The sequence below is a fragment of the Acanthochromis polyacanthus genome, chromosome 5 (assembly GCF_021347895.1).
Source record: "Acanthochromis polyacanthus isolate Apoly-LR-REF ecotype Palm Island chromosome 5, KAUST_Apoly_ChrSc, whole genome shotgun sequence".
In the NCBI taxonomy this organism is placed as follows: domain Eukaryota; kingdom Metazoa; phylum Chordata; class Actinopteri; family Pomacentridae; genus Acanthochromis; species Acanthochromis polyacanthus.
The window spans coordinates 38,902,392-39,886,385 of NC_067117.1; the positions used below are offsets into that span (position 1 = coordinate 38,902,392).

General features: G+C 40.5%; 4 protein-coding genes and 2 long non-coding RNA genes across 11 annotated transcripts; 1 reads left to right on the forward strand and 5 right to left on the reverse strand.

Annotated features, from left to right (window-relative positions):
* Positions 1-931: 931 nt before the first annotated feature.
* Positions 932-333,109, reverse strand: fhit (fragile histidine triad diadenosine triphosphatase). 4 transcript variants are annotated; one of them, XM_051948101.1, is made up of 10 exons: positions 333,067-333,086; positions 318,408-318,521; positions 317,567-317,620; positions 288,190-288,274; positions 188,150-188,273; positions 52,551-52,696; positions 38,602-38,631; positions 29,525-29,593; positions 3,561-3,671; positions 932-1,159 (listed from the first exon to the last, which is right to left on the reverse strand). In XM_051948101.1, exons 5-9 carry the CDS (start codon positions 188,253-188,255, stop codon positions 3,573-3,575), a joined length of 450 nt encoding a protein of 149 aa, XP_051804061.1. In that variant the 5' UTR covers positions 188,256-188,273; positions 288,190-288,274; positions 317,567-317,620; positions 318,408-318,521; positions 333,067-333,086; the 3' UTR covers positions 932-1,159; positions 3,561-3,572. The 4 variants fall into 4 exon arrangements, with proteins under 4 accessions (XP_051804061.1, XP_051804060.1, XP_051804062.1 ...); XM_051948100.1 differs by lacking the exon at positions 318,408-318,521 and having other exon boundaries at positions 333,067-333,109; XM_051948103.1 differs by lacking the exons at positions 932-1,159; positions 318,408-318,521 and adding an exon at positions 18,686-18,750 and having other exon boundaries at positions 3,553-3,671; positions 333,067-333,109.
* On the reverse strand, positions 181,654-182,712 carry LOC127533974 (uncharacterized). The gene is made up of 2 exons (XR_007941872.1): positions 182,203-182,712; positions 181,654-181,848 (listed from the first exon to the last, which is right to left on the reverse strand). It is a non-coding gene; the product is annotated as an uncharacterized LOC127533974 (long non-coding RNA).
* A 27,510-nt stretch (positions 333,110-360,619) lies between the features above and the next one.
* LOC110970352 (receptor-type tyrosine-protein phosphatase gamma-like) lies at positions 360,620-893,124 on the forward strand. 3 transcript variants are annotated; one of them, XM_051947993.1, is made up of 29 exons: positions 360,620-361,204; positions 473,142-473,258; positions 652,875-653,057; positions 670,573-670,721; positions 725,317-725,412; positions 748,476-748,542; positions 768,548-768,705; positions 780,347-780,539; positions 804,644-804,828; positions 810,085-810,193; positions 810,653-810,702; positions 812,072-812,828; positions 824,088-824,241; positions 846,529-846,620; positions 849,911-850,005; positions 852,578-852,674; positions 855,779-855,861; positions 857,368-857,502; positions 858,169-858,303; positions 858,755-858,909; positions 860,525-860,660; positions 871,397-871,543; positions 873,920-874,013; positions 875,423-875,499; positions 876,266-876,394; positions 878,106-878,252; positions 885,418-885,560; positions 891,162-891,297; positions 892,098-893,124. In XM_051947993.1, the coding sequence occupies exons 1-29, from the start codon at positions 361,111-361,113 to the stop codon at positions 892,245-892,247; spliced, it is 4,263 nt and encodes a 1,420-aa protein (XP_051803953.1). In that variant the 5' UTR covers positions 360,620-361,110; the 3' UTR covers positions 892,248-893,124. The 3 variants fall into 3 exon arrangements, 2 of the variants coding, with proteins under 2 accessions (XP_051803953.1, XP_051803954.1); XM_051947994.1 differs by having other exon boundaries at positions 849,914-850,005; XR_007941817.1 differs by lacking the exon at positions 885,418-885,560 and having other exon boundaries at positions 892,098-892,222.
* Positions 481,795-678,601, reverse strand: LOC127533963 (uncharacterized). The gene is made up of 3 exons (XR_007941861.1): positions 677,854-678,601; positions 482,761-482,848; positions 481,795-482,013 (listed from the first exon to the last, which is right to left on the reverse strand). It is a non-coding gene; the product is annotated as an uncharacterized LOC127533963 (long non-coding RNA).
* Positions 893,125-908,345: 15,221 nt separating the features above from the next.
* Positions 908,346-929,177, reverse strand: c5h3orf14 (chromosome 5 C3orf14 homolog). The gene is made up of 4 exons (XM_051948110.1): positions 929,080-929,177; positions 925,103-925,226; positions 917,047-917,115; positions 908,346-914,603 (listed from the first exon to the last, which is right to left on the reverse strand). The coding sequence occupies exons 1-4, from the start codon at positions 929,130-929,132 to the stop codon at positions 914,427-914,429; spliced, it is 423 nt and encodes a 140-aa protein (XP_051804070.1). The 5' UTR covers positions 929,133-929,177; the 3' UTR covers positions 908,346-914,426.
* A 22,293-nt stretch (positions 929,178-951,470) lies between these two features.
* On the reverse strand, positions 951,471-956,343 carry fezf2 (FEZ family zinc finger 2). Its single transcript, XM_022220761.2, has 5 exons — positions 956,218-956,343; positions 955,040-955,918; positions 954,637-954,771; positions 954,404-954,536; positions 951,471-952,277 (listed from the first exon to the last, which is right to left on the reverse strand). The coding sequence occupies exons 2-5, from the start codon at positions 955,802-955,804 to the stop codon at positions 952,027-952,029; spliced, it is 1,284 nt and encodes a 427-aa protein (XP_022076453.1). The 5' UTR covers positions 955,805-955,918; positions 956,218-956,343; the 3' UTR covers positions 951,471-952,026.
* Positions 956,344-983,994: the final 27,651 nt, after the last annotated feature.

A 983,994-nucleotide genomic window follows, 5' to 3' on the forward strand; every position in this document is an offset into this window, starting at 1 on the left:
CTTTTGTTTGTTTAAATTGTTTTGATTTAGCAACACCCACCAGCCTTGTTTTGCTTTCTTTGATCATTTTTATGTTCAGTTTGCTGCTGAGCAATAAATTCCTTTATCTGAACCAAATAACATCTGGTTATTTTTGCTACATCCAGCTGACCCTAGAGGTTGGATCATAACAGTGATATACATGAAACCCTGGTAGTATTTACAGTGATGTATATGAAACCCTGGTAGTATTTACAGTGCTGGGTAAGAGAACAGTTGATCTCTTAGAACACACATAATGGTTTCACAGAGGGTCTGGTCAGCTATACAAGGTGCTTTGGTTTTTCACTAGTGTTGTTTAAACATTGGTTAACACCATCCCAACGTTGTTTAAAAGATTCCCTGTCACCAGTCTGAAAAAGTTATCTGTAGTGGGTTGATTTAGGGATTCATATTTGAGCACAAAACTCCAGATTGTTACACAAATTTGTTTCAGATCTCTTCAGAAAAAAAGGGAAAGAATTTTCAGTGGTCGACCTGAGCTTTTGCTGCAGCTTCAAGTAGAACCTGGGAAGTTCAAATGACTCTGCCAGTAAAAGTGTACTCTTAAATGACAATCGATTTGTTTTTCGAAAAAAAAAAATATGTAAGTGGAATTGGCACTAGTTATTGAAAATGGTCACAAATTAAGTCTTAGTGAATAACAATGGACAAACAGTGACCTGTGGGGCACGTGACCATGTTAAAGGTAATTTCTTATCCCCAAATGCATAGCAGCTATTCAAAAATGTGACAAAGAATAACATATTTTTTGAAATATGTTATATTACCACAGAACATTTCACAGTATGCAGAGAATGAAGCTGTTCAAGCTATTTCTAAACTAGTACTGGGAACAGGAAATTACCTTTGGGAATGACATCCTACTGTAGATGAAAGACTCGCTTGGAAATTTAAATGGCCAATAGAATGGCCAAAGGGGAATTGTTGTCTTTATTGTTCAAGTAGAATTTGTTTATGTGAGCAGTAGTTTTAAAATACAAACTGATTATTTGCATTGTTGATGAAAAATACATGGAAATCATTCAGCAAAACAAAAGAATCCAAGTTTAAGTGATATCAACTCTTTGTATTATCTTCCACTCCCTGCTGATGCTGGCACAGCATGCTGGACACCATCCTGGAGAGAAATTTAAACAATTTAGTTCATGTTTAATTCTTTCTTTTCCCCCCTGAATTAATAGAGCTGAGAGATAATTTTTTTAGAGAAAATATTAAACATATGCCGCTGATGTCATGTGTAACTGAAATGTATATTTTAAATATATAACGATTTCATTTCCTTCTTCTGACAAAATTTTCCAACTAATTTATCTGAGAATTTATCACAAATGAGATAAAGAGGTGAGCACATTACATTCCTACGCCTGAAGTCTCTTCAGGCGTAGGAATGTAAAGAAAACAGTATGATGAAGAGTCTGCAACCATTCATTGAAAAGGTACCTTGAGCAAAGTGTCAGCTGGTTAATGTGTTTACGATGCTGATTTGACCAATTTCAAACTTTTACCATTTTCATTATCTCATTTCAACATGCTTCCATTTGCTAATTAATACTAAACACAGCATAGAGTTTAGGCTGATGAAATGACTTTATTTTTGAAGGTATTTGACCAAGGTACACAGAATTTTGGACTTGATAATGACCCCAAATTTTTTAAAAAAGAGTTTATTAAGTTATACAAAGTCATTCTGTGTAATGAGGTGTCACTTAAGAAAGCATTCAGACTCATCAGATTTTCTGTACTTTGTGTTTTAAATTTCATTTTAACAGTCTAACACTCCTAATTGCTCCATAGCATGATTGTACAAACACCACAGTTATTCGGGACACTGTCAGATTAGGTACAATTAATCCATACCATGCCCAAGTTGAACTGTCACCTCCCCATAACTACACTTAGACTTGCATCATAGACACTTGTATACACGTTTAAAAAGGGTGCAAAATCCGAAACATACAGTTCCTTCATCTGTTGTCAGATGGTATTACTTCATGTTACTGCTGCGTTTGATTTGTACCCACAATCAAAGCAGACACTTGACACACTCACCCCTGTCTTCAAACCACATCTGCAACGAAGCACATGCAAGGGTCAAGAAGACACGTGCACTTTTGTGAGGAGACAGGCATGCAGAGAGTTGCTTTTGTATTTTTGAAAAGTGACAGACAGGCCAGTCATTTTCACAATATATTCTCAACAGTGGTACACTTCCAGATGTTGGTACAGTGAGCTTTTACAGTTGATGTGTATTGCACTGATTGCGTCCAATGTGGAGACTAGTAATGAGATCGATATTGAATACTAAGTAAGAAAGCACAATAAGCTTGACTAGATTATCACCTTTATTAAGTGTCATGATAGCTTCAAACTTTTTCCATATCACAATGGTTGAGGTCTTATTGCTCCTTGCAACACTGTTAGCTTTTAACAGTTGTTTTATAACTTTTCTCTGATCTATGCATAACTGCAGTATTACCAAGAGGATCTAAAAAACATTCTTTAGACTGTATGTATTGTCCTGACAAGCAGTTTGAATTGTGAGACCTCATTTACACAAGTGTGGATGTAGCTAAACCATATTCAGTTTCTTCTTTTTGACACAGGTAAAGTTCATATAGATTAGGTGCGGGATTCATTTGATTACAGTTTTCCAGCCACAGCAAAGGTAAAAGCTAAATATTTTTGTAACAGAGAGACTGTAGATGTGGAGTCTTAATAAACTTTCAGAAATTTCAATAAACATGGATGGACCATATGGATGAAGAATAGACTGGTGGGAAGAACAGTGATTGTACTCATTACTCTGGCAAGGAGTGCAGTGGAGTCATGTGACGATCGGCGTATGTTTGTCCTTCCATCTGTTAATCTGTTTGCCACATTACTCAAAAACAGAATAATGGATTTGGATTAAATTTTCAGGGAAGGTCATAAATGGCACAAGGACCAAGTGACTAGATTTTGGCAGTGATGTGGCTTGATCTACGGATTTGTTCAAGATTTCTGTATCATTGCAAGATGAGATAACAGCACGGTGTCACTGTAACCATGACAACAAGTGAACACTACGTCAGCTGCCTGCCTGCTGACCATCACATGATTGCGATCTTACTACAAATCCACCGCTGTGGACTTTTTGGGACTTATCTGCCGGAAATCGAACAACAGTTGAGGAGCCTTGGCAGAGTGCTGTGGTCTTTGAGTGTTTTTCTTGCTTAAAATGAAGTTAAAGTGCAATAAAGTGTGCAAAAGTGAAGGAGTCTGAATGCTTTGTCAGGCAACAATAGTAATCCAATTAGTAGTTATTTCAGTTGACATTTCACTCAAAGACACAATGTTCCTTTAAAGCGACACCAGAGGAAAACTCTGAGGCACTAGAATACATTTCCTGTGGACCATTTAAGTCTATTTTAAATGCTTAACCTGTACACAACTAGTGATTATAATTGAGCATTTACAGAAAAGTAAATATAGGAACATGTCAATAGATTTAAACTGCATAGGTTGTTTATTCCCCTGACCATTTATGATGTCTAGAGTTGTTTCCTTAGATCTGAAGCTTCTGCTGCCATTTCCTCCTCTGATCTCCACTTGGAGGGAATGTCCTCATCTTCTTGATCATGCTTCTGCAACTGCAAAAAGCAAACAACGTAACAGTGCAACATCAGAACAAAGTCAGTTTGTTTTTCTATTCAGTTTTCTTTTTAGTGTTAACATGGACTGAATATGGAAAATGTCTGATGAGTTCTGGTCACCTGAACTCTGAACAACATTTGAAAAGATGACCAAGATCAAGTGAGTGAGTCACAAATGAGGGGAGATCTTTTCAAGGACAGTAAATATACCAGGAACTGTTACAGTGACAGTCTTCTAATGTACAGACATAAAAATGACTGAGACATGTTTTATGAAATGTGAACATAATAGTCATAATCATTTTTTGCAACTTTATTACAATTGCTACTATGACCCTACTATGTTCCCTATGTTTGGCAGACTTCCTGCCAAACCCAGACCAGAATTCCTTCATAATAACTTACTAAGCCAGAAGGTAAACCAAATCCCCATCACAGACATCCCATCTAATCGAAGTTGCAGTCTGCATATAATTGCTGTGATTCTTTGTGACAGGATACAGGGGCTAGACGTCCTTTGAAAATTCAGAAGAAACCACTGACGGCTATGACGGTACATTTGTGTCTCAGTGTTTTGATGCATAAATGGATGTGACACTCAAAGCATAAAATGTGTTACTTTCAGACAGCACATATATGATCATGGTTCACTGACAATTAAATTAAATGAAATTCAGTTTTATTTATAGAAAATTACCTTTGGAATCCATATGAGTGATGGTGGGAAGGAATCAACAACAACAACAAACTAAAATAACAACAGACAAAGAGCAATATTTCTTTTTTTCTTTTTTCTCTGTATAATTGGCATTTGCATTGGCCTCAAGAGTCCAGCATCAAACAGATAATAGGTATGTACTCAGTGTAAAGAGTTTGGATCCATATTTTTGATTTTCACTGTAAGAGTGTTTTACTTTTCCTGCTCCTGTATGTCACTGCAAATTCCTTCCCTATAGCATATTGGAAATGTAATTAGTGGCAGACTTGGAGATTTAGTCTTCGTCACAAACTGCAGAGAAAGATTTTCAAATAAATGTATCCCATGGAATAGATGTGCAGATAGTTTATTTGTCTTCAAGACCCGAGGTTACATAACCTAACACTGCCCAGAACCTCACACTGCCTCCACTGATGAGCTTTCTTCCCATTGTGCATCCTTCTGACATCTTGTTTCCAGATATATGACATCCACATAATGTAAAAGAAAACATAATATTTTCAATCATGCGATTTTTTTCCTTTGCTTATTGGTTAATTGTTATGCTGACATATCCATGGTACGTGCTTATCCACTGAAAGGGGGTCAGCATGAGCACTCCATTAGCTGTTTGGAGCTATGCAGCCCCATACTGCAAGCTGTGATCACAACTTTCTAGCATAACCAGCATAAAGTCTTCAGAGATTTGTGCTGTAGGACTTCTTTTATTAAATTTGACCACATTGTTGCTGTCATGGACTTAAACATGGTTTGGTGTTTTCCTTTCCCTTGCTTTCCCATCAGTGTTTAGGTTCATGTCCCTTTTCAGTGACTTCCTATTTTGTTTACTTCTATCCTTTGTCTCTCTTTTACCTCCCTTTTGATTGCCCTGATTAATTACCTGTCAATCACCTGCGTCTTGTCTCTCTAATCAGTAATAAATATTTAAATAGTCTTGTCTCTCTCTGTTTTTTTTCAGTTCATCCTGTTAGTACCCTGTTTGCCTCCCTTATGGTGGACCCCCTGTCTTTGACAGCGATCAGAGAATTTCAAAATAACAGTGCATTTGGTTTTCTATTTCTCAAATACTTTCGTTTGCAAACAGGATTATACCTAAGCAACTACAAAACACAACTGAAGCACTGCATTCTAGATGCATTCATAGTAACAGAATGTACCAGCACACACTACCTTAAAGTGGAGAAAGAAATATCAGGCAGGACATTGAGAAATAAATTGCACTTAATTAACCTCTGGTAACCCCATTTTTTGCTGTGGTGACTGGGTGTTGGACAGTATGTAGGGTGCAATCCTATACATCAGATGGGGCACACTTTCATTAAACAGTGACCTCACAGGGTGACTGAGATGTCATCCTGACCTCGGCACCATTCAGATCTTTAAAATAGGTAACAGGCCTACCACAATTCCGTGGTCAACATACATGACATTAATAGTCAGAGTCTAGGAGAAGAGCTTTGCATGCAGGAATCCTGAATGAGACCAAACTGCAATAAGAACCCAGCCTAGTCATCAAAGCAGACCTAGGTAATTTGATAGTCTGCAGTATACTATTGTACTATTCACAAAAATATCAGCATAATATAATAGAATATTGCTACAATTCTAAAAGTTAATTTAGCATATGTTTTTATCCAAAGCGATAAGTAAGCAAGATGTGGAGCAAAAAGTTTGAACATGTCTGGGTGTGTTCTCTGCAAAAGATGGCCCTGCGAATTGCCATTTACTGCCATTGACTTGAAATTCCACGGCAATTTACAGTGCCGTTTACTGACAAAAATCCCTTCTTTCATGCAATGCAAGTGTTATTGCAACGATCTAGTTGCGGATTCCAAGAAGAAGAGGCTCAAATCTGTTCCAGTTTCTGTGCAAGGCTCTGAGTTTGAAAATGCCTCCAGCTACAGATACTTAGGAGAGCTAGCTAGCTGGAGAACAAACTAGACTGATCCAGTGACACCAAGGTCCTATACAAGAGGAGGCAAAACTGTCTTTATTTTTATTTCTGAGGTCTGCTGTCCTTTCATGTCTGCAGACCTCTCAGGGTACCTTTTATCAGACTGTAGTGGCCAGTACTATGTTCTTTAGTGTGGTGTGTTAGGGAGACGGTGCAGACAAGAACAGGATTAATAAACTGATCAGGACAGCCATGATCATCACGACTAATATGGACAATGTACTGAAAAAGTCAAAAGTGAGGACGCTCTAAAAAGTGAAATCAGTTCTAAGAAATCCCTCACATCCACTATTCCACTCTTAAGAGGTAACTCAGAGAGCACCTTCAGTCACACTGAAGGAGAAAGGAATAGAATCAAAACTTTGCAGAGTGATTAATGGAGGACAACTGACTCGCTCAGTCATACTCTTAACCTACGTGCAGTGCACTAAGTGTTGTGACAATTTGAGATCAAACAAATGTTAAAATTAGGACAATAGGATGAACGTAGAAGAGATGTTAAAAATCAGTCTTAAGTACAAACATTAACAAAAATGGAAAACATGACATGTCAACTGAATTCATGCACACTGAACAATCCTGTGTAACTTGCAACCCCACGGAAACCCATATAAAACGATAAAGTTAGAAATACAAGCTCTCTCTCTCTCTCTCTCTCTCTCTCTCTCTCTCTCTCTCTCTCTCTCTCTCTGCATATGTGTGTGAGTTCAAACTAAGGGCTCGGTGACCTAAGCAGAATTGTGAATCTGGGGATAAAGTAAGGATAGTAGTGGAAGGAGAGGATTGAGTGATTTTTAAGGAAGGGGAGTGGTTAAACATTTGACACGATTGCATCATACCTTAGATATGCTGCTGTGTACTTAAGAAGGACGGGTTGTGGTTTTTCAGACTCAGGGGAGTTGAGAAAAGGTTTGCAGAAGTAAATGAGACAATGCAGCCAGTTAGAATCTCGAGATTTTGCCCATGTTTGTCTCATTTCCTGCTGAGGTGAGACCCCGTGCCGCCTTACTCCCTGCCAAGGAGAGGCCCCGTGTCGCCTTTCTCCCTTGCAGCCTTCTTCTTCTTCTTTTCCTTTCGGCTTTTCCCTTCAGGAGTCGCCACAGCGAATCAATTGCCTCCTTCTAACCCTGTCTTCTGCATCCTCTTCTCTCACGCCAACTACCTTCATGTCCTCTTTAACCACATCCATAAACCTCCTCTTTGGTCTTCCTCTAGGCCTCCTGCCTGGCAGTGGGAAACTCAGCATCCTTCTACCAATGTATTCACTCTCTCTCCTCTGGACATGTCTGAACCATCTCAGTCTGGCCTCTCTGACTTTATCTCCAAAGCCTCTAACATGTGCTGTCCGTCTGATGTACTCATTCCTGATCCTATCCATCCTGGTCACTCCCAAAGAGAACCTCAGCATCTTCACTTCTGCTCCCTCCAGCTCTGCCTCCTGTCTTTTCCTCAGGGACACTGTCTCCAGACCAAACAACATCTCTCACCACAGTTTTGTAAACATTTCCTTTAATTTTAGCTGAAACTCTTCGATCACACCTGACACTTTTCTCCAGCCGTTCCAGCCTGCCTGTACACGCTTCTTCACCTCTTTTCCACACTCTCCATTGCTCTGTACTGTTGACCCTAAGTACTTAAAATCCTCCACCTTCTTGATCTCTTCTCCCTGTAACCTCACTCTTCCACTTGGGTCCCTCTCATTCACACACAGATACTCCGTCTTGCTGCGGCTAACCTTCATTCCTCTCCTTTCCAGGGCAAACCTCCACGCCTCTAGCTTCTCCTCCACCTGTTCCCTGCTCTCACTACAGATCACAAATCATCTGCAAACATCATAGTCCATGGAGACTCCTGTCTAACCTCGTCTGTCATCCTGTCCATCAACATAGCAAACAAGAAGGGGCTCAAAGGTGATCCCTGATGTAGTCCCACCTCCACCTTGAACTCCTCTGTCACACCTACAGCACACCTCACCACTGTCTTACAGTCCTCATACATGTCCTGCACCACTCTAACATACTTCTCTGCCACTCCAGACTTCCTCATACAAAACCACAGTTCCTCTCTGGGCACCCTGTCATAAGCTTTCTCCAGCTCTACAAAGACACAATGCAGCTCCTTCTGACCTTCTCTGTACTTCTATATCAACATTCTCAAAGCAAATATTGCATCTGTTGTACTCTTTCTTGGCATGAAACCATACTGCTGCTCACAGATGTTCACCTCTGCCCTTAGTCTAGCTTCAACTACTCTTTCCCATAGCTTCATCGTGTGGCTCATCAGCTTTATTCCTCTGTAGTTGCCAAAACTCTGCACATCTCCCTTGTTCTTAAAGATGGGCACCAGCACACTTCTCCTCCATTCCTTGGGCATCTTCTCACTATCTGAGATCCTGCTGAACAACCCAGACAGAAACTCTACTGCTACCTCTCCGAGACACTTCCATACCCCCACAGGTATATCATCAGGACCAAGTGCCTTTCCACTCTTCATCCTCTTCAATGCCCTCCTCACTTCATCCTTACTAATCTTTGCTACTTCCTTGTCCACACAACCCGGTCTCACGGGGATTCGTGAAACTGTCACGTAAGTTTTAGTTTCGGTTTCGTGCGCACCAACACGATTTCGTCATGTTTTTCGTGCCGCTCACCACGAAATGTTTTTCGCTGTGGTAATCACATCTGAAAGTGGTTTATACCGGCGGATTCATGACGATCTAAGCTGTCCATCGGCGTATACTGCTTGTGTGATCGCGTTTGCGGCCGCCGGCCGCCGGTCGCCGGACATTCTTGAAATTCCTATGCAAATTGGTAAGTGTACCACCGGCTTATGGTTAGGTTATGGTTATGGTTATGGTTAGGGTTATGTTTAGGAACGATGTCATGCAAAATATAGCGTTGGATTCGCCACGGTTTTACATTAAAAATATAATATACACATTCTTTTGAAATATGTTCTGAGTGGCACGAAAAGTCCGCCGTTTAAAATACATTGGTGCGCATTTCGTGGTGAGCGGCACGAAAAACATGACGAAATCGTGTTGGTGCGCACGAAACCGAAACTAAAACTTACGTGACAGTTTCACGAATCCTCGTGAGATCGGGCTGGTCCACAACAGTCACCTCTTCTACTCTTCGTTCTCTCTCATTTTCCTCATTCATCAACTCTTCAAAGTAGTCTTTCCATCTTCCCATCACACTATTGGCACCTGTCAACTAGAGCTGAAACAACTAATTGATTTAATCGATAATGATCAATTATTGAAATAGTTGTCAACTATTTTGGTCATCAATTAGTTGGTTAATAAGTCTATTTTTACCATAAGCAGCATGTTTCGCTCATATTTTAAGCCAGCCTGTAATCGTGGTGACCAGGTGGGGCAGTCATGAGCCACTGTAGGTTTTATGCAACCAGAACTGCAGGAGAAGAAGCAAACAACCAATAGGTAACCTTGCTTTAGATCACATGATGTTCACTCAGCGTCATAGACTCACGCTCAGCGGCTGTGTCGTAAAAAGCAACATGGCGGAGGTAGTTGGAAGTGGAGAAAGTCCGAGAAAAAAGAAGGAAAAAGACAAAACGGCTGATAAAACTACACGAACGAAATCATCTAAGGTGTGGGAGCACTAAAACAGAAGAGTGACATGTAAAATCTGCAAGACCGATCTCGTCTGGCACGGGAGCACTACTTCACTACATGAGCACCTCAAACGAAAGCATGTGTGTGCCGAAGTAGATGAGCAAGGGCCGGCGCGGTGAGTTTACACAAAAAACGATTTATTATAGACATGACTGTCACTTGTCATAACACAATGCCATCAAATGGTGCTGTTCGTTAATAAAAGCAGTGACATTTTTATCTTGTAATGTTAAAAGTGTACTTATTTCATTTTTCTTTTGTGTTTTTAGGAAAAAACAAACAAATTTAAGTAATTTCGTCTACAACAAGAAGATACACACCTCTCAAGAGTGTGCCCCTTTGACAGACAAAATTTTAAACATGATTGTGAAGGACATGAGACCCCTGTCGATGGTGGAATGTGAAGGCTTCCAAGAAATGTTAAAGTCCTTCAATCCTGGCTACACAATCCCTTTGAGAACGCACTTTGCTAGTTTGCTGGACAAAAAATATGAAGCCAGGGTGGATAAGGTCAAGTCAACTATCTCAGCCATTGACAACAAAGTTGCTCTGACTGCAGACATCTGGACTAGTGTTGCCACTGAAGCCTATTTGGGCATCACCTGCCACTATATAGGAAGAGACTGGGAAATGGAGTCCATTTGCCTCTCTACTATGCCTTTGGAGGACAGATATACTGCCCAAAACATAGCAGGGTGGCTGGAACAAACACTGGAAAAATTTGAAATTCTTCCTGGTAAAATATCTGCTATTGTGCATGACAATGGGGCAAACATTGTGGCTGCAGCTAGGCTACTGGAGGAGAAATACGGATGGCCATCTCTCAGATGTACAGGACACACTTTGCAGCTTGTTCTCAGCTCTGCTCTTAAACACCAGATCATTACCAAAGCAGTTGAAGCTCCACGATGCCTTGTGGAGCATTTTTAAAAAAGCGAACTTGCATCCACGAAACTTTAACAAAAGCAACAGATGGGCGCACCTGAACACAAACCGATCCAAGATGTAAGAACAAGGTGGAATAGCACTTTTCAAATGATCAGATGTCTCCTTGAACAAAGGTGGCCTGTTACAGCAACACTGTCGGACTTGACTGTGACCAAAACATGCAAGCAATACTTAGATCTGAAGCCGGAACAATGGAGCTTAATTGAGGAGCTGGCCCAAGCCCTGGAGCCATTTGACTGTGCTACAGCATACATGAGTGGGGAAAAATATGCAACAATTTCCTCTGTACCACCATTAGTAAAAGGATTGGTCAAGTCATTGCAAGGCATGGATTTTGAAACGCCAGGTGTACGAGCATTTCAACACACTGCTGTAGAACAGCTTGAGCAGCGATGGAAGACTGAAATTACTTTTTCTGATGCATCTCATAACACTGTAATCCTTAGTTCTTCCCTGGATCCAAGATTTAGAAAACTAAGGTTTCTGTCTTCTGAGGACAGCTTTAAAGTGCAAGTCAAAGTTCAAATGAAGGCAGTGGAAATGGAGCAGCTGCAGCCGGTCAGTGTCCAGCACCAAACACCACCTGACGGTACCTCTCACACGGCATCTGACAAAGTTCCTGTCTCCTTGATTGACTCTCTGCTTGATTCTGACACCAGCAGTGGGGAAGAAGCGAAAGAAGCTGACTCAGAGGAATTCACTGGGAAAGTCCGACAGGAGGTCCTCACATACTTCAGTGAGAAGGCAGCTTCCAAGGGAGAAAATCCGTTACAGTGGTGGAAGTCAAATGAGGTGAAATATCCCTTTTTGTCAAGATTAGCAAAGTCCTACCTCTGTATACCATGCACTTCTACACCAGCAGACCGGCTGTTTTCTGCAGCAGGCAATATAGCCTCTAAAAAGAGAGCTAGCCTTAGCAAAGAGCACGTGGACATGTTAACATTTTTGCACGACAATGCAAAGTTCATCACTCATTCATGAGACTGTTTACATTGTTTGTATAGCCTCTAAAAAGAGAGCTAGCCTCAGCAAAGAGCACGTGGACATGTTAACATTTTTGCACTACAATACAAAGTTCATCACTCATTCATGAGACTGTTTACATTGTTTGTATAGCCTCTAAAAAGAGAGCTAGCCTTAGCATGTGGACATGCTAACATTTTTGCACTGAAAAGTTCATGATTCATTCATTACGCTGATGTTTACATTGTTTGTTTCTAAAAATGTGACTTCCATTTAGGATCCTGAAATGGCACTTTATTTTAAGTATTGTTTAGTTTCACAGCATGTTAAGCTATAAAAGTCGTTCTCAGGTGAAATCTGTGGGTTTTTTTAAAAAAAAAAAAATGCAGTTAACAGTAAAATTGTCATGATCCTCCTGCTCCAGTGCACTGGCTTAATCAGCCAAACGATGAACGGCTGTGCGGAGAGCGCAGCTGGCAGGAATTGACAATCACCGCTGCATATAAGCCTGCCTCCTTGCACAGCTCACTGCCGGTTCATTGCTCCATATTCCACCATCCATGCCAAGAGGCACTCAGCTGTCCCCTGCACTCCGGTCACCACCTCTTGCACGCAGCTTCCTGGACACAAGCTTCCCGTTGGACTTTATTACCTGTTTCCCTGCCCTCACCACAGCTCTCCTTCTGCTCCCTCCATTCTGCCCGCTTCTGCCTTCCTCCCATGGACCTGTGAGTTATCTTCCCCGTTATTTAGTTCAGTTTTTGGTTTAGTTCCTTCTCGGCCTACTGGTCCGCCCTTTGTCAGTTAGTTTAGTTTTTCCTCTCCGTTGTTTCCCTCCGACCTCCCTCACTCAGTGTTTCTGTTCATTTAATATTCTGGTTTCTTTTAATTAAATCATATTTAATTTCACCCTCCTGTCTACGCCTGCTGCTTGGGTTCACACTCCCATTGTATGACAAAAATTGGCATATTTTCTTTCTGTTCTCAAATTACTACCTTAAATTTAGTTCACTACTTTTGGAGCCCTTACTTGTGATATTATTGTAGTATAGCTTAAAACACGTGGGTGCCTAGAAAATGCTTCTCTACAGGAAAGATGTTTTTAAAGTATAAATGTTGCCTTGGTGAAACTTCATTTAAGATCTTGTGACGTTGGATGGTTGTATGAGTATGTATGTGTTGATGAGTCAGTGTTTTGATTGCTGCTAATTGAGACATACTAAAATCCAACTCTGGATAGTTTTTTGAAGAATTTAGGACATTTTAAAATGGTTAAAAGCTCTTAAAATGTACATAGAATGACATGGGCCCTTTATTAATATTTTACATTGGAAAATAAAGGCATAACTAAAATATAAGTGAATAAACAGATTAATCAAAAAAAATAATCGGCCGATTAATCGATTATCAAAATAATCGTTAGTTGCAGCCCTACTGTCAACACACTTCCATCCTTATCCTTTATCATCCTAACCTGCTGCACGTCCTTCCCATCTCTGTCTCTCTGCCTTGCCAACCTGTACAGATCAGTCTCTTCCTCCTTACTGTCCAACCTGGCATACAAGTCATCGTAAGCCCCTTGTTTGGCCTTTGCCACCTCTACTTTCACCTTACGCTGCATCTCCCTGTACTCCTGTCTACTCTCTTCAGTCCTCTCAGTGTCCCACTTCTTCTTAGCTAACCTCTTTCTCTGGATCCACTCCTGCACCTCCTCATTCCACCACCAAGTCTCCTTATCTCCTTTCCTTCCAGATGACACACCAAGTACTCTCCGACCTGTCTCCCTGATCACATTTGCTGTAGTTGTCCAGTCATCTGGAAGCACCTCCTGACCATCCAAAGTCTGTCTCAACTCTTTCCTGAAAGTCATACAACACTCTTCCTTTTTCAGCTTCCACCATTTGGTCCTCTGCTCTGCCTTTGCCCTCTTCATCTTCTTCGCCACCAGGGTCATCCTACACACCACCATCCTATGCTGTCTGGCAGTGTTGGGCAGTAACGTCACTACAAATAGCGTCGTTAGTAGTTTAACTACATTTTTCTGTAACGACGTGATAGCGTCATTGTTTACAAAATCAAAAAACGTTTCAACAGCTTAGCTGATCTTTTGGTCATGTAGCGCGGTAGTGAACGCAAAAAGCACATTAAAAATGATTAATGTTGAACTGCTTAAAGCGGAGCTTTCTGCTCTGCTGCAGTCTCATCTCACACTTTTAAGGATCAGACAGTGACATCTTCTCCAAACGCCGACATGTCTGTGTCGACCAATAGAAGCGGAGGAACTGTTGATGTCGTCATTCAACAATCCCTTCCTGTGACTCACTGGATCCACACACAGACGCTCGCTTCAGTTCACTGAGAGATGGCAGAGAAGGAGGGAGAAGATGAGGAGCTACCCAAGGAGTCAGAGTCACCGTGGCCCTACCTAAATAGTTATGAGTTTTTGTGAAAAAATGGAGAAAAGTTGTTTTCAGATGCCTACTGTGCCAGCCCAAGGCGAAGTTTCTGTCAACTTCAAAGACGTCAAATACAAATCTGAGAACCCATATACAGGTGACTACCGAATATGCACAACCAGCAGCAGTTAGCTAACCACCACATGTCAACCGCAGTATAAGATGCACACACAAATGAGCTACTTTTCAACATCTAAAATTCGCGTGGCAGTAAATTAATTAAATTAAACATAAGGTTGTGGTGGCAGTGTGTGTATATGTATAAATTGGGGGATTAAATAATTAAACTGATACATATAGGAGGGAAGAGGTATGGGAGAAAACGAGGTAACAGTAAAACCAAAATCTGTCTTCTTCAGTATTACTGTTAACACTAATGAGCAAATGGCTGAAAAAAATAACAAAGGGTAACAAAAGTGATGGCATAAATGATTAAATATCTTAATCTTACACTCAAGACCAAAATTAAGTAGTAGTGGATACAGCACTTTGGGAAAGCATTGAATGATTTTACATAGATATTAGACTTAAGAAATAAAACTTTATTTAATACCCAACGTGAATACCCAAATTATGTATAATATTGTCTTACTATAATATTGCTTACTTTATATGGAAATAATATCAAATGTAACCTATTAAACCCTCCAATGTAAGTGGTGTGTTAATATAAGCTACTGCAACTTAATTATCAGATACATTATGTCTGCAATACAAACTAAAAAGAAAATCAAAACAATGATTTCTAATGTAAAAAGGTTGATTCATTTTAAATATAGCTCCACATATTCCTCAGTGTATCAACTTACTAAGTTTGGAGCACTGAGAACAAAAATGATGGCTTAATAATAAACAAGTCAGCATTTTCTTGTCTCCGTTTGACTGACTTCATTAGTCCCTGAAATTTTTTGGTAAGAAAAAAAAAGTAACTTGAATGTATTAAGCTACTTTGGCCATATTGCTGTAGCTTAGCTTGCTACATTTCTGTGGGCCATCGCTTCAGTGTAGTAAAGCTTGATTTAACACGGAGTAGCTGGTAGCTTAGCTCATTATAGTTTCCAAGTAGCTTGCCCAGCACTGCTGTCTGGCTACACTCTCACCTACCACTACTTTGCAGTCACTGATCTCCTTCAGATTACACCGTCTACACAAGATGTAGTCTTCCTGTGTGCTCCTACCTCCACTCTTATAGGTCACCCTATGTTCCTGCCTCTTCTGGAAGAAAGTATTCACTACAGCCATTTCCATCCTTTTTGCAAAGTCAACCACCATCTGTCCTTCTGCGTTCCTCTCCTGGATACCAAACCTGCCCATGACCACCTCATCATCTCTGTTTCCTGCACCAACATGTCCATTGAAGTCTGCACCAATGACAACTCTCACTTCTAGGGATACTCTGCATCACTTTGTAGAATGAACTGAGGCGAGTTCCTTCAATAACTCAGCTTTATTAACTTGCCACTTGTTCAGCATAACTCATGACACAACATGCAGCTTCTTATGTGCTGCCACAACACTAGACCCCTTTCTGTTCTGCCGTAAAGCATGTCGTAACATCGCCGCAACACATCACACATACTCTACATATGTGCATATGTGACACACTTCATCAAGGTCCAACCAGAATTTCTCCTTCTCCTCCAGCTCACATCCTACCTGTGGAGCATACCCACTAACAACATTGAACATCACACCTTCGATTTCTAGTTTCAGGCTCATCACTCGATCTGATACTCTTTTTACCTCCAGGACATTCCTAACAAACTCCTCCTTCAAGATAACTCCTACTCCATTTCTCTTCCTATCTATACCATGGTACAACAACTTGAACCCTCCTCCTAAACTTCTAGCTTTACTACCTTTCCACCTGGTCTCCTGGACACACAGTATGTCCACCTTCCTCCTCTGCATCAAGTCAACCAGCTCTCTATCTTTTCCTGTCATAGTTCCAACATTCAAAGTCCCTACTCTCAGTCCTAGACTCTTGGTGTTCCTCTTCTCTCTCTTCCTACGAACACACCTTCCTCCCCTCCTTCTTCGACCAACAGTCGTCCATTTTCCACCGGCACCCTGTAGGTCGACAGCACCGATGGTGGTCATTGTTAACCCGGGCCTCAACCGATCTGGTATGGAAGTCATACATTTGATTTGCATGTTTGATTTGGCCAAAGTTTTACATCGGATGCCCTTCCTGACACAACCCTCTGTATTTATCCAGGCTTGGGACCGGCACAATAAGACACTGGCTTGTGTCCCCTTGCGGCTACATTTGTTCTTGCAGCCTATGTACTGAAAAAACTTTTTCACATCAGACCCTGAAGACTGTTTGAAGACTTATCCTAGAAAACTTTCCTAAATACTCCAACATTTGATTCAGAAGTGATTTTTTTTGAATACATGTTTGACAAAGCTGCTTGATCATCACTGGCCTTTAGCAGGCAGACTGAGTTACAACACAAACAAGATGGATGATCCCCTCGGTCACATAACTACACAGAGGCACTTCCAGGAATGTTGGTCTGTGTTTCTGTGTAATGTATACTGTACAGACGACTCGCGATCAGAGCATTGGATTGAGATCTGGGAAATTTGGAGGCCAAGTCAACATCTCAAACTTCTTGTTGTGCTTCTAAAGCATTCATGCACCATTTTTGCTTTGTTCCGTGTTGCATTATCCTGCACAAAGAGGCCACAGCCATCAGGAAATACTGTTTACATGAAAGGGTGCACATGGTCTGCAACAATACTTAGGTAGGTGGTATGTGTCAAAGTAACATCCACATGGATGACAGGACCCAAGGTTTACCAGCAGAACATTGCCCATGCATCATACTTCCTCCTCTGGCTTGCCGTCTTCCCAGTGTATCCCGGTGCTGCGTTCCCCAGGCAAGTGATGCACCTGGCCATCCACGTGACGTAAAAGAAAATGTAATTCAAGCCACCATCTTCCATTGGTCCAGTTCTCATGTTCACATGCATGGCGGTGCACAGGGGTCAGCAGGGACACCCATACACAACTAACTGCAATGCAATGTGTATTCTGCCACCTTCCTGTCATAATTTATTCAGCAATTTGAATAACAGTAGCTCATCTGTTGGATTGGACCACACAGGCCAGCCTTCCTCCCCATGTGCATCAGCGAGTCTTCGCCCCTCATGACCCTGTTGCTGGTTCACCATTGTTCCTTTCTTGGACCACTTTTCACGGCATTTGCTGCTCTAGTTCAAAGAAAAAAGATGTCTATAAGAGTTGATTAAAAAAATGCAAATTCTTAAAAACCAGAAATGAGTGCTCACTGAAAGAGTATTAAAGTTCTATATTGTTGGCTTTACATACAACAGATCTCTCTCCATCTAAAGCAGCTTTGGAGCTGTTAAACACTGCTTGTTACCACAATCATTAAAATATTCAAAGGCATCTGACAATGACTCCATCTTTAGAAGACTGTTGTTTTTCTCTCCAGTACAGTTCCACACAAGCTGTGATGCTGCGTTTTTTGTTGTTAACCTTAGTATCCATCTCGGGCTGCACGGTGGCTCGGTTGTTAGAATCATTGCTTGACAGCTAGAAGATTTGGTTCATGTCCCTTGGGTCAGGTATCTTTCTGTGTAGAATTTTGCATGTTCTCCCTGTGGGTGGGTTCTCTCCAGGTACTCCCGCATCCTCCCACAGCCCAATATATATATACATATATATATATATATATATATATATATATATATATATAATTTTGTTAAACCTTCCTTTTTAAAAATAAATATTGTCACCTTGTATACTGTTGTTCAATAAAGCTCGTAGTTTTCAACATATCTGTGTAACCCATTAGTTAACAACAAGAAGTATGTAGGTTTACCAATGATATATATTTTACATACATATTTATTAAAGTATTATTTTTAATGGTAATAATAATAATAATAATTATTAATTGGTTATTGTGTGTGATTGGGTATTTACAAAAATACTGAACCTCTTCTTTGAGGACTAAAGGTTATGGTTTAACTTTCCTATTTGAACCAAAGAATTCAACAGAGGATTCAACCCTTAATGATGTGCAGACACCACAAGACCTGCAATCCTCCTCCATCACTGTTCCAAACATGAAAAGTAGTGGCAGTCAAATTGAGCGGAAGAACATACGGTCGATGGTGGTGACAAGTTGACATCTGAGAGCTGACAGCGTGTCAGTGAATCTATTGATTCATAAGAAGTATGACACCAGAGCAGCTCAGCTGACACAATGATTCATCTACTGGAACCTGTAACTGTGTTGTGAGCCATGGAAAATGGTATCAAAATGCTGCCACCTTCTATTTCCACAAAACACATACCTTCATCGCTCAGGACCTGGCATCCAGAGTTCCTTGATATTCTTTCATGCAGGATAGAGAAGAGTCTAAAAAAAAAAAATCAGATACTTGCCAGGAAAATCAGCCAGACTGGAAAAGTTGGTAATTTATGGGTAACATTATTAACTGTCATGTGAACTATAATTTACCATCAAGAACAGTTTGAGCAGATGGCAGCTGAAGCTACTTTTCTGCAGGTGAAGACTGGGATAAGGCATTTTGGAAATTTTCCCGGTGGGACAGTCTTGTGTGGGGTTGGTTTTTCCTCTAGCCTGGCATTAGAGTGCAGATATTCAATAGGCAAATTTAGCTGCAGCTATACGGCTGGTAAAATCTCTAATTGTAAGTAGCAGTTGCTATCACACTTGTAAATCTCATTTGCTAAATATATCTAGCACTTGTCACTGAAACATGTATACTAAAAGAGAAGGTGCACCAAATAAATAGACTTTGCTTTACCCTAACCTACTTTAAAGTGATTGTTATTTAGGATTGGAAATGGTAAAATAAACATGTATGTTTGTTCATTTTCTTCTGCAAAGCTCATCAATTCATTTCATCATTGTAGCCTACAAGTTGTGTAATATTTAGTAGCCAATCCAGTAATAAAAAACATGGTTTAACAAATGGGTAAGGATGACTTTTAACAAGAAAAGGAAAAGATGGAGGAGCAGGGACCAGGGACCATTGCAAGTACAGTTAGAGATTCATTATTGAATATCAATTTGTGACTGTAAAAAAATAAAGCATAATACGCCATTCATAAGATCAAATTGGACTTTGTTTTTTGGTTTTGTTTTTTTGTGTGTGTTTTTGTATTCCAAAAAAATATAACAAATGGAAAGTGTATTGCAATACTTAAATCATTATGATAATAAAAGCAGTAATTAAGTGACTTCAGGGGGGTTCAGGCATATGGGTTCTGGAAAGCGTTTTGAGACAGTCTGACTTTTAATTGCTGCTATTTAAATAAAACTGAATTGAACTGAATTCAGCTTCAAGTAGTCAATACATTAATTTAGCTTCAAATGTTTGCTTTCTGTACACACAGACACTGAGAGGAAAAATGTTAGCCTATCCGAAGCCATACAAATGAACACTGTGTGTGTGCTTTTCTCAGTGTTCATCTTTTATACTTTCTTGATTTATTTATTATTTTCAATACTTAATAAACATTCTTTCCTACATTTAGCCAAGAGCTGTGAGTGTCTTAACAAATGTTAGAAATCCTTGTGCTGCTGAAATAGATTTTTAAATGATGTGATTGTCTACTCAGAAAAACAAAACAAACAAATGAAATACATTGCCTGGAAGCATTTTGTGACAATGCATATGACCTTGTCACAATTTTTCCAGTGTGATTGCACTAACATAGGACAAGCGTGCATACTGATGGTTGCTTAAGCATCAGCCCATAATGCTGAATGTCTTTGGGTCATCCAGTACAGTGAACACAATTGCATGGGAGTAATTCCTCTGACAAAGTGAGTCTGTGTAGATGATTGCCAACATTACATACAACAACCAAGCCAGTTGAAATGAAACCTGGTAGAGAGGTGAAGCCTGAGCATAGTAAGAAGCTATTTAATTAGGATTTCTTTGGATTTGGATTTTTATTTACACAATGACCTCCATGTGTCTGCCTCCACTATTTGTTCAGTAAATTTTGGTGTGATTCTTTTTTTTTTAAATGTCAATCAGCCTGCAGTTTTGTTAAGTGTATGAAGTTGGTACCTCACCAGAACAACCCATAAAAGAATCCCAGTTTTCACAATGGAAAAGCCCAGAGTTTCAAGAACCAGAAATGGGATATTAGTCAGAAGTGCACCAGCAGCATGCCCATAGTTAACCACACCTGACGTACACGTCAGCGGGGTTACTGCATTCGCTTCGGTATCTGGCTGGCTGGGTAAGTATGTATGTGTGTATGTCCGTTCAGATATCTCTGCAAGTGCTGAAGTCAGGATAATCAAACTTGGCACTGAAGATCGGTCTAAGGTCCCCTGCTCAGTTGTGGAGTTAGAGGTCTGGGCGTGGTTCTGCCATCTACTGAGGGCTGATCTAGTTTTCTTTACATTCACATGATTTTGCAAGGGAGCTTAGCCCTGCAGCGTGAAACTGTCAAGGTACAGTTCTATTGTAGCATCTGGAGATGTTGACAGAAAACATTTTTGCATGCAGTCTGAATTTTGGCATTTGAGTGCTCCAATTTGCCTTGAACCCAGACATAATGCAATGATTGCACAGAAATGTTTTGGACACAATCATTACTCCCTATCTAGCCGACTCACCAGATTTACCTGTTTGCGATTTTTTCTCATCCCTGCGTGGAACACCGTTTAACTGCACAGGCAGGCTATTAGAAGAAGGATGTTGGACATATTTAAATCGTGCATGTTTTTTTTTTCTTTTTAAAGGCACAGTCTGGGAACTTTTAGATCAACCCTTATTGTGGGCGAGTGTTAGTTTTAGGTCACTTTAATCATTAGATATCATGTTAGCGTCACTACTATAAGTTAAAACAGCAGTGCCAAATCTAACAAAAACTTAAGTCAGTCTGCAGTGCGACTGTGTGGTTTCTCTCTCTTTTTCTGACTGTTGACTTGGGCCCCGAGTCCCTATGTTAAGCCAGTGGTTTCCAACCTGGGTTTTAAAATGGACTCTGATTTTAAACTTGACAATCAAATCAGTGCCGTGGTGAAGGCTAGCTTCTTTCACCTGTGACAGTTCGAAGCTGAGAAGCTGGTTCATGTCTTTGTCTCCTCCAGGCTGGACTATTGCAACGCCCTCCTCGTCGGGATCCCGGCAAAAAGCCTTCATAAGCTTCAATATGTGCAAAACATTGCCACCAGGATCCTGACGAGGACGCCCAAACACGCCCACATTACACCTGTTTTCCATAACCTTCACTGGCTTCCAATCTCAAAACACATCCAATACAAATTCTGTCTTGCCTATCAGCGCATCCATGGACATGCCCCGGACTATCTTTCAGAACTCTTAATCCTCCACTCCATCTCCAGACAACTCCTGTCCACCAATACCAACCTTCTGTTCACTCCTAAATCCAACCTGAGAACAATGGGCGACAGAGCGTTCAAGACAGCTGCTCCTAAACTGTGGAATGCATTACCACCACCCCTAAGGGCCCCACAGTCCCTGGAGTCATTCAAGAAAGGGCTAAAGATGTTCTTATTTAAGTTTTAACGTGTCTCTGATGTGTTTTTCTTAAATGTTTTTGTAGCACTTTGAGATTTTATATGTAAAATGCATTATAAATTAAAGGCATTATTATTATTATTAGTCTGTCTTAGCACGTCTCCAGTTGGCTCAAAATGTTGCTGCCCGTTTTTTAACCAGCACTCGAAAATATGAGCACATTACGCCTGTTTTAGCCTCCCTCGTGCACTTTAGGGTTGATTTTAAAGTTCTTTTATTTGTTTTTAAAGCCTTAAATGGTCTGGCCCCTCCTTACCTCTCTGAGCTGCTCCACCCTCATACCCCCTCACAAACCCTCAGATCAGCTGTTCAGCTGCTTCTGGAGGTTCCGAGGTCTAGGCGGAAGCTCAGAGGAGATAGAGGCTTCTCTGTTGCTGCTCCCAGATTGTGGAATAATCTCCCTATGCACATCAGAGAGGCTCCCTCTCCCTCACTGTTGGTTTTTAAAACAAAACTTAAAACCTATTTTTATTCATTGGCTTTTAACACAGCATGAGACTCTGCTTCTGTTTTATTGTGCTGCTGTCTTAATAAGTGTATGTTTTATTTGTTTTGATGATTAAATTCATTGTTTATTGTACAGCACTTTGTTTCAGCGGCTGCTGTTTTTAAGCGCTTTATAAATAAAGTTGAGTTGAGATGAGATTGCATTACACTCACTCTGTTTCTCCCTGTGTTCTTTCTCCGAGTGTCACTGGTCCCTGAGCTGGATGTTTCAGATTTGTGGTTGCTGTCCCACCAACTGGCCTAGTCTCCATCATGTCCACTGTGGGATGCTGCTGATGAACTTCCTCCAGCCCACTGCTTCTAGCTACCCATTTCCACCAGTCAACTCTGCATCACCCTCTTCTACATACTGTTTGATTTTACTACCAGCTATATATGTAGTATATTTAATGCCACAGTCATACACTGTAGCGGTTCAACTCAAATACACTGTTGCACCCAACAAAGGTCTAATGTTGAAACATTAAACCTTAGTACCAAATATTAAACTAAATATTTCAACCTCACACAACAGATAAAGCAGAGAATACAATGGTTCAATAATCAACACAAATCATTTATTTTTAAATATAGTCCAGTCCGGGTTTTCATTAGTCCCCCTTGTAAACAGTCCGAACTGTCAAACTCAAGTAGTCCATTCCAGGTTTTCCGTATATCCACAAACAAAAAAACCCAAACAAGGAAGCGAGCAACAAACGTTCATTCGGTTCCAGCGTAATGAAATGAAATGAGGATTTCAAAGAAAAGCACTGCCGTCCGGGTGGAGAACGGAGGATAAAAGGCAAAAAGAAAAGTAATCCAAACTCACGAGTCTTTTGCCAACTGGCGACGGTGGCGGAGATGAGCCTGCTGTAGCTCGTCGTCCCTCCGCGAGGGTCAGGTTTTCACCGGCAACCGGTAATGGTTGTCAACTGGTCCAGATCGCGTGGGGAAGACACCAGGGAACTCTACAATCACTGCGCTGTCTTGCCCCCATCCTGCTTTGGAGGCTGGCAGACATGAGGAAGTTGAAGGGCCGGCTCTCTCAGCGCCCGGAAAAAGCAAACATTTTACTGGTTGGAATGCAGATGGGCGGAAGGGGCGTGGAGGGACCTCCTCCAGGTGAATGCACACATTCTCAATACATTCAATATAATATCCTTTGGCTATCGCCACAACATCATAACAGTAAAGTATGAATCGATTTCAATGTTAGCTTGTACTTTGTACGTGTCATTTATCTTTTCCTCTCTGCTGGGCAGGATGCGCGCAGGGATCCTCAAAGTGCACATAAAAGTTGTTCAGTTCATTGGCCAGAGAGGTCAGCGCTCACCATGGGCATTGGTGCTACTTTATGGTCCATCATAGTTCTTAGTCCCTGCCATAGTCCCCTGGTGTCCCTCTGCTGCAGCTGTGACTCCAGTTTCTCCTTATACCTTTGTTTGGGCTCCCTCACAGCTCTATGTGTGCTGTACGTAGCAGCCCCTATCCCCTATCCTGTCCCCTAGTGGAGACATGGGGCATTCCCGCACCACCAACTATTTTGTGGGCGACGGTGCAGAACTTCAGAGCACCGTGAATGCCTTTATTCATTCATGGCTTCTGACTGGGAAACTCCCTGATAGTTCTTTTGGGGATAGTGCCCTCCACGAGTTTATCAATAAATCCCACAATGTCTGTAACCACACTGACGTTATCACCAGGGCTGCACTGGAACATTTCCCAGTCCATTGTCTCCAAGGGGTCCGACAGGGTGGCCTCTGATTGGTCAGACCAACATGTCACTTGGTCAGGATGAGGGCAGCTTCTCGTGGTTAGGCTGGTAGCAGGAGATAGCCTCATGTAGTCTGGCTAATGCAGCATCAGTGTCCACCTGTGGGTGAATGTAGACGACACTGAGAATAACGGCAATGAATTCCCAGGGGAGATAGAAAGGCTGGCATTTGATGGTTAAAAGTTCCAGGTTGGGCGAGCAGGACTGAGAGAGGTAAACAACATCTCTGCACCAGTTGTTGTTGGTCATGAGACAGACACCCCCACCTTTAGACTTTCCCAACTCAGCCATTCCTACCATACAATGAACTGTAAAGAACTCTGCTGGTTGAACGGCACGGTCCGGGATCGTGGGGTTCAGCCATGTCTCCGTGAGGTAGATGATGTTGCAGTCTCTTGTGTCCCTCTGGTACCTTTTCCTGGCTCTGAGCTCATCCAGCTTGTTGTCCTGGGACTGGACATTTGTGAGCAGGATGCTAGGTAGTGGTTGGTGTGCTCGTAACCTCAGATTGTACCTGATGCTGGTTTGTTTCCCCCGAGGCCTGTTACACTGCCGGCGTCTGTTGTTGTTTTGTTTAAGAATCCCCGCAGGATCTTGCTGGGTCAGGATGAATCAGCAGCAAAAGTCAGAGAATATGGTGATAAACCAGTGTGTCTGTTGTATTTGATACGACCAAGATATGACATGGTGAATGCCGTACAACAAGTTACATAAAAAGTCAAAAATATAAAATGTAAGAGTTGCGCAGGTATAACGACTGACGTACTAGCCGGCGCCATCTTGTTGTTTGTATATTGTCACACACGTGTTTTGCTTCAATTTGCCATAATTACTTCATAAAGGAATGTTACAAAATGAATTACAGAATGTGACAATTGGCATGCTTTTGTCCATCTGTTTGTCTGTCTGTCCGTTCACAACATTATTCTAAAACAGACAGATATGGATGAAATTTTCAGGGAAGCTCAGAAATGACACAAGAACCACTTGATTAGATTTTGGCAGTGATGCAGCTTATAGTCTAGATTGCACAGATTTATTAAAGATTTCTGCATCATTACAAGATAGCGGCACAGCATCACTGTAACTATGACAAGTGAACACTAAGTCAGCTGGCTGCTTGTGTTCACATGATTGCGATCCTACTGAATATCTCAAAAATGTTCAAATGCCGGCTGTCAAAAATCTGCCGGCTGACACATCACAGGCTGTCAGTGAGATGCTCCTGAGGAAGGCGAGAGTGTTCGCCGAAACTGTCAAGCAAGGTAATCAGCATCTATCTAATCTTTATTTGTCTGAACAAAAGAACTCAGTACTAGCTTACTGCATATCAACCGCTGTGGACTTAGTGCTATTCTTGTTCATACATACATGCCCTTGTAATGTCTGCATTTTATAACTAACCTGGCAATAGCCAGATTAATAATTGTGGAGTACTTGATAGTACTCCTCAATATTAATCTGGGACCGCTCCATGTAAATCCGTTCGGAGGAAAGAGGCACGGATTGGACAATGCAACAGTATGTCCCGCCTCTGACAGGTTTGTTTTTAGCCAATCGCGGGATCTTCACAACGAGCGGAGCCAATTGGTAGATTAAACTCTTACCAAAACCCATAGATAAAAAAGCACAAACATCTTCACCATCCAGAAATGCGCAAAATGCCTCTCATTGTTCTTCCTTCAAAGAAGCGATAGGAGATTCAGCTAAAACTGACTTAATAGCAGCATCTGCACAATCGTTGTCCTCCGTTGCCATGTTTGTTTTGATCTACTGGCGCTTGGTGTCGTCATCACACCCGGATATCCCGCCCATTATCCCGCCCCACACACGAATACTGCTGCATGATTGGCCCGAACCAACTTGGTGCTGTACGAAAAGTGAAGGCGGGAGCGGAGCAAGATGGTTTCTTGAGAGATTTGTGAACTCACAAATATCGCGAGAAATCAACTTGCTGGCAAGGTTATTTTATAACTTCCTGAAAGTGACACACACTTTTTTTGTCTATTTAAATTATATTTGTTTTTTAAAGGCTTTCAAATTTAAATCCACACGTCCTCCATATTTACTGTCTAAATGAAACCTTTTTCACAGCAGTACTAAACTACAGAGAAAAAGAAACACAACGGAAAATACAAACATACAATTTCTCTGCTGCTCCAAATTTCTCCTATACAATACATTTACTTTACTGTGGTGGTGTATTTCTCGTGACTGTTAGGATGAAACATGTTGGCCAACATGATAAAACATGTCATGCATAGATGTTTTACAGTAAAGGTCTTCTAGTGACTCAATGAGCCTTTCCTTCTACTGATGAATTTTTACTGTGAAATATCTAAATATCTGTTGGAAGAGTTTGATTGTTGGAATGGAAGCAAGTTATTCCTGGCAATGGGGGGGGGGACTTCACTTGTTAGACCATAATGCTTTGTGACATTGTTATACAATGTAGTACCTAAGTGCATCTTTAACACTGACACTTTGAAAAATTCAAAACCAAATAAGACAGCAAGAAGATGACTGTTTCCTCCCTCTTTCAGTGACAGTACATGGAAGGTTTTCACCTGCTCTGCTGCATCTAAGATAGTCTTTATGTCCAAATGAATGTGTTATATTTGGGAAATAATACACTTAATACTATGGTATTAGGGGAACCAACACTGGCCGATTATTGATTGCAAAGAAAAACACCTAAAAAGAACATTTTTTCTCATTTCCTTGGTGTGACAGGGAAAATATAAATGGTGGTGGTGCCGTTGTTCTCACAACAGCCCTTATGAAAACATGCAAATTAAAAACAAACCTATTTGTATTTTGCTGTGGAACTGCACATCTAATTTCTCCCTTCAGGCAAGATGAGGAAGTATAGTAACGTTTGTTTTATTAGACATGGTTATTAGAATATTCATATCAAACTCACTAGTCATTGATATTCACTTGCGAGAGACTCTTATTACACATTCAAAATGTCACACGGAAAATTAAAACAGCCATTGTCACTGTTTTCTTATTGAAGTGTTGTACATCATTGGATAGGAGATTCTGGCTCCTGGGGGCTGCAGATCCCATTGATATTTGTTCAAATTCATCTCTCAGATGTTTAATTAAAGTTATTAGAAGCTGCGGGTGAGTCAGTTCATTACCAGTGAATTGTGTTTTCATATTCCTGCAGTAACACACAGTAGTTTGATTTTCGACAAATAAAATCTAGTTTTAGAATGATGCAGTAAAAGACAATGAATGGACTGCCACACCAGTGCAATTGTATTTTATTTATATACTTTTTGTCTAGTAAGAAAATAAAGGTGAACACACAACAGGTGGTGTTCTAGTGCTATTATTATTAGCCAGAAAAAGAAGTACTCATGCCTTATCAAGTTTTTAATGCTGATCAAAGAGGCCGAGACCTTTATGACATCTATCAAGTATTTAGCTCATAGGCTTCCTTGAGAAATTATTTAAATCCCTTTAGTTTTTGCATTCTTTGTAGTTTTATTTCTTCTAAAATGGATAAAGCTAACATTTTTCCACACCAATCACCAAAAGTGAAAACATGCTTTTAGAGATCTTTGCAAGTGCGTTAGTAATCAAGAAATGAACTTGCTCATTTACGAAAGTATTCAGCGCCTTTCTTGTGCTCTTAACTGTGGTCCAGCTGATTCTGTTTGCTGTAATAATCAGTGAGATGGGTCTGTAACTTGACTGGAGTCCATATTTGTCAAAATTTAAGGTACAGCACAGAGCTTGGAAAAGTAGACATCAAGTCAATAAATCCAAAAAAATCTCTGTAGACAATCTAGTTTTTGATTTTTAACAAATTTGACAAAAAAGGTTCCATTTGTTATTATAAGTTATTGAGTATACATTCTTCCGTAAATTTAACATTCATTTTCACTGCTTCACGGACAACACCCAGCTCTACTTTTCCTGCAAACCAAACTCAACATTTCCTACTCCCTCTCTTACCACCTGTCTCTCTGAAATTAATTCCTGGTTCACTTCTAACTTTCTAAAATTAAATCCAAATAAAACAGAATTCCTCCTCTTCGGCACCAAACCCACCTTATCTAAAGTTGACAGGCTCTCCCTTTCCACTTACAGCTCCTCTGTCTCCCCCTCCCCTCAGGTAAAGAGTCTGGGTGTCATCCTCGATAGCACACTATCATTTCATTCACACATCAATAACATCACCCGGTCTGCTTACTTCCATCTACATAATATCAACCGTCTCCGCCCCTCTCTCACCTCCCACACCACCTCCATCCTGGTCCACAGCCTTGTCACCTCACGCCTGGATTACTGTAACTCCCTTCTGTTTGGCCTCCCTCATAAGTCCCTCCATAAACTTCAGCTCGTTCACAACTCTGCCACCCGTATCTTAACCCAAACCCCCTCCTCCCACCACATCACCCCCATCCTGCAAGAACTCCACTGGCTCCCAATCAAAGAATTCTATTCAAAATCCTCCTGTTCACCTTCAAGTCCATCCATCATCTCGCTCCTCCTTACCTTTCCGACCTCATCTCTATCAACACTCCATCCCGTTCCCTCAGATCCTCCTCCTCCATCCACCTCACTGTCCCCTACACCCGTCTCAGCACCATGGGGAGCAGAGCCTTCAGCCGCTCTGCTCCCCAGCTCTGGAACTCACTTCCCCCAGATATCAGAAAGTGCGACACCCTCCAAATTTTCAAATCCCAAATCAAAACTCATCTGTTCAGGACTGCATACTCCTTCACATCCTAACCTCACTGTGCCACATCTCTTTGTTGTTTATTTTATTCTTGTTATTGTTATTTTTATCGTATAGTTTTTAATTATTGTCTTTGTTTTTTTATTTCTTTGCAAAGTGTCCTTGAGTTCCTTGAAAGGCGCTATTACTATATATTCATGAGCATAAATGCAAATGTTACGCAACTGGCCAGGATATGTGCCATTTGCATTTTATTCCCTGTGACCTTTTCATTCATAAGTTGAAAAACTTGTGCTGTCCAAAATTTTATTCCCTGAATGTATTTGGATATTTCAACTACCATATACACAAATATATGTGTTGTGGTGCCATTCTACTAATATACAAAAAAATATATACAATTAAGCTGAGGACACGTTTTAGTTTTTTTTTTTAAAACCTCTTCACCAAGAATTGTATGACATTTAAGACCACGTGAATCTTGTTAGCTTTTGACGACTTCACTTTTTTTTTTTACATGGATCATTATTCATTCTGTTCATTTATTCTCTTCTACCTTTGGTCTGGCAGTGAAAATAAAATAGTCTCATTTGCATACATTTACAAGCATACAGTAGAATGGATGCTCAAAAATGATCCATCTTACCTCATCATAGATGCTGTCATTCCGCTCAAAGTCCCCTGCTTTTCTAGGCAGCACATGGACATGGACATGCTGAAAGCACACAAACAACGTTTAGGTGCAATGCTTTGTATAGAGAAAACAGTATTATTTCACCTGGGAATTGTCTGACTGATGTCAAAAACATTTCCACAGAGAGTCTTCATTACTTTACAGTATGGTAGAGAAGCCAGAGCAGAGCATTACTCCCATGCCACAAATCACAGGAGGGTGACCGTGCATTTCACCAAGTGAGCTGCCTGCACACCACAGAGACTCCTTATTTTCATGCTTTTAAGGATTTAATTGACTTTTTCCAGGTACCCTTCTAATGTCAGACACCCTCCTGTCAAAAACTTGGTCATCTGTATGGCTAACTTTGATTTCCTTCTTTGCATGGATGATACAGTTTCTCCCTAAGAAACTGCTTTATCTGGCAAAGCACACACTGAGCAACAAAAAAACAGCAAACATTCCCTAAAGCAGAAACAGCAAATTATATGCAATGAATTTACAAAGAAAGAGAACGATAGTATGTAAAAGGGAAAAAAAACCCATATACTGTCAGGTCCATGAATATTTGGACATTGACGCAATTTTCAGCATTTCAGCTCTGTACACCATCACAATGGATTGGAAATGAAACAAACCAAGCTGTGCTTTAAGTGGAGACTTTAACTTATAATTTTAGGGTAGTCACATCCAAATCAGATGAACAGCGTAGGAATTACAACACCTTTCATATGTGCCTTCTAAAGGTAAGAACACCAAAACAATGGCTTAAATATAGTGGAGAAAGGAGCACATACAAAAGGTTTTCTTTTTTTATTTAGTTGTATGCTGTGTTAAAAAGATTTCCGCTGTCTTTATGGATTTCTTGGATATGGAGAGTGAGGATGATTCTCTGATGCTTTCGGGGAGTGAGTTCCAGAAGGTGGGAGCAGCATTGGAGCTAGCTTTATATCTCCAGGTTCGGTATGTGATCTGGATGGGGTAGGTGATGAGAAGGATTCTGAAGTGGATTTGTTTCAGGATGGGGGAGCCAGGGGAGGTTCTGAAGGATGAGGGTAATATGATCATAGGTGAAAGAATGACAGGAAAAAGTGCACTTATTGACTGTGAAGGACTGGGAACTGTTGTCCAGGGGGTTGAGGAGTATGTTTACTGGAGTGAACAGCACTTTGGGGTTACTGTAGCCAGACTGAAATAGAAAGTACTAAGTCAATAGGGCACAAGACAGGAAATCTTTGTATTGCTGCAAGTGGTCCTTTTAGAGTTGTGAATGAACTATGAGACATGCTATATTGCATAATTTTTCTAATTGGCGATGTGAAAACGGTTACAGGTTGGACAGTTGACATGTTAAATGATGCTGAAGTAGTATTTCCATGAATTGGGTGGTTGTGGAGTCTGTAGAGTCCATGTGGATATTAAATCACAGAAGAAGAGGATAGAAGCTAGCTGACAGCTAGCAGTGTGCTAGTTATTGTGGATAAAGTTTGTCTGGGCCAACTAAGGTCAGATGGTGACGTTTCCAGGAAAGAGCAATCAGTGGCAGTGGGGGATCTGGGTTGACAAAGACGGGATGATTTTTGTAGACTGCAGGTGTCACGAGGCTACTTAGAAATGCTGCACCTTCATTTTTGCTATGGGAACAGACACACCAATCAGGCATAACATAATGACCACCTGTCTAATATTGTGTTGGTCCCGTTCATGCTGCTAAAATACCTCTGACCCAGTGGGGCATGGTCACAGGACCTCTGGGGATGTACTGTGGCACAGGGATGGTGGCAGTGAATTGGTGGGTCCTGTGGATTGCAGAGTGGTACCTCCCTACATCAGGCTTATCCTGGCACATCCCACAGATGCTCAGTAAGATTTGAATCTGCGGAGTGTGGAACCTGGGTGAACAGCTTAGCTCTGGTGTGTTCCCCTTTTTGATCTACATTTCTTATGACTTGTGTTAGGTAAAACCTCTCAAAAGTGTTCTTTTTTCTCTGAAATTTAAATGGGCAATGCTTCAGCTAGTGTTTGTTCTCATACTAAAAGATATACATTAGTGGATATCTGTGCAAATTTAAGGCATAGGTGGTTTAAACTGGCACTTGAGGCCTTAAGTAGTGTTTTCCAACATTTGAAATTAGGGCTGCACGATTATGGCCAAAATGATAATCATGATTATTTTTGATCAGTATTGTAATCACGATTATTAATCACGATTGTTCATCATGTTAGGGAAAATATCTGTATTTTAATTGCACTACTTTTAAGCAAACAATATATGAAGCGTTTTCAGTGCAAAGAACTCGACAGTTGTGATTTCCCTCTCTATTTTCCCCCGACATTTTTCATACAGTGTAGGTAACGCCACTTTGGAGAAATAATTGCGCGAGGGGATCACATATTTATTGTCCAGTGTTCTGACCATTTTTCTGAAGCCTTCGTTGATCGCTGTATTTATGGGACATGTCTTTCACAAAATAATACGATATTGCATCTGTTATCTCTGTGTGTCTTTGGGAGGTATACGATGTTGCCCGATGCAACACCGTATCCAGTTTGTGTTAGCTTTAGCCTTCATGCATTCCTCGTATTTGTGTTTGTGATGTTTTTTCAGATGGTTAAACAGATTAGTTGTGTTACTGTGTGGGGCAGACACAACTCTGCTACATTCTTTACATATGACTTGTTCTTGTTTAACGTCACTTGCCCTGAATCTGAAACAAGTCCAGACGATGGACGTTGATCCGTTTCGAGGCACCAGCTCCTCACCATGATGCTCCTTGTCTCCAAATGCTGCTGTACTTTCTTCTCTCGACATGACTCGCTCTCATCAGCCCAGTCCACTGAGTGATTTGAGGCTGCCGCTGTAGGGTGCGCTTGCTTGTTATTTAGGCACCTTAACCATGGTGTTAACCATGTGTTCGCCTCCTGGTGGTTGGCTGACAACTGGTTGACAAGGCGCTTGATAAGATATGCACCAGAGCCCGCATTTTAAATGTAAATATCACCAACGATCAGGTTAATTTAATTGTGGCAGCCAAAATCGTGATTGCGATCAAAATTCAATTAATTGTACAGCCCTATTTGAAATGCAAATCTTTGCATTGTTGTGAGATCTTTCAAAACAAGTTTTATTATTATTACTATTATTATTAATAACAACAATAATAAGTGTCTAATCTGAATTAGACCCGTGCTGTTCTCTTTTTACATTATTTATACACGTGATTGAGTTGTTTGTGGGTTTTCCTTTCAGATTTCTGTACCATTTGTCCACATTACATTTTAATAAGATTATATGTCAAATTTAATATTTTCTTTCTGGAGTCATCCTTACAGCACACTTTAAGCCAGATTAAACCATCCCTGGCTTTAAAACTGCACTGAGCCCAATAAAATTTATTTCTACAAAAGGAAGGCAAATATTACTGGAATATCTTTAATACAGCAATGATGTTAACAGTTTGAAAAAAAACAAAAACAAAGCCATTTATAGTGTCTGTGTCCATTTGAGATAATACATCTGACAAAAATCACAATATAAGGTACCAAAACGGCCAGAAAGTTTTTTTTTTTAAACTGGCTGAACTGACATTCCTGTAGCTGGGATCACTCACACTGTGTTTGGCCAGCATTCTGCCATGGCTGAAGAAAGGCGACCAAAAAACTAGACATGCATGTTAATGTCATGCAGAGATGAAACAATAAGCTGTGCCTTTAGTGCTCAGACTTTCTCAATGTATTACCCATTTTGAATGAATAATGAATGAAATTGCTAACTGAATGTACATAATTATATAATTTTAACATTTAAATTTGAATATTTAAAAACATAACTTGTTGGTTGTTGCTAGAGGTACGGACCCGTACCCGTAGCCTGTGGACTACGGATACGGCACTTGCCATTTGCCAATCAGATACGCGAGATCTGGTCACGTGACTCCCGGTAGACGCTAGCGGTACGGACCCGTAGCATCGGTACTACAGGTACGGACCCTAAACCTAACCCTAACACTAACCCTAACCTTAACCTTTGCTTACCTTTCAACAGTTTGCAGTGGTTAGCAGCTTCTTGACTCGCGAGACTCGCGTACGGGTCTGTATCTGTGTGGCAAATGGAAAGTGCCGTATCCGTAGCCTGTGGGCTACGGGTACGGGTCCGTATCTGTAGACACTACCTAACTTTTTTGCCAAATGCATTATTTTTCCAATTTAAATAATCACATATATAATAAATAAAGATTTCACTGAGCTTGTACAACTTTTTATTATTGTGATAGTAGCTTTAGAGCATATTGTTGCCATATCTTTTGGTGGGAATGAAAACATGAATAATTCCTTCCTACATGTTGATTTGCCATAAAATGGATAATGATTCACTTAAAATCGATGCTTGCTTCATTCAAGAAGGAATGATAGGAGATGGGCCACTGTTCATTGCTGTTCTTTTCTGATGATGTTGTTGTTGATGGATTAAGTAGTTTTTGTTCAAGGGTTTGTGAGGTTTTGTCTGTGTGTATGTATCATCAGGGGCATAATACCCTGATTGAGGGTCTTTTCTTAATTTTTCACAGTAACCGTGTGATAAAGTGTGGAGGCAGGCTGAATTTGTGTTTGTAAATGCTTCAAATGAGCTAGCATGTTTGGAGGTGTCCACTAATTTAGTGTGCATTTTCTATTTAATGAGGTCATTTACATAATGTTTGCATTATTAAATTTGCCTACTTTGAGGAAAACATCTGAAGCAGAAATAAAAAATCATCACAGTGGTAGAGCTATTTATCAGAGAGACTTTCTAAATGAGTTTTGAGTAAAAAGGGTGTGTGTGAGAGAGAGAGAGAGACAGAGAGACAGAGAGAGAGAGATGCTGAGAAAGTGCTACTGATGTTATAAGACATGACAGTGGTTTGACACAGCAGTTTGCATGTGTGTTTGTGACGGTTATATGCCCACATATGCAGCAAAGGGGTTACTCACTTTTACAACCTGTTTTGGTTTTGACAAGTATAATAGTGTATGTTTATCACAACACACACTGCTTGAAAAACTGCTGCTTGTGATACTTTCCTCCTGCTAATTTAATTTGACTGCATCAGAGTTGGCTGAAGGTGCTGGGGATGGATGGTGGCCCTACACTGTAAAATGTAATTTTGCCTGTTTGTTATCTTAGCATGTTCTTCTATAATTCTGTGAATATTGACATTACTGAATCTGTGACGATGACTCAAATCTACTAGTTGACAACTCCCCATAGAAGAGTCATGTCCACCTGAATTAGTAATGTATGTCAATTTGACTTTTGATGCAGTCAAGCGTGTGCATTGGTTAAAAATTCTTGCATCATTGTGTATTTGTGACGGTTGTCCAAGTGCATTATGGGAAACTGGTGGGTGACTTCAAGCTGTTTTCTTTGGAAGCCACCTTCTGTGGGCATCACACACACCTGCAGATGGAAACACTTGTTTGGACATTTTTTATTTCGGAGGTGAGAAGTTGATTTCTGTCATTTCATTCTCAGGAACATGCTGAATTTAATGTCCCAATAAGTCATCCTGATTTAAAGCGCACATTTTTTTTTTTAAAAAAAGGCGACTGTCCTGTTACTAAGGTAAGCTTATTTGTATCAGAACAAATTAGACAAACATTTTTATTAAGATGTGGAAAATTGTATATAATTCTATAGTCATATGATGGAGCTACATTTGATTTGCTCATCATCACATACACATGTAAGCCAAGTAATTTCCTAAGTGCTTTTATCTTCAGTTGTACAAAACTGAGAGTAGTTTGTTACAGTGTGTAACTGTTACACTGCTAAGATTTTTTCACACAGAACACAGTAAGTGCTGCGCTCACCACAGGTTTCGGCATACAGCTCATGGGAAGTTGCAGAATAGCGAGCAAAATAGGTAAAGTTTCAAAACTTCCAGGGGGGCGACATCGCCATCTTCTCAAGCTGAAAGCTTTCAGTTTGTTGCACAGATTTCAACTGCAAATGTGTACTTGTCCCGTGTTAATCAGCAAATATTAGCACTAGCCGTGCGAGAATGAAAACTTTCCTCTTTGAGTCTCAGTGCAACCGAAAAGTTGTGCCATATAATTCAAGGGAATCAGATCCAAACAGCACAGCCTTTTCTCCACTTTGCCCTTTTGGCTCCACGGTCATGCATGATGGTGTGCAGGGGTGAAGCTAAATACATCTGAACTTTGACTTCGGCAAGCTGGCAGTCTCAACGACCTGCAACCTGCAGTTTCCTGGGTGCAGCTGTTGTGAATCAGTCTGCCTGCTAAGGGCCACTGATAATCAGGCAGTTTTGTCACACACATCTTCAAAAGTCAATTCTGTATCAAAACTTGGAGTCTTCAAAAAAATTTCAAATCCTCAAGCAGTCTTCAGAGTCTGATGCGAATAATGTTCAAAACAGAGGCTGTAAGAACAAACATGCGCAAAATTTTAACTGCTGAAACAAAGCATTGCATCAACTTTTATACCTATGCAAATGTCTTCTAAACACACCTCTTCTGCCCTGGAAAGCCACAACCAATCATCTTAAGACCCAATCAAGATGAATATGATGTAATCTTACCAAAAGTTAAACCACCTCCTCTCTTTCATTTCTGCTAGGTTGGCATTATTTCTTCTTAGCTCTGTGTCCCCTGAGTTTCAGCTCACGAACACAGACGTAGAGAGGACATGAACTTCCTGTCTCATGCCTTATATGGGCACCCATGGGCTTCCATAGGGTTCTGCTGGGCTGCCGCTTTCCACAGGATGATTTAGTGCACTCATAACTTCGGTTGACCTGTTGGGTCTCCCCATCTTATCTTTGTTAGCTCTTACATTTTATTCACACATCCCACAGTCTAATTTTTTCATTTGTTCAATTTTAAAATACCACAACACAGCAGCATACCGTTGTTCTGGAGCACAAGCGGTTGAAATGAATGGGTTTTAGTGCACGGCAGCACCAGTACTGCATCCAGCATGAAAGCCACTTGATGTGGTTGCTGTTCTGGTTCAGGGTGCCACCATGACATTTACCACATTACTCAGTGCCAGCTTGTACTTCCTGACTCTCCAGAAGAGGTGAACCTTAACTGACTGTACCAGTCCACTGCCCTGCTTTGTTGTGTCCTTCTCAAGCTTTTATTTTTTTGCCTCTCTGCAATTCACCGACCCTGGATCCAGCAAAACAGCCCCAGACCATCATGCTTCCTCCTCCATGTTTGACAGTTGATGTCATACACTGAGGAACCATCCTTTTTGCCTACTCAGTGGTGTACAAAAATCCTGCGTGATGAACCAAAGATTTCAAATTTTGACTGATTAGTCTATAATACGTTACCAATGGCATTCTTGCTGTAAGTCCACCTGTCAGATCTGCAACTCCAAGTCTTCTCCTCACAGTTGAAACTGAGACTTCTTACTACGACCACTGTGCTTGAAGCTGTTGTCCTGTGAGTTCCTATCAACAAGCTGTAGACTCTCACAAACTTGTCTTCTGATTCTGTTGTGGCTTTGGGTCTTCCAGACCTCTTCCTGTCAAAGTTTCCCCCAGTTTCTGAGAGTCTTATGATGGTGAAGAAAACTGTACTGACACTTTGACTTTCTTCGCAATTTTTTCTTTAGGAAAGATCTACATTTTTAAGTGTCATGATGGTCTGTCTCTCTTCTATTGTTAATTGCCTTTTCCTCACCATTTTTATAGCAGAACATTACTTTCTGCAGTACAATACTGTTCAAATAATTCTCTCAAGGGTATGGTGCCACAGTGTGTTCTAACATTATCTTTATGCAGACAGAGGATTTGTAAGGCTTGATCAACCTAAGTAGCCCATTTCTTGTTCCTTGAAAAAGGCCTTTTGTATAATTCTGAAATGTACTTTTAAGTTTTGGGCAGCCTTGTCCTTTTTTTCTCTACTTTTGGCAGTTCAGCCATTTACCTTTGTACCATTTCAAGCTATTCGTGAGACTTGAACTACTTGGATTTCAATAATATGAGTATGATGATACAGTGCTGCATGAGTGTAAAAGGCAGTGGGTAGATGGCACTTACAGATGGCATAATGAAAGTGGATATACTTAAATACTCGCTGATAAGATGACTACCCATCTCCAGAAGCTTTCTCAAGAAGAAAAAAGCGAAAACTCTAATCCTACCAAGTATGTTGCCTGAGTTCAATCCAACACAACACCATAAAGGCATTTTAAAGAGAAAGACAGAGTAACACAACCCCTACAGTAAAGAGCAGATGAAAAGAAATGTCTCAGAAGAATGATAGAAGAACTTCTCAGAAATTTGTGCTATAGTGGTGTCCTCTTCTTTTGCCGTGGAAGATTGTGTCTGTCATCTAAATAAAGGCAGGCATACAAATATTGAAAAAAAAAAGAATCTCAGTATTGAAAAGTATACTGATATATGCAGAGAATTTGGATTAAGTGCTGCTTGTTCATTTGTATTTTTAGTTTAATAAATTTAAGCTGTTTTCAGTTTGACAAAGCAAAGAGCAAAAACCTTGCTTTTCAATTTAGAAGTGATACAACTGCTGCAGGAACATACAATTTTTTTTTATTTTATTTTTTTTAAGTAAGTGATGTTGTACAGGGGTGTACTCATGTTTGCAGGACATTGCATGTGATGTCACTATTTCCAAGGCCAGAATTCTTCATACTAGTGAGAAGAGTACAGACATACACCAGCACAGGCACTTGTGTGATCAGAGGTTTGCTACAAAATGAATGGAATGTATTTAAACCAAAATAGCAGACGTTGAGATGATACAGTTTCTGTGACTGGTAATAATTATGTCCCCTTACTTTAACCTATATCGTCCCCAGTCAGTCTCTAGTGACCCTTCAGTTAGTTGCATGAATCATTGCACACAACCTCAAACCTAACCAAAGATGATTTAAACCCCTTAGAATATATCGATAAATAATTCAGGCAGTCCAGGAGTTTAGGACTGCAAATGAAATATAATGAGTATTCAATAGTGTAGAACTATCGCATAGGCCTCATGATATATTTAAAGGCAATAAATTATTAAATTCTCACCTTCACGGTTTGTCCAGCTTCAGGGCCATCCTGGTGGGAACAGAAAGAGGTAATTAGAAAAGAGTTTGTAATTCAAATATATTTACATTAATAATTCAAAGAATAATTTTAATTTCAGATGACTTACACCATCCCCATACCCAAGCCAGCTGCTCTGTTTTATTGCATTTTTTATTCTGACATTTATTTCTTAATGATAATTTTAATGGCACTTTTCATTCAGCAAAGAATATTTTTTATATTTTTCCGAGTTTACAAAAACTATACAGTATGTTTTGCACACATTATTTTTTCCAACTATAATTGCTATGTTTAGATGCATTAATTAAATAGGGGAATGTCATTTGATGGACTGTACATGAACTATAAGTAACTAAAACTAATCATTAACTGTTAACTAAAACAAGTTCTGATTTGTGCTCACAACTCTGAAAATGTCAGTGTGGAAAAAGACCAGCTGACAACAATAAAACTTTTGTATAAGTGCACTCTGCTGAGTAACCGTATCAAATATAGTGTCAGTATTGTAAAGTTACCCCTAAGGGAGGAGAAAATGTTCATGATAAAATAGCATATGTGTAATTGGAAGTCTTTTTTTCCAGTCTTTTTAATAACTGCATGGCCAGCTTGACAGTTTACCTGTCAGAGCTCCTGCATCTGCCCCCCACCTGACCTTCTTTTACCTCCCTCTTCCCCTCATTCTTTTATTCTCCCTCTTTCAGTGTTCCCTCTCTTCCCCTCACCACTCCACACTCTCCTGTCTGTGCCGATGTCCTACAGCTGGTACTAATCTGCAATTAAATAATCAGGAACTCCAGACAGCTGCAAAACAGCACACCTGGCTCATCAACCACTTCATAAAGATCGGCTCATCACTCCATTTCCTGCCAGATCGTAAACTCAGCTCAAGCTGTCAGTCGATCTGGTCCTCTTTCAAGTTTATCTTATGTGTTTTGTAACCCATTTTTAACTCCTGTTTGCTCTGCCCGCAGTTCTGCTGACCATACTGTACAGTTCTGGGGCCTCATTTATAAAGCTTGTGTACGCACAAAACAGGGCTAGAAAGTGGCATACGCCACTTTCTATGCAAAGGTTGTGATTTATAAAAACAAACTTGGCGTGAGAATGTGCGCACCAACCTTGATTCTTGATGCTTGCTTACGCACAAAACAGGGCGTAAATCACAAACGTTGCGTAGAAAGTGGCGTACGCTGTGTATGTTGTGATTTCTAAAACAAACTTGGTGTGACAATGTGCGCACCGGTGCGCCAACTTTGATGCTTGCTTAAGCACATTTTGGAGACAGAGGGAACGGCAGTGCCGGAGGGTGAAGTGGCGAATTGAAACCAGATTGATCTCAAACCTTTATTGTTATCACATATTAGACTTGTAGAGCCGGATAATCATAAACCCTCATTGTTGTAGATGTTCATATAGTGCGTCATTCGGCCGACGACTGTATTTGCAGAACTATGTTCATATATCAACAGGGGCGGATTGAACGTTATTTCATTCAGTCGTTTGACCGAAGGGCCGGTCCACATCTGGGGCCGGTGCAGTGATCTTTATTAAATAATTTTGTTTATTGATCACCCGGTGCCCGTATGGCTCATCGGGGAAAGCAGAAGACCCATTTGCAGGGGTGGTCTCCGACGCAGTGGCCCGGCTTCGATTCCTGCACGCGGCACTTTTATGCATGTCTTCTCCCCATTTCCTGTCACTCTTCACTGCAACTATCACAGTAAAAAGGCAAAAAAAAAAAAAGTAAAGAATTTTGTTTATTTATCCACATGCGGCCGAATGGGATGAGCGTCCAACCATTAATCAGCCCTGTACAGGCACGCAGGCACACATGCTTCACACCACAACCCCTGAGTGAAAATGAATTTGTCTATGTGAACCGAAAAAATGTACATTCAATCAGTGTTCAAATTATTTGTACATCGGACATGATAATAACAAATTTAGTGGCAGGGTGGCCTGGGTCACACATGATTCATTCATCCTGACGCACAGCAGTGAAAAGATTGCCGGCCAGCGCTGCGTGAAATGCCGTGGATCCCGCAGCTTATTTATATACAGATACATTCATGAGTTACTTTGCATTGACCATTCATGGTAAAATGTGGGTGTGTTGTGGGCAGAATGTGAGGTGGATCCACCTGAGCAATCTTCCAGCTGGTGTCTGATTTATCAAGAAATTGCATGCAGCTGTGCTTACGCAAAGTTTCATAAATCAGGGGCGAAGGGCATACGCCCATTTCGTATTATCGGCGTATGCAAACTTTAGTATGGATCCTACGCAATGTTTTATAAATGAGGCCCCTGCCCTGTCTGCTCCGTCTGACCCAGCCACATGCCGGGAACCTGGACACCCTCCTCCCAAAGAGGACCTGGACCCTTGACTGTTCTGTCTGACCAGGACACTTGCTGGTTACCTGGACCTCCTCCTTGACGATGACCGGCTTCATCACCGGCTCTCCACTCTGGCTGCCGCCGCGTACCGCAACACATCCTGCAGTGCCGGTGTGTGCCCTCTGGACTACCAGTCATCCGAAGCCTGCCTGCCCCCTCCCTTCCTGTAGCAGGTCTAGCCTTAGTTGGATTATTCGGCCCCCAGTTCTGTTTGTTTAGTTCTGGTTATTTAATAAAACCTATTTATTTGAAGTCCAACCCACATCTGCCTGCTCTGTGTGCCCTTACTTTGGGTTCAGCCCCTCCACCCCATACTCTGACATTATCTTGAACTTGAGCTTACATTGTTGAAGATGGATGTAATGAAGTGTCCCATGATTCACTGATAAGTGAGTGTGAGAATGCCAATTTGACCCCTTTCTACACTCAAATGTGAACTGAGTAGCTTGATAAACACTACTGTCCACAGTTCAGTTGATTAAAAAAAGTGCAGTGTACTTAAGACTGCACCCTCACAAAGAGAGAAAATGAATAAGAAATCAATACTTTGTCTCTCTGTTTTGCCGTTTTTATCTCTACGCTAAACTGGAGGTTCCTGCTTTGAATACAGTGTTTGTAATGTGAAGTAGAAAAATGGTGATGTATAATTGCTTCTCAGCTGTTTCTCACAACTAAATAAGCATATGTGACATCAAAAGAAGAGTCAACCACCTGTCTTAGGTTCTGGGATCTTACAGCATACAAAAAAGAACACCTTTGTGCAATATCACTTGAATGTCAAAATAGTTAAAAATTGTATCACCTCTCAATAATTGCATTATTTCTCAATTGAAAAGTAAAGTATTTTCTCTAAACAATCAAAAAATAAATACTATAGAATGACTATACTGAAAATACTGTACATGTCCCAAAGTACAGACCTGGCCTGATGGCGTGGGCATTGTAATTAAAGAACCTATATCAACCAGGGGCCTGTTTCACGAAGCAGGTTTATTGAAAACTCTGAGTTTCTTAACCCTGAAATGAGGGAAACTCAGAGTTTTCCGTTTCACGAAGCGAGGTAACTTAACCCTGAGACAGAGGGGTAACTCGAGCCTGTTTCACAAAGAGGGGTAACTTAAACTCTCGGTCAGTTACCGCAGTAACAGACTCTATGACTCTAACCTGGTCGCCAGCAGGTTTATCTGAGAAAACCTCGAGTTTCTCTCTGTCTCCGCCCTCTTTCAGCCACACACGCTGTTTCATTTCCTCATTCATTCAGTCAGTAAGCGGGCGAGTTTTGGCATAGAACAGCTTTTATTAACGATCCAGTGGATAAAGGACCGGCATCACTGCACAGATAATTAAATATTCGTCGGGAGATTGTTATCAGACCGAGCATGAATGTTATCGCATTTCCGGACAAGTATCTGTTTGAGTGGTACCGTTTCGTAATCGTTTCAAGTCCATAATCTACATAAACAACCTAATCTGTCCTTACATTTACATTACCAGCCGCAGTCATGCTCTCACATCCAGCAGATATTGTGTGTTGCGCTGCGGTTCTTTGCAAATGGAAGTTTTTATATAATGTCGGAGATGCAGAGTAGTGATGTGTCGTTCGCGAACGAAACGGCTCTTAGAGCCGGATCTTTGAAGTGACCGACGGGAGCCGGCTCCTTATTGGGAGCCGTGCTGGGAGCCGCGTTGTTGTTTTTCTCTCTCTCACCCTCTCTCTCTCACCCACGCTCTCTCACTTTTTTTCTCTTCAAGCCGGACGTGATTGGTCAATATGTGTTTGCGCTGAGCAGAGCGGGGGAGGGGCGGCAGTTACACTCACAGACGCAGCAGCGGTAGATCAGGAACAGAGCAGGAGGGACAGAGAGAAAGAGAGCCAGGGGCAACAAAACCAGACATCGATAGAAAGGTAAAGAAAATGAGTGACACCAGGAAAACGAGTAAAATCCGGAACCATTTCAAGTTGATAATACAAAGGCAGAGTGTAGAGTCTGCAAGAAAAGAATATCCTACAGATCTGGCTCCACAAAAAACATCCACAGGCATCTGAGAACTGTCCACCCATCAGTGCAATGGGTTGAATGTGATATTAATGAAGGTGCCAGTGTGTCTACTGCTACTGCTGCTGCTGCAGTATCTACAGAATCATGTATGCCACCACAACCACCTAAACCTCCGACCCAGAGCTCTATGACACAGTTTTTGCAGAAGTCTGTGACCACAGCAAGACAGAACTCAATTGATGAAGAACTGGCAAAAATGATTGCCCTTGATTTTCAACCATTTTCAGTTGTGGATGATAAAGGATTCAGGAAGTTTGTTCATGCACTAAATCCAATGTATGCCATTCCAAGCAGGAAAACACTTTCCCAAAAAATCATCCCAGGTCTGTATGACACAGAACATACATTACTGCAAGAGAGGGTTAAAAAAGCCACAGCAGTCTGTCTAATAACTGACAGCTGGACATCCCAAACCAATACATCCTTCTTGTCAGTTACGTGTCACTTTACTGAAAAATTTAAAATGGTGTCCTGTCTTCTGGATTGTTTTGAGTTCAGCGACAGACACACTGCTGAGAACTTAGCAGAAGAGCTGCTCAAAGTGGCAAAAGAGTGGGATGTGGAAAACAAAGTGGTTTGCTGTGTTTTGTGTTGTTTCACTTTAAATTTGTTTAAAAGGAAAAAGCTGAATATTTAAATAGTTGAAAATTGAGTTGTAAATAGTTGTTCTTTGTATTTTATAATTTATTTTTTTACATTTTTGTGGAGTCAGCTGCACAGTAGCGTAGTGGTTAGCACTTTCGCCTTGCAGCGAGAAGATCCCAGTTCGAATCCCGGGGTGGGCCTGGGATCCTTCTGCATGGAGTTTGCATGTTCTCCCTGTGCACACGTGCGTTTTCTCCGGGTACTCCGGCTTCCTCCCACAGTCCAAAAATATGCTGAGGTTAATTGATTACTCTAAATTGCCCGTAGGTGTGAATGTGAGTGTGATTGTTTGTCTGTATATGTAGCCCTGTGACATACTGGCGACCTGTCCAGGATGTCCCCAGCCCAAGTCAGCTGGGATAGGTTCCAGCACCCCCCCGCAATCCTAGTGAGGATAAAGCGGTGTATAGAGAATGGATGGATTTTTGTGGAGTGAATAAAAAAAGCATATATATATATAATAAACATATATAAATTAAAAAAACACAATCTTTTACATCAGTAATTCATTTTGTGCATAACTTTATATTGTTGTTGATAATAAATTAATTAAAGCAACAAAACAACCCGAAGAGCCGTTTGGGAGCCGAAAGAGCCGGCTCTTTTTACTGAGCCGAGCCAAAAGAGCCGGCTCGCTAAAAAGAGCCGGATTTCCCATCACTAATGCAGAGTAAGGCAACTGTATGGAGGATGGTCAGAAAAGTGTTCCTGAACCTGAAACCACTTTTACCATCATTGTGGTTTTCCCTGGACATAAACCTGTCAGAACATCAAAGAGGAGTTCCGCAGGATTGCAGGTGAATGATGTAGAGATCTGTTAAATTCATTTTAAATCATATTCTGTTAATGACATTGTGCTGCAACCTCAGACTGGGATTAGTCATTTGAATTTCTTTTAGGATTTCCCAGTGTGATTGGCTGCATAGATGCACACACATCCCCATCACAGCTCCCTCACATCATGAATAGGAAGTCCATTCACAGCATAACTGTGCAGGTAGGCTACAGGTAGACCGACAACTGTTTCTAAATGTTAAAGACTGCATAATAGTTCAGCATCTGTCATTCTCTGCACTGTCGAGATCATATGTGATGCTGCACAAAGTGTACAAAATTACTTCATTTAAAATGTAATTTGAGTACAAGTTACTTCATTACTTTAATTTATTTAATGCAAAAAAAAAGGATGAGTCATGCATAAAGTTCAGCACAAGTTGTTTTAATCAACTTTGAGGCGTATTAAAGTGCACATCCACACTTAAAAAAGCTCAGCTGAGCTCAGTAACATGATCCTCAACACAAGGAAAACAAGGACAGTCACAACCTGTACTGTATAGTGCAAACTTTTTTCAGTCCCATTGTCCAACCGACAACATTATGATAAGAATAAAGAAATTTAAACAAGAATCAAAGTATTCAAAAACACAAAATGCACACAACATAAAGTGCCCACAGGATCCAAAAATTCAAATGTCCACAGGGTCCCACTGTTATACATTATATTATTATACACAAATATAGGAAAAATAACAACAAACTGCAGCCTAGCCGCTAACCACAAGCTAGCCGCTACTAGCTAACACCGGACGAAACGGCAAACTCACACAGAAAATAGAAGATCCGAGAATTTAGCAAATAGAATGTATCTTTTGTAGAGACTATGGACTTTAATTTTATGAGTTTCTGTGTGTTTAATGTTGGGAAATTTTTATTTGTTATGCTCATGTATGTTGATGTATGTCTTTGCCTGCTCTGGGACTGCAGGTGGAAATTAGCATTCGTGCTATAACCTGGCATAATGCATCTCTCCCTTCGGGGTTAATGTTTATTTGTGCAATGTCCCATGGATCAAATAAATAAAAGAAAGAAAGAAAGAACGATTTACAACACAGGGCAGAGATACAGTAATAAAGAACAATTACAACCTGATAGAACAAATAAAAACATGCTAACTTACTACCACATGCTTTCACAAATTGGATGTTGATGTCGTACATGCTGAAAGCTCCGTTTTGCCGGGCAGGCACATTTTACACAGAATTCTCACGTTGTTGCCCTTTGTGCGTCTTCTGTGTTTGGCCAAGGATTTTTGTGGCTTTCCTCTCCAGAATTTGTGTCCTCTTCGGACTCTTCCTCCTTCATAATCTCCATATCTTGGTCAGCAATAGCCATCTTCCAACGCATAGATCCAGATTATGAGGGCGCGCGCAAGGCAAGGTCACGCAATTGACGTTCAGTTCCGGGGACACACTGGTTTTCTGGCCGCATTTAATTTTTTTGACGATCAATATTGTACTCAGTAACGTGAGGGGTTTCAAATGTAGCGAAGTAAAAATACTTGGGTCAAAATGTAATTGAGTAAAAGTAAAAATTACACATTTCAAAAACTACTCTGAAAATTACAAATTACTCATAAACAGTACTCAATTACAGTAATGTGAGTAAATGTAATTCATTACTTTCCACCCCTGCATTTAGGCTATGTGTGGATAAAACAACTGCACAGTCAAACAGCCACTTAATATTTAGGCTACTTCACAATGTAAAACATGATCAACATGAAGTACCTCCATCAAATAATGCTGAGGGCTGACCTGTTTGAACAATGTTTTTATATTTCATCTTAAGCTGCTGTCCCGTGCGCTTCTCCCCCGCGGGATTTCCCCTAAATGAAATAACTTACTAGGCTACCATTCAAACAGTTTTTCCCTGTAATATTATTACGATTACAAAGGACTACATTTAAACTTACGCATTGATCCGGACAGCAGTGTTCTCCACGCCGTCTCTCTCTCTTTTGCAGCTGCAGCGGTGTTGCACTTCTTTCTAAAAACGTGTTCAAACTCACCATATGAGCGCGTTAAAAATTTCCACTTCAAAAACGCAAACTTTCGCTTCCCCTTTGCCATGGTGACTCGTTGAATCGGGACTCCATTGATGTTGTCTTTTTATAGTTGTAGTGCACGCGCTTAACTCCGAGTGAAACCACTCCGAATTAATTAAACCAACTAAAACCAGCCATTGTGAAACCGAAAATTCAGAGTTTTCTATCTCAGAGTAGATCAACTCAGAGTTGAGGATTAAACTCAGAGTTTGTTAACCTTTTGACGCACAGCATTGATCAAAAGTCACCCGCATTCAATGAAAAATGTCTCTTGACCCACGTTGTGCATCAAAGGGTTAAGCTCTGAAAAACAGACAGGTGGAGCTTCAAACTTGGCACAGAGGTAAGAGGGATTCAGAGCATCTGTGAGAGGTTAGCCAATGTGGATGACAACAAATGGTCAATTTTTTTTTTGCATTTTAAAGTGAGATTTTGATAAACACAACCCCTTCAGAAGAGAAGAACTATAAAAAAAAAATCTCCGAAGAATGGCATAACATCGCTCTCAATTTGTGCAATATTGGTATCCTCCATACCAAGAGGGATTAAATCTGACACCATCACTTCACAGCTAGAAGATCCTCAGTTCATGTCCTGTCCTGTGCCTGCCACTTTTCTGTGTGAAATATGCATGTTCTCCCTTTGCAACATCGGTTTTCACTCACAGTCCAAAAAACATGCTGAGGATAATTGGTGATTCTAAATTGTCCACAGGTGTGAATGTGAGTGTGCTTGTTTGTCTCTATGTGTAGACCTGCGATAGACTCGTGACCTGTTCAGGGTGTTCCCTGCCTTCACTCTAAGTCATCTGGGATAGACTCCATCCCCACCATGAGGATTATGACTGACTTCTCGCAATACTAATGACAGATATATTTTTGTGAAGTTATGATTGCCAGGTGTCTTCATTAACTAATTTATTTTGCTTTACACACAAAACATTGGCAAAGTTCCTTGTACATTATTTTAACTGATGTTGGTGCTCGCCATCGCTGCATAATTGGGAGCTCTCCTTTGTGTGCGTGTGTGTGTGCATGCGTGCGTTGGATAATAAGCTGAGCCAGGAAGTGGCTCACCTTCAACTAATCACCTTCACATGCCATATAGACGGGGTCCTCCCATCTTTTGATGTTGAACCGTTGGTAGGGCTCAGGCCAAATCATGCTGTTCAGTTGTTTGCTCTGATTTAATCTTTTATTCTGCTCGGTGTTCCATTCTGTTTCCTGCATTGAATTTCCCCCTCCATTGCACATGCCACCAGTCTGGACTTCAACTCATCTTTGGAGCTTTGTCTCTGGACCTACAACAGGCATCCAGGCCCAAACTCCCCCATGCCACGCTTCTATTCCTCCGCTGCCCACAGACCCCCCATGACCACTCTCCCTCATTCAGCTTAGTCGAGTAGTTCGTTTCACTCCTTATTTTATCGTTCATAGCAGCTTTGATCAGTGTAATAGCTAGTGCTCTGAGTATTGCCATTCGCATTGTGTACTTTGTCATGCATTCAGTTCCTGACAATCTGCTACATAAACTGTTTGTGAACAATGCTGTCACTGTTTGTGCCTTGTACTACTTGGTCAGTAATCTCTCCCTATAGGTGTATATTTGTTCTCTGGATTTAATCAGCTATGGTTTTCACTGTATAACTTTGTGTAGCTTTGTTCTCTTAAGTCCATGGTACGTGAGCACTTGCGGGTCATGTGTGTAGAATTTCTCCCTCAGCTTCCTACAGAGGTCGCTAGTGTTCCATGTCAGTATCTTTACCCTTAGTTTTAGTCTTAGTTTTCTGTCAGGTATCCCCTTCCATTCATCCTTCCCAAGTCTTCATTCCCTGTGTATTCATTCTGTGTTAATCCTTTGTGAAAAGCTCCTTTTTACAATTATCTGATCTGTGTTTTTACCGTTTGAGCTTGGGTCTCTGATTTTCCGTGACAACTGATTGCATCTACCAACTCTAAACTGACATTGTTTTTCTTTTTTTTCCCAAGTTATTGGTAACTGAAGAGCATACATGAAGTATCTGGATCTGTACAGGCAAATAAAAACACTCAGCCAAAATCATTAATTGAGTATTTGCAACTGATGAAATGACATGCTAACTACACAATGTCTGAAAAAATCGAATGTACCAATGCAGCTTCTGCTAGTTGATATGTTCTGCTATAGTTACATTTGTTATGTTGTAACATTTCAGAACTTTTATTTTGATACTATAGGGCATCTCAATGCACTTTATTACTTTTAGCAGCTAAGGGCTTTTATTTTGATAAGCTCACGTAAATTAACTTCGTTCTCTGAGCCTTATTGGAGATTTGTTCCTTTTTAAAGGGAAAAAACATGCAGCTGCTATATATTCCCACTCTTTAGACTCTTGTTTAAAAGTTTAACCCAGGAGATATGGATGGTAACTAAACACACTACGGCTTATCAGTGTTCATCTGGGACACATTAGATCAAGCATCAAGGCTTTGTTAGTATCATTAGAAACACCTGTGATTTGCCTTGAAGCTGCTGATAGATTTGTCCTGCTGATAGAGACATCACACAAGATACTAGCCAGTCTAACTGAAGGGAAAATGTGAATTTTACAGAAATTCATGAAGCTTCAATGGTGGCTGTGTAAAAACTGTAAAAATAACATCAAAACACAGATTTTGATAAATAACATTCAAAGCCTTGTGAACTGTTTAAAATGTGAATGAAGTTTCTCCTACGGTATAATTAACATTTCTAAGTTTTTACTTTGAAAGTGTAGTATACTTAACAGAATCCTGTTGACTCTTTGTAAATACAAATGTGTCTTATCTGCTAAGAAATTGAGATTTTAAAAAATAAGATAAAAGCAGTTAACAAAAGAGCTGCTCGATAAGCCCTGTTGCCAGGTATGAACTCTTATTTTGAAATTGAACCCAACCATACAGATGGTTCTGTCAATATGTGTGTTTGAGAAAGAGATCAAAGAAAGAACTTTTTTCGGTCTTTTGAGCATCATATTTTGTTTTGACAGTCTTGTAGTGTACTAAGAGAAAATTAATGTTATTATTATTTATTTATTTATTATATTATTATATGCTATTAGAACATTGCAAAGCAACACAAAGAGAATCCAGAAACCCTTTGTCACAGCGATAAATTTGATAGGAAACCATTTCAGAACACAGCTAACCTAAAAATTTCACCACACCAGACCTCCTGAATTTTCTCTCTCCTAACACCCAGAACTTTCTTAACAACAATGAACCGAACAACTTTGAATCATGAAAATGAACACAAATTCAACATCACTCGAGTCATGATCCCAAATCTGGACTCTATATTCCAGGTCTTCAGAATCAGTATTAAAAATGAACACATCACATGTGAAAGGGTTCCAAAGATGAGTGGTTTCTGGCTGCTGTAAGGCCAACTTGTCATTCAGTGGGGACTTTTAACACTGTTTTCTTTAACAAATTTTCTAAAAGCTGTATGACAAATTGCTCATAAAAGTCACAGCAAAACATTCCCTATTGAGCCGTACGTCTTTATGTATTCTTTGTATGAGTTTATAACAACTGTGGAAAGTGCCAAAAAATCGTGTTGTAGAATAAGCCTGAAGAAAAGGAAAAGTGCTTTAAGGCTTGGGTGCTGGCACACTTAATTTGAAGAGATGTTTGAGATATTAAGCACTCTATGTTAAAGTCTTCCTCAGTTCGACAGTGTGTTTTCAGTCCCTAACAGCAGACTAGCTCCTGAATATATCATAGCATGTTTTGTCAGCTGTCAACACTGATTTGAAAGAGATTGATTGCATTTATGTGCCAGTGTTTAACTAAAACTTCAATCTTTTTGTAAGTATGCAATACTGTTCAAAAGTTTGGAGTCACTTAGAAATGTCCTTATTTTTGAAAAAAAAAAATCAATGAGGATAACATTAAAATTAATCAGAAATCCAGTGTAGACATTGTTAATGTGGTAAATTGACTATTCTAGCTGTAAACAGCTGATTTTTTAGTGGAATATCTCCATAGGGGTACAGAGGAACATTTCCACCAACCATCACTCCTGTGTTCTAATGCTACATTGTGTTAACTAATCATGTTGAAAGGCTCATCGATGATTAGAAAACCCTTGTGCAATTATCTTGGCACATGAATAAAAATGTGAGTTCTTATGGAAAACATGAAATTGTCTGGGTGACCCCAAATTTTTGAACAGTAGTGTATAATTCTACAGATTTTCCACAAAACCTACATGTGAAAGCAACATTATTCTCTAATAAAGAGGTACAAGAGTACTTTAAAATCTGAAATGCCTGAGATAAAGGAGAGGAAAGATTTGAGCTGGCGTGTTGTTGCCAGCTGTGCTGTGTAGAGGACCACATTGTCCTGAAGCAACAGCATATCAAGTATACAGTTATGACTCCTACATGGAAGCTACGCCCATGGCTTCCTGATCAGGCCGAGAACTTTTTGAAGTACCCTTATACATTTATACATGAAAAACTATTTAACATATGAGTTAAAAATATATGTTCTAACCTTTACAAAATTATTGATAACCCTTGTTATATTGTTAGACTGACACATGAGGGGCGATCACAATTACTGAGATTATACTTTGTTATTCATTGGCAGAGGTTATCTAAAATTTGTGCAGCTGTGACACACATCACATATCATGTTGGTGAATGAACAAGGACATAAAATGAGATGAGATCCATTGTTGTTCAGCGATGAAGGAAAAGTACATCATTTATGTCAACATCTGCAAATCTTTTTGTTTTACCACCAATCCCCATGTGACGATGTTTCATATATTATTTTTTGTCACAGGAGTGGCGTGCTGAAGAGAAATGTTGCCCCCTCCTGCAGAGAGTTCTCCTAATGTGGCGGCTGTAACCTGGAAGCTGTCACAACTAATCTATCATCACGTCACATCAACTTCACAGTCAAAGAAAATGATGCCTAGGTAAAGATTACTCTATGCTGCTTTTTCCCTTCTCCTAACCTGTGAAACAATTTTCTCTGACAGGAAAGCAGATTGAGCTAGAGGCTATTTTGATATTAGCATATATATCACCAGCCATCCAAGATGACCGCCTACCTGGGTGTCAAAGTCAGCTCTCTATTTAGCTCCCATCATATGACAGCATCATTGATCCACACTGAAAACACCAACATGCTTCATTCTCCTTTGCTGCCAAAACTTTAAAGCCATTTTATCTTTTAGTAAGTTCTAAAACTTACTAAATGGTTCTTGTCAAGCGCAACACCACTTACTGTTTTCCTGCCTGTGTGCTAGTGTTGGAGCTGTTCACGGCTCTTTCTCCGTTGTTAAACTCTGCTTAATAGCACTAAAAACTGTCTGTACGATCAACTGGAGTACTACACAGGCTTCCAAAGCACTTGTGTACAAAACTGCTGCATAGATCTTAATATAACTTGATGCTCCTGATCCACTAGACTTGCAGCAAACAAGCTAGAAATGACTTGTATCTCAAAACACAAAAACCAGGTATTAGAATAGCCAGTTAGTCAAACAGAACATACACTAGCTGATGCACATTAGGAATGAAATTTTGATGAAAAAAAACTCGCCATAAGACCGTTAAAAAAAACAAAAATTGTTTGAAATTATTCAGTATATACAGTAGCTGTTGTATATCCCCCCCATTTGCCCCTTACTTAAAACTTTTCCATTTGATAAAGCTTATTGTTAGGGCAGCTGAGGATCACTTGGACTGTACCCAAGTTATGCAGCTACAGGCTTTGACACCAAGTTCATTAGGTTGAAACAAACATTCACTACACATGATATTACTGTTTGCTGTAGTTATTACTTATACATTCTTTGGGAAGGCACATTGGAATTTTCTCATTTGACTTCATTCCAAATATAATGTTATGACTGGATGAAATTAATGCCATACGTAGTAGTTTTGAACAGTCACTGAGTCAGAATCTTACCTGGATAGCAATGGTGAGCGAGGTAGCGTTGAAGTGTTTCTCCACCAGTTTGGCGACTCTCTGAGTGGTGCTGAATAAATCTGCCAGCTCATCCGACTGAAGATCCTGAAATCGCTCCACTGGTCTTAGTGGGCACACCAACACATCTGAACAAGCTCTGTTAAGGAATTGTGGGCTGCAGACATATTCAAATATTTGTAATCCTGAAACAGAAAAGTTAGATAGCTTACTCATCTCTTACAAAATATTTTAATGAGCCCAAAAATTATGACTGTAACCTTAATGCTGGTGCATCTTCAGATGCCATCAAGATAATTGTAGTATGTCATGACATGGACTATACCAGACTTCTGAGAGTTTCCTGTAGTATCTGGTACCAAAATGAAAGCAACAGGTCCTTTACATTTTGCAAGTTGAAAGACTTGTTCAGGCTCATTTCTCCACATCAAAGAATTAGATGATGTAACAACTGCAAGGTTCCAGACGGCAATCAAAATGGTCTCATATGCAATATTTTGTGAGAGTGTGCAAGTTTAAATTTTAGGTAGTCACATTTGCATGAGTGACTGATAATCTTTTAATTATTTTGTCATTGCTTTAACCAGCACAAGCAGCTACTGTGTTAACCACAGTGGTGGGATCCTCAGTACAGGACTCAGGAGTTCACCTGCATCTGAAGGCTAGTGGACATTCATTTACTGACGGCAATGTACACATTTTTGACAAAGACAAATTGCTTGAGGGATGAGTAAAGGAAGAACCCATGTCAAATTGGAACAACCATCTTCAAACAGAGGAGGGTGCCTTCAATAGCAATTATCAAGCACCTATAATGCAGTGACAAGGTCTCTCCACAGAAAGTTTTGCCATCATTAACATCTTGAGTCACTCCTGATATGGCAGACTGATATCCTTTATGTCAACTGGCAGCTCCATCACCATGATTGCTGTTGTTGTTGCAGTCCTTGGCTGTTATTGGTCCATTAGTCATGTGAGCTGGAGTGACTATAAATTGCATAACTATCAATTAGTCAGAACTACAGAAATCTCTTGGATGAGGGTGACACATCTTCAAGAACCTACAAAAGAAGTGTAGTTACTCAGCACTAGGTCATTATGATCTAGTTGACTGAGAATCTACACAGACACAAGGCTGACATAGGTTTTGGGAACATTGCTCATAATCTTTTTTCTTTTTGAAAATATGAAGAATTTTCATTTTTATGATATAACATTTTAATCTAGAGAGATCTTTGCCGCCCAGGTGCTGAATGATTATTACAAGTTATGATTACTACAATTATCTACAACCTCACAGAGATGGGAGTGGATCCTTCCTGTGTTTCTTGGATCACAGATTTCCTGACAGGGAGGCCGCAGTTTGTCAGGGTGGGCAACTGTGTTTCTGGGACATCAAAAGGAGCAGTCCTGGCTCCATTCCAGTTCACACTGTATGCTGTATTTGAATACAGCACTGAGTCCTGCCACATTCAGAAATACTCTGATGACACTGCCATCGTGGCATGTATCAGAAATGGACATGAAGTCAAATACAGGGATCTGATAAGTGCCTTCAGTGAGTGGAGTCAAAAAAACTGCCTGCTACTCAATGCCCCAAAGACAAAGGAAATGAGCATAGATTTCCACAGAACCAAACCCCCGCTTCAGCCAGTCAACACTTATGGCGTGGACTTTGAGGTGGTGACATCTGTGATGGGTCTGGATCCGTATTTCTGTATTTAGTGAGGTTTTGAGAGCGTTGAAAGTTAGGAAACGTACACAAAAGTGCACAGCCACGCAGGTCTGGGGTCTCCACAATGTGCTTATTTATTACAACAAAAAGGCAGACATAACCTTACCAAGCCCGGTTACACGGCTGCTATTTTATCATATAAACAAAATAGCTGGTACGAATCCATACATCACTTGTGAGTCCAGTGGTAGAAAAATAAATATGAGAGCTCAGCGTCAGGAATGCGTCCATAACGAGAGTGCCACTCAGACTGAAGAAGATGACAACCACGCCCTCTGGTGGCGTTGTACAGTCTTTCTTAAAGGTACATCACACAACCTCAACTGTTACACATCGTATAAATATTTAGGAGTTCACTTTGATAATAAGTTGGACTGGTCTAAAAACGTAGACTTCATCTACAAAAAGGGCCAGAGCTGACTTGTTTTGCCTCAGAAAACTTCGATCATTAGACATCTGCAGTAAGATGCTGCAGATGTTTTATCAGTCTGTGGTAGCAAGTGTCCTGTTTTATGCTGCAGTCTGCTGGGGAGGCAGTATGGAAAACAAGGATGGAAGGCGTCTGAACAAAATGATTAAAAAGCTGGCTCTGTGGTTGGAATCAGATTGAACACATTGGAGGATGAGGTGGAGAGATGGGCACTGAGCAAGATGGAGGCCATTCTGACAAACATCGATCATCCACTTCACATCTGCCTCAATGAACAACAAAACATCGGTGGACGGCTCCTATCCCTGTGCTGCAGGACAGAAAGATTCAGAAAATCTTTCTGTCCATCAGCAATCAGATTATTTAATTCAAAAGTAAACAGATGAGACCACAGACAATGGAATTTCCCTTCGGGGATTAATAAAGTTGTTGTATTGCTTTGCATTGTATTGATTAAGCCACCTCTGTCTTTGAAGCTAAATATTAATGTATTTGTATTAATGTAATTTATTTTAATGAAGACAAATATTATTTGAAAAACTTTAACATTTCTTAAGCGGTGGATGTTTTTTTCCCACAAAAACAAAATGAAGTGTAGTGCTTAAGCACCATATAAAATTTGCTGTGTGGGACTGACACAGTAAAAGTGTGACAATAGCAAGGCTGTAGCTCTAAAAAGTGACAAATTGTATGCTTACCCCGATCTATGACAGTGGGTGTTGATGTACTATTATTCATCTGCAATTACTTGAATTTCCTCTTATGGAATTATGTAAGCCTAATTACAAAGATATATAGAGTCAAGCGCACCAGATCTCCTAGCACCAGATAGAAAGTGTGGATTTAGTGTAACTACAAAACACAGTTCCAAAAAAAGTTGGGATGTTGTGTAAAACATCAGTACAACAGAAAGTGATCCATGTTAATTAATGTTTTACCTTATTAACTTTTTTGAGCTTTGCAAATATATGCTTATACTGAATTTGATAGCTGGAACACCTTCCAAAAAAGTCAGGACACAGGCCACAAAAGACTGGGAAAGTTGAGGAATGCTCATCTGGAACACTCCAGGTTAATTGGAAACAGGGATTGGGAATAAAAGGAGCATCCTGAAATGGTCTTCAGTAAGGATGGGGCAAAATTCACCAATTTTTGAACAATTGCATGTGCAAATATTCCAGCAGTTCAAGAACAACATTTCTTGGCACAAAATTTCAAAGAACTGAGGGATTCCACCATCTAGAATCCATAATATCATTCAAAGATTCAGAGAATCCAGACAGATTCCTGGATGCAACAGGCAAGGCCAAAAATCAGCCCATGACCCTCAATCGCTCGTCATCTTTTTGTAATGGATGTAACTACATTGACTTGCCAACAGTGAGTTCATTAGCGTCGCTGCATTTACAAGTGCAAGTGTAATGTGGTCTGACAAGCCCAAAATTTTTATTTTTTTTTGGAAATCATGGACATTCTGTCCTCCGGGCCAATGAGGAACAGGACCATCCAGATTGCTTTCAGTGCAAGGTTCAAAAGCCAGCATCTGTGATGGTATGAGGTTGTGTAAGTCTCCGTGGTATGCGGAACATGTAGATCCAAGAAGGCACCATTTGTGCTGGAATGTACATACAGGATTTGCTGTTAAAACACCAAGAGTGCAAGTACTAGAGGGGCCTGCCTGCAGTCCAGACCAGTGTGGCAATGTATGAAGTGCAAAACAAATAACAGAGACATAAAGCTTTACAGGGGGAAAAAAGGTAGAATTTTACATACAAGAATTTATTGAAGATTGCTGTCAAATGTTCAAGTCAGGTGCTTTTCATCTATGTTGTGATACAAAAATGATGTTATCTTTTTTGAGATAAATCATAACCATCATCTTATAATCTTTGACAAACAGTTCAACATTTTGAAAATGTTTGTAGTTTACTCTCCTCTTTTGCCTCCATTGTACTCACTAAGTAATGAAAGCATACATTGCTTTTTAAAACACCAAACAGAAAATAGTTTCAATTAGTACAACACAGCTGCATAATTTTAAATTTAAATAGTTCTGAATGATTTCAAACCTAAACTCTAAGAACTACTCTTAGACTAAATTCCGCCTGTTAGCAAAACCTAGTCCTAGTGAATAATATTCATATTTGCATGTAAAGTGTACTGAAGTAAAGAATAATACTTAAATGCAAACATAAATCAATAGATTCCGCTTTCGTATGTGGCAAATAAAAACAACAGAGAAGATAGAACTTCATTTCAGATTAATTAGATTTCCTCCACAGATCATTCAAGCAAGATTGTGTTAAAATGCTAACTTTGTGAAAAGAAAATATCAGGGCAGTAAGCAAAAAATAAAAAAGAGAGAAATTGGAGTTCATACCCTCTCATGAAACATCATCCTGTTGAGAAAAGACGATTACATCTTAGCATTTCATGCCACAGTGGCCTCGCCTGGGAACCATTTATCTCAAGAGTCACAAACAGTGGCACAAATGATTGTCTCGGTCTTTTCTCTCTCTGACTCTGTATGTGTTTGTGATTGTGCATGCACGTATACGTGCATGTGTGTGTGTGTCAAGCCAAAGTGGAATGAAATCAGATATCACATGAGCTGATTTCTTTCTTTCCTCTGTGCTTCTGCAGTGATGGTGCTTGCCCACATGATAGATGCGGCCAGCTGAGGCTGGAAAACGCTGTCAGAGCTTGTTTATTTTGTATTGCTGGATAAATAATGTCTCTCAACAAATGGATTAACTTACATTATCCATGACTGCATGGCCTTTTTATGTGTGTGCACAGAGTACAGGCCTCCATTACATTTACCAAAACACAAATGCATACAGAAGACAGATTTTTCACATGTAATGCAAATGTTTACTCCAAAAAATTTGAAGGCCTATTCTTAAAGCTAAGTCAGGCATTGTTTTTCAGAAAATTTTCAAAATTTCATTCTGACCTTTCAGCATGTTGTAATTCAAGTGTTTAATTATTACACAACTGGATTATTTTACTTATTTATTTTTTGCTTTTTGATTTGAAAATAAATACAATGCATTAAAGCCAAAATAATGCACATAAAAATAAAACCAAAGTTTACTGATGGGTAATCCAAGAAATCTTTGGATTTGTGATTATTTTTTATTACTGATTTTGTTATTATAAAACACTTTGGTGCAACAGCTGTTGATTTATCTATGCTATATAAATAATGGTGACCTGGCTTGACTAACTTTCGATTTTGTAGTCTTTAAAAACAACCAGTGCTGATGGATTACTAAAAGATCTGTCTCACGATAAATACATCTTGTGATGCACGTGGACACGTCCTCAGTGATAAGTCCCGGGCTGATCAGCTATTTTGGGTTTTACAACTTCAGACACCCTCACCCAAGCGACCTTACTAGGCAATTTACATAATGTCTGCACTATTAAACTTGTATTCCACAAGGAGACCTCTCACACAGAAAAAAAAACAACACATCACAGTGAGAGAGCAATTATCAGTTTTACAGTCTTGAGTCAATCGCTGAGTACGTAAGGTCGTCACTTTACTACGGGAAGTGCTATGAGATGACAGATGTTGTGAATAGGTGCCTTACGAATAAAACTGAATTGGACTGAAATTGAATTGAAGTCTTTAATCCATGAGCAAGTGAGTGGAGGAAGGCCAAAGTCAGACAGTTTAATAACTAGAATGTCCAGGATGATCGTACTGAAAGTTGAGCTGTAGTCAATGAACAGCATTCTCATATAGCCCCCCTCGTGTTCCATGTACTGTAGCTCAGTGTAGGGTGAACAGCAGGACCTGTGTACTCTATAGGCAAACTGGTGAGAATAATGTCTGCTTCAATGTGGTGTAAAACCAGCTTTTTAAAGGACTTCATGATGGCAAACATGAGTGCTACTAGCTGATAGTCATTAACACTATCTGTGGGAAATTTTTGGAGCAGGGGAAGGATTATGGCTCATTTTTAAAATTTTTGATTTTGCGGATAATGGCTTGTGTCAGGGACTGATTATAGATGTTGGTGAAGACTAGTGAAAGCTGATGAGTACATTCTTTAAGCACCTTCCAAGGAGCTTCATCTGAACTTCAGCATTGTTCCTAGCATTCACTACCCTGAGGGTCCATCTCTCCGTATGCTCCCAGGTGGTGTGATTGTGAATTATGATTGTGTTGTATTGTTTCACTGTGGCAAAAAGCAGTTCAGCATTTACAGTTTGTAATATTCTGTATACTCTGGTACACCTGCTGTGGGTAATTGCTGAGGTGATGATCTATTCTCCTCTTGTAGACTGCTGTAGCATCCGTAATTCCCCTCTGTGGATCAGCTCTAGCAGCACTCTGCCAGGCCCTATCACTTGACCTGAAGGTGTTGTTGTGGTCACTGAGGAGCATTCTAACCTGGCCTGTTGTCCAGGGTTTCTGGAAAGGCTCGGATGTGTCCACTGACACATTGTAAACACAGTACTGTGTATGTAGGACAGTACAGTGTCTGTGTAATCAGTCACGTCCTGATGGTAACTGACATGAACTCTGAGTAAGGTGGATTAGGGTTACAGTGGTTTACCATGATTATGGTATGATTCCACCACTCGTTATGCACATAAATGCAAAGACTCATCTTCTGCTCTTACGAGAGTCCTTGCTTCTATTCCAGTGGTGGACTGTGCGACCTGCTAGCTGCACTGCAGAGTCAGGAGTCAACAAATGAAGCCAGTTCTCAATTTTTATCAAGACACAGCAGTTGCACACATCTCGATTACCAGCAATTTGTCGTTCTAGCTGATGACCTTTATTCCTACATGCACCAATAATAAGCATGTACCTTCCATGCCACCCCTGTCAGCAGCACAATCCCACCTCTGCACATTTCTCCTTCCTTCTTTTGTGAGCCCTCTCCATCTGTTTTTTCCCAGGGCATCCTAAGGTCCAGCATGTCCACCCGTTTACACGTGTCAGTGACCAGCACGATATCAGGTCACGGGGTGGTCTACACATTGATCATTTTGAATTGAGTTCCCATCTCCACCTTCATCTACCATTCATGTATTTCAAGAAGAACTGCCTGATTTGGATGCTGCTGCGCTCTTCAACTGCAATTTTGCATTTACATGGATGACAACGCTTAAAATGGATTCGATTAACTTCAGCACTTGGTCATATTGCCAGTGATAATAACCCTTCTCCAGTGCTTCAGGGCAGGTTCTAAGGATGTGCTCCAGTGTTCCTTTTCTTTGGCACAACCAAAATGTTGATAGTTCAACCTTGCCAAAACAAAAGAGGTTCTATCTTTCACAACTGAAACCACGTCACCTTAAGATCCACTGCCTGTAACAATCTTGTCTATGCCCCCCTGTTGCTGCATTCCCACTATCTGGCTCGCATGCAGCACCTCCACCTCAGCTCTCCTTTCACTCTGAACCAGTTCCCCTATCTCTTTGCTTTATTTGTAGTGCTGTGTGTGTGTGTGTGTGTGTGTGTGTGTGTGTGTGTGTGTGTGTGTGTGTGTTCCTGTGTTTCTCTCTTCTGTGTCTCTCTCTACCTGTCCCTCGGGCTTCCTTGCCTTGCTTCCCTTTGACATAGGCAACAGAATAAGGTCAAATAAAATGAATACACTTTCAAAATAAATATATGCCTTTCACTGCCCATCCAGTAGAGATTCTGCATATACAGTTCAGAGAATGGGATCGACGTATCCCAAGGTTAATATGGAATTTTTTTAAAAAAGATCCAGAGTTAAATACTCCTTTCTGCTGCTGCCAGAAAAGGAGGGGTGGGGGGGTGTTTAATGTCCTTTATGAGTATAGTTAATATTTACCTCCGCCAGGAGGTTATGTAATCACCAGAGTTTGTTTGTCTGTCTGTCCGTCTGTGTGTGCGTGTGTGTGTGTGTGTCTGTTTGTCTGTTAACAGCATAACTCAAAAAGTCATGGACGGATTTTCACCAAATTTTTACAGGATGTCCGGAAGAGCAAAAGTAACAATCGATTAGATTTTGGAGGTGATCCGGATCACCGTCTGGATCCAGGAATTTTTTGAAGGTCGAAGGACAATTGCGAGGGATGGCCGCCAGGCCATCTCTCAATTGTACAGACAGAGGTTGCCGGATCGATCCCAGGCGACGGCTGAATTCCGCGCGGCCGGTTCGGCCTGCCCGAGCGAGTCGGGACCGATGGAACGAAGCGGCGGCGACCCGTACGGTACCGTCACGTGTGTGCGCAACGCTACCGTTACGTGCGTGCGGCGGCGCCGCCATCAAAACACTGTGCTGTTACATTGTACATGAATGTTATGCTTTGTGCACAAAGATCCTAGGCGACGGCCAAATTCCACGCGGCCGGTTCGGCCTGCCCGAGTGAGTTGGGACCGACGAAACGAAGCGGGGGCGACGCGTACGGTACCGTCACACGTGTGCGCAACGCTACCATTATGTGCGTGCGTCAAAACACTGTGCTGTTACACTGTACATGCATGTTATGCTTTGTGCACAAACTGTTAAAACTAAATTAAATTACGTTTTGGGTTATGCTGTTAACAGACAAACAGACAGACAAACAAACTCCGATTGGTCATCTGTACAATTGAGCGATGGCCTGGCGGAGGTCTGCACTCTCCGAGTGCTTTTCTAGTTACTTAATGTATACACTGGCATTTTACCACATCAGATGTTAAAAAATTGGGTAACACTTTATAATAACTATACACTATTAAGCATTAGTTAAGCATTGGTTCAGCATAATTTAAGCATTAGTTAATCCTTAAATCCTCATGAACTCATCATGAATTCACCATTAGTAATACATTACAAAGCATTAGTAAAGACAGTTTTAAATGTTCAACTAACACATTATGAAGCATTAGTTAAACATTAGTAAAGTGCTTAATTCATTGTTAACTCATCATTTGTGACTGATTAGTTATACGTGCTTAATTAATCATGAATTCATGATCTGTATGGCATTTATTATGCATTACTAAGCACTTAATAAATCCGGTTAAAATGTTTTGTTGCTCATTGATAATCTCAGATGTTAATACTTTATAAAGGGTTAGCAACTGTGTTAGTGTATGATTTACAAACACATATTCATACTCAATGAATAACTTATTAATGCGGTTACTACTCATTAGTTAAGTATATTCCGTGAGCCCATCTAAAGTGAGGACTATCTATGCTTTATAAAGCATTTATAAATGACACAGAAGCAAAGATATACAAAGTGTCAGTTTTATTGGTCCCAAACAATACAAGCTCTTTTAAATACACACTTTAAACAAATACAATCTATAAAATTTCAAGTAAACTTGACAAACATCTTCAAATAACAACAGTCGGTGATCGTATAAAATAGAAACATAAAATACAACCTCTTTTAAATACACACTTTGCAATCCTTAACATTTCAAGTAAACTGGTGAACTATCTCTTTAGGTCACACACACACCAGAGGTAAGTGGGTGCCCTTGAAGTGCACAAAGTGCTTTACAGTAAGACAAATATACCGTTTTCAAATATTGCAAGATAACACTAGATAATTTCTGCAACCTGTTTGCCTCTACGATCAGCTGTCATCTTACCAGCGTGACTTCTGCATTTTGGAGCATGCGCACTCGCGTTTTTGACGGTAAGAGCATGCGCAGTAGCGTCTTACGCGTCCCAGAGTCCTACAAGTCCCAGTCTCCTCCGCGGTTCTGGAGAGCGAGACCGCGCGGGTTTTTTAATTTTTCTCAAATGCGGAAGTCGGAGAGAGAACCCGCAGGAGAGATGACAGCTGATCGTAGAGGCAAACAGGTTGCAGAAATTATCTAGTGTTATCTTGCAATATTTGAAAACGGTATATTTGTTTTACTGTAAAGCACTTTGTGCAATTCAAGGGCACACACACACCAGAAGTAGGTGGCTGCCTGATTCTGGGATTCCGCCAATGTAATTCAATGGGAAACGAGCGTATTCCTCCACCTGCAACTTTTACCTTTGGCAGGAGGAGGAATGTACTCGTTTCCCATTGAAATGCACTGGCGGAATCCCAGAATCAGGCACCCACTTACCTCTGGTGTGTGTGTGACCTAAAGAGATAGTTCACCAGTTTACTTGAAATGTTAAGGATTGCAAAGTGTATTTAAAAGAGCTTGTATTGTTTGGGACCAATAAAACTGACACTTTGTATATCTTTGCTTCTGTGTCATTTATAAATGCTTTATAAAGCATAGATAGTCCTCACTTTAGATGGGCTCACGGAATATACTGAACTAATGAGCAGTAACTGCATTAATAAGTTATTCATTGAGTATGAATATGTGTTTGTAAATCATATACTAACACAGTTGCTAACCCTTTATAAAGTATTAACAACTGAGATTATCAATGAGCAACAAAACATTTTAACCGGATTTATTAAGTGCTTAGTAATGCATAATAAATGCCATACAGATCATGAATTCATGATTAATTAAGCACGTATAACTAATCAGTCACAAATGATGAGTTAACAATGAATTAAGCACTTTACTAATGTTTAACTAATGCTTCATAATGTGTTAGTTGAACATTTAAAACTGTCTTTACTAATGCTTTGTAATGTATTACTAATGGTGAATTCATGATGAGTTCATGAGGATTTAAGGATTAACTAATGCTTAAATTATGCTGAACCAATGCTTAACTAATGCTTAATAGTGTATAGTTATTATAAAGTGTTACCAAAAATGGTATTAAAAACCATGGATATCTCACAAAAAGCTGCCACTTGTGCATGTCTGTCATACAGTAATAGTTACTAGGAATATTGTGCTTAACAAAATGCATATGAGAATTTGCCTCCCAAAGTGGTACTGATGATCCCAATTATACCTACTTGGCACATGGACTAGTTAGAGGACGTACTGGAACAAATCTGATCCAAGGTGTCTCTACCACGCAACTTCCATGAGTTAAATTATCTTGCATCTATCTATGCACTACAAACGTTACAAAACTTCCTGCACTGGCACTGTCCAGAACACTGGCTCGAAACATAAATCCTCACTGTAGAATTATCCAATATAGAGATACGTCCAGAGACATTGACCCCTTCAAAGCTCATGGCATCTCTGGCCTTAGTCGCAACAGGATCCCAGAGTGGGATGGTCAGCTCTGGGATCCTGTTCATCACAGACATACACACACACACACACACACACACACCCACACACCCGCGCACACACACACCCACACACACACACACACCCAAACCCACACATGTGCGCCCATAGACATGCAGACACACGCACACGCACCCACACACACACACACACACGCAAACAAACAACACCACTCTTTCTCCAAATGCAGAGTCTTTAACATGCCAGGCGTGTTTGATTTCACCCGTACAACCACTGAGTGAGCACGAATGGGGAGATTTTTCATAGGTCTGTGCCTGGGCCAATCTCACCCTCAACTGAACAGGTCCCCCCCCATCTCTGGCTGTCTGCTCCAGTCAGAGGTTTTGAAGGATGAGATTGAAGAGCCCGAACATTTCCATATAGTGAGAAAACCATCTGCTCATATCCTATTATTATCTGTCACAACAGTTATTTGACTGGTTTCATCTGATTCACTCGCGGGGTCGTGGTGCATGTAATAAGAACAAGGCATCGCAGATTGGTTTTACATTGCAAATGCAATCATTTCTTTGAGGGAAAACATCTGTCCCTGTACACTCTGTCACCCTTCCCTCCTCCTAACACACCTACACACACACTCCACCCATTCTTGATGCCACATTGTTGGTTTTGCAATGCAATGACTTCACCTAAGGCTGACATACCTTGACCAGTGACCCAGCTTTTCCTCTCCACGTTATCTGTATTAGAGCAATTTCTCACTGCACACTAATTGTAGTATGCTGTGATCTGTGGGCTGTTAATGCCAGACAATTACCAAATGAAACAGACTTCACAAGGCCAACATGCAGAATGGAATTGCTCCAAGTGGAAGTGTTAGCTCTACATGAGCACTGTGTCTCATTGCTAATGTTGTAAAACAAGTGTTGTGTCTTATTGTGTGCAGTGCATTTATTTCCATATGCAGCATGCAATGTGACAGAATCGATTCACGTCTAAAAATATAACAAATAGCAAGGTATATAAGACAACATGTACCTTATGTACTTAATAAAAGTTTTGCCAACAGGTTACGAGCAATACTAGAAAGGAAATATCACTATATGTGGTAATAAGTGTAAATTAAATGAGGCCCTCTAAAGATCTCTTTTTTATATAGATTTAAATGGAGAGCACAAAATAGTTGACACAAATAAAAAGATGTCACATTCTACATGTGATAGTTACAATGACCTTTGCTAATTAGTGCATCGATTTGCATTGGGGATGCAAATGTGGAATCATTTTCTTGACGATTAATCAACAGAATTATCAATTATTGCTTTATAATACAATTTCAGTACAGTAGACTTTGGTTCCAAAGTTGATTTTGCTGTTATAGCCAAAAAACATGTGACACCAGTTGAAAAAGCATCACAGATACATACGTATGTATTATTGTAAGATTGACCTCGACAATGGCATTTGATAAGCATTAGCAGAACTCCTTCAAGTGTCACAGAAGTTTTTACTCCACCAAGGAATGTGGCGGAATTATGTAACAATCGGTGCTGATTTAGCTGTCTGTTTGTCTGTTAGCATCTTTACTCAAAAATGGACTAATGGAGAGAGATTGGATTTTTAGAGAAGGTCAGAAATGACACAAGGACCAGTTGATTAGATTTTGGCAGTGACGCGGCTTATAGTCTGGATCTAAGAATTTATTAAAGATTTCTGCGTCACTGCAAGATAACGGCACAGTGTCAGTGTAACTATGACAACAAGTGAACACTATGTCAGCTGCTTGCTGATGATCACATGATTGTGATCCTAATAAAAATCGACCACTTCAGACTTATCGGGATTTAACCGTCGGAAATGATACAAGGAACAAATTGATACATATCCAGGTCATGCCATCTGTTTTGGTATCCATACATAACGTACAAATGAATAACACAGGCCTGTTCTCAGCGCAAGGTGATTAAATGGTCACATTCTATGTTGCCTTGATTTCTGATCATCAATAACTCTAAACAAATACTGAATTTATGTTTTACAAATGTTGTATTTCTGACAATGCCATATGGGGGAATTAACAGCCTTGGCAGAGTACTTCCCTCTCTGAGTGTCTTTTCAGTTGTCATAGTGACAAGGTATATCCCATAATGCTCTCTGCATGCCAACATAGAACTGCCCATAATCTGAGTGACCACCTCCTCTGGTTGCTACAGTAATAACCAGTAAGAGACCAGTGGCGGCTGGCCAATAGAGGGCGCTCGGGCGCTCGGACACCCCCCCCCCGGTGTTTGTGATTTTTCATTTTTAAAATAAATATTATTTAACATAAACAATAATCAATTATTTTTTAGCACCATGCGAATTTATATCATGTACAAAATATTAATTACAATTTTCGGGGAAAATAGTTTCCTGCTCATCTCTGCTGAGCTGCTGGGGCGCTGGAGAAATCGCCCTTCCAGTGCGGCAGAGCAGCCAATGACCAACAAGAGATTCGACATAGCAACAGAAATTTATCCAATCAGCGTTGTCGAATCTGATGCCCAGAGGGGCGATATCGATATCGCCCCAAGCCAAGTGAGCATGTGTGAGTGTGGTGGATAAGTGTGACAATGACAATGATGGGTGACGCAGACGGTGAAAGTGTACGATCTCGTCTCCTAAATCCATTTGAAAGGAACACATTGGTGGAAAAACTCAAAATAAAACAGCGAGGCCCAGATCAACCTAATATCAAAATAAGTCAACAAAGCAGCGAGAAAGGTAAATTTTATACAAGAGGCTTCTCTCGTAATTGGTACAAGAGGAAGGCTTGGCTAGCTGGATGCAGTCATGCAAATGGTTTATATTGCTTCCCGTGTTTGCTCTATAAAACGGCCGGGACAGACACGGCATGGACTGTTTCAGGAGTAAGAAAATGTTGAAATCATCAAAATTGTTGCAGATTGTATTTTTCTTTGTCTGCTAATTGAAAAAATCACTTAATTGTTTCAGTTCTGATCAGTTAGTAACATTTAGCTTTATCATAAATTACTGTACAGTATTTTTCTGTTCTAGTATTAAATTATTAATATACTTAACACTTAACATAATACTTGAGTGGTCAATTCAACACTAATGCGCTGTTTCATGTGCTCAGCTGTATAGATAATTTATTGCCAAAATTGTGGTTACACAATATGTTGTACATGTTTTGTGCAAAAATGCCTCAAGTTATTAATATTGGCATTAAATAATTATTATTTCACAGAGCACTGATATCCTGCCGTTTCTGTTCAGTTGTATCGGGATGGTTACTGAAACTGACTTGACATGGCACAGCCCCACCTAGAATATTTTTCACCAGCCGCCACTGTAAGAGACTCTACCTGGTGGTGCAACCATGTACTACAGCTAATATATAATACTTTTTTTGACATGCTTGTCCTTTGTCTTCTGCCTTATCAGTTAATATATTTCAACTTTGATAAATTGTTAATGGCAATTGATTAAAATCCTGAATTAGATTTTTCCAATCAGTCATCAATTCATTGTTTGATTGATTTACTCTTATTTATCCTATCCTGGCCTGGACAGGTCACCAGTCTATCACATAGACATGGAGAACATGCAAACTCCACATAGAAATGACCCAGCCAACCAGAGATTGAAACCCAGGACTTTCTAGCTGTAAAGTAACGCCACAGCACCACTGTGCCGACCCTTGGTGCAATTAATTAAATACAAATATTTTTCTTTCTTAGCAAACAAAGTCAACCATTAATGAAGTAGTCTTCACTTTATTATAAATGTTACCAACATGATCTTAACATTTGTCAAGTAAGATGCAGATGTTGAGGTCTCAGAGAGGACTCAGGCTCATTATGGCCCTAAGGTAACAAAGGTTTTGAAGCAGACAAGTAAAGATCTTAAGAAGAAACATTATAAGTTAACCATATGATTATGCTTGCTGAAATATATATACATTTTTGAAGTGTTGATTTGATTAAAGTAATGATTCAGATGATTTATTATGTTCAGATTGAGAGGAATGATTTAAGAAGTGATTCTGTGTGAAGTAATCCTTGTTAGGCTCTGTGTGTGCGTACAGGCCTCATAGGCTTGTGTGTCCAGGCCTTAAGAAAGCAGAAGTGCAGTAAACAACAGTCACCATGACTCGGCAGCCACAATGACATTGCAGCCTCCTCAGAAAAAAGGGAAGTTTGGGAAAAACCCAAAAGGGTGGGCTGAAATGTGTGTGTGTTAAACAGAATGTGGACACTGTGTATTTGCTGTAACAACATGACTTCTGTATTACTGCTGTATGTGATGACAAGTTGATTGCATAAGTTAGACGGTGTCAGAGGGCGTACCTAGCCAGTTTTGTGTGTCCGGAGAGAGTATAAGAATGGGAGAGCAGAGACATTATGGGGGAGTTGTTCGCCGGAGCTGCTAAGAAGAGCTGCAAAGGGAACTTGGCCGGAGTTCTGAAGAATCTTCACCTTCCTCTTTTGCCCGAGAGACGGGAAGACGACGCGGGACTTAGGCTCCAGAGATCGCTGAGGACATCGTTGGAAGCAAAGTCTTTTTCTGACTTTGTTCAACAAGCGAAGACCACACTCTGCCAAACGGAGAGTCCTAAGAGGTTCTGCAGTTATCCAGAAGAAACCAATAGAGGGAAGATCCGACTACACCCGAAGAGGCAAAGGAGGCAACAGCACTAGGCTGTTCCCCTCCCCGGGGCTGGGAGACCCAGTGACCCACTACAGCCTGAACAGACGAGGGTTTTCCATCACCACCATACCACAGAGAAGACAGCTGGGGCGTAAGCACTAACGTTCCAGCCGATTCCAGAGATAACTGCCAGACCACGATTGGCTTACAGGACTCCTCCGCTCCCCCCTGCCGAGGGATAAGATCCTTTTGTTCACAAAGAAGACATCGTACCGAGTCCTCTGGACAACTGAAGGCTTTTCCCAGACGCAAGACAAGACCGAGTGATACGGTAGTGGCCACGCTGTTCGCTCTCTCTCCTAAATTTAATAATTAGAGAAGATTGTCAGGTACGCTCAATTTATTTACTTTAGTCTCATTTTTAATCAGAAATAATTAATTGTTTTAATCATGAATTGATGCTGTGCTCTTGCTAAACTTGCTTAATAAAACACTCTATTGCATTTAAAGAGAAGCCTAATGAAATTATTATAAACCACTGAAAATCTGCATAGTGGTAAAAAGTTAAGTTGATTGTGTGCATTCAATCCAATGGTTCTTAAAGGTTACTTAGTCCAAAGTGAGAGTGTTTAAACATTACCCCAGAGGTTAGTTCTTTCCAAACCTCTAAAACGAACCCAGGAATAGCACCAAGTGCATGCAAGTCCTTAGAGAGAAGCTGTCCGATAACGAATGTGAATGATAGATCAATTCTACCACTTAGAAAGGCTGCTTGGTGGGATAGTATTTATCAGATAAGAGGGGTGAGACATTCGGATGCAAGGCAGTTAGAACCTGGGCGAGTGTCTCTCGATTCCAGCTTAATTTATTCTGCTGAAACCTGTTAGGTGAAATACTAATAGGCAGATAGAATCTAACCCTTTAAACGGAGAGCTGGACCAACTTTAACCTGAGGCAAGGGTTAAAAAAGGCTAGACTGGCGAACACATTCCTGCATAGCAAATCCAGCTCGAATAAAAACACGTCTTTATGTTAAACCAAACTACAAAATTGGCTGCAGTTCTACAAAATAGAATACATCTCATTACTGTGATAGAAAAGTCAGCTTAACTATAGAACAGAATGTTCGGAAAGAGTACACTCTAAAAAGCAATTCTGTGGACCTTTTGTCATAACTTAAATAAATATATTGTTGTGACATAAAAAATCAAGTTCTGTAATCCAGTTAGACTTTTTACTTGTAAATGTTATTTTTTTGAGCTTGGATGACATAGAAATAATGCCTTTTGATTCAATACACTACCATCACCTTGTCAGAGCTTAAAAATTTCAGTTCATCATGAAACAATTGGATTTTAAGTTCTGCTAATGTAAAAAACAATTTGATGATGTGTAAACGGCCCACAGTCTCTCTTTCCCGCATGCGCGAGCGGCCATGTTTAAGGCCAGAGTGAGCACATGGTGAAAAGCCGAAGCACAGCCGAAGCTCATTGAAGCATTTTGGTGAATGGTAAGTAATTTTATTCTTATTTGCATTCGCTCAGGATTCTGTTGATGATAGCCTACTGTAACTGAATATCGAAATCTGGAAGTCCTTACTTTTAAATGCGTGCAGTGTTGGCAGTCTGTGTGCCGAGGTAAAGTTAGCTCGGTGATGCCTGTACTGGCTTCAATGCGGGAGTAATTGGTTAATTTCGGCATGTGACTAATAAACCGGCGCACAAATAGGTTGTGTGTTGGCGAGTTGTATTTATTATTTCGTCTTATCTGAATCACAGTCTAATTCTGGGTTACCAGCCGTCCCTTAAAATACCGAATTGTCCCGCATTTGAAACTAAAATACGCGGTCGGTATTGAATCCATAAGGAGGTGGCAGCTTGTGAGAAGCTCACCTGCTTGGGATTCAGTGGTAATATGTTTTTTCCTGTGGATTAAATTAAATGTATCAATGGATAATATCAATACAGTTTTATGAAATGGACAGCTACACTTATATTTACAAATGTATTGATAACACGATGTAACTCGCTCATCAGGCTGTCGTCTGACCAGGACGACAGGCACACATATTACGCGCCTACGGAGAAAGAGCACATTATGACGGCCCTCTGGGCTCCCAAAATATGAGAAAAGTTAAACAGGGTTATGATAAAACCGACAGAGAGGGACGGGGGAGCTAAAGGAGTTCATTATGATTCATAAACGAACCAGCAGACACCGTGGTGCGCTCCGTAACGGCACAGCCATGCGTCCTAACGCACACACACCTTCAGGTCTGTGTGGACAGGTCTGACTGTCCATGACTACACAGATAAGTGTTTCTCTTAAGTTTTATGGAAGAAAAGAATCAAACACTAGTCATTTAAATTGCTATAAGCCCACTACTGCTTTGTTTATATTGATTTAGGGGAGACCAGGGATGGTTGTAACACTTGAGTTCTAATACCACTGTTTTCTCCTGTCAGTATAAAATGGGAGACACATGATTTCATTTATTCCTCCATGATCACACACAGGGGCTGACAAGGCTGTAAACAGTTGTGTATAAAACCCTGATCCTAACACCTTTTAATTTCTTCTTCAAGGATGTGGAGGAGCTCGATGCAGACCCTGCCATGCAAGTGATGATGATTGCCATCATCGGTGATGGGTGTGTAACCATCATTGTTGAGGGAAACGAGATCCTGCAGGGGATTGATGTTGCCAGATCCTGTGCCTTGCTGATGGGAGTGATCTTTGTCAGGAGAATGCAGCCTACAACTTCTGCTGTTTGCACTTTAAATGATTTAGTGCTGCTGTTAAGGATTTAGTGTTATTCATAATTTTAATAAATGGTTCTTATTAATTTGAATATTTCTGTCTGAATTTTTGTTCATTTTGAACACCAGGAGAGAGTTTCTTAGCTGCTGAACATAACCTTAATATAGGACAGGACTTAACTTCACTCTTGCAGAGATCAGCTAATTAAGTTCTTGTTACTAAGAAATTTGTTTAATTGTGGCCAGAAAGCTTCTTCACCTTACTTAAAAAATTATGTTGGATCAACTTAAAAAGTTGCATTCATGTTGACCATTATGAAGTTCATGTTACTTAGAAATTTGTTTAATTGTGGCAAAAAAGCTTCTTCACCTTACTTAAAAATTATGTTGGATCAACTTAAAAACTTGCATTCATGTTGACAATTATTAAGTTCTTGTTACTCAGAAATGCATTTTTGTTCGGACTAAAAGGTAATTCAACATACTCAAAACATTGCTTTGACTTAATGTATTTCTGCCAGCTATTGGCTCAACTTAAAAATTCGAGTGGAAACGGTTAACATAAGTTTTTATGTTGACCCAGTGTTTTATTTTTTAGAGTGTAGTCTCTGTCTGGTCTCCCCTCAAATGTAGTGTGACCAGATTATTGGAGGCAACAATCAAATCTGCCCAATCAAATTTTGTCTGTTTTCGGCATGACATAGAATTAAAATCTTTTATTCATCTGGAATTCCTGATTTTTTTTTTCAAAATATTTTTTCAGTTCTTACACAATGGCCAGGAAGTCAAGGACACAATTACTCTGAACATATTTTATCTATTTGTTTATGTAAAATCTACTTGATCATAGAATCAGAGCTGACTTAACTAATATGGATTTTATTTGGATAAAATTTGATTAAACATAAAAAAATATTTGCAATTCGATTATTTTGGTATTTGTTTTACTAGGAATGGGCTTTTTTTTCAATCATAAGGCCACTGTCAGTAAATGTCTGCTGTTTTCTGCTGAGGAAAATTATGACGCACATTCATTCACATCAAACTGGCATCATTAAAAGGATCATACACTGCATATTTGGGTCATTTTTAAAAGCTGCATTTCAGACAAGTGGTGCAGATATTTTTGTCATTGTTAACTGCTCTTTGTCTACTCGTATTTCTCCCTCGAGATCCCCATGTTTTAAACAGTTTCTTTCCCATTTCAAGGCAATTTTTTTTATAAAAAAATAATTTGTTATTAAATTAAATATTTGGAAATGTTCAATTTGGGTTATGCTCCTTCTACAGTAATGAGACTGCTCTAAACAGAATATACTTCTTGCAGCACTTTCAGTACCTTTTTTGTTTGTTTTTTGTTGATTTTGTTTTGTATACTATATTTTGTTAGATTCTATTTGAATCAAATGTGTTATACAATTTCAGTCTGATAGCAGAGATAAATCTCAAGGAAATGTACACCACTGTTTTCAAGTGGTTGACTATTTCTCTGTGTGAACGTGAAACTAACTTCCTGTGTGAAGCTGTACTTGAAAAAACAGTGTTTTGATATTTATTTGTCGGAGTGACATGTAATGTTTAAGGTTTGAAATCCTCAGGTGTCACTGGGACAAAACGTTAGTAGCCTTGAACAATGTTCATTTGTTTGGTAAAGATGCTCACTGCTGCAAAAGAGAAGAGTGAAGAGAATGACAAAATCACCAACTCCCTCTTTTTCTGTCTGCCTCTCTCTGTCAGTCTCTCTCTCTTTGTTGGTTCCTACACACTCACACTATAACAAGCTATAAAATGCCTCTTCCCTTAGCAGCTCCTCACACACACACACACACACACACACACACACACACACACACACACACACACACACACACACACACACACACAGTTATGTCTGTATATATGGGATACTTGCTGGTTCACTTGTCAGTCCTTTTGTCAGACGGATATCTTTTCAAAATACATCAAGAACTGTATTTTTCCCTATGACACCTATCCCAATGGCCCTCCAGGCAACTATCCATGACAAAAATCTAATTAATAAATTCAAAAAAAGAAAAAAGAAGCGTGCAGCTTCAGGTTGAATGTTTCTCAAGACGCTAAAGGAAGACAGTTCCCAGTAAAGCATTTGTACTGTTCATGTGTTGAAGTCTGCATTGACTATATGGAGCAGAAGCACTATGGGCTCGAGTGAGGGGGAAGATGTGCTCTCTGTAAATGAGAATAAGTTAAGGCGCAAGCAAACTCAGCAGGCAGCAACCAGTCTATGCTGACAGGCAGCACGGAAAGAATAGGAGAAGAATAAGTGCTCCCCATCATGTTCCTTTCAGAAGAACAAAGCCTCACGCTCATCGGGAGTCTGCCTCAAGCTGAAAACTGTCTCCTCACTTGAACACTCACAGCCTAAAACATACATCATTCCTGGCATCACAAAAACAACAGAGGTGGGAAAGGAGAGGGGAGGAAGAAAATAGAATCTGAATTCCATTTCAAAATGCTCTATTAAGATTTGACAGGCATTGTGCTGATGTGGAAGACTTTTGTTTTTGAAAACAGCGGGCCATTTTCTGAAGAGATAAAACTTCTTTGCCTTTAGTTAGACAGTCTTTAGAAATGAATGGCAGTGATTAGCCAAAAAGAGACATTGAAAGCCATGACAATCGGGAGAACTGCTATTGACAAGACATAACACTTTATTTCAGGATGGTTTTATTCAGTTCGATTCAGGAAGTGTCTCAACTACATCTAAAGCAGATAACATAGCAAGACAAGGGAAGAAGCTCCATTTCTTCAAGACAATCATTAAAAACAAGCTGACCACCACCAGCAACTGACACAATGTCCTGACCAAGAAGCAAAATGAATCCTAAATTAAATTGCATTCATCGTCCACATCACCATGAACATGATTAGATTTTTATCACTTGATTACCAGTTTGTCAAATAATTTGTCTTTTTGTGAGTAAGGTCACAGCATCTGGAATTTTGCTATCCAATCTTGTGATGCAATATAACAAAAAAGTTAGCATGTGGAATCTTGAACAACAGACCTTGAGACCTTGATTTAAGCAACTTATACATAAAAGGACAGTGATATTGATAAGCATAATAATTATGCATTCAAACAGTTTTTTTTCTCTTTAAACTCCTCATTTTCGTTTAGGATTATAGTTTGTTCTTCTTGTGAGAACTATGTAAAATTGCACAAAATTAGTGTAGTCCTCACAATATCATACAGGACTTCTAACTAAACCCTGTGAGACTATGCAAATGTTCCACCAAACCATCAACACCTTTGCAAGGATAACGTTACTTTTTATTCTGACAAAGCAGTAAAGAAACAAGTCAGCAAGGTAAAACCATCCTTTCTTTACTGATTTGTCGGTATAAAAAATAACATTATGCCATTGTAATAGGCGACAAAATGAACATCATTCAACTAACATTATTGCTGTTTGACAAGACACAAGTTAGACAGGGTCTGGCAATAGCCAAAGCCACCACTATGAACTTTAAAATTCACAATTTAGGATATTTGCATCACCATGCAAAGTTGAGGTTAAGGTTGAATTGCTTTTTTATGTCATACATCAAGACTGAAAAAACCCTAAAGAATGACTTGCCATATTGAAGTAGTAAGTCTCTGTTTACTTATTGCAGTCTCAAGTCAAAGTAAATGAAAATTATTTTCCCAAGTCCTTTAGATTTCTTCTCAAAAATACACTGATTATGACAGATCAATTTTTACTCAAGGACACTCACAAACCACTGCTAGCTCTTAAAAGAAAATGTCTGAGAAAGAAATTGGCAGCTTTGTCTCAGGCAATCGATTCTATCAAAGTTGAACAAGCCTCTGTATCTGATATGATGAAACAAATGAGTCAAGCATGGGAATGGGGCAGAAATCAATATTTGTGGTAAACACTTCCAAAAAGGGTGCTGAAGTTTTAGATAAGGACATTAAACCACTCGTTTTTTGTTTCTCCTGGCTTTCTGTCTGGCCCTTATATGAGATTTACAGAGACTGTCAGACAGAGGAGCAGCTGATGCTCTGGTTCACAGAGTTACAGAAGTCAGAGAACCAAGGACCTCAGAGACAGAGACTTGTTAAGGCAATAAATCTTGTCATGGAACAGTAAAATCCTAGCCTAGCCGCGCGAGACCCAGGTCTGAAGACGCAAGGGTCTAGGAACTCTCGACAGGGAAGGAGGCGGGCTAAAAGGTTGTCTTTCAAATCACTCTGCAGCAATTGGGTAGGTATACAACCAATCAGCGCAACGAATAGGCTGATGTAGTTCCTAGAGCGCCGGAACTAAGAGGATGCGGGAGTTCAGTGAAGCCTTATTTATCTTTCTTATCTTATCCTTTGTTTATCTTTCAAGTTGAATTTTAGCTTCAAATCTTTAAGGGCTGTGGCCAAAGCCGAGTCGAAAGATAACTGTTTATTGTATGCAGCCATCTTCTTGTCTATCCTTGTTTCTATGGTTGTTTCCGGTTGTTTCTGTCAGAATCATCGCGCCTCTGTCGTCACTTAGTTACGCCCGCCTTCTGATGTTACACTTCATGGTGATTCGTCGGCCAGTTTTAGGAGCATCCAACCTCGAGGCTTACCGGGGGTAACTAGACCGACCCTGGCAGAGAATTAAATTCGTTGCCGTGGGTTGTCTAGCGTGGCTAGGCTAGTAAAATCCCACAATGCTCCTCATGCACCTGTGTCTTTGCTACAAGTTCTAGCTTGTGTTTGTGAACAAGCCTTTTCAACAAAAGAACATTCTCACAAGCAGGTTGGCATAAGAGACACAAAGAAGAATAAATAAATAAATTTACCCAATAACTAAGTAAAATACTAACAAGAAAACACCTCAGATGTATAGTTCTAAACCAAAAGTAAAATTGATCTTTAAAGCAGAACTTGAGCTGAAAGACTATTCTTCCTCAGACAATCTTGGCACTAAACACTGAAACACTTTGACTCTTTGAACTGTTGCTAATCACAATGTACTTTCGAGCAATATTCACTTGACTGCTCATATTGTATTTTTATGTATTAGTTATTCATTCATACTTTTTAAGGAAATTAATTTCTGAATGTGGTATATGTATGGATGTCTATGTCTATGGTTTTAAGGACCAAGGGAGTTGCATTCTGAATTTTGCTGTGTTTTGGCATACAATGACAATAAAGACATTCTGATTCTGAAGTGATTCTGATTTCTGATGAATGAATAAGTAGGATTTCATCACATTCTCTGGTCTGTCTGTCATTGGCAGCAGCAGTTAATTGGTGTATATGTAGTTGCTGACAAAGGTTTACATACACTTGTAAAAGCCAGACAAATCATGGCAGTCTTGAGTTTGCAATGACTCCTATTACTCAGAATGTTATATGATAGAATTATTGAAACCCATGCGTCTTTGTTAGAAAAAAAAACAATCATACATTTAGTTGTATTTTTTAAATAAATGGAAGTAAGTTATTGACTTAATCAAGTCAGGAAAGTCACTTGGAATAATTTCCAAGCAGCTACAGATCCCAAAATCATCTGTGCAAAAAACTGTCTGTAAGTATAACGTTCATGGTACAGTTGAGTCACTGAAAATCAGGAAGAAAACACAAGCTATCATCTGCTGTTGTGAGACAGTTGGTCAAGATGGTCAAAAGTGAAACAAAATCCACTAAAAATCAGGGTTGCAATAAATTAGAAGCTGTTGGAAAACAGGTTATACATTATCATTAGAGGATGCCATGGATGAAGGAAGCCCTTTCTCTAGAAGCAGTTCTTTGAAGCTCAACTAAAGTTTGCTGCTGACAACATGGACAAAGAAAAGACCTTCTGGAGAAAAGTCTTTTGGTCTGATGAAACAAAAATGGAGTTATCTGATGACCAGAAATATGTTTGGAGGACAGAAGGTAAGGCTTTTAACCCCAAGAACACCAGACCTCAGCCTTAAAGGCATTATGGTGGATGTTTTTTTTTTGTTTGTTTAATTTGTCTGATTCACATAAAATGAATATACTGACCTTTAGTGGACTTGTATGTATGGTCTCTAAAAGAATAAATAAAATAAAAAAACTGTGGACATGGCAGGACCTGAAAAACATCAGCCAATCAATGCGCTCGGACCGAGGCGTTTGGTTTGCTCCCTTTCCTGTCAATCAAAAATCTTCCGGCTCAGGCCTAGTTACGTAGATTACGTACGCCTTGGACTTACGTGTTTTCTGTATGTGTTGCTTTGGTATAGCTTCGTAGTTAGCTGGCGACTTGTTTTGCTCATCTTTTTTGACATAATGGCAGATAAAGATCCAGGGGGACCCAACCGTAAAAGACAACTTCACGAGTGCTACGCAAGTTTCTGGAGGGGGCGTTTCTTCGTAAATGTTAAGGGGGGGAGGTTAGAGGGGGGTGAGGGAGAGGTTGTATGTGCGCATGCGCATGCTACGTTCAAAGTCGTAGGAAATTAAATCTCCTCTAATGCCTTTAAGGATGGTGGTGGTAGTATTATGTTATGGGGCTTTTTTGTTGCTAGTGAAACTGGTACTTTACACAAAGTAAATGGAAAAAAGAAGATGGAAGATTATGTCCACATTCTTCAAGAAAACCTACAATCATCAGCCAGAAGGTTTGGTCTTGGACACAGTTGTGTATTCCAACAAGACAACGGCCCCAAACACACACAGTGGTTAAAAAGAAAAAAAAGTTTTTAGTGTGGTCTTCCTAAAGTCTTTACTTAAAGTACTGAAAAGCAAAAAACGATTTTGACATTACCCATGCCATTTTGAGTAAGAATATCTCAGTAACTACAAATATAACCCTGCTGCTTTTTTGTACAGTGATAGAAGACAGATGGAGCTGTCTTGTAGAAAAATTTGGGGTCTCTGGTACCTGTCCCACACTGAGATTTTTGCCACCAAAAATAGCCAATTAAAAATTTTGTCCAACTTTGGGAGCTCATATTTTCCAAACTGAGGTACCTAGAAAGCTCCAGTTTGCTAAGTTATCACACAAATTTGTGTAGAATGGAACCCTGGGGTTTTAGAACACTTCTGTGCAGTATTTCTAGTACTTTTAAGGTCCCAAACCCCACTCGTGAGTAGGTATCTCTTCATTTTTAGCATTTTTAGCAAGCCCCCATGGCCTGCAGAGTGTAGGGGAACACCTGGGGATGTTTGTGGGGCACTAGCTACATGCAGAGGCCTTGTTTACCAACTGACAGCTCTCTGGTATGTCTAGAGGCTGAGAAATAACCACTTAAAGATGCAAAAAACGCTGGCGAGGCTTTTTATAGTCCAAATTCTGAAAATTTCAGACCCCCACAACTCAGAAACTATTTGAGCTACAGGCCTACAATTTTGCATAGAAAGCACTTTTGCGACTATCTAATGACATACAAATTTAGGACTAATTTGAAAATGGTGCAGCAACAAACCCAAGGAATATCTGGTCATTTCACCTGGAATGACCCTTATGGAGTCTTATGCTCTTGTCGACCCCTGGAGATATAGCAACCCAACAAGTAAACAATTTTCTTTTTTCTCCCCTGTCCACCGTTCATACTCAAGAATAGATTTTTTTTATAATTGATAGAAGAATATTTCCAAATGTGATAGGATGCCAATATAATAGTATTGTTATTTCAGATCATAGCCTTGTGCAAATGGATCTAACTTTCTCGGAATGCCCTAGACCTAGGAGGACATGGCGGCTTGATCCTCTATTAATGTCAAAAGACGCATTTAAAAATATGCTGTCGGAACAAATCGATTATTTTATAAGTCTCAATCAAACCCCAGAAATTCAGATGAATGTTCTTTGGGAGGCACTAAAAGCCTATATTAGAGGGCAGATAATCTCATACACTGCATTTCAAAGGAAAAGTTACAAACAGCAGCTTTCCGATCTGTCTGACAGTATTAAAGAAACAGATAATTTATATGCTGTGGCGCCAACATCAGGACTTTATCAGAAGAAATTATAATTGAAATCTGAATATGAAAGCCTATCCCTCAAACAAACAGAACATTTATTTTTAAAATCAAAACAGATCTTTTATGAACATGGGGAAAGGGCTGGGAAACTTCTTTCTCACCAAATTAAACAGGCAGCAGCTGCAAACACTATTTCTGAAATTTCTAAAGCTTCGGGTGACAAAACTGCAGATCCTTATACCATCAATGATGAATTTAAACAGTTTTATTGTAATCTTTATAGTCGTGAGCCAATTGATAATACTAGGTTAACAGAATTCTTAGATGGAATACCCATTACCCAAATTTCTTCAGAGGACAGAGTCCAAATTAATAAGGAAATATCTACAAATGAAGTTGTTCAGACCATTAAATCAATGCAGAGTAGCAAAGCACCAGGGCCCGATGGTTTTGTTATTGAGTTTTATAAAACTTTTGCAGATAAATTGGCACCTTTACTAAAATGTGTATACCAGGAAGCGTTTAACCTTGGAAAACTACCTCTTACTATGACGCAAGCCATAATAGCAGTTTTACATAAAAAAGATAAAGACCCGTTACAGTGCAGCTCATACAGGCCTGTGAGTCTTTTGAACTGTGATTATAAAATTCCCACTAAGATTTTAGCTAACAGAATTAGCACTGTTACACCGAAGGTTATTGATTCTGATCAAACAGGGTTTATATCTGACAGACAGTCATTTTATAATATGCGCCATTTACTTAATGTCCTCCATATACCAGAAACTACAAACCATTCAGAAGTAATCATTTCGTTAGATGCTGAAAAGGCATTTGACCGCGTAGAGTGGCAATACCTTTTTGCAGTTTTGAAGAAATTTGGATTCGGTCTCTCATTTCAAAAATGGATTCAGATTATATACTCCTCTCCTGTTGCGTCAGTACAGACAAATAGTATAATTTCAGATTATTTCCAGCTATGTAGAGGATGTAGACAGGGCTGTAGTTTGTCGCCCTATTTATTCAATTTGGCTATTGAACCGTTAGCCACAGCCCTTAGAATGGATAATGAGGTGTCAGGGATCTCCAGGGGAGGCTTAACTCACAAGGCGTCTCTCTTTGCGGATGACTTGCTGCTATATCTGTCGAATCCAGTTAAATCTGTGCCAAAATTGCTTCAGGTACTTGATAATTTTAGTCGCCTTTCAGGTTATAAATTGAATTGTACCAAAAGCTTACTGTTTCCAATTAATAATGTAGAAAAAGATTTTTCAAATTTTCCATTTAAATTAGAAAAAGATATGTTTAAATATTTAGGAATAAATATCACCCGCACAATGGCAGGATTGCGTACTCAAAATATTGACACTTTATTAGAAAAAACTACACAAGATTTTAAAAAAGGGGCAACGCTACCTATCTCACTTGCTGGTCGGATAAATATTGTAAAACTGGTTGTCTTGCCAAAATTCCTTTATATTTTTCAAATGATACCTGTTTTTTTGGCAAAGTCCATTTTTAAGAAACTTGATACTTTAATAGCAGCATTTATTTGGAGTAATTCAAATCCTAGGATGAAAAAGACATACTTACAGGTTTCAAAAGAAGAAGGAGGACTTGCGCTACCAAATCTTACTTATTATTACTGGGCATCAAATATTGCTAAATTATTACATTGGAAATCTACATTTGAGGATAATCAGGGTGAGATTTGGGCACAGATGGAGTTGCAATCTAACCCAATGCCCCTAGTAACATCACCATTACTTTGTGATCAGGAAAAGCAACAAATCAATAATCCAGTTGTTAAAACATCTCTTAGAATTTGGTCACAGTTCAGAAAACATTTCTCCCTTAAGCAAGTTAGTAGATTCTTCCCTATATCTAATAACCCGTTTTTCCTACCATCAGTTTCAGATAAAGCATTTCAAAACTGGCATAACAAAGTGTTATGACTCTCGGCCTGCCTGCTTGGGTTTTTGGACTTTTTCCAGGTTTTGTGTTGTTTCCAGGCTAAGCCTTGTTTTTGTGCCATGTTGTACCTGTCTGTGCTGTGCTTTGGTCCAACTCTCTCTCCCCTAATTAGGTCAGAGTGGTTTCAGCATCAGCTGAGGTCACTCCTCTCATCAAGGGTGCAGTGCGGGCTGAGCAGCTGTTTCCGATTCACCATCACACCTCGCTGACAATAAAAAGCCGGTTCAGACTTTCATTCGACGCCGGATTGTTATACGACTACCATTTCCCGTGGTTCAGCCTGAACGAATCCCGGACACAGCACAGGTAGTCAGCCCAGAGAAATCCACAGCCACGACCACGACCCGAACCACGACCCAGGCCGAGCCTAGAACCACAGCCAAGGGAGATCCACAGCCACAATCACGAACCGAACCACGCCCGAGACGGAACCCGGAGCCACAGCCCAGACCAAGCCCTGAACCACAGCCAAAACTCAGCCGAGATCCCCAGCTCTGCAAACCCCCACAGCCAACCCTTCCTCCACCAACCACTCCTCTCCTTCAGCAATAAAGAACCATTAGCACACTTAATCCGAGTTCTTGCACCGCTTCCTACCCCTGAGCGTGACAACAAAGGTTTGAAGTTTCACTTTCAGCTCTTTTTAGATGACATGTTTCAAACATTTGATGTGTTACGGGAAAATTATAATATACCTGCTTCGCATATGTTTTGTTATTTACAAATACGTAGCTTCTCAAAGACATTGTTCCCTTCTTTTGGCCAAAAACGCATTTCTATGTTATACAAACTGATGCAACGATCAAACCGATATATTGGGAGAAGACAAGAAAAGCCTGGGAAGATGATATGAGTTCTGTTCTGTCTGATGAGGAGTGGAAATCCTGTCTGACTCGAATTCACACATCATCCCTATGTATCCGCCATGGCCTAATCCAGTTTAAGGTGCTTCACCGACTTCATTACACCAGAGCAAGATTGGCCAAAATCTTTCCAGAAGTGGACCCAGCTTGCTCCAGATGCGGACTGTGGCGATGGGCGTGAAAGAGAGCTCAGCTGCAGGGGAGAGAGGTGTGGAGGAGAGTGTATGGAAGCAGTGTCAGGTTAGTTGACACAGGTGGTAACAATTAGGCTGACCTGATTACCTCCACTGTAGCAGGCAGGAGCAGAGGACAAAAAGACACACAGACAGAGAGGAGAGGGGGTCCCACAAGCGGAGGACGGCGGACGAGGTCTGGTGGAGCAGGCAGCTTACGGGACGAGATCCTGTGTAGAGCCAGCTGACGCCGGGACTGATTACCGGAGGAGAGTCGGCAGAGAGCCGACGGACGTTGAGACCGGGGGCGCCGTAAAGGGGTGAAAAGTTAGGACAATTCCAAGGGCCCATGGATGACAGGGGCCCATGGATGACAGGGCCCCCAAAAAATATGTAGAAAAAATTAAATTATTAAACTTAATATTAAGCGCAGTATTTTACTATTGTGTGTTTCATATTCACTATGTTTTTATTGCACTAAAAGTTGAATATCCATTGACAAAAAGTAAACATCTATATTGACTGACCACCCCCCTGTATCTGCATGAAATGGTTTGGTCCGCTTTAGCGTTACTCACTAACGGTGCTTAATTGCAATCAGACAGGAGATGCGCCAAAGAGACGTCGCTGCTGTGTGGCCACAATGTTGTCAAAAAAAAACAAAAATCTGGTTACCAGAAGAGGAAGGAAAGGAAAGAGAGAGAGGAGAGAGAAAAGAAAGGCGTACGATCTCTGAGCCAGTTTTTCAATAAGAAAGGTGAGTAGCCTGTAGTCTGTGAATTTAGCCTGTTGGTTTAGGCTAATGTCCATGGTGAAATAAACCAACTAGCTATAGATTAGTGTTAGCTTATATTTGTCAACATTTAGTCAGTGCAGGGAAACGTTTAGGAAGGTATTCATATTAAATCACTGCCCCTGCCCCTTTTAGCAGCTGATGATGATGAGTCAGCAGCACCCCAGTCTCCCCATACCATCACCCCTCCCTGCCCCAGTGAAAAAGGTGAGCAACACTGTGCTAATGACATTGGCATGTCAGTTAGCATCATTGCAGGGAGTCTGTGAGGATTTCTGTCAATCTTGCTCTTTTCACCATTACAAAAAAGAAAATGAAATATTCATTAATGACATAAATTCCAACAAATTATTTTTTTATCACATCATGAGCATTATGAAATGATTTATGAATAAACAAATAACCTTCCGTCTGTACTGGATGATACAAATCACCAGTAGTAAATCTTGCTAGTACTAGTATAGAACTAGTACTAGAAGAAAGAAAGACAGTTGCAAGCCTTTAATTAGAGTCATGTAAAGCTTTGATGGGACAGTTAGGTCCTAGAGATGTGGTAACAACGGTAGCGCAGCAGCACAGAGGGGGCCCAATTTAATTTTTTATCATGGGGCCCAAAATTCCTGGCGGCACCCCTGGTTGAGACTGTTTACCGGACGAGGTCCGGTGTAGCGCCGGGCAAGGAAGAAGAACAGTTTTATTTACGTTGGACAGTGTGGTGAATAAAAGACTTTGTTGACATTGGCCGAACTGCCGTATTCATTGTGCTGAGCAGACCCACAGACAGGAACATCTGTCACACAGACATTGCCCAGCTACTGAAGGTCATATACTTTGGGCCTGCCCCTGTCTGGACAATTATTGGAGAAATATTTTTCAGGTATTGTCTCACATCAGTGGGCAAAATCTACCCCCTAATTTTAAAACTGGTATTTTCGGAATTCTATCTTCGCATCTACAATACACTCGGTCACAGAAAAATGCCATTGCATTTGCTACTCTACTTGCACGTAGGCTAATACTGTTCCACTGGAAATCAGACAAGGCACCCTCATTTTCACAGTGGTTAAAAGAGGTGCTTTCTTTCTTACCAATGGAAAAGCTAAGGTACAGATTGTCACTGTCACAACAGAAGTTTTCTGTGATGTGGAAGCCTTTTGTTGAATTTGTCAAAGGGTTTTCCTTTGATGTTTAACTATACGACATTGCTACATTTTTACTCCTGTCTCTTTTTGTTTTTGTTTCTGTTTAGTTCTATGTTTTGCTTTGTTTTTGTTTGGGAGCCGAGGGTGGGGGGTAATTTCACTGTATTATCTTGTATAAAATGATGGTCATAATATTTTGAAAATTGAAAAATAAAGTTTAAAAAAAAGGCTTGAATAAATGGCTCTTTATACGAGGCAGGATTACCAATGACATGGCAGATTTTATATCAATGTATGTATAGTTCTGGGGACCCTAATAACACAGATCATACCACTCTGCTGATATGATATGTAATAGTGTCTTGCTTAATCAACACTACTGTCATGGCATTTTTCAGATTGAACAAATGTTAAAACTAGACAAATAGAATGTGTGAATCAGATTTTAAAACAAACAATGATAAGATTGGAAAACCTAATGTCTCAATCGAATTCACGTATACACTAAATAATCCTGTGGAAAACTTCAATCCACCCATAGAAGACACAACACACTTGAAGCCCACGTACTGTAAGGCGACAAAGTCGAAAGTGCATGCCTTCTATTCATCTGCACTCATGAGTTGAAACTAAGGTCACACTAAGCTAAGCAGAAATAATGCTAACCGAGCAGTAAAAAAGAGAGGAAGTGGTTAAAGTTTTGATATTATTGCATCATATACATCCTGACTGGGTCTTAAGATGATGGGTTGTGGCTTTCCAGAACATACGAGGAGGGGTTAGAAGAAATTTGCAAAGGTATATAAGACCATGCAACCCTTTGTGTCGTCAAAGTCTTTTCCTCATGTTTGTTCTTGGGGCCTCTGTATTTAATAAACATTACTCGCATCAGATTCTGAAGACTGCTTGAGGATGCTTTCTTTAGAACTTTTTTTAAGACTTAGAAGACAGCTTTTGATCCAGAATTGATTTTTGATGACAAGATGACAAAGCTGCTTGATCATCACTGGCCTTTGGCAAACGGACTGAATCACAACACTACCCTCATAAAAACACACAAATGCAGTCTCTATGTTGTCTATAAAGTATACAACAGAAGTGAGTACACACTTGTGTAATGGCACTCAAATCGCAAGTGAATCAAAACTTTATTACCTTACAGTAATTCCATTAATTGAACAGTAGAGCATTTGCTCTCTGGAATACAAATAAAAAAGCTATGCCTCCTCAAACCCGAAACACCAGTTTTTTGGGGTATTTTTTGTTTTTTGTTTTTTTTGTTTTTTTACTGAGGCTCCTGGGGTAGCCTATGTTCTTGTGGATTCTTTTACCAGGGTCAGGGTTATGACATGTATTTTCCTTCATCAATATAATTATTAAAGCATTCCATTGTTGACTAGGAGAGGTCTGATCTCTTTTCCAAAACTATGATATCATATAAAGTATGGTGTTGTACATATTTTTTGGTTTTTATATCTCTTGAGCAGCAAATAAGCCTGTATTGCCAGAATCATGTTGAAAGTATTGATAACAAATGCAAAATATCATGGTTATCATGATATAATATAAATTGCAAAATTATCTAAATGTGTAGACATCACTTTTTTAAAATATGGACAGAACACATTACACAATACAAAGCCATGAGAGAAATGACATGGACTATACTGTGACTACTGTGGCTTTCACAGTTGATTCATAAATGAGCATGTGGCAAGCATTAACCGCTGTGGTAGAACTGAACATTAATTAACTGTGATTACTGTTTTCATTACAAGATTCCCAAAGCTCCGTGAGCCTGGCCATTTGCCAACAAGCCAACTCCTTTGTTGGGTGTCTTGTAAAGACTGGAAAATTGGATTGCTAATGGCTTCCTGAAGCTTTGCACTGCCACCTTCACAAATCCCCAATGAAAATGCTATTTATAGATGTTGGAATCAAACTGCTGACACAGCTGTTGCTGCTGGTGCCATCACTACAGGCATATATCATGGATATCAACCGCAAAATTCTGAATAAAATGAGCCCTCCTTCAAAAATGTTTCTATCTTTGTGTGCCAAGTCTGAAAAATAACCTTGACAATCAGGCAACAGAACTTTGCTTTGATTCTTGCAGACATTGGACCTCTTCTCCAGGAGGCTTTCTCATTTCTAACTGATTGGCTGGGAGTTCCCAGTATTTATTTTGGTTGATGCTACAGGTACGGACCTGTACCTGTAGCATCTGTACTAGAGGTACGGACCCGTTAAGGTCACTGAAGAGCTGGCGCCGGTTAACTACTATTTGCTGCACGTTACAGGCAGTTTATATGAATGACTTTGACGGCGAACATTGCATAATTTAACCAAAAATACACCGTCTCCTCTCACACTTTAGACATTGCAGTTTTTACGCTTTTAGACGCCGTGTCTAAATTGTTTGAAGTCCAGTTCCTATTAATTAGTTTACCGCGTTCAGTGGTGGAAGCGGCTGACGAACTCCATTGCAAATGTTCCCATTTAATTTCGGACGCTAATTTACAAGATAAAGTTAAGGATCTCGAATATGAAACAAACACTTGTGAATGGTGAGGAGCAGCTCTTTAATTCGGCATGAATTAAAAAAAAAACACAAACTCGATTTACTGTAATATTGTGAGATTTGTTTGTGGTGATGTAAATTAGCCATTCAACAGAGTCCGCTAACATTAAAGTGACTGACATGCAGTGTCTGTGTTGACAGACGTAGAAAATACGTCAGGGTTTTGTTTAGGTTGTTAATATGTAATAGTCTGTCGCTACTTTTGAAGGTAAAAAAATACTTGTCGTTTGCTGGCTGTGAGTTCTGCCATTTGTTTTGTTTGCTGTTTGTGCTTTATTAGAACAGGGTCACGTGAATAAAAAGTTTTGCTATTTTTAATAGTAGTGCCGATTTCAACCCCCAAATCGCTGTCCGTGAAAAAGTCAGATAATGATATTTATAAGACATTATGCACGATAGAAAAGAGAACAGCAGATGACTGACATGACAGGCTCGGCACGCAGATTCACCTCGAATCACGGAAGCGCCTTCATCACTCGGATTACCAAGCCGGCTCATTAATATTTATGTACGTCGGATTACCAGCCAATCACAAAGCGTGTTCATCAGCCGACTCATTAATATTCATGTCCGTCTCATTAATATTTATGGTAAGGTAAAGTGCCGTATCCTTAGGCCACAGGCTACGGGTACGGGTCCGTATCTGTAGACACTACCATTTATTTTCATCCCCATTTCACATGAATCAAGGTGTTAATAGTTGTGAAACTGCCTGAGGAGGGATATCAGAAATGAACTGTATGTCGCCGATCTTTGGTTCTGTTGGTCACTTCCCCTGTCTAAGCTGGAGGAGACGAAGCAATTGTTCCACAAGTGCATGAAAAAACACAGGGCAGCCAGCTCCTCAGGACAAGACTCTGCAGTCAAACTGCATTAAACGATACTCTTTTGAGGACAGCTCTTGGAAGGTGGGAAAGGTCCCTTCAAGTACGAGAGGTCACTCACAATATTAACTCTGTTGGTCATTCATTTGGTAAAAGTACAACTGAAAGTAGAGTTCAATGAAGGATTAAAGCTGCTTGTGAACTTGCTCAATGCTGTTTAAAAGAGACTCAAAATCCACATTAAGATGTTGGAGGGCAGGATTGAGTCTTAAGTTCGGAACAGGACCAAAACAGGAGACTGCAGTTTGCATCCGGTGTGGGACTATCTTCGGCTTAAGTTTGGTTTTACTTGTTGCTAGGTAAGAATTAGACATCAAAACTGTGTGGTTAGTTTTCATAAAACAGCACTGTTTGAGTTAATGTATGATTCTTCTACAACACATTTGAAGCTTCTCCCCCATTTTCTGGGTGACTAAGGTGCCTCATCTCATACATGATTGGTAAACTGAAAAGGAGAAATAGTAAAGCAGGAAAATGAATGAGAAATGTCTACCTACACACATTTGTGATATATTACAACAAATACAATCCTGTACAAAATATGAATTGATCACATGAATATGAGAGCTTCTCTAAAGTTTCTCCAACATTAGAAGAGCACTTTTCTTGGACGGGATGAGACATTTATGTTATACTTGAAGATACAGATTCAGATGCAACTCTGATTAAAACATTCAGCTCACTTGAGTAGGATTCTTGGTAGTTGCTTCCTGTCCTATAAAGCCTTCTGTATTCCCTTACTGATGAAACAATGTGAGCAGCAGACAATCAGAAACACCTGCTGTTGCCCTTGGATCACTGTCAATCAACACAAGAGCGGTGGGACACTAAACCCCAGGAGCACAGAGCCTCCTACAAAAATTAACAAAATGTCAGCCAGATAGTGTTTTCACAAACTGTATCTGTTTCAAAGAGGCTCCCAGAAGCTCAGTGCAGCTGGAGTTGAATAAAACAGTGAGTAACCACTTAAGTTAAGATAATTTTAAATACAGCAGTAATTGATTCTCTAACTCACAAAATACTGCCAGTTTAAGCGGCTGTCTTTGAGCACCAACGTAGTGAAAGTGCTATTAGATGGATAAATGACTCAGGATAGGTGTAGAGGGTAATTTGCATTGGTATGATATACTGCACTCCAAAGTTGTTTAAATCAATCCACTGGACTTTAAGAAAGTTCTTTGAAGACATTTCACCTCTCATCCAAGAGGCTTCTTCAGTTCTGGTGGTGGTTGGTGTTGCCTCAGCTTTTAAACTTTTGTGAGGTGTGTTCAGGGCTATTATTCCAACGACCAATACCAAAACTCATCTGACTACTCAACGATGGTCGTTGTGAGTACCGGTGGGGGTCGTTGAAATGCACAGATGTCACTGAGCCCTTGTGTGCTAATGGTGGTCATTAGCATGAGTCTGCTGAGTAGTTCCTTTGGGCAGTTTTGAAAGGACCTGATTGTAAATTGGAGAAAGATGATGTCGCATCAGAATTTTGATGGCTACCTCCTCCATATGACGTGTCAATCATTCCAGATCGGACTGTCAGCCAAAGTAACCACGCCTCCTGGCTCCGTCAACCTTAATGATTTTTATAAAATTCAGTATTAACTTATTTTAAGATCTGCCACCTGATCTCTCATTTTGACCATGAAAACTAACAGGGTCTATGGAGCCAGAGGTTTTTGGAGCCAGCCCCTGGCGGATGGTGTGATATTGCAAGTTCTGACACTTCCGGGTAGTCTTCACTTTTGGAGTCAGGCGCGATGTCCATCTTTATATACAGTCTATGTACTAAATATGTTGGAGAGCTAAAAGTTTAAAATGAGTACAGTGTAATTATTATTGATATAAAATAACTGCAAAAAAATTTTACAAAGTAAGACTAAGGCTAAAACACACTACAACAAGAAAAACACTCAGAGAGGGCAGTACTTTTCATCCCCCCATATAGCATTGTCAGAAATGCAGTATTTTAAAAAAAAAAAAAAATGCAGCACTTGTGTATTAGTTATTTATGATCAGAAATCATGGCAATAGATTGTGGCCTTTTAATATACAGTCATGGAAAAAATTATTAGACCGAAGAACAGTGTTCACCCACACTGTGCTGTGTGGTTATACGTCACAGGGCGTGCATTTACTGAGAACTTGTGGCAACAACACAAAATAATACACAATGGTAAACAACATGCACCAGACACTGCAACATAAATGCCTAAATCTACAAAGAAAACAACATGACATCATAGCAGCACTTTATCAGACAACTTACCCTCAGCAAAACAAACTAATATTGCGAGGGCTATAAGGGAGAAGCTATAGAAGCCTGGGAGGCACAGACATGGCAACATGTAGAAAGGCAATTCACTGAGGTAAAATCAATTTTAAAAAAGGCAAATAAAAATAAATGAGATAAAATTCAAAAATACTCAACAACAAACATAATACTCAACAACAAACAATAATTTATGATATTTTTTTAAACTCTGCTACATCTGCATCAAGCACCTTGTAAACACCCATTTACAGCATATGTCATCCCAAGGCACTTCACAATGTCAGGTGAATATGGAGTAATAGGAGTGCCAAATCAAAATATAAATAAATAAATAAATAACTGTGGAAATATAAAGAGAAATAAATAATTAAATAAAATAAATAAATGTGGAAATATAAAGAGAAATAAATAAATAAATAAATAAATGTGGAAATATAAAGAGAAATAAATAAATAAATAAATGTGGAAATATAAAGAGAAATAAATAAATAAATAAATAAATAAATAGGAAAATTTTGTCTTTGCTTTTACCTTTTCTGTTTTTTCCTTTTATTTATTTATTTATTTATTTATTTATTTCTCTTTATATTTCCACATTTATTTATTTAATTATTTATTTCTCTTTATATTTCCACATTTATTTATTTATATAATTATTTATTTATTTCCCTTTATATTTCCTCAGTCCACCAAGAAAAGGAAAAATGCAAATCAGTTTGCTCTGGGCGGGGATTCTGAACACAGGAGTCCTGCCTGACACCAGCTCCCAGCCAGGCGTAAACTAACCGTGACGTCACCCGTTGGTTTCAACGCCGAGAAAATGAAGCCCGGATTTTGCTACTTCCTGGTCGCCGTTTTGGATTTTTTGGAGCCAGTGACGTAAAAAGCGTCATCAAACAGTCTGGACCGGAGAGCAACTCGGGGCAGGATTGGCTGAGGACTCTCTTATCCCGCCCACGTTTTACCGCACAGGCTTCTGTTGCTGTCTATCAAGTGAAACCACGCCCCCTGGCTCCGCCAACTTTAACGATTTATTTAAAATTCAGTATTGATTTATTTTAAGATCGGACACCTGATCTCTCATTTTGACCATGAAAACTAACGGGAAAAAAATCCTGAGCTGTAGAAAATCAGTCTATCAAATTTTATTTTTTCCAAAAATGAATTGGGGTCTATGGAGCAAAAGCCTTTTGGAGCCAACCCTAGCGGACGGCGTGATATTGCAAGTTTTTGACACTTCCGGGTTGGCTTCAATTCTGGAGCCAGATGCTATGTCCATTATATATACAGTCTATGCTCCCAGCACGGCTGAAGTGAAGCCATGTCACCGTTCAGCTTCGGCTTATTCTGCCACTGATAAGAAAATAAACATTAATTTACCGAATTACCAGCGTCCTTTCAGTGTCTGATGGCAGAATCAGCCGAAGCTCCACGGTGACACGGCTTCACTTCAGCCGTGGTCGGAGCTGGCGTCAGGAAAGAAGCCTGTGTGCGGGTACGACTCCCCACCCTGAAAAGGAAGCCCCGCCCAGAGCAAACTGATTTGCATTTTTCTATTTCATGGTGTCAGGCCATTATGAAATAACCACCAAGAAATAAAATGCAAATCAGTTTGCTTTCACTTGGTGGACTGAGCTGTCAATCAAATGGCTCTAGGCGGGGCTTCCTCGTTGTTCCTGATCACAGGCATATGAGAGTAGATACGACGCCCCTCTGAGCGGCGTGCCGACGGAGACGCTAAGCTAGCGGGGGCAAAGTTTCAGTGTTTTCCATTGATGTGTACGGCACGAAAATTAAAACAAGAAGAATGCCGGCTCATTGTGCGGCGTACAGTTGCACACTACATCGGACGATCAAGACAAGGAAACTTGGAATAACTTTCCACAGGTAAGAATAGTTTTGGGCTCGTTTTTATTATTAAATCTTGTTGAGGGTCTATGTGAGCTAACTAGTTAGCCATTAGCAAAACATTAACACGAGCTAACAGCTGGACAACCAAATACCAGACGATTAATAGTAGCTGTAGTATAGCTGTACAAGCAGTAATACGAAAAGTACAAGCAGCAGTAGTAGTATAAGTAGCTGTTAGAGTCGTAGAAGTAGTATCAGCATGTGTAATAGTATTACAAGTTGTAGTAGCAGTGACAGTATCAGCAGCAGTAGTTGGTGTATTACCACTAGTAGTAGCATTACTATTAATACCACCAAGGACCACCACTAGGAGTCCATAACTGTGCGTTCTTAAAGGAAAAGTCCACTTTTTAAAAAACTGAGCTATGTTTGTATATGATATTGGACGAATTGTTGAGTACCACTCTTTTCCTGGTGCGTACCCTCAGTGCGTCTGGCCAAAGACGCAAAGTTGTTAGCACTTGCAGTTTGCCCAGCATACTCAATGGTACACAACCGGGGTAAAGCTAGAAGCAACCAAGCTCTTTCACATTTTCCCTATTTAAAAGCATCTATGTGCTTAGTTAAACGGCATAAGTAGAGTTACTTTAACTTTACCCCCGTTGTGTACCATTGAGTATGCTGGGCAAAGCTATTGAATACTTTCTTACTGTGCTCATGGTTAAGTTTGTTGAGCAAACCTGAGTTTTATTTGTTTTGCGAAATATTTTATTTTGTATGTATTTTAAAGAATAATCAATGTTTCATATTAACAAGTGTTTGTTTCTACCTCTGTTGTGTGTGTGCGTTCTTACATTTTCCCTTAAATTCCATTCCCATGCATGTAATTCTGGATCATTTACATTAATAAATAAGTTAGAATGTATAATATGCCATCACTTTAGAAAAGCTCACTTGAAATACTTTACAAATGATTAGTAGATGCTTTAAAACTACTATTTTAAGGTTGTTAGGCATTTATAGAGTATGATATCAAAAATAATTAAAGCTGCAAGCAGCGATGGACGGGTCCTCGCATCCACGCTGGTCGGCGAATCCATGCACGTCCACCAGGTGGCGCTGTGACTGAGAGTGTGTGCTGGCCTCTGAATCACATCTGGACCAGAGTTTAATCACACGTAAAATTTCAGCCAGATTGGAGCATGTTCAGACTAGTTATACAGCATTTCCTGCCCATCCACCACCAGGTGGCGCTGTAACTCAGAGTGTATTTCAAACAGTGGATGTGATGAGGGCTGGACTCTGATCACTCATGAAAAGTTTCAGGCTGATTTGATCATGTAGAGGCCAGTTATACAGCATTTATTGTCCCTCCAACAGGTGGCGCTGCAACTGAGAGTGTCTGTTGGCCTGTAGATAACTTTTCCAAACCAAGTCCTGCTGTGTGGACTGACAAAATTTCAGGTCTCCTGGAATTATCCCCTCGGAGGTATTAACTCTCAAAAATGAGAAAAATCATCAAAAATCTCACAATTAATCCAAGATGGCCGACTTCCTGTTGGGTTTAGGACATGGATCCAAGAGGCTTTTTTGTGCGTCCTGATGTGCTCTATAAGCCTCCCAAATTTCATGGATGTAGGTGAAACGTGCTGGGGGGGCTATTTGTTAAAAATACTGTAGGGGGCGCTATAGCATGTGCAGTGCCGAGATGCATACAGTGTTGTTCCTTGGGTCAATGGTGATCTGTGTGGTAATTTTTGTGAGCATTGGAGTATTCCTAACCTGTCAGAAAGGGCTTTGTTTTTCATGGCGATATTTGGTTGCTACGGCAACAGCGTTGCATGAAATGTCACACCCTTCACAGTGTGTGATTGTCAAGAGGTGAAGACTCGACTGACCAATTTCCAGCATGATATCACCAAGTTTGGGGCCATTGTACCTGAAAATATAAGGCCTTAAACTTACTATTACCAACAGGTGGCGCTATGACTTTTTCAAAATTTATGAGTGTGGATGTGTTCAGACTGGACCTGGTATCCAGCATGTGAAGTCTGAGGCAGATAGGATGTTGTTCAGCTGAGATATGAATCGTTAAATTTTCATGGCGAAACATCGAAATTGGTTTGGCCGCCACAGACACGCCCTTTGATGACAAGTCACCATTTTCACTGGGATGCATCATCAATGTGTTTAGGCTGTTGTCACTGCATTTGAAGTGAATATGATCAACCGGGTAACAATAGGGCATGAAAGTGTAAAAGATGTCTATTTCCTGAAACCACAAGGTGGCGCTATGACTGTCAATGAATATCCCTATGTGGATGACATCAGGACAGGACTGTCATCATACATGTAAAGTTTCAGGCAGATTGGAGCATGTTGAGAAGAATTAGACAGCAATTCCTGTTTCATGGCGAAGGATCAGTTGTTTGAGGCTCCGCCATGGCCACACCTTTTGGCTTCTGGTTGAGTTTTTGATAACTTTTCATCAGAAAGGTCTGGTGCATGTACTGGCCAAATTTCAGTTCTCTCAGACTTATCCACTAGGAGCTATAAATTTTGACAAATGTACAGCAAATTCAAGATGGCCGACTTCCTGTTGGGTTTAGGGTGTGGCTGTGATTGACTTTTTGGTGTGTCCTGATGTGGTGCATATGCCCACCAAATATTGTAGCTGTAAATAAAACATTGTGGAAGTTGGCCTAATGACCACTTTTTCAATTTTGCAGGTGGCGCTATAGAGCCATTTTTCCACACATATGCGCAACTCCCATAAAATATCAAATTTTTCGCCAGTCCTGATGTGCACGCCAAATTTCACGCGTTTTGGTTCATGATAAGGCCGCCAAAAAGGCAATTCATTTCCCGAGGAGCGATTAAGTTTGAAAAATTTACAGCAAATTGAAGATGGCTGACTTCCTGTTGGGTTTAGGGCGTGGCTGTAATTGACTTTTTGGTGTGTCCGGATGTTCTGCATATGCCCACCAAATATTGTAGCTGTACATGAAACATTGTGGCAGTTGGCCTAATGACTACTTTTTCAACTTTGCAGGTGGCGCTATAGAGCCATTTTGCCACGCACATGCGCAACTCCCATAAAATATCAAATTTTTCGCCAGTCCTGATGTGCATGCCAAATTTCACGCGTTTTGGAGTATGATAAGGCCGCCAAAAAGCCAATTTACTTTACGGGAGAAAAAAAATAAATAAATAAAAAAATAATAATAATAATAATTAAAGCTGCAAGCAGCGATGGACGGGTCCTCGCATCCACGCTGGTCGGCGAATCCATGCACGTCCACCAGGTGGCGCTGTGACTGAGAGTGTGTGCTGGCCTCTGAATCACATCTGGACCAGAGTTTAATCACACGTAAAATTTCAGCCAGATTGGAGCATGTTCAGACTAGTTATACAGCATTTCCTGCCCATTCACCACCAGGTGGCGCTGTAACTCAGAGTGTATTTCAAACAGTGGATGTGATGAGGGCTGGACTCTGATCACTCATGAAAAGTTTCAGGCTGATTTGATCATGTAGAGGCCAGTTATACAGCATTTATTGTCCCTCCAACAGGTGGCGCTGCAACTGAGAGTGTCTGTTGGCCTGTAGATGTGATCAGGATTGGATTGTGATCACACATGGAAAGTTTGAGGCAGATTGGTGCATGCAGAGGAGAGTTATACAGCAGTTGTTGTTTCATGGCGAAGCATCAAAACTCTAATGGTCGCCATGGCCACGCCATTTGGATTCTGGTTAAACTTTTGATAACTTTTCCAAACCAAGTCCTGCTGTGTGGACTGACAAAATTTCAGGTCTCCTGGAATTATCCCCTAGGAGGTATTAACTCTCAAAAATGAGAAAAATCATCAAAAATCTCACAATTAATCCAAGATGGCCGACTTCCTGTTGGGTTTAGGACATGGCTCCAAGAGGCTTTTTTGTGCGTCCTGATGTGCTCTATAAGCCTCCCAAATTTCATGGATGTAGGTGAAACGTGCTGGGGGGCCTGTTTGTTAAAAATACTGTAGGGGGCGCTATAGCATGTGCAGTGCCGAGATGCATACGGTGTTGTTCCTTGGGTCAATGGTGATGTGTGTGGTAATTTTTGTGAGCATTGGCGTATTCCTAACCTGTCAAAAAGGGCTTTGTTTTTCATGGCGATATTTGGTTGCTACGGCAACAGCGTTGCATGAAATGTCACACCCTTCACAGTGTGTGATTGTCAAGAGGTGAAGACTCGACTGACCAATTTCCAGCATGATATCACCAAGTTTGGGGCCATTGTACCTGAAAATATAAGGCCTTAAACTTACTATTACCAACAGGTGGCGCTATGACTTTTTCAAAATTTATGAGTGTGGATGTGTTCAGACTGGACCTGGTATCCAGCATGTGAAGTCTGAGGCAGATAGGATGTTGTTCAGCTGAGATATGAATCGTTAAATTTTCATGGCGAAACATCGAAATTGGTTTGGCCGCCACAGACACGCCCTTTGATGACAAGTCACCATTTTCACTGGGATGCATCATCAATGTGTTTAGGCTGTTGTCACTGCATTTGAAGTGAATATGATCAACCGGGTAACAATAGGGCATGAAAGTGTAAAAGATGTCTATTTCCTGAAACCACAAGGTGGCGCTATGACTGTCAATGAATATCCCTATGTGGATGACATCAGGACAGGACTGTCATCATACATGTAAAGTTTCAGGCAGATTGGAGCATGTTGAGAAGAATTAGACAGCAATTCCTGTTTCATGGCGAAGGATCAGTTGTTTGAGGCTCCGCCATGGCCACACCTTTTGGCTTCTGGTTGAGTTTTTGATAACTTTTCATCAGAAAGGTCTGGTGCATGTACTGGCCAAATTTCAGTTCTCTCAGACTTATCCACTAGGAGCTATAAATTTTGACAAATGTACAGCAAATTCAAGATGGCCGACTTCCTGTTGGGTTTAGGGTGTGGCTGTGATTGACTTTTTGGTGTGTCCTGATGTGGTGCATATGCCCACCAAATATTGTAGCTGTAAATAAAACATTGTGGAAGTTGGCCTAATGACCACTTTTTCAATTTTGCAGGTGGCGCTATAGAGCCATTTTTCCACACATATGCGCAACTCCCATAAAATATCAAATTTTTCGCCAGTCCTGATGTGCACGCCAAATTTCACGCGTTTTGGTTCATGATAAGGCCGCCAAAAAGGCAATTCATTTCCCGAGGAGCGATTAAGTTTGAAAAATTTACAGCAAATTGAAGATGGCCGACTTCCTGTTGGGTTTAGGGCGTGGCTGTAATTGACTTTTTGGTGTGTCCGGATGTTCTGCATATGCCCACCAAATATTGTAGCTGTACATGAAACATTGTGGCAGTTGGCCTAATGACTACTTTTTCAACTTTGCAGGTGGCGCTATAGAGCCATTTTGCCACGCACATGCGCATCATCGCATTTTGCCACGCACATGTGCCACATGTCCAAGGCACCGCTGGTGCCTTGGACAGTCGGTGCCCTGGCACCGCCTGTCCTTCGCACCCTCGGTGCTCGGACCCTAATAATAAACCCTAGGGTTTCAATAGGGTCCTTGGCACCGCTGGTGCCTTGGACAGTCGGTGCCCTGGCACCGCCTGTCCTTCGCACCCTCGGTGCTCGGACCCTAAATATTTTACTGTTTATGGTTAATGACAATATGATATCTGTCTACAAATGAGTTACAATGGAAATTTCACCATCACTTTAGATAAGCTCTCTTGAAATACTTTACTAACCGCTAATGCAGGCTTTATAACTAATTATTTTAATTTTTAATGGGTTAATAAGTTGTTAGAAATTGCCTTTTAAAAAGTGAGTTGGTCAACTGTTATCTAAATATATCATATGCATCTACAAATGAGTTATAGTGAAAATATAGCCATCTTATAAGTATTAAGAAATGTTGAATTAATGCTTAGTTGATTGTCCAAACACCTTATATTTGAGATAGCTCACCATAGACAAATACTTTGTAAGGGGTTTATTCAATTACTAACTACAAAGTAGCAATTAATAAGGTGTTTACAAAATTTATTTAAAAGTATTTACATATGCTTAATTAGGCTTAGTTAATGTGTATTGTGTTGAGCAGGTTACACATGCTGTTAACATGAATGAAGTGTTTATAAGTAAGTTGTAAATCCTTAACAAATCATAATTTAACTATTAACTAATGATTTATTAAAACTTATTTTAGGCGCAATATTATTTGCAATTGTTCTTATAACGGGCAGCATATCTTGTTTTGTGCTTATTAATCGTTTACAATCAATTATGAATGAGTTTTAAATGATTTTTAAAGAATAAGTTAGGCAAAGGGAAAAGTTTCACTAAGGGGTTCATACAATTATAACTATAAGGTAATTAATAACGTGTTTGTAAACATCAAATTAAGCATTGACATATGCTTAAGTAAGGCTTAGTTAATGCTTATTGTGTTTGAACAGGTTACACATGCTGTTAACCACGAATGGAGTGTTAAGTCCGTTGTAAATCCTTCACAAATCATAATTTAACTATTAACTAATGATTTATTAAAACTTACTTTCGGCTCAATATGGTTTGCAAAAGTGTTATAAATAATGAACAACATATGTTCTTCTGCGCTTATAAACAGTTTATCATCAATTATGAATGCATTTTAAATAATTTATTAGGGATTAAAAAACCCTTAACTAATGTTTATAAAGAGACTAGATATGTACCTATAGATATTTAGTAAGGCATCTACTTATGTACTTATAAATGCTTAACTAATGTCAAAGAATGCTTTGTAAATGTTTAATTAATAGTGAGTTGATCATTTACAAATACTTTATTAATGATTTACTAATGCTTTATAGTGTGCACTTATTCTAAAGTGTTACCGATAAGTCAGAATGTGGGTCATACAGACCAATCTCTGTGTTGAATGTCGATTACAAATTGTTTACAGCTATTCTTGCAAAAAGATAGGAGAGGATGCTTCCGCAGCTCAGTCATACAGATCAAACAGATTTAGAAATAAATGAATAAATTCAAAAGCTTAACATGATACTGTGCAGCTAGTTAGAGATATTGGTCATCAACCTTTAATCTTGTTTTTTTTTAAGAAGGCGAGATTAACTTAAAAATTGCCCACTCCATTGTTGTAACTTCAGTTGGTTATGGGACACTGAAAAAAATCCTGGAAAATGATTTATTGAAAAGAGTGGGAACCCTGTTATTATTTTCTTTATTCATTATATATTTTTTGTTCAAATGTCTTTTTTTTCATTTTAGCATTACTTTTTCTTATTTATTCATCATCATTTATTTATTTTATCTATTTGAATATTGTAAATATTGAAGATTGACAGTATAATATCTGTGTGTGTATAGCTATTTCTTTATTACCTATCTACTTAATATAATTTTTATATGAGTTCAATGGTTTTAATTATTCTTAAGTAAGCAGTAAAAGAAGTACATCTCTGACGTTTATAACAAACCAAGCTGTTCTAAAGTCGGTTGAAAATTGAGCAATCTACAGTGATTTTAAAATCCATGCTCCATTGACTTTAATGTAATGAGTGATCGAGCAGCCCTGTCCCAAGATGGCCGCCATGTGGCGACGTCGCTCCCCATAGGCTGACAGCGCTCACGAGCCATCCAGTGTTTGTATATATCTATGGCTGTTGCTGTCTAGCAAAAGATGTGTCTAAACTTAGAAGCACCTAGTTGGAATGGGGAAAAGCTCTTCCGGTGTTTCCTGAAGGACAGAAGGAGTGAAGGACAGAAAGGTGAATTTGTGTTCAAAATAAGGCTGACGGCTAAACGTAAATAAAGGCTTTGTGAAACATCAGGAGTTTCACCATTGTCTGACTGGGGTTTGCTACATTGTGTGACCTAAATATGTAACGAGTGGCAGGAATTGATGGGACTGAGAAACACCCCACAGTTTAATCACTTGTTCCATGTATGTTTTCCAACTGATAAATCACAGTCATTTTCTAGTTGAATGGCAATCATGTGATCGTCAGCAGGCAACTGACACTGTTCACGTCATGGTTACGGTGACGCTGTCTGTGCCGGCAGCTTTATCTCGCGATGGGAAATCCTTAACAAAGCCATGGATCCAGACTATTGGCACTGTGAAAATTTAATGAGGTGGTGCTTGTGTCATTTCTGACTTTCCTTGAAAGTTTCATCCAAATCCGTTAGTCTGTTTTTGAGTCATGTTTCAGGCTGACAGACAGACAGACAGGCAGGCAGGCGGGCAGACAGATTCACAGACAGATGTAATCGTCACATTACTCCGCCGTTCCTTTGCAGAGTAATAACGCATTTGTAATCTGCTGTGTATGTATTTTCTCTCTCTTGCTGGTCTGTATAGCTCAGGGGCCTACAGTTCGGCCAGGAGTGATTGTGTAATCCTCAATATCCTTGAAAGCTGCAGTTGCAACTAAATGAGCTTGCTTTCCAAGCCCTTAACTGCATTTTAGCTGTGGCATCTTCAACACAGAGCTTGCTTTTCACCTGAGACACCTGTCTATGCTTTAGGCTGCACTAATCACAAACTCTATCCACATAAGCTCTTTAGAGGCACTATTAGAGCAAAAAGAGACAACATTTGTGAAGACATGATGTATATTGGAGAGTTAATCGAGTTGCTTAATTTGCCTGGGGCCCATTACTCAATGTGGCTTATTGTGTGGTCAAGAAGACAAACAAATGCACCGTAAATAGGCACAATGCACCTTTAATCTTCCCAGGACAGGCGAAAACCCAACAAACGACCTGTCAGTCAAATAAATTGCAACATGTTTTTTCATTAAAAGTTCAAGAAGTGCTGCTGAACAGCCTCTGTTTGCTAAACTGTAAACACAGGACTACTTTGTTTCACTGACATGGCATGCCATAGAACAACTTGACCGGTGGTATGTCCATCATAAATAATCGCATCTTGGAGTTAAAGTGATTGGAGGTGTGGAGACATGTGATGGCTCCATGTACAACTCATCCTCTGGGTAGGAGATAGGTAGGAAGCTGGTTGTTACATTCTGATTTTCCACCACAATCCCACAGGACCTTGAAGTAAAAATACAGATTAAACAAAAACTCTCAACTGTCATTTCCTTTCAGACTCTACTGGTGTCAAAAAGTCAGAACAGTCTGTGTACTGTCACCACCTGATGTTGTTCTACCACCTATCACTTAGTTATCATCTCTGAAGATATTTTTCCAGCTGAATTCTTTTTAAAAAATGTTTGATATTGAATTTAAAGCAAATATATATAGGCAATTAATAAGAATGCATTTGTCTTATTAAACAATAAATCAACCATGTTTGCAGAATGTCTCAACAAACCTTACAGTAAAAGTGTCAAAAAATAGTGTCTAATGATTCTTTACAAAAAAACTATTTGGATTGTTCAGGAATAGGTGTAATTTGAACTATTTAGAGCTATTTCACAAAGAAATCATACAAAGTGACAAATTTCCTCCAAACCTGTCTATCCTGTCTATCTTGTAAAGCGTCTTTGAGTGACCAAAAAGCGCTATATAAATTCGATGTATTATTATTATTATTATCATTATTATTAATAAACCAAGGTTTATGTCAACTAAGTAGGGTCAAAAAATGAAAATTTGCCCATATATGAAAAAAAATCAACAATTATTTTCTTAAATATATTTATAAAACGATTTGGAAATTCCAGAACTACTTTTCACTTGGATCAAGTTATCGACCAATATTTTAGTTGTTGTGGTACAACTTGTCATACGCTCAAACAGTTATGAAAGTTCAATGAAAGTCATAGTTTTGCATTGTTGTGACATATAAGTATGCATGGTCCTGAAAATATCACTAGTAAATAAATAATATAAAATAAAACAGAGATGGTCGAGCAGCAGGCCACTGATGATTTGACCTAGAATGAACTGGTAGTGGTATTAATGTGCTCGGCCAGAGGCTACCAAAATTGGGCTTTTGCAGTCAAATTTTTTCTCCAAGTTAACATGTCCTCAAACCTCCTGACTGGCTGTTCCATATCTTTATGGAAAACTATGATTAAATCTGAATTTGCACAAGTTTAATATTTTATGAGTTCAGAGGGAGTTGTCCTGTTTGGCCCATTCCTCTTCAACGGCAGTTCTAAACTTAAACCACTGAACTGAACTGCGAGGTTCTTTAATATTTTTCATTTTCTTTATCTTTCTGATAAACAGAAGGGCACTATACATTAGGCTACCAATGTAGTTTATGAAACCACTAGGTCCAGTGCAAGGTTGAGCAGGTTGGGTTGAAGTAGGTTTGGGTTTGGAACCATTCACTGCCCAAAGAATGGCCAATGAATAGTTCTACTTCAAACTAACTAACTTTAATCACAACAAACTTGGCAGGCTTTGTAAGGCAGGGGAGCAAATAGAAAGCAGTGAAGTGTTTAGGAAAACTCCAATCTAAAACGGCCATGTGAATTTAAAAAGGGTAACTAATCCAAACGCAAAAACTAAAACTGGTAAGAGAAACAAAAATTCAAACAAAAAACACTAACCTGATAAACATGAAGAGTGTTAGGATTATTTTTTTAAGGCACTGCTACCGGAACATTGAAATGGATATCACATATGAGTATAACAAAATTGATAATAATAATAATTTAATGTGCAATGAATGCATGAGTTGTGCTTGACCTTTAAAAAGGAGGAGATGGAAGTAAGTACTAACCCCAAGCTCTGATGGACACAGACAGGTCAGAAAAGTTACAGCCGTGTAGGGGATACTCTGGGCCTTGAAATACCAGAGATATCACCTCAGATAAGGACAAACTCTCTCTTAGGTGGGAGGCTTTAGAACACACACCAAAGTGCCATGTCGGGGGTTTTACAACCCCGGAGAGCTCTCTGCCTTCCACAGCAAAAACATCATAATTTAATTATGATGACATCTCACTCTGGCAAAGAAAACCTCCTTTCTGCAGACATAAAGGACCCATATGTTATAACCTTCCACAGGAAAGACACCCAGATCTCCTGCAGAGAGATGGAGTTGGACGCAGAACTATTAATACCTGGGTCATTCCAGGTGAAATGACCAGATATTCTTTTGGGGTGTTGCTGCACCATTTTCAAATTAGTCCTAAATTTGCATGCTATTAGATAGTCACAAAAGTACTTTCTATGCAAAATTGTAGGCCTGTAGCTCAAATAGTTTCTGAGTTGTGGGGGTCTGAAATTTTCAGAATTTGGGCTATAAAAAGCCTCGCCAGCATTTTTTGCATCTTTAAGTGGTTATTTCTCAGCCTCTAGACATACCAGAGAGCTGTCAGTTGGTAAACAAGGCCTCTGCATGTAGCTAGTGCCCCACAAACATCCTCAGGTGTTTCCCTACACTCTGCAGGCCATGGGGGCTTGCTAAAAATGAAGAGATACCTACTCACGAGAGGTGTTTGGGACCTGAAAAGTACTAGAAATACTGCACAGAAGTGTTCTAACACCCCTGGGTTCCATTCTACACAAATTTGTGTGATAACTTAGCAAACTGGAGCTTTCTAGGTACCTCAGTTTGGAAAATATGAGCTCCCAAAGTTGAACAAGATTTTTAATTGGCTATTTTTGGTGGCAAAAATCTCAGTGTGGGACAGGTACCAGAGACCCCAATTTTTTCTACAAGACAGTTCCATCTGTCTTCTATCACTGTACAAAAAAGCAGCAGGGTTATATTTGTAGTTACTGAGATATTCTTACTCAAAATGGCATGGGTAATGTCAAAATTGTTTTTTGCTTTTCAGTATTTTAAATTGGGATACAAGTATTAGTAGTCATTCCAATGGTAGTATTATGTATGTTTTGTTCTTTTTGAAATGTTACTTGTTAAAGGTCACTACCTTCAAAAAGTGTAACAAACAATCACACCTACGGACAATTCAGAGTAACCAATTAACCTCAGCATATTTTTGGACTGTGGTAGGAAGCCGGAGTGCCCAGAGAAAACCCACGCATGCACAGGGAGAACATGCAAACTCCATGCAGAAAGATCCCATGCCCACCCCGGGATTTGAACCGGCATCTTCTTGCTGCAAGGCGAAAGTGCTAACCACTACACCACTGTGCAGCCACACGGTTTGTTGTTCATCAGATCTTAGCCACTCGTTAATCTGTGCTGAAGATAAAAATACTTTAGTCAGTCAAAGCTGTCTGTGTCAAATCAGCATGCTGGTTCCATAAATACTCATGACATAGCACCAGAATTTAAGAAAAGTATTTCTGAAAAGCTCAAAAAATGTGTGTTTTTATTGGGTATTGACAAAGCCACTAGACAGAGCATGGACACAATTCTTCATGTGTTTGTTCGACTGTTTATGATGATGCGGTCAGAGGAACTCAACATCTGGCAAACAAAAGGGAACATTGTCTCAACACTTTCAGAAGACGTAAAAGATGTCAGAAAGAAAAAAGAAATAGATAGCTTACCAGTTCTTGTAGCACAGTAAAGGTTTTTTTTAATTGAACTGTAGTTGTTTGTTGTAAACTGTATTTGTTTATTTTCTGTTTTCTTATTTATGTCTGATTATTGAAGTTACCAGTTCTTAGAGCACTTTCATATTTTTTGTTATTATTTTAACTGAAAAATAGTTTGCTGTTACAAACTATATTTTTCTTTATTTTTATTTTTTGCACTGTAGCTGTTTACATAGTTGTATTTCAAAATAATAATAATGCACATTTTCTTACAAGGTGAATCAATGTCCTTTTTCTATGTCTTTTACTGATTTGTTGCTAAATAATATATTTGGACCATGTTGTAGTCAGATGGAGTAACTACCACCACTTACTGACCTTTTTAGTATAACTATAATCTGCATTCTGAGTTTCTCAATGCAGATATCTTTATTTCTTATTAGTTAGCTAGATTGTACCCCAAGCCTCACCCAAAAGCAAAAAAAAAGTTCACATTTTTGATTAATTTTCACTTTAAGCTCTGCAAATGTGGCTGCAGTAGCAAGCTTGCTGTGCCTGACTAACAATTAGCCTGTGGTTTGGAATTATTTCGAAGTCCACATATATCGGTATCAGTTGGTCTCGGACTTGGAAAGGGAGAGTTGGACAATATCAGCATATCGGTTTTCAGCAAAAAAGCCAATATCAGACATCCCCTGTGGAATCCATAATAATCCTCCCGAAGGAACACCTGCATCCTCCCTATGACATACCACTAATGGCTACATCACATCTCAGCTAACAAAGGAATAAGACTAGCCGGTGAAGAGTGGGAAGAAGTTTGCAGGAGGGTTCTTTTTACAGGGTGCAGCTCCTGAGGACTGGATGAATTGTGTGCCAAGAGATGGACATATCTGTGCACCAACTAATGGAAGAGCTAAGTCTAAACCACGGTATATCCCCACCTTTAGCCAATCACATTTCACCATACTGAATAAAATGTTCTGTTCATATCAGACTTTATTCTTTTCTGGGAGGCTGTTCCAAACAGAAAAGGTCCTTGTACAAGATTCTTTTGAGACATTGATATTTACAAAATAAACAGATTAACTCGAGAGAAGTAGTTTGTCTTCTATCTCAAAAACCGAACACGCTCAACAGGAGCACATGGAGCTTAAATCAGCCCCTCCAGGATTTCGCGGGTGTTTTTCGTGATTGTTATGGCCGAAAATGCCTGAATTTGCGTGAGCTTTTCTAAAAAATTGCGATAAAAGTTGCGATGTTTTAAGCTTGTTTGTTGTAATGAACACAATGACAATTGCTTAAAAGCTGCATTTTTTCCAGCTTATAGAACATGTTTCAACACTGTAATTGACAATATTTATCTAAAAATTAATTATTTAATGTTCCAACCCATTTCCACAAAAGCTGGCACACCATGGTGGGACATTAGCAGCAGCCAGATACTGGTTTAATATGACGTGACCTAACTATATAGCGGGTGACAGGAATTGATGGGACTCAGAAACACCCCCACAATTTAATCAGTTCTTCCTTGTGCCATTTCCGATACGTCCACAGTGGTAGATTTGTTGTAGGATCACAATCGTGAATGTCAGCAGGCCGCTGAGGTAGCGTTCACTTATTACCATGGTTACCGTGCCGCTATGAATCCTTGACAAATCCGTGGATCCAAACTTTAAGTCGTATCACTGGTCCTTGTGTCATTTCTTAAAAATTTCATTTACATCTCTGAGTCCGTTTTTGAGCGATGTTGGTAACAGAGGAAGGATTCACACACGCTGATCGTCACATAACTCCGCCGTGTTCTTTGGTGGAATAATTAATCTAATTTACCTTCATTCTGTCAGTGCTCTAACGGATCTGGATGCAACAGCTTCCATCATGGTGATTTGTCTGGTCTGTTGTCCGCTCATTTCAGCCATTCTAATATGTTTCATGTTTAAAAAAAGAAAAAGAAGTGTGTATCAATTGATGATTTTTTTTTCTTTTTTTGTTTTTCACCACAATATTGCATGGTTGTAAAACAGTTTAGCTCCACTTTGGTGAAGAACATCAGTGAGTTAATTGTTTATCACAGTCTTCAGCAGTAATTTTTGTTGGTAAATGAGAGACATTAGTATCGCACGTCTGCATCTTCAAACCATAAACAAGGAAGTGAATTCGGTGACGTACGTGCATTACATTTATGCTGGAAGTTGCTATGATTGGTGGAACTCACGGGAGGCAGGCCAAATTTGCAGGAAAGTTGCGGTGATTGGACAAAATTGCAAGGCCGCACAAAATTCGTGGAGATTGGTTGATTTCTTGTGAATTTGCATGATCGCAACATCGTGAATTCCTAGAGGGACTGATAAATAGGTAGTCAGCCTAGAATAGGTACAAGAACCAACAAAACAAGGCAGGTATCCAGCAGGGTGGCAGAATGAGGACAAAACATGTCAAAATGATTAAAAAAGGAAAATGCAAGACTATATATGCACACCAATTGAGAGACAAGACACAGGTGATTTACAAGATGCAGGAGAAACAGATATGGGCAATCAAAAGGATGACACAGACAGATGCAGGAACTAAAGACAACAAGAGGAAGGCAATGGCAGGGAATGTCAAAATAAAACAGGAAATAATCACTAAACAGCCCAAGGCCATGACACCATTTAGCCTTTTGAAATGTGGTTGGTAGAAGAGACATCTTTGGACAGTGCTACTGTCAGCACTGTTGGCATTTGGGATATTTATGCAGTGTGTTGTTGCTCATAAGAGCACAGTACTTTTGCATAACTCATTTTCGCAGTTTTTCTTAAGGATGATGTGTAACTGAATTGTGTCTTCTTTAGGTGACAATACCTCAGTCGGTACATAAAGACATTAAAGTTGGGGTAGTAAATTCAAGAGAGAGACAGGAAGTTAGAGGAAATAAGCATGAAACAGACATACACTACCATTCAAAGGTTTGGGGTTACCCAGACAATTTCATGTCTTCCATGAAAAGTCATACTTTTATTCATGCACTAACATAATTGCAAAAGTGTTTTTTAATCATCAATGGGTCTTTCAACACCATTAGCTAACACAATGTAGCATTAGAACACAGGAGTGATGGTTGCTGGAAATGTTCCTCTGTGCCCCTATGGAGATATTCCATTAAAAATCAGCCGTTTCCAGCTTTCAAAAATAAGGATATTTCTAAGTAGCCCCAAACTTTTGAACGGTAGTGTAGGCGGGAGTCTTATGTTCCCTTCTGACACTGTTTACACTCCTTGAATATAGCTGACCAAATTAGCTTCCTTTGCCTCATTGTGTTCCACTCCAGCTCCTCTCTGCTTCTCCCACTTATCAAAGTGACCTTAACTGCCTCAATCCAAGGAGTTTTTGAGTTGCACACATTCCTCAAATTTCAAAAAAGATCAAGGCAATGCTTTTCAAAAGTAATAGAAAGGCCTGGGAAAATGCTTGTTACATTACTGTTTTTGTAGCCACCATCATGATGTATCTTAGGTAGTGTTTCACATGGGAGGATGGGGCTGTGGTGCACAGTGACTGAAACAACTGTGGTGGTGGTATGGAAAAGAAGACAATAATTTGGAAGATTCTGTATGAATTTGAAAATGAAATTGCTTTTCTCCTACCAATAGGGATAGAGTTCTACAGTGTAACTGTAGAATCATTTCGATCATTCATGTCTGAATGTAACAATGTCACTGACTGTGACCATTTTGGTCATAATTATTGATATGCTTGTGAAAACAAATTGTTTTGATAGTGCCACCAAACATTTACTCAATTATGTTCTATAACTTCTAGTAATCAAAGCAAAACTGGAAGATGACATTTTCTTTGAAACAAGTATGATGAGCTTGACCTCTCCTCTCTTTGGTACTTTCTTCCCATTAGGTTTTGAGTGACAGACGTTTGATAGAATATCAGTCTTAGTCTCAAGCATTATGTGAAATATTAAAAGGTATTCATAACTGAATGCACAGGAGCCATTTGAGGTCTGTATCATTTACAATCATCTCCACTGTCTTTAGGGTGTTGAGCTCCAAATTATTCCACCTGCACCAGGTCAGCAGATTGTCAATTTCCCATCTATAGGGGGACTCAGGGGAATGGCATGGTAAGTCCTGCTCACTGTAGAGTAGCAGTGACCCAAAATGTTCTTCTGTCTGGTGGTGCATTTAATAAACTGTCTGTGTTTAAGGAGTAAAGTCAACAAGAACAATAACTAAGGAGTCTGGGTATGCCAGGTCCATACACAGTATCTGGTTGAGGAGCATGCACTTTTCCTCATGCATGTTGGAATGTAACACCGACCAGTATGAACGAAGCAAACTCAAGCGAGGAGTAAAAAAGTTTGCAGTTAAAAAGATTCAGTTAGAGATCTATTGCTGAATCAGTCACATCATTACATCAGCTACAGTTGGTATAGAAACATTCCCCTCCCCTTAATTTATCAGAGACTTCCAAATGGTGATTCGCTCTAAAGAGCTGGATGCCTGCCAAGTGCAGCACAGGGCCTGGTACCAGTCCACACAACCACATCTCTGTGAAGCATAAAATAGAAGTAAAAGAAAAGTCTCTGTTCTTTACCACTAGAACCTGAAGTTTGTCCAGTTTGTTGCAGAGAAATATCCCTGGAGCTGACGGAGTCACACAAGCATATCTGAGCTTTTACCTCTTCTACAATGTTTCACTGTGTGAGCAAAGTTGAGCACACAGTTTACCAGAATGTTCAATATTTCTACTGATGTAGCGAAAAGTTCGATATAAATCCTCTGGTTCTCCTAAGATTCAGAAGCTTCTCCCTGAAGAAAGAGCTCCAGGAACCTTATTAAAACATGGAGCTACATGATAAAACAAAGACAAAGCAGCTGGATAGCTCTATGACTGCCACCCCTGAATTTGGGATGAGAGATCGATGGTTCAAATCCTGGTCGGGGCACTGTTGTCCAGTCAGGACCCATAAGCAAGGTCCTTAGTGCTGCCCTGTCTACCGACCTCATGTTGTATCTACTCTCAGATGTATCTCGCTTTGGATAAAAGCATCTGCTCAATGAAATTGTAAAACAGAGCATACCACACCGAGGCAGCCACCCGTGATTAGTTTAAATAAAGCAACAAATTTACTTTGCCCCCACCCCTCCCCAAATTATCTAAAGTAGCAGAAGTATTAATTCAAAGTTAGAGAGCAGACATCTTACAGGTATGATGTACAAACTTAAAGATATTTACACTTATAAGACTCAGTCATAAACACTACAGTGCGAAAGTCTAAAGAGCTGAGTACAGATTGGAAGAAGCAAACAACTGACCTGAACAAGTCAGGAAAGTCACTTGAAGCCATTTCTACAAGCAACTGTAGTAAGATCTTCAGACATATTTTTGCTGTTTTCTATTCTGAAAATAAAGCCAGAGGGAGGACTGTCATTCAGCAGAAAAAATGAAAGCAAGGAGAGGATATTGAAGTAGGAGAGAAAGAAAAAACAAAAAGCACATCCAAAGTCATGCTGAAGGCCTGATTGAGTTATGCAGATAATGTATGCTGATTGTGAGGCATTTTGAGATGTCTTCTGGGGATTGGAACAGGGTGATATAAACAGCATTAGTGGAAGGAGATGAAAAATGCTGCCACAGCTCTCTGGCAGGCATTTGTTTACCCAATTTGAATGGGAGAAATCTATCATAAAAGCCACAGTCATTAACAGTCAGGATGATTCAGTTGTGGATCCTTTCTTGTGTACTTCCAAGATCTAAATATAATCTAAACAGACTGAGCAGCTACGACAGACATCATTTTCCAGCTAAATGAGAAAAATCTTGCAGGATACCATCTCTATGCAAAAGAACTAAGAACAACGGACATTTTCTTGTCTTGCCATAGTTTGAATAAGATTTGTAAACTTTGTTCAGTAAGTGACAACCATAGCTTTTACCAGTTTTTCTGGCACCAGGTTGCCAGTAAACTCTAGTTCTTTGTTGTAGGAATATTTCTTCAGTCCCAGTCTATCTCCAGCTAATCACACTTAGTATGCACTTCACTGGCTGTCACTGGCCTTAGTCAATTAGAGAAGGAGATTTCAAGTCAGATGTCTGATGAGACGAGAACAATGATAAAACAAGAAATCTCCAACCTGTACTAACGTGACTTCTGTGCAACACAACTGAAGGTCCCAACCTTATTAAGAAGGCAAGAAAGTACTAACCTTATAATTTACATAAGCTTGACAAGACACACCCGTGAAGTGAAAACCATTTCAGGTGACAACCACATGAAGCTTATTGAGATAAGACCAAGAGTTTGCTAAGCTGTCATCAAAGCAAATGGTGACCACTTTGAGGAATCTAAAATAATAATAAAAAAAGTTATATTGTAATTGTTTGTTTGCTACATAAATCAATCTATCTTGCTTCATAGTTGAGTAACTATGCAAGAAAAAATACTTTAGTAAAAATGAAGAAAAGTTTAACGAGAAGGTGTGTCCAATTTTCTGCTTGGATTTTTCTGGCACCAGGTTGCCAGTAAACTCTAGTTCTTTGTTGTAGGCATATTCATTCAGTCCGAGTCTGTCTCCAGCTAATCACAGTGATAATATGTGCTTCACTGGCTGTCACTGACCTTAGTCAAATAGTGAAGGAGCTTTCAAGTCAAATGCATGATGAGACAAAAACAATGATTAAATAAGAAATCTCTATGGAGAGGAAAGTAAATGTGAGTGTACAGTTCCTGTTTAGGACACAAGGATACTGATTCCCCTTTCCTCTAAACTCTAATTTCAGCAATTTCAGACTTCTATCACAGGCAGCAGGATGCCAGTCTTTCAGTCATCCTTTCAATTCAGCAACCACATTCAGGTAGTAGGGCAGCAGAATGAAGACAGCCGAAGCTAACAGACTCAACCAGCTCTTCACAAAGGTAGTGTCTACAGATATGGACCCGTACCAGTAGCCTGTGGCCTATGGATACGGCACTTTCCCTTAGTCATAAATATTAATGAGCCGGCTGATGAACACGCTTCGTGATTGGCTGGTAATCCGACGGACATAAATATTAATGAGCCAGCTACGCTGATGAAGGCGCTTCCGTGGTTCGAGGTGAATCTGTTCTTCGTGGAATTTGACCTGACTTTTTCACGGACAGCGATTTGGGGGTTGAAATCAGCACTACCATTAAAAATGTTCTAATAAAGCACAAACAGCAAACAAAACAAATGGCGGAACTAACAGCCAGCAAACTACAAGTATTTTTTTTACCTTCAAAAGTAGCGATAGACTATTACATATTAACACCATACACAAAACCCTGACGTATTTTCTGCGTCTGTCAACACAGACACTGTCACAGTCACTTTAATGTTAGGTCGATGCTAGAGGTACGTACCCGTACCCGTAGCATCTGTACTAGAGGTACGGACCGTTAAGGTCACTGAAGAGCTGGCGCCGGTTATTGCTGCACATTACAGGCAGTTTATATGAATGACTTTGACGGCGAACATTGTATAATTTAACCAAAAATAGACCGTCTCCTCTCACACTTTAGACAATGTAGTTTTTACGCTTTTAGACGCCGTGTCTAAATTGTTTGAAGTCCAGTTCCTATTAATTAGTTTACCGCGTTCAGTGGTGGAAGCGGCTGACGAACTCCATTGCAAATGTTCCCATTTAATTTCGGACGCTAATTTACAAGATAAAATTACAGATGTCGAATAGGAAACAAACACTCGTGAATGGTGAGGAGCAGCTCTTTAATTCGGCATGAATTAAAAAAAAAACACACACAAACTCAATTTACTGTGATATTGTGAGATTTGTTTGTGGTTGTGTAAATTAGCCATTCAACAGAGTCCGCTAACATTAAAGTGACTGTGACAGTATTTGTGTTGACAGACGCAGAAAATACGTCAGGGTTTTGTTTAGGTTGTTAATATGTAATAGTCTGTCGCTACTTTTGAAGGTAAAAAAAAATACTTGTAATTTGCTGGCTGTTAGTTCCGCCATTTGTTTTGTTTGCTGTTTGTGCTTTATTAGAACAGGGTCACGTGAATAAAAAGTTTTGTTATTTTTAATAGTAGTGCTGATTTCAACCCCCAAATCGCTGTCCGTGAAAAAGTCAGATAGTGATGTTGGACTTTTCCACAGACAACGATGACCCCAGCACACTGATTGTAAAATATTTCTTGTAACTTTATTGGAACTTGATATGGAATGAATGGACTTTAATACACTGTTAATACACAAAGATGACTGACATGACAGGCTCCGCACGAAGATTCACCTCGAATCACGGAAGCGCCTTCATCAGCGTTGCCGGCTCATTAACATTCATGTCCGTCGGATTACCAGCCAATCACGAAGCGCGTTCATCAGCTGGCTCATTAATATTTATGTACGTCTCATTAATATTTATGAGAAGGGAAAGTGCCATATCCGTAGGCCACAGGCTAGGGGTACGGGTCCGTATCTGTAGACACTACCTTAATGTTAGCGGACTCTGTTGAATGGCTAATTTACATCACCACAAACAAATCTCACAATATCACAGTAAATCGAGTTTGTGTTTTTTTTTAATTCATGCCGAATTAAGGAGCTGCTCCTCACCATTCACGAGTGTTTGTTTCATATTCGACATCCTTAATTTTATCTTGTAAATTAGCGTCCGAAATTAAATGGGAACATTTGCAATGGAGTTCGTCAGCCGCTTCCACCACTGAACGCGGTAAACTACTTAATAGGAACTGGACTTCAAACAATTTAGACACGGCGTCTAAAAGCGTAAAAACTACATTGTCTAAAGTGTGAGAGGAGACGGTGTATTTTTGGTTAAATTATACAATGTTCGCCGTCAAAGTCATTCATATAAACTGCCTGTAATGTGCAACAAATAGTAGTTAACCGGCGCCAGCTCTTCAGTGACCTTAACGGTCCGTACCTCTAGTACAGATGCTACGGGTACGGGTCCGTACCTCTAGCATCAACCCTTCACAAAAGCTGGTTCTGTCCTGGGAGTGGAGTTGGAGTTTCTGGTCACAGAGGAGAGTGCTGAGGAATCTACTCAGTATTAAGAACAATGCCTCTCATCCCCAGCAGCCAAACTGTTATCACATCAGAGCAGCTTCAGCCATAGACTAAGACCATTGAGGTATAGTACAGCCACAGGGCTGTTCTAGCAATGGCCATTGATAACTTCTTGCTGTTCTGCAGGAATGACAGCTGGGACACACATCTAAACAACAACATTTATGGTTTGTGAAATATCATTTTCAGTTCCATGTGTAATATTTTATTTTATGTGCAGTATTTCATTACTGCATGTAATATTTGAATTTAATTTGCAGTTCTCTGTTATCACGTATACTGTTTCAATTTCATGTTAAATATTTAATATTCATGTGCAACATTCCATTTCGTTTAGCATTATTTCTCTATCATGTGTAATGTTACTTTACTACTTCAGAATCATTGCAGATTTTAATTCTTATTTTTCTATTTTAATGTCATTGTAGCTCACTGCTTTGATTTTTCAGCACTTGTAGTCACAATATGCAAGGGGAGTCTGAACCAAAAGTGACAGCACACAGAGAGACTGGAGGCACATCTGGTGGAAGACAACCAGGAAGATCTCACAATGAGTGGAGTGCAGAGCCAGTTCTTGTGGTAATGTTGATCAGATGATCTGCAGGTGTGGAGGTCCAGCAGCCGCTCTGCATCCACACTGATCACCTGCAGCGCAGAGTGCAGCAAGAGGGGAAAGGAACAGACCATGCAGAGGAGCAAATGGCAGGAAAGGGGGGCCAGGCAGGGTTGTGACATTTCATCTTGTTGTTTTTCTATAAGGCACTTCATTTCTTTGCATTTCAAGTATTTTAGTTTTTGAACAATATCTGGCACAAAAACTATTTTTTGGGATTTACAAAATTATTTCTTCTCTCATCTCATCTCATCTTATTTTGCCATAGAGAGGCACAAATGATCAAACATGGATTCATAGGTTCCAGTCCATTCCTTGTTATACCATCCAGAATCAGCCCGAATTTATTTCTCAGCCACTTTTTCTGCATTGGAAGAGCTTCAACAGCCTCCAGCTGAAATGTTCCACAACCCTTAATACAGCAGTGGGTCACTGGTGTTCACAAACGTATCAAGATCAGTATTATGCTTGATCTATCTATCTATCTATCTATCTATCTATCTATCTATCTATCTATTGAAAACAAGCAATACCACATATAGGAACTGGAGTTGACTATATAAAGCACTACAAATGAGAGGCTAGACAAAAACAAAGCATTTGCAAAAAATTAGTGTAACACAAGCTGATGTGGCAAACCCTTAAAAGACCACATTTCAGCAGCAGATTCCTTCCAGCTGTTCAGAGATTTGATTCCTTTGTGTAACCTGCAATATTTGCACAACAGTAGAGCACTATCACTGCATTCCACTGCTGTTACTGAGGGAGGCTGATTACAGAGGAAACCATATGGTACAATCTGCAACACAAATAAAAATACTGCTGATAGGCACCTTCAGAACTGTGCAATCACTTCTCTGTGAACATAGACATTATAAATGCAACACGTTTTATTGGCTCTGCTTCCACTACATATGTACTGTCTAGTTTTAATATGGTCTCCATAAGCAATAGATGATAATAGTTCCATGGGACTGAATATTTGTCTAGGTGTTCTCTGTGTAAGGATGAATGTGTTCAAGAACAGCAGTTGTACTATATACTATTGTAATGACCCCTAATGTTCAGTGTTCTATGTTCAATGTTCTGTGTTCGATGCAAATACCTGTTCGATGTGTTATTGTGCTGGTGACATGGCTGAGGTGCTGAGGTAGGGGGGCGGGCTGAGAGCGAGTGACGGGAGAGGCCATGTTTGAGTGTGCGTGCGTGCGCATGTGTGTGTGACTAGAGAGAGTCAAGGTAGAAGCGTCGGGAGGTGATTATGCTTTGACGCTGGGACGAGAGATGGAGTTTGAAAGAGCTTCGGTGCACAAAGAGCGTCTGAGAGAGACTGCTAGGAAGCTGGCTGCGGACGCGGGTCTTGATTTCCCGCAAAACGAGGGACGCCTTGACGTCACTCCGGACGTCACTAGGAGCGATGCAAGACTGGTTGTAAACAAAGATGGCGGCGCCCAGGGTAACCAGCTTCAGGTGAAGATGCCGAAATACTCCGGTAAGGTGAGCTGGGAAGCTTTCCATTCCCAATTCGAACTGCTAGCACGGTCCGCGGGCTGGCCGGAGGACGATAAAGCCCTGCGGCTGGCTTTGTGCCTTACCAACGAAGCGCTCACCTGCCTGCTGTTGCTTAGTCTGGCCGAGAGGGATGACTATTGGGCTTTAGTGGGGGCGCTACAGCGGCGTTTTGGACAATGTAACCAGCCGAGTGTATTGAGATCAGAACTGTCAAGTCGACACAGGCAGAGCGGGGAGCCGCTCCGGCTATTGGCTAATGACATTGAGACGCTAACTAGAAGAGCCTACGCCCACATGCCCACAGACGTGCAGAGTGAACTCGCCAGAGACCAGTTCATCCAAGCCATAGCCCCTAGAGAGCTGTGCATTCAAACTCAGCTGGCTCATCCCCGCACGAGGCGCTGGAGCTGGCTTTGGAGAGAGAAATCGTCGGAGCAGGGTTGTCAGGAAGCAACCAGGACAGAGACAGCCCAGTGGTGAGAGTTGCTGTTCGAGATGGTCTGGAGCAGGAGAGACCGGCATCTCTGGCTGAGTTGTCTGAACTGATACGTGCTGCATCACTGCAATCGCCACACAGTGGTACATGTCCTCACCGGGCCTCATTCGTGTGTTGGGAGTGTGGCCAGGCTGGGCACATCCACAGGCAGTGTCCCAGGCTCTCAGGTGTGCAAGGAAACGCACCGGGGTCTGTATAGATGGGGCAATGCAGACCCCTGCACCTGCGTCCCACCGTACCACACCAGTGACTGGAGCCCAGCGGTGCACGCGGGGGAGCATGGCTCCACTCCCCCCAGAAGCAGATGGCATCGCATCTACCAGACCAGCGGCTGGAGCCCGGCAGTGGAGACGAGGGAGCGTGGCTCCACTCCCCCCAGAAGCAGATGACAGCTCGGAGTTGGTGAGAGTGGTCGGCTGGACCCACGTGGGGGATTTTTGCTACGTCCCCATCACCTTGGCGGGGACCCCATGCACAGCCCTCGTAGATACTGGCTCCACTGCTACACTGATGAGGCCTGATGTCGTTCCGGCTGAGACACAGCTGGAGCCTACGTCAGTTAAGCTACGGACTGTGACTGGTGAGCTGGCCCCTATGCTTGGCAGGGGAATGGTGACTATAAAGGTTGGTGGACTGTCTGTGAACATTAAGGTGTGGGTGGCAGAGGTGCAGGACCCTTGTATATTAGGCCTAGATTTCCTGCGCTTTGCTCGTTGTGTGTTAGACTGGGGTGAGAACACATTGATTTTTTCCTGGGGGTCCCACGGTTGAAATGGTGCACGCTGTTCAGGACTTGAGGCCCTCACACCCAATAGTTCTGAGAACAGCAGACCCATGTCATGAGCAACACCCTCAACCTCCCGGTTCCGCTTCCCCACACATGCTATTGACTTCTATGCCTTCTCCTCCAGCCTCACCGCCTGCTGGCAGCTCAGAGCCCCTCACACCGAACCAGCGGCCTGCAGCTGAGGGGGTAGACAGAGTGGCAGCAGTGAGAGAGATATGGAGGCCCAACAACGAAGGCCTGGAACCCTGGCAGCAGGAGGAGCTGTGGCGGCTGTTGGGGGAGTTTAAGGACATTTTTGCTTTGACAGACGATGAGGTGGGCTTGAAACACCTGGTGCAGCAAGCCATAGACACTGGGGATGTGCGCCCCATCAAGACACGCCCCCGTCGCCTTACCTTGGCACACCAGGCAGCTGCTGACAGCGCGATCGAGAAGATGCATAGGGCTCGCATCATTGAGCCGTCTGACAGCCCCTGGGCTTCAGGGGTTGTGATGGTCACCAACAAAAAGAATCCTGAGATGAGGTTCTGTGTGGACTACAGACCGCTGAACAGTGTGACTAAAAAGGACTCGTATCCGCTGCCACACATCGACGAGTCCCTGGACCTAGTGTCTGGCTCGTCATGGTTCTCCTCATTGGACCTGCGTAGCGGATACTGGCAGGTGCCCCTCAGCCCAGACGCCAGACCAAAGACAGCTTTCTGCAAAGGCAGAGGGTTGTGGCACTTCCGTGTTCTCAGTCTTGGCCTCTGTAACACCCCAGCTACATTCGAGAGGCTGATGGAGAAGGTTTTGTCTGACATTCCCTGACGGCAATGTCTGGTCTACCTGGACGATATCTTGGTCCATGGGGACTCTTTTCAGGCACCACTGGGGTCCCTGCGGCGGGTGCTACAGAGGGTGGCAGCGGCTGGCCTTAAGCTCCATCCAGACAAGTGTTGTTTTATGAAGAGGGAACTGGAGTTCCTGGGGCATAAGATTGGGGGGGAGGGCATTTGTACAGCCGAGGAGAAGGTGCAGGCGGTTAGAGATTGGCCAACCCCCACCAACCTGCAGGAGCTGAAAAGCTTCATTGGCCTGGCATCCTACTACAGGCGGTTTGTGCATGGCTTTTCTTGTATAGCTGCACCACTGTTCCGCCTGCAGCAGGAGGGCATTGATTTCTCTTGGTCAGCTGAGTGTGAGCAGGCCTTTGTCATTTTGAAGAAGGCCCTGACAGATTCCCCCATCCTTACCCCCCAAACCCCAGCCTGCCTTTTGTCTTAGACACCGATGCTAGCGATGTAGGAATGGGGGCAGTGTTGAGCCAGGTGAGGCCAGAGGGAGAGAAAGTTGTGGCATATTTCAGCAAAACATTCAACAAGGCCGAGCGGCGCTACTACGTGACACACAGAGAGCTGTTGGCTTTTGTGAGGGCAATAATAATAATCTGTGTGGCTTGCCATTCACAGTTCGGACTGATCACTCCGCTTTGCAGTGGTTGATGTCATTTAAAGAGCCAGAGGGACAGATAGCGCGCTGGTTTGATGAACTGGCGCCATACAGTTTCACAGTGGAGTACAGACCTGGGGCTCGCCACACCAATACAGACGCGATGTCTCGGCGTCCCTGTGCTTCCATCGGCTGTCGTTACTGTGAAAGGAGGAATGCCAGGGAGAGTGAGCTTCGTCTAGAGCAGGGGTCGGCAACCCGCGGCTCCGGAGCCGCATGCGGCTCTTTCAGCCCTCTGTTGTGGCTCCCTTTAACTTTGGAAAATACATTGTTCTGCCTTTCAGGCGCGTTTCAATGTATTTTAATATAGACAATTTTATTGTGAAATTACTGCTCTTACTTTGACGTGTCACTCCACCGGATGTGCTTTGCCTATGACATGAGAGCGCAAAGCTGATGCAGAGAGACAACACGGAGCTTCCGATTCCCACACGTTTCGTGCCTTTTTTTGTTTTACTCCTGGAGAAGCAACGCCTGTAGTTTCACATCGTTTTGTACTCAAGAATGGCAAGCCTGTATAGTAAAGCTCCACTCCAAGAAAGACACGTCTTGTCTTTGAGTCAAAAGTACTCATGATAGAGTAATACACATTACTCGCAAGAACACGGCTCGACATCCAGGCAGCAGGTCAGAGATTCAGAGGAGCAATGACGTGTGTATATATATATATATATATATATATATATATATACATACATCATTGCAGAGGAGTGTCATCTTGGAAAAATATAGCAGCGACTTACCGGAGAAAAATTATTAGCTTAAGATAAATAGATAAATAGATTTTACAAGTTAAATAGACATTCGCAAAATATTGATTTCCAGCTAACATTACGTAACATATGAGGTCCAGGAGCAAAAATGACATTAACCAAGTAAGATAAATATTAGTGGAAGTACACAATTAAAAAAATGAATCTATCTAATTAGAGGCTTTGTAATTAATTATTCATGACTGATTAACAAGGGCATAGAGGTAAAAAAAAAGCGATATATGCAGTGTTGTCTTCATTTTAAATGCCAAAAGGATTTTGCGGCTCCCGGTGTTTTTTTTCTGTGAGAAACGGGTCGAAATGGCTCTTTGAGTGTTAAAGGTTGCCGACCCCTGGTCTAGAGGAAGGGGGGTCCTCACACGACGTTGATGGCCCAGTTTGCAGGGAGATGCAGGTTATTGGCCCCCAGGAATGGAGAGTACAGCAAGAGCAGGATGCTGACCTGCAACCAGTGCTGCAGTGGGTGGGGGCCTGGCAGAAGCTGCAATGGAGCACCGTTACAGGGTGCCCGCCAGCCACTAAAGGACTGTTTGCCAAGTTCGGGGCTTTAAGGCTGAGTGATGGGGTGCTTCCGAGGGCCTGGAAACAGCCAGCTATGGGGGAAGAGAGGTGGCAGGTGGTGGTCCCCAGGTCCCTGAGGGAGGCTGTGCTGAAGGCTTCTCATAGGGCCACTGGGTCGGGACACTGTGGAGTCTCAAAGACCCTCCGCCGGCTCCGGCAGAGTTTTTACTGGGGCCAGGCCATGAGAGACGTTGAGGACTTCTGCCACCACTGTGACCTCTGCACGGTGCATAAGGGTCCCCCAGATCAGTCTCATGCACAGCTCCAACAGCAGGCAGTAGGGGCCCCGATGGAGAGGGTGGCAGTTGACGTGATGGGTCCATTTCCCCGCACAGAAAGGGGAAATCATTTTGTGTTAGCTGCCACGGACCACTTCACGAAGTGGCCAGAGGCCTATGCCATTCCTGACCAGGAGGCAGAGACTGTGGCAGATGTGCTGGTTGAGGGCATGTTTGCAAGGTTTGGGGCAGCAGAGTCCATCCACAGCGATCAGGGCCGGAATTTTGAGTCGCGTGTTTTTGCTGCGATGTGTGATCGACGAGGCATGGATAAGACACGGACAACACCATTGTATCCCCAGAGCGATGGGCTTGTTGAAAGGTTTAACAAGACCCTAGCTAAACAACTAGCCATCCTCACTGCAGAACACCAGCGGGACTGGGACATGCACCTGCCACTCATCCTGCTAGCTTATAGGTCAGCTGTGCAGGAATCCACCTCTTGCACCCCTGCCCTGGCCATGTTGGAGCGGGAGCTCCAAACACCAGCGGAGATGGTTTTCGGCAGGCCCCCAGACACACCAGCTGTTCCCCCGGGGCCGGAATACACCAGGACGCTCCAGGACCGGCTGGACTCTGCACACGCTTTTGCCCACGAACAGCTGCAGAAAGCAGGCTTGAGGCAAAAAAGGAACTACTATGTGAGGTCCCGCGGAAAGGATTTCAAAGCTGGGGACTTTGTGTGGGTGTATAGCCCAAAAAGGAAGAGGGGCAGATGCCCTAAACTGGACTGCCACTGGGTAGGGCCTTGTGAATTGCTGGAAAGGGTGGGGGAGGTCGTATACAGGGTCCAGCTCCCGCCTAGGGGGAGACGAGTGGTCCTCCACAGGGACCGGCTGGCCCCGTACAGAGGCGACGCATGGCCACACCATGGACCGGTGACACCCCCACGGGGAGACTCTGCTGAGGTTCCCCTAAGTACAATGACTCCTTCCCTTCTGCCCCAAAGCCAGAGCCCAGAGACTCATCAAGTTGACTCTGTTCCACAGGCGCAGCTGCCTGTGCCCCCTCCACAGCGGTCTCAGAGACAGAGATGACCCCCAGGCCGTTTCAGAGACTTTTTGTGCCGTCCCTCAGGGCGAGGGACTTCTTGAGGGGGGAGCAGTGTAATGACCCCCTAATGTTCAGTGTTCTATGTTCAATGTTCTGTGTTCGATGCAAATACCTGTTCGATGTGTTACTGTGCTGGTGACATGGCTGAGGTGCTTAGGTAATAGGGCGGGCTGAGAGCGAGTGATGGGAGAGGCCGTGTTTGAGTGTGCGTGCGTGTGCATGTGTGTGTAACTGTGCTGAGGACTAGAGAGAGGAGTGTTGGTTTTGCCCGGACACTGATTTCCTGCTGTTCGTGGCGTGGTTACAGCTGACAGTAACCTGTTCTGTCCTGGCTTAATAAAAGCATCGTTCGCAAGGAGAAGTCGTCCGCTGTTTCCTTATCACGTCTGTGAGGAACGTGACACTATTTTTACCAATGGAGAATTGATTTGGGCAGTTAATTAATGGATGTACTTATCTTGAAGCAACCTTTTCTCAGATATTTTCCTACTGCAGTCATTATTGACATACTGTATTAACTCCTGATACCTGAACATAAAAATGCCCAACAGGAGATAAGCTGGATGTCTTATGGCCACCCCATCAGAACAAGAAAACTTTTCTCCAGCAGAGGAAGGGAAATTAGCATTTTAATAGCGAAACATATTCTAGAATTTACCTTGATGACACACATTATTTAAATAAAAAATAAAGACAAGGCAAAAGGGGTGAACCGAAGGGGAAAGTATCTTAAGCAGCAAAGAATAAACTGATTCCTTCTCTTAATGTTAAAAACAATTACTACTAATAAGTCAAGATTGGGTTTCAGTGACTGCTTTACAATCAGACTTCGTTTTGCAAATACAGAAGATGCCTCCTACTGGCCATTTGGAAAAATTTGGGTTGAAAGAACTTTCGCTTTGGCTTCATTTCAGAGCTATCCATCTTTTGTATTCCAGTATATGGTTAGGGTGAAGGGCTCATCCAGGTTACTGTTTAAAAAAAAAAGCCAACACCAACTGATTGTGATTGAAAATGATATTTTTCACAGTTCTAAATTGAAGTGAGGCAAATCTTTCCTTTTTTACCTATGAGTTAATATCTAATACTATTCTGATTCACAATCTGTATTTATTGTAACTAGGATTAAGCTGATGAGCAGCTGTGAGAGAAGGAAGGGGTGGAACTGAGGAAAAGAAATGGACAGGTCACAACCTAAGTATGCATGAAGTCTGCACACCCAACCCCACCAGACTTCTGATAAGATTTTGTGGTGGTTAAAGAACAATACACTATCTTAACTGTTTAAATACATGAACAGGGCTGTTCAGTTTTTTTTGTTTTTTTTTGTGGTCATGAAAATAGAAATAAGAATATTTTAAAAAACAAGCAACAAAAGCTGTCAGGCAGTGTCAATGTTACTTTGACAGGAATTAAACATCATGCTTACATAAATCAAAAGCGAGTGGCTACCTAAAAAAAGCTATGAGGCACTGCACTGAAAAATCTAAATCTGTTAAACATTTGATAATTTTAACAATAATCTTTGTTCCTCTCAGCTTTCATCAAACATTTTGACTTGACTCCCAAAGAACAATAAAAAATAAATATAAAATATTTACTGTGAAATTCATTGATGGTCCTTGGATCAAAGAAACCTGATGATCAATAGCCGTGTCTTGCTTTAATATGCATTGTGATGTGTAAATAAGAAAAGGACACAGACTACTGCTGTGACTACTGGGGCTCTGGATGGAGAGGATTTATTCATTTGATTGTCTCAGAGACCAGTGCCTCTCGGTCCACTCTGTCAGGAGACAACAGGAAAAGTGATGGTGTGCTTTTTTTTTATTTAGTTTTTAAAAACAGAAATCTATGTCTGGAAAGAAAAAAATGTCATTTAGTATGCTGTGGTATATTAGACTACCTGTATTGTCCTCATGTCCAGGTGAATCTCCTTCCACAGGACTCCCCTCACATATCTATGCTTCCCCTTTTTCTTTTCTATGAATACACTTAATCATGACTTTGGCACCAAAGCAGAATTATTCATGGTCTGTTGAAATGAGAGCAAAGAGCCATTAATCAGATAGTACTAACTGCCACAGATGAGACCAGTGCCTATTAAAATGTATGTCCTTTTAATTTGGCTGCGTGGCTCCAGCAAAGTGCAGCGTACATGCCTCCACTGCCCTTTAATAGTTTGTCATTTACATTCACAGGAATGGGTCGGATCGAGGGCACTTGCAGCAGTCATGGTGATCAAGGTCAGTGATGCGGCTATTATCTTTTATTATTCCGCCAAGAAATACGGTGGAGTTATGTGATGATCAGTGTTGGTCTGTCTGTCTGTTAGCAACATTACTGATGGATTTAGATGAAATTTTCAGGGACATTCATAAATGACACAAGGACCAAATGATTCGATTTTGGCAGGGATGTGACTTATAGTGTGGATCTATGGATTTGTTAAAAATATCTGCATCGTAGCGAGGTAGCAGCGCAGCATCATTGTAACTATGACAAGTGAAGTCTACGTCAGTTGCCTGCTGGTGATCACATGATTGTTATCCTACTACAAATCGACCGCTGTGGACTTACCGCGACTTATCCGTCGGAAATGATACAAGGAACAACTGATAAAATTATAGGGGTGTTTTCGAGTGCTATCAGTTCCCGCCGCGTGCTACATATTTAAGTCATTTGATGCGGTATCTGTGCATAACTTACACATACAGAACACATGGACATAATTTTGTTTGTGGGTGCATCCATATTAAATGGTCACATTCTATGTTGCCGTGATTTCTGATCATAACTAATAAACAAATGCTGCATTTATTAAAAAATGCTGCATTTTTGACAATGCCATATGAGGGAATGAACAGCCTTGGCAGAGTGCTATGCTCTCTTAGTGCTTTTCTTGTTATACATGAGCCACATTTTGTTTACATGAGATAATAAGTGATTACTTTTAAAAGCAGCATCAATATTTTAAGCTGATTGATTGGCACACAGCCTGGGGTTGTGGACCATCAAATGATTTTATCTCATTTACAAACATCTTATGACATTCTGTTGGAATGTCCCACTGTAAAGCATTATTCTGACAGTTAAAATCTAATTGTTTTTTGTTGGAACATGGTTAATCATAAAACCAGTTTATGTCATGACTCTGCTTAAATCCTGTACTATACTTATTTACATGACAAATTAGAAGCTTAACCATGTGACATGCCATGTAAGTGTTTTGATCCTCTGTTTACCAGGATTACAATATATAAACGATGGGTTACAATATTGGATTATTTAGAAACCATAAAACTATTAAAAGGTATCCGAAAGCGCAACTCTGTGAGGGACATCAGGCCTCCCTAACAGACCCCCTTCTGAGTTAATGACATGCAAAAGTCCCTTTAAAAGACCATACTGAAAGCACCACTTCAAGTCCTCTTTGCCCAGAGTCCTCCTTCCTAAAAATCCAACCTAAACTCTTTCTAAATTCTTCAAGACCAACTTGGAGGCTCCACTCTCTCCAGTGCTGTTCCAACTCACATAAACAAGCAGAGCCGCCCATCCATCAGCAGAAGCTCTGCTGCAGCATCATAACATGGACACAAGTGACCTTTTAACTCTCTCAGCTATTTAATATTCCCAAAAGTCAATTCCTACAATATTCAAATTAGCCTCCCATGAAATTAGCTCCTGCTTTTGGATGTGGTCTGTTAATCCCTTTGTCTGAGAACGCTCTATCACACCGTAATATTTACAGTGTTCACTTCCTCCTTTTTCCCACTCTCACATCCACGACATTGTTTGTTTTGTCTTGTCTTGTCTCAGTGTTTGTTAAAAGTGTGTTGTAGTTAGTAGTTGTTATTGTGTTGTTAGTTAGATTGCAGTCCCTAACTTGTATCAATTCCAGCTTCTGAGCTTTTATAAATAATTTTCAGTTTAAATAATTTACTCAACAATTCTTGAGGCTCTTCTTGACAGTGCAACAAGAGGTGCTTTATGTGCAGCCTTGTTATATTAATCCGATCTAATTATTTTGCCGGTTGAATATCAGTTATAGTTGTGTAATAATTCTGCACAAGTATTCAAAACCCATTTTGCATATATGAAGCCATTTGAAACGAATAAAATGTAACAATTTCAGAGTTTGAAGTAACTGCATAGCACAATCATCACTGTATTCATTATTTTTGGGATTTGCTTTGATGAAATGTGACATGAGGGATATATTACGAAGTGAGATTAGTGGGTTAGCCAGGTATGTTGAACCGTTTTTAGTATCATGAATGTGGCTCTCTTTTAATCTGTTAGATCTCCACAGTTACTGATGCTGTGAGACTAACCTGGTCTGGAGCAGGTTATGTTCAGAGTTTTGGATTTAAATCGCCCAGAAAAAACGTCTCCCTTTAACCAAACTATTTCCTGATAAATCTATGAGCTATACAGATTGTAAGAACGTGCAGTGACTGAGCCATCTACAATCACCAAATCTGTTTTGCGCTGACTGGTGATGCCTGCCCAGACTGTTGCACCTCCTCCACCAAAGCGAACCCTGAGGACCCTGTCGACCTCAGCGTATCGCTCACCTTTCCTTCTCCAGCAATGCTGACGACCATCATTTCTGTGCAAGGTGACCCGACACTCATGAGTGAACAGGACGGTAGACCATTGCTGCATTGTCCAGGTCACATAGTCTTGTGGCCACTGCAAATGGTCACAGCGGTGTCTTAGTGTCAGTGAAGTCACCTGCAACGGTTGTCTGGCATTCAAGCCAAAGTGGTGGAGTCAGTTGCGATTGGTTTGTCTGGAAACCCTAGTACCCCTCACTTCTGGTAAACAGGCCTGCAGCTGTGTGGCAGTTGCATAACGGTGTCTGAGTGCATAAGTCCTTAGCTACTGGTCATCATTGCGGTCCATCACTCGTGGGGCTCCACTCCTGGGTCTGTCACCAACACTGCCAGTAGTTCTGTCTTGCTGCAAGTCTGCTGATGACACTTTGAGACACACCAAGTCCACAAGCAACATCTGACTGCCTACTACCGACCTGAAGGTACGCTATGGTCAGGTGGCGCTGCTCGTCCGTTAAGTGACGTCGTGTGGTCATGGCTGCTTGAATGATGAACTAGGAATGACTTACTGACAATACCAGCTTTTTACACCCCCAAAATGTTGAAATTGATGCCGCATTGAAAAGGGTTGTCTTTTTGTATTTTTTGGTATTGGCTCCAATATGTAAGACACACCTGTACACAGTGAGAGTGAGACCATTATGTGAAAAACACAAAATGAGGTGCACTATATGCAGGTGTCGGATGTTTCCTTTCAAACTGTTGTGGTGACATTATTCCATGAATGGCTTTTACTTATGATATCTAAACATCCTCACTTTGAACTAGGAGAGCTGCTCAAGAATTATACAGTGAGACCACGCCTATTGGAAATAACATATAGTGCTATTATGCTATTTATTTTATCAATAACCAAGAACAATTATACTAGAATCAAGTGGACCCAAACCAGAAATGCCATTAAATATTGATATTTTTGGTTTCAAACTGAAGTGTGACTTTAGTTCAGAGCTGCACCAGTAGGCAATGCAACTTGAACTGAATTGGAGTTTCTACTGGTAGAGACTCCACTCGCAATCTCTACTGGTAGAAACTCCAACTCTACCAAATCGCAGTCTCTACCCTGACATATATACCAGCCTGAAGAGAGAAATATTAAAAATAATATTAATAATTGTGTAGTTTATTGTAAATGTCAATAAACCCTATCCCGTTCTAGTCTAGCTCCTTGCTATATGTATATAACAGCCTATATATATAATAAATGAATATTAATGATAAATGATTATTAATAATAAATAAATAGATTACATTTAGAATTAAATCTTTCGATCTCCAAACATTTTCTATATATGAAGAGTTCATTTGCAAAAACAGATAACTCCGTTTTGATAAATTTTCAGAAAACCTTTTTTTTTTATTGTTTACTTGAGATAACATCAATCAAACTGAAGTTTAGTGGATTTGTCTCAGTAGAAAAATACATCACCAAATAGAGAAAAAAATAAATTAGTGTTATTATTATTATTACCTCAAATAAATAACAAAAAAAAAGAGTTTTCTGAAAACGGAGTTACCTGTTTTTGCAAATGAACTCTTTATATCTAAGTATTTACATTTATATATGTAAGGGCTGAACTGAAAAGATTCCCTGGCCTCTGGACCTAAAGAATAAGAACTAAAATTACAGGCTACATTGGTAGGAAGTCTTTTTCCATTTTTAGGTTTTTTTAGATCAAATATTCTCTATCAATAGCACATTTTTGATGTTGACAATAAAATAAACCACACAACAATCGGTTGAGAAATCGTAAAATTATGATTTATTTTCAATGTACATGCATTGCTTTGAATGGGAAGGTTGCCCCCTAAAAGATGGCCGCCACGTAGGCACGTCGCTTAGTCGGCTGCTACAGCGCGCTGGCGTATCTATTCTTCTATACAGATCTATGAGCACATATATGGGCCAGCGCAATTTCAGTCCTGTTGTATGCCACGAAAAACATCCCGACGTTAAAGCAATACTTCAGCTAATTAGTTATGTGTAGATGGCCCTTTTCCTCCCAGTCATCCACACCCTCCTTGACATGCCTCGGTGCCCCCCCAGGGGGGCACACCCCACTATTTCAGAAACACTGCCCTAATACAATTATCTCCCTATCCCCAAAATCACTGAAGTGAAACAAACACCTTATGTATGAAATCTATTGAGGACCTCACAATATCGGTAACTTATTGTGAGTAGTGTAAATATTGTAATGCATACTATTTTTGACCACAATGACCAGAGTTGTGTTTTAACCATATTCTGATGTAAACCCATCCAAAAATGCAGTACATTAAAGCCCTGTGCTTTCATAATGAGATCAAGAAGCAGCAGTTAAATTCTGCAGCATTAGGCCATGTACATATTTATTAGGCTGATTTTGAGACCCAGTTTTTCACAGTCATTATCAATAAAGACAAAAACTCCTCTCCAATTCTTGTGATCACCCTTAAAGTAATTTACCTAATGAATGGCAGTCATTACATAATGACAACAGCCATATTATGAATGTAAGAGAACAGGATTCATTGTCTTTTTGGCATAAGCTAAGGAGTTGAGAAGGTCCAGAACTATCAATATTTAGTCCTTTGTAACGAACATGCTGAAAATCTGGGATCTGCAATGTCATGAGCTGATTGCTAAGTTGACAAATCAAATCAATAAATTAAATAATGACACCATGAAGAATACACTTTCACTACATTCATAGTAGGACCTAAGACCAGTTAATACTATGTATCTCTACATGTGAAGGAGCCAAATATATTTGTGGAATTGGCTAAAAAGTCAACTTTATATTAATGACACTGCACATTGGTAAATGCAATGATGTTAAGTGAAATAGATGAATAAATCAGTAACGAGCATGTAAGTACCCCAAAGGTGCTGCTGTAGCTGGATGGAGAAACCTATATTGCCTATATTCACTGACCCCTTATATAAACTACAGTGCATGTAGTTCATGTAAATAGGCCACTTATAAAAACACTACTGTCTTTGAAAGGGGTTTATCTGTTTTCAAAGACAGGAGTCAGTAGTTTGTCCCAGCAGTAGCAATAGAACCTTTAGTTAAAACATGAAGCCTTCTAGTCACTCTAAGGTCCTCTGAAATCATCTGCTGTCATCTCTTCTCTGCTTGCCAACTAGATGACAGCTCTCAGTGGACCCACTTTAACAAGGAGGGCCTTGGGGCTTGAAGGGAAAACTGAGGTATTCTAGCAGATTGCAAGTGGATCCCATGGGAAGCAGTTGCAGTCTGTTTTTTTTTTTCTCTTCACAGTATCCACAAGCCTTAGACTGTAACCTTATCTGGACCATGACATTCCAACAAAGTTGCAAGTCAACAGAAGTCTAAGCTTTAATGATAGTGGAGGGTTGGTGTTATGTGATTAAGTTGGTGTTTCTTTATCACCTTAGGAAAGGTTGAGAAAAAGAAAAAAAAGAAAGTACAGACTTAAAGTGAAGTAAGAAAAATCCCCTGTTTTCCCAAGAGTAATCAATTAATTGTGGGAAAGTTGCCAGCAATTACTGATCAAAGAAGGAGCTGAATTGCAGTCCTTAAGCTTTGAAGAAGTTTAAAAAGACACCTACATGCCTAACAGTCTAGCCTGCTTATCGTTTTAATTTGAGCCTTAATGAGACACTAAGATTATTACCTCCCTCACTCATCTCCCTGGAGAAATTTGGAGGACAGACAGAGGAAAATTCAGTGTAGAATAGCTGCATTAAGTTGCTAAGTTGCTCACCTGCAGTGGTCTATTATTTAACGTTAAAGAGTTTTAGAGATAATTCTTGGTTCACTAGATAGGTGAATTCATCACTACTAATGCACTCATTAGGCATTCAGCTTTATTATCACTTTCACAAGGCTTTTTTTCCTCTAAATTCCATTTAGACCTGATCCCTTGCCAAAAACATAAGACGCATATGATCAAATAATGCATATCTACATCATAGTTCTTTACAGGTCAAGTCAAAAGAGACCTCTCCAGCTGACTATGTCACTTCCACTCCAGGGATAAACTATCTTAATCCTCAGATGATGCCACATCTTCCCTGTACTTGCCTCGGTTGTACTCTAATTATGGATGTCACAAACTAACACCTGCATGTTGGGAGAGTTATTATGCTGGAAAGCATGATGCCAATGCTGCGAACACGTGTTGCAATGGTGAGACAGAATCAGCACAAGTACTCATTAATTAGCTGGTCAAGTTGTAGCTTGAAACACATAACCCCAAACAAACAAACAAACAAACACAATGGTGGATGAAATAGGTTTTTCTCAATCACCTATATTCTTTGAACCCTTATATATACGCAGGGCTTAAAGTGAAAAATAATCCTGAGCCTGAACGTACGATATAGCCAACTAGTAAGAAATTACGACATTTGCCTTCACAAACTCAGACTACAGATTATAGTAATACCAAAAAATGTCAGTAGGTCGTGGCAGGTACTCCATCTGACTACAACATGGTGCAAATATATTGTTTCACAACCAAAGACATGGAAAAAGGACATTCACTCACCTTTTAACAAAATGTGCACCATTTGCACTATTTATTTTGAAATACAACTAGGTAAATACTGCAAAAAACACTAAATGAATAAAAAAAATATAGTTTAGAACAGCAAACTATAGTTCAATTCAAATAACAACAAAAAACATTAAAGTGCTCAAAGAACTGGTAACTTAAAAAATCAGAAATACAGTGCCTTGTGAAAGTATTCGGCCCCCTTGAACTTTTCAACCTTTTGCCACATGTCAGGCTTCAAACATAAAGATATAAAATTTAAATTTTTTGTCAAGAATCAACAACAAGTGGGACACAATCGTGAAGTGGAACGAAATTTATTGGATATTTTAAACTTTTTAACAAATAAAAACCTGAAAAGTGGGGCGTGCAATATTATTCGGCCCCCTTGCATTAATACTTTGTAGCGCCCCCTTTTGCTGCAATTACAGCTGCAAGTCGCTTGGGGTATGTCTCTATCAGTTTTGCACATCGAGAGACTGAAATTCTTGCCCATTCTTCCTTGCAAAACAGCTCGAGCTCAGTGAGGTTGGATGGAAAGCGTCTGTGAACAGCAGTCTTCAGCTCTGCCCACAGATTCTCGATTGGATTCAGGTCTGGACTTTGACTTGGCCATTCTAACACCTGGATGCGTTTATTTGTAAACCATTCCATTGTAGATTTGGCTTTATGTTTTGGATCATTGTCCTGTTGGAAGATAAATCTCCGTCCCAGTCTCAGGTCTTTTGTAGACTCCAACAGGTTTTCTTCCAGAATGCTCCTGTATTTGGCTCCATTCATCTTCCCATCAATTTTTACCATCTTCCCTGTCCCTGCTGAAGAAAAGCAGGCCCAAACCATGAGGCTGCCGCCACCATGTTTGACAGTGGGGATGGTGTGTTCAGGGTGATGAGCTGTGTTTGTGTTGCTTTTACGCCAAACATATCGTTTTGCATTGTGGCCAAAAAGTTCCATTTTGGTTTCATCTGACCAGAGCACCTTCTTCCACATGTTTGGTGTGTCTCCCAGGTGGCTTGTGGCAAATTTTAAATGAGACTTTTTATGGATATCTTTGAGAAATGGCTTTCTTCTTGCCACTCTTCCATAAAGGCCAGATTTGTGCAGTGTACGACTGATTGTTGTCCTATGGACAGACTCTCCCACCTCAGCTGTAGATCTCTGCAGTTCATCCAGAGTGATCATGGGCCTCTTGGCTGCATCTCTGATCAGTCTTCTCCTTGTTCAAGGTGAAAGTTTAGAGGGACGGCCGGGTCTTGGTAGATTTGCAGTGGTCTGATACTCCTTCCATTTCAATATGATTGCTTGCGCAGTGCTCCTTGAGATGTTTAAAGCGTGGGAAATCTTTTTGTATCCAAATCCAGCTTTAAACTTCTCCACAACAGTATCTCGGACCTGCCTGGTGTGTTCCTTGGTCTTCATGATGCTCTCTGCACTTTAAACAGAACCCTGAGACTATCACAGAGCAGGTGCATTTATACGAAGACTTGATTACACACAGGTGGATTCTATTTATCATCATCAGTCATTCAGGACAACATTGGATCATTCAGAGATCCTCACTGAACTTCTGGAGTGAGTTTGCTGCACTGAAAGTAAAGGGGCCGAATAATATTGCACGCCCCACTTTTCAGTTTTTTATTTGTTAAAAAAGTATAAAATATCGAATAAATTTCATTCCACTTCACGATTGTGTCCCAATTGTTGTTGATTCTTGACAAAAAATTAAAATTTTATATCTTTATGTTTGAAGCCTGAAATGTGGCGAAAGGTTGAAAAGTTCAAGGGGGCCGAATACTTTCATAAGGCACTGTAAATAAGAAAATAGAAAATTAACAAATACAGTAAACTACAGACAAACAGTTCAGTTCAAATAAAAAAAAACATTTACTGTGCTGTGGTGAGCTGAACCTATATATTTTCCTATATTTCCTTATCTACTTCTTTTTTTTGACTCAGACTGGGTTTGGAGTTCTCAGAAGCCCTTTTTATAATATTTGTAGAGGCAGCTGAGGCTTTGGTTGAGCCATGAAAGAGAAAAAAGAATTTGGCTGGCCCAGAGGAGGTGGTAGATGGTCCAGAGAGGGGAGGATGTCTGGTTAGTCCAGAGGAGATGGTGGCTGGTGTTGAGGAGGGAGGATGTCTGAGTGGTCCAGAGGAGGTGGTGGCTGGTCCAGAGGAGGTAGCGACTGGCATTTTGATTTTCCTGGCCTGCTGTACCAGGTACAGCACCATTGCACCTTTGTTTGCCACCTTTGATGACTGCAACCTTGCTGCCTCATACAGCCTTTTCTGCTTTACTGCATGTTCTCTCCTCTTCTTTTTCTGCACGTGTAACTAGTAAGTTTGGTATGATGACAGGCAGGACCGCCTCAAAGGTTGATCTATAGTCATAGTTGAGGATGTCCAGCCCTTGGCTTTCATTGTGGACTTAACAACTGCGAAGCTCTCATAAGTTTCCACATTCATGGAGCACCTGTCTGCTTCAAGGATATCATCCATTAAATTGAAAGATCCTTCCACCAGGGCCCAGTGAAAATGGAAAGAAGAGCTTTAACCAGCTTACACAGGGTGGGATACCTCACATCTCTCTCCGGATTTTTCAGAGATGCAACACGGCTCCACCAGTCAACTTCCACTCTGCCTTCCTCTTCAGTGTAGCTCTGGGCATGAGATACCAGGTTTACATCAATCTGGTACACCCGACTCTCTTCCTCTAGTTGACCAAGGTCTTCTGGAGGAATGACATTAGGCAAGGCCTCTGCTAATGTGATAAATGCTCCACAGACAGAACCACACTGAATTACAGATGGAATTAGAGCAGACAGTGAGGTGAGCATGCTGTTGTTGAGGGGAAGGTTTTTTAGAAGGAACTGATTTCATGTACCCTTCTCTGAGAGAGTTGTAGATACTTCCAACCCATATCTTCTTCTCCACATGGGCGTTGTTCAGCGCAGAGTAGCAGAACCTTCCAACACAAAGCCTTTTGTCCAACAGTTGCAAATCTCTACTCCTGACATCAACTCTGACGATCTCCTTGGCACTCAGTGGGGTAGCCTTCACCTTCATAAATTTGCTGAGAAGCTCTCTTACAAGGACCACCATTTCCACTTGCAGCAAATGCATCATTGGCTTTTCATGTGGAATTTTTTGACGAACCACTGAAATTTTGGAAGGACACCTGCAAATACAAAACAAAATATAACTATTGGATTTGACATTTTTCAAGAGTAACTGAATCTCACAACCAGTGTTAGGAAGTAAATGAATCCATTTATTCTGAATTACATTTTAAAAATCCAAAATAAAACTATTTAGGTACAGTTACATACATATTTAAATGGGTGGTATTCAGAATACATTTATTTTTTATAAATTGAAGGGATTGCTTTTTTGAACACATTCTAACATGACTTTGTGGTCTTTGGAAGAAAAATTCAAATATTCAAGTGAAAAGGATGCGCATGGGTAAAACATTTTTTCTTGTAAATTCATTGACACAATGGAAATAATTTTAAATCACTCTCTTTTGTGAGGTCATGGGTTTTAAGGGAATTCACTTTGGGTTTTATTGACATAGCAGCTTGAATCCAATTTTTATTTTTATTTTTTAAATTGAAGACAACACTAATGTATTCAAAGCCTTTAGAAATGTTACCTTGCCTTGAGTAGTCTGGATATCTTACAAAGTACTTTATAAGACTATATTCTGTAATGAAATACAGTTTAAAAGTAACCTTCTAAATATTGCTCACAGCAAGCTTACACATTTAGAACCTATAAAACACGATGACAGAATCTCATAAAGTTTGTTATTGTTGCTATATAAAAGACCTGATTGTATTATTTGTACCTCGTATAAAATTACTTCAGTCATTAGTTAGAGTTGGGTACAAATGGACCACAACAACTGGTAATAACACTTTACTTCTGAGTTTGCCTACTCATATAATATACCTCTGAACAAGTCGTTAATGACCTTCATTCTTTCGAACTCTGTGAAGAGCACAATGATCCTTGCCCTCCTGTTCTAGTTAACCTGTGTTCCCATTCGGCGTGCTGCAGTCTGTTCTTGTTGAAGAACTTGTACTCTGTTCCTGAACTGTGACCTCATTTCTCTCAAGCACTTGATAAAGAAGATTTCTGCAGCACATTCACACAAACACACACATATGTGCACACACATCACTGAGGGCTCTGCTTCACTGCTGATTTGCTTCTTCCTAATAATAACGTAACCACTTTTAACTGTGGATTAAAAGGCAGCATATCATCACATATAGCATTATAGCCCACAAAGCAATATGCATATTACAGATAGAACGTACACAGCACATTAAAATACATATCATAAATTGGTTCAGATTACACAATTTGTATTACCTGTATTTATGTTCATCAAGTGAATCCAGCACATGGTAGCAGTGCACCAACAGAACATCAAGGAGCTCATTCAGCCTGTTGCACAAATCCAGCATCTGAATAAATCTGTTGCTGACAGGTCTGGTCAGACTCTTGGGATGAAGATGCAGCAGACTCTGAAACTCTGAAAAAAATTCTCTCTGTTTTGCTGACTTCTCAATGTCATAATATAAATCAAAGCAGAATTCCTCCATCTCAGAGTTGAAAGGGTTCCTGAAAGCCTTGGCAGCATTGGACACCATGTGCACTGTCTCCAGAGATGCTGAGGAGGGAAGGGTTCTCTTGCCTTGCTTGTGTCTCAAGTTCAGTCCTCTTTCCCCTCATAAGCGCACAATTGTCCATTAAAATGCTGATGACTTGCTTCCAATCAAGCCCATAAGACTGCAAGACATCTTTTACTTCTGCCAGCAGTGTTGAAGCACTGGCAATGTTCACTTTCCTGCTTGTCAGATGTTGAGTTTATACTCTGACGGCATCATCATCATAAAAGCGAACAAGCACATTCACAATTTTGTCCATTCTCTAATTAGTGGCTTCATACACACTTTTTTTTTAGCTTTTCAGCGAGACTTTTTTTAAATGCTGGTGCTATGCCATGTGTATTGATGTAGCCAGCATGTTCATTTGTCACGGGCAGCTTTGACAATGCATTTTTATCTTCAGCCAATTTTTTACATAGATTAACAAGTGGCTGGGCTATGGTGAACGACAAGTCGTGTTCAGCAATGAATGAGCACAAGTGCATTTTTAAATCAGAAACACGATTAGTCATTGACGCTGGCACATCAGTGGTAGCTGTTGCTCCTGGCAAACGAGTTGTCACTTTCAAAGCATGGACAGCAGCTCTATGGCTCCTTCAATTTTTTGGACCACGAACCAAAAGTCTAGCCATCTCCGTTTATCTCTTCCAACCATGCCCAGCGCTAGGCTGGCTACCACCAGCCTGAATCTCAAGTGAGATACAGGCTGGGTACCTGCTATTCATTTTCTTGTAGGGGTGGAGCAGTTTAAAATTTTCCACAGCCGTTGATTGGGCGCTGCATATGTCAGTCAGTCTAGGGCAGTTGAAGCTCACAGCCAATCGTGTCACTGCTAGCCGCTGACGTAAATGCAGAGCGACGGCAGCACCACGAAAAAGAATCATTGCTGTGTTTGCTCATGTGTTTGCTTCTTTCGCCATGTCGCCGGACGATTCTTGCCGTTTATGTAAAGTAAACATGAGGGAAAGTGGACCCCGTGTTTATGCACACTCCACAGATATGTTTGTGTCAAAAACAACGCCGACCATATCAGATAGGTTAGCGATGATGGACCTGATAGTCACCCCGGAGCCGGAGCAGTCAAACAGATGCTGCCAGCGCTGCACCTCCACACTCGGTCGGCTTGAAAAAGACTTTCCTTTATTCAGGCAATGGGAAGAGAACGTCCGGTTAAGCAGCGTATCGAAAAGACAACGTGAACCCACCCCGTCCAAGACACCGAGGACTTTGAAAAAGACCTGCCCAAACCCACCGAGTCCACTAGCTTGTTCCTTCGGAAACACGACAACAAAGGTAACGCTTCTTCTCAAACAACCCATCATGCATTGCGCGTAGTCGCTTAGTGTGCGTCATCGTCTAACTGTCCCTCCCCGTCCTGTGATTGGATCCCTGACTCAGGGACAAATTCAACCCCAGGTCGCCAGACTGCCTAGTAAACGAAATGACAATGAGTGCACAGGCAGTCTGGGTATTCCCAGACTAGCCCAGCGCCATTTATTTTTAAGTCCTTTATTGATGAGGACATCTTCCCCTGGCTTCAAAAATCTGTTCTCCATGCTCTTGGTATCAACAAACAGAATTCCATGAAACCGTGCGAAACTCGGGTATTGACTTTAATGCAGCTAGAGCTCGATATCTTTCTACGACCCGCCCCCACTCTACTTCCCATTGGCTAGTGATATTAGTTCGGTTGAGTGCACAAGTTGTGTTCCCCTCATTCCATTGGTAGACGAACTCGATGGGCAATGTAGTCTGTCATTGTTTTCCCGAGGCAAACGCCACGTGCCAGAGATCTGGCCAGTGCCGGAATACTTTAAGGAATGTATAAGCACAGTCCATGTGGTTTTCAGTAAACGGGCAACAAATGAATAAAAATACTATGGCTCTTGAAAGAAGAAATTAGGGGAAAACACTACCGTTCCAACATGACAGAGTTTATCCCAACAGCAGCTAAAGAAACATAATGAGTTATGCTGCATAAACATGTTAAAGCAGTGAGAGAGATTATGTGTTCCCCAACAAAGGTCTGTAGTGTAAGCATTACAGTCAAGTGATACCACAGCAGAGGGCATATTTCCCACCAAGCATTTCTGACATGCAACTAAATGTCCACATAAATAGGAGGTGGGTATGTGACAGGGTGGCAAGTTAACTTCTTGCCTCATGTATCCACGTTCATGAGTCGGCAGATGAAATCCCAACAAAATGCCTACATAGCTAGAGCAAAATATGGACCTTTTGTGAATGGTTATAATTGCAATGATCTTCCATCCATCAATTTGTTGTACCCATTATATCGTACACAAAGTCAGAGGAAGCTTAAACCTGCTGACAGTGGGTCAGAGGTGGGGTACACCTTAGAAAGCAAGCATTTCACTGCCAGTAACTGCTTCATGTAATTTTTAGTATGTGACAATAAAAACTCTTGAATCTTGAAAGATCTTCAAAGGGTTGACACATAGTGACAGAAAACCATACAGGCTTACAAATTAGAATTGCCAATTAAACTATATCTTTGGATTGTGGGATAAATTTGAGAACCTCTCCCAAGAAAAACTGCAGGAGAATATGCAAACTCCACAGAAAAAGGCCCCAAGTGCCTAGCAGGTTTAAACTTGGACTGTCAGGATCCCACCATCAGCCCCTGTCTCGCTCTCTTTTCTCCCTCACTCTCTCCCTCTAGCTCAGCCTTGCTTGCCCTCTGGCTCCCTCTCTGGCATTCCAGCCCTACCTGCAGTGAGATGATTACAAGGATTGGAGACAGCTACAGGGATCAGCTCACCTGCTCACAATCACCATGCACCATAAAAGCCCGGGTCATTCGACCACACCCTGTCAGACCCTAGACATTCACACCCTGTATGCCTGCCAGTCTCCAGTCTCTCCTGCCTGCTTCCCCAACGCTACTGCCACCTGAACCCCTTACATCGGGGACACACTCAATGCCTGGACTCTGCCTCCACCTAGTCTATACCTGCCACTGCTCCCCGACCTGTCCCCTGTCTGCCCTCTCCTAACCACTGCTGCCTGACCGCTCTACATCAGCGACACCCTCGCTGTCCTGCCTGCAGCCAGCCCATCCCTGCTGCCAGCCTCCTATCTGCATCCCCCAAGCCTGTCTGCCCCTTATTTTAGTTCTTCATGCTCTGAGTATTCCCGTGTTGCTAATCTTGCTTAGTTCATTCATATTAGTTCTCCTTTATTTTCCCTCTGTTGTTAGTTTTAAATTTTTCCTTGGTTTTTGTAATTTTTTTTTTCACTCAGGCTTTATTGCCCTCATGTAGTATATATGGGCACTAAAGCCAGGGAGAAATCTTCAAATGGAGTTACCGAACTTTTTGACATTATTGCTGGAGTGTTACAAGGATATACCCTTGCCCCATATATATTTGCAATAGCGCTAGATTACGCCAGGAGGCATGCACAGGAAGGAAAAAGTGAAGAACTCTATTTCAAACTCCAGAGAAAGAAAAGCAAGCAAGTTGTACCAGTTGACATTACAGATCTCATCTTTGCAGATTAAATATAGCCCTGATAACAGAAGAAATTATACAGGCTGAGGAATTGCTTAACAGGATTGAAATTTCATGTGCAAATATTGGTTTGCATATAAATGCTAAAAAGGCTAAGTCATTAAATAATAACAGACAAACAACTAATCACCAGAAAAGACTAAATGATTTCATGGGTTGAGGGATTCAAATAGCTGTGACTGTTGATAAGCACTTCAAAGCGAGACATCAAGGTCAGAAAAGTATGTCACAAATTAAAAAGCATCTGGAAAACAAACATTGATTGAGATATCAAAATCTGTCTCTGCATTGAAACAGCAGAATCAGTTCTACTGTACGGATGCAATATGTGGATACTTGCAGATGCTGAGGAATAGTCACTTGATGGCACATATACAAGATTATTGCGTATGTCCTGAACATCTCCTGGAGAGATCACATGACAAACAACAAGCTGTATGGAAGACTGCCTAAAGTGTTCACAAAAATTTGTGAGGGGTGTCTAAAGCTGGCTGATCACTTTTTCAGACATCAGTATGAGGAGGCTTCCAAACTGGTCTTATTGGAGCCTAAAATTGGAAAAAACTAATAGAGGAAGATTGCCATGGATTGTCTGCACAAAGATACTGGTGCACTGATGACAAATGAGATCATGTTGTTAATGACAGACCAAATATTCTGGAGAGGGAATGTTAATTCTGCTCGAACTAATGTGTGTACAAAGTGAATTGGTCCTTTTTGAACTAAGTCTGGTTTCCCCTTCTGTTTTCTCCCTCAGTTTTGTTTCCTTGTTCTCTATTCGTTTTAGTTTAAGTTAAGTTTGGTGTCTATTTCCCCGTTTTTTTAGTTTAGTTTTAGTTAATCGTATCAGTTTTGCTTTGATCCCTCCTCTGTTGTTACAGCATTTATTAGGTTTTGTAGTTTTGCCCATTCTTTGGATTATGTGTGGCTTACTTCTGCTCTGTTTTTTATTCAGCTTAGTTTCCCTATTCTAGCCTGCCTGGCCAAAGGAGAAAAAAAAAAAAAAAGTCATCACTTGGATTTAACTAAACAAATAGGTAAGAGCTTTCTATTGGACAATTACTGCAGTGATGAATACATTTCAGCTGGCAACAACTTATTCAACCCGAGCTGATGAATTGAGGAGCTTCTAATTTTTTTAAACAACCATGTCGGACGACATATCCTGTGGTCATGGATGGATGTCAATCTGGGTCAAATTATTGACCTGCATCAAGCAAAGAAAACAACTAAGGAGATTTCTGAAACTACTAAAATCAGGTCTAGAACCATCCAACCCATTACTAAAACCTGGAAGGATAGTGGTGAACCATCATCTTTGAGGGTCAAATGTGGTCATTCATGTGGTCTGATGAGGCTAGATTTACCCTGTTCCAAAGTGATGGGGACATCACAGTAAGAAGAGAGGTGGAAAAAGTCTTATCTAATTTATCATGGTTAATGCCTATAAGCCTGTGGAGGTTAGAGCTATGTTCTGGGTTTGTCCGGTTCAGCAATGTTGTGAACCCAAAGAATGAGGTCTACTGACTACCTGAATATACCGAATGACCAGGGGCCTCATTTATAAAACATTGCGTAGGATCCATACTAAAGTTTGCGTACGCCGAAAATATGAAAAGGGCGTATGCCCCTCGCCCCTGATTTATAAAACTTTGCGGAAGCACAGCTGCATGCAATTTCTTGATAAATCACACACCAGCTGGAAGATTGCACAGGTGGATCCACCTCACATTCCGCCCACAACACACCCACATTTTACCATGAATGGTCAATGCAAAGTAACTCATGAATGTATCTGTATATAAATAAGCTGCTGATCCACGGCATTTCACGCAGCGCCGGCCGGCAGTCTTTTCACTGCTGTGCGTCAGGATGAATGAATCATGTGTGACCCAGGCCACCCTGCCACTAAATTTGTTATGATCATGTCCGATGTACAAATAATTTGCACACTGATTGAATGTGCATTTTTTTCGGTTCACATAGAGAAATTCATTTTCACTCGGGAGTTGTGGTGTGAAGCATGTGTGTCATACAACGAGCGAGTTGGACCCGAGCAGAGAACCACGCCTCCAAGACCAGAGGAGATGTAAAGGATTTATTGGAGGGGATGAATAATGGTGGGTGGGAAAAGCCAGGGAGCAGAAGCAGGGGGGTTCCAGGCAGGAGTGAGGCTCCAGGCAGGAGTGGGGGTCCAGGCAGGAGTGGGGGTCCAGGCAGGAGTGGGGGTCCAGGCAGGAGTGGGGGGTCCAGGCAGGAGTGAGGGATCCAGGCAGGAGTGAGGGATCCAGGCAGGAGTGAGGGATCCAGGCAGGAGTGGGGGGTCCAGGCAGGCGTAACTGGTGAAGGTTTGTTGGGGAAGCCGGAGGGGAAGGAGGATGGCGTGGGATCCCGGACAGCTGATCTGAGGGAGGCAGGAGAAAGCAAGGTCAGAAGTTGGCAGAAACTTAACAAAACAGATCATGAAGGGGGCTAGAGAGCAAACCGAACTGCGTGGTTCTTGTTTAACGCTCTGGCAGGGAGTGGAAGGCTGAGCCGGTCTTTATTGCAGAGATGAGTCGTTAGTGAATGATCGTCAGCTGTCCGGGAGCCGTGCAGGTAGTTGATTGCCTGAGTGGAGTCAGCTGAGGAGCTAGACTCCACTCAGGCACCGAGCTGTAGGGGAAAGACAGGGCAGAAGAGCGGATGGGAGACAAACAGACAGAGACAGACAGGACAGAGGAGCGGATTGTGACAGTACCCCCCCTCAACGGGCGCCTCCCGGCGCCCCATGGACCCAACCAAACCCACCGGGGCAAACAAGGAGCAGACAGAGACACGCATACAAACACAGGGACCAGACCGAGCGGAAGGAACCAAAAAAGGACAGGAAGAGCAGAAAAAACGACAGGAGGGATGGGAGGGAGGGAAAGACGGGGGGGACGGGAGGGACAGGAAGGAGAGAAACGAGAGAGGGACTGAAGGAAACTCAAGGCTGGGACTGGACCTGGCACAACTGGACTGGGAGAGGAAATGAACATGGACAGGACTAAAGACTAGACTGAGGACAGGACTGAACTTAACTGAGGGCAGGACTGGCCTGGACTGAGTTGAGCGAAGGAAAGGACTGAACTGGACTGAGCTGAGCGAAGGAAAGGACTGGACTGGACTGAGCTGAGCGAAGGAAAGGACTGGACTGGACTGAGCTGAGCGAAGAAAAGGACTGGACTGGACTGAGCTGAGCGAAGGAAAGGACTGGACTGGGCTGAGCTGGACAGAGACTGAGCTGATCGAAGCTGAGGACTGGACCGGACTGAACTGAGAACAGGGCAGGACAGGGACTGGACCGGACTGAACTGAGAACAGGGCAGGACGGGGACTAGACCGGACTGAACTGAGAACAGGGCAGGCCGGGGATGGACAGGGCGGAGGGTCCTCTCCGGAGGACGGACCGTGGGTCGGACTGGCTGAGGATGAGTGGGCCGATGAGTCCGTTCCGGTCGGCGGAGGGTCCGTTCCGGCGGGCGGACCGTGGGCCGGACTGGCTGGGGATGAGTAGGCCTGAGGGTCCGTTCCGATGGGCGGAGGATCCGTTCCGGCGGACGGACCGTGGGCCGGACTGGCTGGGGATGAGTAGGCCTGAGGGTCCGTTCCGATGGGCGGAGGATCCGTTCCGGCGGACGGACCGTGGGCCGGACTGGCCGGGGATGGGCAGGACGGAGAGTCCGTTCCGGTGGACGGCCTGGGGGTCGGACTGGACGTGGACGGGCAGGGCAGAGAGTCCGTTCCGGTGGACAGCCTGGTCGAGGCTGGGCAAGCCGGTGGGTCCGTCTTGGGGAACGGCCCGAAAGCGGGACGGTTTGAGAAAGGTCAGGGCGGAGGGCACGCTTCAGAGGGGGGCCTGGAGGCGGGGCCGGCCAAAGCCGGACTCGCCGGAGGGTCCTCCTCCGAGGACGGCCCGGGGTCCGGACAGACAGGCGGGGCCGCTCCGGCGGGCGGCCCGGGGGCCGGACAGGGCAGAGGGACCGCTCCGGCGGGCGGCCCGGGGGCCGGACAGGGCAGAGGGACCGCTCCGGCGGGCGGCCCGGGGGCCGGACAGGGCAGAGGGACCGCTCCGGCGGGCGGCCCGGGGGCCGGACAGGGCAGAGGGACCGCTCCGGCGGGCGGCCCGGGGGCCGGACAAACAACTGGGTTGGAGGTGGGTCCTCCGGGGGCGGAGCAGGATGGGAAGCGCAAGGCCTCTTCATGGACTTGGGGAAGGCTCCAGGGAGCGGAGGCGGGGCGTCGATGGCCTCCTCGGGGAGCGGAGGTGGGGCGTCGACGGCCTCCTCGGGGAGCGGAGGCGGGGCGTCGACGGCCTCCTCGGGGAGCGGAGGCGGGGCAGGATCCAGGGGCCCCTCCGGGGGCGGGGCAGGATCCAGGGGCCCCTCCGGGGGCGGCGCAGGATCCAGGGGCCCCTCCGGGGGCGGCGCAGGATCCAGGGGCCCCTCCGGGGGCGGCGCAGGATCCAGGGGCCCCTCCGGGGGCGGTGCAGAAGGGAAGGCACAGAGCCTCCTAAGGGGCTCAGGGATGGCCTTATGCCCTTCTAAGGCCGCTGAGGTCGCGGGGACTGGAGGCGGGGCGTCGTCGACCTCCGCGGGAACAGGAGGCGGGGCGTCGTCGACCTCCGCGGGAACAGGAGGCGGGGCGTCGTCGACCTCCGCGGGAACAGGAGGCGGGGCGTCGTCGACCTCCGCGGGAACAGGAGGCGGGGCGTCGTCGACCTCCGCGGGAACAGGAGGCGGGGCGTCGTCGACCTCCGCGGGAACAGGAGGCGGGGCGTCGTCGACCTCCGCGGGAACAGGAGGCGGGGCGTCGTCGACCTCCGCGGGAACAGGAGGCGGGGCGTCGTCGACCTCCGCGGAAACAGGAGGCGGGGCGTCGTCGACCTCTGCGGAGACTGGAGCCGGGGGGCCACGATGCCTCCTGGCCTCACGTCTTCGACGGCCCGGCCGCTTGGCAGGTGGTTCTATGGACGGCAGGGAGACAGGGCCCGGTTGGCTGCTAGGGGAGCCAGTAGGCGGCTCGCTCAGAGGAGCACTCAGGAAGTCACAGATGTAAGCAGGTAAGTGGTTGGCTAATCCGGGTCGCTGGCCTGCTAGCTTGCGGCCCAGGGTTATGGTTGCGTCTTGGGGATCCTCCCTCCACTTCTCCCACAACTCGTATAACGTGTTGAAATAAACGCTGTGCTCATCGCAGGAGGAGAAGATATCCCAAGGCGTGTCTAGGGTTTGGGTCTGATTGAGAGGAACGGAGGTCCGGTTCTGGAGAGCAGAGGTCGGGGTCGGGGTCCGGTTCTGGGGAGCCGAGGTCAGGAGGATGGACGACATGTGGACAACGGGTGGGGGGTCAGAGAGGGGCGGTGATGGGGCAAGATCGCGGGAGCCACGGCACCTCCTGGTATGGTGTCCTAGGCAGCCAGGTCGTTCAATGACCGGCTCCACGATTGGCGGGGACTGGGTGTCTCCTCTCCGGGGAACATGCTGCTTCCTAGATGGTGGTTTGAGAGCTAGTCGGGTTCCCCAGAAGGGAGAGGAGGTGTCGTCGGTTAGGGTCTGGGTGTTGGCTGGGCCTGGGGCTGGTGGGGGGGAAGATGGCGCGGGCTGGGCTGCAGATGAGGAAACTTGAGTGAGCAGGGCGATGTTTTGGTTCAATTGTGCCTTAGTGGCGGCAACATCCTGAAAGGCTTGGTTGTATTGAACCAACAGGGCAGGGTCGGGAGCTACCTGGGATACCTGGCCAGTTAAAACAGTGAGTTGACTGAGTATCTTCTGGTACTTGACCGTGAGCTGACGAAAGGTTTGGTGGACTTGCCTGATGTCGGGTGGAGTGAGCCAGTCCGGCTTTGACAGCGAGTTCTCCGGGTCCATGTCGGGCCAGAGCGTTCTGTCATACAACGAGCGAGTTGGACCCGAGCAGAGAACCACGCCTCCAAGACCAGAGGAGATGTAAAGGATTTATTGGAGGGGATGAATAATGGTGGGTGGGAAAAGCCAGGGAGCAGAAGCAGGGGGGTTCCAGGCAGGAGTGAGGCTCCAGGCAGGAGTGGGGGTCCAGGCAGGAGTGGGGGTCCAGGCAGGAGTGGGGGTCCAGGCAGGAGTGGGGTATCCAGGCAGGAGCGGGGGGTCCAGGCAGGAGTGAGGGATCCAGGCAGGAGTGAGGGATCCAGGCAGGAGTGGGGGGTCCAGGCAGGCGTAACTGGTGAAGGTTTGTTGGGGAAGCCGGAGGGGAAGGAGGATGGCGTGGGATCCCGGACAGCTGATCTGAGGGAGGCAGGAGAAAGCAAGGTCAGAAGTTGGCAGAAACTTAACAAAACAGATCATGAAGGGGGCTAGAGAGCAAACCGAACTGCGTGGTTCTTGTTTAACGCTCTGGCAGGGAGTGGAAGGCTGAGCCGGTCTTTATTGCAGAGATGAGTCGTTAGTGAATGATCGTCAGCTGTCCGGGAGCCGTGCAGGTAGTTGATTGCCTGAGTGGAGTCAGCTGAGGAGCTAGACTCCACTCAGGCACCGAGCTGTAGGGGAAAGACAGGGCAGAAGAGCGGATGGGAGACAAACAGACAGAGACAGACAGGACAGAGGAGCGGATTGTGACAATGTGGGCCTGCGTGCCTGTACAGGGCTGATTAATGGTTGGACGCTCATCCCATTCGGCCGCATGTGGATAAATAAACAAAATTCTTCACTTTTTTTTTTGCCTTTTTACTGTGATAGTTGCAGTGAAGAGTGACAGGAAATGGGGAGAGGAGTAGGGGGAAGACATGCATAAAAGTGCCGCGGGCAGGAACCGAACCCGAGCCACTGTGTCGGAGACCACCCCTACAAATGGATGAGCCATACAGGCGCCGGGTGATCAGTAAACAAAATTATTTAATAATAAAGATCACTGCACCGGCCCCAGATGTGGACCGGCCCTTCGGTCAAATGACCGAATGAAATAACGTTCAATCCGCTCCTGTTAATATGTGAACATAGTTCTGCAAATACAGTCGTCGGCCGAATGGCGCACTATATGAACATCTACAACAATGAGGGTTTATGATTATCCGGCTCTACAAGTCTAATATGTGATAACAATAAAAGTTTGAGATCAATCTGGTTTCAATTCGCCACTTCATCCTCCGGCACTGCCGTTCCCTCTGTCTCCAAAATGTGCTTAAGCAAGCATCAAAGTTGGCGCACCGGTGCGCACATTGTCACACCAAGTTTGTTTTAGAAATCACAACGAACACAGCGTACGCCACTTTCTACGCAAAGTTTGTGATTTACGCCTTGTTTTGTGCGTAAAGAAGCATCAAGAATCAAGGTTGGTGCGCCGGTGCGCACATTCTCACGCCAAGTTTGTTTTTATAAATCACAACCTTTGCGTAGAAAGTGGCCTATGCCACTTTCTAGCCCTGTTTTGTGCGTACGCAAGCTTTATAAATGAGGCCCCAGGTCTTTCCATCAGTGAAGTTCTTCTTACTTGATGGCACAAGGATATTAAAAGATGAAAATGCCAGGATTCATGGGACTCACATTGTGAATGAGTGGATCAGGGAGCATGAGATGGATTGGCCTCCAGAAAAAAAGTCCAGAACTCAGCCCTACTGAGAATCTTTGGGATGTGCTGGAAAAGACTTTGTGCATCAGTCTGACTCTCTCATCATCAATATAAAATCTCATGCATCTCTGGATAGAAATAAATGCGTTGACATTGTGGAAGCTTATTGAAATGATGCCATGGTGAATGAGTGCCATAATCAAAGCTAAAGACAGTCCAACAAAATATAACAGTGTGCGACTTTTTTTTAGCTGGGCAATGTATATTGGTTTGAGTTCCTTCTTTGCTCAAATAAATCCTTTTGCTACGAAACCAAGACAGAGACTCAGGTGCAGGCAAAGAGACTTGGCAGACGAGCAAAAGTTAAGTGTTTATCTAAAAAGCAAGAGGGCTGACAAGGTAGAACTGGCTGACTTGTAAAACTGACTTTACCACAAGTATTTTATAGATCAAGTGAATCAGTGATGCTTATTTAGGCTCTATTGTTTTATTCATTTGGCAAGTTACTGAACAAAGAAACAGAGATGACCTTTCAGTGTGCTGCAGGGATTTTTCTCAAATTTGGTCACACTGTACATTGACACCAGCTGAGATCAGATCACAATGCAAGGCTGAGATCCCCAAATGAGGACAAGCTGATCTGATTGCAGCCTGATCCAAATGTCTTTTGCACGTATTTACACCTTGCTTTAATATACTCTTTCCCTTATCCAGATAAAGTATCTGGACATAAATTGCATGTTTTTACCCTAATCTTACACTTTGATCCTTTAGTGGTCCATTTCAGATACACAAGTTATTTGAGGAAAACAGACGTTATTTTGTTGATTGCTTTTGATTTTTAAAAGAGGGCAGTGAGTGGGAGTGAGTAATGAATATGTATACATTTTCTTTATCTGACACACATACCATACACTATATGAGATTTTCTTAGATGAAAGGTCAAAGATTAAATGTATAAGTTAAGTTAAAATATGCTTCTGTGCTGAGTCCTTCTCAGCCCATCTGAAGGACACAGCACATATTAGACTTTCAAGCAAGTAAAAAGGCCCAACTTTTTCATAATTTTTAACATGTGAGTGTTAACTAAAAACGGGCATTCACTTCATACAGATAAAATCCCAGATCCTTGTGGTCAGTATCTAATTTTGATTATTATTATTATTGGAGAAGTTCATTCCCATTCAGTGACTTTATTCATAGGCCTTATTCTAACTTATTTGTGTGACTGGTGGTGACTTACAATAGTGCCTCTAATCTATATTCAAACAAACCATCTCAAAAAATTTTCAAAGGGTCTATAGCAGTCACAAATTCTTGTATGTATAGTTTTTATCTGCTCTGCTGTATTTGTCTCTCTAGTAAAGTGACTTTGGGTGTCAAGAAAGGCGCTTGCAAATAAAATGTATTATCATTCTTATTATTATTATCATTACAAATTCTATTACCAAAATATCACCATCTACATATCCTTACTGTTTATCAGCTTAATTATATTGATTTTCTATGTCCTTGCAGCAATGGAAGCACACATTTACAGAATGTCGCATACCAAGGATGACTGAATGGTGTGTGTGTGTGGGTGTGTGTGTGTGTGTGTGTGTGTGTGTGTGTGTGTGTGTGTGTGTGTGTGTGTACTTGTTTCTGCTATACCGGTGGGGACTTTGACCTGACTATTTGCTATAAAGGTGGGGACTTGTCTTACGGTGGGGACCTAAAATGAGGTCCCCACGGGTGGCAACACCGTTTTCTTGGCCATATTGTTGTTAATAAAAAATGTAAAAGTGCAAAAACGTTTGTTTAGGGTTAGGCATTGATTTGGTGATGGTTATGGTTAGGGTTAGGGTAAGGGTTAGGAGTTAGATATGAATGGGAGTCAATGGTATGTCCTCACCTGTATAGATAAACAAACATGCGTGTGTGTGTGTGTGTGTGTGTGTGTGTGTGTGTGTGTGTGTGTGTGTGTGTGTGTGTGTGTGTGTGTGTGTGTGTGTGTGGGTGGGTGTAGGTGTATGATACATGTGCAAGCCATGCAACATGTGTGAGCAATAGCTGTCTTGAGTCAGGACACATGATGCTCTGCTATCACATTATTGTGACCACTGGTAGGTGCATATTTCTAATTTCTCGGCAGACATCAAAACACGGTAAAGAGAAAAGTGCATCAGATCAGCAGTGCCAAGAGCATGCCTATCTGTTTGTTAAAATGACATAAGTGAAATCCATGGCACAATGTCTTGTATTCTCCACTAAACCATGTAGTCTTTACTGTCTCACTGCTATATGAAACCATTTAAGGGCATAATGGATGCAAAATATTGTCACTTGACATTGTGCCTCTTGAAGACACTTTCAAATTCATAATTTCAAATTTCTCACTAGTCAAAACTGTCTTGGACTCGATTGCAGAGACTGGTACTTACAAAATGCACTAAGGAAGAGGCCGAAAATGAAAGCTGACTGAAGCAGATGCCATTCACCACAAGATTTGAAGTAATAGAGACAGACGGAGAATGATTGCTGCTCTTCCGGGATTGATGCTCCTAGATCCAAATCTGAGAAAGTCTTAAGAATGACCATCAGTGGATGACTGAAGAAACAAGACTTAAAGGGAAGAATGGCTGGTGAGAAGCCATTATTGAGGCTTAAAACATCCAAAAACACCTAAAATTTGCCAGGAAGCTCAAACATTTTACTGTAGATGACGGGAAGAAGGTACTCTGGATGGACGAGACCAAGTTTGAACTCTTCTGACAGCATCGTCATGTTTATGGTCGCAGAAAAGCTGGAGAATGTTTTGATGCAAGTTGCATTGCACCAAGAGTGAAACACGGTGGAGGTTCCATTATAGTATGGGGTTTCATTTGTGGAAATGGCATGGATAAATTAGTTCAAATAGATAGCATTATGAATGAGAATGTCTACCACAATATCTTGGTGCATCATGGAATCCCTTCTGGATTGAACCTGATTGGTTGTGGGTTCATATACCAAGAAGACAATGACCCCGAGCATACAACTTCAAACCTTTACAGAGACTACTTGACCAAGAACAAAGGAATCTGGAGTACTGGGACAGATGGACTGGCAAAGTCAAAGTCCAGACTTGAATCCTATTGAACAGATCTGATATTTATTAAATTCAAAAATAGACTGCACAAATGTTACATCCAAAGCAAATCCCTGGGAACAGCTAGAAACTATTTGGAACTCAATAACAAAAGAGACTGTCGAAAAGTGCATAAAAACAAAGGCAGCAAGAATGCAAGCTGCTATCAGGGCCAAAGGAAGTGACAGAAAATATTAGGAATTTTGGTTAATGTATGTGAATAAGGACTATTTAATTGTTTCAGTTTGTTATTTTCCTAATAAATAACAATACAATTTTAGTTTGAAATGTGTTTTTGACAGATTTCTGAAATGTCTGTTTTCTTGTTTTTATGACAGGCAGTCTAATGAATGTGTTAAGCACTGTATATATCGTTACATAGCAGATAGTTTAAATCTCACATATTGCACTTAATGACTTTGTATAGAGATAAATCTGTGGACAAAGAAAAAAACATCTTGTGTTGATGTCTGCTATGTCCTCATCTTTTTTTTTTTTTTTTTGTCTGCAAGTCCGCTCAAAAATGACACCAACCAACCATGGTGTCATTGTTTAAGCTTCATGTGCAATTTTTTTTCTTCTTTGTGACTGTGACCATCACCTGTCTTCATGGCAAATTAACCTATCATGTTTATTTCAAGCTGTTTCCTACATTATGCCATTGAGGGCTGTGCACACCCAAGTGAAACATAAAACAAACACAGGACAGACAGAAAGGTGAGGCATAGACAGTGTTCTAAGAGAAAAGGTGCATTTTATTTGTTTGTGCTCTTTAGTTCACACCTTAAAACCAGTTACAAATCTAAGACCCTTTGCAAACACCAAATACGACAAAATCCCAACTGGATCAATCATGAAGATGTCAGGAGACCACAAGAAGGATAGATAAAGCAGAGTGCTATGTCCTCATCTATTCATTTATAGTTGCTCTTGGTTCTGTCCTATTTCATTCTCTTTTCAGTCAGCTAAGTGAGGCAGATGGGATGGAGACAGAGAAATAGTGCAGTATTTCTATACTCACTTGTCTGAAAATCGTGCAAATAGGGTCAGAAGTTCCAATGAAAGTTGATCTCTGGAGGCTACTGCCTCGAGGACTCTGAGCTCTGGCAACCTCAGGGCCCTTCAGGGCTCTTCCAGCTGCCCCCATGCCCCTCAAAACTTTTTAATGAGGCAGTTAGGTGCGCAGCAGTGGCCTTTCAGTGACGTTTAGTCACTGAGCTCTGATTAGAGTGAATATTGATAGAGCTGTCAGTAGGAAAAACTCTGCCCACTTTCAGTTACACGTAAGTGTGCATGTGCTCGGCTAGACACAGTCTAAATAATTTCCCACCATAAAAGCACTTACAGTGTTTAACAAAGGTCTGGCAGATTTTTCTTGTGTTTTCAGTCTAAATAAGAGTGTAGAGAGGCCAACATCCCTGAGATGAGTGGTGTAAAGCACATCCACTCAGTCACGGTAAATACACATATTGTTTGTCACTGTTAATCATTTCTCGTATAAGTCTACAATTACAAGTTGCTTTAAAACAAAGGGTTATTATTATGAAGTGAAAGTAGAGATACAGTGGTTTTGTTACAACATATATTTAAAAAATAGGATGTCTTGAATGAATCTGACTAAAACCTAAACACTTCTTATCAAAATAGCTGTAATAAAGTTGGACAGTGTGTAATTATTGCACATCTGCAGTATTTAACATGAATAACATAAGAGAAGCATCAAACTCTTCTCCATCAGTGATGCAAGAACCTACCTGTCTTTAACAGGCACACACTGCTGATTGGAGCTGAGTTCAGTTAGTCAACAGCCAGATCATGCAGTTCTGTTTCTTAACTGTATTAGCAACAGATGCAACAGAGAGCATTAGCCAAGCCATTACTCTGCAGAGAACAAAGGAGTGGCCATTTTCCTCCAACCTGTGGCATCAGAAACCTTCACAGCAAAGACCATATAGAAGCGTCAACTCTTCCGAACCTGCACACAAGTGGTCGGATCTACTGGCCAACAAGGACACACTCAGAGGAATGTTGGTAACCGGTAGAGTATTTTGTGAAGCCTGTATAGTCATGCGGGAATGTAATTCATGGAGATATGAATTTACACGATTTACAGATTTACAGGAAAAATGTTAAATTTATTTAATTTGAAAACAATTTGGCATTAGTAAATCTGCATGTAGTATGTTGTTTATTTTTGACCTGTAATCTCATGTCATTTTATAGTAGTTTCATATTTGGATTATTAATCCCAACACAATGTGCATCCAGGTCCCTGATAGTGTTTGCAGTGTGAGCACATTATCTCTGATGAAAAGGGTTTCTGCCATCAAGGAACACCACTGCCATGAAGGAGTGTACCTGGTCTGCAAGAATGTTTTGGTAGATGTTAAAATAAAATCCACATGAATGTCAGGATCCAAGATTTTGGATAATCAGAACATCGCCTCGACCATCACGATATCCTATGCTATCCTATCGTTTATCCACTGCATACTGGGTACATTTAACCAGCGGTTTTGGGGACGCTGTGAGTCAGTTGTCTAACCATCACACATTGACCTTCATCAGAATTGCTCAGATCCTCACACTTATCAGTTTTTCTGCTTTAAAAACATCAACCTTCAGAACCAACTGTTAACTTGCTGCCCAATACATCAGACCCCTTGATTTCACAGGTGCTAATAGTGTATAAAAACATTAGAAACCACCAAAGAAATGATGAATATGCTATTAATTTAAAATGAAAAAGAAATACCCCTGTGACAGACTGCCGACCAGTCCAGGGTGTCCCATGCCTTCGCCCAAGTCAGCTGGGATAGGCTCCAGCACCCCCCGCGACCCGAGTGAGGATAAAGCGATGTATAGAGCTCCGGGAGATGACGTCACACAATCCCGGCATGCAACAGTCGAAATCAAAACACCGCCATATTGGCAGGAAGGCGCGCTGTTTAAACTACTGCCAGCTACACACGTGGACAAAATTGTTGGTACCCCTCAGTTAAAGAAGGAAAAACCCACAATTCTCACTGAAATCACTTGAAACTCACAAAAGTAACAATAAATAAAAATTTATTGAAAATTAAATAATCAAAATCAGCCATCACTTTTGAATTGTTGATTAACATAATTATTTAAAAAAACAAACTAATGAAATAGGGCTGGACAAAAATGATGGTACCCATAACTTAATATTTTGTTGCACAACCTTTTGAGGCAATCACTGCAATTAAACGATTTCTGTATTTGTCAATGAGCGTTCTGCAGCTGTTAACAGGTATTTTGGCCCACTCCTCATGAGCAAACAGCTCCAGCTGTCTCAGGTTTGATGGGTGTCTTCTCCAAATGACATGTTTCAGCTCCTTCCACATATGTTCAATGGGATTCAGATCTGGTCTCATAGAAGGCCACTTTAGAATAGTCCAACGCTTTTCTCTCAGCCATTCTTGGGTGTTTTTGGCTGTGTGTTTTGGATCGTTGTCCTGTTGGAAGACCCATGACCTGCGACTGAGACCAAGCTTTCTGACACTAGGCAGCACATTTCTCTCCAGAATGCCTTGATAGTCTTCAGATTTCATCGTACCTTGCACACTTTCAAGACACCCTGTGCCAGATGCAGCAAAGCAGCCCCAAAACATTACTGAGCCTCCTCCATGTTTCACCGTAGGGACAGTGTTCTTTTCTTCGTATGCTTGGTTTTTGAGTCTATGAACATAGAGTTGATGTGCCTTACCAAAAAGCTCCAGTTTGGTCTCATCTGTTCAAAGGACATTCTCCCAGAAGCTTTGTGGCTTGTCAACATGCATTTTTGCAAATTCCAGTCTGGCTTTTTTATGAGTTTTTTTCAGCAGTGGTGTCCTCCTTGGTCGTCTCCCATGAAGTCCACTTTGGCTCAAACAACGACGAATGGTGCGATCTGACACTGATGTACCTTGGCCTTGGAGTTCACCTTTAATTTCTTTGGAGGTTGCTCTGGGCTCTTTGGATACAATTCCAACGATCCGTCTCTTCAATTTGTCATCAATTTTCCTCTTGCGGCCACGTCCAGGGAGGTTGGCTACTGTCCCGTGGGTCTTGAACTTCTGAATAATATGAGCCACTGTTGTCACAGGAACTTCAAGCTGTTTAGAGATGGTCTTATAGCCTTTACCTTTAAGATGTTTGTCTATCATTTTTTTTCGGATGTCCTGGGACAATTCTCTCCTTCGCTTTCTGTTGTCCATGTTCAGTGTGGTACACACCTTTTCACCAAACAGCAGGGTGACTACTTGTCTCCCTTTAAATAGGCAGACTGACTGATTATGAGTTTGGAAACACCTGTGATGTCAATTAAATGACACACCTGAGTTAATCATGTCACTCTGGTCAAATAGTTTTCAATCTTTTATAGAGGTACCATCATTTTTGTCCAGGCCTGTTTCATTAGTTTGTTTTTTTAAATAATTATGTTAATCAACAATTCAAAAGTAATGGCTGTTTTTGATTATTTAATTTTCAATAAATTTTTATTTATTGCTACTTTTGTGAGTTTCAAGTGATTTCAGTGAGAATTGTGGGTTTTTCCTTCTTTAACTGAGGGGTACCAACAATTTTGTCCACGTGTGTAACTCCTAAACGTTCTTCAGCGTCGACATCAGAGATATGGTGGACAGTTGTTGCGCCCTGGGATGCCAGAACAGCCGAGGACGAGCAAAGGGGAGAGCATTTTATCGGATTCTCAAAGATCCTGAAAGACGACAGAGGTGGATCACTGCCATAAAATGCGCAAGAAGCGAGCAGAAGAAAACGGAGCGGTGGGAACCCGCAGGCAACGGATTCCGCTTATGTAGCGACCACTTTGTATCAGGTACGGAATCAGTTTCCTAAGCTTTATATCTGATTGCGTAATTTCTCTTACCCCTCAAGGCTTTTATATGCTGTTGCGCTTCAGTGTCCCGCCCGCGGTACACTTTGAGATCTGCATAAGCAATTTGCTAAATGTCTGAAACTGCAAACACGATTATACAAAAACTATACGCCGATGGAAAGCTTAGATTCTCATGAATCCGCCGGTATAAACCACTTACAGATGTGATTACCACAGCGGGTAATATAAACACATTTGTCCGACAAACAACGAATATCCATCCATCCGTTTTCTTTCCACGGCTTCAACGTACACAGCACGACTCACATTTCCGGGTTCATTATTACACACAGATGAAAATATTCCACAAAAAAAGGCCATAATCCAACCTTGGACATCCAGACGAAACAAGCCAGTAAAATACTTTTTCCAAAACATGTCTTGAAGTCGGCATATTATCCACGAATAGGTCGTTTTCGAGGAAATGCACCTCGCGATGCGTGTCCAATATTCCCTGTATTTCTCTTCATATTTTATTTACAAATAGAATATTAGCGATTTTTTTGTACTGAGAATGGCTGGAATTGACTGCAGCTTAAAGGGTTAAGAGATTCACCGGAGTAGGATGAAGGAAAATTTTTCAGGTAATTGTAGATGTCAGGGTACCGCAGGTCCGGTAAAAGGTCCGCTCCGACCGCCTCAAGATTCTTAAATAAGATACCGGGGGCATGATATGGATCGGCTATGTTTAGTTTGTCCAGTTTGTTTGTATATTTTATAATATCGTCTGATTTAAAATGAAAAGTAAACTCAGACGGCGTAAATTTTCTACCAGCGCCATTCATTTTGAAGCGGAGTTTCCTGCCAACATGGCGGCGTAAACAAACGGAGTCACGTGACGTCCGGAGCTCTATAGAGAATGGATGCATGGATGGATGAAAAAGAAATACTCTATTCCATCAGAAAAAGAGATGTGGCTCAATTGAGACTGAGCTCAAACCTAATGAAGATTCACACCATAGTTGTTAGTGCCAACTTAACGTGACATCTCCCTCTCATTGGCTGTCATATGTTAATGTAACAGCCATGCTTACATTTTAGCAGTGCCAGGAAATATTTGACACAATTTTCAGCATTTCAACTCTGTACATCACCACAAATAATTTGAAATTAAACAATCAAGATGTGCTTTAAGTGTAGACTTCTAGCTTTAATTTGAGGCTGTTCACATCGAAATCATGTGAATGGTGTAGGAATTACAACACATTTTATATGTTCCCTCCACACCTTTTTAAGGGACCAAAACTAATTGGACAATTGATTGCTCAGCTGTTCCAAAGCCAGGTGTGTTACTCCCTCATTATTTTATTTACAAGGAGTAGATAAAAGGTCTAGAGTTAATTTCAAGTGTGGTATTTGCATTTGGAATCTGGTGAGGTGAACTCTCAATTTGAAGTCCAAAGAGCTGTCACTATCAGTGAAGCAAGCCATCATTTGGCTGAAAAATTAAAACAAACCCATCAGAGAGATAGCAAAAACATTAGGTGTGGCTAGATCAACTCTTTGGTACATACTTAAAAAGAAAGAACACACTTGTGAGCTCAGCAACACCCAAAGACCGAAAACAGAGTGTTATTAACTCAAAGAGAGAAGACCCATTTCTAACTTCACACAATTGCAGAAAGGAGATGAAACTATTTGCGATGAAAAAAGTGTCCTCAGATCCAAGTAAAAGTACTAATTACACTTGTATGTCTCCACATACTCTACATTTTAATATCTTTATGTCAGCTCTAAACCACACAATTAATCAAACCATATTTTTAATATATACAAACAATAACAGAGATTAGATGGTTGTAGTAGAGTTATCAGATTATAACAGCACAAAAACTTAAATTTCCAACCATAGAATTGCATCTCAGTTCGTCAGCAAATGCACATATTCCTTTCACAGCTCAGCTTTATGCACACAGTGTTTTATTAATATTCTACATTTCCAATGCTGTATGAGAGAATTATTCTTGCAATCCAATACTCACAGAAATATTAACATATCAGAATGACGGTGTAATATGATTCATTGAAACGTATAATGCATGCATTGCAACATTGAAAGCTGATGTGTGAAAAAATTCAATACAATTTCATTGGTGAAAAGTATTACTCGACAACATATGTTCCTGCAGGAATGAAACGACGTGCAGCAGGGCCACGCTCCATGTTTTTACTCATCTCCCCATTCCAAAAGTCATTTTCACTTCCAGTGCAGGATGCATAATGTATGACAGGGTTAATCATCTTGAGACTAGAAGGAGAGACAGTGATTTGGCTCAAGCAGCCTACCCTCTGTCGGGCTTCTCCTTTTTCCACCCTTGTTTCCTGGGTTTTCTCTACAACTACTACCATCTTGACAAACTCTCTTTTCCTTTTACTCCTTATTTGACTCCAGCATTCAACTGCACAGCCCCCTCCTTCACAGCTATCCTCATTCCCAGAAACTAGAAGCTGGTTCACTGGGGAATCCTTGTGAAGAAGCCATCAATCTTGATGTACTTCTACAGCCAAAAATTATTTGTATTGTCTCAGTCAGTTACACTTGTATTCATCTTCCTGCAAAGCTGCGGCATTTGTGTGTGTGTGTGTGTGTGTGTGTGTGTGTGTGTGTGTGTGTGTGTGTGTGTGTGTGTGTGTGTGTGTGTGTGTGTGTGTGTGTGTGTGTGTGTGTGTGTGTGTGTGTGTGTGTGTGTGTGTGCGTGCGTGTGTGTGCAAATACACGATTTTCAAGGCATACATGTGCCAGAGCTTGTATGTGTGCAACCTTGTTCATCATTATTGACCATATTATCTCTCATCATTACTACCTAGTGCCTACTCTTCTCACCTGCCCACCGTAGGTATTGCCATGGTACTATTTTGAATAAGGAAAGGCAAGGACATACAGAAGTGATGTAATTTAGATAACTGATTACTTCAGGCCTGCAGCCTTGCTTCTTCAGTGCATTTAGCACACCTTGGTAAAAACTCAGTCAAGTTATGTCATCAGTGCAATTAAGTTGGTTGAAGACAGTTGCAGTCTAAAGATAATATTTTCACTAAACATTGTACACACGTGGACAAAATTGTTGGTACCCCTCAGTTAAAGAAGGAAAAACCCACAATTCTCACTGAAATCACTTGAAACTCACAAAAGTAACAATAAATAAAAAATTATTGAAAATTAAATAATCAAAATCAGCCATCACTTTTGAATTGTTGATTAACATAATTATTTAAAAAAACAAACTCATGAAATAGGGCTGGACAAAAATGATGGTACCCATAACTTAATATTTTGTTGCACAACCTTTTGAGGCAATCACTGCAATTAAACGATTTCTGTATTTGTCAATGAGCGTTCTGCAGCTGTCAACAGGTATTTTGGCCCACTCCTCATGAGCAAACAGCTCCAGTTGTCTCAGGTTTGATGGGTGTCTTCTCCAAATGGCATGTTTCAGCTCCTTCCACATATGTTCAATGGGATTCAGATCTGGGCTCATAGAACGCCACTTTAGAATAGTCCAACGCTTTTCTCTCAGCCATTCTTGGGTGTTTTTGGCTGTGTGTTTTGGATGGTTGTCCTGTTGGAAGACCCATGACCTGCGACTGAGACCAAGCTTTCTGACACTAGGCAGCACATTTCTCTCCAGAATGCCTTGATAGTCTTCAGATTTCATCGTACCTTGCACACTTTCAAGACACCCTGTGCCAGATGCAGCAAAGCAGCCCCAAAACATTACTGAGCCTCCTCCATGTTTCACCGTAGGGACAGTGTTCTTTTCTTCGTATGCTTGGTTTTTGAGTCTATGAACATAGAGTTGATGTGCCTTACCAAAAAGCTCCAGTTTGGTCTCATCTGTCCAAAGGACATTCTCCCACAAGCTTTGTGGCTTGTCAACATGCATTTTTGCAAATTCCAGTCTGGCTTTTTTATGAGTTTTTTTCAGCAGTGGTGTCCTCCTTGGTCGTCTCCCATGAAGTCCACTTTGGCTCAAACAACGACGAATGGTGCGATCTGACACTGATGTACCTTGGCCTTGGAGTTCACCTTTAATTTCTTTGGAGGTTGCTCTGGGCTCTTTGGATACAATTCCAACGATCCGTCTCTTCAATTTGTCATCAATTTTCCTCTTGCGGCCACGTCCAGGGAGGTTGGCTACTGTCCCGTGGGTCTTGAACTTCTGAATAATATGAGCCACTGTTGTCACAGGAACTTCAAGCTGTTTAGAGATGGTCTTATAGCCTTTACCTTTAAGATGTTTGTCTATCATTTTTTTCGGATGTCCTGGGACAATTCTCTCCTTCGCTTTCTGTTGTCCATGTTCAGTGTGGTACACACCTTTTCACCAAACAGCAGGGTGACTACTTGTCTCCCTTTAAATAGGCAGACTGACTGATTATGAGTTTGGAAACACCTGTGATGTCAATTAAATGACACACCTGAGTTAATCATGTCACTCTGGTCAAATAGTTTTCAATCTTTTATAGAGGTACCATCATTTTTGTCCAGGCCTGTTTCATTAGTTTGTTTTTTTAAATAATTATGTTAATCAACAATTCAAAAGTAATGGCTGTTTTTGATTATTTAATTTTCAATACATTTTTATTTATTGTTACTTTTGTGAGTTTCAAGTGATTTCAGTGAGAATTGTGGGTTTTTCCTTCTTTAACTGAGGGGTACCAACAATTTTGTCCACGTGTGTATGTGGTCAGGTATGCAAAATTGTCAGGTTCCCACCTCCTGCAAATTGCAACTATTCTAGCCCAGCACAATGGACAGAAAAGCAAACAAAGGTTTTATTGTTATCGGACATCACAAAACTTATACGGAGAAATTTAAAAGTGCAGGGTAGTACGCTGCTTTGGTCAGTGGCTAATAAATAAATAAATAAATAAAACAGCTGACCAAATTCATTAAACATTCACATTATTGGAGGAAGAAAGCTTGAATCAGTACACTCACAACAGCCAGGAGGAGTTAAACTGTTAATTATATTATCAGTAGGTTTAGAAAGTGTTTTGTTCTGCAATGCTTAGCTAAAGTTGAAGTAGACAAGGTCCTTATACCAATGGAATTGATTGATCTGGTTCTTTGTCCGGTGAGTGGGATCCCGGCACTACGTAATAGAAATCATATATTAAGTTTTCATAAACAAACACAAACCTATATAAGTGAGCTCAGATTGTTGTTCAGCAAGAGATTCATATTGGTTTTGAATTCTTCTGGGCAGTTCATGGTGCCTCATCAATGCTAGTCTTCTTTGTAATAAATGTATTATTATGCAAACAAGCCAGTGTCAGCGGACGTTTCTCATCATCTGTACATCATCATTGTCTGACAAACAACACTGTCTTCCCTCCACTTTGGAAAAATTGACTCAGCATTTCTGGCATTGTATAGACAACTATGGCATAAGGTTTAAACTTACAACCTATTTACAATGGGCCAATAGGAAAAGAGTTTGTGTTCACTATAAATGCTGCTACATTTGTACTTCTAACTTGACTTAGAGACAAGTGAGGTCTCTCTCCCATGCTGAGAAGGTCTGTTTTCCATTGCAACAATGTAATTTAATTCTCCATATTACTAGCAATAATAAATTTACAGACAACCCAGCAGTGTGTTTGTTTGTTTTTTTTTCCTAAGGGTAAAATCACAATATGGAAAATTTCCTCGACAGTAGTCCTGTGATGACAATTAGTCTATTGACCTGTGGCACCACTGACAAGAAGCAAGATTTTTAGCATGTAAGTCATTACACCATTTTGACCTTCTTTCTAATGACAGTGACACTGTAACCTCACACTGCTGTGTGGCACAGCTTATCTACATGCATGAAGGGTGAGCTGATGGTGCAGGGTCACTGAGAACATGTGGAACTACCAGCACACTGATGCTCGACCAGCTGCTGACCACAGTTGGCTACACAGTCCAAAACCAAGCTACGAAGACTTACACCAGCTACACAGACACAACAGAACTTTCTAAGCACTGACATCTACCTCTGTTATAGAGGGATAGTTAGGAATCTGCTGTGCTTAAATAACACTGGTCTAAATACACACACAGATCACTGACAAAGGTTCAACATTGTACAGACAACAGTATGTTGTTTTACTCAATTAGCTGTTCATTTTAAAATATTACTAGATTAATGTTTAAAAGTATTTCAGATTCTACTTACTTCTAATAATTCATTTGTGTTCTGCTTTTTAAAGTTTCATTTGTATTTAAAGGCCTTTGGTCATTAATTAAACCTGTACAAATTAATCTCTGTATCACAGTTACATAACAGTTAGTTGTTTTTGTTTCTCCATTGAAAAAAACATTTCCTACATTGAAGTGGCTTAGATGTAGCGCTACATCATTACATGTATGAGGCATAAACCAATTCTGAAGAAGAATAATGATGCAGAAATTTTATCCTGCAAGGGGCTGGGACTGGTTCTCAAGATTTGTTATGTATGAAACCCTGAAAGTATGAATCTGTTTATGAGACTGCCATTAGTTCACTACAGCTTGATGAGGGAAATGTTTTGTTGTGGCATGACTTATATCACTTCTGATGTGTATTTCAGCATATACAAAATCACTCTAAGGTCAAGTTAACAAGATTCAGAGAGTCTAACTGTCAGCAGTATGCCACTTTTCCAGGACAGTTATCCCAAATATTTCTGTCTTGCATCTATAACTCCTCTAAAACATTTTAGTTGATCACAATTAATGTAATTAAGTCTTTTAAGGTTTTCAAGGGATCCTGAAGTTCTTTTAGTAGCATTGGTGTAAAATCTTCTGGCCATCAGAAGCACTCTAGTGCTGAACAGCACCATATGCAGTGAATGAAAAACAAAACAAAATAAAACAAAAATCTTTCATGACCATAGATTTTCAATAATTAGTATTTTCAAAGTGAATTTAGTCAGCACAGATTGTGTTTCTGTTTCTTTACACCTGAATATGGCTGTATATAGTATATAGTAATATTTTTCTGTGTCTGCTGTCAAACTTTGTAAACAAACTTGCTATTGAAAGAAACTCTAATCTAGTTGGCAATTATTTCATCCAAAATGTATGTCTCTTTTGCATGAATGTAATTTTGAATGTAATTTTGATTTGTAATTTTAATTTTATGTAACTGTTGATAGAAGTATGATATCTTGTAAAAATAAATAAATAAATAAATAAATAATGTCAAACATGTGGAACAGGTTCACAGTGTCAGCCTTCATTTTCAACCTGTTTCACAAAACTTAAAGCTTCAAAAGAGGTCACTCGACCAAAACATTTTTTTTTTTTAAAAAAGCAGACAGTTTTTACAAGCATCATGCATTTATTAGAGGGGAAATGGCCATCATTCTTTGGCTGTTATTGAAAAAATAATTACAATGACAATTTCAGCACAGTGCTTATTAACAAGAGAATTGTCATTCATTGAGCAACATGGCCTTCGGCTGTCACCAGTGAATACTTTATCTTTCATTTAGTTCACTTAATTTTCTGAACAACAGTTGGTGCACTAACACCCCAGCTAAAGATATTCACTGCTGTCCAGACGTAGAGTATCTATACCTTTTTATTTACCAAGAGAGCTCAAATCGGTCATCATAGTTGCAGTTTATGTACCGCCGCAAGCTAATACTGAGGTTGCTATGGATACGGTACAACGTTCCATAAACAAGCAGTTATTGGCACACCCGGACTGTGTCATGATTGCAGTAGGAGACTTTATTCATGCCAACCTGAAGTCAGTACTGCCTAGATTGTTCAAAAATGTGAGTTTTCCAATTAGGGAAAGTAACATCCTGGACCAGGTCTACATCAACATTCCAGATGTCTACAAAGTCTCCTCCCTGTCACTTCTTGAACTCTCAGATCATTATCTCTCTGTCCCTGATTCCTGCTTATAAATCTAAAATCTGCAGTCAAAGACCATCATCAAAAACAATTTGTGTACGGACTGAAGAAGCCACCTCAGCCCTGCAGGATTGTTTTGAGTCCACTGACTGGGGGATGTTTTGCAGAGCAGACCTGGAGAGTCACACATCTGCTGTGCTCTCTTCTACTCTAAGAGTATGTAACCCAATAATGTCTCAGCTACGGAATAAATGACAGCGCCACTCTGGAAAGGCCATGAGACTGTAAAGAGTTACTAAAACTAAACCTACACAGTAAGTTCCACAAAGAAAACAGAGAAGTGGTTTATAATTCTATAAAGCAGGAAGGGCCATCCTTCTTGCCAATTTTATTCAAATGATGTGGTTCGGGAGGAAAAAGGAATAAACTTAAGGTCACTAGGCCTCCATGATTCCACAATAATAAGAGGAAGGGGAAGGTGAACGGATCTAAAACATAAAATATGCAGAGGTGTCGCCAGTATTTAAAACAAGGGCAGCATACAAAAACAAACCATGCAAAAAACTACAGGTAAACCCACTAAAACCAATGGCAACAAAGAAATAAAAACCACACGGCTACCGATCAAATATTAGCGCTGATACCTCTGCATAAGAATATATATATATATACAACAAAAGCTGGAATATACAGTAAACTAAGTTAGATAAAAGAGAACACCTCCACTAAACTCATTGAGTAAAACCTAGCACCAATAAAACCACACCAAAAATAATTAAAACACCAGTGACTGTATAACATAAAAACGAAGCAGCAACAGCAACTTGGCTGTACAACACCCACTGACAACACACCAACCCCTGGAGACGATCGGCTTCTGTGATCTGGCAAGCAATAGTCCAGTGCAACAAGAGATGATTCTGGTGTCTATCTGATGCCCATACTTAAGCAGAGCGTTTGTCCTTTCCCTGATTAGGAAACACATTACAGGTGTGAGGCTGCCGGTAAGGCACCGGGAGGTGCTAACGTGTGGAGATGGACACAGCGACCCCCAGTGGTGGGCGGACCCAACCCACCGGCTACAAATATAACATCAGCAAATATTTCTAAAGTGTTCCCAAACCAAAAGCCATGGTTTAACAGCAAGGTGCGTGCCCTGCTGAGAACGCGGAAGGTTGCCTTCAAGTCAGGAGATCATTATAAAGAACCACTGTGGTCCCTGCAGAAAGGCATCAAAATGGCCAAGTGCAAATACAAACAGCACATTGAGGAACACTTTGACAACAACACCACCCAGAACATGTGGCAGGGGGTCAAGAGACTCACCGTCTATAAGGATGGTCAGACAACATCAGACTCCACAGACAGCACCCTACCGGACACTCTGAACCAGTTCTTTACTCATTTTGACCAATGCAATGGACAGGCCTATACCTTCACCGCTCTTCCAGAGAGGGACGACATCCCCATTCAGCTGCAGCATCAGGTCAGAGCCACCCTGAGAAGAGTCAACATGAAAAAAGCAGACGGTGTCACAGGAAGAGTGCTCAAGTCATGAGCAAAAAACCTGGGAGAGGTTTTCATCACCATCTTTAACCTCTCGCTACTACAGTCTACAGTCCCCACCTGCCTGAAGACAGCAACCATCTTCCCTGTGCTGAAGAATACAGTGAACTGCCTGAACAACTATCACATTGTTGCTCTGACCCCATCAGAAACAAATACTTTGAAAGACTCATATCACTCTATAGTAAGGCCACTATTCCTGCTGACCTTGAGCCACATCAGTTTGCTTACAGGGCAAACAAGTCAACGGAAGACAACATCATCACTTCTCTCCACACAGCCCTCACACACCTGGAAGGGAGTAACACCTATGTGAGGTTGCGGTTTGTGGACTTCAACTTCGCCTTCAATACAGTTCTCCCTCACAAACTGGTTCTGAAGTTGAGCAACCTTGAGCTTGGCAGCTCACTGTGCTCCTGGATATTCAACTTCCTAAGCAACAAACCCCACACTGTCAGGATCAGAGACCACATCTCCTCCACTCTCATCCTGAACACCAGTACTCTTTAGGAGTGTGTCCTCAGCTCGTGGTTATACTCTCTGTTCACTCGACTGCTCTCCTGTTCACTCCAGCAACACCATCGTCAAGTTCGCTGAGGACACCATCATCATAGGACTGATTAGAGACAACGATGAATCAGCCTACAGGGAGGAGGTCCAGCATATTGCAACAATGGTGTCCTCACAACAACCTGAACCTCAACACTGGAAAAACCAAGGAGATGGTCTTGGACTTTAGGAGATTAAAGCGAACAGAGCACTTCACCCTCTACATCAATGGAGAGGAGGTTGAGAGGGTGGAGAGCTTCAGGTTCCTTGGGGTCCACATCTCTGCGGACTTCACATGTTCCACCCACACCTCACACCAGGTGGGGAGGGCCCAACAGAGACTGTACTTCCTCAGGAAGCTGTGTCAGGCTCTTCTCCCCCAAAACTGTCTTATAAACTTCTACTGTTCTACCACTGAGAGCCTCCTGACCTACTGCTGTACAGTGTGGTTCACCTGCTGCACTGCAGAGGACAGGAAAGACCTGCAACAGGTGATGACAGCAGCAGAGCAGGTGATTGGGACCACACTACCTCCACTCAGAGACATCTACACCGGCAGACTTCAGAGGAAAGCCAGAGGAATCACCAGAGACTCCTCACACCCAGGACACTCTGTTCTCTCCTCCCTTCAGGTTGACGATACAGGACACTTAGAGTCAAAACCAACAGACTCAAAAACAGCTTTTATCCTAAAGCTGTCAAATGTCTGCTTCCTCCCCCCCGAATGACAGTATCACATATCACAAGTGCAATATTTATGTATCTGTGCTTTTCATATCATGTGCAAGCAGGTCTCTAACCACGAACCGTTTCCATACTGCACATTTGCTCTTATGTTGTATATACTTTTTAGGGTGTGTTATATAGTTTATTTTTAATGCTGCTAGACAGACAGTGCTAAACTGATTTCTATTGTTTTCTGTAACAGTAACAATAAAGATCTATTCTTTTCTTTTTCTTTTTTCTTTTACAAGGTCTTGTTTGTTTCCATAAAAAACGGGAACTTTTTAACAATCCAATATAACCAACAGTGATGGAAGAAAAATATTTTATTCATAGTAATTGAAACCTTAAAACATGCCATTTAAGAAACAATAATGGAATTTTAATTTTTTAAAAATTACTTCCTGTAGATGGCGTCCTCCTGTACGAATGCATTCTTGAAATCTGCTGCTGAGATTCCTCATTGACCGCTGCAACATCTCAGCTGGGATACTGTGAATTTCATCCTGAATTCTCTGTTTTAACTCATCCAGAGTTCTTGGTCGAGTCGTGTACACTTTACTCTTGAGATAGCATCAGGTAGATTTCAAGAATAAAACGTTCACGGTTTTTTGTGTCTCCCTGTACCTCATCAAAAAATACCAAAAGTCATCAAGCTGAAGTGAAACTGCAGACTCATGAGATCCCTTACTCATGCAGATGTACAAATGTGTTTCCTGTTGTGTACTGGTGGGGGAGAAGGGGCTGAGGGTCATGCTCACAACATGACACAATTGTGACATCTATTGATGTTCACACGTGTAGCACTTATGCAGAGGGATGCAAGTGAAAACCACTTAATATTCACAATCACAAAACTCAGAGGAAATAAAGCTTGAAGAAGCAGTCTTAAAACCTAGGGAACTAAGCCTGTCTGTAATCAAAGAGAATCAGGTGATGAAGAAAATAGCACATCTTTTGCTAGAGATACTTTCTAGTGTCACGTGTCACTCCTTCATTTCATTTCTCACGGTTATCTACAATTATTTATCTTATGTTATTTGTTTCTGTCTGTCAGACTCCCTTTTATCCTTTGTTGTCGCACCTTTGCTATTTGCAACTGTTTGCAGGACCCCTCACCTATTACCTTATATTGTCTGCCAGACTCCCTGATTCGACCCCCTTTTGTTCTTTGCTGTATTATCCTTTGTTACTGACTAGCAGCCATAAGCAAATTAACCACTATTCACCTTTGTATTTACAGACGGCCCCGACCCTACCTTCTGACCATCCCTATAAATGGTGTACTCTGAAAATATTCTATAAATAACAACAACAACAACAAAATAATAATAATAATAATAAACATAAATGATAATCACAATAATCATAATAACAAAATCAGTAACAAATAATACAGCAACATAATAAATCAATTAAAACAATAAATTAAAAGGTAACTGCTGGTCGTCACAATTTTGTGCTGACTTCAGCCAAACCATGAGGTTAGTTTTAAACACTGCAAAGCTTCCTGAATCAAAATGTTTTGATGTAAGTCATAGCTTTGAGAGATAAACAAAATAATGACAACTTCGAAAGTGAAATGCTATGATCAACTGTGTCAAATGCCTTCTTAAAAACAAAAAATACATCTTAGATAACACTACCGTTATCAAGATAACATTTGATTTGTTCAACCAGAAAACTGTTTGCTGTTTCTGTGGCATGATGCTTTAGTGAACCAAACAGCATTGAGTGTAAAGTAAATTCCCCATTCTTCATGTGAGACAGCAGCTGATCACAGACGACTTTTTCAGCAATTTTAGAGGCGACCGGGAGGATGCTAATGAATTTATAATTTAATAGGCTATCTCCTTCCCCTGATTTAAAAACAGGGGTCACCACTGCAGTCTTCAAAGTAGAAGCAAAATGTGAGGTTGTTACTGGTAAATTTATCAAATGAGTCAATGCCTTACAAAGGGTTCAAATCTAATTAATTTCAAAACATGCATGAAATTCAAAAGCTTCCTTAGATTTTGATGCTTTCAGATAAACAAGTGCTTTTAATTCTGTTGATTCTGAAATATTGCCATGCAAAAAAAAAACAAAAAAAAAACCCAACAACAACATAGCATTCAGCATTTGCAGGTTTAGAAACATTTGATCTTGTACCAAAATTCTTCACTAAGCACTGAACAGAATCCACAAAGAATGAGTCTACCACTATTGATTCATTCCTTTATTACTCAATTTCAAACTCATTTGCCCTCCTTCTTTGATATTCTCTCAATAGTTTTCCAGAGTAATTCACTATTTACCTTAGCCTCATGAATTAGTTATATGAAATAATAAACTTTGGTCTGTCTCAGTTGCCTTATTATTTTATTTCCTTTTTCCTGAAATTTTCATGTCATGTTGGAGAACAGATTTAAGAGCAGCCTTCAGTGCCCAGACTCTTTGCTTTATTAACCTCCACAGGTGCATGACACATGAGTGAGGGACCTTTTTGCCTTTTTTTCATGTCTCACTAACTCAGTCATAATATTAGTTGCCATTTCTATGTCATCATTCTGCAGGGCATCATTCCAATCCAGCTGTTTTAGCTTTTTCTCAAACAGATTGCCTAATTTTTGGGGTATGGAATTTAAAAAAACCTTTCCTCTGTATAAAAATAGTTCATTAGTGAGTTTTCCTATAATTGAAGTCAGATTACAGTTAAAGTTAGATTTTGATTTGTCATGCCTTTTACCAGATTAATCACATTATGTCCATGATTTTTCAAGCAACCCAAGTTGGGCCTCAAATTATTTGGGTAAGATTGTATTGATCTGTGATGCCTTTGAGGTTTGCTCTCACAGTTCAGTTTATATAAAAATCACCAAATACTATTAATTCAGTCTTGGTACCTACTTCCTTTAATAAGGACTTCAGTTTATCATAAAAAATGATATTGCAACTGGGGTGCAGGTACAGTATATGTCAATAACAGTAAAAGACATGCAATAAGTCATTAAAAAGAAACACATAGATCTTCACATCTAGCAAAAACTTAAAATGTACTTCTTCACTTCTTCATCTTTTAAGATGATCTTGAATGTATATGAGAACTCCTACTCCTCTGCCTAATTATCTGTCTTTCCTAAAAGCATGATACTCTTGCATTATAGCAGCAGTTCTTGGTTTTGATGTAGTGCTGTACAGTGCCGATGCAAAAACTCATGCACAGGCAAGACATGACCTGCCTGATTGGTATGGTATGGGGTTGTTTTTCAGGGGTTTGACTTGGCCCATTATTTCCAGTGAAAGGAACTCTTAATGCTTCAGCATGCCGAGACATTTCAGACAATTTCTTGCTCCCAACTTTGTGGGAACAGTTTGGGGATGGCCTCTTCCTGTTCAACATGACTGTGCACCAGTGCACAAAGCAGGTCAATAAAGACATGAACTAGAAAAGCACTCACAGAGCGCAGTACTCCACCAAGGCTGCTCAGTTGACGTATCATTTCCAACCAATGAAATCTTTAATAAAAAATGAGCTTGAGCTGACCACAGGCATGTGTTATGCATGTGCAGGTTATGCATGGATACCGAATTGCATGTAAATTACTCTTACAAAGGTCTGTTGATGAGTTCATGACTTTTAACAAGCCTTTGTTTTGCTAGTGTTAAAATAACTGTTCCCTCCATGCTTTTATTTTGAAGGTGTATTTTTAATGTTACAGGCTTTTATATTGTCACCATTCCAGTAGCACAGGAAGTGTTTATCTAAGAGAATTCCTGACCATACAAAGACGCTGCCAGAAAGGCGGAAAATTCAAAAACATCAGGAGCTTCATCATTGTCTGGCTGGGGTTTGATACATTGCAAGACCTAAATATGTAGCGGGAGGCAGGAATTGATGTGACTCAGAGAAACACCCTACAGTTTTTCATTTGTTCCTTGTATGATTTCCAACTGACAAATCACAGTCAATTTGTAGTAGGATCACAATCATGTGATCGTCAGCAGGTAACTGACACAGTGTTAATGTCATGGTTACAGTGACGCTGTGTCGGCACCTATACCTGGCAATGGGGAATCCTTAACAAAGCTGTGAATCCAGACTACAAGCCACATCACTGCCAAAATCTAATAACTTGGTGCTTGTGTCATTTCTGAATTTCGCTGAAAACTTCATCCAATTCCGTTTGTCTGTTTTTGAGTAATGTTTCACACAGACAGACAGACAGACAGACAGATTCATAGACAAACGTACGTCGATCGTCATATAACTCCGCCGTTCCTTAATGAGCAAGTTTGGTGTGGAAGAACTTGACTGGCCTGCACGGGGTCCTGACGTCAACCCAATAGAAGTCCTTTGGGATGGAATTGAGCAAGGACTGAGAGCCAGGCCTTCTTGTCCAACATCAGTGCCTAACCTCACAAATGTGCTTCTGGAAGAATGGTCAAAAATTCCAATAAACACACTCCTAAACCCTGTAGAAAGCCTTCCTGGAAGAGTCGAGGCTATTATAGCTGGAAAGATGCCAACTCCATAAAAAATTCTACTCGTAAAGGCAGACGTCCCAATACCGTTGGCAATATAGTGTATATCAGTAATGAACATGCAAATCTGCTGGCACATGTAAGTGGATGTCTGGTCTTCACTTGGTTTCTGTTTGTGCATGCGTGTGTGTGCGTGTGCGTGTGTGTGTGTGTCATTAGAAGTTATGAAGTGTTGACTGAAAAGTGAAATCTGTGATTCTAACGAGAAATTGTTGATAGCATATTGCAAGGGAGGTCAACAAAGGGTCAGCACCTAAATGAGTCACACCTTGAGCCAGTGCCTGTGCTTATTAAGCCTCCCTCATTCACCCTCCATCTCTCTCTCTGACAAGAGCTGCCCTTCTCCAGCTGAACACTAGCAGTGGGATTTTCTGTTTTGTTCTGTTGTTTGATGCACATTCTGGGTTGGGTTTTTGGTAAAAAATAAATATTTTTTAGTCACCACACTGTTGTTGTCTCCCTGTTTTGTTACAGTTTTGAGCCAGGCTGTAACAATATTTAAATAATTAGCATGAACCTGTGGCTCTAGACACACTCCTGTAGAAGACATTGCCAGGTACATACATAGAAATTATTAACACATGCCTTTATATCATAAGTTGGTATTCGTGTTGTGCTTTTACAAGCTTGTTCACTGATTTAAAAAAATGCTGTAATATATAGATGGAATGGATGGAATACTCCTACCGTATCAAGAAAGCAGAACAACACTGTTTATTAACATCCTTAAAACTCGGGAATGCATCTTTATGAAAGCTGTTATTATTAAATATACTAGCTAAACAAATATTAGATGGATTCAAGTAATGGGTTTCAAACTAACCAGCCACTGAGTAACTGCATATTTTAACTATGGTAGGTATGTACTGTTAGCTGACAACAGGGAGAAATCAATCTATCTTCCTACTCCTAATACATCACATCAGTGCAGTAACACTGTTCTTTCCTCAGTTAAATGAATTTTATTTTTTCCACAATCCCTTTCTCTAAGCCAATTATCTTACTGTTGTCCAAATGTAAAAGTTTCTTTCTTTCATGTAAGATTGATACAACTCTCCCATTCCCCATCCATGGGTCCTTCCACTGAGCTCATTAGTAGTCCTGATCTTCAGTAGTGTTCTTTACCCCTGCTTCACTAGCACCAACATCTACTCTTCACCAGGGACATTCCTGTACAGTTCATGGTGTCCCTGATATGATATGACAGTGGTGTTTAATTGCCAGATTCCTCAAATATTTTTTTTTTCTGTATTTCCTTATTCTGCACACAATATTAAATAATTTAATTACTCACTCTGCTTAAAGTCTTTCTCTCTTTTGAGTCACTCCTAAATAAAATAGTACTGTTTTTTTCCATCAGTTTAGTGTGATGGGTTATTGTTGACAATATCATCATACTTATGAACTTTAGGTAATCATTCTAGAGAAACATTTAAGACACAAAGTTGTGCCAAATCTAGTTTTATTTTTGTTTCATTTTCACAATTTATCCAGATTTGACAGAAATAATCAACACCAAGCAAACATACTGATGTATCTTTGCCGTCAGTGTGATCATGATCATCATGATCATGAAATCTGTGATGTTATCTCTGTGCAGCACAACATACAGAACAGATAAGAATTGTTGCAGTGTTTCTGGCTTTGTTCCTTATTCTTTGTTTTCATAAGTCTGTTTGCTTTGTTGTCACTAAGTAAACAGCTGTCAGTAAATAAATATCTATTTGAATTGCTGACCTTTATTTTGTGAAATATAGCTAATTTTCATACCCTCCAACTCCCCTTCTGCTTCATGGCAGCCTTTCCTCTCCCTCTCGTCTCTCTCCCTTCCCTTTCCCTTCATGTATGTGTCAGTGAGGTGTGTGCATTGGTATGTGTGTGGAATTAGCTCAGTGGATAAACACCTAAAGTAGGACACCTGTGGTGAGGAGTGGTTCACCTGCAAGTAATAACATCCTACCGTAAAAGATGGGCTCAGACAACCACTCAACACTGGACCATTTAAACAACCTCAGTTAGTCAACTCAGGCCCATATTCTGCTCCAGTTTGGTACCTTGTTCTACCTAATCTTCTCATTCTTCATTCTTCCTCTGCTTAATTCTCAGAGTCACTCCCTGTCTGTATCTCCTGTCTCCTGCTGAAGTCATGGCTCACTCCATACCTGTCTGGAACTGGTTCATCTCTGATCATCTCCATAGACCTTCACCTTTCACCTTCCCCTGCACTACAAGCCAATCCTGCCATGCCACACACCTCTTCCAACAACATTCCCTCGACTACTCTCCCAGTTAGGTAAGCAGAGTAGTGTTCTATCCTCAAGCTCGGTCTTGTTCATTGCTTGTGCTCAGATTGTCCACAATTCTGTATCCTGGTTTTTAAAAGTGATCAGTTTCAGCATGTATTACTGCATGTTCTGTCAGATTTAAGTGTTTTTTTTTTTGTTACACCATGGTGGTGTTTTTCTGTGTCAAGTTTGTGCGTTTAGTGCACAGTCCTTTCCTGTGATCCAGCCATGTTTTACTGGTTTCTGGTTAGTTCCCCAGATTTGATAATTAGAACTCTAAGGTTAAGTCTGTTTTGTTCGTAGGAGTTTGCGAACTCTAGTTTTTAGTCCTTTCTTAGCTTCCGTAGTTGTATTCTTCTTTGTGTTTTTCTCCTTTGGTTCTGCAAGTTGTCACTCTGTCTCTTATTAATTTAACTTCCTGTCCTGTTATTCTTATCAGCTCCCCTCCCCAATTCCTTCAGTCAGTCCTCCTTAAATCATTATTATATTCTGCACAATTATCTCTCTGTGTAGTAAATCTTTAATATTTACTTTGTTGGTGTATCGTGTTTTTCTGTCTCCGTGACAACTAATTGTCTATGATACTGATGAGTCATCCAGTTTCATGTCCACCCAAGCCTCAAAGAGCTCAAGCTGTCAACTTGTATTCTAAATTTAAAAACTTTTACATCAAGAAGCCTAAACACCTGAAAAAACTTGCGACACATTGAAACTCTCCAAATACTTCCAAATCACATGACAACATTTGCCAACGCTTACTGTTAGGTTTTAGATATTGTGAGCAATAAGGCAGAGCATAAATATCTACATAAGAGCAGTGTTCTATGCAACATTTCTTTCTGTACAAGTAAATGCACAATGGCAATTATGCTGTCTTTATCATTAGCATTTTTTTTCCGCCAGTAGACTGTCGGGTGAAGTTTCACTTTGGAGCAAGCAATTTCATATTGATATTGCTTTACTGTGCTGCTGCTGTTCTACAAATGTATCTCTTCTGAAAGCAATTAATAGTTGGCAACCAAATGTCACACTTTCCGCTTCCTTCTGGATAAGTAGATCCAGTGAGAGGATGTATTCATATCAGATCCTGAAGTAATGTTGTCACCTGTTGAATGGATGACCCCGAACGCTTCGTGTAGGGGGCAACCAGTGCACCCAGGACTCCCCTCTTTAGAGAATTTAATATAAACGCCACTAATGGCCTCTTGAGGCTGCAGCATTTCTGACATCTCACCACCACAGAGTCTTTGACCAGAACTGAAAGCATTTTGACAGTATTCAAAGCATTTGTTTCAGACAGCTCAGAACAAGGAATATGTGAGGGCACAATAAATAGGTCCCCTGGTAGACATTAGTTTGGTTCACGGTCAACATCTCAATGCTAAATCTATAGGGACTATGTGTTCCCAAAGATGGGAGATATTTTGACAGGAAAATGCTCAAGTGTATTTGTCCCGGCAAGTCGTTCCGTTTGGGATGTTTTAAGATATGTCAGTCCCATGAAATACAACAGCTGTCAAATATCTAATGTTTTTAAGACCCAAAAATTGCTCTCATTGCTCTAATTTCCATATGCAGATGATGATCCCAAGCTGATGCTGAAATTGAGAAGAAAAATATTTCTTTTCACCGAATGACACAACAGAGTTGAAAGGGAAGGCAGGTTTGCTGGAGTGACTGAGTACTGCATTGGTGGCAAAAGAGGAAGTGAAGCTGAGTGAGAAGGCTGGAGCTTAGAAGACAGATTACAAGCTCTCTGCCCACTGACACTATCAAAAGAACACAATAGCCCCAGGTTTTTCTGCTCAGTCCAATCTCCCTCCTGATGACACTTGATGAAGATGTTGCACAGTCAGCTCACACACTGTCTAGTTTATGTTAGAAAACCTCAAAGCCAACAACACTGGACACTGAGTTAAAAAGCACAAATACAAGGTCAATAAATAGTGTTTGTGGGCTCGCCAGGGGTCATGTTTAACCAGTAAACACATGATTTCTTATTAAAAGCAGTCTATCATATTATAGATATTACTGTAGCTGAAATCAACAATTAGCTGTTGTACAAAAATGTTGTCTTAGAAAAGTACCTACTTTGTTGTTGCTAATAACTGCCGCAAGACCACAGAGAGCCCACTTTGGGAGAAGCAACAGAACTTTTAAAATGCGTACAAATTATGTACAACAATCATACATACCACTAATTTGCTTTCGAAAAAATGTTAAGTACTGCTTGCATTTTATTAACGGATTTAGAACAGTTTTTGTTTATTTGTTTTGGTTTATTTCTTGGGAAATCTTGGTGAGCATGTTATCATCCCTGCTCCAGACCTTGGATTTCCAGCAGTACCTATTCTGTCATCAACCTGCTGAAACTCTGTTTTGTGTTCCACCATTTCCTGGATTCCCTGAGCCTGCTTATCAGCCCCTTCAGTTTAGTTCCTTTCCATTGTAAGTACCCAGTTTTGTTGGATTAGTTTAGTTTATTCATTTGTGGTTTCCTTGGATTTCCCCACTGTTGTTAGTTTAGAGTTTTGGTTGATTTTGGTAGTCTTGCCTGTTTTCCCAATTCGGCTTTGCTTGTCAGCTTCCATCCCTTCATCCCTGTCTGTTCCTAGTTCCTCCCTAGTTTGTATTCCTAGGTTTTTGTTCTTTCTAAATAAAGTTCATTTGTTTTGGTAAAACCACTTTTTCTGCTTCTGTGCCTGCACCTGGGTTCTCTGACTCCCCACATAACAGAGCACATGGCTAGTTTGGGAAAATTTGTAGTTCATATAAAATAACAGTGACTTAAAGCAAGAGAAGCAACACAAGGATTTCGAATGCTTCATCAAGACTACCATCTTTAATTAACCCTACACAACATATTTTTGTGGCTAAACCCTAAACAAAACTTAACTGTAGTAACCCTAGTTTTGGAAATCCAACTGAATTTTTGGATTTACATGGATTACACATACAGTACATAGATGTAGCAACTCCAAAACTCTGAGGTTCTACCTGGGACTGTTTGTGACCTTAGGTGTGTTCAACAGCACCTCATAGGACATGCTGTGAAGGAATGAGGTAACTAACAAGTTTCACTACTAGGAGCTGCTGTTGTATCTGAAGAAGTCTGTGCATCTCCATTTGAAAGGGAAGCCAAGTTTGAAGTGGGGGGCAATAGAAATGAAGATGGAAAGGATACAACACATCCTTGATTGTAAACAATTGGAAGATATCAATTAGTACAGTATTAATTCCAAGTTCTGCATGGTATTTCTTTAGTGATCCCAGTTTTATTTAATAACTACATTATCTCATAATCCCATGCAACATGGATTTTAACAAGATCCTTTCATATCTTGCCTATTACAGTCAGTGTGACCCACCTGCAGAATTAAAGGAATTTTAAAAGTTACATTTCCATCCTTTTCAGTAAAAGAATACTGTAGACTGTACAGCTGGAGGACATAAAGGCTAATATTATGATTTGCCATTTTGTGTTCTCTTCTTTTGTACCTAAATCTAAAATCAAAGTTAATTCAGCAATGCAGCCTCATTTTAAAGACATCCCATAAAGCACGACATGAAGCAGCAATAAGAAGCTTCCACGCTAAGTGGTACAATTCTGGCCTGTCTAAGTAGCATAGCTGTTCTTATTATTGAGATTGTTGATATAAAACATGTGTAAAATATTTGAAACATTTTTCTTTACAGCTTAACAGCTGTCATTGGAAAAAAATGTGCTCAGACGTCATCCGACAGGTACGGAATCGTGTGGTTTTTGGCATAAACATTGCTCTGTAGCAAGGGCTGCCCATCATCTAAAAACTTGGGGAAATATGTATTCCATTTTGGACAAAAAAAAAAAAAACTAATACATTTTGGATGTTTGTTGAAACTGTTTACTTTCTAAAGTAGAACTGTATTTTTGTCTGGAAACATCTGCATACTAGCCTAGCCATGCTATACCCATGTTTCTGACGGCACAAGGGTCTAGGGAAGCTCGACAGGGAGGGAGGCGGGCTAAAAGGTTGTCTATCAAATCCATCTGCAGCAATTGGGTAGGTATACAACCAATCAGCGCAACGAATAGGCTGACGTAGTTCCGAGAGCACCGGCGGATTGTGGCTAAGTCCCATTAGCTTCCCAACCAGCGGAGCCGCAGAGCCAACTGGTATATTAAGGATTTGCCATATCCCGTCGGCATAAGTCCAAATACGTCTTTCTTCTCAATGAAACACTTCAGTACCGTCCTTTGTTTATCTTTCAAGTTGAATTTTAGCTTCAAATCTTTAAGGGCTGTGGCCAAAGCCGAGTCGAAAGATAACTGTTTATTGTGCGCCGGTTGTTTCTGTCAGAATCGTCGCGCCTCTGTCGTCACTTCGTTACGCCCGCCTTCTGACTCTACACTTCATGGTGATTGGTCCGGCCAGTTTTAGGAGAATCCAGCCTCGAGCCTTATGGAGGGTAACTAGACCCACCCTGGCAGAGAATTAAATTCGTTGCCGTGGGTTGTCTAGGGCAGCTAGGCTATCTGCATACAGCTCCCAATGCCAACCTGCCAAAACCTCTAGCTACCCTTTTGTCACATAAAATAAAATTTTCTAATTGCACCATGAAAAAAAGCAGAAATGTTTTCTTCCAAACAGCTGCAGAGAGCCTACACACATGGGTTTGTGAATATTAAATGATTACATTTATTTTTGTACACTTTTACAGAGAAATCCAGTAGTAGTTCTTTGTACAATGTAGCCACCTAGACCAGCAGAACTATTTTACTAATTGATATGATGACCAAAAACCATCAACTTGCCTTTGCTATTTATGTTGCATGTGTATTTGCCAAGAACTCCAGTGAGATGCATGTTTGTAATGATGCCAGTGATGCCACTTCACAAAGACAAAAGAAGGTAAAATTAGCAGAAGCTCTTCCTATGATGCTCTGTTGACTGTCTGAAGACAGAGAAGGAGGACCCCTAAACACAAACGCATTCATACACACGGGTAATGGGTCAATCCCAAGTCTGTTTAACCATTGTGCAACGAAGCAAAAACCAAATGAGCTTTAATCAGCGCAGTTTGTACAACTTAGCCAGCCAAGCCTCCTCCATTTTTCACTGAGCTTAATGCCCATCCAGTACACCAGCAGTGGTTTGCCAAGCAATAAACTTCTGTAGTCCAGATGCTGCCATACAGGATATGAGGTTTCACTGAATGGTTACTTTGCCAAAGAACTCAGCGGAATTATGTGACGAACGGCGTTGGTTTGTCTATCTGTCTGTTAGCAACATTACTCAAAAATGGATAAACAGATTTGGATGAAATTTTCAGAGAAGGTCAGAAATGACACAAGGACCAAGTGATTAGATTTTGCCAGGGATGCAGATTATAGTCTAGATCCATGTAGTGCTTAATGGTTTCTGCATCATTGCGAGACAGCACTGTAACCATGACAAGTGAACACTACGTCAGCTGCCTGCAGAAGATCACATGATTGCGATTCTACTACAAATTAACTGCTGTAGACTTATCGAAACTTATCCGTCGGAAATGAAACAAGGAACAATTGATTAAATTGTGGGAGTGTTTCCGAGTCCGATCAATTCCCACTGCTCACTACATATTTGCCTCACACAATTCAGTATCTGTACATAACTTACATATGGATAAAACTTGTCTGTGCTCAGTGCGTGATCATTTTCTTTGTGGGTACATCTACTGTATATTAAATGGTCACCTTTTATGTTGCCGTGATTCCTGATCAAGAACTAAGAAACAAATGCTGCATTTCTAAAATAAATAAATAAATAAAAAAATACTGCATTTCTGACAATGTCATATGGGGGATTGAACGAACTTGGACTACTGTGCTCGCTGAGTGCTTATGTGCTATGGCCTTTAGAGTCACCGATCAATCAATCAATCAATCAATCGAACTTTATTTATTGAGCACTTTTCATACAAATAATGTAATGCAAAGTGCTGTACAACATTTAAAAACATTAAAAACAAAAACAAAACAGTAAAATACATAAGATAATAAGTAAGTAATGATAAGAACATAAGAAGGCTTAAAAGGTCAGTTAAAAGCCTGATTAAAAAGGTGAGTCTTTAACCTTCTTTTAAAAACATCGACAGTCTCTGAAGTCCTGAGGTTCTCCGGCAGGCTGTTCCAGAGGCAGGGGCCATAGTGGCTAAATGCCGCCTCGCCGTGGGTTTTAGTTCTGGCTTGTGGTATAATTAAAAGGCCGCTGCCAGAGGACCTCAGGGTCCGCGAGGGTCGGTATGTTAAAAAGAGATCGGACAAATAAGAAGGCGCAAGGCCGTTAAGGCATTTAAAAACTAATAAAAGAACCTTAAAATCGATCCTGAAGCGGACCGAGAGCCAATGCAGCGACTTTAAAACTGGTGCAATGTGTTCCCACCGTCTGGTCCTTGTCAGCACGTGTGCAGCTGAGTTTTGCAGGAACTGTAGATTTAAAATACTCTTTTTGGGAAGACCAGAGAGCAGGCCATTACAATTGTCTAAACGAGAGGAGATAAAAATATGCATTAGCACCTCCTGCTGGCCTGAGAGAGAAACGCGCGAACTCTGGCTATGTTCTTAAGATGATAAAAACCTCTTTGTTAGTCTATCTTTGTGAGATTTTGCAGTAATACTATCATCTCTATACAGTGTGAACAAGTCGTACTAGTAAACTGTGTGCAGCATAACTGTAGATGAGAAACTGAGAAGCTGTCGTTGTGTTAGTACAATTTTAACACGTTTTTATTATTGTTCTTTTAGATTACGTGACCTAAAGTGTGATCATTGTTCTTTTCAGTGAAAGAGTAATATGTAATTTCACATGTAAGTAAATAATTAGATATTCTTTTATTATCCATGATTAGTACAGTTTATTATTAAGCAATTTACTTTACAGAATAATACATAATACATGAATTTCCTTATTTGACATTTTCTTATATTTGCCATCATTTTGGGTAGTGATAAGTGTTGCAAATATAGCACCAGATTAGTCTTTATCTCTGTAACACTCACACACAACTCACATGCCTATTTTACAAACATTCGAACCAAGCTAGCTGGAGCACTAAGATGCGATTTTAATTTAATTTAATTATGCTAGAACTGCACAGTGGATTTGTGGTTAGCACTGTCACCTTGCAGCTTGAAGATCCTTGGTTCGTGTCCTGGCCTTCCCAGGATCTTTTTGCATGGAGTTTGCATGTTCTCCCTGTACATGCATGAGTTTTCTCCAACTTCCTCTCACAGTCCAAAAACATGCTGAGGTTAATTGGTGATTCTAAATTGTCCATAGGTGTGAATGTGAGTGTGATTGTCTTTATATGTAGCCCTGGCAGAGTGTCCCCTGCCTTCACCCTAAGTGAGCTAGATAAACTCCTGCCCTCCCACCCCCCACCACCCCAATGAGGATTAAGCGGTGTACAGATAATGATGGATGGATGGATGGATGAATTATGCTACCTATGAATGACTGTCAAATCATTACACTGTGCAGTGTTGTTTCATGCCCAACCTCTCATGTATCTGACCTGTACTGACAACATCAGAACCCCTTTAAAAACATATTGGGGGTTGACAGTTGAGCACATTTAACATTCTCTAACTGTGGAAAAATTACTTCTTGGAATCTGTTTATATCCAAGACGAGCTCATTAAAAAACCTAATTATCTGCAGTATTGTGTTTTGGGGCTCACAAATTTACTGCTGGATATTTGTGTGTCTGTGTTGAGTGCTTCCAGTCAGCGGGTTCATTATGATGACTAGAATAACCAACATCTAATTTGGGACTCCATTACAATTGCTGGTAGTGTTGAGACCCATCAGGAATCATACTTATTCAAGGTGGTGATGGCGGCAGCAGCAGGCTAATAGAATGTGCAGTACGGGCCTCATGAATATAGCAATTTTGTCTCATTCTCTCTTTCTTCATTTTTAATCACATCATCATAATTGTCTGTTTAATGAAAACCTATATCTAGTGGGACCCTCTTGGATTTTTCAGTACTTGAAGCCAAGAAAGTTTAAATTCCACATATGACTCCATACTATGCTGTTTCTCTATCTCTAAAAGTCTTTGTAGATCAGCAGGTCATGATAATCCTAAAAGCCTTAGTGGAATACAACTCGACTTCTTGTTTTGGTTCTTGAAAATATTTCCCCTCCGATACAAGAAGGTTCACTTCACTACAGCTGTAACTCCGTTGTAATTTCACTTATCCAAAAGAAAAAAAAATCCTCATATGAAACTCCCCCAGATGTTTACAGAACGAGGCGAACAAAAAGAAGAGAAAAGAACACAACAAAGGCATGCTGACGCTTATCCTTCAGTTTCCCTGGAGATATCCACCTTATTTCGCCCCGCCCACTTTGAATTCTTCCTTGTTCTGCATTTTGTCTTCTCAATTCTGGTCAGCCCTTTCTGGGTAGCCGGCTCCACAGAGTTACAGCATCAAAATGTCAACAGACGCAACACCAGGGACTCTAAAATGTTTTTAAAAGCAGACATGAACCTGAGCCAGGCCAGCAGTACGAGTGACTTGGCGTGGGTGCTAGTTAGCAGTAGCGGCACGGTAGAGACAACGAGATGCTCCTACATCGCTGGATTAGGATAGTCGTGCAGTCATGCAGCCTCGATATTATGGAAGGTAAAAGTCCTACACCTTACTCTTCTTTTTGTCATGACTTTTTTTGCCATCATTGTTATCATTGTTATAATTACTGAAGAAAAGTTTTCTCTATTTAAAAAAACGGTGGCGCTTGAGACAGTAATATTTGTTGCTTTTTGCATGTAATACATGTTTAAAGTTGTGGTTCTAACGTCAGAATATTTGAAAATATGAACTATTTATTTCTTACATTGTATTTGGACTGCATTTAAGGCTATATTACAGAGTTTTATGGATATAGCAGAAGTAGAAGTGGTAGTTTTCTTGCTGTTGTGGTGCACGTCAACTGAGTGACTAAAGAGGAAACACTGAATATGATTCATTGTATTACGTTACATTCATTAGTATTATATGGGGTGCCGTCTCTAAAGCAGCTCATGCTAAAAAAAACAGCAACATTTTGTCATATTTAGCTTCAAACCATGTACAAACAAGGGGTGTGATTTTTTTTTTTTTGGTGACCATTTACAACATTTACTGCAATATTTCTTATCTTAGAAATATCTTAAATACTTTAATGTAAGTATTAAATGTCAGACATAAATGATAATTATAAATGCTAAATATAAATGTTAATATCATATTTAACATGTTGTAAAAGGTCACCAGAAAAAAAAGTCACACCACTTGTTTGTACATGGTTTGAAGCTAAATGTGACAAAATGAGCTGCTTTACAGACGGCACCCCATATAATATTAATGAATGCAATAGTTTTCATCGAAGACAGCTGTTAAAGGGGAACTTCGGTTTTTTTCAACCTGGGGTCTGTTTCCATATGTAATTTCATACATGTGAGTGATGGAGAAATGAATTTTCGACATAGCTCCAGTATTTAGCCAGGCAGGCAGCTTAGCAGCTCAGCTAGCAGCTCGGCTAGCGAAAAGTATGGGGCAGCTGGCCCCCCCGCGTCAAACTCCGCCCTCACGTGCTTTTGCCCCACACTGACTGGCTCAGATAGTCTCAGTGAGTGTCCTACAACATACTAGAGATGAGAAGTGAACAAAAACCTCCACATTACTTGGCGATCGCTCTTTGTTGTGGTCTGTATCCAAATCTCAGGACGCTAGAACGCAAATCTCATTCCGAAATCGAGAGCTCTCGCACGTTAGGGCGGACTTTGACGCGGGGGGGCCAGCTGCCCCATACTTTTCACTAGCCGAGCTGCTAGCTGAGCTGCTAAGCTGCCTGCCTGGCTAAATACTGGAGCTATGTCGAAAATTCATTTCTCCATCACTCACATGTATGAAATTACATATGGAAACAGACCCCAGGTTGAAAAAAACCGAAGTTCCCCTTTAAAGTTCAAATTGTCTTCTTTTATATCACAAATATAAACGAATCAAATAATCATTTCTGATGACAGGTTGAAAATGCTGTGTCCAGTGGGGTAACTGGCATATCCTGCACAGATGAACAACGGCTCTGGAATGTGGGGACTCAGAGGAACCTTGGCTCAAAGCAATTGATAGGGCAACTGCATACCTGTCTGCCTGCCTGCTTGCCAGCCTCACCTGCTTGCCAAACCCACCTCTGCTTCAATCCAGCCAGCATCCTGCATAAACTCTCTTTTCCTCCTACAAAAATGCACTTTTTCCTTTATCTCAATCTTTCACTTCATGAATAAATTCCATTACTTTTTTAAACCAAATTCTGTGTTGATGTCTACACTTAAGGCCAAACTCAGTCATTACAGCAGTAAGTGTTTTAAAAAATATGTATTTGTAACATAAACACATTGATAACATTTGTTAATAACAAACAATTTACAAACAGGTCAGAAATTTTTAGGTTTATTACAATTATATTGTAAAGATGTCAGATGAAAGGGGCTTCAGATGGACTGATGATCTTGCAGCATAGCTGTGTTCAGAGACAGACAGATCCTCCCACTGAGTTTCCACATCACAGCGTGGAGGCATGTAAATGTGGTCATCCTTCTCCTCTGCATCCTTGACACTGACTGTCATATCTAAGTTACAATGAACACAATGAAAATGTTTTTTTATTAGGAATTAAACTTCAACCAGAACATCCACGGGTCATGTGAGTGTTGCTAAGGTCCACCATAATGACAAGTAGTACAGACTAGCAAGAATTAAAAATACTGAGACTGACATACGTTGCAAACTTTAAGTCTTACAAGTATCCAGAAATAATGTAAGCTACATTAAGACTGATCACAGTGTTCAAAACCACCATCTTAACAAAATTTAAAATGTAATTTTAGAAATTGTTTCAGTTAACTGTTCATAACTGATCATTAAATGTAATCACAGCACGAATCATGGGAACTTTACGTTAGGCAAAACAATATCTCACTCACCCCTATCTGACAACCTCTTCAAAGCCCGCAGTGGGTTCTTTACTGGAGCATCATAGCCGAGCCATTTCTCGGGGTAAGGGTGCTCCTCTGTCGGCTCTCTGTCCACAAAATGAAATGAACATACATAACGGCGCTTCGGTGGGCACTTAAGGCTCAGCGCTTTCAGCCACAGCCGTATGTGCTCCTCGTCTTTGGGCGGACAATGTAGATTATATGGTGCCCCACAACACTCCCATCTCTCCACATGATGTTCAAAACAGGTTTGTTTCAAAAACTCTCTCCTCTTGGCCCAGTTATTATGGCAGCCTCGACATCTTGATGAAATAAAATCGCTATCTGGTTAGCTTACACCGCTCGTTCCTTTTGTTGACAACTGCACTTCCGGTCTGAAGCAGAAATCACAGGACAAAATGCTGTAATATGGCGTTGCCCTGGAGAAGCTTCAAAATAAGGTGGATACACTACGCTGGATTCTGTGTCAAGTGTGTCAATGAACCCATTTAACTTTCACTCGTGTATAGCCCCTATATCTGAAAGCAGTTGGGAAAATGAAGCCCTGTTACTGGTTGGAAGTGCTCACGAAGGGACTGGAGGTGAGGTGAGTGAACAAAACGACATTTTAACTTTTGTAAATATTTAATACAATGCCGATTGTCACAAACTGCAAACTATAAATTCAGAGGGAAATAATTATTTAAAAAAATCAAAACCCTTTTGTTTGCAAAATGCCCCTGCTGCTTTCCTATCCCTCACCAGCACCATATCCCGCTATCGGATATGGTGCTCACCTCCACACCTAATAGCACTGTCAGCCAGTTACATACTTCTGATTTGCCCAACTAAATTCTGGCCCCAAATATCAGGACTTCCCAGTATAGTATGGCATCATACACCAGTAATGGAATACCTGAACAGGCTTGCCCACTGTGCATTGGTCTGCCCAATCATTTCAGAAAGTTATTTGCATTCATTTAAAATAGCTGTTGACTGCCTGCATCTAGTGGATCAGACTTCCAACCTGAAGCTCAAACTCAGCATTAATAATTAAGTTGGTGGAGGTCTACTTATTTGTTCTTATGAAAATGTCCTTGTTTTGACTATTTTCAATTAACAGGAAAACTAGAAATGGGAGTATCTGAATTTGATTGATTCAACTGTATTAAAGGAGTAATCAAAACAAACAAACAAAAAAACCCAGAGTAGACCACTTTTGTTACATTACAGGCTTTGTTGAAATAAATGGATAGGAGTGATTGTTGAAAAGTTTGTATTTCCTGTCTTTATTTGTTATGAATTTTAAAAATTGACTGATTGAAATTGATTTTGATATAAACTGAAATTGATTTCACTGTATGAAGTTAATACAGTTATGGACTCTGGGCAAACATTTATCCTTTGTAGTGTTTGCCTCTCAACAAAAAATGACTTGGTAAACCCACTCCACACGCAAAGACTGAGAGAGAAATAGAGAGAGCGATAAACAAACTAAGCCACTAACTTACAGATTTATTGTGGAGGTGCTGCAACCAGTTAAATTAAAATAAAGATACCCCTGTTTTTTTTGGTAGTTCCAAAATGACAAAAGAAGCCGGCAGGTAACAATGAATTGTAAAGCAGCAGCAATGTCAGTTCTCTGTTTCCACACAGGATGTGTAAGCAGCAGCGGCTAAAGTCAGTGCAGAAGTACTTTAACATGCAATTCTACAAACAACCTGTGTTGGCTTCAGAAAAATTGGTGACCTTCAGGACAATCTTTACCTTTTACCCCCACTAGCAACATTTAAACCCTCAGTTCGTTGTTTTGTCCAAAACCTGTAAGCTGCATTGTTTGTTTAAAATGTACTGCTAGCTTGCCTATTCACTTTATAAAATGCCCTGTCTTACATTATTGCAAGCAGGGAGAGAGAGAGAGAAAGGCACTGCTCATCATGCTGGCCTGCAGAGACCAAAAGGGATGGGAATTATCAAAACAATTGTGCTTTGTGATGAAGACTCCTTCTGTGGAAGCTGTCCGGGTGTATGTGCCATCATTCTGTGGCACAGAGGAGGCTGACGAGCTCAGCAGCACATCTGGAGCAGGCCGATGGGAGATGAGCTTTTAATTATAAAACATAGTCTCATCTCAAGCAAAAGAGGCCACCCTTCAGTCACCCGGAGAACATATATCTGGGGTGGGTAGTGTTCCTTCACTCTTCATTGTCCTCACACAGTCTGTTTGCACACAAGCATAAGCTAAAATGTATGCCCAAGGGCATGCAAAACTAAACACTGTTGAAGTATTTTTGACAATCTCACAATGCAGCAAATCTAATTGTTTCTTTGTTTCTCACATCATGCTTTTGCAACTTTGACTTTTAGGAAGAACTCAAATTCTGTTATAAAATTGTTCCGTAACAGTAGAGGTCATAGGATCACCTAAAAATAAGTTCCCATTTTTCTCAAGGTATTTTACTCTGGAAGAAAGCGGATCTCCACTACAACAGGTGCAAAAATAATGATCTGAGGGTAGTTTAGTTTAAGCAAAAAAATAAAAGACAATCTACAGCCCTGTGCCATATTACTGAAAAGTCAAAAGATTCAACAGCGTGTCACTTCATAGTAAATGCAGTACTTCCAGGTTAAAGTCGGTTTTTGATGGTCATGCAAAATTAAAAATAAACATTTTAGATTTACTCTATCAACAATACAAGCACCACGGTGGAAAGTCGATGCACCAAAAACCAGTAGTTTTAATTATTACATTTTTTTATTTAAATAAAAAAAACCAATATTTTTGATAAAAGACTCAATCTTTGTCAGTATGGATGTCACTAGTGTTGCACAAATTTCTTCTTCAGAGATATGTCTTTTCAGCTATTCTTTGCAGGAGGTTTTAAAGCTCACTCTATCTTTCTCTTTTTCAATCACATACCCCAAAGGTGTTCTCTTGGGTTCAAGTCAGGTAACATACTTGGCCAGGTCACAGTCTTCTCTTTTTTCTTATTTAGAAGCTCTTCAGGGATTTTGGCAGCATGGTTTGGATAGCTAACATGCTGGAATATTTCTCTTCAGCCATGCTTCTGTAGACTGAGTCATCTAGTCAAGCATGTTCAGGGCAAATGTGCTGGACACAACCTGAGTCAAACCAATTTGAAATCTGGGGGTTTTGTGCCGAAGAGTATGCAAGGTTTTATTTGTTTTTTGTCTTCGATGCTGCCTATAAAGGCGGGCATATATAACCCAGACAACCCCTGTCTAAAGTCTAAATCCCCTGGATATTTGTCTTTTAGAATCAGGTCACAAGTAATCTGTGTGTAGCATCCTTTTAGGAGGACTGTAGCTATGATTAGTGGTACTATGGATCTTTTTATACCTTTTGATTACTACTGCAGCTGTGTTTTAACTGATTCTGAGTGGTCTACCTGTATCCTTTAACATCTTAGTAAAGTCTCACAATCAGATTTTTCATTATGTCTGGAAATGCTTTGCATGCAAAGCTTTTGATGCAAAAACATTTACTTTGAACACCCCATAGGTCCAAAATTTACAAGTTTCTACTTTTCACATTTTCTAACCATGTTAAAACAATTAGAAATACTAAAAACCATGTGCATACAGTTTTTTTTTCATCTCAGTGGTATTCAATGTTGTTGCACTGAGTTACTTCTTTGGGTCCAGAATTTACCCCATCTGTTCAACTGTTCAACATAGAAATAATGCAGTTATTGAGAGATAATAGAATTTTTAACTCTGTTTTGGTCTTGACTTTAAAGTTGTCTCTGGAAGGTGTCAGGGAAAGCTGATGTGTGGATGTAAAATTTTGGTCAGTGTGATAAATGCAAATCTGATAATCGGCTGATTATATTGTGTGAATAAATTTATGTCTGATGCTGTCATTTCAACCCAATGGGAACACAATAAGAGTCACCAAAACATTCAGTTATCTTTTGAACATTGTGAATATTCGGCGCAAACAAAGCAACTGTAGTCTCAACTGTGCTCAGTGTCAGAGCAAAAAACTACCTAAAAAATTTTCCATAATCATTTCACATGATGTGCCCACATTGGGTTTGGGAACTGTTAAATTTATATAATTAAACCTGCAGTAAAGCTACTGCTGAGACTAACAAGCCAACGATGAACGTACATGATTAGCCTGCTCTGTCCTTCCATGCCTCTTACACATCATCACGTTTACATTCACATTTGCATACTATGAACAAGCATCCATCCATCCATCCATTCTCTATACAATCCGCTTTATCCTCACTAGGGTCGCGGGGGGTGCTAGAGCCTATCTCAGCTGACTCGGGCGAAGGCAGGGGACACCCTGGACAGGTCACCAGTCTGTCAGGGCTACATATACAGACACACAATCACACTCACATTCACACCTACGGGCAATTTAGAGTTATCAATTAACCTCAGCATATTTTTGGACTGTGGGAGGAAGCCGGAGTACCCGGAGAAAACCCACGCATGCACAGGGAGAACATGCAAACTCCATGCAGAAAGATCCCAGGCCCAGGCTGGGATTTGAACCATAGATCTTCTTGCTGCAAGGCGAACGTGCTAACCACCACAGCACTGTGCATGAACAAGCATCACTGGATTAATTCAACCTTCCTATTGATGAGAAACAATATATTTGTTGATTGATTTGTTTAATTTTTCATCTCAAAGATGCACAAACATATGAACAATTTATATTTCTGTGCAAATGAAACAATCAAAAATCCATCATCTGAAGTGAAATTTACTAAAAATGATGTGATTGCATTACAGAAATCAGATTACATGGACACTTATAGAATACTTCAAATCTGATTACAATTTACATTAAAGTGTTTCTTTAATCTTACCTAATCTGGTGTAGCTTCAATTCTGTTTCCTGCATGCGTGAAAGTGAGCTTAGGTTTCAGCATGAGATTTTTTTTGGATCAAATGGGACATTTTGAATTAGTCTTCTGTTGCTTCTTTGTGTTAACTTGAATTTAAGTAAGACTTGAGGTTTAATTATCTTTAATACACTGATAAATTACTCCATGTGATTATTACTCCTTTCATCCAACTACCACGATCCCTTCACATGTACTTGCTATTTTACATTTAGATTAGACAAATGAAAATTTTATTGGACACCTGGTTAAAGCTTAAATGACTAAAAAATGGCATTCTCCAGGAGAAATCTACCTGAGAAACCATTATGTGAACCTCACACGTGATTAATCAGCATGCCTAGCCCAATACTGAATGGTAACAATTTATTACATTTACTTTGTTACAGGTACTTAATAAACCTAATGTGAAAATCTAATTTTTCACCTAGTCCATCTCCATATGTTTTTTCTTTCTTTTTTAAAAGACGTATCATACGTGAAATTAGCAGTTATTGCAGTGGATGAGTATTTCCAACTTAAAACTGCAATGCATTCAGACCTCCAGTGGTTTCATACCGAGAAACTTCAGGACTAAATCTTGTTATGATGTGGAGTAGGACTTGCTGTATCATTATTTCTCTTCAAAGTTGACTTCTAGGTCCAAAACTCAGATTATACCATACCAGATTATTATCATTTAATATATAAGGTTACATGGGAACCATAAGAGAAGAAGAGATATTAAGAGAAATATATTACAAACTGCCTGAGGAAGGTTTAGCACCGAAATGTTGCACTAATAAATTTATCTTTAGTTCGATAGTGTGTGGGAGTCTATTTGAACCTGGTTGTGCATACTGTAAAAGCAGTATCTCATGACAAGAAAAAAAATTTCTGCAGACAAAGTCTTTTTCCATGTCCCCCTACCACCTACAGTGGAAGCCAAGCAGATGTATTACAACAAACTGACTGCACATCCCCAGACTTGGTGGGTCTGAAAGGTGTTAAAATGCCAACACCTACTTCAGGCCACAAACAGTACTAAGCACAGCAAGACTTCCTCTCACCTGAAAGTAATGAAAAGATACGACCAGGCACCACAGGCTTCCTGTTGACCAGAGCGAAGGACAGCTCCGTCTGCAGGAACACAGCTGAGGCCTTGATGAGATGCTGTCCAAAGCGCAGGGTTGACATGTTAACTGATTCACAGGCCTGAAAGAGACACAAAGGCAGTGGGTGGTGAAAAACATCAGATTGTAGTAGGATTTTGTTCATTGCACACATTCACACACTGAAGAATCTGACTGACAGATTTGATCTGCCTGAAGGTGGCTCTGAATCCAATAAGGAAAACATTAAAAACAACTGAATAAAAGTAACTTATGCATATCACAAATTTGCATGTCAGAGATTCAAAAATAATGTCTAACCAGTACAAAATAACTCTAAATAGCAAGCACAGCAGTTACACAACTCTAAGAAAAACGTGTTGTTTACACTTTTTCTCAATTGATAAGACACTAAATTCCATTCATTGCACACAGCCACCAACTGACTGCACACATTTCTCAAAAACAGGACTCTGCTGTCAAAATTTTGAACACTATTTATGTTTCGCACACAGTTTCCAAATCTTTTGCACTCTTTTTGCAAAACACTGTACATGTTTTTTGCTCATTTGAACACATTTTTCACACATAGCAAACATTTTTCAAAGAGCGAACATTCGAAAGCAGAATTGGGACACTGTTCCAACACTGCTGTCACAATTAAGACACAACAGGTCAAAACTGAAAACACTTCTGTCAATGAACTGCACACTACACAGTTTTTCTCGATTGCTAAGACACATTCCTGGAAAGCTGCTCTCCTTTTCCCTAAACTGTGAACACAAAACCCAATTTTCAAGCTACATTCACAAAGCCTCTGACTCTGTTTTGGAACAATGAGGGCTAAATAAACAAAAAAAGACCCTGATTCGTGGTCGTCTGAGCCATCACTACTTTCCTGCAGAATCGAACCAGTGACATTTGGTATAAGACTGTTTCCTTTGAATCACCTATTTGCTGAAATTCTAAAACAGATTCTTGCCGGTGCTAAACCCAAATCATTGTGTCAGTGTAGTTTTGAACAGAATATATATACATTTTTGATATTAGCTGAGTTATTAGTTATTATAATTTGGATAACATTGATGTTATGATACAGATACAGATGTCTGTAAGTGCAGCTGATGTTGAGCACACCCTGACCCTTCCAACAACGACTGATATTAGGAGGTAAGTGTCACTTAAGCAAGGCATGGAGTATAGAACTTTAATTATTTTTTCTGTCTGTCTTTCTAATTTCTGTCTTTCTATAAAATAAAGTTTTTATTTGTGAGTACAATGTTTTTTGTGCTCTCTCATGGATATAGTTCTTTTACTATAGCCATTTAAAGCAGTGTAACCTATGATACTTGATGTAAATACAGTAGAAACAGATACAAAAACATTGCTCAAAATTTTAAGCAGTTGAGTTGTAGTCAGTCCCAGTATCTAAAGTGTTCGAATAGGGCCCAGATGCCCATGTTTGACACTGTTCTAGGACATTAACTACGTATGTTGTCTACATCAGTTGCCAGTGATGAAGCGGCAACTGGACATTGGATGATCAGCATTAAAAGCCATGTCATCTGTGGAGGCATCAAACAAAGCTTCATTCATGGTTTTGCTGCAGTTTTTGCAACCTACTATGTGTTCAACTTGCAATACCAAGAAAAGGTTGCAAGGACATTGGAGTTTGTTCAAAGGTAAATCCTCTGTTAGTCTTGAATGTTGTTTGTTTACTCTTAGGTGTGCCTCAAATCAGTTGCTGTTTATTTACTCCTGTACCAACTTTATGATTGCTATTGCTGTGTCTTTTAATAGGGAATAAAGACAGGTGCTAGCATGTCTGACAGAAATAAAGAGAAACAGGGATTAGGGGGTTGAGTTTGACTTCTGACAAAGAGTATGCACATTACATAATACACCGATAGATCGATAAAAACCACAGTTTTAATGCTACATACTATTATATCTGTGTAGTTACTGCAAATAAACATGAGCTGTAAAATCAAGTTATTGACTCTTTCAGTTTAACTGTAAGGCCTTGAAATGCATCTATTTTTCAATGTGGCTAAACAACACATTTTAAGAAATAATCCTGAGAAGTCTTAAATTAGATGCAAGTATGACACATAGAAATTCCTTGCATACATGATGACAAAAATGCATCTTTTCTTTAGCGCATGTCCATCCAAAGAGGTAAGAGTTGGGGGAACGCATGCTGAAGGATGGGACATGCTGGAGTGCCGCCATGATGAATTTCATTTCACCTAATAACTGTAACTGCTCTTTTTTGAAACATGTATGTGACTTACTGTAATGGGGTTAAACGATGCCAAAGTGATTACATGACTCCTTCGTAGTTGGCAGTGTGGTCTGACTGGAGCCTAGAGATAATCACAGCCCAATCCACTCTCCCTTCTTCCTCCCATATTCTCTCTCAGTTTTTCTACCCAAACTGCTCAGCCACCACAGAGAGAGAACCACTGGTATGTTTGGATTTGGTCCCAGAAGACTCATTCACTCTGTCTTACCAGCTGTCTTTTCTGCATTAACATTCTAAATGCAGTCTGACAATCCACACAATTAAGAACTAGGATACTGCAATTACTTCACTGTGTGCAAAGATGAACCAATTAGTGTTTACTTTACACAGATTTTACAATATGTGAATGCCAGCCTGTTTAGCTACCAAAGCTAAAAATATTTACCTCTTTTATTGATAATACACCAGCCATATGTCCAACTGAAGACACAAAGGTCATTTCATGGCATTTTTTTCTTGCAGGGTTTAAACATTCTTTCAACTTTCTTCATTTAAATTCAGACAAAACTGAGGATATTGCATTTGACCCTAAAAATCTCAGAAACACACTATCTAACCAGATAGTTACTCTAGAAGACAGTGCCTTAGCCTCCAGTTGTACTGTTAAAAACATTGGAATTGTTTTTGATCAGGACATGTCATTCAACATACAAAATCAGTTTGTAGGATGGCCTTCTTTAATCACTGTAATATTTTAAAAATCGGGAACATCTTGCCTCATTTCCACCAAAGAGAACCAGGGTGCTCGCTTGGTTCAAGGTAAGTGTCGGCGCTTTAAGGGTTCAAATCCCGTGCCCCCCCAGGACCGGTTTGCTTTTCCATTGACAAGGAGCCAAGTTGGAGTCGCGTCATTGCATCGCCCTAAAACATCAGTACGTCGCTGCATGCGTAGCCGTTCTGCGACAGTGGCGCACTCTAAACATGCTGGTTTTGCAAGCCTACACTGCGATCCAGAAACAAATAATCTGACTGTTAGTAGCTACTTATCTTCATCGTAGTTACGGGTAATGGTGAATACGTTTGAGAAGACAGGTAACTGTCAGCGATGTTTTGATTCTTAACAGTGAACGTGTTAGCATTAGCTGAGCTACTTAGCCTCGACTACGTTTGTATCCAGTTCATAGCGGTTAAACAAACGCAATAAATTGATGATAGTATCAATCTTTACCTTGAAATAATGAAATATATTTCATTTTGGTTGATGGCTATGACTGGTATTTATATTGTAAGTGACAATTTTGTGGTCTTTTCTAAGATTCACAAGCGTCATGGTACTTGTGTCCAAACTTATGGCCATGGCTGTATTGTAAATCCTTATTATCTTGATGTCCCAAAATTTCTCTGAACAACCTCCAGCTGATACAAAATGCTGCAGCCAGAGTTCTGACAGCAGCCAGCAAGAAAGATTATATTTCTTCCATATTAGCTTCTCTTCATTGGCTCCAGGTAAAATCCAGGATAGAATTTAAAATCCTGCTTCTAACATGTAAAACTCTCAATGAACAAGCTCCATCTTATCTTAAAGACCTTATTGGACCACATCATCCAAACAGAGCCCTTCACTCTCTGATTGCAGGTTTACTTGTGGTTTCCAGAGTTTCCAGAAGAAGAATGGGAGGCAGAGCCTTCAGTTATCAGCTCCTCTGTTGTGGAATCAGCTCCCAGTTTTGGTTAAAGAGATAGAAACCCTCTCTACTTTTAAAATTACTCTTAAAACTTGCCTTTTTGATAAAGCTTATAGTTAGGGCTGCTTGGGATCACCTGAGCTGTCTCTGAGTTATGCTGCTACAGATTTAGACTGCTGGGGGATTCCCATGAGGCAGTGGACTCATCTCCTCTTCTTTTTACATAAAGTTATATAACATCATTACATATTACTATCTCTGTGTTTCTCCCGAGGTCCTGTGTTTGTTCTCTCTTTCGGTGTCTCTGGATCTTCAGTTAAACATCTTTAATCTGCAGTTTCCTCACCAACCTCCGAAATGTTCATTGTTCATTGTTTGTATTGTTTGTCTGTTCTCCATCTGCTGAAGTCCTAAAATTCAAAAGGTCCATACCTTATTATGCTAAACACTGTGAGATGACATATGTTGTGAATTGCACTATATAAATAAAATTGAATGGAGTTGAAAATGCTTTACAATTAAAACAGAACACCATAAACATGACTAAAAGAGACATGACTAAAACAAGATAATAAAATAATAATAATAAACAATGTCTGCTGTGATTTGTGTTTGTAACATTGATCATATGTGCATGAATAGTGTCATGCTTCAGGAGGACTAACTGCAGCTGTTTGCAGAGCTTTTTTCAGGTGATACAGCCACAGTGTGATTGGAGTAAAGTGTGTGCTGCTTGGCTGTTTTTACTTAACAGACTGTAAGGCTGAGGGCAACTTCAGTTACACGTGTGGCTGGTGTAAATGGCAGCCACCCACAACTCTTTTTCCACTTTGCACAAATTCCCCGAATACACACATCACCTCCTTGGATATAAATACACAAGAATATACTATACGCAGAGGGGCAAGCACACACACACACACACACACACACACACACACGTGGACGTTTGTGACCAAGGCACCCTCTGACCTCTGTATGACTCCTGTTCCGTATGTGTTGATATTGAAGTGAAAAACACTAGGAGCAGGGTGTGATGGCAAACACCCACTTCAATACAAGTCAGTGAGAATTAGTTTTTTGATGGTATTTGCTCTACTTGTCAAATTAGAAATAACGTATACACCTTTCTCTACACAGATGACATGCCTATCTCAGCTTCACCTGTCTGATTTTGCTGTTCATAGTCTTGCTTCTCAAAAGTCCAAACACACTGAAGTAAGCATCATATTGTCCAAAATACTAAATATTAGTTTAAGCGGGATCAGGAGTGTGTACAGCAGGGTTCTCGCCAGGATTTTTTTTCAGCGTAACGGCAGGTCCTCCTGCACGCGCGCGCGCAATAGACGGGAACGCGCATGCGCAATAGACAGGAACGGGTCAATCGACAGGAAAGTACGGCTGAGGTGGGGAGACATAAATTAACCTAGATAGGCACCCAGTCGATAAAAACAAACGCACATGGCGTTATCTGTCAAAATCAGCGCAGCGGCCCTAATCACAGTGTTAACCCTTCCTGTTCGGCCCCCGACCATGGTCAGGAAGCCCGGGGTTAACCCCCTTCACTTCATCAGCAGCCATAGAGGCAAAGACACAGGAGCCCAGCCGTATTGAAGAACACTGCATCCTTTATTGTCTATAAATAGTGGTTGAACCGCACAGTGCCACCAAACCAGCAACTGTACACCTTCTCTCCTCCGACTGCACCGACTGCCCGTCCGTCTCACTCGCTCTCCCCCTCCCTCCCCCTCCCTCCCACACACACACGCTGCTCTCTCTCCCTCTCTCATGACGGAGCAACACACTGTCATAACAACAGCGTAATCGTTGAAATGCGCTGGCGTAGCAGCCCTAATCACAGCGTAATCTTTAAAACTGAGCGTAACGGGCCGTTAAGACTGCGTAACGGCCCGTTACGCTGAAATGCGCTGGCGAGAACCCTGTACAGTAAATCAAGAAAATAAACACCCCAAAGCCCTCATTAATCCTCATACAGATCTGACAGCTGATAGAAACTGTAAGGTACTTGAACAAAGTACACTACAAATAGTGACTGCAGTATTGCTGCAGACAAATAATGATAAATCATAGCAGCTAGCATTTTTTGTACTACTTGATAAGATATTAAAAAATCTCTTTCAATACAATGAGAACTTGTTGAACTGTGTCCTTGGACTGCAGGGTGATTCTACCTCATATTTGTAGGTTTTTTTTTTTCTGTGCATACAAAAATGTTATCAAGTAAAACGTGTATAAAATCTGGGATCATACTGAAAGAGAGGCAGAGCCATGTCAATTTTTGTGCAGTTTTCTTTGTGCCAATCTGTAGAGCGATGTTTGAAGTGCAATAACTTGAGAAATAATGTAGCTACAAGCCCTTCTTTGATAAATCAGTACAAACCAGTTATATGATGATAAATGTGGTCAAAAATGTTCATGTTTTTTTCTATTGTGATATTCCACAAATCATAACATTTAGTTTTTCTTCCTTAAGAGGCTGATTCTTTTTTTTTCCCCCTATGACTGGCATCAATAGGAGCTTGAAAAATGTAGAGTGTAGTGCCAGGCACAGGTTTACAGTATGGGGGGAAAAAATGCAGGTGGACCGACATGGGGCCTTCAGGAATTGAAACAGAATGGCCCTGCTTATAGGAGAGAATCACATTTATTAACTGAGATCAAAGTAAAATCAGTTATCACAGAGTAAATAAAACCAACATTATTTTAGTGCCTGGTCAGGTAGTTAGAGCTTGGCCATTGAAATATTGTTTATGTCCAGTTGGCACTCTTTTATAACAAAGTTGATTTACTTAAGTGAAAACAGTCCAGTCAGCAAATTCTTCTTCTCTCTAGAAAATAAATAAGTGATGAGGCAGTCTATTAGGAGGGCAGGTGAAAAGAGAAACTCAGAGCGATGCTTTTTAATTAAAGAACTACATATTCAACAATTCCTTTGCTGTGCAGCTCATCTATGTGTATGATACTAAACACAAATGGGACTCTCGTGGTGAAAAGGAAATCATATTTAGATTCAATTTTCTGATGGGAGGTGGCTGGATAGTCTGTCTGTCAGGCACACTCATCAAGCCTGAATAAGAATAATACACAGAGAACAAGACAGGTAAATGGTCTGTATTTATACAGCATTTTTACTATACCTGCAAGGTACCCAAAGCGCTTTACAGGATACGTCACATTCATCCATTCACACACACATTCACACACTGATGGCGGAAGCTGCCATGCAAGGCGCTAACCACGACCCATCAGGAGCAATTAGGGGTTAGGTGTCTTGCTCAGGGACACCTCGACATGAGCACGACAGGCCGAGGATCAAACCGGCAACCACTCTACCCACAGAGCCATGACACCCCCATGCTGATGGGACTGATGAAAGGCGACAATGATTATATTACCAAACATGCAGTGATTGGTGAAACTCATGAAGACAGCCTGGACTGGGAGAAACAGATCACAACATTTTTTTTAACTTTAAAATCAAGAAATCAGAATACTATCACTGCTATTAGAGAAGAAAAAATACCCCTGAGTTTTCTTTCCCATAAATGTATAGGACTCGACATTTATTCACCATGGTAGGTGCATATTCCTTAGATTTATCTCTTCTTCAGAATTACCACATGAAAAGTATTGAACCATGCCATTAACCCTTTGATGCACAACATGGGCCAAAAGTGACCCATATACAATAAAAATGGGTACCTTTTGACCCATGTGGTGCATCAAAGGGTTAAGAAAAATGCTGTTCCTAAAACTACTGTATGCTGGCATTCAAATGTTTAAAAAAAACATATGAGCACATTTACACATGTTAAGTGTGGTGTGTGACATAAATAAATCACAACATCAACATGGAACTGGAGTAGTCACTGCACCTAATGTACAGTATATGATTTAATACAGCAGAAAGTACGAAAAGTCATGCTATATAGACATCTATGTCCTATATATGACATCACAATAATGTTTAACTCATTAAATGTAATAATAGTCAGGCCAAGCTAGACGCCCAGCTACTGCAGGCTGATCCAAGGTGTTGCTGTGGATAACCTGATACGACCAAATTAAAAAATAAAAAAAAACACTATGATGGGTTCTTGGTCATTTATAATCTACTAAAATCTAAAGAGTGGCAGAATTTGTGGAGTATATCTCCCAAAGAGAGAAAAAAAGACTAACAGCTTATTGGTAATATGACAATGAACACAAACCAAATTTCCACTGTCACATTTTGAATGGTTCGACAGGTGTAACCTACAGAATACTTTCTGATTGTTTCTGGAACTTTACATCTATATTGCAAACACTGACAAAAGAGATTGAGCAGACTGTGACCATCATAAGGACCTCTATTTTTGACCTAACTTATACAACACCGACACACCAATGCTAAGTTAGAACCTGTGGTCAGCTTTAACTGAAAATATATGAGCATTTTGTCTTTCTGAAAAAGAGTGAGCATATAACTAAGTGGTTCTGAATGGATGATCAACATAAATAATTGACCTCCTAAAAGTTTACAACTGAGATTGATTTGACGGCCGTGGCAGAGGTGATCCTCGTGAGTTGCGTTTCAATACAACTGTCAAGTGAATTTGAAGCACACTTGAAATGTTGCAAAAACTGTTTTGAAGTGAATAAATTTGGCTCCTTAATCTCGTAAGAGGGTGGCGTTAAAGGGACAAAGAAATGCCACCGGGCCACTCAAAATCACACCTCAGTGTGACCTGGTTTGAATCAAAGCCATGGCCCCTCATCGGATGAGACCCGCAAACACAGCAAGGGATCCAAAAGACGTGACCAAGACATCAGTAAAACTTTAACTGCCACTAGGCAGCACCACCCCCTTGCATTCTTTGTGTTACGAGTTGTTGGAAGGAGGTCATGACTTCAACACAGCAGTTACTGTGAGGGAGCAATGAAATGTTTGAATTACTTTCACCCTTGGCCACAGTTCTTTGTTTGCTTGACAAGCACAAGACTGCTTCAAGTGATTTAAATTGTTTTTTGTATCCTGGGAGAAATGATTAGCAACCGAGATGTTCCTCCATACCTGCAGACATGGAGACAATCCTTTCTCCAGCAGATGGATTAGTCAAGGTCCCGCTTCATCAACCGAAAAGACTCTGGTGATCATTTATTACCACACCAAGGACACCAAAACCCACTCCACTGCAGGATGCCACACTGGCCCACAAGCATTCAAATCAACGGACCGACGTATTGACGGAACCCATGCTACAAGTGACTCAGAGTAACAGAGCTTTTGTCTGGGCAGAGACATAAAAAGTTAGTGTGAAAGTTTAACTGGTTGCTGTACAATTTAAGGACGACCGCGTCCTTCTTTGCGTTTTATTGTTGTATACTGTTGCTGCTAGAAGCTTTGTTGGAACAGAGTAGAATAGAATAGCCACTTTATTGTCAACCTGAACATAAACTAGGTGCACATTATGACTGAAATTGCGGTGCAACAAGCTTGTTTATAAATTAATTGGATAATTGCTGTTAGTTTGTGCTGTCATGTGTGTTTGCAATACAATGTAGGATCAACTAGCCATTATCAACAGTGAAACAAAGCAACGGTAGCCCTTCATCCTCGTCCTGTAGATCTGGTCACCTTTGCAATCACAGACCGGAGACAGGGCCCTCTGTGATCAGCAAAAGGACACCAAGGCACCACACCAGAAGTGGAACCTTGAGAAAGGCAGCATCCTAGTCTGTCAGGATGGTGTACAGTTTTCATTGGTAAGAGACGGACACGACAAGACAGACTGTAAAGTATCCCACAAAACACACCTTCAGATGAAAGTAATCTAACAATGTGTACTGGGGCCGTCACGGCACCAGATGACTGACTCACATTCCCAGTCACTACCACGACAAAAGACCACATGGTCCCTATAAACTCTCCGACTGATTTCTCGCTCTGCAGAAAGCGAGGGTCAAAAATCTTGACAACTTCAAAGGAGTATAAACCCTAGACCACAGTAGGAAAATGATAATTTTTGGGCCATTCTGGACTTAATCCTTCTCTATGTGCAACTTTAAAGGAACTATGATCAGTGATTTAAATACCCTCATTATGATCAGTTTCACCATGCCCTCCTTTTGAGTCTGTTCTTCATTTGTAAATTCATGCTTTAAACTAGAGGCTTAATAATTGTAAATGGCACATGGGTGTTTTTAGTCTGGTTCTGATTAGCTGCCTATCAGGAGTGCACACATGTAAACAATGTGTCCTCATCCTTCCTCAGCAGAGGTTGGTCCAGATCCCCTCCAGAGTGCAAAAGAATCCCTTCTAAAGACCACAGCTGAAAGTGCCATACTTGCCATCCATCGTAAGTTATCCCTCAGTACCGTCAGCTCTTTCTTTTGAAATTTTGCAGTTTTATTTACCTTGTTCAATGCTATACTTAAGAATTTGCAAAATATATGCTATGAAAACATGTAACAGTATACATTGTGACAAGTGATAGCAATGAAAGGTGATAAATGGTGGTTACATTTCATGCACTGGGGGAGTCCTGCTGCTGTGTGTTTGCTGATTTACTGCCATTACTTACTAGTAGACTTAATGGAACTGAGTCATCATGAATGCTTTTAATTTTACCTGTGCCTCTTATGCTGTGATGGGTCGAAACGCCTACAGTGCTGAGTCTAAAAACCAAGACAAGTGTTTCTACCTGAAATGACTGCAATTGTGTCTGGGCGGCAGCTATCCTTTGCAGGCTAGAAGAACCCTTCTAACATACGAAGAATTACAGCAGGAGACTGTTGAAATCATCATCATAATTTGTAATTCACTGGAACAAATGGTGCCATATTCTTTTTCATACAGTATGGACCTGAGTCTCAGACTGCCTTCTGTGGAGTGATGAGACAACATAAGGGACAATAACACTTTGGAGATTGCAATTTCAAAGACATAATGACCCCCATCCAATTGTGAACATTCCATCCTTTCCCTCCTGTGGCAACCCGAACCCAGTCTCACATCAAATTGTGACATAGTCACGTTTGTCCACAATGCAAAACGTTACAATCTCACAATTTTGGCCTGAAAATTGTGAGATGCTCACGTTTTTCCCCCCAATTCTTTTCTATGGGTCTGACGAAGGGTCATGTGACTGCTTGCTGCAGGCTTCTCAAAATGAAAACATGGCGGCTATTCCTTTAATTTTCCGTGGAAAATGCATTATTTTAAGATAGTTTGGACAGAAAAAAACATTTTGATGACATTTTTAGCGAGAAATATATATAACACTTTCACATTATCCATTCAGTTATTGGAAATGATCTTTGGTTTGGTTTGTTTTTACGCTGAATTTCACTTCACGGCATTAAATTGTGACAGTGTCACATTTTGTACGTTATGTTGGTTGATTAGGACGCTGCCAAAAACGAAAACAAGCGGTGTGTTTATTTTTGTATTGTTGCACTGTGTAATTTTTTGAGTTGTTAAATCATTTTTGTAACTCTTGGTGATTACTGCTAGTTACTGAGATGTCTTCCCCGGCCGTTCATTAGTTGACGCGCTTCGCTCCCTTGTTAACAAGTTGCATTTCAATGATCCACAAGTCGCTCGTTGTCGATGCAAACAACCGTATTTATTTCCATGAACGTGCTTTTACCGCAATCATTTGTTGAGCTCATCCATACACCAGTCAGCGCACAGCGATCTAAAAACTTTATTCCTGCCCACAACAAGATCCCCCTGTCTTTCTTTAGCCCGTGGAAGCGTCCATAGCAACCACCATAGCAACGGTGGGAAACGTAACAATTCCACTCCGAGACGTGAAAGATTAATCGTAATAACAAACCAGAGATCATACACAAGAACTGAACGAATATTGTGAAATTAAAATGTATATTTTTTTGTGTCGCTGTAATGCCTGAGGCTTTGCTGCTGTCCGCTTTCTGACCGTGGTCGGCAAAACACGGGAGAACTACGTGCAGAACCTGCTGCACCTTTCTTCTTCGGTGGTGTCTGTGTAAAACAATGTCCAACATGCAAACAGCACACCTAGCGCCATGAAGCACAAAATGCAGGTGTAAATCAATGACATCTTACAATTACAATGTCCTGTCTTTTAACTAATAAAGACACATATATAAAGAACTTTACATCAGTTTGTTTGTTTGTTTGTTTTATTAAGGTCCCCTATCAGCTTTTGCAAAGCAGCAGCTATTCTTCCTGGGGTCTTCATAATTTCATTTGTGACAACACCAAAAAGCAACATGTACACAAAATACATACAAATCAAATTACAAAATACATAAAAAATACATACAAAAATACACATATACAATACAAATAACATACATATACAAAACCTGTCCTAACAAAAAGCATACAACACATAATACTCCCACCTTGAATTATAAAAATAAACTTTTCTTCTTCAAAGATACCATGACCTAACAGCAATAATTAAAGAACAATCTACCTCAGAAACCAACCATAACATAAATCACATAAACAGTGACATTACAGTCACTACATTTAAGTTTAAGATTTAATTTAATGAATGATTGTATTTTACAAATTTCTATTCCCAAGCAACCCACTAAACTAATAACTAAAATTTTGTGCTACATAATGCTCTTTTAGTTTAATTTTAAACTTTTCAATATTCCCCGTTTTTGAGAAAATCCGGATGTTATCACTCGCTCCCGACAAAAGCATCATTTTTTAAAAAATATTTTGGATTTCGATTAATTAGACAATGAACAAATTGCCGTAATTTCCTGGTGGGTGTGTTTATGCAGCCTATTAAATACTTTTTTCCCCATGAAATAAAGTACAATCCATACATCATGGTCCAGTGTTCATTGTTTGTTTTGTTCACTGACATAGTGCAATAAAGTTTTGTTTTTAAACCATCCAGTACCGTAATGAATATTGAATGAATATGGCATCTCGTTTACATCTCTAATTAAGGAGCAAGAAATTTACTGACGTTGATTTATGATTCAAGACAAGCAGAGGACACACTGTGTGCCCCTTTAATGTCCAAAAGGCCAATTAAGGTCAAAATCTCACAGATTCTTTGACCAATTTGGACCAACCTGCACATGTTTCATATTGGGTCCTGAAGCAATACTGGTGTACGGTTTCAGACCACCAGGACCTACAACGGCAAAATAGGAGCAAAAAAGACACTGGAACAGGGGCCTTTGTTAAAATGAATGAGAAACAGTGTGAGAACATCAATCAAAGTGCACCAAAGTGCATAAAGTCATAGAACAGGGTGTGCTGAATGCTCTGGGAGCAAGTCTGCAGTGAAAACACCTTTGAAGGGGTCAAGGGTCACTACACACGTGGACAAAATTGTTGGTACCCCTCAGTTAAAGAAGGAAAAACCCACAATTCTCACTGAAATCACTTGAAACTCACAAAAGTAACAATAAATAAAAATTTATTGAAAATTAAATCATCAAAAACAGCCATTACTTTTGAATTGTTGATTAACATAATTATTTAAAAAAACAAACTAATGAAACAGGCCTGGACAAAAATGATGGTACCTCTATAAAAGATTGAAAACTATTTGACCAGAGTGACATGATTAACTCAGGTGTGTCATTTAATTGACATCACAGGTGTTTCCAAACTCATAATCAGTCAGTCTGCCTATTTAAAGGGAGACAAGTAGTCACCCTGCTGTTTGGTGAAAAGGTGTGTACCACACTGAACATGGACAACAGAAAGCGAAGGAGAGAATTGTCCCAGGACATCCGAAAAAAAATGATAGACAAACATCTTAAAGGTAAAGGCTATAAGACCATCTCTAAACAGCTTGAAGTTCCTGTGACAACAGTGGCTCATATTATTCAGAAGTTCAAGACCCACGGGACAGTAGCCAACCTCCCTGGACGTGGCCGCAAGAGGAAAATTGATGACAAATTGAAGAGGCGGATCGTTCGAATTGTATCCAAAGAGCCCAGAGCAACCTCCAAAGAAATTAAAGGTGAACTCCAAGGCCAAGGTACATCAGTGTCAGATCGCACCATTCGTCGTTGTTTGAGCCAAAGTGGACTTCATGGGAGACGACCAAGGAGGACACCACTGCTGAAAAAAACTCATAAAAAAGCCAGACTGGAATTTGCAAAAATGCATGTTGACAAGCCACAAAGCTTCTGGGAGAATGTCCTTTGGACAGATGAGACCAAACTGGAGCTTTTTGGTAAGGCACATCAACTCTATGTTCATAGACTCAAAAACCAAGCATACGAAGAAAAGAACACTGTCCCTACGGTGAAACATGGAGGAGGCTCAGTAATGTTTTGGGGCTGCTTTGCTGCATCTGGCACAGGGTGTCTTGAAAGTGTGCAAGGTACGATGAAATCTGAAGACTATCAAGGCATTCTGGAGAGAAATGTGCTGCCTAGTGTCAGAAAGCTTGGTCTCAGTCGCAGGTCATGGGTCTTCCAACAGGACAACCATCCAAAACACACAGCCAAAAACACCCAAGAATGGCTGAGAGAAAAGCGTTGGACTATTCTAAAGTGGCCTTCTATGAGCCCAGATCTCAATCCCATTGAACATATGTGGAAGGAGCTGAAACATGCCATTTGGAGAAGACACCCATCAAACCTGAGACAACTGGAGCTGTTTGCTCATGAGGAGTGGGCCAAAATACCTGTTGACAGCTGCAGAACGCTCATTGACAAATACAGAAATCGTTTATTGCAGTGATTGCCTCAAAAGGTTATGCAACAAAATATTAAGTTATGGGTACCATCATTTTTGTCCAGCCCTATTTCATTAGTTTGTTTTTTTAAATAATTATGTTAATCAACAATTCAAAAGTGATGGCTGATTTTGATTATTTAATTTTCAATAAATTTTTATTTATTGTTACTTTTGTGAGTTTCAAGTGATTTCAGTGAGAATTGTGGGTTTTTCCTTCTTTAACTGAGGGGTACCAACAATTTTGTCCACGTGTGTAAATCTGAAGACTTCAAATGGAGACATTTTGTGCAACATATCAAGTATCATAAAAGTCATTCCCAGTGGAATTCAAGTCTGATATTGTGTGGGCCTGTTCAGAGCAGTCACATGAAGCACTTTATCTGTTTTCAAGGGTCTAGCTCCATGGGAATCTGCTTTTTTCAGCAGTGAGGCCTGCTAGCAGTGTGAAGCTTGAGGCCTTTAAATATGTAAAAAAACATTCCTGCTCGGTCATTTTTGGGTCTTGTGACACCAAATCGTACACGCTCCTACTAGACCACCCCCTGACCTTGCATATTTTTTTTCAGAGAGTTAGCTCAAAAGGGGACCGACCACGGCCCTGTTTCTGACTCTACGGTTAACCCTTTCATGTCCAAATGCTTCAAAACGAGTTAAAAAGGTCAAAATCTCACACATTCCTTAACCAGTTTGGACCAAACTGCACAGGTTCGAGATATAGAGGCTAATGTGAATGCTCATGCACGTTTCAGACCTCCAGGGGCCCTGAAGAAGGAATGAGGGGCAAAAAAACACATTTTTCAATAGTTGTCCCTCTTTTGCTCTCATTTCTCTTCTGTAACACTCAGAGAGCTGAAACCTGGGATCTGGTACCTCTGAAACATCTAAAATCTAAATCCACTGGAACTGTTTTGCTAGCCCCTCCCAAACCGGAAGTAGCTCCAGGAACGACCTAGAGACTTGTGCTTCAAATCAATTGTTCACCAAGGTCACCTGAATCACCCCTAAACGTTTCAGCTCATTTGATGCAAAAATTACTAATTTATGGGGCTTCAATGTCCGAAAATGTGACATTTTGACCCTGCACCAGGGGTCACACGAAGGTCATAGAGACTCCAAACCACCACAGTTCAGTTCCAAATATAGCCTAGTATAACATAGTAAAAGATCAGCCCCAGGGTCCCAGTAGAAAAATCTGACCAAGTGTTCATGTTGGAAAATCAGGTCTTGTCAGAATTTTAAACCCTGAGAGCCTTCTGCCAGTGGAATTAGACCCTCACCCTTATTTTTTACCCGAACGGGACGAAATTTTAACCACAAGTACTAGGGCCCCCTGTGACTCGGTATGTACAATATCAGCCTCCTAGGTTAACAGGGGGCCAGATGGTACCATGTTGAAGTTTGGAAGTGTGTCCCTTTAATGTCCAAAAGGCCAATTAAGGTCAAAATCTCACAGATTCTTTGACCGATTTGGACCAGCCTGCACATGCTTGATATTGGGTCCTAAAGCAATACTGGTGTACGGTTTCAGACCACCAGGACCTACAACGGCAAAATAGGAGCAAAAAAGACTGCTGTAAACTTGGACATTTTAACGCAGGGCTCCATAGAGATTAACTCGTTTTTGAAGCAGCTTCAAGCAGACGTCACTGTGAAGAATGCAATCTCCTCTTCTCCAGAGGTGTGGTTATTCTCACAATTGACACTTTGTAAGACTTATCAGATATTAGTGGAGGTAGGAGACATCCTATTGTCTCCAAGAGGACTGTGAGTGGTCATTCTGCAGTAAACATCTGATCTGTAGATGTTCCATTTGGATGTGAGTTTTGGGTTAGCTGTCTCTTTGTGTTAGTCATTTAATGGACTGGCAACCAGTCCAGCGTGTCTGCCTCTCATCCAGTATCAGCTGGGATAGGATGTAGCAGAAGACATTGCTAACTATGCAGAGAAATACACTGTTGGCAAAAATGACATGCAATAGTCTTTAAGTGCTTTACAGTGGAAAGTGATGTAACTTGACTGCAAGGCAAAAGAGAGGGCAAGGAAAGTGGCAGCCCACAGTTTCTAACAGGCATGAACTCCCAGGTGGAATGAAGAGTAGTGCTCAGGAGAATGAGGAATTAGTGATAGACATGTGGAAAGACTAAGGATCCAGCTGGTTCTCTGTAAGCTAAACCCTCACTTCAAAGTCCATCTCTCCAATCTCCCCATCCAATGGCCTTAAACGGCAGAAAAATGGTAGAAAAAGTGAAAAGGAAAATCAGACTAAAGAATATGGAGGAGATTCACAAGCCGTAGACTGAGACTGGAGCCAGAACATACAGAGTCACCACGTACAGATGTGTCCCAGAAATGGGATACAAGCATAGATTTCCTGTTTGAAGACACTCCTGAACACCCAACATGTCACCTGCTGGTGTTGTTCCACCTGCATAATCAAGTCTAACATCAGTGCAACCATCAACCAGCAGATTTTGGATGCTTCTTTCTGCTGAAGAGCTTTTTCGAGATGCAGATTTTTTTTTTCTTCCTGCAGGACCTGGTGCTGCATTGATGCTGTAATTTGAACAAAGGGAGCCACAACCAAGTTTTGATAGAGCAGAGATGAACATACTTTTCAGAGTTAGGGTATTTCTGTATTGTAAATTTTTTATTAAATTGATTTTGTTGATCTTTTGAAATATTCTAATATTGTGAAATTGATTTGGGTGGGACGGTGGAAACTATAAACCATTATCATTGAAGTGAAAACAAATATAGCCTTGAAATATTTCAGCTGACGAGTAATGAGCGTGGAAAACATACATTTTTCACTCTGAACAATGTCTGATAATAGATATTTAACCATTTCCACCATATTGTGATTATATGAGATGTCTATATGAAACTGTGATTATTACTAAATATGCAACATTATTTTTTATCCTTTTTATCTCAGTGGTCCTGGGTTAGATCTATACAGTGTGATGTTTGGCGGACAACATCACAGTGTAACACACAATAAGTTTTCTTCACAGACTGAAATAAGTGAAATGTGTGATGAGTGGTGTTTCATCTTCTGAGACAGGTCTGAACAGTATGGACTATTTTCATGCCAATACAAAGAGCAAGGAATGCTTTAGCAGGTTGGGACTTTGCTGACTTTGAGACACACGAGATATGTTTTGGATATCTCTTTGACGTATGTGATGGCTGTGCCAACAGCCACACAAAAGTTTGTAGCATATTACACACTCACAAACACCATTACCACATGTTTAATTACTTCGAGTTATAGTCAGTTAAAGCTGCTGTCCGGAGTTTCCGTTTGTTTTCAATTTATGTATCATTTTTTAACAAAGCTTAAATATGTTAGTCTAGTTCGATACTATAATATAAAGTTAGTATAACGCGATATGGAAATTTATTCCTGAGCTCCGCCTTCCTCTCATAGACCCCCATGTTATTCCAAAAAGCGCCGGTCGCTGCCGACCAATCAAGTTCGAGCTTCAGCTTTGTCATTCTGTCAATCAACGGTTACGCGCACAGCAAGCAAGCCCATGCAGAGGTGGGCGAGCTACGCACTACGCAACCGCGCGCACATTTGTTTTGCTTGTGGAGGAGAGAGCATCCGGGCTCAGCAACTTCCAGAAAAGTTACCAATCCCACGGCTTGTCAGGCCAAGAGACTGCAGGACGTTTTTGGCTCGGGGTGCTCGCGTCGCTCCCCGACCACGGCCTCCATAGCCCGCCTGACGGCTTCGTTTAGATGCCCGACCTCTGGAGGAAGATGTTGGGGCGTCTGGAACATACTCTTCGTCAGAGGAGTCATGCAATTCTGAACTCTAGATAGAAATAAATAAACAATGTAACACATATACACGCGTAAATGCACTAAGTTTGATAAACAACGTCATCGAGAGGGATACACGAGTGTAATCACATATTGAAACTTTACCCGTTCGTCCTAGCAGATTCATGTTATTTTGGTATTAGGACAAGTTAGACTCAATACAGCATTCTAACGTAATTCCCTTATTATTTACTAAATGTACAAAATGTAGAAGAGGGGAAAACAGCAAAACAGGCGAGATGCTGCAGCACTCCGGGCACTCCTCTCATGTACTGCGCGCGTGCACAAATAAAGGGGCGAAATCAGATGGAGGGAGGGTGGGACCAACAGTGCTTTGGGAGACGCTGCGATTCAAACTCCGGACAGCAGCTTTAAGTTGCATGCAACACACAGTTTGCTTTGTTTAAAACTGGTTTATTAGCACTTTGACAACACACTGTTTTCTGGATGGAGCATGCACATTTAGTTTGAATTGTTTGTCTTTTCTTATTTCTTTCTTTGAGTTACCTTGCTGCTGTTTTGGATTTCCTGCTTGGAGAAAGATGGAGGGTTTCTTCTTCTGTTTTATTTCCAGCAGCATTGACCCAGCAAGGCGTATTACTGCCCTTCACTGGTCTCTGGCTTAAATAGATCTTCTTATACACTCCAGGAACTGCAATACTGCCTCAGAACTAATTTGATGGTTCTCATTACGGCCGAATAAAGAAAAAATACAAAAAACCTCCAGTCCCAGATTCTGTGTTGTAGCTATTGCATTCTAGGAACACATGCTCAGCTGTTTCTGGACACCCACGTGTGTCATTTTTTCCTATTGTAACCAGATTCTGATTTAACCCACAGTGCCCGAGTCTCAGAGTGCACAGCTTGACTGCATCTCTATGGGTTTGTAGGGCTTAATGCTCAATTCGGATTTTTTTGTGAAATCCGATTTTTTTGCGAGTTCGTTCACATTTCCAATTAAATGCAACTTGTATGTGATCTCCTGTGCAACCCCCCCCCGACCCCAAAGGTTCCTGCATGCACAGAAGAGGACACAATAACGACACACGCAGAGAGCGTGTTCAGTGTTTACGGAAGTAAACATGGACACTAACAGCATATTTATAACTTAATCGTTTTAAGGAGAAGGTCAAGAAGGAAGAGAGCCAGGATTTTGGCCCTGGCGTTTTGCGGGGCAGTAGCAGCAACGTCTGTCCAGAGAAATGTGTGGGTGCGGAGTCGCAGCCAGGAGTGGTGGGATAGTGATGTGAGAGGCTTCACAGATGCGGACTTCATTCAGAATTTTCGAATGACAAGGGCGACTTTTACGTACATATGTGAGCGCCTCTTTTTAACACTCTCACGGCAAGACACGCGTCTTCGGGCTGCCGAAGACATGTTTTGCTTGAATGCAGAATAATGACATTTGTCGTGTACCAATGACGTATAGATTGGATAAATGTGACCAGGCCGTTCACACTGAAGTCGTATGGTAAAAGATCTGATACACATCAGAATTAGGACCACATATCCAAGTGGCTGGGTCGCATTTGAAAAAAATCAGATCTGTGTCGTTCACACTGTCATGAAAAGATCAGATACAGGTCACATAGGGGCAAAAAAAAAAAAATCGGATTTGGGTCACTTCAGCCTGCAGTCTTAATGTAGCCTAAGAGATGGGATGTTACAAAAGCATTTCCTAGTTACTTTGGGTTGGACTGTGAAATGGTGTCTCCCCTTATCCTCCCTCTCCCAGCCTGCTTGCCACTTCTTTACTGAACCCTCCTTAATTAGTCCAATCAGCTCCACCCTCCCCAGGGGCTCATAAATATCTACTTCTTTGTCTAGACTTTCCTTTGCTAGGAGGTCCACCTTCTCTTGTCCCTCAACCCCAGCGTGCCCTGGAACCCAACAGAATGTTACTTCACATCCCAACCCTCTTCTGCACACGATACTTAGGATATCCATCACTAGGTCAGGACGAGCTTTGCTCTTACCAGCTCTTAAGGCCTCTAGTGCAGCTGCAGAATAAGAGCAGATTACAGCCCCTTTTGGCTTATCCACCTCCACCCACTTTATAGTCCAAAGAATTGCCATCAACTCTGTGACTGAAACTGAAGTTTCATCTGATACTCAGAAACTACACTTCTGCTCAGGCTGCTCTATACAAATTCCAAACCCTGCTCTACATCTAATTGGGTCTCTGAATGCATCTGTGAAAATTAGCATCTTGTCATCCCTGGCTGATCTAAGATACTCCTCCACATTCGTTCTCACCTCCTTCTTGTCTTCCTTCTGGAGGAAACAAAACTCAATGTTAAGCTCAGGTAATACCCATGGTGGTGTCGGTGACCAGGTTGCTTGCTCTGCTATCGCCTCCTGTCTCATTCCTAACTTCCTGGCCCACTGATAAACACTGGAGAGAGAAGGTTCATTTCTGTTAATTCCTTCCACCTCTTGTAACAGTCATCTGGCTGTAAATGTTTGGGTACTCTCACTAATGGTTGTCCAGTACTGTAGTCCAAGCTTTATGTGCCTTATCCAGAGAGGCATTTCTCCCATTTCAACGAGTAGGTCAGTGATTGGGGAAGTTCTAAAGGCCTCACAACAATGTTTCAGCACCTTGGCTTGCAGGACATCCAGCATAGTAAATGCTGTTTTTGATGAAGCACCATATACAATACCCCCATAATCTAGAGGCGATCTGACCATGGCTTGATATATTAGCAGCAGCGTCTTCATGTCAGCTCCCCACTAACACCCAGCTAGACTTCTTAAAACACTGATCACCTTTTCACATTTCTCCATTATTTTACCTACGTGAATCACCCCAGTCATATGTTCCTCAAGCCATACCACCCAAAATTTAAAGACATACCTTTTCCAGTGGAGATCCATACAAGCTAAGTTCAAGGTCAGGTAGCTTTCTTTTCAAACTAAAGATGACATACTTTTTCTCAGACACTGAGATCCTGAAACCTCATATATTCCCCTATTCCTCCACTGCTTGTAATGCTTTTTAGACGTATCTCAGAATTTGCCCCACATTTCGTCCCCTTTTCCAGATTGTCCAATCATCTGCAAACAAACATAGCCTAAATCCCCCTCCTACATTAGCAAAGATGTCATTAATATTTATCTTAAACAATACTGACGAAATAACGCTTCTCTGCGGGGTGCTGTTCTCTATTTCTACTGTCTTAGAATGACACCACCCACTCGGACTTGTATTGTTCTTTCTTTAAAAAAAATACTTGTATCCAATTAAACATTTGTCTTCTTATCCCTAAATCATATATTTTAATTAGTAGTCCCTCCTTCCACAGAGTCATATGCTTTCTCAATATCCAAGGACACATCGACCACCACCTCCTTATTATTAAATGTCCTTGTGATGTCCTGAGCCAATAATGCAACAGACTCCATTGTTGACCGTCCATTCCTAAAACCATTCTGGAAATTAGCAAAAAGCCCTCTGGTTTCCAGGAAGTGAACTATCCTCCTGGTGACCATCCTCTCCATTATTTTACACAGTACTGCTGTGAGTGCTATTGGACGGTAAGAGCTAGGGTCAGATGCCTCTTTATCTGGCTTCAGGATTGGGACAACCACTGCATGTTTCCACTCCTTCAAAAAAACAATCCTATACCCACACTGTATTTAATAATGCTAGGATCTTGTCCAGCACCATATCATCTAAATGCTTAATAAGCTCACATGATAACCTATCTCACCCTGGAGATGTGTTTGCTAATGTCATAGCTGCCTCCCTCAGCTCCTTAACAGAGAAGTACAAAATACCTGCTCTATCGTCTTCTGTGCTTCTCACCAGTAAAAGATGGGGCTGAAGGCAGAGCATGGCTTTATGCTGAAGTCCCTCCCATGGACCAGACCAAGAACTCTTACACCATGGGGGATCAGGGTTTCATTGTGTTTGTTTTAGTTATTGTGTATGTAGTTTTCCCCCTGCAAGTTATAAATGTGGTCTGATAAACCACTCTACATGTTGCCCCAGTGTCTCATTCTGGGAGGTCTGTCAGTTGAGGTGATGTCTAGTTTTTTTTTTAGCCTTATTTTCAGCAGAGTTATATTTTGTTGGCCTCTTTTAAGGGCCCTATAACTTTTATTTTGTTATCTTCATTAATTAGTTTTTGTTTTGTTTTGTTTATTAAGAACCCCATTAGCCTCTGACACAGCTCAGAGGCTATTCTTCCTGGGGTCTTAGTTTTGTGAAAGCTACTTTTTAATTTAAAAAATCCATCTTTTCTTTGAAACTTTAAACCTGTGTTTTTGTGCTTGGCCCGTGACAACATATCTGCTCCAGCACCAAGTTATTAATGTTTGATAACAATTTGTTCTACTCTGACTGATTGAATATTTAGGATTACATGAAATGTCAAAATAATTTTCCATGGTGAACCCAAGTGTCAGACCACAGACCGGAATAAAGACAAAAATTTTGAAAGCAGTGAAGCCACACTATATGAACAACTTGTAACATGGCTAAGAAAAGCTAATAACCAAAACATCTTGACTCATGTCTTGCACATTGGAAAGAAAACTAATATCAGCATTCCAAAGTTGCAGTTAACTTCAAGGCAGAAGAGTGCATTGGGATTAAAATCACACAGAGCCCAGGAAAACAAAAGCAAATCTTTCTTGAATGGGCAGTTTTAAATTTCTTGTGGGTAAGAGTGTCCAGTCAGAAAAATGAAATAAAACTGCAGGTCCTGGGATTTAGCACAGCCTGAGGGATGGAGTCAACAAATCAACCTGAAAAGAAGCTTAAAGCATTACCTTGCGATACAAAAGCAAGGCCTGCAAGTCTGACGTGAATAAATTTCCTGCGTGTGACTGGCAAAGATCAGGACAGGGAAAGAACTGCACTCCGTTGCTACAAATGTGCCAAGTGTTGATATACAGAAGGCACAATCTTCCATCTTCATTCTCCCAGTTTAAAGTGAGCTCTCCTTGAAAGATAAAGCACTGTTTCCTCCACAAGGCTTATCTTATCTCATTTTAAATGAGATACTGTTGAAGAATGAAAGACGTGTGTAACTATTTAGTGAGAATAACCAATCCTTATTGATGGTGGGAACGGTTAAAAACCCAGCAAGAGCAAGAAAACAGTCTGTGTAGAAAATCTAATTCAGTATAAACCTTGAAATATTTTTCTGCAAAGCGATACATTTTATGTACATAATTTGGTAAACATATTGTCACTACAATATCAAAAATAGAAAAGCACTCAGAGAGCACAGTACTCTACCAAGGCTGTTCATTCCCTCATATGGCATGGTCAGAAATGCAGCATTCTTTTTTATAAATGCAGCATTTGTTTATTAGTTACTGATGATCAGAAATCACAGCAACATAGAATGTGGCCATTTAATATAGATGTACCCACAAACAAAATGACCTTGCGCTGAGCACAGGCATGTGTTATGCATGTGTACCTTATGTACAGATACCAAATTGCATGACCTAAATATGTAATGTATAGTGGGAACTGATGGGACTCAGAAACACCGCCCCAATTAAATCAATTGTTCCTTGTATCATTTTTGACAGATAAGTGTGCAGTGATTCATTGTAGTATGTTACAACTCGGCTCCAAAGCTGTAAAAAAAACACGGAGACAACCACTGTATGGTGACCGAAGCAAAGATTATTTACAAAGCAAAAAATTCCACAGTGCCTTAAAGGCCCAAACAGAAAAAACAAAACGTGAGGCTGGACCTCCAGAGGCACACCGTACCTGTCAGTGAGCCCTGCTGGACTGGAAGGGAGACCGATTAAATGCAGCTGAGCCACTGATTGCAGGTGTGGCTCAGTCAGGGGGCGACCCTCTGATCAGGCGTATCTGGTGTTGAAGTGGAGGGTAATCACAAGTAGGATTACCATCATGTGATTGTCTGCAGGCAGCTGAAGTAGTCTTCACTTGTAGTCATAGATACAATGACGCTGTGTCACTATCTCGCAATGATACAGAATTTTTTAACAAATCCATGGATCCAGACGATAAGCTGCATCACTGCTAAAATCTAATGACTTGGTCCTCGTGTCATTGTGACCTCCCTTAAAATTACATTTAAATCTGTGAGTTTTTGAGTAATACTGCTAACAGACAGACAGACGGACAAACCAATGCCGATCGTCGCATAACTCTGCCGTATTCCTTGACGCAGTAATTAGTAGATCTTGTGTCGTTCAGGCCTTATACTTGGGCTAGACATAGTTTAAAAAAAAAAAAGACTGACATGCCTGTCATTTCACTTTCTTTGCTTGAAAACTTTTTCACACATGGCAGAACTACATCAATAAATTAATGAGTTGTAAGTCTTGAGGGAACTGATTAATTTAGTTGATGGATGTGCAGCAGCACAATTTGTAAAAGAGCTAGATGAAGTAGAATGTAGATCAGTATAGTGAATAATAAATGTATTTCTATTAAGACAACTGAGCCAATCATGAAGACAGATGATGACAAATGCTCAACAAAATGGAGAGGTATCTCTAGTAGCACATCATGAACTGAACTAAACTGTAACCAGAAGTAGATGGTGGGTTTTTGGACACTTTGTCATAATTTGGTGTCAGTGGTATTTCTAAGGTGGGCCATGGCTCCCCTAAAATGTCACTGGCCAGCCCAGATTAAATAGATCAAGTTAAGTCACTGAAACAACAATGTTTGTGTTCCAGTAAATGGAACTACAGTACAGAATGAAAGTACAATCAGATAACTGTAACAATTATACAAAGTAGCAGGCAGTCAGCTGTGTGGCCAACCATAAACATCAGAGAGAGTTAAATGAAGTCTGACTTGATTAGTAAAGTGATTTCTTTCTTCTTTTGTAGCAGGTTTCTTTACCAGAAAAAAAAAAAAAGACTTGCATAGACCAAAGCCAGATCCAAACCATCCAAAGCTGTAATGCTGTAATTCAAAACAGGAGTGGTAGCAGCACAGTGATGTGTTTTTCTCTCAAATCTGACAGGTGTACGCTCACTACAACAGCACCTGTTAAACAGTACAAAGAAGCTGTGAACAACAATTTCTGCTGGACTCATTAATATTCATTCACACCCAGTTAACTTTTGTACTATTGCTTTAACCACATAAAAACAATAAAGAAACAAACAAAAAATCTAATTTAAATATATCTACTTGTTACATATATTTTGAAGATTACTGTGATGTTGCTATGCAGCTGCTCTAAAGTATTTTCTTCTGTGTTTATAAAACCAAGAGCAGACAATGTGCAATCCTTCCTCCGCACACACACACTTTTTCACTGAAATACCAACATAGTTTGCATAAATCTCCATTCTGGATGTTTGTCTCCTCCCAGTGATGCCCTGCTGGACTATACAAGTTTCATCAATTTACCGTCTTATCTGAATGCCATTGCAGAAAACATAATTTGATTATTTCTTTACAAAGTTAGTAACTTTATTTATTCATGTTGAAATATGACTGACATCATTACAAACATAACAGTTGAAGCAAGGGAGAGGGCTAACTGCCTCATATGTATTAAATGGTCAAGTTATTTATTTTTTTCTCTCTTTGAAGTTTTTCCACAAGTAGCTGTGTACTGTCCCGCCACCACAAGCCCTGCCTGTACCGGACAAGATGAATAACACACCTTTCTTTTTCGTGTCCCGTGTACATGGTGATTCAGTATAAGTTGATCAACAAAAACTGCAGTGTTGGCCATCCATCTTCAGCCACACATCTATTTTCTCCTCCCTTTCAGCATGGTGTTAAGTGATGGAGCTGTCTCCTGCCCAGGCCCTGCAAGCATCCCACTGGATAACTGCCATGGCACACTGAATGCCAGACAGAAAAAAAATTCCCTCCCAGTGAAAACCAAGCAATTCTCGCAGCTCTGGGGAGCCAGAAGCACAATTCAGAAAGCAGTGGAACAGAACTAGGGCTGGCATGCAATGGGGAAGCGACACAGGGCCCTGAGAATTAGACAAACACATCCCTGTCACCCACACCCACACAAGGAGGTTGACTGAAGATGGGCAAACATCACTGAAAGGCATGTTAGCTGGAATATTAACTGTAAAGAGCAAGAAAAGCATATCAAAGCATAAGAAAAGCATTATCAGTTAACCACTAATAAATGTTGAAACACATTATTGTTAATGCATGTAGCTTTAAAAGATAGACTTAGTCCATACACTTAGTAATTTTCTAGTACCGTATATATAAACCAGAAGTTTTCTGGAAAGAAAATACCTTCAAAAAGCAGTAAACACTGTATTTTTTCCATTTTTGATGCATTTGTGATTTCAAAAATATATAAGCAAAAATAAGTCAGTGCAGCTGTATCGTGTTTTAACAGTTAAAAAGATTGTTTTGTCTTTGTGTATACAGAATCTGTTCTCTAAATATTTAGTCCAACAGTTCTGCTGAAATTGCAATGAGAAGCATTAGATAAGTATTAGATAAGGTTTTCTGTAATATGTCACAGCACATTTGTTGATGTGGAATTCTGCCTGCAAAGGGCTCCTTCTAGCCCTCTAGCCAAACAAGTGAAAGCAGAATAGCTCAGTCTATCAAATGCAACAAAGCTGGTCCAGAGCCAGAGTAAGATATAGAGAATGACGACATGCTTGTTATTGTTGCCGAGCTGAAATACACAACCTAAAAATCAGCATCATTCACTCAACATTTAAACATGTGAAGGTCTAAGATGATCTTTTTTAAGCTGAAGAACACCAATCACACCAGAATTCACCTTTTTCTTCTGGTCTCAGTCCCTTGGACTAGGTCTACACAGCTTTTTTTTTTGTGTGTGTAATTATACATAATTCCCCCCACCCACCCACACACACACACACACCCACACACACACACACCCACACACACCCACACACACCCACACACACCCACACAGTCCATTTTTTAACCTGTTAAGGTTCAGCGGCCCGTGGGCAGGCCGTTTTGATATCTGCATAAGCATTTTTCGAAATAGAACGACACTGCCAACTCGATGATAGAAACATTATACATTATATTTATTTATTTTATTTTATTAGTTTATTTGAACAGGGACAGGTGCACATTAATCAACATTTCTGTAAATGTACCAGTTTTAGCTATAAAGCTAGTTTCCAACTGTAATCCCTGGGCAGATGAAAATGCCAGCAACAGCACTTTCAGATGTGATTACCACAGCGGGTAATATTAACACATTTGTCCGACAAACAACGATTATCCATCCATCCGTTCTCTATACACGGCTTTAACGTACACAGCGCGACTCACATTTCCGGGTTCATTATTACACACAGATGAAAATATTCCACAAAAAACAGCCATAATCCAACCTTGGACATCCAAACGACACAAGCCAGTAAAATATTTTGTCCAAAACATGTCTTGAAGTCGGTATAAAATCCACCAATAGGTCATTTTCGAGGAAATGCACCTCGCGATGCGCATCCAATATTCCCTGTATTTCTCATCATATTTTATTTACAAATAAAATATTAGCGATTTTTGTACTGAAAATGGCTGGAATTGACTGTACCTTATAGGGCTACAAACATAATGGTCCAGTTGAAGCACACTATCCTTCTGCTATCAGGGGCATAATGCTCTGACTTGTTTGTATTCCTCTAAACCAGTCCCAGTCACAGTGGGCTCAGCAAACATTCAGCTTCTATGTTCCCTCAAAATCGTGACAAGTAGAATTCTTGTGGCAGAACATTTGCACGCAGAAAGATGAGCACCGTGACTAAAATGGATTCTAGCAGGGCAGTCTGACTGCATGATCTACCTCGGCAAAAAGGGATTGTCCATGATGCAGTCATTTGTGTTCAACCAGGCTTTACAATGCTGTTACTGCAGACTCAACAGCCATCAAGTCAGCTAAACTCATCTCTACTGCTGATGTGTCCATTTATGTTGTTAGTCTTGTTTAACACCCCACTAAATTAAAAAGTGGTAATTCAAATTTTTGCCACCCTGAAGGTAATTAGCAGCAGGCTTTGAGCTGCGCCCCTAAGTCACTGGGCTAAAAGTGTATGAATCTTGAAAATTAAGTGTTTAAAAAAGAGGACAAACCAAGGAGTGCAAACAAGCTAAAGTACACATGATCATGTCTGCCATATCTCCAACATTCCATTTAGATTACTTTCCTTACATGCTTTAATCTATTTCTTTTCTTTCTTTACCACCACAATGACTGAAGGTAAACTTATAAAACTGCTGTGCATCAAATTAATATGTGAGGCTTTGTAAATCCCTGTCACAGATGCAATAACATTAACATTGTATATTTGCATATTTGTGAGTATGTGTGTATTTTTGTGCTTCTTCAGTGTGTATGGCTGTTTTGTGTTTGAATGTAATGCCTATGAGTTGTGTTCTCAGGAGTTTTTACTGGGTAAAATGAAACACCCACAGGGCAACACGACTGAGCAAATACAATAATTCAATTTACTCTTCAATTACATTCTCATTCAGGCTTCCCCCTCCTTTAATTAAACTGCTGTACATGTCAGTGCAGAGCAGATGCAAATGTAATCAAATAAAATCCATCACAAGGCCCAATATTTCACCTGATAAACCAAATGAATGACTGGATATTGAACAAGTTTTCATTTTATTATTTATTTAGCCTGCCTTAAGCAAATCAGTAAATTCTGAGTAAGAAATGACCTACAAAGCAGCATGCCATGAACAAACGAAAGCTAATTAACACATTTCAAAAGACGAGAATGAACACGACATGCATATTTGGCTTTGATAGTGATATCAGCCACATGAATTTCAGCTGGAAATATCAAGGGATTACCCAGAAATTCTGAATGTTGTTGGAGGGAGAAGTCACTGGAGGTCTCTACATGCCATTAAGATAGAGGTTACTGTTGTTATCCATGAATTTTCAAACTTATTGTTTGACACAAAAGCAGAAAAAAAAATTAAGGCACATTATTATTTTTTAATTGAGATGCCAAATTACAGTTATTTGCTTGCATTTCTGAATGCAAAAATGTGTTTTAGTGGCTGAATATTATTGATGAGTAATTTCTGACTTTTCCGAGAATTTCAGTATAGCTCACATTTGCATTGCACCCACAGTGAAACACATCGGAGATTCCATCCATCCATTCTCTATACACCACTTTATCCTCACTAGAGTCACGGAAGGGCTGAAGCCTATCCCAGCTGACTCAGGCGAAGGCAGGGGACACCCTGGACAGGTCACCAGTCTGTCACAGGGATACATATACAGACAGTCACTCTCACATTCACACCTACGGGCAATTTAGAGTTATCAATTAACCTCAGCATATTTTTCGACTGTGGGAGGAAGCCGGAGTACCCGGAGAAAACCCACGCATGCACAGGGAGAACATGCAAACTCCATGCAGAAAGATCCTAGGCCCATCTCGACCATCTCGGTCGTTGGACAACAGCATATATATATATATATATATATATATATATACATCTGTGTCTTGCAGAACAAACAGACTTAGGAACAGACTCCTAAACTGCTGTCTACCTGAATGCACAATGTCACTTTTCCCTGCTTTCGTGCAATTTCATATATATGTGCAATTTCCTGATATAGTTATTCTATTTACTGGCTCTTTGCAGTTGTCATTTTTAATATTGTTTTGTTATATAGGTACATTTGATTTTATTATTTAATGTTGATTTTTCATTTCTTATTGCTTGTTGTCGTGCACCATCCAGCGGAAGCTATTTATATTTTTGTCATGCCGTGTATGAAGACAATAAAACCATTCTATTCTATTCTATTCTATTCATATATATTTGTGTGTGTGTGTGTGTGTGTGTGTGTGTGTGTGTATACATACTGTTTATACCATTACATCTCTTCCTGTTTCTTTACACCATGAAGAATAAGCTTCCATGGTTAAAACTTATTTTTCATTTTATTGCTACCTAAACATGCAAGGTGACATTTATCATGATATGTGGACTGCTTCCTATATTCCTGCTATACTGAACATATGTGCATTTTCCAGACAGATGGTCCTGAAGACAAAAAAAGGGCAGCATGAGATGTATTTTTGCATCTACCAAAACAAATGCATAATTACTATGCACAATGGCCATTGCAGGCTTGACACCTGTTGTGAATATGCATGAGTTTTTGGCAATTAAAAATATGAGAGTACTGGGAGGAGGACACAATGATAGCACAGGCAAGAAGAGCTACATGCCATTCAACACTATGGAGATGTAATTTTTCTCCTCCACACCATGTCACGCAGCTACTTTATTGGTTTGTAATTGAACTCTTTTCCCCCCTGAATCAATCCAATCCAGGTCCACTCTGTGTCTTTCTTCTACTAGTGATAGCATAGTCGAGCAATATGTCACAGGTTAAATACAAACGGTATATATACAAACAGGACTTGTCAGAATAATACACTTGTAAGGAACAATAACAGCCAGGGTTAACGAAGTCATGTGTTGTGGAACCGATCGAAACTGCAATTCAAGGACAGAGAAAATGGAAATATTAAGTAAGCAATAGGGGACATATATAGAGAATGGGGTCAGAATGATTGCTATTGTCACCATCATCCCGACACTCAGAGATTGAGAATCAAGTCCCAGCAACCACAAGCCCCAATAACCTTAACACAGCTTGACCTGTGACTGTAGATCATAACTAAGCGAAATACCTGAAACTACCATTTGCCAAGTTTAAGTGGAAAACGTTTGTACAGAATGCAGCTCTATGAAATGCAGCTTCACGTTAGTGCATACAGTTAGGTCAGTCACAAAGTTCTATGATGTCCAGTTGGGCTCGTAGTCAGTCTACTCCTGCCTATTAACATGCCTTATAACTGAGACAGCATTCATTCATTCTGTCCACTCCATGCTTGTTACATCACTGCTGCTTCATGCATCACTAGTCATCAGCCTCGCCCCCCCCCACCCCCCACCCCCCACCCCCATGTTATAAGAAAGACCTTGCATGTATAGATTAGCTTCCTTTTCCTTTTACACCGAGATCACTGAAAGTGTTCTGCCTGAGAGCATCACCAACTGGATGGGCAGCAGCACCCAGCAGGAGTTCTTCGCCCTCACTGGGCATTATGTATTATTATGTGTAACTGTGTTTGTGATAAATGAAGGTCTTGAATCTTGAATCTTGAAAAAGCTGGTCATAAAGACATAAAGACAGCACAGAGGGACTAATCATGGCAGCACAAGAACAAACACTCAGCACAAGATCAACAGATGCCAAGGTCTACCATAGCAGACAGGATACCAGGTGTAGGCTGTGTAAAGATGCGTGTGACACAGCACAGTTCATAACAGCAGACTGTAACATGCAGGTGGGCACAGCATACCTGGAGCACCATAACCAAGTATCTAGCATAGTTTACAGAACCGTCCACACTGAGTCTAACCTGGAAGTCCCAGGACCAAAAGGAAGACATCCCAAAAAGTGGTAGAGAATGACCAAGTCAAGATCCTGTCAGACTTCCGAAGCCACACTTATGAACTGGTGGTGGTATATCAGCCAGACATAGTGGTGGTCAATAAACAGCAGAAGAAGGAGGTTGTGATAGATGTAGCAATCCCAAGTTACAGCAACATCAGGAAGAAGGAACATGAGAAGCTTGAAAAATACCAAGGACTGACCAAGAGGCTAGAAAAGATGTTGAAAGTGAAGGCGACGGTTGTACCAGTGGGGAAGTCTTAATTTTCAAATGCACATGCATCTTTGTCGCAGAAAAAACAATCATGCATTTTGGCCCTTTGATAGATATATAACAGCTCTTTTGGAAATGTCCTAAATATACATACAGCAACAGCAGTTTTGGGCAGTTTTGAGCAGTTTTGGCGATGTAGAAAAATCGAGTTAATCTGACTTTCTCAGTTGCTTGATTACTTATGTTCTTGTTAATGAATACAATTCCCTAAAGCTGCTAACTTCTCTAAACCAATTTAAATTGGTCCCATTTTAAGCACACCATGCACAAATGAAGTAAATAAGGTGACTATTTTGTAACAACAGCGCATGTCAAATCTAAGATATGAAGTCGCTCCTTCATCTTCGACTACTAACCTAAGCCACTTTGACATTTGGAAATTTCAATATTTCATCATTCTTGGTGAAAAACACAAAAGAAATGGATAAATAACACTCGAGTTTTGTTGTAAAAACTTAGGAATGAAGATGGAAGAGAGGGAGGAGGCAGGACAATAGGCAAATCACATACAAACATTAAGAGTGTATATGTGTTTGTATTGGTGTGCATACTCCTCATCAGCTGTGGTGTTATAAGTGTGCAGTTCACCCCAAATCTAACCAAATTATATTCACTGATACACTGCAGTGTTGCCTCAGCTTGCCAAGCAGAAAGCAATTAGTTACACTTTTAAACCTAAGCTAATCCCTATTGATGATATGTTCTGCTCATCTCCCCAATGTTAGTCATGTCACTGAACAGAGCTACAACAGGAAATCTGCATGTGTTGCATTGCCACAGGAAGCTATTTATATTTAGTAGTTGATGCAAAGAATGCATGTTAATTATATGTTCTTATGCTTAGGGTTGACATGACTTGCATTGCAGCTAATAGAACACACATTTAAAAATGTATTAATATTTAGGATTTTTTTATTAGAGAAAATATTCAAATAGTAACTTTAAATCTCACTTTGATTTGGTCAAAAAAACAAAGTGATTTCCATGAATCCTTTATTATTTGATCGTGTCAAACCCAAATGTTTAGTATCATGCTTGAATGAATGAAGTTTAAAGTTTCAGAGCTCTAATGTGCAGCTGCCATGTGGTAGGGAATAGTCACAGGGAATCTAGCAAGTATGGTAGATAGGTAGCAATGATTGTGGTGCCAGGGCCAAAATACCCACACAAATTCTTGCTGCTGTGACTGGATGCACAGTGTATTAGAGCACCCACATGCCATTGCTCCACAGGCCAGGTCATTTCCTCTAAATGTTCTCCTTCAGATGCCTCAGGAGATTGCAGTACAACTCTGCATTGGCAGTCTGACCCTGGGTGAAGACACTGTAGTAACAATGTCCAGGTGAAGGCCGGCGAATATAATGAGCATTGTTCTGGTACTCCTGTCTTGATGCTCCTTCTTATACTCCACTTCTTCCACTGTAAAACTGCTGTTTGGTCTCTGAGCTCGAGCTGCAGACTCACCTCTGGACACCAGTGAAGGCTGGGTCATCCAGCTGCTGACTGACAGAATGTAGCGTTTGCTCTCAGCTCAAGTTTGAGCTCCATGGAGAAATCACAAATGTGCCACTACCAGTAGTCACTAAAAGGTGTTTCACACAGGTCCTGTTGGTGATAGTGCAATGCCACATGGCCGTTTGATTCATGACATGGCTACTGCTAGCACATGTTGCAAACACATTATAGTGCCATGCTCTGTGCACTTACAGCATGTAAGTCACATAGTCCTAGAACTATGTGACTGCATTAAACATTAACATTGAAATATCGTGCTGTATACACAGTCTGAGTAATGGCAACTGAGGAAACACAGTTTTGAGAAATTATGTATTATTTACTTTTTATTGCAGGTTCATTCTGGGGATAAACCCAGATGGTAAAATCAAAGTCACAGATCAATTGGAAATCTGGAAAGAGGCTCCAAGGAAAAAGCACTAGCATAAAACTGATCATGGTATCTCTCATAAGTGAAGTTGTTTTATTTGGAAAGCTTGCTGAATTGTTGCTGAACTTTAATGATATAACAAGACACTACGGATGTTAATGATCAACAGTTAATCAATTCATTCCATAAATAATAACACCAATTAAAAACATATGAAGTGACGAGGCAGAGGGCAAAGAATATGCATGTCAGAAACATATGTCACATATGTCACAGTGTCCTGTACAAACATAAATATGCTTGGGCTGCTGAGGGTTCACACAGACAGATGATAGCTGTTTTGCGTTTCAATGGTCAAGCTTAAGGCATAGTATTTGACAAAGTAGTCTGCCCTAATTGTACACATACCGCATGAAACACTAAGTACTTTTTAAGAGCAGCTGCAGCATACACTTAAAGTAAAAAAGAAAAAGAATGTGATTTGAAATACAGTCAAAGTCGACATAACGGATAATGGCTACCGGGCAGAGTCCACATACTTTGATGAGGGCAAAGTCTAACAACGTTGTATTTGTACAGCCCAATTAAATATGTAACCCAAATATATCAGTGACTTTTGATGTATACCAGTTATAAAAATATATATCTACATATGAATGTAGCTGTATATTGTATACTATGTAAGTACACTGCTCAAAAAATTAAAGGAACAGTTTTTAATCTAAGTATTGCATCAAGTCAGTCAAACATATGGGATACTGATCTGGTTAAGTAAGTAACTCAGAGGGTGTTTAGTCAGTTTCAGCTGCTTTGGTGTTCATAAAATTAACAACAGATGCACTAGAAGGGTAACAATGAGACAACCCCCAAAACAGGAATGAGTTTACGGGTGAAGGCCACTGACATTTTTTTCCTTCCTAATGTTTTCTGACTGTTTTTCACTAGTTTTGCATTTGGCTAGGGCAAGTGTCACTTCTGGTAGCATGAGGCGATACCTGGACCCTACAGAGGTTGCACAGGCAGTCCAACTCCTCCAGGATGGCACATCAATGCGTGCCGTTGCCAGAAGGTTTGCTGTGTCTCCCAGCACAGTCTCAAGAGCATGGAGGAGATTCCAGGAGACAGCCAGTTAGTCTGGGAGAGCTTGACAGGGCTGTCGAAGGTCCTCAACCCATCAGCAGGACAGGTATCTGCTCCTTTGTGCAAGGAGGAACAGGATGAGCACTGCAATAGCTCTACAAAATGGCCTCCAGCAGACCACTGATGTGAATGTCTCCGACCAAACAATCAGAAAGAGATGTAATGAGAGTGGTCAGTGTTACTCTTTTGTTGTATGCCATTCCACTAGGGGGCTCTACTACTCCTGTGGCGCATGTTATTGTTCCAGAGAGTGACCATGTTTCGGCGGGTGTTATTGTTCAGTAGCACATGCTAGAGGCGGTGTAACCTGCTAGAGGCAGTGGGCCATGCTCGAGGCATAAAAAATAAATTTCTTTCTGAATTGAACATGGAGTTATCTTTTGAACTAACATTGGTAGCAGAGGATGGTTAGTGACTACAGAATTCCGCCTACATTTGAAGAAGGAAAATCCTACGAAAGCTGGAAGAATGAAGTCGTTGTTTGGACAAGAGTTACCGATCTGAAGGAGGAAAAGCAGGCTCTGGCCGTTGCCTTGACGCTATCGGGAGGGCGCAAGACACGGCGATGGAAATTCCGGTAGATGATCTAAATAAAGACACTGGAATGATGACGTTGCTAGCTAAACTGGATGATTTGTTTCTAAAAGAGGAAAAAGACACGATCTACAAAGCTTACTCTGTATTTGACCGCATTATAAAAGAAGTGAACATATCCATGGCGGACTATATTATCGATTTCGAACGGCACTACTCACAAATGAAAACGTATAAAATGGAACTACCTGACGCAGTTTTAGCATTTAAGCTGTTGGAGACTGCGTGTTTGGATGCGACGGACAGGCAGTTGGCTCTAACTGCATGCTACAGACTTAACATTTGCTTCAATGAAGTCCGCTTTGAAGAGAATATTTGACAGAAAAACAAGTGCGACAAGAGAAAGTATTCATCAGGATACAGTGTTTGCCACGGAGCAGCGGCAGCAAAGAGGCAAGTCCTGGCAGCAAAGCACTCAGCAGGAAACTCCACAGCCCGGTACAAACCCGCTGGATAAGTATGGACAACGAACAAAATGTGCAGTCTGCCAAAGCACATTTCATTGGGCCAAAGATTGTCCGCACAGAGGGGAGAGTGTTAAAATAACTGAAGACAAAACAGACGTGGAAGAGTGTAATATTACTCTGTACACTAAAGAACCAGTGACAGATGCAGAAATATTCATGACTGAATGTTTTGGCTCAGCAATAATTGACCCTGCCTGCACTAGGACAGTATGTGGACAAGAATGGCTAGACAACTACAGTACTGTGTTGCAAAAGAAAAGCATGAAGACGATGAAAGAAACAGAAAGACAAAGTCACAGGCCCTTCAAGTTTGGAGATGGACAAGTAGTCTACTCAGTGAAAAGAGTCAAGATTCCTGCTAAGATTGGCAACACAAAGTGTACCATAGAAACCGAAGTAGTACCTGCTAACATTCCTCTGCTTTTGAGTAAAGCATCACTAAAAAGGGCAGGGACAGTCCTGGACATGGAAAATGACAGTGCATTGATGTTCAACCAGCCGTCAAACTGGACTGTACCAGTTCTGGTCATTACTATGTTAACATTGTGGACGTTCTAGAACGAAAAAGGCCTGGAGTGGTCATTGACTAGCATGATGCAGGTGTTTTGTCATGCATGCAGGCATCAGTGTCAGGGTGCACCAACTTAGACTATGAAAAGGTTATTCATAATATGAAGAGCTTCCGAGTCACTGAGACTCCTAGTGATAGTGATGTATCAAAGACAATAGGAAATTCACTCAATGGACATAAAATTGGTCTTCTTACAAGAAATGGAACTGTCTAGAGACATTTTTATTAAACCACTGCCAGAGGCCAATAGCACAGAGACACATTGGAAACTAAAAAAAATAAAATAAAAAATGTGTTTAACAACTGTCTCACTGTATTGATATAATAGAGAAAAAAACCCATCATGGTTGAAATAGGAGGTATTGTGTCTAAGGTTAATCCTACAGTTTTCTACTGGTTTGATGAGGATAAGAACGTAACTGATGTGCTTGTTTGTCATGTTGAGGATTTCCCATGGGGTGGATTACACGTCTTACCTCATCTCAGATCAAAGTTCAATGCCGGTTATGAAACTCACAATAGCTTTTCCTATGTGGGGGTCGATTTTGTTACTTTGGGCAACTAGGTACAAAAACGTAGACAGTTAGCTTAGAGGGCTAACTTAGAAAATTAGCTTAGAGGGCTAATTTAGAGAATTAGCTTAGACAGCTAACAGACAGTTGGCTTAGAGGGCTAACTTAGAGAGTTATCTTAGAGGGCTAACTTAGAAAATTAGCTCGGAGGGCTAATTTAGAGAGTTAGCTTAGACAGCTGACAGACAGTTGGCTTAGAGGGCTAACTTAGAGAGTTAGCTGAGAGGGCTAACAGACAGCTCAGAGGGCTAACTTAGAGAGTTAGCCTAGAGGGCTAACATAGACAACTTAGAGGGCTTACTTAGAGAGTTAGCTCAGAGGACTAACATAGACAGCTTAGAGGGCTACCTTAGAGAGTTGGCTTAGAGGGCTAACGTAGACAATTAGCTTAGAGAGCTAACCTACAGAGAGAACAGCTCAGTTCAAAGATAGGCCAACTTCTGTGGGTTGCAAGACAGAGCAGGCCTGATGCCATGCTTAATGCAAGCAATTTGGCATCTAGTCTCAAACAGGCTACTGTACAGACCATTAATGAAGCAAACAGAGTTGTTTGCAAACTCAAAAGCCAAGTCAGTTAAGTTGAGTTTTCAGCACCTTGGGAAAGACAGCCACCTAAAGATGGTTGCATTTAGTGATGCATCATTTGCAAATCTTTCAGATAGGGGTACTCAAGGTTGCTAACTCATTGTTCTGATGAGTGAAAAGGGGCAGTTCTCCCCCATTTCATGGCAGTCAAAGAGAATCAAGAGAGTTGTCAGAAGCACACTTGCAGGTGAAACACTGGCTATGCCTGAGGAGTTGATAATGCCATTTTTCTGTCAACACTGTTCTCTGAACTTAATGCTGGTGATACTACTCATCCTGTACCAATAATCTGTGTCACTGATCATTTCTCTCTTGTCGATGTACTTAAGTCAACAAAGTTTGCTGCTGAGAAAAGACTGCATCTGGAAATCAATTTGATTAATGAACTGATTCAAACCAAGAAGGTTCGTCAAGTACTGTGGTCCGAAACAAAATACCAACTTGCAGTATGTCTAACAAAAGGCTATCCATGAAGGACGTTGGACTGTTGCTTAAGGCTCTTGATGAAGAGCATTGGACTGACTGTTAAATGAGTTTTTTATGAGTTGTTCCTCACTCACTAAAACCCTGGATGTTGTACTGTTTGAATCAAATGCTTACTGGCAATTTATCTGAGGTACTACAATAGGCATTATTATTTTTCTTTTAAGAGAAGGAGACTGTTACTCTTTTGTTGTATGCCATTCCACTAGGGGGCTCTACTACTCATGTGGCACATGTTACTGTTCCAGAGAGTGACCATGTTTCGGCGGGTGTTATTGTTCGGTAGCACATGCTAGAGGCGGTGTAACCTGCTAGAGGCAGTGGTCCATGCTCGAGGTATAAAAAATAAATTTCTTTCTGAACTGAACATGGAGTTATCTTTTGAACTAACAGTCTGAGGGCCCAGCGTCTTCCAGTGGCCCCTGTGCTCACTGACCGGCGCCGTGGAGCTCGGTTGGCATTTGCCATAGAACACAGGAATTGGCAGTTCCACCACTGGTGCCCTGTGCTTTTCACAGATGAGAATAGGTTCACTGTGAGCACATGTGACAGACATGAAAGGGTCTGGAGAAGCTGTGGAGAATGTTATGCTGCCTCTAACATTATTCAGCATGACCAGTTTGGTGGTGGGTCAATGATGGTCTGGGGAGGCATATCCATGGAGGGACACACAGACCTCTACAGGCTGGACAATGCACTCTGACTGTCATTAGGTATCAGGATGAAATCCTTGGACCCATTGTCAGACCCTACATTGGTGCAGTGGTCCTGGATTCCTTCTGATGCACGATGTGGTAAGAGAACTCATGCAGTTCCTGGAGGATGAAGGAATTGATACCATTAGCTGGCCCCCACGCTCACCTGACCTGAATCCAATAAAACACTTTTAAGATTATGTTTTGGTCCATCCGACACCATCAGGTTGCTCCTCAGACTGTCCTGGAGCTCAGTGAAGCCCTGGTCCAGTTCTGGGAGGAGATACCCCAGCACATCATTCGTCGTCTCATTCAGAGCTTGTCCCAACATCATCAGGCTGCATACAAGCACATGGAGGCCATACAAAACTACTGAATACCATTTTGAGTTGCTGCCAAGGAATTTCAGCGAGATGGACTACCACTCTGCCGTATCAGTTTTTCACTTTGATTTTGGGGTGTCTTGAATTTAGCCCTCCTGGGGGTTGATAATTTTCATTCCCATCAAAGAATGTGGCATCTTTTCATTCCTAACACATTCTCCAGTCCATATCAATGTAAATATCCAGTTTGTTTGTTTTTCCCTGCATTGAAATGTGATGTGTTTTCAAAGTGTTCCTTCAATTTTTTTGAGCAGTGTATATGGAATTACATTCACTAATTACATAAATTGGGAGCATTCATTGAGTGGGCATGGAATGACTCCATAAATAATTTCCAATAAGTACATTCTCATTGATTTATGTTAATTACATTAATTACATTACTGAAATACATGTACACTACAGTTCAAAAGCTTGGGGTCACTTATAAATGTCCCTATTTTTGAGAGAAAAGCCACAAGCAGCTACAAAAAATCATCTGTGCAAACAACTCTACATATAAAGTGTCTGGTACAGTTGTGTCACTGTATTGATCAGGAAGAAACACAAGCTATCATCTGCTGCTCAGAAACAGCTGATCATGATTGCCAAGAGTTAAGCAAGAATCACCAAAAAGCAGGTCTACAATGAATTACAAGCTGCTGGAACACAGATGTCAGTTCAAATACCATGCAAGAAGGAAGTCCTTCCTCTGGAAGCTGTGCTTTAACCCGTTTAAGTTCACCGGCCCACGGGCGGGCCGTTTTGATATCTGCATAAGCATTTTTCAAAATAGAACGACACTGCCAACGCGATGATTCAAACACTATACACTGATAGAAAGCTTAGATTCTCATGAATCCGCCAGTATAAACCACTTTCAGATGTGATTACCACAGCGGGTAATATAAACACATTTCTCCAACAAACAACAAAAATTTAAAGGGACAGATAAAGGGCATAGCTCACCTTTGGACACTCTTTTACCAGTCAACGATGAAAATAATCCACAAAAACCGGCCAGAATCCAAGCTTCTGCATCCAGACAATACTAGCAAGTATAATATTTTGTCCAAAACATGTCTTGAAATAAGTAAATAATCCACAAATAGCTCGGCTCCGTGTGCACACACGCGGCGCGTGGCGGCGCTGCGCGTTTCATAATCACTGTATTTACGCGCATAATTTTATTCAGCTTGCAGAGATCCATGTGCTCTTGGACTCAAAATGGCGACTGAAGTCTTACCTTTATGTTTACACCGCGTTTCAACCAATCAAGTGACTCTGGCCTGCCTCCGAGCCCTAAACGGCCAACCGTGGCCGAGACTGACCGATCTGGATCTACCTCTTTTTGTCAGTAAATTCTGAGCAAATCACGTCGGAGGAAACGTTTGACTGACAGGGCTGGTAGCCAATGAGCCTGCTGAATAGCAGGATATAAATAGAGCCTCTGCCCGTGGGGTTCTGTGACTCTTCACACATCGGATCCGGCACAGCGCAGCGGGAGCCTGTCTGTCTCTGCCTGCCAGTCTCTCTGATCCACACTGGAGCCACTCTGAAGTGCCGTTTTTGAGTTCTTTATGAGTTTTTGGAGTGAAAGTAATGTGAAAACGGGCTGAAAAACGAACATATACCATTTTTGCCCAGGGAGTGCAGAGGATGTACAGAGGCTGTCCAAAATTGACAGCGCTGGGACATATTAGTACAAAAACATGTGTGAAACACTCATTTCTTGTAGTATTGCTCTGAAATTTTGTCCTGAACTATGTAAGACCCCAGGCTGTTGCCTTTTTGGGTTTCAAGCTGTCACAGTGCTGCCACAATAATTTTCAGGTGTTTTATTAGGGAAAAAATTTAGGTGAGAAAAAAATTCATCCTAATTCAGTGTGTTCCAACATACATAACTCTGTGCCAGTAGCACCTAGAGTAATTCTGACTGCACTGGATGAAAATTCAGGTTGTCAGCTTTCAAAGGAGACCCCAACCATGCCTGTACTCCAAACAGTTCAAGAACAGCATTCAATTTACTTTCCGTACATCTTCAGTAGAAATTTCAGGCGGAAATTGACTGAACCTTATTTAAGGCTCAACTGACGTTTGCTGTTGATCACATTGACATTTCTGCACTATGGCTGTTTTGTTGCCAGTGGAACTGGTTCTTTACATAAAGTACATGGAATAAAGAAGGAGGGTTATCTCCATATTCTTTAGGAAAACATAAAGCCATCAGTCAAAAGATTGGGTCTTGGTTGCAGATGCGTCTTCTAACAAGACAGTGACTCTAAACACACATCAAAAGTTGTAAAGAAATAGCAAGATCAGGCTAGAATTAAGGTTTTAGACTGGCCTTTGAAAAGTCTTGATTTTCCAATCAATCCCATCAAGAATGCATCGACCGTGATGAAGAAGCAAGTTTTTGCCACATTTAGCTGAACTGCACCAATTCTATCAAGCAGAGTTGTCAAAGATACAACTTACAACAGAGATGGATGTGTTTTAATGATTTCACTGAAGAAAATTCAGAATCATAAGATTCACTGGAAATTCAAGACTGCTGTGATATACACTTCAGGGTAAAAAAAAGTAATATATTTCATTGGACCGCCTTGACTTCTGAGAACGGCACACATTTGCCGAGGCATTGTTTCGCTAAGCTTCATCACAGTATTTATTTCTGTACAAAGCTGTATTAATTTTCTACCAAGATCTTGTATTGATGATGGAGAGTCAGACTGCTGTGCAAAGTCTTCTCAAGCACATCATGCTCCCTGAACCACTTATTGACAATGTGAGCCCCATGGCATTGTCATCTTGGAATATGTCCGTAAATCTGGACTCATCAGACCACCTGTCATGCATGACCATCTTCCATTGCTCAAGATTCCAATCTTTGTGCTACCTAGCAAATTGAAGCCTTTTCTTCCCATTGATTCTTAGTGTTTTTACTTCGGCACACTTTTGCAATGCACACATGGCAAAGTGCCTTCTTGTCTCTGCATTCCTGAACCAACTCACTCAGCAGATCATCACAGCTTCACATCCTGCAGCAGCCTCCCCCTCAATCCTACAAAATCTATCCAAGTATCATTTCCCTTCTACTAAATAGGGTAATTTCAAATTAGAATTGGTTTTCCAATTTCAAAGTGATTGTTAATTCATCACCTTCCTACCAACTGCTTCCAGTGACGATCACCATTTATTAGTTCATTTATCTGTTTTTATTTATTCACTGTCTGTTGTTGTTCATTGTTTGTTCGTTGTGTTAGTTAATAAATGTATATAATTTGTATATTATCATCCATTCCACTGTATATTTCTTCGTTCAGGGAACTGGAGGTCACTGAAATCAGAAGTTAAGACTTTCAGATAACAGATTGATCAACTCCATTTTAATCAGTCTCTTGGAGACTTAGTCTAAAATGATCATTTCCTCAGTAAATTAAGAATAGTGACCTAAAATCAATGAGTGCGATTTCAATCATAAAATGTCGTTTTTGCCATTAGGTGTGCTGCAGTTGACACATTCATTACATTTTCATGGTTCCTGCGTATGAGGTTAATTTTTGCTACTTTTGTTAAACAGGGCTAAAATACAATTCCTGATGGCAAGCTCTCACACAGGCAAGCTACATGGACCTCATACTACCAGACTGACTCAATGACTTTATAACAACAAGGCTCAGGAGCCCTCACCATCACCTAGCAAGCAGACACTCCAGATGACAACAGCCATGGTACAAAAAATCCTTTGCCAGCGTCAACCTATGCAAGGCGGTGACAGTGTCCCTGAGTGTGTTGTGAGGGACTGTCCTGGGCAATTGAAAAAGGTCTTTACGGACATTTTGCTCACCCAGAGAGCTGTGCCCACCTGCCTCAAGAGTGCCACCATCATTCCCATGTCAGAAAAGTCATATCCAACCTGCCTGAATGACTTCTTTTTGTTTGTTTGTTTTTGTTTCTGTTTCTGTGATATGTTGTAAAATTTTTTTTAATGTTTTTATAGAAAACTTGTATAAGAGATGAAATAATTGTAGATTTTTTGGTATTTTGATAATAAAAGATTTTAAAAAAATAAATGACGAGGGGGGGCGCTCGTGAGCTTAACCATGTAGGACGTGTCTCGTGGTAGCTCCTTTGGGGTTTACTAAATTTACCTTCTTTTTTCCTCAAAACCCATTATACTGCAGTATCATAGTGCTTGTACTTGTATTTACAAGGTTCGTTATGTCGACATCCCGAACCAAGACCGACTCTGTCAAAGCTGCTCGCCAGAAACTCCGTCAATCGCCGGAATCACCTGAGATGATGGACGCTAATGGAGCGATGCTACAGAGCATTAAGGTGATGATGGAGGACATGAGGACGGACATTGTCACAAAATTTGAGACTATCATCTCAGAAACAGTGAAACGGGAGATTAGATCCGCCCTGAAGCCTTTTGAGGAGCAAATTACGGCTCAAAACTCCACCATTAATGAGCTAGAGAAGGCTGTTAATGAGCATGATAGCCAGCTAGCTGAGCTACAAACTAGTGTGGCATCACTAACGACGACAGTGGAATCTATAAGGAAGAAGTGTGAGGATCTGGAGGCCCGCTCCAGATGGAATAATGTCAGGCTCGTTGGTTTGCCAGAAGGAACGGAAAGTTCTCGTCCAACTGACTTTATCGCATGCTTGTTACAAGAGGTGCTTGGTCTGGAGGCTAAGCCGGTACTGGATCGGGCCCACCGGACGCTACGTGCCAAACCGAAACAGAATGAACCTCCTCGCCCGATTGTCGTCAGGGTGAACCGATTCCAAGACAGGAACCTCATTCTGCAACGTTGATGCAACCATTGATGTTCAACGGGAAGAGGATTCACATTTTTCCGGACTTTGTTCCGGTGGTGGCTAAGCAGCGGGCGGCCTTCGCTGCCGTGAAGAGGGAGCTCCGTGGTCACCCTGATGTGAGGTTCGGTCTCCGGTACCCAGCGTCTCTACATATCACCCTACCAAGTGGTCAAGTGAAGAGATTTGATAATCCCGACTCTGCCATGGACTTTGTGAAGAAGTTTAAATCAGATTAAGTTGAATCTGCAGGTCCAAGCTCTCCTGCTAACTACTAGCGGTTGCTAAAACTACATCTCCCAGCATGCATCGGTTATGTTGATGTTTGGTTCCGGCTGTGGCGGTGTTGTACGGTGAGCAATGACTTTAAGTTTAGACTTTCGTTGTTGGTATTCGGACATTTTTATATACTTTTATGTACAGATATACATTATATATACGTTTTTACTGGTAAACATTGAACTACTGAGATGATAATGTTCCCACAGTGTTACTCTCAAGTTATTTTTCTATTTGGCACAGTTGATACACATAATGCACTTTGTATTTCTGTTTTTATGAGGAATTTAAACATGTTGATTTCTATCCCAAGGGTCCTTACATAAGTAGGTTAGATCCACTTATGATGTTTAAGTTTGTGGTGTATAGAGGGGGGGTAATGGGCATGCACCTTCTTACAGAATGCTTCTGCCAGGGGAGGGGGGTGGGTGGTGGTGGGTTTTTGTTATTTGTTCCTGGTGTTGGGGTCTTTTTGAGGGGGTGGGATATGGTACATTCTCCTTGGATACTGTATTTGTCAACTGGGACGATGCGGAAGCAGCTAGTCCAAATATTTCTTATTTTATGGTGTGTCTATGAGTCTATCCAATGCTCAGCCAGTGACCTTGGGCAGTAATATTAAATTCACAAGCCTAAATTGTAAGGGACTGAATAACCCAATTAAACGTAGTAAAGTTCTACACTATTTACGGCTGCAGAACGCACACATCATTTATTTGCAAGAAACTCATTTTAAAAGTTCAGATAAACTTAAACTGAGGAGAGGCTGGGTGGGGCAGGTTTTTCTTTCATCTTTTACAAGCCAAGCTAGGGGTGTTGCAATAATCTTACATAAATCTATTCCTTTAATTCATACTAAAACCATAACCGATCCTTCAGGTAGATATTTGGTTGTTATAGGTCAGATTTATGGTGTTAAATTAATTCTGGCAAATGTTTACGCTCCAAACTGGGATGATGATAACTTTTTCAGACATTTGTTTTCTCTGTTGCCTGACCTCAATTCATTCAACTTGATATTAGGAGGGGATTTTAATTGTTGGATTAGTCCCCACCTTGATAGATCATCCTCTACTCCATATATACTCTCCAAATCTGCCAGGGTAATTAAGCATTTTATGGAAGAATTTGGAATGGTCGATCCCTGGCGCACCTTTAATCCCTTAAAGAAACAATACTCCTTTTTTTCATCAGTCCACCACACATATACCCGTATAGATTTTTTTTTTAGTACATAAACGACTTTTAAACCTAATTTCTTCATGTAATTATGATCCTATTATTTTATCTGACCATGGGTCTGTATCTATGAATATATATTTTAAAGAAAAGCTGAAAACACGTGTACCCTGGCACTTAAACTCGAATCTGCTCTTGGAAGAAGCATTTCTTAAATTTATACATAATCGCATAGATTTTTTCTTTCAAACTAATAGAAACCCTAATGTTTCCCCTTCACTGTTATGGGAGACTATGAAGGCCTATATTCGAGGTGAAATAATATCCTTTGAGACACACAAAAAAAAGAAATGGAGAGAAAGATTAGACCGACTGGCTCAGGAAATAACAGAATTAGATATTAATTATTCTACTTCCAAATTGCCAGATGTATATAAAAAACGGATGACTTTGCAAGCTGAACATGACTTATTGATGACGCAGCACACTATGGAACAACTCTCACGGTCCAGGTCAACTTTCTACGAATATGGAGACAAGCAAAGTACACACGTGGACAAAATTGTTGGTACCCCTCAGTTAAAGAAGGAAAAACCCACAATTCTCACTGAAATCACTTGAAACTCACAAAAGTAACAATAAATAAAAATGTATTGAAAATTAAATAATCAAAAACAGCCATTACTTTTGAATTGTTGATTAACATAATTATTTAAAAAAACAAACTAATGAAACAGGCCTGGACAAAAATGATGGTACCTCTATAAAAGATTGAAAACTATTTGACCAGAGTGACATGATTAACTCAGGTGTGTCATTTAATTGACATCACAGGTGTTTCCAAACTCATAATCAGTCAGTCTGCCTATTTAAAGGGAGACAAGTAGTCACCCTGCTGTTTGGTGAAAAGGTGTGTACCACACTGAACATGGACAACAGAAAGCGAAGGAGAGAATTGTCCCAGGACATCCGAAAAAAAATTATAGACAAACATCTTAAAGGTAAAGGCTATAAGACCATCTCTAAACAGCTTGAAGTTCCTGTGACAACAGTGGCTCATATTATTCAGAAGTTCAAGACCCACGGGACAGTAGCCAACCTCCCTGGACGTGGCCGCAAGAGGAAAATTGATGACAAATTGAAGAGGCGGATCGTTCGAATTGTATCCAAAGAGCCCAGAGCAACCTCCAAAGAAATTAAAGGTGAACTCCAAGGCCAAGGTACATCAGTGTCAGATCGCACCATTCGTCGTTGTTTGAGCCAAAGTGGACTTCATGGGAGACGACCAAGGAGGACACCACTGCTGAAAAAAACTCATAAAAAAGCCAGACTGGAATTTGCAAAAATGCATGTTGACAAGCCACAAAGCTTCTGGGAGAATGTCCTTTGGACAGATGAGACCAAACTGGAGCTTTTTGGTAAGGCACATCAACTCTATGTTCATAGACTCAAAAACCAAGCATACGAAGAAAAGAACACTGTCCCTACGGTGAAACATGGAGGAGGCTCAGTAATGTTTTGGGGCTGCTTTGCTGCATCTGGCACAGGGTGTCTTGAAAGTGTGCAAGGTACGATGAAATCTGAAGACTATCAAGGCATTCTGGAGAGAAATGTGCTGCCTAGTGTCAGAAAGCTTGGTCTCAGTCGCAGGTCATGGGTCTTCCAACAGGACAACCATCCAAAACACACAGCCAAAAACACCCAAGAATGGCTGAGAGAAAAGCGTTGGACTATTCTAAAGTGGCCTTCTATGAGCCCAGATCTGAATCCCATTGAACATATGTGGAAGGAGCTGAAACATGCCATTTGGAGAAGACACCCATCAAACCTGAGACAACTGGAGCTGTTTGCTCATGAGGAGTGGGCCAAAATACCTGTTGACAGCTGCAGAACGCTCATTGACAAATACAGAAATCGTTTAATTGCAGTGATTGCCTCAAAAGGTTGTGCAACAAAATATTAAGTTATGGGTACCATCATTTTTGTCCAGCCCTATTTCATTAGTTTGTTTTTTTAAAATAATTATGTTAATCAACAATTCAAAAGTGATGGCTGATTTTGATTATTTAATTTTCAATAAATTTTTATTTATTGTTACTTTTGTGAGTTTCAAGTGATTTCAGTGAGAATTGTGGGTTTTTCCTTCTTTAACTGAGGGGTACCAACAATTTTGTCCACGTGTGTAAATTACTAGCTCACAGACTCCGGAAAATCACATCCTCTCAATTAATTCCTCAAATTCAGACTAAATCTGGTTTAACATCGGATCCTCTGGAGATTAATAATTGTTTTAGAGAATTTTATGAATCTCTTTAAGCCTCTGAGTTTAATCCCACAGTAGATGAATTAAATGACTTCTGTGATAATCTGAATATTCCAATCTTGGACCCAAACTTGGCTCTAGAATTGGAGAAACCAATTACAATAGCTGAACTTAAGGCGGCAGTGACATCTCTACAAGCTGGTAAAAGCCTTGGGCCAGATGGCTTTCCGTGCGAATTTTATAAAGTATTTAGGGAGCAATTAGCACCACTACTATTAGAAGTTTTTACTGAATCTTTTGATCATGGCACCCTTCCACAAACCTTTTCTCAGGCTTGTGTATCTTTACTGTTAAAAAAGGGCAAGGATCCAGTACTTTGTAGTTCATATCGGCCTATTAGCCTGCTTAATGCAGACTTTAAAATTTTATCTAAATTACTAGCAAAGCGACTGGAAACCACACTCCCATCTATCATTTCAATGGACCAGACAGGCTTTATTCAGGGTAGGCATTCCTTTTTTAATCTGAGGCGGGTGTTTAATATTGTATACAACTCTAATTCTTCTACTTCCACAGAAGCTTTAATTTCACTAGATGCTGAAAAGGCATTTGACAGAGTGGAGTGGAATTATTTGTTTTTTATTTTAAAGAAATTCAGTTTCGGTCCCAAATTTATCTCATGGATCAAACTACTGTACTCCTCACCACAAGCCACGGTAAAGACTAATGGGCTAAGTTCAATGCCTTTCTTACTTCAACGTTCCACAAGACAGGGATGCCCACTTAGTCCCCTCTTGTTCGCTATAGCTATAGAGCCTTTGGCTATCGCCATACGTGGCCACCCTAAATTAACAGGAATTATTAGAGATGGGGTAGAATCCAAACTTACTCTTTATGCAGATGATCTACTTTTGTTCACTTCAGACTTATCTCAATCTATTCCAGTAGCACTTTCTATTATTGACTCATTTAGTAAGATCTCAGGGTACAAAGTGAATCTCGGTAAGAGCGAGTTATTTCTTATTGGTGAACATTCTAAAAATTACCCCCTTCAAAATGTTCCTTTCAAACTGGCTGGGTCAGGTTTTGATTATTTAGGCATTCATGTAACTGACACATATGATAAACTATTTAAAAGAAACTTCACCTCTCTGATGACACAAATTAAATCTGATTTTGACCGTTGGTCCCTTTTATATTTATCGGTAGCTGCTAAAATCAATATAATTAGAATGAATATTCTACCTCGTTTTATGTACTTGTTTCAATGTATCCCAATTTTTATTCCCCGCGCCTTTTTTCGTAAACTTGATGGCATTATCTTGAACTTCATTTGGAATAAAAAAACACCCAATCTAAGACTACAATCACTTCAGAGACCGAAAAATCTGGGGGGGATGGCGTTACCAAATATGTTGTTTTATTATTGGGCGGTGAATATAAGAAATCTTAATTTTTGGATTCAGTATGGTAACCTTGAGGCTCCACCTGTGTGGTTAATTATGGAGGCTAATTCTGTTCACCCGGTTGCGTTGCAGTCTTTATTATACTCACAGCTTTCCTCCTCGGTCTCCAAGCATACAAATAATATCATTGTGTTGTAGGGCTGAGTACCGAACTTCGGTTCTTTAATGGCACCGACCGAAATGTTTCGATAGTAATGAGTATCGAAATAAGCCTCGTCTTTCGGTTCCATGTTTCGGTACTTATCACGTGATTATGATAAAGCAAACCTGTGACTGGCTGTAACATTACATGGGATTGCGGCAAGCTGGAAAAAAGCATGCTGCCCATTCACAGACAGGTTTCACGTTAGGTACATTGACTTTACTGCAGTTGTGTAGCATGTCGTCGAAGTGGGAAAAGATGCCTCTGAGGTCTAAAATGTGGCTCTACTTTTGTGAAATGGACGCTGTAACAGGAGAACCTGTTTGCGGCTCTGCTCAGCACAATAACCACGGCAGTTCGACCAATGCAAACAATGTCTTTTATTCACCACACCGTCTCAATGTAAATAAAACAGTCTCTCTTCCTTGCCCGGCACTACACCGGACCTCGTCCGGTAAACAGTCTCAACGTCTGCCGGCTCTCCGCCGGTTCTCCTCCGGCAAACAGTCTCGGCGTCAGCCGGCTCTCCACAGGATGTCGTTCGGTAAGCTGCCCGCTCCACCGGACCTCGTCCTGTCCGCTGTTCTCCGCTCGTCCGTTCCCCCGTCCTCTCTGTCCGTCTGTCTTTTGTCCTCTGCTTCAGTCTGTTACTGCCGAGAGAATCAGGTGAGTCTAATTGGTGCCAGCTGCGCTAATTAACCTGACGCTGCTTCCACACACTCTCCTCCACACCTCTCCCCTCTGCAGCTGAGCTCTCCCACGCCCATCGCCACAGACGCCAATAGTGCGCGGTGCAGTATATGCCAAAGCGGGTGGTAAACTCCATCTAAGGCTAAATACCGGCACGAGACCGATAGTCGACAAGTACCTGAAGGGAAAGTTGACAAGAACTTTGAAGAGAGAGTTCAAGAGGGCGTGAAACCGTTAAGAGGTAAACGGGTGGGGTCCGCGCAGTCCGCCCGGGGGATTCAACTCGGCGGGTCAGGGGCGGCCGCTTGGTGCGGGAGGATCCCCTCGCGGGACCCAGGCCCGGATTAAGGTGGGTCTGGGCCCCGGGGCAGGGAGTTTGAAAGTGCCCCCCTCCAACCCACTCTCCTCCCACCAGTCCCCCCTGCCCCGGCCCGAGCACAACCACCCAAGCCCCCCCTACAAAGGTCTCTTTCTGCTCTTCCTTCGAGCAAAATCATCAACCAACTCATCAAAGCTCAGCTGTTGCACAAACTGTGATTCAATGGCAAGAAGAGAGAGGGAGTTCAGACGATTTTGGCTCATTTTCATCCTGAGCTCATTTTTGATTCGAGCCATTCTGGAGAATGACCGTTCCCCTTCACAGTTCGTAATGGGCAGAGTCAAGAACAGTCGAAGTGCAATGTAAAGACTTGGAAAAGTGGACTGCAAACCCAAATTTACCACGGTCTTTAGCATTGTATTTGGGCATCTTTGTTCTTCAGGAATGAATGATTTGAATTGAATAAGATCATCTGCCAGGCTCATGGTCAGATCTGCTGGATATGCTGCAGCAAGTGCTTCAGCCCTTGAAGTGAGCTCACTGATGGACATATTATCAGGCATGAAAAGAACATGGAAAAGATTGGTCAAGTGTGTGTATGCAGTTAAGCGATGGTCAAGACAGGACACAAGCTTGTCAATTAGAACATTGAATGTTTCGATTCGAAACTTTTCTTTTCCACCAAATTCAACCTCTGGCTCTGCACTTTCATCATCCATATGCTTGCGCTTCTTTGTGCGCTGGAGATCATGCCTGTAGTGTTGAGAAACAGAAACACTAACTTTTATGGCTGATCTTTCAAAATGGGCAAAATTGTCTCTCTGTGCTGCCACAAAATCACGAAGAGAAATGAGAAGCTGTGTAGCTGTATGTATGTTAATGTTTGGTTTCTGCAACTGTAGGCTTGTGGCTTGGAACCGCTGTAGTATGGTATCCCAAAAGTAAGCCATGAGAGCTATCTCTAGGGTGTCCAGCTTGTCACAAAGTGCAGAGGCCTCACTTCTAGTGTCACGTTTCTCCTGCGTATCTTTGGAAATATTGCTCAATGACTCTCTCAATTTTGCATAATATTTCCACAGAGCATTTGTCGATTCAGCTCTTGCACTCCAGCGAGTGCCCGACAAGGACTTCAGGGTGAGCTTCACATCTGTATTTCTGAACACCCTTCCCCACCTGTGTGTTGAAGAGGCACAGAATGTGTAGAATGACTGCAGAAAGTCAAAGAAACGCCCAGCTTCTGGGCTACTGTCGACAGCATTGACTCCAACTAAATTTAATGAATGTGCAGCACAGGGGACATAACAAATCAACGGGTTGATGCGTTTCAGATGAGCTTGAACACCATTGTACTTGCCTGACATGTTACTTGCATTGTCGTATGACTGGCCACGGCAGTTACTTATGTCTAGGCCCAGGTTTTCCACCATTGCAACAACACACTCGGCCAAACTGCTCCCGCTATGACTCTCAATTGGCTCAAAAGCCAGAAACCGCTCAACAACGTCTCCCCCAGTTTCAACGAATCTGAAAATAAAAGTGAGTTGGTCCACATGGGCAAGATCTGGAGTGGAGTCAACTATAACAGAGAAGTATTTAGCGTCTTTTATCTCACTGATAATTGCCTCCTTTGTTCTTTCTCCCATTAAGTTGATGAATTCCTCACAGATTGTGGACGAGAGATAGGACACAGAGCCCTTGCCCTTGCCTCCAAACCTTTGGAGGTGATCTGCAAGAAAGGGGTCAAATTTGGCCAACAGTTCGATAATGCCCAAGAAATTGCCATTGTGAGCTGATCCCAACTGCTCGTCATTTCCCCTGAATGCAAGGCCCCTCTCTCCCAAAAACTGAATAACAGCAACAACTCTTCTCAAAACCTCCCGCCAGTATTGCCTTTCGGCATCTATTTGTTTCACAAGATCAGAGTCAATCCTTCCTGTGTCTTTGGAACGTCTGTTTAGTGCTAACATGCAAGCCCTATGCTCCTCACTCCTCTCATGCTCACCGATACGCTCAGAATGTTTCCAATCAGAAAACCCAGAGACAAATGCATTGCACTTACTTGAGAAGAGTTTGCAAGCAAAACAATAAATGTTACCAGAGGAAGGAGAATAAAGGAGCCACTGCCTTTTCACGGACTGGCCATTTGGTAGAGAGCATTTGATATGGGAGTTATTGAAAGTCCTAGTGCCACCCCCCATGGTCATATCTCTAATTGAGGCTGGGTACTTCTCACTCCGATTTTGAAAAGCAACTGCTCCTCGACTAACCAGAATCGACTTGGCCTTTTCAGTAATGACACTTGGCCACAAAGCAGGGTCATTCACGGTTTCACACCAGAAGTTTGAGGTCCTAGGGATACTGGTCTCAGTGTATTCATCCTGGTCTGACGGCGAGTCTGCTGTTGCAAGAGTACACGGGTCTAGAAGGGCTGTGGTATTTGAGCACAAAGCCGAAGAATCATGACTAGAGATGGTGTCTCCAGCTTCTGGTGTGATACTGAGCTCTGTGCAATCCTCCATACCTTTCTCAGGTGATGTCTGGTTTAGGTCTGGCCCTGAAACCTGAGCCTGAGAATTCAGGTCTATGCCTGACTGTGTGGGCTCCGGCACCATCAGATCAATGGTGGTCTCTGCACTACTGCAACTCGGACCACTGATGACATTATCAACATTGGAATCTTTTGGCTTATCAAAAAAGCCAGAAATCAAAGGCACAGTTTTTATGAAGTCGGCCTGTTTAGCCTCCCTGATTTTTTTGGCTTTTCGCTTTGAAGCGCCACTTTTTTGTTTGAAATCCATACTACTATTAATGACAAAAAGGCTAATGTAAAAGGCTTCCTGACCTAATGACGTGACAGAAAAATTCCATAGTTTCGACGTCAAACAGTCCCTGGATGGTGCAAAACAATAAGTCTAAATTACGTATTTTCCGAATGTGATATTGACGTAGAGATTTAACGATCAAATAGCATAGATGTCAACGCAATAATGACGTCCACAAAATTACCAAGGCAGACAATAGAATTTGAAATAAATGACGGTAAATTGACTGAGGCAGAACTGAAAATGAATTGATAATTAAAATATCTCAATCTTGAGCTTTTTGGCTGTCAAAAACGGCCAAAAGTTGCTATGTGAAACTTGAAGGCAGAGTGACGTAACGGTAATATGCAAGGTCGCTACGTAAATTCACTAGGCTAAATGAAATACAGCACAACACGCCTTAAAGTGAAGAAGGTGATTTAACGTTATTTAAACACAAAATGCACTATCCATGCTCACACATAAATGTGTGCAAGCCTTTAAAAAGGCTGTTGAGTATTAAACTATTATATGTAGAATGATCTACTATAATAGTATAGTATGCTCCAAATGCGCACAAGCCTTTAAAAAGGCTGTTGAATATGAAAAAAACAAGTGATAAGGCACAGGTTGAATGCAAAGCAAGTCGTCAAGCTGAACTGTCACGGTCAAGTTCTGAGTGAGGACTGAGGAGAAGGGGAGCCGGAAGCAGGAGACAGAGCCACAGTCTCCGCCCCTTCTGTCAGTCCACTCAGTGAGGCCAATACAGCGGCGTCCGTAATCCGTACGTAGTTACGTACGTAATGTCGCATTTCTCGTTAACGCGATATCTCATGAATCGTCCGCCCTATCGTCTTCAAACTTGACCACTGCATTTATGGAGGCAGCGCACAGACACCAGTCGATTTTGGTGACCTTGACCCAATTTTCAAGGTCGTTACGTAACTTTGACTGGTTTTCATTGGGATATGTGGTTCAATAATATGTTATATGAGATAACGGCAGGGGACATTAGATGCCTTACGTTAGTGTCAAACACTTGCTTTCTAAAAAAATCGATATTAAGTTTTTTTATCCCACCGGTGGGCTATGTAGACTGGGGGTCTTTCGCCATTCCGAAATACCGGCATTCCGACATGATCAAGCATCACTGGGGACTCTTCTGAAACTGTGAAAGAAGCCACCATTCTGAAAAGTTTAGGATTACAGGGCTCAAATTAAGTGTTAAGATTAGGATTAGGATGTTGTTCGGGTTAGGTTGTAGGTTAGGGTTGCTGCGCTGCTCTCGCATGCGTGGACTGTCTCTTTCCGCGTAAAATGAGATTTTGAAATGGAGGTATTTCGGAATAGACTTATTCCGGAAAGGCTGCATGTCGGAATGGTGGTGTTTCAGAGTGGCGGACTGTAACCATGTTGACTAACGTTACATACGGACAGACAGACAGAGGTGTTCTCTTCTGTCTGTCCGTCCGTACGTTGTCCGTCCGTAATAATTTCGTTTCCGGGGCAGAACTCGAAAACCGTTTTTGATATCCATCTGAAACTTGGTATGTGCTTTAACCCACTACTGAAATGGTGCCTTTTGATATTTTCAGAATTCTGTAAATTTAATTTGTTCAGCTTCCATGGCTTAGGTCATCTTCTGATGACTCTTGTTTAATATACCCAGCCCAGGGGCCATTTGATTGTCGTATTTCATGGTTGCCGTACCGCATATCTCGTGGCCTAGAAGCCAGAAGCCCTTTGGTCGCCGTTTCACGTAGCCCAGCTGGGGCCCTTTGATTGCCGTGGCCTAGGGGCCCTCTAGTCACTGTATCGTATGACCCAGAAGCCCTTTGGTCGCCATTTCCCATGGCCCAGGGGCCCTTTGATTGCCGTGGCCTAGGGGCCCTCTAGTCACTGTATCGTATGAACCAGAAGCCCTTTGGTCGCCATTTCCCGTAGCCCAGGGGCCCTTTGATTGCCGTGGCCTAGGGGCCCTCTAGTCACTGTATCGTATGACCCAGAAGCCCTTTGGTCGCCATTTCCCATGGCCCAGGGGCCCTTTGATTGCCGTGGCCTAGGGGCCCTCTAGTCACTGTATCGTATGAACCAGAAGCCCTTTGGTCGCCATTTCCCGTAGCCCAGGGGCCCTTTGATTGCCGTGGCCTAGGGGCCCTCTAGTCACTGTATCGTATGACCCAGAAGCCCTTTGGTCGCCATTTCCCATGGCCCAGGGGCCCTTTGATTGCCGTGGCCTAGGGGCCCTCTAGTCACTGTATCGTATGAACCAGAAGCCCTTTGGTCGCCATTTCCCATGGCCCAGGGGCCCTTTGATTGCCGTGGCCTAGGGGCCCTCTAGTCACTGTATCGTATGACCCAGAAGCCCTCGCAATCGGCATCGCAATCGGCATCGTAATCGCAATTGGCGTCTGCATTATTGTTGGGCCCCCTGGGGCCATGGGCCCCGGGGCGCCCGCCCCACTCGCCCGGTCGGTAATACGGCCTTGGCGGGACCTCTCGCCGGGTGCGGGCCGTCCCCCGCCAGGCGCATTTCCTCTGTGGCGGTGTGCCGCGACCGGCTCCGGGTCGGCCAGGAAGGGTCCGGGGGCGAAGGTGGCTCAGAATGTACTGAACTGTACATTGCTTGCAAATGTTCTTTTGCACTGGAAATCACTGGAAAATTAAACTCAAGATGTGAAAAGTAATGTGGAATACAATTTTCATTCTGTTAGAGTATATATTGTAAAACTGGTATCGAAAAAAGTATCGTTTAGGAACCGGTATCGAAGTGAAGGTATCGGAATTGGTACCGGTATCGAAACTTTTAGATTGATACCCAGCCCTATTGTGTTGTCATCACTGAGAATATGGGTCCAGTTCCGTTGTTACCTTGGCTTCCAATCACTCTCCACTAAACTCCCCTTATCTGGTAACCAAATATTTACTCCATCACTGATGGATAATGCTTTTTCAGTTTGGGCACAGCTAGGAGTGAGGTGCGTCAGGGATTTATTTATTGATGGGATATTTGCCTCCTTTCAGGAATTAGTGTCTAAATTTTCCTTGCCAAATAATCATTTTTTCAGATATCTTCAAGTGCGAAGTTTCGTTTCTAAGACATACGCATGTTTCCCTGCCTTACCTCCTGATTCTGATATTGACAGCTTCCTGATTGTTTTTTCATCCCTTAAAGGAGCTGTTTCATCTCTATACTCTAACATTCACAAACTTAGGTCAGACTCCTTGGAGAGTTATAGAAGAACCTGGGAAACTAGCTTAGGAATGGAAATCTCTGGAAACATCTGGGGTGAGGCTTTACGTAGGGTGCATAAATCCTCTATTTGTGCCAAACACTGTTTTATTCAATGTAAAATTTTACACCGTGCTCACTATACTAAAGAACGTATGGTAAAGATATTTAAGAATGTGTCACCATCTTGTGATCGTTGCCATCATACCCCTGCTAATTATTTTCATATGTTCTGGCAATGCCCACTTCTTTCTAAATTTTGGCAAGAAATCTTCTCCACGTTATCGATAATTATAGGTATATTGATTCCACCATGTCCGTTCATAGCTATTTTTGGAGTTCCATTGCCCCCACTCAGCCTCTCCTCCTCACAGAAAGACACCTTGGCCTTTGCTACTCTTCTTGCCCGGAGGCTAATTCTATTAAGATGGAAATCTACTCTACCTCCCACACACATGCGGTGGCTCAGGGATGTCTTACACTTTGTAAAACTTGAAAAAATCAGGTTGTCGATTAATGGACAATCAGAAAAGTTCAGTAAGATCTGGAATCCATTTTTTGTCCTGATTAACAGCACACAATTTACACTTACACCAGATTGAGCTGTTGTTTGGAGTGATTTTTATAACTTGATTCACTAAGGTCACACTGCAGAATATGCTAAGAAGAATTTTATTGTTTGTTCTTAAGATTATGACTTATTTTGTTTAACTCTTTATGTGCACTTGGGCTATGTATGCCTGGCTTGTCCCACGTCCTTTTTATGGTTTGGTTTGTTTTGTGTAGGGGTAAGGTACCAAAGGGAAAGGGTGGAATGGGGTTATTTTTGATTTATTTCATCATAATGTATTTAATTGTTCTATTTGCACAATAATGTTGTATTTCCTTTGTTAAAACAATAAAAAGAAGTTTTAAAAAAAATAAAAATAAAAATAAATAAATAAATGACTACCACCCTGTGACCTTTATATCCACAGTCATGCCCCTTATCAAGGAAACCTCCCAGCAATCTTAGACCCACTACAGTTTCCATACAGAGCCAATCGATTGGCAGAGGGTGCTATCTACACTGTTCTCCATCTCACTCTGTCACACCTGGAGCAGAAAAGCACCCACATTTCTTCATCGACTTCAGCTCGGCTCTAATACCATCATTCCTTAGCAGCTGGTGGGAAAGCTGAGGCTGCTGGGAGTGAACTCTGGCACCTGCAGCAGGATCCTCAGCTTCCTTTCACAGAGGCAGGCAGAGAGTCAGGGTGGTCAACCATCTCAGTGCACCAAGGTATCCTCAAGGCTGTGTCTGGAGCCCCAAGTTGTTCAGTATCCTTGTTCATGACTGCACTGCCACATAAAACACTAATCACATTATAAAGTTTGCTGATGACGCCATGGTGGTGGACCCCCCAATCTTACCACCTTCTACAGAGGCACAGTTGAAACGATCAAATGGTAAATGGTCTGTATTTATACAGCACTTTACTATACCTGAAATGATACCCAAAGCACTTTACATTATACTCACCAATGGCGGAAGCTGCCATGCAAGGCGCTAACCACGACCCATCAGGTGCAGTTAGGGTTCGGTGTCTTGCTCAGGGACACCTCGACATGAGCTCTCCAGGCCAGGGATCGAACCAGTAACCCTCCGGTTACAAGACGGCCACTCTCCCCATTGAGTCATGCCGCCCCATATCAAATCATATGGCCTCACATCCTGCTGCTGTGCAGCAGTGGAGAAACATCAGCTGAGCAGGATTGTAAAGACAGCTAGCAAGATAACTGTCACCCGTCTTCCCTCCCTGCACGAGAACTACAACCAACACTGCACTCACAGGGCCACCAAGATCATGAGGGACCCTCATCACATGAGGGAAAAGATACAGGAGCCTTTGTTGTAGATCTAGCAGGATGCTGAAGTTTCTTTCCACAGGTAGTCAGAATTATAAACAGACTGTGGTTGATTGTTGATTATGGGTGTTGTGCTTTCTGTGGTGCTGTTATGGGCTGGCGGGAACTGTGTTCATGTTTTTGTGTGCATGCAGTTGCACAGAGAAATGACAAATAAATCTTGAATCTTTAATCTTTTTGCAGTGAAAATTTTCAAGAAGGGAGACACATTTGGCAGAAACATTTTCCTCTCAAAATGCTCAGGTATTGCATCCTGCACCTTCAAATATCTCTCTCTTTACAAATTCACAAGCAACTATCTCAAGGATACAGTCAGATGGAATTAATAATATATGAGAAAGAGAAAGCTTTTGTCCAAGAACTTCTTCTGAATTCATTCGAAATAGACTTGTTTACAAAATTCCGAATAACTGCTGGCAGAGCTGGGGATGTGGCTTTATAGCAAACAATCACTAATCATAGCCATGCTAAGAGAGAGTGCCGTGTTGTCTACACTGAGAAACACGCACGCTCACACGCACGCACGCACGCACGCACGCACGCACGCACGCACGCACGCACGCACACATATGCGCATGCACGCACGCATGCACACACACAAACAAATGGACAACAGAGACCACCCTAAATTATTCATGCATTTCTGGTTGTTATTATGGAAATAAACTGTATCATTTTAATACTATTTTTTAAGATGTTGTGTAGAAGTGTCAAATTATTTTACTCATGATTGAAAAAAAAATTACTCGTGATTGTGACAAGCTTTTAATCAGTCTTAATTTACTGCCTGATATATATATATATATATATATATATATATTGGTATTAGAGTTCTGAGTGTGATGAAATGTATCATCTATCTGCATAACTCCTTAACTTCTGCTATTGGAGAGAGATAATAGCTTTAGCCCTCTAACCACTACAGCATTTTTTATACAGTCCCTTATCTGGCATCAGTCTTCCTGTATCTCCTTTGTCTTCATGAAGATCCAGAGTATCCAGTATTTCTGCATGCCCTGACATTCAGTATAAATAAAACTCATCTGGACATTGCCTTTTGTTACTACAGTAACAACACAAACTACTGCTAAACAAGACAACATCTGTTCAACTATCACTTTTTTACAAAATTATCATTAAGTCTAATAATGCAGGCCTCACCAAAAAGCACATCACAGGTGAAGTCACAGCAGCACCTTTGCAGAATACAGAAATAGAAACGGGACACCCTGAGCTCTTGTAGACCTATACATCAATAGGCACATTAAAGCCACAAGACTGCAAGGATTGAAACTGGGACAGGATCTGTCAGTCTCCAAGGAAATAATGATTTCCCCTCTTCCTTTCTGTTTTATTCCTTCTCTTTACATGTTTGTATGTGTTGATGTTTGGCCATACAGCATGATTATTTGTAACAAGAAACACCCATCATCATCAGCCCTGCATCTACCCCAGTGTCATCCATTTCACTGCCTCTCTCTCTTTTTTTTCTACCATCACATATTGGACTGAATGACACATTTGGAAGGGACTCTCAAATGTACATTAGGATTGAGAGGAAGAAAATGACCCAGTAGGTGAGTTTTTATGCATTACAGGTCATTATACAAGCAGCCTGAGAGCCACTCAGCCCCCATTAACCAAGATGAGGGACCAACAGGACCACTTCCTGCTAGCACGTAATGGGAAAAATGTGGAGTGCATGCTTAGGGCTGATGGTTTCAGATGTTTCATGTCTGGAAATTATTCCAAGGCCACACTCTGGACTGTAGCACTGAATCCATTTATAATGCACTGCCCAGAAGTAATTTATAGCAAAGTGTGCTTCTCCACTACCATAAGTGGAATTAACTTACATAATACGGTATAATGTAACACAAAGGTCACTGCATATGCAACACATTCAGCAATGACTGAAACAGAATGTAGGCGTCTGGAAAGACACTGTCAACATGTCTTATCATCTGAATGAATACTAAATGAAACAATTATGGTACACACAGATGAAACTGAAAAATAAAACATAGCAGTGCAAACAGTATTCAGCACAGGGGCTCATGTGACACATTTATTAATATAAATAAATCTGAACAATACAGTATGAAAAAGTATGAAAACTGCTACCTATCGGCCATATCATTACTCACACATGGTTGGCAATGCTTTAATATTCAACATACTATTGTAAACAAAAGTTTCTACACACTTGTAAAGACCATGAATGTCTTGGCAGTCTTCAGTTTCCAATGACTCCTCCAACTCTTGGGGTTGTGGGGGGTTTGGGGGTGGTGTATTTTGGTCCTTTCATAGATTCATTGTAGACCTTTTGCAAATATGACAAAATCTTGGAAAGATCAGTCTAAAATCTCAGTTGTAGCCTGATTAATTTTTTACACACTTTTTATGTGTGTTTGAGATCACTGTCTTGTTGGAACATCCAATTTCATCCAAGTCCCAACCTTAGTGGTTTTAGGTTTTCCTCTTTATTCCATTATTCCATTTATTTTGTGTAAAGCACCAGTCGCAATGGCTCTAAACAGCCAAAGAGCATAATACTAGGTATGGTGTTCTTGGGATTAAGGGCCTCACCTTCATTACTTCAAATATACACTATATTGCCAAAGGTATTCGCTCACCCATCCAAATAATCAGAATCAGGTGTTCCAATCACTTCCATGGCCATAAGTGTATAAAATCAAGCACCTAGGCATGCAGACTGCTTTTACAAACATTAGTGAAAGAATGTAGCCGCAAGGGGACACAAGTCAGTGTCTTATTGTGCCGGTCCCAAGCCCAGATAAATACAGAGGGTTGTGTCAGGAAGGGCATCCGACATAAAACTTTGGCCAAATCAAACATGCGAATCAAATGTATGACTTCCATACCGGATCCGTCGAGGCCCGGGTTAACAACGACCGCCATCGGTGCTGTCGACCTACAGGGTGCCAGTGGAAAATGGACGACTGTTGGTTCGAAGAAGGAGGGGAGGAAGGCGTGTTCGGAGGAAGAGAGATAAGAGGAACACCAAGAGTCTAGGACTGAGAGTAGGGACTTTGGAGCCAGAGAAAGAGGTTAGCTAAGAAGAAGTGGGACACTGAGAGGACTGAAGAGAGTAGACAGGAGTACAGGGAGATGCAGCATAAGGTGAAAGTAGAGGTGGCAAAGGCCAAACAAGGGGCTTACGATGACTTGTATGCTAGGTTGGACAGTGAGGCGGGAGAGACTGATCTGTATAGGTTGGCAAGGCAGAGAGACAGAGATGGGAAGGACATGCAGCAGGTTAGGGTGATAAAGGATAAGGATGGACGTGTGTTGACAGGTGCCAATAGTGTGATGGGAAGATGGAAAGACTACTTTGAAGAGTTGATGAAAGAGGAAAATGAGAGAGAATAAAGAGTAGAAGAGGTGACTGTTGTGGACAAGGAAGTAGCAAAGATTAGTAAGGATGAAGTGAGGAGGGCATTGAAGAGGATGAAGAGTGGAAAGGCACTTGGTCCTGATGATATACCTGTGGAGGTATGGAAGTGTCTCGGAGAGGTAGCAGTAGAGTTTCTGACTGGGTTGTTCAACAGGATCTTAGATAGTGAGAAGATGCCCGAGGAATGGAGGAGAAGTGTGCTGGTGCCCATCTTTAAGAACAAGGGAGATGTTCAGAGTTGTGGTAACTACAGAGGAATAAAGCTGATGAGCCACATGATGAAGCTATGGGAAAGAGTAGTTGAAGCTAGACTAAGGGCAGAGGTGAACATCTGTGAGCAGCAGTATGGTTTCATGCCAAGAAAGAGTACAACAGATGCAATATTTGCTTTGAGGATGTTGGTATAGAAGTACAGAGAAGGTCAGAAGGAGCTGCATTGTGTCTTTGTAGATCTGGAGAAAGCTGATGACAGGGTGCCCAGAGAGGAACTGTGGTTTTGTATGAAGAAGTCTGGAGTGGCAGAGAAGTATGTTAGAGTGGTGCAGGACATGTATGAGGACTGTAAGACAGTGGTGAGGTGTGCTGTAGGTGTGACAGAGGAGTTCAAGGTGGAGGTGGGACTACATCAGGGATCACCTCTGAGCCCCTTCTTGTTTGCTATGGTGATGGACAGGATGACAGACGAGGTTAGACAGGAGTCTCCATGGACTATGATGTTTGCAGATGACATTATGATCTGTAGTGAGAGCAGGGAACAGGTGGAGGAGAAGCTAGAGGCGTGGAGGTTTGCCCTGGAAAGGAGAGGAATGAAGGTTAGCCGCAGCAAGACGGAGTATCTGTGTGTGAATGAGAGGGACCCAAGTGGAAGAGTGAGGTTACAGGGAGAAGAGATCAAGAAGGTGGAGGATTTTAAGTACTTAGGGTCAACAGTCCAGAGCAATGGAGAGTGTGGAAAAGAGGTGAAGAAGCATGTACAGGCAGGCTGGAACGGCTGGAGAAAAGTGCCAGGTGTGATGTGTGATAGAAGAGTTTCAGCTAAAATGAAAGGAAAGGTTTACAAAACTGTGGTGAGACCAGCCATATTGTTTGGTCTTGAGACAGTGTCCCTGAGGAAAAGACAGGAGGCAGAGCTGGAGGTAGCAGAACTGAAGATGCTGAGGTTCTCTTTGGGAGTGACCAGGATGGATAGGATCAGGAATGAGTACATCAGACGGACAGCACATTTTAGAAGCTTTGGAGATAAAGTCAGAGAGGCCAGACTGAGATGGTTCGGACATGTCCAGAGGAGAGAGAGTGAATACATTGGTAGAAGGATGCTGAGTTTCCCACTGCCAGGCAGGAGGACAAGAGGAAAAGCAAAGAGGAGGTTTATGGATGTGGTTAACCCTTGCCACCCGAAAAACGCTCTGGAGCATTTTCTTGTTGCGCCGCGGTAATCAAAACAAAGCAGGAAAATGAAGCGTCGTCGAGTCTCCCTTTAAACGTGTGCTGAAAGTGCAGATTTTGAACTTTCTACCAGTTTTTCAATCATTTTGATCGGCCAAGTAAAACCAGAGATATGATCAATAATTAACGCCACATTTTGTACCGAACTTCACCGGAGCTATTTCCAGTCTTTTATGCACGGCGAAACTTTGAACTTTGGACTCAGCGGAGAGTCCTCTCTGCTGAAAGCATCTGGTGAGAAACACAGACCTTTGGAGCTATGCTTGGTGTAGGAAGGAAAATGTGGACCAGATTTTCACAAACCTGGCGTTCTCTGGAGTGAAAACGCGAACTGGATTTCCCCAAAGGTGACTGAGAAACTTGGAGCTGAGTGACAGAGACGCTCTGACGTGGAGCGGCCGCACAGACACGCCCACAGTCTCTGTGTTCATAGAAAGAGAGTGGAATGTTCGAGAAATACACAGAGGAGAGATGGCCAAAGTGCGGATTTGGAACTTTCTATCTTTTTTTTTTTTTTTAGTCAAGTGATAGTTGTCACTCTTTGGGAGAGCAGCACGTCCTTCACTGGCTTTGGCCACAGATCACTCTCTGCTAGACACCAAAGATGCACAGAAAATGAAGATTTTGTTTCAGATGTAGTATATTACTACTACTACTACTAATAATAATAATAATAAATAATAATAACAATAATTATAATAAAAATAAAATAATAATAATCAAACAACAACAATAATAATAATATTTATATTCATAATAAACATATTCTAGCAATGGAGAACACCAGGACTCTGGATTCTCCCTGTGGTCCTAAAGCCTGTTTCCATTGTTTTTGTCATTGTATAGATTGTGACGGACAGAAAAAGCTTTTTGGAATGGTACAAATTCATTTATGTAAAACTTTATTGTGACTCCTCATGATTTTGTAAATAGTTGTGCAAAAACACCTAAAAAAATTCCTGCATTTTAGTGCAAATAGTGGTATATAACTGTGTTAACTACTAAATTTGTACATTATTTTATGATAAACAATTTATATTTACATTATAAGTTCTGAAAAAGATTCATTACACATGTTTATGGTGTCCACAGCAAAAAAAATCTAACTTTTTTCTACTCGGACTTTGTATTTTTTCTGCTATTTTAGGTCAAGTGTGTCCATTCATTATATCAAAATGTCTAAATAATTATAGAATCACACAGGTGAGGTTGTGCTAAAAAAAAAGAAAGATACCAAGCAAAGCAAGATCAACAGCTTTTAAGGTGAAATGTAAAGGTAAAATCAGAATTTGTCAAAAACGGACCTAAACCCCCCCAGGGCCCAAAGGGTTAAAGAGGACATGAAGGTAGTTGGTGTGAGAGAAGAGGATGCAGAAGACAGGGTTAGACGGAGGCAATTGATTCGCTGTGGCGACCCCTGAAGGGAAAAGCCGAAAGGAAAAGAAGAAGTGAAAGAATAGGTCGCTCTCAGGAGCTCAGTGAATTCCAGCGTGGAACTGTGACAAGATGCCACCTGTGCAACAAATCCAGTCATGACATTTCCTCGCTCCTAAATATTCCACAGTCAACTGTCAGCTGTATTATAAGAAAGTGGAAGTGTGTGGGAATGACAGCAACTCAGCCACCAAGTGGTCGGCCACGTAAACTGATGGAGCGGGGTCAGCGGATGCTGAGGCGCATAGTGCCAAGGGGTCGCCAACTTTCTGCAGAGTCAATCGCTACAGACCTTCAAACTTCATGTGGCCTTCAGATTAGCTCAAGAACAGTGCTTCAGCAGAGAGCTTCATGGAATGGGTTTCCATGGCCGAGCAGCTGCATCCAAGCCATACATCACCAAGTGCAATGCAAAGCATCGGATGCAGTGGTGTAAAGCACACCGCCACTGGACTCTAGAGCAGTGGAGACGCCTTCTCTGGAGTGACCAATCACACTTCTCCATCTGGCAATCTGATGGACGAATCTGGGTTTGGCGGTTGACAGAAGAACAGTACTTGTCAGACTGCACTGTGCCAAGTGTAAAGTTTGGTGGAGGGGGAATTATGGTGTGGGCTTGTTTTTCAGGAGCTGGGCTTGGCCCCTTAGTTTAACTGAAAGGAAGTCTGAATGCTTCAGCATACCAAGACATTTTGGACAATTCCATGCTCCCAACTTTGTGGGAACAGTTTGGAGCTGGCCCCTTCCTCTTCCAACATAACTGTGCACCAGTGCACAAAGCAAGGTCCATAAAGACATGGATGACATCCTATCACAGTTCCACGCTGGAATTCACTGAGCTCCGGAGAGCGACCCATTCTTTCACAAATGTTTGTAAAAGCAGTCTGCATGCCTAGGTGCTTGATTTTATACACCTGAGGCCATGGAAGTGATTGTAACACCTGATTCTGATTAATTGGATGGGTGAGTGAATACTTTTGGCAATATAATGTATCTTACATGGAAATTTATCAGACCCATCAACAAAGGCATCAAAAATACTAGTCTGTTGGCCTGTCCGTCCACTTAACAGCAATCAAGAATGGCCAGATTTGTACAAAAGTAAGGAGTGTATTTCCCAAATCCCGAGTTTTCACTGATATGAGGTTATTATACTGTTTCTTTTGAGATTTGGATATCTGTGGTACTAAAGAAATATAAAATGATTTAATAAGGATACTATCATATCCCGACACCCTTATTGACTTTTAAGGCATTCATTATTCTAGTTTTGTCCTTGCATGCTGCAGAGTCCAAAATCAATTTGTTGAATTAATTAATTAATTTATTTAACAGGTAGGCCAATTGAGAACCAGTTCTCATTTACAATCACAATCAATCTATCAAATTACCACACAACAAACCTCGGGTCATGTCACATCAGCATATGAACAATGTACCATGTGCACAGGGAGTGTGCAGCATGATAGGGGTTAATGGAGGCCTCGCAGCTACTGGGAATCTTTAATAAAAGGGGGGGTATCCAAGTTCGAGGTTACATACTAATTCTGAGCTGATTTTGAGCCTGCAGTTTGTTCACACTAACATAGGTTTCACAATAAATATATATACATGTTTGATTTCTGAGGATGCTCCTGATATAAATTAACCTCTCACATGGCAGAGCACAAAGAGTTTGTGGCATACTCTCATTTCCTGTAAAATAAGTAATAAAAGAATGAAAATTATAAAATTATTTTCCATATATTAACTGCAAAAGTATTATACTATGACAGTTAGATGCAGTACATATGTATGATGTATAAAAATACTAAGTATACAGTCTGTAGGAAGAAGCAAACAAGTTCACTGGAATGTTCAGGTTATGATCCTGATCCGTTACATTAGCAGTGTGAGAATTATGGGATTTATATTGACATGGCCTGTCTAAATGAGGTTTTCTTGTTTAATAACTTTTCATTTCTGTGGTCTTCTAGAGACTTGCTTTTAAATAAATAAATAAATAAATAAAGCAAACATTTATTTTACTGCTCCACAAAGACATTTGAGGCACCTCATGTATTGTTGATTTGCAGGTGTCCTCCAATGCATGCAGACACAGACATGTATTTAAGATAGAAAACGCCTTATACCCACAGAAAATGACCATCACTAACAACAAGATATGTCCTCTCGAGTACACTATGAGTCATCTGCACAATGGCTAACAGCAAACTGTTTACAGACAACCATTAGCAGTAAAACACATCACTAAACCATCTGCTCATCTTTGCTGTGTGCTGCAGATTACTCCCCACTAAAACTATTTTATAGCAACCTTGGTGGGTCACTAGTAATTATATAACCTGCCTTTCGCAATATAAAGAGAGAAAACACACAGTGTGAAGCTCGAGAACAGATAGTGATGGGACCAGTGCTGCATCGTGTTTGACAGACATTATGCTAAACAAACAAACAAACAAACTGTCCTTGTAGAGAGAGACAGACAGGCATGATCAGTTAAAGACTCATTAATTGACTCATTAATGAGAGGTTGATGAAGGTTTAGGTGCAAACCGCCCAGACGCAAATGCCTTCAAGCAGTTAGTCCCCATCATCCCATAACACTTTTTTTCGAAAACTCTTTGCAAATAATCAAAGCCTGCTTCCGTACAATGCAAGGAAAAATGCAAAACTGTGTTTTCCCTACAGTTTCATGTGTAATAATATCATTTTTAATGTTGGAATTTTCCACCAATACTGTTTTCTAGCTGCAATAACAGAACTGTGGGCACATCATCCTCCATGCCATACCTGTATATATGTAAATTTATCATGTCATACATGTACAAATCCAGATGTAAACTCATCCTGTCATAACTGTACTTATCCATATGTAAATTTCATTGTGTCAGAATGTACATAACCATATACAAATTCACCATGTCTGGTATAACGTCTCTGTAAGACCTGTTTTGTTATTACTCCTCCAAGGAACCGGGCAGTTATGTGACAATTGGCATATGTTTGTCTGTGAATCTGTCTGTTTGTCTGTCTGTGTGAAACAGTACTCAAAAACGAACGAACGAACTAATTTGGATGAAATTTTCAGGGAAGGTCAGAAATGGCACAAGGATGAAGTGATGAGATTATAATCTGAATCCCCGGCTTTGTTCGGGATTTCCCATTGGGAGATATAGCTGCCGGCACCGCGTCGCTGTAACCATGACGTGAACACTGTGTCAGTTACCCACTGACGATCACATGATGGCAATCCTACTACAAAATGACTGTGATTTACCAGTTGGAAATCATACAAGGAATAACTGATTAAACTGTGGGGTGTTTCTGAGTCCTATCTATTCCTGCCGCCCGCTACATATTTATGTCACGTGATGTAGCAAACGCCAGCCAGACAGGTTGAGTTCAGCCGTATACCTTATTTTGAACACAAATTCACCTTTCTGCCCTTCTCTCATTTCTTCACTGTAAGAACTTGTTCCCATTCCAGCTAGGTGCTTATGAGTTCAGACACATCCCTTGCTAGACAACAGCAGTGTGGAACCGTTTTCTTTCATCTTCACATGAATTTTCGGACTTTTCGGCAGCGTCATGTCAAGAAGCCTCTTCTTAGAGAAACACTTCCTGTGCCACTGGAATGGTTACAAAATTAAAGCCCGTAGCATTCAAAATACACCAACAAATTAAAACCATGGAGGGAACGGTTATTTTAACACTAGCAAAACAAAGGCTTGCCAGAATTGATGAGCTGATCAACAGACCTTTAAAAGAGTAATTCACACGTGATTCAGTATAAATACAAAACGTGCACATGCATAACACATGCCTGTGCTCAGCACAAGATCATTTTTTATTGAAGATTTCATCCGTCAGAAATGATACGTCAACTGAGCAGCCTTGATGGAGTACTGCGCTCTCTGAGTGCTTTTCTTGTTTTATCTTTTTTTTTTTTTAGCCCAGAATCTTGTGCTTTTTTCTGCCTTATCTGTATTCAGCTACTGTAACGTGCATTTCCCTGGCAAGGGATCAATAAAGTTGATCTTATCTTATCTCATATCCCTGCCATCTGACCAAGCCTTAGTCAGTGAGGGGAGTCCCTAAAGCCACTGAATAGAAATTACATTTGTCAGGCAGGAAATCCAAGGTTTGAGATAATTTCAGAGTAAAGGATGACCCCACGGAAGTGACATGCACACTCAGGGTTTCCCCCAGAGAAGTTGTTAGAAATCGGCCTCCGAGTGGCTCATTGGCCCACTCTCAGAACACGTACATGGCATGCTGTCATTTGCACTGTGACGAGCAGGCACACAAAGAGGGCAGCTAGAGAGACAGACAATGATGGTAATTACTTTATGAATATTTTGACAGTCCACCAAACCGCCAGTACAGTGGTCAAGTGACTTTTGTGGCACAGGCCAGGAACACTGTGATGGCACCATTAAAGAGGTGCTCTGTTGTTAGGCTTTGTTAAAACTAGGCACACCATGTGATTAAACTTAAAAAAAATCTTCTCCTTGCAGCTTTCTTTGACAAATTTAGAATCATTGCCACTTTTCCCAGCATTGACCTAGTCTGTGTTTGTGAAGTGTATTTTTAAAATAATCAGCTGTGCTTTTGTACTTTTTACTCCACCAAGTAATGCGACGGAGTGATGTGACGAACAATGTTGGTTTGCCCGTTTGACGGATTTGGATGAAATTTTCAGGGAAGGCCAGAAATGACACAAGAACCTAATGATTAAATTTTGGCAGTGATGCAGCTCATAGTGTGGATCCATGGATTTGTTAAAGATTTCTGCATCATTGCAAGATAGTGGCACAGTGTCACTGTAACTATGAGAACAAGTGAACACTACATCAGCTGCCTGCTGACAATCACATGATTGTGACCCTACTACAAATTGACTGCTGCGGACCCCGAATTGTTCAAAGATTTCATCTGTAAGAAATCATGCAACAACTGATCAGCCTTGGCGGAGTGCTGCACTCTCTCGCTAAATGAGGAAAAGTAAAAACTCATCTGTGAAAATAATGAGCTTTTCTTGTACTGTCTTGGAGCGGTGTTCACAGTGGTAGCCTGCATTCTCTCTTAGCTGTGGAACTCCGGGATTCTGTTGTTATTGCAGGTAGCCAAAGCAGGGGCAGAGGAAACTGCTGTTTCCCTGTTTATAACTGCATTGTTGTCTGCATGGCCAGGGTTTTCATGGTTGGTTGATCCTACAAAGTAATGGATTGAAATACATCTACGAATATATTAAAGGTGATAATTGATATAAAGTATTTGCTGAGTATTCCTTCCACTCCAACAACTCCAAGATTTGTCCTCTGTCAGCTGCTGCTTGTACCACTCATGCTCCTTAAGACCCTGATGCACATTGGCAGACACATAATGACTGTGTTTAAAAACAACAGCACACATCAATGTACTAATGTGCTGATTCAGAGTGCTTACTCTATGTGCTGAATGTACTCTGATGGACTGAATATTGTGCACAGTTGCTATTTCTAATAAACATGCATCTGTTGTGTGTTGACTCTACTGTGAGCTTTCCATTAGAAACAATTTGCTTTAAATATTTAGATGATAATTTACAAATGATTTGCAGCCAATAGCTTATATGAACTGCATGTTTCTACACACGTGGACAAAATTGTTGGTACCCCTCAGTTAAAGAAGGAAAAACCCACAATTCTCACTGAAATCACTTGAAACTCACAAAAGTAACAATAAATAAAAATTTATTGAAAATTAAATAATCAAAAACAGCCATTACTTTTGAATTGTTGATTAACATAATTATTTAAAAAAACAAACTAATGAAACAGGCCTGGACAAAAATGATGGTACCTCTATAAAAGATTGAAAACTATTTGACCAGAGTGACATGATTAACTCAGGTGTGTCATTTAATTGACATCACAGGTGTTTCCAAACTCATAATCAGTCAGTCTGCCTATTTAAAGGGAGACAAGTAGTCACCCTGCTGTTTGGTGAAAAGGTGTGTACCACACTGAACATGGACAACAGAAAGCGAAGGAGAGAATTGTCCCAGGACATCCGAAAAAAAATTATAGACAAACATCTTAAAGGTAAAGGCTATAAGACCATCTCTAAACAGCTTGAAGTTCCTGTGACAACAGTGGCTCATATTATTCAGAAGTTCAAGACCCACGGGACAGTAGCCAACCTCCCTGGACGTGGCCGCAAGAGGAAAATTGATGACAAATTGAAGAGACGGATCGTTGGAATTGTATCCAAAGAGCCCAGAGCAACCTCCAAAGAAATTAAAGGTGAACTCCAAGGCCAAGGTACATCAGTGTCAGATCGCACCATTCGTCGTTGTTTGAGCCAAAGTGGACTTCATGGGAGACGACCAAGGAGGACACCACTGCTGAAAAAAACTCATAAAAAAGCCAGACTGGAATTTGCAAAAATGCATGTTGACAAGCCACAAAGCTTCTGGGAGAATGTCCTTTGGACAGATGAGACCAAACTGGAGCTTTTTGGTAAGGCACATCAACTCTATGTTCAGAGACTCAAAAACCAAGCATACGAAGAAAAGAACACTGTCCCTACGGTGAAACATGGAGGAGGCTCAGTAATGTTTTGGGGCTGCTTTGCTGCATCTGGCACAGGGTGTCTTGAAAGTGTGCAAGGTACGATGAAATCTGAAGACTATCAAGGCATTCTGGAGAGAAATGTGCTGCCTAGTGTCAGAAAGCTTGGTCTCAGTCGCAGGTCATGGGTCTTCCAACAGGACAACCATCCAAAACACACAGCCAAAAACAGCCAAGAATGGCTGAGAGAAAAGCGTTGGACTATTCTAAAGTGGCCTTCTATGAGCCCAGATCTGAATCCCATTGAACATATGTGGAAGGAGCTGAAACATGCCATTTGGAGAAGACACCCATCAAACCTGAGACAACTGGAGCTGTTTGCTCATGAGGAGTGGGCCAAAATACCTGTTGACAGCTGCAGAACGCTCATTGACAAATACAGAAATCGTTTAATTGCAGTGATTGCCTCAAAAGGTTGTGCAACAAAATATTAAGTTATGGGTACCATCATTTTTGTCCAGCCCTATTTCATTAGTTTGTTTTTTTAAATAATTATGTTAATCAACAATTCAAAAGTGATGGCTGATTTTGATTATTTAATTTTCAATAAATTTTTATTTATTGTTACTTTTGTGAGTTTCAAGTGATTTCAGTGAGAATTGTGGGTTTTTCCTTCTTTAACTGAGGGGTACCAACAATTTTGTCCACGTGTGTATGTGTGTTTAGATTTCAGGTTCCTCTAAAGAGAGACTTATTTTTTGTGCTATACATATAGAGTGTCGCGAAAAGAAATCTATTTTTGCATAGTTGTCCCACTTAAATATTCCCGTATCAAACTATTATTAACACCTACTCAATATTAGCCAGAGATAACCCACAAAACACAAAATGTAGTTTTTAAATGATGATTAAAAATGTATTTAAAAACCCATATTACCCCTGTGAAAAAGTAATTGCCCCCCTAAAACAAGTAACTTTTGGGCCACCCTTGGAAGCAACAAGTGCAGTTAAACATTTGTGATAGCTTTACAACACCACGGAGGAATTTTGGCCATAGCATCTCAATTGGATTGAAGTCCAGACTTTGACTCCACGACTCCAGAAACTTAGTTTTGTTCTTTTTGAGCCACTCAGAGGTAGATTTTGTGTGCTTTGGGTCAATGTCTTGCTGTATAAACCATTTGTGCTTAAGCTTTAGGTCATTAACTGTTGGATATTCTCCAGGAGGTTTTTTTTGATAGAGAGCAAAATTCATGGCTTCATCAATTATGACAAGTTGTCCAAGTCCTCGAATCATCACGTTACCACCCCCATGTTTCACTGTTGGTATAATGTTCTTGTGGAATGCAGTATCAGCTTCACACCAGATGTAATGGACCCTTGTCTTCCAAAAAGCCCACCTTTGACTACAAGATGTTATCCCAAAAGTTTTGGGATTCATCTAGATATTTGTTTATTTATTTTTTTTGCAAATGTTAGCTGAACCTTTACGTTTTCTTGGGTTTGGGGTGATTTGCATCTCACAAGTCTCTCATGCATGTCATTTTCGCCCAGTGTCTTCCTTATTGTGGAATCCTGTGGACAGACCTTAACTGAGGCAACTGAGGTCTGCAATTCTTTTGATGTATGTCTGGGTTCTTTTGTGACCTCCAGGATTACATATCGATGTGCTCTTGGCCAATTGTTGGTAGCTGGACCACTCCTGTGAAGGTTCACCACTGTTCCATGTTTCTTCATTTGTGGATAATGTTTCTTGCTGTCGTTCTTTGGCGTCCCAGAGCCTTAGCAATGACTTTGTAACCCTCCAGACTGATAAATGTCAATGACTTTGTTTCTCATCTGCTCTTGAATCCCTTTAGAATGGGGCATCGTGTGTGGCTTTTTAAGACCCTTTAGCTATTTCACAAGGACAGACAGGTTCTATTTAGTGATGTTTAGATTCAACAAACCTGGCAATAATCATATGTCTGAGTTACAGGTAAAACCAAACCCAATTTCCAAATGAATTTGGTCTTTTGGTAGATTGGTAGCTAAGGGGGCAATTATTTTTCACACAGAGCAAGATGAGCTTGATATTATTTTTTGCGATTGATTAACAGACAGAGTGGAGACAGGACAGCAATATGTTTTTTGTTTCTTTTTGCTTGTTTGTTCACTTTTACAGTACACACGTTGATAAGTTCCACAGCTAACAGATTATGAAGCCATACTGCAATTTCTTCAGCCTGCAGTAATACAAAGTGAGAATGAAAATAAAATACAAAGTACGCATAGATTTTTGCTACTGATATAGCCTGGGTAAGATGACTTGAATAATAAAACCTATGTAAGAAAGTCACTCAAGATATCACTCAAATTCATACTAAATACGTTAAAATGTGTTTGCAAATACTACAGTGCAAAAATTAGTTTTAGGTTCATTCTAATCAAGGCTCCATGTCTGTGAGTGGGGCAATGTTTTTTCTTTTTTTTTTAACAAATTTAAGGAAGTTGTACTTCCCTCATTATACTTGCTTGTCGGATCCAAACATTATCTCTTGGGCAAACTGTATAATTCAGATGATGTTAGCAGTGCCGATAATGAGCAGATGGCACAGGAACATACACATGCTCCCTGCCATCCATCTGGACGGTTCTGCAGGTGAAGTGTTCACTCACAAAAAGAGTTTGATATCAAAGTGGAAAACTGCATGGCCAAACAAAAAAGAAAAAGGAAGCAGTATAACTTAACGCCTAGTCAGGAGAGGCGGCATTTGTCTGTTGATCAGCCAAAGCAGCAGACAGTGTTAAAGAGAGAGAGAACTGACAGACAGAGAGGAAACATCAGAATCAGAATCAGAATCACTTTATTCATCCCAGAAGAGAAATTCAGTTGTCAGGGTTCTTATCTGCTTAATTTTGAATTGAATAGCCTGACTGCTGATGCCAAGAAAGATTTCCTAAATCTTTCGGTCTTGCAGCGCAGGGATAGGAGCCGTCCACTGATGTTTTGTTGTTCATTGAGGCAGATGTGAAGTGGATGATCCATGTTGGTCAGAATGGCCTCCATCTTGCTCAGTGCCCGTCTCTCCACCTCATCCGCCAATGTGTTCAATCCGATTCCAACCACAGAGCAGCTTTTTTAATCAGTTTATTCAGACGCCTTGCATCCTTCTGTTTTATGCTGCCTCCCCAGCAGACTGCAGCATAAAACAGGACACTTGCTACCACAGACTGATAAAACATCTGCAGCATCTTACTGCAGATGTCTAGTTATCGAAGTCTTCTGAGGCAATAAAGTCAGCTCTGGCCCTTTTTGTAGATGAAGTCTACGTTGGTAGACCAGTCCAACTTATTATCAAGGTGGACATCTAAATATTTATATGATGTCACCATCTCGATGTCCACGCCACAAGTGTTCACTGGCTGAAGAGGGGGTTTGGATCTGCGGAAATCTATGATCATTTCCTTTGTCTTTGAGGCGTTGAGTAGCAGGCAGTTTTTGTGACTCCAGTCACTGAAGGCACTTATCAGATCTCTGTATTCAGCTTCATGTCCATTTCTGATACATGCCATGATAGCAGTGTCATCAGAGTATTTCTGAATGTGGCAGTGCTCAGTGCTGTATTTGAAGTCAGATGTATACAGAGTGAACAGGAATGGAGCCAGGACTGTTCCTTGTGGAGCCCCAGTACTGCTCATTAATGTCCCAGAAACACAGTTCCCCAGCCTGACAAACTGTGGCCTTCCTGTCAGGTCATCTGTAATCCATGAAACACAGGAAGGATCCACTCCCATCTCTGTGAGCTTGTCTTTGAGGATGGTGGGTTGGATGGAGTTGAATGCATTTGAAAAATCAAAGAACATGATTCTCACATAAACTCCAGGTTCCTCCAGATGAGACAGGGCACGGTGAAGCATGAAGAGGATGGCATCATCCACTCCAATGTGTTCTTTGTATGCAAACTGCAAGGAATCGAGTTTGTCTTTGACCTCAAGCCTCAGGAGACGTAAAACCAGCCACTCCAGAGTTTTCATGATGTGTGAGGTCAGAGCAATAGGTCTGTAGTCATTTAGTTCAGCCGGACATTTGATTTTTGGTACCAGTACAATACAGGATGTTTTCCATAGAGCAGGCACCCGCCCCAGCTGTAGATTCAGGTTGAAGATCCTGTGGAGAGGTTGACACAGTTGTGCAGCACAGTCTTTAAGCAGTCTTGGACATACACCATCTGGGCCAGCTGCCTTCCCAGAGCAAAGTCTCTGAAGCTCCAGCATCACCCCTGTCTCTGTGACAGAGACGGATACAGGTGCTAGAACGGAAGTGGCTGCAGCGGTGGAGACGTGTGTAGGAGACGGAGGAGAAGAAGGAGCTATAGTGGGGATTTCCATATGTTGAGGAGAAGAAGGAGGAGCAGCAGTGGAAGTAGGTGTGTCCACAGTGTCAAATCTGTTGAAGAACAAGTTGAGTTCGTCAGCTCTTTCTACATCACCCACTATTGGCTCTCTCCTCTTTTTATTGTTGTGTCCAGAGATGGTACTGATTCCTCTCCACACATCACGGATGTTACTGTGTTGAAAATTCCTCTCTATCTTCTTTTTGTATTCCATCTTTGCCACCTTCAGTCTCCTCTTCAACTCATGTTGCAGTTCTCTGAGCTGTTCTTTGTCACCATCTCTAAAAGCTTGTTTTTTCTGGTTGAGGATTGCCTTTATGTCGCTTGTGATCCATGGTTTGTTATTGGGGAAACAGCGAACAGTCTTTGCAGGTATGACTGTGTCTCTACAGAAGTCGATGTATTTAGTAAAACAATCAACCTGTCTGTCAATGTTCATACTGTCCTCATCTGTTTTCAGAAGCACATTCCAGTCTGTTGATTCAAAGCAGTCCCTTAGAGCTTCACTAGCTTGAGGAGTTCATTTTCTGATTTGGACTTTAGTTGCAGGCTGTCTCAGCACACAAGGTTTGTAACACGTCTGCAGATAAAGTAAGTTATGATCTGACCTGCCCAGTGGTGGTAAGGCAGTAGCTCTGTAAGCTTCTTTGACATTGGCATACAGCAAGTCTAGGGTTTTAGTCTCTCTGGTAGGGCAGTTAACAAACTGTGTAAATCCAGTCAGGTGAGAGGAGAGGCTGACATGATTGAAATCTCCTGATATTATTACAAGTGCCTCAGGATGTTGAGTCTGTATCCTAGCAACAGTATCATGCAACACATCACATGGAACCAAGTCAGTTGCTTTGGGTGGAATGTATACAAGTATTGTTATGATGTGACTGAACTCCCTTGGGACATAATATGGCCGAAGTCCAACTGCCAACAGTTCAATATCTGGACAACACAACTTCTCCTTAACCGTTATGTGTGAGGAGTTACACCATCTCTGGTTAACAAATAAAGCCAGACCTCCTCCTTTCTTCTTGCCAGAAGCTTTAGCATCTCTGTCTGACCTTATGAGGGTGAAGCCAGGTAGATCCACAGCTGAGCCTGAGTTGTTTTGATTCAACCAGGTCTCAGTAAAACACAGGAGACTGCATTCACGGTATGTTTTGCCCGTCTTCACCAATGTCTCCAGCTCATCACTTTTGTTTGGCAAAGAGTTCACGTTTCCCATGATGATTGATGGAAGAAAGGGCTTGTGTCTCCATTTCCTAGCCTTCACCTTTGCACCAGCACGGCAACCACGAAAACACCTCAAGATGTCCACTGGAATTGGATGTTGCAGTCCAGATTTGTTCTGTCTCAATGAAAAAAGCTCCTCTCTTGAATAGATTTTTCTCCCAGCAGAAACCTCCATCAGCAGTCGATAAAACACAACAAAATATTTAAAAAATATAGCAAAAATACGGCAAAAACTGAAAACAGTTAAGAGACACCAAACTTTGCAGCCACTTTCACAGGTGCAGGTTCCGGAATGTGTAAGAAATTAAGACATTAGATAAAACAGGGGTTGGCAACCCGCGGCGCCGGAGCCGCATGCGGCTCTTTCAGCCCTCTGTTGTGGCTCCCTGTAACTTTGGAAAATAAATTGTTCTGCCTTTCAGGCGCGTTTCAATGCATTCTAATATAGAGAATTTTATTGTGAAATTACCGCTCTTACTTTGACGTGTCACTCCACCGGATGTGCTGTGCCTGTGACATTAGAGCGCAAAGCTGATGCAGAGAGACAACACGGAGCTTCCAATTCCCACACGTTTCATGCCTTTTTTAAAATTTTACTCCTGGAGAAGCAACGCCTGTAGTTTCACATCATTTTGTACTCAAGAATGGCAAGCCTGTATATTAAAGCTCCACTCCAAGAAAGACACGTCTTGTCTTTGAGTCAAAAGTACTCATGATAGGGTAATACACGTTACTCGCAAGAACACGGCTCGATGTCACATCCAGGCAGCAGGTCAGAGAGTCAGAGGAGTGTCGTCTTGGAAAAATAGGGCAGCGACTTACCGGAGAAAAGTTATTAGCTTAAGATAAATAGATAAATAGATTTTACAAGTTAAACAGACATTCGCAAAATATTGATTTCCAGCTAACATTACGTACATATGAGGTCCAGGAGCAAAAATGACATTAACCAAGTAAGATAAATATTAGTGGTAGGACACAATTAAAAAAAATGAATCTATCTAATTAAAGGCTTTGTAATTAATTAATCACGACTGATTAACAAGGGCATAGAGGTAAAAAAAAAAAAGCGATATATGCAGTGTTGTCTTCATTTTAAATGCCAAAAGGATTTTGCGGCTCCCGGTGTTTTCTTTTCTGTGGGAAACGGGTCGAAATGGCTCTTTGAGTGTTAAAGGTTGCCGACCCCTGAGATAGAAAGATGCATGGATACTGCAGGCTTTTTACCAGAATGTGTGGCCTTGTTAAATAACTTCCAACAATTCTACAGAGTTGTGACAATATAGTCCACTTATGGACTTCTATAAGGATATATAGCCGAAACTATGAAAACCAAGAAAGAATTCTAACAAACAGTATGGGGGCTGTGGAAAATAATGCAAATGAACCATGCAAAGACTAATAAAATGGGGTTATATTCAGAGGGGATTAAACCAAAAGGGAACAGGCAGCTGCAACCAATCGTCTTTAGTGTCAAAGACCGAGCTGGTAATGACAGGTTGTGAATTTGAAGAGGGCTGTTTAGTATATATCACACCTATTAATAAAGAGTGAGAATTTCTCAAGTTACTTTCAGTGTATATACAATGACTCCCACAGGTAAGATAAGATCATTTATGGATTGGAATCTTTACAAAAAGAATGCACAGTTGAAAGTTTACATACAATAATATTTAAATATTTTTTAATTCACATTTACAAGCTTTAATGCTTTAATGTTCATGCTGTATGTTCAGTTAGGACAGCAAAATGTCAGAATCATAGTGGAGGCAATTATTTATTTCATCTTTTATTTCTTCTATTACATTCCCAGTGGATCAGTAGTTCACATAGAATTTGGAAGTATTTTATAGATTTGCCAATAAATCTTCTAACTTGGGTCGCATTTTGTTGTGTATGTTGCTGGAGTCATTCCTCTTGACAGAACTGAGTCATTAGCAAAGTTTTCCAACATCAAGTAATAGACTTCACACAATAATATTCACAATGTAGAATAATTGTGTGAAAAACAATTGTTCTGATTATTTTGATCTGAGGACAGATTAAATGAAAAAAAAATTAAAAAATGGACACAATCTTGTTTCATGACAGCTATAACAGCAGCGAGTCATCATTGTTTTTTGCAGCCGTTTTGTTTACTATGCTGGTAAATGGGAATGCATTGAACTCATCGTTTATATATATATATATAAAATCCTGAATTGTTGTTCTTGGCTGAAAAGTTGTATCTTCATAATTTTCCTTTTTCATGATTTCACCTATTTTGTGAAGTTTACCAGTCCCTATTGTGGTAAAGCACACCCACACAAATTAAAATGATTTCAGACACACTAATACATGCTTTTATTACATGCCAAATTGATGACTGTATTGCTCTCCTATCTGGTCTCCCTGAGAACACTATACATTCACTCCAATTACTTCAGAAAATCAGCACCACGAGTTCTGACTAAGAACAGAAGGAAAGCTCACATTATTTCACATTGATTTTAATGTCTCTGCACTGTGTTGTCTAATATTTGGGATATGATGAACAAAAAGTAAAAAATGATATAATTATGGCAAATGTTTTTAAATGGAAGAATAGAGCTAAAACGTGTATGAAATATAAATATGAATATTCTAGTAATAACTGGTGTTTTGATGGTATGGTGGGTGTGTGTGTGTCTGTGGAGGACACACACACAACTGGAAGATCTTAAAGCAAATCATGTATTTCTGGTGTGAAGACAAATCATACACTTTGTAGAAAAATGAAATATGAAGTACTAAAAACATAATGGTGTAAGTTTATGGCAATATAACCTTTATGAGAGGTGTATCATAAACATAACTCATAATGGTGTAAAATGCACGAAGACTGTCAAAAATAGCAGGGGTGAGTACAGAACAGAGCCTGAACATGTCTGGGCATGCTCTCTGTAAAACATGACCTAATGATAACCTAATGTCCTCTGTAGAGTGTGATCTAGTGGTGAAATATAAAGATGATGCACAGCTCAATATCTACAGTATTTTCTTATGGTGTTATCTCTGTAAAGAAATACTCTTGGATTTTCTGGCAACAATAAATCCTGCTGCCCTTGAATGCTCACTTCTATTGGTGATTTTTTGAAGATCTTCAAAGAAGTTTTTTGGACATTTGAACACATTCAAATCCTAGACTCTGGCCCATGATTTGGGACCTTGTCTCCACATCAACTGCTTACCTGTGTCTTTTAGAATAGATTTCAAGATCATTTCATTACCTTTTTAGTCAGGCTTTTGATTGATCTGATAGCTTCTATTAAGTACTCTTCTTAGAACACATTTCATTTATTGATTTCTCTATTTGTTACTTCATTTTAATCAGTTCTTTTTCTGTGTATATATAATTTATTTTTTATCTCTATATTTTAATAAGATGTTTTATTTAATTGATTTTATTTTACTTATTTATCTCACCTATTGTACCCTATTTTATTTATCTCATTTTATCTCCCCTGGCGTTTCCTCGTTGCATGTGTTAGGTAAGATAGTGCTTCCTCAGATCCCCTGAGTCTTTTATTATCTTAACTGTGGGGGTGGGATAGGAATAGGGTAGGGGTGGTGGGTGTACTGTACTGTTAGCATTCTTTGGTGTTGTACTGGTTTATTGCATTCTTTATTGTCTGTAAAGCACTTTGTGTTGTGTTTTTGTTTGTATAAAAAATAAATAAAAAATAAATGAAGCATGTGATTTCAACATTCACTGAAGCTTCTGCTCCACTAAGAACAGATCTATGTGGAGCAATGGGGAAACTGCAGCCTCCCTCTCTTTAATAAAACTAATAGTAATACTATATTATGACCATCTTCCCTAAATTCCTCATTGTCATTAGAGATTTTGATTACATCATTTTGCCATGTCTTCTTTTACAATGTCTAATTTGCTCCATCAGCGGTTCATCTTGACAAACCAAATCCTGGTATTTCCATCACAATAGTGGATGGAAGCATAGAAATAGTGCTACATTTGTGTGGAAATGTAGCTATTATGATCTTCAGTAACTGTGCTATATTTATCATTCATCAATCCATCTGGCCACTAAATGGCTTAAAACAATACTGCAACAGACTGAGCTAACGGTAGTCTCGTTCATTATCCATAAGCTATGAGTGATTCATCACCTAGTTCCATACAGACATCACATCCAGCTGCTGGTCACAAAAACATGCACTCCAATAACCTTCGATCAACAAGCAAAGTTTAGAGTTGGAGTTTCATTTCATTTCATTTCATTTCATTTTATTTCACATAAAAAAAAGAGCACAGAAGTTGACCGCTTCAGTGAAATACAAATGCATAAATAAAAACAATATGATGGAGTGTGACAGAAACCCATTCGGGCTTATGCATTAGGCCACACCCCTAACAATAAAATACATATAACTACATACAAAGCTCATTCAGAGACATAGAAGAATAAGCCAGTCAAATCTACTGTATATTATGAGGTAAATAAACAAAATAAAACAGAAAATTGGCCATTTTCACAACCCATAACACAATATTAATTATTATGGTTTGTATTTTAGGAGTAATTGTTTTTTTAGAATCTTATAACTACCTGAAGAGAAGTAACCTCCATATTCATTTCATAATTTAGCTCCTCGATATCCAAAAGAAAATTGTACCTTTTTATTTTTCTTAAATTTGGGAAGATGCAAAGTTGATACTTGTGTTATAGGAATGAACTTAGCATTTCTTAACAAAATATTTACAAAAACAAGGGGGGATTTACCTTGATTAATCATTTGCACAAAAGTACAGATTTGATAAATATTGATATCAAAAATATTTAACAATTTTAATTTCCAGAAAAGAGGGGCACTTGGTGCATCATAATTAGAGTATGTTGCTAAACGAACAAAAGTCTTTTGTAGCAATAAGATTTTTTCAAGGTAACTTGGAAAAGTACTTCCCCAGACAATATTACAATACGAAAGATAAGGATAAATTAAAGAATAATATAAAGTTAACATTACAGAATTATGAACATAATTTCGAATCTTCCTTAATATGCCAAGAGATTTTGCAACTTTATTACTAACAATATCAATCTGGTTTCTCCATTGGAGTTTATCATCAAGCTGTATGCCTATAAAACGAACTGATGAAACTTTGACAATTTGATCATTATTAATACATACTTTGATTCTCTCAGAATTATATTTCTTATACCCTGCAAACACCATAAAACTACATTTTTTAACATTTAAGGACAACTTGTTAGCTTGAAACCATACAGAATACTTCAATAAATCTTAATTTAATTTACTAGTAAGAGTGGTTAGATCTTTAGCAGAGATTAGTAAACTGGTATCGTCTGCAAATAGGATCGGGACAGTAGAATTAGTTACCTTTGCTAGATCGTTAATATAAACCAAAAAAAGTAACGTCCCTAAAATGGATCCTTGAGGAACACCATATTGCATACTGTTTGCATTTGAATCATAACCATCCATTGAAGCATACTGTTTTCTATTTTTTAAATAATTATATAACCATTGATGAATATTTCCATGAAAACCATATTTGTACAGTTTATTCAATAGAATATCATGATGCACTGTATCAAATGCTTTTGAAAGATCTAAGAATACTCCGACTGAAAATTCATTATTATTTATGGCTCTATATATTCTATCAGTTAACTCAACAAGTGCCATGTAGGTGGAATAATTCTTTCTAAATCCATACTGATATTGATAAATAATATTATGTACATTCAAATGTTTTAGCAATCTTTTATAAACCAATTTTTCTAAAACCTTTGAAAAACAGGGTAAAATTGATATAAGTCTATAATTAGAAAATAAATGAGAATCACCAGATTTGAAAAGTGGGAGCACCTTTGCTAATTTTAAATCTTGGGGGACAATGCCTGTTGTCATTGACAAACCACATATGTGAGCCAATGGTTTACATATTGGAGTCACGACATCTTTAATTAAAGAGGCACTGATGCCATCATGCCCTGGAGCAGAATTTTTTAACTCCAAAATTATCTCAGTAACTTCATTAGTATCGGGAGGGTCAAAACAGTCTCTAGATGGAAAAGAGTTAATAATATAATCAAGTGGACTAACATTACTATTTTTAATTTTATCAGCTAAACATGAACCAACATTTGAAAAGTAATTATTAAAATGACAAGCAATCTCATATGGATCAGTCAGAACAGAGTCACCATCCACAAATGAGGAAGAAAACTTTGTTGCTGCCTTTTTTCTTTGTAATAATTCATTGATAATTTGCCATGTGTTTTTGATATTATTTGTAGATTTACTAAATTGGTCACTGTAATAATTTTTCTTAGCAGATCTAAGCAGGTGAACAAACCTGGTTTTATATGACTTATAAGTTGCTAGATTTAATGGGGTTGGTGATGAGAGATACTTTTTATACAACTTATTTTTTGTTACTGAAGATTTTTTCAGTCCAGAAGTAAACCAAGGTGTTTTTTCCTCTTTGCATTGATGCAAGATAATATTGTAAAACATTTTGTAAAACATTCATTAAATAATTTCATAAAAACATTGTATGCAAGATCTGGATTATTTTCTTTGTATACTTCACCAAACGAGATTTCCTGTAACATTTTTTGAAATTTTGACTTGTTAGATTTACTAAAATTTCTAATGTTTAATGGAGCTTTATTCATTTCCTTACAATTACAGTCGAAATTTACTATATGAAACACTGGTAAATGATCTGCTATATCTGTAAATATTAAACCAGAATTTGTTTCAAACTTAAATGAATTGATTAGAATATTGTCAATAAGAGTTGCAGATTTTTTTGTTATTCTGGTTGGTTTAGAGATTGCTGGAAAAAAGGAATTTGCCTGAAGTACATTTAAAAACTCTTTGGTTGAAATATGAGTTTCAAAATTTAGGAGGTTAACATTAAAATCTCCCAGAATGTAACCTAATTTATCCTCCTTGTTTATCCTGTTCAGAATGCTATTCATGCTATCATTGAACTCAGCTATACCAATATCAGGAGGCTTGTAAACATTGTGTATAATTATATTTTTGTTTTTTACAGTCATAATTTCAATAAATACAGATTCAATATCACATCCATGACAACTCAAAAAAAGATCATCACGACGTATAAATTGAAAAGATTGTTGAACATAAATAGAAACTCCTCCTCCCGTTCGATCAGATCTTATAGAATGTACAGAGTTATATCCAGGAAGTTCATAAATACCTGACCCTTCCAAATCCTTTGTGAGCCATGTTTCACTGTTACGGCCCTCACATAGACTGAAAAACACAGGCTCGATAAGGAAGAGAGACCGCAGCATATACAGAAGGACGCCACACAAAATATCTCCAATTAAACCCACAGGCTTTATTTGGCCACCCCAAGTTAATCAAAGATAACACAAACGAAAACAGAAACAAAGGAGGGCTGGAGACCCCGGACAAAAGAACAAAAGTGGGAAGACGCTGGGCCAACCACGCAGTGGGCCGTCGCTCCCAGCGTCTCCCCCTAAACTACCTAAAAATAAGAACTAAGGCTGAAATAAACAAAAAGACGAATAACGAGACTGTCGGTGATCTCCAGCCCAAATTAATACAACGAAGAAAACCAATGAAAACCCCGGCACCTAAACATGCATGGGGAAAAAACCTGCTTGGAGGGAAAATAACCACGGAGGAAGGAAAACACTCCCTCCTACCTGTCCAGGTGTCTGTGCCGTGGCGTGCCCCCAATCTCTGCACTCCCTGTCCCTTTTATTCCCTCCTCCTCCTCTCATCACCTGAGTGCCGATTGCACTCAGGTGAGCAGCAGGCAGAAGGAGGAGAGAGAGCCAAACCAGAGAGAAAGAGAGCGAGAGAGAGAGAGAGAGAGAGACTGTGGCACGTAACATTCACTAATACCAAGAACAGAAAATGTATGTTTCAAAGCTGTTAAAAAGGTGATTAACTCATCGAAATGTTTCTTGAGACTACGAATATTAAGATGCATAAGAGAAAATAAGCTGTTACCTTTAGATAATAAATCAATCAATTTATCAAACTGCTCTTCCGTAAAATATTTGCAAGGTACACTATTTTTCAAATCGGAGAGAAAATTAAGATCTGGGTCAAGATTTACACTATATGAATCAAAAATATCATCGACTCTATTCAGGTTTAATGGGTTCATTAAAAGCATTTCATGAGAAATATTTTTATCATTTATATCTTCATTAATCATTGAAAACATTTGCTCATTATCAGGCGTGTTATAAGGAAACTCAGAGGCACAAGTTTGGCAAAACCATGATGAATAACTATCAAAATAATTTCCCACGTTAGTTAAACAACTGAAAAAAAAAACTTTTCCACAAATTGAGCAGTCGATATGAGATTCCATTTCCATTAAAAAAACAAAAACAAAATAGCTCAAATCACTCAAACCTCAGATCGATATTACATTCAAACAAAAGAAAAGACCAATTACATCTTTAAGAATTGGCCTTATTTGTTGGAGGATGAGTAATGAGCTTGTCAAATCTCAGATAAGCAATGTCCCCTTTCTTTCTGGCTTCTTTCATAGCAGGAATAAGTTCCTTACGTTTCTGTCTAACAGCTTCCGAATAATCTTCATTGATGTAGATATTAGATCCTTTCAGATGCTTTGCCTTTTCCAAGACTGCATTCCTGTCCTTGAAGCAAAGAAATTGGACCACAATTGGTCTTGGTTTATCCTCTCTCTCAAGTGGTTTGCCAGAACGAAAAACATGCTCCAGTTCAATATGTTTTTGATCGAGTTTAAGTTTTTCATGGAGGATTTTTCGGATTTTATCCTCTGAATCACTCCACTTTTCATGCATAGACTCAGGGACTCCATCAAAAATGAGATTTTTGCGTCGAGATTGATTTTCCAAATAGTCAATTTTCCCATTCATGGTGATGTGCTTAGTGCTGAGCATGTTGATGTCACTGACCAAATCCTTGCAGATTTTTGACAGTTTTTCAGAAGAGAATTTCACATGCTCAACTTCTCCTTGAGTGAATTGAAGGTTTGCCTTGAAATCACAAAGGTCCTTAGTAAGACCATCCATTCTCTTTGTGAATGACTCCATAAGCATTTGAACAAAGCCTTTGTATGTGGCTTCCTGCTGTTTCAATAACTCCACATAAACAGACTTCTGTTGCTCAAGTAAATCACGTACCTGAGAAGTTGTAAAGTAATCTTCTTCATTTTTAGCTTTTGGAGGCATCTTGTTATTATAGACCAAGTGTATCAGAGGAAATCCCAAACACGGATGTGCAGATATTTCACTTGGTGCTTAGCAGGACCAAGCTTTTGTCAAGATCCTCCAACTTTAGAAGTAAAATACTTCCAAAATAGTGTGGCAAACAATAGTATAAACTGAGTTTACTCACTAAAGAAGTGAAGAAGAGTTAGCATTATAAACCTGAAGCAACAGTTTTTACTTTATTAGCAAACCACTTAATCACTGGCTAAAGCAGGGGCGCTTGTCAGTAGGTTGTTTGGTGTCTGTTATCTTTAGGTAAGTCCTATTACTGAAATATAGGCTGCACAGTGGATCGACGGATAGCGCTGATGGCTTGCAGTTACATGATCCCTGGTTCGCATCCCAGCCTGGGATCTTTGTGCATAGACATTGCATGTTCTCCCTGTGCTTGTGTGGGTTGCTGTGTTCCATAATCCAATTTGGGATCAACCATTTAGATGACACGCTACAGAAATAAAATATTCATACTTTCATTGGTTTACTCACTTTGATATAAATTATTCAAACAGCTGACACACTTTCCTGCACATTAACAATTTAATTTCAGTGCAGTAAATGCAGTCAACACTTATTCTTACCACTGTTGTCACCCACAGCTGCTTGCAAAAATAAAATAGCCTACCAATGTGATAGATTTAATTGCTATGTCCATCTGAACATGGCACAACCCAGCATCCATTATTGGACTATACACATTACATGAACTCTGACAACTCAGTTAAATGACAGTTATAAAACAGTAAAATCACACCTGCTCTTTAATGTCCTGTGCAGGATATTTCTCAGTGTATGCAGTAGGCTAGGATTTGGATTCAATGGCACCTTCACTTTTTGAGACTTTACAGAGAGAGAGAGTTTCGTCGAACAACTAGAAAGCAGGATGATGGTGAGATTTGCAACTTCACGCTTAGAGACCACAATATTTCAAAAGGCAAATTCTTGATACTACTGACCCTTGACAAGGATGAACAGTGAACCAACTTTGACACCAGGAAAAGGCATTGCTGAAGCCTTTCAATGACTGATTAGTCTAAACTATCTAGCTTAGAGATAAGTGACAGAAACAAAGAAATTCTGCTATCTCTTCTACAGCTGTTTATTCCTCAAAAGAACAGATCGTTAACAGAATTATCACTGCCAACAACATGCAAATTCTGCAGACCAGGACTTTATTGACAAACACACCCTTACAAAACATGTTTCCTTTCTGTCTCTCTGGCTGGCATCCCTGAATCCTCAAAAGTTTTACAGTCATATGCATTTTACCTTCTAGGGTTGCTTGCTAAATGTATATCCCTATCCCTATATCCCTTTTCATTTATTAGTTGTGACCATTTATTGTTCTTTTCTTTGACTAGGTAAACATCTGTACTCTGCCAAAGTTTAAATGATGTACTGTTAGAAGAATATGTACATATCTTCTCTTTTAATTCTGTCAGCCAGTGTCACAGTGTAATCCAAGTTTCACTCAGTTTCAAACCATTTTGTGTTTAATTTTTGTTTATTGGTAATGGTAACAGACTATCAATTTGAATCCAGAATAAAACTTGAATTAACTCACTCCACTTAAAGGAATATTTTTATCCCTTTTTTGAACATGGACATCAGTGAAGAATGTTTTAGGTACAGGTAAAGGTATAGCTTTTCCTTTTTCTATTCACCAAGAAGAATTAGAGACATAAAAAGAGGACCACATCAACTGTCTAGAGAATTCTCTGTTATTCTTGCATTATCTTCTCTGTCATGTACTCCAGTGTAATTTTTCTATGGTGCACTACTATTCTTCCTCACCTTTAAGTAACAAGCCAAGCGATAACTGCCACTGCGTGTGTGAATCAATCTACTGATGTTTGTAGGACCTAACTAGGTCTTGCGTGAAAACATTTTCTGGAAGTTGTGGTTTGGCAAACAATTCTTTTTACGAATCTAAGTGAAGACAGTGAGGTGAGAGTGAGTTTAATCCAAAAATCAACCCTAAAAACCAACGTAAGCTGCCCCTCTGATTACTTTCAGAAATCAAACTTACCAGTGTAACAACTGAAGAACCTTGTTGAGTATCTGCTTAACAGCTGATGGAGGTCTAAGTGCAGTCCATTATCTAGTAACTATTGATCCATTAGAGACAAGCCACCCTGTCTGTGGTCAGGGATAAAAGCCTTCATCAACAGCAGCTTTCCTTCCGGAGAACGTCTGATCAACAAACACATCACAAAATAACCAAAACTTCATGTTCACTTCTGTTTAAGCATTAGTTGAAATAATATTTTGTTAGTGTCCATAGTCCTTTGTAATCAAAGTTTTAATTGATTTTTCAAACAACCACAACAACACATACAGCAGCCATTTACCAGGTAATGCTAACATTTTGCTACAACAAAAATACATCAGTAACAAAGCAAATCAATATCAACAACAAAATAAATAAGGGGGTGGGGGAGGGCATTTAGATCAAGTAATGACTGATGATAATAATAATAATTATAGGGCACTAGTCATTTCATATTGAATAAAATGCAGGAAGTGAGACCGAACCTGGGAGAACTTACACTTACCATCATTTAATCTTGCAACAAGCTCTTCAAAAGATGCTGTATCTGTCATTAACTTCAGCCAATCTGTAAAACTGGGCCTTGGTTCTTCCAGTGTCTAAGAATAATTCTTACTGCAATGACAAATCCAGCTAGTGCCAGGGCAGACTGCTTTAGACACTCCTGGTGGTAGAAGAGATCTGTCTCCAATCAGACATATGTAGGCAGACCTCCAGGTAGCTTCACGGGCCCGTATTCGGGCCGAAAATGGCCGGCTGAAGTTTAACGGCAAAAGCATTTTTAGCTTCAAACGGGACGATAGAAACACTATACATCCATGGAAAGCTTAGAGTCTCATGAATCCGCCGGTATAAACCACTTTCAGATGTGATTACCACAGCGGGTAATATAAACACATTTCTAAAACAAACAACAAAAGTTTAAAGGGACACATAAAGGGCATAACTTACGTTTCGATGGTCTTTTACCGGTCAACGATGAAAATAATCCACAAAAAACGGCCATAATCCAAGAGTAGTCATCCAGACAATACTAGTAAGTATCATATTTTGTCCAAAACATGTCTAGAAATAAGTAAATAATCCACAAATAGCTCGGCTCCGTGCGCGTCCACGTGGCGCATGGTGGCGCTGCGCGTTCCATAATTCACTGCATTTTTATCCATAATTTTATGAAGCTTTCTGTTATCCTCACGATCTCGGTCAGAAAATGGCGACTGAACCCTCTGCCTTCGATCCCAACCGCATTTCAACCAATCAAGTGACTCATCGCTGCCTCCGAAGCCGGAACAGCCAACCGTTGCCGAGACCGATGGATCTGGTGACTCACATCTATTCAGTAAATTCTGAGCAAAATGACGCTGGAGGAAACGTTTGACTGACAGGGCATGTAGCCAATGAGCTTGCTGAATAGCCGAGAGGCGGGTTTTAGCGGCTCTGTGTGATTTTTCACACCTCCGGCTCTGCAGGAGCTGCAGCTTTTCTCTGTCTCCGTCTGAGCCTCTGATTCAGATCAAGATCCACACTGAAGCTTATCTGAAGTGATTTTTTTTAGTTCTTTATGAGTTTTTGGAGTGAAAATAGTGTGAAAAAGGGCTAATAAACGACCATATACCATTTTTTCACAGGGTGTACATAGGGTGTCCAAAATTGACATAATTGGGCATATTAGTACAAAAATATGTGTGAAACACTCATTTCTTGTAGTTTTGCTCTGAAATTTTGTCCTGAACTATGTAAGACCCCAGGCTGTTGCCTTGTTGTGTTTCAAGCTCTCACAGTGCTGCCACGCTAATTTTCAGGTGTTTTATTAGGGAAAAAATTTAGGCGTGAATAAAATTCCTCCTAATTCAGTGTGTTCCAACATAAATAACTCTGTGCCAGTAGCACCTAGAGTAATTCTGACTGCACTGGGTGACAATGCAGGTTGTCAGCTTTCAAAGGAGACCCCAGCCATGCCTGTACTCCAAACAGTTCAAGAACAGCATTCAATTTACTTTCTGTACATCTTCAGTAGAAATTTCAGGGGAAAATTGACCGCAGGTTAAAGGGTTAAGTGGCCAAAACATTCCACAGGAGATCCCCTCCTCAGATAACCACAAACTCTCTCTCTCAAAGACCTAAGAAAACACGCAAAGTGCCTTTTTATGGCCAGAGAGAGCCCTGTATCATCCCAGATGCGATCCGTACCTTCCACCAGCAACATCCTAGATTCATGTTTATGACGACCTCTGACATTGCTTAAGAGACCCCTTTTTGCAGACTATCACTATTTCTGTATTAAATTGGGACATATATGCTTTCGTGTATTTTTAACTTCACATACAGACTCCTTTTTGCAGAGAACTGGGAATTGGAGAACTTTCACACCTTCTTAAGGAACTGAACTGTTGTTTGCAACTCTGAAAAGTGCTTTGATGAACTAAGTGCCCTCTCAGCTGGACCTCTGCTCCTCTCCCTGTCTGCCATCAGATAAACAAGAGTCGTAAATATTCTAATGACCTGCTCCTCACCTCTGCAGAGGCTGGCAGAGACTTTCTCCTTTGTCCAGTCACAGAACTTCTAAAACTCATGTCTCAGAAATGTATTTTGTTATTCTGTGTTTACCAAAGATAGAGTGAGATGTCAACATGCATTTTGAACCAACTCCCGTTTTTCTAGCTGGTTTAAATCGAAAGTTATCAAACCTATTGTGTTACTCATGAACAGTACATTTTGCTTCCACAGCTCAACACTGCCACCTTTTGACGTCGGAATGCCATGACATTATTGAGGTTTTCACTGTATCAACCATAAAACTTTGCTTTATTCAGGTTTCAAAGAAGTGGAAAACTGTTGTATTCTGCCTTGTATGAACGTATGTTACCATGTCTTCACTGTGATACATATAACAACCATTAGAATGCACACGAACATATAAATAGGAACTAGAACTCACATATTCTTAGACTAGCTTGTATAATCAGTTTTATTTTATCTTTGATTGTTTAAAATATATTGTAAGGGTCATGGAGGAGTAAACAGATCGTTCTTTTGCGCATTTTAATATTTTTAATTTTTATTTGATCCGGTTTTGTCTCTCCCCTTTGAGCCCAAAGGGGGAGGTTCCCCCAGATTCAAAGGAAGGCGCGCCTCAGCCGACACTTCCACGCCCCTTCTCAGAGAAAATCCTTAAAACCAGCCATTTTACGCTTCTTACCCCTCTTCCTACATAACTAGCTTTCAGAAACTACGTTGAGCGATTCTTTTGTTTTTCCTTTGGCGCCTTTTCTTTTCTTTTTCCTATTTACTCTAAGCTTATCCTGGTAGCAGAGCTGGCCTTTGCTAACCACGACTCTTAATCATTTTTCTTTTAATCAAAGAATAGATATCTTCGCTCACTACCTGAACAAATAGAGCTACACTTTTGTTGGCCGACGATTTTTGATCAAGAACCAATTCGATCCCGTTCCAGTTTTATTCTTCCCATTGTGCAGCGGCTCCGGTCACAGGTTTGCTACTTTTCCAGCTAAACCTGCCGACATAGAATGAAAGCCTACCTTTTTGTTTATCAAGCTATTTTTCGGTCAAGTCAACCCCAAAAGAAGGACGAACTGTTCCTGCGTTCTCTCCACCATCTACTGAGATCCACCCAGCTGGCCCGAACTGAACCAGAGGCGCTCAAAAGCATCAGCAGGCAGGACGCCAAGGCGTTGCCATAGCGACAGACTTCATGACTCGGGGATCCGCCGAGGATTGAAGTTAAGTTCCGTTCAAGACGCAACGCTGTCCCAGCCGAGACTCTGAGCAACCATTCTCCAACAAAGTAAGCCAGCAAACGCATTGGTGTGATCTGAATTATTGGGTTGACGTCTTAAAATAGCTTGAAATCTTCCTTAAATAGCTTCCAAAATCTTCTTTAATAACTCCGTTTAGTCACTTATCAGTCGTTCATTTTCCAAATTATTAATCATCTCGTCATACCTTCAGCGGTCTGATTACTCAGTCCATAATCCTAGTTAGAAATGCAAATCTGAATAATTAACACACACACACACACACACACACACACACACACACACACACACACACACACACACACACACACACACCTATTATCACCCACACCCACTTATTATCCCACACACCAACACCCATTATACTTATTACTGTATTAATCACTGTTTTGTTATTAGTTTTAGTCAATAAATATCCTTCATTTAACCCAAAATTACAGTCTCTTTTGTGTTTATATGTGTTGACTGGGATCAATGTTTTTCGAGGATTCTCGACATTCAGATATTAGACTGTTCAACTGAATTAATCCATTATCAGTTATTTCTCTACTTTTGTAGAGTGGTGCCCCAATTAATAAACTACAATCAACGAGTGCATACTTATTAAATTAACGTTTAATAAGGCAATATCGCTACACTTAACTGGAGAGTCTGGTAGTGGTGTGGTTAACCAATCTCCAATAGTTACAATGGCTTGTTGCCAAAAAGGGAAGACCAGAGGACAATCCCACAAAAAATGAAGAGCCTGTGGCATTCATTTCCACAATATATTGTCTCTCACTAATCCCATCCTATGAAGCTTAACTGGTGTATAACAGTACCTGTGCATAACCTTATAGTAAATGTACTTATCACATCCCTCACAGGCCACCCCGCCTTGGACACCACCTCGTCCCATGCCTCTTCCTCAATGTTTGAGTTCAGGTCCCTCTCCCAGATTTGTCTTAGGTGATTACAATGACCATACATACTCTCTGCCATGTTCTTATAAAAAACAGAGGCATCACAAACTCGTTCAGGCATCTTCAAATAGCAGAGCAGCTTATTTGTATCATCACTGAGTGAGATCTTCAGACTTGTTTCACAGCTCCTGGGCTGCAGATACTTCCAGAAGTCTGCTTTTTCAATTAAATAAATCTGACTTGCACAGGCCATAGTCTTTACCTGACTACTCACAATTTCTCTCTCACCATTACCCTACTCACTGCAGTTAGTTTTAACATCCAAAGATCAGTTGATTAGTTTTTCTTTGTTTATAATTGTAGTTATTACTCAATTGTCAACTATCCTGTGAGAGCAGTTGTTTAGATACATAAATATTTAAAGTTACACCAGGTTTTTGTTCTGTCTATTTCTGTGAAATAGGGAACGAAGATTAGGGAAGCTGAGAAGTTTGAACTTTGAGTGAAATGGCCAGCCATGGCATTGGCTGTCTGTTATTTAGTTGTTAATTATGTGTCTCCTGTAAAGAAACAAAACATTCTCTCAGACATTTAGCCCCAGCAGCAACTTTAGAGTTTCCAAGTGACATGACCTGCATGCAATGACAGGAAGTTATAGCAATCATACAGACACTGAGAAAAAATGCAAGTTTGACATAGCAATAAGCCAGACAGCTGGTGGATTTAAACCCTTGGACTCCTCGCTGTGCAGTGACAGTGCAAATAAAATGGAAGTACTGTGCTGTGACAAACTTTTGTGTTAAATTAAACAAATCTGACAATATGTAAACAAGCTGAGAGCCATTAGGCTCTTCATCCCACAGGGAGTCATGTACTCTCCATTCCAGGAGTCAGTTAAAGACAGAATAATCAGAGGGCTTTAAAAACATGTTTTAGAAATTGTCAAAGCAACAAATATTGGTTAAAGAAAGACAGCCTGTGACGTTATCCTGAATTTAAGACCAAATTGTCACACAGCACGTGTTTTGACCATATTTAGTCAAATCAGTCAACCTCTTGTGAGAAAAAAATGAAACTATGTGCCTCAAAGTGGCTTAAATGTACTTTTACACGTTTGTTTTTCTTATTTTTTTCAAAAAATACATTATTTGTTTTTTCTATGTATTTTTCTAAGATGGTTGTCTCAAGTGTGCAACATAGCGTAGCTCTCCGAGTTAGGCTTTATACAGTTTTTTGCCTTGTTCATATTGCTACTGTCTTTTCATGTACAGTTTGTCAGAGCTGATGTTAAGTAGAGTGAAGAGACTCTTTCAGAACTAGGAGAACAGAGTCACAGATGACCTTCTGACACAAATGTCTTTGACTCCTTCCCAGAGCTAACTAAAGCTCCACACTGGAGCAATGCCGGGCAAAACTGTAGCAGGGGGATCTCCGGCATCTGGAGGCCAACACAGAACCATGGCAGGTGGGAAAGAATAGAACGGAGACTTCGCAAAGTGATCAACAGTTTATAGCTAACTCTGAGACTCATACTCTTTGCCAACATCCAGAGCTTTGCAAACAAAATGGAAGATCTCTTCAGGGGGATGGTTAGATCCAGGATTGCTGTTCTATATTTTTGTGAAACGTGGCTCAGACAGAAGAACCATAACATCGGTAGACTACATCATTTACAGAGCCGAATGTAACTCAATGGAAAGCTGTAAAACCTGGAAAAGAAACAGCAATCATCATCCAACATTCCTAGATCATGGACATTAGGGTAACATCACAGTCATGCTCTGAAGACCTGAAGTATATTACTCTGAAGTGCAGAAAAAAAAGCATCCCCAAATTCCACCCCTTTGTCAATTTCCCCACCAGGGAAAGCAGCACCCTGGATAAATGCTACAGCACCAATAGAAATGTTCATATAGCTGTCTCCAAGCTTTGCCAAGGACCCCACAGTGCAGCTGAATATGCGGTGGAGTTCCACATCATAGCTGCAGAGAGTGGCTGGAGCAACAAGGCCCTCCAAGGAGCCTACACATGAGACATCAGTGAATCCATAAAGGACGACCTAGCCTCCTGTGATCAGCCTGACACCCTGGACCAACTGATGGCACTTCCCATCTGATTGGATAACAGACTCCGTGAAGGCCGCCAACAGAGGGGTGCTCGGTCCCTGCATTCCTCATCTCCACACATCCCGCCATGTGTCCCAGCCTGCAGTCACCTCCTCCAAGGTGGAACCCATGCAACTTGGCCAGTGGCCACCAACGAAATCCCAGCACTTGCTCTGAATAGCCAGCGTGCAGTCCAACTGCAAAACTGTTCCAGTAACTCTCCTTCTCACTGGAAGCCACCAAGAGCATCTTTCCTTTCACCTCACAGACTCCCTCCACTCTCCCTCCACTCTCCCTTTGTCTTGGGCTACCCCTAGCTACACAAACATAACCCATACATAGACTGGCCTTGGCGCTGGCCATGCTGCCTGTTATAATCCAACCTCTAGGGGCTGGCTGGATGCAACAAAACTAACCAGATGTTACTGGTTCAGGGGAAGAGATTTATTGCTTAGTGGTGAATGGAACATAAAAGTGATAACAAGGAACACAAGACTGGTGAGTGTTGCTAAATCAAAGAACAGAATGAAACCAAATGAAGGCTAACGGAGTTTTTAAACAATCAAAACACAAAAAAAGTAACTAAACTCCCTAGCCAAACATAAGCACATCAGCAACACCCACCACCAGTAACAAAAACTAATACAGAGTGCCAAAACGAACTAAACAAAACTGGTACCTCACACTCACACACACATTGACCACACAGGTCACGGATACTCAAAATCTGAATGACTTCTTCACTAAGTTGGCAACTGCTACCTGGAGCCCCAGGCTCCACGCCAAAGTAGCAGCTGCTAACAGAAAGCCGAGGTGTCTGCAGTACCCACCAACCCAACCACACGTACCTACAGACCGAAACACATCACACTACAAACAAATTTTCACACTGAGAGGCAACAGGGTGGACTGGTCATGGATACCAGCTGCCAAGACTAAGATCATGGTTGCAGGTATACACTCTGCAGGTGTGGCGCTGGCTGTGTCCGATTGGTTAGTGGTGGAGGGGAACTGGGCGGTGGCCCAATCAGGAAGGGCAAAAGGCGGGGAGAACAAGACTGCAGTGCAGGTTGTCTACTCCTGAGACATTAGCTGGAATGGCTGGCAGCTGGTGTTCCAGAGAGACTCTGAAAAGACTCTGAAAACATCCACAGCTGAACCCACACAAGCAATCACCCCACACAAAAGGCCCAGCAGAAAACCATCCAGAACCCAGACGGCTCACAGATACCTGTGGCCGTAACACTGTCCCTCGGCCTAGCTCTGAACCCACTGACCTGTTCCATGTTGTACCATGACTGAGTACCCATCTTCAATTAGCACCAGGTTTTATCCCTGCCACCGCACTGTTCCTACAACTGCACAATCAGCCTGTTGCTTGGAGCCCCCCTTCCCAGTAGCTGGCTCTACAGTCTTTCCAATCATAAGCAGGTCTCAATGGAAAATTACATTAAGGACTCCCTGGCAGCAGGCATCACCCGTACCTCCTCATCACCAGTCGGATCAGGCTTCTTCTTTGTGAGAAAGAAGGATCTGACCTTCCGACCCTGCATTGATTTCCATGGACTAAATAGCATTACAGTCAAAAAAATCTGACCTATCAGATGGAACATGGCCGACCAACAATTTAAAGTCATGCATTGCCCTCCCACACACCTCCAGTAGGATGTAGGACATGGGCAACTGGCACCACCACAGTCCAGCTCCAGCCTATGCCCCTGTCCAAAAAATACGGTTCCACTCCAACAACCTTCCCCTTAGAGTGGGGTCCAAGAAATGGGCCTCCCGCTTCATGGGACCTTTTGAGATCAAGACAGTCATCAACTCCTGTGCCGTCCTGGCTGAGGATGCCACCGACCATGAGGATTCACCTCGATTTCCACAAATCCCAAATAAAATATGTCTGGGACAGTGCATTTAAGCTGTTTGAATGACATTATTGCATGTATGTACACACACATACTCTCACACTCTCACTGTGTATTCCTATCCTTGTGGGGATCTACCATTGACTCCCATTCATATCTAACCCCTAACCCTTACCCTACCCCTAACCTTAACCCAGACCAAAACAATGCCTAACCCTACGTTTTTGTACTTTTGCTTTTTTCAGTAACAACAACATGGCCAAGAAAACACTGTTTCCCCTCATGGGGACCCAAATGAGGTCCCCACAAATGACATTTCTTTTGGTTTTCCTATGGTTGTGAGGGCATTAGGTCCCCACAACCCCTATAATTACCTGCGCACGCACGCACGCACGCACGCACGCACGCACGCACGCACGCACGCACGCACGCACGCACGCACGCACGCACGCACGCACGCACGCACGCACACACACACACACACACACACACACACACACACACACACACACACACACACACACACCATGGTGGCCCTGTCCAGGTCCACACCAAACATGCTGGATATATCTTCATTTCATCTGATTAAAGCAGGCTCCCAAAAATCATCAGCACTCTTTCATTTATTAAAGCAAAATTTTAGTTTGTGCTAAAAAAGAAAGTAAACTTTTTTTTATCTTGAATATAGTCTATTGAGGTTGGTATTATTGTCTTTTACACTGCTTGAGCCTTCAAAACACTGTAATTTTACCTTAAAAACCCTGTGACAGATCTAAAGTCATTGACTGTTCTACAGAGGTAGATTGTACAAGTAATGCTCCATCCTTTTTGCAGAACAGCTACTGTGTGGTCATGTATCTCATTCAATATCTACTTACTACTGCTGCAACTGTGTTTAAAAAATTAATTGGTCACTAATTCTACTGTTTCCTTTTCTGTAAGAAGAATATTTTTGAATTCCTCTAAGAACTGTTTTCCTTGTTGAGCAATGATGTGGAAATGTAGAGAGACAGTTTCTCTGTAAGATGCAGAAAGCTCTGGTATGGTCATTTTCTAGCAAGATTCATGAAAATTGGCTAACTAGAAAACAGAGCTATACTCAGTTCAGTTTCACTGATTACAGTTTTTCAAACTTGTGTGTCAATAAACACAGGTGTAACATTTTTGTTGTATTGAATTTCTATTTTGAGGTCCATATTTTAAATATTGCCTTATGAAATATTTACTTTACATTGTTCTTCACAGGAATTGCTACTGTTCAACTTTATGATGCAGATATTGTAAGATGACACAATTTCAAGCCTTTTGACATTCAAATGATTTTTGCAGCAGTGGTTATGCAGTCACCTTTGTTGTATACTACATAGTGCTGATAATAATGTACCGATAACAGCAGTACTGTCAAAGTAGAAGCCTTCCTGTTACACTTTGAACACTTAACCTAAGCAGACTTTACCATGAAAAACCTTGTATGCAAACTTTTTAGAGATAAAGGAGATAACCATCAAACCTGCTGCTACTAAATACAGAGCTCTGCAAAACAGTACTGACAAAAGCTACATGCTGAACCAAATCCCTCTTTAAACACTACAAAGTGCACAGAGTCCAATGTAACCGAATACCAGTGATGCCATACTTATGATAGGTGTTTCTGAAATGAATCAGTTATTTTAAATTAGACACAATTGTAGCAACAACTGGCATTAACAAGGCGGTGCACAACTCCTCATGGCAAAAATGGAATTATTTGCATCTCTCTTCAGCCTACAGCTGAAGGTTTCACAGCACTGAGTTTCTGCAGGTGAAAACAAACCCTTTGTCCGTCAAGAAACATGACAGTACCTCTGACTGCTGGGGTAGGAAGTTTCACAGGATTCTTGCAAAAAAAAAAAGTTACTTTGCCAAACACATATTGTATTACAAGAAAAATAACAAACAGAAAACTAAAGACAGTGTTCCATTTTATTATTATTTCTTTCTTAATTGGCAGTGGCCATTCGACGTGCACCATATACACCAGCTGTCAAACAAACACCCCATTGCACACTGTTGCGAGTGAGTGAACCATGGAGCAACACAATTAAGAATATCCATACTTACAGAGAGCAAAGCTACTCTGGGTTCAATACTTCAACAATCTTTTACTGATATTCTGAAGGCAGACCAAAGAGTTAAATATCTGCTGCTGGCTAAATACTGCATCTTGATTTGCCAATTAAATTTATGCTGGATATGGGAAGAAGGGATCTTTTTCCATTGTCTCTTCAGTTTCAATCGAACATACTTGTGAGAGGTTTAACAAATGTTTTCAATACATGTAATGGTTTTTAGTAATGACGATAACTGCCAACTGATTTTTGGAAGCTATATTCAAATGCAGTATAAAAAAAAATTGTTTCAAACTTTTCTGATGTTTGGATATTATGATGTATTCATATGTGAAAACAAAAACTATCATTCAAAACACTGTTGCTACCAGAAGAGAATTTCTTTTACAGTCTCATGCTTGACCACAACCCTGTAAGTACAGTGCTAAAAGGGCCATTTACTTGTGTGACAAACATTGTTCCTGTTAATGATTGCTCATCAGTCAATTTAAAAAAAAAAAAATGCAATGTATTTTTCTTGAGAAAAGACAGTGTCAGCATTACTGACATTAATCTATCCCCAGTGGTCACAGTGCCATGTGTGCAAGAATTGGAAGCTTGGAAATTTAAACTAAGAATCACTAAATCCAAATCATCAAAATCTGAAGCTTCCAAAATTTCTGTGCCTCCAGTTTGCTCATTAGTACACAACAAGAAACAACATTCATTAAACAGCACTCTTGTGTGCAACAGTGTAAACTGAAAGAGAGAACATTAACACAACATATAATGCTTTTTCAACTGCAATCAAATTACTAGCATCCTTGTTGTGTGATGCAGGAAATATCCTTACCTCCAAGTTCAGCAGCTTCCTACGGCCTTACAGATGGTTATTTATGGGAGGATGGAAGAACAGATGAAGAGAAGTAGTATTTGGGCTGGGGAGGGCAGAGGGAAGAGAAAAATGACAAGACAAGATCAATTAAGGTTCACAAGACTAATAAGATGTCCGTGTAACATTGTGATCCAACATATGGGGGTCATGAGCCAGGACGTTACACTGACTAATTAAGGATGAGGCTTGTGTGACAGAAGCCCTCTGGCAGGAAGCCATTTCACCAGTGACAAACATGCCAGACATTGCCCCCAAACAGATCCCAACAGGTCTGCTAGGACACTTAAAATGGTTCTCAGTCTCACCAGAAAACATCACAGGACAAACCTGAAAAAGAGGGGGGGGCGCACTTGAAGCACTTTTTTTGCACTTACTAAAGGTTTCTCCTTATGTCTGAATTCTTGCTTGTGTTGTACGTCGCTTTGGACAAAAGCGTCTGCTAAATGAAATTGTAGAATTGTAGAGAGATTGTTCTTGCAAAAAAATGTTCACCACAGTCTCCCTTAACTTCAATGTTCTTGGTGCACCAAGATTCAAGCTTTGCTATCCCTTTGTGAAAGGTCACATCTTGAGCTTTCAGACACTCCTCAACAGCATAGATGACTTTGTTGTCACTCTGAAAATGGAGACCAAGCAAGTGGGATTTCAGGTTTGGAAACGGATCAAAGTCAGACTGTGTCAGGTCAGTTGAGTAAAGCGGACAGGGTAACCGTTAAAGGCCACATTTGGCTGCGTCTGCCACCTGTGCTGTGTGGACGGCTGTACCACCCTGGAATGACTGCATTTAATTGAAGCTTTCCTCTCCTTTCATCTTATCATGGAACTCTTGACTTTTCAGGAGGTGCTGTTACCTAACTTTCTCTGATGGAATAATTAAAAGCCAATGCATCTTTGTCATGGCATTTTTATTCATTCATAAATTTATTATGGGTCTTCTGGAAATATTACAAAATCAGCTGAATTAAAAACATACACAGAGCAATTTAATTCAGTTTTGGTGATGTAGACAGTTGTGTCAAATTTTCTTTGTGACGTAGCCTCTTAACTACTTGGAAGTGTTTACGATTGACTACAGCCATTGATTCTTCTGAGCCAATCTAAACAGGGCCCATTTGATACACTAATTAGACTAAGCGACAAAAACTACAATGAGAAAGTCTCAGGAGCTCAGCAAAGATCTGAAAAAGCAAATCACCGACTTGAACAAATTAGGAAGGTCATTTCAAAGCAGCTGCAGGTCGACAAATCCTCTGTCCAAACAGTCGACCAAACAGTCGTTTGCAAGTAAAAAGTGTGTGGTATAACGATGTCATTGGCACAGTTCAGGAAGAAAGCATAAGCTATCACTGAATGCTCAGAAACAGTTTGTCAGGATTCCTTTTTTGTTTCAATTAAAAAATAAATAACTAAAAAAATAACAAGTTTGAGGTGTTGACTTGGCCTCTAAATTCCCCAGATCTCAATCCAATCGAGCATCTGTGGGATGTGCTGGATAAACAAGTCTGATCCATGGAGGCAGGGTTGTACAGTGCGAGCGTTTCACTCGCATATGCGCCTAAAAATAGATCGGTGCGAGTAGAAAAAATAAAAAGGGAGCACTTGTGCGAGTACAGATGTCAACCCTATGATTCACATTTTCCTCCTAAAATAAATCTACACAAAGTGGATCAAACTAAAAGTAATAGCCTATACCTTCTTCTTCAACAACTTTTTTTTCCCACATCGACACACTACAAAACGTAATGACGCACGCTAACGTCTGAGCCACACAAGGTCCCCTCACAAGAGTCACCTAGGTAACGTCAACTACGCCATTTCTGTCAATTGGATACCGGGAACATTACAGCATTTTTTGCGGGAAAGAGAGATGAAGAAAATAGAGTCATATTTTAAGAAATGTGGAACCAAGGACGGTGAGAGATATGTGAGAGAAAATGTAGTAGAAAATGTAGTCAGTTATCCCAGATTCCCTGTGTCAGTGCCAGAGATGCCGGCAGCTAGTGCTAGTGCTCGTGCTAGCACTAGCGTCAGCGACACTGCTGGTAAAGTTTATAAGTTTAACTCTGATTGGTGCAGCTGATGATGGTGCTGCCTATTTCAGCTGCCCAGAACCGCACAAAGGGCTCCAAAAGAAGCAGCCTTGCAGTCTTCACCACCGAAGACCTCATGAGGATCAGCTTGGAGGGGCCATGTCTTGAGGACTTTGATCCAAGTCCTGCTATGGACCGCTGGATGAACTCAGCCAAGCGTGCCAGGCGACTTGAATACAAAAAATATGTGGGGCAGGGATGTTCTCTGTGTTAAATAACTGAGCCTACTGCTTGGCTTGTTGTGTGAATGTTAATAATAAAATTGTGTGATTCATAGTGAAAATTCGTAGCACTCCTAAATTTTTTTCTGTGCTCCTAAATTTTTTCATTTAGGAGCACCTGTGCTCCTAGTGAAAAAGCTAAGTGTACAGCCCTGCATGGAGGCCCCACCTAGCAACTTCCAGGACTTAAAGAATCTGCTGCCAACATCGTGGTGCCAGATACCACAGCACACCTTCAGGGGTCTAGTGGAGTCCATGCCTCGATGGGTCAGGGCTGTTTTGGCAACAAAAGGAGGATCAACATAATATTAGGCAGGTGGTCACAATGTTATGCCTAATTGGTGTATATACACTGCCTAACAAATTTATTAGACCACTATCCAGTGTAAGGTATTGCTGATTACCAAAATATTTTTTATGTTACTATAATGGTTCACCCGCCAGTATGTCTAAGTTCTTTAATCAAAATTATGTGTTAAATGCTAAAATACAGTTGACTGCTGCTGATTGGATAGTTTCTTTTTGTCGGACCATTCTCTGTAAACCCGAGAGATGGTTGTGTGTGAAAATCCCAGTAGATTAGCAGTTTGTGAAATATACAGACCAGACCTGTCTGGCACCAACAATCATGCCACATTCAAAGTCACTTAAATCCTCTTTCTTCCCCATTCTGAGGCTCGGTTTGAACTTCAGCAAGTTGTCTTGACATGCCTAAATGCATTGAGTTGTGCCATGTGACTGAATGATAAACTATCTGTATTCACAAGCAAGTTTTGCCTGCACTTTTTTTTGTCACTATGTTGTTCTGATTGGGCTGTTTCACAGTTCTGAAATCTTCAGTACTCTTCTATATAATATAAAATAAGTAGGTCTATCCAAACTTTAGACTATCATTGCATGTATGGTAAATTAGTGGTACCTATGCTATAAATAAATAGACTGCAGAGTTTGAAAGTCACACACCAAAGAATATTTATAAATACAAAAAGGTACTACTAAAATATTCATGCTAGCCTTATTTAATGTTTCTTTAATTCACATTATATCAGAATCTATTTTCATTATCACCGCAAAGTAAACGCCCTCTTAGCTAAACTTGGAATAAAACTGAAAATGAAGATGTCCGCACCTTGGTTCATCAGGGAGGCAAAGCATTTAATTAAAGAGACAAAAGTGGAGATGAAAATAATACAACAGCGCTACACTTGCTGAGGACCTCAACCACTTCTTCATTCGCCATGAGCAAGAAACTGCCTGGACCCCCATCAATACGTACATAAACCAAACAGATCAACAGATGATGCATTCTCCATAGCCGTCCACACTGTACTGCCTCATCTAGAAAAAAAACGGCAACGTATGTCAGGCTATTTTTTGTGGATTACAGTTCAGCCTTTAATATGATCCTTGACTGCAGACTGTTCCATCACAACATCTGGTTTTGGACATTGGATCTCTCCTCCACGCTGACCTTTAGCACAGGATTCCTGCTAGGCTGTTTTCTGAGTCCTTTCCTGTACTCACTCTACACTCAAGACTTCACACCGTTCCACAACACCATAGTCATCATCAAATTTGCAGACGACACAACGGTGGTAGGGTTGATCAGCGGGGAGGATGAGACAGCATACAGGGACAAAGTTCAGAGGCTGACTGGCTGGTACAAAGAGAACAATGTGGTCCTGAACACAAGGAAAACAAAGGAGACGATAATTGACTTGAGGAGGAATTGAAATGAACATCAGCCTCACGAGGTAAACGGAGAGGCAGTGGATAGAGTGACAGACTTCAAGTTTCTTGGTATAGATTCATCAGATGACTTAACATGGAGTCAAAATACAAATTGCATTGTCAAAAAAGCACAGCAGCGGCTTTATTTCTTAAGATCCCTCCTAAAATGAACATCTCGACACCTGTTACTATCCTTCTATCACTGTACTGTTGAAAGTGTTTTAACATCCTGGTGTGGTGTGGCAGCGGCTCGGCAGCTGACAGAATGGCTCTGCAGAGGATGGCAAAAGCTGCACAAAAAACAACAAACTCACCCCTCCTCACTCTTGAGGACATCTATAACATCTCGCTGCCATCCAGAAAGCAACCAACAACATTAAGAATTCATCCTATCCTGCTTATCATTTCTTCAAATTGCCACCCTCAAGGTAAGCACCAAAGGCAGATTAAAACTAGGACATCTCATCTGTTAAATAGTTTTCTTAAATAGATATATCTACATTAAGTGGACATTAAGTGAAATAACTCACGGGTACACATGCTTTTTTTGTTAAGTGCAATTTCACTCAGGGAATTTTACCAAATTATTTTATGTGTACAAATGCATATGTGTATTCTGTGTGTGTTTATACAGTTATGTTCATATAATAGCAGTGTGCTCAAAAAGGTGAGTGAACCTCAAAATTCTTCAAATAAATTGTATTTTAATGAACACAAATGCATTGGGGACACTGCATGTTCTATTTCAAAGCAAAAAAAATTGGAAAAAGTAATTGAATTTGATAATATTTTACAGAAAGTCAAGAAATATAATGTTCAAAAAATTACATCTTTCTTTACAAACTCAAAAATGTACTGTACAAACTAAGAAATGCTTGAAGATTCAACTTTCCTGAGAATCATAGACTAATATTTGGTTGCATAACCACGGCTTCTGATAACTGCTTCACATCTGTGGTGCATGGAGTCAACCAACTTCTGCCACCGGTCAACAGATATTGTAGCCCAGGACAATTGTACAATTCATCTGACTTCCCCTAAACCTGGGAGGATAGAAGAACGATCTCTTTTGAAACTAATACCATGCAAAAATCCAAGTTTCTTTTGTTTAGACTCTAGAGCAACACCAACAATTAAACTGCCATCCCTCATCACCTGGATCCATGGTAGTAAATGATGTAGCAATCATGTCTATACAGTACAGAAGTAAGTCTCGTACCTCCTGCAGGCTGATGCGAACATCATATGGTCGATCAACATATTGGAGATTGATACATCAGTGGTACAGTGGCTACCACCCAAGCAGGGGATCTAGAGCATGGCTCTTCCTCATATTTAAAATGTTCATGTAAATTGACAGAAAAATTGTTTTCATCCTCTGTTTTATATGTTTTTGGAATGATCACATTCTTGAAAAGTCCTCTTATAATTGCATTTGCAGGTGGTATGGAGACAAAGTTGTTAATTTGTAGAGAAGAACCCATTTTTACCTTGGATTCACAGTGCCATCTAGCGACACCAAAATGGACTGGTGGACTAGTTTTGATTTTGTAATACAATCATTATTCTCTGATTAAATATGATAATAGTAGAGACTGATAATCATATTACTCTTCTCATCATAGTTGATTAGTTATGCTAGTGAATACGGTGAGATGTATTTCTTGTATCTCTGTATTTATATTTTGATTTGTAGACAATTGTAGCCCAAAGGCATGGTGGTGATGTAGTTAGCACTGTCTTGCTTTTGCTACCCAGCCTCGGGTCTTTCTTTGTAGAGTTTGCATGATCTCCCTGTGCCTGTGTTGGTTTTCAGTGAGTTCTCTGACTTCCTCCCACAGTCCAAAAATATGCTGAGGGTAACTGGTGATTCTAGATTGGTATGAATTTGAGTATGCTTGGTTGTCTGTCTCTCTGTGTAGCCATGTGATAGAGTGGTGACCTGTCCAGATGAACTCTGCCTTCGCTCAAAGTCAGATTAAGCAGTGCATAACAAATGGATGGATGGAAATGTGATTTTACTTAAAAATGCATGTATGTGACCGAGTCTTAACTTCATGTTGTTGGCCCATGGTGAGAGATGCATAGATCAAGTTTACACATAGGATATATTCTAATTCAACTTAAGAAGCCAATTTTTCCTTTCCTTACTAGGGTCATTCCAGGTGAAATGACCGGATATTCCTTGGGGGTGTTGCTGCACCATTTTCAAATTAGTCCTAAATTTGTATGTCATTAGATAGTTACAAAAGTACTTTCTATGCAAAATTGTAGGCCTGTAGCTCAAATAGTTTCTGAGTTGTGGGGGTCTGAAATTTTCAGAATTTAGGCTATAAAAACTCTCGCCAGCATTTTTTTGGCATCTTTAAGTGGTTATTTCTCAGCCTCTAGACATACCAGAGAGCTGTGAGTTGGTAATCAAGGCCTCTGCATGTAGCTAGTGCCCCACAAACATCCCCAGGTGTTTCCCTACAGTCTGCAGTCCATGGGGGCTTGCTAAAAATTAAGAAAAACCTACTCGTGAATGGGTTTTTGGGACCTTAAAAATACTAGAAATACTGCACAGAAGTGTTCTTACACCCCTGGGTTCCATTCCACACAAACTAGTGTGATAAGTTAGCAAACTGGAACTTTCTCGGTACCTCAGTTTGGAAAATATGAGCTCCCAAAGTTGGACGAGATTTATAATTGGCTATTTTTGGTGGCAAAAATCTCAGTGTGGGACAGGTACCAGACACCCCAACTTTTTCTACAAGACAGTTCCATCTGTCTTCTATCACTGTACAAAAAAGCAGCAGGGTTATATTTGTATTTACTGAGATATTCTTACTCAAAATGGCATGGGTAATGTCAAAATTGTGTTTTGCTTTTCAGTATTTTAAATTGGGATACAAGTATTAGTAGTCATTCCAATGGTAGTATGTATTATCATTCCAATGGTGTATTATCATTCCAATGGTATATTATCCTCTGCAGTATCTGGAGAGGTCAGACAAACAGTTCTTGGAACAGATCTGAAGACACCAAGACCTGACCTCTGCCATGCTCCAGAACATCCAGAGGATGAATGAAAACCTTGGTTGGACTGATGGGACGCATGGTGGTGGTCCTGGAGTGACTGTCACAGAAATAAACTGCATTGTCCACTATTTCTGCCTTTTTTAATGAAAAATAATAATATTTTTTGTAAATTATTTTCCTTCTTAGCTATTTAAGTACACTTGTATTTTACTCTTGCACTTTGGGTGAATAAAAATTTATTTGTGATAAACAAGCGTGTTTTGTCTATAATCTACAGAGACTTTATTCAGTGTTCAGTGCACACTTTTGTTACACACATTTTGACAGATAATCGGTTGTGCTTTTCAATCAGATTTCAATCTGAAACATATCAGCAACATATGTTGTTTCTTGCAAACTATGTCACACCAAGGTAGAAAAACTGCATTACTGCAGCAGATATATTATTTAAGTGTGCTTACGCGATGTGTCTACATACAGTACTCACAAAAAGTTATTCAACTTTCAGGTGACATTTATGGAAAATGTAAAAGTTAATGCTATGGTGATATTAAATCATGAAAGTAGGGCATTTACGTAGAAACATGCAATAGGGACTCCCTCATCTCAAATAATTTACTGAAACAAAAGCTAACAGCAGTGAAGGGTATATCACAATAAAAATGTCACATGACAGTTTGGACGAGTGTTGCCAACTTTCTCACAACTAAATAAGGGACAGGTGCACAGTGCCACTATGGTGTGAGCATGATGTATGAGCACAGTGTATATTCATTTAGTGATTTAACAGGAAATAAAAAATGTGTATATTCCTTTACTTTTTTAACCTAAAATAATTTGGCCCTTTACATAAAAACAGGCAAAAAAATAAATGCAAAAAAACTCACCAAGTTTACTTTTTCCATGGATACTTTTTGCTGCCCATGACTGACTCAAGCAGTTTTTTGTCTTTTTGCACAGCCAAGTCCTTACATGACATGTCACAGTTCACAGATATTTGAAGTTCATTTTTGATCAGCTCTGTGCTGCACCTGTTTCTTGAGTCTGACCATTTAATGGCCATCAGAGAGAAAATTCTCTCCACAAATGCATTTGAGCCTGGCACACACACTAAGGACGAATGAGATGATCTATCGTAACTATCAGGTAGCGATACTCCTTCCTATTCAGTGCCAAAGTTATTGATTTTCATAAGCAGCACATGGCTAATTGAATATTCATGAGATAAGCACAGCATTCTAAAGGCCATCCAGGCTAGCAGCGGTGAAGACGTAAAGCTGATGGAGGGATAAAAAACAAAGGGACAGCACAAAACTACCAACAAACGGAGGACAACACCTAACTATTACTGGACCGGAGGAGCCATTTTTCACGGCTGGATGTTTAAGTTTAAGATGAACAGCGGCTGCAGCTAAATTCATTGGCTTATGAAGATCATAAGATCGTCAATGGGTGAGCGACACAGTTAATTTAAAATGCAGAGTTTGTGTTGGTGTTTTGTTTGGAGGATATGTGGCTGTGAGCTGCTAATCAGAGTTTAAATGCTATGGGCTAACTGGGAGTTTACTCAGGCTACTGGTTACTTAATGTGTGAAATGAAACCAAAGACAGATATGAAGCAGATTGTCATGCTGAATGATCTATTCTATTCAACTTGCAAGCAAATAAATGGAATTATGACTTTTCCAGTCATTTTGGAGTTGTGTTTGTGTGTGATCTGTGTTCACAGACGGGCTGTAGAAACAGGACGGTCAGCTCAGGTTGAGGTTTGGTTTGTTATCGTCTTAAACTCTGGTGAACTAAAATATGTGGCTCCAGCCTTGTTCTTGTGAGACATGATGCTGGATCAGTGTTCGTGTTTCTGTTTTGTTGCTGTTGATTATGCCTGGTAGTTGTTATTGACTGAATTCTGGAGTTTGGTCAGCTGCCAGAGTGTAGCGTGAGCTCGAGACCTATATATTTGACAGTACTCTTGTGGTTCTGTAACGTTTTGATTACAAGCATATCTGCCGCCGTCTCAGCAGGCAGCATTTAGGAGTAGACGCGCTGTTACACCACAGTAATGGCGGCGCCCACAAATACGGGACAGTTGAGATCCCGTATGAGACAGATCAATTTAGCCCAATTTACGGGATGTCCCGGCTAATACGGGACAGTTGGCAACCCTAGTTTGGACAGAACAGCAGCCTTCAGCTGAAATCCGGTACAGTTGTGTCCCACCAGTAGCGTGATCACGGATGTTCCCAGACAACAGCTGACCTCTGTCTCCTAATTAAGATCATCTATAAAGGTAAATATAGATACTATCATCAATTTATTGCGTTTGTTTAACCACTATGTAATGGATGCAAACATATTCGAGGCTAAGTAGTTAAGCTAACGCTAACATGTTCAGTGCTAACAATCAAAACATCTCTGACAGTAACCTGTCCTCTCAAACGTAATTGCCGTTACCCGTGACTACGATAAAGATAAGTAGCTACTAACAGCCAGATTATTTGTTTCTGGATCGCATTGTAGGCTGGAAAACTCAGGAACAGCACTTCCATGTTTACAGTGCTCCACCATCGCGGAACAGCTATGCATGCAGTGACGTACTGACGTCTTGCAGTGACGCAATGACACTGCTGCACCATGGCTCATAGCCGATGGAAAAGCAAACAGGATTTTCGGCGGCATGAGATTTGAACCAGAACTGTGCCGGCCCTTACCTTGAACCAAGGTTCTCATCCGGTTCTCTTGGTGGAAATGCCCTATTTGTCTCCTCCAAATCCAAACATAGTAGTCAATTTTGCCCATTCTCATAACACATCAGTTGCAACTGTTGTCATCACACTGGTGATTTAGAGCTTTCACCATCACTAAGTTTATTTTCTGAAGTAGTTTCATCTTTTTCACTTACATTGTATAGACTACATCAATTTACTGCTGCATTTCTTTATAAGGGATCTAAGGTTATTTTACAACTTATGGTTTAAAGTTATCAGACTGATCATCCATCGATACACCGCTTTATCCTCAGGACGACTGGAGTCTATCCCAGCCGACTCAGAGCGAAGGCAGGGCTAGCCTGGACAGGTCACCAGTCTATCACTGGGCCACTGTTACCCCTTTTCCACTAAGCTGGTTCCAGTGCTAGTTCGGAGCCAAAGGCTGATTTAGCACTAGTTCCTTGTAGTTCCACCAACAAAGCACCGGCTCCAGGTTCTAAAAACTGATGCATTGCAAGCTCCACTCTTTGCTAGGCCACAGCTAAGAGCCGAGTACGGCAGGGGCTGGAGGTGGGGTTACCATGACCAATGATCAACTGTGAAAATGCAGAACTGGCATTTTTAAAACAACAGCTGAGCGAGTAGTAGTGTGTAGTAGTTGTAGTAGTGTTTTGAAAACCGGTATATATGGACACCAATCCAATCAGCAGTAGTCTGAGGAGGAGATCCAGTGCTTCCTGGCACTGAAATTCACACGAAGTTAGAGGAAGCCTCTTGGACCAAGCTGGTGTTCGAAAAGATCCAGCAGGAGATGTCTGCAGCCAAGTAGGGGCAGAGCCTCGACCAACTCCTCAATAAACTAAAGAAATTTTAAAAAAACCCACTTTTCAGTTTTTTATTTGTTTAAAAAGTATAAAATATCCAATAAATGTCATTCCACTTCACGATTGTGTCCCAATTGTTGTTGATTCTTGACAAAAAATTAAAATTTTATATCTTTATGTTTGAAGCCTGAAATGTGGCGAAAGGTTGAAAAGTTCAAGGGGGCCGAATACTTTCACAAGGCACTGTAAATGCTTTTCTTTCTTAACTTCTGCTGCAAAGAGCTCCTGTTCATCCACCATGATTTCCACGTGTCTCCATTCACATTGTTAGAAAAATCTGGAGGGGGCATAGTTGCTGGAATGACCCAATTCATCTGCACAAAACTGTGCAAACCTCACAGACATGTCAAGCATAACATAAGCTTTAGTTTTTGCTAACACATTCTATTTTATGTGTTGACTATATTTTGTACCTTGCTTTGCAAAAGTTCTGTTACACGGTTTCATGAAACCGTGTAACAGAATGGTGAAGATCTTTCAGGTCTTCACCATTCTTGAGCCTCTCCACGACTCTGTGGACGGTCATCCGGCTGATGTTCAGCTGTTTGGCTATGTCAGACTTGTTGTGGCCAGCACGAAGGAGAGCAGATATCTCAACTCTTTTGACTTCCATCTTGATACAACTTCACCGGAGAACAACTTTGTATTAATGACACCTGCCTATAAGGTAGAACTTTCAGTTTGTTTAATGGAATTTTTCACTCCGACATGTAAACGTCTCTAAAGATCATGAAACCGAGTGTAACAGAACTTTTGCAAAGCCCGGTATCATCAATACAAATCTAAAAAAAAATATTCAAATGATGAAACTATGCAGTGAAGTAAAAACAACTTGTAATGTGCAGCTATTTTCATAATGGCCTCATGGTTTAGTTCTGGTTGGAGACCAGATACATCTGGTCTGATCGCAGATGTATTGGAATGACTCCTGGGATGTGGAAGTTTTGCACAAACTGTTGCAAGCTGAAATCCAGTATGAGTGTTTCCTACGAACAGCGCAGTCGCTAATGTGCCCAGGCAACAGGCAACCTCCGCCTCACAATCAGCCTTAAGACCATCTACAAAGATAAACATAGATATTATCATCAACTTACTGCATTTATTTAATTGCTATGTAATCAATGCAAGCATAGTTGAAGTTAAGTAGCCAAGCAAAAGCTATCATCAACAGGTTGGCGTGATCGTTGTTGGGAAAACACCTACATATGCAGTGACATCCTGATGTTTTATGGTGATGCAATACCGTGGCTCTAACTTGGCTCCTAGCCAGTGGAAAAGCAAACAGGTTCTTAGGAGGACAGACCAACAAAGCACCAACACCAAACTAATACCTAGTTCTTTTTTGGTGGGAAAGGTGTAAGAGAGAAATACCACCAAGCACACTCAAATTCACACCTATGAAAAAATTTAGAATCACTGGTTATCCTCAGCATGCCTTTGGACTGTGGGAGGAAGCTGGAGAACCAAATGAAAACCCACGCTTAACAGGGAGAACATGCAAACGCCCCACAGAAAAATACCAGGCCGAGAAGCAAACCCAGGACCTTCTAGCTGTAAGGTGACCACTTTACCACTGTGATCCAGACTATTTAGCACAGTTCGGTTAAATTTATATTTAATATTTGACCTGAAATATTGTCTTCCTGAATAATCTGAGATGGTGAACCTGACTTCATGAGTGTTTAAGCTTAAAGTGTAACAACGCTACAGAACCCATCCACCATGAAAATCATTACCACAGGAAAAAAGCAAAAGTGACTTTATGAAACAAAGCAAAAAGTGACTATATAAATAAACTTCATCAAGAACTATTTAAATAATGATTGGCATGACAACTTATTAGAGAATATTAGGCCAAACACCTTGATAACCTATTATTTCTGCGACTGTGTGTTGAACTGTTCAAGGATGGTGCTGAATAGTGACAGGAAAAGCCCATTTACCACAACATCAGCTGCCCAGTGGGCAGTAAGGCCAGCTGGCAGTTGTGCTGATGTACTGGCATCGGCCTTGTTTTACCACAGCCCCCGGACTCTCCATAGCCTCCAGATGGGCCCTTTGCCTGCCATCAGTCCCTGTGTTCCCTTCCCTTTTTACTCCTTTTCCAGGCAAAATCTCCCAAGGGTGACAGTGAGGCACTGGGTAGATAATAGTGAGCGTAATTAAAAGGGTTGATTAGAGTGATGGAAGAAGGACACTGGGGAGAAAACAAGAATCTCTCTCAAGAAAGAGAGGGGGAAGGTGAAAAGCGAGGTAGAAAATATAGTACTGAAGCCAATATCACATTAGATTTGTCTTCAAGTTAACGGGAAGTTTTTTTCTTTTTCTCCTCAGTCGCTTGAACTGGGGCAGTATCCCAGGAGACGCAGCATCACGTAAGTCCCAGAAACACTGATAGAACCAAGTGGATGTGCCCTACTGAGAGCATTTCAAGGTAAAACTAAGAGAGACTATTAGGCCTGCTTCTCCCTGCCACACTAAATAATTAAATGATATATCTTTTTTCTTACAGATTCCATTTTTTATAGTCATACTCTGAATAGCCAAAGATTAATTTGGTAATGATCAATAAAGATAAATATGTATACAGTGTTTCTGAGAACCATGCACAACATGGCAGTAAGAGTAATCTTAATTTGCTTCTTATACAAATTCCCTTCATGTCTGCATGGCCTAACACTAGTTAACAAGCTCTTCATCTGTTTGAACTAGCAACTTATTCACTGTTTATAAAATAACAGGACTTAGTAACTCTGCTTCCATTGCATTTTTTTGCACATTTTGAGGTACTGCATTAGAAATAAATAATGAAAAGAGTGAAATCTGAAAAAGCATCCTCAATTTCATAAAAAAGTTTTAAAGGAACCTTTAGTCAAAATATTAAGGTCGCTTTTGACATTTTCAGTAGAGACTTAATGATATAAACACCTTTTCTGGCTAAGCTTTAATGTGTTGAACATTTCACACAACTGATAAGTTTCTGCTACATTAGCCTTTGTGTCTGTACATTGTGACACATGGTCAACTCCAGCTAACATTAACAATTTATTACAAATTGACCTGACTAAAAACGTTGGCCATCGACAAGAGAAAAAATAAACATTTAGAAATCTTCTTGCTGGTTCCTTTGTCTGGTTTATATTTTTAGTGGTTAGTCAACAGCTGGTTTGTTTTCAGTATGAGATTTTTGGTTATTTTTGTCCTCCAGTCCAAGCTTTCTCAATATAATTTGTCCATTGATATACTTAAATGGTTACAATCATATCTCTCAAATCGGGTGCAGTGTGTGAGAATAAACAATGCACTGTCTTCTTTGTTGCCTTGCACAACTGGGGTCCCACAAGGGTCTATTTTGAGACCCTTGTTGTTCAGCCTCTATATTAACGATCTTCTGGCTGTGTGCAAAGAAGTAGATATCATAATGTACGCAGATGATGCCGTCATCTACGTACATGGGAGGAATATGGAGCAAGTGGCATCTAAATTGTCCTCTGCAATGGATAAAATAAGTAATTGACTTAAATCTTCTCATTTAACTCTAAATGTTAAGAAAACAGTTGGAATGTATTTTACAAAGTCGAAGAAATCGAAAGAAATACCAAATATCTATGTTGATGGGGCAAAAATAAATATTGTGACAGATATAAAATATCTAGGAGTCCATTTGGACCAAACGCTGAGCTTCAAAAAGCACATTAAAAATCTATGCAATTCAGTTAGATTTAATATCTCCTCTTTTAGACACATCAGGAATAGTTTGACAATTGAGGCATCTTTCATGTACTTTAATGCTATGATTACTCCTCATATCACTTACTGCCTGTCCTGTTGGTCTCAGGCCAATGAGACCACACTCAGACCACTTAGATCACTTTATAATCAGGCTTTAAAGGTATTGGACAGAAAATCTCTTCGTTATCATCATTGTAATATCCTCAGTAAATACAATATACTCAGTTTTGACAATCTCATCTTGTACTCAAACTTAAAAACAGTTTTCAAAATTGTAAATAACACTGCTCCACCTCCATTAAAAAATTCATACATTTTTATTCCGAACAAACAACTCGAACATCTCGCTCCACTGCTCACCAAAACTGTGCCATCCCAAAAAGATACTCTGCCTTTGCACAGACAGCCTTTTCATTTAAAACCATTAAACAGTGGAATCAGCTCCCAGACAGTCTGAAGGTGTCTGTGGATATGAACATTTTTTCTAGGAACATAAAGAAATACTTCCTTGATAGGCAACTGTATCAGCATCAGTCCACTTAAATTGTTCATTGCCTTATTTTATGTAAATTGTAGCATTGCTTTTTAAATGGACATACTGTAATTTGATTAGTATTATTAATAATATTGTATTTAGTGCTACTGTTAATTGTAATGTGTATTTTACTTGTGTGACCTGCCCAGGGACTACAGATGGAAAATAGCAATAGCTAAATCTGGTACAAAGCATCTCTTCTTTTCAAGAATAACGCATTTGTACATGGTCCCTGACAAATAAACTAATAAACTAAACTAATTTTCAAGTGCTATAAACTCATACAGGCTAACTCTTAGAGACTTCAAAGTTACCAATATATACAATAGGAAGTAGTGATGAAAAGTTATCAAAATGTACCACAGAAGTCTGAGGGCATGGCCATGGCGGCCTTTGGAAATTTGATCCTGAGCCATAAAACAGTAAATACTTTTTGACACATTAGGAATGGTTGGAAATTCACCAAAAGTGCCACAAACATCACAACTGGCTAAAAGAAGGACACTGTATGCATCTCGGCACTGAATGTGTCATAGCAACCCCTGCAGCATTTTTAACAAATAGCCCCCAAAGCAAATTTCAGCTACATCCACGGTATCTGGTAAGCATGTGTAGCACATCAGGGCAGACAACAACCTCTGTGGGGTCCAAAACCTAAACCCAGCAGGAAGTCCACCATCTTGGATTAATTGTGACATTTTTTGGTAATTTTGGTCATTATCTGTGGTTAACCCTTTGGGCCCTAGGGGGGTTTAGGTCCGTTTTTGACAAATTCTGATTCTACCTTTATATTTCACCTTAAAAGCTGTTGATCTTGCTTTGCTTGGTATCTTTTTTTCAGCACAACCTCACCTGTGTGATTCTATAATTATTTAGACATTTTGATATAATGTATGGACACACTTGACCTAAAATAGCAGAAAAAATACAAAATCCGAGCAGAAAAAAGTTTGATTTTTTTGCTGTGGACACCATAAACATGTGTAATGAATCTTTTTCAGAACTTATAATGTAAATATAAATTGTTTGTCATAAAATAATGTACAAATTTAGCAGTTAACACAGTTATATACCACTATTTGCACTAAAATGGAGGAATTTTTTTTAGGCGTTTTTGCACAACTATTTACAAAATCATGAGGAGTCACAATAAAATTTTACATAAATGAATTTGTACCATTCCAAAAAGCTTTTTCTGTCCACCACAATCTCTACAATGACAAAAACAATAGACCTTTTCGCAGTGACGTCAGAGTCGGGGACACGTGACCATACCTTCCTTAGCAACGCACGCCGCCATTTTAAGAGGGGGCAACAAAGTCATTAGCAACCATGATTTGACCGCCGAAACCACGCGGTTTTGACCCGGAGAAAAACATCTGGTGATTATTTCGGAAATCTTGAGCCAAAAGCCAAGCTACGGTATAAAGAAAAAATAGAACTGGTTGGTTTGCAGTCATGTCCGTACCAAATTCCTCTGGTTTCATGGGAAAACGACCCTACTCCGTGTCCAGATCTTCATTGGCACTCCATTTACGAGTACCTTATCAACAGCCCAGGCATCCACACAATGGAGAAGATGAAGACTTATAAAAGCCTGGACTCATACGTTTTCTTTGAGGTATGCTTATATTTATACGTTTTTGTGCATACAGGTCAATGTCAGAATGATAAATGCTTTGTAAGATAGGGCTACACCAGCTTCGCAATGCTAAGCTAATGTTAAGCTAACGGGGTGAGCCATAAACACCTTTTAATTTCAAGTGGAAGTAGTGTATGTATATTAGTTAGATGGGCATTATCAAAACTAAGAGTCAGATACCTGTAAATGAGCTCTACCCACCCTAGGCCCAAGGGTATGAGGTGCTAACAATAATGAGGACAATGCTGCTGATTACAACATAGTAGTTAGCAGAACGAAAGGGAGGAGAGAAGGTTTAAAAATAGCAGTGTGAGTAGAAAGACCCCTGACTTTTTGTGGGAAGCACAGCTAGCACGAGCCTAAGCTAAGTAGCTAGCCCTCAACATTTCAGATAATTATAGACATCATAAGCTGCAGTCAATTCCAGCCACTTTGAGTACAAAAAAATCGGTAATATTCTATTTGTAAATAAAAATATGACGAGAAATACAGGGAATATTGGACGTGCATCGCGAGGTGCATTTCCTTGAAAACGACCTATTCGTGGATTATATACCGACTTCAAGACATGTTTTGGACAAAATATGTTACTGGCTTGTTTCGTCTGGATGTCCAAGGTTGGATTATGGCCGTTTTTTGTGGAATATTTTCATCTGTGTGTCATAATGAACCCGGATATGTGAGTCGCGCTGTGTATGTTGAAGCCGTGTACAGAGAAAGGATGGATGGATATTCGTTTTTGTCAGACAAATGTGTTTATATTACCCGCTGTGGTAATCACATCTGAAAGTGGTTTATATCGGCGGATTCATGAGAATCTAAGCTTTCCATCGGCGTATAGTGTTTGTATAATCGTGTTTGCAGTTTCAGACATTTAGCAAATTGCTTATGCAGATTTCAAAGTGTACCGCGGGCGGGACACTGAAGCGCAACGGCTTATTAATTAATAATTTCAGAAAATCAGTTAAGGGTTAATAATTGCATGAAACACAACATACCATTGACGAAATGCTGACTGCAAACATAGGACCATTTTGACTGTGGGCTCCATGTGGTTCCATTATTGTTAATCCGTCTCAATGCTTTGAGCCATAAACTCCTTTTCTGGCCCTTTTCAGTCGGAATCCTGTAAAAGGAAATGTTCTTGTTGCTCCATGACTGAGAACTACAGCCAAAAACAGCGCAGGTTTTGGGCATATCTGCTTTTGGTCGTTCAAATCGGGAGGGAAACGTGGGAAAGTAATGGTCGTCAAGGCAAAGCATACCCCTCTTAAAATGGCGGAATCGCGTTGCTAGGGCCGGTGACCGGCGGTGACGTTCGATGATGACGTTTCGGAAAAAGGTCTATAGAAACAATCTTTAGGACCACAGGGAGAATCCAGAGTCCTGGTGTTCTCCATTGCTAGAATATGTTTATTATGAATGTTATTATTATTGTTGTTTATTATTATTATTTTATTTTTATTATAATTATTGTTATTATTATTTTATTATTATTATTAGTAGTAGCAGTAATATATTACATCTGAAACAAAATCTTCATTTTCTGTGCATCTTTGGTGTCTAGCAGAGAGTGATCTGTGGCCAAAGCCAGTGAAGGACGTGCTGCTCTCCCAAAGAGTTATAACTATCACCTGACTAAAAAAAAAATTTAAAAAATGATAGAAAGTTCCAAATCCGCACTTTGCCCATCTCTCCTCTGTGTATTTCTAGAATATTCCACTCTCTTACTATGAACACAGAGACTGGGGGCGTGTCTGTGGGCGTGTCTGTGCGGCCGCTCCACGTCAGAGCGTCTCTGTCACTCAGCTCCAAGTTTCTCAGTCACCTTTGGGGAAATCCAGTTCGCGTTTTTACTCCAGAGAACGCCAGGTTTGTGAAAATCTGGTCCACATTTTCCTTCCTACACCAAGCATAACTCCAAAGGTCTGTGTTTCTCGCCAGATGCTTTCAGCAGAGAGGACTCTCCGCTGAGTCCAAAGTTCAAAATTTCGCAGCGCATAAAAGACGCTGGAAATAGCTCTGGTGAAGTTCGGTAAAAAATGTGGCGTTTATTATTGATCATATCTCTGGTTTTACTTGGCCGATCAACATGATTCAAAAACTGGTAGAAAGTTCAAAATCTGTACTTTCAGCACACGTTTAAAGGGAGACTCGCCGACGCTTCATTTTCCTGCTTTGTTTTGATTACCGCGGCGCAACAAGAAAATGCTCCAGAGCGTCTTTCGGGTGGCAAGGGTTAACTACTCACAGGGGATAACTCCAATAGACCTCAAATTTGGACAGTATATAAAACAGGCCTTAATGATGACAACTTCTCAAAATCATCTGCATCAGTCAAAGGGCGTGGCCAAGGTATCATACAGAATTTTCATTCTTTGCTATAAAACATCAACTGCTGTCTACCTACGTTCTGCATCCTTCAATTTGGCTCAAACTTTACATGTACAATCACAGTCCTAGCCTGATTGCAACCAGATGCCAAATACATTTACAGCATGTGTCATGGCATCCCCGTCAGCATTTTAAAAACTTCCCCCATAGCAAGTTTAACCAACGTCTTCAAAATTTGGTATGGATATATAGCATGTGAGGGTGAACAAAAAAGTCTCTTGGACCCATACTCTAAACCCAACAGGAAGTCCACTATTTTGAACTGAAGTGTGACACTTTTGATAATTTTGGTAATTTTCAGTGGCTAACTCATTATAGGAGTAACTCCAAATTTACCTCAAATTTGGACAGTATACATTGTTTCCTCGAGGATTTTTTCACCAGTGGCGGCAGGCTCTCTGGGAGCCACCACGGCGTAAACAAATGACACCTGACTGCAGATTTTACTTGTACAACCTATTTATTGACTGGGCAGTTGAAAACAGCTTTTTAAAGGCTGAACGTAAAAATAAAAATAATAATAATAATTTGAACAAGTTCATCTGAAAATGCAGTCAGCAGTTACATTATGCTGTGTCGATATTAGCTTAATGTTACCATTAGTTTACTCACGTTAATGACACTGAGGTGGCACGGGCCCAGTTAACTTAAGCGACCGATATGTTACATAACATTAGCTGGACATCAATATTTACCGAATGTCTATCTAACTTGTAAAATCTATTATGAGCTATCGTAACCTAATAACGTTTCTTTGGTAAGTAGCTGTCCTATTTTCCAAGACGACACTCCTCTGACTCTCTGACCTGGTGCCTGGGTGCTTGAGGTGACGTCACTTTCAGGGCCGTGCTCTCACGAGAAATTAACGTCATATTAACCCCCCAAAGAGTAGATACTGATCAAGATAGTTATCTGTAGTTTATCTTATTACTTGCGAGTACCCGACACAGTGCAAGACTCTGCTGTGAAGGTGGACACATGTGGCTGTGGTGTATTTGTAACAGTAAAAAAAAAAAAAAAAAAAGAAAGAAATTTGAAGGAGCGCTGGCTAGGATTTAGGAATGGCAGCCTGCCGCTCCTAAATGAATGTAGAGGAAACACTGGTATATACAACACACCTTAAGGATGAAAACTTTTTTTTTATTATTATTATTACAACAGTGAACATTAAAGACATACAAACAGGTCACTTTTACAATATAGAAGATAGTGTTAAACAAAGTAGAGAACAAATAATAATGAGTAATAACGATTATATATGCAACAAAGACGAAAAAGGGAGAAAAGAAAGGTAAAAATAAATGGAAATGAAAGCAGAAATAGCTGTTCTCTGTGTGTATGAAGGAGGGAGTGTGTGTGTGTGTGTGTGTGTGTGTGTGTGTGTGTGTGTGTGCGTGTGTGTGTGTGTGTGCGTGCATGCGTGCGTGCGAGTGTGTTCGCGCATATTCCATATGTGATGTATAATATATATGCTGATAATGATAGTGATATTAAGGATGAAAACTTGCCAAACTCTTCTGCATAAGTAAAAGGGTGTGGCCATGGCAGCCACCTGAAAATTGATGTTCCAACTCGGGCTGCAACTAACGACGCGTCGACTAATTGCCTGAGCACTATACGTCATCAAAAGCGGAAGTGAGCACGCAATGCGACATCATCTTTCGCCGATTTACAATCAGGTCCTTTCAAAACTCCACAAAAGAACGTTGACTCATGCTAATGACCACCATTAGCACACAAGGGCTCAGTGACATCTGTGCATTTCAACGACCCCCACCGATACTCACAGCGACCATCGTTGAGTAGTCAGATGAGTTTTGGTATTGGTCGTTGGAATAATAGCCCTGAACACACCTCACAGAGGTTTAAAAGCTGAGGCAACACCAGCCACCACCAGAACTGAAGAAGCCTCTTGGAGGAGAGGTGAAACGTCTTCAAGGAACTTTCTTGAAGTCCAGTGGATTGATTTAAACAACTTTGGATAAAATGGATGAATGAGAACCTACACAGACATCGTGGTGTGTTATAGTGTTTTTTTGTTTCTTTGTTTTTCATGATTCCATAATTTTTTCCTCAGAATTGAGTGTTTCCATATTTTTCCCCCTACTTGATGTAAAAAAAAAAAAGCAATTGTTAGTGACTACCACATTTTTTTTCTTGATTTATTTTAGTGTTTCTTAAAGCCAGAAAGTTGCCGCTTTAAATTACTTTAGTTTTGTGGCATGTCTGAGATCTGTTGTTTTTTTCTACAAAATTAAACAACTGAATGAACATCCTCCAAGACTGGTGATTCCATTTTATTTTTTTATTTTTTTTGCCAGGTGTTGTACAACAGGACAAAATTTAAAGGAAACAGATAGCCTCAGACACCACTCACACACTGCACAGCCAATACAGTCTGCTCCCCTCAGGTCAGAGACACAGGTCACACATTTGTAGGACCAAGAGTGCCATGTCAAATTTTGTGCCCATCAGACTTATGAAAATCTGAGCCATTTTATTTAACTACTACCTCTTCAAGATCTTTTAATTATTTATATATTTGGCACTTTGCACTTTTGTAAGGACAACATATTCTTTCATCTTAAATTTTACAAATCTTTTGTCGGCTACCTCTGGTATGTTGGTTGTGTTGTGGGTATGGTTTATTGCTTGTGTTTATTCTGATTTTGTTGGGTACAGTATACGCACAGATGCTCTGGAAAAAATGAAGTTCCTAATGGAAAAAATAAAGTTCTGTATTGAAGAACACAAGAAGAACAACGCTGACCCTATATGTATAGAGATGGTTAGAAAAACTAATTGTTATAATTTTGAACAGTGCTCACATCCCAGAGGAAAAGAAAATTCAAAAAGAGATCTCAAAAATGTTTCATTTACTTCTCCTAGACAACTTTGAGATCTGTGTGACACCAAACTGAGACTAAGGCTTATTTCTCCTGTGTCTCATTTTTTTCTCCTGAGCAATAAGATGCACTAAATCTCAGTTTAGTCTCCTTTAAAGTTTCAGAAGAGATCTCAACAAGCTCCCATATAATTCTCAGAGTTTCTCAACTTTTGTGTCTCTTTGTGATCTCAGGCAGAGAAATCAGAGAGCTCTCTCTAAGAACTCCATCTATTCTCATCCCAGCTTCAGTTCATGCATCTCATACTAAGCTCAGAGAGAACAAATGAAGAGATCTCCACAAGCGCTCACTGAATTCTCAGACTCAGGTCAACGTTTTGGTTGTTTTTAATCATCTAGCATGTTGACTTTATTGTAATCCACATGATATTTTTTTTAATTAATTAATAAAGATTCAGATTACTTTATTCATCCCAAAAGGGAAATTCATTTGTCTGTCAGCTCATCTTTGCTATAGAATTATAAAGCCTGATCACTGTGGGTACAAAGATCTTCTATATCTTTCCGTCCTGCAGTCCAGAGAGAGGCCCATCACGATATTATGAGTGAATGATCCGTGGTGTTTAGAATGATAAATCCAGTCAAGTGGGAGGAGAGGGTGACATGATTGAAGTCACCATATATTATTATAAGTGCCTCAAGATGTTTAGGCTGTATCCTGGCAACTTCCTATTTGTTGCAGCATTTATAAGGTGTGTGTGTGCACATTAATATATGCATAGGGTGGCATAGCTCAGTGGGCAGAGTAGCTGTCTCACACCCAGAAGGCTGGGGTTCGATTCCGAGTCTGTCGTGGAGGTGTGAGTGAGTCTCACATATTGCTCCGTAGGAGCTCCACTATTGTTCATTTTCTTTTCCAGAGGAGAAATAAAGGAGCCATTAAACACACTGTATTGAGATTAGCAAGGTGTCTCCCACAAGTCTCAAGTATGACTCCCTCTAATTATCCTGTCTCACCTATTTCTCCTAGTGAATTTTAGGAGAAACATATGAGAAACCTTTAGACAAAATAGAAACTAAAATGAGGCTGACATGAGAATCTCAAATTTGTCTCCTGAGCTGTAGAAGAGCAAGCTTTGAGCAGTAAAATTTTCCTCTGGGATGGGGTGATTATCTGTTTAGTCATTTGTTGAGACTATCACAGTGACAAATTTAGTGGCATTCTTGATATCTTGTTCACAAATGGTACGTTTGGTTTTAAAATTTGTTGGATGAAAAACAATGAGCTGATAAGGAATCATCACAGTTTCCATGCAGAATTGTCTGCTGGAGCAAGGTCCTGAGCAATGGCAGAGATCTGCAAAAAGGTCCAATACTGTGGTCCTGCTTCTGTTAGGCAAAAGGGAAAGAATAACTGAATTCCTTCCCCAAGCCTTAAAAAATGAATAATTCTCTAATCATGGCTGACACACACACATCTGAGGTCAATTCAGTGAACTCAGACTCTTCTTGACCAGAGAGCTGCTTTAGAGTTTGACATGTTGACACAGATGACAGAGGCAGTGAAGCTCCTGGATCCATTCCAGCAGAAGTCCACCCAAGGCAGTGTGATTCTGGATGCATTGTGACCTTGATCACTGCGTCTGTGTAATGAGTGATGGACTGTCAGCAGGAACTTTCTATGGCTGACAGCAAGTGCTTTGACCAAGATTTGCATAATTCTGTAGCATTCTGGAAGTGTTTCTGTAACATGAAATTCCCTGGCTTTGCTGAAATCTAAAATACCACCACATCTCTCACTTTCCTTTTAGCTCAGTAACAAAACTGCATATACACACGTGGACAAAATTGTTGGTACCCCTCAGTTAAAGAAGGAAAAACCCACAATTCTCACTGAAATCACTTGAAACTCACAAAAGTAACAATAAATAAAAATTTATTGAAAATTAAATAATCAAAATCAGCCATCACTTTTGAATTGTTGATTAACATAATTATTTAAAAAAACAAACTAATGAAATAGGGCTGGACAAAAATGATGGTACCCATAACTTAATATTTTGTTGCACAACCTTTTGAGGCAATCACTGCAATTAAACGATTTCTGTATTTGTCAATGAGCGTTCTGCAGCTGTCAACAGGTATTTTGGCCCACTCCTCATGAGCAAACAGCTCCAGTTGTCTCAGGTTTGATGGGTGTCTTCTCCAAATGGCATGTTTCAGCTCCTTCCACATATGTTCAATGGGATTCAGATCTGGGCTCATAGAAGGCCACTTTAGAATAGTCCAACGCTTTTCTCTCAGCCATTCTTGGGTGTTTTTGGCCGTGTGTTTTGGATCGTTGTCCTGTTGGAAGACCCATGACCTGCGACTGAGACCAAGCTTTCTGACACTAGGCAGCACATTTCTCTCCAGAATGCCTTGATAGTCTTCAGATTTCATCGTACCTTGCACACTTTCAAGACACCCTGTGCCAGATGCAGCAAAGCAGCCCCAAAACATTACTGAGCCTCCTCCATGTTTCACCGTAGGGACAGTGTTCTTTTCTTCGTATGCTTGGTTTTTGAGTCTATGAACATAGAGTTGATGTGCCTTACCAAAAAGCTCCAGTTTGGTCTCATCTGTCCAAAGGACATTCTCCCAGAAGCTTTGTGGCTTGTCAACATGCATTTTTGCAAATTCCAGTCTGGCTTTTTTATGACTTTTTTTCAGCAGTGGTGTCCTCCTTGGTCATCTCCCATGAAGTCCACTTTGGCTCAAACAACGACGAATGGTGCGATCTGACACTGATGTACCTTGGCCTTGGAGTTCACCTTTAATTTCTTTGGAGGTTGCTCTGGGCTCTTTGGATACAATTCCAATGATCCGTCTCTTCAATTTGTCATCAATTTTCCTCTTGCGGCCACGTCCAGGGAGGTTGGCTACTGTCCCGTGGGTCTTGAACTTCTGAATAATATGAGCCACTGTTGTCACAGGAACTTCAAGCTGTTTAGAGATGGTCTTATAGCCTTTACCTTTAAGATGTTTGTCTATCATTTTTTTTCGGATGTCCTGGGACAATTCTCTCCTTCGCTTTCTGTTGTCCATGTTCAGTGTGGTACACACCTTTTCACCAAACAACAGGGTGACTACTTGTCTCCCTTTAAATAGGCAGACTGACTGATTATGAGTTTGGAAACACCTGTGATGTCAATTAAATGACACACCTGAGTTAATCATGTCACTCTGGTCAAATAGTTTTCAATCTTTTATAGAGGTACCATCATTTTTGTCCAGGCCTGTTTCATTAGTTTGTTTTTTTAAATAATTATGTTAATCAACAATTCAAAAGTAATGGCTGTTTTTGATTATTTAATTTTCAATAAATTTTTATTTATTGTTACTTTTGTGAGTTTCAAGTGATTTCAGTGAGAATTGTGGGTTTTTCCTTCTTTAACTGAGGGGTACCAACAATTTTGTCCACGTGTGTAATGCACGGATATGCGGGACTAAGGCCCTTTACCTTTGAGGAGTCAAACAACTACAACAAGCTTGCATAATCCACGGTTGTCTTCTTGTGACAGCAATATTTTTGAATCTAGCAAAAGATACTTTCAACTGTGACCTTACCTGTTGTTGATCTTTCAATATTTAAACAGTGACATGAGAGCTATGTAAAGCATAACATATTCACCCTTAAAGGAAAACTATTTCAAAGAAATTGATACTTCTTCACCGGGTTTTTCGTCTGACTGAGGGCAAGTATTACATCATACTGCAGTGTTCAAGAGCATCTTACTCAAGATTTTATTTTTCAGTGGATTTACTTTAAATCTTGCAGCAGAGATATACAAATGTACTTTGGGGTGAAGTTGTGACATCACTGTTTTGTATGGCTAGAGATGCGGCAAAATGCATTTTTACATGATGATGCCATCAGAAAATGTGAAAGCTGATTCCAGATAAGGCAGTGACACACTGCCTTCCACCTGGTATTAAATAGTTAAGTTAAATTGAAACACAATTTTCTAGGCTTGTTTTTCATCTTTAAAATGTGATATTTTTCCTTTTGTGCTGTACAATACTAGAGACTATACATTTTGCTTTCAATAATTGGAGCTGAGTATATCATTAAAGCCTATTACAAGGCACTTGTTTAACAGTATATGCTATTAATCACAACTGCCTTTCAACTTGGACATTTGATAATGATCAAAAAAATAAAGAGACAATAGACTGTGTCCACACCAGGTAGATACTGTGATTGTGTGTATGCATCATGAAATCAAATAAAAGATCAGGTGTTATTTTAGAAGAACACATTTCTATTAAACTGAAAATTATATTCTCTCTTTCTTCTTCTTATGGCATCACCAAAATCCATACAGCACGACACATTCAGAACTTCAGATGTACTTCCCAATGACTATGTTAAACCAATTACAATAATATCAACCTTTTCATTTTTATTAAAAAAAATTATGTGACTGATGTCAAATAATGAGCACATTGTAATAAATGCAATTTAGTATGTTCTGTTGCATTCATGGCTCCTGGTTATGGAATCTTGACATTACATGAAGAAATGTGGCATCTGCTATGGCTAGTATTTACGTATTTCTCACACTCAAATGTTCCAGATCATCGAACTAGTATTTGTATTTATTTAATATTACACAGAGATGAGCCACAAAAGACAAAATACAATTCACTTTTTAAATGATAATTTATTAAAGACGCATTTCTTGGATTATCTTTTTCTTACATTAAAGTTAGTTTGATGATCTGAAACATTTACACGTGACAAACATGTAAAAAGAGAAGACATCTGTTGGGAGGCAAATACTTTTTCACAGGAATGTATGTGCAGGCCGTGGGCTTCTAAAGCTCATCAACATCCAACAAGAAATTCTGACGAAACACCAAGACTGAATACAGGCAATGGACAAAATCAAGTGATACAGATATTGTTGAGACTGTGACTAAGCCACAACCTTACTTTTTCCGCCGGTAATTAAAGAACAAAGCACATCTGGCAGTGGAACAAAATTGATATAGGTCATTAATTATACTTTATTATCAATGAAGTGTCAATGAATTTTCTTCAGTACGGAGACAGGGCTGACCTGGTAGTTGCCGCAGTGCATTCAGATAAATATACAGTATATTTGGGAAACATGTGATACCCGTGACAGATTTTACTCCACCAAGGAAGGCGGCAGAGTTATGTGATGATCGCCGTTGTTTTGTCCGTCTGTCCATTTGCAACATTATTCAAAAATGGACTGACGGATTTGGATGAAATTTTCAGGGATGGTCAGAAATGACACATCACCTGCTCCAAACTGACCGCTGCAGACCACGAATTGTTTAAAGATTTCATACATCAGAAATAACACTATGACTGAGAAGCCTTAGTGGAGTACTGTGCTCTCTGAGTGCTTTTCTTGTTCACAAAAGCGGCTGATACAGCCACCATAACAGGGCCGGTCAATAGCTGGACTCTTCTCTTCTGTGGTTCCCCAGTGGTGGAACAAGTTGCCAAACTCTATTCGATCTGCGGAGTCGCTATCAGTCTTTAAGAAAACACTAAATGCCCAGCTCTTCACTGAACACCTTCGCACTTGACAGGCTGCAAATAAAAAATAAAAAATAAATTCTATTATGTCTACTGCCTGTAGACATGACGGTCTTATTATGCTTCTTGGACTTCTTTTATGGCACTTATCCAGGGTGTTTTCTCCTGACTAGATCCTTGCTTGTGTTGTATCTACTCTAAGACGTGGATAAAAGCATCTGCTAAACGAAATTGTAGCATTGTAGACAATGTGATCATTCTGTTACTGCACTTTTGAAGATATCACATTGCTTCTCAGAAGCAACATCATTTTCCAGGTCAGATTAACTGGAAAGCTTCAGCTCTTCCTGCACTATACTGTTGGTATTTGTTATCACTTACAGGAACATATTTTTGTTTTCTTACAGAAACTAATTAAGTGAAAGGAATGAGTCTGACCTGCAGCTAACTTGTTTATGTGTCTCAGAGCAAGGATCTTGGTTTCCAGATGGGTTAATGGCAACAAATGAGCAGCGTTAAATGACTATCCCCTGCTGGGATCTGCAGACAGGCAGCTGGGGTTTCTGTTTTCTTCAACATTCAGGAGAGCTGACACTGATGTACACTAAGCTGCTGCCAACATGCGTGAGCTGCCACCACAGGAACACTAACACAACAGTCTCAGCTAATGGCCATCAAAAATAAGCATTTTCCTAAATATTTCAAAAACATCTTCTCAATGGCACTACAATATTTCTACTCAAGTATTAAAGAATGACACACAAACAGTTGTGAATGACTCTGACTAACGCCCACAGATTTAATACTCTCTCTGCAAGGAGTACACCCTTATAATTATTCCTAGCTGGAAGCATAGAGTGGCCCTGTCAAGCCAGGCATGATGATAAGGAGAAAGCTTTCAAATAGCACCATTTTAAAAATAAAAATAAACAGTGATGCTGTGGTTAACATGGTCCCCTCACAGTAAGAATGTCCTGAGGTTCAAATCTCCTGCTTGACTGAGGCCTCTTTGTGGGGAGTTTGCATGTCCTCCTTGTGCCAGCATGGTGCGTCTGTGTGTTAGGTTAGTTGGTAATTGTTCCTTCGGTGTTAATGTGATTGTGTGAAACTCTCCTTCCGTATGGTCTCTGCTATGCAGTGGCTAGCACTGTTGCTGCAGTTACAAGGTCAAGGGTTCAGATCTATGCCTGGGACCTTTCTGTGTGGAGTTTGCATGTTCTCCCTGTGCATGCGTGGGTTTTCACTGGGTACTCTAGCTCCCGTCCATAGTCCGAAAACATGCTGAGGTCAGTTGGTGATTCTAAATTGTCTGTAGGTGTGAATGCGAGTGCGCTTGTTTATCTCTATGTGTAGCCCTGTGATAGACTGGTGACCTGTCAGCTGGGATAGACTCCAGCCTCCCATTCCCCCTACTGATTCTGAAAATTTCATCTTTCTCTCTCTTTCTACAGAGCTGCAATGATCCTTGCTCTGAGGCATGGTGCTACAAATTACTTCCTTCACTCCAAAATGAATGAAGGCAGAACGAGTCATTTAGTGAAATGGTGGGGCTTCAGTCTGAAGCACTGTGCTAACAAATATTGATGAATGACGTTCGTGCTTTCACAAAGCCATTCAAAAGAGTAGGTTTGCACCACATCTGATTTGCATTCATATATTGAGGATAAATACTCCAATATTAAGGATTTTGCTTCAGTTTTGCATACACTAATGACATGTTTACACTTTACATTAAAGCCATCTATTTTTAAAAAGAGCTTTAACAGAACATGTAATTTCTGAAAGTTCTCATTAAAGCATATGAGTGTCCAAAAGTAAACTTTCTCATGTTCAATTTGCTTTTAAGTCTTTGCAAAATCATTCTCATATAAAACAAAAACAAAAATGTATGCAACGTTATTACGTTCTTGGTTTAAGCTTCCAAAACGCCAGCAGTCACAAACAGGCAGTGTGCAAGCTGTGTAAGCTTTACCTGTGAAGTGGAGGTAGCTGTGAAGGAATGTACAGGCTGCTCCCCTTGATTTGCCTGTAGGAGGAGAAAGCAGGATGGATGTGACTTTAAATGTAAATGCTAAAACCATCGAGGGAGAGAGTTGGTACATTGACATTCAACTTGAGGTCTAGCTGATCCCCTTTCTCCACACCTTGAAGCTGACCTTACGACCTTGCTGTGAAAATCATTTGGCAACTCCTCTGACCTCAAGCAGTATGCAAGAACACACACACACACATACGCACATAGTTGACTGAATTACAACTGAGTAAGTTTTACCCCAAGTTGCCCCTTCAATTTTCTATTGCTTCAATGACAACAATAATATCAATACCACAATATTAACGACCAGAGAAACAGGAGAACCCTGGCAATATTGCAGTTAAATGTTCAATTACTTTTTGGCATTTATCAAACAGCCAAAGGTCATTGAAAGTAAATGCAAAGGCAGAAAACAGAGTTCGAGTCTGCATTGCATCGTCATTGTACCCACTGCCTAAAAAAACACAGCCATGTTTGGACTGATTTACTTGTACACTGCTTGGTTACAGCCCACAGCATCAGCACTGCAAGGAACTGAATCAAAGGCTAATTTTCAACTAATCTGTAGACATGTATTTGGAAGGTCTCAATTTGATTTAATCAACACAGATTCCTGAACCCCTATATTGAATAATTGACTACAGCATGAGAGTATTTTATTGTACAGACATTAAAAATCTGAAAATATTAACAACTACAGGGAACCTAGAAAAATTTGCCTTTGGCCTTAGATGAAAAAAACACACCAAAAAAACAATGAATTACTTGCTTTACTTACTGAAAATGCAGGTGTCAGGTCAAAAATCTATCGGATTTTGGGAAGCGATGGCAGCCTGTTGTGTCCTGATGTTAACTCAGTGCACGCACACACTTTCTTCTTTCTCCAAATCTGCTGTATACATAATCAAATTTGAAGCGCTGTTTTAGTAGAAATTACATTATACAAACCCAAATCTCGGAGATATTTAAGCATCAAATCAAATGTCTCAGTTATGTTTAACAAATCTCCTATTTGAGCAAATCAGCTGGACTCAAAGTCAAATGTGTGCAAGTGTGATCAAGGGCAAAGTGCTGCCACCAGTTTGAAGACAGGTCATGCATGTACAGTGCTGCATGCTTGCCTAAAAGTCAAACAGGAAAAGCAACGTGTGTCATGGACTAAAATTACACTCAACAAAGCACATCATGTTTGCACTGGCTGAAAAAAATACAGTCCTTTGAAAGAATGAACATCGCTCTGTTGAATTATACATGACGCAAAGGGAACCAAATCAAGTGTGTGAGGTATTGTTGTGACATGAATAACTGGTGCGTAATAGATACCGGCTCTCCTGCATTATGCATCCCTGTTCACAAATCTCCATGTGGAGTTATGACGCAAAGCAGGTCAAGGGAACTGATGGACACAGTGTCACTGATCTAATGATCAACACTGTTAATGCTTCCTGGTCCCTGCCTGTCACCCCCATTCTGTCTTCTTCCCTCCCTGTCTCTTCTTCTTACCTCTCTCTCCCTCCTCCTCACTTCTTTCCCCCTCTGCTTCGTCTGTCTCTCTTCTCCGTCTCTGTCCTGTTCTCCTTCCTGGTCAGTTGTTCTCCTGCTCTCCCTCTTGGTCTGTCTCTCTCTCTCCTTCTCAGTACCTCCCCCGTCTTGCTGCACTCCTACCTGCTGGTGATCAGCGCTGATGGGAAGTAGCTGCTGCACCAGGCCACCAGCATCAATCAGCACTCCAATATAGCCTGGCTGTGCGCTCCACTCATGGCCAGATCATAGCGTCAGCTGCCCCAGTATCTCCTGCCACTCTGCTCTGTCCACTACCTGCTTGCCTGCCTGCTGAGCTGCTGCCACAGCCATCAGCTCCTACAGGGTGACCCAAAAGTTTGGAAACAAAGTTTAACTGCAGTGTCTATTTGAGTTGGGGGTGCATGAATTCACTCTTATTTTACCCATTTTTGTTATAGCATAATAAAATAACTTAAAAGCATAGTATTTGCCAAGTGCAATAACTCGGAAGAAAATTAATAGAACCATAAGGTCCGGGTATGCTGGAGCAGAACTTCAAAATGCAGGCCATCAGTGTCAGATTTCAAAACTCTTGATGGTAAAGTATCTGACAGTTTTAATTTTTGAAAACATCCAAAAGTACTATGAGGCAACATTTACTGGCCAGTTTGAGGAACCTTCATAAGTATAAATGAAGGTACATTCCAGAAGATACCAGTGTAACCAGTGTAACCAGTTGGTGGAAACGTTCACAACTTTGTATAAGAAACAAACATGAACATGTCGAAATATATTTGTTTTACACTAATCTGTTACTCTTCTGAATATATCTGTGGTACTGATTTATTGAAACAACATTATATTATTTGGATTATAGACTTTTCATTTGTTTCCAAACTTTTGGGTCACCCTGTATATTCAACTTGCCTGCCTAGAAAGCTGCTGTCTCCAGCTCTTTCCCCCAGAACTCTACACGCACAAACGGACTTTGCCTCACCACCCTCGGTGGCCATCCTCAGCTGTCAGTGCATCTCCCCCAGACACTAATTCTCTCTGTACCTGCCTGCCCTTCTCCCTCCCTGCCTGTGTTTCTTGGTCTGAGTTAGCCTTTTCTGTCGTTTATCAATCCTTAGCCCCATAGTGTGATTCATTGTTACCTCCGCCAGGAGGTTATGTAATCACCGGAGTTTGTTTGTCTGTATGTCTGCGTGTGTGTGTGTGTGTGTGTGTGTGTGTGTGTGTGTGTGTGTGTGTGTGTGTGTGTGTGTGTGTGTGTGTGTCTGTTAACAGCATAACTCAAAAAGTCATGGACGGATTTTCACCAAATTTTTACAGGATGTCCGGAAGAGCAAGAGTAACAATCGATTAGATTTTGGAGGTGATCCGGATCACCGTCTGGATCCAGGAAGGACAATTGAAGGTCGAAGGACAATTCAATTGGACAGAGATTGGACAGAGATTGTTACTCAATTGTTCCTCTTGCTCTTCCGGACATCCTGTAAAAATTTGGTGAAAATCCATCCTTGACTTTTTGAGTTATGCTGTTAACAGACAAACAGACACACACACACACACACACAGACGGACAGACAAACAAACAGACACACGGCATGGTGGAGGTATGCGCTCTCCGAGTGCTTTTCTAGTTTAGTCTGTTTTGTAGTTTAAAGTTTTTCCCTAAGTTACAGTTTATTCCTCAGTTTCTTGACTGGAGTTTGGTTAGCTAAGTTCTTATTGGCCTGTTTGGTTCTGATTGCATCCTTTGATTTATTTGTAATAAAAATCCTTGTAAAGTTGAGCCATCTGCCTGCTCTGTGGAACAGTGCCTGTGTCTCTGGTATATCTGCAGTCAAACTCGAAATTATTCACTTTAAAAAAAAAAATGCTGCATTTCTGACAATGCCATACGGGGGAATGAACAGCCATGGTGGAGTACTGTGCTCTCTGAGTGCTTTTCTAGTTCACTCAGTTGGAGATAGGATGCTTTTGTATAATTAGGAATATTCTGGTGATGTGGTATTTCACATCTACTTCTCGATAAATTAAGACTTGCATTAAATTCATTGAATCAAATAAACTACTTTTTACTAACCTGGTTATTTGAAAATAATAATCTATTAATATTATAATGAAATCTTTGTATGTTAAGCACTTACAATATGACAGACTCTTGCAAATAACATTTTTACTGAAGCTAAGCAACAGCAACATACAGTATTAGAGAACATAAAATAGTGTGCCAAATGTTTAGATCCTTATTCATCATGCAGGATCATCAGTGAGGCATCCGACTGATTCCAAATTTATTTTGCAGCAGCAGGATGAGCCCAAACATCCAGCCAGACTCATAAATGACTTTTGACAGTAGTAAGAACAAGGAGTCCTGCATCAGATAGTCGTTGATAGTGTTGATCTTAACAAAGTCAGTCTGTGATTGTATGAACAGAAAAGCCCTATTTGCACGGAATTAGTATTACCTGGGGACCTCTGGTGATTTGTAATAATTGCCGAGGAAGTCAGTGATCTTAATCCTGTGCGAATTCACCATGTTGGTAATTGGTAAAGTAAAAATTCCCCCAAAATTACCTACTATATTTTGGCGAACACCGATGTCCTAGGACAATGCTAGTCCCGTGCGAATCTGCATCTCGGTGATTGGGGGGTATTTTAGTTGTTTTTTTTCATTGCGCGCCTTTTTCTACATCTTTCTCGGTTGAATTATGGAGGCTGCGGTGAAAATTATTGACAGCATTTCAGGAGCAAATGCAGGAGTAGGTAGGTCTATGCATAACAGGCCTATGGAGCATTCGCAGAAATGGCAAAATTAGATCCACCAGACGAGGGAAATTTGGAAGGATATTGAGATGGATGACATGCGTAGCAGCGTGCGTTAAGCATATCTTTCAACAGGCTGAATACAAATGCCCTGACGGACCATTATCCCGACAGCGCTGCCCGCTGTTCTCAAGTCACGTTGCTGCTTTGATATATTTACTGTTGCTATGACGACTACATACCATGTTAAAAGTGATCATTTTAATCCAAACCATGAGCTTTCCATGAACCTAACCTCTGTGCCTAAACCTAACGAAACAATAACAATAGTGCTGTTACAACATAGGTTTTTATTGTACTGAAAGTTTAGGCGCGCGACCAGTGTCTGTATTTTTTCTCCAGTAGCGGCTGGCCACTTTGCACCATAGACTGTGTATATATACAGTATATACTATATACTGTAAATATAGTATATACTGTATGTAAATCTTAAATAGTCTATTCTTTACACATGGACATGACAATGGCGGATGTTGTGACCGGCACAGATTTGGATCATATTCAGGCTGTAATGTCAGTAAATTCGAGTAAAATACAGACTTCGCTTATCACGTGCGAATTCACTTAAAGAAACACAGACGTCCTGGGGTAACTTACAAACTACTAGAGGTCCCCAGGTAGTGCTAATCCTGTGCGAATAGTACAAAAGAAGGTACTGATAGAGACTGAATTTACAAAAGAACTACAGTGAGTTCTCCAAGATGCTGAACAGCTTACTTGTCAGGTTGAAAAACTGGTTCCCATAGGAAAATACAGATGAGATTTGGGTGTTTTGTTTTGTTTTTTTTAACTGCAAAGGTACAGTGCCTTGTGAAAGTATTCGGCCCCCTTGAACTTTTCAACCTTTCGCCACATTTCAGGCTTCAAACATAAAGATATAAAATTTTAATTTTTGGTCAAGAATCAACAACAATTGGGACACAATCGTGAAGTGGAATGAAATTTATTGGATATTTTATACTTTTTTAACAAATAAAAACCTGAAAAGTGGGGTGTGCAATATTATTCGGCCCCTTTACTTTCAGTGCAGCAAACTCACTGCAGAAGTTCAGTGAGGATCTCTGAATGATCCAATGTTGTCCTAAATGACTGATGATGATAAATAGAATCCACCTGTGTGTAATCAAGTCTCCGTATAAATGCACCTGCTCTGTGATAGTCTCAGGGTTCTGTTTAAAGTGCAGAGAGCATCATGAAGACCAAGGAACACACCAGGCAGGTCCGAGATACTGTTGTGGAGAAGTTTAAAGCCGGATTTGGATACAAAAAGATTTCCCAAGCTTTAAACATCTCAAGGAGCACTGTGCAAGCAATTATATTGAAATGGAAGGAGTATCAGACCACTGCAAATCTACCAAGACCCGGCCGTCCCTCTAAACTTTCACCTGGAACAAGGAGAAGACTGATCAGAGATGCAGCCAAGAGGCCCATGATCACTCTGGATGAACTGCAGAGATCTACAGCTGAGGTGGGAGAGTCTGTCCATAGGACAACAATCAGTCGTACACTGCACAAATCTGGCCTCTATGGAAGAGTGGCAAGAAGAAAGCCATTTCTCAAAGATATCCGTAAAAAGTCTCATTTAAAGTTTGCCACAAGCCACCTGGGAGACACACCAAACATGTGGAAGAAGGTGCTCTGGTCAGATGAAACCAAAATGGAACTTTTTGGCCACAGTGCAAAACGATATGTTTGGCGTAAAAGCAACACAGCTCATCACCCTGAACACACCATCCCCACTGTCAAACATGGTGGTGGCAACCTCATGGTTTGGGCCTGCTTTTCTTCAGCAGGGACAGGGAAGATGGTAAAAATTGATGGGAAGATGAATGGAGCCAAATACAGGAGCATTCTGGAAGAAAACCTGTTGGAGTCTGCAAAAGACCTGAGACTGGGACGGAGATTTATCTTCCAACAGGACAATGATCCAAAACATAAAGCCAAATCTACAATGGAATGGTTCACAAATAAACGTATCCAGGTGTTAGAATGGCCAAGTCAAAGTCCAGACCTGAATCCAATGGAGAATCTGTGGGCAGAGCTGAAGACTGCTGTTCACAAGCGCTCTCCATCCAACCTCACTGAGCTCGAGCTGTTTTGCAAGGAAGAATGGGCAAGAATTTCAGTCTCTCGATGTGCAAAACTGATAGAGACATACCCCAAGCGACTTGCAGCGGAAATTGTAGCAAAAGGTGGCGCTACAAAGTATTAATGCAAGGGGGCCGAATAACACTGCACGCCCCACTTTTCAGGTTTTTATTTGTTAAAAAAGTATAAAATATCCAATAAATTTCGTTCCACTTCACGATTGTGTCCCACTTGTTGTTGATTCTTGACAAAAAATTAAAATTTTATATCTTTATGTTTGAAGCCTGAAATGTGGCGAAAGGTTGAAAAGTTCAAGGGGGCCGAATACTTTCACAAGGCACTGTATATGTGTGGAATTAAAGCATAGCACAGTGAAAGTGCAGTAATAGTATCTAAAGTGAATCGTAAATGTGAATAGAAACCCTGTCACATTGATGAAACAACTGATTTAAAAGATTCTCAAATTAGAACTGTGCAGTGGTATGCAAGTTAGTTGCACAAGTACGTATCCCTGTGCAAATGGTTCTGTAACAGTGTGCAACGGTTATACACTCTTTGGGTAAAATATGACCCATTCTGACATTTGATAGCCATAAAAACATTCCAAATGTCATCTTTTCAGTATGATTTTTTATGACTTTTCCAAAAGTTACCGAAATTATACAAAAATAAATATATTTTCAAATTACAGTGATGTGAAAAATTGTTTGCATCCTTCCAGATATCTTCAATTGATGCATATTCCTCGCACTTAAATGTTCCAGTTCTTCCATCTCATTTTAATACTAAAAAGAAATAAACTACAAAATGCCATTATCAAATTATATAAATAAATGAAGAATTTTATCAAAGATTTATCAAAAACTTGCATAAAGCCCTCTGTGAAAAAGCAACTATCCCCCTAAACTTAATAACTGGTTCATCCCTTAGCAGAAACAACTGCAGTTAAATATTTGCGATAGCTTGTGATCAGTCTTTAACATCACCATAGAAGAATTTTGGCCCATTCTTCCCTACAGAATTGTTTTAATTTTGTCAGATGAGATGGTTTATGAGCATGAACTGTCCTTTTAAGGTAATGTCACAGCATCTCAACTGGATTGAAGTCCAGATTTTCACAACCTTCAAAACCTTAATTTTGTTCTTTATGAGCCACTCAGAGGTGGACTTGCTTGTGTGCTTTGGGTCATTGAGATGCTGCAGAACACATTTGTGCTTTAGGTCATGAACTGATGGAGGATTTTCTGATAAAAGTCTGAAATGATCCTTGGGGACACACATTTCAACACCCTACCTAAGAGGACAACTTTCTGAATGGTTTCGCGACACACTGACAAGTGTAATGTATATGGAGGAGTGCCCAGTTTATAAAAAATCCGGTGAGATTTAAGTTTCAAACAACTTTTGTCCGCACAGAATTTTGCACTTTAGATTAGGGACTTGGGATGGAGTTACCTTAACGAATGCCCAAACAAGAGCGTGCCACTGTCCTGCAACTATTTGAGGAGGTGACTGTGGAAATAAGTGCATATAGGTCCCTTAGAAAACAGTTTTTTCTCTGCTGCTATTAAGTCACTATTGTACATTGCAAAAACAATACAAACAATACATAAAACTAAATTGTTAAAAGAAGTAATGCACATAATTTTATTTACAAAAAAGCCTCATTTTAAATGTTGCTGTTTTCATTCTTTCAGCAATGTCACAGCGTCCAAAATGCTCCTGCTGCGCAAAGGTCTGCAGCAGATGACAGCCCAACACCAGCAGACAGTGACTGTGCAGAAAGTGAGAGAACTGGTTGCGGCTCTTTGTTCAGCCGTAGACTGAAAATTTCTCTGTATGGAGTTTAACACTGTCCTCACAGAAACAATGTTACTGGATGCCAGGTTTAAGAAGCTTGCCTTCAGTGACAACAGAGCTGTTGAGGCACTACAGCGACCAAGTGCAGCAGCACCAAAATGTACCCCCAGCAACCAGCCACCACCACCACAGAGGGCCAAGTGGAGGAGGAGCCACAAACATCTGCTGTGTGGAGGCTCTTTGATGAAAGCGCTACAGGAGATGCTGCAAGGAGAAATCCTACAGCTGATGCTGTAATGGAGGTGAGATCTCATCTTGAGGAGCCCCTCATCCAATGGGCAGATGACTCCACCCCTGGCGGCAGGCCAAAGCCTCAGTCTTCCCGTCTTGTAAAGGTGATAGAGACTGTGTATTGTGATAATGTCTGTTCCAAGTGAGAGAATCTCCTCAAAAGCAAGACAGATACTGACTGAAAGAACAAATCAGATCAGCCCATCCAAGCTCAGGTATCTGATTTTTCTTAATGCCAACCTGCACTGAAGACATTAGACTGAAGTTTGTTTCTGTTTCTGTCCTGGTTCTGCTTTGTGCTTTTGTGTGCAGTGTTTTGTTCATTTGTTCTTTTTTTTTTGTACAAAAAAGTTTGATTAAAATACTAAAGAAAAGTAAGAATGCCTGCTTTTGCAACAGAACAAATGCACAAAATAAGGCAATTATAAGGCATAAAAACACTGAATGAAAAATGGTTTATCAAAACACAAATATTCATATTTGCCAGGAAGGGCTAAAATATGAGACTACAAATAATACTAAATTAGGAGGCATTTGGGAGCCAAAAGCGCCCGCTCTCTGAAAAGAGCCAAACTTCCCAGCACTAACACAGAAAGAGTGAGATATTTTGGTTACTGCACATCCACAGCTAAACTTAAAGCATACATACTTTAACTAATAAAGTCGTGTATTAACAAAATTTGCCATTATATGTGAAAATAGATGCATTTGTTAGTCATGTGCTGTTGTGTCCTTGGGCATGACACTTCACCCGCCTTGCCTCCAGTGCTGCTCTCACATTGGTGTGTGAATGTTGGTGGTGGTCGGAGGGGCCGTAGGCGCGGATGGCAGCCATGCTTCCGTCAGTCTGCCCCACGGCAGCTGTGGCTACAAATGTAGCTTACCACCACCAGAGTGAGAATGTGTGAGTGAATGAATAATGGATCCATTGTGAAGCTCTTTGAGTGCCTTGAAAAGCACTATATAAATCTAATCCATTATTATTATTATTATTATTATTATTATGACTGTGTTAAGATTTAGATGAAAAAAACATCTGCAGAATTTCTTTGTACAGTATTCTGCATTCAGTTGTTTATGTTTTTGCAGAATCCAGTATTGCACACTGGTTGGTCATTACATTTCATTAGTATGGTTTCACTGTTTAAAATGATGCCACTTCTTTCCAGACAGAACCTATGATCATAAAACAATATTACATTTTTTGATTTTGTGTTAATAAAGCACTTAAAGCTTTAAGTATGGCTAAATATTTTTTTCAGAATTAAACATACCACTCCTTGAGTGGTAGTGGCCCCAAGTTCTGTAAAGTTGGAAAGATATTCACAGATTTGGACTTCTGGCATCAAAAACTCAGATACACAGCGCCCTCCATAATTATTGGCACCCCTGCTTAAGATGTGTTGAAAGCCTTAAAATAAATTCAACTTTTATTGCAGAAGCATACTTTCATGCTGAAAATGGTTGAAAAATGTATTATAGGAGAAGATTAGGTGCTGTTTTGTGGCAAAAAGGGGGTTGTACAAAGTATTAACATCAGGGGTGCTAACAATTGTGGCACACATGATTTAATGTAGAAGAATTATTTCTTAATGTGAGATTTTTTTCCCCACTGAATAAATGCACTTGAATTAAAGGTTGGATTTTCCTCTTTTTTTTTTCAATGTGGTCCTAAATTATTTAGAAAAAAAAATGAATTTATTAGAAGCTAAAGAACACATCTTAACCAGGGGTGCCAATAATTATGGAGGGCGCTGTAGGTTGTCAAAACATAAACGATGCCTCTTTCCCATCGTTGTAAGGCAGGCAATGTGCTACAAGCCAGGGCTCCAGACTGCGACTAAATGGTCACATTTTGCAACCAAAATTTGAGCAAGTGCGAGTCATTTTTTCATCTACTCGCGCATGTGCAACAAGTAAATTTGCAATTTTTTAAATTACTATTGAATATTTTTTGTTACTGACAAACGTCTGCTCCACACTTCAGCCCAGTAGACAGTCATGCACAAATGAGCTGTTTGCCAACCAACATGAACTCCAAAAGAAGAAGTAAAGAGACGGACACCAACGAAGAAGAAGGCGGGCCAGTGTGTGACAGCGGGGGGCGAATGACGGTGAAGCTCCTGATGTTTCACAAAGCCTTTATTCAGCCTTATTTTGAACACAAATTCACCTTCCTGTCCGTCACTCCTTTCTTGTCTCCATTCCAGCTGCTTCTAAGTTTAGACACATCCTTTGCTAGACAGCAAAAGCGTGGAACAGTTTTCTTTCGTCTTTATGTGAATTTTTGGACTTTTCAGCAGCGTCTTTGTCATGTCAAGAAACCTCGTCTTAGAGAAACACTTCCTGTGCCACTGAAATGTTTTCAAAATAAAAGCCCATAGCATTAAAAAAATACGCCTTCAAAATAAAAGCCTGAAGAGAAAGGTTATTTTTAACACTAGCGAAACAAAGGCTTGCAAAAAGTGATGAATTGATCAGAAGACCTTTATAAGAGTAATTTACATGTGACTTGGTATAAATACATAATGTGCACATGCATGACACATGCCTGTACTCAGCACAAGGTCATTTTTATTGAAGTTTTCATCTTTCGGAAATTATACATCAACTGAGCAGCCTTGCCAGAGTACTGCGCTCTCTGATTGCTTTTCTTGTTATGTTGTCAACTGCTGCACTATAAAATGTGAATTGAAGACATAGTTTGTGAATATTTACTTTGCAAGTCGAATTTGGTGTGCGCCCCTAAATTTTCTGCTTGCACTCCAAAAATTTTAAGTTAGGGGCCAATGCGCTCCTCAGAAAAAAAGTTAGTGAGTCCTGCAAGCCAAAAGAAAAAAGAACAAACTTCAAACGAGAAGAAAAGAAAGGAGCTCCACCAAGAAATAGAAGATGTGGAAGCAAAACAGAGAAGAATAATGAAAAGCAGTGAGATGATGCAGAAAGAGGCAGATGAAATGGCAGTAAATGCAGAAAAAAAAAAAAACAGGACTTCACATTGCTAACTAAATCAAACACATATCGGAGAAGTGTAGCAAAGAAAAAGGAAGAGCTGGATGCTCTAGCACAAAGACTGGAAAGCCTGCAAGAGAGTGTCAAGAAGCTAAAATAAGTGAGCAACTTTTTTGAGGAGCCTTGTTATTAGATTGACTTTGTTTTATATTGACCTTATTCCACTGCAGGATAAAGTTTTATTTTGATATTTAAGTCATATTCATATTTATTTTATCTATATTTATTATTTCATTGGGTATATTGGCAGTGATTGATTTTATGTTTGAGAAATGCAGGTGCCAGATGTGCAGAAAATCTGAGTTAAGCAATAAACTGATATGAAACAAAGGAAATTGGTCAGTGATTTATTGAAAATATCCTAATATTACAAAATCAACTGCAACAGAGAAAGTAGAGTTGGAAATTACCCAGTTGAACACTTTAACTCCAGTTTGTCATGCCAGTGAACTGTTACGCTGTAATCTGTGGTTGTTTGCATTATTCTATGATACATTTGCCATAATTATTTTTCATAGCTAAATTATAGCCATAGATGTATATCAAATGTCTGAGTAATAAATATAGAAACAATCTGGGTAAATGCAAGTTACAGCTGTAGTAAAGAATAGTTCCAAAGAATGAGGGGGACAGGAACATATTCGTGGATGATGTGATAGCTTGTGTCTGTACTGGAAATGTCCTGGAAAAGTCCTGGAAAATCATTTCGGGAAAGAATGGGAACCCTGATGCTGTAATTTCATCCTTTTAATAAACCATGTAACTTGGATGGATGTGATGCTGGCGTGACCACAGTGGTCCAAGGAACCGTTCAGGGAGTTTGTGCGTTTACTCAGACTCATGAAAAATTTGAGGGAACATTGCAGCTTTAGTATCCACTTTCTTTGCTCTTGATTTAATTTGTTTGCCAATGCTCACAATCCATCCATTCTCCATACACCACTTTATCCTCACTAGGGTCACGGAGGGGCTGAAGCCTATCTCAGCTGACTCGGGTGAAGGCAGGGGACACCCTGGACAGGTCACCAGTCTGTCGCAGGGCTACATATACAGACAAACAATCACACTCACATTCACTTGCTCACTCTTCTTCTTCTTTTCCTTTCGGCTTTTCCCTTCAGGGGTCGCCACAGCGAATCAATTGCCTCCATCTAACCCTGTCTGCTGCATCTTCTTCTCTCACACCAACTACCTTCATGTCCTCTTTAACCACATCCATAAACCTCCTCTTTGGTCTTCCTCTAGGCCTCCTCCCTGGCAGTGGGAAACTCAGCATCCTTCTACCAATATATTCACTCTCTCTCCTCTGGACATGTCTGAACCATCTCAGTCTGGCCTCTCTGACTTTATCTCCAAAGCCTCTAACATGTGCTGTCCGTCTGATGTACTCATTCCTGATCCTATCCATCCTGGTCACTCCCAAAGAGAACCTCAGCATCTTCAGTTCTGCTCCCTCCAGCTCTGCCTCCTGTCTTTTCCTCAGGGACACTGTCTCCACACCAAACAACATCTCTCACCACAGTTTTGTAAACCTTTCCTTTCATTTTAGCTGAAACTCTTCGATCACACCCGACACTTTTCTCCAGCCGTTCCAGCCTGCCTGTACACGCTTCTTCACCTCTTTTCCACACTCTCCATTGCTCTGTACTGTTGACCCTAAGTACTTAAAATCCTCCACCTTCTTGATCTCTTCTCCCTGTAATCTCACTCTTCCACTTGGGTCCCTCTCATTCACACACAGATACTCCGTCTTGCTGCGGCTAACCTTCATTCCTCTCCTTTCCAGGGCAAACCTCCACGCCTCTAGCTTCTCCTCCACCTGTTCCCTGCTCTCACTACAGATCACAAATCATCTGCAAACATCATAGTCCATGGAGACTCCTGTCTAACCTCGTCTGCCATCCTGTCCATCACCATAGCAAACAAGAAGGGGCTCAGAGGTGATCCCTGGTGTCACAAATTAATACATCTCGACCATATTCTTGCTCACAATCCCTGTTAAAAAAAAACACTTATTTATCTGAACCAAAATTGGAAGAAATAGCTTAAAAATATTCCCAATATGCAAATAAGGGATATGGGATACTGGTTTGGATAAAGTAGATCTAAAATGTGAAACAACTGTAAGTCGACTTTGGCCCACCCTGTATTTAAACATGAATAATATAAAATGTAATGCAAATGCAAGCCTTACAACTCAGTGTTTCTTTTTAAGTTATTTTTTAAAAATTGAAAGCAATGTCAAACGTGCACTGATTCCACTTTGTTCAGATCTGAATATCTTTTACCACATTAATCTAAATAGGATCTAGCAGCTTGCTATGCACATGAACTATGTAAATACTCCATCCAGTGAGTCCTTGTGCCCTATGGATGGAGGCATCGTAAGCTTAGAAGAAACCACCAACATCAGGATAAAAATGTTTCATCACATAAAGCTGATCAGTCAAACAACGTATTGATTTGCAGTGACCATTCCCACAAAGGGTCCCAAACAATGACTGCAAAATGCCCTCCAGATCCCCTCACTGTAGGGCTCAAAGGTTCCGGTTTTTCCCCCTTACATTTTCACCGATCTGTACAGATCTTATAATCATGAATGAATTTCCTACTTTACGTTGGGCCAGTACAGGGGGAGAGTGTCAGCCCAAACAAATCCACATATAATAGTCAAAATAAATTATTTTGTCCAATTTAACAAACAGCTCTTGGCTGTTGGGGGACAAACAAAACAGCAAAGGTATGAAATTTAAAAGCAGGGACTCCAGGAAGAGTAGTCACAGTTAAACAGTGCGGTGTCTAATGGTGATCGAAATTCAACTTAAAAATAAGAACTTACAAGGCCTGATGGACATCAGAGTTTGAACCACTGACCTTCTGATCAATAGTCCAGAGACTTAACCATTATGCCACTGCTTCCATGTTACATTCTGTATGAATATGGGTTCCTACAATTCAGGTGTGCTCCATGTGCCCCTTTTAAACTTTGAGCACCTGCTCCTCCAAAGGTCTCTGCACGGCCCTGCATTTCCACAGAGAGAGGCAAGTAGTGGCAGGAAAACAGCAAATACACAGAAAAAAGACAAGCAGAGCAGAAGAGACAAAGCAATCTGAATCACCCAGAGAACATCAACATCTGAGAAGGCAAGCGTATATTATCTTGACTGACATACATCCATCCATCCATTTTCTATACACCACTAAATCCTCTGTATGGGGGCTGGAGTCTGTCCCAGGACAGCAAGGGTGAAGGCAGGGTTCACCTGGACAGGTAACCAGTCTATCACAAGACAAACAATCACACTCACATTCACAATTCAGAATCACCAATTAACCTCAGCATTTTTTGAAATGTGGGAGGAAGCAGGAGAACCCGGTGAGAACCCACGTTGCACAAGGAGAACATGTAAACCCCACGCAGAAAGATCCCAGGCCAGAATCTGAATACAGGACCTTCAGCGAGGTCGCAGTGGTAGCCAGTCCTCCACCGTGCCGCTCGCGAAGGCAGCACTCCAGACAAAACCATGTCGATCCCAACACCTGCCAGCCGGCTACACCTAACTCCTGTCGGCCAAAGGGTGACGATATAGATGCCTAAGCTCTGATTGGACACAGCGAGTAACTTTTCAATAATGTCGTCACCGTTTTCACCAGAACAAGAGAGTTTTACATCACGAAACGTGACAACGAGCCAGGCAGAAGGGGGACGTTTAAAGTGACTGCTATACCCGCAGATGCGCATGTTACCACGTGCAGCAGAGAAAAGCCAGTGCGCATGCTTGTTGCTCTGTTAATGCGGAGTTGGAGTTTCATGAACATGAATCCTTACAACTTTATAGTCGGTCACGCTTATTATAGAACTTTGTAGCAGTACGGTAAAACAGCTAATACGTGTTGTATACGCTTACCTTCTACCTCAGTCTCGGTGCGCTTGCATTATGGGAAATGTAGTTTTATATACCCGCTGTCGTAAGACTAGCACGGCAGCACCACGTTTAAAAAAAACTACAAGTACCAGAGTAGAAAAAAGACAGGGTTTGAGTTGCGTTTAAGGTAGATAGGAAAGAATGGTGTTAATTCAAAGGTCTGTAACTTCAACGTTATTTTATCCTTTATGTTAGGAAACGTCAAATGGGCTTTTTCGAGAGATCTGCGCACAAGAAAATGTATAGTGGAATGGAATGAATTAACGGAAATTTAAGCAAATAGACAATTTGTATAACAAACACATTGCAAATAAATAAAAAACACCAGTCACAAATAGCAATCAAAGTAATTAAACTCTTCAAGATTTTTTTAAAAAAATGTTTTCTTACATTTTTGAGCATATTTAAAACTCGTAACAAGTTGTGGTTGAATATCTGGTACAGATAAAGTAAAAACTACCTGAGTTTCGGTCTGATCAGAGATAGTGGCTTGCAGTGACAATGCAACTCTTTCCTGTCCATAAACATATTCTATTATTCATTGTTATTTTATTAATTTCTATAAAAGCTAGATATCATAAATACTGATTTCATTATGTTTTATGCCATGCCCTCCTTCCATCCTTGTTCCATCTAGCTGGCAACATCCCTCTCCACTTTTCCCCTTTTTATTCCAGTCACAAATATATTTTTCAAAGACATTCTTATATTTCAATGACAACTTATATTGTCTTTATTTTAGCTTCATATGTACATATAGCTGGAGTTAGTAAGTGACTGAAAATAAATCATTGTTGCATTGAAAATAACTGTGTGCTGTGTCTTGGTTGTCCTGTGTGTGAGCCTCTAACCTGCCTGTTTTAAAGTCTGCTGTCAAGAAAAAGCCTGTTATGTACATTTGTGTTTTTGTTGTACCTCTGATTTCATGTTAAAATTCCTTCAACACAAACAAAAACTCATGTATTAGTTTGATGTTTAACTTAAATTCTGTCAGTCCATCAATCCCTGATGTAATCTCAACAGTATACACAAAATGTTAGACTGACCACATTTCTTTGACACCTTGTGTGACGATCTATAGTCCCAGGACAATGATTGGTGATGATTTTTGATTAATTTTTCACCCTTCATAATGCACTGCCATCTTAGTTCACTTCCAGCAGAGGATATGTATTTCCATCAGAATCTGTCATACTAACCCTCCCACTACTGCTGAATGAGCACACAAGTCAAATGATGCAGCGAGGATAAGTGGTGTATAGATGATGGATGGATGTTATTTAAGATAAAATATTAATATACTGAGATGTTTAAATTAACACTAATTTCAAAATGCATGCTGATTTTATTAATAAAACACCTGAGGACCCTAATGAGGATTAAGTGGTTCTGAAGCCCTTTGCAAATTTTAAAAGAATTCATGCCTGGATAAAAAACAACACCACCAACAAAAAAACAAACAAACAAAAAGAATCAGTAACAGCTCCTCAAATGTAAGAAATAACAGAAATAACTCACAAAATCCTGTTTAATTCCACTAATCTTTGAATACATTTTGACACTGCTGACATTTCTGTCAAACTAAAGCGAGGTACAGATGCATCGCAAGTTAATCTGGGAGTCACATTTTGCCATGGTTTAGTGTAGTTTCCACTGAAGGTGAGTATTAACAGCACACATTAAACTCTGTGCTTTATTTGGAGACTGATTCTCATATGGACTTCACATCAAATTTATAACTAGAAAAGCACTCAAAGAGCGCAGTACTCTGCCAAGGCTGTTCAATTCCCCCATATGGCATTGTCAGAATTGTAGCATTTTAAAAAAATAATAAATTATTGTATAATTTCCTATGGATAAGTCCCGATAAGTCCACAGCCATGGATTTATAGTAGGATCACATTCATGTGATTGTCAGCAGGCAATCAACACAGTGTTCACTTGTAGTCATAGTGACAGTGACATCTTGCTGCTATTTCGCAATGATTCAGAAAACTTGAACAAATCTCTGGATCCAGACTATAATCTGCATCACTGTCAAAATCTAATCAGTTGGTCCTTGTGTCATTTCTGACCTTCCCTGAAAATCTCATCTGAATCCGTTGGAGTCCGTTTTTGAGTAAAGTTGAGAATAGACACAGACAGACAAACCAACAGGGATAGCCACATAGCTTCGCTGTGTTCCTTGGAGGAGTAACAATAAGTGAACCAAATGTTAGTACGGACAACACTACTACTAGTGCAGCGGTTAATTGCATATTTCATAAGAATCCTTCAAATGGTGACACAAGCATGAAATTCTCCACAAATATGCTTTAATGTCCTCTCTTTTAGAAAAGGGTCCTGGCCACGCCAAAAATTCAAGATGGCCACCATTTTCCAAGATGGCTGTCCGAATGTGACAATTTTTTGTTATTTTCCCTCTTTTCTTAATTTAATTTTCCAAGTGAACCATGTTTATGCTCTTATATGCTAATTTTACAGATTTTGTTGTCTCTGATATAAATTTAAAAAGGTTAGCCATCAATGTGGTGCCCAAAATGGCTGCTACTCCTTGAAAATTATGATTTATCCATTGTAAATTGAGCATATTTAACACACACACATGCAATCGTTTCTGGATGTGGATCTTGGTTGGTGTGGTGCAGATCCCATTCAACCGTTTTTTATAAACTACAGTTGTGACTGTGATTGCAAATGAAAACAAAAAACAAAAGAGTGATTGTCAGCACACAACCAGGGCACACTGGTGTCAATCACTGCTGTGTAACTCGGCATGGGGTTCAGTGTCAACTGATCTAGCTTTACTAACACTGCAGTATTAGACTAGTTGTAGTAGTATATGCATAGTTTAGTGTCCCAAATGCTTTCTAACAGCCCCATATCATGTAGCTACTAAACTGTAGTTTTTTAGTTATTAGATACGAGTTAGAGAGTCGCACCTGAATTGACAGGATGTGCCAGCGTGGGAGAACCGAGCCAAGGGTAAGGGGGCTATGCATGTCTCACCAAATGTTCATGTACTTACCCGGATGGTGTACAGATCACACGGGACTTAAATGGCACTGGATGAATGATCGGGCTAGGTGTAGGGCAACCGAACCTAGTTGAATCCCATACAGTAATGTGTGCACAATTTGATTAGGGTGGTAAAAGGATAGCCCCTCGGCCTTAATCAAGAGACATCATGGCAGAAGCGAATGTGATATCTGTCAATCGGAAAACAAATTGGAGCTTGTGTTGCCTTTGCCAGAAGGACAAAAGACGTGAGGGCCTGACATCCACTCCGAGTCATCATGCCCCAGAACATGATGGATACAAAATGCTGGCAAGGAACATTCCCATGTTCAGTGAAATCAATGACATGCCATTGAGAATAGATCCAGCGAGGCTGGATGAAGGTGATGGCATAGAAGCCACACTCAGGAAAAATATGGCAAAATACCATGTGAGCCGTCGCTTGTTGTTCAACAACACTAAATTGCAACGGGCACAAAAGCGCCATTCCAGTAGTCAAACCAGTGAAACTGAGACTGGAGCTTGTCAGTCAAAACTGCGGCGAAAAAGTCATGACAGTCAGACATGCATTTTCTGTGAAAGTGGCACCTGCATCAGACCTCAGAAAGGCCAGTACAACGGGCCAAGACAAGAGGCTGCGCGACATTGCAGTGATGCTTGGTGATGGTAAGCTTCTTGCAAGATTGACTGGTGGTGATGTCATTGCACAGGAGTTCAAGTACCATAATGTTTGCCTTCGGGCCCTCTACAACAGGGAAAGGGCGCACCTGAGGAACCTTGAGAAACGTGACACTAAGTCACAACCAGATGTGTATCCAATGGTGATTTCAGAATTGGTTGCATACCTTGTTGAAAGCAACCTATGTTCAGAAGGACCAGTCACATTTCGCATGCCAGATATCTGACCACAAGTCTAGATTTGAAGGTACATTTTCTGCAATTAATTTTTTTTGTTGTTGGATATCTTCGCTGATTGCGCATAACAGAACAACATTTTCTTCTCTTCTTCATTTTCTCTGGGGCTGGAGCCAGGTTCGCCTGGTTTGGTGGCCCCATGATAACTGGGCTGTGCCCAGTGCCACCGTTGGTCTGTGGCTGAATACGGAGCAGGCAGATCTGGGCTCTCCAAGCTCTGATAGTTTAGGTTGGACTTGGAGGTCTTCTTTGTTTAAATCTTGAATGACATGGTAGATTGTGGGAAACAGTTCATGATCACAATCCCATGATTTAAAGTTCATTTAAATGGACAAAGCATGTTTATTTCAACAGATATATGGTCTCAGTGTGATATTGCCAGATACTGATGGCGGCCATCTTGAAAAAAGGTCGCAATCTTGAATTTTCACGTGGCCAGGACCCTAATCTGAAAGAGTATATCCAGGAGGGTATCTGTGCAAAATTTCATGCTTGTGTCACGATTTGAAGGATTTTTTTTTAGTTATCTGCTCCACTATGCTGCAGTCACCTAAAATCTATGTTACTATTACAACAGCAGCTAGGTAAAGTTGAACATCAGCCAAGTGAAAAAGATTACCTGATGGGTAGCTATCTATTATTGTATCAGTCTTGGCACAAACATACACACGTGGACAAAATTGTTGGTACCCCTCAGTTAAAGAAGGAAAAACCCACAATTCTCACTGAAGTCACTTGAAACTCACAAAAGTAACAATAAATAAAAATTTATTGAAAATTAAATAATCAAAAACAGCCATTACTTTTGAATTGTTGATAACATAATTATTAAAAAAAACAAACTAATGAAACAGGCCTGGACAAAAATGATGGTACCTCTATAAAAGATTGAAAACTATTTGACCAGAGTGACATGATTAATTCAGGTGTGTCATTTAATTGACATCACAGGTGTTTCCAAACTCATAATCAGTCAGTCTGCCTATTTAAAGGGAGACAAGTAGTCACCCTGCTGTTTGGTGAAAAGGTGTGTACCACACTGAACATGGACAACAGAAAGCGAAGGAGAGAATTGTCCCAGGACATCCGAAAAAAAATGATAGACAAACATCTTAAAGGTAAAGGCTATAAGACCATCTCTAAACAGCTTGAAGTTCCTGTGACAACAGTGGCTCATATTATTCAGAAGTTCAAGACCCACGGGACAGTAGCCAACCTCCCTGGACGTGGCCGCAAGAGGAAAATTGATGACAAATTGAAGAGACGGATCGTTGGAATTGTATCCAAAGAGCCCAGAGCAACCTCCAAAGAAATTAAAGGTGAACTCCAAGGCCAAGGTACATCAGTGTCAGATCGCACCATTCGTCGTTGTTTGAGCCAAAGTGGACTTCATGGGAGACGACCAAGGAGGACACCACTGCTGAAAAAAACTCATAAAAAAGCCAGACTGGAATTTGCAAAAATGCATGTTGACAAGCCACAAAGCTTCTGGGAGAATGTCCTTTGGACAGATGAGACCAAACTGGAGCTTTTGGTAAGGCACATCAACTCTATGTTCATAGACTCAAAAACCAAGCATACGAAGAAAAGAACACTGTCCCGACGGTGAAACATGGAGGAGGCTCAGTAATGTTTTGGGGCTGCTTTGCTGCATCTGGCACAGGGTGTCTTGAAAGTGTGCAAGGTACGATGAAATCTGAAGACTATCAAGGCATTCTGGAGAGAAATGTGCTGCCTAGTGTCAGAAAGCTTGGTCTCAGTCGCAGGTCATGGGTCTTCCAACAGGACAACCATCCAAAACACACAGCCAAAAACACCCAAGAATGGCTGAGAGAAAAGCGTTGGACTATTCTAAAGTGGCCTTCTATGAGCCCAGATCTGAATCCCATTGAACATATGTGGAAGGAGCTGAAACATGCCATTTGGAGAAGACACCCATCAAACCTGAGACAACTGGAGCTGTTTGCTCATGAGGAGTGGGCCAAAATACCTGTTGACAGCTGCAGAACGCTCATTGACAAATACAGAAATCGTTTAATTGCAGTGATTGCCTCAAAAGGTTGTGCAACAAAATATTAAGTTATGGGTACCATCATTTTTGTCCAGCCCTATTTCATTAGTTTGTTTTTTTAAATAATTATGTTAATCAACAATTCAAAAGTGATGGCTGTTTTTGATTATTTAATTTTCAATAAATTTTTATTTATTGTTACTTTTGTGAGTTTCAAGTGATTTCAGTGAGAATTGTGGGTTTTTCCTTCTTTAACTGAGGGGTACCAACAATTTTGTCCACGTGTGTATACAGTCCTACTCCTTGATATGAATCCGTCAAATAATGCTAAGAATGAAAAAAATCTACATAGCCCCATTCCAAATGTTCTAATATTCAGTCTCTCTTTGAAGTTGTTATGGTTATGGTCCTGCTTTTGCCCTTTTTCTCCACCTTTCCTTCCTTTTCTCATTTTTGCCCTTCTGTGTGTGTCTCTTGTCTCCCTCTGTCTGTTGTCTTCCCCTTCTGTCTCTCTCCCAGTTGCTCGCCCCCTGGCTCTGTCACCTCATTACTTCATCACTCTCACCTGTTGCAATCAGCTCAATTCAATCCACCTGGTCCCCTTCCCTGCTATTTAAGCTCTGCCATTTCCCCTCAGTCTTTGCTGGTGCGTAGCTGGCTCTACATGCTGCTTCAGACTCCACTCCCCACCTTCCCTACCCCTTTGGATTACATCAGTTTGTTGGACTTCTTCACTTTGCACCTTTATCTGGATTTACCCCCTCTTGGACTCAGTAGTTTGTTGGACTTCAGTTTGCTCTTGCCTTAGTTGTTTGTTTCTCCGTATGCAAGTACCTTTTAAGCCTTGTTGTTTGCCACCGTCTAGTTTTGTTTTTGTTTTTTTTGTGTCCACTTCAGTCCCGCTTTCAGTTTGTAGTGATTTTTGATTTTGTTAATAAATCCTTTTAATTATGCCCGGTTGCCTTTCAGTTATGTCTGCACCTGGGTTCTCCACACCCCACAATCCTAATAGAAGTGTGTGGCAATGCATCAACATTCTGATCTGAGACTGCAATAGAAAAATGCCATGTCAGTAGCACATATCTAACTCCATGCAGAGCTGCACATGATGGCCGTCACACTGCACATGAACAACCCTATTCATTTATAGAGTTTTACAGGCAAGGATGATTTTGTAACTGCCTAAATGAGTGTAAGATAGCACCAAACCTTAACAGCTGCTTAGTTTATGAAACCTTTTTATATCAGCCATACATTTATTGCCATGAAGGTGGGGGGGCTTTCATTGTCTGACAAGCAGCAATAAGAGACGTCGGTCAATTAATCAATTGCCATTCAGATGTGAGAAATGCACAACTATTCATAACTTCTCCTTTCTCACATCTGAATGGCAATTGATTGATTCACAACACTTTATCTGAATCTTTGAAGTATGATCACTATTCTGATCTATCAAAAGATTGTAGTGCATATAAGGCTATAAAGGGTACATACTTTCCATTTTTTCCACAAGTGTAAAGTACTCTGAGATCCTATTAGCTGTAGAGGATATAGGTGGCGAGTCTGTCACTTGTTAGAGAAAAAGATCATTTGGCAACTGCCGGCAAGTTGGTCATGAAATTTGTTACGGATATTTATTTGCTGTAAAAGATTTCCCATAAACTATCATCATGATCAGGTCAAAAGTTCCAAGAATTAGTTCACAAAAACTTAACGGATATTACCGTTTCCCAATAGTGGCATTTCATTTTTTTTTTTTTTATTATTCTGTGACAACTTAATACAGTTGAGTTTATTGGGGTGCTCACAGCAAAACCCTACAGCAACAGTTCCTGCTGTTGGTATTTTATAGAATTCACAGTTTTTAATCAAAAAACAGAACTCAGTAAAATCAGCTGACATCATTATTACAATTTTGTTTTACCAGCAGGCACATATTCAGAGAACCAGTGCTAGAGGTGCTCCTGTTGGACCAACTAGGCAAACAACAACCTGGAGCTTTCATAGTTACTGTATCTGATTTAGGGCAACATTGGTGAGAGAGAGGTGGCCATTTAATTGCCTTTGACAATTATGGCTCCTCATCGCTCAAAGCCATTCTGCCAGCTCGAGTGTACATGCACCCAGGTGAAGGAACTCGAGAAGTCAAAAACTACTGCTGCTGCTCTGCTAATGTTCATGCAATAGCTCTGTGTAGACATGATCTAAATACTAATGGATGTGTGCTTGTTGCACCTACCACAGGGATGGGATCAGCAAGTTCTGATTCCAGCGGAAAGTTGTTGACGGGGGGGCAGCGACTTCCAATCGCTGGGCCGTTTACAAGCTATCGTTAACGTCGTTACCATTAACAAGCTATCGTTAACGTCGTTACCTTCGCGCGGAGTATCAGCAACAATAAAGTGTTCAAACTTGAAATGAAATCGGCAGAAATCTGCGGATCCGCGGTAAATTCCCATCCCTGAAAAAAAGCGGAATTCCGCGAATTCGCAGAAAAATCACATCCCTGCTACCAATGATAAGCAGTTTAGCCTTACAAGATGGATGTAGTCTCTGTGAAAAACATGCTCATAGACTTCTAAACAATCAGACTCCTTTTGCAAGTAAAATCAACCTTGTTGGCTGTGAGAAAGAATGCAGGTTTAGAGCACTTGCACTTTGACTTCAGCTTTTATACCCATGTTGGTCTTTTATACTAATTGCTGCCTCACGGTAAACCCACATTACAGTTAAGGCTAGTGAGAATGTTACTAGTTCAGGAGTTGCTTTAACTGTTTCATTGCCCATTCTATTAGCAAAATGGTTTTTCCCTTGGAATAAAAATATTTTTGGGTCCTTGTTGATGCAACTTTCTTAAACCACTGTTCTGTTTTTTTTTTTTTTTTTTAATTGCAAATTCCAAATTTTGCAGAACCTTTCGCTGGGCAGGACTTTGTGTAACATTGCTGGACAAAAACTAAAACTTGTTATCTCAGGCCTTCTGTGTCAGGGCTGTGGAGTATGGAGAACCCAAATGCAGACAAGAGACAGTCGGCCTTACTTTATGAAAAAAGGTTTATTAAAATAAACAACTAACTGAAAACAAGACTGAGATGGCTTCTCGAACTAAACAGCAGCAAACTACAAAACAGAGGAAAAATACTAACAAACCAGGAACGACTAACTGAAGGCCAAATGAGAATCACTGAGTCCAAAATGCAGTCTATAACCGGGGGAAAAACAGAGTCATCCTGTGAGCAGATAATCCAGGGGAAAGGCGGGAGCAGAGACGGGAACGAGGTGAGTCTTAGACGAATGAGCCAGCCACCACTGAGAACAATGGCCGGGCTTAAATACAGAGGGGAAACAGGTGAGATGAATCTGAGATGATTGTGTCAGGTGACATCAATCAATGACCGAAAACAGAGAAAGCAGAAAGCAACAGACAGAGGGAGACAGAGAGACCAGAACACAAAAGGAAAAAACAGGAAAAGATAACAACAAATGCAGAATCCTGACATTCTGCTTCACACTCTGTGTGCGTTCACAAAAAAGCATGTGTTTAACATGTCACGTGACTGTTATTCAACACAAAGTGGATCAAATGTGTGCATCCAACCTCATTAAACAGGTTCTTTTAGGTGAGAGCTACAAAGAATATGACGATAAGAAGAGCAGTCTTACAAATAACCACCTGTCAAAGAAATGAGAAAAATATTTAAGAAATCTGTCAAAAACTTATTGCAAACCAAAAATTGCATCATTTTTATTAGGCAAATAGCATACTGGAACAACTAAATACACACGTGGACAAAATTGTTGGTACCCCTCAGTTAAAGAAGGAAAAACCCACAATTCTCACTGAAATCACTTGAAACTCACAAAAGTAACAATAAATAAAAATTTATTGAAAATTAAATAATCAAAAACAGCCATTACTTTTGAATTGTTGATTAACATAATTATTTAAAAAAACAAACTAATGAAACAGGCCTGGACAAAAATGATGGTACCTCTATAAAAGATTGAAAACTATTTGACCAGAGTGACATGATTAACTCAGGTGTGTCATTTAATTGACATCACAGGTGTTTCCAAACTCATAATCAGTCAGTCTGCCTATTTAAAGGGAGACAAGTAGTCACCCTGCTGTTTGGTGAAAAGGTGTGTACCACACTGAACATGGACAACAGAAAGCGAAGGAGAGAATTGTCCCAGGACATCCGAAAAAAAATGATAGACAAACATCTTAAAGGTAAAGGCTATAAGACCATCTCTAAACAGCTTGAAGTTCCTGTGACAACAGTGGCTCATATTATTCAGAAGTTCAAGACCCACGGGACAGTAGCCAACCTCCCTGGACGTGGCCGCAAGAGGAAAATTGATGACAAATTGAAGAGACGGATCGTTGGAATTGTATCCAAAGAGCCCAGAGCAACCTCCAAAGAAATTAAAGGTGAACTCCAAGGCCAAGGTACATCAGTGTCAGATCGCACCATTCGTCGTTGTTTGAGCCAAAGTGGACTTCATGGGAGACGACCAAGGAGGACACCACTGCTGAAAAAAACTCATAAAAAAGCCAGACTGGAATTTGCAAAAATGCATGTTGACAAGCCACAAAGCTTCTGGGAGAATGTCCTTTGGACAGATGAGACCAAACTGGAGCTTTTTGGTAAGGCACATCAACTCTATGTTCATAGACTCAAAAACCAAGCATACGAAGAAAAGAACACTGTCCCTACGGTGAAACATGGAGGAGGCTCAGTAATGTTTTGGGGCTGCTTTGCTGCATCTGGCACAGGGTGTCTTGAAAGTGTGCAAGGTACGATGAAATCTGAAGACTATCAAGGCATTCTGGAGAGAAATGTGCTGCCTAGTGTCAGAAAGCTTGGTCTCAGTCGCAGGTCATGGGTCTTCCAACAGGACAACGATCCAAAACACACAGCCAAAAACACCCAAGAATGGCTGAGAGAAAAGCGTTGGACTATTCTAAAGTGGCCTTCTATGAGCCCAGATCTGAATCCCATTGAACATATGTGGAAGGAGCTGAAACATGCCATTTGGAGAAGACACCCATCAAACCTGAGACAACTGGAGCTGTTTGCTCATGAGGAGTGGGCCAAAATACCTGTTGACAGCTGCAGAACGCTCATTGACAAATACAGAAATCGTTTAATTGCAGTGATTGCCTCAAAAGGTTGTGCAACAAAATATTAAGTTATGGGTACCATCATTTTTGTCCAGCCCTATTTCATTAGTTTGTTTTTTTAAATAATTATGTTAATCAACAATTCAAAAGTAATGGCTGTTTTTGATTATTTAATTTTCAATAAATTTTTATTTATTGTTACTTTTGTGAGTTTCAAGTGATTTCAGTGAGAATTGTGGGTTTTTCCTTCTTTAACTGAGGGGTACCAACAATTTTGTCCACGTGTGTAGTTCTTATATTAACCAAAAATCTTAATATTTTGTATGACCTCCTTTGACCCTTATAACAGCTTGCATTCTCGCTGCCATTGCTTTTGTGGACTTTTCTACAGTCTCTTTAGTTATTGAGTTCCAGATAGTTTCTAGCTGTTCCCAGAGACTTGCTTTGGATGAAACTTTTGTGCAATCTAGTTTTGAATTCAATAAATCTCTGATCTGTTCATTCCAGTCTGGACTTTGACTTTGCCAGTCCACCTGTCCCAGTACTCCAGATTCCTTTTTCTTGGTCAAGTAGTCTCTGCACAGCTTTGAAATAAGCTTGGGGTCATTGTCTTCTCAGTATATGAACTCAAGACCAATCATGTTTAATCCAGAAGGGATTCCATGATGCACCTAGATGTTGTGGTAGACCTTCTTGCTCATGATACCATCGATTTGAACTAATTTGCCCATGCCGTTTCCACAAATGGAACCCCATACCATAATGGAATCTCTACCGTGTTTCACTGTGGGTACAATGTATCTTGGATCAAAATGTTCTTCAGCTTTTCTGCAGACCTAAACACGCCGATGCTGACCAAAGAGTTCAGACTTGGACTCATCTGTCCAGAGTACCTTCTTCCAGTCATCTACAGTCCAGTGGTTGGGCTTCCTGGCAAATTTTAGGCATTGTTGGATGCTTGCAGGCCTCAATAATGGCTTCTTAGCAGTGATTCTTCTCTTTAAGCCTTGTTCCTTCAGTTGTCTGCTTCTGGTCATTCTGGAGATTTTCTTAGATTCTGATCTAGAAGCATTAATCTTTGCCTGAATATCAGCAATGATCTTCCATCTGTCTGTAGTACTTCAGATCTTGAGATGCCTGACATCTGCATCTGCATCTCTGCAATTGAGTCCAAGCCATACTTGACTACACTGTGAGAAGACTTTGTCTTGCCCTATTTGTCTCAAAGACCATCCAACATTATGAAGTGCTTTATTTCAGACTCTGTCTTTCTCCTTCTGTACGCTTCACCATTTTGAACTGGAGAGAGGAATTTCAAACTGAATCCACATATTTATGCACAAATTTGAGCCAACACATTGGAATTCTCTGAGAAGTGAGAAATTATGTAAGAAAAACATACAACCACAAAACCTTTTTGTTGTTGTTGTTCAGGAATACAAGTAACTGTAAATTTGGTATCTCAATCAAAAATGATAATATGCTTTACTATATTTTCTGATGATTTGCAAAACAGTAAATTTAAAAATTAATGGATAACAACCAAAATTATATTTTAACATTAAATATATTTTGATTTAAGAACTTCCACATACTGGCAGATTAATTTTTACAGAAACATAAAAAAATATTTTGGTTGTCAGTATTACTGTTAATTTAGGGCAGTGGTGGCAAATAAATATTAAATAGGAATAATAAATAAAATTTGTTAAGCACTATAAATGTTGGTAAAGAAAAACATTTATTTTACTGATCAGTGCAGCTGCTATTTCTCACATTAAAACTGCTAAACTTTAAACTTCATATATTTAAACACAATGTTGAATGAAGATGGCGCTGTGCGAGCAGCAGCTGGTTACGGGAGCTCTCAACCCTATTTTCCTACTTTTTGTTTTTTCTATTATAAATAGGCACTTTTTCTTTTTTTTTCTTAAAGTGGGTGAAGCTTCGTGCAATCGTGCATATGGGAAACCCACTTTTATCACACTTTTATTCGGAGTAGTGCTGTTTTTGCACTTTTTGGACTTGCTTCAGGAGAGCCCTCTGGACACAGCGGCGGCCGCTCTGAGGAACAAAGACGCTACACACGTGAGACCCTTCTCGGCCTCCGCAGCTCATCCTTTCTCTACACGGAGAGGCCCCATGTCCCCGCGGAGATATGGAGAAAAAGAAGAGGCTGCAGAAGAGGACGGCGAAAGCGCAGGACTTATTTTCCCTCTATCATCATGGGGAACATCCTCTCCATCACCAACAAGGTAGAGCAGCTGGCCATGCTGACGCGGCTGAAGGAGCATCGCGAGTGTAGCCTCATGTGTTTCACGGAGACGTGGCTGAATGGACATACACCGGACTCTGTGGTTTCCCTGAACGGTTTTACACTCGCGCACGCGCGGACCAGAGCGCGGTGGGAAGCGGCAAAAAGTCTGGGGGAGGACTGGCTGAATGAGTGAATGAGCGGTGGTGTAACCCAGCAAACGTGCACGTGAAGGAACAGCTGTGCACGCGGGACTTGGAGATGCTTACGGTGGTGCTGCGGCCGTATTATCTACCGAGGGAGTTCTCGCACGTGATTGTGTTTTGCGTGTACATCCCACCATCAGCTCATGCAGGGACAGCGTGTGAAAGACTCCACAGCGCCGTGAGCGAAGCCCAGAGCCGCCATCCCTGGGCGCTAGTGCTGATCAGCGGAGAGTTCAACCATGCCTCCCTCTCTGCCTTTCTCCCAACTTTCACACAGTATGTCACGTGTCACACGCGGGGTGACAAGACACTGGACTTACTGTATGTGAATGTGAAAGGCGCCTACACCGCTGCCCCCCTCCCCCCACTGGGCCGCTCGGACCACAGCCTGGTTCATCTGCTCCCCCACTACACACCCAAGGTGAGAAGAGGACCTGTGCAGAAGAGGACTGTGAACGCATGGACAGATGAGGCCAGTGAGAGACTGAGACTGTTTCCAGACCACAGACTGGAGCGTGCTCTACAGTCCTTATGGAGACGACATCGATGGCCTCACGCACTGCATCACAGATTACATCAACTTCTGTGTGGACAGCACTGTGCCAACTCGGACGGCACGGTGCTTCTCCAACAACCACCCCTGGGTCACCCCTGAGCTCAAAGCCCTCCTGAACCAGAAGAAACGGGCTTTCATCTCAGGGGACAGAGAGGAGCAGAAGAGAGTGCAGCGTGAGCTCCAGTGGCGGATCAGAAGGGCCAAGAAGGACTATGGGAAGAAGCTGGAGAAGAAGCTGGTTCAGAACAATGCGCGGGACGTGTGGAGAGGACTTAAGAACATTTCTGGACATGGACAGAGTGCCAGAGGGACAGCTGATGGAGACCAGTGCAGGGCGGACGAGCTGAACTGTTACTTCAACAGATTTGACTCTCCCCCCACCCCCTCTGCCCCCCTTCCTGCTCCCCCCTCTTCACACATCCCCAGCCCAGCGGTCTCTCCCCTTCCTGCGACACCTTCACCGGCCCCCAATTCACCCTCACGGACTATTCCCACCCCCTGCAGCCCACCTCACTCACCCCCTCACTCCCCCCTCTCCTTCACACCGGATCAGGTGAAGAGAGAGCTGAGGCGACTGAAGCAGAGGAAATCTGCAGGACCAGGCGGCATCAGTCCCAGGCTGCTGAGGATCTGTGCGGACCAGCTCTGTGAGGTCCTCTGCCACCTCTACAACCTGAGCCTCAGCCTGGAGCGGGTCCCCATCCTGTGGAAAACCTCCTGCGTGGTCCCGGTCCCTAAAACAGCTCACGCCAAGGAACTGGCCCATTACAGACCTGTCACCCTCACCTCCCACCTCATGAAGACCATGGAGAGGCTCCTCCTCCACTACCACCGCTCAGTGGTGAGCTCCGACCTGGACCCGCTGCAGTTTGCCTACAGGCCCAACATGGGGGTAGAAGACGCTGTCATCTACCTGCTGCAGCAAGCGCTCACTCACCTGGAGAGCGCCGGCAGTACAGTGAGAGTCACGTTCTTTGACTTCTCCAGCGCCTTCAACACCATCAGGCCGGCGCTGCTGCGGGGGAAGCTGGAGGACGCAGGAGTGGATGGACATCTCGCTGCCTGGACCACTGACTACCTCACTGACCATCCACAGTACGTGCGGCTGCGTGGCTGTGAGTCAGAGGTGGTAGTCTGCAGCACGGGGGCACCCCAGGGCACCGTCCTCTCACCCTTCCTCTTCACCATCTACACCTCGGACTTCACCGACAACACGGACAGCTGCCATCTCCAGAAGTTCTCAGATGACTCCGCCATTGTGGGCCGTGTGTCCGAGGGGAACGAGCTGGAGTATCGGTCGGTCATCATGGACTTTGTGGACTGGTGTGAGCGCAACCACCTGTGCCTCAACACCAGTAAGACGAAGGAGATGGTGGTCGACTTCAGGAGAAGGACACTCCCACATCCACCAGTGAACATCCAGGGGCAGGACATTGAAACAGTGGACAGTTTCAAGTACCTGGGTGTTCACCTCAACAATAAACTGGACTGGTCCCACAACACTGATGCTCTGTACAAGAAGGGCCAGAGTCGCCTCCACCTTCTGAGGAGGCTGAGGTCCTTCGGAGTGTGCAGACCTCTACTAAGGACTTTCTACGACACTGTGGTAGCCTCTGCTTTCCTCTACGCTGTCGTCTGCTGGGCCCCGGGCAGCACAGAGCGGGACATGAAGAGACTGAACAAGCTGACCAAGAGGGCCAGCTCTGTCCTGGGCTGCCCACTGGACTCTGTGATGGATGTGGGTGAGAGGAGGATGTTGACCAAGCTCTCATCCATCATGGACAACAGCTCCCACCCACTGCACCTGACTGTAGTGGAGCTGGGCAGCTCCTTTAGCACGAGACTCAGACACCCTCAGTGCAAGAAGGAGCGCTACCGCATGTCCTTCATCCCCACTGCCATCAGACTGTATAACACTACTGTGTAGTTGTTATTATGTGCAATATTTATTATCTTGTACTTGCACTTTCGTGACTTTTTGCACTCCTCTGTTTTTTGTTCCTAAGAGCCCTGTAACAGTAAATTTCTCCTTTGTGAGATCAATAAAGTCTATGAAGATAAGATAAGATAAGATAAATCTTATCTTAAGTAGCCTAGCCGCGCTAGACCCAGGTCTGAAGACGCAAGGGTCTAGGAACTCTCAATAGGGAGGGAGGCAGGCTAAAAGGTTGTCTTTCAAATCACTCTGCAGCAATTGGGTAGGTATACAACCAATCAGCGCAACGAATAGGCTGACGTAGTTCCTAGAGCTCCGGAAATAAGAGGATGCGGGAGTTCGGTGAAGCCTTATTTATACAGTCAATGGGTGAAGCTCAAGTATATTACAGACATGTTAACAGAAATCTTTAAGGGTGGTAGCCAAAGCTGAGTCGAAAGATAACTGTTTATTGTGAGCAGCCATATTCTTGTCTATCCTTGTTTCTATGGTTGTTTCTGTCAGAATCGTCGCACCTCTGTCGTCACTTAGTTATGCCCGCCTTCTGACTCTGCACTCCATGGTGATTCGTCGGCCAGTTTTAGGAGCATCTAACCTCGAGGCGTAACGAGGGTAACTAGACCGACCCTGGCAGAGAATTCAATTCGTTGCCGTGGGTTGTCTTGCGCGGCTAGGCTCGTAATGAAGTACATCTGTCCCATAATGCAGGATATCGCTTTAATATGTGGCCAAATCGAAGAGAAATTAATGTTACTGATTGAATATTCTTTGTAAATAAATACCAATAGGAAGTATTGGTTTTCTAAGCTGTGTTCTATCAGCTGTAGTACCAGCAGTGTAATGAGTTTCACAGCAAATCAGGACCAAACACAAAAACAAATTTATGTGATTTCTGCATCACCAGAAGAATACATTTAAGTTCCCATGGCAGCGCAATACATACATTGTGCAATACTGTAACTACACAGTTTTATTCAGTGATTTCAATAACGTACAGCCCAACATGTTTGCTCATACAACATATTCTTTCAGCAGAGAATCTATATCGCTCATAAACAACCATCAGGAAACACTTTGGTTAAAGAGACCCACTTCTTCCAGCCGATTTCAATCCCAAACTGAAGAAAAGTTACATGGTAATTTAGCAAGCATAATGAGGGCCTCATTCATGACACTGAAAACTCTGACTAAGCTCAACATACCTTGCTAGCCCATTGTTTTGTCATGCTGTGTCTTTTGTTTTAATTTTTTCTTTTGAGTGGGACAACAGATGGAAATTAGTATAGTACTAAATCCAATGTACTTACTGCAACTTTGTGTAAACTATTATGAGATTGTATGTTCATTAATATGCACTGTCCCGTCCAAATGAATAAAATAAAAAAAATAAAATAATCTCACGTTGTAGTACAGCCTTCTGCTCCAGGAAGCTTGGAAGCATATCGGTTGTTGAGCACCTTTTACATACAAAGTAAGTTAAATAAATATGTAACATGCATTCAATTGTGGAAGTGAAGACATACCGGGCTTTGCAAAAGTTCTGTTACACTCGGTTTCATGATCTTTAGAGACGTTTACATGTCGGAGTGAAAAATTCCATTAAATAAACTGAAAGTTCTACCTTGTAGGCAGGTGTCCTTAATACAATTTTTTTTCTCCGGTGAAGTTGTATCAAGATGGAAGTTGAAAGAGTTGAGATATCTGCTCTCCTTCGTGCTGAACATCAGCCGGATGACCGTCCACAGAGTCGCGGAGAGGCTAAAGAATGGTGAAGATCTTTCAGGTCTTCACCATTCTTGAAAGATCATCTGAAAGATCTTCACCATTTTTGAGCCTCTCCGCGACTCTGTGGACGGTCATCCGGCTGATGTTCAGCTGTTTGGCTATGTCAGACTTGTTGTGGCCAGCATGAAGGAGAGCAGATATTTCAACTCTTTTGACTTCCATCTTGATACAACTTCACCGGAGAACAAATGTGTTAATGACACCTGCCTATAAGGTAGAACTTTCAGTTTGTTTAATGGAATTTTTCACTCCGATATGTAAACGTCTCTAAAGATCATGAAACCGTGTAACAGAACTTTTGCAAAGCCCGGTATGTTTTGCTCTTTTGACAGCTTAAAATTTTTGGTTTAGCAGTTCTGGAAAAATTTGCAATCGGCTATTAAAACTTCCATCCATCTATGTTCTACATACCACTTTATCCTCTGTAGTGTCACAAGAGGACTGGAGTCTCTCTCAGCTGAGTTAAGGTGAAATCAAGGTTCACCTGGACAGATTGTTAGTCTATCACAGGACAATCAAACACTCACATTCACACCTACTGGCAATTTAGAATCACGAGTTAACCTCGGCATATCTGTGGACTGTGAGAGGTGGCTGGAGAACCCAGTGAGAAGCCATGGAACACATCCAAGCTCTGCGCAGAAAGATAGAAACATATCGGAAACAGTAAATTATTAACCCTGATTGATGACTGTGTTCTGAAATGACATTAACATAGCATTCATTTGTAACTGTAAAAATGTTTTGAAGGAATATTGCCATAACAGAGAGATGAAAAATATTTCCTTTAAATCACATTCCCAAACATTGATAAAACACTAGAAATGCCACTGTCTCTGCCAGTCACAACCTGCCCACTTGTTTTGAAGCCTAGTACATATACATTTCCACAAACTTTTTTTAAAAAAAGATCTTAAACACCAAAGAACTTGACACTATCCATTTCTAAATTTGCTCCTCACTCCAAATACACCAACAGCTGTGCAGCACTGATCAAAGTTTGATTTTCATGAAGCTGGAGTGATAAAGAAATGCTTTCTGAAAATCTTTGTTCACTATTTCTGTTGTTGCATAAGGGTTGAGTCATTCTTCATGTTTCTATAAAAATATGATATTGATTTGGTACAGGTAATAAAAATGCCCTCTGATCTGCTTGTCAACTAAAGAACTGATCTGCACCAGGCAGTCCCACATTTATTGCCTTCATGTCAAAATGCATGTTTTAAATTGTCAGTTCAACCCCAAACACCTGTTGTGAAAGATACTAAGTACTCTCTGATCCCAAATACAACACGATTCAGTTCCACCCCACAAAGTAATATAAATCTTTGGTGCTACACTTAGTGTATGAGTGATTCTGATATGTGAACAAATTATTTTGAATGTCACAAAAAGCGGTCCTAAACCCACAAACAAATTTTTTTTATGTATTTTATTTTGAGTTATTTGGTCAAGTACCATTTGGAGAATATAGAAGAGCCATTTGAATAAATAATTTTCTCCTATATATATGTGTAGGGGACCCAGCAGAAGGTCAGGTGGCTTAGCTTGAGAAGAATGTCAATATATACATGCAGTATGGGCCCCAAAAGACAGAAGAGTAAGGAAACCTGCAGAATGTTTTCTGAGATATTCACAAAATAAACAACTTTAATAGGAAAAATGGGGTGGGTATCCAGTTCTCCTTAATATACACAACCATTCAAAAGTTTGGGGTCACACAGACAATTTCATGTTTTCCATGAAAACTCACACTTTTATTTATGTGCTGAAATGATTGCACAGGGAGTTTCTAATCCAAAATTAGCCTTTCAATACCATTAGCTAACACCATGTAGCATTAGAACATAGGACTGACACTTGCAGGAAATGGGCCTTTGTATCCCTATGTAGATATTCCATTAAAAATCAGCCATTTCCAGCTGGAATAGTCATGTACCACACTATATGCAAGACTATATTTCTGATTAATTTAATCTTATCTTCATTGAAAAAAAGTTTTTTTTTTCAAAAATAAGGACATTTCTAAGTGAACCCAAACTTTCGAAAGGTAATGTATCAGCATGAATGCATACAAATACATACTGCATAAAGGAGGATTACAAGTTGTTCAAATCTCAACATTACATACAAACATGCATGTTCTTGTTTAATGAGCCCTTCTTATCTTTTTGTATACTATGTCTGCAGAGAAAGCTGGCTTTTTTCCACAGAGACCCCATGCTGAATTCATTCGCTCCCATAACATCCTGGCAGACATCACCAGAAACCCCAGTGCCCCGTGGATTATCATCCCAGATAGGAGGAGATGGAAGCAGCATTGTGAGAGAAGGAAAAGGCGCGGCCACAGAGCCAGCATGGTAGCAAGGCTATGCAGGACCCCAACACAAACCACCACTTCCCAGCATCTTCCTCGCAAACATAAGATCCCTCGCTAATAAGGTGGATGAACTGAGACTGCAGGTTTTCACTAACAACACTGTGAAAGACTGCTGTGCACTGATTTTCAAAGAAACCTGGCTCCATTTATCTTTCACAGACTCAGCTTTCGAGCTAGCAGATCACACACTACACAGATGGGACAGGGTTGTAAACTCTGGTAAGACCAGGGGAGGTGGACAGTGTGATGCACAGACGATAACCTCATCCTAAACATCACTAAAATGAAGGAGATTGTCCTAGATCTCAGGAGGAGCAGCACAGATATTCAGCCCCTGTACATTGGTGGCAGTTGTGTCGAGAGGGTCTCCAAATTCTGGTTCCTGGGCATGCACATCGAGGATCACCTGACCTGGAGTGCCAACACTAGAGCCATCATCAAAAAGGCACAGCAGATACTCTTTTCCTGAGAAGTCTCAGGAATGACACCCTCTCTCTGAAACTGCTCATGTCCTTTTATCGATGTTCTATCAAGCGCGTTCAAACGTACTACATCTGCGTGTGACTTTCCAGCTGGACTGCAGTGGACAGAAATCCACTCCATAGAGTTGTCACCAAGGCCCAGAGGATCAACAGCTGCCTCCTCCCTTCCCTGGAGGAACTATGTAGTTGCCACTGTCTCAAGAAGGCACAGTCCATTCTCAGGGATCAACCCATCCTGGTCATTGAAACTTCGAACTGTTCATGGCCAGTGACATTCCAGTAGGATCGATGTTTAGAGCAACACTTAAATTTTCCAATAATTAGCCTTGAAAAAAGTTTTTTTTTGTTTCTTTTATATGCAAGAGCCATAATTGCTCTTAACAATATTCAATTCAATTCAATTCAATTTTATTTATATAGCGTCAATTACAGTCAACTCGTCTCAAGACGCTTTACAGAACCCAAATGCCTGACCCCCAGAGCAAGCCCAAAGGCGACAGTGGCAAGGAAAAACACCCTTTTAACAGGGAAGAAACCTCGAGCAGAACCCGGCTCTATATAGGGGGGACCCATCTGCCTGCTGGCCGGGCGGGTTGAGAAGGACAGAAGAGGGCAAGGGGGAGGGATGGGAGAAGAGGGAGGGGTGGGAAAGCAAGGAAAACACAACACACATTTGGATACATGCATGACAGGATATGTGACACAGACAAAGTATAAGCTAACATTGAAAACTGACTCATAATTTACTCTTATGATGTACGGCTCTGACATTAAACATACTCCATATATAGCTAGCAGTAAAATTCAAACAGTATGTAAGTTAGCATAACAGTATAGTGAAGGCAATGCAGAGTTAACTGGTGGAAAAAGGGAGTTGGAAGCAGAGGGCTGGAGGAAGGTCAGCAGCAGCATCCCACAGTGGACATGGTGGAGACTGGACCAGCTGGTGGAACATCAACCGCAGATCTGAAGCATCCAGCTCTGGGACCAGGGACACTCGGAGAAGTAGCACAGGGGGAAACAGAGTGAATGTACTGCAATAACGGTATACATATTAAATGTAAAGGTAGATAGAGAAGGGCTCAGTGCGTCAAGAAAATATTAAATTAAAATTTATTAAAATTAAATATTAACACAAAATACTCTGCCTGGCCAAAAAAGAAGTTGCCACCTGGATTTAACTAAACAAATAGATAAGAGCCTTCCACTGGACAATTACTGCAGTGATGAGTACGTTTCAGCTGGCAACAACTTATTTAACCCTAGCTGATGCAGCGAGGAGCTTCTCATTTTTTAAACAACCATGTCAGAAGACACATCCTGTGGTCATGGAAAGGATGTTAATCTGTCTCAGAAGGGTCAAATTATTGGCCTGCATCAAGCGAAGTAAACAACTAAGTAGATTTCTGAAACTATACTGACAGTCAATAGAAACTTTGAGGTAGAAATGTACGCAGAATTCTACTTGTAGGGGGTTGTAATTATTCCTTGTGGATTTACTGATGATCTAGTGCCCTGGTAGTTGAGATAATGATGAGTTGTCATTTTGTCATGATTCATTGCACATGGGTTGGTCACTTTGCAAAAGTGAACCAAATACACACCAAGCAATACTCAGTGAGTATCTGCACAATTTGAGAATGGGTTTTGAAGGCCTATATAAAGGCCCAAAAAAGGCCACCATTGTTAGTCCAGTGAACAGCATCATGCCGCGTCTATCACATGAATGTATCTGGGCACTGGGTATGGTGGAGGCCGGTTTGAGCTACAGTGATGTAGCCAGGCGTATGGGCTGTTCCCAACCCACAATCAGAAGCCTGGTCCAAAGCATGCGCGGATTGCTGCCTGCATCGAATCAAATGGAGGCCATACTCGGTATTGACTGTTGTGACTTTGTGTTTGGCAGGTGCCGTTTTCTTTTGTGAAATTCTTTATTTTGAAATCATTCTTGAAACTTTAGATTTTTGTTTCTGTATGCCAATATGCTAAACAAATGATTCATATGAAGAAAATCCAGTTTCGGGCTTCAAAATAAAAATTATGTTGAAAAATATGGTCTCAAAGTTTTTAATGACTGTCAGTGTACTAAAATCAGGCTAAAAACCATCTACCTTATTATTAAAACCTGGAAGGATAGTGGTGAACCATCATCTTCAAGGAACAAATGTGGTTGGTCATGGTCTGATGAGTCCAGATGTTCCCTGTTCCAAAGTGATGGGTGCATGAAGCAATGCACTCATCATGGCTAATGCCTACAAGCCTGTGGGGGTTAGTGTTATGATCTGCGGTTGGTCAGGTTTAGCAACATTATGTGCCCAAAGAATGAGGTCCACTGACTTCCTGAATATACTGAATGACCAGGTCTTTCCATCAATGGAATTTTTCTTCCCTAATGGCATGTGCATCTTCCAAGATGACAATGCCAGGATTCATGGGACTCAGTTAACCCCCTTTTCGATAGCGCTGGTTCCAGTTCGAGTTCAGAGCCAGTGCCTGACATGGCACTGTTTTTTGTGTTTCCATCAGCTGAGCACCGACTTCAGGGTCCAAAACCTGGAGCTTTTCGGGCACCAACTCCTTGATGGGCAAGAGTTGAGAACTGAACAAGTCACGGGCAGGGGGCGGGGTTACGGTGACCGACGATCAATGGTGAAAACACAGAACCGCCATTTTTAAACAGCCAAGTGAGTAGTAGTAGTGTTTAGTGTTTGTGTTTTGAAAACCTCTAAATATAGATGCCAAATCCAAGCAGCGGTCTGAGGAGGAGACCCAATGTTTCCTAGCACTGTGGTCTTCATATAAAATTCAGTTGAAGTTAGAGGGAGCCTCTCGGACCATGCCGGTGTTCAAAACAATCCAGTGGGAGATGGCTGTACGAGCAGAGCCTCGACTAACTCCTCAACAAACTTAAAAAGCTCAAAAATGACTACACGGACCAGAAAAGGGAGCTGCTACGCAGCAGTTGTCGGCCAAAAAGAGCCCCCATTTTGACCAGCTGCATTCCGTGATTCCAATTGGGGCCCTGAACGCCACAGGTGTACTGGAGTTGATGCAGTCCACCCTACGAACCACCGATCCTTATCCTGGTAAATTTTATTTCTCAAACACCCCGCTGTTAGCCTACTATGAATACGCTAGCTACAATAGTCCCATATCAATACTATGAACGTTACGCCAGCTAACGTGGTATGGACACAGGATCAGTGATCAGAGGTTGACTATTGCTTGCTATCAGGGGTGGAAAGTAACGAATTACATTTACTCACGTTACTGTAATTGAGTACTTTTTATGAGTAATTTGTCATTTTCAGAGTAGTTTTTGAAATGTGTAATTTTTACTTTTACTCAATTACATTTTGACCCAAGTATTTTACTTCGCTACATTTGAAACCCCTCACGTTACTGAGTACAATATTGATAGTGAAAAAAATTAAATGCGGGCGGAAAACCACTGTGTCCCCGGAACTGAACGTCAATTGCGTGACTTTGCCTTGCACTATACAGTACAGGTTGTGACCTGTACTGTCCTTGTTTTCCTTGTGTTGAGGATCATGTTACTGAGCTCAGCTGAGCTTTTTAAGTGTGGATGTGCACTTTAATACGCCTCAAAGTTGATTAAAACAACTTGTGCTGAACTTTATTCATGACTCATCAGGGGCGGATTGAGCGTTATTTCATTCGGTCGTTTGACCGAAGGGCCGGTCCACATCTGGGCCGGTGCGCTGGTATTTATTAAATAATTTTGTTTATTTATCCATATGCGGCCGAATGGGATGGATCAGCGTCGTGTCCTCACAGCTGCGGTTAAACGCGGCGGCCGGTCCTCACAAAGCTACCACTGTCACCCCGCTAACACACACACACACACACACACACACACACACACACACACACACACACACACACACACACACACACACACACACACACACACAGAGAGAGAGAGAGATCCTGCCTTTGCGGAAGCCGGAGGAGCCGAGGCGGCGCTAAATATTAAATTAGCATACTAACTAGTTATCGCTAATTAGCGATAAAACTGTAATATATTGTAATTTTAAAAATTGTTTTGAAGTTGTAGTGTATGTGTGTATTTGCATTGCAGTGATTCCACTTCAGCAGTATATACTGTATGTGAGTAATTATTAAACACTCAAAGGTTCAAAGGTTTGTTGTCTTATGTCATAATTTTTAGTGCCAACCAAGACTCTGTTGAAGAGGTCGGGGGGCGGGGGGTGGGTGGTGGTGGGGTGCACAGGTGGGCTAGTCTGGTCCAAAAAGTCCCGGGCCGAATTTGACTCCCAACCTGGCCCTGTGACTCATCCTTTTTTGCATTAAATAAATGAAAGTAACGAAGTAACTTGTACTCAAATTACATTTTAAATGAAGTAATTTTGTACTTTTACTCAAGTACATTTTTAGATGGGTACTTTACTTTTACTCTGAGTAGAATTTAAACAAAGTAAAGATACTTTTACTCAATTACATTTTTCAGTACTTTTTCCACCTCTGCTTGCTATCCAGTTAGCTGCTGCAAAGCTAACAAGCTATGAAACAATGTCTATTAAAACCTGTGAAAAGCAGCAGCAATATTTCATTACAAGACATATTCAAATCCTCCCATGTTGTCACACAACGGCCCATTTAATCATATTACTGAACTATATGTGTGACAACCCCTCCTGCTCCTCCTCCTCTTTCTCCCCTTGCATGTGTCTCACTCTGCTGTCTGTTCCAGCCTCAGGGAGATGGTGGAGGGTGGAGCTGGGAGGGGCGGAATTACCTGCCCAACAGGGTAGGGCCAGAAGGTATAAAAGGCTGGCTGGATAGTTTGTTCTCTCTCTCTCAGCAGGGCCTGCATCTGCCACTCCAGCCATCATCTTTGTCGGTTTGTTTTATCTTCCAGCATCCACCATATACATGCTCACTCATCTTTCATTTGCTGACACTCTGAATCTACTCTTTACATCTTACGTATACTTGTGCTTTATTTTAGGTTATTTTCTGTTAATAAATTATACTTTGATTGGCTATTGCTGTGTGTTGTCTCCCTTTCTTTGTTGTCTACCTTGAGCCAGGTAGTAATCATTTAACTTTCCCTTGAAGAACCAATAAACTGTTAACATTATCATTAATGTGAATCTAAAACTGATTCAAATGATCAAATTAACACAATGAAGTAAAGAGTGCTGGTAATGTGCAGCTATTTTTATAATTTCAAGGGAAAATGCTGATTGTTCTGAGATTTTCCAGCTTTGCAGATGTGGAAATTCAATGCATTCATTTCGTATACACAGATTTCTTTGGTGGTTTTTAGTTGTCGCTCAAATAAAACAAGGTATTTAGCAAAGCTGAAATTATTACAGGTATGTTTTGCAACATTTTATAATGTTGTATGGACAAATGAATAATTAATCAGTTAATGGAAAAAATGATTTCTAAAGCTACTAACAGCGTATTTGTTTCTGGATCACAGTGTAAGCTTGCAAAGTCAGGAACAGCATTTGCATGTTTATGGCGCGCCAACATTGCGGAACGGCTATGCATGCAGTGACGTACCGACGTTTTACAGTAACGCAATGACGCGGCTCCAACTTGGCTCCTTGCCAACGGAATAACAAACTGGTTCTGAAGAGGCACGAGATTTGAACCAAAAAAGCATCGGCACTTAACTAGAACCAAACTAGCACCTGGTTCTGTTTGGTCGAAAAGAAGTAAATGAGTGGATCAGGGAGCATAACACATCATTTTCACACAGAGTCAAGACCTCAGCCCCATAGAGAATCTTTGGGATGTGCTGGAGGAGACTCTACGCAGTGGTCCTACTGACAAGATGGAAGTTGAACTTTCCAAAACATCAGTTTGACCAACAGTCAAACGTGGTGGTAGTGTGATGGTCTGCTCGCTGCTTCAGGACCTGGATGACATGGTGTGATTGTTGGAATCATTAATTGTGCTCTCCACCAGAAAATCCTGGAAAACATTTGGCCATCAGTTCGTGACCTCAAGCTGAAGCGCACTTGAGTTCTACAGCAGGACAATAATCCCAAACACACCAGCAAGTCGACTTCTGAATTGCTGAAAAAGACATAATGAAGGTTTTGGAGTGGCCAAGTCAAAGTCCGGACTTGAATCCGATTGAAATGCTGTGGCATGACCTTGAAAAGGCTGTTCATGTTTGAAAACCCTACAGTTTTGCCGAATTAAAACAATTCTGCAAAGAAGAGTGGACCAAAAATATCTCCATAGAGATGTGAAAGACTTATTCCCAGTTATAAAAAAAAACACTTGATTTCAGTTGTTACTGCTGAGGGTGGCCTGCCAGTTATTAGTTGTTGTTTTATTTTAACAGACAAGGCTTTCCTCTGGCCACCAGGACATGAATTCTGACCTCTGCATATACTCACTGTTGACAAACAAATGTTGTCTTTGGTGTCCAAAAGAAAATTTATTGAAATGTCAATGTATAGTTTGTCTATGACCATGAAATACGTACATTTTGCTTTCTTACATACTTTTGTATGGGCTTTTATGTGGATGTCTTACATTAAGTACCAGTGATGGATTTTGATTAGATAGCTGCTATATGAACCTCTGAGCCAAAACTGCATCTTTAGATAGCCTACATGTTGATATTTGAACAGTGAACGAAATGTGGAACTAAATTAAGGCTAACGACTAAACACTGGACTCCCTCTACACAGAGCTCCTTCTCAGTCCACATCCTCTGGATCCAAACTGTAGGTGCCTCATCTTAGCATCTCAACCTCCCACTTGTGCATACTAACAATCGGCGGCGCTAGGATCCAGAGGATCTCTCTCTCTCTCTCTCTCTCTCTCTCTCTCTCTCTCTCTCTCTCTCTCTCTCTCTCTCTCCGTAAGACTGTTTTAAAGTCTCTGCCAGACTTGGGCTCACTTCCTGGATGGATGGAGGAATGGAAAGCTTCCAGCATCTCTACACTGCCACTACCAGAACCAGATCGGACTGTCCTCTCTCCGTGTGCCCGACGAGCGCTGCCATCACCGCCGCAGCCGCAGGAGCGACGACGCGCTGTGTGGATCATCGTGTCTGAGCTCGCTTTTCCCTTGCTGCACGCACACGCTTGTCGATCACAGCAGCATCTCAGTGTTATGTCCATGTCCAGGAATATCATTGGATTTTAGGATAGAAAGACGCTTTCCTGGTCCTCTGAAGACATTTATCCGCCCTCCATCTCCATCGTGCACAGTCTCCGTCTGCGCTGCGTCTCTGGCGCTGCTTTTTACGCAGCACAGGCGTCATAGATTTGACAGCAAAAAGGGGAAACTCAACAGTTGTTGCTGCTAATTGTTTGCATGTCGACGTGTATATTACTACCATGTGGAGGCTACCGCAACCGTGTTGTTACTGCTGCTGGATTTTCTTTCTCCTTTTGTCAGCCCTCCTGTTCATCTGGGCCGAGTGTCATCCCGGTAAGTTTCATCTCCCTTCAAGTCAACCACAGGGCTTTTTGGTTGCTAATGGAATGCACTTATCACTGTAGTACATCTACGATAAGCTGATGGAATAAAACCCGGTTCCTTTTCTGAAAATCCTGTAACGGGTCACTGTCAGATGCGTCGTCTGGCCTGACGCGCTTCTCAGGGAGCGGCACGTTAAATGTAAACTATGGATATACATAAAGCAATTAAGGAAATAGTTATTATTCAACTGAGCAACCTGTTTGAACCCTCCATCCCCAGACAAAGCACAACTTTATCACATGAGCCAATTTCTTCCTCTTCTAAATGCTGGTGTTCCTCAGACATGCCTCTTTAGCGCTCCAATTTAGCGTTCATTTCCCGACTTTGCATGGCAATCAAAGTGAATAAGCAAAAACCCAGCTGGCTGCAAAGCCTTCAGAGCAGCAGCAGAAGGGTACGGTGGTAGCTAGGGTGGGGAAGTGGATAGAAAAACCGAGGAAGATATGATGCCTTGTCAGCCGGCTGTGCTTATGCCAAAGCTGTTATCTCACCTGCTGAAGCAAGACAGCAGGACTGAGAAGTCGCTTCACCTTGATACCCCGAAATACCAGCCGAGGCTCAGATCTGTGCTGAAGGGAAAGCAGACCTTGGATCTGGGTTTGGGGTTGACATGTAGAACTACACAGGGGATTCACAGATCATAAAATCATCCTAACTCCAGCACTGATATTTAATTTGTTAGAAAAGACCTACATGCTTGCTTTTTCTTACTGGTAATTACTGAGGCTCGATATTCGGTTGTTATATATTTAAAAACTGGACTATTTCATACATTCATTTTGCATGCATGAGACTTACAACTAAATGATAAATCCCTGGTCCATGGACCCCAGACTGTGAGGTCCAAAGCCTCCAGAATTTAAATCTTCAAGACCTAATACCTTAAGTCAAATAGTGTGTTTTCTGTGGTTTATCTGTTGTTATAGCTGAAGATTTAAATGAGAAGAACATTGTTGTGTCACATTAAAAAACAACCTACAAATCAAATTTGACCTTGACTAGTGAGTCCATATACACTACCATTCCTCCAGCTGTGAAAGATTGTAGAAATGTCTCTAAAGCTTTTACCAGCCATTCCAACAAGAGCTTCATGTTTTGGATATTAGAGTTGCGATATTCTCATCTTTATCACCACCCAGCCTGCCTGAAAGAATTTAGATAAATTCTGTTCATATACAGTAATATTTGACAAAGGAAATCCATCTGAGAATCTCTTTGTCATTGGACGTAAACTACCAGAAGTAACTAATATTTAACAGAGGATGGCTGGATGAAGGAAAGAAAACGGTAAATTGTTGTTGTTTTTTTTAAAATAATATGACCAAATATTAATATCATCTCATGCATTTCTAATGGTGTTTTTTTAGATGTAGTTAAAGACACTGATTGGACCTGAAATGAGAATCTTGAATGATGATGAGGTATTCACAGTTTGCCAGGGAAATCAGATCAGCTCAGAAATGTAATTCAGCTTGTAAGGTCAGTAAATTACTCATTAAAGTGTAACCTTTTGCATTATGATCAGAGAAAATCACTGACCCTGTACAAATACTGTGTGATGATCCGTTTCTGATATTCTAGTGATCAATCTGCTAACAGATCGGGTGAGCAAAGTAAGCTTCGCAAATTCTGTCTTAGTGGTAACATGAGGAGGGAATTACTGACTCCACTATATTCTGTCACATAGTTGACTTTTACTGCTCCCCAATTCCCAGCCTGATGAGCCACTTCACTGGTAAAATTCATCAAGCCTTTATGAAATCCTGTCGCTGTCTGTACATGAGGCACATTTTCAGAGCTGGTTCATTTGACAGTATTAGCCTAGTTTTCAGCTTGTCAAGATTAGCTCCTATATGTCTTATCAGTCTTATGAAATGTCATAGAACACACACACACATACATGCACACACAGAATGAAAGTGGGCGAAAGTCAGAAAGCAATTTAGAACGCCGTACTGGAGCCTGATAAAAATAATCCCTGCTTCATGCCAGCATTCGTGAACTGGACCGATAGGGTGACTTGCAGTTCTGAAAGAGAACTCTTGCTTTACACTGAGGGTTTTTTGTTGTTCCTCGATCTACTCTATTTTTCATCTTGTATTCCATCTCATCACAAATCTGGAGAGAAATTGAGTCAAGTGAGCCGAGAAGTAAAAGAGAGCTGCTGTGAGAGATGGAAGGTAGTGACGGACGGAGGGATACAAAGACAATTTGACCCACAGGTTGACAATTTAGATGTGACAAAACAGTGAAACTCAAGGACTGCTTGTGTAGCTCAACAACATAGTTGCTTTTCACAAACTAAATACTAAAGAGAAACACAAATCTCTTGTTTTAGTTCATTGACAGAAAGCTTAATAAACCCAGTAGATAAATATAAAGCATCATCAACAGTAAAAAAAGAAAGAAAGAAAAGCTAATCAATGCTGTACAAATGACAGCACTCATTAGACACATCAAATGCAGCTGTGTCACTTTCCCTTTTTGTAGATAAATATTGAAACACAAATCTTAAAAAATGTCACTGCAGTTCGAAAAAAATCTATCAAAAGTGAAACGTAAGCTCTGTTTAGGACAAGTACAGATGGAAGGATTTTGGATTTTCAGTTCTCAGTTGGTGATGCTTTTGTGACATGATGAATGCCAGAAGAAGTGGGTATCATCGCCGAAGGGCTCAGAACATGACACATTCGTAATCTCTCTCTTTCTTTCTCAACCTCTCTTTTTACCTGTCTCTACATGACCCCTTCTTCCCCCTCAGCCTGACTGCATGCTGTCATGATACCGGCTTCAAGCGAGCCCAAGGCGGCTGGTTCATGTAGAATGGCTGGCAGATAATGTAGAAATAGAGATGAGTGTGCTTCTCTCCTGCTGGGTATCATCATCTGCAGGCTCTCAGCGCTGCTCTCCTCACTTCAAGCCTGCTCTGCTTTTCTAATAATAAGGCTCTCAGCTGGAAGATTGGGTTGGAAAAGTATGAGGAAACGCAAAATCGACTTTCCGTTGAAAATATGTCACCCATGGGCCACATATACACTACCATTCAAAAGTTTGGAGTCATGCAGAAGATTTCATGTGTTCCATGAAAACTCCCACTTTTATCCATGTGCTAACATAACTGCACAAGGGTTTTCTAATCATCAGTGAGCCTTTCAACACCATTAGCTAACACAATGTAGCATTAGAACACAGGAGTGATGGTTGCTGGAAATGTTCCTCTGTACCCCTATGGAGATGTTCCATTAAATTCAGCTGTTTTCAGCTAGAATATTCATTTACCACATTAACAATGTCTACACTGGATTTATCATTCATTTAATGTTATCTTCCTTGGGAAAAAAACGCCTTTCTAAGTGACCTCACACTTTTGGATGGTAGGGTAGATGTTGATTACAATGGTAGCTGATTGTGCAAAATCAATTTTAACAAAATAATAGTAAAGTCAGCGTCTGAGGAATTTATTTATAATAATATGTGATTCTCTGGATATCTGCGATAGTAGGTGACATTTTTTCTTAAGATTGCCAAAGATTTGTACTGTGTTGGAAATGCATCTGAGTCCAAAAATACTTGCACATGTAGATTATATATATATATATATATATACACATACATACATATATATTTATATACATATTTAGGGACACAGCAGTTCTTGGCTCCCCGTGTCTTTATTTTTTCGTCATGCCCCCATGTCTGAAGACAATAAAGCTGTTCTATTCTTTTCTATACTCAGATTCAGATTTTTATCAGATGATAGTTGTGCTGCTGTATCCTATAAATACAGCTTCTATTTGCCTCATGTATGTTTGTATTTCTTTTGCTCTTGTGACCAAACTATGAAATTAATCTTTTATGTCAGATAAGCGTGCTATGATTTTAAGACTTTAGTTTTGTCCGGTTCACTTGTTTGACCAGCCTCAGTGAGGTATGATTAGGATTGTTAGTCAATAATGTACCCACCATATGAACTTGCCAAACTTAGAAAGGCAAGTAGAAGCTGCCTGAAAAAGAGGTCAGTGATTGATTTCATACCATGTACATGAGATCCTGTATTTGTCCATTGGTTCATCTGGGAAACAGTTCATCTTTGAAGCTTCTTCCCATGACTTCCTCAGCTGGGAGATCTGTGACTCCCATAATTATGGCCTCATCTCCAACCTGCAATGTTGGAACAGCATTGTAAGCTCTTTATCCTCTTAGCTTTTGAGGGGTAGAGTATATTGTTTACTCGGGAGTCCACCTTAATAATGTCATGCCTGGCTGCACAGCAACAACATCTGCCAAATGCTGTCAGAAATACAGTAAGTTTGTGCAGTCCTGTTTTGTCTGCACAAGTGGCCTGACTGCTGCCAACATGCCCCCAGTTGCCCACATAATAGCTAGTTTGCAGCCACACAAACATCTGCTTTTTTGTCATTTTTTGTTTGTTTATTTATTTATTTTTTTGTCAGCCCTGGACATCACTGCGGGGCGTCTGCCGGTTGACACAGAGCATCACTTTTCCTTTTCCGTCTGCAGCGTGTGGTGTCAGCGTTGAGGCATCACGCTCCTGTCACTGCACTGCACTTCAGCCCTGGGTTAACCAAACACACTAAGGAGAGGGAGAAAAAACAACAAGGAAGACAGAAGAGATTGGGGGAAAAAAGAGATGTTTGGCCTTCACTCTGTCATGTGAAATGAATGGGACTTGTCGCTCCTGGCTCGGAGCAAAAACAGAACAGTCATTGTAATCTCACAACAAGCACATGAGCTAGCACATCTTTTCACTTCCACAAATGCACACCCCTCATTCCATCCATCTCTGTCTCTTTCCTCCCTAATTCACCCTCCCTTTGTCTTCTGTGAGAATGTTTATGCATGTACGCATGTTGAATCCAGAGACAAATGACACAAGTGAGTTTGTTCATCATTCTAAGCAGGCGTTTGTGTCCCCAAACCTTTTCTGTGAGCTTTTTTGTTGAAGCGATATGGGGAGAGGGTTGACATTTAGAAAAGAGATTGGATATGCTTCGTGGCCTTTTGTTGTCAACAATATCATCATCATCATCATCATCATCATCTCAGTGCTCACTGAGCTATTATCTGGCCTCTGCTGTGGCCAGAAAAATGCTCACACGTCAGTTCACAGGTCACTTTATCAATCAGCTATGGAGTTTGTTGGCGTCACCCCGGCTTCCCTTAATAGATCGATTAAAAGATGCCGTGCTGTGTTTGTGTGTTTGTATGAAAGATGCAGCGAAGGTGTGAGAGGCATCAGGCAGTTATCCATGTAGGATGCCGCTTTGGTAGCTGTCACCTTGTCATTAGGATGTAGCTGCCTGAGAGAGTGGAAGCGAGTGGGAGCCAGATAAGTGAGGATAAAAGAAAAACATCCCTTCTATTGTGCTATTGATTTTTAGCAGGAAATGATTCTTTATTTTGCACAGGGGGGAAACCAAAGATAAATTTGTCTGATAATGATAACAATAGGAATGGTGATATGAAGTGCAGAGGTGCTAATGATATCTCAAGAATATCAGGAGTGTAGCAGCGCATGGAGCATCATCTATTTTGTTTCTCGATTAGTGTCTCTGCTCAGCTGCCTGTAATTTTTTTAATCTGTTTTTTGTTTTTTTTCCCCCCTTCTCTGCACCTTACAACCTTGATGCCTCATAGTACAGCTTGGAAATAAAGTATCGTGGGAGCATCATGGAGCTGTCTTCCCTATGGTTGATACTATTGTTGTTTTCAGACTAAATGGGCTGCTGAAAATTCTATATCCTCTTCAAGAAGCACAAGAATTTCACTTTTATCATTTCCCCTCTCTCTCCATTGTTTTAATCAAGTCAACTGTCCTGTTATTTAGAGAAGAGGAGGATGTGTTCCCCTACCATTTTTTGGAGAGACCTTATAAATAGTAACTCAGTCCAGTTTGTTGGAGCTGCTTTCCAACAACACCCTTCTCTGCCATCTCTCCCCACATTTCTCAGTCTGTTCTTTCTGCTTTACTAAGTTACGTTTGCTTCCGGCAGGGTTTTGTGTTAGCTGCCATATGTTCTATTTCCCCTGCCTTTATCGCCAGCATTCCTCTGAAGTAGACATTTCATTGAAACGTCTAACTAATGCTCTTGGAAAAAGCCTAAATCCAGCATCGAACATACTTTGAAGCTGGATATTTCCACCATAACTCCAGGCACTATGTCTGGAGAGAAAAACAGGAACAGAACACACTACTTTGCCAGAAACTGAAATTGTGTGCATCGATAAAAATGTCCATATTTCTCAGCTAAGAAACAAGGGCTGATTAGTAAACCAATATCTAACTGGTATGTTTGTAACACAGAGTATTTATAATCAGCTAAAGCTGGCAGTGTCCTTTTTTTTTTTTTTTTTTTACCAAAACAGGTATTTTATTAAGGCTAAAAAATCCTTTACAAGCCCTGTAATTAAACAATATGTAGAAAATCTGCCAAAAAATGAAGCTGCTCAGTTGAGATTTTCACCTCTTTGGGATACAAAAATATGAGGTTCAAACTTTCACATCAGCATTCATTTTGAGTCATGTTTCTGTCCACCAAAAGCATAAAAATCTACTAATCACACTCCTTTTTGCTTTTAGCCTTTTGATCTCTACCATCTTCTGAATAGCTTATCTGAATCTGTTGTTTGTCAGATACTTACCTCATTCACCAGCTACAACTGGGCATGTAATGTACAGCTGTGGCTGCTGCTGGAAACCATGACCTGTATAATAAAGACAGACATAGCCTGCAGCTGTGAAAAGTGAAGCCATTGAGGAAGTGTCTTAAAATCACATTTTTTCTAACAACAAGCAGGGGACTACATTTTGGCTGCTACTGTATGGACATGTGTAGTGTCGTCTGATTCTTAGTCAGCTCGACCGCTTGCTCGTCATGCCGGGTTTCAAATGCAAACAATAGCAATGGCCAAATAACAAAATGAGGGTTTCAGAATGGCAGTCCACAAACCAAAGCGTGGCAGTTACTATGTGCGTCTTTTGTACAGTCTTTGCTAGAAACAAGAGTGTAAATTGTAAATTTTAGTCTTTAAAACCAAAACAGTTAGTGATAACTGGAGCTTTGTCTCACCAGGTGATAAACTGAAAGAAGAGACAACATGTAATGTTGACATTGTTGCCTCACAGCTAGAAGATCCTGCTTCATGACCCAGGAATGGGATCTTTCTGTGTGGGTTCTCCCTAGGTTCTCTGGCTTCCTCCACAGTCCAAAAACATGCTGAGGTTAACTGGTGGTTCTAAATTGTCCGTAAGTGTGAATGTGGGTGTGATTGTTTGTCTCTATGTGTAGCCCTGTGATAGATCTGTCCAGGGTGTCCCCTGCCTTCATCCTAAGTCAGCTGAGATAGGCTCCAGCCCCCCACAACCTAATAAGAATTACATGTGTGAAGATGATGGATGGATATTATTTATGATAAAAATATTAATATACTGAGATGTTTAAATTAACACTGATTTCAAAATGCATGCTGATTTCAATAATTAAACACTTCAAGCATTACCCAACCCTAAAGGCAACAGCAACATCGAGGAAAATTTTAGTTTAATATAAATCTAACAGAAAAGCCTGTGCACTTGTCTCTTTTTTATTTCTGCTCCCTCTTGGTAAACCAGTGAATCCAGCAAGACACCCTGGCAGGCTGTGGTTGCATACATGCATGCAGAAGCACTGCACAGAGAGCAGAAAACCAAAGCAATAAAGCAAGACATAGAGGCAGCACGAGATGCTGATGAGAGTGGAGAGGTATACACAGCCAAGCCCTTTTTTCCATTTTGCTAAGCGCAATGCCAGGGGAGCTTCTATGTCACTGTGCAGGGCTGCTCTGTGTTAAAAAGGGCTTAGACTGACAGGCTGTCGGCTGGCATGGAGGTTGAGGAGACTAACTGATGGCGACGCCAAACAAACACTGGGAGGTGAGGAGAGAAGGAAATGAGATAGAAAAACAAATGGATGTGGTGAAAGAGAAAGACAGAGCTCACTCCCTAGATTGAAACTTGCGACACCGCTAGTCATTTTGGAAGCTGTAAGATGTAAATTGACGAACTATTGTTGACAGACTGACATTTGCCAGGTGGTGGTTCGTTAAGCCACAGGTCCATCTTCCCCCTTCGCAGCTACCTTGCCACATGTCAGGACTTCCAGACATCTTGCGTTCTTTTTGTCAGGCTGGATAGGTGGCCATTCACTCTGGAGCACTGACAACTTTCCAATACAGCAGTGAAAGGTGCAGATGGGTATTCCTGCCATTTCCTAGAATGGTTTCTCATTTTGAACGGTGAAATGCACTTCACTGGACTTCCATCAGTCATTCATGCTGACAGTGGAATGGAAGCAGCTGCCTTTTCTCTGAGAAAGGTGGAACAAGTGTCACCATCGTACTATGATATTCAGTGTCTCAGTTAGACAGCCCTCATGTTTTACTTAACAGCTCAGTAAGCGTCAGTTTCTCTTCTTTTTCTTGGCTTCTTAGCTTGTCCTTTTGGCTGCTTTTTATTTCATTTTTTTGCTCTGCTTTGTTTTCTTCCCTTTCTCAACTTTTTATCTGACCTCTTTAACTTTTAGCTCCATTTTGCTACCCTTCTTGTTCTCTCATTTGCCCTTCAAGTTTCACTCTCTTACTGTAATGTTCACAAAATCAGCATCAAGATGCAAAGTGTTATGGAGACAAAAAGGACACATTCGAAAGTCTCCCCCTAGCTGTTAATGAGGGACTTAATATGATATTACCCTTTTATGAAGATTAATGGCTAAGATTGGCTTTGATACAAAGCCTAAGAGGAAACCCAATTGGGGCTATTTACAGCCTGTGTCACATTTTTGTCGTTCTGCGCATCAGTCCCGTCAGTGATAATAATACTTTTCTCAGAAGGTTGCTTATTGAGCTCAGGGCTCCTGGAGTGCAGTGACACAAGCAAGATGGTCACACATTTTAAACACAAGGTAAAAAAAAAAACCCAAAACTTTAGAACTGTTTTGTCACGAGGAGGAGGGAAGTAGAAATAGAATATATATAATATATAGTTTATGTAAATAGAAAAAGCATATTACACATACATCATTTTTGAAGTTTGATTGTGAGACTTCACAAATATGGAAACAAATACAGGACCAAGAGTAGTGACCAACTAAAAATCAGTTAAAACATAGCTGTACAGTAATCAGAAGGTATTGAACAGATGCCATGGACAGTGTGCTGATTTCACAGTCCAGCTCTGAAAAACAGATGGACAAGAACAGATGTGCTTTAAGCATTCAATCAAATGTTATCAGTTAAAATCTGAGGATTGGTGACAGTGTGAAGTACAGTGGCCAACATCAACCTCTGTGAGCAGTGTCCAAGAAACAAAAACAAAGATAGAACAAAGTCCTTGCTTGCTCCTCGACACAAACCTGCAGGATTAAACCAAAGAACATGAGGGGAAACCTAATGAATTTTGGTAACATGAGACCAAGATACAATTGTTTGGCTCTGATGGGATCCAGCATGTTTGGTATGAAACTGGTCAGAATTACCACAGTGAATGCATAGTTCCAACAGTGAAGCAAAAGGTGGGAGTGTGATGATATGGGCCTGCATGGGTGTACAAAGACAATAATAATAAGCACCATCAATGCCTGTGCATACACCAAAATAATGGCTCACAGGACTATTTCCAGTCTGCAAAGGCACAATGAAAAGGAATATCCCAGCATAAGAACAATCCAAAACACGCTGCAAAAATTATACAGTCTCTAATGAAGAAAAAACAAAACAGACAGACTCTGACTGAGCCAAATATGTCAGACTGTCTAGGATGCGACAGACCATCTTTTGGGCATTTTAAAGAGAAAGGTTGAGCAACACAACTTCACCAACAAAGTGCAGCTGAAAAGAGTAATTTCTAAAAGAATGGCAGAAAAGCTTTTCAGGAATGTGTATCCTCCATGCAGAGGTTGATTGGGTCTGCCATTCGAAATAGAACTGGAAATACTGAAAAAACAAAAGAGACAAATACAAACTTTTGCAATGTAAAGTTCCCACTGAGGGACCTGTAGTTTTAACAAAGTAAAAATGGTTCGTTTTTAATTTACACATTAGGAAATACGAAAATTGTGAAGGACTGAATGAGCCTTAGACATTACCAAGCATGGCATCACAAATAAAAACATGATAATGAAAGAGTATTCATTTTTAGCCTTGTGTACAGGAGACTCTTTTGACATGGCATTTTACATTATTGGGGCATTGAGATTCAGCAAAGCATGTGTACAGGGCTATTTTCACAGTGGGTTTTTTGCATGCAAGCACTGAGGACCGAATGAGCCCGGGCTGGTTTCAAGCCTGGATATCCGCTTCATTCCTCAGTGGAGGCAGTAGGAATAAAAGCAGTGAATAAAGAAGAGAGAAAATCACTACATGCCAAGAAGTGTTGTGTCACACACTGAGCAGAGACCAGTGCAGAGCTCTCCTCATTAAATTCTTGCAGTGGCATTGGTTTTTCCACTTTGATGCTTGGGAGACACTGGTTTCCTCTGCAGAGAGAAATGGGGACTTGAGGGGCACTGAGGTGAGAGCATAGCCCAATTTGTCTTTGGTCCAGAGGGAGGTATTTTAAAGAGCGATGCAGTCTTCTGTCTCTTAATCTCTTGTGACCTATACCTCTGTGTATCTTACATCTCTGTTGTGCTTTGAGCTCCTTTGCTCCTTTGGCAATTTGTCCATTTTGAGCTGTCTTGTTAGGCTTCATGCTTTGTGTTTGTCTCTCAATCTCCAAAGATAAATTCTCCTACTGACCCCATGCTAAGTTAGGCTGGTGTATGGCTTGGACACTTCAACTCAAATCAAAGATTTTAGTCCATTTATGAATAATGTTGCTAACAGACAGAGAAACAGACAGACAAACAATCCAACGCCAATAGTCACATAATTCCACCACATTCCTTGGTAGAGTAAAAACAAAAGTATAAAAAGAGAATAGACCAAGTGAAAGTTACTCATCGTGACATCACAAATTACAATATCCTGTAAAATACTAGGCACTGTAAGATAATCAGTAAGTATAACTTTTACGAATGTCTCTGGTGTTGCACAGATTTAATGATAACAACAGAGTATAACAGCATGAACATATGTGTGTGACAAAACAAAGTTTAACCTTCATTCCACTTAGGAAATAAATGTGTGCAAAATTGGCTCAACGCTAACTGTTGGGTGCATGTCAACACATACCCTAAGTCCTGTGGTGAATTGGCCATTTTGAATGAATGCTGCCATGTCTTTCAACAGTTTTGCCATTTGCAACTATTGTACTAAAACTCAGTGAGAGTCAACCACAGCAGTTTCAAGTTAGGTGGTGTCACCTTAAGATCTTTCAAACACAGAGATATCAAAATTGTAACTTTTCAATAATTGTCATGGCAGCTCAGCAAATTTCAGCAATGTGTTTCACAACCAGAAAGCTGTTCTAAAGTGAAAGTGCATTAACTAATCTGCCCCAAATTTCTAATCTGCCCCAAATTTCTTATGCTTGATAAGAGCCAAGGCATAAACACATATAAATGTCAATACTGAGTCTTATAGCGCTAGTTACTGCCAATAGGAAATCAGTCTTGTGTGACAGACATCATATAATTAATATGAAATTCACAGGTTGTGTTCTGTGATGGCTGTGGTGCCTGATATACACCTACACAACTTTTAAGTTATGGGTGCTTTCTAATGCTATGTAGCAGACACAGAAAGTGAGATTTAACCACTTTGTGCAATATCTGGTAGGAATCCTGGTCTGAAGAAATCTACATCATCATAATAAATTCGCTCTGATATGTACAAAGGTTGGAAGGCCTGTTTATCACTGCTTGCGGCTTTAAATGAAATTATTCTGCCGTGGTACACTGCAAGATAGTAGTGAGGTGTGCTGTAGGTGTGACATTGTGATCTGTAATGAGAGCAGGGAGCAGGTGAAGGAAAATCTAGAGAGGTGGAGGTATGAACTGGAAAGGAGAGGAATGAAGGTTAGCATCAGCAAGACAGAATACATGTGTGTGAATGAGAGACCCAAGTGGAAGGACGAGGTTATAGAAAGTAGAAATAAAGAAGGTGGAGAATTTTAAGGACTTAGGGTCCCCAGTCCATGGTAATGGAGAGTGTGGAAAAGAGGTGAAGACGCAGGCAGGTTGGAACGGGTGGAGAAAAGTGTTAGGTGTGATAAAAGAGTATCAGCTGGAATGAAAGGAAAGGTGTAGAAAATGGTGGTGAGACCAGGAATGTTGTCTGGTTTAGAGACAGTGGCACGGAGGAAAAGATAGGAGGCAGAGCTGAAGGTAGCAGAGACTACAATATTGAGGTTCTCTTTGGGAGTGACCAGGATGGATAGGAACATGAATGAACACATCAGAGGAACACTGCAGTGCATGTTTGATGTTTTGGAGATGAAGCCAGGTAGGAGGCCTAGAGAAAGACCAAAGAGGAGGTTTATAGATCTAGTAAAAAAAAAAATAGATGGAAGGAGATGATTGGCTGTGTCTCTGATGGGAAAAGCCAAAAGGACAAGAAGATGATTCTACTGTGTAACATGAATATCTGTGAAATTTAATGGCCATTGAAAAGTAGTTTGACTAACACACCTTACTGAGTACCAAGAACACTTACTTGATACTTGATACTTGATACTTGAATGGAATCTTTCTTGGATCATCATCACTGAGTTTTTGAGGATGTCCTGATCCAGACAGATGTACATGTCCCCTTTTATTTCCTAACAATGGATTTAATGGTATTCCAAGGGATGTTCAGTCACTTGGACATTTTCTTTTAGGCGTTCCCTAACTTATTCTTTTCAATAAACTCTTGTCTTTTGTCTTTACTCGACATTTTTTTTTCTGTAATTATTGACTTTAGTCTGTAGAATCCAGTCTTCACTTTGACATGAAAGAGTCTTCTATAAAAATCCCTTTGAAAAAAAGCCAGATTAAACTGACCATTATTAAATGTTGAAAAGCAAGAAAACGGGGAGACTTCTAAGGGACGGATGCGTAATTTTTAAAGGCACTGTAATTGGAAGATTCCTGTGATGGCAGAGGAGTGATGATTTCTTGGTAACAGGAGGAGAGAGGACACAAAGAACATAGTGACAGAACCTCACGTGAATGATGATTTCCTTAAATACCAGTGCAATTCTAAAATCAGTGGTTTGGCAGTACAGCACACAAGCTTCAGAATGGCTCAAAAGATACTGCTGATTAACATATAGTATTACTGGGCTGCATTCCAGTCACTATTTCATAGTTATGTTGTCTGACAATAGAAACAAAAAATATATATATAAATGAGAATAGAATTGAAAGGAGTGCGAACTGAGCTGTTTTAATCCATCATATATAAACACAGACAGAGAGAGAAAGAAGCACAGAAGGTCACCCAGTCCTTGTTTTTTGGATTCAAATTGACCTTAAATTTTTCACAACATCTGTTTGTCTGTCCATTTTTACAACTGTGTCATAGCTCTGAGCTGTGGGCGAACCATTAAAGCTCATGATCCCATAAGAGCTGCACAATGTGGTTACACTAAGCATTCTCCTATTGTTGTGGTGACATTGTCATCAGCAGTAAAAGCAAAGGACTGGTTCAGTTCCTTGGGTGCATACAGACTCCTGTGTTTGGTTGGTACATTGGTTACCTCACATCATAATGAAAACTGTGTCTCCTCAGTATTTTTGTGATGGTAAGAGAATGGCCACTTGGTGTTGTGTTGTTAATAAAGCAGATAGTACAGCAAAAAGACAAGATGGCAGCTTAATTTAAGATAACTACATTTTTTTGTTTAAGATAAAAATAGTATCATCTATACAACGCTCAATCACCATTAGGGGGGTTGGAGCCTATCCCAGCTGACTTAGGGTGAAGACAGGGGACACCATGGACAGGTCACCAGCCTATCACAGGACTACATATAGAGACAAACAATGAGACTCAAATTCACACCTACAGTCAATTAACCTCAGCATGTTTTAGGACTGTGGGAGGAGGCCTGAGAAAACCCATGCATGCACAGGGAGAACATGCAAACTCCATGCAGAAAGATCCTGGGAAGGTGAGGATGCAAACCGGTGATCTTCTGGCTACAAGGCGAAAGTGCTAACCTCCAAGATACATTTTGCAGTAGTGCATGAAAGCTTATTTAACATCCTTTTGTTGCCAGTTTAGTTTTGTTTTCAGTCATTTCAAATGAATGTTATATTTCCCATAGCATTATGTCAAAATTTCAGCAATGCCAAGTATAGTCAGTCTTGATCTGCATGCCATTGTTGCCGACAGCAGCAACACTGATGCCATCTAAAACTATATTAGATAGATATATTTTTAAATTAATTCAGCCAAACATATCTTAAAGCTGTAATTGCAAATCCTGTAAAATGGCTACATTTATGATGATCTTCTCCACACTCACATCATGCCCTGATCGCACGCTGACTGCAAATTACTTATATGCATGATTTACTAGTTTTGTCTGATGTTGTATAGCAGAACATAAACATTTGAATTTGATAGTCATTAAACATTTTACTGTGAAATTATGTACTCTATTTCTAACTTTGAACATTGTCTTATTTAAGGTAGAGCAATATTTAGGCTCACCAGCAAAGCACAGACTGCCCCATCCCCCTCCAACAGTGTGTGAGAATTTTAGTTTGGACCAACAGCAAACATCAACTTCATCTGTTCTCTATTTATCGTTCATCGGCAGAATCAGATATTTACTGAAAGCTAAGGAATTGAAAACAATTATGTGAAATCATTAGGAACAAAGTGATTGCAATGGCTTGAAAATTTGAAATGATAGAATAAATGAGATATAACAAAGATAATATCTCGAAGGTCTATACCCCACTTGGTAGGATGATGGTTAGGAAATCAGATTTTGATGTGGCATTGAGTCGGTCACCTCTGACATTTCTGTTTCCACATTGTTCCAAATTATGCTTGGTATTGGTTTCTTGAGTGTGAGACAAAATTTTAAGAGATCATTTTGTTCTGTGGGATCTTCAGATGGGCTTCAGCTACGAGTTTGACTTTGCCAAGGCCAAATGACAAATCCAAATAATCAATAATTAAGTGATTCATTAGTGATGTGAAGATACTCTCTCATTTTGCAGTCAGGAGAACACACACACACACACACACACACACACACACACACACACACACACACACACACACACACACACACACACACACACACACACACATGTCTGGTTCTTATATCCCCATGCTGACTTACCATTGACTCCCATTCATACCTAACCCCTAACCCTTACCCTAACCCTAACCTTAACCTTCACTAAAACAATGCTTAACCCTAAAGAAACGTTTTTGCACTTTTACATTTTTTAGTAACAACAACATGGCCAACATGTCACCACTTGTGGGGACCTCATATTAGGTCCCCACCGTGAGACTAGTCCCCACCTATATAGCACATAGTCAGGTCTAAGTCCCCACCGATGTAGATAAACAAGTACACACACACACACACACACACACACACACACACACACACACACACACACACACACACACACACACACACACACACACACACACACAAAGAGTAGATACTGAGAGTACCACAGTTATCTGTAGTTTACCTTAGTACTCACGAGTACCCGACACAGTGCAAGACTGCTGTGAAGGTGGAGATATGCCACAGTGGTGCATTTGCGACGATTAAAAAAAACAAATAAACTTAAAGGAGCAGCGCTGGAAGTTTAGTAACGGCAGGCCGCCACTGCAGAATGAATGTAGCGGAAACCCTGGGTTGTCATTCTAGGGCTCTCAGCCTCTCTTACTTGTTGCTCTGTTTTTTTGTCTGAGTTGAGCTTTCTGTCGGTCATCGTCTCCCATTTTTGCAGTTTTCTTTAAAAAATTTCTTTGTATTTTTCTTTCTTTATATTTCCCTCCCCCTTTTTGTTGCAATACTATTAATTCCTCCGTTAAGCTGGAGTAAGGAGAGAGAGGGAAAGAGGCTTTCAGTGCTGGATCAGGTAAAGCCTTTCCCATCCCTCACTGCTAGACAAGCACCAGTGTTCCACCTGAAACGCCTTTGGATTTACACTGCGAGCTGCAGCCATTTTTCTTCCGTTAATCACCTCGGGGTTGGGCGCTCCAGCTCGCCATGTCCCAAGGCCGATGGATGACCCGCAGGGGAAATCGAATGGAAACCAGCCAAGCCTGACACTCTTGAAGCACTTTCTAGGTACCATACTGAGCAAGAGAATAGGATAGTGTGTGTGCACCAGAGGCCAGAAAACAACTTTACTGCTAATTCAGTGCCTGCTGTAATCTGTTCCCTATCCCAAGATTCACTTCTGCTCCACATGGTTCTTAAAAAAGCACCTATTGTTTGTTTTCATTTTTTAGTTGTCACATTATTTCAAAAATCCTGACAAATGTGAACCTCAATTTGCCAGAGGCCAAAATGAGAACAATAATTGGCTTATTGTGTTTAACTCACAGGTCAAAGACCCATAAGGATCCAATATTTAGTTATAGGACATAGAGAAAAACAGTGGTGAATTCTAGAACCAGGTTACAGACCATAGGCTACACTGTCTGCTAAACCACCTGAATAGCAATTAAGTTCCATTGCAGGTAATGTAGACACCTGACTGTGAAAGGACGATGAATGCATTGAATAAAAAGACATGTGGTCCTGCTGCGTCAATTTTGTGCCTTTACTTTAGCTGTCTATCATCTGTAATTATTGTTGCCTTAATTCAATCAAACACCCAATAAAAAAGATTTTTAGAGATGAGTTTGAATCTGAAAAGATATTCTGCTGATTAGGAACTGACAGCTGTAGAATTAATTGTCAAGTTTTGTCTGTCTATAGATTTTCAGGTGTTTCTGGTTATCCTAAAGCCACAGTCAAAATTGTACCTACAAGAAACAATGGTGAGTCACTGGCTCATTTCTGACCTGAATTCTGCTTCTGTATATGTATTTTTCTTCACATGTTTAAACTAGGAAAGCACTCAGAGAGCGCAGTACTCCGCCAAGGCTGTTCAGTTGACGTATCATTTCCGACGGATGAAATCTTTAGCAAAAAATGACCTTGTACTGAGCACAGGCATGTGTTATGCATGCGCACATTATCTATGGATACCGAATTGTGTGTAACTTACTCTTATAAAGGTTGATCAGTTCATCACTTTTGGCAAGTCTTTGTTTTGCTAGTGTTAAAATAACTGTTTCCTTCATTCCTTTATTTTGAAGGCATATTTTTAAAATGTTATGGGCTTTTATTTTGTCCCCGTTTGCAATGCAGGAAATGTTTATCTAAGAAGTGGCTTCTTGACATGATGAAGACACTGCTGAAAAGTCCGAAAATTCACGTGAAGATGAAAAAAAATGGTTCCACGCTGTTGCGGTCTAGCAAAGGATGTGTGTAAACTTAAAAGTATCTAGCTGGAATGGGGACAAGCTCTTACGGTGTTCCTGAAGAAAGGAGTGAAGGACAGAAACGTGAATTTGTGTTCAAAATGAGGCTGATGGCTAAACGTAAATAAAGGCATTGTCAAACATCAGGAGCTTCACCATTGTCTGGCTGGGGTTTGATACATACAGTGGTATCAAAAAGTTTGGGCACCCCTGATAATTTTCAAGATTTTCCTTTATAAATCACCGGTTGTTCGGATCAGCAATTTCAGTTAAATACATCATATAGCAGACGAACACAGTGATATCTGAGAAGTGAAATGAAGTTTATAGGATTTACAGAAAGTATGCAATAATTATTTAAACAAAAGTAGACAGGTGCATAAATTTGGGCACCCTTGTTGTTTTATTGATTTGAACACCTTTCGCACTAATTATTGGAACACAAAATTTGTTTGGTAAGCTCACTGACCCTTGACCTACATACACAGGTAAAGCCAATCATGAGAAAGGGTATTTAAAGTGGCCAATTGCAAGTTGTTCTCTTTGCATCTTCTCTGAAGAGTGGCAACATGGGAGCCTCAAACGAACTGTCAAATGACCTGAAAGCAAAGATTGTTCAACATCATGGTTTAGGGGAAGGATACAAAAAGCTAGCTCAGAGATTTCAGCTGTCAGTTTCCACTGTGAGGAACATAGTGAGGAAATGGAAGACCACAGGAACAGTTCTAGTTAAGGCCCAGAGTGGCAGGCCAAGAAAAATCTCAGATAAGCAGAGATGAAGGATGGTGAGAACAGTCAAACTCAACCCACAGACCAGCTCCAAAGACCTACAACATGATCTTGCTGCAGATGGAGTGTCACTGCATCGTTCAACTATTCAGTGTACTTTGCACATGGGGATGCTGTATCAGAGAGTGATGTGGAAGAAGCCTTTTCTGCACACATGCCACAAACAGAGTCGCTTGAGGTATGATAAAGCACATTTGTGTCACGGTTTTAGGGTGGACTCGAGCAGAGGAACACAGTACCATGGCAGGAATGGAGATTTAAGAAGGTTTATTGGCAAAGGAAGTGGGTCTGAGGGTGAGTTCAGAATGCACCTGGAGGTTCGTCTGGTTCTGGAGAGGGGGAGCCGGGGATCGGTGGCCGTTGTCGGTTCCGTGGGGGGACTCGAGTGTGGCGGCAGATGGTTATGGGATCCCTGGCGGCAGCGGATCTTGGTTTGGGGACAGAGATTCGGGAGGGATGGCGTCGCGGGAGAAGGAAGAGCAGACGTGGATGTTCCAGGCGGGGATGAGGAACGAACCAGCTGATCGGAGGCAGGTGTATCCGGGGGGGCACCAGGAGGGGGGAAACCAGGAGGGGATCTGGAGGGATTTTGACGTCTGGAAGGTCCGAATGGGGAGAACAAGCAGAGCACGGCAGGCAGGAGTCTGGACAGCCGGTCCTGAGTGCAGGCAGAAGAGAAAACACGTTAGTAAAATGTTTCACAGAATGCAGAGCTTACTGTGTGGTGAGAAAGAGACTGACAGGTCTGTCAAGTACAACAATCTGGCAGAGAATGGAGGAGTGAACCGGTCTTTTGTAGCAGAGGCAGGTGATTAGTGGAATGATCTTCAGCTGTCCAGACTCCCATGAAGCAGCTGATTGTCTGAGTGGCGGCAGCTTGGCTGTGCTTCACTCAGAGTGCTGCTGGAGAGAGAGAGAGAGAAAGAGAGGGGGAGAAAGGGAGAGGAAAAAGTGGGAGATAGATGAGAATAAGGTATTTGGATGCCAGATAGGGAGAGGGTGAGAAGAGGGCTCTGACACATTTGGACAAGCCATCTTCATTTTGGAAGAAGGTGCTGTGGACTGATGAACCTAAAATGGAGTTATTTGGACATAACAAGGGGCGGTATGCATGGTGGATGAAGAACACAGCATTCCAAGACAAACACTTGCTACCCACAGTAAAATCTGGTGGTGGTTCCATCATGCTGTGGGGCTGTGTGGCCAGTGCAGGTACTGGCAATCTTGTTAAAGTTGAAGGCCGCATGGATTCCAGTCAGTATCAGCAGATTCTTGCCAACAATGTTCAAGAATCAGTGACAAAGTTGAAGTTGCGCCGATTCTGGATACTTCAACAAGACAACGACCCTAAACACTGCTCAGATTCTACTAAGGCATTCATGCAGAGGAACAAGTCCAACGTTCTGGAATGGCCATCTCAGTCCCCAGACCTGAATATTATTGAAAGTCTGTGGTGTGATTTAAAGCGGGCTGTCCATGCTTGGAAATCATCAAACCTGACTGAACTGGAGATGTTTTGTAAAGACGAATGGGCAAAAATACCTTCAGACAGAATCCAAACCCTCATTGGAAGCTATAGGAAGTGTTTAGAGGCTTTCGTGGTTGCTGTGCTGGTGCAAAGGTGAAGGCTAGGAAATGGAGATACAAGCCCTTTCTTCCGTCAGTCATCATGGTAAATGTCAACTCTCTGCCAAACAGAAGTGTTGTGCTGGAGACATTGATGAAGACTGACAAAAATTACCGTGAATGCAGTCTCCTGTGTTTTACTGAAACCTGGTTGAATCAGAACAACTCAGACTCAACTGTGGATCTACCTGGCTTCACTCTTATAAGGTCAGACAGAGATGCTAAAGCTAGTGGCAAGAAGAAAGGAGGGGGTCTGGCTTTATTTGTTAACCAGAGATGGAGTAACCCCTCACTCATAACTGTTGAGGAGAAATTGTGTTGTCCAAAGCTTGAACTGTTGGCAGTTGCCCTTTGGCCATACTATGCTGTAAGGGAGTTCAGTCACATCATAACAACACTTGGATATATTCCACCCAAGTCAACTGACTTGATTCCATGTGATGTTTTGCACGATACTGTTGCTAGGATACAGACTCAACATCCTGAGGCACTTGTAATAATATCAGGAGACTTTAATCATGTCAGCCGCTCTTCTCACCTGACTAGATTTATATAATTTGCCCTATAAACTGACCTATCAGAGAAAATAAAACCCCAGACCTGCTGTATGCCAATGTTAAAGAAGCTTACAGAGCCACTGCCTTACCACCACTGGGCAGGTCAGATCATAACTTACTTTATCTGCAGACCTGTTACAAACCTTGTGTGCTGAGACAGCCTGCAACTAAAGTCCAAATCAGAAGATGGACTCCTCAAGCTAGTAAAGCTCTAAGGAACTGCTTTGAATCAACAGACTGAATGTGCTTCTGGAAACATTTGAGGACAGTATGAACACTGACAGACAGGTTGATTGTTTTAATAGAATAGAATCACTTTATTCATCCCTGAAGGGAAATTCAATAATGATGAGTATATCAGCTTCTGCAGAGACACAGTCATACTTGCAAAGACTGTTTTCTTTTTCCCCAAAAACAAACCAGGGATCACAAGCGACATAAAGGCAATCCTCAACCAGAAATAAAAAACTGTAAGAGACAGTGACAAACAATGGCTCAAAGAAGTGCAACATAAGTTGAAGAGGAGACTGAAGGTGGCAAAGATGGAATACAAAAAGAATTTTCAACACAGCAACATCTGTGATGTTGTTGTGTGGAGGGTTATCACTACCATCTCTGGACACAACAGTAAAAAGAAAAGGAAGCCAGTAGTGGGTGATGTAGAAAGAGCTGATGAACTCAATCTGTTCTTGACACAACAGATTTGACACTGTGGACACACCTACTTCCACTGCTGCTCCTCCTTTTTCTCCTCAACATATGGAAATCCCCACTATTGCTCCTTCTTCTCCTTCTCCATCTCCTACAAATGTCTCCACAGCTGCAGCCTCTTCCCTTCTAGAACTTGTATCCTTTTCTGTCACAGAGACAGGGGTAATGTTGGAGCTTCAAAGACTTTGCTCTGGGAAGGCAGGTGGCCCAGATGGTGTGTGTCCAAGGCTGCTTAAAGACAGTGCTGCACAACTGTGTCAACCTCTCCACAGGATCTTCAACCTGAGTCTACAGCTGGGGAGGGTGCCTGCTCTATGGAGAACATCCTGTATTGTACCGGTACAAGAAATCAAATGTCCGGCTGAACTAAATGACTCCAGAACTATTGCCCTGACCTCACATATCATGAAATCTCTGGAGCGACTGATTCTACACCTACTGAGGCTTGAGGTCAAAGACAAACTGGATTCCCTGCAGTTTGCTTACAAAGAACACATTGGAGTGGATGATGCCATCCTCTTGATGCTTCACTGTGCCCTGTCTCATCTGGAGGAACCTGGAGTTTATGTGAGAATCATGTTCTTTGATTTTTCAAATGCATTCAACTCCATCCAACCCACCATCCTCAAAGACAAGCTCACAGAGATGGGAGTGGATCCTTCCAGTGGGTAGAGTGGCCGTCTCGCAACCGGAGGGTTGCGGTTCGATCCCCCGGCCCGTCATGCTCATTTCAAGGTGTCCCTGAGCAAGACACCTAACCCCTAATTGCTCCTGATGGGTCGTGGTTAGCACCTTGCATGGCAGCTCCCGGCATCAGTGTGTGAATGTATGTGTGAATGGGTGAATGTGATGTATCATGTAAAGCGCTTTGGATAAAAGTGCTATGTAAATACAACCATTTACCATTTATTCCAGTGTTTCATGGATCATAGATTACCTGACAGGAAGGCCGCAGTTTGTCAGGCTGGGGAACTGTGTTTCTGGGACATTACTGAACAGTACTGGAGCGCCACAAGAAACAGTCCTGGCTCCATTCCTGTTCACACATCTAACTTCAAATACAGCACTGAGCCCTGCCACATTCAGAAATACTCTGATGACACTGCTATTGTTGCATGTATCAGAAATGGACATGAAGCTGAATACAGAGATCTGATAAGTGCCTTCAGTGACTGGAGTCACAAAAACTGCCTGCTACTCAACGCCTCAAAGACAAAAGAAATGATCATAGATTTCCACAGATCCAAACCCCCTTTTGGGAACACTTGTGGTGTGGACATCGAAGTGGTGACATCGTATAAATATTTAGGTGTCCACCTTGATAAAAATTTGGACTGGTCGAAACATGTAGACTTCATCAACAAAAAGGGCCAGAGCCAATTGTTTTGCCTCAGAAGACTTCGATCATTAGACATCTGCAGTAAGATGTTGCAGATGTTTTAACAGTATCCTGTTTTATGCTGCAGTCTGCTGGGGAGGCAGTAGGAAAAACAAGGATGCAAGGCGTCTGAACAAACTGATTAAAAAAGCTGGCTCTGTGGTTGGAATGAAATTGAACACATTGGAGGATGAGGTGGAGAGATGGGCACTTCTGACAAAACATTGATCATCCACTTCATATCTGCCTCAATGGACAACGAAACATGAGTGGTAGATGGCTCCTATCCCTGTGCTGCAGGACAGAAAGATTCAGAAAATCTTTCTTACCACCAGCAATCAGACTATTTAATTCTAAAGTAAACAGATGAGGACCCAGACTATTGAATTTCCCTTCGAGGATTAATAAAGTTATTGTATTGTATTGTGATGCTTTTAGGCTGTACATTGTTGTAGTTACTCCGCCAAAGAAAGCAGTGGAGTTATGTGATGATCGGCGTTTGTCCGTCCGTCTGTCTGTCTGTTCACAACATTCTCAAAAATGGACTAACAGATTTGGATGAAATTTTCAGGGAAGGTCAGAAATAACACGTGGACCAAGTGACTAGATTTCGGAAGCAATGCAGCTTATAGTCTGGATCCACAGATTTGTTAAAGATTTCTGTATCATTGCGAGATAGCAGCAAGGCGTCACTGTAACTATGACGACAAGTTAAAACAACAACAACAAATTCTGTGTGATAAATATCCTCCTTGGACACTGACCAAAGCCAATCACGAAGAGTGATTATGGTTGCACTACACTACACCTTTACTTTTTATGGTGAAACAAACTTAACACTAGTGTTTTCATCTATCCTTACGCTCAAACCATCCAAACAACACTAAGCCCTATAATCATTATTCTGAATATGTTTCCATTCATCTTTCACTGGCATAATTTGCCCTTTAGTTTTGTCCTTCTCACTCTCTTTCACTGCTTTGAAAAGCCAGATTATCAACCCTGTGAATTCCGGAAAACCTACCTAGTTCTCCACAGTTCTTGGCTGTTCTCAGGGTGTGAACAACCACTCAGAACGGGCTGAGAACGCCCTAAAACGGAATGGATTTGTGGGGTGGGGGGTGGGTGTGTGGGGAAAGGGGGGGAGTGACGTCACACCTGGGAGCAAGGGGGGGAGTGATACTTTGCACCTAGGGCATGGCAGAGGTGTGAAAACTAATTAGCATCCAGCCTTCCTGTCTGGCGTGACTCGGGTTGGATGAAACAAGACATGGCAACAGAAAAAAACTATGTCATGATTGGTTGAAAGATCTGTTGCTATTGGTCAACCCCTGGGCCATGAAATCCCCCCCCCCATTCCCCCACCTCCTCATCCCCCCTCACACACAATAATAATAATGCTTATTATTATTAATATTTTAATAAGGCATTAATAAATATGGGTCATGTAAAGTGTCTACTTAGTTAACCTGCATACTTGTCGTTGTTAACCAATGGGCTAAAAAATGACATTTTGAGACATGTTGAAAAACAAGCGCTTTATTGAACGTGAAACGAGAAAGTGTTTATTTGGGCTTCCGTGGCGGACATCCTCTCCTGCAGCTCAGACACCGCTCCAGCTTCTCCTCCAGCTTCTCCTCCATCTTCTCCTCCAGCGGTGCTCTCTGGCAGACAGCTCGCTGGTAACGCTCAACAGTTTCTTCTCAGTGTCTATCGCGGGTCTGACTGAAACCAATCGGTCATGTCCAGGCTGTTCCATACGAGGAGCCTGTAGTGAGACTGGCGATACCGGGCCGCCATTGTAGAAACTCTCGTAACAAAGACCACTTCTTTGTCCGTTCGTTTATCACGCGGTTCTTGCGAGACGACACGTGTGATTGGATGAGCAACTCTAACGTGATGACGTCAGTGACACAGCATTTCTGAAAGTAGCAGACTTCTCCAGGCCTGCTTTGTGTGGCCACAGTCAAAAACAACAACAACAAAAAAAGACTTCTCCAGGCAGCAGAAGGAGGTTTAGAAATTTAAAAGTTTTTTTCACTTAAATTCTACCTTCAAATTTACATGGCTTAAAGAATGTTTGGAGCTACCATAATCACTCTGGAATTTTATTCCAGACAATGTATTTAAAAAAGTAGGAGGCTTAAAATTTCTAATGAGCTGCAACTTCTTAGTTTCTAAATTGCCACTGAAACTCTCAAAGTATTATCAGCAGGCATTACTTTCTTGGAAATTGTGTTATGTTCACAACTTTTCTCCACATAAAGAAATACTTTGGCACAATGGGCAAATTACTATTAAAAACAAAAGTGTATATAATGAGAACTGGATTGGGAGGGACATAATCTTTGTGACATCCTTATTTGATGATAATGGAAGTCTTTATAGCTATGAAAACTTCCTAAAGGCTAAAGCCTTTCCAGTCAAATACAGAGACTTTGTTACTATTGTGAAGGCTATTCCATGATTGAGTTAATAAAATCCCACTTAAGTTATCAAAATTTTAATGTTCAAATACCTATTGAGGGCATTGCTGGCAGATGTGTGGTAAACACATCCACTGTACAGTTAAGCAACACAAGAGAAAAGGTGACTGTAGTCATGCTGCTCTGCACGGAGTTTGAGATGTAGGATTTTGACAGTGTTAAGTGCTTTTGATTTTACTTTTATAAAAGCTGTATGAACCCTGATTCAAATAAAGTATATACTGTATAGTTTTCAATTCAATTCAATTCAGCTTTATTCCAGACTCCAGACCAGGAGTTTTGTTTGTGCAGGGTCCTTTTTCTCTAAAAACCAGTTCAAGTGTGAAAAGTCAACCCCACCCCCAACCCCCTACCTTACACCCTCCACACCCACCAACCCTCCCACCACAGACACACACCCATCAGTCTGATTTGAATTTGTAAAGCTCACAGCATTTTCAGTGAAACTGGAAAGTTCCCCCCTTGGAGATCAGCCGTCCATCTCAATTCCTGACAATTCTCAGTAGTTTTTTGTGCTTCCTCAAAACTGCTGTTTATTGCCGTTAATTTGAAATTCCATGGAAATTTTCAGTGCCATTAACTGTCGAAAATCCCCCCTTTCATGCAGTGTTTGTAGGTTTGTGTCTTGTGGTGCTGTGTATTTTTTTTCATGCTGACATTCGTGTTTTGGGCTTTAAGCATTGAAAATAACCCTGTCAGGCAGTGTCACTAAAGAGACCACTGCTGTGAAATGATGTTAACAGGTGCCAGGCAACTGACCAAAATCAAAATCTAGTTGCTATTAATCCTGCGAGCCACGCTTTAGCCAACAACATCACTCCCAGGCTTATTAGCCAAAATTAGCACATGCCGTCACATATATTTTGAATTGCTTACAGACTCTTCACAGTCACACATTTCCCTGTCCTTGCCACAAGCTATCAGTCCTCCTCATTATGTTTCAACTTTCAGGAGGTGAAAATCTAACTCTTTAGGGCAGGGAAGGCACATTGTTTCAATCGCATGGGGTTTTCTTACATCCTTTTTGGTAATGCTGCCTGAGTCATATATTGAATCTAACATCACTTTAGGAAGTGATACACAATTTGTCCATTATGATATGTGTCAGACTTTGATCCCAGCATGTTTCAGCATTCCAGTAGGCCGGGACAGACGATGCATTGCATGTTTTACTCAGTGGATACCATAGAATAACAATTCTGATACACACACACACACACACACACACACACACACACACACACACACACACACACACACACACACACACACACTGTGTTTTTCTATCATTGTGGGGACATACCATTTACTCCCATTCATATCTAACCCTAACCCTAACCCTAAACCAGACCAAAACAATGTCTAACCCTAAAGAAACATTTTCACTTTTACTTTTTTCAGTAACAACAACATGGCCAAGAAAACACTGTTTAAACTTGTGGGGAACGAAATGAGGTGAGCGCATCACTTCATCTGCCTCTCTTCTTGCTGTGATGGGACCATCCCTTTGGAACAGGGTATATCTAGACTCATCAGACCACGTGACCAACCACATTTGTTCCTCAAAGACGATGGTTTACCACTATCCTTCCATGTTTTAATAATGCATTGGACGGTTCTTCTCCTGATTTTAGTAGTTTCAGAAATGTCCTTAGTTATTTCCTTTGCTGACTGCAGGCCAATAATTTGCAGCCGTGGACACACACCATCTGGGCCAGCTGCCTTCCCAGAGCAAAGTCTTTGAAGCTCCAACATCACCCCTGTCTCTGTGACAGAGAAGGATACAGGTGCTAGAACGGAAGTAGCTGTAGGTGTGAAGACGTGTGTAGGAGACGGAGGAGAAGGAGCGATAGTGGGGATTTCCATATGTTGAGGAGAAGGAGGAGCAGCAGTGGAAGTAGGTGTGTCCACAGTGTCAAATCTGTTGTGTCAAGAACAGATTGAGTTCATCAGCTCTTTCTACATCACCCACTATTGGCTTCCTTTTCTTTTTACTGTTGTGTCCAGAGATGGTAGTAATAACCCTCCCCACATCATGGATGTTACTGTGTTGAATATTTTTTTGTATTCCATCTTTGCCACCTTCAGTCTCCTCTTCAATTCACGTTGCAGTTCTTTGAGTCGTTCTTTGTCACCATCTCTAAAAGCTTGTTTTTTCTGGTTGAGGATTGCCTTTATGTCGCTTGTGATCTCTGGTTTGTTTTTGGGGAAATAGCGAACAGTCTTTGCAGGTATGACTGTGTCTCTACAGAAGTTGATGTATTCATTAAAACAATCAACCTGTCTGTCAATGCTCATACTGTCCTCAAATGTTTCCAGAAGCACATTCCAGTCTGTTGATTCAAAGCAGTCCCTTAGAGCTTCACTAGCTTGAGGAATCCATCTTCTGATTTGTACTTTAGTTGCAGGCTGTCTCAGCACACAAGGTTTGTAACAGGTCTGCAGATAAACCAAGTTATGATCTGACCTGCCCAGTGGTGGTAAGGCAGGAGCTCCGTGAGCTTCTTTGACAGTGGCATACAGCAGGCCTGGGGTTTTATTTTCTCTGGTAGGGCAAACAAACTGTGTAAATCCAGTCAGGGGAGAGGAGAGGCTGACATGATTGAAGTGTCCTGATATTGTTACAAGTGCCTCAGGATGTTGAATCACGTTGACAGCCTACAGCCAAAGTAATTCACACCCAGGGTAAAGCAATTGATCATTGGTCCTCACATTCAAAATTTGTATCTGCTCCAAGACTTAAGATCTGTACATTGCTCAGTCTTCTCTCCGTTCTTTGGAGGGCTTCTTTGGGGATATGCCAGTCCAGGGGCTGCTGATTATCAACAGAGCCTCCCCATCACTGCAGCTGTTTACTGTGACTCTAATCAACATCCCACTTATTCAGAATTTTTTAAAAAAAACTGTTGTGCCCATCTCTTTGGTGGTGTGGTCCTTGCTAGCAAGTGTACTTGTAAATGCAATTGTGCAAAGTTAAATCTGACTCATTTGATAAGGGTATGAAAAGGTTTTACATATGTTACATGTGTGTAACAGTATGTACATATTAATTGAATCCCCAGCTATAGTTCACAAGTGGCTCAAGCTATCAGGTTGGTAAATCTGTATAGTTTGTCACTCAAATGTACGTTTAATTATTAATGAGTTTATGCTAAGTGCCGTCACTTAGCTGAAGACACACTTTATGTTCATATCATTAAACCTCTTTGGTTTACTTTGCCCTTGAACAAGTATAAAAGATATGCAAGGAGGAGTAAAAGATCTGCACAATCTTTTGTAAGCTTTTATATAACATCTTTATTGATTGCCTTCCCTGTGCTTTGATTTTAAGGGAAAAAGGAAAGAAGAAATAAACAAAGGATGTCATTCAGCAGTAAGTGACGGGTAAGAGGGGGAGCAAACACAAAGAGGCTGAAGATAATGGATGTGAACTGGAGTAAATAGGCTGGGTGGAGAACATTAGCAGTTAGGTCAAAGCTGCTATTGTAGTGTGAGTCACTCCCTCCACTTCTAATCTTTCTAATTAGGCCTCAACAATGTTAACCAACATTGCCCCTCCTCTCCTTCTCCATCTCTACAAATCCGTCTCAGATTTAAGGAGGATTGAAAGAGGGTGGACAGTGCAAAGATAGACAGTAGCTGTGTGGTTGTTCTTTTGGGTCTAGCACTGAAATTATCTGAAAATTAGCTTAATTTATTCAGCACTACTCATATATTTGTAAAGGTAAAAGTAGGGATGTGTATCGCTAAGCTGTTAAAAGTTCTGCTACTCATACTGATACTACTCATCAGTCCAGTACTTTAATGGTACTCTTATTGGTACTCTTTGATTGATTTTATTTATTTGTTTTATTTTTCAAGAGAAACAATAAACAAATTAAAAATTCTTTATTTTCAGTTCCAGAAATTGCTGGATAATGCTTACTTTAAATGAAATCCCCTGTCTGCATATTTAACTTCATGTGTGGGCATCTAGCAAACACAACATACCTGGTGAGCAAAGAATGATTTACGAACTCAGCGGTCAAAATGTGGTTTCTTCCGTCTGTGTCTGATGAATTTCTGCTGAATATTTTGACAGATGGTCTATGTTTCTGCTCTTATGTGCAAACGACTTGTTACTCTTGTGGCAACAAACTGTAGTGACGTATTATCATACTTTTAAATGTTTACTTGTCATATCTATCGCCACCTGTATGTGCTGCCTGGAGCTGCAGGTGATGACAGAGAGCTGTTCCACTATAAGATGCTTTGTTTTGGGTTTGGAAAGCAATAATATAATAATATACACATAACTTATTATGATTAAATAGAATGTGCAACACAACTTTCTTCTTATATTTTGAAGCACCAGTAGCAGAAACATGAAGGTCAGAATTTATTGATCCTACATTGTGTATAAATTTCACCAAGACTCAGAGGTAGACATCACAATCATGGGGCAGAATGGGTGGAAATAAGTTATCTTTCACACAGTGTTTTTAGCTTTATTGCTAGTTCATAGATGAAGTTAACTTGAAAGTAACTCCACAGCAAGAATGTCATGTTCTGGTAGACCACACTTTACATCATCCTATCGTAGCTGAGGTAGAGTAGGATGTTTCCACCCTTTTTTGGCCACTACAGCTGGTGTAGAAAGGCTCTGAATGTGCCAACATATTTGTTATATTCCTGGAATAGTGACACCTTAATCCATCTATTTATAATCTGTCAAAATGATGTGTTATGCTGAGAACCTATGGACAAACAAAAAAAGAGGAAAGAAAAAAGAGCAATTAACCAGCTAATTAAATAATATGCATTTTTTGTATTATATATTATGCATACATTTACTGTCCTAATGTTATAGTGTAACATATATTTCTTGCACTGATATTTTAATTAAAATAATTTTAACTTAGCCAACAGAGCCGCTGTTTGTACAGCTTGTGTACGATAGAGCAGTCAATGGAGAATCTACAAATGAGGTAAGGAGCATCAAGTTGTTAGTAGCTGGCTCTCAATATAAAGGTTGAGAGTGTGTTTAGGTTGACAAGTCTGGTGGTGCTGTCAGCCATACTTATGTATGTGAGTGTTTGTGTGCATGTGTGGGGAATGCTAATGCAGAGGCTTGTGCTTCCATGTGGACCAAGCAGGCAGTATTTATTATGCAACTGGCAAGCAGTGAGTCTGAGCTCTGCTTACAGAGTAGCAGAGACAGACAGAGGGGCAGAGAGATGGATGGGAGAGAGTGAGGAAGACACATTGCTGCTTGTGCAGCTATTCATGTTAGAAAAATATGTTTTGGGGGACATATTCTGTCTGGATAAAGGATATCACATTGAATCTTAATGTTATATGCAACAGTAAAATGGTCAGTTTGGTATTCCCTTTATTATACAGGGCTTCATAGAGTTCTCACCCGCATCAGAAGACATCACAGGAAAAGGTTGTCCTTGCTTTATTTTTCAGCATACTTTAACTTCAATGCACTTGGTCCACTGATGTACAGGCTTTGCTGTCCTTTCACAGAAAGTCACATCTTGAACCTCCAGATACTCCTCAACAACATGGATGCCTTTATTATCATTTTGAAAAAGGTGACTGTGCAAGTGTGAATTTGAAAAAAAATAGATAATAGTCAGATGGTGCAGGTTGGGTTGGTAAGGTTCATGGAGCAACAGTTCAAACCTGAATTTGACTGCTTCCGCCTCTTGTGTTGTGTGGATGGACGCATTGTCCAAAGTGAACTTTAGCTACCAGATGTAGCAGAAACACCTATATAGCCAAACTGTAAAAAAGCTAAAAAGAGTACAGACAGGAGTGTACTTTGTTTACAGGGTGCAATATTGTGCATGGTTTCCATGTTGTATTGATGACATTCTCATACTGATTATGATGTTCCAATATACAGTCAAGTCATTGACACAGTTTTCAGCATTTGGGCGCTGTATACCACCACAATCAATCAAACTTTATTTATAGAGCACTTTTCATAGAATGGATTTTATATGAAGCAATCAAGATGTGCTTGAAGTGCAGATTTACAGCTTCAATTTGAGGGTATTTACATCCAAATCAGGGGAATGGTTTTGGAATTACATCATCAAAATTGTTTATTTTATATTTTGGTTGCAAATCCTTTGCAGTCAATGACAGCTTGAAGTCTGGAACCTATACACATCACCAGATGCTGGGTTTTGGTCCCTGGTGATACTCTGCTAGGTCTCTACCGCAACTGTCTTCACTTCTTGCTTATTCTTGGGGCATTTTCCCTTCAATTTTGTCTTCAGCAGTGAAATGCATGCTCAACTGGATTCAAGTCAGGTGATTGACTTGGCCATTGCAGAACATTGCACTTCTTTGCCTTAAAAAACGCTTTGATTGTTTTGATAGTATGCTTTGGGTCATTTACCATCTAAATCGTGAAGTGTTGTCCGATGAGTTCTGAACCATTTGGCAGAATACGAGCAGATAATATTGCTCTAAACACTTCAGAATTCATCCTGCTGCTTTTGTCAACAATCACATCATCAACAAGAAAAGCATTCGGAGAGCACAGTACTTTGCCAAGGCTGCTCAGTCGTATCATTTCTGACGGATGAAATCTTTAATGAAAATATGACCTTGCACTGACTACAGGTGTTGTGTTATGTATGTGTACCTTATGTACAGATACCAAATACCTAAATATGTAGTGGGCGGCAGGAATCCGTGGGACATGGAAACAGTCCCACAATTTAATCAGTTTTTCCTTGTATCATTTCCGATAAGTCCCGATAAGTACACAGCGGTGGACCATTTTATAGTAGGATCGCAATCATATGATCGTCAGCAAGCAGCTAACGTAGTGTTCACTTGCTGTCATAGTTACAATGACGTTGCGCTGCTATCTTGCAATGATACATAAATCTTTAGCAAATCCAGTCACATCACTACCAAATTCTAATCACTTGGTCCTTGTGTCATTTCTGACCTTCCTTGAAAATTTCATCCATATCCATTAGTCCGTTTTTGGGTAATGTTGCGCACAAAAAGACCGACAAACAGACAGACAGACAAACTAATGCCGATCATCACATAACTCCACCAAGAAACATGGTTGAGTAATAAATATGAGAGAACCAGTTCCATTGCCAGCCATACATGCTCATATTCCGCTACCACCACCATGCTTCACTGAAGAGCTGGTATGCTTTTGATCTTGAGCAATTCTTTCCCTTCTCCACACTCTTCTCTTCTCATCATTTTGGTGTAAGTTGATCTTTGTCTCATCTGTTCATAAGATGTTGTGTCAGAACAGCACAGGCTCTTTTACATGTTTTTTGACAAACCCTAACTCTGTTTTTAATGCTCAACAATGGCTTACACTTTGTGGTGAACCGTCTGTATTTACTCTGGTGATGTCCTCTCTTAATTGTTGACTTTGACACAGATACGCCTACATCCTGGAGAGTGTTCTTGATCAGGCCAACTGTTGTGAAGGAGTTTTTCTTAAGCAGGGAAAGGATTCTTCTGTCATCCACTACACTTGTTTTCTGTGGTCTTCCAGGTCTTTTGGCATTGCTGAGCTCACCAGTGCGCTCTTTCTTTGTAAGAATGTACCAAACAATTGATTTAGCTAAACCTAATGCTTTTGCTGATGGGTTTGTTTTGATTTTTCAGCCCATTGATGGCTTGCCAGTGACAGCTCTTTTGACTTCATATTGAGAGTTGACCTTACCAGATTCCAAACACAAATACTATGCTTGAAATGACCTCTAGACCTTTCATCTGCTCCTTGTAAATGAAATAATGAGGGAATAACACACATTTGGACATGGAACAGCTTAGCAGCCAATTGTCCAATTATTTTTGGTCCCTTAAAAAGGTGGAGGGCACATATAAAATGCGTTGCCATTCCTCCACCGTTCAGCTGTTTTGGATCTAAATACCTTCAAATTAGAGCTGACAGTTTGCACTTTGATTGTTTGATTGTTTCATTCCAAATCCATTGTGGTGGCGTATAGAGCTGAAATGCTGAAAATTGTGTCAATGTCTAAGTATTAATTTACCTGACTGTGTTGTAAGTCCACTCTGTTGCTCTGTCCTCTGATTTCCTCATAATCCCTCACTCCATTCAAATGTTATGAATTAAAAGACCCAAGGTTAGGACAGTGACACTAACAGACGTGAGTTTATTTGATGTTGCCATGTACTTACAGCAGTAATTGCACTAACTGACATTCTTGTATGGCTATTGAGCTTCTGTAATGGATATATGGGATTTGAGTCACTGTAATTAAAATAGCAAACATTCACATGTTAATTTTAAGTTATTGGTAAGACACTACTGGACATGTGGAATTTGAGGAATTAATTGGGATGGATGAGTGAAATATCAATAATGACACTAAAAACTGGAACACCGAGTAACTGTGACAGTGGGGCAGAAGGCAGACCTGCTGCATGCTGTATGCATGAAGAGATGATTTTATTTTTACCAGTAACAGATAATGTTGGTGCAAGGGCAGAGTAAGGCCAGTATGAAATGAGATTTGGGGCCAGTGCCAGCTGATGATAACCTGCTCCAAATGGATTGGTAATGGCTATTTATTGGGGTGCAAGCCCCTCAACTGCTTTGACACTAATGAATGCAGATTGAAATGTGGCTGAGTGACTTTGGCTTGAGGTAATAGCATGAATTTGCGTGTGTGTGTGTGTGTGTGTGTGTGTGTGTGTGTGTGTGTGTGTGTGTCTGTGTGTGTGTGTGTGTGTGTCTGTGTCTGTCTGTCTGTCTGTCTGTCTGTCTGTGTGTGTGTGTGTGTGTGTGTCTGTGTGTGTGTGTGTGTGTGTGTGTGTGTGTGTGTGTGTGTGTGTGTGTGTGTGTGTGTGTGTGTGTGTGTGTGTGTCTGTCTGTCTGTCTGTCTGTCTGTCTGTCTGTCTGTGTGTGTGTGTGTGTGTCTGTGTGCACACAGATATTATTATATGGTTGTTGTTCTTGTGAATGTGGATACCACCACTTGTTTTTGTTTTGCAGATGCTTGTGGATGGTATTCTTGCTGGTTTTCTTCTTTTGAAATAAAAAAATAAAAAAGTGATTAATTAAATAAATGAAGATTCATCATAGCACAACTGAAAAAACACCAACAATCAGAAGATAAAGAAAATAACAGTAATATAACACTGTAAAAAGTCATCAGTTTGCTTTTGTTAAATTTAGTCACAATAATTTGCAATATTTTATCATTTACCCTGCAGGCATTAATAGATAAAGATGTTTTTTTTATATTGTTTACAGATTTCATCTGCAACTATTCAATGGAGGTTTGACTCTTATTCTGTCTTTCTCATCTCAGCTAGACAGTTTAGCTTCAGTAGCTGCTTACAATACCGAAATAATTCCAGCTACTTTTATGGTTACGGCATTTTAAAGAATTTTAGCTGCTGTCACCTCTTTCACTTAAAGCAGCAGTTCAGCCACTGTCACCTTTTACTCTTTATTGTTTTTATACACTCCTGATAGACTCTGTGTTTTCCGCCACAACACTTCCCAGTTCACCCAACACTTAAGCACTGATCAGCTGACAGTTCTAACATTGCAGTGCTTTTGCCTCCACTGACACTTCAGGTTATGTAAATGCTTGATAAACCTTGAACTGTTCCTCTAACACAGTGTTTCACATGCCGGAGGAAAAGGACATGTTAATGCATTTAACCCTGAAAACCTGACGTGTGTGCTCCACATCCCAAAGTTTTCAATGCAGTGAGCACACATCAAATGAAACTGCTCAGCCTGACCTTTACAAGGATGTTAGTTAATTGTGCAACGAGGTATAGTTATGAAAATTATTTTTGAATTGAAATCAAATTCATTCATTAGTTGTTTTTTTAGTTGGCGCAAAAAACAAAACATTATTGACAGGTTTTTATACCAGGATAAAATACATAAACATGAATGGGGAAGTAATAATTATATTGGCGAGAATAACAATTGGGAAATATGTCAAAGCAGACAAATTTAAGTGTGGAATTAAAGAGCATAAAGAAATGAAGATCATCGTAACCATAATATTAATGTAATGAGGTGGCATAAGAGTTATTTTCAATAAAAATAGAGGTGGGGACAAAGATGTTATTGGTAAGAATTTTATTCTTACCAGTAAGATTAATGTTGATAAATGATTATTCTTTCATTGGGTTGAAATATCATATGCATTTTCCTGCTCTGGGCTGCACAGTGGAGTAGTGGTTAGCACTTTTGCCTTGCAGCAAGAAGATCTCCAGTTCGTGTCCCAGCCTTTGAGTTTGCTTGTTCTCCATGCGTGGGTTTTCTCCGGGTACTCCGGCTTCCTCCCACAGTCCAAAAATATGCTGAGTTTAATTGATTACTCTAAATTGTCCGTGGGTGTGAATGTGAGTGTGATTGTTTGTCTGTATATGTAGCCCTGTGACAGACTGGTGACCTGTCCAGGGTGTCCCCTGCCTTCGCCCAAGTCAGCTGGGATAGGCTCCAGCACCCCCACGACCCTAATGAGGATTAAGTGGTGTATAGAGAATGGATGGATGGATGGATTTTCCTGCTCTGTGCCTGCAGGTGTAACCAATCTAAATTTCCAGTAGATATGGCATAAAGTGCATAGACGAATCACCCTATCATTGATTTGCTTGTTAACACCATGACAGTATTTCCATAGTTGCTGTCCACAATGGAAATTTAAGAAATGTTTTGAAGTGTTCTCAGTGTATCAGAGATGTAGTGCTTCCTCATATAGTTGACAAAATCTGGCATGTTTCCCTGCCTCCCTGCCCCCTTCCTGCAGTAGTATAAGAGTGTCTTCCTGGCTTCCAAAACATATTGATCTCAAAATAACATCAAAGAGGCCAGCTGACTGACTAAAGATGTGCTAGAAGGAGAAGGCATTGGCTGGAAGAGTGAAAAGACAAGGAGGAAACCAGATCCAGCTCGAGTGAGGATTGTGCTTGGACAGCAGCAAGGAGACAGAGTTTGTAGTTTTTGTGGGAAGTGTTTTGTACCGTTGAACAATGTTTGATGACTTTGAGGTCATAAAAAATTAAGAAAGGACTTTACTTTGACTGTGCAGCAGTATTTCACTGTCAGACTGAGTTTAGCAGCCTTCTGGTTGATCCATGAACCTACAGGAATAAATTACTGTCAAGGTGCACTCAAGAAATTTGTATTATTACTCTGTCATAGAACACAGTGGAGTTTTGAAATGATTGTCATTGGTTTGTCTGTCTGTCTGTGTGTCTGTTTGTCTGTTTTCAACATTATTAAAAAATGGACTAACAGATTTGGATGAAATTTTCAGGGAAGGTCAGAAATACCACAAAGACCAACTGGCTAGATTTTGACAGTTATGTGGCTTATAGTCTGGATCCATGGATTTGTTAAAGATTTATTTGTATCATTGTGAGATTGCGGCACGGCATAACTGTTACTATGACAAGTGAACGCTGCATCAGCTGCCTGCTGATAATCACATGATTGCGATTCTACTGCAAATCCACCGCTGTAGACTTCTCGGAACTTATTTGTCAGGAATGATACAAGGAGCAATTGATTAAACTGTGGAGGTGTTTCCGAGTCCCATCAGTTCCTACTGCTATACAATCAGGTCACAGTATCTGTACATACTGTACACATGTACCACACACGCCTCATTTCATCATAGCATAAAATGACAGATAAAATCTTTAAAAATATCAGAACTCGGAATAAGAGTATTGATTCTAGTATCAGTCCCACAGCATCAAAACCTATAATAAAAAGATATTTGTACATAATTTATGTTGACCACTGAACGTGGGGTTTGTGAATCTAATTCCATACTGGCTCTGTATGTATGTATGAATGTGTAAACCAGCTCTGAATCCACAACTTGGGTCAACTGATGTGTCAGTGTCTGTTTTCCAGGTTTCTTTAGAAACAATCCAAATGGAAATCAAATTTGAAATGGTTGAAATTCCGTCATTGATACCCATGGGGGTCTGCACATTGGTTTCTGGTTAGTACCTTCATGTTGCAGCTAGAAGATCCCTGGTTCATGTCCCACCCTTCCCAGGAGCTATTCTGCATGGAGTTTGTATGTTCTCTCTGTGCATGCATGAGTTTTCTCCAGGTAGTCCAGCTTCCTCCCACAGTCCAAAAACATGCTAAGGCTAATTTGTGATTCTAGCATGAATGTTTGTCTCTATATGTAGCCCTGTGATAGACTGGTGACCTGTCTAGGTTGTCCCCTGCCTTCACCCTAAGTCAGCTGGGCTAGACTCCAGCCACCTGCGATGGATACCCCATTGGTGTGGGGGAAAAAAAGTGTGTATCATTTACCAAATGGCTACTTCAGGTAAAAGTTAGGTCATGTGATGCTGAAAATGTAAATAGAAGGTGAAAATCATAGACGCTGAATCCATTGGTTTTCAACCACATGACACAATGAATTTCTGCGTGAGCCAGAGACATACACAGATATCATCCACATTAGGAGCAGCAGAATGAAAAAGAACCAAGCATTATCAGCAGTGTAATGTGAAGGTTGAGTTACAGCCACTGCTGTGCGAAGTGGACCTAAATGTGCAATATGGCTTTAGTCAGGCAGCACTTATGGGGCATATTGATCCGCCAGTGAAAGGCAAGTCTCTCGCTTCTCCTTTCTTCATACGAGATGCTCAGGTACTATATCTCTGAGACGGCCCATATCTACCCTTTCTTTTATGCAGTTGTACAACACTCTCTCTCTCTCTCACACACACACACACACACACACACACACACACACACACACACACACACACACACACACACACACACACACACAGATACTGTGTTTTTCTATCATTGTGGAGACATACCATTGACTCCCATTCATATCTAACCCCTAACCCTAACCTTAATGCAGACCAAAACAATGTCTAACCCTAAAGAAACGTTTTTGCACTTTTACTTTTTTCAGTAACAACAACATGGCCAAGAAAACACTGTTTAAACTTGTGGGGAATGAGGTCCCCACAAGTGACATTGTTTTCGGTTTTCCTACAGTTGTAGGGACATTTGGTCCCCACAAGTATAGCCAGCACGTGACCACCCACACACACCCCACACGCACACAGTGCTTGAATAATTATGTGTGCCGATGCAAAAGCATTTAAGCACACTTATTGTTATTCCTCAGGCTCATTCTTATTTTAGATTCTTGAAATTTTGGTCACCTAACTTGTCCAGCAGCTTTGAGAAAAACTGTACAGATTCTATATCAAATAGGGTTGGGTAGGAAATGGCGTGCTCTTTCTTTTGTTAGCAATTTGTTAAACAATTTTTCAAAAATTTGCACAAAAACTGCGTTAAAATACCCATTGTAATGAATGGGAAGTCGACCGGACAACTGTCAAAACCCAGCTGTCGTTGGAACCCTGTAGCTCTGGCAGATTTTACAATGGAAACTTACATTAATGTTTAAGTGGGTCACAAGGCTTTGAATGTTTTTAATCTGAAGCAGTGTTGTGATACATTTTACACTTTTTACCCAGTTACAACTTAGGTTTTATGAATTTCCGTAAAATTGACGTGTGATGACATAAAATTTGTCAAGACAAAAGTTTATGAAAATAGTGCAGTTAACCATGTCTCTTTCTCACAGTTTCTACTCTACATGAATAATGTTTACTTAAAAATGTAGGCATTTTGTCCTCTTTACCAAGTGTGACTCTCTAGGATTTATGTTTTTTTTCTTCCATAAATCACCTCAGAACATGAGTCTACTAACCAGACCTCTCATTGACTTCTGTATTATCTGTGCTTTTGAGAAATGAAAATCGGAAATGGAGAGTCTCTCCAACCTGCCACCAAATCTGTATATCACACAGTATGTACATGAAAATACATCAAATTATTCAAAATCAGATTGTGCTTCACACGATTAAAGAATTGTTGCAATTTTCAAGTTTTGAGCTGTGATGGTTGTGATGGCGTGTTCAAGGGTCTTTAGCCTGCCTTTCTGTTCCTTTCTCTGCACTTAAACTGTCTTTTCACCCGCCAGTGAGTAAATTTAACAGCAGCTTCAAGACAAATGAAATCAGCTGTTACTAATGATACTAACAAAGCCTTAATACATGTTCTAACAGGTTCCAGACCAATATCCATCAGCCATAGAGTGCTCAGTGGCTTCATATGTGTTGGCCTAACCTTCTAAATAAATGTCTCTCACAGGTAACTGTGGTTTAAGGCAGTGATTTTCAGCCACTGTGCTGTGGTACACTTTTGTGCCTTCTGAGATCAAGTGTGCCATAGGAAAATATCCTGTTTTATTCATCCAAAAATGTGTTATTTAGCTACATGTGAATGCAATGTTGTGACTGGTAGGATAATAAAGCTAGGGCAATTATGCTTAGTGTGTGCCATGGTGTGTGTCCAACAGTGCCATGGTCCAAAGCAAAGTTATTGGACAATTGGCTGCTCAGCTGTTCCATGTCCAGGTGTGTGTTATTCCCTCATTATTTCATTTACAAGGAGCAGATAAAAGGTTGTGGTGTTTATTGGAGCTTACTAAACACTATTTCCTTCTGTCTCTTTCTTACACACACATATTGATGGATAAACCATCTGTATGTTCGGGTTTACTTCACAACAAGAAGAGACGGGGAGTCAACAGGATTCTGTGAAGTACACTATACTTTGATAGTAAGAGTTCAAAGATGTTTAACGGAACTGATAAGGGTTTGTGACATGCTGGATTTTCAAAAGAAAATGTATTTGTACAGATGTATTTGTGGATAATTATAGCAGCATATATCAGCTATCAAAAGCTGCATTGGCATACTCAAAATTTCTTCAGCTATTTTCAAGTTGAAATAAAAATGTAATTTTGAATCATATAATTGAATTTGGATTTATTCAAACTATTTCAATTCCAAAAACATGTAACCTAATGAAATATATTGTAATACTGGTTATTTTTGTTCCCATTGTGGAGTAACTGCAGTATCACGAGCATTCTCCAGCCTCTCTGTTGAACTCTTCCCTTTCTGTGCTCCTGTCCTGTTCTTATCTTGCAGGCAGCTTTTATTCATCATAGATGTCACCTTGCCATCACCTCCACCCCATCCTTGAAACATATAACACGTTGTCAAAAAATGATTCAGACTCAATGACTAAGGCAGAATAAAAAGTTGTGTTTCTGGCATAGCTCCTTTACATAGTCTGTGTCAAGCCTGGGATATGGACAGCTCCCCCTTTTCTTCAGAATCTTCCTCAGCTTGTTCTCCTTTAAAAAAATATAAATCACTGATGCCGCCACTTATGTATCCTCATTGGAATTTTCCACCATCCCTCTCCCTGGTGCTGGATATAGAGCTGTAAATAAAGGGCTCAACGCTCTTTGACAAATGGTCGTTCTGCATGTGACAGGATGCTTTAGCAGAGAGGCATTAGCAAGAGCTAATCAAAGACAGCGAGCTGAATGCAGACTGCATGCCCATGAGTAATTGGTCAGAGAGGCTGTGTGTGTGTGTGTGTGTGTGTGTGTGTGTGTGTGTGTGTGTGTGTGTGTGTGTGTGTGTGTGTGTGTGTGTGTGTGTGTGTGTGTGTGTGTGTGTGTGTGTGTGTGTGTCTCATTAGGGAGAGAGTGTATAGACAATTGTTTTAGTTGGCTAATGATGTGGCTGTTCCCATCTTAGTTCATTCTCTCGCTTCTTATTCCCGATGCCCCGGTCAGCCATTCAGCCAACTAGTCAATCAGTGCTCTGGTCAGAGGCTGCTGCAGCAGTAATAGCTGTAGGACCCTCCCCCATAGCTAATGCCTAAACTAATAGGCCAATTATTGTATGGGGATTTTTCTGATGGCTGCATGAGATAGAGACCCAGGCAACATGATGGGCTGTGTCTCTGTGTGTGTACTAAATCTGACTGATTGGAACTTTTGTAGGCTGTACCGGTGTTTCAGTGCTGTAGTAGTGAATCTCTAATACTAAATTTGTGACTGTAAATCTGAAATACATATTATGCAGGTTGTTGCCACCAGTTCAATTATTTTTTTGTTGAAAAAGACACCCATGCCCATAGAGGATGAAATGTTTCAAATGAAATGGCCAAAGCAGTAGATAATCAAAGCAATGCTCAGATTGCTGTTTGTTCAAATGCAGATTATCTGTCCTTTCTTTCCATATTAGTACTGCTGATAAGATTTCAATTCTACTGCCACCATCCTCGATGTATAGAACAGAGCTCAAAGTAATGCTTTAGGTGCATTACCACCACCTACCAGGCTGGAGTATGTGCATCAGTGTTACCAGTGTACCAGAAATTAGGGAACTAATTACTGGACTAAAGGTCTGAAGAATATATGGTCTTTGTCCTTTCACTGAATTTATACATTTCACACAAAAAGTGCTACTCTTAGGCTTTGTACCGGTAACACTGATACAAACTCCAGCCCCATCTCCAGGTAGGTGGCGGTAATGAACCTAAAGTCTGTTTGCCAGCCGCAAAGAAGATGCACAGGGTGCACTGAGTGATGTCAGCACAGAAGAAAGTTTGATGGACATTAAAGGAAGACAAGACCATGTTGCTTGGCTTGTTGGGTGGCACGTTTTCTTTTAAAAACTTTCCCAAAGGCAGCATGGACAAAAGTGTGGATTATTAACCTAGCTGCATTAACATGGTTATAAGATTACCCGTGGATACCTTAACTTTCTAAACTTTGGACTTCAGATGGTTTTCCTCTCAGCTTGTGTGCATCATGATGCCATGTGGAAAATAGCTGAAAAAAAATAAGTATCTGACTGTGAGATGTCATAAAAAAAAATGGGGAAAAAATTACATGGGGATGTATGCCCAACTAAAATCTGTGAAAACACAATTGCAGTAGTAATTGTGAAGTATAGAATGAGCCACAGTACCACTATTTAGAGCTACAGTGGCAATCCTCACTAAATGACGCCAAGGACAAAGTGCTACTTTTGGAATCAAGCAGTGTAAAATGGACAGTCACTGTGTCAGCTCAGATAGTGTGAAGGACAGTTCATTACGTTCATCTCTGTGGATGATGTCCAATAAAAATATATTGCTTGCTGTTTGGAACAAAATTGTAGGAAGAAATTTTGCGAAACAAACATAAATGAAGCATGATGAATGCTAAAGGGATATTCTCTGCTCAGATGAGACCAAGGTTAATTTCTTTTGGTCCAGTGTGTTGGCATTAACTGAGCAAGGTCTACCGCAGTGACTGCACAGACCTGACCGTGAGGCATGGAGATAGAAGTGTGATGATATGCGGTTGCATGAATGCAAAAGGTGTTGGGTACAAGACATTTATAAAGAGTACAATGAATTCCTGTGGAAATATATAAAATGCTGCTGAGAAGATGTGACTGTCTCCAGAAATGTTATATCAGTCGGTCTGTCATCAAAAATTAAAGTATACATATTAAGTATTTAAAAAAATCAACAAAAACAAAAATATTTCACAATGTTTATTTTAGTTACGAACACCCACTAAACTACTCAGAGGGTTTATCATTCCATTTGACTGTCACACTTTTTAAGCTATTTGGATTCCTCCCTTTCCTATAACAGGAAGAGGAAGCCATTAGTGGACAGCTTTGAGCCTTCATTGACATGTTGTGGGAGTGGATTTCTTTAGGTTCACGGACACTTAAGTACAATGAATGAGTTTTTCTTCATATTTTTTATTTTAAAATTTTGAGACAAAAGATCTCTCTACAAGGTTAATGTTTTTCCCCCATGCAAAATCAGTTTTTATTTATGATCACTGCAAAACTGTTACGGTAGTAATGGATTATAGTTGTGTTAAAGCTTTCTGCAGACTGATTAATGAAAACCGCCTTAGAGAATCCAACTTACACAGTCTGAACCATGTGTTGCTCATTGGCACTTTACTTACATGAGGCTAGGGCAAATGCTGCTCTTGTAGTTCCCTCATGGATATTTCCTGTCAGACCAGCTGATCCAAATGGTGATACAATGAAAAATAGGGTTGAAGGATGGGGAGAAAATATCGACTCAAATGTAATTTCGTTGTATAATAAAGTGTGCAATGACAATAAATTCTCTGATTCTGATTCTGATTCTGACTTGTAATTTTATTTTTGACATATATTGTGATTATTTGTTTTTTTCTTTTCTTTTGAGGTCAGGCTTCAGTTCAGTTGTCACAGCATAACAGATTTAAAGCACGTGACAGCACCGCCACATGAGATATCATCAAAAGTTTCACTGTCACAGTAGGAGGATAGTATTCATTTTTAAAGCATTTGACTCAACAGTTTAAACTCTATGTCAGACACACTGCCAAATTGTACAAAATGTGACAAATAAATAATGACTGGACTACTACCTGTCGACCTACAGCTACGTAGTATACGTTGAGCAATGGGCATAAACACACCCTAAAAGTTTCAAACTACTAGAATTAAAAATGAAACTGCAGTGTTTGTATCATTTTTCAGTGACTATACTTCATATAGTTTAGAATCGACAAATTGCCGAGACTGCTCATTGTTTCAAAATGCAATTTCAATTTAAAATTAAATAATTGTTCAGCCCCGTTGTAAATCAAGTGCTCATCCACCCCAATGGTTTCTCATCCTTTAGGCTCCCCTCAAAATCAGGTTGTGGCCACAAAAGAACAAAGTGAGGATGCTTTCAAAAATAATGTCATGCATAGATGTTTTTGACCTAATTTCATACAAAGTGCAGTAATCAGCAAAGAACTTAAATCAGTACTAATGGAAGTGTCTCGGAGAGGTGGCAGTAGAGCTTCTGACTACGTTGTTCAACAAGATCTTAGAGAGTGAGAAGATGCCTGAGGAATGGAGGAGAAGTGTGCTGGTGCTGATTTTTAAGAACAAGGGGGATGTGCAGAGTTGCGACAACAGATGAATAAATTTGACAAGACATACAATGAAGTTATGAGGAAGAGTAGTAGAATCTAGACTAAGGACAGAAGTGAGCATTTGGGAGCAGCAGTGTGGTTTCATACCAAGAAAGAGCACAACAGATGCAGTATTTGCTTTGAGGATGTTGATAGAGAAGTACAGAGAAAGTCAGAGGGAGCTGCATCGTGTCTTTGTAGATATAAAGAAAACCGAGAGAGGAGCTGTGGTATTTTTTGAGGAATTCTGTATGGCAGAGTGGTGCATGACATGTATGAGGACTGTAAGACAGTGGTGAGGTGTGCTGTAGGAGTAACAGAGGAGTTCAAGGTGGAGGTGGGACTGTATCAAGGATCAGCTCTGAGCCCCTTCTTGTTTGCTATGGTGATGGACAGCCTGTCAGATGAGGTCAGACAGGAATCTCCATGGACTATGATGTTTGCAGATGACATTGTGATCTGTAATGAGAGCAGGGAGCAGGTGGAGGAAAATCTAGAGAGGTGGAGGTATGCCCTGGAAAGGAGAGGAATGAAGGTTAGCCGCAGCAAGACAGAATGCATGTTTGTGAATGAGAGGGACCCAAGTGGAAGAGTGAGGTTACAGTGAGAAGAGATAAAGGTGGATGGTTATAAGTATTAAGGGCTAATAGTCTAGAGCAACGGAGAGTGTGGAAAAGAGGCGAAGAAGCAAGCAGGTTGGAACAGTTGGAGAAAAGTGTCAGACATAATGTGTGATAAAAGAGTATCAGCAAGTATTAAAGGAACAGTGCAGAAAACGGTGATGAGACCAGCAATGTTGTCTGGTTAGAGAAAATGGCACTGAGGAAAAGACAGGAGGCAGAGCTGGAGGTAGCAGAGGTTGAAATATCGAGGTTCTTTTTGGGAGTGACCAGAACTCATAGATTTAGGAATGAGTACATCACAGTGCATGCTAAATGTTTGGAGATAAATCTAGAAAGACCAGATTGGGATGGTTTGGACATGTACAGATGAGGAATGGTGATTATATTGGTAGAAGGATGCTGAGCTTGAACTGGCAGGCAAGAGGCCTAGAGGAAGACCACAGAGGAGATTTATGAATGTAGTGAAAGATGCCATAAAGTGTGTACTTTATGTGTACTCTATGTACGGATACCGACTTGCGTGACCTAAGTATGTAGCGGGTGGCAGAATTGATGGGACTTGGAAACACCCTCACAATTTAATCAACTGTTCCTTGTATCGTTTCCGACGGATAAGTCCTGACAAGTCCGCAACGGTGAATCGCAATCATGTGATCATCAGCAGGCAGCTGACGCAGTATTCATTTGTTGTCATAGTTACAGTGCCGCCATCCCGCAATGATCCAGAAATTTTTAACATATTCGTGGATCCAGACTATAAGCTGCATCACTGCCAAAATCTAATCACTTCATCCTTGTGCCATTTCTGATCTTCTCTGAAAATTTCATCTAAATCCATAGGTTTTTGAGTAATGTTGCTAACAGACAGACAGACAGACAGACAGACAGACAGACAGACAGACCAATGCCAATCATCGCATAACTCCGCCATGTTCCTTGGTGGAGCAATTAAACACAACAAAACAAAATGAAACAAAACTCGAAAACCACTCACAGAGCGCAGTACTCCGCCAAGACTGCTCAGTCGATGTATCACTTTTGATGGATGAAATTTTTAATGAAAAATGACCTTGTGCTAGCACAGGCATGTGAAAAGTCCGAAAAGTCACATAAAGATGAAAGAAAACAGTTCCACACCATTGCTGTCTAGCAAAAGATGTGTCTAAACTTAGATGCACCTCGCTGGAATGGGGACAAGCTCTTACGGTGAAGAAATGAGTGAAGGACAGAAAGGTGAATTTGTGTTCCAAATCAAGCTGACGGCTGAATTTGTCATGTGTGGCAGGTGTTTGCTACATTGTGTGACCTAAATTTGTAGCAGGCGGAAGGACTGATGGGACTCAGAAACACCCCACAGTTTAATCAGTTGTTCCTTGTATGATTTCCAATGGATAAATCAATTTTTAGTAGAATTGCAATCATGTAATCATCAGCAGTTAACTGACACAAGGTTCACGTCATGGTTACAGCGACGCCGTGCTAACAGCTATATCTGGCAATGGGAAATCCTTAGCAAAGCCGTGGATCCAGATTGTAAGCCACATCACTGCCAAAATTTAATCACTTGGTCCTTGTGTCATGTCTGACCATCCCTGATAATTTCATTCAAATCTGTTGGGCCTTTCTTGAGTAATGTTTTACACAGACAGACAGACAGACAGACAGATGTACGCCGATTGTCACATAAATCCACCATTCCTTGGCAGAGTAACAAAAAAAACTCACACACACACAAACCAGCTAAGCAGGATAAGCACAAGCAGAAATATACAGGAGAACATCATCATGGCAAGGAGGACAAACAGAACACAAACTGACAAAGACAAAGAGAACAAGACCATTTCTACACTTTGAACTGAGCGAGGAGACAAAACGCAGGTGATCAACAAGACACAAGTGAAAATAATCAGGGCAACCTAACAGAAGAAAAACAGAAACAAAGGTTGAAAGTAAAACAACAAGAGACCCACGGCGTCCGGGTAGCTCAACAGGTTAAGCAGGTGACCCATGTACAGGGACTGGTCCCCGATTTTCGCTCACGGCCCTTTGCTGCATGTCTTCCCCCAACTCTTGTCCCTCCTTTCCTGTCTGTCTCCACTGCACCTATCAAAAAAAGGCCAAAAAATAGCTTAAGAAAAGAGGCACACAAGCTGGGGAATGTCAAAATAAAAATGGAAATGGAACTACTTTTACTTGGAGTTTACTTATCACTCCTTTTATGGTCTGAGTTCTTTCAGAGAACCAAATTTTCAGTTTTTTCTGGGGTTTGGTGGATATTTGAAACATAGTTATTTGACAGTTCTTGGTGCATGAAGTCATGCATATACATTTCAAAGTTCAGATTTGTTTTTATAATAAATGCTCAGCTAACAGTAGAATTTTTTTGGCATCATGTCGGAGTCCCACAATTTCTCTCTGTCATTTCTCTACTGCTTATTCCCTAATAGTCCTCAGGAAATATTGTTCTGGTTGGTCTCATCTGAGCAGAGCTGTGGCAGCAATTTATTTGAATCTCATCCCAAACGGGAATCCATTGGCATGCTCTCAGCCAAAGGTACTTAAGCCTCAAAGACTTAAACACATTGGGCCTGGAAGGACCTCGAATTGCTGTAAAGGTGACTTATAGCACAATCCCTCTCTTACCATTTTCCCCTTTCTCTGTCAGTGTCACTCACTCCACTGCAAAACTACAGTGACTTGTTATGTATAGAGTGTGTGTCAGATGGGAAGTATATATTTTCTCCAGTAATAGCTCAATTTCTAGGCTGATGAGGACTGTGGCCAGGTCCTTGGAACTTTCCTAGCTGGCCATCCATCATGATTCAACAAGATTCATATCACATTCTCAACTAAAGTTGCTGGACCTCATTTGTGAAGAACTCTAAACATTTGATATGCAAAGGTCTGACAGGTCTGATGCCAGAATTTAAAGTGTTGTTTATGTACTCCCCAGTCTGCATTGCTAAGCGCTAATTGCTTTGGTGTTTGTGCTCCGCTCCTCCCTGAGATCATATGTCAATCAAAGTGTTATTTTTTTTTTGCTGTTTAGTTATGTTGACTCTGTCTTGGCTGTGTTCTGCTATTGCAATGAAATATCCAGCCATTCTTGATTATCCTGACCAGGTCCTTGTATGAACTGCATATGCACTTCGATCTGCTCTTCACTAAACCTACATGTCAGTATACATTATACTACAGTTCAAAAGGAGCATATAATAAATATCAGTAATATGTCTCGAATGCATCTGCAGTATAAAGACGTCACACACATCAAAAGTCTAGAACAAATGAATAGAGTCACTGAAATAGTATGGCTGTGTCAACAATGCAGCTCATACATTGCAGTTAGTGAACAGAGATGAGGGTGGCCAGTTCTGGCTTTGTTTTGGAGATTAGGTCAAGCAGGATAAGTTGTTTGGAGACAAAGACTGCTGTGATGTTAAATACAGTTGTGCTTGGTTTGGCTCATATGGCAAAAAATATAGAGTTCTCAGACAAGCAAACAATTTTATAAATAGGGACATGCCACTGATCTACTCCCAAGTAAGCTGGTCATCAAAATCTTTCTTGAAAAAAGCCTGTCTATTGCTAAATAAATCTATTGTATATCACACTTTCTCTTTTGGTAGCCAACTGACTAACAGGCTTTCTTGGATTTCATAGAAGTATCCTTATAACTATGCCTATATTAGTATTTGTGTTTATACGTGTCTTAGAGTGTAGAGTGGTTTCAATCAGAACTGAAAAAGAATTAAGATGACACAGCTCCTCCTCATCTTCTAAGATCTAGATGATGGATTCAATGGAAAAATCAAATGTGATCTGCTCACCACTGTTCTGTTGCAGTCCCCATTGCTGTCGCCACATTTTGCCTTGTCTGGTATGCTTGGAACCTTGTGGTCTGCAGACTTTCATTCCAAGAAAATGCCACAGTGGCTTATTTCACTAATTAATTAATTAATTAATTAATTAACGTATTTAATCTCACCGTTCTCAGTTCCCTAATTTGTGGCACACCGATAACACTGATTAACACTCCAGCCCAGTAGGTGGCGGTAATGAACCCAAAGTCTGTCTGCAGCATGCGGTCTATGGTCTGCGGTGAAGAAGACACATAGCACACAAAGAGCTGTGGTAAACAGTGAAGGAAGATGAGACTCATTGTGCTTGTTGGGAGGAACATTTTCTTTTAAAAATCTTCCCAATGACAGCTTGGATAAAAGCGTGGTTGTTTGCAAATTGTGCAACAAAGACTTTTCTGATCACCTCAATGCAAAACATGTTGCTGTTAGCACCAGAGCTAATGTTAGCTACGACAGTCCTGCTAATGACTAACAGTGTAGTAGCTATCCCATAATAGACCATTTCAAACATTTTTGTGGTTTAAGTTATTATTGTAACTTAAACCACAAAATGTCTGTCTTTTAATAACTTAATTATAAACTTCATTATAAACTTTTAGTTTATGAAAACATTTTTTTTTAAATAAAAATTTATATTCCTGAAAAAAGAACCATCAAAATGACACCATTTATCAGACTCAGAAACTATGAAAACAGAATGAATCTCTGGATTTTCTACTTTTTGAAGGTCCTTGAACTACTTATGCTAAAGTTATAGCCATACAGTGATTAAAAAGAAAACTAAATCCAGGCTTTAAATCATCCAAATCACTTTTTTTTCTATATGTCCCATTTTAAAATTGTACCCATGTATGTCTATTCATTGATTCAACTGTCAACCAAAATTTATTTAAATTGAAAATAATTACTTATTGTGTCAAATATTGTCAAAAATGCGATTAATTGCAATTAATTAATTACAAACCCTGTAATTTGATTAATTTTTTAATCACGTCCCACCACTACTAATTACATTTACCTCCTTTTTGGTTTAAAGGTAGTCAGTGAGATCAGCTGATATGACAAATGGCTGAGCAGTGGCAGCCCCAGAAATCTTTCATTGGAGGGGCTAGATTGGACCAGTGAAAATCCTGAAGTGGCACACCACAACCAAAAACAATAACTGCATTTCAAGAATTAAATCTGTTGTAAGTGTTGAGGCTAATTATAAATGATGTGTGTATGAAAGTTGAGGAATCATGTCCTCATGCACTTTGGCTTCTTATTTTGCAATTTATGGTGCTCTGATATACATGGACTCATACAGACCAGTCAACATTCTGAGTTCCTGTTTTATATTTATGTTTATATATGAGTTAAGCAATTCATTTTTCTACCTGTATAGTTGTACTTTTCCTCAAAAAGACAAACATAAAACTTTAATAATAAGGAGTACATTGATGTAGTAAACAAAAATAATTACTGGGAACAAGTCTGGAACAAAGCACCACACAGAGGCCTCTGGATATTTTCAATTCAGCTTTATTCAGCTGTAAACAAATATGTAAAATGCCATGTCTTAAAAATGAAGAAAAGCAAAACATTGACAGTACACATCTTACCATGGCATTCTCACATTCTGTGTTTATTCCTAATTTATTTGGTAATTTGGTTTTATAAATATGGCTTTTTTTCCAACTGTTGTTGTCTTTTTGTAAACACCATGTTATAAATTATGTCCAAAAAATGAAAAACACAAAGGATTGTCAATGACAATCTAAAGATATAGCCTCCTCACAGTCCTACATTTTATGTCCCTGATTGTTTGGGTTGCATTTTTTTCATTACAGCTTTTCCGTATAGATTTTTGACTTTTGACTCTACACTTAGCACCCTCAAATTCCTTAGTTGTTCGTCACTCATAGTATTTCTCAAGACAGCCTTGATTAACTTGAGCACAGAAAAAACTACACTCACACGTTGCTGTGCTCACAGATAATCCGAGTGCAATTCTGCAAATTTTAAACACCGCATGGAACACTTCCCTATATGGCTCAAGGAACACCGTGAGCTTTGATCAACTGGTTGGTGTTTCAAGCCTTCTTGCAAGCATTTGTTTAAGCTGAGGGATCCCATATTCTAGATCCTCAGTGCAGCATGTGCATTGTGATGTAAATGGAAACACTATATTTTTCTCACTAAATTCTTGACTGCTGGGATTCAGTGATTGTCTCCCTTTCATAGTGACACAGCTTCTTCTCTCTCTTCTCTTCAACTCAAAGAGCAGCACATCAACAAGTCGAATGAATGAACCTGCCCAAAATGACTTGTCATCTGTGTTGACCTGTCTTTGTACTATTGGAGTTGAGCTGTAAAGGGGCCTTTGATTTAATGCGTGCTGCTCACCAATGTTCTTTCCACTCATCACAGAGGCTCCATCATATCAAGGCCATCTAAATGCTTTGTGGCTGCAAAGTGTAGGAAACTTTCACATATTGACCCACTAGAGTAGTGTCCTATTACAAAAGACATTTGTTCTTTTTTGCGAATGTCTTTGATGTCATCAGCCAAAAATGCTGAAAGGCTGACTTTGTAGAACTTCATTAATTGAGATGCGGCCCATTTCATCCAGGCACTCAGTTATTTCATTTGAGTACTATGCCCAAGGTATGTTGTGTTTGTCTGACTTGTCATTCTTGACTCTGTGATCATGCTTAGCTAGCAGTTACATAAAAGAGAAGAAATTTCCTTTATTGTCACCTTCACTTTCTTTATGTGTTTTGTGTAGCTGTAAGGAACAGATACTTTTGATATTCCCTCATTAGTTTAGCATATTCTGCATATAAAGAGGCTGAGAGAGAGAGAGTATTTGCTTGCAGTTGACTTTTCAAAGCATGCCCATGCTAACATAGCATGTGATTCTGATTTGGCATGGCTTACAAATCCATCATCTTTGTAAGTGGCCTTTATCCAATATTCGAACCCTTCTTCAGATATAAACACTGAATCACTGGATTATGGGAGTCTGAAGTGCCGGCAGGCATAGCAATAGGAGTATTCTTCAGTATTCTAATTCAGAATATTCTAGACATTTGTGTATGCTGTACCACTCTCTTGAAACCTCATCTTGTATTTTCCTGAAGAGTCCAAGGGAAAAGTTTCAGATGTGGCTGTTAAGGTCCCTTTCGTCTTGACTGGAATGTATGTATAATGACACATGAAATAAATAAGTTATTCTGAATTTTAAAAAGGAGCAGCAAAAACAGCAATAATAATAATGACAACACAGTGAGCAGCTCACTCCTGTCTATAGTAATCATAGGTTGTGACTGTAATATTGACCCATTGTCACTCACATTGTGGCCCAGCTCTGATCTAGATGGTGTCTCACAGCCTTATTGAACACAGGATCCATTTATAACTGAAATCTTTGAAATCTGAAATGAAAAATGACAAGTCTGTCCCTCTTTTTCCTCTGCATCTTCCTCCTTCTCTCCTGTCAGCTGCGCTCTTCCGCGGTTTTTCTTAATTTATTTTATGATCTTCATTTATTTACATTTGTCTTTTAGTCATTGGTTTTTTTGCACATTTGTGTTTAATTGTACTGCATGTTGATTTAGAGCTTGTTTTTAAATGTGTTTTGCAAATAAATTTGACTATTATTTGATTCCACTGAATTTTGCCATCCTTGTGTTTAGTGTCTACTCGACCCACCAAGTCCGTCGAGGGTACCATGTCAGTGTCAGGTTTTGCATGTTTGTCGTAGGCTACGTAGTTCCTTTAATCTTTTGTCAATGCCTGTTCATGTGAAGAATAGTCAACAGGAGACAGAATGCTTGTGAACAAAATTTTTAAAACTAATACACTACCAATGCTAATTTTAACCATATCTTAGTATGCAGTACTGAATTGTTAACTAGCGTACAAAAACAGAGAAACAAAAAACATCCCAGCCACCACCACCAAGATGCTACATCTAGTCAGTAATGCTAATGCAGGGGATCTGTGGAGTATTCATATCCATTTGAATTTTTACACCTCAGTCTTGCAGAACGTGGCACTGACTCAGTGTTCTCTGGTGTTCTCCAATGACATTGGATTGTCCATCCCTTGTCATCCTCACCTTTTCTCTTCTGTCCTTCTCCACCAGTTGAGCTCATTTTAGAACACCGGACAGAGAGGAAAATAAGTACTGCTTCACTGGAAGAAAAAAAAATATCTTTGAAAAAAACTAAACTTGTATTACTAAAGCCCTAAATCCTTCAAAGTCACTACAAATCTAATCTGGATTTAGGGCTTTATTAATAAGCATTGTTTTTTGCCATGTGATTCACATGGCATTGTCCTCTTCTTCCTCTATCTACATGCTGCATTTTTCAAAATATCCTTTGCTACAGGAAGGAACAACAGGAACAACCCCTGGGCAGCAATGTACATGCTCAAGTTTCCTAGTTTGGCAAAACATTTGGATTTTGCAGTAAGAGCCCCAGAATGTTGCCTGCCTTTCCAGGTGTTAACTGAACCATGCAGGAGATAGACCTCATTGGCCCCATTCGCCCCAAAAATAAGACTTAACTTTATTCACTTTCATAGCTGTAAGCTGAAAAAAAAATCTGAGTTACATCTAGTTGCAGCGGGGACGCTATAGCTGTGCAACTGCACATCGAAATCAACAGGGACAGACAGTTCTTGCTCACACATACTATGAACTCCCCACTCCATTTCAATCAGCATCGACTTGTTCTCCTTCATGACTCTCAGCCAGACATCTGCTTCTCTTCCTTTTTTTTTTCCATTATCCCATTTAACTCAGTGTCTGATTTCCTCACGCCCAGATCTTCAGTATGCACATGCAAAAAATCTGTGAGCTGACTCGATGCAGTAAAATTGAGCTTCGGTTCTGGTGGTGTCGAAGTTTGATGGAAGCTGTGGGAATGTTGAGGAACCATTATGGGAATCAAGTTGGCATTTATGTCAGGATGCCATTCCAGCGCCTGCCTGGTTTTGCCTTCCTGTCTCTCTCTCTCTCTCCCTGCCGCTCGCCCGCTGGAGGACAGCTGAGTGTGGCATGAGATTCAGCTGAGGAGTAATCAGCCAACGCTGTGCACCTGCTTCCCTTCACTGTATAAAAGTTCTGTGCTCCCCTCAGTGTTTGTGGGAGCATTGTTTGATGTGACGTCCTCGTCAAGACCTTTCTGGAATACAACCGTTTTTTGGACTCTTCTTCTCTGTGTCTTTGGACTCTGTGTTTTTGAATGGATTACAGCTTCGTGCCAGTTATATTGTTTTCAGTGAGTGTGAGTACAACCAATAGATCCTTGTGTTTACAGCTTGGTTTTCGTTGTGTCTCCTCAGTCTTAGTTCTTGGTTTATGCTAGTCTTAATTTTGCCAATAAAATCCTTGTTTTTCATTATACCTCTGAGACAGTCTGTTGGTGTCTGCGCCTGGATTCTACCATTACCATCCAGAGTAACAATTTACAGGTGAGGTGCTGAGTAAATATGGCTAATAGCACAGCAAAAAACTTCCTGTGACTTATTATGTCAGCCAGTTTTCATACCCTCATCACATGTATTTACAAATAGACAATGTTTTCATTTAAGCTACTCCCTCACAAATTTCAAAATTAAAGCAAAATGGATAATGACAACACAATTAGTTGATATGAATTGTATTGAACTCTGGGAATAACCGGCTATGCCCAGAGTTTTATTATTTATAGGATTTGGATTGTTTTTCAAACTAAAGATATGATGTGAACATGTTGAACCTTGAGCCAGACAACAAACTAGGCCTTCAAATGCTCCCAAAAATGGCAACTTCAACTTCACAGGATTTTAGTACTTTGTTTGAATTTATATTGTACTTATGATATTGTACTTGTGATATACAGTGCTACAGTATTTCCTGATGTCTTCTGTTTTTGCATAGGTGATTCCATCAGGATTAGTGGGGAATTGACAGGAATCAATGCACTGAGGAGTTGAGCTGTATGTGGAGGATGTCAGGATTGGGAGAAGAACCAGTCTCGTAGGGTGGAGGTATTAGTTGTAATCTCTGAACTCAGTCAGTGCCAGACTCTTACTTAACCCTCATCTGCTTCCAAATCCTCACCCTGAGTGAAAATGCACAACAGTGTTGTACACTACTAGCTAGACATTCATCTGGAGGAAATTTATGAATACAGAATGTTTCATTAATACTCCATGTAATTCATAGATGGCCTCTACCCATCTGCATTCTGTGGAATGCACTTTCCACAATAAAATTACTATTAATGGGATCATTACAGTGCTATGAAAAAATATTTTTTCTGATGTCTTCTATTTTTTACACATTTCCCACAGTTAAATGTTCCAGATGATCAAACTAGTACAGTGGTCCCTCACTATAGTTCACTTCTCACAGTCACGTATTGCAGATATTTGGGTTTGGTTCCACAGATATTTTGCAGTACAGATAATTTTTCTGTAGTTGTTACTGTGCCAATCTACATTGAAAAGTAACACTAGACAGCATGTACCTGCTCTTTATGCACATTATAATTACCTGGGGCATTTATTTTGACACAGACTATGGTATACATATGGCAGGAAGTCATCAAACACACTGCACTTCACACTCATGGTCCTGACAACAACAATCAAACTAACTAGGCTGACTAAATCACAAAAACACAATAAAACAAATACTAATAACACTGGAACACAAACATAATGACATTTAAACCCCCAACATCTTGAACTCCCATGGTGCATTGCAGCACCACAGTTCAGTCATAGACCAGTGTACCGCGCTGGGCTCTGATTGGCTCAGAGACAGTAGCGTCAGTCTCCTCTGTCTCCCCTGAGTATATCGCATAAGGTATAGCGGCATTCAGTATCTGGCCCTGTTCATGTCACACAGATGTCTGATCACTGCACAGTGTTGCTCTGCGATGATGTGAGGCATATGGGGAGGGTTTTTGCGTAAAGCCTTAAAATATGTATCTGCCCTGCCCCCCCGTGTGGTTTCTGTGTGTGGGGATTGTCCGGTTTCAATCACTTGTTTTGACAATTGTTATGTTTTCTATTATTATTGTAATGAGGTAAATAACTGTTATTATTCATTGATCTCCTTATTTATATCACTATCATTATCAGCATATATATTATACATCATATATGGAATATGCGCGAACACACACACACACACATACACACACTCCCTCCTTCATACACACAGAGAACAGCTATTTCTGCTTTCATTTCCATTTATTTTTTACCTTTCTTTTCTCCCTGTTTCGTCTTTGTTGCATATATAATCGTTATTACTCATTATTATTGTTTGCTCTCTACTTTGTTTAACACTATCTTCTATATTGTAAAAGTGACCTGTTTGTATGTCTTTAATGTTCACTGTTGTAATAATAACAAAAAAAAATAAAAAAAATGTATCAACAAGAAAAGCACTCAGAGAGCACAATACTCCGCCAAGACTGTTCATTCTCTGACCTTGCGCTGAACACAAGCCTGTGTTGTGCATGTGTGCGTGAATTGCCTGACTTAAATATGTACCGGGACACATGTGATGGGACTCAAACACCCCCACAGTCAAATCAGTCAGTCAAATGTTGTATCAATTCTGATAAGTCAGCAACGGCAGATTTGTAGTAGGATCGCGTGATCATCAGCAGGGAACTGAAGCAGTGCTCACTTGTCATGGTTACAGTGACTATATCTTGCAATGGGAAATCTTTAACAAATCTGTGGATCCAGACTATAGCCTGCATCACCTTCAAAATCTAACCACTTGGTCCTTGTGTCATTTCTGACCTTCCCTGAAAATTTCATCCAAATCTGTTAGTCTGTATTTGAGTAATATTGCAAAGGACAGACAGATTCACAGAGAAAGGTACACTGATCATCACATGACTCCACTGCGTTCCTTGGCAGAGTTATAATAAAATAAATACTCTACCATTGGATTTGTGTATGATTGTGTTCATTTGCATTTACTTTATTTTGTATATTATTTTTGTGTTTGTTTATGTTGTGTCGGTAAGAGTGGTCCGTGTTTGTTGTGCTGAATGGGTGAATAAAACCTGCAGAAAACTGTCCTATCCTGCTCGGGATGTTTAGCATGGAAGACAGCAAAATACATTAGCAGAAAAATGCAAATATCTGTGTTGAGCTTTCGGTCATGAACTGATGGGTGGATATCCAGGAGGATTTTTGATTGAGAGCCCAATTCATGGCTCCATCAATTATGACAAGTCATCCAGGTCCTCAAACCATCACACTGCCACCACCATGTTTCACTGTTGGTATTATGTTCTTCTTGTGGAATGCAGTATTAGCTTTATACCAGAAGTAATAAACCCTTGTCTTTCAAGAAGTTCCACCTTTGAGTCATCAGTCCACAGGATGCTATCACAAAAGTCTTGGGGCTTATCTAGATATTTCTTTGTAAATACCGGACGAACCTTGATGCTCTTTCTGATCAGTAGTGGTTTGATCCTTGCAACTTTTCCACAATGCCGTCTTACCCCAGCATCTTCCTCATTGTGGAATCATGTAGACGGACCTTAACTGAGGCCAGTGAGGCCTGCAGATCTTCAGATGTACATCTGGGTTCTTTTGTGACCTCCTGGATTAGATATCAACAAGCTCTTGTCGAAATGTTGTTTGACCAGCCACTTTTGGGAAGGTTCAACAGTGTTCCATGTTTTCTCCAATTGTGGATAATGTCTCTCAATGTGGTTCTCTGTAGTACTGGTGTTACGATTTCAAAAGGCTCAGGCGCAGGAAATGAGACAGCAGACAGTAAGACGATCAATAAAGAGTTTATTTTACAAGATTTCAGAAAACAGAACGACAAATCTTGACTGGAAGAACTCTTAATAAACTGGAACTAAATCAAATCAAACTTTATTTATATAGCACTTTTCATACAATTAAAATGCAACACAAAGTGCTGTACAACATTTAAAAACATCAAAAACAAGCAAACCCATCCCTCCCTCTCTCCATATATGCACAAGCACACATACACGCATGCCCACACACATACATGCGCACTCTCACACAGACACACACACCCACCCCCACCATTTGGAGGTGCCGGCCACCGGACCCCCTCGACCCTGACAGACAGAGAGGCCCCACACCGAGGTGGGGAGTCCCCCGACCAGCCGAGTCGAAGGGACCCACAGACAGCACCCCAAGCAGGAGGCCAGATACAGTCCCCAATGTTGAAGACCCCCCTGAGGAAACACTGGAGATAAAGACTAAAAACTTTAAACTATAAGATAGAATAGAAGACCTGTAAGATAAGTAAACAGTGGAAAGTTAAGAGTACAAATACATAAAACAATAAATACAGTATGATAAGAACATAAGGATTTAAAAGGTTAGTTAAAAGCCTGATTAAAAAGGTGTAACTACGGTTTCAAAAAACTGGAGAGAACTCCTAAAGGCGAGGATGAGTAATAACACAAACATAAAACCTCTAACTCATGGAAAGTGTGACCGAGGCAAGAAAGATTGCAAAATCGGCAGATGTGCTAACTCAGAACTTGAGATTTCAGTAAATTAAAACTGATACTAGCTTTATCATTAGCAAATAGGAATTAACTCAGACAACTAGATAACTATGATACACAAAACAGATTACTCGAAATACTACTCAAACTGAGAAATGAGAGACAAGAGAACTATCAGAAAAATAAATCACTTGTTAGCGCTGAACTATATGGATTAAATGATGCTAGAAATGGGGTCTTAGCTGTTAGCTGTGAGCAACAGGCTCTCGGGGGGGAAACCCGGCCAGGGTCTTGAACGTGGCATGGGAGCTGAAGGTTCGGAAACCCAGGGTGTGGAATGAAGGGGCTGCAGCGGCAGTTTGGTGACGGAGGGGACGCCAGAGGTGGGTGACTGCATGGGTGAATAGATCCAAAGTGGCGGATGGAACAGTTGGAGGAACAACTCTGCCGAAGACTGGAGCAGGCCACCGAGGAAACCAGGAGGAATGAAGCAGAAGTCGATGGACCAGATGCTGAAACAAAGGGAAAACAGCCAGGAATACCAGAGGTTCGAGTGAGCGAGTACAGAGGCTGGAGTGAACATGCAACGAGCTGATTACTGGCTTGTGTCACGATCTGGCACTGAGAGGTGAGTAGCGTCAGGTTATGTTGTGGTGAGGGTGGAGTTTGATTGGCTGCATTCCACCCACTCCTGCCCCCTGATGATGATTGCGGATTGAAGACACCTGTCACTGCAGCTCTCATCCGATCACACCTGGAGAGGGAGAAAGGGGTGGGGGAAGGGGAGAGAGAACTATCTGGGCCCAGCAGCTGTAGGCCTGACACCCAGAGCCTTAGCAATGCCTTTGTTACCCTCCTGACTGATAAATGTCAACGACTTTGTTTCACATCCGTTCTTGAATCTCTTTAGAATGTGGCATCATGTATGACTTTTTGAGACCCCTCAGCTACTTCACAGTACCAGACAGATTCTATTTAGTGATGTTTGGATTCAATATCAGGGTTTTTTGAAAGGATGCATTTTATAAATGCATGAAATCCAAGACAATATCAATCTCGATAGCAGTCAAAATTATTATCGGAAGCAAATATTATAAACACACACACACACACACACACACACACACACACACACTCGTCTGGTTCTTACACACGTGGACAAAATTGTTGGTACCCCTCAGTTAAAGAAGGAAAAACCCACAATTCTCACTGAAATCACTTGAAACTCACAAAAGTAACAATAAATTAAAATTTATTGAAAATTAAATAATCAAAATCAGCCATCACTTTTGAATTGTTGATTAACATAATTATTTAAAAAAACAAACTAATGAAATAGGGCTGGACAAAAATGATGGTACCCATAACTTAATATTTTGTTGCACAACCTTTTGAGGCAATCACTGCAATTAAACGATTTCTGTATTTGTCAATGAGCGTTCTGCAGCTGTCAACAGGTATTTTGGCCCACTCCTCATGAGCAAACAGCTCCAGTTGTCTCAGGTTTGATGGGTGTCTTCTCCAAATGGCATGTTTCAGCTCCTTCCACATATGTTCAATGGGATTCAGATCTGGGCTCATAGAAGGCCACTTTAGAATAGTCCAACGCTTTTCTCTCAGCCATTCTTGGGTGTTTTTGGCTGTGTGTTTTGGATCGTTGTCCTGTTGGAAGACCCATGACCTGCGACTGAGACCAAGCTTTCTGACACTAGGCAGCACATTTCTCTCCAGAATGCCTTGATAGTCTTCAGATTTCATCGTACCTTGCACACTTTCAAGACACCCTGTGCCAGATGCAGCAAAGCAGCCCCAAAACATTACTGAGCCTCCTCCATGTTTCACCGTAGGGACAGTGTTCTTTTCTTCGTATGCTTGGTTTTTGAGTCTATGAACATAGAGTTGATGTGCCTTACCAAAAAGCTCCAGTTTGGTCTCATCTGTCCAAAGGACATTCTCCCAGAAGCTTTGTGGCTTGTCAACATGCATTTTTGCAAATTCCAGTCTCGCTTTTTATGAGTTTTTTTCAGCAGTGGTGTCCTCCTTGGTCGTCTCCCATGAAGTCCACTTTGGCTCAAACAACGACGAATGGTGCGATCTGACACTGATGTACCTTGGCCTTGGAGTTCACCTTTAATTTCTTTGGAGGTTGCTCTGGGCTCTTTGGATACAATTCGAACGATCCGTCTCTTCAATTTGTCATCAATTTTCCTCTTGCGGCCACGTCCAGGGAGGTTGGCTACTGTCCCGTGGGTCTTGAACTTCTGAATAATATGAGCCACTGTTGTCACAGGAACTTCAAGCTGTTTAGAGATGGTCTTATAGCCTTTACCTTTAAGATGTTTGTCTATCATTTTTTTTCGGATGTCCTGGGACAATTCTCTCCTTCGCTTTCTGTTGTCCATGTTCAGTGTGGTACACACCTTTTCACCAAACAGCAGGGTGACTACTTGTCTCCCTTTAAATAGGCAGACTGACTGATTATGAGTTTGGAAACACCTGTGATGTCAATTAAATGACACACCTGAGTTAATCATGTCACTCTGGTCAAATAGTTTTCAATCTTTTATAGAGGTACCATCATTTTTGTCCAGGCCTGTTTCATTAGTTTGTTTTTTTTAAATAATTATGTTAATCAACAATTCAAAAGTAATGGCTGTTTTTGATTATTTAATTTTCAATACATTTTTATTTATTGTTACTTTTGTGAGTTTCCAGTGATTTCAGTGAGAATTGTGGGTTTTTCCTTCTTTAACTGAGGGATACCAACAATTTTGTCCACGTGTGTATATCCCCGTGGGGACTTACCATTGACTCTTATTCATACCTAACCCCTAACCCTTACCCTAACCCTAACCTTAACCAACACCAAAACAATGCGTAACCCTAAAGAAACGTTTTTGCACTTTTACATTTTTTAGTAACAACAACGTGGCCAAGAAAACGCTGCTGCCACCCGTGGGGACCTCATTTTAGGTCCCAACCTTAACACAAGTCCCCACCTATATAGCAAATAGTCAGGTTGACATCCCCACCTGTATAGATAAACATGTACACAGACACACAGACACAGACACACACACACACACACACATACATAGTGTAATTGCTACTTGTATATAATCAAAATCCACACATAAATCCAAAATATGTCAATAGCATAAAATCTTTGACCACGCAGTTGTTCTGTTTGCTTACATTTCTTAGCTCAGCTAAGCTAAAAAAAAAAAACAAACAACAGTGCTCACATATATGAGTATATCACACATTTATGCTTCTTAGTTTAGACAGGGTTGCTACTCCATCAAGGAATGCGGCTGAGTTATGCGACTGTAGTTTTGCAATATCTTGTGTTTGCCTTTGCCTTTCTTGCTTATTACAGTTATCTGCATAATTTCATTCATTTATTACTCCGCCAAGGAATGCGACGGAGTTAATGACTATCGCCATTGGTTGGTCTGTGTGTTTGTCTGTTCACAACATTCTCAAAAACAAACCAACGGATTTGGATGAAATTTTCAGTCTTTTGGTCCTTGTGTCAAAAATGACACAAGGACCAACTGATTAGATTTTGGCAGTGATGTGGCTTATAGTCTGGATCCACAGATTTGTTAAAGATTTCTGGATCATTGCAAGATAGCGTCACAGCGTCACAAAGACTACAAGTGAACACTACATCAGCTGCCTGCTGATGATCGCATGATAGCAGTCCTACTAGAAATTGACTGCTGTGGACTTAGCGCGATTTATCCATCAGAAATGATACAAGGAACAATTGATTAAATTCTGAGGGTGTTTCAGAGTGCGCCATATACTTAGGTCACGCGTTTCGGTATCCATACATAATACACACATTCATAACACATTCCTATGCTCAGCTGAAGGTCATTTTGTTTGTGGATCCATCTATATTAAATGGCCACATTCCATGTTGCTATGATTTCTGATCATCAATAACTAATAAACAAATGCTGCATTTCTGAAAATGTCATCTGGGGGAATGGAAAGCCTTGGTGGACTACTGTGCTCTGTGAGTGCTTTTCTAGTTTGCTTATACTACAGGTGCAGCTATGAGCTAACCCAGTTTCCATCTCAAACAACCACCATTATGTTTGGACATCACTGTAACCACTGCCAATGCTTTTAAAGTTAAAATGGATTTTCTGTTGGAAACAACTGTAAAAGGCTATCCAGTCAATATAGAATAATGATTAGAAAATTGCTGCAGTTCTTGATATGTAACACACTCAGCCTAAGGTAATGGACAGATAATTCAAATTCAGGCACACAAGAGAAGCCTAGTAGGTGAAGATCATAAGTCTAGAAGGTGAGAATCATACACCTCACGAAATGACATAATCGGAAGTTTCATGTGGAAGATGGAGGCCAAACATTTGCCGCCAATAGCTTGAACCAGTTTTCACGAGCCATTTGCCCTTCTGTCCTAAAACTCTAACGAACCAAGCTGTTGGAGCTGTCAGTGGAAGAGAAGCAGCTGGTGACTCCATGTGTTTTTGAGAACACACATGGCAGTCTTAGCCAGTCTCCTCAGGCCAGCAAAGGGAGTGGAAGATTGAAGACTGTAATTGAGAAATGTTAAGAAATATTGCAAATCTGGAGGAAAATGAGGAAGTGACATATTTTCTTTATTCCCACACTTGAAATCTTGTTGATAGTTGCTGTGACCTATATCCAGTCAGACATGCTCAGTGTTTCTGAAATGTTTTGTCCTCCTGCATCACTTTGTTTTCCAGACAAAAAAGTAATTGCCCTTTGCAGTTGGATAAATTTTTTATCTACCTCACACTGAAGAATATTTATATTTTAGTTCTTGCCAAACTCATTAAATGCATGGCCTGTGATCTGGTGCCTCTGCTGTTTTTGTGATTCACTAAAAATGGTCCAGATTTACTAAAAAAAAAAAACACTAGGATACTCCGTTTAACATTCTTTAAAGCCATCTTTTTGACAAAAACACTTCAGACTTTTTCACTAAACCTTCAGTGATCTTAAGAGAATTAACCTCATATTTTTGATTTGTCCGATAGGTTTGCTTGATGGGTGCTATTGACTCACTTGACTGGAGACACATCATAGTGTTTTTGTTAGTTTCTTGCTCCAGTGTTTTAGTTACCTTCTACATTTACACAATGATTGTAGACATCTCCTATCAAGATCCATACAACAGTTTGAGAATCCCCGGGCTTGTGTCATCTTCCCCTCATCTATTAGTGTTATTTTCTACTCGGTACTAGTTACTGACACAAGAAGGGGTTAAAGCTGGAATTGAGTCGCTGGTAGTGTTTACTTCTTCCTTGATTATATACAGTGGCGGCTGGTGGTAAAATTTGTTCGGTGGGCTAACAAATGCATCATATCAATTAAATAGTTAACAGCACCTATGATACGCACAGTTACATCAATTACAGGTACACTGTACTTTAGTGCTCTACATCAACACTCTTTCTCTCTCTCTCTCTCTCTCTCTCTCTCTCTCTCTCTCTCTCTCACACACACACTCACACACACACACACACACACACACACACACACACACAGTTTTTTTATCATTGTGGGGACATACCATTGACTCCCATTCATATCTAACCCCTAACCCTTACCCGAACTGTCACACTCTAATCACAAGTGAGGGCAGTAGGTCGAAAGGCTGACTGGAAAAGTGGTGTAGATATACCTCAAAATGTAAAAAAAAATGGCAGCATCATGTCCTTTAGATGAAAAAAATGTAGAATTTTATTGCTCCTCAAATACAAGTCAGGTATACAAGAATAAGCAACAGGTCTACTCAGCATCACAGCCCTTCCCCGACTGACTGGGCAGTGGAGATCCCCTCCATTTAAAGGCTAGGCCCCTCCCATTGGACCATACCATCTTTAGATTAAATCAATCAAGCAATCAAACACATTTTCTTTCAACCTAAATACCTTGAAACCAACTATTTACATCTACCACACATTACAGGTCAAGCATTCCCATAATTCTCAAGCCCTGAATGACTTTTCAACTCATTTTACACTTCCATCCGTTGGTATGGTTTAGTGAGATGGACTGAGCATGTTCCCTACTTCCTACTCAGGCACTATAAAAGACAGCCTGAAATCATACTTGGGTCCTTTAACAATTCAATTCAATTCAATTTTATTTATATAGCGTCAATTACAGTCAAATTGTCTCAAGACGCTTTACAGAACCCATATGCCTGACCCCCAGAGCAAGCCCAAAGGCAACAGTGGCAAGAAAAACACCCTTTTAACAGGGAAAAAACCTCGAGCAGAACCCGGCACCAGAAAGCACTGTGGTAAGAAAAGACAACTTCTTGATGAGCAAACTTCAACCTCACAACCACCATATTCTGTGTATATGTGTTTCTGTGAAACTTTATGTGGTACAAATAGCACAGGCAAGGTACTAAGATTTTAAATGCCGCTTAGTGTGTGCACCCACCAAACTAGCAGTAGCATGCTACCTGGCTAACATGTGGTCTGTGAAATTAGTGATGGTGTGGTGTGTTAGTGTGGTGTTTCACCAGTGGCAGGGGCAACTGCCACACTAACCCTAACCTTAACCCAGACCAAAACAATGCCTAACCCTAAAGAAACGTTTTGCACTTTTACTTTTTTCAGTAACAACAACATGTCCAAGGAAACACTGTTTAAACTTGTGGGGACCGAAATGAGGTCCCCACAAGTGACATTGTTTTCGGTTTTCCTACAGTTGAGGGGACATTTGGTCTCCACAAGTATAGCCAGCACCTGAGCACACACACACACACACACACACACACACACACACACACACACACACACACACACACACACACACACACACACACACACACACACAGAGATACACATGCCACATCGGTTGTCTCATCAGCTTGCACAGCCACAAATGCCGTCTGCAATATTTCAGTCAGTCACCTTTTGTTCATAAACAGCTAACATAAAATCAAGCAACTCGTTTTGGCTAGTCTTGGATGTGTACTTTGCATCTTGTGTGTTTGACAGGTGATCTGCTAACTGGCTGTCTAAAAAAGAAAATTGGTCAACCAGGTCCAGAAAAACGCCGCGTTGGGTTGAAGTGGGGGATTCGTCAGACACCCGTAAAGCTAGCTCGTGTACTCCACAAAGTTTAATACAGTCCACAATCCTTGATAATGAATGTCTATTTTTTTTCACCAGCTCGTTGTGCCTCTGTACAGCGATGTGGTGGTCCTCATCCAGCTGACAGAGAATGTTAACTTTTCCTAACATGGACAGCTTGACGCTGTTTCCGATGTGACTTGTGCTGCATTCATATTTTCTAATTTTGTCCAACAAATGTTTCAAATCCACAATTCCTTGTTGAGTCCATGCGGTATCTCCTCCAAAAAGTAAGCATGGAAACAGAAAAGTGAATTCTTAGCTATACTTGCCGTTAGTCAGTCCTTTCTGTCAAACCAAGAAATGCAAAACTTACGATTTTGTCATTTGTCCCGTTGAATTATTTGAACATCGTTTGGCCGATGTGATCCCAGTCTCTTTACTTCCAGCTTTACCTCCAAAGATATTGAGGAAAATGGACAAGAAAGCAAATAATCCACCTCGTTCATGCCAACGCTCGTCATAGCTTAACTTTTTCTCCCTCCTTCTGAACTCTGGCACAAATAGCAGCACCGCTGCATTAACTCGCTGCTATTGGTCAAAAGTCAGTGGCCTGTGGGCTGACTGAAGTTAGCCCAAATGATCAGTAAATCACGGGGGCGGGACATGACACCTGTTAATCACTTACAAGAACAAAATGAAAGAAAGCGGACTGTATCTGCTGGGGCTGTAAAAAATAAGCCCATTTAGAGATAGTCTATGTTTTTCTTTTGACTGATTAGTGCTCTTGTTACCTTTGGTTTCACCTAAACTTAAAACAATCTGTTGTAAGTTATTTCAAAAATAATTTTCTCATCTTTTTTGTGTTTGCTTGGGAGGGCTTAGCCCTGTTAGCCCATTTATACCAGTCGTCCCTGATTATATTGCATTGCGAACAAAAGTCTACTGTATTTTCTGCACTATAAGGTGCACTTAAAAGCCTTTAATTTTCTCAAAAATCTATGGTGCACTTTTTAACCCAGTGTGTCTTATTTGTGCACTGAGTTCCAAAATCTGACTGTTGGACCAATTCCCGCCGACATAGGGATGTAATACATACACTACACACACTGGCAGCGATAAACCTATTAGAGAACATTACCTAAAGCTACATACAGTACTGACTATTGTCCGAGCGTTTGTGGAAGCCGGCATCATTGCTGGCATCATCCCGCTCAGGCGGCAGTCTACTCTCCGGACGACACGATCATTTCTCCAAGCCACACTGTCTGTCCGTTCACACCAGCACAGCCACGCTTCGTGGCCCCAGTCCTGACCAGGTGCTGCCACGCAGCTCTACGCTCGGGCGTGCACCGCATGCTTGTCCTGTCTGGGCTACCTGGTTCATCCTGCCAGTAGCATATGCTTGTCTCAAAGATTAAGCCATGCAAGTCTAAGTACACACGACCGGTACAGTGAAACTGCGAATGGCTCATTCAATCAGTTATGGTTCCTTCAGCATCATTGCCGGCATCGTTGCCGAACAGCCACCCGGCAACGAGACTGACTCCGACAATGATGAGAGTGAACCCAGCATGTATGATAGATAGATAGATAGATAGATAGATAGATAGATAGATAGATAGATAGATAGATAGATAGATAGATAGATAGATAGATACTTTATTTATCCCGATAGGGAAATTGTTGTATCCGGCAGCTCATGCAAAACACCTACAAAAACATAAAAACATCATCACATATAAAAAACATGTAAAAACATAAAAACATAAAAGGGGCAACCAAGTTGAAAGTGAGGGAGCTATGAGGAGTTATATAGTCTGATGGCTGAGGGGATGAAGGATCGCCTGAAGCGTTCCGTCCTGCAGTGCATTGAAAGCAAACGATTGCTGCATCTGCTCTTTTGTCCGGAGACAGTACTGTACAAAGGATGGGTGGGATTTGTCAGGATGCTCTGCACCTTGCTCCTCATGCGTCTCTCAACTACTGTCCCCACATCATCCAGATCTCTCCCGACCACTGAACCAACTCTCTTGATAAGCTTGTCCAGTCGCCTCCTGTCCTTGTCCATCTGGTTGCCACCCCAGCAGACAGCAGCATACAGCAGGGCACTCTCCACCACTGATTTGTAGAACATGTGCAGCATGTCACTGCACACATTGAACGAGCGCAGCCTGCAGAGGAAGTGAAGCCAACTCTGTCCCTTCTTGTAGATGGCAGTTGTGTTGAAGGACCAGTCCAGCTTTTCATCCAGGTGGACACCCAGGTACCTATAACTAGACACCACCTCAATGTCAGCGCCATCTATGTTAACAGGCAGGGGCGAGATTTGGATTTACTGGGGTCAATGACCATCTCCTTTGTCTTGGCGGTGTTAAGGAGGAGGTGGTTTTTTACACTCCACTGGCTGAAAGCCTTCACCAGCTCCCTGTATTCCCCTTTGCCATCCTTCCTGATACATGCCATGACTGCCGTGTCATCAGAGTACTTCTGAACATGACAGGACTTAGAGTGGTATTGAAAGTCTCACGTGTACAGTGTAAAGAGGAATGGTGCCAGTACTGTCCCTTGTGGGGCTCCCGTACTGCTCAGGACTGTCTCCGACACACAGTTCTCAAGCCTGACGTACAGTGGTCGTCCCATAAGGTAGTCAGAGACCCAGGTGGTGCGATAGCTGTCCACCCCCATCTCTTCAAGTTTGCCCCGGAGTATGAGTGGTTGAATGGTGTTGAACGCACTCGAGAAGTCGAAGAACATTATTCTGACATATCCTCCCAGTTCATCTAGGTGTGATTGAGCCTGGTGGAGCATGTACAGAACAACGTCTTCTACTCCAATGTTCTCAGGATAGGCAAATTGCAGCTTGTCTTGTGCATGTTCCACCTGAGGCCTCAGATGACGGAGTAGCAGCCTCTCCAGTGTCTTCATAACGTGTGATGTTAAAGCCACCGGTCTGTAGTCATTCATCCGTTCCGCTGATTACATAACCTCCTGGCGGAGGTAATAATGTGAGAGTATTTTTAAATACGTAGTAGAATAAAGTTCAACCAAACTCACTGTTTTGCTTCTATTTCCTTGTTTTAGCATGCGCCCAATAATACGGTGCGCCTTATATATGGCTTAAGTACAGAAATAAACCCGTAATTGAGACTGCGCCTTACAGTCCGATGCGCCTTATGGTGCGGAAAATACGGTATATACATTTGTAAAGACCATGTATGTTATGGCAGTTTTCAGTTTCAAAAAATGCCAAGCTATTTGGCCGCTATGCTCTAGTATGGTGGTGGGAGTATTTTGCTCTGGGGCTGATTTTGTTGCCTGTGGAACTGGTGCACACGAATTGAATGGAATACTGAAGAGGTTGGGTGCGAGATGCAAACAGGTGTTTCAAGACAACAATGACCCTAAACATACAAAGTAAATGGTGAAGAAATGGCTAAATCAGGCTAGAAATGCAAAAAAGTTGGGGCATTATTTAAAATGTAAATATGAATAGAATACACTGATTTGCTAATCATTTTCAGTCTGTATTTAATTAAATACTGTACAAAGACAAGATTTGTAATGCTTAAACTGACAAACTTCATTATTTTTTGCAACTATACACTTATTCTGAATTACCCAAAATGTTGGGACATCAGCTTCCACAGAGTCGTGGAGAGGCTCAAGAATGGTGAAGCTCTTTCAGGTCTGAACCATTCTTGAGCCTCTCCACGACTCTGCGGACGGTCATCCGGCTGATGTTCAGCTGTTTGGCTATGTCAGACTTGTTGTGGCCAGCACGAAGGAGAGCAGACATCTCAACTCTTTTGACTTCCATCTTGATACAACTTCACCGGAGAACAAATTTGTATTAATGACACCTGCCTATAAGGTAGAACTTTCAGTTTGTTTCATGGAATTTTCCACTCTGACATGTAAACGTCTCTAAAGATCATGAAACCGAGTGTAACAGAAGTTTTGCAAAGCCCGGTGTATATATATATATATATATATATATATATATATATATATATATATTCCATCATCATAAAAATGATGACTTGTTGGAGCTTCTGGAAACTCAACACTGCCATAATATCAATGGTCTTTACAAGTATATGTTAACTTCTGCTCACAACTGTAAATCTGATTTAAATCTGACTGTTTGCTTTGTGTTTAGGCCCAATTCTTTGATATATTTTTGATCTTTTGCTTGTGTTTTGCCATTTTTTTGACCAGGGGGAGGATTCTTCCACCATCCACCACACTTATGTGGTCTTCCGGGTCTTTTGATGTTGCTAAGCTCACCAGTGTGTTCTCTCTTTTTAAGAATATACCAAACAGTTGATTTGATCACACCTAATGTTTTTGTTATCCTCCTGATGGATTTGTTGGATTTTTCAGCCTAATGATGGCTTGCTTCAGTGATAGTGACAGCTCTTTTGACTTCACATTGAGAGTTGACCTCGCCAGATTCCAAATGCAAACACCACATGTGAAATGAATTGTCTTTAATCTGCTCTTTGTAAATTAAATAATGAGGGAATAACACACACAACTGGCCATGAAACAGCTGAGCAGTCCCTTTTGGTCCCTTAAAAGCTGGCTGGCACACATAAAATGTGTTGTAATTCCTCCACTGTTCAATTGATTTGGATGTAATGCCCACAAATCAGAGCTACACGTCTGCACTTCAAGCACATCAGACAAAATTTTGTATTCATTTGATCAGCAGTGGTTTGTGCCTTGCAACTCTCCCATGAATGCCATTTTTCCCCAGTGTCTTCCTTATCGTGGAATCATGTAGATGGACCTTTACTGAGGCCATTGAGGTCTGCAGCTCTTTTAATGTTCATCTGGGTTCTTTTGTGACCTTTTGGAATAGATATCGATGTTCTCTCGGAGAAATGTTGGTATTCACTCCTGGGGAGGTTCACCACCGTTCCATGTTTTCTCCAGTTGTGGATCATGTTTCTCACTGTGGTTCTCTGGAGTCCCAGAGCCTTAGCAATGCCTTTGTTACCCTCCAGACTGATGAATGTCAGTGAATTTGTTTTGCATCTGTTCTTGAATCTCTTTGAACGTGACATCATATGCCGCTTTTTGAGACCCTTTAGCTACTTCATAATGTCAGACGTGCTATTTAGTGATGTTTAGATTCAACAAAGTAACCACATATGAGTGTGGCTGGTGAAATTGAACCCACCTGCCAGCACCTTTTTACGGCATTGTCTTTACAAAGCTAGTGCGAGTCTGTTCACATGACATTCAGGGATTTGAAACCGTAGTCTGAGTAGAGAAATGACACTGTTTATCCTTTGACCTTTGTGTGCGCGTTACATTTGTGCGTGTGTTGATGTGTCATTGTTCCTCTGTTTCCCTTACACTACATACAACAGCCTTTTTTTCTTTTCTTTGAAGCAAGCCCTCAGTTGTTTTTATTATGGAAGAAAAAGTCTTACAGAGTCATATAATTGGAACAGATATAAGATTATATTGTGTTTCAGAAAAAGCCTTTGATATTACTGATAGTAAGTTAGCTTTTTCATCTTTGATTAGACATGAAAGCGCCATCGGCACATTGTGGCACAGCAGCGAGCAGAGACTTGCTCTGCGTTTTTTTAATGACCATTTGCATTTCTTCATTTGCATAATATGTGGCAGTAAATAGAAGCCTTCGCTTTAGATCAAAAATATATTCATGCATTTATGTATATCAGTGGCTTCACAGAATTGGGTTGTGATGATTAGTTTGTGATTTGATAAGAAAGACAAATTAAAGTTGGATTACAAAGCTTGTCAAATCTTTAACTCTTTGTAGGGGTTTGCGCATTATTGAGGCTTAGCGTTGACTGAGTTGGTCAAATTGAACATAAATGATGTTGCAGTTTGTTGCTGGCTTTGACTCATATGCTGCTTTTGATTATTTCTGAGCTTGAAAACCCACATAAGGTTTTGAAATGATGGAATCTTAAGCTGAGGAATAAATTCTGACAATGAACAGGAGACAAACCTCTTTAAAATTGATAGAGAGAAACTGTTTGGTTTCCAACATCCCTCCTCTCTGTCTTCCTTTCTACTCTCTTTCATCAGTCAGCCAAAGTCTGTCATTGAGCATGAGTCAAAAATGTAAAATACAGTCTGAGGTATTACCCTTCTTGCTTCACATAGGAATGAAAAAGTGAGGCTGTTGAATCTGAGACGATGTGGAGAAGCTACAGCCAAGACTGCTGTACTTTATTAACAGCTTTGAGGAATTTGTGTGTGAATCAGAAAGGCAGAGTGGGCGATAGTCATTTTATTTAGTATAGTCAATTAACCCAGCACGCCTGTGTAATACTGTTGTTTATAATTGAGTTTATTTTAAACGGGTGGATCAGGAACCAGGTTTGCAAACTGTAAAGGCTGCTGTGATTAAGTGTTTTTTTTAGAATACCAACTCTTGCCATTTTCTGTTCATTTATTTCTGTTCTCCTTTTTTCTGGATTCTAGCTATTTCTTGAGTGTCAATCTTTATATAAACTACTGTTCAAAAGTTTGGGGTCACTTAGAAATGTCCTTATTTTTCAAAGAATTTTTTTTTTCAATGAAGATATCATTTTAGCTGTATGCTGTACTTAAATAACCACTATTGTAGGTCTCTCTGATATTTACTCTATTTTTACTTGATAGTCTCGTAAAGACTTCTAACAGACACCTGAGAGAATGGTCTTAAACCAATAGATGGTTTAAGACCATCCATTGTGCAAGTCCGCCAGGACATATTTTTACATTTTTACATGCTGTAGTGCCATTTTTTGGAGTATTTTTATTTGCGTTACATCAAAATAACCCTGATATCCTAAATTGTAATAATATGTATTGACTTATGTCTTAACTACTGCAATAAATTGCTTAAAAGTGGAATAGACCTTAAAAAATGAAAATCATTTGTCTTTCTCACAAATATTTCAAAATACAGAAATTGTATAGCCGTTTCCCTCAAATTTGTGAATGTAAAGAAGTTGCACAATATCCTTTGGAACCACAGGAAATTTATTTGGAGTCTGTAGATAACTTGCTTTTTGAGATATGATCAATTTTATAACCTGAAAATAAACAACAGTGCAAAATTTACAGACACAACAGTAACATTAAAAGGAACTGTTTACAATAGTGCAATCAAATTTCTAAGTGTGCCAGATACTTATGGACACATATATTTTATGTACAAAACCATGTTCAGACCATAAACAGTGCATTTGAAAATAAAAGAAAATTGATTTCACTGAGTTCAATCAGAAACAGTGTTTTGATGGCTGCCTGGTCCAAGTACTTCGACAGTTTGATGGAGAAGGGTTGTCCACATATTCTGACAGAGGTGGCTGGACACCTGGCCTCCTTTTGGGCAGGAAATGTAGCAGAGAAGGTAAGCTGTCAAGCTCCTTCTCAGTTTTCCAGCCAGCTGTAGGGAGTTCCTCTGGCCTGGAGCGCTCACTGGTTGAGCAGCTGCTGCAGCCTCTCCTGGCTGGAGCCAGGGCTCTGCCTCTCCCTCTGCCTGTCCCTGGGGTACCAGGAGAGCAGGAAACCTCAATTCTCTCATCTTCCTCCTCCTCCTAATAATACTTCTTCCCAACATTGTAAAGGCTGCACACAGAAAAAGTTCCGTGATACGTTAGATGTGTGCAGCACATGACTTGTAAAAATGATACGTATTTGGCGCAGAATGCTTTCGATGGCGTTACATGTGTATTACGTTTTCTCCAACTCAAAACAAACAGCTTTTTATGAGTATATACTTACATGTCATTGGAGTGATCAATTCCTTCGATAAGGTTGGCTGCATCCGCGCTGGTGACAGAATCCAGGCCAGACTAGTGGCTGGACTCTTCATCCAACGCTGTAATTTGCTGGAGAGCTTTGCGCCAGATGTAAAATAGTCTGGGGCGACCAGGTTTTTGTGGCTCCATAACTATGTGTGATAGTGGGTCAAAGATGTGTGTGAAATGGATGTGTGGGCTGTGTGTCTGAGTGTTTTTGTAAAATAAAGTAGGGGTGAAACCGAGAGCGAGAGCGTGCGTCTGTTCAGGCTAAGTTCTTCGAATTTGGCAGAAAAATTACAATTCCTGGTAAACACGTCACTTCCTGTTGTTAGGGGCGGGAGCCTCTCAGGTGTGGACACATAAGAATCATGTGACAGGTCATGGCCACAATATGATCCCATTTATTTCAACTAGGAAGCCCTGCAAATACTCGCGGTCTGGTTTATATAGATTTTTGTTGTGTGTGCTATATTGTGTACATTTACAAACCCATCACTGCAACAAAAAAGCACTCTGAGACCTGGTGAATGTGTGAAATGATAGTCTGACTCCCCAGATTTTATCTGCAAAAAGAAAAATCGATCTATCTTATCCGGTTTTAAATCTACTGCCAATCAATCGCAGTGCCGGCGCTATGCTGGGTTCTAAATTAAAAGGTATTACTGTTTTTTCTTTTTTTACTTGGTCTAATTAGTGCTGGCCTGATTCTTGTTTGTGTTGACATAACTACTCCTCTTTGGCTGTACCTGAACTGCAGCACACCGAAACACTAAATGGAGGAACTAGCCTGTGGAGACCACCTCTACCTCTACAAGGCTACAAATAGATCTTAACTCACAGAGAAAGTCTGGCTTCACACTCTGCTGTGAATCACAGATGGACAAGCATAGTGAATGAAGTGTGTGTGTGTGTTTGTGTGTTTGTGCCTGTACTACATTGTATCCGTTACAGCAAGTATTTCTTTACCTTACTTTATTTGTAGGAACTTAAATGTTGCTATTCTTCGACAGTCTATATTTGCCACTTGCTACATACCATTTGCAATCATTTAGTATAATGAAGGAAAAAATAGGATTTTTTAGGGAGTGGGGCTTTTAGTACTCCACTTTAGGTTTTGGTAATGGAGTGAAACATGAATCAATTACTAAATTCATTTTTAAGAAAAAAACGTATAGTTTACTGGAAAATTGTGATGACAGTAGTATCAAGAAAAACAATCAGAGTGTGCAGTTCTCCACCAAGGCTGCTCAGTCGTATCATTTCTGAAGGATGAAATTGTTGGATTAGGTTCATTTTGTGCCGATCGGTTTTGACAGATTCTGACAGATCTGTCAAACTGACCACGTGATAAAAAAGGACACGTCAGCAAACGTCAGATGACGCTCTGAAGAAGACAGCAGAGGTTGTCGAAACATGTCAGCAAGGTAACCAACCTGAATTGTTGGTTTAAATAAGGAACACTTTCATGAAGGATGAAATCTTTTAACAATTTGTGGTCCACAGCAGGCGATTTGTAGTAGGATCGCAATCATATGATCCACAGCAAGCAGCTGACGTGTTTACTTGTTGTCATAGTTACAGTGATGCTGTGCCACTATCTCGCAATGATACAGAAATCTGTGGATCCAAACTAAACGCCGCATCACTGGCAAAATCTAATCACTTGGTCCTTGTATCATTTCTGAGTTTTCCTGAAACTTTCATCCAAATCTGTTGGTCCATTTTTGAGTAATGTTGCTAATAGAGGAAGGATTCACACATGCTGATCGTCACATAACTCCGCCGTGTTCTTTGGCAGAATAAGTAATCTAACTTACCTTCTTTCTTTCAGTGTCCGAACAGCTCTGGATACAACAGTTTCCATCATGGTGATTTGTTTGATCTGTGGTCTGCCAGTTTCATCCATTCTCCTAATATGTATCGTGGAAGAAAAGTGTTTATCAATCAATCTTTTTTTTTTTTTTTTTTGTATTCCACCACAATATTGCACAGGTGCAAAAGAGTTTACCTCCACTTTGGTGAAGAACATCATTGTTTTGCACAGTCTTCAGTAGTAATTTTTGATGGTAAATGAAAGACATTAGAATCAGACATGTCTGCATCTTCAAACCAAAAACAAGGAAGTGAATTCGGTGACGTACGTGCATTACATTTGTGCTGGCAACTGCTATGATTGGTGGAACTCATGGGAGGCAGGAAAAGTTGCGGTAAGTGGACAAAATTGCAAGGTTGCGCAGAATTCATAGAGATTGGTTGAATTCGCAAGAATTTGCGCGATCGCAACATTGCAGATTTCTGGAGGGACTGCTAAATACACTGCTGTGACAGACCTTATTAACCATGCCTGACGTACGTCAGCAGGGTTACTGCATTCGCTTCGGTATCTGGCTGGCTGGGTAAGTATGTATATATGTGGGTGTGTGTGTATGTCCGGTCAGATATCTCTGCAAGTGCTGAAGTCAGGATAATCAAACTTGGCACTGAAGATCAGTCTAAGGTCCCCTGCTCAGTTGTGGAGTTAGAGGTCAGCAGATCAAGTAGGAAGGGATATACGTAGGATGATCAAAATTGATACAGAGTATCATGCATGGGCGTGGTTCTGCCCTCTACTGAGGGCTCGTCTAGTTTTTTATTTATTCATTTATTTTCTGTCATTTGCATTGAACTGACAGTTCAACAACACTAATTTTGCTGCCACATTTAAAATCAGACACATATTTGCATTAATCTAACTATCTACAGTAACATAGACTACGTATAATAAATGGATGTTTTCTAGGCTCGCTGTCTGTTGCTTTGTTTTGTTTTTTTTTTTTGTTTTTTTTTACTTATTTCAGTGATTCGATCAGGTCATACATGCAGTTCTGCCACTACTGCAAATAGGATTTCACTTCAGCAGCAACATTGAAAATGAAAAAAAAAAAAAAAATCCAATGGAAATTATATTTGCTGGGAAAAAAAATATAACAGTAACTCTAAGAGTGCTGAATTTATCCTGAGCTTGACCCAAAGGTTTGCTACTGAAACTGAATCTGTGCAGTGGTTCAACTGTTTGCTTGCAGAACAGTATTCAGGTTAATAAAGTGAGATTGAAGTAATCAGTGAAGTCACTGCTGCAGTGTTACACTTTACACTCTCTCAGTTTGGAGTTCATATTAATCACAATGCTATGTGATTCTACAGCAGCTTAAAAATAGAATATGTACCTAAGTAGGTACTCAGGTCCAGACAGTGTTTGGCAGACTTCAGTTCTCTTATGGGTCTGAGCGAGACGCTGCCTGCTAACCCTGTTTATTAGTGATTTAATGAACCTGAAGCATCTCCCGGAGGGCAGTGGGTCAAACAGATGGAGTCCAGGATGAGATTGGTCTTTAAGAATGTTTGCTGCAGCAAGAGCTGAGTAAGTCCTCTAAAGAAGGCAGTGGACAGCCGATGATCCTCTCTAGAGGGCTCTCCTCTCTGCTGCTGGACAGCTGGTGAACCATACAGTGATACAGTACACCAGCATGCTCTCGATGAAGCAGCAGTAAAAAGACACTAGCAGATTTTCCAGGACATTATTTTTTCTGAGGGCTTTCAGGAAGTGGATTAGCTGCTGTGCCATCTTTACTGCTGCTGAGATGTTGTTAGTCCAGGAGAGAACTTCATCAATGTGCGCACCCAGGAACCTGAAGGCAGAGACCCTTTCCACACAGTCTCTGTTGATGGTTAGAAGATTAGGGTCTGCTTGGTTTATTCAAAAGTCTGGGGTTCCTTTGTTATTGTGGCGTTCAGGATCAGATTGGTCTCTGAACATCACGTTGTTAGTATTTGGACTTCATACCTGTAGGCAGACTCCATCTCTGTTGGCAGACTCATCTTTTCCTTAGTAAAGTCAAAGAAAAGAAAGTGACATTCTACATTTGCTTGTTTAGTGCAATCTGCTTTCAATGTCTCAAAGCAGATTTCAAGAGTTTTATACAAGGTGGTAACACTGTGATACTGAAGAAGATGTAGGTGGGCTCTCACAGGGCACACTTTAGACATGTAGCTAATTACTGTAGCTACAGTGTCAACTTTTGTCATTCCCAAAATCTCATCTATGGAAATGGCACACACAGATAATAATGTCTGGTGTCTTTCCTAATTAAAAAACAAACCCCAAATTTTCTGTAAGTGGTTATTTTTAGCTGTCACTACTTTAGTATCTCACATGTCATATTGATACTCCTGTTAAAATGTTTTAATCTAAACATAAAAGGCTCCAGGGCAACCTAGGACTGTTTTACACCCTGTACATTTCATTCATTTCATTCCACTAAGCATTCACCTCCTTGGTATTCCTCAAACAATTTTGTCAATGTCAAAATGATGAAATGCACAGTTATTCTGAAGAGAAGGAAATAGGTACCGTGAGTTCTACAGTGTGAAGAATGCTCTAGAAGTATTTGCAGAATCTCAGCAGATTCAGCAGAACAGTAGAGCAGTGTCTGCTTTGTGAAATAACCATTCAGTAACCAGGAGCATGTGACTGTGACGTGTGAAATTTTAAAAATGACAAAAACATATTTATGTCTGTTGATCATTGTTGAAGTTCCTCGTCATACACACCTGCACACACACATGGACAAAAACACTTATGGATGCCACTGGCATTAAACATCAGCTCCACAAATACGAATAGGATAAATGTGGTTAAAATTAACATCTTGCCGAAATTATTTATTTCAGTCACTCCCTATTGATGTACCCCATAAACAATTCAGTGAATGGGATCGGAAGTTATCTAGATTCATTTGGGATGGAAAAAAGGCGAGAATTAGGTTTCCAACATTACAGTTACCCAAAGATAAAGGAGGTATGGCACTTCCCAATCTGAAAATGTATTTTTATGCTGCTCAATTGAGGCATTTTTGCTGCTGGTGCGATTCTGGGTACTGTGCCAAATGGAAGGAGATCGAGACATCTGTACCTGGATTTCATATCCAGACAGTTTTAGGAGAGGACTTCATACCTCGCATCATTAAAAATAGGCTTAACCCCGTAACAATATTCACAATAGAAACTTGGTATAAAGTTGTGAAGCAACTGAAATTGAAAAAAGAAAAAAAACAAAGTACTGAGATGGATATCCCTTGATTTGCAATTTAAACCAGCTAAATATGATTCGACATTTAAAAACTGGATCAGCAAAGGTATAACAGCATTTTGCACAATTACAAAAAACAATGAGATAAGGAGCTTCAAATCTTTAAAAACTAGTTTTGGGCTTACAGATCAGGATTTTTTTTCGCTACCTCCAATTAGGAGAGTACTATAATAAGGAAATCAAAACAAATGGGGGAATGCAAAATGCTGTCTTAGCAATGATAATGGTGCATATCAGCAAATAACTTCTAAGATTGTTTCAAAACTATACACAAGTATGATGTTTTGCCAGAATACCACGACTCTATATATTAAACAAAAGTGGGAAAAAGAAATGGCCATTACAATATCGGATGAAGAATGGTACAGAATGTGTGAGTTGGCACAGTCCTCAACAACTTCACTAAAATGGAGGGAATTCAATTGGAAAAATTTAGTTCGCTTCTTTATTACTCCCTGCATAAAGAATAGACAGCTACTGCAGGAACAGCTGTGCTGGCGACAGTGTGCAAAGATGAACGCCGATCATACTCACATCTTCTGGAACTGTCCTCAGATTGTTGCATTCTGGATTTCCATTCATTTTACTCTGGCAAAGGTATTGAAATATTCAGTCCCCTTCGCACCAGCAACACTGTACCTGGGTAATGTTTCTGATGTAGTAGACATTAACCCTTTAAGCTGCAGTCAATTCCCACCATTTTCAGTATAAAAAAATCGCTAATATTCTATTTGTAAATAAAAATATGACGAGAAATACAGGGAATATTGGACACGCATCGCGAGGTGCATTTCCTTGAAAACGACCTATTCGTGGAGTATATACCGACTTCAAGACATGTTTTGGACAAAATATTTTACTGGCTTGTTTCGTCTGGATGTCCAAGGTTGGATTATGGCCGTTTATTGTGGAATATTTTCATCTGTGTGTAATAATGAACCCGGAAATGTGAGTCGCGCCGTGTACGTTGAAGCCGTGTATAGAGAACGGATGGATGGATATTCGTTGTTTGTCGGACAAATGTGTTTATATTGTGGTAATCACATCTGAAAGTGGTTCATGAGAATCTAAGCTTTCCATGGGCGTATAGTGCTTGTATAATCACATTTGCAGTTTCATACATTTAGCAAATTGCTTATGCAGATCTCAAAGTGTACTGCGGGCGGGACACTGAAGCGCAACTGAAGTGCAACGGGTTAAGGATCAATATTTAATGAAAATATTGTTAACTGCAGCAAGGAAAGCCATAACAAGGAGGTGGCTCAACCCTGAGCCACCAACCCTTTTTGAATGGATGGACATTGTAAAGGAGGTTTATAACATGGAAAAAAATGACATTTATCTTGAGATTGAAAGATGAAGAAATAATGCAGAAATGGTCCAGGTGGCTCACATACCAAAATACACAAGGAACCTATTATTGAAAGTGAATGGTTGCTGACTTGCTGTTTTGTTCTTAGTTTTTTGTTTGTTTGTTTGTTTGTTTTGTATGCTGATAACTGTTAATATTTTTGATTTCGTACAACTTTGGATATTGTGAGATTGTATTTTGTTGTTCAAAAAACAATAAAATATTTGTTAAAAAAAACCATCAGCTCCAAGGGGGCAGTTTTGTTGCCCTGGTGATTTTGGTTCTATTGTACCACAGACTGGTTGGCTCGGGGGTCTCCCGAAGCAGCTGACAGGTACCGGTTGGCCAAAAGGGCGGCAGCTGTGGCAGTTGTGGAAGCTAAAACTCGGGTGTGGGAGGAGTTTGGGGAGACCATGGAGAAGGACTTTCGGTCAGCCTCGGGGAAGTTCTGGCAAACCGTTCGACCCCTCAGGAAGGGGAGGCAGGGCTTCGCTCAGGCTGTGTACAGTCGGAGTGGAGAACTGTTGACCTGTACTGGGGATATCGTCGAGCGGTAGAAAGAGCATTTGAACCCGGTAAACACATCCTCTATGGAGGAGGCAGAGCCTGAAGACTCGGGGGGATCTTCGTCCATATCCGTGGTAGAGGTCACTGAGGTAGTTAAGAAGCTCCTCGGTGGCAAGGCCCCTGGTGTGGACAAGATTCGCCCTGAGATGCTGAAGGCTCTGGACATTGTTGGACTGTCCTGGTTGACACGTCTATACAATGTTGTGTGGGCATCGGGTACAGTGCCTGTGGAGTGGCAGACCGGGGTGGTGGTCCCTATTTTCAAAAAGGGGGACCGGAGAGTGTGTGCCAACTACCGTGGTATCAGACTTCTCAGTCTCCCCGGGAGAGTTTACTCTGGGGTGCTGGAAGGGAGGATCCGACTAATAGTCGAACCTCGGATTCAGGAGGAGCAATGCGGATTCCGTCCTGGTTGTGGAACAGCGGACCAGCTCTTGCGGAGCTGCTGAGGGGGTCATGGGAGTATGACCTGCCAGTCTACGTGTGTTTTGTGGATCTGGAGAAGGCCTATGACCGTGTCCCTCGAGGGGCTTTATGGGGGGCACTGTGCGAGTATGGGGTCCCGGGCTCGTTGCTGCCGTTCGGTCCCTGTATGACCAAAGTGAGAGCTGTGTCCGAATACTCGGCACTAAGTCAGACAAGTTTCCGGTGGGTGTTGGACTCCGTCAGGGCTGCCACTTGTCTCCAATCCTGTTTGTGGTTTTCATGGACAGGATTTCAAGGCGCAGTCGTGGTGGGGAGGGTTTTCGGTTTGGGAGCCTCAGGATCGCATCTCTGCTTTTTGCGGATGATGTGGTTTTATTGGCATCCTCAGACCGTGACCTTCAGCACGCACTGAAGCGGTTTGCAGCTGAGTGTGAAGCAGCAGGGATGCGGATCAGCACCTCCAAGTCCGAGGCCATGGTTCTCTGCCGGAAACAGGTGGATTGCTCCCTCCGGGTTGGGGGGGAGTTGCTTCCCCAAGCGAAGGAGTTTAAGTATCTCAGGATCTTGTTCACGAGTGATGGGAAAATGGAGCGAGAGATGGACAGGCGGATTGGTGCGGTGTCAGCAATAATGCGGGCATGTACCGGTCCGTCGTGGTGAAGAGGGAGCTGAGCCGTAAGGCGAAGCTCTCGATTTACCAGTCCATCGACGTTCCAACCCTCACCTATGGTCATGAGCCTTGGGTAGTGACCGAAAGAACAAGATTGCGGATACAAGCGGCCGAAATGAGCTTCCTCCGTAGGGTGGCTGGACTCAGCCTTCGAGATAGGGTGAGGAGCTCAGACATCCGGAGGGAGCTCGGAGTAGAGCTGCTGCTCCTTTGCATCGAAAGGAGCCAGTTGAGGTGGTTTGGCCATCTAATTCGGATGCCTCCAAGGAGACTTCCTTTGGAGGTTTTCCGAGCACGTCCGCCTGGGAAGAGACCCTGGGGTAGACCCAGAACTCGCTGGAGGGATTGTATATCCCGTCTGGCCTGGGAACGCCTCGGGATCCCCCAGGAAGAACTGGAGAGCGTCGCTGGGGGGAGGGACATCTAGAACGACTGCTTCGCCTGCTGCCTCCGCGACCCGGCCCCAGATAAGCGGAAGAAAATGGATGGATGGATGGATGGATGTACCACAGACCTCCTCAGAGATTCTGTATGCCCTCCTTGATTTGGGACCTAAAAAAGAACAATTACAGTTGGACAGAGACAACCATTTTAGACAAATTAGACCTTTCGTAACACTTGTTGATGCTAGAATGTTTCTGCGTTCTATGATATTATCACGTATTGAATATTGCATCACATGTTGGTCACTGACAGGTATAAATACATGCAAAATCATAGAAAAACTAAAACAAAATCATTCAAAACCAGCATCATATCATGTTTGTAATATCTTAGGGAAGTACAAATTTTTGAGTTTTGAGAATTTTAAAAATTTTAAATTTGCTTGTTTCATCTAAATGGTGTTGCATGGACTCCAAAGTGAGAGCACACAGAAAGACGGAGACAGGTCAGAATTAAGTTAGTTCTTTTATTTACACAAAACAAGAACTAAATAACGGAACTGGGGTGAGTAATTAAACTAAGGCAGGACTCACAACAGGAAGGGAGGTGGAGGGCAGGCTCCAGGGTACCGGCAAGTGGCTGTGTCAGACTGATCAGACAGGGGATACTGGTCTTCGTCAGGACGAAAGGTCCGGGTATGCCGAAAGCAGTTGGATCAGAGAGAACGGTCTGGACCCCAGGTTCCTCAGGGAGGTCAACTAACAACAATTACAACTACTACTACTGAAGTCAGTCTATCTAAATGTGGCAAATAAATTGAAACTTTGGTTAAATTGCAGCCGCCAACAGCTAGCTGGAGACGTAGAAAAGTCTTACGACTGTATCCAACCAACCAAACTTTCTCCTGCTCTTCTCTCTTCTTCTTTGCATTCTATTATGTCTCCTGAGCTCATATCACGGCTTTGGTAAGAGTGTATGTTTGCCTCCTGTTAGCCAGTCGTAGTCATTGTGGTTTACAGTTCAAACTCCAGTATAAACATAAATCACATGAAAAACATACATTGAGTAATTCATAAACACAGTGCAAGCTGCGTGTGTATGGATTCAGTCACAGGAAAAGTGTAAGACAGCAGCCTGATGTGTCAATCAGTCATGCTGGAACCAGTCGTTGTTTACAATGTGTGTTTCATTTAGCAGACTCAGAGAGAAGATTGGTTGCATGCTCTTGGCAGTTTCCCCACAATATCTCTCCATGTCCTTTCTCTCTTTACATTTCCTTCTCCTTTGTTTTCAATTCTGTTTCACTGCTTTTACTCATGCTTTTTGTGTTTTCATTGCTGCACTTTGCTGCTTCTGTGATGTAAGGTCTAACATCTGTACTCACTGCAGAAAGGAGTCAAAGTCCCCCTTTTGCTCCTACATGATTTTTTTTTTTTTTTTTTTTTGGGGGGGGGGGGGGGGGGGGTTACAGGAGGTTTAACAAAGTTTATTCTACTTTTCATTTGTACATTATCACTACACTTTGAGTCAGTTTACAATTAAATTGGTCACAGTTACATTTATTTACACGTGGTATTAACATGTGGTTTGCACCTGGATTTTGTCAGGTAGCAGTTATGCTAATGCTGACATAAGTGCTGAAGAAGTTATTTTTGACTGTTTACTCACAGTAGCCACAACTGAAAATAGTAGTCATAAAATTACCAACAAGACCCTCTTCTGCAAAGGAAGGCTATAACCAAGCCCCTGTAGAAGAGAACATTAATTCACAGTGTAAATACATGGTTTATCATTTCTGCACCAAGGAATGCAGCGGAGGTTATGTGACGGTCAGCGTTGGTTGTTTGTTTGTCAGCAACATTACTCAAACACAGACCAACGGATTTGGAGGAAATTTTCAGAGAAAATAAAAAATGACACGAGGACCAAATGATTAGGTTATCACAGTGATGTAGCTCATAGTCTGGATCCACAGATTTGAAAGAGAGGCACCCCAGTGTTTGTACTCGTTTGATACAATTTTCACGCATTCTTTTATTTTTTACATGGTTTACACTATATGTACCTTTAAAATGTCCATTTCATGCACTGTGGAGGCAATGAGACAATGACAATTTGGTGGTATTTAGTTTATTTTCCATTTTCTTTCTTTCCTTGTTTTAATTACTCCAAAACTTGGTCTTCATCACAACTATGTGAAAGACTTTTACCAATGATCCTAGAATGTTTCCTGGTAGTTTACATTGTAAAATCTCTGTGTAGTAATATATTTCACAGCAAGCAAATCTGAAACCAAGATTTGTCAAACTGCTCTATTGTTCTGTAACTGCTATTCTGTATGATTTGATCAATTTGTAGATGTGTGTATTTTTAATTTATCACAACAGCCAAATGATAACTTGCTGTTAGAAGGATACAAAAGATTTCTATGAATTTAAATATATTTATTTGTGTTAGTGATTGACCTGAAGTTGTTTGATCCACTATTGACTTTTCTTTATCTTGACAAATGCTAATGGCTATTTACATATGTCTCAGCAATCTCTCAGACAAAATAGAGTTTGATTACATGTTTGGACAAAAAACATTTACTTAGCTTATGCTTTTGAAATGCACAGATAAGCTCTAACAATGCCAGAATCCAATAAGAAAAACAAAATCAACTTCCTGCTAATGCTTCTCGCTGGAATCATTTTTATATCCCTCTTTTGTTCCTTATCTTTTCTTTAAATGTCAAAGGGATGAGTGGATGAGGTTAAGTATATAATTTACTCCCCAAGTCATTCATCCTGCACTTATTGATTCCATCTCAAATTTAACTTTCAGATCGGCAGTGACTCCATTAGAAAGTAATAACCGGCTGGGTCAATAAATGGGAGCTGTACCAGTAATGTGTAGATTGAATGTAGGTTTATTGGAATGGATCATTAAGCGCTGGTGGGATTGTGCGGTTGGGGGTGGAGGGCTGAGAGGGGGCTGGACATCTATCATCCTGTCTTGTGTTCAGTCAGCGGTGATGGGAACAGAATAGGGGACAAAGCACTCCTCCAGTAAATTCATCATCTCTTCATTTTATCCCTCCTTTAATGGCATGTCTCAAGGAGGATAGGGGTTGGGGTGTGTGCATGCACGTGTACATGAAAGTGTGTGTCTGTGTGTGTGTGGAAAGTACCTATGGTGAAATATGGCCTCCCATCAGCCTGACCGATTCAGGAATGAGACATCATTCTCCTATCTCTATGCTTCATGCACCACCAACAGAATATGGAGATGTGGCAGCTGAGAGGTGTTTGGGCATGAGACCTTTATTTATGTATATAGCTGAGGAGAGAAAAAATACAAGAAACCAAATGAAGATAGAAAATAGAGGTTAGCCCAATCATATGTAAATGAGGCAAGAGTGAGTCCTTCAGAAAATATCTGGCCTCTCTCTTCAGAGTCTGATTCAATATTGAACTTTATGCAAATAGCTGGAGTCTCTTTTTTTCAGTAATTGCTGTTTTGTTGTGATTCATACCACCACACACAGAGAGACAGAAAAACAAATGAAAAAATGATAAACAAAACTATTACTAACCATGAAGTTATATGTGATTGAGCAGTATCCCCCCCCCCCATTGCAAAAATTGGTCAGACATTTTGAATGGAGTGTATTCCTTTCCATGCCTCTAAGTAATACATCTTAAATGTTTTCTTTTTTTAATGAAACTATTATTATTGCCAGTCAGTTATCATGATTCACTGAGCAGATCTGAAACTGTCTACATCTTTCCATCTGCCTCCTCTACAGATAAAGTTTCATCAACCTAGGGCACTAAAGTGTGTAGATTTCAGTGGGAACAAATAGACTATAAAGAAAATGAAGACAGGTTGATTAGAATCTTATATGTAATGCGTTTTAAGCAAACTAGGTTTCCCTCAAAAATGAATTGAGAATACAGTTTAGCTGCATAGGAACAGAATGTTGTGCAGACTGCGCTGTAAAAGCGGTGTGCATCTTGTTTAGCCAGCTCCTTTTCAAATTGAATCCACTTAATTGGAACAATAATTAACCTTACAGAAGGAGTCAACAATGAGTCAAATAGCAAAACTGCAAACATCGCACCCTCTCAAACCTGCTGGGAAACAGACAGTAACAAGCTTCTTCAGCTCTTGTCCACTTTAAACCTTGGCACCAATATGTCCTGCTCCGAAATCTACTTTGTGTTGCACACTGTCAGTACTGGAGTTTATTTTTAGCATGTTTCAGATACCTGCTGTGCTGCCATATTTCATACTTCAGTATAGATGTTCTTTCTATGGTTCTTCTGTCATGTGCTGTCATCTTTCATCTTTTGTTTAGCTTTGTGGCTAATAGCTGATGTGACCTGACCTGACCCATCACCATAGTCGCAGTCGTGTAAATACAGTACAAGATCATTATGTTCAATTCGCAGTCCAGTTTTGTCATGTGTACTGGATAATATGATCTAACATTTGAGTCCTTTAAAATGCAAAAGTCATATACTTGTATTTATTTATGTTTAACAACCAGATTAAATTATCTTTGTCAGTTATCTTTGTAGGTCATACTTTGCATTATATTCACTAGTCTGGTACCCTACAGATTAGTGAATAATATTCATGACTTGTCTACATGTTTAGAGCACAGTACGAGTTCCCCTAAAAGGTAGGTTAGCAGTAAAATGGCTTCAAACATAAAAACAAACAGACATTTAGAAAAAAAGAACTATCCATTTAAACTTGTTTTTGTTCCAACTATAAACATGTGTTGCTAAGAAAAAATAATGATACATTTTGGGGAACTCAATTTTCGAAAAATGTCAGTCATAGAAATGTCAAAATAAGCTTAACCATTGTCTTTCTCCGTTGACTTCATCTTTTTTAGAGTAACTGTTTTGCAGTGCTGTTGTCGAATGAATGGTGAAATTTAAACCCTCATCTGTTCTTCTCACATGCACAGACGTGGTGCATTATTTTCTGGTAATCAGTCTCTTCATGGCTCCAGCATTAAACATGAAATGGGAGGTGTTTCATCAAACAGATTACAGTGCACACGCACACAGCAGAGGAGCAGCTCACTCAGTGGGCAGAAGCATAGGTGGAACTTCATCACCGACAAAACAGTTCTGTCATCAAAAACTGGAAACACCAAACTCCAGCTGCTCACATCATGACAGATGCTGGAACATTGATCTCAAGTCTTTCTTTAAAAGTCAATTCTTATCCATTACCTGAATCCCATAAAGCCACTCTTTGTCATTCTGTCAGGCTGCCTGTCTAGACTTCACTGAATAATGGTGCTGCTGAAGCAAAATTGCTTCAGAACTGCTACATTCAAAATTTTGTGAAATCTTGCTATTGCGTTAAAGCTGCTGTCTGGAGTTTGAATCGCAGCGTCTCCCAAAACACTGGTGGCCCCACCCTCCCTCCCTCTGATTTCGCCCCTTTATTTGTGCACGCGCGGAGTACATGAGAGGAGTGCCCGGAGTGCTGCAGCATCTTGCCTGTTTTGCTGTTTTCCCCTCTTCTACATTTAGTACATTTAGTAAATAATAAAGGAATTGCGTTAGAATGCTGTATTGAGTCTAACTTGTCCTAATACCAAAATAACATGAATCTGCTAGGACGAACGAGTAAAGTTTCAATATGTGATTACACTCGTGTATCCCTCTCGATGACGTTGTTTATCAAACTTAGTGCATTTACACGTGTATATGTGTTACATTGTTTATTTATTTCTATCTAGAGTTCAGAATTGCATGACTCCTCTGACGAAGAGTATGTCCCAGACGCCCCAACATCTTCCTCCAGAGGTCGGGCATCTAAACGAAGCCGTCAGGCGGGCTATGGAGGCCGTGGTCGGGGAGCGACGCGAGCACCCCGAGCCAAAAAACGTCCTGCAGTCTCTTGGCCTGACAAGCCGTGGGATTGGTAACTTTTCTGGAAGTTGCTGATCCCTGATGCTCTCTCCTCCACAAGCAAAACAAATGTGCGCGCGGTTGCGTAGTGCGTAGCTCGCCCACCTCTGCATGGGCTTGCTTGCTGTGCGCGTAACCGTTGATTGACAGCATGACAAAGCTGAAGCTCGAACTTGATTGGTCGGCAGCAACCGGCGCTTTTTGGAATAACATGGGGGTCTATGAGAGGAAGGCGGAGCTCAGGAATAAATTTTCATATCGCGTTATACTAACTTTATATTATAGTATCGAACTAGACTAACACATTTAAGCTTTGTTAAAAAATGATACATAAATTGAAAACAAACGGAAACTCCGGACAGCAGCTTTAAGCTGAGAAGCTCAGGGTGCAGCAGTTAGCACTGTCTGCTGCTGTGTGCCTCTGTGTCACAACAAGACAAATAGCAACATGCTTGCCAGTAGTGTGCATGGATAGAGTACATATATGTCCACTTACTATGCATGTAAGGGTAGGTTTAACCCAATCAATGTTAATTGTCATTGTGTTTGTTATTCTATATTGTCTTTTATATGTCTTTAATGCTGTATTTTTTAACCTTTTATTTTTTTCTTTTATGTGTGGGACAGTGGATGGAAATTAGCCTTGTGCTAAATTCGACGTATTTACTGCAACCTTGTAGAAACTATTATGAGATTGTAAATTCATTAATATGCACTGTCCCGTTCAAATAAATAGCTAAATAAATAAATGAAAGAAACTAAGCTTCCCAAGCTGACTCTATGTAGTCTACAAAGTAGAGGCAACATGCATCTATGGTGCACTTGTCCGTCTGCATATCCGCAGAAACATATAATCCCACACAGACATTCACCCACACTGACCGACATCCCAAGACCCTTTACTTACCTCTCATGTTCCACCATGATTAGTTTGGACTGCTCACTTGGAGGAATGCTTTTTTCTGGTAGTTGGTGTTTTTTTTTTTAATCTGTCGTTTCAAGGAGTGGCTCCAGTGGCTCTACTCATTTGTTAGCTGGATTCACACCGCCACTCTGACACCTCATCACAAATTGTGGGGAGCACGTTACCACTATATGTTTAATTGACAGAATATTTATCCATTTCCACCAGCCAGTTTGATTGTGGGGGGTGCTGGAAAAAGTAATAGAAAAAAAACAGACAACATTTTCTTTTAATGTTGGGCTGCCTTTACCCAGCTACAGAGGTTCAAACTAAGGCCAGAAGGTCATGAAAATCACCAGGGTCAGGACATGGGTCAGAAAACCATCCAAAATCATTATAGGATATGTGACAATCTGGTCTCAACACACATTTTCTGCAAAATTTCAACTACATAATTGGCTTGTATATGTGGTGGGGCAGCTTATAGCCTGTTGCCTATTGATGGTTAAAGAAAAAAATGTATATTAAGGGTACAACTGCGTAACGCTGGATTCATACATAAACGTTCATTTGTGCTTGTGTATGTCAGATGTGCACTGGAGACAATCGTCATATTTACACTAAAGCTAAAGCATCTTTGCTCACCTCCACGAAGTTTACTTGATCCACTGTTTTATGCAGCTCTACCACATTTATACCTTGAATTATTGGATTTTTTATTGTCCACATCTTGGCTGCAATGTGATTAACCAGGATATATTCTCAGATGTAAAAAGGGTTGAAAACAAACACTTGTGACAAAACAAAAACACAAAGACGTGTACAATTTATCCACAGCAACCAGCCTTTCAGTCATCTTTTCCACTATGATATTTGCTTTAAAAGCCTTGTTGCCAGCAGATGGTTTTCCACCCAGCGAACAACAGCTTTGTCATTTGTCAGTAGCGGGTGACGAGCTCCAAATCAAGAACTGGATCCAACCCTCTAGAGTGAGGTGCGGTTGGCTGTGTATTAGAAATGACTCGAGGGTGAAGGGGAGGAAGACCCCGGAGGAGGTGTTAATCGAATTTCTCGCTGTCCAGCACTCAAGCACATCCCTGCTGTTGAGGGATTATGCCCCACAAACTCACACTGCTGCCAAAAACTGCTTATCAGCTTACCAAGGCAATTTCAAATGCACCTTTAAAGAAACCCTCATAGCATGCTGCATCTTACCCGCTCTGGTGTCTTAATATTGTCAGATGTAACTGTGCACTCCTGGTTGGTCAGATGGGACCAGATAGGTCAGTGACACAAAGAGGAAATTTTTCAAGTACCCTTTGATGTCCATATGGGTTTGCCTGTATTTGGCTATATTTTAGGCAAATAGTGTTTTTTTTCCCCCAGTGTGACTGATGTCTGACTTCATCAGTGTTAAAATGAAAGTCTTGAATTGTTTCACCTACCTTAAATGGATGATTATTACAACATAGTTATAACATTAGAATTAGTTATTGTAGTTTTTCCTATCATCCCTTTTCTTTTGCAACTCTCTACAGTGATTGCTGATTTGTGGAAAAGAAGACCAATAGAGAACATTCCAGATATGGATATTTTAGCTATGATTTTATTCAAACTTTATTTTACTATTTTCTCCAAATAAATTAGTCCAACCAACTTTGTCTTTCATCTGCTCAATCATTTGGCAGCTTGCATGACCCACCAACTTAATAGCAAAAATTAATGGTTAGGTTTGGGGAAAAGTTAAATTAAGTACCTAAAATAAGTGGTCCTTGGTATTCCCCTTTTTCATTTTTTGTCTCCGTGGTAATTAAATACTGAACAACACAAATTTAAAACATTCTCACAGTGAGAGATTTTTTATCACTACATTTAAGGTTAGCAATAAGCATCAGAATATTAATGAACTGGACATGTGGTCTGTTAAATACCGAGTCCCAAAGGTTTGTTCTCCCCAGAAAAACAAAGCTCAAAGACTGAATATGCAATATAATGAATTTATTCAATAACCAGTGTTTCTCCCTTTCACTTTGATAAGGCTTCCAGTCTTACAGGCATGGAATGTACAAGGTTCTTGAGTGAGGATGGTTCTATCGCCCCCTACTCACGGTCATAGAATTGAGCTGTTTTGTGGTGGTCGGTAATGATGCGACTGTTCAGGATTCCCCAACAGTTCTCAATTGGGTCGAGGTCAGGGGAGTTTGGTAGCCATTCCTCCTTACACTGGCCATTGGCCTTCTTAACAAAGAACGGTTTTTAAGGCCTTTATAAGGCAGTCTACTCTGTGGTCATTTTAACTTTCCTAAGGTTTTTATTTGTCTTGTATTCTATTGTATTTAACTGATTATTGTTATTGTTGTTTCTGTTGTGTATTTTTATTGTTGCGTATCGCATTTTATTGTGTTTTGTCTGTTGTTTGCTGCTGGCTGCACCAAAAATTTCCCCACGGGGATATTAAAGATTTCTTGACTTGACTCTTGACTTGACTTACACAGAAAGCCAGGTAGATGCTCAGTCATAAGGGCAGTGTGAGCAGGGGCACCATCTTGCATAAATACCAATTTCGAATGTGTGTTAAACATTTTCCATTTAGTCGTAGGCCCCGATTTTTTCCTCCTGGCCAAAACTAGAAGCAGAACCTTTTCTAGAATGTTGTTGCTATAATTATGTGCATTAGCAGTGGTATCTTGAGGCACTGTATGCAGCTCTGAGAGACCTGACAGGGACAAAGCCCCTAAACCATACGGTGGGCACTGAATTTCAATTGCTCAGAAGATGGTACTTTTTCATGATCATCTGAATAGATATCTTGTTTTGGCTGATGGGTGTCGGAAATCAGTAGAGAAGGCATTCATCAGAGAAAATCCAGTTCTCCCAGTCTTTTGGAGTCAGAGCTGTATGTACTTTGCAAAAGCCAGTCTCTTCTCCTTTCGCAGTTAAGTAAATAGCAAAGCACAGTGCTCTTTGAAACATCTCCAACATTTTTTATGACTGCATAACTGGTGTCTTTTGCCCTTGGCCTTTCTCATCAGATCCTTGGCTATTGCATTTAGGCCAGATGGACATCCTGAGTGAGGCAACGAATGAACGTTTGGGACATGGTGTAGAGTATGAACATCACTTGAAGCGTCTGCTGTTATTCTGTAAAAAAAAAAAAACACTACAAATGTCATTTGTCACTCATTGAGCCTGTTTCATAAAGGAGTTCAAGACTGATTTATTCATACACTGTATTGAGTGCATTTATTTATTTATTCATATTATTATGAGATATTACTATTTCTGTGCAGGCAACTGGCCTGACCCCATTGCACGTTTAGATCCGTGGACATGACAATTTGAAGTATAAAGATACATGTACCAAGACAAGCAAAGCTTGCTCAAAATTGAAATTCAAATGCCTTTGTCCTTTTAATACTCATTGGTTAAACTGTGCTGGACTACTTCAGACTCTGAAATACCTAAACAATATTTCATGCCTCATCTGAACCTTCATCACCTTCAGCATCATGGGAAGGGCAGCAAATCCAAAAATCCACATATGTGTATGGTAAGGTTCAAGGAAAACACTGCTCAAAACCAAATGTAGAGAATAGAAGCAATGTAACACTAACGCAGGGCTGTTAATGAAGGAGTTTGTGTGCCTTTGGGCTGAAAGGCATATTGGTAGTGGAGGTGTATTGAATCAGTCCTGACCTGCAAGGTTAACTCTTTGGCGAGGGAGAGAAAAGCAGCTTGCCCAGAGGCAATCAATTCACAATCACTCATCTGCCTGACCTTTTTTATTTTCCACCCCAACACCAGCTCAGGCATACATTTGGTTTTCATTTCCCCCTCCTTTTCTCCTTTTTGCTTTCCTGTTTTCAGCTCTAAGCACAGTTTTACATAGTATTGTTTTTCTTTAGGCATTCAATAACCTGGTCAGTTTGGGTGCTCAGACAGATGTAGTTCTGTTCTTCCAAAGTCATTTTATTGTAATGCCTTCCAAAATGCTGCATGGTTCCCATCTTTTTTGATTCCCATCCAGTTGCCTTTTTCAACTCATAAAAAGTAAGTCATCTAATTTTCTATTAACTCACGTACCTTCAGCAGAAGGGAAAATTTGGAAGGTGTCTCAGTTTGGTGCAGTGGGTGTTAATCTGTTCGCCATCCGAGATGATGCAAGGACAAAGTAATGTGTGTGGGTTTGATCCACAGCTGTTTGTTCAATATTTCAATGCCTACAACACACACATTGAGACAAAAGTAAAACACTAGGGTAAACAGGTGCTTGTTTAGTTTTTTAATGACCATTTGCCAGCTCTGAAGCCTCATGGTCAGTCTCTCTGTCTGAGTTGATCTAGTTTCTCATAAGCGAGCTGAGCAGGTTTAACTTCAGTAACACGTTATATAGTGGTGAAGTAAAAAAAATAATAAAACAAATTAGTCATCAGCACTTGTTCCATTTTGTCCTGGATCTGTGTGAAAGATGTGCCTCTTTACTCTCTTTAAAGCCCTTTTCAGATTTACACACCTTGCCATTAATCTGACAGCATGAAAGTGTTGATGTATCTGAATGAACACCCTGGTATCTTTTCTGTAAAGTTTCAGTGACAATCTTATTTGGTCATACCTGGTACCAATTGCGCATCACTTTCAACACAAGTCTGAATTGCATAAAGTCCCATTAATGAATAGGCATCTACATAAAAGAGAGTCGCACAGTCTAATGTTTTGTTGGACTGTCTTTTTCTTTGAGTATGGCACACATTCACTGTGGCATTGTTTTGATAAGCTTCTGCAATGTCACAGCATTTATTTCACCCAGATTTTATATTGATGATGGGAGAGTCGGACCGCTGCACGAAGTCTTCTCTAGCACATCCCAAAGATTCTGAATGGGCCCGATGTCTGAACTCTGTGGAGGACAATCCATGTGTGAAAATGATGTCTCATGCTCCCCGATCCACTCATTCACAGTGTGAGCCCCATGTATCCTGGCATTGTCATCTCGGAATATGCCAATGCTATCAGGGAAGAAAAACTCGATGTAAAGACCTGGTCATTCAGTATATTGAGATAGTCGGCTGACCTCATTCTTTGGGAACATAATGTTGATGAACCTGACCAACCCCAGATCATAACCCTAACCCCCACAGGCTGGTAGACACTAGCCGCGATGAGTTCATCACTTCATCTGCCTCTCTTCTTACCCCGATGCACCCATCACTTTGAAACAGGGTATATCTGGACTCATCAGACCACATTTGTTCCTCGAAGATGATGGTTCACCACTATCCTTCCATGTTGTAATAACGTGTTAGACGGTTCTTTACTTGATTTTAGTAGTTTGAGAAATCTACTTAGTTGTTTTCTTTGCTTGATGCAGGCCAATAATTTGACCCTTCTGAGACAGATTAGCATCTTGTCCATGACCACAGGATATGTCTTCCAACATGGTTGTTTAAAAAATGAGAAGCTCCTCACTGCATCAGCTAGGGTTAAAGAAGTTGGTATCAGCTGAAGCAGATTCATCACTGCAGTAATTATCCAATCAAAGGCTCTTATCTATTTGTTTAGTTAAATCCAAGTGGCGACTTTTCCTTTTTTTGGCTAGGAAGTGTATATTCAACAAGCAGTGCGGCATCGTAGTTACTTTTATGCTTACCAAGAGAACTCACTCACACTCACAATATCTCAACTGGGGTTAATATCCTGCTGTCAGAGGGAAAATCATATCAATTAAAACACAAAAACGACAGAAAAACCAGCAATGTAATATACTGAGGGGACTTAAGAGTCTGAGAATGACTACTATAACAAATATTTGAACTGAAGCTTAAGAAGTGTGACTATGTGAAAGCTCAGCTGTCTGAATTTAAAAGAAGTAGCGAGTGGGACTTGCTGTTAGATCTTCTGTGATCCTGTCTCCACGTTGATAAGCTTGCTGTTGGTTGAGGTTTCGTCTTTTGTTTATAGTAGCTCACTGAACCTGTGTTTTTAAATCTTGCGTGTATAAGAAATGTCACATGCATACTGTGACCTGCTCTGTCTCTGTGGTGAGTTTATCAGAATAAAGCCACAAGGAACATTAACATGAAGGTACCCATGTCTGAAGGATACAATGTGGTCAATTTAACAGACTGATGAAGTCACCATTGCTGCAAATCCCATGTCTGAGTGTTTGTATGTTTTTAGTCTGGTTTAGTAGCACATACATAGTATAGTTAGGAAATGAATAGCTCATTATTGGATTAATGGACATATATAAAATTAGCCAAACCAAGAATTTTGTTTGAAATGAGTTCTTATAGCTTCAGATCACAGTACAGTAGTTATCTGGGTTTTTTGGAGCCTTATCAGTCTTCCTCAGAGCATGAAGATGGCGAAAGTGCTAACCACCAAGTCACTGAGCAGCCCCCCATCTAGATCTCCACATCTTAGGCAGAAACTCATTCATGTAGCTGCAATCTGCAAGATCACTGCCAGATACCACTGAAGTCCACACACAAATTGGACCCATATTGACACTTGACTGTAGAATTTTTGATATCTCAGATATGGGCATGTGCCTCACCACATTTCCAGCCACCACAATGACAAATTAAATAAATAAATGATGTGATTCTGATCTATGTAAATCAATAAATTGTCTTAAATGCTAGGGGGATTGTGACCGGCTATCTTGAGGCAAAAATCTGTATTCACTTGTCCCATATCATGAAGATGTATTATCTGTCTGCTCAAACTTGACAGGGGCTCCTGGATGGTGACAGAGACACAGAGTAGAGATTAAATTTGTTGATTCTTCAGAAAAAATACAGATAAATTTGAGTGACAAACATGCTCTTCTCTACTCCAATTCTGCTTCGTTCCAAATGATGTATGTGCATATAGTAACAAGAAAAGCACTTAGAGTACTCCACCAATCCTGCTCAATCATTGTATGATTTCCGTTGGATGAAATCTTTAAAGAATTCGGCAGCGGTCGATTTGCAGTAGGATCACAATCATGTGATCGTCAGCAGGCAGCTGACTTAGCTTTCGCTTGTCGTCATAGCTACATTGACGCCGTGCCGCTATCTCACAATAATATATAAATTTATATATATATATATATATATATATATATATATATATATATATATATATATATATATATATATAGATTGCTGACAGACAGACAGACAAACAGGTGACAAACCAAACTTGATCGTCACATAACTTTGCTGCATTCCTTGGTGAAGTAACTAAAGTCAAAATAAATGTCTGTTTAAGCTCTGAAGTGTGAGGAGGTTTGGTGTCTACATGCTTGTTAGCCGCCTCAATGACTACAGGCCAGATATCCGTATCTAATTTTTAGGTCAGTTTTTGAGTACTTGAAAAGGACATGGTCAAGCTAAAACAGATGTAAAATTGATCTCTGCCTTGCATTATCTAAATCATCACTTGTTACAAAGAGATTTTCACAAAATAATACAAAAACATGAAGCATCATTTGTTTAAAATGTGCACACGTAACACTGTTGTGAGTGATTCTTTATGTTTGTCTCATCCTGAGTGCGTACAGTGTCCACATAGTGCACCAATAAAAGAAGGTGAACTTATGCTAAGGGCCACATGAGCATGAGGGTACAGCCCTGACAACATATCAGTATGCCAAATGCATTGACATTTGCATGGTCTGCTGCTGGACAATAAAAAGCCTGCAGGATGAGCAAGTAGCTGTGAATATTGAAATGTCATATAAGAAAGACGATGACTTATTAAAAGAAAAGGACCATTTTATAGACATCACGGCTGAGCAGGGGATGTCTTTTGTCTCCTCTCAGATTCTGCAAAGCGACATCTGTTATGGATTGTTTCATATGCGGTGACCTTCAAGCCTCCTTAGAAAAGAAAAAGAAAGAGATAAAGAAGAGTATGTCTCATTTCTCTTTTGTCACCCCTCATCCTTGTGCAAGACAGGCTGGGAGATTTTTTTCCTTTCCTCTTTATGTAAGAAGCTGATGCCAACAAATCATCCATTGTCCTACACCAATCAGATAGTACATTACTGAAGATCAGCCACAGTTTATTCCCATGAATTCTTATGTGGGGAAGTAGGGTCTTCTGGTTAAAGTTCACCAGGCCCAAGGTGTACTCTTTCAGGCTGTCATTTACGTCACAGCTGGAGTCAGAAGTTTTCTTTAGTGGCATTCAGTGGCACATCAAGCATTGAAAGCAGAGATAGGTGAAAAACATTTCACTTCATCATTTACTGCCTGTAGCACTACTTTGAGGGTACAGTTTGGTTAAGTCCATGCCTCTGCTTTCACTTTTAAGCTTTTTACCAGCTACGTAAAGTGCACGTTGTTAGACATTCCTGTAATGTACTGCTGTGGCTCATCCACATCACTGATGGCATCATTTATTTGTTTATCACATTACAGACTCTGCGGTCACACCTGTTGTCCTGTAGCTTTTCCCTCAGGTTGTAACATACAGCATAATCCTGCTTCTATCGCAATGCCATATTCTTACAAATAAGCAAAATTTTGTTTTGTACTTAGAGTGTGAACATTTTGGGGTTTCATTTTGCTTTAGAACTTGGTTCTTGTGGATATACATGCTGCAATAAATAAATTCTGTGGCATCACTCACCATTCTATTGAGAGAGACTATGTAATTTCTGAAAAAAAGAACTAATGCATTTGTAATTTCACAAACAAAAAATTTAATTCATAGAATAAACTTCAACAACCTTACTTGACCCATATGCAGCAGTGGTGAAATCACTCAGTGCATTATTTGTTGTCCTTGTCTTCTCTACTTGTGCTGTTGCTTTTGTTCTGTGTTTTAGCATAGTTTAGCATACACATAGTTTTAAAGAACCGTTCATAGGTTGTGGTCAGTCAGAACAATTATTCCTTTAAAGGAATTAAAATAGATAGTGTCTTATAATTGAAGGGACATTTTGTTTACCTGTAATCTGTAATTGTCATTTGTGGCTATAGGCTGCCACTTGAACATACGGGGCAAAACAATCAATTCAGTCAACAATTCCTTCCTTAAATCTTCCTCCAAAATGTACATTTGAAAGTAGAATAAAATTAAGATTTCTTATGAAATCATATTCTTTCATTCATTAAATTTTCTGTATTTAATGTGCTAAAATTTCCCAAATCCCGAACAACCAATGTGTTGTGACAGTGATAAGCTTGCATATATGATTGCTGTATTGAAGACATAACCTGCAGATCCACTGTGACAAGTCTTTTATAGACTTGAACCTGCAAATATATTGTTGTTGCAAAGTGCAGATTTTGGAAAAAGTGTCAAATGAAAAAAGGGGCATTCATGACACAAATTCTTCCATCCAACAGGACCTGATGTACAATTGATTTGACCACCACTGTACAAAAAAACCCACACACCACAAAATCAGTCTCTGCTCGCACAATGTACTCTCAAAAAAAAAAGAAAGAAAAAGGGTGGTTGGTGGGTGTTGGTGTTGGTGGCGGTGGATGATGGGTGGGGACATGAGACAACTTCTAATGGGACAGCACAGTGGAGGAGTGCATTAACAGTTTGTGTCTTGTGTCCCACCAGAGGTGTCAGCTTTGTGACATGTGTGTCAGCTTTGTGACATGTTTACCCCCCTGGCCGCATGACCTTGTCTCACTGAACACTGGCTATTAATTAGCCAAGCAGTATGGTGTGTGTGTGTGTGTGTGTGTGTGTGTGTGTGTGTGTGTGTGTGTGTGTGTGTGTGTGTGTGTGTGTGTGTGTGTGTGTGTGTGTGTGAGATCAGGTGCTGACTCTTGTTGTGGGGACCTAATGTCCTCACAACCATAGGAAAACCAAAAGAAATGTCATTTGTGGGGACCTCATTTGGGTCCCCGTGAGGGGAAACAGTGTTTTCTTGGCCATGTTGTTGTTACTAAAAACAGTAAAAGTGCAAAAACATTTCTTTAGGGTTAGGCATTGTTTTGGTCTGGGTTAAGGTTAGGGTAAGGGTTAGGGGTTAGATATGAATGGGAGTCAATGGTATGTCCCCACAATGATAGAAAAACACAGTATGTGTGTGTGTGTGCATGCATGCATGCCCGATTGATTGTCTATATACAACAATCAATGAGACTGAGGAAGGTGAGGAGGGTGGAAGGTGCTTGTGGAGGTGAGACGTATTTGTGAGCACATTTTCCATGACATTAAATATATATGTTGCGGTCATGCTTCCTCGTTTTTCCCTGTCCTCTCACAGTCTTGCCTCCCTCCGATGGTGGGATGCCTTTTGCTGTTTTACTTTGTGTGTGTATGTGTCGTTGTGTCTATGGGCTACTGTCTTTCTCTGCCCTTGGCTGAGACGCCAGAAAACATGAAGTCATGCCGGGCAGAATCTATGAGCGAGTCATTTCTCTCTGGTTTGCCCTTATCCACATCCAGCAAGCCACAAAACCCTGCCATCCTTTTCCGCTGCCCCCCACTGTGTCTTGCAACCTGCTGTCCTCGATTTTTTATCTCACCACCAGCCCCTCTCTTACTCCCTTTTTGGCCACCGCTATTAAAAACATTTTCTTTTTTCTTTTCTTTTGCATTCCTTTTCCCTTTTAATATCCCAAACCCTTTCTCCACAAGCCGTCTCCTATCACGCTTGTCTTACTACTTTGTTTCTGGGTGTTCATCATCCACAGAAGATGATTCCTAGTGTTTTTGGTTATCATCTGACTTTTTCTGTTTTTCTTGAACACTATTTACTGAACACAGTTATGCTCCCTCCTGTTTGATTTTAGTGACCTGTGTGACATTGTCAGAAACCTGACATCTGCAAACTTTACAAAAGAATAAGGATCCACAACAACAATGCTAACATTTAGTTAAATGTCCCTTGGCAATTTTCACCTCAACCAGGTGCTTTTGGTAGCTATTCACAAGCTTCTGATTGTACCTTTGACCATTCGTCTTGACAGAGTTGGTATGGTTAAACTAAATTTTACTGACTTTCTGACAGGCATTGTTTCTTCATCACAGTCCACAAGTCCTTGATGGGGTTTAAATTTAATTAAGGATTTTGGAAGACCAATTTTTAACCTTAATTCTAGCCTCATTTAGCTATATTTTTTTTACTTGTTTTGATGTGTGCTTTGGATCGTTGTCATGTTGGAACACCCAACTGCATCCAAGATACCACCATGAAAGTAGTTTTTTTGTTTTTATGGTTAAAGGCCTCACCTTCTGTAACTCCAAACATATCTTGGTCATTGTGGCAAAATAGCTCCATCTTTTTTCATTTGACCATAGACCACTGTCCTACAGAGGGCCTTTTTTTGGGTCAGTGTGATCAACAGCAAACTTCAGTCGACCCTCAAAGTGGAGCTTCTGGAAGAAGCTCTTCCTTCTTGTTTGGCAGCCTCTTAGGCAAGTGGTTACATATGGTTACATTGTAACCTTGGTTTTCTGAGTTGAACAACTATCTCTCCACCCACTTACAGTTATTTTTGTATTGATGGGAATGACCCTCCTGCTGATCAGGGTGCATGGATGGATTCACCAATGGAAACAGTTTTGATTGCTGCCACAATATCTCGCAAGGTGACGACAGACTTCCCTGCCTCAAGCTGGGGCTGCAAGAATAGCAGGATTTTCTGGGCCATGGTCAAGTAAGGTTCCACCTTGCAAACTCCACACCAAGCAGTGAAACCCCTCAATGGTATGAATAGGCAGCCCTGGTGGATGATGCTCAGTCTTCCTACATAGTCCTCAACACAGGTTCTGACAAGCCTAAGACATGGAGTCTGTCCCTCTCAGGGCCTAGGCCACTAATTTGAGTCCTGCAGGGAAGGGGTGGAACCGGGTCTTGCTGGCCTGAGACAACAGGTCCCTCCAAAGTGGGAGCTCCCATGGTGCTCCATCCAAGAGAGGTGGAATCACTGAGTAACAGGGCATATGGGAAGCCACCAAAAGCAGCCTTATTCCTTCCACCTGTCTCCTTTGAAGAAGGGGTGGGAGAAGGGTGAAAGGGGGAAAGGCGTAGAGTAAACAAATGACATTTCACTGCAGATTTTACTTTAACAACTTATTTATTGAATGGCCAGTTGAAATAGCTTTTTAACAGCTGAATGTAAAAATTAAAAACAAAATGGATAAAAATATTTGAACAAGTTAATCTGAAAATGCAGTCAGTATTTACATCATGATGTATAGATATTAGCTTAATGCTATCAATTAGTTTACTCATGTTAGCGATACTGAGGTGACACCGGGCCCAAATAACTTAAGCTACTGATATGTTACGCAATGTTAGCTGGTCATCAATATATTTACGAATGTCTATTGAGCTTGTAAAATCTATCATGAGTTATCTTAAGCTAATAAGTTTTCTCACGTAAGTTGCTGCCCTATTTTCCAAGACGAAACTCCTCTGACTCTCTGACCTGCTGCCTGGGTGCTTGATGTGATGCACTCTCGTGAGTAATTAACGTCATATTAACCCGACGTATCAAAGAGTAGATACTAAGAAAGGTAGTTGTCTGAAGTTTACCTTAGTACTCACTAGTACCAGACACAGTGCAGGACTCTGCTGTGAAGGTGGAGACATGCGGCGGTGGTGTATTTGTGACAGTTAAAAAAAAAAGAAATTTGACAGAGCGGTGCCTAGGATTTAGGAATGGCGCTGCTAAATGAATGTAGAGGAAACAGTGGACATGGTGACCTCTCAACCTTGGCAGGAACTGCCGAAGTACGAGGAGGGCAGCCCTCACCTCCAGAACATTTATGTGTTGGATCCCATTGATCCTACAGCCTTCACAGACAGAGCCCCAGCCTACTAGGAACACACTGGTATACACTAGCTAACAATAGACTATGGCTCTTAGAGTGCTTCCCTTGCTTTATTGGTCAGGTCCCTCCACTAGCAAAGAGCCGTGGGAAGTCCCTGAGAAACCACCACTGAGGTGTGGTGAGACCTCTGTGGGCAAGCTCAATAGGTTCCTTCTGGATAGGCTGGGTAATACATGAGTTTGAGAGTAACTACCTGATGTCTCAAGACAATAGAAAACATGCTTTACTGTGGACAATGACACCTCTCTTCCAGCACCCTCGCGACAAATCTACGTTTTGATTTTTGATAGCTTATATTTTCTTTCCAATCGAGACAGTGACAAAATTGTACCATGCACTTTATACTTACAAACAACTGTGTAATAGATGATTTTGATCTGTAGCTGCTTTAAAATTCCTCCAATTGAACTTTCCCAACTTGTTCAATTCAGTGATTTGCTTTTTCAGATCTGTGCTGAGCTTCTTGGAATTTCCCACTATAGGGTTTGTAGCTGAACCTAAGAGGCATCAAATGGGCCCTATTTAAATTTTCTCAGAGAAGTCAGCACTTTGCTCTTTCTCATTGGACCAGGTTATAATTTCATATTATCATCCTCCCAACTTTTCATGGAATCTTATTGTAATTATGTGACACACCCACTTCCCACTTCACTCAGTTTAAACTGCCAGCGTATCTGCTTAACCACCAGCAGACCATTAACCCCCACCCGTCTCGAGAGCAGTTCCGCACTGGAGGTAGCGTTAACGTTAGCTTTGAATCAGTGTGTGTATGCGTGTGTGTGTTTGGTGGATGTCCTTCAGCACTAAGAGCATTGGAAGGAGATGTAAAGAATGCTAATAAAGTGAATCACCAGAGTAAGGGCTGACTTGGCCAGCCATTGCATACATAGACTGAGTGAGAATGTGTGTCTGTGTGTGTCTTAGAGAGAGAGAGAAAGACAGGAGGGGGGGGGGGGGGGGAGAGAGAGGGGGGGGGAGGGGGAGGGGGGAGAAGGAGAGAGAGGGGGGCTTTCCTATGAATTTGAACACTCTAATGTTCGCTCTTTCTGAAGTCAAGTGAAGAGAGAGCAAGTGAGAAGTGGGAAAGCCAAGGTTAAGTGCAGCAACACAGTGATGGGCTGTGCATCTTAATTAAGGCTTGAGCAAACACTCTGCAATTCCCCTAAATGGCTTCTTGTGATTGATGACAGGAACCAGCGTTGTCTATTTTTCTTTTCAAGAGAAACGTTTGTACATTTGGACACAAATGACCAGGCTGGCCAAAGTCCCTGTTCCTTTAAGTTTTATTGACGCTTGGCACCACAAAGCAAACTACAGTGTTAGAAAGGGATAGGAGTTACCGTGGCACACATTTCCAGTGCATCTGCTATGCACTGTGTGTGTGATTCTGTTCCAATAGGAATGATCACTGCCAGGTAGACAGTGACCCCTCCACATGACACAAAAGGTCACTAAATATTTTAATGAGTAAAAAATATATATATGTGCAACAGATACTATGGCCTTCACAGTCACTAGATGTTGTAGTTGATCATTTATGGGATCAACAGGCAAGACACAATCTCACTAATGAACGCCATGGTAGCTGATGTTATAAGGTCCATACAAAGACACTTAAAACCTGGCTAAGGTAAATAATTTAGTTATCATTTGAAGCCAGAGCTTTATTAAGCTATCGATGGCAACAGCATTGTTGCTTGAGATGACTACAAACAAACCCAAGCATGGATTAAATTGACAACTGCAAACAACCAACAAAAAGTAGGTCTCCTCTCAAGGTCACAGGGAGCTTTTTACTTGCATCACAGTTCTTATTTTTTCATTTTATTTTTTTATTGCATTTTCTCAATTGGGCTGAACAGTGGATCTGTGGTTGGCACTGTCACCTCAGAATGAGAAGATCCCCAGTTTGCATCCTGGTCTGGGATCTTTCCGTGTGGAGTTTGCATGTTCTCTTTGTGTATGCATGCATTCTCACTGGGTTCTCCTGCTTCTTCTCACTGTCAAAAAACATGCTGAGGTTAATTGGTGATTCCAAATTGTCTGTGGGTGTGAATGTGAGTGCGATTGTTTGTTTCTATATGTAGTTCTGTGATCAACTGGCGACCTGTGTGAGGTGTCCCCTGCCTTAGTCTTAAGTTAGCTGGGATAGACCCTAATGAGGATTAAGCAGTGTATAGATAATGGATAGATGGATTTTCTCAATTGTCACAGCAACATAGATGTTAAAATTTACTTCTTTTCCTCCTTGAAAAACATACATTTTTCATCCTTGTCTGTTGCAACCTTTAAATCTTTTAACGGCTCTCTTTTTAGCATAGTCTGTGGCCTTAATGCACTCCCATGTGCCCTAACATTATATTCGATGCCTTAACATGTATTATTGCCTACATAGACATGTTGCTTTACTGAAACCCTCTCGCTGTAATTAGAATGAGTTCTAAGTGGTTCAGAGCAGTATAGCAGAAATACTGATTGATTCCTTATGGATGAAAAACTGTTTTGGTGTTATGAAGCATTAGATCTTGTATTTGCATTAGCATGTGAACCCTCAGTATGATTTTTGTCAAAGCTTTGTCAGAGAGAATTTTTTGTTTTGGTTAAATAAAATGATATAGTTCATTGTCCCAAGAACAGCTTTTCTTTTTTTTCCTTTTTTTTATCTACGATGAGTGGGGCATACTTATGTCTGCAACCTTTTCAGTCCATATGTCCTCATAAAGTGATAACTGTTCATACAATCCCGATAGAAACGTGCTCTTATCACGAGCAAGCTTTGCTTTTTTTGATAACATACATCTTGTAGTTGTAACGACCAAACTTCTCTTCAGTCCTTATCTTTGTTTTACAAGAGGTCATTCTCTATCTGTAGGGGAAGAGAATCTGCTAAATACACACTTTATCTTTATAGTGGTGAGTAGAACAGTGTATATTTGTGGGAAAATCCCCAGTGACACCATCACAGATTCCTTCTCCTACTATGCATCTTTAGTCCAATTCACCCTTCTTTTCATTTGGCCTCCTTTCATCCTCTAGTGCTGACTGGTTGCCCATGTAGTGGACTGTACATCAGTGACCTTGTAACTGTTGCTAGGAGAGGAGTGTGATTTTATCATTGGAGCTTAATTTCAGTTTCCTTTATGCAGTCTCTTCACTCCATATTCCTCTTCTTCCAGCTTTTCTCCTCCACCACTATGTCTGGTTCTCTGCTTTTAGCCCCTATTTTCTTCCTCATCCTGTTTCAACATTTTTACCTCTGTTTTCAATCCACCCGCCCTCTTCTCATTGTCATTGACTTGAACATTCTTATTTCTGTTGTAGGAGCCTATAAAAGAACCCTCTCCCACAAATAAATTAGGTTTGGGTGCCATCATAGGATAAAATAAATAATTTGCTAATTGGCCGGACACATCTGAAAAGCCACAAACCAGATGCGAAAGGGTGGAGAAGGAATCAGACATGAATCAAAACAGAAAAAGAACATGTGGGCAAGGTGAAAAATCCTATTTTCTGTTAAAAAAAAAAAAAAGTGCAAGTAGTTTGGTCTATTAAACCACTCCATAAGTACACGTTTAAAAGTAGGTCTGAAAAACAAACACAAAAGTCCCACATGCAACTAATGCTACCTAGTTGTATAATTTCGAATGTGTTTACCCATGAAGTCTCATCAGTCTGTGATGTTTTTCTTATCATGCCGCTCTTAATTTCGATAAATCAAGCCTTTAAGAATTTGAGAAATTATATAATTTATCTTCACAAATTAATAATTTTTTTCTGTATTGCAGTCTGCAAAGACCATGAGTAAGTCCAATTTTGGAGGTCTTAGGTATTACAGTCATTTCATAATGTCTTGTTTCCTGTTTTCTCTGTGTTAGATACAGATGAAATGTATATGGAGGATTTGTATTTGTTGAAAAGTAGCTTGCATTTGAATTGGACTGAAGAATAAAAATAGCATAATGAATACGGTACTTCTGCTGTGGACTTAATTGAGCAAAACTGTAATTGCTTTTCAATGACTAATCAGTGGGTCATTTATCACACATTCCAAGTAACTTGCCCACCAATGGATAAATGAGCTGGAGTCAGAATTCATGAGCTGCAGTTTCAAGCTACCCTCTAACATCTGTAACAAACTGGAGAAAATCAGATAATCTTAATTGTTTTTGTTGAATGGTAAAGATACAGATGTCCAACTGCTGTAAGCAAAGGTTTGTTTTTGTTTTGTTGTTGTTGTTGCTGCTGGCAACAAGTCATATAGTAGTAAAAAATCTTCTGTTTCTGTGGTAATATGGTAAGTATTTATATAGCGCTTTACTATACCTGCAAGGTACCCAAAGCACTTTACAAGATACATCACATTCACCCATTGATGGCGGAAGCTGCCATGCAAGGCGCTAACCACAACCCATCAGGAGCAATTACGGGTTAGGTGTCTTGCTCAGGGACACCTCAACATGAGCACGACGGGCCGAGGATCGAACCGGCAACCCTCTGGTTGCAAGACGGCCACTCTACCCACTGAGCCATGTCGCCTCCGATGACCAAATTCAAACTGATTTCTAGACTTTCTGTATCTGCATACACATCTACAAGGGTACCTGGGATGTAGATTTTTTTCATCCACCTAAATCTGTGAGGGTTACAAATTTGAGGCTGCACCTGTATGCAGCCTCAAATTTGTAACCCTCACAGTCCACACTACAAGCATGCGAGTGTGGATGTGCCATTGATGCAAATGTTTCTTTAAAAAATGGTTTGGCGTTAAAAGACAATGTACAAAGCGATTCTCTGCCTTCCACATGTTTATCATTCATCATTAACAGATTTGTAATTTTAGTAGTCCCTGCAGGACTTTGGAGGTGCTTTGATTTGTCCATGCTTGCCATTGACAGAGCTCAGACACAGTGGGAAGTTCGACATAATCCAGAAATCCTGTTCATTGTCCGTGCAACATGCTCGGCACACCTCAGGAATATCCACTGACACAGTTCTACAGCCCAATCTATGAGTGACTGCTATATCCTAGGAAAACTGCTCTGTGTATGTTTTGCATTCCACTTGAGCCGCAATGTTACGCCTGCAAGATATTGCATTTCGGTAAAAGGCATGGCAGTCTCAACTAATTTGATTTATGCTGGTATTATTATAATATTTAAATGATTTCATTACTTTTTAAAAAGGAGATTGTTGAAAATATGTGTAAGATTCTATGAGAGACAAAAATGCATCCGAAGATGGAGCTTTTTTGCAGTGTGCACATAGTGATACTGCTGCTGCTGCTACTGCAGGAAAGCTATTGCTGTCATGATGTGATTGAAGGACAACGCACTCAGAGGCTTTAGTAAGGTCAGGTGAGGGTGGGAGGAAGCTGCAGTGAAAGACAAATTGATGAAAGGGCACTGAGTGAAAGACAAGAAAGTAAAAGAGGGAAGGGAAAGAAGATGTGTTCAGTGAAAATGAAGGGAAGGGGGGTGCGTGGGTGGGTGGGTTGGGGAGGTGGTGGGGTAAGAGCGGGGTCTTTGCATAATTACATTTTCTGTTCTGAGCAGTATTGGAAATCAATAATGTAATTCATAGAAAAGCCATAGAGCTGTCTCCCATTGGTATTCACAGACATGAGCCGCGCTTACATCCCAAAGAATTAAAACAAGAGGAGGAGGGTGTGGGGGCATCAGTTGTCTGTCACCGAAACAAAGACTCACCCTTTGTTCATCCTAAGCTTGCAAATCTCACTCACAATTCCTTGCAAAGTGCTTTGAGTTTTCATTGCAAAATGACTGACGTTTTTAGGTCTGTCCCCACTGATGCTCCGACACAACACACACTGCCTTGTGTTCACGTAATCACAGTTGGTTGTTGTGGGGTCAGATGTGAAATGGCAGTTCCTGTTCCTGATGCTGCCACAGAACATTTATAATGGGCTAAGGTGAGATTCCCCACTGAAACCCAGCAGAACATATCCAAACAAGAGAAAACATGTGGCAATGACAAACTGAAATTCAAATGCACTTGTCTCCAAGTGGCACCTCGAGGCCAAATTGCCACACTAGTCATCCTTATTTCGAAGAACAAACAACGACAACCTCCACCACAGACCTACAAGTCTGAGAATTTTCCATGATGGGATGACTGAAACACATGTGTCTTTGTCACCAAAACAGCATACATTTTGGTTCCATAATGCCTGTCCTCTGGAAATATAGCTGCGTTTTCATTACCCTTAGATATGCTCAAAATGTGAATAGTGCAATAAAAAACTGGTAATGGAAACACCTGAATTTCGAAAAAGGACTAAAATATCGCTAAAAAGTTTTTACGCTCTCATGAGGTGGTTTTTCAGACGTTTCGATACTGAAAAATATTGCAAAAGCGCAATGGAAACACTTTTTCCGCAATTATACGTCATCGGATGTGACATACCTGGTCACATGACCAGTTCTCTCGGAGTAAACATGGCGCGGTACGTGTGGACAGAAGAGGAGACCGAGATTTTTCTTGCCATTATTCTTGAGAAAAACATCACTGCCATACTAGACAGCAAACAGCAGAGGAATGCAGAGTGTTATGAGGAGATAAAAACGGAAATGAAGGAGAAAGGGTTCGACATCGAAATCTCGTGGGATGATATTTTACGAGAGTTACGATGCTTCTGCCCAGAACAGCCTTCAATGGAAACACGTTCAAAGCACAAATATACTTTGTTGAAATTTTAGAAATATCGCTTTTATTTTGCGAAAAACTGTAATGGAAACCCAGCTTATGACAACATCTACTGGGTCAGCAATATACATACAGCGATTCAATGAATGTGGTAAAATGTCCTTTAATCATGTTCCCCTCAATTAGAAACTTTGGGTAGTGTTCCACAAGCTTCTGGCCAGTTTCTCGTTGTATGTTTGACTACTCTTCTTGACAGAATTTGTTGGCTTTCTGACACAGACTTGTATATTCAGCACAGTTCACAGATTCTCAATAGAGTTAAATTCTGAACTTTGGGAGGACAAGTCTAAAACTTTATTCTAGCCTGATTTAACACTTCAATATGTGTTTGGGGTAATTTTCTAGAATTTCCAGAAAAAGTAGAAGTGATCCTAATTTTTTTTAATTATTCCATTTACTTTGTGTGAAGCACCAGTGCAGTACAACATAATGCTACCATCATGTAGGACATTAGGTTTGGTGTTCTTGGGGTCAAGGGCTTCATCTTAAATTTCTGATTCCGATTCTTTCTGTCCTTCAAACATATTCCTGGTCATTGTGGTCAAATAGCTAAGTTTTTGTTTCATCTGACCACAAGACTTTCCCCCAGAAGGCCTTCTCTTTGTCCATGTTATCATTAGCAAAGTTCAGTCTTAAGATGCTGGTTCTAGAGAAAGGGTTTCCTTCTTTAACGGTAGCCCTCTCAACCCATGATGATACAAAAAAATGCTTGACCGTGGACATTGACATCTATGCTCCAGCAGCTTCTAATTCATTGCAGATCTGCTTTCTGGCTATCCTGATAAATTGTTTCTCAGCACCAGGTGATAGCTTACATTTTCTTTGTGATCATGGCAGTGACACAACTACAGTATATTATGCATTTTGTACAAAGAAGCAATTGTTTGTACATTTGAGTTTAGGATCTGAAGCAAGTTATAACAGACAAAGGGTCAAAATGTAAAATACTCTGTCGGAAACATTGCACTTACCTCCAAGATTGGACTGATGCTGTCCTTGGTCATTTTTGTCTTGTACGCCTGTGAGTTTTGGACCTTGACAGCATACACTGAGAAAAGGATACAGCCACAGGCATGAGATGCTTTTGTAACTTCTTCAGCGTCTTTCACAAAGACCATATCACATCAAAGAAGTGAGAAATAGAATCAGGCAAACCAGTGGGCTCAACGAAGAGGACCTCCTGAAGCTCAGACGCAAATTAAACTTCAGGGTGAGAGTCATGTGTTTGCCTTTAGCCATCACCATCTTTCTGAATTCCCAATATGAGCTTTGTGGAAATGTTTGCTACTACTGTACATCATGCCGTCAAGTTGTCAGCAGAAAATGTGTTTCCGTACAAACATCATTCAGAATGTAGTTTAGTTGTATAGTGACACAAAATCAAAGGTTGTATATTTTAGGAAAAACTGTACAGAAGATAAAAGAAAAGTCTTTTACCGACACACCACATTCTTACTGATGTCGAAGTTAATTCTGGATGTCACCACATTATTTTTGCTTTCTTCTTTATTTCCACATACTTCTCTAGATTGGTCTGTTTGTGGAGAAGAAAATGTCCTGTGATTAAAAAGTAGTGCAAAATTCACTTGTATGTAGGTGTTGTTGTTCTAGTAAGAAAGCCCCTTTAATTCTCTCTCTCTCTCTCTCTCTCTCTCTCTCTATATATATATATATATATATATATATATATATATATATATATATATATATATATATATATATATATATATAATTATTGGCACCCCTGGTTAAAATGTGTTCTTTAGCTTCTAATAAATTCTTTTTTTTCTAAATAATATAGGACCACAATGAAAAAAAGGAAAATCCAACCTTTAATTCAAGTGCATTTATTCAGTGGGGAAAAAATTACACATTAAGAAATAATTCTTTTAAATCAAATCATGTGTGCCACGATTACTAGCACCCCTGATGTTAATATTTTGTACAACCCCTTTTTGCCAACAAAACAGCACCTAATCTTCTCCTATAAAACATTTTTTCAACACTTTTTAGTTTGACACTATGCTTCTGCAATAAAAATTTAATTTATTTATGGAGGGCACTGTATATATACAGTCATGGTCAAAAGTTTACATATATTTGTAAAGAACATAATGTCATGGCTCTGTTGAATTTCCAGTTATTTCTACAACTCTGATTTTTCTCTGATAGAGTGATTGGAACAGATACTTCTTTCTCACAAAAAAACATTCATGCTCCTATTTAAATGGCCTCAGAGAAGTCACCGGCTGTAGTCACTCATAATCACTCACAAGAAGTTAAGACACCATGCTATGAAGTTCATTTCACTGACATAACTTTCTAAGTCACCAAAATTGCTAATTCATGTTGCTGTATGTATATTTTTGACCCAGCAGATTTGGTCACTTTTTCTGTTAACCCATAATAAAGTCATTAAAGAACCAAACTTCATGAATGTTTTTTGTACTGTCAAATGATGAAAATTTTTAATAAGATTAATCGCAGGGTTGCTGTGGATTAATTTTGATGAATAACTATTAAATATCTTTCATTTTTAATCTATATTAATCATATTTAATTTTGCGTGAGCAAACAGATTCAAGAAAAAAGGGAACATATATGCACTTAACATGTTTATTAAACACCTGTGCTTTGGTGAAAAGAATACTCCTTACTGTAGAGGGTTCATATTACTGTAAGTTGGTGGAATGTTCCGTCTTTTGGATTTATTTATTTTTTGTATTTAAAAAGAGGGCCAACGTGCTGTTTAGCGCAGGGGTATTCAATTAAAATTCAAAGAGGTTCAGTCAGAGAAAATGTATTAAAGCAAAGGTCCAGAACTTGAATTAGTGTGATATATGTTGATGTAACCTGGTAGTTTTATTAGTGGCTGCATGTAGTCAATAACTGACCGTCAAATAAATTCAGTACCGTTCAAAAACATTCTGACAACATTTATTAATAAATAACTTTTTGATATAACTGTAAACTGGCAGTTTTTTTAATCATAGTCTGAACGGTACCAGGGTCATTCTCAAACACATTTGGAGCTCAAAGGGGAGTCTGGAAACATATTTAGTGTGATTATGTTCATAGTTGAAAAGCTGGCTTACAGCTGTATGTTGAGCCAAACATAGTCAAAATGTACAGGGCGACTTACCTCTCGGTGTTGATTTGTTTATTAGTCTGCCAAGGATCGCAGTGGAGTTATGTGACAGCCGACATACATTTGTCTGTGAATCTGTCTGTCCATCAGCAACATTGCTCAAAAACAAGATGAAATTTTCAGGAAAAGTCAGAAATGACACAAGGACCACCTCGTTAGATTTTGGCATTGATGCAGTTTACAGTCTGGATCCTCGGATTTGTGAAGGATTTTCCAGTGCGAGATATAGCGGCCGGCACGGTGTTGCCGTAACACTGTATCAGTTACCTGCATCAATTCACTCAACCTGTTACATATGTCGGTCACGCAATTCGGTATCTGTAGGCTACTACATGCACAACACATGCCTGTGCTCACACAAGGCAATTTTGTATGTATTTAGTTAGTTTGTGGGTTGATCTATATTAAATGACCAGATTCTATGTTACCATGATTTCTGAACACACAAATTGAGGAATGAACAGTCTTGGCGGAGCACTGCACTCTCTGAGTGCTTTTCTTGTTTATCTTTTTGTCCAACCTCCTCTCGTCTGTCCTTCATTTGTTTTCTGAACTCAGCTACAATGTTTAGCTGCTGGAATGCAGAGATCAAACCATTGGTAGCATCACGTAGGATGGCTGAACTCGTACCTAATTGGTCTGTGCGTTTCCTGAGCTGATGAAATGCTGGAAAAGCCGCGCAGGTAAAATAGAAGCGATCCATCAAATTTAAAATACCCTAAATGCATTGCCAGAGACGTTTCAGTGATTTTGTGTCATTCTGCGCTGCAGATGCGTTAATTGCGTTAAAATTTTGAATCTGATCAATCCCGGTGATGGATTAATCTACAGTAACGCAATAATTTTTACATGTCATATATATATATATATATGTATGTATGTATGTATGTATGTATGTGTGTGTGTGTGTGTGTGTGTGTGTGTGTGTGTGTGTGTGTGTGTGTATTTACAGCATAGTTATTCTTTGTTGCTGACCTTTCATCCTCCTTATTTTTATCATGAGGCAGCTTGCATGGTAAGGCAGCTAAGGACACAGTTGGCTGTCATCTTGCCCAGCAGGTATCGAGGCAGTGCTACAGAGTTCTGCTTAAGCACTGTTGCAGTTTATGCTAACCAAGCCTGTCCTTCTCCCCCACAGCGTTGACAGGGAGCCAAGCAGAGTCCCAAGCCCCTATCAAAGACCTTCGCAGGTCTACTGCCGGTGGGACACGACACTGCAGAGCAACCACTGAGGAGACCTACTGGGCCTATTCAGGTATGTGTCTGTATATGTGGACTTTTTTAAAGTCAAGTAATTAATGTGAAAGGAACTGAAAGGAAATAGTGACCGTTTGGTTGTTCAGTGTGCTTCAAGAAGCCTGAAATTGATTTGTAAACTGGCAACAAGCTGGAAAAGAGGGAAGGTATACACACACACACACACACAAACACACATATATATATTTTTGTTTTTAAATTTAAGCAAGCATGATGCATCTGACGAAAAGTTGCTCTGCCTGGCCGTAGTGGCAAATCTGTGGTTGGATGTTTGGTTATTTTTCATAACTTAACTACTGCTATGGCTCAATCTATGGTGCTCTGAATGTGTACAGCTATCACTATTTAAACACGCAATGTTTCTATGACAGATGCATGTGTGTGTGTGTGTGTGTGTGTGTGTGTGTGTGTGTGTGTGTGTGTGTGTATATATATATACATATATATATATATATATACAGTGAACCCTCGCTATAATGCGGTTCACCTTTCACGGCTTCGCTGTTTCACGGATTTTTTTAGTGCAGTTTTTTTATGCTTTTTTTTACACAGTTCATTGTGTTCTGCATCCTGATTGGCTAAGGAACTGACCAACGTGAACAGTCTCTGCGCCTCGTTTCCTCTGCCATACAGGCCAGCGCTGCCTGCTGTGGAGCGCTGGATCATTTCTCTCCTTGGTCTCCATGTAGTGAGACACCCTGAAAGACTGAGCCGACAGAGCAGCCTTTTATTCTTTTCCCCCGCCGTCTCTGGCCACCGCAGCCGCGTTCCCCAGGAGAAGAGCGCGGGCGCGAGCCTTCCCCACCCCCGACTGCTCCAATTGATTCAGCCGGCCCGTTCTCTGAGGCAAGAGTACCGCCGCGGCGTCCACCCGGCTGCAGGTGCAGCGCTCCCCCAAGTGCAGTATTGTATAATAACTGTAAAAAATAAAGATGACTACTTCACGGATTTTGCCTATCGCGGGTTCTTTTTGGAACGTAACCCCCACGATAAACGAGGGTTCACTGTATACATACACACACACACACACACACACACACACACACACACACACACATATATATATATATATACTGTTCATTCCACTGTGCAGCTCCCTATATATATATATATGTGTGTGTGTGTGTGTGTGTGTGTGTGTGTGTGTGTGTGTGTGTGTGTGTATGTATATGTATAAAACTTAAATTTCCCTGGGGATTAATAAAATATCTATATATATACAATCAATCAAATATTCTTCAGAAAGTTCTTCCCAGCTCTGTTGCAGGAGTTCGCATAAATGTGTGGCACTTGTAGACCGCTTTGCTTTCACTCTTCTGTCCAGTTCATCACAAACCAGCTCCGTGGGCTTTAAGTCTGGAGACTGTGCTGGATACTAGATGTTTTCAAGCTCGCCATCTTGATTTTTTCTTCCTTAGGTAGTTCTGGCAGAGCTTGAACTTATGTTTTGGGTCATTATCTTGCTGTAGGATGAATCCCTGACCAACGAGACGCTTTCCAGAGGGTACTGCATGGCGCATCTGCAGAACATCATGCTTCCTCCTTCATGTTGATGTTGATGTCAAACATAGAGGAGTTGATGCCTACTCGATGGCATACAAAAATCCTGCGTACAAACCAAAGATTTCAAATTTTGATTAATCGGTTCATAAGTCCATAATACTTTCTTCCAGTGTCTTCTGGATGAAGAAATTAGTTGGGCTGGGCTAGACCTGTCAGGAGGAGTCAAAGGCACACTACCAACCACTACCAAAAGGGCCTACTTGAGGTGAAAATTGCCAAGGGACATTTCACCAAATGTAACACTGCTGGATGTGTATATTAGACACAACAGATTTTGTCATAATTAAGATAAGATAGACTTTATTGATCTCACAAAGGAGAAATTTACCGTTACAGAGCTCTTCGGAACAAACAGAGGGGTGCAAAAAGTCACGAAAGGTGCAAGTACAAGATAATAAAGATAGTAAGAAATGGTAAAATAGTAAAAATATACACATTAAGGACAGAAAACTTTTCTTATATACATTGTTATAAAATAAGATATTGCACATAACAACTACACAGTAGTGTTATACAGTCTGATGGCAGTGGGGATGAAGGACATGCGCTAGCGCTCCTTCTTGCACTGAGGGTGTCTGAGTCTCGTACTGAAGGAGCTGCTCAGCTCCACTACAGTCCGGTGCAGTGGGTGGGAGCTGTTGTCCATGATGGATGAGAGCTTGGCCAACATCCTCCTCTCGCCCACCTCCATCACAAAGTCCAGTGGGCAGCCCAGGACAGAGCTGGCCCTCTTGGTCAGCTTGTTCAGTCTCTTCATGTCCCGCTCTGTGTTGCCCGGGGCCCAGCAGACGACAGCGTAGAGGAAAGCAGAGGCTACCACAGTGTCATAGAAGGGTTAGGGTATAGGGTTAGGGTTATATTGCCATATGATAAATGTATAAAAAAACTAAAATGCCTGATTGTTCTTTGTGTCAAAGATGTCAAAAATATGGTATACTGCTAAATGCACAATTTTACCCGACACTGATGGATTTAATCAGCACTGACTAAGCTTGTGTGGCATGGAAAATGTAATGGGTATTGATTTATATTTAGAACTCTGAGACTCTGACTTGAAATTAATGTAAAATTTAATATTGTTGTTGATATGAGCTAAATTTGTAAGAAAATTAGGTGTCATTTTGAAGCAGGCCTATGCTGGAGACTTTAAGTTTCTGTGCAAATTCAAGACTTCCTCTGTTTACCTGTTGTCTTGATAGGTGTATGAAGATACATATTTTGATGACACAACTTTTCTCACTTCTGCGACAGAGTTATGTTGTACTCGCCACTCTGCTGCTTTGAGCTGAAGGCTGTTTTTGTTTTAGAATAGACAGTACATTTGAACCTCCTGGTGTACAGTTGATTTGATTTGTGTCGATGTGTGGGTGTGTCTGTCTGAATGCAGATCTATTCCATTGCCAGTACAATATGTTCACATTCCTCACTCTCAGTTTTTGCCTCATTTTCCTCCTCTCCCAGCCACTCTCCTCCTCCTTTCTCCTCAGTGCTCTTCTGGCCTGCAGGCATCTCCGGGCCCTTTTTTATTTTACTACTGGTTCAGAAGAGAAGAAAGCCATTTCCTCTGTCCCTTTAGAGTTTTTAGTTTTTCAGAGGGGTAGCATTAATCTTTCACCATGCATGCGACACCAGCCTCGGGCCACAAATGATCTTTCAGTTTATTTATTTCAATATTTCCACTCACTCCTCTAACCCTAATTGGTCACCCGTTGTGCCTGCAAGAGTGTGGGAGCTTGTGGGTAAAAACAGACCCAGTGACAGTTTCACTTAGCGTTGCTGCAGCAGATGCTAAGATCTACCGATGCTCTTCTGCTATCCCCCTGCACATGTTCGATCGCAGCTCTTACATAAGATGCTGATGTAATGGTGGGTAGGATTCAGGCAAGAGAGGGAAACAATAGAGAGACAGCAGGCTGAAATACTGGTGAGTATTTTACCTTTTGTCATAGTAAGATTCTTTGTTTTGTATTCCACAACTGGGGAATTATTGGCTAATATTATGTAAGATTAGAACAAGACAGTGAAGACAACATCAAAGTGAACTCCAAATCAGTGCTTTTTTGTGGTAACTCAAAGCCACTTTAAATATGATCATTACATGATATCCTTTACATTTTTCTGTGTGTATCATCCCCAGTGACACACATATGTGCACACACTATTTCCCTGCTGTTCTCTGGTCTTTGATGACCCCTCCAAAGTTTGCTAAACTACCACCTGTCCAAATTAGTTATTCCAGTCATGTCCTCGAGAGGTCTGACAAACTCATATCAGGACCTCAGTGGGCCTTGGCTGTTCTGCCCTCTGCCTGATCAGAATGGCAGATAAAAACCAGGTTGCTGACACATCAAGTGTCATCAGAGAATGACTCAATAAGCGTAAGATTACAAGAGACAAAGACACAGAAAAGGCAAGGATTCACACACCCAGCCTGTGACTGTGCATCAGTGACTATAGTTAATCTGTCATGACTATAGGGAGAACCTAGGTGCAGACACTACTTCGGATGAGGAGAGCAGAGACTTAGTGAAGTAAGTTTTTTATTTTTTATTTTATTTTATTATTATTATTATTATTATTTTTACAAAATATGAAACAACCAGATTAACTACAATATACAGGGATCAAAAACGGGAAACCAAACAAACTAGGGGAGTGGGTTAGGTTGAATTAGCAAGTAAATAAACCAAACTAAAAGCAAAGTTAACAACAGAAACTGACACAAACTCACAGGAGACAGGAGGAGATAGAACCCCTCACTAAGCCGGTAGCAAAAGCTCTTGAAAAGTCGGGTTGGAGGCTGATGGCAGCCTAGACCGAAGAACTTGGGAAGCCGGGCTGGAGGCCAATGGCAGCAGAGATAGAACCCTTCGGGAGACCGGGGTGGAGGCTGACAACAGTGGAGACAGAACCCCACGAGAGGCTGGGCAGGAAGCTGGTGAAGGCAGCAAATGCAGACCTCCTCTGGAGACTGGGCAAGAGGCCAGCTCAGGTAGCGAGATGGAGCCAAATACAGAAGGGATCAGATGGGAGCAAGGACTTGTCAGCTGACTCTGGAGCAGTCTTTATACCAGAGAAGGTATCAACTGACTCTGGATTTGTCTGTGTACAAGGGGAAGTGTCAGGTAGCACTCTCATTACCTGGGGAAGTGTCAACTAACTCTAGCAGTGCCTGGTACTTGAAGTTAGTGGAGGTATTTATAGGTGAGATGTTGTCGACCCTCTGAAATGTGGCCAGCACGCTGGACTGGTCAACTGCGAACTCTATGGCATTTGGCAGTGGGACTACCATGGCACTAAGGATTGACAAGATCTTGACACTCGGGAGCAGTGAGGTCTCCTCCAAACAGCTTGACGCAGCAAGCCACATTTCACCTGTTAACACATTAAGGTATGTGTCTGCACCTTTGTCAGAGAAAGGCATGCAAACTAGCTGCTGCTACCCATAACTGTTACATTCAACTAGCTTTGCTTTCATTTTTACTTGTTACCATAGTTGCATACACTGAAACTTGGACACTGTAGTTTCAGTGAATGAACTTACCTATATGATCTGCCACAGCTAATAAGCTAATAGGACTTCATCGGTAGCTGTGGCACCTCCGTGGACCCTTGGAGGCACCTATGTGCACTTTGTCAGCAACAACTCTTGCCTAACTAAATGTAGGCCTATGAGCAGCCACAATCAAGCTAACAAAATGTTGATTCTTCTCTTCTGCAATAGCTAGTGTTTTTTTGAGAGGCCACATACAAAGCTATAGTTCAATATGATTGAGCATATATTGCAGTGCAGCTTCATTAAAGTGTTTTCCACAGTATATCTGTGTATAAATCACAATGATTATTTTATAAATATAGAAATATAATTAACTATATTAACCAATCAAGTGAGTATGAGACTGGATTTACAGTTCATATTTACCCCACACAAGCTCTGCTGCTAAGACTTTTCCTTAAATGCGCAATATAACCACATATTATATGATATAATCCTTGCAATGATGTATGTTCCTCATTTCACTTAATGACTAGTTATATGCTTTATGGTTTTAAAAGGTTGACTGTGACATTTTCATGAGAAACTGATTGCACCCTGACCACTAGACAATTGAAATCTAGAGTGCCTGAAAGACTGTTTCATTTTCTATCCTCCACTTGACACATAATCCCCTGACCTCGTCTTATACCATTTACACACACACACACACACACACGTATGCACGCACGCACGTACGCACACACACACAAACATTTGACTGGAAATTAATTTTCAGACCTGCACAATGTCAAGGCTCCCTATCGATGACAGAGGCGTACCTAATTTGCATGCTCCTTGTCGACCTGTTTTACCATTCAACACCAGTCACCATCAGAGAGCTCTCAGGCCTTCGTGCTGCAGCCTTGAAGTGGGTAAATGAAGATGGAAATTAATGATATGTTGTACAGTCGTATTACTCACAAGGTAAAGCAATTTTATCAGCAGTAAGTGCTATTGGTATTCTCTCTCTCTCTCTCTCTCTCTCTATGTGTGTGTGTGTATGTGTGTGTGAGTGTGTGTACATGTTTATCTATACCGGTGGGGACTTGGTGGGGACTTTGACCTGACTCCACGCTATCTCGGTGGTGACTCACGTCACGGTGGGGACCAAAAATGAAGTCCCCACGGGGGGAAACAGTGTTTTCTTGGCCATGTTGTTGTTACTGAAAAAAGTAAAAGTGCAAAAAAGTTTCTTTAGGGTTAGGCATTGTTTTGGTGTTGGTTAAGGTTAGGGTTAGAGTAAGGGTTAGGGGTTAGATATGAATGGGAGTCAATGGTAAGTCCCCACGGGGATATAAGAACCAGACGTGTGTGTGTGTGTGTGTGTGTGTGTGTGTGTGGCGTCAGAATCATGTCAAAAAGCGTGCGCAGCTATCAACTGAACGTGTCAGACGCGCGCGGACTTTGACGCCTGTGCGCCTGACGCGTAATGCAGTTTCCCCATTGACTTATAATGGCCTCCCGTTCACGTGTGATCATTGCTGCGCACCGGCAATCACACTACGCGGAGCGGTCACGCGTAAAATTCATGCGCTTTTTTTTTACAAACGCACGCCTTAACGCTCACATGAAGATAATAGAACATTTCGGTCACGTGCTCACACGTACGCGGAAATGACGTGCGCGAACTCTGTCACGCGTAACAAGAAGCTGCGTGCGTATGAAGCAGCGTGTACACGCCTGTCTGTCACTGTTTGACAAATACTTTTACGCGCTCACACACGCGTGCGGTCGCAATTTCTGATTGTATACAATAGTTGTTGATCTGCACCGTGCGCAGCATAACGAGTAACATGAGCGCGTCGTGTAGTTGTTCGGTTCCAGCTGATGGCGCTATTGTTCCAAAACACGGGGATAAACTTACCCAGTTTTTATTATTATTATTTAAATTAGGTTCTCAGGCTTCACAGCCCCGAGCCACTAGGCTGCAGTTCTTTTGACGTTTATTATTATTATTCCATAATTCATTTAGCTTAGCTACTTAGCCTCAAATACGTTTGCATCCATTAAATAGCGGTTAAACTTCTTCTTTTCCTTTCGGCTTTTCCCTTCAGGGGTCGCCACAGCGAATCAATTGCCTCCATCTAACCCTGTCTGCTGCATCTTCTTCTCTCACACCAACTACCTTCATGTCCTCTTTAACCACATCCATAAACCTCCTCTTTGGTCTTCCTCTAGGCCTCCTGCCTGGCAGTGGGAAACTCAGCATCCTTCTACCAATATATTCACTCTGTCTCCTCTGGACATGTCTGAACCATCTCAGTCTGGCCTCTCTGACTTTTATCTCCAAAGCCTCTAACATGTGCTGTCCCTCTGATGTACTCATTCCTGATCCTATCCATGCTGGTCACTCCCAAAGAGAACCTCAGCATCTTCATTTCTGCTCCCTCCAGCTCTGCCTCCTGTCTTTTCCTCAGCGACACTGTCTCCAGACCAAACAATATGGCTGGTCTCACCACAGTTTTGTAAACCTTTCCTTTCATTTTAGCTGAAACTCTTCGATCACACCTGACACTTTTCTCCAGCCGTTCCAGCCTGCCTGTACACGCTTCTTCACCTCTTTTCCACACTCTCCATTGCTCTGGACTGTTGACCCCAAGTACTTAAAATCCTCCACCTTCTTGATCTCTTCTCCCTGTAACCTCACTCTTCCACTTGGGTCCCTCTCATTCACACACAGATACTCCGTCTTGCTGCGGCTAACCTACATAGCGGTTAAACAAACACAATAAATCGATGATGGTATCTATATTTACCTTTATAGATGATCTTAATTACGAGACAGAGGTCAGCTGTTGTCTGGGAACATCCGTGATCACGCTACTGATGGGACACAACTATACCAGATTTCAGCTGAAGGCTGCTGTTCTGTGCAAACTGTCATGAGACATTTTTATTGTGATATACCCTTCACTGCTGTTAGCTTTTGTTTTAATAAATTGTTTGAGATGAGGAAATCACTATTGCGTGTTTCTACTTAAATGCCCTACTTTCATGATTTAATATCACCATAGCATTAATTTTTACAATTTCCATAAATGTCACCTGAAAGTTGAGTAACTTTTTGTGAGTAGTGTATGTAGACATGTAATGTAAGCACACTTAAATAATATATCTGCTGCAGTAGTGCAGTTTATCTAGCTTGGTGTGACATATGTTGTAAGAAACAACATACTGGTATGTTGCTGATATGTTTCAGATTGAAATCTGCTTGAAAAGCACAACTGATTATCTGTCAAAATGTGTGTACGTAGAAGTGTGCACTTAACACTGAATAAAATCTCTGTAGATTATAGACAAAACACGCATCTTTCATCACAAATATATTTGTATTCACCCAAAGTGCAAGAGTAAAATACCAGTGTACTTAAATAGCTAAGAAGGAAAAGAATTTATAAAAAATATGATCACTTTTTCTAAAAAAAGGCAGGAATAGTGGACAATGCAGTTTATTTCTGTGACAGTCGCTCCAGCACCGACACCATGCGTCCCATCAGTCCAGCAAAGGTGATTGAATTTTCATCCGTCCTCTGGATGTTCTGGAGCAGGGCAGTGGTCAGGTCTCGGTGTCTTCAGATCTGTTCCAAGAACCGTTCCTCTGACGTCTCCAGATACTGCAGCAGATCCACAGTAGCATCCTGGTTTCTTTATCCTGCATAAAAGCACCCAAGCAGCATTAGTTGTCAGTAATTATTTTCTATATTCATGAACACAGTTAACTTATTACCTCCGCCCGGAGGTTATGTAATCATCGGAGTTTGTTTGTCTGTTTGTCTGTTAACAGCATAACTCAGAAAGTTATGGACGGATTTTGGCGGCCATCTCTCAATTGTACAAAGTCCTTCAAAAAAATCCTGGATCCAGACGGTGATCCGGATCACCTCCAAAATCTAATCGATTGTTACTTTTGCTGTTCCGGACATTCTGTAAAAATTTGGTGAAAATCTGTCCATAACTTTTTGAGTTATGCTGTTAACAAACAGACAGACAGACAGACAGACCGATGACCTGGCGGAAGTCTGCGCTCTCTGCGTGCTTTTCTAGTTATTTCAGTTGTAGAAGTGTGTGTGTGTGCGTGGCTGTATGACTGTCTGCGTGTGTATGTGTGTGTGTTGATAGGGAGTATGATGGGAGTTGAGTTGGGAGGGATGTGGGGCATTGTCTTTTTATTGTTTGTTTTTAACTTGTTCAGCACTTAGTGCTACTTTATGTAAGAAAAGTGATATAGAAATAAACTTTGATTGATTGATTGATTAAAATAAATGTTGTACTTTGTGATTTTAGGATGGGCCAAAAGATAACATATTGATCATGTTGATGTCTGCATAGTCTAAACAAATCTTACTTGATTTTTTTTATTGTAAATGTATGGTGTTTATTAATTAAATCAAAATCTTACTTGATTTGGTCTGTAGCGAGGAGGACAGCATGAAGGAGCTGCAGGACGGAACCAGTAAGCTGCAGAGTAGTGATCCTGGTAACTGGACCTCATCATCCGAGGCCGAGAACTAAATAAAATTAACAAGAAATGTTGTTGATAGCATCTGTAATTTAAAACCATTTTCTCCATTAATTATTAATTTGTCCATATGATGTTAGAAAATGTTACAAAAAATGCCTGTAATCATTTCCAGCAGTGCTAAATGCCTTGATATATTTGAGTAACAACTAAAAACCATCAAAGAAATCTGTGTATAAGTAATGAATGCATTGAATTTCCACATCTGCAAAGCTGGAAAATCACAGAACAATCAGCATTTTACCTTGAAATTATAAAAATAGCTGCACATTACCAGTATTCCTCACTTCATTGTGTTAATTTGATCTTTTGAATAAGTTTTAGACTCGTATTAATAATGTTAAACAGTTTATTGGTTCTTCAAGGGAAATTTCAATGATTATCATATAGTTCAGCAATATGATTAATGGGCCATTGTGTAACAACGTGGGAGGTTCTGAATACAGGTCTGGTAATGAAATATTGCTGCTGCTTTTCTCAGGTTTAAGACGGTTTTCATAGCTTGCTAGCTTAGCAGTGGCTAACTGGTTAGCAAATAGTCGACCTCTGATCCTGTGTCCGGACCACATTCGCTGGCGTAACGTTCATAATATTGATGTGGATCTGTTGTAGCTGGCGTATTCATAGTCGGCTAACAGCAGGGTGTTTAAGAAATAAAACTTACCTATCATGATCGGTACTGCGGCCTGCATCAACTCCTGCTCAGCTGTTGCGTTCAGGGACCCGGTTGGAATCACGGAATGCTCAGCTGTTGCGTTCAGGGACCTGGTTGGAATCACGGAATGCAGCCGGAAAAAATTGGGGCTCTTTTTGGCCAAAAACTGCTGCATCCCGGCTGCCTTTTCTGGTTCTTGTCGTCATTTCTGAACTTTTTAGTTGTTGAGGAGTTAGTCAGGCTCCGTTCGTACAGCTGTAGCCCTCTCCCACTGGATTGTTTCGAACACTGGTGTGGTCCAAGAGGCTCCCTCGAACTTCCACTGAATTTCATATGAAGACCACAGTTCCAGGAAGCTTTGGGTCACCTCCTCAGACCGTTGCTGCTTGGATTTTGCTTCTATATTTACCGGTTTTTAAAACACAAACAGTGAACATTACTGCTGCTCGCTCGGCTGTTTAAAAACGGCGCTTCTGTGTTTCCGCTGTTGACGGTTGGACTGTAACCCCAGCCCCTGACGTACTGGGCTCTCACCTCGGGCCACCTCTGGCCCAGCAACGAGTTGGGGCCGATGCGAGTCCCAGTTTTTGGAGCCCGGAGGCGGCCCACCGCCTGTTCAAAAACAAAAAAACCGGAGCCGAATTGGCCACCGACTCCAACCTCGAACCGGAACTGCCTCGGTCGAAAAGGGGAGACTCTTCTTCGTCTTCTTCTTTTCCGCCAGTATGGCTCACTGCTGCCTCCCCTGGCTGACTAAAATGAAAAGGCCAATTACACGACACGCTCATGTGAGGCGGACTGGTACGCACGGTGCAGAAACCTTCTATTGTGTATGGCGACCGCACGCGTGTGTGAACGCGTAATAGTATTTGTCAAACAGTGACAGACAGGCGTGTACGCGCTGCTTCATACGCACGCAGCTTCTTGTTACGCGTGAAATACAATCTGCACACGACAACGCACGCACGCACGCGTAAGAAAATAATCATGCGTGTACAGACACGTTGCTGCGAGTTGCTTTGATTGTTTTGACACGATTCTGACACCATAGTGTGTGTGTGTGTGTGTGTGTGTGTGTGTGTGTGTGTGTGTGTGTGTGTGTGTGTATTTCAAGTATTTGAAAATTAAAACGCATGGAATGCATGGGAACACTGAATGAAGAAGTTATAAACTGACACTTTCTTTCTTTCTTTTTTAACCTGTTCACCCTGCCTTTGCACTAAGTCAGTTGGGATAGACTCCAGACCTAACGGGGACCAAAGGCTTACATTTATATGTGTAAATTGAAAGTAACTGTACTTTTGAAATAAAACTCTTCTGGTCAAAAGTGAGAGTGGATGAAATCACAGGATTATTAAAAAACATCCTAATACTTAAACTGTGACACATATTTAAATAATTAACAATCAAAGCCATGTGAGCCATTTAAATATTGAATAAAGTTTCTACTGCAAAATATGGATAGAAGGGTCTATTCTGGAGAAAGAGAAGATGCCCCCAGTATAGAGATCTTTAAATTTGGAGAAACTGAGTCTATTTCACAAGTCCACGGCATTTTAAATTCTTATGGGGACAAAAAGATAATTGCTACCACGAGAGTTCAAATTAGAACAATCTTAAAGATAGCAGTGGTGTTAAAAACTGCAACCAGATTTGTAGAGTATTGAGTAAGGATTGCAATTGAAATATACTGGCAGGGATGGAAGTCAATGGGCATGAAGCATTTAGTGTTAGGTCCTTATCTGAATATTGACTGCCCAGTGACAATGAAGTAAATCTGGTAAACCAAATCTACCTACGGACAGCAGGACTAAAGAAGTCCTGAAAGAATGATTTTATGAGATACCGACAGAGTTAGAGGAATGTGGTAAAGTAAATGATTAAATAAATAAAATATTTATGATTATACAGTTAATCCCCACTGCCGGTTACAGGTCAACAGAACTAAATTCTGAAAATCATTTTTTATATTTTTTAGTGAAAGTTGTTAACTTTATTGGACAGAATCTAGAAAGGGTTTTTCTCATACTAATTCCTAAACACCTTAAGCCATCTATACACAAATGGAAGGACTGGTTACCATGCAGAATAGGGTTAAGAGAGAGGGGCAGATCTTGTATCATAGCAGCATAGTTAAATTTAATTTAATTTATGATTGGACAGTCCCTTGTTGACAATAGGAAGTTCAGTAAGATCAGTTGATCCTGTTTTGAATGGTGAAGGTAAACAAAACTACCTAATGATTGTAGAATTCCTGGGCTTCTTCAGGTGAACAGAGGCTGAATGTCTGTGCTTCAAACAGTACCACCAGGCAAGTTCAGATGAACTTGAACTTCACTCTGATGGAAGGCCTGCTTCATTTTGATGAAGGCTATGCACTTCTTCGCCATCATAGAGCTAAGACTGGTAACACTTTGATCACTGCTTCAATCAGTTAAAACTCAAGAAAGTGCAAAATGAGCCCTCTCCAGCTCTGGTGGTTCAGTAAACATATACAGGAACCGTGCACTCCACCAGGAGCTACGAAATTTACTTTACCAGATCATTGCCATTCTTATTGCCCTCCGGATGCTACACTTAACAACAATATAAACACAACACTTTTGTTTTTGCTCCCATTTTTTATGAGATGAACTCAAAGATCTAAAACTTTTTTCCACATACACAATATCACCATTTCTCTCAAATATTGTTCACAAATCTGTCTAAATCTGTGATAATGAGCACTTCTCCTTTGCTGAGATAATCCATCCCACCTCACAGGTGTGCCATATCAAGATGCTGATTAGACACCATGATTTGTGCACAGGTGTGCCTTAGACTGCTCACAATAAAAGGACACTCTGAAAGGTGCAGTTTTATCACACAGCTCAATGCCACAGATGTGGCAAGATTTGAGGGAGCGTGCAATCGGCATGCTGACAGCAGGAATGTCAACCAGAGCTGTTGCTCGTGTATTGAATGTTCATTTCTCTACCATAAGCCGTCTCCAAAGGCGTTTCAGAGAATTTGGCAGTACATCCAACCAGCCTCACAACCGCAGACCACGTGTAACCACACCAGCCCAGGACCTCCACATCCAGCATGTTCGCCTCCAAGATGGTCTGAGACCAGCCACTCGGACAGCTGCTGAAACAATCGGTTTGCAGAACCAAAGAATTTCTGCACAAACTGTCAGAAACCATCTCAGGGAAGCTCATCTGCATGCTCGTCATCCTCATCGGGTCTCCACCTGACTCCAGTTCGTTGTCGTAACCGACTTGAGTGGGCAAGTGCTCACATTGGATGGCGTCTGGCACGTTGGAGAGGTGCTCTCTTCACGGATGAATCCCAGTTTACACTGTTCAGGGCAGATGGCAGACAGCGTGTGTGAACGGTTTTCTGATGTCAATGTTGTGGATGGAGTGGCCCATGGTGGCGGTGGGGTTATGGTATGGGCAGGCGTCTGTTATGGACGAAGAACACAGGTGCATTTTAATGATGGCATTTTGAATGCACAGAGATACCGTGACGAGATCCTGAGGCCCATTGTTGTGCCATAAATCCAAGAACATCACTTCATGTTGCAGCAGGATAAGGTACGGCCCCATGTTGTAAGGATCTGTACACAATTCTTGGAAGCTGAAAATGTCCCAGTTCTTGCATGGCCAGCATACTCACCGGACATGTCACCCATTGAGCACGTTTGGGATGCTCTGGATCGGCGTATATGACAGCGTGTACCAGTTCCCACCAATATCCAGCAACTTGGCACAGACATTGAAGAGGGGTGGACCCCCCAGTAAAACAAAACTGCACCTTTCAGAGTGTCCTTTTATCGTGGGCAGTCTAAGGCACACCTGTGCACAAATCATGGTGTCTAATCAGCATCTTGATATGGCACACCTTTGAGGTGGGATGGATTATCTCAGCAAAGGAGAAGTGCTCACTGTCACAGATTTAGACAGATTTGTGAACAATATTTGAGAGAAATGGTGATATTGTGTATGTGTAAAAAGTTTTAGATCTTTGAGTTCATCTCATAAAAAATGGGAGCAAAAACAAAAGTGTTGCGTTTATATTTTTGTTGAGTGTAATTATTCTCAGAGTGGATCTGTGTGATCTGTTTCTATTATCATCCGGCACCGGCTACATGATCCAACAGCGCTTGGCTCTGAGCTTGGAGAGAAGCAACTGCAGCTTTGACTGCAGTCAGGCATTCGAATTCTGTTCGTGGTCTCTGCAACTATGAGATGTTATCAATCATTGCTCAGACGGTATCCATAGCCGTCTGAATTGGTTTTAATGACTCTTCAATCAAACCAAAGAGATCACGTCTCAAATAAGCTTTTTGCTTCACTAACTCATCCACCAGCTGTGTCAAGGAAATGGTGTATGTCATAGCCCTGATGGGTGAGGTAGCATTAGCAGTAACAGTATTAGTTGGTAGGCTTTGTTAGCTATTTTAGCTGGGAGATTGCTTACTATACTATTGCTGCATAGCTCATGTTGCAATTGTGGCTTGTCTGCTACAGTTCTTATTTTTTGAGTTGTTAATTCTAATGTCAATAGATGTTCATAAGAAAGTACAACAGCTTTGCAGAGAGAAGTCTAATGTTGAAATTGTAATTTTACAGTGTGAATGGGAGACCTGTTTCTGATTTCTGTCTTTCTACATTACCAACTGCAAGCAACTTTTTGCCTTTAAACTATTCTTGAAAAGCACTTATCACTTACTAAACAATAAAAGATATCACAGGTGGTAGCTGATTCTTGACCTTTTCATGTTAGACTTCAGAGTTTTCCGACTGATTCTTAACACAACTGTTTAAAAATTATACCATTTTCTTAGCAAAGACTACTGTAGTTAATAAACTTCATCCTGCTAAAAGCTTAATAATTCACAGGATTTTTATTGCTCATTTATTTTGTGTGGTTCATGGTTCCTCCTTCCTTTCAGTACGATTGTATCTGTCTATCAAGAGAACAAAACTCAGGGTGAGATGCCATCTGCTTTCATAGATTGGGGTGAAGAGAACGTGGAGAGACAAAATAAATGAGCAACAACAAACAACATAACAGTAACTATAGGGCAGGTTGTTGAAGCCAGTAAATGCAGATAAAAAAACAAAACAAAACATGCAGTTCCAGGGCCACAGGTATTTGCAGAAAAGCACAAGGAGAGTGGACAGAGAGGAGAAAAGAACAACACACACTAAAGAGAAGACAGAAAGTTAAAGACAAGCATATATAAATACATGAAGACAGATAGTGCAAAGAGTTGAGGAGAGGTGTATGCAATGCATCATTAGTGTTATTAAAAAGAACAGTTTTAAGCATTGTCTTAAAAGTGGAGAGGGTGTCTGTCGCCCAAACACAAACTAACTGCCTGTTCCACAAAAGAGGATCATTCTGCTTTTGGAAACTCTACAAGCCAAAAAATAAGCCTGCACTCTGAGAACACATTGTGTTGGCATATTTTGAAACTATGAGCTCTTTAAGATACGATGGAGCTTGGTAATTAATGGCTTTGTATTTAAGTAGAGGAATTCTAAATTCTATTCTGGATTTTATAGGGAGTCAATGAAGATAAGCTAATAAGGGACAAATCTGATCTCTGTTACTGGTTCCTGTCTCAGAACCCTGGCTGCAGCATTTTGAACCAGCTGAAAGTTTTCCAGAGAGTTACTGAGACATCTTCATAATAAAGAATTACAATTGTCCAGGCTGGTCATGACACCTTTGCTCGCTAGTTTTTAGCATCACTTTGAAACAAGATTTTCTTAATTTTGACAGAGTTTCATAGGTGGAAGAAGCCATCTTAAAGACTTGCTTTATGTGTGACTTAAGACTCATTCTTGGCTATTATTCATGTTGTTGTCAATTTTGACCCGTTTTCAAATTTAGAAATGTAAAATACACCCAACTTCTTTTTCTGATCAAAACATTCATTCATTACATCCTCAGCAATTGCTTACTGAATGCAGTACAACATATGTGTAATGGTTTCTCTATTTTAAAAATGCCTTAAAAATACTAGGAAGAAAAAGCAACCAAGAAATTTGATGAGGTACTCACTGTAAGTTGTTTATGCAGAGAAATGCATGCATATCCAATAAATGTAAAATCTTAATTGCAGTAATTAATAAATGCTTGTGAAATAAAGTGTGGTATTTTAGACAACAGGGTGGGAATGCTTGTGACTCAGTATCACAAGTAAGGAAGATATAAATAAGGGGCTTCTTCAGTTTTTTGTAATAAAGTTCATCCATTGTCTTCTTTCTATTGTCAGTCCATACAGTGAATAAACCACGCATAAAATGTGGAAGGTGCTGTTCTGCTTGGATATGATGGTGAATTACAACACATTTAGAGGACACAGAGGACAACCTTGTCGCTTCTATTCTGCTGCTGTCATCACACAGATTACTTTAAATGTGTATGTGTGCATACAGCTTTGTGTTTCTTTGTGAGTGTTTGTTGACTAAATGAATGGCAACAACCAATTGAGCTGTCCGTGTGAGGTGATGGGGTGATTCTTTTACGAGTACTCTCAGTGATTGTGTCAGTGGCTGCGTGTCTAATGCAGGATCAAACTAACTCCTTCTGTGAGAAACAAAAGCATCAATTGGATGCCTTTACAGCCATCATATTTCCACACCTCTCAGGAAGTCCTTGAGTAGCCTAGGCATCTGTTGAGGACTCAGAGGATAATATCCATCATGTCCATATCCTTCTGAGAACCGAAGAAAAACACATGTTTAAAAATGTAACTTTTTTGTTATTTCCTGCCTTTTTGGAGCTAAAAGAACAACTCAGAGTTTAGAATTTTGTTTTAAAAAAATCTTTATTTTAGATTTTACAGCATGTCCACTACAGTAGACAAAAGAAAGATTTTACCATTAAAAAAAACAGTGACGCTTCGAAATCAAAATAGGCTGAAAAGAAAACATGCTGATTAATTTTCTAATGAAATTTTATGAAACTAAATGAAATAGCAATAGTGTAAAATGTTAGAGGCTGAATGAAACTTAGTTACAAACAACTATTTATTCATTACATGAATTACTTTACATAGAACATACTGTATATTAAATCGTTCTCATGTCCATAACAGATGACATTCATAAAGGGGCTATTGTTTTTTTATGACTAAAGGTTTATCTGAACTCTGACCCCAATTTATAATTCCTGACGTGTTCATAAACAAGAAAATATATGATTATCATGTGTAAAACAATGATACCTTCACAATATTTGACTTAACTTTTTTCTTTTCCGGGCAGGCGACTAACACATCCATTGAACACATCAGGATTTAGTAGGGTATTGAAGATGAGTCAAAGGATATAGAACAAAAGCAAATGTCCAGTACTGTGGACAAAAATGAACGGGCTGGGTCTCAGGAGGATATATCAGGTAAGTTTTTGAAGCACCCAAAACTATTTTTGTCATTCAGCTGCAAGTACAAGATTGGTCAGTTCATCCCCAAAACTGTGACAACTTTCTCTGTTAACAACACACTGTGTCCCAAAAATATGTTCTCCTCACAAAAGCAAAGCTCAAAGACTGACTGTGCTGAGTCATATGGGCAGTGTGAGCAACGGGTACCATCTTGCATAGATACCAATTCCTAATGTCTGTGAAACATTTTACATTCAGTCACAGGTCCCAATTTTTTTTCTTCCTGGCAAAAACTGGAAGCAGAACCTTTTCTAAATTGCTGTTGGTATAATATTGTGCATTAACAGTGGTACCTTGAGGTGCAATGTGCATCTCCGAGAGACCTGAAGCAGATCACTCAGACCAAACTATGGGCACTGAATTAAACTTGCTCAGAAGATGGTACTTCTTCACGATCATCTGCATAGATACTGTCGTTTTGGCTGTTGGAAATGTCGGAAATAAGTAGAGAGTGCATTCGTCCAAGAAACTCCAGTCTCCCAGTCTTCTGGAATCAGAGTTAAGTACTTCTTTGCGAAAGCCAATCTCATCTACTTTTCCTAACACCACAGTTAAAATGCTCATTGATCAGTCATGAATTTGTCGTGCATTTAAGTACATCATAGTTGTGGTTTAAAATTTTATTCTGTAGAAACAGACTTTATGCATACAAATTACTTTTATTTCATTGATTGCTCACCTCTCATTGACCTCAGAAAGCAAATTTGGTGCCGCTCCAGTATCCGCTGGTTGTATGAGGTAACATAATTGTGATACTGTCTTCTCATTGGGTTCTTCTCATTGTTTTTTTCGTGCTACTGCTCTGCTGATAATTTCAGACTGTCCCTGCCCTTACTGACAGATGGCCTTACTGGAAGTTGGGTAAAAATTGACATCACAAGCTTTAACTCATATTGAACTCCTTGTGATCCCAACTTGTCCTTGTTCAGCATACCATTGGTGTTCAGCTCAGTTCTACCTTGCTCCCTCCAAAAAGTCTGCCAGAAATCCTCACTGAGCAGGTTGCATCTAACACTTAGTCATGTGGCTTCCCAATACATATTATCAAACAGATCCAGTCTTTCTTGACTGGGTATGTTTCTCCTCTCCGTGTACAAGTACTGCTCATCCCTTCCATGTAATGCTCTTCTGCAAGGGCTGCCACAACATGCGGCAAAACTGCCAGCATGTCTTGTCCGGCTCCCAGCTGCTGCTTGCCAAAAATTGAAGTCACTAATGCTCATTTTTAAAGTTACTTATTGCTTGGCAGTTAGCTGAACCTCATTCAGATTTATGATCATTTTTCAATTAATCAATCAATCAAATTTTATTTATAAAGCACCTTCCAACAGCCAAAAGGAGCACAAGGCGCTTAACAGAATAAAATAAAATGAATAATTAAAAACATTTTAAGAAACACACAGTTCTAAAAGGAGCTAAGTGTCAAACGTTACATGGAACAAGTGCGTTTTCAGATGACATTTAAAAACATTTTGTTCAGAAATGGACTGTAAGTGCGATGGAAGAGAGTTCCAGAGCTTAGGGCCAAGGGCGGTCACCAAACTTTCTATATCTTGCCCTGGGGACAACCAAGGAGGTGTGGCTAGATGAGCGTAGAGTCCTGGCAGGTAAATGGAATGGTAAATGGACTTGCTCTTATATAGCGCTTTTCTACTCATCAGAGTACTCAAAGCGCTTTTACAACAATTGCTCCCATTCACCCAGACACACACACATTCACACACTAATGTGCAGGTTGCTAATCAACCTGCAACATCAGTCAGTATACATTCACACACCAGTGGAACAGTCACTGGTAGGCAATTCGGGGTTCAGAATCTTGCCCAAGGAAACTTCGGCATGCAGCACATGACTAGGCGAGAGCGGGAATCGAACCGCCAACCATTCGATCATTGGACGACCCGCTCTACCACCTGAGCCACAGCCGCCCCAAACAGGTTGGTAAATTGCCAACAGCTCTGAGATGTAGGCGGGGGCCCCCCTTTTTATGGCCATAAACACGAACAACAGGACCTTGTACTAGACTCGAAAGTGCACTGGGAGCCAGTGGAGCGCTTGAAGGACCGGAGTGATGTGCGAGTATTTTGAGGAGTTGGAGATGAGACGTGCTGTTGCGTTTTGAACTAACAGAAGTTTATGGAGGAGTGAATGATTAAGTCCAGTGTAAAGGGCATTACAATAATCAAGCCTTGAGCTGATAAAAGCGTGAGCAGCCTTTTCCAAATCTGCCCGGGACAGGAATGGTTTAACTCTGCTCAGGAGCCTTAGTTGGAAAAAGCTTGCCCTTACAACTGAACTGACCTGCTTCGTAAAGTTGAGTCCCTCGTCAAAAATTACACCCAGATTCCTCACAGCAGAAGCAAATTGTGGTGTGGATGAACCAAATTCGGGGGAACTACAGGTTGGGTCAGGCCTGAAGAGAATATAATCAGTCTTTTCCTCATTCAAATGGAGGAAGTTCTGGAACAACCACTGTTTGACGGAGTGGAGACAGTTATAGAGAGGGTCTAGTGCAGAGTGATCATTGTGGATAACCGAAAGATAGATTTGGAGATCATCAGCATAGAAATGAAATTGGATGTTGTGACTGGAGATGAGTTGACCAAGTGGCAACATATACAGTGAAAGCAAAATGGTACCAAGAATGGAGCCTTGAGGCACTCCAGACAAGAGAAGAGCAACAAAGAGGCAAAATCATTTATATGTACTGCAAAGGACCTGTTTGAGAGATATGAGGAGAACCAGCTGAGAATCGAACCCTGCAGGCCTACAGTGTGTTGAAGTCGGGAAATGAGGATGGTATGATCCACAGTATCAAAGGCAGCGGTTAGATCTAACAACACCAAGACGACAGAACTTTTGTTGTCTAGAGCTGCCAAGATGTCACTGTGGACCCTCAACAGTGCAGACTCGGTGCTATGTCTCGACCTAAAGCATGATTGAAATTTGTCCACAATACCGTTAGAATTAAGTTGAGACAGAAGCTGTGAAACAAACAAGCTTCTCCATCAGTTTGGACAAAAAAGGCAGGTGAAAAATAGGACGGAAATTAGACAAAAGAGAGGGATCCAGGCTGGGTTTTTTAAGCAGTGGTTTAACAATGGCATGCTTGAGAGCAGCTGGCACAGTTCCCAAACTAAAACAGCTGTTAATGAAGGAAACGAGGCATGGGCCTAAGATGTCAATGGCGTCCTTCATAATCTGAGCAGGGACAGCGTCTAGCGCACAGGTAGTAGACTTCAACTCCTGGACAGCTTTTTTGAGGTCCACAAGAGTGACAGGTTCAAAATTCTCAAACACACATTGTGCAGCAGGAGTGGATGTAAAAACCGTAGGAACATGTGTGATAGCTTGCCTAATAGACAAAACTTTGTCCAAAAAAGTATTGTTTAAAAGCATTGCAGGTTTGTACAGAAACATCATTCAAAACAACAGACACTGGATTGATTACAGAGTTTATGGTTTTGAACAGTACTCCAGGGTGGTGGCTATTATTGCTGATGAGGTTGGAAAGGTACTGTCTTTTAGCATCCAATACTGCTCTCTGAAAAGTGGCAAGGCTGTCTCTAAAAATGTCCAGTGACACCTGTAACCTGTCCTTCTTCCATTTACGCTCCGTTTGTCTACACTGACGCTTTAGTGCTCGAGTTGTATCATTTAGCCATGGGACAGATGTAGTTCTAGTAGACACAGCTTTAAAAGGTGCTACATAGTCCAGGATCTGGGAGCATGTGGAGTGGAAGGCGGAAAGGAAACGGTCTGGACATAAAGGAGATGTCAGTTCATGAGCAGAGAAAAGGTCAGATGCAGAAAAGGCAGCCGAAAAGTCCTTTACTACAGATGAGGTAAAGATGCGGCGACGTTGGGGGGCAGTAGGCATGGGTGCAGGTGGAACAGCACAGATGTCAAACTGTATAAGAGAGTGATCAGTGATGGGAAGAGTTGACAACTCACAGATTGACACTGTGATCCCCCGAGAAATGATTAGGTCTAATGTATGACCTAACCTATGAGTGGGACCTGAGACAGACTGTGTGAGATCCAGAGTCTAAGAGAGATATAAAGTTACAGGCCAACTCATCTGAGGGGCAGCAAACGTGGATGTTAAAGTCCCCACAGATTAGAATGTTATCAAACTTTGGCATACACTCCGCTAGAAACTCGGAAAACTCACTCAGGAAATCCTTTTTCAGTTTAGGCGGCCGATAGATGACAGCACACAGAATGGGACAGGGCAGAGTCAGTACAAATACTTGGACCTCAAAACTGGAGTACCCCCTGGTGGACAGTTGGCGGCACTTCAAGGACTGCTTGTATATGGTGGCTATCCCCCCAGCCCTCCCCGTTTGCCTCGGGGAGTTTAGGAACCGGTAGCCAGAGGGGAGGAGCTCCGAGAAGAGACTGACATCACCTGGTGGCAGCCACGTTTCCACGAGGAAGAGTAAATCTAGATTGTGGGAGGAGATGATATCGTTGAAGACAAACGTTTTCTTGTTGATCGTTGCAAAACCCCATGCAGAGCATGGATGAGGCGGCAGACAATGCTGTCACACGAGTAATCAGGCGGAGGTTTTCCAGGACGCGGCCGCGAGGATTTCTCCACCCAACACCAACTCGGAGAAGAGATGGCGGTGTCCGGGCCAACGGGCAAGGTAAATGCAGGTGAGTCCAGGCCTGACATGTAGCCCTCCTCTCCAACCACGTCTCCTGTGGCGCTTACTTCCTGGAAGCGGGCAGACAAGGCGACTAAGGAAGGCAGGAATTGATGACAGCAGTGGTGGCGGAGGTTTGTAGAATTGTCCATTAATAAGATGATTAAACGGAAAACACAATTCCAGAAGCGTTGCTCGGTCATATGCAATAGCCCATGACACGACTACAAATCCATAAGACAGCAGGGCACAGAGGAGCAAGTGGCAGGAAAACACAGCGGCGCCATCTTACAAGTGATCAGTTTCCTATCATACATTTTTGTTCATTTTCTGCAAAGGAATCACAATTAGTCCAACCATGACTGCTCAAAATCCTAACCTACGCAATATACCTCTTCTTTAGCAATAACCAATAGAAAAAACGAGAATGAATAAATAATGAATAATTATCTGCCCACAGTTGCAAGCATTCAGTGACAATGGTGACTGTACCAGCTCATAAAATCAGAAGCACATGAGGAAAATGCTGGATTTAAATATTACAAAAAAGTTGTACATACTGTCACATGGAAGGTCAATAGCTGCTTCAGAAAGGGCTTTTAAAGCTTATTTATCAAATGAAAATCCAGGATTTATTGAAAATTCAACTTTTCTTATAACACACTTCTTTCGTACTAAATCCTAAAAAAAAACTGCACTATTGTGACGAGCTGGGAGTTTTAAGTGTGTGGGGACATTAATTTTAACAGTAATGTTCCATAATGAACTCTTCAGTGTGTTGGATCACTATGTGCCTCCAGGCATCTCCACGATGCTATCTGCAAAAGCAGAGTTGACTGACTTTTCAGCCCTTGTGAAGTATTTTGACTTGTGTTGTTTTCCTTTATGGGAGAAATAATTCAGCAGTTTAGTTGTGACTTCAAAAACAGCAATCGAGAAACTAAATTTCCCTTGGAAATGTAAGAATATTGAACTTGCTTAAAACAGGCAACCACCATCTGCATGACTGAAAGTAGCAGAATCACTATTTAATAGACCTTGAGGTGTGTCTGTAAACTAGCTATGAGTGTATAATTAGAAATTGTCATTTTGAAGAGGATTCAAGTTTGGGGTTCTCTGTTTTAGCTATACAAATTAAAACAACAACAAATTCTTTGCATAGATGTACCAGTTCGAAAATACTGGTTATACCGGTAGATTAAATTTCACCATTAACTGCCTGTTTCAAGTCTCAGATAAATGTTGTATGTGGAAATCGTCAAGATTCGGTCAACATAAATATTGTTTCTGACTGATTATTTTTAAAAAAAGATGTACAAAGATGCATGAAATCTAAAGACCTATTTGCAGATCGTAAGGTTCAACGCCGACTTGGTTGTTAGCACCAGCGTCTCACAGCTAGAAGATCTCCGGGCCCCAGTCACGTCCCAACCTGGGCTTGGGATCTTTCTGTGTAGAGCTTGTTCTCCATGTGCGGCATGGGTTTTCTCCAGGTACTCCAACTTCCTCCCACAGTCCAAAAACATGCTGAGGTTAATTGGTGATTCTAAATTGACTATAGGTGTGAATGTAAGTGTACTTGGTTGTCTCTATGTGTAGCCCTGTGATAAACTGGTGAACTGTCCAGGGTGTCTCTCTCCGATGCTGTAAGTTGGCTGGGATAGTCTCCAGCCCTCCCGCAACTTGACCGAGGATTGAGCGGTGTGTAGATAATGGATGGATGGATGGATGGATGGAAGGTTCAACTCCTGCTGGTGACTGTAGCTCCCTCTGGTCTTTGTCTCTGTCACTTTCTAAGAAGCCCTTAGATGCTGCACTTTGAGATTTCACTTAATTTTCAATTTTCATCTGTGGTGAAAAATTCTTGATGGTTTCTTTTTACCGTAGCTTCCATGTTTTGTCACTGAGACTTAGACTATGGGCACAATTCTTAGCATTATACTTATTATAGAAACAATTCTTTAATTAAAATTTTCTTCTCCTCCTAGATGACTCCATCCTTTGTCTCTTCTGTTTTCCTTATTTATATGCTAATAAATTCCCTGGCAGCTTACCTCTATGAAATATTAAGTGAGAACATGGGGGAAAAGGCTGGCAGGGGATGATCACTAATGAGACAATGTAAAAATGAGACCAAAAGGGTGAAGACATGTTGGTGACAAGTGAGATTTTACAAAAAAATGATTGTGATTTGTTTAATTATGACATGTTTTAGATTGTAAAACATTAGGCCTAAAACGTATGCAAACTTTGCAGTTGTTTTTTGGCCTGCAACCATTTGAGGATCAATCTTTAAATATTGTGTCTAGTCTTTTTTTGATTGTTTGTCTACCAGGAAAACACATTACTAAGTTGTTTTATGCTGTTGTCTGTCTTCGTGTGTCTTACTATTGGGCCATAGTTAGAGTTGTCAGTTTAATAAATGTGACCTTAATGTCCAGTTGCCTCAACTGTTTTGTTGTATACATTTGTGTCCCTAAAATATAAGATAAGATAAGATCAGATCAGATCAGATCAGATAGAACTTCATTAGTCCCAAAGGAAATTCTTGTATCTGATCAAGGCAGGTCAATCTAAAATCTAAATCTAAAATCCCACTTCTTTAGACAAAATGTGATGAAAAACTGGATCAATTTAGCCATTCACTTCTTGATGGCATCTCTGACAAAAAATACTGTACAAATCCGTCACAACACCTTAAGAGCACTACTTAGGACAGACTAGTTTTCAAAATTGTATTCATCCAAATAACTAAAAGTAAATACACCCTATTCTGTACAAGTTGCGTTAAATGAACCAACTAACTGGCCATTGCAGCTGCCACCTCCTATTGTGTTTGTGATGACACTTTGATTGTTTCTGGGGTTGTGGTGGGGATGAAGGAGTTGGGAGAACAAACTAATCAGCAAAAAGAATGGGTGCTGTGGCTGTGTCCACACATAGCCGGGTATTTTTAAAACCAAATATCCGCCCCCCTCCGTTAAGGAAAAAGTCTGCAGCCACACGTCCCCGTTTTCTACAAAAATTTCCATCCATATGTAACCGAATAAGTAAATATGTATCAAGCTTATCCAATCACAATAAGCTTTCACCCAGAAGCGGTGGTGGCGTCTCTTGCGTCTGCGCTCCTAAAACTCCGCTTATTTCTGTCCCCACGTAAACGCATACCCGGGGTTTTTTCCCAGATCTCCACTTTGGCCAGAGTTATCCAAACCTCCGTTTTTAAAATCAAAGATCTGTGTTTACGTGTGGATGACGGGCCGAATTGTAGAAAAATGTATTCATTTTATGATTTACCCGGCTACGTGTGGACAAGGCTTGAAGTGCTGCTCACCTCCATCAGTAACGATTTATATTATTTGGAGTCTTTAAAAAAAAAAAAAATTATTTCCACCTCTTGTGACTCCTATTACTAACTTTTCTATATCCTTGTGACTGGGGAGGAGAGTGCAGTTGAGTGCTGGACTAGCTTGATCTCCTGCCCTATGTTTTTCCCTCCTCCCTACCTATGTTCCTCACTAGAGCAGCACCTGCCTGCTGCAAGACAGAAGTGAATGTTTTAGTTGAAATGACTGTTGTTTCTGAAACTGATTATGGTTTATTTAGAGCTTGCAGCATGTTCCCTGGGACCATTTTTCATCCCTATGCACTGATAATATCCAGCCACCACATACAGCGATACATTTGAGGGTAATGGGTGTTGTACTTTATTTAATGTCTTGCCCTGCAGAGTTGTGCGTGTGCATGTTGGCCTGAAAAGATTCAGGCTGCTGTGTATTGGCAACGAGAGTCATTCTCTCCTGTTTTTGAATTAATTTTCGATGAGCTGAGAGTTGGATTGAAACTTAATGGGGATTTAGATGTACACTTTTCCTCCCATCTCTTTTTATTCCACATTCGTACTGCCGCACATCACTCTCAAACTTGTGTGTGACTGTGTATGCTCATTTCTCGCTCTTTGACTAATAGTAAACCAGGCTACGCCTTAGGCCTCCTGTCTCATCCATCCAAGTATGAGTCTGTGTGTGTGTGTGTGTGTGTGTGTGTGTGTGTGTGTGTGTGTGTGTGTGTGTGTGTGTGTGTGTGTGTGTGTGTTTGTGTGTGTGTGTGTGTGTGTGTGTGTGTGTGTACCTGTTTCTGCTATCTTGGTGGGGACTTTGACCTGACTCCACGCTATCTCGGTGGGGACTCATGTCACGGTGGGGACCAAAAATGAGGTCCCCACGGGGGGAAACAGTGTTTTCTTGGCCATGTTGTTGTTACTGAAAAAAGTAAAAGTGCAAAAACGTTTCTTTAGGGTTAGGCATTGTTTTGCTCTGGGTTAAGGTTAGGGTTAGGGTAAGGGTTAGGGGTTAGACATGAATGGGAGTCAATGGTAAGTCCTCACGGGAATAGCAGAACCAGACGTGTGTGTGTGTGTGTGTGTGTGTGTGTGTGTGTGTGTGTGTGTGTGTGTGTGTGTGTGTGTGTGTGTGTGTGAGAGAGAGAGAGAGAGGCAGGGGGCAGGGGCAGAATGCTGTCTCATTTATCTGCTGTTGACGTTGAGTGTGATTTCCTCTGCTGAGGGGAAGCGATGCCCCTGCCTATTAATTATGCCTGAAATATTAAAAAGACTCCATCAAACATGAATTATTAATTTATTTGGCCCAGATCATCTAAGCTAAAGATTTCCAAGACTTGTCATACATCATCTGATGAGTCTGTGACATGGCAAAAGTAAGAGGCAGGGTGTTCCTGTTAATACAAGGTCTATATGCATGCACAGACATGTGTGTGCGTGTGTGTGTGTGTGTGTGTGTGGGGGGGGGGGGGGGTGCTCGTGCAACACAGACTGCTTTGGAACACCTTTTGATTTATGCCTAGCTGTATTTTAATTTGCTATTTTTTTTCTTTACTCTTGTATATATCTCCTAAATTCTAACTTGTGCAATTAAAGATTAATTTGAACATAGTCACTCTCATTACACAGTAAGGGCATTCTACAACAACCGACACATTCATTTCTCTTGCTTGCACCATGCAACAACAGTATGATACTGCGCTGAAACAAAATGAAAGTCACAGGTTGGAGAGACAGCATGCTCACTGTTACATATGACCATGCGGCCAATAGAAACTCGGCATCTTGCTTGGCAGGGAGAACAAAGTGTATATAAAGCAGGTGCTGTTTGGGTCTGAATTCCTAGAATTATATGACACAACTAGGCAATTGTATTGAGACTCGAGGAGAAATGTTTTTGTACCAGCAAGGCTAGTGCTGACATTTGGTGCATAACACAAGACAAGTACACATTTGCTGTTGAAGTGTTTACAACCAACTGAAAGCTTCCAGCTTGAGAAGATGGTGACGTCGCCCAGCTTGAAGTTTTGACACTGTGCCTATTTTGCTCACAGTTCTGTGACTCCCCTCGAGCTGTATACAAGTCACTGCTTTTTAGTGGTTCTAAGTAGAATTAGATTTGCTTCATGACAGTCTTTTATTGGAGATCAAAGTACATCAGTAATTTTGTTTGCAAAAGCATCACTAGTTCCAGGTAGAATATAAACATCTTGTCCTTCTCTTAATGCTTCAGGCTTGTTCTACATTATCCTCAACAAACCTACTTTTAAGGTTCAGAAATGGTTGTGTCATCGTTATCACTTGTTTTGATATATTTCAGCTTTTTTTTCTGATTTTCTCAGTTTACTGAATTTACTAAGGTTACTGAATCAATAGCACTGCAAAAAATGTCAAGTCTCATAACAGCTTTCAATTCATTTTCAAAATTTGCGATTCTTGGCCATACATCTGTTTGACGACAGAATGTGAAGGACAGAGGGTAAATCCAAAGTACCAGGGGGTGATACATGATTTTAAATTGTGTCAGTTGTTGATTATAGGGTCCATCAATCCACTCATCTATAAACACAACATATTGTTTGTTCACGCACACCTTTTCAATAATGCTGCTGCCTCACCCACTAAAAGAAGCCAGTGTGTAAATTATTGATTGTATATGTCACCTCAAATAAATGTCACAGCATAAAGCATAGACAGCAGTGTGTGTGTGTCTTCATAAACATGAAGCATACACCTATTGTGTTTCGAGGCAGCCATGCAGAGCATTCTCCGTGTATGGGTATTCACTGTGATATCAGAAGAGCTGCTGTCAGACTAAAACTACATTTCCCACGAGGAAGATAAAAAGTCTTGTAACAGAGCCACTTAGTCACTACTGTTCATGGTGAACAAGGCCTTGATGACAGGCGTGAGCTTGTACTATGCAGATGGAATGGAAAATATTCTTGTCTCAGAGCAAGGGTAAAGCTAATACCATAACTCTCACAAAACCAGGAGCTATTTATTTTCATCACAATCCACAATTTGTCTATTTTAAGTAAAATAACCACTAAACTAGGCAAACTAATTAGAACTACATGGACAATCCTAGGAGTTTTACTGAAAAACAACTGGACTTTTTTTTTTAGGTTCTTGAACACATTCCACCTCTCATCCAATCTGTAAATACTCTTTTGTCTTGTTTTTTTTTTGCAACTAGATTGAGCCACATTAAAGACAGACTTTGCACCACTAGATTGATTTAGAAGTCCGTCAAGTGAATCTACTGTATGAGACCGGTAGATAAGACTCAAAAAAATGGAAAAGAAGAGATTTACGGAAAGAACTGGTGGCAAAGAAAGTTTTCTCTAAACAATGTGACTGATCTAATTGTACCATTGATGTAGTAATGGAATACCAAATACTGAGAACAAACTAATTCAAATTATCAATACACAGTATATTTCACTGCAATTATCTGTGCGTAATTGTTTATTTGCTTTTACAAATTTCCCTCACAGAGTGGGTCATTTGTGCGCAGTAGGCAGTTTATATTTCCAGATATCACTTCTTACATATACACTAACTGACACATATGGGTGGAAAAAAGCTATACTTTGCCTGTCACATGGTGATCTGAGCCTGAGAAGATCCTCAGCTGCATGGGAGACCCAGAAAGAAATATAGTAAAAGAGACCAAACCACAAAACTTGAAGTTGAGGTCAAATTGAAGTTGACAATAAAAGTGGAATAGAGTCATACCCAGAAGGTTTACCTGTCTTCAGCAATGTCACTAACTGCCTCACCTGAGTATCTGGCCATACCATCACCAACCCCAGTAATGGAATGAGGCATCCATGATCGGTTGCTGAGACTCTAAATGCCACATATTTCATCTGTCTGCCAGCTCTTATCATACTCATTTCTGCTGCCATAATAGCTTCCATCAATCCATTATCTATGCAATGCTCCATCCTCTGCAGGGTGTCGGATCGACAGGAGCCTATCCCAGCTGACTTTGGGTGAAGACAAGGTTCACTTGGACAGGTCACCAGTCTGTCACAGGGCTATAGATATAGAGACAGACAAGCACACTCACATTGACACCTATGGACAACTGACTTTGATTTTGACCCAAGTGTTGTGTCGTGGGCTCTCCAGTATCACCCACTGTGGCCAACCCTTAGGTGGAGAAAGTCAACGGCAGAGCACTGAGCCCTTGTAAGGGTACAACATCGAGCCGCATTTTTCAGATATGTGGACAACACAGCATTAACAACATCAAGTTCACAAACGAAGATGTGAGGGAAAACAAACAGCCTTTTCTGGACTGTACTGTGTGCATTGACAAGGACAGAAGCCTCTCCATTGAAGTTTACAGAAAATCTACACAAAGACCAATATCTGCTGTTTGACTCTCACCACCCACTGGACCATAAGCTGAGTTCATCAGAATCTTACAGCATCGGGGTGCCAATGTTCCTGCCAACTCAGAGGGAAAAGGGAAGGAACACACTTACATGAAGAAAGCACTGAGGAAGTGTGGCCATCCCAATTGAGCCTTCATCAAATCAATAAAAAGATCCAGAAAACACAACAGCACCACAAGGAAAAGAGAAGAAAAGAAAAAGAGGAGGAACAACATCATCATTGTATCTGGAGTGTCTGAAAAACACAGAAGGATTTTCCCCAAGTAGAACAAACCAGTGGACTTCAGAACCAGTAACACTCTGAAACACAAACTGGTTCATCCTGAAGACGAAACACCCGCACAGATATGGAGCAATGTTGTATATGCAGTCTATCGCAGAATATAATAAGATAGACAACAGCTCCATACGTGCATGGCTCAACACAGGAGAACAGCTCATCAGGACAAAAATCAGCATTCCACGTGCATCTGAAAGATAAGGATACTCCTCTGAAGTTGGTAATATACACATTTTTAACAGAGAAGAAAGGTGGTGTGAGAGAGGAGTGAAGAGAATCATTTTCAGTGCTATGAAAATGAATTTTTCACAGATGTCTTCTATTCTTGCTTATTTAACATACTTAAATGTTTCAGATCATCAAATTAATATTGAGATTTGTTTAATATTAGACAGAGATAACCCACAAACACAACATGCAGTTTTTGTGAATGAAGCCTGTATCACCGCTTTCAAAATGAAATTGCCCCCCTAAACCTAACAATGGGTTGGGCCACCCTTGGTGGTAAAAGAGCTGCAGTTAAACATTTGTGATAGCTTGTGATCCATTTTCTAAATCACCCTAGAGAATTTTTGGTCCACTCTTCTATTCCGAATAGCTTTATTTCAGCCACATTAGGTTTCCAGCATGAACGTCCCTTTAAGGTCCTGCCACAGCATTTCAATTGGATCCAAGTCCAGACTTTGACTGGGAAACTCCAGAACATTAATTTTGTTCTTTTTGAGCCACCCAGAGCTGGACTTGCTTGTGCGCTTTAGATCAATGTCATGCCTCATAACCCATTTGTGCTTGAGCTTTACGTCATGAATTGATGGGTGGATATTCTCCAGGAGGATTTTCTGATAGAGAGCAGAACTCATGGCTCCATCAATTATGACAAGAACAGCTGGATCTCTTCTCTCATCTGGTTCAAGAAGGTTTCAACATGTTCCAGTCTTTCTGATATTCCATCTCTGGCTGCGTTTGCCAACTTTGTTGATTGGTTGATGGAAGCTTGCAGCTCCAACATGGCTCTTCTCAGTTCTTCAGTTTGTCCTCTGGTGATGTTTTTCTCTTCCAGGTGGTCATCCAGTCATCTCTGGGTATCCATCTGACACAGAGGTGCTTCTCTCAGTTTGTGACTGCTGTCTCTAGACTTATATGCTATAAATGCAAATAGCATTAGCATCAAAAAGTTCTCTGGTTGTCGGCGTAGAGCTCTGTAAGGGTCATTGTGTGTGTGTGTGTGTGTGTGTGTGTGTGTGTGTGTGTGTGTGTGTGTGTGTGTGTGTGTGTGTGTGTGTGTGTGTGTGTGTTTCCAGAAAGTTGCACCTTTGATCCATTAGATCAATAATAAATGTCATTCAATAAGTCTTTGAGGTTCATCTAGGTTTTTTTTTCCATTGCCATATGAGCCTTTATGTTCTTTGCTGAGGTGGAGAATAAGGAAAGAGAAGAAACTTACAGCACTACATTAAATCATTGATCGTTTAGATTTCTCTGTTGTCTAGAATTTGTTCTTGTTTTGAAAATACATGCTTTTCTTTGATTGTGGAAATCTAGGTTTAATACCTGTGAGACCCACGAGAAATCTTCTGATCCCTGCATGCTTCACTGATAGTAAATAGTCTGCACTCACATAGTGCCTCTTAACCTTAGCTAGATTCAACAAAGTGTTTTACAATATATTTTTCATTCATATGCAACATGCTTTCCTACCATCAGGAGCAACTTGGGGCTCAATGTCTTGCCAAAATGTCTTGAAACATAGCGGTGCCAGTGATCAAATGCTCTACTATCTGGCCCCGATTGTTGTTAAAATCCAGTTCCTTGTTCCCTGCCTTGCAACCTTAAGGCAGAAAGGTTGTATAAAGTATGAAGTAGTGTGAAATAACATACCACCCTCACATCTTTGGGAAAGAAAATTCCCCTAAGGACACTGGGGGATCCAGGTATGATCTAAAATGTATTTCAACTCAAAAATACAACATCAGACCTTCCTTGGTTTCAGTTTCACTGTGAATCTTCTGAAAAAAAGGTCTGTGCATACACATTTGATTTAAGAAGAGATTAAATGAGCTGATCTTCACAAAAAGATCCTTACATGCATTTAATTTCTTTTGTTACTTTGAGAGGAGTCACCTGAGTTAAATATGACAAACAATGAATAGTCAAAGTCAAGAAAGCTTTGTAAAACATGGCTTTATTTTTGCCTTGTGTATAGCAGAATGATAAAGATGTCAGCAGAGCAGCAGATCTGGATTTCTAATGGTAACACCATCATGACATTTTGGGATGGATTTTCATGTTCTCCAGAGAATGAATCCTAAAACATTTTTTTCTCGATATCTTTGAATCTAATAGATTGACATGAAATTTAACCCTAACCCTAAATAAAGAAAGTGGTAGGTTCATGTTTGGCTTGGATTATGAAACTATGCTTTGCTTTACTGATTGGAGTGCTGTTTCTTCTTTACCTTTTACATGTACTTGTGACAGGTTTTTTTGAGTTCAGACTGAATTCTTGAGGGAAAAACAAACAAAAAATGCATTTTGCTCAATCAGGTGAATTATGAGGGTGGCCATGCACTGTGTTGTGTTTCACTGTTTATCAAGATAAAAGCATTTTCCCACAACTGCCTTTATTGCAGAGTTTCTAGAACCTGTTTGTAACAGTTTTGGTTCATTTTTCTCCATGTGGAACACCTTACTGTGCCCTAAATGTGAAAGAAAACACTCAACATGGTCTTAAACCTGGACTTGTTTTGTAAACTTTTTTCCATGCTGGGAGATGAATATATTTTTCCAATGCATTTGTTGTGGTTTGGTCTTAGGATTGTACTGAATGTTTCAAGTCTTGTCACAAGGGATCATGTTTCCCCCCTTCACAAAATCTCTAGCGCAAATCTCTTGAGCTTTTGAACTGACCATGTTCACATCAGAGAAACTTTACTTTGAGTGATAACAGCAAATTGAAGATGTACACACGTGGACAAAATTGTTGGTACCCCTCAGTTAAAGAAGGAAAAACCCACAATTCTCACTGAAATCACTTGAAACTCACAAAAGTAACAATAAATAAAAATTTATTGAAAATTAAATAATCAAAAACAGCCATTACTTTTGAATTGTTGATTAACATGATTATTTAAAAAAACAAACTAATGAAACAGGCCTGGACAAAAATGATGGTACCTCTATAAAAGATTGAAAACTATTTGACCAGAGTGACATGATTAACTCAGGTGTGTCATTTAATTGACATCACAGGTGTTTCCAAACTCATAATCAGTCAGTCTGCCTATTTAAAGGGAGACAAGTAGTCACCCTGCTGTTTGGTGAAAAGGTGTGTACCACACTGAACATGGACAACAGAAAGCGAAGGAGAGAATTGTCCCAGGACATCCGGAAAAAAATTATAGACAAACATCTTAAAGGTAAAGGCTATAAGACCATCTCTAAACAGCTTGAAGTTCCTGTGACAACAGTGGCTCATATTATTCAGAAGTTCAAGACCCACGGGACAGTAGCCAACCTCCCTGGACGTGGCCGCAAGAGGAAAATTGATGACAAATTGAAGAGACGGATCGTTGGAATTGTATGCAAAGAGCCCAGAGCAACCTCCAAAGAAATTAAAGGTGAACTCCAAGGCCAAGGTACATCAGTGTCAGATCGCACCATTCGTCGTTGTTTGAGCCAAAGTGGACTTCATGGGAGACGACCAAGGAGGACACCACTGCTGAAAAAAACTCATAAAAAAGCGAGACTGGAATTTGCAAAAATGCATGTTGACAAGCCACAAAGCTTCTGGGAGAATGTCCTTTGGACAGATGAGACCAAACTGGAGCTTTTTGGAAAGGCACATCAACTCTATGTTCATAGACTCAAAAACCAAGCATACGAAGAAAAGAACACTGTCCCTACGGTGAAACATGGAGGAGGCTCAGTAATGTTTTGGGGCTGCTTTGCTGCATCTGGCACAGGGTGTCTTGAAAGTGTGCAAGGTACGATGAAATCTGAAGACTATCAAGGCATTCTGGAGAGAAATGTGCTGCCTCGTGTCAGAAAGCTTGGTCTCAGTCGCAGGTCATGGGTCTTCCAACAGGACAACCATCCAAAACACACAGCCAAAAACACCCAAGAATGGCTGAGAGAAAAGCGTTGGACTATTCTAAAGTGGCCTTCTATGAGCCCAGATCTGAATCCCATTGAACATATGTGGAAGGAGCTGAAACATGCCATTTGGAGAAGACACCCATCAAACCTGAGACAACTGGAGCTGTTTGCTCATGAGGAGTGGGCCAAAATACCTGTTGACAGCTGCAGAACGCTCATTGACAAATACAGAAATCGTTTAATTGCAGTGATTGCCTCAAAAGGTTGTGCAACAAAATATTAAGTTATGGGTACCATCATTTTTGTCCAGCCCTATTTCATTAGTTTGTTTTTTTTAAATAATTATGTTAATCAACAATTCAAAAGTGATGGCTGATTTTGATTATTTAATTTTCAATAAATTTTTATTTATTGTTACTTTTGTGAATTTCAAGTGATTTCAGTGAGAATTGTGGGTTTTTCCTTCTTTAACTGAGGGGTACCAACAATTTTGTCCACGTGTGTAATTATGGTTGGATGTTAATTTTCTTTATCTCAATAAAACCAAGAAAAAGATTGTTGTTTTCAGCTGTCCAAACCAATTAGATGGCTTTGTCGGTGCTCTTGGCCCTCTAGATGTTTATAATCAACTGTTTTCAAAGGATCTGGGTGTGATTTTCGACATTTGTCAGATCCAGCTTCCTTCGTTTAATGCTGTTGGCCAAAGTGAAGCCCTATCTGTCTCACAATGACTTGGAGAGAGTCATACATTCTTTATCACAACTTATCTATACTATTGCAACTCTCTGTATGTGGGTCTTGAGCAGATGTCTCTACGTGGGCTCCAACTGGTACAAAATGCTGCTGCCAGGCTTCTGACAGGGACAAAATAACAGGAGCACATCACTCCAGTTTTAGCTTCGCTCCACTGGCTTCCTGTCTGCTTCAGGATTGTGTGTAAGATCTTCTTGTTTTTTTTTTAAGGTCTTAAATGGGTTGGCACCTTCTTATTTATCTGAGCTTTTCCACATCCATGCTCTAGTCTCAACCTGTCAGATGGTCTTTCAAGTGCCCAGATCCAGACTTAGAAACAGAGGTGAACGTGCCTTTTCTGTGGCTGCACCCAATCTGTGGTATCACTTACCTGCTCAAATTGGAACTGCTCAGTCTCTTGTTACCTTCAAGTGCCTACTGAAGACCTATGTACTCTCTGGCTTTCAACTGAAGTAGAGCTTTGACACCTTGACACATGCCATTGTTTCTCCCCCAAGGAACGCGGCAGAGTTATGTGACAATCGACGTTTGTCCGTCTGTCTGTTTTTCCATCAGCAACATAACTTAAAAATGGACAAAAAGATTTGGATGACATTTTCAGAGGAGGTCAGAAATGTCACAAGGACCAGTTGGTTAGATTTTGGCAGTGATGCGAATTATAGTGTGGACCCATGGATTTGTTGAAGATTTCTATATCGTTGTGAGATAGCGGCACGGCGTCACTGTAACTATGACTATAAATGAACACTTCGTCAACTGCCTACATCAATTCGTGCGGCCTGCTACATATTTTGGTCACATAATTCAATATCTGTATATAAGGTGCACATGTATAACACATGCCTGTGCTCACTGCAAAGTATTTTTTTATTTATTTATTTAGTTTGTGGGTGGATCTATATTAAATGGCTAGATTCTATGTTGCCATGATTTCTGAATGCACAAATTCTGTTTATACAGTATATAACTATGTATCAGATGTAAATAACATGGTTCCGTCATGGAAATGTGTTAGATCTAAACTGCTATGTCCATTTGTATGTCTGTTAGCAATATTACTCAAAAATCTATGAACAGATTTAGATGAAATTTTCAGGGAAGGTCAGAAATGGCACAAGGACCAAGTGATTAGATTTTTGTCTGGATTCACAAATTTTTTATCTGAAATTTCAGCCATCGCAAATGATACAAGGAATGAGCAGCCTTGGCTGAGTACTGTGCACTCTGGGTGCTTTTCTAGTTTGTCTTGCTTAGTGTATTTTCTTTACATAGTATCTTTTGTTACAACTGTGAGCTTGCAAAGCACTTTAGTCAATCTTGGTTGTTTTTTAATGTGCTACATAAAAATAAAATGCAGTTGACATATAAGTTGTTGAAATTTTCATGGGTTGTTTATGCTTGTACATTGGTCTGTGTACAGGATATCACATAGTGTGTGAATTCATGCTGTGGTTTGATTTACATAAGCTTATTTGAATATCTACACGTTTTATTTTATAAAAAAAATTGGAAACTCCAGATGCTAATGAAACTGAGCCCTCTCTCCTGCACATTTGAGCCAAACTGAGCTGCTCTCCTGCATATCATTTATCCTCTGTGTCTGACATGACAGCCATGATGACAAAAGAAGTGCCCCCATCACTCACTGTTCAGTGCTTTGGCGACATAGAGGAGTGTGTGAGCGTACACGTGTCTCTGTGGGTGTTAGGGCAACTAGAACCAGGGTAAGGTCAATGGAGGTTTGAAGCCACCCGCTCCATCTCTTTCCCATTCTTTTCTTCCAATTTCTTCTTCTGTCCCCATCCTAATCCATTTCTCTCTCTCTCTCTCTCTCTCTCTCTCTCTCTCTCTCTCTCTCTCTCTCTCTCTCTCTCTCTCTCTCTGTGTGTGTGTGTGTGTGTGTGTGTGTGTGTGTGTGTGTGTCTGCGCACTTACAAGCCTAACCATGTCCCCTCTCCCCTCATTTCCAGACACAAACACACAGAGGAGGGCACACACATACAGAGAGAGAGAGAGAGAGAGAGAATAACTTTTTAATTCCCTTTGATGTATTACTCTGGCAGGAACCAATTTTAGCAACTAGAATTGGGCCTTAAATCACCAAATCACCTGCTTTCACCCATCCAGTCATCCGTCAACCTGCTGCAGTTGAAAACAACAACAACAACAACAAAAACACATCAATAAATAAACAATGTCAACAATGTAAATATATTAGTATAAGCTGCAATTGATAGGATAACTCCTGTATTGACAGTGACTGAAGGATTTATTTTAGGATTGATGGATCACTGCTGTGTTGCTGCCAAAAGATGTTTTGTTTTGTTCTGCCAGTTCACTTTGAAGTGAGTGTGTGCACTTTGTAATGTATGCCTAAAAACTACAAGCTGACATGTTTTTCTTATCTCGCTCTGGTGACTGAAAGAATGAAAGTGGCCAGTATAAGCAGTGAGAGATAGGGTGAGAAACTTGGAGTAGAGATGCTGCTCTTATATGTTGAAAGTAGTCAGTTGAGGTGGTTTGGACATTTGATTTGGATGTCTCCTGGATGACTGAGTGTGGAAGTTTTATGAGCATGTGCACTCAGGAAGAGACCATGAGGTATAACCAGAACTTGCCGGAGGGATTATGTATCTTGTTTGGCCTGGAAAGGCCTCAGGATCCTCCAGTAGGAAGTGGAAAGTGTTGCCAGAGGGAAGGACGCCTGGGATGACGTGCTTTGTCTGCTGCCTCAGCGACCTGACCCAAGATAAGCAGAAGAACATGGATATATGGATGAACTTGCCACCCTGACATCACCATCTTGGTTTCTTGAAATCAGACATGACGAGGAAGGGGTAACTCTGGCTGAGAACTTGAAATCTCTTTGCATGACCATTGAGTCATTTGTCAATCACAAGTGAGCCATGTCCTAACCCAGATAGCAAACTATGGATGAATCAATGTTGAATCTATGTTGAGACCTAACGTAGAAATTATACGGAAAGCGCAAGGTTGATAAAATGTTGAGTCAACGTTTGCTTACATAGATTACATGTTGGCAAACATAGATTCAACATTAATTAAACATTGACCTGTCAAACATTTCAATGGCATTTTTTAAACACAAACTTCAATGTTGACAAAATGTTGTTGAATCAACGTTGATCCAACCATCAATCTTCAACCGTAACCACAATTCAACCTTCTTAACCCTAATTCAACATTGATTTAACATCTTTTGCTATCTGGGTAAAGTGTGATTTACGGTTGAAAAGCAAACGTTGACTCAACATTTTATCAACCTTGCGGTTTCTGTATAATTTCTACGTTAGGTCTCAACATAGATTCAGCATTGATTCACCCATAGTTTGCTATCTGGGAAAACATGCTCTGCTTATATATTTTCCTCTAAGTGGGACTATATTTTACTAAATTAACACCATGTGGTATTGAAGGAGACTTAAAACAGGCAACAGATGAAAAAAAATCACTCAGAAAATTTAAAAGATTATTGTAGACGGAAATTAGTGGTAGGCCTCTTTTCAATTTGACCTTTTTTTTGCAACCAGAGGAGTCACCACCTGCTGGCCATATGAGAGAATGCAAAGTTAAAGTCACCTATGTGTTGGCTTCACATTCGAGGCTCTGGGCCTAATTCCATCTTATATGCTGTAGTGAAATGTTGCCTCACACGGCCGTGTGACATATGTAAGCAAAAAAACAACAACACTTTATCATTAAAATTGGCCTTGTATAATGACAATTGTTTTTTTGCTGCCATGACTGCTTGCTTTAACGTTGCATATAAATGCTATATTTGTTGTTTCAGTGTTGCAAATTACCCCCCCACACACACACACACACACAGAGAGAGACACACACATACATATGTAACACATACAAATGAAAGAAATCTACACTGCTCAAAAAAATTAAAGGATCACTTTGAAAACATATCATATTTCAATATGTCTGTGTAGGTTCTCATTCATCCAGGTCATGGTTATCCAAAGTTTGGATAATCATATTTCGATGCGGGGAAAACTGGACTGGATAATGTGGTACGAATGAAAAGATGCCACAGGAGGGCTAAATTAAAGACACTCCAAAATCCAAGTGAAAAACTGATATGGCAGAGTGGTAGTCCATCTCGCTGAAACTCCTTGGCAGCAACTCAAAATGGTATTCAGTAGTTTGTATGGCCTCCATGTGCTTGTATGCAGCCTGATGATGTTGGGACAAGCTCTGAATGAGACGACGGATGGTGTCCTGGGGTATCTCCTCCCAGAACTGGACCAGGGCTTCACTGAGCTCCTGGACAGTCTGAGGAGCAACCTGATGGTGTCGGATGGACCAAAACATAATCTTAAAAGTGTTTTATTGGATTCAGGTCAGGTGAGCGTGGGGCCAGCTAATGGTATCAATTCCTTCATCCTCCAGGAATTGCATGAGTTCTCTTACCACATTGTGCACCAGAAGGAATCCAGGACCACTGCACCAATGTAGGGTCTGACAATGGGTCCAAGGATTTCATCCTGATACCTAATGGCAGTCAGAGTGCATTGTCCAGCCTGTAGAGGTCTGTGTGTCCCTCCATGGATATGCCTCCCCAGACTATCATTGACCCACCACCAAACCAGTCACATTGAACAATGTTACAGGCAGCATAATGTTCTCCACGGCTTCTCCAGACCCTTTCATGTCTTTTTTTCCCCCTTTTTTTGTCTGCATTTATTCTCATTGTTAAACTCCACAGAAGGGGTGTCAACACTTTATGAGATTAATGCATATTTTAGTCTTGCAGCCAAATATTTTATTTAGTGCATGTGTGTAACCATTACCAGCCCTCCCTGAAAGCTAAGCTGACTTTCTTTATTACAAATCCCTGTTAAGAGCCAGGGAGGGCAGTGCTACACCTCAGTGGTAACGTGCAGGGAAACAAAGAGTGGACAGGACGAGACAGGACGGACAGGGACTAGGAACTAGCAAGCGGTGCTATTACATCTGAAGAATATCAGATGCTGTGTTATTCCCGACTATTAATTACCCATCAATAAGACAAAAACAAACACACACACACACCAAAAACCCCAGAAAAACCGAACAAAGAAAAGGGATAAACAAATGAAAAAATAGCCAAACCAAACGGTACTGAACACCATAGTTGTGGGTGTCATGTCAGTATAGAGTGAAATATGCCAGAAGAAGATACTAGAGAAAAGGAGAGTGGGTTTAGTCTTAGTTTAGACTCTGGAGAGAGTCTCAGCACATTCTGGTGGGTCCCATCACTTCTCAACAGTGGAACTTGACAGGAGCTGGTGGGACCTGAACAAACATGCACATGCAAGTGTGAAGGACCCCGAAGCCCAGAACAGCTATCAATGCAAGGAAGGGCCAGGCTGACAGGGCGCCGTCGGGCACGCAGGAGAACCCCCACCAGCCACAACCCCCCAGCCACGGGGACCCGCCGCCACAGCGACACGGACGACGGTACTCCCCGCCACCCCATAGCCGTAAGTAGGCCGGATCCCACCAAAGAGGCCATAGCTGTGAAACCCACCCATTACTACCCTATTAATACGTTTTCCAATCCCTGACAGGAAACATTATCCCGGCACTGTGATAATGTAACCCTGAGTGTCATGTGGTGCATTGAAAGTGGGGAGGCTGGGCGAGGCATCAGCCATCTCAGACCTACCCCCAAGGTGAGTGTGTGTGGTACATTAAAAACAAAGATTGGAGAGCAGGGGAGGCAGGTAAAAGAATGATGAGGGGGAGACAGGGCCGTATAGCATTGCCACCCGCCCCACCACAGTGCCCATCGTTCCCGCCCCCACCTGCCCTCGGGGCCCTAACTGTTGTGTCCCTATATGTGCCTAGAGGTTGCTATTTACAGTGAGGTGTGAAAAGTGTGAAGTGCACAATAAGAGGCGGTCTGGTGTGGATCCCGCCCCTTTCATGTCTGTCACATGTGCTCAGGGTGAACCTGCTCTCATCTGTGAAAAGCACAGGGCACCAGTGGTGGACCTGCCAATTCCTGTGTTCTATGGCAAATGCCAACCGAGCTCCACGGTGCCGGTCAGTGAGCACAGGGGCCCCTAGAAGACACTGGGCCCTCAGACCACTCTCATTACATCTCTTTCTTATTGTTTGGTCGGAGACATTCACACCAGTAGTCTGCTGGAGGCCATTTTGTAGAGCTATTGCAGTGCTCATCCTGTTCCTCCTTGCTCAAAGGAGCAGATACCTGTCCTGCCAATGGGTTGAGGACCTTTGACAGCCCTGTCAAGCTCTCCTAGACTAACTGTCTGTCTCCTGGAATCTCCTCCATGCTCTTGAGACTGTGCTGGGAGACACAGCAAACCTTCTGGCAATGGCACGCATTGATGTGCCATCCTGGAAGAGTTGGATTGCCTGTGCAACCTCTGTAGGGTCCAGGTATCGCCTCATGCTAAGAGAAGTGACACTTACTCTAGCCCAGTGGTTCTTAACCTTGTTGGAGATACTGAACCTCACCAGTTTCATATGCGCATTCACCGAACCCTTCTTTATTGAAAAATAAAATATGATTTTTGTCAAATTCAAGACACAGGTATATGCTTTACTGGTGCACAAAATGAACTGTACATTAACATCACCATGACAAAACCAATACAATGCATGACCTCACAACAAATTACATACCTTTTCACAAAGACATGACCTTTTTTAATGCTACCACACTGAAATGGTTTTAATTTTTAACCTTATGTATTCCAATAATGAACTTATTGTATTTATGCTATTTATTATTTTTAACATTTCAACACACACCCATCACCTAATTTCCATCAGACTACAATAATAATGAATGTTTACTGCAAATCAGTGTGACTTCTGCTGTTGTCTTTGAGAGACAAGTTCAGAAATGCGTGGCTTCACCTTGGCCAGTGCCACTCTCATGTCATTTTCACAGCAAAGTCTGTTCGTTTTCTTCGTTTTTATGTCCAGCATCCTCGAAAAGGACTGTTCGCAAAGATAAAGTATGTTGTAACAAACGGTACAAAAATTTCCAGGGCTTTCTTAGCAATAACAGGATACGTTACCATTTGTCGACACCAAAACGTTGAGAGCGTTGTTGTTCTGTAGAGTTGCTGTTGAACCTGGCTCTGCTGAATTTCAATGATTTCATCGAGGTATTCATCATTGACATCTGTCGTCTCGACATCAAACATGAACGGCTGTCTCACCCATGCTGTAAGGAGACTCTCTTGTAAGGAAGTATCCGTCAAGAGACTTTGCAAGCTCATCTAAGTGTGTGGCAATTGCTTGCTTCAACTCCATGGGTACAGAAATGTCTCTGATTCCAAACACATTTTGGGTCTTACTTACACAGTCGTCCAGCAGGGGAAAGTTTGTGAAGTTATCGTTCTTTGTTCGTCGTTTCCATAATGGTAGCTTTTTTTTGAAAAGTCTTCAGGTTTTCTTCTGCGTCGATGATGGTGACTCCACCACCCTGCATCTGCTGATTGAGATGACTGAGAGCTGCGAATATATCAGCCATGTATGCTAAAATGAGGATGAGCTTAGAATTTTTGAAGCAATCTGCATGACGATGTTGGTGCTCTTTCAAAAACAGGGCTAATTCCACACGCATGGCAAAAACACAATTCAGCACCTGTCCCCGGGAAAACCACTGAACGTTTGAATGGTACAGAAGTCCCTCGAATTCAGAGCCCATTTCTTTACACAGCTCACTGAAGATGCGGTGCCTCAGAGCACTATTTCGCACATAGTTCACACATTCCACTACAATTTTTAATACATCTGCCATTTCTGGAGGCAAGGTTTTTGTTGCCAAGGCATGCCTGTGCAGAATGCAATGCGTAACAACGATGTGTGGTGCATCGGATTTCACTAGCGCACCAAAACCAGACTTTCTTCCCAGCATGACTGGAGCTCCATCCGTACAAACTGCAGCAACCATATCCCACGAAAGATTGTTGTCTCTGAAGAAGTCATCCACAAGTTTCTTCACATCAGCCGCCTTCGTTGTTGTTGTAAGAGGCTTACAAAATAAAAAAAATCTTCCTTTATCATGTCGTCTTTCACATAGAGGACGAATACAGCAAGCTGGCTTAGATTAGAAATGTCTGTGATCTCGTCGAGTTGGACACTGGATTTTGCTGGGCTTGAAATCAGATCTGCAACTACTTGAGCCAAGATGTCTTTGCTCATGTCCTCTATTCTGTCACTGATGGTGTCATTTGAAAGAGGAATTTGGGATGATTTATCTTCGGCCGCTTTTCCCAGCATCAGATTCACCATCTTCAACACAGCTGGTTTTATGAGTGTTTCACCAATGGTGTGTGGTTTGCCCTGCTTTGCGATCTGGTAAGCAACTTTGTACGATGCTGTGAGGATCGGTTTGTTGATGGGTATAAAGCCGAGAGCAGGCAGAGTAGCCTTTTCATCGAATCTGGCTCTCTTCACCTTGAATTCAGCAAGCGTTGTGTTCTTGTATTCCCCATCTCCATGCAGCTTAAGGAAGTGTTCCTTTAGTTTTGCCAGTGCTAGACTAGAATTGCTTAACTTGGCATTGCAAATCATGCAGACAGGATGCTGACTCCCATCACGTTCCATGAAACATGTGAATCCATATTGTACATATTCGTCCGACCAATTTCTTTTTTTGCTCGACATAGTATGGATAAAAATATTAAGAAAAATCACACAACATACCATCACGACAGTCACAAGTCGACTACTGAGTGCACCAAATTCCCTGCAGCGCAAATTGGCCAAGCAATGTAGCGTGACCACCTGCAGCCAGTGATGTCCAAGCAGGGAGTGTCATCACGAATCATATGAGTCGGGTGTGTGTCTTGACCTCCGCCGAACCCCTGAGACTGACTCACCGAACCCCTAGGGTTCGATCGAACCCAGGTTAAGAACCACTGCCCTAGCAAAATGCAAAACTAGTGAAAAATAGTCAGAAAACATTAGGAAGGAAAAAAATGTCAGTGGCCTTCACCTGTAAACTCATTCCAGTTTTGGGGGTTGTCTCATTGTTACCCCTCTAGTGCACCTGTTGTTAATTTCATGAACACCAAAGCAGCTGAAACCGACTAAACCCCCCTCCCCCCTCAGTTACTTACTTAACCAGATCAGTATCCCACATGTTTGACTGACTTGATGCAATACTTAGATTAAAAAGTGCTCCTTTAATTTTTTGGAGCAGTATATAAATTCTAAATTTTAAATATTCTGATTTGTTCAAGTTTACAAATGTAGCATTTTTGGCTAAACCGAGAACTGTGCAAAAAGCTAAGATATCATCTCGTAAACAATACTCAATAAAAGTCAATAATGAGTTCACAAATGATATTTAGACAACAGGGAAAATGCTTCACTTTCAGGTTACAGTGGACTTTCTTGCAGTTGGAGTTCACGTGTGAATGATACAAACTGCCAAAACTGAGATCAAGATGCTTTGAAGACTGAGAGCTAAGGAAACCTCTTTGCTCACTCAACTATAGAGACTCAGTTCCTCTAGAGGCTGAAAACATCGATAACACTCAGCACTCCATTCTAGTCACTCTGCACACTCATTGCGTTCTCATGAATCTGCCTCTGCATGCTGTCAAATGTCAACCTACATATAATTATTAGTTTTTTTGTCGATATTTGTTTTGTGCCTCCCTTGTTTTTCTGTTGTTAATGAACATCAGTGGACTTCTAGGCTTCTATAAACAGGGCATGTATATGTGCAAAATTGTGCCTTTTTTGCTGGATCATCCCAACAGAGGAGTTGGTGCTAATTGAAGGTTTAAAGGGCATATCTGATGTACTCTCAGTCGTGACTCACAGTGTGTATGTGTGCATGTCCATGTGTGTGCACTGTGTGATCCTCTTTGATTAAAACAAAGCTTTGAAAATGCCACAGTTCTAACACATAGCAGAGCCTTTGGTTCAAGAGATACATCTGCAATTACTCCTCAAACACATGATCAGCAGGCAGTGATAGTAGCTTTTAGTATGCCATGTGTTAAATGAGGCTGATGATAACCATGGCAACTGACATTTATTTTGACCTAGTCCCACACACACTATTCATCTGCTGAATCTGACTCATAATCACTGCTGCACCAAATTCATGTTAATCTGCAGTTAAAATTTATTCAAAACAAATGATTGTTGGTCTTATCTGTTTGATTTGTTTACAAAAAATATATGTCAAAGTGGTCAAACACTGATGTTGGGAAATGCAAGTAAATTAGATTAGCGACAATTTAGTTGATTACTAACTTTATTTAATACAATTTATTTATATTAACTGAAACTTTCAGGTTGCCACTCTGGAATTGATCCATTCATTATCTATACATCCTGGGACACCCTGGACAGTCTGTCACAGGGCTACATATACAGACAAACAATCACACTCACTTTCACACCTACAGGCAATTTAGAGTAATCAATTAACCTCAGCATATTTTTGGACTGTGGGAGGAAGCCGGAGTGCCCGGAGAAAAGCCACGCATGCACAGGGAGAACATGCAAACTCCATGCAGAAAGATCCCAGACTCAGGCTGGGATGTGAACCGGGGATCTTCTTGCTGCAAGGCGAAAGTGCTAACCACAATACCACTGTGCATCCTGACCCTGGGGTCAGGGATCAATTATCAAACCATCAGTCTCAAAGGAAAAAGGAAATAAATCAACTATATTTGCTAATATTTTGAAAATATCAAACAAATTAGGAATGAAGATATGAAATTGAGCACTGACCCTGTCAACCAGCTGACATCACCTTAAATCACGCACAAATATCCAAAGAGGACTGTTTTACACTACCAAAACAACTGTGGATGACATAATATTCACGTTTGTATCTCTCAGAGTTCAGAAAGTGAGGTCACGCCTTTCTACTGCCCGCTGGATTTTGTTCTTGATAGAAATGCGATGTTGTAATGAAAATGTTTACCCAAAAGGGTTTTGAATACTTTATGCAAAATTACAAAATGTAACTGATATTCAACCAGCAAAATATTTTGATCAGATATGTATAACTAACTGGAAAAGTAATAACTAGAAAAGCACTCAGAGAGTGCAGTGCTCCACCAAGGCTGTTCATTCCCCCATATGGCATTGTCAGAAATGCAGCATTCTTTATTTTCTCGAAATGCAGCATTTGTTTATTAGTTATTGATGATGAGAAATCATGTCAACTTAGGATGTGGCCATTTGATATAGATATACCTACAAACAACATGTCCTTGTGCTGAGCACAGGCGTGTGTTCTGCATATGTACATTATGTACGGATACCGAATCATGCCACCTAAATATGTAGCAGGCGATGGGAATTGATGGGACTTGGAAACACCTCAGCAATTTAATTGTTCCATGTATGTGTAGTGTACCTGCTGAAGTAGTTACGTTTACACTCGTTAATAAAGGGGCACCATCTCAATTTGCCTGAGGAAATCATTAATTTCAGCAAAATCTCAAGGAGCCTCTGGTGAGAATGCAGTTGATTGGTCTGATATCTGAAAGTCTACAATTCTGATTAAACTGACTTCAGTTCCCACAAAAAGAAATACACGAAGTTGTGAACTGGTCTAAATGAAAATGTTTATTAACTATTCTACCAAGACAATACAGGTGAGCTATATACAGTGAAGAATATAATGTGTGTGTGTGTGTGTGTGTGTGTGTGTGTGTGTGTGTGTGTGTGTGTGTGTGTGTGTGTGTGTAAATCAGATGAACATATTAAAGAGGAGGGACATGGTGAAAGAGGGTAGTTAGTGGACGATTTAACACAATGAACTGGTAATTTGGATTATGGTCAATATGTTAAAGAGTGACTAAGTTTAAAATAAAGTTGTTAATGACATCAATCCCAGATCAGGAACAGAGAGAACTTAGCGGTTCTTACTTTTCGTAGCATTGTTCAAAGTCTCAGTTTGGTTGGGACGTAGTGGAACGCTGATAATGTCCTCACGATGAATCTACTCTCTAGTTGTTAACATTGTTTAATGACTAATTCACATGTTGTAGTACTTATCCCTGCAGTGTAGATTGGAAAAATAAACTCCCAGAATATGATCAAAGAGAGTAGATTTACTGTTTTCTCCAGTTTAACTTCAGAGATTCAGCAGATTTTCAGGACAGCTGACAACACAGAACCTTAACCTTACTGTTTTAATCACATTTAGGCTTTCTAAACGTTACATTAATGAGAATCAGCGTCTCCACTGACAGTTTTATTAACTAAATGTACCACATTACACTAACACAACACACTTCAGCTGTTTACATGAAACTCAACACAAACATCATTAGGTTGATACATCAGCTTAAATCAGGCTACAACTGACACATTTATTTCCTTATTTTAACTGATTTATTTATTTATTTATTTATTTATATCTCTTTATGTTTACACATTTATTTCCTTATTTTAACTGATTTATTTATTCATTCATTCATTTATTTCTCTTTGTATTTACACATTTATTTCCTTATTTATTTATTTATATTTTATTGTGGCACTCCTGTGACTCCATAACTTATGTCCTTGGCTAACACAAAACTATACCACTTTATCTGACTGTTCACTTGCACACTGTAAAATTACATGGTGTTGAACATCAAGTAATAATTTTTTTTCTTAAATGGATGTGTTGCTTTCTGGAGATGTACCAATTGCTTGCATTTGCTTTCCCTCTCTTCTCCCTGTGTTGTCTATTGATGGATTAATAGTGAGTAATCCTTCATCTTTAAGGACTGTAATTACACTGGGGAGCAATGGAAGGACAAGGGTCGCTGTCATACACACACTTCCTCAAACACACCTCAGGGAGTGAATGTGTATTAGTGAGTGTTTGTTTTCCTACTCAGTCATCAACAGAGCCCATTTACTGCATTTACCCTACCATAGTCGCCATATGCCATATTTGGAGAGTAAATGGGTTCCTGGATCATCCCCTGAGCTCACACAAGCTCGTCTGCATACAGAGGAAATTAACTTCATCCCTACAGTGTTCATCCACTGTGGAATTAGGATTTTAGCCATCTCATCTCTACTAAATAGGATTTAGTGAAGATACCATAGGTGCATCTCTGCAGTGCTGTTAATGTCTAAAGCAAGGTACATTGCATGCTGCATGCCCAATGAATCATTTAAGTCTAAGTCTCTATTCTCAGGTGGCATCAGTCTGTGAAGCTACTACATCAGTAATTTCTCTTATAAAGATCAGTTTACTGGCCACAGAGAGTATTGCTCAGCCTATGAAAGTAGGTCTGAAATCCTATTTGTTGATCTGGAAAAGCTTTGACAAGTCAGAGAAGTGGACCTTGATAACGTCTAAGTGGAGTCATCTTGATTGTTTAACTGAGGCTTGGAGTTACGATGATGATGATGATGATGATTTTTTGAGATATGATTTTAATAGGTCTGTCAGATTAATATTTAAATCAGCTGCAAAATATCTTAATCTATATAAGATCCCCACAATGAACAGATTCAGCTACAGGGTCAAAGTGAATATGTGCAAGATTTTTGTCCTGAATTCAACTTTAGTGCACATTAAAACATAATTTACTCCATCAAACATCAGTAAACTATGATGACAGAGCTAACAAGTGGGGGAATGAAAAACAGATAATCCAAATCAAAGTTGCACTGTGAAATACAGCACTCTGTAAAATAGGCATTGGTTCCTCACCAGACAGGAGTCAGTCTTTTTTAAAATGCTGTGAACTTTCCTAACCAAGTGGACAGACTTGTTAAACAATCATTTAAGTTGCTGTCAGAATTAAAGTGAGATATTACAGGTGGGGAGACCCTTAAATCCAGTGTTGTAGTGCAGTGGGGAAAAAGAACTCACCTCAAAATAGCTCTTCAGCTGATGTGACATTCAGATTACGGATTACTGATTTTGGACAGAATGCATAAATATTCACACTTCAGAAGTTGCAATCAAAGAATCTGAACTTTTTTTTTCTTAGAAAATGCTTCCTCCCTCAAAATAGCTAAAAATGAATTTAATCATTCACAATCAATTATTTGTTACAGCTCTAATTACCAACTGGTAAAATGTAATTTGCTCAGCAGTCCTTGTCCTCAGTAATAATCCATCTTCCTCTTCTTTTGTCCTTTGTTTATCTTTGAGAATAAAGTTGTCACACTTCAGGCGCTGTACCGAGTGGCGGGGTGTTGCAGCAGCTGTCACTCACTGTTGAGCATTTGTTCTTTTTTTTTTTTTTAAATTAAGTAGTCCTTTTGAGTACTTTTGGTGGTATTGCTGTTTTTTTAAGTATAGTAGAGTACCATGGACTCTATGTTTGGTCATCTTGAGCTTGTTATTTTTACTTATCCCCCCCCCCCCCCCTTTTTTTTTTTTTTTACTGTGGCTGGAGACTCAGTCACCTCTGATCATCGGTTAGCCCTTTGTAATGTGGTGACGCTTTTGGATGAGATACCTTATGTCTCCCTGGGGCTGAGGAGGAAAAGACAGGGGTGTCGTGCTGGGACCGAGCAGCGTCCTAGGAGCACACGTTACACACCTCTCCTCCTCCTCATCATTATGGAAAATGTAAGATCTCTTCCAAACAAGATAGATGAGTTAGCAGCGATGACCCTGCACTGGAGGGACTACCAGTAGTGCAGCATCATGCTGTTTACAGAGACGTAACTAATGGTGCAAACACTGGATACTTGCATCATTCTGGATGCTTTCAGATGATGCGGGTTGACAGGACAAGTTAAAATGGTAAGAGGAAGAGAGGAGGGCTGGCCGTGTTTGTTAATAATAAATGGTGTAAACGCAAGCACAGCACCATTAAAGAACAACTCTGCAGCAAAGACATTGAGCTGTTAGCCTTTTGCATGAAACCATTCTATCTTCTGAGGGAATTCTCACTTTAACCATGTACTCTGCTGTCCACTCTGCCCACATTTACCCACTATGTTACATGCCACATCAGAGACAATAGAACACTGGTCCTGTTTTGTGCCAACACCAAGGAGGCATACATCATCTCTACTTCCTCTGGGAATATCTGACCACAACGTAGCGCACCTGCAGCCTGTGTACAAACCTCTTGTACAGTGACAACCAGCTGTCACCCACACTGTGAAGAAAAGATCTAATGACGCTGATGAGGCTTTGAATGATTGTTTCAACATAACTGCATGGAAGGTTCTTTGATGTTCATGAGGAGGACATTGACAGCCTCACTCAGTGTTTTGCAGATTTACATCAACTTTTGTGTGGAATATGGCATACCTACCAGGACTATATGATGTTTCTCCAACAACAAAACATGGATTACTACGAATAAGGCTCTTCTTAAAGAGAAGAGGAGAGTCTTTAAGTCAGGAAACAAAGAGGAGCTAAAGGCTGCACAGAGCGAGCTGAGGTGGAGAAGGGAGGGGAAGAAAAGTTACAATACAAGGATGGAAAAGCAGCTGCAGTAGAATGATGTCAGCAGGGTTTGACCACAAAAGACCCACTATGGAAGAGACAAGGAGTGGGAAAATTATTTGACTCTTTTCAACAGCTTTGACCAGAGCCTGGTCCTTGTCGATCTTTGTCCCGTTAGCCCATCAATGGACCAGATACAGTTCGTCTGTCATCCTTGCATTGGGATGGTGATGCTGTCATCTACCTCCTCAACACATCCTTCTAGTGCTTTTGATATCTACGCCATTCTGAGCAGTACAAATTTTACTTAGGATCTTAAAAGGACAATGTAGATGTAGTGATTTGAGAGATACTTTGAACCAGAATTATAACAAGTCAGAATCTAACTGTATATATCTGATACTAGTATTATTACTAGTCAATAATAAGTTGCAGATATCCACAATGTAAATTCCGGATATGTGCAACGGTAAGATATCTTATAAGAATGTGACATCAATGTTCCTTAGAAGCATGATGATGTACTAGTTTGAATAGACAAATGGTTTTGTGTTTGTGTGTTCGTACCTACTTTGTAAAACATCTTTGAGTATCTTGAAAAGTGCTACATTGTTATTATTATTATTAGCAGTATGTTAGTTAGTTGTGTTATGATGGGCGTTGGTTTGTCTGTGTGTGTTTGCAACTTTACTCAAAAACAAACTAACAGATTTGAAATTTTCTGGGAAGATCAGAAATGACACAAGGACCAATTGATTAAATTTTGCCAGTGATGTGACTTTTAGTTTGATCCAGATATTTGTTAAATATTTCTCTATCATTGCGAGATAGCAGCACAGTGTCACTGTGTCACGCCCCTCTGGTTCCAACGAGCTGGCTCATCAGTGCAATGACGAGCGGCTGTGCTCCCTGCACAGCCGGCGTGACTTTCTAATCAGTGCAGCATATAAGCCCAACTCCCCTCACGACTCACTGCCGGTTCATTGCTCCATGCTCCAACATCCAAGCCCACGACGCACTTCGGTAAACCCTGCACACCGCTCCCCGTCTTCGTCACTCTGCTTCCTGGACTCAATCACCCCTTTGACTATTTACCTGTTTCCCTGTCCTCACCACGTCTCTCCATCTGCTCCATCCGTTTTGCCCACTTCCGCCGTTTCATCCTGGACATTCTGTGAGTCTCCCTACTCCCGTAATTTAGTTTTGCTTTATGTTTGGTTTAACTCGGCCTTCGGGTCCGCCCTTAGTTAATTTTGTTTAGTTACCTTACCTCTCCCATTATTTCCCTCCAGCTTTTGTTATTCAGAGTTTTCTGTCTTTATTTTGTATTAAATCATTGTTAATTTCACCTACTCGCCTGTGCCTGCTGCTTGGGTTCACACACCAATCTGTGACACACTGTAGCTATGACTACAAGTGAACACTGCTTCAGCTGCCTGCTGATGATCACATGATTGCGATCCTACTACAAATCTAAATCCACCGCTGTGGACTTATCGGGACTTATCCGTTAGAAATCATACAGAGGCAATTGATTAAATTGCGGGGGAGTTTCCGAGTCCCACCAATTCCCGCTTCCCACCACATATTTAGGTCACGCTATTTGGTATCTGTACATAACATACACATGCATAACACACACCTGTGCTCAATGCTAGGTCATTTTGTTTGTGGGTGCATTCATAGTAAATTGCCTCATTTTATCATGCCGTGCATTCTGCCATATGACAACTGTGCAGCCTTGGCGGAGTACTGCGATCTCTGAGTGCTCTTGTTGTTTTTATTTTCTTGTTGAGTAAGAAGAATTATTATAATGAAATGCAATACGTATCCACTCTGATTGAAATGGTAAATGTTAAATTTAAATGTTAAAACGAATTATCTTACACCAATGCTGGATGTCTAGTATGTTAGCAACTAACCCTCCAATTACAGTATTTTGGTCTCTTTAAAAACTGTATTACAAAAAAAGAGCACTGCTACCAACCACTTTCCATGGAAAATCTTGCAAAGACACTATTTTTTTTTCTTACAGAGAAGTTAAAGGCAACAGCTGTGCTGTGAACTGAGCTACATTCACATATTAAACGGTCCCTCAGACGTTAAAAAGCGACACAATGTATTTCTTTTATTCTCTCTAACACAACACAGAGCCTCTGTCTGGGTCTTTGGCAACACTGCTTGCAAATGCTTTTTTTTTGTATTTTTTCTTTTTTTCTGGCGAGGTCTGCCAGCTATATAGAGCTATGATACTATATAACTCAATTGTCCATTTTGAGTCATTATTGGCTTACATCTCAAGCTCCTTTTGGAACTTGATGGTTGCGAGTGACTCCAACTTACCTGACATGCTCACTTGACATTGTTTGAAACAATTGCTTGCACTGACAAAAAAATTCTCTGTTGAATGTAATAAAGTCAAGTAGTAATTAAGTCAATAAGTTTTAAAAAATCCTGCATACAGCATGTGCAAATGAAACTTGATTAATCCTGCATCCACCTGCAAACCACCATCTATCAACCTAAGCCTGTAAACATCACAAATTATGCATCATTTTAACTCCACAAACACAATATCAAGTTTGTAGGAAAAAAGAAATCAAAAACTCACACAAGCACACATCAGCAGAGAAAGCAACACACATAGCAAAACTCCTGTCATGGTTTCTCAAATTCACATCAGTCAACTTTATTGGCTTGCAGCCTGTTTAATATGCCCAACACTGCTTCCACCTGACTGCATAGTGTATACCCTGAGACAAACACAGACAGTGGATTATGACAACAGGAAGCAAGAAAAGGGAAAGTGATGCACAGAGAGCACAGAAAATAGAGTGATGGTCCGTCTGTCTGTCTGTTCGCCACATTACTCAAAAACAAACTAACAGATTCGGATGACATTTCCAGAGAAGGTCAGAAATGACACAAGGACCAAGTGAGTAGATTCTGGCAGTGATGTAGCTTATAGTCTGGATCCATGAATTTGTTAAAGATTTCTGTATCATTGCACAATAGCAACATGGCGTCACTATAACGATGCAACACACACACTGAGTACAGATACAACCTAATACACGTAATAAAGTAAAAAAAACAACAACTAGAAAACAACTCAGAGAATGTAATACTCAGCCATTCCCCAATATGGCATTGTCAGAAATACAGCATTATTTGTTTTCCAATTTAAAAAAAAAATGCAGCATTTGTTTAGTAGTTATTGATGATCAGCAATTACGGCAATGCAGAATGTGGCCATTTAATATAGATGTACCCACAAACAAAATTATTTTGTGCTAAGCACAGGCATGTGTTGTGCATGTGTACTATATGTACGGATACCGCATCGCGTGACCTAAATTGATGGGACTTGGAAACACCCCTACCATTTAATCAGTTGTTTCTTGTATTATATAAATCTCGACAAGCCCGCAATGGTGGATTTGCAGTAGGATTGCAATCATGTGATCATCAGCAAGCAGCTGATGTAGTGTTCTCTTGTTGTTATAGTTACAGTCACACCGTGCCACTCTCTTGCAATGATACAGATCTCTTGACCAAATCCGTAGATCCAGACTAAAAGCTACATCACAAGCAAAATCTAATCAGTTGATTCTAATGTCAATTTTTGATCTTCCCTGAAAATTTCATACAAATCTCTTAGTTTGTTGTTGCGTAATGTTGCTAACAGAAAGACAAATTAATGCCGATCATCGCAAAACTGTACTGCATTCCTTGGCGGAGTAACAATTCTATTCAACACTTCTATAATCTTCTATGCATAAGGGGTCAGAGGACACCTAAAGTGAAAGCCCTCATGGAGATAGGCTTTTTTTATTGCATAGCTGTTTTGTTAATTTGTATATCTACACATATGCAGTCAGATACAAAGAAATTGAAAAAAAAGACATATTGTTGGCTTCAGATATACTCAGGGTATTATGGCATTGTTACAGCCTTTTACTGACACAGTGGTTCTGATAATTAATATTGCCCTGTCTCATGAAGCTTGTCTAACTTTGCACTGATGCTTTCCAAATTCAGAAGTGAAAAAAGGATCAAGTGTTGGTTAACATTTGATTAAACTGTTATGGGGTTATGAAGGTTCACCTGTCTCCACATAATAGCCATCTTGGGGAGGCTTTAATCATCCATGCTAGCAGAAGTCAACAGGATAAGGACCCCTCGAACAACGCAAGGTTAATTTCACGAGAAGAAGAACTGACGAGTTTTCTCAGTGGACAGTCAGGGGCCTTATTACCTCAACATTCTTCAGTAATGAAGCATTAAATTCATTCAGCACACACATATATTCACATCTACCTGATACAGAACCGTAATTACTGTCCCCTGCCCCTGCTCTCCCCTGTTATTAGAATGCTTCAGCAGTCATCCCGAATATTCAGCAGCCATGAGAAGCATGTCATATTCCAGAGGCCATGGATTTGGCGTTACTCTTTAATGGACACACTTAAGCTTTAGTTAAACAATGAGAACATCTTTTCCATCTGTCTGTTTGTCTGATTTATTTCTGCCTAGTCTTTCTTTCTGGAGACATGAAACCACTGAGCTAAGGTGATCTTCATTGAGGCCAATTAGTGCGCACACACACACACACACACACACACACACACACACACACACACACACACACACACACACACACACACACACACACACACTGTGTTTTTCTATCATTGTGGGGAAATACCATTGACTCCCATTCATATCTAACCCTTAACCCTTACCCTAACCCTAACCTTAACCCAGACCAAAACAATGCTTAACCCTAAAGAAACGTTTTTGCACTTTTACTGTTTTCAGTAACAACAACATGGCCAAGAAAACACTGTTTAAACTTGTGGGGACCGAAATGAGGTCCCCACAAGTGACATTCTTTTCGGTTTTCCTACAGTTGTAGGGACATTTGGTCCCCACAAGTATAGCCAGCACCTGAGCGCACACACACACACACACACACACACACACACACACACACACACACACACACACACACACACACACACACACACACACACACACACACACACACACACACACACACAGCTCAGATTCAGTGTCACAAAGGAAATGCTTGAGGAGAAAAAAACAGTACGTTTTCTCTTTAAACGTGCTTGGCAGAATGAACAAATCAACTGACACTTTGATTAGGTCTCTGACCAAAGACACTGCATTTTAAACTGAACTGGACTTTACCAGAGAACACAGCCTAGACAAATAGAAATAAGGTTGAGTCAATATTAGTCAATCATAAAATACATCAATGAAGATGAAGCATTTAGAATCTCTGATGTTACTTTTGAGCTGCAAATTCAAGCACCTATGTCTGCTGCACATTTGAGGTCAACATGACGGTTGGATGTTTTTAGTTTTTAGGCTGGACCTCCAGCACCATAGCACCAGATCAGATTAGATTCCTTTATTGCATTGCATAATACAAACACTAGTATAACACCATGTTGTCATTTGAATGGAAATGAACAAAATTCCAACACACACTTACACACTCAGTCCAGGATTACACCAGATCATATGAGAGTCAGATTTAACCTCTCTTTTGGTATTCTAAAGTCAAAAGATGTTGTTCCACTTTGAGACAAGATGAGGAGTCAACCTGAATCAATTGCTATATAAGCTCAGAAATTCGTTTAGATCTTCAGAGGGAGTCACTTGACGCATGTCTTCAGCAAGCAAGAAAAAGATTTTTCTTGCGCTTTCTTCTATTTTTGTGTGCAGCTTAACACCACTGAAGTGTGACAATCGATGTCTTCACTGACTGAGTGCATCATTTTTCTCTGCATACCGATCATAAACCTGATACAAAACCAGTACCCGACCCCACACAGACCATGTATATTACACAGTGCTAAAACAACAAAGCAGCACCAAGCAGTGGCATCCATCACAGGTTATCAGAGGTAAGGCTGATAACACAGCTGCAGTCCACCAGCTGACTTGTTTTAGGTTATGCCATTGATGATAAACCATGATAAACAAATGCCACATTTCTACAAAAAAAATGCTGCATTTCTGACCATGCCATATGGGGGAATGAACAGCCTTGGCAGATTACTGTGCTCTCTGAGTGCTTTTCTTGTTTTTGTTATGTCATGACATTCAATTTGCCCTGGCGCAATGAGCTATCTCTAGTTTACTTTGTTATTACTGGAGGCAGTTGACATAACTGCATTTATTGTCTAGTAAGTCTTGATGTCAACCTCAACCAAAAACCAAACTGTCTGACTCTAGTCAGGTTTCTTTTTCCTTCCCACCATCGCTGACTGCTTGCTCATAAGGAATCCAAAGGCAATTTTTGATTGTTGGCCTTCCTTTTCTCTGTTTAAAATTCATGAGATCTGTACTTTACTATGCTAACTATTGTGAGACATATGTTGCGAATCTGAGCCATATAAATCTAAATTGAATTGAATTGAATTGAATTGGGGTTGCACAGTGGCGAAGTAGTTAGCACTTTTGCCTTGCGGCAAGAAGATCCAGGGTGGGCCTGGGATCTTTCTGCATGGAGTTTGCATGTTCTCCCTGTGCATGCGTGGGTTTTCTCCGGGTACTCCGGCTTCCTCCCACAGTCCAAAAATATGCTGAGGTTAATTGATAACTCTAAATTGTCCGTAGGTGTGAATGTGAGTGTGATTGTGTGTCTGTATATGTCGCCCTGTGACAGACTGGTGACCTGTCCAGGGTGTCCCCTGCCTTCGCCCGAGTCAGCTGGGATAGACTCCAGCACCCCCCGCAACCCTAGTGAGGATAAAGTGGTGTATAGAGAGTGGATGGATGGATGAATTGAATTGAATTGAACTGAATTGAATTGAATTGAATTATGGTCTCAGCCAGGGTTTTATGGATATGTTAAATGATGACAACTAAGTTTGAAAACTTATAAACTGGGTTTGTCCTTTCTCAGTTTGACAGTACTTGAGAAGCACCAGTTATTACTAACCTAATCTGTCTGTTGTTTGTCATCAGAGTTGCTGTGACAGACTTTTACTCTGAACAAATGCATAGGTTAATGCTAACTTTTGGACACTGACCATCATGCTTACATCCACCTTACTTCGCCACTCTTCTCTGCAAACTCAGCCTCTCAGTATCCTTCCTCTCCTTTGCTAATGTGGTAATTAATTAGCCTGAAGTTAGCCAAATGGTGCAGAACCGGATGACATAAGGGGTCGATGGAACATATCAGTCATGGGAGCCAAAACAAAAAAGAAATGGCTGTGTTTGTGTGGACGATTATTTGGTCTGGAAGGGAGGCTGTGAAATTATTTACTAAGATACATTTTCTCACACACTTTTATTATGTTTTCAGCATTCCTCTCCAATGATAGATGGTGATTATTATATCTGCCAGTCATTTCCTTCACACAGCCTGCACTCATCCTTTCATATTGATTTGTGAAAGAGGAATCTCCTGCAGAAACTAAATGAGGAGATTGTAGCAGGTAATGCCAGAGCCTGGAATCAAGGGTTTGTTAATTTTCCCCTAATATGAAGGGTCCTTGAAGAGCATTAGTGACCAAGTACGTGACAACTAAATTCTTGACGTTTCAAAATGTATTAATCCTGTATGGACAAAATTCTGTTTCTCATCCAGCCACCAACCCTCTTTAAAGCCAGGAATCCAAAGCCTGGCTAGTGGTTATTAAAGGCTGTCATCCTTATCACAGCCTGCTCTGTACTGCCATGGTTGTTTCGCTGGGGTTTAGTGCATTTATCCTTTGGAATACATTTTGGAAAACGATTTGTTGGCCCACAGGCAGATGCTAAGTGTTTACCCTAAACATCTGTCGCCTTCTTTGATTGTGTCAGTGATGGCCAATCCAAGTAGTGCTGTAGAGTTTAAATCTCATGTAATCCTGCACATTACATTTTAGCACTGTTTCTTTAAATTAATTCTTGCCTAAAGTATAAATCTAATAAACATCCAAAAAATAAACCTGCTTACCCCAGATATTCTTAAATTTATTTAACCAAAAAAACCCAAACTTGATCTATTCTGATCCAAGCAGAGTTTAGGACGAGTCGTGCTGAGCCAAAACACCACCAGTTGGATACAAACCCAACAAAGGGCCAACACCAGGATTAGCAGTACCATAACAAAGGATTTTTCAGACTGATTATAAACTAGACATGTCATGGGGTCTGGTCTTTCCCACTAAAATGAAAGCAGTGTTACCAGTTGTAGATTATTTCTTGATTCTAGACAAATCTGTATTTTATAGATTTAGAAACTGTCGGTTACAAACATTTTGTAAGTGCTTGGCAAACAGCAGCAACACAAAATTAGACTTGAAATCATTTTGTGACTGCCATCAGGTTTTCACAACTTGATATAGGATAAATTCTAAGGATTGAGGCCCTCAGAAATTGTGTTAGTCGAAATGAATAGAAAGGTGAGTGAAGTGAGTTTATACAGGTGTACCTCTATTACATCCCTGGATGTAAAGCTGCAAATAAATGATTGAAAGAAAATAACAGGGAGCTGCAAGAGGAGATGGTGTGGGAATTGGGGTGGAGGTAGGTAGGCGTGAATGTTGTGGGGAGGCTGGCAGGAAAGTGTTATTTTGGCTCCTGTTGCAAAGACCTCTGGGAAAATAAAGCACGGCTGACACTGCTGCAAAAGCCATAAATCACCACAAGAGCACTTCTCCTCCTTGCCATGACCTAGAGATGACCCCGGAGTCTCGCACACTCTGAAATACTGAGAACACACACTCCCAACCATATTCAGGTGGGAACATACATGCACACACACATGCACGCGTGCACACACAGGAAAGGCCTGGGTGTCACTTCCATCTCCTCAGCAGCCACAGGACTGCACTCTGACTCACACAATTAAAAGTTTCAGATTAATTCACTGTGCCATTCACACATAGAAAACTATCCAGTGTAGATATTGGAGGTATTCATTTAAATTTTTTTCAAGCTAAAGAAATTGCCCACGGAATTAATTAGGACGTCTTTTTTTTCACCCTTATCTGGAAGATTCTGTAATTATTGAAACTTTCACACCATGGAAATAATCCAGAAAACTTTACAATACCCTGAACAATTGTATGGACAGCATACTTTTGATGATTTCTTTATGAGGCACCAAATGCATGGCAGTCAGGCCATCAGAGAAATGACCTCCTCATTGTTCAGATGGTCTAGAACCAGCTGAAACCACAGTTGCAGAACTGAATGAAGCTCAGATGAAATGGTTGCATTTTGAATAGCATATTTTAAAAACCACTCAGCTGTACTGAAACAGGTTTTTAAAAAACAACAATTATTTGGAATACAAAATAAAGACCAGCTGTAGCAATTATTTGGGCGGTATGTTTTACATCAGTGTTAATTTGTTCATGGTGTGTCTGATTGTTTTACTGCTTGTCTGTATATACCTCCTAAGTGAACCTGGTGCAGATGATGCAGTGGTAATGGCTCACTAGAATAATTTTGTTGAATCTATTACTACTGGCAAAATGACCAAAGTCACAAATATAAATGAATGAATTAGACTGTGTGTAACTACTAAATCATGGAGCACAAAGAGGACTGCATTACTTTTCTTTTGGTGAAGAATTGGGGAGAATGCAGCAAAACACTGGAGCCTTTTTTTTCCAAGTCAACTTGATTGTCTCTTACTGGATGTGAATTGTAGATCTGGAAGTTTAGTTTGTGGTTTGTACTGTGTACTGTCTCTTTGTTACAGGGAGAAAAAAAACAGAGAAAAGGGAGGAAAGGGAGGAAATACAGGGTTTATTATAGGAGGGCAGGATGGGTTTAGGAGGAGGTGAGGAAAGGTAAAGCGAAATGAGGGAAAACCTTTGTCACTGGCTAGTCTTTAAAACTCTTCATAAAATAAATTATCCAGATTTAAAGCCCTTTAAAGAATGAAACAGCAACATAATAGGATGTTTTTCATCCACTATGGAATTACATGTTTTTGCTGCTGATTAACTTAGCAGGTGTTTTGTTTATACAAAATGAATTATGTCTGCTTTTCTAAGGTTGCTGTAAATGCACATACTATAATATTCCTTAGCATGTGTCTTTTCTACTATACTGGCCAATTACAGTTCTTCACTGTTCCTTGGCACTATTTATTTGCAAAGAGGCTGCTTTTGAAACAATTTTCTTCATTTTAGTTGTTACTTGTCATTAGTGATACATGAAAATGTCTTAAATAGTCCTGGTACTGCCACAATGGACAATAAGGTGGTGAAGAAAGTGTTATTACTAATGGAAGGAAGAAACACAGATTCAAGCGCAGGAAATAACAAACTGACAATGACAGTACCAGTACTGGGGGGGGGAGACAGAAAAGCAAATGGAGGACAGAGAGGTACCTCACTACATGGCACAGCACTGCCTGCTAAGAGAGACCTCTGTGGTGAGTGGTGAAATATGCAGAGAATATCATGGGCTCAATATTCAGGTTTGGTTCCTTTCCACTGTCAGCTACTGCTTGCTCATACTGAATCCACAGGCAACTTTGGAGTCTTAAGTTCTCTGGTTAAAATCTGTAAGGTGTTCACTTTACTGGGTTAGGGAAAAAAGGAGAAAATCAATAGAGATACAGACTGGGAAAATGACCAAAGAAAGAGGCTTTGAGAAATGTCTGTTGAAAAGAGGAGGAAGATAAGTCTATTTCAGCTCCCAGTCCCTGGGTTAGAAAATAGCCTGCCCAATTAATTTAGGTAATGATCCCTATTAAAAAGTTTGGCAGTGTGACAACACCTGTGTGTGTAAGAGAAAGACACAGATTAGAGCTTTCTTTTCATTTGTAGCACTTTTATGAGGTGGGCAGAGGAATGCATTGATTTTATAAAGGGCATAAAGGGGTCTGTTGGCTGTTTAAACAGCCGAGTGTGAGATCAATGCAGGAGGAGATGAAAACGGTGACATTTACACTGGTTTGTGCCCCTGGGCAGGAAGGACCTCTGCAGAAAGTCACACAGTCAGCTCTCTCTCTGAATGCACACTACTTTCTTCACGCGGGGAGTTTGACCACATTTCATCACAGAAACTGTTTGGTGACAAAGACACTCAGACAGAAGTTGTAGTACGTAAATCTCTTACGCTACAGAGTCAGTACTTTTGTCCATTAAAATGTATATACATACCTGCATTGATAAGGTTTCAAATCAGGGTGTGCAATATATTTTAATTACCGTACACATCACGTCCAATCAGAAATATCAGAAAACATTACACTTTCTATACCTCTTCAGTTCCATTTTAAAAACCATCCAATCCAGAAATAAAGTATCAACAGTCACAGTATATCCATAGATCTTTGACATTAACAACCACACATGCTCATTACATATATGAAGGCATAAAAGTATTGGACCACATATGACTGTGCAAATGCACACAAGTAGGGCACAGAGGAAAGGAAGAGTTGGATACAGGAGTGTGGTGGACAGGTTTGTGGAGCCATGTGAACTCAAGCACCTTCAACTCAATTTAAAAAAAAAATGAAGGACTTGTTGGATTTCTGGAAGCACAGGACCACCTTAGAGCCAATCATTTTCAAGGAATCAGAGGTGGACTTTGTCGAGATTTAAAAGTATGCCAGTGTCTACATGGAGATGGAGACTGTGGATTCTGACTTGGCTATGGAACGGTGGACCAGTTCTTTGTCGGTGGTGCTGCTGGAGTATAGGGTACCAGGGCCATTGCTATGAGCCATTCTGTAACTGTCCAACCAAAGTGAGAGCTGTGTCAGCATTGTCCACAGAAAATCAAACTCGTTTCCAGTGGGTGATGGACCCCACAAAGGTTGCCCCTTGTCTCTGATCCTGTTTTCGGTATTCATGGAGATGTTATCCAGGTGCAGGCAAGGTCAGAAGGATGTCTTCTTCAGGAACCTGTATTTTTTTTTGCAGAAGATGTGGCTCTGGAGGTTTTTTGAGAGTGTGAACTTCAGAGTACACTGGGGTGGTTTGCTGCAGCGTGTGAAGTGGGTGGGATGAGCATCAGCACCTCCAAATCTGAGGCCATGGTCCACGCTCTTGGAGGACGGCTTCTTGGGAGGGCCCAGGTCCTCACTCTGGGGACTTCCTGGGGGGGAGAGGTAGGCTGCTCTGGTGGGTCAGTGTGGCTCACACTGTCGTTAGTATGCACTGAACATTCAGGATGATCCAACGCCAACTGGTGTGTGAAGCCGGTCTTTATAGTGGATGGATGAGCTGCAGGTGTGTGGCTCCCACAGCTGCACTCAATCTTCTGATCAGCAGCTGTGGAGAGCCTCACAGACAGGAGACACACCGGCAGTGGAATGGATGGCCAGAAGGAGGCGGGACTAGGCTTAGGTCTTGACAAATCTGGACTTGAAATGCCTTAGGATCACCCAGAAAGGATCAGAAAGTATTTCTGGGGATAGGGATGCCTGGAATGATCTGCTCAACCTGGATGAAAGTTTGCTCGTCCAGGTGTGACAAAGGAAAAAAAAAAACAACTTTAAACTGTAAATTGAAAATTGAAAAAAATGTGTTACTTAGTGCAATAAGTTGAGCTCTCTTTGTCCATGTGTGTGCGGGCCTGTGGGTGTTTAAATTATGTGGATTGCACAATGTAACACTGGATGCCAACGACCCATTTCTGTCTAGCAGGTAACAAACCCGTTTTCTGCTGTTCCTTGGGTATCCCTCAGCACTACTCACATAATGCACATACACACACACTGAGACATATATGAACTGTGTAGCATTTAGGGTACATACTGAATCTCTTGACTCAGCAGAGCTTTTAGAAATTTTGAAAATGATTTGGGAGGAATATGGTCCCCTACTGGCAGTCAGGTTGCTCCACATCAAGAAAGGTGTTCCCCAATAGATAACATCGAAATGTTTGGTGGCCCTCCAGATCTTAGCCTTGTTGCTAGATTGCTTCTTGAGCAGTATTTCTGTTCAGAATAGGATTTGCTGCAATCTACTGGATTATGAAAAAATCTTTAGTTCCTAAATAGTTTTATTTATTTTGTTGTTGTTTGATTTGTTTTCTATCCTAATTTGATGTTGTCATACATTTTACTGAACACATCTATGCTCTCCAGAAAACAGCCATATTTTTCCATTACATTTTGGCATGGCATGGGTTGTTTTCTGTGTCAGTGCCCTCAGAAAAAAAATGCTACCTTTGCACAAGAGATATCACATAATCTATAGCAGAACAGATTCATGCTTCACAGTGGATTTTACTATGCTAATAAAATTTTAATAACCCAATGATTATCCATTTTGAAAGTTATTGCTCTTTCCTCTCTACTTCATGTAGATCTAATTCTCGTATGCTGTTTCTGGTGTGACGGACACTGAAACATGCTGGAAGGAGTTTTTTTCTGAACCATGACACTTAACTGATTCCACTTTTAAATTTGGATGGCACTTTCCAGCATGCATATGGACTTAATGCTACATCTGACACTTGTTGGCAATCATGTAAGGAACATTTTCTTAAATGTCAGGGTATACTTTGATGATTAGATCAAGGTCAGAAAGTGCCTGTGGTCACAGCAGAACAGTTTGTTTTGATGTGTGACTATAGGTGTGGCAGTGCAATACCTTTATATCTTAACTCATGTATACATTTGATGCTTACAGTGTTCTTGTATTATCTGCATTTCAGTTCTCAAAGTTATTAATGTACTTAATGCTATAGTTCAGGGGATTTTCTTGGTGTGTGTGCATGTGTGTGCATGTGTGTGCATGTGTGTGCGTGTGTGTGTGTGTCCTTTCATTTGGATTCATTTTCTTTCTTTTGGGGTGAAGCGGCTCTCAGCAGGAGGGTGAGACAGTTACTGAAGCGTGCCAGTGTTTTCTGTCGACTTCTCTAAGACCGAGCTAGTGTCAAAGTGTTGAAGGTGATTCAGTCTTAATGATGGTTGTGGTGTCAAAGTGTCCCTGAGCAGCCGGGGTTGACAGGCTGGGATCTATGCACCCTGAAGAGCCCTGAAAGGTAAAAAGAGATACCAGCTGAGGGCTGATGAGCCAGTCAGAGCCCGGTGATCTTTCTGTCATATTCTGTCTGAAGGAGGAGATCATATTTTAACTCACTACCCTTTTGTTTTATGTTAGTTGAAAGCACACACAAAAAGAAAAGCAGCACATTAGAGAAAGTAACTTCTTCTTCTGATGTGATAACAGTGTGGCATGCAGGGGGACGTGAGGCACTGAGTAGTTCCCTCAGTATCCTCTTCTGTGACTAAAGACTCCAGTTCCACTCCCATGACACCACCATGGAGTGATAAAACATCTGCAGCACAGTTTTGCAAACATTGAAAGATCTCACTTTCATGAGTTGGTTCAGGAATGCAGAGCCAGGATGGCACCTTTACATAGTTGTAATAATAATAAAAAAGAAATTAACAGTCAAAGCTCACAGTTACAAAGTGAAATGTTTGTGCTGTTGCATTGTAAAATCAAGTAAAAGCAACATGAAAGAACAAAGAACCCGCAAAAATAAATCCCAAAATAAGTAGTTGAAAAATTCTTGTTTAAAAGCACATAATATGTAGACAGAACCTGCAAAAAGGCATCATATAATCAGCCTGCATCAAAGCCATAGTAAAACAAGAGAAAAGGCCTGCATCAAAAGCCAGAGTAAAACAAGCAAACAAAAAATGCAGAAATTAATTGTATTAATTACTAATTTATAATGTAATTAATTGATAATTCAGTATTGTATAGAAAGTTCTGGGTGCTAGGTTGAGAAGAAGGCCTGCACAGTGGTTCAGTATTTAGCATTGTTGCCTTGCAGCTGGAAGGTCCCTGGTTCATGTCTCGGGATCTTTCTGCATGAATAGATTACCATCTATGGAGAGGACAATGATCTTGTTCTTAACATAGACAAAACCAAAGAATTCATTCTGGACCTCAGGAGGATGTATATTTGTGTATCACCTCTCTCCTGCTTTTACTTTTATTTTTCGAATCTTAGCCTTTTTTTTTTTTTTTTTACATAGCTGACTGATAAATGCATTAAGAAAGCCACCCATGGTTTGTTATTGGAGAAACAGCATACCATCTTGTTGGGATCCCGCTGTAAATGCAGAAACTGACAAAGTCTGTAAAGCAGTCTGTCAGTCCATCTGTCTCGTTTGCATGAGCAATACGATGGTTATCCCAGTTCATCACCTCAAAACCTTCCTATCGAGTCTCTACAGCATCCGTTGACCACCTCTGGACAGTCCTGGTGATTGCTGGTTGCTGTTGGACAGAAGGAATGCAAATGGGCTTAAGGTGCACTAGGTTGTGATCTGACCTGATCAGAGGAATTAGAGCTCTAGAGCTGTATGCTTCCCTAACATTAGCATTCAGCAGGTCAAAAGTTTGATTGTCCGGGTGTTGCACAGAGCTAACTGCTTGAAAGTGGGCAGAGCTGATGTCAGGACAATGTGGTTGAAATCCCTGGAGATGGGTTTGAAAGTACTGGTGGGAATGGCCACTCAATGATTTTTGTTTTTTAGCTTAAAGTTTCAAAGACTTCCATCAGCAAATTTGTATTTGTGCACTGTAGGTATGAGGTTCTGATAAATGTTAACACCAATTATGTGTAACACCTGTATTGAAGGTAATGTGCCTTGTTCATTCCTTAAGTTAATTTCTATTCTGTCTCCCTCTGTTTTTTGTTTTACATGCACTGTGATCCTGCTGGACATCCTCTTTCATCCAGGTAAGGACCTCACTGTGATTTGTTTTATTTAAACTGTCCTCCTCATCACCTCTGTCCTACGGACAAAGAATTAATGCAATTAGGGAAAGTAGTTTTGTGTTTGTGCAAGGAGCGTACGTCTGTGTGTGTGTGTGTGTGTGTGTGTGTGTGTGTGTGTGTGTGTGTGTGTGTGTGTGTTAATAACAGTAGTGAATTAATTCCCATTGCAAGTTTACTGTTGTCAGAGGTCTAAAGACCGTATATAATAAAGAAAGAAAACAATGCATCTGCATATTTATGTTGTGTGATGCTACACAGTTTATGTAAAGATTATTTAAGTGTATTCCGCAGTTTTGGAGAAAAAGTCTGAACAGATGATGTGTATATCTGGAACAATGTTGGAATGAGCCACAGTACAAGATCCTTTGATCAAAAGTTGAAGGTGCATGTTTAGGAGAAATTATGTCTCGAAGTTCATGTCAGTAAGAAACATACAATTACATTTAAAATTTTGTTGTCTTCATAACCACCAGAAAGCATTATACTATAGGAGATCCCAGTGTTTCTTTGTTGAAAAACACTTCGAAGAGCCTTTAGACAAACCTCTTTAATGTGAAATGCACCACTGGCGTATTGGTTGCATTGCGCCGTGTTTCGAGCTGCGTTACGGTACGTTTCTCTAGAGTTCATTTGCATAATGCGGTTTGATTTATGCAAATGTGGCGCGGAGAGCAGAGGTCCAAGGCATTTCTTTAAACATCTAAACTAGCTGTTGTTCAACGACAATACGGACAGATTCAGCAGCTTGTTTCTCAAATGCTTGCCCACAAAAGCAACGTGTAGACACAAAGGCTAGCTCTCGTGACCATGCTAACACCAACATGTTTTACATTGAGGTAAAACTGTCGACTTGAAATGCGACAATGATAAAAAAAAAAAAAAAAAAAAAAAATTAAAAAAGACTCTTTGCTGCACAATTTGCACACAACCACACTTTTATCCAAGCTACCATCAGGAAGTTTTTGAAAAGAAAACTTTCCACCCTACAAACTCAATGCGGTCTCGTCTTCCATCACTGTTCACCAAACTTTCTTGTGCACTGACATCTCTCACTGCATCCTGTGCATCTTTTTTGCTGCTGACAAACTGACTTTAGGTTCATTAGCGCCACCTACTGGACTGGAGTGTGCATCAGTGTCACCAGTGTGCTAGAGATTAGGGAACTGAGAACAGTGTGATTAAATGTGCTTTTTAACACTTTTTTTCTGTAATTAATTGAATTTAATGCATTAAAGTCCTTGCCCTAGTATAAAAACCATATACATCCAATTTTGTCCCTACTGACACAGTCAGGTCACAGTTCACATATACTACGGTAGTGACTGTTTTGGTAGTGACAATTTAAGCTAGTTCTTAGCATAGTTCAACAGTGCTAGGCTAAAATGGCTAGCAATTACAGTTATAAAAATGTGTACGTGAATAAAAATCTAACCTTTATTAATGAAAATAAAAACATTTATTTAGTTGCAGAAATGTGTTTGGTAGTGACAGTCCTGAAAAATACATTGATTTTCAGACTTTGTAGCATAATTACTTCAAAGCATTACTACTTCCATGTTCACCATGCAGCCATGAAAAACAGGACGTCTGTCTTAAGAGTGTACTATTTATACTATTTATCTATGATAAATTAAACATCATTTTATTGACAGCAGATATCACAACAGACAAGATTTATGCGATATTCAGTGTTAAAATGTTGTGTTTTTTAACAACTTCTTACTCCATATGCACATGAAATGACTTTTTACATGTTCATGGAACAATCAATTATAACTTGCATTTAGGAGCTTTATTATTTAAAGACGAGTCAGCAGTTTCTGTTTATCTAATGGAAACATTTAATCAACTTTTAAAGTCTTGAAACTTGTTTCAATAAGGTAATCCATCACAGTCAACATCATGTCAACTTTTATTCTTGTCAATGTAATTACTCTGCCATGACAAAACAGCTAAAAGTGGGCATTTATTTCATAAGTATTCAGTGTAGAGGCACTCAGCACAAACTTAAAAATAAATAAATAAATAAGGCACACATAGTATTCATTGTGATGGATTATTGGAGTTAGTTAGGTTTCAGGTCTTCATTACGTTTAGTAGAATGACTGAAAATTAGTGACTTTCTGGGGATGTGAAACAACACATTCAAAATCACATAAAAACACTAAGGAATACTCATGACATTCCTCCTGCAACCATGTAAATAAGCTATAAGTGCCAAATATGGAATGACAGCATATATGGGCGTATATTCTACCGAATTCGTTAAAATTGCAGTCCTATCATAATAAAACACATTTTATAAAACAATGAAATATTCAGACCCTAGATATTTATTAATGTCACGTTGTGATCTATTTAATCCCAAAGCATAAGTTCAGATATCAATAATTAAATATATAAAATATCCTCCTTCCCATTGGGAGGTGGCTGTCCTAACCTCTAACACCTACATTTCAATGAATGAAAATATTCCATCCATCCATTCTCTATACACTGCTTTATCCTCACTAGGGTCGCAGGGGGTGCTGGAGCCTAGAATGAAAATATTATTTATATGATTTTTACGTTTTTTTTATTCATTTTAAAGGGAAGTTGAATATTTAAACAGATTTTGTGATTTTGTCATAATTTAAATAAACAAAAACAAAAAAGAAAACTTTTTGCCCATCGGGGAAACCTGTTTTCAGCCACACACCCAAAATATTCTTCAACAATTAATTTTTGGTTTATTGTGTTGCAATGTTTCCTACTAGACACTTTGATTGGAGTAATTTTCATTCTGTTGATTCTCTTACTACTTATAATCATGCAGGACAGATGTATATTATAAAAAAAATCCCCAACTTACTGTCATTTTGGTTTTTGAGTTATGTTGTGAAGGTCTTGTTACTTCCTTCCTTTCTTCCCTTTCTTTCTGTATCATCTTATCTTGTGGTCTTCACTTTATGCTGACATCAGCTTCATCCAATATGTTTAAGATGAACTTCAGCACAGATTCTCAGCTAGGTTTTATCAACCAGCATCAGTAGCTGACCTTACACTGTACATTAAGGCTAAATATGATTCCTTAAAGTCTGTCAAAACATTGGAGGTTGTTACAGATGCATATTAATGCCCATGATTTACTGCAATTGACTAGTTATGTGGATGGGTTTAAACATGCATCTAGGTGTGTTGATCTTGCAGTATAGTGTAAGTGTCATCACATCGTTAGCCATGACATTCCTTCTTTAAAACTTTTTTCCATCAAAGTGTGTGCAAATCCCTGTCTCTGTGTTGGAGCAGCTTGAAGCAGGCCTAATGTTTCCATCTGAGTGCAGTAGGTCAAGGGCCATTAGCAGGAGAGGAATGTCTGCAGCAAAAGGTGAGGAAAAGGTATTTCCTGAATCCTGGTTACACTTGGTAAGGCAAGGGAATTAGGGTGGATGAGAGAGCCAGGTGGTAGGAGGGAGGGATGGAGCTACAGCAGCAGCGACAGCGTGTTTAATGGCCATTCTGATTGGCTGTGACAGGTCCAGGTGATGCTGCTCAGGAGGGATTGTGGGGGTGAGGACACTCTCTCTGAGGACACATTTTAAACAGCTGGCCAGCGGCATCTTGGGAGATACTTGTTTGTGTGAGTGAGATATTGTGCTGAGTTGCATCAAGTGCTTGTTGTTGTTTGTTGTTTTGTCTTTTCTTGACTCTATTTCCTTCCTGCTGTCACTGGCCTCCGTTCAGGTGCTGCCCTCACAGCCTCTCTCCACTGCTGTCTTGACTGATGATGCAAAACCCACACTGTCAGGATAGATGTCAGCCAATAACTGATGGCAGTACTAATAATTTCGAATAAATCTGCTAATTTGACATTCTAATTTTACAATATGAAATGCTTTCTCCTGCTAATTACGAAACCATTTTGTAAGGTGTGTGTACTTGGCCTGTGATCCCGCAAGTGAAAGTAAGCCAGATGTTTTTCTCCTTTTTTTGTTGGACCATAATCACCGGAATTTAAATGTCAAAAAGCATCAGTGTTGTCCTTTTTGCTTTTTGATCTGCTGATAGCTTCAAAGTTAAACTTTACATTAGTCACCTTACTGTTGGCTAGCTGTGCCGAGGACCCTATTGAAACCCTAGGGTTTATTTATTATTCTTTGTCGGCCTGGAAATTGGCCTTTTTGACCCCCTAAACATATATGAAAATGCGTGAAAACCGCCACACACATCAGGGCCAGCAAATAATTTGATATTTCAGGGGAATGGCACACGTGCGGGCCAAAATGGCTCAACAGCGCCCCTTAGAAAAATAAGAAAATTCAGCCCCCGGACAGGGTTTCACTTAGAGCCACGAAATTCGGTACGCATATCTAACTCATCAAGTTGCACAAAAAAGCCTCTTGGACCATTACCCATAATCTAACAGGAAGTCGGCCATTTTGAATTATGAATCATATTTTGGACAATTTTGTGTCATTTTTGGACACTTCAAAATCTATAAACTCAAACAGCGTAACCACGAGAGAGCTGAAATTTGTCCAGGATGTACTCCAGTCATGTGTGATCAAAAGTTATCAAAACTCTCCGCAAAAGTCTGAGGGCATGGAAATGGCGACCCACGGAATGCGGCCATTTTGAAATATGATTCATATTTTGTCATTTTTGGACATTTTCAAAAATTATTAACTCAAACAGTGAAACCTCGACAGAGCTGAAATTTGTCCAGGATGTACTCCAGTCATGGGTGATCAAAGGTTATCAAAATGCTCCGCAAAAATCTGAGGGCATGGAAATGGTGACCCACGGAATGCGGCCATTTTGAATGCCTCGCCATGAAGCAGGAAGTGCTGTCTAATTAGCCTGTAAATGCTGCAAATTGCTTGAAACTTTACATGTGTGATCAGAGTCCGGCCCCAATCTTATCCATAGGTCGATATACAGTCAGAGTCATAGCGCCACCTGACGGCCATTTTGGATTTCTCGCTATGGAACAGGAAGTGCTGTCTAACTAGCCTGTACATGCGCCAATCTGTCTCAAATTTTACAAGCGTCATCAGAGTCCGGCCCTAATCACATCCATGTGACACCTGGCGGCCATTTTGGTATTCTTGCCATGAAACAGGAAGTGCTGTGTAACTAGCCTGAACGTAGTCCAATCTGGATGACACTTTAAACTCAGAGTTACCAGCACCTGGTGGACATGCGTGGGCCAGCTGGGCCAGCCGGGCCACTTGGATGCAAGGACCCGACCAACGCTGCTTACAGCTTTAATTAGGCTTGAATTTGCTATTTTCTGAAATCACTGATTTTCTTTCCAATGCTCTCAGTACAGTCTAAACCTCCCGTCGTGCTGTGTTTTCTTTATCTCCATTTTTCTGTTGCTGTTGTTTTATTTATTTTTTCTTTATTGTCTTCAGTTTTGGGCTGCACAGTGGAGTAGTGGTTAGCACTTTTGCCTTGCAGCAAGAAGATTCCCGGTTCAAATCCCGGGGTGGGCCTGGGATCTTTCTGCATGGAGTTTACATGTTCTCCCTGTGCATGCGTGGGTTTTCTCCGGGTACTCCGGCTTCCTCCCACAGTCCAAAAATATGCTGAGTTTAATTGATTACTCTAAATTGCCCATAGGTGTGAATGTGAGTGTGATTGTTTGTCTGTATATGTAGCCCTGTGACAGACTGGCGACCTGTCCAGGGTGTCCCCTGGCTTCGCCCGAGTCAGCTGGGATAGACTCCAGCACCCCCCGCGACCCGAGTGAGGATAAAGCGGTGTATGGAGAATGGATGGATGGATGGATGCATGTCTTCAGATTCTCCTCTCATGACTTTTTTCTCTTTATGTTCATTTTACTTCATTCCCATATTTGTTCCACAGCTATCTTTCTTTTATTGTGTTCTTTGCTATAGTGAGACAAGTAGATGTTTCTCTAGCTGAGGCCTCCCATGCATGGCTTCCCTCCATTCAAATGCAAATGACATGAGCCAATTATAGCTCAGTACGTGATTGTGTCTGTGTTTGCTCGAGCACACTGAAAGACATATTGTGTTGGGGGAGATATGAGTTAGCCAGCATAGCTTTCCCACTGGAATTACCAGAAGCAGATAAATTAGGATATCAGGATGACAAAAGCAAAATAAATCCTAATATTGGAGAGGTGCTGACCCATATTTGTTAATGTGGGTGCTCATTGCTACTTATATTACCATCATTCTGCAAGAGCATGTATCAAGGCTCAGTTGCTTCGTGGCTGGTCGTGGCTGGACAGACAGCACTCCTGCTTTCATTCACATGAATGACAGTGGAAATGGTTTTGTGTCTTTGTGTGGGTTTCACACATATCAACAAGGACAGACTTGTGCTCATTTTATCCTTGTTTAGATCTCAGCACATCTGCCAATTGATACACTTTGCCACACTGTAATACTAGCTCAAGAAACTCAGTACTCCTTGGGGTAAAAGGAAGCTGGAGACTGAAAAAAAATCCATCCATACAGGTTGGACAATAAATCTAACTAAAATTTCACAACAGCTTTTCAGTTCAGTGCACTTCACTTTTTCACTATGTACAGTCCTTGAAGTTGTAATTATAGGCTCCCTCTAAAACCTACACGACCATTCAAACGTTTGGGGTCACTTTGAAATGTCCTTATTTTTGAAAGAAAAGCATTTTTTGTCAATGAAGATAAAATTAAATTAATGAGAAATCCAATGTAGACATTGTTAATGTGGTAAATGACTATTCTAGCTGTAAACGGCTGATTTTTAATGGAGTATCTCCATAGGGGTACAGAGGAACATTTCCAGCAACCATCACTCCTGTGTTCTAATGCTACATTGTGTTAGCTAATGCTGTTGAAAGGCTCATTGATGATAAGAAAACGCTTGTGCAGTTATGTTAGCACATGAAAAAAAGTGTGAGTTTTCATGGAAAACATGAAAAAGCCTGGGTGACCCCAAACTTTTGAACGGTAGTGTATGTGTATGAAAAATCACAAAACAAACGGCTAATTTCACAAGGCAGACTTAATCTTACAGAATAGAGACTGTAGACAGACTGACCAGGACTTTGTAGAACCAAGCTGGGAAAGTTCATCCACAAGAAGGCGATAACTACCTGCACACAATACAGAACTCCAAAAACTGCACAGAATGATCTTAGCCAGAGCAAAACACCATACACAAGCACTATAAACTATACAGAACACAAGAGAGAGTGAAGCTAACTTGCCTTACAACCAGATGGTGAATGACAGAGAGAATACAAGCGGAGGAGGCGTGTGGTGGTGCAGGAATGGGGTCTCAGCAGGTGCAGGCTCCAGGTGGTGATTGCAGGAGATGAACCCAGAATGAACCAGGCCATGTTGCCAACTCCTCAGTAAGGAAAGCAGTTATTGGCTGTCCTAAAAGTTGCTAGAAGCTGCTATATGATGCCATTACCTAATTTGCATAATTTGCCGTTTGGATGTAATTGTAATGGACGTTGTAGGAGAGGAATAGCATTGTGGGAGAGGAAAAAAAGAGAGTAAAAGAACAGCCAGAACATGCTTGGAACTACAGGCTGTGTGAGTCAAATGCAGTGATTTGTTTTGGTGTGACAGTGAGGAAACACTTACATTTATTTATATCCCGCTCTGTAAACCAGGACAGGATCACTAGCAGCTATGCACAGGCGCATCTCATATCCCATCTGGATGTGGAGTGGTGTGGGTCTCCTCTAATCTGACTGCAGCTGGGACTGCTGCGAGGTTACTGTGAGACTTATGCCTGTGAGTGCTTTGGGATGGGAAGGGGCTCACAGCAGCACACACTGCTCGTTGAGGACAGTAACTCCGGAACAATACGTGCCTTCATGTCAGTCTCCTAAATACCAGAAAAAAAAAAATTTATCGCCAGTCGCTTTTTACACAAAAGAGCCGCCAGATTTAGCAAGAAAGTTGACAATACTGGAACCAGGTTGGATATGGCAAGGCAGGAGCTGAGGTTTCAACATGCAGCAGATGGAGCAGGTAAGAAGGGTCATGGAAGTGAAGTAGAGGAGAACATGGTTAGAGCAGAGCAAAGCAAAGTGAAAGCAAACATGAACAGAGTAAGAGCCAGGGCTGACTAGCAGGTTGCTGTTCACTGGTGGGGTGTCATGTAGTGGTCTGAGCTAGGCTTTTACGGAGGTGTGCTCACTCAGGTAATCATCCAATGGGAGAGAAAAGGGAAAGGAGGTAGAAGGATGGAAAGAGGAATGGCTGCTGCTAAGCAAAGCTGGCAATGGAGGGCATGACATAAACTCTGCGCTGCGTGTGAAGAACAATGTGAAGACAAACTTATTGTCAGCTTGAAGGGGGTTCATTTCCATGGGAGCACTGTACAAAAATAAAATTAACAGTACAGCAGCTTTTCATATCCTGGCTTCATCATGCTTACCCTTAAAGAAGAGGTAAAAGCATGGGAAACCACCTGGCGTTAAGCGACTAGCATAAATTAGTATGGTACGTAAAAGTGCTGTACTTCCTTAAAACAACTGTACACTCAACTACATACTACGTACTACATAACCTGAGGCCATTAAGCAATGTCTGTGAGTCTAGCACAATCAACTCCGAACTATTCCATCCATCCATTCTCTATACACCGCTTTATGCTCACTAGGGTCGCAGGGGGTGCTACAGTCTATACCAGCTGACTCGGGTGAAGGTAGGGGACATCCTGGACAGGTCGCCAGTCTGTCACAGGGCTACATATGCAGACACACACTCACACTCACATTCACACCTACGGACAATGTAGAGTAACCAAATAACCTCAGCGTATTTTTGGACTGTGGGAGGAACTCGGAGTGCCCAGAGAAAACCCATGCATGCACAGGGAGAACATGCAAACTCCATGCAGAAAGATCCCAGGCCCAAGCTGGGATTTGAACCGGGAATCTTCTTGCTGCAAGGTGAAAGTGCTAACCACTATGGCACTGTGCAGCCTAACTCCGAACCACCATCTTATCAATTTCAAGCCAACTGAGGAGAGAGTAAAATCAAAAGGTAGTGGCGTCAACAAAACAACTTAAGTATGTAAAAAATAAAAGTTTCCAAAGGAAATTACAAAACATTACAAAAATCCTTGGAAATACATACATGAACAAGAAAAGCACTCAGACAGTGCAGTACACCACCAAGGCTGTTCATTCCCCCATATGGCAATGTCAAAAATGCAGCATTTTTTTTCTCTAATTCTCTAATTTTACCACTGTACCTGTTCATTGGTTCTCACTGGAACTGACTTCAGTGACAGAAGTTATATTTTTCATTCAGCAACCTGAAATCCATGATGCTATAGGGATGTTAAGCTTTGGGTGACACATTTGATGCACAAGGCATTGAGGAATACCCCTTGCATAGATTTGATCTTACATATAGCTGGTAAATTTGTAACTTGAAGTTGCTGTCAACTGCGACATGTGTAAAAAGAAATTGTACTTTTACTGCCTTGGATGATAAGTCAAGGAAAAGGATGAAAAAAATACTCTGGTTATAGGGGAAAATAGGAATATTTACACAACCTGTAACACAGGCACATACACAGGTGGCATGACAGCTCACACTTTGAGCTGAACTGTTGAGGTGATGAAAGGTTTTGGTGGTAGGACTTGCTCAAAGACATTCTAGGGTGATGACTGTGTTGTAGAGGCCTTTTTTCAAGAATTGTTCATCGATACGAGCCAAAAGAAGAGATGTTTCCAGCATTACAACAAACTGCTGGCTGTTGCGATATTCATGGACTTGAGTGTGGAGCGAAATAGCACTGCAGTCGCTGTGAATAGTAACCACAGACCAAGGGGAGTCCAGCATGACTGAATTTCCATTTCACAAGTCCCCTCGTTCCTTTTTTTTCAACCTTCTCTTCCCGTATCCTTCTCATTTGATTAGTCTGAACATTACTGGCATCTTGCTGCCATCTTCCCTTCTTTGCCTTCCTGCCAGGAGTAGAATCAGCTAAAGTTAGCTGACTTTCACATTTTGAAGACTAGGTAGGTTTTACGCTTTGCCTGTTTTAGAAGAGCTAATTATGAAAACCGGCTTGTGGGATTATATAATGAAAAAATATGATTAGATAGGGCATGGAACATGTAGTGAAGCTATGAATATCTTTTACTCTCTTTGACTCTTCTTCTTCTCTGACTGGCCGCAGACTTTACACCTCAGAAAACTGATTTGTGTAACCAGACATACATTTAAGTTGCATATGTCTACCAACTTAAATAATATTGGATATTCACTTAAAGCAAGTATCAGGTAATCTTTTAAACAATTTACAATTTAGCTGCCTTGTTTTATGGAAGGTATTCTCCTTGTGCCTGAATGGGTTTTCTCAAGGTATTCCTGGTTTCTCCCAATAGTCCAAACTCGAGACAGATAGTTTTTGGTGTATTGCAACAGTGTGAACCATTCCATCACCATGCTTCAATTTCTACAACATGAAAATGAAAAACACACATAGCTAACAAGAAGACAATGAGATACTGTACCTTAATATGCTTGGTAACCTATTTACCCCCCAATGATGAGGATGTCCAGGTCCAGAGGAAGCAAAAATACGTCTCATGAGCAAATATTTCAACCAAATCCATTGATTTCTTTTAGCTACAAGCTCTAACTCTGGACTTCCTGTTTATCTCACTCAGCATTGCACTTTGTTTCATTTCTTAGTCTAGTGATACATATCTTAAGTCTATCAGGTGACTGTAGCCCTCCAGCTTCATGCAAGCCAACAATTCTTGATGGTAAAAGTTCTGAGGTAATTTTTTGGGGGGGCATGGTTTACATCAGCAGATGCTTTTTGATGAAAAACAAACGTTTTAGTGTATCTATACGTCAAAATAAACTTAACACAGACCTTCAGTGTGATGTAACAGTTTACAAACTTCTGATTCCTGTTACTTTTGATGGATTTTATTCATTTTTGGGCTTCATATGTTTTCTTCCCTGCCTATACTACGGCATGTTGTAAGTATATTTGAAAGATGTATTCAGTATAAACAAGAAAAAACTGCTTTGAGTGTTATTAGTTCACATGTAATATGATGAAGATATGGCCAAATCTTCAGATCATTTTACACATAAAAATACAGATAGAAAGGCTTGACCTACCTGTTATTGCCAGTATGGGTCACAATAAAACTGAACAAGAATGTAAAGTTTGTGTGTTGTTTTGTTGACAAAAGTAAAAATAACACGTGACTGCAATTAGGATACTGTTGCCAAAGGAGGATCGGAGATTTCTGCACATTTTCTCTTTCTTGTCATTCTAACTAATGATTCTATTGAACTGTAAGCATATTGTATCCTTCCCCTCTTTGTCATGTGGAACTATAATGACCTGTTACCTCTGACAATGGAATGTTGCTATTTTTACTGCACCAAGGAGTCATGTGATGATCAATGTGGGTTTGTCTGTCTGTCTGTCTGTCTGTTAGCAATTATACTCAAAAATAGACAAACAGATTTCAATGAAATTTTCAGGGAAGGTGAGAAATGAGACAAAGTGATTAGATTTTGACAGTGATGCAGCTTATAGTCTGGATCCACAGATTTGTTAAAGATTTCTGTATTGTTGTGGAATAGCATCACAGCGTGTCTGTAACTTTGACTACAAGTGAATACTATGTTAGCTGCCTGTTGACGATCACATGATTGTGATCCTACTACCAATCGACCGCTGTGACCACAAATATTTTAAAGGTTTATTTGGTTGGAAATCATACAATAACTGAGCACCCTTGCTGGAGTACCGTGCTGTCTGAGGGCTTTTCTTGCTACTCTGCCAAGGAACGCGGTGGAGTTTTGTGACGATCGGCATTGGTTTGTCTATCTCTCTGTTCACAACATTATTCACTTGCGTCAGCTGCCTGCTGACGATTACATGTTTGCGATCCCACTATAAATCCACCACTGCAGACATAACAGGACTTACTCGTTGGAAATGACACAGGGAATGAGCAGCCTTGGCTGAGTACTGCACTCTCTGAGCGCTTTTCTAGTTATAAAATATTACCACTTGTGAATGACATGTTTAACTTTTTTCCATCCAAAAGGAATGCATATTTACTTGGGGGACTAACTAAATCACACACATACAAATACATGGTTACATGTGTTGCCCAGCGAGGAAGAAAGTCCACAAGGTGACAGGTTTCTTTGCTGTGGCTGTAGAATGTACACCTGAGGGCACTGAGGAGTCCTGCAAAATCACTGCAGCTGTTCACATATATTGCTTTGATATTACAGTTCCTTTGATGCAACACCCTCAGGGCTTGGCTTGCATTTAGCCTTCAAGTGGGCTGAAAAATCTGCAGGTCTACTTTTAAGGAGAGACGGAGGCCAGGAACAGTGTGAACTCTGTCTCCAGGGCAAACACAAGCACATGAAGCTGCCAAGTGCTACAGCAAAGTAAAAGTCTATTACATAGAGACATTTTACAGGCTGTAACAAAACAGAATTCTTGTATATTATAGACCATATATTTTATGAAATACAGCCCTGACTATAAATGTTCGTCTTTGCAAAAATTGACCATGCTATATGTCTTTTATTTCCCACTACAAGGTGGTTAAAAAGGCCAGGAACCATTGAGGCTCTTTCTAAAGAAATTAGACAATCCATACCTCTTTCAAGACATCTTCAATAGCTTTAATGATCAGTATATTACTTGACGACAAGGTGTTATTGTTGCAGCTTGAAAGGCTGCTTCCTTTCTGTTCATGCAACACTATTTGTGCCTTTGATTTCCACAATGGGTCAATTATGTAGATTAAGTCTGGTGGTTGTTGCCAAGCTATTAGGTGCCAACGTTTGTCTTTTACAAGGCACACCATATGGATTTTATTGATCGTGAGTGGTCTCAACAGAACACTTTAAGACCCACATAAACGTTTACTGTAACAATGAACACAGGAGCATTCATAATGCAATGCTGTAAATCTAAATTAGTCTCAGTATCTCTGTAAATATTTCTGTCCATGCACCTGATTTTGATGTTGGTTGTTCTATTAGTGTTTCAGTAATCATGATTACTCTGACTATGTTGCAACTTACCTCATATCTTTTGAGTTGAAGTGTGAATGACATTCCACAGTTCATTACAATCCAGGTCTGAGTCACAGCTCAGATCAACAAAGCTTTAACTGTCATCCTTCATGCTGCAAGGTTAAAAAAGGCTCTGTTTCTGTAGGGTGTCTCAGTTTGTGGTAGTGAGGTTCTCCGGACCATATCCTATTCTACTGCTTCACTCCTTACCACATGCTTATCATCTAGAGTATTCTCTCTCTCTCTCTCTCTGTGTGTGTGTGTGTGTGTGTGTGTGTGTGTGTGTGTGTGTGTGTGTGTGTGTGTGTGTGTGTGTGTGTGTGTGTGTGTGTGTGTGTGTATGTGTGTATGTGTATGTGTGTGTATGCCTGACAGACTTAATTGCCATCACAGCTGTAGCTCTTGAGTGTGTGAGAACTTCAAAAGGTATACAAAGCAAGAATAGGACACACTGTAATGATGGTAAATATGGCTTAGGAAAATGCATTGCTATTGCAGATGAATCTGGCCTCCAGTGAGGTCACTATTACACTACCATTCATACCATATCTGCATAGGGGTACAGAGGAACATTTCCAGCAACCATCACTCCTGTGTTCTAATACTACATTGTGTTAACTAATTATGTTGAAATGGTAATTGATAATTAGAAAACTCTTGTGCATTTATATGAGAACATGAAAAAAAGTGTGTTTTCATAGAAAACATGAAATTGCCTGGGTGACCCCAAACTTTTGAACGGTAGTGTATGTGCTTTAGTAAACTGATATGAGTTGAGATATGCATGTGTGCTAAGTGACCAAGGACTGAAAAATGTGCTGCTGAAAGGCAGAACATGCAAATGTTTAATTGACTAATGTGCTGGCAGTTGGTCATAAATATCTTAGCCTATAAAAGTCACATGTTGTAAACAAAGTTGACCTTATCTTTTTATTAACTGTCTTCACCATGACTAGCAGAGAGAGTTTTCAATGCTGTTTGCTTTGCATTAATTATTGATGTGAACTGCTTTAACCTCTCCACACTGAGGACAGCTGTTGTAATTACATATTCCACATCAGGCCTGTAGTCCAAACTTTGCTATGTGGAATTTTTTACAGCTCTACAGTAGCACATCACTAATCTGAAGCCTGCAGACATGCAGGTTGCTTGGAATCGTAAAATGCCTGGATTATTGTAATGCATTAAAATAGTTGGTCCAAGCTTGAGGTAGAGGCACACTCCTGGCTGCACACTGCATTTCTTAAACTGCTTAAAACTTTCCACAGGTGTCCATGAATTTCCTACAAGACAAGCACGTTAGTAAAGCCCTATACGAAGGTTTAATATTTTCTCTCTGATGTACAATTTTTTCTGGAGAACATAATTGTTATTTTTTATTGTCCTTTACTCCAGAAATTTGATTGTCTAAACAGGTGTTTATGTAAGATGCATTCTGAAGCATAAACTTGTCACAATTTTTCAGGGATGTGAGTATGAAAGTGCGTGACTGTCTGCCTCTCATTGTTTGATGAATGACTGACTATGGAGTCTGTTCCAGCTGACTTAGGGTGAACGCAGAGTTCATCACCTGGACAGGTCAGCAGTCTATCACAGAGCTACACATAGAGACAGTCATACTCATATTCACAGCTATGAACAATTTAGAAACACCAATTAACCTCAACATGTTTTTGGTCTGGGGCTGCACAGTGGCATAGTAGTTAGCACTTTCGCCTTGCAGCAAGAAGATCCCCAGTTCAAATCCCGGCCTGGGCCTGGGATCTTTCTGCATGGAGTTTGCATGTTCTCCCTGTGCATGCGTGGCTTTTCTCTGGTTACTCTGGCTTCCTCCCACAGTCCAAAAAATATGCTGAGGTTCATTGGTTACTCTAAATTGCCCGTAGGTGTGAATGTGAGTGTGATTGTTTGTCTGTATATGTAGCCCTGTGACAGACTGGGGACCTGTCCAGGGTGTCCCCTGCCTTCGCCCGAGTCAGCTGGGATAGACTCCAGCACTCCCCGTGACCCTAGTGAGGATAAAGTGGTGTATAGAGAATGGATGGATAGATGGATGTTTTTGGACTGTGGGAGGAAGCCGGAGTACCCTGAGAAAACCCACGCATGCACAGGGAGAACATGCAAACTTCATGCAGAAAGATCCGAAGTGAAACTTATGGCATGATTCCACTTTAAGATGCTGTTGATGCCTTTTAATTAGTCTTCAGGAAGGAATGAGGATGTAGCAAAATGAAGACAACATTTCCAGCAATTTATTAACAGGTAAAGCACTCAGACGGCACAGTTCTCCGCCAAGGCTGCTCAGTCGTATGATTTCCGACAGATGAAATCTTTAAAGAATTTTTGGTCCACAGTGGTGGATTTGTAGTAGGATTGCAATCATGTGATCGTCAGGCAGGCAGCTGACATAGTGTGCACTTGTTGTCATAGTTACAACATGCCTGCTATCTCGCAATGATCCAGAAATTTGTAACAAATCCATGGATCCAGACTATAAGCTGCATCACTGCCAAAATCCAATCACTTGCTCCTTATGTAATTTCTGGCCTTCCCTGAAAATTTCATCCAAATCTGTTTGTCTGTTTTTGAGCATAGACAGCCCAACACTGATCGTACACACACATATTCCTATCCTTGTGGGGACCTACCATTGACTCCCATTCATATCTAACCACTAACCCTTACCCTAACCTTAACCCAGACCAAAACAATGCCTAACCCTAAAGAAACGTTTTTGCACTTTTTTCAGTAACAACAACATGGCCAAGAAAACACTGTTTAAACTTGTGGGGACCCAAATGAGGTCCCCACAAATGACATTTCTTTTGGTTTTCCTATGGTTGTGAGGACATTAAGTCCCCACAACCCCTATAATTACACACACACACACACACACACACACACACACACACACACACACACACACACACACACACACACACACACACACACACACACACACACACACACACACACACACACACACACACACAGTTATCCTTGGAATAATCCAACCAAAGGCAAATGATTCAGTCCCAGAAGGAGAAATAAACCAGTTTATAGGCTTGCCATCCGAGATTCCTGCTGTGCTCATCCTCTTATGATCACGCTGACAGCTATTTCCTCTGAAAGGTGTTTTCTGTGTGCTTTTAGCACTGTAAAATGTCCCAGGTCTCCCACAGACTCCCTGAGCTTCACATCTGTCTCGTTCTCCTGGCTTCCCACTCTTTTTCAAACTACACTCTGCAGTTCTGTCAGCTCACTTCCAGGCTACATCTAGCACCCTAATATTAAAATAATTCCCAAACATCTTACACAACACGGTATGACAAGTGTCTACCAAACCAAGGTTTAGGTTTTCAAAATGGGGTCTGAAAATGAAAAATACGCGTATACTGGCAAAATCCTTTTCTGAAAATCATTTTGAAACTCCAGATCTCAGTTCTATTGAGATAAGGCCTGAGGGGTACCAACAATTTTGTCCACGTGTGTAGCTTGTCATACCTTCTCAATCAGTAATGAAAGCTAAATTTAATACAATTAAGTGTCTTTTGACTTTGTGACCAATATTTTACATTAAAAGGTATTACACACGTGGACAAAATTGTTGGTACCCCTCAGTTAAAGAAGGAAAAACCCACAATTCTCACTGAAATCACTTGAAACTCACAAAAGTAACAATAAATAAAAATTTTATTGAAAATTAAATAATCAAAAACAGCCATTACTTTTGAATTGTTGATTAACATAATTATTTAAAAAAACAAACTAATGAAACAGGCCTGGACAAAAATGATGGTACCTCTATAAAAGATTGAAAACTATTTGACCAGAGTGACATGATTAACTCAGGTGTGTCATTTAATTGACATCACAGGTGTTTCCAAACTCATAATCAGTCAGTCTGCCTATTTAAAGGGAGACAAGTAGTCACCCTGCTGTTTGGTGAAAAGGTGTGTACCACACTGAACATGGACAACAGAAAGCGAAGGAGAGAATTGTCCCAGGACGTCCGAAAAAAAATTATAGACAAAAATCTTAAAGGTAAAGGCTATAAGACCATCTCTAAACAGCTTGAAGTTCCTGTGACAACAGTGGCTCATATTATTCAGAAGTTCAAGACCCATGGGACAGTAGCCAACCTCCCTGGACGTGGCCGCAAGAGGAAAATTGATGACAAATTGAAGAGACGGATCGTTGGAATTGTATCCAAAGAGCCCAGAGCAACCTCCAAAGAAATTAAAGGTGAACTCCAAGGCCAAGGTACATCAGTGTCAGATCGCACCATTCGTCGTTGTTTGAGCCAAAGTGGACTTCATGGGAGACGACCAAGGAGGACACCACTGCTGAAAAAAACTCATAAAAAAGCCAGACTGGAATTTGCAAAAATGCATGTTGACAAGCCACAAAGCTTCTGGGAGAATGTCCTTTGGACAGATGAGACCAAACTGGAGCTTTTTGGTAAGGCACATCAACTCTATGTTCATAGACTCAAAAACCAAGCATACGAAGAAAAGAAAACTGTCCCTACGGTGAAACATGGAGGAGGCTCAGTAATGTTTTGGGGCTGCTTTGCTGCATCTGACACAGGGTGTCTTGAAAGTGTGCAAGGTACGATGAAATCTGAAGACTATCAAGGCATTCTGGAGAGAAATGTGCTGCCGAGTGTCAGAAAGCTTGGTCTCAGTCGCAGGTCATGGGTCTTCCAACAGGACAACGATCCAAAACACACAGCCAAAAACACCCAAGAATGGCTGAGAGAAAAGCATTGGACTATTCTAAAGTGGCCTTCTATGAGCCCAGATCTGAATCCCATTGAACATATGTGGAAGGAGCTGAAACATGCCATTTGGAGAAGACACCCATCAAACCTGAGACAACTGGAGCTGTTTGCTCATGAGGAGTGGGCCAAAATACCTGTTGACAGCTGCAGAACGCTCATTGACAAATACAGAAATCGTTTAATTGCAGTGATTGCCTCAAAAGGTTGTGCAACAAAATATTAAGTTATGGGTACCATCATTTTTGTCCAGCCCTATTTCATTAGTTTGTTTTTTTAAATAATTATGTTAATCAACAATTCAAAAGTGATGGCTGATTTTGATTATTTAATTTTCAATAAATTTTTATTTATTGTTACTTTTGTGAGTTTCAAGTGATTTCAGTGAGAATTGTGGGTTTTTCCTTCTTTAACTGAGGGGTACCAACAATTTTGTCCACGTGTGTAAGTATGTTTTGTTTTGTAAGATTGTGTCATTCAACTTATACATTTGGTTCTCATAATCAGAGACTATTTGGTCTGTCTATCAGATTCTGAATTAATGGCATGATGAGAAATCACACTGAAAACTGCAGTTCACCACAGCTATAACGTTTTTATTAGTCCACCAAGGAGGTGGAACCTCCACAGAGTTACGTGATGATCTGCATTGGTTTGTCTATCTTTTTGTCTGTTTGCAACATTATTCAAAAACAGACAAATGGATTTGGATGACATTTTCAGGGAAGGTCAGAAATGACAAAAGGACCAAGTGAGTTGATTTTGGCAGTGATGTGACTTATAGTCTGGATCCATGAACGTTTTAAAGATTTCAGCCGTTGGAAATGATGCAACGACTTAGCAGCCTTGGTGGAGTTCTGCGCTCTGTGAGTGCTTTTCTAGTTATTGTAAGTGTTTCTAAGGCTATAACTACTGCTAAAATTACAGATGTAAACAACTGTAATCCACAATCATGATATATACATGTATAGTCTGTCACTCACTTTCACCACTCTTTCACTAGCTTAATGAATATATTAAATAAAGGACTGGACTGGAAAAAAATTAATAAAATTAAAATTGTATGCCATAAAGAAAGCATAAGTTTACTGCCCATGCCGCTAAAGCAGCCGTTTAATAATTAGTAATTGTAATATTCAGTCTCATGCATTACAGGCATCAAATGAGAATGTATGATTGAAAGAAAAGCAGAGCAGTTATCCATCCTTTTTCCTGCAAATCTTTCAGCAGCAGGTTGTGCCGCTTCAGTCCCCCACCCTGCTTTTCCAGCTAGATAAGCTGAATGACTGGATGAGGATTGCCTTGATATCCTTCCTTGCCCCAAAAAGTAGCAGTTTGTGTATCACAGATGATGGGTTGTCACAGCTGAGTGTGAGAGATAGTGCTGCTTGACAGCATTGCTTTCAGAGCATAAATTGAGTTGGTATCACTGTCCTGCAACACTTCGATGCCAGGTCATGTGGTTTTTCAGGGGCAACTGTGTTTGTAATCATCTGATACAAGACAGGTTCTTTTTATGGTCTTGTTTCTGTTTTTTTGTTTGTTTGTTTTAAAAATGGCAGCATTAATTGTAGAAATTACTCAGAAATACTGAGTTTTTTCAAGCAGTGTAATGTTCTTGTCAGTTCATTTTTAGTTTTTCTCAAGACTTTCAACAGTTAGGTACATAGATCAGATTTCCATTCCCTGATATTAAACTGGAATGATACTCCAGCTGAATTATTTTCATGTCCTCTAAACATCAACCAGCATATTAAGTTGCACATCACTAGCCAAGTTTGCATACTTCATTTTGTACTCTCTTCTACATGATTTAACCCAAAGCCCACACATTTGGGTGTCTATTTATTCAGAGCACAGGTAGTCAGCAGAAACTATGGGTTTGGTGTGTGCTTTTGAAGCCTTTTTATAGCAGCGATGGATGAAAAATGTCAGCGCTCCCTGAAGTTGGACAATCAAAGGGGCCGGTTAGCTGCAGGGCATGACAGGGAAGTGAATTCATGGGGACAGGTAGCTCAGGGCCACAGCAGACAGACAGGAGGGCTGAATCTCTGATCACACAACCCTGTCTCTTTAGGCACTTTGACTATGTGCAAAGCACTTTGTCAACCGATTCAACTGAAGAACTGATATAAATGGTGTAAAATGCAATGTGGGCCACTCGGGTGATGGTTGATTTATGAGATGTTGTTGCCAGGACACACAGTTGAATTAAGGATGCTGCTTCATGTGCTGCAGCAAATGGCTGTCTCTGTGTTGAGAAGAGTGTGTTTGGCATCAGATAGCTCTGAGGTTGTGTGTGCTCGGGCCTTTTGAAACTGTAATGTGTAAGCCAGCAGAAGTGGAATCCTCAAACGATGCTGGCACACTGCTTTTGTAATAAGGTGCCCTAAAGTACGTACAGTACATGTGGACCAAGCTATTTGAAAGGTTCTAATTACAGGAGTTCAGAGACACAAAGAAAGCCACAGATACTGATAACACAGTCTAACTTCAAGTGAAAAAGAGGAAAGTTCCATCCTTTTTGTTCTTTTTTACTCTGTGCATCTCCATCACTCCATCTCTCTCTGCCCCTCCTTATGCAGATCTCAGTCTTTTTTTAAAATAAATGCCTGCAACTTTTTTTATTCCATTTTCTTTGAGTGTAGGGTTTTATATCGTTGGTGTATGGTTGCATGCATCAAGTGCAGTCTTCGCAATGCCGTGTCCACCATTCACATCTATCTAAAAGAGAGCTGGCCTGAGTTAAGCAGGAATAGTTTGTTCTTTTGGACCTTTTTTGGGTCCCTTTAGAATGATCGATATTTTAAGTTTACAATGTAAACCCATCATACTGCAGAGACAAAAGAAACATTGAAGTCGAAGTACAGTAGCTTGGATGTCCGAAGCTTTGATACAAGATAATAGGAGATTGAACAATTGAAACAACCTTATTGGAGAAGAGTGGATCAAACATTATTTCTTTGAAATTTACAGAACAAACAGTCATACATTCACAGACACTTCAAAATGCTGGCCTCACCTTGAATCAAGGGGTCTAAATCCCATTTTGGGGCAAAAACTGTCTACTCAGGAACCTTATATTAGTGTCCACAAAAACTCAAATGTCTGAAGTAATGAAAGAAAAAGGGAGAGGAAAGCTGTGAGCGGCTGGACCTACAATCTGTTTCTCAAACTAAAATTCTCTGTTGAAGAGTACCTGGAGGTTCAAGATATGACCTTCTGCAAGGGGACAGCAAAGTTTGCAGTCAAAGGAATTGGTATTGAAAAATAATCCAAAAACATTGTTTCTCCTGTGAGGTATTTACATACCATCTCATTTCTAGGAATTTATTTATAAGAAATAAGAAAGTCAGAGACTAAAGCATTAACTCCAAAGGTCATTGAATAAACTTAAAGTAAAAGAAAAAAAAGTGTATTTGTAGAACATGTGTCATTACATGTCTGGTTTTACTTGAAAATGTAGTTGAATTACAGCTAAATAATTTACACAAAAGCTCTTTTCTGTCATCGTGGTACACAGTGGTGTTTTTTTACCCATCCACAAACCAATTATGGCAGAATTGCCATACAAGATGGCTGTTCGCTGTCTTTACCAATGACACCGTGGCACAAGGAAGGGATCAAACCACCAGTCCTGCTCTGAATGAGCCAATGATTTGGCCTTTTATTGTGGGCAGTCTAAGGCACACCTGTGCACTAATCATGGTGTCTAATCAGCATCTTGATATGGCACACCTGTGAGGTGGGATGGATTATCTCAGCAAAGGAGAAGTGCTCACTATCACACATTTAGAAAGATTTGTGAACAATATTTGAGAGAAATGGTGATATTGTGTATGTGGAAAAAGTTTTAGATCTTTGAGTTCCTCTCATAAAAAATGGGAGCAAAAACAAAAGTGTTGCATTTATATTTTTGTTGAGTGTATATAATGTAACAACCCTGCATGACTGTACCAAATAACAGTGTAGCAAAATGTGTAGCCTCTTGCAACCGCACCACATCTGTAGAAATTGCACTTGATGATTAATATTACACTTGTTTATCAGGGGCACCACTCAGACATTTAAATTAGGTTACCTGAGAGACCTTTATCAAGAATATTTCAGTTGAATAATTGTAAATTTATCAGATCTACTAAGAGTCATAGCTACAAAGAAGTTATGTTGTATTGTAAATGTTGACTTAAGAAGCCCAAATATAAGTTAAATTGTAGAATAAAATGCTTGACAAAAAGAAGAAGCCCAAATAGAAAATAATGCAAAGAATTCAGTTGTAAGCCATCATGAAATAACTCACATAAGTATCAGAAAAAAGTGGATTTAAACAATAGAAAAAGCCTACCTAACTTGTATTTCTTTTTTTTTTTTATAGAGAACGTTTTGTAGAAAATTCGGATCAGTATCTAACCAATCATGAATGTGTTGAAAACATCGTGACCAGAGCTGTCTTTTACTTGTCTCCTTTAGATTTGAGTTTTGGTTTAGCTGTCTCCTCAAACCGTTTCCTACAGATAGATAGATGGATTTGCTCATGGTTGTACATACGCTACCGTTCAAACATTTGGGGCCATCCAGGGAATTTCATGTTTTCCTTGAAAACTCACACTTTTATTCATGCATTAACATAATTGCACAGGGTTTTCTAATCATCAATGAGCCTTTCAACACCATTAGCTAACAGAATGTAGCATTAGAACACAGGAGTGATGTGTCTGTACCCCTATGGAGATATTCCATTAAAAATCAACTGTTTCCAGCTAGAATAGTCATTTACCACATTTACTATTGTCAAGACTGGATTTATCATTCATTTAATGTTATCTTCATTGAAAAAAGATTTTCTTTAAAAAATAAGGACATTTATAAGTGACCCCAAACTCATGAACGGTGGTGTATTTATATACATACCAAGCAATATATCAGTATCCATCGCTGCTACAAAAAAGCTTAAAAGGCACACAGCAAACATATATATCAGTATATGTCTTTGTAATGAGTTTGACATGTACAGAACAAATAAACCTATTCATCAGAGTCTGACTTTTGGTCATGTGGCAGGCAAACATATTCTTCAAAAATGCCTGCACAATCCAGCATTTCTTTTACTGAAGTTAAAATTCAGTTAAACATGTGCTTGAAGAAGAGAATATAACCTAAATGTTTTCCTTCTGAAGGTCTTGAAATTCAATGAATCTCAGTAGGAGAATATTATCTTTCTGTGTTTCCCTTTCGGCTCTGTTGATGCTGATTTCTTGGAACTTTTACCTCCCTTTTGTCCCTGAACCCTCTGGTACATTAAAGCTAATGAACACCACAAAGCCTCTTCTTCCTCACCTTTGCTTTAATTGTTTTCCTGCTGGGGGCAACAGTAAGGGAAAAGGGAAAGTTCTAGACAGAAGGAAAGGAGAGGTAGATGAGGTTTGGTGTTTAGATTCAGGAGAGTGAAGGACATAAAGAGCCTGAGAGATGTGAGTGCAGAAATGATGTGGTGAAGAGAAGGGTAGGACTACATAGAAGGCAGGAGAAATACCCTGGGGCAGCCTCTCTCCCTCTGTCTCTTCCTCTCTCACGTTATCTCTCTTATTCTGAATCCCCTCCTCTCTCTCCTCACACATGCTGAGCAGAAGCAATGCTGGATGCTAATTACTTATCAGATTGCAGATATGTGCGGCGGTTAAGCAATGCTAATTAGGTTAGCGCTCTGCTAAAATGACATGTCTTAATGCTAATGCTGCTTACGGTATCTCCAACCTAACAACAGTCCCCATCATCCTTCAACCAAACCATCCATCCCTCCCATGAGCTGCTAAAGGACAGAGCTGAACTTGTTGGAAAATGCATATGATGTCTCAGACAAGCAGGAGGAGGAGTGATTGGGCCTCGGATGGGTCTAATTATCTTGCTGACCTTTCCAGGTAACACAGAGCATAAGAAGGAGAGGAGGAGGAATGTGAGCAACTCTCCATGTGACCTCGATGGCATGCAGAGATCATTGGAGTTGTGCCAAAAAGCAGTTTTTAGTGGTCTGCCCTCACCAGAAAATCTACTCTTTCTTCTTTTTCGGGAGCACAGTATGAAGTCAAAGGACAAGAAAAAAGGGGGATAACTTAAAGGAAGGAGATTGGGGTGGAAGGATGGGTCATGGCCTACATTTTGGATGTCCTCAAGTTTGACACCCTGGTTGACCATAATGGTTCTCTGTTATGTCATAGGCAGCATTACAGTCAAAAATGTAATGTAAACAGAGTAACCACCTGTCCAAAATTGACTGAATAAAAAATGACCTTCAAATAAAACTTAATTCCTTGCACCTTTCAACGGGGTACTGGTCATTCCAGAATTGGAGAACATTTTACGTCCCAGCAGTTGTTAATGTACTTGTCCTGAGACCAAATAGGGAAAAAAAAGAATCCTTGAAAAATATTTAGTAAAATACCAAATAAGTGTGGAATACCCCCTACAGCACCATTTTTCTCTTGTCCCACCCCTCTGATGACCAAATTGAATGTCAATTAAAACTGTTAAAATGAAATATAAACTTAATTTTTTTAGTATTGTTTTTTTTTCATTGATGTCTCTTGTAATTGTGGGAACATGATTATTAATGATTAATCAACATAATAATTTAAATAATAATTATTATGCATGTAATGTGTGTCCCACAACATGTCAACATAACCTTTTTTTGCTGCCAGAAGAAGAAGAAAACAGTGAATCACATGATATGGTGGAAGTGATATCATCAGCTTTCTAAAAGAATGAGTAGAACAAAGCTGTGTCCTCTTCTGTTTTTCATAATTTTATAATGTAGTCAGCCTTGATTGAATGTCTCACTTTACCTCATGAATCCCTGTTATGCATATTTATCAAAAACAGACAAGTTCTTTATATTTTTTTTCTTGACTGTTTTCCATCAGTCAGTTTGTCCTCTTGGTCAGCAGTAACAGCTAGCTAAATATCTAGCTTCTACTGCTGAGAAAAAGATCACATTAGCATGGATTAGCAACCCTGTTACTGTGATTAGAGTAGGGTTAGCAAACAACACATAAAACATGGAATAAAAATGCTACCACTGATGTGTAAGCTGAGCCAGTCCAGCCTTTGGTGGCTTATTACCTTTTATTGATGAATATGTTGCAGAAAATTTTAAAACAAAAGGTTGATTTTTCAAACATTTTGAATTCCAAATGTTCTCCAATTCTGGAATGACTTGTATATTTGAATTGCGTCATCAAAATTACTTAAAATTTGAAGATTTTGTTATAAAGACATTTATATAAATCCATACATCATTTAACAAGTCTGTCTCCTGCTCTGAAGTTACTCATTTGAATTGGTCTGCTCCTTGAGATTGTTCAGTGTACCTAAAAAAAGTTGGCAGTGTGATGTGAAAAATAGGCATAATAAGCTACATTGTATCATTCACACCCGTGCAAAGCGTAATCAAAGTCAAAACATGCTAAACAGAATTTTAATTACTGGTCATAACAAATAATTTGACTAAAATGTATCTCTGCTATACCTATTAGAAATACAGAATCAAGTGTAGGACATAATATCAACAGGCTGATGAAACTTAGCAGCAATTAATGTTTAGAAAATGAATAGAACTTTATGCTGCTTCTTTATCTACAGTAGACTATTAGAAAGAAAAACCACAGAGGAAGTCAATGTAAAGCTGTTTACAGCAGACCACAAAAGCAACTGCGTCAGTGAAATATAAAAGCAATGTGCATGTAAAACAAAGGAAACCTGGAAAATATAGTAGGACTAAAAAAGTCAACTGTGTTTTTCTGTGCAAAACCAGTGTGTTACAGTTCTAGTGTTCTGTGGTTAAGTGACAGTTTTTTGATCAGAATCATGAGAAACTACTAGCCCAGCTCTTGTCAAATATTATACACGTTTCTTAAACCTTCAAGCTGTCTTGACTGAGGAGAACACATTCATGGCTGACAAATTAAAGGAAAAATAACATTAAGTGTCTTAGTAAATAGCTTCAGTGTACCTTGGCATTAACTGTCCAAGTCTCTGGAACTCCACTGGAGAGATCAACACTATTCTTCTAAAAGATATTTCATCATATGGTGTTTCGTTCATGGTGATGCAGAGTGCTGACTGACATGTTGACCAAAATCTCCCACTGGGGTTCAGTTTAGCTAAAATCTGCTAACTGTTGAGCCCACATCTTATGTTTCTCATAATTGTCAAACTAGTGACCCTTCATGCCCCATGAATTGAGGCATTGTCATCCTGGAAGATAGCCTTCTCATCAGGATAGAGCACTTTTAACAAAGATGACATCATAGCATATCAGCACCACCAGATTCACTCACTGTTGAGGTTCACAGTTCAGGGTTTTCCTTTAATTTGCCACTCATTTATCGAGTTCATTTTCTCAACCAAACTTCTTTCATTTCCTCCCATGAATAAAGGACATCTGAGCTTGAATTCATTAGGCTTGTGACTCCAATAGATGGCATACCTGGTTTTACCTGATCTAACTTGGATCTTCAAAAAATACTTGAAGATCCAAGATGGCGCCTGTGACTGGCGGTGCCTCGGCTCAGCTCCTGTGTAAACTTTTCATGTTAATTTTTCTGCATATGTGATCATATCAGCCCGACTAACTAATGGATGTGTTTTGGCCTTACAAACTTATGATCGGGTCTCACTGTTTCGTATTAAAGAGACTATGGAGGGCCTGTTTAATACACAGGATCGTTATAAACAGGCGTTTCCTCCCCCCTTGACCATTGACTTAAACTTACCGGAATATTTGTTGCTGTTCCGGGCGTCGGGCAAGGTCTGCAGGAGATCGAGGAAAAAGCGAGGATCGCGGGCCGGTGTCCAGGTATGGCGAAGGCGTGAGGCTGCTCTCAGGTCCACCGGCTTCTTATGCTGGGCCGTGGCTGCACCGGATTGGCTGACGAGGGATAGCAGCTGATTCCAATTAGCTCAGCACCGGTGGAATGGATTGGCAGCAGCCTGAGAAGAGTGACAGGCACACACCACACGCACACACCAGCACTCACGCACGCACACACAAAGCACAGAGGAGGAGCCAAAATACGGCTGTGGCCATAACACCTCCCCCCTTAAAAAAACAAACCAGTATGGTTTGTTACAGTATACACATTACATCACAACAAATCACTAAGCTCTGGACAAAGCATCTGCAACTACGTTTTCTGACCCCTTTTTATGGTGAATCTCAAGGTTATAGTCTTGCAGGATCAGAGCCCACCTCATAAGCCGTTGGTTATGGTTGTACATGCGGCTTAGGAACACGAGGGTGTTATGGTCAGTGAAGACCACCACTGGCAAAGAACTAGACCCGAGATACACCTCAAAATGCTGAAATGACCATAACAAAGCAAGTGTTTCTTTTTCAATGACTGAGTAGTTAACTTGTTTTTTGTTAAACTTACGAGAGAAGAAACACACCGGGTGATCAACTCCATCATCATCTTCCTGCAGGAGTACAGAACCAGCTCCCACTGCGGAGGCATCCACCTCCAGCTTAAATGGTTGGGAAAAGTTAAGGGGCAGCGAGAACAGGAGCATGACACAAAAGGGATTTTGCACTGTCGAAAGCATGCTGTCAATTGTCAGACCAGATAAACTCTGTTTTGGGGCTTAAGAGCGCAGTAAGGGGCTGAATCACAGACGAGAAATTACGACAGAACCCACGGTAGTAACCAGCCATCCCAAGGAAACGACATAACGCTGTACGCGTTACAGGAGTAGGGAAATCACGGATAGCGGCAACCTTAGCCTCTAGGGGACGGACTTGGCCCTGTCCTACCTGTCTCCCTAGGTAGGTGACAGTGGCTTTTCCGAAGTCGCATTTCGCTAGGTTCAGGGTAAGGGATGCGCGTGCCAGCCGAGCGAACACTTGTTCGAGGAGGCGAACATGTTCGTCCCACGTTTCAGAGTATACGATTGAGTCGTCTAAGCACGCGCTGCAGTTCGGCAGACCAGACAACACAAGGTTAATTAAACGCTGAAAACACTTGTTACGAGCCAACCTCTAGGGGCTGGCTGGATGCAACAAAATAACCAGATGTTATTGGTTTAGGTTAAGGGATTTATTGCTTAGTAGTAAAAGGAACGGATGAGTGACAATAAAACACAGGACTAGTGGGTGCTGCTAAAACAAAGAACAGAATAAAACATAACAAAGGCTAACAGAGTTTAAAACTAAGCTAAACACAAAGAAAACAACTAAACTCCCTAGCCAAACCGAACTACAAAAGCAACACCCACCACCAGAAACAAAACCTAATACAAAAGGTGTACAAACAAACTAAACAAAACCGGTGCCTCTAAACAGATGTACTTACTGAGCATAGTTCACAGAAGCTCAGTATACAGAGTGGCTTTTACACATAATAGGCAGACTACAAAAGTGGAGCCTCAGTTTCCACTGACACATAGGCCTCCACACTAAACAAAAGCCGCCAACAGAAAGGTCGGAGTTGTCTGGGCACAACCACAAGTGCTTCCAGACCAAAAGACCACACAACACAGTGATACAAAGCCACAATACAAAGAGAGCACCAGGGTGGACTGGTCGAAGTACCAGCCACCAAGACTAATGGCGTGGTGGGGCTTTATAGTCAACAGGTGTGGTGCTTGGCTGCCTCCGATTGGTCCGGGGAGGAGGAGCTGGAGGGTGGTCCAATCAGGATGGCCGAAGGGCGGGGAGAACCAGACGGAAGCGCAGGTCGTCATCAGCTCTTTGTGTCATCAGCTGAAACGGCCGGCAGCTAGGGTTCCAAAGACTCTGAAAAAGTCACAACTGAACCCACACACAAACATTTCTCCCACACGAAGGCCCCAACAAAACACCCCCTCAAAACGGACGGCACACCAATACTGGTGGCCGTAACACCCCTCCCCTTAAAATACAAACCCCTAGGTTTGTACAAACAAAAAAACCATCTCCATCCACCTCAAACCAAATATCCACCACCAACACCAAAATCAAAATAAGCTACTAAGCAATGAAATCACCTAACCTGTTAAGCTGCGGGACCACTAGTGATCCTGGACCCCTAGTAATCCGGATCCCTAGCTAATCCCAGACGAGCCCCCATTTATGTTACAACCCTGGCTCGTGTAGTGGGTGAGGGAAGTAACATAAGAGCTAGTTGGAAATGGCTTTAAAGATATTTATTAAAAAGAAATGAAAAAGAGATACAAAATAAAAGGAAAACGGAGGACACTAGTTCGACGTGAAAATAAATATAAACAGGAACAAAAAGAGACTCTAAACTAGAGCTATTAATTTAACACAAAAGATCCAAAATGTACCCAATAACCCTAAACGCAAACACAGTGTGTGTAACAAACGATAACGAAAGAGACTAGTGCCTCCACAATGACAGAACGAACGAATGGCTGACAGAGTTTCTAAATCGATGAGGCACGTGGGCAAGACTGGAGTACAGTGACAAGCCGTCGTCTCTCAGGTCCACCGGCTTCTTATGCTGGGCCGTGGCTGCACCGGATTGGCTGACGAGGGATAGCAGCTGATTCCAATTAGCTCAGCACCGGTGGAATGGATTGGCAGCAGCCTGAGAAGAGTGACAGGTACACACCACACGCACACACGAGCACTCACGCACACACGCACACACACACACACACACAAAGCACAGGGGAGGAGCACACACACAAAGCACAGGGGAGGAGCCAGAATACGGCTGTGGCCGTAACACCGACAAATGAATCCAAACTTGACCTTGTAATGCCCAGTCACCCACCACCTCCCACCTGAGAGCGCCCACTGTGTAGGTGTTGCATAAGAAAACCAACTGTTAGTTGTGTAATGGACTTTTGTCTGGTTGGGTTAGTGTTATTGTATGCAGATGCTGTAGTTTTCTTTCTTTCTGTCTGTCTGTCTGTCTGTCTGTCTGTCTGTCTGTCTTTCTTGTCACCAACTTTTTTAATTACTCAGAATATACTGTGTGCTATTTCTTTATTGTGGCTGAGTTTCAAAATTGTGGTTGTCACGATTATCTTGAATGCTTTTTGTGATGCACTGGTGAAGCCTGGGACAGATGCATTGTGGGTGGCAGCAAGGAGAAGCAGGGTGAAGGTCTCTGCGATAGAGCCCCCAGGCCCCTGGAGAGCAGAGCCAAGAAACTCTGTGCTACTAATTAATGTAGACCCCGGTTAAAGAAAAGCCATCCTCCACTGAGCACAGAGGAGTTACAATTTGTCAGATATATGTGTGCATGTGTGTGTATTCTATATACTATGTGTGTTCTTAGCAGCAGCAGTGCTTCAGAGAATAAATTACAGCTTCTCCTGGAGGGTCTGATGGGGACTGCATGAATTTTACAGCTGAACAATCATCAGCTCCCGCTTGACACACACACACACACACACACACACACACACACATACTATGTTTTTCTATCATTGAGGGGATTTACCATTGACTCCCATTCATATCTAACCCCTAACCCTTACCCTAACCCTAACCTTAATCCAGACCAAAACAATGCTTAACCCCAAAGAAACGTTTTTGCACTTTTACTGTTTTCAGTAACAACAACATGGCCAAGAAAACACTGTTTCCATTTGTGGGGACCCAAATGAGGTCCCCACAAATGACATGTTTTTTGGTTTTCCTGTAGTTGTGGGGACATTTGGTCCCCACAAGTATAGCCAGAACCTGGGCACACATCACACACACACACACACACACACACACACACACACACACACACACACACACACACTTATGCACATATTATAGGCTTTCATACACACAAACAGCCTACCATCACGCTTCTGGATGCATCAAAAATTGTGAAAACAGAAAACACTCAAGCTACTTGTTCAGCATACATTACCAGTCAAAACTTTGGACACACATTTTCATTTACTGTTTTTTTTCTTTATTTTCATGACTGTTTACATTGTAGATTCTCACTGAAGACATCAAAACTATGAATGAACACATGGAATTATGCCATAAACAAAAAAGTGTGGAATAAGTCAAGACATGTTTTATACTTTAAATTCTTCAAAAAAGCCACCCTTTGATTACTGCGTTGTACACTCTCGGCCTTCTCTCACTGAGCTTCACATGAAATTTTGTCAACAGTCGTGAAGGAGTTCCTAGAGATTCTGTGCACTTGTTGACACTTTTGCTAGCAAGTGCACACCTACACACATTCTATTCTGAAAGTGGTCAATAAATGTGTAGGGTGTGTGTGTTTGTGCTAGGGCAAACAAGAAAGAAGAGCATATTAATTATAGGAATCTGTATCCTGCTCTTCATGCTGAGTTTCTTTATGTTGTGTTGTTTGCAAATGCACTTATTTCAACTTCACTTCTGTTCATCCAGTTGGTAAATTAGGTATGAATTAATACACCTTTTGTTTGAGGGACCCTAGCCAAATGAGTGTCTAAGAAGGTCCTTTAGGCAAACTGGCAAAATATTGAGGACTTGAGCTCGATTTCTAAATGGTTACCTTAGATTTTTCACGGACATGCTCCTTTTTTTCAGAAGTGTATCTGTACTGGTTGTCTTTTTATCACGCTCTGTTGTCCACACCCATCATTACAGCTGCACACTGACTCATAGTCAGCTCAACAGTTTATCAAGGGACCAGTGCTGCAGGAGAAGTCAGTTAAAGTTGAACTGCAGAGTGTCACCTTGGCAGGGCCACCAAAAGACCAAAAAAACACAGTTGATAACACATTTGCATCACTGATTAGAACTGCATATCATTAAAAGTATTGAACTGATCCAAATAGTGGTGATCAGTGCTTATATTGCTGGATTCTCATTTTTCATCATTTGTGTTAAGCTAGGCTAAACAGGTCCGGGGAGGCACAACAATGAAACAAGCACTGCACCACGTTGAGGGAGAACAGCTTTAGGACAAAAAAGAATTAAATGGATGTTGTGATCTGCTATGATCTGATGCATGATGTAATACAGAAAGAAGAGACAAAAAGTCCCACTAGCCCCAAAATTCTCATCAATAGTGGCATCATAATGGATGATGCAATGTGCATCACACACAGACAACATCTGCCCTTTCAGAAATGACTGCTGTCTGCATTACCGCTCCTCATACATTACATTTTGTCACAGATGCCCATTAAATTTGACCGTAAAGATTTCTCTCTGGAGACCTACATGGAAAGATTTTAACAGTGCCCATTAGAATTCTAGCACTCTTTATTTTAAAGGGTGAGATGATAAGGATCACTCAGGAGAGAATGAAAATGTTTGAACTTTTTCAAATCTAATATGTTTTAGTTTAAAACAAAGTATAACAAATAAATAAATAAATAAAATACAAATAAAAACAAATATGCCCCCTAATGTTTATCAAAGCTATAATTACAACCAGCAAACTTAATTTTGAATTAAATGTGGAACTGAACTGGGAGCCAGTGAAGCTGTTGGAGGACAGGAGTGATGTGGTGGATGACTGAGTCCGAGTGATGATACGGGCAACTGAATTTTGGGCCAGTTGAAGTTTATGGAGGGATTTGTAAGGGAGGACAAAGAGGAGAGAAATGCAATAATCCAGACGGGAAGTGATGAGAATGTAGACAAAGATGGTGGCAGTGTCGGGTTGAGGGAGGGGCGGATGTGCTTGACGATTTGCAGGCGAAAATAGGCAGATCGTTATTGTTGTGAGATTGAAAAGACTGAGTGCTCTTGAGGATGACACCCAGACTCTTAACTTGGGGGAGGGTGAAGCGCAGGAGTTATCAATGTTGAGAAAAAAAGTTGTTGGGTTTGGACAAAGTGGACTTGGTGTCGATGAGGAGAACCTCAGTTTTGTTATTGTTTAATTTCAGGAAGTTTAGGGCGAACCAGGTTTTTATTTCAGTGGTGCAATCAGTGGGGGAGGTGGGCGGGAGAGTGGACGAGGGTTTACTGGTAAGGTAGAGCTGGGTGTCATTCGTGCAGCAGTGGAAATGAATGTTAAATTTGTAAAAGATATTGCCGTGGGGAAGGAGGTAAATGATGAAGAAGGTGTGTCCCAGGACAGAACCCTGGGGCACACCTGTGGAGACAGAGGAAGGGATGGATTTAAAGGACTTAAGCTGAATGAACTGAGTATGGCCAGAGAGTAAAGAAGTGAACTAGTCTAACGGATTGTGGGTGATGCCAACATAAACCTTTGGTAAAACCTTCAGTTGTTTTTGCTGCTTTTACTGTAAGAAATGTATGCATAACTTGGTGGCTCAGAACAAAACTTTCAAAAGTTATTGCAATATTCTCTTTTTTTTTTTCAATTAATAAAACATTAGTCCACCTTTGTCTTGTGTTTTTTTCAATAGACCTGAAGCTCCAGTTCTCAGTTACAGATGTGACTCAAGTGCAAAAGTAAAAATAGATATTTCTTCCTCTAGAAGTACACAAAAGACCACATAAAGTCACATTAAAGTACAGAGTTATGTACAAACATATGCACAGATGCACTAACTTCCCCACAAATATTTCACATATTTTGTATTCTCCTTGTCACACACCTTGCTGTCTGTGCTGTGTGTCCCTGAGGCCACCTCCCAAGCTCTCAGGTACTGATGCTGCCCTAGTTTCCCTGTTGACATGCACACAAATTCATAGACATCCTCTGCCCTGTCCCCAAAGCACAGGGATTCCATTGGCAGGTGCACACAGCATGAAATAACAAGCGACAATCAGTCACACCATTGTGCTATTTGCACAATCATGTGCAAAATTTACATATAATTGCAAACACCATGAATATCATGGCAAGTTTAAGTTTCAAATAACTCCTGATTTTCTATGGTGGAATTATTAAAGCACAGGCATATTTGTCAAAAAACAATAGTGAATTTTAGTTCTTTCACGGATTTATTAAAGGTCTTCTGGAAATATGACAAAATTTGCTGGGTCACAGATATACATACAGCAGCTTGAATTGTCAGTTTTAGTGATGTAGAAAGCTGTGTCACTAAAATTTCCTTAGTGGCACAGTGTCTTAACTTCTTTAATTGCTTTCAATGGACTACAGATGCTGACTTCTCTGAGCCCATTTAAATAGGGCTTATTTGACACACTCATTATACTCAGCCATAAACACTACACTGGGAAGGTCTGAGGAACTCAGCAACGATATGTAAAATCAAGCTATTGACTTGAATAGGTCAATAAAGTCACTCAGAGCCATTTCAAAGCAGCTACAGATCATCTGTGCTCACAACTGTAAGTATAAAATGCATGATATACAGTGCCTTGTGAAAGTATTCGGCCCCCTTGAACTTTTCAACCTTTCGCCACATTTCAGGCTTCAAACAGAAAGATATAAAATTTTATTTTTTGTCAAGAATCAACAAGTGGGACACAATCGTGAAGTGGAACGAAATTTATTGGATATTTTAAACTTTTTAACAAATAAAAAACTGAAAAGTGGGGCGTGCAATATTATTCGGCCCCCTTGCATTAATACTTTGTAGCGCCACCTTTTGCTGCAATTACAGCTGCAAGTCGCTTGGGGTATGTCTCTATCAGTTTTGCACATCGAGAGACTGAAATTCTTGCTCATTCTTCCTTGCAAAACAGCTCCAGCTCAGTGAGGTTGGATGGAGAGCGTTTGTGAACAGCAGTCTTCAGCTCTGCCCACAGATTCTCGATTGGATTCAGGTCCGGACTTTGACTTGGCCATTCTAACACCTGGATGCGTTTATTTGTGAACCATTCCGTTGTAGATTTGGCTTTATGTTTTGGATCATTGTCCTGTTGGAAGATAAATCTCCGTCCCAGTCTCAGGTCTTTTGCAGACTCCAACAGGTTTTCTTCCAGAATGCTCCTGTATTTGGTTCCATTCATCTTCCCATCAATTTTTACCATCTTCCCTGTCCCTGCTGAAGAAAAGCAGGCCCAAACCATGAGGCTGCCACCACCATGTTTGACAGTGGGGATGGTGTGTTCAGGGTGATGAGCTGTGTTGCTTTTACACCAAACATATCGTTTTGCATTGTGGCCAAAAGGTTCGATTTTGGTTTCATCTGACCAGAGCACCTTCTTCCACATGTTTGCTGTGTCTCCCAGGTGGCTTGTGGCAAACTTCAAACGAGACTTTTTATGGATATCTTTGAGAAATGGCTTTCTTCTTGCCACTCTTCCATAAAGGCCAGATTTGTGCAGTGTACGACTGATTGTTGTCCTGTGGACAGACTCTCCCACCTCAGCTGTAGATCTCTGCAGTTCATCCAGAGTGATCATGGGCCTCTTGGCTGCATCTCTGATCAGTCTTCTCCTTGTTCCAGGTGAAAGTTTAGAGGGACGGCCGGGTCTTGGTAGATTTGCAGTGGTCTGATACTCCTTCCATTTCAATATGATTGCTTGCACAGTGCTCCTTGAGATGTTTAAAGCTTGGAAAATCTTTTTGTATCCAAATCCGGCTTTAAACTTCTCCACAACAGTATCTCGGACCTGCCTGGTGTGTTCCTTGGTCTTCATGATTCTCTCTGCACTTTAAACAGAACCCTGAGACTATCACAGAGCAGGTGCATTTATACGGAGACTTGATTACACACAGGTGGGTTCTGTTTATCATCATCAGTCATTTAGGACAACATTGGATCATTCAGAGATCCTCACTGAACTTCTGGAGTGAGTTTGCTGCACTGAAAGTAAAGGGGCCGAATAATATTGCACACCCCACTTTTCAGTTTTTTATTTGTTAAAAAAGTATAAAATATCCAATAAATTTCATTCCACTTCACAATTGTGTCCCACTTGTTGTTGATTCTTGACAAAAAATTAAAATTTTAAATCTTTATGTTTGAAGCCTGAAATGTGGAGAAAGGTTGAAAAGTTCAAGCGGGCCGAATACTTTCGCAAGGCACTGTAGTTGTGTCATTGCCACAATTAGAAAAAACGAATACACAAAGTATCACCTGCTTCTGAAAGACAATATGTCAGGAGGTCAAGAGTCAACCAAGAATCACCAAAATGCAGGTCTGCAATGAATTAGAAGCTGTGGGAACACAGGTGTAAATGTCCACAGTCAAGCATTACTGTGGACAAAGAGACTTCAATGCAATTCTGGAGGAACGTTCTGTGATTGAGGAGAGAAGGAGAGGGCTTTAACCCCAAGAACATCAAACTCATTGTCAAGTATGGTGACGGTAGTATTATGATATGGGACTGTTACCTCCACATTCTTCAGGAAAACTCAAAAGTATCAGCCAAAGGGTTGGATCTTGGATGCAGTTGGTTGTTCCAACAAGACAATGACACCAAACAGGTCTCAAAGTGTTAAAAATATTGGCTTAATCAGACTAGAATTAAGGTTTCATTTCATTTCATTTATTATTTTATTTGAATGGGACAGTGCATATTAATGAACATACAACGATGTAAATATGCCAGATTTAGCTCAAGGCTAATTTCCATCTGTTGTCCCATGGGGTAAAAGACATACCACCAAAACAAGAACATACAGGACATTAAGCAAAAAAAACAAAAACAAGACAGGACAAAGATACAATATAAAAACTAAACTAAACATTCAACCACAACCTACACTTTTCCCTCTCACTCATACACACATCATCCTATCGTTTAAAACTGACATGCTCTTGTAACTTTCTGAATGACTCTCTAATGGTCACAAGAGTGTTGCTGTAACAGCCATTCTTTAAGTTGCCTCTTAAAAGAGACATAGGTGGTACTTTCTCTAACTGTCATCGGTAGATCGTTCCAACTGGAGCAGCCCCTAATGGATAGTACATTTTTTGAGAATTCACAACCACAATATTGCACTTCACAGTCCCCCCTTACTGTGGAGCGAGTGTTCTTTAAGCTGGACTTTTGTTTAATAAATCCATTAAGTGGTGGCGGGGCTAAGCCATTCAGAACTGTTGAATGTCTCATATCAACATTCAGAAATGTTGATATGAGACAATTATTTTTTTAAGATTTTAAAACTTTCAAATGTTAAAAACTTGTATTTCTCTATTAGAACGCATATATATGAAATGACTGGGGTTTTTGATCATGTATCTTAATAGCTTTTTTAAAAAACTGCTCTATTGGTTTAAGTGCAATAACACCAGCAAAGGACCAGACTGTGAAACAGTATTCAATGTGAGAAAATATCATTCAGTGAAGGTAAGACTTAGCTGCCTCTGTAGTGATGAATGGTCTGATTTGTTTAAAGTTTTGTAAATTAAATCTGATGGTATTTGCAACCTTTTTCACATGTTTTTTGAATGTGAGGTTGGAATCTAATGTGACCCCAAGATATTTAAAATGGGTTACTAATTACACTGATCTTCGCAAATTCCGGACTTAAACTTCATTTAATAACTGTGGACTGTGTTGAAGAAGCAAGTAACGTCAGAAAGCTTATAAATTTAGTTAACTGCACCAATTCTGTCATGAGGAGAAGAGATACAGCCAGAAGCTTACCACAGCTAATGAAAATGTCTTAGGAATGTTTAACAAAATATTAGCATTGCTTTATGTATATTTATGACCTGACAAAAGTTGTCATATTTCCAGAAGATCTATGATACATCTATAAACAAACTGAAATGCGTGTTTGTTATTCTGTGACAAAGATGCATGGGTTTCAGGGGTTCAATTTTAAATGGAAAAATTTGAGTTACAAGAGTCACTGGAAACGCAAAACTGCTGTGACATACATGGTCTTTTAAAGTGTATGTAGACTTTTGTTTGTGAGCGTCTATGTTAGTATGTGTGTACGGACAGAGGTGAACAAACAGGAAGGTTGCTTGTGATTAATTTGGTGTTTACAACCAGAATGCTGGCTTTCCCCATCCTGTTAAAACGTCCCACTGACTATTTGCTGAGCCTAATGTGCAGTAGGGCGTGGTGCAGAGTCATCCATCATCCCGGCTGATTAGAGGCAGACGGTGGCATCAGCCGATAGAATCCCATTCAGGAAATGACTGGGCACCCACACTAACTCATGAAGCCTTATTTATTATTGCACAGCAGAGTATGTCAAAATGTTAGTTCATATTTTTCCTCATATTTCTGTTCTTTGCTGTACTTACATGAAAGTGAACAAAATGTTTTCTTTTATTACTCCAAAAATCCACTTGAGAATGCAATAACAGTAAATAAATCTAATGTCGTTTAACCAGTCCAGTCTACAGTTCAGTAGTACCTTCAGTCTGTTTCTAGCTGTCATGTAAATTCTACTGTATACACTCTGAATTAATAAGATAGTGGAAGAGAAAAATTATATACTCAGTGAACAAAGTATGGATCAGGTTCAGGGTTCAAACAACATTCATACATAATAATAACGTATTCTAGTTAAATATTGCAAATGTTAACTGACTTTTATAATAGGTTTACCAGATGTTTTTGCATTCAGTGTGAATGTTTTTGCATTCAGTGTGAATGCAAAAACATTCACACTGAATGTGGGGGTCAAATTAGGGAGAACTTTGCCAGATTTTACATTTGGTTTGAAACGGTAAAATAAATAACACTGTTAATAATTATTTCAGCATTTATTATAAACATAAATAAATAACGCCCAATAATTCTAGGGGTGCTTAAAAAAAATTAAGGGGTGCTCAAGCACCCCTGAAAATGGTCTAGCTCCGCCCCTGGTATGCTGTATGTAGCCTGGACTGTCACTTTAACCTACTGAGTTTCACCTCTTCCCAGCAGAAGCAAGCTAAATGGATTGTAGAGAGGATGTGGTTGCACTGATGTGGTGCACAATATACTCTTCTCCTTGTCTGTCCTACACCCTTCTTCCTAACTGACTTGTAAGGAACTAACGTAAATGACTTATGTTTGTGTGGGAAAAAAATACTTTCACATCACTGATGTGTTTTAGAATGTACCTTGCATTTCTGATTTCACCACATTGTTTGTTGGTGTAATCTGTGCTTTTCTGTGCCACGTTGCAAGAGAGTCTGAGAGAAAGACAGAAACAGAAACATATTCATTGGTTCCAAATGTCAGTTGTAAAGAGAAAAGCAAGTGTCTCTTGCACACATTTGTTCTTTAATAACTTTTTAAAAAATATATATGATGAATGTCTCAGAATTAAAGGAAAAATATACATTTTAAAATCCCAGCAAGTGTGATACACATTGTTGATGTAACAATAACTTTATGCAGTGGAAAGGAACAGTGAATTATAAAGTTTTAAGCACACCAGATGTGATTGAATGTTATTTTTATAGGTGATTTGGTTAATTTTTACAACTACAAAGACTGCATGAAATACCCTCTCGTGTTCATCTCACAACATTTCCTTGCAATGCATTTTCTTTGCAGCTCTGGATTTCTATTCATGACACTTGGCAATGTTAATAGATATATTGATGTGCAACTGACCCTTTAAGGGTCAGTTGCACATCAATACAATAACTTTTCCATAACAATAACTTTTCCATATTTGTCAGGCCAGGACAGTTAAATCTATATTTGTAAGAGATAACAGCTTTCTCCTACAAACTATGAAAGGCAAATCTCCACTCTGTGATGAACCACCTGGATCTACTCCAGTAATGGTGAAGGGTTTAGTTCAGGCACCTGGACTTATTCTTGTGATCTTGAAGACATTTCGCCTCTCATCCCAGCGGCTTCTTCAGTTCTAAAATTAGTTTGGAGAGTCCCAGGCTGATGGCATCTACTGAAAGAGTAAAGAAATCATTCAAGAACAGATGTTGAATCCCAATGAGGTATTAATATGCTAACAGAGTGGGGTCTGATGAGAGTCGTTGACTTAACGGCCCAATGAGTAGCCTCCTACCTATGACTCATCATCATGTGAGTTGTTGGGCTCACCTAAGGAAAGGTGTGAAGAGTGGTTAAATCTTCTGGGGGGAGTTCTCACGGCAGCTTTATATGTTTCTGAGAGATGGTGTCTGAGGCCTCCCCCTCTGTTCAGAGTGGGTCGCTCTAGATGAACATAAATGTTCTCTTTCACTCCTCTCTCAAACCATCTGTCCTCTCTGTCTAGAATATGTACATTTGAGTCCTGGAAGGAGTGGCCTTTCTCCTGTAAATGTAAATGGACAGATGAATCTTGTCCTGAGGTGCTGGCTCTTCTGTGTTGGGCTATGCATCTGTGTAGAGGCTGCTTGGTCTTACCAATGTAAGGATCTGGGCAGTCCTCACTGCACTGGACTGTGTAAACTACATTGTTGAGTTTGTGTCTTGGTGTTTTGTCATTTGGGTGAACCAGTCTTTGTCTGAGTGTGTTTTCAGGTCTGAAATGAACCGGGACGTCGTGTTTGGAAAAAATGCTCCTCAGTTTTTCGGAAAGGCCTCCAACATAAGGGACAACAATGTAGGAAAGATAGTGAGCCAACTACCACCAGGGAAGACCCAGACAACAAAAGAAAGAACATTGTTGTTGACAGACATACTCCAGTAATGCATTTTAAAAGGAGATTGTTACTGTAAACTCCTTTGCTGTCATTTTAGTACTCAAACAAGCTTAATTTAATTTCAAGTTGTGTGCAGCCTGAGGATCTGTGAAAGCCTACCGACCTGTTCAGATTGTATCATGCTCCTGTCCTAAGTGGGCTGGGATAAGCTGCAGCCCCCCTGACCCATCAGAGGATAAAGCGTTGTATAGAAAATGGATGGATGAATATTGAGTTGAATTTACAGTTGAACTGTAAAATGTCCACATATTCATAAACAATTTCTCTTTGTGTGTCATGCAAGCCTTCTCATGGAAGTATGTATATGTATATATATATATATATATATATATATATAGGTGGGGTGCCTGAACTGCTGTAGCTTATAAATTTGGTTTATATTAATCATAATCTAGCTCAATTACTGCAGCTGTTTTAAACCTTCGTATTTGCAGATTTTACTTCATCGGTTGAGTGTATTTTGTGTTGGTTGTACCTTCTGTCAGTCACAACCTTATGCTGATATGTCACAATGCCAGTTACCTCCTCTGTCGATATTATTTGCTGCACTGCATGCAGCCTGAGCCAGGCTGGCCGGGAAGTGCAGAGCACAATAACTGTGAATGAGGGAAGCAATAACGCTGTTGGTTCCCTCATCAAATCAGAGCCAAGTGATGCGCAATAATCAGCAATTGAAATCAGAGGGAGGAAGAAAGCTGAACTGACAAAATGGGAAATGTCATCATAAGAAGAGCAATAATAAAGGAATCAATGAGGTGCAGTTGTGATGCACTTCTTGGAGGCAATATAAGTCATGAAGAAAGATAGAGAAGGAGACCAAGTGTTAGAATTTGGAACACAATGCAGAGTACTTGCCTGTTGTCGATACAGCGTATTTAAGTTTCACCTTTAAGTTCAGTTTAGAAAAAAAAGGACAGCATATATTTTCTACATGCTGTAATCTAAGCAAAAAGTATTTCTGAAAGCATCTGAGGTGAGAAATAAGCTGTGTAGTTGTCAAATCTGTCCTCGTCTTCGTTGAAGGACAGCTGCTTTAGATGTTTGACGATGTTTTGATGAAAGTTTTGTGATGCTTACCACACCGAATTTGGATAAAGTACAGGTCAATTCTACTTTATACAAGTGAGCTGTAGACAGCTGTGGGGAGGCTTGAAATGCAGCGCAATGGAGCCAGCATGCAATGCAGTGCCTTTCACATAGACAACGAGAAAAGCACTCAGAGCGCAGTACTCAGCCAATATACTCAGTTGACGTATCATTTCCGACGGATTATATCTGTATTAAAAATTACCTTGTGCTGAGCACAGGCATGTGTAATGCATGTGCACGTTATGAAGTTATATTGATAAGTATTGTTTAAATTCTTCCAACTCTGAGGCTCCACTCTGTCCTCTGCTGTTCTGACCCGCATTCACAAGTCAAATCAATCATCCATCAGCAGAAGTGCCGCTGCAGCATCCCAACGTGAACACAAGTAACTTCCAGTCACTGAAACTTTGTGCAACCCCCTAAATTCTCCTTTGTTACCAAACATAAGTTCCGATACGTTTCCAAATTAGCCTACCATCAAATTAGCAGCTGCCTCAGCGGCTATGGTCTATGAACCCCTTCCTCTTAGAACACCATCTCACTGTTATATTGGCCCCAAAATTGAGTTGTAATATTGTGTTACCAGCTACCAGCTGCGTTATTTGTTCTGTGTTGTTGTTGTAATGTGTGTTAATAGTGTGTTTTTGTTAGTAGTTGATATTGTGTTGTTAGTTTAACAGATGTGTTAGTTTAATTAATGTATATAAATAGAAGTATAGTTGTCTCCACTTTTTTTGCTGTTCACATTTCAGTTCCTAATTTGTATTGATCCAGCTACTGAGCTTTTATAAATAACTTCCAATTAAATAAATTCCCCATCATTCCTAAAGCTCTTCTTGATTGCACAACAAAAGGTGCTTCATATGCTGCATTATTACAGTCATCTGATTTCAATATGTCACTGGTTGAATATATCAGCTCGATTGTGTAATAATTCTGCATAAAAATTCAAACTCCATTTGAGCATACTTTTTCTGTACACATGCCAGATTTAGCTAGATTTCCTTGTACCATTCCTGGACAGGTGAGATTCCAGATAAACAGGGACAACACAATGCAGAAAATATCAACATTTCTTGTGGCCCTTATCAAATGTATTTTTTTGTACTTTTAGTATACAACAGAAATGAATAAGTTCAAGCTAGCTTAGCTGCATGAGTTTGATTATAAAAATGAGCTGTGAATACCATGACTTTCTCAGCTTGGGACCTCAGGTCTGTGTCTATCTGCATCATGGCTTCCCCTGGAAAAGAACTGCCAGGGGATAATGGGGAAAGAAAAGATACAGAACAATTAGTGAAACACTAAAAATCAGATGAAACACAGTTGTAGCAGTAATCTGAATGTATGGAATAAGTCATAGTACTCCAAATCAAAGACATGATGATCATTCTTCTAAAATGACACAGTGTGCTATTTCTACAATATAGCTCTGAAAAACAGATGGGTTTGATATGACACAGGGGCTATCAATCGAAATCAGGATTTCTGTGATAGTTTAAACGCTGTAAATAACAGTTAATGCCATCAACCTCTGTGGATGGCTTCAGAAAACCTGGCTTTTTGTTGAAAAAACAAGAACAAATAAAACAATAAAAAATAATTAGCAAATTTAGCTTTGCTAGAGAAAACTAGAAGAGACCTGATAAATATTGGTTGTACATTCTTTGGTCAGAGGAGATAAAGATACATTTGCTGGGCTCAGGTGGGGTGAGGTGGGCTGCACAGTCGCACTGCACAGTGGTTAGCACTGTTGCTTTGCAGCTAGAAGATCCCTGTTCACATCCTGGCCTTTCCGTGGTGTTTCTACATGGAATTTGCATGTTCTCCCTGTGCATGGTTGAGCTTTCTCCAGGTTCTCTGGCTTCCTCCCACAGTCCAAAAACATGCTGAAGTTAATTGGTGATTCTAAATTGTCCATAGGTGTGAATGTGAGTGGGATTGTTTGTCTCTCTGTGCTGCCCTGTGATAGACTGATGACCTGTTCAGGTGTTCCTTACCTTCACCCTAAGTCAGCTGATATAGACTACAGCCAACTCTTAAATGATGAGCAACTGAAAAAAGTTTCAGAAGAGTGCTAGAACATCTCTCTCGAAATTTGCCATTCCCATTAGAAATGACAACACAGACACAAAAAGATTTGAAAAAAGTATAAAATATTCAACTCTCTACTGACCTTTGTTGCAGTGAGGTCCTAAAGTGTAGCCTTTTTCAAACACTACAGTGTGTACCTAGCTCATAAGGAAACATGGTACTCTAGCGTTGCTGCCATAGGAATACATCCAGTGTGTCTTATCTGAGCTGGGTACATGGAAGGTCAGAGAGCCATCTGAGGGCAGAAGTATCAGAGACAGGTGAAAGGAAAACATTAAAGAGCTACGGTTTCAGTGAGGCAGCTGTGGTTTTGCTGTAGTTGAGACACTAGTGCTGGTGATATCAGGCTACGGTTCCAACCAGGAAATGTGAAAGAACTGTGAGAGTGATATGACTGCTTTCTTTTCTAAGTTAAAGTTTGGTTTAAAGATGAACTGGATGTCATGGTGGGGCATTAGCATCACTTCCCTTCACTGTCATTTACACCAGAATGGCTGTGAATATAAGAGCCAACAAAAAATGTCTGGTCACAGCGATTAGTTGTGCTTGCACTAAAAATTTAATGTGTGAGAAGTCACTTACTTGCTTTACTTTTAAGTCACACAAATGAACAAAATCACCTGTGCAGTACATTATGCTACCTACAGATAGACTGTAGAACATACACAATACATTGTACTGTGTTTCACCTGGGTTACAGCTGAACCTCAAAAAAGAAGAATTATACACTGCTCAAAAAAATTAAAGGAACACTTTTTAATCTAAGTATTGCATCAAATCAGTGAAACATGTGGGATACTGATCTGATCAAGTAAGTAACTGAGGGGCTTTTTAGTCAGTTTCAGCTGCTTTGGTGTTCATGCTTTGGTAACAATGAGACAACCCACAAAACAGGAATGAGTTTACAGGTGAAGGCCACTGACATTTTTTCCTTCCTAATCTTTTCTGACTGTTTTTCACTAGTTTTGCATTTGGCTAGGGTAAGTGTCACTTCTGGTAGCATGAGGTGTTACCTGGACCCTACAGAGGTTCCACAGACAGTCCAACTCCTCCAGGATGAAACATCAATGTGTGCCATTACCAGAAGGTTTGCTGTGTCTCCCAGCACATTCTCAAGCAGATGGAGTAGATTCCAGGAGACAGGCAGTTAGTCTGGGAGAGCTGGACAGGACTGTAGAAGGTCCTCAACCCATCAGCAGGACAGCTATCTGCTCCTTTGTGTAAGGAGGACCAGGATGAGCACTGCTATAGCTCTACAAAATGACCTCCAGCAGACCACTGGTGTGAATGTCTCTGATCAAACAATCAGAAAAAGATGTAATGAGAGTGGTCTGAGGGCCCAGCGTCCTCTAGTGCCCGCTCTGCTCGCTGACTGGCACCGTGGAGCTCGGCTGGCAACACAGGAATTTGCAAGTCCCCCACTGGCGCCCTGTGCTTTTCACAGATGAGAGCAGGTTCACCCTGAGTGCATGTGACAGACATGAAAGGGTCTGGAGAAGCCGTGGAGAACGTTATGCTGCCTGTAACATTGTTCAGCATGACCAGTTTGGTGGTGGGTCAGTGATGGTGTGGGGAGGCATATCCATGGAGGGACACACAGACCTCTACAGGCTGGACAATGGCATTCTGACTGCCATTAGGTATCAGGATGAAATCCTTTGACCCATTGTCAGTCCCTACATTGGTGCAGTGGTCCTGGATTCCTTCTGGTGCATGACAATGCCCAGTCTTATGTGGTAAGAGAACTCATGCAGTTCCTGGAGGATGAAGGAACTGATACCATTAGCTGGCCCTCATGCTCACCTGACCTGAATCCAATAGAACACCTTTGAACATTATGTTTTGTTCCATCCAGCATCATCAGGTTGCTCCTCAGACTGTCCAGGAGCTCAGCGATGCCCTGGTCCAGTTCTGGGAGGGGATACCCCAGGACACCATCCGTCGTCTCATTCAGAGCTTGTCCTGACATCGTCAGTCATGCATACAAGCACATGGAGGCCATACAAACTACTGAATACCATTTTGAGTTGCTGCCAAGGAATTTCAGCAAGATGGACCAGCCTGCCACATCAGTTTTTCACTTTGATTTTGGGGTGTCTTGAATTTAGCCCTCCTGGGGGGTTGATAGTTTTCATTCCCATCAAACAATGTGGCATCTTTTCATTCCTAACACATTATCCAGTCCATATCAATACTAATATCCAGTTTGTTTTTCCCCCGCATTGAAATATGATGTATTTTCAAAGTGTTCCTTTAATTTTTTTGAGCAGTGTATTACTATCAAGTCAAGTCATTTTTAGACAATATCACAAATGTGTGTCAAAGTGCTCTGTAATCTGTATAAAATATGACACCCTCTGTCTTTAGACCCTTGAGGTGGATAAGGAAAGTCTCCTCTAAAATGTCTTTCAATGGAAAAAACAAAACAACCAAAAAAAACAAAAACAAAAACAGAAAAATGAACATGCTAGAAGAGGTGTACTGACACCAAAGTAAACACACCTGAGTCACACGATCATCACTATGAAGATGTACAGCAGATGCCTGCAACTTCATCTGAAAGTCATGTTTTAAAACAATGTTTTATTAAACTGGTAAACATCATCATATGGTATGGAGATGATAAAACATTGTTGATGAAGAACTTTGCTGTATAGTGAATATTAGTGAATTACAGGTGTCATACTCACACAAATATATAAAGAGCACAAAACATGAAATCTTTTCACTCATTGTAAATGTACATTACCGTTTGAGGTCACCCAAACAATTCCATGTTTTTCATGGAAACTCACTTTTTTATTCACGTGCTAACATAACTGCACAAGTGTTTTCTAACCATCAATGAGCCTTTCAACACCATTAGCTAACACAATGTAGCATTAGAACACAGGAGTGATGGTTGCTGGAAATGTTCCTCTGTACCCCTATGGAGATATTCCATTAAAAATCAGCTGTTTCCAGCTAGAATAATCATTTACCACATTAACTATGTCTACACTGGATTTATCATTCATTTAATGGTGTATTCATTGAAAAAAAAACTGCTTTTCTTTCAAAAACAAAGACGTTTCTAAGTGACCCTAAACTTTCGAATGGTAGTGTATAATTAACATATTTTCAGTTTAAAACATGGGGGAATTTTTTCAATGCCAAACTTAATACCCCTGAAGTTATGAACACGTCTATGGTAGCGTGGAGGTGTGTGTGTGTGTGTGTGTGTGTGTGTGTGTGTGTGTGTGTGTGTGTGTGTGTGTGTGTGTGTGTGTACTTGTTTCTGCTATTCCGGTGGGGACTTTGACCTGACTATTTGCTATAAAGGTGGGGACTTGTCTTACGGTGGGGACCTAAAATGAGGTCCCCACGGGTGGCAACACCGTTTTCTTGGCCATATTGTTGTTAATAAAAAATGTAAAAGTGCAAAAACGTTGCAAACGCATTGATTTGGTGATGGTTAAGGTTAGGGTTAGGGTAAGGGTTAGGAGTTAGATATGAATGGGAGTCAATGGTAAGTCCCCACCGGTATAGAAAAACAAACGTGTGTGTGTGTGTGTGTGTGTGTGTGTGTGTGTGTGTGTGTGTGTGTGTGTGTGTGTGTGTGTGTGTGTGTGTGTGTGTGTGTGTGGAGAGTGTTAAAAGCAAAGCCATGTATTTTCCTCAGCTGTCACAGTCACATTCATTGTTTTCCTCTCCAAACTGTTATTGTTCCACCCGTTACCCATTTTCTCTCAGCCAGCCACCCCCCCACACACACCTACACATAAACACATCACAAAGACTAACACATCACAGACATAGGAGCACTTTCACCGTGTCACCAAAAACCCACAGTTGGAATCTTATGCTGGTGTACCCACACGCAAGCGAACTGGAATGTGACATGCAATCACAACAGGAGACATTTTTCAGTGAAATTTTTGTTCAACAAACGTGTCAAGTAGTGAAAAAATTACTCTTCTTTCATTTTAAGGAAGATGTGAGAAGAACAAGCTATCACAAAGAAGGAAATATGTAAAAGGAGCACAACAAAAAACAAAACAAAAACTAAATAGTATCAACCTTTTATTAAGATGAGTATTGGCATAAGATCTACAAACTTAAAACACAAACTGTTCCACATGCAAATGGGGTATGATGTGGATAAACAGACACACTATATGGACTGCTTGTGTATAGTTCAGTACAGTTTACCATAACATTTAGCTGTTAAATCTCTACATGAAACCCTCTAAATGCAGCAAACTAATCATATTTTCGCACTACATAACTAATATGAGAGATACAAAACTTTTTACAGTCAAAATCTGGTAAAATACAGGTGCTTGTTATTGGCTTGGAGCATCCTTGCTGCGCATTGGGTCTCCTTCTCCCAAACATTCAGGGGTAAGAACCTCGGTATTGATTTTGATCATTAACTAAGCTTTCGACAAAACACAAAACAATGTACAACCATGTTTGTATGAAGTGAGAAATATCTCCAAAACCACAGGCATGTTGTACTTTAGCAACACAAAAACATTTTTCATACTTTAATTTTCTCGGGATGGACTACTTTATTTATTTACATGCTTCAGCACCAGAGATGCAGCTGAAATACAGACTGTGCAGAATTCTGTTGTTACACGTGTGGAAAACCAGTCTCTTCTAATATCACCCCAGTCTAGCAATTTCTTTGTGGAGTACATTCAAAACTGTTTTCCTAATTTACAAGGCCTTACATGGCCAAACATCAGAGAACATCACTGAAGTTTTAGCTCCTTTGCATCCAAAAAGACTTCTTAGATGTGCTAGGTTAGGCCAGCTCGCTGTTCCAGAGTCTAGGTTCAGGTCATAGGGTGATTAAGTATTTGCTGTACTGGCTTTACAGCAATCTTCTAATTCCTATTCAATCACTTGATACTTTTCCACTTTTAAATCCTGATTTAAAATACATTTTTATAGACATGTCTTTTCACAACTAGTCCTATTTCATAACATAATACAGCTTTGTTGTCCAACCTCAATTTAATACTTGTCTTAACAGTGAACCCATTATATATATATATATATATATATATATATATATATATATATATATATATATATATATATATATCTTATGTTTATAATTCTGTGGGTCTTTTCATCCCTGCTGCTCACACTGTTATTACTCAATTTAAAAATAATTATGACATCCATTATGAGGGGGGACAAACATGACATGGAAATAATTAGCACCACCAGAGAGCACTAAAATACTCTACAGTGGCAACGATAGTCATTGTGTTTTTCATGTTTCTCATCCATTTCCCTGACACTCAGGAGAGAGACAGTGTGTGTAGTAAGTGAGAAAGAAGATGAGTAGTAGAGGAGGCCACGCTGTGTGTGCTCAGAAAGTCATTATGTTGGTCCAGGTAATGGAAGGCCTGGGGAAAGTGTGCAATAAGCAGGGCTCAGCTTATCTCCCACCTAGACTGGCCTGAATACCATTAATTACCTGTTCCCTACATCTGCCTCAGTGCTCTGTTTTTCCTCCCCTCCCCAGTCTGAGTGGAAGTGAATTTTTCTTCTCCAGTCTTGCTCTCACCAGCACAACCACCTTCACCACTACCACTAGCACAGCATCCTTTTTCTGTGTAACACTTATCTGAATTCATATGCTTCACTGGGGCTTTTGATTCTTGGTTAGGTCTAAAACTGAACTACTACTTCTACTTTTTAGTCTGAATTGGGGGAATGTTGTGTTCATGGTATAAAGAAACCTGCTTGTTGGACAATTGTTCGGTGATGGCATAGAAGCAGGCAAAGTCAGACACTGCAGCATTGCTGCAAAAGTGGGAGACAACAACATGTTTATGTTCACTGGATAGTATAATAGGTCTTATTTGTGGTTAAATTTAGACAAATAGCCATATTGCAAAGACATTGTATTTGCTGTTTTACGTTCATGCAGTATTTCATGTTTACAATATCCCAATATTGGCCAGGCTCAAAAAACAAAATTATCATGCTGCTCTTTCTGTCATTTACATTTGTATTTTGATGCATAATGAACATTGCAGTCTCTGTGGGAGGCTCCAGGCTTAGAGCATTTGTATACCTGCAACTGTCAAGGCCACACTTCTTTCTTAAAAACTTTTGCAAGGCAGGTTTTGTCTTCCAGTTCTGTTAATTATTGTAGCTTCTGTTAACCTTCGAATAATCACTGTATAATAACCTTACAGCGTTAGAAAAGAGACAAAAAATACAGAAAAACTCATCTAAAGTCAAGGGAATGCTTCCTCACTGCCTGCATATTTCATTAGACCAGAGAGTGAGCCTTGAGTTGACAGCTGACTATCGCAGAGTGCATGTCCTCTCCTCAGAGCTTTGATTCACCTCAGTCAAACACTTTTGCTTCAGCTCATCAAAAGCCCATATGCAAATATTTACTTTTGACTGATAGACAAAGGCCCCGCTGTGGGTTAAACTCATGTTCAGGTGCAGTTAGTGTATGTGGAGATCATTATTCCTAAGTTATGTGCCATCCTTTGAATGTCTTGCCAGTGGCAATGTAAAATATAAAATGAAGTGTGGTGGCCAGGAGAGCTTCCAGTCTTTCTGTTGACACATAGTATATTTTTAAAAAGATATCTGTGTTGTCGTGTTACAGCAATGTCCTTGTGAATTTGAGTTAATTATTAGATAAAGATGATACATTTTTTGAATGTGTTTTTAATGTAACATTACTGATACCATATTTAACTTAAGTTCCTAAAAGACTTAGAGAATAGTTCATTTGAATTAAGGCATTTGTGAGTATGTCTTTGTACTCTTTTCTTATCTCCTTTTCTCAGCTATAACTGATTATGACACAATAGGAAAAGATTTTCCCTTAGGGCACCATTAAAGCATAGGATCAACCAGCTATAGCTGGCTTTAAAATTACAAAAGAGCAAATTTTCTTCCATAGCTCTGGACATAAAGACATTTACAACTCTCAGACAAAAGACAAGGTCCACTGTAATCAACAGTGCAAAGGACATCAAAACACATCTCACCAATTGTGGAGGACAAAAGTTCAAAAAAAAAAAAAAAAACATTTCCAAATATATCATAAAGCTTGTGCTGTCAGGAGGAGGACACAGGTAAGTAGACTTTCAGAGGATTCTTCAGCACACACTTCAAGATGGGAACATCAAAACATGTTTCTGAACCTTGTTTTGGCTGAGTGACTGGCTCATATTCTCAGGACAACAAAGGACGTAATGGTCACCAGAACTACCATGGCCAGCTTCATGACCAGTCTCTACAGGAAGTGGTGCTCAAAATCTTGATAAGCCACATCAAAGGATCCCTGCTCACTCTTGGCAACTGACGCTTTGCTCTGAAGCTCGACTCCACTAAACAGATATCACTTCACAACTTAAAGATAATCATTCTTTTTTTTTTTTTTTGGTGCAGTCCTCTTCTCTCAAATCTACTAGCCATGTATGTCTGTATGTCCAATTAGAAATTAAACAATGTTCAGTGTGTATACACTGTGTCCAGTCTCGTTTTAATTCTCTGTCGACCAGAAATACAAACCTATAGATTATGTATTACTATACTGTACCATTCATATTTCTAGAAACAACTTGAAACCCTCTTTAAAGTGTGACTCTGTAGGGCAGCACCTGGAAACCAGCCCTCCCCAGAGGAGGCTCCACTCTGTCCACAGTTACTCTGACAGGCTGACCAGATCATCTGCGCATCAATCATCCAAATCATCGCTGCATTACCGCCATGAGCACACATGTAGCTTTCAGTCACTGAGAATGTACTGCAACTTTCTTAATTTTCCTTCTTTGCAAATTGAATTTTCAAAAAATTTCATAATGGCCTACAACCAAATAACGGCTGCTTTCAGGTGTGGTCTAATCATCCCTCAGTCGCATAACACAATATTCTCACTCATCATCACAGCTTTGTGTATTTTATGTTGTTGTCTTGTCTTAGCGTGCGTTACTGTTGTGTTGACCCTTGAGTAAGACTCTATGGTCTGTCTCTATTGTAGCTTTGAGGAGTATTGAAATTACTATGGATATGATTACTGTCTCCAGATTATAGGGTGTTAAAACAGAGATTTAAAAGGCCAATGACAAAATGAGAGCAATCTCTGCTGCTCTAATAGAGGAGATAAATGGTTTCCAGATCTCTCAAATACCTTATTTTTTCAAGGTGAATTTATTTTATCGGGTCATGCACCCAATTAATGACTAGATAGATAGTAAGATTTCAAATTTGAAAATATCAAGCATCTCACTATTATAGTAGCGGAAGCAAGAACACTTTAATGCAAACTAAAGAGTTTCATTTTTTGTAGGGTAGTAGGGGGTGGTGGGGGCAAATAGTGTAACAACGAGACATACCATTAAAAGAGAGTTAAATGTGGATGTCCAGAAAGCAACCAATTTTGGACAAAGCCAGAACATATGAAGCATGTAACTGGTACCTCTTTACTCACCTTATTTTGGCCCAGTATATGCAGTGTTTAAGTGTGAACTTTATACGAGTATGGTGGGCTCATATGGAAGAAGGATAAATTCTACTTAAAACTTCCTCCTTCTCCTCATCTTAAACCTATGGTCCAGCGTAACAGCTGGATAGCTCAGTGACTAACTCCCTTGACGTTGGCACAGGAGATAGGTGTTTCAAATTCCGATCAGGATGCAGTTGTCCAGTAAGGACCTTTCGGCAAGGTTCTCAGTGCTGCCCCGCCTGCCCTCCTAGTGTTGAATCTACTCTGAAATGTACATCACTTAGGATAAAAGCATTTGCTAAATTAAATTGTAGAATTGTCTAAGTCAGCCTCCCACTCTTGTCTCGTGGTGAGATGAATGAGGAAGAGAGTCTTAAGATGCAATCATAATAATACCTGCTATAAATGTGTCATGGTGCATTTGAGGTGGGAATCTTGGAAAGTGAGAGTTGTTATTTTTTATTGTTTATTTTTGTTGAAATCGCTCATCTGAAACGTGCAGAAGTGAAAATAATTTAAGACCAAAATGGGTTCTGAATTGGTAATAAATGCACAGAGACAAACTGACCACTACATTATAATTTAGGCATTTGGGTATCAAAGATATCTGGGTGCAAAATATTGATGACAAATGTTTGCAAGACATTTCTTCCGTCTGCATCTATGCTCGGACCCAGTCACGAAGACCAAAATGACAGGTTGACCAGTGAAGTATGCTGTGGCTGTTGGCAGGCCAGTATCAGTAGGCAGTCGAGCTGAAAATCCAGAAGGGCAAGTCCCACAGATTTGTTCTATAGTTGTAAAATAGACTTCACTATTCTTCTGAGACTTTTACTCCACATAAAGCAGAACATAGTTTGATTGAAGAATGAAAACTGGGACACACTGAAAAAGATAAATACGCTTGCTCTTTCTCTTCACCCTTCATGTGGCTGTGGCCACAGTCTTATCAGGTTTGGTTTGCTGCACCAGACCAACACCTCTCATCACACCACAGCCATGCAGCCACAGCTTCATTACTGATGTCACTGATTCACACATCTCACATTATTATTATTGACATTATTTTTCATAAAACTCTCCTGCTGGCATTACCTGTGTCTTTTCCCATTCTTGTCATTGCGTATTTCCCAGGTTATGACAGTATTTCTTATCAAGTTTGAGGATTCGGAAGAAAGTTTCAGCAATTCAGACCTCCGTTGCTTAGTAGAGTGTATGGGAGATAATATGACCATGGAGATATTATTGTTAAATGATACACATTGACATACCAGTTGATGTGTTAATTTCCCCAGTGGTCTTAATTTGACTAACAAAGGTGATGGTATAGTATTTGATCATGAAACAGAATTAAATCTCCAAGCCCTATAGCCAATTGACTTCTCTGGAAAATGGAGGCCCAGTAACAGTGGCACATGATCAGAAATTGCAATACATTCATGTGAAGAGGACTGAATGTTAGGTAGAATTTTTTGTGTAGCGTTAAAAACCTTTTTTTTTTTCTTGAGAAGGAGTGGTGTACTGCGAAAAAGAACAAATAATTATGCTTGATGGCATTGTCGTACCATACCCGTCTAAGAAGAACTAGATATCTCTTTTTATGCTTATGTATTACAGAATGTGACCATTTTAGACTAAAGGAGGCCAGACATAGTCACAAACCATCCTAATGGATCTTCAGTTGCTGTTAAGGGGCTGGAATGCACATTGTTTTGAATAGGGATGGCTAGACCTCTAATTATAGACTGAAATTTAAAGGGGGAGGTTTATGAAATTCATTGATTTAAGTGTGTCTCTTGCTTAAACTCTATATTTGCATTAAAAAAAAACCAGTATCTGGTGATGTTATGGGTTCTGGAGGTCACTAACTGCAACCAAATATTTAAAGTTGCATCCCTATTTGGATGTAAATACCTTCAAATTAAAGCTGAAAGTCTGCACTAAAAGCACATCTTGATTGCTTCTTTTCCAATCCATTGTGGTAGTGTACAGAGCTGAAATGCTGAAAACTGTGTCAATGTCCAAATGATCCTGACTGTAACTGATTTATCAGGTACAAATTTGTCACACACCGTGATGAACAAGACTATGGTATCTGCTAAACAGCAATCTGCAGGGATAAGCTGATAAACAAAGTCAGCGGATCTTGCACATTAGTCTGTCAAAAATAAACAGGCCTGTTACATGCTCAGAGATGCCTCTACTTACTTACTTTGCACACAAGCAAACTATGATAAGAGGACCCTTAATAACATTTACTTTTTCCTTTTCATTATTTTTGTTTGGCAATAAACTCTGCATGTGTTGTCAAAGTAGTTTCAATGAAACCTGTGCTGACATCCACACACGACCTGACTCACCCCTTGGACCTCGAGCAACAACCTGTGTGTTCTTTATTAATCTCTCCAAGGTGCAGACTTGTGCTTTTTTCTAGGCAGCATGAATTTTGTTCTTTGTTTCTCTGAGTAAATTTTGATAAAGAATTGATTCTTTTGACACACGTACACACACACACAAACCAAACCTCAATTGATACCTGTTCTCTAAAAACAAGTCTTCACCCTCAAACATGGCTGTTTGCCGAAAATGGTACTCACCATGTAGCAAGTACAAGAACACACACACGCACACGCACACACGCGCACACACACACACACACACACACACACACACACACACACACACACACACACACACACACACACACACACACACACACACACACACACACACACACACACACACACACACACCCCGAGTAGTTGTTTCCTCCATGTATGTTTTCTGGTTTTGCCTCTCTGGATCTCATTGTTTCTAGACCTGGGCATTAGTAAATTTGCGATGAGCTCCCATTGTCAGCTAAGTGCCTTTGTCAGCAGTGACTGACATTTCACTGGACCTTCACTGAATGTAGCATGAAGTCTCTTTCTCCTAGCCCCGGGTCTTGTTTGGTGTGGTTTGTGGAGGACTTTCAAGGAACATATCTTTATTACTGCATCTTTACAGTTATTTTGCAAAAGTTTTTGCTCTTTTTTGAATATGTTGATTCTACTTTTAAGACTTGGGAAAACTGTCTTGAAACTTTACTGAAATTCAATACTGTTGCATTTCTGTTAAAGATCGTTCCTGGGCAGTGTTTACTCTGTCACAGCCAGCACTCAAAGATGGCACCAGTTCCTTGCACTTGTAGATTTGTCACATTTGATAAGTGTGCATATATAGCCACGTCTAAAGGCTGAATAACTTACCCCCCTCCAGGTGTTGTGAGCTTAATGAGCTTCTTATATGTGATGAAAATTTAACCACAGCTAACATGGCCCTTCTCAAAACTTAGACATGTAAATAATCAGTTGTGACTTATTTTTAACTGCATCTACCTGATAACTGTTAGAACTTTGCAACCTTTGAATGACCACAAATCTCCTGTCTTAGTTGCATTTTGTAAAGCACTTCATCTGATTAAGTACTTAAACCTTAGTGATCTCATCTATACTCATTAAAATGTAGATTCTCGCACTATCCACCTTAATGCGATAGTTTTAAGACAGACATACACATAACACAAACGATTTTCTGATGTATCCTTGTTGCTTTTTATATGCATATTTTAAAGTAAAAAATATACATAGAATTAACTTGTCTGTGCTCTCTGCAGGACAGACTATGTGAAGAAGACACTGTTTCTATGACCAAGTGCCTATTCAGACATTTCTGTACTCTGTTCTTTTCGATCCTCTATTATTTTCTTTCTGACAAAGCTGGAATGCTGTTGGACTGGTGTTATGAAGGTCAGGCTAAACATGGTCAAAGTTTGAATTAGTTGAAGTGTATATCTGTGTGTATAGTCGATGTACTGTATATAAACTATTCTGCTTTGTGAGTGCATAGCCACACTCTCTGTTTAAAGACAGACATAATATTAAGTGATCTGTGCTTATTCCATCATTGTTTGTACACTGAACATGTAGGTACTGTTTATCTTGGAAAGAGTGTGTACTTTTATTAATGACACACAGGTTTGTGAGCATAACATCATACACAAATCACACACATACATTTGAATATCTAGAATGTACAAACACACCATTACATATGAACATGATGAATGTAGTAGTTGTACGTCAAGCATGACCAAGTAGCTCATTCTTTGTTCAAGTACCAGTTAGAGAAAGTCTGTCTTTCCGGTGTTTGTAACACTCCATCCTTGTGAATGTGTGAATTCACTCATTATTAGCATGTGCCAAGCTGTGTTAGCCAGTCCTGCTGGGAGGGCCACAAGGGTCTTGGCCTTCTTCGTGATCACTCTCTTCCTCACCTCATTAAGTTGCCACCTCCAACTCAATTATTCACACCATTTAGCACTTAGTCAGCCCTTCATTCCATCTCTCTCTTTCTCTATATCCTTTTCCTTCTGTCTCCTCCACCTTTTCTTCACTTTACTCTTTTTTTATACCTTTCTTACATAGTCATTCTCAGTCATCATTTCAGAGAAACTAAAAGTAATTTTGAACATTTCGTCCATTTATCACTGAATGTTGTATTTTCAGGATGGATGTATTTTCAACATGTAAAGTCAGGCCATACCTGTAGAAAGCGACTTGCACGCGCTTTGCTATTCTTCGGTACCATTTGTTACTCTCCTTTGAGATCTTTTAAAGAAATGCTAATGTGACAGTAATATAATGCAACGTGCTCAATTGATGCAAGGCTGTCACCCGAAGTAGGAAATAAAATGACCAGTCCAGTTAAAGGACCTGAGATAGTCAGCTCATGTCCTTCTACTCATTTTAAAAACCTGAAGCATCTATATAAATCTAAACATTTCATCATACTGTCAATTTCTCTTTCATGTAATCTTATGTAACACTGCTCAACTTTTGTAACTCATTAAGTGACATTGTTTTTGTCCTTAGACCTTTTTCTTCAGATGAAGAAATGTAATTTCACCTTTGAAAATTACAAACTTTGATTATTCCTCTGCTGAAATCCTTTACAACAAGACCACTAGCTGTGCCAGTGTAATAGTCCCATTGAAGCAACATAAAGGAGACTAGAATATGTTTGCGTTACAGTGTTGTCAGTTTAATTTCATGCCCTGAGCAAAAACTCTTTCGATTTGTCATCTGTCTTATGAATAAAAGCAGATAAAATAAAAAAATAAATACAGTAAGCTTTTACTGGGTGAGGGCAAATGTGTGTGGTGGCTGAATCATTAAAACCCTAACCCTTCCCGTAATGCAATAATGGAATGAACCATGAGTGCAAATGGTTGTGAATTCACTAATTTTCACTTAATTTTGTGAGTCAGGATGTTCTCCCATTCTCATCAAGTTTGTGTTGTCCAACTAAGTTGTTCTCAGAATACCGGGAAGTTTTTAATGCAATGAAATCTGACTCCAGACTTTACAGTCCAATAAATGGCCGTTCAGAGGTTTCTGGATCCTATCACCACCATCATCCTCAGCCATCTTCAGAAGTCAGCTCATTAAGCGTGGTGCGTAGTGACCACACCAACACAGATGTCAGCCAAATAAATGGGGCTATAATTGATTTTAGTCAATATCCTCTCCTCGGTGTGGGTGTGAATCTACCGATCGGAAGCAGGCTCCAGGGGACCGAATCTAACAGCTTGAATAAATGCAGTGTGGTGGGTTTCTGATAATGGCAGTCTGTACAAATGCTTATGGGGATAAGCTTGACTTTAGTTTAGCTATTTAAAGAGCTAATGTGGAGTCCCAGCAGTTACCTTATAGATAAAAACTATTGACTGCTATGTTGCTGTGTCTGCAGGCACCCTCGTCACTTTTACCTTTGTATATTACTTTCCAGTTCACATCTGTGTTCAAGCAAAGCATTTATTCTCCCTACAAATGTATTCATTGCAAATTATTACATATGGTGATAGGACACTCAAACGCAAATTATAAAAAAATCTATTTGGTGGGCATGGATATGAAAATGACTGTGTAGGCAACATGCAATAGATTTGAAATTGTGATGGGAAATTTATCCTGTCTTCTGTACTTCATTAGTCTTTTTGTTGTCAGAGTGGAAGTAGCATCGCTAAATTGTTAATTAAGTCACATTATCGGCTCACCTAATTGGCCATGTCAGGTCCAAGGCATGCATCGATACATCCTGGTAAAATTCCCCAGTTTGTATTTTTTCTCAAAGGAGCAAGTGAGCAAGGAGTTGGTCATTGACAATGTTTGCTGTTGACATTTAGTTTTGAGTTTTCTTAACCCTCTTAAATGCTGGCTGGAATCATCCCCAGTAAATAAATGAAAGAACCATACTTCACCACTACTCTACTACTGTGTGCTGCATTTGTGACATCAACTCAAGTAGGATCAGATTGTGTATATATATATATATATATATATATACACAGCGGTATGCAAAAGTTTGGGCACCCCTGATAATTTTCAAGATTTTCCTTCACAAATCACTGGTTGTTCGGATCAGCAATTTCAGTTAAATACATCATATAGCAGATGAACACAGTGATATTTGAGAAGTGAAATGAAGTTTATAGGATTTACAGAAAGGGTGCAATAATTATTTAAACAAAAGTAGACAGGTGCATAAATTTGGGCATCCCAATAGAAAAATTACATCAATATTTACTAGATCCTCCTTTTGCAGAAATAACAGCCTCTAAACGCTTCCTATAGCTTCCAGTGAGGGTCTGGATTCTGTTTGAAGGTATTTTTGACCATTCTTCTTTATAAAACATCTCTGTTCAGTCAGGTTTGATGATTTCTGAGCATGGACAGCCTGCTTTAAATCACACCACAGATTTTCAGTAATAGTCAGGTCTGGGGACTGAGATGGTCATTCCAGAACGTTGGACTTGTTCCTCTGCATGAATGCCTTAGTAGAATCTGAGCAGTGTTTAGGGTCGTTGTCTTGTTGAAGTATCCAGCCCTGGCATAACTTCAACTTTGTCACTGATTCTTGAACATTGTTGGCAAGAATCTGCTGATACTGACTGGAATCCATGCCACCTTCAACTTTAACAAGATTGCCAGTACCTGCACTGGCCACACAGCCCCACAGCATGATGGAACCACCACCAGATTTTACTGTGGGGAGCAAGTGTTTGTTTTGGAATGCTGTGATCTTCATCCACCATGCATACCGCCCCTTTTTATGTCCAAATAACTCAATTTTAGGTTCATCAGTCCACAGCACCTTCTTCCAAAATGAAGCTGGCTTGTCCAAATGTGCTTTATCATACCTCAAGTGACTCTGTGGCATGTGTGCAGAAAAGGCTTCTTCCGCATTACTCTCCGCATTTCGCTTCTCAGATATCACTGTGTTCATCTGCTATATGACATATTTCACTGAAATTGCTGATCCGAACAACCAGTGATTTATAAAGGAAAATCTTGAAAATTATCGGATGTGCCCAAACTTTTGCATACCATTGCACATATGTTTGTGTGTGTGTGTGTGTGTGTGTGTGTGTGTGTGTGTGTGTGTGTGTGTGTGTGTGTGTGTGTGTGTGTGTGTGTGTGTGTGTGTGTGTGTGTGTGTGTGTGTGTGTGTGTGTGTGTGTATCCTACCAAATAATGTTACCACAGCTACCATGGTAAAATTAAAAATGAAAACTAAAATGAAGGTAGCACTAGTGAATTTGAAAATGCAAAATTCTAATGTTTATTCCTCTGGAAAACATGACTGGAGACTGCAGATTGAGAAAATTTAACATATTAACTATGGTTCAGCTTAAGGAAAGAGTATGTTGCAAGTCTTTAAAACCCATGCTACAGGACATTGGTGACTAGTTATCTTGGTTGAAGAATGGAAAATGTAGTCCAACTGAGAAATTAGCAAAAAAACTTTGTGTAGGAATTTGTAATGTAATGTTAGTTTAACTTTTGTTTATTGGATCTATGATACAACGACCCTGAATGTCTTTGAGGAGTTTCATGGCTATCTGTTTATAGTCTTTTGGATACTATGCCATGTCCAAGACCAAAGTCTGGGACAGACAGGTAAACAAATAGGTTTATAGTCTGAATCAGTCAGGCCACTTGCTTTGATGATCTCGAACACAAAGCTGTCTCTACAGATCCGAGAATAGTACTGCACTGCTCTGGGAAGCGTTGACAGTTCATGCTTCAGCAGATGCTTTTCTTTTTGCTTGTTGGATCTGAAGCAGGCTATGTGAACACTCTGTTACACAGTCAGATTCAAACGGCTGTTATGGGTGGCCAGCGTGTCACAATAAACACTGCCCTCCCTCCCCCAGCTCCTTCTCTGTACATTACATGGTTCCTAGGGGAAATTGGCACAGTGCTCTGGCAGTAAACATGCTTCATTACAAGGCCTTTTGTTTTCAGGCAGCAAAGACGCATCCAAATCAATTCCTGCTTACTCTTTGATCTACCATACCAGAGCTTGTGTGCTGCATAAGCACTGTACATTTTACAGAGACACTGGCGTAAGGCGCTTGAGAAACACAGATGACTGTGCGACAAAGATGGCTGTTATTAACTCAAATCTCAGTTTGTGTTGTTGCTGTAACACAGAAATGCGCTTGCGCTACTTCTTTATTTTATAGATTTTTTAGAAGAAAAAAGCAACAACTCCTAGAAAAAGCAAATACCATACAGCCTCTGAAAACTCTTTTGCCCTCCTTGTTTTTTGTTTGTTTGTTTTAGCCAGACTGAGCCACATTAAAGGCAGACTTTACACCACTAGATTGGAATTAAGAGTCCTTCAAGTGAATCTACTGTATGAGACAGGTAGATAGGACTCAAAAATGGAAAGGAAGAGGTTTATAGGGGAAAAAAAGAGTGGCAAAGAAAGTTTGCTCTAAACACCACAGTTGATCTAATTGCACCATTAGCGTAGTAATGGAATACCAAATTTTGAGAACGAACAGAATCAAATCATCACTTTACAGTAAATTTTCACTGTCTTCATCAAAATACATACAGCAATTATCTGTATGCAATTGTTTGTTTATGTTTACAGATTTCCCTTACAAAGTGGGTTATTTGTGCGCAGGGGCCAGTTTTTATTTCTGAACATCACTCATGGAAATTCCATTTATGTGACACTATCGTGAGTCCACTGAATGACCTTCCTAGGTGCTTTAGTAAAAAACAACTGGAATTTACTTTTAGGTCCTTGAACACATTTCACCTCTCATTAAAGAGGCTTCTTCATTTCTGACTCACTGATGGGGAGTTTCATATGTTTATAGTCACTCCAGCTCACAGAACTAAAATCCATGAACAACACACGACTCAAATGCCTGCAGGTGTGAATGTTGTGAAACCAGGCGGTCCAGCAGAAGCAGTAACAACGGTCATGGAGCAGCCAGTTTACACAACAAAGGGTATGAAGCTGCCATGTCAGGAGTGACTCAAAATGTTAATTGGTCTATTTCCAGTTATTATGTTATTATGACATCCTCTACCTTCTTGTGAGCTCAATAGTCTTATCTCATCTAATTTAATGGTGCTCGGTTGCTACTCCATTTAGCCGAGGCTGTACATGTATTTAACCACCTGCCACGAATGTACAGTGCCTTGTGAAAGTATTCGGCCCCCTTGAACTTTTCAACCTTTCGCCACATTTCAGGCTTCAAACATAAAGATATAAAATTCTAATTTTTTGTCAAGAATCAACAACAAGTGGGACACAATCGTGAAGTGGAACGAAATTTATTGGATATTTTAAACATTTTTAACAAATAAAAACCTGAAAAGTGGGGCGTGCAATATTATTTGGCCCCCTTCCATTAATACTTTGTAGCGCCACCTTTTGCTGCAACTACAGCTGCAAGTCGCTTGGGGTATGTCTCTATCAGTTTTGCACATGGAGAGACTGAAATTCTTGCCCATTCTTCCTTGCAAAACAGCTCCAGCTCAGTGAGGTTGGATGGAGAGCGTTTGTGAACAGCAGTCTTCAGCTCTGCCCACAGATTCTCCATTGGATTCAGGTCTGGACTTTGACTTGGCCATTCTAACACCTGGATACGTTTATGTGTGAACCATTCCATTGTAGATTTGGCTTTATGTTTTGGATCATTGTCCTGTTGGAAGATAAATCTCCGTCCCAGTCTCAGGTCTTTTGCAGACTCCAACAGGTTTTCTTCCAGAATGCTCCTGTATTTGGCTCCATTCATCTTCCCATCAATTTGAACCATCTTCCCTGTCCCTGCTGAAGAAAAGCAGGCCCAAACCATGAGGCTGCCACCACCATGTTTGACAGTGGGGATGGTGTGTTCAGGGTGATGAGCTGTGTTGCTTTTACGCCAAACATATCGTTTTGCACTGTGGCCAAAAAGTTGGAGTTTGGTTTCATCTGACCAGAGCACCTTCTTCCACATGTTTGGTGTGTCTCCCAGGTGGCTTGTGGCAAACTTCAAACGAGACTTTTTATGGATATCTTTGAGAAATGGCTTTCTTCTTGCCACTCTTCCATAAAGGCCAGATTTGTGCAGTGTACGACTGATTGTTGTCCTATGGACAGACTCTCCCACCTCAGCTGTAGATCTCTGCAGTTCATCCAGAGTGATCATGGGCCTCTTGGCTGCATCTCTGATCAGTCTTCTCCTTGTTCCAGGTGAAAGTTTAGAGGGACGGCCGGGTCTTGGTAGATTTGCAGTGGTCTGATACTCCTTCCATTTCAATATGATTGCTTGCACAGTGCTCCTTGAGATGTTTAAAGCTTGGGAAATCTTTTTGTATCCAAATCCGGCTTTAAACTTCTCCACAACAGTATCTGGGACCTGCCTGGTGTGTTCCTTGGTCTTCATGATTCTCTCTGCACTTTAAACAGAACCCTGAGACTATCACAGAGCAGGTGCATTTATACGAAGACTTGATTACACACAGGTGGATTCTATTTATCATCATCAGTCATTTAGGACAACAATGGATCATTCAGAGATCCTCACTGAACTTCTGGAGTGAGTTTGCTGCACTGAAAGTAAAGGGGCCGAATAATATTGCACACCCCACTTTACAGTTTTTTATTTGTTAAAAAAGTATAAAATATCCAATAAATTTCATTCCACTTCACGATTGTGTCCCAATTGTTGTTGATTCTTGACAAAAAATTAAAATTTTATATCTTTATGTTTGAAGCCTGAAATGTGGCGAAAGGTTGAAAAGTTCAAGGGGGCCGAATACTTTCACAAGGCACTGTAGGTCATTGAATTTGGTATCCGTACATAAGGTACACATGCATAACACACGCCTGTGCTCAACGCAAGGTCATTTTGTTTGTGGGTATATTTATGTTAAATGATCATATTCTATGTTGCTGTGATTTCTGATCATCATTAACCAATAAATAAATGCTGTCTTTCTAAAAACAAAACAAAACAAAAATACAAAGCTGCATTTCTAATAATGCCATATAAGGGAATGAACAACCTTGACGGGGTACTGCGCTCTCTGAATGATTTTCTAGTTCAAGCATGGGACACACACCACCATTGTGATCTTCTGAATGCAGCATAATGGTGTCTGCTTTTCAGTTAGCTGAGTCTGACTTTTCAATAGGATATCCATCCATGGTCACCCAGACACAGTGAGCAGTTCATTTAACACTGCCTAGACAGCAGCAGAGAGGTGGTTATAGGCCACAGGAGTGGAACAAACACCATGTGGTCAGTCAGATCTAGAGACATCATTTTGGAAGAACACTCAGACATTTTGGGAAATCTGCTTGCTTGCTGTCTACCTCTGAGACAACGCACATTATCAGTATCAGTTTAATCTGTGTGCAGTGCATCATCGTTTTTGCCTAACTTAGCACAAAGAGTGGAAGCAAGGAAAACTGTTTGCCAAGCTTTGTCAAAAATGAAACATGCACTTCCTAATAACTCTAAAGTTAATATATATTTTTTATATATCTATGCATCTTATACATTTTCTTGATTCTTGGACAGTGACAACTCGGTATAAAGTATATTGAATGAAATATTTCAAAAAGTCAGCACTTTTAATAGGGCTGCCAAGTTTGAACAGTGTCTTAACAACACCCAGGTCACCATTGGATGAACTTGTGACTAACTCACAGGCTAATTACTAGCAAACAGAGCTACTTTACTAATGTTGACAGATGCATTTGTAACTTTTGATGGAGCCTCGCTAGCAATCTTTCCTGTGGAAATACTACTAGAAATTAGTTAACTTGCAAGTTAACTGTAAAAATTATCCTGTCAAGCAACTTGGCTTTGCACATTGAGGAGATCTCTGCAGTCTACTGAAAACTTGGAGTTACTGCCTCAAAAAACCCTGACATAAAGTAGGTTGGACAGAAGAAGGCTTTGAAAAATGAAAGCTTGCAGATTAGCTCAAAGAACGGTCAAGGACGAGGATTTAAAGGGTAATCCCCAAACTCAGCTTTTTCTCTTTGATTTTGTCCTCATCTTTGAAACCACATGTTTACTTCTGTAGATGTGTTACAGATGGTGCTCTTTTCTTTATCGACTCACTGTTTTCATCCAAACACTCTGGGGATATGAAATGTATATCACAATTCTCCACATGCGCAATGTGAGATGGGACCAAACTAAATCCTAAATTAAAATATTATTAACATCAGTGCTGACTATATGAACATGCAATTGCATCTGGAAACGTTTGATTCAGTGTGGCACCAGTACCATGAAATGAGGATTTTCCTTTGTTCGCACTGAACATGTGAACACATGTTAGAATCAGGACAGCGAGTGTAAGGACAACAAATGATCTGCACAACAAGAGACGAGATGTGCTAAAAGCTACAGCATCCCTTTAAAGCATAGGCATGTCTGTGCATCCCAGTGTGCACAAACACCTGCTAACAGGCTGGTTGCAAACATTATCATCTCTTAAGAATGTATCTACATTCTGTGCGATGTGATTTTAAAATAATACTACATTCTCAGAATGAAAATAACCAAAAATAATACCTAATATTTGGTGTTTTAGTGGACTGAGGTGCAGACCATTCCAAAAGCAACGTACAGGGAACCCAGAGACCCTTTCTCACACCTGTAAATTCGTTAGAAAATCAATTTAGAAGACAGCTAATTCAAGACTCATATCCAAATGGAACACGTAAGTTGCATGTTTACATCAAATAACCATTCACAACTTTCTTGGAGATAACAATGCATCTCCCTACCTCCACCAGAATCTGATAAAAGTCATAAAGTGTCAATTCAGAGGAAAACCACACCTTCAGACAAGAGGAGATTGAATTCTTCACTGTGACCTTCTGACCTTCCTGTCTGCCTAACATTCAGACCTTTCAATACCACCATTAACTGAACAGTTAAAGCTCAGCACCACCCCTTGGGAGGAACACATCCATGATTGGTTAGATGCTGATATGAATTAAAAACTCTATCAAATAAGTCACAGGAACACAATAATGGCTTTAGTACTTGATTTGTTTTACTGGGGCTATTTCTATTGTTTAACTTTTTAGCTTTTTAACTTTGAACAATTTGGGGCTTTTTTTTCCTTTGAATTTGGGATTATTTTTAAACAGGACTTTGTCCTTATGCACGTTGTGACCACTAATTTTAGGCTTGTTAAAGACTCTTTTCTACAACTTAAACTGGGGCTTTGTTTTTCTATGTTTTACTTAAAGTTGGGCTTCTTAAGTTAACTTTTTTAAAGCAGTGGCACGCACATTTTCATTGCTACTATGAACTTTGACTCTTGTTGTGTTTTAACTTTGGCACAATTTCTTAACACAACTACACCAAAGTGCCTCCTTATCCAGCTGATCGTCACAGCTACACATCCTGCAGCAGCGTTCCAATCCCTCCTATAAAGACTACGCAAGTAGCATTTTTCTTCTGCTAGAAATTATTATTGGCTTCTCACTTCCAAAGTATTTCTAAATTGATGACCATTACCATGTATTTCTTTGTTTGGGAACTGGAGGTCGGTGAAATTTACTTTTGATATTGAGACTGATAATTATAAGTAGGTTTTATATTTTTTTAATATTCAGTCTGGAATATTATAAATTAATTTCCGAATTCCATATTCGGGGCTGCCCCTGATAAATGAGTGCAATTTTAATCTCTCTGTACACCACCACAATGGATTTGAAAGGAAACAATCAAGATATGCTTCAAGTGCAGACTTTCAGCTTTATTGTGTGTGTTTACATCAAAATCAGTTAAATTTCAACACATTTTATATGTGCCATCCACCTTTTTAAAGGGCCAAAAGTAATTGGACAAGCTAACAATCAAGTTGTCACTTTTAATATTTGGTTTAAATCCTTTGCAGTCGATGACAGCCTGAAGTTGGGAACCCATAGACTTCACCAGATGCTGGGTTTGGTCCCTGGTGATGCTCTGCCAGGCCACTGCTGCTGTTGTCTTCACTTCCTGCTGGTTCTTTTTTTCGCTTCACTTTTCTCTGCTTGACATTGCATTTTATTTATTTTTTTAATTTTTGTTTGTTACTTTGTTTGTTTTTTTACAAGAAAATACCAATATGTATGTATATCTTTACAGCTGATTAAGTCTGTCAGTTTTGGAATAAACAGAGTGTTGACTGTAGTAGAGTGAGTAGCAGCTGTTTCTATTATAGTCAATGTAGGATCCATTTTTTGCCTCATCCATTCCCACCCGCCCTCTACGAGCATCTCCCCGACCCTGGCCCTGAAAACCCGTGAGACATGCCTGGTGCTCAAACATACTCTACTTTTCTGCTGGACCTATATCTTTTTTCACTCTGTCTCTGCAGTCTCTGCTCTTTCCTTCTAACTCTCTTTTCAGTCCATTTATCTCATTATTGTCTGGCTATCTCCAGTGGTGTTGAAAATGAAGTGTTAATCTCTCTTCTCATCAATCTCCTCAGCCCAGAAGTGCCCAAGTCTCTCCCCGCGTTGCAAAATGATGACTGGCACTTTTGCTTGTTTGGAGAAATAAGCATGGGGGCTAAATTGAATTTTAATGGATCGCGCATCCCCCCAGTGAAAGGTGCAATCCATTACTGAATGATTGTAATGTTATTTGTTGCCAGTGCTGATTTATGGTACGTATAGTGCAGAGGGCCAAAGGTGGGCACGCTGGGGAAGGAAGCTGCGTTGCGTGTTGATGGGGTTTTAAATATGGCACAGTAGAGATAAGAAAGCAAGCTGAAGATCATATTAGCTGTTTATTCATCTCCTTTTGAAGAGAAATGGAAGTAGCTGTTTCGGTCTAAAGAGTATGGACTTGGATAAAATGTAGCTGCAGTTGCAGTGGATGAACGTTTCTCTGAATAGATCATCTGGGGCTTGTTAGTCATCAGCCATTGGTGGAACATTGTAGTTTTACTGGTTAACAGATGGACACCATCATCACGGCTGAATGCATCTTCATCTAAAGAATCCTTAGTTCTGTTTTTAATAGTGCTTGGGTACTGGCTATATGATAATTTTGACGAGGTATTAGGAGGGGTATGGTATTTGATTTCAATTAGATGCATCTTGATGCAGTTCCTTAGATGTTTGGATGTCCAGGGTTAGACAGAATTTCTCTCTAGGAATGTTCCATTTCTTCTAAAATAGTCTACCATCAAAGTTACAGCTTTGAGATAGGATTTCAGGATTCTCTGTGTGTTGAACTAGAATGTTCTGCTCCTTTGTGCAATACCACATACATATCATCTTATACCATCTCTACTAAAGCATCTGTCAGTGCAGGACAAACACCAATAAATCACAAGCAGAATGAGCCAGGGGGGTCCAATGCTTGGAGGCAGGGGCCAGTGATGGTCAGGAGCTGAGGAGCTGAACAGCCCTGGGAACAAAGGTTGCTGTCATCCTCTGAATCCAGCTGATTTTGGAGCAGACCTTGAAAGGGCTCTGTAGGCAGTCCTGTTTTGCAGGCTGATGGAGTGAAATCAACAGGTTGTAGAGAATGTAATGACACTCTCAGTGAAGAAGTTAAGTGCCCTTAGGAGGTTCCTACTGACACCACCAGTGCCTACTTCCTCAGTAGGCACTGACGCTTCTGGCATTGTCTAGGATCTCCTCAGTAGTCAGGATGAAGAGCAGAGGTGAGAGGACACAGCCCTGAGGGAGCCAGTAGAGGTGAAGGAGAGTCTGGGGTAAATGTTACTGACCAGTGCTCTCTGTGACCTGTTAGTCAGGATTAGCTGGTTCTCCATGTTGACATGGTGGGAGAGTTTCTCTGACAGGATGTGTCGCTGTCATGTTGAATGCAGAGGAGAAGTCTGAAAAGAGGGGTCTGAATGTGGTGTTGGATTGTTCCAGAAGCTTGTGTACAGTGTCTAAGATGTATAGTGATGCATCATCAACACCCCTGCTCACACAGTACATGAACTGGAGAGGGTCCATCAGAGTTAGATGACGTGCTTCTTTATGACCTTCTCATACCTTGAGGGATTCCAAAGACTTAACAGAGGTCTTCCCTAGCTGTGGAACTATGCCCCTGTCCATAGATCTTGGAAACAGGAGCTGTCACCTGCCTCCCGGCTGCTTTGCACACCACTGCTGGACATGACCACTGATGCTGTCTGGAGCAGGAGCTGTGTTCTCCTTGGTTTGACAAACCACAGACCTGCACCACTACCTGTAGTGTATGTGACTGTCTGTAGCTGGGTTTCCATTACAGTTTTTCACAAAATAAAAGCGATATTTCTAAAATTTTGACAAAGTATATTTGCGCTTTGAACGTGTTTCCATTGAAGGTTGTTCTGGGCAGAAGCATCGTAACTCTCGTAAAATTTCATCCCGCGAGATTTCACTGCAGGAAGATGGACGCCCAAAACCTGTTTCTTTCTCCTTATAATACTCTGCATTCTTCTGCTGTTTGCTGTCGAGTATGGCAGTGATGTTTTTCTCAAGAATTATGGCAGAAACGTCTCGGTCTCCTCTTCTGTCCACACGTACCGCGCCATGTTTACTAGGAGAGAACTGGTCATGTGACCAGGTATGTCACGTCCGATGACGTATAATTGCGGAAAAAGTGGTTCCATTGCGCTTTTGCGATATTTTTCAAAATCGAAACGTCTGAAAAACCACCTCATGAGAGCGTAAAAACTTTTTTGCGATATTTTAGTCCTTTTTCGAAATTCAGGTGTTTCCATTACCAGTTTTTTATTGCGCTATTTACATTTTGCGCATATCTCAGGGTAATGGAAACCCAGCTTGTGTGTGAAGTTGATTGTGTTTGCTGTAGTTCACAGAAACAAAATCCACATAAAGCCAAAAAACAGAAAACAACAGCAGAGCCCAGGAACATCCCCATTAGTCTGTGTTGCAGTCAGTTCTTGGTCAACCTTGAAAGATAACAAAAACAATGGAGGACGCACATGCACAAGTTAAAATTACAAAAATTCGTTAAAAAAAAAGAGAGAGAGGAAAAAAAAGGCAGACCGATACTGATGGCTAGTGTCTAGCTGAGAGACAACTTTTACTGTCACAGATTTGAAAAAAAAAAAGTATGTATTAAAACACTAAATATACAAATATATGAAGCAGTGAGATAGCATCTGTGAAGAAACATGTCTGTGTCAGAAAGTCAATAAATTTGGTTCAACTACACCAATTAAAGATACAACCAGAAGTTTGTGGATCAAAAGTGCCTCATGGAAGTGAAACTGACCAAAGGACATTTAACCAAATGTGGGCATTGCTGTATGTATATTTTTGATGCAGCAGATTTTGGCATATTTCCAGAAGACCTGCAATTAATATTTGAAACAACCAGTATTCTCTTAAAATAGTGATCACTGAAAATGTTTTGGTGGAACATTTACTCTCAGGGACAGGGATTAAAATAGATCATGGATTTTTAAATTTATTTTTTATAGTAGGACTTCCTTCGTGCATGGTTCAAATTTTTAACCAAAATTTTCGCTGTGGTAGGTTGTTGTTGTTACCCATGGTGAAGTAGCAGGAGGAGGGGAAAAAGCTGACCGAAATGATCGACCAATGGCGGGCTTATACTGGCATCCTACATCTGGTCAGTCAGACCAAATAAATGTGTCAGTTTTTCAAAAGATTGCGCCGATTTTGTTAGCCTGAGACGCTAAGGCACCAAGTTAGCTGAAGGCACAGACATGGGAATCTTGGATCTGTTTTTGTACAGACTTCTACATTCATTTCAGCAAGAAATGAGTATCACCATACTGTGTCAGTGCAGTAAGATGTAACAAAACCACAATACATAATCAAATACACATTCCTGACAGATCACTTTGTTCTACCAGATGGTCAAAAAAATAAAATCTAATACATTTTATTCCAATACATTATTTACAGTTGTAAATAATGGACTGATCAGCTCCTCAGATTCTGATGAATCTTCATATTTGTGGATTTATTACTCTATTACCTGGATCATTTCTTATCTCACTGGAGCCTAAAGCAGTACACCCAGGCTAGAAAAGTAATATTATTGGTCTGAATACAATCTGTGATGCTCATGACTGCCCTTCCAGTATACTCTTGCAGAGATCTGGGAAAACAGCTAACCATGTTATCCCGAGAGTCTTCCTCAGATGGAGGCTGACACTCACTTAAGCTAATCTGGCACCAACAGCTGGTGTGCTGGGGGAAACAAATCAATTAAAAATCTCTGCTTGCACACAAACTTTGTTATTGGTGTCTCTCGTGTGTTAACCAGCTGTGGATCTTATTGTCTTTGAATCTTTACCAAGCTCAGGTTAGCCATTGTTGAAGTCATTTTCTTTCTGAGGGTGTGCCATCTGCTAATGAAAAAAAAAGTCAGTCTGCAGAGGGGAAGTAGCATGGGATTTAGAGCCAGATTGTCTATTCAGTAAAATGTGTTTCATCATATATACAGACATCCCTCCAGAGAGACACTTGCTGCCACTGAAGGAAGTTAAGTCTCTAAGGCACAAGTGTTTTAACTTTTTTCTTTCAATTTGTACTCTGTGACTGAATGTCTTGCCAAAAGGACTCCCAAACCAGAATGTTACTGATTATATTTTAATTTTCTCCTTAAAAGTTTTTGTGCCCTTGCTGTTTTGTTTACTCATAATTATGCACTTTTTTGTAGCATATTTTTGTTCTCCCTTCTGGTTATCCATCCAGTTCAAATTGGATGAGAGATGGGGTCACGATAGGTCGCAGAGATACACAAAGACACTGAAAGTCGCATTTCAGGTAGGATTGAGCTGTTTTCATTGTTGTTTGTATCCAAGTGCCAGATTTCTGAATTCTTTGTGGGTAGCAACGGGAAATCATTGATCATGACACCCAGATTTCTGTGAGACTGAGATTGTGTTGAGTTGATTTAACTGGATGTTGAATTCTTGGACTGGTTGTGATGAAAAGGACCTCAGTTTTGGAGAGGAAAGAACAAAAACACAATAGTAGGTTTATCATTGCCCAATTTTATGCATGATTATTGGGAAACTAATCTAAGAATAATTTCCCCTTTACTTGACGACACAGCTCTACTTCCAAAAGGGCTGCAAATGGAGCGGGAGGACTGCCTTCCCTACTCTATTGGAGGTATATTGCTATCACCCACTCTTTTGGCTGTATAATAATAATCCTGTAATTTACAGTACTATAAAAATTCTGAAACAAATGACTAAGAATTTCAAACTTAAAACACTATCACTCTGCATATGTATTTTCATCAAATCCTTCATGTGTTGATGGAGCTTTTAATGTGTGGAGAGATTCTGGTTTATATACTTTAAAAGATCTGTATTCAAATGACACCTTTATGACATTTCAACAATTGCAAGACAGGTTTGGGTTACCAAATAGTAATTTCTTTAGGTACCTTAAAATTTTTAATTATGTTTACTCCAATTTTTCTCAGTTTCAAATTGCTAAACCGGACATGTTGGACCAATGTTTGAGCGAATGTTCAAGACATCAACATAATATTTCTATTATTTACAATTCATTGTAAGAGGTATCCAATCCTTCTACTGCTCACATTAAGGGAGAGTGGGAAGAAGAGCTTGGTAGCCCTTTAGATGATAATATCTGGCAACAAGCTTTAAGTAAAATAAAAGATAACTCCATAAATGCACATCATTACTTGATCCAATATAAAATTGTTCACAGACTACATTACTCAAGAGAAAAAGTTAATAAAATTTATCCCGAAAGCTCACCATTGTGTGAGAAATGTATGATAGATCGTGGTACAATTTTACACAGTTATGCACTTTGCCCTAAGCTTCAACGTTTCTGGTCCAATATTTTTAGTTGCATGGGCAGCGTTCTAAAAAAGAAAATAACTCCAAATCCAATTCTTATAGTTTTTGGAGTCATCAAGAAAATGGACGTGCCGGGGTATGCAGAACGTTGTTTTATTTCATACGGATTAATCACTGCAAAGCAGCTGATTCTCCAATTCTGAAAAGGAAAGGACATCCCTTCTTTAAATATGTGGATCACAGAACTAGTGAATACACTTCACCTAGAGAAAGTAAGATATGCTGTATATGGTAAATTGATTGAGTTTGAAAAAATTTGGCAACCTCTGATCTCCTTTCTTGGAGATCACTGATATGTGCAGTCAAGGGGTGGGTATGGGTGGGGGGATGGTTTAGACTGTTTTTTCATCTGTTCGATGAATCTGTGTATGTATATTATTTTTATTATTCTATTATTTTATTTTATTTTTTGTGTATGTACATATATGAAAACTAAAGCAGCATATGTCATGTGAAAGAGCTGTTAATACAGTGTGGGACCTTCGCGCTCGTCCGCTCGTCCGTAGCGACCTGAAACTCGGCCGGACGACTCGTCATTACGATATCTACATTCTTGCTCGTCCGCCCGGACGACCGCCGCTCAGAAAGACATATTAAACTAGAAAAGCACTCGGAGAGCGCAGACCTCCGCCAGGCCATCTGTCTGTCCAGCCCGATCTCACGAGGATTCGTGAAACTGTCACGTAAGTTTTAGTTTCGGTTTCGTGCGCACCGACACGATTTCGTCATGTTTTTCGTGCCGCTCACCACGAAATGCACACCAATGTATTTTAAACGGCGGACTTTTCGTGCCACTCAGAACGTATTTCAAAAGAATGTGTATATTATATTTTTAATGTAAAACCGCGGCGAATCCAACGCTATATTTTGCATGACATCGTCCCTAAACATAACCCTAACCATAACCTAACCATAACCTAACCATAAGCCGGTGGTACACTTACCAATTTGCATAGGAATTTCAAGAATGTCCGGCGGCCGGCGGCCGCAAACGCAATCACACAAGCAGTATACGCCGATGGACAGCTTAGATCGTCATGAATCCGCCGGTATAAACCACTTTCAGATGTGATTACCACAGCTAAAAACATTTCGTGGTGAGCGGCACGAAAAACATGACGAAATCGTGTTGGTGCGCACGAAACCGAAACTAAAACTTACGTGACAGTTTCACGAATCCCCGTGAGACCGGGTTGGTCTGTCTGTCTGTCTGTCTGTTAACAGCATAACTCAAAAAGTCATGGACGGATTGTATTGAGTTTCAACAGTTTGTGCAGAAAGGATAACATGCATGTACAGTATAACAGCACAGTGTTTTGCAGGCGGCGGCGCCGCACGCACGTACCGTTGCGCGCGTGGCCGCGGGGGGATTCGGCCATCGCCCGGGATCGTTGCAGCGACCTCTGTCTGCACAATTGAGATTAATTGTACAAAATCCTTCAAAAAATCCTGGATCCAGACGGTGATCCAGATCACCTCCAAGATCTAATCGATTGCTACTTTTGGCCTTCCGGACATTCTGTAAAAATTTGGTGAAAATCCGTCCACAACTTTTTGAGTTATGCTGTTAACAGACAAACACACACACACACACACACACACACACACACACACACACACACACACACACACACACACACACACACACACACACACACACACACACAGACAGACAGACAGACAGACAGACAGACAGACAGACAGACTCCGGAGATTACATAACGTCCTGGCGGAGGTAATGATTTCTTACCAATTTAAAACAACGAATAACTTCTCGGTTCTCAACCTGCAGGAGGCCGCCATCTTGTGTCATTGTGCATCGCTTTCGCGTAGGTTTCAGTTTCCGGTTGGGGTTCGTGTGGATGTTGAGCGATGTCGATTCCAACTCTAACCATTTATTCATTTATATTTATTGCTTCGGTTCCCAACTTTCCTTAGGGGCTTCGATCATTGAATGACAGTACAGAGGGGGCTATAATGGATAATGAAGAGTTTCATTTCCGATTTTTCTTATTATTTGATGTTTGGAGGTTCGATTCCCACATCTCAACACAGGTCTAAAGAGACTTGCTCAATTTGGTGATGATGATGACAATGAATTGATATAGTTTGTGATCAAATGATTGAGATGTTTTTTTTTGTCAGTCATATTTGTTCTTGCTGGTCAGAGAGACTATTTCATGATAATATGAAGATATTAGTATTGGATATGAAGATATATAGACTTGGTATGATGATGATATTATAATATCTCATATTTGCTTATCAGAGATAAGTTTATTTCAATGTTAGATAGATGATACTAGTAATAATGTACATAGTTGTTATGTTAAAAATTATCTCAGGATGATGATCTCAGTGCTACTGGAGGACTTGATGCTACATTTAAATTTTCAATGTTATTTCTGTAGAGTTGCCATATTAAAAGTAATCATAATGATCTCAGGATGATGATCTAAGTCTTAGTGTAGTATTAAAGTTACACAAGATATAATTAAAGATTTTAAAAAAGTGACTTTTTAATCAATTTTATTTTTTGCTTCAACTAAAAAAAAAACGCTGCGAATTACGGACGACCAAAAATTTGTACGGACTACCAAAAATTTGGATTTGGCAGGAGTTGGTCGTCCGTAATTTGCTGTACGGACGACCAAGGATTTTGACGAAGGTCCCACACTGTTAATAATATTCACTGCTTTCAATACAAATATTTGAAACAGTCTTGGAGAGGGTGATTTGAAAGTGGTGTTTTGTCATCTATGCCAAGATATCTGCAAGTCATGATGAGATCCGGGCAGAGACTGTGTGGCCATCCAAGGGGATCCTGTTGATCCCCGCTGGACAACCAGGGCATAGCAATGGCATGAGGAACCATGGGAGTAGATTATTGCACCAAGTAGGTTGTGTGTATTGAGAAGGAGGGGGGATAGAGCACTGACCCTTGAGGAACACCTGGGAATAGGTTCCCACACTTCCCCCTCTGAGATTATCTGAACCAAACTGATTCAGATAATTTGTTTTTAGATTTAAATTAAATGATTTAATCCTTCTCTTTGCATAGTACTTGATAGTTTGCGTTACTTCAGGTGCAAATTTTAAGTCAATAAATAGCTCAATCTATTTAAATTGCATAGAGACAAGTACATTAGTATTTTCAGAAGGCATTATTTAAAGAAGGGTCGGAAAGCTATAGCATGACCTCATTAAAAACAAGTTATTGACAAAAATTCGAAGAATGGAGTAGAGCACCTGTGGGGTATGTGACACCACATTTAGTAGGACAAGGGTTAACGAACCTTGCCCGCTTTATGATAACCCCATGGAATTGCTGTTTTGACACAAGCCCTTTTGAAACAGCTGTGGTGGTAGACATTTTGTAGTGCTCATCAACACATTTGGACAACTGAATATGTAGTGAATGAAATGGTGTATGGGGACAAACCAGTGAACAATTTTCATTTGACAGAATGCATTTGTTTCTTCTCAGCAAAACACTCAGTCCAGCAGTGAATTTTCACTTTAATTGAATCACCTTAATCTACAGCAAATTTTCCACACACTATATTTAATCTTTCCACAAAAGCATGGCATGTGTTTGCACTTGGCTGAACACTCACTGTTAGTCATTTTAAACCTCCCATAAAATGTTTGCTAGTGGCACCAGAGAGCATCACACCAGTTGGACATGCTGAATACCATCTTCATCAGCATAAATTAACAATTTCTACATGACAAAATGTCAGGCAGGATCTGATCTATCTGTGCAGTACTGCTACAGAATTATGTCTGAGATATAAAACTTTATGATGAATTCTAAAGTAAGCTCATAATCTTACTGTCAAGATAGTGGCTCACTGGGCTTGAACCCTACACTTATTAGAATATTTGCCAAGATCAGAACACCCGGACCCATTGTTACAAAAGTATAAGACTGAAGCAGTGCACTTTTTCTTTAATGCTTCTGTTCCTGCACATACGGTTGTTAGATAACCGGCCAGTGTTAGTCAACTCCCTCATGTAGCCCAGTCATTGTGCAGTAGGGTGAGTGTGTCTTTGAGGGCATGCATTTTGGATGAAGGAACACCAGGCGCTGTAGGCGATAGCTGTGTTTTCCCTGGAGTCTGTTCGCGAGGAACCAAAAATCAATGCAGGCAGTTTACGGGCTATTTGGGCCTGACTCCCTGCTCTCATTCATCATCGAACAATCTGCCACCTTACTCAGGAACAAATCTTCACAGGGACCTCTTAGCTAAGCTATGGTGTCCTGTGTGTGTGTGTGTGTGTGTGTGTGTGTGTGCGTACGTGCGTGCGTGCGTGCGTGCGTGCGTGCGTGCGTGCGTGCGTGCGTGCGCGCATGTGTGTGTGGCTTTATTGGACGAGCTCTGTGCCCCATAACTCCCAACTCTTTTTAGTCTGACAGTGTGTGTAGTTAAATAAGTCATACGCCATTGTTCTGTCTGTCACACACACTTTATTACCATAGTAGATAGTAAAGTATTAGCATGATGCATAATACTTAGCTATTACATTGAAACAGGGTCATTTTGCACTTTGTTTTCATATAAATTACAGCATCGCGATTGTAGTTTATATCTAGAGTTCCTACACAGTGCTTGACAAATTTATTATACCACTTGTTATAAAAAGTTTACATTCTTTAGTTTACATTATATTGTTTACATTCTGGAAATCTGTCAAAAGCTTGTTTCAAACTAAAATTTGTCATGCTACTTATTAGGCAAATAACAAATTGGAACAACTAAATAGTCCTCATTCACATATATTAATCAATTGTCTTGATATTTTCTATAAACTCCTTTGGCCCTTATAACAGCTTGAATTCTTGCTGCAATTGGTTTAGCTACTTTCTGGAAATGTTTCCTTTCTTTTCTTTTTCATGCTCTATTTTGTCACTATTTCATTGATTGCTGGGCTAAAAGTTCTCAAATGTGCATTCCTTCCCCATGTAACAAGTTGTTCTAGAGTTGTTCTGGTCACTAGAGTGAGCCTATGACACACACTCGCTTTTGTAAGAGTGACAGAAACAGGATTTTATCAGAACAGTTTATCCTCTCTGCCCATTCTTGGATGGTAGACACAAAAAAAGAGATGATGGTAATATTTAACAAAGCTTGAAAACGTGTAATAGCAGATGCTGTAGCTGAGGATGGAGGCTGGGGAGGAAGCACTCTGTTAACAGGCAGAAAGGCTTAAGGCTCTCCTGTCCTGGGCCGAAGCAGTCACACACTGTGCAAGCAGGGGGTCAATAGATGCACTTCAGCTGCTGATATGCTAGGCTAGTGTGTGTTTGTGACAGTCATGCAGCAGTCCAACAAGACTGTACGGGAGGGATGTGGGTGAAAGGCAGGACAGAGAGCGACATGGTTTAGACGATGGCTATGGGGGAGTGGTGAATGGGGAATTTAGGGGATGACCAAGAGGACAGTATATCAAATGGAAACACATCTGGAAACTAAACCAACTTTTTATGAGAATTATTTGCACTATCAATGGGACCAAAGCGCGCACACACACACACAGGAAAAGCTGTCTAAGTGAAACATCCACATATAGAATTTGTTTAGTCCATTTTCAGACTTGTAACAGCCAATTTTATTAAAGGAGGAGGAAGAGAAATGTTGGTCACTTTACCTTCAGCTGATCAGCTGTTTTGTTTGTTGTGGCATGGAATGTTGGCATGATCGTCTTACCTCACAGTGTCCTTAACCCTAACCAAACTAGGTCTGTGAGATGAGTGTGTGCACATGTGCGTAGGTATCCATCTCATTTTTAGGTATTGGGAGTGTCCTGCATATGCCTGGGGCTTGTAAATACCATATGCGTTAATATCCATAAAATTTTTTCTTTGTATTGAGAAACCTGAATATTCTATCAGGAGTTCTAGGAACCACGAGGCTATAACCCAGTGCTTGTTGTCCAAACATCCTGCAAGTAGAGAGCGTAATTTCTGGGATGGTGAGAATTCATAATACAACTGCACACAGATGATCAGAAATGCTGTGACTGTAGAATTATGTATGTAATGATATAAAGAACCCAACCCAGTATCACACAAAACCATGTAAAAAATAAATAAATAAATAAAACAACAACAACAAATAACCATGAAGAATACCTTGTTAGGGTCATAGTTTGCCTGGCCTTGGTGTTAAACCATTCAAACACAACAGAGATAGCCATAAATTAGCAACACAGGTTCGATTAGCAACTTGGTGTCACAGATCGGGTCAAAGACTCAAAAACGTAACAACAAAGACAGCAGACAGTTGTAGTAGTAGCAGCAGTAGTTATAAGAGATTACAAAGAGGACTAAAGGGGAGAGGGAATTGATGTAACGAGGGAACACACAGGGCTGACTTCTCCTGAGAGACACTACTACAGGCCGGGAGGGAAAATCAACCGAAAATACTATGGAAACTGGGGCAGGACAAAATTCAAAAATGCAAACTATCACACTACCAGACAGACTCACCCTTACAAAACCAGAATATATTTTCAAGGCTGAAGTAACCAGGACTTGGTACAACCAAACTAGGAAAATCGAAGGCAAGACAGACCTACACATCACATCAACATGATGAACACTACAACACACCAACACGGCAAATCAAAACAGAGTGGTTTCAGAGACAAGCTTGACAGGATACAGAAGCACAATGCTACACTAATAACCCAAGAGAGAGTGGGGCTAACTTAGTTCCCTCATCCTCTCTCCACATCTGGAGAGAGGATGAGGGAATGCGGATGGAGGAGGTGTGGGGCGTGGCAGGAATGATGCCTCAGCAAGTGCAGCTGCCAGGTGCAGATTCTAAGGTGAATCCAGGTAGGATATGGACGGGCAGATACTGAGGTTATGGCAGGAGGCAGACAGAGCAGGCAGGGAGGGTAATGGAACTGAAGCAGAAGGAAATACTGGTTAGTACAACTACACTGAAAGCAGAACAATGGTCTGGTTTGACTAACTGAGGCTGTTCAGCAGTCCAGTGTCATGTAGAGGTCTGAATCTGGCTTTATGGTGAGAGTTGATGAGTAGCAGGTCGACCACTCCCTGCTGCAGGTGTCCTCCCTCAGGGAATTATCCAATTACATACACCTGTACACATTCCAAACACACACACCTTACTCACGCCCACATGAAGGAAAGGGGAAAGGAGGGAGAAGGAGGGATAAGGGAAGACTGCCACTAAGAAGAGCTGGAAGTGGAGGGCATGACATTTGTTGACTGTGGGCCCAGCAGAAGGTTTGGGTGTTTGCTAAACACAAGGTTAGGGCAATAACTGGGCAATAACTGGGCATTAACTGGGCATTTGAAGTATTACGTGATTGCTTTGATGTGTTGGTATGTGCTGTGCCACACTCTTGTCATTGTCATGATATATTGCTTTTTAGGTTCCAGATGATGTGATTAGATTTCAGAGCACCTTGCTGCATGCATTTGCATATTCAATTCAATTCAATTCAATTCAATTTTATTTATATAGCGTCAATTACAGTCAACTCGTCTCAAGACGCTTTACAGAACCCAAATGCCTGACCTGCATATTGATAATGGAAGTCAGTTTTCTTCAAATTTATTAAAATTAGTTTTGCTTTATGATATACAGATAAGATATGAAAGATACAGAGTAGTTTCAGCATATAGACTTTACATTGATGTACGTGCATGCGTGTGTGTGTGTGTGTGTGTGTGTGTGTGTGTGTGTGTGTGTGTGTGTGTGTGTGTGTGTGTGTGTGTGTGTGTGTGTGTTTCTTTAGGGTTAGGCATTGTTTTGGTTAGGGTTAGGGTTGGGGTTAGGGTAAGGGTTTGGGGTTAGGTATGAATGGGAGTCAATGGTAAGTCCCCATGGGAATAGCAGAACCAGATATGTGTGCGTGTGTGTGTGCGTGCGTATGTGTGAATTAGTGAATGGCAGGGAAGAAAAAAAAGAGCACCCACATGCATCAGTGTTGAAAATGACAGCGAGCATGCTCTTGGTGCGTTTCTGAACTGGCACGTGTTCCCTGGTCTTGGAGAGCGAGGGTTATGTTTTGCTGTCACAAAAATGTGTTTATCACAAATCCAGTTGTTCATTACAGGATATCAGATAATTCTCTGACAGTTACTGCTCACACATGTTGCACACTTCTGTTTTTTAAAATGACTTACATATAATGTTTATCTGTTCATGTTGTGTAACAAATACAAAATTCATTTCAGACAAAACATCGTTTGTGCTGCACTCACCTCAGGGCTCAAAAATCTGCTCAGGAGGAGTGTTTTCTTCCTGTTCCTGGGGCTTTATGATACAAAAATAAACTCAGTTGGCGTTTAGGCTCATTTTTTCTGGAAAAAAATGAGGAGCAATCTGATCTTGCTGCACTGATTCTCCATCTTTCAAGGCAAGCTGCAGCCTCAAAATGACACTAATGCATTAAATAGATAATTCTTTAAATAAATAGCAGCATATAATATTTTACATTTTATTGTTATTATTATTATTGAAAATATAGTAATAATTATAAAGTAATGAATATATAGTGAATCCATTATTAAACATGGGTTAGAGCATTTTAAAACTCTGCCAGCTCTTACTGGGTCATAGTGTTTCTGAGGAATCTCATATTCAAGTGTCAAAATGAAAACATTGCACAAGATGTCTTGATTTGGGGATATTGAAGATGTTGTGGGTGGAACAATAACCAAAACTGTCGCCTAAATTCAATTCAGTTCAATTGTATTCATATAGTGCAGATTTACAACATCTGTCATCTCATAGCGCTCAGCATAGTAAAATACAAACCATACGAATTAGAAACCAAGAACAGATTTCTAGATTGGATTATTGTAATGCTGTCCTATGGCTTGCCTAAGAGGAGCTTTCAAAGTCTACAGATGGTTCAGAATGTGGCAGCCCGCATTCTGACTGGAACAAAGAAATGTGACCACATCCCACCAGTGTTAGTCTCATTTCATTGGCTTCCAGTTCATGTTAGAGCTGATTTTAAGATACTTCTTGTAACATATACAACTGTAAATGGCACTGGGCCATCATATTTAAAGGAGCTGGTCATCCCATATGAACCAGCAAGGTCCTTGCGCTCCCACGGGATGGGTCTGCTGACTGTCCCAAGAGTTAAAAAGAAGACAGGCTGTGCACGAGCTTTTTATTTCTATGTACTGTCTTTATGGAACGCTCTTCTATCCGACATCCGGCAAGCTTGCACAGTAGAGGTGTTCAAAGCAAAGCTAAAAACACACTTGTTCTGAGCTGCATATAAATCCTAACTTGTGAGGTACTGTCTTCTTAGATATTGTTTTTATCAGCTTTATTGTTATTATTGTTTTTATTGTGTCTTCTCAGCCTTTGTTTTATCAGTTATCATTTTATTGTAACTTATATGTTGCTTGCTCTGTAAAGCACTTTGATTTGAAAGTGCTATATAAATAAAGTTATTATTAAAGTTATTATTAACAGAAAACCCAACAATCTAAAGATGCCTTTGGATTCCCTATGAGCGACAGTGGGAAGGAAGAGGAAAAATATCCTCGAATACGGAAGGTGGAAAAAAAAACCTCAGACAGAACCAGGCTGAGGGAAGGCAGCCATCTGAGAGTGGGGGTGAGGGGGGTGGGGGTAGAAGGATAGCAGATGGAGAATAGACAAACAATACAAACAGAAGAGTGAACATTTTGGAGATCAATGAGGCCAGATCTGAAGACATCTGCAGCGAGAACAAGCACATGACCTGTACTACGTCACCATGGGCTTTCTTAGTCGAGAAGCAGCACCTAAAGGCTCAACTGAAGTTTACTGGTGATTACATGGACAGAAACACAGGCCTTCTGGGAAAAAAATTCTATGGTCAGATGATATAAAAAATTGAGCTATTTAACTAGAAATATATTTGGGGGAGAGAAGGTGAAGCCTTTGACCCCAAGAACACCAAACATATCACAAACATAGCAATGGTTATAACATGATGTGGTGCTGTTTAGTTGCTAGTGGAACTGACTGACACAAAGTAAATGAAATAATGAAGAAAAGGAGGATCACCTGCACATTCTTCAGGAAAACCTAAAATCATCAGCCAGAAGGTTGTGTCTTGAAAGCAGTTGGGTCTTCTAACAAGACAATGACCCCGAACATACATCAAGTGATGAAGCAAAAGCAAAGTCAGTCTGTAATTACGTTTTAGAGAGACCTCATCAAAATCTCCCCTTAAATCCCATCAAGAACTTGTTGGCTTTGCTGAAGAAGCAAGTTTGTGTGAGAAAGCCAGAAAATTTAGTCAAACTGCACCAGTTTGTCAAGTGGAATGGTTAAAGATATAACCAGAAGCTTATAGATGAAGAAGATCAAAAATGCCGAATTGAAATGAAACTAGCCAAAGGACATTTAACCCAATAATTGAAATAGTCTAAAGTTGCACAAACCTACAAATCAAGCTAAATAAACTATAATATTCACAAACCGCGATTCTCATGAACTACAACTCCCTGCCCATGTCTGCTTTTCCGAAGCTCTGAGGAGAAGGAAAAGTAAGAGGAAGTGACAGGAAAAATGGGAAATGTCTATGACTGCAGTCACTGTGGTCTGTTACTATGCTGTTAGTAGCTACAGATTTCAAACATGATAACGAGTCCCATGTTCTCATAAAGTAGGTGTTTTAATTTGACATCAGCCTCTAAATGTGTTGTAGGAAACTTCGGCCTTTGGTGCGCAATTCAATTTCTGTATTAAATTCAAAGGAGAGTTGTCTGTGTGTGCAATAAATGTTCCAACCAGGAGCCAACATTTTAATGTAAGTGTGAGAAAAAGGTACAGATGTGGTGGACAATACATTCTCTGTCACCCAGTTGAAGTTTAAACTACTTCAGTCTTTTGCCAGTTCTTTTCTGTCATAAACACATACTGTAGCAGACCTTTGTAGTAGAAGAAGACAGAAAGAGAGTGCAAATTGTCCGAGATGTAGTTCGGTATGCAGTTAACCATGATGGCCATTACAGGTGTGTATGCATCTGAAAATCTGCAGGAGGGCCACACAGCATTTCTATGATATACTAGTGCAATTCAAACCCAAAAAAGGTATTTAAAAAAACTGAAATGTAATATATGTCAGACTCACCAGACGCAAAGTAAAAATATTTTTCAAAATGCTAGAATATTTCACAAGTAGTTTGAGTAAATTGCTTTCAAACAATATACATACCACATCTGGTTTTCCAACAAGCTATCTCTTTAAGCATATCTCTCAGTCTAACTCAACACACAGGACCACAATCATGGGGAAGACTGCTGACATCAAAGTTGTCCAGAAGATGATCCAGAAGGTCATGGGTGAAAAGACTGGCTGTTGGCAAAATCTTGTATTAAAATATGTTAATGGAAAGCTGAGAAGGGGAAAGCGTGGTAGAAAAAGGTGCAGAAGCAACAGGAATGACCATAACCTTGAGGATTGTCAAGAAAAGTCGATTCAGTCTTTTCAAAAGTAGATGGATATTTCTGAAATGTAAATCTTTCTTATATATTTTTTCCCCAATTGATCTAATCATTAACTAAAACTAAAATAAATGGCTTGAAATATTTCACTTTGTGAGACACTGGAGGCTGCTGGAACACAGATCAATTGCACTTTACATCTCAGAGGTTGATGTGCAAGAGGAGTGAGGGGTACTACTACCAGAAATTTGCCACAAGGCAACCAAAGGCACCTAGTTGAGGTGAAAGTGGTCAAAGCTTGAAATATTTCACTGTACGTGTAACAAATATAGAATATATAAAAGTTTACCCTTTAAATTAAATTTAAAAAACTTTTTCACAATATATTAACTATTAGAGATGCTCTAGGATTTATTTTCATAGGTTTCCTTGAGTTCTCATTTCCTGAATTTTGACTTTCCTGAATCTCTGTAGCAAAAGTGGAGACTACTACTCTACGACTACTACTACTATTTTGAATTTCGACATCGGGAAGGTGTTCATTAGATTTGGCCTTTCACATGCTGACTACATTGTTATGATCCATTCCAGAACTCATTGTGCCTCCTTCATCTCTATAACCTTAAAGGCTTTGATCATATCTGAACTCAACCCTCCATGTCATTTTAGTTTTATGAGAGCAGTATGGCCACATAGTTGATTTTCATTTTAGGCATGTAGCCATTATTTATTTTCTTTTTGTCCATAAGCATGCACATACACATACAAAGGAAATCTCAGTTAAATCTGTGTCAGATTTAAATACTATCTTCTGTCGCCCAAGGGACTTTCGTCATCTTTTATTTATAAATAGCAAAAGAAAAGGGAAGAAAAGCAACTACAATAAAAGTGAAACATTTCAGAAAGAGTGCAGCCGAGGAGGATTTGAACAAGGCAAGGTCAAAGGAGTTCAGGGCCACGAAAATGAAATGGTTTTATTTCCACAATCCAGATCAATGCTGTTTGTGTAGGTTTGTAAGATTCCCATTCACATGGATGCCACACATGAAGACCCACATACATAAGCTTATATTCACCAACACGTGTACAAACTGTATTCTGGCACACAATGGGACAACAGGACCAGAATACAAATTAGAGCTTTGTGACAAACATTACTGATACATATTTAAAGTTTGCCAAAGGAGGGACATGAGGAGGATGGAGGCGTAATTCATAACTTAAATCAGCAATGATGTTTCTATCCACTGTGTGGCCATTATTTTAATTTATTAAGTTTAATTTTCATGTGATGCATGCATTACGCACAGTTTTCCCTGACTTTTTTGTTTGGTTTAAGCAATCAAACTATGTGTTTAGGTTTAGAAGAATACCACAGTTAGCACTAGTTAAAAGCGAATTGACTGACATCAGAGGCAGAATTTGGCAAAAAAATAAATTAAAAAAGATTCCCGTAAATCCTAATACAGGTTGCAGTTTATTTATACAGTAACATATCTTCCAGGAGACACGGCTGGTTTTTAAAGTGTTGCGCTCTGAAGGATTGTTAGGTAAACATATGAGCATGACATTTTACACCATCTTATGGCAGTGATGTCAAGCAAAAATTGAACATCCAAAACATATTGTAAATTTAATGATAACTTCAAGAAAATGAAGCTACATCAAGCAAAAAAAAAAAAAAAGTGCATCCCACTGAGTCATCTGGAACTACAGTAAAGAAGGCTTGGCCGGCTGTCTGAAATAGATTTTTAAAGGGCTTTCTGAATTTATACAGGGTGCTAAAGCTTGCAAGTACTGATTAGGTACTGATTAAGTATGGATGATATTGTTTGGGGGCTGCACAGTGGACGTAGTGGTTAGCACTTTCACCTTGCAGCAACAAGATCCCCGGTTCAAATCCCGGCCTGGGCCTGGGATCTTTCTGCATGGAGTTTGCATGTTCTCCCTGTGCATGCGTGGGTTTTCTCTGGGCACTCCGGCTTCCTCCCACAGTCCAAAAATATGCTGAGGTTAATTGATCACTCTAAATTGCCCGTAAGTGTGAGTGTGATTGTTTGTCTGTATATGTAGCACTGTGACAGACTGGTGACCTGTCCAGGGTTTCCCCTGCCCTCGCCCGAGTCAGCTGGGATAGACTCCAGCACCCCCCGCGACCCTAGTGAGGATAAAGCGGTGGATGGATGATATTGTTTGTATTAAGACCACCTTCCACAGCTACCAAAAGCATGCGGTTGAGGTGAAAGTTGCCAATCAATCAAATATTAGCATTTCTGTATGTATATTTATATATTTAGATGTATATAGACTGCGGTATTCCCTATGTTTTAATAAAATGTACTGTATCTAACAGTATGAACACACACATGCATAGGTTAACATGCACAGAAACTTTTGTAAAACCTGAGGGATGAGGGAGGGGGAGATGACTGGTTGTCAGCAGAGGCTGATGTGGCAGCAATGTGGAAAGCAAAGAGTAAGTGGAATGAATGAGTGTCCTCCAGTTACAAAGCGTAAATTGGTGAGGGGTGGGCTGAGGATGTGAACAATTGGGAAAATAAAGGGACTTGTGACTCGTCTGACTTTGTGCCAGTCTAAACTGTTCCCCCTTTAACAGGATGGACATGGTGCACTTTGTCCCTCCTCATATCTACTTCTTAACAATAACTGCAGGGCTTCAGTGATTCAATAAACTGTTGCCTGTTGTGTTGCACTGCAACATAGCTGGGCAAACAGTTGCAAAGCATGGATCATGAAATTACTCTGCATGTTATTATATTGCTTTCATTTTAAGTCATATAGTCCTGGTGAGTCGCACCCTCCCCTGATCTTAACTCTCCTAACCAATTTGCGTGTCACATGCATAGACATGACACATGACAAATGGCTCAAGTGGTGTGCTATTTATGTAGATTCCCATGATATTGTTTTAAATAGTCAATCTGTTGGTTGACAAACAAACATTCCATGTCCTGGTCATGAGTGTAGTGCTGTTGAAGTACCACAGCATACCACTGATACATTGTGGAATAATGTATTTTTGTCTCAACATCTTGTGTCATCTGTCAGTTGACTGCAATATGGGAGACTGCATTATATATACACCATTCCATATATATATATATATATATATATATACCATTCAAAAGTTTGGAGTCACCTAGAAATGTACTTATTTTTGAAAGAAAATAAGTTTTTCCACTGAAGATAGCATTAAATTAATCAGAAATACAATACAATATTCTAGCTGTAAACGGCTGATTTATAATGGAATATCTCCATAGAGGTACAGAGGAACATTTCCAGCAACCATCACTCCTGTGTTCTAATGCTACATTGTGTTAGCTAATGGTGTTGAAAGGCTCATTGATGATTAGAAAACCCTTGTGCAGTTATGTTAGCATATGAATAAAACTGTGAGTTTTTAAATATATATATATATATATATATATATAATAAAATGAACAGACCTTGCTTGTTAATATGACATAATATCTCTGGACATTTTTTATTTTTTTGGCTTTCTTGTTTAACATAGGGCTGCACAGTGGTGTTGTGGTTAGCACTTTCGCCTTGCAGCAACAAGAAGATCCCCGGTTCAAATCCCAGCCTAGGCAAGGGATCTTTCTGCATGGAGTTTGCATGTTCTTCCTGTGCATGAGTGGGTTTTCTCCGGGTACTCCGGCTTCCTCCCACCAAAAAAAATGCTGAGGCTAATTGGTTGCTCTAAATTGTCCGTAGGTGTGAATGTGAGTGTGATTGTGTGTCTGTATATGTAGCCCTGAGACAGACTGGTGACCTGTCCAGGGTGTCCCCTGCCTTCGCCCAAGTCAGCTGGGATAGACTCCAGCACCCCCCACGACCCTAGTGAGGATAAAGCGGTATATAGAGAATGGATGGATGGATTGTTTAACATATGGTTTAGTGATGATTGGATCTACAGTGCTCCACAAAAAAGATGCAGGCAAATTTCAAATATATTTCATAAAATACAAATATTGGATGTCTTCACTTTGAAAAAAAGTAATGGAGTGTGTTCCAGTGTGCTCTGACAACACAAAACAGAGATGGTCCTGTTGTACTTATTTGAAGTAGTGATTTAGCCTACAGCAGAGAATGTTTGCAGATGCTTAAGCTGACCTGGTGCACCATCAGATACATCTATTGTGTTGATTTTGAAAGCAGTTTCAAAATACTGGCCAATACATACAAAATATTACATAAGAAGAAAATCGAATTTCATGTGAAATCATTCTACTTTTAGTTTTGCTGGATTCACATAGATTCACATTTTTCAAGTGGAACAAATATTCTGGCTGGCCCAAGTGTTTTAATCAACTATATAGTCTAAAGCCTCCAGAGCCCAGCTAGCATTGAAAATAAAATGCTAGATAGTTCTAGAGCACAAATTAGTCATTTTTACCTTAGCTATAATCTAGTCCACTCTCAAGCTACTTATCTCTTCCCTCAAATTAATAAATCATGACCTGAAATTACTAAATCATGCCATGAAATTACTGAATTAATTTCTTCAAATGAATGTCATCATCACATTCATTTCATTTGTCTCCTTAACTCTTGTGCACTGATGTTCTTTTAGCTCTTCCTATGCATTACATTTGATGTTCAGTGTTGATTGCAAAGCTGTAGGGTCATAGTCAGCCTAAACAGACTGTATGTGATTTATACAGTTTTGTTAAATGTTTCATTGAGATTTAGGAATTTGTTATTTTGCTCTTACTCTTTACTAGCAGAATGTTACTTTCATACTGGTAATTATTTGGTCTGACGGCAGTTCTAGAACCAGCCTGTCTTCAAACCAAAAACGACCACAATGGTCTTCTGTACACGCCCGTATTACGACCGAGTGTTACGTTTTGACGTTAAGCGACCTCTAGCGGGTGAGTAAATATCGACACTCCAGTGTCGCAGGTGAAACATCACCATGAACAAACTTTTATCTAACACTATCCCTATCCCTAACCCTAACTATAACCCTAAACCTGTGTTGCGAAAGTGAGGAAAAAGCCGTTTCGCGAGGGAAAAGCCATTTCGGGAATTAAATCCTGTAATGTGTTCCTTTTCCCCGTAGGGGCGCTAACGTAAATACGCTCTCATGGGTCGTATTCCGGTGCACGTTACATACGACCGATGTGGTCGTATGAATTTGAGGACTTGTTGTCTAGAACAGAACATACATGGCACATTATCCTGCACTCTCTTCAGTACATACTTAAACATTATTTACAGATCTCTAAAGCCTTCTTTCACGTATACATGTCTCATCTTGCCTTTGATCAAGTGGCAGGACCACACCTGTAACTCTGCCCTTCTTGCCATATGGTCACAAATGCCTACCTACCCCACACACCTGTGTGTTCTTGCCATGCCACATGCTCCATCCCTCTACTTCTGCCACTCTGCTAGGATTTTGTGGAAAAAGTAAATTAAAAAAAAAGCCTATTTGAAACTGTTTTATTTATAACGTAAGTGTAATGTTGCCATGGGCTATGTTTGACAACATTTCCTTGTTCATTTTTGACTACTTTTACTTTATAATATGTGGTAAATTGAGATTTCAGACATTTCATAATCACTGAATTCATTTTAATACAGAAAAAAGTTTCACTGAAGAAAGGGCAAAAATGAAAACCGTAAGACATTTTCTTTGAAATGAAAAGGCAATCTTTGACATGTATTCTCTAAATGACTTGGTCATTGGGTTTCAGGTTTAACATGGTTGGTTTGACATCACTTAAGCCATGTTTACTAAGCATTTATTTATTATTAAGCATTAAATTCAGGAAATAAAGTGGACTTCTTTTGAAAAAGGTTTTGCAAAAAGTCAAAAGTGCAAAAAAGCCTTGTTAAAGCTTTTTATCATGATCACCATCAACACCAAACTGTAGAAATGATCCGTCAGAACAGACAACACAACTCTGTAAGAGTGAACTCAAACAAGCTAAATAGCTTGGCTGTGATTTGAAGTAGAAGAGCAGAAGAATGGTTTAGATATGTCTTAGTGTGAATCACATCACTTGACAAAGCTCTGACACAGTGCAGCGTTTATCTGAAGACTTCTTTTTCACCTTAGAAAGAAGCTGTGGTCAAACACTTTGGAGTGGAGAGCCTAAAGCCATAAACAGGATGGCCTCTGTCAGTTGGAGCAAAATATCTACTCTGAGGACGATTGTTCAACTTTAAGCGCCTCCAACTCCCGCCCACGCAGCCGTTTATCACAAACTTTTCCAACAAAACTCATCCCACACTCATTTGCAGTGTGTTGTGTCGAGGTGAGAGGCAATGAGAGGGAAGCATACAGCAGTGTGGGCGCAGCTCCTCAGCAGCCATGAATTCATCTAGCATGGAAGCCAGCATGCGTTCATAATAGCCTGGCAGCTGGGGACTGGAGATATCTGTACTGCTGTTTGTCTTATATTTACAGAGGTTTCACATTCAGCAATAATATTATGCCATTATTATATCACAAACCATTGCATTCTTTGTCTTTAAAGTACATATTATCAGTCTGTCAGTGCTGCAGGGAGTGGGATGAGATGGAGATGAAGCGCCTCTGAATCCATGGGACGATAAACAGTCATGAGGAGGAGGGAGGTTCAGTTGCATCCTTTGAAGTGTTTAAAATGTGTGAGGCTACTTTATGTATTAGACCAGGGGCTGATTTTGCATTGCATTGTTGTTTGCTTTGTTTTATTTTTTGCCCTATTGTAATTATTGCGTGTGCATTTGCAGTTCGATCACATAACAATGTGTAATAGCTGCTTTAGCCCATAGCACAAACAAATATAAATATCACATTTGAGGCTGTAAATTTGTGACATGCCTATATTTTTGGGGGGTTCTTTTGTTGCCTCTTCTTTCATATTGGTTTGTATCCATGACATGTCACTTACAATTCACATTTCCATTCAATAGTTTGGGGTCACTTAGAAATGTGCTTATTTTTAAAAGTAAAGCTTTTTTTTTAAATGAACATAATATTAAATTAATCAGATATCCAATCTAGACATTGTTAATGTGGTAAATGACTATTCTAGCTGGAAACGGCTGATTTTTAATGGAATATCTCCATAGGTGTACAGAGGAACATTTCCAGCAACCATCACTCCTGTGTTCTAATGCTACATTGTGTTAGCTAATGGTGTTGAAAGGCTCATTGATGATTAGAAAACCCTTGTGCAGTTATTTTAGCGCATAAATGACAGTGTAAGTTTTCATTGAAAACATGAAATTGTCTGGGTGACCCCAAACTTTTGAACAGTAGTGGAATATATTTCTGTTGGTGTCATGGTACATCTGCATAAGCTAAAGCTGTATGAGGAAATCTTGTTTGTTTCCATGGTATTACCAGGCTCCAAGAGTAAATTAAAACAGCTTACAGAGTAAATGAGCGGAAACTGTACTGTTAAAGGAATCCATGTTTATTTCTATGTATTGAGTTTTTCATACATGTATGTTTTGTTCCAATTTTCACTTTTACAGTGTGTTTGGAAAACGGCTCAGGGACCTGTATTTGTTCATGCCCACTCTCATTTTCATATTGAGTGGGAGTGTTTGATTTAGTTGTGGCTTTTGATTTTCTACTTCTGGCTGAGAAAACATTATGCAAAAAGTGTCTCGTTTCACCTAATTAATCAGAACAGATTTCCATCTCCATGGAGAAATTATGTCTGAACAGCTGCAGATTGTGGGTTCTTGATAAAAATAAGATACATAGATCAATAAAGAAAACAATAAGAAACAATAAGAAACAACACCTTTCTACTACTCATTTCTTTAAAAGTAAATTGAAAAAAATTATCCTTGGTTTTCCTTACATGCAGGATAAAGTGAACATGAAGAAAGAAGAAAAAACACAGAGTTCTTTTGAGACATTCTTGGATCAGTGTTCGTCCTCTTTGTCCTTCACAGCACATCATGGGGAGATGATCATGGTGGGAAGTGCCAGGGGTGTGGTAGAAAATGACATTGTGGAAGTGTGAATTTTTATTTTTTCTTCACTTGGTTTTGCTTGCATGTGTGTTTTTATGAGTGAGTGAGAGAGAGAGAGAGAGAGAGAGAGAGAGAGAGAGAGAGAGAGAGAGAGAGAGAGAGAGAGAGAGAGAGAAACATTTTGTTTTCCAATAATGTCATGCTCAGTTGGACAGTCAGATGGGATTAATGGTCAGTAGGACACAGTGCGAGGTGTGAAATCTCTTCACTGTGGTCCAGTGACAAGGAGACAACAGGGCTGCCTTTTGGAAAACATGGCTTGATTACTGTACAGTTTTTTTTACCCCATTTGTTACTTTTTATTGTGGCTTCATTTAATGAACACACATAACATAATTTTGTGTCTTTTGCTGTGGAAAGGTTGAAACACCTAGGATGGGAAATTATACAACTATAGAGTTACTCCTCTAGCCTAGCTGCGCTAGACAACCCACGGAAACGAATTTAATTCTCTGCCAGGGTCGACAACAAAAACGACAACAGTCATTGAGCTCCATTAGCACCGACTCTGAATAATCTTTCTGTTAACATGTCTGTAATATACTTGAACTTCACCCATTGACTGTATAAATAAGACTTCACCAAACTCCCGCATCCTCCGATTTCCGGCGCTCTAGGAACTACGTCAGCCTATTCGTTGCACTGATTGGTTTTATACCTACCCAATTGCTGCAGAGTGATTTGATAGACAACCTTTTAGCCCGCCTCCCTTCCTGTCGAGCGGTCCTAGACCCTTGCGTCTTCAGAGCATGGGTCTAGCGCGGCTAGGCTATTACTCCTGTGCAACACAGCTGGAAATCATGGCTGTATAATGCTGGTTAAATTGTCCTAGCTTACTGAGAAAAGGACTTGGGAAAATGTTAGGTTTAAATTAAGCAGTCTCTGTAGGTCAACAGGGGCTATAGTCCCCAGTGCAGCGGTCATGGGTTTGAGTTCGACCCATGGCCATTTACAGCATGTCTTTCCCCCACTCTTCTCCCCACATTTCTTGTCTCTCTCTCCAAAGTGCACTATAATAAAGCCCCCAAAAATTAAGCAGTCTGTTTTTATACAGACCTTTTGGATGTTTTAAGGACTACACAGTGGGGTGATGGTTAGTGCTGTCACCTCATAGCTAGACGATCCCCGGGTCCCTAAGCAAAGGATGCAGCTTCAGTGTTGCCTCAATAGTGATGGTGGAATTGTTGTGACAGAATCTGTATACGAGGAGATGAAACTGTCATTAAAATGGATAATCAGCCTTTAAAATATGAGCTGTCTTATTTGCACAATCAAAATCCTCAGCAAAACAGCTCCCTGAAATGAGTGGTCAGTGGTAGGCCAACAATCGCATCCTCGTTCCACTCACTTAGACAAGCCTATGATGGATTTTAACCTGGCTTTGCTACCATTTGTTTTCAAAAGTTGAGAATGAATTGGCATGTGTAGTTACTTGCAGTTCTCAGTGAGACCGCTTGCTCTTCCCTTCTGGCTCTGAAAAAAAAGGAATTCAAAATAATAAACTAATACAAAAAAACACAGTGACAGCCAAATCTGAAACCTAACTATGGCACACCAGACACACCCATTACTGACATTAGAGTGGTCAGTCCGTCTTTTACAAACCTGAGAGTCAGAGAAAAGATGTTTCACTTTTAAGTCCCTTAAAACTTGTTTCATTGAAGCTATAATAAAGGAACATTACTTTTGGATGAAGTGCTCACAGTGCATGAGATGATGGCACATGGGATATGGTTATTGTATGGTTACAATATGGATGTGTGTGTTGCTGTCATGGCTTTATCTTTTTACGTTTCATATTATTTTGTTTGCTTTAAGCTATTAAGGGGTCTGCAAAATTATTGCTTCTTTTATTCATTAGTTATTTTTCACAGGTTTCTTACCCTGATCATTTCTATATTGTGAAATACAATGATATTAACTGTTTGTAATTAATATTCAGCTGATCAGACTAATCTCAGCTTAACAAAACTGTGTGCTTGGGCATTTTTAAGCATGTGTGTGGTGGTGGTGGTGATGGTGTGTGTGTGCGTGTGTGTACGTGTGTGTGTGTGTGTGTGTGTGTGTGTGTGTGTGTGTGTGTGTGTGTGTGTGTGTGTGTGTGTGTGTGTGTGTGTGTGTGTGTGTGTGTGTGTGTGTGTGTGTGTGTGATGCTGGACAGCTGTGAAATGGACTGTGACAGTGGCTTCAACCAGACTTACTGACTGCCCATGGCAAGCCAATAGCCCTAGTGGCCCTCTGTCAACACACTCTCTCTTTCTTCCCATCTATCTCTGTCATGTTGTCTCTTTCTGTCCACACAACAGGCTTCAGCTCCTACCAACCTAACACACACACACACACACACACACACACACACACACACACACACACACACACACACACACACACACACACACACACACACACACACACTCGGTCTGACACACACAAGTACAGAGTTTTACGACATCTAATTAAAGTTAACTGTCATTTCAGCTTCTACAGGCTGTATTTTTTTTCTTCCACCCACATATGTGCTCACTTGGGCCATCTTCTTCCCATCAGTCACAAATCACAATGGATGGCTGCCATGTTCAAGGTGACAGTACTCTCCACATCAGCTTATCCATTATCCACATCCATAGGAGACCATGCTTCCCATAAAGTTGTTTTTCTGTGTTTTCTTATTTAACTATTCATAAATTTCAAATTTATAAAATTCATTATATTTACATAGTTGTCCCTTATGTATTTATGTTTATTTTTGTTCTTTTGGAGGCTGCACAGTGGCTTGGTGGTGAGCACTTTCGCATTGCAACTAGAAGATTCACGGTTCATGTCGTAGCCTTCCTGGGATCTTTCTGGATGGAGTTTGCATGTTCTCCCTGTGCATGCCTGGATTTTCATCAGATTGTCTGGCCTTCTCCCACAATCTAAAAACATGCTGAGGTTATCTGGCAACTCTAAATTGTCTGTAGGTGCAAATGAGACTGGGATTATTTGTCTCTGATAGACTGTTACCTGTCCAGGTGTCTCCTGTCTTCACCCTAACTCAGCTGGGATAGACTCCAGCTCCCCATGACCTTAATGAGCATTAAGCGGTGTATAGATAATGGATGGTTGGATGTTTTTTTTTTTTTGATCTGTTTATTGCAAGTTTCTTTTCATTGTTGTGTTGTTTTAAACAACACCAATGCCTTCCAAATAGGTCTCAGACTGAAAAGAAAGAGCAATTACAATTTCTAGTCTGTTTGTCACTAGATTTACTGGTAGTATCGATGTGAAAACACATTGTGGTTGACTCATGAAAAGCTCATGAATATTATTGCTTATGTGTGTAATGTAAGTATAAAAATAATACAATAATACTAATATAGCAATTTTCAAGATACTTAATGGCTTTACACCATAGGTAGGAGCAGAAACAAAAATAATGAAATAAAATTCAATAAAATTAATTGAATAGAGTAGAGAAAGAAGTACGGACTGTTCTCCAAAGCCATGTGATTTTTTAACCCTTCTGTAGGTAAGTTGCTATTTCTGACGCTCCTATGGCACTTATCATGCTGTAATATGACAGGCAAGCATATTTTCCATGCTCTACTCTCGTGTGTTGATGATGGAGCATTGTAATTGTCCACACTGAGTGACAACCTACATCTTAGAGGAGATAATGAGGCAGCCATTTTGAGCGTAATTCTGACAGTGGCTTTGAGAGTGAACACAATTAACAGGCAGAGCACTGAGTAAATTTACTAGCAGGTAGATTCCAGAGTATGTTATGTATACGACATCTGTTTATCTTTTTTTTAAAAATTTGATTGCCACTCCAGAACTGAAGCATCATAAAGATAAAGACAGACAGAACTTAATATTATTTTCTTAATGATGTCAGATTTTTATGGTGTTCACTCGCACAGTGCTAGGAGATAATGGATTCAGGGAAAAAAACATTCAGACATATGCTCTGTAATAATATAAGGTAATGTAATGACTCTGGATAACCTTGTTCAGTGAGTCTAATGCACCTGCACATCCATACAGTGCAACACTTCCTCTGCTGTTTCTGTCTTCAGTCTTCAGTGGAACTGACAGAGCTTCCATAGTGATTCGTGTCGTCTGTGATTGATTTAAATTCTGTAGAGCTTATTGTCATCATTGTAATGAGTTAGCCATAATAGGCTGCTGCAGCTACTGTCAAGTTTAAGCATGAGCTGGATCACTTTCAGTCACTTACATGCAAACAAGGCAGCAGTCTTTGCTTAGTTTGGCACTGTCCACTTGTTTGATTCATCACTGCATCAAGCACAGTAAACTAGGGCTGGCCCGAATAGTGGTTTCTGCTCTCCGGGATATATTGGATACCAAAATTGGGATACCAAAATTAATATCTGGATACTGCCATAAGCGAACGAATATTCCAATATTCGGGATATTCGGGTCCAGCCCTACAGTAAACACATACGGTTTTTTTTTCTTGTGTGTCAGCAGCAAGCTGAATAAACCAGCCGAATCCCTCTAACACATTCAAGATATTTGCAAAACAAACAGTGACCTATGTTCTGGATAACAATGACCAGTTTTGGGTTAAAGTTAAAGGGACACTGTCAACCAAAATGCTGTTTTGTGCATCAGTGATAGTGTAAATTCAGCAGCACCCCCAGGTGCCACATCAACATCCCTGCACTTCCTGACCCCGTAGGTCTCAGCAATCGATAGCCACTTTGTTTCTCCCATTTCACTTCAAGGTATGTGTCTGATCCAAAGAGTTTGGTGTACACAACAGTGATAAATGTGACAAATGTGTCTTGCTCTCAGACAGTATTCAGGTTAAAAGAGTAACACAAAAAGTACATTTACACAATCAGGAAGACAGACAGCAAGACACAAGTGATATCTGGAAAGGAAAGATACTAGAAACACAAGATGAGAACAAAAGAAAAACAGACATGGAGACATGGCCAAAATGTGATATTGAATATATTCTATCAAATGTTTCTCTTGTCAGCTGTATTTTTAAATCCAGCTTTTCCCGAGACTTCCTTTTTCTTTCCCAGACTTTGTTGAAGAAATATTTGTTAGTCATACTAACACTGTCGGCTCATGTACATGATGTATGCCTTGCTATGATGCACTGTCTTTTTTAGACTGCAATGCTTCCTCTGAAGTTTCTTTTATATTTGGAGCATCAGAAGCTGTTCCTGAATATGTTCAACCATTTACTTCAGCTTATTCTTAGTTGCTTTAGTTTACTACATCTAAGTTACTACAGATGTTCCACTCTTCATTGCTTGTTAAACAAATTACTACCAGTATACCAAAAGGGTGATGTTGCCACAGAAAAAGGGTTAAAAGCTCTGGCATTTAGAAATACACAAAGCACTACATGGCACTGTAATGCATTGTGTGAATGTGTTTGGTAATGGCTTGGATGTAATGGACAGTCCCACAGGCTAGCTTTTAGAAAAAATGCACAACAAAAAACAATGGAAAAACAAAAATAAATCTTCCCTTTTGAAAATTGTAATAGTACTCGTTGGCTTGAGTTTCTTAAAGCACTATGAATATGAAAGAAGATGAGATCTGGGCAATCCTGGCAATATTTCCCTCGGTGCAAAATTGAATGTTTATGTATCCATATGACATACAGCTGCCAAAAGAAGCAAACAAAACTTGGGAAGAAGCATTTGCCATGATTTTCTTAATCTGAGATGAAAGCACAAAGATTAATAACCGTTCTGTTGTTTAAGATTGACTCCTAGGACTAATTGATCTCTATTGACCACTGTAAATTGGGAGATGGCAGTCAAGCTGAACATAATGAGAAGCAAACAATAAAGCTAACTTTAGCCAAAATGAACTGTCCATTTAGGTAAACAGAGGAGTGAAGAGGTGCTTTCACCTGGATTTCCTTTTTCTTTTGTATGGTTTTCTTTGCAGATTGTCTGCCACTCTCAGCAGATAGAGAACACTCTGCAGCTTTTCTTTGCAAATATGCCAGGCTGCCACTTTTGACCTTTGAGAGAGGCTTTTCAGTCAGTCAAGGGCCTTTTTTGAAGCAAATGTTGTGCCAGCGACCTCTCTGAAAACCCTACAATTATTCCATTTTACAGCATAAACAAACTCAGGACTGTAGGAAAAAAGGCTGTCTAAAGACCACAACAAGAAAAGCACTCAGAGAGTGCAGTACTCCATCAAGGCTGCTCAGTCGTTGCATGATCTTCAACAGATAAAATCTTTAAACAAATTGTGGTCTGCAGCGGTCGGTTTGTATTAGGATCACAATCATTTGATTGTCAGCTGACATAGTGTTCACTTGTAGTCATAGTTACAGTGATGCCATGCTGCTAGCTTGCAATGATGCGGAAATCCTGAACAAAGCAGTGGATCATTGTGTCATTTTTGACCTTCTGTGAAAATTTCATCTAAATCCTGTTTGTCCGTTCTTGAGTAATATCGCCAACAGACACACAAACCAACTGCAACGATCACATAACTCCTCCATGTTCCTTGGCGGAATAATTATGAACTGTAAGCCTTGAAAGACAAAAGCATTTTTGCACAAAGGCAGCAAACATCTTTGAGAAAAATCTGCTATCAGAAGAAATATGACAAACGTGACGTTAACTTTGAAATCAAAGTGTGCCTAATGAGAGGAAGGACAAATTAGATACTGGGAGAAAAAAAATCTGAAAGTGATATTTCACGATAAATATCACGTTCTGTCCAAGAAAAATGGGATGTGCTCCTGCCATATGTCCATCTACTACGATGAACTATTCATGTAAGTATGGGTCTCACCCAGAGGGGACATAATGACAGAGAGTGCTTTGTGTGGCATGTTTCTCTGTTCTGTTTGGCAGGAAACTGCCTCTCAGCAGGCACTAAGAGATCTTCTCTCCTGCACTGATTCCATCAGGATTAGTGGGGAAATGGCAGAAATCAATGCACTGAGGAGTTGGACTGTATGTTGAGGATGTCAGGATTGGGAGGAGAAGAACCAATCTCATAGGGTGAAGGTATTAGTTGTCATCTCTGAACTCAGCCAGTGCCAGATTGTGCCTAACCCTCGTCTGCTTCCAAATCCTCACCTTGAGTGAAATTGTATAACAGTGTTGTACACTACCAGCTAGACATTTATCTGGGGAGAATTCATGGATATAGAATATTTGATTAATACTTCATGTAATTCATAGATTGCCCCTCTACCCATCTGCATTCTGTGGAATGCATTTTCCAAAATAAAATTGCATTTACTGGGATCATTGATAGCTCAGGTATACAGTGTTATGATAAAAAAAATAAATTTGCTGATGCTTTCTATTTTTGCATATTTCTCACACTTAAATGTTTCAGATCATAAAATTAATCAATCATTTTTTAAATTTGCATCTTGTGTTGTGTAGGTTATCTCTGTCTAATATTAAATTCATTTTAAGATTAAAGATTGATTGAAAACCTATATCACCCCCGTGAAACAGCAAGTGACACCCTAAACCTAATGAACTGGTTGGTCCACCCTTGGAAGCAACAACTGCAGTCCAACATTTTTGATGGCTTGTGATCAGTCTTTTACTTTACCATGAAGGAATTTTGGCCCACCCTTCTCTGCAGAGGAATTGCAAATCTGCCACACTAGATAGGTTTCTAGCGCTGCCCCTTTTAGATCTTGCCCACAGTATCTCCATTGGAATTCTGAAAGTTCAGACTTGTGTTGTGTTGGTTGGTTTGTGTTTTGTGTTTGGTTTGGTTTTAAGTTTTTTTAGGGAAACTCATAAGATGAGAGGCCCTTCATTGTGATCGTTAAACTATGGTTGAACTTAAGGAAAAACAAACAAACAGTGACCTCCCATGTATAAGTCCAACTTATTCATCCACCTGAACCCACTGCCTACACTGATTTTGTGGCTCTTTACATTGCGAATATTATAGCAATTGACCTTTATTATTGGGCTGTGTTGCTTGAATTTTGATATATTCTGCGTGCTACAAAAAGTGAACTCTACTCAAGATGAAATATCTGAAGTTACAACTTGTTTATTGTCTGACAAGATGTATGTTCTTTAAAGGAGGTTTTTATGTTTTATGTTAGTTCTTTAAAGGCTCTATGTGTAAGAATGTGAAGCAATTCAAAAGTATTAATCAAATCTTTATTGCAAATGTGTAAATAAGTTGTAATGCAGTTTTTAAAAGCAAGACCTTGCATGACTTTTCAGTTGTTAAATATAGCCTGTGGATCGATTTCTTTGTAAAGGACTCGGGAAAGATAATTGAGGGATAATCAAGCATTAAAATAGCTGTGTATTAGGCATGGTTTTTTCTTGTTAATCTTTGAAATCTTTCTCCTCTGAAAATTGTCTTCTTCTTTTGTTTTGTTTTGTTTCTCCTTGACTACCCTAGAGAGTCAGGTCGTAACAAAATTAGTTGGGAAAATACATCCTGGAATCCTCATCTTGTCTTTATTGAAAGACAAGACAGTTTGCTACCTTCAGTTCTCTTGCAGTATTTTCCATTCAGACATTGCACATTTGTGTCATTGTCACTGTGGGGAAAATAGACCATTGTGCAACTAATTACAAACAAATTACAATACAGACTGTTTGTACTGCATTTGACCAGTATGAACTACTTCCATTTAATACATGCACCCAGAGCAGTACTATAATGGAAACTTCAAGAGGAAAGTAGATTTCTAGGTTCAACAAAGTTCGCCTATTCAGCACGCAGCTTCTTAGCCATTTTCCTGGTGTGTGATTAAGGTTAGCGCTCTAGCAGTCATGCAGCTCTCTTCTTTCCTTTCCTCCTTTACCTTTGCACTCTCCCATACTGCTGCTTTCAGCAGAAATTAGCTCTATTAAGGCAGTGACTAATCGCTTCACGTTTTCCCTTCAACTGCATTTGCTGGCCAGGCCATGGCTGTCTAAATCCATAGGTAATGCTAGCCTTGTACGAAAGCCAGACCCCCTCAATCAATAACAACCCGGAGGCAAGGACAGAGATATAGGCAGAGGGAAGGAGAACAGGATGCAGCCTAATTCAATGAAACAGACATTAACCAGAGCTTGCAACACGCCAGGGCATGAGTAATCATAGAAAAATTCATTTTAAAGCCCAGGAGCCCAGTATTGCTTTCAATTAAAGGCAGAGATTAGAGTTGAGTGGGGTGCACATTGTTCTAGTGGGAGGCGGCAAAAGGAAGAGGGAGACTTAGAGAAGGATAAATTCAGACAGAGCTCTGATCACTTTCTGTTGACATTGCTAATTTGAAGCTGAAGTCATCTTCAGGCATTCAGTAGAGCCAGTGCAGTCCATGTAGTGCTTAACTAACCAGTATAGTATGGAATACAAACAAACATCCATCCACAAAAAGCTGGGTTAATTATAGAATGATGCTGGCTAAAAAACAAATGGCGAAATGAAATAAAATATGAAAGGTTTTAGTTACAGGTATTTACAGGCCCCTACAGACACAAAAACACGACTGGGTAAGTGATGAAAGGTGACTGGAGTAAAACTGATTAATTATAGATGCTTTATTTCACTCTGAAAATAATAATAATAATAATAATAATAATAATAAAGCATTTGACACCATTAATCACACTACAGGTCTTTCTCAAAAAATTAGCATATTGTGATAAAGTTCAGTATTTTCTGTAATGTACTGATAAACATTAGACTTTCATACATGTTAGATTCATTACACACAACTGAAGTAGTTCAAGCCTTTTATTGTTTTAATATTGATGATACTGGCCAAAAAGTAAAGAAAAACCAAAAATCCCTATCTCAAAAAATTAGCATATTCCATCCGACCAATAAAAGAAAAGTGTTTTTAATACAAAAAAAGTCAACCTTCAAATAATTATGTTCACTTATGCACTCAATACTTGGTCGGGAATCCTTTTGCAGAAATGACTGCTTCAATGCGGCGTGGCATGGAGGCAATCAGCCTGTGGCACTGCTGAGGTGTTATGGAGGCCCAGGATGCTTCGATAGCGGCCTTAAGCTCATTCACAGTGGTGGGTCTGGTGACTCTCAACTTCCTCTTCACAATATCCCACAGATTCTCTCTGGGGTTCAGGTCAGGAGAGTTGGCAGGCCAATTGAGCACAGCAATACCATGGTCAGTAAACCATTTTCCAGTGGTTTTGGCAATGTGAGCAGGTGCCAGGTCGTGCTGAAAAATGAAATCTTCATCTCCATAAAGCTTTTCAGCAGATGCAAGCATGAAGTGCTCCAGAATCTCCTGATAGCCAGCTGCATTGACCCTGCCCTTGATAAAACACAGTGGACCACCACCAGCAGCTGACATGGCACCCCAGACCATCACTGATTGTGGCTACTTGACACTGGACTTCAGGCATTTTGGCATTTCCTTCTCCCCAGTCTTCCTCCAGACTCTGGCACCTTGATTTCCGAATGACATGCAAAATTTGCTTTCATCCGAAAAAAGTACTTTGGACCACTGAGCAACAGTCCAGTGCTGCTTCTCTGTAGCCCAGGTCAGGTGCTTCTGCCGCTGTTTCTGGTTCAAAAGTGGCTTGACCTGGGGAATCCGGCACCTGTAGCCCATTTCCTGCACACGCCTGTGCACGGTGGCTCTGGATGTTTCTACTCCAGACTCAGTCCACTGCTTCCGCAGGTCCCCCAAGGTCTGGAATCGGCCCTTCTCCACAATCTTCCTCAGGGTCCGGTCACCTCTTGTAGTTGTGCAGCGTTTTCTGCCACACTTTTTCCTTCCCACAGACTTCCCACTGAGGTGCCTTGATACAGCACTCTGGGAACAGCCTATTCGCTCAGAAATTTCTTTCTGTGTCTTACCCTCTTGCTTGAGGGTGTCAATGATGGCCTTCTGGACAGCAGTCAGGTCGGCAGTCTTACCCATGATTGCGGTTTTGAGTAATGAGCCAGGCTGGGAGTTTTTAAAGGCCTCAGGAATCTTTTGCAGGTGTTTAGAGTTAACTCGTTGATTCAGATGATTAGGTTAATAGCTTGTTTAGAGTACCTTTTCATAATATGCTAATTTTTTGAGATAGGGATTTTTGGTTTTTCTTTACTTTTTGGCCAATATCATCAATATTAAAACAATGAAAGGCTTGAACTACTTCAGTTGTGTCTAATGAATCTGACATATACGAAAGTCTAATGATTATCAGTACATTACAGAAAATACTGAACTTTATCACGATATGCTAATTTTTTGAGAAGGACCTGTATATTACTCGATAAATTATATAAATATGGAATTAGAGGTGTGGCAGGAGACTGAATTAAAAGTTACCTGACTGGAAGAGCACAGTATGTCCAAATGGGACAGTCTAGATCAGATGTGCTTGGGATTGCTTGTGGTGTGCCCCAGGGGTCTGTCTTGGGACCTAAATTGTTCAACATTTACATAAATGATATCTTTAATGTATCTCAGACCTTGAAACTCATCCTTTTTGCCGATGATACAAACATATTCTATAGTAATGACAATTATAATGAATTAATAACTGTAGTAAATAAAGAACTCAAAGTGATAAAGAAATGGATGGATATAAATAAGTTATCTTTAAATACTGAAAAAACCAAGGCAATGATGTTTGGGAATCTACAAATGAACTCAGAAATGCAACCTTCTGTCGATAGTGTACCTATTGAATTTGTTTGTAAAATTAAATTTTGGGCGTTGTAATTGACAACAAGTTGTCATGGAAACCACACATCAAACACATTAAAACCAAAATTTCCAAAAGTCTCTCAATTATAAACAAAGCAAAACCTTACCTGGATGTGAATGCACTTCGCACACTTTACTGCTCTTTAATCCTTCCTTACCTGACATACTGTGTTGAAGTGTGGGGAAACACCTACCAGAGCACAATTAATCCTCTAGTTCTGTTGCAAAAACGAGCTGTGCGGATCATTCACAAGGCGGGTTTTTTAGAACACACACATAATTTGTTTACTCAATCAAAGTTGTTTAAATTCAATGATCTTGTAAAATACAACACATCAATCATTCTTTTTAAAGCTTTCAATAAATTATTACCAACCAATCTTCAGTGCTTCTTTATAATTCGAGAGCAAACATATGATTTGAGAGGTTATGCTAATTTTACATTACCCAAAGTTCAAACTACTCGTAAAAGCTTTTGTGTGTCTGTCTGTGGGGTGGAACTCTGGAACAGTCTGGACTTACAACACAAGCAATGCCAAAATATTAACAGATTCAAACTGTATTATAAACATCAGATCTGGTCTAATTATAGGCACAGCATGTTGTAATTCACCTTGTCATTTACAGTTACTGATCAGTGTGTCCCTATTGTCCCTATTGTGGTGTTTGTCCATTACCATCGCTCGTATTTTGTCAATTTCCAGTATTTTGTCCATTTCTAGTATCTGTCCATTTCTGCTATTAGTCCATTACCATTGCTGGTATTTCTCCATTCCAGTATTTTGTCCATTACAATTGCTGGTATTTGTCCAATTGTTTATTGTCTTTTGTGTATTATATTGTATTTGTCACTGTAACATAACCTTGTTATGATGAGTCACAGCTCATAGTGTTTCCGTAGATGAGCTTGGGGGTAGGATTAAATAAGCTTTCTTCCTCCTACTCCCTTTTCAGGCATTCTATGCATATGTTACCATATTGGAATGTTTGTTTTTGCATTGTTATTGAAATCGCCTGAAATGAATGAATTAAAAAAAAAAAAACTTCATGAATCCAGTGGTATCACTTAGTTGAAAATTGACTAGCATATTTAGCAACTAAAATGTTATGAAAGTTCTTATAAGGTGAAGCATCTTTGAAAAACTGTGCTACATATAATAGCTGTGTTACAAATGAAATGGCAATCAATAATTAACTGGCATGTTATCACTCAAGCAGCATAAAAAGCATCATTTTGAGCATATGAATGTACGTTCCTCACTCTTTTCAAACTCAGCTGTTTACAGTGCAATAGAAGTCACTAAAATAAACAATTTAATGTAACAAAATTGTTGCTGATTAGTTTATTAAAACAGTCTCAAATATAAGACAGTGACTTACCATGGGAAAAACAGAAACAGAAACAGAAAACTGGAGTAACATAAACAAAAGAGCTTTAATTAAAGTGAGCAGTACACATCATACAGTACACGTGGCAAAACCTACTTCATCCATACACTTGTGGTCCAGCTGGACCCCAGCAGTATTTCATCTGTTTCACACTTCTGTCCTTGTCCATAGCCTCTCTATGTATATTTTCTTAAAACGTGTGTCGTCTGTCGATACAAATATGAAAGAAACGATGAAATTACTATTAATGATTACTGATGTGTATTGCTTACATTACTAGTGTAAGAACTCCTGAATTGAAAAGAAACACAATTGAAGCAGTCATCACAAGAGCAACATAACACAAACATACATAAATAAAAGATGCACAGTCCAGCTGGGGTCTGACTGGGGTCGTCATGGACCCCAAATGATTTTTCTATATATACACCACAGACTTGGTTGGAATCAAACAAGCTTTGGTGTATGTGATGGCAGCTATGTGGGTGACAACTACTTAACGGGACTGGAAAATCAAACGTACAAATGAAAAAATAGGACAAGTTATATACACCTGGGGTCCGCACGGTCCCGAGGTGTACTGATGAGGAAGCAATAATTGATAACGGGAAACAGAAAAATAAAATGAGAAAATAATAAAGCAAAAACTGAGAGTGGGAGCTGAATGTAGAAATATTAAGTACAGCAGGTCTGGATTCCTGGGAGCCATTATTTAACTTTATGTACACTACCATCCAAAAGTATGGGGTCACTTAGAAATGTCCATATTTTTGAAATAAAAACAGTTTTGTTCAATGAAGATAACATTAAATGAATCCGAAATACAGTGTAGACATTGTTAATGTGGTAAATGATTATTCTAGCTGTAAACAGCTGATTTTTAATGGAATATCTCCAAAGGGGTACAGAGGAACATTTCCAGCAACCATCACTTCTGTGTTCTAATGCTACATTGTGCTAACTAATGGTGTTGAAAGGCTCATTGATGGTTAGAAAACCCTTGTGCAGTTATGTTAGCACATAAATGACAGTGTAAGTTTTCATTACAACCATGAAATTTCTTGGGTGACCCCAAACTTTTGAACAGTAGTGTATGTCATCTATTAATGATTAGTATAGCAATAACATGCAATGCAGTAGACAGTAAATATTTGCATTTGCCAAGGGACAGCTTTGAAATAACTGGTCTTTTCTTGAATATTGCAGATTTTTGTCTTGTCTATACTTCTACTTCACCACGACATCTCTGATGTAAATATTTTACTTTTGACATATGTATTATTTTTGTTTGTTTCACAGAGTCATCTTTAAAATAATGTGGCCAACTAAATTTGAAATAATCAAAATTAACTCCATTTTCAAAATCATGCATATGGGTTCATACACCTGTAGTAATAAAAATAATCCATTAAAATCATCTTAGACTGAATGTAGCATTATTTAGTAATATTTTTTTCATTTCACAGGGAACACAGTTTCACTTGCAGAGTAAATCCAGCCTACTGTACATTATCACACTACTGCAGTGCAATCACATCTATACAGCCTCCTAGTGTACAGTTTAATTTAAGTTTGTCAAAGCATTTTTATCCTCAGGCTAGTGTATTTTTTCAGTTGTTTGCGTGTATTTCTGCCATGCTAAACATGTCAGCAGCGTGATGAGATGCTGAGCGGCACACAGTTGGCATGCTTTTCGAGTCATTGACAGTTGAACAATGTTCAACTTTGCAGTGCTTTAGGGTAAAATGCTGCAATTGTTCTGCAGTGTTTTAACCAGCACTGCAATCAGTGCGGAGGAGTTGCAGGACATCATATTCTACTTGTACAAGTGCTGAACAACAACCATCAGCAACAACAACTGCAACAGCAATGATGAGGAAGTTAATACTGATGTTGTCAGAGTCTATGTTTGGACCAGATGACATCCAGTGACCACAATGACATCAATATGAAAAATACCCCTTGGAGGAACTTATCTTTCAGCATGAATATAAGCAGAAGTCAGCTAAATGGTAATTTAAATTATTCCACACCATAGCAAGCAAAGCGTATCAACTAAAAAAGTGTTGTGCCTTTATGTTCATATTGGCGATTAGAGAATAAAATTAACGTAAAATATATTAAATTTTGCTAAAAGATTAACAGAACCATTTGCATTAGTAGGCTCCAGTGCACCCCCCATGACCGTATGAGGATAAAGCGGTGTATAGAGAACGGATGGATGGATGAATTTGCATTAGTATTTTAAGAAATTAGAACCTCTAATGAAGTTGTGTTCAACAAACAAACCACATTGAGTGAGGAGAATGAACTTTTCCTCTTTTGTCAAAAGTATTTTAATTACCACTTACGTCATGATTGCCAGCATATACAAAAATATTTTATTTAATTTTATTTAGTCTGTTATTCAAAAATAATCTTTTGTGTGTGTTATGTAGTTTTAAAAAATGAATAACATTTTAAAAATTACTTTGCTCTAATTACATTTTTTCAATATTTATCAATTTACTTGGTTACTCATGTTGTTGTTTTTTCATTAATCAGCTTTTAAGAAATAATTAATCCAGTGATTAATTTGTTTAGATTTTTTTTATTTTTTTTTAAAATAGCCCCAAAAATTTACAGTACATACCTGGTGGAACAGATCTTTCAAATGAAACTTTATCCTTCTTATTCACTAGTTTGCTAAGCTAAAGGCTATGGCCAGATTCCACTGCTCAATACGACTTCAATTAGGTATTAGCATTACCACAACATACAGTATTCTACCCTCTGCATTAGCAAGTGTATTGGTCATATCACAGTTGGAATATTCTCAGATTTATAGTTTTATTGAAATTTGTCACATACATTATATATAATTTGACATTATACTTACCCTAAAATGTGCTTTGTATCATATTCGTTCCACCTACAGGCCTTCTAATGTGCGACTGAACAGGGACGCGGAGCACTTTGATCAAACCAGGCAAACAGCTGTCAAAGAGTACATGCATCTTCAAGTTATGTTAGACTAATGTTGTTCCAGTCTAACGTACATAACTGCCTTCACTTCTCTAAAGCTTTGTAGATATGTCCTGGTTCAGTCCCCTGCCACTCCTGCCATCTGTCATGTCTTTTTCACATTCAGGTCAAAGATGTTGAACACATGCTCTTACATATGTAACATATCATCATAAGTCAGAAAAAAAACATCCTGTTATCATAACATTTGGAGTTGTTCCTTGCAACTGTGGGGTGTCCAGCCATCAGTCAGAGCCTGCTGGGTATTTGTTCTTTTTCTTGATAATTACAGTGGTGTGCTTTGGGAGCTGTGGAGTTAACCAGCTCTGCCAAAGATACACATTTACATGCGCCCACATGCACATTTAAATGTATGTATTAAAAAAATCTCATTTCTCATCTGCCTCCTTTTTCTTTCCGATGCACATATATATGTATCTACTTGTCTTGTATTTTAATATTCTATCATTTTCTGTCTCTCCCAAAGGTTTTGGGATGTTACTGCTGTGCGCTTTATCATACTGCTTTTAAAATAGGATAACGTTTATTGAAAATTGCGGGTATTTGACCATTAAAATCCAAAAGAATGTACTAATTAAAGAGTCATCAGATATACATATTTATGAATTTATTTCACTAATAAGGCTGCAGTTACAAAATAAAAATGAGTGGGATGAAAGAGATGGTATTCATACATGCTGTCCTATAAAATGCAATTTAAACATGAACATATTCAAAGAGGCACAGTCTTCTAACAGTGCTGGACAATATAACAATAGTGCATTTCTTCTTCAGTGAATCACAGTTACAGAGGCTTCATCTTGTCAACCCGCTTTGCTTTACATTTGATTTCCTCTCAAAACAGCATTAGATTTGAGAAACAAACCGTGTCTGACTAAGTTTCTGCTCAAGTGGCGATGTGGAAATCTCCAGACCCTACACCAGCTCTGGTCATTGTTGTGGATAAGTACATGCTGATGTATCTATAGATCACTGAAGTCAAATGAAATAGTTATCGATTTTAAACAAAAACAATTTATTAAATTTTAGCTGTCATTTGCCACTATATATTAATTACATGGCACAATCATCAGAAAATGAACACAATAAAATTACCAACATCAAATTCCATCTATCTTCCAAACACCCCTTATCTGGCTGACAACAAATAAAACAAACATAAAAATATGCATTATTCACACATATATCTGGATGTATTTCAAGTTTGTGTGCTAAATTATACTATGCTTATAAAGTTATGGTCTGCACTTATATTACTCCTTAATTTTGTGGTATTCAATGTGCTGTATAATGTTTCCCATTAACTCACCAACAGTGACAGTGATGCCATGCAGGGTGCTTTGATGCCATCTGGAACAGCTTCAGATTCCATATCTTGCTCAAGGACATTTCGGCACGGCACAAACCACTACTGACCACAAAAAACAAAAAGGTTCGTCCTACATTTGCCAAAAAAATATCTAGATAAGCCCCATAACTTTTGGGAAAACATCCTGTGGACTGATGAGTCAAAGATGGAACTTTTTGGAAGACATGGGTCTGTTACATCTAGTGTAAAACTAATACTGCATTCCACAAGAAGAACATGATACCAACAGTGAAACATGGTGGTGGTAGTGTGATGGTTTGAAGACCTGGATGACTTGTCATAATGGATGGAGCCATGAATTCTGCTCTCAATCAGAAAATCTTCCTTGAGAATGTGTACCATTAATTCATGACCTAAAGCTCAACACAAATGTGTTGTCAGTTACATCCGACGGTATCGGTGACTAAAGCTCTTCATCCAGCTCCGTCTGTCCAACGTTGCAGTCAAAAGTTCTTTGCCTTCCAGACCAGTGTCTTCTAAGGAGGTGCCTTCCTTAACATTGTACTAGGCCTGCTAACCCTTTTGACAGCATCAGGTTTCCATAGCAGTACTGGACCAGCTGCTTCGCTGTGTCTCACCACATGTCCAGCCAGGGCTAGTCTATGTTGCCTAATGATAGTTGACAAGCGTGTATGTGGACCGTATAGCGACTTGTTGGTGAGATGCAATTTCCAGGAGATGGTTTATGAATTTCTAGAAGCAGAAATACTGTGACGACTTGCCAAGACTATCACAGGAGCAGCTCCCCACTGAAGGTGGCAGAGTTTCCTAACCGCTGACTCTTTACAGCTTGTCTGCTTAACAAACACGCATCAGTGACAGAAACAGCTGTGCATCGATGTTCACCCACCAATGATATCGCCATCCCTGCATCCTGAATGGATCTACATGTAACTCTTCAATCGGTGGCTGGCGGGTGCTATGCCTTGCCAAAGAGCAACCTGCGATTTGGTCCGGGACTGCTATTTACAGCTAACCCTCTTATCTGAGGGCCGTTCCTTTATCCACCACCTGAGGACCTGGTGGATGGGAGTTGTCATCTCCACACCACTATGTGTTATGCAGCGTGACAAAGACCCAAAGCACACAATAAAGTCCAAAGCACACAAGCAAGTCCAACTCTGTGTGGCTCAAAAAGAACTAAATGAAGGTTTGGAAGTGGCCTAATCAAAGTCTGGCCTTGAATCCATCCAGATGCTGTGGCAAGACTTTAAAACGACAGGTCAAACCATCAAATGTCAAATTAAAACTATTCTGCATAAAAGAGTGGCCCAACCAGTTATTAGGTGTAGGGGGAGAATTACTTTGTAATGTAACACAGTTTACTCACAGCAGTATATTTCTGTGGAAAGTTGGCTGATTTTTTCAACAGCTGTATCAACACTTTTTGTTTGTATATAGTGCAACTTGTTTGTGACCAATAAATACCTAAAGCCATAGACATTCCCTGATTTTAAGTTATGTCTCTGTGAGAGCTGTTTACACCTCATGCTGTCCTCCACAGTGTACAGATCAATCAGTTTGAACTGACAGAGTATACAGTTCAGTGCAGGCATTTGACCATTAAAATCAGTGCTGCTCAGTGCTGCCATTCAAGCAAAGTAGTTCTGAAAAAGTCTTCATGTAAATCTGCTTGTAGAACAATTAATAAGGGATTTGTAGCCTATAATCTCAAACTTTCATGAGTACAGTGCTGAGGATGGTCAAAATATGTGGGCACATAAAAAGCAGAAATGCAGGAATAGTACATCAGCTTGAGCAAAAATCTAATGAACAGCATCAGACTTTGACATGACACGTGAGAAAGTCTGCCTCATCTCATTCATTCAGAGAAAACAGTCTCTGGATATCTCTGTTGTTGGCCACATGCAGGGATGGGTAGCAGTGAACTTGTGGTTTGCGTAGAGTAAGTTGAGTGCACTGTTGAGATAAGATTAAACTGGGTCACAGCAGCAGCGAACACAGCAGCCCAAATGTTGAAAAAAGTACACTGACAAAAGATAACATATGAAATACAACCAGGGGTGGGTAGTAACGAGTTATATTTACTCCGTTACATTTATTTAAGTAACTTTTTGAAAAAAATGTGCTTCTGAGAGTAATTTTTCTCTGCCATACTTTCTACTTTTACTTGAGTAGATTTTTGATGAAGAAACGCTACTCTTACTCCATTACACTGGGCTACACTCCACTCGTTCCTTATACGTTCCTTGCTGATACAGCATTCACATACAGTCTATGTCATAGAATCTATGAGCATGCAGTCTATTTTGTCACTGGAAGTAGCTTACACTGTTCAAACATACAAACGTTACCTTACTACAGGTATTTGTTTCAAAAGCTTTATGTTGTGAAAAATTAGGATTTGGAAATTTGTGTCTTTGTGCCTTACCTTGTCATTTTGTAAAGATATTGTTTATTTTTGGTAATTTTTATATTTTATTATTTGGAAATGCCAGAATTTGCACATTATTTTACATTTTTGTCTGTCTGATCACAACATTTCTAAAAAAAATAATAATAATAATCTGACATTACAATCAAACAGGTACTCAGTACTTCAGTAGTCTTTTCACCAAATACGTTTTTACTCTTACTTGAGTAATTTTTTGGATGACTACTTTTTACTTCTACTTGAGTGATATTATTTTGAAGTACAATTTTTGACTACTCTACCCACCTCTGAATACAACATACTTATGATTAATATTAAACCTTGATTGAATGTGTACTGAGGTGTTGAAGTACACTGTGATACTTGGCAACAAAATACACTTTTGACTACAACCACTGTGAGTGATGTTATGTGTGGTCACAAGTTAAACCACTTGAAACCAGCAGATTTTTCAGACTTATTTATTTTTATTTCACTATGTTGTATCAGTTTTCTTTTTTTTTTTCAACTTGTACTTTTTTGGAATTAAATATTAATATCAGGGCTGCACAGTGATCCATTGCCTCACAGTCAGAAGATCCCTGGTTCACGTCTTGGTCTGGTATCTTTTCACATAGTCTCCATATTCTCCCTGTGCATGTGTGGGTTTTCTCTGGTTTCTCTAGCTTCCTCCCAAAGTCCACAAACATGCTGAGGTTAACTGGTGAATCTGAAGTGTTCATAGGCATGAATGTGAGTGTGTTTGTTTGTCTCTTTATGTAGCCCTGTGACAGACTGGTGACCTGTGCAGGGTGTCCCCTTACTTCACCCTAAGTCAGCTGGGATAGACTCCAGCCCTCTGTGACCCTTCTAGCTACAAGGTGAAAGTACTAACCACCAAGCCACTGTGCAGCATCTCAGTAAAACAATGGCATAAAGATAAACTAAGATGAATTGGAAATAATAATTAATAAAAAAGTTATTTTATTGGCCTTTATTATGTAGAGGACAGTGGAGAGAGACAGGAAACATGGGCTGGATTCAAACCCATGGCTGCTGCGTCTATAGCGCCTGTTTACGGGTTGCCTGCTCAGTCAGCTGAGCTATCTGGGTGCCCCTAAAATACATATTTAACTCTGTTACACCCACATAAAAAGATCATGAAAAACATACTACTTTATACATACATTTTATACTAAGATTATTATTGTATTCACATCTGCACCAACATTACTGTGACCAGAGGTGGGATTTGTGGGGTCTTAGGAACAATCTACCAGTGCCACCAGCAGTTACAGTCCTGCTCTTTGAGTAAACACTGAGGTGTTAGCAGGCCTCTGTTACATTTCAACCTGCCCTTAAATCTTTTTCTCACAGCCTCTGCAAAAAGTGACTCAGTTGCTCTTCTGGCCTCAGGCTTTCACTCAGCACATTACCTTCAGTGAATGTCCCTCCATGCACACATACATGCAGACAGTGACTTCCTCCTGACTAGTCTTTGGTGTTTTAGAGTCCCCCTTTCAGGTTGAGAAGGAGGTTAACAGTGAAAAACCTATATATAGGATAGTATTAGATGAATGATCTTGCAAAAGGGTAGCTAGCGACACAATATGGACATACAATACTAATAGTAATAATAATAATATAATAAAATAATAATTTTGAAATGTTCTATTTACCAAATTAATGAAAATGTTTTGCATTTGTAGCAGCTGATTCTTGTCGGGCTCACTGTGGTCACTGTATGAGCAATGTTTTTACAGGGATTCATATAACTTTCCAGTGCTCACTGGCAGCTGCCAGACAACATGAGAAGGCTCTGAAATGTAGAAATGTTTTGTTTTTTTCATTAGTATCTCTTTTCCATTTTTATGTTTCTCAGGTATATATGGACCAGATGAGGGCTGGGCATCTTCTTATCCTGAGTGTCGAGAGAAAAACCAGTCCCCAATCAACATTGTGGACCAGGATACTAAGGTATCCACAGAGTTTCAGGAACTGACACTTGAGGGCTTTGATGCTGAATCCTCTAATAAGACATCTATGAAGAATACTGGCAAAACAGGTACAGTAACAACACAAGCTGCAGTTGCAAAGTGAATTTCCTGTGGTTCACGAATCATGAAAGACTCAACTAAATGTTGAAAATGGATGTTAAGAAAAGACTAGCAAGTAAAAAAAGATATTAACATAATTCGTCAAGTATTTGAACCCCCCCCCACAATATTTGACATTTTTCTGAAAAGGGTAAATGGTCTGTCCTGATATAGTTTTCTCCCATTGTAAAATACTCAAAGCATTTTACGATATATCTCTTTCACCCATTTTCATACAATACTGTTCAAACATTTGGGGTCACTGAGAAATGTCCTTATTTTGGAAAGAAAAGCAATTTTTTTCTGTGACGATAACATTAAATTAATCAGAAATACAATGTAGACATTGTTAATGTGGTAAATGACTATTGTAGCTGGAAACAGCTGGTTTTTAATGGAATATCTATATGGTAGATGGTACACTGTGCTAGCTAATTGTGCTGAAAGACTAATTGGTGGTTAGAAACCCGTTTGGTGCTTCTTCTAGCACATGAATAAAAGTGGGAGTTTTCATGGAAAACATGAAATTGCCTGGGTGACCGACCCCAAACTTTTGAAAGGTAGTGTGTACATTCACCCACCAGTGGCAACAGGGCTTTGATGCAAGGTGCTTGCCTGCCATCAAGAGGGCAGTGAGTTCAGTGTCTTGTCTAAGGACACGTCAGCATGTAAAGGGGCTGGGAGTTGAACCACCACCATCTGTACCATCTATGTCTTGCCCCATCAGAAACTAGATTGCGATGATCAGTGTTTTGTTAGTTTGCTAACTTGTTTATCATTAAAAACATTGACTCAAATAAATAAGAAGAGCAAACACTCTGTGAAAATAGCCGAACTTGGCGACTCACAGTCTATTCTGTATAAATGATGATCTTGCCTTAATTCATGTTTTTTGTCAGTTGTTATAGTCTGCTCTCTTTCTTCACACGTAAAAATCAGTTCTTCGTCCTGGTCCAACTTGCATTTTTGTGTCTATCCTGCCATGGTAGCTGGAACAATTCAGTAGCTAATATTATGCAAATAGTGTATAATCAAAACATTACAATTATTTTATCTCACTCACAGTTTGATGCAAAGAAAAGCAACTGATATTTTGGGAAAGATCAAGCCATGCAGTTTAATTTAGCACTAATCACTCCTCCCTGCAATAAGTACTTAGAGAGTAATTCAGCCAAGAAGAAGGATTGGAAATGGGAACACAAAGTGCGTCCATTGAGGCTCCAAGGCTGAAATGTGGTCAAAGTTACGAAAAATGAAGTAAACATATGTAAAGGTAATGTCTTCAGACTGCTCTCGACACTAGATTTCCCACAGTTTTTCCCCACTTTTATGAAGAGCTTATCCCACAGATCTCTGCCTAACCATGTGCTCCTGGAACAGCACACCCACAAAATACAGGTGGCAGGGCTCACAAGCATGGGTGCACACTGATTGAAGTTGGCCAGTTAGAAGAAAGTGGACTTTTTTAGAGGGGATGCTTCATTAGAATAGGTTAAAATGGTTCATTTCAGGCAGAGGATGAATTGAGGATCTGCATGAAGAACCAGTATAAGATATCTTAGGAGATTTTTCAAGTGTGAACGTGTAAAGTCATGTAGGCTTCCAGAATGAAAATATGGAACTGGAAATGCCTCCTATGACAGACCACTGTGTAAAGGGAGTGAAAAGCTGAAATGTGAGACCTCTAATAGCCCCAGCTTGTTGGCAGGTGTCTGCATGTCAAACATCTGTTGCTTTGCTGGTTATAAAACAAGACAGATGCAATGTGTAGCAAGTGATTTATGGTGAAGATTACAGATCCCATTTTCAGTTACACATGCTGATCCATATGCTACAAGTACCATGGCAGGTATCACTGCCTGTAGGATTCAGCACTGAGCCATTTGCATTCGGCACTGTTGGCATTTTGAGGATCCTCCTCGTCAGCCACAGGTATTTTTCACAATTCCAGATTGTCACTAAGATGGATGATTCTTTCTTCCTCAGTAAAGAAATGTAGGTGAAAGGCTTTTGAAAGGCATAGACCAGGTGGTTGCCCCTGCTGTTGATAGCATTCTGAGCAGTGCTAATAGTACAACTGTGGGTTTCACAGAGGAATGTCTTACATCCCAGTATCTGCCTATTGGGACATTTTAATAAACTGATAATTTGTCCATTGGTGTACTGTAGTTTAACTAAGAACATAAATTAATCTTATGCTATGAACATTAATAGTATAGACAGTGTAGCGTAATAACACTTTAATATCGTTAGCCTAATAGCATAATTGTCTAAGTCATTTTTTGGCCTTCATGACTTAGGCAACTATGCTATTAGGCTAACGATATGTTAAATTACACTTAATGTAAGAACATTTTGCACTGATTTACAATTAGGCCACAATCTGACATAATCTGGAAATTGATCATATTTTATACTGAATATTGATAAATTATCAAATGAACTTCTATTGATCAGTCTTATAATCAGAAGTCATGAACTCTACTTTCATTAACTTCCAGTTTCCAAACAACAGCATTAACAATAGTTATAGATAAAACACGTATTAACTACTGCTACAGACAAACAATAAAACGTAGCAAACAGTGAATGATTGAATGTAGGAAAGCAAAACTAATTAACAGTGATTTCACTGGAGGGGCAGTGATCAATTGGGAATCACTCCGGAATTAAGAAACCAGTTATAATTCCTAAATTCACCCATTTAGCTTTAGTATGTACATTTACATACTAAAGCTGCATTCCAATGACTTTCTTTTATACAGAAAGTTTTGGAGCCAAATTCAATTCAGGCTCTTACCAATCATGGATGTGTTCCTCTCGAGGTGTGGTGTTGAGCTTCACTGTCCAGGAGAGGTCAGAGGCCAAATACCTTTAGAACTTACTTTTAGTTAATATCTTAAATGTAAAATGCAGTTGTTAAATATCTATAATAATCTCAGATCTGAAATACCACTGAATAGGTGATAATAAAAAAATCAAACATGTTATCTCGTGCTGTTATGCATGAATACAAACTGTGGAATTTCAGGTTACATGAAAGTAAACTGTGTGTCATGCGTACTTCTCTGCAAACATTTCAGATTCTTTGATACTGGTCTGTTGAAATCTGGTGTCACAGATTGAGTCCAGATATTGGGATCAGCACTCCAGTGATGCTATATTTCCTTAATTTTCAGATTTTATAATTGTTCAGTTCTGGGTGTTCGGAAGAAAGAAGGTCAGGAGGTCACAGTGACAAATGTACCCTCCTGTTCTCTAGGGGTGTTGTTATCTTCACAATTCACACTTTATGACTATTACCAGGTTCTGGTGGAGGTAGAAGACATTCTGTTTTCTCCAAGAAGGCCATGAGTGGTCATTCAGCAGTAAACATTCGATCTGCAGGTGCTCCATTTGGGGGAAACTTTTAGGTTAGCTGTCTTCTCAAGTGGTTTCTTTGCTCTGAAAAAGGGTCTCTGGATTCTCTTTGTGTTACTTTGGAATGTGTCTGTTGTTCTGCTTCTTATCTGTCTGTCTTACTGTCAACATTAATATTCAAATTGCTCATAACAGGACAATAACCTGGCTGCCAATTCCACATTTCTACAATTTCATTTAACAGGCGCTTTTATTCAAAGTAACATACATCTAAGAGTACAGAGCTGCCAGAAGAATATGGTACTTTGACACTGTGTATGATGTTAATATGAAATGGGCAGTGTTTATTGAAAAATCATTTTTTAAAGAAAGACATTAGTCTCTTAATAAATTCTTATGATAAAAGATGAGTAGAGATTCAAGCCACATACAGTTTCACTATTGTCACAAGTAGCAAAGCTCCTGAAAAATGGCATAAAAATCAACAAAAAAGAACAGAACAGTAATATAATTAATGAATCAGAATAGCTGAAAATACCAGTACAAACAGGATATATTAACTATTTTAGATAAATTATTATCAACCAAAGTATATAGGATAAACCAGCCATGAATGGAGATAAAATCTTTTGCTGAAGTTGGGGAGTAGGACCACACCTCAATCACTCGCCTTCCTGGCATATGTCGTTGGCACAGTTTCCAGCATTACATCTCTGTACATCACCACAATGAAGCAACTGAAATGAGGGTATTTACATCCAAATCAGGTGAATACTGTAGGAATTACAACACATTTTCTACATGCCCTTTTCAGGGACTACAAATAATTGGACAGACTATCAAATTGTCATTTTTAATATCTGGTTGCAAAACCTTTGCACTCAATGACAGCCTGAAGTCTGGAACCTATACACATCACCAGATGCTGGGTTTGGTCCCTGGTGATGCTCTGCTAGGCCTCTGCTGCTGCTGTCTTCACTTCCTGCTTGTTCTTGGGGCATTTTCCCTTCAATTTATTCTTCAGCAAGTGAAATGCATGCTCAACTGGATTCACGTCAGGTGATTGACTTGGCCATTGCAGAACATTGCACTTCTTTGCTTTAAAAATTCTTTGATTTCTTTGGCAGTATGCTTCAGGTCATTGTCCATCTGCACTGTGAAGTGTTGTCCACTAAGTTCTGAAGCATTTGGCAGAATATGAGCAGATGATATATGATACACTTAAGCTGCAGTTGTTAGCAGTCAGAGAGAGAATGTGCAGTACTTCTCGTCAACTTGTTTAAACATCTGTCGGTCTCCTACAAAAAGACACATAGCCTAGTGCCCAAGGGCTGGATGGGATTTTTAAACACTCTCAAGGAACTCAACGTCCCATTGTCTTCAATGAGTAATCCTGAAGCTCACAGCAATATCGCAGGCTCAGAATTGAAGGAGCTTGTCGAGAAGAAGAAGAGACAGAGGGGTTTACCACACTGCCTGAGGAGAGGGGGAGAAGAAAGTCACCCTGCTGGGAGCTGCTGCTGGAAGAGGAGCAAGAGGAGGGGCCTTCAGGGAGAACGAGGGTGAAAAGAAAAAAGCAAAAAAACATCCTCAGTGGGTTCATTTTACTGCGTAATTTTATTGCAATTATAATTATTATTGTTATTATTATTGTGACTGTAATAAACTTTTAACAGAAATAAAAACATTTGAAAAGATTCTTTCATCTCCAAAGAGGTCTTTATTTCTTTCATCCTGCCACACCCCCACTGTATCCTGTATCCAACCTTCCTCCATCTCTGAAAACTGTCTGGTCTATTCACTGAAACAAAGCCAAATCAATCAAATGGGCAATTTAATGCCAAGGTCAAGTCGCAACCTTATCCTGATTCCTCTTCCACTTCAAGCAAGTCCTGACAGTCTCCAGAATTCGAGCCTGTCCTCTGGCCACTCCTTCTGTATTGATGCAGCTTGCAGTCAAGTGGTTCCGCATCACCTAATCAAGACCATGAGCCTTGAGTGCATCAGCTTGTCATCCGCTCCAGCCCTCAAGACTCACATTACGCCCAGTCTTCATTTGATTCTTATGGAAGGTTTTTGGGGGGGTCTGCTGGCATGGGGGCCACTGTTGGTTCCTGACGAAGCCTTTCTCCCTTCTCAGCAGCTCAATTCAGTCATCACCAAAACCATGCTTATTGTTATCCAAGAAACAATCAAGCTCTAAATTGATGGTGTGGTCTTTGGTAATTAAATGGAGATAAAATCTCCATTTAATTACTGTGCATCTTGAGCTTAAGTTCAAGAGCAGGACCACTCCTCAATCCTTTTGTCCATCTGTACATGCCTGTCTCACATCTCACAGAGCAGGCAAACACACCTTTCAAAGGGTGCCTCAACTCACAGGACAACCAAAATGTGTTTTCGGACAACCAAACAGCCAATGACTTTCTTAACGCTGGAAATTTCCTTGACCGTGCACAAGGAAGAGCTTCATATGCAGAATCATTCCAGTAATCTTGTTTGATCATTTGGATGTTCAATTATTAGTTAGATTATCCAATGTTTCTGCATAAACATTCATCAACCTATTTCAACATACATATTTTCTCTATATGGCATTACATGCTGTGGCCATGAACGACATCACTGATGTTCACTGCAGCAGTTCTGCAACTGTAACTGCTCACTTTCAGTTGTAAAATCCCCTGTAGCACTTGGTGTTTATTAAATGGTGCATGTTAACAATGCCATTTGTCATTGCAGCAAGAACGTTAATTATAGAGCTACCCACTCAGGCAAATGTCAAATAACGTTCAAAACAGCTACACAATGGAAACAGCAAGGGAAATTAAAAGATACAGCTCCTACAGCTGTTTATGGATTCCTGGGGTTAAAGTCATATGGTGTCTCAAAGTTGATTTGAATTGAAGTTGAAAATGGTGGTGAAGGCTTCAGTAATGGAAAAGCAGTGATTAAATACATGATTTCCGTAACAGCCTGCAGGAGGGTGAGACATGACTGAATTGTCTCTCCTTCCCCAAGTCACTTCCACAAACATACTCTTATCCCAGTCCCATAAAAGTGAAAAAGCACTGTCATGTCCTGTTGAATGATTCTCATTCCAGCCCATACCATGATTTTTTTATGATGAGTGTAGTGTCTGCACTGTGTGAGAACAACATTAAATATTGCAAAATGTGGAGGCAGTAACAGATCTGTTTGCAGTCTAAAATGCATCAGTCTAATATCTGAGAGTTATAGTTTCTGAATCTGTGACTCAGACATCAGCTGACTTGAGTTTAATGTCCTGAGGACTTTAACACATACAGTGCAATGCAACAGTGCTGCATATGTTAAAATGGTAATGTGACTGTCATAGTAATGCTACACACAGAGTGACTACTTAGAGACAGGTAAGCTGAATAACAAGGCATCCCACAGTGCAGTGCTTGTAAATCCTCTCTGGAGCCTTGTTGTTGCATCCATTTTGTTTCCAAATTCCAGTGACTGATTGAGGACACAGAGTGTGAGTGAATGACCTGTTCTCCTCCCAGACCAGCCCGATCTCACGAGGATTCGTGAAACTGTTACGTAAATTTTTGTTTCGGTTTCGTGCGCACCAACACGATTTCGTCATGTTTTTCGTGCCGCTCACCACGAAATGCGCACCAATGTATTTTAAACGGCGGACTTTTCGTGCCACCCAGAACGTATTTCAAACGAATGTGTGTATTATATTTTTAATGTAAAACCATGGCGAATCCAACGCTATATTTTGCATGACATCGTCCCTAACCATAACCCTAACCATAACTCTAACCATAACCTAACCATAACCTAACCATAACCCGGTGGTACACTTACCAATTTGCATAGGAATTTAAAGAATGTCCGGCGGCCGGCGGCCGCAAACGCGATCACACAAGCAGTATACGCCGATGGACAGCTTAGATCGTCATGAATCCGCTGGTATAAACCACTTTCAGCTGTGATTACCACAGCGGGTTTCGTTGTGAGCAACACGAAAAACATTTCGTGGTGAGCGGCACGAAAAACATGACGAAATCGTGTTGGTGCGCACGAAAAAGAAACAAAAAATTTACGTAACAGTTTCACGAATCCCCGTGAGACCGTGTTGCCCAGACACAGCATCATTAGCAAGTGGTAGAATGTCATTTAGATGTGAGACATCTGTTTATCTCAGCGCAAGTGCCTCAATCAGGCAATACTGTCACTGCACATGTTGTCATCTTTTGCAAGAGTGAACTGGCTCGAAGACCCTCAGGTAGAAGACCACCCATACTGACACCGTTTAATGGGTTAGGTTCAGGTTTGATGCAGAGTCCCCAGGCCTTTAGCAATGCTTTTCACTCCACAAGCCCCCCTCTGAAAAAATACAAGATGATAATTATGATGGCCAAGTGCAAAAAAGGTTAAAAAAACAAACAAAGCAAAGCATAACTGAAATGGATTTTGGGTGCTGCATCAAGTAAAGAGCCATGTTAAAATGCTAACACAAACAACAGCTGTGAAACAAAATGGTGCTCAGCTTCTGCTCTCCCCTGCTACATAATGCATGGCTAACAAGACAAATGTCCATGCATTTTCTATGAATTATGTATGGCTTCTGCACCGTTTCTAAATGACAGATAAGTGTTTGTGTCTGTGGAGGGATCACCTGGTTGAAATGCTGCTGAATGTTGTGATAGAACTATTAAAGCAGGCAGGCTGGAAAACCCCCCACATCCTTCAGAGCAAGCTTAATTGTAGGACATAACCAAAGCGTTCTTCAGCTCATATGAGCTATTTTCAGGGTCATTTTTTACTTAGAAGCTCTTATCATGGTCATTATAAGGGTTGCCCATACATGCTAGCACATACATTTTTTAATCTAAACAGAAAGAAAGGAATTTTATATCATCCTTTACATCAAATAAAACGTGTTTTGTGCCTTTAATAGATGTAAATTTAATTACACACGTGGACAAAATTGTTGGTACCCCTCAGTTAAAGAAGGAAAAACCCACAATTCTCACTGAAATCACTTGAAACTCACAAAAGTAACAATAAATAAAAATTTATTGAAAATTAAATAATCAAAATCAGCCATCACTTTTGAATTGTTGATTAACATAATTATTTAAAAAAACAAACTAATGAAATAGGGCTGGACAAAAATGATGGTACCCATAACTTAATATTTTGTTGCACAACCTTTTGAGGCAATCACTGCAATTAAACGATTTCTGTATTTGTCAATGAGCGTTCTGCAGCTGTCAACAGGTATTTTGGCCCACTCCTCATGAGCAAACAGCTCCAGTTGTCTCAGGTTTGATGGGTGTCTTCTCCAAATGGCATGTTTCAGCTCCTTCCACATATGTTCAATGGGATTCAGATCTGGGCTCATAGAAGGCCACTTTAGAATAGTCCAACGCTTTTCTCTCAGCCATTCTTGGGTGTTTTTGGCTGTGTGTTTTGGATCGTTGTCCTGTTGGAAGACCCATGACCTGCGACTGAGACCAAGCTTTCTGACACAAGGCAGCACATTTCTCTCCAGAATGCCTTGATAGTCTTCAGATTTCATCGTACCTTGCACACTTTCAAGACACCCTGTGCCAGATGCAGCAAAGCAGCCCCAAAACATTACTGAGCCTCCTCCATGTTTCACCGTAGGGACAGTGTTCTTTTCTTCGTATGCTTGGTTTTTGAGTCTATGAACATAGAGTTGATGTGCCTTACCAAAAAGCTCCAGTTTGGTCTCATCTGTCCAAAAGACATTCTCCCAGAAGCTTTGTGGCTTGTCAACATGCATTTTTGCAAATTCCAGTCTGGCTTTTTTATGAGTTTTTTTCAGCAGTGGTGTCCTCCTTGGTCGTCTCCCATGAAGTCCACTTTGGCTCAAACAACGACGAATGGTGCGATCTGACACTGATGTACCTTGGCCTTGGAGTTCACCTTTAATTTCTTTGGAGGTTGCTCTGGGCTCTTTGGATACAATTCGAACGATCCGTCTCTTCAATTTGTCATCAGTTTTCCTCTTGTGGCCACGTCCAGGGAGGTTGGCTACTGTCCCGTGGGTCTTGAACTTCTGAATAATGTGAGCCACTGTTGTCACAGGAACTTCAAGCTGTTTAGAGATGGTCTTATAGCCTTTACCTTTAAGATGTTTGTCTATAATTTTTTTTCGGATGTCCTGGGACAATTCTCTCCTTCGCTTTCTGTTGTCCATGTTCAGTGTGGTACACACCTTTTCACCAAACAGCAGGGTGACTACTTGTCTCCCTTTAAATAGGCAGACTGACTGATTATGAGTTTGGAAACACCTGTGATGTCAATTAAATGACACACCTGAGTTAATCATGTCACTCTGGTCCAATAGTTTTCAATCTTTTATAGAGGTACCATCATTTTTGTCCAGGCCTGTTTCATTAGTTTGTTTTTTTAAATAATTATGTTAATCAACAATTCAAAAGTAATGGCTGTTTTTGATTATTTAATTTTCAATAAATTTTTATTTATTGTTACTTTTGTGAGTTTCAAGTGATTTCAGTGAGAATTGTGGGTTTTTCCTTCTTTAACTGAGGGGTACCAACAATTTTGTCCACGTGTGTATATCCTCCAATGAAATGTTCATACATGGCAACCTACTGCATGGGTGATAAGACTTTGTCTTGGTCCACTACCACATTAACATATTTAGACATTAACATACACTACCAGTCAAAAGTTTTAGAATGCTCTGGTTTTACAGTTTTTTATTAAAATTCAAGTATTTCAAGTCCAATGAATAGCGTGAAATGGTACAAAGACAAGCAAACTGCCAGCAATGGAGGTTGATCACACCTTGAAAGTTGGTGTTACAAAATTCTAATGGTGTCCCAACTTTTCTTGATTACTTACAACACCTCTGTCTGCATAAAAGTAGTGTTGGATCACACTGTGGCACCATACCCTCAAGAGCATTATTTGAACAGTATTGTACTGCAGAAAGTAGTGTGTTGCTATTACAATGGTGAGGAAAGTTCAGTTCAGGCCAGCTTCAGTTGTTGCTAATTATGCAGAAGAAGATCAGCTAGGTTTTATAAATGCAAGGCAATAAACAATAGAAGAGAAATAGACCATCATAACACGTTGTTAGGTATGTAGGTTTTTCCTACAGAGAAATTGCAAAGAAAGTCAAAATGTCAGTGAGTACAATTTTCTTCACCATCAAAAGGTACTCAGAGACGAGGGAAACTCTGACAGGAAGAGGTCTGGAAGACCCAAAGCCACAACAGAATCAAAAGACAAGTTTGTGAGAGTCTACAGCTTGGTGATAGGAGCTCACAGGACAACAGCTTCAACCAGCTTCATAGTGGTCGTAGTAAGAAGTCTTAGTTTCAACTGTGAGGAGAAGACTTGGAGCTGCAGGTTTGACAGGTGGAGTTGCAGCAGAAAGCCGTTGCTAGATGTCAGAATAAGAAAAAGAGGCTTTCCTCGACCATGAAACATCACCAGTGGACTACTGAAGACTGGAAGAAGGTATTATGGACTGATGAATCAAAATTTTAAATCTTTGGTTCATCACACAGGATTTTTGTATCCCATCCAGTAGGAGAAAGGATGGTTCCTCAGTGTGGAACATCAACTGTCAAACATGGAGGAGGAAGCGTGATGGTCTGGGGATGTTTTGCTGGATCCAGGGTCAGTGAGTGAGAGGAACCCTGAACCAAAACAGCTACCACAGCATTCTGCAGCTCCATGCAGCACCCTCTGGTATGTTCTAGTGGGTCAGAGGTTCATCCTACAGCAAGATAATGACCCAAAAAATCAGTCCAAGCTATGCTAGAACTACCTTAGGAAAAAAATGGAACCAGATGGTGAGCTTGAAAACATGGAGTGGCCTGCAATCTCCAGCCTTAAACCCCATGGAGCTAGCCTAGCCGCGCTAGACCCATGTTCTGAATTCTGAAGGCACAAGGGTCTAGGGCCGCTCGACAGGGAGGGAGGCGGGCTAAAAGGTTGTCTTTCAAATCACTCTGCAGCAATTGGGTAGGTATACAACCAATCAGCGCAACAAATAGGCTGACGTAGTTCCTAGAGCGCCGGCGGATTGTGGCTAAGTCCCATTAGCTTCCCAACCAGCAGAGCCAACTGGTATAAGGTAACCAGCAGCATACAGGCTGGTAACCTTATAAGGATTTGCCATATCCCGTCGGCACAAGTCCAAATACGTCTTTCTTCTCAATGAAACACTTCAGTGCCGTCCTTTGTTTATCTTTCAAGTTGAATTTTAGCTTCAAATCTTTAAGGGCTGTGGTCAAAGCCGAGTCGAAAGATAACTGTTTATTGTGCGCCGGTTGTTCCTGTCAGAATCGTCGCGCCTCTGTCGTCACTTAGTTACGCCCGCCTTCTGACTCTACACTTCATGGTGATTCGTCCGGCCAGTTTTAGGAGAATCCAGCCTCGAGCCTTATGGAGGGTAACTAGACCCACCCTGGCAGAGAATTAAATTCGCTGTCGTGGGTTGTCTAGCGCGGCTAGGCTACTATGGAGCTGGTTTGGGATGAACTGGACAGAAGAGTGAAAGCAAAGAACCTACAAGAACCACACATTTATGGGAACTTCTGCAGCAGAGCTGGGAAGAACTTTCTGAATAATGTTTGATTTCCATTGTGAAAAGAATGCCATGAGTGTGTTCAGCTATTATATCTGCCAAAGGTGGTGCTTTGATGAGTCTAAAGTTTAGAATACATTTTGGTTTCTAAATTGATTCTTTTTATTTTAATAATTTGTTTATTTGTTCTATGCTTTCATTATGGAGTACAATGAGACATTAACATGCATAATTTCCAATACAAATTGGAACAACTTTTGACCGGTAGTTCAGTGTATCTATGCAATAATCAGTTCATAATAACCTGAAACGAAAATAGTGGATGTGGAAATTGACACACAGGTGGAGCAAGTTGCAATAAATGTAATACATATTCTGAGAGCAATTCAACCAAGAAGAATAGATTGGGATTTGGATGCAAAGGGCATCTGTCAAGATTTAAGGTTTTACTACTTGACTATAAATTCCAAATAAACATTTCAGAAACACCATTTCCAAAATAATTTCTACTTAAATGATGAGATGCTCTTCGAAAAAAGTGTTTCACACTATAGCCACTGTGGCCACTCAAAACATAATAATTTGGAGGGGTTATTTGCTCAGCCAACAGTACTGCTACCTCCAGCTTTACTCACCCAAACTACTTCACATTTGACACTGACTGTCAAAATGTTAACACTCATACTTAAATAATCAGATGCCTTGTTAGGTTTAACCAGCAGCAATATGAGAGAAGGTTAACTCTCTCTTTACATGATTACACTTCTGATCAGTAAAACACTGGACCTCACAATCAGAAAGACACATGGAGAAAATTGTTTACTGAGTGTGTTTCTTTGAATTGAAGAATTTGTACTTTTACTTAAGTGACTTAAAACTGAAATGGTTATGACATGGAGTTACTTCATCACTGGAGTTTAATAAGGTTTGAATAATCACTGGCAATTACATTTTTGTATCAGTTTGGGGGAAAGAAAGCAATTGAGATCATTTCAAGTGTAACAACTCTCGTTAGTTTAAACCAGCTTTCTCAACCATACTTGTCTGTGAATGTACACAGAAGATATAATGAAACAGGGAATGTAGAAACATTGTAATTCTTGGAGCCTGTATGCTGCTTGGCTTGGGAAAAACAGTAAACAGAATATTGCTGTCAGTCACAGCAGTCTCTACAAAATTCTTTTTTGTGCAGCAGTTGTGCTGGAATGCTTCACCATTTTTAGTCTGTGGTGCTTACAGAGCATCACCTTGATGGTTTTTTATCTAAAATACTCCCATGTTTTACATGATTATGGACAAGATTTTTTTATCTACAGCTTCACCACTGACTGCTCTTTAATGTTTATCATTTTATGTTTCTCAAGAACTGCTCATACAAAAGACGGATGTCATATTGCACTTCAAGGGTCCATTAATACACTCATTACTCACCAAAGGAACGCATGGAGTTATGTGACGATCAGCGTTGGTTTGTCCGTCTGTTTATATGTCTGTTGAAAACATTACTCAAAAATGGACTAACAGATTTGAATAAAATTTTCAGAGAGCATCAGAAATGACAGTGGCTTATATTCTGGATCCAAGGATTTGTTAAATATTTCTGTAACATTGTGAGATAGCAGCATGGCATCACTGTAACTATAAGTGAACACTACATCAGCTGCCTGCTGATGATCATATGACTGTAATCCTACTAGAAAGCAATCGCTGTGGACTTATCAGAACTTATCCATTGGAAATGATGCAAGGAACAACTGATTAAATTGTGGGGGTATTTCCGAGTCCCATCAATTCCCATCGCCCGCTACATATTCAGGTCATGCGATTCGGTATCCGTGCATATGCACAATACATGCCTCTGCTCAGCACAAGGTCCTTTGTTTGTAGTATATCTATATTAAATGGCCACATTCTATGTTGCCGTGATTTCTGGTTATCAATAACTAATAAACAAATGTTGCATTTCTGACAATGCCATATGGTGGATTGAACAGCCTTGGTGGAGTACTGTAGCCTAGCCGCACTAGACCCAGCTCTGAAGACACAAGGGTCTAGGAACTCTCGGCAGGGAGGGAGGCAGGCTAAAAGGTTGTCTTTCAAATCACTCTGCAGCAGTTGGGTAGGTATACAACCAATCAGCGCAACGAATAGGCTGACGTAGTTCCTAGAGCGCCGGAAATAAGAGGATGCGGGAGTTTGGTGAAGCCTTATTTATACAGTCAATGGGTGAAGCTCATGTATATTACAGACATGTTAACAGAAAGATTATTCAGAGTCGGTGCTAATGGAGCTCAACGACTGTTGTCGTTTTTGTTGTCGACCCTGGCAGAGAATTAAATTCGTTGCCGTGGGTTGTCTAGCACGGCTAGGCTAGTTGTTTCCAGTTGTTTCTGTCAGAATCATCGCGCCTCTGTCGTCACTTAGTTACGCCCGCCTTCTGACTCTACACTTCATGGTGATTCGTCGGCCAGTTTTAGGAGAATCCAACTTCGAGGCTTACCGAGGGTAACTAGACCAACCCTGGCAGAGAATTAAATTCGTTGCCATGGGTTGTCTAGCGCAGCTAGGCAAGGAGTACTGCACTCTCTGATTACTTTTTGAGCTAGGTTTCAAGTAGATTGACTGAAAGTATGACAAGAAAATTGAAGGACAGTCTCACTGCCAGACTTACACAAACACAGATTCCTGGATTCATTGTTGAGACACAGTCCCTTCTTACTGTGTATACCTTATATAAGCTATAGCCTCTTCAGCTCTTCCATAACAACATGTTATGTTTCAGTGAGAAGTAAGCTAACAAAGCCAGACAACTCCAGTTTCTGTGATGATAATGTGTAATGAGGTTTACTCGTGATGAAAACTGTAACTTTGGTTGCCCATGGTTCCACAGTTAAACAGTTTGGGAATAGTTTTTGCACATTGTGAATTTTTCATTTTGTGACTCTTGGTAAACAACGTAGATACAGAGAACTAGTGTACAAAATATTAATTTCATGCCACAGAAAATTAAAATGTAACTTCTACAGAGTTGCAGTGTAAAAGTGTAAGGGTTAATGGGCATTTATTGAAACACAGGATGCTAAACATCCCCTCACTAATAAAAGCTGCCTTTACATTTTAACATTGAATTCCAGTTCATTTCAACCTGGCATTACTGCAACTACTGCTCACTTCGACCTCTTCAGATCTATTGCAGAGATTCAGTGAAATGAGGAGTCCTGCAAAACAGATTTTGAGTAGTGTTTTGTGGGGCATTTAGCATGAACTTCCTACAAGTTTCCTAAGACAGACACTTTTCAAATGAATCTACACACCACTTCTTTTCTTAGAACTGACTCAACAATGCACTGTCACAGGTAAATAAACTAGAGAGCAATGTCAAAATATGTGCCTCTTCACCACTGAATGGAATTGAAATTGGGAACTAGAAAAAAACCAAGAAAACTTATGTTTTAGTGACTGATGGCTGGAACAATTCAGAGTAACAATGGGGACCTCCATAATCCTTACCTAGAAGAAATCAAGAAAGCCATGTGTGCACTCAGGGCTAGTTATATATAGATGAGCAGAAGGCATGATAAAATTTAGGGGGTGGTTTTTTGATGGTGGTAGTGGAGCATCCATGATTGGCCACATTGAACTGCATGAGATTTCAAAGACAATTCCAATTTTCATAAATAAAACTTGTCACTCTAGAGAAACCCTGTTTTGGAATTGTTTTAGGATGCAACTTCAATTAATGGTACAATGACTTGTTCTATACCTCATGATTACAGCTGCAACTCTGTTTTTATTCTATCATCGTCGCTACTCTGCATCACTCTCACTGTACTTGACATGCTCATCTACATACTGTTTGAATTTTTCTACCAGCTATAGATGTAGTATATTTAATGCCAGAGCCGTACGCCATAAAAGTAAAGTGTGAATCAATTTCAGTGTTAGCTTGTACTTTGTATGTATCATCTATCTTATCATGCATGTATCCAATTGTGTGTTATAATTGTGCTCCTAGTTCCCCACTCCCCTCTTCTCCCATCTGTCCCTCTCTCCACCTTTCTACCCCTCTACCTCTCCCTCTCTACCTCTCCTGTCCCGCTCAACCCGCCCGGACAGCCGGCAGATGGGTCCCCCACATAAAGAGCCGGGTTCTGCTCAAGGTTTCTTCCCTGTTAAAATAGTGTTTTCCTTGCCACTGTCGCCTTAGGGCTGCTCTGGGGTTCAGGCATATGGGTTCTGTAAAGCGTCTTGAGACAATCTCATTGTAATTGGTGCTATATAAATAAAACTGAATTGAATGAAATCTTTGTGAAGCCTTCCAATCACATTTTCCAGTTGACTTGGCAAACATTTTCTCTGTGAAGCAATGATACAGACATGCAAATAACACAGAGCCTGTAGGTCCATAAACTGAGACAGTTCATTTTCTAACCATGTCCATGCAATTAGGCTGGAAAATCACTGCCATCATCACTGTTCCTCTTTAGAAGGATGGATATATATATATATATATATATATATATATATATATATATATATATATATATATATATACACCTGTCAACTTAACAATAGCACTATTATTGAGAGTTGATGCAATTTAAAACATTTTTTAGAACCTGCACAAGCATGTACTCATTTGTTATTACTGTAACTTTATTTAATTGAGCTTATAAGTGAGCTTATTTTTCTTTCAGTTTCATATATGGTTCTTTGCATATTGTTCTCTTTCCCTACTTTTCTATCACTCTTTAAAGGGCTGTCAGATACTATTGTATGATATCATCAACAATTGTAAACATTAGTAATTGTTCACAGATGACTTCAGACACTAAAAATGTTCCTGTATAACAAAGGACTCAGTGTTTCATAAGCACTGAGAATGTAAAGTGTGCTTCCTCATGTTTTATCAGTATATCAGTACGTGATAACTCATGAGTCTTGGCCATAGTCTTAATGAAATGTAGAATCACTATTCATCCAAGTACTTCCTTTATATGTGACATAATTGAAGTTGAAGTTGGGGAAGGAGGTGCTGCACTGATAAATGGAACAAGGAAAATCTTTCAGAGCCATTTTTGAATGTGAAAACAAGGGCCCATCATAATTCTCACAATATTTCAGCAAAATGCAATGGAATAACAAAAGATCTTACAAGGGCAATTCTTTGTGGCTGAACTTCTTTTCTTTGCAAATTAGCCACTCATTTGAGAAATTGCCTTTGACGTGACTGACAAAAGACAAAAATGGTTTTATGTGAGCACTTCCTTCTCGGAGCGAAGCTAACAGATAAACACAGATCTACTTTCACTCTGTCTTCAGAATATATACTTTGTCTGTGTCTTTTCAAACCCTAAAGAGTTTAATGCTGTTTATGTGTCCTCACACAGCCTGATTATGTTTCAATCTCTGAAATTTGCCCTCACATCAACAACAGAGACTATCTTTATCCTTCTTTGAGAAGAAAAATTACCATGTATACTGAAAAAAATATGCACTGAGTGTGACCACTCACTTTGTGTTTTTCTTTTCTTCTGTTCTTGTTTCAGTGGCCGTTGTGTTGAAAGATGACTACTTTGTCCGTGGAGCAGGCCTACCAGGGAGGTTTAAGGCAGAGAAAGTAGAGTTTCACTGGGGTCCTAGCAATGGGTCTGAGGGCTCTGAACACAGTATCAACGGTAGGCGCTACCCTGTGGAGGTAAGTTCAGTCTAACAAGCCTTGGGAATGAACCATCTAAAAATAAACAGCTAAGTTCCTTTCACTTGGGTTATACAGGTGTAGAAAACTGGATGAATGTAATTTGCACAACTAAAATCAGTTGCTGTTGGACTGAGACATGTAAATTTGCCATATTTTACTGTTTGAGGATAAAGTGAGGTGCTTAAAGATATAGTATGTTTGTTTTCACGAATTGTAAGAGGTGTTTATCCATAATCAGTGTATTATCTAGGGTTTCGAGAAGCGGGCATGAGAACCAACACTGACCACACACTTGAAAACAACAATAACAAAAAAAATTAGGGCTGGGACTTTAACATGTTAATTTTGATTCAGTAATTACAGAAAAAAATAACGTGTTAAATAAATAGCACATTTAATCGCACCTTTCTCAGTTCCCTAATTTCCGGCACACTTTCAACACTGATGAACACTCCAGCCCAGTAAGTGGCGGTAATGCACCTAAAGTTTTTTCCAGCCATGAAGAAGATGTGCAGGATGCACTGTAGTGGACGACTAGCTGATCACAGGACAGCGCTTTAGCTTCAGTCCGGTAGAAATATCAGACCAACACGGTGGCTCGGCCACAAATTTTTCATTTATTACATAAGCACTTCAGCAAAAAATATTTCTGAAAGCCTTTGAGGCAAGAAATAAGCTGTGCAGTTAGTGAATCTGTCATCGTTTTAGTTCAATGACAGCCAGTTTAGACGTTTAATGAATATTTTGCGATGCGTCGTACCTCCACTGCCCACAAATGAGCTCCGAGGAGATGTGCCAAAATGCACTGCCATGCGTTTTGGGGAGCTTAGTTTCCGGGTCGTTGATGGAGTAGGTGCGTGGAGAACGAGCTCCGGCAGACACTGAACATTTTTTTGCCAACAAACTCCATATAAAGTACAGTTTTTTTGTCTGTTACTTACTCGAAAACTATTTTTTATCTCTACCTGAAGCCGGGAACATTCAAAATATCTATTGCAATGGGGCCTAAAAAAGCCGTTGAAAAAGGCGACGCCATTGCTAATGGTACGGCTAGTGCTAGCTTGACCATCGAGGCCATATCCGCCCTACTTCAAAAACACCGTGAAGACTTGTCTGCTGAGTTTAAATTATCACTCGCCGGGATTGAGGCTAAACTAGACCAGGCAAAACTTGTCACGGATGACCATGACCAGCGAATTTCCTCCCTCAAGCTATCCGCAGATGATCTTAGCCAGCGGGTCTTGGATTTGGAGGCGACCTGCTCCTTTCTCCGTGAGGAAAACACCAAGCTTAAGATGAAAGTCACCGACCAGGAGAACAGAAGCAGATGCTCAAATCTACGAATTATTGGCTTAGCTGAGTCCACTGAAAGCGGTTGCCCCACTGAGTTTTTCGCTCAGCTTCTCCAAAATGTAGTCGGAAAAGACATTTTATCGAGCCTACCTGAGATTGACAGAGCGCATCATACGCTGACTCCGAAGCCGGGTCCAGGGCAGCGTCCGCGGCCAGTCCTTCTTTGCCTTCACCAATACCAAATGAAGGAGCTCATTATCCGGGAAGCCCGCCGTAGAGGGAAATTTGACTTCCATGGCCAGCAGATTCGTATTGTGGAGGATTACAGCGCAGAGGTGATGAGTCAACGTGTGCAATATAGAGACGTGATGACTGATCTCTACAAAAGGGGCTTTAAACCTGCCTTGCTTTACCCGGCTCGTCTCCGTCTGACGCTGCCCAGCGGAACCAAGAGGTGGATGGAATCTGCTGACGCTGCGCGAAAGTTCCTCAATGACAACCCTGCATGCCAATCTGCCTCGTCGTGAACGAACTGACAGCCGCTAACTCGTCTGCTATTCCACTCTGGATGTTAACGATATTACAGGTGATATACACTGTTTATTTCTTTAACTTTTTTGACATGAATAAGCCAAATGGCCCATTACATTGCATTGAAATTCGGACTTTTGTTGGGACGATATTGTTTGTTGGTTTTCTATAATTCCCTAGTATACAGTGTCAATACTACAAATAAGGGGTTACTATTGCTACTTATTAAAATTATGCCGGAGCTTTGTACTTTGTTTGGTGAGTTTATGTTGTGCCTGGAAGAGAGTCTGAGGAGTTGTTTCTTTTTTCAGAGCTTGCTGCTTTTTTTTGTTTGTTTATTTTTTTGTTTTTTTTGTTTTTCATTTTTACTTAGTCGCAGCTATCTTGGTTTGGGAGGGTGGGTGGGGGTCGCCACTGCTACATGCAGCTTTTTTAGTAAAGTGCTGGACATTTTATTTGTTCCAGTCCTACTATCACATTAATTAATCTAACTTTAAACACATTCCTTTATCTATGCTGAATAATGACTAGCCTTATTTTTGTGAGCTGGAATGTGAAAGGATTGAATCATCCTGTTAAACGCAAAAAAGTATTCTCTCATCTCAAACATCTTAAAGCCAAAATTGCTTTTCTACAAGAAACACACATTCGTAATTCTGATTCAAGTCGACTGTTGAATTGGTCTGGGCAGTGTTTCAATTCTTCATTTCAAGCCAAATCTCGAGGGGTTTCGATTCTTATTGACCAATCTATTCAATTTGAACCACAGGACGTAATATCAGATAACTATGGTCGATATATAATTGTCTCAGGGAACCTATACAATATGCTTGTGGTCCTGGTTAATGTGTATGCACCAAATGTGGATGATGCCAATTTTTTCAATCGATTGTTTCATTATTACCTGACTTGAATATCTACCATCTCATATTGGGGGGTGACCTTAATTGTTGGTTGGATCCATTGATGGACAGGTCCTCAAACAGCCGCAGCACAGCAAATAGATCTGCCAATGTAATCAATGGCTTTCTTAATGATTTTGGTGCATGTGATATTTGGCGCTTTTTGCATCCAAATGTCAAAGAGTTTTCATTTTTTTCGCCAGTGCACCATACATACTCCAGGATTGACTATTTCTTCCTTAATAACCAACTCTTATCTTTCGCTGCTACTTGTGAATATCAGCCAATTGTTATATCTGACCATGCGCCTTTATCGCTCTCCCTGTCACTTCCTGGCCTTCCTCCTGAATGTAGGCAATGGCGTTTGAATTCAACTTTGCTATCGGATGTAGAGTTTGTTAAATTTATTGATACTAATGCGAACCCAGATACACACGTGGACAAAATTGTTGGTACCCCTCAGTTAAAGAAGGAAAAACCCACAATTCTCACTGAAATCACTTGAAACTCACAAAAGTAACAATAAATAAAAATTTATTGAAAATTAAATAATCAAAAACAGCCATTACTTTTGAATTGTTGATTAACATAATTATTTAAAAAAACAAACTAATGAAACAGGCCTGGACAAAAATGATGGTACCTCTATAAAAGATTGAAAACTATTTGACCAGAGTGACATGATTAACTCAGGTGTGTCATTTAATTGACATCACAGGTGTTTCCAAACTCATAATCAGTCAGTCTGCCTATTTAAAGGGAGACAAGTAGTCACCCTGCTGTTTGGTGAAAAGGTGTGTACCACACTGAACATGGACAACAGAAAGCGAAGGAGAGAATTGTCCCAGGACATCCGAAAAAAAATGATAGACAAACATCTTAAAGGTAAAGGCTATAAGACCATCTCTAAACAGCTTGAAGTTCCTGTGACAACAGTGGCTCATATTATTCAGAAGTTCAAGACCCACGGGACAGTAGCCAACCTCCCTGGACGTGGCCGCAAGAGGAAAATTGATGACAAATTGAAGAGACGGATCGTTGGAATTGTATCCAAAGAGCCCAGAGCAACCTCCAAAGAAATTAAAGGTGAACTCCAAGGCCAAGGTACATCAGTGTCAGATCGCACCATTCGTCATTGTTTGAGCCAAAGTGGACTTCATGGGAGACGACCAAGGAGGACACCACTGCTGAAAAAAACTCATAAAAAAGCGAGACTGGAATTTGCAAAAATGCATGTTGACAAGCCACAAAGCTTCTGGGAGAATGTCCTTTGGACAGATGAGACCAAACTGGAGCTTTTTGGTAAGGCACATCAACTCTATGTTCATAGACTCAAAAACCAAGCATACGAAGAAAAGAACACTGTCCCTACGGTGAAACATGGAGGAGGCTCAGTAATGTTTTGGGGCTGCTTTGCTGCATCTGGCACAGGGTGTCTTGAAAGTGTGCAAGGTACGATGAAATCTGAAGACTATCAAGGCATTCTGGAGAGAAATGTGCTGCCTCGTGTCAGAAAGCTTGGTCTCAGTCGCAGGTCATGGGTCTTCCAACAGGACAACGATCCAAAAACACCCAAGAATGGCTGAGAGAAAAGCGTTGGACTATTCTAAAGTGGCCTTCTATGAGCCCAGATCTCAATCCCATTGAACATATGTGGAAGGAGCTGAAACATGCCATTTGGAGAAGACACCCATCAAACCTGAGACAACTGGAGCTGTTTGCTCATGAGGAGTGGGCCAAAATACCTGTTGACAGCTGCAGAACGCTCATTGACAAATACAGAAATCGTTTAATTGCAGTGATTGCCTCAAAAGGTTGTGCAACAAAATATTAAGTTATGGGTACCATCATTTTTGTCCAGCCTTATTTCATTAGTTTGTTTTTTTAAAATAATTATGTTAATCAACAATTCAAAAGTAATGGCTGATTTTGATTATTTAATTTTCAATAAATTTTTATTTGTTGTTACTTTTGTGAGTTTCAAGTGATTTCAGTGAGAATTGTGGGTTTTTCCTTCTTTAACTGAGGGCTACCAACAATTTTGTCCACGTGTGTATCTCTTATCTCACCTTATGGGATACACTCAAAGCTTACCTTCGTGGACAGATCATTGCTTATACTGTCCGAATGAAATGCAAATCAGTTCAAGAACAAAACAATCTAATCCAGGAAACAGGAAAATTAGACAAACAATATGCTCAGAATAAATCATCTGATTTATATAAAAAGAGACTCGAGCTGAAGACTAGGTTTGATTTGCTTACTACTTATCGTGCTGAACAGCTGCTTTTACGAAACAAAACCAGACTCTATACCAACGGAGACAAGCCTAATAAACTATTAGCCAATCAGCTTAAAGGTTTTAGGTCCAAACAGGCTATTCTGAGGATACAACTGAGTAATGGTGAGACTACAACTGACCCTCAAAAAATTAATATGGCCTTTAAAGAATTTTATACACAACTTTACACTTCAGAGTCCAGTGCAACATCAACGATGATTGATGGCTTCCTTGATAACCTTAACATTCCCAAGCTTTCTACTGATTCTGCTAAAAAGCTGGAGGAGCCAATTTCTCTTTCTGAAATTGCTAAGGCTATAATGTCAACGCAATCAAACAAGTGTCCTGGCCCCGACGGCTTCCCTTCAGAATTTTTTAAGAAATTTTCTCAGAGTCTTTCACCGTTACTTTGCTCTGTTTTTTCAGAATCCTGCAAATTGGGCCGACTGCCGCAGTCTTTTGCTGAGGCATGCATTACTCTTCTTGCTAAGAAAGATAAAGACCCAACCAACTGTGCCTCATATAGGCCTATATCCCTACTAAACACAGATGCAAAGATTCTGGCGAAATATATTATATATTGAATGAAAGTCGACATATATATATTATGAAAGTTGATATATATTGAATGAAAGTTGATATATATATAATGAAAGTTGATATATATTGAATGAAAGTTGATATATATTGAATGAAAGTCGAAATATGAAAGTTGGTATATATTGAATGAAAGTTGATATATATATAATGAAAGTCGATATATATATAATGAAAGTCGATATATATTGAATGAAAGTCGATATATATATATATATAATGAAAGTTGGTATATATTGAATGAAAGTTGATATATATATAATGAAAGTCGATATATATATAATGAAAGTTGATATATATTGAATGAAAGTTGATATATATTGAATGAAAGTTGATATATATTGAATGAAAGTCGGAATATATGGAATGAAAGTTGGAATATAGAATGTTCAGATTTTCTTTCCATCTATTCAAAGTTTCATTCCATATATTCAGACTTTTTCCTACTGAGCCCCGGAAGGACATGGCAAACAAAAACAGGAACCTTATTGGACATTTGCTCTTCAGATGAGCTCTTCTGTGATTATCTGTCTTCATGGTTGTCACAGGGAACGGCGACTACGTTTGAGAAAACAGGTCATTTTTAGAGATGTTTTGATTCTGAACACTGAACGTGTTAGCATTAGCTTAGCTACTTAGCTTCGACTACATTTGCATCCCTACATAGCTTAAAGGTTAAACACATGCACCATATGTTGATGATAATGATAATATCTATGTTTATCTTTATAGCTGGTCTTAAGGCTAATTACGAGGCAGAGGGCAGCTGCTGCCTGGACACATCCATGATCACGCCACTGGTGGGACACAATTGTACTGGATTTCAGCTGAAGGCTGCTGTTCTGTCCAAACTGAGACATTTTTATTATGACATACCCTCCACTGTTGTTAGCTTTTGATTCAATAAAATTTTTTGAAATGAGGAAATCACTATTGCATGTTTCTAGTTAAATACCCTACTTTTATGATATATCACTACAGCATGCACTTTTTATATTTTCCATCAATTTCACCCAAAAGTTGAATAACTATTTGTGAGCAGTGTATGTAGACACATAATAGAAGCACATTTCAATAATATGTCTGCTGCAGTAGTGCAGTTTATCTACCTAGATTGGTGTAACAGTAAAAAAAACAACAACATATGCTACTGATGTTTCTGACTAAAATCTGCTTGAAAAGCACAGCTGCTTATCTGTCAAAATGTGTTTTAAAAATAACAAAAAAATGCAGTACTTTCACAACCGAATTTGGTAAGAATAACAAAATGACACCAAACTCTTTTGATGTTTTTTTTAAATATGAAACTTAATATAGTTCTCAGGAGTTGTGTATTGTATTGTAAGTGACAATTTTGTGGTATTTGCTAAGATTCACAAGCGTCATGGTACTTGTGTCCAAACTTATGGCCATGGCTGTAGTCTAATCAGATCTTACTTGATTTGGTCTGTTGAGAGGAGGACGGCGTGGAGGAGCTGCAGGATGGGACCAGCGAGCTGCAGACTAGTGCTCCTGGTAACTGGACCTCATCATCCAAGGCCGACAACTAAATAAAATGAACAAGACATGCTGTTGATAGCATCTGTAATACAAATGATTTTATCCATTAACTGATTTATTGCTTTGTCCATACAATGTTAGAAAGTGTTACAAATAATACCTGTAATCATTTCCAACAGTGATAAATGCCTTGTTTTATTTTACAACAGAAAAACACCAAAAGCATCTGTGTATAAGAAATCAGTGCATTGGATTTCCACATCTGCAAAGTGGAAAATCACACAACAATCAGCATTTTACCTTGAAATTATGAAAATAGCTGCAGATTACCAGTACTCTTTATTTCATTGTGTTAACTTGATCATTTGAATCAGTTTTTTTAGACTTGTATTACTGATACAAAACATAATCAACACATAAATTAAAATGTGTTCGCAAAGAGTTCACTGGTTCTTCAAGGAAAATTTCAATGATAACCATATAGTTCAGTAATATGATTAATGGGTCATTGTGTAACAGTGTGGGAGGTTCTGAATACAGGTCTGGTAATGAAATATTGCTGCTGCTTTCCTCCGGTTTTATAAGGAGTTGTTTCATAGCTTGTTAGCTTACCAGCGGCTAACTGGCTGGCAAACAACAGTTCAACGCCAACCTCTGATCACTGATCCGGTGTCTGGACCACGCAAGCTGACGGAACGTTCATAATACTGATGTGGGACTGTTGCAGCTAGCATATTCATAGCAGGCTAACAGCAGGATGTTGGAGAAATAAAACTTACCATTATCAGGATCGCTGGTCTGCATTGCAGACTCGTAGTGCATCGCACTGCTTGAATGTCTGCGTATTTCAGGTCCATTTCAAAATAAAACTCAATAAAACTCTCGTCCGGGTCAGTGTCCTCCATTGTCGCTTCGCTATACCGACATGTCCCTTCCGGGGCTCGGTAGGAAAAAAAGATTTGACATATATATTGAATGAAAGTACGAATATATATATATAATGAAAGTTGATATATATATAATGAAAGTTGATATATATTGAATGAAAGTTGATATATATTGAATGAAAGTCGATATATATATAATGAAAGTTGATATATATAGACCCTTTAATGACCCACGTCACGAATGACGTCACAGCTTTAGCTGGAGGCAAAAGAGGAAGCCTGTGGCCGGACAGAAAGGCGAAAGACTGAGGGACTAGGCTCTATCAACTTTTCTAAATGTCGTCCTGCTGTGTTTTTGGATGCTAGAATAGGAGGAATGACACTGGCGAACGCAAAAGTTTTATAGGATTCCACCGAACACTCGTGCTCAGAGGGAACGAAGACAGTTGTGGTTAAATGCACTGAGGCGAAAAGACTGGACAGAGACGATCAGCTGCAGTCAGTTCCAGCCATTTTCAGTACAAAAAATCGCTAATATTCTATTTGTAAATAAAAAATATTCAATTCAATTCAGCTTTATTCCAGACACTGGGTCCAAATACACACACCATAAGAACAAGGACACAACAAGACACAGAAAAAATTACAATCAAAAACAATAACCCGTTAAATATGACGAGAAATACAGGGAATATTGGACGCGCATCACGAGGTGCATTTCCTTGAAAACGACCGACTCGTGGATTATATACCGACTTCAAGACATGTTTTGGACAAAATTGTTTACTGGCTTGTGTTGTCTGGATGACCAAGGTTAGCTTATGGCCGTTTTTGTGGAATATTTTCATCTGTGTGTAATAATGAACCCGGAAATGTGAGTCGCGCTGTGTACGTTGAAGCCGTGTACAGAGAAAGGATGGATGGATATTTGTTGTTTGTCGGACAAATGTGTTTATATTACCCGCTGTGGTAATCACATCTGAAAGTGGTGTATACCGGCGGATTCATGAGAATCTAAGCTTTCCATCGGCGTATAGTGTTTGTATAATCGCGTTTGCAACCTTCGGACATTCTTTAAATTCCTATGCAAATTAGTAAGTGTACCGCCGGCAGTACACTTAAGTTTAACGGGTTAAAAATGCTCGAGTTTGCAGCGCAAACTAAATACTCCCAGTCCTGCTTGACTTCTCGCTCCGCTTTTGCCTCCAGCATAAGCCCCGCCCACAAAAAACGTCACAGTGTTTGTAAACAAATAAAGGGTCTATTGAATGAAAGTACGAATATATGGAATGAAAGTCGGAATATATGGAATGAAAATCTGAACATTACATATATATATATCGACTTTGATTCAATATATAATTTCCTAAACGGCATGCCATATATATATATATATATATATATACATATATATGTCATAAACTAAAAGGAATTTTAATTTAAAAAGTAATTGCTTATCGTGTCAAATATTGCTATTTGACGAAAATGCAGTTAATCACATTAATCAATAATTACAAAGCCTCTAATTAATTAGAGTCATTTTTTAATCACATCCCATCACTAAGTTTTATAAATATTAACTTGCTGTGGCTGGGAAGGTTCCTGTTGTAATGTTATAATAATGGCTCTGGACTCTGAGAGTAACTTCTGTAACAAACCAGATAAAACAATAATGCCCTTGCAGTTAAAAATAACTTTGGTTTTATTGGATTTGATTACATTAATGTTTAGGTTGAGATTTACAAAAAATATTTAAATGGCTACTATGTAAAGGGAAGATTGCTGTTAAAAAGAACTTCATTTGTTTATTTGGTTTGCAAACCAAATGTGATTGCATTTTTGGTCAAATAGTACTTTAAAAATAAAAATGCGGAATACACTATTTTTTGAATTCATGATTTATTTTTACACATAACAGTGCAATTAATTGGGAATAAAACATTTTAATCATTGCCCAGCACAAAAAATATTAATTTAAGCTGAAATTATTTTGATCGACTGTTTTGCAGTAGTCACATATTGTCACTGTAGCAATGTCCCACAGAAAGCTTTCTTTGAAAGAATGGGATTCTTCATTTTAACTTTTGTGAATGGGCAAAACACAGTGCAATAATAGTACCAGGTTTAAATCAATGGGAATCAGAGAATGTCTCTTTCATGCAACATCTAACAGCTAAACTTACTGCAACTTGCAAAGGGTGCAAATATGAATTTATGAGTGTGTGTGTGTGTGTGTGTGTGTGTGTGTGTGTGTGTGTGTGTGTGTGTGTGTGTGTGTGTGTGTGTTTGCATGTTGTGTGTGAGCAGCTGTGAGTCTCTTGCATGCTGAAATGTCAGCCATCTCTCTGTTTAGACTCCTTGAGCATTGCCTCTTTGCTCTGGCCAGTCAAACGGATGAATATGTATTGTTTAACATTTGGTAAATCAACAAACTGACTGTTTAGCTTGTAATATTCTGCTACTTCCCATTCTTTCTTTCTTTCTTTCTCTTTCCTTTATTTATTTATTTATTTGAGGAGAGAGTCCTGCATGGAATCAATGTGTTTTCTGTGCCCAAATGTTAAGTACCTGTCCTCAAAACAAAATTAACAAAATTGAAACATTCTGCTGAAAACACAAAAGATCTAATGTAAATGTATAAGGAAGCTTTCTTTTGCTGTGGCTTCTAAATTTTTAGAGTTCTAACATTCTGCCAGTATTGATTTAGCACTGAGAAACTCCAAATCAACCGTTTCCTTGTATTGACTGAGCCTCTCAGTCAATTCTATTCTATTTCTTCTCCAGGAACATAAAGGTGCACACAGGCACACACACACACACACACACACACACACACACACACACACACACACACACACACACACACACACACACACACACACACCTTGAACCAATTTCAATTTCGGCAGTTTGGCTCAGCTGAGATGAGTCCTTTGATACCACAACTGATTACCTAATAATATCTCTGCAAATAGTGACCATGGTTAACATGTTATGAAGTCTTCAAGTATGCACAATCAACAATAAAAAAAATATTGAAAGCCCATTAAAATGGATTATTGAATTCCATTAATACATTTACATTCATATTTAAGTGTTTACAATTATTTAGCCAAACACCGTATAAAATGATCCATAGTCCAATGTCCTTACCACCAGTTCTGGAAAACCTGATATCAGTGAATTCCCTTGTCAAAAAATAAGGTCCCAAGGCAATGCTCCTTTCGTTTGTATGTTTGTTTCTTTTTTACTTGTAAACAATTGAGATTACTATATGAACAGTAACAAGTGTTGCATCCCTACAAATTGCTAATTCCAAATTTCCATTCAAAATAGAACGCAGCCTGTTCACATATGTAGGAATCAAAGTTACCCGCAAGATAGAGAATTTGGAAAAACACAACTTCAAGTCATTATTAGAACAAACAAAACAAGGTTTTGGTAAATGGTCAACTTTACCAATTTCGTTAGCAGGTCGCGTTAATTTAGTTAAAATGACAGTCCTACCTAGATTTCTTTATGTGTTATCCCTATGAAAACATTTAAACAGCTAGATAGACTAATTTCTTCATTTATATGGAACAATTCCAACCCTGTACTTGGAGGTTCCTAAAAATGCTAGTGGGTTGGGATTGCCTAATTTTCTTTGGTATTATCGGCCTGCTAGCATTGCAAAATTAATGCATTGGATTCACACATATGAAAATAAGCAGGGTCCAGACTGGGTTCATATGGAATTATTATCCATTCCTCTACCTTCAACTGTTCCCCTTTGGCTCTTGTAGTTAGGCCAGCTGGATGTCCTGAGCAAGGCAAGTCTTTGAAAGATCCTGCTTTGTTGGACAAAATTGAGGAGCTAATACCTTCCGTATTACAAAATCATGCATGTATCTCAATGTGTGTTATATGTTTCCTGTTTCCCCACCCTGCTCTTCTCCCAACCATCCCACTCCCTCTGCATCTCCCCATGCCTCTTCCTTTCACCTCTCTACCTCTTCTGTCCCTCTCAACCCAGCCGGCCTGTAGCATATAGGTTCCTCTATATGAGCAAGGTTCTGCTCAAGGTTTCGTCCCTGTTAAAATGTTTTTGTCTTGCCATTGTTGCCTTAGGGCTTGCTCTGGGGGTTCAGGCATATAGGTTCTGTAAAGCTTCTTGAGACAATTTGATTTTAATTGGTGCTATATAAATAACATTTAATTGAATTTAAAATCAGAACAAATTTTCTGACAAGCAAAGGTTTTTAAAATATTTCATTATATTCTGTGTTTTGGTAGTGATTTGTTCTGTGTATTTCAGATTTTGCATGACCACTAGAAAAGCTATAATAAAGGTTTTTGGTGAAAGGTTAGATGTCACGAACAAAATTATTTCTCCTTTGGGGATCATAAATGTATATCCACTGCAGTTTGTACAGAGAATACAGATACTGGTTTTCAGCAGGTTTGGTAGTATTTACTTTACCACCCGTTTCTTACCTTTCCATGCTGTCTTCATTGCTTTCCCGTGTTACTGTTTTCCTCTGAGTTTTTTCCTGTCTGCACATTTTCTTTAAATTTTTTACATGCACATTTTTGTTTATTTTCCACACATTTTCTTTCTGTCTCTCTCCACCAGTTTCTCTGCAGTTGTTGGGAGTGAAAGACAGTTCCTGTGCTTCATCTGGGTGCTTCCCATGAATGATGTATGATTCATAAGCCTTTAGTAATTGTTGCCTAATAGGGCCCTTGAATGACATGATGAAGTAGGGACCTGCTGCTCCCTTACCTGCTGTTTTAAACAGTTATTCTCTGGTTAATATGCCAAGCACAGCACTGCCAGGCAGCACAGCACACATCCTGAGCGAGTTTGTCTTCCAGTACCTGTGCGTGCATATGTGCACGTCTGTACATGCTTACTGCACTGCTGTGTGCTTTCCATCCAATGTCAAACATGTATGAATTATCAAGTCAAGCCATAGGTCAGCTGACAGTGGAAAACAAATGTGCACAAACGCACAGGGATGTCATTGTTTGGAGGCAAGTAGAGCATGCATTTTGTGTTCTTCACAGTCTGTCCTCAGTGAAAACACTGCATATGTAGAAATAGTATGATTCAAACGGTATCCTAAGTGATCACATGACAAATGTTTTAATACTAACTATTGTACTTATCCATTCAAGTACCTTAAGGTAAAAATATTAGCAACCATGGGGAGACACATTTAGATTTTCATTGTTGTATTGATGACACTGATCTACCAAAAGAGAAATTAATGAAACATGGAGAATAAATACTAATATAATGAAATCTAGGATTGGGGATTTATAAGATCCTTTACTTGAAACATCTCACAAGTTTAGCAACCTCATAGCTTGTTGGGCAGGAAACATACAGCAAAACATTAGCAAGGGAAGGAACAGTCAAGGAACAGATAAAACTTTCCCAGAATAAAGCTGCATAAAAAGCATCTTTAATGAGGGTCCCAATCTGATTTGAGGTGCTTATCAAATTTCTCTACCTCAAGATTCAAGTTCAAACCATTCTTTTAAAGGTCTCTGTAAGGGCTGTCATGTAGACATTTCTTTATTTTGACAGAAATGTGGCACTTCCTTATAGCTCATCCCCTTTATTTCTCAGGATGATGGAGGGCTGAGGGATGTGGTGCGCACTTTTCCTCCAAAGCCTGTGCCTTACTTCCCTCCTTCTCCATTTGCTCAGGTTCTTTGGAGTTATAGTAATTAAAGTCAAAGTTATTCCTAAAATTTCTGGTTTCACAGAAATGACTGGTTTTGCAATAGCTATGTCAGAATTGATGCAGTAGATGAGAAATTCACAGCTACATTTATATCTGTTTGACATATCAACCTACGCACTATCCCCAAGAGCGGAAAGTCAGAAAAACAAAACAGTTGTTAGTTCCATGATAATGGTGTTGACAATATTGATGCTTACCATAGCAAGGAAGAACAAACAGTGGTGGAAACATCCTCAGCTAACAGCCAATAGTTTAATCAGAAATGAGAAGAACTAGAATACCTCATTTACACATACAGTGGGTACGGAAAGTATTCAGACCCCTTGAAATTTTTCACTCTCTGTGTCATTGCAGCCATTTGCCAAAATCAAAAAAGTTCATTTTATTTCTCATTAATGTACACTCAGCACCCCATCTTGACAGAAAAAAAACAGAAATGTAGAAATTTGTGCAAATTTATTAAAAAAAGAAAAAGTGAAATATCACATGGTCAGAAGTATTCAGACCCTGTGCTCAGTATTGAGTAGAAGCACCCTTTTCAGCTAGTACAGCCATGAGTCTTCTTGGGAATGATGCAACAAGTTTTTCACACCTGGATCTGGGGATCCTCTGCCATTCTTCCTTGCAGATCCTCTCCAGTTCTGTCAGGTTGGATGGTGAACGTTGGTAGACAGACATTTTGAGGTCTCTCCAGAGATGCTCAATTGGGTTTAGGTCAGGGCTCTGGCTGGGCCAGTCAAGAACGGTCACAGAGTTGTTCTGAAGCCACTCCTTTGTTATTTTAGCTGTGTGCTTAGGGTCATTGTCCTGTTGAAAGGTGAACCTTTGGCCCAGTCTGAGGTCCTGAGCACTCTGGAAGAAGTTTTCCTCCAGGATATCTCTGTACTTGGCCACATTCATGCTTCCTTCAATTGCAACCAGTCGTTCTGTCCCTGCAGCTGAAGAACACCCCCACAACATGATGCTCCACCACCATGTTTCACTGTAGGGATTGTATTGGGCAGGTGATGAGCAGTGCCTGCTTTTCTCCACACATACCGCTTAGAATTAACACCAAAAAGTTTAATCTTGGTCTCATCAGACCAGAGAATCTTATTCCTCATAGTCTGGGAGTCCTTCATGTTTTTTTCAAACTCTATGCGGGCTTTCATGTGTCTTGCACTGAGGAGAGGTTTCCGTCGGGCCACTCTGCCATAAAGCCCCGACTGGTGGAGGGCTGCAGTGATAGTTGACTTTGTGGAACTTTCTCCTATCTCCCGACTGCATCTCTGGAGCTCAGCCACAGTGATCTTTGGGTTCTTCTTTACCTCTCTCACCAAGGCTCTTCTCCCACCATTGCTCAGTTTGGCTGGACGGCCGGGTCTAGGAAGAGTTGTGGTCGTCCCAAACTTCTTCCATTTGAGGATTATGGAGGCCACTGTGCTCTGAGGAACCTTGAGTGCTGCAGAAGTTCTTTTGTAACCTTGGCCAGATCTGTGCCTTGCCACAATTCTGTCTCTGAGCTCCTTGGGCAGTTCCTTCCACCTCATGATTCTCATTTGCTCTGACATGCACTGTGAGCTGTAAGGTCTTATATAGACAGGTGTGTGCCTTTCCTAATCAAGTCCAATCAGTTTAATTAAACACAGCTGGACTCCAATAAAGAAGCAGAACCATCTCGAGGAGGATCAGAAGAAATGGACAGCATGTGAGTTAAATATGAATGTTGCTGCAAAGGGTCTGAATACTTCTGAACATGTGATATTTCAGTTTTTCTATTTTAATAAATTTGCAAAAATTTCTACATTTCTGTTTTTTTCTGTCAAGATGGGGTGCTGAGTGTACATTAATGAGAAATAAAATGAACTTTTTTGATTTTGGCAAATGGCTGCAATGACACAGAGAGTGAAATATTTCAAGGGGTCAGAATACTTTCCGTACCCACTGTATCTGACTACTGCTGCCAGCTGACATACACACGTGGACAAAATTGTTGGTACCCCTCAGTTAAAGAAGGAAAAACCCACAATTCTCACTGAAATCACTTGAAACTCACAAAAGTAACAATAAATAAAAATTTATTGAAAATTAAATAATCAAAAACAGCCATCACTTTTGAATTGTTGATTAACATAATTATTTAAAAAAACAAACTAATGAAACAGGCCTGGACAAAAATGATGGTACCTCTATAAAAGATTGAAAACTATTTGACCAGAGTGACATGATTAACTCAGGTGTGTCATTTAATTGACATCACAGGTGTTTCCAAACTCATAATCAGTCAGTCTGCCTATTTAAAGGGAGACAAGTAGTCACCCTGCTGTTTGGTGAAAAGGTGTGTACCACACTGAACATGGACAACAGAAAGCGAAGGAGAGAATTGTCCCAGGACATCCGAAAAAAAATGATAGACAAACATCTTAAAGGTAAAGGCTATAAGACCATCTCTAAACAGCTTGAAGTTCCTGTGACAACAGTGGCTCATATTATTCAGAAGTTCAAGACCCACGGGACAGTAGCCAACCTCCCTGGACGTGGCCGCAAGAGGAAAATTGATGACAAATTGAAGAGACGGATCGTTGGAATTGTATCCAAAGAGCCCAGAGCAACCTCCAAAGAAATTAAAGGTGAACTCCAAGGCCAAGGTACATCAGTGTCAGATCGCACCATTTGTCGTTGTTTGAGCCAAAGTGGACTTCATGGGAGACGACCAAGGAGGACACCACTGCTGAAAAAAACTCATAAAAAAGCGAGAGTGGAATTTGCAAAAATGCATGTTGACAAGCCACAAAGCTTCTGGGAGAATGTCCTTTGGACAGATGAGACCAAACTGGAGCTTTTTGGTAAGGCACATCAACTCTATGTTCATAGACTCAAAAACCAAGCATACGAAGAAAAGAACACTGTCCCTACGGTGAAACATGGAGGAGGCTCAGTAATGTTTTGGGGCTGCTTTGCTGCATCTGGCACAGGGTGTCTTGAAAGTGTGCAAGGTACGATGAAATCTGAAGACTATCAAGGCATTCTGGAGAGAAATGTGCTGCCTAGTGTCAGAAAGCTTGGTCTCAGTCGCAGGTCATGGGTCTTCCAACAGGACAACGATCCAAAACACACAGCCAAAAACACCCAAGAATGGCTGAGAGAAAAGCGTTGGACTATTCTAAAGTGGCCTTCTATGAGCCCAGATCTCAATCCCATTGAACATATGTGGAAGGAGCTGAAACATGCCATTTGGAGAAGACACCCATCAAACCTGAGACAACTGGAGCTGTTTGCTCATGAGGAGTGGGCCAGAATACCTGTTGACAGCTGCAGAACGCTCATTGACAAATACAGAAATCGTTTAATTGCAGTGATTGCCTCAAAAGGTTGTGCAACAAAATATTAAGTTATGGGTACCATCATTTTTGTCCAGCCCTATTTCATTAGTTTGTTTTTTTAAATAATTATGTTAATCAACAATTCAAAAGTGATGGCTGATTTTGATTATTTAATTTTCAATAAATTTTTATTTATTGTTACTTTTGTGAGTTTCAAGTGATTTCAGTGAGAATTGTGGGTTTTTCCTTCTTTAACTGAGGGGTACCAACAATTTTGTCCACGTGTGTAGATGCAGCACATGTGCTTGCAACAGGTTACTTGTGTGCTAGTTTAACTGAAAACATGTTATGGCATGAATGCCAACTTGATAATCAGATGATACATCCAGTCATCTTGTTTAATTTTATTCTTCAGGCTAATATCAGTTTCATGTTAGTTTGTCTAAATGTGCAGATGCAGTTTGCAGTACAGCTAAGTCATATTGACATTATATCAATCATAGAAGATGTCCGATTACATTCACCAAAAATATTATGCAGATCAAAATTAAAGAAACCTATTTTACAACAGTTTCAACAAAAGCTGAACATTGTGACCTTTATGAATGCTAGCTTTATTGCACAAATGTTGTTTTAGACTACATCAGTATTTTCCAAGTGAACGTAACAAACTGACCAATGATGGTACCAGCTAGACTCACTGAACCTCTTGCTCTTCGGTATCCATTCTTTAATAATTTAGAATTGGTCTAAAATACTGGATGATTGGATTGACTGCCTTGCATAAAATGCACCGAACTCAATGTTAAATCCACTAAATAATTCCAAAAACAGTACTTATCTGGAAGCAAATCTGTCAGGGTTTTATCCAACAGCAGCAATCTCACACCGACACCAAGAATTTATGCCAAGAAAAAGAACAGCACTGTAGGAGTAAGCAGATGGAGTTTGTTTTTTTTTTTCAAAAAATTCTTGTCTTTCAAAATTAAGCACATTTCTGACTGACCCCAACCTTCTGAATGTTAGTGTACATCTCAATGTAGTTTGCACTTAAGTTGTATGATAATAGCTGAATCATTACCATGACAACTGAGTCGACACCATCTAGTTATAACTGCCTTAAGATGTGGCTGGAAAACAATAGATGTACAAAGTCCAGAGGGACCATATGATGAAGTTTTTTGTTTGTTCATGTAGTTTTTTTTCAAACCCAATACTGTTACTTTGGTTCCTTGCACATTGCCATGCCTTGAGTGCTGATTGAGTTAAAAAGTACTTTTGTACCAGAAACCCAGCAGCCAATTTGAAACTGCTATTTTCTGTGGAAATTGCATAATGGTTTCTTAGCTGGGAAAAAAACTTTTCTTAATGTACTTTATTTTGCTTTGTTATTTTTTAAAGAATAATGTTTTTAATGCAAATGACAAAATGCATTTACCCTCACAGAAATACATCACATTCTCAACATCTTCTAGTAAAAAAGCCAGTAAAGAAAATGGGATAAAATTACAATAAATGGTGGAATTCCCACTATGGTGACAGTATGTATAACAAAAGCTCTGTTCCATTTGCTGGAATTTTGTCAAAATCCATTTTAGATATGACACCAATTGTGTCCTCCGCTTTGTATCGAATACTGACCCACACTGATCTTTATTTAAAGTGTCAGCCTTGTGTAATAGCAAATCATTATACTGTTGCTGTCAGGGCCTGGACACAGAAGCTGGCATAATGGGAAGTAGTCTCAGGGAGCAGGTGAGAGCATTCTCAGGGCTCGCCTGGCCGAGGAGCTAAGTTATCCATTCTGTATGACTGCCTCTTGCCAAGGCTTGTTTTTATCTCCACCCCCCTTCCAAGTCTCCCAGATGTGATAAATGGGAGGACCAAAGGATGAAAAGATGGAGGGGGAAAGGACGAGTGTGTGTGTGGCTCCAGAACTAGCTCTGCCAGCTTTTACCCACCTGCCAAGATAAGAGAGGCACTGTAAATTAACACACGATAGGGGGCCTGCAAGTATGGATGGTGCATGTGTGCGTATGCGTGCGCATGTTTCGTGCTTGTGTGTGTGTGTGTGTGTGTGTGTGTGTGTGTGTGTGTGTGTGTGTGTGTGTGTGTGTGTGTGTGTGTGTGTGTGTGTGTGTGTGTGTGTGTGTGTGTGAATGTGAATGAGAAGAGGGCTTCTGCACTCATCCACACACATTTACACACACTTCCCCTCTTTGCTTTGCTGCAGGTATCCAGATAAAGATGTGTCATTGATGAATGGGATTTTATTTCCCATCAACCTTTGCAGACTGGGAAATGGAAAGTGCATCCCTGCTCCTAAATCATCAGATGAATAATGATAACACTGGGTAGCAGTTTTCATTTCTTCACACTATTTATCTGCAAAGTGCTGCATGCAAACACTTTGTTTCTCTGAGCACCTGTGGTGTGTGTCTTCTTACATCACACTCACAAATGAACACTGAGCTTCTGCAAACTAATACAGATGTAAAAACAATACCTCGTTTAATCACCATGCAGGTTAAAGGGCTCCTAATTGAAGGACCACAAAAATGTCTCAGAATTACACGGGGGAGAAGGTACACCCTTTCCTTTCCTTAAATTATGAAAAATATAACACCTCTCCAATACATACTGATCGTCCAACTCTGTCCATAGTCCTGTATTTTGGTATTATCTGTTTTGCTGACTGTTTCTGGGTGTCCTTTCCTGTGAGTTCAAGGACAAACAGGAGAGAAATCAGTTTGTGAAGTGACACCATACGCTTTTATTTGGCACATATTTGCTGAAAAATTCAAAATACTTCAGCAAGTTGGCAGGACCTTTCACAATAATCATGACTGTAAAACACATCTGTTCATTACATCAACGGAAATCACATCAGCAAATTCATGTAGAGAGAAGTGGGCTGCTCCAAGTGAATATAAATACAAATGAAAAGATACAGACTGGTGGTTGATAGAATACAATTTGCTGTTGTATAGCTTGAATATATGGTGCAGAGTCACGGCTGCTATTAAATGAAGGCTACAGTCCATACTGACCTGATACTGGTGTAGTACTGATGTGATAATTACTGAGAAACTGCCTGTTCTCTCGTGTGCTATGTGTCACTTTCGCTTTTGCCATTTTCTTGAAGCTGTGTAAATCAGTAGTCCTCCTTAACTCTGCAGAGCATTGTGATGTATTTTAACTAATTTTTCAGATTTGCCTGTCACTTTCTCTCACTGCTCTCAACCTTGCTTCTCATTATCCTCCTAAAACCTGGCATCCACATATGTAGACATCTTTTTTGTTTGTTTGTTTTTTTCCCAAAAAGAATGTATTGTTCATAGTAATAATAATAATGACAGCAATAATAATAACACTATCAATATAATATAATCAAATATAGTAAATATAATAACAAGATATTAGACAGTATCTGATTATTCTATTAATTGGTTACTCTTTATTACAAATATCATGAAGAAATCTAAAATGCAAGCTCAACCAAAGCTCGGGTCTTAGGAGGCTACAGCAGGCACGCTCAATTCAGCACCAAACAGCTGACATAGATGAGTTGGTGGAGACCACACTTCAGAACCAAGCGGTTACGTGGTCCCAAGGCTTTGCCAGTTTGGTATTTCGGCCTTGTGTGCCATAAATATTGTATTATACAAATTAATTTTATTCTGTTCATTATTGTAAAATATAGAAAAGAAAGGTAATATTGTGCTACACTGAATATTCACAACGGACAGTTTCCAAAACATTCAGGGCTTTTGTAAATTGTTGAACATATTCCTTGTTATTTGTGGTGTCACGAGAGGACATGCAGGCAGACAAGTGGGACAAGAGTGCAGCTTTTAGGCTGGTTAGACAGGGAAGTCCACTCTGATCGGCAGTCCGAAAGTTTGTCAAAAAGGCCACTCTGGTGGGCGGCCGGGAGACTAGGCAAGCAGAACCACTCAAGATGCTGGGCACTGGACTGTTGGTGAAGGCAGAGGCCCTCCAACCACATTGGCAACCTTTCAGAGCTGAGCATGCCGAATGCTGGGGTTTAGTATGTTGTAGAACAAGCAGAATGGTGAGAAACAGGGGACACATCAGGTGACTCAGTCCTTCAGTCAACTGACCTGGCCCACAGTTCGTACTGTTACATTTTATATCTTTATTTATTTGACAGGGACAGTGTACATTAATGAATGTCTACTTTGGCAGCAGTAGACGTAAATATGGCAGATTATAGCAACAATGCTACTTTACATCTGCAGTCTCTAGGCAGGTTAAAAAAACAAAACAAAACAAAGCATAACAGTGAAAATTAGGACAATAAAAGTACATTATAAAAAGTACACAAAGAAGTTAAAGGTCAATAGTCACAAGACTGGTACCCTTTAAGCCACTGTTTAAGGTGAGTTTTGAAGGCTGGTAATGTGGGACACTCCCTTATGAAGAGTGGAAGACAATTCCAGATCTGGTGGAGCATTTTGTCCAAAGGCTGTTTTTCTAAAGGAAGCTCTGCTCCTGAGACCGCTGTGAGACCTTCTTTTAAGAAAGTCAGACATGGGGGTGGGGCGAGTCCATATAACATCATCGAGATCAAACAAGCAAATTTAAAATTTTTAAAATTCTCCAAGCTCAATAAGTTGTACTCATTACTTTGATGTGGATTTAGGAGAGGAACCAGATGTGGACATAAAAGGCAGAATATGTCATCTCTGAATATGTTCAGAGATGACATGGTGACAATGATGCAGGCAATCAAAAACAGCAGAAAAACATTAAAGGGAGGAATTAAAACCACAAGAGATGCACAAGGAAGAGGATTTTTTTTTTCAAAATAAAACAACTAAAACCAAAATCAAGGATCATGGCATTCCTTTTGTTTCTTGTTGTCTTTGGTTGGTGTGAGTTCATTTCAGACCATGAAGGTAAACCCCACCATGGAGAATATGTAGTAAGCTTCTGTCTTTCTTTTGTCTTTTTCTAAAAACAGAATTGCAGTGCATGATTACTAAAAATATAAATGCAGACTCATTATGCTGATGAGAGGTCCTGAAATTTCAGATATATACAGGCAGCACAGCAAAAATGAAGAGAGTGAGACCCAGAAGAGACCAACATTGACAAAAGCAGGAAAGGATTTGTTGTTTTTCTATTCAGCAAAAATCCAGCAATTATGTTCAATGGTAATTTTTGTTTGCGTTTCATCTATCATTCATCGTAACACTATTATATTGTGTAACTGTGTAAAGTGGTGACAATGGCAAAAGTGATGATTATACAATAATATTAAATGCCAAAACATTCAGTTGTGGAAAAAGTACACACAAATATGTGAATAATAATCATAGAATCAAGTGACAGAGCAATGTTTTATTCACAACAGTATCTGTCTAAAGTGTGCCAACATTAATCCGTACAAATTTCTGGCCATGCAAGACCAAGTAATTGTATAGCAAACAAAAAATGTGTTGAACTGAGCATGAGTGCATTTCATGGCTCTTGAACTCAGCTTCTCCCTTGTAAGCCTAAGATTCATATAATTTTTCATTTATTTGTGATTTTCCTTTCGCAGTTCACAAAATCTTGCTTTAGTTTTAGTAAGGTAAGTAAAAGATCTTGTATATCGTTAGAAAAAACTCAACATTTATTAATCAACTCCTATCATCCTGTCGTCTACACCCTGCTTGCACCTCTTTCAATTTACAGCATAAATAGAAAACCTTGGGACTGAATGTAAATTGTGCACAGCAGTCGGGTCCACGATTAATAAAATTCACTAGTGATGCTTAACTTCTTCTGGTATCCATAGAAATATTCTCTAATGGATACTCTTCATCTGGTAAGCCAGCAGGAAACAAAAACTACATTCATTCCAAGTCCCACACTAACAGCAGCACATACTGAACATCTGGAGAGTTCACTCTCTTGTCTAACGGACTGTGGATACAAAGAGCTGCTCATTAGCAGGCAGAAAGTCACTGCAGATTGGCGGTTTGCATCTGTCAAACACTCGATGAAACAGTTTTTCTACTGAGGTTGATGAAATGTCTCTCAGTGGTATATAGACCTGTTGTTTTATTTCTCAAGCCAAGTTCAACCCTCCTGCATTGTCTTTTGTTTGGCAAAGATGTGTTCAAGCTGAGTAACTTTTCATTACAGTCCCTTCAGGTAGTCTACATTAACTTATAGGTTGAAAGTGAATTTTTGCCTGAACCTTTAGATAGGTCTTCATAAACAAGCTCAATCAATGTCGATTAGGCCTAATGCCAAAAATATCTCTTTATATTTCTCAATACCCTGTAGCAGCACTGGTGCCCTTAAAGCAATACATTTTATGTCAAGCAGCGATGCTTGGCATAGAGCAGAAAAAATGTCCACAAAAAAATTCTGAGGATCTAGAGTATAGATCTAAAATATTGGTCCATGTTATCCTCTGACTGGGATTTAATTATTAGTATTTAAACAATTTACCAATCTAGTTCTACTCCTCATGACAACAGGGTTTTCAGAAATGATTTGTTTGCTTTTTAGGTCATTTGTAGCTTATTCCTGCAACTGGAACACAAGTATCAGTGAGAAACACTTAAATGTCAAAACTCACAGCACAAAAAGCACAGACTATGGCTAAATTGTGTGCATGTCATATTTCTATATATTTATGAATGAAATAGCTGTAGGCATTAATGAGCACATCCACAAATTTGTATATGAAAGGAAACATGAGCAGTTAGCTTTCTGCAGTGACACAAGGACCAACTGATAGATTTTGACAGTGATGTGGCTTATAGTCTGGATCAACAGATTTGTTAAAGATTTCTGTATCATTGCGAGATAGTGTCACAGCGTCACTGTAACTATGACAACAAGTGAACACTACATCAGCTGCCTGCTGACGATCACATTATTGCTGTCCAGCTGCAAATTGACCGAAGCAGACTTATCAGGAAATCATACCACTGAGTTGTCTTGCTGAAGTGCTCTGCTCTCTGAGTGCTTTTCTTATATTTAAAAAAAATTATATAAATGTGTATATATATATATATATATATATATATACAGTGTGCGCCAATGACGTCGGACCATCGGTCAAATCCGATTTGTGTACCAAAAGTCCGGTAAAACTTACTACATTACCGGTCTCATGTCCGGTGTAATTTTTTTCCTGTAACCCCGAAGTTCCACATAATGCAATCGCGCCGTGCAACGGAACAAAGCGCCGCCGTCTTGCTCCGAAAGTCAAAGCACACAGCAAGCGCAGCGCAGCAGCGCGCCGTCCGGATGGGGAGGGCTGCTCCTCAGAGAGGCTCTCGTGTGAACAGCGATATCACGCGATGATATAAACAGAAAATAAATAAACCACACCTCATTTCGCTTCTACAAGGTCGCTCTGCTTGACCCAGCCACATTGCTCTGTGATTTATAGTACTTCTAGTATGGGTGAGTGCATGATTTATGTTTTGATCTCAAATGAGTGCTTTTCTTTTTCCAATAGTTAATTTTGTATGGTTTATTCTATATAAAAACGGTAATTTCTCTTCGCCCATGGCGTTGTGTTGTATCTGGGACATAATTAATAAAGTAGTAAATTTGTATAACAATTATTAAAATTAAATTGTACATCAACTTTTAGGACATTTGTGCATAAAATATTCGGTCCAGTAAAAACTGTTTCGGTCCAGTAAAAAATTACTGTTTACTGGTCCACGGTCCAGTAATAAATTGTGCCCATTCGCGCAGACTGTATATATATATATATATATATATATACATATACTGTATTTTCTGCACTATAAGGTGCACTTAAAAGCCTTTAATTTTCTCAAAAAGTGATGGTGCGCCTTTTAACCCAGTGTGTCTTATGTGTGCACTGAGTTCCAAAATCTGACTGTCTGACCATTTCCCACCGACATAGGGACGTAATACGTACACTACACACGCTGGCAACGATAAACCTATTAGAGAACATTACATAAAGCTACGCACAGTACTGACTATTGTCCGAGCTTTCGTGAAAGCCGGCATCATTGCTGAGCAGCCACCCGGCAACGAGACTGACTCCGACAATGACGAGAGTGAACCCGGCTTGTTTGATGTCAAAATTGCCCAGCTGTTCAATTCAGAAACAGAAGATGAGGACTTTGATGGATTTGTGACAAAAGATTGATCAAAAAATAATGTGTGTATTTTTAAATACTTAGTAGAATAAAGTTCAACCAAACTCACTGTTTTGCTTCCATTTCCTTGTTTTAGCATGCGCCCAATAATACGGTGTGCCTTATATATGACTTAAGTACAGAAATAAACCCCGTAATCGAGACAGCGCCTTACAATCCGATGTGCCTTATGGTGCGGAAAAAACGGTATATATATATATATATATATATATATATATATATATAACAGTTATATAAGTTATATAAGTAACATTCACGAAATTGAAAATGCCGTGGCTGACTCTCAAGGCCATTTTGCACATAATACATTGCAGTTGTGTTTTTAAGAGGATTGTACAAAGTACATTATGCTCTACACATATCTCATAACCAGACTATACAATCCCTCCCTGCATCTCGATGTGTTTTGTCAAGCCATGGCAGTGAGGGAGATAAAAGGTAGCATGGCTGTTGCAGCAGTGGATGGCAACACTACATCTTATGACCTCCTTTGATGGATGCCCTTTCTTCATTTTTGAGAGAAGCAGGGGAATTCAAAACCCCACAGCATGGCTCAGATCGAGAGAGAGACTGCTTCAAACTTTCCCCTTGATGTCCCCAGCTCTCTCAGCAAGGACGTGTACTCAATATGGTGCATGCTGTTGTCTGTTTTCATACAAGGCTTGTTTATGTCGCCTCAGATCTGTGAGTCCCTTGGGGGGGGATCAGAGGCTGCCATAGCTGGTCATGGCCGCATTGCTACCCCTCAAGAACATCCTGCTTTACATTGTCATCCTGAGGCAACAGAGCTGTCCCAGGAGACACTTGAAGGTGGATGAAAAGAATAACGGGAGTTATCAGAGGTTTTGGTTAGGACATGTTTTCAAATTGATGTCTTACGTTTCCCACAGGCAATAGTCAGTGGTTTGCCACAGGAATGAAATCTTTATTTTCTTGGTGTGTTATCTGTGACACCAGAGCCTATGACATATTTCATTACTTTCTTCGGTTCCGTTATTGGCACATAAACTCCAGCTCTATGTCCACAGTGTATGCTGATACAATGAAACGATGCTACACTACAAGAAAGAGCTGCAATATTTATCATATTATCATCTGATTTTAGCTTCCATATGTAAAAAGGTGCATTGGGTGGGATATGGAGATGTTATGATTAAACAATTTGATAAGTTCCTCAAATATGTGCTGATTATAGAGCAGCCAGTTGATGGAAATTAGCGACATCTATTACTCATTATCAAGTAATTTTCAACAGTGTTGGCCATGCTACTTTTTAAAAGTAATTGGTCAAAGTTACCGTATTTCTTCCAAAAAGTAACTGAGTTAGTACTTGAACACTAGCTTGGACAATCCAAACTGAATCTCCATGTAATCTCCTATCTCCATGTTAGGAGATACAGGAGAGTCAGTTTGGCATTGGGTGAATTGAATCGCGTTTCCCTCCGGGTCCAGTTTGGTACGACCAATCATAGCACGGGAGGCGGGAGTTAATGCTGCGTCATCTTCAGCGCCTGGATTACCCATAAAGATGATGCCGGAGGAGGAGGGGGGCCAAAGTGAATCTTTTTGTGGTCTCTTGGCGTTTTGGATGGCGTTAGTCGTTGCCTCTTTTCACTTGACGTTTCCGATGATGAGGAGGCAGTGGATGGCTCGTTACTTTCGCCTTCTTGCCATTGTTTGTACAGAGGAAAATCCCGTTCCAAACGTGTGAGTAAATTTAAGCAACTTTTACACATACGCACCGACTTGGTTTGGCTCCGATTTAAAGTTATTCCTCACACCGCTAATCGTTCGGAAGGAGTCTTTTGTTGCATAGCCTTTTCAAAAATAAGTGTTGTACTTGAGAGTACCCCATGCAGTGTTTCCCCTGGGTTGAAATGGCTGTGAGGCGAATACACTGCCATGTATTCGCAGATTTTTGTGACAAAACGGCAGTAATCATTCATCGCGACGCTTTCTCGGCTGCATGCCATTGTTGTTTGGACTACATGGACTACAAGGTCGATTTGTTTGTGCGTCACATCCGTGTTACGCTGATTGGTTCTTTCTCGTTCAAGCTGCATTCGTTAGCCCCTCCTTTTTGAAATCGTCTCCTGTCATCACAATGCCAGACTGCCTTTATTTGTATTGATATTAATACATAAATAAAGTCAGTCTGGATTTTCCAGGCAACTTGAACACAGGGCTCAATGGCGGCGCACACCAGGGCTGCTGAAGTGTGGCTGAGTCAGGCGGCTGCGGGAACGCAGCGGGGACAGGCGGCTGCAGGAGCCGAGGCAGGGGTAGAGCTCCAGAAACACGCCAGGCAGGACAGAGCAGGTGGGGGGGGTCTGGAGCTGTGGCAGACCAGGGCGGAGTCGCTGGTGGAGAGCCAGCAGGAGCAATGATCCAGTGGGGAGTTGTGGGGCGAGTCAGGCCCTGAGCACTGATTGAACTCAGCTGTGCTCTCACCAGAGCTGAGTCCAATCCACCAGGGCTGAGAGCTGGAAGTGCAGAGGAGAGAGGGGCCATGACAACGGGAGCATGTTCTCAACAACATACCTGCCTATCATTCCATTCAGTTCAATCTGTGACAAAAGTTTTTGTGAAGCTGGAGCAGAAAAATCCAGCTTTAGCTGCTTGGGCTGTGTGTCCGTGTTCTTTATTGTTAGCACAGCTCACATTTGCCACATCTGGCCACTAGTTTTGTAGAAGCATGTGCCGTTGAGAGATGCTTCATTAGATTAGAGTTGCTTACAATGGACATGGACAAACACGTTGTTCCGGGACATAATGTACACTTCACATGTATGTTCTTGCCTTTTACCTCAAGGACAATAATGTTGTGTCTGTACTTCCACTTTGAAAACACCAGCTTTCCCTCCAGACTCACCACTGCTGCAGCTTACTTCTGCTAGTTTGGGTGTCGGTCTGCTGCCTGTGTTTGGTTTGTATGTAAACGGAACACTGTCTCTGATTGGCTTACCATGAAAGGTCACTCTACCATAGCCAATCATCATCACTTATGCGATTGTCTCGTCCCGCCCTCCTCCTTCACCAAAAAATAAAAAATAAACAGCCTTTGCAGCTCCTGTGGCTGAGAGTCAAGTTTGATAACAAGAGCTACAATGAGTAGCTTCAGTTTATAACGTGTCCCATTTAATTGTCGGTAGCGGTAGTTACCAAGCGTTGTAACGATGGAAATGGAAATTAGATTACGCATTACTGGAAAAAAAAAGCCATTTGTAACTCCATTCATTTTAATGCCTGGACACAAAAAACATGGGCACATGAAGTAGAATTGACTGTACTTGTATGAAGACAATTGCAGGGAGGTACTGTAAAAGTATCCTAAGAATATGCCGTATATAAGTTATTTAAGCAGTGAAGATCTGTTTGTGCCAAGCTGTAATTTCAGGCTGGACAGTATGTCAGTCTGGAAGAGGAGGAACACATTTGTTTTACGTGATGCAGAAAAAATTGTCATATTTAGTTGTCTATTTTCTCTTTTAGCAGAAACTACTGTGTTTAGTGAGATATAAACACAAACTCACACACTTATTTTTCAAACGTGGCGATGAAATACATACAATAATAAAAATACAACAAATTTAGTTTTTTGTAGTTTTATTCTGTTTTATTGGCACACAGTTAATTTGAAAGCTTGCACATGGACACGTGTCTTATAATTATGTACATGTAAGTGCAAAAGCATGGCGGCATGTTTGAGAATGATGGATGGATGGATGGATAGATGGATAGATGGATAGATAGATAGATAGATAGATAGATAGATAGATAGATAGATAGATAGATAGATTTCTTTATTGTCATACTGCAAATACATCGAAATTCAGACTGGCATCTCTTCCATGCACACAAAAACAGCTGGAAATCAACACAAAAACAGACATCAATACCGACATTCAGAAATCATTCATAGACAACAATCACAATATCCAAAGATCATCAAAAAGTTCAAACACCAGAGTACTGAATATGAGTGGTTAAAGAGCAAACTGTGTGTAAATGTGCATGTACTAAAGTCAGTGCAAAAATTTATAGTAAAAGATGGGTGACTGGAGTGAGAAGGGGGTTAATGGGGGGTTATGGAGGCCACAGCTGGGGAAGAAACTGTTCCTGAGTCTGCTTGTTTGTGATTTTACTGTCCTGTAACATTTGCCTGACAGCAACAGTTCAAATAGACTGAGCTTGGTGGGAAGTGTCTGAGGCAACACTTTCTCTGACACTGATGGTAAATGTCTTCCAAGTGTGGGAGCTCCAACGTGGTGACTCGCTGTGTGGTTTTCTCCACTTGATGTAAGTCTTTCCACTTAGTGGCCGCCGTGCAGCTGCTGTACCACACAGTGACACAGTTAGTGAGGGTGCTCTCAATGTTGGTCTTGTAAAAGTTCAGCAATAGTCTCTGCAGGAGCTATGTCCGCTTTAGCGTCCTGAGGAAGAACAATCTTTGTTGAGCTTTCCTAACAAGGTTTGAGGTGTTGTGGTTCCATGTTAGGTGGTCAGATAAAATGATACCAAGGAATTTCAGCTGCTCTACACTCTCTAAGAGGAGATGGACTGTTCTTTATCCTCCTGAAGTGTATGGTGTTCAGAACCTTGCTGCTGTAGTCACACCACTAAACCAGATGTGCCACCTCGCTTCTGTAGGTGGTTTCATCCTTGTTGGTAAGCCCATCCGCAAAGTTTATTATTGTTGGGTAGATGGGGGTGCAGTTATGAGTTAAGAGCAGGACTGGACTCAAAACACAGTCCTGTGGGGTCCCTGTGTTCGGAATGATAGTTGATGAGGTGTGTTGCCGGACCCTGACCTGCTGTGGGTGGCCGGTGAGGAAATTCAATACCCATGCACATAATGAGGAAACAAGGTCCAGGTTGTATAGTTTGCTGACCAGTTGTTGTGTGACGACAGAATTAAAAGCAGAACTGAACTCCTCGAATAGCATCCTCACATAACTGTTTGGTTTCTTGAGATGTGTCAGGGCAGTGTGAAGGGCAGTAGTGATTGTGTCCTCAGTGGAGTGATTTGCCCGATAGGCAAACTGGTGTTTATCCAAGTCAGGTGGTATGATGAATTTATTGTGAGGCAGTCTCAGTTTTTGAGGGCACTTCATGACAATCACAGTTAGTGCCACTGGCCGATGGTCATTTAGGCACAGCTGTTGTTTTGGGCACTGGGATGATGGTGGAAGATTTCAGATATGGTGGGACAGCGTGTTGTTGTAATGAAAGGTTGAACACCTTGTTGAACATCCTCACCAGTTGGTTCGCACTTGCCCTCAGAATGCACCCTGGGACTCCATCTGGGCTTGCTGCCTTGTTCACATTCACCCTCTTCAGTGTAGTCTTCAGTTGGTGGCACTGTAGAGCCAGTGTTGACTCTCCAGTTGGTGGAGGGTAGGTTGGAAGAGCCCCTCCTCTCCCCAGGTGTAAAAGTGGATGAAGAGCTGGTAGAGAGTATCCAGCAGGTCAGCATCCTCACAACTGTGCAGCAGTTTTGTAGTCAGTCAGTGTCTTTATGCCTTTCCTTTGCTGCATGGGTCATTGTTGTTGAAGTGATCCTTAATGTGCTGTTTGTGTCAGTGCTTTGCCTCCCTGATACCTCTTTCCAGCTCCTGCCGTGCTGTGTTGTATTCTTGGTGATCCCCAGTTCAGAAATATTTTTATTGATTTTTGCATTGTGACAGTTTCATGTGTGTTCATATGTGTGGTGAGTTTGCTGCTTAAATGTTATCTATCAATCACCACCTCTTTTTTCACACTGTATCACATTAAAACTGGATTTCCTAAAAAATAAAAATAGAAAACTTTGCTATTATATGTTTAACATTATACAACATTGAACATAACATAGGCAATTTGTGTTGCATTTTAACTGTATGAAAAGTGTTATATAAATAAAGTTTGATTGATTAAATTAGGTAAGAAATAGCAAAAAAACAGCAAAAAAGAAATTCCTCACTTATTTGAAACAGGCAAAATGTTCCCTTCATACACAAGTATTTCCTATATCATGGACAGAAACATATCTTTTCTTTAAGAAAATGTAGATTTTCTGTATTGATGACAAATGCTGAAAAGAACGCTTTTCTTTGGGTGTATGGTCTCCCTCTACGTGATTGAAAAATGACACTCTGTGGGAGGAAGTGTTCCACTCAAACATAATGGCATTATGTGACTTGCGCTGACTGGAATAATTATAGCAAATGAGACATCTCCTTATACTTAGATTTTTGTATAAAATGTCAATGAAATTAAAAACATGGGATTTTCACGTGCAACCATTTCTAGGGTTTACATAGAATGGTGAGAGATCAGAGGAGAATGGGCAGACTGGTTGGAGGTGACAGAAAGGCAGCAGTAACTATAATAACCACTCATTACAACCATGGAATGCAGAATACTATCTCTGATGGGCTGCAGCAGCAGAATACCACACCTGTCAGCTAAGAACAGGAAATTGAAGCTATAACGCACACAGGCACACCAAAATTGGACAATAGAAGATTGAAAAAACATTACCTGGTTTGATGAATCTCCATTTCAGCTGCCACATCCAGATGGTAGGGTCAGAATTTAACATAAACAACATGAAAGCACTGATCCATCCTGAAAGGATCCTCAAATCATCTCAAAACTGGTTTCTTGAACATGACAATGAGTTCACTGTCCTCCAATGTCCTCCACAGTCATCAGATCTCAATCTCCCATTCCACCTTTGGGATGTGGTGGAATGGGAGATTCACATCATGGATGTTCAACCACAAATTCTGCAGCAACTGCATGATGCCAATATGTCAATATGGAAAATGTCTGAGAAATGTTTCCAACACCTTGTTGAAAGTATGCCATGAAGAATTAGGGCAGTTCTGTAGGCAAAAGAGGGTCCAACCTTTTACTAGAAGGTGTACCTAATAAAGTGGCCAGTGAGTGCATAGCCATGAAGAAAGGTTTACATAGGCTTGAAAAGACCATGTATATTATGGCAGTCTTAAGATTCAAATGACTCCAATAAGTATAAAAATGCAAGTTAGTAGTATACCTGAATCCAACCTGTGAGTGAAATTCATGTTTTGTTTTCTACAGAATTTATACACTACATTCAAATGTACAGGATGACTCAAAAAAACGGGAACTTTTTAACAATCCAATAAAACCAAGAGTGATGGAAGAAAAATATTTTATTCATAGTAATTGAAACCTTAAAACATGTCATTTAAGAAACAATGATGGAATTTTCATTTTTTTAAAAATGATTTCCTGTAGATGGTGTCCTCCTGTACGAATGCATTCTTGAAATCTATCTGATGCTATCTCAAGAGTAAAGTGTACACGACTCGACCAAGAACTCTGGATGAGTTAAAACAGAGAATTCAGGTTGAAATTCACAGTATCCCAGCTGAGATGTTGCAGCGGTCAATGAGGAATCTCAACAGCAGATTTCAAGAATGTATTCGTACAGGAGGACGCCATCTACAGGAAGTAATTTTAAAAAAATGAAAATTCCATCATTGTTTCTTAAATGACATGTTTTAAGGTTTCAATTACTATGAATAGAATATTTTTCTTCCGTCACTCTTGGTTTTATTGGATTGTTAAAAACTTCCCATTTTTTGGGTCACCCTGTATACCCATATGCGTTGTTTGTTCCACTATTCAGTCCCCAACTTCACCAATGTATGGGGACCTTTTCAATTTCCTTGTCACTAACTTGCCCAAGACAGGCAGTTTTTAAAGTCTGAAGGGTCAGGACCACAGGGCATACCATAAGTGACTGATCTTTCTCATCACCCTTACTCTCACCATCTGTAACCTCGGGGCTTGTACTGTTGGAGTGGGGAGTGGAGTTAGACAGTGGTGTGAAATGAAGTTAACTCTCTGTGCATCTTTCTCCCTTCCTCTTCTCATAAGGGCATTCTGTGTTTGAGCAATTTCTACTTCACAGGAATTTATTTATCTTTAAAAGGAAAAGTTATTTGTGGAACTTTCATATGTCATATTTCAAATGTTGCTAGATAGCCTAATCCAAGTTAAACAGAGCTTTAAAATGGTTGTCCATATTTAACTAAGACAACAATGTTTTGGAAGACAGTCACATAATATGGTTTTCAGTTGTTTTCACTTGGTACATCACATATTCAGCTCAAAACATTGCCGTTTTTGCAATATGCTTGAAGAAGACGTGCTCACTTTTTAACTTACTGCACACAGTCCAGCTCTCTGCATTGCTCATTTCGCTAGGTTCATTCCCAATGGAACAACCTATCTAAGTGTTTCCACAATGGTACACATTTTTTTTTTTAATATGAAATACTTGGCCATAAAAATAAACAAAGTTTTTGGTTTGACTTAAATACTTCCCCAACAGATTGATGCATTTAGTCCTGGTTATATGACGTTAATGGCATCCTGATGACCCGATGCAGTAATAACTCCCAAAGAAATGATACAAAACTCTGTGACAATTCTCCTCAAAACCATGTCAACAATATGGGGTCAGAAAATGAAAACCATTCCCATATTATGAAAATTACATCTTAATTATATTGTAAGAAATGACCTGTCCTGAGTGTGCCCTGGCAATGATGTTTTGGCCCTTTAGCTTAAGCTGCATTAGGGCGAAAGAAAATCACAAAGGCTATTGTTTTTCTGAGGAGAATAATGCAATGTTTCTCTTTAAAACAGAGCAGTGTCAAATTGCAACCCCTTGATATGGTTTGCATATAGTCTGTCTACGAGTTACAACAGCTAAAGTACAGTGATGTCTCTAAATTTTAGCGGTAACGGTGTCAGTAACTCGCAAGAAAAATCTGAGTGAATAAGTGGCTTTATTTTGTAACTTTGTTGTCCTGTCCTCCATCTGGAACTAATGGTGTAATGGTTTGGGTTAGTGGATTGATGGGCCTGCACTGTAAAAGCATCTGAGGTTTACATCTAGTGTTACACTTAAACACCATCACGAAAAAAAAATCCAAGGTCCGGTGGAAAGGCATGCTGTCATTTCAAAGATTATTTTGCTTACACTAAGAAGCTGCATATAAATGTAATTTATAGGACAGAGTACGCAAACTATCTTAGTATATATTATAGGTACCTTTAGATTATGTATTAATTGCATGTCATTTACCTAAAAGACAAGTAATAACCATTTTTGACTATAGTTATGAGTGTATTTTTGGCTCTGCTCTCTTGTATCTCCCTTCCAGCTTTAGGAAAGTCGTATACGGTGCTAGAAAGTAGCATTTTGTAATATGATAGAATGGATTCATGTGTGTTTATTTTTCAGCTGGGCTGTTAGCTTTAAATCAGTTCATCCTCTCCCTCAGAAACCACTTAGAACATCTATTATAATGATGCATTAAAGTGTCAGCATTGCAGTCTGCCTGATTCATCACAGCAGCCTGTTCATAGTGAGTCTGTCTCCCGTGCTTACCTTCTCCCATATTAATGCTTCATTGACCACCTTACACTACATCACATCTGTGTTTGATGAATACACACGCACGCACGCACGCACGCACGCACGCACGCACGCACGCACGCACGCACGCACGCACGCACGCACAAATATTATTTGTGGAGTAAATTTTAACCCAAATGTGTCACACTCTAATAAAGAACCACCTTGGATTTATTCATCATCCACATTCACTTAGATCACATTCCAGAACCATCCATCCATTATCCTTACCCCACTTAATCATCATTTGTGTCTTGGGTCAACTGGAGTCTTTTCCAGCTGACTTAGGGTGAGGACAGGGGACACCCTGGACAGGTCACCAGTCTATCACAAGGCTACACATAAAGACAAACAAGCACACTCACATTCACACCTATAAATAATTTAGAAACACCAATTAACCTCAGCATGTTTTTAGACTGTAGAAGAAAACTGGAAAACCCAGAGAAAACACAGGCATGCATAGGGAGAACATGCAAACTCCACACAAAAGATCCTAGGCCAGGATGCGAACCAGGCAATGGTGCTAACAACCGAGCCACTGTGCAGCCCCATTCCAGAGCCATGGTTACAGTTGTTACACTGTCACTGAAGAGCCAGCCAAAACATAAGTTATGTCAAGGCACTTCATGAGTGGCCAGGCTGGAAACATGGCAGTATTTTGCCTGATAACCACAATGAGTTGCCATTTCAAATCACTTCAGCCAGATATTGTATTCTAGTCAACAACATATTTTGTTTGTATCGCACTTTTCAAAATACCCGGTGTTACGGCCCTGAGCCTTTGCGCTCCTCTTCCTCTGCTGTGGAGAGCAGCTGATGTCCTATATCCAAGTGTTTGGGTTTTTTTTGTATTGTATTGTGAACTTTATTTAACTAACATAAATCACAGCCATCCACTCTGTAAATCACTCTTAGTTTTGCTTACTTTAGTTGCCATCCCACTACCCTAGACAGTTGGGTTTTAACACCCAGGCACTTTACAATATAAAACCAGCAAACATTAAAACAGAGGAGCATCATACAACAGGTCATAAAATACATGAAAAATGAATTCGTATTCTGTCTTAAAAGCCGTTCTGAAAAAGTGGGTCTTGATGAGTGGTCAAAGTGGTCAGGTCTGTGCAGTCACAGATGTGTTGGGGTAGGGAGCTCTAGAATGGGGGGGCAGATATGGAGAAGGCTCGGTCTCCCCAGGTTCAGTGCTTGGTTCTGAGCGGTGGGGAGAGAGAGAAGGTTTGCATCAGAGGAACAGAGGCTGCAGGAGGGAGTGTGGTGGTGGAGCAGGTCTCTGAGGTATGGGCGGGCTTGGTTTTGATGTGTCACAAGGAGGATTTTGAACTGGATGCATTGTGGGACAGGGAGCCAGCGGAGTTTTGGAGGACAAGGGTGATGTGTTCACGGGAGCAGGAGTGGGTGAGGAGGCGGGTAGCAGAGTTCTGGATATACTGAAGTTTATGGAGGACTTCTGAAGATGAACCATAGAGAATGCTGTTGCAGTAGTCAATTCAGGATGTGATAAATGCATGGATGAGCATTTCAGCAGCAGGGAAGGAGAGTGAGTTGCAGAGCCGGGCGATGTTTTTGAGGTGGTTCAGGTGATCTGGTTGATGTGTTGTTTGAAAGTGAGGTTCCTGTCAAGAATGAGTCCCAGCTTACGGATGTGAGGTGATGGGGATAGAGTGGAGTTGTCAATGGTCAGGGTGAAGTTGTTGAGTGATTTGAGGCCGATGATTATTATGTCTGATTTGTCATAGTTAAGTTGTAGAAGGTGATCTTGCATCCATGTTTTTATTTCATTGAGGCCGTGCCATTACGATTGTTAATAGCCAGTTAATTGTTCACATAATTTTTTGCTAAAAATCAAAAACTTTGAACTGCACCGTTCGTTTATTTTAGAGTTTGCTTTTCTTTACAGCCAGCACAACAGCCTTTCAGATCCTCTAGTAGTACTGACTCAGATCCTATGACACTGCGATTAGAAATAAAGTTGTGCTTAATTTGTATTGCATCAGATTTGGTAGAGTTGCACTTGAGGATTTTAAAAACAGGTTCAGTAACATCGGAGTCTACTGAATCATTCTCACAAGCCCCAGTAAATGACAGTTTTATTACATGGAATTACAATTTCTAGGGTTTGCAGGAGTGTTTCAAAACTCACTCTTCATGATGACGAGCATTAGGAGACTTACTGACTTGGAAGATGCTTTCAAGCTTTCCTATTCCATAGACCCCAAATTTGTTCAGTTTGGGTCTAACAATAGATATCATGGCAGTCTTGAGGTTCCAATGACTCCTGTAACTCAGAATTTTCTATGATTGAATTATTGAAACACATGCGTCTTTGCCACAAAACATGATGTGCATTTTGATTCTGTTATAGATTTACTGGAGGTGAAAATATGACACAATCTGCTGGGACAAATATATACACACAACAACTTGAATTGTCAGTTTTGGTGATGTAGAAAGGGTAAAAGTTAGTCAAATTTTCTTAGTGGTGTGTCCTCTTAACTTCTTGTGAGTTTTAGCTATTGACTACAGCTGGTGACTGCTCTGAGCCAAATTAAATTTGACACACTAAGCAAACCAAGCTACAAACAGTACAATGGGAAAGTCTGAGGAACTGGGCAAAAATCTTAAAAGAGTTTGTTTTTTAATGTTTATTTTAACAAGTCAAAAAAGTCATGTGGAGCAACAATTATCTCTGCAAACAGTAAAGCATGAAGTTCACGGTATAGCTGCCATGATCAGAAAGAAAACACAAACTATCACCTGCTGCTGAGATACACAACTGTAAGAAGTCAAGCAAGAATCACCAAAAAAATTAAGTCTGCAATTCATTGGGAGCAGCTGGAACACAGATGTCAGTGTTCACAATCACGTGAATTTTATATCATCATGTCCCTAGAAAAACAGCATATCTACTGTCAAGCACTGTGGTAGTAGTGTAATGCTTTGGGACTGTGCAGCTCCCAGTGGAACTGGTGCTTTACACAAAGTAAATGGGATAATGAAGAAGGACAATTACCACCACATTCTTCAGGAAAACCCAAATCACTGGCCAGAAAGTTGCAGAAAAACCCCATCAAGAACCTGTAGACTGTGCTGAAGAAACAAGTTTGTGTCAGAAAACCAACAAATTTAGTTAAACAGTATCAATTCTATCAAGAGGACTGGTTAGGGTGACCATACGTCCTCTTTTGCCCGGACATGTCCTCTTTTGAGAGGCTGTCCGGCCTGTCCGGCCGGCGTTTATAAAGTCCTTCAAATGTCCGGGTTTTTGATCTTGCCTAGCTTGAGCGCGTCACAGACCAGTGTATTTATCATTCACGTTGAATGGTTCCTTTGGAAACACGCTCTGAGAGGCGGAGTTTGAGCCAAACCCCGGATCACAAAGCAGTACAGAGGCGCTTCACCAATGACGTGTATATAGAGCTATATATACGTCATTGCGCTTCACACTCACTCACTCCTCGCAGGCTGACAGGCAGGTAGGCACACTGCGAGAGAACACTTGAACCGAAAGAAAATACCGAAACGCAAATGTAATTTCACTGATGAAATGCGAAAAAAGTACCCGTTTTCGTCCGGGTCGTGTCAAATGGGAGGCAGAATGTACAGTCTGCGAAGTTGGGACTTATGTCTCTGTAGCTAATAACAAAAGGAAAAAGAAGGAAAAAAAGGACTGTTGACTTGAGGCATTATTTCTTTATTTTTTTCATTTGCCATTAGACACATTATTTTGAAGAATGGGCTAACTGAACATTGAAGAATAGGCTACCTCTCTTTTTTTCTTTTTGTTTAATATTTTGAGGCATTATTTCTATTTTTACATAACTGATAATTGGGAGGTTATTTTGAAGAACTTTTCCTAGCTAAGGTGTAAGTGTCAGACTTAAGAGAGATGATTATTTCTTATTTTGTTAAACATCTGAATACATGTGTTCCTACACAACTTGAGTCAATAACTATTAAAGACTAGAGCATGCCATATTTGTATGTGACTGATTATATTGTTTAGGAGAATTGCTTTAAATTAATAAATATATTATTTATAAAGCAACTGTTTTTTGAGTGTTTTGGGCTATTTTTCTGTATATCCAGGTAAAGTGTTCTTTTCTGGGGAATTCAGAATATCTGTTTAACTGAGTTTGAAGCACAGAAAGCCCCCTGACCCACAGAAAACCCCTAAAAATGTGTGTGTGGGGGGGGGGGGGGGGGCGAAAATTTTTCACGCGCGAGCTGGAAGTGTGTCCTCTTTTCAGAGAAACAGAATATGGTCACCCTAGGACTGGTCAAAGATGCAACCAGAAGCTTGCCAAAAACCTATCGATAGCTAGTGCATAGAGCTTTACATATATATGAACAATAGATTTTTTAATAGTCAAAATCTATAATAAGTCTATGAAAGAAGCAAAATCCATGTTTCTTTTGTTTTATTTTTGAAGTTGTTTTGACAAAGATGTGTGTTTTTTCTTGATTCCATCATCGAGAGTTCTTGGTTGCAGAAGTCACTGGAAACCTGACATACATTTATTTTTTATTTTTCTATTGTGGCTATTTCAGTTTCAAATAGATAAAATTTGTGAATCTTTAATAATAATCACATTGCCCCTTTCTATCTACTGAGTGTACTTGCATGCGGTTTTTGTCCAGTGAATTTTTGCTTTTAGTGTCGACGTGGTAAAAGCACTTCAGCTGCTTAAGAGCTACTCACAGACAGCTAGTTTAGAGTAGTGGTTCTCAACCCTGTTACTCAGGACCCCATGTCCTGCATGTTTTAGATGGTTCCCTGCTCCAACACACCTGATTCAAATGATCAGCTCGTCATCAAGCCTCTGCAGAAGCCTTGATGACGAGCTGATCATTTGAGTCGGGTGTGTTGGAGCAGGGAAGCATCTAAACCATGCAGGACATGGGGTCCTGAGGAACAGGGTTGAGAACCACTGGTTTAGAGGACAGAGAAGGATCAGAGGTCAGAGTTGCTCTGGATTGAATGGACTGAACTGCACAGTAGTGCTTACACAATGTTCATTCTTCCTTGCTTGTTGATGTGAAGTCCAAGTTCATCTTATTTTCAGAGAATTTATTTGTGAAATGCACAGTTTTTTCCCCTGAAGTTCCTCTGTTTAAAGTTGTAAAATTATTAAGCATTACGACAGACCAGTATAAACAAACAGATGGAAGTGACTGACATTCATATTGGCTACAACACAATAATGTGAGCACAAATAAAGTAGCATTTCATCCTGCTCGGACTACTAGATGCAAAAAACTGTTTTCCAGGATTCAGTTATTACACCACGGCTAATAGAAGAAGAGGAAACCAATTATAGCATTGATAGGAAAGAGTTATGCAAAGTTCAATCCCATAGTTGAGAGAGAGTGAGTTTGGAAAGGAGAGCCAAATAATAATAATCAAGAAATAACAGCAAGTGTAGCACAAATCTGGCCGTGAAAGCGACTTACGGGTCGTCAAAAACGCACACACACCTGACTCCGCCGTTATGTTTCCTCCGCTGCACAGTCTGCAACACACACACTCAAGTGTGCCTCACTCTGCTGCTGTTCATCACCTGCGCACGTGATGTGCACGGGATCCAGCCCGTAACATGCATGCATGGGGCGATGCATAGTTCTTATCGGTCTTTCCAACAAAGACCATTTGCAGGGTACCACATTTAATACTGATGAAGGGGGCAGTGTGTATAAACAGTAGTGACCAGTGGGTGGTTTGCATGTGAGTGCTAACAAAGTTCAAGGTAAAGAGATTAAGAGGTGTGGTAGACAACAAAGGTGTGGCAGCATCAAAGAGAGACTCTGTGCTGACCTTACTGTATTCTATTAGAGACACATGTGGATTCAAACTGTAGATGAGTAGCAAGACCATAACAGATTATGTTTCATTTGAATCAGTACTACACATGTATTTGCTACCTTTGTATCCTTCCTCACATAACAGGAGCTTTACTTGTGATATAGTACAAGGTTGTTGCTAGAGGTACAGACCCGTACCCGTAGCCTGTGGCCTACGGATACGGCACTTTCCATTTGCCAATCAGATACGTGAGATCTGGTCACGTGACTCCCGGTAGACACTAGAGGTACGGACCCGTAGCATTGGTACTACAGGTACAGACCCTAAACCTAACCCTAACACTAACCCTAACCCTAACCTTTGCTTACCTTTCAACAGTTTTTAGTGGTTAACAGCTTCTTGACTCGCGAGACTCGCGTACGGGTCCGTATCTGTCTGGCAAATGGAAAGTGCCGTATCTGTAGGCCACAGGCTACGGGTACGGGTCCGTATCTGTAGACACTACCATAGTACAAAGTAAACAGAATGCATCATAGTGAAACAGGAAGGCTCTCAATAGCTTAAATAAATAGCTTGGGTCAATTTCTTTTTTCGTTTTCCTTTGAGTGGTTAGAGATGTTTCTGATTTTCTGGCACTGTGGGATACTGTTCTAGACAAGACACCCACAGTGTAACTGTTCACTCAGGGCAGATATCAAATAGAGGGGGTATTTTTAACAAAGGCCTTGACCTGACCATTAACCTTACTCCAGCTCTGATTACAAGTTGCAGCTTAGGGATTGGCTGGCCTCAGACCATCTGGGTGATGATGTTTTTTGGCCTGATGTGAAGATGTAAAAGCAGAAAAGTGCACTCTGCTTACCCCAGGAGAGACAAGGGGTTCCCCTGTCTTCTCTAAAGTGTTTTTCTGAGCAGAAAATAAATAAATTTCGTGGTGTTGATTTGCCTCCAGGCGTAATGGTATCTCGACCTCCCACTCAGGCTTGTCAACTTCAGGAAGGGGAAGGTGCTGTTACAGGCCCCCTAAGGCTGATCGCTTAAAGCATGCAGGCTTCCCATTTCTTCTCTCCCTCTCTACTCCACCCAGTTCACTATGTATCTAACTCTTTTTCCCCGCTTTGGATTCCTTTCCCCTTACTACAAATGATAGGTTTTCCTAGGTCCTGTTATTGGCAACAGGCTTTTTTTTTTTTTTTGTCTCTCGATCATAGGAATCACAAGTAGGAGAATGATAAATCCTGGCTCACAGTTAGTGCTCCGGTTGATCCAAAGGATGTTGGATGGTGCATGAGGTCCTGGATTACTGTAGGTTTAAAAAGAACAGTAAATAATTAGTGTAAGTAATAGTATTTAGATTGCACTCACATCTACTGAGGTGCACATTAAAAACAACAACATGAGAAACATCTCCTGTAAAAAGTACAGAAAAGTATTTGTACATAGTGTTGACATGTGCCGTGGACTGTATATTTTGGAACATGTTATCATAGCCTGATATCACTTCTATAGAATCCTGTTAATGCTTCCTGCATAATTCGTTCAAAGTTAGACTTAAATTGATTTATATTTGGTTTTAAATAGGCCCATCTGGATCCAATTTGTGCAAAGTGGATACCACAGGTTGGCTGTATCAAGCAGCTATTGACCAATCAGTCAAACAGTCTTGTGATGCTGCTGCTGTGTCGGTGGTCTGAATTGGCTGCCTGCATTGCTTGTTCTCAAGTCTTGGCAGGTGCTCCTGGAGTTGTGTTTGCATGCTGGAAGCTTCCCTCTCTATATAAATATGGCGAGAACAGTACAGTGAGCCAAATTCTAAATGAGCAGTGACACACAGGTCTGTTTTGGCAGGGTGAAGGCTCAGGGAAGGCTGCAATACAACAACTGTTTCACAAAATATTCTCATACACACTCAGTTCAGAGAGTGCAAAGGGGTTATGACTTGATTTAGAAAGAAAACAAAGGAGTGAGAGAATGAGAAGTTTATCCCTCTGTTGCATGTTCACTTAGGATGGTATACTTTGCAACCATTTATTTTGAAAAAATGGCATAACTGGTATGACTGTAAATTCTTCTCATTAAAATACAGTATACAATGCCAACACAAATTGCTTTTTCATTCCATCAGATTGAAATATTTTTCTGTGTCTGTCTAAATTGCGTTCTTTTCTGCACATGTCCTTGTTATTCAGCCTGATTCCATATCAACTAGAAAATTGGGAAAACTTAGTGGATTTGAGTCATGGCTCAATATGGATCGGTGAGGATGGAGCCAGTACTGGTTAGGATGGAGCTAAGGAAGATGAAAATACAGAAAGAAATACAATACAATACAATACAATGACTTTTTTATTCCCCAAAGGGAAATTCAATTGCCTGTGGTCTCATCTGTTTACTTTTGAAATAAATAATCTAATTGCTGATGGGAAGAAAGATTTTTTTTAAATCTTTCTGTCCTGCAGCGCAGGGATAGGAGCCGTCCACTGATGTTTTGTTGTTCACTGAGGCTGATGTGAAGTCGATGTTCCAGGTTTGTCAAAAAGGCCTCCATCTTTCTTAGTGCCCATCTCTCCATCTCATCCTCCAATGTGTTCAATCCGATTCCAACCACAGAGCCAGCTTTTTTAATCAGTGTGTTCAGACGCCTTGCATCCTTGTTCTTTATACTGCCTCCCCAGCAGACTGCAGCATAAAACAGGACACTTGCTACCCACAGACTGATTAAACATCTGCAGCATCTTACTGCCGATGTCTACAGATCAAAGTCTTCTGAGGGAAAAGAGGTGGCGCTGGTCCTTTTTGTAGATGAAGTCTACTTTTTTAGACCAGTCTAACTTATTATTAAGGTGGACTTATACGCACTTATACGATGTCACCACCTCGATGTCCACTCCACAAGTGTTCACTGGCTGAAGAGGGGGTTTGGATCTGCGGAAATCGATGATCATTTCCTTTGTTTTTGAGGTGTTGAGTAGCAGGCAGTTTTTGTGACTCCAGTCACTGAGGGCACTTATCAGATCTCTGTATTCAGCTTCATGTCCATTTCTGATACATGCCACGATAGCAGTGTCATCAGAGTATTTCTGAATGTGGCAGGACTCAGTGCTGTATTTGAAGTCAGATGTATACAGTGTGAACAGGAATGGAGCCAGGACTGTTCCTTGTGGAGCCCCAGTACTATTCATTAATGTCCCAGAAACACAGTTCCCAAGCCTGACAAACTGTGGCCTTGCTGTCAGGTAATCTATGATCCAAGAAACACAGGAAGGATCCACTCCCATCCCTGTAAGCTTGTCTTTGAGGATGGTGGGTTGGATGTAGTTGAATGTGTTTGAAAAATCAAATAAATAGTATTTAACTCTGAAATATTTTAAAACCAGTGTAAGTTTGATGTTCACGAGGCTCGAGAACACCGTAATTATTGCCCAGTGTGACCAGATGGTAATTCAGCCTTAGACCTTTTTTATTGGGGGGTGGATTAATATGAATTTATATTTAATCAACCATGGGTCACATACCAAATGCTGTGTCACTGTTCCATGATGATCTTCATGGGAAGACTGCTGCATTAGGTTAACTACAATTAACTTTAACAGACAGTGGAAGTGAAATGATCAAGAGATACATGACCTACATAGAAAGCAGTGTCATGACAAGTTCAAGAGCTAAAAATGATTAAACATGCAAGCTGGTCTTATCCTGTGAGTTACTCTCAGCTCTATGCCACAGAAATGCTTTACAGTAAACTTTCCCACCTTAATGCTGAAACCCTTAGTCTCCTGTTCATCCCCAAGATAATGAGAGATGAAATAACTAATCTGACAGGGAAATCTATGAAATTCCAGCCCGATCTCACGGGGATTCGTGAAACTGTCACGTAAGTTTTAGTTTCGGTTTCGTGTGCACCAACACGATTTCGTCATGTTTTTCGTGCCGCTCACCACGAAATGCGCACCAATGTATTTTAAACGGCGGACTTTTCGTGCCACTCAGAACGTATTTCAAAAGAATGTGTATATTATATTTTTAATGTAAAACCGTGGCGAATCCAACGCTATATTTTGCATGACATCGTCCCTAACCATAACCCTAACCATAACCTAACCATAACCTAACCATAAGCCGGTGGTACACTTACCAATTTGCATAGGAATTTCAAGAATGTCCGGCGGCCGGCGGCCGCAAACGCGATCACACAAGCAGTATACGCCGATGGACAGCTTAGATCGTCATGAATCCGCCGGTATAAACCACTTTCAGATGTGATTACCACAGCGAAAAACATTTCGTGGTGAGCGGCACGAAAAACATGACGAAATCGTGTTGGTGCGCACGAAACCGAAACTAAAACTTACGTGACAGTTTCACGAATCCCCGTGAGACCGGGTTGGAAATTCAAGACGATTAGAAAATCAGAAAATACTAATCGTACATCTGTCATGTTTTTTCTTTTTTTGTTTTTAAATCTCTAAAATTGTAGCTATTCTCATTGTGAAAAGAATATTGAATTTGAATAAAGCTTGGCACAGGTGAAGTGCACAACATTGTGCATCTCTTCATTATGGCACGTGTTAGTGGGTTGGATATATTCAATTGTCCTTGAAGTTGATGTGTTGGAAGCAGAGAAAATGGGCAAGCATAAAGAATTGAGCAAATTTGACAGGCGTCTCCAAAACTGCTGCTCTTGTAGAGTGTTCTCAGTCTGCAGTGGTCAGTATCTATCAAAAGTGATCCAAGGAAGGAACAGTGGTGAACTGGAGACAGGGTCGTGGGCAGTCAAGGCTCATTGATGTACGTGCAGAGCAAAGGCTGGCCCATGTGGACCGACCCATCAGACAAGCTACTGTTGCTCAGAAGAAGTTAATGCTGGTTATGATAGAAAGGTGTCAGAAAACACAGTTCATCGCATTTTGCTACGTATGGGGCTACATAGGTGCAGACCAGTCAGGGTGTCCAGGCTGACCCCTGTGCACTGCCGAAAGTGATAACAATGGGCATGTGCACATTGGAACTGGACCACGGAGGAATGGAATAAGGTGGCATGGTCTGATGAATCACGTTTTGTTTTACATCACATGGATAGCCGGGTGCGTCGCCTACCTGTGGGCATGTACCACCTACCTAAGAATTGTTGTAGATCATGTACACCCTTTCATGGAAACTGTGTTTCCTGGCTGTTGGCTGTGGCCTTTTTCAGCAGGATAATGCATCATGTCACAAAGCAAAAATGGTTCAGGAATGATTTGAGGAGCACAATAGCAAGTTTGAGCTGTTGACTTGGCCTCCCAATCAAACATCTGTGGAATGTGCTGGATAAACAAGTCTGATCCATGGAGGCCCCACCTTGCAACTTACAAGACTTTAAGGATCTGCTCGATACCACATCACACCTTCAGGGGTCAAGTGGATTCCATGCATCAACGGGTCAGGGCTGCTTTGGCAGCAAAGGGAGACCAACACACTATTAGGCAGGTGGTCATGATGGTATGCCTGATCAATGTATAGATGAGTTCTTTGAAATTAATACAACACAAACATCCACCAGTACTAGGTGGGAAACATAAGGTTTTTCTTAGAGGGCGTATACACACATGGACAAAATTGTTGGTACCCCTCAGTTAAAGAAGGAAAAACCCACAATTCTCACTGAAATCACTTGAAACTCACAAAAGTAACAATAAATAAAAATTTATTGAAAATTAAATAATCAAAAACAGCCATTACTTTTGAATTGTTGATTAACATAATTATTTAAAAAAACAAACTAATGAAACAGGCCTGGACAAAAATGATGGTACCTCTATAAAAGATTGAAAACTATTTGACCAGAGTGACATGATTAACTCAGGTGTGTCATTTAATTGACATCACAGGTGTTTCCAAACTCATAATCAGTCAGTCTGCCTATTTAAAGGGAGACAAGTAGTCACCCTGCTGTTTGGTGAAAAGGTGTGTACCACACTGAACATGGACAACAGAAAGCGAAGGAGAGAATTGTCCCAGGACATCCGAAAAAAAATGATAGACAAACATCTTAAAGGTAAAGGCTATAAGACCATCTCTAAACAGCTTGAAGTACCTGTGACAAAAGTGGCTCATATTATTCAGAAGTTCAAGACCCACGGGACAGTAGCCAACCTCCCTGGACGTGGCCGCAAGAGGAAAATTGATGACAAATTGAAGAGACGGATCGTTCGAATTGTATCCAAAGAGCCCAGAGCAACCTCCAAAGAAATTAAAGGTGAGCTCCAAGGCTAAGGTACATCAGTGTCAGATCGCACCATTCGTCGTTGTTTGAGCCAAAGTGGACTTCATGGGAGACGACCAAGGAGGACACCACTGCTGAAAAAAACTCATAAAAAAGCGAGACTGGAATTTGCAAAAATGCATGTTGACAAGCCACAAAGCTTCTGGGAGAATGTCCTTTGGACAGATGAGACCAAACTGGAGCTTTTTGGTAAGGCACATCAACTCTATGTTCATAGACTCAAAAACCAAGCATACGAAGAAAAGAACACTGTCCCTACGGTGAAACATGGAGGAGGCTCAGTAATGTTTTGGGGCTGCTTTGCTGCATCTGGCACAGGGTGTCTTGAAAGTGTGCAAGGTACGATGAAATCTGAAGACTATCAAGGCATTCTGGAGAGAAATGTGCTGCCTAGTGTCAGAAAGCTTGGTCTCAGTCGCAGGTCATGGGTCTTCCAACAGGACAACGATCCAAAACACACAGCCAAAAACACCCAAGAATGGCTGAGAGAAAAGCGTTGGACTATTCTAAAGTGGCCTTCTATGAGCCCAGATCTGAATCCCATTGAACATATGTGGAAGGAGCTGAAACATGCCATTTGGAGAAGACACCCATCAAACCTGAGACAACTGGAGCTGTTTGCTCATGAGGAGTGGGCCAAAATACCTGTTGACAGCTGCAGAACGCTCATTGACAAATACAGAAATCGTTTAATTGCAGTGATTGCCTCAAAAGGTTGTGCAACAAAATATTAAGTTATGGGTACCATCATTTTTGTCCAGCCCTATTTCATTAGTTTGTTTTTTTAAATAATTATGTTAATCAACAATTCAAAAGTAATGGCTGATTTTGATTATTTAATTTTCAATACATTTTTATTTATTGTTACTTTTGTGAGTTTCAAGTGATTTCAGTGAGAATTGTGGGTTTTTCCGTCTTTAACTGAGGGGTACCAACAATTTTGTCCACGTGTGTAATAAACTACACTCGCTACACTGTAAAGAAAAATCACAACAAAAAGACAACATTTGGGGGACAAAATTAGAATACATTAGACAAGAAAAAGTGACCCAAAAACATAAAAACAATTATTGTTAAGAACAGAGTACAACAAGCCAACAGCCTCCTAAGCAGCTGCAAGTCTCTCAAAACTCAAACATTTTATGAACAAAGTCTGCCCTGAGCTCTTGAAGGAGGCAGTTGCACTTTTCCTCTCTCCGTCTCTATATCTCTGTTCTTCTCCCCATAGCCTCGTGTTCTCTGCTGCACCTTTTGTGTTGTCTCGTTCATCTGACTTGGAGCAATCGCTTGGCACTGGACCGTCAAAACACCGATCATGGAATTGATTAGCTGGTATCTCAACGCAATTGACAAGATTGTCGCCACAAAGAGCACAGGCCTAGTGGAGCCTACCTGCCCGGATGGGAGTTTCGCCTCTGGTTACATGATCGACGCCTGGGGGAAGTTGAAGGGGATCATGTGCCTGGCACCCCTATCCGTGGAGGATGTGGAAGATGTTTATATATTCGGTTTTATGATGACAAGTCTGCTGATAATTGGCTTGATCGCGGGCCTGAGCTTCTGGAAAATTAGGATGGCCGCAGATAGAAACGACGTCCAAACTCTGCTGGTCTTTGCAAACGATCGGATCAAGGCTGCTGGTGTCCAGAAAGACAAACTCAAATGTAAGATGGACAATTTGTTTGGTGTGACTGTTGATTTGAGTCGCAAAGTGGATGCCATCAAGGTGAGGATCGCCACAGCTGAGGTCTAAGAAAGTTGAGAGCAGCCAGGGGGAAGGTGAAATTGCTCCTCTCCCCCGCCAAAACAAGAAGGATACTGATAACATTCTGGCACCCCTGGAACGATAACAAACTCCTCTGGAAGTTTTCATGGCCAAAAGATAGCTCTCCTAAACCTCCCCACTTTCCCAAGGACACCTGTTGACTTCTGGACTGGTCCATCCGAGGACATCTCCATAGCAACCTGCTGTGTTATTGCGCTTCCACCCCTGCGAACTGAGACAACCAGGGTCTGGGACAGAAGGAGATTGGCTACACGCATACACACACACTTGGACTCATGAACTGAGGACTGAGCTCACATTCGCACACACATGCCCTTCCCCCCCTCCAAGCCGCCTCCAGAAGCTTCCCGCCCGCGACACACAGTGGGTAGGAATCCCGCTGTATGGTGCAGCAGCTGTATAGATGACTGACTACTGGGCTGAGCTCCCTGTCCCATTACCCTCCACCCTTACCCCTTGTCTAATGTCATGCTTTCCCTGTTGCGGGTTTGTTTTTTTCAGGTTCCTTCTCAAATTGAATTTTCCCAACCTTGGAGGTTTCATTTTGTTTAATGAACCTTTTTTTTTCATTTTACCCTCTGCCATCCCTACCCCGATCCCAAATGTTTTTTTTTTTTTTCCTTTTTCCTTTTCCTCAAGACATGCGCGCCGCACAGTGGTGTAGCCCGAAGCTGCCATTGGCAGGGCAGCTCGAAACCAAATTTTATTGTATATGAAAGTGTGCAATGACAATAAAGTTGATTCTGATAAAAGAAGTAAACTATTGCCATGGCAAAAAAAAAAAGAACAACTGGGCTGTTTTGGCAGGAAATGGGGGACCAACACAATATTAGGCAGGTGGTCATAATGTTAAGCCTGATCGGTGTATGTTTAATTAATCAAATTACACTCAAATATAACATTCAGTGGGTAGTCTGATGAAAGATGCGGGCATAAAATACAACACTAACAACTTTCACATAGCAACCTACTACACTGAAAATTTGTTTGACAATGCGTGTCTTCCACCAAAACAATTCTGCCCATCTCTACTTAGAATAAACACCAGCATCCTTTGATAAGTACCGTCTATGATAACTGTGATTGTTTGAAAGAGAAAGAAGCAAGCCGAATTGTTTTTTGTTTGTTTGTTTGTTTGTTTTCTCTTCTTCTTTAGTGAAATGATAGTGTTGTGCTGCCAGATCATAATGTACTACAGAATGAGCTGGCTAAGTGATACTGTTCTGTGGGAGATCGGTCTGGTAAAGATCCAAAGACATCTTTGACCACATTGTGAGCTTCAACTCTCTATGTCATTCAGCTTTAACCGCCACAGATGACTAAATGCTGGATTTCATGTCATCACAGTTTCATTGCACTGTATGAGAAGATACTCATTACCATCATTCATGCAAATATTGTTTGAAGAGATGCTTTATATTGAGCTGCTGCCTCACTGCAACATTGACAAGCACAACCCCCCACTTTGACTTTAATTAATACTAGTGTGGTAGAATGTGTTGTTCCAGTTGAGCTGTCACTCCTATAAATTCACAAAACAGACTCTATATCAGGCAGCTTGACAACTGTTTACTCTGCAAATAGATGAAAAAGTGATGCACAGGGCTCTTTATGCAAGGATTAGTGAGCTGGAGAAAATGCTACACAAGTGATATTGACAGTGTTGATCTTGGCAGAGAAAAATCCCCCATGACTGCTTTTGGCATGCGAGGATGCGTTCTCTGACACTGCGAATCATGTAAACACATGTGCATATGAACACAGTTTCTATGTACGCGCACATACACACAGGCATTAATGGATTCTGCAACACACTGTGTGCACATATTTATTGTGTGCCTCAGTGCGCCATGCCTCCATATCACTATGACAACGACAAGTACCTGACTGTTTTGGCCAGTTCTCTGTTTTTGTGTGTACATGTGTGTATGAGTTTGTTCTTATTGGTTTTCACCGAGCAGCAACACATCATCCAAGTCCATTTCACAGCATTACTGAACTCATGCTGCGACCCAGTTATCTCTTTAACACAAATAGGCAAGTAAAAATATTCCCTTTGCTCATCACTTTCATTGTAGACATCTGTTACATGAACACAATAGAAGAGAAGTACTCTTAATACTTGTCAGAGTAAGATGAAAAGTGAACAAAAACCACGGCATAACAGAGGCACAGGATGCTCTCACTGTAGGACTCAAGCATTAAGGATCGTCCTTTAATTTCTCCCGTCTGTGTATCTTCCTCCTCGTGTTCCACAAAAAATACCTGGATACATCGAGCCACACTGTTATACAAACATGTCCCTTCAACATCATGAACACACCCACTGTAGTTGGTGTGGATTAATGAATGACTGAATATAGTAGAGGTGAGGCAAAGTTAATGTTTTGCCTGAGACAAATACAGAGTCCAGTCCCAAATCTAGACCAGACTGTGTTCAAAGTTCCAAACAAGTCATCACTGAACTCGGAACAACAGTCAGTGACAGATATTCATCCATCCATTCTCTATACACCACTTAATCCTCACTAGGGTCATGGGTTTGGTTGGAGTCTATCCCAGCCAACTTAGGTAAAAGGCAGGTAACACCTGGACAGGTCACCAGTTTATCACAGGGCTACACATAGAGAGAAACAATCGCACTCACATTCACACTTACAATTTAGAATCACCTAGTAACCTCAGCATATTTTTAGACTGTTAGGAAGCCGGAGTACCTGGAGAAAACCCATGCATACACAGGGATAACATGGAAACTCCATGCAGAAAGATCCTTGGAAGGCTAGGATGCGAACCGAGGATCTTCTAGCTGCCAGAGAAACGTGCTAACTACCACTGTGGCTCAGGTGGTAGAGCGGGTCGTCCAATGATAGAAGGGTCGGCGGTTCGGTTCCCGCTCTCGCCTAGTCATTTGCTGTTGTGTCCTGGGGCAAGACACTTTACCCACCTTGCCTCCAGTGCTGCTCTCACACTGGTGTACGAATGCGTGTGAATGTTGGTGGTGGTCGGAGGGGCCGTAGGCAGGGATTGGCAGTCACGCTTCCTTCGGTCTGCCCCAGGGCAACTGTGGCTACAAATGTAGCTTACCACCACCAGAGTGAGAATGTGTGAGTGAATGAATAATGGATCCATTGTGAAGCACTTTGAAGTGCCTTGAAAAGCGCTATATAAATCTAATCCATTATTATTTTACCAAGCCACTGTGCAGTCCAGACAGATTAAAAATTAAAGAGTAAAAAATGATCCATTTAAACCAGAGGTGGGTAGTAACGAGTTACTTTTACTCTGTTACATTTATTTAAGTAACTTTTTGAAAAAAAAAATTACTTCTGAGAGAAATTTTTCTCTGTCATACTTTTTACTTTTACTTGAGTAGATCTGTGAAGAAGAAACGCTACTCTTACTCCATTACACTGGGCTACACTCGACTCTTTATTTTTTAATTTACCACATTAAATATGCTGTGTTTTGCTGAGTGGATCTACCAAATGACTGTGTTTCACCAATCAGACGAAGCAACAATAATCACGTGACTCCGTTTCACAAGACGTCGCCCTGCAGTCACATGAGCAGCATAGTGGCACAAACTCTACACATATAGCAGACAGGGAATGACAATCGGGGGCATTTTCGAGAAATTTGATCTTGCTTTGGAGTCCAAAAACATTAGTATAGCATTCGTATGGAAATCTCCGTCTTTTGTCTTCTGTTTACTAACACGGGTGAAGTGAAGAGTGACGTCAGGCTTGATAGGTCTACGTGATACGGGGGGATACAGCATTCACATACAGTCTATGTCATAGACTCTGTGAGCATGCAGTATATCTTGTCACTGGAAGTAGTTTGCACTGTTCAAACATACAAACGTTACCTTACGACAGGTATTTGTTTCAAAAGCTTTACGTTGTGAAAAACTGAGATTTGGAAATTTGTGTTTCTTGTGCCTTAACTTGTCATTTTGAAAAGATGTTTATTTTTTAAATTTTATTATTTGGAAATACCAGAATTTGCACATTATTTTACATTTTTGTCTCTCTGATCACATCATTTCAAAGACATAAATCGGACATTACAATCAAACAGTGACTCAGTACTTTCAGTACTTGAATAGTCTTTTCACCAAATATTTTTTTTTAGCAATGTTACTCTTACTTGAGTACAATTTTTGGCAACTCTACCCACCTCTACTTGAAACTGAATTTAGCACCAGTACAAGGGGTTACTGGGAATTCTGCATTAGTCGGTACCTATTAGGTTATTTAGATGAGTTTGCTGTTTCTCAGTAACATTAGAAATCATCTTTGGGGTTTTCAATGTACATATGCACAATGTGACTCTAACTGGTGGTTGTTGTGACATTTTGCTTCTGTAGAAACTGACCTTGTTGTCGGACAACAAACCAAATGCTGCTACACAGTTCCACAAACTGCAAAAAAATAAAACATAATTAAATGTAAAATAAAATCTTAAATTGACCATCACACAGAAGAGGCATCATGTGGTTATTTTGTGAAAATAGAAAATTGTTCCCAAGAAAAGAATTGCCTTGAATATACCAGATAAGGAAGGCAGGCTGGCGGAGGCAGTGGGATGGTACGTGTTGAATTCTCCTGCACTGTTCTCCACCACCTTCATAGTTCTTGTCTTTTCCATGCCTTGATGGGTCAAAACCATTGTGACAGCACAAGGGGAACCGACACATTATTATGTAGGTGATTTTAATATTGTGTTTGACTGGTGAAATTCATCATTTGCTACCGCATCACCAGTAGCATATAAAACAGAGATTCTGAATTTAAGCCTGTCTTCATTCCTGCGGTTATACACACATTGAATAAGCTGTTCATTGCATTTTTTTTGGCCTGCACAGTGGAGTAGTGGTTAGCACTTTTGCCTTGCAGCAAGAAGATCCCCGGTTCAAATCCCAGCCTGGGCCTGGGATCTTTCTGCATGGAGTTTGCATGTTCTCCCTGTGCATGTGTGGGTTTTCTCCGGGTACTCCGGCTTCCTCCCACAGTCCAAAAATATGCTGACGTTAATTGATTACTCTAAATTGCCCGTAGGTATGAATGCGAGAGTGATTGTTTGTCTGTATATGTGGCCCTGGACAGGTTGCTGCTGGCGACCTGTCCAGGGTGTCCGCTGCCTTCGCCCGTGTCAGCTGGGATAGACTCCAGCACCCCCCGCGACCCTGGTGAGGATAAAGCGTTGTATAGAGAATGGATGGATGGATTGCATTTTTTCTGCTGAATCATTCATCTTGTAAATGAAGTCCAGAGCTGTAAATTTCAGATGTTTCCAACTCATTTCGCCTGCAATACTATGTGAAAACTCTACAAATAGAACATAATAACAACTTGAGTGTCATTTTTTTATGTTTTCCCACTGACATTTTTTATTAGTTGCACATGTTATTAAAACTGGGCTTTACTTTCTCATATATGGAGCTACTTCCAGCGCTACAATATCTGGATGACTGTTCCTTCAGGCAGCGCTTCGTTAAATCCACACAGCAGAAGGAAAAGGTCATGGATACTATAATATCTCAGCGACAAGTGAGAGGTGTATGAAGAGATTCTAAACTAAAATAGAATAGAACAGTGAGAAATATTGGACTGCTCACTACATTTTTTAATTTTTGTTTTTGTTTTCTTTCTCTCTTTTTGAAGTTATGATGTAATTTTTGTGACACATTGTGCAGTGGATGAATAACCCGGGTGTTTGGAACTCCTGCAGAAACATTGGAAATATGCTGATACAAACCAGAAAGCAACAAATGTTTTTACTGACACTGGGACTACAGAATACGACAGCGAGCCAAATCTGTGAAATACACACATTCACACTTTCACAATAATTCCAGTAATTTGTTGCAGTGTCTGTTTCTGTGTTTAAGCTTTAAGAATTCCACTTATCAATGTTAAGAGTGCCAGTTTTCACAAGACAGTTTTCAGGGTACAACTTGGACCTATCTATCCTTTGCACATTGATGTTACTATTTTTATATGTAGTTTGCTATGTCCTATGTGTTCCACACCCTAACCCTTTCTGTCTCTCACAGATGCAGATCTACATGTACAACTCAGATGACTTTGACAGTCTCAGTGCAGCACTCAGGGAGAAGAGGATCATCGCTGCCATTGCTGTTTTTTTTCAGGTAGGACCTTTTTTGTGTGTGCGTTCTTTTCCCATACTTGTTTGTATACAGGGTGTCCCAAAAAAAATGTATCCACCTTTTAGCAGCTGATAACTAACTAACCTCACACCATTAGACTTCTTTTTATGGGGATACCTAAAAGACAAAATCTACGCAATGAGACCTGCAACAGTCACTGAATTGAGAGCAACCACTGAACGTGAATGCACGCAAATACCAAGGGAATTGTTTCATGATGTGTGCTATTCCATCACTTTGCGTTGTCGGCAGTGTCTGGACCAGAACGGACATCAGTTTGACAACAGGCGGTGACAAAACAATAGAATGATGTTTGTAAATTATTTTGCATGTTGAAAATTAAACAAATTATAATAAACACATAGTTTACAATTATTTAAAGTGTGTATACATTTTTTTGGGACACCCTGTATATGCACTCTCATAAAATGATGAATTAAGAATCCAGTCTTGTCTGGTCTCTCTTTTGGATTTGGACTTTATGGGTCACAGATTCAACAACAGCTCACCCCCAAAAGAAATTTCTGTCATTAGGTCAGATTCAGCTTTATTGTAGTACAAGTAGTAAAACAACAAAATACAGATAAGCATCTAACCATACTTGCAAAAGCAGCATCAAAGGGTATTATATACAGTGTGGGTGTATGCAGTAAGTTACAGTATAAAGAGAATGAATGGTATAACAAGACTTATCTCTGTGTGAAAGCATCTTGAGATAAAACCACAGATGAGAGAGTGCAACAATATGATTATCCAACACTGTGTAACAAAGGAATTTTAGGTTTGTGAACTCATAGTGCAGTTGTAAGACTTAGTATTCTGATGTTCTTTGTTAAAGATGTCATTCATTCCACTTTTTCAGATGGGAGTAAACTTTGTAATAAAGGTGCTGAAAAATGCACACAAAATAGCTTTTAGGGAAGCTCCTTGTGTCTTTGCAGTGATACACAAGCAAAAATGAGTTTAATTTTGGAAAGATAATCAATTTACAAGTGTGTGTGTGTGTGTGTGTGTGTGTGTGTGTGTGTGTGTGTGTGTGTGTGTGTGTGTGTGTGTGTGTGTGTGTGTGTGTGTGTGTGTGTGCGCGCTCAGGTGCTGTCTATACTTGCGGTGACCAAATGTCCCCACAACTGTAGGAAAACCGAAAACAATGTCACTTGTGGGGACCTCATTTCAGTCCCCACAAGTTTAAACAGTGTTTTCTTGGCCATGTTGTTGTTACTGAAAAAAGTAAAAGTGCAAAAACGTTTCTTTAGGGTTAGGCATTGTTTTGGTCTGGATTAAGGTTGGGGTTAGGGTAAGGCGTTAGGTATGAATGGGAGTCAATGGTAAGTCCCCACGGGGATATAAGAACCAGACATGAGTGTGCATGTGTGTGTGTGTGTGCATGTGTGTGTGTGTGTGCATGTGTGTGTGTGTGTGCGTGTGTGTGTGTGTGTGTACACACATATACATGTATAGTGGTAGTGTATATATAGACTACCAGTCAACAGTTTGGACACACCTTTTCATATAATGTTTTTTATTTATTTTCATGACTGTTTACATTGTAGATTGTCACTGAAGGCATCAAAACTATAATTGAACACATATAGAATCATGTAGTAAATTTTAAAAAAGTGTGAAATAAGTCTAAACATGTTTTATATTTTAGATTCTTCAAAATAGCCCCCCTTTGTTTAAATTATTGCTTTGCTTAACACTCTTAAGATAAGATAAGATAGACTTTATTAATCTCACAAAGGAGAAATTTAACATTACAGGGCTCTTAGAAACAAAAACAAAAAACAGGAGTGCAAAAGTCACGAAAGTGCAAGAACAAGATAATAAATATTGCACATAATAACAACTACACAGTAGTGTTATACAGTCTGATGGCAGTGGGGATGAAGGACATGCGGTAGCGCTCCTTCTTGCACTGAGGGTGTCTGAGTCTCGTGCTAAAGGAGCTGCTCAGCTCCACTACAGTCCGGTGCAGTGGGTGGGAGCTGTTGTCCATGATGGATGAGAGCTTGGTCAACATCCTCCTCTCACCCACATCCATCACAGAGTCCAGTGGGCAGCCCAGGACAGAGCTGGCCCTCTTGGTCAGCTTGTTCAGTCTCTTCATGTCCCGCTCTGTGCTGCCCGGGGCCCAGCAGACGACAGCGTAGAGGAAAGCAGAGGCTACCACAGTGTCGTAGAAAGTCCTTAGTAGAGGTCTGCACACTCCGAAGGACCTCAGCCTCCTCAGAAGGTGGAGGCGACTCTGGCCCTTCTTGTACAGAGCATCAGTGTTGTGGGACCAGTCCAGTTTATTGTTGAGGTGAACACCCAGGTACTTGAAACTGTCCACTGTTTCAATGTCCTGCCCCTGGATGTTCACTGGTGGATGTGGGAGTCTCCTTCTCCTGAAGTCGACCACCATCTCCTTCGTCTTACTGGTGTTGAGGCACAGATGGTTGCGCTCACACCAGTCCACAAAGTCCATGATGACCGACCGATACTCCAGCTCGTTCCCCTCAGACACACGGCCCACAATGGCGGAGTCATCAGAGAACTTCTGGAGATGGCAGCTGTCCGTGTTGTAGGTGAAGTCCGAGGTGTAGATGGTGAAGAGGAAGGGTGAGAGGACGGTGCCCTGGGGCGCCCCCGTGCTGCAGACTACCACCTCTGACTCACAGCCGCGCAGCCGCACGTACTGTGGATGGTCAGTGAGGTAGTCAGTGGTCCAGGCAGCGAGATGTCCATCAACTCCCGCGTCCACCAGCTTCCCCCGCAGCAGCGCCGGCCTGATGGTGTTGAAGGCGCTGGAGAAGTCAAAGAATATGACTCTCACAGCGCTGCCGGCGCTCTCCAGATGAGTGAGCGCTCGCTGCAGCAGGTAGATGACAGCGTCTTCTACCCCCATGTTGGGCCTGTAGGCAAACTGCAGCGGGTCCAGGTCGGAGCTCACCACTGAGTGGAGGTAGTGGAGGAGGAGCCTCTCCATGGTCTTCATGAGGTGGGAGGTGAGGGCGACAGGTCTGTAGTGGGCCAGTTCCTTGGCGTGAGCTGTTTTAGGGACTGGGACCACACAGGAGGTTTTCCACAGGACGGGGACCCGCTCCAGGCTGAGGCTCAGGTTGTAGAGGTGGCAGAGGACCTCACAGAGCTGGTCCGCGCAGGTCCTCAGCAGCCTGGGGCTGATGCCGTCTGGTCCAGCAGATTTCCTCTGTTTCAGTCGCCTCAGCTCTCTCCTCACCTGGTCCGGTGTGAAGGAGAGGGGGGAGTGAGGGGGGGAGTGAGGTGGGCTGCAGGGGGTGGGAGTAGTTCGTGTGGGTGAGTTGGGGGCCGGTGAAGGTGTCGCAGGAAGGGGAGGGTCTGCTGGGCTGGGGATGTGTGAAGAGGGGGGAGCAGGAAAGGGGGCAGAGGGGGTGGGGGGAGAGTCAAATCTGTTAAAGTAACAGTTCAGCTCGTCCGCCCTGCGCTGGTCTCCATCAGCTGTCCCTCTGGCACTCTGTCCATGTCCAGAAATGTTCTTAAGTCCTCTCCACACGTCCCGCGCATTGTTCTGAACCAGCTTCTCCTCCAGCCTCTTCCCATAGTCCTTCTTGGCCCGTCTGATCCGCCACTGGAGCTCACGCTGCACTCTCTTCTGCTCCTCTCTGTCCCCTGAGATGAAAGCCCGTTTCTTCTGGTTCAGGAGGGCTTTGAGCTCAGGGGTGACCCAGGGGTGGTTGTTGGAGAAGCACCGTACCGTCCGAGTTGGCACAGTGCTGTCCACGCAGAAGTTGATGTAATCTGTGACGCAATGCGTGAGGCCATCGATGTCGTCTCCATAAGGACTGTAGAGCACGCTCCAGTCTGTGGTCTGGAAACAGTCTCTGAGTCTCTCACTGGCCTCATCTGTCCATGCGTTCACAGTCCTCTTCTGCACAGGTCCTCTTCTCACTTTGGGTGTGTAGTGGGGGAGCAGATGAACCAGGTTGTGGTCCGAGCGGCCCAGTGGGGGGAGGGGGGCAGCGGTGTAGGCGCCTTTCACATTCACATACAGTAAGTCCAGTGTCTTGTCGCCCCGCGTGTGACACGTGACATACTGTGTGAAAGTAGGGAGAAAGGCAGAGAGGGAGGCGTGGTTGAAGTCTCCACTGATCAGGACGAGCGCCCGGGGATGGCGGCTCTGGGCTTCGCTTACGGCACTGTGGAGTCTTTCACACGCTGTCCCTGCATGAGCTGATGGTGGGATGTACACGCAAAACACAATCACGTGCGAGAACTCCCTCGGTAGATAATACGGCCGCAGCGCCACCGTAAGCATCTCCAAGTCCCGCGTGCACACCTGTTCCTTCACATGCACGTTTGCTGGGTTACACCACCGCTCATTCACGTACACAGCCAATCCTCCCCCAGACTTTTTGCCGCTTCCCACCGCGTTCCGGTCCGCGTGTGCACGAGTGTAAAACCGTTCAGGGAAACCACAGAGTCCGGTGTATGTCCATTCAGCCACGTCTCCGTGAAACACATGAGGCTACACTCACGATGCTCCTTCAGCCGCGTCAGCGTGGCCAGCTCCTCTACCTTGTTGGTGATGGAGAGGACGTTCCCCATGATGATAGAGGGAAAGTAAGTCCTGCGCTTTCGCCGTCCTCCTCTGCAGCCTCTTCTTTTCCTCCGTATCTCCGCGGGGACATGGGGCCTCTCCGTGTAGAGAAAGGATGAGCTGCGGAGGCCGAGAAGGGTCTCACGTGTGTAGCGTCTTTGTTCCTCAGAGCGGCCGCCGCTGTGTCCAGAGGGCTCTCCTGAAGCAAGTCCAAAAAGTGCAAAAACAGCACAACTCCGAATAAAAGTGTGATAAAAGTGGGTTTCCTATATGCACGATTGCACAAAGCTTCACCCACTTTAAGGAAAAATAGGAAAAAGTGCCTATTTACAATAGAAAAAACGAAAAGTAAGAAAAAAGGGTTGAGAGCTCCCGTAACCAGCTGCTGCTCGCACAGCGCCATCTTTACCATCTTTACTCTTGGCATTCTCACATTGAGCTTCATGAGGTACTCACCTGAAATGGATAGATGAATATAGCTGGGTGTCATCTGCATAACAATGGAAATTTATGCAGTGCTTCCTAATAATTTTGCCTCAGGGGAGCATGTACAAAGTAAATAGTAAGGATTCTAACACAGAACCCTTTGGAACTCCATAACTAAGTGATGTGAGCAGAAGAAACATCATTAACATGAACTAAATGAAAATTATCTGATAAATATGATGTAAACCAGTGATTTTCAACCACTGTGCCATGGCACACTGGTGTGTTGTGAGAGATCGTTAGGTTTGGCATGGGAAATTATCTTGTTTGACTTGTTTAGTAAAAAAAATATCATTTAGTTGCTGTAAATGGTTCGCCATTGTTGTATACATGTGCCTGCAATGTAGTAACTGGCAGAAGAATTAAATATTCTTCCATTTCAGTGGAGGGCAGCAGGCAGCTGACAATCTGTCAGTTTAAGACAATAGAATAAGGCTGGTGATTTGTAGAAGAGGTAGTGGTGCCAGTGATGGGTACTTATTTGAAAAGGAAAATATAAACTCCGAGGTGAGCTGTGGACACACTTCTGACCCAGATGAAGGCCCTAGTATGAGTCAACAAAAAGCAAAAACGTTGAGCTTGAAACAATACAACGAAAGTTGTCTTTCATTTGAATTCACTTTCACCTGTGAGCTATCAAGTAGCTAAACTCATAAGTAGTGCTGTCAAACAAAAGTTTTAATCAGATTAATCACAGGGTTGCTGTGGATTAATTTTGATGATCACAATTAAATATCATTCATTTTTAATATAAATTAATCATATTTCACTTTGCATGGGCAAACAGACTCAAGAAAGAAGAGAATATACATGCACTTACGGTGTTTATTAAACACCTTTAAAGGTTCATGTTAGAATCCCCAACAAATGCATGCTTCACATTAATATGGTACTGTAAGCTGGAAGTGCTTTGGTGAAAAGAAAACTTCTTTCTGCAGAGAGTGTATATTACTGTATGTCGGTCGACTGTTTCATCTTGGGGGGTTTAGTATTCAAATTTCCCACCAAGAGGACCATGCTATTTTTGTAAGACTGACTTGCTGGGATTTTTTTTTAATTTCAGTATTTGGCAGAAAAAATTCTGATAGCTCATTAGTCGGCCGATTAATTTAAAAAAATATAAAATGAATAAAATAGCTTCTTTTTTGGTCCCTTAACGCTTACAACAACAAAGATATGAATTACAGGCAGAACATTTTACTGTTTTACAGTACTTTGTCCTTGAGTATTTTTTTTACTTTACAACAGAGAGGAAGTTTCAAGTGCAAAAACACGCAACAAAGCATTAAACCATCTCTGAAATTATATAACCTTATTTTTGTCCTTGTTGCTGCAAGGTAGTGGTAAGGGTATAGTAGAAACAAAAAACACAAAAGAAAGTAAGGCTGAGGTTATATATATATATATATATATATATATATATATATATATATGTATATATATATATATATATATATATATATACCAGAAACTAATGGTACTCCATAACAACACAGTGAGTTGCTGTTACTGCCTGGGTCACATTATAGTATTTTCTGACAAGATTATACTAAGAGTGACATCATGACAGTTGCTGAAAGCAGACAGTAATGTTAATCATTTTAACTAAAATTTTCTCTTAACTGCAACGGGAGACATGTTGAGTCACTGTTTATTTCACAACGTTGTTGTTAACTTATCTGTCGGCTCAGCCCACTCCTTTAATGTTGCCTGACTGTAGCTTAAACAGTGCAAGGACATCATTCTGTGCGACTCTGACACTTTACAGCATTTACTGTTTTATGAGAAATTAAGAATATGTCGACGTTTAATTGGTAAATCTCCAGCCGAAGATGATTATTTTGAAAAGGACTATAATCGTCCGATTTAATCGGCCGGTCGATTAATCAGCTGGACCCCACTGTTTACCGTCATTCATATGGAGTTGCTTGGTTTTGCCACTTCCAGCTCAGCTGCCCATTTGCGTATATGCGATGGCATGCAGTTTGTCCAAATCTTCTTGGACAAACTGCCCGAAATGTGTTGCCAGAGATGTTGCAGATGTGTTAATGGTGTTAATATTTTTAATCAGATTAATCGTGATGATTCATTAATCCATGTTAACGCGTTAATTTTGACAGCCCTACTCATAAGACAAATTGACAAACCATTTCTATACAGATAATCACATAATTGGTTTGCCACAACTTTTTCAAGAATTTTAGAAATAAAAGGGAGATTGGATGTGGGCCTACAGCTGGCTAAAATACCTGGATCTAAAGTAGGATTTTTGAGAAGTGACTTTATTGTAGCAAGTTTAAAAGCCTGCAGTATGTAGCCTGTTGGTAATAATTTGATGGTATTTAATACTGCAGTGTTAATTAAAGGAAAGATTAGAAGCCTTTTGCTTACATATAATGAACTGAAGTACAAGGTCTTCTTTTTTAAGTTGTAGATCTAACAGGTAAAAAACAGCAAACTAATTTCAGAGTTTCTTGTCTCACTTTTTTCCTGTCTTCCACCACCACATATAGAATTAGTAACTCTTCCCTACGATACATCTTTCTTTAAAGAAATCTAACGTTACATGTTTCACACCACTGATTCATCGGCAGTTAGTGCAGCCAAAGTCAATGGGAAGAGGCACTCTGTACAACACAGAGGAGGAGGAAGTCAGGAGAAAGAGTCTACACAGTCAGGGATCTGTGATGGCTGACAGGCAGAGAAAAGAAAGTGGAGAAGAGAAATATGAGGACATGTCACATTCTACCATAGTATCTTTTTTTTATTATTTGTCTCTGCAGTGCTCTGTCCCTGTAGAGAACAAAGGGAAATGGAGGGAGGGAGAAATGAAGAGAAATAGCAAAAGATGTAGGATTTATAAAAAGAAAAGAGGGATAGAGAGAGAGAAAGAGAGAGAGAGAGAGCAGGACATTTGGATGTGAGGCCCCATGGCTGAGGATCTCAGGGGACAAGCCTGTGGGCTTTTGGAGACAAACATTAATAATGAAACGCTAATTCCCTCTGTCCTCCTTTCTTTTTCTCCTTCTTAATATCTCCCTGCCATTTTCTCTTTGTCTTCATGGTTGTCTTTATTTCTCCTAATCTGTTTTCCTTTACACACCATAATGCTTTTCTCACCCACGTTGCGTCTTGCTTTGTCCCCAAAACAAGTTCATTGTTCCAGTTATTAACTTTTTGTGTTATTATTATTACATATTTCATGTGTGTGCGTGTGCATGGGTTTGTTTTCTGTCCGTCTGACATGGATTACAAAACCGAATGTAATATACAGTACAATTCTAACCAAATCCAGCTTTGCCATCTATTAAGGAGAGTAATATAAGCAGTGAATGGGTATACTATATATATATGAAACAGTGTACGCTTACTGGCTGTCTTCTACACTCCTATTTGTAAAGACATAATGGATGTCAGAGTCTGCCCTGCCCTTCATATCTCTACTTCCACTGAATTAAAATAGAGGCTGTGGTCTTTATTTACCTATCATTTTGCTGTTGTAAATCAGAGTTTCTGAGCCCCATTGGCCATTGCTTTGTTTTCTTTACTCATGAATGCTCTGAACTGATCAGGTGTTCTGGAACTGAAAACTCAGATCAACAGTGAAATCAACTCAGAGTTAGGGGTTTCAGTCAAAATTTCACCCTGCTTTTTTAGGATAGATTCTAGCTCTACAGTCTCTGACAAAAGTCTTGTTGCTTCTCTTAAGTTGTAGGAACAACAAATAACAACTGGACTTGTAGTTGATAAATTGGAATCAGAAATGGCTCATATGAATGACAAGGCCCTCTAGATTATATTTATTATGCCAAAATAAAGTTTGGTATCATTCATTGATTTTTATCATTTAATTAGGACAGAAAGGTCAGATTTTGCTTGGACAAAAGTCTTGTCGCATACAAAAATAATGTTGAAATTATACATATACTTTATTCTGAATACACAAATATGCTATAAAAACATCAGAGCATTAAGTCATGGTGTCTTGCAAAAAAAGAATTAATGTTGTGTATGACTTCCAGAGCTTGGAGGACTGCATCCATACGTCTCACCAATGACTCAAATAACTTATTGATGAAGTCATCTTAAATGGCAAAGAAAACAGTCTTGCAGGGCTCCCAGAGTGCATCAAGATTCTTCGGTTTCATCTTCCAAGCCTTCTCCTTCATCTTACCACAGACATGCTCAATAATGTTCATGTCTGGTGACTGAGCTGGCCAATCCTGGAGCTCCTGGACCTTCTTTGCTTTCAGGAACTTTGATGTGGAGGCTGAAGTATGAGAAGGAACGCCATTCTGCTGCAGAATTTGCCCTCTCTTATAGTTTGGGATGTAATGGGCAGCAAGAAATTCTTGATACTTCAAGCTGTTGATGTTTCCATCCACTCTGCAGAGCTGTCAAACATCCCATACCGGATACAACCCCAAACCATGATTTTTCTTCCACCAAACTTGACAGTTTTCTTGGTGAATCTTGGGTCAGTGCAATTTCTGCAGGATTTGCGTTGATTGGGATGCAGTTCAATGGATGATTCATCAGAAAAATCAACCTTCTGCCACTTTTCATTTTCCATCCTTCCTGCAAGCTGTGGACCTTGACAAATCCAACATGTTTTGTTGTTGTCTTCTGTTTAATGCTGGTTTTCTATGCACTAATTTGACTATGGAGAACACTGTATGAGAGAATTTGACAAACTGTTCTTGTAGATACAGGGATTTCTGGCGTCCAGTTCACGTGTAACTCTGTTGCAGGTGAAAAAGGGCTGGCCCTGGACTGTTGAAGCAACAAATGCTCTTCTCTAACAGGTGTCTGCCTGACCTGGGCTTGTCATAAACATCACCAGTTTCTTCAGATCTTTTTCTTATCCTCTCTACTTGACATTTGGATACATTAAAGCTGTCTGCCACCTCAGCAGCAGACTTGATCTTCAGGGTCTTGATGATCAGCACTTTGGTCTGTGGTTGGATCTTTGGCATGCTGTTGGGGTCAGGTTGGGCTTCATATGAAGGTCTTGTGTCTTGGGTTTCTTTTTATACACACCTGGGAATGTGTCAGTTACAGTATTTGTCACAGGTGAACTTCTATCTGTGATTGGTTGAATCATTTAAAGACATGACAAGACTTTTGTCCTTGCAAAAACAGATGTCATGGGCTTTACCAAGACGTGAACATCAGGACACTTTATGACGGGTTCAATTTACACCCAATTATTAATGTGAAAGCCCTTGACATTAAAATGAACCATTTTTTGTGAGAACTGATTGATTAGAAATAAAGTTATATGCCATTTAAGGTTACTATATCCTTATGCGACAAAACTTTTGTCAGGGACTGTATGTGCACTTCCTGTCAAGTGGATGTTGCCAGGCTGTCATGCTAATTGAGACTGTCCAATTGTGACATGTCTTTCAGCTTTAGGTGTAGGTCCCGCCTACAAGAATCATCTCAAATTTTTGGGGATTTGCAAACGAAAACATTTGGATTTCAATCCCGCAGTCACTTGACTTGCTGTTGTAAGAGCAACTGGATAATTCAATCAATCTCCATAATTCTGCTGAGCAGATTAAGAATCCATGAAACAATTATTGAAGCAAGTCAGTTTATTTTTCGAAATAACACAGTCACAGAAATGAACAAGTTCATCGCTGGAGCTTCATGTCCCCTCTTTGGTTGCAAGATTGCAGCTGATGTTTGATTCTGCGAGCACAAATCTACAGTCCATTGTTGAAAAAGCTAATTTGTCAGTTCATGAAGTTATCTAGCCAGTTCATTTACCAACTGGACATTTGTAAATCCCATCTAGCTGTTTCTTAGTTAATCCTTAGGTTAGTGAGAGTTGGTGAGTCAAGCAAATATGTTATGATGAAATGCAGAGACAGTAGCCCCTACAATGATGAGGCCACTGACAATGTTTTGTCATCGGATTCACAATGTTTATTGTGTTTATGCTATGGCCTGAAGTAGCGAATTTAAGAAACAGCACTCACAACAGGCAATGCTTCCTTTGGCGACTTCAGTCAGAATGGAGCATCGCGATTGAGAGCTCCATTTTCCAGCCTCCACAGGCATGAGCAATAATTTGTGACAATCAATCCTTTAGTCTGAATAAGTGAATCAAAGATCTTGATAACTTAACAGCAATATCTTTAACAGTTTTTAAATTCTTTTCAGCCCTTATAAGAGAAGCATTTTAACCTGTTTTACAAGATCAAATTTTTGTACTGCTTTTACTATTCAAGGGCATTCATAACTCTGTTTTTGCTTGTTTATGAAACTAACTTCTTAATCAAAGTCCATTTATCACATTTACAATGTACCATTGTTCTGTCAGAAACAGTGCCATCTGGTGGCGATTTATATGCAAGCAGCTTCATCTGCTTTGTGAACCACATGTCATGTGACCAGAAGTATAATTCAGTTGCACTGCCAACAGCATGGTCAGCAGTCTGCAGCTCCTGACTTCCTTTTCTTCATCGCTAAACCCGTGACTGGAAGTATGTTTGCCGATAAGTGTAATTTGGCAACATGTTGAGGCATGGTTCATTAATTTGTGTTTTACTGATGCACGTTTGTTTTTAATATTATTTAGTAGCCTAACTCAAACTGTTTGTATTGTATTTACAGTTTCACAAAAAAGGAATTGCCCTTAAACTCCATAAAATTCAAAATGTCTATGTGGTGTTTCTGGAAATGTTTAACTGGATGGATAGCTAGCACTGCCAGCTAGTGAGACCATCACAGTAATGTACTATAAAGAAGTTTGAACAAGGGTACTTGTGGATTTTCTCATGTGACAGCAAGATGTCTGACTGTTTCTAAGGTCAAAGTTATTGAGCTCTGTTGTTACAAACTAATTCAGAGCTCTCCTATTGTCAGTACAGTGATGAGCTGTGCTGTTAGTCATGACTGAGGGGACTGAGCCTAGCTCTTTTGCTTTCAACTTCTCTTCATTCGTGACCAGGCATCGTAAAGCCCCATGTAGCCAGAGAGGCAGTGGCATTCAGAGTCACTGTCTTAAGAATTAGAACCATATTCTGAGAGGTGGTCAGAGACGCCGTGGTCATCATCTGACTGGTGTAGTTATGTTTCAGGGCAAGTATTTTGGATAATGGTCTGCTACCGTCGATGGTGTCTCATCAGCAAGATAAGAAAATTGTTCTATGTTCTGTTCTCGCTACTTTGAAGAGGCGAACATCCATCAGTGTGTTCAACTCCGCAAGTGAGAAGAAGAAACAGAATATCTTGTAAAAGAGAAACTGAATGTGTCTTCTCTGTGTCTGCTTCAGAGAGTTTGGAAGTCAGGTCGCTGTTACTACTGGCTCTCAGTGGAGGTTGAGAAGACTTTATTCTTAAGGACTTGGAGATTGATTCAGAATTGTTTCTATCGTCCAAATGGGGACAAATTCAAGCTTTAATTAAGGGATGAGCGTGAGTTGGAGCAAATTACATTGGCTGAATGTTTGTGGCAGAGGAAGGCCTTCTGATCCACATCTTAACAATTCCTCTTTGTTTGAGCCCCCAAATATGTTACATCCTTGAGAACCAGGGGAGGAAGGGAGTAACAAATACACAGAAAGCCGGGTAAAGAAGCAAGAAAACCGATTGTGTCGCGGACAAATGATTTATTTTACAGAATAATAAAAAAAACAAGGTTCAGCACAAGGCCAGCATATTAACACCGAGCTGCCCCATAATCAAAGCACCAGATTGTAGCAGAACACGAGACACCAACACCACGCTCTGACAGCTGATCTGGCCCACTGGCCCCGATGATCAGGTTGTGCTCACCATTTAACCATTCCCGGCTGAGGTTTTGGCGCCACAGCTGCTCCTAGCCACTCCCACCGGGCATAACCTGAGAAATAGAACATAAAAAGAAGGGAGAGAAGAGGAACAAAAACACAACCTACCCCACCTGCATACAAACGCATCAAGGAACATAACACTCCCTCCCATAAGAGCAAACACACTGGCTTGCGTACATTCTGCACAAGTCTCTAACTTCCATTATCATAGCAACAATATGCTAGTCTAACTGCCACTTCTCACCCATGCGACAGAGCAACCAGGAATTTTGACAGCATAGGTTATCAGATGGGTTGCACTCCATCACATACAGTATGGACCTGGAGATTGAACAGTGAGAGCAGAATCGAGCATGGGCAAGACCAACCCTCTGTCACCAGGAAGGAACCGCCCCTCAACTGCCATTTTACCAAACCGTTCTCTACCATCACTACACTTACGTACTACACCTCCAGTCAACCCAAAACACTTTGCTAGGGAGGGATCACTTCCCTAAGCACCAGTAACGGCCCCATGGGTCAGAGGTAGTGATACTTCAGGAGGATGAGCAGGTAGTTGCACCCATGGCTTCCTTTGACGGCGACTCAACCGACCAGCAGAGGGAAGCCTGCTTTCAAGCTCGGACTGCACGGGAGCCTTTGCTTTGGTTAGCACCCTTCCAGAAAATCTCTCTGGATTACCAGAGGCCACATGGTCTTGGCCCAGGCTCTGAAATCAGACCGGTCACAACCTTTGCCACAGGATAGACCCTGCCACCAGCAATGTCATTTCCCACAATCAAATCAACACCATCAATTGGAAAGCTAGTCCGGACACCTGCTGGGAAAAAAAACCACTGACCAGTTTAGACTGAAAATGAATTTTGTGAAGAGGAGCGGGTGCAAAACCCATTTCAATAGCTCTCACCATAGCACCTACACCACATGAAGACCTCACTCCGAGCGGCACCACACCAGAGCGAATGAGGGACTGAGAACAGGCTGTCTCACGCAGCAGTGTAACCAGGCACCGGTCCTTCACCCTCCCTGTGAGGGAAACAAAACCTTGGAACAAGAATGGCTTCAGACAATCAGGTACCTTCTGAACACCAGAGAGTTCTGTGGGAGATCTAGATAATATCAATCCCACTCCTTTAGGCGGACTTTGGGCTGGTACCTGCTGTTTAGCCTTCCATGCTGCACATTCAGCAATTAAATGGTCAGACCCTCGGCAGTAAAAACACTGCCTCCCAGCTTCAGAACTTGACAATACGTTACCTGTGACCTGTGGCTCACCAGCTGTCTGGGACAAGTCATGGAGGGAGGAGTCACGCTGAGAAAAGACATTTTTGTGTGTCAGAATGAACTCATCTGCTAAAGTAGAGGCCTGCTGCAATGTAGTAACTTTCTGCTCATTTAAATACACTACTGTACGCTCTGGCAGACAGTTTTTAAACTCCTCTATCAACACAAGCCCTCGGACAGAGGTTAAACTGTCAGCATTACTGGCTGCACACCATTTGTCAAATAGCATCCTTTTCTCCCTTGCGAAATCTATGTAGCTTTGATCTGCAGCTTTCTTAAGCCCACGAAAACGCTGTCTATATGCCTCTGGAACCAACTCATAAGCACGCAGAATAGCACCTTTCACTTGGTCATACACCATACCATCCTTTACAGAGAGAGAAGAGCAAGCCTCTTGAGCTTTACCTGTTAACTTGCACTGTAACAGTTTAGCCCACACATCCCTAGGCCAACCCAAAGCCACAGCTCTCCTTTCAAATGCACTAAAATAGGCGTCTACGTCTGTCCCTCGAAATTCCAGAACTAAAGAAATGTTTTTACTCACATCAAATGAAGGAGAGGCCGCAGTTAGACTTGCCATCTGACTCATGACAGTCTGTAGTTCAAGCTGCCACATCGTAATGGCGGTCTCTGCCTCCAACTTCTTCAGCTCCAACCCTCTGCGAAACTCAAACTCACGCTCACGATCCTCTTTCTCCAGCTGAAGACGAGCTAGACGCAGTTTCAGACGTGCATTTAACTTGGAACCTGGAGATGACTCAACAGACTGTGGGTCAAATCGTGGCAACATGAACAGTTTTGTCCTCCGGGGTTTTTAGTCTGTCAGTAGGTGAAGTGGCAACCGGCGGATCAGTCCCTTCTCCCCCCCGATGAGAAGAGCGACCAACCCCCGAGAGCCCCGCTGCGGCACGCCGGTCTCCACTGACTGACACAGCCGCCGCGGCTTCAGCCATGAGATCAGCAGACTCAGACACCGGTAAGTTAAGAACTCCGTCACGCACCAGATGCTTGAGCAGAACGGTTTTCAACTCCCGTTTAACGAGCGACGATGAGACACTAATACCATAGTGGTCCATGATCGCAAATAAGTCCCGTTTCCAACATTTGTCCAACTGATCAACCGTCGGATTAGCCACAAACTCAGACAACACAAACGCTGCCATAACACCCGGTCACTCACACACAACCGAACTGTACCACTGCAGCTACACGTTTAGCACAGCACCAAAACAGCTTCCCCTAGTCCTGCCTGAATGTTTCTATCTGTCTATCTTCTGGAGCGTGTCGGGCTCGAGGTGACTTTAAAGGCTAAACTCAACGGCGGAAGCCCTGAACACCTACCCCCAACAAGGTCTGGACCCCACCCAGGATAAACCCCGAAAATGACAAAGGGAAAATAACAAAAGAGCATCTGACGGAGGAGCTGAAGCAGCTCAGCTGGACACTCACCTGTCTGTCTGAAGAAAGCGAACAAGGCGACAGCTAAACCAAAACAAAACACTCACAAACAACAACCACACACCATCACACAATCAACGGATCAATTCCCTGACAAGAAGTGGACGAGCCCCCAAATATGTTACGTCCCTGAGAACCAGGGGATGAAGGGAGTAACAAATGCACAGAAAGCCGGGTAAAGAGGCAGGGAAACCGATTGTGTAGTGGACAAACTGTTTATTTTACAGAATATTAAAAAAAAAACAAGGTTCAGCACAAGGCCAGCATATTAACACCGAGCTGCCCCATTATCAAAGCACCAGATTGTAGCAGAACGCGAGACACCAACACCACGCTTTGACAGCTGATCTGGCCCACTGGCCCCGATGATCAGGTTGTGCACATCATTTAACCATTCCCGGCTGATGGTATGGAGCCACAGCTGCTCCTAGCCACTGCCACTGGGCATAATCTGAGAAATAGAACATAAAGAAGAGGGGAGAGAACAGGAACAAAAACACAACCTACCCCACCTACATACAAACGCATCAAGGAACGTAACATTTACTGATCAGCGACAAGCATTTTGTGTTCAAAGGGATTCCACCTCTTTTTCCGGGTTGCTTTGCTCTTAAAGGCAAAGCTGATTTCTCTGTGAAAGCTAAGAAGCAAGCATTTTACAGTGAGGTTTTGGATGTGGTCTGCACATCACATTTGCTGATGAATTCACAGTTGCCATGTTTAAAGCTCTGTGTTTGGCTTTCATCATTGTTGTGTCTGGAATTGAGGTTGAGATCAAACAGGGTGTCTGTTGCAGTAGTGTGATTGGCTATGATGTTGCATCAAGAGGCACCTTGTAGTATACCTTGGCCAGCACACTAGCTTAGCCGAACTATGCCATGGCCTACACTATGGGGAGTAGCTTCCTGCGGAAGAAAGGTAGCTTCATCTCGTTGCTTTTGTGGTAAATTTGTTTACAGGGCAGTAGCAGTCAATAGAAATGACTCCAGCTGGAGCATGTGGCAGTAACAGTAGGTTCATATATTTTCTGTTTAAGGGGGTTAAAGCATGCTCTGACTCTATTTCTGGCTCTGTTTCTTACCTACACTGAAATGCAAGGCAGTAGCACCTAGATACATGTTCTCTATGCTTCATAAGGGAGGTAGTTCTCTGTGTCTAAGCTAAAAATGATTGATATCGTCAATCCAAATTTCAGAATTTTTGTATGCTGAAATTTGATTAATAAATCTCTTCTTACCAAAGTTCACTTGCTTATATATATAGCTGTGAAATGAAATTTACATGTTTAGTAATGGAAAAAAAATATGGTGAAATTATTATTGTATAATTGTGAATAACTGCCAACAGCACTATTGGTCACAAGGAGTACTAAAGAATCATAAGTGCAACCAGCAGATATGTACAAAAACATGTAAGGAAGGAAATCCATCCATCCATTATCTATACAATCAGTTGCGGGGGTGCTGGACACCCTGGACAGGTCGTCCTGTCTATGGTAGAGCTACACTTGGAGACAAACAGCCAAGCACGCTCACAGTCACACCTATGGACAATTTAGAATCATCATGTTTAAAACCAAGTTTTTGAACTGTGGGAGGAAGCCAGAGAACCTGGAAAGAACCTACGCTGCACAGAGGGAACATGCAGACTCCACACAGAAAAATCCCAGGCTCCCTAACTGGGACACGAACTGGGGAACTTCTAACTGCGAGACAACGGTGCTAACCACCACGTCACCTTACAGACCTGATGGAGGAAATAAAGCCTAAAAATACAGCTTACACTGTATAGTTGAAGTAATTGTCAAAAAGAACAACAGGATCCATGTATGTCTATGTTTTAGACCAGTTCAAAGCATGTATGTAGGATCTGTAGAGGGTCAATGTGTTTAGAAAAAAGATATGAAACAGGCAAAACAGTTAAGTCTAGTAGTACCTTTCACAGGGATGACTCTCGCGATGGAAAGATCCATTTCAGATTCAGATTAACTTTATTGTCCTATAAGGAAATTTGTGTTGGACCAAGTGTCACATCAGATCACTGCAATTTCAACAGCCACACAATCAATTCTTACTTCTATATAACCCATCAATACATTTTCAATCCAACCCTGCAGTCTCGTCACCACTGTCTACCGTACTCAATAGTGATGGGAAATCCGTCTCTTTTTAGAGAGCCGGCTCTTTTGGCTCGGCTCAGTAAAAAGAGCCGGCTCTTTCGGCTCCCAAGTGGCTCTTCGGGTTGTTTTGTTGCTTTAATTAATTTATTATCAACAACAATATAAAATTATGCACAAAATGAATTACTAATGTAAAAGATTGTGGTTTTTTAATTTATATATGTTTATTATATAAATATGCTTTTTTATTCACTCCACAAAAATGTAAAAAAAATAAATTAGAAAATACAAAGAACAACTATTTACAGCTCAATTTTCAACTATTTAAATATTCAGCTTTTGCTTTTAAACAAATTTAAAGTGAAACAACACAAAAAACTGCAAACCACAGCACCAAAAAATATAAATTACAATATGCAAAACAAAAAGAAAAAAATGAACCCCCGGATCTTTAATTAAGGTCAAGGTTGGCATTTAGAAACACCAAGTGCTTCAGCTTTGAGGAGCTGATCCGGTTTCTTCTGTCAGTAATTATCTGCCCTGTTTTGGAGAAGATTCTCTCAGAGGGAACTGATGTTGCCACAATGCACAGTCTCCGTGTCATCACCTGGGTAAGACGTGGATAAATTGAAGCCTTGGTCTCCCACCAGCTCAGTGGATCTGCACTTCTCTGGCAAAGGGGCTCATCAATGTAGAATCTCGTTTCCAGTATTGCATCTGCTGAGGGATTCCTTCTGGTATTGTCTCTACTTGCTCGTTCTTCAAAGAATCTCCAAACAGCAGATGCTTGTTGCTCCTTTTGTTACCCTCTTCTGCCTCTTCTCCCTCTTTGGTCCCCTGGCAGTGGAGTTGGTTGGCTGGATCTTGCTGCTGCAGTGATTCTCTGAAGAGCTTCATCCACCGCTCTGTTGTCATTAAATACCAGCTTCTTGAATCTTGGATCAAGAATGGTAGTTTCAGAGAGAACAGTGTTATATTCCATTCTGTGGAACTTTCTGTCCATGGATGCACAGAGAGCATCCACTAACTCTTTCCCTTTTCCTGTAGTTACTCTGGTTTGGTGCTCAGCTGTCACTCTCTGCAGACCCTTGCACAGGATTAACATTTTGGAGGCTGTGACATGGCTGAAAAAGAGTAAACAAGTTTCAAAATTATGCTTTTTTTTTTAAAATTCAGCAGTATATATATCATGTCTAATCTGCTGCTGCTGCAACTACTACTACTAATAATAATAATGATGCAATAACATTTGCACACTCACCTGTCTGCACTGATCTCCACAGTGACCTGCTCAAATGGCTCCAGAACAGTGCATGCCTCCTCTAGTACCTCCCATTCCTCTTGGCTCAGAGGGTTGACCGGTGCATTGATAACTGCCAGGGTAGAGATGACTGCATCCTTGGACTCCAGAATCCGTTTTAGCATATGAAAGGTGGAGTTCCACCTTGTGATGCATTCTTGTTTCAGTCTCAGCTCAGGCATGCCCATCTGTTGTTGTGTAGATTTGAGCTTGTGTGTGGCTGTTGTGCTCCTGTGGAAAAATTCCACTTTCGCCTTCACTTTGTCCAGCTGGCTTCATCACCTTCAAAGCATCTCTTACAACCAGGTTAATTGTGTGTGCAAGACATGGGTGGTGGGTCCATTTCAGGATTTTTATTGCTTTTGTTATGTTAGCTGCGTTGTCAGTAACACAGCAAACCACTTTGTTTTCCACATCCCACTCTTTTGCCACTTTGAGCAGCTCTTCTGCTAAGTTCTCAGCAGTGTGTCTGTCGCTGAACTCAAAACAATCCAGAAGACAGGACACCATTTTAAAATTTTCAATAAAGTGACATGTAACAGACAAGAAGGATGTATGGGTTTGGGATGTCCAGCTGTCAGTTATTAGACAGACTGCTGTGGCTTTTTTTAACCCTCTCTTGCAGTAATGCATGTTCTCTTTCATACAGGCCTGGGATGATTTTTTGGGAAAGTGTTTTCCTGCTTGGAATGGCATACATTGGATTCAGTGCATGAACAAACTTCCTGAATCCTTTATCGTCCACAACCGAAAATGGTTGAAAATCAAGGGCAATCATTTTTGCCAGTTCTTCATCAATTGAGTTCTGTCTTGCTGTGGTCACAGACTTCTGCAAAAACTGTGTCATATGGCTCTGGGTCGGAGGTTTAGGTGGTTGTGGTGGCATACATGATGCTGTAGATACTGCAGCAGCAGCAGTAGCAGTAGACACACTGGCACCTTCATTAATATCACATTCAACCCATTGCACTGATGGGTGGACAGTTCTCAGATGCCTGTGGAGGTTGTTTGTGGAGCCGGATCTGTATGATATTCTTTTCTTGCAGACTCTACACTCTGCCTTTGTATTATCTATCAAACTGAAATGGTTCCAGATTTTACTCGTTTTCCTGGTGTCACTCATTTTCTTTACCTGTCTATCGATGTCTGGTTTTGTTGCCCCTGGCTCTCTTTCTCTCTGTCCCTCCTGCTCTGTTCCTGATCTACCGCTGCTGCGTCTGTGAGTTTAACTGCCGCCCCTCCCCCGCTCTGCGCAGCGCAAACACATATTGACCAATCACGTCCGGCTTAAAGAGAAAAAAAAAAGTAACAGCGAGGGTGAGAGAGGGAGGATGAGAGAGAACAACAACAACACGGCTCCCCAACACGGCTCCCAATAAGGTGCCGGCTCCCGTCGGTCACTTGAAAGAGCCGGCTCTAAGAGCCATTTCGTTCGCGAACGACACATCACTACTACAGATAATTTAGAATCACCATTTAACCTCAGCATGTTTTTGGACTGCGGGAGGAAGTTGGAAAACCTGAAGAAAACCCATGCATGCACAAAGAGAAAATGCAAATTCTACATAAAAAGAGTCCAGGCTGGGATGCGAACTAGGGATCTTGTAGGTGTTAGGTGACAGTGCTAACCTCTGCATCACCATGTACGTCATGCTAGTGACCATTTTTTAGCAGTCTACTAAATAGTTGTTGTTAGTCATTCGTATTGCTTTAATTTTCTCTTAGTGTCTGGTGAATTCAAAATCCTGGCAACTTTACTGACAAATAAATGTAGATAGATAAATGTTGTGGGTTAGCCTGTCTCAGCTGACAAATCAATAAACTCAGACTCTCCACATTATTCTGATCGAGCCACATCTTGCTGTTGACAGTTTTCCATGTGTTTTGTTTTATTTTCAGGGGCAAATTATGTACAAATTAATACGTTGTGAGCACACCAGCGACTGTACAAGCCAATTACAAACTGATGCACCTAAAGAAGCAAAATAATCTTCTACAGGAGGGAGTCTTTTGGATTTTTCTTTGTTGGTATTTAACATGTAAGAAGCAAGCAGACAGTGGTACTCTGTCCTGGTGTCTCTGCTAACTGTACATCTGTCATTCAAACAACTGTTACCCAGGGCCCTTTCAAAGTACTTTCAAGATTTTTCTTACAGGACTTTGAATACAAACTCATGTACAAACAGGTGCATGTTCATGAAACAGGTAGGCTGCTACACTGCTTTCTATAGACCAGATTTTCATGACTTAATGACAGAATTCAGATGAACATGTCCTTATTTCTAAGGAAAGAAATCAGTTTTTCAGCAGACACAGAAGTGGTAGATCAGATCCACTCACATGAATCATTTTTGAGAAGCAATATGTGGTGTTTTTGAGGTACTTGTTTTGAAGCTTTCGTTTCATTGATTTCTAGCCTCCATGGCAACACTTATGCTATAATTGAAGACAATGAAAAACCCGTGTGTTTTTATGACACCACAGACACTCTAAGTTTATATGGAGAGGGGTTTTGGGAGCTTGTTGATTGCTGCTGTTTGTTCCCCCTAATTACACTGCACTTGTTTTCTCAGCATCTCCTCAGTACTTTTCAACCACCCTTCCCACCATTCTACTACTTTTATTGCCTGTTGTCTGTTTTCATTTTTTTTCTCTATTTTTACCAGATGTATTAAAATGCTTAAAGCTCGTGTCCAGAGTTTGAATCGCTGCATCTCCCAAAACACTGTTGGTCCCTCCCTCCCTCTGATTTCGCCCCTTTATTTGTGCACGCGCGCAGTACCTGAGAGAAGTGCCCGGAGTGCTGCAGCATCTTGCCTGTTTTGCTGTTTTCCACTCTTCTACATTTAGTACATTTAGTAAATAATAAAGGAATTACGTTAGAATGCTGTATTGAGTCTAACTTGTCCTAATACCAAAATAACATGAATCTGCTAGGACGAACGAGTAAAGTTTCAATATGTGATTACACTCGTGTATCCCTCTCGATGACGTTGTTTATCAAACTTAGTGTATTTACGCGTGTATATGTGTTACATTGTTTATTTATTTCTATCTAGAGTTCAGAATTGCATGACTCCTCTGACGAAAAGTATGTCCCAGACGCCCCAACATCTTCCTCCAGAGGTCGGGCATCTAAACGAAGCCGTCAGGCGGGCTATGGAGGCCGTGGTCGGGGAGCGACGCGAGCACCCCGAGCCAAAAAAACGTCCTGCAGTCTCTTGGCCTGACAAGCCGTGGGATTGGTAACTTTTCTGGAAGTTGCTGATCCATGATGCTCTCTCCTCCACAAGCAAAACAAATGTGCGCGCGGTTGCGTAGTGCGTAGCTCTCCCACCTCTGCATGAGCTTGCTTGCTGTGCGCGTAACCGTTGATTGACAGCATGACAAAGCTGAAGCTCGAACTTGATTGGTCGGCAGCGACCGGCGCTTTTTGGAATAACATGGGGGTCTATGAGAGGAAGGCGAGACCTCAGGAATAAATTTTCATATCGCGTCATACTAACAATATTATCGTATCGAACTAGACTAACACATTTAAGCTTTGTTAAACAATGATACATAAATTGAAAACAAACGGAAACTCCGGACACGAGCTTTAATGTGTGGCACTGTATCTTTGTTCTGAAGAAGCACTAGTTGGGCCTGACAAGTTTTTTTTTTTTTTAACAAAGATGCTTTGAATGCATTATTCATCATTTTCACATAAAGGTGTGCATTATGCAAATTTAAATTAATGTATACATCATGGGAGCAGGGGACTGTGTCACTGCCACAGTATAGAGTACAATAAAGAATAGGTAGTACGAACAAACAGAAATATACAAAATGAAAAAAGATAAATTATACACGGCCATTTACCTAAATACAGAATTCACCAACTTAAATAACAACGTTAGAAGTTCAGTTCATTCACTCATTCATTCATTTAGACTGAGACAACATCTTAAAGGTGACTCATTATTGATTTGAATGCTATGCATTCTATGATGACTGTATATTACAGCGGATCTTGCGTTTTCTCTCCCTCAGGTGGGAGGGAGGGACAATCCCGCTGTCGACCCCATAATTCATGGCCTGAAGGGTGTGGTCCATCATGGTGAGTACAGTCATCATTTGGAGCTTTTATCTCTATTTACTTTTACATTTTTGCCACAAATATGCTGTCACAACTTGTCAATAACATAAAAAATCCAGATTCAGTGGGAGGCAATCATTTTTTCAAACGATGAAAAAATGTTGTCTGGTGGTTTGTTAGCTTACCAAAATAACATGATGTACCCATCTTCTGTTAAAGCAAATAATAGTGCTGCCTCTGATGGACAGAAGATATACCCCCAGGCAACCAGGCCTTTAAATAAGTCTTTATAAACCAGCCTCATAAAAGTTGGGCCATCACCTTCAATAAAAAGAAAACAAACTGGATTAATCAGGTTCATAAATCAGAATATCAATCCCATAAGAAATATTTAACTATTTATTTTCAGCCCTAATTAAAAACATAAAACATTATATAACAATGACCATATCAGTAGTAAGACTAAAAGATTAAATGGAGAGTGATGCTGGGGTCGCTCAGCCAGTCAGCACCCAGCGCTGTATGTTATGCATTGGTCATTACAAGGGGACGCACCTGGTGAAATAAGGGCTACATTTAAAAAAAAAAAAAAAAACAACTAATAAATGCATTTGATTTCTATTTAATATTCTTTAAATATTTTTTAATTATTATTTAGACATAACTGAGTTATTATTAGGCTAGAAAATGTTTATTTAATTAAAATAATATATGTATATAAATAAATATATACCACAAAATCCCACGATATAGCCAAAATCCTGTGATACCAAACACAATTAAAAAATCCGCAATACAGTAAGGGCACAAAAAGTGAACCGCAATATGGCGAGAGACCACTGTATAAGGCAAACAGTGTCTGATTATGTTATAAAATCTCTTACTCAGCTGCACATTTTTTGCAAATTTGTTGCAACACAGAAAAAACACAAGATTGCTGTATACATTTCTGTCATGGGGAGTCAGAGACCAAGTTCAGACATAGAACAGTGTAGTTCAGTATAAAGTATACAAGAGTTTATTATACAGAATAAATACAAAGCAGATGTTAATGTGACGACAGGTGTAGGAACTACTATTGGGGGAGGGAGAGAAAGACTCACCAGAAGGACAGAACATAGAGAAAACTATCTCAAACTGGGGAAGTGACAAAGTGAACGAGGTCCCAGAAGTAACCTCTGTGGGTGAATGGGGAATTCGGCAAACCAGAAAATTAAGGCCGGGATGACAACCAGGACATACCAGGGTATTGACAATAAACATAAAGGACCCATGTAATACTAAAATAAGCAGGGAGTTGCTGATCAGGACCAAGTACAGCAGAGCTAGGAACAGTTGGGGAAATGTTATGGACTTGCAAGCTCACAACTAGAAATTTAAGGCAGATAGCATGATACACTACAAATGTGATACCAGAGACACCAGGTACGTGTGGAAGGGGATCCAGGCCCTGACACACTATAAAACCTCCCCAGTGGCCATTCATAGTGACACCACCCTTCCTGACAGACTAAACCACTTCTTCGCACGGTTCGAGGCTAGCAACCACATACCTGCCCAGAAGACCCCTCCTGCCCCAGGTGAACAGGCACTTCACCTTCACCCAGCTGATGTGAGGAGGATCTTGTCCAGAGTCAGTGCACGAAAAACTGCAGGCCCAGACAACATACCAGGGCGTGTGTTTAGAGACTGTACTCATCAGCTCGTAGAAGTCTTTACAGACATTTTTAACATCTCTCTAGATCAGGCAGTAGTACCTACCAGCTTCAAAAGAACCACTGTCATCCCTGTGCAGAAGAAGTCAGCTGTCACGTGCCTAAATGACTACCGCCCAATAGCACTGACTCCCATTGTGATGAAGTGCTTTAAGCGTTTAGTTATGAAGCACATCAAGTCTGTCCTTCCTGCTTCTCTTGACCCTCTACAATTTGCCTACCGCCACAACCGCTCCACCAACGATGCCATATCCTTTGGTCTATACTCTGTCCTCTCACACCTGGACTCCCCAAATACATATGCCAGAATGCTGTTCATAGACTTTAGTTCAGCATTTAATACAATAATCCCCCAGCAGCTGGTAAACAAACTCTGCATATGAGGACTTAACACCTCCCTCTGCAACTGGACCCTGGATTTCCTGTCTCAGTGACCGCAATGTGTACGTGTAGGCAGCAGAGCATCAAGCACCATCATGCTGAGCACCGGTGCCCCACAGGGATGTGTGCTGAGCCTCCTTCTGTTCACACTGCTCACCCATGACTGCGCTGCATGACAGGTCCACGGTAGAGAGGATCAAAAGCACCAAATTCCTGGGGGTGCAAATCATTGATGACCTCAGCTGGTCTCTGCGCACCCACTCCACAGTGACGAAAGCACAACAGCTTCACTTCCTGAGGAGACCGAAGACAGCCAGCCTTCCAACTCCCATCCTGACCACCTTCTGCAGGGCCAGTGTGGAAAGCGTCATGACCGGTTGTTTCACCATGTGGTTCGGAAACTGCACACAAGTGGATCGTAGATCTCTGCAACGTGTGGTCAGGACAGCGGAGAGGATCATTGGTGCCTCTGTCCCGGCTCTCCAGGACATTTGCCAAGAACACTGCATAAGGGCCACCTCCATCATTAAAGACCCCTCACATGGACTGTTTGCTGTCCTTCCATCAGGAAAGAGACTGCACAGCATCAGAACCCACACATCAAGGTTCTGCAGCAGCTTCTTCCCACAGGCAGTCAGACTATTGAACACCCTGCAGCTACAGCACACGTAGACCTGCACCCATCACCACCACACCCCAAACTGCAGTCACATTAATCGCACCCATTATTACCCCAGTAGCGAGTGTGACTGTGTCTGAAGCATGCTTGTGCTTCTGTTCTGCTCTTTTATCTAGCTTAGTCTTTTTAAAATCATCTTAAATTTTGCCTCGTATTTATTCCTAACTTTGTATCATATTACCCTCATTTCTGCACTGTGAGTGGATGTGAGAAACGTCATTTCATTTTACTGTGTACTACGCACATTGCTGAATGACAATAAAGCTGAAGTTGAAGTTGAAGTTTAAATGATAAATTGTCTGCACTTACATAGAACTTTTCTACCTTAGCCCTTTACAATGTTTCTTATTCACCCGTTCGCACACTAATAGTAATACAGCTGTCACACAAGGTGCTTGCCTGCCATTGGGAGCAACTTTGGGTTCAGTGTCTTGTTCAAGGACACTTCAACATTCAATTAGTCCACAACCCATTCTACAACCTGAGTCACAGCTGCCCAAGATGCTACAATTAGCAGGTGGAAAATCTGAGTTACATAAATCACAAAGTAAAGAAAATGTGAACCATGCAAACATGGCAATCAGACACTGTGGAACAGACAGAATACACAGCTATCAAGAATTTAGCACTACTAGTACAAGAGTGCATGGCAGAGAAAACTACGCTACACTACTTAAGGGTCTTTCACACAGGACGTGAAACACATCCACCGCACTCTGAAACACGTTCATTTAATTGCTTGTACAACAACAGTGTGCCACTTTGCTGTGAAAAGCACAAGTGCAGCGCACAGGCCAGGGAGGTCACAAAGCTCAAGCTCAATTTGGGCAATTTTTACAAGTGTGTAAAGTGTGACATTTGATCAATCTTTAACTGCAGGGTATTCTAGCTTTGATTGTGCTCTTCTTCAAAAGGTTTTTGTGTAGGATTTTGTTGCTTTGGAGTATATTCACACAACAAATTATGACTTCTGGGATGATTCGATCTTTTTTTCGCACAAAGCAAATTAGAAGCTTTTACATTGCTTTTTTGTTTGAACTGTATGCCCTCAGTCAAAAACTGTTGTCTTCTGCATACAACCCTGAAGTGCATCGCTGTCATGATCAAAAGATTTATCCTATGGCAATGTTCTGTCTTGTCCTCCCTCAAAGGGCCATACTTGCCCTACAACAACACATTGGCTTCAGAGTGAATTTTAAGAGCTCACAAATAAACATACAAATAAAACTTTGATACTGCCCGATACGCGCACTTTATCTCCTGCACAGCTGTCTTGGAAAAAGGACTCTCTGCGTCCAAAATCTCATCAAATACAAAGGCCACGCAAGTTCAGTCGAGGAGAAGCTCCAATCTCTCCCACAGGGAAGGTGGTTGCTAATTTGCTCCGTCTCCACCAGTGCTACACTATGAAGCAGCGGGTGGTTAAATTTTTCACAGCGCACTCCTCTCTTGTTGCCGGGCTCGTCTGGCAGACACGCACCACAGGTCTGACTCTTCTGTCTTTGTACCTCAAGCCTTGTTGCATTTTACATGACACCTTGCTGGAACAAATGGCCTCTGACTTGCTAGCCAGCAAGCGGCTCCAAACTAACCCTGTGAAATCAGCCCAGTAAAAAGCCGAAGTCTGATATGCATAGAGACTCATGAAAGCCTCAAAGAGAGGAGTGCACTGTCAACATGGGGTTTACAGGAGCTCTGGAGGCCGATGCAGATACAGATAATGATGTAGTGGGATGATGCATTAAGATGAGAGGAAGCTGAGAGGCAGAGGACGAGAAGCAAGGCGATAATTCTCTCTTGCTCTGTACATCATCTTCAGTCATCATTGTTATTTTTGAAGAGAACATCATGATTGCAGTGCAAAAGCTCAAACACACATCTATAAAAGATTTAAAGGTGTCAGATATAAAAGAAAGAGCAGATCAAAATTCTCAGTGTTATTATGCTGCTCAGTAATACCATAGAGGTGACACTTAGACAAATGAGAACACATAAAACATGGAATGATTCCTTTAGGCAGTTCTTGGTCAGCAGCATCGGCACAACATATGGTGTATGCTACTTATTTGAAAATACAGTTCTAAAAATGAACCTGTTTTGTTCGTTCAGGTGGTAATTGCTGGCTAGACTAAGGAAGAGGCAAATTTATTTTGAATGAATTACTGCCACATTTGTAAACTGTATTGAAGGAAGTCTACAACTGTCATAGGAGATGCAACGGTTCACATCCATCCATTATGTATCGCTTAATCCTCACTGGGGTCATGGGGGGCTGGAGTCTATCCCAGCTGACTTGGACAGGTCACCAGTCTGTCTCAGGGCTACACATACAGACAAACAATCACACTTACATTTACACCTACTGACAATTTAGACTTACCAATTAACCTCAGCATTTTTTTTTTTTTTTTGACTGTACTGCACAGTGGCGTTGTGGTTATCACTTTTGCCTTGCAGCTAGAAGATCCCTGGTTCATGTTCCGGCCTTCCCGGGATCTTTCTGCATGGAGTTTGCATGTTCTCCCTGTACATGCGTGGGTTTTCTCCGGGTACTCCGGCTTCCTCCCACAGTCCAAAAATATTCTGAGGTTAATTGTGAACTCTAAATTGCCCGTAGGTGTGAATGTGAGTGTGATTGTTTGTCTGTATATGTAGCCCTGTGACAGACTGGTGACCTGTCCAGGGTGTCCCCTGCCTTCACTCAGTCAGCTGGGATAGACTCCAGCCCCTCTGTGACCCTAATGAGGATAAAGCAGTGTATAGATAATGAATGGATATTTTTTAATTGTGGGAGGAAGCTGGAGAACACGGAGAAAACCCATGCATGCACAGGGAGAACATACAAACTCCATGCAGAAAGATCCCAGGAAGGTCGGGATGTGATCCGGGGATCTTCTATCTGTAAGGCGAATGTGCTAACCACCAAGTCACTGTGCAGCCCCAGGATTCACATCCCTTTTTTGAAATTAATTATAATATTTATACAATGCAATGTGCATAAAAACAACATAAACATTTTGTATAAGTATGGCCTAATATGATGAATATGTCAACAAGAAGTGAATGGCAAAATAAAATGCCACTCTCTGAGTGTTATATTTGTGACATCCTAGTCAAAAGGAAGACCTTATTTGTTAGAGCGTTTAAAATCTATTACAAACAATACAGTTTCAGTGTTCAGATGCGCTGTAGGGTTAGTGGTCAGCAGTAACATCCCTCTGAATCATTTTGTTTTTAAGAGATTTTCAGTATACTTTTAAAAAATTTTGATATATTTTACAAATTGTGCATTTTTTTATTTATGTTTTTTTTTTTTATCAGTACTTAATAGAGCATCCTGGCCATCTTCATCCATTATTATGAGTACAATACTGACAGTCATCATGATAGCAACCACATTGCATCTTTTATGTTAATATCACCAGGTCCATCCTCTAATGAGCATTATTGTTGATAGCAAATTTCACTTAAATCTGGCTTGTAGATATTGAGAAGCATGAAATTAAATACATAAGGATGATCAAAATACAATGGTTCTAAGATGAAACAAACACTTTATTTGTATTTAGAAAAATAAAATGAAACTATAAAAAAATCTAAACCCTGCATGCTAGTCCAAAATGTTATCCTCCAAAAACCTTGGCAAAACTAATCACTGCCGTGACAAAGCTGCTTCGGCATCCATTCAAATCAAGATAGAGGCTATGAGTAAAATCCTCCAAAACAGAAAAAAAAAAAAGAAACGATATGTCTGCCCAAAATTTTTTTGAAAGAAAAGGATGAAAAGAAGCTTAATATGTGAGCAGTGAGCACTGTGCATTTTAACCACATCTGATTAGATGTGAAAGAGAGTGCTAAGGATTAATCTACATCAGCAAGGCATTGATAGACTGGTACAGTATTACAGACATAGAGAAAGACACAAATGAAAACAGAATTTCTCTTCATTAAATTCTCCAATATTGCCACAGGGTGGATGCAGTAGTCCTACCTTAAAGTGGGGAAAACCACTTTATCAAAACTAGGAATGAACACACATAGATTATATAGTAAACCAAGATGTGTGAAAGAAGTCAAAGCATGTTTTATATTCAGATTCTTCATCTTGCACACTCGGACAGAAAGAAGCTCCAAGCGTGCATGAGTTTAAAATCCTTTTAATATGCTCTCTCTTCAGATACAGGCTGTCTAAATATCTAGTGGTGAATCAAAACTGGAGCTTCACGTTTACACCTGTTGTAATCCACTGAAGTGATCTCTGCACACGAATGCATAAACAGACCAAATAACAACAACAAATAACAACCAAATAATATTAATAAAAATACAAAAATAAGGGGGATGTTCATGTTTCTGCATAACATTACTGTTTGTCCCACATTCAAAATAGCCACCTTTTGCTTTGATTACTGCTTTGTACACTCTTGGCATTCTCTCCATGAGCTTCATGAAGTAGTCACCTGAAATGGTTCTCCAGCAGCCTTGATGAAGTTCCCAGAGATGCTGAGAACTTGTTGGCCCTTGCCGTCACTCTGCGGTCCATCTCATCCCAAAACATCTGGATTGGGTTTCGGTTAGATGATTGTGGAGGCCAGGTCATTCATACTTTGATGCTTTCAGTGAGACTCTACAAGGTAAATAGTCATAAAAATAAAGGAAAACCATTAAATAAGAAGGTGTGTCCAGACTTTTGACTGGTGGTGTATCTGCACTCTTTGAAAATTAATTGCCATCTAAGGTTGAAGATTGCCTAGTCAGTTACTCATACACTGATAGTGATTTAATGGATTCAAAGATCTATGGACAGTGGCATAGCTCCACAGCTTTGGAAACATTCCACAGTGGTCACCATTCCAAAGAAGACTTCTGTTAAAGCTTCGAATAACCTCAAGCTATGAGAGGGTCATAAAGAAGCACATCATCTAACCCTGATGGACCCTCTCCAGTTCATGTACTGTGTGAGCAGGGGGGTTGATGATGCATTACTATACATCACTGTACACAAGCTTCTGGAACAACCCAACACCACAGCTAGACTCCTGTTTGCAGACTTCTCCTCTGCATTCAACATGACAGCCACACATCCTGTCAGAGACACTCTCCAAACACTTCAACATGGAGAACCAGCTAATCCTGACTAACAGGTCACAGAGAGTGCTGGTCAATAACACTTTCTCCAACCTCTCCTTCACTTCTGCCAGCTCCCTCAGGGCTGTGTCCTCTCTCATCTGCTCTTCATCCTCTATTCCGATGACTGCAGGTCCACCAACCCAGACTGTCATCTGGTTAAGTACACAGATGACAGGTCCTCCTGTCCCTGCTCTCAGGCCCATCACACCACCACAGCTCAGCACTCCATGAGTTTGTGGACAGGTGTGATAAATCTTCCCTGGAGTTAAACATGGAAAAGACTAAAGAGATGATGATGACCTTCATCAGCAAGCAGAGAGAGCTGGCTACAGCAGATGGTAGTACAATCCATGGGATGAAGGTAGAGATGGTGGCTGAGTGGATGAATACAAATACTTGGTCACAATGTTTGATAACATATTTAAATTTGCTTCCAACACTGATGAGATCATCAGGAATTGCCAGCAGCAGCAGTGTCTACTGAGGAAGCTCAGCACTTATGGTGTCAACAGGAGCATCCTAAAGACATTTTACTTCTCCTTCATTAAGAATGTCATTACATTCACTATGACCTGCTGGTTTCGCTCCATTAGCCTTCAACAGGACTGCCTGCAGAGCACTGTTAAGGCAGGGCTGTACAGTGCGAGCGTTTCACTGGCATATGCGCCTAAAAATAGATCGGTGCCAGTAGAAAAAATAAAAAGGGAGCACGCGTGCGAGTACAGATGTCAACCCTATCATTCGCATTTGCTCCTAAAATAAATCCACACAAAGTGAATCAAACTAAAAGTCATAGCCTGCACCTTCTTCAACAACTTTTTTCACATCGGCGCGCTACAACACATTGTCAGAAAAACCGTGAGCTCCTCTCTACTCTCAGGCCGTCTCCCCCACACAGTACCGAGCATCACACAGACCGGCGCACTTTCTTAAAGCGACAGGCTCCTATTTTTGTCTTTAGCTTTTATGAACACATTAACTTGAAATAACCAAATACTGTGTCTGTCTAAATTATAATAATGCAAATGACACTAAATTAAGCATGTAAAACAGTTTAAATACTATAAAGTAATAACTGAACTAAAATTGTCATCAGTTAACACAATCTATGCATTCTGCCCCTATAATCAGACTCCCCTACAAATGCAAGATATGGCATCAAAATATGTCTGGTATTTATGTATAAAGTCTTTAATATAAGTATAGTTCTTAAGTATAAATTTATTTGTAATTGTTGTTATTTTTATTGGGCCAGTTAACAATATAATAGAATTGAAATTCTTTATCCCACACCTGGGAAATTATTTGCTACAACAGCTACAACACCAAATGACAACAAGTTTTTTTTTTTTAAATCCTAGTAAGTTACAGTCTGTAAGAACAGATCACAGTATGGCAGATTAAGAACAGAGAGACTATTTCAAAACTAGGACTTTAACAGAAATATGCAGGTTGAGTTAACTGTGCAGATTGTATGATATGAAATAAAATCTGCAGTCAGATTTTGTTGGGCCACTTAACAAAATATGACTCCCCTTATTGTTTTGGCAAAGAAGTGGCAACCTCCAAACTTTCTCAGCTACAACATCTGTACCTCTGCTGCTGTTGTATAAGGTCTTGTGTACATGGTGGCTTCCACCAAGTTTTTTGCTTGGAAACTGGAAAAATGTAACACAATGCCATCTGAGTGATAATGGAAAATATGACAAAAGAAAGAAGTCAGTAGACCAATCACACTCCAAATGAAAGGAAGCCATATTGGAGAAAGTTTTGTTTTCTTTTGTGAGAAAAAAACAATAATTCTTTACAAACTAATTACAAAATACACATACACACGTGGACAAAATTGTTGGTACCCCTCAGTTAAAGAAGGAAAAACCCACAATTCTCACTGAAATCACTTGAAACTCACAAAAGTAACAATAAATAAAAATTTATTGAAAATTAAATAATCAAAATCAGCCATCACTTTTGAATTGTTGATTAACATAATTATTTAAAAAACAAACTAATGAAATAGGGCTGGACAAAAATGATGGTACCCATAACTTAATATTTTGTTGCACAACCTTTTGAGGCAATCACTGCAATTAAACGATTTCTGTATTTGTCAATGAGCGTTCTGCAGCTGTCAACAGGTATTTTGGCCCACTCCTCATGAGCAAACAGCTCCAGTTGTCTCAGGTTTGATGGGTGTCTTCTCCAAATGGCATGTTTCAGCTCCTTCCACATATGTTCAATGGGATTCAGATCTGGGCTCATAGAAGGCCACTTTAGAATAGTCCAACGCTTTTCTCTCAGCCATTCTTGGGTGTTTTTGGCTGTGTGTTTTGGATCGTTGTCCTGTTGGAAGACCCATGACCTGCGACTGAGACCAAGCTTTCTGACACTAGGCAGCACATTTCTCTCCAGAATGCCTTGATAGTCTTCAGATTTCATCGTACCTTGCACACTTTCAAGACACCCTGTGCCAGATGCAGCAAAGCAGCCCCAAAACATTACTGAGCCTCCTCCATGTTTCACCGTAGGGACAGTGTTCTTTTCTTCGTATGCTTGGTTTTTGAGTCTATGAACATAGAGTTGATGTGCCTTACCAAAAAGCTCCAGTTTGGTCTCATCTGTCCAAAGGACATTCTCCCAGAAGCTTTGTGGCTTGTCAACATGCATTTTTGCAAATTCCAGTCTGGCTTTTTTATGAGTTTTTTTCAGCAGTGGTGTCCTCCTTGGTCGTCTCCCATGAAGTCCACTTTGGCTCAAACAACGACGAATGGTGCGATCTGACACTGATGTACCTTGGCCTTGGAGTTCACCTTTAATTTCTTTGGAGGTTGCTCTGGGCTCTTTGGATACAATTCCAACGATCCGTCTCTTCAATTTGTCATCAATTTTCCTCTTGCGGCCACGTCCAGGGAGGTTGGCTACTGTCCCGTGGGTCTTGAACTTCTGAATAATATGAGCCACTGTTGTCACAGGAACTTCAAGCTGTTTAGAGATGGTCTTATAGCCTTTACCTTTAAGATGTTTGTCTATAATTTTTTTCGGTTGTCCTGGGACAATTCTCTCCTTCGCTTTCTGTTGTCCATGTTCAGTGTGGTACACACCTTTTCACCAAACAGCAGGGTGACTACTTGTCTCCCTTTAAATAGGCAGACTGACTGATTATGAGTTTGGAAACACCTGTGATGTCAATTAAATGACACACCTGAGTTAATCATGTCACTCTGGTCAAATAGTTTTCAATCTTTTATAGAGGTACCATCATTTTTGTCCAGGCCTGTTTCATTTGTTTGTTTTTTAAATAATTATGTTAATCAACAATTCAAAAGTAATGGCTGTTTTTGATTACTTAATTTTCAATACATTTTTATTTATTGTTACTTTTGTGAGTTTCAAGTGATTTCAGTGAGAATTGTGGGTTTTTCCTTCTTTAACTGAGGGGTACCAACAATTTTGTCCACGTGTGTACATATGTACACCTCCTTTTATGAGAACAAAATCAAACATAATTCTTTGCAAACTATTTAAAAAATACACACACACACACACACACACACACACACACACACACACACACACACACACACACACACACACACACACACACACACACACACTCTAAACATGGGCTTTGGTGTTTCCTTGTGACGGATGTAGTATAGATGTCCATCTGTAAAAAATACATTGGTTTATTAGTTCACAAAGTCCTGAGGACCAATGAAGCTGATGTATGTGACACTGGTGAGGGATGATAATCTATTTTGTGGGAGAAGCTTTGTTTGTGCAATGTCACTGTTAGAACTGCATCCATTTATTTGACCACCACCGAAGACCTCATTAGGATCAGCTTGGAGGGGCCATGTCTTGAGGACTTTGATCCAAGTCCTGCAGTGGACCGCTGGATGAACTCAGCCAAGCGTGCCAGACGACTTGAATACAAAAAGATGTGGGACAGGGATGTTCTCTGTGTTAAATAACTGAGCCTACTGCTTGGCTTGTTGTGTGAATGTTAATAATAAAATTGTGCGATTCATCGTGAAAATTCATAGTGCTCCTAAATGTTTTTCTGTGCTCCTAAATTTTTTCACTAGGAGCACGTGTGCTCCTAGTGAAAAAGCTAAGTGTACAGCCCTGCAAGGTCTGCTCCAAAAGCAGCGAGATTGGAAGAATTGAATGAATTTGATGAATCAGATGTGATTAATTCATTACTGAATTTGAAATACATGTAATGATTCAAACTCAATTACCTCTGGAACAACATAATTTTTTGGAAGACATAAATGACTAATAAGGCTTGAGGCTTCAGACATATACCAGTTTGGCAGTTCTTACGTCTGCATAGAACTTAATATTCCCAATTGTTAGAATGTATTCAACAGTTCAGCTATTGCAAAAGGTAAGACAATTGAAATGCTCTGAATTCAACTTTGCACAGACGAAAGCTCTCATTTTATAATCTCCTGAAATAAAACAACTCATTCTTTACACCAGTGTCATGGCTAATACATTAGTACTCAAAATGACACAAACATTATTGTCCAAGGCTTTACAGAAGGACCAAAGAACAAAAGAAAACATTTTTTTTTAAAAACTATAAAACCAAATAAACCAACACCATAAATACTACTACTTTCCATCTATTGATAAGATTAGATAGCTTTATGTTTTGCAGCAAAAAATTATCACTGTAAAATCCAGAGTTCTCATCCAAGTATAAAGTGGTATCTCAGTTCATGTCCAAATGAAGCAGTCTAACTACAGCACAGATAAATGAGTCCCATATTCTTTCATTCATCCTTTAAATACTCCAGGATTGAGCAATGGAATAATTCATCACAAATACAAAAATACAAAACAGGCATCACTGTCCCTGTACGAATTTTGTGAGACCCACTTTCTTCAGAAGCAGCACCCTAAAAATGCTTCAGAAATCAAGGAAAGTATAGTTATAACTGTGTTGTATGTGCACTATTTTATTATAATAATGATAATAATATATGTGAAAAGTTAAATTTAATATTAGGCAGAACAATAATCTTCCATCTAATAACAAGAGTTGACAACCTCACGGCAAACTGTGCAACTTGGTCACTTCAGGTCAAGGCTGTGGAAAGACTGTTGTTACATTTATACATTAATTTTCTAGTCTGTCGCAGTTTTAAGACATTTCACTCAGCTCTACAAATACCAGCCTGTTGATGGTGAACCATAAATATCTGTATCACATGTTCTGTTTTACTTGTAACTGTTGACCTGCCGGTGCTGTATTGTCTTACCAGAGTCTGCAGGAGTCATCCTCTGGGGAAGATTAATGTTGAGACAAAACACATGGCAATCCTTGTTAGATATTTTATCAATATTTACATCAGTATTTAATTGACTGACACTGACCACCTCTCAGACAAACATAGATGTCCAAACAGAACAAAAATTGTGCAAATCTGTGACAATATACAAACCTTGTTTAACATGAATGTTTCATGCACAACATTACCAATGATTACCCAGACCTCATTCAGAATGCATATATCTTCTGCAACTGACATCATACATTATACTGTATAGGCCTCAAACATTTGTGTTCAAAATTTAGAAATGACTATTGGTGGCTCCAGCTCTTTCAGGGAAAGTCTTTGGTTGTGTGAAGGTGTTAATTAGTGTCCAAAGCTGTCAAACAAGGTGTGTTAGCAAGATTTTAAAACAGTTCCAACAACACTGTGATAGAAAAGTAGAAAAGATAGAAAATGTTAGCAAACATGCTGAATGAATCATTTTCTGTCGGAAAAGCAACCCCATCAGGATTGACGACTGATATGGAAACTAAGTCCCGAATCATGGGCCAGAATCTAAGACTTAACCGTGTTCGAATGTCCAAAAAGCTTCTTTAAATATCTTCAAAGAATCACCAGGAGAAGTCAGCATTCTGGAGCGGCAGGATTTATTGTTGACAGGAAATCCAGGAGAATTTCTTAGCAGAAATAACACCATAAGAAAATAGTTAAGATACTGAGGTGTGCATCATCTTTTATGCTGTGAGAGTTGGTAATTTTTCCATGCCTACAGAACATATTATTGGAGAAGCAGTTCTGACATCATTATACTTTTCTAAATCTATTGGTCAGACCTTGACATCAGGTTTTCATACTTCATTGTTAGGTCACACTATCCAGAGGACATTAGGTTATCATTAGGTCATGTTTTACAGTGAATATGGACAGATACGTTCAGATTCTGTTCAGTACTCACCCCTACTATTTTTTATGACATTCTTCATGCATTTTACACCATTATGTGTTGTTATGTTTCTAATAGGTCTCTTTAAAAAGTTAAATTGCCTTAAGTTTACACTGTTATGTTTTGACTACTCCTTATTTAATTTTTCTACAAAGCATGTCATTTGTCTTCACACCAAAAATACTTGTTTTACTCTGTGTTCTTCCAGCTGTGTGTGTGTGTGTGTGTCTGTTGAGGGCACACACACAATAACCATCAAAACATTAGTCATCGTACCAAAAAATATCTCACTTCTGACAGGTATATCTCTGTTTTTTGACAAAACAATCTGCTTTTCAACTGTATCCCAGTTAAATTACCTTCTTTTATGTTCCACCAGCTTTGGAAATAGGTTTAACTGCTGTGTCATTAAAGTTGTTCAGGAAGCAGCTTACCATTCTGGCCACTCTGAACTCTGAACTCGCCCCACTTAGATACACTAAATACATGACTGTATAGTCTAGGATCTGTCCTGGCATGAAATGGCATGTCAGCTGGAATAATTTCAGCGCTTCATCAACGTGAGTCCAAATATACACTTTTCCAACACTGGGTTTGCTCTTTGTGACAATGGGTATAACAGTTTCATGTTTCCACAGGCTAGGCACTATAATTTTAAGCTAAAACTATTTTACAAACGTGTGAAAACCTAAGTCCAAAGGCAATTTTAAGCACTGATCTTCAGTATGATGCTAAACCACAGGCAAAACATTGTGCTGGCTTTCTTACTACATCATTGTTTGTACTAGTAATGGAGAAACAAGATTTTGTGAACATTTTGAAAGCGAAAAGGACTTCAGTCTCTGGAAACCCTTATCTAATGCAAAATTAGTCTTGTAACTATGTCTTTATCCAAACATCTGCATTAACTAAGTAATGCTGGTGCCCATGACATAAACCAATAGTTATATTATCCAAGAGAGTCCCATGTTTACATGTTAATTAAAATGAAGGATAACACCTACAAATATTGAAATTAGATAGAGTAAATAAAGATCTTCTCCTATGAGGAATTTATCATTGTGCATTCACAGGACAAATAGCTACACACAGTTGCAGTTAAGCAACATATTTAACTCCTTTTCTCCTTGTAATGTTAGGGTTTGTTGCCTTAGATACCATGCATTGTAACTAAGGTAGAATTGGAGATGATTTTACATGATTTTATTCAATCTTGTTTAGAGTATTGTAATGCCCTTTTTACTTGTTTGAATCAGTTCTCTCTAAACGGCATTCAGACAGTCCAAAATGCAGCTGCTTGTCTTTTAACAGGAACTAACTGGAGATCCCACATCACCCCAGTCAAGTCCTCTTTTCGCTGGCTTCCTATCAATTCTTATGATCATTTTAAAATATTGGTGCTAACTTTTAAGGCTTTACGTGGCTAAACGCTGTGGTATATTGCTGGTGTCCTTCACCCTTACACCCCAAACAGAGCTCTCAGGTCAGGCCAACAAAAATGGCTTCTTGTCCCTTGAACCAAGTTCAAAACCCGTGGTGACTATTCTTTCCAAGCTCTTGCACCAAAACTGTGGAATGCTCTTCCTCTACAGCTGAGATTGGTCGATTCCTGTGAAGATTTTATAGGCAGCTGAAAGAATTTTTCTTCAGACAGGCCTTTAGCTGACCTGTAGCCGCTGCATTTTTTTTTTTTTGATGCACTGTATTTTAGCTGTTGCTCCTCTATTTTACAATTTATCTTCTTCATTATTGTTTTTGTTTTCATCCTTGTTTTATTACTGTTGTAGTTCCTTCATGTAAAATCTGCAGATATGCAGATTCCTACATAATGTTCATGAGGGACTTGAAATGTCTGAGATGGCCTTTGTGCACTTGACAGTTTGATGGTAGGACAGCCCTAATCCTAGACCTCACAGGAATGCACTTCAACATCTGTCAGTCCGTGAGTATTCCCCTTATACAGAATGTATACCTGTTCATACAGATGTTAATGTAAGGACGTAATAAAACTTCACCGGCAGATCGAGTGATTCGGCTTGTTGAAATGTGCCGTAAAACTTTGTCCAGATCACTGTAGAAGGCTGAATATGAAAAAAGCAAAACAAAACAGAGAAGTCATGCCATAGCTGTAGATCAATAACACACACGCAGCACTTTTGAGTGCCTCCCAATGTGTGACTTTGTGCTCAGTCCCTCTGTGCAGTGATATATTATGGCTTGAAAAAGAAACTGAGGCTGCTAATGGACAATTAGATGATTGGACAGCTGTTCTGATGCCTCACTGGAGGCTCCAAGCTTAAAATACTCGCAACAGCAGCTCCTGATGCAAGAAATACAGAGTTTCAGGCCATGCTAAATCTTCATCCCTTTCTTGTTTCAAACCTTGTTTGCCAGCAAGTTTATACATGAGAGACAAAATCTCGTGTGCTTCTGAGTTCTGTGTTTGAAGTGAGACACGTCAACCGTGTTGTGCTCAGTTCTAGAGAACACTCATTTAGATGCATGAACATCAGAGAAAGTGTGTCCCATCATCCTCCATTCTTTATATAAACCCACCTCACCAACCCCATTCCACTGCTATTGATACCTCCTCCCGTCTCCAAGTGTTCCTCCTGCTCAGGCTTGCTCTGTCGCACAGATGTGACAGAGCTAAAAATACATTTCTGGAGTCAGGGTTGGTAAGGCAGCAGGGAATGGGGCCTGTCAGCAGGAGGGGAAGAGGAAGAAGAGAGGGAGGGAGAGGGGGAGGAAGAAGTGGGAGTAAGGGAGGGGGATACCTGCCGTTCTGTCTGGCACAGATAAAGACAGTGTATCTTTGCCACTGTCCCTGTCAAGAGGCCTTGCCCAGTGTTCCAGACACTGCAACACACTCCCTTACCCTTTATTTCCACTCCTGTTTCCTGTTGTTTTCATTCAAACTATGGATCAAACACTTCCCCTCCATCTGCACCTTTCTATTAACTTAACAATCCACTCATTACCCTCTCTTCTTGAGTAAAAACACCCTCCCTCCTTCTGTCATGCTCTCTTCTTACTCTACTCTTTGTCCTCTCTTCATTCCAAAAATTTTTTTTTTTCCCTCTACAATTCTCAATAGTCACCTGAAAATTAGTGCTGTGTGGTGCTGCAAGATGTGGTATCGATCCAATACCAAGTAAATACAGGGCTGGTATCACTGATACCAATAATCCAGACTAACTTTTTCAGTAGTCGTAGTGGTATGACAGATATTGTCAGCTGGTCCCACCTGGTTAGAGGCGAAACACCTCATTAGCTGAACATTTTTCCTTATCACAGACACTACATTTACCGATGCTCCCTAAACGCCTCACAGTGCAGACTGATGCTGCTCAGTGGCTGGAGTGCTCAGACAGGTGTGTGAGCAAAAATTACTTTGAAAAGAGTGAGATGAAGTGTTCTCATTTCAGATTTGCCCGATGAAAGTGACTGATATTATTCACGTGTTATTTTCTATGAGCAGAGAAAACAGCAAACGGAAGTGTGCTACGGCTTTTAGGAGCACAGCGCATTTTTATATTTTAAATACAGCAGTCAGCTGGATTCATACAGTGGCTAGAAGCTGAAATCATGATTGTGATTAATAATTATTTAATTTTGTAGCCCTGCTACGGCACTGGTTCAGTATCTTCCTGCCTGCAGTTTGATTATCAGGTGTGTCTTGATGATCAAAACTAAGTCTCGAATCATGGGCCAGAGTCTATGACTTGACCGTGTTCAAATGTCCAAAAAGCTTCTTTAAAGGTCGGCATTCTGAAGCAGCAGGATTTATTGTCGACAGGAAATCCAGGAGCATTTCTTAGCAGAGACAACGCCACCAGTAAATAGTGAAAATACAGGTGACTCTGCTGCAGTTTATAAATATAGCAAGATCTGACCAGTAGATTGGTCAGATCTTGTAATTCATTCTGACCAATCTATTGGTCAGATCTTGTTATATTTATAAATTGCAGCAGAGTCAACTGGAGTTGGTTAGAGTGGAAAATAGAGGTCCAAAGCACATACACTACTGTCCTAAAGTTGCATGTTTTCCATGAAAACTCACACTTTCATTCATGTGCTAACATGATTGCAAAAGGGTTTTCATCAATGAGCCTTTCAACACCATTAGCTAACACAATGTAGCATTAGAACATAGGAGTGATGGTTGCTGAAATAGACCTCTGTACACCATGTAGATATTCCATTAAAAATCATCTGTTTCCAGCTAGAATAGTCATTTTCCACACTGACAATGTCTACACCGTATTTCTGATTCATTTAATTTTATCGTCATTGAAAAAAAAAAGTTTTTCTTTGTGACCCCAAACTTTTGAATGGTAGTTCACAATTTGATTCACAGAGATTACTTTTTAAGGTTTTAACAATGACCAGAGATGTATACTGACAGTCAATAGAAACTTTGAGGTAGAAATGTACACAGAATTCTACTTGTAGGGGGGTTGTAATTATTCATTGTGGATTTACTGATGATCTAGTGCCCTGGTAGTTGAGATAATGATGAGTTGTCATTTTGTCATGATTCATTGGACATGGGTTGGTCACTTTGCAAAAGTGAACCAAATACACACCAAGCAATACTCAGTGAGTATCTGCACAATTTGAGAATGGGTTTTGAAGGCCTATATAAAGGCCCAAAAAAGGCCACCATTGTTAGTCCAGTGAACAGCATCATGCCGCGTCTATCACATGAACAACGTCTCCGGGCACTGGGTATGGTGGAGGCCGGTTTGAGCTACAGTGATGTAGCCAGACGTATGGGCTGTTCCCAACCCACAATCAGAAGCCTGGTCCAAAGCATGCGCAGACGGATTGCTGCCTGCATCGAATCAAATGGAGGCCATACTCGGTATTGACTGTTGTGACTTTGTGTTTGGCAGGTGCCGTTTTCTTTGGTGAAATTCTTTATTTTGAAATCATTCTTGAAACTTTAGATTTTTGTTTCTGTATGCCAATATGCTAAACAAATGATTCATATGAAGAAAATCCAGTTTCGGGCTTCAAAATAAAAATTATGTTGAAAAATACGGTCTCAAAGTTTTTAATGACTGTCAGTGTACTTTAACAAAATGTATTAAAGTACTGTCAGTAATGAGTCTGTTTCTTTCAAAAATAAGGACATTTCTAAGTAACCCCAAACTTTTGAACAGTAGTGTAACTGTGATAGCAGAGAGCCAAGTCAACATCCAGACTACTGTCTGCCCGTTCGACAACAAAAGCATTTTGCTAGAAGTTAAACAACTATGGTGATTTTGATTAAAATCAAATATTGTTTCAAGTTATATTTGGACTTTTTGTGTAACATCCATCCATCCTCTATACACCGCTTTATCCTCACTAGGGCCGGTGCCCTAGTGGGGGGCACCGGCCCCCCACTAGGGCACCTGGGGTCTGGGGGATCTGGGGGGTGCTGGAGTCTATCCCAGCAGACTCGGGTGAAGGCTGGGGACAACCTGGACAGGTCACCAGTCTGTCACAGGGCTTTTTGTGTAATAAACCACTCTAATCTTAATCAAATCCTGCCGGTGTCTTAACTTAATCACAAAACAGTTGTACATTGAATTGTGATACTTTGGTGGGGGAAAAAAATCCTATATGAGAAACAATTTATGGAAATGTTTAATATTTATGACTTGCTGTTGCAAATGAGTTGCACTGTATATATTCTGAGAAGATATGGTTGAAATAAATTCACTTATGTCCGTACAGGGACCCTTCGTGAGGCAAGCCAAATGCAAATGAATTCAATATAAGAAACCTGAAAGCTATAAAACTGTCTTGAATCTGCTTGCCGTAATTTGCAGAAAAAAAGAGGGTTGTGTAGATCATGTTATATTGATTGGAGAATTATGTCCTTCCTTCTGTTGTACAGAAAAAGAAACGTTCCTAGAGCCATTTGTGCTGAAGGACCTGCTGCCGTCCTCATTGGGAAGTTACTATCGTTACACTGGCTCTCTGACCACGCCGCCCTGCAGTAAGGTGGTGGAATGGATCATCTTCAGCAGGCCAATACACGTCTCCTACAAACAGGTAAGAAACAGAAAGACACAGGACACAAAGTGGAGGTCGTGTGTATGGAATGCTTTGTTAGGAATGTAGAACTTCAGTGAAGCCATGTTTAGAACTGCCACACAATTGAAGTATCTTGTTACCTAAAATATTAAATCCTTATAACTAGCTTGAAATTTAAGTCCATCCATCCATCCAACCATTTTCTAGATCTGTTTTATCCTGTAGAAGGTTACAAGGAGCTGGAGCCTATTCCTGTAATACAGGGAGCATATACTTTGAAAGAGTGATTTTATTGTGATCAAATTATTATTTCAGGACAACCAGCTTCAATATTTCATTACTGAGTGCTACTATGAACAAAATATTCCAATATGATTGTGCTGAAATAATCTGTTCATTTCATTTTTAATGTCTCATTTCGTGCTAAATAAGTTCTATTGTTCAGTTGAAAGAGAAATATGAAGCACGGCATTAAACGTACATCACTAATAGCAAATACATCTGTTATACTACTACACTAATACAATATCTTGCATTCCACAGATATATTGCCATTTGTGGTAGAAATACTGACAACATTGCCCAACATGTGATTACCTCATAGAAATGTGTCAAAATATAATAACGGTAATGGAACTGGATGATCTGTGAATAATGGACATGCTGGATTATTGACCATAAAATACCTTTAGTCAAGAAAAGACGTGACCCTAAAATAGTCACAAATTAAAATGTAGCACAGAACTATTAATCATGCATTACTACTGGCCCAGCAACTTTAATTCCAGTCAGCTCTCTGTCCATTTTCATGATGATGCCGAGATACTACAGTATACTCTCTACAACTTCTTTCTCTATTTAATATTTAACATTTCACATAAGACTATATGCAAATCAGAGGTAGAAGCTCCTGTGTTGTTTATCTTCTTTAACAAGCGCGAAACATTTTACAGTTATTAGCAATTTAACCTTTTACCGTGAGACGGTGATTAGGCTACCATTGTCATTTTGAGCAATTTAACTCCCACAGACAGCAAATAGTTTACTTACAGACAGGAAATTGTTAGGGGAAAATAGTGTTAATCATTAGGAATAACATGACCTTATTTATTTACCTTTGAGTGCTCATCATAGATACAAGTATGGTGCTACTCCATCAGTTTGACAATGGAGAAAATATTATGTAGTGACTCTACCACAAAAGCAGCACAATCACCATAGGTTACTGTGATGTATGCTATTTTGGGGAAATGCAAACTTTTTTCACACCTTTTATTACTCCACAAAGGAACACGGCAGAGATATGTGACAATCGACATCGGTTTGTCCATCTGTTTGTCTGTCTGTTCGCAACATTACTCAAAAACGGAATAACGGATTTGGATGACATTTTCAGGGAAGGTCAGAAATGACACAAGAACCAAGTGATTAGTCTTTGGCAGTGATGAGGCTTACAGTTTGGATCCATGGATTTGCTAAAAAATTTCAGTATCATTGCAAGATAGCATCATGGCGTCACTGTAAAGCTTGTTTTATGCTTGACGTGTTCGCGAGGTCTGATCAGATGAATTACATCATTTTAGCAGCCACGCCCCCTCACACCTTCACAAGCAGAAAATTTTCTCATCATGCCCCAACAAATTTCTAACAGTGCGGTCAGAGACACGTGGAAAGCACACAGTGTATGGGAAAACATGGTGAAAGAACAAGAGTTCCTAGCAGCAGACGTTCAGAAATACAGGCATTTGTACAATTCATCACACAGTGATGACCAAGCTATGAACAATTCATGGTGTGAAATTAAAACTAACTGCCCAATGCAACTATTCAGTAAAATGCCATGTTGTAAGTGGTGTAAACAATGGCAAACTTCTTCTACTCTAGTTTAGTACCGTGGTAGATGTGTGTTTACAATACACTGCATCCTGCAGTTTGGAAGCAGACGCCGCATGGAGTATAAAAGCAACACCCTCATGTGGATTCTGAGCATCTCTTTTCTACACGTCATGTTCGTGCAGAAAGCATAACCCAGGCTTATCTATCACCACAAATGAACACTACATCAGCTGCCAGCTAATGATCACATGATTGAGATTCTACTACAAACGACCGCTGCAGACTGAAGGAAGAAAATGGGGAGGAGTTTGAAAAAAAAAAAAACAGGTGCCAGGCTGTGGTTTATAATCGACTGTGTGTGATGAGTCACATCTCCTAATCATCTTGTTGAATGTGACAGAAAAGGGAAGTGAAAAGGTTTCAGCCATCTTGAGAAGGACCAAATCAATTTAGTCTGATGGTTGGGTCAGAGGATTTCCAAAGTGACAAGACTTGTAGGGTGCTTATGAGAAGAACACTCTGCAGTGGTTGTTTGATTTTTAATTATGAAAACTAAAACTACAAGTTCCTGATTCAAAAAGAAAACAGGCATTTTCTTTGTATAAGGTTGACTCCCAGTGTTGCCTGGAAGAGTTCATCCATCCATTCTCTATACACCGCTTTATCCTCACTAGGGTCGCGGGGGGTGCTGGAGCCTATCCCAGCTGACTCGGGTGACCCTGGACAGGTCACCAGTCTGTCACAGGGCTACATATACAGACAAACAATCACACTCACATTCACACCTACGGTCAATTTAGAGTAACCAATTAACCTCAGCATATTTTTGGACTGTGGGAGGAAGCCAGAGTGCCCAGAGAAAACCCACGCATGCACAGGGAGAACATGCAAACTCCATGCAGAAAGATCCCAGGCCCAGGCCGGGATTTGAAGTGGGGATCTTCTTGCTGCAAGGCGAAAGTGCTAACCACTACGTCACTGTCCAGCCGCCTGGAAGGTTTTTTAAGGTCAAATCTAAAATAGATTTTAAAAATGTGAAAACCCTTACACTCTCATTCATGTAGATGCAAAACCAGCTACACTTTTATGTACAAGCAGCTGATGACTCTGATTTCTCATAAAAAATTATCAGAAAAATTAGATAAAAGCTATGTCAAACAAAATAGTACCTTCGGTGTGTCCTTGACAAGAATCTCAAGAAAAAAAGTCTTTAGCTCTTATCCTATTTACCTAGTACAAAGAATCCTTGACAGATTTGCCCCTTAATGAGACCAAATAAGTTTGCTTAAGAGCAGCAGTGAAGCGAGCCAAATGTGGATGAAGTATTGACTCCTATGTCTTGAAATTAGAGGAGCAGGTCAGTGTAAAGCAGGCAGTAAAGAGACATTACAAAGACTGATGAGATGGAGGAAGAATGATGAACATGGCAGCAGAGACAAGAAGACAGAAAGCCAAGAAGAACGTGATGTTCTTTAAGCAAACCTGTTATGACCAGCTAACATCATAAATGAAACTTAGTGGTTCCCACACCCTCTTATCCAGACAGGCCAAAACCAGTTATTCCCAGTAATTCAGTACAAATTTGGCCAAGACTAAACAAGCACTGTGTTTTAGAGGGAAAAGTTATGTGCAGAGTGTCAGCTCTTTAAGTTCAAACAATATTAAAATCTGCTCCCAGTTGAAGTAGAACTCTAACGACAACAGCAGGATGTCATCAATCAATACAGTGCTTAGGCAATGTGAAATGAAACCTGTAAAGCTTTTTATTACCCGTCAAGGAACGCGGCCGAGTTACGTGACGATCAGCATTGGTCTGTTTGTTTGTCTGTCTGTTTTCAACATTACTCAAAGACGGATTAACAGATTTGGATGACATTTTCGGGGAAGGTCAGAAATAGCACAAGGATCAATTGATTAGATTTTGGCAGTGATGCAGCATATAGTCTGGATCTATGGATTTGTGAAAGATTTCTGTATCGTTGCGAGATAGCAGCACATGACTATGACTGCAACTATGACTACAAATGAACACTACCTCAGCTGCCTGCTGACAATCACATGATTATAATCCTACTACAAATCAACGGCTGTGGACCACAAATTGTTTAAAACTTTCGTACGTTGGAAATCATAACTAAGCAGGTGGGAAAAACTGAACAGGAGCAAAACAACATAATTCAAAAAAGGTACAAAACTACAAACACATAGGAAAAAGTCTAACAACAGGAGGTGGATCTAAGGACAAATCAGCCAGGGCAGAGGTCCTGACATACTGTCTATCTGTCAGTCTAGTTTAGTAAGCTACAATCATTAATGTTAAAACAAGGAAAGCACTCTGAGAGGGCAGTACTCCGCCAAGGCTGCTCAATCATTGTGTAATTTCTGACAGGTGAAATCTTTAAATAATCTGTGGTCTGCAGCAGTCTTGCAATGATACAGAAATCTTTTATAAGCCGCATCACTGCCAAAATCTAATCACTTGGTCCTTGTGTCATTTCTGACCTTCCCTGAAAATTTAATTCAAATCCGTTTGTCCATTTTTGAGTAAAGTTGTGAACAGACAGACAAACTGACGCAGATCGTCACATAACTCCACCCCATTCCGTGACAGAGTTACAAAAGAGGCTTGAAAAAGAAAGATAACATTTCTGAAATAAATTACAATAAAAATGTAACTTTTTTCACAATATTTCTATATTATTATATCATATTTTTTGAATGGCAACCGTGATCCTCTGTGATGACCTTACAACACTTACAGTACTTTAGAAAGAACAACATAATGACAGAAGACAGGGACACAACAAAGTCCTTCAAGGAGTAATAAGACAAAACAGAACATCTGATCTGTATCAAATTCTGTTTACAGTTCTATACTTTCATTGAGCAGACACTTTTATCCAAAACAACGTACATTTGAGAGTAGATACAACACAAGGAAGTGTTGGAGATAATAGGATTTTTTTTAGGATCTTTTTTTTTTTTTGGCAGTCTGTCAAGTGCAAAAAAGGTGCAGGTGTTCAGTGAAGAGCTCAGTTTTTAGACTTTTCTTCAAGACTGAGAGGGACTCTGCTGAGGGGTGTTTAGAGTACTTAAAGTTGAGCAGGCTTTATAAAGCTGGTCATGTCATAAATGGCATAACTAGTTACCAATGGCACCTCATTCCAAAGGTTTCAAGACATTTTTTTATAAACATCCATCTATGCAGAGCAACAGACAAGAAGGAACCATTGCCTGGCAAGTTAAACTTTGAGACAAATCTTTTGTTTTAAGGCAGTACACCTACTGCTGGGAAGACGCCACTGACACCAAGGCTGTGGCATACATTATTACACAGGCTCCATTTTGGCTCCACAGAGATGGATGCTGAAGTATGATACCATTTGACAGTTATTTAAATTTAAATTTAAGATTATTTGGCAAATTTTGTCACTGTGTTTAATTTAAGCTACTGTAAATAATAATAAAAGAAGAATTCAAAGTCAACTCAAGAGAAATGATGCGAAGACTAACGGAATCTATAATGAGGAAATTCATTTATGAAAGAGTCAAAAAGGAAGAGACTGGGGCATCGTTCTTCCTTCTTGTTCTCTGGCTGTTGATTGCTGACCATTAGCAAATCTTTTTCAGCATGTACAAAAGCCTTTTTTGAAGTTCTCTTGTTTCCTGTTTCCTTTTACTGCTTCATTCTCCAGAGGAAACTTGATTAGAAAGATTAAAAAAAACTAGGAGGAAGAGAAATTAACACTGATGGGGACTCAATTTGTCTTTCTCTGCCTCTTACCATTTTATTTCTCTCCTTTTTTCTACTGGCCTTTTGTTTTAGATGATAGTTGAAGTAGGTCAGCAAGACTGACAGCTGTTGCTCTGGGTCTGCTTTTAGAGTGGATCGATGCTCAGACTCTCACACAACAGCTCTCTAAAATGCTTTCCTTGGAAATGGACAAAGGACTTGCCAAATGTGTGTGTGTGTGTGTGTGTGTGTGTGTGTGTGTGTGTGTGTGTGTGTGTGTGTGTGTGTGTGTGTGTGTGTGTGTGTGTACACTTGTTTCTGCTATTCCGGTGGGGACTTTGACCTGACTATTTGCTATAAAGGTGGGGACTTGTCTTACGGTGGGGACCTAAAATGAGGTCCCCACGGGTGGCAACACCGTTTTCTTGGCCATATTGTTGTTAATAAAAAATGTAAAAGTGCAAAAACGTTTGTTTAGGGTTAGGCATTGATTTGGTGATGGTTAAGGTTAGGGTAAGGGTTAGGAGTTAGATATGAATGGGAGTCAATGGTAAGTCCCCACCGGTATAGAAAAACAAACGTGTGTGTGTGTGTGTGTGTGTGTGTGTGTGTGTGTGTGTGTGTGTGTGTGTGTGTGTGTGTGTGTGTGTGTGTGTGTGTGTGTGTGTGTGTGTGTGTGTGTGTGTGTGTGTGTGACTTGACATCACAGTGTCATAAGTCATAGTGGGCTGGTAAAATCTGAGACACCATGAACTGCCAACTGGAAGTGGAGCTATCGACCATTTCATTATTGGAAAATAGTCCCAGCCAGCAGCCTCTACACAGACTCATGGCCCAACACAGAAGAGCCAGCACCTCAGGACAAGATTCATCTGTCCATTTACATTTACAGGAGAAAGGCCACTCCTTCCAGGACTCAAATGTACATATTCTAGACAGAGAGGACAGATGGTTTGAGAGAGGAGTGAAAGAAAACATTTATGTTCATCTAGAGCAAGGGTCAGCAACCTTTAACACTCAAAGAGCCATTTTGACCCGTTTCCCACAGAAAAGAAAACACCGGGAGCCGCAAAATCCTTTTGGCATTTAAAATGAAGACAACACTGCATATATCGCTTTTTTACCTCTATACCTTTGTTAATCAGTCGTGATTAATTAATTCCAAAGCCTCTAATTAGATAGATTCATTTTTTTTAAATTGTGTCCTACCACTAATATGTATCTTACTTGGTTAATGTCATTTTTGCTCCTGGACCTCATATGTTACGTAATGTTAGCTGGAAATCAATAATTTGCGAATGTCTATTTAACTTGTAAAATCTATTTATCTATTTATCTTAAGCTAATAACTTTTCTCCGGTAAGTCGCTGCCCTATTTTCCAAGATGACACTCCTCTGACTCTCTGACCTGCTGCGTGGACATCGAGCCGTGTTTTTGCGAGTAACGTGTATTACCCTATCATGAGTACTTTTGACTCAAAGACAAGACGTGTCTTTCTTGGAGTGGAGCTTTAATATACAGGCTTGCCATTCCTGAGTACAAAACGATATGAAACTACAGGCGTTGTTTCTCCATCTTCTCTGCATCAACTTAGCGCTCTCATGTCCTGGGGGATAAAACCCCAGCAGCACATCCGGTGGAGTGACACGTCAAAATAAGAGCGGTAATTTCATAATAAAACTCTCTATATTTGAAACGCGCCTGAAAGGCAGAACAATTTATTTTCCAAAGTTACAGGGAGCCACAACAGAGGGCTGAAAGAGCCGCATGCGGCTCCGGAGCCACGGGTTGCCGACCCCTGATCTAGAGCGACCCACTCTGAACAGAAGGGGAGGCCTCAGACACCATCTCTCAGCCACATAGAAGGCAGCCTCGAGAAGTCTCCCCAGAAGATATAACCACTCTTCACACCTTTCCTCATGTGAGCCCAACGACTCACATGATGATGAGTCCTAGGTCGGAGACTACTCAGTGGGCCATTACGGCAACGACTGTCATAAGCCCCCCTCTATTAGTATCTTAAAATGGCAAATGGCACAAGCTCAGTAGATAGAAAATAACATTACAACTAGGGCTGGAGCCCAATATCCAAATATGTTCTTTCAACATAAGCATTTTCTCAGAAATACTAAAAGTTCTTCTGCAGTGCTATTTGGTTGTTTGGTCCTGACTTCCTTTTTTCCCCCTAAAGAGGTAGTTGGATGAACTTTTGGAGAAGAACGGTTACAATAGTGGTATAGTAATGTTATAATAATGTTTTTGGTAGAAAGAACACAAATCAGAAATGACTCTGTGTCCTCTCTGCTTTACTTACTTTAACTCCAACTTACAGTAGGAAGTAAGGGGAAATCCCTTCAAAAGTTATAGGCAGGCTGTTGACAGGTGTGTTATTTTGCTTTGGTTTACTTTCTATGCTGTTTTAGAGGACCTGAACCTGACTGCCATATAGCACCAAGAGAGCCACATGAGTCTGCATTAGTCACTCACTGAGACATCTGTCTTCATGAAACTAAATCTGTCTTTCGACTTCTCACCACCCCTCCCGCTTTTAACACTCCCATGCACACAAGCTGTTTGTCTGTGTGCACTGCTTCCAAACACATTGTACAGAGTATCCATCTGCCAACATGGACAGAAAGATGACACTTCAATCATGCAGTGCAAATCTGAGTCTGCTTGCACGTCTTGCCACCCAGCATGAGTTTGTCAAATAGCAACATGCAGAAAGAGGCCAACTTCAACATTAACCCAAAGCAGTACAAAATGCTCACAGCTTTATAGCATGGCAGTTGACCTGAGATTAAAGCAACTTTAGAAGCAATTTCACTGTTTCTGTTAAGGAACCAGTTGTTGAACCCAAGCAGCAGACGCAGACAGGCAGGTGAATTAAAAAAAGATTTATTAAACAGAAAACAACAAAGGGAAAGCACTCTAGAAGAGAGGCACAGGGAATGAACTGAACGGGGAACTCAAAACTAACAAAACTGAAGGCGAACCAAATGGCTGAAGTGTCTACTAAAATAAACTAACAGAGGAGAGGGGTGACTCACAGAATGTCCGGTGGATCGAAGAATGAACTGAGGCAGAGTTGAGGGAAGGTGGCAAGGGCTGGGATGCAGACGGACCAGGAGCAGACTGGGAAAGCTGAGCCGATTGAGGTAATCCAAAAGTGAAACTGAGTCCAGGAAGCGATGTGTGTGAAGCAGGGAGCGACGTGCAAAAGGCGAGTGTGGCGAGTATAATGTCCAACAGAGTCCTGACAGAGACATGAGTGTGGCAGAATACTGCATGTAATGTCCCAGCGTTGGTATTGTGTGGAGAGCCGGGTTTTATCAGCCGCTGATTGTAGATTCGCACCGGCTGCATCTCCAGCACAGCCGCTTGTCATTATCTTAATGAGCCAGCACTCAAGAGCAGGAGGAGCATGACAGTTTCACATATTAAGCTCTGCCAGTAAAAGCAACATGGTGTATGAAAGTAGTTTCTTCTGTATTGTTGGCACAGTATAGATGCAGGTCTTCAGCAGTGCCACTGATTTTATCCGTTTTTGGTGCCACATCTGTCTATCTTGAGGATCCTTCTAGTTTTCCAGACCCAACCCTGGACTTAACCAGATCCAGGCAAGTGTGACTGAGTGGTCTTCCTGTAGAGGAGCAATGTGATCAGTCTTTGGACTGATAAGGATGTTACACTTGGCCTGAATTTGGGGTTAGGGAGTAGGGGCCAATTATGTCTCAGAAAGAGCCCCTTTAAGCTGCACTTCAGGTAGCTTTGAGAAACAGTTAGCTCCAGACTGTAGGACTAGAACAGTTGAGATATTTTTGGTAGCGGCTGTTGACAGACTTAAACATGTCCTCTGGTGGGACACATTTGCAAGTGAAACCCTCAGGACCGCTTCTCCCTCAGGTCTTCAACATGAAGTTGACTGATGATTTAATTGTCTAATTTATGTCCAGATATGTGATTTTAGGGCTGCACAGTGGAGTAGTGGTTAGCACTTTCGCCTTGCAGCAAGAAGATCCCCGGTTCAAATCCCAGCCTGGGCCTGGGATCTTTCTGCATGGAGTTTGCATGTTCTCCCTGTGCATGCGTGGGTTTTCTCCAGGTACTCCGGCTTCCTCCCACAGTCCAAAAATATGCTGAGGTTAATTGGTTACTCTAAATTACCCGTAGGTGTGAATGTGAGTGTGATTGTTTGTCTGTATATGTAGCCCTGTGACAGACTGGCGACCTGTCCAAGGTGTCCCCTGCCTTCGCCCGAGTCAGCTGAGATAGGCTCCAGCACCCCCCGCGACCCTAGTGAGGATAAAGCGGTATATAGAGAATGGATGGATATGTGATTTTACTTTATTTTTTGTGTGAAGGTCCATCCATCCTTTATCTATACACCACTGAATCCTCATTCGGGTCATGGGGGGCTAGAGTCTATCCCAGGTGACTTGGGGTGAAGACAAGGGGACACCTGCACAGGTCACCAGTCTATCACAGAACTACACAAAGACACAAACAATCACACTCACATTCACACCTACAGATGACTTAGAATGACCACTTAACCTCAGCATATCTTTGGACTGTGGGAGGAGGCTGAAGTACCTGGAGAAAACCCATGCATGAAGAGCAACAACATGCGAACTCTAAGCAGAAAGATTCCAGGCCCAGACCAGGACACAATTCGGGAGGAGGCGACAATGCTAAAGCACCGAGTCACTGTGCTGCCCTTTCTGTGAAGATGCTAATAAAGATTGTATTTCAATATCTGAGCAAAAATCAATCTGTTTAGAATTGACTGTTTTGTGACCAGCTGAACTGCCTCCTTGTGTCAGTATACTTGCTATATTCACATGGCATTTCATATCACTGAAGTGTATGCTGTGCACATTTGACTTACCAATAAATCTTTTTATTTATTTTTTCATTTTATCAATGTAATTACACAGTTTGAACTTGTGTATTCACTTTCTTGCAGAGAGCTGACAGGTACACTCGAGCTTAGCAGAAAATTAGATAACATGAGCAAAAACTGTTTGAATTCAAAATTCCAAAATAGATCTACAAGTCACCACATCTGAAGATCACTTATTAACACATGATTTATGTCTCTTATCTGAACACAGACATACTGTTTTTTCCCCCCGAACAACAACACCAACCTCAGAGCTGTTCATTAAAAAAACAGCTAGACTACACACTTTAACTTACCCCAACGCTGCGAATTAAATAGTAGGCTCGCTGGAGGTACTCTCAATCTTCTCTTATAAGTCTTGTCAAGAAGACTTATAAAAAAGAGAAGAAGACTTCAGGTCATATGTTTACATGCTACCCAACTTGTTTAAAAAGATCACAGTTGTTGAGGTGAGCTTGACAGATGGCAATCAAGTTGAACAAAAGAGAAAATGGACTTTGTAACTCTCACAGGCTGAAGCAGGACAGGATGGCTGGGTTCTGGATAAGTGATGTAGAGTTCAGTGTGCTGATCTGCAAACAGAGCTTTGTAGAATCTTTGATTTGGGAGCAAACACATTTGAAAGTGCATTTCTGGACATTTTCAACTATTCCTTCAAGGAATAAGCCACATAAAGAAAATGTTTAATCCTCATTGCTGAGGGAAAATTATTTTGTTTCCGCTCAAAACCATTTCCTAGTTGTCTGTATCACATTGTCCATATTTTTTGCACTATGTATATATATATTTTTTAATCCATGTTTCACCAGTGTGGTTATTTACTGGATATGGTCTTCATATGCTGGGTAATTACTGATGCTATTTTCTGTATCTCCTTTGAATCCTGTTTTTTTCTTGTAAAGTCTTCCGTTGGCTGCAGTGACCCAGTTTACCCCTGGGGATCATTAAAATTTAATTTTTTTTCTCAACTTGGATTTCAGTTAGTAACATTGCATTCTGATATTATGTGTTTTGTGCAGTTTCTTACTGCTGTATGATTAATGCAGCCAAGTGCAAGACAGTAACTCAGAATAACCACAGGTTGTAAGTTCTGCTTGGCACTAACTCTTCTTGTCTTCTTGCCTTCACTAATCTCTCTCCATTTTTGTGTCTCTGCCTTGCTCACTGTCCTTGCTGGCACCAGTTGGAGGCTTTCTACTCAATCTTCACCACAGAACAGCAGGATCATGTTAAATCGGTGGAGTATCTGCGCAGTAACTTCAGGCCCATCCAGAACTTGGACAACCGCCATGTCTTCAAGTCAGCAATCAAAGATGCCTGGCTGCCTGACCTGATTGACAACAGCAGTGGGCCGTACGGCACAGAAGCTTCCAAAGGTAGGGCTATGGAGACTTTTCAAATATGAGTATACTTTTTCTTCTTTCATATCACCACAAAAGTCCTCATTTGTAAATAAATCACACAGAGCCTCTTTGATCTTGTACTTGTATCTGTATAAGTATGTACTTGTAATCTGCTTATTATATTACTCATTTTAAAGATTGCAAGCGGTAAACTTTTCCAATTAGAGCTGACTATAAAACATAATGTTCAGTTGTATTGCATAGCAACTCTTATTGGTGCTCTCTTTTCCTACCTACTGATGTACACTACCAGTCAAAAGTTTAGACACAGCTTCTCATTCAATGTTTTTTTCTTTATTTTTACTACTTTCTACATTGCAGGTACGTACTGAAGACAACAAAACTATGAAGCAAGATATATAGACTTGTGTAGCAAACAAACAATTGTGAAATATCTCTAAATATGTTAAATATTTTAGATTCCTGCTTTGATGAAACTCTTGGCATTCTCTCAGTGAGCTTCATGAGGTAGTCTCCTGAAATGGTCTTCTCTTTACAAGTGTGTCTTGTCAAGGTTAATTTATGAAATTTCTTTCCTTCTTAATGGGGTTGAGACCATCAGTTGTGTTGTGCAGAAATTAGGTTGGTATACTGTTGACAGCCCTATTTGTTATCTGTTCCAAATAATTCATATTATGCCAAGAACCAATCAGCTAAGTAAAGAGAAACGACAGTCCATCATTACTTTAAGAACTGAAGGTCAGTCAGTCAAATTGCAAAAACTTTGACTGTATCCCCAAGTGCAGTCACAAAAACCACCAAGCGCTACAACCAAAGTCGCTCACATGAGGACTGCCAAAGGAAAGGACAACCAAGAGTCTCCTCTGCTGCTGAGGAGAAGTTCATCCGAGTCTCCAGCCTCAGAAATCACAAGTTAACAGTAGCTCAGATTAGAGCCCAGATAAATGCCACACAGAGTTCTAGTAGCAGACACATCTCAATATCAACTGTTCAGAGGAGACTGACCAATCAGGCCTTTAATAGCTGCTAAGAAAGCACTACTAAGGAAAAGCAACAAGAAGAGATTTGTTTGGACCAAGAAACACAAGGACTGGACATTAAACCAGTGGAAACCTGTGCTTTGGCCTGATGAGTCCAAATTTGAGATCTTTGGTCCCACCTTTGTGTAATGCAGAAAAGGTGAATGGATGATCTCTACATGCATGGTTTCCACTGTGAAGCATGGAGGAGGAGGTGTGATGGTGGTGGATGCTTTGCTGGTGACACTGGGATTTATTCAAAACTGAAGGAACACTGAACCAGCATGACTACCACAGCATCCTGCAGCGACATGACATCCCATCAGGTTTGGTTTAGTTGGACCATCATTGATTCTCCAACAGGACAATGACCCCAAACACACCTCCAGACTGTGGAAGGGCTGTTTTACCAAGAAGGAGAATGATGGAGTGCTGCTTAGGTCAGATGACCTGGCCTCCAGTCACCTGACCTAAACCCAATCTAGATGGTTTGAGATGAGATGGACCACAGAGTGAAGGAAAAAGAACCAACAAGTGCTCAGCATCTCTGGAAACTCCTTCAAGACTGTTGGAGAACCATTTCAGGTTCTACCTCATGAAACTCATCCAGAGAATGCCAAGAGTGTGGAAAGCAGTAATCAAAGCAGAGTGGCTACTTTGAAGAATCTAAAATATAAAACATGTTTTGACCTATTTCACACTTTTTGTTTACTACATAATCCCATGTGTTCATTCATAGTTTTGATTCCTTCAGTGAGAATCTGCTATGTAAATAGTCAAGAAAATAAAGATAAACCATTAAATGAGAAGGTGTGTCCAAACTTTGACTGGTAATGTGTATAATATTATTAAGGTACCTGGTCCAGTACTCTTACATCCCTCCTGGTTACACCTCCTAATGGTAATAAATGAGGGACTTCCAGTGTTCCTCATTTTCCCAGAGGAAAGTGATTGTCTTCTCCTTGTGTGTGCATTTGTGTGTGAGCCTAACATCTGTGCTGTGTCATCTGTGGTAGCACGGTCTGTCCCCTCCCTTCCGTGTTGCACACTTCCATATGGTTCATTCGGAAAGAAAGGCATCACCCAGATGTATACATACATACACACACACACACACACACACACACACACACACACACACGCACACGCACACGCACACACACAAATACACAGTCCCACTCCTGCACGCATACTGTGTATGTGCGTGTCGTCCTGGCACAGTTTGCTGCATGCCTGTGCAGTATGCCCTTGAGTGATGCTGTGTGACATTTTCTGTTACCACGTTTATAAGGGTGAAAGAGCAAATGCAGATGAGAAGGAGGAGAAATGACAGGTTGGAAAAAAAGGCACAAAAAGGAGAATTTGAGCTGTAAAAACAACAGACAAGCAGATATATAGATCACATGCCTCCAACACACCCTCTGCAATGTGTTACCATAGCTACAGCAGGGTGGATTAGGATGGAAGTCGGTGCATGTGACTGTTCTCTTGGTCTGTAAACATCTCCAACTTCACCACCTGACAGCATACACATGCAATACAAATGTGCTGTTATTGAATGAACAACAGTACAAAGCCTATACACCAGCAATTATATCACACAGGTAATTTTTCTTCCAGTCCTCCATCCCTTTACCTGAATGACAGGTAGCTTCATGTGCAAGGAGTCACAGGGAGAGACTGATGCAATTATAGTGAAAACAGAGAAGAACTCTGTTTGGTGTCTTTAAAGATACTGTCACAAATCACGATGGCGAACCCGAGCAGAGACCACACTACCGAGGCAGAGACAGATTGAATGCAGGTTTATTGTAGGAAGGTGGGGGATAGTGGTGGGGCGGAGAGCCAGGAGAGGATCCGGGAGGGAGTGGTGATGAGGAGTCCGGGGATGGAGCGGCGGAGCCAGGGATTAGCGGTCAGAGGAGGTTCCAGGAGGACCAGAGTGTGGCGGTCGGAGGGTGAGCGGTCGCCTGGCGGCAGCAGGAAGACTGGACACTTGGATGCCGGAGGAGGGAAGAAGCCAGGTGCAGGTGGTCCGGGGGCGAGGAGGCAACAGGTGGGTCCGGGGGCGTAGGAGGGAGCCAATGAGGGAATACGGAGAGGGACACGGTGCAGGAAGGGAGTCCAAGGAGGGGCACGAGGGAGACAGGCAGGTCGGGTGGAGATCCGGGCAGCTGGGTCACTCTAGGCAAAGGAGAGAATAGACAAACGTTATAATAGTACTTTTCAATAGAAAGCTTACGAGAGGCGAGAGGGAAACTGACTGCGTAAGCAGAGTTTATGATCTGGCCGATTGTGGAAGCAGGAACCGGTCTTTTATTGCTGGGGATGTAATCACAGGATGAGCTGCAGCTGCCCGGATTCTGAGGGGAGACGCTGAATGCCAAGCGGAGGCAGCCGTGAGGCTGCGCTCCACCTGGAGAGAGGAGAGAGAGAGGGAGAGAGAAAGGGAGAGAGATAGGGAAAAGGGAGTGGGAAATCAGGAAGGGCAAGGGGAGGAGGAGGCCCTGACAGATCTGGCATTTCAGAGCATATGTTTCTTTGCTGACACAAATAAGATGATGCATTTTAGTTTAATTTCTGTGAGTTCAGATGTGGTTAACCTGGCCTAATGCATGAGTAGAAGCAGCAGAGCAGCTCAGCTCCAGGACTGGAAAGAAACACCTCCAACAACAGACAGTGTTGTCCTTTTCCTGTGGCCATTTTAGTTAGTGAGCTATCCTATTTAAAGCATATTTGTGTATTTATGTTGTAGAAGGTCTGCTGTTGGTTGCACATGACTTCATGTGCAGTGATACTGTTGTAAAATATGGACGAAGGTTGCAGTGGTGTTTATAGCTGGGGCTGTGCTATATCCAGTGACTGTCATTGTCTCTTCCAGTACAGCTTAATGCACTGAATAGAACACCTTAACAAATGCAGTTTATGTATGAAAGACACTTTGCTCAGTTAAAGATTTGGTGCCAACAAACCAAATATTTACAGTTATACAATTATGTGATCACCTTTTGATAATACACGTATGCCAAGGGATTATTTCTAGGAAAGTTCATTTTCATATAAATGAGTATCAAGTAACTGAGCTTAAACTTTGCCTGCTATGATAATGTACACTATTCATGGTTTTCTGCAGCTAGAGAATGCTTTGTTAGAAAGCAAACAAAACAGTATTTCTATGACTTAAGCCTTTCTGGTGTACCAGAATGCCTTTATCTGGGCTCACCTGCAGTTTCTCCTCGGTAATGAGTTTTGGAGATGTATTTAAATTTAGGGGAGGCTGAAGTTCCCATCACCCCCAGAGCAGCTGTTATTGTAGAGAGCATTAATAATGACTTTTATTTTGTATTATTTGAATTATCATTTGTATTATATGAAATTATTAGTTTGAAATAAAAAATTACAATATTTGGGCAACTCAGCGATGAAGTTTTAAAGTAATAGCATTCTAGAAAGTTTTGTTACATGGCAAAGGCTGAGACAATCCATTATCATTCCTGTTGAATATTTTTTCCAAAATACATCAGAACTGCATATGTCCACTTACAATATAACTTTGCTGAAGAACATGAAGCCTGATGGCATTCTTTGGTCAGAGACCGAGATGAATCTTGTCAGCTTAGATGGGACAAGATTGTTTGACATAAATCAGGCCAGGACTACCACAGTTTATACTGAGTCCTACTGTGTGACTGACACACGTGGACAAAATTGTTGGTACCCCTCAGTTAAAGAAGGAAAAACCCACAATTCTCACTGAAATCACTTGAAACTCACAAAAGTAACAATAAATAAAATTTATTGAAAATTAAATAATCAAAAACAGCCATTACTTTTGAATTGTTGATTAACATAATTATTTAAAAAAACAAACTAATGAAACAGGCCTGGACAAAAATGATGGTACCTCTATAAAAGATTGAAAACTATTTGACCAGAGTGACATGATTAACTCAGGTGTGTCATTTAATTGACATCACAGGTGTTTCCAAACTCATAATCAGTCAGTCTGCCTATTTAAAGGGAGACAAGTAGTCACCCTGCTGTTTGGTGAAAAGGTGTGTACCACACTGAACATGGACAACAGAAAGCGAAGGAGAGAATTGTCCCAGGACATCCGAAAAAAAAGATAGACAAACATCTTAAAGGTAAAGGCTATAAGACCATCTCTAAACAGCTTGAAGTTCCTGTGACAACAGTGGCTCATATTATTCAGAAGTTCAAGACCCACGGGACAGTAGCCAACCTCCCTGGACGTGGCCGCAAGAGGAAAATTGATGACAAATTGAAGAGACGGATCGTTGGAATTGTATCCAAAGAGCCCAGAGCAACCTCCAAAGAAATTAAAGGTGAACTCCAAGGCCAAGGTACATCAGTGTCAGATCGCACCATTCGTCGTTGTTTGAGCCAAAGTGGACTTCATGGGAGACGACCAAGGAGGACACCACTGCTGAAAAAAACTCATAAAAAAGCCAGACTGGAATTTGCAAAAATGCATGTTGACAAGCCACAAAGCTTCTGGGAGAATGTCCTTTGGACAGATGAGACCAAACTGGAGCTTTTTGGTAAGGCACATCAACTCTATGTTCATAGACTCAAAAACCAAGCATACGAAGAAAAGAACACTGTCCCTACGGTGAAACATGGAGGAGGCTCAGTAATGTTTTGGGGCTGCTTTGCTGCATCTGGCACAGGGTGTCTTGAAAGTGTGCAAGGTACGATGAAATCTGAAGACTATCAAGGCATTCTGGAGAGAAATGTGCTGCCTAGTGTCAGAAAGCTTGGTCTCAGTCGCAGGTCATGGGTCTTCCAACAGGACAACGATCCAAAACACACAGCCAAAAACACCCAAGAATGGCTGAGAGAAAAGCGTTGGACTATTCTAAAGTGGCCTTCTATGAGCCCAGATCTGAATCCCATTGAACATATGTGGAAGGAGCTGAAACATGCCATTTGGAGAAGACACCCATCAAACCTGAGACAACTGGAGCTGTTTGCTCATGAGGAGTGGGCCAAAATACCTGTTGACAGCTGCAGAACGCTCATTGACAAATACAGAAATCGTTTAATTGCAGTGATTGCCTCAAAAGGTTGTGCAACAAAATATTAAGTTATGGGTACCATCATTTTTGTCCAGCCCTATTTCATTAGTTTGTTTTTTTAAATAATTATGTTAATCAACAATTCAAAAGTAATGGCTGATTTTGATTATTTAATATTCAATAATTTTTTATTTATTGTTACTTTTGTGAGTTTCAAGTGATTTCAGTGAGAATTGTGGGTTTTTCCTTCTTTAACTGAGGGGTACCAACAATTTTGTCCACGTGTGTATATTTAATATAGCAAATCTGAGCTACAACCAAAAAGTGATTAAAAACATTATTGTAAGATGTTACAGCTTTAAATCATTTGATATATAAGTGATACCGAAGTGGATTCTACTTACATCTGTTGTATATTCTGCATTGTTGCATCATGGACTGCTGGGCATCTTCTTAAGTTTGTTGGAATATGTGTGCAGTCTTCCATTTATCCCATGTAACTTCAGTCCACATGTCCAGATGTTCTATTGTTTTTATTTGTTTGTTTTTGCTTTTTTTTTTTTTTGTCTTATTGTTTTACATCTTTGGGAAAGTTAGCAGTTCCTTTTGGAGAAAGCCAAGCTAAACACAAGCCTGGTCTTTCTGTTATGGACTGAGAACAGGTTGACATTGGTTTTAGTGTTTATCAGATGGCAAAGTGAGACTCTATAGGCTGCCAACAGGCAGCTTTTTTACTCTGACATTGCCCTCTAGTGGTCTTAGTACCACTGGAGGTAACTGAGCCATTGTAGCCAGTGTAAGGAGGCTGTGGTGAATGGAGGCCAAGTGTCTTTTAACCATCTATCCCACAACCTTAAACAGGTGTTTATTATTGTAACCATGACAACAAATGTCCTGTATTTTAATCCAAACCCTGATCTTTCCCTAAACCAAAATTATTCTTTTGTGCTATAATCTTTATCTTTTATCTGCATCTGGACAGTATTGACCAAAATAAAAAGGACAATATTTATTTCTGAAGAGTATGAATTTAGCCTTTAAGCCACAGTATAATGGACACATTAGTGACAGTGCTTGAATGCATTTTGCTGAAGCACCTCTCTGGTCACTGAAAAAAAAGTAATGTCTCTGTGTATCAAGTCGTACACTATCATTCAAAAGTTTGGGGTCACTCCGAAATGCCCTTATTTTTGAAAGAAAAGCAGTTTTGCAATCAAGATGAGATTAAATGAATCAGAAAAACAGTCTAGACATTGTTAATGTGTTAAATGACTTTATAGCTGGAAACGGCTGATTTTTAATGGAATATCTCCATAGGGGTACAGAGGAACATTTCCAGCAACCATCACTCCTGTGTTCTAATGCTACATTGTGTTAGCTAATGGTGCTGAAAGGTTAATTGATGATTAGAAAACTCTTGTGCAGTTATGTTAGCACATGAAAAAAAGTGTGAGTTTTCATTGAAAATTTAGCTTGTCTGGGTGACCCCAAACTTTTGAACAGTAGCGTATATTTGAAGCTTATTTGGTTTGAAAATAATCCTTTCCTTCCTTGACAAAAAATGACTTAGCTGAAACTCTATACATCAATGCTTCCTTTAGAAGGTGCAGATCTATGAAGTCCCTGCCTCGCTCTTCACTCACCCTTCATCCAGTTGCTGCAGCTTGAGCACACCAGCTCACCTGAGACTCTGCTCTGCAAAACACCTGCATGCCGCTCAATGGCAATAATCATATTTGCCTTATTCAGCCACATATGAAGACCAGTTCTGATGTAGAATAATAATATTGAAGCATTTCAAACTGAATCCTTGAGGAATGATTCCTCATGTTTGTTTGTTACATACAAATCCCTGGATATCTGAATCCATGTTTTGAGACTGTAGGTTCAAGGTGGAAATATGCAGCCATGGAACTGACTGCATATTTTGCTGTGGTGAGTTTTTCAGCATAAAAAAAACACCATATGGATATTTTCACATGGGAAAAACTTATTTTTCACAAGAGGCAGTCTTTAATTATACGTCATGTGAGAATATTGTCAAAATAACAAAGTCACATAGTGTAGTTTATCATAGTCAATTTATACAACTTTACCACTGGCACATTCGTGTAAAATTCCTCTTAAAATATATTCCAGGGGGTCCCAGTATCTCACTTGCTCATGGATCGAGCAGGTACCTCATGAAGAAGAAATCCAAACAGAATTTTTTGACATCATGCAGTTTGTTGTTACACTTGTATTGGACTTTCAGGCCACATGGACAGTGTGAGGCTGCATCATCTGCGCAACCAAACATTTGAAGCAAAAAATGATAATATCTTTGATGCACGAGTATCTAAAGACGTGTCAATTAGAGACTGAGTAATAAGTTGACAAGAGGGACTGTTGTTTCATAAAAATCCCTAAATTATAAATTTACTCTTTGCCACCAGGCGTAAACTAACCGTGACGTCACCCGTTGGTTTCACCGCTGAGAAAATGAAGCCCGGATTTTGCTACTTCTTGGTCACCGTTTTGGATTTTTTGGAACCAGTGACGTAAAAAGCGTCATCAAACAGACTGGACTGGAGAGCGACTAGGGGCAGGATTGGCTGAGGACTCTCTTATCCCGCCCACATTTTACCGCAGAGGCTTCTGTTGCTGTGTATCAAGTATAGCCACGCCCCCTGGCTCTGCCAACTTTAACGATTTATTTTAAATTCAGTATTGATTTATTTTAAGATTGGCCACCTGATCTCTCATTTTGACCATGAAAACTAACGGGAAAAAAATCCTGAGCTGTAGAAAATCAGTCTATCAAATTTTATTTTTTCCAAAAATGAATTGGGGTGATGGAGCAAAAGCTTTTTGGAGCCAACCCTAGCGGACGGCGTGATATTGCAAGTTTTTGACACTTCTGGGTGGGCTTCAATTCTGGAGCCAGATGCTACGTCCATCTTTATATACAGTCTATGTTTGCCACGAGTAGGGAGGGACTTCTGCATAATTAATTATACACTGCTCAAAAAAATTAAAGGAACACTTTTTAATCTAAGTATTGCATCAAATCAGTGAAACATGTGGGATACTGATCTGATCAAGTAAGTAACTGAGGGGCTTTTTAGTCAGTTTCAGCTGCTTTGGTGTTCATAAAATTAACAACAGATGCACTAGAGGGGTAACAATGAGACAACCCCCAAAACAGGAATGAGTTTACAGGTGAAGGCCACTGACATTTATTTCCTTCCTAATCTTTTCTGACTGTTTTTCACTAGTTTTGCATTTGGCTAGGGTAAGTGTCACTTCTGGTAGCATGAGGCGATACCTGGACCCTACAGAGGTTCCACAGACAGTCCAACTCCTCCAGGATGAAACATCAATGTGTGCCATTACCAGAAGGTTTGCTGTGTCTCCCAGCACATTCTCAAGCAGATGGAGTAGATTCCAGGAGACAGGCAGTTAGTCTGGGAGAGCTGGACAGGACTGTAGAAGGTCCTCAACCCGTCAGCAGGACAGCTATCTGCTCCTTTGTGTAAGGAGGAACAGGATGAGCACTGCAATAGCTCTACAAAATGACCTCTAGCAGACCACTGGTGTGAATGTCTCTGACCAACCAATCAGAAGGAGATTTAATGAGAGTGGTCTGAGGGCCCAGCGTCCTCTAGTGCCCGCTGTGCTCGCTGACTGGCACCGTGGAGCTCGGCTGGCATTTGCCATAGAACACAGAAATTTGCAAGTCCACCACTGGTGCCCTGTGCTTTTCACAGATGAGAGCAGGTTCACCCTGAGCGCATGTGACAGACATGAAAGGGCCTGGAGAAGCCGTGGAGAACGTTATGCTGCCTGTAACATTGTTCAGCATGACTGGTTTGGTGGTGGGTCAGTGATGGTGTGGGGAAGCATATCCATGGAGGGACGCATAGACCTCTACAGGTTGGACAATGGCATTCTGACTGCCTTTAGGTATCAGGATGAAATCCTTTGACCCATTGTCAGTCCCTACATTGGTGCAGTGGTCCTGGATTCCTTCTGGTGCACGACAATGCCCAGTCTTATGTGGTAAGAGAACTCATGCAGTTCCTGGAGGATGAAGGAACTGATACCATTAGCTGGCCCCCATGCTCACCTGACCTGAATCCAATAGAACACCATGTCTATACCTGAACAAAATATTAAGACCAGGGGAAGCATTGTAAGTGTTCACATTTTGCATTGGTGGATTATAACCAGGTTGTAAGTAGAGCTTCAAAATGCAAAAAGAAGAAACAGGAGCAAGCGACAAAAAACAGAGTAGGCAGCTTATTGAAAACTGCATCTAAACTCAAACAGCCTGTTCATCAGCTGATCAACAGTTTAAGAACATAGCCTTTAAAAGGAAGAATATTATAGATAAAAATGTATTGGGGTTTGACACAAAGTTTCTTCGTTGTTTGACAGGCTCCCTACCCTCGCCTGTTAAAAAAGAAGTTGACAGTTATCATGACAAATTTAAGAGAGAAAGAATTAGATCATGATAAATAAAAATAGCCATGTGTACACAATTGCAATCTTTAGGGTACACATACAAAACTTCTTTTGAAATCTTGATTGTGTCAAACCTCAATGAAGAAAGGAAAAAATAGTGTCCAAATTGTGCTATATGTGTAAGGTATATTTCGCTCCTCTGGTGTGTGCGGTCGGGTTTGAAAGTAGTATGAATGTGCAGATGTAAGTGGGGCCCATTCTGTTTTATTTTTGTTCTAAAATTAATAAAAACATTAAAAAAAAAAAAAAAAAAAAAAGGAAGAATATTCGCAGAAATCTGGCTTTCATGTCATTTTCTGTCAGGTTTTCACACTGTCATAACCTCCTGATAGCAAATGCATGCATGCTTTCTGTCGTTAAATGTGTCAGGATGGTTTAGCTGTAAAAGCAAGGCCTCTTGCAACGTGTCACAACTGCTGAGGTTGGACACAGTGAGGCAGTCATTTGAAATTTCTTAAAAGATCCTGAGGATTAAAGGACAAAAAAAGCCAGATTTCTGCCCAGATTCTACTTTTTAAAGACTATGGATTTTAAACTTTTGATCAGCTGATTAACAGCCTGTTTGAGTTTAGATGCAGTTTTCAATAAAATGCCTATTTCTTGTCTCTTGCTCCTGTTTCTTCTTTTTGCATTTTGAAGCTCTATTTAAAACCTAGTTACGATCCAACAATGCAAAATGTGGACATTTTCAGACAAGGTACGTTTTATCAGTTTGTTTCCTGGCTATAAAAGACATGAGCAGAAACAAAAAATCAAGCCGTTTTTTCATTTCCTGGCTATAAAAGACACGAGCAGAAACAAAAAATCAAGCCGTTTTTTTCGTTTTTTCAAAAACAAAAAAACAGGAAACGGTTTGTTTTTTCGTTTTTTCGTTTTCACCCCCAAAATGAAAATACGACTCTATATTTCGTTTCATTGGTGGGTGAGACTTCGGAGCCCGCCGGTGCGGTGCCCATCACAATAAAGCTCCCGAAATAATAACTCTAATTTAGCATTTCCCAATGTGTTTTGCTTGCGCAACGTTGCTCGGGGTGCTGCGCAGCGAGAAATACGGCCGCCGTCTTGGTCCGGTCAGCCGCTCCACTCAGCGCTGTTTGACAGCGCATTTAATCCATCTTAACTCTGAATATTAAACTGATTTTCACGCTTTTTTTTTATTTTTATTTTTTTGCGACAAACGTCATACATGTAGCTATGATCAGTGGTGTAGTCTATGTGATACACAGGTATACACCCCACCACGAGAAAATTTTCCAAATTTCTGTATACCCACTTAAAAATGCGCAAAGATACGTATACCCAGGGGTGTAAACACGCAGGTGTACGCCTTATACCCACTAGAAAAGGTCCCGAATTTCCATATAACCACTTAAAAATGCGCAAACACATGTATTAGTATGGTTTTTTTGACATAACGTTCACTTTTCTCTGTGTCAGGAAGCGGTGAAGCTGTATGGGACGGGGGAAGGTGTCTGGCTGAGAACAGGGCTCACTAAAGGCCGACCGCGGTCCGGATCCGGACCCAGACGCCGTCTATACGGGTGTAAATTTGACAGGTCGCTTCTATTTTACCGGTGCAGCTTTCCAGTGTTTATCATTGGTCTGTCAGCTCAGAAACGCACAGACCAATTATGTACGAGTTCAGGCATCCCACGTGACGCTGTTCAGCCAATGACGTCGCTGAATTGCATCGCAGCTCTGCCTTCAAAAACCAGCTGAGAGATGAGCGACAAAGAGAACAGTAGTGATGGGAGTTCGGCTCTTTTTTTAGAGAGCTTTTGGCACTGCTTCCAAAGAAAAGCCGGTTCTTTCGGCTCCCAAACAGCTCCTAATTTATTATTCTTTGTAGCCTCATATTTAGCCTAACCTGGCAAATATGAATCATTTGTATTTTGACAAACTCTTTTTCATTCAGTGTTTTTTATGAGAAGCCTTATAATTGACTCATTTTGTACATTTGCTCTGTTACAAAAACAGGTATTCTTGCTTTTGTTTATTATTTCAACCAAACTATTTTGCACAAAAAAACAAATGAACAAAACTCTGCACATAAACCCACAGAACCAGAACAGAACCAGAACCAGACTCAGTATTCAAACAGTATAAATGTCTTCAGAGCAGGCTGACATTCAGAAAAATCAGATGGCTGAGCTTGGATGGGCTGATACATTTCTTCTTTCAGTGAATATCTGCCGTGTTTTTGAGAAGATTCTCTCAGATGGAAGAAGTTGTCTCTCCTCCATCACCTTCACCAGGTGGGGCAGACTGAGGCCTTGGCCTGCTCCAGCTCAGTGGGTCGTCTGCTGGTTGGATGAGGGCTTCCTCTAGATATGATCCTCCATTACCACATCAGCTGTAGGATTTCTCCTTGCAGCATCTCCTGTAGCTCTTCCATCAAAGAGCCTCCACACAGCAGAAGTTTGAGGTTCTTCCTCCACTTGGTCCTCTAATGGTGGAGGTGTCAGACTGCTGCTCTTATTCTCTGAAGTGTCTCATCAACAGCTCTGTTGTCACTGAAGGCAAGCTTCTTTAATCTAGGATCCAGTGACATGTTTTCTGCTAGGACAGTGTTAAACTCCATACTAAATTAAATACGTTAGGAGTCGGCTCTTCAGATTTACTACAAAGCATCGACTGTGAGAGTCGTATCTTTTGTGCCTTATACATCTCTAGAGGACAGACTGTGGTCACATGCTGACCATGTTTGGCTCAGCAAACAGCTGTAAGGCAGCTTTCTCAACTATGAACATAATCAAAATATGTTTTGAGAACGGCTCAAACAAGCAGCAGCTCAGTTCTCCCATTAAGCAGCAGAGATATTAGGGGAGTGATATGAGACAGACGAAAATGTAAAAGTGTTCAAATGTTTACATTTATGAGATTTAGGTATTGTAAAAGATGTATAGCAGTTGATTCAGGTTGTTCAGTCATGCTTTTTTAAGTTCTGCACTTTATTCTAAGATATACAGTTACATATAAGTTATTTATTAATAAATGTCAAAATGTTTTTGAACCGTACTGAATTTATTTGACGGTCAGTTTTTGATTACAGGCAGACTCTAATAAAACTACCAGGTTACATCAGCATATATCACAGTAACTCAAGTTAGACATTATGATGTTCTGGACCTTTGCTGACTGGACCTCTCTGAATTTTAGCTGAATACCCCTGGCTTAGAAGAAGAGGGACATGAGTCTACAACTTCTAATGACCCAACATCAGTCAGTGGAGAAAAAATAAGAAAAAGAAAGCAAAGCTAAATGAAACCATTTCAGTGTTTTAATAAGCCTGTTGCTTGTCCTGTGAATACTGCCGCTTTAGCAGTGGCGTATCCAGGACTTTTTTACCGGGGTGGCCTTGATAGGACACAAAGCTAGTGTGGGGTGGCTATGGCATAGCAGAGTTTAATGCCATGTACGCAGCCGACCACAGTTCAAACCCCAGTACTTTGCTGCATGTGACATCCCCTCTTTCTCCCATGAGTTCCTGTCTCATAAGTGTTGAATAAAGGTGTCTATTCTGGTTTATTTTTAAATTCCATTTCCCATTATTACAGTCCTCAATTATATCTGGTTATTTTAACGACTCTAAATCAGTAAAATATGTTCAGGATAGGGTACAAATTTTCTAAGAGCCATTTCCTTGGATTAAAGTCCTCATCTCTTCACAAATTAGATTAGATTAGCAAAATTCAACTGCTCTCAACTCATCCTGTAGAATAACATTATCAGTCATCAGCTCATCAACTGTGTCACCTGTATTGTTGCTTTACTAACTGAAGCGCTATCTTGTACCAATTACTGCAGTAAGTTGCTAGGAACGCTAGATTCATAACATCGAATTTTAAACAAAAAATTGTCTCAGATTAGTTATTTCACCAGTAAGCAGCTGTGTAATACACAGGATGATGTAGAGAGCTGTTAGATCATGGGTAGTAGAAGCCAGACACGGAGCTGATGGGGTTCTATCCGTCTTCTCGGCGTTTATTTCACTCTAGCTATGACAACCTGCTAACAATATATTATTCCTTACATACATCTTACATGTGAAAAGTAATCCCACGAGCTCTTGTTTCCTTACAGCGCTCATTAGAGCATCCATAGGCTGAACAGAAGTCCAGCATCTCAGTGTTGAGTGGCAAAACCAGCATTGTAAAAAAATATGCGAGCACCTTGCATAGTAGCTACACGTGTGACGTTTCTATCATTGATTGACAGAATTTCTCTTGTTTCTCATGTTGACGAACTTGACCAACCATGGGCGTAACCGCCATCTCAGAAGTGAGGGGGACAAATTTTTCAGAGAGATTTATCATTCTCTTACATTTAATTGCATCGTCCTTAGTGGCTAAAGAACCACATAATCCCTAACAGCCACAGTACAATACCAGGGGACCAACTAGGCTAGTTCTTTAAACTATAAAGTATAAAACTTTAAACTATAAAATCTAAAGTTTTAGTGGCCAAACTCTAGTTGAGTTGACAACAATGTCCCTTGAACATCTACTGGACAAGTAGCCAAAGGTGCCAAACACTGAACATGAAATGATCAGTACTGCCTGGTTTCTCCCTGCAATAGATATCTTATTTTCAGGAAGTTATAATCTCTCCTTACCTGTAAAGACCCTACATCCTTGTCCCTGCTGCTGGCCTCTGATCCATCTCCTCCCTGACTCTGCTCTTTCTGTTATGGCAATAAACATAAAAAATGTGGTAAGAAAAATTCAGAAATAGCATTAGGAAGAGTAAAAATTGCAGTAGAATTTAACCTCAAAATCACTTTAACCCACAGATACATATTTTTTGCATTTTCTGCATACCCTGTATGGTCAACATTACTGCTGGCCGCCACCTCTGGTCCATCTCCTGCCTGACTCTGCTCTTTGTTATGGAAATAATCATTAAAAAAAATCTGAAAATCAAAATTCTGAGATAGAATTTGAAAGAGAAGCAGTAAAAATAGTTGCAAATTTAACCACTTTTATACCATAGATAGCCTATTCTTTTTTCTCCTCCCTGACTCTCCTCTTTTTGGACCAAAAGACTTAAATACATGGAGAGCAATTGTGAGCACATCTTCTGCCCAGAAATGAAAGAGGACTGGGTTTATTCCAAGAATAAACTAATTAGCAGTGATGTAACGGAGGCAACAGCATTTAAATTATTGTTAACTAGCTTAACATATTGATATATTGCCATGTTTTACCTTGTCATCATTTAGCTAACAAGTCTAACATTGTTTGCATCCAACAAGGTCACACAACTTACACGGTTTGTTTGGAAAGAACTGTGTAAAGTTTTTTGCTTCTTGCTAGCTCTGGCTGGTTTGCTAAACATTACTCCAGACGCACGTTCAGCACTGCTCAGCACAGCAGCACGTCTCCTGTGGAACACCTGCGTTAGCATGCGCTCATGGTGCATTCAAAGACGGCTCGGGAAAACACGTTACTGGATGCTAATAACGGGTTTAGCTGTTGTAACGGCTGAAAAAAGTGCGGGGGACAGAGGGGACAGATGTGGAAAGTGCGGGGGACATGTCGCATGCGTACCCCGCGTCCGTTACGCCCATGTGACCAACTACCTATCAGATCTGGGGTGGCCGCAGGGGTGGCCAATGAGATTTCAGGGGTGGCCAGGGCCACCCCAGGCCACCCCCTAAAATCGCCATTGCCGCTTTAGGAAACATAAGGTTAACGTTTAGGAAAGGGAGCCTGATGAAGAGGAAACATCAGCTCTACCTGATGAAGAGGAAACATCAGCTCTACCTGATGGCAGGAGGAGGAGCTGCTGACGCTATAATGTCTATAAGTATCTAATTGGTAGTTTGAAATAAAGGAGCTGCTGCTGTGTCTGTGTGTGTGTGTGTGTGTGCGTGTGCGTGTGCGTGTGCGCGCGCGCGCACTCTCGTGTGTGTGGATGCATGGACGTGTGAGTGCACGCGCACATATATGAGAACCTGACCTGGCTGTGGTTTATGAGGTTGGAGTATACCCACGAGAAAAAACTAGACTACACCACTGGTTATGACTGTCATTACTGTGTACACGACTTGCTTTGATTTAGAGTTAGGGGAAGTGCAGTGGGGGCAGGCAATACAATGAAAGTCAGTCTGTCTATACCTGCCAGCGCAAGAGCTTTATTGTGATGAGCAGGAGCTTTATTGTGCACCGGCGGGCTTCGAAGCCCCGCCCACCAATGAAACGAAATATGGAGTGGTATTTTCATTTTGGGGGTGAAAACGAAAAAACGAAAAAAACGAACCGTTTCCTGTTTTTTTGGGTTTTTTTGTTCAAAACGAAAAAACGAAAAAAACGGCTTGATTTTTTGTTTCTGCTTGTGTCTTTTATAGCCAGGAAACAAACTGATAAAACGTACCTTGTCCATTTTCAATTTTCCTGTGAACTGAAGATTATGTTCAGGAGTGTATACATCAAAATTTACAACAATATTAGAATTGCAGACTTTGTTTTATTTTTCTTATTTAAAAAATAACACTGCATAGTCCATTTTTTTATTTTCAATTTCAATGATTTGCAGCAAAACTGTCTTGCTTATTTGTAATTTGAATTTTAAATTATGTGAACAAAGCCCACTTGTACTAATTAAAACTGCTCTCACTGTTGATCACTTGTTTTTTTTTTTACCTCTCTGAGCACTTTGTGTCTATTATGTTCTAGGTGAAGTTGAAGATTTCTAAAAGCTTAATGAGGTCTCTGCACAACATGCACCAATAACAGCTTTACATAAAGATACAAGTACTGTGTGAAGCAGTTTTAGCAATCAAGTGGCAGTCTGAGTGCTACTCAATTTAGAGTTCTTCATGACATGAAGTGGTTGCCTGTTATAAAACGGTGACACAGTGTTGTAGAGGCAGAGCTTGTGGATGAGCTGTACTGCAGAGAGCTGAAAAGTGAATAGAAATGAACTTGGTAAGAGCAGCAATTACATTTTTCACAAAAGATATTTTTTTCTCACATGGAAGTGTCAGTTAAGGTCCATGCAAATTGTCATCGTTGTGCATTTTGACAGTGATAAGGAAAATTGACATACAGCTAAATGCAATCAGTAATGTACTACACAGTGCTCTAGATTAGCAACCGGCATCTTTGTATCCTACTTAAGGGGAAAAGGTTGCCAATCAGTCATTCCAAGCTTTAACAGTACATTGGCAGAAAAAGTTATGGACTCCGGCAAAAAAGTTTTGTGCTGATCAATTCCACATACAGCCCTTTTACTGCAGAGATGAATGGTGCATGACCAACGGCAATGAGCACAAAACCTTGAATTCACAATCAGGACCTGGTTATCAATCAGCTGTAGTCAACAGTCAGAGAGGGAGAGAGAGAATAGTCCAGTGTAGATTTCACCAGTATTAGACATCTCCTCGACCACATATTCTGTGTGACTATCTACTATCTAGACTCAAGTCTTACCTTTATTGAAAGCCATAGGGTTACCTTTTCAATACCCAACCAAACACACCTGGAGGCACAGTTCTTTCGGTTAGGTTGCACATTGTAAATGTCAGGAGTCATCTTTTAAATGGTTGATGATTTATAAGACACACACACACACACACACACACACACACACACACACACACACACACACACACACACACACACACACACACACACACACACACACACACTCACTCACTCATGTCTGGTCCTTATATCCCCATGGGGACTTACCATTGACTCCCATTCATACCTAACCCCTAACCCTAACCCTAACCCTAACCAACACCAAAACAATGCCTAACCCTAAAGAAACTTTTTTGCACTTTCACTTTTTTCAGTAACAACAACGTGGCCAAGAAAACACTGTTTCCCCCCGTGGGGACCTCATTTTTGGTCCCCACCGTGACGCGAGTCCCCACCGAGATAGCGTGGAGTCAGGTCAAAGTCCCCACCAAGTCCCCACCAGTATAGATAAACACGTACACACACACACACACTTAGATACTTAGATATTATTCCCACTCCTGGTGGTAATAAGTGTATGCGATGACAAGAACTTTAGCCAAGGATTTTTTCAAACTTTAGCACCTTCAAGTTAGAAAGTGCAACTCCAAATTATTTTGATGTTAAATGATCTTACTTATATATTGAACCCAGTTTAGTGAGAAGAAATTTTGGTTATTTTGGCATATTGTGTTAGATTTTAAAAAGTAGAGGCTATCGTCTATATGAGGACGTGGTACATGAAGGGATTTTGGCTTTGTTGGGGAGCCTACACTAAGAGGTTTGGATTATGGGTGATTTGTAGCCTTCATGTTGCTATGATATGATAGTGGATATCCAACCATAGTCAGAACCAATACAAATTTCACAGTTATATAAATTTATTGAGTGACTTTGCTGACTTTCAACAAACATTCCACCATTCTAAACTGGGAGTACATTTATCAATGTTATTTCTCTTCACGTTGCCTTTTCTTGCATCTTCTGCTTTCTGAAAACTCCTCAAAGAACTGTACACCATCTTGTTGTTTGCAGACTAGCCTCTACAGAGGCTGAAAGAGGTGAAATTTTTCTTAAACTATTCAGCTAAAGCACAAGGGTATCTAATAACATTAGCAATGGCTTTGTTGCATTTAAATGTCCCACACAAATGAGACAGTATACATAATAGCTATGCCCTTTAACTGATACTGACTATTGTTTATTTATATGCTTTTAGCCAGTTAAAGAGGCACAAATGTTCAAATTTGGGGCACAAATACAAGCACTGAGACCAGGTGGACATAATTTAGTATATCTGTTTCCCCCACATAGGTCATTTCACTGAGTTTACAAAGGATGTCTTTGTATGTGCATGTGTGTGTTCCACTGAGTGAGCATGTGTGCTTCCATGTGTGTGACTAATGGCTTTAGTAATGCTAAGCCACATGGGCCTCAACTGCAGGTTATGAATAGAAAAACTGTACTGCAGCTCCTTATGAGGTAGCTAATCAATTTGGTTCCACCGGGCACGTGAGCTCTACTCTTAATCCCACCATGTTCTTCACTGAATTAACTTATGCATTTGCATAATATGATACAGTGTTTGAAATACTCATTATGTGTATTGTTGGTCGCTGATGTACTAGTCTGTCTTTCTCAACAGTAAGTATTGTAACACATTGCTGCTTACTACTACTGACTAACGGATGTAGACATTAAAACATTCCCACATTATTCTGCCGTTAGAACAGCCTCTTTTTCTGTCTGAAGGCTGTCTACCATTTCATCTTGGTCACTTACAAAAGCACTGATTGGATCCAGCACTGTTGTTGTTTTGCTGTATGACCCACTTCACAGTCAGTGTAAAAATGTATGCCAAAGGTGTGTTGGGAAAATGTATTCTCAAATGGAGTTTGAATGCGTATGCAGAATTATTACACAATGTAACTGATAATGGACCAGCAAGTTCTTGACAGCAGATGACTGTAACAAAATAGCATATGAAGCACCTCTTGCTGTGCAGTCAAGAAGAGCTTTAGATTAGGGAAATGATTTAAAGGGAAGTTTTTTTTAATAAAAGCTCAGTAACTGGAATTTATACGAGTAAACTGGACTTATTTATGTATATTTATTAAACTAACAACATCTTTCAAACTAAGGCAATAACAACTACAAGGCAATATTAAAACATATTCAGACAAACGACAGCACAATGCTCTGAGTCAGGAACAACAAGCAAGAGAGAGAACACAATATTAAAATGCAATATTGTGTTTAATAAGACAGTGTAAGATGGTGTTTTGATAGGAAGGGGTTTATAGACCACACCTGTCAGCAGCTGCTAATTTGATGGTAGGCTATTTAAGAGTTTTGTGCAAATCTTTTAAAAATTTACTAAAATTGTTGCATCAAATTTCAGTGACTGAAAGTTATTTGCGTGCACGTCGTGCTTCTGCTGATTGATACCGGTAGGTCTGATGACAGTTGGGTCGTCCTGTGGATGTGGTTTAGAACAGCAGTAGACAGAGCGGAGCCTCCTAGAAGGTCTTGATGAACTTGAGAAAGAACACTGCGCAGCAGTCCGACTCCCCCATCATCAATACAAGATGTTGGCAGAAAATGAATGCAACTCTGGATAGAAATGAATGTTGTGACTTTGCAGAAGCTTATTAAAATGGTGCCAGGACGAACATGTGCCATTCTCAAAGCTAAAGGTGGTCCAACAAAATACTAGAGTGTGTCACTTTTTTTTCTTTTTTTTTCGGACTGGCAGTGTTTAGACTGACTATTACTAATGTTACCAGAGTTAAACAAAAATAACAACAATAAAAAATACATGCTGTAAATGTAAAATGTGGTTTACAGATAATGGCCAGTAATCATGCAGGTGTGCTAACACAGGCCACTCCCAAAAACAGGGAGTGGCCTGTAACTTAGAGATAAATTAATTAATTTACACAATTTCATCACTACAACTATGGTCATCATTTTGCTTTTTCAGGTCTAATTTATTAACACATATGCTGTTTCTAAGTTCTACCTCTGAACATAGGTTTGAAATGATGTCTCGTTCTAAACAGGAAACACTTTTGTTATGTATGTCACATTAAAGCCTATAAGGGATTATGTCGTTTGGGCTGCTGTTGGGCTACAATGATGGTTGCCTAACTGCAAACAGCAAAATGACAAAATGGAATGAAAACACTAATGCTGCCATAGCATAATAAACTCAGACCAGAAAAGGGAGCATCACATGGCTCTGCTGTTGTACAGACAGAATTTTTGGTCAAAAATGTATTTTAAATATTTTTTCATGACAGCAGATGAACATGTAATTGGTTAGCTTTGCAGTATAAACCTTTTCAAGTACATGTTTTGGTTCCCTATACAAGTGAATACATAGTCCAGGCAATTAATTATACCATACTCAGTATCTTATCAAATACATCGACAGCACACTCCGACGAAGAAGAAAATCCCACTTGTCAAACGGAGACATCTAGTGGTGAATCGAAGGCAATGCAGGGCTGGTTCAATCATAATTAATGGAACAGTTGATTCACAATGATGTTCATCCATCCATTACACATCACTTAGTAGTCTGTAGGCTGGAATATTTCCCAGCCAAACCTGCACAGGACACCAGTCTATCATAGGACAGAAAACCAAGCACACTCACATTCACACCTATGATTTAGAATCAACAATTAACCTCAGCATGTCTTTGGACAGGTGAAAACCTACACTGCACAGGGAGAAAGCTTCACACAGAAAGATCCCAGATCCAGACGAAAATGCAATTTTCTAGCTGTGGCACGATGGTACTAACCACCAAGCCGTCTTGCAGCCTTAACAAAGGCGTGTTGTGAAATTCATGATGAAACCTACAGGGTTTATGTGTTTGTCTCCATATCTCTCAGTGCCAGTATGCAAAGACGAAGCAGATTGGCTGCATTTTACCTCAGGGTTTATATGAACTTGCATGCACATATCTTTGTGTGTGTGATAGCTGTGTCTAGAGTGTGTGTGTATATATATATATATGTGTGTGTGTGTGTGTGTGTGTGTGTGTGTGTATGAAGAGTTCGTTTCCAAAAACAGATAACTCTGTTTTGATAAATTTTCAGAATTTTTTTTATTGTTTACTTGAGATAATATCAATCAAGCTGAAGTTGCATAGATTTGACTCGTAAGAAAAATACATGACAAAATAGAGAAAAATTAAATTATTAGTGTTATTATTATTATGATCTCAAGTAAACAATAAAAAATGAGTTTTCTGAAAATTTATAAAACGGAGTTACCTGTTTTTGCAAATGAACTCTTCATATGTACACACACACACACACACATATATATATATATGCATACACTGGCAATATAGTGTATATGCACTGTATATACACTATATTGCCAAAAAATATTTGCTCACCCATCCAGATAATCAGAATCAGGTGTTCCAATAACTTCCATGGCCACAGGTGTATAAAATCAAACACCTACGCATGCAGACTGCTTTTACAAACAGTTGTGAAAGAATGGGTCGCTCTCATTAGCTCAGTGAATTGCAGCATGGAACTGTGATAGGATGCCACCTGTGCAACAAATCCAGTCGTGACATTTCCTCGCTCCTAAATATTCCACAGTCAACTGTCAGCTGTATTATAAGAAAGTGGAAGTGTGTGGGAATGAAAGCAACTCAGCCACCAAGTGGTCGGCCACATAAACTGATGGAGCGGGGTCAGCGGATGCTGAGGCGCATAGTGCTAAGGGGTCGCCGACTTTCTGCAGAGTCAATCGCTACAGACCTTCAAACTTCATGTGGCCTTCAGATTAGCTCAAGAACAGTGCTTCAGCAGAGAGCTTCATGGAATGGGTTTCCATGGCCGAGCAGCTGCATCCAAGCCATACATCACCAAGTGCAATGGAAAGTGTCAGATGCAGTGGTGTAAAGCACGCCGCCACTGGACTCTAGAGCAGTGGAGACGCCTTCTCTGGAGTGACCAATCACGCTTCTCCATCTGGCAATCTGATGGACGAATCTGGGTTTGGCGGTTGCCAGGAGAACCATACTTGTCAGACTGCATTGTGTCAAGTGTAAAGTGTATGTGTGTGTGTGTGTATATATATATATATATATATATATATACACACACACACACATATATGCATACATTCATATACACTACTGTTCAAAAGTTTCAGGTCACTTGCAAATGTCCTTGTTTTGAAAGAAAGACAGTTTTTTTCAGTGAAGATCACATTAAATGAATGATAAATCCAGTGTAGACATTGTTAATGTGGTAAATGACTGTTGTAGCTGTAAACGGCTGATTTTTAATGGAATATCTCCATAGGGGTACAGAGGAACATTTCCAGCAACCATCACTCCTGTGTTCTAATGCTACATTGTGTTAACTAATGGTGTTGAAAGGCTCATTGATGATGAGAAAACCCTTGTGCAGTTATGTTAGCACATGGATAAAAGTGGGAGTTTTCATGGAACACATGGAATAGTCTGAGTGACCCCAAACTTTTGAATGGTAGTCTATATACATTTATTTCTTGTGCATTTTTAAATTCTTTATTGTTTTTTTCTTGCTACTATTGTTTTAGTCTGGAATAGGTGCTCATTGTATTTGACTGCGCATTATACAATGTATAATTGTGTTGTAATTAATAAATAAAGGTTTTGAATCTGAATCTTGAATCTAGAGCTTTCATTTGTGTTCATGAGTTTCCGTCCTACCTTTCATATAGTTTTGTGTACTAAGTTATGCTGGGGTGTGTGTGTATGTGCTCATATAACCCACTTTGAAAGTATTTGAAAGCTAAAGTGAGCTGATCTGTCACTAAACAACCTCACTGTATCGCTTTCTCTCTTCATTTCTCATTTGCTTCCTTCACTTTCTTTTCACATCCACCCTTCTTTCATTTTTCGTCCATTTCATTCTTACTACTTTTCATCAATTATCTCTTTTTTTGTTCTCCAACCATGACTTTTTTTGATCTACCTCCCTTTCCCTCACCCCTACCCTTTTTCTATACATTTCTCCGTCCTTCCATTTTTATTTCATTGCTTTCTGCCTCCATATTCTTTCCAGTGTGCAGCAGTGCTCCCATCAACATGAAGGTGCAGCATGTGAATGGCAGTGCACTAGTGGTCCGCTGGGCTCGTCCGGAGGTCACCTACCACCCACCCATCCTCCACTTCCTGGTGTCCTACAGCTGGACCTCCCATGACGACAGCTATGAGGAGACCCACCTTACTGATGCCAAACACAACCTGGTGAGACTGAAAAGAACCAAAGGGTTACAGTCTTATAATGAACTGATGCTGAATCCTACAGCTCGTAGGATTAGTTAAGATTATGAAATGATGAACCCAACATAAGAAATAAGAAAAAACAAATAATATATCCTAATTTTAAGAACAAAGCACACTTGACTTGGCTATGAGGTGAGGCTGCTGTTCACATTGTTGGACTGAACTGATAACCTGCTATGAATACATTTTCCTTCGTATTTGGAAATTGTAGCTAGATTTATGCTTGATACATTTTCAATACCAGAGACTGGGAATCTGACAACACTTATTCTTCCTTAGAGAGTGTCAGAAAATTTGCACCATGATGTCTGTTTGTCCTCACAGAGGCTCAGCTGTTTTCAATAACTCAAATACGCAATCTGTCATTTATCATTTCTTTCATCGTTTCTATGAAAATAAAAGGTCCATCCGTTATCTATAACCCGCTTAATCCTCATTAGGGTCACGTGAGGGCTGGAGTCTATCCCAACAGAGTTAGGGTGAAAGCAGGGGACACCCTGGACAAGTTTTGAGTCTATTGCAGGGCTACACATACGGTGGTGAAAAAAAGCTTTTGGAATCGCGTTGCATTTGTGAAATATTGCATGAAGAATCACTCTCGGGTCTTCAAGTGCAATTTCTTTTAATACAATGACAGGCAAAATATGAAACAAATCCTAAAAAAGCAAAAAAAAAAAAAACAACTTAAAATTGATTGGTTCCGTTAAAATACATGATAAATTTTGAGTTTTGGTTCATTTTGGTACCAGTGATCCACTAATGAAGGTCAACACAATTTTTGTTGCCGTGCTTCGTGTCTACACAAAGGCAGCATATTTGAAAGTTCTTCAGAGACAAAGATGGGTAAAACAAGGAACCTAACGCAGCATTTCTGATAGCGGCACAGCGTCATTGTAACCATGACAACAAGTGAACACTACCTCAGCTGTCTGCTGACGATCACATGATTACAAGTCCACCTCTGCTCTCTTATTGGAAATGATACCAGGAACAATTTATTACATTTTGGGGGTGTTTCTGAGTCCCATCAGTTCCCGCCACCAGCTACATATTTAAGTCAGGCGATTCGGTATCTGTACATAACGTACACATGCATGACACATGCTTGTGTTGAGCAGGAGGCCAGGGAATGAACAGTCTTGGCGGAATTCTGTGCTCTCTGAGTTCTTTTCTTGTTTGATGATGAGATGGTTTATTTTTTTTGTTTAGTTTTTAACACATTCTCTTTTTGTTTGACTTTTTGTTTGTTGACTTTGATACCGACAGTGTTGAGAACTGACATATTGAAACATTAGTTTTCTTGTAAACAAAAAACAAAAAAATACTACATACATACATGTTTCTGGAATGCTCACTCTCATATGGTGGAATCTGATGATTTCGTATTATTGATTATTTTTAACAACTGTTTCATCAGAGGCTGCACGCCGACGTAGTGGTTAGCACTTTTGCCTTGCAGCAAGAAGATCCCCGGTTCAAATCCCGGCCTGGGCCTGGGATCTTTCTGCATGGAGTTTGCATGTTCTCCCTGTGCATGCGTGGGTTTTCTCCGGGTACTCCGGCTTCCTCCCACAGTCCAAAAATATGCTGAGGTTAATTGGTTACTCTAAATTGTCCGTAGGTGTGAATGTGAGTGTGGTTGTTTGTCTGTATATGTAGCCCTGTGACAGACTGGCGACCTGTCCAGGGTGTCCCCTGCCTTCACCCGCTCCAGCACCCCCCGCGACCTTAGTGAGGATAAAGCGGTGTATAGAGAATGGATGGATGTTTCATCAGAGCTTAAACATACACTATTGTAGTTATTAATTCTTCCTAATCACTCACTATGGATGTTTTTCAAGCTGAAAGCCCTTAAAAGTCCAGATTCCAGGTCAGCCAACCATCATCCTATCCTCAGCCAATAATTAGAGGATTTCCTTAAAGACAAATTCCATACCTACCCAAAACACAAACTGCTCCATATTTGTAACTATGGCTGCTACTTACTGTTTCTATTACTGGTCCTCTGGGTATAATTCTGCTGCTTTCCTTCCTCATTTCAGTGTTTGACCTCCTCTTTTGTCTTGTTTGTTCTTGGTTTTGCTTGTTCATTTACACCTCCCTAAAGCTGATACACTGCAAGCTTAAAACATATGCTGTTTACCTTGATCTAACCATATTGTTGTGAAACACTCAGCAGTTGAACATATTTTAATTGTCAACTGTGTTTCTAGGTCAGGTCTACAGATCACTGGGGAAATTACTTTTTGTTAAGACTACTTTAAACTGAGCCACAGTCAACTTTATTTGCTTGAACCGGAAAATATGATGATATCTAGTTCCCCCTGAATACATGACAGACAAAAATAAGAAAAACACTCAGAGAGCGCAGTACTCCGCCAATGCTGTTCAGTCATTGAATGATTTCCGACACAAAAGTATCATAAGTCTGCAGCAATGGATTTGGGGTAGAATCACAATCATGTGATCATCAGGAGGCAGCTGACAGCAATTGCAGCAAGTGTTCACTTGTTGTCATAGCTACAATGCTGCTATCTTGCAGTAATACAGAAATCTTTAACAAATCTGTGGATCCAGACTATAAGCCGTATCCCTGTCAAAATCTAATCAGTTGGTCCTTGTGTCGTTTCTGACCTTCCCTTTCATCCAAATCCATTATTCCATTTTTGAGTAATAGAAGGAAGGACAAATGTACGGCGATTCATCGCATAACTCCACCACGTTCCATGACGGAGTACTCAGTTGTTTGGCAATTGGCAGATAATGTAAAAATGTGTGGTCAATCTGATTTTTAAAATGAGACACCTGTTTTTACTGAGGGTGATACATATATTAATTTAGCATCGGTATATCATTACCACGTCAGTACTAATGGTGCAATAATATCAGTGAAAATGGCATTGCCGCCAAGGAACTGTCAGAATTTTACTGTTTGTTTGCTGTATAATACATTAACTATTTGCCAATGCAGGCTTCAAGTCCACCTTCAAAATTTAAGCATAATTCATGATCAATCATACTATCCATTCCAAAGGCCCCAGAAGATGATGTAGAAACTATACCGTATGGAATTATTTCAGATATATTTTGTTTGAAGTTTGGGGCCAGAATTGTAGTTAGTAAAAAAATTTGTATAAAACTGACATATGGAGCATTTTATTGAGGAGGAGGTGTAAGTTCAGTCTTTAGTCTTTTGAAAGATGATTTTCAGACCAATCTCAGATTTGTTAGGAGGAGACATTGCTTTGCACTGGGGGCACTACAGTCAAGCACTCTAATGTAGAGCAGCATTGTCCATAGGGCATAATTTCATAACAGGCAGAAAATCAGAAATGGCTTCACACATTATAGCCTAGTAAAGTCAATATATGACATATTAGCAAAGAGTTACACATCCAGCACACAGAGAACCACATCAGCATTTATCTGGAGCTGTGATTGCCGTCTGATGAATATAAGTCTAATTTTACTTTTTTTGTTTTGAAATTGGATGTCCACCAGCTCCCAAGAGAAATATTATCATTTTTAGCTTTTAAAATCTCCACTGTTTTGCTGTACTGAATCAAAAATAGTAGAGTAAATGAATTAAAAAACGCTAAAATGTTTCATAAGGTTTAGGGTGAGTGTAGACTTGATCACGACCCTCTGTTGGTTCATAAATAAAACAAAGGTGACGTTTTTATTCACACTGATATTTTTTAAAAAGAATGTTCATAGTTTATTGAAGCTAAGTAATGCACTGGTGGTTAAACATCTGTCCCACACTGACTGAACTTATTTTACCTCTTGAAACCATAAATAGAGCACACCATGATATTATCAAATTGACCATTGTATGTTCACATTTAAGAGTGATTTTCAATTGCATTTTAAAAAAAAACCTTGATTTGATAAATTTTCTAAACATAGTTCATAGTTACTTCGCAGTAATTAGTGTCCAGAAAATGAAATCATCCCTAAAAACAAAAATAAAATGGATTTATTCTTTTATGATCAACCTCTTATGTTGTGGAATTATAGAATAGAATAGAATAGAATAGAATAGAATAGAATAGAATAGAATAGAATTATTGCCATTATACATGGGGGCATTATGAAAACATAAATAGCTGCCACTGGACAGAGCGCTGATAACAAGCTAAAAGAAATAACAACAATAAATAATAAAATCAAATGTATATATAAAACAAGACTATATTAAGAATCACAACATATGCAAGAGAGGCAAAATATATACAATACAATGTGGGAGGTAAAAGAAATCAAATAAAAATCCATAAAATAGAATAAATATGGGCAGGAGATTGTATGTAAGCAGCATTAGAACCGTTAAGAGTGACACAGCATACTATTGTACTATTGTCTGGAGTTCAGAAGTCTGACAGACCATGGGAAAAAGCTGTTTCTCAGCCTATTCATCCTGCATTTTAAAGATCTGAGTCTCTTCCTTGATTTTGGGACTACCTTTAGGAAATAAGAAAACAAACAGCACAGATGAACACGTACATTGGTTACGAGTGCAGTAGGACAGTTAGTACAGAGATCAAATAGTGTAGCGACCTTCACAGTAGCCTACCTGCACGCAAGGCTCGACCACTCCAGTCTGGCTTTTGTCTCAATGTGTTTCCCCAAGACAGTTTTTTGGTTGTTCTGCACACTTGATGGGGTTGTTTACTTAGACTTTTTTGTTTGTTTTGCTGTAGAAGTGTATATGGTGTGCAATGCATACATTTTTATTTGCAACTGAAACAAGCATGTTACTGAAATTCATTCGTTAAATCAGTTACAGCATTGATTTCTCCTGTCTCCTCTCCTCAACCAATTAGTTCACCTATGTCTCTGTGCAGACTGAGAAATTCAATCAGAATATGATTTTTGTTGATGTATACATTGTATGTGTGTGTTGTGTGGTTTCTGCAGATGTGAATATACCAGTTTTCAGTCTACATATAGAATAACTAAGAAAATAAATGGAAAAACAGACATACCCAGGTTGCAATTAAAGCATTTTATTTATGCCCAGTTGTGCATCCATACTGCCAATGATTCTTCATTTTGAATGGGAATGCTGGTTCTTTATGTACCCTTCTTAATATGAATTCATCCCTGTAACTGAATGAATTTGACTCATGATAAACTTAGAGGGCTGAAGCAGACCTGACTTACTGAGTCTTACTGATTTTTTTTTTTTTTTGGGGGGGGGGGTGGGTTGTCTAGGAGGCCATCATTGCTCCCGTCTCCCCTGATGTTCTGTACCTGTTTCGAGTCCAGGCCGTCTGTATGAATGACATGCGCAGTGACTTCAGCCAAAGCATGCTCTTCAGAGGTAACAATGAAACACAAATACACTTCTTAGATCTCAAGTTCTCATTAGTTGCTGCTAAATTCCCCTAGTGTCATCCTAATTGTCTTTCAGAGCATCAACCATACATATTGTCTCACAATTACAGTATCATAAAAGAGTGAGGATTCCTTCATACATAATATGACAAAAAATGTCATATTCAGGTCATTTATGAGAGCTTATATCTGCAGGTGCAGTTTACAAGGAAATAAAACAAGCAGACATCTTAAAAAAATAAGATGCATTAATTTCACCTTACTACATTCTTTTTATTGACAGACCTATTAAATATTTAACACTTTTCATTTACTTTATGTCATGTTGTCATTGCTGTATTTACTTTACACTCATGGTGTCTGGAAGACATCATGAAAGTGAAAGTTTTGATTGTCTAGTGTTTTATTGTTGCTAATGTGTATTTGTTTCATCCCTGTGTTTCAGCTAACACCACCAGGATCTTTGAGGGGACAAGGATTGTAAAAACTGGAATGGTAAGGAGCAGATGTGACGACTGTCTTTTCATTTTTTATCCAGCAGAGAGCAGTGTCTGTACTGGCGTCAGTCTTCCCTGTGCTGACAGGAACCTGTCAGTGGGAATCCAAGTCAGGTTGATAAAGACTGATTCACATGTCATAGGATGATGGTATTTTAATCATTCTCTGTGTGTGCTTTTGTTTGATTCTTTCTTGTTTGTTTGCTTTGTTTTGATTTGTAGGAAAAACATCGAATTTCTTTGTACAAATCATTTACATTCAAATCAGACAGCTTAGTTATATCTAAATCTATACTGACAGTCTTTTCTTTTGCTTAATTTTATACTTTCACGTTTATTTACCACATAAGTAATCTTAAATGTAGTCGTAGTAAAATAAAATAATCATTGATAAGTGTAAATACTAGACTTCAGTTTTATATCCAATTAGTTTGTAGTATTTTTTACTTTTCATATGAAACTGGAAAAGCATTGACAGAGCGAGGTACTCCGCCAAGGCTGCTCAGTCGCTGTATCATTTCCGCCAGAAGAAATCTTTAAAAAATTTGTGGATCCAGACTATAAGCCACGTCACTGCTGAAATCTACTCAGTTGGTCCTTGTGTCGTTTCTGACCTTCCCTGAAAATTTCATCTCAATCCATTAGTCCATTTTTGAGTAATATTGCTAACAGACAGACAGACAGACAAATGAAAGCCGATTGTCACAAAATTCTGCCGCCTTCTTTGGTGGGGTAACTAAGTTTGTTTGTTTTTTTTAATACAGCTGTAATGTTTAAAAACTCTGGAACTGTTCCCTGCACCAGTGGCCCCATTTTGAACTGCAACACTTAGACCTCAGCAAGATCCAAGAATCAATTAGTATGACTATTCTTGGGACTTTGGTAATTTTATCTCTTATTTTATGCACATTTCAAATTCATCTCAAACTCAAAAAGTGGTTTGAAAAATTAAAATTCGAAGATTCCTTAACAATTGTCCATTTCTGACATATCATCAAGGTGAGGATAGCTGCTTCACCCACTGTTTGACAATCATGCTCCTTACCGAATTCATACAATCTTATAATTGTGAAAGCAATGTGTACTTGTGAGACCTCATCGATTTTTACACTCTTTGCTGATCTGAATTTTGAGCAGCTCAACTTCGATGTATTTGCCACTGATTCAGGAGATGTCAGCTAAACTTAAAGAAAAGTCAGAAAAAAAATACATTAAACATAAATGTAATCTACAATGTACCGAAGGCACATTGAGGACGGAATGTGCCTTTGGGGGTTAATCTCTGTAACCAATAATGCCAAAGCTCAATGAGAATGAAAAACAACTAATGAGGACAAACCTCACTGAATAAACTGTTTCTTTCTCAGCCAACAGTGTCCCCAGCCTCCTCAGCTGACATGGCTCCCATTTCCTCTGGCTCATCAACTTGGACCTCTTCTGGAATCCCCTTCTCTTTTGTCTCTATGGCGACAGGCATCGGCCCATCTTCTAGCGGTAGTCAAGCAACTGTGGCATCTGTGTTGACCAGCACTTTGCTAGCTGGCCTGGGTTTCAGCGGTGGCGTCATCTCTTCTTTCCCCAGCTCCATTTGGCCGAGCAGAGCCCCCACTCATAATCCCACCAGTCTACATCGGACCACTGAGGTCACCAAAGATTCCACCTCCTCTGCCTCTGCTATCACAGTGGCCACAGTCAAAGATAACAGTGAAGCTGGGGGTGAGGACAGAGGGAACAACAAGGGTCAAGGAGAGGATGGAGAAAGGGAAGGAGAGGATAAGGATGAGGAAGATGAAGAAAAAGACAAGAGGAAAGAGAAGAAAAAGTCATGTGGCGTGAATGAAGCAGAGGAGGACAGCAGCACAGAGGTAAACCAGCAACCCAGTGAAACACCAGACTCCACTGCAAAGGAGAAAGAACAGACTGAACCAAATCTAACTAAGCTGCCGCCATGCAGAAAATATCAACTGGAAGTGTACACCCACAATCCCCAGGACTCCAAAACCATCACCACTACAGAGACAGCTGGTGGAACTGCAGCTTTATTTGCGCCTACAAACCCTGCAGTGACTCTCAGAGCTAGCACAGAGGAGGACAAGAAGCAATGGCCTTTTTCCTTCCATACTGGTGAGTCAACATACTGTCACTGAGTTCTGATATTGCAAGAAGAAAGCTGAGAATCTGATGAATTAGCAAAACATTCATTAAGGCATAGTATTTGACGAAATTCTTGAAAATAAAATATTTCATTCCTAGATCCTCCTGAAGAACTTCTTAACAAGAATGGTCACATTTCTAAATGGATGCCGCTGGTCTTTTTTATGCACAATATAAACCCATATTATTACTGGAGTTAGACAGTAACAAAATATTTCATTCAAACACCAACAGTTCCAAATATTCCTATTTCTGGCCTTTGGCCTTCTGTGATCAAATTTTAACTCTCTCCTCCACTATCTCTAGGAAGTGTATGATCAGTGATTAAGGAGTTATATTCAGATTACAAGGAATGTGGAAAAAGAATAATACAGCCGGGTCTAGTCATTTATATGGCACTTTGCAACTGAAAGCCTCACACCACCCAATTTCAGCCTCGTGGTTTCCTTTACTAAAACTTAACGGACACAAAGATCAGCACTAGTTCCACTTGTAAGGAAAAACATCAGCATGCTAATTACATGAATAGATCAGTGGCAGACTAATATTTTTTGAATATAAGTTTAATGTCCAGTAGACAACAGAAGTGAGTACACCTCATTTAAAATTGTATTACATCTAAGTTGAACAATATGTATTTGTCCTAACGTAACATTTTTGTCACAGTGATGCTGGAATCCAGGTGCGAACACGGGAGCAGGCAGAGACACGTTGAGTTTACAAAATGGGTTTTATATGGCAAGGCAATGAAATAAACCAATACAGAATGGGGAAACTAAGCTGAGGGGCAGAACAGGAGTAAACCTAACCTAATTCCAAAAAGGAGAAACTACAAAACATTGAAAAAAAAATCCAAATTAACAACAGAAGGGAAATAGAAGAAAACCAGATAATAATTAACTAAGCTAAACTAACAAAGCGAGGATGCTTACAGGGCGAATGGAACTAAACTAAAGGGGCAGGCAGGCTCAGGAGATCAGAGTAAAGTGAGACGAGCATTAGCTGGCGGAGGCTGGAGAAACACTGGACCAGGGATCCGGGGAGTGGAGTCATCATGATGAGGCTGAGTGCTGCTGGGGGAGGCATGTTAAAGCTGGCAGCAGGGTAGGACGACATGGGGGGCAGGTGGACAGCAGCAGCTCGGTGCAGGCAGGCAGGTCCCAAATCATGAGCCAAAGTCTAGACTTGACTATGTTCAAATATCTAAAAAACTTCTTTAAAAATCTTCAAAGAATCACCAGAAGTCAGCATTCAGAGGCAGCAAGATTTATAAATCCAGGAGTAGTTCTTAGAAGTGATTAACACCCCCAATAAAAAACAGAGATAACCGAGCTGTGCATCATCTTTTATGCTCTGAGAGTTGGTCATTTTTTCCATGCCTGCAGGACATATTGGAGAGATTGTTTTGACACCATTACACTTTTCAAAATCCTGCCTGATCTGATCTAAGTCAGATCTTGACATCAGGTTACCATATTTCACCATTAGGTCACCATTAGGTTATGTTTTACAGAGAACATGTCCAAACATGTTCAGACTTTGCCTCCACCATCTTGTGCATTTTACCCCTATTATTTTGAGACAGATTTCATTCATATTACACCTTTATGTGTTATAATGTTTCTGATACACCTCTTAAAAATTCTATTGTTAAGTTTACACCATTGTGTTTTGACTACTCCTTATCATTTTCGAAAAGACATATGATCTGTCTTTACACAAAAAGTATGTGTTATACTTTATGATCTTCCAGCTGCATGTCATATATGAGCTGGTATTGTGTTTGTGTTTTCCACAGACACACAAACACAGTACTATCAAAACATCAGTCATTACTAGAATATTCATTATTTTGTCAATAATACACACAACTCTATTCCTTTTGATTAGTAGCATTTGCCATAATTACACCATCTATTACTTTTAGAGCATCGTACCCAAAAAATGTGGCACTACACCAAAGAAAATCTGAATTCCATTAGTGGCCCATGTGCCAAGTCTGAAGTAACTGCTTGTCTGTTTTCAGAACCAGACTGTAAAAGTTGTGCACTGTGTGTCATTTCTGGAGGACTTTGATTAGTGGTGCTGTAGCTCTTTCTACACTTCTTGGATACTGCCGAGAACGTGTTTTGATTTTTTTTTTTTTGGTTATTGATCCTTCAGTATCCTTTTCCGTCTTTGTGAAGTCCCATAGTAACAAATCTCTGGTAATACTTTGCATGTCTGCTCCACATGGAAGATACAAACAGCCTGTAGGTCCAACACAGAGGACATTCTGATTTTCACATTTCATTTTGTATCAATGCTCATGCAATAAAGCTGATTAGTAATCACAAAAGTGTGATAATTTGTGTGTCAGTGGTTAATTTTGCTGCACACATTTTCAACTATGAGGACTTTATTTTCAATATCATCTTTCCAAAGTACTTATTTTCGATTGTCCAGAAGACAAAGTACTCTATTGTCAACTCAGAAATAATGCAGCTATTTAAAGGTGATGCGATTTTGAATCATTAGACACTGAAGTGATTTTGCACAAGTGTATTGTATATTGTTAGTACTAGCACACAATTTACTTCAGCACTAGATCATTGTAGTTTCCCCACTACTGTCAATCTCCTAACTTTTTGTTCTTTTTAATGTTGGGTGCACCACAGCAATATTGTAGAAATGGTGAGCTCATTCTTGTGTAGCAGGCCAGATTACAGTTTTTTCGATTGCTAACATGCATTGGTCGAAACTGAAGTCCAATGTTCAAAACTCTTAACTCAGTCTGTAAAACAGCAGTCCATGTGGACCGAACAGTGAATCACTTTCCGTTGCTTTGACACAAAATGCATTCAGTGACCATAGTTCACCACCTGCAAAACACTAGACATTTACAGCACATTTTTCAAATGCTAACACACTTTGTTCACAACAGTTAAAAACGCAATCAAATCAGAATAATGGGAATGGAGAAGTTATGCTATTGTTTGAAAACAAAAATTGTCTTGACCCCTCAGCTTTGTCTTTTGAATAACTTGGACTCTTCCACTGGTTTAAGAGGAAAAAAGGTTCTCTGGCTGAAGACTGCCCTGACCACAGCCAAAAGGGTGATTCTAAGACATTGGAAAGGACAAAATGATCCTACTTTTTCAGAATGGCTCAGCGCATTATCAGAGACTGCCTCATACGAACGTCTAATATATAAAATAAATGGACAAATTGATATTTTTGAAGAGATTTGGGAACCGTTTCTATCTAATTGTAAAGAATCCTAACTTCGACTAGAGATAATATTTTGGGTGCCTTTCTTTTTCTTTTCTCTATGATTGTTCCATTATGACTGGCTGTGGGGTTGGGGGTTCCGGGTTTTGGGATGAAAAGTAAGAAAATGTTTCCTTCCTTATTGTATTACTTAGAAGATACTGCACTGGTTGCATATATTTGTTCTAATTTTGTAATACTGCTTTTCTGTAACTTGCAATATTTTGCTGTGAAGGAATAAATAAATATAATACTGAAAAAAAAAAGAATAATGGGGAAAAACGTGAGGAATTTCTGCTGCAGCCACATTGAAATCTATTGAAAATCATATGAAAAATATTGACAATAAAAATAAATTAAAAAAATTATGTAATTCCAAACACAGCTGAGTGTAGTTGTCAGCTGAAAACCGATTCAGGTGATCTGTGTTTGGCCTCATCAGAACCATAAAAAGGAGACACTCAAAAAGGTTCTACCCACAATGCATCTCCAGAGAAGACATCAGGTGTAATGGATGGAAACATGAGGCCAAATGCAGACGACTGTGAATGTTACAGTATACATGTACATGTTGTTGGTTTTTGAGTTTTATCTCTTGATTTCTATTCTGCCCTCTGAATTCTGAGATTCTGCTTTTTTTTGTTTGTTTGTTTACAGTAAACTTTCTATTTTTTGTAAGGTCCCAAAGTTTCATTCAAAGGCACAGAAAAATACGTAAATGTTGCTGAAGTAAACTGCTGCATTCATTCTTGTTGCAAAATATTACAATAATTTAGAACACTCAAAGTGTAAAGTTCTTATTTTATAATAAAATACTGATTTATCTAAAAAGAAATCATTCAAACTTGAAAGATCTCAATTAATTTTATGTAATGCTCTCTGTCGTTAGTATTTTGTGGTTCAGTGTGCTCAGTGACAGGGTTTGTTTCCAAAGTGAGACTATTTTCTAGTGTTGTGGTTGAATGAGCTTATTTTGAGACATGAATGAAGTGTTTTGTTGGAGAGAAACAGTTTTGGGGACGAGATTTACTGTTTAGCTGAGATACATGATGGAAATGCAGGCTGTGTTAAGAGTTTTGAACATGTGACTGCAGTTTGGACCAATGCTTGTTAGCAATTAAAAAAACTGTAATACCCCGGCCAAAGTGTACCTGGGTTTAAACTGGCCGAGGTCAGAGGGATTGACCTGGCCTGTTACACCTGTATAAGGCTACATATTGGGAACCTTTAATCAGCAGTCTGTGGAAAATAGATGTCAAAACTACAGCTACCAAACTATAACAGAATAACTAAGCTCATCTTATCACCACATTTTTCTTCTTTCTACAATTGACCAATCCATCTTCCTCTCTGCTTGTTGTTCTCCTGCATGCCTGCCTTTCTCTTGTGCCCAAACGTCACTATTCTTCTCTTCCCCTTACATTAATTTTGTTTTCTTTAGTCTCCTCATTTCCTCTTTTAGTCCGTCTTCTCCTTTCTTCTGTGCACCGCCCCACTTCCTTTCTCACACTCATCCACCATCCCCTTCATCCTCTCTGCCTCTCCCTCTTCTTGCTCTAAACTGAGAGCTGGCCTACTTTCAAACATGGCGAGAGGAGATGGGGCTTGGAGGCTAGACTTAGCTGCAGGGGAGAAAAGGAGCCTCTGCTCCATTTATAGTTGCATGTGTGCATATGGTGTGTGTTTGGTGTGTTAGTGTTTTAGTGCCTGTATGTATTGGCCTGCAAATTGGTAACTGGCTGTGTGTGTGTGTGTGTGTGTGTGTGTGTGTGTGTGTGTGTGTGTGTGTGTGTGTGTGTGTGTGTGTGTGTGTGTGTGTGTGTGTGTGTGTGTGTGTTACACGTTAGTGTGCTACAGGCAGGGGTTTATTTATTTATTTATTTTATTTTTGGCAGACGGCCGTAATCGTAAGAGAAAAGCAGGAGAAGAGAAGGGAATAAGCAGGCAGCATCTCTGGGTCTCTCTGTGTGCACTGTGCATGTCTGTGTGTGTGGATGTAAGAGAGGAGATGCCAAGTGAGTGGTGATGCACGCCAGCTGTGGTGCAGTGCACTAGGCCGGCCTGACGTAGCGTTCGGCTCCAGGCAAAGCTGCAGATTGAAGGCCATGGGAGCCGGCATCAGCTCCAGCAACGTCACGGCTGCAGCCGCTGAACTGGGTAGGTGGTGGTGGTGATGAAGAGACCTATACGCAACCTAGATTTAACAAATGGTTAAAATGATCCTGAGTTGTGTGTTGTTTTGATGCAATTACCTGGCTGCACTTTCTCAAACAGAGAAAGCAGGGTGTGCAGATCTCATAGCAGCTGGGACCTGGCCTAGCAGCTGTCTGATCTGTATTATTTTGGTTTGTTTGATGGCTTCATGTGATGGCAGCACCTTCAGTTTTCAGTTAGATGTAGTGAAAGGAACTACTTTCTGTTTTGGTGCCTGTTTGCTGTCTTAAAGCATGAGATGATTATTCTGGTTTGTCCTGTGCAGGAATAAGTGTGGTACACAATGTGTATAGACTAGCTTAGCAAATTCAGTGTGATCTTGTTGTTATGCAAATTTTAATAAAGTATTCACAGCAAGGAGAACCAAAGTAGTTTAAACAAGACATGTTCCAAAGGGTATGAGTGAAACTTTAAAATGCTTTTCTTAACAGAAAAATGTGTTAATTAATTTCTTTGTGAATAATTATCATTGTTTTTTATTAAGCAATACGAGCAAGTGAACTATTATGAAGTGGCATTTTTGAAAAGTTTCTATTTTGTCATTTTTTTTTCACAGCCTCAATCCGTTGTGTATTTGGTGATGTCAAATAAGATAATATAAGATAAGATAAGATAGACTTTATTGATCTCACAAAGGAGAAATTTACTGTTACAGAGCTCTTAGGAACAAACAGAGGGGTGCAAAAAGTCACGAAAGGTGCAAGTACAAAATCACTCATATACATTGTTATAAGATAGAAAACTTTTCTTATATACATTGTTATAAAATAAGATATTGCACATAACAACTACACCGTAGTGTTATACAGTCTGATGGCAGTGGGGATGAAGGACCTGCGGTAGCGCTCCTTCTTGCACTGAGGGTGTCTGAGTCTCGTGCTAAAGGAGCTGCTCAGCTCCACTACAGTCCGGTGCAGTGGATGGGAGCTGTTGTCCATGATGGATGAGAGCTTGGTCAACATCCTCCTCTTGCCCACATCCATCACAGAGTCCAGTGGGCAGCCCAGGACAGAGCTGGCAATACGAGGAAAAAAGCACGTTAGGGTGGACTTTGACGTGGGGGCAAGTTGCTCCATACTTTTCGCTAGCTGAGCTGCTAGCTGAGATGCTAAGCTGCCTGCCTGGCTAAATACTGGAGCTATGTCGAAAATTCATTTCTCCATCACTCACATGTATGAAATGACATAGGAAAACAGACCCCAGGTTGAAAAAAACCGAAGTTCCCCTTTAAATCTGCTCTTGTCCTGTTTTTCTATTGCCGATGGCTGGTGGATCCTACATCCAGATTAAGAACAGGGATGCCTTCTTCCTACATAGCAAGCCAGCTACATCTATGAAATTTAGTAACAGGTAAATGACCACAAAAATGTTGTTGAGCTGCATTAATATAATAAATCTAAAATGCATCAATCAGAAATATAACTATTTGTATAGCAGCCAATAGCATTTTACAAAAAACTGGAGCTTCATACATATTCAGCCTCAGTGGGTCTCATTTCATTTAATTTCCTTCATTTCTTTGCTCACTGATTTATTTTAAAACCTTCAACAACTGCCATTTCAAGTGGTACCCAGGCCCAATATAGACACGCTTAAAATTAAATAGCATTCACTTGCAAGGACCACACCACTGATTTGAAGCTTGATTGTTTATAAGATGCAAAGGGTTGTTTTGTTGGTGATGACTGAGTTGAGCTACTGAATTGTGGGGAGAAAGCTTAGTTGGAGATCAGCAGTAATTCCCAGGCTGGTACACCCCTAGAAGCCTCCCGTAAGAAAGAAACGAAGAGTGGGCATACCATAGGTCTCAAAGGTTGGAGCTCATGAAAAGCAGATACACTTGAGGCACATGGCTTTGATTAGGTGGCCCCTCACCTGGAAGCTGCATCAATTCAGAAGGAGTAACCAGAGAACCTGCATGGATTTTGGATGTCGTCAGGACTTGCTCCAAATGAAAGAGGAATCAGGGTAAGATTACGACTTGACCAGTCTCTGTAGTGAACTGAGTGTCGAAAGGCAAAGCATACTGAGAATTTCTGGTTTGTATATGGTGTACTCCAGATTTCTCACAGCTTAGGCATGAATCTAGGTTAAAGCACATGATGGATATGGATTATGGATTATGGATATTATAGATTGGTTTGGATTTGTACAGCAATGGACTGTATTGCAGGAACAGAGGAAAGCCAACAGAACATTGATTCAAGAGTGCCGGATAGAGGTTGGGGTGTAGAACGTTGGAATGTGTTGATGACTTAGGATAGGAGGACAGATGATGGTTTAAGATGACCATGATTAATTAATTATGCTGCTGAGGTATTGTGGGAATGTTGAGTCCTAAATGAAGATGAACAATTCGAGATGGAGCTGGAAAATGTAACTTGGATGATGGAAAGGAGGAACAGAATCTATTATGAAAAGAGTGAAGGGAGTCAGGGATGTCGTTGCAGTAGCCAGGAAGTGTTCGACATAGAGGAAGAACAGGTTGGAGACTGACTGCCACATGACTCGTTGCACGAGAACCATGACTGCGGGAGAGTAGCTTCAATGTTTGGCCTTGGAGCCAGGGCGAAGAGCTTGCCACCCGCAGCTTGCTGTCGAGTTGTTATTCCTTTCCGTCAAAAGGAGCCAGTTGAGGTGGTTCAGATGCCTGATTTGGAACCATCTTTGGCGACTTGTTGGCATGGCCAATGGAGGTATCTTTGCTGATGATCAAAAGCATCAGAAGTGTAAGATGTGGCTTGTTGATGAGGTATGAGGTATAAAGAGGCTAGTGAAATTGGCATTTCGGTGCCAGAAAGGGAGTCAGAGTTGTTGAAGTGGATGACAGAGATGATTCAAACTGGCATCTTGGTACCAAAAGGATAAAAAAAAATATTTAATCATTGAATAGAGATAAGTGAATCTGGCATCTGTGTGCCAGAATGAGAATCAGTTATTGAAGTGGAGGATAGAGATAAATCAAACTGGAGCCCCAGTGACAGAATGAAAGTAGGAGATTGTTGATGTCGGGGTCTAATGACTTTACTTCTTTGAATGGCAGTGGGCCTGAAGTCTCTGGATCTTCTAATGCAAACTGAAAACTTTAGAAAGTGAAATGACTTGCAGGTGGAAACTGTCTGAAGGTACTTGATGTGGAAGTTAACTCATCTTGGATTGGATGAGTTCTAAGTCCATATTTCGGTGCTGGGATGTTGATGAGAGTTGTAGTGGGCATGACGAAGTGTTAGTGACTTTGTCAGGTTTTGTGAGCTTGTGAGCACAAATAGCTCAAAAATGACTGCTGCTGCAGAAAGGGCAAATCTGCTGGCGTCTGCACTGAAACTAAATGAGAATCTGGCATCCCAGTCCCAGGGTTTTTGATGTGGGGGTAGCAGTTATTGATGCTGGCATCTTGGTGCTTGGAATCATAGCAGGAAATTGATGACAGATGTTGTACAAACCAATTGTGAGTGCAGGCCAGTCAAGACTGACATGCCTCAGTGCAGGTACCCCGTGCAGCTGGCTAGCTTAAGATAGAGAGTTTGTCCTTGAAGTTAAGAACTGATTTTTCTTTAGGTCGACACCTTGTGGCAAGAGCATGGGAATGTAAAGTCTTTTGGACTTTGGAATAGCAACTTGTAGTGATGCTGTAAAGTGAAGATGACTGAAAGAGGAAGAACTGCTTTGGATTGTGTACAGTAGTGCTCTGTGCATGAGAAGCGAGACGAACAAATAGAAAGAGCAGTGTGGTATGTAGAGGTGTACAACAGGAAGGGGAGTCACTGAGGTGTGGTCCTGATCCTGAACCTCTACTACTACAGTTGTGGTGAGGGTCATTCCGTGTGGTTTCACCAGATGGTGGTTGCTGCACCATTTTCAAATTAGTCCTAAATTTGTATGCCATTAGATAGTCACAAAAGTACTTTATATGCAAAATTGTAGGCCTGTAGCTCAAATAGTTTCTGAGTTGTGGGGGTCTGAAATTTTCAGAATTTGGGCTATAAAAAGTGGGATTAAACATGTTAAATTTAATTGTACAATGTCATGTTTCAAGCAAAAGAACCTATACCTAAGTTATAACTTAGGTAGTTATACCATTACACTTTTTGAAGGTAGTCACCTTTAACAACTAACATTTCAAAAAGGACAAAACATACATAATACTACCATTGGAATGACTACTAATACTTGTATCCCAATTTAAAGTACTGAAAAGCAAAAAACGATTTTGACATTACCCATGCCATTTTGAGTAAGAATATCTCAGTAACTACAAATATAACCCTGCTGCTTTTTGTACAGTGATAGAAGACAGATGGAACTGTCTTGTAGAAAAAATTGGGGTCTCTGGTACCTGTCCCACACTGAGATTTTTGCCACCAAAAATAGCCAATTTAAAATCTCGTCCAACTTTGGGAGCTCATATTTTCCAAACTGAGGTACCTAGAAAGCTCCACTTTGCTAGGTTATCACACAAGTTTGTGTAGAATGGAACCCAGGGGTGTTAGAACACTTCTATGCAGTATTTCTAGTACTTTTAAGGTCCCAAACCCCACTCGTGAGTAGGTATCTCTTAATTTTTTGCATTTTTAGCAAGCCCCCATGGCCTGCAGAGTGTAGGGAAACACCTGAGGATGTTTGTGGGGCACTAGCTACATGCAGAGGCCTTGTTTACCAACTCACAGCTCTCTGGTATGTCTAGAGGCTGAGAAATAACCACTTAAAGATGCAAAAAATGCTGGCGAGGCTTTTTATAGCCCAAATTCTGAAAATTTCAGACCCCCACAATTCAGAAACTATTTGAACTACAGGCCTACAACTTTGCATAGAAAGTACTTTTGTGACTATCTAATGACATGCAAATTTAGGACTAATTTGAAAATGGTGCGGCAACACCCCCAAGGAATATCTGGTCATTTCACCTGGAATGACCCGTGAGAGAGTGTGTGTAGATATATATGTACAGACCCAGGGTGGGAGGGAAAGATTTTCTTTTTATTTCAATGTTTTAAAATTGTGAAGCACTTTGTGGTGTGATTTCATCGGATGAAAAGTGCTATACAAATATTGATTGATTGATTGATTGATTGATTGACTCAAGCTTTACTTATATTCTCCTTATAGAAGGACACATTGCTGTATCACATTAAACAACATTTAGAAATACTAAAAGGTGTTGGAATTATCATTGACAACCATAAATAGAGGATCATGTCAACCTTCTGCAAAGCACTGCAGTAAATGTTGTTTGCGATACACTTGTTTTAGTCACATTTTAATGTGTGGAGACAGATGCATATTATTACTGTTTATCAGTAGAATTGAATTTGAAAATGATCATAGAATAAGTGAATGATAATGATCATAGAATGAGTGCATTTTTTCCTTACAAAACTTACTTTGTCTTCTCCGTCTTGTCTTGTCAATAAAATTGTTTCCACAATTAGAGATAAATAGTACAACTATTCATATTTTTGCCTTGTTATATGAACCCAATATATGAAAGCTTGAACTTTTGATTATCTATGAGTCAAGACGAAAATGCTAATTATGAACACCACACCATCACTCCTATTCACTCTCTTTCATCTTCTTTTTGGCTCCTTTTTTCACTGTAATCCAGTCTTTTCCACATATTTATCTGCATTGCTACTTAAATTTCCTCTTTAATCCTTCTGTTGTCAGTGGTACCCAGTCATATCCTCCCTATGCCTCTCCCATTGCAGCATCTGGCTGTGAACTTTATTTCTTTCCCTTGCTTAATTCTCCTCCTTTTGCCTCCAGATCGTCCTAACACAGTGACCAACCTAACCCGTCAGGCAAGGCCTGCGTCTGGGGCAGGACTGGATCATGTGGAGTGGCTGGTGCCTTTGGTGGTGGTCTCAGCTCTGACCTTCCTCTGCCTCTTCCTGCTGCTGGCTGTGCTCATCTACTGGAGGTAGGTGTAACAGCACACAGAACACAGCAATAGTGTTTTGACCACGCACAATCACACAAACATGTAATGGAATTGGAGGCTGTGTCTGAAATCACTACTGTTGTTCACATCTTCATTACTCAATATATCATGGTAACTTAGTACTAGGTGCTTACTAATAATTATTTTTGCATTAGCAGCAGCAGCAGCTGTTGAGTCATGTTATGATCATTTTTACATTTGCAACATTTGGCTCTTGGCAATGTGGAACCACCACTGCATGAAAAGCCAGATTATCGACCCTGTGAATTCCGGAAAATCTACCTAGTTCCCCACAGTTCTCGGCTGTTCCCAGGCTGTGAACAACCAGTCAGCGGGGGCTGTGAACAGCATTAAACGGAACATGTTTGTGGGGTAGGGGGGTGGATGTGGGGGTCAAGGGGGGAGTGATACTTCACATCCAGGGCATGGTAGAGGTGTGCTTGTCAAGCGTGACTCAGGACACTGATTGGATGTAACAAGACATGGCTGCAGAAAAATTCTGTGTCATGATTGGTTGATACATCTGTTGCTATTGGGCAACCCCTGGGCCATGAAATCCCCCCTCACCCCCCACCCCCCATACTGTACACAATAATAATAATAAAGTTAATAATAATAATAATAATAATGTTTATTATTGTTAACCAATGGGCTATCATGCAATCAACGACATTAATTTATTGGGAGGGAAAAAATATGACATGTTGAGACATGCTGAAAACTTGAGCTTTATTGAAAAGTATAGATTACAAGAGTTCCCCAAATCCAAAATTAAAATTAAAACAAGACAAATAGTTTTTTTTTTTTTACAAAAAATAAAAGAAAAATTACAAAAAAATTAAAATAAAATTGCTCAAAGTTCAACAATATATATTTCAAAACAAATTAAAAACTAAAAAATGGGCAAATTGGTCTCTCACTCCGAGCTGGTCTCAGGCATCAGCTCTGGCTTAAAATGTCTCTTTGCTGCTGCTGTGTCATACTTACACACGTGGACAAAATTGTTGGTACCCCTCAGTTAAAGAAGGAAAAACCCACAATTCTCACTGAAATCACTTGAAACTCACAAAAGTAACAATAAATAAAAATTTATTGAAAATTAAATAATCAAAAACAGCCATTACTTTTGAATTGTTGATTAACATAATTATTTAAAAAAACAAACTAATGAAACAGGCCTGGACAAAAATGATGGTACCTCTATAAAAGATTGAAAACTATTTGACCAGAGTGACATGATTAACTCAGGTGTGTCATTTAATTGACATCACAGGTGTTTCCAAACTCATAATCAGTCAGTCTGCCTATTTAAAGGGAGACAAGTAGTCACCCTGCTGTTTGGTGAAAAGGTGTGTACCACACTGAACATGGACAACAGAAAGCGAAGGAGAGAATTGTCCCAGGACATCCGAAAAAAATTATAGACAAACATCTTAAAGGTAAAGGCTATAAGACCATCTCTAAACAGCTTGAAGTTCCTGTGACAACAGTGGCTCATATTATTCAGAAGTTCAAGACCCACGGGACAGTAGCCAACCTCCCTGGACGTGGCCGCAAGAGGAAAATTGATGACAAATTGAAGAGACGGATCGTTGGAATTGTATCCAAAGAGCCCAGAACAACCTCCAAAGAAATTAAAGGTGAACTCCAAGGCCAAGGTAGATCAGTGTCAGATCGCACCATTCGTCGTCGTTTGAGCCAAAGTGGACTTCACGGGAGACGACCAAGGAGGACACCACTGCTGAAAAAAACTCATAAAAAAGTCAGACTGGAATTTGCAAAAATGCATGTTGACAAGCCACAAAGCTTCTGGGAGAATGTCCTTTGGACAGATGAGACCAAACTGGAGCTTTTTGGTAAGGCACATCAACTCTATGTTCATAGACTCAAAAACCAAGCATACGAAGAAAAGAACACTGTCCCTACGGTGAAACATGGAGGAGGCTCAGTAATGTTTTGGGGCTGCTTTGCTGCATCTGGCACAGGGTGTCTTGAAAGTGTGCAAGGTACGATGAAATCTGAAGACTGTCAAGGCATTCTGGAGAGAAATGTGCTGCCTAGTGTCAGAAAGCTTGGTCTCAGTCGCAGGTCATGGGTCTTCCAACAGGACAACGATCCAAAACACACAGCCAAAAACACCCAAGAATGGCTGAGAGAAAAGCGTTGGACTATTCTAAAGTGGCCTTCTATGAGCCCAGATCTGAATCCCATTGAACATACGGTATGTGGAAGGAGCTGAAACATGTCATTTGGAGAAGACACCCATCAAACCTGAGACAACTGGAGCTGTTTGCTCATGAGGAGTGGGCCAAAATACCTGTTGACAGCTGCAGAACGCTCATTGACAAATACAGAAATCGTTTAATTGCAGTGATTGCCTCAAAAGGTTGTGCAACAAAATATTAAGTTATGGGTACCATCATTTTTGTCCAGCCCTATTTCATTAGTTTGTTTTTTTAAATAATTATGTTAATCAACAATTCAAAAGTGATGGCTGATTTTGATTATTTAATTTTCAATAAATTTTTATTTATTGTTACTTTTGTGAGTTTCAAGTGATTTCAGTGAGAATTGTGGGTTTTTCCTTCTTTAACTGAGGGGTACCAACAATTTTGTCCACGTGTGTATGTGGCTTCAGTCTGTCAGACGGCTGTCCACTGTGAAAATGTCTGTGATGTGCAGCTGTGTACCTTACATCAGCCTCAAGCCTTGCTTGTAGGGCAGCACACAGGTTGGATAAGTCCTGGCTGCAGAAGGATGGAGGCCATACTATCCATCCACACTCCCTGTCAACGCTGCCATCCTCCTCATCTGACATCATGTCAGTTGTGATGCCCTTCCATAAGTCCTCTTTATCTGGAGCAAGGACCATCTTCCTGGCATGCAGCAGCCGCCTGATCCGCCAGGAGTTCCTCCGTAGAGTTTCAAAATGTGTTTAAAAAGCAGCTGGAAAACAGTTAAATTAATGACGAGCGGCAGCCGGCGTGAATTCCCAATCAGCGCAGCATAAAAGCCTGGCTCTCCTCACAACGCACTGCTGGAACATTGCCTCAGGCGTCATACCTCATGCCACACGCCGTTCATTCCTGCTCATCACACACCGTCCCGGACTCTCTGGACCACCTTGTCTGCTCGTCACACACCGCTTCCTGTACTCGTTGGAATTACCTTGTCTGCACGTCACCCCTTCTCCGCTCCGCACCCCTCCTCCGTCTGCATCTGGTCCGTTTGCTCCTCAGCCCTCTTCTCATGCTTGCCACTGGCTCCCTCAGCTTAGCCCCCCACCTCGTCCTCTGATCCCCCCGGATAGAACGTGAGTCACCCTCCCTTTACTGTAGTTTTAGTATAGCCCTTACCACGGCCGTCTGGTCTGCCCTCAGTTTAATTTAGTTTAGTTTTGCCCCCCTACCTGTTTATGTCTCTGTGCCTCCCCTGTGGAGTGGTTTTTTATTATCATTAAAAATCCATTATTGTTTCACCTGCCTGTCTATCCACTTGCCTGTTTCATGGGTTCACACAACCTAGAACGTGACAGAATGTTCCAGCCACCCAAGAACCCAGCAACCTCCATGTCCGACCCACTTTTTTCGATCTCCTCCCATGAACTGTGATTTTTTTGTTAGACCGAGCCCTTGGTTTGGACGCCCCCAGCTTCCTCTCCAACAGCCAACCCGAGCCTGTTTCCCCGCTAGCAAAGGAGCCAGGTCGCAGAAGGCGAAATGCCAGGAGACGCTGAGGCGCTCCGGTTCTGGCTCTGGAGGAGCCCGGCCCCTTCTCGGCTCCAGAGCAGGGCGACACCTCTGCTACCCCGTGCTAGGGGGACCTAGGGTTGCCCCCTCGGTTCCCGAAGCGTTGAGAGTGGCCTCTGCCGTCATTGAGAGGCTCAGGGCCGCTGTGTCTCGTCTTGGGGGGTCCGGGGCCGTCGCCTCTGTCCATGAGACGATCGATGCTGTCATCTCAGGGTTAGAGAGATTCAGGGCAGCCTAATTAGCGTGCGAGGAGTCCTTGGCTACCTTTTGGAAACCCGGAACCACCACCTCATTCCTGGAGGCGGTGAGTGCCGCTGCTGCTGTCCTGGATAGGCTCGAGGTTGCCTCAACAACAGTCGAGAAGCAGTCCTGTGCCGCCTCACTCCCTCCGGCTGAGGAGAGGCCCCGTGCCGCCTCACTCCTCTTTGTTTCTGTGGGGCCCACTGCCCTGTCTTTGGTTCCTGTGGGGCCCACTGCCCCGTCTTTGGTTCCTGTGGGGCCCGTCGCCCCGTCTTCTGTCCCTGTGGGGCCCGTCGCCCCGTCTTCTGTCCCTGTGGGGCCCGTTGCCCCGTCTTCCGTCCCTGTGGGGCCCATTGCCCCGCCTCCGGCCCTGGCAAGCCCTGCAGCCTTGAAGAGGCATAAAGTCTCCCCCCCGGCACCTGCTGAGATGCGTAAAGCCTCCCCCCCGGTGCCCGCTGAGAGGCGTAAAGCCTCCCCCCCCGGCGCCCGCTGAGAGGTGTAAAGCCTCCGAGGCACCCTTAAAGGAGCTAGAAGCTCCCACCGCGCCCTTAAAGAAGCGTAAAGCTCCCCCTGTAATGTTTAAAGAGCTAAAAGCTCCATCTGCAGCCTTGAAAGAGCTAAAAGCTCCCTCTGCAGCCGTAAGGAGGCGTCCCACCTCCTCAGCAGCCTTAAGGAGGCGTCCGGCTTCCTCTGCAGCCTTGAGGCATGACGCCTTCCCCGAGTCCTTGATGAAGTATGACGCCTTCCCTGAGTCCTTGATGAGGCATGACACCTTCTCCTTGTCCTTGTTGAGGCATCCTGCCTTCTCCTTGTCCTTTTCGAGGCTTCCTGCCTCCTCCGAGTCCTTGTCGAGGTGTCCCGCCTCCTCCAAGTCCTTGTCGGGGCAAAATGCCTCCCCCACAGCTTTGGTGAGGCGAAACGCCTCCCCCGCAGCTTTGGTGAGGCGAAACGCCTCCCCCGCAGCTTTGGTGAGGCGAAACGCCTCCCCCGCAGCTTTGAGGCAAAGCGCCTCTCCCGAACCCTGGAAGCGAAACGCCTCTCCCGAACCGTTGAAGCGAAACGCCTCTCCCGAACCCTTGAAGAGGCGTAGAGCCTCCTTGGCATTCTTAGGGAGGCGTAGTGTCTCCCCTCAAGCCCTGAAGAGGTGTACTGCCTCCCCTGAGGCCTTGAAGAGGCATAGCACCTCTTCGGCAGCCTTGAGGGGGTGTAGCACCTCTCCCCGAGCCCTGAAGAGGCATAGCACCTCCCCTGGGCCCTTGAGGAGGCGTGGTGTCTCCCAACCCATCCAGAAAGGGCCTAATGCCACACCAACACCAAGTGGCGCCCCTGCAGTGGCCACCCTAATTGGTTCCCCTGCAGCAGTAGTCTTCCCTGTCCTGTCCCCAGTCCCAAATCCAATTCCGCTCCCCGAAAAGTCTCCAGTTCTCAGTTTAGCTCCGTCCTCTGTTTCTTGTTTGGTTCAGTCCCCAGTCTCATTCCCTAAAGGGTTACCAGTCCCAAAGCTAGTCCGGTCCAGCTATTGTCCAGTCCAACTCGAGTCCAGTCCAGTTCTAGTCCAGCCCAGTTTTAATCCAGTTCAAGTCCAGTCCAGTCCCGTCCCGTCCAGTCCTAGTCCAGTCCTAGTCCAGTCCAGCTATTGTCCAATCCAGCTTGAGTCCAGTCCAGTCCCAGCCCAGTCCAGTCCCGTCCAGCCCAGTTCCGCCCCTGGAGGGTCCTCCGGCTCCAACCCTGCCCTTCTCCGCTCTGCACCCCTCCTCCGTCTGCATCTGGTCCGTCTGCTCCTCAGCCCTCGTCCCATGCTCGCCACTGGCTCCCTGAGCTTAGCCCCCCACCTCATCCTCTGATCCCCCCAGACAGAACGTGAGTCACCCTTTAGTTTAGCCCTTACTACGGCCGTCTGGTCTGCTCTCAGTTTAATTTAGTTTAGCTTTGCCCCCCTACCTGTTTATTTCTCTGTGCCTCCCCTGTGGAGTGATTTTTTTGTTATCATTAAAAATCCATTATTGTTTCACCTGCCTGTCTATCCGCTTGCCTGCTTCATGGGTTCACACAACCTAGAACGTGAAAAAACTAAAAACCACTGAATGAGAAGGTGTGTCCAAACGTTAGTCTGGTAGTGTGCATGCAATGTTGACAATGTATCCTGAACATTGTAATTACAGTTGATCATTTTCCCATTTCATGCAAACTTGTAACATATTTGAATGATGGATCTAGAGCAGAAAGGTCAGCATATGTATTTGCTGGGTGGCGTGTTTTAAGGAATCCATCCTTGAACCTCTGACAGAACCATGACCAGCCATTATGAAGCAGTTCACAGCTATTAATGTCATGACAGAGAGTACTACACACGTGGACAAAATTGTTGGTACCCCTCAGTTAAAGAAGGAAAAACCCACAATTCTCACTGAAATCACTTGAAACTCACAAAAGTAACAATAAATAAAAATTTATTGAAAATTAAATAATCAAAATCAGCCATCACTTTTGAATTGTTGATTAACATAATTATTTAAAAAAACAAACTAATGAAATAGGGCTGGACAAAAATGATGGTACCCATAACTTAATATTTTGTTGCACAACCTTTTGAGGCAATCACTGCAATTAAATGATTTCTGTATTTGTCAATGAGCGTTCTGCAGCTGTCAACAGGTATTTTGGCCCACTCCTCACGAGCAAACAGCTCCAGTTGTCTCAGGTTTGATGGGTGTCTTCTCCAAATGGCATGTTTCAGCTCCTTCCACATATGTTCAATTGGGATTCAGATCTGGGCTCATAGAAGGCCACTTTAGAATAGTCCAACGCTTTTCTCTCAGCCATTCTTGGGTGTTTTTGGCTGTGTGTTTTGGATCGTTGTCCTGTTGGAAGACCCATGACCTGCGACTGAGACCAAGCTTTCTGACACCAGGCAGCACATTTCTCTCCAGAATGCCTTGATAGTCTTCAGATTTCATCGTACCTTGCACACTTTCAAGACACCCTGTGCCAGATGCAGCAAAGCAGCCCCAAAACATTACTGAGCCTCCTCCATGTTTCACCGTAGGGACAGTGTTCTTTTCTTCGTATGCTTGGTTTTTGAGTCTATGAACATAGAGTTGATGTGCCTTACCAAAAAGCTCCAGTTTGGTCTCATCTGTCCAAAGGACATTCTCCCAGAAGCTTTGTGGCTTGTCAACATGCATTTTTGCAAATTCCAGTCTGGCTTTTTTATGAGTTTTTTTCAGCAGTGGTGTCCTCCTTGGTCGTCTCCCATGAAGTCCACTTTGGCTCAAACAACGACGAATGGTGCGATCTGACACTGATGTACCTTGGCCTTGGAGTTCACCTTTAATTTCTTTGGAGGTTGCTCTGGGCTCTTTGGATACAATTCCAACGATCCGTCTCTTCAATTTGTCATCAATTTTCCTCTTGCGGCCACGTCCAGGGAGGTTGGCTACTGTCCCGTGGGTCTTGAACTTCTGAATAATATGAGCCACTGTTGTCACAGGAACTTCAAGCTGTTTAGAGATGGTCTTATAGCCTTTACCTTTAAGATGTTTGTCTATCATTTTTTTTTCGGATGTCCTGGGACAATTCTCTCCTTCGCTTTCTGTTGTCCATGTTCAGTGTGGTACACACCTTTTCACCAAACAGCAGGGTGACTACTTGTCTCCCTTTAAATAGGCGGACTGACTGATTATGAGTTTGGAAACACCTGTGATGTCAATTAAATGACACACCTGAGTTAATCATGTCACTCTGGTCAAATAGTTTTCAATCTTTTATAGAGGTACCATCATTTTTGTCCAGGCCTGTTTCATTAGTTTGTTTTTTTAAATAATTATGTTAATCAACAATTCAAAAGTAATGGCTTTTTTTGATTATTTAATTTTCAATAAATTTTTATTTATTGTTACTTTTGTGAGTTTCAAGTGATTTCAGTGAGAATTGTGGGTTTTTCCTTCTTTAACTGAGGGGTACCAACAATTTTGTCCACGTGTGTATATATAGACATGCAATTGCAGATTTCCAGGCTTCATCCCCATCCCAACAGGCATTTTTATGGAAAGTCAGTAGAACGTTGGAGCTTGAGGGAAACAGACACCTCATGTCATCATTTCTCCCTGTTGAGGGCATTCCTTGCAGATGTGTGGTAAACACATCCACTGTACAGTTAAGCAACATAAGAGAAAAGGTGACTGTAATCATGCTGCTCTGCATAGAGTTTGAGATGTAGGATTTTGACAGTGTTAAGTGCCTGGGATGCGCTTTATTTTACTTTTATAAAAGCTGTATGAACCCTGATTCAAATAAAGTATAAACTGCATGGTTTTGTTTGTGTCCTTTTTCTCTTACACCCTCCACACCTACCAACCCTCCCACCACAGACACACACCCACCACTCTGATTTGCATTTGTATAGCTCACAGCATTTTCAGTGACACTGGAACACCCCCCCCCCCCCCCCCCCCCCGTAAATTTTAAATTCTACGGAAATTTTCAGTGCTGTTTACTGACGAAAATCCCACCTTTCATGCAGTGCACTAGACAAACTTTATCATTCCACTGTGGAAACTTTGATGATGCAGTAGATACATTTGCATACTGATGATTTAGATACTCCAGTAAATTGGGAGACCAGAAATGTGGTGCACTACATAGTAAATACGGATGCATTTTGAACACTTCGAACTGTTGATTAAATATCCATTAGATATGAAGTAGAAATCCAGTGAACATGGGGTGATTTCCAACACAGCCGAACCGTTTTCCACTAGCATCTGTAGTGAGCGAACTGTAGTTTCTGAATATGAACAAAATATTTGGTACCGCACTGACAAATGCTGATTGCTCTTTAACTGTGAAGTAGTCAGAAGCATTTTAGAAACTGAAATTTATCCAGAATTTAAAAACATTGATGGAGAAATAGTGGCCAAAATGTACCCATATGTTTTGCTGCTTCTGCTTTTTTATAAGCTGTTTTTTGTTTGTTTGTTTTGTTTTGCTAATATCTGTTAAACTGCCTGGAGATGCTGATTTCAAACAACTTCCCAAATCAAATCAATTGTCAGCAGTGTAACCAATAGATATGAGATGTATGCATGAGATGAAATGTAGATCACCACTGTTACGGAAGTTCCTGATTAGACTGGGGTCCTGAATCTGCCACCAGAGGATCCAGCTTCGTTCTTCCGGTCTGTTGCAGACTCGTTGACCAGGGGCATTCCCAAGGGCAACAGAGTGGCGGCGGTTTGCCTGATCCTGGGTCCTATGGCAGGCTCTCAGTGGGGCAGCACGAGTCAGACACAAGCACAGCAGCAAAGGTGGGCTGCCACTGAGGAAACGGTGATCTCCTCCTCAAATTCTGGAATGGCGATAGGCCAGTGGAGGTGATGGGGAGTGTATTGTGGGCATATTCCACCCAGGGGATCAGTGCATTCCAGGAGGTCAGGTTCTCAGAGGCGACACATCGGATCCATCGGCTTTCATCTCTTGATTAAGCCGCTCTGTCTGGCCGTTGCTCTGTAGGTGGAACCCAGAGGTTAGACTGACCATGGCCCCAAGATCAGAACAAAAGGACCTCCACACTAGTGAGGTTAACTGAGGCCCGTGGTCAGAGAAAATGTCAGTCGGGATTCCATGGGGGCGGAACACATGGGCCACTAGCAGATCAGCCATTTCCTTGGCTGTAGGAAGTTTGGGCAAAAGCAGGAATGGGCGGCCTTGGAGAACTGGTCTACCACCGTAAGGATTACTGTTTTCCTATTGGAAGGGGGTAAACTGGTCACAGTCCAACACTATGTGGGATCATGGTTTTCTGGGAATGGACAGGGGGATTTAAGAAGCCAGAGCTGGGCTGGGTGGAAGTCTTGTTGTGGGCGCAAACGGAGCAGGCAGAGACATACTCACAAACTTTGCGGTCCATACTTGGCCACCAAAACCTCCGCCGCAGCACACAGAGTGTTTGAGCAGCCAGGTGAGCTGGCTGGAATGAGCCCACTGGAGCACAGTGGCGCGAGTGGTGTCTGGAACGAACAGGGTCTGTTCCTGGTCCTGGCAGACCATAGGCTCAACCTCCCACGTCAAGCCAGCAAAAAAATTTGTAGGAAGGATGGGTTCTGGTTCTTCTGAGAACTCCTCTTTGCCATGGAGCTGGATCCAGATTTCTGGATCCGGGGCGATATGGCAGGTCAAAGATGAACCGGCCAAAGAAGAGTGCCCACCTGGCTTAACATGAGTTCAGTCGTTTTGCAGTCTGAGTGTACTGTAGATTCTTGTGGTCCATCCAGACTAGGAACGGCTGCTCCGCTCCCTCCAGCCGGTGATGCCACTTCTGCAATGACAACTTGATGGCTAGTAGCTCCCAGTTCTCGATATCATAGTTCCTCTCGGCTGCAGATAGTTTTTTTGGAGAAGAACACACAGGGGTGGGGTTTGTTATACATGAATGCACCACCCCAGCTCCGGTGTCAGAAGTGTCCACTTCCACGATAAACTGGCTGTTGGGGTCTGGCTGGACCAGGATGGGGGCTGAGGTGAAACAAGCGTTTAGCTCCTGGAAGGCAGCCTCAGCCTCAGGGTTCCAGGAGAACCTCTTGGTGGTGGAAGTAAGCGCTGTGAGAGGGGCAGCGACCTGACTGTAGTCTTTGATAAACTGGTGGTAGAAACACTCCATGCTCTAGGTCAGGATCTTAGCCTGGACCCAGTCGATTTCAGGCAGGGAAATTTGAGAACTAGGGATTAATTAAGGTTTGGGAGGACGCAGAATGCCAAACTCTCCTGGTGGTTGTCAGAGAGGATAATGGTGACAGGGACAGTTCTCCATCGTACCTGGGCCAGGCATACTCCGTTTAAGGCTTGAGTGAATAATAAAATGAGGAGGGACTCTGTGGGGATTCAAAATTGGGTGGCTTCATCCATAAAACTCTCTAAGGCTCCAGAGTCAATGAGCGTGGAGATGGTGTTGCACTGTCCCCTCCAGACCACCGTGGTGGGGCATGGCAGATGTTGTAGGGGGGACGACACGGTGGTGTGGCTCACCAGGACTCCCCTGGTCACTGGTGAGCCTGGCCTTTTCTCCTTTTAGCAGGGCACTCTAGGGCATAATGCCTCATTTGGCCGCAGTATAGGTAGGCGTTGGTCCGGCGGCAGAGTTGTTTCCTCCACCCCTGCCGTCCGTAACGTTCAGGTGTGGACTCAAATGGTTCATGCGTTACTGGGGAACCCTGGCTGGTCCCCATGGAACCAGAGTCAGAAGGAACCAGGGGAGAAGAAACTACTGGAAGCTAGGCAATACATGCCGCGATTTCAGCTACCTGTTCTGTGATCGTGCTCATCTGTGTGAGCACGTCATGGTTCAAATCGGCTAGCCCTTTCAAAGCCTGGCTGTGCTGCCCTAATGAAGCTCCCTGGCTGCCTACAGCCTGGTAAAGCTGAGGAGGGGACGGGGCCGGTTTGGGATCAGGCTGTGTGCTCTCTGGGTTCATACTGGCCAGATTGTACTGCCACGGTGCAGATAAGAACCCAAGCAGAGAGCACACAGCACGACAGAGACTGGTACAGGAATAATAGAATTTCTTAACAGATGAACAGGAAGAACCAAGTTTTAGAATAAAAACTAATGTAAACTAAAGCAAGAAATAGAGAATTGCCAGGAATAGCTAAAGACTCCGTCCACACGAAGACGAAACGAGGTCTAAACGCATAAGTTTCTTGCCAAATCTGCGTATCATCCACACGAAGACGGCGTTTTGGGGGTCTGTAAACGATCATTTTTGAAACGGGTTCCAGAGTGGAAAGATTTTGAAACGCCATTTATGCAGCTCCGTGTGTACGGGCGATCCACTGCTTTTCAGAAATGCTTGCGTCATAGTTTCGTATCTTCATTGACACGCATGCGCCACACGCGGCAACGAAGTCAGTGACCCTACTATCCCTGTTGCAGCAAAATCTCCTTCTTCTCAATCACCACCGAGTTAAACAAACAATTATCGAGAACACATTACGGCACTTTATTTATTTCCCGGCTTGGTCTCTGTTTACAACATGCCCACTGTTTTTTCTTCTGTTTGCGCGTGTTTCTGTCATATCATTACATCGCCCCTAGAGGTCTGGCATGTGTTTTACAGCGTTTCCATGCGTATCGAGTGCATTCATGTAGACGCACACAATTTCTGAGACGCCTTTGTCTTTATGGAGATCGTTTTTAAAACTGTTAAGCATTTTGTCTTTGTGTGGATGGGGCCAAAGAGGGTAAGGGAGAAACTGAACTCAATTCACTACAGGTTTGAATGGCGAGGGCGGCAAGCTCAGACCGGCTATCCAGACACGCAACTGCTGAACAAAGGGAGTTGGTGGGAGTGGCAGTGGCGACTCGGAGTTGGACCAGGTGGGAGCCGGGAGGTGGGAGCCGGTCTGCACCCGGGAGGAGAGCGTGGCTAAACTGGGGGCAGGACACGGCAGGATACTCCAGAGGCTTGACAGGGGTTTTTCCAGAGGCTAGGCAGGATTGTTACAGCAAAACACACAGGCAGCATGATCAGCAGAACTGCAGGGAAAAAGAGACCCACGTTAGACGCAGGTAAATGCAAGCAGTAAAAACTGTGTAATGGCCGATTACTGATTGTGTGAGCAGAAGCTACAATCTGGCAGGAAGTAGAGTGTGAAGCTGGCTTTAATAAGGGAGGTGATGAGACCAGAATGCAGGACCGCAGCTGCCTGGAGTTACTGCTGCTGGGGGATAATTGATTACAGCCAGTGCAGGGAGTGGCACAGGAAAGAGAGAGTGAGGTAGGTGGCATATAGAGAGGGAGAATGAAGAGGTAGAAAGGGAGAAACAGAAAAAGGAGGGACAGGGAGAATAAAGTGAGGTCGGGTGGGGGTTGATGCGGGGGCTGGGGAGGGGGCCCTGACAATCCCTTTTAGATAGTGCTTATAGCTCTATGTAGAACAGTCCCTCCAGGATTTCGCGGGCGTTTTTTGTGATTGTTGCGAGAGAAAATGCCTGAATTCGCAGCAGCTTTTCTAAAAAGTTGCGATAAAAGTTGGGGTGTTTTAAGCTTATTTGTTGTGATGACATTGTGGGAGACAGTGACAACTGCTAAAAAGCTACATTTTTTCCAGCTTGTAGAACATGTGTCAACACTGTAATTGCAATATTTATCCCAAAATTGATTATTTAACGTTTCAACCCAATTCCACAAAAGCTGGCACACCACAGTGGGACATTAGCAGCAGCCAGATACTGGTTTAACATGACGTGGTTGGTAGATTTGCGGCACAAAATGATAATTTACTATTGAATGAATCATATTTGGACATATCTGTCAGTGGCTTAAAAAGTTAATTTCACTTCCTGGCACACACGTGTTCACACACACGCTCACGGCTTGTCACGTCAATTAACAAGAAGAGAGCACAGTACTCCACCAAGACTTGTTCATTACCTGACCTTGTGCTGACCACAGGCGTGTGTTCTGCATGTGTACATACCAAATCACATGACCTCAACATGTAGCAGGTGACGGGAATTGATGGGACTCTGAAACATTCCCACAATTTAATCAGTTGTTCCTTGTGTCATTTCCGATACGTCCACATTGGTAGATTTGTTGTAGGATCACAATCATGTGATCGTCAGCAGGCCGCTGAGGTAGCGTTCACTTGTTGCCATGGTTACCATGCCACTATCAGACACCGTCCCACTATGAATCCTTAACAAACCCGTGGATCCAAACTTTAAACCGCATCACTGCCGAAGTCTAGTCACTTGGTCCTTGTGTCATTTCTGACTGACCCTGAAAATTTCATTCACATCTCTGAGTCCATTTTTGAGTGATGTTGGTAACAGAGGAAGGATTCACACATGCTGATCGTCACATAACTCCGCCGTGTTCTTTGGTGAAATAATTAATCTAACTTACCTTCATTTTTTCAGTGCTCTAATGGATCTGGATGCAACAGTTTCCATCATGGTGATTTGTCTGGTCTGTTGTCCGCTCATTTCAGCCGTTCCAATATGTTTCGTGTTTTTTTTTTTTTTTTTAAAAAAGTGTTTATCAATCGATTTTTTTTTCTTTTTTTTGTATTCCACCACAATATTATACGGGTGTAAAACAGTTTACCTCCACTTTGGTGAAGAACATTAGTTAATTAATTGTTTATCACGGTCTTCATCAGTAATGTTTGTTGGTAAATACATTAGTATCGCACATGTCTGCATCTTCAAACCAGAAACAAGGAAGTGAATTTGGTAATGTACGTGCATTATATTTGAGCTGGGAGCTGCTATGATTGGTGGAACTCATGGGAGGCGGGCCAAAATTGCGGGAAAGTTGCGGTGATGGACAAAATTGCAAGGCCACACAAAATTTGCAGAGATTGGTTGATTTTGCGTGAATTCGTGCAATCGCAACATTGCGAATTCCTGGAGGGATTGGTAGAATCATTGTAGTTATGCACATAAAATGCCAGAAATAATCTTGAATATACTTCAAATTGTTTGTGTCTATGTCTAGCCCTGAGATAGACTGGTGTCTGTTCTCTAAGTCAGCTGGGATGGACTACAGGCCCCCATAACCCTACAGAGGATAAATTGGTGTATAGATAATGGACAGATGGGCAAATGTTCCATAGGATGGATCTCGGAAGAATGACTTAATATCTCAGTAGAACTTTCACAACTTTAAGGAGCAGAGTTGAAGCACATAGTTAACTCAGTGACTAAGGAAGCAAGTTTTTCTTCCTTGGCAACAGTGGCAGGTAAAAATAGCTGATGTAAATAGCAGTGTCGCCTGTTATTTACATGAATGGCAAAATATACAAAAGCCATATAGTTTCACCCACTATTAACCTTGCAGTCCATACACAATCAGGCCTGAGTCAGCTTTTAGTGCAAAACAAAGTTACTAAAACAGCATTTCATGACAGTTGCATCAGCACCATGGATGACACCACAGGTAATATTATGATGGCGTGTTGCTTAGGGAGCTTTTTATTCTTGTCTCTCACTCGATAACTTGATGTTAGCAAACATGTGATTAGAAAGGCTCAATATTTTTACCACTTTGCAGGAGAAACAACTTGCACAAAAGTGATGAAACTATGATAATAGCTTACTTACTACACTAAATAGCAATGGGTCAGACAAACCATAGTTCTTCTGGGGGACTTCAATGCTCACAAATGCCCCATCTGAACCTGAGTGGTGTTTTTTTTATTGGACTTCTGTGCTAGCAATAAATTGGCCATAAGGAAACCCCTTTTTAAGTGTACCTGTACCAGAGCACCTTAGGCCAGAGGTCGATGATCAACTTTTTTATCCTGTCATCAGATCTGCGGCCATATGTCTTGGACACTAGAGTGAAGAGAGGTGCAGAGCTGTCAACTGATCACCACCTGGTGATGAGTTGTATCTGACAGTCGGCATGAGGTCTGCTGAAGAGCACTTCGAGGTACTGCTGAATCCTGTAAACATGCCCTCTGTGGAAGAGGCAGAGCCTGAAAACTTGAGGGAATCGTCATCCATATCCATGGCAGAGGTTGCCGAGGTATTTAAGAAGTTCTTCGGTTACAAAGCGCCATGTGATGCTTAAGGCTCTGGACATTGTTGGACTGTCTTGACTGACACATCTCTTCAGTATTGCATGGGCAGCCCAGGGTGGTGGTTCCAATCTTCAAAAAGAGGTACCAGAGAGTGTGTGCCAACTCTCAGGGTATCACACTTTTCAGCCTCCCGGGAAACTTTACTCTAGTAAAGTCCTGGAAGGGAAACTCTGACTGCTTGGTGAACCTCGGATACAGGAGGAGCAATGTGGATTCCGTCCTGGTCGCGGAAGAGTGGACCAGCTTTTCACCCTTTTTTCACTGTCTTGCCCCTACAGTAAAACATGGGGGTGGATCCATGACGATCTGGGGTTGATTCAGTATGGGTGGAGCAGGGCAAATGCAGTTGTGTAAAGGACGAGTCAACCAGGTCATGTACAGGACTACTCTTGAAAACAGTTTTCTTCTATCAGCTGGAAAACTCTTTCTTGTCTCCAATGACTGGATTTTCCAACAAAACAATGTTTCATGCCACATGGCAAGGTCGGTTAAAGCCTGGATGGAGAACCAGAACACTGGAACCATGGCTTGGCTACTCACTCACAGATCTAAATCAGATTGAAAACCTGTGGAAAATCATCAAACACAAAATGGAGAACCCCAAGCCCAAAAACAAATTTGTTTGAATTTGTGCAACAGTAATGGGCACAACAGAACAATGTCAGAAGCTTGTGAAGAGCATGCCAAGACACATGGCTACAGTCATCAAAAACAATTGTTATGCAATCAAGTACCAACTACTGTGTGTATCATGTCACTAAAACAGAGAGAAAAGAAAACATGGAATGCCTAAAAGCTGTTTTTGACAGTACATTGCCATAGCAATTGATGAAAGAACTTAAGTGACTGGTTGTTATCAAGAAAACCATGGAAAATGTCTAGATATCAGCTCTTCAATGAAATTCTTATCAATTATTTTTGTTATCATTATACAGGTCCTTCTCAAAAATTAGCATATTGTGATAAAGTTCAGTATTTTCTGTAATGTACTGATAAACATTAGACTTTCATATATGTCAGATTCATTACACACAACTGAAGTAGTTCAAGCCTTTTATTGTTTTAATATTGATGATACTAGCCAAAAAGTAAAGAAAAACCAAAAATCCCTATCTCAAAAAATTAGCATATTCCATCCGACCAATAAAAGAAAAGTGTTTTTAATACAAAAAAGTCAACCTTCAAATAATTATGTTCACTTATGCACTCAATACTTGGTCGGGAATCCTTTTGCAGAAATGACTGCTTCAATGTGGCGTGGCATGGAGGCAATCAGCCTGTGGCACTGCTGAGGTGTTATGGAGGCCCAGGATGCTTCGATAGCGGCCTTAAGCTCATCCACAGTGGTGGGTCTGGTGACTCTCAACTTCCTCTTCACAATATCCCACAGATTCTCTCTGGGGTTCAGGTCAGGAGAGTCGGCAGACCAATTGAGCACAGCAATACCATGGTCAGTAAACCATTTTCCAGTGGTTTTGGCACTGTGAGCAGGTGCCAGGTCGTGCTGAAAAATGAAATCTTCATCTCCATAAAGCTTTTCAGCAGATGCAAGCATGAAGTGCTCCAGAATCTCCTGATAGCCAGCTGCATTGACCCTGCCCTTGATAAAACACAGTGGACCACCACCAGCAGCTGACATGGCACCCCAGACCATCACTGATTGTGGGTACTTGACACTGGACTTCAGGCATTTTGGCATTTCCTTCTCCCCAGTCTTCCTCCAGACTCTGGCACCTTGATTTCCGAATGACATGCAAAATTTGCTTTCATCCGGAAAAAGTGCTTTGGACCACTGAGCAACAGTCCAGTGCTGCTTCTCTGTAGCCCAGGTCAGGCGCTTCTGCCGCTGTTTCTGGTTCAAAAGTGGCTTGACCTGGGGAATCCGGCACCTGTAGCCCATTTCCTGCACACGCCTGTGCACGGTGGCTCTGAATGTTTCTACTCCAGACTCAGTCCACTGCTTCCGCAGGTCCCCCAAGGTCTGGAATCGGCCCTTCTCCACAATCTTCCTCAGGGTCCGGTCACCTCTTGTAGTTGTGCAGCGTTTTCTGCCACACTTTTTCCTTCCCACAGACTTCCCACTGAGGTGCCTTGATACAGCACTCTGGGAACAGCCTATTCGCTCAGAAATTTCTTTCTGTGTCTTACTCTCTTGCTTGAGGGTGTCAATGATGGCCTTCTGGACAGCAGTCAGGTCGGCAGTCTTACCCATGATTGCGGTTTTGAGTAATGAACCAGGCTGGGAGTTTTTAAAGGCCTCAGGAATCTTTTGCAGGTGTTTACAGTTAACTCGTTGATTCAGATGATTAGGTTAATAGCTCCTTTAGAGTACCTTTTCATAATATGCTAATTTTTTGAGATAGGGATTTTTGGTTTTTCTTTACTTTTTGGCCAATATCATCAATATTAAAACAATAAAAGGCTTGAACTACTTCAGTTGTGTGTAATGAATCTGACATATACGAAAGTCTAATGTTTATCAGTACATTACAGAAAATACTGAACTTTATCACAATATGCTAATTTTTTGAGAAGGACCTGTCTCAGTTGTACCAGGCACTAAAATGAACAAGAAATTGAAGAAACAAGGATGGTCTAAAAACTTTTTTTTTCCATGATTACATATCCATTTCTGCAGCCTCACACTACACAGCTTTAACTCCCAGAAACTGGGAGTCCTTCATTAAGAATTTGTCCTTTCAGCAGTGGTGTTGGGGTATCTCAAATCTTTAGCTGAGTTAATTAAAGCTCAATGAAATGCTAAAAAGTACAAAGGGTATTACTGGAAACCTCCAGGGAAGACTATTGTTGTGAGAAAACAGGTTTCAAGATAACATTTGTTAATAGCATTTTAGGTATTAACAAAGCACTCAAGAATCTCATCGCTTTTCAGAAATGATTTCCATTTCAGATAAAACCAATTTTAGATATAGTTTGTTTGTTTTATTAAGATCCCTATTAGCTTTTGCAAGGCAGCAGCTGTCTTCCTGGGGTCTTCATAATTTCATTAGTGACAATACAAAAATGCAGCATGTACAAACCTTAAAATGTATACAAATACAAACCAAGTACATATACAAATGCACATACCCAATACATACCACATACAAGTGCACAACTCATATTAAACCAAAGAAGCATACAACTTGCAGTTCTTCCACATTGAATCAGAATGAAAATAGATTTTCTCCTCCTCCAAATGTGCCATGATCCAACAATAAGAATTTTTGCCACAGAAACTAACCATGATTTCAGTCTCCTGAACAATGAAACATAGAACTTTGTATCCTCACTGTAAATTACATTCACAATATGTGCAGTGTAATTGAAATGTGTTTTACTATTTGAATATTGCAACAGTTATGCAACATTTTAGTTTAGATTTTTTAATTGTATTTACCTACTTCTGCCCCCAAGAGCATTTCATAGATCTTAATAACTGAAATTTTGTGTCTGTTACTGATGAATGTTGTCTCAGTTCAATGAATGAAGGTCAGTTCAGTGGCTTCATGGCACTGTTCTTTGGTTTAGACCAGGGGTCGGCAACCTTTAACACTCAAAGAGCCATTTCGACCCGTTTCCCACAGAAAAGAAAACACCGGGAGCCGCAAAATCCTTTTAGTATTTAAAATGACGACAACACTGCATATATCGCTTTTTTTTTTTTTACCTCTATGCCCTTGTTAATCAGTCGTGATTAATTAATTACAAAGCCTCTAATTAGATAGATTCATTTTTAAATTGTGTCCTTCCACTAATATTATCTTACTTGGTTAATGTCATTTTTGCTCCTGGACCTCATATGTTACGTAATGTTAGCTGGAAATCAATATTTTGCAAATGTCTATTTAACTTGTAAAGTCTATTTATCTATTTATCTTAAGCTAATAACTTTTCTCTGGTAAGTCGCTGCCCTATTTTCCAAGACGACACTCCTCTGACTCACTGACCTGCTGCCTGGATGTGACATCGAGCCGTGTTCTTGCGAGTAACGTGTATTACCCTATCATGAGTACTTTTGACTCAAAGACAAGACGTGTCTTTCTTGGAGTGGAGCTTTAATATACAGGCTTGCCATTCTTGAGTAAAAAACGACGTGAAACTACAGGCGTTGCTTCTCCAGGACTAAAACAAAAAAGGCATGAAACGTGTGTGACTCGGAAGCTCCGTGTTGTCTCTCTGCAGGGGGAAAACCCCAGCAGCACGTCCGGTGGAGTGACACGTCAAAATAAGAGCGGTAATTTCACAATAAAACTATATTAAAATGCATTGAAACGCGCATTGAAAGGCAGTGCAATTTATTTTCCAAAGTTACAGGGAGCCGCAACAGAGGGCTGAAAGAGCCGCATGCGGCTCCGGAGCCGCGGGTTGCCGACCCCTGGTTTAGACTGTTAGACTGTTTTTTTTAACCACAGTACAATTTTCTCTAACTTTGTCCCACGTGACTTAATTGGATCATGACACCAGGTGGTGTCCACCAGCTAACAGTCATATGACATTGATCTGTGCGTGTGTGTGTGTGTGTGTGTGTGTGTGTGTGTGTTTGTGTGTGTGCGTGCGTGCGTGCGTGTCCGTGTGTATGTGTCACACAGAGAAAACAATCTCCTTCATGCCTTGTTAGGAAAGCCCTCCTCCCTCCTTCTGTATTCCTCCTTCTGTCCCTCCATCTCCATTGTCCACTCGCTCTCAGATCTTGTCAGCAGCAACATGCGTCAGGCCGTCTGCTCTCTGTCCTGTTCTTGTTCACCAGGATGAACGCTTTCTGCTCTTTGCTCTGTATCAAATACAGGTAGGGAGGGTCTGGACACACACACACACACACACACACACACACACACACATTATTATCGGGGAGCAACAGTGAGTGACTGTTGTCAGAGTAAGGTGCAGTAGTAAATTAGGACACAGTGAGGGGAATGTAGTGACACATCGTGTGAGAAAATGTAGTTTCACTTACTTGCCAGCCAAATGCCAGTTCATCATCTTGGAATAAGAATTAAGTGTAGAGCTATAGGTCAGAAAACAAAAGAAAGAAGAACACACATGGGTTTATGCCTTCAAATGATCTTATACTAACATTATGAAGAAGGCGTAGAAACTAAGCTACACTTTATTCATTTTTTTGTAATCCTCTATCTCTATGGTACAGGTTTACAAAAGACTGTGGTTGTAGATAAAGAGACAAACTACTGCTGGTATGAGGCGGGTGACAGGGATCTGCTGTGTCAAAGTTACACAAATCCAGAGAACATATCTACCCTAACCTACTCTTTCTCCTCTGTCCCTGACAGACAACAGTCACTGTTAACTCAACCACAGGAGGAATTGTGTCAGAACAGCAGAATTGTAGGTTGTTCCAAGTGATATGACTGATGTGAGGGCAGTCTTTCCCTGACCTTTTCTCATCTTCCAGGGTCTATGCCCTATCTTTTCTACCTTAGCCAAGAGAGAACATTTATTTCTCTTATTTCCTAATTAAACCCAAAGACCTCCACTCGGATTGACTCTGAATACCTGTTTTGTATTTCCTTCTCATCTGGTTTAATTATGTTTTAACACAGACAACCAACATATGTTATTAATAGAAACTGATTTTAAGGATTTGAGGGTTTGCTCAACATAGTCTTATAGTAGAACAGTGGTAAGCATAGCTTGTCTTTGGGTATTTATTCTCTGTCTCCAGGCTATTTTTTACATTCAAATGTTTTTAAGAGAGTAGACTAGTGGCATCTCTTCTGGTTCTTTCTGGTATATTTTAACTCCGACTTGTCTCTAAATCCCTGATCCAGATCTGCATTTCAAAGCACTTTGATGTACAGAAGACAAACATACCTGCAATGAGGCACATTCTGTGTGAATCTCAAACCAGCAGTTGTGTGTGTGTGTGTGTGTGTGTGTGTGTGTGTGTGTGTGTGTGTGTGTGTGTGTGTGTGTGTGTGTGTGTGTGTGTGTGTGTGTGTGTGTACTTTGACAGATGAGTACTCAGCTTCTCACTGCCACAATAAAATCTGTATTCTCTCTTTCTCCCCATCTCTTGCTTTGCGGCACAATCTGCGTTGGTTTGTCTGTGTTGTCTGTCCATTTGCTACATTACTCAAAAATGGACTAACATATCTGGATAAAATTTTTCAGGGAAGGTCAGAAATAACACAAGGACCGCGTGCTTCAGTTTTGGTAGTAGTGCGGGTTTTACTCTGGATCCAGTGATTTGTTAAAAATTTCAGTATCATTGCAAGACAACAGCACTGCGTCACTGTAACTGTGACAAAAGTGAACACTACGTTAGCTGCCTGCTGACAATCACATGATTGCAATCCGACTACAAATCAACAGCTGCGGACCACAATTTTTTTTCAAGATTTCAACTGTTGTCGACTTGGTAGAGTACTGCGCTCTGAGTGCTTTCTCGTATTGCTATCCTCTGTCTTGACACAGCCTTGGAGACTTCTCCAAACTAAAAGTGTTTTCTCCTGCATCACATTTTTAGCTTTTGATGAGAACTGCATTTTCTTTTAAAACATAACTGAGAATGTAGCTCAGTTCTATTTGGGAAAAACAATGGGAAGAAACAGTTAGAATGTCAGTGAAAGGCTAGATACATTTATTTATGTCATACAGAACTTAAACCAGTCTGTAGCAATGCATAAAAGACATTGTAAAAAGTGTAATCTCCACTTTTTTTTTATATCAGGCGCTGGTTCCAGACGGCCCATTTCTATGTGGAAGACAGCAGTTCACCCAGGATGGTACCCAATGAGACAATTCCTGTCATCCCCATCCCAGGTAACAAAAACCCCCGGCACGTTTCATATTTATAATCCCATACAAACCATACAATTAAAAAAATTAAAATAAATCCTGGTGCTGCTACACAAGCCAGAGGAAGACATTTTTAGATCAGAACTGATTGTTTAATCCCTTTTCTTTTAACTTCATCTCTTAAAATTGGTTGTTTTGTGTCCTATGGCAAGGCACTGAACCTGGACAGTAGTATGAATTATCTAAGCTGTCCAACCTCATTTCCATCCTACTGTCTCTGTGGAGGTTTTTGCTCAGTGTTAATTAGGTGCTTGTCTGCTCTGTAAGGTTCTAGGTCAGGGCTATTCTTACCCCAAGCTCCAAGATTATAAACTAGATTTAAGACGCTACCAGTTCATCATCAAGTGATTGAAGAGCCTGGATAAGCAGCAACAATCCAAACTTGGACTGTATGTGTGAATAAAATTGAATGAAAGTAAATGGAGCATTGTACAAAACAAATATACACACAAATGTAAAATCAGACACTAGTGATACAATTTCATTTATTAATTCACAACATAAATTATGTCAAAGTGCTTGAAATAGAAAGTTGAACATTTACAGTCAGACAGTTCAGGTGAGGGTAAAGAGAAGAGAGAAAAGCAGGGGAAAATGTTACGAGCAATGCATAAGACAGAACTAGAAGACTCAGATATCTGCAGAGGTAACAAAACACAAACTATGATAGAAAGAAGATACAAAGCTAGCCGACATTGCAAGGTGACATATAAATGTATTAAGCAACAACGAGAGATGGAGAAGTGGCTCAGTGGCATCATGGGATATCCCTCAGTAAGTTGAGGCCTCATCAACAAAAACTAACTGATGGTCACCTGAGTCAGTCCTAACAGCTTTATCAAAACTTGATCTTAAGAGTTGAGAAGGTGTATGACTCTCAAAGGTCAAACATGCCAGCAGGTTTCCACAGGAGAGGAGCCCAATACATGCTCTATTAGATATTACAGTATAGTAAACTCCTAAAGATACCATAGAGTTTTGGTCATTCAGGCCTATAAGGAGAAGATTTGACATTCTATCTTGGATTTTAACAGGGAATCAATACAAAGAAGCATGCTATGACAGAAATATGAAATCTCTCGCTGTTTCTGGTCAAAAGCAACTCCAGGATATTAAGTAATGGTTTAGCTAATTAGTGTTTAATGTAATACAGTTTGCATTAAGCCAGGTTAGAGTGAAATAAATAGATATATTGATAATACTATAAAGCTATAAACACCCAAATAGAAGTATTAACAAATCCACATACCTGAAACAATCCCATCCAGAGAAGACAGTTATTTTGTTCATTTTGTTTGTGTTTTAGTATGAACGTCAGGCAAAGATGGATGACTATTCAAACTTTTAGCTATTGTTGCCCATAGTAGGAAACATATGATCTATCACCAAGAAGGAGATACACAGAGAGAAATACAGAGACTGTGCCTAGTTACCAATTATAAACATCCTCAGTAGGTTCAAACCTTTTCTAAACTGCTCACCTCTGATCCTCAGGCCTCGAATTTAGATCCTGACATGTCAAATCAATTAAAAGCTTGCAGGGCCTCTTCACAATGGCCTGTGGTCTGAAAAAACCTCATTTCACACTAGAGCCAGTGTGCCTAAGCATGGCAAAGTCCATCACAGACCAAAAGGCTATATGTCACTGAGCCTCTGTCCCACCCCCTTTCAGGAGGCTCCCTCACCTAACCCCTTTTGGATTTACTGTTAATTTTACAACAGTGTGATTTTTTTTTTCTTTTCTGAGACCCACTGGTTGCCAGGGCACCTTTGCAGATCTTAGGAAGAAACGTATCAGTAAATACCAGGCAGTGATGGGATTATATGACCATATGTTAGTAGTGTTAATTGCCTCAATAAGCTCAGATCAGGAGCCTTGCACATCCCATAATCCTCTTTAAAAGCTTGTCTAGGCAGCAGTCACTTACTGCAGAACCTTCCACCCAGCACACGCACACGTACATGCATGCACACGCACACACACACACACACACACACACACACACACACACACACACACACACAACACACAACACACACACACACACACACACACACATACACATATTTTAACAAAAATACTAATGAAAGACTACAGCAAAAAAATGGCACATTCAAGCTTCTTTGTATTTTTATTTGCTTATTTACTTGTTGTTCCACTGTAAAGCAGAGTTTGCATTATTTGTGGCAGAGACTATTCTACAGGGAACCTAAACCTGTCATGTTGAGTCACTGATATCTATTAAAGTATTTCTAGCAGTGTTTCTATACAGCTTCAAGGGTAGCTAACCTTAATGTGATTCTTTTGAACAAACATTTTAACATCACTTATCACCAGAACACATGCTGCTAATAACTAACAGAGACTGAATGACTCTTTCTTCACCTTACCTTTACCAGTACTTAGTAAAACAATCTGACCAAAGCAATCACAATCACTGTATACCAAAATGAATCAACTGAGCAACACCCTTTCCTAAAGACAGTGTGATACTATTGAAATATCTTTGTTTAAGAAGTCAATTATTTCCCCCCTTGAGTGACAATTGGCTTTTAAAATGGTTTTTGCATATCATGTACTTACTGGGCTGCCATTGTTCTTTGATTTGCATTTTCCAAACAGAAGAACACCAAGTTGCTCTGAAATACCAGATTTTTCCTAAACCATCCAAAATCAGAATCGGTTTAATGTTGAATGTAAACAGTGCAGTTGCTGATATCTATAATAGTTTAAACAATAGTCCACAATGTTTTTGAGTTAAAGAAGTGAGCTACCATATTACAAATTTGTGTGCCGCACATGTGATGATCAGTTCACGCTAAATTCCAGAGTTTAGCAGTGAAAACTGAGAATGTGGGGTGTAGTGCAGTTTGGAAAGACCACTTCCAATGTTTATATTTTAATAACCTTCAAGAGTTTTGCAAAGGTTAAATGGGCCTGGCAAAATTGATCAGAACCAGAAAAACTTTATTTATCAATTAGGTGGGCAAAGAGTGGCACATTAACAAAGAGCGAGAAAGAAAATACACAAAAATTATGCTCATGATCTGGTACATATGTCACTCTTAAGTCACATTGTTCATTTAACTTTTATTTGTCAAGGCCAAGTTACACTGTTAATGGAATACACAGGTTGCCACCTATGAGGTTACACTTCACTAGCTCAGCCACATCTTGTGAGGTTTGTGACTTGATCAAGGACAAGTTGCTGTTTCTTTGACGATGGCATTATCCTGGTCCTGTCTTGTTACAGCAGATGACATGGAAGCCCTTCCGGTCAAGCAGTTCATCAAACACGTTTCTGAACTCCACTCAAATAACCAACATGGATTCTCTGAAGATTTTGAAGTAAGTTATGTGTGGAATTCTCAGACCAGTCATAGTAGATTCTTTTGGCCTCTTAGGGCAAGTACAAACAAGTTGTGAACATAGCATTGACATATCATCACCCTATAAATCGAACTTTGTGCTGAATGATCATTCACAGCCGTTAAAGGAATAGGTTCCCCATCACCTGTTTTTCACCATTTCAGACAGCATCAGCCCTACAGTTTGGAACTATACCTGAATGTTAACTCACCTAAACCTCAGATAGTGAGGACCAGACTATAATAAAATAATGAAAGACTGTAGAGTGACACGTTGGCTCCACAGCTGTAACTATTACATTTATAGTATGTACTCAAATAGAGTTGGTCACTAAAAGACTTTGTCCAACAATTTTAATTATGGTCCACTTTCTATTTACTTAATTTATTTAATTTTACAGGAGAATCAAATATTGGCTCTCTACTGTCTAAATACGCAACAAATATATTTACAGGCTGCTAAGTCCTGAATTGCTGTCTCTCATGTTTGCGACTGTCGGCATTTTTTAGGACTTTAAGGAAAAGCATCAAATAGGATAACAGAAGAGATGACAGCAGCCTGTTTACAAAAGTATAGACAAAAACAAACTGTTTGATACATTATTAGACCTCCTGTGCTTTTTTCCAGCACTACAAATAAGCTGCCAAGTGCTGTATTCATACCATATTAAAATAAATGCATATGGGAGAAAGGACAGGGGCAGGGGTGGACTGGGGCAAAAAATCAGTGCTGGCATTTCTGGCCCAGATGGTCCACAGCATTATTATTTGACTGAATCAAGGACTAATTTTTGAATGCAAGAACAAAACTGAGAGAAAGGTTCGATTTTCAGAACAAAAAATTGAAAACATCTTTAGAGACCTATACAAACTTGTTGACAAGTTGGGAAAAAAAATTGCGATCCAATATAGTGCAGAGGTGTTCAACTAAAATTCGAAGAAGTCCAGTCAGAGAAAATAGATTAAAACAGAAGATCATAATGTCTAACTGAATTAGTGTGATATATGTTGATGTAACCTGGTAGTTTTATTAGTGTCCACATGTAGTCAATAACTGACTATCAAATCAAATAAATTCAGTACGTTTCAAAAAATATTTTGACATTTATTATTAGATAACTTTTGATATATCTGTACATCTTAAAATAAAGTGCAAAACTTAAAAAAAAATAGTAACGGAACAACCTGAACCAACTTATAGACATCTATAAAAATACCTAAATGCCAAAAAAATTAAACAATTTAACACTTTTACATTTTTTAAATCACTCCCCTAATATCCCTGCTGCTTAATGGGAGAACTGAGCTGCAGCTGTCAGTATTCTGAATGGTGGTCTGAATGGTGTCAGGGTCGTTCTCAAACACATCTGGAGCTCATTGGTCAGTCTACAATGATATTTAGTTTTTATTATGTTCATAATTGAGAAAGCTCACTCACAGTTTTCTGTTTAGCTGAACATAGTCAGCATGTGCAGGGCTACTTTCTTCTCAGTGAAATGAATTACTACTTATTGAAAAGAACATATCAGTTCAGCTGATTTTTAGTGTTTCCTCTTATTAAAAAAACATTTTTCACTGCAGGCCATAAAATTGAAGCAAATTGGGCATGTGGTCGTCAACGTAGCTTGTTGATCTTTTGTCCAAATGATTGTAGACTTGTAATAACACCAAAATGAAAAATGTTCGTGGTAAATATGTATTGCTTCAATGAATGTATGCACCTATTAGAGTTTAGGATATATACACCACCATTCAAAAGTTTGGAGTCACCCAGGCAATTTCATTGTTTTCCATGAAAACGAGCACTTTTATCCATGTGCTAACATAACTGCACAAGGGTTTCTAATCATCAATGAGCCTTCAACACCATTAGCTAACACAGGGCTTTCAGCCCACTCTGCTCCCAAACTCTGGAACCCTCCCCACTGGACATCTGAAATATCGACTTTCTGCCTCTCTCAAATCCAGACTTGAAAACTCATCTCTTCAAGACAGTTATTCTCTCTAATTGTCTATTTCTTTATGTATGTTTTTTTATCTTTACGTATGGTTTTTATCTGTTCTGTTGTACTTGTTTTTCTTGTAAAGTGACCTTGGGTATAAAGAAAGGTGCTTACAAATAAAATATATTATTATTATTATTATTCAAGTAAAAAAAAAAAACATTGTCTCCAGGGTCTGAAAATGTCCAACAAGTTCTATAAGAGTCTGTCATTACATATATATCTTGTGTATTTAGTTGGCATTTAGTTCCTATGGATGGTGCTCTACATATTTTTTAACTTCCAGAAAGGAAAAGGTTAATTCTTTGAGGAGCATGTTGTGTACGTAAATCCATAACAATTTCTCTGTGAAATTAGATATTTAATTCTTAAAGTTCACTTATGCTGTGATGGTGGTACCTGACAAAAGCTAAGAGCACCCAAAAATATCACAGTTCATGGGTACTGCCAACATTCAGTCATTTTTCTGGGAGTTCACCAGTCTTTTCTAATAAAGTTACCTTCCCATCCAACAATCTGTGCACTTCAGAAATTTTGTATCCTTCCCAGGAGGTTCAGCGGTCCACAGCAGATATGAACATCACGTCGGAGCACTCACACCACGCCGACAACAAGCACAAGAACAGATACATCAACATTGTGGCCTGTGAGTACACAAACCCACTCTATTGGCTCAGGTTCACATTTTTCAGGGCACACTTCACAGAACACCATCATGCTTACCCAGGATGCACGATGGTATTAATTGTTCTTTATTTGGTGCATAAATATGTCTCTTTTTATTGTCAAACATTTTAATGAGCTCCTTTCAAATGCAAGTGTTTGTATTTCTTTAACAGAGTCTATATTCATGTTAGATTTTTCTCCCACTTAAAGTTAAAACTCAGTATAAATATCCTGTTAATTTCAAATTTATCACAACCTTTACATAAGAACTAAATTCCAGCATGTCTCACTTCAGCCTAATAAATTAACCCTTTAAGCTTCAGTCAATTCCAGCCGTTTTCAGTACAAAAAATCGCTAATATTCTATTTTTAAATAAAAAAATTACGAAAAATGCGGGGAATATTGGACGCGCATCGGGAGGTGCATTTCCTTGAAAACGACCGATTCGGGGATTTTATACCGACTTCAGGACATGTTTGGACAAAATAGTTTACTGGCTTGTGTCATCTGATGTAAAAGGTTGGATTATGGCCGTTTTTGTGGAATCTTTTTTTTTGTGTGTAATAATAAACCCGGAAATGTGAGTCGCGCTGTGTGCTTTGAAGCCGTGTATAGAGAACGGATGGATGAATATTTGTTTTTGTCGGACAAATGTGTTTTTCTCACCCGCTGTGGAATCGCATCTGAAAGTGGTTTTATACCGGCGGATTCATGAGAATCTAAGCTTTCCATCGGTGTATAGTGTTTGTATAATCGCGTTTGCAGCCGTCGGACATTCTTGAAATTCCTATGCAAATTAGTGGGTGTACCGCCGGCGGTACACTGAAGCTTAACTGGGCAGTCGTTCAGATTGAAGGAACAGTTATTTATGTTGCAGTGGCAATTCTGCACTGATACAGTATTTTTGTTGTACACACTTCTGTTGTGTACACACTTCTTTCTTGGAAGCATCCATCCATCCATCCATCCATCCATTTTGTTTCCACTTATCCGGGGCCGGATCGCGGAGGCAGCAGTTGAAGCAGGTCGTCCAGACGTCCCAACCCCCAGCAACGCTTTCCAGTTCTTCCTGGCGGATCCCGAGGCGTTCCCAGGCCACACGAGATATATAATCCCTCCAGCGAGTTCTGGGTCTGCCCCGGAGTCTCCTCCCAGGCGGACGTGTGCGGAAAACCTCCAAAGGAAGTCTCTCTGGAGGCATCCGTATCAGATGGTCAAACCACCTCAACTGGCTCCTTTCGATGCGAAGGAGCAGCGGCTCTACTCCGAGCTCCCTCCAGATGTCTGAGCTCCTCACCCTATCTCTAAGGCTGAGTCCAGCCACCCTACAGAGGAAGCTCATTTCGGCCGCTTGTATCTGCGATCTCGTTCTTTCGCTCTCTACCCAAAGCTCATGACCATAGGTGAGGGTTGGAACGCATTACTGCTGACGCCGCACCAATCTGCCTGTCCATCTCTCGCTCCATTTTCCCATCACTCGTGAACAAGATCCCGAGATACTTGAACTCCTTCAATTGGGGAAGCAACTCCCTCCTCTCTCAGAGGAGCAATCCACTGGTTTTCGGTAGAGAACCATGGGCCTCGCGACTTGGAGGTGCTGATCCACATCCCTGCCACTTCACACATAGCTGCAAACCACTTCAGTGCGTGCTGGAGTTCACGGTCTGAGGACGCCAACAAAACCACATCATCTGCAAAAAGCAGCGATGCGATCCTGAGGCCACCAAACCGGACACCCTCCCACCTACGTCTTGCGATCCTGTCCATGAAGACCACAAACAGGATTGGAGACAGGATTGGCGTCCTGCTGATGCCGCACCAATCCGCCTGTCCATCTCTCACTCCATTTTCCCATCACTAGTGAACAAGATCAAAACATACGGCCGCAGGGGCTAATGCCCCGGACAACATAGCTCCCAGGATCACCGAGACACTCAAACCCCTCCACCGCGATAAGGTGGCGATTCGACGGAAGCAGAAAGAACAAATCCACAAATGCCATGAATGAAATCAGATTACTAAACTGAATAAATGATGTAATTTTAGCCACAGCATTAAACAAATCAAAAATATTTTCATTTTTGCCAAAATGAATTACTACTTATTGAAAAGAACAAATCAGTTCAGCTGATTTTTAATGTTTCCTCTAAAAAAAGCATTTTTCACTGCAGACCATAAAAATTGAAGCAAATTGGGCATGTGGTCGTCAACTAGCTTGTTGATGTTTTGTCCAGATGATTGCAGACTTGTAATAACACCGAAAATGAAAAGGTGTTCTTGGTAAATATGTATTTTTTCAATGAATGTCATGCACCTATTAGAGTTTAAGATATATACACCACCATTCAAAAGTTTGGATTCACCCAGGCAATTTCATGTTTTCCACGAAAACCCACAATTTCATTCATGTGCTAACATAACTGCACAAGGGTTTTCTAATCATCAATGAACCTTTCAACACCATTAGCTAACACAATGTAGCATTAGAACACAGGAGTGATGGTTGCTGGAAATGTTCCTCTGTACCCCTATGGAGATATTCCATTAAAAATCAATCGTTTCCAGCTTCAATAGTCATTTACCACATTAAAATGTCTACACTGGATTTCTGATTCATTTAATGTTATCTTCTTTGAAACAAAAATTCTTTCAAAGAGGACATTTTTAAATGACCCCAAACCTTTGAACAGTAGTGTATGTTAGATTGAGGATTGTGTCTAACAAAAAGGATATGTGATGAGATAATTAAAATCATTAACGTGACTTTCCCTGAATAAGCATACAAAAAAATCATGAGTGGTTTAGTCAGTAATTGACTGGATATTTCTCTGAGCACATCTTTCTCGATATGATTTTTGCTACATATTTCTTCTATATGTGATATACAGACTACAAGTTTACAGTGTAAATAAACTACAAAACCCAGTTTGATCACTGTTTTAACTACACAGATTAATGTGCTTCCTGATTGGGGGCAGGTGCTTTGCCAGGACCCCAAGGTAGCATTATTACATGGTTAAGGTTACCTCCAGCCTTGGTTTTAGTCACATAAGCACATTGACTGCCCTGTGTTTACTCCTCAGATGACCACAGCAGGGTGAAGCTGAGGCCGCTGGCTGGGAAAGACTCCAAACACACAGATTACATCAATGCCAACTATGTGGATGTAAGTGCTTTCATTTGGACATCTCAAATGCTGACCTGTGTCTGTGTGTGTGCATACAAGTGGGTTTACATTGCTGTGATGTGATCATGATGACTGCAGAACAACAAAAAAGAATGATCCAAAATCGCTGGATCTGGCTTACACTGTTTTCTCTTGGAACAATAGTTTAGTGATATACGAGTGTAGCTCAAAAAATACAATATATTTCAAAAAAAAATTTTGTAATGAAAAATTTAAAAAAGTTGACTTTCATATATTTTACATTCATTTGACGTCCATTCATCGGTTTTCTCTGCACTGTTTTATCCTCATTAGCGTCACGGTGGGGGGAGTGGGGGTTGGTTGGTTGATGAACTGAAGTCACTTACTTTCACTATACCGATGACGATTCATGCAGTATAAGTATACAACAGCTGTTAGCAGAGTGTTGTATCAGAGCATATTAATGGAAAGTTGACTAGATGGAAATTGAGGCAGTAAAAGATGCACAAGCAACAAGGATGACTGCAGCCTTGAGAGGATTGTCAAGGAAGTTGATTTAAAAACCTTAAGAACAAGAACTACCCAACACAGGAGTCTTCAGGAAAGGAGCTGCAACTGTTGCATTCCTAATATCAGTCCTGAACCAGAGACAACTTCAGCAGCATCTTATCTAATGAGGAAAAGAACTGGACTGTTGTTCAGTGGTCCAAAGTTCAGATGAGAGTAAACAGCAATCAAGGTCCTGGAGTCTAGATGACGAGTGGAGAGGCTCAGGATCCAAAGTGTTTGAAGTGCAGTGATATGTTTCTGCAGTCTGTGAAGCTTTTTGGTGTCATCTGCTGGTGTTGGCCCACTGTGTTTCATCAAGTCCAAAGTCAACGCAGCATCTCAGGACATTTTAGAGCGCTTCATGCTTCCATCAGTTTCATAAAGATAGTGATTTTCTTTTCCAGCAGGATGTAGCACCTGCCCACAGTGCCAAACTATTAGCGAATGGTTTGCTCACCATGATGTTACTGTGCTTGATTGGCCAGCCAGCTCACCTGACCTAAACCATAGAACTGAATATGGGATATTATAGAGGAAGATATGAACACCCTAGTGAAAAACAGACGAGCTAACGGTCACTTTCAAAGCAATCTGGGCTTCAATAAAACCTCCACGCTGTATTCATGCAATAAATTGTGGGAGCCCCAACCAAATACTGACTATAAATAAATGCTTTCAGAGGTTGGACATTTCTGAATTGCAAATCCCTTTTTAAAACTGATTTGAGGAAATATTCTCAAAATTTTAAATACTGGGTTTCTGATTTTGATGAGCAATAAGCAATAATCATTGAGATTAAGGCTTAAACTATTTTACTTTATGTGTAATAACTATACAATATATGAAAGTTTTCATTTTTAATTCAACTCCAAACACATTACTTTTTCAAAATATCTTGTTTTTGGATGCACCTACAACTTCTATAAAACACATAAGTCAGACTAATACTCTGTCTCTCTGTTATTCATGTATTAGGGTTATAATAAACCCAAAGCCTACATCGCAGCTCAGGGACCTCTCAAGTCCACTTTTGATGACTTTTGGCGGATGGTGTGGGAGCAAAATACCGGCGTCATTGTCATGATCACCAACTTAATGGAGAAAGGCCGGGTATGTATCAGCACAAACAAACTAGGTGGATATTTTTGAATGTTTAAGACAATGTTTAATAATTTGTTCCTCTAATTTATTAAACTTGCCAAAATGCTGTGAGTCAATACCGAGGCCCAAGTGGTATGCATACTGGCACACTGACTTCTCAAAGCAATCAATAATTTTGTTATACTTGTGTCCTTTCTTTTATTAAAAGTGGAACAGTTTGCTGTCAGATAGGTCTGTGGACCTGTAGGGTTCTGGTGTTGTGCTTCATGCAGCTGTCTGAGGTTAATGGGTGGGTGATCTTCAGTTTATAAATGGTGTTTGACTTTAAGGATAATTATTAAACAATAATTAAAAAACAACAGAAAGGACAGCATTATACTATTGAAAGTACTCCTCCTTTCAGTGTAGGTATCCATTAATGAACCAGAACACTCACAGTCACAAATGAAGTGAATAATGCTGATTGTTGTTATATTTGAAGGTAACAGTTGGTTGTCATTGTTTACATGCTGAATGAAGGACAAATGGAAAATGTCTTTGACAAGATCCAAGCTGGCTCCCACAGCTCAACAGCTAGGTTGGAGCATATTCAGAATGACCAAGTCTGTGGGGTCCGCAGGATCTTGAGTGCCGGCACAAGTGTGATTCTGCATGTGTGCTTTCTACATTCTGCAGAGAAAATGCGACCAGTACTGGCCAACAGAGAACAGTGAAGAGTACGGCCACATGTTAGTCACACTAAAGGACAGTAAAGTTCATGCCTGCTACACTGTCCGCCATTTCACACTGCGCAACACTAAAGTCAAAAAGGTGAGTCTGTGAGAAAAGCAGTGGGATGTCCTGTCTGCAAGCTTTTGTTGAGAAAAAAAAACAAACAAAAAGAATATTTTGTGTTGTTGATTAGTCTGGTTTCCACTTTTACCCTGAGGATCATTACAGTTAAGACCAATGCAAAAAAAAAAACCTGAGTAAAGACTAAGATTAACCGACATAAAGGATCATTGTTCCATTTGAATTGCTACTATTGTAATCTGAAATGACATGATAATAACCAAATGAATACAGCCCTTCAGCCTTCCTCTACGACTTTGATAGCTGAGTAAACACAACTGAAGTACATATTTAAGTCTGAAAAGTTAATGTCAATTATGCATTCTCTGTTCTGATTCCTGAGTAATTTTAAAGTCATCTTGTCTTTTTGTAATTCCCCACCCCAACGAACACCTTCTCTTCCACCCCGGGCGGGACGGGGAACTCAAAGGCGCGGGCTCAGAGTGAACGGACAGTACTCCAGTATCACTACACCCAGTGGCCAGACATGGGTGTCCCAGAGTATACACTGCCTGTTCTGTCATTTGTACGCAAGTCCTCAGCCGCCCAGATGCCTGACATGGGACCCTTGCTTGTCCACTGCAGGTAATGTTTCTTTGCTGTTTTCCTTTTACTGCAGCTGCCTTCCTCACTGGGTTTCTCAGCCAACTTTTACCTCTAATGTGTTGAACTGAGTTGTCCAAAACTACTGCTTTATTTTTGTTTATTTGCTTGTTTTGATGTTGTTGTGTTGTTTTACACACCGTTATATCAGCCTTTTATGATGACCAGGAAACAATTTTAAGGTGGGGATAATATGTCAAAAGACATTCAGATTTTGTTTTGTGTGCTTTTTGTAGACTGAAATCATATAAAAAGTCATTTTGGATTACTGTTAAGCAAGACAACAAATCCACTGCTTTGCACATTTGTTCCTGCCTTCTAAATATAGAAATTTCTACAGTTTAATTAAAATCTTATTTTTTTAGGAACCTTTAACTTTGTGCTTTCTGAACCTACAAATGTTATTACTAAAACTGCATATCTAAACAGTATCAGTGAATCTGCCATCACAGCTGCCAGCATTTTACAGTAAAGTGGTTGAGGAATTTACTGGTAATTGCCCGCTGCCCTGGGGGGAACGAGAAAGAAGCTCTCTGCACTGATCTGAACTGTGGTCGATAATAACTCACTCTGCTGCGGTTGTAGACACACTCATTATTACCATTTTGTACTAGCACACATAGAGACATTCTCCAGCTCATTATGCAAGACACATAGCGGGGAGAGAAACATTCACTATGCTGTTCTGCTGCTTTAAAGCAACAGAAACTTAAGGTTCTGAATTTGTAAGTACAAAATATGTGCTGATTGTATTGATGACCGTGCTGTCAGCTGAAACTGTTCAACAATACTCCACTGTTCCCTCCACTGTCTGTATTTTCTGATTCAGTTATTCAATTCTGAAAAGGTAAAAATGCATTTTTTTTACTAGCAAAAAAAGTGTCCACATTACAGATGCTTTCATTTGTTTAGATAACTTTCTTTCAGCGATAATTTCAATGCAGCTGGTGCAAAACATGTTATTAAATCAGGAAGATGATGTTGTCAAAACATGCACACAAAATTCTTTCTGCACCTTCTAAGTCGGCCATTGTTTAAAGTTTTACTTTCACATTAAAAGTGATTTAGAATAATTTTGGCCAAAATTAATTTTATAACAAACTTGCATGTGATGAGAGCAAAGAGCACACTTTCTATTATAAAGTGTAAACAGGACTTGTCAGTTTTTCTCTGTTCATATACAGTTGAACACACAAACTCCAAAAGTTGTGTTATTCTCCACCACAGCTCAGATACAATGTCTGGGAAAACAGAAAGAGTGTTGTTTACACTAAACATATTATGTTAGGAAGATATCCAGCTCATCAGATTAAGTTTTAAACCCTGATATTAGCTGCACATAAACCTTTAAATATGACTGAAGATTATTTCCTTATCACATCCAATTGAAATTCTTTGATTGATGGACAATATGGAAAGAAGAAACAGTTTTCTTGTTAATATGGGGATCTGACCATTGTTTTAAGTCAGTGCAGAAAACTTGCTGATAAATCCTGAAAGATACCAACTAAATAATTTCCACATATTTGTTCAGGTCTAAATCTGTTCTCGCCAGGCATGCCTCGCTGTTCCTCAGAGTTATTCTGTTGTGTTGCAGTGCTGGAGTGGGGCGGACAGGGACATACATCGTCATAGACAGCATGCTGCAGCGGATCCTGGACAAGAGCACAGTTAATGTACTTGCTTTCCTCAAACATATACGCACCCAGCGCAACTACCTAGTCCAAACTGAGGTTTGTATATTTGTGTCTGTGAGTAAAATTCATTGCTTCATTGTTTCCTGTGGTGGAGCTTAGTGTTAGCATGAACATTTTGTCTACTGGCCAGTACTGGCCAGTTTGGGCAAAAATATGACATGTATGAACGGATCAAGTAAGGTGGGTCTGTAGGATGGGCGCAGTCTCGACACTCCTGGTGAGACTGCAGTAACAATGTCTTGGCAATCAGACTATGGCATTTTGCAACATGTTTCGTTTAAGTGGAAATTGTAATGTGTAATGTCAGCAGACTAAAGGCAATGAATCATTCATTAGAAACCAAACTGTATTCTAAACTTTAGACTCATCAAAGTACCACATTTGGCAGATATAACAGCTGAACACACTCATTCTTTCCACAATGGAAATCAAATATTCTTCAGAAAGTTCTTCCTTCTCTGCTGCAGAAGTTCCCATACATGTGTGGTTCTTGTAGGTTCTTTGCTTTCACTCTTCTGTCCAGTTCATCCCAAACCAGCTCCATGAGGTTTAAGTATGGAGACTGTGCTGGTCACTTCATGTTTTCAAACTCACCATCTTGTTCTTTTTTTCTATGGTAGTTCTTGCAGAGCTTGGACCGATGTTTTGGGTCATTATCTTGCTGTAGGATGAACCTCTGATCAACTAGAACACATCAGAGGGTGCTGCATGATGCTGCAGAATGCTGTGGTAGCTGTTTAGGTTCAGGGTACCTCTCACGCTGTACAAGAACCGACCCTGGATCCAGAAAAACAGCTCCAGACTATCACGCTTCCTCCTCCATGTTTGACAGTTGATGTTCCACACTGAAGAACCATCCTTTCTCCTACTGGATGGTATACAAAAATTATTCACGATGAACCAAACACTTCAAATTTTGATTCAGCAGTCCAAAATACCTTCTTCCAGTCTTCAATAGTCCATAAGTGGTGTTTCTTGGCCCAGGAAAGCCTCTTTTTCTTATTCTGACATCTGAATAACGGCTTTCTTGCTGTAACTCCACCTGTCAAACCTGCAACTCCAAGTCTTCTCTTCACAGTGGAAACTGAGACTTTTTACCACAACCAGTATTGAGCTGTGCATGAAGCTGTTGTCCTGTGAGCTCCTGTCACCAAGCTGTTGACTCTCACAAACTTGCCTTCTGATTCTGTGTTGGCTTTGGGTCTTCCAGATTTCTTCCTGACAGAGTTTCCTCCAGTTTCTGAGCCTTTTGATGGTGAAGAAAGTTGGACTCACTGACACCTTGACTTTCTTTGCAATTTCTCTGTAGGAAAGATCTACATGTTAAAATGTTATGGTCTGTCTCTCTTCTATCGTTAATTGCCTTTTCCTTGCCATTTTTTTCAAACAACACACTACTTTCCGCAGTACAATACTGTTCAGATAATGCCCTGAAGACAGAGGGGGTTGGAAGTAATCTAGAAAAGTTGGGACTCCTGTAGGATTTGGCAGCAACAACTTTCAATAGAATAGAATAGAATGACTTTATTGATCCCTGAAGGGAAATTCAATTGTCTGGTCTCATCTTCTTGCTTTTGAATTAAACAGTCTGATTGCTGATGGCAAGAAAGATTTCCTGAATCTTTTAGTCCTGCAGCACAGGACTAGGAGCCGTCCACTGATGTTTTGTTGTTCATTGAGGCAGATGTGAAGTGGATGATCCATGTTTATCAGAATGGCCTCCATTTTTCTAAGTGCCTGTCTCTCCACCTCATCTTCCAATGTGTTCAATCCGATTCCAACCACAGAGCCAGCTTTTTTAATCAGTTTGTTCAGACGCCTTGCATCCTTCTGTTTTATGCTGCCTCCCCAGCAGAGTGCAGCATAAAACAGGACACTTGCTACCACAGACTGATAAAACATCTGCAGCATCTTACTGCAGATGTCTATTGATCGAAGTCTTCTGAAGCAAAAAAGTTGGCTCTGGCCCTTTTTGTAGATGAAGTCTACATTTTTAGACTAGTCTAATTTATTGTCAAGATGGACACTTAAAGCTGCTGTCCGGAGTTTGAATCGCAGCGTCTCCCAAAGCACTGTTGGTCCCACCCTGCCTCCCTCTGATTTCGCCCCTTTATTTGTGCACGCCCGCAGTACATGAGAGAAGTGCCCGGAGTGCTGCAGCATCTCGCCTGTTTTACTGTTTTCCACTCTTCTACATTTAGTACATTTAGTAAATAATAAAGGAATTACGTTAGAATGCTGTATTGAGTCTAACTTGTCCTAATACCAAAATAACATGAATCTGCTAGGACGAACGAGTAAAGTTTCAATATGTGATTACGCTCGTGTATCCCTCTCGATGACGTTGTTTATCAAACTTAGTGCATTTACGCGTGTATATGTGTTACATTGTTTATTTATTTCTATCTAGAGTTCAGAATTGCATGACTCCTCTGACGAAGAGTATGTCCCAGACGCTGGGCATCCAAACGAAGCCGTCAGGCGGGCTATGGAGGCCGTGGTCGGGGAGCGACGCGAGCACCCCGAGCCAAAAAACGTCCTGCAGTCTCTTGGCCTGACAAGCCGTGGGATTGGTAACTTTTCTGGAAGTTGCTGAGCCCTGAAGCTCTCTCCTACACAAGCAAAACAAATGTGCGCGCGGTTGCGTAGTGCGTAGCTCGCCCACCTCTGCATGGGCTTGCTTGCTCTGCGCGTAACCGTTGATTGACAGCATGACAAAGCTGAAGCTCGAACTTGATTGGTCGGCAGTGACCGGCGCTTTTTGGAATAACATGGGGGTCTATGAGAGGAAGGCGGAGCTCAGGAATAAATTTTCATATCGCGTTATACTAACTTTATATTATAGTATCGAACTAGACTAACACATTTAAGCTTTGTTAAAAAATGATACATAAATTGAAAACAAACGGAAACTCCGGACAGCAGCTTTAAATATTTATATGATGTCACCACCTGGATGTCCATACCACAAGTGTTCACTGGCTGAAGAGGGGGTTTGTGTCACAGAATCTGGTTGGACCTGAGCAGAGGAACGCACCACCGAGGCAGAAACGAAAGGTTTAAAGGAAGTTTTATTGGAGACTGATGTTGTACTGAGAGTTAATGAGTCCGGGGTGAGATATTGTGTTCACCTGGAGGTGGGTCTGGTTCCGGGGGGAGAAGGTGCCGGGGATCGGCGGCCGCAGCCGGTCTGGTGGGGGGGAGTCGAGTGGGACGCTTGACGGTACTTGGATCCCTGGCGGCGAAGGAGTTCTTTAGAGCAGGCGGAGGGCAGGTGACGGCGGGCGCTGACGTCAGACAGTGAGAGGAGAGAACGAACTGAATGGAGTCTGGGGCTCCAGAAGAATGCCAGGCAGCCGGGGGTCGGAGAGGGAATTCGGGGAAGGCTTGCGTGGTCCAGGAGGTCTTGTGACGGATTTGGGCTGAACACGATCGGCAGGACGGCGTCCGGAGGATTCGGTGACGGTAGGCAGAGTTCGACCGGCGGGAGTCCAGGCAGCTGGTTCTGAGTGAAAGCAAAAGGAGACAGGACGTTAATCAGAGTCTACAAACACTGTGTAGCAACTAACAACGGCTGGATCGAGAACTGACGATAAGTCTAGTGCAACAATCTGGCGAAGAATGACGATGTGAGCCGGTCTTAAGTATGGAGGTAGGTGATCAGTGAGATAAGTTTCAGCTGCCCAGGCTCCCGCGAGTCAGCTGATTGTCAAAGCAGAGCCAGCCGTGTTCAGCTTGGCTGCTGCGGGGGAGAGAGAGAAAGAGAGAAGAATGAGAGAAAAAGGTATTGGAAGCCAGATAGGGACAGGAAGAAGAGAGGGCTCTGACAGTTTGGATCTGTGGAAATCTATGATCATTTCTTTGTCTTTGAGGCGTTGAGTAGCAGGCAGTTTTTCTTTACTCCAGTCACTGAAGGTGCTTATCAGATCTCTGCATTCAGCTTCATGTCCATTTCTGATACATGCCACGATAGCAGTGTCATCAGAGTATTTCTGAATGTGGCAGGACTCAGTGCTGTATTTGAAGTCAGATATATCAACACGGTCTCACGGGGATTCGTGAAACTGTCACGTCAGTTTTTGTTTCGGTTTCGTGCGCACCGACACGATGTCGTCATGTTTTTCGTGCCGCTCACCACGAGCGAAACCCGCTGTGGTAATCACATCTGAAAGTGGTTTATACCGGCGGATTTATGACGATCTAAGCTGTCCATCGGCGTTTGCGGCCGCCGCCGCCGCCGCCATTGCGGCCGCCAGACATCCGGCCACAACAGCGGCCGGATCACATCTGAAAGTGGTTTATACCGGCGGATTCATGACGATTTAAGCTGTCCATCGGCGTTTGCAGCAGCGGCCGCGGCGGCGGCCGCTGCTGCAACCGGATGTCTGGCGGCTGCAATGGCTGCTGCGGCAGCAGCCGCAAACGCCGATGGACAGCTTAAATCGTCATGAATCCGCCGAATTTGCATAGGAATTTAAAGAATGTCCGGCGGCTGAAGCGGCGGCCGCGGCGCCGGCCGCAAACGCCAATGGACAGCTTAGATCGTCATGAATCCGCCGGTATAAACCACTTTCAGATGTGATTACCACAGCGGGTTTCGCTCGTGGTGAGCGGCACGAAAAACATGACGACATCGTGTTGGTGCGCACGAAACCGAAACAAAAACTGACGTGACAGTTTCACGAATCCCCGTGAGACCGGGCTGGATATATACAGTGTGAACAGGAATGGAGCCAGGACTGTTCCTTGTGGAGCCCCAGTACTACTCATTAATGTCCCAGAAACACAGTTCCCCAGCCTGACAAACTGCGGCCTTCCTGTCAGGTCATCTGTAATCCATGAAACACAGGAAGGATCCACTCCCATCTCTGTGAGCTTGTCTTTGAGGATGGTGGGTTGGATGGAGTTGAATGCATTTGAAAAATCAAAGAACATGATTCTCACATAAACTCCAGGTTCCTCCAGATGAGACAGGGCACGGTGAAGCATGAAGAGGATGGCATCATCCACTCCAATGTGTTCTTTGTATGCAAACTGCAAGGAATCCAGTTTGCCTTTGACCTCAAACCTCAGTAGGCGTAGGATCAGCCGCTTCAGAGTTTTCATGATGTGTGAGGTCAGAGCAATAGGTCTGTAGTCATTTAGTTCAGCCGGACATTTGATTTTGAGAGGGGTCTGGCTGCAGACCTCCACTCTCAGGACCCTTCCTTGCAGACCTGCACTGTGAGGTCTCCTCCACTCTCAGGACCGGAAGTTTATTCGAAGCCTTTCAAAATACAAGCGAGTATGCTGGAAGCACGTATTTATCGTTTCCCATGTGAATATACTATATGTATATAATGTAAATATGATTTAAAAGCGAGTATACCAGAAGCCTACATGTTTTCTAGTTTTCCGTGGGCATTATTTTATGTCTAAATATGTAAATATTATTTATGTGTATTCATGTTCGATTAAGATTTAAAAAATACTATGTTTCCAGTTAAACTGGATAAAATGCAAGAAAATCAAAAACGGCATGACCAACGACAGTTTTTCTGCTGATAATTAATGCAAACTAGAAGTACAGCTATTATGATCCCCTTAAAACATTATTTCTCATTACTGCATTATTTTACACCACCGTATTTTGATTTAATTGGCTAAAAGGACAGCTGTTAGTTTAGTTTGCACCACATATTCGTTTTAAAAATAATACATCTGTGTGAATGCACCCTAATGTGTGATGGTATAATGCTTCTACACTCCAACCTATTGCTGACTGTTCTTTGTTACCATACTATTATTTATTATTGAAAATGTAGCCTCCTGCACTGTTGGACCCATTTACACATTGATTTACTCCATTCTTTTATATAGGTATATAGTATGTGTTTACAATTATTCATCTTCTTCTCATCATAATCCATTTAATAATTACTTAATATTGTTTGTGCTATGTTCTTACCTTGTGCTGTCAGACCACATGGATTTGCCAATGGAGGATGTAAGGGTTGATTCATTTTTTTGATTAAGTTTTGTGTATTCAATTCACTGAATTACTGAATACCTAGTTACATGACACAGAGAGCCAATAACCTCTGTTACAGGAGAAAACAGTAGACACAAAACAAACTTTCAAATGTTTTATTTGTCCTTGAATTCACAGTATGCCATATAGCCTCGATTATCCATAACCTCTTCACAGAAGACAAACATATCCTCAATGTTGTAAAATAAAAACTTGAAGGGCTCCAGAATAAATTCTTTCTCATCATCATCAGTGTCCTGGGTGGCATCGAACAAGTTTGCCAGTTGCTGTTGAGCCTCCTCAATAGATCTGCTGTCCATGTTTAAAATTTCTGGCATCTCCACCCTGCCTGTAAACAGTTGTGGGTTCCCCTGCACCCATTCCGCTGCTTGTTTGCAGTGGACCACAACTTGGCCCACCATACTGGTCTACAGAAAAAAAAAGTGTCAGCTTTTTGTCAAGGCATGAAAGATCATCTCACAAAATTTAACAACATGGAACTGGAGAGGCCTACCTCTTCTTCAGTTGTCTCCACCTGGTGAGCTGGTTCCATTGTTCCACCTGGTGGCACATTTTCTTCCTCTCCTCAGCCTAAAAAGTATTATTTCGCATTAAATACAAGCAAAGGTCACAAAGTCAGTTTAGAAACCATGTCCTGGGATGGGAAACTTGACATAAGATTGACTGAAAACAACTAATAAAGACTGAGAAAAAAGGACTGCAAACTGACCTCAGTCATGTCATCCAGTTTTCTCTTCAGTCTAAAACCCATGCCTTGTTTTCTGAACTGCAGAAATGCCATTGGTGGCATCGACACAGACACTCATGAAGTGGTTCTTAACATTTATGTCCTTTGATTTTCCACTGTGTTTTCTCTGGATATGTTTGACCATGTTTTTTTGTAGACTGTCTGGTTGCAATGAGGGCATTTATCCCTTTTCAGGGATAATCTTGAACGTCTTTTCTCTGTGGCAGCAGGTAAAACCAAGGAGGGCACTGCAGCTGTATCTTGCAAATCTTGAGAGGTTGAGACTGTGGCTTGCAGGAGCATGGACAGAGGTGTGGCAGTTGAGGTTTGTTGCTCTGCTGAAGGTGAAATGGAAGAGGAGAGATCCGGCATCAAGACCAAGGTGGACTCTGCAGCTGTATTTTTGTGGGTGGGAGGAGAGGTCTTTTCTGGAGAGGCAGCAGTCATGGCACGCTGGCAAACCTCCAAGTGTTTGGTCATGTCTGTCCTTCTCAAAACAGTTTTACTGCACACAGGACAATGGTAGTGTCCCTGATCCCTGCAGTTCAGTCCACATCTGCATATAATTTTATCTAGAATAAAATCGTGCAAAAAAAACATCTTAGTTAAGGACCAATGTACAAGTACACTCTTTAAGTACTGTTTATACTCTCTTTTTGGGTGCGGGTGTACACTCACACCCCATTTCAGCAACATTCTAAAGTTTTCAACTTTTCACTTAAAGCTGCTGTCCGGAGTTTGAATTGCAGCGTCTCCTAAAACACCGGTGGTCCCACCCTCCCTCCCTCTGATTTCGCCCCTTTATTTGTGCACGCGCGCAGTACATGAGAAGAGTGCCCGGAGTGCTGCAGCATCTCGCCTGTTTTGCTGTTTTCCCCTCTTCTACATTTAGTAAGTAATAAAGGAATTACGTTAGAATGCTGTACTGAGTCTAACTTGTCCAAATACCAAAATAACATGAATCTGCTAGGACGAACGAGTAAAGTTTCAATATGTGATTACACTCGTGTATCCCTCTCGATGACGTTGTTTATCAAACTTAGTGCATTTACGCGTGTATATGTGTTACATTGTTTATTTATTTCTATCTAGAGTTCAGAATTGCATGACTCCTCTGACGAAGAGTATGTCCCAGACGCCCCAACATCTTCCTCCAGAGGTCGGGCATCTAAACGAAGCCGTCAGGCGGGCTATGGAGACCGTGGTCGGGGAGCGAGGCGAGCACCCCGACCACGGCATCTAAACGAAGCCGTCAGCCGGGCTATGGAGGGCCGTGGTCGGGGAGCGACGCGAGCACCCCGAGCCAAAAAACGTCCTGCAGTCTCTTGGCCTGACAAGCCGTGGGATTGGTAACTTTTCTGGAAGTTGCTGAGCCCTGATGCTCTCTCCTACACAAGCAAAACAAATGTGCGCGCGGTTGTGTAGTGCGTAGCTCGCCCACCTCTGCATGGGCTTGCTTGCTCTGCGCGTAACCGTTGATTGACAGCATGACAAAGCTGAAGCTCGAACTTGATTGGTCGGCAGCGACCGGCGCTTTTTGGAATAACATGGGGGTCTATGAGAGGAAGGCGGAGCTCAGGAATAAATTTTCATATCGCGTTATACTAACTTTATATTATAGTATCGAACTAGACTAACACATTTAAGCTTTGTTAAAAAATGATACATAAATTGAAAACAAACAGAAACTCCGGACAGCAGCTTTAAGTTTTCATTTTCTGATAATCATTTGGCTCACATAACTCATGTAAATTTTGACTTGCAGAACAGAGAATCTGATTCTTAACTTTTTCTTTTATGAAAATGACTCTATAACCGTTTAGGGTAGATCATTCCCCTTTTACCAGCCAAACCAAAACCTTCAGTAGCATTGTCTCATACTTAACAATACAAGCACACAGACAAGTACATTATGCTTACCTTTAAATAAAATGCCACCTTTTTTGTGTGCCTCCAAGTGGCTCTGCAGCTTGGACAGTTTGGCAGGTTTAAACTTTAGGCACAGCGGACAGTGGAATTGTTTGCAGCATGTCTTGCAGCGTTCAATTTTGGGCGAGCTGCCGGCTGTTAGGACTGCAATATGCATCTGCAAGAGAAAAATTATGTCGTAATAAGTCAAACAAAATTATACAAAAATATATATGGTGACTCAGTTGTTTTGGTCTTCTGGCAGGACAATGGCACATTTTAGTGAGCACTATCACGTGCACAAGACGACTTCAACAAGTTATTATACAGTGGAAACCAGTTAACGTTGTAGTGATCATGGATAACGTTACCTATCAACCGCTTATATGGATCAAAATGCCCGGGACAAAATAATTTTTGTGTAAATGCTGTTTGCAAACGACAGTGAAAGCCTTCTAATGTCAAGCTAATCCCATATATATCTAAATAATACAGAGTGTCTTTAGAGGCTAATCAACCGAGTGAATCAACCTGGTTAGCGCTAGCCACCGTTAGCCTAACTACGATAACAATGCTACACCGTAAAGTCCAAAACTCGATTCTTTCAAATTAATATAACTTAACAGGGCGATGTATAGTGTGCAACGTAATGTTCTTGTGAATAAAGGCTGTTTCTGTTTCTTCGTATAACAAAAAGTTGTCACTTGACTTTTACTCACTTTGTTGTCTCCGTACTTGACATGGGAAACGCTAAATACGTGCTTCTGGCATACTCACTTGTATTTTGAAAGGCTTCGAATAAACTTCCGGTCCTGAGAGTGGAGGAGACCTCACAGTGCAGGTCTGCAAGGAAGGGTCCTGAGAGTGGAGGTCTGCAGCCAGACTTGTTGATTTTTGGTACTGGTACAATACAGGATGTTTTCCATAGAGCAGGCACCCTCCCCAGCTGTAGACTCAGGTTGAAGATCCTGTGGAGAGGTTGACACAGTTGTGCAGCACAGTCTTTAAGCAGCCTTGGACATACACCATCTAGGCCAGCTGCCTTCCCAGAGCAAAGTCTCTGAAGCTCCAGCATCACCCCTGTCTCTATGACAGAGATGGATACAAGTTCTAGAAGGGAAGAGGCTGCAGCTGTGGAGACGTGTGTAGGAGACGGAGGAGAAGGAGGAGCTATAGTGGGGATTTCCATATGTTGAGGAGAAGAAGGAGGAGCAGCAGTGGAAGTAGGTGTGTCCACAGTGTCAAATCTGCTGAAGAACAAGTTGAGTTCGTCAGCTCTTTCTACATCACCCACTATTGGCTCCCTTTTGTTTTTATTGTTGTGTCCAGAGGTGGTAGTGATTCCTCTCCACACATCACGGATGTTACTGTGTTGAAAATTCCTCTCTATCTTCTTTTTGTATTCCATCTTTGCCACCTTCAGTCTCCTCTTCAACTCATGTTGCAATTCTTTGAGCCGTTCTTTGTCACCATCTCTAAAAGCTTGTTTTTTCTGGTTGAGGATTGCCTTTATGTCGCTTGTGATCCATGGTTTGTTTTTGGGGAAACAGCGAACAGTCTTTGCAGGTATGACTGTGTCTCTACAGAAGTTGATGTACTCATTAAAACAATCAACCTGTCTGTCAATGTTCATACTGTCCTCATCTGTTTCCAGAAGCACATTCCAATCTGTTGACTCAAAGCAGTCCTTTTGAGCTTCACTAGCTTGAGGAATCCATCTTCTGATTTTGACTTTAGTTGCAGGCTGTCTCAGCACACAAGGTTTGTAACACGTCTGCAGGAAAACCAAGTTATGATCTGACCTGCCCAGTGGTAGGTTGATGAACCAAGGCTTGATCAACCTCCTCTGCTGCAGAACAGCTTTAAGTTGTTAACCCATTTCTGTTCCCTGAAAAAGGCCTTTTTGTAGAATTCTGAAATGTACATTATTTTTCAGTTTCAGGTAACCTTACTCTTTTTTTTTTAGCCTCAGTGGTACTTGGATCCTATCACAAAGTTGCTGTTGCTTAGGCATACCACCTACCAAATCAGATACATGTGCAATGATCTGCCATACCAGCAGGTAATTAACAGATGACTTTTGTTTCACCTTTTTGGCTTGTCCAGGAACAGTATATCTTCATACATGATGCCTTGACAGAATCCATTTTGGGGAAAGAGACAGAAGTATCAGTCAGCCAGCTTCACAGCTACTTTAACACAATCACAACACCAGGACGCAGTGGGAGGACACGACTGGAGAAACAGTTTAAGGTAAAGGGGCATTTTGAACTTCTCACATAAAATAAGACCTCAGTAACCTAGCAGTATAAATGACCAGAAATGAATTTCTTGACTCAAAGGTCTGTGGAAAAAATTTATCTTTTTTCATAACATTGCAACAAATAATAAGCAACAAAGTCTACTGTTGTTGTTTTACCATCAAAATACAGTTAAAGTCCATTGTGCTACATTTAAGAAATATCATAAAATTACTGTGAATTAAATAGTTAATAATTTTATTTTAAGGGTCAGATTTTGGGCAAGGGGCTTTTTGCTTTATAATGATAAAAATCCAATCAGTAGGCTTCTCCTCAAATCAGTAAGTAATAAATTAATTATAGAATATTTATATTTATCAATTATTTAGTCTTGAATTACACAGTTTATTATTATTGTACAACATTTTCTCATCATTCTGAACCGGCTTGTGCTGGGTATGATATGACATCTGCTGCTTTAATGCTTTGACAATAAGAAGGTCCTTCATGTGGTTTCATTACAAATGCTGTAATGTTCAAGGTCTGAACTTGATGGAGTATGTGCAGAAAACAACAGCTGTCTTTGTGATGGAAATGTCCCATGCCTTTTGATTAGAGTTTGTTTGCTGCTGAATTTAGTCAGTTGTTGTAGTGCTTTTGTTTTTCCTTGTGGTTGTTTCACAGTTTCTTTGAGCCACTTGGTTTGGTGTGCTTTTCTGTCTTTTCTGTTGTGAGCCGCTGTCTGTAGTACTGTCAGGTTTGTTGTTTAACTCCACTGAGATTGCTGAAGTCTTTCAAAGAACCGAGAGACCGTTTTGTGTGAATGGGTTGATTCATTCAAAAATAGCTGTATGGGAATAGCATTTTTGTTCTCAAAAGTAGATTTTTAGTTCATTTAATCATTAAATTCCATATATACAGATACATACCAGATTCATTCATTCTATATCCACAATAAAAGCTGCGAGGTAGATTTTGTGTGACAGCTCATCTGTGTGATGTGAAGATGTGATGTAAGCCTAGTGTGACCTGCTGTCAGATCCTGATCCTCACTTCATGCTCTCTCTGAAAAAATCTCAAAATACAGGAATTTCATTCGGTTACCAATGCTGTTGTTCAATGTTGTAAATATTTCCATTCTGTCTTTGGAGCCTCACGTTGATCCTGCTGCTGTCTGCTGCTGAATTAAACAAACTCAGAGGCAACGGTTCAAACAAACTTCAGCTCCTCTTAACATCTTGTTGAGAAAAAAAACTCAGATTACATTCATTATTGCAGAGTGTCAGTAAACTTAAGCTGTTTGTGTCAGTTTTCAGAGCAGTAAGGTTTAATTATTCAGTGTGTGGGGTTGATGTGTGGTGGTTGGATCACTTTTTGGAAGAGGAACAGTACAATGGAGACAGATAACACAAGCACTTCTACTGTTCAGCTTTTTATCAACAATGCAACTTTCTGATTTGGATTCTGTGTTCAGGTCACTTCTCTGCCAATTTACATGTAAAGAAGCTAAGTACTATCACTCTCAACTCAGCATGTGACCACCGCAACCAATCAGAACAGTGAAAGGCTTACACTGAGATAACAGTCAATGCAATTCTCTTCAAGAGACAAACAGAACGGTTTAAACATGTAAATGCATAATGTAATATTGAATGATTTAATTACCTAATGTGTAAACACAAATATGTGAACACTAAAAATATTTTAATCAGTAAATGTTACTATAAATATTCACATTTTTAGTAAATTAACTACACCTATTACTACCAAAATATGAATTTTAATTTTATGCAACTTACAGTACATTCATTTCATTGCCTAATGGATTTGAAATTGTAGAGCACAGTGTGCCAAAAAGTTGTGTTGTGATTTTGGTAAGCAAACTGTCTAATGAGCACGTCTGTCATGTTTTTGATGAGTATCGATCACTTCACACAACTCAAAGTGCCGCTGCTGGGGCGTGTCTATCCGTTAATGTTACAGCACAGTTCAGACGACACAGAAATGTTACAAGGTCCAACCCAAAGGCCTCTTTCTGGAAGGTGTATTCTGTCTCTCCCTACTTTTTTCTGCACTAACACGAGCCAGACATGTCCTGGTTTTGTTCAATTCTGTTACCCAAGGAGCTTTATATGTGTCGTCCAGCATTAGTTGAGCTTAATAGCTTTCATGAAGGTGGCTGTTTTGGTTAAAGCTGAATTAGGGTTAAGGTAAAGAGGGACAACAATTAGTAGAGAGACAATTTGTAGCTAAACTGATTACAACTGACAGTAACCTTCTCTGCTGGCTCTGTTTGAGATGGAGAGTTTTTTTGTGGAAAATAAAACTGTTTCCTACAAGTAATGAGTTGGTGTGAAATTAGAACATTTCCTTTTCTTTTGTGTTTCAGCTAGTTACTCAGTGCAATGCAAGATATACGGAATGCTTCAACGCTCAGAACGAGAGCAACAAAGAGAAAAATCGAAATTCCTCCGTGGTGCCATGTAAGTGTTACATTGATGTGGAAACATATTAAATGTGACGTCACACTGCCACGAGCAGCAGTAAGTGTGCAGGGGAAAATAACAACCTCCAGTAGCAATTTCAAAGCATTTCGATTAAATAAAGTCGGCTACCTGTTTTACTGCATTATTGAAGACTGACACATGGAGAATATTTCTGTCATGTCTTAATCTGACAGATAATTTTGAATTTGCTTGAAAAACATGTGTGTCTGTTTTGGTTTGACTAACTAAAATTTGACATGCTGGGCCTGGTCACATGTCAAAATACACTGTAATTTCTTATTATTTGATTTTTAAAAAATTGGCTTGCATTAGTCTTTTGCCAGTGACTTTTTTATTAACATTTTAACCATTAAAGTATACAGTACATGGCACGTCAAACAGCAAAGCTACCAGAACTAATCCAGGAACAACCTTTAGACTTCTAAATGCTACATCAACAAAGTGTATTTATGGCTTAAAAAATATGTTAGTATAATTCTATGATTTGCTTTTCTTTCCATTTGGAGCCTTTGAGAAAACCTATTTTCAATTGTGTTTGTAAAGTATATGCTTGTTTCGCTAACATGTAGCTGACAATGTAGCTGTGAATGGTCTATTGTGTGTAAGTTTGTATAATGTATATTTTTATCTGCTATTGTGTAATTGTGACCTGCCATGGGAGAACAGAAAAAAATTTCTTTCATGCAAACACTGGTAAAATACATTAATTGCTAACATGTGTTTATTTTTTTAATAAAAGCAGTTATTTTCCCATAAAGATAACATTAAATGAATGATAAATACAGTCTAGACATTGTTAATGTGGTAAATGACTATTTCAGCTGTAAACAGCTGATTTTAATGGAATATCTCCATAGGGGTACAGAGGAACATTTCCAGCAACCATCACTCCTGTGTTCTAATGCTACATTGTGTTAGCTAATGGTGTTGAAAGGCTCACTTGTGATGATGGGTGATCCAAAACTTTTGAACAGTAGTGTATGTGTAATATATGAAATGCAATTAATTATCCTCAAATTTACTGTACAAAACTTCTGAGATTTCGTATTCATAGCTGTTTCACTATGAATTTGGTTTGATCCTTAGAAAAAAAAAAGTTTCAAAAATGTGAACGTGAAAGACAGCCCTGTACTTGTAATTTCAGTGTAAGAATATTGTTTTCATTTCACAGAAAGCCATTAGCTACGGAGTAATGGATTACTCTATTGTTTACATGCTGTTTGCTCTCAGTAGCATTGATCAGCTACACTCCATCATCTACAGCTGTTACACAATCTGTTGACAGTGGCTGTTTCACAGTGAATGAATGAATATGCACAGATTGTCTTTTTTTAAAAATGCCTGTCCTCCATACCCCTACCCTCTCTTTGTTTCTCTGCAAGCAGCGGAGCGAGCGAGGGTCAGCCTAGCACCTTTGCCCGGGATCAAAGGCACCGATTATATTAACGCCTCTTACATCATGGTCAGCACTTCCACTTCTTCTGTCTGATCTTTTCCCTTTCTCCTTGACATTTTGACTCAGAGCAAAATACTCTCACCCAATGTCACTGGACGATCTTGATAATGTTATACTCAATCCTCAGATTTGGAACCAATTTAAGGTTCATTTTCTCATCACAGTTAACACATAATTTCAGAGCAGAAGAATTCAGAGATTTGCAGTAACAAAATTAAGGAATGTGCCTTTTTCAGGCTCCATGGACAGATATGTTTTCTTACATTAAAGTAGGGGACAAAAAAAACTCAAACACTGTAAAAATCAGTTCCTCTTATAGTAAAGATCAAACTCAAAAACACTTGATTCTACACTCAACATAATGCAACTCAATAGTCTCTGCCAGAAAAAGCATATATCTCAAAGACATAACACTAAGCATCTCAAAGGGTTCAAGATTATTCACTTTGAACTTAAACGGTGTAAAGTAGGTTGCCTTGTAAGCACAGTTTCAAATGCATCAGAGCCTACCTATACCTTATATTAAATGTGATTGACTCAAACACATCAAAAGTGACAGCAAGTCGAGTAAACATAATGACATCAAAATCTGAGGTCCACAGCAAAGCAAAGACAGCGTACCCACAGCCAGAAAGGGTTATGCATAACTTGTGACCTGGATCGTTTTTTCATTTAGGTTTTCATATGCTGTTAGCTAGTAATTTAGTTTGGTCCTGTGGACAGTGAATTCTTGACCCCGGGCCCTCTGACCAGTTGTTTTGTTTTTTTGAAGGGTTATTACCGGTATAATGAGTTCATCATCACTCAGCATCCTCTGCCCCACACTACAAAAGACTTCTGGAGAATGATCTGGGACCATAATGCACAAATTATTGTTATGCTGCCTGCCAACCTTGGACTGGTAGGAAACACCCACATACACACATATATACTGTGTTTGAGCATGTGTACACCTGACCTTGGGCACATATAGTACCTGAAACACAGGAGGCAAATTTCTGTTGCATCGTTGTGGTTAATAGCATCAGACACACACACATGCAGGCACATGATGTGGAAGTGAGTTGCCAGAGACATACTGCAAAGGTCAAATGTTGCAATAGTTCATGTGCACAGTTCAAATGTTGTCATTTACAGTGTCATGAATAAGTATTTCTCTCCTTCTCAAATTCTTTTTTTTTTGCACATTTTCCCACTTTAATGTTTAAGATCATCAAAGAAATGTAAATATCAGATAAAGATAACCTAAGTAAACACAAAATGCAATTTTTAAATGATGATTTTATATATAAAGAAAAAATATATTCAAAGCTACCTGGCCCTGTGTGAAAAAGTAATTGCCCCCTAAGCCTAATAACCGGGTGGGCCACCCTCAGCAGCAACAACTGCAATCAAGCATTTTCTATACCTGGCAATAAGTCTTTCACATCTCTGTGGAGATATGTTGGTCCACTCTTCTTTGCAGAATTGTTTTAATTCAGCAACACTGGAGGGTTTTCGAGCATGAACAGCCTTTTGAGATCATGCCACAGCATTTCAATTGGATTCAAGGCTGGACTTTGAACACTGAGGTAAGGGAGGCCTGCAGTTCTTCAGATGCTGTCCTGGGTTCTTTGTGACCTCCTGGATGAGTCTTGGGGTAATATTGGTCGGCCGGCCACTCCTGGGAAGGTTCTCCACTCTTCCATGTTTTCTCCATTCGTGGATAATCTCACTGTGGTTCACTGGAGTCCTCATGCTTTCGAAATGGCTTTGTAACCCTTTCCAGACTGATAGATGTCACTTACTTTGTTTGTCATCTGTTCTTGAATTTCTTTGGATCGCAGCATCATGCTGAAGCTTTTTGAGATCTTTTGGCTGACTTCATTTAGTCAGACAGGTTCTATTTAAGTGACTTGTTGATTGAACGGGTCTGGAGGTAATCAGGCTTGGGTGGGGTCACTGAAATTGAACTCACTTTTCATAAAAATGTGATTGTCCACAGTTAATTCATGATTTAACAAGGGGTGGATTGATTACTTTCAACATAGGGCCAGGTACATGGGTTTGAATAACTTTTTTTCTCTTAAAACATGAAATCATCATTTAAAAACTGCAGTTTGTGTTTACTTTGATTGTCTTTGTCTCATTAAAATTAGTTTGGTGGTTTTAAACATTTAAGTGGGGGAAATATTCAAAAAATAAGAATTCCAGAAGGGGGCAAATACTTCTTCATGACACGGTAGCTACTTTCACAAACTACAAAAGTACTAAGTAATGCAATATTTTAAAATTGAAAGTGTTGCCAGTTGCACCTTAAAGGAACCAGAAGTCAGAGTAATGTGATCAAGACTGAAAACCACAGAACAAGCTAAACTTCAAACTGTAGTAAAAATATGTGCATTTTTACAGGCAGCTTTTGTTTTAGACAAGCAAGCTTGTCAATTACAAAACCGTTACAAGTGTGCAGCTGTATTATTTTCATCTAACTGTTGGATTACTGTGTTTCTATTTATAAAATTGGTAATCACATCTCAATGTTGCAATAAACCCCATATGTTGAATGTTGCAAAAAATACCATAACATGTGACACCTCACACAGCAATGAAATCATGTGTGTGTTCTTCTGTAGGCAGAGGATGAGTTCGTGTACTGGCCCAGTCGGGAGGAGGCGATGAACTGCGAGGCGTTCACTGTCACCCTTATCAGTAGAGACCAACTCTGTCTGTCCAGCGAAGAGCAGATCAGCATCCACAATTTCATCCTGGAAGCTACACAGGTTGCTGTGTGTCTGTGTGTGATTTTGAATGAGAGAATGGAAATTCATGAGAAGTGGCAAATTAACTTATCCCTCTGGATATTGTCTGACTGACATGTAATTACAGGTACAGTGACAGAAGTAGCACACATTGCCTATTGTTCCAGCAGGTCAGAGAATCCAGGAGCAGACACAGATCAGGCAGGGACAGGTGACAGCTTCAATAATAAGAGAATAGAAATGAAACCAATGCAGAATGAGGAAACTACACTAAAATAAGCAAGCAGACTAACAAGTTTGCTCTCAAGGAAAAAATGTCATCGAATTTCACAAAATGACAAAATATAATTAAGTGGGAAATTACCAACACAAGTAAGGAAAACTGATGAGGAGAGAGAGTATAGCCAAACCTAATCGAAAAGGCTGGAATAACAAAAATTTACATAATCTAACAAACAGGTTGGAATCTAAGGACAAGTAAAATTAAAGGCATTAGAGGAGATTTAATTTCCTACGACTTTGAACGTAGCATGCGCATGCGCACATACAACCTCTCCCTCACCCCCCTCTAACTTTCCCCCTCTTAACATTTATGAAGAAATGCCCCCCTCCAGAAACTTGCGTAGGACTCGTGAAGTTGTCTTTTACGGCTGGGTCCCCCTGGATCTTTATCTGCCATTATGTAAAAAAAGATGAGCAAATCAAGTCACCAGCTAACTACGAAGCTATACCAAAGCAACACATACAGAAAACACATAAGTCCAAGGCGGACGTAATCTAAGTATCTAGGCCTGAGCCGGAAGATTTTTGATTGACAGGAAAGGGAGCAAAGCAAACGCCTCGGTCCGAGCGCATTGATTGGCTGATGTTTTTCAGGTCCTGCCATGTCCACAGTTATTTTTTTACATTTTTTATTCTTTTAGAGACCATACATACAAGTCCACTAAAGGTCAGTATATTCATTTTATGTGAATCAGACAAATTAAACAAAAAAAAACATCCTCCATAATGCCTTTAATAAACTAAAGATGCAATAACAAAATGGGGACACTCACGGGATCGAGGGGATTGTGCTCAAGGAGCAGACCGGCTCTGGGAGTCCGGGGTCCGGTGAGATGAGCCAGAGCTGGTGAAGGCTGGAGTGGAACCAGCGGCAGTGAGGCTGGCAGTGGGCAGGATCTGGGTGGCGAGTGTGTCGCTGATGAAAAAGAGGATGAAAGACAGAAAGGAGGAGAGGGCAAAGCAGGAGTTGAGGCTGGGGTCCTAACACATACAACCATTTAAAGGATAGATAAAGGAGGAATGCTTAATATTCTGTCTGGTCACTAGCCATTAACACTGTGACAGTTCCATCTGAGAGTAAATCAGATTTGAAAGTAAGCTGGGAGAGATTCAGTCTTCTAGTAGATTCAGTCTTCTGTTGGCTTCATCAAACCATGGCCTTCAGCATGCACTGGAGGGATTTGCAGTCGAATCTGAAGCAGTGGGGATGTGGATCAGCACCTCCAAGTCCAAGGCCATGGTTCTCTGACGAAAACCGAGTTGGGGAGAGCTGCTTCCCCAAGTGATGGAGTTCAAGTACCTTGGGATCTTGTTCAAGAGTGATGGGAAAATGGAATGTAAGATGAACAGGTGGATTGGTGTGGCGGCAGCAGTAATGTTAACCGAACTGTCAGCGCGAAGAGGGAGCTGAGCTGCAAGGCAAAGCTCTCAATTTACCAGTTCATCTATGTTCCAACCCTCACCTATGGTCATGAGCTCTGTGTAGAGACCGAAAGAACAAGATCGTGTTTCTAAGCAGACAAAATGAGCTTCCTCTGCAGGGTGGCTAGGCTCATCCTTAGAGATAGGTTGAGAAGCTCGAACATCCAGAGGGAGCTCGGAGTAGAACCGCTGCTCTTTCTCGTTGAAAGGAGTCAGTTGAGGTGGTTTGGACATCTGATTCGGATGCCTCCAGGCAGCCTTCTTTTGGAGGTTTTCTGAGCATGTCCGCCTAGGAGGAGACCCCAGGGTAGACCCAAAACCCGCTGAAGGGATTGTGTATCTCGTCTTGCTTGGGAATGCCTAGGGATCCCCCAGGAGGAACTGGAAAGTGTTGCTGGGGGGAGGGACGTCTGGAATGACCTGCTTCGTCTGATGCCTCTATGACCCGGCCCCAGAAAAGTGGAAGAAAATGGATAGTATGACATCTGAAAGTGAGTCAGAACAAAATGTTGAGTGTAATCCATGAATCCAGACAAATCCAGATAAACTTTGTCGATTTAAAATTGAGCAGAGGTCCTTTTCACTTCCCACCAAACTGCTTCTTTTCAGGTTTGCTTCCCCTGTGTGCAAGCAAAGCTCCTCTAGATCGAACCTGAATGTAACACCTTTTAAGTTAAATCAGGTGATTTCCCAGTGTTGAACCCCAAACTTAAACTGTTAAACAGAAGTAATTCTAGCAAACAGAAATCCATCCATTATCTATACACCGCTTTATCCTCAGTAGGGTTGCGGGCGGGTTGATGGTATGGCTTCCATAGCAGAAGAAGATGGTATGGAGCAGAGCCCAGCATCAGTACTGATGACTGTCCCCTGCGGTGGTGATATGCTCACTCAGGAGCCTGTGAACAGATGTTAGCCTTAGCACACAAGTACTGGCAACCTCCGTACCATGTGAGAGACTGTTTAGCCTCACAGGCCACATAGTGCCTATGACCAAGCTGGTCTGTCTCAGCGACTGACTGAAGAAGAAGAAATAAGAGGCATGAGGTCAGCATAGCTGCTATATCCGCCGAAGCTTACTAGAAGTGATTGCTTAATGTTATTTCAGGACTTTATTTTTGATGATGAACACTGTCATTTTGATGTGCTAACTTACAGCACTGCGATTGGTGGGTCTGTTTTATTTACTTTATATTATCTAAAGCAGAATACTTGTATTGCTCAGAAAAGCATTCTGGGTTTTTTTTAATGTCAACTTACAGCACTTTATATAGACCTGATGTTTTGTTTTATTTTTATTTAATTTTTTTTGGAGATTGACAAAAGAACAGAACAATATTTCCTCCAGTGGTTAAAACCATAGACTGTATCAAAACTAAAGATTTCAGGCAGCACTTAGGACTAGTCTCACATACAGCAGAATGTAAATGGCAAGGACTGGTCAAATCTCCTAAAAAAAAACAATAAATTATTTTAAAGCACCTTCTTTGTTATATATCAATCTTTTGATTTACCACAACAATGTAATGAATTTAAATGAAAATACCTCAAGTTGAGGGCTTTTCTCAGCAATTTTAAGTGAGATTAAAAAAAAGATTAATTAGAACAATTATTAACAGATCATAATGAATTAATCCCTCATTTTTTTAATGTCTTGACAGCACTAGTAATAACATGTGGATAATTTTCAGAACACAGCCGAGATATGTCCTATGTTAATGTTACACCTAAATGTTTAATAGAAGCAAAATCCCAGTGAAACTTGTACTTATTTTTAAGATCTAGTTATGGAGTAAAATTGAACAACAAATCTTGTGTTTTATTAATATTAAGAGTATACCCTGACAATGCTTTAAACTTCCACAACAAATCCATTTGTCTAAGAACACCAGGTTCTTGAGGCTGCCCAAAACATCTTCTGGACAAAGGCATATTTTTTTTCTCCAGTTCTCTTATTATGATTTCTTCTAGATCTAGGTTGTGTCCAGTGGCTTGAGTGAGTGGTTCGATACATAAACTAGAAAGGCACTCAAAGAGCGCAGTGCTCCGCCAAGGCTGCTCAGTTGACGTATCATTTCCGACTAATGAAATCAATAAAATAAAAAAATAAAAAAATGTACTTGCACTGAGCACAGGCGTGTGTCATGCATGTGCATGTTATGTATGGATACAGAATTGTGTGTCTCATAAAGGTCTGTTGATCAGTTTGTTACTTCTGGCAAGCCTTTCTTTTGCCAGTGTTAACATAAGTGCTTCCTCCATGCTTTAATTTTGAAGGCATATTTTTAATGTTACAGGCTTTTATTTTGTCATCATTCCAGCGGTGCAGGAACTGTTTATCTAAGAAGCGGTGTCTTGATCATACAAAGACACTGCCAAAAAGTCCAAAAATTCACATAAAGATGAAAGAAAATGGTTCCACGCTGTTGCTGTCTAGCAAAGGTTGTGTCTAAACTTAAAAGCACCTAGCTGGAATTTTGGACAAGCTCTTACGTTCCTCCTGAAGGAGTAAAGGACAGAAAGGTGATTTTCTGTTCAAAATAAGGCTGACGGCTGAAACTAAATAAAGGCTTTGTGAAAAATCAGGAGCTTCTCCATTGTCTGGCTGGGGTTTGCTACATCGCCTGACCTAACTAGACGAGCCCTCAGTAGATGGCAGAACCACGCCATCTACTGGTGAGTTTCAGTAGATGGCAATAAATACTTGCATATGAGTCTGTATCAATTTTGATCATCCTACGTATATCCCTTCCTACTTGATCTGCTGACCTGTAACTCTACAACTGAGCAGGGGACCTTCGACTGATCTTCAGAGCCAAGTTTGATTATCCTGACTTCAGCACTTGCAGAGATATCTGACCGGACATACATACATACATACATACATACATACATACATACCCACCCACATACATACTTACCCAGCCAGATACCGCACCGAATGCAGTAACCTGCTGACGTACGTCAGGCGTGGTTAAATATGTAGTGGGTGGACGAACTGATGGAACTCAGAAACACCCCACAGTTTAATTATTTGTTCCTTGTATGACTTCTAACTGATAAATGACGGTCATTTTATAGTAGAATCGCAATCATGTGATCGTCAACAGGTAATTGACACTGTTCACCATGGTTACAGCCACGCCGTGACGACAGCTTTATCTTGCAATGGGAAATCCTTAACAAAGCCGTGGATCCAGACTATAAGCCGCATCACTGCCAAAATCTACTTGGTCACTTAGTCCTTGTGTCATTTCTAACTTCCCCTGAAAATTTCACCCAAATCCATTAGTCTGTTTTTGAGTAATGTTTCACACAGACAGACAGACAGACGGATTCACAGATTCACAGACAAACGTACGCCGATCATCACGTTACCCTGTCGTTCCTTGCCAGAGTAATTCAAGAGGAAAGGCCTGGCCAGGCAGCGCTGGCGACAGCTACGTTGCAGATGTATTGTTGTGGACAGATCTCCATTTACTTTGATTCTACTGTAGGGGACGTATATAATGTTCTTACGATCTTACGAAACTTCATGAAAACCAAATTTTTCTATAACTTTACAGAGGAACTGCCATCCCACTGGGTCAAACACTTTTTTCTGTGTCCATACTCAGTAAAATAGCTCCAAATCTTTCTTTTTTAATATATTTATGGTTTGTAGGGTCCTCCTTATGTTGTCTTGAGTCTGCCTACATTGGATGAATCCAGATTGGACCTCATCAATCAGAAACAGCATAATTTCCTCTTTTTATGTTTTCCTTTATTTTTATATTGCCTTTGTAAAGCATTATGCGACCTCTGTCTGTGAAAAGTGGTTTATCAATCAATTTTATTTACTTACTTAGTATATGTGCCGCATTCTCTTTAGTCCTTTCCCTTTTTTTGGAATTACTGAGAATGTGTCCTCCCTTTAAGATGTCGGGAGAACTCCCGCTTTCGAAGTGTAACTGAGGCTCTTTTGACAGAATGGTATCAATTGCTCCCTGACTGATGTGCCATTCTTCTGGAAATCCATTAGTTCCTGGAGACTTGCAGGACTTCGGGGAGGAGATAGCTTTATCAATTTCTTTAGTAGATATTTAATTAATTTTTAATAAAAGTCTGGCAAAAGTTCTCAAATGCTTTTTGTATTCCTTCTAATTTGTATGTTACCTTTTTTAGTAATAGGAGCTTTAATTTTATAGACTATTTTGAATTAATTTTTTTTCTCAGTCTCCAGGATAATATCTTGGAGTCTTTTGAGCCTGTCTCATAATTAGACTCAGACTGACTTTATTAGTCCCTAGATGGAATTTCAGTATATCTGTATATATGATATCTCTGTTTTGTAAATCTTAGCTTTTTCTACACTTTGTCGCAACAGATCTTATTGATTTGTTGTTTAATTTGTCTCATTTGCTGGCAGATGACTTGTAGTTTTGATGGCAGTGTCCCCACAACACTAAGTAAAGCCCTAGTGTTAGCATGTTGTGTAGCTATCACAGTTCACATTAGCTTTGGTTGTAAGCCCACAGGTCAGAGCTTTGTAAAAATTGTAATGCTGAGAGGCAATCAAAGATAGCCGAAACTTTCATAGCAATTTGAAACCAATAAACAAAGACTGGGTGACTTGCTATGATTTCATGTCACTCTATGTGCTTCATAAACTTAGGAGGTGTCACCCCTTTTCATCTGTTTTCTTCCCTCTTGCTCTCCGATTTCACATATGTTGCATTTCAGTAGGTCTCTAAACTAGCCGAAAAACTGTTCTCACTTACAAATATTTTCTGTTTCTGTGGTCAGACAATGGAACAAGTAGAAAATAGTGACTGTAAAGGAAACACTTTACATTCAATGTTAGCTAGCAGTCACTTTTGAGCTTTTTTTAAGCTGCTGCTCTGCAATGCCATGGGAAAACACACTATAGACATGAATTAAAGACAAGACCTGTGCTATGAATTTAGCTGTATTTTCATATAAAATGGTCACTCTTTCACATTATTCAACTGTACTGCTCCTCTCTGTCAGTCATTGAATAGAGCACCAGCAGAGAGTCTCCATCCTGAAGTAAATGTGAACAGTAGTAGCTCAGCTGTATTTGAAGCTACAGACACTGAAACTGTATGTCTAGACAAAGGCCAAAACCAGTCATGTTAAAATGATCCATCTTTGCAATATTTTGAGCAGAAAAACTTAGACTCATTCCGAGAACAAGTAAAAGTTCCATAGTTTGCTGCAAAGGGGCACGATATGTGATCTTTAAACATCTTCATCATCAACAAATCTCAGACATTGTTCTTGAAGTTTACAAATGTTGTTACAGCCAATTTAGAATCATTATAGATCAGAATCTTATTGTTTAAACTCACATCAAAGTCTAATTCCAATCTAATGGAACCCTTATATCCTCCCTCTCGCTGTCTCTGTCTCCTCTCTCTCTCTGTCTCGCTCTCTCTCTCTCACTGTCTTTCTGCCCATCTCACTCTCTGCCCGCAACTAGGATGACTATGTACTAGAGGTTCGTCACTTTCAGTGTCCCAAGTGGCCAAACCCCCTCGCCCCCATCGGCAGCACTTTTGAGCTAATCAACGTCATTAAAGAGGAGGCTGCCACACGAGATGGACCAACCATCGTCCACGATGAGTCAGTCTGATTCATTTACTCTTTTATAGCTTAATAGTACTTTATAGAGTAAACTACACTTTATGAATAAAATTGCACTTGTTTATCAGGGCACCACGAGATATAATCTGAAACGTGATTTTGAGTATTTCATGTGGAATATTAATTCATTTCAATTCAAAGTGTTTATTGTGTATATGCACAGTAAGGAGGCATGTTTCCCTCTACTGTGAAGCTCTTTCTTTGCTATCCACAATGAATGCCAAACAATATACATCTAAGTACAAAAGAGATAAAATAGATAAAATAGAAAAAAGAAATAGATAAATAAAGGCAATGGACTATACAAAATAAGGAGTAGTTCAACATCAGCTGCACTATCAACAGTCATAAGATAGTCCATGATCATAGGTTACTGTTTAAGAGCCTGATAGTAGTGGGAAAGAAAGAGTTCTTTAGTCTTGAAGTTCTGCATGTCACACTTCTGTACCTCCAGTCTGAGGGTAGAAGTATGAACAATCCATACTAGGGGTGACTGAGATCCTAGAGGATAGAGGCAACTCTCCTGTGGACTCTGCAGTGGTAAATGCTCTGCAGAGAGGATAAGATAAGATAAGATAAGATAGACTTTATTAATCTCACAAAGGAGAAATTTAACATTACAGGGCTCTTAGAAACAAAAAACAGAGGAGTGCAAAAGTCACGAAAGTGCAAGAACAAGAATAGTGGAGTCCTGGTGATCTTCTCTGCAGTCCTCACCACTCTTTGCAGCTGTTTGTGGTCCATAGCAGTAGTGCCATCATAGCATATGTTGATGCAACTGCTGAAGATGCTCTCAACAATGCAGCTGTAGAAGTTGCTGAGGATCTTGGTTGGCATGCCAAACGTCCTTAATCTCCTCAAGAAATAAAGCTGCTGTTGAGCTGTCTTGACCAGCTGTGTGATGTTGAGTGTTCAAATGAGGTTCTCACAGATGTGGATGCCCAGGTATTAGAAACTGGTCACCCTTTCCATGTCAAGCTCCTGGTTGCCGATGTGGTCTCCTCTACTTCCTCATGTCCACTATCGCCTCATTCTCCTAATAAATTAGCAAAACTACTTATTGATTAGTCTTATGATAAGACATTGTGATTTGTAGTTTCATTGACCTCCAGTTCCTAAGCAAGGAAATGCACAGTAGCAAGATGATAAACATAACATGTATTAACTACTGCTACAGACACTTTTACACAGTAGAATTGAAGAAGTTTGCTAAAGTAGATACCCTAAGATTCACAAGTCATAGTTACAAAGAAAATATTTGCACTGTTGCATTGTAAAAGTTAATGTAAGAAACTCAAAACATTACGAGAAAAACTATCAAAGTAGCAACAACACAACTAAAAACTCACCACTAAAGAACAAAAACTATTTTTTTAAAAAAGCATCAGTTTAGGTAAAACAAAGAAAAAGCCCAAGTTGAATTCTAGTGACTTTTTTTTAAAGAAAGTTATTTGGGGCCTACTTTGGGTACACCATCATCATATACTGATCAGGCACAACGTTATGACCACCTGCCAAATATTGTCTTGATTCCATTTATGAGGTCACAGATGCTCTGAACCATTGAACATGGACCAGAGGACCACTTGCCAGGTCATCATTGTAAATGAGAAATTGTTCTCAACTGATCTTACCTGGTAAAACAAAGAATTAAAAAAAAAAACTCTCCAGGTGCCCAATGGGGCCTGCCTCCAGGACATTGGCAGTGGATCCTTTGGGTACTCTGGGTTGTGCAGTGGGGCCTCTGTGAGTCAAACTTGTTCCACTGCATCCTGTTGATGCTTGATCAGAATGGAGTTTGGAGGTCAAATCAACATCTTGGGTGAATGTCATGCTCCTCAAGTTGTTCCTGATTGTTTGATGGTTTTGAAATGGTGGTGGTGGGGTGCATCTTCCTTCAGGAGTAGGCCAGTGACATTTGGGATTGTTAATTGCACAGGGGAGTGTGCTTGTTTTGTTACAATGTTTATTTTGCTGTCTAAGTTTCATCAACATGAACGACAAAATCCAAGGCTTTCCAGAACACTACATAGCATCAATATGATCAATGTTAGTTAGAAAATAGAATTTCAGTTCGATTTTCGAGCCGCAAATTCTTTTATCAGTGCTCTACACAGCAGCATAAAGTTGGCCTTGGCCTTGACCTTGTCTGTTGTCAGTGGATGAAGCTGCGGACCTCAGGGCTGGAGGTCGACATGGCTGGCTCCCTGGTCGAGACTTCCCAGTTGGAAGTCAGTGTCTTGTAGATAGTAAGCATGGGTGTCATTGCCCACCTGAAGGGTTTGAGTTAAAAATACAGATTCAGTAGAACACAGATCCCAATAGAAGATGTCTTTGAAAATGGAGCAGGCAGGGAAGAACAGTAGTGAGATTTAAGGCTTACCTACTATATTCCTGCACTACTGACCCTTATCTCTTTGCAGTGGTTGTAAACACTTTTCTGGTACCTAGCACTATTTGGAATATAGATGTTTATGGATCTGGCCTGTTGTTCCTGCTGCTTCCAACCTGCTAGCAGATACCAGAACTTCACCTATCCGCTCATACCACTACATCAAACAGAGATAAGCCCTTCATATGTCCCTGGTTAATGCTAGATCACTAGCAAGCAAGACATTCTGCAAAATGATGGTTTTAAACCAGGCTGTATAGTGGAGTAGTGGTTAGCACTTTTGCCTTGCAGCGAGAAGATCCCTGGTTCGCGTCCTGGCTTTCCCCGGATCTTTCTGCATGGAGTTTGCATGTTCTCCTTGTGCATGCGTGGGTTTTCTCCGGGTACTCCGGCTTCCTCCCACAGAGTAAAAGTATGCTGAGGTTAACTGATCATTCTAATTTGTCCGTAGGTGTGAATGTGAGTGTGATTGTTTGTCTGTATATGTAGCCCTGTGACAGACTGGTGACCTGTCCAGGCCCCGCCTTTGCCTGAGACAGCTGGGATAGACTCCAGCCACTCCGTGACCCTAGTGAGGATTAAGCGGTGTATAGATAATGGATGGAAGGATGGTTTTAAACCTTGCCCCATTACTGAAGCAGTGTTTACTAATTTTGATACATTTGAACAATTTTTAAGGATTCAGGAAAATCTACTATTTTGATGGTCATGTATGAGAGGTAGAAGCTTCTTAATTTATTTAGGTGGTTATTCTTCTACTGCAGTCTCTCTTACTTGTGAGGTCCCTTAAAGCTTCATTTTGGGCTCAGTCCTGTTTTCTGCAAATGTGTTCTATAATAACGAAACACCATTGTTTCTGCAGATTGTACACAAATCTATCTTCCTGTAAAAATAAAAAGTTAAGACTCGGTGCAGTAATTGCTGGACTACATAACAAATATAAAAACCTGGATGATTTTGATGTTTCTCAGTCTTCATGGAAATATGACTGATGGTAATGTTTGATCAAACAGATCTTTTTGATGACTCTGATGGCACTCTTAACCGATCAACTCAGTGGTCAAAACTAGCTTTTTTAAAATAAAAACTTTAAGCTAAATTGAAGGCCTGTCTCAATTTCAAAGACTTTATTAGGGCAGCTGTGGCTACGAATGTAGTTTACCACCACCAGAGTGAGAATGTGTGAGGGAATGAATAATGGATCCATTGTGAAGTGTCTTGAGTGCCTTGAAAAGCGCTATATAAATCTAATCCATTATTATTATTATTATTAAAGATTGCTCTAGTTGGATTAGGTTCATTTTGTCATTGTATACTATACAAATAGTTTTACTTATTTAAACCGACAATTCGAAAAGAGTTGTTTTTACCTTGCTGACATGTTTCGACAGCTTCTGCTGTCTTCCTCAGAGCGTCATCTGACGTTTGGTGACGTGTCTTTTTATCACATGGTCGGTTTGACAGATCCGTCAGAATCTGTCAAACCGACCACGCCTCCCACGAACATGAAAATAAAAAATCAGCCATCACGGACCATTGCAGAAGAGAGAACCACGTTATGGACTGGGACGGGGGGAGGATCATAACTTCGGAGACTAACAAACAGAGACGATGGATCAAGGAAGCCATTGAGATCAGGAAGCGGGCGGGCCACACTATGAACCGGGACGAGGGGGCCTACATCCTTTCGCATACCTGGGACACCATCCTCCGGAGACCACCGGACGGCGGGAGGCGTGGTTGGTTTGACAGATTCTGACAGATCTGTCAAGCCGACCACGTGATAAAAAGGACACGTCACCAAACGTCAGATGACGCTCTGAGGAAGACAGCAGAAGCTGTCGAAACATGTCAAGCAAGGTAAAAACAACACTTTTCGAATTGTCGGTTTAAATAAGTAAAACTATTTGTAAAGATTGCTCTGTTGTAGTTTTGGTTCAATTCAAGTAAAGCTTGGCACTGTGAGGCATTTCTTATTGCATTGTATTTTTCATTTTTCATTTTCTACTGTTGGATGTCTTGTTTGTTTGATGTCTAAATAGAGAAGCAACTAGTTGTTCAAATCCAAACAGCCATCGTCATCAAAACAAGTGGCAGCCCACTGACAGCATTCCACCCCCATAGATACCCAAAACCACCCCATTAAGCTCCACTATGGTGTCTTTAGTATTGACCCACATTAGTGTTTTTGAATGACACTCTAATTCAGCTGCTCTCCTTATATTAGATATTAGAATAAAAAGATTGCTTGTTGCAACCTCAAGAAGCTCTGAGCACTTCATTTGGTTGCTATGACACAGTCATCTTGCAACACCATAGTCTGTCAGTTAGAAGCTCATCTTAATTGTCTGTGTGCTCATTATTCAGCCAAGCACAGGTTGTTAGCAGCAGCTTCAGCTGCACTCTTGACAAAGCTGATAGTGGAGGAAGAGACCCTTTACATTCTGAAGGTTTCCCTGTGTTCTCCTGGGAGCTTCACACCATGCTTAGCTGCTGCTCCACACTGGATTCACTTGCTCATGAATCTTTAATCTCTGTGGTGACATGACTGATCTGTGAGGCCTTCATGCCCTCGCTGAGCTGCTGTCAAGGATGACTCAAACACTAAGAGCTGTGGGTTGCAACGGTGCCTCCTTAGGATTTGTTTAGTTCACTAAGAGATTTTCCTGCTGTCATTTTTTTTTAATCATGCATCAGTATTCTATTACAAGACACAGCACAAGGGAGAAAAATGCAAAAAAAACAAAAACAAATTAATGACACTTTGGCTATTACTAATGGTGTTGAGACTTCATAGTCAAAGGCATAAGTGAAGCACTAGTCCTCATAAAGAGAGGGAGATTCGTTAGAATTATTTAAATTTCAGGCTAACTTTACATGTTCAGACATTTTGTACTGGAAGGTATTGTGCTGTTCAGAGTGGTTTACAGTAGCTGTAGTGACTGGTTCCCCTCCTGTTCTAAATTCAAGCCAAAATACTCGCTGTGATAATCCTTGAATCTTGCCCCTTTGGCCCTCTTCAAAACAAACATTATAGTATCAACCACATTTTTCCTACACATGCAAAATAGCTAATCCACAGTATGTTGATGAAGTGGTGTAGGAGTGGGATTTTTAAAAAAATATATTATTATTGTGCATGCCCATGCTTACTTCACACCATAACTATGTGTTTGGTCTTTTCTCAGGTTGGGAGCAGTGTCAGCTGGCATGCTTTGCGCTCTTACCACCTTGTCTCAGCAGCTGGAGAGCGAAGGCGCCGTTAATGTCTATCAAGTGGCCAAGATGATCAACCTCATGAGACCAGGAGTCTTCACAGATATTGTGAGTGTCACATATTCAACTTAAATTATATCCAGTGATCTCAAGATGTAAATAGGTTAGCCAAAACACTGTCACAACCTGCGTAATATGCTGTTTTGTTCCAAGTATTAGTTGCAGGTTGTAGCTCTCATAGGTCAGATTTGTTCCAGCACATCCTTCAACACTTTGCAGCTGTGGTTCAGATGACAGACCAGGAATACCCTACAAGCCTTGTCGTTTAGGAATAGCAATTCAACACTTTGACTGTGAAGTCTGCTACCTCATCATGTAATATATCCCAGACCTTGACAAGCACTGTTGCTGGAACATAATCAGTGTTATTTTCTGTATCTGTGAATGTTCAGGTTGTTTTTGGCTTGTCTATTTACTTTTTATCAACCCCTCATTTAAGACTAAATTTGTATAACCTTGTAGGCTAGAGTGGCTCATCTTGCTTAAAATAATACTACTTGCTGGTAATCAAATTCAGTTAAAGAAAGCATCAAATTAGAAGTAAATCTGCACTACTAACAAACAGCCAGCAATGCCACAATTTCTGGCTTTCAAATTTTTTATGCTCTGTATTGCTGAAACCAAATGGTTGATGGTGATGATGGAACTCCATGCTCCAGTCTGTTGGTGATGTATGTGTGTGCACATGGCAGCTGCATCCTCAGTCAACAAACCTGTTAGATATTAACTGCAGGATATGGTCCAATACAAAACATGAATGGTGCTCATATACTGCTCACCTGTTTTCCTCTCTGACTTTCTTTGCTCTTTAATGTCTTTCTCTTGATTTGTTTCTGTTTGGCTCACAGGACCAGTACCAGTACCTATACAAGTCTCTTCTTAGTTTCGTCAGCACCAAGGACAAAGGTGTGGGACTTCTGACCCAGGACATGAATGGGACGATGGTGTCCATATCCGACCAGTCCGACCAGGCAGAAAGTATGGAGTCACTAGTCTAAAAAGAGGTCCGTCTGGCCCTGAAGCTGAGCTGAGGTAGTCTTGTGGGTCCAGACACCCTGCAAGGTTCCTGAGCTCACAATGTAGGCATTTAACTTTGTAAACCGTCAAGGAACTATTGTGGACAAGACTTTTTGAGGCCTTTTTTGCCGGACTCTTGGTTAAAAAGAATAACCTGATAACTTTTTTACACTGATAAAAAGTTTTTGATATTTATTTTTTTTGCCATTTTATGTCTTAATGTTCTCCTACTGAAGGGTTTGCACCTGTGTTTTTAAGTTTCACGACAGTTGCAACAAGAAACACTTTTCTGTCTTTTCTTGTTTGCACCATATAAAGTCAGTGTTACTGCCGATACTGAAGCTGACTCGGTTGTTTTTTTTCTTTTTTTTCACTCAAGATCAGATTTTTATGGCCAACTGCTTCTATACAGGACATCCTCCTGCCTGCCACCTACCAGTTGATTTAAGACAGTGGACAGAGGAAGGCACAAACTCCCCACCTCAGTAACAAAATGTTGTTCAACCACAGCTCAGTTTGACCTCCTCCTCCCTGTTGGTCTATAGTAATCATATTATTTCTCACTTATCACAAGAACCAAGATCTCGGAACCTCTTGCCACAGACAAGTAGCGCTTGTTGTTGAAAATGAATTTCCACTTCACTCATTTTTTTGTTTGCTTGTTTAATTGTCATGCTGCCTCTTGCTGAGTCACTCTTTGTGAGTCACAACCATGCTAGAATACTTAAGGTGGTGTAACAACTGCTACTGTGAACTTTTATGATTATTTCTTTGTATAATTCATATTATGCTTTTTAATATACGGGAATACTGTATGTACACATATATAAATATATCCTTATCTTAATAACTTTGTCATTTTTGTACATGTCCTTTGTGGCCTCCTGCCTCAGGCCAGGTGACTTCCACCGTGGCTGATGGTTTCTCGTTCCGATACTCAGCTTATTCACAACAATCTGATAATGGAATCCTTCAGTCCTCTATGTACTTGTATGCTGCTATGTCATATGATCTCACATGTACAAATGCACACATACAGATACCACCAATAGAGATTTTACCTTTAAAGGATTTCACCTACTACACCAGATTTTGCAATCACATGCCATTCCCCATGTTGTCTGTTTTGGTTTGTCTTTTTTTATTTTTTTTATTATAGATTTAAGGACAGATTGGGAACACGGAGGCCTGTACAGCTGGTGAAACCCTCATTTAGCCACATGCTCCCACGTTTTTTCTGAAAATGAGGATTTAGCATAATGTACAAAGGAACAGCAGGGTAAAAAAAAACAGCCCTATGCAACACAATGGCAACATTTTAGAACTATTTAACAGGGTGTAAAACAGGGCAGAGTTTTCTGTTTTAGAACCCCTTTTCATCTGCTTGAGGTTTTTTAGGAGCTTAATGTAATGTACCGTAATACATATTTGAATATGGTGTAAAAGAGTCTCTAATCAAGCCAAGACATACACCCCCTGTCAAACGTTTTAGGACACTGTCTCATTCAAATAAAGTAGAACCTGTCCTACAACTTTTGACAGGGGGTGTATTTCCAACACGGTCTCACGGGGATTCGTGAAACTGTTACGTAAATTTTTTGTTTCTTTTTCGTGCGCACCAACACGATTTCGTCATGTTTTTCGTGCCGCTCACCACGAAATGTTTTTCGTGTTGCTCACAACGAAACCCGCTGTGGTAATCACAGCTGAAAGTGGTTTATACCAGCGGATTCATGACGATCTAAGCTGTCCATCGGCGTATACTGCTTGTGTGATCGCGTTTGCGGCCGCCGGCCGCCGGACATTCTTTAAATTCCTATGCAAATTGGTAAGTGTACCACCGGGTTATGGTTAGGTTATGGTTAGGTTATGGTTAGGGTTATGGTTAGGGTTATGGTTAGGGACGATGTCATGCAAAATATAGCGTTGGATTCGCCATGGTTTTACATTAAAAATATAATACACACATTCGTTTGAAATACGTTCTGGGTGGCACGAAAAGTCCGCCGTTTAAAATACATTGGTGCGCATTTCGTGGTGAGCGGCACGAAAAACATGACGAAATCGTGTTGGTGCGCACGAAACCGAAACAAAAATTTACGTAACAGTTTCACGAATCCTCGTGAGATCGGGCTGGTATTTCATCATATGGATGTGATCAGGGCAGAACTCTGGTCATACACGTAGTTTCAGGCAGATTGGAGCATGTTCAGGGCATTTACACAGCATTTGAAAATTCATGGCAAATGATCAAAATTCCAGAGGCTGCCACGGACACGCCCTTTGACTTTGGAAAAAGATTTTAATAACTTTGGATCATTAAGGCCTCCTGTATGTACTGGCCGAATCTGAGGTGAATTGGAGTTTCCCCCTAGGAGGAGTTCACTCTAGAAAAAATTGAAAAATGGGCAAAATCTGACATTCAATGCAAAATAGTTCACTTCCTGTTGGGTTTAGAATGTGGCTGTCACTGACTTTTTTGTTCAGCCTGATGTGCTGCATGTGTGTACCAAATTTGGTAGATACACCCCCTGTCAAAAGTTGTAGGACATGTTCTACTTTATTTGAATGAGAAAGTGTCCTAAAACTTTTGACAGGGGGTGTACACATTTGCTTTCTCTTATAAGCTGCTCATTGTAAATCTGAAGTCTATTTTTTAGGTTCTCACAGAACTGGAGTTATACCTTGTAGCTACTATTTTTCATTGTTTTGGTGCATACAGAGTTAACGTCACAGTCAAAGCTGTCACATCCTACATTAATAGTCAGCCATTACAGTAAACATATGAACCACCTCACAGCAGCTCAGGTAGTAGAGCAGATTGTCCACTAATCACAAAGATGAAGTTTTGATCTTTGACCAAAGTGCCCTTGGGCAAGACACTGAATCTTAAGTGCAGAACTTTTACCATTTCTCTGCTCAGAATTCCTGCAGTGGAATGCTATCTATATTCTGTTCACACACTTTCCATGGTTTAAAAAAAAAACAAAAAACTTTTATACTCTGATATCTGAGTATCTAAGTTTTTATACAAAATACAGCAAAGGTTAAATTGTACATCTTACTGTTGAAATTAATGCATTTAGTTTATTATTTGTTATACTCAGATGTAGATCTTGTTTGTAAGTGCTCCATTTTCCCTGCACACTTCAGATGGCTCAAATACAAAAAATACAAAGGGCAGTATCTGAAATAATTTTGGATTTTATCAACAGCAAAGAAGATAATTTAAAAAAAAAAAAAAAAGCAACTTATGAAGCAGCTCAACAAGGAGTCTTAAATCTTTCCGCTGTGTCACCATTTCTGGACAGCTGGATAAGCGTTGTTACAGGGCAAGGATGTGCACAGGGACAAGCCACGTTTGCCAGAGCAACTTCCTTTTTCCATTTGGAGGAAAATAACAGTAATATCTGTATAAATGCATAAATGCAAGCAACACAGAATTCCTGAAGTCAGACCAATAATGCATCCTCTTTTGTGATACTCTATTATCAAAACTTGGTATTGGCATAATGTGGAGGCTCCAGGTGCCTGTTTTGTGGAATGATAAATTGTGAATTTTCTAATCAAAGAAGTTCACCACATATGCTTCTGAAGAATGTGTAGCTTGTCACATTTGCATCATGTTGCAAAATATTGCCTCACATTATACTATTACATGAACCAGTCTTAGCTGGTTAACTAGCTGACACCCCACAAAAAAGCTCCTGCAGACGTAAATCAGGTTGTGTGTGGACAGCTCACTCGTGGGCTTTCTGACAGACAACCTGTGTGGGCCTCTCGCAGGTAAACCCAAAATGGGACAAAATTTTATTTATATATATATAGATAGATAGATAGATAGATAATATCGAGCTGGTCTCCCTTTTGCTGCCGAAGCACCCCTGACCCATCAAGGAATGGACTCCACTAGACCCCTGAAGGTGTGCTGTGGGATCTGGCACCAAGATGTTAGCAGCAGATCCCTTAAGTCCTGTAAGTTGTGAAGTGGGGCCTCTATGTCGTGGACTTGTTTGTCCAGAACATCCCACAGATGCTCAGCTGTATTGAGATCTGGTGTACACGGGTCAGCATGGACACCCTGACTGGTCTGCAGCTATGCAGTCCCATAGGCCCTGATCACATTTGCTGTAGTTGTCCAGTCATCTGGAAGCACCTCCTGACCATCCAAAGCCTGCCTCAACTCTTTCCTGAAAGTCATACAACACTCTTCCTTTTTCAGCTTCCACCATTTGGTCCTCTGGTCTGCCTTTGCCCTCTTCATCTTCTTCACCACCAGGGTCATCCTACACACCACCATCCTATGCTGTCTGGCTACACTCTCACCTACCACTACTTTGCAGTCACTGATGTCCTTCAGATTCCTCTTCTCTCTCTTCCTACGAACACACCTTCCTCCCCTCCTTCTTCGACCAACAGTAGTCCATTTTCCACCGGCACCCTGTAGGTCGACAGCACCGATGGTGGTCGTTGTTAACCTGGGCCTCGACCGATCCGGTATGGAAGTCATACATTTGATTTGCATGTTTGATTTGGCCAAAGTTTTACGTCGGATGCCCTTCCTGACACAACCCTCTGTATTTATCCGGGCTTGGGACCGGCACAATAAGACACTGGCTTGTGTCCCCTTGCGGCTACATTGTGCAAAAGATGTGGCTCTCAGAGTCGATATTTTGTAGTGAATCAGACTCCCATTGAGTGAGAGCTGACTCCCAACTTGAATACTGTCCTCTTAGAAACAACATTACTGGATCCCAGGTTTAAGAAGCTTGCTTTCAGTGACAACAGAGCTGTTGAAGCACATCAGAGAATAAGTGCAGCAGCAGCAAAATATACCCCCAAACCACCACCATGGTCAAGTGGAGAAGGAGCCACAAACATCTGCTGTGTGGAGGCTCTTTGATGAAAGAGCTACAGGAGATGCTGCAAGGAGAAATCCTACAGCTGATGCTGTAATGGAGGTGAGATCTCATCTTGAGGAGCCCCTCATCCAACCAATCGATGACCCACTGAGCAGGTAGCAGACCAAAGCCTCAGTCTTCCCCCACCTGGTGAAGGTGATATTGTGGATTCTAACAGAATCTTCTCAAAAACAAGGCAGATCCTCACCAAAAAACCCCAAAACAAAACAAAGTAATCGTATCAGCCCACCCAAGCTCAGGCATCTGTTTTTTTCTGAATGCCAACCTGCACTGAGGACAATTATGCTATTTGAAAACTGAGTTTGGTTCTGTTTCTGTTCTGTGGGTTTGTGTGCAGCGTTTTGTTGATCTGTTTTCTGTGCAAAAAAGTTAGAATAAAATATTAAACCCAAGTAAGAATGCCTGCCTTTGTAACAGAAGAAATGCACAAAATGAGGCAATTATGAGGCATAAAAACACTGAATGCAAAAGGGTTTATCAAAACACAAATCAGTCATATTTGCTAGGTAAGGCTAAAATATGAGGCTACAAGTAACACTAAATTAGGAGCCGTTTTCGAGCTGAAAGAGCCGGCTCTTCTTTGGGAGCCGTGCCAAAAGAACCAACTCTCTGAAAAGAGATAATAGCCGTTTTTTTCTCGGTTTTGTCGGTTTATTTTGGGTAAGCCTTATTTGGGCTTGGCCACAGTGGACCTGCACAAACCCACTGCTATGATGATATTTATGCTTTTTTCTTGAACATGCTTCATTAGGGTTTTGATGAATTTGCAATCTAGAAACAGATGTTGCTGATAAAAGTCATGTTCTTTTTTGTTTCGAAATGATAGTTTGAAATGTTCCGATTAGCTAAAATATAATGGATGTTTTTATGAGCAATTTTCATTTTGGGTGATTACAGTAGGCAGTGACTTCCAAAAGGGGTCAACACAGAGTTAAAAAAAAAAAAACATTTCTGAAGTGGGGAGCAGGCTAGTAACTTTCAAAAATCAAATACTTCAAATAATAATAGTACTATATTTTCACTGTCTTCATATTATTGTCTCTGGAAATTTTAGCAATAGTTACTATGATCCAGACATCCCCTGGTATTCCTCTATGGAGGTATATGAGTATATTTACATACTTTTTTTTGTTTGTTTGTTGTTGTTTTTTGCAACAGCCCTTCAAAATATCTGTGCCCATCCCTGGTCCAGAGTGCAGTTAAATGCAGTAGTGATACTTTTAGTTGTCTAATGTGACAATGCATTTTTCTTGAGCATGAAATTACATTGTTCATGTCCCTAGTCATTGTCAGAACCTAGCAATGCTAATGTCTGAGACACGTTAAATAAGTTTCTTTTGCTTTCAACCTTTTTCGTTTTCATCTTTTACACAGATTGTACAATTCTACAATTTCATTTAGAAAATGTTATTATCCAAAGTGACACACATCTGACGGAAGATACAACACAAGCAAGGATCTAGTCAAGAGAAAACACCCTGGATAAGTGCCATGAAACATGTTCAAGTGTGATAATAGGACTGTGGTGCCTACAGGCAGTGCAGATGTAATGGGAAATTTTGGGTTTTTTTTCTTTTTTTTCTGCTTTCTGTGAAGTGCAAAGTTGTTCAGTGAAGAGCTTGTTTTCTTTAGTCTTTTCTTCAAGACTGAGAGGGACTTTGCAGATGGAATAGAGTTTGGTAACTCGTTCCACCACCAAGGAACAACAGAGGAGAAGACTCTTGCTATTGACCAGCCCTCTTGTGGTGGTTTTATCAGGTGCCTTTTGTTGGCTGAGCGTAGTGAGTGGGAGGGTGTGTAGACCTGAATGAGAGAGCTCAGGTAGGAGTTACATGTTTTCATTCTAGTTTTGAATGCAAGTGTCAGAGTTTAGAATTTTATGCGGGCAGCAACCGGAAGCCAGTTAAGAGATGTTAACAGCGGGGTGACATGTTGTTTTGTGCCTGGGTGAAAATCAGACGTGCTGCTGCATTCTGGATCATCTGCATAGGTTTGATCGTGTATGTGGGGAGGCCTGTCAGTAAGGAGTTCCAGTAGTCAATGCATGATATTATGAGAGTCTGTACCAGGAGTTCTGCTGCATATTCAGACAGGAAGGGTCTGAGTTTCCTGATGTTGTACAGGATGAATCGACACAACCAAGTAACAGAGGCCACATGAGCCTTTTAGGTTGTTTGTCATCAATCATGACATCCAAGTTTCAGGCAGACTTCGTGGGTTTGAGATGGGTTGATTCAAGCTGGATGTTGATATCTTGGACTGGCTGTGATGACAAGGAGCTCAGTCTTGGAGAGGTTGAGTTGAAGGTGCCATTTTTTCATCCATGTCAAGTTATCTGCAAGGTATGATGAGATCCTTGCAGAGACATTGTGGTCGTCTGGGGGGAATGGCAGGAAGAGCTGGGTGTCACCAGCATAGCGATGATATGAGAAACCATGGGAGTGAATTATTGCACCAAGTGAGGTTGTGTATGTTGAGAAGAGGAGGGGACCAAGCACTGACCCTTGAGGAACACATGTGGCTCCTGCAGACTGTGCAATTTGGACACTTCTCCCCTCCAAGATACTCTGAAATATCTTCTTGAGAGGTGGGACACAAATCAGTGGGGGACTGATCCTGAGATGCCAAGCTCAGTGAGTTTGGACAGGAAGATCTGGTGACTAACCGTATCAAAAGCAGCTGACAAATCTAATAACAGAGCTGAAGACTGTCCAGCAGCTCTAGTAGAATGCAGTGATTCTGTTCCTGATACGAGTGCAGTCTCGGTGGAGTGACCCTGTTTAAAACCAGACTGATTCTGGTCATGCAGGTTGTTTTTAGAGATGAATGCAGAGACTTGGTCGAAAACAGTTTTGCTCAAGTATTTTAGACAGGAAAGTCAGAAGTGAAACTGGTCTGTTGTTATCGACCTGGGCTGGGTTGAGTGTAGGTTTTTTGAGTATTAGAGTGACATGAGCTTGCTTAAATGCAGCAGGGAACATAGAAAAGGCAAGTGAGGAGATGATGATGTGTGTTACTGCAGGGTTAAGTGCTGGGGAAGTGGTTTATAAGAGGTCAGAGGATATTGGATCCAATGGACAGCAAGTGGAACAAGAGTTCAGCAATAGTTTAGAGACTTCCTCCTCAGTCACAGGGGAGAATGAGGAGAGTGTGGCCCTATGTCATAATAACACAGCAACAGTCTGAAAATAAATTTAATAGCAACTAGTGTTATGAAATCAATTTCCAGCAGTGTCCTTTGAACATTTTCAGTCAGTAGTTTTCCATATCCCCTAGCAAACATTAATCAAATGCATACATTTGTAGGGAGTGTTTATCTGTGGTGAATTAATACATCTGAAATAAATCTGTTGGATACACAACATCAGTTCATTTTTCAGCCATTCAACAAGACATAACTGTTGCGCACATTACACAGTAACATGTACAGTGTCAAACTGTCTTCTAATTAAGCAAGCTAGCTCCACTCTCCAGACCATTCTGTTTAGTGTAGGGCTTTAGCCACATCTGATTTAAGTGTCAGTTGTACAGAGACCTAAGAAGCTCACTTCTGTCTCTCCTGTTGTCTTTGACCTTTATGTCCACTGTTTATTATTATAGTGACTGAAAAATTCAACAGAATCTTACAGAAAGCAGAGCTGGTGTCAGCATGTTTAAGACCCATGACTGCTCTCAGAGGTGTGGCCATGTGCACATAGTATCCATTGTTAATTCACTCTTATGCAGAGATTTTTTTCATGGCTTTGGTGCCTACAAGCAAAGAGCAGAGTCTAAAATGTTTTCTGCTTGAGCTGCTGTGAGCGTTCACACACAAACATAGGCACTCTTGTAGTTTTGCAATGTTAATGAAAAGGTGAGTGTTTTACCCCCATACAACAGAAAAACAGATAATGTTATAAATGATGAAACAATGAAGGAAATATATGTATTTTCTTTTTTTTAAACTTCTACCAAAGACACTCCCAGCCCCCATGCAGTGTTTAATTATTTCATTATTTTAGACAAAGAGATTCATCAAAAGAGAAGGTGAGCGGACAGAAAGCATTAAATATGCTAAGCCTTTCCGTCCTATTTCCCCTGACAGTGTTACTTTTTTTGTGCTAAACTCCACCAAACATTATAATTCTGTTTCTCTTTAAGTTTTTTCAGTCTATTTAGCAGCTACAGGGACAAATATATTAAAATGCTCTTCCTCCTGATGAACAGTACTTTGGGCTTCTCTGGCTGTTCATCTTTCAGAGTAGCTCCTGTGTTTTTTCTCTTCAGGTGCTCATTCATTGGTCTATGCTGCTGTGGTCTGCCACTGAAGCTTTTTGTTTCACAATACTTTGAACTATTTTTATAGGTTTGAAGCCTTGAGTCCATAGAAACTACACTAAAGCAAGTCAGACTCTGGTGAAACTGTGCCGGAGTCTGCTGCAGTCTGCATTTTATTAAACTGTAGCATTGAACATTTCCACTGCAGCCGAAAGCCACTGACATCCCATCAGCAATCACAAAGTGGCACAGATGAAAAATATTCGCTGCAATAAATCAAATAATTTCATTAAGAAACTTAAAAACCACTCAGCATACATTTTCAGCATCAAGGTTTCTTGATTCTGCCAACTAGTCACAGCAGTCGTACTTGCAGTTCAAAAAACTCCTGAAATGTTTACAGTCTTATTCAACTTTTTTATGGTTGCGTTTCAACTCTTGTAGATCTTGGTTACAGTCAGGGAAGAATGGTGTGCTTGGTATACTCAAGTACCAAGATACCCCTTGGGCACTTAAGAGACATCCTGTTCATTTGAATTGAACTAAAATCACCATCTTTGCTGAACATTGATCACTGTTTTCCTGCCTTAACAACAGATGGGAGGCTGGATGTTAACCCCAGTCTCTGCCATTCACCCAGAGCAGCTGCTCCCGACTCCATTTACATTACATACATTACATTACATGGTGGACCCAAAATGAAATGCAGTTTCTAGGAGACAAGGTGATACCAGATTGTGGGTGACACAGCTTATGAGCTTACTGCCTGTTTTTAACTGTGTGGACTTCAAAGTGAAGCACTGTGAGAACATTTTGCAGACACTATTTGTGAATTTGCATGATGAAGGAAAAATAAAGTAACATAAAGTACAAAGCTGCTGTTCAAGTGACTTCAATCACTGTGATAATCCTGAATTAAATGTTTGGTGCATATTGTTGTTGTTTTTTGTTACCCGGCCCTTGTCTGGAAGCTGAGAATGTATGAACTGTGTCAAAGGAAACTACTGATCAGATTTTGAAAATTGATATTTTGAAAACCCATCAAATACATATTCTAACGCAACCTTAATTTTCATGTACTCATGTTAACTACCATGTCTTCACTGTACACCTTCCAGGTATTTCTTACTGTCTGACATTGTCTGGCTAATGGGTTCGACACACGGGGAGTGACAGTTGAGGGGGAAATGTGAAAGTCATTGCAACAGGAGATAAATTCAACACACGGTGCGCGATACTTGGCAGCAGCACTCGACGACGACACACGGTGCACTGTGCAAAGCACAGAGCGCTTCTCTGCCTCACTTCTGATTGGCTGTGAAGTTGGAGGGATTTTTTACATTTTCAAAGAGTTTCATGACAGAAAAGCACAAAGATGATGAGCCAGAAGATATTGCTTGATTTAGCCGAAATTTTACTATTGACATTGGCATATTAAAGAAAGAAACGACCCTGGGTCCATGCCATATTGCAAACTAGGAAGAGCATGGAGAATACCACCATTTGATGCCAGATCTCAGAAAAGATCCAGAAAAATTCCGGGCCTGACAACAATGGTTGAAAACCAGAGCGGACCATTAACGTATAGGAGCGGACTGTAATATGTAGCATGCCGTAAGCTCATTGGTCAGTGAGTGAAACCCTCGCTGATTGGTTGAAGCTCCAGGTGACAGCGACAAAAGTTGAACATTTTTTAACTTTCTTGTATCGCCTCACAAGCCAGCGGGTGCAATGCGCACAAAATTTCACATGCACGAATGTTGCCGTCACATTGGTGGGAGGGGGAAAGCCATGTTCGTCTCGTCGCACAACAGCCATAGAAAATCAATGGAGCGCGACTGTTGTCGACTCCCATGTGTCGAGCCATTTAGAGTCAGATATAGTCTCAGTTCTCTCATGTGAGCTCCTGGCATCACTGTTTGTGCTAGATGCTGCTGAATGCCAGGTGTCTTTGTGTGCAGCTTGTCATCATTATCACATTCTAGTTAACAGCTTTGTCACACTCTAATCACAAGTGAGGGCAGTAGGTCGAAAGCCGGACTGGAAAAGTGGTGTAGATATACCTTAAAATGTTAAAAAAAAAAAAAATGGCAGCATCACGTCCTTTAGATGAAAAAAAAAAGTAGAATTTTTATTGCTCCTCAAATACAAGTCAAGTATACAAGAATAAGCAACAGGTCTACTCAGCATCACAGCCCTTCCCCCAACTGACTGGGCAATGGAGAATTACCTCCATTTAAAGGCTAGGCCCCTCCCATTGGACCATACCATCTTTAGATTAAATCAATTAAGCAATCAAACACATTTTCTTTCAACCTAAATACCTTGAAACCAACTATTTACATCTACCACACATTACAGGTCAAGCATTCCCATAATTCTCAAGCCCGGAATGACTTTTCAACTCATTTTACACTTCCATCCGTTGGTATGGTTCAGTGAGATGGACTGAGCATGTTCCCTACTTCCTACTCAGGCACTATAAAAGACAGCCTGAAATCATACTTGGGTCCTTTAACACTGCCCAGCACCAGGAAGCTCTGTGGTAAGAAAAGAAAAGACAACTTCTTGATAAGCAAACTTCAACCTCACCACCACCATATTCTGTGTATATGTGTTTCTGTGGAACCTTATGTGGTACAAATAGCACAGGCAAGGTACTAAGATTTTAAATGCAGCTTAGCATGCTACCTGGCTAACATGTGGTCTGTGAAATTAGTGATGGTGTGGTGTATTAGTGTGGTGTTTCACCAGTGGCAGGGGCAACTGCCACAAGCTTTTTGTCCTCCATTAACATTCAGGCAGTGATTATGCAGTAAAATTATGCCAATTTTACAATTGTATCTTTTTATTTTTTGATTTATTGACTTTTAGTTTAAATTCCGTGGATGCTATACTTATGTTGTCAGATGTGTACAGTGGAACAGATGTCTGATAAATCATGAAATCATTTCCTCTGTATTGACCTATTTTAAGAAGATGGTGGTTCTTTTCTTTTTTGTCACCTTAAATAAGACAGATGGATTTCTTTTGTTATTTTTTTCAATGAGAGCTATATGAAAGAATTCTAATACAGTGATGTAGGAAAACAAGTATAACCCTAGGTTTCTCTTCAGCACTGTAGCCAGACTGACAAAGAGTCAGAGCTCTGTTGAACCTTGTATTCCTTTAGCTCTGAGCAGTAATGACTTCCTGAGCTTCTTTACAGATAAAATCGTTATGATTAGAGAAAAAAAATTATCTGGCCCTTCCTACGACTGTCACAGATGTATCATGGAGTACAGCTGCTTTAGAATTGGCTGTAAGGTCTGATGGATATTTAGCAATCTTCACTCTCATACATATCTCTGAACTAATTTCAACAGTTTCTACATCTAAACCCTTGACATGTCTTTTAGTTTCTATCCCAAGTACACTGTTCAAGGAAGCTTTACCTTAAATTCATTCTTCAATGTTAGATCTGATCAATGTCTCTACTAACAGGCTACACACGTGGACAAAATTGTTGGTACCCCTCAGTTAAAGAAGGAAAAACCCACAATTCTCACTGAAATCACTTGAAACTCAAAAGTAACAATAAATTAAAATTTATTGAAAATTAAATAATCAAAATCAGCCATCACTTTTGAATTGTTGATTAACATAATTATTTAAAAAAACAAACTAATGAAATAGGGCTGGACAAAAATGATGGTACCCATAACTTAATATTTTGTTGCACAACCTTTTGAGGCAATCACTGCAATTAAACGATTTCTGTATTTGTCAATGAGCGTTCTGCAGCTGTCAACAGGTATTTTGGCCCACTCCTCATGAGCAAACAGCTCCAGTTGTCTCAGGTTTGATGGGTGTCTTCTCCAAATGGCATGTTTCAGCTCCTTCCACATATGTTCAATGGGATTCAGATCTGGGCTCATAGAAGGCCACTTTAGAATAGTCCAACACTTTTCTCTCAGCCATTCTTGGCTGTTTTTGGCTGTGTGTTTTGGATCGTTGTCCTGTTGGAAGACCCATGACCTGCGACTGAGACCAAGCTTTCTGACACTAGGCAGCACATTTCTCTCCAGAATGCCTTGATAGTCTTCAGATTTCATCGTACCTTGCACACTTTCAAGACACCCTGTGCCAGATGCAGCAAAGCAGCCCCAAAACATTACTGAGCCTCCTCCATGTTTCACCGTAGGGACAGTGTTCTTTTCTTCGTATGCTTGGTTTTTGAGTCTATGAACATAGAGTTGATGTGCCTTACCAAAAAGCTCCAGTTTGGTCTCATCTGTCCAAAGGACATTCTCCCAGAAGCTTTGTGGCTTGTCAACATGCATTTTTGCAAATTCCAGTCTCGCTTTTTTGAGTTTTTTTTCAGCAGTGGTGTCCTCCTTGGTCGTCTCCCATGAAGTCCACTTTGGCTCAAACAACGACGAATGGTGCGATCTGACACTGATGTACCTTGGCCTTGGAGTTCACCTTTAATTTCTTTGGAGGTTGCTCTGGGCTCTTTGGATACAATTCGAACGATCCGTCTCTTCAATTTGTCATCAATTTTCCTCTTGCGGCCACGTCCAGGGAGGTTGGCTACTGTCCCGTGGGTCTTGAACTTCTGAATAATATGAGCCACTGTTGTCACAGGAACTTCAAGCTGTTTAGAGATGGTCTTATAGCCTTTACCTTTAAGATGTTTGTCTATCATTTTTTTCGGATGTCCTGGGACAATTCTCTCCTTCGCTTTCTGTTGTCCATGTTCAGTGTGGTACACACCTTTTCACCAAACAGCAGGGTGACTACTTGTCTCCCTTTAAATAGGCAGACTGACTGATTATGAGTTTGGAAACACCTGTGATGTCAATTAAATGACACACCTGAGTTAATCATGTCACTCTGGTCAAATAGTTTTCAATCTTTTATAGAGGTACCATCATTTTTGTCCAAACCTGTTTCATTAGTTTGTTTTTTTTAATAATTATGTTAATCAACAATTCAAAAGTAATGGCTGTTTTTGATTATTTAATTTTCAATAAATTTTTATTTATTGTTACTTTTGTGAGTTTCAAGTGATTTCAGTGAGAATTGTGGGTTTTTCCTTCTTTAACTGAGGGGTACCAACAATTTTGTCCACGTGTGTATGTACCACAGGCTTTTAAGGTTGCTGTCATCAAACCTTTACTTAAAAAGCCCACTTTAGATCCAGGTGTTTAGCTAACTATAGACCAATATCCAACCTACCATTTCTCTCTAAAATTCTGGAAAGAACAGTTGCAAATCAATGATGTTTCCATTTACAAAGGAATAGCTTATTTGAAGAGTTTCAGTCAGGCTTCAGGGTGCATCATAGCACAGAAACAGCTCTGGTGAAAGGTGGCATCTTAGAAATTTGCTTTCAAAGCATGTAGTTACTCTGGATGGCATCACGTTGGCCTCCAGTACTACTGTGAGGAACCCCGGAGTCATCTTTGACCAGGACATGTCCTTTATGTCGCACATAAAACAAATCTATAGGACTTCCTTTTTTTCACCTGAGAAATATTGTAAAAATCAGGAACATCCTGTCTCAGAGTGATGCAGAAAAACTAGTCCATGCTTTTGTTACTTCCAGGCTTGACTATTGTAATTCCTTATTATCAGGTTGTCCCAATAACTCTCCCAAACATCTACAGCTGATCCAAAGTGCTGCAGCCAGATTACTGATGGGAGTTAGCAAGAGAGAGGTCATATATTTCTCCCATACTGGGTTTTCTTCACTGGCTTTCTGTAAAATCTAGAATAGAATTCAAAATCCTCCTTCTGACATATAAAGCTCCTAATAACCGATCTCCATCATATCTTAAAGACCTGATCGTACCATATTACCCTTCAGACTGCAGGCGTACTTGTTCCTAGAATTCCTAAAAGTAAAATGGGAGGCAGAGCCTTCAGTTATCTCCTGTGGAAGCAGCTCCCAGTTTGGGTTCGGGAGGCAGACACCTTCTCTATTTTTAAGACCAGGCTTAAAATCTTCCTTTTTGACAAATCTTATAGTTCGGGCTGACTGGGTCACCCTGAGGGGGTCAGCTGGAGTCTTCATTGGCACAAATGACTTGCTCTTTGACGTCCCTTAGATTTGCCCCTAGTTATCCTGCTATAGGCCTTGGCTGCTGGGGGACCTCTTTGGATGCACTGGGCCCTTCCTTTCTCTGAGTGTCCCTGGTCCCAGAGCTGGATGCTTCAGATCTCCAGTCGATGTTCCACCACCTGGTCTAGTCTCTATCATGTCCACTGTGGGATGCTGCTGCTGACCTTCCTCCAGCCCTCTGCTTCCAGCTGCCCATTTCCACCAGTCAACTCTGCATCGCCCTCACTATACTTGATATGCTCTTCTACACACTGCTTTAATTTTACTACCAGCTGTGTATGTAGTATATTTAAGGCCAGAGTCGTACATCATAACAATAAATTCATTAATCAGTTTCAATGTTAGCTTGTACTTTGTACGTATCATCTATCTTATCATGCATGTATCCAATTGTGTGTTTTCTGTTCCTTGTTCCCCACCCTCCTTCCCGCCTTTTCTCCCATCCCTCCCCCTCTGCCTCTCTACCTCTTCTGTCCCTCTCAACCCGCCGGTCAGCAGGCAGATGGGTCCCCCCACATAAGGGTCGAGTTCTGCTCAAGGTTTCTTCCCTGTTAAAAGTGTTTTTCTTGCCACTGTTGCCTTAGGGCTTGCTCTGGGGGTTCAGGCTTATGGGTTCTGTAAAGCATCTTGATGCAATTTGACTGTAATTGGCGCTATATGAATAAAATTGGATTGAATTGAACAATGGATGCGACAACAAATCCAGACCAAACATAAAAACATATTTATATGATTTCTGCATCATCAACTGAACGCGTCAAGTTTCGTGACAAAGTAATGCCCACAGTGTGCCATACTGTAACTACACAGCTTTATTCAAAGGTATTTGTAACACACAGCTCAACATGTTCACAGATAAAATATATTCAGCTGAGAATCTGCATCACTCACAAAGAATTGTCAGGAAATGGTTCGGTTAAAGGGAGATGCTTCTTTCAGCTCATTTAAATCAGAAACTCTGAACATATCCTGCTTCAGACCAGGTTAGCCTCACAGCATAAGCTACCATGGAGATCTTTTGGCTGTACAAAGTTGACCTCAAAGTGACACTTTTGTCTTAATGGTGAAAGTCCTTCTGCTGCTGCTTTCATCATTGAATAATCATTGGATCAATTTCTATGCCACAGAATCGTTCGTTATCACTGTAAGCAAAGATGCCAGTATGCTGTGTAATTCACACCCCATATGGGTGATTCTCACGAATTTAGATTCATGAGGTGTCATGAAGCGTTTTTATGATAAAAGTTGATGCTATCAAAATAATAAGGATAACATTATAAACGCATCTTTATATACTATTTTGCTCATGAGATTAAATGACCATCATTAATACACATTTTATTGTTTTTTTCTCTTTTAAGGCGAAATTTCTCATTAGCGCAGCGTGTCCATAACAAGATTTGGTTCTATGAGATCGAAATACTATTAATTAAGAAAGATAAAAAAGATTAAACTTTAATGCATGTTATACTATAAACAGTTACAGTGAAGAAGCATGTAGAATTTGGTGATTAATGGCAAATGTAGTGAAAATAATAAGGAACAGAAATGTGTCCAAGACGAATTTTCTCATTCTCCGCAACAAATTTCAATCATTGTTTAAGTCCTCAAGGAACTTACATTTGCAAGGAATTTTGTTGGATGGGACAGTACTGACTGTAACACTCAAGATGGCTACCAGGTAAGGAGTTCATTTGCTATCTCTCCAGATAAAAGTTAAAAGTTTGATTGTAATAGTGCCTCCACGACTTTTTAGTTCTCATTACCGAAACATTAAGTTTTGAGGTTTTGAAAAGAATTGCCGTTTTTATTTTTTTATCAGTATATACCCTATTGTGGTCTAAAAACAAACACCTAAGAAAAGTTTAGCTAGCCCACATGGTGCTTCCACAGTTAGCATAAAACGTTAGTCACTCATCCACCGCAACACCATTATCATTCACCGCAACAATTGAGGGCCTGTTGCGGTGGAGAGACTCAATGTTTCGGTGATGAGAAACAGACTAATAAAGGAGGGAAATGTATAATATCTCTTGTTCATTTCCATATATAACATGATATTTATCACATTTAACACTTTTTGAACAGATTGTGTAATAAGTCAGCTATTACAACCCAGCCAGCAGGGGTCACTAATTATACAGTTTCATTTAATGCTTCCACAAAAAAATGTGTGGATGCAGGACAGGCAACTTACTATAATTTGTCTGATTAAATAGTTTTGCAGTAGTACAATCTATGTCTATCTTTTCTGTATTTCTGTCTTTTTAATGAAATGTTACATAAGTACGGTATTTTGTTGTAGGCAAGCTTCAGTTGAAAAGAAGAGGGCATCAGCTAAAGAGAGGCTGGCAAAGCATAGGGCAGCCATTTACAGCGATCCAATTTCACACGAAGAGTACAAAAGAAAAGAGAGAGAGAGGTTAGGGTGATTATAGGGGAAAATATAACTTGGGTTAAGTTGACCAACACTTGTACCCTCACTCTCCCACAGACACACATTCAAACACTGTACACAATACACACAGACATGCATGTACACAAACTTGTGCACATACATACTGATGTTGACATGCAAACGTGAAGGCACCCACATGAGACACTGGAAGCTGGTAAACTCAAAACAACACAGGATCTGTCAAATAGACAGCATGAAAAGAAAAAAAACAATGGAGGGAGAATTCAGCAAAGTATTACAAAATGAAAAAGCAAGAGCAGTTACTTCTGAATTTAACACCAGAATCTTGTGTAAGTGAGACAGAGAATTTTGAGAATGAAGAAATACAAAGACGGGAACTGGATGAAAATCTGACCAAAACAGCAACCAGAACACCAGAAGAAAGCTTAGAAAAAAGTTTAGAAATAACCAGGCCATTGAAGGCTTCCACCCCCCCAGAGAACACTGCGAGAAAAAAATAGAGAGTGGTCATCAAAGCTTGTAGGAAAATTAAGATCAAAATTAAGATGTGCTGAAAGAAAATTTGAAGTGAAGACAGCAGAACTGCTGAAACTCAAAAGAAAAATGAGACGGGTGTTGGCCAATATAACAACAAGAATGATGCCACCAGGAAACATTTCACAAAGGGTCAGGATCAGAGAGGCTAAAAAGGGACTGCCAATCAATAGCAAGAGGAAACAACTTTGCAAGATTGTGAGCACCTTCCTACATCAGGGATGATGTCTCAACTGTCATAAATGGCAAGGCTGGAGAGATTTGTCGCAAGGGCCAAATTTACAGAAAAAGAGCACTCACAGACACATTGGCAAAACTCCATCAACGATTCCTGACTGAACATCCTGAGCAACCTGTCTCCAAAGCTCAGTTTTTCAGATTGAGGCCATTTTGGATTGTTAGGCCCAAGGTTTCAGACAGAGAGACGTGTGCTTGTAAAATGCACGAGAACATCAACCTAAAGGTTAAAAGACTGCAACAACTGGGAATCATTGAGACATTTAGCCCAGAGAGTCTTGTGCAGTCTAGAGTGTGTGACACAAGTGACATGTCCTGCATGTATGGCAGATGTCAACAATGACAAGAAAAGACCTTTCCCACATCTTTGGATCCTCTCACTCAGGGGAACATTGTTAGCTGGCAAGAGTGGGTCACAAGGTCTGTCCCAGTAACAAAGACCCTCAAGAATGGATCAACAGAGGAAAGGGAGACCAAGAAAACATTTCTTGAAAACAAAACCTCATCCATTGAGCGGTTGTTGGCCCTGACTACAGAAAGCCTTCCATCTTTTGCCATTCATATGTTCAACATGAAACACCAATATGTAACATTAAAATCACTGAAAGATTCCCTCACAGATGATGCTGTGGCTGTACATATTGACTACAGCGAGAATTACAGCTGCAAATATGCTAAAGAGGTAAAGGAAACCCATTTTGGATGTGGAAATGACCAGGTTACCCTCCACACTGGGGTACTTTACCGAAGTAGGGGCAAAGTGGAGGCCTTCGCATCCCTTTCAGCCTGCCTACAACATGATGCGACAGCAACTTGGGCTCATCTTGACCCTGTGTTGAGGTACATTAGGGGAAAATATCCAGAAGCCCGCAACCTGCACTTCATTTCAGATGGCCCAACTTCCCAGTATAGGAACAAGTCATCTTTTTACTTAGCCTCCACTGTGCCCTTCATGCATGGATTTAAATGGGTGACCTGGAACTTCACAGAGGCTTCACATGGCAAAGGTGCACCAGATGGGGTAGGTGGGGCTTTGAAAAATCTGGCAGACAGAATTGTGTCTTGTGGGACCAGTATTCCAAACGCAGATTCTCTGTATGATCAACTGAAAACCAATACATCAGTGACTCTGTTCAAAGTGTCAGAGGAGAACATAAAGGTCAGCAGTGAACTGATTCCCCCCAATCTAAAAACTGTTCCTGGAACGCTCAAAATACATCAGGTGAGTAAACTTTTAAATGTATTTCTATAAGTTGAATAAATAATAATAATTTAATAATTTAAATTGCCAATATTACTGTGAAGAGCAGGACACATGGGATACATTTTCCCAAATTAACTCACAAAGGATTGTCTGTATCTGAGTCAGTGTACGATATTTCAGTGTTCATTTTTGTTTTTTGAATTCCATCCTAACAGCTGACATCAACAAAACCAGGAGTCATCAACATACGGGAAGTGTCTTGCTTTTGTGGGGAAAACTGCACGTGCTTTCCTTCAGTGTGCCACGTGCTCTCTGAGGGAGGAGAAGAGGAACCCGACAGCACCAAGGCCACCATTGAGGTTGGACAATGGGTCCTGGTCGAGTATGATGGTGACTTGTTCCCTGGCACAGTCACACAGGTGAATTACATTTCAAGATTTCTGTTAATATGTCTATCCACTTACATTATATGCTTTTCAGACAAAATTTGTAGAGACCATAAAAATATTTCTTTAAACAGATTGCTGAAGAGCAGTACGAAGTCGACACCATGACTCGTATTGGGGAAAACTGCTTCTATGTCCCGAGCATCAGATATCCAGGAGAGAAAGTCTGGTACTATCGTCAGGACATACGGGACATAATCCCAGAACCCCTTCCTGCCACCTCCTCTGCTAGACATTTCTGTGTCCTGCCAGACATATGGGCAAAACACAAAAAACGCTAATGAATGAGTTACAGGTGGGAAGGAAAAGTGATTGGTAAAAGCAGTTGTTCCAGTTAATGTTTAAGTTGTTTGACCAACTTGTTCATAAATATTTTAGTTGCTGCTTCAAATTAAAATTCTTCACATGAAATCATTCTCAGAAATAGATGTACTTGATAGAATGTCAGGACTAGTGCTACAGTGTTGACTACAAGATATAATTGTTTATTAATTAAGATTGTATATTGTACTGTGATGTTTATGAGAAAATTAAATACTATTTATGAAATAAATATTCTATTAAAAATGGTATGTTTGATTTGTCAAATATGGTTAAGTATTAGAACCATTGTCTCATTTCCGAAATATTGTTCCTCATTACCGACATAGCATTCTCATTACCGCAACATGGACTTTTTTTTATGAATTCAGTAATAATTTTATTGTCATGGTTTGTTTTAAAATGTATAAACACATTATAAAAACCTTCTTATTTCATGCCTGCTACATGTAAAATGTGTGTGTTATCTTTTAACAAAGCAATTCAATAAATAAGAGTGTAAATCGTTACAAATGTTTCGGTAATGAGATATTTAAGGAAATTACACAAAATAAAAAAAATGAAAAATTAATCTCTACAGAGTTATGCATAGCTTTGATCATGAGTAATAAGGCTATACAGTGAACCCTCCCTATAACGCGGTTCACCTTTCATGGCTTCGCTGTTTCACGGATTTTTTTAGTGCAGTTTTTTTATGCTTTTTTTGAACAGTGCAATGTGTTCTGCATCCTGATTGGCTAAGGGACTGACCAATGTGAACAGTCTCCGCGCCTCGTCTCCTCTGCCGTACAGGCCAGCGCTGCCTGCTGTGGAGCGCTGGATCATTTCTCTCCTTGGTCTCCATGTCGTGAGACACCCTGAAAGATGGAGCCGACGGAGCAGCCTAATATTTTCCCCCAGCCGTCAACCGGACAGTGGACGTGGTCCCCAGCCGTCTCTGGCCACCGCAGCCGCGTTCCCCAGGAGAAGAGCGCGAGCGCGAGAACTTCCCCACCCCCGACCCCTTCATTTGATTCAGCCGGCCCGCTCTCTGAGGCAAGAGTACCGCTGCGGCGTCCACCTGGCTGCAGCTGCAGCGCTCCCCCAAGTGCAGTATTGTATAATATCTGTAAAAAATAAAGCTGACTACTTCACGGATTTCGCCTATCGCGGGTTCTTTTTGGAACGTAACCCCCGCAATAAACGAGGGTTCACTGTACTTGAACATTGCCAAAAATTCACATTATTAGCCATATATTTAATGTAATGTTATGTTGCGGTAATGAGATTTTTTTACGGACTTCATCTAAAAAATGTAAATAAACATACAAAAAATATTTTAAAAATCTTCTAAAAATATGTTTTATAGTTAGTTCAGACCATAATTGTGCATGTGCAAAAGCAAAATTTTCTTCAAGGGCATTTTAAAAATCCTGGCACTGGACACTTTCTAAATCTGGATTTCATGAGAATCACCCATATTAATAAGCCTGAGAAGAAGTCTGAAGTTCTTTCAGAACTGAAAAGTTCCCCTCCTTCCATTACTTTCTCTCTCTTTTCAGTCAGTCGGTTAAATTATCTTGCTGGGCAGCTTACAACCTGTGTCTAATTCTGGTCAAGAGGGCACACTGACTGATTCAGAGAGGCTCCCACATTATTGTGTGGGTTTGAAGGAGGTATGATACGAACCTAAATTATGTGACCATCAGTGCTACCTTTCAGGCTACAGTGGCACCTATCTAGCAGTCCTGAGTTTTGGGCGAGGAGGCAGGCCCTGGTTTTTAGCCGTGCCTGGTTTCTGTTTGGCTCTCCTGGGTGGAGGTTCAGAAATGCCAGTAGGGTGTGGGCCTTTACCCAAAAGGAAATTCTCCCAGGCTGGGAGAAACTCTTCCACTGATGCCCAATACATTGCCTGAAAGAGAGAAACAATGTTACCGTCACTGCTGTGTCATAAAATTTCAAACACCATGAGTCCATCTGGGCTGCACAATGGTGTGGTTGTTAGCACTTTCGCCTTGCAGCAAGAAGATCTCCGGTTAAAATCCCAGGGTGGGCCTGGGATCTTTCTGCATGGAGTTTGCATGTTCTCCCTGTGCATGCGTGGGTTTTCTCCGGGCACTCCGGCTTCCTCCCACAGTCCAAAAATATGCTGAGGTTAATTGATTACTCTAAATTGTCCGTAGGTGTGAATGTCAGTGTGATTGTTTGTCTGTATATGTAGCCCTGCGACAGACTGGTGACCTGTCCAGGGTGTCCCCTGCCTTCACCCGAGTCAGCTGGGATAGACTCCAGCACGCACCCCCATTTGTATATACAGACAAATTAAATATAATATGTATAAATATAAAATATATAACTTTTATACCTTTACTGTCTTGCACAAAGTGGATAGTCAAACTGAATAAAAGCACAAATACATTTAAATACATGATTTTCGTTTGTTTTTACTTTATTATGAGCACTGCGAATAATAAAGGGCAGATTATGAATCAGCACCATGGAGCAAATCCGTGGCTATACAGTATATGTCTAGAAAAGGTATGAAATTTATAACCTAGGACTCCAGAAAGAGTGGCCACAGTTAAATAGTCCAGTGTCTAATGGTGATCTAAATTCAACTTCAAAATAATAATAATTTGAGGGGCCTGATGGTGGCCACATCAAGGTTTGAACCACTGACATTGTGATCAGTACTCCAGAGACTTTACCATTGTGCCACTGCTTCCATGTAACATTCTGTGTCAATATGTGTTCCTAGAATTCAGCCAGTTATATTGTCAGGTGTGTTTCAAATTCATGCTCCATGTGCCTCCTTTTAACTTTGAGCACCTGCTCCTCCAAAGGCCTCTGCACGGCCCTATTCTGGTTGTATCTTCTACCATACCTCTTGACAGAATTAGTGCAGTTCAACTAAATCTGTCTTTCAGAGTCAGTATCACAGTCTGCAGATTCTTGATGGGTTTAAGCCATTCTAAAACCTTAATTCTAGCCTGATTTAGCCATGTCTTTATCACTTTCATGTGTGTTTGGGGTCACTGTCTTGTTAAAACACCCAACTGTCTCCAACACCCAGCCTTGATGATTTTCGGCTTTCCTGAAGCATGTGGAGGTAATCCTCCTTCATTTTCCATTTGCTTTGTGTAAAGTACCACTTCCACTGGTACCAAGACATCATAATAGTACCTATGGTGGTGTTGAGGTTAATGGCCTCACCTTCTCCATTCCAAACATACTTCTGTGGCAATGACTGGGGTGTCTCAAAATATACACACAGTTAAAATTCAGCTATTTCCTGAAAGCAGCCAAAAGGTGGTTAAAATGAGGCAAAGTCTTTTTATGTTTAAAAAGAGTGATTATGAGGCTCAGTGTAAAAACACAGAAACTGGTGAGCAGCTTTTAAGGAAGTGAAAACATAATAAAACATACAGAACACTTTAACCCTTTAAGCTTCAGTCAATTCCAGCCGTTTTCAGTACAAAAAATCGCTAATATTCTATTTTTAAATAAAAAAAATTACGAAAAATACGGGGAATATTGGACGCGCATCGGGAGGTGCATTTCCTTGAAAACGACCGATTCGGGGATTTTATACCGACTTCAGGACATGTTTTGGACAAAATAGTTTACTGGCTTGTGTCATCTGATGTAAAAGGTTGGATTATGGCCGTTTTTTGTGGAATCTTTTTTTTTGTGTGTAATAATAAACCCGGAAATGTGAGTCGCGCTGTGTGCTTTGAAGCCGTGTATAGAGAACGGATGGATGGATATTTGTTTTTGTCGGACAAATGTGCTTTTCTCACCCGCTGTGGTAATCGCATCTGAAAGTGGTTTATACCGGCGGATTCATGAGAATCTAAGCTTTCCATCGGTGTATAGTGTTTGTATAATTGCGTTTGCACCCGTCGGACATTCCTGAAATTCCTATGCAAATTAGTAGGTGTACCGCCGGCGGTACACTGAAGCTTAGGACAAGTTTAAAAAGCTGTGAAGGTAATTTTTTGCCCAGTATATGAATGTATGATCAGATAGCCCCAGTGACAGCAGTATGAGAGGGTCCAGAAAGCTGTAAGGTTTTTCTTTGCTTGTTGTCAGTTTTACATTGTGAAGAGGACTGACGCAAAAAGCCTTAGTCGACACCTTTTTTGGGCTGCGTATATGTTTTAATATGCTCTTGTGTTCCCCAAACACAACATCAGTTTTGAGAGTCTGTCTAATTACCTTTGGGATATTATTTATTTATCATTGTTTATCATTTATTGCAGAGCAAAATCAGTCTCAAAATTAAAATAAATAAATAAATAATTTCATAAAAACAAATAAACTGTATGCATCTGAGTATAACAAAAGCCTGTCACCTCCAGAGTCAGCAGATTTTGGTGTGGCAGCTGTCTTGCTTTCAGACGATCCTCTATCTTCTGTAAATCCTGCATTAACACAGAACAGATGCATTTTGCAAACTCTTTTCCATGCAAATTGTGATCATACAGGTCTGTCATTGAACCCTGATACTTATCTAATGTCACTTTTAATAGCCCCTGAAACATGCGACTGAATTATCTGTGCATTAAGTTTAGTCTATGGTGCTGGAGAAAGATATTTATGTACACTTCAGCCCAAAATTATTCATACTCCTGTCAAATACAAGGGGATTCTGAATTTTTTTAGTTACACATCAGTATTTCACCTCAGCTTTGACATAAATAGGATATGTGGGCAAGTCTGGAACCATGACCAATTATGTTATCCATCCATCCATCCATTCTCTATACACCGCTTTATCCTCACTAGGGTCGCAGGGGGTGCTGGAGTCTATCCCAGCTGACTCGGGCGAAGGCAGGGGACACCCTGGACAGGTCACCAGTCTGTCCAATTATGTTATGTGAAGTAATACTGTTAAAGGTGTTAAAATAAACTTTGACAAAATGTCACCATGTCCAAAATTATTGTGATACCAAGACAAGAAGCCATAGGATGTTCAAACTAACCATTCTCTCTAAGGGTCTAAAGCCTTTAATATTGTTCTCAATGTTTCTGAGTTTTTGTTTTTTTAACCAGTTTTCTGACTACAAAAGTCAACTTCCTCATGACATTTCAGTCATTTTCAAATCAACGCAAGACTTGCCATGGCAAAGAGCTCAGTGTGGGTGTGAGAGCATGCATTGTAAATGCCAAAAAAGAAGGAAAAGGGTACAAAAAAGTTGCCAAACTATTTAGTGCCACTGGCAATAGTGCAAAGTATCATCAAGAAGTACCAAAAATTTTACAGTCAAAAACCTCAAAGGACGTGGTTGGAAGTCAGTAGTGTCACCTTGACTTGCCCAACAGATCAAGCAAGATGTTGAAAACAATCCAAGGACTACTACCAAGGCTGTCCTGAAGGAACTGAGTGCAAGTGGTGTGACTCTATCAAGGCAGACACTCCAACAGATACTGCGCCAAAATAGTCTCTATGGATGTCGACCAAGACAGAAGCCCTGCTTCAGCCAAAGCATGTAAAAACTCTTCTGACCTTTGCAGACCTACAGAAACATGCAAGCTCCTGGTCATCTGTTCTGTGGTCAGATGAAACAAAAATGTAGCTTTTTGGGCAGATAGATGAGGCTTTTATCTGGTGAAAGAAAGGTGAAGCCCACATGCCAAAAACCACGGTTCCTGCTGTGAAACATGGAGGTGGAAGCATCATGCTGTGAGGCTACTTGGTTAAAGTGGAAGGCAAGAGTAGTATATCAAGAAAATCCCAAGCAGGCAGCAGAGAAGCTGATCCTGGGGAAACGTTGGACCTACCAGCAGGACAATGATCTGAAGCATGCAGCCAAGGTGGTGAAGAAATGGTTCCAAGATAATGATACTAATGTTATGAAGTGGCCAAGTCAGAGTCCTGACTTAAATCCTATCGAGAACCTGTGGATCGAGCTCAAGAAATGTGTGACAGCATGGAAACCCTCCAGCCTCAAGGACCTTGAAACATTTGCAAAGGAGAAATGGTCCAAAATTCTTGCAGATAATTGCAAGAAGCTTATGAGGAATTACAAAAATTGTTTGTAGGCTGGATGACAGACGAGGTTAGACAGGAGTCTCCATGGACTATGATGTTTGCAGATGACATTATGATCTGTAGTGAGAGCAGGGAACAGGTGGAGGAGAAGCTGGAGGCGTGGAGGTTTGCCCTGGAAAGGAGAGGAATGAAGGTTAGCCGCAGCAAGACGGAGTATCTGTGTGTGAATGAGAGGGACCCAAGTGGAAGAGTGAGGTTACAGGGAGAAGAGATCAAGAAGGTGGAGGATTTTAAGTACTTAGGGTCAACAGTCCAGAGCAATGGAGAGTGTGGAAAAGAGGTGAAGAAGCGTGTACAGGCAGGCTGGAATGGCTGGAGAAAAGTGTCAGGTGTGATGTATGATAGAAGAGTTTCAGCTAAAATGAAAGGAAAGGTTTACAAAACTGTGGTGAGACCAGCCATGTTGTTTGGTCTGGAGACAGTGTCCCTGAGGAAAAGACAGGAGGCAGAGCTGGAGGTAGCAGAACTGAAGATGCTGAGGTTCTCTTTGGGAGTGACCAGGATGGATAGGATCAGGAATGAGTACATCAGAGGGACAGCACATGTTACAGGCTTTGGAGATAAAGTCAGAGAGGCCAGACTGAGATGGTTCAGACATGTCCAGAGGAGAGAGAGTGAATATATTGGTAGAAGGATGCTGAGTTTCCCACTGCCAGGGAGGAGGACAAGAGGAAAAGCAAAGAGGAGGTTTATGGATGTGGTTAAAGAGGACATGAAGGTAGTTGGGCTGCTCAGTGGCATAGTGGTTAGCACTTTTGCCTTGCAGCAAGAAGATCCCTGGTTCGAATCCCGGGGTGGGCCTGGGATCTTTCTGCATGGAGTTTGCATGTTCTCTCTGTGCATGCGTGGGTTTTCTCCAGGTACTCCGGCTTCCTCCCACAGTCCAAAAACATGCTGAGGTTAAAGGCTTACTCAAAATTGCCTGTAGGTGTGAATGTGAGTGTGGTTGTTCGTCTGTATATGTAGCCCTGTGATGGACTGGCAACCTGTCCTGGGTGTCCCCTGCCTTTGCCCGAGTCAGCTGGGATAGGCTCCCGCAACCCTAATGAGGATAAAGCAGTGTATAGAGAATGGATGGATGGATGAAGGTAGTTGGTGTGAGAGAAGAAGATGCAGCAGACAGGGTTAGATGGAGGCAATTGATTTGCTGTGGCGACCCCTGAAAGGAAAAGAAGAAGAAGTTTGGAGGCTGTGATTAAAAAAAAAAAAGGTTTTGCAATTGAGTATAAATAATTATGGACAGTGTGATTTTTGGGTTTTCACCCCTTAAAGATCTTTCTTTACATTCTAACATAAATAAATTGGTTATAGCCTCAGATTTTCTTGTGAGAAATGTTTTCTCACAAGATTTACATCAAATCACAGGTGAAATACTAATGTGGAACTGAAAAAATAAGAAATTTCTTGTATTTGACAGGGATATGAATCATTTTGGGCTGAAGTGTACATATTTAACTCGTTTCCATAAACCAGACTTACCATCCGTCTCACTCCCACTGCTCCCACCCTAGCTTTTCCGCCTATCCTGCACACACAAGCTTCATACAAGCCACTTTGTTTCCCATTGACAAGGTCAGGGCTGTGCACCAACATCAAATTTTCTTTTTTTGTACACACACATTGAACAAACAGCTAGTGGACAATGAGAAGATATTCACTGAATTTGACAAAGAGTGTATTGTATCAGAATTGCATATTCCACATTTTATCAACCGCAAATCAAATGCTTTGTCTAACTGGTCATGATCTCACATTTTTTAAAACAGTTGGTAAATTTTTTCTTTATGTTTTGTTCTCTTCCGCTTTTAGCTAATAAGACCTCAAGAAAACCACGACTTACTATTTTGCAGCAACATCATCAAATCTTTCTTTATTTTTACTACTTTCTACACTGTAGTTACACACTGAAGACATCAAATCTATGAAGCAAGATGTATGGAATTATGTAGCAAACACACAATTTTCAATAACTCTGAATATGTTTTATCTTTTAGATTCCTCAAAGACATCCTTTGCTTTCATTACTGCTTTGTGCACTCTTGGTATTCTCTCGATGAGCTACATGAGGTACTCACCTGCAATGGTTTAACTGTTTTGTTTACTACATAATTCCATATGTGTTCATTCACAATTTTGATGCCTTCAGTAAAAATCTACAATGTAAATATTCATGAAAATAAAGGAAAACATTAAATGAGAAGGTGTGTCCAAACTTAGTAGTAATGTGTATAGAGAAAGATTTAATGTAGTTAATGGTGCTGTTGTCATGCGTGCCGCTCTCTGTCTTTGGAGATGCACATATGGATCCTAATGCTGCAGGTATTAGTTTTTCTTAGTCGCTTTGGTACATTTCTCGAATCATCCGCCACATTTTCAAAACAATAAGTGCATTTCTCAAAACAACTTATACAAATAGCAACACCATGGATTACCTGCAAAAGCCAGTCTCTTTCTCAGAATCCTTAGTTCATCTCTCAAAAGTAAATATCTGTGTCAATGAACATGTCAGTGGCATCAGAATGACCAGTCCTTGTGTCATTGTGTGGATAAGACAGTCAATCTGCTGAGTCATGTTGCCATTCTAACAGTGTTCTCTGGAGGGATGTTCTGATGGAAACTATGGCTAAAATTTTGATGACAATTACTGTAAATTTTAAGTTACACCTCAGTGCATGTGGGAGATCGACTGCAAGAGACTGGACAAGATTCACATTTGCGCTTTCACTGTTTGTATTGTTATGTATTAACAGACCACGTGTCAGGATTCGGCCTCAGCTCCTGTCTCTCTCCCAGTCGTTTACCCCGTCTGCCTGCACTCAGTCGCCTGATTGCTGTCATTGGCTCCAGCTGCAGCTCATCAGTTCACCTCACTCACCTGTTCCCCTCAACTATTTAAGCTCCCTTCTTCCCCTCAGTCTCTGCTGGATCATTGCCTCAGCTACACTTAGCCACGACTCTGTTCATGCAAGATTGTACTTTTGGACTGCATCAGTTTTTGGACTCATCTGCTTTTCCCTAATGGACTTATCCTTTTGGACTCAGCTTTTGGATTACCTCTGCGCCTCCCCGATTATTTGTTTTCTCCAGTTGTGAGTACATCCACCCTTAGTTTAGTTTGATTTAGTTAACCTTACTCCTCCCAGTTACACCCCCCCCCCCCCCCCCCCCGGCTTTAGTATTCAGAGTTTTCTGTTTGTATAAATAGTTATTTTTACATTAAATCATTATTAATCTCATCCACCTGTCTGTGCCTGCTGCTTGGGTTCATGCACCAATTCGTGAAACCACGTCATTGTGAAACAGAAAGGAAAACAGTGTTGTATAGCACAAAGAAAAAACTGAAGTAGAAATGTGACCATTCTCCTTAGGGAAAACATACATGCATCGTTGTAGGAATTACAGTTCAGTCTTCCTTCACCTCCTGACGTTCCTGTCTGTTGGGTCACAAATTCTCATCCTCATTACGAATATCTTCTCTTTCGTCATTGAACGATTTCAGAATATTTTAACCCTTCACACATTTCCCTTTGTAGAGAGAGTCAAGATTCACCTGGGAGCAATTTACCAGTTCAGGACAGATTTAGGAAAAAAAAAACTAATTTCCACTCGACCTTTTTTTTTTTTTTTTTTTAATCTGTCCTGAACTGGTCTATATTTATAGAAATATCTTTGACATATTATGACAACTTGTTCAACCATTTTACATGTAAAGACTTATGTGATGAACTCAAGCCTAAATGTTGTGGGGGGTGAGACTATTCAACAGAGACTCATTAGAATACATTTTGATCAACATGACAAAAGCAATTGATAAAGTAGGAAACAGAATTGTACAGAATCATCTGCATGGACGTACCAAAGCATTTGCAACTTGTTCAAAGAAATGAGAAACTGCTTTTGTGATTTGCACAAGTGACACAATGATGTGAAGATTGAACAAGTAGTTTGAGAATTTAAATTCTGATCTGAGAAATGCACCAAAGCGGCTGAGAAAAAACTGTAATAAATTCAGAAGGAATACAGTCCCTGACATAAGTCTTGTCGCTTCTCCTAAGTTGTAGGAACAACAAATAACAACTGGACTTGTAGTTGATCAATTGGAATCAGAAATGGCTCATATGAATGACAAGGCCCTCTAAATTATATTTATTATGCCAAAATAAAGTTTTGTATCATTCATTGATTTTTATCATTTAATTAGGACAGAAAGGTCAGATTTTGCTTGGACAAAAGTCTTGTCGCATACAAAAATAATGTTGAAATTATACATATACTTTATTCTGAATACACAAATATGCTATAAAAACATCAAAACATTAAGTCATGGTGTCTTGCAAAAAAGAATTAATATTGTGTGTGACTTCCAGAGCTTGGAGGACTGCATCCATACGTCTCATCAATGACTCAAATAACTTATTGATAAAGTCATCTTAAATGGCAAAGAAAACAGTCTTGCAGGGCTCCCAGAGTGTATCAAGATTCTTCGGTTTCATCTTCCAAGCCTTCTCCTTCATCTTACCCCAGACATGCTCAATAATGTTCATGTCCGGTGACTGAGCTGGCCAATCCTGGAGCTCCTGGACCTTCTTTGCATTCAGGAACTTTGATGTGGAGGCTGAAGTATGAGAAGGAATGCCATTCTGCTCCAGAATTTGCCCTCTCTTATAGTTTGGGATGTAATGGGCAGCAAGAATTTCTTGATACTTCAAGCTGTTGATGTTTCCATCCACTCTGCAGAGCTCTCGTACACCCCATACCGGATACAACCCCAAACCATGATTTTTCTTCCACCAAACTTGACTGTTTTCTTGCTGAATCTTGGGTCAGTGCAGCTTCTGCAGGATTTGCGTTGACTGGGATGCAGTTCAATGGATGATTCATCAGAAAAATCAACCTTCTGCCACTTTTCATTTTCCATCCTTCCTGCAAGCTGTGGACCTTGACAAATGCAACACGTTTTTTTTGTTGTCTTCTGTTTGATGCTGGTTTCTATGCACTAAGTTGACTATGGAGAACACCGCGTGAGAGAATTTGACAAACTGTTCTTGTAGATATAGGGATTTCTGGTGTCCAGTTCACGTGTAACTCTGTTGCAGGTGAAAAAGGGCTGGCCCTGGACTGTTGAAGCAACAAATGCTCTTCTCTAACAGGTGTCTGCCTGACCTGGGCTTGTCATAAACATCACCAGTTTCTTCAGATCTTTTTCTTATCCTCTCTACTTGACATTTGGATACATTAAAGCTGTCTGCCACCTCAGCAGCAGACTTGGTCTTCAGGGTCTTGATGATCAGCACTTTGGTCTGTGCTTGGATCTTTGGCATGCTGTCGGGGTCAGGTTGGGCTTCATATGAAGGTCTTGGGTTTCTTTTTATACACACCTGGGAATGTGTCAGTTACAGTATTTGTCACAGGTGAACTTCTATCTGTGACTGGTTGAATCATTTAAAGACATGACAAGACTTTTGTCCTTGCAAAAACAGATGTCATGGGCTTTACCAAGACGTGAACATCAGGACACTTTATGATGGGTTCAATTTACACCCAATTATTAATGTGAAAGCCCTTGACATTAAAATGAACCATTTTTGTGAGAACTGATAGATTAGAAATAGTTATATGCCATTTAAGGTTACTGTGTCCTTATGCGACAAGACTTTTGTCAGGGACTATAGTCCTAAACAGCTGGAAGCACCACATTTCAGCTCATTTAAGAACAAACCCCCTTTAATCCAAAATGGACAGTCAGAAAGGTTCATATGTAACCTAAAGAAACATACGGATGCAAGTGTCTCTCTTCAGTAGTTCATCCTTAACACACATCTATGTTTAGAGGGGGAGCTCACAGGAAATTATGGTAAAGACTTCACCTGGAGGCCAGGGCTCGAAACTACAAGTCTTAGACTGCAGTACATTTTTACTGGATAGTAAGATCTCTGTGATGGATATCTGCTTATTGACTGGTCCCCTTACAGCAAAACGGAAGGTTGGACTGCTGTAGAAACATCTTTGCTATGACAACCCTACATGATTTTCATACTGTTGGAAAAGTATCTGTAAAAATAAGCAGTATAAGCAGCAGTCCTAATGTCACTCATGGCTACTCGTATAATGAAATACCATGTATATATTCCATGAAGCATTGTTGAAGCACTGCTTTTATTCTTCCCTCACTCTTCTATTCGTTCTGCAGTCAGCAAAATGTAGCTGGAAGTGGAATCCCCTCGTCATACAATAGCGTCATTAAGACTGTATTACTGCTTGTACTACGTGTCTGCAGAAATAAAAATACAGCTTTGATTAGAGTGACAGCAAATCAGATGAGACCTTGAAAGCAGGATATCATCAGGCCTTCCTACCTGCAGTAGTGAGGTGTTCCTGCAGCCAGCGGCCTCACACTGCTTTACTTGCTTCATCCTCTGGATGTTCAGGTAGTCTCTGGGAACCTTCATCTGCTCCAGCAGCTCTGCTCTCCTTCCTAAACTGATGCCACACAGTGAGGGAAATAGCTGTGTCAGAGGGGCACAGCTCGCCTTTACTTTCCACTGATAAAGTGAGAACACTCCTGTTCAATATCACTTTGTCGTCCCCTTCAAGACTGTATCGCCTTTCACTAACTACATTACTTTAAGTTTACAGGTGCAACATTTCCTCTTATGAACAATAAAAACAAAAACTTCAGAATGATGATCTAGAAAGTACAGGCCTCAAAGAGGAAGTCAATGGAACAAATACAAGAAAAGCACTTGTCAGAAATGCAGCATTTTTTTGTTTTAGAAATGCAGCATTTGTTTATTGGTTATTGATGATCAGAAATCATGGCAACATAGAATATAATATAGATGTACCCACAAACAAAATGACCTTGCACTGAGCACAGGCGTGTGTTATGAATGTGTACATTATGTACCCAAATCACGCGACCTAAAAAACTCAAACACCCCCACAATTTAATCAATTGTTCTTTGTATCATTTCCGACAGAAGTCCTGATAAGTCCGCAGTGGTCGATTGTAGTAGGATCACAATCATGTGATCATCAGCAGGCAGCTGACGTACTGTTCACTTGTTGCCATGGTTACAGTGGGGCAGTGCGGCTACCTTGCAATGATACAGAAATCTCCAACAAATCCGTAGATCCAGACTATACGCCACATCACTGCCAAAATCTTGTCATTTTAGACATTATCAGAAAATTTCATCTAAATCTGTTACTCCATTTTTGAGTAATGTTGCGAAAAGACAGATGGACACACAAACGCCAGTTGTCGCATAACTTTGCCGCGTTCCTTGACAGAGTAACGAATTCACTTGTGATGACTGAGAGACAAGTTTGAAAACCTGTGATTAGTGATTAGCCTAATTTCTTGAACATGCTTACAAAATGAGCTGTGAGGCCAGAATGATGTTGGTTTGTGGACCTATGGGCGGTGTCTATCTGGGTCAATACATAATTGTGGGACTTTTAGTAACATAGTTGACAGGCATCATAGTTGACAGTTTTTCTATTTTCAGGCCTACGAATCAACACGGCCACCTATAACCAAACACCACATGGTATTTCAAGAGGAAGATTATTTTAAATATTATATATACTATTGAGTGAAATTGAAATTGAAAGTTATTTATAAAGGTATTGCAGCAAACCTGTTGACTACTTTATATTAAATAACTCAGAAAGCCTTGGAGTCTTGCCATAGATATGTATAGAAGGGTAGATACGACATGCCCCTCTGAGCAGTGTGCCTATGGAGACACTAAGCAGCATGGCTCAGTGGGTAGAGTGGCCGTCTTGTAACTGGAAGGTTGCCGGTTCGATCCTCGGCCTGTTGTGCTCATGTCGAGGTGTCCCTGAGCAAGACACCGAACCCCTAATTGCTCCTGATGGGTCGTGGTTCGCGCCTTGCATGTGTGTGAATGGGTAAATGTGACATATCATGTAAAGCGCTTTGGATAAAAGCGCTATATAAATACAACCATTTACTAAGGTAGTGGGGGCAAAGTTTGTGTTTTCCATTGATGTGTATGGCACGAAAATTAAAACAAGAATGCCGGCTCATTGTGCGGCATACAGTTGCACACTACATCAGACGATCAAGACAAGGAAACGTGGAATAACTTTTCACAGGTAAGAATAGTTTTGGGCTCTTTTTCATTATTAAATCTTGTTGAGAGCTTCCAGTCTGAGAGCTAACTAGTTAGCCACCAGCAAAACACTAACACGGGCTAACAGCTGGACAACCAAATACCAGACGTAGCTGTAGTATACTAGTTGTAGAAGCAGTAGTAGTAGTACTAAAAGTACAAGCAGCGGTAGTAGTATAAATAGCTGTTAAGTGCCTAGAAGTAGTATCAGCATTTGTACTAGTAGTACAAGTTGTAGTAGCAGTGACAGTATCAGCAGCAGTCATTAGTGTACTACCACTACTACTAGTAGTAGTCGCATTACTATTAATACCACCAATAATAGTTATAAAGCCTAACTCATATATATCCAGATTAGCATCTATGTTATTCCTCCAAACACATTAAATGATTGGGATTACAGGCAATTCTTTAGGACTACTCTCAAATAATTGAAATGTTACTAAACAAGGTTATACTTATCAAATTAATAGCTTTGGTCTACAGTATATTGGCTAATTCAGTTCTTTGTACTTAGTTTATTATTAGCATGATTTCTTTATAAATATGTTGTGTACATGCTTATTTACTTCTGTCTACTTTTTTCTTTCCTCCATGTAGGTTTCCTAAAGACTATGGGTCGAGGAAGAAGTGGGAAACAGCTCTGAGGAGAGATGAATAAATAATAATTAATATTAATAATTGTGCTGTTTATTGTAAATGTGAATAAACTCTATCCTGTTCTAGTCTATCTCCTTGTTATATGTATATAACAGCTTTATATATACATATACACATTAATAATAAATAAATAAATAAAAGATTACACTTACAATTAAATCTTTTGATCTCAAACATTCAAGTATTTACATTTATATATGTAATGGCTGAACTGAAAAGATTCCCTGGCCTCTGGATCTAAAGAATAAGAACTAAAATTACAGGCTACATTGGTAGGAAGTCTTTTTCAATTGTTTTTTTTTTTTTTTTTTTTTTTTTTTTTAGATCAAATGTTCTCTATCAATAGCACATTTTTTGATGTTGACAATAAAGCAAACCACACGAAAATCGTTCGAGAAATGAGCAAATTATGATTTATTTTCAATGTGCATGCATTGCTTTGAATGGGAAGGTTGCCCCCTCCAAGATGGCTGCCACGCAGGCACGTCGCTTAGCTGGCTGCTACAGCACGCTGGTGTATCTACTCTTCTATACAGATCTATGGTCTTGCCAGTCTTTCTTCAGGAGGGAATGACATCATGTGGAGCAGGTCATGTGATCTGGTATTAACCCACTTCCTTTAGAGATGTTTTTGTAACGGGTAAACTTAGTTGAAAGTGATTTCTCCCACACAGATACAATTAGCTATTTTCCATATAAAATATTGTATATATCCAAAAAGATACTGTCATGATTATTTCAACTTAATAAAAAGAACACAATCAAAATAATTTTTGAATCAGCTCATTTTATTATTGTTAAACTAATTAGAAGGTGGTTGTTATTAAATTCAGTCTGTTATTTAGTTAACATTTTAGTGATATCCAGTCACTTTTTTATTAGTGATTGTTTCCATAATAAATAATTATGGAATTTGTGTGCAAGATGGACTTCAAAAGCCCCTCAATTATAGATTGACCCACCTGCACGTCTGCAGACCTCACATGGAAAAGAATTGTTAGAGAAACTGAAAACTTCACAATGCTGGGAAAGAATACCAAAACAAACAGCGTGCTGGCCGTGAACTGTGTCGCTCGAAAAGGGACGGATGGTCCAAAAAGCATCCAAGATTTTCAAAAGAAAAAATAAACAAGGTGAAAGCAATGATGTACCTTTGGGGCATTTTAAAGAGAATAGTAGAGCAATACAACACCTCAAACAAATGTTGCTGCAATCTACAGTCTACAAAAGCAACAAGTATTGCAAAACTAAAGTTTTGAATAAAAGGTGTTCTGACTTTTTTTTTTTTTTAAATTTCCTGCTTCGGGGCTTCTGTTAACATAGTATATCTAAACAGCTAGTTTTTAATTAATTATGTGACGGTCGACGCTGGTTTATCCGTCTGTCTGTCCGGTCAGGCCGGAAGTTTCCCATCATGCCCTGAAGCTGTAAAGTCTTTGAAGAGCAACTGCAACATCTTGATCTAACGATACTAACGACGAACTCCGGTTAAACAGGCCGAAAAATCCCACGGTTTCAGGAGAACTACTCACATCTCCTCGTGTTTCTCCATGAATCCCACATGCTCTGCTACAGAAGCACACATGCTGACAGTTACATTGTGATCCTGTAGGACGGCGTCGGAGCTACATTGTGGTAGCTTTTCAAAATAAAAGCCCAATTTGTATGAGGAGCGACTTTCATTGTTTTCATGTTTGTTTTTAATGAGAACTTCTGATTGCTACTGCAGGCAAACTGTTCCTTGCAAAAACTAAAATGACGTCAATATTTTAACAGTTGCACTGCTTAATATAAGAACACAATTCTTTCTACTGGATTCTGTGAACAAATAACATGCTACGATTTTGAAAGTTACAGAACTTTGGAACACCCTCCATCGCTGACGCGTTTCATAACCATAGCAACCCAGATACGCGCTGCCCTGTGCTTCCTGCTGGGCTTTTGACCCAAATTACATGGTGACCACAGGTTTACTTCACTATGTGCAGTTCTGGTCATAATAAAATATAAAAATCACAAGGTGTTAGAATGTGTTATGTGTGTTTAGTTTGTGCAAAAGCTGATTGAGAGAACTGTTGATGCATTAGCAGCTTTTCAAACCTTTAGTTTGTGGTGGTTGCATTATTTCATTCATCCCATTTATGTAAATGAGAAAAGACAAAATGCTTGATTTTGTAATGCAATGCATTTCACGATATACTACAGCCATGGGGGAAAAAACATTAGTGCCAGTACCACTAAAGGTTTATTACCTAAAGAAAACAATGGACACAACAACAACAAATTCAGCTGATTACATAATACTTTGTCCTGTTTGACATGCTTCAGCTTCATTGTATTCCAGGGTATATAAGAGGCCATTTCATGTCATAAGCAGCACTGTACATGTGAAGGCCTTCAATGGTTTCCTGCTGACATTCAAGCTGTAGCACAGCTCAGAAGTTGTCAGCTCTCACATAACACCTAAAACTAAAGAATTATGTGAAGCCACAAAGGCAGCCATCCTGGCACTGCTGGAAATTGGTTTGAGTGAGAGACAGGAGGCAAAAAAACCCCCAGAAGATCTCCCAGACAGCCGTTCATTACACCCAGAAAAAAAGCTGAACATGTTTCTACCAAACTGCTAGCTGGTCACAGCAGGAAACGTCTTTCTACCCCACAAGATGACCATGCGCTCATCCGTTCCTGTATCAGGAATCATCGTTACACCTCCAGGGAACTTAAAAATGAGTGAACACTGTGAAGAAATGTGACTTGTTGGGCAAGGACAGTTGGAAATTTACTTGTTGAAGCTGGTCTGAAGTCTCACAGGGCAGGAAGAAGCCCTTCATCAAGGAAAGGCAGAGGAAAGCCCGGTTACTTCTTGCTGGGATCACAAGGATTGGACTGTTGATGATTGGGCTAAGGTTCTCTTCAGTGATGAATCCAGTTTTCAGTTGATATCTAATCCAGTCAACTTACTGTTTTGGAGGAAGCCTGGAGAAGCAACAGACCAGACTGTCTGCCCCTACAGTAAAACATGGGGGTGGATCAGTGACCATCTGGGGTTGTTTCAGTCTGGGTGGAACAGGGCGAATGAACCAAGTCATGTACAGGACTACTCTGGAAAACAGTTTTCTTCCATCAGCTGAAAAACTCTTTCCTGTCTCTAATGACTGGATTTTCCAACAAGACAAGGTCAGTTAAAGCCTGGATGGAGAACCAGAACATTGGAACCATGCCTTGGATGCTCAATCACCAGATGTAAATCCAACTGAAAACCTGTGGGAAACCATCAAACGCTAAATGGAGAACTACAAGCCCCAAAACGAAGCAAGTTTGTTTGAATTAGTGCAACAGGAACGGGCTGCTGTGATCAGAAGCTGGTGAAGAACATGCCAAGTCACATGGCTGCAGTCATCAGAAACAATGGTTATGAATCAGTACTAACTCCTGTGTGGATCATGAGACTAAAACAGACAGAAAAGAAAACATGGAATCCTAAAAGCTGTTTTGGCAGAACAATGCCATAGCTATTGATGGAAGAACTGAAGTGATTTTGGTTATTATCAAGAAAGCCATGGAAAATGGCCAAATATCAGCTCTTTAATTAAACTCTTATGAGCTATTTTTGCTGTTGTCATGATATTTGTCCAAACAAATGTACTTTTAGTTGTACCAGGCATTAAAATGAACAAGAAACTGAAGAAATCAGGGGTGGTCTAATCCCTTTTCCATGGCTATATCTTTCAATATGATCATGGAGTAGAATCAACACATCCTGCAACAGTCAAACTATTATACTTTCTTAAAAACCCCACAGAAAATGTTTCAACAAAGAAGCATATTGTTCTTGTTATTGCACCTGTGTATTCCATATTCAGTTAAGCGAAAAGAAACACAAATTTGAGCTATTGCACAAAAACACAGGTGACCTAAATCAAAGTTAGAAAAAAATTAAAAATCCATTAAGAGATTCAGTCACATTGCATGAATATTAAAGTCTTTATAATTGCAATGTTGTGTTAAAACCACAAGAGGGAGCCAGCATCATAGATTAAAAAAAGAGAAAAAAGGAAGGTTTTCCATGTGTTAACCTTTGCTTTAAGAAATATCCACACAGCCAGCTATAATAATCAGTAATGAAGATATGCATGAATCACAAACTGGCTTTTCTTTTGCACCATTCTTTTCAGTTAAAGTTGTTGAATGTCCCTCTTTTTAAAATGTCTTTTGATCACCCTGAAACAATCTTAGTTATGCAGGTTTAAATACTTTCAAATGAGCCGAGTAATGAAACTTGATCAATTAACTTTTTACCTGTTAAGTTTATTGTATTTAGTGTATTAGTGTGTCCTGGGATGCAGCAGGCTTATTTGTGGCCTTTTTGTGTGGACAATGTTCTCCTTGTGCCTCCCAAAGTCCAAAGACTGTATGGATTAACTGATTTCTCTGAATTGATCACGGGTGAAAGTGTAAGTGGTAGTTTGTCTTTCTGTGTTAGCTGTGTGGTGGACCAGGGTGTCCTGGGTGTACCCCCTCTTTGCCCAATGTCAGCCGGGATAGACTACAGCCCCCTGCGACCCTCTACAGAATAAAGCTGGTGTAGCTGATTAACATCGGGCAGTGGGGTGAGTGTGCAGACCTCTACATGTACCTGTACTGCAAACTTGTCAAACAATTTATTGATCTACTTTCCATATTTTAACAACAGTCGGGGCTCAACAAGTAGCTTGATAATATGACAGATTTGTCACATATTCTTTTTGTTAGCAGTACAAGAGCTTTTTGTCCAAAACAGAGATTCAGAGTCAGTTCTCAAAAGAAAATAATTTAGTAAATTGTTGAAAAAGTTTATCTTTACTGCTGTGAAATGTACATTAAAACACAGTAAGATGGCACCTGCTTCTATCCTGCTAGTTTGGATAACGACCCCATCCCTTCATATTTACTTCCTCTCTACACCCTTGCCTCACTTAAACCCCTAATTGTCGGTGATCAGATATGCACCGGGCTGACTCGGAGTGGCGGCTTGACAAGTGCAATCATCCGGACAGCAGGGTTTGAGGTGGATGGCAGCTACCCCAACTCCTCAGCTGGGGCCCCAGCATTGCAGGCCCTTAGGGGTCTACTCGCCACTGGCCACCACTGACTGACTGGACCAGTGTGGACTGATTGGGGCTGGGTGGTGGGGTGCTGGTTTGGTGAAGGAACATGATGGGGGCAAGTGCTGTGTGGTCAAGGGCAGGGTTTAAGGAAAGAAAGGGTGGGGGATGAATTGGGGCTATGTCCAATCATGGATAACAGGGTGAGGGGAGTGGGATAGAGAGGGGGGAGTAGGGGAGAGGGGTGGGGAGGTGAAGACGCAATGTAGCGAATTATCTAAAAGGGTTGTGAAGAGCACGATCTGGAGTCCTTCCAAATGACTAGCCCTGCATTATACATTCTAATGGCCAAGCCCCCAGGGCGCGAGGCCCATGTCGCTGCTGTTGTCACTGACCAGACCTAGATTCACCCTGCCAGCCAACGACAACAGCCATCCTCAAACGGCAGTCCAGCTCTCTTACAGCCCTCCTCTGTCCCTGGTGGCGTGGCATGAATCTGGAGCCATGAGATTATGCAATGCTGTTCAGCTATTGAGAGCCCACTGAGAGCCCTGACAGATAATTGGCTGAGCCCAAAGCCGTGCAAATGTTTTAGTGTCAACTCCAGTTGATTGGATAATGGGTAATTGCATGCTGCATTTCATTTAGTGATATGCTGCTGGTGTAGCAGGGACAAGTGGAGGGGTTGGACACAGAAGGCGGAGTGGGGGTATTTAGGCATGCTGCATTTTTGCAGCCTGTTATTTCACACTTAGTCTGTTGCATTTGTTTGGGTTTAGAGTCTGGAGAGATCACAGATTTCTATGAACTGCTGGTGCAATTAAAGAGTTATATTTTTCAGTTTTTACAATGAATTTCTAAATTAGCAATCAGAGGATGCTGCATGTCGTTCCTCATGGTGCAGCTCGGCTTCCCTCTGACTCTATGCAAGCTTTTAAGTCCAAAGTCTATCCTTTGATCATGGCATGTCACCTCTACTTAAGAGCCCGGTCTGCCAGCTCTTCGTCTTTTCTTTCACTTGACATGTTGTCTCGCATTAAATACAAGGCTTGGTATTGTACACTAAGAGGAAGTAGCACTGGCCTTAAGGTAGCCTGGCACATCTCTGTGTCGACTGTGTGGGTCAAGTGTAGCATATACTCTGTAATAGCCCCTCACTTCACACTTTGTGTCACTGTGATCACATACCTTTGTTTTCTCCTATAATTCATTCCAAAGGTAAAAGCTTTTTTTTCTTTTTTTCTTTTTTTTTTAAATTCTGAGAATTTAAATAGAACCAGCTTTCCGGAGCTAATGTGAAAATTCCTCCCATACTGGACTTGGATGTACCTGAGCTGCATTATTGCTCTCAGAGAAACGCAGCATGAGGGCTGTGCTTGCTGAATTCCACTTGAGTCGCTGTATTGATTGTGCTTTAACAGATGTCTTTCTGCTGTTAGCTGGTAAAGTCAGAATGTGCAGAGCTATTCATATCGACTGATGGATTAACTGGGCTGTTGAAAGGACACGTATGAATATTGTGTTTGTGCATTTGCGCCTTTTGTTGATATTGATTCTGCCTTCGCCAAGATCCACACACGATAGCAGCATGTTGTGCTTGATTCTTAATGACAACCTTTATCACACTCTGATAAGTTTTTATAACACCTGCAAGTCAAAGCTAATACTTATATATTTCTTATTAAATACTAATATTGTTTTTCTAGTTACGAAAAAGCACACAGGTAATTAGTCTGTCTGGGCTTTTCTACTGCAGTACACTGTTAATTCTACAATTTCCTTCAGCAGATGCTTTTTTCCAAAGTGATGTACATCTCAGAGTAGATACAACACAAGCAAGGATCTAGTCACTGTTAAATAATGTAGGGGAAAGATAGACAACTTCTCACACTAATCCTACTTAGTCTAATACATCACACTTATTTCCAGTTTTAAGTCAAAGAAGATACAGTTGAGGGATATGCTTTTGCTCCAATCTGTACTCATTCATTAAAACCTCATATGGGTATGTTATTGTCTGCCTAATCTTGTTTAAACTAAACAAACAGTTTGTTCTGTAGGAGTTTGAAAAGGGCATTTGTCATAATTTATGGTGACTCATAAGCAATAGATACACAAAGAACGGATCAAGAAAAGTTTGACTAACTGTAGTTCTTCATGTCACATACGTATGAATATTTGGATTTTGTGCTACTGTCATGTACTCTTGTCATGTAGAGATGGTAGTGGAAACCGGAGTTGAGGAGAGTTGAGCAGCCACGTGGTCCAAGCATCTGCCAAGTTGTGACAGACTAAGTGAGTCTGTGGAGAGCATCTATAACCTCCCACTGGGCTGTCTGATGCTTCCTTCCCCTCAGTTTCTCCTGGGCCTATCGTGGCCAGATCACTCTGTGAGGGTTTCATTTGGGTTTGGACCCAGATGCAGAACATGGAGAGTATGGTGGAAAAAAAAGGAGGTGATTAATTAAAATGAAAGTCTTAGAAAGAGCAGTGGAGCAACGGCTGGAGGACAGTATGGAGCGACCAATGTAGAGCTGAAGACTGCACACATGGAACACTGGAGCACGTTTGAACAGAGGTAGTGGGAAAACAAGCACGGCACATAGGGGGGTGTACACAGGAGAGGTCAAATAGGAAAATAGGAATCTCAAAGTCACTAGAAGTAAAATACTCATCTGAATCACAGAAGATCAAGGCAAAGACAAGGTCCAGAAGCCAAACGGAGAAAAGCCCAGGGTTTTATGGAGGAGCTGATTATCTGCAGGTATGCTCAATCAGACTGTGACAGAGAGCCAAGCCACACCCTCAGCCACATACCAAAGGTAGCCAGGGGGAGAGTGAAAAGGGAAGATACAGAGGGGAGCACAAACCAAACCAACCTAACCCAAAACATGAAACAGCTCTGTCAGACTGTTGAAGGTTTAGTGTGGCTTCACTAAACCTAAAACCAGTCAGCCTGGGTGAACGCAGAACTGGTAAATCAATGGGTTTACAAGTGTTACGACCTAACCACGGTCAGCTGGGTGTAACTAAAACAACCAGATGTAATTGATTTAGTAAAGCAATTTATTGCTCAGTGACAGAAATAACACAAAAATGGTCAAACAAGGAAAACAGGGCTGGTGGATGTTAAATCAAATAACCAAATAAAAGCTAACAGAGTTTTTAAATGGGCCAAACACAAGTAAACAAGTAAACTCCTTAGCTAAATGTAAGTATCGTAACAACACCCACACCAAACAACAGAAACTAATACAACACAAATGTGTCAAGTGTGCATAGTTCAATCAAAGTTTATTTATATAGCCCTTTACAACAGCCCAAAGGGCGATCAAAGTGCTTCACAGTGAAAGACAAGAGAATAACTTAAAAACAACACAATAACTTAAAACAGAGACAGCAGTAGAATGTACAATAAAACAATAAAAATAAACAGCAATATAACAGCACTACAATGTACATCGAAAAGAAATACAAGTAATAAAGTGTCACCATGCTGCTAGGTATTAAAAGCCATTTTTGTTGCATTTATAACAGACAGTGGAAGTTGGCTCAAAGGTGAAAAACGATGTAGAGTTAGAACAAGTTAGCGAATAATGGCTTTCTTTACTGATACACATCTCATGCGGTCTCATACAGCTTCTCGTTTCTTGTCGGGCTACATCACCAAACAGAGAGCACTCCAGGCTGCATTACTGTCCTCTTACCTTGTGGTGGTTATGAGTCACAACACTAAATCTTAAACCCAAATTGGCGTTTAACAATGCATCCTTGTTTTATTAAAAATACACATTTTCTTGAAACACCACAATTTTAAACAGGAAGGTTTTGAGCTTTGATTTTAAAAGACCTAAGTCAGTGATGGTGTGCATATCAGGGGGGCTGTTGTTCCAGAGCCTGGTGCAGCTACAGACAACGTCCGGTCACCACAGTGTTTATATTTCAAGCAGCTGCTGATGAGATGACCTCAGAGCTCTTTTTGGTCCAGTAAAGTTAAAAGCTTGAATAAATAAGGTGGTGCAAGATCATTAAGAGCTTAAAAACACAAAAGTTTAAAAACAATTCTGGACTAGAAGCCAGTGGAGAGTGTAAAGGACTGGGGTAATGTGCTCACATCTGAAACACTTTGCATTATTTGCAGGCAGCTGATGGAAGATTGGGAGACGCCAATATAAAATGCATTGCAGTAGTCCAGTTTTGAGCTGATAAAAGCATGAATAGCTTTTTCAAGGTCAGTGCGATTTAAGAAAGGCTTGACTTTGGCTAAAAGACATAATTGAAAGAAGTTTGCTCTGACTAGAGTGTCAATTTGTTTATTAAATTTCAAGTTTCTGTCAAATGTCACCCCAAGATTTTTGACTGTCATTGTCATTTTCAAAGTCATTGTACCGAAACTTGATATATCAGTATCAGTACCCCCAACTAAATGCAATCCATTTTGTCCTCATTTAAAAATAAAAAACAGATGACAGCCAGTCTTTAATGTCCCTAATACAGCTAGTTATACCACTTAGTGCCTCACTCTCTGTTGGTTGCACTGGTAGGTAAATCTGAATGTCATACGCAACAAACTGTATAATCGCATAATTAAATAAAACTGGTGTCTCAAGACACACATTTCCAATAAGACATAACATGCTAATCACCCCTCAGCGGCTATAGGACACACACAAGACACAAGTAACTTCTCACTAAGTTAGCCTGCTGCTGACAGGAACTACAGTCTTCACTAAGACCGGTAACTCCTCACCAAATTAGCAGCTACTAACAGAAGCTCTAATTTCCATTTAGCCAGCCCTCAGTGGCTATGGAATATACACAAAGGATTCATGACTCAAGAGGCACCAAGGCGAACTGGTCACGTTAAATCCCAGCTGCCCTGACTGAGAGTCTGGTTGTGGATTTAGGGTGCTTTCACACCTGTTAGTCTGTTAGAGTGGTTCGTTTGGACCCAAAAGTTGTTACAATGTTGCTAATTTCAACTGGTTCAGTTTGCATTCACACCAGTGTTTTCGCAGTTGAACCAACTACGATGAATTTTATCTCCCCCCAGTCGTTTGGCGGCGCTGTTCAGAAAAATAAGGTGTTTTAGATGACGTAGGTGAACGCTGATTGGTGCAACATGTGAAGCGGGAAAAATGTTGCCAACTTAGCGACTTTCTCGCTAAATCTAGCGACTTTTCAAAGCTCCTAGCGACTTTTTTTTGTCAAAAGCGACTAGTGACAAATCTAGTGACTTTTTCTGCCGTTTTGGAGACTCTAATAGGAAAACTCGGCTCATTCTGCAGTTACTGTTTTCAACAAGCAGCATGTGCTGCTGTGAGCTTCTCCCCCATGTTCTCCCCCTCCCAGAGCACAGGCTGCCAGTCCAGTAACCCAGCAGCAGTCTCAGTGAGGGGAGGGGGAAACCCACATCACTCCGCGGCCAGATGATAGATGAATCGCGCATGCGCAGTCACTACAGATCCCATCCAGACTTTCGGAGCCATGTAAACGAAAATGTTTCTTCACTGTCATGCTAAAATAAACCACAGCATTTAGCCTCTAGTACAAAAACATATTTTGATTGTTTTATACTCACTTTTTGGTCTATTCCACAACCTTATTCCTCTCTCCTATAACGTTGATTACGATTACATGCAAACTGGGAAATATGCAAATTAGGCGATGACGTCATTTAGCGACTTCTAGCGACTTTTAGGACAGCCAACAGCGACTTTCCTTTCCGAGGAGTTGGCAACAGTGAATCCCGGAAGAAAACATTCCATGGATCGAGGTTTATTCGTAAACAATGAACTATGCTCTCCTGTTCATTCTTGTTGCCATATATTCGTATCATTGCTTTATGCAGCAAGCACAAATACTGCTGTTGTTCCAGCATGAAGCTCGCATTCGGTACGAGAACATTACACAGTCGTTTTTGGCTACGGAAGCTCCCGTAGACTAAAACGTCTGCTGCGCCAACAAGCCGGTCCGAATGGAGACAGGTTTGTGTTCTCACCAGAAGCGAACTGAACTGGAGTTCACATAGAAGCGGACCGAGACCACCTCTCGAAGGTGGTCTCAGTCCGGTTCTTTAGTCCGCACCAAAGACATCTGGTCTGCTTTCACACCAGCCCAAACGAACCGTACTTGCTGGTGTTGCGGACTCCAGTCCGCTTTAAGTGGACCAAAAGGCGTAGGTGTGAAAGCACCCTTATACTCCAGGTGTTATGATGGCTGGAGTCTTGTGGGAGGAGACATTGTGGTGGTGGACCAATCCAATGGGTCGGCAGAGAACCAGGGCTGAGAGCAAGTCTGGAGCTCTAGGTTTATCACTCCTGATGTCTGCCAGGTGGGACCTGGACCTCGGCCTTCAGGCAGCTGCAAACAATATCAGTCTCCAAACACAGAGGCTGTACAGCTCCAAGCACACAGCCACCAGAGGCCGTAACACAAGACAACTGTGGCCTGCACTCACCTCAGAGATTTGTAACACACTCCTAGTCTCATGTGGAACTGCCTACTGTGATCCAAATGACATGTATCGCTTGTCTCTGTGGGACACTGTACTAGCAATATGAAAAAGAATTACAGACGACAGTAGTTCACAACTAGATTTTTCTGAATCCAGATCAAACTGTAGGTCCTCAAGCCTGCAGGTTTATTTATGTGAAGTTAAATCAATGAATTGAGCAGACCAGACGTGCAGCATTACTGATGCGTGTTTGATTTTGTTTGTTTGTTTTTTTGTAGAAAACAGCAGGAAAATGTGCTTAAATAGTTAATTTGCAAGTAGTGAACCCAGTCTGTGCAGCATCATGTGTGGAGTTTCATTCTGTCTGAGGGAGACTCTTAATTGTGTCAGCATAGAGTGGTTCCCCCAGTGTCCCACTCACCTCGAACTTGAAAACCTGTTGATCTGTGATGCTTTAGTGTTGCAACATTGTATTTTACTGCCTTCTGTACGCCCAGTTCTGTTTTTGTTTTTGTTAGTCTTTGTCTAGTTTTGTTTTTTTTGTTTTGTTTTTTTTAAGATAAAAAAACCTTAATAAAAATACTGTTCCAGCATAGAGTGGTTCATCATTAACACGGTAGCCAAAAGTAAAGGAGGAGAGGATGTTTCCCTGCAGAGCCGGGTTGGGTCAAAAGGATTAACTGTGGCACCGGACATCCCCAAATCAACTGATCCTCCCCAACAATGACACACTGCTTAATGCCACTAGAAAAGAAATGTGTGCAGCCAAAGCGTGATGGAGAAAATGGCTCATTGGTTTGCAATGGTAGAGGATCAATACAATTTGCTGGACAAAGATTGTGTTATATGTGTAAAGATTTGACATTATTTTAAGTGTTGGGTTTTTGTTTCTTTGTGTGTATGCATGTGTTATTAAATGTGTTTCCTAACACAATGGAAAAACTTCAACATTTGATTTTGTTGTAGTATCCAATAGCTCACTCAGAAATATTGATTAAGTTATAGCACCCAATGCTATCCCCCAATCACAAGATGACTGCTCCAGCATATATGATCAGCCTCTGACATAATATAGTTGTGAACAAAAGTCTACATACACATGTAAAGACCATGTATATCATGGCACTTTTTAGTTTTCAGTGACACCTACAACTCATCATTTTCTATGATGGAATCATTGAAACACATGCATCTTTGTCACAAAAAAACAACTGGGCATTTTAGTTCTTTCATGGATTTGTTACAGGTCTCCTGGAAATACAACAAATCTGCCAGGTCAAAAATATACATACAGCAATTCTAATATTTGCTTAAATGTTGGCTTAACTTTGCCATTTTCACCTCAAATAGGCGCTCTGCTAGCCGTCCACAAGCTTCTGGTTGAATTTTTGACAGCATTTGATGCAGGTCAACTAAATTTGAAGGCTTTCGATCACAGAAATCTTTCTTAAGAACAGTCCACATTTTCTCAATGGGATTTATGTTAGGACTTTGGGAAGGCCAGTCTAAAACCTGGTAATCCTCCTCTTTCATTATTCCATCTACTCTGTGTAAAGCACCAGTTCCACTGGCAGCAAAACAGCTCCAGTGTATAGTACTCCCACCACCATGCTTGACGGTAAGTTTGGTGTTTTTGGAGTTAAAGGCCCAAATCTAACATGACGTATAACTTATTGCTGGTCATTGTACCCAAATAGCTCAATTTTAGTTTTATCTAATCAAAGACTTTATTCTTGAGGGCTTTTTCTCTGTCCATGCGATCAGCAGCAAACTTCTGTCTAGCTTTAAAGTACTACTTTTAAGAAAGGGTTTGCCTCTTGCATGGCAGCCTCTCAGCCCATTATTATAGAACACACTTGACCATGGACACTGACACCTGTGTTCCTAATTCATTGCATACCTGCTTTGTAGTAATTCAGGCTGACCTTTGAGTATCCTGACCAATTGCCTGTCAGCAAGAGGTGGATGATAGCTTATGTTTTCTTCCTGTCCATGGCAGTGACACAACTGTACCACACACTTTACACTTACAGTTTCATGGAATCTTCAAAATGACTTCAAGTAAACTTTCCTGACATGTTCATGACATTGATTTACTTCAATTTTCCCATTGCAGTGTTTGTAGCTGAGTCTGAGTGTTTCAAATTGACCCTATTTAGTTTGGCTCAGAGGAGTCAGCAGCTGTAGTCGATCATAATCCCTCATGAGAAGTTAAAAGATGATGCACAAACAAAATCTGACACAAACACAACTTCATACACCATCCAGACTGACAGTTCAGCTCACTGTATGTATGTTGTTGACACAGCAGATTTAGTCATATTTCCAGAAACCCTATAATAAATCTATAAAAGAACCAAAATGCATGATTATTTTTATGACAAAGACACACTGGTTTCAATGATTCCACCCTAGAAAATTCTAAGTTACAGGAGTCACTAGAAACTCAAGACTGCAATGATCAATGCGATCTTTCCAGCTGTATGTAAAGTTTTGTTCACATCTAATATAATTCCATATTTAAGATACATGCATTCCTCTCTAGAAATCACCTCATGATTATACTTTCTTTCTTATCAGTAATGCAAGTGCCGCTGATCACACAGATGTCTTCAGGTCAGCAGTAAGTTCAGCACAAAACACTAACAGCATTTCACCCGTGTCATTTGAAGATGATTGTGTGGGAAATATAGGTCCACTTTTGTCTTTTTCAGACTTGTCTCTTTAGTTCAGCTCAGGTAAGAAATTTAACTTGCAGCATCTTTAATTAGGCTGGTGTTTTATCTGGTAAAAAACTAAGAAAAATGGTTAAGTTAATAAATAATAGCACGTTAGACAACATGCAGATTGTACTATTGGGAACTGCCGGCGGACCAATTTATTCTCTGCACTGCAAATGAAGTGATCACTTGCCCTGTGGTTTGTAGTCCTCTCTGTGTGAATCTATCTTACACTTGTCTTGATGGAAGTAGATTTTCACCAGCCACCACTTGAGTTGTTTATTATGCACAAAACGTCTGAGTACATTTCTGATGGTGCCATGTTCATGATCTGTATATGTATTGTATAGAAAACACAAAAAAGTGCAAAAATAATCATTTTAAAAAACGCAGACGAATATGATGAATGAAAAAAAATGAAATGTCATAAATTCAAGCCATGAACCCAAATTTAAGATTGCAGTTTATGTTCCAATTGTGACCTGTAAGATTTTACTTGTGTTTTTAAGAAATTTCTCTTGTGCCTCATTGCTTGCTTTCAGTGGGCCTAAATGTAGTAATTTCATGTCAGATTTCTGTCAAAGGTCCAACAAAACATGTCACAATGCAACTAATGACCCCCCCCCCCCCCCCCCAAAATCAGTTATTTAGTCTATTAAATGTTAAACAGCTGTGGAAAAAATCCTACAAGCTTTTCTGAGTCACAATGCCCCAAAACCAAAAGATGTTTCACCTACGGTAATATAAAACAGAGAAAATTAGACGTTTACTATTACTGATTAACAATTGTGACAATAGCTGGCATTAAATTTATGTATTTATTTAATTTTCATTTAAACTGTCAGCATAGTGCAATAGCTGGTCTAACCTTTCCAGGGGCCCAGTAGCCGGTCGCTTATTATTTTGACTGTAATGATTTCCACTACATATGGCAGCCCAGAACCCCAGAAACTCCCTAATGCTAATCAGCTGATTAGTTAATCAGCAGTTTGAGAACGGCTTGTTTTATCAATAACTAATTAATTAATGATCTGGTGCCAGTTTCTGATATCTGAATATTTCTGTAACTTTAAACTTTCATTGTGTTTATTGCTAGACAGAGAAAATTAAAACAATTTATTTGAACACAACTTTACACACAAGTTCACAGTATAGAGTAAAAGAATTCAGTTCTCCTGTGTAGATTTTGACAGAGCCCCACCCCAAGACCAAAAACCAAAGGAGAACTTTAATATTGTACTCAAGCAAATTTCTAACAAATGGTAATTATGTATACAGCGATATAGGAGGAACTTGGGATTTGTGTGACCCTTGTAGATTTGGGGTCCCTAGTAATTTCCTCACTTTGCATGGTCAGTAATACAATCCTGATCTTACACTATGGCAACACCAAATGTGGCAGTAAATATTGACTATTTGAAAGGGCAGTGATGTATGTTGTTTCTAAAATGGTTACATAGTAGGGAGGTAAAGAGACTGTTGACTTTAAGTCATGATGCAAAGGTCCCCTTTGGCATTGAAGTACCATAGTACAGATAAATAAATTCATCCTAAATTTATCCATTTTGGCCATACTTTAGAGGCCCATATCTTTGCTTCTGTTATAGCTATAATGACAAACTTGGTGTCAAAGTGTACATTTATGGGGTCAAGGAATCCAATAAAATAGGTTCCAAGACTAACAAAAAGACCAAAATAAAAGTGGAATATGCAATTTATTTAAAGAAAAAAAACACATACAAAAACACAGATGATTCCCAATTCAATAATAATTTAATAAATAACAACTTAAAGTGTTGAATATATGTATTGTGGATGTAAAGAAACCGAGTAGTGAGACAAGTTCATAACTATAGTCATGGAAAAAATGATTAGACCACCCTTGTTTTCTTCAGTTTCTTGCTCATTTCAATGCTTGGTACCACTAAAGGTACATTAAGTGAAGAACACGACCAAAAATTCAGCTGATTCCAGAATACTTTGTCCTGTTTGACATGCTTAAGCTTAATTGTATTTCCAGGGTATATAAGAGGCCATTTCATGTCATAAGCAGCACTGCACATGTAAAGGCCTTCAATGGTTTCCTGCTGACATTCAAGCTGCAGCACAGCTCAGAAGGTGTCAGCTCTCACATAAAACCTAAAACTAAAGAATTATGTGAAGACACAAAGGCAGCCATCCTGGCACTGCTGGAAATTGATCTGAGTGAAAGACAGGTAGCCAAAAAAACCAGCCTGTCCTCAAACAGAAATCGACCACATAGGTCTTCTGTACATGCCCGTATTACGACCCAGTGTTACGTTTTGACGTATGTGACCTCTGGCGGTTGAGTAAATATCGACACTCTGGAGTCGCAGGTGAAACGTCATGATGAACAAACTTTTATCTAACACTATACCTGTCCCTATCCCTAACCCTAACCTTAACCATAACCCTAAAAACGTGTTGGGAAAGTGAGAAAAAAGCCGTTTTGTGACGTAAAAGCCGTTTCGCGAATTAAATCCCGTAATGCGTTTGTTTTCCCCGTAGGGGCGCAAGCATTCATATGACCGCATAGGTCATATACCGGTGCACGGTGCAAACGACCGATGCGGTCGTATGAGTATGAGGACTTGTTGAAAAAAACTGAAAATCCTTAAGACAGCTGTTCATTACACCAAGAATAAAACAAGCCCAACATAGTACTAACAAACTGCTAGCTTGTCACAGCAGGAAACGTCTTTCTACCCACCAGATGACCGTCGTTCATCTGTTCCTGTATCAGGAATCTTCGTCACACCTCCAGGGAACTTAAAAATGAGTGAACACTGTGAAGAAATGTGACTTGTTCAGCAAGTACAATTGGAAAGTGACTTGTTGAAGCTGGTCTGAAGTCTCACAGGGCAGGAAGAAGCCCTTCATCAAGAAAAGGCAGAGGAAAGCCCGGTTACTTCTTGCTGGGATCACAAGGATTGGACTGTTGATGATTGGGCTAAGGTTCTCTTCAGTGATGAATCCAGTTTTCAGTTGATGTCCAATCCAGGCAACTTACTGTTTTGGAGGAAGCCTGGAGAAGCAACAGACCAGACTGTCTGCCCCTACAGTAAAACATGATCATGTGAATTTTTTTTTTTTTTTTAACCTTTGTCTTCCCCGGAGAAATCCTGTTTTAAGATTAAGAACCTCTTTTGACAGGGAGTCCTGGCCAAGATAGGCAGCAGAAAATACAAAACACAGTTATAAAATTGCACATTTTTCAATCTGGAGGGCGGACTGGCATAGGAAGCATAAACTCATGTCATGGCATTCCATTGTGGTTAATCTAAAATAAGACATGAAGTTGCTTTAACATCCTGAAGAGATAGATGAGCATTTACAAAAGTAAATATCTATCAAAAAATATCTATCAAACAAACTAGTTGCTAACTGACTAGCTAGCAAAATGTAGGCAGTGTGCTTGCTTCGATAATAATGAAGCTAACTAGTTACTCGCAAGCTATTTAAAATAAAGCTAACTAGTTAGAAGCTAGCTCGGTTTAATGAAGCTAACTACTTACTCGCAAGCTTATTTTAATAAAGTTAACTAGTTGCTAGCTAGCTAGTTATAATGTAGTTAGCTATTTACTAGCTAGCTCGTTATTAGTTATTTAACATGAAAAACTTTTTTCTATTCAATGAGAAAGTCATACAAACCTCAAAGTGTTAACCTGTCACCTTTGACCTCCAACAGCTGCTCTGGTGCATCGAGGCATATGCTACACCTGACTGGTTGAAATCTCAAGCCACTTCGGACAAATGTAATGTACAGAAGTAGGAGGGAAAAACTGTTGTTTTTTTTAACTTGAAACCTATTTCATTGGATTCCTTGACCCAAAAAATGTACAGTTTTACACCAAATGTGTCTTATCCCAATACAGAAGCAACAATATGGGTTCTAGAATATTTCTGACGCACTGGCAAACATTTTAGAAAAAATTTGTTTATTTCCAATACAAAGTGTGATCTCACTTGTGTCTTAGTATACATTTATTTAAATGACCCTAAGGTACTTCTACCCCAGCAGGGACCTTTGCATCATGACTTGAAGTCAAAGGCCTATTTTTGGGCCTTAACCTTCCCACAAACAAACATAGTTAAAATTAATGCTCTCATTGTTATCTCTCTAGAGTTACTTAAGAAACAACCAAACTTGGTGAGGTCTGATCAACATCATCATTCCTCACTAGAGGTTTATTCTCAGCTCCTTTGCAGTGAGTCATACACCAGATAGATGGAGGGTCTGATGAGTGGAGGTCAAACAGCAGAATCTGACCACAAATCAGTAATAAGAGCTTCCTCCCTGCTCAGTTCCCAGCAGTCCACAGCTTCCCCTCACAGCAACAATGCACCTTCTCCCAGTTTGCCATGGCCTTGCCATGGCCTTGACATGCCAAGACGGACACATCCCAGGGACAAGCTGCTCACCATTGTCTATAAGACATTCTGACATTTTTTGGTTGAGAAAGGCTTAGGGTCTCCTTTGTAAATGAATCTAAATAAGGTGCGAGTATGTCCTGGCTCCTCTGTTTTAATGTGTTGGGCTCATTCCGATGCATCTTTCACCACAACCTTGGTGTTCAGCACAGCCTTCAAGGCTTTCTGTTTGTTTTTCAACCAAATTGGGGTCAACGACATTTTCCTCAGAAAATATAATACTTGGTTGTCATGAGAAATGTGTTTTTAAACTTTACATCTCAACATTTCTAAATTCCATTGTCAATCATCCCCCTGTTCAGCTGCTTCCAATTTAAAGCAGGAATAAAGCCAAAACATGTAGAGAAGCCACTGCTCATTAACCCCTCAGTACTTTACAATGAATCCTGGAGGCTCATTGTGCCAAAAGCTTCTCTAACGAGGGATGAGAGGGGGGCTTCTCCACCATCAGGGCCAGTCCAGGCGTTTTACTTTCCAAAGCAGAAATTAATCTCAGTGATAGTTTTTAATCTGCTACCAACGCCTCCTTCATTTACAGTCTGTCCTGTTCAACTAGAAGAAGTTTATGTATGAAGCATTTTTAAGTAAGAATTAGACTAAATTTCAACACACATCTCATCTGTTAAATTTCATGGGAAGTGTGTCCTCCAAACACATCCCAGAAACATTCTCACAATGTTCCTGGCAGAACATTAGCCCAACTAACACATAATAAACAATCTGTACATAATAATGCGAGAATATTCTAGAAAACATATGTAACACACACGTCTATATTACATATACACAACATGTTACGTATGTTTTCCAGAATGTCCCTTAAAACAAATAGATTTTTGAACACTTTCATTGAAAAATACTAATTCAGAGATGCCAAGCATTGACACAACAAATCTTCATCCAGTGTCAGAACTCAGTGACATCAGTGATGCATGCCTCGCAAACATTTGGTTACAGTGGCACTGTTTTAGTGGGATGCATGGACATTTTAAATGGAAGAAAGTAATAAATAGGCATCAGTCCAAACCAAAAATACAGTTATTATAGTTTAGCCTACAGTTAAATACAGTTATTTTTGGTTTATTTTTGGAAGTATAAATCTCATAATAAAACTGTTCTTCACTCAATTTCCCATTTCAACATATTTTCTCACTAAGAGGCAGTTAAAGGTTATACAATATAGTTGGAGACTCATGTTTGAGTAAGGAAATGCAAAGATGAAAGGAAAAAAAGAGATGAAGCAATTGTTTATTATCTCTGTTATCCCAGATATGTAACATGCAAACAATAAAAATAACAATAATAATAAAAAGAAGAAGAAGAGCAACAACAACAAATATGTAAATGATCACAATTGTTAATTTTCTCTTGACCACTCCTCAGTTAATTGATTTATTGTCAGATTGTCAGCACCAAACTTTTATCAGCACCAAACTTCTTATTGTGCAGCCTAAGAATAAGTTGTTGATATCGATTTTTATAATCACGCTAAGAGATGACGTTTGGTCAATGTATGTATGTATGTATGTATGTATGTATGTATGTATTTGTCAGGGAGCGAATGAAGCTGAGCAGCTCGTTTCTTTTCTTGTGCTGATTCTGACCGTGTCCTTAGTATTGGGGATATTGTTACATGCAGTGCTTGTACTACCATGCAAATGGCCAAAGCCCAGCCTGTAGTTTATTTATCAGATGCTGTGGGAACGGTGTCTGCTGGAGTGGCCCAACCCCCCACCTTTTTCTCTTTTTTTAAGGAAAGAAAAAGCTGCTGCCACGGGGACGCTTTAATTGGAATTTCATGTAGGCTAAACTGAGAGGAAACTGATGTAAGTTAACATTTGGTAGACTTAATTGGTCCTTTTCTCTACCTCCTCCTCGATCGGGCACTTGTGGGCCGCTGCTGAGGCTTCCCCGCTAATCTCCCATTTACAATCAATTCAGTCCGCCAGACAAAAAGTCCGCCTCTCGCTTTTCTTCTCTTCCTGTCTCAAACGAGTTCCTTTGTGGTCCATAAATTGCCTGAATCCCCCGGCGATCCCCCGGTGGCGACGGAGCAAGAAGAAAGATGTCCTCATGTTGTTGACAGCTGATTAACGCACGCTCCCGATCTGACGTCCCCCCTCTCTCTAATCTCCTCCGCGTGGGCGCGCCTTAATTAAAGCTCCCGCTCGTCAGTTAACGTGTTTGTGGATGTTGATTCGGTTGCTCAGATGTTGGAGAAGTGGGGAAAAAAGAAAGAAAAAAAGTGCGAAGAAAAGACCAACCTGCCTGCCTTTAGGTTGTTTACAGCGCAGACATTGTTGTCCATGTCCCGCAGGCTGCGGCTCTGGAGTGCACACACCGCAATGTGTGTGGTGAGAAACCCAAACACACACAGTGTTCTTGAACGAAAAGAAAGCTGCATCTTAAAATACAGATTCTATCAGCTTCTTCCTGCTCACGCGTAATATTTCTTAACTGTTCCACGGTGAAAAGACGCACAGATGTGTGGGAATGTGCGTCCGTGGATGTGGCGCACCGAGGCCGCGTCTCTGGCTTGTTTCTATTTATTTAAAAATTTCACCAGTCTCAGGGATCCATGTCTCACATATATCTGTTAGATAGACTTTTTAAAAGCGGATTCTGGTATTTTAAGAGACCCATATTTCTTGAACCCTATTCCTTCTGTGGAACGACATGACATAGCACTCACACAAGATGATTTAGACGGTGCTGACATGATGCTGGTGAGAGAGACTGCAACACAGGACATCATCTGAAATTTTCCAGGTAAACATTAAAGAGTGGCAGTTAATAAAATTTTCGGTTTTAATGACAAAATGAAGTATTTGAAGAAAGTCATCAGCGATTCCATTTAATGACCATTAGCACCTTTTTGAAGCCTCAGATGTATCAGTGGATCAGAATTGAGCCGGTGAGGTCGTTTTCTTGCAGTATGAAATGAAAAACTTTTGTCATTTCAAAAGACATGTTTTTGATGCCATTTCATTTTTAAGTTACCTTTTATACTTTTAAAGAAATTACAATATTTGTGTTGCTACCCCAAGCTCTTTATCACTGATAACATCAGAGGTGATGGAGGGACGGAGAGCAGCAACACTAGAGGAAGAGTGGAAAAATGTCTACACATTGGATGGTGACATTCTTCTACTGCTGTTCTATGTAATATGCTTCTTTTTCAATTATCAAAATGTTTAAAATCTGTCTTAAAATAAAAAATAAACGCATTTCAAACATGAAATAATTTTTGTATGGACAAAAAATAATCCAAACAAATAATGCAAAAGATTCTTCTTAACCATATGGCATAAAACACATAGATTCTTAGACGGGTCATTTATGATACGAGTGTAGGGTCCTGTCACTCCAAAACCTTGTTCAAAGTGGTTCACCGATTTGTTTCAGTTTCCAAAATGTTTCACTGACTGCACAAAGTCCCCTCAGTGAAATGTAGATGTACGTTCTCTGTATTCTAACTGAAAGTCCTGCAGCCCTTCAGTGCGTTTTGGTAAAGTTAACAGCTGACTAGATTGTTCTGCAAATGTCTGTGTGTGGTGCACATTGATGAAATAGGTGAGCAGAGCGTTCATCTGCCAATATTAGGCCTGCCGGGCTGCTGCAGGTCTACCCGGCCCGGCCGAGCGCTAATTGGCTGTTAATAGACAGAGCGCCATTTGGGAGCACGGATCTGCCTCTCGACAGAATGTGTGCAGGGGTAATATTGTTCCAGAAGCCGTGCGGAGAATAACTTGTGCTCTATTAAGGCGGAGGCCCAGACGAGGAGCTGCGGCCTGAGTGCTCCATTATCTCCTGTTCTGATGAGCCTGACCCCCCTCCCTCCTCACAGCCCCCCGAGGTCGTTTAGCTGCTTAATGTAATTCGCCATCAAGGGCCCATGTTATCTCTGATCATTTGCGCCATTACGCCAAAGTCAAGTGTAAATGCCGCATTATTAAGATCGTGTCTGTCAATAAATGTTGAGACAAAGTGGCTGCAGAGCATACAGCGGAGACACACTAAGCCTATATGTGGCTTTGGACCAACGCTGCAGAAAACACAATGAATTCTTTCACCGACAGACACCAAACACAGTTCTGACCCAAACAATACGTCAACTCTTCAAGCTTTTATCCACAAGCTGTCAAATGTCTTCTCCCTCCCCCCAATGATAATGTCACGAGTGCAATATTTATGGTTGTATGCTTATATCTCTGGTCCATATTTGTTCTTTTGTATATTTTTAATCTGTATTTAATATTGCTTTATGTATAATTTTTCTTTTAATGCTGCTAATACAGAATGTCAAACTGATTTTCATATTTTTTTGTAACAGTGACAGTAAAGACCTATTCTATTCTATTGGTTATTATTGCTATGATAACAAAATAAATATCAATGAAATGACAAACAGCAACAACATTCCATGCTTGTGACATGCACCTTGTTGGTCACGAGCTTTAAAACTCAGTAGAAAACAAATCAGAAAATGAATTTGCAGGTGTGTGTGTGTGTGTGTGTGTGTGTGTGTGTGTGTGTGTGTGTGTGTGTGTGTGTGTGTGTGTGTGTGTGTGTGTGTGTCTACACAACAGGTCAGATCTAATACATTTACAGCTGTTTTCATTGATTTCTATTGTATATGTTTTGTACTGTTTCAGCTTTGTTTGTTTATTCGTCTTTTCATTTCTAATTAATTTTGTATTATGTATTTATGCTTTTTATATATACATATTTTTAACCTCCTATGACCTGAGCTTCAGTGAGGATTGTATTTTACATGTATTTGGGATGAGGAGTAAGCAATAAATATAATGATCGGATAATATCTGATCTCTGACTATTATATTTTACTCCATTTATGAGCAATATGCTCTTTTTGGAAGGAAAAAAAAGACATCCACATGTGTAATCTATTTGTTTCATATTGTTTCTTTTTTTAAATTCTCATTATTTTTCCATGTGTGGTTATTTGTTTAGCAGGCGTTGAGTTTTATTTCTTCACTGAAGTCTTCTACTTGTGTGTTTGTTGTGTAATATATTGTCATTTATGTTTCTGTTTCATTGATTTTGTTCATGTATATAATTGCCACTTTGTGTTTTCATCGTGTGTTTTGCTGTGTGTGTTTTTACATTCCTTTGTGTTATCTTTTGCACCAAGCAGTGGAAATGCAAACATAAAAAAACAAAAAGTTTCTACATTTAGTCAGTAGAGATGTCATCATATTCTTCAGTTTTATTTTCAAATCCCTTCCAAAACAATTGCAAAAACATGGCTCAAACATTCAGTTTTCATTATAAGTTATAACTTATTTATTCACATTAACATTTTTTCTGTAAAATACACAATGTGCTCCCAGGCAGTTCACATTTTAAATAACTTTTTAAAAATTTCTTTCCATAACCTATTATTTACATTTCCATCATGGAGACAGGTGATTTGTTGCTTTAGCATAAGAAAGCAGGAAGAAATGACACATGAACAGAAAGCTGTCCTATCGTCTCCCTTCAGGTTGGGGCCTCGTGTTAAATGGACGCCGTTATTCTGCTCTTTTCTTCACTCCTTGCAGACTCACTGCTAAGACACTTGGGCAAGATCCTGAAACCGGATCAAACAGTTCTTTTTCAGGAATCATGCCCAGGTTTTATTGAATTCCCTCACCTTCTCTCTGGACTTTGAAAAGGGGTTAAGCTTGGCTACAGGTCCTGTAGTCAGACAGTCTCTCAGGGGCCTTGCAGTGTGACATGGAGTACTGAAGGTGTAGCAGTGCTTCAGCTCTGCAGCTCTCTGGAGGCCTCAGATGCAGCAGAGAAGCTGTTGTCGTGCAGCTTCCTGATGTGTTTCTTCAGGTCAAAGTTACGGCAGAAGCCTTTGCCACAGGTGGCGCAGGTGAAGGGCTTCTTGTCGTTGTGTGTGTGCATGTGGAACGTCAAGTTGTAGATCTGGTGGAAGGCCTTGTTGCAGATGGAGCATTTATACTGCTTCTCTCCACTGTGTGTCAGCTTGTGGTTCTTGTAATTTCCTGGGAAATAAAATAAGGGAACAATGAGCACATACCTGAGGGAGAAGACTGGATGCAGATGTGTCTTTGAAGGCAACAACAGCTGCCTGCAGTTTTCACGTTTCTTAATTTGATTGAAATATTTATTATTGTTTTTAATCTAAATACAATCAGCAAATAATGACTGAGTATACTCATGAGTTCCCAGACACCTAAAGTCTCCACAATTCTCCTGCCTAACACTTTTAAAACTCTGAAAAATTCCAAGAGAAAATAGTGGTGACCTTACAAGCAGCTGGTTTTGTTTTGCATTTACTTTTTAAACCTAATAAACCTGCAACTCATCCTCTCACTGTCGGATGTAATTGCAAGGTGTGAGTGACCCCAAGTTTAGGGTCACTTAGAAATATCCTTATTATTGAAAGAAAACCTTTTTTTTTTCAATGAAGATAACATTAAATGAATGATAAATCCAGTGTAGACATTGTTAATGTGGTAAATGACTATTGTAGCTGTAAACAGCTGATTTTAATGGAATATCTCCATAGGGGTACAGAGGAACATTTCCAGCAACCATCACTCCTGTGTTCTAATGCTACATTGTGTTAGCTAATGGTGTTGAAAGGCTCATTGATGGTTAGAAAACCCTTGTGCAATTATGTTAGCACATGGATAAAAGTGGGAGTTTTCATGGAAAACATGAGATTGTCTGAGTGACCCTAAACTTTTTAACGGTAGTGTTTACAGAAACTGAAAAAATAATGAGGCCAGTATGCATCACAGGAGTCATTTCTTAGAACCGTTGAAGACATCTTGGATAATTTAGGTTTACCTTGTAGGTTCCTTTAATTTTTTCCTTATTCCTGAAAGCTCTGTGTTTAAAGGCCCAGCAAGTCACTAATTTAATGTTTCAGCACAGTCTGACATATTGGAGTAAGTGTGCTGTAGAGATTTCGAAATGGTTTAATTGCGCCTGTATGCATTTCAGTTCCAAAACCAAAACATGCCCAAAGAAAGGAAGAGGAAGTAATGCTAAGCTATTCACGAGCATGGAAAACAGAGAACAAAATGCTCTCGTTTATTTTCTGCCCAATATCGACAATTCTCATGGAAAAAGCCCAGGAGGACGGTAAGACACTGTGCGCTTTAGTGGAATTTTTTTAAGCTATGATAAAAGAGGCCTCCTTTTCTTCTCTTTTCCTCCAGCCAAGGTCAGCAGTTCACTCTGAAGTCTCCTTCATTAATCAGGTTTTTGTGTGTCGAAGTCAAGAAGTTGTCAAACTTGGTCAAAATCAAGTGCAGCGACAACTCAACAAAAAAAGCCCCGATTTCCAGCTCTGCCAGGGTCTAGCAGCTGACCCAGAGCAAATGATGCCGGCTTGAAGGGAGAATTAGTCCGTGGAAAGTGACATGTCCCATTTCCACTGATCGCTGCATGCTCGTCGGCAGCCCTTCACTTCTTCCCCCTCCGTTACTCCGACAGCAGCAGCTAATATTTATTTCAGCAGCTGGTAACTTCCAGCCTCTGAGGATTCCTTCACAAGCCTCTGAGGCCACTGCATGGCTGCAGCCTCACACGGATCTGAGTGTGGAATCGGAGCTGTCATTGTTGAGAAACAAAATCTGTCTCCTCGGCCCTAATGAAATGCAGTGAAATTACTGCACATAATAACGTATTTTCCTCTTAGTCTCAAGTTCAACTGTGCAGGAAAACAAATGAAGGCACACAGCAACACTGCAAAACACTTTCCAACAGCATCACAGGATCAAATCTGGGATCCGAAAACCGCGGAGTCTCTGACTGATTCGAAATGCTGCTTTGTTTGTTTTGCCATAAATAAATGCTGATAAATGCGGGCCTTCATTTAGGAATTAATTTCACAAGAGCTGGAAACAGTTTAAATAATCTTTCTTTTTTCGAATTGAGAATACATTTGAACACGCAACAAAAGCAAAAATAAAGACTGTTTTTTTCTGTGTATATTTAGAGCAAATACATACCATCAGCAAGGAATCCTTTTAATTTAGTTTTGTTTTTTGTCTGGAGAATCAGAAACATTTTTCGGATGCTGCTGTCAGGAGTTAAAATGAAGAGGATCTGAATAATAGGATATATTTTTAAAAAGACATCAGAGCGGATTATTTACCTTTCTGGTGGAAGCCCTTCCCGCAGAATTCACAGACAAAAGGTTTGTACCCGGCGTGGATCCGTACGTGGGTGTTGAGCGTGGAGCTCCTGTTGAACGCCTTCCCACACTGGTTGCATTTATGAGGCTTTTCCTTTACACGGACGGCAGTAAAAAAATAACAATATAAACACCGTTTGAACGAATTAAAATCAACGACTCGGTTTCATAAATCAGCAGCACGGTGTTCCCACCTGTGTGTGGATGATCTTGTGTCTGCACAGCGTGCTGGCCTGACGGAAGCCTTTCCCGCACACTTTGCACACGAAGGGCCGCGCTCCGGTGTGCACCGGCATGTGTCTGGTCAGGTTGTAATGCGCGTTGAAAACCTGCAGAGCATGCCATGAACAATCTTTAAAAACACAGATTTAGATTTATTTCTAAGAATGAAATAAATACATATATAGAGCTGAATAAATTGTTTTGATAGAAAACATAATTTACATTGTTCTGACTGTAAAATCTAAATGTAAGCTATGCATTGCGTATATATAAAATGTATTATTATTATTATTATTATTATTATCATTATCATTATCATTATCATCATCAGTAATACATTTAATTAATACATAGTTATTAAAGGATAAAATCTACCTTTCCACACACTTCACAGGTAAAGTTTTTGGGTTTTCCGTCCGCACCGCCGCCGCTGCCGCTGCTCAATTTGCTGTGCGTCTTTACGCCGTTCTTCTCGGCGCTCAGGCCGTGACTCTCCTTCACTATCTGGTCCAGCTGTCCTGGCAGATGTTCCTTGTGCGGGTACTGAGGTGTGGGCATCTTGTCGGACCCCACTCCGGCCAGCTTGGCGTTCTCCAGCAGCAAGAGTCTGTGGTGCGCCGACAGAGAGGCCTGGGCCTGCGGACTGGAGAACCAGTGACCGGCCAGCAGCTCCGACTGCTGGTACGCAGAGTCCAGGTAGTTGAGATAGTAGAGCGAGCCGCCGCTGGGCACGGCCACGGCCTGGTGGATCACCTGCGGTTTCACCACCCTGCTCCCCGAAGTCAGCAGCGGCTGCTTCAAGCCCGGCTCCGCTTTACCGCACATGCCGCAGTTCCCTTTGCACGGAACGCCTGCGGAACCGCAAAAAGTTCCCCTGAAACTGGCTCTCCACAGCTCAGAGTAGTTCATCAGCGCCTTGGCTTGGAGGTCGTAGCTGAAGGGCTGCAGTGGGATCATGCAGGGGATCGGGGAGCAGAGTCCCAGCACCTTCTTCCCCTCTGACCGCTCCTCCGCGCTCCTCTTCGGCTCCGAGCTCTTGGACATGATCCGGTCTATGGAGAAGGCCAGGGTTTTGGTAGCCACGGATGGTCCCGTCCTGCCACAGGACATCACCGTCTCCAAAGAGGCAGAACTTGCCATTTTGTTCTTTTTGTTTCTGTTTTGTTTGCAGCAGTGCAGAACTTGGTGTGAGCAACTCCCGGTAGTCCGACCCGCTCCTCAGCAGCAGCAGCAGCAGCGCGTCTTTTCACTCTCCTGAGCTCCCAGCAGAAAAGACAGGAGGACACATCAGTTTAATAAGCACCTTGCTGTCACAGTGTCACGCATTTGCATTCAAATAGCCCCCCACCCCCCACCCCCCTCAACAATAGCATCCAGGGGTGATGGATTAATGCTCATTAACTAGTGCACACAAAATTAACAGGACATTACAGAACTCGTTAGGGAAAGGAGAAAGAAGAAGAAGAGGAGAGGAGAGAGGAGGGAAAAAAAGAGGACAAATAGCTGCAGCCGGAGCTCCTGGAGAATGTGAGAGCGTGAAGTTGGAGTTTTACCTCTTCAGTGGTCAGATGGGAGTCGAGAAACCAGCCGACTGCTCTCTGTCACATGTTGGCAGCGGCCGCCCCTCCTCAGCGCAGATCACTGTCTCCTCACATCAGCGGGCACCCAAACTCTTAACTGGGTGACAGGGATACGCCCTCACCAGCCCGCACGCCCTCACAGCCAAAAATGCGCGGAGGGGCTGCCACGGGTTCCAGGCTGCCATATGTCATGTGCAGCATAAATATGAAAGTCAGAAGAATGGCTGGACATGTTCTGACCGTAATGATGTTTTCATCATTAAACACGCATTGTAGCAGCTGACTGAGTCCCTGCTTTCATTTGCTTAACAACACAGTAATCTTTTTTCTCCCCAATTGGGATTTTTTTTTTCAGGAGAGAGCTCCTAATCCTCGGAGATGGGCTCCTGCTTTTCCACGGCGGCTTATATACTTACTAACTATTTGTATAAATTCGAGGACCTCCAATTTCCACCTGTTTAAGAGCACAGACTCCCTTTGGATCCTATTAAACGTTGTTCCTCCTTCCCTCTATTCAAAAGAACCAATTTTCCAGAGCGATTCAAGGCTCAGCTCAGACCAGGGAGGGGAAAAAAAGAAAGAAAAAACACAAGCTCTTTCATTTTTAGCCACTAAAGCACTGCATGAACCTGGTTTTGTGTTTTTTCTTCCTGAAATAGAGGGACGGATTAAAGAGGGAGAGAGGAAAAAGAAAAGACTTAGCTTGGTCAGAGGTATACAAGGACAAATGAAAAGAGATTTTTTTTTCCTCTAAAGAGGCATGCAAGAAGTTTGCTGGAATCCACGGTGTTGTGTGGGAGTTACAATGAGCAGCAGCCTCTCCTCTATTCGCTACAAGAGTCGTGTTGAATTCATGTGTTTGCAGGCCTTTTTACCTGAGGGACTCCCAACAAGTTAAAGGGCGACAAGAGTGTTCACACAACACGAGGAGGAGGAGGGTGAGGGGAAAAGGAAGGGTCCATGTAGGAAGATGGAAAATATCAGCACTATACGTGAACATTACTCACTGACATTCATTGTGTTTTACCATATAGGAAAGAAAAAAACAGGAATGAGGGATGCTGGAGCTTTTTACATCATTTAGATCAGGGCTGTCAAACTCATTTTAGGGTTAACCCTAACCCTAAATCCAAATGTTTCCTTTGTTTTAGTGCAAAAAAAAGTACATTCTGAAAATGTTCACATTTAAGGAATCATCTTTTTATGAAACATTATGACCAACCTGAAATTTCTCAAGAAACATAAATTTAAACAACACTATGCCTCAATTTATCATTTAGTTTATCGACAAAACACACAAAACATCTAGTCACAAGTATCTGGAACTGAATGATGTAGTATTTAATTTATGATCAAAATGACACGAATCAGACAAAACCAAGACAAAATATTACATAAATGAGACACAAAATCACCAAAAATGACACAAACGACATGAAACAAACCAAAAGAGACAAAAATTTGATCAAAAAATTACAAGTGACAAAATAATAACAAAAAGCAAGGCAAAAAAATTACGGAAAGGACACAAACGAGACAAAAAATGACAAGACGAGACATGAAATGACAAAAAAATAGAAAACCCAAGTGAGACAAAAAACAAAACCACAAAAATGACACAAAACAATGAAAAAGAAAAAGACAAATGACAAAAATAAGACAAAAAACACAAATGAGGCAAAAAGGAAACACAAAAGGACAAACAAAATGACAAAAACACAAGAGAAATGACAAAAGTAAGAAAAAAAGATAAAAACAACAAAAACAAGACAAAATATTACAAAAATGAGACACAAAATTGCAAAAAAAAAACAAAACAATGAGCAAAGTCGTATTGTACTTTATGATCAAAACAACTTGTCTAGAAATGATTTGGAATTTATAGATTTACTAATTTACAATCTCCGCTTAATGTCTGCACTGTAATTTTTACACTTTATAAAGTCGTCCTTTGGCCACATTGGAGCCTCAGGTGGGCCGGTTTTGGCCTGCAGGCCGCATGTTTGACACTCCAGGTTTAGATTATTTTTCAGTTGAAATCCTTATCACACCATTCTTATATATAATTTGTACATCTTCAGATAATATGGAAATATGTCACAGTCTTGAATTAAGGGTTCAGGCTGAAGGGTTTAGCAAGCCCTTTAATTCATCAGGAAGACCTTCAAACAGACCCTTAGACAACCTGCCTTTTTGGAAATTGCTACATAAAATCTGCATCACAATTTCATCATAATGAACATTTTTACAACTACAGACTGGGTGTCTCCTAATCATCAGCAGTGACTCTTCTTCATGAATGCAATATCTGTGCATATATATATATATATATATATATATATATATATATATATATATATGCACAGTAAGTCATGGATATTGTATTCTTTAAATAATTGTAAACTTGGTGTTTATTATGATTCATTTAATTTTCAACATGTAAAAGAAGGGTTAGGGTTAGGGTTTAAATAAAAACTCTGTGTTTTTATTTTTTTCCGTGTGGTGCATCCTAGTTTTGTCCTGAGATAGTGTCTGGGATAATAATTACTAAATGAAAATAAAGTTTGAATCTGAATGTGACCAGCAAGCTTTTTCACATGCAAGCAATGATTTGTTCTCATTAACTGCTTTTAACTGACACATAAAACAGTGAGTTCTTTATGTACATCATACTGCATGTATGCATACACACATGAAGCAAGTGGCTGTTGGTTAAAATCAGGATTCTGTTAGTTTTGTTCCTAAAAGTTCTTGCACAGCTGTTTTATTTTACTGTAGGTCACACGCAATCTGATGCATGGACTCTTGGAAGTTTGGTAGAGCATTTTTACATTTTTAATAGAATTTATTCTAAATATAATACTGCAACTGGAGAAATGTGTGATAATTTCTCCCAATCCATACAGACTTAGTGCCATACTTAGCCCAGCATGTTGCCATCCTATAACACCAGTTTTCTTGTTAATAACCTTAAAAAACGTCCCTACTCTGCTTTCTGTTACACCTGCATCTCAGCATGGAAGGATTAATGCCCGTTGTCTCTGCTACTCATATGTAAATACGGCAAAAATACTCTAATTCGAGTTTATTCAGGCACAATTGCTGGCTCATCCACACAATAAACATTGATCCTATTGCTGTAACCCAGGCCCCTCTATTCAGCTCTAACAGCAATTAGCTCAAGCATTGATTTAAGGGGCTCTTGCTTCTTGCCTGCAGGCATGCAAGGGTCACAGATACTGCCTGGATGTGGCAAACCTATTCCCTGCAGCGCTGGGATTTTTTTTCTTTTGTCTTTCGTCTTTTCAGAGTGTTATACAATAGCACTTTTGGATAACAAATTTGGAGCCAGTGACAGACAGCTATGACAGATTGATTGTTTCTGCTCATTAATCCATCATCATTCTTTAAATTCCTTCATCAGGTTTGCAGAAAGGCCTATTCAGCATATTCGAAATTGCAAATGTACTGGTCATTTAAATGTATGCTAAGTTTCAACCAGGTGGTTCAACACTGTTTACTGCATTGTTCTGGTTTTAGCCATAACATTATCTACAGGACTTCAAAAGATCCAAAAAAAAAGAGTTTTAAGAAGTAGATTTTACAGTGAAAATCCTGATTTAAATTAACCTAAAGAGATGACATGTTTTAGGCGGCACGCTTCAATATACAGTGCCGTTAAAACGTTTTTGCCTTCACCTTTCACCTTCAAACTGGACACATTTCCTACTGTGTCATGGACTTACCTTCTCAGGAGAGAGTGTGTGTTCTTCAGACAAATGAGAACTGAATGTAGTTGGACAAGAATGTAATTTTTATGGGATGGGATTGCATCGGACTCCTCCACTCACCCAGTTTTTTCTTTCTTTTCTACACTGGGACATCTTTATATGTCTTTTCACAGTGCAGATTTGACCCAGTTATTGGGATTTTATAAAGAAGGTTGTGTGTCGTTTAGGTGATGTGACGTGTCCCAGCCCGAGCATTGTGGATGTTGGCTTATTTGCATGGAATGAATGAAGCCATCATGTTAGCTCCATCGGCTTATAAAAGGTTAACATTTCTGGACTACCTCGAGTTTGGAATTCAGCAGTGCATTCTTGCTCATTTGAAACTGACCACTATGCACATGGATACAGTAGTGACCTATCAGTCATAGTGTAACCCCACCTTAAGATATACCCTGTTGTACTGTCTGTTTTACTCTAAATGGAACCATAGTTTGTTAAATGAACACCATGCTGTAATAAATTAGACGTGAAACTAGCAATTGAGACCATTAACTCATTGCAAAAATGTTTACAGAGGCACCAGATCAAATCAGAAGTAAGGTCATTTTCTCACAGTTATATTTCTTTTTGTAAACAGAGGACCCACACCCTACTGGTTATTAGAAAAAAATATCAATTTGGTCACTTCTGAAATTAGTTTTGCTTTTTAGATGCAAGGGCCATGCCTATCGTATGTAGTTTTCTTTATACTTGTAATGTCCTAATTCCCTGTTTATCTTCGTCTTTGTTATACTGTATAAGTTACAGAAAAGGCAATATATTATTTTAAAATAGCAGCAATGACTGTACTAGTAGTAGGTGCTGACTCCTTTTAGGTCTAATATACACTACCATTCAAAAGTTTGGGATCACCTCGACAGTTTCATGTTTTCCATGAAATTTCACACTTTTATCCATGTGCTAACATAACTGCACAAAGGTTTTCTAATCATCAATGAGCCTTTCATTACCATTAGCTAACACAATGTAGCATTAGAACACAGGAGTGATGGTTGCTGGAAATGTTCCTCTGTACCCCTATGGAGATATTCCATTAAAAATCAGCCGTTTACAGCTAGAATAAATAAAGGTCAGGTATTAAACAGCTACATTTACCACCTTAACAATGTCTGGACAAGATTTTTCATTTATTTAATTTTGTCTTCATTGGAAAAAATGTTTTCCTTTAGATAGATAGATAGATAGATAGATAGATAGATAGATAGATAGATAGATAGATAGATAGATAGATAGATAGATAGATAGATAGATAGATAGATAGATAGATACGTAACTGAGATCTACAGGCTACAGGCATTGCAGTTCGCAACTCAAAGGGTGTAAATGAAAACCTACAACATAAAGTGGTCAAAAATACTTCGAAAAAAAATGTACACACGTGGACAAAATTGTTGGTACCCCTCTGCTAAAGAAGGAAAAACCCACAATTCTCACTGAAATCACTTGAAACTCACAAAAGTAACAATAAATAAAAATTTATTGAAAATTAAATAATCAAAAACAGCCATTACTTTTGAATTGTTGATAAAAAATAATTATTTAAAAAAACAAACTAATGAAACAGGCCTGGACAAAAATGATGGTACCTCCATAAAAGATTGAAAACTATTTGACCAGAGTGACATGATTAACTCAGGTGTGTCCAAACTCATAATCAGTCAGTCTGCCTATTTAAAGGGAGACAAGTAGTCACCCTGCTGTTTGGTGAAAAGGTGTGTACCACACTGAACATGGACAACAGAAAGCGAAGGAGAGAATTGTCCCAGGACATCCGAAAAAAAATGATAGACAAACATCTTAAAGGTAAAGGCTATAAGACCATCTCTAAACAGCTTGAAGTTCCTGTGACAACAGTGGCTCATATTATTCAGAAGTTCAAGACCCACGGGACAGTAGCCAACCTCCCTGGACGTGGCCGCAAGAGGAAAATTGATGACAAATTGAAGAGACGGATCGTTGGAATTGTATCCAAAGAGCCCAGAGCAACCTCCAAAGAAATTAAAGGTGAACTCCAAGGCCAAGGTACATCAGTGTCAGATCGCACCATTCGTCGTTGTTTGAGCCAAAGTGGACTTCATGGGAGACGACCAAGGAGGACACCACTGCTGAAAAAATTCATAAAAAAGCCAGACTGGAATTTGCAAAAATGCATGTTGACAAGCCACAAAGCTTGTGGGAGAATGTCCTTTGGACAGATGAGACCAAACTGGAGCTTTTTGGTAAGGCACATCAACTCTATGTTCTTAGACTCAAAAACCAAGCATACGAAGAAAAGAACACTGTCCCTACGGTGAAACATGGAGGAGACTCAGTAATGTTTTGGGGCTGCTTTGCTGCATCTGGCACAGGGTGTCTTGAAAGTGTGCAAGGTACGATGAAATCTGAAGACTATCAAGGCATTCTGGAGAGAAATGTGCTGCCTAGTGTCAGAAAGCTTGGTCTCAGTCGCAGGTCATGGGTCTTCCACCAGGACAACGATCCAAAACACACAGCCAAAAACACCCAAGAATGGCTGAGAGAAAAGCGTTGGACTATTCTAAAGTGGCCTTCTATGAGCCCAGATCTGAATCCCATTGAACATATGTGGAAGGAGCTGAAACATGCCATTTGGAGAAGACACCCATCAAACCTGAGACAACTGGAGCTGTTTGCTCATGAGGAGTGGGCCAAAATACCTGTTGACAGCTGCAGAACGCTCATTGACAAATACAGAAATCGTTTAATTGCAGTGATTGCCTCGAAAGGTTGTGCAACAAAATATTAAGTTATGGGTACCATCATTTTTGTCCAGCCCTATTTCATTAGTTTGTTTTTTTAAATAATTATGCTAATCAACAATTCAAAAGTGATGGCTGATTTTGATTATTTAATTTTCAATAAATTTTTATTTATTGTTACTTTTGTGAGTTTCAAGTGATTTCAGTGAGAATTGTGGGTTTTTCCTTCTTTAACTGAGGGGTACCAACAATTTTGTCCACGTGTGTATATCATTGGTGCTCTATAAAGTCTATTTAGGTTACTGCTTCTATTCTGGTCATTTGTTTTACTAGGTGGCTGTTATATTATTGTTTGGTGCTGAGTATAAGGTACAGAGATAAAAGTCCAGCTCGCTGAGGCAAATTCTTGTAGGCATTTTTGTGGAGTCCAGCAATGAAAATGACAGAACGAACAGTGACGGCTTTGTGTTTTCACTGATATTGAAGTGATTGTCATGCAAACAAACAAAACAAAGGGCTAAACACTGTAGCATGAAGAGAACCGCCAGGATCTGCCACAGTTTGGACTTTTCTGTCCAAGCTAATTAGGCCTCAGGACATGTGCAGTAAGGTTAGGGCCTTCATCCGTCATAGTTTTCTGGAAGTCAAATGGTGTATTTTAGGGTGCATTTCTGACTGTAATAATAAAGTAATAATAATACATTTTATCTTTATTGTGCTTTTCTGGGCCCTCAAACACACTTTACAGGTAAAAGGCCAATAAGAAAGCATAAAACAGGGTCTGACGCACAAACCATTAAACCTGCAGCCCCAGAGCATCGTTCCTGCTCTAAAAAGGTCTACAAATGTGTTTTCTACTTAAAAATACCTGTTTTTCTGGAAACTTGTAATATTGTTGATCATCCTAAATAAATTATGTTTCCTGTAGTTTGAGAATACTTTTAATAAAGATTTAAAAAAAAAAAAAAACAGTCTAAAGTCTGTAATTGCAGCTCCTTAAATGTGAATATTTTTCAGTTTCCCTAATTGTTTTTACAGTGAACTGAACATCTTTGGCCAAAAAAGACATTAAAAAAAATAAAAAATAAAATTCAAATAAAAAAATTAACCAGTGAAAAGATTGCAGGTTAAGGGAGTAGTGGTTAGCACTTTGGCCTTGCAGCAAGAAGATCCCCGGTTCAAATCCCGGCCTGGGATCTTTCTGCATGGAGTTTGCATGTTCTCCCTGTGCATACATGGGTTTTCTCCGGGTACTCCGGCTTCCTCCCACAGTCCAAAAATATGCTGAGGTTAATTGGTTACTCTAAATTGTCCGTAGGTGTGAATGTGAGAGTGATTGTGTGTCTGTATATGTAGCCCTGTGACAGACTGGTGACCTGTCCAGGGTGTCCCCTGCCTTCACCCGAGACAGCTGGGATAGACTCCAGCACCCCGCATGACCCTAGTGAGGATAAAGTGGTGTATAGAGAATGGATGGATGGAAGATTGCAGGTTAAAAAATTAAAAGCTGAAAGCTAATTAAAGTGAACAATCAGTTTTGCATTAATAGATAATCAAAATGATGCATCTGGAGTCAATGAATTTGCAGTAGAGCTGCAATGATTGATCAATTAGTTGTTAATGCTTTGAATTTATCACAATCAGTTTGAGAATACTTTTAATTTAAAAAAAACTTGTCTAAATTATGTGATTTCAGCTCTCTAACTGTGAATATTTTCTGGTTTCTTTCCTCCTCTGTGAGAGTAAACTGAAGATCCTTGGACATAGACATTTTTAAAACACACATTTTTAAATAAAACTTAAATAAAGTTTTTTAAAAAACACTGTAATGTGATGTAATGTCCTCTGTAGAATGCTTAAAGGTAGGTACAGGTAATATGGTAAATGTAAAGGTAAATGTAATATGTGCTGGACAGTGTGTGCTTTGTGGTGTGACGTGTACAGGGTCTGTGCTATCTCTGTCACTGTGCTCAGCCTCCACCCACTCCCACTCACTCTCCTTGCATACGCACACAGTGTTAGCTAACTCTGTCTTTCCTGCTAGAGATGAGTGTTTGGACAATCAGACTGTCTTCTGCTGACATGTTGACATTGTTGCATGTTTAACAACTAAAATGTTATTGTTTCATTATTTTTTAAGTTCAGTAAAGAGAATAAACAGTGCACTTGCTTATGATAAGGTTCGAGGTTCTAGTTAGATTAAAACCGGTGTTTTGGCGCGAGCTATTTGCGTTCTAGCGTCCTGAGATTTGGATACAGACCACAACAAAGAGCGATCGCCAGGTAATGTGGATGTTTTTGTTCACTTCTCATCTCTAGTATTTTGTAGGACACTCATTGAGACTATCTGAGCCGGTCAGTGTGGGGCAAAAAGCACGTTAGGGCGGACTTTGACGCGGGGGGGCCAGCTGCCCCATACTTTTCGCTAGCCGAGCTGCTAGCTGAGCTGCTAAGCTGCCTGCCTGGCTAAATACTGGAGCTATGTTGAAAATTCATTTCTCCATCACTCACATGTATGAAATGACAAATGAAAATAGACCCCAGGCTGAAAAAAACCGAAGTTCCCCTTTAACAGCTGAAGTGCAAAGAAATAGCTACAACTTTCCCAGCATCCCCCGGAAATTACATAAGTCTTGTGTGGACACAAACACCTAGTTTGGAATCACAATCAATTGAATGACAACACAACAAAGCAAAAAGCTCAACTAAATAATCATTGTAGAGTATTTACATATCAGTCCTGAGAACTCATCACTGAGTGGTCGGGGGTGTCACCCATCACAGCATCCAATGTGATTGTAGAATCTCTATGCACCTCATGTAGTTTACTACAAGTGATTTTTGTCTTTTACTACTTGTCAAAATCACTTTAAATCACTGTGCCTTGAAATGTTGAATTGTGTAAATACTCTATACAGACTTTTAATACATTTAATATTTCTGTAGATTTTAAAATTAGAAGTATTTGTGTATAGTATTGTAGAGCATGTCTTTGAAAGTATGTACTAACCTTTAATATTCATGTTAATGTGTTTACTAACCAGCCTTTGTTTGTTTGTTTGTTAGTTTTGTTGTTGTATGTAAGCTGAATACTTGAATTCCCCTCTGTAATAATAAAGTATCTATCTATCTATCTATCTATCTATCTATCTATCTATCTATCTATCTATCTATCTATCTATCTATCTGTCTGTCTGTCTGTCTTTGGCTTCTTTGCAGACATGACAATAAAGAGCTTTGTAAAAATATTCTTGCATTTCATAAAGTACTCCAAGAAAAGTTTGGTTTTGGTATCAGCATCAAAATATTACGTAGCTACTGAAAAGGAAAACCAGCCCACTGTCAAACTTCAACACTGGGTGACATTTTTGTTTGGAACAACCTTTATTTTATGGTGCTGGTTGGGTCCATGTTAGGTTTAAGCATAACCACATTTGTGACACCAGACCATGACTGCAGTGTCAGATTCACTATGAAATATTAAACCTTTCCATATGTTCCTTAGCAAGTACAGCTAGGTTTCATGTCAGTCTATTACTGATGAAATAACACACTGATCATGTCTCCAACTGTAGCCTCACACATCTCAGTACAGGAAATCACAGACAGTTGTCCTCACACTTGTCACCCGTGGTGACAACTTTCACTGACATTAAACCTGAGGAAATGAGACGGAACGTGAGACTATGGAGGGAATCCTCCCACGGATAGTGTTCATTTTATCTTGATGGTGTTACAAGTCAGATGTCTGAGATGTTACCGTATCTGCTTCATGTGGGGAAAAAGTTACAATAAAATCATTTTAGATCATAGATAGACCAATGTCACTTTTTTCAAACCAAATGCAAGCACAAATTCATTAATTTCTGCAGTTGCTGGTCCCGAATACGAATATGAGTAATGACAATACAGTTCCAACACTGAGGTGTAATATGATTAAATGCCCCTGCTGAGGCTTGGCTATTGTGCAAACCCTACAATTGTTTTGCATGTAGAACAACTTTTTGAGAAAGAAGTTCTTTATCTATCCATTCTGCAGTTAAAGTGATTACAGAAAATGGGCTGATACTGAATATCAGAGGTGAAGATAAAGGCCAAAATGTCCTGCAAAAGGCTGTTCATGTCCTTTTCCATAGCAGCTTTGGAAGCAGGCCAGCGTGTCTGTGAAGTGGTGGCAGCTCATACTTGGGTTTCAGGATGCTGAGAGAATAACTCCCTCAAAATCCGTCATTATCTACAACAGGCGACAACTAGTCAGCAATAGTAATGTTCTGTCTAAGCAATTCAGTTGTTTTACAGTTTTTCTCAGTCGCTTTGGTACATTTCTCGAATCATCCTCCAAATTTTCAAAACAAGAGCATTTCTCAAAACAACTTGTACAAATAGCAACACCATGGATTACCTTCTAAAGCCAGTCTCTTGCTCAGAAACTTTAGTTCATCTCTCAAAAGTAAATATCTGTGTCAATGAACATGTCAGTGGCATCAGAATGACCAGTCCTTGTGTCATTGTGTGGATAAGACAGTCAATCTGCTGAGTCATGTTGTCATTCTGACAGTGTTCTCTGGAGGGATGTTCTGATGGAAACTATGGATCAAATTTTAATGACAATTATTGTAAATTGTAAGTTACACCTTAGTGGATGTGGGAGATCGATTGCAAGAGACTGGACAAGATTCACATTTATGCTTTCACTGTTTGTGTTGTTGTGTATTAACAGACCACGTCATTGTGAAACAGAAAGGAAAACAGTGTTGTATAGCACAAAGTAAAAAACTAAAGTAGAAATTCTCCTTAGGGAAAACGTACATGCAGTGTTGTAGGAATTACAGTTCAGTCTTCCTTCACCTCCTGACGTTCCTGTCTGTTGGGCCACAAATTCTCATCCTCATTACGAATATCTTCTCTTTCATCATTGAACAATTTCAGAAAATTTTAACCCTTCACGCATTTCCCTTTGTAGAGAAAGTCCAGATTCACCTGGGAGCAATTTACCAGTTCAGGAAAAATTTAGGAAAAAAAAGTCTAGTGGAAATATGTAAAAATATCCTTGACATTTTCTGACAACTTGTTCAACCATTTTGCACGTAAAGACTTATACGATGAACTAATGAGTAGGAAACAGCAGAGAATTGTACAGAATCATCTGCATGGACGTACCAAAGCATTTGCAACTTGTTCAAAGAAATGAGAAACTGCTTTTGTGATTTGCACAAGTCACACAATGATGTGAAGATTGAACAAGCAGTTTGAGAATTTAAATTCTGATCTGAGAAATGCACCAAAGCAACTGAGAAAAACTGTTTCCTGCTGCTAGCGTTAGCAAACTGCCCTGCTGGTTCTTCAGGTGTTTTGTTAAATTGCTTGTATTTAGGGAGCTGTTTTCACTCCTCCCTTTGGTAATTCAGCGCTGAATAGTTTGCAGTTTGCTGTACTGTTAACATCACTTATCCTAAAACATTGCTGCTGACATTGCTCCTTCTCATCTGGCCTATTAGCAAGAGGTTAACATTATGTTGCTGCAACATGGTATTCAGATGTAGTAGAGGAGTTTCACAAATGTCAGTTTGAGTATATAAGCTCAGTATCAGACCGACCCCAGATAATCGATGACTCCTACTTTAAGTATCAAGAAGAAACTCTCTCATAACAATCTTTTGTCCTTGATTTTTCGTTTTCTTTCTTTTATTTCTGTTGATTTCCACAAAAGTTTGACTGAAAACCATCAATAATGTATCATATTTGATGAGACGTGCTCATAAACTATTACTCCACTAAATGAAACATACTCACCAAAATTCCAGCATTGTCCAGAAATTCCACAGATAATGCAAAACTTGCATGTCTTTTATTCTGTCGTGTGTTGATCATGGCAAACAGCTATTTTCTAATAGCAAAACCCAGTCTAAATGAGCTACAGTGAGCTTATTATTGTTACAAAATACACACAGATCATTGCAAGTTCTGTAGTGAAAGCAGAATTAGGTTTTACTAATACTTACATTCATCAAAATAAACAATTTCTGTGATTTAAACCTGCATTTTTAAAAACACATTTCAAGTGGGATGGGGATAGCTCACGTAATTTTTAATTTTAATGTCACTTGGCTGTTGTAAAATGGGTGTAAAATGTTCTGTAACGAGCATGTTGTATGTTGTGACTCCAGGAAGAGTAGCGGTACTTGTTGTAGCTAATGGAGATCAAATAAACACGAAATAGGAGGTCACAGATGAGTTTATTTTTCTAAGGCAGCAATTTGTCTTATGAAATGTGTTTAATGCTGCATAAAATGAAAAGGCGTCAAACTTTAGAAAAAGCTGGAGTGATACCACATTGTTAAGACTAATACTGATATTGATATTTGATAGAGAAAAAAAACAGTAAATCTGTTACATTTATTGTTGTTAATGAGTGGCACTGTGAGGAACATTTTCATATCATGTATTTGCAGCACGCTACTGTGATGATTACAGTATTTTGAATTGAAATAATTAGAATTTTGTTGTGTTCAAAAACATATTGTTTCACATGCATTTATTTTCCATGTGTAAAAGCAGTGATGCAGCTCATGGGAGGAGAGAGAGAAAGTTTAGGATGATTATATACAGTGAATTGGAAATGGTTGCAGAAACAGCTGTGTGTGTTTTAGCATGGTGGCTAGCGAAAACCAGACTGAATCTTGTTCTGCTGATTTACTGAAGTGGTGGGCCTTTTGAACTGTCTGGCCTGTGTTGGAGTTAGGGTTACACTCACTGGGCTGTCCTTTCTTTTAATTTTTAATTTCAAACTAGACAATCATTGCAGCCCTTTCAAAATGTCAGTTTTTGTCCTAAACTGACAAGACACATGCCATGCAGCTGCTGGGTCCTGTCTTATTTTATACATGTGCCAATTCATTATCTGTTTATGTTTACTCCTTGTGTGACAACCAGACAAGTCAATTGTCAAGTAACTGCTTCAGGGTTTTAATTGAATTCACCTCAATTCAGTTGTATTTCACCATTCACCACATAAGTCATCTTTGGGCACCTTGGGTCAGGACCTTATCATGATGCACTGAATAGAGAAACCCAGTGATTTGTGATGAGCAGCATTTAGCAAGCGTGGGAAGAAAAAAATCTTACGTAACAGAAAGAAATTGCCATTAGAACAGGAAGGGCAGCCCTCAGCTTCAGCTGGTTAGGGAGCGGGAAGAGCAGCGAGAGAAAAGACGACTACTGACAAACAGCACGACATCAAACAAGACATGAAGAAACACTGGGAAGCTTGGACAGGCCAGTAACTGCCCACCAGAAACACTGCAGCTCTGGAGCCTGAGTCACCTGCAGAGAGCCACAGGGACAGGAAAGAGAGGACAAGGCACAAACCAAGAGAAACTCAAGCTAGTGAAAGAAAATTTGTTTAATTGCTTACTTTACTCTTACTGGAGCACACTATAGGATCTTTGATGTGTAACTAAAGAAGTCTTGGATTGCTTTGCTATTTCCCAATTGTCTGCAATTACAGTTTTTCTCAGCCGCTTTGGTGCATTTCTCAGATCAGAATTAAAATTCTCAAAGCTACTTGTTCAATCTTCACATCATTGTGTCACTTGTACACATTAAAAAACTGCTTCTTATTTCTTTGAACAAGTTGCAAATGCTTTGGTACGTCCATGCAGATGATTCTGTACAATTCTCTGCTGTTTCCTACTCATTAGTTCATCATATAAGTCTTTACGTGCAAAATGGTTGAACAAGTTGTCAGAAAATGTCAAGGATATTTTTACATATTTCCACTAGACTTTTTTTTCCTAAATTTTTCCTGAACTGGTAAATTGCTCCCAGGTGAATCTTGACTTTCTCTACAAAGGGAAATGTGTGAAGGGTTAAAATTTTCTGAAATCGTGACCAGAGCTTTAAACTCGTTCAGTGTCACAAGGGCCTAAAGTTGAAGCTGAGATTGTGGTTTATTCCAAGCATCAGGTGTAGAAAACATAAATGCTTTCTTGCCCTGTTCAGATCGTACTTTGGGGACAACAAATTCCAGAGTATCCAGAGATTGGAGATTGTGACTTCCATGAGTCCCTGGTAAAAGACAAGACAAAAATGAAGGAAAAATACCCAGAATGGTTCTGTAAATAAACACATACCAAATGCTGAGATGTCTTGCACTTCAAGGTGTCCAGTTAATTTTGGAATAGAGTACACAGTAAGCGACCACACTCGATAATGAATCTCAGTGCTCCATGGTACACACTATCCAACATGCTAAGACAGTCAGCAGAGGCCTTCAGATTAGCAGAAGCCTAGAAGATGTAATAAAGTAAAGAAAAAAGTAAAAAGAATTTGTTATGCCAACTGGGTTGTTGTGGGACACACATTCCATGTATAATAATTATGATTTAAAATATCATGTTGATTTAAAATAATGTTCCCACAATTACAAGAGACATCAATGAAAAAATATCAAAAAAGGAGATTTAAAATTGATCTTTTTCCCATCAGTGGGGATGGGAAAAAATGAAAATGGCATTTTAGAGGGAACTCCAGACTTATTTGGTATTTTAAAGAATATTTTCAATTCAATGTTATTTCTACAGCAGCAGTTATACTTCAGATTATCTCAAGACACTTTACAGAACCCGCATACCTGAACCCCCAGAGCCAGCCCTAAGGCGACGGTGGCAAGAAAAACACGCTTTTAACGAGAAGACACATTCCTTTCTCCTAGTTTTTTTTTTAGATTTGGTCTCAGGATAAGTAAATTTACACAACAACTGCATTTTTTTCGTATTTTGTACATGGATTATTTGAAATTTGATGGGTGGGATGTAAAATGTCCTCCAGTTCTGGAATGGCCCACTTCTAATAGTTGCATGATGACATGTTTGTATTCTTTACCAGAATTTGGAGAGAGCATGGCAGATGGCAGAGACAATTTCAATCAAAACAATCAACAATCAAAATCATTCATTTGCTACTTTTAGTAATATCTGTCATAGATGTAGGAACTGGCTAACTTTAAAATCTGCCATTCAGCTATTACAGCGAGCCCTCACTTGTTCTTAGAAACCATCCAATCACTTAAGAACTCTCCAAAAACACACACAGCTGTAATGGTGCCATGACAGATATACAGTATAAAACCAAAGTGATTACATGTCAGAGCAATATCACACACATTTAAATTACAGTCTTGCATTAATTTTTGGGTCGAAGAGTAGATATTTCCTCTTGTGGGAAATTAAACTAACTGCTGAAATTTATTCTATTAAAAATGAAGCTTTGCTGGAGGGGTGTGTTGCTCTACAATTCTCTATTAAATATGCTAAAGGTGGATTCAAGTCAGCAACATACTTAGCCAAGTGATAGTTTTTACTCTTTTCTTCTTTAGAAACTCTTGTGTGCTTTGGATCACTGTGATGCTACAGTATTTCTCTTTGGGGAAGCTTTCACACACTGAGTGGCATCTTCATAGCCAGTGTTTTGGTTTATCCACACACATTCATAATGAATCTATAAATATCATCTCTCCAACACCTTTTGCACTGATGCAGCCCCACATCATCACAGTCCAGTCTCTGTGCTTTCCTGTCAGGACGATGCTTCGGCTGTGTTCCTTCTGTCCAGGTTCACACCGTAACAAGCTGAACTCCATCTCAGGTCAACAATTTTTCTTGGTCACATCTGATCAAAGAAGTTTTCCTGTCTTAGATATCTCAGAAACTCTGATTCCCATTGATAACCCCTGTACCAAGTCTGAAACACTTGCCCTTCTCTTGATCAGAGGTTGTGCACTGTCTGGGATGTCATTTTAGGAGAACGACCAGTGTGGTGTTATTTACTGACTGTTAGTTGGTGACTGGTCTTTCTGGATCCTTTTCCATCTTTGTAAAGTCTAACAGCCACACTTCTAATTTCTCTGACAGTTCTATATTTTATATTTATTTATTTAGACTCGAGAATCATTGAGGGTGAACTCTCATTTGCAATGATGTCGAGCAATTCAAAAGATAAGTACATCAGGAAAATCGAAATACATAAATTACAAATGTACAACAAATTCAAGAAAAGCAAAGTACATTCAGAACACAAAAAATCCAGCAACAGTTGTTTAAAGTGTCTGATGGTAAGCAGATCTTTGATTTTTAAGGTGTTTTGCAGTTTATTCCAAGCAGATGGTGCAAAGACAATGAAGGCAGATCTGCCGAGTTCAGAATGGGCTTTTGGAGCCTGGAGAGTGAGCCAGTCACTGGAACGGGTGTTATGAGCTCCAGAGGACCAGACTAACATTGAGGAGATGTAAGGAGGAAGCATCCCAAGAAGAGCTTTGTAAATAGACATATATGTGTGGAGGTCACGCCTCTCTGAAAGCGACGACCATCCAACCTTACTATAAAGGATGCAGTGGTGGGTGTTATAGGGATATCCAGTAATAAACCTAACAGCAGAGTGGAAAACTGCATCTAGAGGTTTCAGTGTTACAGCGGAGGCATGCCTATACAAAATGTCACCATAATCTAATACAGATAAAAAGGTAGCCTCAACCAGCGTTTTTCTGCAATGCAGAGGAAAACAAGATCTGTTCCTATAAAGAAAGCCAATTTTTTGTCGAAGTTTACTTACCAAATGAGAAACATGTTTTTTAAAAGAAATTTTGTCATCAGTCCAGATGCCAACATATTTATATTCTGACACTGTATCAATATTAATGCTGCACGTACAACACTTTCAAAATATTTTTAGCTCTAGAAAAGAGCATGAATTTGGTTTTCTCTGCATTGAGAACCAATCTGTTTGGTCAGGGCAACCTCCAAATTATTAAAGCAGCTCTGAAGAGAGCACACAGCAGACTGGACATTATCAGCAGTGCAATACAAAATTGTATCATCAGCATAAAAACGAATTTTTCACTTTGAAACAGCTGACAATATATCATTTATATAAATGAAGAACACCATTTGAAAGTCTAATAAAATCAGATTTTACATTTCCCAGTGTTACACACTGCTGTCTGCCAGTAAGATAACTCCTTATTTCCATGTACAGCCATGATGCAGACATGCAGGTAGCCACAGCTACTAAGCCAGAGTTGAGAAGGTTCTGGTATTAGCAGCTCATTTTATAACCATGGTCACTGACGTACTCAGTTTAGTTACAATGACCACAAATCTTCTAACTTACATGTCAGTGATCACAGGTACAGCGCCCTCCATAATTATCGGCACCCCTGGTTAAGATGTATTAAAAGTCTTAAAATAATTTAAATTTTTATTGTAGAAGCATACTCTCACACTGAAAATTGTAGACAAATGTATTTTTCGGAGAAGATTAGGTGCTGTTTTGTGGCAAAAAGGGGGTTGTACAAAATATTAACATCAGGGGTGCTAACAATTGTGGCACACATGATTTAATGTAGAAGAATTATTTCTTAATGTGTGATTTTTTCCCCCCACTGAATAAATGCACTTGAATTAAAGGTTGGATTTTCCTCTTTTTTCATTGTGGTCCTAAATTATTTAGAAAAAAAAAAGAATTTATTAGAAGCTAAAGAACACATCTTAACCAGGGGTGCCAGTAATTATGGAGGCGCTGTCCATTCACTTCTGTAACACTGAGGTTTGGGTTTGGATTTTCAATCCACTTTTTCTGATGCACTTGTTTTTAATTGTTCACAAGAGGAAATACTTCTTTGTCCAATGTAGAAATATTGCAATTACAGAGAGGTAATTTTGAATCATTTCATCGTTCAGGGATATTGCACTTATTTTTGTCAGTGAAAATACCACACATGACCTGGATACAGCCTCTCATATGGGGATTTGTTGTTTAGTCTGTGAACATCACTGAAGTGTGACTTTTTTACAGAAGAGACAATAAAACAATAGTCATACAAGCAATCTTGCTGGTGTCAAATCACACTTTCAAACTTGCTGATATTCAAATCATGACTTGTATTTCTTTTAACTTCATGTCCAGTGGTCTGTGTTTGCTTATTTCTTTCCTCTTTTCTGAAAGAAAGGGCAAAGTTTTAGTGAGGGATTTGTGCTAGGAACAGCATAACTGACTGCTTGACTGAATTCCTGTGTGAGTCTTTTTGGCAGCATGAGTTTCCGTCCTGATGCACTGTTTTTTTTTCATCAGCCTGTCATGTCTTCACCTGGTCTCCTGAGCGTCACCCCCACCCCCAGCCCTCTAGCTGCCATGTGGCCTGTCACACCGTCTCGCCGCTGTCGCCACACACACATGCACACACATATTAGTTTTCCTGTATTTGTGGGGAATGCTTATTGCCAGGTTCCATTCTGTGTTTTGTATTCTTAGCTTTTTGTTAAACAGTTACACTAATAAAATGCTCTGATCTACCTTTTGGGTTCATTGTAAGTCTGCTGCATCTTAATAGACCCACATGCTGCTTTTGAAGCATGACCTCACTTCACAAAAATGTCCTGAAGCACACATACACTGGAGACATACAGAAGTGCAGAAGTGTATTTTCTGCACAGCCTCTTTCTTTTGCTCACTGCGAGAGTGCAGAGATAACTGATGCTGGTTCAGTGAAGAACCACTTGAGCAACCTGCAGATCCTTTCAACATTCACCCCGTACCATTTTTACACTCTGACCACTTTTTCTTCTCTCCCAAACATTCCCATTCACATCTAATTTTGTGACCCCCTCTCTTCCTCTCTGTAATTAGTGGGACTGGCACATGGCTCAGTGAGGTGAGGGGGCAGCTGTTGAGATGAATGCAACCCACAGAGACAAAGAACTGAACATCCAAAGCTGGCCCAACAGCTTGTCCAGGAGGCACATAGGATGAGATGTCAAATATGATTTACTCAAACTGCTTTCAATGGTGTTCTTGTCACTTTTAGGAGTTTGCTAGCATTGAAATTGTGTTTTATGTAAATGGGGGTGTAGTTCATGCTTTGCATTCATGAGGCATCATTCAGTAAATCACAGTAACAGTCATTATTGGCTGTCCATTAAAATGAGCAGTTTTGAGTTTCCATTTGATTGATTTTTTTTTCACCTTAAAAAGGCCATAATGCAGGCTGACGTTTGGGGTATGTAGACATTTACACTATATCACAAGCTTTAGCACATGATGGAGGACACTTTGCAGCAACCAATAATGCAATAATGGCCAGTAACATAAGACCTGCTAACAACGTGATCATTTTAGCCATTTTAAATGTAATAAAGTCATTAACGTAATAACTTGCTAGTAACGTAATCAAGTTTTTTAGCCAATAAAGTAATAACATTTTGCCAATAATGTGATACTTCATTGGTTAATTATTGATGATCTAGCATTAACAAGCCTTTTGAAACTGTAATAGTTCCAGCCGATAATCTAATAATGCATAAATAGGACTGCATTACTTCTCTTAGCCTCAAACTAGACACAGAAGATGACTGTTCCATCAGTATTATGAAGCTGTACAAGGCTGCTGGACCAACAGTGGTCTAAGTTTACACATAAAACAGCTATTTGTTAAGCATAGCTGATGGATGAAAGCCTCGATTCTTCTCAGTAACGTATAAAGTTAAGGATTTTTACTGGAAGAAGTAATGTCAATTTAATGTTGATGTTTTCCCCTTAGTTCAATATGTATGTAATATTTTTCAGTTTTTTGGAGTTAAGTGCCATTACTGCGCTCGTTCAGTTATTTAGATACAATTTTAAGTGAGGACTGGATCATTTTTCCTTGAGAAATGCTTGAAAAGAGTTTTCATTAAATGTTTTTCAAGAAAAAATACAGTAAATTAATTTGACAATGCAAAATCCAACAGATACACTGACACGGAATAATGAATTTACATATATAAGCAAATAAACAATATTCTAAACAAAGATTTTGTACAATCCTCAAATTGCATCTTACAATCATAATTAAGGAGAGTGAGAGCTACATGGGACGTATCCTTATGAATGATTATGAAGACTGTGCCATCCACTGTACCTATTTTTAACGAGCAAAATGCACAAAAAACGTAAAAAAACCTTTTATTTCAAAGAAGTTTTTAATGCTAGGCCATTCACTTAATAACCAACTAATAATGTAATAACTGATTACATTATTGGTAAGTTATTACATTATTGACAGTTATTACTTTACTGGTTGTTACACCACTCAGACAATTCCATGTTTTCCATGAAAACTCACACTTTTATTCATGTGCTAACATAACTGCACAAGGGTTTTCTAACCATCAATTAGCCTTTCAACACCATTAGCTAACACAATGTAGCATTAGAACACAGGAGTGATGGTTGATGGAAATGTTCCTCTGTACCCCTATGGAGATATTCCATTAAAAATCAGCCGTTTACAGCTACAGTAGTCATTTACCACATTAACTATGTCTACACTGGATTTATCATTCATTTCATGTTATCTTCATCGAAAGAAAAGATTTTCTTGGAAAAATAAGGACATTTCTAAGTGACCCCAAACTTTTGAACGGTAGTGTAAATAAAAAGGTTTATTTGGGCCATTTTTAAATTCTGTGCCACAGGGAATTTAGTTGAATGTTTATGATTGTGACCCATTTTTTTCACTTCTGCATCAGTGGAGGAATGATTCACTTCTAGATGATTTCTCTTCCTTCATGTTACACAATTCTAATGGATCATCACAGGTTTGTGTAAGTACAGCCTCTGGCTCTGCAGTGAGTCAGGTGCAAACAAATGTTGCTCAGAAGTCCTTGGGCAGACATGAGGGACAGAGGAAATCTCACAGTGAGAGGGAATAAAGACTAGTCAGAGGTTTGAACTTAATAAATGAATTGTGGAGAAGGGCCTGGCTGCAGACAAATAACTGCTACAGGGATCGAGGCCTAATTGTTTATGTCAGGGAATATGGAGGCGATGCATGGTCGTCCAAATTCATTCAGGTATCTCCAACTTGAAGGTCCATTGACAGGACTGGCTTGAGTCACAATGAAGCCCTCAAGGTGCAATAGTTAAAATGTCCACTGTATCTTTACAGACAGTTTTTCACTATGTCAAGTCATTTGATATGATTTGTATTGTATAAAATGGTAGGTTGGCGAACGCAGTTTTTTTCTTTGTTTTTTTAGATTAGAGAATCATTGAGGGTGAACCCTCATTTGCAATGATGTCGAGCAATTCAAAAGACAACAAGTACATCAGGAAGATCAAAATACATAAATTACAAATGTACATCAAATTCAAGAATAGCAAATGCATTCAGAACACAAAAAAATCCAGCAACAGTTAAAGGTAGGGGATGGAACTTTGATATTAGCACTGCAACCATTGGTTTATTAACCAGAAAAAAAGCACTCAGAGAGTGCAGTACTCCACCAAGGCTGCTCAGGTTTTTTTTATTTCTGACGGCTGAAAAAATGGATGTCAGTCTGCAGCTAATGCTTATTCCTACAATCAGTTTGCCTGCAGGTCAGTCATTTTGTTTTAAATGTGTGGACGTGGGCTTTGTGCAATCCAACCGTGTGTAACAGTGTTAAAGGGTCCTGAGCAATTGTGATAAAGGCACATGTGCAGTAGTATTAAAGGGACATGTATAGTGCAATTATGTGTAAGGAAGACAGGGATATGCGCAATAATGATTAAGAGAAATGTGCAATGTTGTCATGTGCAATAGTGACAATGGGAAATGTGCAGTACAGTTCTATGTAATAGTGTCAGAGGGACATATGTAGTGGAATTTTGTGTTATAGTGGCATAGAGAGACGTGTAATAATGACAGAGCGGTAAATGTAGTACAACAATGTCTAATAGTGATAGAGGGATATGTGCAATTGCAACAAAGGAATATGTACAATATAATCATGTGCAAATGTTAATTAATTACTGCTTGATAGCTTGCCTTGATCCCCCAGTTTTTGTTTGTTTCTGTGCACTATGTGTTGTTGCTTGTTTCTATGTCTTTTTACAGTTGTGTATTATGTTATTCCTATTTTTTTAATTACAAATTAATGAGCTGTATGGCTATAATCTCTCATATTTGTTGACTGATATGAATGGTCCCATTTTAAAAACAAATAAAGCATTCCAAACCTAAGCGTCATGATATAAATTGCTGATTCCATGGACTGTTTCAACAGTAATTGTGTGTTTCTCACAGGTTTTCAGGGCAGTGGTTTCCCTGTTATGTGCTTTCGACAGTTAAAATGCTGTAGTTACTCAATGTATTTTCTTGCCAAACAAAAACTAAATTGTCACATTTTGACTTATAAAGGCTGAAAGCACTGAAACGTTTAACTTTATTGATTCTCCTGTTGCAGCTCTTTTTCCTATCCAGAAAGATAACTCAAAGATGGAATGGTGCACTATCATAAAAATGATAAAGAAATGGAAATGTGTAGCTGGGTTACAGAAAAAAAACAGTCTGATTACCTTCATTTCAAAAAATGTAAATTTGAATAGTGCTACTTAAATCTGTGCCTGAATTTTGCAAAAGCAAACAAGACAAAGACAATGGAAGACAAAACTAGCCACAGCAAAACTGAAGATGTGCAAAGAGAGCTTTCAAAAGGGGAAAATATCGAGTCAAAAGAGGTGTGCACAATCAAATATGGATGTGGGAAGGAGGATTAACTCCTGACATCATCTAATAATAACAGAAGCCTCAGCCGTCCCACTTTAAGACTGTTACAGTGCTGATCGGCATATGGGCTTTTACTGTAGCCGACGGTTGAACAGGACAAACAGTCCTGAGTAATATTCATCCCTGAGGTATAACGCAATCTGCCCTTATGTCTTGCCTGAACATTATGTGAGATTGCTTTAAACTGTAAGCCACTCTTTTCATGGAAAAGATCTAAAATTAATCAGCGGGTTTGTTGTCCCCTCTTAAGGCTATGATAAGTCGGTTTTGTTACATGGAGAGGGAAACATAAGAGGCTTAGGGGCTGCTTTTATTAAAAGGATCTGACGTCTACCTGCCCTCTCAAATGGCAGGCAATTTTGACACTTCTGGCACGCAAAGCAGACATACAACAGTAACCGTTTCTCCTGGGAAGAAGTAGGCCTACTCTGCTGTGATGCTGTTTACCTTACATGCTAAATTAAATGCCTCTTCACAACAAATCACAGACCAATTCATTTTGCGGTTTGAATGTCTACACAGAGGCCTGATATCCTTGTCTTCATTTCATTTTCTTCTTGTCATTATCCACACATACCATATCGGAAATGGCTTGATGGACTCAATGTGTCGCAATGGCTTGTTCTCACATCCACATTACTGCAGGACTCCCCGCAGTACAGCAGCAGCCTGTCAGCGCTGAGGCTCAGGGCCACTTCTCACTGTGATGGTCAGTTGGAGATTCTTTTTATTTTGATACAGTTATCATTTCCCATTTTCCCACTTGATTGGAGCTTAAAAGCCAAAGCAGCTCAGATCGTGCCGGCATAAATCCCCATGCCCATTAATCCGTCCTGGTGTCGTCTCTTACACAGAACTGCCCAATCATGCAGGATATTCATGGGGAAATTAAATGAATGATATTCTGAAGCAGCTCACCCTCCCTGTAGATTGGATGTTAAAATAGCCAGCCTGCTTTGTGCGTTGTTTCTTGATTATTCTTATATGCACAGGATATGAAACAGCTAGGCAAAGATCATGTGAGCTTTCTGTTATTTCAACTCAAATAGGTCTTTTTCATCTCTATTCTGTTGACAGCCTTTGTCTCTGAGGATAAAATTATGCGTAGGAGAAGTTATAGTTTAACAGGACAACTAAATACAAAGCAAGGTAGATGAAACAAGCTCTGAAATATGTTTTAAAGTGCACATTTAATTAACCATATCATACCGACTTGAACACTTACGGTGCTTATGGTAAAGATAGAATAATGTAGACGCACTTTCAGCAGTCTCCTTCAGTTTGCTCAGCAGCATGCCTGTAACCTGCTCGATGCTGAAAACCTTCTCTCCGTCCATGTACACCATGTTTTATAAATAAAGTTTGAAGTCTGAAATTTGAATGTGCTTTTAATGTTTGAATACAATTTGTAAAAGGCTGAACACCATTTTGCCACACAGACTAGGTCTTGTCAGAGGTCTCTTTGTGAGAAAAAAAAGGATCTGCAATGTGTAAAGTCTTCAATCTAAATGAAATAAAAATAGCCTTTTAATAGAGTGAACCAGCCAGCTCTGTCTTGTACTATGGAAAATACATGCCAGCCAAATACATGTGATGTTACAGTTACTGATCATAAAATACCACTATACTCCAAAGTGTCAGACATTTTTTTTGTCATCTGATGTACACTGATCCACCACAATGTAAAACCACCTGCCTAATATTGAGTAGGTCCCCTCGTCCTTCCAAAACAGTACAGCAGTGTTCAGGTGGGTGGTTTGTGTCAGACTTACACCTACATGTGGGTCATTTCAGAATGGAAGGACGCTTAGACTTTACATTTTTTGAAAAATAAACCTTCTCTTTTACAATTTTCTGCTCCATACCCATCAATAACAGCTAATAAACCATCAAAAGGCTTGACTGGCTCAGCTTACACATCAATGGTACATTTTTATTCCATGTTTTATGTGTTGTTGCTAACCCTACTCTAATCCATGCTAATGTGATCTTTTTCTCAGCAGTAGAAGCTAGATATTTAGCTAGCTGTTACTGCTGACCAAGAGGACAAACTGACTGATGGAAGAAAAGCAAAGAAAGAAGTCAAAAGAATTTGTCTTATTCTGATCATAACAAGGTTGCATGAGGTAGAGTGAGACATTCAATCAAAGCTGACTATGTTAGGAAAATACGAAAACTAGAAGAGAGGACATAGCTTTGCTCCATGCATTCTTTAGGAAAACAGTTTAATGATGCTATTTCCAGCGTTTCATGTGATTCACTGTTTTCTTTTTCTTCTACCAGTTAAAAATGTTATGCTAACAAGGCTGTTGTGGGGCACACGTTCCATGCATAATAATTATTATTTAAAATATCATGTTTATTAAAAAAATGTTCCAACAATTACAAGAATGAAAAAAATAACACCAAAAAGTGATGTTTAAATTCAGTTTTAACTGTTTCATTTGAGATTTGGTTCCTTCATGATCGGGATGGGACAAGAGAAAAATGTCATTTAGAGGGAACTCCAGACTCCATCCATCCATTCATCCATTCTCTATACACCGCTTTATCCTCAGGACGGTCGCGGGGGGTGCTGGAGTCTATCCCAGCTGACTCGGGTGAAGGCAGGGGACACCCTGGACAGGTCACCAGTCTGTCACAGGGCTACATATACAGACAAACAATCACACTCACATTCACACCTACGGGCAATTTAGAGTTATCAATTAACTTCAGCATGTTTTTGGACTGTGGGAGGAAGCCGGAGTACCCGGAGAAAACCCACGCATGCACAGGGAGAACATGCAAACTCCATGCAGAAAGATCCCAGGCCGGGACTTGAACCGGGGATCTTCTTGCTGCAAGGCCAAAGTGCTAACCACTGTGCAGCCCCACTTCCAGATTTATTTGGTATTTTTAAAGAATATTTTCAAACATTCTTTTCTCCTAATTTTTTGAGATTTGGTTTCAGGACAAGTAAATTTACACAACTACTGCACGTTTTAATATTTTGTACATGGATTATTTGAAATTTGATGGGTGGGACGTGAAATGTCCTCTAATTCTGGAATGTGTTTGAGGCTTACAAGGTTCCCAGCAGAACGTTGGACTGTAACAAGATGATCGATGTCCTTCACTTCACTGTCAGTGTCTTAAATGTTAGAATTCATCAGTGTTATCTGTAATCTATTTTTATCACATGCAGTCATACATTTACCAACCTTTCCTGAAACAAGTTTGAGTAAAATTTCATTTTTTCCAATGTCTTAAAGTATCATCTGAAGCTTTGTGAAATTCTTCTGTGAGCTCATCAATAGTCTGATGAGAAGAGGAAGGAATCAGATTCATCAGTGTACATGTGGATCATCTTTATTATTATTATTAGCAAGTTGAGCAAGTATCATGGAGGGAGAAACTAAAAATAATTCACTTGTGATTTGATTTATTACATGTCCTCCAGACTCCTCCAAAATCTTGTTTTTCTCTTTTTCTAAGAAGGATTTGCCAGCCCCCGACCCCCAGCAAATAATTACAAGATATCCTGTCTTCTTTTAATTTGGGACTATATTATATCTAATCCGACCGACTTTAGTCTTAGCATCCATCTTTAGCTCTGGATTTGATTTTGGTCATTGCAGATTTGATCTGTGGCAATTCTTTCAATCTCCTTCTGGATGGTAATATCAACTGTCAAGATGACTGATGCTTTAATCCTCAGCATTAACCTCAGACTCCCTGTCCTAAGAGAATGCTGTTGTGGAGGAGGTAGCAGCGGCAGATTAACAACTATGTATTTTTTGCATATTTGTCTGTTGTCACAGTGTTACTGTCCTCTCTAAACAGCTTCTTCATGGGTCATTCCAGAACTGGAGGACATTTCACATCCCACCCATCAAATTTCAAAGAATCCATGTACAAAATATTAAAACATGCAGTTGTTGTGTAAATGTATTTGTATCTAAAAAGAAAGAAAAAATCTAGGGGGAAAGAATGTTTGAAAATATTTTTTAATAAACAAATAAGTCTGCAGTTCCCCCTAAAATGACGTTTTTCTCTTGTGCCAGCCCTCTGATGACCAAGCTGAAGTTCAAATAAAACAGCTAAAATGAAATTCAAACCTCCTTTTTTGGGTATTATTTTTTGGTTAATGTCTCTTGCACTTGTGGGAACATTATTTAAATGAACATAATATTTTAAATAATAATTATTATGCATGGAATGTGTGCCCCACAACAACCCAGTTAGCAGAACCTTTTGAGCTGGCAGAAAAAGAAGACAACAATGAATCGCATGCGCTGCTGGAATTGACATCATCAAACAGTTTTATAAAAGAATTGGTAGAGCAAAGCTATGTCCTCTCTTCTAGTTGTCATATTTTCCTAACATAGTCAGCTTTCATTAAATGTCTCACTCTACCTCATGCAACCTTGTTATGTATATGATCAGAATAAGACAAATTCTTTTGACTTCTTTCTTTGCTTTTCTTCCATCAGTCAGTTTGTCCTCTTGGTCAGCAGTAACAGCTAGCTAAATATCTAGCTTCTACTGCTGAGAAAAAGATCACATTAGCATGGATTAGAGTAGGGTTAGCAACAACACATAAAACATGGAATAAAAATGTACCATTGATGTGTAAGCTGAACCAGTCAAGCCTTTGATAGTTTATTAGCTGTTATTG

What these genes read in the sequence shown, in the direction of transcription:
- fhit (XM_051948100.1), bottom strand. Translation starts at nt 188,255, where the DNA reads ATGTCAACCCTGCGCTTTGGACAGCATCTCATCAAGGCCTCAGCTGTG. An exon ending in GAAGCCTGTGGTGCCTGGTC is followed by an intron (nt 52,697 to 188,149) that starts GTATCTTTTCAT and finishes GAGCTTGTTCAG; the next exon opens with ATGTGTTGGTGTGCCCACTA. An exon ending in CGCTCACCATTGCTATCCAG is followed by an intron (nt 38,632 to 52,550) that starts GTAAGATTCTGA and finishes TGTTCCCACCAG; the next exon opens with GATGGCCCTGAAGCTGGACA.
- LOC110970352 (XM_051947993.1), top strand. Translation starts at nt 361,111, where the DNA reads ATGTGGAGGCTACCGCAACCGTGTTGTTACTGCTGCTGGATTTTCTTT. An exon ending in ACTACCTAGTCCAAACTGAG is followed by an intron (nt 860,661 to 871,396) that starts GTTTGTATATTT and finishes TGGCTTGTCCAG; the next exon opens with GAACAGTATATCTTCATACA. An exon ending in TCATCCTGGAAGCTACACAG is followed by an intron (nt 878,253 to 885,417) that starts GTTGCTGTGTGT and finishes GCCCGCAACTAG; the next exon opens with GATGACTATGTACTAGAGGT.
- c5h3orf14 (XM_051948110.1), bottom strand. Translation starts at nt 929,132, where the DNA reads ATGTGTGCTTCTGTAGCAGAGCATGTGGGATTCATGGAGAAACACGAG. An exon ending in ATGGAGAAACACGAGGAGAT is followed by an intron (nt 925,227 to 929,079) that starts GTGAGTAGTTCT and finishes GTGTGGCATCAG; the next exon opens with TTTAGGAAGGAGAGCAGAGC. An exon ending in AAAATCTGCTGACTCTGGAG is followed by an intron (nt 914,604 to 917,046) that starts GTGACAGGCTTT and finishes TCTCTCTTTCAG; the next exon opens with GCAATGTATTGGGCATCAGT.
- fezf2 (XM_022220761.2), bottom strand. Translation starts at nt 955,804, where the DNA reads ATGGCAAGTTCTGCCTCTTTGGAGACGGTGATGTCCTGTGGCAGGACG. An exon ending in ACAAGATCATCCACACACAG is followed by an intron (nt 954,537 to 954,636) that starts GTGGGAACACCG and finishes GTCCGTGTAAAG; the next exon opens with GAAAAGCCTCATAAATGCAA. An exon ending in GAAGGGCTTCCACCAGAAAG is followed by an intron (nt 952,278 to 954,403) that starts GTAAATAATCCG and finishes TTTATTTCCCAG; the next exon opens with GAAATTACAAGAACCACAAG.